Source organism: Balaenoptera physalus (assembly GCF_965194825.1).
Source record: "Balaenoptera physalus genome assembly, chromosome: 2".
Taxonomy (NCBI): Eukaryota; Metazoa; Chordata; class Mammalia; order Artiodactyla; family Balaenopteridae; genus Balaenoptera; species Balaenoptera physalus.
In genome coordinates, this window is record NC_138883.1 from 138,714,162 (window position 1) to 139,867,594 (window position 1,153,433).

Below are 1,153,433 nucleotides of genomic sequence, written 5' to 3' on the forward strand. Positions count from 1 at the left end.
AAATTTTCTGTTTGACAGTGCAGGTTGGGGTTCTATTTCATATTAACGGTCAAATCTAATATGGAGAGTAGTTTTTGTTGCCTATATGTTTATTAACATTTGAGGGCAACTTGAACTTGATAGTATGTTTCATTGCTTCCTCAAACAGTAATTACTCTTTCATTGTAAATACATTTATATTACACATATATTTCAAGACATACTAAAAGTAAATTTGTTAAAAAAAATCTGAACTGCTTTGTGCATTCTTATTTCTAGCCTTTACTTCCACTTAGAGTCTGATAGTCTTGGACGTAGCCACTAAAAGTTGGTCAATAAATTGCAGCTTTTAGAATCCAGGGAGAGTAAGCTTAAAAGAGAACTCCAGGATTCTGTGTTCATTCACTCCTGGTGCCGTTTTTCTGGGAGAAAACCCAGATTTTCTCTGTCCATTTAGGATTCCTATTTCCTGACTGGAGTTGGGGTCCTCACGAGCACTGATAGGGTAGAAACTCAGCTGTAGGTAGAAAGTCTCTGTATGTTTTCAACAACAACAACAACAAATTTAACATGGAAAATTTCGATCGGTACAAAATATAGAGAGAATAGTTAAAAAAATTTTTTTAAGTTGAAGTATAGTTGATTTACAATGTTGTATTAATTTCTGCTATAGAGGGGATAGTTTTTTGAACTCCACACACCCTTACCCAGATTTAATAATTATCACCATTTTGCCCATCTTGTTTTAATCTCTTTCCCCCATTTATTTTTTTCTGCATTATTTTAAAACAAATCCCATATCATTTCACCTGTAAGTAGTTCAATATAAATCTCTAACTGTTAAGGACTTTTAAAAAACTGCCTTGCAATTATCACACCCAAAACAATTAACAATGCTTCCCTTCATACCACCTAATACGCTACCCATATTAACATTTCCCTGATTGTTTTAAATACGTCCTTTGTGGTCGGTTGGTTTGAATCAGGATCCAATCACTGAATGTCTTTCCTGAAGCACAGACACCTCCCTGGGGCTACCTCCGGTGTCTTTCTAGGTTGGGAGACTAAAACTAAGGTAACTAAGGTAAACTTGGGGTCTAAGGCATTATGGCTCCATCTGCTAGTTGCGGCCGAGTGGAGGGAGAGTTAACTAGAGAGGACTAACCTGGCCTCTTGGGCTGCATTGGAGAGGGCACCTGAATGGACTGGTCACAATCCCCAAGGGGAAGAGTGGTCTCATTCCTAATTCTAGAATTGGACTGTGCCAGGTCATTCCATCCTGTGGCTGCAAAGACAGCAGTGGAATCCTCTAGAGCCTAGTGGGAAATAGCAGGCATTCCAGGAGAGTCACCGTAAGAAGACAACAAAATGTCAGGCCTCGTGGGTTGGGGAGGATGGCCCCAGGACCCCAGCCCAATTAGGAGTATTTGTTGGAAGTAGAATAACAGGCCAAGAATGAAACGGAAGGGACTGGGTTGGAGATGGTGGATTTATCCCGTGTTGGAGAGAAGAAAGAGTGTGACTGGTTCCACAGGTCTCCCAGGACACTAGCTATCAAGTGTGTTTGGAAACAAGACTATTTGGTTCATAGAGTAGGAGCCCAACAGTGGGATCTGGCCATTGGATGCCAGTCCGGGAAACAGGACTTCATTTCATGTCCCACTGGGGGAAGGAGAAGTAGACAGGGGCAGCCGTGCATACCCTGCCCATGCTGAGATTGGTCTGGGAACATGTGTGAGCCTTCAGCACAAGCAGAACAGAGCACACAGGTGGAGTTCACAGAAAGTGGCATTTGGTACAGGAATACGTTTTCCAAATGACATGTTACTAATCTGAAAGAATTAGAACTTGTCTCCTCAGATACATCAAGAGACTTTGTCCATATTACTGATAATATAAGTAACATCACTAAGTGTAGAAATAATGAAAACCGGATAAAGAGTGAGTAAGTCAGAAAGAGAAAAACAAATACCGTATGCTAACACATATATCTGGAATCTAAAAAAAAAAAAAAAAAGTTCTGAAGAACCTAGGGGCAGGTCAGGAATAAAGACGCAGACGTAGAAAATGGATGTGAGGACGCGGGGAGGGGGAAGGGTAAACTGGGACGAAGTGAGAGAGTGGCATGGACATATATACACTACCAAACGTAAAATAGATAGCTAGTGGGAAGCAGCCGCATAGCACAGGGAGATCATCTCGGTGCTTTGTGACCACCTAGAGGGGTGGGATAGGGAGGGTGGGAGGGAGATGCAAGAGGGAGGGGATATAGGGATATATGTATACATATAGCTGATTCACTTTTTTATAAAGCAGAAACTAACACAGCATTGTAAAGCAATTATACTCCAATAAAGATGTTAAAAAAAATAACAAAACTAGATAATCATTCTAAAGTAGCAAAGAAAAAAAAACTGGCATTTGAATAGTATTTCGTAGTTCTCAAAACATTTTCACAAACATGATTTCTCTCATCTTCACAAAAACCCTGTCCATTTAAAATTGGCTGCTATTTACTGAGTTTTGACTATATGCCATAATCTGTGCTGGCTGATTTTTATATCTTGCGTGAGCCTCTCCACCTATCTCTTTTTTAAAAGGGATTTTGCCTCTAAAGTCCCTTACTTGTTGTATTGGATGGGATTCATCTCAAGAATCAGAATAAATAGGTAATTCATGTTCTATAGGGACTTGGCTTATGTGATTAAAGACACTGGATAGGCCATCTCTGCAAGGCTGTCTCAGTCCATTGCTAGAACTTGAAGCCCCCAGGCAAGTGGTCAGGAAGGGGAGATCACAAGCAGGCTGGAACCCCATGTGCATAAGCTAGAATCCCATAAGGATGAACTGAACTCCACATCTGTTCTTATTGCCTCTGACCTTGGTGATAAGGATATCCTGCAGGAGCCAGAGCCCTTCCTCATGGAGCTGGACACACATATCCCCAGCCCAGGAGTCAGAGACAGGGAAGGAAAATTCAGGGGGAGAAGAGAGCAATGACAAGACCAGCTGCTGCTTCACATCAAAGAGGTGAGTCAGCTGATCAGCAACAACCTCTGTGCTACAAAATAGCTGCCACTTCCCTTCTGTCTTGCAACTCTCACGAGAGACTCTTTCTTGGAGTCCATGCTAACAGGAAACACACAAGAAAAGGGAGTTCTGGGAAATGTAGTTCAGCCTAGCTGAGCGGGCACAGAGCCGGCACACCTGTTCTAAGATGTGCACAAGGTGGGATGGTTCAGTGTTCGAGGCAGGGAGCGGGGGTTGACCTGCAGTAGGAGGGGTTGCTCTGTAGCACTCAGAGGGAAGTTAAGGTAAACTAAACCTTAGTGACCACGTTAAACCTTCCACTACAGCAACAGGAGCTTCGTGTCGTAGGACCCGCTTTCCTGATGTATTCTGCTAAATTTTGCGTGAAATGGGGCAGCGTGTCCTACACTTGAATAGTTAGCAGGGAAGCATGGAGTCCTGGCCTACTTACACTAAAGGGTCTTTCATTCATCCAGCAACTATTTGTTGGCTCTGGTGGTATTGCTCTGTTCCTTCTGCTTCTCAGGGGACCATCCAAGTTTACATGGAGGAACAGCTGAATCTTTTGGTGTTCCAGCTGTAAGCAGCTAATTTTCACCGATTCCTTACCCCAGCAGGCCTGTGCCTGGCAGACTGTTTGCCTTGACTAGATGGGCACCTGCCCTGTCATGGTGTCTTCCCTCAGCCAAGCAGACACTTGGCTGTGGGAAATGTTTTCCTGAGCAAATGTGGTCTCAGGTAAAGAACATAACAGGGCCAGCCCAGCTCTCATCCAACTTGGTGCTCAGGCGATGTGCTCTGTGGGAATCTGCCACCGTGCACCCTGCAGGGTGAGGGGAAGGAACTCTGTCTCAACTGGTGTGAAAGTACATGAGTGGGCAGTTGTTGACATTCCCTGTCCATCTTTGCTGGGATAGGTGACCTGGAGCCACCTTTGAAATCAAGAACAGAGACTAAACGGCCTGGCGGGCATCCAGAAGGCCCCTGAAGATGCGTGCACGGACGCTTGAATCGCAGAGCCTATTACACGGCCCAGGAAGCACATCGGTGAGCTGGGCCTTGGGGGCCAAGGTGGCTCTGAGCACCTGGGGCAGGATTACAGGTCCTGCCAACACGCCTGGCGCTTGGAGTGCTGACATGGGTATGTTCCCTGGGAATTTCTTGCCATTTGTAATCTTTGTTCTTTGATCTTTGCTTAATGGAAAAGAAAGCTTTGCGTGCTCGCTGGAGGGTCTGGCGTTCCAGGCTGGGAAGTGGAGCTCAGGCAGGCAAACCTGAAAGTAGCGCTGAACTGGTCCGGGGCTGCAAATTAGTGTATTCTACTTTGCTGCCAGAGTGGGTGATGATTTTCCAGGCATTTTACATAAATAAATCTAGATAATGGTATCTAATGTCTCACTCTGTGTCCCTGTCACAGAGAAAGGTAAGGGGGCATTCTTAGAAGTTCAGACGTGTGCTTCAGCTGCTGACAAATAGGCTGAATCTTGGTGCCCGGGAAGAGGGCGCTCCAGACGCAGATGGGGCTCTTGGGAGGCAAAGGTGTCATCTTTAAAAAAAAAAAAGGCAATTTCCTCTTCTGAGAGGATTTAGTTATTCTATGCATTACCTCTGAACTAATCAGTTGCGGCCCTGAGCACCGAGAGTTTGCATTGATCACCAGTGGGGACATCGTAGAGAATGAGTTCTTTTTGGGGACCTTGGGTGGAGATGCTCTTCTAGTTCATTCCAGACAGCTCTTGTGAAGTCAAAGATGACCTGGCTTAAGGGTTTTACAGCTCCTGGCCTTGTAGACCCTTTGCTGCTTCTGAGCAAGCCTGTCTCTCCACCAACAAAAGACATTCCAATCCCTCAAGATCCAGTAAGTCAGATCTACTCTAAAAAGGTGTGTGTGTGAGTGTGTGTGTGTGTGTGTGTGTGTGTGTGTGTGTGATAAATTGACCTTTCCTTTCCCTGGTGAGCAAGGAGGTTAGGACTTGGGTGTTGGGCATGGTGTTTTTAAGACCTGTGGAAGTATGCTCAAAAAGGAACACAGTGGGATGTGCTCAGAGAGATGCACCTGAGTGTATTTGCCTTATCCTGCCAGCCCTGGAGATCCTGATATGGGATGTATTTTCAAAAAGTGTTTTGTGAGCCCACCCCAGCAGAGGACTTTGGCTGAAGAGCCCTTGACTGTGGATCCGGTATGAGTTCCCTGTCTGCTGTGTGTCCTTCACTCTATTTTTCTCTGTGATTTAGACTTTATCTGCTCTTTCTGATGTTTGTCCTTTGCCCTTCCCCAATTTCTCACAGTTCTAGAGGCCAGAAGTCCAAACCAAGGTGTCTTCAGGATTGGTTCCTTTGGAAGCTGGGAGGGAGGGATCTGTCCCCGGTCTCTCCTTGGCCTGTAGGTGGCCTCCCTGTGTCTCTTCACATTGTGTCTTTGTGTCCAAATTTCCTCTTGTTATAAGGACACCAGTCATATTAGGTTTATTTCAACCATCATGACCTCATTTTAACAAGATGGCCTCCATAAAGATCTTATGTCCCAATAGGGTCATATTCTGAGATAATGTCAACATATGAATTTTTTGGGGGGGGGACACAATTCAGCCTATAACACAGACCACAGTTAGCTATCATCCCCCATCCTTTAGAGAAGGGGAGTGGGGCCCCAGAGATCTTTGGGGTAGCCTGGTTAACCAGTGGGGCCCTGGGAATGGACCTCAGGTTCCTGCTACCCTTGCAGGTACCAGGCTTCATCAGAATCCAGGTGTGTGTAGGAGCTCCGAGGGCCCGGAGTGAGTGTACTCCAAACGGGCATAGAGTTGGTGTCAGTATCCAGGTGTCAAGCTCAGCTCTCAAGAAACGTTTTAAGAGGACACGTTACTCAGATTGAAATGAGGATTCTCTCTTCTTTCTTGTCTGCTCCGAGGGCAGTAATGGTACTGATGGTCACAGTTACAATTACCACTACCACCTACATCTGGTGAACGTCATATACTTCTGCAAGCCTGTTCTATGATTTACCAATTTCCATCCTTACCACCACCCCGTGAAGCAGATTCAGGTTTAGAAGCCCTTATCAAAGCCCCTGAGGCCAGACGTATTTCAGAATTCAGAGCTCTGCAGACTTGAGAAAAGCAACTACAGTGCTTGTCTTGTGTATGACATAACAGCCCTTGTGGCTTCAGGGGCAGCATTTGAAATCAAACAGCAAAACGTATAAATATTCACACAAAACTGGGTCAATGAGGATAAGCCATAACCTCTGATCCATTCAAGTCAGATTCTGCTGCTGTTGAGTTTGGAAAAACTTTCGATTTTTTGAGATTCTTGAATTTCAGGTGTGTGGCTAAGGGATCACAAGCCTGTTGCTATTATGGTCCCTGTTCCCAGATGAGAAGGTGAAGTTGCCCACCTGCCTGTGGAGGTGAGCTGGGCTTGGCACTCAGCAGGAGAGGACTGATGGCAGGGCTCTGTCTAGAAGAATCTGGGTGCTAGTTCTGGCCCCCAGTGATTCATTCTGTGCCTCCAGGGCTCACTGTTCACCCTCCCTGTAGCTCAGTTTTGCTGTGATATGCCCACCCTGTGGCATTGCAGTCAGAATAAAACAGACTTAAGAGGGGACAGGAAGGGGTCTGGGTTTTGTGGGGCTTGAAGCTTGCGAGACTGTGAAGGAGCTCTTAAAGAAAAAGAACAAAAACAACAGACATAAAATTAGACACAGAGTAGATTTTTCTTTAGGATGAGAAATCACAACAGGTTACAAATTTTAAAAAGCTGCCAGATAAACTGGAGGTGGGAGTGTGTGAGGGGGAGCTCTCTGTGCTTTCTGTTCAATTTTTCTGTGGACCTAAAACCCAAAAAAAAAAAAAAAAGGTCTATTAATTAAAAAAACAAAAGCTGCCAAATAGTTCAGACATCACACAATCTAGAAAGGGAACATGATATATTTTTTAATTCAATTACCTGCCCACTCTTTATCATACTTTTTTTCCCTACAAGTTTTGGGCTGTGGATTCTTTGATTTCCTTTTCACATGACAATGATTTTGTAATATATTTATAGAGAGCCTTTAAAAATCAAATGTAAAGATGATGCAGTCTTCCTTCTAGCGTGGTTGATCAAGTTGGCTTTTTATAACTGAAAGCTTAGAAACGTTCCTCTCGGCTTTGCTACTGTTTATTGGTAACATGGTAAATTTTTAGGATGGTTGACAAATTTGAGATACCTTTGCCAAGTTTCTTCCAAATCTGTGCCTTTCTTTAGCCAGGAGGACAGCGCCATGTGCCCACTGCAGGTGAGGGTTCCAGGCAGCCTGGGGTGTTAAGGGACGAGGGGTCACTCGCACTTTGTCTGGTTCTCACAGTAATGGTGATGCCGTGTGCCTCCCCACTGTAGGGTCAGCCCTGCTCTGGCCTCTAGAACAATCTTTAAGTAGGAGGATTTTTAGCAGCCCCGTCTTCCTGAAGCACTGGCTCTCATTTGGGTTCTAGACCCACTCCTGTTCTGCCTGCTGGGCGTCTGTTTGAATTGGGTACATAACATTGCCTAACATCCCAGCCTTCTAAGAAGGCAGGCCAGTCTGGCTACTAAGCCCTCCCTCTCTATAGCCTCCACCTGGACACCCTCTTTGTGAAGGATGCTGTGAGCTGCCTGCCTGAATTTCTGAGTATGTTTCTCTCCCTCAGATATGAACTCCTTGATGGCAGAGGTAGGTTTTTTGTGATTGCATGTTTGTGACCCCATCAACCAGAATAGTATCTGGCATAAAATTGGTACTTGGGGGCTTCCCTGGTGGCGCAGTGGTTGAGAGTCTGCCTGCCAATGCAGGGGACACGGGTTTGAGCCCTGGTCTGGGAGGATCCCACATGCCACGGAGCGACAAGGCCCGTGAGCCACAACTACTGAGCCTGCGCGTCTGGAGCCTGTGCTCCGCAACAAGAGAGGCCGCGATAGTGAGTGGCCCCCGCTTGCCGCAACTGGAGAAAGCCCTCGCACAGAAACGAAGACCCAACACAGCCATAAATAAATAAATAAACAAAACAAAACAAAAAAATTGGTACTTGGGAAATGTAAAGGAATGAATGAATGAATGAATGAATGAGACATGGAGGGTCAGGCCAGCTTTATTGCCAAAGAGCATTTGGGAGCTCTTAGAGCAATAGGCATAGATGCTTCTGAGCTTGACGGGGAGGATTTGAGGGCTGAGCATGGGGTATGTGGGTATCCCTGTATTTTGCTAGGGCTGCTGTAACAAAGTACCACAAATTGGGTGGCTTATGGAAAAGAAATTGATTGTTTCACGGTTCTGGAGGGTAGAGGTCTGAAATCAAGGTGTCTCAGGGTCATGGCCATTCTGACACCTGTGGGGAAATACTTCCTTGTCTCTTCCTAATTTCTGGTGGTTTTCTGGCAAGTTTTGTCACCCTCTGGCTTGTAAATGCATCATTCCAATCCTCCGTATTCACAGGACATTCTCCTTGTGTCTCTTCACTTCATCTTCCCTCTGTATGTGTCTGTGTCCAAATTTCCCCCTTTAAAAATTTTTTTTAAATTTTTTTAAACTTTTTAAATTGGAGTATAGTTGATTTACAATGTTGTGTTAATTTCTGCTGTACAGCAAAGTGATTGAGTTATACATATATGTACATTCTTTTTTTAAAATATTCTTTGCCATTATGGTTTATCATAGGTCATGTTGGATTAGGATCCACCCTAATGACCTCATCTTAACTTGGTTAAATCTGCAAAGACCATATTTCCAAATAAGGTCATATTCTGAGTTACTGGGGGTTATAATTTTGATACGTAATTTTTAAAGGGGAAACAATTTAACCCATAACAAACCCCACAACGTTTCACCTGGGTGTTTTGGACATTTCCATGACTTTCAGGGGATGAAGTGGGGATGGGATGTTCTCAGGCACAGGAGAGCAAAGATCCTGGATGGAGTTTCTCAGTATTAGCTGGAACACGGGTTAGTGCTTATTCAATAACGGAAGAAAGACAAAGAGAGTGAAAGAATGAATGAACACATTCTGCGGTGTACCATCCTATGGAGATATCCTTGTGACTTCATCCTGGACACTCAGTATCATGAACTTGTCTGGACAGATGGTTTCTGGATGCTTCGGATATGCTGCTGCCAGGTTGAACTCTGGATGCCTACAACTGGGAAAGAGATAGACCTGCGTTCAAATCCTGGCTCCACTATTTTCCCGTTGTAGGTTGTAGATCAAGTTACTTCATCTCCCAGAATCTCCGATTTCCCATGTTGAGATGAGAATGGCGATAGTAATCTTATAGAATTGTTTAGCATTAAATATGATCATATACATGATACACGTAGCTTAGAGTGGGCAGAAAGGAAATGTTTGGTAATGATGAGAAGTCTTCTGTTATTGTCATATCTGGCTCTGTCTGTCTCTTCCATGGCTGCCCTTTTCTACCTTGTTAATCTGGTTCTGGTTCCTTCCACACTGCCCCTTCCTTCTAGCTGGAGTTGATCAGGCTACGCCTGGCTATTCCCAGAAATAAGGTGATCAGATGCCCAGTCCCAAGTTAGGCAGGAAGCCTGACTTCTGGGCCAGATCTTCAATTAAGTGCCTCTATGGGGACTTCCCCGGTGGTTCAGTGGTTAAGACTTCGCCTTCCAATGCAGGGGGTGAGGGTTCGATCCCTGGTTGGGGAGCTAAGATCCCACATGCCTCACGGCCAAAAAAACCAAAACATAAAGCAGGAGCACTATTGTAACAAATTCAATGAAGACTTTAAAAATGGTTCACATCAAAAAAAAAATCTTAAAAAAAAGTGCCTCTGTGGACTAAACTGCATTTTCTCTCCGTCCCCTGAGTGTCTTCATTTGTGAAATGAAAAGGTTGTTGGTCTAGTCCTCTCTGTGACCCTGTCAGTACCTAATTCATGTCCTTACAAATGCAGATGAGAACGGTTATTGGTGAGTATTATTCTGCTGTAGGACAATAGTTTTACTTGTTGTTGTTACTGGCATAAGCATGGTGTTAAGACCTGTGACATGAACAGCGATATAAGAACTCTTGGATTACAGCATACCGCAGAGGAAAGGGAACACAGTGTCTCAGACCCGACTGTGTCTCAGGCACTCTGCTCTGTGCTTTGTGTACAGTACCATATCACATACACACCAGAGCCTCTAAGGAAGCAGCAGGGCGGGAAACTGAAGTCTATGGAAGCTGCATAACTTGCTGGAGGTCCCAGTGCTGGCAGGTAGGAAGGCCAGAATTTGAACCTAGGATGCCTGACAGTCAGGCCCCTCTGGAAAGGCAGCTGGACCCAGAAGAACTGAGAACAGCGAACAGCCACGTGGCCACGCCACCCACCCGCCCCCCCCCCCCCGCCCCCGTCCCCGCACAGGCGCACAGGGGTGGGAGCTGCCTTGGGCTTGAGCAGTGGTCTGTTCAAGTAAGTTCTTATGAAAGCAACAGGCCGTGACTAAAGAACCAGACTCTTCGGTCGGCCAAGCTCCTCTGCATGAGAAAACAGGCTTTTAAGAGGATAATGAACTCAGCCTCTAAGGGAAGTGAGCAGGCAGGCAGCTGGTGGAAAACATTCCTGTGCAGATTTAGCCCTAGCTTCAATGCCCCTTGCAGCCTGCTTCTGCTGGCAAGGAAATGGCCTCACACTAAGGAGGAAATATCCGCCTTCCTTCCACCCTAAACCCTGGGAGTCATTCTGGCCATAGAGTGAGGTTCCCAGGCCATTCTCCTTTAAGTATTTACACTAAGTGAGTGCTTTTTGCTCATGAACACTCTTTCTCTCAAAAGGATCTTAAAATGGGACTCAACTCCTTTTCAGCTGAAGTTCAGTTAAGAAAATAAAGGCCAGCTATTTCCATATTGCAAAGTGAGATGGTAGTGGACTGACAAAGGATGTGATTGGAAACTGGTTTTGGAGCCTTAAACCCATACCCACTGGAGAGCATCAAAAGGGGCATAAAGTCAGGACATGAGAAGTTGGAAAGGTGGAGAGGGAGGTGATTGGAAATTGGGGAGCATTTCTTTGGAAAGAGCTGGGCAGTGATTTTTACCCTTGATGGCGGAGGAGCAGGGGATACTTTCTGATCCCAAATCTGTTGAGAGGGATGCTAGTGGGAATTCTCAAAGGTCTCAGCATGCATCCCCTGGTTCTTGAAAACCACAGTGGACTGACATCTATCTCAGATTTGGGAATCTACAGAGCGAAAGGCTGTGGCTGGAGCTGTCAGCAGGTGCCTCAGTGAACAGAGGGCTGCCTTTGGGAAGTGATTCTACCCCCACTGACTGAGGGCAAATACGAGTCATTTCCTGTGTGGATCAGGGAGAGAGAGAAAAAACTGATAAGGGGCAGTCACCCAGAGGAGTGAGAAGAAAAAGGCTGAAGTTGTACCGTGGTATGCCCAGGAGTCAAGGGAGAAATTGTAAGTCATCAGCCAGAAGAGAAACATTTGTCTACATCAAGGGCACTGTAGCAACTCTAAACAGGACGCTTATAATAAAAATTCATACTTGTATAGGTCTTACTAAGGGCCGAGTGTTCTTATCACTAGTTTAGTCCTCAATAACTCTATGAAGCCTATACTATTTGCATCTTTATTTTACAGATGAAGAAACTGAAGCACAGAGAGGTCAAGTGACTTGCCCAAGGTCACACAGGTAAAAGTGGCAGAGCTGGGATTCAAATCCAGGCAGTCTAGCTCAAGAGTTTACACTTTAAATCAATACGCTGATGCTGAATCTGCCAGTAGCAATGAAGCCATTACATAGTTCTGTTGGAGGAAAATGTTCAGTTTCTCTGTCAGAACTCCATGAAGGAAGCTGGGATCCTGGGTGAGCTCATCCTGGCTGCCCTCTACTCTCCGAGTCCCCGACTCGCCCTTCGCTAGGCAACACCTCCCACCTTCTCTCAGCATGTTTCCCTAAAGGACTGTGCTGGGGACGATGTCATCCCTCCTCTTGGCCCCCAGCCAACTCTCACCTCAGGGGCCTGCGTAACACAGCACAATCTCCAGACGCTTTCTTGTGGCCCCTGCACCTACACAAGTCCAGTCTCAGTAAGAGCCCCTGGGAATTCTAGCGTCCTAATAGAGAAGCTACAGGTTCAAGTGTAATGCTTTTTGGTGCTAAAGTCAGGGGAGACTCGTAGCATTTTTCTATCAACTTTACCTCCTCTTGCACGGGCTCTGAGCCCTCAGTAGCCTGAGGCAGGAGACAGCTCTGATGTAGGGGGAAGATTCTGCACCTGGAGTGGGCTGATCTGGGGGGTCCTGAGCTCTGTACCTGGTACTCAGGTGCAGGCACATATGTCTCCCTGCACGCCCCCACCCCCCATGCCATGTGACGTCTGCTGGAGGTCTTCGGATAAGAGAAGTCCTTAATGAAAGTGTTTTTGAGAAGACATAAAAAATCTTAAAAAATGCATATATATAGTGTATACACAAAAATGTGTAAACATCTGCCTTCATATAAAGATTTATATTTATTTGTATACATGTCTATGTGCATATATATATTTATGTGTGTATATACAGTCATATAACTATCTCTATATCTATCTGTATAACTATCTTCTTTCTCTCTCCCTCCACCGCCTCCCCATTTGCAAGATGAAACAGAGAATTTAAAGTCACAGGTGGTCCTTGAAGTTGTAATCCAACCTCTTATGAACGAGTGAGAAAACTGAGACTCAGAGATGCTAAGTGACTTACCCAACATCACACAGCCAGGCACTAGCGGGGCTGGGACTGGTCCAGGTGTCCTGTCTCCTCCCAGCGCACTGCTCCTCCCCCCTCGCCAGCTGCTTCTGTTTCCCAAGCTCTGAGTATGTTCTTGGCGAGGTACTAGGCACTTCTCCGGTGTTGCCTCAGCCAGCCTCTGTTATTTTATTTTTATAAATTTTAAAAATTTTATATTGGAGTATAGTTGATCTACAGTGTTGTGTTAGTTTCAGGTGTACGACGAAGAGATTCAGTTATACATCTATATGTATCTATTCTTTTTCAAATTCTTTTCCCATTTCAGTTATTACAGAATGCTGAGCAGAGTTCCCTGTGCTATACAGTAGGTCCTTGTTGGTTATCTATTTTAAAATATAGCAGTGTGTGCATGTCAATCTTACACTCCCAATCTCTCCCTTCCCCCCACTTTCCCCCCCTGGTAACCATAAGTTGGTGCTCTAAGTCTGTGAGTCTGTTTCTGGTTTGTAAATAAGTTCATTTGTATCATTTTTTTTTAGATTCCACATATAAGCGATATCATATGATATTTGTCTTTCTCTGTCTGACTTACTTCACTTAGTATGATAATCTCCAGGTCCATGCATGTTGCTGCACGTGGCATTATTTCATTCTTTTTAATGAATCAGCCTCTGTGTTAAGAGGAGGGTACTGAAGGGCAGAATGGTTAAGGAACCTAGAAATACAATGGTCCGTGACAGAGCTTCCAGGTCTTTCTAATTCCAAAGCCTGAGTGCTTCACAGGACACACAGGCCTCCACCTCATGTACCAGCTCCAGTTGGCTGGTAGTGGCTGCATGGAGTGCTTGGGGGCTGGGCTGATTCGAACGTGGCCTTTAGTCTCTGGGACCCTGGTCTGTATCCTGTTCACCCCACTCCTTGCAGGGAACCATTTGGAATTCTCAACTGAAAGGCTGCTCTTCCGAGCCCTTGCTGCTTGGTGGGCTCTGAACTCCAAGTTTACTCCTTTGAAGCCCTTAAGGTGCCTACATTTTGTTCAGCCTTTCCCCTACCAGTCACTGCCCTGGAACTGGCAAATGCTGCAGTGGGAGAAGGGCTCTCAAATGATGGCTCACCCAGCACTTCTCTTCACTGTGGGCTCTTGGTCCCTCAAGTCCATGCTTCCTTGGCAGCTCTCTGATGCCTTCAAACAGGTATTTTAAATACCTTTTATTCCTCCAATTGTTTTAGTAGGAAGGTCATTCTGCCACATGCTAATCCACTTTTACCAGAACTCCCCTACATTAAGATGTGGAGAAACCAAACCTGCAATTTCGATGCTAATTGAGTCATTTGAGAGATTGGCCTCCTCCCAGCGACTCCTCCCTGAACTAGGCTGTACCTCTGAAACCTCTCTACCTTTCAGCTAGGTTACACTGGCAGTTCCGTGGTGGAGCTCGGGACAGCCAGCGTTCTCTTTACATGAAAGACAATGGACACAATTTCTCTGGTGTTGGGGCCTCTAGTCAGCAAAGTTGGGTGAGTGTTACAATGCAGTCTCCAGGCAGAGCTGGCCATCTCAGAGAGCAATTGCTTCCCCTTCTATCACGAAGCTTTACATCCCTGGTTCAGAGCCAGGTGCCCAATGGCCACAGAGATGCTCACATGAAGCCTGTTAAGTCCACTTGTGCACAAGCTGACCAGGCAGGAGTGTGAGCGGATCTGAGGATGATAAACATCTGCCCCCATCATCCCACTGTCACCCTGCGAAATCTTCTGAGAAACATACCACGCAAGAGGGGCTGCTGCTAGCTGTGGGCTGTGCTTCTATTTCTCAAACAGCTGGCTCTAAATGGTCAGAATAAGTAATGATGTATAAAAGGAATGAAACGGTGACAAAAATGGACCCGTTTGCAAAGTGCTTGTACAGTATTTATGGCCCAGATACACCATTTAATGCTGTATTTGGAGAATGATTGATGCTTTAGCGACACCCAATGCTTTGCTTTGCAGCAGCTGGTGACACGTAGAGAGGGCACACCCTTGTATTTGGGAGGGGCAGGATAGCCTTCTTCTCTGGGTGGCCAAGGGCAAAAGCCTGCTGGGCTGTAGCCCTCACTTGTTTTTCTTGTAAATTTGCGTCTTTGTATTTTTGCAGCTTCCCTTCCTTTCCTTCCAGCCCATGAGGCATCCTTAGCGCAGCCACTGAAGCAGAAAATGGGAGGAAGACAGACGTTATCCGGGTGTGGTGAGGCTTGACGGGGCGCAGATCACAGCTACGTCAATGACAAACAGGAGAAAGACCATGGTCACTGTAAAGTCAGACCTCTCTGTGTCGAAGCCCAGCTCTGTGACTTTCCTGTCCTTGGCCTGTCACTTAACCTTAACAATTTACATTTGTTAATCTTGATATGAGAACATTTAAACATTTCAAACTACATAAAAATATGACAAACAATATAAAATAGAAAGAAATTTGTTGACAACTTATTTCCAAAACATCACTATTTCTTATATTGCAGTTAAGCAAGAAGACAGCTTCCACAGCTCTCCAGAAAACATACAGTGTTCTTAGTGGAGTGTTATCAACAAAAATCAGCACAGTCCCACACAATAATGTCTTCAATTTATTATCTTTTCCACAGTGCAAGTTTTTCACAAACCATAAATCCTTTGCAGTTATTGAGTCTGTAAACAAGTGCCTGAATTCCCACATCCCCCCAGTTTAGTATATGCTTGTGAATGTTTCAAGTCTCTCCTTCATCATCTGTTAAAGGAGGGCAATCGTGCCGACGCAGCAGCTTTGCTTCGAGAAGGAAATAAGACACTGTCCATGAGGAGTGACACATCCACATTCCGGCTTCTCAATTTCTCCAGCTTCCAATCATCACCAGCCTTTTATCACATGGCATCTTAGCCACCCCCGCCTTGCTGACGCCCTGCATCTTGTCACCACCAGAAAAAGCACCTCATCAGAAATCTTAGTTCTGAACGTCCCAGTCTCCAGCCCTTCCACTTGCTCAGGGCCCTGTTCTTCCACTGAATCCGGACCTCCTTTCCACATGGTCTCTGTCCTGGAGGAGGGCAACAAAGTGGACTTCCTGCTCCCATGCCTGTCCCCCTACCCTCTTCTCCCCAAAGCAGAGATAGAGTGATGTCCTCAAAATTTTAAATCCCATCATGTTCTTCCTCTGCTTAAAGTCTTTCAGTGACTTCCTAAGTGGTACGCAATCAACCAAACAACTAACCCGTAAATGCTGATGAGCACCTACTTTGTGCCAGCTGCCATGTTGCGTGATCTCAGTGCAAAAGATACGTGCAAAGCCTGCCGTCAGCTCCTCCTTGTCCCATGATGGAAAATTGCCCACTATGTGTCTGGAACTATCTTGTTTCATCTTTACCATGAAGCAGATCGTTGTCTTCATTTCTCAGGGGATGGAACTGATCCTCAGAGAGGTGAAAGGACTTGCCCAAGATCACACAGCTGGTGTGTGGTCACGCCAGGAGCTCCCCAGCCTGCCTGTTTCTGCCATGCTGCCCTGCTTGGGTAGCTCTAGGGCCATGGCTTAGCCCCATCACTTACTCATGAAGCCACCACCATTACCCATAATAAACCCTGTGGTGTAACACAGGGCATTAAGACCTTGAAGTCACCCACCCCCAACACAACCCCTTTGTAGAAAATCTTAGGCTATTTCCCAGGCAAAAATCTATATGCTGTGTTGTCTCATTTTCTTGTCTCTTGCCAGTACCCTTACTCCAGGCTTTTGGTCTTATGGTCTCTTGCTTCTGTCACCAACAATTCTGCATCCAACCATCCTGTGACATAGATAAGATCTGATTATCATCACCATTTTGGTTGAAGAAGACAATCAGGCTCAGAGAGTTTAATTTACTTGCTGGTGCCCAGCTAGTGAACAAGGCTTTGAGGAGAACAAGGCTTTGATCTCTGAACATCTGCTCAAAAGATTCCATCCCATTATTCCTTGTGGCCATGTCACTGTCATTTCTGCCGGTGGAATTCTGCAGCAGGAAGGGCCAATAGGCTTCATCTAGTGTGTGCTGATGCTGGTTGATTTCAGCAGTTCCTTGCACCTCTGTATTGGGAAAGACTCTGAGGCTGCATTTAGACTCACCCAGAATGAGTGTCCTGATTAATTAGGCATGTCTGCTAAGTGTGGGGTCATGTATTGGCTGTTTCCAAAATTCTATATCATCTCTCATGTAACATAGTGTGGCGGCATCTAGTACAGCGCCTGGGATGAAGTTGAAGCTCAGAAAATGTGGAATATTAGTTGATATACAGGGTTGTTTCTAGGGAAAAGAGCAGTGAAAAATACTAATTCCTTTAAAATACCAGCCTCTACTCTTGTGTTAGATGGGGTTCAGGAAATAGAAACACTGGACTAGGGAGTCAAGCACGGTAGGTGAGGTGGTGTAATGCAAAGAATTGGGACTTTGGGGCTGGCATCCCTGGGTGTGAAATCCCTCTCTGTCATGTGGTAGCTGTGTGACCTTCAGCAAGTCACTCAAATGTTATAAACTTCAATTGTGGAGGCGGTAATGGTAATTATCAAATAAGATTGTTGAGTGGATTAAATGAGATGATGTATATAAAAGTGACACATACAAAGTGTCCCATAGACATATGGATATACAGAAAGTGTTCCTGACATATAGGAAGTGTTCCACAGTTGTGAACGATTAATAGTATGGTGCATGAAATTCATAGCACAGTTCCTGGCACACAAAAGGCACTTGGAAAAGTTTTTCTTTCCTCCTGCTGCAAGGAACCAGGCAGAATGTTCTCCCTCTTCTGCCCCAGATCTTCCATCTGCAAAACGGAATCTGCTTGCTTCATGTTCAGGTCTTGGGGTGCCATGGAGATGTCTGTAAAGTTTACAGTCACCCAGATGACAAAAGCAAAGAAAAGATCTGGTCTCTTCTCAAATCATGACCTGCTTCTTCCATTGGAAAGATGCTTACAGATGGCCCCTGTTGGGAGGGGCAATGAGAGGCTGCATCCTGGGCTCTGGGGTTATTTGCAGCAGTTGCAGAAGGACCACCAACATCCACTTTCAGGGCACTCTGTAGATGCTAAGCACCTCTTGGTCCTGCCCTGCATTCTCGCCTTTTGCTGATCAACTTGCAGTCAACTCAGGAATGTGCCCTGAGCAGAAGAGAAAGTCTAGGCGAGGTGGATGGGGCATTAAGAAAGATGGTTAATTTGCTGGATGCAGAGTCTTTCAGGAAGTGTCTGGAGAGTTTGAAAAATTTTAGACTGATGGACTAAAATAGATACCTAAAAGACTGCCTAGCACTGTCTTGCTAGCCTTCCCCATTTGAAAGTGCTCATAATTATTTCCCTGGATTGTTCTAGATTTTTGTGTTTTGGGCTCTTATTTGGAACTAAATTTGTTTTGAGAAGTGTGGGACTTAGTGGTGAAAAGCACAGGTTTACCCACCCATTCAGACGTGGGTTCAAATCATGACGCTGTTACTGTCTTGCCTCAGAACAATTAATTTACTCTTCTCTCTTCTAACCTGTAAAGTGGGATCATGACACTTCCTTAGAGCTTATTTGTGAGAAGAAAATAAAATAAATGAATGAATGGAAAGCATGTATCACAGAGCACAACCCGGAGTAGGTGATGGAGCCTGTCATTGACATTACTGACTGATCAGATTTTCGGGTTAGAGGGGGAAGAACTCTTGTTTAGGACTCAGAACATTCAGTTCTTCTGCAGGCTGAACAGCTCAGAAGTCCCCAACCTCCCCATACCCTGTGGAGATAATAATATCACTTTGCCTACCTTACCAAGTTGTGAAAATCAACAAAGTAATGGATGAGAAAGGCATGGTTAACTGTAAAGCATTATCCAAGTGGAAGGTGACTTTTTGGGGGGTTTATTGAGGAATAATTCACATGCAATAAAATCCATGCTTTTAAACTGTACAGTTAGATAAGTTATGATAAATGCCTTCAGTGGGGTAGCCATGACCATTGTCAAGGTATAGAACCGTTCCATCACTCCAAAAAAATTCCCTCCTGCTCCTTTGCAGTAAATCCCCTTCCCCAATACCCAACCCTTGGCAACTACTGAGCGGCTTTCTGTCCCTGCAGTTTTGTCTTTTGTAGAATGTTATATAAATGGAATCACATGGTGTATAGTCTTCTGTCTGGCTTCTTTTATTTAGCATAATGATTTTGAGATTCACCCACATGCTTGTGTGTACGGGTGGTCTGTTCTTTTTATTACTGAATGATATGGCATTGTATGGTGCTAGAAACTGAACTGTGTCCTCCCTAAATTCATATGTTGACGCTCTAAGCCCCACAGTATGATAGTAGGTGGAGATGGAGTCACTGGGAGATAATTAGGTTTACATGAGGCCATGGGGGTAGAGCTCTCATGATGGGATTAGTGCCCTTATAAGAAGAGACACCAGAGAGCTCTCTCTCTCCATGTCTCAGCTACATGTGGACATGGTGAGAAGGTGGCCATCTGCCAAGCAGGAAGAAAGCTCTCACCAGGACCAACCATGCTGACACCCTGCTCTCAAACTCCTAGCCTCCTGAACTGTGAGAAAATAAATTTCCATCTTTTAAGCCACGCAGTCTATGAATTTAGTTATGGGAGCCCGAGCTGACAAAGACATATGGATAGAATTTTTTAAAAAAGAAATTATGGAATATTTCAAATATTTACGTTTCTCATATTAATTCCTTTAACACATACCAAAACATTTGATTATAAATATACTGTTCACAAGATCATCACAAGATTAAACATTATGAATTCAGAGCTCTGAATCTGTAAGACATAAAATTTCAAGTGCTGCCATTGCCTTGACATCTCTGAGCCTCACAGGGCCCCAAATACCTCACCAGATGTGCCCCTCACACAGCGGGAAAAGGTTCCTCACCCAGCTAATTCCCCTACCAGCGGCATCAGCTTTGCCCCACAGGGTCCTTACTTCCCTACCAACCCAAGGAGTTATTCAACAAACCAACACATCCTCCCACTGGAACCAACAGTCACATCACTATCTTGTCACTACAAAGCCTGCCTCTCACAGCTCCTGGTTGTTCACTCTGTTCCTGAGTGCCGTCTCCATGTGGCCCTGCAAGGTGCAGTGTCCTCTGCCCCCTGGGCTGTGAGTATATGTAATTAATAAACTTCTGCCAATCTCATCGGTCCAGTGTAGGACGTTGTACTGGGTTGGCCAAAAAGTTCGTTTAGTAACAACTTATGGAAAACCCGAACAAACTTTTTGACCAAATCAATATATTTATTTAGGACTGGGGATCCCTCCTTCACCAATGAGGTGAATGGGAGGTGATCAAAACAAGCACATAGTAGATTTTGTGGTTTGGTAACAGGATTTGAAGGTTAACATCCTCACTGGGCATCTTTCTTCAATCCTTTACTGTGGTTCAGTGAGGCTGTGCTGGGCCCCACTTGCAGATAAGGTTAAAAGGCTTAATGTGTGGTCTTATGAATAGGAACTCATTCACATGATTCTGAGAAGGGGTTGTCTTTATTTTGTATCCCTGCCCTTTCCAGAGGTCCAAGAAACCTCTAGACCAGGATTAGTCAGAAGTTGGGAAGATTTCTCCTGAGGAGAAATAAGAAAGGCCTTCATGGTGAAAGGAACAACATTTATGGAGAGAAAATGGTCCATTCTCTACTCAGTAACAGGATATGATTCTAAACTGGCTTTACTTTTTCCAGTCCAGGGATCTCCTTACAGCAAGTCTGAATCTAGAGAGTATACCTCATGAACAAAGGTGTGTCTGCTCTAAACATCTGCTTGAAACTCTCCTCAACTCCCTGTTCTTCACTCCCAATTCTGGATTGGCCTCCACAAGCCTCCTGGTGCCTGAGTTATTCAGTGTTCTCCAGAGAAATAGAATCCACAGGAGGTACTTACATATATACATATAAGGAGGGAGAGACACAGATGGACAGACTGGTTTTAAGGAATTCGTTGACATGATTAGGGAAGCTGTCAAGTCCAAAATTTGCAGAGCATCAGGCTGGAAACCCATGGAAGACTGATGTTGCAGTTCAAGTCCAAAGACTGTCTGCGGCAGAGCAACTATAGACTGGGGTTGGCTGTCTGCGACTGACTTGTTTCTGATTTTTATGTTTATCTTAGTATACTTTTTAGCTCTTGTTATCATTGGTGGATTTGTTTATTAGTTTGGTTGCTCTCTTCTTTTTTTAAAATTACTTAAAAACTTTTTTTATTTTAATAATTTTAATTTTTTTAATTTTAATTATTTTGTTTTATTTTTATTTATTCATTTTTTTCTTTCTTTTTTTTTTCTCCCTTTTCTTCTGAGCTGTGTGGTGCACAGGGCCTTGGTGCTCCGGCCTGGTGTCCGGCCTAAGCCTCTGAGGTGGGAGAGAGGAGTTCAGGATATTGGACCACCAGAGACCACCTGGCCCCATGTAATATCAATTGGTGAGAGCTCTCCCAGAGAACTCCGTCTCAATGCTAAGACCCAGCTCCACCCAATGGCCAGAAAGCTCCAGTGCTGGACACCCTATGCCAAACAACTAGCAAGATAGGAACACAACCCCACCCATTAGCAGAGAGGCTGCCTAAAATCATACTAAGTCCACAGACACCTCAAAACACACCACCAGACGTGGACCTGCCCACCAGAAAGACAAGATACTGCCCCACCCACCAGAACACAGGCACCAGTCCCCTCCACCAGGAAGCCTACACAAGCCACTGCACCAACCTTACACACTGGGGGCAGACACCAAAAACAATGGGAACTATTAACCTGCAGCCTGTGAAAAGGAGACCCCAAACACAGTAAGTTAAGCAAAATGGGAAGACAGAGAAATATGCTGCAGATGAAGGAGCAAGGTAAAAACCCACCAGACCAAACAAATGAAGAGGAAATAGGCAGTCTACATGAAAAAGAATTCAGAATAATGATAGTAAAGATGATCCAAAATTTTGGAAATAGAATGGAGAAAATACAAGAAATGTTTAACAAGGACCTAGAAGAACTAAAGAACAAACAAACAATGATGAACAACACAATAACTGAAATTAAAAATTCTCTAGAAGGAATCAATAGCAGAATAACTGAGGCAGAAGAACAGACAAGTGACCTGGAGAATAAAATAGTGGAAATAACTATCGCAGAGCAGAATAAAGAAATAACAATGAGAAGAATTGAGGACAGTCTCAGAGACCTCTGGGACAACATTATATGCAAAAACATTCGAATTATAGAGGTCCCAGAAGAAGAAGAGAAAAAGAAAGGGTCTGAGAAAATATTTGAAGAGATTATAGTTGAAAACTTCCCGAACATGGGAAAGGAAATAGTCAATCAAGTCCAGGAAGTGCAGAGTCCCACACAGGATAAATCCAAGGAGAAACACACCAAGACACATATTAATCAAACTATCAAAAATTAAATACAAAGAAAAAATATTAAAAGCAGTGAGGGAAAAGCAACAAATAACATACAAGGGAACCCCTATAAGGTTAACAGCTGATCTTTCAGCAGAAACTCTGCAGTGATGAAAGGGAAAAACCTACAAGCTAGACTACTCTACCCAGCAAGGATGTCATTCAGATTCAACGGAGAAATTAAAACCTTTACAGACAAGCAAAAGCTAAGAGAAATCAGCACCACCAGATCAGCTTTACAACAAATGCTAAAGGAACTTCTCTAGGCAAGAAACATAAGAGAAGGAAAACACCTACAATAACAAACCCAAAACAATTAAGAAAATGGTAATTGGAACATACATATCAATAATTACCTTAAATGTAACTGGATTAAATGCTCCAACCAAAAGACATAGAATGGCTGAATGGATACAAAAACAAGACCCGTATATATGCTGTCTACAGGAGACCCACTTCAGACCTAGGGACACATACAGAGTGAAAGTGAGGGGATGGAAAAAGATATTCCATGAAAAGGAAATCAAAAGAAAGTTGGAGTAGCAATTCTCATATCAGACAAAATAGACTTTAAAATAAAGACTATTACAAGAGACAAAGAAGAACACTACATAATGATCAAGGGATCAATCCAAGAAGAAGATATAACAATTGTAAATATTTATGCACCCAACATAGGAGCACCTCAAAACATAAGACAAATGCTAAAAGCCATAAAAGGGGAAATTGACAGTAACACAATCATACTAGGGGACTTTAACCCTCCACTTTCACCAATGGACAGATCATCCAAACTGAAAATAATTAAGGAAACACAAGCTTTAAATGACACATTAAACAAGATGGACTTAATTGATATTTATAGGACATTCCATCGAAAAAAAACAGATTACACTTTCTTCTCAAGTGTTCATGGAACATTCTCCAGGATAGATCATATCTTGGGTCACAAATCAAGCCTTGGTAAATTTAAGAAAATTGAAATTGTATCAAGTATCTTTTCTGACCACAATTCTATGAGACTAGATATCAATTACAGGGAAAAAAACTGTAAAAAATTCAAACACATGGAGGCTAAACAATACACTACTAACTAAGCAAGAGATCACTGAAGAAATCAAAGAGGAAATCAAAAAATACCTAGAAGGAAACAGCAATGAAAACACAACCCAAAACCCATGGGATGCAGCAAAAGCAGTTCTAAGAGGAAAGTTTATAGTAATACAATCCTAACTCAAGAAACAAGAAATATCTCAAATAAACAACCTAACCTTACACTTAAAGCAAATAGAGAAAGAAGAACAAAAAACCCCAAAGTTAGCAGAAGGAAAGAAATCATAAAGATCAGATCAGAAATAAATGGAAAAAAATGAAGGAAATAATAGCAAAGATCAATAAAAGTAAAAGTTTGTCCTCTGAGAAGATAAACAAAATTGATAAAGTACTACCCAGACTCACCAAGGAAAAAAGGGAGAAGACCCAAATCAACAGAATTAGAAATGAAAAAGGAGAAGTAACAACTGACACTGCAGAAATACAAAGAATCATGAGGGATTACTACAAGCAACTATATGCCAATAAAACGGACAACCTGGAAGAAATGGAAAAATTCTTAGAAAGGCACCATCTTCTGAGACTGAACCAGGAAGAAATAGAAAATATAAACAGACCAATCATAAGCACTGAAATTGAAACTGTGATTGAAAATCTTCCAACAAACAAAAGCCCATGACCAGATGGCTTCACACACAAATTCTATCAAACATTTAGAGAAAAGCTAACACCTATCCTTCTCAAACTCTTCCGAAATATAGCAGAGGAGGAACACTCCCAAACTCCTTCTATGATGCCACCATCACAATGATACCAAAACCAGGCAAAGATGTCACAAAAAAAAGAATACAGACCAATATCACTGATGAACATAGACGCAAAAATCCTCACTAAAATACTAGCAAATAGAATCCAACAGCACATTAAAAGGATCATACACCATGATCAAGTGGGGTTTATCCCAGGAATGCAAGGATTCTTCAATATACGCAAATCAGTCAATGTGATAAACCATATTAACAAGCTGAAAGATAAAAAACACATGATAATCTCAATAGATGCAGAAAAAGCTGGGTAAGCTGGGATGAAGTGAGAGAGTAGCACTGACATATATACACTACCAAATGTAAAATAGATAGCTAGTGGGAAGCAGCCACATAGCACAGGGAGATCAGCTTGGTGCTTTGTGACCACCTAGAGGGTTGGGATAAGGAGTGAGGGAGGGAGACACAAGAGGGAGGAGATATGGGGATATATTTATACATATAGCTGATTCACTTTGTGATACAACAGAAACTAACACAACATTGTAAAGCAATTATACTCCAGTAGAGATGTTAAAAAAAATGTTAATCTCATTCCCCAAAACACCCTCCCAGAAACATCCAGAATAATGTTTGACCAAATATCTGGACACCGGGCCCCAGCCAGCTTGATATATAAAAGTAACCTTTAGAGTCCCCATGCTGAGCTTCTGAGCACAGCCAGAGGAAGTCACACGACAGCATTGCCTGGATTTACTTCAATCAGAATCTTAAAATGGCCTCTCTACAGCCTGTCCTATGTCCCAAGAAGAATGTAAACTCTCTTCTTGGACTGTCCACTCCCTTCTTCACTGTCATTCTCCCCCCGTGTGCCTACCTTGTACGTCCCTGAGGACACAGAGACTCAGATGTGAACTGCCCTCTCTGTCCACTGCCCACCTAGGTACCCACCTGTATTTGTACCAACCCTTTTGCTCTTGCAGGTGGTTACAATAAGGAAGCATCTCTCCTTCTACCAAAAGACAGTCCCCCCACTAGGGCTCTAGGTCTCCACCCCTCTCTCCTTCTCAAGGACCTCACTCTTCTGTTGGCCCCTTCCTCTCCTCCATCATCATCAACCTCTCTCTGCACAATCTTTCTCACCAATGTGCGCATGGGCTTGAGGATTCCCCAGCATAAAATAGCCTCCCTGGATGCCATCTCCTCCAGTTGTGCCCCATTTCTCTGCTCCCAGCATAACCAGACTTCCTGAAAAGCTTCTCTACTCACCTGCCTTTGCTCCTCAATGGCTCCATTCTGGTTTCTGCCTTCACCCATCACCTCCCCCAAAAAACTTCTGTCCGAGTCTCCAGTCATCCCCACGTCCCCATGGTGGGTGGCCTCCTTCAGCATCCGGCACGGCTCACCACCCACTCTCTTTGAAACATTTTGTTCTGGCTTTGGACTATTTTGGTTTCTTCCTACCTCACGGGCTGCTTCTCCTCCATCTCCCTTACTCTTTTCTACCTGACCTCTAGAGTTTGGGAATTTGAGGTTAGGCCCGGGTCTCCTGTTCTTTCTCCCTTCAGTCTTTTCTTAGGTGGCATCATCTTTTCTTTTAGACTTAAATATCATCTTTCAGATGAAGATTCCCAAAAGTATATCTCCAGCCAGATCTTTCCTCTGAGCTCCAGACTCACATCCCAAACAATCTGAATTTTCACTCATATATCTCATATCTCAAACTTTATATGTCTATATCTTGGTTTCTTTAAAGCCTGCCCCCATGCCCTAATTCTGAAAATGGCACTACCAACCACCCAGTAATTGGAGTCACAAATATGTGGGGTGCTGTGATTCCTCTTTTCCGCTATTACAGTCCATCCTCCAAGTTTGTCACATGGCTCAATTCCACTCGTTTTGCCCCATTTCCAACTCCCACTACCTTAGTCCAGGAAAAGCTTCTTTGGAGGAACCTGCAAAGCCACCACTCAGCTTGTTTCCACTCCTACTCTCTTACAGTCCATATTTAACACAGCAATGACATAGTTTTAAGTATGTATATATGATCATGTCACTCTTCTGCTAAAAATTTCCAATGGTTTCCCACTGTAATGATGATAAAATTCAAATCCCTGAGCACAGCCTGCAAGGGCTGATGCTAATCTGCCTCTCCCTGTTATCCGTGCCGCTGCTTCTTATGCTGTGGCCACATTGGCTGTGTTCCCAGCTTGGGACCACAATACTTGAATCCTTTCCCGGCTCAGATTTTCTCATGCTCTCCCCCTTCTGGAAGGCTCTTTCATCAATACTTCAAATGGGTTGTTCCTTAGAGTGCAAGTCTCAGCTTAATTTTCACCTCTGCTCCTCTCTTCTAACCACCTAGATTATTTCCATCATAACACCATGCTTTGCAATTCTTTATACATTTTTGGGAGTCCAAATCCTCCATTATAAAGTCATCTCTGTGAGAGCAGGGCTCTGTTTGTGCCACTCCTTCCCGTGTTCCTGGAATCCCCGAGTGTCTGGCCCAGGGCAGGTGCTCACACCTCCTTAAGAAGTTTGCAATTCAGGGCAGTGCTGGGGGTGCAGGAGCATTTGGCAGAAGGTGTGTTTTCCTCCAGGCTCTGTGCTGGAGGGCTGTGTCACCTTGGACAAACGACATCCTTTTTCTAGGCTCAAACGTCTAAGTGTATGGCAGACACAAAACAACACATATCCTAAAGAACTGAGCAAATTGCAAGGAAGGAATGAGTTGTTCATGTGGAGAGGGGGCCTGTACTTTTTAATCTCCTTGACTTCCCTGGAATAATAGCATCTGAGAAGTTGACACATTTACTGCACTGATGCTACAGATATTCTCATATATGATATGGAAGAGATCTGTGTATCTTTGCAATACAGTCATCTGTTCTCCCATTGTGTGTACTGGGTGTTCTCCCTTTCTTATTATCGTAGTAAATTACAAAGATGATATTTGTGATCTTCTGGGACTGGCAGAAGCCACAAATATTTGTGCTTGTCTACATTATCCCTGATGGTAATCAGTAGAGAACTCTTCCCAGGATTCTGGGCCCCAAATCCAAATGCACCAGGCTGTTCATATTTGTTAAAACTCTCCTCTTTAATCTTCACTAATCACAAGGCACAGAAAACGGATGGAAAGTTTTAGGGACAAGAGATCGGAAAAGCCAGAAGGACACTGAATAATACCGTTGCTTAGAGAAAAGGAAGGATAATCTTCAGAAGTCTCTGAGAGAGAGAATTAAGAATCAGGGAGAAAAAGACTTCGAGTGCTAAAGCAAATGATTTTAATTGAACCCTTTACCTCAGATATTCTTATTTCTGCTGGAGCTTATCAAGCTAAAGCAAGATGTTAAGCACATTCTTTAAAGTTTATATAAGAGCTAAGCTTCCTTTTGGATTTTTTTGGGGTGTCATTCAGGATGAATGGGGTCAAGGAGAGGAGGGGTTTTGTTAAAGAGATGGGAGAGAGAGGTGTACTTGCTGAAAAAAATGGGATCAAATATCATCCCAGATTTTTTTTTCATCAGCCCAACAAAGATTTTCCCAGAGAACCTCAGCCTAGAGTTAAAAATGGGGTCACAATTTTGTTATAAAACAGTATTTCCAGGATCTGTCTTCCTCTGCTAAATGGGAAATCCAGCCCCTCTTGGATTCCTGCAAAAGGGTATGTGGGGTGCCCACATGTGCCCTGGAAGTCGTTTGCTTGACTCCCTGATGCCTCTAGCATTTTCCTTCTCTCCCGCTGAGGCATTCTTATGGTTGCTGTACATAAAGAAGGCTTAGACCTAAAAGCGATCCATCCTGGGGAAGCCATTAGCTTTCCCAAGTCTTTCGAAGCATCCAGGGTGGTTTGAGGCTGTATGTGGCCAAGACGTGGTGTTGTAGGAAGAGCACAGCTTTTGGAGTCAGATAGACCCGAGTTCAGTCTTGCATCTGCCACTGACTAGTTGTATAAGGCCCTTGAGCAAGTGACTCAGCCTCTCTGAGACTCCATCGAACCTTGAAGGGTCTTGTCACCTCTTCCACCAAAGAGGCTTCTCTGTTGCTGATTCTCAGGGGTAGAAACGAAACCCCCTCTCCCTGCCTTAAACACTCCTTTATGGCAGCCCTTGTGTTCTAGGGCTCTGGCCCCCGTGCGGGGGCTGGGTTACCGCAACTTCTGGTGACCAAGTCCAAGGAATATTTCAAATCATTTCCCTTTCTTTGCCTCTTTCAAGCCTGTGTGCCTGCTCACTCTCTTGTCTGAGCGTGAGGTCTTCCTAGCAGGCTCCCAGCTCCTTATAAACTCTGGAGATGTTTCCTCCATTGACCCTCAAAACTCTCTAGTTCTATCTGCAACCCAAGTAAAACATCGCTTCAGTTCAAGCTGAGGTCCGGCTCACACTAACACTTATTTTTCTATTTCATCTTTCTAAGTGTGCTCAAAAACTTTATTGAGCAAAGAGCAACAATGCAGGTATTGAATTAGCAGAGAGCAGCTGTGGTTACCGGAGCTGGAGCTTATGTGCTCACAGGCCGACGTTGGAGATGATCTGAAGGGCAGACTAGGCCAGGTTCCCCCATAGTGCTGTTTGCTTCCTCTTCGGCGGTGCGCCAATGCTGGGTTGGAAAGATCCCAAAGAGGAGGAAGGAAATTGGAGAAATGAAAGAAGAGTTTTTACATAAAATTTAAAAGACATGCAGGTACTTCAAGGCCACTCTTCGCTTTCCCGATGCTCGGTGTTGAGTAGCACAAAGTCTTAAATTCTGTCGGTCCTACAGGCCAGGCAGACATGAACCTGGGAAAGGGGAAAGAGGGCCTTCCTGGTCTCAGGGCTGTCACTGAGCTACTGAGCTGGGTGATTGCACCACAGGAAAAGAGCAAGATAGGTCCTCCTTTGTACAAACCACCCTACGAACCCTCCACACATTCCGTGTCCCTCCACTGCCTGTGTGTTATTGTAACCACTTCCCAACCTGGCCTCCTATTCTAGAGCATTTGGCTCACCTGCTTTCTGCACACTCTCTCACTGCACACGCGTCCTGCACCCTCACCTCTGTTCCCTTTATAATTACCCTGTTGTTCTTCCCTCATGGAATGAATGCCTTCCTCCTACACTGTCTGTCAAAATCCGACTCATTCAGCAGGTGGCCCAGCTTGAGTGTGCCACAAAAGTGTGCCTCTGCCTAGCCAAAAGTGGCCTGTCATGTGTCTGTGTCCCCCCATAGCACCTTGTCCTCTTGCCAGAGAACCTGCTTCCATATGTCAGAGTTATTAGTACCATGTCTTGTCTTATCCTCTAGTTGTAAAGTCCTTGAAAGTGGCTATTGATCTTATTCATTTTTTAAAAATTGAAGTTTAGTTGATTTACAATGTAGTGTTAATTTCAGGTATACAGCAAAGGGATTCAGTTCTTCCTATCTATCTATCTATCTATCTATCTATCTATCTATCTATCTATCTATCATCTATCTATATCTATCTCTCTATCTCTCTATCTCTCTATATATCTATCTTCTATATCTATCTATCGTCTATATCTATCATCTATCTCTCTCTATCATCTATCTATATCTATCTATCATCTATCATCTATATCTATCTATCTATCATCTATCTATCTATCTACATCTGTCATCTATCTATCTATTCTTTTTCAGATTCTTTTCCATTATAGGTTATTACAAGATACTGAGTATAGTTCCCTGTGCTATACAGTAGGTCTTTGTTGTTTATTTTATATATAGTAGTTCGTATCTGTTAATCCCAAACTCCTAACCCCTCCCTCCCTCTCCCTTTCCCTTTGGTAATTATAAGTTTGTTTTCTATGTCTGTGAGTCTATTTCTGTTTTGTAAATAAGTTCATTTGAATAATTTCCACATATAAGTTATATCATATGATATTTGTCTTTCTCTGTCAGACTTACTTCACTTAGCATGATACTCTCTAGGTCCATCCATGTTGCTGCAAATGGCATTATTTCATTCTTTTTTATGGCTGAGTAATATTCCCTTGTATATATGTACCACATCTTCTTTATCCATTTATCTGTTGTAGACATTTAGGTTGTTTCCATGTCTTGGCTATTGTTAATAGTGCTGCTATGAACATTGGGGTGCATGTATCTTTTAGAATTAGACTTTTTGTCTTTTCCAGGTATATGCCTTATTCATTTTTTTCAGGTTAACTTGTACATTGTTCTGCTCATAGTAGGTGCTTAAAACATATCTATTTAGCTGAATAATTTGCCCCAGGCTATGAAAACACACTATTTAATGACTCCAGAAGGCTGGACCATGTAGTGCATCTGAATTTGCATTGTCCTAAGGGGTGGCCAAATTAGGGTGGGGACTCAGATTCTGGGGGCAATTTAGACAGTAACACAAAATAAGTCTGGTCTGTCATAGTCACATAGAGTTAAGCTTGGATTCAATCCTTAAAAAAAAAAAAACAGAGAGAAGATGTAGAAGAAACTTTAAGATGTGTTTCAATCATTGATAAGAGTATTTGGGTTATGAATAATGATGTCCCAAATCGAATTGAAGGCTCATCTTTCATTCAATCAATCAATAAGCATGAACTGGACAAATATTTAGTGGGTACCTCCTATGTGCTGTGCCTGCTGCACGTGGTTTGCAGGGATGACTGATGTGGGCACAGCCCCTGACCTCACAGGGCACACATAGGAGAATCTATGATGTACTGGGTACTTGTTGACTCTGGGCACATGACGATGATCAAAGCAAGTTCCAGCCACCTTGCTCTCTCACTTCCTGGGGGTGCCAGGGGAGAGACAGACAGATGACTTAAGCTTTGATTTCACTGCAGTGTGACAAGGGCTGGGAAAAGAGTGAGCGAAGTTTGAGAAAGGGTGCTAACTGAGCCTAGGCTGTGGAGGGTCAGGGAGCTGCTCCTCAACCTTGAGGAGTCACAGGGCATTCCTGGGGGTTGATGTCCAGTAAGCTTGCAGACTGGGTAATAGGAGAGAAAACACAGATGCAGATAAGCTTGGGTCCAAACCCCAGCTCTGTGAATGCTGGTACCTATGACTGGTACAGTAAGTCCCCTACATACGAACCTTCAAGTTGTGAACTTCTACAAGTGCTTGTGCTTTTCTGTACTTTACTGTACAGTACTGTATAGAATACAGTAGTACAGTATCTTTATTTCAAGCCCAGAATGTCTGGAAGCAAACATCAAAGCAGCAGTGATGTAGCTGGTACTGCTAAGAAGAGATTCATGATGCAGGTAATGCAAGGGGATTTTCTTTATTTGAGGAGGCACTGTTAGTTTTTGAGGCACAGAACCTGAACGTAAAATGGTACACGAAGGTTGCAGCAGCAGTTCAGAATGCAGTCCAGTGTCACTGTGTCATCTATGACGAGAAAAAGAGAGTTACTACCCAGACATCACTGGATCATTTTTTCAAGAGGGTAGATAGAATTGAATCCAGCAAGGAACCAGAACCTGTGCCGTCAACGTCAGGCGTGAGTGGATTTGCAGCTTGCCCTCCGTCTCCTACTGCTGACAATCCTTCAGCTCTACCATCTCCCACCTCCTCTCCCTCCTCCAGTCAGTAACTTCTTGCCTGTTCACTCGATGCCAGCCCCTGGATGCCAGCTGTTGCACTGTACTACTGTACTTCTCAAGGTACTGTAGTGTAAGATTAAAAATGTTTCCTTTATTTTTTGTGTGTGTTTGTTTTTTATGTACCTATTATTTGTGTGAAAAGTATTATAAACCTATTACAGTACAGTACTATATAGCCAATTGTGTTAGTTGGGTACCTAGGCTAACTTTGTTGGACTTACGAACAAATTGGACTTACGAACGTGCTCTGGGAACAGAACTTGTTTGTATGTAGAGGACTTACTGTATTTTTAAAACGATGTGCTCAGGCGTATGAGTGAGCAGGCTGTGTTTGGGGAGTTCAGTTCAGCGTGATGGGGTGAAGAGTCTGAGGGGTTGGGATTGGAAATGTTGCTGGAGAAATTTAGAGCTGCTAGTGTAATATTCTGCTTTTCTAACGTTTTATGGCAATGACATCACAGTTTGGGGCCACATTGTTTTCTGTAGCATTAGCAGCATGCTGGGGAAGGCAGGTGCATCCTTTAAGAGTCCAGAACCGAGATCCCCTCGAGCCCCTGAGCTCCCATGGCTGTAACCTTGAGGAACAATGGCCTCCCAGACTGGAGGAGGCCTCACTGAAAACACACCCCACGTGCTTCTGCTTTGTCCCTGGTCACGTGGGGCAGAAGTGATCTGCGCTTGGTGCGCCACCATCGCCTTTCAGAGCCTGGCTGTGATGGTCACCCTCAGGTGACTTTGAGGATACTGTGTTTCTCTTTAGCTGTTTTGTCTTGGCTGTTTCCTGGCTTTTGTTCCAAACTAATCTTTAGAGGGCCGGGGCTAGTATCACTGCAGGTTTCCTCCTCTCTCATTACTGTCTACCATAGCTCACAGGCTCTCTTCTTTTCTGCACATCAGAAATCTCTTGGGGTCATTTGTTCTCTGGGGAGAGGCAGGGTGACATTGGGGTGCCAATACCAGCCCAGGAGTACTGAAACCACAAACGAATCTTGTGGACTGAGAAGAGACCCCTGAGAGTTCAGGGAGGGAGTGGGGGATGGAGAAGGCAGAGGCTATTTGGTCCCGGTCACTGTGACAAAGAATTTTACATTTAGACTTTTGATGTGCTCTCCAAAGGAGGCTGTACTCATGATGATTTCTTCGGGATTAAAGTATAATCAATGTGTTGCTTAGTTTTTATTTTTTCATAGGTTTGCTCTGACCCCTCTCGGCTCCAAATGGAAGTGGCCCAAGTCTCTCCCAACCTATGTGTGGTTCCTTCCGGCTCACAGGTGGCTCTGCTGAGTCTAATCCCTCTCCAGGTGAGTGGTCACATGAGTACCCAGGTGAAACACCAGGAGGAACCTGATGTCAGGGTTGAAATGTTAGCTGAAGAAGAAAGGAAGAACAACCAGGATGAATGAGACATGAGGAAAAAATCTCCCATGCAATTTTTTTCCTACTTGTTTTTGCCTGAAGGTGCCCAGGCCATCTATCTTGGATGTCTGCCTCTGGTGTTCTTGAAGGATAGTTCTTGGGGCATCTGGTCTTTGCAGAGACCTGCTTAAGCCTAACAGAGCATTTGGCTGTTCACTAGACACTGGGTTTGGAAATCAGTGCATCTCTTGACCCTGCATGTTGCCGAGGTCCAGCCTTGACCATATATAGATTAAAGCTAAATATTTGAAATGGGTACAAAGTAACTATTCCACCAGCATCAGAAAGAAAATGTAGTCTTGTCCCACACTGACGAACCCCGAATGCAATTCATTCATTTTAAAAGAGTCCATCTTGGTACCAGGAAAGCTAAGGGAAAGTTTGGCCTTCTCACTCTTTTATTTGCAGGGGCTGCAGCTGGGAATGAGGATTGAGGATCCCAGTCCTAGAATGAGAGGCCTCTCATAGTTGGCCAGAACCTAGGCTGTGGAAGGAACCAGGCTGACCAACTGTCCTGGTTTGTCTGGGACAGAAAGGGTTCTCAGTAGGCAGGACTTTCATGGTTAAATCCAGGGAAGTCCCAGGCAAACCAGGACAAGTTGGTCACCCTCAGGGACTCATAGAGCCTAGTCAACTCTAGGGTGATGGGACATGACACTTGGCCACACTGGGTCTCCATTTGTAGGTGTGGGAAGTGCTTGGTTGCAAAGCATGGTGGACTCAACCCAATTTTCCAGAGAAAGTTACTTGTGTCCCATACTTGAAATAGTTCTGATTGGTTTATGGAATGCATCAGTTTGCCTCCTTTGTGATTTCTTTCTCTGGTAGGATTGTTTCTGCTGATGAAATGCCTCTCTGGGCATTTCTAAACAAGAATCCTTGTTGTTTTTCCCCATCTGGACAGACAGTCGCCTGTCATGCTCCTGCTCTCTGTCAGCCAGAATATTTCTGACTCTATCTCCACTGACCTCCAGGCCTTTACTGGGAAGAACATCTATGTAAGCCTTGGAGATAAAAAAAATTTTCCTTAATTTATTTTCCTTGCCTTCCAGAGGAAAAGGGGGGTGTTGAGAGAGAAATAGCTAGGAAGGGGAGTAAGAGAGAAAAGTGAGGTCAAGTTCTTCCAATGAGTGTGCACTGAGAGCCTGGCAGGACAGACACCCATGGAAGGAGGAGGCCTTTGGGAGACGGAGCCCAAATCCACATCAGAAGGTTGTTCTGGCATCCTTTCTTTGCCCTAATTCCTTCTTTCTTCCTTCCTTCCTTTCTTTCTTTCTTCCTTCCTTCCTTCCTTCCTTCCTTCCTTCCTTCCTTCCTTCCTTTCTTTCTTTCTTTCTTTCTTTTTCTTTCTTTCTTTCTTTCATTCTTTCTTTCTTTCTTCCTTCCTTCCTTCCTTCCTTCCTTCCTTCCTTCCTTCCTTCCTTTCTTTCTTCCTTCCTTCCTTCCTTCCTTTCTTTCTCCCTCCCTCTTTCTTTCTTTCTTTCTTCCTTCCTTTCTTTCTTTCTTTCTTTCTTTCTTTCTTTCTTTCTTTCTTTCTTTCTTTCTTTCTTTCTTTCTCTCTTTCTTTTCTTTCTCTCTCTCTCTCTTTCTTTCCTTCTTAGCCTTTAACTTCGACACACTTCCTCTCCCTTCCCTTTTCCTTCATTTGTCAGTTGTGAGTATTTTGGTTTGACTCAAGAGAAACAGACAGCTGGTGGAGCCCTCATTGATTCAATAACACCAGGCTGTTTATGTTCACACTTTCCATCCAGCAAGGGGAGCGGGTGTGCAGGAAAGCAGCTCCATGTTCTGAGTCTTTGCGCTTTGGTGGCTGGGCTGTAGTGCGAATGGCCTTCTCCAAGTTCAAGGTCAAATTGGTGAGCCCTAGGGAGGTGTGTGCCAGGGGTGAACAGAGTGTGTTGTAGATAAATGTATTTTTGTGCCTAATGGGGAATCCAATATTATGAATATTAAAAATGGTGACAATAAAAAGGGTATGTAAAATGTGTATGAAGAAAAGGTGTATAAAAATTTGCCCTTGGAACTCTCTTTCTAAGTGTCAAGCACAGAAAGCTACTAAATAAAATCTTTGCAATTGTTTTCTGCGTGTTCGTTGATGTGGAAAAAGTAAGGAGCAGCCTATGCCTTTGCATTGTGCTTTACAATGAGCACAGCACTCTCATCTATAAAAAAAAAAAGTTGGGAGGGAGGACAAGGGGGTGGCAGACAAGCGAAATCATTTGATATCTGGGATCATGCCAGATGGCTACCTTCAAAGGAGGCCAGGCCACCATGATTCCTTAGGTACGAATGGGTGATTAGGGAGGGTAATTATTTGGGGGAAACTTCCAACAAGGATAACGTCATTACGAAATTCACCCATCTCAGCAGCAAATCGAGACCCGGCTTTCCCCTCCTCACTCTTCTCAGGACCTCTTGTGACCCTCAGAGCATTGTTCTCAGCCTTGGCTACACTCTGGAATCATCTGGGAGCTTAAACAACTAGCATTGTCTGGAGACCACCCCTGGAGGTTCTGATTTATTTGGTGTGGGGTGAGAACAGGGCATCAAGACTCTTGAAAGCTCCCCAGTTGACTGTAATGTACAGCAGAATTTGAGAACTATTGTCTTAGAGTCTCAAAGTGTGGCCAGTCAGCCAGCACCCAGCATCACCTGGGAACTTGGTAGAAATGCAGGCTCTCGGGCCCCACCCCAGACTGAATCAAAATCTGCATTTTAATACAATCGCCAGGTGGTTCATGTGCACAGTAAAGGTTGAGAAAAGTGTCGGATCCTGTGTCTCTAGGCAGGTAGACTGGGCCAACAGCTCTGCTGAGCTGTTATATTAGTTAAAAGCTACAGAATGGTTAAAAGCGTGGGTTTTGAGGTCAGCTATACCTGGATTCAAACCCTTGCTCTTCTGCTTAATAGGTCTGAGGTATTGGGCATGTCAGTGACCACTTCGTACCTCAGTTTCCTCACCTGTAAAATGGGGGCAATTTGCATACCTGTCTCCCAGGATGGCTATGAAGAGAAGCTACCTGTGAGGTGCTTTCCATAGTGCCTGGCATGCAACAAGGGCTGTGTGTTAGCTGTCATTGCTACTATGAAGATGTGCTGATTTGTTAGAACTGAGGATTTTTATCAAACTTAAGTTCCTTGGGAAATGATACAGTGAGTGGATCGGAGAGAGGGTTCACTTTAGTTAAGCTATAGTAATATTTTGTTTTGATTTTCTGATCATTTCTGAATTTCAGGCAAGTATTATCTGGGACTGGCCATTACTAAAAATGTAAACTTTTTTTCCCTGATAGTTTCAGAGATGTATTCTGAGAACTGGGTATTGGGACTTCAGAGACAAATCACCTTCTTTGAGCTCTCCAGGTTATGGCCCCCTGGTGAGCCCATTCCCCCATCCCCAGGGTCAGCCAGCCTGCTTCTGGGAAGCTGCAGACATGCTTCTACTATATGGGAGCAGGCCCGGAGCCAGCCTTGCGGTTCTTGGCCCAATTAAAAGAATGCAATCCTCAGCAGAGCCTGGCCTCAATGACTCACTGCTCTAAAAAATATAATTCATATATCTAGATGAGAGGCTCATATATTTGCTGGACACAGTTGCAATGAGTGGAGTGTTATTGATAGCCAATCAGAATCATTAGTCAAAAGTATGACCTCGATTCCAGCCAATCAAGCTGTTCCCAGAAGACCTGGACCTTCCACAGGTTTCCTGTTATTTGTAACTCACTTGGAGGACATGGGTCAGGGACACAGGGAGAACAACCTGCTGGGGACTCTAGTTTCTTCTGCTTTGTAAACCTAGGGACATAACTGTTTGGAAAAGGGTTTTGCAAAGTGGAGCCAGGAGATACTACTTGGAAAAAGTGTTCTGTGTTTGCGGAGGTTGAGGACAGTTGCCTATTACATTCTTTTCATGGAGACCTAGCATGCAGTTAGCATATTACAGACTTGGAGTGGTCATGCTCTACAGAAAACTCTGCAGGGTTGTTTTACTCAAGTGTTTATAAAGATATGTGCTAGGGATTCATATTTTAAAATAATGTCGACTGAACTTCTGGCTAACGTTTCACAGAACAAATTTTGGGAGCTGCTTAGAGAATTCTAAATTCTGCAGCAAGCAATACCTGCTATTTATATTGCCTTCAGTCAATCAACCAGTCAATCACTTAAGTTAACTCTGGGTTCTGGGGTTACTTTACAGGTCATCATTAAAGAAGGCATTTCTGAGGAGGCTGCATTTAAGCTGAACCTTGAAGGATGAGAAGGAACAAGCCTTATAATGAGCTGGGAATGAGCACAGCAGCTACAGGAACGGAGTGAGCTGGACAATGGCAGGTATGTAGACAGGAACTAGAAAATGCAGGGCCTTCTGGGCTCTAGTAAAATGCCTGGCTTTCCCCCCCTAGTGTGTTGAGAAACCATTGAAGGATTTCCAGCAAGAATGTGACATGACTTGGTTAATTTTAGAAATATAATTTTGCTTACTCAACAGAAGATGGTTTATAGAGAAACAAAATTAAAAGGGAGTAGGACAGATTATGTTTTTCAAATATGGCTGCAAACAATAACTTCCATCTCACATGCTCTTCTGGAACCTTCACAGGTTCCATCAGGAGATGAAGTCTAACTGTCCCCCCTGGAACCTAGGCAGGGTTTGACTTGTTTGTAATCAATAGAATGCAGCAGAAGTCCGACTCCCGTTACCTCCCAGGCAGCCATGCTGTGAGGAAGCCAAAACACATGAGAAGGTCCATGTAGGTGCTCCAGTTGGCAGCCCCAGTCTTTGAGTTCTCCCAGCCCAAGTGCCAGACATATGCGTGAACAAGGTTTTAGATGATTTTAGCTTCCGGTTGTCAAGGTATCATTGGCCTTTGCATCTTCCCAGCTGAGCCCCAGACCTCAGGGAGCAGAGACAAGTGTTCTTGCTGTGCCGTTTCCAAATTCCTGATCAACAGAATTGTGAGCAAATTAAAGTGGTTGCTTTAAGCTGCTGAGGGTTGGGATAATTTGTTATGCAGCAATAGTAAGTAGAACAGAGGGCATAGATAGGAGCCTGTTGCAATGGCTTGGGCAGGAGAAGATGCTGTCTTGAATTGAGGGTTGTCAATTCTCATCAACTATAGCTCACCCCAGGAACACAGCTGTATTTTAAAAAAGTTAGATTTATTACTTGCTGCAGCAAGGGAGTCTGCACATCGTGGGGAACCATGGAGTGTCCCGAAAGAAAGCAGGTAAGGAAGGGATACTTAGAAGGTTTTGGGGGGCTAGAGTTAGTCATAGATGGTTTCAGCAGGAATTGACCAGAATTTTTTATCTTGGAAGCTGCTGCAGTGGTGAGTGGTCTTCTCTTTAGAATTCATGAATCTGTACACAGATAGTATTAGTTTGTCTCTAAGATCAGTATCTGGTCTTGGAACATATGGGTCTGAATGGACTGGTGTTAGAAGGGCTTGTGGTTTACACAGTCTGGGCTGTACATCATGGCTTGGTCTAGCACAGACTCTCTGTTTGTAAGTCAGGGTACATTTTGCAAGCTGTGGTTTCTGTTTCAGTTCCAAATTCTCCTCAACATCTTTGCTGCCAGCTGTTCTTTTTAAGAGTGAAATTGCAATTATGTTTAAAAAAAGAAAGACTCCTGATCTTTAAGAGATACAAAGAGAAATATTGACAGTGCAAATTAGCAGTTCTCAAATGTTTTGGTCTCAGGATATTTATCTACTTAAAAGTTACTGAAGTGGTGGGATGAACTGGGAGATTGGGATTGATATTTATATACTAATATGTATAAAATAAATAACTAGTAAGAACCTGCTGTATAAAAAAAAAAGATAAAAGTTACTGAAGAACCCAAAGGGCATTGTTTTAATGTGGGTTATAGCTATTGATATTCCCTATATTGGAAATTAAAACTTTAAAAAATTAAATATTTAATTAATAACATTTAATTACAGTTATTAATAGATTTATAACACAAGTGACATTTTATGAAATATAATTATATTTAAAAAATTAGTGAGAAGAGTGCCATTATTTTACATTTTTTGCAAATCTTTTGATGTTCTGGTTCACAGAAGGTGGCTGCATTCTCATATCTGCTTCTGAATTTAATCTGTTGCAATATGTTGTTTTGGTTGGAATTTATGAAAAAATTTGACCTCATACAAATACAAAGTTGGTAAAGGCAGGAATATTTTAATAACCTTTTTCAGATTATTGTGTATATTCTTCTTTGATACCACATCAAATGTGGTAGTTTCTATTTGTAATCATCTCAATGAACTTTTTGTACTCTTTTAACATTACAGTCCACAGGTCTATCTTATACTGGATCTTTTATCCATGTGAGATTTTGTATTATCATTCATTGGTCATTTGCAAATATTGCTTTACTGAATATTCAGATCTTCCAAATGTTGGTACATTTCATCAGACAATATTAAAAAAATCACATTTGTTAATATCTCCAGTGATCTGGAAGCCATCAAACACATTGCTGGCAGATACATTTTTTTTCTAAAATTCTAATTTTCACTTTAAGGTTTGAATTTTACTTTGGCAACAAATGCTGTCTGTTGTTTGCCTTGAAATGACAGGCTCACTTTAATTTTGAGAGAATGTGTGTCAAATACCTGAATCTGAATAACCAGAGTTTGTCTGTTAGTCAAACTTTCAAGTAAAAATGGTGTTCCTTGAAAAAAGTGGCTAGTTTAGCTGGTCACTCAAATATTTGCACAAGTGCTTTTCCTGAGGCCGCTATTATACTTTGGTGTGCAACATAAGCACTTTATGGGTACATCCATTTTGCCACACACAGTATTAAAAAGATGTGAACTCAAAAGTTGAAGCTTAATAAAGTAATAATTATTACTACTTCATCAAGGACATCTTAAGTGTAACTGGTGTTTGTTTTAATGTGGGTGAGTACAGTAAAGAATACAATGTTACCATGATGATTTGATTCTTGCTAAGGCACCAGCAGTTTACCCACCATTGCTTTTGCACAATTAACATGAGTGTCAATACAGTGAAAATGACAAATAATGTTTCAATATTATAATAAAAATTTTGTCTTCTCAGATTTCCTGAAAGCATCTTCGGAACCCCCAAGAATCCATGGACCAAACTCTGAGGTCTGGGCTATGCTTCAAAATAATACAGGAGGAAGAAAAGGGATGATGAAATAAGAGTGACCTTGAACTGATAAGTGTGGAAGTTGGGTCATGGGTACGTAGGGGTTCATTATATGAATATGTCTGCTTTTGTATGCATGTGAACTTTTCCGTGATAAGAAGTTGAGATGAAAAAGATTGAATCCTAGGACTCTGCTTTTAGTATCTGAGTGGACAATAGGGCTATTTATTAATGAGGAAGACTCGGAGAGAAGGGACAAATTTGGATGGGGCAATTTAAGAATTCTGTTTAAGACACATTACATTTGAGATGCCAGTGAGCTATCCACTTTAGATATGTGGTTCTGGAGCATGAAATTGCCAGCATACAGCTCGTGTTTTAAGGCATGGCACTGGCCAAGAGTGTGGGGAGAGGGGAAAGCCCAGTTAAGCAGCCTCCCTCAATGCTCTGATTGAGCCTGGGCTAAATCCCTCCAACTCTGAGAGCCTGCGTAGGCTTTCCTCTGCTCTGGATGCTTGGCACTGCCCCCTTGGAATTCAACATCATCCTCTGGTGCTCTGATTATCTCCCGTGACTAGGGGGCATTAGGAAGGCAGAGGAGAGGAAGGCAGCTTCTAGATTTCCTTGAAAAGCTCTGAGAAGGTCTCCCTCCTTCTCCATCTGTTATGCTGGGGGTTATCGGGAGGGGCAGGGATCACAAGAAAATATAAATTCACAGAGACTCTTTAAGCCTAATTTTGATTAATGTTTGTAAACTCCACCCACCAAAATATTTACTGGAATGGTCCAGAGTTTAGAAGTTGCCATGTTTGAAGCTAGTCTGGTGGTGAAGAACTTAACCTCTGGAATTCAATCAACCTGGATTCCAATCCCTGCTTCTTCCCCTTCCTGGCCCTGTGACCTGGGGCAAACTGTTAACCTCCTCCAAGTCCTAATTTCCTCAAGTCTAAAATGGAGAATAATAATTGAAAAAAAGAATACCAAAAAAATATGGAGAACAAAAAAAGCACTTTCTTCATTGGTTTGGATGGAAGACTATTGAGGCAATGCATCCAAAGGGTTTGGCACACAGCAAGTATTTGACTAACATTGGTTTGTTTTTCCCCCTTTACTCTATCCTTGCCCCTCCCTCTGGTGGACTTGATGTCAAGCAGTAAGATGGACTGAAGAGAGGAAGCAGTGACTCATGCTGGTGACCCGATGGCTTTAGAAGTGGCTGTTTTTATTGGTCTTGGATCTTCCTTACCATTCTTTCAGCCAAGAGTTCCCAGACCCAGCTCTAAATGACTTATCAAAGAAGAAAACCAGATCCATCTGGAGCCAAGAGAGGTCCTTCTCTCTAGAACATTTGGGAGGCCCTAGTGCCCTGAAGAGCGCCCTTGTCTTCCAGGGATACAACAGATGAGGTGAGGCAGCCCTTGCTGCTCCCCACCTTGCTCAGTTTGGCAGAGCTGATGTGCCAATGCAGCCCCTGGAAGTCCCAGCCCCTGCACATCTTTGGAACTGCATCACTGGCACCTGCCTCATGCTCAGCATATGCTCCTCTGCTCTGAGTCATTATATTTGGGTCATTACCACTAAAACTTTGCCATAGAGGGTAACTAGACTTCTGCCCAGCAGGTGTTGGAGAGATCTGTACCAATTAAACTCTTGGTACCACAGTGGTCTCTTGTCCTGGCATCTTGGGATCATCCGGTGTGCATCTTGGGGTGTGTCTGATTCAAAGTCTGTTACTCAGCATTTCCTGTTGATCATTGCTCAGCAACTGGTATGTTCTTGCATTCTATTTTTCAGATTTAAGTCCTGTGGTAGCCCTGATCCTGGATGGCAGACGAAGGGGTAGACTGATCACTGAGAAAAGCATCACAGAAGTAACTGCTTGGGTAGCTATATTTGGTCAGACATGGGAGGGTGTCAAGGTAACTGAAGTTCAAGCTCACCTGGGTTCATGTTCCCCCATTTGAACCAAGATCCCCTATACAGTCTCCAAGTTAACCTTTTAATTTTTGATTGTACCAACTCCTAGTGTACATCTTTCTGTATCTATAGTTCTATTTGCTAAGAATATACTTTGTGACAGATTCTGACATAATCACTGAGAATACGAGAATGCATGTCACATTCCTGCTCTTCCAGTGTTCTCACTCTAGTGGTCTGGGCAGATAAAAGAGGGTTGTAGTAGGTGTTCCTGTTCAAATGTCTACAGGGGCCCATTAGTAACATAAGAGTGAGGTGGGGCCAGTGTGAGCGATACTGTTCTCTTAACTGAAAAGGAAACAACAGTATGAGTATGGTGATGAATGCCAACTGTTTGCCTTCCTCTGGGTTAGGAGAAAACGGGGATGCTGGCACGCACCTTCTGAAACGGCAGGGAATTCACTCTGTTCTTCTTCACTCTAACAGCAGGACCCGGGGCAGGCTGGTCTATTAGAGGCACTCAATAACTTTGATCAATAAATGACCGAGTGTTTGATGGTGGTGAGCTGGAGAGCATATGCCCTGTTTAAAGGGATCTGTTGCAACTCAGCTTCAGTCCATTTTGCAGTGTAGAAATGTGGACCCAGTGTTAGCAGATCTTCTGATTTTTTTTTCCCCGAGCAAAGCCAGAAATTTTGATTTTTTTTTTTTTTAGGTGAAATTGCCAGGTTAAAAAATACTGACAAAATTAAAATGTGGAAGCCATCCAAGGGGGAGGCCAAATAAATTTGTCTGAAGGCCAAATGTAGCTCGCAGGCTGTTCTCAGGCTCTGCAGAGATACCGCTGTCACTAAAGTGCCAGCAAAAGAGGTGAGATTAAGAGCCAGACTGACAGAGGCAGGTTTGCCCCTGGCCCTGAGCTGGGGTGGGGAGCCCTGACCAGGGTTGAGAGAAGCCAAGATCAGCTCTAGAGGACTAGGTTAGGTACAGAAACCACCCACAAGAAAATGGATCCTTTTGTATCATATGCCTTTTTTTGTTTGTTTCTACATTAAGTCCCATTTTTCATGACAAAAAGACACCAGAGGTGCATTAAAAAAGTGTATTTTCTTATGATTTCAGCTTCAGGCTTATGTGTCTCAGGTGTCGCGGGAGCCGAGGCAGCCTCAGTGAGGCCCAAAGCATGCACTGCAACGCTCAGGTCAGATCCAGATGCATTTCTGTAGCATTTTGTAACACTCCTCACAAAGGAGGAGATCCTTAGAGATGGCGCCGGCAGGGTCGAGGTGGCAGGAAGAAAACCATAAAAATGCAAGCTGGCCCTGCTTCCAGAGCCCTTGAGTACTGAGCCCAGAGTGTGGAGCAGCTCCAAGTGGTGAAACCAAGTAGCATGTGAAGAGCAAGCTGGTAACGGGATGCTGGCTGGCCGGGCTCCTTCTTGCTGCCCCAAGGGAACTATATTTACATCAGCCCTCACAAGGCAAGCTGTGCAGCGCCATGGGACGAGCTGACTGAAGGGCTGTGGTGGGTGTCTGAGGTCGCTGGTCCTTAGCTGGGTTCACAGGAAGGAGCATTTGTGCACTGCCCTCTGCTTAGCTGTCAACCATCTGCAGGAAAGGGGGACTTGGAGAGTGTGCCCAGCCTGCAGCTACGAGAACAGAAATCAACACAGTGCCAGTATTCTGGGTCTAGGAAGGTTGATGACACTGCTGGGATTTTCCTGAACGCCATGCTGTGTTAATTTCAGACAGGCTGTGGTTTAGAACGGCACAGCCCAGGGATGATGGAGATGTTCACACTTGTCTCCTCTTACGGCCTAGAAAAGGGCAGCAAAGAAGGAACAGAAGCGCTCTGTGTTCTCAACAAGTCTGCAGGTGCTGCAGAGATCTCTGCATCCAGGGAGGTTGGAGGAAGGGCCCCCAGGGATGGCTCCTCTGACTGGGTTGGGTAAGGAGGACAAGTTTGCAGCTGAAGTGTTGGTCCAACACCAGCAGGGAGGCAAGACCCTGGCATTGATTCCTATCTCAATCACAACTTCTTGGGGGCTAATCTTAGATGCTCAACTACTTCCAGCGTCTTCTGCCTCAGTGCCTCAGAATCTGCCACATAGTTTTCACTCCTAAGGTGATGAGCACAGGGTTTGCAACAATCATAGAGTGATTCCACAACCTTAAGAAAAATGAACACTATTTAGTGTTCACTGTGCAGCAGGACCTGTGGTTGGCACATGGCATCCCTTGTCTCCATGCTGCCCAACAGTCCTGGGAAGTAACTTATTACCCCCATTTTACAGAGGAGGAACCAGAGGCTCACAGAGCTTAAACATGCTTTCATTGTGGTGAATTTTACCGATCCCTGAAAATAACAAAGATTCAAAAGCCTCACTGTCTTGTCTCTGATTTACTGTCAGGTCAGGGCACCTCCACCCATTCATCCTTGTTCATCCTACTTCCCCACACCTGGTTCTTCCCAGCCTTGTTCACTCCTCCTTATAAAAGCAAAGCTCCTTTCTCCTTAATCCTCGAGACATTTGCAGATCTCCTGGTTGGAATGTTCGCTCTATTGCAGTAGTCTTCCTCCTATGTCAAGAGTACCTCCACCCTCCACCCCCAAGTCCAGAGTTGTTTTATTTTGACTGTAGGTAACATTTATCGAGCACTTATTTAGGGCCAGGCCCTGAACTAAACACTTAATAAGCCATATCTTATTTCATTCTTAAAACTATGTGCTAGTTTCCCTACTGTCATTACAGTTTAGAGATGAAGACTAGAGCCCAAGGTGGCTCATCAGGGATTTTAGAACCAAAGTTGGTCTGGCTTTTCTATTTTACTCCATCACGCCTGATGATAACCCACAGTGCATTCTTGGGTCCCCAGAGGGGAGGCTGATAAAGAAGAGGATGTGGCAAATAGGGGCAGGGTGGTGGTGGGTATTGTCCAAAGGTAAATTATCACTGAAATACAGGAAGAACCCTGCATACGAACGAGTTCCATTCTGATAGCACGTTCGTAAGTCCAATTTGTTTGTAAGTCCAACAAAGTTAGCCTAGGTACCCAACTAACACAATCGGCTATATAGCACTGTACTGTAATAGGTTTATAATACTTTTCACACAAATAATAGGTACATGAAAAACAAACAAACACAAAAAATAAAGAAAACATTTTTAATCTTACAGTACCTTGAAACGTACAGTAGTACAGTACAACAGCTTGCATCCAGGGGCTGGTACGCACGTTCGCATCTTTGAAAGTTCACAACTTAAAGGTTCATATGTAGGGGACTCACTGTAACTCAGATCCCTAGGTGAGAGGTGTGGCATTTAATTAGCACTTAGGTGGCTCTTTGATGTAACATGACCTTGGCTGTGGGTTCGGCAGGCTTCATGAAAATTACACCCATGTGACGGATATGATTTGCCCTTGGTTCAACTACCTGCTGGGTCCATGTCTTCATTTCTCCCGTGACCCGTGTCATGTGGGGAACCATCTCGCCCATTCAACATGTATATGTGGAGAACCAGGAAGCAGGAAGTTTCTGCCACTTGTGCCAGGCCAGTCCACAAGCTCTTGGAGGGGAAGAAGAGAGCTGGCCTGAGGCCAGCAGGCTATCTGTGGCTTACCTCACTGCTCCACCAGTGCCTCAACTTGTGCAAACCAGGCACGTTTCCAAGTAAGACCACAAGGCTTAGTTGAACCCTTCTGATCTCTTGGGGTCAAGGTCAGCCAGAAGCCCAACCTACCCAACAATGCTGAGTCTCCAGGGTTCATGGAGACAGGGAAGCAGGGTAGATAGCCTGGGCTTTGGGACTGAAGACCCCTGGGTTTGAAAGTTTGAATCCTAACTCGATCACAGCTATGTCCTGTAGATGAACTTGGATGAGGTGCTTAGCCTCTTTGGGCTTTATTTTCTTCATCTCTAAATTCAGGAGAGCACCACTGACATCATGAGAGTCGACAGATGAGAGATGTATGGCAAAGCCTGGAACACTATATCAGACAGATGGTAGAAGCTCTGTTGGTGTTGCCTACTTCTTTGATTTGCCCACACTGGGAAGTTGGGTGTCTTTACCTGATGCCTCTTCCGGCTTTTATAACACTTTCTTCTGAGGTTCTGGGGTCCACTCTCTATAAGCTCCCTGGTGACTGGAGCTTTCATGATTTTTTGAGTTCTTCCTATCATGTAGGCAATTGATGATATAAACTAATTCAAAATAAGTTTACATGGGTTTAATGATTTAACCCTCCAAATGGTAACTGCATTTTAAAAAGAAGCTACACATAGAGGAAATTTTTGAAGCGGTTCACCTGCAGAAAGCAAAGAAAATGGCCTTTCAGCATGGGGGATGCCCTCAACTTTCAACATGGGGCTCCATTGCCTCCAAGACAAAGATCTTCCCACAGGGATATACTCCCTATGGAAAAGCTCCATCCCGGTAGCTCATTGAAACCTCACATCTGGTGGAAATCTCTGCAGATCAGACAGGAGCTTACTTACTGTCATTCTCACTCACCCCATCCTTGACAGTCACACAAGCTCAAAACCTCAGTCATCTTTTAACCGATGCTCTCAGTGAGCCAATCAAACAAACCAATTAGTGGTTGACTCTTCCTTGGTGTGGTCCCTCACATCTATTTCTATTGCCATGAGCTTGGACTGGTTCCTTATCAATCTCATGATGCTCTCACTGGATTGAGTCCTAACTGCTCACTTTTCCAGATCAGATGCTGGGATGCTCGGCTTCAGAACCACACATGCTTTGACCCTCTATCACCAGGACACCTTGGACTCATTATTTAACCTCTCGGAGCCTCAGTTTCTTCTCTTGCACACTGGGGATAATAATAGCATCTACCTAGCAAGGTTGTTGAGAGATTCAAATGAGGTTTGTAAAGACTGAGGAACCGTCTCAGAGTGAAGGACACTGAACAGACATGACAGCTAAATGCAGTGTGAAATTCTGAACTGGATTGATTTACTTTAAAGGGTGTTATTGGGATAACTGATGAAACTGGAATTTGGTCTGAAGACCAAGTAATGGTAATGATCAATCTTAACTTCCTGATTTTGAGAATTCTACTGTGGCCATGTGGGAGAATGTCCTTTTGTATAGGAAATTCAATACAAAAGAATTTGGAGATGGTGGGGATTTTGATCAGCAACTTATCCTCAAATAGTTTAGGAAAAAACTGTACTTGCAACTTTTCTGTAAGTTTGTGATTTTTTCCCAGATAAAACATTATTTAAGAAATTTAAAAAGAAGAAAGCACAAGGTCCTAAATGTAAGGCATCTGACATTGAGTTGGGACTACGGACATAGGAGCCACTTTGGTTTCATCTTCCTATACGTTCTGCACATGGAGATCATCCTCATGCACTGCTTCCTCATTTCCCTTCCTTATTTACACTCTCATCATGACTCCCCACAAACAAAGCCCAGACTCCCTAGTCTGGCTTTGAAGGTTCTCCATCATCATTCCTCAAACTGTTTTTCTAGTCTTTTCTCCCCCACATATCTTAGACATCCTTGCTCATCTCCGTCTTGCTACTTTTGCTCCTAATCTTGCCCTCCTGGAAAGCCCTCTCCACTCATCCTCCTCTGTCAAAAGCTTCTATCCTCTAAGGCACTGTTCCAGTGTCACCTATCACTCGGCTCATTCTAATCAGGTTTCGTCCCTATCACTCCCTTAAACAGTCTTTATTAAGGTCACCAATGATATAACTTGCCAAGCTAATGCCCCTTCCTTTTGTAACTCCATTTCTCAGCTGCATCGGACCCAGCTGACAACTGCCTTCTTGAAACCCATTCTTCCTATGCTTCTCACTATCTCATTGGACATTCTTTCTGAGTCTTTGTTGGCTCCTCCCTTTGTTCTTAAATTCTAAACGTTGGAGACACCCCTGGGCCCTCTTCTCTTCTCTAGTTTCATTCTCTCCCCAAGGGATCTTATCCAGCCCCATCTGTTTATTGATGACTCCCAAGTTTATTTCTTCTACCCAGGCATCTCCCTTGAGTTCTAGACTTATATATTCAATTGCTACTTGACATCTCTGCTTGGACGTTGAATCGATGTCTAAAACTCAACATGGCCAAAACAGAAGTATTGGTTTCCACCTTGTTTCTGATACCCCTCCTATAGGGAATAAGGAAAGGATTTGATCAGCTTTTACCACTTCTCTCCTGCTTCTCTTCTTCCCTTCTTCTCACTCAGTTCAGTGCCATGCACTCTAAGCTTAAGAATCCTGAAATTGGAAGTGGTTTGGAGATTTGCTACTCAAATACCTTCATTTTACAGGTGAGGAAACTGAGACACAGAGAGGGGCAGTGATGGGGTCAAAGTCTTACAGTTAATTGACAGCCGAGCTGAGACTGGAAGCAAGGTTTCCTGACTTGCAGTTTTCATTTTACTGACACTCTATTTTTCACTTCCTCTTTTAAGCACCTGCATGTGAGGGAAAAAATATCTTTGACTGCTTACTTGTTTAGTTATCTTCTGGCCTCACTCATTGTCTTCTCCCCAGCCCTGCCAGTTTCCAAACCTGACCTTATTTTGTAGAATCCCACAGTCTAGATCAGAGACGGTAAAGACCAGGCCCGTGTGCAGTTGCTTCCTCATCAGGGTCCATAGCAGACATCACTGATCCATCATGATACCTTATCCTGCTGAGCCCTAATACAACCTCAGAAGGCTTTGCAATATGGTGCTCCAGGCTGCTGCTATCAATTGATCAGAGTTGACTTTGAAGATGAGACCTATTTGTTATTCATCACCTGAATCTTTTCCTCTATACAACTTCAAACTTAATCCATTCCTCTCTGGTCTCATGTTTCCCCCTGAGTTTGTCTTTGGAGGCTAGGTAATTTGATCTAGGGTGTTAGAAAGTTCTAGGGAGATGTTACATTTTAGCAGTAACATCTGGAAACAATGCTGACCCAAAGATATAACAATTTAATGATAAAAATATAAGGGCCTGAGGCAGGCATTCTCTCTCTCTCCGGTAACACCAGGCAGATGTATGGCCTCTGAGTCCAAGTTCAACCTAACTTACCAGCAGTGTGACTTTGGAGCTGAGCTAATCTCTCTGAACCCCACTTTCTTCATTTCCTAAATGTGAATAACAGGTTATAGAAACTATTATGGTTGCTGTGCATAAAGAAGATTTAGACCCAAAAGTGATCCATCTGGGGAAGCCATTAGCTTTTCTGTGTCTTTCTAAGCATCCAGGGTGGTTTGAGGTTGTATGTGGCTAAGACATGGTGTTGTAGGAAGAGCATAGCATTTAGAGTCAGATAGACCTGAGTTCAGTCTTGCATCTGCCACTGACTAGTTGTATAATGACCTTGGGCAAGTGACTCAGCCTCTCTGAGACTCCATCAAAACTCAGTGTCCTTAAAAATTTTCAGTGCATAGTGGGTGGCATGTCGTAGATCCATACCAATAAATGAACAAATAAATAATGAATGAATGAGTGAATAAATACATCCAAATAATATTTACTGAGCATCTACAATGGGCCTGGAATGGTGCTGGTGATAAGGCAATAAATAAGGTAGATAGAAAAAGATCGTGTCCTCATGGAACTTACAAGGCAGCTTATGTTTATCTTGATGATTTAGTGATGGTCTCTCCCAGGCTGAAACAGAACTCTTGCTTTACTTAGGGCTTCAGGCTCTCCCAGCATGCCCTGCCCCTGGGTAGGTACCACATCTGGGAGAGAAAGAACATGATATCTACTGTTCCTCTGCAGCATGTTCTCATAGAAGGATTGAGGAATTCGCCCAGATGCCCTAGTGCTGGCCTGGGGCTGGGCTGCAGAGGTGCTGCCCCAGCCTGGCAAGAGGCCCAGGCCCAGCAGGCCATGTTACATCTGTGCCCAGCTTTGGCTGTTTCTCGGCTTCTTTAGAGGCACATGGCCCCGGGAATTTCTGCCAACTCGAAAGCCATCAAAGCAAAAGGCAGAACTTCCCAGGAACAACTGTAATTTCTTGGTGGGGAGTTGAATTGTGTGGCGACAGTGCAAGGTTCTACGGAACGAATATCATGTCAATGCTATTTAATAATATGGTAACCACTGACCATTTAATTACATGGTAATTGTCACTTAGTGGCTGGGTAATTGCATAGTAAGTACCATCTAATTTCAGGGTAAAGGGTAAATACGTGATTATTTCAGGCTCCTTAAGCACAGTGTAGGTCACTCAGGAATTAGGTTTGGATTCACTAAGTATAAATTACCTAGAAATCTGTTCTTGGGTGATTATTCCTGTTATCCTTGCCGACAAAGCCCCTAATGGTTACCGTAAAATTAAAGAGAGATTTTGGGTCTCAGGAACTTAAAAAGACACAGCTTCGTTCAAAATCAATCATTACCTGTTGTACAAGAGATGTTGCTAGATTAGGGAGGAGAGGGAGAGAAGGATGCTTAAAACTGGCAGCAGAATTTACTTCATTGGATGTGGGTGATTCAACACTTGGTGCTGAAACTTGGGACAAATGACATTACAAAATGTGAATCCAGTGTGTGCCTCCATGGCCTCTTGTCAAGAGCCCTGGGCTAGAAAGAGGGATGGTCTCAGTTGTGGGCTAAATGGTAACTCCCTCCCAAAATATATGTCCTCATTTTCATCCCCGAAACATGTGAATGTGAACTTACTTGGAACAAGTGTCTTTGTAGACATAATTAAGTTAAGGATTTTAATTAAAGATAAGATCATCCTGGATTATCCAGGTGGGCCCTAAATCCAATGACAAATGTCCTTATAAAAGATAGAAGAGGAGGCATAGACCAGAGAGGAGAAGGCCATGTGAACACGGAGGCAGAATTGGAGTGATGCATCCACAAGCCAAGAAATGCTGGAGCCACCTGAGGCTGGAAGAGGCAAAGAATGGAACATCCCCTAGAGCCACAGGAGGGAGTGTGGCTGTGGTGACACCTGGATTTCAAACTTCTGGCTTCCAGAACTGTGAGAGAACAAATTTCGGCTTTTTAGAGCCGCGCAGTTTGGTAAATTGTTCCAGCAGCTACAGGAAACGAATCCAGTCTTTAAGGGGCTGTGGGGTAACAGGAGCTCCTGGCCTCGCCAGCATCAGGTCCTTCTTCCGGTGCTGGTTTGGCTGGTGATGGAGAACAGCCAGAGAGGAAAGAGGAGAAGTCTGAACAACTCAAGTCCTGTCTCGAGAACACCCACGAGAATGGGGCCACCAAGGACCCCAGGTGGGAATTGGGGCCCAACCCTAGATCTGCCTGAGGTCTCCTATGTTTGCTGAGGTGTCACGTAGGAAGGGAATTTACAAAAATAGGTTTAATGTTCATCATTATGAAAGAAATTTATGATCCTTCTGAACAAATGCAAAACATTTAAAAAAAATGCCCAGAATTCAGATATAATCACACTGATGTATTTCCTTCTTTTTTAAAAACATATACATGTATCTATTCTTTTTCAAATTCTTTTCCCATTTAGGTTATTACAGAATATTGAGCAGATTTCCCTGTGCTGTACAGTAGGTCCTTGTTGGTTATCTATTTTTAAATATAGCAGTGTGTACATGCCAATCCCAAACGCCCAATCTATCCCTCCCCCCAGCCCTTCCCCACTGGTAACCATAAACTCGTTCTCTAAGTCTGTGAGTATGTTTCTGTTTTGTAAATCATTTCATTTGTATCATTAAAAAGAAAATTCTGCATATAAGCGATATCATATGATGTTTGTATTTCTGGTCTATTTCCTTCTAATCGTTTGTGTTGGCCGTAGCTGGTTTTGCTACACAGTGGGGAGAATGAAAGTGCAAGCTTTGGGGTCAGATAGGCAGAGGTTTAAATCCTGGTGCTACCAACTCAGTCCCTGGGCAAATGATTTAACTTTTCTCTCTCACTTTCCCTATCTTTCAGGCTGGGATAACACTGCTTGCACCGCAGGGTGTTGGTTTGCTGAGATGATATATATAAAATAAGGAGTGGGAGTTTGTACTCAGTTAAGTGGAGCTGTTATTTCTATACGGAATATGCAGGGCAGTGTGGAATAAGCAATTCCCTTGTTATTATGAACCTTATAGACGTTTGTAAATGGCTGCCTCATAGACAAATAGATGTGGCAGAGATCAAACTGATGTTGCCAGTTGCATAGCATCCCCAGGGTCGCTTAATGAGCTTGCTGCTAATTGCACAGTTCTCTGCCTCTGCTACCTTCTTTCCCCACCCCTGCCATGAGCTCACGATTTTGGAAGGCATAGGAATCAGCTACCTTGCCTCCACACTTTGGGTACCTTGGGCACTCAAGTTTACACAAACAAGTGCTTGGAGGCAGAGAATAAGGCCTCCAAATAGCCCATCCGAGATTGCACCTAGCTTTATGATCCTACAAGAAGGAGCTATCCAGCCAATAGGAGGATTAACCAATAAAGGATTTAAAAGACCCTCACTAAATAAAAATAACACGAACCATTCTCCAGGAGGCCTCCTGAATCCTCACTGCATTTAAGTGCTGCAAGTGAAGTCAGGTTTATTTTTATAGGTTTTGAGTCATTTGCTCCCATAACCCTTCTCATTCTTGTAACAACAGTCTCCGCTCGGTTACATGTGGTGTTCTCCATACTTGCCCTTCTGTCTTCCAACCGGACCATGTGGAAGATGCCATTACCAAGGGCTAGTGGTCACCAGGGGACACCCACCTGTGGCACCCTGGTGGTCAATTCTAATTTGTGGTCTAGCATCTCAATGGTTCATCTTGCTATCAGGGATGGTGATGCCCTGGGATACAGTCACAGAAAAAGAGTATTTCCTAAAATAAAAGTAAGCAATGAAAAGCTTCCTTTATTGGCTTTTTCTACCACACAGGCATTTTGCTAAGAGTGTCACATAGACTTTCTTGTTTCATCATCACAACAAATTTATGAGGCTGGCCTTGTCATTCCATTTCTCTAGGCCACATGAAACCGAGAGGTCCCCTGACTCAACTAAGAGCCACGTGGCTAATAAAGGGAAGGGTAGGGATTCAGACCAAGCCCTGAGTCCCATACTATTCCAGTTCCCTGGCCACGTGGAAGGGTGGGTAATGAGTCACTTTAGTTCCAGAACACAATCTTTTGGGGGTGATCGGTTAAGTGGTTCTCTACATCTGCACACTGAAGGAGCCAATAATTGGCTGGGAGTCTCACCTTGAGTTCTCTTTCATCCAAGAGTTATCAAAATCTGTACTGAGGGAAATAATGCTAATATATCAGGAGGCTTGCCTGAGGATGTGCATGCTATCATCCTCTAGAAGAGTGGTTTTTAAACTTGGCTCAGCACCAGAATTGTCCAATGAATCAGATTCCCAGGTGTGGCGTCCAGGCATCTGTATCTTTTTAAAGGTGACCCCCGGATGATCCTGTTTCATCTAGTCTGTGGACTAGCATTTGGGTACCACTGCCTAAAATATCGTAGATTTTATCTCTGGCTTAAGTTTCATCATTAGAGAGCTGTAAACCAATTGACATCCGTTTAGCTTTGAAAATCACAGCTTTTACCATCCCGCATAGTCATTGGTTAAAAATCAAAGGTGTTATAAAATACAACCCTATATAATTCAGAACTAGACAGGGTGTTTATGGGATGAAGGATATTGCTAAGGATATAATTTCAGTAATCAGACAAGTCTTTTAATTAAGTATCTCTTAGGCTTTCATATCAGAAATAACATTGCTTCTCCTGGTAACTATTCTTCCGTCTGTCCATGTGGAAAGTGTGCTATGTAACTGATTGGGTTTCTTTCTTTAAATTGGTCACTAGGAAACCCAGAACAAAACTTACAACGCTTTAGCAAACCATAAATAATCTTATGTGTTTTGTTTCTAACTTTACTTCTGGATTCTTTTTCCATCTGTGTTTTTCTTTTTTCTTAACATCCCCACAGTTGCCTCACCAAACATACATTTTTTTGATCTATAGTCTGTGTTTGTTCACTCAGGAAATGGAGCTACCTTTCACACTTCAGTTTTTCATAAATTGGGATAGGACCTGCAATTAATGCATATATTTAATATGATAATGTATTTGTTTCCTAGGGCTGCTGTAAGAAAGTATCCAAAACTAGGTGACTTAAAAGACGGGAATTTATTGTCTCACAGTTCTGCAGGCTAGAAGTCCAAAATCAAGGTGTTGGCAGGGCCATTCACTCTGATGGCTCTGGGAAGAATCTTTCCTTGTGGCTTCTAGCTTCTGGAATTTTCTGGAAATCCTTGGCATTTTTCTGTCTGGTAGATATATCACTCCGGTCACATGGCTGTCTTCTCCCTGTGTCTTCACATGGTCTCCCTCCGTGTGAGTCCAATTTTCCCCTTTTTATAAGCACACCAGTCATTTTGGATTAGGACCCACCGTCATGACCTCATTTTGACTACTGCAGCAAAGACCCAATTTCCAAATTAGGTCAGGTTCTGAGGTACTGAGGATTAGAACTTCTATGTATCTTTTTTTGAGGGGGCACAATTTAACTCATAGCATAGTACTTCCTTTCCTTTCTATTTTTTCCTTGATCTTTTATTGACTATTTTCCTAGTGGTCACTTGATAGGGAGAGAATGTTAAATGACAATATCATTTTAAAACATTAAAAGGAGTTTAATTGCCCTGACTTTTCCTGGTCACCTATAGCCTGAATCATTAATTAATAATTAACTGTACACATATCAGAGGTTGGAAAGAAATCGAGTGGGTCAGGTACTTGGAGATCATCCAGAAAGGAAGATGTGACAAAATCACCAATTATTCTTGTGGCTCTTCCAGTTTTTAATGTGTCTTAGACAGCTTGGGCTGATGTAACAGAATACTATAGACTGGGTGGCTTAAACAAAAGACATATATTTTCTCACAGTCCTGGAGGCTGGGAAGTCCAAGATCAGACCTGGCTTTCAGACAGCTGCCTTCACACTGTGTATTCACACAGCCGTTCCTTTGTGTGTGAATGTATAGAGAGATCTCTCTCTCTCTTCCTCTTCTTATATGGACACTAAGCCCATCATGAAGGGCCCACCCTCATGACCTCATCTAATCTTGATCACCTCCGAAAGGCACCACCTCCAAACATTACCACACTGGGGGTTAAGGCTTCAACATAGGAATTTGGGGGGTGGGGCACAAAGATTCATCCCGTAACGTTATCTTTGCAATGTTGTTTGCTTTGTGACTTCATTAGATTATCACTGTAAAGCACTAATTATCCCTTGTACCATTTTTACAACGAATGGGTATGTAGTTTGATTTTTTTTACAGGCTGAAGAGCTAAGCAAGAAATTGAGTTGCTTGAAAATTTTAAGCTCTCCACCCTGCATGCTTTATGATGCTAAATAAAAGTTGCCTTCATTGCTTGCTGCAGAATATAAACAAGTGTCAACCATCTTAGCAAAGAGGGATCATTTGATTTAATTGCAAATTAAAAAACATAAACCACCTTAAACGTGGAGCAAATGCTGCATCAAATCAATACAATAATTGCACCAGGGCAATTGAGAGGCGCACGGAGTTTCTGTACCTTGAATGCTAAAAGAAACCAGTCACTAGGAGGGTTGGTAAGCTCTACTGAATGATGAGCGATCATGGTAAATTGCACTAGACTGGCTGAGGTCTTCATTGTCTGTGGCAACACAAAGGAAGGGTCTTTGTCCTTGAAAAGCAGTTAATAGTTCTTTTTGTGTCTTGGGTTGGAGAAGTTCTTACAATTTCATAGGCGGGAGGGGGGCAGCGAAGGAACACTCCGGGGGCCCTTGCAACGCCTTGTGTTGAATGTTGATTCTCTTGGGACCCAGCAACTATTTCTTTACAGACCTGACATATTGTGGCAGCTGAATAATGCCAGTGGAATATGTCTGATTGACAGACCCCAAGTCAATGGTGCTCTGTTGAGCCATTCAGGTGACACTGGCCCTTTGTTTAGCCCTGGAGTACAGAGCAGGCACTGGCAGACTCCATTCCAAGTTACTTTTGTTCCTTGAAAGTGGTCTTCAGTCTTATTCCAGGGGCGACCTGGGATGAAAGATGGGTGGAATGGGTAATCCCCTTTGTCATGGGATTTGAAGGGTACGGAGAAGGTCTTCTGTCCCAAATAGCTCTCCTCTCTCATCCTGTCACAGTCTTGAAATAACTTCCCATAGACACACATTCCTTTGAGTGTCTGAAGTGCCAGTTAAAAGGCAATCACCCCTGGGAAGGATGAACAAATTAAACAATTAACAGCTATTAATACTGCAATGTCAAGCTGATTCAAGAGGAAACATCCTATGTGCCCCCATGAGGTGTTCACGAAATAATGCCTGATTGTGTGTCTCAATTAATTTAGCAAATTAGCCAGTCACCTAGCAAGGACCTGAGGGAATGGGACATTCCACGTGCATGGACCGCCGGGTGCTTCGGTTGTCAGCTTCTTGGCCTTCTTCTCTTCCTGGCCTCTTGTGGGGGGATATGCTGTGTCTGTGGCCTTGCCCTCTCCAGCAGGCACGGAGGAGTAGGTGCTTGTGGCGGCTGACGGTCCCTCCATGTGCCCAGGAGCCGTAGCCGTTTTCCCCAGGCTCCCCTAGCCCTCTGTGCCCCCCGTGTGAGCTGGGTCTGTGGTCCATTTCCCTACCTGTCCCCCATCCCTCTTTCTGCTCTCAGCTCCCATGCTGCACCAACAACTACCTAAGTAGCTTTCCCCATTGTCTCCTGTGAGGGCCAGCCCCTGCTCCTTGCATTCTCAGCTATGGTGAGTGTCTGAAGAGACCCCTACCTGACCCCGACCGGACACGCCTCCCTCCCCCCACCAGATCGGAACCCTCCCTTCAATTCCTCAGGAGTCTAGGTGGAGTCAAATTGGTCACAAGCCTTTGAAACCTATTATTTCTAAAGATTTGATGTATTTATTGAATAGGTAATTTGTTTATATAGTACATACATCAAAAGGCACAGAGAATAGGCAGTGAAATGATGTCTTCTGGCCCAGTTGCCCAATTTCTTTTTTTCTGAGGCAACCACTATTATTACTTTTTAATTTATCTTCTGGACATATTATATGCATATGTGTGTGTATGTGTATGCATACAAATATACATATGTGTGTAACTTTTTCTTCCCTGCCATAAAAGAACGCCATTCTGATCTTGCCCCTTTCTTTCTTCCTTCCTTTATATTTTTCTTTCCTTCCTTCCTTCCTTCCTTCTTTCCTTCCTTCCTTCCTTTCTTTCTTTCTTTCTTTCTGTCTTTCTTTCTTTCTGTCTTTCTTTCTGTCTTTCTGTCTTCTTTTATTTATTTATTTAAAAATAGACTTTACTCCTTAGAGTAGTTTTAATTTCACAGCAAAACTGGGAGAAAGGTACAGAGATTTCCCATATACCCCCTGTACCCACACATGCATAGCCTCCCCATGATCAACATCCCTCACCAGAGGGCACACTTGTTATGACTGATGAACCTACACGGACATGTCATTATCATCCAAAGTCCATAGTTCACATCAGGGGTCACTCGGGGTGTTATGCATTCAGTGGGTCTGGACAAATGTATAATGGCACGTATCCGTCATTATAGTATCATACAGAGTATTTTCAGTGCCTTAAAAATCCTCTGTGTTCTGCTTATTCATCCCTCCTTCTCTAAACCATGCTTTTTCACTTAAAATTTTATCTTGGGCCTCATTCCATATCAGCATGCCGTGAGCTGCCTCATTGTTTTTAATGACTACATAGTGTTTCCTTACATGGAAGTACCATAAAGTACAGGCTGTTTTCAATCTGTTGCTTTGATAAACAATGCTGCCATGAATACCCTTTTCACATAGACCAAATGTTTAGGGTGAATATCTAGAAATAGAATTACTGTCCAAAGAGCATAGGTAGTTTAACTTTTAATTGAAATATTGCCAAATTGTCTCCTGAGCCTTATGATTTTTCAATGCTGTGCACACCAAGCCCATCCATTCCTAAACCAGATTGACATGCAGGTCATTTCCCTGCCTCTTTCCTTTTTTGGCTGTGATTGCCTCATGCCTATGGCTGAATCCGTGGCTCAGCAGACAGACAAGTGATATCTGAATAGGAGGCAAACATTTCCCCAGAGTGGGAAAGAGATGGGACAGGAGGGGGAGGTGGGAAGCCATGAAGGGAGAGGAGAGAGGGAACTAATCTTCACTGAGCATCCACCAGAAGCTTCCCTGTGAATCCCATCAGAGCATTACAGCAGCCATGGGAAGTAGGTCACAGGACCGTTTCCTTCTGCTGAGGAAACTGAGGCTCAGAGAGGTTAATCAAGTTAACTAAAGTCACTCAGCTAGTGTTATGGGTTGAACTGTATCCCCTCAAAAACATATGCTGAAGCCCTAGGTCTGCTCCCTCCCATCCCCCAGTACCTCGGAATGTTATTCTGTTTGGCAATAGGATTGTTGCAGATATAATTAGTTAAGATGAGTCTATCTTGAAGTAGAGTGGGCCCTAAGTCTGATTGTTGTCCTTACTAGAAGAGAGAGATTTGGACACAGACACAGAGGGAAGAAGGCCATGTGAAGACTGAGTCAGAGGCTTGGACTTATGCCACCACAGGTCAAAGAACCCCTGGGCTATCAGGAGCTTGAAGAGGCATGGAAGGATCCACCCCCTAGAGTTTTAAAGGGAGCCAACACCTTAATATCAGCCCTCCAGCCTCCAGAACTGTGAGAGAATCCATTTCTATTGTTTGTGGGACTTTGTTGTGACAGCCCTAGGAAACTAACAGAACTAGTAAGTGGCCAAGCCAGAAATCCAACCTAAACCACTCTGCATTTAAACCTCAAGCTCACTCAAGTCTGTCACTCGGTGATTCCTGCTCACAAAACTTCAGTGGACTTGGAGGTCCAGACCTTCCTCACAGCTGTGCCCTTCCATCCTCCATGACTCAGAAGTGGGTGAAGTGACCGGAAGCCGAGGTCCCATTCTGGCCATTTGGTGGCTTCTCAATTCATGGTGGGCGTATTTCACGCAGGCTCCAGAAGAGTGGGAAGCTACTCTGTTTCAAATTCCTTCTTGGTCAGGACAGGACTCTCCATAAACAAATCCACCTGCTATGTGATGACATCAGGATTTTCAAACCTAATCCAGGCATTGCTAACATGATATGAGAAAAATGAATGGGCCCTGGTTCCCACCGCCTGTCCATCAAGGGGAGGCTGTGTCCTTTACCGACAGGCCGCGCGGGACTGACAAGGCTGTTCTGTTACTCTTTACAAGGTTGCCAGTGGAAGAAAACAACTGCTGATTTTCTCGTTTCTGCGGCAACGGGAGGACGTGGTCTGACTTCAGAGGATGTTGTTGCCTGCAATCGTCCCTCCAGGGCTGCAGAAACAGTGAGGGGCCCTTGCTTGGGCTGCTTGTTGAGAGGCAGGACTCAGCCCAGGAGGGGTCCTTGGAGGAGGGAAGGACAGGACCAGACAGAGGAGGCAAAAGAAACCAGCTTCCAAAGTCCTGGCACCTGATTTCAGCTGGCGTGGAGTTTATTGGCATATCAGAGATGACCCCAGCTTTTAAAGGGAGGGAAAATGGAGTCTTGGAGGAGAGGATCTGGGTTGGATGCACCTAGAACAGTGTTTGTAAAACAATCCTTTAGAGTGAAAGAAGGAAATAATAGAACTTTGTTTTTTTTAAATTTATTTTATTGACGTATAGTTGATTTACAGTGTTGTGTTAATTTCTTCTGTATAGCAAAGTGATTCAGTTATACATATAATGTATATTCTTTTTCATATTCTTTTCCATTATGGTTTATCACAGGATATTGAATATAGTTCCCTGTGCTAAACAGCAGGACCTTGTTGTTTATCCATTCTATATATGATAGTTTGCATCTGCTAATCCCAAGCTCCCAATCCATCCTTCTCCCACCCCCTTGGAAGTTTGAATTAGATATCTATCCTATCTCTTACTTTAAAACTTTTACTTTTTATATGTTCTTTATAAAATTCATAATATATTAATAAACTCAGACATGTAGAAAATAAACAAGTGGTATATTGGAGAATATACTCAATTTTTGAATGCTGATAAAGGTGTATGATAAAAGGAATTTGGAGACATTATTTTAGAAGATCAAGCCATCAATCCATAGCCTGACATTCAGGGACCTTCCCCCATCTTTCACACACCCCTTCCTCTCCAGTTCAAGTTCTGAGTCCACTGAGCCTCAAACTTAGCCTATGGATTTTGATTCATGCTGTTGTCCATTTGACCTGAATGTTGTACATACGTGTGCATAGTACAAAGCCTGGCTTTGGAGCAGAGATTTGAAGGAATGACTCTTGCCTCTACCACTTACTAGCTGTGGGACTTATGGAAAGTTTCCTATTCATATCTCTGAGCCTCAGTTTTCTCATCTGAAAAGTGGGCATAATGACCTTTACCTTCTAACGTTGTTAGCAGAAGGACATGTGATTGCAGCCAACACAAGGCAGGGCTGAGTGCCAAAAGGAGATCTTCTGATATTCAGTGTTTTTCTCACTACAGCATTAGTGCTATGTTTCCATTTGCACTGATCATTTTATTATGGTGCACATTCTGAATGACGCAGAAATGCATGCTTCAAAATGTTTGATTCTCATCATGGTGACTAAAGCCATGCATATTGGCTTTCAAATAGTAGTGATGACGACAACAAAACTGAAACCACGACCAACTTACCCTTCTATACAACCTTTCTTTTTAAATGAGCAAGGCCCTGTACCAAGCATTTTTCTATGTTAGCTCTTTTATTGCTTGTGACAATTTTACAGGGTATGTCCAATTATTAGACCCATTTTATAGATGGGGACACTGAAGAACAGAGAATTTCAAACTTCTCCAAGATCACAGATCACACAGTTTATAAATGATGGGTTCAGGAAAAATCCAGTCATTTGTCCAGGTGCTGAGGTGACAAGTATCTGGACATTTGAAACTATTTGAAATTTCAGGTTCATGTACACATGTCTAGGAAATGAGAGTTATCCAGGTTTGTGAAGGCCAGGACTAATTCCCTGGTAGCAAAGTCAGATTCGACCAACATGTGGCAGATACAGCTTGATAATAATGCTTCCGTGAGGCTGCAGATTCCATAGTGCTGTTTCACTTAGCATTCTGCCTCATCCTGTATATTTTTGACTGAGAAAGCAATGCAAGTTTCAGGATCAAAAGTTATCTTGCTATTTATTTGAAATGAAAATACGTGCGATGTCAGACGTAGTGATCATACCTGATCCTGCTCCAACTTTTCTCCCTCATGTTAGTTTAAAATGTCTTTTCCCTTTGGAGTTGTGCCCATCTTTGCAGCAATGACTGAGTTCTGTGAATGATAAACGTAGGAGTTCAACCCTCTCTAAACACACTGTCTCAGGTTGACCTTTTTGATGATGGTGAGATAAAAGGGAAGTTTTGATGCTGAATAGGTGGGCCAGGGATACAGTCTGACCTTCAGACTTACTCTGTTTAGCCTGAATAGTGTTTTATGCTTTAGGAATTTTACATTAAAATCTGGATTTCTGGCTTCTTTTGAAAAATCACATGAGCCAGAACTTGGGTCTGCATCCCTGAATGAATCTACCCTACTGTCTGAAGATGAATGGAAATAACTCTCTTAGGTGGGATCTGTGGCCTCTGGTTTCTCGGAGTACACACCATCACCCCCCCCCCCCCCATTCTCTTCCTCTGTGACAACTGCCTGACCCCTAGGGGCATTTGTATTTCCAACCTGTTTTAAGGAATAGCTTGCGGATAGGAACTTGTTAGAAAGTTAATGAGCCCCTCATTTCCCAAATAAGGCTGGATAGGGACAACGGGGCTGTCTTAGCTCGGGCTGCTACAACAAAAATACCATAGACTGGGTGGCTTTATGAACAACAGGAATTTAGTTCTCACAGTTGCATAGCTGGAAGTCTGAAATCAGGAGGCTGGCATGGTCGGGTTCTGGCGAGAGCTCTCTTCTGAGTGGCAAATGGCGAACTTCTTATAACCTCACATGGTGGAGAGCAGAGCAGGGGACAAATTTCTCTCATGACTCTTAGGAGGATATTAATCCCTTTCATCTAATCCTGATTACCTGGCAAAAGTCCCACCTCCTAATCTCATCACATTGGGAGTGGGGTAGGGTTTCAGTATATGAATTCTGGGGAGACACAAACATTTGATCCATACCAGGGAGCATGGGAGTGTTGGTGAGAATGTGGGGTGGTGGAGGCAGGAAAGGGGGAGAAGTGAGGAAAAAGTGGAGGGTTCTTCTTAGTGAAGTTCCTTGAAATGTATTCTGCTTCAGACCAAAGAGGAGGATTTTTCACTGGGCTGTATCCTGATGGGAACGGTGGATGAGAAGACTGATTCCAATGACAGATTTGAACTTGAGACATTCAGGGCTAGAGATGGTTAGGTTAGGTTAGGTTAGGCTGGTTAGGAGAAGATGACATGGTTTCCTTGTTTCAAGGGAAATGCAACTGTGTTCTTGAACGTTGTGAAGAAAAGGAGATAGGGCACCCACCACAAAAGTGGGACCCCTCTCCCACGTCCCTCCCCAGAGCTTTCTGCCTATGTCTCTTCAGCAAGTTGAAAAGAGGGGAACTGCCTCTTCTGATTGGCATAGAGGCTGGGCGACCTCCTTGGAGTCTGTGAGCAAGGGATTTGGAAGTGTACTCTCCCTCTCCCTGGAATGAGGAACACTCCCTGGTACTCATAAAGGTTCTGTTCTAAGTTTTATTTTGCTCCCTCAGATCCCCAAAGGTGATTGCATCCTGAGAGGCCAGAGACATAGTCTTTGGAGATGCCACAGATGTAGATAAACATTGGGTTTATTTCCATGAAGGACTATCCCATGACCAGTCAGCCAAAGAGCAGCCCACACACAACGAGGACCCTTTTTATTATTACCGTCAGTGAGTCCTTCACGATACTTATAGGGCCCCATCTTAGGGGTTAGTGACCAAAGTAATTATAATATTAGAATAAGCAATGGGCATTTTTATCTTACAGATTAGACCAAGTTTTATCAGATAGCATTTTGCCAGCAGAAAACTATATCTTGGCTCAGGCCATGGGTCCTTTTGGAACCTGCTTAAATTAGGTTAAAATCCAACTTTGCATCCCATCCGTTTATTAGCACATTTTTCACGACTCCTTGCCACGGAACCTTTGCGTCTTGATGGCACTCTGTAATTTGTGGGTGAAGTCGTGGTTTCTGGCATCACATTACAGCTGCAAGTTCTTTTGCTTAAATCCTCAGGAGTGGGACATTCATTTCCCTGAAATGTGTAAGGGAAGACTTTTTCTATGCACCTTCTGTGTCTCTAAACACATCCTTCACTCCCTCTACAATTCTCTCCTCCATTCTGCACCAGGCTGACTCCTATTTGTCCCTCCAAAGTCCTCCCAGATGCCCCTGTTCTATAAACCTTCCTGACCCTCCAGTGTTCCCCCATTTCCACCCCGTGTTCCTCTAGAACCAAGTGCTTATCTCTATTTTACCATTTGTTCATCTCTAATTGTCTGAGCATCTCCCCAACCCACCTGTCAGCCCCTGAGGGCAGGGCTGTATCTTGTTCTTTCAAGAAGGATTTTTCTGATCAGATCCTTCCCTTCCCCACCCACTCTCTGCCTGGGTCAGATGCCTCTTCTCTGGGTTTTCCCTCAACTCTACTGACCTTGGATCAGAATCATCTGTTCAGGTTTCTCCATCCAGACCGCACTTCCACGTATCTCTTTGTGTCTGACCACCTTGTGTCCTGATGGTCAACACGTTGGTAGGTGACCAACTCATCGTGGTTTGCCTGAGACTTTCCCTGGTTTAAAATGGAAAGTCCCACAATTCCACTCCTGGGTATACACCTGAAAACATTGAAACGGGTACTCAAACACCTACATGTACACCCATGTTCACAGCAGCACTACTCACGAGAGTCAAAAGGTGGAAACAGCCCAAATGCCATCAATGGATGAACGGCTAAACCACATGTGGTCTATCTATATTGTGGAATATTACTCAGTCATAAAAAGGAATGAAATACTAATACGTGCTACAGTGTGGATGAACCTCAAAAACATTATGCTAAGTCAAAGAAGACAGATATAAAAGATCACATTCTGTATGATTCCATATCTGTGACATGTCCAGAACAGGCAAATCCACAGAGATAGAACACAGTCTGGTGGTTGCTCGGGGCTGGGAAGAGGAGGGAGAATGGGGAGCGACTGCTTACTGAGGACAGAATTTCCTTTTGGGGTGGTGAAAGTATTCTGGAACTAGATGGAGGTGCTGGTTGCTCAACACAGTGAATACAGCGAAGGCCACTGAATTGTTCACTTGAAAATGGTGAATTTTACGTTATGTGAACGTCATCTCGGAATATAAAAGCCAACCAACCAATCAACAAACCAACTATTAGAAACCCTAATTGTAGGGGTCTATCTCTTAAAAAAGAGACTGGAAGGAAGGGAATTCTGCTTCCTTAGTGAAGTCAAACTCAAGACTTTTCAAAGCTTTTTAAAAAAAAAAATATTTATTTTATTTATTTTTGGCCACAATGGGTCTTTGTTGCTGCACGCGGACTTTTCTCTAGTTGTGGAGAGTGGGGTCTGCTCTTCATTGTGGTGCGTGGGCTTCTCACTGTGGTGGCTTCTCTTGTTGCGGAGCACGAGCTTTAGGCACACGGGCTTCAGTAGTTGCAGGACGCAGGCTCAGTAGTTGTGGCTCATGGGCTCTAGAGCACAGGCTCCGTAGTTGTGGCACACGGGCTTAGTTGTTCCGTGGCATGTGGGATTTTCCCGGACCCGGGATCAAACCCATGTCCCCTGCATTGGCAGGAGGATTCTCAACCACTGGGCCACCAGGGAAGCCCTCAAAGCTTTTCAAGTAGTATCTGCTAGTGGCGGAGGGAGGCCATGGCACCCTGACCCTCCCCATTGGGGCACCCTCCTGACAGGTGCTGTGGCCTCCATCCTGGGTCCAAGAGGCCTCAAGCCTCCTTTCACACTCAGGTCCACAGCCCAGCCAAGTAGCTTGGATCTTTAAAGACAGACGTTAGAGGATAATCAAAAGGAAACAAACCCTACGAGTACAAGAGGGATTTGTACAGCACAGGCTTCTGCTCTTACAGTTACCTCCTGGGGCTGAGTTGCAGACTCATGCCTGCCCCATGTTATCCCAGGAAAGTAAGGACATGCCCCGGAAATTTCCAGCACTGCATCCCGTAATCTTAGAATAAGCAAATTAGAAAAGCTTCCTTTTTCTGGCTGGATTTCCCCCACCTTCAGGAAGCAAGACCCGGAGGAAGACCTCCAAGGCAGTTAGTGTGTGTGTGGGGAGGTGGGTTGGGGGCACTGATGGCTCTTTGGACGTTTTGGAGACCCCCAGGACGTTCCGGGGGAGGAACCTCAGGCTCTCTTGAAAGAGATTTTACTTTACAGAATCTTACTTTCCAGGTTGTTGGATTGTCTGGGAATAAGAGATAAGGACCCTGGAGTGAGGACTAGCATGAGCCTGGTGAGTTCTAGAAGGAACCTAGTCTGCAGAGAACTGGGGTCTTGGGATTGGGGTGGCTCCCGCCTGCGTGAAGGGCTGGCTGGTCTTTCCATTGCTGGTAAGGTCACAGGCATGGAGTCCTCTCTGTCCTTGATGTTGAACGAGTGCTGGCCTGGCCTGCCTTGTCAGACACCAGCCGGCAGGTGCAGCTCTATCTCAGGGCCGCCTCTGCTCAGGGCTCCGCAGCAGCTCTGACTTAGGCGAGCAGAGGAGGGGAAATAAAAGCGTATGCAAAGGAACCCAGGAGCTGGAATGGAGGCGTCTGCAAAACAAACAGAAGAGGCACCTGAAATAGAAGAGGCTGGGAAGGATGATTTCAGCAAAAATTACCACCGAGTGTATTAGTTGCCGATGGCTTACGTAACAAATCACCACAAACGTGGTGGCTTGAAATAATAGAAATTTATTCTCTCAGAGCTCTGGAGGCCAGAAGTTTAAAATCAAGGTGCCAGCAGGGCTGTGCTCCCTCTGAAGGATCTAGAGGAGAATCCGTCTTTGCTCCTTCAGCTTCTGGTGGCTCCTGGCAATCCTTGGTGAATTTTGGCTTTTGGAGGCATAACTCTAATCTCTCCCTTCATTGTCACATGGCCTTCTTCTATGTGCCCTTTCTCTCTCTGTCTGTCTGTCTCTCTCTTTTTTTTTTTTAATGAGGACACTAGTTCTTGGATTAGAGCCCATCCTAATCCAGTATGACTCATCCAAACTAATTATATCTGCAAAGACCCTATTTCCAAATCAGATCACATTCTGAGGTTCTGGGTGGACAGAAATTTCAGGGACACTGTTCAACCCACTATACTATGAAGGAAGATTTTGGTACAGCAGAAAAAGACTTCTTGGCACTAAAAAAGTATAGTTTGCCAACTAAGAAATTCAGCAGATGAATTGAATGAGAAGATGAGGCCTGAATTAGTGGCCTGTGAGACCGAGAGGAAGAAATAACCTGAACAGAGCAGAAATGCAAAGAGAAGGCATTCCCATGGGACAAGATAGGAGCCATGGAGGATGGATCCAGGAACCCGATGTTAGTTCCACAAAGCAAAAGAGAAACAGAGGAGAGTTCAAAAGAAAACAAATAATGCAAAAATAAAACATTGCTTAAGCGAAAGCAAATTCTTTGACTCTTCAAGAGGTTTTTGCCGTGCTCCAGAAAAGATTGTGGAACTGAAACAGACTTATGCATAATCTGGGAAAATTCCTGGTAAACTTCAAAGATAAAGAAAAAAAATCCCACAAGCTAAGGGACACAGGCATTCAGCTCAAGGACCATTTCCTCAGATATTTTCTATTCCTCTATTGACTGGTTTGTTAAGCCATTTGTTGTTATATAACTTTCCATGTTTCTTTAACAAGTTTGCAAGTTCTTGATAGTAAAGATGGTGTTTTATTCATATTTCTATCTGTCTTCATATCTGGCCATCCAAAAAATTGATGCACAAGACAAGAGAACTAGGATACCCTAAAATTCAATTGACAATAGTCTAAGAGGTACATAGGCAACATTCAGAACTACAGATGGGGCTAGCGGCCTTCTGCTTTTGCAGTGGCCTAAAGGGTGTCACAGTTTGAGGCCGAGGAGTCCTAAGCCTTGGTTAGAATCTTAGTGTGGAGATGGTGATGGAAGGGAAGAAACTCCTGTCTTTTTTTTTTTTTTGGTGTGCCATGTGGCATGCTGGATCTTAGTTCCCCAACCAGGGATTGAACACGTGCCCCCTGCACTGGGAGTGGGGAGTCTTTACCACTGGACCACCAGGGAAGTCCCGAGAAAGTCCTACATGGCAGACCTGGGCCAGGGAAACCCACCCACCATCCCCCAGTCTACTCAAGACTGGCTTGGAGGCGAACATTACCATGAGATACCGTATTACTGTCAGGCTTCACTCTCAAAGTCAAAGTCCAAGAGACAGGGTCCAGCCTCCTAAGAAGAGGGATTTTCAAGAGCTAGGCAGGGATGTTCAGCTTTCTGGCCTCCAAGGTATGGTCCCAGACACTGGTGTGATATGAGCTAATCAGGAAACGGGCACAAGCCCAGGCACATGCATGTGATAAAAAGTGTAAAAGGCAGGGTTTGGAAAAGACTGCAGTTCAGCTGGCAAAGTAGGTATCCAAGCTCACCCCAGTTTGGGGTCAGGGCCTGGGGATCAGGCAGGTCTGTGTTTGACCCCCTAGCTGCTCTGCCCACCAGCTGTGCAATACTGGGCAAGTGCCTACACACTCCAAGAATTGTCACAAGGATAAAAAAACTCTTAAATAAATAAAATATAAAAATAAATCAGGGCTTCCCTGGTGGCGCAGTGGTTGAGAGTCTGCCTGCCAATGCAGGGGACGCAGGTTCGGGCCCTGGTCTGGGAGGATCCCACATGCCACGGAGCAACTGGGCCTGTGAGCCACAATTGCTGAGCCTGCACGTCTGGAGCCTGTGCTCTGCAGCAAGAGAGGCCGTGATGGTGAGAGGCCCGCGCACCGCGATGAGGAGTGGCCCCCGCTTGCCACAACTGGAGAGGGCCCTCGCACAGAAACAAAGACCCAGCACAGCCATAAATGTATAAATAAATAAATAATTTAAAAAAAAATCAAAGTTCTGGTGCAGTTATAGGTACATAACAAGGACTCAATGAATGATATTGGTTTGTTATTAGTATTTGTTTCTTCTTCTTCTTCTTCTTCTTCTTCTTCTCCTTCTCCTTCTTCTTCTTCTTCTCCTTCTCCTTCCTCTTCTCCTTTTTCTTCTTCTCAGTGTCAAGGCTGTTTCTAGATCTCAGCTGGTGGGCTGGGATGACTCCTGTACCCTCCATTCAGATTGGGGCTGACTCAGGACTGCATCTGAGGTTCAGGTTATGTGGGAGGGATTTGGGGGAGGGTCAGCAAGTTCTGACAATGGCCCATTCTTCTGAAGGGGCCCTAATTTAGCTCCATCACAGAGCAGAGAGGAGTTGGAATTGCCACTCTTCATTTTTGGCTCTTCATTTTGAAATCATGATATTGGTCATCATCTTCTCCAAAGTTTTTTTTCCCTGAAGGCCTTGGCAAACAATTCTGTCATCATGTCTCCTTTTTAAGAAAATAAATTTCAAGCTCACAAGTGATGTGAAAGTGCATGTTTTTCCCCAGGCAAAATGTTAAAGATGCCAGGTACCAATTTTAGTTTCCTTTCTTTCTTTTTTTTATTTAAAAAAAATCCATATATTCATTTAATAAATGCTGAATTTTTGCCCTGTGAAATACACTGAAGTTAGTTTTGTGGAAGACCCCAAAATGAGTAAGTCATGATCTTTACTCTCAGAGTATTCACTCACTGATTAATAGGGGGGGGAGATAAGAAATAGAAAGAAAGTGCTGATAGATCGACTGATAGATAGATAGATAGATAGATAGATAGATAGATAGATAGATAGATAGGAGGCTATGAAATGTACAAATATGTTGCTAAGGGACTCCAGAGGCAAAGGCCATCCCTTCCAGCTAAATAGAATCAGAGAGCTATGTCTGATAATAATACTTGCCATATGCTTGTTGGGCTAGAGATTGGGCTATTGCTGTTGTATTTATTATCCCTTTATTTATTATAGTAGCCCAAGGAGGTATGTCCTAAAACTAAGGCTTAGCGAGCTTAAGTAGCTTGCCCAAGGACACATCACTTGTAAGGTACTGATGGATTCACAGCCATGTTCATGTTCCTTCTCTCCTAAAAATCCTCCAGTTGTGTCCCTTCACACTCAAAATAGAATTAAAATCCCTCCCTCCCCCCACCGCCCCCAGTCTACAAGGTCTTACATGGCCAGGCCCCTCTCAAGCCTCACCTGCTCTGTCTCCTTGTAGCTTGATATGCCTCAGCTGCCCTCACATCCTTCTAGTTCTTCAGAATCTCCAAACTCATCCATTCCCTAAGCCTTTGCTGCCCAAGTTTTCTTTCCTTGAAATGCTTTTTCTTCAAAAGAGGAGGAGGTTGTCTCCTCGTAGGTCTCAGCTGAAATCCCCCTCTTCAAGAGGCCTTTCTGGACCACCTGAGCTGCCCAGTTACGCTCTGTCATCTAGACCGTGTTTTATTTTCTTCCTGGCACATAGCATCCATGGATGTTTTCTTTCACTACCTCCTGTTAGGATGACTGCCCCGTGAGCACAGCACCTGGTCTGTCTTGTACACCATACTTAGGACAGTCCCAGCTCATGGTCAGCTCTCAATAAATAGATGCCAATTGAGTGAAAAAAGAAGTATCAAGTCCTAAAATTGGATGCGGAGGGCATTTACGAGCAGAAAGAAGGGGTGGGGGGGGGAGGGTGAGTAGAGACAGAGACAGAGGCAGAGAGAGACAGAGACAGAGAGAATTTACTGGGAAGATCAAATCTGCCTGGAGTACAGCAGCAGAGCTTGAAAGGTACTTTTGGAACAGGGGGTCAACTCTACTTCTCTCTGAGCCGTAGTTTCCAATGTCAGGTTCAAGAGTTTGAACTTGATTTGCTAAAGTGCCATTTGGGCAAGGGAATTAAGCCTGTGAGGATAAGGTTTGCACCATTTTGGCATGGGGGTAACTACTACCAGTGTTTAAAAAATATGTTATGAATCTTGATTGGAAGGACTGTTTTGCTTTTTTAGACATTTTCATGGATCCTGCGCAATGGCTTTCTCTTGATGGAAGAAGCAGGGCAAAGGGAAGGCCAGGCCTCTTCTAGTTCCCATGAGACAGACAGTGTGTGATGGGACATTCTGCTGCTTACCCATGGTGCCCAGGCCAGAATTCAACTATGGCAAGCCATGCTCCAGAGAGGGCACCCAAATTTGACCTGGTTGTCCAAACCAGGGAAGGGGAATCTAGAGTTTAATTAATAGGAATTAAAGTCAAGACCTGCCATGAAGAGGAGACCAGGATTATTTCTGGGGGTCATGGGACATTAGGGAAACTGTACTGGCTTTGGAACACATACTGGTTATGGTAAAGAAAGGCAGGGCAATTCCCTGGGAGGCGAGAGGGCTTTCTTTCTTCCTTCCTTCCTCTCTTTCTTTCTTTCTTTCTAAATTAGAGTATAGCTGACTTACAATATTGTGTTAGTTTTAGGTATACAGAATAGTGATTCAGTATTTTTGCAGGTTATACTCCATTATAGGTTATTACAAGATAATGCATATAATTTCTTATGTTATGCAGTAAATCCTTGTCGCTTATCTATTTTATATACAGTAGTTTGTTAATCCCATGCCCCTAATTTGTCCCTCCCCACCTCCCTCTCCTCTTTGGTAACCACAAGTTTATTTTTTATATTTGTGAGTCTATTGAATTAAGATGATATGGTATGTACAGACAATGGAATATTAGCCATAAAAAAGAATGAAATACTGCCATTTGCAGCAACATGGATGAACCTAGAGATGGCTTTCTTATGAGTGCAGTGGGCATTTGCTCTAGAAAGAGTCTTTCTTCCTACCTTGATTTGTATACAATTCTTCCAGGCTGTGGCAGAAATATGGCAGCCCTGGCCTTGGAATAATTTCCCCTAAATCAGCATTTCTCAGACGTTTGCATCAAAGGTACCATCCATCTACTGGGAAGAACACAATGCAGTTTTCTCGAAGCATAAACTTTCTTAGAATATTTTTGTTTTATTTGAATTTGCATTTTATAGTCATGTCGCTTTTCATATCAAATAATGTTTTAAATTATCATCGGGTAAAGCATATAACTAGCTGTGTTTTTTTCCTCACCAAATCATTGAATAAATATACTCTGTGTGCCCAGAGGCTTTGTGACTCCATATTTCGTGAGAAGAGTTGGCGTGGGGTAACGAGAAGAATGATTCCCAGCAGCTGTTGGCTCCGGAGGTCCACCAGAGCTGGGGGATTTAGGTTGCTAGGACTTGTCCATTGTGTCGATGAACAGACCCAAACTCTTCCCAGATGGAGAGGGCTCATTTCCTGGGAGTTGACAGCCATGAAACGGCAATGGGAGAAACATTGGACTAAGTTGACTCTCGTCGGTGTCTTTGTTTATGAGTCTAGATGGGGCTGGCAGATGCCTTGCATTAGCATTATTTAGACATTAAGAGATTCTAATTGGAGACTCACATGCGTCCTCATCACAGTTGACCTTATTTATGGAGTGGCTGACATCTGAATGTCAAATTTGCATCAGTGAATTCTCTCCTCTAATAACCACTTTAATATGTAAATAACTGATTCGCAGCAGGGAAAAATATACGTAATATTCTGATGATTGCTTGGAACATGTGGCTTCCTTCCGTACACAGAGACTGAAGAGCTGGTAGGTTCCTCCCTTTAATTATGAGACATTGGTGAAAAGATTGAGCCAGAAAGAAAGATACACTTTACCTTAAATCAGCAGATATATAGAGAGTTCCTACTTTGTTGATCTCTTTGGCTAAGTATTGAGGGAGACCAAGGTGAGGGAGATAGGGTCTGTCCCCAGAAAACTTGAAGCTATTATGAGGTGGAATAAGAAAGGTGCACATATCAGTACATTTCACAGTGTCATATGATAAGTTCATAAGGGAGAAGCATAAGCAACACTACTTTACCATTCTCTCATTCGCAGGGGGCTAGTAGGAGGACCTGGAAAGTTGTATTAAATAGGGATGATTAGCTCCAAAACCCAGCAAGCCCTTTGACTGTGATTTAAGTGGATAGGCTGGAGTCATCTCATGCCACAAGAGGTCTTGCGTAGGTAGTCCAGGGCAGGCAACGGCTCTTTCTACCTTTTCTACTTCACCACTCTTTGTGTGAAGGTCTTAGTGCTATGTTTGTTGCCTCATGGTTGCAAAATGGCTGCTGCATCTCCAGACTTCAGGTCCACATTCTAGGCAATTAGAAGGAAGTGGGAGGGCAAAGGGGAGAAAAAGGCCATCTCTTCAAAAGCCTTTCTTTTTTTTTTTTTAATTCTGGAAGAGAAGCCCTTGTCAGCAGACTTGTGACTATGTCTTACTGACCAGAACTGTCACAGGCCAGTCCCAGTTGGAAGGTACCCAAGGAGGAGAGGATTGTGGATGAGGGTTGGGATGAGCAGTGGTGTCTGCACAAGTACCTTGGCGGAAACAATGATGCTATGGTACAGGTGGAGATTTTGACAGATGTGTATGTGTGTGTGGGGAGGGGGGCGGGGGATGAGCAGGAGGGAAGATAGAAAAATGTGATGAATAATTTAGAAAGAAATTGGCAGAATTAGGGATGAAGTAGATGGCAGAGTAGGAGCTAGCTGACTTTGCGGTGTTCTTTTGGGGCGGAAAAGGAAGTGGGACTGCTCTCCGATGTGTGTTGGGTGCGGGGAGAGATGTGTGCAGGTGGACTGTGGAGCTGGGTCAGAGGGCCCTGGCATGGTCTGACTTGACCCCACTACAGGCAGTGTGGGCTTCTAGAACCTGTCTGCTTGGAGAGATTGATTGAGATTGCCTAGCCTGTGTGCATGGTAGCTGGGTTCCCACTGAGTTGTCACACTGTGTAGAGAGACAAAGCTCTCACCAATTTCCATCTTAAGCATCTACATTAGTAAAGAAATGGGGCAGAGCTAAACAAATAGTACTGAGAGAATAACTCACATGGATCAGGGCAAGTTGACTGCTAACATATTCAGTTATTTGTTTAGCAATATTTCTGGAGTGCCTACTGTATGGACAGCCCTGGGCTTGGTGCTAAATAAGTGACATGAGAGGCAGGTCTCTGCCTGCCAAGGGCTGTCATTCTGATAGGGAAGACAAGACGGAATTAGGAAGCATACCGGGCAGCATGGGATAACTTCCTCAAATGGGTGGTTCAGACAGAATGTGTACACATGGGAGTTTAGAAGATTGGGTCACCGTGTCAGTCGGCACAGGGAGAAAGGCCTCTTGGAGGAGGAAGTGACATTTAATTTGCGGATCTTGAAAAGCTGGTAGACTTTGGGTGAAAAGTGGGCAGAAGGGGAGCATTCCGGGGCAAGGAACAGGCTTAGGAAGGAGGTGATGGGGGACCAGGCCATCACCAACATGGGGGAGTGTGAGGGACCGGTCCGGCTGAGTGTTGGGAAAGGATGGGGTTGAGATAACGTGGGTGTGGAGCTCTAAGCCAGGTCTTGAAGGAAAGAGGAACATGGTGACGGGGTGGTCCTGGGATTGAATCTGGCTCCACTTGTTACCGACCAGGGTTCTTGGCGTCCTTAATCAACAGAAATTGATCAGAGGCCAGACAAGAAATTCAGGCAAGGCTTACTGGGGCCCCTGCTGCAGCAGAGGGGAGTGAGAACAAACAACAGGTTCCCTTGCTTGCTCGCTCCCTGAAGGGGGGCGAGCTGGTTTCTTATATGGGGTGAGGTTAGTGGTGTGTCCAGGGGTTGGGCCAGAGGGCTGGCTTAGGTGATTTGCCCACCCCTTATGTGGTGTTGTGTGCAGGGGGCACGTGCAGTACCCCGCTTTTGCTCCTGACCCCCTGTTTTTTAAAAAAATATTTGTTGGGGCTTCCCTGGTGGCGCAGTGGTTGAGAATCTTCCTGCTAATGCAGGGGACACGGGTTCGAGCCCTGGTCTCGCAAGATCCCACATGCCGCGGAGCAACTAGGCCCGTGAGCCACAACTACTGAGCCTGCGCGTCTGGAGCCTGTGCTCCACAACAGGAGAGGCCACGATAGTGAGAGGCCCGCGCACCGTGATGAAGAGTGGCCCCCGCTCGTCGCAACTGGAGAGAGCCCTCGCACAGAAACGGAGACCCAACGTAGCCAAAAATAAATAAATAAATAAATTAATTTTAAAAAAATTGTTTATTATTTTATTTATTTTTGGCTGCGTCGGGTCTTAGTTGCGGCATGCAGGATCTTCGTGGGGGCACGTGGGATCTTTCTCTGCAGCTCCGGACTTCTCTCTAGTTGTGGTGTGTAGGCTCCAGGGTGCATGGGCTCTGTAGTTTGCGGCACGTGGGCTCTCTTGTTGAGGTGTGCGAGCTCAGTAGTTGTGGCGCGCTGGCCTATTTGCCCTGCGGCATGCGGGATCCCTGACCCCCTGCTTTTGCTCCAGGCTCTTCAAAAGTGGCAGTTGGGTTTTTTGGTCTCTTTGTAGCTTTTGTCCAGAATTTGCCCCAACTGCACATGCACGCAGTTATTTTTAGTCCCATACGTTTCTTTGTATTTTGTTGCTCAAGGAGAGGTGTGTCCACGTGCAAGCATTGCAGCACTGCAGCAAAGGGTCCCAGGTCCCAGCCTGTCTCACACTAACCGCCCACCACTTGTGTGCTCTTGACAATATGGTTGACTTTCTCAGAAGCTCGGGAGTATCTGTAAATGGAAGCAATACTACTGACCTAGAGGGTAGTGGCATAGAAAACTGCAGCAGTGTTAGAGTAAGAGCTGGTATTCTGGGGTGAAAGGGACCTAGGTCTAATCCTGATCATTAAATGACCTTGGTCAAACAACCTAATTTCTCTGAGACTTTGTGTCCTTGTTAACAAAATGAGGATATTAACAGTATATTCCATGGTATAATAATTTCACCTGCATAACTGTTAGGGTTCTTAAAGTTCTTGAGAATCACAGAAATGTGTTCTGGAAGTTCAGCCCAAGAGGAGTTTGTTAAAAGATGTTCAGTAGCACCTGGCTTTCTCAAGAGGGCTAGAGAGCCAGGTTTGGAAGGCAGGTAGAACACTGAAATAAAGAGAGATTAAAAAAAAAAAAGAAAAAGAAAGGTCAACAAAGTAAACCACAACTTAAAATTTTAATTTTTTCATTTATGGCATTTTTTTCTCCTTTGACTTACATCATATGAAATTGATGACATTCAACTGCTTTGACCTATAAAAAAGGAATTTTTATATATGATTCAACATAATACATTACACATCATATATAAAGTTTTATGGCCTATTCTGCATATACTGTTATATCTTAAACATTTCCCCATGTCATTAAATTTTCTTTGAAGGCATAGTTTTTACTGGCTGTCTTCTAGTAAATTGTATGTGTGGCCATAATTTCTTTAACCATTTATTTCGTTGTAGGATATTTGAATTTTTTCTCTTCCCTTCCTTCCCTCCCTCCCTCCCTTCCTTCCTTTCTTTCTTCCTTCCTTCTTTCCTTCCTTCTTCCCTCGCTCCCTCTCTCCTCCCTTCTTCTCTCTCTCTTTTGTTGCTATTATAAATAATGCTGATATAACATATTAATCTTTGTACTTATCTCTGATTATTTCCTTAGGATGCAAACTTAGAAGAGGAATTATTAGAAGAGGGTCAAAGGGTTTGAGCAATTAAAAAGAATCTCAATACTTTAAAGCCAAAAGGCTTTCCCCAAATTGTGCTAATTTATCCTCTAAGTAGCAATATATGAAAGGGCAGGTTTCACTGCAAAATTGTCACCAATGAATATTGCCTTTTATTTGTCTTTATTTCCTCCAGGTGCACTGGAGGAAAATGGTAGTGTTAGAGTGAGTTCATTTCACAATGTGAAGATTTGCATCAATGAATAGAGAGAAAAAAAATGAAATGAGATTTCTGTCTGAACCTCTATTCTGACCATCTGCCTTTGACTTCCATGCTTATTTCAAAAAGATGGGACAGAGCCCAAGACACAGACCCATCGTCGAAAGCCATTTTGTGTCATCCCTCCACCCACGACTCACCCACCTTCCATGACCTTTCTGCCAACAATATATCAATGGGTGGCCCTAATAGGTGAGTAAGCCTGTGGCCAGGCGGCTGCTTATTTTTTATTTTTGCCATGATTGAGCTGAATTACTATCATTTGGTGTAGGTGCCTCAGAGATGCAATCATAACTCATCGTCAGGAGCAGAAAGAACTGGTGTGGGTGGCTTGTAGGCCTTGGGCACAGGGCCCTCTCATGGTGCTCCAGCTTACTTGTTTCCATTTATTTCCAACTTCAATATATGACTTCTAGCATTGCCAAATCTGACTTTTTATTTCCACCTGTGCATTGGGCATGGGTGGGGAGGGGCAGGAGGAAAGGCAGGCAGAACAGGAAGAATGGGACAGCAATGTCAATCTGGGTTGGCAGAAGCAGAGTGAGAGTATGGTAGGGGGTGGAGGGAGGAAGGAAAAATGAGATGATAATTCCTCCCATTCGGTTCCGATCATCAAAGCTGAAAACTCAAACTAAACATGTGGCGGCCTGGCATTGCCTTGGTTCCACCACCAGTGAAGGGTATCAGCAGCTGATGGTGCAGTTAAACCAAGAAAGGGTAGGGCGGTGAGCTTTCAGTGAAGAAAGGGGTCATCCAAACCAGACTTCCCAACCCCTGATGGCCCATGGATTCATGAAAGGAATTTCTCTTTTTTGGCAAAGGCCACTGTAGTGTGCGTTTTCTGTTCTCTTGTCTCCAGCAGAGAGTGGCAAGTGCTTGCTGCTCTATGACATAATCTGGGTGAGGACAGTCTGGCTAGACCTTGCTGTGGTGACAGGAGCACCTGCTGGCAGAGTCAGCCATACTGGGGGACACTAGAGGCACTGGCTGGGTGACGTAGCTAACGTCTCCATAAACCGAGGGTGGTGTGATCACCTTATATGGCTTCTGTGAGGATTAAGCTACCATGCTTCTTTAAAGCCTTTTGGAAATAAGGTCTAAAGACATATGTTTTTTAGTGTTTGTTTATTTTTTATTGTGGTAAAATATACATTATATGAAATTTACCGTCTTAATCGTTCCTAAGTGTACAGTTCAGTGGCATTAAGTGCATTCACATTGTTGTGCAACCATCACCACCATCCATCTCCGGAACGTTTTTTAATCATCCCAAACTGGAACTCTGTACTCATTAAACACTAATGCCCTATTCCCTCCCCCTTACCGCACCCCCCCCCCAAGACTCTGGTAAAACTCTATTTTACATTCTATAAATTTGACTACTCAATGTACTTCACATAAATGGAATCATATAAAGTTTGTCCTTTGGTGCCTGGCTTATTTCATTTTGTTTAATGTTTTCAAGGTTCATCCATGTTGTAGTGTGTATCAGAATTTCTTTCCCTTTTAAAGGCTGAATAATATTCCACTGTATGTATATACTCCCATTCTGTTATCCATTCATCCATCAATGAATAAATGAATGTTTCCACCTTTGAACTATTGTGAATAATGCTGCTATGAACATGGGTGTACAAATATTTATTTTGAGTTCCTGCTGTCAGTTCTTTTGGGTATATATCTAGAAGTGGAATGGTTGAATCATATGGTTATTACATGTTTATAAATACATATGTTTAAAAAACGAGATGGTAGGGCAGTGTCTTAGTCTGTTTGGGATGCTATAACAAAAATAGCATAGACTGGGTGTCTTATAAACAAAAGTCTATTTTTCAAGGTTTTGGAGGCTGGGAAGCCCAAGATCAAGATGCCAGCAGGTTCAGTGTCTGACAAGAGCTTGCTTCCTCTTCCATAGATCACTATCTTTTCACTGTGTCCTCACATGGTGGAAGGGCAAGGGGGTTTTCTGGGGTCTCTTTTATAAGGACACTAATCCCATTTATGAGGAATCCTGCCTCATGACCTAATCACCTCTCAAAGGCCTCATCTCCAAATACCATCACATTGGCGATTAGGTTTCAACATATGAATTTTGATAGGGGACACAAACATTCAGTCTACTGCAGGCAGTGAAATTATTCTGTATGATACCATCATGGTAGATATATGGAATTATATTTTTGTCCAAACCCAGAGAACTGTACAACACAAGGGTTGTAAAGAGTGAACCCTAATGTAAACTATGGACTTTAGTTAATACTGATGTCCCAATATTGACTCATTGATTGTAGCAAGTGTAGCACATCAAAGTGAGATGTTAATAATGGAAGAAACTGTTGAGGGGGTGTGTGAGAGAGGTGGTAGGCGGGAATTCTCTGTACTTTGGGGTCAACTTTTCTGTAAACTTAAAACTGCTCTAAAAATAAAGTCCATCACTTCATGGAGTCCTTCCTTGAGTAGTTCCCATGTAAATGCTTGCTCCTTTTTTCTCACTCTTTCCTTTGCAGTCGCCCTGCCTTGTCGGGCCATTAGGTGTCCTGGGCATGGCCCTCTTCCTAGAGGCTACGACAGGTGCTCTTATGACAGAATGATGCTTCTGCCCACCCCCTCATTCTCTTGGGGTCCACTCTCTGGCACCCGGTGTCCAGTCCCTGTACATCACTCCTAGGGTCGGACCTTTCCCCTTATTTCCAGAGACTTCTCTCAAATCCCTCCCTGGTGCTCATGTCACAGAGGGGAGGAGTTTTGCTCATTAGGGAGGAGGACATAGAGCTCTAGGGAATTCTGGTGAGCTCCTCAGGGTCCCAATGTGTGTTTAGAGCAGACCCAGGTCTAGCCCCGTCTCCAGGGCGCCAAGTGGGTGCTGGTTTCAAAGCAGACATTTTCCACTGAGCATCGTTGTGAGTGAAGACGGTCACCACGGAAGATTCTAGGCCCCCCTGCTTTCCTTATGAAAAAAATCAAAATGATTTATTATGGTTTCTAAGTCTCTGTTTAGAGTTTCCAGCAACTTGGTGCCAGTTTGTTTGCTATAAGACACATATTCTGTACAAAATAAAACAATAAAAAGTAACTGAGCTTGAAAGAAAGGAAAGGGAAACCCCCAGGTGCCATAACACAAAAAGTAGCTGAAGTCAGAATGGCAGAAAGATTTTACTGCTGGTGGCTGGCTGGGGAGTTGGGCTGAACAGAGGCTCTGTGTCCCAGAGTCCGAGATGTTATTTCCTATTCAGTGATAAAAGATCTGGCTGGGGGCCTTTGAAAGCAGGAAGGGAATAGCCAGGAGCGATGCCACCCCACCCCACCCTTCACAAAGCCCAGAGCCTCAAAGAGCCCTTTAGTCCAGAGGACTAGGAAAGCTCTGCCCACCAGCATAAAGGTTACTGAAGGAAAATTAAAACTTCAGATCTGCATCCAAACTGGGTGCAGGGTCCAAATTTGCTGAAAGGCAAGGGATTAATATAAAAGTGGTCCAGACCACTGAAGCTCCAGTAGCCTAAAAAAGCAAACCCAGAGCCACACTGTAATGATGTTTTACAGTCCAGAGTACATCGAAATCCTAGAGGGTATACAGCACTTGTTGAAAATGAGCTAACGATAACAATAATAAAAAAAGACAAGCCACACAAGAAAACTAACCACTAGGGGGAAGAGTGCTGAAACAACAAACAAAAATTAGTATCCCAAGAGATAAAAATGATAGAATAAATGAAGAAAACCCCCAATCCTGTAAAATAATAAGTTTTAAATAATAAGCAAGGAAAAAAAATAAGGGGTAACAGGAAGAAGAGAATCATAATAAATGAACATGACTTTCTATCTACTTTTTTCCTACCAGATGTGAGCACTTTGAGACAGGGTCTCATCTTATTTCACTCACTCTGTGCTCCCAGAGCCCAGGAGCCAGTAAGACTCAGTGGACATTTGCTGAATGAATGGATGTCTCCTCCTCACTGTCTTTGGAAGAGGGTGACTGAGCACACCTGTTATGTATCTAGATCCTGCCCCATTCTATCCTGTGTGAGTCAAGGTAGGACTGGCAAGTGGTGTGTAGGAAACAGTTCTAGGATCTCCTATCTGCACACCTTTGTCTTTCTCTGCCTTCAGTGGTGTAAGGGTGTCAACCACAGAATCGAGCACATGCCCATTTTGTAAGTTGGCACAAGGGTGAAAGAAACAGAGTAAAAGTAACTTTTCTAACCAGAATGACCATTGGTACCAGGAAGCCCAATTTTCTTCTCAAAAGACAAAGAACCTTGCAGAACTCCGTGCCCGCATACACACAGAGCTCCCAGCTGTCTACATCTCCTTCCAGCTCATCCTGTGGGCAGCCTGTTGGTGGAAGGCCTTGGACTTGTACCAAACGACTTGGGTTAGAGTTATACCCCAGGCATCATTAATCTGGTCCTTATGTGAATTTCTCAACTTCTCTGAGCTTCAGTTTATATCACTTGTTGAATGGGGTGGATGAGACATGACCCACCCGTCTCTCGGGACTGCTAGGAAGTTGGAATAACTGAGTGTAGACACTTTATAAAAGTTAATGGTCATGGACTTCCCTGGTGGTCCAGAGGTAAAGAATCCGCCTTCCAATGCAGCGGACGTAGGTTTGATCCCTGGTCAGGGAACTAAGATCCCACATGCCACAGAGCAACTAAGCCCGCGTGCCACAACTACTGAGCTCACACGCCTCAATGATAGAGCCCGCGAGCTGCAAACTACAGAGCCCACATGCCTTGTAGCCCGTGTGCCATGACTAGAGAGAGAAAACACGCGTGCCACAACTAGAGAGAAGCCCGCATGCCGCAACGAAAGATCCCGCGTGCCTCAATGAAGATCCCTCGTGCCGCAGCTAAGACCCGATGCAGCCAAAAAGATAAAGAAAATAAATTAATTAATTTAAAAAAAGTTAAAAGTCAATATACTTCAAGGGAGGTTGATCCCTGACACAGAGTAAATGTTTCACTCTGTAGCATCTAGTATGTGACTGTGTAAGATTGCAGCAAGGGGGTGTTATGATGTGTAGGAATGGCTCCCCGGAGGAGGTCACATCTAAGGCAAGATTAGAAGGAAGACTAGAACTAGCCAAGAAAATGGGGAAGGGGGAGAAAAACATTGCTGGTAGAGAGAAGAGCATGCAGAAAGGTCTAGAGGAGAAAGCACATGGAATTTTGGAAAGAACATGAGTGTGGCTGGATCATGTTCTGTTCTCCCTGGCTGCCTCCCTAAAGTCTGTGCATGGAACTTTCTAGGTCCTGTCCATGTACACTGTTGATCAATGAGTGCCCCTCCCAACCCCATTGTCTGCTTCAGGTATCCTGTACCCCTCCCACCTCAACCTTTCTGGTACTAAGCAATCTTTAACTTCACTTCAATCCTTTGTCACCTTCTTTCATTAAATTCAGATATACCCAGGCCCAGAGTTATGTCTCTCCCCTTCCAATACTGCCTGCTCTCTCCAGATGCCCCCAAACTTTCTATTCCTGGCTCTTTTTATGATCCTCTTCCCCGTTCATTGGTCTTCTTCCCAGCTGCCATTTTATTTTAAATGATTGGTGAGCTAATATTAAACAATGTTATTTCACAGCCACTCACCACAACACATGTGGCAAATATCTGTGAAAGCCAGCATCTTAGGAAAGTTAAATAATGCTCAGAAAAGGACTTCCTAGGGGACATACAGTTTTTCGGGGCAGGAGCCCACTGTGTCCCCCTTTGCCTGGCAGAGCAATAAAGCTATTCTTTTCTTAAAAAAAAAAAGAAAGAAAGAAAAGGACTTCCTAATATCAGGCTTGGAAGCATTGAATCTGGAAGGGGACAGAGATAACGAACCAAACCAGGACACGAAAAACATCCTGAATTAGTCAGTCAACATGTTTTCTTACGCATAAGGCATAACGTTGGAGGTTAGGGAAGACACTAAAATGCCTCAGATATGGTCCCTGCCAGAAGGATGTTATAATTTATTTTGGAGTGATAAGAGGAAATTAGAAAGAAAGTAGAAAGCTCAAACTGCCAACCTTTTCGACAGTTTATTAAGGTCCCTTTCATGCACTTGACTCCAAGCTAAAGAGATTATTTTCCTCAACCCTGCTGCTGAGCTTTGTTCAGGAAACAGTTGACCAGTATGTCATGGGCTGTGTTGACAGTGTAGACTCACAGATGACATTGTGTATGGTGCTCAGAATGCCAGGACAAGAGGGGGCTGGGTTTGCTGTGACAGGATGATCCTGCTTCTTTGGGGTTTGGTGGGTAGACCTTCTTACAATCATCTGTGGGGAGATATTTACAGTGATAGAAACTTGGAGATTTAAGAGTCACTTGGTATAGCCTCCCACCTAAGGATGAAATCCCTTCCATGGTAACAACCCTCTCAAGGAAACTTTGGGTTTCCAATGATAAAACTTTGGGTTTTAGAGTTACATGGATCTTGTCTAAGTCCCAGTTCTATCACTTATTAACTATGTGATCATGGGTGAGTTACTAAAATTTTCTAAGTCTGGAAGTCTTGAACAATCAGGATTCTTGGTTGCAAGCAACAGAAAATCTCATTGGAATGGGTTTGCATGGTGTTTTCTTCTGACACCAAACATGAGGCTTTTTTCCATGCGGACAACCGATTCTCCAATTCTCTGACACCAACTGGGTGTCCAATAATTCAATTCAATTCAATTCTGATACTAACTTCAGAATTAGTGTAGACCCCACAGATTAAGGGCTCAGTCTCACAAGACTGACATCCCACTTCAGATGCCTGTCACAAGTCCCAGGGGCTACCTGTACTTCTGATTAACTGGCTATAAATTCAAGAGTTCCCACAACCCTCTCCAACTCAGGTTCAATAATTTGCCAGAATGATTCAGAGAACTTAGGAAAGCACTTTACTTACCATTACTGGTTTAATATAAAGGGATACAACTCAGGAACAGCCAAATGGAATAGATGCAGTGTGTGTGTGTGTGTGTGTGTGTGTGTGTGTAGATTCCATACCCTCTCCAGATGTGTCATCCTCCCAGCACCCTGATGTGTTCAGTAACCCAGAAGCTCCCCCAGATCTTGTTGTTCGAGACTTGTCTTTCTTTTTTTTTGAAAGAGCATAATCTCCAGCCATTTCTCCCTGAAGGTCAGTGGTGGGGCTGCAAGTTCCAGCCCTCTAATCACTTGGTCTTTCTGGTCTCCAGACCTATCCTGAGCCCATCTAGATGTCCTACTCCAAGTTATCCCACTAGCATAAACTCAGCTATGACTAAAAGGGGTTCAGTATGGGGCATATACCCTGAGAAAACCATAATTCAAAAAGAGTCATGTACCACAATGTTCATTGCAGTTCTATTTACAATAGCCAGGACATGGAAGCAACCTAAATGTCCATCGATAGATGAATGGATAAAGAAGATGTGGCACATATATACAATGGAATATTACTCAGCCATAAAAAGCAACGAAATTGAGTTATTTGTAGTGAGGTGGATGGACCTAGAGTCTGTCATACAGAGTGAAGTAAGTCAGAAAGAGAAAAACAAATACCATATGCTAACACATATATATGGAATCTAAAAAAAAAAAAAAAGGTTCTGAAGAACCTAGGTGCAGGAGAAGAATAAAGATGCAGATGTAGAGAATGGACTTGAGGACACGGGGAGGGGGAAGGGTAAGCTGGGACGAAGTGAGAGAGTAGCATGGACGTATATATACTACCAAATGTAAAATAGATAGCTAGTGGGAAGCAGCCTCATAGCACAGGGAGATCAGCTCGGTGCTTTGTGACCACCTACAGGTGTGGGATAGGGAGGGTGGGAGGGAGGCACAAGAGGGAGGGGGTATGGGGATATATGTATATGTATAGCTGATTCACTTTGTTATACAGCAGAAACTAACACACCATTGCAAAGCGATTATACTCCAATAAAGATGTTGAAAAAAAAAGGGGGCTCAGTATGGACAACAAAAGTCACTCCTATCTCTCAAGAAATTCCAAGGATTTTAGGAGCTGTATGCTGGGAGCCAGGGACAAAGAATAAATGTATATTTTTATTATAGCACAGGGTTTAATTATGACAAAGGGTTTTGGGAATTTTTGGCTTACATGATTGACAAATCCATTGCTTGTGCTAGCTAGAGACTTGCCTACTTTGGGAGTTCATTTCCTCCATTTCTCAGCTTCAGCCTACCTTTGCATCGGCTACTTTCTTCGGCAGGCTCTCTACAAGAGAAAGAAAATGAATTGCTGATAGCCTGAGACCTGTCTTCTTAGAGCTTAGCAACTTCTACAGACAGAAAACTTTTCTTCCCCAATTATTTAAAAGAAAAAAAAAAATCTCAGAATTTCTCTCGTTGGTCTGTCATGGGCTACCTGTTTACCCCTGAGCTAATCATGTGGTCAGAGAGTAATGCACACTGATTCCAGCATGAATCCCTGGAATTAGGTGTGGGCTCCACTCAAACTACAAGAACCAAGAGTGGAGAATGAGTGGTTTCTTGAGGAAAAGTAGAGGAATATGGTGGCTGGGCAGGAAGAGCTACTCGGTCTCTTTTCATCTGTAAAGCAAGGATACTCATCTCTTCCCTCGGCTCTACAGTTTTCTGCAACTACCCTTCTACAATAATCTACACCCCTAGAACCCTCTGCAACATGCACGGGGTAGGTTCTTTGAGTCTTTGTCCAGCTATATGTGATAGAGCCTCCAGCAATTCCTTCAGGGAGATGAAACCAGAATTTAATAAACTCTCTCATTGGACAAAATTTGTCCACATTTTTCTGGACTTAAATGTATCCCTTCCCCTCCTGGCTATACCCTGAGAATTTACAGAGTGCAATATTCTTCCCAGGCCCAGATCATCTCACTACTTGATGTGTTTTTCATTTGAGCCCATATTTCATTGGAAAATGTCAAAATACTGCCCACACATGGCCAGAGCCCAGCTGAGAAGAGAGAGTCATTTTATAAGACCTGCCAAATGGGGTTCGGTGCTTATCTGATCATGAATCATGAAAGCTTTTAGGACAGATGGTGTAATCATATCCAAGAAGAATGCCCTTTCGAGAGCGATGCTAATTGGATCACGTGGCATAAGAATTTCACATCTGTCACATGAGCAACCACACATGGTAGAGACGAAGCTTTCTTAAACTTTGGTTTGTTTCCATTCTGGGAGTGGTTAGAGCTTACTTCAGTGCGTTCAGGAAACACTTGCAGGGTGCTAACTGCATTGATTGATCGATTGATCGATTGATTGATTCATCCAGTATATGTATTCTCAGTTCTTTCTATATGCCAGACACTGTTATACATGTTTTCACCCTATGAAGCTTTCCTTCTAGCTGGGGAAGGTGTGTAATCAATAAGTAGACCAATAAATAAATAATATGAATGCAGCTAATGGTAAACACTATGAAGATAACCAACAGGGTGATATTGAGTGTGTTTGTGTGTGTGGGAGATGGATGTGGGGCAGCTAACGGGGACTAGATAGTGACATTTTTGCTATGTCTGAATGATGAGAGGGAGCCAGCCTGGAAGAGAGAACAGCAAAGGCAAAAGCCCTGAGCTCAAAGTGAACTTGCTTATTTAAAGATCAAGAAGGTCATGGGACTTCCCTGGTTGTCCAGTAGTTAAGACTCTGCACTTCCACTTCAGGGGACATGGGTTTGATCCCTGGTCAGGGAACTAAGATCGTGCATGCCATGTGGGTGCAACCAAAATAAATAAATAAATAAATAAATAAAAATAAAGATCAAGAAAGTCAGTGTGGTAATTACCTCGTGAATGAGGGGCACACTGGATCAAAATGAGGACAGAGATATAGTCTGGGGCCACAGTAGTGAGACTGGATTTTATTTTAATAAAACCTAATATCAGTGAATGTTTACCCTATGCCACTTGACATATAGTAACTCATTTAATCCCCACTAAAATGGTATGAGATAGGTACAATTCCTGCTCATTTCACAGAGCAGGAAATGGAAGCACAGGAGAGTTAAGATTTGCACTCAGATCAGAACACAGGACGTGGCTGCAGAGCTGTGGTCTCAGCCACTATTAGTAAAAGGAAGCCTCTAGGTGGTTTAAAATAAGGATGACACATCTGCCTCCCATTTTTTCAAAAGTCTCTCTGGCTGGGACAGATTATAGAGGATCAAGAGTGGAAGCAAGGAGAACAGTCTGGAGGCTGCTGCAGCAACCCAGGTGAGGGCTGGCTTTGGGGACGGCAGTGGCCCTAGAGAAGAGGTTTGGGGTGTGTTTTGGTGTCACCATTTCAGATGGGCTGGATGTGTCTGGAGAGAAACAGAGAGAATCAAAAGTGACTTAGTTTTAAGAGAAGTCGGTTTAGCCCTTGCTCTCACAAAGCTTACAGTCACATGGTCCAGACAAATGCCTATTTATTTAGAGGGGCTAATTCAGTGCTGTTCTTGGCTTATCTGTTCATACAATCCTGGCAATGACTTATCCCACAGGGAGAGGGATACATCTTCACCAAGGAGGGCTTGGGGGTAGAAACACACATGTTTATTTTACCTGATCCTTCCCTTCCAGGACTCTGGATCTCCAAATATATAGGGAAGCCATATTTATATCCTCTCCCTCTAGCCCCAGTGACCCAGAGATAATGTCCGGGACTGCATTAGAGTCTTCAGCCATGGCCCAAGTTCACAGAAGCCAGATGGAAGTCTGGCTCCCCTGTCTCCTGCATATGCCAGGCTCCTGGCCCCTCCAGCCCTCTTATCTGTGCTCTTCCCTTTCACCAAAGCCCTCTCTCCTCTGTTCTCTGCCCTCCTCCTCACTCTTTAGATCTCAACTCAGCACGTGACTCTTCTGGGGCTCCCTCCTGACCTTCCCCAGAAAACTAGCCCTTAGCCCTGCTCCTCTCCTGTGTTCCGACTTTACTTTGGAGATAATTCCAGGTTAGCAATTATTTTGAATTCTAACAGTCCTCTTAGATTGCACACTTCTCAAGGGTTGGATGTGTGTGTCTGTGTGATTGTGTGGACGTGTGTGTTTGTGTAGGCACGCAAGCCCATGTGTGTGCATGTTTGTGTGTGATCACATGGTTGTGGTTTTATGCATGTGTTTGTGTGCACTGGTGTATTTCATGTTGATATCCCTGCGTCTAGCAGAACACCTGTCATACAGGAGCGAGGACTTCAAAGGAGGTTTTACCTTTGGAACAAAGACGTCAAGGGAGATCAGTAGAAGAATAGAGAGAGGAGAGCTGTAAAGATAAAAGTTATACTTCAGTACCTCTAAAAGGAGCTAAGACACCTTCATTGTGCGGATGAAGATGTGAGGGAAACCAGAGGAAAGTCATTAACCCTGATGAATCTGGCTCTTTCTCAGGGCGAAATCCCTGCGTTCTGGCAGGTCAGGTCTTGCTTCCCTAGTAGCTCACGGTGAACAGGCTTTTATAGTTGAAATGTTCAATCATTTTGCCTCCGTTATTTTTCTTTCCCCAGGCAATTTACCTTCACACAATAATTACCTTTATTCAGATTCCTCTAAAATGTCATTGGGTTTGATAGCTGCAGAGTTGAATTTGCACTTCCTCATGTCAGCATCATTGAGTTCCTTCACCTGGGCAGACAGCAGGACTGTGCCAGTATTTGCTTTCCATTATACGCAGTGGGCAGATTAGAGAAAAATGGAGAGAAAGTAGGTAGGCCTGGAGAAAAGAAAACTATGGTGGTTACTTGGCAAAAAGCAACACTTTTGAAGAAAAGAAAAAAGTAAGAGATTAGTATGCTATTATTGAATAATTAGATTATTAAGTCTTGTGTATTCAAATGTATTCTTCTTTTTAGCTATCTTTGTCCATTTATTCATTTATTCGTCCATCACTTTTCTCACTAGAATTTCATGGTACTTAGCCCACATGTTGTAGGAAGAAAGACCACAGGCTTAGAATTCAGAAACAAGACTTTGCCATTTGTGAGAACTGCATTTTTAGAAAAGAGGTGGGTGTGTGCCCACCAGCCAGCTCCCTCAAGCATGAAAAGGTCAGGCTTTCTTTTATACCTGAGTAAAACTCAAGACTCCTTCCAAGATTTGCCTTATAATCCCTGGGAAATTGGAATCCCGTGACCATCAGGCAGGGAAGATGGAACATGAAGACACAACCCAGAGGAGAAGGAGGAGGACCTCGGGGGTCAGGGGTCAAACTTGAGAAAGAATATTTGGAAGGGGTACTGATAACCTGGATTTGGAAGAGGCCACCATATTTGTCCCATCAAATACTTATTAATAGAGTCAAGACAGTTTATAGTATTTGTGTAAAGAAAGCTATAGAAGAGTGACGGTGTTTATCCAGGGGAATAAAACATGACATATGACGTTCAGGATCTAGTTGCTGGTGAGATATTTTTAAACTTCCAAATAGGCGACTCAAAGGTCTAAAGTTACAGAGGGGCTCATTTTCTGGCCACATGCCCCAGCACTGTGGGAGCGTCGGAGATGATTTCAGTGGTCTCTGTCTCCCAGATGTTCCTAACCTAGTGGGGGAGACAGATGAGCAAATGGACAGTGGGAGGGAAGTTATACGGTGGGAGGGAAGGAGAGAGAGGAATGATAGAAATCGCCCTGTGATGGGAGGGTCTGGGGGGAATAATTTGCTTTGGCTGAGGGTATTGGGGTGCTTGCATAGAAGAGACCATACCTGAGCTATGTTTTTATGGATGAGTAGGTATATTTCAGGCACATATGGATTGGTAACGGGATGGATTACCAAACAGGAAAGGATGTTCCAGTGGAAACAATAGCACATGGAAGGCAAAGCACCAGCTCTGGGGCTGGCGTGTTGGGGACCCATGAGAAATTCAAGGGTGCTGGCGTGGGGATCCAAAACAGGGTCCCCCTCTTTTGGAGGACCATGCTGGAGGAGGTGAGAAGAACTCTGGAAGCCAAGCTAAGGCATCTGGGTTTGTTCCTACAGTCATACTAGTTAAACTGAAGATCTCCTTGGTTGTCTACCCCTCTTCCCCGTTTCCTACCTAAGTAACTGTGGGGTTTACTATCCCAAGCTGTAGCCTTCTATAGCAGTTTTCTAGGGCTGTCATAACAAAGTACTACAAACTCAGTGGCTTTCTTACTATCTCACAGTTCTGGAAATGAGAAGTCTGAGATCAGCGTATTGGCTGGGTGGCTTCCTTCTGAGGAATCTCTTCTAGCCTTCTCTCCCAGCTTCTGGTGGATTTCTGGCAATCTTTGACATTCCTTGGCTTGTAGAAGCATCACCTCCATCTCTGCTTTCATCTTCAAGTAGCATTCTTTCTGTGTGTGTCTGTTTTTCAATGTCCCCTTTTATAAGGACATCGGTGACATTGGATTGGGACCCATCGTAATGACCTGGTATTTCACTGGACTTATCACTCAGGAGCAGTAGTGGATGCTGTTTGCATATCAGGCAGACCTGCACTTATATCTGGATACTCAGCTTCGAGTCTGTTTATCTTCCTGTCAGATAACCAACATCCCTTAATAATTCCTTTTCCTGTTTAAATTAGCCAAAGTGGACTCTGTTGTTGTTTGCAGCTAAAAAGCGTGACTGGCACCCTGTGAGTGTAAACTACTTGATGCTAAATAAAAAGACACAATGGAGGAAGGAAGGAAGGGAGGAAAAGAAAGGCTGACCGATGGACTGGGAATCTGGAGGCTCTGGTTTTAGAATTGGGCAGTGACTCTGGGCACGTTGCTTCCCATTCCTGATCTCTAGAGAATTCATAGTATTATGAGTGAGTTTTAAAGGTCCCTTCTGGTTTAAACATCCTTTGAAACAATGTGATAGTTCAATGTTTATGTACTTACTTTTTTGAGTTTTTATTTTTTTGCCCTCACTCAGATGGGTAGGATAAAATAAGATTTAGACAGAACCACAGTCACTGATTTAGATCAATCTAATAAAAAAAAACCCACATGCTTTCTTCTTGCTCCAGGAAACTGGCAGCAGCAGCCTCCCACTTTCCCCTGTGGCAGAGCTGAGGTTCAGGGGAGCAGGCGAGGAGAGGAAGTGGGGCTGCAGCAGGCAGCGTTGCCCAAGCTCCCCATGCATGGGGGAAGGCTTCTCCTTGGTGGGCAAGTTTTGCAACATGAAGCAGCACATTCCTGTTTTTCATTGTGTGATGTGAAACTCTATGAAATGAAAATATAAAGGAGCCATTTATCAAAATCCTCAGCGTGGTTAGATCCGTGAACTCTGCACCAGGCCACTCGTTCTTATTAATCATTGAAATGGCAGAAACCAGTGATTGCCATTGTAACAGCCCAGCCCCATTAAAGTGGAAAAACAACAAAGTTTCCTTAAAGAAGACCGCATGGGCTGGCCCACTCGGTGGTGCAGGGTGTATATCAAGATTTCGGGCCCTTGGTTTAGTTCCTTTTTCTCTGGATTAAGGTGCTGTCTCCCAGGCTGTGGATTCAACACCCTTGTTTCAGGGAGGGAGGTGGCCAGAGGAGCTGGCAGCCTTGACTGTCAGGAGAAACATTTCCTCCTGTCCAAATCCTTCCCCCAACCAGGAAGGAGAGCAGTGGTAGGCTAGAGCTGGGAGCCCAGCTGTGATGGTTAATTTTATGTGTTGACTAGGCTAATGGTTCCCAGTTCTTTGGTCAAACACTAGTCTAGATGTTGCTGTGAGGGTCCTTTAAAGATGTGATTGACATTTACCTCAGTAGACTTTAGTAAAGCAGATTACACTCTATAATATGAATGGGCCTTATCCAGTCCCTTGAAGGCCTTAAGAGTAAAGGCTGAAGTTTCCTGAAAAGGAAGGAATGCTCGAAACTGCAATATAGAAACCTGGCCAAAGTTTCCAGCCTGCTGCAACATCAACTCTTACCTGAATTTCCAGCCTGCTCTAGAGATTTCAGACTTGCCATCCCCTACAGTCTCATTAGCCAATTCCTAACATCTCTCTTTGTCTCTTTATAGATCTAATCTATATCTATATATTTCCCATTGGTTCTGTTTCTCTGGAGAACCCTTCTGACTAATATACCAGCCCTGTTTTTTTTTCCCCCCCAATGAGATCGTTTTCTCCCCCACTGTATTGTCAGTTTCTTCATCTGTGAAGTGGGTATATAATAACATCCCTATTATGGCCATTAAGAGTTTTGAAAATACTCTAGAAAATATGCTCCATCATCTCCTGTGTTAGAATCTCTTCCCAGGCTGCACTTCAGAATCAGCTTTGTAGCCTCTCAATAGTATGAATGCCTGAGCCCCTTCTCCTGAGATTCTGGGTCAGTAGAAGACTCACAGTGTTTAAAATGTGCCCCAGGTAAGTCTGAAGCAGCTGAAGTTGAGCACCATTGGCTTGGTAATAACATCCAACTTCCTTAGCATCTTAACACTGTCACAATCTGATATCTTTCACCATTTCACACCGTGGTCTAGACACAAGGACCCTCCACACCTTTGTCTTCTGGTGTTTTGCATGCACTCTTACATCTGCCTGAAACCTATCCCACCGTAAACGCACATCCCCTATTAAGGTTTAACTCCTAACTCCTATAAAGACTCAGCAGAAAGGCAACACTTTTCCAGCCTTCCGGATCCCCTGCCCATACGTCTAATATCTCTGTTGTGATGTTGATCACATTAAATTACCATCCAACCACACTTCTCTATCTGACTGCAAACTTCAAAGCTGGGCATCACATCTTTGTGTCTTCATTACCCAGCATGATCCTGACATACAGAGCTCAATAAGTTTTTGCTGAATTTAAATTACAAAGCAAGCTCCTCTTGTATGGATTCCATGCTCACCAAGCAACGTTTAGACACTTTGACTTCGCTGGTAGCTGCCACCGATGGGGCAAATGCATGTTCCGTGAGATGGATGAAAACATCTGGGCCACATGACAGTGCATTCATTTCGAGCGGTAAATTAATAAATTGGAGTCCTGGTTTACACATACAAAGTCTGTTGAATAAATGGCTTGCTTAGGGTCATAGCTCAATTATCTAAATACAGATGATCCTCCTAGCCTATCATCTGCAGACTGGTTTTTAATTATTGTCTTGAATTTGCTCTTTTTCTGGCCCTAACTAGTCCTTTTCTCCTTCCTTGTGTGGATAATTGAAAGCTGGCACTGAATGTGACCCCAATCAAAGAGACGATTTTATAAAGCACTGGTGGTGTTGTCATTATTAATGTCCCAGATGGCTTGGGCTACACATTTAGGACAGAATCAACCAGATGTTGGCCTGGTGGGTACCCACCCCATTCCTGATCTACTGAGGCCGCTGAAGCAAAATCTAGCTCAGGACAGCAGCTGTGTGAGTCTGTCAGGAAGACAGGGGTTCTCATGAAGCTGAGAGGTGGGTAATGGAGAACGAGTCAGGCTGGCTTGTAAGTAGACACTGATGTGTCTTACATTTAGGTTAGACAGACACACCAACTCATGTTTTTCGCTCTCTAGGGTAGTTCTGGCTGTGACCTTTGCATTTTAGCCCAGGAGTACAGAGTAAGCTCTTTCTGGCAGCTGGCGAAGGCCACAGGTCCCTGGGCAGAGGACTTTTCCACGGAAGAATCCTGGAGTCAGTGTGGTACAGTAGGAGCTCTCCAACCAGAGATCAGTGCGTGCGGGTCCCAGCCCTGCCTCTGCCACCGCATGCCCAGAGCAAAGCAACAGGCAATCTCTGCTTCTTGTTGATTTCGCTCTGGGCTGGGATTGGCTTCCCGGCCTCTGTGTGCTGGTATTTAAAGATGGGGATTAAGGATGTGGCAGCTGTCCAAAGAAAATGAGACAGGATGGGCTCAAATGGGCCTGTGGTTGGTCCCTAAAGCTACTTTCTTCAAAACTACCTCCTCCTTCAATAATTTCTTTCCTCTTTCTTGGTTCCATTCTCCACTTAGCCCGCGACAATCCTGGGATTCTGCAGAAAATTGGCGTTCCCTGCCCCTCCTGTTCCAAGTCATCTTTGGACTGCTAGAGCGCTTTCTCCTGGGCCCAGGCGATGGTCCCCACCACCTGGCTGAGGGTTCTGTACCATCAGAGTGGGTCCCTGGCCCCTGCCCCCATTCTGGCTTCTGTACTTTCTCGCGTGCTGGTCCTATGGCCCACTCCCCTTGCACACGCCACGGGCCTGCAGCCATGCTAAGCCCACCTCACAGCCTACACCTCTATACCACCTCTGGTTTTCATGTGGCTGAAACCCCGAGGAGTTACTGATCTTATGCTGGGGTCGGGGGCCAGAGCCACCAGCTTCAGGAGCTTGCTTAAGGCCACGGGATGAAGTGACAGCACAGCCGCACTGGAAACCAAGAAACTCCCTTCTAATTCTCTGCTTTCTCTTTCTGAAAGTTTGATTTTGGAGGTGGGGCTGGGGTGCTGAGGACTGGAACGGGCTGGAGCAGGGTCCTTCAGAAGCTGACCTTGGGGAGCTCTGCCTCCTCTGGGATACTGAGAAGGTGAACTTGAGACGCCAGAGGGGCTGAGAGGAGTCGGGGGGAGCAGATGCAAAGCGAAGCCCAAAGGCTAGATCAGAGGCATGATTGTGGGCAAACACCAGACTGTGGGCAAAGACCAGACCGCAGAGTGAACACGCCCTGAGCTGGGTGACAGCGGGACCAGTTCCAGGACGTGTAAGGGCCGGCTGGCCACGGCGGACCACGCTGGGAAGCCATCTGCACACGGTATTGGCAGTGAATGTGACAATCTACCATGAAGACTAGAGATGGCTCGTTCAGTCCCTCACCCCTCAGCCCTCAGCCAGGGGCCACCTCATCCAAGAAGCTTTCTTTAACTCTTCCCGTAGCTCAAAGTCACAATGGAAGAGAAATAACCAGGAGAAACATCGGCTCAGTGATTCTCAAACAAAGAGTTTTATAAAATACAGATACCTGTGGCCCTGTCCACATCTACTGAATTATAATCTCCAGCGGAGGGGCCCAGGCATAGGTAGTTTTTAAAAAAACTTTCTAAGTAATGCTCATACATCTCTCCAAGGGGGAGCTTAAAAATACCATACTTTATAGCACTTTACAGCTTACCAAGAAGTCCACAGACACAGCCTCACTTTTTTCTGGCATCACTTTGGATATAGTACATCCCCAAGCACCACATACTTTAAATAACTACCTGAGTCTTCTGTTATTTCACTCTCACCTGGACCAGAGAAGCAGGCTTTGCTCTTTATTTACTTTTTATTGCTTATGGTACTTGCTTTCACAAACAGTGCTGGTGAAAGACCAAGAACTCTGTAAATACTTAATGATTGGTGCAAGCCTGGGGGATTAAAAGTCACAGTAAATGCACACACGGATGCACACATGCTCACACATACTTCGTTACACAAGAGAGAAGTGTACATTGCAGGAAAATGCGAAAGTGCAAAGAAGAGTAAAAACAAAATGAAAACCACCTCTCTTCAGTCCGTACCATCAAACACTGTCAATTCTGGGTGTGTGTGTATGTGTGCATGTATATCAAAATGGAATCATGCCCGTGTGGCTCTTTTATAACTACGTTTTGAAATTTAACAGGAAATCATCAACAAATTTTATTCTTTGAAAAGTATTAACATAGCATTAGGTCCTAAGCAGAGATTTCACTAGGAAATCATTATCAAAAGTATCTCAAAGATGAGATCTTGGAATCCAAACTTAGAAATTTGGGGTTTTCCCCTCCCAATATATATTTGACATTTATGCGCATCAGTACACATCCTCAAAACGCATCATTAGGGCTTCCCTGGTGGCACAGTGGTTACGAATCTGCCTGCCAAAGCAGGGGACATGGGTTCGAGCCCTGGTCTGGGAAGATCCCACATGCCGCAGAGCAACTAAGCCCGTGAGCCACAACTACTGAGCGTGCGTGCCACAACTACTGAAGCCCGTGCGCCTAGAGCCCATACTCCGCAACAAGAGAAGCCACCGTAGTGAGAAGCCTGTGCACTGCAAGGAAGAGCAGCCCCCGCTCGACGCAACTAGAGAAAGCCCGCGCACAGCAAGGAAGACCCAACACAGCCAAAAAAAAAAAAAAAAAGCATTATTAAAAATTAAATATTTAATTTGAACACAGAGATCATATGTACTTTACATATATACATATGTATATATACATGTACTTGGTGTCATTTCTCTGCTCAGGGTCATGACTCTTTCTTCTCTTTATGCCCTCTTTCTTCTCTGCCTATATGACTACCTCCTAATCCTATAGTAAACATTTTCCATGCCAATAAATAGGGCAGTGTTTCTGTTGTGTCACTGTGCAACAAACCTCTGCAAAACTTGGTAGCTTAAAATAACAATGTATCATTTCTCATGGTTCTTTAGATCAGCAATTCAGGCTGGGTTCTTCTGCTAAACTCACCTGTAGGGCTGTCAGATTTAGCAAATAAAAATACAAGACACCCAAGTTAAATTTGAATTTCAGATCCACAATGAATAATTTTGTAGTATAAACATGTCTATGTGATATTCGAGACACAATTATGTTAAAATACTACTCGTTGTTTATCTGGAAAGAATATTTAACTGGGTATTCTGTGTTTTAGCTTTGTAACCTTACTCCCCTGGGGTCACTCATTCTGCAGTTAGGGGCCTTGTTTCTCCTCCACGTGGCCTCTTGTCCCCCAGTAAGCTGGATGCAACTTCTTCACATGGTGCTCTCAGAGCAGCATCTCAAAAGGGCAAAGGCGGAAGCTGCAAGGCCTTTTGGGACCTAGTGCTGGGCATCTTATGACATCACTTCACCCTCATTCTATTGGTCAAACAAGTCACAGGGCCAGCCCACATTCAACAGACAGGAAATAGGCTCTAACTTTTGACGGAAGGACCAGCAACGTGGCATTGCAAAGGGGCATGCATCCAGGGATGAGAGGAATTGCTGCAGCCCTTTTGGCAAACAGAGTCTACATTCTTCTCTATCAACTGAGAACATTGCCTTTTATTCTGTTGTACCACAATTTTTACCCATTGTCCATATTTGACGTTTAGATTACTTTCTTTTATGCTGTTAGGAACCTAGTTGCATAAAAGCCAGGGATTTTTGTGCATTTGTCCAATTTTGCATACCTTTTTCATGGGAGAGTTAGAAATTACTGCCTTGGTTCAGAACCCAGCTTTATCACTTACCAGCTGTGTGGCTGGGGGAAAGTCACTTTGCATCTTTGTGCCTCGGTTTCCTCATCTGCAAAATGGAGACAAAAATATGACTCATCTCATCTCTTACTGGGAAGATTAGGTAGATTCTGAATATAAAATGATCCATAACTGTTGGTCATTGTTAATATAAATTTCTACAAGTGAAATTATTAGGTCAAGAAGTGTAGAGATAATTAACACATTTGCTATATATATTAATAAATTGAAGGAACCATGTTCTGAATTAAGAAAAACAAGTCCAAGGTCTACAGCCTAGTGGTTAAGAACCAAGACTTTAGACCAGGATTCAGAAACCTTGTTTCTTCTATAAGTAAGGTTTTATTGGACCATGACTATGTCCTTTTGTTTATGTATCATCTATCACTGCTTTGGAACTACAACAGCAGAGTTGCGGAGTGTGGCAGAGATCAAATGGCCCACAGAACTACAGAGATTTACTATCTGACTCTTTATAGAAAGTTTTCCAACCTCTAATTTGGAGTAAGAGAGGCTTGGGCAGGAATCTGCCCTCTGCCCTGCGCCCTCTGTGTTAGTGGCATAGGGTTTAGTGAAAGATGGCACTTTAATTTTGATCTTCTACTACCTTGGTGGCTACTGGGCAAGGAGGCAAGTGACACTTTATCAGCATTGAATGAAAGGGCTCCGTAGAGTTGCAGCTACTTATATACAAGATTTTATGTGTGTATGTGCAAGAGTATGTGTGTGCCTGTGTGTGGATGTCTGATCGTATGTATGTGTATCCATGCGTATGTATATGTATACATGTATATGTGTGGGTATATGTATGTATATGTGTGTGTGTGTAGCCAGAGGACCAGGGGAGTGGTCATTTTCCATGAGCAGTTTAGAAAGTTTTCTGCATTTTTAATAGTGCTATTGACAGGACTGCTGCTCAGCACTGTTGAAAGCTGCCAGGGGAAGCAGTGCAAAAGCCTGACATGGGAAAGATGTAAAGAAGGTCATCATAGGCAGGGGTCTTTCCAATGTGCCTGCTCACCTAACAACCAGTGGCACCAGCCCTCCCAGCTGGTCCTGACCCCTCCCAGCAGACAGCCCCGCTATCTCCTCCCCACTCCTGATTCTGGAATGTACCTTCCTTCTGCACTCCTCACACTGCTCAAGTGAAATCACCACGTGCTCTCAAGTCCATGGACCATAGCAGGGGTACTTGGTAGGTTCTGGGCACTACCCTCTAAGCTGAGCATGGGTAACCTTAAGAGACTCAAGGTGTGCTGTCTCCTTTCATCCTTACACCAATGCTGTCAAGTAGGTCTTACTATCTTCACTTTTTAGATTCAGACACTGAGGCTCAGAAAGGTCAAACAATTTCCATAAAGCCACACATCCATGAAAGGACAGGAGCTGGGGTTTGGTCACTGTGACTCCAAAAGCTTGTTCTTTCTACTGCACTAGGGAATCAACAGTTTAGCAGAAAAGATGTTATGGTACAAATATTATAATTAAAGTCAGGATGAGATATATTCCATGTAAGAGGTAGATAAATGCTAGAAGGGTTCAGAAGAAAAAAGGGAAACCTTCTATAGATGGAAGCATTTGAACTTGATTATAATTCCATATGACTAAGAAAAAAATGTTTTCCCTTCAAATTCGAGGTCTCAGGTAAAATTAGGGGAAAAAAAGATGTTATACTGGGTCAAAATGTGTGAGGTAATTGACAATCTTTACTTACCTGAAGAAAAGATGTTGACTTTGGGGTCCGTGAGGGGTTGGCCAAATACAGCCTTTGCTGCAGGCCACCCCTCTGGAGGGACCCACATGTTACTGTCTTAAGTGGGGACTTTAGGAACAGATCCATCCTGGACCCAAGAAAATGTTTCAGGCAGATGCAGCATCACTTCCATCGGGTTCTTTTTCCTTGGTTCCTTAGTCACCTGGTCTCTGCTGCATTTGCTGATGGTGGAACCAGTTGAAGTACCAGGGTTGGGTTTTGGGAGCTCCTCTGCCCGGTTCAGTCTTGTGAGGGAAGAATCGTTACTCTGCACCACTCTTCTGAAAGGGCTTGAGAACCAGGGTCAACAGCACACCGATAGGTGTTTATAATTTGTCTGTGGACAGTGGTTCCCAACCTCTACACCTGTTAGCTGAGGTCTCCCGGATCCACTTCTGTGGTTTAAATGAGAGCTAATGCAACATTTCCCCCTGAGCATCATGACCGGTGGTGAGACGCAGGTCCATGGGCCCAGCCCAGGCTCTTACTGTGGAGAAGAGCCGAGGAAGGGTCTGCTGGAGGAAAGAGAGAGTGAATACGTGAACACAGCTGAACGTCTCTGTCCTTAATTGCTGAGGTCGCCGCTGTGCAGATTTGAAGCATTTTATTTTCAAATTAAGATTCCCTGCTTCCTTGGGTGTTCAAACTGAAACTAGATGAGATTCAAGACCCTTCAGCTTAGCCTCAGATAGTCTGATTTCACTGGTCTGGAAAGGAGCCTGGCAATGGTGTTTTTAAAACGCTCCCCAGTGATTCTGAAACGCTGTCAGGACCGAGAATCACTTGGATGCAATCCAGTCTGAATTCTCCCAATTTGCATATGAGGAAACTGAGGCCCACAGACAGGCTTGCTATAGAAAGCCTTCTGCCGAAAAAGAAATTGGCAGAAAATCTCCTTGGCTAACTCTGCAGGCTTCTTTCATCTTGTGTTCCTCCTCCTCCTTCCTCCTAATGTATGAGACACAATTGAATGAGAACCTGTGGTCAGGACTAGATACCTGACCCCTACCGACCAGTTCCTTCCCTGGATCTTCTGTGACCCTGCAGTCACCTCCTGCCCACTTTCTGTTTTGCAAGTGATTTGGGTTCCATTTTGTTTTAACTGATACAATGTCCCTCCTGGAATGTCATGTCTGTTTCTTCTGTTCTTTCTCCTGGAAGCAGATGGAAAAGATTTATGGCTCTTTGTAAAACCCCAGTGTTGTTTAGAAATTGCTTGTGATTGATTAAGTAATAAAAATGCTTTTAAGACAGGGAGGTAAATCTCCCTGCTAATTGCTCTGTGCTTTACATTAGAACCTAGTTACAGTGCCTCAGGCTCTCCACGGCTGGACCACTTGGTAATTTCCATCACCCTGAAAAGTCACATTGGCATTATGGCGTGCAGATTTTTTTTCCAGGACTGATACTGTTAAAAGACGCAGACAGATAATTAATGGGCCAACAAACACAATCAGCAAAGCATTTGAAGCAAGAGAGCAAATCCCTCCTTCCCTCCGAGGCTGAGTTGCAGTGCTCATCTGGGTGTGTGGATGGGATCCAAGCCCTGGTGGAAGCGTGGTCCAGATGGGAGATGGAAGGACTTTCTCAGCCTCCACCTGCCCCTTCCCTCTTTCTAGCAAAATAGTTTTGTGTACCTTGAAAGATGGATAGATTTACTCACTGCCTTTGAACCAGAAGGGGATGGAACTTGATCCCAGCGGGGAGGGCGCATTGCTGGATGGGGAGAGAGGGCACAGAGAGTGTGCAGTGTTTGGTGTAGCGAGCCTGGATTAGATGGGTAACCATCGGGTCCCTGAAGGGCTACAGTGATGCAGCCATTGCCAAGTTCATTCTCAGTCTCCATCAGGAGATTTGTCATACTTTTACACAGTCCTCTGCAGCTCTCCAAACCTTTCAAACCCACAGGTAAGTGAGTATGAGATAGTTCAACGGTTCTTGCACCTCTTCTGACACGAGCAGGTTTCAATCAGTCTAGGAGGCCTGGGGAATGTTCCACGTGGAAGGCAGGAAACAGGGGTGGTATTATATTAAGTACGATATTTGGTCTTTGTCCCCAGTTCCTGGTACAGAGCTTCTAAAATCCTTGGTGTTTCTTGAGTGAAGGGTGATAGCAATGCTTTTTGTTCTAACGGGGGTATCAGACCCTTAGAAAGCTTCAGGATGGGTAGTCAGGAATACCAAGCCTCGATTAGAAGCTTGGAACTTCTGGCCCCGCCTCCTAACTTTCTAGAAGGGGAGAGGGGCTGGAGGTTAAGTAAATCACCAATGGCGAGTAATGAAATCTGCATAAAAACCCTTGAACAGTAGGTTTGGAGAGCTTCAAAGTTGGAGAACACATCGACGGACCGGGAGGGTAGCACACCCCAACTCCAGGAAGACAGGGACTCTCCGGACCTTGTCCCAGGTACCTCTACATCTGGCTGTTCGTGTGCATCCTTTACAGTGAACAGGTAATAGCAAGAAAAGTGTTTTCCAGAGTTTTCTGAACCATTCTAGGAAATTATCAAACCTGGAAAAAGGGGTTGTAAGAACACGCTGACTTTGTAGCCACAGAAGGGTGGGTCACCTGGGGACCTGAGACTTAAACGACTGACATCTGAAGTGAGGGCCATCTTGGAGGATGGAGCCCCTAGACCTCTGGGGTCTCTGCCAACTCTGGGTCGTTAGGGTCAGAACTGAACTGAGCTGTAGGGCACCCAATCTGTGTCCAGACTGCTGGAGGATTGGTTGGTGTGAGACAAAAACACCACACATTTGGTGTCAGATGTGCTGTGAGTAAAACATAGCTCAGAAGGATTTCTGAGTATGAGGGAAGAACTATCCAAGGGGCATGTGGGCCAGGAGACACTTCTTGTCTCACCCAGAGCCGAAGTGGGCTCAGTCTCTCCCCCTCCCCCACCCCACCCCGCTTCTGCAGCAGCTGCATTTTCAAAGCAGATTTGCCGTGGGAGAGAGCTGATCACGCAGCATATTCTGCCTGACATAGATGTTACTGACAGCAAGTGACTGAAGGAAATAACCAAAGGAGGTATTCGTAATGGGTCCACAGATGAACTCAGGAGGTCCCAGAGTGCTCGAAAATTTGGCAAATTGTGTGTGGTTGTGAGTATGTACTTTTCTTGGGAGGGTCCACTCCTTCATCAGAGTTTTAAGGATTCACCATCCAAAGATGATTTAAAAAAAAAACCAAACAAACAACCCTAAGTTGCATTAAAACTATTAGAAATGTGGATAGGAGAATTTATTCTGACTCAGAGGGTCCCCAGTTTTTTCTGGACCAGCTTCCATGGAAAGTCATTCTGTTCTAACAAATTACTGAGGAATGATTGATGTCCCAGGGAAAATTTTCAGGTTTTGACTGTCACCCACCGGGAACTTTTAACTTGTCTTAAGGGCATTATGTGGGGCAAATGACAGGGACAGATGATGGGTATGAATATTTCATTATGCATTTGTCACAGCATTTTTTAGCCATTCCATTTGGTGATGCCTAAGAGATACCCAAACTTTAAACTACAGAGAAGAGTGATTCGTTTCAGAGAGGTGACTTCATTCAACCCCAGGCTTCCTGAGCGTCCCCAAGAAGTGGGGATCAAAGGGCCATAGCTCCTAGATCCCTCAATGTGACAGTAGGCTAATGATGAGAATACTCATTCAAGGAAAAGTCTTGGTTTTAGAAGTGCTGTCCCTTGGGTTATGCCTCAGGGTTTGTCGTGAAGAAACTCTGCTCAGGTTAAGTCTTGGGATGAGCGAGAGCCTTCAAGCTTAAGACATAATTTCAAATAGACATGGAGCACACTTCCACCTCTGTCTACTCCTTCTGACTCGTTCTGCTGGACTGGCTACCCTGAGGTCTTAGGCAGGGCTTTGAGTTCTTTCCAGGTAGTGGGTGAAGTTGTCACCACTATGTCTTCCCGTGGAAGGCAGAAACTGGGGAGACTTAAAGAAACAGAAGGTCCCTGCCTTCCAAGGTCCAGCTGTCAATATTTCCATGTCCAACAGAGTGAGGAATTCTAGTCTAATAAAAGAAGTAGTTCACAATTACTGAGTACATACAAGGGGTCACTGTGCTGAGTGTCCAATTGTTAGCTGGATTATCTCATTGAATCCTCCCTACCACCTTAGGGACAAGGCACTACAACTGTCCCCACTTTATTGATAAGAGAATTGAAGATTGGAGAGGAGGAGGATTACCTTGCCTGAAGTTCTACAGTTAGTGAATGAATAGCAGACCCAAGCCACCAGCCATCAGAGGACACACTCTTAGCCACTAGGCAGTTTACTGCTTCCATGGTCCATTGCTGGCTGGACCAGTCTTTACTGGTACAGTCTCCTGTACATGGGGCAGGGTGGAGGAAAAAGGCTTCAGGGTGGCTGTAACGTTAGATAAAAAGTGGATATAGAATAGTTACACCTGAGAGGTCAGAGCTGATGCAAGGGATAGTGGAAACATCACAACCCATGGAGGGATGGTCTGGGCAGCAACCAGTGAGGTACCAGGCCCCTGTCCAGGTGGCTTACATCCATCCCTGCTGCAGCCAATGAAGCTAGTCCCACGAGCTCTGCATTTCTCAGTGGATGTGTTAAAGCATAATAACGTTCCACAGCTCAAGGCCACAGCTGTTCCTTCAATTGACTTACTGCTTCTTATCTTAAAAAATAATTGTAGATGGAAATCAGTTGTTGTGTTTGGCAGAAGAATAAATACATTTTTTTGATTCTGACAGTTAAAAAACAAACAGGCCAAAATCCCCAAAAACCTTGGCCAGGGCCTGGCATGCCACCCCCTCGTCCTGCTTGTGCTCTGCAATTTATTTCCAGATCTTGTTTCCTGGTAGAGGGGAAGCATCCAATTGGAGATCTAGGTCCTGTGGGCGGGGAAAGACAGGCAGTGGTTGACCACCTGGAGTGGATGATACTGTAGATTGCTGAGTGGGGCTGGAGGTGGCAGAGCCTGCTTTGTTAAGGTCGTCTTCATCTGGAGGGCAGCTACTTCGTCTCTTTGCCCACCTTTCTAGACTGTCAAGGAGATGCAAGGGCCCACATGGACATATAACTGTAACAACAACCACCAGCATATCAAGGAACTCATGGAAGTTTCCATGGCCTGTATGGGCTCAGGTGAGCTCCCCCTTCCTCTCTGCCCAGATGTAGCCTGGCAGCTGAGCTGTGGTACTGGGTGAGGTTGGCGCGATGGGGTGCAAATGAATAGCAGAGCCTTCACAGCCCAACGCACCCTCTGGGGCTCAACTTATTCAAGCCACCTTTGGAAGCGGCCCAACCATTGGCCTTTCCTGGAGTCCCTGAGGCCTTTCTGGGGAGAACCTCATGCCTCTTCCTTCCAAGTTCTGTCTTCTGGCATCCAGTTTTGTATCAGAAAGTAAACACATCTCTCAAAAGTGTCAACTTAAAATGCATTCCAATGCAGACAAATACTGTTGGATTCCGCTTATATGAGGTAGCTAGAAGAGTCAAATTCATAGAGTCAGGAAGTAATTGGTAGATGCCAGGGGCTGGGGGTGGGGGTGGGATGGGGAGGGGGAATGGGGAGTTAGTGTTTAAAGGGGACAGAGTTTCAGTTTAGGAAGGTGAAAAATTCGGGAGATGGATGATGGTGAGAGTTGCACAACAATGTGAATGTACTTAGTGCTGCTGAGCTGTACCAGTAACTATGGTTAAAATAGTATGTTTTATATTATGTGACTTTTACCACAATAAAAAAACATTAAAAAAAAGTGTCAACTTAGAAAAGTTTAAAAGAAATGATATCACCCCTAGTGGAAAGGAAAATATGTCAGAGGTATTTTTCTACTCCTCGCATGTGAAGGGTGCAAAAGGTTGCACACCTGAAAATGTGTATACGGATTGAATAATTTACAGCAAATATTTGTAACATTTCCTTCGGTAGATGAAGATCTACTGAAGGTGTGTAAGCAGGGAAATGATATGATCTGATTTGTGAATTTTTGTTCAACAACTGAGGGTTATCATTAGTGCTTTCTGCTTGATTGTGATGTCCTTGAGGATAAGGAATGAAACCTTCTTTGCTTTTGCATCCTTAGCACCGAACGTACAAGTGCCACATACTTCCACATACTGCCACAGTAAATCTCGAATGAATGAATGAATGTGAAGGAACGTGTCTGCAAGTGCAGGCAGGGGTGGGGTTGGCATGGGAGGTTATGATTTGGAATCTGGGAGGGCTAGAGTCAGGGGAAGAGGCCAGAGGACCTCACACACAAGGCTGGGGGTGTGCGTTATAGAAAAGGACTGTGGGAAGGGAGAAAAATGGGTGGATGCAGGATGTATTGTGCAAGCAAAATGGGCAATTATTTCTATGGTCTTGAGGGGACCTCTGATGCAGAGCAGTGCTGTCCAATAGAACTTTCTTTTTTTAAAACTTTATTTTATTGAAGTACAGTTGACTTACAATGTTGTGTTAGTTTCAGGTGCACAGCAAAGTGATTCAGTTATACATACATATATACCTATTTTTTTCAGATTCTTTTCCCTTATAGTTTATTACAAAATATTGAGTAGAGTCCCTTGTGCTATACAGTAAGTCCTTGTTGGTTATCTATTTTACATATAATAGTGCATATATGTTAATCCCGAAATAAGGATGGAAATGTCCCATATTTACATTGTCTAATATGGCAGCCATTAGCCATATGTGGCTACTGGGCACTTGAAATGTGTCTAAAGTGAATGAGGAACTGAATTTTTAGTTGAAAAAATTTATGATTACATTTAAATAGCCACATGTGGCTAGTAGCTATCATACTGGACAGTGTACTCTATTATCTCCATATCACAAGGAGAGGTTTTCTGGGTCCAGGAAGAAGATGGGGGAGAAACTGGAGGGAAGAATTTTTGCTATGCCAACTGGTAGTTTTGAAGACAACTGTAATAGCAGAAACTTCTACTGTGAAATCCCAGGTTTGGGCAGTTTGTTGTAGGTGCAAACTTGGTGGAGAAGAAATAAAATGAGAGTATCCCAAAGATTCTCTCTCATATCCTGGACATATTAACTGACTCGTAGCTGGAGGCCTTTATTCATTAGTTTTATGGTCAAAACCTAAATAAAGTATCACAAATGCTCTCCATTTGTTTGGCATCCATCCTGGTCCAGGTGAGAATGCTATCCATTTCCCCTTGCAATCCTTCACGCAGAGGTGTATGGATGAAGTATCACAGGGGAGGGATAAGCCAAACCAGCCAAATTTAGCTGGGCTTTTCACAAGCACTTACAGCAAATTAACCCAAATTTGCTTTGGCTGGGGGAGGGTTTTATTTTGCTAGCATCATGTAGTTGTAATAAAAGCGCCCTTTTGAATAAAAATCAATGACAACTCTAAATGCCCAGTAAATGCTGTAACATTAATAAACCATACTATGCATTAAATCCAACTTTAATATGCAACGTGAACTATTTACAGTTTGCATTTCAGGTCTGATCATGCTTCCAGCGGAGAATGAAATGGCCTAAAACAGCTGCCAGACGGTGTGAAATGAACATAGATACAAGGTAAATGAAACTCACATGAACCCTGAATGTTCTTTCTCATCAGTGAGACCAGCCCAGGTTAATTAAGGTTGAGTGGATGTGATTCACCCTTCTCCCCTCCATCTCTCTTTCCCTTTTTTATTCCCTTGCTCTCTCTCTTCTCCTTTCTTACCACATGTGCAGATTTTGAGGAATAAAAGAAATTAAAGGTATCTCTTGCTTTCTAGGGCTTAACGTACCATTAGGAGATTATTAACTATACACACGATACAGTTCTTCACTGGCTCCCTGATGTTTCTGATTCATCATGGATATGGATTTCTAATTCATTCTATGTGCTATTTCCTCTACAGTAATTGTCCTGCCTTTCCTTCTTCACATAGAAAACTCCTACTCGTCCTTCAAGACCCAAACCAAATGGATCCTCCTCTGTGAAGACTTCCTTGAGCCCCCAGGTAGAGTCCATGGCTACATCTTCTGTGCTCCCACACTGTTTTTCCATTTTCCAATTATAGTGATTATCACACACACTTTTCAGTGAAATTCCTTGTCTTTATTTCTGTGACTCCCATTGTGAGAATTTTAAGGGCAGGAACTTGGATATGAAGAGTTTTGCAGCTTCAGTGTCTCATGTTGCCTTGCACATGGAAAGTGCAAATATTTCTTTCATATGAATTTGGTAACAGATATAAGGCAATGTCAATGTAGCTGAACTAGGTATGGGAGAATTTGGAGGAATGTGCTGATTATTCTTTCTGAAGGACTGTTCAGCCAGGAACCTTATAATGACCTCATTACTCAAAGTTATGGGCCTCTGTTGGCCAAGCTCCTTCTGTCTTGTGGCTGCATCATTCTTAACACCTGGCTTCCAAGGTCACTGGACTTGACATTGCCTAGCTGACAGATGGGAAAGAACCTGGAGGTTTGTTAGGGGGTTGGGGGTGGGGAGAGTGGAACGAGAGACAAATCCACACCACTCTGGCTCACATTCCACTGCCTATAATGCAGTCACCTGGCCACACTTGATTACAAGAGAGGCTGGGATCCACAGTTTAGCTGTGCGCCCAGAGGGAATGAGTTTGGTGCTCATGTAGCCAGTTTGGAGAGACACACAAGGCGTCAAATTCGTGTCCAGACACTCTCCCCCTTATTCATGATGCGCAGACACACTGGCTTTCTGGATTTTCTTTGTGCCAAGCAAATCCCCTCTTTTGCTGTTCCCTCTGCCTGGAATCTCTTATCCCTTTGTTGTCTTTGCAACACCTAGTACTTACTGTAGTTATATAGTCATTTACTTCCTATAGGTTGTGAGCTCCAGGCAGGCACTGCCCTTCTTGCAATAGACCAGTGGCTGCTCCGGGTGCCTCTTGAGGTTCAACCCCTGAAGCCAGAAGCCCTGTTTCCTCTGGTGGGCTACCTGACAATCCATGCTCCTTCACATCGTTGCATCTCAAAGAAGCGTCTTCCATCTTCCACTGGGTTTAGAGAACAATTGATGTGGCGCGAGGATAAGGCAGTGGAGATGTCAAAGGATCCGCCCCACCCCACATGCAAACTAAATGCGCTACATGTTCTACAAAAATGAACTTTAATAAACTCTGTCCTGAGTGGTCAAATTGAAAATTGAGGAGATTTTGGAGTCCCGCTACTCCTTAGCTTATGTGACCTCAGGAAATTACTTAACTTCCTTGGATTCAGTTTTTGGTACAATGGGAATAAAGATGCCAGTGAGATCACCTTTATGAAGCAGCGGGGCAACCTCTGACTTATACTAGGAACTCAGTACGTATTCCTCTTCTGCGTCCCCTTCCTCTTCCTTTTTCCTTCTACCTTATCTTTTTCTTCCTCCTCCGTGTTTTTTTTCACAGCGAGGGGCTCGCATGAGTATCTAATCGGTTGCCTTCATTTGCTTCTCTCCATCTATCAGAACTCACAGACCCCTCTCCACTCACAGGACTCTTACCATGGCCTTGATGGGCTGCACTCCCAGCCCAGACAAATCTTCCTAGGAGGCCACGTGAAAGCAAATTTCCAACACACGTAGTTAATAGGTTAATAGGTTTCAGGGGACCCAATTTGGCCCATATTTAGAATAAAATAATGACTTGTGTTTTCATTGGTTTTCCCTCCTCTGGGGGCCATGGGAACATAATTTCCTCTAATTCTCAGTAGGACCTACAGTTAGAGTAACCATTGAATTCTGCTTCAGCCAGACTGAATGTGAAAGGTCCTTCTAGGACAAAACCCAGATCTCTGTTCTTGCCCACAAGCGGGGACACAAGCAAAACTCCCCACATGCCTGCTAAACATCGAATCTGATTCTGAGACAGACTCTTTCAACTGAGCCACTGACAATTATTAGTTAGGTGTCCATGACAGAGTATCTCTTTGGAAAATGCAAATACTATATGGACATGAGGATCAAAAATTTTTAATCTGATTACCGTAGCTTGATTTCAATGAATAGTAAAAAGATGCTCATACAGCACTCTGGGGAGTGACATGAAGGCTTTTCTGCTTTCCAAATGGCTGAAAGGGACACAAACATAATTATTGGTTCTCGTGTGAGCATCTTCAGGGCTGGGCTGATGTCTTTTTTACCTTTGCCCCGCAGAGCCACCTAATATGTAATAGGTGCCCAATAGATACTTGTTGAAATAAAATGAAAAACACTCCCAGGGCATTCTTTAAGATGAGAAAAGACTGCTTGATATAAGAATACAGCTTGGATAACATTAAATACATTTTCTTTACTCCATGTCTTGGTTGGTGTTGAAATCTCTCCTCTCCTTTTCTGTGCGGATCGTACCTAGATTGCATTATTTGAGTGAGATGGAGAAGGGGAACGGGGGAAGAAGATTCCTGTTTTCTTTTCTTTTTGTTTTGTTTTGTTTTGGAGTGCCTACAGGAAGCTAGTCCACTTTACCAGACACTTTTTACAAATGTTGCTCTGGTTATTCTCATTTACAGATGTGAAAAACGAGGCCCAGAGAGGTTAAGAAATATGTCAATTCACACAGCTGAGCCAGCATTGAAACCGTGGTTACCTCCTTCAAAAATTGATGCTTTTTTCACTAAATTCACAGAGGTTGAGGTGGGGATGGCAGGAGATGAGGGATAAATGGAGTACCAACTACTCAGATCCGGCATGTCACCTGGCCCGAGGTGTCTGGAAATCCTTCCAGGCTGTCTTTAATGAATGCTTATCTCTCTCCTCCCTGCCTTCTTCTGGCAGCCTCCGTGATGCACATTCCAGGTGATGTCATGGAAGGTGCAGGTAGACTTTAGCTTTTTAAATCCCCAAGAGAGCTGATAGCATAGGAAATGGATGGACCTGGTGGTTGCTCCCCTCCCACTTAGAGACCCAGGTCCTAGGAGGTCAGTGTAGTTCTACTGGGATGAAGGAGGTGAGAGGTTTAGGTTCCTTTCCGCCTTAGGCAGTTGCTAAGGGACCAGAGGTGGTGATGGTGATATACAGAAGACCCGTTCTAACTGTGTGTGCAACCTCTGGCTTTAGCGCCCCAGGCAGCTTGAGAATAGAGCGCCACCTTCTGTTCTCCTGAGTTCTTCCAATCCTCTTGACCAGAGGTTCTGACAGTCCTTGCACAGGAACTCATGTAACCTGCAAACCTAACGCATAGCAACCTTTCCTGCTATTCCATCAACCTTCTCTGGGCCATTAAGGTAACATCAGACCTGGACCACATGTAGCTTTCTGGGTCTGAGATCTGGTCCCTTTAGATTTGTCACTGTCTTTTAGAAGAGGCAGCGAGGTTCACGGAGAAGCACATGGAATTTGGGCTCAGACAACCTGGGTTTGAATCCAATCTAGATCATGTTTTACAGAGACCTGAGATGTCTGAGTGTCAGCTTCCTCCTCTGGGGAGCAGGGAGCTTGAATCCTACTCAGCAGAGTAGCAATGTCATATGTGTAAAACTGACGGCAACACGGAAGGCCCTGGGTCAATATGATAATTTCTGAAAGACTAAAAGCCCAGGTTCTGAGGTTGGATGGACCTCTTTCGAATACTGAATCTGTTATTGACCAGTTGTGCAAGCTTGAATAAGGGTCTTAACCTCTCTGACTCTCAAATTTCTTACCTGTAGTTTAGTAATAACTACTAATCTATCCAGTAATGACTGTCTTCTAGAGTCTACGTGAAGATTAAATGAAATGACGTATGAGAGGGGTTAGCATAGAACTTGATATATGGAAGGCAGTCAATAATTGTTCATTCATCAGATTATTAAATATCATTGTTATTACTATTGCAAGTACTGTTAAGGTCTGTAACCTTTAGTAACGATGCTGTGCTATGCTGCCTAGACTCTTCATTCAGGAACGAGGATCTCAGCCCTCAGCTGCCAGGGCTATGGGCTACTGACAGCTCACGGCCGAGTCCTGCTGTCCTCCTTGGAAGGGAGCTGAGTTGTCCAAGGTGACACCTCCTCCCAGAAGCAGTTTGCAATCGGTGACTGATCCATGTGGAGGTACAAATCCCAGCCATCTCATCTCAGTTTGAGACAACTCTGCAGGGCCCTCTTGATACCGAGCAGGGCCCTATGGGGCTCCGGGGCACAAAGGCTTTCTGTGTCCCCCATTTCTTTGATTACAGGAAATAGCCTTTATTCTGCCTCCATGACCTTCCCTGGGTTCCAATGAGCAGATTCAAGCAGTTGTTAATTAGGGAAGGGAGGGGATGCCAGACAAGGAAGAAACAAACAGTCAAGAGAAACAATAGTGCAGCCTTGGGGCAAGGTCCAGGTTCCCCATCAATACACACAACAATATCTTTGAGCTGTTTCGCAAACACTGAAACCTCCTCCAAGTGGGAGAAGTTAACTAACGGTGGTAAGCTTCCCACAAGCATGTAGACCCCAGACCAGTTGGAACCTGAAAGTTGATGACGCTGACTCTTACTTACCTCACCATTCAGAAGTATGTCCATGAGCTGGTCACGCCCTCTTTGAACCATTACTATAAAACTCCTCACTACCCTCTGCGGGGACATAACAGTTTTGAGGGCATAAGTCTGCTGTGGCCCCCTTTGCCTGGCAAAGCAATGAAGCTATTCTTTTCTACTTCACCTAAAACTCTGTCTCCGAGACTTAATTTGGTGTCCGGGTACAGAGGCCAGATTCAGCTTCACTCTCAGCTCCAGAGCCCATGTGGCTGAAGCCTCTTCTGTAACTGCAGCATAACTCCCCTCCCTATTCTGCCCAGTCCTGCTTTCCTCACCTTCACAAACACTGACAAAAATTCTTTCCTTGACTAAACTCTAGTCAGGCTATTCTGAATCCTCTCCCCAAGTAAGCCAGGACTTTTGGACTTCTGTGTTCATCTCTGCATTGTCCGATTTGGGCAAGAATCCTGCTAAGTCAGTTTAGCCAGAATCCCCCATCCCTGATAGCTGATCACCTTTGATATCTGATCGGGTTCCTCACCCTCTACCATCCCCCAAGTGATGTCTGAACACCCTGGCCTGCCTTCAGCAAGAATCTTATGAGGTTGGTTCAGCCAGAAAACCTCCTTACCCCTCAGGTTTCCTCTGAGTAATTTTCTACCCACCCTGCCGACCCCCGCCCTGCTCCTTGACTGTTCCCACTTTTCCTGATTGAATTAGGAGTTGAGCCTCATCTCTCTCCCCTTTTACAAAACCCCATTGTAATAGCCCCCCTTACACAAAGTCTGTCTTACTGTTCTTCAGCAAGTGTCATGAATAATTTTTTCCTTAACAGTACCGTTCTCTAGGGCACTTCCAATAAGGCTTTTGCATGAAAATCTCAGAATCTTTTTTCCCCCAAGACTTCTCCCATTTAATATTTGAACCTTCTTTTCAATAGAGTAAACCAATCCCCAAGCCCTCATGAGACAAGGAACTCTCCCTACCATCTATAAGACCCAAACTCCTTTGCAGACAGTTCTAATAATTAGAAAGCTTTAAAAAATAATATCCAATGTTTATGTAGCTCTTTATTCTTCACAAAGTATTTCTATAGATCTTATTTCTCCTGAGCCCCACGAAATCTTGCTAAGGCAAATCTTATTAATATCCCCATTTTACAGAAGAATGACTCCAGGAAAATCAAAGGAATTAAGCAGCTTGCCCAAGATTATTTAAGAGATTGAAATTAGAGACATATATCACTGAATTGGCCCACTGATAATTTTTTGGGGCTGATGCGTGTTTAAGAAAACTGAGTTTGGGTAACTTTAATCTTCTTCATCATGCCACTGCATCTTTTTACTGGATTACTTCACACATTCCTATCTAGCCTTAGGAGACAATTTGAATTCAGGACAACTCACTTATAAATGGTAGAAACAGGATTCAACCTCTGGCATCCTCACTTTGGAGCCCATGGATATTTTAGTACACCGTGCCATCTGTTTTTTGATTCCTACATTTGTCCTATTTCTGGGTTAAACCACGAGTAGAAAATCTACCCTATGTATGACAACCTTTTAGTTATTCCAAAACACCTAACCTCTGTACCTTCGTTCCCCAGGTTAAGCTTCCCAATCCTTCTTCTATTGTCCTTATGGGCTGTGTGTAATACTGTGATTTATAATAAGCAATATGTATTTGGTCTTAGTCCCCTTTCTGGCACAGAGTTCCTCAAACGCTTGGAATTTCCTTAGTTATGAGAACAATAAAGGTGTCTTTTGTTATGTTAATGAGGTGACTTTTGGACCACACCTAAGGTGTGGGGCTGGTTGTCAGCCCTGTGATTAGAGGATTGGAAATTGCCGAGGGGGAATGGTGGGCGGGAGGTTGAGTCAACTGCCAATGGCTAATGATGTAATCAGTCATGCCTATGTAATGAAGCCTCCAAAAAAACCCCAAAGGGCAGGGTTCAGAGAGCTTCTCACTTGATGCACACAAGGAGATTGGAGAAAAGTGGAACACTCAGAGAGCATGGAAGCACCCTACCTTTCCCCCACACCTTGCCCTCTGCATCTCTTCCACTTGTCTGCTTCTGAGTTATAGCCTTTTATAACAAACTGGTAATCTAGTGAGTACATTAAAATGTTTCTCTGAATTCCGTGAGCTGCTCTAGCAAACAAATTAAACCCGAGGAAGGGGGCGTCGGAACCTCTGTTTTATAGCCAGTTGGTCAGAAGCACAGGTAGGTAACAACCTGGACTTGTGATTGGCATCTGGACTGGGGACAAGTGGGGAGAGGCTTGTGGGACAGAGCCCTGTAGGATCTGATACTATCTCCAGGTAGATAGTGTCAGAATTGAGTTGAATTGTCAAGACACCCAGCTGGCGTTGGAGAACTGTTTGGTAGTGTGGGAAAAGTCCCCGCGCTTTGGAATTGGAGTCAGCATCATACTGTGGTTACGTGTTTGCATATTACATTGGGTCCACTTACCTGGATGGACTCCAGTTTGGTAATAATGCTCTTGAAAATGGTTCTAGAACTTGTTAAGATAGTCTGGATGTGATCTGATCAGTGCAGAGTAGTTTAACTGAAGCTCACTGAATTCCAGATTACCACAATCCAGGTTTTATGTCTGGTCACATAGCTTCACAGATCTCTTAAGTGTTTAAGAATTCTACTCAACCAGGAGAAATGAGGCTCATGCATGAGTATGTCTCTACTTTATTATCTCTCTTAAAGTTTATGTGTTCAAATATGGTCTGGTTATGAGTTAACACTACAAGAACAATCAATACCAGACTCTGAAAAGGAGAACTCACAACACGTCTATAAAATGAAATTAGCATCATAAAACAGTTATGGATTCAATTTTATTTATTTATTTTGCCTTGGCAAGGGGTGTGGTTAACTCCGTGCTCCTAAATTAAAATTGCAATGCTTTCCAAACCCATGTTACTTTGAAGGGAGGTGGGGTGTGCAGAGTACTACCATTATTTGGGACCAGCTGCATTGGCTCTGTTTGCAGGAAGATCATAACAAGAGCTAACATGTGTTTGGGACTTCCTGTGTGCCAGCAACTGTGCAAATACGTGTTATGGACATTTTCTCATTTCATCCTCATGACAACCCAGAGGAGGGAGGTACAGTTACTGAGTAACTTGCCCAAGGTCGCACAGCTCTTGGGAGGGACGGCCAGCAAGTGAGCCCTGGCAGTGGCCTTTCTCAATTTCCTCTGTCTGGTGTCTGAGCTTATCACCCAGTTGGTTCTGAACTTGAGCAGGGAACAGAGAGAAACTTTTTAGTTCCCCAAAAACTCACTCTCAGCAGAAGAGCCTGGAGGGGAGCACGGGTTTAGGCATCTAATTCTGATTCCCCCCACCCCATACCTTTCTGCTTCCTGTCTGAGATACATTCTAAATTCCAGATGATTACGAACCCGCCACCCGCTCTACTAAAGTCCCAGAATAAACATTATTAGCTGTTTAAAAAATTATAGGGAAAGAAGAGGAAGAGGGGGACAGACTAAGGAAAATGTTAGCAATCTAATTTTATAAGAATTAGTTGGTCACTTCATTAAAATTTTTTCTTTCGAGGCACTAGTTCAAGAAATCTAGGCAGAGGCTCAATCTTATAAAGGAAAATGGCAGGGCCTTTGATTTTTAATATCCCATATATTACCTAAATAAGGTAATGACCAATTTGTCAGCTGCCTTAGAGGATGTGCCCAGGCAGACTGTTAGTGAAACTTGAAGTGATTCTTTCTGAAGTACATTTCCAAGCACCTTTTACAAATACCTGTTGAGGCTTCAGTGGGCTTGTCAATTGTAAATGCTTCCAGTGCCATCCCTGTGGGAGGTGCCTTTTTTACTGTCTTGTGGCCCTAATGTAGAACCATTTCGAGGGATTCTTTCCCACACTTTGACAACTTGGCTTAAGGAGGAAAGGCCAGAAACCATTTAAAGCTGTTGACGTACCTCTTTTTATGGAAGCAATAATACTTTTTCTTGAAATGTCATTGCACATGGTTTCCTATAGACAATAATTATACATTCAGTATGTGTACAGTTGATGTGATCTGGGGTGAAAGTCTTCATGGTGCCTCCTTCTCTTGGCCGTGGCACACTTCTTTTGGCCCTAGTTATGTTTCTAGAATGTTTGGTTAGCTGTCTTCCACCTCCTTGGTCACTCTTCCTTGAGAAGTGTGAGTGGGTGGGTGAGTGTTGCCTTTTATGGAGCAGAAAAGCATGTTATTCCTTTGGGTTCTTGTGTCCCTGTTCCCTGTGATCACTGGTGACTCATTGTAGGAAAGCAGAATATGTCCTTCTTTCTCCAGGAGATTTGGGATGAAGGCAGAGGGCCCAGAATAAAGTTCAGGTGATGGAGAGAAATGAAATCTGATCAGGTCTCACTGTGACTCTGCAGGAAGAAACAGGACACAGTTCCTCTAGTGACAGCCTGATTTCTCCTGCTCCATCCACTCTTATTTCCAACGTGAAAACGATTGGGAACCCATGGCCTTCTTGTCCCCATCCAGCGATGTGGATGGGATATAAGTACCTGATCTCCTGCTCTCACCTTAGCATGGTGGGTATGTGGGTGGACCCTGGACCCTGATGGTTCCGGTTCAAATCCCATCTTCTACTTCCCTGTTGTGGCACTTCAGCCCTTTCACCTTACCCTCTCAGTTCCTTAATTTCCTTATTCGCAAAATAACAATTATAATTGGTCAAGTGTTAGAAAGTGCTAAGCCAGCAGCAGTGTAGTGAAATCAAACAGACCAGAATTTGAATTTTATCTTTGCCAGTTACTAACTTTCTGACCTCAAACGTATTTGATCTGTAAAATGGGTGTATTAATAATAACGTCCACAGGACGTTGAGGATTAATGAAGAATATATGCTCTGTACTTAGGACAGTGCCCAGCATATGTGCACTCAACAAATAGTAATTTTATTTAATGATCAATATAATAGTCGTGTTTATGAATAGATAATGGGATTCATGTTGGAAGCAGAGTCGGCAGGACCTGCTAATAGGTTTGGCTAATAGATTACAAATAGTAATTGTATTTAATGATCAATATAATAGTTGTGTTTATGAATAGATAATGGGATTCATGTTGGAAGCAGAGTCGGCAGGACCTGCTAATAGATAGTTATCCAATGTGAAGTCTAAGCTTGCCTGAACTGGGATAAACTTCAAGTAAAACTGAGTAGACTGGTAAAAGGAAGACTTTGGCTCTACATCCGGTTTGCCATCTGTGTGGCTTTGAGCTATTATTCTACATTCTGGTTGTCAGTTTTCTCATCCATAAAATGAAAGAGTTGGTCAGGATGAATTCTGTAGTCTAGCCCAGACCTGACACCTCCTGAATCTGTGCGAAGGTTATAACTGCAAGCACATTGAACTAAGACCTTTTCAATATCTCAACATCTGCAGAACAGGTTCACTTATTCTGATTCTTTCTTTTCAGAATATTTCTCTCACGGGCAGGTCCGACTAAATTCGATAAAACGAAAAAATTCTGTACACCATCAAGAAAAATTTATCTATCATTGTTGTTCTGCTTTAAGTTTTGTTTAAATCTAAGAGCATGGTGGTGGCATCCAATTTGATACCAGGGGGCTTAGTGGAGGAGGCACCACTAACCTCAGTCAAATAGAGGGGCTGCTGCCGGCCACTGTGGAAAACGGGGGTACGCAGGGAGAGGAGGGAGGCGGGGCAGCGGTCGCGGAGCTGAGCACATTCTAGGCAAGGTGCCGCCAGACCGTCGGCAAGTAAGCGCCTTGTGTGCGCCACCTCTAACCCAGTGACTTCTTAAAACCATAGCTGATCACACGGCTCCAGGTTGAAACGTGAGCCCGTAGGTGCCAAGGGCATGTTCACAAGTCCCACTGGCCCCCCGGCGCAGGCTTGAGGCCAGAGGCAGCACAGATTTTGAGACCAGCTCGCAGGCTGTAACAAAGGCAGCTTTAACTCCCATGGCTGCCTTTGATGCTGCAGAGCCTTCCCGGGGTCTGGGGGGAAAGGCAGTGTGTGTGCGCATTCGGATATACACCGGCCCGTCTCACGTTTATCATGTACCACCGTGTGTCTTTCCAGGAGGAATGGATTAATAATATACATAAGGCATTTAATTAAAAACGCGACATCACCTCATAAATGTCTTCTCCGAGGATGTATCATGATTCTCTTCCGCTAATAGAAGTGATGAGCCCGCCCACGCAGCCGCGCTCCCGCCTGTGGCTGCAGGTGCCGAAGGGAGGGGTCTCTGGGGAGGGGGGGGCTGGGCTGCCCTCGTCTGACCCTTGTAGGTTCTGATCCACCGTGCCAAGGAGGACAACCTTCTCCCCCCGCTCTCCCAGTTCGGTTTCTTTCCCGTGCTCAGCCCTGTAGGGGTCTGACCTTGCCCGGCGGTGGAGGTCCAGGGTCCGGCCGCCTCTGAAGGCCACTTGTCCTCCTGGGCAGCATGTCTCCGACTAGATCAAGAGAGGATGTGGAAGCCCCACAGCGGGACAGTCCCCAGCCTCACGTTTCCTTTCAAAGATAAGTACAAGGAAGCAGAAAGGAGCACAGAGGGGCCCCAGAAGAAGGGCCATGAATTAAGCATCTCCTAGTCAGGGCTCACAGAGCCTCCTCTTTCCGTCCAGAAAGGCAGCCAATGAGAAAGGCACCTTATTCAGTGACTGAATTACCGCATATGAATGACTAGGGGATCCATTTCAAAGCCGCACTTAGAATGTGCCTATTAAAAAAAAGCAGCCCAATTTGTTTCAGAAGCTACACTGGAAATGAATGAGGGCTCTTCCATCTCTGCTGGCTATTAAAAAAGCTTCACTTCTCACAGAGCAACTGTTTTAATTAAACCAATAGTTATGTTTTATTGAATTCAGTGCTCTTCAGCAAAAATCAGCACAGAGCCTCTCCGCCTTTAGAAAACTTAATTTAGGCCAATAGTGGGTTGCCCGAGGGAGGGTGGCTGGGAGGAGTGAGGCTGGGGAGAGAATAGGAGAGGGAAATGGCTATTTCATCCTACCTGTTAGAATGTACCCTCCCACCCCCTCAGTCCCTCACCCCCTACCCCCTCTCCTCAGGGGGCCCCCCAATCAGCGTTGAGAAAGGCACCATTGGGTAACCAACAAGTACAGGGAACTCTGTTCAACATTATGTAACAACCTAAATGGGAAAAGAATTTGAAAAAGAATAGGTACATGTATATGTATAACTGAATCACTATGCTGTACACCTGAAACTAAGACAATGTTAATCAACTATACTCCAATATAAAATAAAAAGTTAAAAAAAAAAAAAAAGAAAGGCACCCCTGGGAGTCCCCCTTCAGTTCTTCAAGGAGCAGGTAGATTTCAATGCCTCAAGGCAACTAGGGAAGTGTTCCTCTCTTGGCTCTTGCTGGCTGCTTCTAGCTGAATGCTGCCTCTAGCTTGTTGCTCCACATTTAATCGTGGGTAGAGCCTCTGGTGTCTGTTTTTTTTTTTTTTTTTTTTAAACTACATGCTTAGGCTAGATTAGGGATTATTGCAGTAACCTCCTAGCTAGTGTTCGTCGCTCTGTTCTGGGGTCTCCTTCAACTTCAGACTCTCAGGTTAAACTGTCTGAAAAGTAGATCTGATCCCATCACCTTCCTCCTTGTCAACTGAAAAAAAAAATGCACAACCTAAAAGTTAAGAGTTCTGTCTTATTCGGCAGACATTCTGCAGACTTCAGGCCTGGGAGACAGGACTCTCAGATCACTCTGAGAGCCTGCTCCGAAGAGGCAAGCGGGGAGCCAGGATATACAGGAGTTTTTGCAACAAAGACCAGGTAGTGGGGAACATCGAAAGACTACCGTTAATGAAAGAAAACTAGACATCTCAAGTTAATGATTTTGGTGCTTTTCTATGTATGGGAAGATGCAAGAGTCTGGGCTCGCTGAAATTATTCCTTTGATAGGCACCTCAGCTCTTTGGGGTCACTATCCTGTGTTTTCGCGTGCTGAGTTTCCTCAGGGTACACTGTCGGGGTGACTAGAGCGGCTGACTACTAGATGAGGAGGGGATTCTGCCTCCATCCCGAGTTTCATCAGGGCTCGCCATTGGGGCGGCTGTAATGGGAGGGCTTGATGGCTGCAACATCCTTTGTTTCCTGGAATGGCAGGCAACATTTTTCATTCACACCCTTCATCTCTTCAGTAACTGCTTGTTGCTTCAGGTTGCAAACTCATTGGCTTAATCCGAGCTGGGCAGGTAACATAAATGAGTGAGCAGGCAGTGTGGGAACTCTGACAAACTGGAAAGAAGCATTCCTTGGTCTAAAAGCTGTGGCTGAAGCTCAGCTCCATCTAATGGCTGCCCCGTGGAAACAGAGCCCCATGTGGCCAGCTGTTTTTTTTTTTTTTCCAATAAAGCCTGGAAATCTTGACTTTTCTGTGAAATCTGTGAAGTTTTAAATATTGGCTACTGTGGTGGAGAAAATAATTTGTTCAAAATAGTCACTATCCCTTCTTACCAGGCCCAACGTACAGGAGGAACTACATTAACCAGTCCATTGACCTGGGGCTTTGTTACATGTCATGTTTTGGCCAATGAAATGAGAGTGAAATTGACATGTACCATGGCCAAGCAGAAACTTTAAGAGCCGTTGCCGGGGTTGTTCCATCGTTCTTTTCCCTCTGCTACAAGAATGCACATCCCAGACAGGCCCTGCTCCTTCAGTCTATGTGTCAGAATGAACAGACTGTGGAGTAAAGCTGGGGTCAACCTTCAACAGACATGAACATGAGTAAGAAAGTGCAGTGCTGTTGAAAGCCACTGAGATTCTGGATCCTTTGTTGCTGTACGAAGAGTTACTGATACATTTACTAATTAGTAATTAATTTACTACTAATTTTGGAAGCATGGTGAAAACTAAAAACCGTAAATCTATGGGTTCATCAATTTTCAACCTGTGCTTTCCAGGACAAAGTCTAACGTTCTGATAACGACATGGGGAGCACTTTCCTAGCTGTGCAAGCTCAACTGCCTTGACCTTGGCTCTGCACTAGCCATTTCAACCCTCCTTGCGGGTCACTTTGTACAATGGATATTTTGCAAAAGCCTGCACATGCTGTAGCCTCTGTCTCAAATATCCTCCTTCTCTTCAGTTAAATCCTTACCTTCAAGATGCAGCTCAGTTTCTACCCTCTTTGAATCCACTTTCTTGCCCTTGCTTCTCTCCACTCTCTGCTAGGTTTATGTCCCCTTGCACATACCTTCAGAACACACTGTTCAGATTTTTCTCTTCCATATCTCTTGTGACCCAAGATTGTAATCACTGGCATTTTTCCCTTTTTTGGGTCTATCTTTCCTGACTAGAATTGCAAGCTCCTTGATGGCAGGATCTGTGCCGCTCTTGTTTACTCCTAACACTCAACAAATGTTAAGTGAATGTGTGAAAGTTTCCCAAGAAGCAGAAAATGGACTAGTGTGTCTATCAGGGCTGTCACCATAATTGCATATATTCCTGAATATAATAGGTAGTACCAAATCCTCAAAAGAAATCTGAGATGTTCTTAGACATTGCAAGAATAGAACTTTAGGTCAACCCAGACGCACTTTAGGAGAGTGGATAGGATTTTAATTCAAATGGGGTACAGAGGTGTACTAAGAGTTTGAAATACATAGGTCAAGATAACATGGCTTTTATGCTCCTTCAGAAGTTCACACAAAGGACCATGATGAATAGATCTTATAGGTGGGAGAAATATCTTATGTCCATAGAGAATGCATTACTTTTCCAGATAAAAAGAAGGGTTGCTAGCGACCAGTGAGGCAGAATGGAAAATAATTTATTAAGAAGCAGATACCCCATAGGAATGGGTTAAGCCCCTTCTCAAATTTGGTGGCTCTCCTGGCTTCCATCCTGGACTCTTGATTATCGCTGTTAGGCAAGCAGATGGGACCATTCATAGTCTGTTAAAGGCTACCCCTTCCAATACCTTCAGTAATCAAAGCTGGTCCTGGAGAGGGATGGACAGATGTATGTAGGGAACCACAGTAGTCCTCTAGGGAGAAAAAGGAAAAAGATGTGTGATTCTTCTCCTGGGAGGTTCTACAAATCTAGAACATCTCTATTGGCTTGGGAAAGTTTCTATAGAGATTATTGGAAGGAAAACACTCGGGGTCCCTGTAGTGCAACTTATCATGAAGGCAGGGGCCAATAACCAGGGCCTAGATGTTTATTCCAGAAGAATGGGTCTTTGAAGCCTGAAGCTCTTCTGGACCTAGCCACCCTGATGGAGTGATATTATTTGGAGCTCAATGGCTAAGCATGTTCTTTAAAAAGCTGTAATCTTGGATATATAAGTCTGGGACTATTACAGAGTCTCTGGAAGGACCCAAGGACATCATTGCAACAGTGGATAAGAACACATCTTCCTGGAGAGAACCAGTTTTCAATAGTGACATTGTTCAGAAGCCATAGAAAAAATGACCACCCAGGCAAGATTGACACCTTCTAGAGAATTGACCACTGATAACCTACTTCCCTCCACCTGGCATTTGGAACAGGACTGATTAAACTCTCTGGACCGAATGTGCTCCTAGTTTCTGAGCTGTTTCACAGGCAGTGGCCTGGATGTGTGTTAAGAGATTGATTTTCTTGTTAATATTTGCCAGACATGATCCCAGATACTTTACATGTAATTCTTATCACAATTCTTTAAGGGAGGTACCATCACAATTCCTATTTAACAGATGAGGAATTGGAGGTACAGAGAGGTTAAGTAACTTGCCCAAGGTCACACAGCTGATAAGTTTTTTGCACAAGCCTTCTAATCTAGGCATTAACTGGGAAAATAGAAGTAGCAGTGTCTGTCCCTAAAGCTAATGAAAAGGGTCATGTAGGTTACATTAGAAGTGAAATGCAATTCAATAATTCATCTCAATTCAATCCAATCCAATTCAATGAACAAATTTGTACTGAGAAACAACTTTTTCAATTATTACAACGACTTAGGGATTCAAAGAACAAACTACACACTTTTGTTTTTGGCCAGAAGCAATTCTGGGCTTTGTTCAGACAGCAACCTAAAACTGGTGGGGAAACTGCACTTTTTTAAGGAAAACTGCACTGCGAAAAAGAGCAGCCTTTATGATGCCTCCTGCATAAGAAAACAAATAACAACCTCGCTGCTGACAGGCACCTGCATAAAAGGAAGCATCTGACAGGGTCGGGCCAGGCACCCCTGCAAGGAAGCACTCCACAGGGGCACGTTTAAAAGCTCCTTTCATTAAGGTGTTTTCAAACTGTGACCACCGCTGAGAGCTCTCTTGCAGCTCAGAAGCTTCCCTTGATGCTAAGTGGGTGCTCAGGAAAATCAGACTGATCCGCTATCTTTATGGAGTACCATGTATATGTGTGTCTTTAGTCTGCTTGGGCTGCTTTAACAGAATATCAGAGACTGAGTGGCTTATAAACAACAGACATTTACTTCTCACAGTTCTGGAGGCTGGGAAGCCCAAGATCAAGGCGTGAGCAGATTCGGTGTCTGGTGAGAGCCCATTCCCTGGGATGCAGAGAGCTGGCTTTTCACTTTGTTCTCTCATGGCTGAAAGGGTGAGGGAGCTCTCTGGGGTTTCTTTTATAAGGACACTAATCCCCATTCATGAGAGCTCCAACCTCATGACCTAATCGGCTCCCAAAGGCCCCACCTCCTAAAACCATCATATTGGGGTTAGGTTTCAACATATGAATTTTGGTGAGGGGTGACACAAACATTCAGTCTAAGCAATGTGTGTGTGTATACTAGAGAGAGAGAGACAGAGAGATAGAGGTCTTCCTAGGACAGCACTCTCTCACCCACAGCCAGAGGAAATCATCTAGCTTAGTTTTCCTAGAGTAGTAACTGGTTGGGGAGGGAGGGCCTAACTTATTAGGGCAGAGGTGCACAAATGTTTTCTTTAAAGGACCAGATACTAAATATTTTAGGCTTTGCAGGTCTTACAGTCTCTGTTGCAACTACTCAACTCTGCCATCGTACTGTGAAAACAGCCATAGACAATATGTCAGTGAACTGAGCATGGCTGTGTTCCAATAAAATTTTATTTATAAACACAGGCTGTGGGCCAGATTTTACCCGTAGGCCATAATTTACTCGTCCCTATTTTAGATCCTTCAGCTCCAGGCCCTTCAGGAGTAGGGGAAGGGGAAGAAGGGTCCAAAACTTCATGCAGTGGTGACTCAAGAAGAGTGACAGTGGGAAGATGAGTGTGATATAGAGGGTCACGTTTTATTTCTTGAATACCTGGAATTAGCCACATACAGGGAAGTGAAGGTATCACTTGTTTTGATACATGGGCTTTGGGCAGAGTTAGGACAGATATGGATATATAAACAACTCTTTATTTTGGAATAATTTTAGATTTACCGAAACATTACAGAGGTGGTACAGAGAGTTCCCATATACCTGCACCCACTTTCTTTTAATACCTTTTTATAAAAACATTTTATTTTCATTTTTTTGTTTGATAAATTTGACATGTCACATTTTGTAAATTTAAAGTATACAGCATGATACTTTGATACATTTATATATTGTAATATGATTGCCATGGAAGCAATATTTATCCCATTACATCATTATAGTACAATACTGTTGTCTGTATTCATTAAAGTGTGCATTAGATCTCTATAGCTTATTTACCGCTCATTATAAGTTTGTACCCTAAAACACCATCAATCTTATTTCCCCATTCCCCACCCCCTGGTAACCAGTATTTTATTCTCTGTTTTTTTTACGGGTTGGACTTTTTTAGATTCCACATATAAGTGATATCATATACAGAATTGGTCTTTCTCTGTCTGACTCATCTCTCTTAGCATAACGTGCTCAGGGTCCATCCATGTTGTTGCAGATGGCAGGATAGCCTCCTTTCTGATGGCTGAATAGTATTCTATTGTGTATATATACCACATCTTTTTTATCCATTCATCTGTTGATGGGCATGTGGGTGGTTTCCATATCTTGGCTATTGTGAATAGTGCCACGATAAACGTGGGTGTGCATCAATTCTGTTTTCATTTTCTTGGGGTACATACCCAGAGTGGAATTGCTGGATGGCAAGGTAGTTCTATTTTTAATTTTTTGAGGAACCTCCATGTTGTTTTCCATAGGGGTTGGACCAGTTTGCATTCCCATCCACAGTGTATAAAATTCCCTTTCACCACATCCTTGCCTGCACTTGCTGTCTCTTATCTTCTTGATGATGGCCATTCTAACAGGTGTGAGGTGATAGCTCATTGTGGTTTTGATTTGCATTTCTGTGATGGTTAGTGATGTTAAACATCTTTTCATGTGTCTGTTGGACATTTTGAGGTCCTCTTTGGAAGAATGTTTATTTAGTTCTCCTGCCCATTTTTAAAATGGGATTTTTTTTTTTTTTTTGGTCATTAGGTTGTGTGAATTCTTTATGCCTTTTGGATATTAACCCCTTATCTGATACATGGTTTGCAAAAATTTATTCCTCTTCTCTAGGCTGTCATTTCATTTTGTTAATTGTTTCTTTTGCTGTACAGAAGCTTTTGGGTTTGATATAGTTCCATTTGCTGATTTTTGCTTTTGTTGCTTGTGCTTTTGGTGTCATGTCCAAAAAATTATTGCCAAGACCAATATCGATGAGCTTCTTCCCTATGTTTTCCTCTAGGTGTTTTATGGTATCAGGTCTTATGTTTAAATGTTTATCCATTTTGAGTTAATTTTTGTGAATGGTACAAGATAGGGGTCCAATTTCATTGTTTTGCATGTGTTTCTCCAGTTTTCCCATAATGTTAATATCTTACATTATCATGGCATATTTGTCAATTCTAAGAAAATTATATTGGTCCATTATTGTGATATAAAAAAAATGTATGGTTTTTGTCTTCAATTCCTGACACAGAGTCCCTAAAACCTTTAGAATTTCTTGAGTGATAGGAGTGTCTTTTGTAATTCATAATGAGTCCCTTTATGACCTTACCTAAGTTTATGCAAATAAGGTAGTTAATTGGTGGTGGTGGCCAGTAGCTTTAAGATGAGGTCTGTTGTCAGAGGAACTAAGCACGTGATTAAGGGGTTGGGACTTACCCCCCAACTCCCCCCCACCCCAGGAGAGAGGGGGCTGGAGATCGAGTTCAATCACCAATGGCCAGTGATTTAATCAATCATGCTTACATTATAAAACGTGGATAAAAACTCTTGAACAACAAGATTAGCAGAGTTTCTGGGTTGGTGAAAAACAATGATGTGCTGGGAGAGTGACTTGCCTGGAGAGGGCATGGAAGCTATGTTCCGTGCTCCCCTCGTCCCCCAAGAGTTTGCCCTATGCAGCTCTTCCATTTGGCTGTTCCTGAGTTCTGTCCTTTATCATAAACTAGCTTTTGTAGGTAAAGTGCCTTCCTGAGTTCTGTGAGTTATTCTAGTGAATTATCAAACCTGAAGGGGGGTGTTGTGGAACCCTTGAATTTGTAGTTGGTTGAATGAGGGCTGTGAAGCCTGGTTACCCCATTTGCGGCTGGCATCGGAATTGGGGGCTGTCTTGTAGGACTAAGTCTTAAACCCATGGGGTCTGTGCTAACTCTGGGTGAATTGAAGTGAACTGAATTACAGGACACCTAGCTGGTGTCGGAGAATTGGTCATTGTTTGGAAAAAGCACACACGGTTGTTATGAACCAAATTTCAGATTTTATTTAGATTTCACCAACTTGTCCACTAATGTCCTCTTTCTGTTCCTGGATCAAATTGAAGGTACCGTATTGCATTAGTTATCATATCTACCTAATCGTCTCTGATTTGTGACAGTTTTTCAGTCTTTCCTTGTTTTTCATGAGAGTTTTGAGGAATCAAATATTTTGTAATATGTCCCTCTACTTGGTTTTTTCTTATGTTTTCCTCATGATTAGACTGGGGTTATGAATTTTTCAAAAGAGCACTACAGAGGTGAAGTGCCCTTCTTGTCACATCGTATCAGGGGGTATTTGATATCCATGTGACATCATGGTGATGTTAACTGTGACTATTGATTAAGCTAGTATTTGCCAGATTTCTCCACTGAAAAGTTACTATTTTTTCAGGTAGGCGTATTTTTAAAGGACTTCTTTAAATAAAGTAAGTTGTAAAATCACAAAATAACCACCATACAGTAAGTGCTTACTGCAGTGTAAAAATTTGTAGTGTGAGCGAGAAATAGACCTTTGTGATTTAACAAACCACATATTGTCTATTACTGCCGTGCACCTGGGCTATCCTGCCTGAAAGAGGATAATAAGACTCAGAGAGGTTAAGCAACTTGTCTAAGATCCCACAACTAGTAAGGGGTGAAGCAAGGCTTTGGGCCTGGTCTGGTCGAAACCTGGCTTATTAGTCAGGCTAGGCTAGGTTACGCTGTAGTAACAACTTATTCCAAAATCCGAGAGGCTTAGCACAATAAAGTTTTATTTCTTACTCATATTAAATCCTCTGTGATCTGGATGACTCTTCAGGACAGTGTCATTCACGTGGTGTCTCAATGAAGCCAGGCCACGTTGATCTGTAGCTGTGCTATCTCATTGTGAGGCCTTCGTGTTCACTGTGGCAGAGGAACAGGGAATTACACAGAAGCTTTTCACTGCCCAAGCCTGGAGGATTACATGTCACTTCTACTCACATCTCCTTGTCCACTCTAGTCATAGGGCTTCACCTAACTGCAAGGTGCAGGGAAGTGTCATTTTCTATATGTGCATTGAGGGAGAACAGATGCTGGGGATATCTTTCCACCAGGCTGTGTTGTTTCTACTAAAAGACTCAGAACAGCCCTGAGCATGGAGGAAGGTTAAGAAGTGTGGAGTATCAGGCTTTAGAAAGGGAATTTTAATTAAGATCAAGGCATTCTCTCTCTTGGTCTTCCCCTGAGACCCCATGTGTTTGTGGGAACCACTGTGTAGCAGAAACCTTCAATTCCAGATCCCATTTCAGGACATCCAATGGCCCTCTCCTGTTCCTTTACCAGCCTCTACCTTTCTTATTAGGCAAGTTTATCAGCAGAAATGTTCCCCTTGACTTATTCTAACTTTAATGTTTACAAAGTAGGAATCCAGGTGTCTTGGGGCTTAAGTCATTTCACATTCAAAGATGCAGAGCCAAAGAGTGATTCTAATTGTCACTTGTGCCCTATAGGCATGAAGGGCTTCTAAGTACATAATCCGCAGTAACTCATCTTGAAGTATCCCAACCATTCCTCTGGGATGCAGGAGGTCCTGGGAACCTCTCCCTGTTCTGCACTGTTCTCCTGTCTACATCACGTTTGAGTTCTTGAAAGCTCCCCTCCCCTCCCTGAGCACCACTGCACACACACGATCCCATGTCACGTTCTCCCACCGCGTCCAGCCCTCGGGGGTTCTGATGGCTTTACTTCCGAGAATTTGTCCAAAGTCTCTGATGTATTTTCCTCTTTAGTGGAAGGGAAGGGAATGCCACTTGCTCTTTGGGTACCAGGTTCCATGGGATGGTGTGTATCCCATTCCAGGGACTGGAGTGATCTCCCTGCCATACCTACTACCTCCCCATCCTACCCCCCCCAACCCAAGACACCCAGGGTCTTCCAGATGTGACTTAGAATGTAGACCCTGGCCTGGGCTTCCCACTCAAAAGATCACTGGCATGAGCCTAGAACTGCTTTTCTCAAACTGTGTTCTGTGGGAAAAGTAGCCCAGAGAAATGTGCCATGAAAAAAAGCATTACGTGGTCAAATAGATTTGGTAAAATTTGGGTTAAACAAGTTAGGTTTACTTACTGTAGAACTTCCTAGAGCTGTTTAATAAGCTAACCTGATTGGGAAACTCCAATAATTGGTGTGGGAAACAGAGTCCCTCAACCTTGCCTGAACATATTTTTCTGAGGTGGCGTATGACGGAGTGAATGTTCCATGGATCCCACTTTGGGAAACGCTAACCCAGAAAATATTAAGCAACAAAGCAATATTTAAGAAAATTCTGCTCCTATTTTAGTAACTTAAATAAAGGTTTTGGACTTCCCTGGTGGCACAGTGGTTAAGAATCTGCCTGCCGATGCAGGGGACACGGGTTCGAGCCCTGGTCCGGGAAGATCCCACATGCCGTGGAGCAACTTAGCCCATGCACCACAACTACTGAAGCCCGCACACCTAGAGCTCGTGCTCCGCAACAGGAGAAGCCACAGTGAGAAGCCCATGCACCGCAACGAAGAGTAGCCCCCTCTCGCCACAACTAGAGAAAGCCCATGTGCAGCAATGAAGACCCAGCACAGCCAAAAATAATAAATAAATAAATAAATAAATTAAAAAAGATGTCTTCTCTCTACAAGTAATAAATAACCTTTGCATGCTTTTGAGTCCACTAAGTCCTTCCATATTCATTAGCTCATGAGAATGATTAATTCATTTTTAATTTAAATTTTTGAAAAGTAATACATTCTCCGGGTTTAAAAAAACAGAGAGTATACAACAATATTCCATTAAAAAATTCTCCCATCTCATTCTTGTCCTCCACATAGTGGGGTTCAACTTTCTTCCTCCCACCCCAGGAGCCTGCTGTTAATAGACTATATGGTTTCCATGCAGATGTTGTGTATATACAAGAAAATACAGTTTCTCAGCCTCCAGTTTTTTAACAGAAAAGCTTACAATACTTTAAAAAGGAGGTTTATCAAGGTATAAGTTACACAGAGTAAAATTCACCTTTTTGTAGTATACAATTCAATGAGTTTTAACAATGTGTACTGGCTTGTAACCCCTCCCACCATCATGACATAGAACGAACATTCCACCCCTCCCAAATGTCCTCTCATACCCATCCCCTGTGCAGTCAAAATCCCCAGCACTTGGTACCCACCGTTTTGTTCATTCTCCTAGTTTTGCCTTCTCTGTAATGTCTTGTAAATTCAATCATATAATGTGTAGTCTTTTTTGCTTGGCTTCTGTTACTTACCGTAATGCTTTTGAGAGGTGCGTATAAGACGTTCATCATTTCTGTTGCCTAGTTATATTCCGTCATATGAATGAATGTGCCACCATTGGCTTATCCACTCACCAATGAATGGACGCCTGTGTGCTCCCAGTTACTGGTGATTGTAAATCAAGTGGCTATGAACATTCAAATACAGGTCTTTGTGTAGGTGTATATTTTTCTATATTCTGTGAGTTGTACCTTGCCTTTTTCCATTGAAGCAATATGTCTAAGAGATGTTTCCATATTAGTAAATGAAAAGCTTACTCATAGTTTCTGGAGCTACATAGGATTCCTTGGTGTGAATTTGATCCTGACAACAACCCCATAAGGAAGGTAACCTAATCACCCCCAGATTAAACTAGGCAATCAGAGACTCACACAGGTTAAGTCATTTTTCCAAACTAGTAAGCAGAAGACAGAAAAATTGGCCCTAGGTCTGTCCAACTCCAAGTCTTACGTTGTCCGGAAAATTAAGTCTATTGTCCTTCTCTAGAGAGGCTGATGCCTTTGTCACAATTTGTCCTCAACATTTTTAACCAACTCTTCCTTTTACCAGCCCCTCAAGAACAAATCCTCGGCTCTAGTCATGTGACTTCACATCTCTGACGTGATCTTTTCATAGGGATTTCCATAGCCTGCAAATCTTGCTGCCCTAAGGCTTTCCATCTTGGAAGCAACAAGTTTCAGTGCCTCAGAGGAGGGCAGATAACTCCTAGAGCAAAGAAACCTTTGCTCAGCTTCAACTGTCAAATTAGATTTCAGCTTTAATTAGAATCAAGAAAATAAGCACTGTCCCAGTGTCAGACTCCTGGCAGTTTTAACAAGCACGAGCCAGTCATGGCTGCAGTGAATAAGAAGTAAGAAGGCTCTTGATGAGTTGGGAGAAGAAGGGACATGCATCTTCCTAGCCTAAGGGACTTTGGAAAGAAAGAGAGAGCAGGAGGAAAAGCAGGGGTTGTGACCCTGGGTTTGGATTGCCCTAGTGGGCATGAGTTTGGATTGGAAGGGGAGCTCGGAGGGCAGCTTTGCTGTACTTCACGTTTGGGAGTCTGAAAGGACATTGCTTCCCAGGTTGCCCTGCCAGACTCTGTGAAGGAAAGTCGCTTACCTAGTGCACCTAGATTTTTCTTGAACTGTCCTAGGTTCCCACATGCCATAGATGGATCCCAGAATTGCCATATGTGCTGTGGAGAGTGGAGATTGCAGAAAGTAATTGTGTTGGCAGCAGCTGGGCCTCTAGCCCATCATGGCAAGGAATGAGCAGGGACTTCCAGAGTTAGCCGAGGCCAGGGCAGGTGGAGGGTGTGGCAGAGACTCAGAGAGATTGGGGGAGGTCTCAAGAGCTGAGGAGAGGCGGAGAGAGGCAGGGGGCCCCGTGCACGCTAGTATATAGTCCCTGCCCAGTGCGTGGGGGCTGATGGGAATACATCAGATCAACTATGTGTGAAATAAACTGCCTTTTCTTTCCTCATCTAATTTTTGTGTGTACCATGCCAACATGTGGAAACAGACTTAATGCATGCAAAACTATCTGCCACCATTCAAGGGGACAATGCCTCCTGCCTGGGTTGGGGAGCCAGTGCTTTTTGCTTCACTGATGTACAGTATGGTTTTTCCAGTGACACCCGCCTACATGTTCTTCAAGGGTTGTCCCATGGGACACCAGTCTGTGCTAAAACTTTGCCAGGTCCCATTTGGACTGCCCTGAGGGGGACACTCCCCATTTTCAATGGTCAAACATTCTTGAAAGTAGCCCTCTAAGGCTGAGATAGCTAGCAGGAGTTGCTGGTGGGCGGCAGGTAGCAGACCAGCCCGAGACTACATTTCCCAGAGCCACTTGCATCCAGGTCTAGCCACGTTAGAACCAATGGTGAAGGGCTGGTGTGATGTGTTTGGAAGCTCTCTGCTCTCTTTTCTCATCTGCAGAGGACTGATGCCCTAGGGGTTGGTAGAACTTGGGTTGCTGAATCACCCGTCAAGGAATGACACCTGTTCATTGGGAATTATTATTGTATTGGATTACTACATGGAACAAGAAATAATACTTCTAGTTGACTAAATACTTTGATGATGTGAATTAAAAAAAAAATATTTCTGAGCATAATTACTTTATATTTTTGGCCCATAATTTCTAACTCAATTTTTATTCATATATTAGATTTTTAGAATATGTGTTTCCTATTGGTATCCTAAAATTCTGTGAAATATGAATCATGGTCTAGTCATTGGAAATGAAAGGAATTGCTGTGCCATCTGCTTATTTTTAATATTTAATTCAGTATCAGTAGCGTTGAATGGCAGTAGGATTTCACTGTCAAGTTGCTTTATTTAGTATTTAGATATTGTGCTAGCCCATAAACTATTCTAATCATCAATAGTGTAGTAATAGAAAAAAGTAGAAATTTTAGATTAACTTCTGATCAGTGACTATTTTAAAAATATTTAATATGTAATATATTTTTTAAAGGTATAGTAAAAACAATTCACTACTATCATCTGTCTTTGAATAAAGGAATGTGGTAACTTATTATGAGAAAAAAAGTAAACTTCTACTGTGCTATATGTCTCTCATTTGTAATCTTTCTTTTTTCATTAAGGAATGTGCTAGCAATCCCTAATGAGTAATTCTTCCCACAGAGCAGTGGGGGAATCTTTACATCCAGAAGGGTAGATATAGTGTGGAAGGGTGAAACTGGTGAAAGTGGAAACTTGGTGGAAACCGGTGGTGCTGAAACACATCCTATTACAATTCCTTGATCATCTACTATGTCCAGAACATTGTACTAAATAGTAAAAAACAAAACAAGATAACAAGCAGCCCCTTTTATGGCTACTGATATAGCCTTCTCTTGTTTACAAAATGCTTCCTTACTCATCATTCTCATCTGCCCTCGAGAAAAATCTTATGAGGCTGCCGGGGTCTTTAAAGATGCAGTGATTAGAAGACCATTGAATGAGTTGCTAGTAAAATAGCACATACCTTGGCCCTTTTATTTTAACTCAAAACATGTAAGTATACATTCTTTTACCAAGATTTCGATGTCCCTTTTATGTGAATGTGGACCCTCTGATTGGAGATGTACATTGTTTTCCATAAACAAATCTCATGCATAATTCATCTGCTATAATTTCTAGGTTTAGTTTCTTTAAAGCGAAACCAAAACCTAAAACCAAGGCATTAGGAGTTTAGACTCCTTCTAGGTATTGTAATTTCCCCCATTCAATTATGATTATTTCACTCATACCTAATTGGACAGCAATTTAAAAAAAACCACTTTATTGAAGTATGATTGACATGTAAAGTTTGGGGATAACTATACACCCTTGAAACCATGACCATCATCAGGTCCATAAACATATCCATCACCCCCCAAAGTTTTCTCCCACCCTCTTTTTTTTTTTTTTTAAGAAGATTCTTTTTGATGTGGACCATTTTTAAAGTCTTTATTGAATTTGTTACAATACTGCTTCTGATTTATGTTTTTGTTTTTTGGCCCTGAGGCACGTGGGATCTTAGCTCCCCAACCAGGGATCGAACCTGCACCCCCTGCATTGGAAGGTGAAGTCTTAACCACTGGACCACCAAGGAAGTCCCCACCCCCTTTAATATTATTATTATTTTGTGTGTGTGGTTAGAACACATAGGATATGGTCTACCTTGTTAGCAAATTTTGAGTATACAATACAGTATCGTCAGCTATGGGCACTATGCTTTATAGTTGATCTACAGAATTTAATTATCTTGCATAATTGAAATTTTCCAAGCTTTAACCATCACCTCCCCATTTTCCCCTCTCCCCAGTCCCTGGCAACCACCATCCAACACTCTGCTTCCATGAGTTTGACTATTTTAGATTCCACATATGAGATCACACAGTAAGTTTCTTTCTGTGTCTGGCTTATTTCACTTAGCATAGTGCCCTTAAGTTTTATCCACGTTGTCACAAATGGTAGGATTTCCTTCTTTTTTAAGACTGAGTAATATTCCACTATATATTTTCACCTATCTATCTATCTATCTGTCCATCATCTTGCACATTTCTTTATCCATTCATCTGTGGATGTACATTTAGGTTGTTTCCATATCTTAGCTGTTGTAAATAATGCCTCAATGAACATAAGAGTGCAGGTATCTCTTTGAGACCCTGAGTTATAATTCCTTTGGATCAATACCTAGAAGTAGGATTGCTGGATAATATGATATTTCTACTTCTAATTTTTCTGAGAAACCTTCATACTGTTTTCTGTAATGACTATACCAACTCACTTTCTGGACAGCAACTTTTAAGGTTATTGCTTTTGTTGTGATTTTCTGAGGTATTCAACTTAGTTTCCATAGAAATAAAACCTTTTTGCACTCATATTTCATTGGTTTAGATCTTATTTAATAAAATTACCCAGTTACTATCGTTGGCAAGCCAGGCTTGCGAACGAATGTGGCTGGCATTTGGTGACAACAGCAGTGAGTAGGCAATGCCATCTGTGCGATTCAGTGGGCCTGTGGGCTCAGGATGGGTGTTTAGCAGAGGAAACGGAGAACATCACTTAATCTGAAAAGTGATTTTCAGACCTTCCACCCTCAGTGGCAGCTAGCCCACAGACATCTTTTTTGGGCAGTGTAGCATCCTGCCACGTGCGAGGCTTGATAAATGGGTCTCCGGCAGAATTTCAGCCCCCTCTCCCTCTCTCAGTCAAAAATCCTTATGTAGAACATGACCTGAACATCCTTAGGTGGTGGCTCAGTCTATTTTATCTGTAAAATTTAGATACTGCACCGAGATGCAAACAAGTTAAGTGAGTATCTGAAATTACCAACTGGGACTTGGACCAAAGCCGCCAACACCTAATCCAGAGTGGACTGCACCACCTGGTCCAGATGTTTGGACACCTCCTCTTGTCTTGTCTTGGTCCTAAGATAAGAGCTCCTTCAGTCTTGGCCCAGCATTTAATATACTTGGTTAAGCCATGTGCATGGCTGCTTCTGGGCCTCTGCCCACATGGTTTTCCCACCCAATAGGATCTCAACCCCTGTACTTGTCCTTCAAAGACCTGCTCAATCCCTCCTGTCCACAAAAACCCTTTCCTTCTCAGGTCTCCTATTTCTACAGTAGTTCTCAACTCTGGATACATGTTTGGGTTGACATGTTTAAAATTCCCATGCCAGCATCCCATGCCCAACCAACTCCATCAGAATTTCCATGGATGGGACCCAGGCATCACCTGTAATGTGCAACCAAGTTTGAGGACCACAGAATTAGAAGGGTCTGAATTGCAAAATCCACTTCCTGATTATGTGAATAGGTGATTAATAATTCCATCTGTGTATACCTTACCATGTCAACAAGACAACTTAGAGACTGGAGTCAGGAGCTTAACTTTTCCTGCACATGAGAGATCCTTAATTTCTGTTTGTTGCATGGTGTTTAATTGGATTTGGGGAGAAGCCCTGTTCTCAGGAGGAGCTCCATTGTATACCCTCAATGGATAGAGGCGTTGACACAGCCAAGAGATGGCACGGGTGAATTGGGGAAGTGAAGCACAGCTCTCGGGCTCCAAAGTATATGAATGTACAGTTTTGTAATATGGTTGTAGAAGTCTGTGAATAGACAGCTCATTTAGAGGTGAGTGACCAGACACTTTGCATCATTCACCCTTTTGACCACAATGGCAACTTGAGGTCTTCGGAATGAGGTTCAGATTTCTTAATCTGGCTATTATGATCTGGCCCCAATCTACCTACTTGTTCCAGCCTTCCTTCTCCAAAGTATCACCCTACACTCTAGGTTATGACGATTATACAATTACGTAATGCTTCTCTTCCTCCAAATCCTTCCCTCTGCACTTTCTTGAACTCTCTCATTTGTTTCAGGATTCTCTATTAATCTCTTCTACTGAATTCTTTGCCAACCTCTTTATGCCTTGCTCCCTATGCTAGGGAGCCTTCCCATTTCCTCCCTGCCCACCCTGTACCCAAAGAATCTGCACCAGTATGAATTCATTCCCATCATTTGACTGAGATGGCTTCTCTTGGGAGGATCACAGGGAAGAGAGAGAGAGAGAGAGAGCTTGGGAGGGCCTTGTGGCTAGAAGGAGCTCCATAAGCCAGGAGAAGTTTGCAGGAGAGAGTACACAGTAGAGGAAGGAGTAACCCAGACAAAGAAGAAGAGGAGAAAAAGGAAAATTCATTCAGGAGAAAGACATGAGACAAGCAACCCACGCTTGGTCAAGCCCAGTGGCTTGGAGGCTGGGATGGTGGGCCCTCCCTGGCTGTTAAAGTACTGTTGTTAACTCAGCAAGTATCTTACCTTCTCAGAGTGTCCATTTGCCCATCCTGAAGATGCTGACGGCCAAACAGCACACCTCACAGGATGAAGGATTGATGCTTACAGGCAGTAAAGCTACTGAGGTGTGGAGACACACACACCAGAGTCAGCGGATGGATAATTTCACAAGGAAGGCAGTGAAAGTCCTGTTTACTGGCATCATTTAATCCTCCCATCTGGAGGGCAGGTTTTGACAGGCTTCATAGAAGCTCTCCCAATTGTTCGTGCTCCTTCAGGAACAGGCCTCCTCCGAGGGATGGCAGGAGCAGCTGGGAGTCCATGGAGCTGGCTGCCTCCTTCATGTGGTTTCTGAGTGTATTTTTGCAGCCTCGGCTGCCCTGGGAAGACAAAGTGTGCTAACCTTGTTGCCCAAATATTTTGTTCTGTTTCTTAATGACTTGTTTTGATAAGATAATATCACACATAGTTATGGCTCTTCTGAGAGGCTGGGGGTGATGCCAAAAGCACTGGAATGGGAGTTAGGAGAAACGGATTCTTGGCTCTACAACGGACCAGCTGGGTGACCTGTGGCAAATGACTTACCCTCTCTGGGCCTCAGGCAGTTCAGACTAAATTATCTCTAAGGTCCATTTTGATCCTAGTATTTTAGGAGCCTAAGAAGACAATACTATAAGAGCAAAAGAGTGCACATTTCACAGTCAGATGGGCTGGATGCAGAATTACAGCTCTGAGCCTTATTAGCTGTATGCCCTTGGGAAAGTTACTTAACTCTTCTGAGCCTCAGTTTTTTTCATATATAAAATATAATGAGGGAAATAAAAGAAAGTGCTTAGAATAATGCCAGGTACGCACGTGTGTTTAATAAATGTTGGTTCCTCTCTTTACTTTCTCCTTTATCTATCTCTAGCAACTGAAGGAAGCCAGCTAATCTTCATGTAAGTTTTCCTGCCTTCCTCTCCCCCACTCCATCCTTTCTTCCTTTCTTCTACGTACATTTCCTGAACATCTCTGTTGTTCCTGGTCCTGAGTTAGGCACTGGAGATACACAGATGAGTGTGGTCTGGTCTGGGATGCTCAGCAGAGTATGGTCTGGTGTTGGAGATTGTGGTAAATTATACAATGGAGACAAGGCACACTTCTGAAGCTGCCGAGGGGAAGCAAAGATATCTTTCCCCAGAGGAGGCCTCTGGGAATGCCTTGCACGGGCATTGGATCTTTGGCTGGTTTCTGATGGAACCTTTCAAAAGCAGAAGAGATGGAGAGTGTGTCCCTGGGCATGTGTGTATGTGCAAGTCAGGGTGGGGGCATTTGTGATGGGGCTTTGGGCAAAAGATTGGGGAAATGAACACAGGCACGTCTGCTGAGGCCAGAGGCTTTGCAGGAAGAGCTGGCAAGGCCAGGCTGGGGTTAAGACATTACCTTCCTAAGGCCCAGTTCAACTGTTCATGTTTCCCAGGGAGGGCAATGGGGCTGCAATGGTCATAGATTAATTTCTCAACGTAGCTAGTCCAAGTGGGGCTACACGGGTCCCCCGAATCTCAAGCCAGACCATGGTGTCCATGGAGCCATATCTAGTTTGGAAAATACCTGTCATTCCCAGCAGGGCAATTTAGGGGCCTGCAGAACTAGTGTCTCGAAGTCTCTGCTTTGCCTCTGCCTGGCCCTGGCCACCCTGCATAGCCTTGAGCTCTCGGAGAGGTGAACTGGTGGTGTGTGTCCCCACCAAAGGTCAACGGGCATGGCAGCAAACTTGTAACCCTACCCAGGCTGGAGTGACAGAACCTGAGCCCCCGGCTGAGCCAGCACTTTCCCTTTTATATGACATCTGAGCTGCTGGCTCACTGCTAAGTAGTAGTAACCTAAGGAACCGGGAGGATTCACCACCTGGTCTGAGTGTTTACTTTCCTCTGCTGATAGCCTCCCCTGCCTTGGGGTTGGGCACTGGGAGCTGTTCTTTTTCCCCAGTTTAATTAACTATTTTCCTCAGTGATGTACACTGGGGCAATCCCTGCTTTTGGGGGGGGAGCATTAAGGGGGAGGGTTAATGGATTTTGTTTTCTCTGCTATGAATATGCTTTGTTACCTACTTGAATATAAGTGTTGATGAAAGCAAGCTAGAGTCATTGCCTTGAAGCAAACCCCCATTCTGCTCATTTAAGTGTTTGCCATTTTAAACCTGGAAAATAATTTTACTTCATATGTAGGAAGCATTTCTCCTCCTCCTCCTCTTTCTTCTTCCTTGTGATAAAAGGAGGAGATTTTTCTCCAGGATGGAAAGTATTTGCTTCATCTACACTTAAGGGGTGGTGGCTTTTCTGTTCCGGAGCAGAAGGTCACTGGGAGGGGAGGGGAGGAGAAGGGAGGGGAGGGGAGGGGAGGGGAGGGCAAGACCTAGGAACCCATCACCTGGAGCTGGAAGCAACCCAGACTCAAAGGACTCCATCTCTCAGTGGGGATTTGTGCTCTGATAGGGACAGCCGATCTCTCCCAGGGCAGCGGTTCTTATTTTCCTCTGAAAATTCATGCTGCAGAAATTGATAGTTTCTCACAGCTTTCCTGACAGGTACAATTGTTGCCAGAAATGGAATAAAGAGACAATGCAAAATAGCTCCTCTTAGCTGCATTTAATTGGCTCTTAAAGTCATTTTCCTGAGATGGATTAATCACATCACGACACCGTGTGCTAGTGCAGCTCTTCAGCCCTGTTTTTCCCGATCATTTTCCAGGGTGAGGGGGTATTCTGTGCCACTCTTGGTCCTTATATAAAATACTGTTATTAGATTTTCTAGGGGCCAGTTGATGGAACACACCCGTCCAGGTTCTGGCACTCAAAGTCCAGTAGACAGGTGTGGCCTAATCCCAGAGGCAGGCTTTCTTTCCGTTTTGAAGAGCACATCAAATTCTTTCTGCCTGTGGAAAATGACAGACTCCAAAACCACCATTCTGCCAGTCCTGGCAGTGGGTTATAGGTATTATGCAAACTCTTGCCTGGTATCTGCAGAGCTTACCATTAAAATTCTATTTCTTGGGCTTCCCTGGTGGCGCGGTGGTTAAGAATCCGCCTGCCAATGCAGGGGACACGGGTTTGAGCCCTGGTCTGGGAAGATTCCCACATGCCTTGGAACAAGTAAGCCCGTGCGCCACAACTACTGAGCCTGTGCTCTAGAGCCCACGAGCCACAACTACCGAAACCTGCGTGCCTAGAGCCTGTGCACCGCAACAAAGAGTAGCCCCAGCTCTCCACAACTAGAGAAAGCCTGTGTGTAGCAACGAAGACCCAACACAGCCAAAAATAAAATAAATAAAATAAATAAATTTAAAAAATTCTAGTTCTTATTCAAATAGGCATCGGTGTGAATATTGATGCTGCAATTTTCGTGTCAAGAGAGCATCCCAAGTGTAACTGGGCAGCCCCATTCCTCAAAGTTAGTGAGTTTAAAGAAATCCATGGGATGTGGCAGGTCTTTGAATTTTTGTTTTAAAGCTCTGTTACTTGGGGGAGAAAACAGTGGAGGCTCAGCTTCCATGAAGAATTCAAGGCTGAAATCAAATAAAAACTTGCACAAGTTAATCTTAAACACTTAATGGTATGCAAATTTGAGCTCCTATTTATGTAAATTGCTGTAATGAGAATTGGTTTCAACCAGCCAGATCAGATGTTGAGGTTTTTCTCTTCTTGCTTCCTTGTGTTTCTCGGGTGTGAGTGATGTGTGGGCGTGCGATTTCCCTGGGATTCCTGTGCGGAAGGAGTAGATTGCTGGAGGGGCGGGGCTGAAGGACAGATGGGAGACCGGCTGGGCTGGATGGTCTGTTCACGGCCATGGCTTCCTCTGCAAGACTTCGGTTTAATCCTCAGGCTGCCAGCGTAATGGTGAAGAGTGCGGGGGCTGGAGTCAGGCTTGTGGCTATGTGTCAGGGCTCTGGCTTCTTGCTGGCTGTCTGCTGGAGGCCACCTGTAATTCCTTGTCACACAGGCTTCTCCACCTTGGCCACTTATGTCATCAAGCCAGCAGCAGGGAGAGTCTCTACAGCTAGTCTTCCAGCAAGGTGGAGTCATGATGTAACATGATTGTGGGAGTGCCATCTTACCACCTTTGTCATGTTCTATTGATTAGAAGCAAGTTCTAGGTCCTGCCCACACTCAAGGAAAGGGGTTTGTTACACAAAGGCGTCACCATCAGCCGGTGGGGATCATGGATTGGGATGGGGCACCTTAGCGTCTGTCCATTCATTTCCTTATAAATTCTACTCCCAAGTATTCTAAAAGGGTTAAGCAATGTCAACTGTCACGTCACCTTGGAAGGACATCTGAAGCCATATCAAGATTACTGAGGGTTGGTCCTCCTTACCTTTTGAACATTTCCACCTGTTTAAGATGTTTAATAATTCTCTAAAATGAGCTGATGTCTTCTGTTGCTATAAGCTGATAGAAATAGAAGACTTACATTTCAGATGCTCCTCTGAGGTTACTCATGACGGAATTTAGTTATCTCAGCTGGTCACCATGGTCCTCAGGGCTAACATCAGATCATTATTTATTAGTATGGAAAGGAAATGGGGTAGAGAAAAGTTTCCACTGGATGAGGGATGGGGTAAAAACTAAGAATGGGGACAAGGGACTTTGTCATTTCCAAGGCTTTTGTTCCCTTCTTACAGATAGCTAAGCTGTGAGTAATGGTGTTTCGGCTCTGAACTTTTACAAGTACAGATGGCTCAGTGAAAGCCTTGAATAATGACACAAAAGGGAAATCCAGAGTCTCTGATATGTTCACAAAGTAATGGGTATCACAAGATAATTCTATCAGAAGTTATTAATCAATTGTTTAACTGATAAAGAGAGCCTTTCATTGTAATGAACTTATTAGACACCAGTCTGTAAAAGTGAGAGAGGGGATTTGGAAAGGTCCCCTGAATCTCAAAAGACTTCCTTCATCTCCTCGATAGTGCCCTAGATTTTAATTGTCCTTTAGTAAACTGTAAGTTTTCTTGGTGAAGAATTGCATCATGCCTTACCAGTCATTCACAGCCTAGTGTGAATGAGAGAAGAGGAAATGAGTTTGCCATATCCTTCACTGCATGTGGAGCAGGAGAAAGCTCACATTTCCACAGAGGGAGAAGAAATTTAAACATGAAAGTGAACTTTACCCGTGTCCCTTCCCTGTTTACAAACTTTCATTGGGATCTCATCCCACATTATGGAAAACAGAGCTATCTTATCTGGCCTGGGTTACCTCTACAGTTTCATTGTGAGGGCTCTATCACTTGTACACCAACCCCTTATGATATCAAGTATCCTAAACTCTCTTATACAGGTATGCCTTTCATATACTCATCTACCTAGAGTGCCTCTCTGCTCTCTTCATCCTGGAAGCCCTCTGAGGTCCAGTGCTAGGACCATACTCTTTGGGAAAATTTCCCCAACTTCTTCAAGAAGGAGAAGTTACTTTCTTTTTGGGACTCCCATTAGGCAGCTGCATGATCAAATCACACTGGAAAAGGTTATATGCAGGTCAGTTTCTCCCACTATCCTAAGAGCTCTTTGAGGGCAGGGACTTAAGAATCTTTAAGTTAGTTTGTCACCTTAATCTCTTTGATGCCATCCCAGGCCTGATGATAATAACTACTGACATCTATTAAGCATTTATTATATGCCAGACACTGACCTGCAAATTTTAAATGAATGACTCATTTCATCTTCACAACCTTTTGTGTTACTATCACTGTTTTAATCATGGGAGGTGCAGAAAATGTATGTAACTTGTTAGAAGTCACATAGCTAGATTTGGCAGAACCTGCGTGTGAATCTAAGTTGTCTGATTCCAGAGATTTTTGCTCTTAGCTATTATGTGATGGTATACTCCTTACTGTAGAACTCTGATGAATACATGTTTGTGGTGTGAATGCCTGAATGAATGTGTCACAAGCTGCAGCATGGCCTCGTCCTCATAGCCCCTTCCCAATGAAGCCATGCCCCTGTCTAGTTTGGCATTTGGTTCCTGTAGTCCTGGCTTGCAGTCTCCCCAGCCTTCAGTGAAGCAGAAAGAAACATCTGGACTCGTGGCTTTGATGGCTGATATCTCCATTTCTCCCCAGCCTCACTCTGGGCAGCCTGACCTTAGGAGCCCTTAGTTCCAGCTTGTTTGTGACCTGATACTTCAGCTTTGGGACCCAGAAGCCATGAGCCTCTGGGCTGGCCCAGATGCAAGTGCCTGATGAACATTCCACACCTGTCAGCACTCCAGGTCTGGCCACTGATAGAACAAGACTGGGCAGAAGGGTGGGGGTTATCTTGGCCCTCCCTGAAGAATTTTGTTGGGTGTCCATGGCAACAAAGCCTCAAGTGGATGCTGAGTAGAGAGTTGGCCCTCCACCTCATAGGACCAAGGATATGGTGACCTTTCAGCTGCCACTTGCTGACAAGGCTGGAATACTGGCATGCAGCTAGTCCAAAGGTGGGCTTTCCCCTTCACTGGAGGCCACTGGAACCCAATATTTTCTGCCAACTACTATGTGCCTGGCACTGTGTTGGGTGTTACGAACATAGAGGGCTTCCCTGGCCACTGAAAGACTACAAGCCTAATGGCACATCTGTCCACATAAACTAATTACTCTAACATATTTTCATTAGTACTGTATTATATATGCATGTGCTTTGGAGACATAGAAACAGGAGTATTTAATTTTGCCAGCAGAAAGAGTGGTGTTAGGGTAAGCTGCCAAAAGAAGAGATGGTATAGTGTGAAATAAAGTAAGTAAAACTCCTGCACATTAGCTGGCACATAGTAGTATAAGCACAGTAGTTGACAAACAGTAGGTACTCAAGGATGTCAGATATCATTATCAGCAGCAACAGCAGATGCTATTCTAGCATCCCTAGATCTAGAATAGGTGAGTGATCGTCAGGCACAGAAGTCAGGAAAGGGCTAGCAAACCTTTAAGAGCAGAAAATGTTATTCCCAAGGATAAAGTTTTAAAAAGTATTGAAAAAGCAGTATGTTTTCAAGTTAAAAAACTGGGAAGACACTGAGCCTCAGCTCAGGGGATTTGGTTGTAGTTTCAGTTGGCCATGACTATCTGTGTGCATTGGGCAAATCCTTTTTTCCCAAAGGTTCCTTTTTATAATTTGTAAATGCAGAAAAATGGACTACAGGTTATCCAAGAGTCCTTCTAATAGCAGAATCTACAATCTCCACAATATCTCAATGACGATGTCTTGCAGTCAGTAAAACATTACTAGACATGTATAGAAACTGAAAAATGTATTCCACAGCCAAGAGAAAGAGCAATCAATAGAAACTAATTCTGAGATATTAGCATGAGTGGACTAGGACTTTAAAGCATCTATTTTAAATATGCTTAAGAAATTAGAGAAAAACATGGTCACAGTGAACAAACAGATGGGTAATAACAGAGAAATGAAAAGTATAAAAAAAGAACCTGATGGATTCTTTACACCGTAAAATTAAACTAGTTGAAATTTTAAAATGATGACAGGTAAGTGAACTTGGAAAATTAATAGAAACCATTTAATCTGAAGGACAGAGACAAAATGGCTTGACAAAAATGAGCAGAGCCTCAGGTGTACCATATCAGGTGATCTAGCATATATTTATTTGGAGTCCAAGAAGGAGAATAGAAAGGATGTTTGAAAAAATAATGCTAAACGTGTCCAAAATTTGGTGTAAAACACAAACTTACAAATTCAAGGAACTCAAGAAATCAAGCAGGATATACATAAAGGAAGCCACATTTAGGTATTGCATATTAAATCTGCCAAGAGTCAAAGAGAAAGAAGAATTCTTGAAAGCAGTCAAAGAAAAGTGACACATCACATACACGGGACATTGATACAGATGATGACGAACTTCTTTAACAAGAGTGGAGGCAAGAAGACAGCAGAATGATGTGTTCAAACTGCTGAAAGAAAAAAACTGTCAGTCCAGTATCCCAGAATTCTATATTCTTTAAAAATGATAGCAAATAAATGCATTTTCCAATAAACAAAAATGGAGAGTATTTGTTGCCAGTAGATTACAACTTCAAAAATGCTGAAGAAATTTTTCCAAGCTGAAGGAAAATGATTCCTGAAAGAAAGTCATATCTACAAGAAGGAATAACAAGCACTGGGAATAGTAAGTGTGTGAATAAATACAAAAGACTATATACTTTTTCTTCTCGTAGCTTCTTTAATAGACACATGACTGTCTTAAGCAAAATAAATGTTGTGTGGGATTTATAACAAATATAGAGTTACTATTTATGACAACGATATCAAAAGGATAGGCAGTGAAAGGCAAATGGAGCTATTCTGTTACATGGTTATCATATTTTACATGAAGAGGTACTATATAAACTCCAACCAGACTGTGAAAGGTCAAGGATGCATAAAGTAGTCCTTTGAACAAGCACTAAAATATAACGCATAGAGGTAGAGCTGAAAAGCCAATCACAGAACTAAATGGAATACTAAAAAATGTTTGATTAACCCAAAAGAAGGCAGAATAGGAGGAGGAGTGGTTGAAACAAAAAGAGATGAGACAAAGAGAAAAACAATGGCATAATGATAAAACCAACTATATCAAGAATTACATTAAATGTAAATACAGTAAGTTGCTACATATGAATGAGTTCCATTCTAAGAGTGCGTTTGTAAGTCCAATTTGTTCGTAAGTCCAACAAAGTTAGCCTAGGTACCCAACTAACACAATTGGCTATATAGTACTGTACTGTAATAGGTTTATCATACTTTTCTCACAAATAATACATAAAAAACAAACACAAAAACAGTAGTACTGTACAGTGAAGTACACAAAAGCACAACCACTTATAGAAGATGCATGCATGTGGCAATGTACACCAGACAAGTGAACTAACTTATGTGATTAGACATGCGAACGCACGTTTGCATCTTTGAAAGTTCACAACTTGAAGGTTCATATGTAGGGGACTTACTGTAAATGGACCACTCCAATTGAAAGGCAGAGATTGTCAGGCTGAATAAAAAAGTAAGACACCAATATATTCTTTGAATAAGAAATGATGTTAAGTGTAAACAGATAGATTGAAAATAAAGGATGAAAAAAGCTATACCAAGTAAACCATACCATAAAAAAGCTGGAGTAACTATATTAATATCAGACAAAATAGACTTTAAGAAAAAGAGTATTTCCAAAGATAGAGACATTTCATTAAGATAAAAGGTCCATTTATCAGAAGGACCCTTTATAGCAATTATAAATATATAAATTATATAAATTATATAAATTATATAAAATATAGCAATTATAAATGTGTAGTTGCCTATTAACAGAACTTAAGAATCTATGAAGCCAAAATTTACAGAACTAAAGGTAGAGATAGATAAATCTTTAATCATAGAATATAGAAAATCTGAACAATACTGTATCTTGACCTAATTGACATTTATAGTATGCTATATCCAACAACTGCAGAATATACATTCTTTTTATAAACACAAAATTTTCTTCAAGATAGACCAAATGCTGGGTCAAAAATTTAGTGTTAAAAAATTTGAAAAGACTGAAAATTTACAATCTTTTAGAATACATTTTCTGTGTATACTGGAATTAACCAGAAATTAAATTTATAATAATAGAAACTCTGGTGAAGTCCCAATATTTGTATATTAAACAACACATGTCTAAATAACACATATGCCAAATATTAGAAATATTTTTAATGGAATGATAATGAACAAACACATGGAAATTTGTGGGATGTAGCTAAAGCAGTACATAGAGGGAGATTTATAGATTTATATGCTTATATAAGCAAAGAAGAAAAATTAAAAGTCAGTGATCTAAGTTTCTACCTTAAGAAGCTAGAAAAATACAATCAATGTAAGTAAGTAAAATGAAGGACATTATAAAGAGCAGAAATTAATGAAGTAAAAAAAAAACAGTAGGGACTATTACAGAGCCAATTATCCTTCTAACATTTTCTAATAGAAATAACTCAATTGAACTAGCATGTATTTGCTACTGGGACCAGTGATCCTTTTCGTGGCAATAACATCACTTTGGGGTTCTGGAATAACTTAAGAAAAGTCTGTCTGAGAAAACTTCGGAAGATTTTAAAAATGCTTATTATTCTTTTCTAACGGAAAACACAATCAACATAAAACCAGGCAAAATTATCCTTGAGCCTGTCTAAAAAGATCACATTGTAAAGCAAGGCTTTACCTGGTTCACAAGAAACTCCCTGTGGAAGCAGACCATTACATAGTCACCTTCCTGGGTTAGCTTACCCTAATTGTAATTATAATCCTTATCACTCCACACCAAATGGTAAAGGGGTGGGGACTTGGGTGGTGGGGATGCATGGCTGGGGTGGGGGCAGGAAAAGCAATATTAAGAGAAGGAAGATAAATCAGCTGCCACTGAAACCCCCTTCACTCTTCTAGAAAGGCAGATCCTCTAGTATGGCTTTGGTATCCCACCCTTCCCCATAGTTCCTGAAGGATTTGGATTTTGCTGCACATCAACGAGAAGGAAGGGAAGAACATTCTAAGACAGTGCAGGAGAATTCAGTTATCACCTGGATGCCCTGTTTAGTAGATCAGGATTTACAGATAAGGAAAGTTAGTGATGAGTGTCTTTCAGTCTTGGACAGACAGGACTAAGAATTCTGATAATTAAGTTGAGGGAGGGGTGGTCAATGTCCTCCTAGTGCTAAGGGAAGCCATCTTATTGTTATTTTTGAGCTCCAAATATGTGCCAGAAATATTCAGCGAGGATGGTCACTCACCTGTTTTGTCCACTCTGGGCCCCAGAATCCAATAGCCAGATAAGAAGTGGTCCAGACTGACAATATTTGAATAGTTCTCTGATTGTTTATGGGTTGGTGAAAAATGGCCCAATTCACGGTCAGTTGAGAACAATATACAATTTTTGACAGAGCTGTATAGAACACACTCTATAGAGAATAGAGTAGATTCAATTCTTCCCCATTTCAAAGGGTAGTATCTCCTCACTTGTACACCTGGGAGAACAGTCTTGATTTCGGTGCTGCCTGGAGATGTTCTCTCTGCATCACTCTATCATGTCCTGTGCTGCTCTTGTCACCAGGTCTGGTGGTGGCTGGGATGGCTCTGCTGCTTCAGATCCCTCACCTCTAATGTCTGAATTAGTCCTTGCTCAAAGGGCAAAATACCCAGTGATGTTGAAGCCATGTCTCCTGCAGGTTTGGCTTGCCTCGGGCCCCTGTCCATGGTAGGTGGTGCTGCGTCTCTCCATCCCTCCAGCCAGAAGGATGATGACATCTTGTCTGCATCTCCTTTGCTTTGTCTGGTATCTGAGCTCGGGCAGCTGCAGGCTTTTTTGGTGCTTGCTGTTGTGCAGGTGTCTTGTAGTGATGGGAGTTCATTTCAGAGACGCTTAGGATTGATGAGAACTCAAAACAGTTTTCTCCGTTGGGTGGAAATACGGGTGTCAAGTCACTTCCTCTGCTCAGTACCCTCTAAATTAGCAGAAGTCCAGTGCATCAGTGCTTAATAATTTCCATCATTCATCACCTTACATTAGTCATTTCCACATATTTTTGCTCATTTAATCCTCCCACCAATTATTTGAGGTAGGTATTATTGAAACTGTAACAAAGGTAATCATAATCATCATAATATCAATCACATCTGCACGTACAGAGGGCTTACTAGATGACAAACACTGTGCTAAGAACACTGTGCTATTCCAGTGAATCCTCCCAGCAACCCTGTGAGGTAGGCATTATCATTCCCCCATTTAGCAGACGAGAAACCCGAGGCACGGAGAGTTTAGGTCACTTTCCCATAGTCACATAGCTAACAGGCAAGGGAGCAGAAGTTTGATCCCAGGTGTTCCATGTTTAGCGTGGAGAGAGGCTTGTCAGAGGGCTGGTCCCAGGTTGAGTGATGGAAGGAAGTCTGTTTTCAGGCCTCCGCTTCTGCCTGAGGTACCTGTATTTGTGTGCATCTAGGTCACTATGTCTTTCTAGATCAGCTAAGACCCCTGGGGGCTGCACTCACACCCTCACTGCAGGGTACGCCCTCCTCATACCTACACTCTCCTCTATGCTCAGGAAAGAATCCACATTTGTCGTTTATGAATGTAAATTCACTGAGAACTTCCCTTCTGGGACTTGTGCACCTCCAGCCTCTCTTCTCATTGGAGGGCAGGGCTATGGGGGCTGATGGACCCAGGATCAAATCCCTGCACAACACCCTCATGTAATTTAACCTTAGTTTTCTCATCTGGAAATGGGAATAATATCTGACTCAAAGGGCTTGGACAAGGATTCCATTAGCCAATGTACACAGAACACCAGCTCTTGGACCCAGATTTCTTCTCCTCTGCTCCCACCCATCCCCCTTAGGCATTTCATGCATTAGAAGGTGAAGGAAATCTTTTGAGAGGCAATAGGGACAGACAATCAACTCTCTGATGTATTGTCAAGGCAGCCTTGTTCTGATTGGCAGAAGGTTGCAGACAATGTGTGTGTCTGCGTGTGCTGGCACCAGTGTGTACACACACGTGTGTGCTGGAGATGGGGCAGGAAAAATCAGGAAAGTGAAAATGAAGAAAACCAGAGCATGAAATGGAAAGCTTAAAGATAGTAACATTATATGTAAATCACCATGATAGGTAGACTGGTCACATGTGTGGGCTTGGGTAAATCTTTATACTAATCAGCTTAAAATGTGTCTGAGGAAGGAGGGTGTTAGCTATTATTTGAGGGAGATTTGGTCTCACTATAAGATTATAAGCTGAATATTAGACAGGAAGCGTGGAGCAATGTGATCCTTCTATAATTTTAGCTATTAACTTTCCTCCCTCTAGATTTTTGCTGTGTCTGGGAGCCATGTGTTCTATTCCCTAAATGTTTTTCTTAACGTTGACTCAGTTTTTTAAAAAAAAAATATTTTATTGAAGTACAGTTGATTTACAATGTTGTGTTAATTTCTGCTGTACAGCAGAGTGATTCAGTTATACTTATATACATTCTTTTTCTTATTCTTTTCCATTATGGTTTATCACAGGATATTGAATGTAGTTCCCTGTGCTATACAGTAGGACCTTGTTGTTTATCCATTCTCTATATACTAGTTTGCATCTGCTAATCCCAAACTCCCAATCCTTCCCTCTCCCAGCCTCTTCCCCCTTGGCAACCACAAGTCTATTCTCCTTCTATGAGTCTGTTTCTGTTTTGTAGATAAGTTCATTTGTGTCATGTTTTAGATTCCACATATAAGTGATATCATAGGATATTTGTCTTTGTCTGGCTTTCTTCGCTTTGTATGAGAACCTCTAGGCCCATCCATGTTGCTGCACATGGCATTATTTCATTCTTTTTTATGACTTAGTTGTATTCCATTGTGTATATATATACCGCATCTTCTTTATCTGTTCACCTGTTGAAGGACATTTAGGTTGTTTCCATGTCTTGGCTATTGTAAATAGTGCTGCTATGAACATAAGGGTGCATGTATGTTTTTTGAATTATAGTTTTGAACATTGACTCACTTTTAAACTTTAATCTTTATCATGAGAATGAATACCTGAGAAAACATGGTTTGTTGTGCTAATTAGATATTTCTTCTAATACAGGCTGAGATACAACCTATCTATTGAAATGTAAACTGTTTATCTGAGTTCCACCCAAATCATTACATGTGCCACCTGGGACAGTGGGCCACATTCTAAAGGGCAGATTCGAAGGGAGAATTAGTTGCAGCTTTGCCATCTCTTGGCTCTATGACCTGGAGCCGGGGAACACCTCTCTTTCTCCTCACCCTATCAAGTCATTGAACAGAGGGCCTGTTAAAGTCACCCAGTCCTGGAATTCCCTCTGGAACCTTCTGACCAAACAGTCTTTCAGTCCCTGCTGGGCAGGGAAATAGCCCCTCGCGTTGGCCTGAACCAGCTCAGGACAGTTCTGCACCTGCCCCACATCAGGCTCCTCGTAGCTCCACCCTTTGCTTCTGTTTCTTGCCCTCAGAACCCATCCCTCCTCCACATCCTTTCCGGCCTTGGCGACAGCTGTCATGCATCTAGAGACCAAGCGGTGTTGAGCAGGACTAGGGTCTCCTCTGTTGTGGTTATGACCCTTTTGTTGGTGATGTCCATAATAATAACACATAGCTCTCATTGATGGGCACTTCCTCTGTGCCAGGGACTGTGCTGAGGTCCTGCACAAGTGGGACCTCAGTGCAGCCTCACTTCCATCCTGGTTCCAGATACAACGTTCATCCCCCTCTAAAGATGATGGCATTAGATTGAAAAGACACTTTGGGATATGGGACCATGCTGACACTCATATAGTTCTCCCCTCTGGCTAAACTCCCAAGCCTTTCCATGTTCAGCACTGCTTTGCCAAGTATCTTACCTTATTTTTGCACAGTTGGTGTTGAGGATCCAGGGAAAGGAGCGTCCACCTGGCTCTGTTATATTTCATCCTGTAGGATCTGGTCCATCACTCAAGGCTGCTGAAATCTTTTTGGATCCCAACTATGTAATCTGACATATTTCTATGTTTCTCAATTGGATGTCGTCAGAAAATCTGATAAGCTTGCAGTTTGTATTTTCATCCAAGTCATTGAGAAAAAAATGTTGACTAGGAAGAGCCAGGGGAACTCTCTGAATGCTATTAGGAAACTCCCTCTGAATCAGCACCAATTTATTAATCACCACTCTTTGAGTACTGACATTCTACCAGCTATTTGGTCCTCCTAATTATACAGGCCGGGGCTTATTTCTCCAGCTTATTCACGAGATATTATGAGATTCTTGGGCCTGAGATTATGGGAGAAGAGGGCAGGTGTGCAGTAAAGGATTAACCTCGTGCAAGTAAAGTTCTGGCTCTTGCCCAGCTCCTGAGAGGTGATCTTTAAGTCCTTGGAATGTGATGCCTGAGAAGAGTGTCTGTTTGCCTGGGGGACTTGGGCCACGCTAGATAGACTGTGTAAACAATATAATTTAGGTGGGGACCTTGGGCCACATGGTGTCAGCTTGACCTCTGGAGGGGCTGGAGACTAAGGTCAGCCATGTCTACACAACCAACCTCCAATGAAAACCCTAGACAGCCAAGCTCAGATGAGCTTCCCTGGTTGGCAACACTGTGCGTGTTGGAACCCACTGTTGCCGGGAGAAGTAAGCATTGTCCACACAGCATCCTGGGTGAACATAACAGGCCACTGATGCCCGGTCTCTCTGGGACCCTGTCCTGTGTGCCTCTTCCCTTTGCTGGTTTTCATCTGTATCCTTCTGCTATAATAGATCATAATTGTAGTCTAACAGCTTTGCTGAGTTCTGTGAGTCCTTCTAGTGAATTACTGGACCAGGAGGTGGTGTTGGAGACCTCCTGCAACTGCAACAGGAATCTCTGGACCACATTAAATGTATCTTTCTTTGAAGCCAGAGGGCTGAGTTCTATCTGAGTTTCCCTAAATGCCTTCTTCAAAAGGTATGGAGTGAAGAAAGTAAGAAGGTCTTTCTATTCCACACAAAGTAACATCCTCCCTAACCTTCCCTAGGGCCAGACCTTCCCCTGTTGGCTACCCCATGTGGGTAATGAGCACTCATTTCAATCTACTCTGGATACCTGTATTGCCCAGGAGGATTCCAAGCTTGGGTATCAGCTCCTGCCTTTTAGGAAAGTCCCTGCTGAAATTCAAATACTAATGGGGATGTGCACGCTAAGCTACTATCACCCATTTATACTCCAGCCAGAATAAATCAGCCCACTCATGGAACTGGAGTCTCACTAAGATAGAATCCAGGAGAGGGAGGTTTGCATGGGGGCACTGCTGGGGTTTTCTCCAAGCTTGAGAGTAAAGGAGGTTGTGCTGGAGAGGGGAGCAGGGTTGCTAAGGTCTCTACGGGGCAATGATGTGGTGTAAGTGTTGGCGGAGCAAGAGAGGAATGTGCTAAAGGTATGATGGAGAGCTGAAACAAGCTAGAGGCGAGAACTAATTTCGTTAGAAAATCAGAGGGCAAAACCAACCCTTTATTCCTTGTTTGGCATCCATGTGTATCCACATGGGCAAGTGGGTGATGACTCCCCAGAAGACGGAGCTTTGTCAGGGGTGATGGGGAAGTGCATCCAAGCTGGGCATGTGAGACGGAGGGAGCCACTCCTTGCCTTATTTCTTACTGAAAATAGGGTTCATGGTGCTGCAGGGGAAAGGGGTCACTGAGTAGAAGAGAGTGATCCCTTTATGTATAAGGTTTTCACCTTGCCTCTGCCCTACACAATTCCAGCGAGCCGAACCAAGAGACCCTGTTCAAATGGGGCCGATTTTACGTCAATGCTAACGTAAGGGCCTGTGACCACAAAAGTGCCTTTAGTTATGTCCTCAGAGGTTGTTTTTGTGAATTCTCACTACAAAATGGCTTTTTTCTTTTTCTTTTCTTTTCTTTCTTTTTTTTTTTTAATTTTTATTGGAGTATAGTTGATTTCCAATGTTGTATTAGTTTCCGGTGTACAGCAAAGTGAATCAGTTATACATATACATATATCCACTGTTTTTTTTTTAAGATTCTTCTCCCATATAGGCCATTACAGAGTATTGAGTAGAGTTGCCTGTGCTATACTGCAGGTTCTTATTAGTTATCTATTTTATATATAGTAGTGTGTATGTCAATCCCAATCTCCCAATGTATCCCTCCCCCAAGTGGCTTTTTTCTTTAAACTATTTTTGAGATATATGTTGGAAGGGAGGTTTTATTTTTCCTTCCTCTCTCTCTTTTTTCTTTATCCTGCAGCCAAGGGGCATGGATATCTTCCCTTAAGGTAATGACATGGGACAGTTCAGTCCTCCCTGCATCTCTGGACCTTAAAGGATCACAGAATGTGTACCCTGAAAAGCTCCACACCTCACAGAAGGAAGAAATCCCTAAGGGGCCTTTATTTCTTCCCTCCTGTCATTAGAGGTGGTGGGAAGTGTAGGGATCAACTCTCCCCACCCCCCCAAGCTCCATAAACATGAGATTTTATAGTCCATTCCCTGCATGGAAGGTCTTCATATTTAAAGCCATTAAGAGTGTAAGTTTCTGGAGGGCAGGAACCACATGAATTTCGTCCTTGAATTTGAGGGCTTGTCAGGCTTAGCATTGAGAGGGAATAACTGAGATGCTGTCTGTCTCCTGACTTGGGCACATTTCAGCCAAGTAGGATCAGGAAATGTAAACTCCCTTTCCTGGGTCACCACAGCGGGCTTGGGCAGCTGCCAGCTGGATGCTTTGAAGCTCACAAAAGCTCCCTGAACTCTGCACGGGGGTGTTGGCTGTGAGTCCAGGCCCTCTTGCCTAGCTTGCTCTCTGTCAGTCATGAACTTCAATGAGCTCACTCTCCAATTTCACACGCGAAAACTGTGCTTGGAGCTTGCTGCGTGCTAGTGATAGGGACAAAACTTGTCAGGCATCGAACACATGGACTGTTTGTGGCCATGTCATCAATGTGGTCAAAATCGGGGCTTCCTGAACTTTAATCCTCTAGTAATTTTGTTAAGCAGCTATGGATCCCCTGGGGATCTTGTGAGAATGCAGATTCTGATTCAGGAGCTCTGGGGTGGAGCCTAGCAAGCTGCCAGGTGATGCTCCAACCGCGCTCTGAGAAGCCAGTACCTAAAGGACTACAAGACACCTAGGTGTTGACAGGGGGAAGGGGGCTAGGTGGCCAAATAGCCACTAAAGCTCTTCTGACGCATTCCGAGCAGAAGACAGAGAAAGAGATGATGGATCCTGCATTGGTCTGGAGGAAATCAGCCAGGGCATCCACTCTCCCTGAAGCAGGGGAGGGGGCTCCCAGCCCTCATTACTTTGATCAATGCGTCTGCAGCAGCAAGAGGCAGGATGGTGTAATGGTCAGTGCTGGTGCTTTGGTACCAGTTCACCTATGGGAGGCCGGGCATACACTCCTAAGCTCTGCTCCTGTGGCTTAACATCTCTGTGCCTGGGTTTTCTCATTTGTAAAAGGGGGGTCAGGGGTGATAAGAATAGTACCACCTCGATAGGGTTATTGTATAAGGGACCCGGTTAGTAGAAAACGTCCAGAGCCGTTCTCTTCCTTCTCAGCCAGAGCTCCAAGTCCCTAAGCCTGGGACCTCAGGGAGCCCTGGGCTTCTGTGCCCTGCAAGGCCACGGTTGTGCAAGTACTCTCCAGGCTCTTGTTACCCGGGAGCCAGCAACACACCAAAATAAAGGAGCCGGGGACCAGCGGGGAGGGCCGAGCGAGCCTCTGCCGGGAGTCTGACCAGGTCAGCTGGGAATGCCTGTCAGCCGTTCAGGGTGGTTCCTGCGTGGGCCTGGAGGTGGGTCAGTGACTCACGCCGGGGCCCTCTCCACCCCCGCGCCCAAATGCTCGGCCCTCCCCGGGCCGGGGCTCACCTAATCCCCGCAGTGGGAGTCGGGGGGCACCCGCGCCTGGGCCGAGGGCTAGGGTTACAGTGCGGTCACTTCACACTCGGCAGCATGTGCAGCTGAGGCCTCCCCACCCCGTGCAGCAGTCTCCCGCCAGCCGGGCAGCGAGGTCAGCTTGGCAAGCCGCTGCCTCTCCAGCCCCGATCTGGCCGCAGGCAGCCGATTCCCCCCGGACCCGAGGAGGTGATGGCAGAACAAGAAGCCAGTGGGCTGCGGGTCCTGCTACGCACGCTCCAGGTAGGAAGAGGCGGAGAGCTGCAGAACGCGGCCGGCTGGGTCTTTGCGGGCCGGGCCTGCCTCGGAGCCGGGCTCTCCCCGCAGTCCCCTCTGGCACCAGTGGCCTGGTTTGCTAAACAGCAGTGACACCGGAGTCAGCAGCAGCTCTCACCTTGAGGCTGACCTAAGTGATGCTATGGTGTTTAAATATTAAACCTGACGGCGTTGATGAGTGCTCTGCTTAAATTATTGAACCTGGTGGGGTTAGATACTCAGGCGAAAAGATCCAGGTTTGCTCGAGATGAGAAAGATGGAGAAGAAGGCCATTTGGCAAAAGCAAACCTGTTCAAGTTCTCCCTGAGCAGGGCAGGAGACTTGGGCGTGGGTACGTAGAACTGCCTAGGAGGAAAGCGGCAGCAGGGCAGAGGACCCCTCTGGGCTTCTGCTGAATGGGTGTTACCAAGTTCCCAAAGAGTGGTCTGAGTCGGAATTACCTAGGATGCCCGCTAACAGCGCATCTTCTCAGGCGGGATCTGCCGGAAGGAATCGCAGTCACCAGGGGCAGGGGCCCTGGTATCTGCCTTGCCCTCTTCGTGATTCTATTCACTCCTAATTTTGAGAATTCCTACCCCAGAGCATTAGTTTGTGAACCTGTCTGCAGATTAAAAACTCCCGGAGGGTGTTAAAAAATGCTGATGCCTGCTTACCCAAATTCGGATTTAATTGATCTGGGGAGCAACCTGGGCACTGGAGCTTTGAAAACTCCCCAGGTGGTCTCAAAGTGCAACTAAAGTCAGTGAACCCCTACTCTATAGACTTGGGTAGATGCTTGCACTGAACCGGATGCAGGGAATGCCAGGGCTCAAAGGGAGCTAAGAGATCTTCTACTCCAGGATTTTAAACCTGAAGTCCATGGACGGGTAGCATAAGAGGATGGGCTTCAAGGGTCTCCATGACCCTCACCCCCCGATTTAGAATGTAAATGTTTTGCACTTACGTGCATACTTCCCAGCTTTGAAAAGCTTAGTTTTGCTTGAATTCTTAAGGAAATGTATATCCATAAAAAGTTGAAGAACCAATAAATCCAACCTTCCAGTGCACAGATAAGGCAATTGAGTCTCAGAAGCTCCCTAAGGTCGCTTAACCACTTAATAGGGGCACTGGGACTAGCACCAAAGAACTTCAATATCCTTTGGACCTAGTGTCTTTGACTCATTCTATCTGACGCATCAGAGGCAAGAATGCCTCTGGGCTAGGAGTGTTGGGGGTGGGAGTGGACCTCAAAATAAATCTGCATTTGGCCTGGAAGTCACTGCAGGATGAACTCAATCTCCTGTCTTCCTACCCGTGGGGATTTCTAACTGATATTTAGAATGATTGTTCCAGGGCATTGCAAGATTCTCAATCATCAAAGAAAGATTTAATTATGTTCAATATACCCTACTTAGTTCCCAATTAACTAGAACACTAAAATAACCAGAACATGCTTCCCCTGTGCGCTCTAGTTGATCACAGAATCTGGTGGTGGAATTGACTTGGGTTCCTGGCTGAGCCCTGAGCCAGCGCTCTCCAAGTGCCTGCCTGAACCTGGTTTCTGTCTTGAGAATAGAAGTCAGAACCCTGACATAATTTAAAAAAAGAGAACCCGGAGCAGTTATGCCGTGGAATGATGTTTCATGATGGGTTTCATGCCCCACTCCCATCCCCAATCCCCATGGACTAAACCCGGCAGAGTTTCTGAGAAGGGCTTAGCTGAAGTGCTTTTGATCGGGGATCCCAAAGGTCTTAGGGATTCAAGCCAGTCCTCTTTTCCTTGTGCACAATGGTGAGAGACCGAAGGCTTTGTACTGCTACTCAAACCTCTGTGGAAGACAGTGGTTATGTCTGAGCAGAACGTGAGCTCAGGATATGAGTTTCCCGAATCTTTCAGGGGCACCCCAGAACGTTGCCAAAGGAAGGGAGGAAGAGAGATCAGATGACCAGAAAGAGCAAGCACAGGGGTGACAATGTCCCCATGATATGACAGTAGAAATCCCCCTAGTCCAGAACATCACCACTTCTGCCTCTTTGGGCCACAATGACAAAATAAACTAGATCATTAAGAAATATCAGTTTTCTGCCTATTATCTTTTCCTGTACAGATGAGAAAGGAGTAATTGATTTTTTTTTCCTACCCCGACTTAAACACAGCCTTATCTCTGTCCTGAAAGTATGAGAATCAGATTTCTACCCAGACATTTTCCAAGTCCCTGACTTTTATCATTTTAGTTGAGGCAGAAAATCAGACTGACTCATGAGGGCCTGGGTGAATGGGGGGGAACACAGCCCACAGCACAGATGAGAGACAGGAAGAACTGGATCCCGCCCCATTTCTGGCACTTACCGGCTGTAAATCCTCAGGCAAGTTCCTCAACCTCTCTGAGCCTTCATTTCTAGATTTGTAAAAGGGAGGCAATAAAAATACTTTGCTCAGCTCTTTGTGCCAGGATTAAGAGAACCCATTTGAAAAGTGCTTGTAAACTATAAATGGCAGTTCAGATGACTCTGGTTTTTATGATTTCCCCAGTTGAGTACACAGTGGAGAGGCTGGAAACACTTGCCTAGGCTTTTCATCAACCTGCCCTGCTTTTTTCCTGGGTGGACTCCAACACACTTGGAAAAAAAAGAAGGTGTCTCATTCGTCCTGCTCTCATTTCTCCATGTGGTTTGAGCTAATGGGGAAGATGGGAAGCTGCCAGGGTAGCAGGATGTGGGCTCCACGCCAGCCCTGTTGCTGGGAGCCCTCACCCAGTGGCGTCCCACAAAATACCAATTAAGTACTTTATCAAAACATGAAAAATGTATTATTATCTGGTCAGCTTTGGCATACTCTGAGCTGTGATATGGGCACATTTTTGCTGTTTGCATTTGCACTTTATTATTTTATGTTATAGTTGCTCAAACTGAATCCCAGGTCTGCATCTTGGCCAAAATGTGCATAGCAAAGCTTCATTTCTCAACTTGGGCTCCAGGAACATTATCTATTATGGATTGCCAACGAGGCTGCAGGATGTGGGGCTTCCTGTCTTGAGTTAGCATTGAGCTTAGATAATAGAAAACCTGGAGGGGGTGACAACTCCACTTTTCCCCTTGGACTTGTTCCTCCAAGGATATTTCCAAGACAACAGGTGATTTCAGCCCCTGGGTTGCAAGGAGGGGATGGGCTGAAGAATGATGACTGATATGTTTCATTCATAGAACTTGGGAGTTTTGTTTCCAAAACATGTGTTTAAAAATTTCCTTTCTAGAATTTTCCACAGAGGATGTAGAAATATCCATCTATTGTACATACATGGGGCTAGGTGTAGCAGAAACTGAGCTTTCCCTTTGGACATCAACAGAAGGGTTTGGAAAAATCAAGAGAAGAATTTTCCTTTTAGATAGTAAACATTGTGCAGACCTTCTAAACATCACAGGATTCCTCTGCTGGTGAAATTTGAGGCTTTCTGAGGTTTTTATTTTTGGAGACTTCTGCCTCAACCGCAAGACAAACGTGGAAATAAACCAGGAGAGGGAGGACGTAGTAAATTAAGACTGAAATCTGTCTTAATTTCAAGCACCAGTAGAAACAAAGAAAGAGAAAAATGCCCAAAGGACAAGTGCCCAATGGAAAAGGGACAAAATTGGCAAGAAATAGCCTCTGTCAGTGTCTAAAGAATGACTTGGTGCCAGTCAAACTGGAGGATGAAGGGGGCAATGGAGGCATGGAGCCCTGTGCTGAGCTGGGAATGGGGAGATGACCTTCTATAGTGTTTTGTTTTTTAAGACCTTGTTGCTTTCACAGTTTCTTAAACTCCTTGGACTTAGAGATTGGAAAAAATAAACATGGATTAAGGGTCCACTGTACGCCAAATTTTCACGTTCATTTCCTAACATCACTCTCTGTGCCACCTGTCGGGGGATGTGGCTGGTCTGTCTTACAGATGAGGACCTTGACCCTCATAAGCTGCTCAAGGCTCAATGGCAGAAACTTAATAAATCCCTAGAGGAGAGACGTGAAGAGGATCTTGTCACTCCTAGGTCTTTGCACTGGTCTCCGGTGCTTACATGACCTAGGGAATACCCACTCACTCTTTATTTTGAGGGTATTACCTTACCTGACTGAACCTGAAGACCGAGGGGTTATGGATTCTTCATAATAGAACTAAAATAATCTTCCACATCCTGTATTGATATTTGGGTAAATAACTCCTGATAAAGGAAGGTAACAGTTTTGATTTGGGTCAATTGGATATTTTTAATATCTATCTATCCATCCATCCATCCATCTATCCATCCAACCCTCCATAGCTATCCTATGTGCTAGAAGAGATTCAGAGTATTGGGTAGGATGATACATCAAGAAGAGCAAGGTCTTTGGATCTTGGTTCAGCCATTCAAAACTTGTGTGACTCAGGACAAACTTTTTTTTTTTTTTAAGACAAACTTTTGAACTTCTCTTTGCTGAAACTTTTTTCATTTGTAAAATGAGAATTATAGTATCTACTCATGAGCTTACTATATGTTTGGAGAAAATGCATGTAAAAAGGTGTTATGTGCCTGACAAATAGCAATTATTATAATTAAACACAGTCCCTGCCCTCATGAAAATACAGTGTTCAAGGGGTAAGGTAGGAGGATAAAAATATTTGTAGAGCAAGTTTGCATGTGATGAATGCCATGGTAAATGTAAACATCAAAAGAAAATTCGGTGGAATTTGGGACAAGAGTCTCCTCCTCACTGGATATTCAGGGAAGACCTTGGAAAATGGGTCAGATTTCAGCAGAGGAAGGTGCAGTTAAGAGGGTGATAAGGGTCCCCAGTAATCTTTCCTATGTCAGGAAAGTGTGGAGAGTATTCAGGGTATTTGCCATGGCACTGAGTTTGATTAAAACAGAAAATTCGTGAAGGGGAAGAAAGGAGATTGAAATGGCAGTTTGCCTAAATGCTAGAGAGCCTTGAGTGGCAAGCTTCAGATCCAATCACGCCCTTGGTGATGGCTGTCTATCCCTAAAGATAGGTGATGGGCACTACAGGACATTCAGCCAAGGTGACCGTTGCAAAGCTATTTGGATGGGGGATGTTAGACATGACTGCATCTCTGCTTTTTGTTGCCAAGGGATGTGATGTGTTCCCTGCAACCTCCCCATCCTTGACCTACCTTTTATCCTGGTCCTCTTCCTATCCATTCCCAGCCTTTAGCCCTTTCCTGTCACTTAACTCTGCATCTCACTCCCCTCCCCACACCGCCTCAGCCACTGTCCATCCCTAGTCCCCCTCCAGGGGGAAAGGCTGAGAAGGATTAAGGCTCAGGGATTGGAGAAGCAGAACTATTTAAACTTTTTTTTTTTTTTTTAAATTTGGAAGAAACACAAATTATTTTAGAGGCAGCATTCAAATGTCCTTGTGTCAAAGCAGCTCTCGTAACATGTCTGCATTAAGATGACCAGAGTTGAGTCCAAAAGTCCCATCCTCACTTTTGGGAATTGAGAGCACTCTGAGTTTCCATCCCCTGAGCCCAGATTCTGGATGTGACCACCTCGCTGAGCACCTACCTCCGCAGGGCAGCAGGTGAGGGACAGAGGCCTGCATGGCTTTGAGGTGTAATTGGAAATTTGCCATTGCTGGGGACATGTTGAGGCAAATGGCCAACAGAGAATTTCTCTCTGTGGAAATTCATAACCTGGCAACATGTATTCCACAACTCAGTTGCTAAAACTGGAACTATTCTGATGAAAGCCAAACATAGTCTGGGTTTGAGCCCTGGGAGCTGGGGCAATACGCAACCAGGGAGAGAAGCTGGTCTGGGTTACCAATCGCTGTACCATATCTGTAAGCATGGGACAGGCAGCTATAAATCAAAGAGATAAGGTGCTTCTTCATATTTCAGAAATAGGCACACGGAAATGCATCCACTTGGGTGTGACCTCCATATCCTTGTGCCAGCCCTGAAATGTAGGAAGTCAAAGGTTGTGGGATCTGTACTTTTTCACAGAGTGAATACTGCACGGCTCCTTCAAAGTGACGGATCCGCAAATCAGATTCTCATTAGAGAAAAGAATGTGGTGTAGGGTGAGGAAGAGATCAACAGCAGAGATGCCAAGAATACAAGAATGAGTAGAGCAAAGAGTGTGGAAGAAAACAGAATGGCACAGAGTATGCGCTCAATACATATTTTTTTCCTCCCTCCCCCCTCGCTCCCTCCATCCCTCCCTCCCTGCCTTCCCCTCCCCCTTTCCCTCCCTCCCTCCTTCCTTCCTTCCTTATAAAATTTTGCAAAATGAATACACCCATGTAACCAGCACCCAGGCGAAGTGAACCCCCAGCATCTCAGAGGACCCATCACACCCCCACTTCCAGCCCTGCTCCCCCATTGTAACCACTGCCCTGATCTCTAACCCCACAGATCAGTCTTGCATGCTTCGTGCTTCATGTAACTAGAACCCCACAGTCAATCTTCTTTTGTGTCTGGCTCCTTTCACTCAGCATTGTGAGAGTCTCCCTTTCGATACAGTTGTAGATTGTTCTCACTGTCATTGCTGAAGAGCATTCCGTTGCCTGAACGTTCCATGGTTTATTTATCCATTCTAGAGCTCATGATATTTGGGGTAGTTTTCCTTTTTTGGCTATAACAAATATGGCGGCTATGAACATTCCAGTGAATGTTTTTGTGAAGGTAGGTACACGTGTCTGTTGGGTAAATACCTAGAGTGGAGTTGAGGGGTCATGGGATACACGTATGGTCAGCTGTAGTAGATAATGATATTTTTCAAAAATGAGTGCTCCAAAGTAAACACCTATTAACCCTGTAAATACCATTAATTTATGAGCGTTTTGGGTACTCCACACCCTTGCCCTAACTTGCTTAATTCATATTTGTTAGTTGAAAGTGGCTTGAGATGCTTTGCATGGAGGACTTTGTCATGTTTTATGTGTCTAATTCCCTCTACTTGGTCCCTTTCATAATAACGGTTATAATAATAACTAACATTTATTAAACAGTTTCTACACGTAAGGAGCTGTGCAAAGTCCTTCACATGCATCATCTCATTTAATCCTTACAACAACCCAAGGAGGTGGGTGGTATTATTATCCTCATTTTAAAGCTCTCAAACAGAAGGTTGGAGAGGTTAACACACTTCTCAAGGTCACAAAGGGAGTGAGTGGCAAAGCTGGAATTTGAGTGGAGGGAATCTGACACCAGTGGATGCTTTCTCACCAGGTGTATAAACTCTCTGAGGAAAAGGAGGGGCATTGAGAAGATTCAGAACCGATTTTCCCAGGTGGTAGGTGTCTGCTGAGGAGAATGGAGATCCCCCACTTGTCACATGAGGGGAAGACAGCAGCTGTTCCCACAAGGCTGGCAGGACTGGCCAAGAGGGCAGAGAACAGCTGCCTCGAGTGGGGGTCAGCAAACTCTAAGGGCCTGATAGCAAATTTTTTAGGCTTTTCTGGCCACAAGATCTTTGTCATACCTGTTCAACCCTGCCACTGTAGTTGTAGACAGTGTGCAAATGAATGGGTTTATGTTCCAGTAAAATTTATGTACAAAAAACAGGGAGTGGGCTGGACTTGGCTGTTGGCGGTAGATTGCGGACCCCTGGCTGGAGGTCCTTTGGGCACAGGCAGGGTGTAGGGGTGGGAGATGGGACAGAAAGAGAGTGATGGAGCAGCAGGGGCCTGTTGGGGCTGCCAACTGCCAAGTGGGAGCTTCCCTCATGTGCCATGGGTGTCCTCCTCAACTCCCAGGCTGCCTTTCTTGCAAAGGCAGCACATCAGATGATGCTCTGAGTTCCTCTGGGGGCAAGTCTTACCGAACCTGAAATGCACACTTCAGAATGTCATTTCCTGCCACTGCTACTGCCTCCAATTTTCTAAGTATCATGGAGGCAGTGATTGTGTCTGTCAGCCCTCCAAGGTGGGATTTCAGGTCATTTTAGCAGCACTTACCAGTGCAACAGGTGATTGTCTTGAATATATTGTCTGCATTCAACAGCGCTACCAGCATAAGACATGTTCAGTCCAACACTTCTCAAACTGGGTTCCACAGAACACCAGTGTTCCCTGGGATGCCAATGAGTATTCTACTCACAAAGGGTCTTGTTGACAGATGGATCTGAGATGTCAGGGTAAATAAATTTACTAATTTCTTTACTCAAAAATAATCAATCTTTTAAAGGCTTTTCAAACATTTCTGTCCTACAGCTCTCAGTTTAAATGTCTTTTACTCAGAGAGGAATACTCTGACAGCCCAATGAACTACCCAGTCACTCTGTCCCACCTCTCTAGTTTGACTCTCTTTATAGAACTTGCCATTTCCTGATGCTTGTTTGTATCTTCTCTGCTTTCTTGCACCAGGGTAGGGATCTCATCTGTCTTGTTCACCTTTATCCCTACTACCTAAAGCACTATCTAGGACATAGTACATGCTCAATAAATACTTATTGATTGAATAATAAGATGAATGTGCATGTATATTATCAAGTTGGAGATATACTATATGGCCTTTCTAAACCATCTTAGAGATGGGATAATTTTTTACAGCAAAACCCCGCTAGTATCCCCCAGGATTTTAAGAATCCATGGAGCACATTTGGGAAATCCATGGAGCACATTTGGGAAACAATGGTTGTAGACCAATGCCATGTTAAATCACTGCTGGTCTGTGAGTGTTGAATTTCTCCTGATTTGGAAACTAACCTCTGGCTTGTTGAAACATTTCTGATCTGAGTTGATACAAAGTTAGATCTATTGGAGACCTAGGGTCATTCCTCTGCTTGGTGAATTCCACAAACTGATGACTCTACGATCTATCTGTAGGCCTTGAGTTACATGAATTCTAATCCTTACTTGATTGGGAGAAAGAATATAAGTGACAGATGTGGAGGTTTAGAAAAAGGTTCTTCCTAGAGGCTCAAGAGAGCCATTCCGCTTCTGATCAGGAGGCCAGATGGTGATAAGAACAGCATTAGCCTCAGGTTTCAGATGAAAGGCAGGGTCAGATTTCAGAGTTGGGATATCTGATGAAACTTCCCCTAGGGAACTTGGAGAGAAGGCAGCTTCTTCAATAAATGGTCAGTAATGAATTCTCCCTCCACTCTTAAAAAAAACCAAACAAACCCAAGCTCAATGTGTGTTAACATCTCTAATCTTCAGATCCCACCAATCAGTACAGCCCAATGCCCTAAATTTCTGACCCATAGGCATCCTTATCCTATCCCTCTTAAAACTCAAATTAATCCAGGAAACCCCCCTGACAATGCAGATATTTTTTACTTTTCACAATAGGTAGATTTAGAAGTCACTATAAGAAAATTCCATTTTCTCCTTGACTTTCATTATTAAATCATAAAATATATATCATATACCCTAAAGGAAAAAAATTCCCCAAACCACAGCTAAAATTTTAGACTAAGGAAGAGGCTAGAATGATAATATTTGAATAGGTATTATTTGAAAGTGGATATTAAAATTCAAGAAATGTTTTTGCCATGAGCTGCTCACATTTGTTGAGCACTGACTCTGTGCCAGGAAGAAGTCTAAGCATGAGACATGTGTTATCTCATGCAGTCCTCACAACAATCCTATGAGGTGGGTACGACTATTATCTGCATTTTACAGATGAGGAACACAAGGCCCTTGTCAAGGTCACATAACCTTTAAGTAGCAGGGTCAGGATGTGAACTCAGGCACAGTCTGACTCTAGCTTGCTTATTACTCATTGCTATTACTCATCAAGCTACAGTCTCTTTTCCTTTTACCTGTCCTTTTCACCACTACACATTTTCTTCCTGATTAAAGAAGTAATACAAGCTCGTGATTGCAAAAATTTAATTAAAATATAGATATAAATTTTAGGGAGTAAAAATCACCCCATCAAATCCTGATCCCTAAGACCACCACACAAGTGCCTGCTGTATATTCTTTTATATGTTTACATACATATAGCAATATGTGTATTTCTATAACTATGTCTATGTGTGTATATCATTTTAACACACTATTATTCAATTTGCTTTTCCTACATGTCAGTATAATTGCACATATTTCAAGCCAGCACATATAGACCCAGCTCAATCTTTTGTGATATAACTTAAATAAATAGAAGTATAGTTTCTTCTAGCGTTTCACTTAAATTTGACTTGGCTTGTGTTTTATTTTCGTTTTTTGATGTTTTATGTGTTGCATTTTAATAGTCAACTTTATCAAACTTTTCTTTCATGAATTATTTTTGGCCATGAAACATTTTCCCCAGGATCTAACTCTTATACTTAATGATGTTTGAATTTAACTCCATACCATTCTCTTTTTCTTAAGTGTTGTTACTTTCATAGAGCTTCTCTGCCATACCACACTTCACCAGTACATGGCAACAGTAAACAGATTTATATGCTTAAACTTTCTTTTACTGGAAGATCCCAGTTCTGTAACATCTAATAGAGCTCTGCTTCATAGTGTTTGGAAATTTTACATTTGACATAAATGTTTATTTAAAATAAACATATATAGGTTTCTTGGCTGGGCTTCAGGAGGCCAGAGTTGATTTTGGATACTGCCACTGTCTTTCTGTTTGACTCGAATCCCCTGGGCCAGCATACTCTGTTTTGATGGTTTTCAGACTTAAGTGCTAGGAATGTGCCCATTCCTAGCAGAAATTCCTAACAGAAATATCATCTGTTTCTTTGGTATATTATGACTCTCTTGTTAATGGCTCATTCATTTATTGAATGCTTCCCTCGTGCCAGAGACTGTGCTAGGTAGTGGGTGGCAAGGTTCAAGAATCTTATTCCTCAGATACTTTCCTACTGAAATTCTTCCAAATGTTAATGACTAATGTCAGGAAGAGAGAGATCCAGAATGCTGCAGTCACACCTGCCCTCCTTTGCTCCATGGACCATTTTATTCTGTGGTGACTGGCTGAGAACAACAGTATTATCATTACTCCAAGTCCCTGGGGAAGATCTGAAGACTCAGCTGCTGTAACATGTTCAGCTATGCTTATGTACTTATGTTAATTCATTTGTGGTCTTTTTTTTTAAACTACTCTTAATCTTTTCATTCTTTTTTCTTCCAGGGAGTGGGGTGTCACAGATTCCTTTTTTTTTTGGCTGCACCCTGTGGCATGTGGGATCTTAGTTCCCCGACCAGGGATTGAACCCTCACCCCCTGCAGTGGAAGCGAGGTGTCTTAACCACTGGACCGCCAGTGAGGTCCCATAGATTCCTTTCTGATGCCATTGAAAGCTAAAGACACTTTCCCCAGATAAATGCTCACACAAATTTTTGTGAACAATTTCAGGGTAATAAGCCACACCATAAGATTTCACTCTCTCAAGGTATTTACTTGGGTTTTGTTTCATGGAATGGAGCTCTTTAAGGTTGGAACAGTAGAGGTGAGTTCTAGTCGCATAGAAGAAACCCCACAATTCTGTCCAATTGTGATATATCTTTCATGCCTTCAAACTGGTCACAATATTCTTTTTATATCCACATCCCAACTTTGCCTTGAACAACTTTCATATCTGATCTATACTTGTGAAAATTGTAAGTACCTTTGATGGATCAACTGTAATGTTACTTTTCAAAAAAAGCCTCTTTTGGTAAATTGTGTAGGTGATATTTTTCTCTCTCTTCTGAAGTAGCATCTAAGCATTTGTACCTTTCTCTTAAACCATCTATGCTTTGCTTTATTATAGTTGCTCTTTATTTTTCAACAAACCTTTACTGGGCAGGGAGAATCCCAAAATAAATATGACATGGTCCTTGTCCTCCCAGAGCTCACTGTACGTATCTAGAGGAACCAGATATACATTTGAGAATCTCCTGAAAGTTACAGACACTTTCTCTAGATAATCATACATCTGCACTTTAACTAAGCACTTAAATCTTAGATTTGCCTACAGTTTGAATAAGAATCTATGCCATGTGATTGCTCGGGTTGACATATGAACAAATAATTATAAAGTATTATTATAATTGAAGGTATAACAACATGCCCAGTGTACTCTTGGAAGAAGGGGCATCTCAAACAGTCTCCAGTATTCCATGACCTTCTCTTCCTGAGTAATAGATTGATTAGGTAATTCAGACCAACACTTGTGTTGGAGACAGTTTAAAATATAGATATAATATACATAATTTTTTTCTAAAAAGCATCCATATTCTAGTGAGAGAATGAACATTGAATGATCTGAGGACAGAAGAGGTGGGAAACCCAGAGAGATGAGCAAAATTCTGGCACTTCTGCTTTGGAGGCATTTACTATTTTGGAAGGTGTGGCTGGAAAGATTAAATCGTATGTTCTGTAGCTTTGCATGTCTAGAAGAAAAGGAGTTGGAATATAGGGCTTGCCAAGAATGGGGACCCTGGTAAACTACTGTCTTCTTTTGGGCTGAGACCTAGAGGGATGCTCCCTGGAAATAAAGGTGAGCCATACATAAACTAATCTTTACACTGAGCCATTCTTCAACTCATCTGGGTGGCCCAGAAAATCCTAAGACTTGAATGGGCAGTCTCAGGTTCCTAGAGCTTCCAGGTGCTGGTAGTAGCAAATTAAAATCAGTGCAAGAAAATATCGTACTAGGCCTTACATTAATTCTACAAATAATTTGGAGACCAAGGACAAGGGGAGATAAATCAATATGAGTAAACACCAGCAGAAACAGGGAACTATATTCAATAACCTGTGATAAACTATAATGGAAAAGAATATAAAAAAAGAATGTGTATAACTGAGTCACTTTGCTGTACTTCAGAGATTGGCACAACATTGTAAATCAACTATACTTCAATTAAAAGAAAAAAAAAAAAGAAGAAGAAAAGAAATAACAGATTTCTGTTGTACTCCAACAAAATTACCAGTCACAGAATGTAAGAAAGCTTTGGTTACTATGTTCAAAGAGATTAAAATCAAGTTTGAAAAATTTGGCATTGAACTATAATATATACGATGTGATATAGCAGATTTGAAAAGGAACCAAATAGAAATTCTTCAACTGAAAAATAAATAACCAAAATTAAGAACTCAATGGATAGATTTAACTGCAGATTACACTTGGCTGAAGAAAAAAATTGAAAATCAGGTCATAAGAAACTATCTAGAAGGAAGCACTTCATTCTAGAGTTATAGGCTGCATTCTAAGGTTATAGGCTGCTTCCAGAGAGAGGACATGACCTTAGAGATCTCTTCATCCGGACAGCAGTTCCCAAAGAGGGACTCAGGTGAGAGCTGTCAGTCACTAATATTCCCTTTGGTTTGGGGGATGAGTGCCTCAGTCCCGAAGAGGAGACCCAAGAGGCACAGCTGTACCATCCACTACAGGTGACAACTGATAAGACTGTGCATCAAGCTACCTAGGTTCAAATCCTAGTTTTGCTGCTAATTGACTCTGTGATCTTGGGCAAGCCACATAACCCCCTGGGTCACAGTTTCCTCATCTTTAAAAAAACAGGAGTAGGAATAAGATAATATTTTCCTCAAATTTAGTCATTTGTATGCTACTTTCATACTTTTTTTTTCATATTTTGGATCAATGATACTATTGTTTACTTAACATGATTTATTTCAGCAAATTTATTCATTTTAACTTAATGTAAATTAAGGTGGCACTTTATATACAACCATAGATATAGCAGTAGTACTTAGCAAAAATAGAAAGTAGCGACAAAAATAAATTTAATATAAACAATGCAATGCTGTTAAAGTCCAGCTAGACACTTGCCTGTAGAGTCTCTGAGCCTGCTCTCTGCTTTCTAAAAAGATTAGCAACTATTGGAAAATAATTGGAAATATACTAATAACTAAGATGTTAACAGACATTCCCTAAAAGAAGAATAAACACTTTACTGGGAATAAATGTTTTTCTGTATGTGATTCAGTGAAATTCAATGCTATGTCTCCTGTGACATCTAAATCCAGGTCATATACTCTCAGTAGGAGATTTCTGACCTTCCAAGAAAATCTGATTAGGTAGCCTTTAGGGTGAAATTATGTTATTCCATGATTCTCTCCTTGTGGGAAAGGAATATTAGAGAGAAAATATTTATGAGTTATACTTCTTTTTAAAGGTCATACATCTATTAGATTGAGTACCAACCAGAAGCTTGAGGAATTAAATTTATTGGATAGGGTTTCTAATATTATGAGCACACCATATCTGAAATGTAGCCATGATGACTAGCAACGAGAATGCAAGGCTTCAGTTCTCCCAATACCCCTGGAAGAAAGAGCCTCTCATAGGTGGTAGACACTCCTTCCTTTGGTAGCCTAGCACAGCTCTACCCTACATCTAGCTTCCTGTCCTCAGGGATGACTGATCTGAAGTAGCACAATGTATGGTCCTGTCATCCTGAGACCACCAGTTTCTTGTTCAGATGCTGTTTCCATGCTGACCTGGATTTAGCCAGTTTATCCCAGGTCATTTAGGCATTAATAGGAGGGCCCTTGAAAATTCTTCCCGTGATATCGTCCAGGTATTGGACCCTGTACAGGGTTGCCCAAACCTATTGGCCTGCTTTCAGAGTTCTATCACCTCTGCCTATGTTAATCACTATCAGGAATAGAACTCTGAGTCTTCTCTAGCATTTCAGCTGTATTCTAAGCTTAACTAGGGTTACTGTTTCTGATTCTTTACTCAGCTATGGTAATAAACAGTTCATCCTAGTCTTGGCATCCTTTCATCCCCCGATGTTAGGATTTGGCATGGCCTATTGAATTGACCTGCAGTAGCCAACCAAAGGATGGCTGGAATTCTATGTCCATACCCATTTCCTCCATAAACAAATCAGGAAAATTATCTTTCTTGAGGCTAGTAAAGGTGTTCACCTTAGTGGGGCCAGCACCCTTCATTCAGTTAGTTCTACATTCTGAACACTCACCAAGAATTGAGACCATGAAGCCTCCTTGCTTCTATCATAAAACCAATTTATATCAATACATAAATAATGATGATGATGACATTATTATGATGAGGAGGAAGAAGGTGAGGAGGAGGTACAAGAAGAGAAGGGGCAAGAGGAGAGAAGCAGAGGGGAGAGACCCTTATTGAGCATGTACTAGTTCCAGGCCTGATGCTCAGCCTTTCGCAGAGGCAGGGCCGATAGTAATCTTTGAATATAAATGCTTCCATGTGATGAATTCATCCCTTAAGTTTTAGAGCTCAAGTGCTATTGAACAAACTAATATGTCTTATTCTCTTCTGGACCAACTCAATCTTGGCTCTTTTTATGGATCTTTCTAACTCTTCTTGGTAGCGAGTCAGTTCTCGGACCCAATTCAATGAGGTCTGTGAAAGTGAGTTAGTTTTATATATACAGTTTTATTTGGTATAACTTACGAGTCACATGGAGTATCCAAAGTTATGCTAGTATTTATAGAGTGACCTGCCAACTCAGCCCTCCATCTCTTCAATTCTCATCTGAGAATCCCTTTTCTCTTTGCTTCCAAATGTCTTTCTTGCTCCCCATGCTGTTATTTAATTCTGAAACTGGCAGAGGCACAAAACTTATATGAATAATAATGTACAAATAAATGTGTGTTCAGCCTGATGTATGGATAACTTCTGTGCTGTATTGTAACCCAGTGTTTTTTTGTTTTTATTTATTTATTTATTTATCTATTTACCTATTTACCTATTTATTTATTTATTTTAACATCTTTATTGGAGTGTAATTGCTTTACAATGGTGGGCTAGTTTCAGCTTTATAACAAAGTGAATCAGCTATACATATGCATATATCCCCATATCTCCTCTCTCTTGCGTTTCCCTCCCACCCTCCCTATCCCACCCCTCTAGGTGGTCACAAAGCACGAAGCTGATCTCCCTGTGCTATGTGGCTGCTTCCCACTAGCTATCTGTTTTACATTTGGTAGGGTATATATGTCCATGCCACTCTCTCACTTCGTCCCAGCTTACCCTTCCCCTCCTTGTGTCCTCAAGTCCAGTCTCTACATCTGCATCTTTATTCCTGTCCTGTGCCTAGGTTCCTCAGAACCTTTTTTATTTTTTACTTTTTTTAGATTCCATATATATGTGTTAGCATATGGTATTTGTTTTTCTCTTTCTGACTTACTTCACTCTGTATGAGAGACTCTAGGTCCATCCACCTCGCTACAAATAACTCAATTTCGTTTCTTTTTATGGCTGACTAATATTCCATTGTAAGTATGTGCCATATCTTCTTTATCCATTCATCTGTTGATGGACACTTAGGTTGCTTCCATGTCCTGGCTATTGTAAATAGAGCTGCAGTGAACATTGTGGTACCTGACTCTTTTTGAATTATGGTTCTCTCAGGGTATATGCCCATTAGTGGGATTGCTGGGTGGTATGGTAGTTCTATTTTTAGTTTTTTAAGGAACCTCCATACTGTTCTCCATAGTGACTGCATCAATTTACATTCCCACCAACAGTGCAAGACGGTTCCTGTTTCTCCACATCCTCTCCAGCATTTATTGTTTATAGACTTTTTGATGATGGCCATTCTGACTGGTGTGAGGTGATACGTCACTGTAGTTTTGATTTGCATTTCTCTAATGATTAGTGATGTTGAGCATCCTTTCATGTGTTTGTTGGCAATCTGTATATCTTCTCTGGAGAAATGTCTGTTTAGGTCTTCTGCCCATTTTTGGATTGGGTCGTTTTTTTTTTGATATTGAGCTGCATGAGCTGCTTGTAAATTTTGGAGGTTAATCCTTTGACAGTTGCTTCATTTGCAAATATTTTCTCCAATTCTGAGGGTTGTCTTTTTGTCTTGTTTATGTTTTCCTTTGCTGCACAAAAGCTTTTAAGTTTCATTAGGTCCCATTTGCTTATTTTTTTTTATTTCCATTCTCCTAGGAGGTGGGTCAAAAAGGATCTTGCTGAGATTTATGTCATAGAGTGTTCTGCCTATGTTTTCCACTAAGACTTTTATAGTGTCTGGCCTTACATTTAGGTCTTTAATCCATTTTGAATTTATTTTTTTGTATGGTGTTAGGGAGTGTTCTAATTTCATCCTTTTACACGTAGCTGTCTAGTTTTCCCAGCACCACTTATTGAAGAGGCTGTCTTTTCTCCATTGTATATTCTTGCCTCCTTTATCAGAAATACGGTGACCATATGTGCGTGGGTTTATCTCTGGGCTTTCTATCCTGTTCCATTGATCTATATTTCTGTTTTTGTGCCAGTACCATATTGTGTTGATACCTGTACCTTTGTGGTAGAGTCTTACGTCTGGGAGCCTAATTTCTCCAGCTCCGTATTTCTTTCTCAAGATTGCTTTGGCTATGCAGAGTCTTTTGTGTTTCCATACAAATTGTGAAATTTTTTGTTCTAGTTCTGTGAAAAATGCCATTGGTAGTTTGACAGGGATTGTATTGAATCTGTAGATTGCTTGGGGTAGTATAGTCATTTTCACAATGTTGATTCTTCCAATTCAAGAACATGGTATATCTCTCCCTCTGTTGGTATCATCTTTAATTTCTTTCATCAGTGTCTTATAGCTTTCTGCATACAGGTGTTTTGTCTCCTTAGGTAGGTTTATTCCTAGGTGTTTTATTCTTTTTGTTGCAATGGTAAATGGAAGTGTTTCCTTAATTTCTCTTTCAGATTTTTCATCATTAGTGTATAGGAATGCAAGAGATTTCTGTGCATTAATTTTGTATCCTTTTACTTCACCAAGTTCATTGATTAGCTCTAGTAGTTTTCTGGTAGCATCTTTAGGATTCTTTATGTATAGTATCATGTCATCTGCAAACAGTGACAGCTTTACTTCTTCTTTTCCGATTTGGATTACTTTTATTTCTTTTTCTTCTCTGATTACTGTGGCTAAAACTACCATAACTATGTTGAATAATAGTGGTGAGAGTAGGCAACCTTGTCTTGTTCCTGATCTTAGAGGAAATGTTTTCAGTTTTTCACCATTGAGAATGATGTTGGCTGTGGCTTTGTCATATATGGCCTTTATTCTGTAAGGTAAGTTCCCTCTGTGCCTACTTTCTGGAGGGTTTTTATCATAAATGGGTGTTGAATTTTGTCAAAAGATTTTTCTGCATTGATTGAGATGATCATATAATTTTTCTCCTTCAATTTGTTAATATGGTTTATCATATTGATTGATTTGTGTATATTGAAGAATCATTGCATTTCTTGGATAAACCCAACTAGATCATGGTGTATGATACTTTTAATGTGCTGTTGGATTCTGTTTGCTAGTATTTTGTTGAGGATTTTTGCATCTCTGTTCATCAGTGACATTGGCCTTTAGTTTTCTTTCTTTGTGACATCTTTGTCTGGTTTTGGTATCAGGGTGATGGTGGCCTTGTAAAATGAGTTTGAGAGTATTCCTCCCTCTTCTATATGTTGGAAGCATTTGAGAAGGATAGGAGTTAGCTCTTCTCTAATTGTTTGATAGAATTTGCCTGTGAAGCACTCTGGTCCTGGGCTTTTGTTTGTTGGAAGATTTTTAATCACAGTTTCAATTTCAGTGCTTGTGATTGGTCTGTTTATATTTTTTATCTTCCTGGTTCAGTCTCAGAAGGTTGTGCTTTTCTAAGAATCTGTCCATTTCTTCCATGTTATCCATTTTATTGGCATAGAGTTGCTTGTAGTAATCTCTCATGATCCTTTGTATTTCTGCAGTGTCAGTTTTTACTTCTCCTTTTTCATTTCTAATTCTATTGATTTGAGCCTTCTCCCGTTTTTTTGATGAGTCTGGCTAATGATTTATGAATTTTGTTTATCTTCTCCAAGAACCAGCTTTTAGTTTTATTGATCTTTTCTATTGTTTTCTTCATTTCTTTTTCATTTATTTCTGATCTGATCTTTATGATTTCTTGCCTTCTGCTAACTTTGGTGTTTTTTGTTCTTCTTTCTCTAATTGCTTTAGGTGTAAGATTAGGTTGTTTATTTGAGATGTTTCTTGTTTCTTGAGGTAGGATTGTATTGCTATAAACTTCCCTCTTAGAACTGATTTTGCTGCATCCCATAGGTTTTGGGTCATCGTGTTTTCATTGTCATTTGTTTCTAGGTATTGTTTGATTTCCTCATTGATTTCTTCAGTGACCTCTTGGTTATTTGGTAGTGTATTTAGCCTCCATGTGTTTGTTTTTTTTTTACAGATTTTTTTCCTGTAATTGAAATCTATTCTCATAGCCTTGTGGTTGGAAAAGATACTTGGTAGGATTTCAATTTTCTTAAATTTACCAAGGCTTGTCTTGTGATCCAAGATGTGATCTATTCTGGAGAATCTTCCATGAGCACTTGAGAAGAAAGTGTATTCTTTTGTTTTTGGATGGAATATCATATAAATATCAATTAAGTCCTTCTTGTTTAATGTATCATTTAAAGCTTGTGTTCCTTATTTATTTTCATTTTGGATGATCTGTCCATTGGTGAAAGTGGGGTGTTAAAGTCCTCTAGTATGATTGTGTTACTGTCAATTTCACCTTTTATGGCTGTTAGCATTTGCCTTATGTATTGAGGTGCTCCTATGTTGGGTGCATAAATATTTACAATTGTTGTAACTTCTTCTTGGATTGAACCCTTGATCATTATGTAGTGTCCTTCTTTGTCTCTTGCAATAGTCTTTGTTTTAAAGTCTATTTTGTCTGATATGAGAATTGCTACTCCAGCTTTCTTTTGATTTCCATTTTCATGGAAAATCTTTTTCCATCCCCTCACTTTCAGTCTGTATATTTCCCTAGGTCTGAAGTAGGTCTCTTATAGACAGCATATATATGGGTCTTGTTTTTGTATCCATTCATCCAGTCTATGTCTTTTTATTGGAGCATTTAATCCATTTACATTTAAGGTAGTTATCGATATTTACGTTCCAATTACCATTTTCTTAATTTTTGGGTGTTTGTTATTGTAGGTCTTTTCCTTCTCTTGTGTTTCCTGCCTAGAGAATTTCCTTTAGGATTTGTTATAAAGCTGTTTTGGTGGTGGTGAATTTTCTTAGCTTTTGCTTGTCTGTAAGGTTTTAATTTCTCTGTTGAATCTGAATGAGATCCTTGCTGGGTAGAGTAAGCTTGGTTGTAGGTTTTTCCCTTTCATCACTTTAAATATGTCCTGTGACTCCCTTCTGGCTTGCAGAGTTTCTGCTGAAAGGTCAGTTCTTAACCTTATGGGCATTCCCTTTTATGTTATTTGTTGTTTTTCCCTTGCTACTTTTAATATTTTTTCTTTGTATTTAATGTTTGATAGTTTGATTAATATGTGTCCTGGTGTGTTTCTCCTTGGGTTTATCCTGTATGGGACTCTCTATGCTTCTTGGACTTGATTGACTATTTCCTTTCCCATATTAGGAAATTTTTCAACTATAATCTCTTCAAATATTTTCTCAGTCCCTTTCTTTTTCCCTTCTTCTTCTGAGACACCTATAATTAGAATGTTGGTACGTTTAGTGTTGTCCCAGATGTTTCTGAGACTGTCCTCAATTCTTTTCATTCTTTTTTCTTTACTCTGCTCTGTGGTAGTTATTTCCACTATTTTATCTTCCAGGTCCCTTATCCGTTCTTCTGCCTCAGTTATTCTGCTTTTGATTCCTTCTAGAGAATTTTTAATTTCATTTATTGTATTGTTCATCATTGTTTGTTTGCTCTAGTTCTTCTAGGTCCTTGTTAAACGTTTCTTCTATTTTCTCCATTCTATTTCCAAGATTTTGGATCATCTTTACTGTCATTACTCTGAATTCTTTTTCAGGTAGACTGCCTATTTCCTCTTCATTTATTTGGTCTGGTGGGTTTTTGCCTTGCTCCTTCATCAGCTGTGTGTTTCTCTGTCTTTTCATTTTGCTTAACTTACTGTGTTTGGGGTCTCCTTTTTGCAGGCTGCAGGTTCATAGTTCCCATTGTTTTTGGTGTGTGTCCCCAGTGGCTAAGGTTGGTTCAGTGTGTTGTGTAGGCTTCCTGTTGGAGGGGACTAGTGCCTGTGTTCTGGTGGATGAGGCTGGATCTTGTCTTTCTGCTGGGCAAGACTGTGTCCGGTGGTGTGTTTTGGGGTGTCTGTGGCCTTATTATGATTTTAGGCAGCCTTTCTGCTAATGGGTGGGTTGTGTTCCTATCTTGCTAGTTGTTCGGCATAAGGTGTCCAGCACTGTAACTTGTGGGTCGTTGAGTGGAGCTGGGTCTTAGCATTGAGATGGAGATCTCTGGAAGAGTTTTCACTGTTTGATATTGCATTGAGCTGGGAGGTCTCCGGTGGACCAATGTCCTGAACTCGGCTCTCCCACCTCAGAGGCACAGGCTTGACACCAAGACCCTGTCAGCCACACAGCTCAGAAGAAAAGGGAGAAAAAAATAAAAAATAAAATAAAATAAAGTTATTAAAATAAAAAATAAAAAATTAAAAAGTAATATAAAAAAAGGAAAGAAAGAAAGAAGAGAGCAACCAAACCAAAAAACAAATCCACCAATGATAACAAGCACTAAAAACTATACTAAAAAACAAAACAAAACAAAAAAATGGACAGACAGAATCCTAGGAAAAATGGTAAAAGCAAAGCTATACAGTCAAAATCACACAAAGAAGCATACACATACACACTCAGAAAAAGAGAAAAATGAAAAAAAAATTTATATCTATATATATAAAAAATACAAAAATTAGAGAAAAGGAAAAGGAAGAGAGCAGCCAAATCAATAAACACATCTACCAATGATAATAAAGTCTAAATACTAAACTAAGATAAACATAAAGGAGAAACAAATTAGATGCAGAAAGCAAACCCCAAGTCTACAGTTGCTCCCAAAGTCCACCGCCTCAATTTTGGGATGATTTTTTTTCTATTCAGGTATTCCAGAGATACAGGGTACATCATGTCAATTGTGGGGATTTAATCCGCTGCTCCTGAGGCTGCTGGGGGAAATTTCCTTTTCTCTTCTTTGTTCACACAGCCACTGGGGTTCAGCTTTGGATTTGGCCCCGCCTCTGAGTGTAGGTCGCCTGAGGGCGTCTATTCCCTTTTGGGAAGTCTGAGGTCTTTTGCCCACGTTCAGTAGGTGTTCAGTAAGAGTTGTTCCACATGTAGATGTATTTCTGATGTATTTGTGGGGAGGAAGGTGATCTCCATGTCTTACTCCTCTGCCATCTTGAAGGTCTCTAACCCAGTGTTCTGTTGTGTTTGTTGAGTGCTTGGATCTACAGAGAGAACGGGATAGTTCACTATTCAGTGAATTTGGTGCTTATGTTACATGTACTTGGTCTTTGTGAGATTTGATTCATAGAATTGTTTTCAGGAAAGCTAATTCCCAATTACTCAGGACAGAAATGCATTTGGATGCACTCCAAGGTAACCATGGTTAAAGCAATTTTCATGCATGATATGTTAGGCTTGCATGAAGATGGAACACTGATATGATGCAGAAGACCTCTGAACCTATCTTGAGCCCTAATCAGAGTTAGGAAACCTGCATTTGATTTCGGGATAATACCTGTCTTTTCAATTGACTCCAGTGATTGTCAACTAGGGATAATTTTGCCCCTCAGGGGACACTCAGCAATGTCTGGAGACAATTTTGGTTGTCACAGTTGTGGGGGATGCTACTGGTTAAACATCCTATAATGCTTAGCATCCTAATGCTGCTAAATGCAAAATGTCCTACAATGCGCAGAATCTGGCCCCCTCCTAAGGAATTGCCCAGTCTAAAATGTCAACAGTGCCAAAATTAGGGCCCTGCTCTGTTCAATCAGCCCTTCATTCACTTTACTAATTGAGGCTGAAATTTAAGATGGCACAATACCAGATAGCACAGTGTAATTTGGTCCAAATGATACTTTCCCTGAGAAGGATAGTGATGCTGTCTTTGTTAATTCTTGGATTTGCTCATAGAAGAATCAAGCTAGTGAATCTCAGGACAGATGTTTTCTCTCCAGAGCCACCTCCTCCTCATTCCCACTGGCAGTGTGCTTTTGCACCCTGAACCAGTTGGCAGTGATCAATGCAATTTGCTTTGATGTATTCCTGAGGCTAGAGGAATTGTTGAACTATGTGAGTGACACATGCCTGGAGGAAAAGTGTATTATAATTCATAAATGGGAGAAGGAGACCAATTAGAGTTGATTAAAAACAGAACACACTGTGGGAAACATTTGGGGTCCAAAATCATTCAGCAAGCAAACGTATGCACACCAAGATCCAGGCATGTCCAAAATGAAGATGGCCAGTGTGCCCTATGGTTTACAAGTGCATAGGAGACCACAGGAGAAGATAAAATAAAAGAGTTTTACAAAAAACTTGGGTCCTCCATGACTTTTATCCTGTCCTTATTTCTTCTGCAGCATGGTTAGAGAGTGGAGAGCTTAATTTTGATCTTTAGTGGCCAGACACTGGGTTTAGCTCCAGAGAGAGCTGAATTTCAATCCTGGTTCTAGTACATATAAACTGTGTGCTCCTAGGCAAGTTATCTAGCTTCCTTAAACCTCAGTTTTTTCTTCAGTATAATGGGGAAAATGATATCTACCTGTTGTGAAGTTGAAAGGCTATTGATATCGTTTGTGAACATGCTAACACAATTTTGGCACACTTTACAAATGGTCCCTGATTTACAATGATTTCATTTATGATTTTTCGACTTTATGATGGTTTGAAAGCAATATGCATTTAGAAGAATCCCAACTTTGAATTTTGAATTTGGATCTTTTCCTGGCTAGCGATGTATGATATGATGCTGGGCAGCAGCAATGAACCTCAGCTCCCAGTCAGCCATGTGATCATGAAGGTAAACAACCGATACACTTAGAACCATTCTGTACCCAGACAACCATCTGTTTACACTTTGAGTACAATATTCAATAAATTACATGAGATAGTCACACTTTATTATAAAATAGGCTTTAGGTGATTTTGCCCAATGGTAGGCTAATGTAAGTGTTCTGAGCATGTTGAAGGTAGGCTAGGCTAAGCTATGGTGTTCAGTATGTTAGGTATATTTAATGCATTTTTTTTTAAACATCTTTATGGAAGTATAATTGCCTTACAATGGTGTGTTAGCTTCTGCTTTATAACAAAGTGAATCAGTTATACATATACAGTATGTTCCCATTTCTCTTCCCTCTTGCATCTCCCTCCCTCCCACCGTCCCCATCCCACCCCTCTAGGTGGTCACAAAGCACCGAGCTGAATCTCCCTGTGCTATGCGGCTGCTTCCCACTAGCTATCTGTTTTACATTTGGTAGTGTATATATGTCCATGACACTCTCTTACCTTGTCACATCTCACCCCACCCCCTCCCCATATCCTCAAGTCCATTCTCTAGTAGGTCTGTGTCTTTATTCCCGTCTTGCCACTAGGTTCTTCATGGCCTTTTTTTTTTTTTTCCTTAGATTCCGTATATATGTGTTAGCATACTGTATTTGTTTTTCTCTTTCTGACTTACTTCACTCTGTATGACAGACTCTAACTCCATCCACCTCATTACAAATACCTCCATTTCATTTCTTTTTATGGCTGAGTAATATTCCATTGTATATATGTGCCACATCTTCTTTATCCATTCATCTGTCGATGGACATTTAGGTTGCTTCCATGTCCTGGCTATTGTAAATAGAGCTGCAATGAACATTTTGGTACATGACTCTTTTTGACCTATGGTTTTCTCAGGGTATATGCCCAGTAGTGGGATTGCTGGGACGTATGGTAGTTCTATTTGTAGTTTTTTAAGGAACCTCCATACTGTTCTCCATAGTGGCTGTATCAATTTACATTCCCACCAACAGTGCAAGAGTGTTCCCTTTCCTCCACACCCTCTCCAGCATTTATTGTTTCTAGATTTTTTGATGATGGCCATTCTGACCGGTGTGAGATGATATCTCATTGTAGTTTTGATTTGCATTTCTCTAATGATTAATGATGTTGAGCATTCTTTCATGTGTCTGTAGGCCATCTGTATGTCTTCTTTGGAGAAATGTCTATTTAGGTCTTCGGCCCATTTTTGGATTGGGTTGTTCGTTTTTTTGTTATTGAGCTGCATGATCTGCTTGTAAATCTTGGAGATTAATCCTTTGTCACTTGCTTCATTTGCAAATATTTTCTCCCATTCTGATGATTGTCTTTTGGTCTTGTTCATGGTTTCCTTTGCTGTGCAAAAGCTTTTAAGTTTCATTAGGTCCCATTTGTTTATTTGTGTTCTTATTTCCATTTCTCTGGGAGCTGGGTCAAAAAGGATCTTGCTGTGATTTATGTCATAGAGTGTTCTGCCTATGTTTTCCTCTAAGAGTTTGATAGTGTCTGGCCTTACACTTAGGTCTTTAATCCATTTTGAGTTTATTTTTGTGTAAGGTGTCAGGGAGTGTTCTAATTTCATACTTTTACATGTACCTGTCCAATTTTCCCAGCACCACTTATTGAAGAGGCTGTCTTTTCTCCACTGTATATGCTTGCCTCCTTTATCAAAGATAAGGTGACCATATGTGTGTGGGTTTATCTCTGGGCTTTCTATCCTGTTCCATTGATCTATATTTCTGTTTTTGTGCCAGTACCAAACTGTCTTGATTACTGTAGCTTTGTAATATAGTCTGAAGTCAGGGAGCCTGATTCCTCCAGCTCCATTTTTTGTTCTCAAGATTGCTTTGGCTATTCGGGGTCTTTTGTGTTTCCATACAAATTGTGAAATTTTTTGTTCTAGTTCTGTGAAAAATGCCAGTGGTAGTTTGATAGGGATTGCATTGAATCTGTAGATTGCTTTGGGAAGTAGAGTCATTTTCACAATGTTGATTCTTCCAATCCAAGAACATGGTATATCTCTCCATCTATTTGTATCATCTTTAATTTCTTTCATCAGTGTCTTATAATTTTCTGCATACAGGTCTTTTGTCTCCTTAGGTAGGTTTATTCCTAGATATTTTATTCTTTTTGTTGCAATGGTAAACGGGAGTGTTTTCTTAATTTCACTTTCAGATTTTTCATCATTAGTGTATAGGAATGGAAGAGATTTCTGTGCATTAATTTTGTATCCTGCTACTTTACCAAATTCATTGATTAGCTCTAGGAGTTTTCTGGTAGCATCTTTAGGATTCTCTATGTATAGTATCATGTCATCTGCAAATAGTGACAGCTTTAATTCTTCTTTTCCGATTTGGATTCCTTTTATTTCTTTGTCTTCTCTGATTGCTGTGGCTAACACTTCCAAAACTATGTTGAATAATAGTGGTGAGAGTGGGCAACCTTGTCTTGTTCCTGATCTTAGTGGAAATGGTTTCAGTTTTTCACCATTGAGGACAATGTTGGCTGTGGGTTTGTCATATATGGCCTTTATTATGTTGAGGAAAGTTCCCTCTATGCCTACTTTCTGCAGGGCTTTTATCATAAATGGGTGTTGAATTTTGTCGAAAGCTTTCTCTGCATCTATTGAGATGATCATATGGTTTTTCTCTTTCAATTTGTTAATATGGTGTATCACATTGATTGATTTGCTTATATTGAAGAATCTTTGCATTCCTGGGATAAACCCCACTTGATCATGGTGTATGATCCTTTTAATGTGTTGTTGGATTCTGTTTGCTAGTATTTTGTTGAGGATTTTTGCATCTATGTTCATCAGTGATATTGGCCTGTAGTTTTCTTTCTTTGTGACATCTTTGTCTGGTTTTGGTATCAGGGTGATGGTGGCCTCATAGAATGAGTTGGGGAGTGTTCCTCCCTCTGCAATATTTTGGAAGAGCTTGAGAAGGATAGGTGTTAGCTCTTCTCTAAATGTTTGATAGAATTCGCCTGTGAAGCCATCTGGTCCTGGGCTTTTGTTTGTTGGAAGATTTTTAATCACAGTTTCAATTTCAGTGCTTGTGATTAGTCTGTTCATATTTTCTATTTCTTCCTGGTTCAGTCACGGCAGTTTGTGCATTTCTAAGAATCTGTCCATTTCTTCCAGGTTGTCCATTTTATTGGCATAGAGTTGCTTGTAGTAATCTCTCATGATCGTTTGTATTTCTGCAGTGTCAGTGGTTACTTCTCCTTTTTCATTTCTAATTCTATTGATTTGAGTCTTCTCCCTTTTTCTCTTGATGAGTCTGGCTAATGGTTTATCAATTTTGTTTATCTTCTCAAAGAACCAGCTTTTAGTTTCATTGATTTTTGCTATTGTTTCCTTCATTTCTTTTCATTTATTTCTGACCTAATCTTTATGATTTCTTTCCTTCTGCTGGCTTTGGGGTTTTTTGTTCTTCTTTCTCTAATTGCTTTAGGTGCAAGGTTAGGTTGTTTATTCGAGATGTTTCCTGTTTCTTGAGGTAGGCTTGTATTGCTATAAACTTCCCTCTTAAAACTGCTTTTGCTGCATCCCATAGGTTTTGGGTCGTCGTGTCTCCATTGTCATTTGTTTCTAGGTATTTTTTGATTTCCCCTTTGATTTCTTCAGTGATCACTTCGTTATTAAGTAGTGTATTGTGTAGCCTCCATGTGTTTGTATTTTTTACAGATCTTTTCCTGTAATTGATATCTAGTCTCATAGCGTTGTGGTCAGAAAAGATACTTGATATGATTTCAATTTTCTTAAATTTACCAAGGCTTGATTTGTGACCCAAGATATGATCTATCCTGGAGAATGTTCCATGAGCACTTGAGAAAAATGTGTATTCTGTTGTTTTTGGGTGGAATGTCCTATAAATATCAATTAAGTCCATCTTGTTTAATGTATCATTTAAAGCTTCTGTTTCCTTATTTATTTTCATTTTGGATGACCTGTGCATTGATGAAAGTGGGGTGTTGAAGTCCCCTACTATGATTGTGTTACTGTCTATTTCCCCTTTTATGGCTGTTAGTATTTGCCTTATGTATTGAGGTGCTCCTATGTTGGGTGCACAAATATTTACAATAGTTATACCTTCCTCTTGGATCGATCCCTTGATCATTATATAGTGTCCTTCTTTGTCTCTTGTAATAGTCTTTATTTTAAAGTCTATTTTGTCTGATATGAGAATTGCTACTCCAGCTTTCTTTTGATTTCCATTTGCATGGAATATCTTTTTCCATCCCCTCACTTTCAGTCTGTATGTGTCTCTAGGTCTGAAGTGGGTCTCTTGTAGACAGCATATATATGGGTCTTGTTTTTGTATCCATTCAGCCAGCCTGTGTCTTTTGGTGGGAGCATTTAATCCATTTACATTTAAGGTAATTATTGATATGTATGTTCCTATTTCCATTTTCTTAAATGTTTTGGTTTTGTTATTGTAGGTGTTTTCCTTCTCTTGTGTTTCTTGCCTAGAGAAGTTCCTTTAGTATTTGTTGTAAAGTTGGTTTGGTGGTGCTGAACTCTCTCAGCTTTTGCTTGTCTGTAAAGGTTTTAATTTCTCCATCAAATCTGAATGAGATCCTTGCTGGGTAGAGTAATCTTGGTTGTAGGTTTTTCTCCTTCATCACTTTAAGTATATCCTGCCACTCCCTTCTGGCTTGCAGAGTTTCTGCTGAAAGATCAGCTGTTAACCTTATGGGGATTCCCTTGTGTGTTATTTGTTGTTTTTCCCTTGCTGCCTTTAATATGTTCCTTATATTTAATTTTTGACAGTTTGATTAATATGTGTCTTGGCATGTTTCTCCTTGGGTTTATCCTGTATGGGACTCTCTGTGCTTCCAGGACTTGATTAACTATTTCCTTTCCCATATTAGGGAAGTTTTCAACTATAATCTCCTCAAATATTTTCTCAGTCCCTTTCTTTTTCTCTTCTTCTTCTGGGACCCCTATAATTCGAATGTTGGTGCGTTTAATGTTGTCCCAGAGGTCTCTGAGACTGTCCTCAGTTCTTTTCATTCTTTTTTCTTTATCCTGCTCTGCAGTAGTTATTTCCACCATTTTATCTTCCAGGTCACCTATCCTTTCTTCTGCCTCAGTTATTCTGCTATTGATCCCCTCTAGAGTATAGAGTATTTTTAATTTCATTTATTGTGTTTTTCATCATTGCTTGGTTCCTCTTTAGTTCTTCTACGTCCTTGTTAAATGTTTCTTGCATTTTGTCTATTCTATTTCCCAGATTTTGGATCATCCTTACTATCATTATTTTGAATTCTTTTTCAGGTAGACTACCTATTTCCTCTTCATTTGTTAAGTCTGGTGTGTTTTGACCCTGCTCCTTCATCTGCTGTGTGTTTTTCTGTCATCTCATTTTGCTTATCTTACTGTGTTTGGGGTCTCCTTTTCACAGGCTGCAGGTTCGTATTTCCCGTTGTTTTTGGTATCTGTCCCCAGTGGCTAAGGTTGGTTCAGTGGGTTGTGTAGGCTTCCTGGTGGAGGGAACTAGTGCCTGAGCTCTGGTGGATGAGGCTGGATCTTGTCTTTCTGGTGGGCACGTCCACGTCTGGTGATGTATTTTGGGGTGTCTGTGGCCTTATTATGATTTTAGGCAGCCTCTCTGCTAATGGATGGGGCTGTGTTCCTGTCTTGCTAGTTGTTTGGCATAGGGTGTTCAGCACTGTAGCTTGCTGGTCATTGAGTGATGCTGGGTCTTGATGTTGGGATGGAGATCTCTGAGAGATTTTTGCCGTTTGGTATTACGTGGAGCTGGGAGGTCTCTTGTGGACCAGTGTCCTAAAGTTGACTCTCCCACCTCAGAGGTACGGCCCTGATGCCTGGCTGGAGCACCAAGAGCCTTTCGTCCACACGGCTCAGAGTAAAGGGGAGAAAAAATAGAAAGAAAGAAAGAAAGAAAGAGGCTATAATATAGTGAAGTAAAATAAAGTTATTATAAAGCAAAGCTATACGGACAAAATCTCACCCAGAAGCATATACATATACACTCACAAAAAAAGGAAAAGGGGAAAAATTAATATATCCTGCTCCCAAAGTCCACCTCCTGAATTTGGGATGATTCGTTGTCTATTCAGGTATTCAACAAATGCATCACATCAAGTTGTTTGTGGAGTTTTAATCCGCTGCTTCTGAGGCTGCTGGGGGAGATTTCCCGTTCTGTTCTCTGTTCGCACAGCTCCTGGTGATCAGCTTTGGATTTGGACCTGCCTCTGCGTGTAGGTCGCCTGAGGGCGTCTGTTCCCCGCCCAGACAGGATGGGGTTAAAGGAGCAGCTGCTTCGGGGGCTCTGGCTCACTCAGACTGGGGGGAGGGAGGGGTACAGAGGAGGCGGGGTGCGCCTGCGGCGTCAGAGGCCGGTGTGACGTTGCACCAGCCTGAGACGCGCAGTGCGTTCTCCCGGGGAAGTTGTCCCTGGATCACGGGACCCTGGCAGTAGCGCGCTGCACAGGCTCCTGGGAGGGGTGGTGTGGAGAGTGACCTGTGCTCGCACACAGGCTTTTTGGAGGCGGCAGCAGCAGCCCCAGCGTCTCACGCCCGTCTCTGGGGTCCGCGTTGATCGCCGTGGCTCGCGCCCGTCTCTGGAGCTCGTTTGGGCGGCGCTCTGAATCCCCTCTCCTTGCACGCCGCGAAACAAAGAGGCAAGAAAAAGTCTCTTGCCTCTTCGGCAGCTGCAGACTTTTCCCCGGACTCCCTCCCGGCTAGCACCGAAGCCCGAGCCTCAGCTCCCAGCCCCGCCCGCCCCAGCGGCAGAGCAGACAAGCCTCTCATGCTGGTGAGTGCTGGTCGGCGCCGAGCCTCCGTGCGGGAATCTCTCCGCTTTGCCCTCCGCACCCCTGTGGCTGCGCTCTCCTCTGCGGCTCCGAAGCTTCCCCCTCCGCCACCCGCAGTCTCCGCCCGCGAAGGGCCTTCCTAGTGTGTGGAAATCTTTCCTCCTTCACAGCTCCCTCCCACTGGTGCAGGTGCCGTCCCTATTCTTTTGTCTCTGTTATTTCTTTTTTCTTTTGCCCTACCCAAGTACGGGGGGAGTTTCTTGCCTTTTGGGAGGTCTGACGTCTTCTGCCAGCGTTCAGTGGGTGTTCTGTAGGAGCAGTTCCACCTGTAGATGTATTACTACTGCATCTGTGGGAAGGAAGGTGATCTCCGCGTCTTACTCTTCCGCCATCTTCTCTCCCCCCCATTTAATGCATTTTGTACTTATGATATTTTCAACTTAGAATCCCAAGATGTAACCCCATTGTAAGTTGAGGACTATCTGTAGATGCTTGATGGCCATGCTTGATGGGTGAATATTCACCCATCTTCCCCCCACCCACACCTGAAGCAATGCCAAGTCTCCCATCCCGCTAAAATGTTGAGCTTCTCAGAAGTTCGTTCTTGGAAGAATTTTGGATGTGCTTCAGGGTGAAAGGCACACTCTAGAGTTCCTCGGTGGATACAGGAGGACGGCTTACTACCATTGCTTTACTGTTCACATTTAACCAGCATTCTCTCTTCTTCTGTCATCGGTAGGGGGCAGGGATGGGAGAAAGGAGGATGACAAACGCTTGGTTCAAGTCTACTCTATGGATTAGAAAATGAGAATCTCTAGGAATTGACTCGCTGCCACTTTGCCCTCTCAGTGTATCTCAGAGCCTCATGCAACCAAATGGATTCCAATTCTGATGGCTGTACAGTAACACCTCACTTTTTATAACTCAGTTCTCCAGGAGAATCAGATCTTTTGAAAAATAATTGAGAACCAAGACAATAACCAGTTAATGAATGGGAAGAGCCCAAACTGATGCCATGCTATAAAATCCATATACGGTGTTAGGAGAGCCCCATGCTACCATAACTAGAGTTGCCTTACTCTTAAATACTTTACATGCAATTAAACACACCTCTTGATCTAATTTCAAGGCAATTGTCTTGCTGGGACCAGGTCAGAATGGCCATCATCAAATAATCTACGAACAATAAGTGCTGGAGAGGGTGTGGAGAAAAGGGAACCCTTTTGCACTGTTGGTGGGAATGTAAATTGCTACAGACACTGTGGAGAACAGTACGAGGTTCCTTAAAAAACTAAAAATAGAACTATCATATGACCCAGCAATCCCACTACTGGGCATATACCCTGAGAAAACCATAATTCAAAAAGAGTCATGTACCACAATATTCATTGCAGCACTATTTACAATAGCTGGGACATGGAAACAACCTAAATGTCCAACGACAGATGAATGGATAAAGAAGATGTGGTACATATATAGAATAGAATATTACTCAGCCGTAAAAAGGAATAAAATTGGGTCATTGCAGAGATGTGGATGGACCTAGAGTCTGTCATACAGAGTGAAGTAAGCCAGAAAGAGAAAAACAAATATTATTATATATTAACACATATATGTGGAATCTAGAAAAATGGTATAGAAGAACCTATTTGCAGGGCAGGAATAGAGACATAGATGTAGAGAATGGACATGTGGACACAGCGGGGGAAGGGGAGGGTTGGACAAATTGAGATATCAGGATTGACATATATACAGTACCATGAGTAAAATAGATAGCTAGTGGGAACATGCTGTATAGCACAGGAAGCTCAGCTTGGTGCTCTGTGGTGATCTAGATGGGGGGGAGGGGGGGAGGGAGGTTCAAGAGGGAGGGGCTATAGGTATACATATAGCTGATTCACTTCATTGTACAGCAGAAACTAACACAGCATTGTAAAGCAATTATACTCCAATTAAAAAAAAGATTAAATGGGAAGACACTAAATATAGCTCCTTTGACACAAACAAGAAGTTGTAACTCTATGCCCAAGCAGACTTAAGTTTACACATTGACCATAGTAATTAATTTTCATGATAATGAGCATACATCCTCACCAAGATCTTCAGCAAACAATTTTGTGTGTCTTCTTTTTAAAGGAGATGGGAAATTTCAAACTTTGTATATATGATGAAATAAAATGAAATAAAATGTGGATTGAAATAAAGTGAAAAGGGATAATATACACAATACAGCTCCTTGCTGTGCTTAGTTGGTACTTGTTAAATGTTGCTATTAATATAAAATATTGTAATATGATAATCAGGAGAGGACCCAGGTTTTGTGGGGCCTGAAGCTTTTATAACTTTGGGGTTCTTTGTTAAGAAAAAGAGTACAAAATTACAAATACAAAATTAAATATGAATGGGAATGTTTATTTAGAATAAGAAACCTTTACAAAGTAATGATTTTTAAAAAGCTGACAAATACCACAAGCATCACAAAATCCAGAAAAATAATGTATTTTTTAATTGACTTCCTGGCATTCCTTTAAAATCCTTTTTATCATAACTTTTTTCTTTTGCTGACTATTCTTTGATTGCCCTATTCACATGGCATTTTACAATACCCTCTTCTATAGAGAATGAGGACAATTCAACCTCTTCCTAGCATGGCTGATCAAAATTTATTTTTTATTATTTTTTACTATTGATAATTAAGGAAAAATTTCTTTCAGTGTCACAACTTGTTTTGGGGTCATATCAGGTAAACTTTTAGGATTATTGTCAAATTTGGGAAAACCTTTGTTGAGTTTCTTTTAAAAGAGCTGTAAGTTTTGAAAGAACATGTCATAGACCAAATTCTGGCTCTGTCCACTGCATCCCTTGTTCCCCCTCCATTACCCACATCCAGGGCTGGATGCTGTAGTCGACGTTCCCATAATGACGAGACCTTCGTGTCATGATGCTGGTGTGTCTGCATAGGTAGGAACATTCCTGGAAGCCATTGCTCTGCCAGGATGGCTAACAGTAACTTAACTATACACAAGAGTTACTGTAAATCATAGGAATAAATCCAGCTAAATCCGGGTTAACTAGGTTCTCAACTCAACTCCAATGTCATTCAATATGTGGGCAAAGTACTCGTAGGAAGTTGAAGAGGGAAGAAATAGGGGTCTTAATTGTGGTAGAAATAACTTCCTGCTGCAAATTATACGGAAACATATCACTATGTAAACATGTAGCTAGGACACCTCTCAGGTCTTAAAAGAATCCCATGCAAATGAGGAACTCTGAAGCTTAAGCTCCATAAGATTCATGGTCAATCTCCCTCTGATAATAATAAAAAGCTCTGAGAAAGTAATGAGTCACCATTTTGCTTGGGAACTAGCTATGTGACCTTGGGTGAATCATTTCATTTTTTATGGACCTTCTTTCCCATCTTTAAAGTGAACATGGTGATGTGTAAGGTCCTGGATACCCACAGCAGTGGGCTACTCTGAGAACTGCTTCTGAGGAAGCCTAGTGGGGTCAGGGAGGTTGGGAAAGAGCAAGAAGAAATAGTTATTGCATTAAGACTGTCCCTCCCTCCTTCTCTCCTCCAGCAAAATTTGCTTAGCAAACTAATCCTGAATTTTCCCAGCACAGCAGATCTATGAAAACTGTACCACTGAGTATTGCTACAATTACTGGCTGTGACAGACCTATCTTTTATTTTCCCAGGAGTAAGACGTAAGGAATGAATTGAGCTGTCTGAATGACTTACCCAGACATTCCTCTTTTGAAAGTCATCAGGGCAGGAGGAGAATTGTCTTGGAGGCAGCAGGGCTCAGGCCAATTCCCTGGGTGGTCCTGAGCAATTCTTGTTTTTGACATTGCCTTGGAGTCAGATCAGACTGTAAGTTTGGGAGGGTTCCAGTGCCTTCTGTCTTCACTTCTTGATCTTTAATCCCTCTCCTTTGATGGATGGACTTGGAGTGAGAGAAAAGTGGGTGGTGACCAGTCCTGCCTGGACAATATATACTTTGAATGTACTTTTGGTATTAAAACTCATTTTTAAAGAAACTTAAATTCATTCCAGTCTTAGCCAGCTTGAACATACGTAAAACTCTTTTCCCAAGACTCCTTTTGCACACACCTACAACTTTTTTGACATCTGTTTAGTTTTTGTCCTGTGTTTTTTCTCTTTCTGGAACAACCTGTTACATTACCTACATTTTGTACACACCTGTTTCTTTTCACCCTTATTTTTCTAAGTAGTTATAATTACAGACACAGATTGAACTTCTTAAGTTAGAATCCTTTATTCCTAGTGAAAACTAAGAAGTAAGCAATTGCGGACTGTTACACTAGCATTCTGTGGACTGGCAAATGTATAAATACATTTCATAATTTCTAGAAATATATTCTTCCTCATAGCAAATTTTTCAATGTGGCACAAAACATGTTTACTAAAAGACCCAAATATCTTTTGTTCCTCTGTAAAAGGAAGCCAAAAGTGGATAAACCTGTGGTCAATAATTAATGTTTCAGAATTTTATCTTATGTGTAAATGAATTAGCTATTCAATAAACATCCATTATTTAACTTATCTCCATATAACTTTAAAGTTATTTTTTAAGTAGATGTACCATAAAACATAATTATTGTTGAAAATTAACTTACAAACTTTTATCAAACTACATCTGTTTAATTTACTTGTTCTTAACAATTATGTTTAGATATTTTATAAAAATTACATGAGACATGAAAGAGCTAACCATCTCCTTAAGTTATCTTTCTTGCTGATGAATTCTGTAACACAGAAAACATGAGCTTGTTTGACTTTTAGTAAACCTAGGTAGAATAAAAGTTTTATATGTAATGCTGATAATTCTAAAGACATGCCTGTTTTAATTAAACCAAAAAACTTAAACTAGGTTTTATTTACCAAAGATTATCCTAGACCAAGTGAACTTGAAAAACATTTAGGTTAGTTTCTATATTTCTGAGAGTATACTTGATATAATGCTTGTTTGTTTTTAAGCCAATTAAACAGAGCTCTTTACAAATTAATTTTGGCAATACAGTCTAGAGGTAGGAACGAAATCACACATCTATGACATGCATACGTAGACATCCAGGCAGATGCAAATGGAGATCTTATGGCTTTCCTTTAAAGATTTTAGTCATGGGACAGGTATGAGAATGCAAAACTGGTTTATAAAAGAACAGTTGGATTCACACTATGTTTCTGGCAGATGGAATAAGTTAAGGTCACCTACTCAGACGGCTAAAGCTTTTTACTAGTATTTGTGAAAGAGACTTTAAAGATTTTTCACAGGCTTAGTTTTCAAAATAGGCTTTCCTTTTTTTTCTGCTTCTGGTAAGAATTACCTTAGTTCCTAGAGAAGACCAGGTAGATACTTGCATTTCAAAAGGCACAAAGAAAGGAGACAAGTTCTACCAAGAAGGATTTTTATTCCCTAAGTCCTGATCTTTTACAATATGTGCAAGCCTTTTGAAAGAAATAGGGGAGGTCTGGGGACTGGTAGAGGGATAGGTGGCCTTTGAATTTTTCTAGAGCTGCATTTCTTTTCTTGTAAAAACTTGAGCTGTAAGACAAGTACAGCTGTTTTGAATTCCTCCAAGAATTGGGCTGCAATTCTTGAATGATATCAAGAAGCTGGTCCACCCTTCCAACTATATTTTTTTCAGTTTGCTTTTTAATATCAGGGAGAAGATCTTCAACTAAGATGAAATTAAAAAGTTTTAAGTTCTAGATTTAGAATTGTTTGTCTTTGGAATGTTTCTTTGTGAATCCTTCCACAAAGCCTTCAGAATATTTTTCTTTCTCTTTGGGTACATAGTTTCATTTTGGTTTAGGGAAGGAGGCCTAAAAAAAGTTCCTATCTGGCTCTGATTATCAACTTCCAATCTGGCACACACCTCACCATAGAGCTACTTCAAAAAAAAAAAAAAAATTATGTGAAATATCTTGTCAGGTTTTGGCCAGGACAAACAGTAAATATTTTTGGCAGTATTGAACAACATTGTGGATGCAAGAGGCATCCCCAGAGAGGGTGCAAAAGATACTATCATCCCAAGATCCAGAGCCACTCCCAAGGATAACCACAAGAAAGAAAAGACAACTCCCCTGAGAGTTGGCAACAGTTGGCAGGACCCTAGCTAACTGCAAATGGGATGCAACCCACATTTCTGTCTGGCCATATTTTGGGGGCCCCAACCTGATAGTTGCCAAGTCAAGTTCTCAAGACACAAAATGAGACAAACAAGAAGGCAGTACTTGTCCCTAGGAGAGAAAGAATCAACAACCACTGGGTACCCAAAAGCAAATTCACAAGCCACAACTGAAAGACCTAATTCTTACACGTTTCTTAGCCTGCCAATCTGAATTTGGAAAGGAAGGGACAATGTAAAATTTTACCTTCCTCTTTTGACCAGGCACCACAGATAGAGATCTGACTTTGGGAAGGTTCTCACCCTTTGCCAGCTTCTGCCAGTTTTCCCACGATGCCATCTATAGGGTTTGGAGCTAGTGGGGTGTCCCAGAAGGTCTCATTCTGGTCACCAGACACTGTAGAGGAAGAAAAACAATTTTCCCTCTGTGCTTTATGGTGAGTGCTTGGCTGAGAACCCTTTTCTCTAGGGCACCTCCTAAGTGGATAAGCTTGTCTAGGTTAATATATTAAAAAAAAACTCCAGTAGGTTAATTAGGCTGTCAGTTGTATGAAGTAAATTTTGGTCAAGGAATAGCCAAGGTAGTAATGCAGTAATAAGTTATAAATGTGCTCACTGTGGTCTAGAGTGTCATGATTGGAATACAAGAAATATGTGTAAGAAAAAAGACAAATATTCAATATTGATGGCTGGATGAGCTGGATAAATTAGATGACTCTATTTCAATTAAAATAAATAAATAAATAAATAAATAAAATGTAAAGAATAATACCCCTCCCAAAAAAAAAAAAAGATCTCCACTGTAACTCAAGATTATTTTTGGAAGGTTAACCCGCTTGCTTAGCCTCAAAACAAAATTTTATACACCTGAGGCCTCACACTCAGCCCAGTCCTGCTTAAGTCAAATCCGGTTCAACCCAGACCCAGACCGCCCACCCCCGCACCTATCCAGTCGGTTTCTAAGTCAGACCCAGTCCAACCCTGGCTGGTTTCCAGACCCAGTGTGGAAAAAGAAGTGCTCAAATAAAGTCTGAAGACTCGTAACGCAAAGAAGCTAGGATCACCCCCAGAGGCAGCAGCGAGACTAAGGGACTCAGCAGGTACAGACACTTGCTTCCTTGTTGCTCCTGAAGGCTGTCAAGCGTCTCCTTTGATTCCCTCTTCTGACACCGAAACTGTTAAAAGATAAACTGAGGTGGATTAAAAATGAGTTTATTTGAACAAAAATTGATTTGAATTGGGCAGCATCCAATTGAGCAGATAGAAAGGAGCTCCGAGGACCTGTACAAAATGAAAGACTTTCATCGTCCCAAGGGAGAAGGAACGAGGAAGCTAGTCTAGGCAAAAAGCAGTCTGGTTGTTGTAAAAAGTTACTTTCCTTTAGGGGGTGGTGGCAGGGGTCTATCAGGCAGATGACCTCGCTGGTGCTGATCGGGTGATTCCTGACCAACTGGTTTAAGATGCCATTTCTGGGAGAGCTGAAACTATAATTAAGTCTTGGTTTGGTGACATGAGGCTTAGCATAAGCGACTCCATTTGGGGCCTGTTGTCTTGTTTCTCACAAGTTACGTTTTGAAGACTCAGTAGAAGTTTCCTAGGAGATCAAGGCACTACAGAAGGGCAAAAGGCATGCATTGAATTGTCACAGGCAAATAAAGACTGTCCATGGCTGGAAAGGCTGAGAATAATGTATAGCTGTTTGTCATACCAGATTTTGCTCTGTGCGTTTATCCATATATATATATGCATGTTTAAACAAAAACCAGACATGGTACAACCGTATTTTGTACATTTATTAATATAACATGAATACCTTTTTGCATTAATAAAAATGTCCTACAACAGAATCATTATCAATGATTGAGTATTATTCCACTGTGTTATGGCAATTTATTTAATGTTAGACATTCAGAGTGTTTTCATTTTTTCACGATTAGCAACAGTGATGAAGCGATGAAGATCCTTGCAAATAGATGTTTGTCTCCAATCCTTAGGAATAATTGCAGTAGAATTTTGGTGTCCAAGGGTCTGTACATTTTAAAGGCTTTGGATTAAGTATTTCTAAATTGCCCATCCAGAAAAGTTGGAGCAATTTAAGTCTCTTCAGCACTGTAGAAGAATGCCCATTTCCTCTCACCCTCACTAGGGCTAGATTTTATCATGCTTCTAAATCTTTGTCCATTTGAGAGGAGAAAGATGGTAATTTGTTTTAATTTGCAGTTCTTTGATTACGAATGTGATTGAGCAGTTTTATTTATAATAAGCTTATTAGCCATTTGCATTTCTGCTTTTGTAAATTGCCAGTTTATTTCTTTCAGGCAAGAGAATCTTTTCCTTCAGGAAACTCTCCCTAAGATACTAGGATCAATTTTGTAAAACATTGTCTTTTGTTCTCACACTTCAAAAACATGCCTCCCATTGGAAGAAGGAAGAGACGGTCTAAGGGAGGAAATGGTGTCCCTGTTAGCAAGTGGTGAGTCCAGCCATGGGGTCAGGGGCAGAATTTAGCTTTCTTGCCTCAACTTTTAACTCTTGCCTCAAACTTACTTCTCAGGTTAGTTGATTTCTTTCTTTTTTTTTTTTTTTAGTTTAATTTTATTTATTCTTTTATACAGCAGGTTCTTTTTAGTTATCTATTTTATACATATTAGTGTATATATGTCAATCCTAATCTCCCAATTCATTCCACCACCACCACTACCCCCAGCTTTCCCCCCTTGGTGTCCATACATTTGTTCTCTACATCTGTGTCTTTGTTTCTGCCTTGTAAACAGGTTCATCTGTACCATTTTTCTAGATTCCACATATATGCGTGAATATACGATATTTGTTTTTCTCTTCTGACTTACTTCACTCTGTATGACAGTCTCTAGGTCCATCCACGTCTCTACAAATGACCCAATTTCGTTCCTTTTTATGGCTGAGTAATATTCCATTGTATATATGTACCACATCTTCTTTATCCATTCATCTGTCTGTGGGCATTCAGGTTGCTTCTATGACCTGACTATTGTAAATAGTGCTGCAATGAACACTGGGGTGCATGTGTCTTTTTGAATTATGGTTTCTCTGGGTATATGTCCAGAGGTTAGTTGATTTCTATTCATGGCTGTATATTACATCTCTTTTAGGAGATAACTAAAGGCTGCCTTATAGTCTAGATATTTGAGTATCTATACCAAATAGATAAACTGATATATTATACTGTATTATATAGTATAGCTTATATTAGGTAGTTTGTACTATGTTGTTATGTTATATTATACTAATTATCAAACTGATAATAGATGGGGTATTACCCTGCCCCATCCTAGGTTATAAGCTCCTAAAAGACAAGGACAGTTTCTTCTTCAACTTTTAAGGTCCTGCCGCACCCGACACAGTGGCTTGTCCATAAAAGGTGCTCTCTAATGTGGGATGAATATGGATAATGCCACCTTCCAATAATGCCCTTTTAATTCCAGCAGAGTTTGAATTTTCTGGTCCTTCTGCAAACTTGCTAGGTTGTCTTAGAAAAATGACCCAACTTTATAGTGCTTCTCATTCTCCATGCCCCAAAGGAAAGACTAGTAATATTTGTTTATAAGGTTCTGTGTTCTTTGAATATGCTGAGAATTATTAGAGTGGTAAAAAACAGTTAAGAGAATTCTACACATAAGTCATTAACTACACTTGAAATAAAATGTGGGAGTTACCACTGACATTTCAAGGACTATATTTGCTAATAACTGAGCCTTGACAAATTGAAGTTATTTACAAACTTGGCTGAAATGGGAATCCAATACTGCTTCTAGTCTTGTTGAACAATCCAATTAAGGAACTCTTTATATAGAACATGAGTGCCATTTTTCCATTTGAAATATTATGATAATGTTATATTTGAAATCTGAAACTGTTTTTTTTTTTTTGCCAGTGGTTTGGTCTCTTTGGACTTGGACTTGGTGGGGTCAGGGGAGGTGAAGGATGGGGGAAGCAAGTTCACACTCTGTCTAGGCTATGTGCATTTCTTCCAGTTCAGAAGAAAGAGCTCAGAGGCACTATTTCCAATTGAACCTGGGGGAGGTAGCCTCCATCCTCTACCTCAGTCAGCTTGTGTGTGCTTGGTCTGCAGAAATACTCCCTGTTGATGATCCAGTGGGATTCCTGGAACCCTGCTTTTGTGAAAAGTCATAGGAACATAGCTCCTTATGGCGCAAAGGTTTTTTTTTTTTTAATTGAAGTATAGTTGATTTACAATGTTGTGTTAGTTTCAAGTTTACAGCAAAGTGATTCAGTTATACACACACATTTATATATTTTCAGATTCTTTTCCCTTATAGGTTATTACAAAATATTGAGTACAGTTCCCTGTGCTAGACCGTAGGTCCTTGTTGTTCATCTATTTTATACATAGTAGTGTGTATATGTTAATCCCAGACTCCTAATTTATCCCCCCTCCTCGCTTTTCCCCTTTGGTAACCATAAGTTTTTTTCTATATCTATCAGTCTGTTTCTGTTTTGTACATAATATCGTTTGCGTCATTTTTTTTTTAAAGTTTGTTTTTTTTAATACTTCTTTATTATTTATTTATTTATTTTTGGCTGTGTTGGGTCTTCGTTTCTGTGCGAGGGCTTTCTCTAGTTGTGGCAAGCGGGGGCCACTCTTCATCGCGGTGCGCAGGCCTCTCACTATCGCGGCCTCTCTTGTTGCGGAGCATAGGCTCCAGACGCGCTGGCTCAGTAGTTGTGGCTCACGGGCCCAGTTGCTCCGTGGCATGTGGGATCTTCCCAGACCAGGGCTCGAACCCATGTCCCCTGCACTGGCAGGCAGATTCTCAACCACTGCGCCACCAGGGAAGCCCTCATTTGCGTCATTTTTTAAGATTCCATGGCCCAAATGTTGACTTGACCCCAATGTGGCATAGATATCTTTCTTCCATGATGAGATTTCCTTTACATGAGCTTGACTTCTGAAACAAAGAGAAAGTTGGAAGATTCCAGGAAGGGGCTGTTCTTTTCACTGATGGCATGGTCAGCTTCATGCATCTTGTCGAAGCTGTGGACTTTGCTGGCTTAAGGATTCCACATACTGAAATATGGCCAGTAAGATACTGTGAGCTGAGTTTGGTGCAAATGGCAATTCATGGCTTGCTTGCCCACTTCAGGATCAAGTGTCTGCCAGTTTATTCTGTCACCCGTCCATACCAATGTTGGGGTCCTTCAAGAAGTCCTCTTCTCAGTGAATTCACTTGGAATCTAGGAAGAGTGGCCAGAGCTTTCCAAGAATTTGTCCCTTCTGTTGAGTTCCATGATAATCTCTAGTGTTGTTACCGAGCCCAAGCTCGCTCTGCTCGCAGCACGACAGGCCAATAAATCAGGAGATGATTTGTTGGGGCAAAGGGCTTTAATCGGAAAACTAGCAGACTGAGAAGATGGCAGACGAGAGTCTCAAAAAACCATCTTCCCTCAGTCCGAATTCGGGCTCCTTTTATACAGAGGAAGGGAAGGGGAGGGGGCCACTGGGACGCTGACCAATGGCTGAGCAGGACTGCTAATGGTTGCCTGCTAACAGTCGCTGACTAATGGTCACTTGCTTGGGGGAGGGGCCCACTGCAACGCCGACCAGTGGCTGAGAGGGACCGCTACTTGTCACTCACTAACAGCTGCATGCCTGCCCCATCCCTATTACAATGTGAAAAAGGGTAGGAAAAATTGCTGCCACTTTTCCGCTCACTGTTCACCATTGGGTGATGGGTAAACACCTGTCAGACATACGAAATGAGGGAAATGAGGAAGATAGAGGTAATGTCCTGACTTCTAAAACATATCTCCTTCTATCCAGAAATGACACAATGAGGCTACTTTTGCTTTCCTGAAACTACCTTTCTTGAAGGATGCTTCAGCCATTCTCTAGGTGGTGTTGTGACGTCCATCTTACTGCTAAGCCCATGATCCAGATGAGCTCTGTGAGGTCACAGCAGAGGACTGAGACTGTAAAGATGGAATTTGAACAGTGGCATCTCTCTGCCCTAGTCTAGACCTGCCTGGTAAACACACTGCCACTAGGTTGTGCTAGAGTATAAACATAGCACTGATGCGCATGTCCTGGTAAATCTTCACTTCATTGGCTATTTCTTTCGTTCTTTCATTAAAAAAAAATTCCTTCTGTTCTTCATGGCTTGGAAGAACATATCAGAAACATAACTTTTCTTTGAAATGAAGGACTTTTGAGTGGCTCTATTGTGATTTCATAAAAGCCTGAGGTAGTGAGATTCTCAGAATTATTTACTCTCATGCTTGGGTACCACTTAGCCACCTCCCAACATCTGGTGCTTCTCCTCAATTTTCTTACCGAATCCTCATTTTCAGCCTGACTTATCAATACTGGAAAGCTCAAGGCTCTACTTGTGTTCCTCTACCTTCTTTTCTCTGTATAGGTTATCTTCCTTAGTCACATACCACCTATATGTTGATATATGATGCCCTGAGCTATAGCTCTAGTCCTGATCTTTCCACAAAACTCCAGACACTTATATACAGGATGACCAAACATTCCAGCTTTCTGTAGCAGAACCGGCTTATACTTGTTATCCTGTTATAATTATTAGTAACATCCCATCTCTCTCTCAAAAGGTACCATTTAAGTCATCCTACACATCTCTGCCAATTTGACATCTTCGCTTGAGTATCTTATAGGCATCCCAATTACTATGTCTGAAACTAGGCTCTTAAATTTCTATCCAATTCCCTTATATCTTCCCAGTTAATAGACTCAACATCTACCAGTTGTTTAAGCCAGTTATCTAGTACTTTTCCTTGATCATTTAATTTCTCTGATCCAATCAGTCAATAAACTCTGTAGGCTCTCCATTTAAAATACATCCTAGACCTACCCAATTCTATCCCCTCCACTACAATTCCAGACCACCCACAATCATCTCTTCCTTGGATAGATCTTAAAATCCATTCTCCATATGGTAGCCAGTTTGGCATTTAAATAAGATCATGTTGTTTTCTTGCCTAAAATCCTCTCACAAGAAGGGAAGTAAATAATTAGGAACAATAATAGAATTTATTATGCCACTAAAACAAGCAGGGAACGTAGAATTTATTGAGCATCATTGTGCTAGGCTATTTGCATTTATTCTCTCATTTAATTTAAACTTCATCTCTTCTCTGTTTTGTGGGTATTATTCCAGTTTATTTCAGCTAAAACAAAGTAAAATAAAACAAGCAAACCAACAAAAAAGAAAAGTAAGGCTCAGAAAGACAAAAATAACTTGCTTGATGTCACACAACTGGTAAGTGTTAAAGCTGGATTTGAATCTTAGTTCTCTTGAGTACTCAAGTCCAGGGGTTATCTGTTTGTTTTTTCCAATCACTTTGTTGGCAAATAGTCATCTTTCTTCATCTGGCCTCAGGAATACTTTCTTAGAGGTTTTTGTATTACTTGGGCCATTTGCCTAATGATTTATCAACTCTCATCATTACAGTCTTATTGGAGATTTTCCCTGGGTTACTGTATTGATTAAGATTCAATGTGACTATGCATAATAAAAACTAAAAATCACTGTTTTATTCTATTTCACATAAAGAAGTCTGGAGGTAAGTAGCCCTGAACTGCTATGGGACTCCATTCTCATCATGGCCCTGGCTTTCTTTCTACCCTAATATTGCAATGCATGGTTGCCTTCCTTAAGATCACCCTATGTTCCAAGATGGTGGCTGGGAAATCCTACTAAAATTTGCTCTGTTACTAAGGAAGAAGGGGAGAAACCAGCAGTCTCTGCTGTGGTGACTGGCTTTGCTTTCCTTTATTTCTCATTATTTGGGATTTTTTTCTTTTTTTTCAGTAGGAGTCTGAGTGTATGAAAAATAAAGTGTGGAATAAGGTTGACCTGGCTATAATTTCCAGATTTCCCTGGGACTAACTTGCTAATTGGGCAAGTTGTGTAGCTTCTCTAAGTGGGGTACTTTACACAATCATCTCATTTAACTCTTACTGAAGCCCCCATTATCTCTGTTTTACAGATAAGAAAACCAAGGCTCAGAATGTGTTAGTGCTTATCAAATAACGATCAATGTGTGATGATTAGCACTTCACGTGGCACACAAGTTATTCAAAACTCTTATTTACCTTGTTTTAACCCAAAGTTTTTCTCTTGACTATCAAATAGGACTATTCATCCTTCATTTTTTCAATTTATCAAGGTTTTCATAGAAAAACAAAAAAATAAAAAAACAAGCTTAATGTGATCAGAGATAATAGGAGAATGTCATAGGGTTCTATACAAATTCATATGTCCGAAATCCAACTCTAGGGACTTCTAATTTAGTAGATCTGGATGGGCTTGAGGTATCTGTCGTTTAAAAAGTTGATGTGTATCTCCACGGGTGAGCTTCTGGCAACAAGAAGAATAGCTTTCTGGAAATGTTTTGCTGGTCTTAATTTGGTGTCTTCTTCTTGGATAGAAAAGTCTTTGCCTATTCCAATGTTTGTGCTGTCATATTAAACAGCCGTCTCTAAATTTCTTGTCACACTGACATTGTTATCACCCACCTGGGTGTGTCAATATAATCTTTCTTCTCAGATTTACCCTCAGGAATCCTCTTTTAGAAGACAGCTCTCACTTTTTTCTGGGTGAGCTCAGTTCTGTATTTACAGTTGCTCCCTAGGCTGTGTAAGAGTTGCTCTCATTTGAGATGCTGGGGACCCCCAGTTCATCTTGCCCCCCCCCCGCAACCCTTTGCTTCTCTCTGGGGTTAAGGCTGGCAGGGGAGAATGAGAAAAAAGTATAAACACTCCAAATTGGCAGGTTGGATTTCAAAGAACAAAAATAATATTCAAAACATATCTCCCCTCTGTTTATGCTGACAAAAGGCTGTCTTTGCAAGAACTCTGTGGCATCACGTACACTGTTGGCCCTCTGCAAATCGACACCAATGACAACATTATAATTACGCTTCAAAAACAAAGGCAGCGAGAAATGCATTTTAAATATCCTTTATTTGGTTGCTCTGGGGGTGCCTGTGTAAGTTCAGTGCTGAAGAGCAGGTGCAGAGATTAAAAATATACTCAGAAAAGTCTAGAACCCAGTGCCTTGCTTTCTGTCATATCCATTGTGAATGTGAATGCTTTCCTGGAGACCTGGACGTTAAGGGGGGTGATGGGGCAGGACACGGGAATTCCTCTTCTCTTGGGTTCTGTTCACAATGCAGTAAAGATAAGGAAGACTAAAGCTTTTGGGGGAGGGGTAGAGCTAGAAACCAAATTTGTACTCGTAACTAAAAATCAGTTCCTCATGTACTCAGAGAGTTAAGATTGTATTAGAAAGGGCCTCCTATGGTAGGCATAATCGTATCAACTCCCATTTTAGCATCCACTATTTGCAGGCAGGCTACCAGGTACTTTACTGCCATGATTTCTTGTTCCCACAATAAGATTGTGGGAGAATATTGTGTCATACTCTGGGAGTATCTGAGAGGGCACACAAAGGAGTGCCCAGCCAGTAAGCAGAAGAACCAAGATCCAAACCTGTAGGGTCTGAAGTCTTTGCTATTTGCTCTAGGTGGCACCGCACCTCTGGCTCGATTAGGGCTCATTTGATTGCAAGTCACTGAAGTCCAGGTCTGGATCCCATCAAACCCCAATTAAACTACACTTTGGGTTTAATAAAATTAATTTAAACCCAACCCCAATTTACATATAAAAGGGAATTTATTGTAGAGATCCAGAAGTTTCTAACCAGATGCTAAAGTGGTTCTGAGTCTCTGGAATGAACCAGAGCCAGTACTTAAATCCAGAAAGTACTCATGCTGTTCTCTGTTTTTGCTTTTCTGTAGCCCTCAGTTCACAGTTCACTCTTCCTTTTTGCTGTCGATGGATTTCTTTTGTCTCTTTCTGCCGACTCTCCCCACATACCGCCAACAGTTCCGGAGTTTAACATGACACAGTCATGTTACCATACAGAAACAGGCACAGTCATGGCACCAGAGAGAGATACCAGCTTCAATAGCCCCCAAAAAATGGATTGACTGGTCCAACTGGGCCAGTGGGAAGGTTGAGTTGTATAAATATGGCTGAACCCACAGTGGCCAGTGGTTAGGAATCCTGTAGAAAATTGGATTAGGGTAGAGAAGATCTCAGAGGACTGTGGTGTGTGTGTGTATATATTTGTGTGCACAATGCATGTATGTCTGTATGTAAAAACTGGGCAGACAGAAGTTGTCCAGTACGTCTGTACAGATTGCAGGTGTCTTCTGGTTGTGGAGGTCTTGGAGGGGGCGTGGTTTGCCACACTACCACTTTTAATTCTGCCCCCAAGGCTGGCTCCCCACAAGGGATAAGAGTGGAAGGGTTTGGGTGATGGTCGAAGGAAAGTCAGGGAAGAGAAGAATTTGTTCGTAATCTGTTCTCAGCATCAATTCTAAACATCCATTAACTATGAATAAACCAAGGCCTACTTTTGCAGATCATCGATTACTTTCCCCCATGTGTACTTGGAGCTCTAGTACAAGTTGCAATGCCCTTTTGCCTTGTTTATATGATAAATGAACATCGTTGGTTTCAAGGCAAAGTTCCAGCATTATCTCCCTAACTTCTTCTCTGTAACACCCTCTCTTACCCTTAAAGCAAAGCTAAGTGATGTTCCCATAATACTGAGTGGGCCTTTCTTCAGAACTGCCCCTAACTTGTGGGTCTGTGTGCCCACAAGTGCCCCTAACTTGTGGCACCTGTGTGCCAGTGAGGAAAAACATGTCCCCTCCTGGAGCACTTTATTGCCAAATGTTAGAAAATTGTTGTAGTAAGCATGCAAACATGAGCTGATTGTGATGCAGATATGTCCTTCAGACCTGAAGCCACTGAACAGAACACAAACCGCAGGGCTGAATGCAGTGGCCACAAACCACCTTCCACTATGGGAGGAACAGCTGGAATCCATCTGCTTGTATGTCTGTCTCCACTCTTGTGCCATGAGCACAAATTATATTGCACTAATTGTGTATCCTTAGTGCCTAGCAGAACTCTCAATAAATGTGTGTTGAATCAATGCAAAAGAAGTAAAGTATAAGGCATGAATGACTATAAGGCAAGAGTAAGTGCTGTAGAGATATCGCTTCAGTACAGGTGTGGTCCCTGCCCTAAGGATATTAGAAACTTTGGGGCCCACGTATTTCTCACTACCCACATCCCTCTCTGCTTATGTCCTCATTTACTTTTGGCATTTTTTAATATGGAAGAAATCTATGGTCATTTTAAGAAAAGTTAGAAAATTGGATGAGCAAAAATAATTTCCAATCCCATTCCTCAGGAATAACAATTGTTAACATCTGCTTCCCCAGATGTTTTTCTGTGCAAAAAAACCCCAAAAAACATTGGTGTGGAATATTTTTAAAACAAATTTAATCATTCCTTTTAAATAGAGATTAGAGAGATACGTAAATGTGTCAGTTACAAAGAAATACCCTGAGCCTAAGGATGACCTTTAAATTAGAGTTTCAAACAGTGGTGTAAGCTGCTTTGGGAGATGCTGAGTTTCCTATCTGGGAGATGCTGAGTTTCCTATCTCTGGATGTATTTTAAAAAAAAAAAAAAGATGAGAAAATTTCTCATTTGTGTGTTGTATGAGTGATTTCATGCATTTGACAATAGATTAGAGAACTTCTTAAGTCTGGGATTCTGATGCATTGGGAGAATTCTCATGGATTCCAAGGGGAACCCACATTTCTAAAAGTGTGCTGTGTTGAGAGCCAGAATGCGTAGTTTTCTGCAGCCCTGTCTCAACCAGCTTAAACCTCAAAGGCAGCCTCTGAGAGGTTAATCTTTGAATGCATTCTTAGGCTCACTTACACTTTTCAGGTTGACAGATGAGTTTTTGTTCCACAATGTATCCTGTGATGCCTAATGTAGTCAATTGCGCAATTAGCATTAAATTAGTTATAGGATAAAATGAAATGAATTTCGCTTTTTGAAAAAGGGGACTTTCATACAAGGTCCAACTTGAGAGAAAGAAAGCCAGAGAACATTTCAGCTCAGAAAGCAATTTACTTTGCAAAAGGAAGTAGGAAAATTACAGCCCATCATACCTAATTACTGCACACATTTGCGTTTGAATGGGAGCTCTCCCTCCAAGGAACTGTCTCCAAGTTCCTTACACTTCACCTCTCAGCAGCCAGAATCCACTGCTGATGGCAAAACAGTCATTGGAGCAACATGATATTGTCCATTTCCTGACACGGTTGCAGGAGGTACTGACATTGAGTGATGTAGAAAATCCTGTTCCAAGCATAGTAATGGGCATGTGATTATGAAAAATGGGATGGAAGAGAATGTAGACATTCCCATGAAAGCTGAATGCACTGAATGAATTTCTCCCTCAAGGTCAAGGATTCAAAGAATTTTTGTAGATACTCCCCCTTCCAAGAGATAGAGCTTAATTTCACTCCCTCTGCTCCAGTGTAGGCTAGACTTAGTGACTTGCTTCCCAAAAATGGAGTATAGAAAGGGAACCATAGTAACTTCCCATTGGAGAAACCTGACAAATGTCATTTTATCCAAGTGTTGAATCAAGTGATGTCATGTGGGTATCATGCACCCCTGATATATGATGGGAAGACTCTGATGTACCCCCTCTGTAGACTCATAAACCTGGTCAATAATGAGAAAAAACTAAATAAAACCAGATTGAGGGGCCATTCTACAGGATACGTTTTCAGTACTTCTCAAGACTGTCAAGGTCATGGGAAAAAAGGAAAGGCTGAGAAACTGTCACAGACCAGAGGAGACTGGGGAGACATGACAACTAATGCAAAGTGGTACCCTAGTTGGGAACTTAGAACAGAATGAAGACATTAGTGGAAATACTGGCAAAATCCAAGAAAATCTAGAGTTTAGTTAATAATGTACCAATGTCAGTGTCTTAGTTTTGACAAATATGCCATGCTATTATAAGATGTAGCAATGGGGAAACAGGGTGATGGGTATCTTTACAACTTTTCTGTCAATCTAAAATTATTCTAAATTAAAGAGGTTTATGAAAAATTTCCAGGGATTTTTGTCTCTGTGCAAATTTCACTTCCATTTCACTAGTGGACTTGGTCCATGCCTTTGATACTGAGCCATCAGATGGTTTTAAGGAAGTCAATATATTCCTCACAAAGGGTGTCAGCATTTCCAATCCTATGGCTCAAAGACCACACTTCTGAATTGAATTTCTTAAGAGTAAAAGATTAGAGTGATCATTCAGCATCTAATGCTTGAGAATTGACCATGGAGACTGAAAAGCAAGCAGAAGTAAGTCATTAATGCTTAATCTAATTATGTATAAACTTACAACAGTCTGAAGAATGGCATGACACAATTATAATTACCCTTGGTAAATGGGCATAAAACTGGTTGATGTTAAAATGGTTGACTTTATTTTGTGGAGAAATGAATAAAAGAGACTTTAGAACTAATTTGATCAAACATCCCTCCAAAGTGCAGTAATGCCTTTATAGAAACTCTGATTGAAAGCGTCCTGATTTTGCTTACCCAGCTAATTCTCATCGTCCTGATGAGAGAGAAAAACTTTGATTTTCAATCACGGCAAATCTGGTGCTTTATTTACACGATTGGTTGACTTCCTTCAAGAAGATGAAAACCAAAACTTAAGACAGAGTCAGAAATAATTCATAAGGTTTTAAGAAGAGGTTTCCACCCTGAAATTGGAATAGTCATGGCTAACCAAAATGACTGTTGCCTCTATTTAGGAAGAACTTCCTACTTCCTCATTGTACATCTCTATTCATTTTCTTTTCTTTTTTTAAACTTTTAATTTTATATTGGAGTATAGCCGATTAACAATGTTGTGATAGTTTCAGGTGCACAAAAAAGTGACTCAGCCATACGTAAACATGTATCCATTCTCCCTCAAACTCCCCTCCCATCCAGGCTGCCACATAACATTGAGCAGAGATCCCTGTGCTATACAGTAGGTCCTTGTTGGTTATCCATTTTAAATATAGCAGTGTGTACACGTGAAGCTTTTCACAATTAGATTTTCCTCTCTTCTCACATACCTTTCCCTGAACTCCTGTTAATCATTCTCATATATTAAATTCAGTATGGACTTGGATAACATGTCAGTATTTTTGTGTTGTTTTTGGCTTGTTTTGCAGTTGGGTTGAGAACTCCCTCACTGGTGGCATCCTTTGGCTCCTCCTCATCCATGGCTTATTGTATTAATGTATATCAAATAATTTTAATAAACAATTGATTGGATGGATGGAATGACAGATAAGTGGACATTTTGCCTAGTTATTGTTTTTTTTTTTTTTTTATAATATTTATTTTTGTTTGTTTTTTTTTAATTTTTATTTATTTATTTATTTATTTTTGGCTGTGTTGGGTCTTCGTTTCTGTGTGAGGGCTTTCTCTAGTTGCGGCAAGTGGGGGCCACTCTTCATCGCGGTGCGCGGGCCTCTCACTGTTGCGGCGCACAGGCTCCAGACGCGCAGGCTCAGTAGTTGTGGCTCACGGGCCTAGTTGCTCCGCGGCATGTGGGATCTTCCCAGACCAGGACTCGAACCCGTGTCCCCTGCATCGGCAGGCAGATTCTCAACCACTGCGCCACCAAGGAAGCCCCTAGTTATTGTTTATGAAAGAAGTCATGACTCTCTGACTGTACTTCTTGGTGATTTTCAACCAGTAATTTTCATTTCATCCTTCTTCAACCTAGGCAGGGAGATGCCACTGCATCACTGAGTATTGGAGTACCAGCCATGTCTCTCAGATTCATTGAAAGGATGCAGTCAAAAGCAACTTCCATTATCATGATATTTATTTGATAATTCAACATAAAGCTGAATTCCAGAAGAGCGAATTGAAACAACTGTGTTCTCCTTAAGTGGGAGCATTTAACTAAGAGCTTGTTGAGTATCTCCTTAGTTCTTAGAACAGCCCTGGCAATTAGAAGAGAATTGCCTGATGTCCTCTTTATGGGGTATGTGATCCTACACAGCTGCAGACACTTTTCTGGACTACTGAAATTGTGACTTAACTGGCTACTTGCCAAACATTCAGGGCTTGGTTGCTGAATCTCTTGGTAGACCATTTTTCTCCCACTGTCCCATTACAATCTCTGACCCTTGAAGCCTTGATCTATAGTAGAACCATCACCTCTACCCTTTGTAGCTCTTTTTTTTCTATTATCTTTCCCATTTATTTACCCTCTCAACTCTTATCAATTTTATAACTCAGACTTCTAACATCGTTTTTCTGGAATCTTCTGGTTTCTTGGACATGAGTTGTGAAAAAATAAAATATCACTTTGTATTCAACATTATCTTCATCTAACCTCTCTCACCTGCTCCCTCTACTTCATGAAATACAGTCTGAGTGCTTGAAGAATCTCTTGTGAAATTATCAACGACCAAGACGAAAGTACAATACTTCAAGTAGGCACCGTGTCCCTGGTAGAGTTCTAGGGTGACATCGGTGGGTCTTTATGACTCCAGTGTGGGATTTCACATTTCCAAAGAGGCCTCCAGGATATTCCATAAATAGATGGTAGTGTCTATGTGAATTTAACAATGCGTTAAACAGAAGTTCCTATTGGTGAGGAATGAACCTTCTCTGGGAGAGTGGTTTGCAAAGTACTCTCACCCGTGCATGTTACCTAATGATGATTCCATTTTGAACACCTTCATTCACCAAAGAAGAGATCAACAGGATCTGTAATAGGGATGCAGATGTAAAATATGCTATTAACTAAATGTTTGGTCTTTGGGTGTCCTGGAAATGAAGCTATAGAGTATTTGGAAAGATAAATAGGATGACTAATTTATTTCCAAACTGCTTTTTGTTTAGCAGTTGCATTGTGGTTATAATTAATATAACAAATCTTGTAACAAATTCCCATTGCAGCTGCCCACATAGCCCTGAGATTCCTGGATATATTTGGTTGGAAGCATTTTGCTTCGAAGATGAGAATTACTAGGATGGAAATCACAGTTGAGGTTCCTCAGAGGTGTTCAGTATGGGCCAGCTGGTCCAACAAGCTCATGACGTGGCTTGAAATACTTCTGAGAAGTGCCTCATGAGATCAAGAGGGTATGATATTCAGACAGGATGAGTAATTGCTTTTCATAGAAACTTAAAGCTGAGTATTGACAGGCATTTTCTGAGGTGCTCACCAGCACTCCAGCCTTCAAATAAGGAAAGAACTACAGGAATTCTTAATGTTTAACCCTTGATATTTTTGCCCTTAGCTGTTGATGACTATTTTATATGAGGTAACTCACCCAGAAGTATAAGGGCTTTGTGTTTTCAACCTTGGCCATAGGTTGTGGGACATACTGATTCCTTCTTGTTCCTGTTTGTGTTTTTTCTTATATAATAATGTGCTTATTATTGAGCTTGAAATTTTGGTTCTTCGTGAAAGATGCCAGAGTAAATCTTTCATGAATGGGGTGGGTCCTCATACAGGAAATAAGAATTGGAAAATTGCCTTAGATGGCAGGATGGTAAATCCAGTGCCTCCTGGTCTTGCTTACTTTGGCCTATAGTTTAGCAAGTCTAGACATAATGGAGAGCACATGGCATCCCCCAGCATGAGGCCAGCCAAGGGCATGGTGGGAGATCATACCTCTTGGGAAACCCTAAATGGAGGATGAGGAGACTACACTATGTCAGAGCCACACTAGCCATCTACCGAACCTACTTCTTCTTTTAACACAACAGCTGGAGTCATGTTCAGAGTTTATGTCCTGATTCTGGAATATGCTGTCCTAGCAGCTTGGGAGGAAGGTGAATACTCATGAGCAGAGAATTAATCTCTGAGATGCAGTTGCCCCTCTCCATGTAGTGGTTCCCCAACCCTTCCTTACAACCCAAACTTACAGGTTTGTGCCTTATTTTATTGACAGAGGCAGGAAGTTTCTATATAGTTTATGCTAACTCATCCATATGCCTTTTTCTTATCTTTCTTTTTAAGCCAAAAGAGCTCATTTACTAGAGCTGGGGAAGCAATTTATACTTATGCAGCAGAATGAAAGGAACTGAGGCATATAACCATTATGTCTACTAATCTTATTATTACCAAACTTTAGTTAAGCAAACACTTCGTAGTCTGAGAGAGCTGTGAGAATTGAGACCTTATTGGCTTGTTTACAGCTGCATCCCTGACATGGAGTGGCCACCCAACACGTATCTTCCAATTATGTTAACTCACTGCTTTCAATAACTGAGCCAACCATGGGCAAATCAGGAACAATATTGGAAATAAAACAAAGAAGGAATCTTATTCGTTACCTTCTAGAATGTGCTGGATGTTCTCTTTCAATATAACAGAACCAGTGACTCTAGAGGGACAGTAATTAATAATCATTCAAAACCAGATGTAATGTCCCATGCTAGACCAAAGCCACACCTTTATTTTAATTCTTGGTTGGTTGATTTATTTTCAGGCAGTTGAATAGCTGGTGGAAATCACTATAGGATGAAGCCTGCTAAATTCAACTAGTTTGCTATTTAACCGTGTGTGTCCGCACATGTATGTATGAACCTGATTGATCATATGTCTGATCTAGAAATCTAGTGCTGTTTATGAATGAAAGAAGAAAGTAAACAGTTGTCTGGGAGAAGTAATTTGTGGGATGACCGAAAGGATCCAGGCCCCCCAAAATCCCTCTGACTTGGCTTTTCACTGATCCCTGAAATAAGGAAACATTTATTCCTTTGGTTTATGTCATTATTCTCATTAGATACACTGGGAGGGATACCGTGTTACATAGGAATTAGTCATTAATTCATTAGTATAGTGGTTCTTGACCAGTGCCAATTTTGAATTTGGCAATGTTGTTCAGTTTTCACAACTGGGGAGCAGGGTGGGCTACACACTGGTATCCACTGGATAGAAACCAGGGATACTGTTAAATATCCTACAATGCACAAGACAGCACTCCCACCCCACCTCAACAAATAATTATCTGGCCCCAAGTATCAATAGTACTGAGTCTGAGAAACCCTGTCTTAGTGTAAACTAATTCACTGAAAGACCCTTTTGAGAAGATAGTTGGCAGAGTGGAAGGTTTTGAGAGAGAGTGGGCAGGATGGACAGAAAGGCATTAAAAGAAAATTGTGAAATTGGAAGTTAAATGTTGGGATATCTTCATGTCCCAGAGGTCGACATCTGTGAACTGAAAGGTAAAGAATTACTTCCTCCTGGGAAAAATGCCAAACGTAGAGCTGTCCTTTTAAAATGGCATAACGCTGTCTTAAGTTCACAGAGGGGAGGAAAGGTCGCGTGGTGAGAGAAAGAGCAGGGATCGTTGACCTGAAGTTAACACTGGCCTCTTTTACATGCCTCTCTGGATTATTCTGGATCCTGGGGGATGTCTTTGGAAGAGCATCATGCCCTATCTTAGGTCTCCAAGGGCACATCTGTCCTATGAGACTCTTGGGTGTGTTTCCAGCAAATGAACAGATACCATCTCTCTCTCTCTCTCATCCCTCATTTTCAGAGTCTGACCCACCTTTAAGCAGCCACTCTTGACCCACAAGGCCAAAATTAGAAAGTTAACCTCTTAGCATGAGGATCTTCTATTTGCCCTAGTCTGACATCATTGAATGCCACAGGATCATAAAGTTGGAAGGGACCTGAGAAGTCATCTCTTCTTGTTCTCTTAGTTGAAGCATGAGGAAAACAAGTAAAGGCCAGAGAAGGTGAATAATTTATCTAAAGTCATAATGGAAAAATTAGGTTAGAAGTAGGTTTACTACTCCTCCAAGTCTGATGTTTTCTCTGCTATCATGTAGTTTCTAGCAAAAATCAATGAAAGAAGCTTGTAAAATCTTTGTGATGTTTTGCAATTTAAAAGGTCTAGATCCTTTTTTTAAACTGTTATACATTTCAAATTCAGTTTTTAGAAATCAAATTTTCAATGCTTTTTATTGATCTACTTTTTTTTTTAAACATCTTTATTGGAGTATAATTGCTTCACAATGGTGTGTTAGTTTCTGCTTTATAACAAAGTGAATCAGTTATACATATACATATGTTCCCATATCTCTTCCCTCTTGCAGCTCCCTCCCTCCTACCATCCCTATCCCACCCCTCTAGGTGGTCACAAACCACCGAGCTGATCTCCCTGTGCTATTGATCTACTTTTGAAATTGGTTTGCATTTCAGTTACTATTGCTGTGTAACAAATGATCCCAGTCTCAGTGGCTTAAAACAAACATTTAATTTTTCTCACAATTTGGAAAGGACTGTAAGGGTAGCTCTTGCTTGGTGTCTCTTGTGTGTTGCATTGGAAGTTGACTGGGGCTGCAGTTATCTGAAGGTTCAACCAGTCTGGACATCCAAGATTTCTCACTGTTATGGTTCACAGCTGATGCTGAGTGATCCCAATGGAGCTGAGTGCTGAGTGGAAGCTGTCTGCCGGAGTATCATGTAGGTCCTTCCACATGGTCTGGGCTTCCTTACATCATGGCTGCCTTAGGGTAGTCAGTACTTTCACATGGTGGGTCAGGGGTCCAGAGCCAAGATTCCAGTGGCCTAGGTACTGCATCACTTTTTAAGGCCTGTCCTTGGAAGTTAAGCAGTGTCACTTCTGCTACAGTCTATTTGGTAATGAGAGTCACTTGGCCAAAATTCAAGGATATGGGCCATAGATTCCACCTCTTAGTACGTGTGATAAAGCATTTGCAGACATATTTTAAAATTGTCAGTCTGTTTTCTAGAATCAGAGAGTTTTCACTAAAGAAACATTAATTTAGTGACTTTAGAATGTCCTAAAATTTTTTTTCAAACTTACTAGCTTTCAAAACTCAATTCAGAAAATATGAAGAAAGGTTATTTTACTCTCAAGCAAACCATTCAACTTGTTTTGGCCTCAATCTCTTCACCAGGACAGTAGGAATAATGATATCAAAATTCCAAGATTGTTTCGAGGAATTCCCTGGTGGTCCAGTGGTTAGGACTGTGAGCTTCCACTGCAGGACTGCAGGGGGCACGGGTTCGATCCCTGGTCGGGGGAACTACGATCTCGCATGCCATGAGGCAGGGCCAGAAAAAAAAAACCAAATAAATGAAAATAAATGTCACAAGACAGATGATGGTATCAAAAAAAATTGCAAGATAGTTATGAGGATTAAGCAAGTGATATCTGAAACAAAGTGGGTACTCAATGGTAATATAGTATTATGACCTACGTGGGAGGTCAATTCATAATCCGATGCCTAGTTCTTAATTTTGAAACTGCACAGAATATCTCTGAAAAGCGGCTTTTCAGAGTGGGTCGGGGAAGGTCATAACCTACTAGGTTAGACAGGACCCAAGTGGTGGAGCAAGACCATGAGATGATGGGGTCCCTGAAATGGGAGACACGAGGACACCAGAGTCAAACTTTTCTTGCTTCATGATCGTGCTTTAGACCAGCTGGCTAAGAATTAGCTGGGTGGTTGACCTCGAAAAGGGCATCTTCTTAGCGTTTTTGGAAACTGCTTGGTTCAGTGGCCTTGCAGAGGCAGGATGGAGCCTCCCTGTCCCAGTGCTTTCAATCTTCCCTGTGTGTTTTGGAGGTTGATGCATTCAGAGAGGATCAAGGCAGTGAGTGACAGCTGCTGATTGAACAGGAAGGCAGCAGCTCACTTCCTCAGCATTGGTACTGAACCTTGGGTGGCAGACACCTGGAAGTGTTATTTACTAGCTGTGTTTAGAATTCATTCAGAAAAGCTGAAAACTGTTTGGCACTTCTTTTCAGTAATCCTTAATTCTAACCTGCAAGTTTTGTGCTGTCATTTGTCAACTGTGATTTGGAGAGACTTCACAGCCTTCCTAGAAATAGAGACAGTCTTCTTTCCAATGAACGTCATGTAAAAGAAATCAGAGAACATCTCAAGTATGTGATGCTGTTGATTGCTGTCATTATTATTATGACTCAGAGTCTTTGCTGTTTACCAAGTGCCAACCAGTGTGCTGGGCATTGACAAAGGACTCCAAACTGTCTCTGCCCAGAAGACACAACCTCACCATTTTCATATGTTTTGGTTATTTTTCCCTCTTCTTTAAGAGCATCCTGCTAAATTAGGAACATCGTGATCCGGGTGGAAAATTGATCCAGGAAGATGCATTTCTAAAGATCTTCAGATCTATTCTTATTCACCATTCGTTAAGCATAGTCATGGCAATATTTATTTACCAACAGCCTATTGAACATTTATTGTGACCTGGGCAGAGAGCTAAGCATTTTACATCCATTTTACAAAGCATTTTACAAACATTATGGTGTTTCCAACCCAATTGTACCCATGAGTTGGGCACAGTGATTAGTGTAATAATGTGGGGAAGAAATTAAGTTGTACAGAGGTTATGGTAACCAAGGTCTATCTGAATTAAAAGTACATCCTTTAAAAGTACATCCCCCTCCCTTTCTCTACCCCAGCTTCACTGGCCTTCTTTATCTCCCTCACCTTTGCCATGTTTCTACCAGCCATACAACTGTATACTACTCTCCTTTGCCCTGTTTTGTCCTGAGCATTCTTCCCTCCAATCTGCTTCTAGTTAATGCTTGCTTATTCTTCCGCTCTTGGCTTAAGTGTTACTTCTTAAGGGAATCCTTTTCTGATTCATGTCAAATAACCTTATTTTATGGTCATGTGGCGCAATAAACCTGGGCACTTATCCCCACTTGCAAGTTTACATTCCCTTGGGTGACTATTTAGATATCTGCATTTCTAACTACCCTGAAAGTTTCATGAGGATAGGGGCTGTGTATATTTATGCTACCCATGGTGTTCCTGGCACCTAACACAGTGCCTGGTACATAGTAACTACTCAACAATATTTGCCAAATGAATAAAAAATGCACCACATTCTAACTTCACCTCATGCTGGACCATGAATACCCTTTTACCCGGGAGGAAGCGTATTGGTATTCTTAACAATTAATTATGTAAGACCCAATCTATGACTGGGGCATTTGTCAAATTCTGGGGCCCAAGAACTATGAGGAAAGATCCTAGTGGGGTTTCTTATTCTTAAGGTTCCATCTAAGACAGAAAACATTACAGTACATACCATTTTATTTTATTTTATTTTGTAATGTTCTATATATAATGTTTATTTTATTTTGTAATATTATAAAACCACATCACCCAGCTTCTGTAATTATAGCAAACCTTGTTTATATGCCCCACTATTTCCAGCCCAACCTCCATCATATTGAAACAAATCTTATTTCACTTCATTCATAGGTATTTCGGTCCATACTCTTTTAAAACACCTCTGTCTTTTGAACCCATCTCAACACTGACGGGAAGTTTTTCCTTCTACCTAAACTAAATTTCTAATGACTCAGCTTCTGCCTATTTCCTCTTGTGTGAAGACAGAGAGCTGTTGGTCACCGTTTTTGGTAGAATAACCATTTTTAGTCATTGAAGTTTGTGATTAGAACCCCCTTTTGTCATTCATTACCAACTCCAAATTTAATAATGTCTTTTCTTTAGCCAATGGACCATTTCTAGAGAGTGTTCAAACCACATGACTGAAGAACAAATTTATTTTTGGCAATATGGTTTTCTTGGGCTATGAGCTGCGTCCTGTGCTCCTGGCTCATGCATTTGGAAGAGATTCTGTCTTATTCTTTAGAGACCAAGAGTTAAAATTTCATGGGCTTGTTCTTCCCTCTGTGGGAACAGATTAGCAGAGTGTAAGCACTCTATTTCAGTGATATCAGGGGTGTTACACAAAATGGGGTAGGGATGGAATTTTTTTTTCTGCCTGTTCAGTAAAATTGGGCCTAGACTTGAGAAAACTGGGCAAAGGGGCACAGGATGCTTTTTTTCCTCCACTTTAAGTCTGGGATGATATTGATGTTCCCTATTCATTAACATAGTGCTTGGCACATAATAGGCACCCTATAAATGCTTGCTCAGTTGCTGGATTGGTAGAAAATTTGAGCTGCATACCTCATAAACTTCTGTAACAATGTTCTACTGGAATATACTTGGAGGTAAATCCTGTCATCAAAGAGAATTAGATAGCAAGACTCTGGCAGATTACATATTAAGTTTCCTTTCCATTCCATCTCATCCCATTTTATACCACTCAGAATGTTTACTGAATGCCTCCTTTGTGCAAGATGCCATGCTAGGATCTGTGGATACCAAGGGGAACAAGACAAAATACTTGCTCTAGAGGAGCTCACAGTCTAAAGGGAGTATGGAAGATTAAAAATGGCTGCAAATTCTTTTCTACTCCTCCATTTGAGAGGTAGAGATTAATTCCCTCCACTTGAATCTGGGCTATCATTGGTGACCTGATTAACCAATAGAATGCAGCAGAGGTGATGATTGGACTTCTGACGCTAAGTTAAAAGAGGCCTTGCAACTTCCACCCAGTTCTCTTGGAATGCTTGGTCTGCCATGTAAGAAGTCCAAGTACCTTATGACTGTCATGCTGGAAAGGCCACATGAAGGCGTTCTGGTCAACAGTCCATGGTGATCTCAGTCCTTCAGCCTGCCAAGGAGATACCATCATTGCCAAGGTAACAGACATGCAAGTGAAACCATCATAGATCCTCCAAACCAGTCGTTCCATTTGCCAGCTGAGCGCCACCCAGTGGCCTTAGTTGACAACATGGAAAGTAGAAGAATCTCCCAGCTAAGCCCTGCCCAAATTTCCTATCCACAAAATCAAGAGATATAATAAAAAGGCTGTTGTTTTAAGCCATTAGGTGTTGGGGTGGTTTGTTACCCTGCCATAGACAACCAAAACAGAGAGGCAAGAAGATAACCAGGATCTAGTAAGAATTCTAATAAAAGTATGTGCAAAGTGGATTGTGGGAAATCAAATGTTTAGAGCAAATAATTCTGTTCTTGGAGAAACTGGGCCACTGCATCGCATCACTTTAGAGGGCACTGATTGTGTGATAGTCCCTGAGAATGGCACCCCCTGGAGTTATGCAGTGCCCAAGGTATGCAGACATGTGGAAGTTTTGGGTAGTGGGTGCCAGGAAGGCAGGTTATTTGGGAAAACTGTAAAGAAAGGGAACTTGAGCTTAGAATTGAAATATAAATAAGTTTCATGGGCTAAGGAAGAGGGAGGAGAAATAATACTCCAGCAGTGGAAGCAACGTGAGCAAAACTTCGAAGGCATAGGAACCCATGATGGACTTGGGGCATGGTGACTGGTCCTGTGTGGTCAGCATGCTTGGTACTGGGGTCGGGAGAGTGGATGGAGATGAACCTCCAAAGGTTGAGTGATGTGAAGGGTCTTATACCTTCACGGGGAGTCAGGAGGAGGAAGGCAACAGGGAGACAAAGATTTCAAAGCAAGGGAGCAACAAATTCAAAACAGTATTTGAGAAAATTGCAGTTCAAAACCCCACAGACTGTGAAAGACACTCTTTGTTCTTCCAACAGCCTGCCTCTCCCTGAAAGTTTAGGCAGACCCATTTTTTTTATAGGAAAGTCTTAAACAACAGGGGATTACTCAATGATTCATTTAAAAGGATCATTAAAAGAAAATCGAGGCACGTCACATCCTGCCTTCTTTAATTGCTCATTTATTATTACTGTGGGTGAGATAATGGCTTTGTGTTATTCTTCTAAATAGTGTAAAATATTTGTTGGTAAATACAGCAGTGCATATATTAATGCCAGTTGAGATTTTGCGGAGCATTTTTTTTCCTCCACTGATAGCCATGATTTTTACTTAAAGAAATAAAATGTTGTGCTGATCGATTCTGGCTCAGAGCTGAGTGAGAACATTATGAACTCGACATCTGTATGACGGTACTGTCTCTTAGTGCTGACAGAATGGCAGGATTCTCTAGGTGGGCTAGCCCTAGAGTTTGTGAAATCAATTTCTTTCCTGTTTATTAAGATTCTAATGCTTGGGAAGAGGGCAAGTGGAGGTGTAAAATTTTCTTTTCTCCCTCTTTATGACAAACTACCCAACTGAAAATAGCTTTTATAAGTGAGGATATTTACTATTTCATGTATCTGAAAGTCTACAGGGAGGTGATTTTATAGAGTTGGTTCGATGGCTTAACAAGGTCACCAATGACCCAGGGTCACGTCCTCATTCAACAATGTCCAAAACGAGGAAATAGAGTTTTCGGTTTTTTGCTTTGTTTTTGTTTTTAATGTTTTCCTTTTTAAAATCCTGGAGGAAAAGCATCCCTGGAATCTCTCAGCCAACTTCTACTTGAGTTTCCTTATCCAGATCTGGGCTCATCCTCACCTCTAAACCAGTCGTAGGAAAAGGAGAAAGACTTAGAGGAGGTTAACTGAGACCCATTCCCTGGGCAGGGGAGAGTAGAATGTGCATCTTCCATCAGCACACTGCTGCCCTGTGCTTGAAACAAATGGGGTTTTCTGGGAAGCAATTACAGAGGAACAGCTCGTGTGTGTGCAGCCAACTGTGTTGGCCACAGGTCAAACCAATCTAGGGGCAGTGATTTAGTACGTTCTGTATGCCCAGATCTATATCCCTGCTGGCAGGTACGACAGAAGCCTAGAAGACTGTGCTTGTTCTCAGGGAGCATTAGTGGGCATTGTACTAAAAGCAGGCAATTCCTTAGCTGGATAAATTAATCCAATAAAATATACTGATTATCTATTACACCGTAGGAGATGGGAATGCAGAGATGAGTAAGACCTAGTTCTTGCCTACAGACATTCACAGTTCCCTTCACCATCTGCTTCATGCTGGAAGCAATTTCATCCCCCAAGGTCGCCATGCTCCATCATGCTTCTCTCTGAGTACACAGGGCTGTAACACAGCTGGAACACTCCCCCCACCCCGCTTCTGCCTGGTTTCCCAGATTTATCACTCATGGACCTGGCTGGGTTAAATGCTCCTTCCCTCGATTCTTCTAGCATCGATGCTTACCTTTTTCACAGTCCTTAACCATCCTGGGTCCTAACTGTCTGCCAGCTGTTCACCTCAGCCAGGCCTGGAGCCCCATGAAGGCAGATTGTTTCCATCAGTTTGTTTCCCAGCCTGGTGACTGGAACACAGATGATTTCCAATGAACGTTTGCAGGATGAATGCATGAATAATTGAATGAAAGGAAATTAAACGTGGATCTTTCATCCCTCTTCAATCAGTTTCTACTTTATTGGTTTTTCTCTCTCCCTTTTTTCTTTCCTTCTTTCTTATCCCTCCGTTTCCTCTCTTATTTTCCCTTTCCTTGCTCATTATTCACAATTAACTAATGAATCCTGCATTTAGCAAGTTACACAATATTGTGCAGCCTTGCTTTTATCGCTTATCCCCCTCTCTCTTCTCAGAAAGAAGAGCAGTTATGGGGGGGTCCTGCAGATGGATCCAGAAACATCAGTGCTGACCAGGGACACCATTCCAGGGACTTTGTTTTCTACTGTGAGCCATCCTTGGGTCCATTTTTAAAGAGCTGGAGTCCTGCTGTGATATTGTGATTTATAGTAAGAAATATCTATTTGGTCTTCCTCCTGTTTCTGGCACAGAGATCCTCAAACCCTTGGAATGTCCTAAGTGATGAGAGCAATAAAGTTGTCTTTTGTTAAGTTAATGAGTTGACTTTTGGACCACACCTAAGGGTGGGAGCTAGTTGCCAGGAGAACCAACCATGTGATTAGATGGTTGGGACTTTCAGTCTGTCCCCCTGGCTCCCCAGCACACCCCAAGTCCCCCTCACCTCCAGGGTAGGTAGAAGACCCAGAAGTTGAATCTATAGACTATGTAAGGAAACCTCCATGAAAACTCAAAGGATGGGGTTTAGAGAGCTTCCAGGTTGGTGAACACGTGGAGGTGCTGGGAGAGTGGCGCTCCTGGAGAGGGCATGGAAACTCTGTGCCCATTCCCCATACCTTGCCCCGTGCATCTCTTACATCTGGCTGTTCCTGAGTTATATTATTTTTATAATAAACTGGCAGTCCAGAAAGTGAAATGTTTCTCTGAGTTCAGTGAGTACCTTTAACAAACTAATCAAACCCAAGGAGGAGGTCGGTTGTGGGAATCTTTAATTTATAGCCAGCCGATCGAAGTACAGGTGAGAACCTGAGTTAGAGGGGATCATTGGAACCTCTAATATATAATGAGTTCGTTGGTCAGAAGGACAGGTAACAATCCAGATTTGCCACTGGAGTCTGAAGTGGGGGAGGGCAATCTTGCAGGACTGAACCCTTAACCAGTGGACTCTGATGTTATCTCTGGGTAGGTAGTGTCAGAATGGAGTTGAATCGTAGGACACCCAGATGGTGTCCAGAGCATTGTTTGTTGATGCTCTGGAAATTGGAATTGGTACCAGAACCTAAGGCTAGCAAACTCCCCAGGATGATAGATCCGTTGCTGCCCTGCTCCTTGGTTCCTGTTCTCAGATTTTGCGAGACGAAGGAGGGGCGGGGAGCACTGACATGGTGCACAAGTAGGGATGACATTTGCTGGAGGGTGACTCAGACTTGGGGACTCAAAGAATGTGCCTTCGGTTAGTGTCCAGTGCAGCTGTGATGGGAGACACCGGAAAAGTATATGCTGAGCCTGCCCTCGTTAGGCCACAGCTCCCAGTGGAGAAGCTCTCAGAGCAAACCCAAGTCTTTTCCCGGATAAGCGTAGACATCAAGTGCCTAGGGATCCCCAGATGTCTCATCACACCTGGAAGATGAGTTAAAGTGTTAAATGTTGGTATTTTGTTCATCATGGATTTTTTTTGCCTTATTTGATGTGGAAAAATATAGCATTACACTATTATCTTAATTACTGCATTTTAAATTTAAAAATTTGTGCCCAAGCTAGTGTCTCACTTGCCTCACCCTAGCCCTGGCCTTTGCTGGGGTTTTAAAGTGTGACTTCTTAGAGGGTCTTAAGCCTGGAATTGAAGCAAGTATAAGCACCACTCTGCCTAGGGATGTGGTGTTGGACTTCATGGCTCCTTGGAGTCTTTTATGGTTCAGTTTGGTTCGATTCTGAAAAATATTTATTGCACAGTTTTCTCTGGAACAGCCCCAGTTCCAGGTGCTGGGAATACAATATACACAATAATTGAGCCTTTCTTTAAGGACTAATATCTAGTGGGGGTGGGGTAGGAAGCAAGATTGTACCCTGCTGCCAATGCCATGTGGTATGGATGCTGTCAGAACGGCACAGAATGATGTGGAGACAAAGCAGACTCCAAACCCAGCCTTGTGGGTGGGAATGGAAACTTATGGGAGTAATAGTGCACTTGAAGGATGAGCTGGCATTGACTAGGCTTCAGGAAAAGGGACTAGCGTGATCAAAGGTACAGAGGCAAGAAATTACATGGTTTGAGCAGGAAATTATAAGTAATTCCATGTTGCTGAAGCATGTATTTGTGCAGGGGTGTTGTAATGAATAATGAAGCTGGAGAGATAACCAAGAAAAGATGATGGGGAGCTTTGGAAACCCCATCAAAACTATCAACTCTATCATGATAGAGTCATGACTTTATCCTATATGTCATGGGGAGTTATTGAGGTCTTTGAAGCCGAAGAGGAACATGAGACTTACTTATGGGAAGATTTAAAAGAAAGCTTTGCCTTAAATAACATATCTAAAAAAAATAGCATATTAGGGTTCCCTTTTCTCCGCATCTTTGCCAACATTTGTTATTTCTTGGCTTTTTGATAAAAGCCATGTAGCAGGTGTGAGGTCGAATCTCATTGTGGTTGTGATTTGCATTTCCCTGATGATTAGTGATGCTGAGCACCTTTTTCATATAACTATTGGCCATTTGTATGTCTTCTTTTCTTTTTTTTTAAACATCTTTATTGGAGTATAATTGCTTTACAATGGTGTGTTAGTTTCTGCTTTATAACAAAGTGAATCAGTTATACATACACATATGTTCCCATATCTCTTCCCTGTTTCATCTCCCTCCCTCCCACCATCCCTATCCCACCCCTCTAGGTGGTCACAAACCACCGAGCTGATCTCCCTGTGCTATGCGGCTGCTTCCCACTAGCTATCTATTTTACATTTGGTAGTGTATATATGTCCATGACACTCTCTCACCCTGTCATATCTCACCCCTCCCCCTCCCCATATCCTCAAGTCCATTCTCTAGTAGGTCTGTGTCTTTATTCCCATCTTGCCCCTAGGTTCTTCATGACCTTTTTTTTCCCCTTAGATTCCATATATATGTGTTAGTATACGGTATTTTTCTCTTGCTGACTTACTTCACTCTGTATGACAGACTCTAGGTCCATCCACCTCACTACAAATAACTCAGTTTCGTTTCTTTTTATGGCTGAGTAATATTCCATTGTATATATGTGCCACATCTTCTTTATCCATTCATCTGTCGATGGACATTTAGGTTGTTTCCATGTCCTGGCTATTGTAAATGGTGCTGCAATGAACATTGTGGTACATGTCTCTTTTTGAATTATGGTTTTCTCAGGGTATATGTCCAGTAGTGGATTGCTGGGTCATGTGGTAGTTCTATTTTTAGTTTTTTAAGGAACCTCCACACTGTTCTCCATAGTGGCTGTAATCAATTTATATTCCCAACAAAAGTGCAAAAGGGTTCCCTTTTCTCCACACCCTCTCAAGCATTTATTGTTTCTAGATTTTTTGATGATGGCCATTCTGACCGGTGTGAGATGATATCTCATTGTAGTTTTGATTTACATTTTTCTAATGATTAATGATGTTGAGCATTCTTTCATCTGTTTGTTGGCAATCTGTTTATCTTCTTTGGAGAAATGTCTATTTAGGTCTTCTGCCCATTTTTGGATTGGGTTGTTTGTTTTTTTGTTATTGAGCTGCATGAGCTGCTTGTAAACCTTGGAGATTAATCCTTTGTCAGTTGCTTCATTTGCAAATATTTTCTCCCATTCTGAGGGTTGTCTTTTGGTCTTGTTTATGGTTTCCTTCGCTGTGCAAAAGCTTTTAAGTTTCATTAGTTCCCATTTGTTTATTTGTGTTTTTATTTCCATTTCTCTAGGAGCTGGGTCAAAAAGGATCTTGCTGTGATTTATGTCACAGAGTGTTCTGCCTATGTTTTCCTCTAAGAGTTTGATAGTGTCTGGCCTTACACTTAGGTCTTTAATCCATTTTGAGTTTATTTTTGTGTATGGTGTCAGGGAGTGTTCTAATTTCATTCTTTTACATGTAGCTGTCCAGTTTCCCCAGCACCACTTATTGAAGAGGCTGTCTTTTCTCCATTGTATATTCTTGCCACCTTCATCAAAACTAAGGTGACCATATGTGCGTGGGTTTATCTCTGGGCTTTCTATCCTGTTCCATTGATCTATATTTCTGTTTTTGTGCCAGTACCATACTGTCTTGCTTACTGTTGCTTTGTAGTATAGTCTGAAGTCAGGGAGCCTGATTCCTCCAGCTCCGTTTTTCTTTCTCAGGATTGCTTTGGCTATTCAGCGTCTTTTGTATTTCCATACAAATTGTGAAATTCTTTGCTCTAGTTCTGTGAAAAATGTCATTGGTAGGTTGATAGGGATTGCATTGAATCTGTAGATTGCTTTGGGTAGTATAGTCCTTTTCACAATGTTGATTTTTCCATTCCAAGAACATGGTATATCTCTCCATCTGTTTGTATCATCTTTAATTTCTTTCATCAGTGTCTTACAGTTTTCTGCATACAGGTCTTTTGTCTCCTTAGGTAAGTTTATTCCTAGATATTTTATTCTTTTTGTTGCAGTGGTAAACGGGAGTGTTTTCTTAATTTCACTTTCAGATTTTTCATCATTAGTATATAGGAATGCAAGAGATTTCTGTGTATTAATTTTGTATCCTGCTACTTTACCAAATTCATTGATTAGCTCTAGTAGTTTTCTGGTAGCATCTTTAGGATTCTCTATGTATAGTACCATGTCATCTGCAAACAGTGACTGCTTTACTTCTTTTCCGATTTGGATTCCTTTTATTTCTTTTTCTTCTCTGATTGCTGTGGCTAACACTTCCAAAACTATGTTGAATAATAGCGGTGAGAGTGGGCAACCTTGTCTTGTTCCTGATCTTAGAGGAAATGGTTTCAGTTTTTCACCATTGAGAGTGATGTTGGCTGTGGGTCTGTCACATATGGCCTTTATTATGATGAGGTAAGTTCCCTCTATGCCTACTTTCTGGAGGGTTTTTACCATAAATAGGAGTTGAATTTTGTCAAAAGATTTTTCTCCATCTTTTGAGATGATCATATGGTTTTTCTCCTTCAATTTGTTAATATGGTTTATCACATTGATTGATTTGCATATATTGAAGAATTCTTGCATTCCTGGGATAAACCCCACTTGATCATGGTATATGAATATGATCCTTTTAATGTGCTGTTGGATTCTGTTTGCTAGTATTTTGTTGAGGATTTTAGCATCTATGTTCATCAGTGATGTTAGCCTATAGTTTTCTTTCTTTGTGACAGCTTTGTCTGGTTTTGGTATCAGGGTGATGGTGGCCTTGTAGAATGAGTTTGAGAGAGTTCCTCCCTCTGCTATATTTTGGAAGCATTTGAGAAGGATAGGAGTTAGCTCTTCTCTAATTGTTTGATAGAATTTGCCTGTGAAGCACTCTGGTCCTGCGCTTTTGTTTGTTGGAAGATTTTTAATCACAGTCTCAATTTCAGTGCTTGTGATTGGTCTGTTCACATTTTTTGTTTCTTCCTGGCTCAGTCTCAGAAGGTTGTGCTTTTCTAAGAATTTGTCTATTTCTTCCAGGTTGTCCATTTTACTGGCATATAGTTGCTTGTAGTAATCTCTCATGATCCTTTGTATTTCTGCAGTGTCAGTTTTTACTTCTCCTTTTTCATTTCTTACTGTATTGATTTGAGTCTTCTCCCTTTTTTTCTTGATGAGTCTGGCTAATGGTTTATCAATTTTGTTTATGTTCTCAAAGAACCAGCTTTTAGTTTTATTGATCTTTGCTATTGTTTCCTTCATTTCTTTTTCATTTATTTCTGATCTGGACTTTATGATTTCTTTCCTTCTGCTAAATTTGGGGTTGTTTTGTTCTTCTTTCTCTAATTGATTTAGGTGTAAGGTTAGGCTGTTTATTTGAGATGTTTCTTGTTTCTTAAGGTAGGGTTGTATTGCTATAAACTTCCAGCTTAGAACTGCTTTTGCTGCATCCCATAGGTTTAGCATCATCGGGTTTTCATTGTCATTTTTTTCTAGAGATTTTTTTGATTTCTTCAGTGATCTCTTGGCTATTTAGTAGTGTATTGTTTAGGCTCCATGGGTTTGTATTTTTTAGGTTTTTTCCTGTAATTGATATCTAGTCTCATAGCATTGTGGTTAGAAAAAATGCTTGATATGATTTCAATTTTCTTAAATTTACCGAGTTTTGACTTGTGACCCAAGATATGATCTATCCTGGAGAATGTTCTGTGCACACTTGAGAAGAAAGTGTACTCTGCTGTTTTTGGATTGAATGTGCTATAAATATCAATTAAGTCCATCTTGTTTAATGTATTATATAAAGCTTGTTTTTCCTTATTTATTTTCATTTTGGATGATCTGTCCATTGGTGAAAGTGGGGTGTTAAAATCCCCTAGTATGATTGTGTTACTCTTGATTTCCTCTTTTATGGCTGTTAGCATTTGCCTTATGTTTTGAGGTGCTCCTATATTGGGTTCGTAAATATTTACCATTGTTATATCTTCTCCTTGGATTGACCCCTTGATCATTATGTAGTGTCCTTCTTTGTCTCTTGTAATAGTCTTTATTTCAAAGTTTATTTAGTCTGATATGAGTATTGCTACTCCAGCTTTCTTTTGATTTCCATTTGCATGGAATATCTTTTTCCATCCCCTCACTTTTAGTCTGTATGTGTCCCTAGGTCTGATGTGGGTCTCCTGTAGACAGCATATATATGGGTCTTGTTTTTGTATCCATTCAGCCAGTCTATGTCTTTTGTTTGGAGCATTTAATCCATTTACGTTTAAGGTAGTTATCGATATGTATGTTCCTATTACCATGTTCTTAATTGTTTTCGGTTGTTATTGTAGATCTTTTCCTTCTCTTGTGTTTCCTGCTTAGAGGAGCTCCTTTAGCATTTGTTGTAAAGCTGGTTTGGTGGTGCTCAATTCTCTTAGCTTTTGCTTGTCTGTAAAGGTTTGAATTTTTACATTGAATCTGAATGAGATCCTCGCTGGTAGAGTAATCTAGGTTTTAGATTTTTCCCTTCATCACTTTAAATATGTCCTGTGACTCCCTTCTGGCTTGCAGAGTTTCTGCTGAAAGGTCAGTTGTTAACCTTATGGGCATTCCCTTTTATGTTTTTTGTTGTTTTTCCCTTGGTGCTTTTAATATTTTTTCTTTGTTTTTGATTTTTGATAGTTTGATTAATATGTGTCTTGGTGTGTTTCTCTTTGGATTTATCCTGTATGGGACTCTCTGTGCTTCCTGGACTTGATTGACTATTTCCTTTCCCATATTAGGGAAGTGTTCAACTATAATCTCTTCAAATATTTTCTCAGGTCCTTTCTTTTTCTCTTCTTCTTCTGGGACCCCTATAATTCGAATGTTGGTGAGTTTAATGTCCCAGATGTCTCTGAGACATTTTATCTTCCAGGTCACTTATCCATTCTTCTCCTTCAGTTATTCTGCTATTGATTCCTTGTAGAGAATGTTTAATATCATTTATTGTGTTGTTCATCATTGTTTGTTTGCTCTTTAGTTCTTCTACGTCCTTGTTAAATGTTTCTTGTATTTTCTCCATTCTATTTCCAAGATTTTGGATCATCTTTACTGTCATTACTCTGAATTCTTTTTCAGGTAGACTGCCTACTTCCTCTTCATTTGTTAGGTCTGGTGGGGTTTTACCTTGCTCCTTCATCTGCTGTGTGTTTCTCTGTCTTCTCATTTTGCTTATCTTACTGTGTTTGAGGTCTCCTTTTCGCAGGCTGCAGGTTCATAGTTCCCATTGTTTTTTGATGTCTGCCCCCAGTGGCTAAGGTTAGTTCAGTGGGTTGGGTAGGTTTCCTGGTGGAGGGGACTGGTGCCTGTGTCTGGTGGATGAGGCTGGATCTTTTCTTTCTAGTGGGCAGGACTGCATCCGGTGGTGTGTTTTGGGGTTCTGTGACCTTATTATGATTTTAGGCAGCCTCTCTGCTAATGGGTGGGGTTGTGTTCCTGTCTTGCTAGTTGTTTGGCATAGGGTGTCCAGCACTGTAGCTTTCTGGTCATTGGGTGGAGCTGGGTCATAGCATTGAGATGGAGATCTCTGGGAGAGCCTTCACAGTTTGATATTACATGTAGCCAGGAGGTCTCTGGTGAACCAATGTCCTGAACTCGGCTCTCCCACCTCAGAGGCACAGGCCTGACACCCGGCACCCCAAGTCTACAGTTGCTCCCAAAGTCCACCACCTCAATTTTGGGATGACACGTTGTCTATTCAGGTATTCCACAGATGCAGGTACATCAAGTTGATTGTGGGGATTTTACCCTCTGCTCCTAAGGCTGCTGGGAGAGATTTCCCTTTCTCTTATTTGTTCGCACAACTCCTGGGTTTCGGCTTTGGATTTGGCCCCGCCTCTGCTTGTAGGTCACCTGAGGGCATCTGTTCTTCACTCAGACAGGACGGGGTTAAAGTAGCAGCCAATTAGGGGGCTGTGGCTCATTCAGGCCGGGGGGAGGAAGGGGTACGGATGCGGGGCGAGCCTGCAGCGGCAGAGGCTGGCATGACATTGCAACAGCTTGAGGCATGCCATGTATTCTCCCGGGGAAGTTGTCCCTGGATTACGGGATGCTGGCAGTGGCGGGCTGCACGGGCTCCCGGGAGGGGCGGTGTGGATAGTGACCTGTGCTTGCACACAGGCTTCTTGGTGGTGGCAGGAGCAGCCTTAGCATTTCATGCCCGTCTCTGGGGTCCGCGCTGAAAGTCTCGGCTCACGCCGGTCTCTGGAGTTTGTTTAGGCGGCGCTCTGAATCCCCTCTCCTTTCACACAGTGAAACAATGGTCTCTTGCCTCTTAGGCAGTTCCAGACTTTTTCCCGGACTCCCTCCTGGTTAGCTGTGGTGCGCTAACCCCTTCAGGCTGTGTTCACGCAGCCAACCACAGTCCTCTCCCTGGGGTCTGACCTCCGAAGCCCGAGCCTCAGCTCCCAGCCCCCACCCGCCCTGGTGGTTGAGCAGACAAGCTTCTCAGGCTGGTGAGTGCTGGTTGGCACTGATCCTCTGTGCGGGAATCTCTCTGCTTTGCCCTCTGCACCCCTATTGCTGCGCTCTCCTCCGTGGCTCTGAAGGTTCCCCCTTGCCGCCCCCCATCTCCACTAGTGAAGGGGCTTCCTAGTGTGTGGAAACTTTTCCTCCTTCACAGCTCCCTCCCCGAGGTGCAGGTCCCATCCCTATTCTTTTGTCTCTGTTTTTTCTTTTTTTCTTTTGCCCTACCCAGGTACGTGGGGAGTCTCTTGCCTTTTGTGAAGTCTGAGGTCTTCTGCCAGCGTTCAGTAGGTGTTCTGTAGGAGTTGTTCCACATGTAGATGTATTTCTAATGTATTTATGGGGAAGAAGGTGATCTCCACGTCTGACTCCTCCACCATCTTGAAGGTCTCCTCCCTTCTAGGAGTTTTATGGTTTCAAGTCTTAGATTTTAATCTTTGATCTGGGACTTCCCTCGAGGTCCAGTGGTTAAGATTTCACACTTCGAATGCAGGGGCTGTGGGTTCAATCCCTGGTTGGGGAACTAGGATCCCACATGCAGTGGGGCCAAAAACTAAAAAAAAAAACCTTTGATCTATTTCAAGTTAATTTTTGTGAGTGGTGTAAGATAGGACTCCTGGCTATATATACAAAGGAATTGAAAGCAGTGTCTGGAAGAGACATCTGCACACCCAAGTTCACTGCAGCATTTTTCATAATAGCCAAGATATGGAAGCAACCTAAGTGCCCTCAACAGATCAATGGATAAAGAAGATGCATATACATACAATGGAATATTATTCAGCCATGAGAAAAAGCATATCCTGCCATTTACAACAACACAGATGGATCTTGAAGGCATTAGGTGCAGTGCGATAAGTCAGATAAAGATGAATACTGTATGATATTACTGATATATGAAATCTAAAAAAGCTGAACTTGCAAAAACAGAGAGTAGAATGATGGTTACCAAGGGCTGGAGTGGGGAATTTGGAGAGGTGTTGTTTATGGGTACAAACTTGCAACTAGTAGATAAATAAGTTCTTGTCATCTAGAAAATTAGCATATTATAGCACAACAAACACTGGCCTGATTTTTGGGAACCTGGCCTGGGCTGTAACTTTGGGTTTTGCTCTGTGGGTCACCACAGAGGACTTGAATAATCCTCCCTCCCTCTGAATCTCAGTGTCCTCTTCTGTATAACAAAGGGTAGAGTGTCAAGCGTTGCAAGCATCCCATAGAGCATCTATATCATGTGATTTGGTGCTACCCTAGGTGCCTCTTGAGAAAATAAAAATTCATCCTTGTCAATCAGGGAACTCTTTACATCAGAACATTTTAGTGGGTTTCTGTTTCTGCTGTTTGCCCTGCATTTAACAATAATCCAGACCTCCTGAAATAAGTGAGAACTATGCTAACTTGGCCCACAAAGCTCCTTTCATTTGCTGTTTCTGCATAAATTATCAATGTTTATTCTCTTGCCCATCTTGCTGATGTTACTAAAAAAATGGGTCCCCAAAGAAGGGTTCTGAAGTCTAAATATGGTGGCAGAACCCCTGAGACCTTAACTCAGTGAGTCCCCTCATAGTCATTATTTAAGGAACAACCCTTCAACCATTTCTTATTTCAGGAAGTCTTTCTCAATGGAAGGAAACACAGCCCTGCCATTCCCATGAGTACACTGACCATGCCGCCTCCTTTCTTTTGCCTTCCTTCTTTTTTTTAATTTTTATTTTATATTGGAGTATAGTTGATTTACAATGTTGTGATAGTTTCAGGTGTACAGCAAAGTGATTCAGTTATATATATACATTTATCTATTCTTTTTCAAATTCTTTTCCCATTTAGGTTATTACAGAATATTAAGTACAGTTCCCTGTGTTATACATTTGGTCCTTGTTGATTATCTATTTTATATATAGTAGTGTGTACATGTCAATTCCAAACTCCCAATTTATCTTTCCCCCCACCTTTCCCCTTTGGTAACCATAAGTTTGTTTTCTATGTCTGCGAGTCTATTTCTTTTTTTTTTTTAATTTTTATTTATTTATTTTTGGCTGTGTTGGGTCTTCGTTTCTGTGCGAGGGCTTTCTCTAGTTGCGGCAAGCGGGGTCCACTCTTCATTGCGGTGCGCAGGCCTCTCACTATCGTGGCCTCTCTTGTTGTGGAGCACAGGCTCCAGACGCGCAGGCTCAGCAATTGTGGCACATGGGCCCAGTTGCTCCGCGGCATGTGGGATCCTCCCAGACCAGGGCTCGAACCCGTGTCCCCTGCCTTAGCAGTCAGATTCTCAACCACTGCGCCACCAGGGAAGCCCTGCGAGTCTATTTCTGTTTTGTAAATAAGTTCATGTGAATAATTTTTTTTAGATTCCAATATAAGTTATATCATATGATATATGTCTTTCTCTGTCAGACTTACTTCACTTAGCATGATAATCTCTAGGTGCATCCATGTTGCTGCAAATGGCATTATTTCATTCTTTTTTATGGCTGAGTGATATTCCATTGTATATATGTGCCACATCTTCTTTATCCATTCATCTAGACATTTAAGTTGCTTCTATGTCCTGGTTATTGTAAACAGTGCTGTAATGAACATTCGGGTGCATGTATCTTTTCAAATTAGAGTTTTCATCTTTTCTGGATATGTGCACAGGAGTGGGATCGCTGGATCATATGGTAACCTTAAGGAACCTCCATACTGTTCTCCATAGTGGCTGCACCCTCACCTTCCTTCTTAAAAATGGCTGCCTGTGCTTTCATTGCAGAGCTCTTCTGACAGGGAGTCCACCCTGACCATCCTCCAGGTCCTCGGAGATCTGCTTTCCGTTGGTGAGTAAGCCATGCCCTCATCCCTTGTATGGTGGACATGGAGGCATGCAGCTGTGGTGTCTCCCAGGGACCTATGTAGCCTGGGGGTTTGCTCCAGCTCAAGTTTTCTGTGAGAGACAGAATCACCATGGGATGGTTGTACTTTGGGCTCTTCAGTCTTGTCACTCACCCTACGGTGATCCAAACTTAGGAGGGAATTAGACTCTTGGTGCTGATTCTATGATACTTCATTCCTGGGGCCAAGGACCTCCAGCCCTCAGCAATTCGACCTGTTGCCTCCCCTGCTTCCCTCATCGTGGCCCATTTAGGGAGCCAGGTATTGGCAGCTCCCTTCATATGTCCAGTGGAGACAGGAAGATGAGGCAGGAGCTGGACTTAGCAGAGTGTTCAGCCACTACATTTTCAGAGATAAGATGACAGAGGTGACTACACTGGCATCAACTGAGTTAACTGGGGCACGTCTCTCTTAGCTCATTTCCATGTGAGGGTCTTGGAAAACACAGCTTCTTGGACATTCCAACATTTACTCAGTTTTCACTTCTATGTAGCCAGTCACATTGCATTAGAAAGACGTATTATCACCAAACAGACAATACCAAAGTGAATGTTGCTCCAAAGCCACAAACCCTCAGGTTACAGATTCAGGAGGAAGGGTCCACTCATACTGAGGTTTTTTCCATAGACTGTGCTGCCCTCCAATGGCAGGGTGACTTCCCTTCTTCTGCGTGAGGTACCCTCTTTAGGTGAAGAACACTTGTCCTCTGTGATAGTTCTGCCTTCAAGTTGTCCAGTGGTGTCTGGAACTCTTAGAATGAAACCTTGGAGTTCTCCTTCTGAAATAGGTACTGATTATTGCCCCTTTAGTAGAGGATGAAAAATCAGAGGGTCTTCTTTGCTAATAATCTCCCACCCTGTTGGCCACCTTTGTCCAAGTGCATAGAGAATCATGTGGGTCCCCTTCCAAGTTGAAATGTAATCACTGCTTTTGAGCTTGTCCTGGGGCAAGATGTTTAAAACTATTCTTAGGTAGAAAGACCAATATACGTTACCCTAGCCCCAGACCCTCTTCAAAATCCCTAGACATATGCTTAGATGTTTGTTTCTCAAGGGATTATTCTGGTTGTTTCCATATTTCCCACACATCTGTTACTGAAGGCCAGCATCAAATAATCATTAACACCATCCATGAAATTATTCGAGATAAGCTATCAAACCAGACCCTCTTGTAGATGATTCAAACCTATAGCTGAGGGGATACTGATCCCTCTTTAATTAAGTATATGATTATATATAAGCCTATATGCATATTTCTATACATGCAACACAAGTGCACACCTACACTGAGACTTAATAGATTCTCAGGAAAGTAGATTTTAGGCTCCGTTTATTACAGCTGCTGCAAGTTCTGAAATATTCCATTATTTCTCCATTTCACACCCCACCCCCACCCCACAACCCTGGCCCCTTACCTAATAGCACAACTTTACACAAGTTGCTTCAAGAACTCCACAGTTTTGGTTTCTGGGGTGAAATGAACCAATCCTTGCTCTGTCTCTAGCTGTGAGGTCTGCTTCCTGTTCCAAGGAAATGAGGGTAGTTATTTGAGGCTCAGCGCTCCTCTGCTTTCCCCCTCAGGCACAGACCGGAGGATTCGCTACATGATCAGCAAGGGTGGTAGCGAAGCCCTTCTGCAGACCTTGGTGAACACAGCCAGGACGGCTTCTCCAGACTATGACATCCTCTTGCCCCTCTTCCGGCTGCTGGCCAAAGTTGGCCTACGAGGTACCCATACCCCTGGGACCCAAAGATGACTGAAAGGGCATGTGGGGATGTTATCATGAGAGCAATTTGGGAAGCTTTTGTGGGGGAGTACAGGGAGGAGCAGAGGGAGGTATAGACACCTTGGTGGTGATGGCAGGACCAGCGCCAGCCTCACCTGGAAGGTGAGGGTCTAGGAGAGGTTTGTAGATGTCAGCAAATCCAAGGTACTTAGGTGCTTAGGACAGGACCCAGAGCAGGCATGGACTACACGGGGCATGAGGCATATGGGGGACAGAGGGGAGATACTCCAAGGAGGTTTTCAATCACTTTAAAAACAAATGGAACATTTCTACAAATAACATCTTATATGGAGGTTCATGATGTAAATGCATTAATTTCCTAGGGCTGCCGTAACGAATTACCACAAACTGGGTGGCTTAAAACAACAGAAATTTATTTTCTCACTGTGCTGGAGGCCAGAAGTCTAAAATTAAGAGGTTAGCAAGATTGGTTCCTTCTGGAGGCTCTGAGGGAGAATCTCTTACATGCCTCTCTCCTAGATTCTGGTAATTTCCAGCAATCCTTGGTGTTTCTTGGCTTATAGGCACATCACTCCAATTTCTCTATCCATCTTCACATGGCCTTCTACTCTTGTGTCTTCCTTTGTGTCCTTTCCTCTTATAAGGATATTGGTCATTGGATTTAGGGCCCACCCAAATCTGTATGATCTTCTCTTAAGTAATTAAGTCTGCAAAGACTCTATTTCCAAATATGATAACATTCTGAGGTTCCAGGCAGGCATGAATTTTGGGGCACGGTTTTCAACTCACTACAATATGTCACATAGAAGTGAAGCTTCCTTGGTTGAAGAGAAGATGGGGGTCTAGAATTCTTTCCACTTATGCCACATATCCATTTCTCTTTCCTCATAGAAGACTGAAACACCTCCCTACAACCCTAGAAATTTTTGGAGCACATTTGAAAAAGCCTGGGCACTCAGGATGCATGTAAGCGTTGCAAATTAGTCATAACAGTTAAGCTCCGATTGTGCGCAGTCTTACATAAATCACAGTCGAGAAGCTCAGGTCCTCCGAAAGTTGGATCTTTGATGTTCAGTGCAGGCAGCAGCAGCCAAGGGCACAGGGCTCTGGGGTACCCTTTCCTTTCAATGTTCGGAGCTGTGGTTTGAGCCCATTCTACATTTCACAGATAATGATTGAGACCCAGCCATCAGCCAGCACCTGCATGAGCATGTTCCAGACAAAACCAATTGAACCAATATTCATTGAATATTCAACAGTTATTTACTCCGTGTCTCCCAGGGCTGTGCACTGTTCTAGACACTGGGAACATCACAGTCACAAAGACAGATAAGGGGCCTCCTCTCATGGGACTTACATTCAAGTGGGGAAGGGCAGAAAGTAAATAATCAACTAGATAATAGCAGACAATGATAATTAACTAGATAATAACTGGAAGGAAAAGAAAAGGTGATGTTCCTCTAAGATGGTGTGGACAGAGAGAGGTGACATTTGAGCCCAAACTTGAAAGATAAGAAGAAGTCAGCAAAACAAAGAGTCGGCCAAGTGAACTCCAAAAAAAGACAGAAAAGACATGATATACACCCTGGTAGTAAATGGCAGAGGCTGGGAAGTCAGATCTGGGTTTCAGGCCTGGCTTTGACACTTATTAGCAGTGTGGCCTTGGGCAAGTTACCATTGGGCTCTCATCTACAAAATGGGCCTCAGTACATAATTCTTGGGTTGCTGTAAGGATTAAGCACGGCTGTATGTTGCCTGCTTAGCATGTGGCACCAGAAGCTTGATGGACAAGAGTCATGTAGGTTTCATAGGAGAAAGAGAGATGAGTGATGCACCAGGGCAGTGATTTTCAAGTTATGGACCTTGATATTATTATTATCATAATTACACCTTCTGCCATTAAAGATGGTAGTCCTTGATATTGACATTCAAGCTGTCAGGGGCTGACCTGAACAGAACAAAAATGAGATTGGCTGCTCATGAATGGAGCCAGATAGGTATCCTTCTTTTCCGATAAAGGAAACGGGTCATATGAGTTCAGTCACAATCTCTTTGCCGGTGTCTTTTGGTCCAGAGATAAATATTGGTAAACGAGGTTTAGGATGTTGTCTCTGTTTTACTTATTTCCACCTGCTATGAATCTGGTAGTGATTGTATTCTTGCAAAAACAAACATGGTGATTTGGGCATTGCACTTTGGAAAGGACACAAACAAATGTGACAGGTGGCACAGTCATGTATTATCCTAGTGGGAGCCAGGAGCATAGAATTAAAAAATATTTTTCCCTTTATTTTTTATGCTTATTACTAATTATTAAATGATATTAATAATTAATAATTATTAGTAATTATTAAGATAATAATGACTAACCCACAACACTGAATATCATGTTATTTGGATCAATAATTTAGAGAAATTTGGGGAGAAAATTTTATTTTCTGAAATTATGTTTTCATGTTTTATTATAAAATTCTCTACCATATAGAAAGATGACCTCTTCTATACCTATCACTTAGATCTAACCATTGTTAACATTTTGCCATATTTCCTTAACCTATTTATTTTTATTTGAAATATTCTAAGGAAAATTAGAGATAGCATTACTCCTAAATACTTTTGAGTGCATTTCTTTGAAAAGAGACGTTTTCCTATATAATCATAATACCATGATCATAAATCTAACAAATTAACAATGCATACATATTTATATTCCTTCCAGTTTCTTCAAATGTTCCCAGCATGCCTTTTACAGACATGTTCAGAGAAGGATCCAATCAAGGTTCACACAATGCATTTGAATGTTATGTAACTTAAGTATCCTTACTTCTGGAACTGTCTTAAAGGAAGAAATTTATACCCAGCTAAACTGTAGCTCATGTTTGAGGACAACCAGAAACATTTTTACATATAGGGGGTGCAAGTCACACAACCCACAAGACTTCATGTAAATATTACTTGAAGAATAATGGACCATATGTATACCCTCGGTTAGCTCTTTTGAGTCATCTGGTTCCAATGGGGACATACTTAGTAGCATTTTCTACTAGACCCGAAAAGTCTCATTGGCCATGATAATCTTCTTCACTCCACCATCTTTGCCTTCCTCTCCCCCACACATTATACAACCTTCAGAATTAATGTGAAACACAACTAAGATGGATTGATCTGTGTTCATAGATAAAAAGTTTGGACAGAAGGCACTGGAATTGGAAGCACTTGATGTGACATTGATTCTGGCGAAGAAAAACCTGTCTCACAGCCAGAAACTCCTCCACTGTCTCTGGGCTCTGCGTGTCTTTGCCTTTAGTGGTAAGCAACTCAATTGTGGCTCTCTGGGGGTGGCTTCCAGATCTGGGCTGGGACACCTGGAAACCATTTGGGGGTGTGGTTGGAAGGAGGGCATGGGTGGAGGACAAATGTAGTCCCAACAAGATAAATAAACCAGGAGGAGCCTCATGTTCTAGAGACCGTAGAGGTGAGAAGTTATTTCTTCATCTCCTTCTCGGCCATGGAGAACTCTTGAGCCAGTGCTTGAAGTGAGAGATCCATATTGTTTTCCCTTGGGAGCTAAAACGTTTTAGCACTCTACGTCTCTCTGTCAGTACTACGAGGTGAAAAAGACCTGTGGCAGGGGAAGGCAGACTTTATTCAGTCCTTATATCCAAGGCACAGAGCAATGTGTTACAGCTGTCAAGAGCGACCCTCACATCACAAGTCTCTCCACTATGTCCCTGAAGTCACTCATTGATCATGACATCCTTTACCAAAGTTTATCTCCCAATGCTTCTCAACATTGTCTTTCAGGTAACTTGATATATCATAGCACATGGGTTGATGTTATTTGCCATCTCCTGATTTGGATTATTTCTGATAATCATAACCATCCTGTATGTAGACTCAGCATTTTATAGCTAAGAAAAAAGAAAATGAAGCTTAGAAGAATGAAGAAGTTGCTTGAGTTCATACAGATAAGTCATGAGGGCTAAGTTTCTAACTGCAAAATTCATGTTTATTCTGCTCTCCATACGGATACAGTTATTAATAGATTATATTCTGTACCACCTATTTCAGTGTAAAGAACACAGACTTTTATTTCTCCTTTCTAAGCCCCTTTCCTGCAGAACAAAAGTGACAACTATTTAGATGTAATACTCTCTAGAGGAAAGAACATGAGCTTAGAGCCAAGAAGACCTGGGCTTGACTCTGACTTCATTTCTTAAGAGTCATATGATATGTGCACTTAACCTGTTTAACCTCAGCTTCTTCCTTTGTAAAATTACAGTTGTAATAACAGCTCATAGACTTGGTGGTTGGGATAAGTAAGATCATGTTCATGGGTAAGCTCGTCACATAATAGTTGCTAAGTAAGTGTTAGTTTTTCTTCTCTGCTCTAATCTTTTCCCTCAGTCCTTTGAAATAATAGGAATCACACACATAAGGGTAGTAAACAGGTGGTGACCTTTTTCTGTAACTATCCTCAGAACTAACAAAATAGTAGGGACATGTTTCATTGGTTAACTCCATGAATAAGCATGGAAGACCCATCAAAAGAAAGTATTTCTAGGGAATAATGAGACAGATGCTTGACTCCGTGTTCACAGACAGAATCTCCACTCACACTCATATATGTTGACCAGAAAATCAGAGAATATTTGAGAGAGGCTGAAAGAATCTGTCCAAACCCATCTCTAACAAAGGAAAATCTAAGTGAGAAGTTGTGGCTTTGTATAAAGGACAACTCTTATTAATGAGTAGGCAGAAGGTGTGTCACCCCCATTTGGAGCTTGCCAGCAGCACGAGACTTGAAGCATCTTATTTTGGTTTTGTAAAGAGTAGTTAAGATGAATAACTTACTCTCATTATATACATTGATTATAGAGATCTTGAAGAATTCCTTCAGCAGGGAGCTCTGAAAAATGCTGAGATTTGCCTGTGGGTATGAGGAGGTGGCTATGTGTCTCCTATTCTAAGACAACATTTATTGTATGAACTGTTTCATAAAATATTAAAAAAAAATACGATCACTCTCTACACATTGACTTTACTGATGAGAGGCAAGCAGAGTTCATGAAGCCCATGGGTTGCTGTCGCTTTGTTGAATTGTTAGCCGCTGTTGAAAGTTCCAGCAAGTTTTCTAAACAGCTCCTATCTGCAGAAGGAATTGGCTGGAACCATAATGGGTCTGTGACAGCCAGCGAACCATTCGGCAGCTCTCAGATGGCCGGTGAGTTTGCTTATAGAGCTGCCAGAGGTCTAACCTTGGGCAGGCATCCAGCATGGAAGAACTTAGTGAGGACTTTTTATTGTTATCCTCTTTCAGTTCCAAGTCTAAAGTCTCCCATGCTAGAATTCATGCTCTTAAAACTATTTCCTCCCTAACTCTACTTAATACTAGAATTTTGCTGAATTATTTGCCAGGAGTTTACTCCAGCATGTTTTCCCAATTTAGAAGTAAGGTCTGAGTTAGTAGCCATGGGAAGGGAAGATTGATGGGCAGGACTAGGATGCCAAATTCTTGAATTTTGATCCATTCAATGACTGCCTGTACTAGCCTCAGGAGGGACAAATGCATAGAGGATATTCCAGGAACACGCACTCCTGGTGATAACTAAGACATCAGCCTCAGTCTCTCTCTGGTGGACTGTACTGGGATGAACTATATTAGAGACTCCAGTTTTCCATTTTTCCTCCTTTTCTGAGGCTTGGAGCAAGCCAGTATAAGCCTCCCTTGTTTCTATCTCTTCGCTTCTCCCTGACCCCCTTGTGTCCACTCATATTTCCTGGAACAAAGCTGGCCCAAAGCACAAGGCATCCATGGGTCTCTGTTTTACTACAACAGTACAGTGAAGGAAAGGAAAAAGAGTCACACCTTGGAAGATAACCTTCTTTCCTTCTCCCACTGAAAGTTTTGCCTTGGGCCAAACTGATTCCATTTTGTATCGTGTGGGTTCCTCTTATTTTTGACGTGATCAGAGCTCTTCCTAAAGTGAGCTGACTGGAGTGAGGTGCTGGGGATATTGCAGAGTGGCTGGGGCATCATCAGAGATGAGAGGTTTTGTACCCAAAATACTTACCTGAAGCCACTAGGATGATCAGCTACCCCTTTCTGTCTCTTTCTATTATTCAGATCTATCACTGTTTTTATAGCCATCCAATTGGGCAAAAAGGCAAAAATTTCTGGTAGTTACCTCTGAGCAGGCCTAACTGATTCTTCCTTTGCCATTCTAATGGATAGAGGTATAGTCAAGCCTTAGCCTTTTAGTGATGGGCCATCCGAGTGCAAAAGTTGTAGGGGAACTTGGAACCGGGGTGGAACAAAAAGGGCACTATCTTCTTTATTAGATTGCTTCTTAAAGTTTTAAAGAAGTCAATCCAAGTTGGATTGAAACTTATCCCATCCACTTATGACTCTTCTTCATTGTGAAGTCTCCAAACAGCAAAATACGTCTAAGAAAGTGTTTTTTAAGATACTGGCTCTGTGTGTGTGTGTGTGTACATGTATGTATGTGTGCATGCATGCATGTATCATATAGGAAGTCGGTGGTGGGTGAAACAGCTTGAACTTAAGTAGTTGCCAGAAACCCAAAGATCTGCTTACAGAAAAAGTCTTCTGCTCGGCAATTGCCTTGGCTATTCTGATTGACTATACAAAGGAGTAGGGCAATGGGCCACCAGAAAATGAAAAACATAATTTCATGGCTTGGGACCCTTTTGAGAAAGAGACAGTGTGGGAAGATAATGTGTGCTTTTCAGATGATCTTTAACTTCCAAGCCAGGGATAAAAGACCATAGAGTTTCTCTGCTTTTAAGTTGCCTTTGGTAAGAAAGGTGATGGACCTCCCCTATCTTTTAGGCTCATACTGTAATGCTGAAAATAACACTTGGTTCAGATGGGTCAGTAACTAGCGTGCTTTTGTCTTTCTCAGTCACCACAGGAGCCATGCTGGGAATTAATGGAGCGATGGAACTGCTTCTCAAGGTCATCACCCCTTATACCCAGAAGCGCACCCGAGTAATCAGGTACAGAGCAGTTTTTAGTACTTTTGCCTTCTTTGTAGTAGATACAGATATGGGAATGGTCTCATAGATATTCTCTTGGTGTTTCCAGTTCACTTAGCGATGACTTCCCCCTTGTAGATACGGTTCTATGACTTTATCCTGTCTCGGCTCACATCTCTCCCCACCCATGCATCATTTCCTCGGATTGTCACAACAACCTGAATGGATATAATATCATCTTCATTTTCAGATGAGGGAATTCAGATGTGGAGAGAGTCTTATCCAAGCTCACAATGCTAGGAAAAGGCAGAGTTGGGATTTGAATCCAGCCAGATCTGTCTGACTCAAAAGCCCTTGTTTTTTTGCCTGAAGGCTTCAGGTATCTCTTTTAATCACAGACTCTACCATAGTGAGTACAGCCCGTAAAAGACAGTCCAGACATGATAGGGAAAGGTGATGCTCTCAGGGTTCCTAAATTTCTGATATGAAATTCGGATTGTGTGCTAGTTTTGAGATGTGTTTTTATGATTGGAAAGTGAAACTCAGCCTATTCTCCCTGGCCCTGCCTCCTGGAGTGGAGTGAATCACAAACTTAAAAAAAGGGAGGTGGTCAGAGACGCAGGCTTTAGAGATATTCGGAACCAATAAGATCCATCATTTATGGGAGTGACTCAGCGAGGACCTTGAAAGAATATTAGAAAAAATTCAGCCAATTTCCAAGATATATGAGGTCATTTGGCAAAGTAGCATTTCCATGCCCAGCCATGAGATTTTCTGCATCCCAGCATCAATCTTCAGCTCATCTTCCACCTGATTATTTTTCTCTTGGGTCACCACAGTAATGCCATTCTCATCCATTCTCACCTGCAGCTCTCTACACCAGCATTTCCTAGAGTGAAAAACATTATATCTTGTTAAAAAAAAAATTTCTCATCAAATATATTGAGAAGTACTGGGTTAAACAAAGTTAGGTATATTTCTTTACTGTAAGACTTCTCAAAGCCTTCATAAAGCCAACACACATTCGGAATATTCAAGATGGGTATGTAGTATATACCCTTTTCCAAAACTAATTTGGTTAGGGAACTATTTTTGTTTGCAGACCACCTTTTTTTTTGGAGTCAGTGTTGCATGTACCTCATTTGAGAAATCTCTTCTCTGAAGTGCAAATGTATTTCAAAATGGGATTCAACTAAATTCTGTCAAGGGATCCTCATTTAGTTAAGTATAAAATTTCAGAGTCACAAGCTCAGTGACCAAAAAAATTAACTTTCTTGGTTTTTCTGCAATTATATTTTATTTCCCTCTTAAACTTCCATTATTCAATTTGAATATGTTTGATTTGGATACTTTGGTTTTTATCGTGGTGTGTAGGCCTTTGCTGCTGACATATGCAGTCTTAACATGTCCTTTGGTCAGCAATCCATGAGGCATATCTTTTTGCCTTACTCACCAGGACTCTTCTAATCTGCTGTTGTCTCCGTGTATCTCTTTGGCAGCTCAGGAATGTTTGGCTGCTTACCCTACATCATGTGAAAATCTAGTGATGTCTCCTGGGCCCATCCACATACCAGTATCACACGGTACTCACTCGGGTACCATGTTGTTTGGAGAGCTCCTCTAGGCAAGCCCTTCCCAGCTTACCTTGGCACTAGGCCCTTCCCTTCTGGGATCCTGATAGCTTTTATTGTCTTCCCTATTCAGATTGAGCTAGGGGGAGTAAGCAACAAAGCACAGAAGCCCCCTTCTCAGAGACTCATGCTAGTTGCCATCTCTATTGCTTTTTTTCTCCTGGAAAGTAACCCCAGGGATAAACAGGGATGGATGTTTCCAATGACAAAATGACTTTTCAGGGACCTCGGGCATATTTCTGCATTTCTGGTCTGTTCTGTAAAAGTTAGACAAGATGATTCCCCTTCTTGATCCAAATGCCAAATTAAAACCAAACCTCCATAGAGGAGAGGCTTTTCCACCAACCATTTCGATAGAGGTGTCATTGCCATGGCATTTATTATGTGCTCTGCCCCATGCTAAGCTCTTAGCATGCATTATCTCTTTTGATCCTCTCCTCTCTTTTGCGAGGCAGGTGCTATTACTGTCCCCAGTTTTACAGGGAAAAAAAAAATTGAAGCTGAAAGAAGTTAAGTAACATGCTGGGATTTAAGTGAAAGAGCTGGAATTTAAACCCTGTCTGATACATGAGCCTTAGCTCTTAAACCACCACTGGAGTATCTTACACAGTCTATTTCCAGCATTTGATTTCTAAACCACCATATATATATAAGACAATCACAAGCGGTTAAACTTTGTTTAAATTTCTGTTACCATCTAAACGCACGTACTTATGGACCAATTTGCTTAATGATAGGGGGAGTCTTTCTCCTGCATTGTATGGCTCTTTCCTCTCAAAGGCGAAATAAATGTCTGTTCCCTCTGCTTTTGAATTCTTTCTCAAAGCTGCCTTGTCTTCTGCCTTACCCCCAGCCTCCAGCAGCACGACAAGAACAAAGGTGCTAAAATCAGAAGACCTGCCTTGTCGCCCTCTTTCTAGCTGATTCCTTGGCGAGTCATTTATCCTTTCTTAACTAAACTGTTACATTTCTCAAAGTGTGAATATCAAGTCCTACCTCTTAGGTTTGTTGGGGGCATTAAGAAATACTGTGCCCAAAATCTTGGAAACTTTGATGTGCTTTAATATTGTTCCTCGTTATGAATATAAATTCTATTGGGTACTTGGCTGCCTGCTTGAGATCTGGCAGCAAAGCTAGAGGTGAACATGCAGATGGGAAGTTTCTGCCACTACTCACCTTCTCCCATGAACTCCGTTTCCCCAATAGTAACTAAGTTGTACCCCAATGAGTTCTACTCAACTCCACTTGGATGCCAGAACCTGTGCGTTTGAAGGGGTCTTTCAGGGATAAAGTAACATGTCAGGGGATGTGAATAGCTTTAATGAGTGTCAGCCTCCAAATGCTAGCAAGCCCCGGGAGAGTTATTCTTGGATGCCTCTGTAGGAACGGATGCCCAGCGTTGTGTCACTATGACTCCTCCCTGCCCTGGAGATTAAACCTGCCCTATTTCTCTAGCACAAACCTAAAATTAGTTATGCAGCTGTCCTCCAATAAAACCCTGTCTCCAGATAGTTTTCAGGGCAAGATTTATGACAGAGAAACAAACCGCACACCTTCTAGAGACAAGGGGCATGCAGAGCAATGTCACTCACCCTCTGTGGCCTTGTGCCAGCCCTCACTCTCAGGGGAGGTGGCTATTCCAAGCCTTCCTCACTTCTCAAATACCCACCATGCTGGCAGAGTCTTACTGTCATAGATTTGTGTCGGCTTGCACCTGTTCCTTCATGACCATTGCTTTAGTCTGAGCAGTTTTCTTCAGACCTAGACAGCTCCTATAGCCCTCCCACTGGTATTTCCTGACTTCAAAGCAATCAAGAATGTGTCCCTATCTCCATCTCCATCCTTCCCTTTTAGTCCTCCTCTCCTCTTTCTTTCTAGCCAGCTACCCCTGCACCTGGGATGCCCTGTCCTGTTCCAGAACTTTCCTCATGTGCTTTCCTCCCTCTGGAAGGGCAGCCCTGCCTTATTGAATGGCAGAAGCTGCCCCCATTCTTCAGACCCCACCTTATGGTGCCTGCTCCACCTCACCAGACAAAAGGAATGTCCCCTCCTCCAGCACTTTGTTCTTATTTTCCTTTAATATATATCGGATTTGACTCTGTACCATGTTGGCGTGTGTGTCTTCTCTCCCATATAAATTCTAAACCTCCTAAAGGTAGAAGTCAAATTATATTTATCTTGCTGTTCTCCATTGGTCCTACCCGAGTGCCGGGACCATGGTAGGCTCTTAATTCAATTCGAAAGAAATTCTTCAATTAAAAAAATTTTATATTTTGTGAATAACCTATCTAATGACAAATAAAAGCCAACATTTAATGAGTGGGTGCTATAGTAGGCACTCCATATTTATTATCTTATTATTCCTTGGTACCAAGCCCACTTCACATTTGAGGTTCTATCATGTCTAAACATGACTGGGAAATGAAGTAGCTGGTCTACCCAGAACTCTCTTGCATGAGGGACTGAGGTGCCTTGCGGGAGGGGACTCATTCTGAGAGAATGAGAGGCAGCAACCATCAGCTTGAAAGAGAACAAAGTCTCACTGGAGGGGGTCTTTTGTCTCTTACTTAGAGTTGTCTGGGGAAACTGACTGAGATTGGCAGAAGAGAAAGATCTGCGTTTGAGGGGATGTGACGGGCAGCATTCACATTCAAATTTTGCTTCCTATTTGAGACAGAGCTAGGCTTCCAGTATTTGGTTTGATAATCCATTCGGCTGGAATTTATGGGGCTTTAGAATTTATGGGGGAGCTTTTTATAGAATCAGGGAGGGAGAAATGACCCAGGGCCAGGGTGAGCTAGCTCTTGCTAGCTTGCTCTACTGTGAACAAGTTTGTTTATCTGCACCAAAGCTGTCTTTGAGCTTTCCAAATTCACTAAGTAGAAAAATGTTTTGAGGCAAAGATAAATTGCTTGTCTGTGACTGACTCATCTTGTGACCTTAGAAGAGTCTGTGTTTGTTCCATGTCTCAACACCTTCTGTACCTTTGTGCCCTCATTTCCAGGGTGGACCTAAGGGTTTTGGTAAAAATAATGACAATTTCCACTGTCTGTCCACGTAACTATTTCCAAAGCGTGGCCAAATTTTCACATGGTAATAGTTAACCCAACCTTTGAAGCTGAATTATCAGCTGTTATCATTGGTTTATTTCCCAGGACTTTAAACTCTGTTGGCCTCTCTTGCCTCAAAAACATCAGAGTCAATCAGAAACGGGTTGAGTCTTCCTAGCAGAGGTTGGACCTTGAGCTCCATTGTATTCCCTGACCATTGCACCGTCCTTTGAGAAAGGGAACTCAGGACATCTGTGGGCTGAGAGGGTTCCTTCATCCTTCACTTACAGTTTCTCTGGAGCTCTCCCAAGAAGACAGGAGGTCAGGAAATGTGTTGTTCAGGACCTTGCTGGTCTAACCCTCACAGAAGACAGCATTTCCAATATTCACACCCCCTCGATGTCCTCTCAGGCTTTCAGCAGGGTTCTCATGCTGTGAGTTATGGTCATCAGGCTCAGGAGTTCCTGGGCGCCTGGGTTTCTATGAGGTCATGGTGTTCAGAGGCTGTGTGCTTTACCTGGACTCAAACACTTTGACAAGAGGAGAAGAGGGATATGTTGGGTCTTTAGCAAGCCTCATAAGCAAATTCTTCAGCTTAGTCTCTCGTTGTCTGTGCGTAGAATAGTTTTAAGTGATGTCCCTTCAAAGTCCTGATCTCAGGGCATGTCTGGCATTTGAGCTTTGCCTGAGTGCAGGATTACTAGGCATTGCTTCCTTGACAGCTCTTTATGGTGATTTCATCTTCAGTTTATAAGCTCTAAAATATGCCCTGCTCCTCCTATCCCTTCCTCCAAAATCCCTACTTTTTTTTTCAGAGCAGACCTTCCGGGCTTTCTCCGACCATCCTACCTTTCCACTTTTTGGATGAGTGCAGACTCAACCAAAGCTAATGTGTTCCCTGAGATCATGAGCGATTGGGTGACTCAGCTACTTTGTCACTGAGACAAAGAAGCAAAATCTCTTGATTTTCAAAATAGCTACTGAATTTCTCCCTGGGTGTTCATTTTCCCCTTACCCTCCCATTAATGGCTTTGTGACTTTTGCTGCTCTCTGTTCAATATAATTAGACTTTGTGGTGTCCAGAGCAAGGGCTCACAGAAACCGTGTGCTCCCGATCACTTGGACTCAGATACCTTGGAACAGGAACAAAAAAATTCCACCCCAGCCCTACAAGTGCTTCTATTAGGAGTGAACAACACAGGCTCAACTTACTGACAGAGTGATTAGTGCGTTTGCCACCTGACTCCAAGCCTGTAGCTGATGGTGGAATGAATAGTTTCCTACATATATTAAACCTTGGTGACTAGGTTTGTTGGTTTAAATCCCTCTCATCTTTTCTGGGAAGCCAGTAATCTCTCCCTGATTAGGGCCAGTCATAGATATTCAAGTCATAAGATCTAAAGTTGGAAGGTCTTTAAGGATCTGCTGGTCCAGCTCCTTCATTTTAAGACGAGGTGACTGAAACTCAGAGATTGAACTAAGCCTTCTAACCTAATTTCAAGACACTATTCATTTCTCTAAGATGCTCTACTGTATAATGAAAATCAAACTTGCCTTGAAGTAGGATTTTTAACATTTATTTGACAACATTGTAAGTGTCTGTCTTGGTGCTAGGCACGGGGGTATGAAAACAGCAGAAGGTGGACCCTGTCTTTCAAGTTGGTGACGGTCTATGGCAACAATAACAGTGCAGTGTGGGAGGAACTTTCTGACCCAGTGTTGGGCTTATGAAATGGACTGACTTCCTGTTCTGTGGAAATGTCCTCATCATGCCTTTATCTGGAAATGCCCTTAGAGCTGAGCCAGAAGGGCTTCTGTTGTGGGCCCCGTTCCTTAGGAGGCCCAGGACTTTGGAGAGCCTTGCTGGAAATGTGTAAAGTACTCCTTTGGGCCTGAGATGGGCTTGGGTTGGCAGAGTATCAACAGGGCTCCAGTCTGTTTCTCCCCCTTCAGGGTGCTCTCTGATGCCCTAATACCTCAGTGAGGTGGACTGGATACCTTGAGGAGGAGAAGCTCTGGAACACATGCATATGGGGCTGTCCTGAGACTCCATGGCCAGTTCTTGATTCAAGGGGGATGATCTGGCAAGGAGATCACTCTTGCGGTCTGGTGTGGTATTTTGTCCTCAGCATGACATGAGATGGGGCAGATGGAATGTTGCTGACATGCTGATTTTGAGTGCATCCAATTGTTTATATAGACAGAATCTCCAAAACAAAACAAAACTAAACTAAACTAAACTTCCTGGGCCTGCATACCCTAGGACGGTCATACGTGCCCTGCTTTGCCCTGGTGAGGGTTCTCTACAGAAACTCCATTCCCATCTTTATCTGCTGAAGCCAGTTCTGCCCATATCTCTTCATGGATTTGCCTCCATTTCCCCTCTGTAGACTGGAGGCAGGCTCTTAAGAATTTTCACTTTCCATAGAAATTAATCTTATAGCCCAACCTGACTCAGCAAGGAGCATTTGCAAAGAAGTTTGTATCTTCCTATAAATCATGTCCTCCTCACAATACTGTAACTGCCCACAAATATATGAGTGAGGGGATTTGAAGAACCGGGGGGAGGTACAGAAAGACCTGTATCAGTAAAAACTCTTATGACCTTCACCCTTTGCTTTGAGGGAAGACATGCTTCTAATAGACCATTACCAAATTCTTCAGGGGTTGATTCCACACTCAGATACTACAAATTATAAAGCACATGGGTGAAGGAAACTCACTCTGCTTTTCCTATGGGGCTGTGAGTGGGTGCTGTGTCTGGGGATGTGTTTATTTAGCAGAGATAAGCCAGCTCAATTAGTTGGAAAGGAAAGGGTCAAAAGGAAACCATTAAGCAGATGTATAATCATCTAAAGCTAGCTTCTTTAAAGAATTTAGACAGAGATTGCAGGATGGGAACAGATCGGAGGCTTTCTGTCTAAGTTCAATTATAGCACTCTTTTAATATTAGATCGCAAGTGATCGTTAGTTATATTTATAAGAGCCAATGAGGGAGCTTCAAGATGGCGGAAGAGTAAGACGTGGAGATCACCTTCCTCCCCACAAACACATCAGAAATACAGCTACATGTGGAACAACTCCTACAGAACACCTACTGAACGCTGGCAAAGACCTCAGACCTCCCAAAAGGCAAGAAACTCCCCCCGTACCTGGGTAGGGCAAAAGAAAAAGAAAAAACAGAGACAAAAGAATAGGGACGGGACCTGCACCAGTGGGAGGGAGCTGTGAAGGCGGAAAGGTTTCCACACACTAGGAAGCCCCTTCATGGGCAGAGACTGCGGGTGGCGGAGCGGGGAAGCTTCGGAGCCGCGGAGGACAGTGCAGCCACAGGGGTGCGGAGGGCAAAGTGGAGAGACTCCCGCACAGAGGCTCGGCGCCGAGCAGCACTCACCAGCCTGAGAGGCTTGTCTGCTCACCTGCCGGGGCGGGCGGGGCTGGGAGCTGAGGCTCGGGCTTCGGTCGGATCGCAGGGAGAGGACTGGGGTTGGCGGCGTGAACACAGCCTGAAGGGGTTAGCGCGCCACGGCTAGCCGGGAGGGAGTCCGGGAAAAAGTCTGGAGCTGCCGAAGAGGCAAGAGACTTTTTCTTGCCTCTTTGTTTCCTGGTGCGCGAGGAGAGGGGATTCAGAGCGCCACCTAAACGAGCTCCAGAGATGGGCGCGAGCCGCGGCTATCAGCGCGGATCACACAGCAACAGGGGTGCGGAGGGCAAAGTGGAGAGATTCCCACACAGAGGATCGGTGCCGCCCAGCACTCACTAGCCCCAGAGGCTTGTCTGCTCAGCCGCCGGGACAGGCGGGGGCTGGGAGCTGAGGCTCGGACTTCGGGCGCGAGCCGCGGCTATCAGCACAGACCCCAGAGACGGGCAGGAGACGCTAAGGCTGCTGCTGCCGCCACCAAGAAGCCTGTGTGCAAGCACAGGTCAGTATCCACGCCTCCCCTCCTGGGAGCCTGTGCAGCCCTCCACTGCCAGGGTCCCGTGATCCAGGGACAACTTCCCCGGGAGAACACATGGCACAACTCAGGCTGGTGCAACGTCACGCTGGCCGCTGCTGCTGCAGGCTCGCCCCGCATCCGTATCCCTCCCTCCCACCTGCCTGAGTGAGCCAGAGCCCCGAAACAGCTGCTCCTTTAACCCCATCCTGTCTGAGCGAAGAACAGATGCCCTCAGATGACATACATGCAGAGGCGGAGCCAAATCCAAAGCTGAACCCCAGGAGCTGTGCAAACAAAGAAGAGAAAGGGAAGTTTCTCCCAGCAGCCTCAGAAGCAGCGGATTAAAGCTCCACAATCAACTTGATGTACCTGCATCTGTGGAATACCTGAAGAGAAAACGAATCATCCCAAATCATCCCAAGAGAAAGGGAAATCTCTCCCAGCAGCCTCAGGAACATTAAATCTCCACCATCAACTTGATGTACCCTGCATCTGTGGAATACCTGAAGAGACAACGAATCATCCCAAATTGAGGAGGTGGACTTTGGGAGCAATGGTATACATATTTTTTTCCCTTTTTCTCTTTTTGTGAGTGTGTATGTGTATGCTTCTGTGTGTGATTTTGTCTGTACAGCTTTGCTTTTACCATTTGTCCTAGGGTTCTGTCTGTCCGTTTTATTATATTTTTAGTATAGTTTTTAACACTTGTTATCATTGGTGGATTTGTTTTTTGGTTTGGTTGCTCTCTTCTTTCTTTCTTTTTTTTTATTACTTAAAAAAATTTTTATTAATAATTATTTTTTTATTTTATATTTTAATAACTTTATTTTATTTTATTTTATCTTCCTCTTTCTTTCTTTCTTTTTTTTCTCCCTTTTATTCTGAGCCGTGTGGTGACAGGCTCTTGGTGCTCCAGCCAGGAGTCAGGGCTGTGCCTCTGAGGTGGGAGAGCCCAGTTCAGGACACTGCTCCACAAGAGACCTCCCAGCTCCATGTAATACAGACGGCAAAAAGAGATCTCCATCTCAACGCCAAGACCCAGCTCCACTCAACGACCAGCAAGCTCCAGTGCTGGACACCCTATGCCAAACAACTAGCAAGACAGGAACACAACCCCATCCATTAGCACAGAGGCTGCCTAAAATCATAATAAGGCCACAGACACCCCAAAACACACCACCAGACATGGACCTGCCCACTAGAAAGACAAGATCCAGCCTCATCCACCAGAACACAGGCATTAGTCTCCTCCACCAGGAAGCCTACACAACCCACTGAACCAACCTTAGACACTGGGGACAGACACCAAAAACAATGGGAACTACGAACCTGCAGCCTGCGTAAAGGAGACCTCAAACACAGTAAATTAAGCAAAATGAGAAGACAGAGAAACGCACAGCAGATGAAGGAGCAAGGTAAAAACACACCAGACCTAACAAATGAAGAGGAAATAGGCAGTCTTCCTGAAAAAGAATTCAGAGTAATGACAGTAAAGATGATCCAAAATCTTGGAAACAGAATGGAGAAAATACAAGAAACGTTTAACAAGGACCTAGAAGAACTAAAGAGCAAACAAACAGTGATGAACAACACAATAAATGAAATTAAAAATTCTCGGGCTTCCCTGGTGGTGTAGTGGTTAAGAATCCGCCTACCAATGCAGAGGACACAGATTCAAGCCCTTGTCCGGGAAGATCCCACGTGCCGCAGAGCAACTATGCTGGTGCACCACAACTACTGAGCCTGCACTCTGGAGCCTGTGAGCCACAACTACTGAAGCCCACGTGCCACAACTACTGAAGCCCACGTGCCTAGAGCCCGTGCTCCGCAATGAGAGAAGACACTGCAATGAGAAGCCCACGCACCGCAGCAAAGAGTAGTCCCCGCTCGCCACAACGAGAGAAAGCCTGCACACAGCAACGAAGACCCAACACAGCCAAAAATAAATAAATAAAATAAATAAATTAAAAAAAAATTCTCTAAAAGGGATCAATCGCAGAATAACTGAGGCAGAAGAATGGATAAGGGACCTGGAAGGTAAAATAGTGGAAATAACTACTGCAGAGCAGAATAAAGAAAAAAGAATGAATAGAATTGAGGACAGTCTTAGAAACCTCTGGGACAACATTAAACGCACCAACATTAGAATTATAGGGGTCCCAGAAGAAGAAGAGAAAAAGAAAGGGACTGAGAAAATATTTGAAGAGATTATAGTTGAAAATTTCCCTAACATGGGAAAGGAAATAGTTAATCAAGTCCAGGAAGCACAGAGAGTCCCATACAGGATAAATCCAAGGAAAGACACGCCAAGACACAATTAATCAAACTATCAAAAATTAAATACAAAGAAAAAATATTAAAAGCAGCAAGGGAAAAACAACAAATAACATACAAAGGAATTAATTTCTTAAGTTAAAGACCTAAATGTAAAGCCAGACACTATAAAACTCTTAGAGGAAAACATAGGCAGAACACTCTATGACATAAATCACAGCAAGATCCTTTTTAACCCACCTCCTAGAGAAATGGAAATAAAAACAAAAATAAACAAATGGGACCTAATGAAACTTAAGAGCTTTGCACAACAAAGGAAACCATAAACAAGATGCAAAGACAACCCTCAGAATGGGAGAAAATATTTGCAAATGAAGAAACTGACAAAGGATTAATCTCCAAAATTTACAAGCAGCTTATGCTGCTCAATATCAAAAAAACAAACAACCCAATCCAAAAATGGGCAGGAGAACTAAATAGACATTTCTCCAAAGAAGATATACAGATTGCCAACAAGCACATGAAAGAATGCTCTACATCGTCAATCATTAGAGAAAAGTAAATCAAAAGTACAATGAGGTATCACCTCACACCGGTCAGAATGGCCATCATCAAAAAATCTACAAACAATAAATGGTGGAGAGGGTGTGGAGAAAAGGGAACCCTCTTGCACTGTTGGTGGGAATGTAAATTGATACAGCCACTATGGAGAACAGTATGGAGGTTCCTTAAAAAACTAAAAATAGAACTACCATACCACCCAGCAATCCCACTAATGGGCATATACCCTGAGAAAAGCATAATTCAAAAAGTGTCATGTACCACAATGTTCATTGCAGCTCTATTTACAATAGCCAGGACATGGAAGCAACCTAAGTGTCCATCAACAGATGAATGGATAAAGAAGATGTGGCACATATATACAATGGAATATTACTCAGCCATAAAAAGAAAAGAAATAGAGTTATTTGTAGTGAGGTGGATGGACCTAGAGTCTGTCATACAGAATGACGTAAATCAGAAAGAGAACAACAAATACTATATGCTAACACATATATATGGAATCTAAAAAAAAAAAAAAATGGTCATGAAGAACCCAGGGGCAAGACGGGAATAAAGACACAGACCTACTAGAGAATGGATTTGAGGATACAGGGAGGGGGAAGGGTAAGCTGGGACAAAGTGAGAGAGTGGCCTTGACATATATACACTACCAAACGTAAAATAGATAGCTAGTGGGAAGCAGCCGCATAGCACTGGGTGATCAGCTCGGTGCTTTGTGACCACCTAGAGGGGTGGGATAGGGAGGGTGGGAGGGAGGGAGATGCAAGAGGGAAGAGATATGGGAACATATGTATATGTATAACTGATTTACTTTGTTATAAAGCAGAAACTAACACACCATTGTAAAGCAATTATACTCCAATAAAGATGTTTAAAAAATAAATAAATAAAAGAAAATAAAGAAAATAAAAGAGCCAATGAGAAAATGTCTAGAAAACAATAGTCTGCCATTTAAAAGAATTGAATTATTATATATCAGGTTTGAATTTCTTTCAAGTGGTACATAGTGGGTATTCAATAAATGCCAGCGGAATAAATGACCACTGTTGTTTTAATTTGTCTGAATTGCACTCTTTTAACCATTTATTCATTCACTAAATGTCTTGGGTGTTTATTATCAGCAGAGATGTGTGGGTTTTGAGATGAAAATACATAGTCCTTGCCCCTTAAGGCACTTACAGATACATGCACAATAAAATAAATAATATAATGGCAAGATGTTCAAAGAAGGAGGATTTTAGTCTATCCAGGAACGGTCAAGGAGGAACTCACTAAAAAGGCACCTTTTGGTTTCAAATAGTAAAGGATTTTCGAAGACGTTAAGATTATAAAAGAAGAACCCTCCAGGCAGAGGCAGAAGCAAGTGCAAAGACAAAAAAAAGCAAGAAAAGATGGGGAGTTCATATGTGGCTGGAATATATTGCAAGAGAGTAGGGCAGGGAGCTCAGCCAAATTGATTTGGAACACTCCAATATCTTTTTTTTTTTAAATAATCTTCTATTTAAAAAAATTTTTTACAAATTTTATTTATCTATCTATCTATCTATCTATCTATCTATCTATCTATCTACCTTTGGCTGCGTTGGGTCCTCATTGCTGTGTGCAGGTTTCTGTAGTTGCAGTGAGCAGGGGTCGCTCCTTGTTGCATCGCACAGGCCTCTCATTGCGGCAGCTTCTCTTGCTGTGGAGCACGGGCTCTAGGCACATGGGTCTTAGTAGTTGCCGCTCGCAGGCTCAGCAGTTGTGTCGCACAGGCTTACTTGCTCTGCAGCATGTGGGATCTTCCCGGACCAGGGCTCGAACCCATGTCCCCTGCATTGGCAGGCAGACTCCCAACAACTGCGCCACCAGGGAAGCCCCCAATATCTTAATAGCAATAAAAGAATGGAAATACATAACTCACAAAGAGAAAATAGATAAACCAATAATCTCATGAAAATATTCAATTTACCAATAATCAGAGACAATTTAGGTCAAGATACCAATTTCACAAATCAGAGTAGCAAAGATTTTTAAAAATAATATTGTTGGTGAGGATTCAATAAGATGAGCACTCATATATGCTGCTAAGAATGTAGATTGATAAAACTGTCCTGAAAACAATGGGATGATGTATATCAAGTTTTTTTTTAAATTAAGTTTCCGTTTCTTAAGCACTTCTTGAAATCTGTCCAGAATATCATTGAGAAAGGTGGATGAAGATTTGTGCACAAAAATGTCAATCACGGTATTATTTATAATTGAAAATATTATAACCAGAAAAAGTCTGATAACATGGGATGCATAGTAAAAGTGAAACATTTATACATCATAATATTATGTAGCAACACACAAAAAATAGATTACAAATGATGTTTGCCAGTGGTACTAGCTTATGATAAAATATTGACAAGAAAAAAAATAAGGTTCAAAATACGGAATGATCTCAACTGTGTAAAAAAACATGCATACAACTTCTGTTTCAGGCCAAGATGGAAGAACTAGGATCACATTTATCTTCCCATCTGAAAAAAACTGCAGATAAAATATATTTTAAAAAGTGTTTCAAAAGATACTAGACATCAGGTAATGAATAACAGTGATCCCTGGGAGATGAACCTTAAATTATACCAGTTAATGTCTTAAGAGAGTTTCTGTTTTGCAGTGCAGGAAGGGGAACCTCAAGTATAGCCTGGTGGATGGCCTGAGTTGAGGAGACAGAGTTGAGGAGCTAGGGCTAGAAGTATGCAGAGACCAAGGTGCTTAGAATCATAGACCAGAGTACTGGAAGAAAGAGAGCTGCACAAAAAGAAAGAACTCTGGAGAGCTTCAGAGGTTCTCATTCAAGTGTTCAGCTGGATATTGGTCAGTATATATTATACTTGTTGGGAAACTGCTCAAAGCCAGGGAAAGACCACCTGAATGGAATGGAGAAAACAATGCCTGGTGCTCAAACAGGGCTGGAAATAATGCTTGGTTTTACAAAGCAGACTGGAGAACCTCATGATTTGTGGGGCATTGGGTAGAGTGCACAGAAGAGTGTTACCTCAGTAGTGGGGAGGAGTGAGCTCTAAACTCAACACTGCTGTGGCCCTACTTATCAAATATTAAAAGAAGACCTGGAAGGATAAAACTTTCCAAGAAACTTAACTGCATCTCAGGACAAAGATTCAGAATATTTATAGGAATACAAAAATATTCAGCATTCAACAAGGTAAAGGTTATAATGTCCAGAATCCAATAAGAAATTATCACAGGAAAATACTACTCATGGTGAAGAGATAAATCATTAAATCAAGAAACAACCCAGAACTGAGATAGATGTTAGAATTCTCAGGCAAGAACATTAAAAAGTTATTCTAACATATGTTCAAATGTTAAGTAAAGATGCAGAAGATATTTAAAAAGACTCAAATTGAACTTCTAACGATGAAAGGTACAGTGTGCAAGAGGTTAATACACTGGACTGAATTAAGGCAAATTGGACATGGCAGATGAAAAGATAAGTGAACTTGAAGATATAGCAAAAAAAGTTTCCAAAATGAAATGCAGGAAAAAAAAAATTAAGAAGAGAGCACCAGTGAATCATGGGACAATTTCAAGCAGCCTAATATACATGATTGGAGTCCTTGGAGAGAGGAGAGACAGGTAAGAACAGAAAAAATATTTGAAGAAATGATGGTTTAAATCTTTTAAGTATCATGAAAACTGTAAAGTCAGAGATTCAAGAAACTCAATAAATCACGAGCATGAGGAACATGAAGAAAACCACTCTAAGACAAATTGTAATCAAATTGCTCAAAACCAGTGATAAAGAAAAAAATCTTAAAAGAAGCCAGAAAAAAAGAGACACATTATGCACATAGGAACAAAGATAATAATGCAACTGATTTCTCTTTGGAAACAATGCAAGTGGGGGAAAAATAAAGAACAGTGGAGCAGCATCTTTAAAATATAAAATTCTGTATGCCATTAAAGCATATTTCAAAAATGCAGATGAAATAGACTTTTCAAACATACAAAAACTGAAGAATTAGTCTCATGAAAAGAAATGTTAAAAAAAACTCTCATGCAGAAAGAAAATAGTACCAAGTAGAAAGATGTATTTACTCAAAAAACAGAATAGCATTGGAAGTAGTAACTACATGAATAAGTATATTTGATTTTTGACTTGTTACTTTAATCTCTTTAAAAGATAGTTAAGTGCTTCAGTAAAAATAGTAACAGTGTAGTCTGGAGTTGATATACCATGTAAAGTTAAAATGTATAACTACAGAAGCACAAAGGTCAGGATGGGAGAAATGGAAATATCCTGTGGTAATGGCCTTATACATGAAAGAGTATAGCAACACTTGAAAGTAGACTGTGATATATTAAAAATGTATACTAAAGCAACCACTAAAATAATAAAGCAAAGAGTTATAGCTACTAAGACAACCAAAATGAAAAAATGGAATAAAAATATTCAGTTTAATCCAAAAGAAGGTAGAAGAAGAGGAAAGGATGATTAAGGAACAAATGTTACATACAAAAAGCAAATAGGAAGATGATACATTTATACTTAACCACATCAATAAGATGTAAATGGTCTTAATACTCCAATTATCATACTGATAATAAAGCAAGACTCAACAATATGCTGCATACAAGAAACACACTTTAAATAAAAAGGCACAAGTAGGCTAAAAGCAAAAGGATGAAAAAGATACACCAAGCTAATACTAATCAAAATAAAGCTAGTAGAGTGCCTATACTAATATGAGATAAAGTGGATTTCAAAGGAAAGAAACAGCCAATATCTCTTATAAAATAGAGATGCAAATATCCTTAACTCAGTTTTGGAAAACTGATATCAACAGTATATAAAAGTATCAAGACCAATTGGGATTTATCCCAGGAAGGCAAGGTTGGTTTAACATGCATAAACAATGCTCTATAATTTATCATATAAAAAACCATAAAAAACTAATAACATGATTACTTTACTAGACACAGAAAAAAACATTTGGTAAAATTCAGCATTACTTTCTGATAAAAATTCAAAACATTATGAATAGAAAGGAACTTAATAAATAACACTTATGAAAACCGTTAAGTAGCATACTAAATGGTGAAAGAGTGCTGATCTGATGGTGATCTGAGTGCTTTCCCACTAAGATCAGAAACAAGACTAGAATGTCCACTCTCACCACTTCTACTCAACATTGAATTGGAGGTGCTAGCCAAGGCAATGAGGCAAGAAAACAAATAAAATCGAGACATCCAGATGGGTAAGACAGACGTAAAACTCTTTATTTGCAGGTGATATGATCGTCTATGTAGAAATTCTGATGGAATCTATGCACACACAAAAGGTACAAGGAGTACTAATTGAGTGTACCAAAGTTCCAGGATGCAAAATCAATATACAAAATAATTCTATTTCTATAGAGTGCAACAAACCATTGGAAACAAGCATTTTTCAAAATACAATTTATGATAGTGTCAAAAATATGAAATACTCAGGGATAAACCCAACAAAAGATGCAAAAGATCTGTACACTGCAAGCTACAAAACATTGCTGAAACAAATTTATGAAGACCTAAATAAATGGATAGAGTTCATGGCTCAGTAGACTCAATATTGTTAAGATGTCGATTTTCCTTAAATTGATTTATAGATTGAATGCATTCCCAGTCAAAACTGTGAGGATTTTGTTGGGGTAGAAATTGACAAATTGTTTCTAAAATTCATATGGAAATGCAAAGAACTTGGAGCAGCCAACACAGTTTTGTAAAAGAAGAAAAAAATTGGAGGCCTAACAGTACTACATTTCAAGACTTATTATAAAGCCACAGTAATCAAGACAGTGTGATATTGATGTCAAGATTGACAAATACATTAGTGAAACAGAACAGACTGTTCAGAAATAAAGCCACGCATATAGAGACAATTGATTTTTGGCATAGGCAGATTCCATGGACAGTTAATCAGCTATTCAATATATGGTCCTTGAAAAACTTGATATCCATATGCAAAAGATGAATTTCAGCTTATACTTCACACAATAAACAAAAATTAACATAAATGGATAATATATCTAAACATGCAAACTTCAGCTGTAAAATTTGTGGGAGACAGTTGGGAAAACCTTTGTGACCTTTGGATAGGCAAAAATTCTTTTAGATGCAACATTAAAAGCGCAATCCATAAAGTAACAAACGGATAAATTGGATTTCATCAATATTAACAACTTTGGTGCGCTAAAGGCACTATTAAGAGAATGAAGATACAGACTGGGAGGCAATATTTGTCCATCACATATCTCAAAAAGGAGTTTTATCATGTATATAAAGAGCACTTAAAGTTCAATAATAAGAAATGAACAATCCAACTAAAAAATGGGCAAAAGATTTGAACAGACATGTTACCAAAAAAGATATACAAGGAAATATACATATAAAACATGATCAATGTTAAAATTCATCAGGGAATTGCATATTAAAACCATAATGTGATAGCACTGAATACCTGTTACAATTGTTAAAATTAAAAAGACTTACCATCACAGGGGCTGGCAAAGATCTGGGAGAACTGGAACTCACACACTTTACTGGTGAACAACTGAAAATGGTATAATCGTTTTGGAAAACAGTCTGGCAGTTTCTTAAAAACTGTACATACACTTAAAATACAACTATTCCTTTTCTAGGTATTTACTCAATAGAACTGATGGTATACATCTTTACAAAGACTTGTACAAATGTCCATAGCAGCCTTATTTGTAATAGCCCAAAACTGGAAACAATCCTAATGTCTATCAACTAATAAATAGATAACAAACTGTAATACTTCCATACAATGGGATATTACTCAGCAATAAAAAATGAACTATTGATACCTGCTACAAGATGAATAAATTTCAAAATGATTATACTGAGTGAAAGAAGCCAGACAAAAAAGTGCATGATGTATGATTCCAATTATATAAAATTCTAGAAAATGTAAAATAAACTATAGTGACAGAAAACAGATGAGTGGCTATCTGGAGACAAGAGTTGGGGTTAAAGAGGGATAAGAGAGAGGGATTCAAAAAACATGAGGAAACTTTGCAGGGCTATAGATTTGTTCATTATCTTGATTGCGGTGATGTTTCAAAGGGTATACAGATGTCAAACCTTATCAATTTGTGCACTTCAAAAGTGTATAATTTATTGTATGCCAATATATCTCAATATATCAGTTAAAAACAGAAAAATGTTCTCTTTGCACAAAAATTTGCACAATAAAATCTTTAAAGAAGAATACCAATAACTGTAGCTATTTCTGAGTGGTGGGACTATACATTAACTTTAAAGTGTTTTCTGTAATTATTAGGCATTGCTATTGTAATTATGAAAATTAAAGCTAAATGAAAATAGTTGCAGTAATGTCTAGTCTGCAAAATATTTTATTGGATTCTCTGGCTACAGATACATACATTGAAACTAACAACACCATTATTGATCATTAGATTGTTCATTTATTCATTCATTCAAAAAGGAATTGAAGAGGAGTTTTGACTGATGAGGAGGATTTAGTCCATTAGTATTAGGGATGGGGAATGGAGGGAACAAAGCAGAGTGTGTTTTTCTAGGTAGAGAGAAAAGCACTAGAAAATGCATAGAAGCAAGAAACAGACTAGTTTCGGTGGGGTGAACAATTAGTTGGATATTAATATAGGTAAAATTTGAGATGGTTGATCATGGGAAAGAAGGATATGAACCAAGGCAGGATCTTTTTTCTATATCTTGTCTTCTCTCTCACCCTCCTCTCCTCTCCCCTACCCTTCCTTTTCTCATTTTAGTTTTTTTGTTTGTTTGTTTGTTTGCCCTTTAGGGAAATTCTTTGTGCTTGTATTCAACTTGAATAATTCAGTTTTCTGCTATATCCTGTCTGCTGTTCACTGCCTCCGACAGTTTCACATTCATAACCATCTATTTAATATACATATCCAATTCGTTGTATTCTTAGATTTATGGCCTTGTACAGTTTTCTCTAGGGTTATAGACAAAAATGCCCTCTGGAATATTCTGAAGAACAGAAATCAGGTATTTTAGGAATGAAGGAATTCATTTTCCTTTTCTATCTTACATTTACTCTGCATCATAGGGAGGTAACCTATTTTTTTATCACTTTAAAAAAAATTTTATTGAAGTATAGTTGATATACAATGTTATGTTAATTTCTGCTGTATAGCAAAGTGACTCAGTTATACACGTATATACATTCTTTTTTATATTCTTTACCATTATGGTTTATTCCAAGATATTGAACATAGTTCCCTGTGCTACACAGTAAGACCTTGTTGTTTATCCATTCTGTATGTAATAGTTTGCATCTACTAACTCCAAACTCCTAATCCTTTCCTCCCCCACCCCCCTCCCCACTGGCAAACACGAATCTGTTCTCTATGTCTGCGAGTCTGTTTCATAGATATGCTATCATTTCATAGATAAGCTTATTTGTATCTTATTTTAGATTCCACATATAAGTGATATCATATGGTGTTTGTCTTTCTCTTTCTGACTTAGTTTGCTTAGTATGATAATCTCTAGGTCCATCTATGTTGCTGCAAATGGCATTATTTCATTCTTTTTTAAGGCTGAGTGATATTCCATTGTATATGTGTACCATATCTTCTTTATCCATTCATCTGTCGATGGACATTTAGGTTGTTTCCATGTCTTGGCTATTGTAAATAGTGCTGTTATGAACATAGGGGTGCATGTATCTTTTCTTTTTTTAATACATCTTTATTGGAGTATAATTGCTTTGCAGTGTTATGTTAGTTTCTGCTGTACAACAAAGTGAATCAGCCATATGCATACACATGTCCCCATGTCCCCTCCCTCTTGGACCTCCCTCCCACCCTCCCTATCCCACATCTCTAGGTCATTACAAAGCACCGAGTTATCTCCCTGTGCTATGCTGCTGCTTCCCACTAGCTATTTTGCATTTGGTAGTGTATATATGTCGATGCTCTTCTCACCCTCCTTCTTGAGCCTCCCTTCCGAGGTAACCTATTAAGAAAAAGTCACCTTCTTCTTTTGAACTGAAGAATAGGTTTTTCTTTTCTTTCTTTCTTTTTTTTCTTTTCAATTTCAGCCTTACAGAGACACTTATATTCTCTCTCAGTATTAGTTTGTAATCAATAAACCCTGAGCGAGGACTATGCTGGAACTTGGTATAGGTCTCTACTCAAATATTTCATAGCAGGATCTTCAGGGTCAGATTAAAGAAAAAGAAAGGAAGAAAGGAGGAAAGAAGGAAGGAAGAAAGGGAAGGAGGGAGGAAGGGAGGAAGGAAGAAAGAGAGAAAGAAAGAAAGAAATCCTGGTAGTTACTATTTTGCCAGTTTAAAGATCTGGCAACCTAGAGAAGGAATGTAGTGGAACAATGCCATAGCCATAGACACAGGTGTTGCTATTTTATTTCAGTGTCACTGAGATGATGCTCCACACCATGGCTAACTCTCCAGTGTGTCTGATCAAAAGCAGACCTTGGGGGCTTCTCACATGTAGGTGTGCTAGGAGGAAGGTGACCATGCTTGTGCTCATCCCAAAGATTGCCATGCTGCTTTCACCTTAAGCTCTTGCTTCTCTGGGATGGGGGCTTTCTCCAAGAGTTTACTAGGGTCTCTGTCCATTTTCTTCTGGTGCAGCTATGAGATTTTTAAAAAGTATTTTACTTTGGGAGATTCTCATTCCTGTTTCTCAGAACTGCTACAATTTTTTGCAATCTAAATATTTCTACAATATTTTTTTAAAAGGGTAAAACAATTTTAGACTCTGTGACAGCAATGTTTTTAATTTCCATAGAAGCTTTAAATGTTTTATGCAGAAGGGAAAGTAGAGGGTACTCATTCCAATACCCCCTCCTGATAAACAGAGACTGTGTTCAAAATAGGTGATTTCCTGTAATTTACACAGGTAGTGGGTAGACGAGGTAAGATCAAAATTCCAGTTTTCTTGATATGAATATCCAAGTCTATTTTCACGCTATCATGCTGTAGAGTGATGGCTTTTTTCCTCAATATTTAAAAGCAGAAATGTTTAAAAGACTAGAAAAAATAAATAAAATGTGCAGTGGACCATTTCACTAGAGCCCGAGGGCTCTAAAAAGGAAAGAGGCAACCTCAAGTCTCTGTTTCCTTGTGGCTAAAATAATTTGTCTCTGAAAATGGCCTGCCCTAATCATAGTAACCATCATCTGCATAATACCCATTCTATGTGGCATGTTTTGGGTCAAATGAATCCCCCCATCAGAATTAATATCAAGGTCTCCAGTTATATGATGCTCTTATGGAATTAAAGAATTCACTGGCAGAGTTATGATAATAAGGGGTAACAGGGAAAGTGGGAAATGATCAGGCAATAACAATGGAAGAAAGCAGTGTTTCTGAAACAAGATCAAGATTCAATGAGGCAGAGAAACAGGAAAGGCAGTTCCAGACGTCAGCAACCCACTAATCCTGAGCACATGTATAGCCCACCACCATCTTTTGGTAGCCATGGGTATTACAGTTCCAAATTACCTCATCTACAAGCTGCCATGTATTTCTTAAGATATTAGGAGTATAAAGTGTTGTAATGAAATGACTACATATTTATATTTATAGAGGTGTTATTTCCAAGCCACTCAAAGAAAATAGCTTTTTGAGAAATTCAATTAATTATCTTATTTTTTCTGCTGTTCGGAAAACCTAAATATTGCCTTCCTGAATTTTGTTTGTGCTGGCAATAAACACAAGTAGTATCCTGTTAGTATTTTCTTCTGATCAGAGTTGCTAGTGAAGGCTGAAATGAGTTCATCGAACAATTAGTCGCTGGATCAATATGAGACTGTTTTTCGAAGCAGAAGTATAAGAGTGTATTTTGGAAGCCAATTGTTGAATGGCTTTTGATTTTCATGGAATTTTGTACATATTCTATTTTTGTACTTTTTGTTTCAAAAGGGCAAACAGCTTAAAAAGGAGTCCTAAAATAATTTTTGGTGTCTTAAAAGGAGTTTCTAAAATAAAAATATTTTCTCTCGCTCAGGGTCAGCTTCTGTCCCTGAAAATTCCCCTTTAAGGAGTCCTGTAGGGTGGGACTTCATGGCTAGAACTTGTTTATGGCTGTGCATGCCTTGGACAATCCAATTTACTCAGATCTCAGACAATTTATTTACTGAGAGGTTGGTACATTTGACACATCTCAAGATGGGTCTGAAAATATGCATACAAACACAAATCTCAACTTTGCATCATGGCCACTAAAAGGGAAAAATGGAGAAATTAATTACAGTGTAAAGGTTGCTCTTTTTGTTATGGGCGTTCCAAGGCCTTCCAATCTACCTCTTCAAGGGTAGGGCTAAATATGAAGGCAAACCTGCTGTGTAGATGTGTCAAAATGTTTGCTGTGGAGTAGAATTTTAATCTCAAGAGCCAATCTGATATGGAACGCTGTGGCCTCCACAAAAACCTCTCCAAAGTAAATCTCACAGAGAGTTTCATTCCTCCAGGCTTTCAAGAATTTGAATCATTAGTATTAATAAAATGGAGAATTAATTGGGAACCTAAGACGTGTCAGAAGTTTTCATGTACATTATCTTATTTAACTTTCACAAAATCACTGTGAAGTTGGCATTTTTGCCTCCATTTTACAAATGAGGAACCGGAGTCTGAGACATGTTTAGCAACATGTCCAAGGTCGTACCAGAATGAAGATTCAGGTCAGAGTAACTGACTTTAAATCCAAAACTGTTTTCATTATACAATGCATACTGGCTTTTCAATTCTTTGAGCCCTAGTCTATGCTTATTTCCATCTATAATCTGAGGATCCCTAAGCTATTATTGATAGTAATACTGTACTGTAGCAAATAAAGCTAAAGCACTTACACCTTCATCTACCTTTTTGCTTCTAAGCAAAAATATCTAACCTGTGCTGAAAACTCACATGTCCCTATGAAAACCAATACATACCCACAATTAGTTATCGAGGACTTACTGAAGATCAATTGTAAGAAAGGATATGGGGAAAGGAAAGACAATGTTTTACATTTTTTAAAGTCTGATTTCTTACGAGATTTTTCTTTTCATAAGTGAAAAATTTCTGCCCCCTTTTCCAAATGGGTTCTTACATGGAACTTCAAAATATAATACAGCTAAGAGCTACCCTCTTGGCAGTGGTTGAAAATCTGGAGTTCTGCCTTCTCTTTGCATCTTAAACTTCTCTTCCTCATCACATTTCTGGGATTCCAGGACTTGAAAGAACATATATTAAAAACCCTCTAACCTATTGAAGATAACAATAGGTCAGCAGTCATGGATTAGGATTCAAGAGTTGACTCCCCTTTTTTTAGTGACCTTAAGCAAGTTTCTCAACTTGGTTGAGTCTCAATTTGCAGACTTTAAGAATGGGTATCATAGGGCTTTATCTCATACAGCTGCTGAGAGATTTAAATGGGATAATAAATGTAAGGGCCCAGAACAATGGCTAGAACATAACAAGCTTCAGTAAAGAATAGTACCCTTCATTGCTCATCGCCAGTCCCTCAAAAGTCCGTCTCTATAACCATCAAGATTATATGCAGGACACATGTGACTAAAACTTTCACTGCTCAACAAATGCACTAACCCAAGGTGTATCTAATCCTGTCCTTTGGTTTACAATGCAGCTATCCATATTGTCATTTGGATTTACCATCTCCCCTAAGCATTTACTCAAAAGTGACTTCATTTTAGACTGCTCCATCTCCCTGTGACTTCAAGCATTCTTTTAGTGAGCAATTATTAGTGGTGTTGGGATTTGGGGCAAGATGACAGTTTGAGCCAGGGTGTTTACTCTGCTGCTCCAGGATCATTATTGACATGACAAAGAAATAGATAATTAAGGGAAAATGTTGCATCCTGGTTGGAAATTAGATAAGGATGTCATCCACATGCTTCAAGGCATTTTTAATAAATATAGTAGAGAAGGGTCAAGATTGAGGAAAGGATACAAAAGTCACCTCACCACTCCCATCCTCAGCAAAACTACTCTCATCCACTAATGTGGGAGGGTAGCTGCTAAAATGAAGGAGGATATGGGACAAGTGGAAATTAAACATTAAAAAAATTATTTATGGTGAAATTTTAAAATCACACACCAAAGAAATAGAGAACTAGGAGTATGTAAATTGATGTTAATTTACTCATTTTATATGTGGGAGGCATCAGTAATTACTTTTTAAGAGCCTGTTACAAGTTTTCTATTTTCTTTTAAAGAAAGTAATATATATATATACATAAAATGAATATATATAATGAATATCTCCTGTAATTCTCCAGAGATAGCTTCTTTGAACATGTAAGTGCTTTCAAATTATTTTATGCATACATTAGCATGCATGTGCTTGTAACACATATTATTACTAGTATTATTTTACAAAAACAGGATTGTCCTAAAACAATCACGCTTCTATTGCATTTTTGTTTAAGGAAACATAGTGAATGCTTTCTGAGTTACAACATAAATATCTCTTGGCATCCGTTTTTATTTTCTAATTGAGGTAAAATTCACATAACATAAAGTTAACCATTTTAAAGTTTAAAATTCATTGGAATTTAGTACATTCACAATGTATAATTATCACTTCTATTTAGTTCTAAAACATTTTCATCACCCCAAAAGGAAACCCCATACCCATTAAGCAGTTACTCTCCATTTTGTCCTACCTCCCAGCCCTTGGCCTCCACTAATCTGCTTTCTATCTCTATGGATTTACCTATTCTGGATATTTCATATAAATGGTATCATATAGTAAGTGACCTTTTGTGTCCATTATTTTTTTTTTCACTTACCACAATGTTTTCAAGGTTCATCTATATTGTAGCATATACAATATTTCCTTTTTTATGGCCAAATAGTATTCCATTGTATTGATATGCCACTTTTGTGTATTCATTCATCAGATGATGGACATTTGGATTGTTTTTGCCTTTTGGCTGTTGTGAATAATGCGGCTATGTACACATGTGTTTATGTATTTGTTTGAGTATCTGTCTTTAGTTCTTCTGGGTATACATGTAGGAGTAGAATTGCTGGATTATAAAGTAATTCCATGTTTAACTTTTTAAGGAACCACTAAACTCTTTTCCATAGCAGCTGCACCCTTTTATATTCCCACCAGCCATGTATAAAAGTTCCAATAATTTCTCTTTATCCTCATCAATGCTTGTTATTTGCCACTTTAAAAAATTATTATTATAGCCATCTTAATCTGTGTGAAGTGGTATGTTTTTGTGATTTTAATTTGCATTTCTCTAATGGTTAATGATGTTGAGCATCTTTTTGTGTGCTTATTGGCCATTTATATATCTCCTTTGGAGAAAGGTCTATTCAAGTTTTTTTTTAACCTATTCTGTAATTGAGTTGTCTTTTTGTTGTTGATCTTGCCAAACTTTTAAAATGTGTGCACAGTATCCAATGATGGAATACACCCTATCTTTTTTTTTTTTTTTTAAACCTTTGAAGGAATATTTATTTATTTATTTATTTATTTATTTATTTATTTATTTATTTATTTATGGCTGTGCTGGGTCTTCGTTTCTGCGTGAGGGCTTTCTCTAGTTGTGGCAAGTGGGGGCCACTCTTCATCACGGTGCGTGAGCCTCTCACTATCGCGGCCTCTCTTGTTGCGGAGCACAGGCTCCAGACGCGCAAGCTCAGTAATTGTGGCGCACGGGCCCAGTTGCTCCGCGGCATGTGGGATCCTCCCAGACCAGGGCTCAAACCCGTGTCCCCTGCACTGGCAGGCAGACTCTCAACCACTGCGCCACCAGGGAAGCCCCACCCTATCTTTATTCCAATGTAAAATCAAAAGGAGGAGTAGATACTGGGTCGAAAAAACAACAAATGCCCACCATATTAGGAAAATACATAAGGCAAGATTCTCTGAGGAGCCCTAGAAGACATTTCCCATAAACTTGCAGAATAATAACTCTGTAACCCAAACTCATCAGTTTTACTTAATATTTTTCTTTCTCTGGATGTGAAGTCATTATAAATGGCAGCTGGGGAGAAGTAAGTGAAGTGGAAAAAATGAACTCCTGGAGTTGATAATTTCTATTGGTTTCCATTTTCTATCAGAGGGATAATTCAAAGCTCAAATATTCTTCCCATGTGATTAATATATGCTCTTAGTCAAGTGTAATTAACTCTGTCACCAGATTTTTAATAAATTTCATAAGAAAGTTGACCAACCATCCTAGTTTGTGACAGTCTCAATGTTTGCATTGAAAATCTGAAAATCTTGTGTCCTGGGGAACCCCTCAGTGAAATATGAAAGGTCTTGGTTTCAGGTGATGTGTGTGGAAAGTTGAGGGAAAAGTACAAAATTCATATGGTAACCCCCAAAATAGGACCTGAAAGTAATATTGTTTTTAATGGCAATTAGATATGGTGTAGTTGGATAAATGGGTACCCTTTGTAGTCACCATTGTTTCCTCTGACCGCTGATGTTGGTGATCATGATTTGTGGTTCACAATAAAGGACTATTGGACTATTCATTATTGCACCATTCTGGATGGTGAGACTTAAGTGTGAATGTAAGGGCATTGTGACTGTGAACATTAACAGTCTGTATTTGTTAGTTTAATTTTAAACATTGTGAACAGATTTTCTGAGAGCTTGGATAACAAAATGAGAATGATCACAATACCATTGTCAGCATGACCCAGATATCACTGAGGAAGAAAGTCAAATGACCATGTAATTTTTTTTGAAGTATAGCTGAATTACAATGTGTTAATTTCTGTTGTGTTAATTTCTGCTGTATAGCAAAGTGATTCAGCTATACATATATACATTCTTTTTTTAATATTTTTTCCATTATGGTTTATCATAGGATATTGAATATAGTTCCCTGTTGTATACAGTAGGACCTTGTTGTTTATCCATTCTGTATATAAAAGCTTACATCTGCTAACCTCCAACCTCCCACTCCATCCCTCCCCCAATGGCAACTACAAGTCTGTTCTCTCTGTCTGTGAGTCTGTTTCTGTTTCATAGATAGCTTCATTTGTGTCATATTTTAGATTCCACATATAAGTAATATCATATGGTATTTTTCTTTCTCTTTCTGACTTACTTCACTTAGTATAATAAACTCTAGTTGCATCCATGTTGCTGCAATGGCATTATTTCATTCTATTTTATGGCTGAGTATTATTCCATTGTGTGTGTGTGTGTGTGTGTGTGTGTATACACACACTCATTTGGCAGACAGTGCTAATGTAAATTTTGACAAATCCTATTTACTCTATAAACTTTTTACCAAAGAAAATGAAAAGATCTTACCTGTTAAATGCCCTGCACATCTTATACACAGCATTGCTAAAAAGGGGATGGATTTTCTTACCAGTGTTATTCACAATAAGAGTTTTCTTTTGTCACTTTCAAGTTTCCTCAAAACATACAGAAGCAAATAAAATTTTGACTTTATAGAAATGAAAGGAGATAGCATCCTACAGCATGGTACATCTTGATACATTTTTGTTGACCATAAAAAAGTTTTTAAAATCTTGGCCTGCTATAAAATATTTTCAAGTGTGAGATAAGAAGAATCTCCTTCTCTAATTTGGAAATACCTTGAGGATAAAAATGGGGAAAAGGATTACTTTAAAAGAGAGATTTATATAATGTTTCTTCAAAGCTTTTTGGTGATCTTTGAAGAGATATTAAGGAGCCCTAGAAAAGGATGAACTGACTGAACTTGAATTGTTTTAGGCTGTAGCAAACATTTATATGGAAAATAAGAAAAGAAGACTCATTTTTAGGGGGGAAATAAGACTGCTTCAGAATTCATAAAAATGGGCAGCCAAATTAAACAGGACTTTCTCAATTTATTTACTAAAACTGTAATGTATTTGGAATCCAACTTTGATTTCAAAAATTCAAACTACCTTTTTGCTTTAAAACCATTTTCCATGAAAGAGGTTTAACTTTAGATTTTTTCAAAATTATACACATTGTAGACATGGAAAATCTATTTGATAAATTTAAGGATGCAAAGGACCTGATGGGCAGACAACTGGTCTACTGTAACAAGCTAGTAGATATGATATGGACGGACCTTTCTAAAGAACTGGAAACTAATTCCTACAAGTCTAAAAACCTAGTGTTGCTAGTAAATAAATCTTAAGTATTCTATGTGCAAATGCTTTTGTGGAGAGGATATTTAGCTTGACATCATCAAAACTAGAAACCAGTGTGAAACTAGAAACTAGAAACCAGTTCTCTTTTTACAATGCATTATATTCAGGTATCTTCAGAATAGATATTAATATAGCATAATGTATATACAGCATAACTGTTACATACAATAGTTTTAAAAGGTTTAAATAATTTCTCTATCAGAGGGCAGAAAGAAATTTTATAAAAATATTACACATTTCTCACACATATTATTTGTTTAGACCTACTAGTAAGTACTACTAAGTGCTACTTTGTCTTATTTTTTTGTTTAAATATTAACATTTGTATAGAATAATTATATTTCAAACATTCACTTGTCATATTTTATATTAAAATGATAACAGATATATGAATGATTATTTTATTATGATTTTTTGTTTGTTTGTTTGTTTTGATGTGGCTGTGTCCTGGTTTGGCTTTCTAAACAGTTGATAATTCTACCCAGATAAATGCACTACAACTAGCTCTAGTCCCACCTGGGCTCCCCTTTCTTCTTCCTGTAGGATGCACAAAAGCAGATGTTACTTACTGAAGCTGTGTAAAAACATATCTAACTTACAACATTCAGACCTCCAAGTGAAACTCTGAAGGGAAGCTAATCAGGTATCAAATAATGTGGGGTTGGACTAATGGATAATTCAACCTCATCTTTATAGAGCAAATAAAATATATAAAAAAGGACTGTCCTAGTTAATATGAAAAGTAACAGTGTGGAGGAAAAAACCATCTAAAAGATGCAAGAAGGCAGGCATTAAAAAAAAAAAAGAAGGGGCTTCCCTGGTGGCGCAGTGGTTGAGAGTCCGCCTGCCAATGCAGGGGACACGGGTTCGAGCCCTGGTCTGGGAAGATCCCACGTGCCGCGGAGCAACTGGGCCCGTGAGCCACAATTACTGAGCCTGCGCGTCTGGAGCCTGTGCTCCGCAACAAGAGAGACAGCGATAGTGAGAGGCCCGCGCAACGCGATGAAGAGTGACCCCCGCTTGCCACAACTGGAAGAAAGCCCTCGCACAGAAACGAAGACCCAACACAGCCGTAAAATAAAAAAAAAAATTTAAAAAAAAAAAAAAAAAAAAGAAGAAGAATCTAAGCTTAAGAAAACATGACCCAAGAAACAAATAAAAATTTCCTATAAGTGCTTTGCAGTGTAGAATTTAAAGCGAACATGAATCCAATGACTTAAAAGCTCAAAGATAAGTTGCTAAAACAACAGAGTGAGTGGAAAAGGAAGATTACTGAGGAAGAAAAAAAAAAATTAAGGGTACAAGTTCTCTTTTAAGTGAAAGAAACAGAATAGGAATAGAAAAGACATAGCAGAAAAGTGAATTCATGACAGAGCAAAGCCTTGTGATGATAACCCTGAATGAGGAAAATAAAATCAAAGGGATAAATGGAGTTAGAATGACAGTAATAGATAAAAAGGTAAGAGATGGTGTTTTTAACCAACAGTAATTGTTCTTCTTTTTTTTTAGTTTTAAAAAAATTTATTCGTTTTATTTATTTATTTTTGGCTGCATTGGGTCTTCTTTGCTGTGCGTGGGCTTTCTCTAGTTGTGGCGAGCAGGGGCTATTCTTTGTTGCAGTGCATGGGCTTCTCATTGAGGTGGCTTCTCTCGTTGCAGAGCATAGTCTCTAGGCATGCGGGCTTCAGTAGTGTCTCGTGGGCTCAGTAGTTGTGGCTCGTGGGCTCAGTAGTTGTGGCTCGCGGGCTCTAGAGCACAGGCTCAGTAGTTGCGGCACATGGGCTTAGTTGCTCCAAGGCATGTGGGATCTTCCCGGACCAGTGCTCCATGTCCCCTAAATTGGCAGGCAGATTCTTAACCACTGCACCACCAGGGAAGCCCAGAAAGTAAAACAAATAGAACTGTTGTGAATGACAGAAAACCCTACAAGAGTGGCCACAGAAGTCCTGGTAGAATGACAACCCATGTTATCAGGAATCAGGCTCTTTCTATCTTTCTGCTCCAACATCTTTAGTGTGTGGCTACTGTGCCTTCATGTACTGACTCCACATTCCAGGCAGGAACATGGATGAACGACATGGGGCCAATTGTTTCTACTAGTGAGAGTTAGTGCTTTTATTTAAGAAGGAATAAGCTCTCCCAGGGACATCTGACTATATCTCATTGGTGAAACTGTGTCACATGACTACACCCAGCTTCAAGGGAGTCTGGGAAGGTATTCTAGTTTTCCATAGTTGAGAAATGCAAGACAGAGGTTAACTATGGCTTCTGGGAAACCAATCCAGAGCCATCTACCAAAACAGCAAGTCCACAGGCATTGTCTAAATTTGATAACTCAGTAAGCAACAGTGTCAGCATATTCTTTACAAGCTTGGTGGTAAATACTAGAATAAACAGCAAAAATATTTGAATAGTTTGCTTCAGGCAGCAAGTTGTAAATATACGGAGAAATATGGTGCTGTATATCTATTTTCATATAAGTTCTTTAATTTTATCTGAATTTATACCCATGTGCTTTTATTTTTAAGTTTAAAAAATGCAAATATCTTTGGGGAAGATATAGGGAAAAAAGGAAAAGAGAGAAAAATCATTAGGTGATTTCCCTGTTCAACTCCCCATCCCTACCCCCAAGAAAGTCAAAAGTACACATACAAAAAAAATTTAAAAGAAAAAGTGTCTCTTTAAGTAAAATTCTTACTAAATACATTGTTAGGATATAATTATGCTCAAAGTTCAAGAAAACTACTAGAAAAGTAGGAAAAAAAAGGCAAACTTTTAAACCATAGAGGGAAAAAAATGAAGCAAAGAAATTTTAATTAAATAAAAGGCAGGGAAGAAAATTAAAAGGAATCAAGGAGAAAGAATGCAAGTGGGAAACACAAAATGAGACAGCAGAAGTCCAACCATATCACAACAGGTGCAACAGAGATTAAAATCCAGCTATGTGATATTTACAGGAGATATTCTGGACACAAAATGATATCTGAAACCTGAAAATAAACACATGAAAACAAGTAGATCAAGGAAATTCTAATGATGATGACTACAGGCACAGTAATAGCATCAACAGCAACCACAAAAAACAAACAAAATAATCCCCCCCCACCAAAAAAAACACCAAAACCCTAGATGATGACCTTTTGGCCATTTGTATGTCTTCTTTGAGAAACGTCTAGTCAGGTCATTTGTCCACTTTTTAACCAGTTTTTTAATTTTAATTTTTTTTGCTCTTGAGTTATAGGAGTTCCTTATATATTCTGGATATTAACCCCTTATCAGACAAATGATTTGTCAATATATTCTCCCATTCTGTAAATTGCCTTTTCACTCTGTTGATTGTTTCCTTTGCTGTGCAGAAACTTTTTCGTTTGATGCACTCCCATTTGTCAGTTTTTTAAAAATATTTATTTATTTATTTAGGCTGCATCAGATCTTAGTTGCAGCATGCATGCACAACCTAGTTCCCCGACCAGGGATTGAACCCTGGCCCCCTGCATCAGGAGTGCTGAGTCTTACCCACTGGACCCCCAGGGAATTCCTGCATTTGTCTATTTTTGCTCTTGTTGCTTGTGCTTTTGGCCTCATGACCAAAAAATCATTGTCAAGATCAATGTCAAGAAGTTATTTTCTTTGTTTTCTTCTAGTATTTTAATGGTTTTAGGTCTTACATTTAAGTCTTTAATCCACTGTGAGTTGATTTTTTTCATTTCCCTGGAGTTCAGAATGATGCAACAGAGCCATTGAACCATGTTTCCACATTAGAAGGTGGCAAACTGAAGCGTCACTCCAGTCTCTTACGGCTTTTTCTGATTTTGACCCACAGCTCACTTGAGGTGGGTCTACCACTCCATCCTGAGCAGCTTTTGCTTTATGGCAAAGTTGAGGTGCTCAAGACCCGCATGCAGGCACAGAGAGGGTGCCTGTCTCCATGAGCCTCTCCTGAGGGTGCTGGAAAAGCTTGACAACACAGAGAAGTAGTTAAACGTCAGAATAAATCAGGGACTGTGTTTCTCAGCACAGTGGGAAGACCTTTGTGTAAAGAACAGTACCTGACATACTCTCTTAGGGTAAGCCAGCCGTTTAGCCACATTTTGAAGGTTGTTCAAGACTTATTAATTTTGGAATATTTTCTCTGTTTATTCTAACGACACCTCTATCATAAACATAAAAGCTGTTTGCATTAAACAATCGCACTGATTGGAAATGACAGGGCCCTTCTGGCCAGCCTGTCAGGCCCAGGGTGGGGCATAGTAGGGAGGAGCTGGGGTCTGCTTCCAAGTCCTCTATCTGGAGATGAGACTCCCAGGCGTGGGGAGAGATCTTTACAGAGTAATGTATTCTCCTGTGAGGGATTTCGTCCTGACACTGGGTCTTGACTTCCCCATTTTTTATTTCTTCCTTTCACTCCTATGCACATCCTGCTGAAAAAATTCATTTTTTTCCTAACCCGCTCTGCTTCTAAGTGCAAACCAGAAGTACATCTGCACTTTTTCAGCAAACTAATCGTTTGGCTGGGTTGCTTCATAATTAGATTTTTCAAAAGCTTCTCTCCTCATATATCAATGATTCCACTCCCTTAATCATCCTCCTCAGTGTTCTCCATGATCCTACTCATTTGTCAAACTGTCTGGGTCTACACTTTGGCATTTGCTGAAAAAGGAATGAAAACATGCGAACAGGGTGCAACGTCTACTTGGCTGCAGTCTTGGGATCTTTCTCCCACGTTTTTCCCCTTCTCCTCCCCATTTGCCCTGCCAGATGATAACATTGTTTTCCGTATCTGAGAAAGAAGATCGCTCAATTAATGGGCTTTTAGATTTCTGTGAAGATGCTTTTAGAAGTAGAGCATTCTGGAAATCGATGCTCCCTTTTTATGTCCCTTTGTATGGGAAGACCTAACTTCCTGAAGCGCTAACCCGTTTTACAACTAATTAACCTATGGTAGCCTTGGTGATAACCCAAGAGACAAGATGAATTATAGAACGAATTCCTGATGCCATATTAGGTAGTTGGTATGAGGGGAATATGTGCCAGTGTGTGGGCAAAGAACAAGCAGTCCTCTGTTCCATCAGGCATGCCAGATCCCAAAAATTCACTCCATGGCAATTTAATACTGGTCCCAACTCTGTCAAAATAGACATGAAAGGAACAAGCTAGCAAGGTCTTAGGCAAGAGACATATATCAGGAAAGATATATATTTCTATTATTTGTCATTAAGGTTTTTCTGCAGAACCTGATATGAATATACTGTCTTTGATAGACATTATTTTACAATGGGAATGAATTTATTCTTTATGATAGTCACTAAGCATGACAGATTCGCTTCTTCAGTTTATCTACTAGGGTTTTTAAGTATCTCATTCACTGATGGATTCATCCTTTCATCACACATTTATTGAGAGCTTAATATAGGCTGAGTACCGTGTAGGTACCTGGGATGGGATGGTGAGTCGAAATAGGTACGGTCTCTGTCCTGATGGATTTTGTAAAGAAATAGGAAGAGACAGTTGTTAATCATAACATCCCACAAATACTTGTAAAATAACATTAATGATAACTGGTAGTTGGAGGGTACCTCTGTGAAGGGCATGGGGATTGGATGTTCTGGAGTTCTGATTGGTTGAATTCGCTTGTGGTCATCCTGAACCAAATGAGACACACATCTACAGGTACACCCTTCCCTGTGAGTGCTCTGAAGGTGAGGTCATGTTGCATTGTCTATTTTTTTCAGAGGATTTGATAGTTTTTAATTGTACTTCATACATATTTAGCACTGCGTAGTTCATCGGATTCATCAGATGAAAAGTAATTCCCTCACCGAAAGGATGCATAGAAAAAATTTTAAAATATTGACCTACATGGGCAGCTTCTTGAAGGTCTGAAAATCATCTGGCTTGCCGGGATCACATGTTCTTCAGATTAAAGTGCAATTGGACTCCAAATTTGGTGGGAATTCCAGCAACCCTTTACCCCCAGCGTTCACCCATAAATGTTCACCTGGCAAGATTTACTGGAGACTTGGGGCATAAGGTGGTTGTGACGGTAATTAAACCACCGGGCAGCACAGCAGGAAAAAAACTGAATATTGGACATTCTAGATTTAAAAACTCCCTCAAGCCTTTCCTTCCCTAGAGAATTTTTGCGCCTTTATTCTTGAGCTCAGCGCTATCATTTGTTCATATTGCTACATCTATTCCAGCTATGCCCTGGGGGTGTCTTTCAACAACTGTCTTCTTTCAGTGAGGACAATAGGACTTACTGAAGAGAAAAATAAAAGGATCCCATTATCAAATAAATTTGGGGAGCTCCAGTTGAAATGCAATAGGAATTTTTTTAACCCTAGGATTTCTCAGTCTTTAATGCACTAATATATGTTATAAATTGCTAAAAGAGTGATTTTTGAAAGTCTTTAACAAGATCTATTTTCATTATTTCTCAGACATCGCATTGTTTATGATGACTTTGGCTTCAAATAGCACAAACTCTGACTTACAATGACTTGAGCAACAAGAAATATGATCATGTCGTGTGGCTGGAAGTTCAGATGTAGGATGGTTGATTTCGTGGATCAGTGATGGCACCAAGGGCTCAGATGTTTTCCTTCTTGGCCTCTGCCATCCTCAGTGTTGACTCACAGTACTAGTAGGATGGCTGCAGCAGGTACAGGCTTTAAATCTGTAACGACAGTATCCTTAAGAAGAGGAGTGGCCATTTCTTCCTAGGGCTTTTTCTTAGAGAGAAAAGACTTGTTCCAAAATCCCCCCATAGACTCTCTCTCACATGTCTTTGGCTGGAACTAGGTCTTAGCCTTCTTCCTAAACTAACTCACAGCAAGGAGGATGGCTGAGCCTCCCTTAAGCACCTGGCCACACATGGGATGGGTAGATACCTGCACGCAATCGAGGTTCTTTTTGGAAGCCGTTAGGTGGAAATAAGTGCTGGTCAGGCCACTAATAATGTCCATTAAAGAAACACATTGCTATGGACTGAATTTTGTCCCTCCTAAAATACGTACGCTGAAGGTCTAACCCTCCATATGACTGATTTAGATTTGGGGATAGGGCCTTCAGGAGTAATTAAGATTAAATGAAGTCATAAGGGTAGAGCTCTAATCTGGTAAGACTGGTGGCCTTATAAGAAAAGGAAGAGAGAGATAGAGAGAGTACATGCACCAAGGAAAAGCCACGGGAGGACAGTGCGAGAAGGTGCTGTCTGCAAGCCAGGAGGAGAGCTCTCACCAGAAGCCAACCCTGTCAGACCTGCATCCGGGACTCCCAGTCTCCAGAACAGGGAGAAAATAAATTTCTGTTGTTTAAGCCACCCAGTCTATGGTATTTTGTTACAGCAGCCTGCACTGACTAATGTACACTTCAGTGTGATAAGGAATTAAAATAATACAGGAGTTTCTGGAAAAATGATGAAATACTCCTCCTCTATGCCTACTCCATTCCCTCCCTGGAGATTGCTGCTAAAAGCAATTTGTGGTATACTTTTTAATGCTTACCAAATGTATGTATATGTTCATGTGCCATAAACATACATATATCATTGTACCCACATATGCCTTCGTTGTTGACTTTTTATTTTTTAACACTGACATTTCACTTACCATTATGCAAGCTTATTTTCATTCAACAAAATATATAGCCTTAAATCATTCCTTGTAAAGGTTGCATAGATATACCATCCAGATGTATCATAATTTCTTCAACCACCTCAGTATGGAAGGGTGCTGTGTGAAGCGGGTCCCACATGTACCTGAACATGGAGTATCTCCTGGGATTTGTATTCAGCACATTTGTGGATCTGCTGCTCTAGAATTACAAGTTCTCTCTGTTTCTCATCCTAAAAGAAGACAATGTCTTGAAGCTTTTACGATGTTTGACCATGGCAGAATGTAGTTGGCTGATGGTACACAAAGGACATGATGACACAGGACGCTAATGAATGATTGTGTGCTGGATAGTCCTCTTCTGGCCCCTGTGCCTCAAAAATGCTAACTTCTCATTCTTCAGGTGACCAGACACTTTGTTCTTTCATGCATGACACTGTACTGTTATGGAAATTGTGACATGACTCATCCACTGACTTATTCCATCTTGGATGAAGTCTCCTTCAAACTATGTAGCTCGAATAGTGTAAATCTGACTAATAAATTTACAGGCAGGCTTTTGACAACATAAAAGATTCTGGCCTCCCTGGAAAAGTTTTAAAAAATTGTCTAATGTTTATGAGGAAATTATTTTTCGTTATATGCTATTTGAATCTAATTTTAATAATACACGAACACTCTATAAATGTAGGAAACCCGTCCTAGTAAAGTCATTTAGTCTTTGAATCCATTTAATCCAATGGGGTTGTTAAAATAAACATGGGTGATTTCTAACATGACTGAGAGTTTACACAACTACCCTCTTTGCAAGAGCCAAGATATTATTGTGTTTATCGTAGACAAAAGATGACCTTGGGGATTGGATTGAGTTCCAACAAAAGTGCCATAAGAAGGTTGATGGCTTGCCTAGACTGCAAGGTGAAGAAATTCTTCTTCTGTTTGCACAGTTTTGTTTCTTTTCCCTTTGGAATTTCTGAATCATTCATATCTTTAGTATCCTAAGCAAGTCTTTGCAGATAGGATGGATGGATACTTATCATATATAAGTATTCATACATGCTATATATAATTGAAATATACTTTAACATACTTTTGATTATTTGTTGTAGTCTAATCATACTTCTTATACCATCATTAGATATTATTTACTTTTAAGATATAAAAGTGTTTACATGGGAGTTTGAATAAGAATATGATTTTTTTTTCCAATTTAATGTATCCATGATTCTTTGAAGCAACACTGTGATAGAAACTAATGAAAAAATTAGTGGCTACTACTCTAAGAAAATAATGGAATGGAACTAACAAATGCTATAAAATAAACAACTTTAAACAATGAAGCATGGGAACTAGCTCAGCCTCCACAGTCTGAAATCTGGGTGATTTGAAAGACACCCTTGTCTAGAAGGACACCACAGATGACAAAATTAGGTGCTAAAGATTAAGCAGATTTGGGAAAGATATTTTTTCTCATAATTCTTTTGAAATCAAGAGAGAAAATTCATTAAAAAAATTTGTCTCTGATCCATCAATTTAATGACTCTAGTCATTCTTTTTCTTTTCCTCTACTTATATGTGCTGTCACCTAAAATAAATTCAAGCCAAAATGAGGCCTTAAAAATGAAGAAATGAAAAATTAATTTGTTAGACAAACCTTCCAAAATACTGCATGTGGACCTTCCAACAACTGAGTCAACAAACTGAGATATGTGTATAACAATTACCCACAATCATATGGGAATTAGGTTTACAGAATAATCTTTCTGTTGGAACTCAATCCAATCCCCAAGTGAAGGTCATCTTTTGTCTACAATAAACACAATAATATCTTGGCTCTTGCAAACAGGGCAGTTGTGTAAACTCTCAGTCATGTTAGAAATCACCCATGTTTATTTCAACAACCCCATTGGTAGGATTAAATGAGTTCAAAGACTAAATGACTTTACTAGGGTGGGTTTCCTACATTTATAGAGTGTTCGTGGATTATTAAAATTAGATTCAAGTAGCATATAATGAAAAATAATTTCCTCATAAACATTAGACAATTTTTTAAAACTTTTCCAGGGAGGCCAGAATCTTTTATGTTGCCAAAAGCCTGCCTGTAAACTTATTAGTCAGATTTACTCTATTCGAGCTACATAGTTTGAAGGAGAGTTCATCCAAGATGGAATAAGTCAGTGGAGGAATCATGTCACAATTTCCATAACAGTACAGTGTCATGCATGAAAGAACAAAATGTCTGGTCACCTGAAGAATGAGAAGTTAGCATTTTTGAGGCACAGGGGCCAGAAGAGGACTATCCAGCACACAATCATTCATTAGCGTCCTGTGTCATCATGTCCTTTGTGTACCATCAGCCAACTACATTCTGCCATGGTCAAACGTCATAAAAGCTTCAAGACATTGTCTTCTTTTAGGATGAGAAACAGAGAGAACCTGTAATTCTAGAGCAGCAGATCCACAAATGTGCTGAATACAAATCCCAGGAGATACTCCATGTTCAGGTACATGTGGCACCCGCTTCACATAGCACCCTTCCATACTGAGGTGGTTGAAGAAATTATGATACATCTGGATGGTATATCTATGCAACCTTTATAAGGAATGATTTAAGGCTATATATTTTGTTGAATGAAAATAAGCTTGCATAATGGTAAGTGAAATGTCAGTGTTAAAAAATAAAAAGTCAACAACAAAGGCATATGTGGGTACAATGATATATGTATGTTTATGGCACATGAACATATACATACATTTGGTAAGCATTAAAAAGTATACCACAAATTGCTTTTAGCAGCAATCTCCAGGGAGGGAATGGAGTAGGCATAGAGGAGGAGTATTTCATCATTTTTCCAGAAACTCCTGTATTATTTTAATTCCTTATCACACTGAAGTGTACATTAGTCAGTGCAGGCTGCTGTAACAAAATACCATAGACTGGGTGGCTTAAACAACAGAAATTTATTTTCTCCCTGTTCTGGAGACTGGGAGTCCCGGATGCAGGTCTGACAGGGTTGGCTTCTGGTGAGAGCTCTCCTCCTGGCTTGCAGACAGCACCTTCTCGCACTGTCCTCCCGTGGCTTTTCCTTGGTGCATGTACTCTCTCTATCTCTCTCTTCCTTTTCTTATCAGGCCACCAGTCTTACCAGATTAGAGCTCTATACTTATGACCTCATTTAACCTTAATTACTCCTGAAGACCCTATCCCCAAATCTAATCAGTCACATGGAGGGTTAGACCTTCAGCGTACGTATTTTAGGAGGGACAAAATTCAGTCCATAGCAATGTGTTTCTTTAATGAACATTATTAGTGGCCTGACCAGCACTTATTTCCACCTAACGCCTTCCAAAAAGAACCTCGATTGCGTGCAGGTATCTACCCATCCCATGTGTGGCCAGGTGCTTAAGGGAGGCTCAGCCATCCTCCTTGCTGTGAGTTAGTTTAGGAAGAAGGCTAAGACCTAGTTCCAGCCAAAGACATGTGAGAGAGAGTCTATGGGGGGATTTTGGAACAAGTCTTTTCTCTCTAAGAAAAAGCCCTAGGAAGAAATGGCCACTCCCCTTCTTAAGGATACTGCCACTACAGATTTAAAGCCTGTACCTGCTGCAGCCATCCTGTTACTACTGTGAGTCAACACTGAGGATGGCAGAGGCCAAGAGGGAAAAAATCGAAGCCCTTGGTGCCATCACTGACCCACGAAACCAACCATCCTACGTCTGAACTTCCAGCCACACGACATGATCATATTTCTTGTTGCTCAAGTCATTGTAAGTCAGAATTTGTGCTATTTGGAGCCAAAGTCATCATAAACGATACGATGTCTGAGAAATAATGAAAATAGATCTTGTTAAAGACTTTCAAAAATCACTCTCTTAGCAATTTATAACATATATTAGTGCATTAAAGATTCAGAAAAAAAAAAAAAAAAAGATTCAGAGAAATCCTAGGGTTAAAAAATTCCTATTGCATTTCAACTGGAGCTCCCCAAATTTATTTGATAATGGGATCCTTTTATTGTTCTCTTCAGTAAGTCCTATTGTCCTCACCAAAAGAAGACAGTTTTCGAAAGACACCCCCAGGGCATAGCTGGGATAGATGTAGCAACATGAACAAATGACAGCGCTGAGCTCAAGAATAAAGGGGCAAAAATTCTCTAGGGGAGGCAAGGCTTGAGGGAGTTTTAAAATCTAGAATGTCCAATATTCAGTTTTTCTCCTGCTGTGCTGCCCGGTGGTTTAATTACCATCACAACCACCTTATGCCCCAAGTCTCCAGTAAATCTTGCCAGGTGAACATTTATGGGTGAACGTTGGGGGTAAAGGGTTACTGATATTCCCACCAAATTTGGAGTCCAATTGCACTTTAATCTGAAGAACATGTGATCCCGGCAAGCCAGATGATTTTCAGACCTTCAAGAAGCTGCCCATGTAGGTCAATATTTTAAAATTTTTTCTATGCATCCTTTCGGTGAGGGAATTACTTTTCATCTGATGAATCTGATGAACTAAGCAATGCTAAATATGTATGAAGTGCAATTAAAAACTATCAAATCCTCTGAAAAAAAATAGACAATGCCACATGACCTCACCTTCAGAGCACTCACAGGGAAGGGTGTATCTGAAGATGTGTGTCTCATTTGGTTCTGGATGACCCACACAGAGGAATCCTTGTACGAGGCCCCATTCTCGGTGAAGCTGGACAGGGTGCCCAGCATCTTATTCCTTTCCCTCTCAAGGACTTCCTTGCTCCCTTGCCCTTCCTCCCACCATTCCAACTCACTCCTAGTAATCTATTTTGTTTGACACTTACTTTGTGGTTTCTAGAGCTAGCGTGGGGTTCAGATTGAGGTATATTTAAGTTTAGCAGAAGACTGTTGCAGCCTATTCACTTATTGACTTATTTCCCCACCAAACACGTATTTAAAAATTACTATAGGGCTTCCCTGGTGGCGCAGTGGTTGAGAGTCTGCCTGCCAATGCAGGGGATACGGGTTCGAGCCCTGGTCTGGGAGGATCCCACGTGCCGCGGAGCAACTGGGCCTGTGAACCACAACTACTGAGCCTGCGCGTCTGGAGCCTGTGCTCCGCAACAAGAGAGGCCGTGATGGTGAGAGGCCCGCGCACCGCGATGAAGAATGGCCCCCACTTGCCACAACTAGAGAAAGCCCTCGCACAGAAACGAAGACCCAACACAGCCATAAATAAATAAATAAATAATTAAAAACAACAACAACAAAAAAAAAACCTTCTCACCCTCTGGAAGGGTGGGGGGCACGGTTAAAAAAAAAAAATTACTATGGAGCAGGTCCTGTGATAAGTGCTCAGACTTCCAAGATCATAAATTGTTTCTGTCCTCAAAGAGCTTCTAGCCTATTGTGGAGTTAGATATATAAATAGATAATGTCCATGTTACTGTGAAAATGGTATAAGAAGGGAAAGTAGAAAGTGTATTGAGAACTTAGAGAACTCAGGTAATTGGAGAGCTGGAATTTGAGCTGGTAGCTGTAAGGTGGGTAGGAGTTTGATAGAGGGAAAAAGACAAAGGGAGGGGAGGATTTCTAGAGAATGGGAAAACTGCTTGTTTAGACCTGTAAAGAAACTCAAGACCATGATGTGTGGAGGGGAATTTCTAGCAGCATTATGTGCCTGGAGTTCTCTGGCAGATTATGGCCTGTGTTGGATTTTATTGGTAATAAATCCAATCCTTTAAAGAAGTGGGATTGGCATTTTTTCTCATCTTCCGTCTTACCTGAGCTTTAGTGAAGATCCTGATTTCTAAAAGAGTTAAACACCCCACGGATGCTGGGGATCATAGGCATACATTCTGTCAATCAAGGAATGCGTACCGAGTCACAGTGAGGCTTTGAGACAGACAAAAAGAATAAATCCTCTGCTGTCTGGAACCTCAGACTCTGATTTGGAAAGAGTCCTCAAAATCTCATGGGTCTTTTTAAAGTTAATTTTAGTTAAGGGAGAGGGAAGTTTAGGAAATCTTTGCTTGGAGGTCCATCAGTGATGGTACTATGAGGAGACATCACTGAGGGTCTGGAGAATTTGACCTGAAAGAATAATGGCTTAGGAGTACTCCCCACACCTCTTACTGAAAAAGCCCCTCATCCAAATCTCCTGAGTACCTCCTACCTAGCACTGTGTTTTGCAAGTGTGATTCGTAGACCAGGAACATCAGCAGCACCTGAGAAGTTGTTAAAAGTGAAATTTCTGAGGTCCCAAACTCAGGAGCTCTGGGGGTTGGCCCAGCACTCTGTGCTTTAATGAGACCCTCAGGGAGATTCTGATGCACCCACCAGTTAAAATCACTGGTCTGGGTGGTGGGTGATGAAGTTTTCTCTTGCTATTCCCATGTCCTTCCAAGTGAGCAGTCTAAAGACTTTTTCACACTCTTGACCCCTCTTTCCTAAAAGATCTAAGCATTTTTTTTGGAAAAGAGATCACTCATCTTCAGATCTAATGACAATTTATTTTTTGGTAGTAAAATACAAATAACAAAATTTTTCATTTTAGGATAAAGATATGATATATATACAATGGAATATTACTCAGCCTTAAAAAAGAATGAAATGATACCATTTGCAGCAACATGGATGAACCTAGAGATTATCATACTAAGTGAAGTAAGTCAGACAGAGAAAGACAAATACCATATGATGTCGCTTATATGTGGAATCTAAAAAAATGATACAAATGAATTTACTTACAAAACAAAAATAGACTCACAGACATAGAAAACAAACTAATGATTACCAAAGGGGAAAGGGGGGGAGGGATAAATTAGGAGCTTGGGATTAACAGATACACACTACTATATATAAAACAGACAAGCAACAAGGACCCACTGTATAGTGTAAGGAACTATGTTCAATATCTTGTAATAACCTATAATGGAAAAGAATCTGAAAAATAATATATGTGTATATATATATATATATATATATGTAACAGAATCACTTTGCTGTATGCCTGAAACATTGTAAATCAACTATATTTCAATTGAAAAAATTTACCATTTCAACCATTTTAAGTGTGCAATTCAGTGGCACTGATTACATTCCCATTGTTATGCAACCATCACATCTATTTATTTCCAAAACTTTTTCATTACTTGAAAAAAAATCCTGTAACAATTAAGCAATAACTCCCCATTCCCCTTCCTCTCAGCCCCTGGTTACTTCTAATCTACTTACGTCTCTATGCATTTGCCTATTCTAGGTACCTCATATAAGTGGGAAGAATCCTACAATATTTGTCTTTTTGTGAATGACAACCTTTGGAAGTGCTGGTTGCATTAATGCTGGGGTCTCTAAGTCTTGGCACCAAGCGTGATGCTCTGTTACATCTCAACCAAACAGGTCCAGTAATGGTCAGGCCTGTCTTTGCCCTTAAGCAAGAGCAAAATCAGATACATTCCTATTTATTCATTGAGTCAGCAAATACCTCCGGGTGCCTGTTCTCTGCTATGCAATGAGATAGGATATCACAACTTTCCTTCTGTGCTTCCAGATATTCAAGAGTGGATGGTATAATACATGCATTAAACTTAGAGGATTTCAAGTAAATACAACAATTATTCTACTATAGTAATGCAGGAGAAATTATGTAACATTCTATTTTGCATGCATATGCATAATTATATACTGTGCTCATTATATGGTACATTTATATGTACATATTACAGTATAGGATTACAGTCAGTCATCCATATATACTGTACTTTATAAATAATTTAAGGAAACTCAAGGGTTACTGTCACATAGAGTTCTAACCCAAGAGTCACAGCCTTATGCAGAAAGAGACCCCCTTTTGTGAAAGCTTATTAGAATCCTCACTCTGCTCTCCCCTCCCCCACATTAACCTTTCCCAACCTGGTCTTGGGGATTCTCAAAACCTTTTTTTTTTTTAATCTTTATTGCAGTATAATTGCTTCACAATGTTGTGTTAGTTTCTGCTGTACAACAAAGTGAATCAACTATATGTATACATATATCACCATATCCCCTCCCTCTTGAGCCTCCCTCCCACCCTCCCTATCCCACCCCTCTAGGTGGTCACAAAGCACTGAGATGAATCTCCCTGTGCTATGCAGCTGCTTCCCACTAGCTATCTATTTTACATTTCGTAGTGTATATATGTCCATGCCACTCTCTCACTTCATCCCAGCTTACCCTTCCCCCTTCCTGTGTCCTCAAGTCCATTCTCTACATCTGTATCTTTATTCCTGCCCTGCCACTAGGTTCATCAGAACCATTATTTTGAGATTCCATATATGGGTGTTAGCATATGGTATTTGTTTTTCTCTTTCTGACTTACTTCACTCTGTAGGACAGACTCTAGGTTCCCCTAACTCATTACAAATAACTCAATTTTGTTCCTTTTTATGGCTGAGTAATATTCTATTGTATATATGTCCACATCTTCTTTATCCATTCATCTGTTGATGGACATTTAGGTTGCTTCCAACTCCCAGCTATTGTAAATAGTGCTGCAGTCAACATTGGCGTGCATGTGTTTTTTTAAAATTATGGTTTTCTCAGGGTATATGCCCAGTAGTGGGACTGCTGGGTCATATGGTAGTTCTATTTTTAGTTTTTTAAGGAACCTCCATACTGTTCTCCATAGTAGCTGTATCAATTTATATTCCTACCAACAGTGTAAGAGGGTTCCCTTTTCTCCACACCCTCTCCAGCATTTATTGTTTGTAGATTTCTTGGTGATGGCCATTCTGACTGGTGTGAGGTGATACCTCATTGTAGTTTTGATTTGCATTTCTCTAATGATTAATGATGTTGAGCATCCTTCCATGTGTTTGTTGGGAATCTGTATATCTTCTTTGGAGAAATGTCTATTTAGGTCTTCTGCCCATTTGTGGATTGGCTTGTTTGTTTTTTTGATATTAAGCTGCATGAGCTTCTTGTAAATTTTGGAGATTAACCCTTTGTCAGTTGCTTCATTTGCAAATATTTTCTCCCATTCTGAGGTTTGTCTTTTCATCTTGTTTATGGTTTCCTTTGCTGTGCAAAATCTTTTAAGTTTCATTAGGTCCCATTTGTTTATTTTTGTTTTTATTTCCATTTCTCTAGGAGGTGGGTCAAAAAGGATCTTACTGTGACGTATGTCATAGAGTGTGCTGTTTATGTTTTCCTCTAAGAGTTTGATAGTGTCTGGCCTTACATTTAGGTCTTTAATCCATTTTGAGTTTATTTTTGTGTATGGTGTTAGGGAGTGTTCTAATTTCATTCTTTTACATGTAGCTGTCCAGTTTTCCCAGCACCACTTAATGAAGAGGCTGTCTTTTCTCCATTGTATATTCTTGCCACCTTTATCAAAAATAAGGTGAGCATATGTGCATGGGATTATCTCTGGGCTTTCTATCCTGTTCCATTGATCTATATTTCTGTTTTTGTGCCAGTACCATACTGTCTTGATTACTGTAGCTTTGTAGTATAGTCCGAAGTCAGGGAGACTGATTCCTCCAGCTCCGTTTTTCTTTCTCAAGATTGCTTTGGCTATTCGGGGTCTTTTGTGTTTCCATATAAATTGTGAGATTTTTTGTTCTCGTTCTGTGAAAAATATCATTGGTAGTTTGAAAGGGATTGCATTGATCTGTAGATTGCTTTGGGGAGTATACTCATTTTCACAATGTTGATTCTTCCAATCCAAGAGTATGGTATATCTCTCCATCTGTTTGTATCAACTTTAATTTCTTTCATCAGTGTCTTATAGCTTTCTGCATACAGGTTTTTGGTCTCCTTAGGTAGGTTTATTCCTAAGTATTTTATTCTTTTTGTTGCAATGGTAAATGGGAGTGTTCCCTTAATTTCTCTTTCAGATTTTTCATCATTAGTGTATAGGAATGCAAAAGATTTCTGTGCATTAATTTTGTATCCTGCTACTTTATCAAATTTTTGGATTAGCCTTAGTAGTTTCCTGGTAGCATCTTTAGGATTCTCTATGTATAGTGTCATGTCATCTGCAAACAGTGACAGCTTTACTTCTTCTTTTCTGGTTTGGATTCCTTTTATTTCTTTTTCTTCTCTGATTGCTCTGGCTAAAACTTCCAAAAGTATGTTGAATAATAGTGGTGAGAATGGACAACCTTGTCTTGTTCCTGATCTTAGAGGAAATGGTTTCAGTTTTTCACCATTGAGAATGATGTTGGCTGTGAGTTTGTCATATATGGCCTTTATTATGTTGAGGAAAGTTCCCTCTATGCCTACATTCTGCAGGGCTTTTATCATAAATGGGTGTTGAATTTTGTCGAAAACTTTTTCTGCATCTACTGAGATGATCAGGTTTTTTCTCCTTCAATTTGTTAAATGGTTTATCACATTGATTGATTTGCATATACTGAAGAAACCTTGCATTGCTGGGATAAACCCCACTTGCTCATGGTGTATGATCCTTTTAATGTGCTGTTGGATTCTGTTTGCTAGTACTTTGTTGAGGATTTTTGCATCTATGTTCATCAGTGATATTGGCCTATAGTTTTCTTTCTTTGTGACATCTTTGTCTGGTTTTGGTATCAGGGTGATGGTGGCCTCATAGAATGAGTTTGCGAGTGTTCCTGCCTCTGCAATATTTTGGAAGAGCTTGAGAAGGATAGGTGTTAGCTCTTCTCTAACTGTTTGACAGAATTCGCCTGTGAAGCCATCTGGTCCTGGGCTTTTGTTTGTTGGAAGATTTTTAATCACAATTTCAATTTCAGTGCTTGTGATTGGTCTGTTCATATTTTCTATTTCTTCCTGGTTCAGTCTCGGCAGGTTGTGCATTTCTAAGAATCTGTCCATTTCTTCCAGGTTGTCCATTTTATTGGCATAGAGTTGCTTGTAGTAATCTCTCATGATCCTTTGTATTTCTGCAGTGTCAGTTGTTACTTCTCCTTTTTCATTTCTAATTCTATTGATTTGAGTCTTCTCCCTTTTTTTCTTGATAAGTCTGGCTAATGGTTTATCAATTTTGTTTATCTTCTCAAAGAACCAGCTTTTAGTTTTGTTGATCTTTGCTATTGTTTCCTTCATTTCTTTTTCATTTATTTCTGATCTGATCTTTATGATTTCTTTCCTTCTGCTAACTTTGGGGGTTTTTTGTTCTTCTTTCTCTAATTGCTTTAGGTGCAAGGTTAGGTTGTTTATTCGAGATGTTTCCTGTTTCTTGAGGTAGGCTTGTATTGCTATAAACTTCCCTCTTAAAACTGCTTTTGCTGCATCCCATAGGTTTTGGGTCGTCGTGTCTCCATTGTCATTTGTTTCTAGGTATTTTTTGATTTCCCCTTTGATTTCTTCAGTGATCACTTCATTATTAAGTAGTGTATTGTGTAGCCTCCATGTGTTTGTATTTTTTACAGATCTTTTCCTGTAATTGATATCTAGTCTCATAGCATTGTGGTCAGAAAAGATACTTGATACGATTTCAATTTTCTTAAATTTACCAAGGCTTGATTTGTGACCCAAGATATGATCTATCCTGGAGAATGTTCCATGAGCACTTGAGAAAAATGTGTATTCTGTTGTTTTGGGGTGGATTGTCCTATAAATATCAATTAAGTCCATCTTGTTTAATGTATCCTTTAAAGCTTGTGTTTCCTTATTTATTTTCATTTTGGATGATCTGTCCATTGATGAAAGTGGGGTGTTAAAGTCCCCTACTATGATTGTGTTACTGTCAATTTCCCCTTTTATGGCTGTTAGTATTTGCCTTATGTATTGAGGTGCTCCTATGTTGGGTGCATAAATATTTACAATTGTTAGGAGAAGTAACCACTGACACTGCAGAAATACAAACGATCATGAGAGATTACTACAAGCAAAACTATGCCAATAAAATGGACAACCTGGAAGAAATGGACAGATTCTTAGAAATGCACAACCTGCCGAGACTGAACCAGGAAGAAATAGAAAATATGAACAGACCAATCACAAGCACTGAAATTGAAACTGTGATTAAAAATCTTCCAACAAACAAAAGCCCAGGACCAGATGGCTTCACAGGCGAATTCTGTCAAACAGTTAGAGAAGAGCTAACACCTATCCTTCTCAAGCTCTTCCAAAATATTGCAGAGGCAGGAACACTTGCAAACTCATTCTATGAGGCCAATATCACCCTGATACCAAAACCAGACAAAGATGCCACAAAGAAAGAAAACTATAGGCCAATATCACTGATGAACATAGAAGCAAAAATCCTCAACAAAATACTAGCAAACAGAATCCAACAGCACATTAAAGGGATCATACACCATGATCAAGTGGGGTTTATTCCAGGAATGCAAGGATTCTTGAATATACGCAAATCAATCAACGTAATACATCATATTAACAAATTGAAGGAGAAAAACTATATGATCTTCTCAATAGAGGCAGAGAAAGCTTTCAACAAAATTCAACACCCATTTATGATAAAAGCCCTGCAGAAAGTAGGCATAGAGGGAACTTTCCTCAACATAATAAAGGCCATATATGACAAACTCACAGCCAAAATTGTCCTCAATGGTGAAAAACTGAAACCATTTCCACTAAGATCAGGAACAAGACAAGGTTGCCCACTCTCACCACTATTATTCAACATAGTTTTGGAAGTGTTAACCACAGCAATCAGAGAAGAAAAAGAAATAAAAGGAATCCAAATCGGAAAAGAAGAATTAAAGCTGTCACTCTTTGCAGATGACATGATACTATACATAGAGCATCCTAAAGATGCCACCAGAAAACTACTAGAGCTAATCAATGAATTTGGTAAACTAGCAGAATACAAAATTAATGCGCAGAAATCTCTTCCATTCCTATACACTAATGATGAAAAATCTGAAAGTGAAATTAAGAAAACACTCCCATTTACCATTGTAACAAAAAGAATAAAATATCTAGGAATAAACCTACCTAAGGAGACAAAAGACCTGTATGCAGAAAATTATAAGACACTGATGAAAGAAATTAAAGATGATACAAATAGATGGAGAGATGTATCATGTTCTTGGATTGGAAGAATCAACATTGTGAAAATGACTCTACTTCCCAAAGCCATCTACAGATTCAATGCAATCCCTATCAAACTACCACTGGCATTTTTTACAGAACTAGAATAAAAAATTTCACAATTTGTATGGAGACACAAAAGACCCCGAATAGCCAAAGCAATCTTGAGAACGAAAAATGGAGCTGGAGGAATCAGGCTCCCTGACTTCAGACTATATTACAAAGCTACAGTAATCAAGACAGTTTGGTACTGGCACAAAAACAGAAATATAGATCAAAGGAACAAGATAGAAAGCCCAGAGATAAACCCACACACATATGGTCACCTTATCTTTGATAAAGGAGGCAAGCATATACAGTGGAGAAAAGACAGCCTCTTCAATAACTGGTGCTGGGAAAACTGGACAGGTACATGTAAAAGTATGAAATTAGAACACTCCCTGAGGGCTTCCCTGGTGGCACAGTGGTTGAGAATCTGCCTGCCAATGCAGGGGACATGGGTTCGAGCCCTGGTCTGGGAAGATCCCACATGCTGCGGAGCGACTAGGCCCGTGAGCCACAATTGCTGAGCCTGCGCGTCTGGAGCCTGTGCTCCGAAACAAGAGAGGCCGCGATAGTGAGAGGCCCGCGCACCGCGATGAAGAGTGGCCCCCCCTTGCGGCAACTGGAGAAAGCCCTCGTACAGAAACGAAGACCCAACACAGCCATAAATAAATAAATAAATAAATAAATAAATAAATAAATAGAACACTCCCTGACACCATACACAAAAATAAACTCAAAATGGATTAAAGACCTAAGTGTAAGGCCAGACACTATCAAACTCTTAGAGGAAAACATAGGCAGAACACTCTATGACATAAGTCACCTCAAGATCCTTTTTGACCCAGCTCCTAGAGAAATGGAAATAAAAACACCAATAAACAAATGGGACCTAATGAAACTTAAAAGCTTTTGCACAGCAAAGGAAACCATAAACAAGACCAAAAGACAATCCTCAGAATGGGAGAAAATATTTGCAAATGAATCAATGGACGAAGGATTAATCTCCAAAATATATAAACAGCTCATGCAGCTCAATGTTAAAAAAAACAAATAACCCAATCCAAAAATGGACAGAAGACCTAAACAGACATTTCTCCAAAGAAGACATACACATGGCCAAGAAGCACATGAAAAGCTACTCAACATCACTAATTATTAGAGAAATGCAAATCAAAACTACAATGAGATATCATCTCACACCGGTCAGAATGGCCATCATCAAAAAGTCTAGAAACAATAAATGCTGCAGAGGGTGTGGAGGAAAGGGAACACTCTTACACTGTTGGTGGGAATGTAAATTGATACAGCCACTATGGAGAACAGTATGGAGGTTCCTTAAAAAACTACAAATAGAACTACCATACGACCCAGCAATCCCACTACTGGGCATATACCCTGAGAAAACCATAGGTCAAAAAGAGTCATGTACCAAAATGTTCATTGCAGCTCTATTTACAATAGCCAGGACATGGAAGCAACCTAAGTGTCCATCATTGGATGAATGGATAAAGAAGATGTGGCACATATATACAATGGAATATTACTCAGCCATAAAAAGAAATGAAATGGAGGTATTTGTAGTGAGGTGGACGGAGTTAGAGTCTGTCCTACAGAGTGAAGTAAGTCAGAAAGAGAAAAACAAATATAGTATGCTAACACATATATATGGAATCTAAGGGAAAAAAAAAAAAAGGTCATGAAGCACCTAGTGGCAAGATGGGAATAAAGACACAGACCTACTAGAGAATGGACTTGAGGATATGGGAAGAGGGAGGGGTAAGATGTGACAGGGTGAGAGAGTGGCATGGACATATATACACTGCCAAACGTAAAATAGATAGCTAGTGAGAAGCAGCCACATAGCACAGGGAGATCAGCTCCGTGCTTTGTGACCACCTCGAGGGGTGGGATAGGGAGGGTGGGAGGGAGGGAGATGCAAGAGGGAAGAGATATGGGAACATATGTATATGTATAGCTGATTCACTTTGTTATAAAGCAGAAACTAACACACCATTGTAAAGCAATTATACTTAAATAAAGATGTTTTAAAAAATATATATTTACAATTGTTATATCTTCTTCTTGAATCGATCCCTTGATCATTATATAGTGTCCTTCTTTGTCTCTTGTAATAGTCTTTATTTTAAAGTCATTTTGTCTGATATGAGAATTGCTACTCCATCTTTCTTTTGCTTTCCATTTGCATGGAACATCTTTTTCCATCCCCTCACTTTCAGTCTGTATGTGTCCCTCGGTCTGAAGTGGGTCTCTTGTAGACAGCATATATATGGGTCTTGTTTTTGTATCCATTCAGCCAGTCTGTGTCTTTTGGTGGGAGCATTTAATCCATTTACATTTAAGGTAATTATCGATATGTATGTTCCTATTCCCATTTCCTTAAATGTTTTGGGTTTGTTATTGTAGGTGTTTTCCTTCTCTTGTGTTTCTTGCCTAGAGAAGTTCCTTTAGCATTTGTTGTAAAGCTGGTTTGGTGGTGCTGAACTCTCTCAGCTTTTGCTTGTCTGTAAAGGTTTTAACTTCTCCATCAAATCTGAATGAGATCCTTGCTGGGTAGAGTAATCTTGGTTGTAGGTTTTTCTCCTTCATGACTTTAAGTATATCCTGCCACTCCCTTCTGGCTTGCAGAGTTTCTGCTGACAGATCAGCTGTTAACCTTATGGGGATTCCCTTGTGTGTTATTTTTCCCTTGCTGATTTTAATATGTTTCCTTTATATTTAATTTTTGATAGTTTGATTAATATGTGTCTTGGCATGTTTCTCCTTGGATTTATCCTGTATGGGACTCTCTGTGCTTCCAGGACTTGATTAACTATTTCCTTTCCCATATTAGGGAAGTTTTCAACTATAATCTCTTCAAATATTTTCTCAGGTCCTTTCTTTTTCTCTTCTTCTTCTGGGACCCCTATAATTCGAATGTTGGTGCATTTAATATTGTCCCAGAGGTCTCTGAGACTGTTCCCAGTTCTTTTCATTCTTTTTTCTTTACTCTGCTCTGCAGTAGTTATTTCCACTATTTTATCTTCCAGGTCACTTATCCATTCTTCTGCCTCAGTTATTCTGCTATTGATCCCTTCTAGAGTATTTTTAATTTCATTTATTGTGTTTTTCATCGTTGCTTGGTTCCTCTTTAGTTCTTCTAGGGCCTTGTTAAATGTTTCTTGCATTTTGTCTCTTCTATTTCCAAGATTTTGGATCATCTTTACTATCATTATTCTGAATTCTTTTTCAGGTAGACTGCCTATTTCCTCTTCATTTGTTAGGTCTGGTGTGTTTTTACCTTGCTCCTTCATCTGCTGTGTGTTTTTCTGTCTTCTCCTTTTGTTTATCTTACTGTGTTTGGGGTCTCCTTTTCACAGGCTGCAGGTTCGTAGTTCCTGTTGTTTTTTGGTATCTGTCCCCAGTGGCTAAGTTTGGTTCAGTGGGTTGTGTAGGTTTCCTGGTGGAGGGGACTAGTGCCTGTGTTCTGGTGGATGAGGCTCGATCTTGTCTTTCTGGTGGGCAGGACCATGTCCAGTGGTGTGTTTTGGGGTGTCTGTGGCCTTATTATGATTTCAGGGCAGCCTCTCTGCTAATGGATGGGGCTGTGTTCCTGTCTTGCTAGTTGTTTGGCATAGGGTGTCCAACACTGTAGCTTGCTGGTCATTGAATGAAGCTGGGTCTTGGTGTTGAGATGGAGATCTCTGAGAGATTTTTGTCGTTTGGTATTATGTGGAGCTGGGAGGTCTCTTGTGGACCAGTGTCCTGAAGTTGGCTCTCCCACCTCAGAGGCACAGCCCTGATGCCTGGCTGGAGCACCAAGAGCCTTTCATCCACATGGCTCAGAATAAAAGGGAGAAAAAATAGAAAGAAAGAAAGAAAGAGGATAAAATAAAATAAAGCTATTAAAATAAAAAATAAGAAAACATTATTAAGAAAAACTGTATTAAGAAAAAAATATTTTAATTTTTTAAAATAAATTTTTTAATTTTTTAAAATAAAAAATAAGAAAAAAATTATTAAGAAAAATTTATTAAGAAAAAAATTTTTTTTAATTTTTTAAAATAAAAAATAAGAAAATTATTAAGAAAAATTTTTAAATTTTTTAAAATAAAAAATAAGAAAAAAAATACTAAGAAAAAATTTATTAAGAAAAAAAAATTTTTTAAGTAAAAAAACAAAAAACAACAACAACAACAAAAAAACGGACGGACCGAACCCTAGGACAAATGGTGAAAGCAAAGCTATACAGACAAAATCTCACACAGAAGCATACACATATACACTCACAAAAAAAGGAAAAGGGGAAAAATTAATATATCCTGCTCCCAAAGTCCACCTCCTCAATTTGGGATGATTGGTTGTCTATTCAGGTATTCAACAGATGCAGGTACATCAAGTTGTTTGTGGAGCTTTAATCCGCTGCTTCTGAGGCTGCTGGAAGAAATTTCCCTTTCTCTTTGTTCCCACAGCTCCCAGGGTTCAGCTTTGGATTTGGACCCGCCTCTGCGTGTAGGTCGCCTGAGGGCGTCTGTTCTTCGCTCAGACAGGACGGGGTTAAAGGAGCAGCTGCTTCGGGGGCTCTGGCTCACTCAGGCCGGGGGGAGGGAGTGGTACGGAGGAGGCGAGGCGAGCCTGCGGCGGCAGCGGCCGGCGTGAAGTTGCACCAGCCTTAGGTGCACCGTGCGTTCTCCCAGGGAAATTGTCCCTGGATCATGGGAGCCTGGCGGTGGCGCGCTGCGCAGGCTCCCGGGAGGGGCAGTATGGATAGTTACCTGTGCTTGCACACAGGCTTCTTGGTGGCGGCAGCAGCAGCCTTAGAGTTTCATGCCGGTCTCTGGGGTCCACGCTGATAGCCGCAGCTCGCGCCCGTCTCTGGAGCTCGTTTAGGCGGCGCTCTGAATCCCCTCTCCTCGCGCACCAAGAAACAAAGAGGCAAGAAAAAGTCTCTTGCCTGTTCGGCAGCTCCAGACCTTTTCCCGACTCCCTCCCAGCTAGCTGTGGCGCACTAGCCCCCTTCAGGCTGTGTTCACGCCGCCAACCCCAGTCCTCTCCCTGGGGTCTGACCTCCGAAGCTGGAGCCTCAGCTCCCAGCCCCCACCCGCCCCGGCGGGCGAGCAGACAAGCCTCTCATGCTGGTGAGTGGTGCTCGGCACCGATCCTCCGTGCGGGAATCTCTCAGCTTTGCCCTCCGCACCCCTGTGGCTGCGCTCTCCTCCGTGGCTCCGAAGCTTCCCCCCTCCGCCACCCGTAGTCTCCGCCTGCGAAGGGGCTTCCTAGTGTGTGGAAACCTTTTCTCCTTCACAGCTCCCTCCCACTGGTGCAGGTCCCGTCCCTATTCTTTTGTCTCTGTTATTTATTTTTTCTTTTGCCCTACCCAGGTACGTGGGGAGTTTCTTGCCTCTTGGGAGGTCTGACGTCTTCTGCCAGCATTCAGTGTGTGTTCTATAGGAGCAGTTCCACGTGTAGATGTATTTCTGATGTATCTGTGGGGAGGAAGGTGATCTCCACGTCTTAATCTTCCACCGTCTTGCCCAGACCTCTCTCTTGTTTCTTAAGGTAGGATGGTATTGCTATAAACTTCTCTCTTAGAACTGCTTTTGCTGCATCCCATAGGCTTTGGGTCATCATGTTTTCATTGTCATTTGTTTCTAGGTATTTTTTGCTTTCCTCTTTGATTTCTTCAGTGATCTATTGGTTGTTTAGTAGCATATTGTTTAGCCTCCATGTGTTTGTATTTTTTGCCTTTTTTTTTTTTTCCCTGTAATTGATATCTAGTCTCATAGCACTGTGGTCAGAAAAGATGCTTGATATCATTTCAATTTTCTTAAATTTACAGAGGCTTGATTTGACCCAAGATGTGGTCTATCCTGGAGAATGTTCTGTGTGCACTTGAGAAGAAATTGTTGTTTTACCATGGAATGTCCTATAAATATCAATTAAGTCCATCTGGTCTAATGTGTCATTTAAAGTTTGTGTTTCCTTATTTATTTTCTGTTTGGATGATCTGTCCATAGGTATAAGTGGGGTGGGGTGTTAAATTCCTCTACTATTATTGAAAAGCTTTTGTCTGAGTCCTTGGTCTTGATGATATTGCCCATGGATTTGGAAGTACTTCAAAACCAGCTCCCCTTTGCATAGTTTCTGCTTACGAAAAGTCAGGTGGGTGGGGTCCTCCCAGCCTTGACTGCAGTGCTGTGCTCCTGGTCCGCTGGCTCAGGCAGTAGCCACCCCTCTGTCACACTCCCTACTGAGTTTTACTAACCAAAGCCCTCTGAGGTCTGGGTTTCCATTTCTTTAGTAAAAACTTCCCACGATTGATGATGATTCCCACAAGATGTCTTTGACAGCATCTGGATAGAGTTGGGGGGAGGGGTACTTTTTCTTTTCTTTTTTTCCCAGGATAAGATGGACAAGTTCCATGCTGGGCACAGGATCTGGTTCAAACTTTGCACCATATGTCCACGGTTTTTCTTTTCTTTCACTGTGTAGGAGCCATCTCAGTTTCCATTTCTGTTTTCTCCTCTGTCTCTGAAAAAATAGTGATTAGTAAGATCCATTTGTCATCCATTTTCCTTGGTAATTGGCTGTGTGTGTGTGTGTGTGTGTGTGTGTGTGTGTGTGTGTCTGTTTTTACCCATCCTCCTATTCCCTCTCCAGCCAGGCAGGAGGCTGGGACGGTACCAGATGGCATTCTGGGCGCCTCTGATCTGCAGGCAATGTGTTCTATCCCTTTTAAAGGTCCTCCTGCTTTATCCGCCTGTTATTTAAATAACTCCTTTTCCCTCCACTTTCTGTTTCTGCTGCTACAACTCCACATCCCATGGCCAATTCTAGAGAGGATCTAGGGTTAAATTCTAGGGCTACCTACTTCTTTTTTTTCTGGAAACTGTCTTATTTATAGATGGTTTCATCTTGTATATAGAAAGTCTCAATGAATCCACTAAAAAACTATCAGAACTAATAAACAGGTTCTGCAATGTGACCATGGTAAAAGATCAATATTCAAAAATCAATTGTATTTCTGTAAACTAGCAATGAATGGGAAAGATCACTGAGCCCAGTGCTCCAGGTTTTGCTGGGTGGCTGGCGTAATTGCCAGATGTTGGGGTCAGACAGAGTTGAGGCGAAGTTCCAGCTCTGCTGCTTTCTAATGTTACTTCAGGTGGGTTAATTTACCTTGAATAGTCCCTTCATCTATAAAATGGGAATTGTTATGGGAAATAAGTTAGCTAATGTTACTTCTCATAGCAAGTCGCCAAGAAATCCTGTTATCTCCAAATTCAAAACATATCCATGTTCTTCTTGAGAAGATCCCTCTAGTTGTACCCCGAAGAACAGTTTGAAGGGACCTAGAGTGAATATGGATGCATCAGTTTTGGGGCTATAGCAGTAGTTAGGTGACTGCTGACATTTAGGTGATTTCTATTCATTTAGATTGTCTTTATTTTTTTAAAAACAGAGTTTTCTAGCTTTCAGTGTAAAAGGCTTGAGTTTCTTTTATTAAATTTATTACCAGGAATTTTATTCTTTTGCTGCCATTATAAGTGAGATTGCCATTTTAAATCTCATTTTTGAACTATTCATTGCTAGTTTACAGAAATACAATAGATTTTTGAATATTGATTGCAGAACTTATTAGTTCTGATAGTTCTTTACTGGATTCATTTACTTTCTATGTACAAGACCCAACCATCTATAAATAAGATAGTTTTACTCCCTCTTTTCCAATCTGCATGCCTTTCCTTCCTCCCTTCCTTCCTTCCTTCCTTCGTTCCTTCCTTCGTTCCTTCCTTTGTTCCCTCCTTCCTAAATGCCCTGGTTAAAACCTCCAGTACAATGTTGAACAGAGGTGGTGAAAATAGATATCCTTATTTTGTTCCTGTTCATAGAAGGAAAGCATTCAGTCATCTTTCTTCATTAAGTATCATGTTAACTATTGGTTTTAAGTAGATCCCTTTATCAGGTGGAGGAAGTTGTCTTCTATCCCTAGTGTGTTGAGTATTTTTATCATGAAAGTGTAATGGATTTTATCAAATGCTTTTTCTGTGTCTATTAAAATGATAATATGGTTTTTATACTTTATTTTATTATTATGGTGGGTTATTACATTGGTTGATTTTCAGATGTTCAACCAACCCTGCATTCCTGGGAGAAATCCCACTTGACCATTGTCTATAACATTTTTTATTCATTGTTGTATTTGGTTTGCTCCACAAAGCTCTCTACTGCTTTCTACTCTGGTCTGTCTCTGGTTTCTACTCTTGCTTCCTTAGAGTCCTTTTCTCTTTTGAAAAATAGAGCAGTCAGAGAAATCTTCTTAAAACATGTTAGATCATTGCTCAAAATCCTGTAGTGAATCCCTCACTTGGAGTGAAGGGAAAGCCTTTAGAGTGCTTACCAGGCCCTACATGAATAGTTCCCTGTTACTCCTCACCCCAGCTCCTACTCCTCTCCTCTCATCTGTTTTGGCTCCAGCAGCCCTGGCCAACTTGCTCTTCCTTGAACAGGTCAGGCCTATTGTCATTTTAGAGAGTCTGAACATGCTTCCTTCTGATATTCATATAGCAACTTTCTTCCCTCCTTCATGCCTTTGCTCAGAGTTTCCCTTCTCCATGAAGCCTACTCTAGCCAAACTTGCAACCCACCCCTGTGCATCTTATCTCTTTACCTTGTTCATACTTTTCTTTTTTTTCCCTCATAGCACTGACCACATTTTAGAATGCTTATTTAATGTATTCCTAAAAAATACTGATTACCTATTAACTATTTCTTTCACCCTAACCCTTTTGAGTGCAAGAATCTTTGGTTTATCAGTTTATCGCAGCACATAGTAAGTGCTCAGTAAATATTTGTTGAATGAATGGACAGTGTATATAAAGCTCCTAGACCAGGGACTGATATTTGGAAAAGGTTCAACAAATATTCGATGGTGTTCTGTATTCAAATACTATTAAATGGTGGGGGTAGAATAACGCAAAGCAAAATGTTTTCTGTTTTCTGGAGTTTGCAGACTGGAAGAGGAGACAAACGTTAATAAAATAATCATGAAATGAGTGAAGAATTACAAACTGAATTGAGCAATTAAAAAAGGTGGGTGGGGGCTTCCCTGGTGGCGCAGTGGTTGAGAATCTGCCTGCCGGTGCAGGGGACACGGGTTCGAGCCCTGGTCTGGGAAGATCCCACATGCCGCGGAGCAACTGGGCCCGTGAGCCACAACTACTGAGCCTGCGCGTCTGGAGCCTGTGCTCCGCAACAAGAGAGGCCGTGATAGTGAAGAGGCCCGCGCACTGCGATGAAGAGTGGCCCCCGCTTGCCGCAACTAGAGGAAGTCCTCGCACAGAAATGAAGACCCAACACAGCCAAAAATAAATATAAAAATAAATAAATAAATAAAATAGCCTTCCCTAAATTAAAAAAAAAAAAAAGAAAAGCAGCTTCATTATTAAAAAAAAAAAAAAAAAAAAAAAAAGGTGGGTGGTGAAGGATGAACACACCAATTAGAGGACCTGGACCTAGGCTAGGGGTCACAGAAGTCTTTCCTAAGGAAGTGACACCTGAGTTAGGATGGGAAGGAGGAGGGGAAGGTCTAGAGCATTTTAGGCTGTGTCATTAGCAAGGACAAAGGACAAGTTATGGGAACATGTTCCAAAGCTTGGAAAAAGGCCAGAGGGGCAGAACCACAGAGAGTAAGAGGGTCGTATGAAGCTAGGCTGGAGCAGGTGACAGGAGCCAGACTTTGTAGGGTCTCCTAGACCATGTTTTAGGATTTGGATTTTTATCCAAGAGTGAAAGTGGGCATGGGAGTAGCAATGTGAGGTTTCCTTAATCAGATGTTCTTGGGAAGATCACTCTAGTTGCAGCTGAAAGAACAGTTTGAAGGAGTCCTAGAGTTGATATGAATAGATTCATTCTGGAGTTTCACAGTAGTTAGATGACAGATATTTGGGTGATTTTAATTTATTCCATTAACTTATACTCAACTATATTTTCTTTTTCTTTTTAATGTTTGAATTTTATTTATATTTTTATACAGCAGGCTCTTATTAGTCATCAGTTTTATACACATCAGTGTATACATGTCAATCCCAATCACCCAGTTCATCCCACCACCACAGCCACCACCCTGCCACTTTCCCTGCTTAGTGTCCATACATTTGTTCTCTACATCTGTGTCTCAATTTCTGCCCTGCAAACTGGTCCATCTGTACCATTTTTCTGGGTTCCACATATATGCATTAATATACGATATTTGTTTTTCTCTTTCTGAATTACTTCAGTGTGTATAACAGCCTCTAGATCCATCCACGTCTCAACAAATGAACCAATTTCGTTCCTTTTTATGGCTGAGCATTATTCCATTGTATATATGTACCACATCTTCTTTATCCATTCGTCTGTTGATGGGCATTTAGGTTGCTTCCATGACCTGGCTATTGTAAATAGTGCTGCAATGAACATTGGGGTGCATGTGTCTTTTTGAATTATGGTTTTCTCTGGGTATATGCCCAGTAGTGGGATTGCTGGATCATGTGGTAATTCTATTTTTAGCTTTTTAAGGAACCTCCATACTGTTCTCCATAGTGGCTGTATCAATTTACGTTCCCACCAACAGTGCAAGAGGGTACCCTTTTCTTCACACCCTCTCCAGCATTTGTTGTTTGTAGATTTTCTGATGATGCCCATTCTAACTGGTGTGAGGTAATACCTCATTGTAGTTTTGATTTGCATTTCTCTAATAATTAGTGATGTTGAGTAGATTTTCTTGTGCTTCTTGGCCATCTGTATGTCTTCTTTGGAGAAATGTCTATTTAGGTCTTCTGTCCATTTTTGGATTGGGTTGTTTGTTTTTTTAATATTGAGCTGCATGAGCTGTTTATATATTTTGGAGACCAATCCTTTGTCCATTGATTCGTTTGCAAATACTTTCTCCCATTCTGAGGGTTGTCTTTTCATCTGATTTATGATTTCCTTTGCTGTGCAAAAGATTTGAAGTTTCATTAGGTCCCATTTGTTTATTTTTGTTTTTATTTCCATTACTCTAGGGGGTGGATCAAAAAAGATCTTGCTGTGATTTATGTCAAAGAGTGTTCTTCCTATGTTTTCCTCTAAGAATTTTATAGTGTCTGGTCTTACATTTAGGTCTCTAATCCATTTTGAGTTTATTTTTGTGTATGGTGTTAAGGAGTGTTCTAATTTCATTCTTTTACATGTAGCTGTCCAGTTTTCCCAGAACCACTTATTGAAGAGACTGTCTTTTCTCCATTGTATATCCTTTCCTCCTTTGTCATACATTAGTTGACCATATGTGTGTGGGTTTATCTCTGGGCTTTCTATCTTGTTCCATTGATCTATATTTCTGTTTTTGTGCTAGTACCATATTGTCTTGATACCTGTAGCTTTGTAGTATAGTCTGAAGTCAGGGAGGCTGATTCCTCCAGCTGCGTTTTTTTCCCTCAAGACTGCTTTGGCTAGTCAGGGTGTTTTGTGTCTCCATACAAATTTTAAGATTTTTTGTTCTAGTTCTCTAAAAAATGCCATTGGTAATTTGATAGGGATTGCATTGAATCTGTAGATTGCTTTGGGTAGTATAGTCATTTTCACAATATTGATTCTTCCAATCCAAGAACATGGTATATCCCTCCATCTGTTTGTATCATCTTTAATTTCTTTCATCAGTGTCTTATAGTTTTCTGTACAAAGGTCTTTTGTCTCCCTAGGTAGGTTTATTCCTAGGTATTTTATTCTTTGTGTTGCAGTGGTAAATGGGAGTGTTTCCTTAATTTCACTTTCAGATTTTTCATCATTAGTGTATAGGATTGCAAGAGATTTCTGTGAATTAATTTTGTATCCTGCAACTTTACCAAATTCATTGATTAGCTCTAGTAGTTTTCTGGTAACATCCTTAGGATTCTCTATGTATAGTATCATGTCATCTACAAACAGTGACAGTTTTACTTCTTCTTTTCCAATTTGTATTCCTTTTATTTCTTTTTCTTCCCTGATTGCCATGGCTAGGACTTCCAAAACTATGTTGAATAATAGTGGTGAGAGTGGACATCCTTGTCTTATTCCTGATCTTAGAGGAAATACTTTCAGTTTTTCACCATTGAGAATGATGTTTGCTGTGGGTTTGTCATATATGGCCTTTATTATGTTGAGGTAGGTTCCCTCTATGCCCACTTTCTGGAGAGTTTTTATCATAAATGTGTGTTGAATTTTGTCAAAAGCTTTTTCTGCATCTATTGAGATGATCATATGATTTTTATTCTTCAATTTGTTAATATGGTGTACCCATTGATTGATTTGTGTACATTGAAGAATCCTTCCATCCCTGGGATAAATCCCACTTGATCACGGTGTATGATCCTTTTAATGTGTTGTTGGATTCTGTTTGCTAGTATTTTGTTGAGGAGTTTTGCATGTATATTCATCAGTGATATTGGTCTGTAATTTTCTTTTTTTGTAGTATCTTTGTCTGGTTTTGGTATCAGGGTGATGGTGGCCTCATAGAATGAGTTTGGGAGTGTTCCTTCCTCTGCAATTTTTTGGAAGAGTTTGAGAAGGATGGGTGTTAGCTCTTCTCTAAATGTTTGGTAGAATTCACCTGTGAAGCCATCTGGTCCTGGACTTTTGTATGTTGGAATATTTTTAATCACAGTTTCAATTTCATTACTTGTGATTGGTCTGTTCATATTTTCTATTTCTTCCTGGTTCAGTCTTGGAAGGTTTTACCTCTCTAAGAATTTGTCCATTTCTTCCAGGTTGTCCATTTTATTGGCATAGAGTTGCTTGTAGTAGTCTCTTAGCATGCTTTGTATTTTTGCAGTGTCTGTTGTAACTTCTCGTTTTTCATTTCTAATTTTATTGATTTGAGTCCTCTCCCTGTTTTTCTTGATGAGTCTGGCTAATGGTTTATCAATTTTGTTTATCTTCTCAACCTACCAGCTTTTAGTTTTATTGATCTTTGCTATTGTTTTCTTTGTTTCTATTTCATTTATTTCTGCTCTGATCTTTATAATTTATTTCCTTCTGCTAACCTTGGGTTTTGTTTGTTCTTCTTTCTCTAGTTTCTTTAGGTGTAAGGTTAGGTTGTTTATTTGAGATTTTTCTTGTTTCTTGAGGTAGGCTTGTATAGCTATAAACTTCCCTCTTAGAACTGCTTTTGCTGCATCCCATAGGTTTTGGATCGCTGTGTTTTCATTGTCATTTGTCTCTAGGTATTTTTTAATTTCCTCTTTGATTTCTTCAGTGATCTCTTGGTTATTCAGTAATGTATTGCTTAGCCTCCATGTCTGTGTTTTTACGTTTTTTCCCCTGTAATTTATTTCTAATCTCATAGCGTTTTGGTCAGAAAAGATGCTTGATATGATTTAAATTTTTAAAAATTTACTGAGGCTTGATTTGTGACCCAAGATATGATCTATACTGGAGAATTTTCCATGTGCACTTGAGAAGAAAGTGTAATCTGCTGTTTTTGGATGGAATGTCCTATAAATATCAGTTAAATCTATCTGGTCTGTTGTATCATTTAAAGCTTCTGTTTCCTTATTTATTTTCATTTTGGATGATCTGTCCATTGGTGTAAGTGAGGTGTTAAAGTCCCCCACTATTATTGTGTTACTTTCAATTTCCTCTTTTATAGCTGTTAGCAGTTGCCTTATGTATTGAGGTGTTCCTATGTTGGGTGCATATATATTTATAATTGTTATATCTTCTTCTTGGATTGATCCCTTGATCATTATGTAGTGTCCTTCCTTGTCTCTTGTAACATTCTTTATTGTAAAGTCTCTTTTACCTGATATGAGTATTGCTACTCCAGCTTTCTTTTGATTTCCATTGGCATGGAATATCTTTTTCCATCCCCTCACTTTCAGTCTGTATGTGTCCCTAGGTCTGAAGTGGGTCTCTTCTAGACAGCATATATATGGGTCTTGGTTTTGTATCCATTCAGCAAGCCTGTGTCTTTTGGTTGGAGCATTTAGTCCATTCACATTTCAGGTGATTATCGTTATGTATGTTCCTATGACCATTTTCTCAATTGTTTTGGGTTTGTTTTTGTAGGTCCTTTTCTTCTCTTGTGTTTCCCACTTATAAAAGTTCCCTTAGCAGTTGTTGTAGAGTTGTTTTGGTGGTGCTGAATTCTCTTATCTTTTGCTTGTCTGTAAAGCTTTTGATTTCTCCATCGAATCTGAATGAGATCCTTGCTGTGTTGAGCAATCTTGGTTGTAGGTTCTTCTCTTTCATCACTTTAAGTATATCATACCACTCCCTTCTGGCTTGTAGAGTTTCTGCTGAGAAATCAGCTGTTAACCTTATGGGAGTTCCCTTGTATGTTATTTGTTGTTTTTCCCTTGCTGCTTTCAATAATTTGTCTTTGTCTTTGTCTTTAATTTTGCCAGTTTGATTACTATGTGTCTCAGCGTGTTTCTCCTTGGGTTTATCCTGTATGGGACTCTCTGCACTTCCTGGACTTGGGTGGCTATTTCCTTTCCCATGTTAGGGATGTTTTTGACTATAATCTCTTCAAGTATTTTCTTGGGTCCTTTCTCTCTCTCTTCTCCTTCTGGGACCTCTATAATGCGAATGTTTTTGCATTGACAGCCAGAGGTCTCTTAGGCTGTCTTCATTTCTTTTCATTCTTTTTTCTTTATTCTGTTCTGCATCAGTGAATTCCACCATTCTGTCTTCCAGGTCACTTATCCTTTCTTCTGCCTCAGTTATTCTGCTATTGATTCCTTCTAGTGTATTTTTCATTTCATTTATTGTATTGTTCATCTCTGTTTGTTTGTTCTTTAATTCTTCCGGATCTTTGTTAAACATTTCTTGCATCTTCTCAACCTTTGCCTCCATTCTTTTTCCAAGGTCCTGGATCATCTTCACTATCATGATTCTGAATTCTTTTTCTGGAATGTTGCCTATCTCCACTTCATTTAGTTGTTTTTCTGTGGTTTTATCTTGTTCCTTCATCTGATGCATAGCTCTCTGCCTTTTCATCTTGTCTATCTTTCTGTGAATGTGGTTTTTGTTCCACAGACTGCAGGATTGTAGTTCTTCTTGCTTCTCTTCCATCTTTGACTAATGTGACACTTACCATGTATTTTCTGCTATATCATGCCATTGTTTGGATTCATGTTTATTTATTGTGTTATCATACTATTAGCTACCTTCTACAGGGTTGAGATCTGGGAGTCACCTTGAATCTTCCTTGCAACATCAAAGAGTAACTGAGCCAGATTGACCCTGTCCTCTAAACCAGTTATTCTCAAAGGTTAATGTGCATGTGAATTATCTGCTAGAATAAATGTACTGATTCAGCAGGCCAGAGATGGGGCTTGAGAGTCTGTATTTCTATTTAGCTCTCAGGAAATATGAAGCTACAGGTGGGAGACCCATGCTTTGAGTAGCAGGACTCTAAACTTCCCTTTAACCCCTCTCTCTTCCTTCTTCCTCTACATCACTGTTTTGGCTGGGGACCCTGTCACCTCAGATCCTCCTAACCTGCCTGCAGCCTGTTCCTCCCCACCACCAGTGTATCCCTCATAAAACTATTATCTAACAGAGCCCTACCTCCATGGTGAACTCGCCCAAACAAATGTGCCATGCAAATCAGAAATGCAGAGTTGCCCTAAGACCTGGCCTGTGATCTAAGGACCTGGCTAGGTGTTTTGCTTGGGACATCCCCATTCTTTCTTTTCTTGCTTCTGTGGTTTCATTCTTCTCTGCTAACCTCCTCTGATGAACTCAATATGGCTACTCTGCTTTTCCCCAAAGTACTGATTTTCATTTTGTCCCAACCCAAGCCAGGGCCTCTGCACTGTGGCTCACAGATTTTCCACACTGGCTTGGGCTGCCAGCAACACCTTCAAAGTGCCTTTTCTTAAATCCACTGTTGCCCCACTGTTAGGGAACTGTTGGCCGAAACTGCCCACCTTAACCAGGCATGATGGTAACCACTTGCATGAGTTGTCTCGCAGCAAGAGACAACTTTGTCTCCTTGGACATTCATTTCCAAGTGTTAGACAAGAAGGGGTCCCCTTCTCGGGCCTTGGAAGAGGTCCTCCTTCCTGCAACAGCACTATGTCATGTTACAAAAGAGGGTAGCTGAGGAAGCTGAAAGTTGATTAGAGGAAATCGTGGTTGGGAAGGAGAAATGATGTAGTCTATCGGTGAAAACTAGCCTTGCGTTCTTTACGACTGCCCTGCAGTTGTTTGGATCTCACAGAGCTGGGGGTCATCCCAGACATGGGTTTGCACCAGTGAGTTTCAGGCCACTGCTTTGCAGGATTCCCTTGTGGGTTATGGGAAGCAGTAAGGTTTCAAGTGCCTACTTTCTGTTTTAGTTTATTTTTATTCATTCCTTTGTTATTTTTATTATTTTTTTACTGTCAGCTCTATTGCTCAATAGTAAATAGTATATTGCAAAGAGAATTGTCCCTTATCAACTGGGCAGAGACAAGGGCAAAGAAAGTACTGAGAGAGATTCTGGAGAAGAATGGATGTGGAGGAAGCAAAGATGGGACATGAGATTGCTGGGTTTGGGACCCCAGTTCTGCTCACATGTCTATGTAATCTTGGAAGGGTGATCTAGCCTCTTTGGCCTGTTCCCCCAGTTCTCAGAAGGGTGCTGGGGACATATCACTGTTTAACAGGCCTTAAGGATAAGTTAGTAGGGCTGTGCAGAATACTTCTATTCTTTAATAAAAAAAAAAAAAATACACATTCTCCCTCCCACAGTGTCCTCAGTGCCATGAAGTTTTCCTCTGCCCTGTAAGTGGGTCTTTGTGTGACGTTCCCAGGCTCAGGGAGTAGACTAAAGGGTCACTAAGACCTGAACCAAATGCATTTTCATTCTATATGCCTCCCCTCACTGCAAAAGCTGTCAAATTCCTTCATGGAAGAAAACAATGAATTTGGAAGGAAAATGCAATGTAACCATTTTTTTCCCCAAGGAACCAGCTTCGCTTTCCAATGTGTGAATGTTTTCTAGTGTGTTCCCAGGGCCGTGAGTGTTTCAAGAAGTTTGCAGTGCACTGCTGTACTCACTCAACCTCCAAGTCTCACCCCCTCCCAACCCATTCTCCAGAGTCCCCAGGGTTTCCAGGTATAAATCAAGGGACTCTAAGAGTTCTGGCTGGAAGGAGCACAGCGTGAGGAAGTTGGTGGAAGGTGGGAGGCAAGATGGGGAGGGGAAGAGACTTTCAGCAGAGGAAGGGACTCTTGAGACCCATTTGCAAGACAGACACTTCACTCAGTGTGATTTCTACATTTGTGCCCCTTTAATGGTCAGCAGTAGAATCAATGGAATGCCTGCTACCTGGTTAATAATGGGGCAGTTAGGTGGCAGCAATGAGCCGGCCAGCTATGGGATCCATGGGCTGACAAAAAGACCATTGAGCATTGACTTTTCCACTTTTCTTTCTCTTTCCCCAGGGCAGCCACTGAAGTTCTGGCAGCATTGCTGAAATCCAGTAAGTGCCTCTTTTGAAACGTGGTTATTTCTTTCCCCTCTGAGTTCAGTGAAAGATGCTCTTCTGTCTCCATGGCTCATTTTCAACCTGGAAGGCAATAGAACCATTCCTGGATCTTTGGGGTGAGATGGAGGATATTAAGGCTGTTCTAACTCGGGGCTGCAAAGAGAGTTAATCTCTCTCTCTGTGGAGATGCCATTCATAATTCTGCCAAGACAATTGACTCTAACTGGAGTATGTTGTCTACTGCAGACCCGAGGAACTCTCCAGCTCCTTCTAATTGGACCAGCAGCTTTTAAGGACTGTTGGAATAAATTGCAGGTTCCAGTGGGATTGTCCTATGGAAGAAAAGTTTATGACAGTGGGTGGGAAGCATGATTCTTGCCTTTGATTCACAACTCAGCTAGTGACTATGTTCTTGGGCAGATGGGGCGTTGGAATCGCTTGGACAGTGTAGATGCTGATAACAAATTTATATTAAAATATTGGCTCTTTTCTCAGTTACTTGAGTGATTGCAAAAGAATAGCTCTGGGAGTCTGAATAATTTGAGAATTTTTTTTTTTTTTTGCCTTGTAGCTCTGGTCTAATTACATTGGGAGTCAATTTCATATGTGCAATATAGTAGAAGGCACCATGCACTTGGGAGTGAAGAAGTTTCAGCTTAATGTTTTTATGTTTTTCTCCTCCTTACCTCTTCATCTATTTTAATTTGGCACCTTGGAAACCAGCTGCTTCAATTGTGATATTTGTTTCTCTTTAGGGAGCCCGAGGCATGTGGGTAATAGGTGAACTTTAATAAAACTTACAAATAAATAAATAAAAATCAAAACACCTTCTCCCCCCAACCATATATCTCTGTCAACTCTAAGTGCAGAGAAAGAGTCACATCACATAGTGCTTCCCTTTGTAGACTGAAAAAATAATTGAAGCTTGAATTCATTTGCTTTGTTGGAACTTGATACAGTACACAAGTCTATCCACAGCTGCCTGACCTGCAGGGAGAGTGAAGGTTGTTAGAGCAGGTTGGGGGAGTGAAGAGTGAGGGGTTAGGAAGCCCTCGAGATAAGAGGGGGGGAGAAAGTGTTACCTGCGGGTTATGGGGAGAGAACAGTTCATTCTCCATACTGAACTTGACTCAGGTTTGACATCTGGGTTTTCATTATTTACCTGCTCACTCTGTCTGCTCACCTGATTATAACACCAGGTGTCTGAGGAAGCAAGGTGAGAAAGTTCTTGGATTGCAGGAAGTAAAGATACTGAGAACGGCTGGGTAAGCCAGCCGGCGAGTGCTGTGCCTTAGGAAAGTAGCTTTCTCCTGTATCCTCCCTGCACAGCTTTGGCAGTAGAGGCCTGTTTCATGGGGACAGAGCCCGGCTAGTGTTATCAAATGCAGGGGGTGGGGGTCCTGCTGCTTGCTGCTTACAAAATCAATTACATACTCACAAATGTTGGTAGAAAGGAAAGATGCCTTTAATCAGAATGCTGGCGATCTGGGGAGATGGTAGACTCAGGCTCCCCCCAGAACCGCCTCTGAAGATTCGTCCATGATACTTTTAAAGGGAAGGAGGGAAGTAATCTCAGTTAGTCATTGAGATAGGGGGTCAGAATCATCACCATCCCTCACTGCATGCAGGCTTGTAGACTTCCGGTGATCTTTCTCTAAGATGTTACCTTGTTCATGCAGTTTGGTCACACAGTCTGTTGGGGAGATTACTGACGGGGAAGCTAGGGAAGAGATCTGGTCATCTGTTAGTTACTTATTCTTCATTTCTACTTCTTTGATCCATGGAAAGAACCGATGAGTTAGGCAAGGTATTGTGTGATTAAAAGATTTGAAAGGTGTACTTGGGCCGGAGATGGTAGAGAATTGGGGTGCCTGATTTAAAAGTTAGTTAAATGGTGCAAACGAACTTATTTACAGAAGAGATATAGAGTCACAGATGTAGAAGACAAACTTATGGTAACCAGCAGCGAAAGGGTTGGGGAGGGATAAATTGGGAGATTGGTATTGACATATACACACTACTATATATAAAATAGATAACTAATAAGGACCTACTGTATAGCACAGGGAACTCTACTCAGTAACCTGTAATGGCCTATATGGGAAAAGAATCTAAAAAAGTGTGGATATATGTATATGTATAACTGACTCTCTTTGCTGTACAGCAGAAACTAACACAACATTGTAAATCAACTATATTCCAATAAAAATACAAAAAAAAAAAAGTTAGTTACAATCTAGCTTTGCTAAAGTGACAAGAAAGGGGCTCACGTCTGAGAGCAGTTTCCTGCAAAGAGCTATTTACACTAGCTGAGAAAGGCTGACTTATTTTTCTATCCATACACACACACCCCTGAAGCTCAGAGTTGAGTGTCCTGATACACCATGTGTAAAAATCTGAATGTAGTCACATGACAGTTATTAACTATTTCTGTGTGAAACATGATGCATGGGCCCAGGAGAAACCAATAGCCAGTGCGAATACTGTCTGATTCAGGCTTAGAGCATTAACTGGGTTTCCAACGTACTAGTTGTGCTTAGCAAATGGAGTGCACTGCACTAGTGGCTCAGTTTTAGAGTTTCTAACTTCTACTGTCCCTCCAGAGCTCAGCTCAGACCTCATTCCCTCTGAAAACACTTTCCCTGGCTACCAAGACCAGGCTGGTACCTGTGTTGGCTGGTACCAACACAGCATTGATTACGCTGCATTGAATTTGCTGTTGCCCATCTCTCCCAGCAGATTGCAAACTTTTGAGGGCAAGGGTCATCTTTGCTGATTGTTGTATTACTTGCATCAGCACAATAAAAAGCCTAAAATACATATTTGTGTACTAAATGTTTAAGTGAATGAATGATTTATAATATTTACATGTATAAAAAAGGCAATACCGCCCCCTACTACCCTCTACTACTGAATCCAACGACCCATGCATAGAACCAATGATATTAGTTCTAATCTCTGTTTGACTATACAAATAGACTGTCAGGGAAATGATAGCCTGCCATCCTCCACATATAAAGCATGTTTTATTGTCCCATTAGAAGGATGTATAGGGTTATTTGCTAATTCTGCTGAGCTGTCCACATAGACTTTTGTCTGAGTCTCAGGTTCATCCTAACACGAGAGAGTTGGATAAGAACTTCTCTTACGTTCTTTCTACCACTAAATACTCAGCCTTCATGTCTATCAGGGTTTCTCAACCTTAACACCCTTGCATTTTGAACTGGATAATTCTTAGTTGTTGAGGCCTGTCCTGTGCATTTTGGAATGTTTAGCGGCATCCCTGGCCTTTTCTCACCAGGTGCCATTGCCAGTTATAATGACTAAAATTTGTCTCTAGACACTGCTAATTGTCCCCTGGGATGTCAAAATTGCCTCCTTCTGAGAATCACTGATGCATATTTGACCACACATTAACTGAAGCTCATTCAGGGTTTCAAATGATCCCTCCCAAATACCTTTATTGGTATTTCATAGAAATGCTCTTCTTGCATAATTGATCTTAAATTCCCCAGCACTGGTGTCATTCCTGTGGGTTCACATGAAGTAAGAATACGATGGCAGAAAGTCTTTATGAACATGCAGAAGTTACTTGGGAGGGAGCAGGTTCTAGAGATCTATAGCATCTTAGAACAAGGACAGCAGAAATTTCCACTTCAAGTGCCAACTCCCATGTGTGGGTAGAAGGATTCTGAGATCATATTTGAGCTCAGCAGGCAAGAGGGCTGTTTTTTCTTTTTTAAATTTATTTTTTATTGAAGTATAGTTGATGTACAGTATTATACAAGTCACAGGTATACAATATAGTGATTCACAATTTTTAAAGGTTATACTCCATTTATAGTTATTATGAAATATTGGCTGTATTCCCTGTGTTTTACAATCTATCTTTGTAGATTATTTTATACCTAAAAGTTTGTACCTCTTAATCTCATACCCCTATACTGCCCCTCCCCACTTCCTTCTCCCTACTTGTAACCACTAGTTTGTTCTCTATATCTGTGAGTCTGCTTCTTTGTTGTTATATTCACTAGTTTGTTGTATTGTTTTTTTAGATTCCACATATAAGTGATAGCATACAGTATTTGTCTTTCTCTGTCTGACTTATTCATTTAGCATAATGCCCCCCCAAGTCCATACAAGTTGCTGCAAATGGCAAATTTTCATTCTTTTTTATGGCTGCATAGTATTCCACTGTATATGTATATACCACATCTTCTTTATCCATTCATCTGTTGATGGACACTTAGGTTGCTTCCATATCTTGGCAATCATAAATAATGCTGCTATGAACATTGGGATGCATGTATCTTTTTGAATTAGTGTTTTGTTTTCTTTTTGGATATACACCAGGAGTGGAATTGCTGAGTCATATGGTAGTTCTATTTTTAGCTTTTTGAGGAACTTCTGTACTGTTTTCCACAGTGGCTGCACCAGTTCCCACAAACAATGTAGGAACGTTCAAGAGTGCTGTGTTTAAATAGCAAAGTCTTTCATGGATTTGGGGAGGAGCAGTTGCCATCTTTGTTCTACCAGCCTAACCAAAGTATTGTGTGGCATGTAAGGTCTGGGTATGGATAGTACCACTGCACTTAGGCTGGGGTTGCTGTGGGGGAGATGAGTGTCATGGAATTCTCTAGTTGCCTTCAAATGCCTTCATGCATAAGTAAGACTTGACATTGAATGTCTGTCAATTTACATCCCAGATGAGATTGCGTCCACTGAACCTAAATGCAGGAAGTCAGTTTCTGTCTAAAATTCAAACCCTCACCATCTGGCACTGATATCTGGGAATATTTATGTGAACCTTTATCTCCTGAAAGCAAACTCTTTTTAGCTGGTGATTATTCTGGCCTTGATACTTATCGGTATAAAAGTTGGCCATTTTAGTATATCTCTATAATTGCGTTACAAAAGGAGAACATTCCCCAGTTAAGATAGAGCCAGAAGGACATATCTACTACCTTGGGGGCAGTAAACATGGGTGGGCTTGGTAATCTTAGGTCAACTAGGCCCTATGACGTAGTGGGTGGTGGGAGGCAATCCTCACCAGTAACAGGGAGAGCAGGGCTGAGGGATCTGGGAGCCTTGGAGCTGCCCACCATAACAACAGAAAGAAAAGGAAAGAGCACCGGGTTGCATTAGAACAATTTTGTTATTTTGTCTCAGCCCTTTCTTCCATCAAGTAGCTATTGCATGAGAAGCCAATGTAGGAAAGGTAGATGGCGGACAGAGAGACACGAACCAAAAGACAGCTCTCATCTCTTTCCTTTTCCGAGGAACAGCATGCAAAATAAGGCCTTGGAAGTCCTAGGACTCTTTTCCAATTATTTCCGAAATTTAGGATCCTAAAAATTAAAGTCATTGCTCATTCAAGGGTCCTTTTTGTATGTATGCGGGCTAGAATGGTCTAATCCAGATTCCATACTTTTATTGTATCAGTTCCCCTCTCTCTACCTACGCACGTGCAAACACTACATTTTCCTGTATTGAAAGTTTTGCCCTTTTATGCTTTATCCTGCACAAAAACATTTAGCTTTTTATTACCAAAATTTAATAAGGCTTTGATGAATAAATAATGCTTCTATTGCAGGCAATTTTTTCTCTAATAAATCAAAATAACACATGGTCCTTTGCCCCTGTCCTTTTTTTAAAAAAAATTTATTTCTTTATTGACGTATAGTTGATTTACAATGTGTTAATTTCTGGTGTACAGGAAAGTGACTCAGTTATACACATATATACATTCTTTTTTATATTCCTTTCCATTATGGTTTATCCCAGGATATTGAATATAGTTCCCTGTGTAATACAGTAGGACCTTATTGTTTATCCATCCTATATGTAATAATCTGCATCTACTAACCCCAAACTCCCAGTCCATCCTTCCCCCAATGCCCCTCCTCCTTGGTAACCACAAGTCTGTTCTCTATATCTGTGAGTCTGTTTTTGTTTCGTATTTTATTTTATTTTATTTTTAAACCAAGTTATGTCTAGTTTATTTATTTATTTTTAAAATTTTTATTGGACTATCGTTGATTTACAATGTTGTGTTAGTTTCTGCTGTACAGCAAAGTGAATCAGTTATACGTATACATATATCCACTTTTTTTTAGATTCTTTTCCCATATAGGTCATTACAGAGTATCGAGTCGAGTTCCCTGTGCTATACAGCATTTGTGTCATATTTTAGATTCCACATATAAGTGATATCATGTGGTATCTGTCTTTCTCTTTCTGACTCATTTCACTTAGTATGATAATCTCTAGGTCCATCCATGTGCCCCTGTCCCTTTTGCTATCTGCATCCACTCTGCCTTTCTCTCTTTTATCTGTGTCTCTACCTGGACTTCTGTGTCTCTTCTTCCTTTTTTTCCCCTCATCTTCTTCTCCTTTCTCATTGGCCTCTCCACCTCTCCCTCTTTCTTTCTGCTCCTTAACACCCTTTTGTGAGCATTAGGTATAAATGCAGTTTGGAGAAGTGGTGGCCTGGCAGTGGTGCTTGGAATGAGTGTGCACCGTGGGATTCTGCCTGATCTGTACTGGCTCCAGTGATGAATCTTCACGTAATGCCTTGGTAGTAACCTTGCTGCCCAGCTTTAAAGGTCACATTCTCGCAACAAGGAAAGACCTGAAGCACTTTCTGGTTCAGGCCCTATATCTTAATAAGAGGATGATAGGTCTATTTCAGACCACTCTCCAACTTCAGCATTAGCATTCAGAGAAGTCTGGGAGTTTGCATAAGTTGGGGCAATGGAGAGGGTGCTGGGAATGGGAAAGTGAGTTAATAAAGGGAGGGAGACAGGGAAGAAAGAAGGGAGGGAGAGATACAAGGGAGCTAGGGGGAAGTTTGGCAGGAAGAGGAGATGCTCTGTGGTCTTCCTCGGTAAGCTCTGCCTGGCTGGCTCACGGGGATAGCGCAGCCTGTTGCTAAGGGGGGTATAGGAAGGAGGGGACTTCTGGCTCCCAGAGTCCTGATCATGGAGAGACACCTCAAGCTCTCAGCGGTCCTCTGCTATGGCCTGGCAATTAGCAGTGTAGGGACTGGAGGACTTGGTGGCCAGATAGCTGCTCTACAGCAAAATGTCAGAGAAGGGGCCACGTTTGAAAAGCCCCAACTGAGGCTTTTGTAGGAGTTCCAGGAGCTCTGAGGAGCTCTCAGAATGGCATCAATGTTTTAGGATGGTTGGCAGTGTGATTCCTTTGAACTTCTGACATACACCAGTAGCTGCAGGGTGGCACAGACTTCACAGGGCTCACATGTACAATCTATGTTCCCATGGGGCCTGGAATCTGTCCTCCTGTCTTCCTAGGCTGCCTGGACAAGCCTGGTGCCCCAGGGTTCTGCCCACGGAGTGTTTCCCCTTCAGTTTCCAGATGGGGGCCATGGAGCCAGACCATTAGAGCTGGAAAAGACCTTCGAGGTTGCTTAGTGCAGTGGTGTTCAAACATTTTTTTTTTTTTGAGTAGAGAACTCAGAGCCCTGTCTGTCCATTTCCCAATGATTCTCCCCTAAGGTGGCCTCTGAGACACATTCACAAAAATATAGGGCTCCCTGAGAACCCAGAAAGCTACTAACCTTTTTAAAAATTGAAATATATTTGACACTTAACATTGTGTAAACGTAACACATTTACATTATAGATTACATTATAGATTACATTATAGATTTGCTACATCTATATTGCTATATTGCTATTATAGCAATAATTTATACCTCTGTCACGTCACAAAATTATCATTTCTTTTTAGTGGTTGGAATAATTAAGATCTAGTCTCTTAGTGAGTTTGATGACTACAATACAAATTGTTGTCTAGATCCCAGAAAGCTGTTGGTCTTATCCACCCCTCTCCTCATTTTCACACAGGGAAACTGAGGACCAGAGAGAGGGAGTGACCCACCCAGATCTCTGAGACTTGGAAGGATTCCTGTCCAGCTAACACTGGTTCTTTCTTTTGTCTCAGCACAAATGTCTCTGTCAAGGGTATTGACAACCCCCCATCTCTGCCCAGGGTTAGGTTTCCAATTAAACCTTTTCACTATATTTATACTAACTATAAATATGCTAACTATAACTAAGAACTAACTATACTGTAATCAATGAGTCCTATATTTTTGCATATGTGTTTGTGTGTATGCATTTTTGTGTACGTATGCACGTATTTTCCCTGCAGGGTCTACCTCCACGGGCACTGGGGTCCCTATCATAGCCTGCACACCTCACATTGAGCTGTACCCAGAGAACCTCTAACACACTAATGTTAACTAAGGAAGGATTCCAGTTTCGTGACTTAAGCCTCATACATTTGTTTTCAATATGCCTTAATGAAGAGGCCAGCCCAATTCCTATCCCCAGAAAGAATCAAACTGTGGTGTGATTGTAGACCCGACGTCCTTTCTGCCATCGTAACTTCTGGAGAAGCAAGCCCTATATTTCTGTGATGATCCAGAAATCTGCTTCAAGTAATATTGCTAGAGTTTTGCACTTGTCACACTGGGATGGACTGCTGTGATCGACTTTGTATGAATGCAGACTAGCAAACTACATCCGTCACACGGTGGGATTGAAATGACAACACAGACGTCTACCATTTATCGACTGCTTAGCGTGTCAGCCACTGTATATACCACTGCATGTACGTGCCTAGTAAGGGGGTATCATCATCACCATTTCACAGGTGTAGGAACTGAGGCCTGGAGAGGTTGGGCTACAGAGCTTACCTGCTGTAGACCCTGGGACCTGAGCTCTGTGCGTACCAAGGAGAGATGAACAAGGGTAGGTTTATTTAGCCCAAAGAAGATAAGATCAAAATCGGAAAGGAAGCTAAATAAATACTTTCTAAGTATTAGAAGGATTTTTTTGTGTGTGGTGGGAGCATCTGTCATTTAGTTTAGAAAAGAGCATCACACGGTCCATCCCATACAAGCATCTGAAGGGGACCCAGTGAGAGGTGCCCGACACCAACATGGCTGTGCGAAGGGCCAGAGTCTCTGCTGTGAGGCTGAGCATCAGGCGAGGCTGATGAATGACGGGGTGAGTGAGAGGAGAAGGGAACAGGGCCGGGAAGGATTACAGCTGCTCGTTCCCTTTCCCTGCTGGCTTTGTCAGGCCCCCCGAGTTGGGGTGGGGGGGCTGATAGTCCCTGGCCACAGACCGCAGCTCATGTACTTCCTCTTCCTGCCATGTGGTGGTGCTGTTCTTTTAGTTATCTTGGCCGCGCTAGCCCAATATTTATTTTCGGTGAGTAATTTGTTTATCAGGAGGTTATTTTAATCTAATTTTGGCCATATTTGCTATTCCACACTATCTGTGCTTCCCAGCGTTAGCAGCTTGCATGTCTTGAAGGAAATTAGCCGAAGATGGTCCCGGAGGCATTCGCTCAGCCATTATTTAAGGGAGCTGGGAGGAGGCAGGGTGAGCGGAGCCCGAGCCCGGCGCTGGAAAAGTTGCTGGAATTTGTTGCACTCCCAGTGAGGTTAGCGTGACTGAGAGGGACTTACTGAGGGTGGGGAGCATCTCGCATCTCGCGCAGCTTTTTTGAGGGCTGCCTCTGGTAGAGAGCAGAGAATCCTGCAGTTACTTTTCCCCATCTCCCCTGAACCCTTGTGATAACCTGTATCTTCCTCACCTTTGCTGCCAAGGCCAAAGGCACGACTTAAGGAAGATGCCCATCTGCCTTCCCATGGTTCACAAGCATCCCACATCGCATCTGATAATATGTTTCATGAACTGTTCTCTGCGATCCCTCAAGGAAGAGGGCAGGAAGGTGGGGAGTGGGAAGAGAATTATTGTTTATTAGAGTACCTTCAGTGAATAATGATCATAACTATTAATTACAGAGCACTGGCACTTGCCAGGCACGTTATATTCCCCTTTTACATGCAAGGACGTTGTAGTTAGGAGAGGTTAATGATTTTTTTCCCCAAGATCCCATGAATGGTAAGTGGAGAGCTGAAATTCAAACTCAGTTGTGACTGTCTTCAAAGCAGAAAATCTTCCTATTTCAAGGATGAGTCTCACCTTCCACATGGAGTCAGGAAACCTGGACTTGGCTGATGGGCATGTGACCTGACATTAGTTCTTTGTCATTGTACTTGACTTCAGTTTGGTTTTCCAAAAATGGGAGGGCTGTACAAGTTGAGTGGTTTGAGGGTGCTTCAGTAGAAGAAACTTTTTTTTCTCTTTTAAAGAAATCTTCTGAGGAGATGACACATCTTAAGCAGATAAAACGGGAGCAGAAGTGGGAGACCCCAGTGAATCAGAGCCTGGCCTTTCCCTTGTCACCTCTTCTTTCCCTGGCTCGTGATTGATGCTGAGAAACTTCCATGGAAGTTCCTCAGGGCTCGAAAGAATCAAGTTTGAAAACCTCTGAAATAAATATTCTCGTGGGACACTTTCAGAGCTCAGTAAATTGTCAGAGATTATAATTTAAAGACGGGCTGATGCATCCTTTAGTAGGCTTGGAACACGTGCTCGCTTTTACTGTGTGGTGGTCCTAAGGAAGAGCTAGTCAAGTTTGACTCAGAGAGAGATGCAAAATTGTTATCTTCATCCTTGAGCCTTAGTCAAGTAACTTTTGAGTCTCTTGGGATTAAGAGGCCTAATTAAACAATTAAACTGGACCTAATTAAATGAGAAGGGTCAGCTTCCGGTGGAAATTACAATGGTTGTTAGTATAGGCAAGATGGTGAACTACCTTCCTGAGATGGCCAGGCACCCACACGGGGTCTAACAGAACTGTGGATGGTGGTGGTGTGTTTTCCTTGCTCGACATAAACTGTTGTCTGCAAAAAACATTGTTGTAATAAGGTTGCAGCCAATCCTGGTTCTCACAACTAAGCAGGCTGCTGTGTTTTAACCAGGCTATCCTGTTTTCCGGCACTAAAGACCTGGTTCTACCTCTAGGGCTTTCCCTCTGGCCTGATTATCTACCTGCCTGTAGGTTTGGGCCATGATGTTGCTTTGACAACAGTGTGAATGTGTTCAAGGAAGCTCAGGCTCATGTGTGAAGGTAGTGTGTGTTTGCTAAAAGCTCAAACCTCTTACTCTCTAGAAGGTTGATCCCCACACACTTACGTACTTTGTTTTCATTCTGGGGAATCAGGAGTTAACATCCAGGATTGCTGAGCTCTAAATGTTCTGGATTTCAGAATTTGTGTCACCCTGGCATAATGAATGACTGGCTATGGATTGACAAAGGTAAGGTATCACAAAGATTTAAAGAGATAGACAAAAAGCTAAACATCTCAGAGCTCTGAAAAGTGTACAGTAGCTTCCTTATCCCATTCAGGATTGACTGGACAATTATTTGTTTATGTCAGGGTGTAAGTCAGATGCTTCCTACAGACTTCTAATAATAGCAGTTTACGGAGCACTTTTTCATATATTACCTCATTTAATGTTCACCGTAGTCCTGCAAGACAGGTAAATATTTAACTCTTCTAGAGCAGCAGTTCTCAACGTGAGTGATTTTGTCCCAAGGGAACATTTAACAAGGTCTGGAGACATTTGTGGGTGCCACATCTGCAGGGGGTGTGGGTGCTCCTGGCATCAGGTGGGTAGAGGGCAGGATGCTGCTAAACATCCTACAGTGCACAGGGCAGCTGCCCCCGACCCGACGACATAATATTCGGCCTCAGATGTCAGTAGTGCCAGGCTGGGAAACTGTTCTACAGAGAAAACACTGAGGTTCAGAGAGGTCGGCTGACATGCCCAAGATTGCATGATGTGTACTTGGCACAATGGGACTGAAATCCATACCTACATTTCACTACCAGAGGGTTTCAAATCTTTTATTTTTATTTTAAAGGAATAAATTTTAGGTATTAAATTTTAAATGAAAACCTTGGCAGAGCCATTGCATGTAAACAGCTGATGGTGGAGCTGCTCTGGTGGCAGCAGGGGTCAGAGACCCCGCTCAGCCTCTTCCTTAGCACCTCCCCCTAATCCCAGGGACACACAGACTGCCTGGCAACTGCCACGCCCATACAAGGAGACCCAGAGAACATTAGGCCCCTGTTGGCATCCACAGATGTTCTGGATTTCCCTGGGCTGTTACATTTTTCTGAGTAGAGGATGACAGCATCTGAGTGCCCATTTTAGTAAAATGTGTTGGGCAGTGGAGGGGAGTGGGAGGCGTGGGGGCCAAGTAGGAGGCTGCTGCGGGCACATTCCAGGCGGTAGGGAAGGGGACTGAAGGACCACGGGTGAAAGGAGTGGAGTTAAAACGAGGAAGCGCAAGGCTCACGCTTGCTTCGGGACTTTTCAGTGCTGTGCTACTGTATGACATCAGGCCAAAGGGCAGCAGGCCAGGAGCACAGAGGCTAAGCTCTTTACCTTGCTCTGCGCATGCTCAAGGCCTGGAGGCATAATGCAGTGTGAACCAGTTTGCACATGATGTTTGCACCACCGTGCAGATTTGTTTTCCTGTAGTTCACATTGCTTGTCTGTACTCTGGCCAGAAGCAGGCAACGCCACTGACAGACAGGTGTCTCCCTCATCCATTGACAGAGAAAGGCAGGTGGGGAAGTGCTCTGTTTCTCTCCTTCCAGGTATAAATCCTGGCTTTCTTCTTTAAGTGTTGCCTTCTGATGAGTAGACAGTGGAAATGGCAAAATGAAACTAGGAGAAAGGTTATCTACAATGACCCAGAAGGGATTGGGGCTCCTCTCAGGGCTTAGCAGGTGCTTCTTTCCCTACCAAGAATGTAAACTCAAAAGAAAACTCTGGATGGATAGGAAAACTCCTGGGAAATTTTAAGTCCAGGCAAAGATGATCATTCCTAAGGGCTTTCTTGCAGAGATGTCAAAAACAAATAACAAAAAGGAGAGTGAGAAAATCTGACAGACCTCCCCCCCCCCACCTGATTTTGCACAACCCCGCTGTGATGAATGTCAAATCGGTGGGGGTCCCGCATTCTGATCTCTGCCCTACTGCTCTCCCCTCACTTTCTTCACCTGGCTTTAGCTTCCAGACTTTTTGTTATTTGCACTCACCAAATTTGGGCTTTTCTACTTGCTCTGCTCTCCAGATTTCTAGAATTTTCTGTCCCCGGATCGCTGCAGCCTGATTCTTTCCTACATTCTGGTTTCAGTGCTAATGCCCCCTCCTCAAAGAGTTGCCCCAGCCACCCAATCTAAAGTAGCTGCCCCACCAGTCCCTCTAGAATCATTATTTGATTTTCACTGTAGGACTCGTCATTGTCTGACGTTACCTAATTTGTGTGTGTGTGTGTGTGTGTGCACCTATTTGGATCTGAGAGTCTCCCCAGCTCCCCCATGGGAATGCAATCCCCTAAGAGTAGAGACTTTGTGCATCTCATTTACTGCTCTAATATCCCCAGTGCCTACAATACTGCCTGGCACATACTAGCACGTAGTAGTTGTTAAGTGTGTTTGTTGAATGAGTGAATGGTGGTTCCTGGAGTTTAGGGGGTATGAGTATGGTTTTAGCTGATAATTCACTGCATACCTAGCCACAGCAAGATCTGGCTTTCAGGACAAACTGTCTTTGCTTATTCCCATACGCTGAGCAAACCTCTCAAGCAATCATTTCTTGCTGGGAACAAGCTCTTTTTAGAGAATTTTCAAACTAAATATTGAAAAATTAATCCTACTTCCTCAAATCTAGGATGTCATTGACTATAAGATGCTTCAATTTTTATGTGCCATGAAAAGCAAAAAAATCCTGCCAGTTGTCATTGAAACACCATCATTGGTAAGAAGCATCCTAATTCTGGAAATGCTAAAATGTGAAAAAATATATACCTTAGAATTATTGATAAAGTACAAGGTGAGATTGATTCATCATATGGAATGCAGGGAAGCGGCAGGGGGTTCTGGTCTGGAGTATGTCCCCATTTGTTAGTGGTCCCTTCCGCTGTAGCATTGCAGCCTAACACCCTGGACATGGTACTCTCCAAGGATGAGAGGAAGAGCTGGGTGTGTGGAGGAAGAGGCAGATCTGGCTTCTGAGGCTTTCTCAAGAGTGGAGAAATTTCTATGGCTTGGGAATGTATCTGTGGGAAGGTATTAGAAGCAGCTGGTGATTAAAAAATAACCCAACCAACAGTAGGCGAGTCTAGATTTAAAACAATGCTATGAAGGATGGTTTCTCACCCTTCTTAGCCACTCTTTCTGAAGCTTAGGGAAAGCATCTTTAATTTTGAAAAGGCAGTCAATGGGAAAACAAGATTTGCTTGAAACCCAAATTTACTTTAGAGCCAAGTTTACTGAAAAGTATCTATTTTACAAAGAGAAAAAAATACCTGCAAGCTAATTCAGTATCATTATTCTTATTTGAGCTAATGATAATGGAGTGTAATTTCCATTACTGCTGACGTTAGGATTAGTTATGTTTCGGTACATACATCGCAGCTTGTCCTTTGTGAGGAGCATCGAAGCAGCTGCCGAGGAGGCTGAGAGTGGACCCCTGCTCAGGAGTCCTGCGCTCACGTACCGGGCCTGACTTATGGGCTGGCCTCAGGGGTCCCTGCCGGGCGTCAGGAGGGCTCCTGAACATCTCCTCCAGGGCGCCGAAGCACCATCGGCTGTTAATTTGGCTCTTTAAACCTTCTTGAGTCTCCTATTAAAAATCAACTTGCACCACAATTCGGGGGCCTGGGAGGGAGCGGAGAAGACGGAGGAGGGCGATTGGCCGGAGGGACCGTGCCAGGTTAGATCTGGCTGAAAGCCACGCCCCTCAAGCACCTCAGCTGTTCCGCGGACTTGATCTCCTTCAGCCTTTCAGAAACCCTCCTCAAGAAGCTGGTTCTCCTGGTAACCCTTAGAGATCTTTATCCGAATGCAAAACAGTGTAGTCTGTACAGACCAGCACTGGGGATAATGATGTGGGATGTCAGCTTTGGAGGCAGATGGGGGATTCCATTTGAATTCTCCACGTGTCATTTATAAGCTCTCAGGACTTGAATAAGTTATTTAACTTCTCTCAGCTTCTGTGTCTTCATCTGTAAGAGGAGGCAAATAATGCTTATCTTCAAGCATTTCCATGAGATAAATGAGATGATCATGTAAAATGATTAGCCCAATGCTAAGCACATAGGAAACATTCAGTAAATAAATACTCAGTAATTGTAACTGGTGTTACAGTGGCAAAACAGGCAGCTTATTGTTCATGTAATATGATTTAGAAGTCTTGGTAAAAGCCTGCTTTGTCCAGAAACATCTTCTAAATTGACTCCCTGAAAAGAGCACTGTTGCAGAGGCCAGTGGATTGTTTGCTGTAGTTAAGGTCACCATTATCTTGGGTGGTAGTAATGTCTCCAAAGGGGGATTTCTAGGGTGGGATATTATACCGTGCGAGTGCTGTGGCTCCAGATGGGTATTTGCATGTGGAGTCCTGATGAAGATCAGGCAGTGTTTGTGATATAATTGCTCAGTTGGGGGATCCAGTGAGGAGAGGGTTTGGAGGCAAACCTTGGGGAGGAGTGTATGATAAGCCCAGCTGAGTGGTCTTCTCTTATGAGAAGGGGGGCCACAGTCCTGAAAAGGGCTAGCTGAATTGTCAATAGTTCATATGAATGAATTTTCATGAAGTTCCTGAAACAGAAGGAAATAAATCTGTTTAATAAAACTATTTCATCTTCCTGGGCAAGAATTTCCTGGGATAGTAATGTCCTACTATGCTATGTGGCTGAAGATGATTTCTGTTCTTAAGAATGATGGGAGCCTCGAATCCTTGTATTTATTCTTACTCATGTATGTGCTTATCAAAAGCAAGGGTGAGTTATTAAACACTTAACCATTATCAATCAAGAGGATCTTACAGCACTACCCAGTCTTCTAAAAAAGCTTTAGTGTAATGGGACCCAACTCGGGTAAAGTTGGTCAGAGAGGGGAACTAAAAAGTTCTACATTATGGACATTGTCTGTAAGGGCTCCTGGGATAACGTGGGGGAATGGTCCTCAGTATGTATGTTTGGGGTGTCTAAGGACAGATAGGCAGCTATGTAAAATGTGTGAGCATTTGGGGTGAGAAGTCGATTACATTACATGGGGATTGAAGGACTGTGGTTATAAATTTTACTTATTTTGAAACTTTTCCTTGGGCTATTCTCACTAGTGAAGTGAATCTGAAGTTTGAATGTCATCCTTATGAGGAAGGGATTATCATTTATTGAGCACATACTTGATGCCAGGTGCTATGCTATGCATTCATTCTTTATAATGGACTTGTAAGGGTGATGCTGTAATTATCTCTCTTTTATCTTGCTTTAATATTTGCAGATGATGGAAATGTAGTCCAGAATGGCTTAGTAACTTAAACAAGGTTACACAGCTGATAAATGATGGAGCCAAAATGCAGATCAACAACTATGTGATCCTGGTGCTCCTATTCTTGCGTGAGTCTGTCCAAAGGAATCTGTTCATGTCCTGAGCATTTGGCAGTTTGTTGTCCAAAATTACAGAGGGGGAGTTGGAATAGTAAATAGATGATGCTTGTCATGTTGATGATGGCAATTATAATAGGCAACAGGTATTGAGTGCTTATTACGTTCCAGGCATCGAGCTATCTACTTTATATATATTATCTCATTTAATTTTCTCAACAGTTCCACAAGGAAGGGATTGTTATCAGGTTTTCTTTGTTTGTTTTTTTTTAGATAAAGACTTAGTGATGAGAGCTGTGAAGTAACATGCTCAAGGTCACACAGCTAGAAAGCAGTGGAGGTCACAGCCATGTGCAAGGACTTCAGAAAGAAAGCTGACAGCTGAAGGGTCTGCCCAGCAAGGCAGTGAAGGGTACACGAGGATAGTGAAGATGAGTTTGGAGGTCTGCACTAATTTGTATGTCTCATTCCTAGAGCTGAGGTTGTGAAAGCATCCAGCTCATTCCTCTGCTGCAGGTTCCCACTTTTCCTCCACTTTAAGTAATCTCTTTACTCTAAAAGGGGTGATGAAATTCTCACATATGGGAAACAAAGAGGAGTCATGGAAGTTTCCTCTGGTTTTGCCCGGTAAAAGTGGCAGAGTGTTGGGTTGCTTGCAGGTATTATAATCTGGGTCACCAAGCACTTCTCCACCAACCTGTCATGGGGCTGGAAATTCCCCATGAGAAATCCAGTGTTTGAGTCTTGAAGGTGTCTGGGCTTTCCTGTTAAAAGACAAACATCTTTATAGAGATGGTCATGCTCTCAAATACCTTCAGGGGCAAGGTAGGTAATTCACTTTCGAAAGGGATGGGGTAAGGTGAATTGGTTGCTATGGCAACCCGGGGACTGCTTGTCCTGCCCACAAGCATTTACAACATGGCCTGGCCTATAGACTATGGACTTCCTGTCAAAGGGTAACCTGTCTTTTTTCTTCTTGATTGTCAAAGTTCATTGCAGAGGATGTGGAGAATAAAAACTACAGAAAAGTCTAAGTCTAGTCTAAAAAAATCCAAAGCAAATCGAATCGTCAATATTTTCCTCCCTCATAAGTACTATTGATATCTTGGCATATTCCCTTCCTTTTTTTATTCTTTCTTCCTGAATGTAAAAATCTGCTGCATCAGTGGGGTCTGCACTAAAGAAAACATTCGAACCTCTGTGAAGAAATACCTGGGGTAAAAATAAGGAGAGCGTGAGATCATATTTTAGACTGAGAATTAGCTACAAATAAGACTTCAGGAGGATAAAATCTGGAAAGGTAGGTAGAAAGAGTAAAACTTAAGAGGATAAATTGGAGGCGAGGACAGGATGCAGATTTGCCACAGGAAAACTGGCCAAATAAGAACTTCAGCAGGAGGCTGCCAGGGAAGGGCTGATGGAGACAAGGGGGCATGGAGAGCACCTTTGGATGGGGTAGGGGGTGGAGGTGCGCTGTTAAATTAAAGATCCTCAGAAGTTCTCTCTGTCCATTCCACCCCATCCTCCAACCAGTTTAACATAAACCAATCTGTTTCGGAAGCTAAAAAAAAAAATTAAGGAACAGGAACTCTTTTTCCAAGGAAATCTTAGGAAGAAGCCATTTACATAAACAGACTAAAGTACAGCTGGTCTGGGGAGCTTCTCTGGCCTCCCAACCCTGAGCTCACCCAAAGGAATGTATGAAACCCCACATCTTCTCCTTCCTATTTGGCTTCCTATTTGGCTTCCTTCTTCCTTTCCCTGGGAGAAGCACTATCCTCCCCTCAAATCTTCTCAAACTCCTGCAAGTTGCTGATCCCAGTGACCCTCATTTCATTCTTCGGTTCCTCTCTACATTTGTTCAGCTTGACGGATCTCTTGTCGGGTTTCAGGTGTGTATTGACTTTTGCAAAACTCCCAAGCCGTTCACGGAGAAAGATTGACTGATTTGGGGTTGGGGGAGGAGGTGTAGCTATTTTCGATGTTAGTAAACATGACAGCTTGTTGAAGTTTAACAGGAAATCGTGAATAAAATCATTGGGATCTGATAAGGGATTTTTCTCTCAGACAATTACAGACTTTTTTCTCATTATCTCCCTCCCCCTCCCCCAAAAGTGGGAGATGAAAGTCATGAGGATAACACATTATTAGTCTCATACCTTTAACATAGATAAGAGACCAAAGTTCTTAACCTCCCGCTGCCCACGCGGCCTCCATGCACTGTTTTTGCCATTCTGTCTTCTTTTCAGCAGGCGATAATTTCCTTTAATACCTCCTACCTAATCCTCAATTTTCTTTTAAACATCAGATATTGGATAGGCTGGAACCTCATTTAGGCAGTAAAGAAGTTCAGTGCTTTGTGGCTGGGACCAGCTGAGGAGAGAAATATTTTTGATACAAAAGAATAATTCATTAAAGGAGGTAATGAAGGTGATTTAGACCTTCCACAAACACATCATGGAGTGAATAAAGCTCATGGCTCTCAATTTAGGGTCATGGCTGAATGAAATGTTGTAAAAAGTGAAAAAAAAAAATAAAACCAACTGCACAAATGGGTCAAAAATCTCAGTGGGGCTCAGTCAAGCCTGACAATTTAGAATTTGACAAACAAGTAGAAGAAAAGGAGAATTCCATTAATATTATGAGAAAACCCTTCTGGAATAAAGCACTGAATTTCCATGTTATTGTTTTACTCATGTGCAGTTACATGGTCTTAGGAAAAAATCTGACTTGGAGCTGAAATTTTGCTTATCCAATTACAGCTCAGGGGATCTCTCTCTCACATGCTCGGCCAGAAGCATAGATTGTCTTATAAACCAGCATGAACAGTATGGATAATGGAGAAATGCAGTCGTGAGAGGGCAGAGCTGCAAGATGTGGGCGTTTGTTCCTGAGAGTCAGCCCGTTAGAGTTCTTCAGAGTACTTAGTCCACAGGGGTAGAGAAGACCAGGATCCAGAGAGTATCTCCCCATCTACTGGGTAGACCTGAACTGGTACACATCTGTCCTCCAACGCTGTAGGCGGAGGAGTTTAACATGAAAAGTGGTGTATGTGGACTGTTGAGAGAGGTAACTTGGACCATTCTTCCCCCTTTCTTTCTTCATAATGGAAAAATGAAGAAATCATCCACCCATCAGAGGGGTCTCGTGGGAGGTCTCACGCAGGGTCATTCAACTAACAAAGGGTAGTCATGGTGTGGAAGAGGGGAAGGGAACTGTAAGAGCATGTTATTACAGCTCCCTGTCAGATGTAAGGAAGCCCTGTCCTCACATCCCTGCTGGGTGGACTTCCAACCTCTTTCTGGATATTTTTGGTGCCACGTCTCATTACCACATAGAGACCAGCTCCTTGTTGGGTAGCCTTGACTCAGAGGAGTTCCTTTCCTGGACGGAGCCAACCCCTTGATGATATGGCTTCCTTTCTCTTTAGGGAAAACACCCAATGCATCTGTTACACCTGACAGCCTTCCTGACATTATGCCTGTCACTCGGGGTCCGCTCCTTCCCAACCTAAGCCTTATAGTTGGCTCAACCCAAATGACAATATCCCAAGTCTACTGAGGCTTAGGAAAGAGGAATGGAAATCCGCTGGATTCCCCCCACCTCCTTTCTTCTCTCTCCCCACACACTATTATCCTTTTTCTGAACTATTTGAGAATATTATAGACATTCACAATTATGAATTTCGTAAAAACAAGAATATTCACTTACATAAACATATAATAGTTTATCAAAATCTAACAATAAACATTTATACAATACTATGGATTAATCTAAACACTTTATTCATATTTTACCCATTGCGTCACTAATGCCTTATGTAGCAAAAGAAAAAAAATTGTTTTCTGGTCCAGGATCTAAATTATAAATATATATCATACTGGCGTGCCATGTCTTTTTAGTCTCTGTTAGCTCAATTCCTGTTGTTGTTGGTTTGTTTTTTTTTTTTTTTTTTTGCTTTTCATGACCTTGACATTTTTGAAAAGTATAGATTGGATATTTTGCAACATGTCCCTCATTTTGGGTTTGCTGATTTTCCTCGTAGTAACATTTAGGTTATGCATTTTGGGGCAGGAAAATCATAGAAGCGATGCTGAAATGATGCTAAAGTGGTGCTTAAGTGATGCTAAAGTGATGGTGTGTCTTTCTCAGGGCATCTTATCGGCTGATGTTGACTTTGGTCACTTGATTAAGGTGATATCTGCCTGTTTTCTCCACTGCAAAGTTATTATCATTCCCTTTATGATGAATTAGTATCTTGTGGGAGGTACACTGGGACGTCCTCAGGCAGGTATGGCCAGCCTGTGATTGACATTGTCTTTTCCCATTGGTTTCAGAGTCTAACAGCCGCAGGGCAGTGAACAGAGGCTATGTCACCATCTTGCTCAGGCTGCATCAGGACTGGCACAGCCATGACACGACCAATTCCTACGTGCTGATCCGCAGGGCGCTTCTGCTTTGCCTCAGGCATATTGCCAACCTCCGGTCTGGCAGGGAGGCCTTCCTGGCAGCTCAGGGCATGGAGATCCTTTTCAGCACCACACAGGTAATCAGCATGGGGATTATCTCTGCAGTTGGATGACATCTGGATGATTCCTGAAGGCCGTCATTTAGGACTCACCTTCACTAAAGCTGGGAAACCTCAATAAGTTTCTTGCTTCCTGCTCTGGGCAGATGTTCTGGACTCAAATCCTCATTCCTTCCCTCACTCATGTACTGACTGACTCATTTATTCAATACATATTAGTTGGGTACACACTGGGTGGTGCAGTGATTAAGAGTGTTGATTTTAAAGCTAGAGAACCTGGCTTTAGATCCCAGCCCTAGCACCTATAGCTGTGCAACTTTAGAGAAGTCACCCACCTTCTCTGGGACTCAAGTTTCTTCTTCTTAAAAAAAATGGAAATGATAAAATCTAGGTTTTTGCGTGGCCTGAATAAGTTAACATAGACATGTCTTTGTTAGCAGGGTTCTTGCCATGACTTAACTGCTTTATGAGTGTGAGTGTGTATTGGAATAATAATTAGTTATTGGGACCTAGTGGTGAATATGATAGACGAGACCCCTGATCTTTTGGGGCAAGCATTCCACCAGAGAGTTGGACACTAAGGAAGCAAAGAATTCAATCTGGAAGATGATTTCATATTGCTCTGTGAAATCAACAGAGCAAGGGCACAGGTCTACAGTGACTTTTACATATGCAGGGAGAAGGTCTTCTCTTAGAGAGGTCAAGTCTTCTCTGAGCAGGTGACACCTAAGCTGAGACCTGAATTATTGAAGGAGTCTGTCATGCCAAGTTTAACAGGAAGAACATCCCAGGCAAAGGGAGTAGCACCTATAAGGGCTTTCACTTACCTGCATCCCAGTGGAATAAGTGTCTAGGGTTTCCTGGATTTCAACCAAATAATAAATTCCTTAATTTCACTTGATTAGGGCTAATTTACACACCATCATGAGAGGCTACCTATACGTTCTCCATGGATGATGTGAGTATCTCCCAAATACCCATCATCTGCTCACCAACCCTCTCCTGGAGCCAAGGCAGCCGTGTTTCACACACATCATGTTCCTTGCTGTCTTCGTATTAGTCAGTCTCTGCACTACTTTCATTGGTCTCGTTGCTTCTCTCTGGACACCGTCCAATTTCTCTGTACCTGAGTACATCTGAGGTAATGAAGCGGTCAACGAGAGTGCCATTTTCCAACCACGGCATCTGTAGACTCTAACCATTTTTTAAAAAAAGCTTGCTTCCCCTCTAAACAATAACATAATACTGCACTGCAAACCAATATCTAATTTTCTGTCTGCTATTGCCTCTGGGTTTCTCTCCATCATTACAGCTTTCAGAGCTTCTCAGTCATGAAATAGCTACATTTTCCATTCTATTCCTCTGGATGAGGAAGTGCTTTGAATTTTTCCAAGCTTCACCATACTTTGAGAGCCTGTGACCCCCAAATCTCTAATCTCTCCCAGCCTTCGTGTAACTCCCCCGCCCCTTTAGCTGATGCCTAGAATTCCCCAACTCTGGCTCGTGTGCTTTAGCCAGCTCCTCTGCCCCCTGCCCTCTGCATTATTGACTGTTTCTCTGATCTGCGTTTAAAAAAAAAAAAAAAAACAATTAAAAGAGCAATAAAGGGAAAAGATGGTGATCCCAGAGGTCCAGGTCTATGACAAGAAGGGAGTGGAGAAAATACCAAGTGAAGCACAGGCATGAAAGGGGCTGTGAGCCCAGAAGCAGGCTTTTAGAAGCAGTTCCTCAGCAGGACAATAAAGACCTCAACTGCTCAATTAAGCAAATTTACAATGAGCTCCCGGCCTCCGATTACTGTTGGGAATGGAAACAGGATGTGAGCAGAGGCAGAATCTGCACTTGGTGGCCAGGTTTCTCCTGCCTGAAACGCTTCCCAGCACCTGGGCTGAGTGCTCTGAGCACAGATGCCCTTGCAGCTGTGCTGGAGTTAGAGCTGCCCATCCGTTCTCTCCCCTCTCCTGCCAGAGAAGATGCGTGAGTCACAGGATGGCCAACTGGGGAACCTTGGATCTAGGGATGTCATTTCAGTAACTATTGCAAATTATGCTGCTTCTACTGCGGCGGCTGCAGCTGATGGAGATGACAATGAAAATGAAGGAGAAGAGGAAGAAGAAGAAAATAAAGGAGGAAGAGGAAGAGGGAATGAGATTTGTCTTGAATGCTTACTATGGCTTAGGGCTGGCATAGCAGTTTATGCAGACTTTCTGATTTCAACATTTGAAAGGATTTGAAACTGATGGTCTTACTCAACAGTCCATATTTCTGTCCACTGGACCAGAGGTTCTCTAAGTTAACTGTGATCAAAGCCACCTACATGGCTACGAGGGCCCCATCCTCAGGGTTTCTGATTGAGTAGGTCTGGGATGGTCCTGAGAAGTTGTGTTTCTAACAAATTCCTAAGTGATGTTGATACTGCTGGTCTGGGTTGCACTTTGAAAACCACTGTCCTTTACTATTTTTAATCGGTGCTTGTGGTGTAATTGCAAGCCTACTGGGAATGAGAGTGACTGAGAAAGAACTGTTTTTGAGTCCTTCCCACAGACTTTTCCCATCCTATTGTTCTTTGCCTTCCTGCTGAGGCCACTGCTTGCCATGATTCTCTCTCAATAACCCCACCTCTTTGTTTCCTGGGTCCCACAGCCTTGCACAGATCCTCTGAGCATCCTTCAAACGTTCAGAGGATCAGATTGTCCATAATGCAGTGAGGCTGCTGCGTAACGTAACGGGATCTTGTTGGAGCTTTGTATGAGGAAGGAGAAAGAAGGCCGACAATTTAGATGTAATGTTAAAAACAAACCCCTGCAAGGATGCCCTGAAACAGTTTGAGATCGTTATCAATTTGGAGAAAGGGGTAATTGCAGATGGAACAAACTTGTATGAAATAATCAGGTAAAGGGGCCACTCTCTGGAGCTAGAACAGCTTCAGAGACCTAAAACATTGCTAAGATTGGTGGTTTTCAAACTTGATGGTGTGTCACAATCTCTTAGAGGGCTTGCTAATACACAGATAGCTGGACTCCACTCCTAGGGTTTCTACTCATTAGATCTGAGTAGATCTGATTCTACATTTCTAACAAGTACTCAGTTGATGTTAATGCTGCTGGTCTGGGACCCTCACTTTGAGAACCACTAGAATAAACTCTGGTAGCCTTTGAAAAAGTTGCAGCTACTGTCATATGCTCAGAAAGCATGGCAGGCCAGGTCTTGATTCATCAGGACCCTTTTTGTCCACAGGACTGATTACCCCAGCATTGTGGATCTACAGAAGGAAGGGCTGAATCCTAAAGGGAATGTCACCCACTTGGGATCAGGAGCTCGATACTCTGGAGGTCAGGGTAATTGGAGATCATTTACTGTTTATTCAGTCAATGTTTCCTGAGCTTCCGCTTTGTGAAAGGTATTGGGGTTAGATAGGGAGTTCAAAGAGGAAGGTGATTAGAGTTCCCATCCTCCTCAGGACACCTACGGTCCTACAGGGGAAATCAGGATCACTGCAGTATAGGCAGCAAGTGGGATGCCAGAGTGGAACTGGCAAAGCCATGCAGAGGAAGGAGAGCTCTGGGTGGTCTTGGCTGACCAGAGAAGGCTTCGAGAAGGAAGTCATTGACATTTGAGTCAAGGCAGAACAGCTTGGAAAACTTGGTTTGTGCACAGAAGTGCAAGGAGTTAGCCAGGAGGTACAGACTGGAGAGGGAAGCAGTGTACAAGTAGTGGAACCACTAACACATTCTGGAGAGTCAGGCAAGAGGGAAAGACCTGGACAAGAATGAACCAGAAGGTCCCAAACCAAAGGTGTTTCCATCTAAGACAGTCCTAAATTGAAGCTACACCACATCTGTTCTGGACCTTAGAATTTGCCTGTCTATGTTCAAAGAGTTTCTGGAGAGAGAGGAAGGAGAGGGGCCACTCTAAGGCTGGCGTGGAAGAGCGACCTTCAGAGCTGAAACCTGAATGATGAGAAAGAACCAGTGATGTGAAAGTCTGATGTGAGGGCTCCAGGGAGAGGGTAAAAAAGGCAAATGTGAAGGCCCTCAGGTGGTGGGGTCGGGGGTGGGGCAGAAGCATGGGCAGGAAAAGTGGGGGGAAATGAGGTGAAGCTAGAGACATAGGCGGGACCAGAGTGTCTAGAGCATCCTGAACCATGATAAGGAATTTGGGTTTTATTCCATCAGATTTTAAGCAGGTACAAAGAAGGGGGAAGACAGATTTGGAGAGTTTGGGAAGACCGGATCATGTAGAGTTTTCTAGACCATGAAAAGGAATTCAGATTTTATGTTTTTTTTTAGGTTTGAAGCAGGGGAGACAATATGATTTATGCTTTTTATTTTTCATTAAAAATTTAAAAAATTTAATAGTGGCAAAATCCATATAACATAAAATTGACCATCTTAGCCATTTTTCAGTGTACATTTCAGTAGTAAATAGCTTCACGCTCTTGTATAACTAATCTCCAAAACTCTTCATCCTGAAAAACTGAAACTCTACACCCATTCAAACTGATTTATGCTTTTCAAGGATCATTCTGGCTGCCCTTTGGAGAGGAGAGTCTCCAAGGGCACAAGAGAAGGAGGGAGAGGCTGGAGGGCCAGGGGAGGAGTCAGACTGGGGGAGCCGAGGCAGGAGATCCTATCCTGATGGCTTTGGCTCGTGAGAAGCAGAGCTTAAACCCAGGACTCCTGTTTCTTCCTCAGGCTCCGCTTCCACTAGAATGCCTCATTTTGTTATTGTGAGGATTATTGCTAAGACTCTGCCCTGAATTAGCAGTGGTCTCCTAAGGTCTTCTTTTCAGATTCTTATACAGTTTTATGACCCTAATGATTCCTCCTGGCATCCTACTAGCTAAAGCTTACAGAATGCTTGCTATTAGGCACTCACCTTACCTGTAACTCATTTAATTCAGACACAACCTTATGAGAGAGGTTCTGGTATGATTTCCTCTTTACGGATAAGGAAGCGGCAGCACAGAGAGGTGCAGTAACTTGCCAGGGTTGTACGGTAGTTAGCAATCGTCAGCCCAGGATTTGAATTCAGGCAGTCTTGCTCTGGGATCTGAGCTGCGTGCTCTACTCTGTCTTGCATATGTATCATGAAAGTAGGGTATTTATCATCCGAAGCTAACGCAAAGATGTTAAATGTGAATTGAATATTTTAAGCACTCTTGTATTTTATCATCTTTTCCAAGTAGCAGGTGGATTATTGGGAATCATGGGAAGAGTGAGCCTACAAATCTCACCTTTGCCCCCAATTCTGAGACGTTGGTCCACAGGGATCCTATTTCTTGGAGTCTTGTCATTTTATGATACACAGCACAGGTGCTGACCCTGCACTTGCAGGAGCCTGAGAGTGAGTGCCTCCTTAAATTTTGTGTCCGGGGCACCTCCTTGCCTCACCTTAGTCCTGGTCCTGATCCATTAACACCAGGAAGATGTTGACAAAGGATCTAGGCATTTCTATTAACTTGGACCCAACGATCATCTTTAAATTCATAAATGTTTGCGCCTGAGTAGAGCAGACACCAGATATAACATTATCCCTAATGCCTAGGTTTCTGTAGATACTAATGCTCCCTCCATCCCCCAAATTCAGTTCATGGTGTGGCCCAATCCAAACAGGACTCTTGGACTTGACTCCATCCTTTCACCTGCTTTCCACCTGCACCATCCCACACCAAGTAAAGCATTACACTGTTACCATCATCAGCAATAGTACCGATGGCAATCATAGACAGACCTGGCTTCCAAAATGCTGGCAGTTTTGACTGCGTTCCCTGGCTTGGACGTGGCTCACTATCTCCTAAGATTGAAGCTTAGAGCATTATCTCTGATCAGTCATCTACCTTACCATTCTTCATCCTCCATGCTCAGTTCTCTCTTTTTCCAATACTCATACTTTTCACTAAGCACTTAAAACTATTTGACCAGTCCCAGCGATAAAATAGCCTCAACGAATTTATTTTCCATGGAGAGTGTTTCCTGCTGTTGGTTCAGGATACCTGATTGGTATTATTTGAGTACATGGAAGGGGAAATAGCATTCTTTTTTTGGGGGGGGCGTTAAGTAACATATTTATTTTCCTTTTAATAATAGCATTTATTTATTTATTTTTAACATCTTTATTGGAGTATAATTGCTTTACGATGGTGTGTTAGTTTCTGCTTTATAACAAAGTGAATACATATACACTATGCCCATATTTCTTCCCTCTTGCATCTCCCTCCCTCCCACCCTCCCTATCCCACTCCTCTAGGTGGTCACAAAGCACCGAGCTGATCTCCCTGTGATATGCGGCTGCTTCCCACTAGCTATCGGTTTTACATTTGGTACTGTATATATATCCATGCCACTCTCTCACTTTGTCCCAGCTTATCCTTCTCCCTCCCCATGTCCTCAAGTCCATTCTCTAGTAGGTCTGTGTCTTTATTCCCATCCTGCCCCTAGGTTCTTCGTGACCATTGTTTTTTTTTTTTTTAGATTCCATATATATGTGTTAGCATATGGTATTTGTTTTTCTCTTTCTCACTTACTTCACTCTGTATGACAGACTCTAGGTCCATCCACCTCACTACAAATAACTCAATTTCGTTGCTTTTTATGGCTGAGTAATATTCCATTGTATATATTTGCCACATCTTCTTTATCCATTCATCAGTCGATGGACACTTAGGTTGCTTCCATGTCCTGGCTATTGTAAATAGAGCTGCAATGAACATTGTGGTACATGACTCTTTTTGAAGTATGGTTTTCTCAGGGTATATGCCCAGTAGTGGGATTGCTGGGTCGTATGGTAGTTCTATTTTTAGTTTTTTAAGGAACCTCCACACTGTTCTCCATAGTGACTGTATCAATTTACATTCCCACCAACAGTGCAAGAGGGTTCCCTTTTCTCCACACCCTCTCCAGCATTTATTGTTTGTAGATTTTTTGATGATGGCCATTCTGACAGGAGTGAGGTGATATCTCATTGTAGTTTTGACTTGCATTTCTCTAATGATTAATGATGTTGAGCATTTTTTCATGTGTTTGTTGGCAATCTGTACATCTTCTTTGGACAAATATCTCTTTAGGTCTCCTGCCCATTTTTGGATTGCATTGTTTGTTTATTTGATATTGAGCTGCATGAGCTGCTTGTAAATTTTGGAGATTGATCCTTTGTCAGTTGCTTCATTTGCAAATATTTTCTCCCATTCTGAGGACTGTCTTTTCATCTTGTTTATGGTTTCCTTTGCTGTGCAAAAGCTTTTAAGTTTCATTAGGTCCCATTTGTTTATTTTTGTTTTTATTTCCACTTTTCTAGGGGGTGGGTCAAAAAGGATCTTGCTGTGATTTATGTCATAGAGTGTTCTGCCTATGTTTTCCTCTAAGAGTTTGATAGTGTCTGACCTTACATTTAGGTCTTTAATCCATTTTGAGTTTATTTTTGTGTATGGTGTTAGGGAGTGGGGTTGTGTTCCTGTCTTGCTAGTTGTTTGGCATAGGGTGTACAGCACTGTAGCTTGCTGGTCATTGAGTGGAGCTGGGTCTTGGCGTTGAGGTGGAGATCTCTTGGAGATTTTTGCCATTTGATATCACGTGGAGCTGGGAGGTCTTTGGTGGACCAATGTCCTGAACTCAGCTCTCTTTCCTCAGAGGCACAGGCCTGACACCTGGCCGGAGCACCAAGACTCTGTCATCCACACGGCTCAGAATAAAAGGGAGAAAGAGAAAGAAAGAAAGAAAAAATAAAATAAAATAAAGTAAAAGAAAGTTATTAAAATAAAAAACAACAAATAAATATTAAAAATAAGAAAAAAAATTAAAAAGTTATAAAAATAAAGAAAGAAAGAAAGAAGAGAGCAACCAAACCAAGAAACAAATCCACCAATGATAACAAGCGCTAAAAAGTATACTAAAAAAAAAAACCACACACACACACCCCAAAAAACGGACAGACAGAACCCTAGGACAAATGGTAAAAGCAAAGCTATACAGACAAAATCACCCACAGAAGCATACACATACACACTCACAAAAATAGAAAAAGTAAAAAAATATATATATATATCATTGCTCCCAAAGTCCACTGCCTCAATTTGGGATGATTTGTTGTGTATTCAGGTATTCCAGAGATGCAGGGTACATCAAGTTGATTGTGGAGATTTAATCCGCTGATGCTGAGGCTGCTGGCAGAGATTTCCCTTTCTCTTATTTGTTCGCACAGCTCCCGGGGTTCAGCTTTGGATTTGGACCCACCTCTGTTTGTAGGTTGCCTGAGGGCATCTTTTCTTCACTCAGACAGGACGGGGTTAAAGGAGCAGCTGATTCAGGGGCTCTGGCTCACTCAGGCTGGGGGGAGGGAGCGGTACGGATGCGGGGCGAGCCTGCGGCGGCAGAGGCCGGCGTGACGTTGCAGCAGCCTGAGGCGCGCCGTGCGTTCTCCCGGGGAAGTTGTCCCTGGATCACGGGACCCTGGCAGTGGCGGGCTGCGCAGGCTCCCGGGAGGGGCGGTGTGGAGAGTGACCTGTGCTTGCACACAGGCTTCTTGGTGGTGGCAGCAGCAGCCTTAGCGTCTCATGCCCGTCTCTGGAGCTCGTTTAGGCGGTGCTCTGAATCCCTTCTCCTTGTGCACCGCAAAACAAAGAGGCAAGAAAAAGTCTCTTGCCTCTTCAGCAGCTCCAGACCTTTTCCCGGACTCCCTCCCAGCTAGCTGTGGCTCACTAGCCCCCTTCAGGCTGCGTTCATGCAGTGAACCCCAGATCTGACCTCTGAAGCCCGAGCCTCAGCTCCCAGCCCCCGCCCGCCCTGGCGGGTGAGCAGATAAGCCTCTCGGGCTGGTGAATGCTGGTCGGCACCGATCCTCTGTGCGGGAATCTCTCCGCTTTGCCCTCCGCACCCCTGTGGCTGCGCTCTCCTCCATGGCTCCGAAGCTTCCCCCCTCCGCCACCTGCAGTCTCCGCCCGCGAAGGGGCTTCCTAGTGTGTGGAAGACTTTCCTCCTTCACAGCTTCCTCCCACTGGTGCAGATCCCGTCCCTATTCTTTTGTTTTCTTTTTTCTTTTGCCCTACCCAGGTACATGGGGAGTTTCTTGCCTTTTGGGAGGTCTGAGGTCTTCTGCCAGCGTTCAGTAGGTGTTCTGTAGGAGTTGTTCCACATGTAGATATATTTCTAATGTATTTGTGGGGAGGAAGGTGATCTCCACTTCTTACTCTTCCACCATCTTGAAGCTCCTCCTCGGAAATAACATTGTTGATTTTATTAAGAAATTTCTGTTTTGAAAGTTGGCTTACTTTTTTTTTTACTTTGGAGTCATTTGCGTAGCTTGAATCCATGGCTTAAATTTTATTAAATGTTTTTCCTCCAGGTTTTTCCTGTGGAGCCGCCCATAATGTAGGCCTGGAGGTACCATGCATGGCATCATTGTAGACAGTCACTGCCCTGTGGCATGTTCTAAGCATCCACCATATCTCCTACTATGACTTACTGGCCTTAGAGCTTAGTGGAAACCCCTTAGGAATACCAAACTGGAGGCTTACATTAGTCAACTTTCTGTATCAAGTCAGTAGACAAAACATTTACTAAGAGACTGCAGAAAATGGGCATATTTTTGCCAAAGAGATACTGACTACTCCCAACTCTCTGTCTCTCAATTTAGTAAACTTGTTCTTACATTTTTCACAGTGTCTGAAAAGAAGGATCTTGTCATGTTCCATCAGTATCAAAATGTTACATCTGCAAACCCAATTTTTCTTTGCTTTGTGTAGATACCAAGAGAGATCACCACTGTGGACTTTGAGAAGAAGCATGTTGTTTAATTTAGGTACTTGGGATTCTCTTAGTCTTTCTTCTGATTTCATATTTTATCTTTTTCCTTGATATTTTTCTCTTCACATCATAGCTGAAAGAGAAAAGTAAGACTTCTATCAATTCAGCTACTCATTCTCTAATTTAGTCAATTAATTCACAACCACACATGGATGGTTGAAGGAAGATGCCATTATCTCCTCTTCCCTCAGCTATTCTGGACAATGTTTTATCTTAGGTGCAGCATCCCTTGAAAGTCTTTTAAGTCTATTTTCAGACTAAATTCATTCCAATAATATATTAGCTGTAAAAGAGAAATAAAAATGCAGATTACACACTGGACCAAAGCAGATCCTGTGTTAGACAAAATTCTACATTAGAATGTTCAGATTAGATGTTCTACATTAAGGATATTTACTGTCCATTTAGGCTGCGTGTAATCCATTACTTGAAATAACATTATAGCAAAGGGACTCCGCACAAGATGTCAGTGTCTGATATGATCTTCTCTTTGTTCAGAACTGCCTGGATGACAAAAGTCTGGAGCCTGTCATCTCCCTTGTGCTTCAGATCCTGAGGCAATGTTACCCTAAGAGTCCACTTCCCTTGGTCACAGCCAGCAGTGCTTATTCCTTCCCAGTCCCTGGGAACATCACCTCTGAACCTCCACGTGTTCTAACTGAAGGTAAAGTATGTGGGTAGTTCTTCTGTACTTATTTTGCTCATAGTTATGAGCTTTATGATGAATTTTTGCATTTGGATAATACTTCAGAGGAATGTGGATGAAAGTAGAATCAATTTTTTTAACACATCAACTGTGATTATCTAACAAGTAATTAGAGACATGTATGAAAACGCTAGTTTTTCATAATACCAAGCTTATTAATTTTGTCCTTAATTATTAACTGTTGGCACTTTGCCTGGTAGCTATGGAATGCCTGTAGAGTCATCTCAGCTGATTTTAAAAAATCTATTTGCAATCCCATGATGGAGTCCCTCCACCATACAGACTGGTTCTAGAATTAATTTGCCCTAAGGATGAAATTGAAATCAAACTTTTGCTGTTTTGCCACCCCATGCAAGTCATTTTAGAATACTTGAAAGTATGATTATCCAATCTCCGAGAAGATTTTGTTGTCAGAAGATACTAGTGCTTTTCAACCTTGTCCTCCTTCCAGGGAACAGATTTTCCATAGGCATCATCTTGTCACAATGACACTGGGTACTTTCTGTGGACTTTTGTTTTAAATCAGTTCCTTTGTATTAAAATTAGGGAATCAATCAAAGTGCTGTCTACATTACAACAGCTTTGGCATGTATGTGATCACTAAACTCTGGCAATAGCTGCGTAAATACTTCTACATAGAAGTTGCATAAATACTTCCACACTGGGTGAAGGAAGCCAGAATGGTATTCATGTGTCATTTTATTCTGCACTCATTTTGCATTCAGTGTGGGACAGCAGTTTAGATGTCATGATATAGTGCTCTCAGGTGCCTATGTGCACATGATTTACACATCCAATAAGTGTAAGTGTGTGTTGGGATCCTGTACACTTAATAATGGCCCCTTACTTGTGAGAAGTACTAACCATTGGGTAGCGAGAATCTCAGTCCAAAGCAAAGGGGAAGCCTCATCCATTTCACCTGTTTTTTTTTTTTTTTTCCCACTCAGATTTTGAAGATGATGGCGAGGAAGAAGAGGACAAAGACTCAGATTCTGAAGATGTGAAAGAGGAAGTAGGTACACTAGCCCTTGCTTCTAATGATCTCTACATTCATAATTCTACAAAGGAAAATGTCCCTTTCTATGTTCAGCTAAGCCCAGGGTAAATTTTGTTTTTTAGAAATTTTATTTATTTATTTTTGGTTGCTTTGGGTCTTTGTTGCTGCCTGCGGGCTTTCTCTAGTTGCAGTGAGTGGGGGCTACTCTTCATTGCAGTGCGTGGGCTTCTCATTGCGGTGGCTTCTCTTGTTGCGGAGCACGGGCTCTAGGCACGCAAGCTTCAGTAATTGTGGCATGCGGGCTCAGTAGTTGTGGCTCGTGGGCTCTAGAGTGCAGGCTCAGTAGTTGTGGTGCATGGGCTTAGTTGCTCCACGGCATGTGGGATCTTCCCGGACCGTGTCCCCTGCATTGGCAGGCAGATTCTTAACCACTGTGCCACCAGGGAAGTCCCGCCCAGGGTAAATTTTAAGGACAGACTTTTGCGTTTCCACTTTAAGGCCTGGCAGATACTGATGCTCACTAAATGATGGCTACTGTTACTGATTTCCAAGTTGTCATTTTTGTCTTGGTAGGCCCGGTACAATCCCATCGTCAAGTCAGAGGCTATCTATTATCAAGACACTAATATTCCATCAGGATAAGTCTGAGGTAGACACTTAGGGTTGGTGTATTTAATGAATGTGAAGGATATTCAGGCAAAGAGACCATGGAAAGATTTCCTAGGAAACTTTTTCTAGTAGATCTCCACTATCTTTCTAAGTCACTCTTCTTATCTACCCAATCTATGCACAGGACCACTGCGTTGTACAATTCCATTTACCTTGGAGTCTATGTGAACTGTGCTCCTTTGGGTTGTATGGTGCATATCCTGGCCAGCAAGGAAGTGGTGCCTTTTGGTCTCTATCAATAATAACCTATGCTATAGAATGGAGGTCAGCCAACTTTCTATGAAAGGTCAGATAATCATTACTCTACGCTTTGTGGACCATACAGTTTCTGTCACAACAACTCAACTTTGCTGGTGTAGCACAAAAGCAACCATAGACAATGTATAAACAATAGGGCATGACCGTGTTCCACAAAAGCAGACAGTGGGGCATAGTTTACTGACAGCATTTCTAGAAAAAGGTTTCTAAGCCTTGGCATTTTGGCTGGATAATTATTTGTCATGGGGGGTTGTCCTGTGCATTATACGTTGTTTAGCAGCACTCCTGACCTCAATCCACAAGATGCTGGTGACATCCACCCCTTTGTCCCCCAGTCATGAATCAAAACTGTCTCTAGGACTTGCCAAATATCCCTGCGGGGCAAAAATCACCCTGTGGTTAAGAACCACTGCTCTAGAATAATGATAATTTATCTATGAGTTATAATTCTGTCTCCATCTCTGTTGGTGGACATCAACTTGGACAAGTCCCTTCAAGTTATAGTTCCTTAGTTTTGACATCTGCAAAATAAGACTGAGAAGTAAATGCTATCTTTTATGACATTCCTGGAGATGAAATCTGGATTAAAAAATCTGTCTATCTATCTATCTATCTACTTGTCTATTTATCTATCTACTATCCATCCATCCATCCTCCTCTCCCCCTCCCTCTCTTCCTTTCTTTTTACATACCGTTCCATCTACACATCTGCTTAGGGAGGAAGAGACTTTTTGCGTTCTCTGTCATAATAATCACTCACCTTGCTAATGGTAGTAGCAGACATAGAGGGACTACCTCTTAGCCAGGTCTCTAGGTTAAGGCTGCTGTTGCTATTCTGGTGTGCTCAGGGTTTTGTTGATAAATAGAATAATTTCTGAAGTCATCAGTAGCAAATTGGCTCTTTGCTGTGACTTGCCGATGCAGGCCTATGGAGAACTTGCTGAATTATTTGAATAATACTGTGCTGCTACAGTCATTCATCAATGCCACTTTCCCACCGCTCTTGCTGGCTCTTTGATAACTGAATGTTTAATGCGTAGCATCAGTCACCTCTTGTATCTGATGTGGAGGGACAAGCTGCAGGCTGGTGCTCGACTTCACACAGCATGGGGTTGGGGGAGAGCTTTCAGACCGTCTCCTTACCCCCACTCTGCAGTTGATGGTGGGTTGGGGTGGAGTGGAATCTAAGCAAATAAATAAATCCAGCTGGGAAGGAAGCATAAGACAAATAAGTGAGGGTCTGGAAATAATTCATCAAGAGCCTTCGAGCTGAGAAGAAGGTGAGAAGTAAGTGTGCGAGCATGCATTATAGAGAAACAGAGGAACATCAGAGTAAGGGCTTGATTCTGGGGTATAGCAGGAGTCAGGGAACCGGGGCCCTAGCAAACTGGTTTTCCCCTGGAGAACCCAGCAGCATTTGCTGCAAGTTATGTGGGCAAGAAGCCAAGAGTATTTATTTCTGGTCAGAGAATGGACGCAGGCCTTTAACTTGTGGCCTTTTCCTTTGAAAATCTTAGTTAACAATTGGGAGAAGCCTCTTAGAAAGAATGATTAAAAGGAACTTATATCTGTAAAGGGTCTTGAGAGTGTATAGTTGGGTGCTGTTCTTTGATTGAAAACTGTGAATGTCATCATAAGGAAAGAGAAACTTACAACGAATATAGACTAGAAGTTGGCCATGTTTGTTTGTTTTTTCTTAATGAACACAAACATTAGATTTGGACAGACTCTGAAGAGGAGGAGGACAGAAAGGGTGAATTCAAGCTCTTCCTTCCTTTCTTCCCTCCTTTCCTCCTCTTAAACTTTTTATTTCTTTCAGGTATTTTCTTGGATATGATCCATATGTGAGGCAGCATGCTAAGTTCTTAAGGATGTTAATATGATACAAAACCAAATAAGACATAGTTTTTATCTTCAAAGAATTCAGTCTAGTAAACTTGGGGATTGTCTCTATCAGAGTTTGAATCGGCACCTTCAAAAGGCTGTTGAACTCAAATCTAAGGCTGGGAAAAGTCAATATTGGAAGGGTGGAATCTGAGGAGGGAGGGAGTTATCTGGGTTAGATGGGTACCAAAATCCTAAATGATGAAGCTTCTCTGGGTTGCTGTGAGGACAGAGAAGCTGGTCCACTTCTAAATAAATATAAAGGGTATTTATAAAATACAGAAGTAGTTGACAACCTGCTTGAGTGCCTGGAGATTCAGAGGCCAAGATTCAAGCGTTCAGGACCAGAGATGGTCTCTGTTACAAGTACTCCACTTTGCTGTTATACTGAGAAAGCCATCACAGGCAGTAAATAAATGAATGGGCATGACTGTGATCCGATAAAACTTTATTTACAAAAACAAGCAGTGGGCTATAGTTTGCTAACACCTGCTCTAAGGCTGAGTAGGTCACCGAGATAGGCTGAAGCTCATGGGTTACCTGACGCTCCTCTTTCCAGACGTACCAACCTTACTTGCTGGTGGGGAGATGCTTCTCAATGCCTGCCAGGTTGCATTTCTATTGGTGCCACCTTGGGGCATGGCTGAGGCTGTAGCAGAGATGGTGGAAGGAAGGAAGATCTGACAGATGAAGCTGGAAAGGATAAGTGTTGGGATCTCCAATACCAGGCTAAGGAGTTTGGGGTTGGTGTGCGCTGTATCTGAAAATATCATTATATCAACCTCATGGGATCTATATTTCTTTTAATTTAAAGCTTGGAGGAAAATTGCAGAAGATGGATGGAATATTGCACTTTATCCCCTGAATCAGGAATATAACATTTTTAAAATTGATTTTTAAAAAAATTTATGTTAACCCTCTTATTTATTTATTTTTTTGGCTGCGTTGGGTCTTCGTTGCTGCGTGCGGGCTTTCTCTAGTTGCGGTGAGCGGGGGCTGCTCTTCGTTGCAGTGCGCAGGCTTCTCATTGTGGTGGCTTCTCTTGTTGAGGAGCACAGGTTCTAGGTGCGCGGGCTTCAGTAGTTGTGGTTCACAGGCTCTAGAGCACAGGCTCAGTAGTCGTGGCGCACGGGCTTAGTTGTTCCGTGGCATGTGGGATATTCCCGGACCAGGGCTCGAACCCATGTCCACTGCATTGGCCGGCGGTTTCTTAACCACTGAGCCAACAGGGAAGCCCAGGAATATAACATTTATTTTCCACATCTATTTGATTTCAGGAAGAATAAGCCAGGCTTTCAGGACTATCAGGTTTTTCCTTAACTCACAAAATAGATTCCTAAAATATAGGGTGGATTCCCCCCCCCCTATTTTATTAGGGAAACTTGATCTAAGAGAGGTACAGAAAGATGAAGAGATTGAACTATGTCCTTTCTCTGTAACATTCTATAACCTTTGAAAAATACAGAAGTGTTTGGAAGAGAGTCACCATCACTGTTAAACTATTATGAAATGATGATCTAGAAGAAGAAATAAAAGGTCTGCTATTATTCAGCCCAATGAAGAAAAGGCTGGTGGTGACTCGGTGAACTTTTAAATGTACAAAGGGATAAAGGTATAGTAGGAGGTTACGACCTCCTCCCCAGAGCCTGGAAGGCTCAGCATCATACCTGCTTCTGGAATCTTGACTCCTACAGTCTTCCTCTTATTCTTTATGCTTCAGCCACTTTCTTTCTATTTTTAAAATTTTTTTAAAAATTTATTTTGTTGAAGTATAATTGATTTATAATGTGTTAATTTCTGCTATACAACAGTGATTCAGTTATATATATAAATTCTTATATATGAGTGTATACATTCAGCCACCTTCTTTCTGTAAGCAAATTTAAGTTGCTTTGTTTTTTCTTCTTTTTCTGTTAGTAATTTCTTTCCCCAAGTCTTTGCCTTGTTGGCCGTTATTGTTAAAATGTGACCTCCTTAGCTTCTTTGTACCCCAGCCTCACTCACAATCACTTCACCACCTCTCATTCTTCCCATGACATTTATCACTGTTCGAAGTTACCTTGTTCATTTGTTTGCTTTCTTACTGTCTTCCTTTTCTCACTAGAAGGCAAGTTCTATGGAATCATGGACCTTGGTCTGTTCAGTTATCAATGAGTCTTTAGTACCTAGGAGAGTGCCCACTCATAGTAGGTGCTCATTAAACGTTTGTGAAAAGAGTGACCTAAATAGGTAGATAGATGAATAGGTACGACAATTACAGTTATGTCAAAGACAGTGGTGATGAGATAAAAACAATTCTTTGGTATTGTGCTTCATTGTTTACATAGTTCATCTCATTTTACATAAATTATTTATGATGAAGGCTGATAAATACTAACATGAACAGTGAGAAAAATTATAATCTTTCTTTGTATTTAAAAAATACAACCTTACATATTAAATTATCCTTGTCTAGGCTAGCACTATAACTTGGAGGCAAGGAAACCGTGTCCCAGGATTCTGAAAAGTCACATCTGTAGCTTGTCTTGATATTTCTCAGGATGGCTCTCCTGATTGTAACATATTTTTTGAATGTGCCATTGTAGGATGATGACTTGGAAACAGATGTGAACAAGCTGAGCTCCAAACCTGGTCTTGATCGACCTGAAGAGGAACTGATGCAATACAAGGCAATGTGTCTTGAGCTCACCTGCAGTTTTGAGGTAGAATGTATGCTGTGGTTCTACTCCTTGGTGATGCTAATGGGTTCTTTGCAGACCCTGGGAATCCAAACTGGTTTCCAGATGGAAAGCATTGCTCATCTTTAGCAATCTGCTTCTGGGATCTTTCTGAGAGGGAAGTAAAAGGTTAAACAAAAATGTGAGAAGGTGGCAGAGATAGGATGCGTGCAAGGGTCCTATCAATACAATCTGACACCCATCACCTCGGAAGGAAGTAGGATGAAGGTTCACATTGCTGCCTGTTGTCTGGTGGGCAAGGTGCCCTACTCTCACGTCCTGGGAAAGCAAGTGAAAATTCATGGTGATTTAATCGTTCTCTTGTGAGAGTGGGATGGTTGTATGAGATGGCTTTCTGAAGGTGACCAGCCTGATTCTAGGGTTTCTTTGTTAGCAGAAACAAATCAAGCACCTTATACCTGGTCATGTTAATCCAGTGGTTGGTTGCTGCTGCTTCTTCTGCTGTTCTCCCACCAAAATTTAGACCTGCTTTTGGACCTCCATTATTTTCTTATGATTCTTAATAAACCATGAATTTGGCCGTATCTAAGGGTACAAGCTAAGTCACTTATAGAAGGGAGTTGACATATTGTATTTCACTCTAGAAAGCAGAAGGGCATCAGTGGGTAAAAGTTTCAGGGAAGGAAATTTTAATTCAGAGTAAAAAAGAATTTTTCTTAAACAATCAGAATGATCCTCAAATAAAAGGAACCACCTTGGGATACAGGGAAGCTTCTGTAAATGAGTCGTTCAACCAGACTGTAAATGATTGGGGGTGTTGTAGGAGGCATTCATGTACATGTACTGCATAGACTCATACTAGCCCCACCAAATGCCCCTTCCAAGTGTGTGTTTCTAGGATTTTGCCACTTCTTTGACTCTTGAAGCTTAGTCTTTCCTTGACTGGCCTTGGAAAAAGTTTTCCAGTGCACAGGATTTATGCTTAGCTCTGTGCCCAGAGAGTGAGGGCAGGGATCAGATTGTATTCTCTACTTGGAAAGAAACACTGACATATTCTTTTCCACTTTTAACCTGAAGGAACTGGAGTCCAAACCTGGAGATGGTTTGAACTATGACGAGACTCAGTATGCCAATCACCACCACATTCTGACTGCTGCCTCCCCAAAAGGGCTTTGCTTGAATAAGGACCAAATCTCCTGGGGACAAGAAAGAGAAGTCCCTGTCCAGACCTCCCTTCTGAGCAGAGTGAAGATGGGGAGGTCCAACATACATCTAACCTCCAAAAAAGGACCTGGAATTAACCCATACCAAAATGCACAATCCAATGGTCTTGGGATAGGTTCTTCTGGAAGTGAAATCTCAGACATTCAGGCATCCTTCAAAGAGGATGCTTGGGACATAGATGCGATTTCCTGCCCAAGGATAAGTGCCTCCTTTTCCAATTCCACTAGACCTAGAGAAACTGCTGAATTAATAGATAAGCTCCTGCAGACACATCCGACGCATATCGCCTTCCATGACCCCTATCTTTATATGGCCAAAGCTAGAAGAACCAGATCTGTGTCTGACTTCACAATGATGGCATTTCCTGATTTCTGGGGACATTGTCCACCTCTCTCTGCCCAGTCCATGTTGGAACGTAAATGTGGAGTCCAAAGGTGATGGTGCTACTAACTTGGGAGCTATATATATTTTTTCTTCTTTAGTATTTTTGTAGGTGGAATGGTTTGTACAGATAATTCTGTTATCTTCAGGAAAGTGAGCATTAGTCAGGAGCATGTTAAAATCCTTAAGGAAATTTTTGCCAAATATACAATCTTGCCTCCCTACTAGGACATTTCAGAGCCAAGGGTAGGGTGGTGGTAGACATGTGTTTCCACAAAAAGAATTTCTTAGATGATTCTAATGCAACCCCTTACCCCGTATCCATTGCAAAACCCTACAAAAGGTAAAGATTATCCAGTTTCTCCAAATACTGGGATCATTCCTTAAGGGAAGGTTCTCAGGAAAAAACAAGTATGGATTATTTGGGATCACTTTTCTCATTCACTGCAAACTGGAATCTGATCTCTTGTTAATGAGAGGAGGTGGTGGACCTCCATCCCACAGTCCCAACCTTGTAGAACCTGATTTGGCTTGGGGAATAGTTTTGCTGCATCACTGAGGATTGTAAGGAAAAAAAAATGCATCCTGCAGGGAAGAAACGTTGTGTGATGGATTATTCCCAGGATGCATGAAACGGAGCTTTGCCTTTGGATAGGCATAGCAAGATTAAAAAGAAAATTACTAAACTCAAGGAGAAAACTATTTTCCCAGAAAATATACTAAGTATGCATACACTAAGTCTGTGGAGCAACGTGTGCATAGCAGTAAGTTTTCTTAACTTATTAGCAAGTTCATCAGCAAATTGATGGTGGATCCCAAGAACTGCTCCCACTTGGTCTCCTGACTGACATCTCTGACCTCACCCCTCTGACCTTATCTCTATGCTCAAGTTCCTGAGAGACACACCACAGGGCCTGGCCCAGCAACAGCTCCCCACTGGACAGGACATCTTCCCCCTGAGTCTAGGCCTCATTTTGACCTTCCCTCCCCCTTCTCCTACCCCTCCCCCCCCCAGAGACCTGGATCGGAAATTCAAGGAGGGAATCTGAAATATCCCTTAGGTATCCTTCCTCCCTCTTACTTAAATCTCCCAGATACTGGTGTTTCTCAGAGAGAAGATTGACCATAGTCTTCTGGAGCAAACAGAACCAAGGACTATAAATGACACAAGAATTCAAAGGCTTATTGGAACCTCCCAGACCATCAGCAATCCTAATGTCTCCTTCAAAACTGTCTTAGTGCAGAGGGCCCTCTTATTCACACAACCAGAGGCTTCAAAGTCCCTCAGCCCAAATGCTCTTGACAAAACTCTCCTTTGAGTAGAGAATCCTCCTAAAACTAAAACCTGGCATCACTGCTTCCTACATTCCTACTGCTCAGTGTAGTTTTATTTTTTGATAAAGAAGAAAAGGAAGGAGGGGTGGTGCTTTTTGTACTCATTCAGCTCAAGGTTGGAGCATTATTACATTTTTCTTTCATAATTCTCTGATGAGTCCCAAGGCCCTTCCCACATGACCATAGGATGAATGGGGTAAGGAGTGAGGGCCAGCCCTTAAAATGTTTCCAATTTTCCTTTCCAGGATCAAAATATTTGAGGATGTCCGGAGGCTCATCCAGCCAAGCGATATTATAAATAAAGTTGTCTTCAGTCTAGATGAGCCTTGGTAGGTGGTCTTGAACATCAGTGGAATGAGGGGGGTGGGAGTATAGAATATCCTTTTAATGGCATGAGCCTAAGAATATTTTAAGTTAGTAATCCATTCCTTCTCCTAAAATCAACACAGTGAAAATTCGGGTTAAAGATCTGTAAGAGAAAGCTTATCTCTAAGAAATGTTAAACTGTGCCCAAGAATAGCAATAAGTCCCATGTTCAAAGCTTCTCTATTTCATTACAGGCCTTTGCAAGACACCACTTCTGACTGCTTACGGTTCTTCTCCAAGTTTGAGTCTGGAAATCTTCGCAAAGCCATCCAAGTGCGTGAGTAAGTAAAGAAAGCTGCAGGGACCATACTCAGTATGGCTCAGCCCTGTTTTGTATCCCCCCCAAGGAGACATTTTCGAAGTTTTCCCTTTTTGGGACGTGGTGAGTGGTAAGTAATTTTTTTTGGTACATGAAATATTTCATGGAAGCCCAACATATAACAAATACAAGTGGAGCTGTTTGGGATGGAGAAGGGAAAGGCAGGCATGTTAAGATTCCTCCTCAGCCTCCTTCTCTTTCTTGCTTGCTATCTCAGCTTCTTCTTCCTACAGCTCCTGCTTTTATTATTTACTCTCTTCATTTATCGTGTTCCAAGGATCCAGGAGGGAAGACCTAATTAGGAATCTCCTAGTGAGACAATGAGCAGTCCAGGATGTGCCTAAGCTCCTGGTCTTACTCAGGTCTTTCTCTTTATATCTGCCTTTGGCCAGAGTGTAGAATCCTAAACTCATCAGTTGTGGTCTGGGTGACAGAGTCAAATGACAGAAAACAAACTTACTTACAGGCAAGGATTTTTTATGATCACTTTTTGGAGAGAGCATTGTGGGCATAGCAGACAATTTGAGGGTCACAGACTTCCTGGAATTGTTCTCATGAGTGTCCCTATAGTGCCAACTATAGCTTCATTCATTGTGTGGTGAGTTCAGTGGTTAGAGTGTGTTGCTTATAGTGACGATGGGAGGGGTAGGACACCATCTGCTCTGCTACGGCTTCAACAAAGCTCTCCCCTTCCACAAATCTCACTATACACTGCCATTTAATCAGAGGGCCAGAGTAGGAGAGTATGAATGAATCAGGGCAAAACCATTGCCCTTTCTAGAAGAGCAACTCAAAGAGCATTCCAAGGGGATGGGATAAGAATACTTTTGAAAATGAAATATCCTGATGATAATGTTTAAGTCAAAGCTTCATTGCTAATTCTGTTGCTCAAGCTTGAAAAAGTAATTTTTTGGCCACATAGTGATTGGGTGGGGACACATGAGGACTTTCTGGGGTGCCGGAACTGTTCTACATATTGATCCAGGGAGTTGTCACACAGGTGTATCCAGATGAATTTGCTTAAACTCGTTGAGCTGTACATTGAAGATCTGTGTACTTTACTTCATGTAAACTAAATCAGTTACAAAGGGAAAAAACGAACAGAGAAATCTTTCATTGCTAGTCTAATTCATGTTTGTTGCCTTGCTGGGGATTTACATATATCATACTACTTAATCTTTACAAACAGTACTGCAAGTTTAGGCACCGTTTCTTTTTTTTTAATTTATTAATTAATTTATTTATTTACGGCTGTGTTGGGTCTTTGTTGCTGCGTTCGGGCTTTCTCTAGTTGCGGCCAGCAGGGGCTACACTTCATTTCAGTGTGCAGGCTTCTCATTGCAGTGGCTTCTCTTCGTTGTGAAGCATGGGCTCTAGGAGCACGGGCTTGAGTAGTTGTGGCACGCAGGCTCAGTAGTTGTGGCTCGCAGGCTCTAGAGCACTGGCTCAGTAGTTGTGGTGCATGGTCTTAGTTGTTCCACGGCATGTGGAATCTTCCCCGACCAGGGCTCGAACCCATGTCCCCTGCATTGGCAGGTGGATTCTTAACCACTGTGCCACCAGGGAAGTCCCTAGACACTATTTCTATTTTTCATTTGAGGAGACTGATGCTCAAAAGTCATGTCTAACATCAAATAGTAATGGCATATCCAACCAGATGTGACCACATTTTCTCTGGGATATAGCACACTTGCATTTTTCCAGCTGGACAGAAACTTCATTACCATTTAATAAAAAGTTAGGCTATAATTGTATAACTGACTCTTCTAATACCAGGACACTGATCCCCCCTCCTTAAATTTCTAAAGCCTCTGTCCAATATTGTGAGATAAGGATGACAACTATAACTTACCAGCCAACCAAGATCCTGGATCTTACATCTGTCATCCAGAACCTGAGATGTGTAGATTTCTCAGTGTTGGAAGTTCTCTTCAAGGCTTTTAACCCTCTGATCTTGCTTCTGACTTTGCAGGTTGGAGTACGACTTACTGATCAATGCTGATGTGAATAGCACGCAGCACCAGCAGTGGTTCTACTTCAAGGTGAGCGGTATGAGGGATGCGGTCCCTTATCGCTTCAACATTATCAACTGTGAGAAGGCCAACAGCCAGTTCAATTACGGTATGAGCTCTTGGGAAATAGAGACTTTCTCAATAACACCAAAAACGATGTCACTTTTGAGTGCTTGAATTATTATCAGAAGCCCTGCTTGGGTTGCAAAGGGTTTGAAGTTGGGCTGACATGTTTTGGTTGCCAGGTATGGCAAGACGGCCGCCAACCTATGGTAAATTGCTACTATGGGAGGGGAAGCTTGAAACTCTCCCTCTGCTATGAAGTGTTAATACCTCACATAACTTTCCACCGCTTCCTGCCTCCCTTGCCCCACCTTGAACTTTTTGAGGCCAGTGAGCCCTCTCATTTATTCCTTCTCTCCACCTCCTAAATCCCATAGGAGCAAATGTATTGATCTGTTGATATTTGTCACAGACAGGCAAACGGCACAATTCCATTGGACAACACTGATTTACACTCTCAGAAAACTCTGGAGAAAGTTTAAATTCTCCTAAATACCTGTGGCAATTTTAGAGGAGACGTTCGAGGGACAATGACTGACTAGTAGCCCATATTTATTTTGAATGTTTCTAGAAATGGTAAATTCTGCTTGTTATTGCTCACATACTAATGTATTAGTGGCTCTGAGTAAGGAAAAAATATTCCCCGTAGCTCCAGTTCCGAGCATAGGACATTACCTCTATTTTGTACTGATTAAATAGACTCTTGCTGGTATAGAAAGAGAAAAGGTAAGCCTTGACTCTTGTATTCACTTGATGCAGCGGTTGTAACAAATTGTCACACATTTTGTGGCTTCAAAGAAGACAAATGTATTCTCTTACAGTTCTGGAGTCCACAAGTCCCAAATCAGTTTCACTGGTCTTAAGTCAAGGTGTTGGAAAGGCCATGCTTCCTCTGGACATTCTAGGGGATTATTTGTTTCCTTTCCTTTTCCAGCTTTTAGAGGTATGTTCCTCACATTTCTTGGCTCATGGCCCTTTCTTCCATCTGCAAAGTCAGCTGCATATCATCTTCAAATCTCTCTGCTTTGGCCACATTGCTTTTCCTCTGTAGTCAAACCTCTCTCTACCTCCCTCTTGGAAAGACATGTGTGATTGAATTTAGGGCCCACCAGGATAATCTCCCCATCTCAAGATACTTAATTTAATCATATCTACAAAGTCCCTTTTGTCATATAAGGTTAATATACAGCTTTCATGGATTAAACCTGGGTATCTTTGAGGGCCATTATTCAACCTACCACAGCTCTCCTTTTCTATTCCCCCCCCCCCCCCCACCTAATGGATTAATCCTGCCTTTATTTTGTGTAGGGATGCAGCCAACTCTGTATTCTGTGAAGGAGGCTCTTCTTGGCAGACCTGCCTGGGTACGGACAGGCTATGAAATCTGTTATTACAAGTAAGTTAGAGTGTTGTTAGCTTCCTTTGCTCTTTTGTTCTCTCTCAATTTCCTGCTTCTCCATGTTAATCTTATAAACCTGAGCAATCTGTGCTTGTCTGCTGTACTTGTCACTCTTCCAATGGCAAACGCTCTGTCCTTCAGAAACCTAAGCGTGTTAAATGGCACCCACGGTAGACCTCAAGAAATATCTTTTGATTTTCTGAAAAGTCATCTATTCTTATTTAAACACCTTAAAACCTTTAGACCTTACTGTTGAATATTATTATATAGACTCAACCTATGATTAGTGCATCAAGCTTCAGTTCTTTTCCTGTTTCCATTGGTCCCAGTGAACAAAAAGTGTGCGATATTCTAATTTACTCTTATCCATCCCATGCTTCAGTTTTCCGAAGCAGACAAACATGAATATGTGAGAAATATACTTAAGTAACTGTTCCTCCACAGAAAGATAAATTTTGGAAAAAATAGAAGAGAAAGGTATTTTCAGAATTCATCTTCAACTCTTGATCAGTAGCCACTTTCATCAATTTATCCTGTAAAGTTGTGATGAAATTTGAATTATCCATATATTTTGATAAAATACATGCATGCATTCCAGACCCATAAATTGCTTATTTGTGCATTTTCCTTTGATAGAAAATAAAATACAAATTCATAAGACAAATAAAAGTATAGGGAGTGTGGACAGGTAGAAACTATGTAGCTAATTATTAGCTTGTTGCTGGTTTCTTATAAAAAACTGATAGGCTAGTACTTATTTTCTTGGATAAAGTAATTTATATCTCTTTCTGAGATTACAGGAGGCCCCTAAAAATATTATCAGGCATTCTTGAGTTCAGGATAGTTGCAAATATCAAAAAGAAAGAGTAAAAATGCTTATGCCTCTTGGTTTTTGAGACTGTAAGGACAGGAGCATTGACAGATAGGCAGGTCAAGAATCTTGTTGCTCTATCAGGCACAAGGGCAATCATCACCATAGAAGTAAGGATAGTCTATAAAGCACAGAGATGGGCTAACAGTTTGTAATGAAAGAGTCAGCAGTCTTTAGTCTTGGATGTATTAGAATATGGACCTGGGTAGTATTTTCATTATATTCTTCAGAACAATAACAAAGCCATACAATGTTGTTGGTTTTCCATAGCAATGACTTTCTGACCCACCTATCTACAGACTCTCAGGATCCTCTTATGGTCCAAAGAGACTGAGACTAAAATCATCTCAAGGTGATAGGGGCCACAGCTGTAGGGGAAAATAATGGAAGCATAAATTTGGACTTTGATGTGTCAAGAATAACTTTTAGTGTCCTCGAGAAATAGTAATTCTAAATAAACATGAAAGAGCCAGCTTGCAGTGGGCTTGGGTCTGGAGGTTAGTAAGAGATTGGACAAACCTAACATTCAGCATCCTCTGGGGGAGGCGGGGACTAGCCCTCCCTGGAGGCTGCTTCCTTGGAGGTGGGGGATAAGGCGTGGGCTTAAGGGGATTTAGAATCTGCCAAGAGGAAAAGGAAGAAATCAAACATCCCAAAGCAGAGCCTTGGCCTAAAGAATGCCAATGTTAATGTTAATAGCTTTTAGATTCATTAACAAGACAGTTGTTATGTGATTAAAGAGTAACAGAGGGGTAACATGAAAACCATGAATGTGTAATGTAATTCATTTTTCATCTTCCAGCCATGAATACAACAGAGATGAATGGATAAGATTGCTACATTATAACATAGTTTGTTTTACACCAATTCACCGCACTGTGTTAACATATTTCCAATAATGTGATCTAACAACAGGATAGATAGATTATGTGTATCTCTATTCAACTGCAAATCAGAGTGCCTTTCCCTACCATAGAATGCCTTAGATTATACAGTGTATTTATTTCTCTCTTTTACCCATCACAATCTTTGAGTTGATCTGCTTTTGAAGATTTTTTGGCTTCATCCCTGATTTTATGCTCTCTAATGTATTAATTTGGGAGAAATTTACCTCCTGTTTCTTTGTCTCCAGTATGTCATCAGGAACTCAGAAGTCTTATTTCTATTACATTCTTATATTTAGTACCATGTTCTAAAGGGGGTGCCAGGGTGCTTATTGTGGAGAGAACCATAGTACCTGAGTATATCTATGGGAGAGTGAAAGAAAAGAGTACTCAGAAAGAATGGGATATCCATTTCCTTCAAAAAGTGATAGAAGCAGTGATCAGTTAAGGAGGTGGGCTGACTGCTTTGTGGGTCCGAACATCATCACTTAGAAAGTGATCTCCAAACTATTTTGATAAGATATACTAATCCATGTACTTTTAATATAGAATTGTTCATAATTTTAAAAAATCAATTATACACGCCTTACTATACTAACATATTATGCATACTAGAAAACATGCAGAAAGTTTAGAGTTTTAAGTCATGGGGAAAAGATGAAAAAAATAATTTTAAATTTAAATCTTCAAATTTTAAATGTAAAATTGTTATATATATTTTTTACTATTGGTAACTCGGGCCATCCTATACCTTTAAGGTTTACCATGAAAAATATAGTTGTAAATTGCCTTTTGGCTAATTTTGAAAAATTGTGGTTAACTTCTCCGATCTAATTAGATAATTTTTACACAAATAAGAATTCTTGAGAAAGAACTAATATTAAGGTAGGAGGTAGGCCATGTCAATTCTTTCGTTTTCTCGGTCATTTGTTTAAAATGTAATATTATCATCCATTTTCTCAGTCATTTTTGTTTAAAATGTAATATTACTATCAATCTCTGAATTCCAAGCAGAATTTAGAAAAAACTAATTATCTATATTGCAGGGTTTAGTTTAATTTAGATAATATAATCTGTAAATCCACTAGAGAAGGCTTCTGCAAGTTTAAATACCTTGCCAGAAGCTAAAATCTAAAGAATGAGAGAGATGGTAAACTATTCTCATCCCTCCCTCAGGAAGCCTACTGTACAGCAATCGATACTAAACTACCTGACATATGAAAACCATAGATATAAAATGTAATGTATTTTTCATATTCCAGCCCTGGAAAACAACAGAGAAGAATGGATAAGACTGCTATAATGTAATCTAGCTTGTTTTATAATTATTCATCATAGCAGCTTGACTTGGACAGCATAAGGGCAGCGTTGTCCATCCCCATATTAAATCTTAGACAACTTTCTTTCTTCCTTATTAGATCATAATAAATTTAAAGAGAAATTCTAATATCTTCTCCCTGTGTTCAGTAGATCTGACCTTCTTGCCCCTCCCCTGGGGTACCTCCTCCCCCCCATCCCACCCCCTCGCCCACCCACCTGGCAGATCCCTAAGCCAGAAAATCAAAAGGAATCCTCCAGAGGGAAGAACAGAAATGGGCAGGCTTATTTTTCCATGCCTCTTGTAAAAGTAAGCAAGGACTGTTTTAGTTTCTGCTTTATTTACTTCCCTGCGGTCTGCTTCTCCCTCTAATGTACACAGCCTCACACCTTTTTGAATTTTCTTCCAGCTCTGGTCTAAAGTAATTTTCGTGCTGAAGGGCAGAGGGAGGGAAGCTGCATGCTCAGAGTGGCCATGTAATACCTAACAGCCGATCTCTTCTGACATTTATCTCTGCTCGTGAGAGGAGATGGAACAGTTCACTCATGAAGATGAATGTCATACAAGAGCTCTGCCATCATGCATCCTTCCCAGGGATCTCAGGAGAGAGATTTGGTGCTATACAGAATATTAGAAACTCTGCAGACACAGGGCAGCCTGGTGACTTGACTGCCCTGCCTTATTAGATCCTGTTAAGTGAAATGATGCTCCCATGTTAAACAGAGCCATCGTCATTATAAGGTTATCGAATTCACTCTCTATCTTGGCATTTGCTTCTTTCATGCACACACAGAAAAAAAAAAAACTTCCCAAAGATAAAATTTTAAAAAATGACTTCTCAGCATATTTTAACGTACAAATGGAAGAAGACTGAGTCCATAACCATGCATTTGTGTACTTTGCTCCTTGCTTCATTGAAAGCTTTATGATTTTAAAAGTGCAGACCCTTCCGAGGATATTGAAATTGTTCAGGGAATGGAAAAGCAAAGGGGAGCCTTTTAACTGTGGAATGAATGGCTGATCTATCCATATCATCCTTGACCCAACATGCATCCAGGATCTGGCATATTTGAGAGCACACTTGATTTTCACCAGGCTTCTTCTCCACCTAGAAGAGCAGATCAAGGAGAGAAAGTTTCTGGAGTGAAACTTCTACCACTCATTAATGATGTGGCCTTGGGGCAAATTATTCCAGCCTCTCTCAGCTTCAGATTCCTCATCAGTAGAAGGGGATAATAATGGTATCTACTTGATAAATCTGTGCTGAGGATGAAGTGAAATGAGATAAAGCACATGGAAATCTTACAACAGTGTCTGGTGCATAGTGAATGTTCAGTGAATGTTAGCAATTACTAGTAATTAGTAAAAGCTTCTTAGTGGCATCAAATACCAGTGACATAAAGAATCATAGTGGTATGAATAATTTTCTTACTAGCTCTCATCTGGATTATTTTACATTCCTTCTGTTATTTTAGACTTCAGGTTTATAGGTATCCCTGATTTATGAAAACTTCAAATTCTTATTTGCTGAATTATACCAAAAGACCTCTTGTCCTTTTATCCATTCTTATGAGACAGGTGATAAAATGAAAAAAAATCTTGTTTTTGGGGTAAGCCCACACCTAGGGTTGAATCCTGTTTATTGTGCTTGCTGTGTGGAGTTCCTCAAGACACTTAACATCTCAATTTTCCCAGTCTGTAGAGTGTGCATAATAATACCTTGAAAGGATATAATTAGGATTAGAGATAAGATATGCCAAGTATTCTAATTATTACTTCTAGAGTCTTAGGTCCATTTATTCTACAGGCCTTAGTTGAACAGCTGCTAAGTCCAGGTACTATGCCAAGCTTGAAGATACACAGGCAAATAAGCATAATCCCTGCCATAAAGCATGGGCAGTGAGGGAGAGGCACAATGTGATAAGAATTATGTAAAAGGGTGGATATTGGGGAAGCCTTCCTGAAAGGGGAAACACTTGTGTTGAGTCTTGAAGGAGGAAGAAGAGTTGGCTAAATGAGGAAGAAAGAAAGCATTTCCATACAAAGGAAGAACATGGGAACCATTTGAAATATAAAGGATGAATGTTACTGCCTTGCAAACATCCCTCAGTATGTTCATATCATAATTGGGAAAACAAAAAGAACTTGATAGGATCTCACTTTATCATGGACAGATCTAATTGTAGCAAGTCAAGTGTTTCACTTTGGAGATTTATGCAACACTTCACTTTGAAGAAGGTGATCTTGGGAATGTGTAAAGGTTTCTGAAGAGGAAAGCTTTGCTAGAGGTGGAGTCATCTCCGGGACTCTCCCACTACAATGCGGCCACCAGGAGACTCCAGTGGGGAAGCCTGACGTTTGCTTTAGTTTCACCTACAGCGTAGACCCTGGATTAGGGTTGCAAATGAATCTCCTTTAGCTGAAACTCATCCTAAATGAGGTGATTTTCATTTTTCTTAAATTCCAGCCATCAGCAACCATCCTGAAGAGGGCTGGATTATTAGTGGGGAGCTTTTAGTCTTGCCCACGACAATCTTGCCCATGAAGCTACAGCAAGGGTGTGTGTACAACAGGTGTGTGTGTGTGTGTGTGTGTGTGTTGGGAGGGTGAGGAAGTAGATTTTATAGCCCAAACTACCATTCTAAACTTTCCTTACATCACTAGATCCTTGGCCCACAGAAGCTCAAAAGCTAAAAATTATTCTGTTTTATTTCTCTCTCCATTTCACTGTAGCTGTTCCCTGCCTGGAGTCCAGTTTTGGTCTGAATGGTGGAAAGAGCCTAGGGATGGGAATTTCATATTCTTATTTTTACTCTCTCTCTTGTTCTCTCTGGTGGCTGGTGGGGTAGCATAGAATTTGCTTAGGATGAATGTGCCTGTGATGTGACTTCAGTGTACTTAGTACAGTGGGAAGCCTAAAAACAAGCAAGGCTCATGTCAGATGAGACCACCCCCACTGGCCTCGGGAGCATCTTATTAATCTTGAGGAAAGATGCAGGCTCTGTCTCCACTGCATGTAGGTGAAAAATTTGGGGATGGCAAGTCACTAGATGAATGTTTCCACCTGCCTTTACCTTCATGAATATATATGTGTGATGTGTGTGTTTTCACACTCATGCATGTGAAGCTCTATTCCACATTCTGATTGGTTGTCAAAATGTTGACTGGCTCATTTCACTTAGAAGAGAGGTGTAATTGACTAGGTTCAGCTAGGTGTAAACTGAATGTGTGCTTGCAGTGGAGCCTTGAAATCAGAGTGAATAAAGGTAGAGCACATGTGGTTTGCACGCTTTCTGAGTTACCATCTGCTTCTTTACATACTTGCTAATAATGAGAGCCTTAGCTCCGGAGAAATTATGGAACTTTGGGGAAATCTGGAGAAAATAGACTCAATTAGGTAGCAAGATCCAGATGGCACCATGGGTAAAGATGCCTTTTTGGGGACTTCCCTGGTGATCCAGTGGTTAAGACTCTGCTTCCACTGAAGCGGGCGCAGGTTCAGTCCCTGGTCAGGGAACTAATATCCTGCATGCAGAGCAGTGCGGTCAAGGAAAAACAAAAAAAAAAAAGTTGCCTTTTTGAAGTTTCTAGTCCTGTAGTCACAAAGGCTATGGGTCCTATTAATAGGATGCTGAAAAGCTGGTACATCGTTGGGGATTTCCTTCTTTCCCTAGGATGACCAAGGATCCAGTGTGCCATGTTGGCAGAAGCTGATGCAAGAGAAGTGTATAGCCTGATAGGTCATAGTCCGTGGAACTACCAATTTCCCTTACTCCCATTCTTAGTTTTATGAATATTGAAAAAACCACAAAACCAGACAGTAGATTTTCTATTTCTTCCTTTCTTGCTCACTTGATCTTTCTTTGCTTTGGTGGGAGGTGTCATGAAGGTAGCAAAAAAGGCAGAAAAGAATAATCCATATCTTTTATATTTGCAAGAACGCACAGAATAATTATCTGCTGTTTCTTCCCTCTCCCCACCCTTTCCCCCAATGAAACCCCAAAGCACAACGGACAAGAAAGCCAGCGTTGTAAATGTTCAAAGGTGGAATTACATCTTTTGGTGTCCCGGTGTATTTTGCATTATAATGCAGCCTTGATGATAACATTTCTCAGGAAAGCCTGCACAGCTGTCTCAGCATCAAGAGGCAAGGAGGGAGCGTTAACTGGCAGCGTATAGGGAAAATATTGCTTGGAATGTACTTCTGGGTGCAAATTACTTTGATACTGTTCTCTGAAGTGTCAACATTGGTTCTTCACCTTTGACAAAGGAAAATGTGCATTCTCAAGCTGTAAGAAGCTGAACCACATTTGGGGTGACAAACGTTTTCCTTTGGGAAGAAAGTATTGTGTAGTGGAAAGAACAAAGGCCTTGCAGGCAGATCTGGGTTTGAGTCCTGTATTGGCCACTTACTAGCCTTTTGACCTTTGACAAATGGATTTTTTCTAAGCTTTTGTTCTTTCATCCACACAATGGGTTGTTACAGTGATAACAAGATAACATACATTGTGTTGAGTTGGAACTCTGTATAGAGTAGTGATTGCTAATAAACCATCTGGCAGGCAGAAAGGAAAGGAGAAGCCGGACTCTGTGTTATCTGGAGAGAGGCAGGGGTTGAGGAACCCAGATTTGGGTAATAAAATATATGTCTACAATAAAATCCCAGGAAGAACAGAATTATTCACATTTTCCTCTGTTTTCTAGTTCAGTGACTCTATAGCCTTCATTTTCAGACACAGCGAGGAAAGGCCTATGGCATAGATGCCACAATTAGGAGACAGATGGATTAGCCTAGATGTTGCTGATTTGGGCTCATGACCTGGCAGTAAGCTCACTTCTCTATTTCTCCGTTTTCTAAATTTTGCTCACCAAGTGTTTCAAGTGAAGGACATCTTGCTAGTATATAACACTAAAGGTTTATGGCATCTCGAACCCTAAATGACTGTTTTCCCCACCTTTCCCTCATTCTCTTCTCTTCTCCTTTCTCTTGTAGGAATCATTATCGCCAGAGCGCAGCCATCACAGGGGCAGAGTCTGGGAAGTGCTATTACACCCTCACCTTTGCCGTCACCTTCCCGCATGCCGAGGATGTCTGCTACCTGGCCTACCACTATCCCTACACCTACACCGCCCTCATGGTAACTTCCTCTCTACAGCCTTATGGCGGCCCAACTGAAGGGGCTCTTTGAGGTTTTCCTGGAAACATTCAGGAGACCCTGTCATCCTGGTGGGGACTTCAGCCTTCCAAGGGAGCCAGGGTTTGTTGTCACTAACTTGGTGGCTTTCTATTTGTCCCTTTTCCTTCCTTGGACAGAGTTCGAGGCTGAGGTCATGAGCAGTGACATTCTGGAGGCCCCAGTGGCATCTAGTGCTCTTCGTCTGCAGGTTGAGTGTGGGAGGTGGAGGGCAGGGGGACATTTCTTAGGGGCTCTATCTTTAAAAAGCCCTCAAATTAAGCAAGGAGAAATGAGATTAGAATGAGATCATTCAGTCGAAATGGGGTAAAACCATGCAGGTCAGCTGAGATGCAGATTTAAAGGACTTGGGTGCATTGAGAGGAGTGAAGCAGAGGGTGAGGAGGTGAAGCTTGGAAAAACTCCCTGAGTTCACCTTACAGCTGCTTCCCCATTTCCAGTGGTTCCCATGGCTGTGGGCTGGAGGTTGCTAGAAGGATCCAGGGCAGACAAGAAGGGTGGAACAATAAAGCACTGAATCACTGCAAATGTGGGTCACAATCTTTTTATGAGAGGAGGGTAGTGTCAACCTGTCCAAACTCGAAGTCAGCATTCCAATGTCCTATCAGGCCCTGCACAGGGCTCATTTGACCCATCTGAGCAAACTGCTTAAACCATACAGTTTCCTGTCCTTTGAAAAAGTTGGCAAACCATCCCTTTCCCCTAGCTATTTCATGGATATCCTGAGGATTAATGAGCTAAAGTATCTCTTATAAAGTACTTTCACCCTCTGCATTAATGCAAAATGTTATTAGCATATTTATAATAATATGTGTATAAGCAAACGGATATATCACTTAGCCTGAAGGATGAGCATTTTCATTGCAAGTCTGTGATAAGGAGTTGGAAAAGATGATAACCAAGAACATCTTTCCCCTCAGAAGGAATGTTCAAGCATAAATACAATTTTTTCTCCATTGAGAAGGCATACCTTAAACCACTTGGCTAACTGCTTCATAAAAGTACATCTGCCCTTCTCTCCATATGTTGGTTTGCCTAAAGAGAGATTTTTTTTTTTTTTTTTTACTATTTCCCAGATTGCAAAAGATATACAACTAGTATTATTTGCGTATTGTACTTAGAGATCTCAAGAACTTAATCCAAGAAATGTGCATCACAAGCTTTGCTGTAACAAGGCATGTTTGTTTTAAAACATGCTCGTTGCCTTTAGGGACTTACAACAGGCAAGATTCATGATCGCCTTCAACAGCTGTTCTTATTGTCTTGCCTGTGAAACCCTGCACATGAAAACTCTACTGGGCAAGGGGATTCCTTTCTGAATGCGGGTTTGCCTTTTCCATCTGGAGAATGATCTGTGGTTCCAGGACACTATTCTTTACCCTTGTTAGAATATCTTTGACCTCCTGGAGATTCTCAGTGGCAATTAGTATAAAAGTTTAGAATACAAAGGGGCTTGGGGAATTGTCTAATTCACCTTTATCATTTATAGATGCAAAAACTGAAGCCTAGAAATCTCACATTTAGCTAGTGGCCAAGCAGGGAACAGAGTACTGGCCTTTGACATCTATTCCTGTCTGAATAGAAAGTCTGAAACTCCTTCAGCCGGCCTTGACTGCATCTGGCTTCTTACTTTGAATTTCAGACTTTGAATCAGCTTGTAGGCACTTAGCAAGGACCCATCAAAGCATCTTGGAATAAAAATGGGATCATGTTTGGGGAACAACACCCTTCTCACCTGAACCACATCCATAGCACCCAGAGTTATAGACAAAAATCTTGGGTTGATGACTTGAACTCAACCATTGGAGGTTATATAATCACACAACCTGATGATTATATGCACCTATAAAAGTGGGCTGCCATTGCAGTAACTACTGTATGTCATAGCTTTTGTCTTTGGGACCACTTAGTACTCTTGTCAGACTAAAGCACAAGGTCTAAAGTTTACAATCAACAAATAGTTTAGGAGCCACTGAGGTCAAGTTGGGGATAATTTCATATTGAGGGGGGACAAAAATTCAAGAAAAGAAGACCCCACCATCACTTGATCTCAATGAGAGGAAGAGAGAGGTCTTGTTATTGATGCTTATTGGCTTGTTACTTTGCCTATTGACTGAACCTCTTCCCACTAGGAAGAGGAGAGTTAATGAGAAAGAGAGACAGGAAAAGGGTAGCTTTTCATTTCTTTTAAATGAGTAGAACAGAATAAGAAAGACGATTTGTTACTTGAAGTAAAAAATGTATATACTCAATTTTAGGTTTTGCATTTCCAATAATGCATGGGCTTTGTCTTCTCCAGGTTTAAGACAATAATTGACTCTGTGACTTCTCTTAAAAAACTCTTCCTCCCATCATGGACAAAATAAGTACATTCTGTAATGCACACTAGTCATTTTTATTTTTGGACATGTCCTAAGGAGAAACAGTTTTCTTCCAACAGATCAGTGATAAATGTGAATGATACCCCAAGGGCAGAATTAACTGGATGTTACTTGAGGGTTATGCTGAGGGGTGGAAAATATATTTCTATGTGGAATTCACAATTTTGTAAATCACTTATAATATGGATTACACTTACTAATTATAGACATTTTTATAGCAGAGGACATGTATTTTGGAGGTTTTTCAACATGAATATAATTTTACAACCTTAAAAGTTTTATTATTCTCTTGTAATAAGAGAATTAGTATTTGGATCTTTCAAATTGATATCTTCCAGATGCTTGCCAGGAACTCTGTTGGATAATTGTCCAAATTATAGTATTAAAATAAAGCTGAAAGAAAGAAATACAATATTATTGTAATTATGAAGCAAGCAAAAGGAGTTCTATTTAATCATCCATCTCAAGGTATCAATAATTGCAATGATTGTTAAAGTGTTGTTAGAATATTTGTTAAAGTATTTGGATTATGTTCTGGATTGCCCCTAGGTAGCCAGGAGTATTGGTTGAAAGTGGCGCCCCAAGAGAGTTTCTGATGGACATTTTAGAGAGTAAGAAAATGGGATCTCACTGAGAACTTATAACTACATGAGTTGGCAAGAGATGAGAAAAGTGTTCAGAAGTAGGATACATGTGTTGGGAGAGCTTAAGGCTTTTGAAGGGTAGAGTAGGGTTTTCACCAGATGCATATACCCACTGTGGTAGATGCTACCAGCATCATCTTTAGAGATAAAATGGAGTGTACTGTGGGGAGAGTAAGGGAGGGGAGGGGGAGAGAGGGAGAGAAAAAGAAAGAATTGAGAATTAGAATGCCATATTCACAATCTCTTATAAAGGGCTCACGTTTAAAATGTGTCAAGTAGGAAATATCGACTTACATGTGGTAGATCGAAGATGCAATGAGCAAGTCATAAATCAGTGCTGTCACTTAATCAATAGACAGACACCTATCTTTGCATGGGCCAAAAGAAAGGACAGGCACCAGTAAAGGGTCCTGATGTTGAGGACTTGAACACAAAGAGCCATTCTGGAGGAGCTGAGGTGTGTGTGGATGGTGAAGTCACTGACCACAGGGACCCCTGAATTCCAGGGTTTTGAGCACAATGTAAGAACAAGTTTTGGAGTCAGGCCTGGATTTGGGTCTAAGCTCTGTGTTGTCTTGCAGTGTAGTCATGGGCAAGCTATTTAACTTCTCTCAGCCTCAGTTTTCACATCTGTAAAATTGGAACCATTGAAGTGGTTATTCTACAGGTTATCAAGATTACATGACTTGATACATAGCAAGTGTTAGCCAAGTGCCTACAACTAGTAAACAATATTAGGTGGTGACCATTAGAACGTTTATTCTCTCTTTTTTTAAAATTAATTTATTTTTATTAATTAATTTATTTTTTTGCCTGCATTGGGTCTTTGTTGCTGCACACAGGCTTTCTCTAGTTGTGGTGAGCGGGGGTTACTCTTCATTGTGGTGCACGGGCTTCTCATTGCGGTAGCTTCTCTTGTTGCAGAGCACGGGCTCTAAGCATGCGGGCTTCAGTAGTTGTGGCTTGCAGGCTCTAGAGTGCAGGCTCAGTAGTTGTGGTGCACGGGCTTAGTTGCTCCGTGACATGTGGGATCTTCCCGGACCAGGGATCAAACCCATGTCCCCTGCACTGGCAGGTGGATTATTAACCACTGCACAACCAGGGAAGTCCCTATTCTCTTTTTTATGATGATGTGTGATTATTTTCTCTGTTGGACTGATTGGAAGATACCCATTCCACAATACATAATAAAATTAAAATTATGTAAAAAAAATTCCAATAAAGGACCAAAAAGAAATAAATACAAAATCTACTGATGGTTTTCTTAGGGTGGTTGATTGTAATTATTTTTTCTTTACTCTCTTTTCCAAATCATCAGCAATATAACTTGGTTTATTTTTAATGGAAAAAGGGTATTAAAGTCACTAATCAGCAAATCTGTGAGTACACATCTAGAGACTAATCACTTCTCTCAGTCTCAAAGTCAATCTGTATAACTTAGGGAGAATGGTATTGGCAGACTGGGGCAGTTTGAGAAAGCTCATTAGAACCTGCTTACAGCATGTTCTCTTGCTTTCTATTTAGCTTAAAGGTGTCATTTGTTCTTGTGATGAGAAGCCTTCGATTCTCTGATGAGTGTATTTAAGTGACAACTGAGAACTAGGCAGTACCAAATAAAATAGGCCATCTCCTTAGGGGTGAGCTTTCTTCTGAATTAGGGGGGACAGGGAGTGTAGCAGTTTAGGGGATAACAATGAGAAACGAACAATTTTTGAGTGTATAGTGCTTCTTACTTTATCAGTAGCCACCAGCAGGGTAACCTGCTGAGGTCAAGTGAAGCCTTTTATGGAAGTTTTAAGGGAGTAGCTGATAAAGCAGAAGGGGCAGAAGACTCCTGCCGAGAGGCACCACTGAGGCTGCAGGCTAAGTTATCAGCCGGATGTCTTTCATGGGTAGGTAGGATTTTCTTTTAAGACAGCCTCTCTGGGGGTTTCCGTAATTGCCTTGAACTCATTCCCATTTTTATAAAGAAACCCACCCTTCTGGCTTCCGCAGGGATGTTATTACGGTTGGTTGTTGACACACACATTCAGAAGCCCTGCTTCTCTCATCAGTGATCCCAACAATATCCAATTAGACATGGCCTTGCTGGACCTGAGATGGGGGCGTTCACCTAAAAATCATCTTCAGGAGAACAGTACAAAGCCATTTTTGCAAAAGGCAAACCAACAGAAGTTTATAATTGGTTTTCTTCTGGAAGTTGTCTGTGTGACTGGAGCTAGAATAATGCACTAAGCACAGAGGTGTTATGTATTCGGTGGCAGGTGGATGATCAAAGGGACAGAGATTTCATTAAGGGGCACAAGGAGATGGCTGCGTGAACAATTACAGAAAATGGGCTTAAGCTAAAAGACATTAGGCATTTGTTGAATTGTAATATTAGTAATCATGAAAAATGTCATAATAAAAAATTAACAAAGAACTCATAGGAGAAGAAAACTTTCGAACTTTGCTTCCTCCAGCATTGCCCGTTAACGTGACAGTGTTTTAAAGCAGGGGTCCCCAACCTTTTTGGCGCCAGGGACCAGTTTCTTGGAAAACAATTTTTCAATGGACTGAGGGTGGGAAGGATGGTTTTGGGATGATTCAAGTGCATTACATTTATTGTGCACTTTATTTCTATTATTATTACATTGTAATATATAATGAAATAATTATACAACTCACCACAATGCTGACAGGAGGCGGAGCTGAGGCTGTAAAGCAAGCGACGGGGAGATGTTTTAATACAGATGAAGCTTCGCTGGCTCGCCCTGCCGCTCACCTCCTTCTGTGTGGCCCAGTTCCTAACAGGCCACAGACCGGTAGCGGTCCATGGCCCTGGGGTTGGGGACCCCCGTTTTAAAGGACAATGTATGTGGGCAAAAGAGGTTTATTCTTTTTTTTTTTTTTTTTTTTTACTTTTTTCTTTTGTATCTAATTGTGTTTGATGACTTCTACAGACAAAACTGCTTCCAAGCCTCCTGCCCTTATCTGATTTATAGAATCTAGATTTAATTTTTTTTCAAGATTTGGCAAGAAGAGCTATGGCCTGTTTGTAACTTTTGTGACATCACAGAATGATGGCCAGTACTTTTCTGGAGAAGGGTCTCTATCTCTCCCCCATCTCCTCCACATCTTGTAGCCATAATAAAATGTGAAACAAATAACTTTGATGGCAAGAACAAAACAAACAAACAAACAAAACAAAAACCCTCAATTCAGCAGACAGTGTTTCCCAAAGTGTATTCTACAGCACTCCATGATCCTGAGATCTTTAGAGAAAAAAGGTTGAAGAGTCACATAAATTCTTGAAACACTGTTTGCTAGTTTTTCTTCTAAGAGTTCAAAATGTGTATTGGCATGTTAAAGAATCTGAACAATTCTGCAGCCATGAAAATGTTTTCATTTTCTTTAATTCACCATATCCCAGGTGCCTTGGCTATGAATCTCCACCCCTCTATACCCCAGCACTTCATAACATCCTGAAGGTTACATTTTGGGAAATGATTCAGGAAAGGGTATTGATTTCCTAGTTTGGGGGCCTGGAATCTTGATAGTAATTGTGAGGCAGAGTCTACTCAGTTCAGATTTCAATAATTAATATTGGGAGCAATTTTCACCCAGAAATGTATGAAAGTGATTAAAATAATTCATTTACGATCACAGAGTATCATCTAAATCCAGGGCGATCTTGACTCTTTATGAGGGTGCTGGAATTTCCTTTTACCGGCGTGACTGAGACGGGCCGACATTCAGATGGGATCATTTTCATTCTTGTCCTGTGCCTTCTCTCCTGGGATGCCAGATGGACACTTCTTCTATTAGCGCTTTAATTACACTGATCTAATATTTATTTTCTTTTTAATATATGAATTTCTTTCATGAGCTTCTTTTAGGAGGATGTTTTCCTATTCCTTAATGGTTTTATTTTTCCTGTTTTTAAAACCATTTTTACTTAAGTCTAATTTCATTCAATTATTGTCAGAAAATGTGGCTTGTACAATATCTGCTTTTTAAAAAACTTTTAGTGAATACTTTTTCATAGTCCTGCATATGATTAATTTTTGTTATAGTTCCCTGAATGTTTAAGAAAAAAATAAAGGATGCTCTCTGTAAAGACAGCTTGACATATATCTATAAAAAACAATATTGTTCAAATACTCTATATCATTTTTTTTTGCAATTGATTTATTCAAGACTGAGGTACTGCTTTAAAGCCTCCCACTCTTAGCACAATTATTTCCCTTTCTGCCATTTTTGTGTTGTACATTTCAATTCTGTGTTATTTGATTCTTAAGATTTATGAGTTTTTTATGTTCATTGTGAATTGTGCCCTTTATCAAAATAAGATTTTTAAATCCCATTTAATGCACTTGGTCTTGAATATGACTTTGTCATATATCACTCTTGCCAGGCCCGCTTTAATTTATGTTTGCTTAACCATTTAGTTTCAATATTTCTCTTTTAAAATATTTTAGTGGAGGCAAACAGAACAAGAAGATAATTTAGGAGTGTTTATCATACACATCATGGGTCTTTTTTTTATTCTCTTTGAAAGTTCCTTTTATATACAATAGGCAGTGAGATTTTAAAAAAACTAATCTGAAAGTTTTTGTCATTTAATAAGGCTGTTTAACCTATTTATACTCAAGACAATTTTTGGTGTTACTTCTGTCATTTTGATGCGTCACTGTTTTTCTTCCTTTTTTTCTCTCCCCCTTCCCCCATTCCTCCCTTCTTTCCTCCCTTCCTTCCTTCCTTCCTTCCCTCTCTCTCTCTTTCTTTCTTTCTCTTTTATGCAACATGGAGTGACCATATTTTCTTTGATTTTTTTTTTCCTACAGTGTTTATAATTCTACTAGTGTTTCCCTTTTAGTTCTTAAAAAAATTTTGAACCTACATTTCTTCATCAAAAATAACAGCTAAAATTGAGTGTTTCCTGTATGACAGGCACTTCTCATCCACAATAAACCGCTAAATTATAGCAATCATTGAATGACATAGGTAATGCCATTTTATATACATTTTAAAGATGAGAAAACTGAGTTACAAAGAGGTTAAGTACAGAATTTACACGACTCTTCTAGAATCCACAACCAAACTTTGAACCCAGGCAGTCTGACTCAAGATCCTGCCCTCTTAGTCATCTTGCCATTCTGCCTTTCCATTTTCAAGAATTAAATAATATTATGTTCATGTAAGTTGAAAAGTTAATATTTTGTTTTACTTTATTCCTCACCTACACATTTCTTTTTACTTCCGTTTTAGAACCAGATGATGCGATTAACATTTGATAATATGTGTTTTCTCCCTAAAAAATTATTTTTAATGTTTGTATTATGTAGTAACTGTGTTTTCCAATAGTCATTTAGGCAAACCTTGTTTAACTGAACTGTCCTTTGATATCATTCTTTAGTTTGATTTGGGGCAGCTGAAATTTGTCTTCAAGTTATTAATGTCAATAAAGATAAGATGATATGTTTCCTGAGCTCTTGCATAGCTGAGCATGTATGAGCAGAAACTCATGAGCAAAACCTTGGCGGGTTATAGGTTTACTTGATTATAATCCTCTGTACTTTCAAACTCTAAGCAGGGCCTTTGTGTTTGTGTGTATACCATTAGTGAGCCTCCTTGTCTCCCCAGGGGTGTGAGACTACAACCTAATCTCTAGTGCTGGTGCATCACAACAATGCGTGGCATTCATTAGCACTTGACAAACAATCAGAAGACTGAAGTACAAAGGTTTGGTCAGATAAATGGGCCTTAGCTGAATCTCATCTTGAACCTGGAGTAACCATGATCCTTCTAATTCCTTTTCTTAGTATTGTGTCAAATGCTGGCTCCAAGAAATACCACCAGAACAACCTGTTTCTAACACAAACCTAAGTGTATTGCGTACCTTGGTGTGTTAGACAGAATAATGCCCACCGCCCACCCCAAGATGTTCATATTCTAATCCCTGGAACATGTGAGGATGTTACTTTATGTGGCACAAAGGACTTTGCAGATGTGATTAAGTTAAGCCTCTTGAGATGGAGAGATTATGTTGAACTATTAGACTGGGTCCAATGTAATCACAAGGGTCCTTAACCATGAGTGAGTGAGACAGAAGAGTCAGAGTCAGAGAAGGAGCTTTGACCATGGAAGCCAGGGTAGGAATGATGCGATTGCTGGCTTTGAATGTGGAGGAAGACACCATGGGATAAGGAAAGCAGCTGACCTCCAGAAGCTGGAAAAGGCAAGGAAATGAATTACCTTCTAGAGCCTCCAGAAGGAGCACAGTCCTGCCAACACCTTGATTTTTGCACAGTAAAACCCATTTTGGACTTTTGACCTCCAGAACTGTAATACAATAAACTCGTGTTGTCTTCATCCACCAAATTTGTGGTAATTTGTTACAGACGTGATAGGAAACTAATATATTTGATAAGGGAGAATGTGACAGAGTCTTGATAGTGTCTCAAAGGGGGAAGGGCAAAGCTGGGGTATTTATTAAGACTTTAAAGTTTTGTTAAGGTCAGGTATTTTAATGTAGGGGCTTGATTAGCATTGGGTAAAGATCATGATATAATGGTTAAAGATTGGTGGACGCTGTAAGGCAAGAATCTTGAGGAGAGGGGTTCAAAGGGTCTTGGATCAAGTCATTGATACTTTCTATTGAAGAGTTGATGAGATGTTCCTGAAAAATAATAAATTTATGAAAAATAAATTTATTTGTAATTTCTATTTTCCTGGGCAAGAGTTTCCTAGGACATTAAACTTATGTTGATGCAGATAGGGAATAATAAATTCATATTAATCTAGGAAACAGGCTGTGTGGAGGCAGATGATTTGGGGTCTCAGTTGTAAGGAGGATATGATTCAGGGTCAAATTTTCAGGTATCCCTGAAGCTATAGGAAAGGCCACAGAATCATCTGGTAATCTTTTCTTTCCTTGGAATTTTTTCTTTTTCCTTGTAAGTCAAATGTTTCAATAGAGTACAAGTAGATTTTAGTCTCTTCCTACCCAGATGCTAAGATTTTTACTTAACTTAGGACATTCTTTCTCTTATTTCCCAGTGTACTGGTTTTCTATTGCTGCGGTAACAAATTATCACAAATTTTGTAGCTTAAACAATTGAAAAAATTAACTTACAGCTCTTTTGGTGAGAAGTTCAACATGGATAAAAATCACTGGGCAAAAATCAAGGTATTGGGGCTGTGTTCCTTCTGGAGGATGGTGGAGGATAATCTATTTCCTTGCCTTTTCCCGCATTTAGAGGACACCGCATTCCTCAACTTTGTACCCCTTTACCCCCCAGCATGGCAGGCTGAGTCCTTTGCATGTGGTTCTGGTCCTTTGTGGCTGGGGAAAGTTCTCTGCTTTTAAGTACTTTTGATTAGATTGGCCCCAACTGGTTAATGCAGGATAATCCCCCCACCTCAAATAGACCTCAGTCTTAAACATATCTGCAAAGTCCCTTTTGTCATGTAAGGTAACATATTGACAGGATCTGAAGATTAGGGCATGGACGTCTTTGGGGGAGCCATTATTCTGCCTAGCACCTCTGTAGTAAATCTTTTTCACATGTAAACACTTCCTCTACCTTTTGAAAGCATTACTCCATTTTTCATAAAATGTATTATGAATCTTTTATAAATATTTTCATAGGAGTCATGTTTGTTTCATTTGTCTAGCAGACATGTTATTTGTTAAATAACAAGGTGGGCAGTTTTTCCTCGGCCCTCTTAATACCTGTTTGAATGTGTTAATACCTATTTGATCTTTAGCTGGAAGGACGATTGTGTGCACTGACGTTCTTGTATTGGAGAAGGACCGCTTCCCTTTCACTGGTTACTGAAGTCACCGTGTCCCTGTTGTTAGGGTATGCAGTGTGGTTGGGAGGCAATCTCTTAACATCTTTATGACTAATTCTGCTGTTTGGGTTATTGAAAGTATCTTCAGAGGTCTTAAAGATTGTTGACCAAGAACCCTATTTTCAATGGTTATCCCATTTTTGTATCTTTCTGCATTTTAAATGAATGTTTAAATGGGAAGGTAGGGTGGGGAAAATCAATTGCTACCAGTTAGTGGTTCTCTTCACTTAGCATTCTCCCTGGATCAATTGCTTTCTATTTTCCTTCAATATGCTCCCTACTCTCCTTATATTGCTTGATTCTAAAGTAATCTGAACTGCTGAAGCTCTGTCTCATGTTCCCGAGTGTCCTGCATGCACTCTGTCTTCATGGTAACAGCATTCTTTACATGCAACTGTCAGGGGAAGAATGTTGTATGCCCCTGCTCTTTTGCTTTCAGTGCAACTTGAAAACAGATATTCTACTGTGCAGACATAAGCAGGCATGATGCTTCCTGTTCAGCCTCACTGAACTTCTTCCAGGGAGTAGGAAGAGCACCCCTTTTAAATCACTTAATGCCCACTGTCAGGCAGATTAGGTTAACAAAAATACTTCTAAACTATACGGAGTTAGATGAATATAAGCTTTGTTGCTGCTTTCACCTATTATTATTATCAAAAATCTTAATATACACTTCTGTTTCATCTCTGCTCCAGACTCACCTTGACGTTCTGGAAAAAAGCGTGAACCCCAAGCAGGTCTACTTCCGGCAGGAGGTTCTCTGCCAGACGCTAGGAGGGAATTCATGTCCACTGGTGACCATCACTGCCATGCCCGAGTCTAACAGTGCTGACCACCTGGAGCAGCTCCGTGAGTAAACGGCAGACCCTCTTCTTTGAAGATTTGGTGGTGAAGGTGGGGGTCCTCAGAGTCTTGGAAGCACTCTGTCCCTTTGAGATCAGAAGCTCCATAAAGTGTTGGGGACTGGTCTACCTTTATAGAAACCCAACTCTTCTTGATATGACAAAAGGGTAAATATTCATATTGCTCTGTTGTCAAAGGGAGAAAACAATAAATTACAAATTGTCAGAAAGATGAAATGACTTGTTGGAATTGAGAGCAGTTTACAAGTGACAGTCACTTCTCCTAAAACAGAACCAAGACTGGAAAATGAATCACATTTTGCGACTTCTAATCCAGGGACTTTTCTCACCATGCTCACTCCCGTTATACTACACTCACGGTCAGTCAAGGTTAGGAAAGGAAGGAAGTTGAGTGTTGGAGCACTGGCTGAAGAATTCCCTTGATGACCTGGATTACAGTTTGGATCAGAAGAGCTGACAGTGTGGAGGAGGCTCTAGCCAAGAACTATAAAACCAAACCAAAACACACAGGCATACACACACACACAGACGCACTCTCACAGACACACAAATGCCCATTTAATATTAGAGTCCTGAGCACAAATGTGATTTGCTTGTAACCAACCAGCTTTTTCTTTTTTTTAAACATCTTTATTGGAGTATAATTGCTTTACAATGTTGTGTTAGTTTCTGCTGTATAACAAAGTGAATCAGCTATATGTATACATATATCACCATATACCTTCCCACTTGCATCTCACCCCACCCTCCCTATCCCACCCCTCTAGGTGGTCCCAAAGCATGGAGCTGATCTCCCTGTGCTATGCAGCTGGTTCCCACTAGCTATCTATTTTACATTTCGTAGTATATATATGACAATGCTACTCTCTCACTTTGTCCCAGCTTACCCTTCCCCCTCCCCATGTCCTCAAGTCCATTCTCTACATCTGTGTCTTTATTCCTGTCCTGCCCCTAGGTTCATCAGAACCATGTTTTTGTTTTTGTTTTTGTTTTTGTTTAGATTCCAGATATACGTGTTAGCATACGGTACTTGTTTTTGTCTTTCTGGCTTACTTCACTCTGTATGACAGACTCTCGGTCCACCCACCTCACTACAAATAGTTCAATTTCGTTTCTTTTTATGGATGAGTAATATTCCATTGTATATATGTACCACATCTTCTTCATCCATTCATATGTTGATGGACACTTAGGTTGCTTCCATGTCCTGGCTATTGTAAATAGTGCTGCAATGAACACTGTGGTATGTGTCTCTTTTTGAATTATGGTTTTCTCAGGGTATATACCCACTAGTGGGATTGCTGGATCATATGGTAGTTCTATTTTTAGTTTTTTAAGGAACCTCCATACTGTTCTCCATAGTGGCTGTATCAATTTACATTCCTACCAACAGTGCAAGAGGGTTCCCTTTTCTCCACACCCTCTCCAGCATTTATTGTTTGTAGATTTTTTGATGATGACCATTCTGACCGGTGTGAGGTGATACCTCATTGTAGTTTTGATTTGCATTTCTCTAATGATTAGTGATGTTGAGCATCCTTTCATGTGTTTCTTGGCAATCTGTATATCTTCTTTAGAGAAATGTCTATCTAGGGCTTCTGCCCACTTTTGGATTGGCTTGTTTGCTTTTTGATATTGAGCTGCATGAGCTCCTTATATATTTTGAAGATTAATCCTTTGTCAGTTGCTTCGTTTGCAAATATTTTCTCACATTCTGAGGGTTGTCTTTTCATCTTGTTTATGGTTTCCTTTGCTGTGCAAAAACTTTTAAGTTTCATTAGGTCTCATTTGTTTATTTTTGTCTTTATTTCAATTTCTCTAGGAGGAGGGTCAAAAAGGATCTTGCTGTGATTTATGTCACACAGTGTTCTACCTATGTAATCCTCTAAGAGTTTTATAGTGTCTGGCCTTACTTTTAGGTCTTTAATCCATTTTGAGTTTATTTTTGTACCCGTGTTAGGGAGTGTTCTAATTTCATTCTTTTACATGTAGCTGTCCAGCTTTCCCAACACCAGTTATTGAAGAGGCTGTCTTTTGTCCATTGTATATTCTTGCCTCCTTTATCAAAGATAAGATGACCATATGTGTGTAGGTTTATCTCTGGGCTTTCTATCCTGTTCCATTGATCTATATTTCTGTTTTTGTGCCAGTACCATACTGTCTTGATACCTGTAGCTTTGTAGTATAGTCTGAAGTCAGGGAGCCTGATTCCACCAGCTCCGCTTTTCTTTCTCAAGATTGCTTTGGCTATTCAGAGTCTTTTGTGTTTCCATACAAACTGTGAAATTTTTTGTTCTAGTTCTGTGAAAAATGCCATTGGTAATTTGATGGAGATTGCACTGAATCTGTGGATTGCTTTGTGTAGTATAGTCATTTTCACAATGTTGATTCTTCCAATCCAAGAACATGGTATATCTCTCCATCTGTTTGTATCGTCTTTAATTTCTTTCATCAGTGTCTTATAGTTTTCTGCATACAGGTCTTTTTTCTCCTTATGTAGGTTTATTCCTAGGTATTTTATTCTTTTTGTTGCAATGGTAAATGGGAGTGTTTCCTTAATTTCTCTGTCAGATTTTTCATCATTAGTGTATAAGGTTGCGAGAGATTTCTGTGCATTTATTTTGTATCCTGCTACTTTACCAAATTCATTGATTAGCTCTAGTAGTTTTCTGGTAACATCTTTAGGATTCTCTATGTATTCTCTATGTATAGTGTCATGTCACCTGCAAACAGTGACTTCTTTTCCAATTTGGATTCCTTTTATTTCTTTTTCTTCTCTGATTGCTGTGGCTATAACTTCCAAAACTAGTTGAATAATAGTGGTGAGAATGGGCAACCTTGTCTTGTTCCTGATTGTAGAGGAAATGGTTTCAGTTTTTCACAATTGAGAACAATGTTGGCTGTGGGATTGTCATATATGGCCTGTATTATTTTGAGGTAGGTTCCCTCTATGCCTACTTTCCGGAGAGTTTTTTATCATAAATAGGTGTTGAATTTTGTCAAAAGCTTTTCCTGCATCTATTGAGATGATCACATGGTTGTTATCCTTCAGTGTATTAATATGGTGTATCACATTGATTGATTTGCATATTGAAGAATCCTTGCATTCCTGGGATAGATCCCACTTGATCATGGTGTATGATCCTTTTAATGTGCTGTTGGATTCTATTTGCTAGTATTTTGTTGAGGATTTTTACATCTATATTCATCAGTGATATTGGCCTGTAGTTTTCTTTTTTGTGACATCTTTATCTCGTTTTGGTGTCAGGGTGATGGTGGCCTCATAGATGAGTTTGGGGTGTTCCTCCCTCTGCTATATTTTGGAAGAGTTTGTGAAGGATAGTTGTTAACTCTTCTCTCAATGTTTCACAGAATTTGCCTGTTAAGCCTCTGGACATGGTCTTTTGTTTGTTGGAAAATTTTTAATCACAGTTTCCATTTCACTGCTTGTAATTGATCTATTTATCTTTTCTATTTCTTCCTGGTTCAGTCGGAAGGTTGTGCTTTTCTAAGAATTTGTCCATTTGTTGCAGGTTGTCCATTTTATTGGCATATAGTTGCTTGTAGTAATCTCTCATGATCCTTTGTATTTCTGCAGTGTCAGTTTTTACTTCTCCTTTTTCATTTCTAGTTCTGTTGATTTGAGTCTTCTCCCTTTTTTTCTTGATGAGTCTGACTAATGGTTTATCAATTTTGTTTATCTTCTCAAAGAACCAGCTTTTTGGATTTATGGAACTTTGCTGTTGTTTCCTTCATTTCTTATTTATTTCAGATCTGATCTTTATGATTTCTTTCCTTCTGCTAACTTTGGGGTTGTTTTGTTCTTTCTCTAATTGCTTTAGATATAAGGTTAGATTGTTAATTTCAGATTTTTCTTGTTTCCTGAGGTAGGATTGTATTGCTCTAAACTTCCCTCTTAGAACTGCTTTTGCTGCATCCCATAGGTTTTGGGTTGTCATGTTTTCATTGTCATTTGTTTCTTGGCCTTTTTTGATTTCCTCTTTGATTTCTTCAATAACCTCTTGGTTAATAAGTAGCATATTGTTTAGCCTCCATGTGTCTGTACTTTTTACAGATTTTTTCCTGGAATTGATATCTAGTCTCATAGTGTTGTATTTGGAAAAGATACTTGCTATGATTTCAGTTTTCTTAAATTTACCAAGGCTTGATTTGTTACCCAAGATATGATCTATCCTGGAGAATGTTTCATGAGCACTTGAGAAGAAAGTGTATTCTGTTGTTTTTGGATGGAATGTCCTATAAATATCAATTAAGTCCATCGTGTTTAATGTATCATTTAAAGCTTGTTTTTTCTTATTTATTTTCCTTTTGGATGATCTGTCCATTGGTGAAAGTCGGGCGTTAAAGTCTCCTACTATGATTGTGTTCCGGTTGATTTCCCCTTTTATGGCTGTTAGCATTTGCCTTATGTATTGAGGTGCTCCTATATTGGGTGCATAAATATTTACAATTGTTATATCTTCTTCTTGGATTGTTCCCTTGATCATTATGTAGTGTCCTTCCTTGTCTCTTGTAATAGTCTTTATTTTAAAGTCTATTTTGTCTGATATGAGAATTGCTAGTCCAGCTTTCTTTTGATTTCCATTTTCATGGAATATCTTTTTCCATCCCTTCACTTTCAGTCTATATGTGTCCCTAAGTCTGAAGTTGGTCTCTTGTAGACAGCATATATACGGGTCTTGTTTTTGTATTCATTCAGCCAGTATATGTCTTTTGATTGGAGCATTTAATCCTTTTACATTTAAGGTATTTATCGATACGTATGTTACTATTATGATTTTCTTAATTGTTTTGGGTTTGTTTCTGTAGGTCTTTTCCTTCGCTTGTGTTTCCTGCCTAGAGAAGTTCCTTTAGTATTTGTTGTAATCCTGGTTTGGTGGTGCTGAATTCTCCTAACTTTTGCTAGTCTGTAAAGGTCTTAATTTATCTGTTGAATCTGAATGACATCCTTGCTGGGTAGGGTAATCTTGGTTGTAGGTTTTTACCCTTTCATCACTTTAAATATGTCCTGTCACTCCCTTCTGGCTTGCAGAGTTTCTGTGGAAAGATCAGCTGTTAACCTTATGGGGATTCCCTTGTATGTTATTTGTTGCTTTTCCCTTGCTGCTTTTAATATTTTTTCTTTGTACTTAATTTTTGATAGATTGATTAATATGTGCCTTGGCATGTTTCTCCTTGGATATATCCTGTATGGAACTCTCTGTGCTTCTTGGACTTGACTGACTATTTCCTTTCCCATGTTAGGGAAGTTTTCAACTATAATCTCTTCAAATATTTTCTCAGACTCTTTCTTTTGTGTTCTTTTCCTGGGACCCCTATAATTTGAATGATGGTGTGTTTAATGTTGTCCCAGAGGTCTCTGAGACTGTCCTCAATTCTTTTCATTCTTTTTTCTTTATTCTGCTCTTCAGTGGTTATTTCCACTATTTTATCTTCCAGGTCACTTATCCGTACTTCTGCCTCAGTTATTCTGCTATTAAGTCCTTCTAGAGAATTTTTAATTTCATTTATTGTGTTGTTCATCATTGTTTGTTTGCTCTTTAGTTCTTCTAGGTCCTTGTTAAACATTTCTTGTATTTTCCACATTCTATTTTCAAGATTTTGGATCCTCTTTACTATCATTACTGTGAATTCTTTTTCAGGTAAGCTGCCTATTTCCTCTTCATTTGTTTGTTCTGGTGGGGTTTTACCTTGGTCCTTCATCTGCTGCATATTTCCTTGTCTTGTCATTTTGTTTAACTTACTATGTTTGGGGTCTCCTTTTCGCAGGGTGCAGGTTCGTAGTTCCTGTTGTTTTTGGTGTATGCCCCCAGTGGGTGATGTTGGTTCAGTGGCTTGTGTAGGCTTCCTGGTGGAGGGGACTGATGCTTGTGTTCTGGTGGGTGGGGCTGGATCTTGTTTTTCTGGTGGGCAGGACCACATCTTGTGATGTGTTTTAGGATGTCTGTGAACTTAGTATGATTTTAGGCTGCGTCTTTGCTAATGGCTGGGCTTGTGTTCCTGTCTTGCTAGTTGAGTGTCATGGGGTGTCCAGCACTGTAATTTGCTGGCCTTTGGGTGGAGCTGGGTCTTAGCATTGAGATGGAGATCTCTGGGAGAGCTTTCGCGGATTGATATTACATGGGGCTGGGATGTCTCTGGTAGTCCAATGTACTGTACTCCGCTCTCCTACCTCAGAGGCTCAGGCTTGACGTCAGACCAGAGCACCAAGACCCTGTCAGCCACACGGCTCAGAAGGAAATGGAGAAAAAAAGAAAAAAAAAATTATTAAAATAAAAAGAAAATAATAAAAATTTTAAAAAGGAGAGAGCAACCAAACCAGTAAACAAATCCACCAATGATAACAAGCGCTAAAAACTATAGTAAGATAAACATAAAATTCAGTAACAAATCAGTCATAGACAGCAGATCCCAAGTCTGCAGTTGCTCCCAAAGTCTACCGCCTCAATTTTGGGATGATTTGTTGTCCATTCAGGTATTCCACAGATGCAGGGCATATCAAGTTGATAAGTTGATTGTGGGGATTTAATCCTCTACTTCTAAGGCTGCATGGAGAAATTTCCCTTTCTCTTCTTTGTTCACACAGCTCCTGGGGTTCAGCTTTGGTTTTGGCCCAACCTCTGCATGTAGGTCACCCTCAGGCATCTATTCCCACCCATACAGGATGGCATTAAAACAGCGGCTGACTAGGGGGCTCTGGCTTACTCATGCCAGGGTGAAGGAGGGGTATGGTATTTATAATTGTTATGTGGGGCGAGCCTGCGGCAACAGAGGCCAGCATGGTGTTGCAACAGCCTGAGGTGCAGTGTGTGTTCTCCTGGGGAAGTTGTCCCTTGATCATGGGACCCTGGCAGTGGCAGGCTGCACTGGCTCCTGGGGTGGGGGTGGGGGTGTGTGGATAGTGACCTGTGCTTGCACACAGGATTCTTCGTGGCTGCAGCAGCAGTGTTAGCATTTCATGCCCGTCTCTGGGGTCCAAGCTGATAGCCACGGCTTGCGCCCATCTCTGGATCTCATTTAGGTGGTGCTCTGCCTTCTGTGGGCAGACAGGGAAGGAATCCCCTGTCCTTGCGCACCCCAAAACAATGGTCTTTTGCCTCTTAGGCATGTACAGACTTTTCCCCGGACTCCCTCCCGGCTAGCTGTGGTGCACTAGCCCCCTTCAGGCTGTGTTCACCCAGCCATCCCCAGTCCTCTCCCTGGGATCTGACCTCCGAAGCCTGAGCCTCAGCTCCCAGCCCCCACCCACCCCAGCGGGTGAGCAGACAAGCCTCTCGGACTAGTGAGTGCTGGTCGGCACCGATCCTCTCTGTGGGAATCTCTCCGCTTTGCCCTCTGCACCACGTTGCTGCGCTCTCCTCCATGGCTCTGAAGATTCCCCCCACCGCCACCCCCTGTCTCTGCCAGTGAAGGGGCTTCCTAGCGTGTGGAAACTTTTCCTCCTTCACAGCTCTCTCCCAGAGGTGCAGGTCCCATCCCTATTCTTTTGTCTCTGTTTTTCTTTTTTCTTTTGCCCTACCGGGTATATGGGGATTTTCTTGCCTTTTGTGAAGTCTGAGGTCTTCTGCCAGCGTTCAGTAGGTATTCTGTAGGAGTTGTTCCACATGTAGATGTATTTCTGATGTATTTGTGGGGAGGAAGGTGATCTCCGCATCTTACTCCACCATGTTGAAGGTCCCCCTGCTAGCCAGCTTTTAAAGTTGGCTCCTGATATAGTTTTCGACCAAGCAGAGTAAGGAATACTTTTCATTAAGGAAAAGTTTGGGAGATGAAAGAAAAAACTGGGGAATAAAAATCTAGGTAATTTATCCAGACGCAGCTTTACCTGATGAAGTGCTAACTGCATGAGGTGAATCTTTGGTGGATAGGAAATGTAATTTCTCACAGTTCATCAGCACATTACAATGAATGCTTAACTATCTGGCTAATCAACAACCAATTATCCCATCTGAATTAATAAGGCCTTAAAATGCTTTAATGAATGATATGGGATTTTCTAAAAATTCTCTTATGTGTTTTATGCTTTTGAGAGCAATTTCTGTAACAGTTGCTAAGTCCTTTCCTTGCAAATGAGAAATTCTTGGACGTTAGAGACAGTAATCCTTCTAGGGCAACCTTCATAGAACAATTATTTATTTAAGAAAGTAGATCTATGTATGTCTTCATTGTGCAGGCTCAGTTTCTGAGCAGGAGCTGAGTGGTACCCAATGTGTAATTATGACATGGAACTGCCTCTGTTTTTGCATTTTTATTTACACTGACAATGGTGCTTTTGTTGATATTATAACCACAGAGCTCATTCTTACTTTAAGGAGAGGACTTGAAACATAGTAAAAGCCCCTAAATAATTTGGCACTCCAAAATAGTTCAGTTAAAAAAAAGAGAAAAAATATCTCTTAGCACACCTTCATATGAATCAAAGGAGGCTGGTTTCTGCTTATGGTCTAAGATTGGTAATAATAAATGTATACTCTTGATTCTGGTGTGGTGATTCTGGGTGGTGGTGGCGAGATGGCTGGAAGCAGGACCTCGGTTCTTGTCATCTTTGAAGAAATAATTCAGTAAAGAGACCAAGATTGTGAAACAGATAAAGCATTTATTAGAAGCAAACCACATGGGCAAACTCGCAGAGTGAGTTGCTCCCAATAAAGGTGGCTTAGATCGCTTATATGGGGGCAGTCTTCCGGGTTTGTCTCTGGCCAACTGTCTTGCTTGTGCCCATATTTGGCCTGACTCAGGATCCTTCCTGGTGGCATACACATCTCTCAGCCAAGACAGATTCCAGCGTGAAGGTTTCTGGGGGGTTTGACAGGAGGTGTTGTGGACTGGTGTTTCTTTCTCCCTTTGACCCCTTCACTAGACTGAGGACCTTCTCTGTGCATGTGCAGGCTGGGAAATCCCCTTGACCACAAGAATGAAAAAAATGTGGTCGATTTATCTTTCACCCAATCAAGACCCTATGCTCCTGCTAGTATCTTATCTCGAAGTGTCAACAAGAGACCGGATGCAGCTGCTCAGCCTGGGGCCCACCTATCTTCTACCTCACTCTCATGCATCATTACAGTGTTATCTCTTAAACGTGTGCCAACATGTCAGCTGTTGTTCATCTCAAGATGGGCAGGCGTGGAGAGGACCCAGATAGTGGTGAAATGAATGCTGTTCATTTTCTTTTTGGCATAATTGACTTGCAAGTGACAATCGTTGAGCTGAATCCTGAGGAGAGAAGACTAATGAGGGCTGTGTTTATAGGTGTGTCAACTGTACAGTTGCACAGGTCCCATGCTTAGAAGGGCCTTGAACTTCATTTAATGTTCTTCTGTCACCAACTTGAAAATCTTAAAAGTTTTGAAGGAGGGGCTTTGCATTTTCATTTTGCAATGGGCCCTCACATTGAGTAGCCAGTCCTGGGACTAATCTAAGGTCATATAGCTAAAAAGTGAAAAGGCTAGTGCCCTTCCCATGTTACTATCCTTTACTTCTAAGTATTCAAGAAGAGTTCCAACCTATTTTGCACATACTCTGGAAGTCTTATGTGTTATCGGTTATGTAGCTGATTGGTATCTTTCATTATGGGGCTGAATTCAGGACTCTCCGTTTTTACAAATGACGTAAGTGGGGCTCAGGGAGGTTAAATACCGCAGTCAGTGGTGGTGCCTGATTTCTGATCTTCTTTTTCTGATTCCTGGGTCCATACACACAAGAAATGTGCTAACGCAGTCATCAGAACAGGTATTCAGCATCACTCTTCAGGCTCCACTCTGTGATCCAGAACTTGCCCTCCTCCCTGTTCTATGTACTCACACTATTGCAAGCTAGCTTAGTTGTTAACGCAACTCACACTAAATTGACCACAAATGAATGTGTTACCCTCTTTCTGCTCACAGTGAATTTTATTTTCCTCTCCTAACCCAATGGAAGCATTTTCATGGTGGATGTTTCAGACACTGTGGCAGGAAGGAAAGAGGGAGGGAAGATTCAGAACCTCCAGACCCCTCAGATCCCAGCACAGAGCTGAGATTGCATGTCTTGGCCCTCAGTGCAGGGAACATAGTCCCAGACGGGTTGCAGAATCAAAAATTTGTTTAGCAGGTGTCAATACCTACCTGAACCCAGGCCATTGCTGTGTTTCTTAAAAAAAAAAATTTAAAAACACACAATATGAACATCGCCTACCCTCCAAAATGCAATTAAACATGCCTATAAATCAGAAATGAAACCACTTAACTTTCTTTGAACCACAAAATATGATGCATTGTTTTAGGACAAGAAAATAGCAAATGAGCCAGCAGCTCAAGACTCTCCTGCCTCCAAGCTTCCCTGCAGGTGAACTTCAATTGTCTTAGTCACTTCCTCCCTCCCAGGGACCAGGCCAGCTTCAGTTTGCAGTTGTATTTAGCTGTGATTTGGCTAGTTTCCGACTCAGTGGCTGCCACTCACCCCTCATAAGGAGGTTTTGTTCACTGAAAGACTTTCTTTCCACTGTGCAGGATTATCACTTCAGTTTTATTTTAGAACCCCAGGAGATAAGAGCATGGCCACGGGGCCCTGGGAGAAAGCCCCTGCTGGAGACTGATTCCCTAGTGGTCTGGCCTAAAGCCTGACCAGGGGATTGTTCAGAACAATTTATTGATTACTTTTAGTCCTTCCTAGGGTCTGGGCTCCAGAGAGTCTCCTGGAAGGATTCATTTGGTTTGATTTATTTTTCAAAAGCATTTTAAAAAAAATATATTTTCCTGGAAACATTTAGCCTTACTTTCTTGATAAATATATTTCCAGTTCAGTAGTACCCAGATTTGCCTGGCGTAGGCTTTATTGTTCTCCTGAGAATTGAGGGCGGGTACCGTCTCACAATGGTCCCAAGAGAGAAGGCACACTTTACACTTGGAGATCTGAGCCCTCAGAGCCAAAATGCTGGCAGGTCACCAAGAGCAGAGTCACTTTCTGCCCTTTTCAGTGGGACAGTGAAAAGGGAATTTCTCTGAGAGACTGTCATTGATGTGCCATAATGGAAGAAATAGATGATAAAAGGGAGCTGTTACCAAAGGATAAATGGCTTATCCTAGCATCAGAGACTCTCAGTGGATGAGGCATTGAGGAATTAGAAAGTCCAGACCCTTCTTAACCGGTAGGATTCCAGAGGTCAAAGGAACCCTGGACTTTTGAGGTTTGCAGAGCAGAGAGTAAGTGAGGAGTGAATAGAACCCAGGAGGATGGGATACAGGCTCCAACAGGTTGGAATAGAAGGCAACGGATGAGCAGGTCTGGGGGTAGATTTGGTAGGCAAGATCCATCCAGGATGTGGATTCTAGTGCTTTCTGAGACTACTCTCCATTGGTTAATGGTGTTCTGGCGTAATTGCCCTTAGCCTAGTTAAATCCTTTCACACATTGTATGTCAAGAGGTACTTTGATTAGCAGAGCCCTTGAATATGCAACTTCCAAGTAAAGAGTTGAGAAGTCATATTTTCTTTAGTTTGTGTACTCTTCAGGAACGGTGTATGTGTGTGTGTGTGTGTGTGTATGCACGTGTGTGCTTTTTGGATTTGAACTGAGAAAAGATACTGAATTTACAAAGAACTAGAGAACAATTCAGAAGGAAAAAAAAGCCTTGGTGTGGGGAGCATTGTTTCCTTAAACCCTAGTGGAGGTGGATGAAAAACCTAGAGAGGAGAGTAGTTCTACCTTTACCAAGGCTCAGCCATTCTCCAACTCAGGCCTGCTTCCTGCTTTTGGCACAAGTGCTGCCTTTGCTGTCATGGACCTCCATGACTTGTCATTATCTGCATTTTGCCGATGGCCAAGGTAAGCTTCACTAAGGGTAAATAACCAGCCTGAGGCCCCATGGTAAGTGGTTACTCAAGGAGGAGACCCCAGGTCTCCACCACACATTTCCAGAATATCCCCCTCCTTAGGGTCTGCTCTCACTGGGAAATTCCCCAGAAATGCACACAATCCAAACACACAGCTTATTAAAGACCATCATCATTTTGTTAAATTTTCTATTTTCTCCACATTTCCCCCATCACCTCACATTTTCTTTTTTTTTTTTTAATCTTTTTTAAATTTTGATTTGTTTTTTTGGCCATGCTCTGCGGCATGCAGGATCCTAGTTCCCCGAACAGGGATCGAACCTGCGCCCCCTGCAGTGGAAGCATGGAGTCTTAACCCCTGGACCGCCAGGGAGGTCCTTCACATTTTCAATGACCATTTCAGTCCAGGGAAAGTTGAGTTCCTTTTTAATTTGGGGAACTACATCTCTGTGATGGATGCTTCATTTTTTTCTCAGGAGCTTTTTTTGCTCATTCTTTTCCCCTTTGGATATCTATCTATCCAGACCCTATAGCAGTATTATCTTGACCATCCTCAAGAACGACCTGAGAGGGGAACTAATTTGTGGGAATTTTCTGAGGGAAAATGTCATTCTCTTATTAGAAACTCTCATTCTCCAGGTGAAGAATGGCTGACTGACTCACTGACTGGTGAGAAGCCGAGAAGCAACAAAGGTGGATGGAAGAGGGCTGGGTCTGCTATTTTTGCCCTCGGAGACACCTCCACCCTGCATTTATTGTAACCTGAAAGAGCAGAGTGTGACCTTCCTATGTCTCAGGAGGTGAGGTAATCTCATGGCACTGCCTCAGCCTCCTATGGCTCACGTGCTGTTCTTTCCAGGGGGCTTGAGGTGAAGGAAGCAAGAGGCTGCGTTTGCAGTTGTTAAAGAATACCTTTCTCTTGTTCTTTTTCTTAAAAATATTCTCACGAAAGCAGTGTTCTAGTCAGCTTGACATTATGCTAAAAGCTTTTCCTTGGAAGACAATAGCTGTTCTCAGAAAAAAAGATTTACACGGGGTCCCAAGGGTGTAATGAGCTACCCCGCGGCACCTGCCTCGGGTTGGGAGTTGTCACTTGTAAGTGGTTTTAAATTAAAACGGAATGGAAAGATACACAGTTACAGAATTCCCCTTTTGGCTTCTTTGCAAATCATTTTCCATCCTCTCTGGCCTTTGTCTCTTTCTGAGACACCTGATCAGATATGAAGAACAGAGCTTTCCAGTGGCGAGAGGGTGAAGGGACAGTAGTGATGCAAGGAAAAGAGAAACCCAAAGTGGAAACCTCCCACTCCTGGGAATTCCTGTTTCTTTTATGCCCCCCACCCCCAGAGGCATATGGAGCCAAGTATTATTAAGGGATCATTGAATTCTAGAGCTTAAACATCCATAAAGACTATGGACACCAGATTCCTCGATTGCTAGTGAGGCATTGAAGGTCAGGAGCATGAACTGACCTGTCTCGGTCACCTTGCTGATTGATGGCAGATGGGGTTCTAGACCTCAGACCTCTTGTCTCCTGGTTAAATCATGTGCTTTTCTTTTTTTGTAAAGCACTGCTTCTGAGAAATGTTAGAACTAAGGAAAAAAAAAAAAAAAAAAAGAACTACAAGAGTATGAAAAGACGTCTTTATGGAAATTTTTAATAAAAGGATTTAGAATTAGAAAAACTGAATTGTACCCTTTTCTTGTTTTGAGATTTCCATGTCTTCAGGCAACCAGGGCTAGGAACCATGGTAGATATTAGGAATATAGAGATGAATAGTATGTGACCCAAGTCATTGAGACACCCATGATTGACATTGTGTGTGTGTATTTGTGTGTGACAGTCATGTTGACAGGTCATTATGGTACAGCAAGTTATACCAGAACAAAGTTCAGTGGAAGCACAGAAAAGAGAGCATTTGTCTTCATGGTAGAATCAAAGGGGAACTGGTAACCTCTAGGCGAAGCTGTGTAAATCCCATGTGCACAATGATCCTATATTGACACAGCTTTGCTTTCAAAGAAACCTCAGTGGAGAATCCCAAAACCATTTAAAGAACTATTTGAATCTTTCTTCAGAAAACATGAAAGGGGGAGTATGTAAAACCCATTCAAACCATTGTAAATTCATCTTTCCTCCTCTATCTTACTATTATCAATCTGCACACACAAATAGTGGTTCACAGTAATCCCACCTTTTTTCAGTACAAACCCTCAAAGCTATGACATTTAGACCAGTTGAGTACCTCCTTTTTACTTCCCATTTTGGCCCAGTCACTCCAAGAAAAGGAAGGTTAAGAACTCTTTCTCCTTCCAAGCCTGGTTGGAGGGGATGGGAAAAACTGTAAAACCTTACAGGTGAATAGTTTTGCTTACACCCAATCACGTAGTTTACTCTTACAAAGTTTTTACACAATGTATCATTTTGTCCTTATAGTTCCCTTGTGAGTTGAGGAAGAGTGTAATTATGACGCCCATTTTATAATGATGAAACTGAGATTCAGTGCCAATGCCATATGATCTTCTTCTTGAAGTCAGACTGCTACGTGCAGAGAAATGGAGGAGTGTCTTTTCAAGTAGGAAAATAGCTTTTGCAGAGACAGGGAGACCTGGAAATGATGCTGTGAACATCTCAGGGTGTCAGGACTACAGGATGGTAGATTGATTATAGGGTCAGACCATAACGTGGGAAAGGGAATTTGGGCTGAGTGGTAAAGAACCTTATTTTTCATGTGACTTTCTCCTGAAGGCAGTGATGAGCTAACAGGATGTTATTAAAAGCAGAGAAATGACAAGATCAGATTTGTTTTGGAGGAAGATTTTATGGCAATAATGTGGGAGAAGTCTGGAGTGAGAACATCGTGACATGTTGCCCAGCACAGACGAGTTCTTAAGTGCTTAGACCCTAGATTCAGACTCACTGGGGTTCTAATCTTGACTCTGCCATTTAACAGCTTCATGACCTTGGAAAAGATGCTTCAATACTCCACACCTAGGTTTCCCCATTTATAAATTGCAGATAACAATAGTACCTTCTTCATGGGGCAATCTGAAGCTTGTAGAGGACTTAGAACAGTGCCTGGCACATAGCTGATTCACTTTGTTATACAGAAGAAACTAACACAACACTGTAAAGCAATTATACTCCAATAAAGATGTTAAAAAAAAAAAAAAGAAATGATAACAATTGCTAGTCCTCTATCTGGACGATGAGGTTCCCAAGGAAGATAAGTCTATGGAAATGGGAGGGAAGGGTCTAAATATAGGTGGCATGTCTAAGTTACAAGTGAGAGGTCTTGGCGATTGATTGGGAGTACGGATAAAGGGGAAGGAGTTGAAATATCTCTCCTTTGGGTGATGGGTGCACGGTTTAATGCCAACAGAAGAATATATGAGAGAGTAAGACTGTGGTGGACGGATACTGAGTTCAGTTTCGGGAATGTTCATTTCCAGAGGCCTGCAAATTATATAAGAACTCAGGCTAAACATAATTATAAAGCCAGTATTCTATAAAATATAATCTATTTCAGAGGGAAATAAAACAAAGTTTGCATCACCTGAATAATTTTCTCAATTAACAAGGATACTAAAAATTGACTGTATGTGGTTACTGTAGCAGAAACATGTAATATATTTCATCAGAATCAATGCCAAACATTCTGTCCTATAAATATGTTCATGAGATATAACAATTTATAGCTTTTTAAGGGAATTAACTGTTTACAGAATGTTTACATGTGATTAACTGTTCCACACAATAACTCTGAGGTAAAGAAAAAAAAAAGAATTACATTTATGGTCTCCAATTTTCGATGATAAAATTGAGGCCCTAAAAATTCCTATGGTTAGTAAGAGTAAAGCTCAGATTTATCCCCAAACTCTCTGAATCTTAAGCCTCATAATCCTAACCCACAAATTCTATGACCTCTTTCAGCTGTGTAGTAATGAGAGACAATCCTTTATCTTCGAGATGCAATTCCCTATATGTAAAAATATTTCTTTATACTACAAGTAATACATTCTAGGCTTCTCCAATGTGTGAGTACACATGTGGTCATGTTAACATTAATAACCCTTGTAATTTTAGTAAAATCTAAATCTTACTGCCTCTGCAAGACCCTGCATGCCCCTCTGTTTTGTATCTTACCCCTTTACCACTTCGTACCCTCAACCACACTAATCTTCTTTCTATTCCTTGAACATAGCAACTTAATTATATCCCCTGGGCCTCTGCATTTGCTGTTCCCTCTGAGTGGAATACTTTTCTTCCATAACTTGGCATGGTTGATTTCTTCTTGTTGTATATTATCCTAGCTCAGATTGAGGAAGCCTTCCCGGGTCACCGTATGTAATGTTCCCTCACTCAGAACCTCATTTTCACATACCTTGCTCTATTTTCTTCATAGCCCCTCTTACTGGGCTCCATGAGGGCACAGATTATACGCTGTATGTTTTCACTCTTGTATCTCTGGGAACTAACAGTTCCTGCACAAAACTGGTGCACACTCAATATTTATTGAGCAAATAAATGAAAACTTTGCATCTATTCTTGCTTCTACCCACAATTCAGGGCCTTTAAACCTCTCTTGAAAAGTTACTTCTTTCCTAGGTATTTCTTGGGGTACCCACGGGTAGCCTCAATTGTACTCATAAAGTAGCCATTGGTTAGTCACCCTTATGGGCCAGTCCATTCTTCCCTGATGCTTAGGCTTCTTTTGGTGGTTGTCTGCTGTCCTTGCAGCTACTAAAAGGACTCTTGCTACTGCCATTGCTGGGTTTTCAGAGAGTTGCTGGATTTCATGTAGAGATGGGGGGGTGGGTGGATTAGCATTCTCCAAAACTCTGTACCACACCTCAGTGTTGCTTGGCACCAAAGCTCCCTAAGTTTCCTATGAAAGAAGCTCCTTCTTCACAGCCTGGGCAGGGACCAGATGACAACCCATGTCTCCATTATTCAGATGTTTTTCTCTCTCAGAGTCCCTGCAACTAAGGCCTGAAAACCTAACCCAAACTCCTCACTTGTCTTCTAGCCTCAGATGCAAAGGCTTCTCTACTTACCAACACATGCTCTCAAGCGTGGGTCACTACCAACCTGCCAGTTACAAAAATAGTCAAACTCAGATTACCAGGCTGCGCTAACCAGATTGTACTCTGATTCATATATTTCATGGAAGCCTCACAACATGACCATGAATTTGTTATTAAAATTACCTATCGTTTTAATATAACAGGACAATACATTTTCTTGTTTATGGATACTTATGTGTATAGAAAAAGTATAAAACCGTGCTGAAAAAAGATAACACCAGATTCAAAATAATGATTCCATCTGAAGATGGAGGAGCAGAAAGGGAAATGGGTTTTAAATCTTTTGGGGAGTTTGTATTTCTTAAAGAAAAAGAGTTCTAGGGAAAATATAACCAAAAGCTAACAACTTTTAAATCTGGATGGGTAGGTACCTGAGTCTGTCCTATTATTTTTTGAGTGTCTCCAACTATATTCGTAATTCATGTTTAAAATTTAAAAATTAAATTAAAATTTAATTTAAAATTAAAATTAATTTAAGAATTTTAAATGTTAACATATCATCCTTATTTAAAAAATTGATACATTAGAGTAAAACATGAAATTAACCATATATTTCTCATATTACTATTCCTTAAGCAATTGCTGTTAACAGTTTCATATTTTTCTCCAGTGCACAAACACACACACATACACACATGCACATACACACTCACACATAAACACATGAACTCATGCATGCTGAGTCTTGAAATTTAGACGAAATGAACTTAAATTAGCCTTCCTGACAATTATGTCCCATGGAAGTCCAAATCTCTTCCCCATGAATTCTGAGAATTGACAACCTCACCAAATGCTGCATTACCAATTTACACTCCCACAAAAAGTATAGGAGATTATTTTCCTCCAGGGACCAGCCAACAATAGATTTACCAGTCTTCTACATCTTCCTACCTGTTAGTTAAAAAAATTAATCTCCCTCTCTCAAAACACCATTTCAGTGTTATTTCAATTTGAGTTTCTTTGAGCATAACTCAAGTGGTCCATATTTTTAAATGTCATTTATGTATCTTCCTTTTAAATTGCTTAATTTTAAAAATCATTGTCTGTTATTTATTAGATGCTTTATCTTCTTCTAAATGATTTATTAAGAGCTCTTTATATATTAGAAATATTCTTCTTTGTTAATCATTAGTTGATTTATTTAGTATTTATTAAGTATTGATCATTGTTCTAAGCCTAGGACATTGAGTGGCTGATGTTTTCTCCTAGTCTGTCACTTCTTTTTTAAATTTGTTAACTTTTTTTGCTTAACTTTCATAGAGTCTAGTATAATAATCTTTTCCTTTATACTTGTGAAAGTAATGTGTTAGGGAAAAATTCCCATTTTAAAGATGATGGAAGTAAGGCCCAGTGAGTTAAAGTGACTTGTGCCTGGTTGCATAGCTATTAAATATGGAGCCAGAAATTGGAATCCAGGTCTTTTATAATAAGACAAAGTGCTTTATTTTAAATGCAATACTTATAAAATAATTCATATAACATAAAGGTCCAGATTAAAGAACAATAAAATGGACACCAGGTATATAATACCTAATTTAAGAAATACAGCGTTATCCATATTTTAGACCCTGTAACCCTTGTTCCTATGACTCCCCACTATTTCTGCCTTAGAGTAACTACCATCCTGGACTGTGTGCTAAATTGTCTCTTGCTTATCTTTATATTTAAAAATCACATTTATATATCTCTAAACAACCTACTGCTGAGTTTGCCTATTTGGGCCTTTAGGTAAATGGAAACATACTGTATATATATGTATACAGCATATATATATATGTATATATATATATTGTTTTATTTATTGGTTTATTTCGTTAAAAACTTTGAGACTGAACCACATGACATGTAGGAGTTGAGATCTAAGTCATTCATTTTCGCTACTGTATAATACTCCCATGTATCAATTTAGGTCAATCTATCCATTTTACTGTTGATGGCTACTTAGAATATTTCTATTCTGTTATTCTGTTTGTTGCTATTACAAACGGAATAGGGTATACTTACGTTCAAGTTGGTAATGCCAGTGTTTTCTAGAATGGTCGTTCCAATTTACACTCCCACCAGCAGTGTTTGAAGGTGCTTATAACACTTGGTATTGTCCGACTGTAATTTTTGCCAATCTATCATGTGAAATGGTATAACACTATGATTTAATAAGCATTTCCCTCATGGCTAGTGGTAAGTGTCTTTTTATATAGTTAGGGGTCATTTGTATTTTCTTACCTATTTTATCTGAATTTTTTTGAAATGACACTTTTCCTACTGGGTAGTTTCATTTATAAATTCAGTATAGAATATATGTGTATATGTCTAATCTATTGCTTGATCTTTCCCTGTGGTCTTTTGTCGAGATTATTGATACTTGTATTGTCACTTTTTTAAGATTAGGTTTATTGAGGTATACTTTAAGACAGAAAACAGACTCTTTTTCAGTGTAGAGTTTGATGAATTTTGAAAAAATGTGTATAGTCATGTAACCACCATTATAATAAAGATACACAATATTTTCTTCACCTCAAAATTTTCTTTTTTACTCATTTGTAATCAATCATTCTACTCTCCTATCCCAGGCCCCTGACAACTACTGATCTGATGCCTGTCCCTATAATTGTGCCTTTTCCTGAAAGTCATAAAAATGGAATCATACAGTATGTGGCCTTTCGTTCTTATCCCCTTTCACTTAGTGTAATGCTTATGAGACTCATTCACATTATTGGCATGAATCAGTAGTTCATTCCTTTTTAGTACTGAGGATTATTTTGTTGAATGGATGTACCACAGTTTGTTTATCCATTCACCATTGGCAGACATGGAGATTGTTTCCAGTTTGGTAATTATGAATAAAGCTAACTATTAATGCTCACATAGAGGTCTTTTGTGGACATATATTTTCTTTTATTTTGGGTAAATAAAGTAAGTGTATGTCTAATTTTCTAAGAAACTGACCAGTTATTTTACAAGGTGGTTGTTCTATTTTGCATTCTTACCAGCAATCTCTCATAGTCCCAGTGGCTCAACATCCTTGCTGGTACTTTGTATTTTAATTTTTTAAGTTTGCCATTCCAGTAGGTATGAAGTAGTATTTCATTTTAGTTTACTTTGTATTTCCCTATTGATTAATGATATTGAAGTGTTTTTTCAAATTTTTGCCCATTTTCTCATAGGATTTTTTTTATATTATTACTGAGTTATGAGACTTTACTTGTTGTGGATATGAATTCTTCATCAGATATGTGTTTTGCAAATATTTTCTCTTACTCTCTGACTTGCTTTTCATTTTCTTAATGGTGTCTTCTAAAGAGTGGAAATTAAAAAATTTGATGGCATTCAAAAATTTTTTTTAAATTAATGTAGGGTTACTGCTCTGTGTATCCTAAATAAACATTTACTCAACCCAGTGGTTCTTGGCTGGGGACATTTCTGCCTCTCAGGAGACAATTGGCCATCTCTGGAGATATTTTGGGTTATCACAACTCAGGGTATGCTTACTGTCATCTAGAGAGTAGAAGCCAGGGATGCTGCTAAACATCATACAATGCACAAAACAGCCCTTCTCAACCCACCCCAAAATGTTAATAGTGCTGAGCTTAAGAAAACTTTGCCTAAACTGATGTCAAAACTTGTTTCTTTGAAGATTTATAGTTTTAGGCTTTACATTTCGGTGTATATCAAGTTGATTTTAGTGTATATTATGAGGCATGGATCAAGAACAAAGGTTCATTCTTTTTTTCCTCAAAAAAAAAGCTGTTGAGATTCTGACATTTGCAAAGAATTGCAATCTTAACATTATTGAGTCTTCCTACCCATGAACATGGTATACCTCTCCATTCATTTAGGCCTTATTTAATTTTTCCCTTTAGTGTTATGCAGTTTTTAGTGTAAACTTCTTATATGTAATCTTTAGATGTATCCTATGTATTTCACTTTTTATTTATTTATTTGGTTGCATGGGGTCTTAGTTGCAACACGTGGCCTCCTTAGTTGCAGCAGGCAAGCTCCTTAGTTGAGGCTCATGGGCTCCTTAGTTGTAGCTCACCGGCTCCTTAGTAATGGCACGCAAACTCTTAGTTGCAGCATGCATGTGGGATCTAGTTCCCAGACCAGGGATCAAACCCGGGCCCCCTGCATTGGGTCTTTTTGTTTTGAATTTTTGAATTTTATTTTATTTATTTTTTATACAGCAAGTTCTTATTAGTTATCCATTTTATACATATTAGTGTATAAATGTCAATCCCAATCTCCCAATTCATCACACCACCACCACCCCCCCACCACTTTCCCCCCTTGGTGTCCATATGTGGTGTTCTCTACATCTGTATCTCTATTTCTGCCCTGCAAACTGGTTCATCTGTACCATTTTTCTAGGTTCTACATATATGCATTAATATACGATGTTTGTTTTTCTCTTTCTGACTTACTTCACTCTGTATGATAGTCTCTAGATCCAACCACCTCTCTACAAATGATCCAGTTTCGTTCCTTTTTATGGCTGAGTAATATTCCATTGTATATATGTACCACATCTTCTTTATCCATTCATCTGTTGATGGGCATTTAGATTGTGTCCATGACCTGGCTATTGTAAATAGTGCTGCACTGAGCCCTGGGGGGTAGCATGGGGTCTTAACCATTGTGCCACCAGGGAAGTCCCCCATGTATTTCACTTTTTGATGCTGTGGTAAATGATAATTTTTAAATTTCATTTTTTTATTGCTAGTATATGAAAATACAATTGATTTTTGTGTATCAACTTTGAGTCCCATGACTTTGCTGTAATTTTTACATCTAGTAGCTTTTCTCGTGTTTTTTTCTTTTTCTTTCTTAATTTTAGCAAATAACTTATGCAAGTTGTCTGTGAATAAAGACAGGGATTTTTGTTTGTTTGTTTTACATTTTGTATCTTTTTCTTTTTTTGCCTTATAATACTACCCAGGAACTCTAATATAATATTGAATAGAAGTGGTAAGAGGAGATATTATTTACCCTGTTCTTGATTGTCTGGGAAATTATTTAGTTTTTTACTATTAACTATGGTATTATTTGTAGGTTTTAATAAATGTCCTTGAGAAAGTTGTGTTTGATTTTTAGTGTGCTGAGAATTTTTTATCATAAATGAATGATCCCATGATTTTTCTTTTTCAACCTGTTTGTATGATGAATTGTATTTGATTTTCAATTGTTGACCCAATCTTAGCATTTCGAGCTCCAGAGGCCAAGCTCTTAGCCACTACCCCCCATTGCCTTGCCTCCAATCTTGGCATTTCTGAGAGAAACTCCCTTTGGTCAGGATACATTTTGCCCTATGTTTATGAGGGATATTAGTCAGTGGTTTTCTTTTCTTGAAATATCTTTGTATGATTTCAATTCAAGATAATGCTGGCCTCAAAAAATGAGTTGAGAAGTGTTTTTATGTTGTGGTAGACTGAATAATCGCTGCGTAAGATCTTCATACACTAATCCCTGAAATCTGTGAATGGATACCTTATATGGCCAAGACTTTGCAGACATGATTAAGTTAAGGGTCTTTAGATGAGGAGATTATCCTAGATTACCTGGGTGGGGCCTAAATGCCATCACAGCATCTTTATAAGGGAGAGGCAGACAGAGGTTGCAAGTAGAAGACATCATGGGGCAGAAGCAAAGGCACAAAGAGAAGAAGTTATGCTATTGTCTTTGAAGAAGGAGGAAAGGTTCATGATCCAAGGAATGCAAGGAATGCAGCTCCATATGCTAGAAAAGGCAAGGAAGAGGACTCTTTCCTAGAGCGTCCTCTAGGGCATCATCTTGGCAACACCTTGGTTTTGCCCCAGTGAAACTGATTTCATACTTCTGGACTCCAGTGCTGTGTAAGAGAGTAAATTTGTATTGCTTTAAACCACTGAGTTTGTGGTAATATGTTACAACAGCCATAAGAAACTAATGCATATTATCACTTTTTTTTTTTTAGCATTATTCATTTTTAAAAATTTTTAAAATTTTATTTATTTATTTATTATTTTTGGCTGTGTTGGGTCTTCGTTTCTGTGCGAGGGCTTTCTCTAGTTGTGGCAAGCGGGGGCCACTCTTCATCACGGTGCACGGGCCTCTCACTATCGCGGCCTCTCTTGTTGCGGAGCACAGGCTCCAGATGCGCAGGCTCAGTAGTTGTGGCTCATGGGCCTAGTTGCTCCGCGGCATGTGGGATCTTCCCAGACCAGGGCTCGAACCCATGTCCCCTGCATTGGCAGGCAGATTCTCAACCACTGCGCCACGAGGGAAGCCTATTATCAATTATTTTTACCTTTTCTGGTCTATTTTATTTATTTATTTTAGATCCAATTTTTCACTTGGAATTTTTTTGGGGAGGTTTGAAAAACTTTAATATTTCTTGTATTAATAGCAGATCTGCAGGTAATAAACTCTCTAAGCTTTTATTTTTATGAAAAAGTCTTTATAGTTTCTTTTATTTGGAAGACATTTTTTCCTGAGTATAGAATTCTAGGTTGACAGATGTTTTTCCTTTCAGTGTATTAAAAGATGTTTCTACAATGTCTTCTGGCTTGCACAGTTGCCAAGAAGAAGAATGCTATAATTCTTATGTTTGCTTTTACCTGTGTAGTGTTTCATTTGTTTCTGGTTGCTCTCAAGATTTTCTCATTATCTTTGGTTTTCAGCAGTTTGACTATAATCTATGTAGGTGTGATGTATGTATGCATGTAAGTATGTATGTATGTATCATTTATTCTGCTTAGAATTCTGTGAGCTACTTGCATCTGTGATTTGTTCTTTTTCATTAATTTTTGAAAAATTTCAGCCTTTATCTCTTTAAACATTTCTTCTGCCTTGTTCTCTCTTCTCATTCAGGGACCCCAATTATATGCATGGGGTCCTTTTTGTATTGTCGCACAGCTCTTGAATGCTTTGTTCTGTTTTTCTTTCATTGTTTTTTTTCCTGCTTGTTTAATTTTGTATAATTTTATTGATCTTTCTTCAAATTCACTGTTTGTTCTGTTACCTGTCCAGTCTTACAGTATGCCCACCAAGAGAATTCATATCTAATATTATTTTTAAACATTTATAGCATTACCATTTGGCTCTTTTTTGTAGTTTCCTCCTTCCTGCTGAAATCCCCCAGCTGTTCATTTATGTTTTCTTTCTTTTACATGAGATCCTTTAACATATCATATTTATTTAAAAGTCTCTACTTGATCATTTCCAACATTTGAATCTTCTCTGAGCCTGGTTCAGCCTAGTGGGCTTTTTTTTGTTTTTTTTTTTTTTTTGATTGAATGGTGGATATTCCATATATATAGAAGAATATCAGAGAATGAGATCAAGACCATTTATACTTCTTCTGTCAGTGTAGGGTGTAGTGAGTCTGGTCAAGAGTGGGTTTTGTTCTTCTCATACTCTTATTGAGCCACAGGCTTCAATTCCTTCCAGTGCTGCCTGCTGTTATCACGTAATTCGTGTAGGGTCTAGGGTGCAGGGGGCCGTGGTTCTCAGTGTTCCTGCTCCACCATAAGCTTTCAACAGCATGTTTGCATTACAGAGGGACTATGTCTCCATGTTCATTTCTGCCCGCAGGGGCAGACAACTTTTGCATCTACTCCTACCCCAGAAGCATGAGATATTAGTCTGGGTCCTGAGGGTGAGAGGGCTTGGTGCTCCTCTCACAGCAGTTTAAGGTTTTGTTTTGTGTGAAGGGAGCTGAAGAAAGAGGTGCTGGTTTTGCCTGTCCATCAGCAGCAACTGAGCACCTTCTGCTAGCCTCTGCCTCTGTGTGTGTGTTTGTGGGCTTTCCTAGGGCCAAGTTCTGCAACTGATCCAAGGAGAAGAGTTTCCAGAGCGTGAAGTCTCCTTGCATATGATGGATTCTAGTTGATACACTATTGTTACCAAACACAAGTTCGTGTGCCTGATGCACAGTGAGGCCAAGCACAGTGAGTCCAAACAAACCGAAACGTCAGAGTCTGGAGCAGAGAAAGGTTTATTACAGTGCCAGGCAAGGAGAACAGGTGGCTCATGCTTTAAAAAACCCCAAACTCCCCGGTGGTTTTGGGAGAGAAGTTTCTACAGGCAAAGTTTGGAGTGAGGGCTGGAGGGTATGTGACTTTCTTCTGATTGGTTGATGGCAAGGTAACAGGGTGGTGCTCCAGGAATCTTGTGTTCAGACTGAAGTTACCATCCTCCACCTGGGTGGAGGCCTTAGTTCCTGCAGAAGAACTCGAAGATATTGTTATGTATATCCCTTGAGGAGGAACCACGATCCTGCATTAATTGCTGCACTATAGTTTCCTGATTATTCCCCCTTTGTTTCTGCATTCCCTTACTTCCCTGATTAGCAACTGTTTGAATCTGCTCTTTGGAACTCAGGGAAGGTCTAGGAGGCTGAAGCCTTTATCCTGCAAATAGGAAACGGGAAAGGCTTTTGTGTCCAGGAGGGCCCCACAGGGTCCTGCTCCGTTTCACTATCCCACACAGGGCTTTCAGGGATTTCTTAAAATTTTAACTGCTTCTACAGCATCCCTTTCTTCCTCTCACACTCCACCAAAGTAGAAAAGTTTGTGTGTCTCTCCTTTTGGGAAATATCACTCTTTGGAATTCGGTTCACTCAGCTGCTTTGTGATATTAACTTATGATAGGTTCAAGGAAAGTTATGATGGATATGAAACTGCAACTCAGATTGGGACTTGAACCCACAGTCTTTTAATTGAAATCACACACGTGGTCTCAGGACTAATGAAGCTCAGTTTCTTGATGTCTCATCACAGAAAGAATTCAGTGAGAGACAAAAAGAGACAAGTAAGAAGTGGATTTATTTAGAGAGAAACACATTCCACAGACAGAGTGTGGGCCATCTCAGAAGGCGAGAGGCCTCAAAATATGGGGTGGTTAGCTTTTATGGGCTGGGTAATTTCATAGGCTAATGAGTAGGAGGAGTATTCCAACTATTTTGGGGAAGGGGTGGGGATTTCCAGGAATTGGGCCCCACCCACTTTTTGATCTTTGATGGTCGGCCTCAGAACTGTCATCGCGCTGGTGCTTGTGTCATTTAGCTTATGCTAATGTATTACAATGAGCGTATAATGAGGCTCAAGATCCACTGGAAGTCAAATCTTCCGCCATCTTGGACCTAGTGGGTTCTAACCAGTTTTTGTCAAGTCCTATGGCCATGCCATTCTTTTAAATGTTGTGCCCTGCCCCCTTCCTATCTCAGGTAGATTATTATTCAGCTTTTTTTTTTTCTCAGTTAAGATAAGAGCAACATTCTCCAGCGGGTTTCTACATGTTTTCTTCAAGAAAGCTGTTAAAAGTATTTAGTCTCTTATTCTTCTATTAATGGAAATTCTCACCCTTTGAGCTCTCCATTAACATCCCTTTCTCTATTGACATTTTAGTTTCAATTGTTAGATTTTTCACTTCCAGAAATTTATTCCATCCTCTCCACATCACCGTTTTGCTTTTAGAGGCTCATTCCTTGCTCATATCTCAAATTTCTCTTTCATTTCTTTAAACATTATTGGTTTTTTTCATATTGTTATTTTATATTGTTTCCCATAAATCTAATATCTCATGTCTCTGCTACTCTGGTGCTCCTTCTTATCTCTGCTGCCTTTCACTCATGGGACCTTGTTTCCTGGTTTGTTCTGTAATTGTTGATGCTAAGTCACTCATTTTACTTGGAATTTTATCTCTGGAAAATCTTTGAGGTCAGAATTGAGGCTGCTTTATTTAAGGAAGCATTTGAATTTGCTTTTGCTAGTTATCTGAGGATGCTAGCAAATTGATATGACTGTATTACCTCCCTTAAACTCCGGGGACTACAGATGGATCATGAATTCAAATGTATGTGAAAATTTGCTTATAATTTTATACTTCTAGGGAAATTTTGAAATAAAAAGTTATTCTCGCTTTTCCTTTCTGTGAATCGAGAGTGAAAACTTTTGGGGGGGTGGTCTCAGCTTTACGTAAGAATCTCCTATTTGATGTCCCACCGTGGGTGAGCCCCATGCTTCACTTCCCTGCATCTCCTGCAGCCTTCAAAGCAAAAACTCAGGGACTCCAAGGCTTGGTAGAAACCCTTGGGCGAAAAGTATGCTTTGATGCTTGCTTACCTTCCAAGGTTTCTTTGGTCTCACTTTGTTTTTGGCATCTACAGATTTCTTCTTTTTAGACCAGCTCAGCAATGCACTGAAAATGATTTTTGAAAAAAAGAGTTTATTTTAGCATTCTGGTTGTTTCATTTGGGGGATTTTTCAGAATATTTAGTCTATTATTCTGTTGAAAATGGAAGTTTTTTCACTCCTTGATCTTTCTACCTTACATGCTACTTTCCATTAGAAAGAAAAATGAAAGTCTATTTTTTGTTTACTAGAATGGATAATATGAATTTGAAAGTCTGTTTGTGAATCTGAAATAGTAAATCCGCTATTCTATATTTAGAATTTGACATTAGTCCCTCTGAAAGACTACTCTTTCTTTTCTCATTCTTGGAATACTTTTTTTCTCCCCCTAGTAGAAAGTAGGGATTTTAGTGAAGAAGCATTTTGAAATTTTTAAATTAAGAATCCAACCAAGGACTAGGTTTGCTCCAGTGCCTCCTGCTTATTTTCTTTGACATCCTGAATATCAGCAAAAGAGTGGTTTTTGTTTGGTTTCGTTTTGCTCTTTGCCTTTAAGATGACTGGTTCACCTAGAGGAATCTTCTCTTTCTCATTTCACTCCCCCGTTACTAACATCAACACCAGAAACCTCCAAAAGACAAGTTATTTAATCCCTCCCGGCTGTTCTGCTCTGTGAAACTAACTTGAGGTACCTCCAGCTGTGGGAGGGATTCCTCGTTCCCTTGCAGCTGGTGGACAGTCTCTTGGTCCCCATAATGGAGTCTCTAAATTGCAATTTGCAGGGCAGGTATATTTAATGTAATTGGGGGAGGGAATGATTCTCAGCACAGCTGATCAATGTTCCGCATGCTCTCAAGAAGCCAGGATAGAGTGACGCAGTAGAAGCTGGGGATGGATCCTAGCTGTCCTTTCAATAACTAATGTTCATAGACCTACTGGGACCCTTCGTTCCACTCCATTAGAGGTGAGTGATGAGTGATTGTGACAACAGGGACTCCCTCCCACCCCAAAACAAAACATACGCAGTCACATTGCAAGCCTGACTTACAGAATGCTAAGATTGTGTTATAATACCCTTTCTTCTTCTTGAAAGTAGGGGTTGAATTTAGTGGTGGAACACTGATGCGAATGATATGGCATTATCCAATTTGTTTGTGGTGGTTTGCTACTCCCATTCTCCAGACAAAGTTGGAAAAAAAAAAGTAGTTTGGCCAGACAGGCTTTTGTAAACAAGAGCCTCTTGAGCCCATAGCTGGGATATCACTCTACTGATTCCAGTCGCAGGAGAGATTCAGGAACACAGACTTACGGGCTGAGTCACTGGGTATATTAACTGCCTGAAATGTGATAATTGAAATGTATGTCCATAGCCACCTCGATAATGATCTCCTGATGGAGTTCTGCCCTCAAGCTGGTATGTGCGGTGCTGCCTTTACCAAGCAACAGATGAATGCGTTAAGAGCTTGCATGCCATAACTCAGAGGCAACTGGTGGTGCCCCAGTGTTGTCTGTGCACCTTCCCTGTAGCTGATTTTCTGTGGCTCATTGAGTATTGAGTCCAGGTGGCAACTGTGGGTTTTGACATTCCAGAATTTTATAGGGCAAGGGCGTCCTCAAAATGTAATGGTGCACATCTGGGTTGGAAGTGGCTATTCATGAAACTGACAGGGTAAACCCTAATTAGAAAAACCAGCCAGGCTCCCTGTACCCCGGGAGGATTCGACAGAGCTGTCACTGTCTCCCCTCAGGCAGGATCATTGGGCTGGAACACTGAGCAAAAAACATTTTGCTCAATGTTCAACATAAATAACTCCCATCATTAGCAACGTGACAAGTGAAAGGAGGACCTGCATGTCAAGAGACAAGGATTTGGGCTTCCCTGGTGGCGCAGTGGTTGAAAGTCTACCTGCCAATGCAGGGCACACGGGTTCGAGCCCTGGTCTGGGAGGATCCCACATGCCGCGGAGCAACTGAGCCCGTGAGCCACGATTGCTGAGCCTGCGCGTCTGGAGCCTGTGCTCCACAACAGGGGAGGCCGCGATGGTGAGAGGCCTGCGCACCGCGATGAAGAGTGGCCCCCTCTTGCCACAACTGGAGAAAGCCCTCGCACAGAAACGAAGACCCATCACAGCCAAGAGTAAATAAATTAATTAATTAAAAAAAAAAAAAAAAAGAGACAAGGATTTATGCACTGTGGTTGTGATGGGTGATTCTGAAAACTTTTAGCTGCTGGGGAAGTAGCTTTCACCTTCTGAAAGATGCTACTGGAAACTCATAGAGTCAAATGGGTATGCCTCTCTGGTCTTCAGCAGACTGAAGCTTAATTCGAGGTTTTGGAAACATGGGGTGGGACTTGAATTTGAATCATGATTCATCCCAGTATTTTGTAGGGGTTTTTCATTTCTTTAAAGCTCTGTTTCTTGGTCTTTAAAATGGAGGGTTGTAAGCAACTCTCCCTTTTGTTTAGGCATATAATGTAGCCCTGTTTATTAAGATTCTGAATTCTTTGGGGAAAAAAAAGAATCCCACATACCATATTGCACTCTGAATACACTTGTGCAAACAGCCTTTACTCTTACAATTGAAAAGATATATTGCCAGATCGTATGGTAGTTTCTTAAGCTGTTGTGAAAAGCAAGAATCCTTAAGTTCTTTTCAGTCAATAACTATTCGTAATTCAGTAGGAAGAGGAGTAGAAACTGTACTCCTTTGAAGGAAGCTGTGATGTGATTTGGTGGGCAACTTATATAGTTTAATTAAGCACCCTGATTAAATCAATATGTATCCAACAGTTCAGCCTGGCAATCAGCTTAATCTCATTAAATGTTGTTCAGGCCCCAATAATTGGTTAATAATACATTATCGTTTATGAATTATTGGCTTCAAATTATTATAATTGTGCCTGCTTTTTTCACTGCACCTGCTGCCACATGTTAATTATGAAATGCTCAAGCACTTTTCTTGGAATAACTTTAGAGATAAAGCTGATGGGGTTTTTAATGAAGTAAGATTATCTTTAGTTCAGAGCTAGCCTTTCTCAACCCTGTATTGTTTAATAAAAGGGAGCAGACATTTGCCTTTTTAAGAGCCAGTGCTTTAAGAATTGAAAGACAGAGTTGGAAGGCATCATGCCCGAGTTGGATGGTGAGCCCTACTAAATGAGGCGGGTGATGTCAACCTCATAAGCCAGTGGATTCTACTTATTGAGCAAGACCTTTCCTCACCCAGTAGGGGGTGGATTTCACCTGGAAGAGATGGGTGCCCCCACTGTCAGTCATCTGGGGGAAAAAATAGGACCTCAGAGAGGAAAACAGAATTGGCAGTGTGAAAGATGATCCTTAGAGCTTGGGAGAGGAACAACTCTTTGGAACTTTTAACACCAAGGAAATGTATTAGTCAATCATCAATTGACATTGGGGACAACGTTCTTTTTCAGCTGAGATCATACCGAAAAAGTTATTCCCCAAAAAGACACCTATTATATGCCACTGACTAGAACAGGCACTGGATATATAGGCATCATTCCTGTTCTCCTGGAGTTTACTGATTCTGTCTTTGAAGTTTGGATATGCCCGGGGGTGTTTGAGGATTCTAGAGGAAGGAGCAGACATTTCCTGGCTAGAGACAGGAAGCATGGGAGCTCTTCGGGGAAATGCCCTTTAGAGGGACCTTGGACTGACAAAGAGGAGTTATCCCACTTAAACCAGGTTAGTTCCTTGCATACTATTTCTCTCTCCTTCTAGCTCCATTTTTTTTTTTTTTTCTTTTTTTGGCTGGTTAGCAAAATCTTGCTTCAGAGCCCCAGCCTGCTCTCAGCTATGCCAGAGGAATCAAGACAGGAGTTGAGAATGAGTTCACACTTGAAGCCAAGCATAAAAGGAGAGGACATGGTCAACTTGGTCATGTTTGATGCTCAAGGGGAAAGTAAAATTTTGGTGGGCGAGACCCAATTTGGCAAAGTCCCATGGCCCCTTCCTACATTGGGAGTCTCTTTCCATAGCCTTCCTTGAAGGACTGGGACTTGATTTTATTGAAGACATCCTGGAAGGCATCACTATTGCCACCTCTGGTTCTTAGCTCTGTAGGACCCTTTCACTCCAGGATGAACACATCTGGCCCTCCTGAGATGTTCCTTCCCCAGTGAGATGCCTCTTTGATCTCCAAAACCTAGCCCAGAGTCCAGCAGAGTAAGAAATAAGATCTGATTTCAGGCTCCGTTTTTTCCTTTTTGTGAATGCCATTAAAAGCCTCATGTTTTCAAGTGCTGCATGTTTTCAAGTGCACATTTTCCAGGAAAGAAGATTTTGATAGAGTGGGAAAGCATAGATTCATCATCAGACCTGGGTTGGCATCCTGGATTTTCTGCATGAATTTTGGAAAGTGGCTTAAATTCTCTGAGCTTCAGTTTCCTTGTCTGTAGAATGGGGATGATATTATCGCCCTCATAAGGGTGGTGAGGATTAGTGCAGTAAGGTATATTTTCCTAACAATGTCTAAGAGAGGGTGCTTGTTAAATGGTCACATACATATTCTCTCACTCTGCCAGCCTTGATATTCTAAACTGAAGTGTCATCAACCACCTTACTTGGTGCCGTTTTAACACTCAGGTTAACACACAGCCTTTTGAATTGAGGGGAAGGGGGTGAGACTCAGGTGGACAGACAAGCCACCCAAATGTAATACCAAGAGCTGCAGCCCAAGCACAGGTTTTGGAGCCATTCTGATCTGCACTCAACTTTGAACTTTCCCTCACGGTAGTTAGGTAGACTGTTGTAAAACCACTGACCGTTGGGCAACCTCTGAATTGAACCAGCCTCAGTTTCTTCATCTGTACAATGACACCAGTAATATTTTTTCATATAACTGTGACAAAGTTGAAAAGAGTTAGTGCATACAAAGCACAGTGCCCATCTTTAGGTAGGTGCTCAGTAAAAAGTAGTGTTCCATCACCCCTTACTCATTTTGTATGGGCATTACTATAGCTAGTGTTTACTTCAAAGTGCATTGGTCAAAGAGGAGAATATAACCTTTCCCATCTGCAATCTCAGACAATACCACTAGGCAGGATGTAGCAAACATTACAAAACATCCTGTCTCAAACAACCTAAAGCTCTTGGGGTGGAGGTTGGGGAAACTTGTCTATTTTTGATACACCAAATTAAGGACAACTTTTGGCAGGGACTGAAGCACTCTCTATGTTACTCATGTTTTCTGAATGAACCCAAAGGTATCCAATTTTAGCATAGACCATGGATGTCCTTCTATTCCTTACTCCTTTCTTTATACCCAGCTGTCTATCATGGGTAGACCCATGGAGAGTGCCTGAAATCGTACTATTATGTTAGCATAAAGAGTTTAGACAAAATTACAGGGAAAAAGTTGTCCCGAGAATACTGAATTGTGTGGAAGAAATCTCTTACTAGATTCAACTGTTGTTCCTGCATTGAAATAAATCCCAATTCATCTTGAAGTGAAGTGCTCCTCCAGAGACCCCAGATAATTCCCTAAAACTATTTTTTTTTTTGAGTCTTGCTTGATTCATTTTGGTTAGATTCTCCTTTCCCTCTCACTCAGTTTTTACTAAATAACTACACCTCTCTGTTCTGCAAGTGCATAGGCACAAGGATTAAAATGACTGCCCTGGTTCTCACACAGGTCTGACACTTTGGAATTTGAGCATCTGTCAGAGGTGACCCCAATTCAGAGGATTTGGGAATTGGGAATCAGTGGGTCCCTTACTTTCTGCGGGCCAATATGCTCTTCCTATCTGACTAGATAGGGATTTTATCTGTGAAGTTGGGAGCCTGATCCTGGAAAGTAGGTAGCAGATCAGAGGCTGTAGAGATGACAACGTTACATTGCCCATCTTGTTCTGCTTCTTGTCTTCCTTTACTCCACTGATAGCGCAGCTCTACCTTGTGAAGCTTGATTTGTCCCGGTCACTGTGTCCTCACTGATCTCAGTTGGGTACTAGGTCCTGATCTCTGGCTTTATCTTCTTCCCTTGGAGGGAGTGACTGATCCTTGCTAGGATGATGTAGTCCCGAGACAAGCAGTTCTCTCCTGTAGGATGATGGCAGAAGCTTATACTGGGACTTTCAGGGCTATGAGCTGTCCTGTGGACAAACAGAAAATGTCAGCCCCCACACCTGCCAGTCTGGCATCCTTCACTGTTGCCATGTTCATTCACGATATTTATAAACATGCAATTTGGTACTTCCTGCATCTTATCTGTTTTCTGCTTCTCCTTCCCCTTAATTATTTCTTTCCAAGAAGATGTGCATCAATTCAGGCTCTCAGTAGTTAAAGGAGTGTCCCTAAAACATGTTAAATCAACCTAGTTTCTGGTTCATTTGTTTCCATAGCAGCCAATCATGATGTCACAAACAGAAGGTGATGACCTGAGGGAGGAATTAGGTGGCAAGATTGCAGATAGGCTTTTTTTTTTTTTAATCTTCTGGTTTTTATTGTTTGTAAGAGACCCATTTTTTTTTTAACATCTTTATTGGAGTATAATTGCTTTACAATGTTGTGTTAGTTTCTGCTGTATAACAAAGTGAATCAGCTATACGTATACATATATACCCATATCTCCTCCCTCTTACGTCTCCCTCCCACCCTCCCTATCCCACCCCTCTAGGTGTTCACAAAGCACGGAGCTGATCTCCCTGTGCTATGCGGCTGCTTCCCACTAGCTATCTGTTTTACATTTGGTAGTGTATATATGTCCATGCCACTCTCTCACTTTGTCCCAGCTTACCCTTCTCCCTCCCATATCCTCAAGTCTGTTCTCTATGTCTGTGTCTTTATTCCTGTCCTGCCCCTAGGTTCTTCAGAACCCTTTTTTTTTTTTTTTTTAGATTCCATATATATGTGTTAGCATACGGTATTTTTTTTCTCTTTCTGACTTACTTCACTCTGTATGACAGACTCTAGGTCCATCCACCTCACTACAAATAACTCGACTTCATTTCTTTTTATGGCTGAGTAATATTCCATTGTATATATGTGCCACATCTTTATCCATTCATGCAGATATGCTTTTGGAAAAAATAAAAGGAAAACAAGATCCTCTTCACAGTTTTCCTTGGTAATAAAGAACAAGGGAGAGATAAATCAAAAAGCAGTGAGAGAGAAGAAGAACCATTTCCAAACAGTGTCAGAGAAAGGGGTGGAAATTAGCAACACTTGCAAGCAGTGTTTGTTTCCTTTCAGGCATTATGAATGATGAGTCTGCACAACTCCCTTGGGATGATGAACTACATGCCAAATGAGGAAATTAAAACTTTGAGAGATTAGGGAACTTGCCAGAGGCTGTGAAACACAGGGACAAGCTTTGAGAGGAGGGTTGAGTTTGTATTCATAATGAAATAGAGCAGGGATAGGCACACTTTTTCTGTAAAGAGTCAAACAGTAAATATTTTAGGCTTTGTGAGCCATGTGGTCTTTGTTTTAACTTCTCAACTCTGACTTTGTGATGCAGAAGTAGGCATAGCCAATACATAAACAAATGGGCGTGGTTGTGTTCCAATAAAGCTTTATTTATAAAAATAGGTTGTGGGCTGGATTTGGCCCAAGAAATTCTTGAAATAGAGGATTATAGAATATAAGTGCCACATTTAAATGGAAAGGGCCTTGATGGTAGTACTGACACCAGACTTCCTCCTGAGACTTATTGGTTCATGCATTATGGTATCATGAGTGGAAAGAATAGATGGGTATTGAATAGATAGGTCCCAGCTCCTCCGTTTACTCCACAAACTTTTGTTGTGGATCTGCCTCGTGAAATACACTGTGCTGGCACTGGGAATACAGCAGCGCACAAATCTCTGTCATTGAAAGATTTTATGTTCTAATTAGTTGTGCTAGCTTGGGCAAGCCACTTCAACAGCATCAGCCCTGGTTTTTCTCATTTGGAAATCTAATTTTTTAAAATCATGAGCCATATTATATGTACAATATAATCTATAATATGTATATGTAGAATATAAAAATTAAAACAAACATCTATTTGCCCACCACCCATGTTAAAAAAAAAAATAGAATGCTATCAGTACCTAAGGAGTTTTCTGTGTGTCTTTCCCGAGTCTCATTATGCTTCTCTTTCCCACAGAATTTTGTGCTAATTATTTCCTTGATTTTCTTTATAGTTTTGCCACATATGTATGTTTCATTTAAAATTATATAGCCTAACTTTTTGCCTCTTTGATTTTTAAAATTATTGGAACCATACTGTTTTACTCTCCTTTGACATGCATTTTTAAATTAGGAGTGTTTTTTTTTAGGGGAGGGTGAGTGGATTTGTCCACACAGATGTGTGTAGCTATTGATAAAATCTGGGGCCCAAAGAGCAGTAGAGCCAGACTTGTAGTCAAATAATGTTAGATTTATGAATTGCTATAGCCCAGGAGAATGGAGAATCATTGGGCATTTCAAAAGGGGATTTATGGGAGGCTATTTATAGGTTTTGGTGGCTAGAGTTGGTCATAGATTATCTTGGTAGGGATTGGTCAGAATTTGTAAACCTTGTTGCTAGAAGAGTCAGTGATTGTATCTTTAGAACAGAACATATGAGTTCATGTAGTGACACTGTTAGATCAGTTTGTGGTTTTATCTTTTAAGGTATGGATCTGGATAAATGGGTATTAAAAGAGTTTGAGCTTATGTGAGCTGGGTGCATGCTGCCAGTCATGGTTTCCAAATGATCGGTTTTCCCCTTACAACCGTGATGCCAGAAAAGGCATTAAAAAACTTTATCACTGTAGTTTATTTTTATTGCAATATAACATTCCATTGTATGAATACAGCCACATTTACTTATCTATTCTACTCTTGATACATTTGGATTGTTCCTGAGCATTTACTGTTACAAGCAATGCTGCTATGAACATTCTTGATATGTATAAAATTTCCCCAGGCTGGGTATATAACTGGAAGAGAAGTCGTTGTATGCATCCCTACATAGATATTTAACTTTAGTAGGAAATGGAAAACTGGTTTCTGAAGTGGTTACACAGTTCTCTTCCTTACCAATTACCAGTTACCAGTTGTAGGTAAGAGTTACTGTTGCTACACATCCTGGCTAATACTTGGAGTTGTCAAACTTTCTGATTTTTGCCAATCTGATGAGTATGTGATGATATCTCATTGTAGTTTTAATTGGTATTTCTTTGATTATAAGCAAGATGAAACATGTTTTCAAATGTTCCTTATGCCCTTTGGATTTCCTCTTTTGTGAAGTGTCTTGTTCATTTTTTCCCTCCATTTTGCTATTGGTTTGTCTTTCTCCCACATTCTATATGGAATAGTATTTTAAATAAATCTTGATATCTAATAGGGAAGTCCTGCACTTAGTTTTTCTTCTTCAAGAATATTTTAACTATCCTGGGCCTTTTTCATGTCTAAATAAATTTTAGCATCAGATTGCCTAATTGCAAAACAAAAATATAAAAGCACTTACTGGGATTTTTGTTGGAATTTTATCAAATTACACTTATATCAGGGAAAAATGATATAAAAAATGATAGGAAATGCTCCTATCCAAGAAGTCTCCAAGAGCATGTGTATTTCTCCATTTAGGTAAGGTTCTTCAGTAATTTTCATAAAATTTATGTTTTTTTGTATAAAGAGCTTGCTTATACATCATAACTTTATTCTTGATTATTTATATACTTGTGGGCTATTGTAAATGATATATTCTTCAAAAATTCCTTTTAAAAATGATTGCTAAAAAAAAAAATGATTGCTACTGGTAAAGAGAGATGAGATTAACTTTTATATATCATTTTTGTATTTAGAAAATGGAATACTTTTAAAATTTTAATAATTTTTCTGCACATTATCTAGGGTTTTCTTTATGGATAATCATATCATTTGTAAATGATAGGATTTTTTCCCTTCATTTCTAAGTGTTGTACCTTTTATTTATTTTCTCCTGCTTTTAATACATTGGCTTGAACTTTCAGAGCAATGTTAGTATAAATGGTGATAGTGAATATCTTTGTATTGTTCTTGATCTTAAAAGAAATGCTTTCTGCATTTTACCATTAAGTATGACATTAACTGAAGGGTGTGTGTGTGTGTGTGTGTGTGTGTGTGTATGTGTGTGCGCACGTACTCATGTTTGAATATATTTCATTTATGAGGTTAAGGAAGTGCCTTTTTAATCCCCCATTTGCTAAAAGATTTTTAATATGAATGGATGTTGAATTGTATTAGATGTTTCTTTCCACCTCTATTATGATTATCAGAAAATTTTTCCCTTTTAATCTGGTATTGAGATACATTACATTAATTGATTTTCTAATATTAAACTAAACTTGCAGTCCTAAGATAAACCTATTTGTCATAATATATTACCTTTTTATACATTGCTTGTTTAAATTTGCTCTTATTTTATTTAGGATTTGCATGTATGTCCAGGGTGCTACAGACTTGTAATTTTCCTCTCTTTTGCTGTCTTTGCTTTTGGTATGAAGGCTGTACTTATTCCTTAAAATGAGATGAGGACATATTCCATTTTGTTTGTTTGGTTTTTTATTTGTTGTTTTTTCCCCCTAGTCTCTGGAAGAGTTTGTATAACATTAGAATGAACTCTTTCTTAAATGTTTGGGAGAATTTTCCTCTACATTTCTCTGGGTCTGGTGCTTTCTTGCAAGAAGTTTTTAACTTATTGATTCAACTCCTTTATTGATTCAGTAGTGTTTTTGGCTTCCCTATTACTTTTTGAGATGACTTTGGTAATCTTTTAATCTTTTTTTTTAATTCTTGTAATGTATCTATTTAATCTAAGTTTTAAAAATTGCTGGCATAACTGTGATTATATGTTCAATTATTAATCTGTAAAATTTTCAGCTTGTGTAGTTTTCTTTATTTTCATTGTTAAAATTTTTTATACCTCATTCTTTTTTGATATAAGCATTTAAAGCAACCCATTTCTCTTTAAATACCACTTTAGCTCTATACCACTGGCATTTCTATGTCATATTTTCATTTTCTCTCAGTACTAAAATTTTTCTAAAGTCTATTATGATTCATTTTTGACTCATCAATTGCTTAGTAGTTTAAAATTTTTTTCAAACATATGGAGTTTTTCTAGTTATCTATTTGATATTGATATTAAATTAACATTATTATGAACAGATAATGCCATCTGCTTGTTATTCATCATTTGATAATTGTTGGGGCTATCTTTTATGGCCTGGTGTATAGTTAAGTTTTGTAAATATCTATACAAAAGGAACGTGTTTTCTTCAACTAGTAGGTGTGTGATTCTTTATATATGCTTTAGATTGAACATGTTTTTTTTGTTTTGTTCGAATCTCCTATATCTTTAATAACTCCTGTTTTGACTGCTTGACCTGTCAATATTTGAGAGAATTGTGTTAAGATTTCCAGTTATAGTGATAGAGTTGTTAATTTTTCCTTGTTTAGTTAAAAAAAAATTTGCTTTACCTATTTTGAGGCTATGTTGTTAGTTGCATATAAATTTAGAATTATATTGCATTTTACTAATTAATTGAAGCATTGCTTATTATGTAGTGATCTTTTTTATCTCAAGTTCCTTAAAGAGAATTTTGTTTGATATTAATATATATACTTTAAGTTTTCAGGTTCATATTTGTCTGATATCTATTTTGATTAGTGTATGTATTGGGAATCTATTTTTTTTAAAGTCAGTTGCTTCTGTTGGTTTTCATCTATAGTATCTCATTTCTAGTATGCTTTATAAATATTGACTGTAAGATGGCCTTTTACTTAGAACTGCAGCTGGGGGAGCACTTTGTAATTTGGGTTGAGTTTCCTCCTGAGAGAATTTCTTCTGTTAGTCACCCAGCAGCACTCTCAACATGGATCCACTTTAAGTTAAATCCTGGGCTTAATGGCTTTCAAACTAGATAGGTAGTATAAATTTGAACACCAGCTATACATGGACACTTTCCCAGAGTAGCATCAGAGTCAAATCAGATATTTTTCTTGCTGTCTCCTTTGGAAAAGGACTTTGTTTCTGGTTCAATTTTTTAAAAATTAATTAATTAATTAAGCTGCATCAGGTCTTTAGTTGTGGCATGCCGGATTTTTCGTTGCAGTGTGCAGGCTTCTCTCTAGTTGTGGTGTGCAGGCTTAGTTGCCCCGTGGCATGTGGAATCTTAGTTCCCTGACCAGGGCTAGAACTCACATCCCCTGCATTAGAAGGCGGAGTCTCAACCACCGGACCACGAGAGAAGTTCCATTTCTGGTTCAATTTTATACTATGTGTATAGCCCTTTAGAGTACCACATTTTTACAGTGGTGTCCTATTAAATTCCCTGTGTTGGCCAGACCTTAGGCTTCTTCTGTCTCCTGGGTTCTATGCAGTTTTCAAAGCAGAAACTCAAGTTCTTTACAGGTTGGCAGGAAATGTTCAAAGATGGCTTTACTTATTCTCAAGGTTTTCTGGTTTTACTTTGCTTTGCAGCATAGCACATATCTTTTCTTCGACCAGCATGGTGATGCTTTGTAATTTTAGCCACGATTATTTTTTCTTTCGGATCCACCATTTCAGTTGCTTCTGTGGGGAAGTTGAATGAAAATATGTATCCCATTTATCATGTTGCCAGAAATAGAAGTATATTTAACAAATATTTGTTGTGTATTATTCTCAGGTGGCTGTGGGGCTCAAGAAAGTAATATGTACCAAATAGCTTTAGAAACAACAAAGTATTTGGGTTTTCCATAGTTAGGTAACACTGAATAACATTAGTAACTGATGTAAAACATATAAAGTAGACTTCATGCTTGGAAAAAGAAATCAGATCAACTCACTTCATTGTAAGGAGGTTGTATGAACCTTGGTATTGACTACAGTTATGTTAAAGAACTATATGATAAAGCTCCACCCACTGTCAAGAAAGAGAATCATTTGATTGGCAGATGATGCTAAAGGTAATCTGACTAGAGGCAAGGGCATCAGAAGTTAAAGAACTGTGAGTGCAAAATCCTGCTTGGATCTTTGTGCTAAATGTGTTTGGTCTCTGGGTTTAATAGTGATACTCCTTATCCAGGCATAGAATTAATCTCTAAAAGGCTAATGCCTCTGACTCCACCTTGCTGAGCAGTCTCTATGTTCAACACTGTCAGTGTGACCTCTGAAATTATTTCTTTTACTTGACTAGGATCATGGACAATAGGTGCTCAGTTTTGCACAGTATTTTGCAAACTTAATGAACTTACTACTGACCTCTCTTCATGGTGTTTCTCCTTTTCTCTGCCCAATCTGACATGTCTTGCTTTTTGGAAAGGATGTAATTTACTAGGCATCAGCCTGTATGTTGCACTATTGTACATCTTAGCGCTCCAGGTAATGGATGGTGATATGCACAGAGAAGATCCTCTGATAATTTCTATGGTGGGATGTTTCATATGTTTAAAAAAATAGAATCATAGCATGTCTCATTCTGTTTAGTGTCAGGCACTCTGCTAGGTATCAAGTTTACAATGATGATTAAAACATAGTCCCTATACTTAAGAAATTAATGAATTTTCTTAAGAGGAACACACAAATGGTACATTTAAGTGTTACAGGTACTATGATAGAAGCTGATACAAATTTGAGGTAAGGTATAAAGGAGGGAGTTGAAAACTATATCTGGGAGGGAAGGGAGGAAGTCAGATGATATTTGAAGGAGCTAATGATGCTAGTGCTAAGGCATGGATGCAGTGTGGTTGTTCCTCAGGATGCTAAAGTGGACAAAGGGCTGTGTCTAAGATGAGAGATCATCGTAGTAAAGGTCCACTTGTGTGAGGCTGCTGTGAACATCTCATAGCTTGCGTTCATTCATTAATTCATTCATCATTTATTCAACCAATTTGTATCGGGCATCTGCTAGGTGCCAGGGACTATATCAGGTGTTAAGTATATAGATGTGTCCTCTGACCTTTGGAGCTTTCAGACTAAGGGGAGACAGTCAATAAACCAGGAAACAAATAAGAGAATAGTCACATAATGTGATAATAGCCATATGGAAAATAAGTAGGTTGCAGGGATAAAAAATAAGGTGGGGTGGTTGTGGTAGTATATAATTTAGATAAGGATGGCCTCTCTGAAGAGACAGCATTTAAGCCAACGCCTTAACAAGAATTTTCCATTTGAGAACACAGGATGAGGTGGGATGGAGTTTGGGGCAAGGGTTAGAGGGTTACGGGCAGAGAGAACAGCCTGTGAGAAGCCATGTAGCAGGAATGAGCTTCGTGTGTTCCAGGAATGAACAGGAAGCCAGGGTGACTGCAAAAAAGAGGGGAAGAGGGGGAGTAGCAGTAAATGACATTGGACAAGTAGGCAGGTGACAGATCTTGGGGGACACAGTAGACCAGGATAAGAAGTATTAGTGTGGAGGCTTTGAAGGGTTTTGAATAAAAAAAGTTATTGACAACTAGGATTTTAGAAATGCCATTCTGCCACTTGTGGACAGGATAGGTTGGAGGGTTAGCTCACCAGAGAGAGAGGTAGGGAGATCACTCGGTGATTTTTGTGAGAGTGTGAATAGAAGCTAATGAGTATAAATGGGAACAGAGAAGAAGAAATGTTTGGATAGGGAAAGAGGAGAGATTGCAAATGACATTCACGGGTAGGTGATGGTGGTGCTATTTTTTAAGCCTCTAAATTCAGCAAGAGTAGCATGTATTTGGGGGAAGGCAAATGAATTACTATTAGGTGTTAAACCTATTAGGTATAACCTTTGAGGTCCTGAGAGTGTGTGGGATGAGGATAACATTTAGTGGACTTGCAGATCTGTTTGGAGCTTGTGACAGCAGCCAGAGCTTGTATGAGAGACGGACACAGGTTGTTGCCAGCCTGGCATTGCTTTGTTGCTGAGTTGGCCAGTTCCACAGTCCAATCTTTGCCGAACAGCCATCTCCCAACCTCCTAGCAAGATGAACACAGATGAGTTAATGTCCTTTTTCTTAGTACTTCCTGGTTCATTTCACCAGGCAAAACACTGGATTATAGTGGAAATGCAGGATGATATTTTTCTAATAGATTATATAGATCTCACAGAGCTACAAGGTGTGTGTTGGGGGAAGGGAGGAGATATTACTGTTTCATCTGGTTTAGTTGCTCTCCTGCATCCAATCCAGATGGGAAGCACCTGATGTAGATGTATGTCTTTGAAAGGATGGCGCCTCACATGAATACTTTCTTTCTTCAATTATCACTTCTTAATTTCTTCCATTTTTCTCCTAAATCTTTTACACTCAAGCCCCCGAAGGTAGTATCCTACTTTCTCCTTGAGAAAATTCCAGGCCTTCCTACCTGAGCAGGAAGTTTTGCTCCCTGAACTCCTGTATCTTCCAAACTTAATCACATAGGGTTCGGATAGGTGCTAGAGAGTTTTTCTGAAATCCAAATGAGAAAAGTGCGGTCTCACGGGTGAAAGCAGCTTGATGCTCCAATTTTCATTCATTCTCTCCACCAGCAAGTGCTATAGTTGATTTCCTCACTATTACATAGGAAGCTAGCACACTTTGTCAAGGTGAGCAGTTTTTCTTTTTTTTTTTCTTTTTTTTTTTGGTCAGAGCAACACAGTTCAGTCTTATATGAACAATGGAAACCCCTTCTATTGAGAAGATAGTTTCCTGTCTCCTTGTGAAGCAAGAAACACAGAATTATTGGGTTACACCATCTATGGGTGTCTCTAGCTTAGACATCTAGGGCTAGTGAAAAAAAGTTCTGTGAAATTTATTTTTAGTTATGTATTTTCTTCCAAATAGAAGGGAGACGGATATAGAGAATGGTTTTTGGTTTACTCTGCAAAATAAATAAAGTTATCAAATATTGCAGTGAAGCCAAGTTAAAGTTGAAGATGCAAGAGAAGAAAAGATTTGTTTCCTTGGCTAGGGAAGTTTGGCCAGTGGGAAAGAAGAAAATGGGTGTCGTCTTCTTTTGAGAAACTTGATTGTTAAAGGAAAGAGACCATTAAGGCAATAGAGAGGAGTGGTATACACTGACTTTTTGTTTTTGATTTTTCTTTCTTTTTGCTTGTTTCATTTAAAGGAGGAAGTATTTGAGAAACTTCTAAAACACTTTTGGGTGGAGAAGAAGCCAGTTTTGAGATAAACAAGATTTAAAGCACAGCCTAAACTGGGAACGAAATATTCCAGAGAAGCTAGAAATGGATTAGGATAGATTAATCATGAACGATTGGAAAGGAACCTCTGCCTTTAGACTGAAGGGAAGAAGGTGGGTTTTAGGAGCAAATGAAGATAAGTTTATGGATATGGGAAGTAAGAAGTTGAAGGAGGTCACTCCCCATAGCCCTGATAGTCTGTGTGGAGTAATATGAGGTCATCCACTGATGGCTTGTAAGATGGGAGAATAATTTGAGGAGATTGGTCAAAGTAGAAATGGTCATTCAAGGGAATGGGAGAAAAAACTGACCAATGATAGAGAGATGGATGACAGAGAGGGGCTTAAAGACCAGTGATAAGGGAGATCACGAGTTTCTGGGGCTTCAGTCTATGTGGACGTGTACTTCTCCCCAGCAGTACTCAGCAGGTCTCCTGGAGTTGAGAAAGTCAGTGGATGGACTGACCTAACGTTGAGGGTGGTAGGACAAGGAAGTGGAAAGACTGGGGGATAAATGGAGACTTAGGTCATAAACTTTTTGTTTCATGGAGCTAGAACCCACTGAGTTCTTATCTAACAAATTTGTGACATTCCAAACACTAAATTTGCCCTTAATATGTGATAGCTAGATGTGTTGTACTTTACTCAGGAAGCTGAAGTTTACAACACCTCTGACTCATTCTCTGATGATAAATTTTACTCTTCGGATGCAGAAATTCTGGTCTGAATGCAAATGTCACTGGAAATTAGTTTGGTTTTGCTTATTTATTCTGAGAAGTGATGGAATCCCCATAAGAGAAGATAATCTTAGGCATATGCACTCAGTAGAAATGTTTGTATACTTAGTGTTTGCTTATGTTTTCCTAGACTCGTCAACTGCTTTTTCTATACCAGTACCTTTATTGAACATATGGCATTTTGAGGTGAGTCATAGAAAATTCAGCTGAGTCTGTTAAGTGCCAAAGAGACAGGTATAAAATTCAGAAAGGAGCCAGAATAATGTATCTACAAACGAACTTCAGGCAGGTGTGACTTGCCTAATTACTTGCTGATGGAAAAAGCACACTTATTCTAATTTATGTACACTCTGGTCATATGATAGGAGGAGTCTTGGCAACTGTCAGATGCAGCGTGCTTCAGATGGGGTGTGTTGTGATTTGGCTCCCTGAGAATTCAGACAATCCCAAAGAAAGAAGGATCTGGTTAGAATCCTGGCTTCATACTTACATGTACTTTATAGCTATGTGAACTTGAACAAGTGTTTACTTTTAACCTCATTTTTTTCTCTTTCGTAACATTGAGGCTCATAATACACGATGTTTTATTATTCTGTAGACCAAGTATTTGAAGCACTGAGCTGAGCTCCTGGCTTGTGGATATTTGTACTCCTCATTTCCTCCCTCCAACCCTTACCCATAGAACTTCTAGCCCTAAATATGGGAGACCAAGTTAATGCTTATTGTGGTTCTTCTCCAGAACAAGAACTAAAACAATGGTATCAAAATATCACAATTTAATACTCATATATATAGAGAGAGTAATAAAACAAGTGTGGTAAAATATTAAGAATTAGGGGAATCTAAGTGAACAGTACCCAGGAGTCTTTTGAACTATTTTTGCAACTTTTCTATAAGTCTGACATTGTTTCGAAATACAATTTTTAAAAAGTCATAATTTAAAAGGAAAACACATCCAAGCATGTGACAGAAATAAAGAAGAAATAGTTGGCCTGTTTGACTGTCTGGGAGTCAGCTTGTGAGAGATGTATGGATGTAAGAACAGACCTGGATTTACAAGTGGAGATCTGTAGAGATGGGCGATGCACCCTGTGTTTGTGTGCAGTAAAGACAAGTGTAGAGGCTGGTATATAAATAGGATGTGAGGCTGGTAGGGATGTTTCCCTCACTGACAGCACAAGTAAAAGGACCAGCCGTCCAGCTTAGAGAAGCAAAAAGGAAGATTCTCTCTCTTAGAGCTTAGTGGGGAAGAAAATAGTCTCCTGAGACACACTGAAGCCCCAGACTTCTGCTGCAAGTGTACAATACCAGCTAGGTATGAAGGAATTACATAAATTAATTTAAAGACAGGTCTTGGTGAAACTCATTTTCTACCCAGAAGAAAGCAATGCAGAAGCACTCTGTTTTTTTTGTTTTTTGTTTTTGAATTCTTTCTTTTGGCTGTGTTGGGTCTTCGTTGCCGTAGGAGGGCTTTCTCTAGTTGTGGAAAGTGGGGGATACTCTTCGTTGTGGTGTGCGGGTTTCTCATTGCGGTGGCCTCTCTTGTTGCAGAGCATGGGCTCTAGGGCATGCGGGCTTCAGTAGTTGTGGTGTGCAGACTCAGTAGTTGTGGCACACGGGCTTTGTTGCTCCATGGCATGTGGGATCCTCCCGGACCAAGGATCAAACCCATGTCCCCTGCATTGGCAGGCAGATTCTTAACCACTGCAGCACCAGGGAAGTCCCAGAAGCACTCTTTAGCAATGCTTTCATAACCTGGGAACACTGGACTTCTGCTGCTGCTAACATGTATACCCTACACAAGGAAATGATGCACCATGAAGGAAACCAAAATTCCAATAATCAGGACTGTTAACCCATAAAAAATTTGAGATGATAGAACAATCTGAAAGATGCTTCAAATTATGGAGCTTTAAAATGACCAAAAATGAAAGAAAGAATCAAAACCATGAAAATAGAATAGGAAACTATAAAACTCAACAGGCATATTTAAGAAAAAAAAAGCAAATACATCTTTTAGAAATTCAAAAGAAAACATATCTATTGAAATGAAAACCACAATAGGCAAGCTAAGCAGCAGTTTTAGACACAGTTGATGAACTTAAGAAAATTGGAAACATACTTGAGGACATAACCTAGGATACATGACTTAGAGAAAAGTGGACACCACAAAAGAAAGGCTGGGAGACATGGAAGATAAAAATGAGAAGGTCTAAGAAATTTCAGAAAGCAAACAGAGAGTTGGACGAGCCAATGTTCTAAACATATTGGCTGGTAATCTTCCAGAATTATGGAAGAAAGGAATCTTTAAATTGAGGATAATAATAACTTTGTATCCACTAAACTTTGGATCCACTAAAGTGAAATTGCAGAACACTAAATATCAAGGGAAATACTTAAAAGCAACTGAAGAAAAAAATACATAAAATAATATAGTGCTTGATAATTGTTTTTTAAAATTCAAAAACAAAATAAAATAATATTATGAGAAAGTTAGAGAAAACTATAGAGGAAAGGGGTGAGAGAGAGAGAGAGAAGAAAAATGTAAGAAATAAAAGAGAGGGACAGCTACAAGGGTATTAAAAAGAGGATCTCCACAGGACTTAGATTCAGGAGACCCTATTCCAGGTCTTTTGCTGTGAAAATTTAGCTAAGTTACCTAATTTCTCCGATTAAGAACACACATGGGATATTTTCTGGTTTTGTTTTAACAAGCCTCAACCATCAGCCATCAACTCATTTTGCACAGTATTGTTATTTTTCAGCACAGAGCCCAGTGTGCCTGTGTTGTGAAAGTGTTGACACAGAGAAGTGGAAAAGTATGAGGTCAGCTCGCTATACAGGGAGGAGAAAGGGTGGAGAAACCGAGGAGCCAAGGAAGAGGTAAAAAACCAATCTCCGCGTGCTGCTTCCGAGGGCCCCACATGTTAGGGCCAACTGAAGCGTTGGGGTCAGTGGAGTTAGTTTGTGCAGAGTAGCAGTGCCTTGGTGATCTCTCACTCCTTTTGCTCTGTCTCTTTCTCCATCCGCTCCAGGCTCTTTCCTCAGAGCTGCATTTTGCCTTGTGGAGTTGGGTTCTGTTTCTGGATGTCTCAAACATGCTTCTATTTTTGAGTTGCTAATCATCACTCTCTGTAACTTGCAAGAGACACCCCTGAGGTTTCATGGACTTAAGTAGAACAGAATCTAAACTTATTATGGAGAATAAAATGCAAGAGAATCAAACTGAAACAAGTTCAGAAAATAAATTGCATTTAGAGCTAAATGAATAATGTTTCCCACTTCTTGGGCTGACTGGAACAATGTACTTGCCTGGAATAACAACTCTTGTGTGTGAGTTGGCATTTGACTGTGCTTTTATTACCCAGCAGTCTGGCTTCCGCATGAAGAGAAGTTAGGGGTGTTTAGTTAGTACAGGACTGCTGGATTGGCTGGACGTGCTCCAGCTCTGATCCATGATTTATACCAAGGTGGGAACAGCAGGCAAGACTGTCCTTGCAGATGGGTGAAAACCTATCCCCTTACACCCCATGGGGCAGATACTTAATGGGAACTTTTCATAGTTCTGAAAGCAGGGGTTTGAAAGCAAACATCAGACTGGCCTCTGCCTTCAGAGAGAGTCAGATGAAAGAGGGGCCCGAGAAAAGCTCCTATTGTGACACATGATTTGTGAAAACTCATAACCTAAGTAAGAATTACTCTGCCACCTACCTCTCCATAGTCTTCTAGCACAGAGAAATTGTCTGGGGGTGGGGAGTCATGTACCCTCTATTTCTAGGATGTTAGGAGGCATTCCTGAGGACTCTGGCTGTCAGGGAAAGGAGACAAGAATTATCATCACTCTCAAGAGTAAAGCATTACGTGGACATGCAAAATAATCAATTTAGAAATCTTGGGAGCTTTTGTGTTCCTGATGCCTCTCTGTTCCTTTCCTCTGCTCATTTTTATAGAAACTTGCACAGATTTACACTGGTTTACTTTTGTAAACTGAGTTGCCATCTGCTTCTCATGTGATATTTTGTTTACATGCCTGGATATTTGCAGAAAACTGACCTATTCACCCATATTTTGCAAGAATCCAGTGTTCTGCCTTGCATGACCAGTAGGCATTTGCACATTTATTTAAGAAGGGAAAGAAAAAAGGTACAGAAGAAAAGAAGGAAGGAAGGAAGAAAGGGAGAAAGGAAGGAAGGAAAGAATGAAGGTAGGAAGGAAGGAAAGAAGGAAGGAAGGAAGGAGAAAGACATATGTAAGGTATTATTTTAACTTATTTGTTTATTTAGCTAATGTTTACAAGTGTTTGGTATGTGCCAGACACTCTTCTAGGCAGTAGAGATAGAGCTGGGATTAGGAAACAAAACAGATAAGGTCCTGCCCTCTGAGAACTTACATTTTAAAGAGGGGACACAGATGATCAATATGTAGCCTGGGATAAATGATGTGTCAGATGGTTCTAAGGGACATGGAGGAAAGAAAAGCAGAGTGGGGCATGGGATGTGCCAGGCGGACATGGTCTGTATATTATTAAGAGGTGATCTGTGAAGTCTCCTTAAGAAGATGCCAGCTGGAGGCTTGCAGACCCATTCCCTGCAGAGGAAATAGCAAATGAAAAGAGCCTTAGAAAAAAAGCATGTTTTAAAGCCCTGAGACAGGAGTGTGCTTCGTGGGTTCTAATCAGGATGGCCAGTGTGGCTGAGTGAAGTGAACAAGGTGATGAGTCAGAGGCAAGGTCTAAGAGGTGATGCGGGCCAGTTCCTGCAGGTCCCTGTAGTAGTTGTAAGAATTCTGGCTTTTCCTTTGAGTGATGTGGCACCATAGGAGAGCTGAATGATGTGGTCTGATTTATACATTGAAAGAATCACTTTGGCTTCTAAGGGATAAAGGTGAAGGAGGGCCCCACTGGGGAATCTATTGCCTTGGTCAGGAAGGAAATAGTGGTGACTTTGAACAGAACAGTGGAGGTAGGGAGGTGGCTGTGTTTTGGATCCGTTCTGAAGGCAGAGCAACAGATTTTGCTGTTGGATTGGATAAATATGTACAAAAAAGAAAATCATCAAGGATGCTTCTCCAGGTAAACAATTTGGATAGGCTGCCAAGACTGGAGCCAAGGAGAGCAGGATAGAGGCTACTCTCAGTCACTGAGGTAAAGCTGGAGTTTCCAGAACTATGTTGAATAAGAGTGATGAGAGTTGATATCCTTGCTTTGTTCCCAGTCTTAGAAGGAAAGCATTTGGTCTTTCACTATCACAGATAGTGTTAGCTGTGACTGTATTGTAGATTATTGTTAACTTGAGGATGTGACCTTCTGTTATTATTTTTCTGAGTTTTTATCCTGATTGGATGTTGAATTTTTTTCCACCTTACTTTATAGAATCATGTGATTTTTCTTCTTTATCCTATTAATACGGTGAATTACATCATTTGATCAATCTTTCTGAAAGATATCTTCACTAGGTGTAGGATTCTACTTGACAGTGTTTGCTTTTAGCACTTGGAAAATATTGTGCTTCTCCCTTTTGGCCTCTTTAGTTTTTAAATAAGAGATCCACTATCATTCAAAATGCTTTCCCCTATAGGTAAGCTATTGTTTCTCTCTCGTTGCTGTCAAGATTTTTTTTTTTTCCTTCAGTTTTCAGAAGTTTGACTATGAAGTGTCTTGCTATGGATTTCTTTAGGTTTATCCTGTTCGGAGTTTGCTCAGTTTCTTTAATCTGTAGGTTGCTGTCCATTGCCAAATTTAGGAAGTTTTCAGCTATTATTTCTTCTAATATTTTTTCAGCCCTGCATTTTTTTCTCTTCTAATTCTGGGACTCCAATTATATGATCATTGCGTTATTGGAGATCTTGTATTATTGTCTTACAGATCTTTAAGGATCTGTTCATCTTTTTTTTTTCAGTCTATTTTCTTTCTGTTGTTCAAATTGGGTAATTTCTATTGTTCTATTATCAAGTTCATTGATTCTTTCCCTGTACCCTCCGTTCTGCTGTTTAGCTCATCCACTAGTTTTTTTGTTTCGATAATTGTATTTTTCAGTTCTAAAGTTTCTATTTGGTTCTTCTTTATATCTTGTTTGTTGAGGTTTAAAACTTTTCATTGCTTTGAGTATGTTCATAATTGCTTACTGAAGGATTTTTATGATGATTTAAAAAAAATCTTTGTCATAAAATTCTAATACCTCTGTTTTCTTGGTGTTATCTATTGATTGCCCTTTTTCAGGACAATCTTCCTGGTTTTCTGTATGATGATTAATTTTTGACTGAAACCTGGACATTTTGACGTATTATTTTATAAGACAGTGAATCTTATTTAAACTTTCTGTTTTAGTTGATATAATAGGTCGAATAATGTCCCCCCAAAATTCATATCTGTCTGGAACCTCAGAATATGACCTTATTTGGAAATGGAGATTTTGCAGATGTAATTAATTAAGAATATTGAAATTAAATCATCCTGGATTTAGGGTGGGTCCTGAATCCAATGATGCTGTCCTTATCAGTAGAGGAGAGGATACAAAGAGACACACAGAAGAAAGCTGTGTGAAGACAGAGCCAGAGATTGGAGTTGCATTGTCATAAGTCAAAGAACATATGGAGCCACCAGAAGCCACAAAAGGCAAGGAAGGATTACCCTCTAGAGCCTTTATAGTGAGTGTAGCTCTGCTGGCAACTTGGTTTCAGATTTCTGGCCTCCAAAAGTGTGAGAGAATAAGTTCCTGTCATTTTAAGCCACTAAATTTGTGGTCGTTTGTTATGGTAGTCCTAGGAAACAAATGAAATGGTTTCCTTTGGTATTGCTCTGGCAGGGGAAGGGGTGTGGGTACCACTTTGTAACTACTACATGAGTGAAGAAGTCCTAGTTCCCCACTTGGCTTTTGTTGACCCCTGAGGGCAGAAACCCTCCACATTCCTGCTGATTGGGGATGGGAGTTCTGACTACACTAGGCGTCCACTGATACTATTTTGGCTGGGAGGGATCAAAGTGCCTCATTACTGCTCCTGACATGGCTTCTTCTGCTACCTTGGGCAAGGGTGACTGCATTACTCCTGGGCAGTGGTGAAAGTCCTGACTCTTATTAGGCCTCCACTAATGCCACCCTGGTGGGGCAGGATCAGGACATCTCATTACTGCTGGGGTAGGAGTGCAAGTCCAGTCTCCCCATATGGTCTCCCCTACTCTGAAGGTTCCCTACCTGGCCCTCTCTGACACACCACTGTGGGGGTGAGAGACAGGGGATTGGAGTGCCTTGTTAGGACCTGTCCAATGTGGAAATCTAGGCTCCCCACTCAGCATTTGCTGGCATGGATGGGGCCTCAGTTTTTTCTGTGGTGTTTGACTGGAACAGAGTGGTTATTATCTAAAAGTTTTCTGATCTGCTGAGCTCCACTTTTTCTGATCCTTTGACTAGACAAAGCAGGTTTTTGTTGGGGCTTTTTTTGTCTGTGCTTGTTGGCTTTCTGAGTTGCTGACTTTTTTGGCTCTAGGATTGGGGAGCATGAGGCAAACCCCCCCACAAAAACCCCAAAACCCAAGACCAAAAACCAAAACAAAACAAAAAAACAGAGAACTTACTCCTATGTCACTCCTTGGGTCCTGAGGTTGCTAGCTGGTCCACCTTCCCCTCTTCCTTTCTCAGAGACATCTTATGTTTGTTTTAAACATCATGACCAGATGGGAGGAAAAAAGAAAGATACATCTGCTGTATACTGTACTCCCAGAAGTGGAAATCCTTATGTGCCTTTTAAAGATTTTTCATACCTTTACTCTTGTTAGATTGTAGAATTTATATTCTATGTCCTTTCTGGGTAAGTATCATCCTCAGACCTTGTGGAGATCTAGGGAATCCTGTTAGATCAGAACTTTAATTATGAGCCCATAGACCAATCAAGTCCCCCAGACTTAGGAGGGCCATGGACCTTAATATGATTTTGGTCAGAAATTTCCTTTGTCCTTTGCCTTTACTTGTGAGTTAGCCACTTGAGTCATTGATTTAAGGAGGAAGGGAAATTGATAGTAACTCATTTTTTTTAAAGAGAGTGTCTTCATTTTAGAATTTTCTTAACCATAGAATTTCTCAGAAAAGCTAGTCTTTCAAGAATGAATGAAGTATTATTTAGTTTACATGAATGTTTTCATGAACACAAATATTAAAATCAGTAATTGCTTATTGAAATCCTGGTTTGTGAAAGGCAGTGGGCCAGTGCCCTCCTCCTATGTGCATTTCTCATAGTAATAAAGGCTACCACCTTAAAACAGTCCCTTTCCCAATTTTTTTCTCACCTTGTTATCTAATATCCTGTCTTTAATGCCAGTTCTCTGACTGCCCAGCACTTACTATGATTTTGAGCATTGCTTAAGTTTTTCTCAGCATGGGCATTTGGGAAATAACTGAATTCTGGTCATTCTCTATATGTTATACATAGTTGTTTGATTATGAACTCAGTTATGTCTCTTGACCTATATGTGTTGCTTTTCTCAGAAATATAATATACTGTGTGAGATCCAGGGTTACATTTCTTGTTTCTTTTTTACCTTTTTGGGGTGATTAAGAAAGCACAGGCCCAATAATTGATTGTGAAATGAATTAATGAAGGAGATCAAGAGAATCTGGCTTAGGGGATAGTGATGGAGACTGAGAATTATGCTTTTATTCCATTAGACTATGTTCATCCATTCATCCAACAAACATACAGAGGCCTGCTGTGTATGAGGTACCTTACTAAGGATTGTAGAGATTTCAAAAATGAATGAGACAGTCTGACAAGTTAGCTAAAAACTTGAACTTCAGAGTCAGAAAGAATTGAGTTTAGATATCTGATCTGCCCCATATTAGCTGCGTCACGTTGTGAAACTTAGCTTCTCTGAGCTTTGATTTCCTCATCTATGTGTTTTTTATGATGATTAAATGAAATAACAAATATATAGGATACCCACCCACTGTAAATAGGTACTCAGATTATGTTGGTTATTAACAAATCACGCCTTTCTGTCTCAAAGGAGTTTATATTATAATAGTGAAGGAAACATATACTCAAAGAAATTAGAACATTTTTAGAATTTGCCACAAGAACAGCATTTTGTGAATTCAGAGGAGAAAGCTCACTTTAAATTGGCAATGGGTGAAGAACTTAAATTCAGTGTACTCTGCATACCACCCAGACTGATCCACCAGACAAATGGTCTTCAGTAAATTAGGGGGAGAACTGGGGGTCAAGGATATAGGAGGGTTTTCAGAATTTTCTTGGTGTGCTAGACATGTTAAAGTTATCCTTCCCAGCACCCCATATCTACTCTCTAACCCTAGAGAGTGACTTGAGAATTGGGAGGCTGATCTTTACGGTCTATACCAATGGGGTCCTTTGATGGAATGGCTTTGGTTTGGGTTGACCAATGGGGGACAGTACAAAAGACTGGAAAATGGAGAAGAGCAAGATCTAACAATTTATTCTCCCAGCTTCCTCTTTGGTTGTGGGTTCACTTCATCCCTCCTCTGAAGGTCACAGCTCCTGAGAGGCTCCCCTCTCCATATCACTGCCCTTTCTGGGTACAAGTAATGGCTCCCTTCCCTTTAGCCTTCAGGCCTAGGAGTGGTCACAGCTAGCCCCAGGATCCTGGACCTTGCCTTGCTAATTCCCCCAGATTCTTGTGCTGTTTCTTGCCAATGCCTGATACCCTGGTCTTCTCAGAAATTATTCTTACCTCTGCATCTCCTCAAAGTTATATCTGAGCTCAGAAAAGCATGGATTAAATGGGCTTTCATGGATTTTCATGGAAGAACAAAAGATTAGAAAAAGAAGGGAGAGATTAGGAAACAAGATGGTGGAGTAGAAGGACTCGCTCTCACTCCCTCTTGTGAGAACACCAGAATCACAACTAGCTGCTGGACAGTCATCGACAGGAAGACACTGGAACTCACCAAAAAAGATACCCCACATTCAAAGACAAAGGAGAAGCCACAATGAGACGGTAGGAGGGGTGCAATCGCAGTAATATCAAATCCCATAACTGCTGGGTGGGTGACTCACAGACTGGAGAACACTTATACCACAGAAGTCCACCCATGGAGTGAAGGTTTTAAGCCCCACGTCAGGCTTCCCAACCTGGGGGTCCAGCAATGGGAGGAGGAATTCCTAGAGAATCAGACTTTGAAGGCTAGTGAGATTTGATTGCAGGACTTCGACAGGACTGGGAGAAACACAGACTCAACTCCTGGAGGGCACACACAAAGTAGTGTGTGCATCAGGACCCAGGGGAAGGAGCAGTGACCTCAGGGGAGACTGAACCAGACCTACCTGCTAGTGTTGGAGGGTCTCCTGCAGAGGCAGGAGGTGGCTGTGGCTCACGGTGGGGACAAGAACACTGGCAGCAGAAGTTCTGGGAAGTACTCCTTGGCATGAGTCCTCCCAGAGTCTGCCATTAGCCCCACCAAAGAGCCCAGGTACGCTACAGTGTTGGGTTGCCTCAGGCCAAACAACCAACAGGGAGGGAACTGAGCCCCACCCATCAGCAGTCAAGTGGATTAAAGTTTTACTGAGCTCTGCCCACCAGAGCAACAGTCAGCTCTACCCACCACCATTCCCTCCCATCAGGGAACTAGCACAAGCCTCTTAGAGAGCCTCATCCACCACAGGGCAGATAGGAGAAACAAGAAGAACTACAATCCTGCAGCCTTTGAAACAGAAGCCACATTCGCAGAAAGATAGACAAGATGAAAAGGCAGAGGGCTATGTACCAGATGAAGGAACAAGATAAAACCCCAGAAAAACAACTAAATGAAGTGGAGATAGGCAGCCTTCTAGAAAAAGAAATCAGAATAATGATAGTGAAGATGATCCAGGACCTCAGAAAAAGAATGGAGGCAAAAATTGAAAAGAGGGAAGAAATTTTTAACAGACTTAGAAGAATTAAAGAACAAACAAACAGAGATGAACAATACAATAACTGAAATGAAAACTACACTAGAAGGAATCAATAGCAGAATGACTGAGGCAGAAGAACGGATAAGTGACCTGGAAGACAGAATGGTGGAATGCACTGCTGCAGAACAGAATAAAGAAAAAAGAAAGAAAAGAAAGGAAGACAGCCTAAGAGACCTCTGGGACAACATTAAACACAACAACATTCGCATTATAGGAGTCCCAGAAGGAGAAGAGAGAGAGAAAGGGCCTGAGAAAATATTTGAAGAGATTATAGTCGAAAAATTCCCTAACATGGGAAAGGAAATAGCCACCCAAGTCCAGGAAGCTCAGCGAGTCCCATAAAGGATAAACCCAAGGAGAAACACGCTGAGACGCATAGTAATCAAATTGGCAAAAATTAAAGACAAAGAAAAATTATTGAAAGCAGCAAGGGAAAAATGACAAATAACATACAAGGGAACTCCCATAAGGTTAAGAGCTGATTTCTCAGCAGAAGCTGTACAAGCCAGAAGGGAGTGGCATGATATACTTAAAGTGATGAAAAGGAAGAACCTACAACCAAGATTACTCTACCCGGCAAGGATCTCATTCAGATTCGATGGCAAAATCAAAAGCTTTGCAGACAAGCAAAAGCTAAGAGAATTAAGCACCACCAAACCAGCTGTACAACAAATGCTAAAGGAACTTCTCTAAGTGGGAAACAGAGGAGAAGAAAAATACCTACAAAAACAAACCCAAAACAATTAAGAAAATGGTCATAGGAACATACATATTGATAATTACCTTAAACGTGAATGGATTAAATGCTTCAACCAAAAGACACAGGCTTGCTGAATGGATACAAAAACAAGACCCATGTATATGCTGTCTACAAGAGACCCACTTCAGACCTAGGGACACATACAGACTGAAAGTGAGGGAAGGGAAAACAATATCCCATGCAAATGGAAATCAAAAGAAAGCTGGAGTAGCAATACTTATATCAGATAAAATAGACTTTAAAATAAAGAATGTTACAAGAGACAAGGAAGGACACTACATAATGATCAAGGGATCAATCCAAGAAGAAGATATAACAATTATAAATATATATGCACCCAACATAGGAGCACCCCAATACATAAGGCAACTGCTAACAGCTATAAAAGAGGAAATCGCCAGTAACACAATAATAGTGGGGGACTTTAACACCTCACTTACACCAATGGACAGATCATCCAAAACGAAAATAAATAAGGAAACAGAAGCTTTAAATGACACAATAGACCAGATAGATTTAATTGATATTTATAGGACATTCCATCCAAAAACAGCAGATTACACGTTCTTCTCAAGTGCGCACGGAACATTCTCCAGGATAGATCACATCTTGGGTCAGAAATCAAACCTCAATAAAACTAAGAAAATTGAAATCATATCAATCATCTTTTCTGATCACAAAGCTATGAGATTAGAAATGAATTACAGGGGAAAAAAACGTAAAAAACACAAACACATGGAGGCTAAACAATACGTTACTAAATAGCCAAGAGATCACTGAAGAAATCAAAGAGGAAATAAAAAAATACCTAGAGACAAATGATAATGAAAACACGATGATCCAAAACCTATGGGATGCAGCAAAAGCAAAAAGCAAAAAAACTTCTAAGAGGGAAGTTTATAGCTATACAAGCCTACCTAAAGAAACAAGAAAATCTCAAATAAACAATGTAACCTTACACCTAAAGGAATTAGAGAAAGAAGAACAAACAAAACCCAAAGTTAGCAGAAGGAAAGAAATCATAAAGATCAGAGCAGAAATAAATGAAATAGAAACAAAGAAGACAATAGCAAAGATCAATAAAACTAAAAGCTGGTTCTTTGAAAAGATAAACAAAATTGATAAACCATTAGCCAGACTCGTCAAGAAAAAGAGGGAGAGGACTCAAATCAATAAAATTAGAAATGACAAAGGAGAAGTTACAACAGACACCACAGAAATACAAAGCATCCTAAGAGACTACTACAAGCAATTCTATGCCAATAAAATGGACAACCTGGAAGAAATGGAAAAATTCTTAGAGAGGTATAACCTTCCAAGACTGAACCAGGAAGAAATAGAAAATATGAACAGACCAATCACAAGTAATGAAATTGAAACTGTGATTAAAAATCTTCCAACATACAAAAGTCCAGGACCAGATGGCCTCACAGGTGAATTCTACCAAGCATTTAGATAAGAGCTAACACCCATCCCTCTCAAACTCTTCCAAAAAATTGCAGAGGAAGGAACACTCCCAAACTCACTCTATGAGGCCACTATCACCAGATAAAGATACCACAAAAAAACAAAATTACAGACTGATATCACTGATGAATATAGATGCAAAAATCCTCAACAAAATACTATCAAACAGAATCCAACAACACATTAAAAGGATCATACACCATGATCAAGCGGGATTTATCCCAGGGATGCAAGGATTCTTCAATATGCGTAAATCAATCAATGTGATACACCATATTAACAAATGGAAGAATAAAAACCATATGATCATCTCAATAGATGCAGAAAAAGCTTTTGACAAAATTCAACACCTATTTATGATAAAAACTCTCCAGAAGGTGGTCATAGAGGGAACCTACCTCAACATAATAAAGGCCATATATGACAAACCCACAGCAAACATCATTCTCAATGGTGAAAAGCTGAAAGCATTTCCTCTAAGATCAGGAACAAGACAAGGATGTCCACGCTCACCAGTATTATTCAACATAGTTTTGGAAGTCCTAGCCACAGCAATCAGAGAAGAAAAAGAAATAAAAAGAATACAAATTGGAAAAGAAGAAGTAAAACTGTCACTGTTTGCCGATGACATGATACTATACATAAAGTATCCTAAAGATGCCACCAGAAAACTACTAGAGCTAATCAATGAATTTGGTAAAGTTGCAGGATACAAAATTAATGCACAGAAATCTCTTCCATTCCTATACACTAATGATGAAAAATCTGAAAGAGAAATTAAGGAAACACTCCCATTTACCATTGCAACAAAAAGAATAAAATACCTAGGAATAAATCTACCTAGAGAGACAAAAGACCTGTATGCAGAAAACTATAAGACACTGATGAAAGGAGTTAAAGATGATACCAACAGATGGAGAGATACAACATGTTCTTGGATTGGAAGAATCAATATTGTGAAAATGACTATACTACCCAAAGCAATCTACAGATTCAATGGAATCCCTATCAAATTACCAATGACATTTTTTACGGAACCAGAACAAAAAATCTTAAAATTTGTATGGAGACACAAAAGACCCTGAATAGCCAAAGCAGTCTTGAGGGAAACAAATGGAGCTGGAGGAATCAGACTCCCTGACTTCAGACTATACTACAAAGCTACAGTAATCAAGACAATATGGTACTGGCACAAAAACAGAAATATAGATCAATGGAACAAGATAACTTCAACTAATCTATGACAAAGGAGGCAAGGATATACAATGCAGAAAAGACAGTCTCTTCAATAAGTGGTGCTGGGAAAACTGGACAGCTACATGTAAAAGAATGAAATTAGAACACTCCCTAACACCATAGACAAAAATAAACTCAAAATGGATTAGAGACCTAAATATAAGACCGGACACTGTAAAACTCTTAGAGGAAAACATAGGAAGAACACTCTTTTACATAAATCACAGCAAGATCTTTTTTGATCCACCTCCTAGAGTAATGGAAATAAAAACAAAAATAAACAAATGGGACCTAATGAAACTTCAAAGCTTTTGCACAGCAAAGGAAACCGTAAACAAGACAAAAAGACAACCCTCAGAATGGGAGAAAATATTTGCAAACAAATCAATGGACAAATTATTAATCTCCAAAATATATAAACTGCTCATGCAGCTCAATATGAAAAAAACAAACAAACCCATCCAAAAATGGGCAGAAGACCTAAATAGACATTTCTCCAAAGAAGACATACAGATGGCCAAGAAGCACATGAAAAGCTGCTCAACATTACTAATTATTAGAGAAATGCAAATCAAAACTACAATGAGGTATCACCTCACACCAGTTAGAATGGGCATCATCAGAAAATCTACAAACAACAAATGCTAGAGAGGGTGTGGAGAAAAGGGAACCCTCTTGCACTGTTGGTGGGAATGTAAATTGATACAGCCACTCTGGAGAACAATATGGAGGTTCCTTAAAAAACTAAAAATGCAATTACCATATGATCCAGCAATCCCACTACTGGGCATATACCCTGAGAAAACCATAATTCAAAAAGACACATGCACCCCAATGTTCATTGCAGCACTATTTACAATAGCCAGATCATGGAAGCAACCTAAATGCCCATCAACAGACAAATAGATAAAGAAGATGTGGTATATATATACAATGGAATATTACTCAGCCATAAAAATAACGAAATTGGGTCATTTGTAGAGACATGGATGGATCTAGAGACTGTCATACAGAGTGAAGTAAGTCAGAAAAAGAAAAACGCATATATGTGGAACCTAGAAAAATGGTACAGATGAACTGGTTTGTAGGGCAGAAATTGAGGCACAGATTTAGAGGACAAACGTATGGACACCAAGGGGGGAAAGTGGCGGGGGGTGATAGTGGTGGTGGTGTGATGAATTGGGCGATTGTGATTGACATGTATACACTGATGTGTATAAAATTGATGACTAATAAGGACCTGTTGTATAAAAAAAAATAAAATATAATTCAAAAATTAAGAAAAGGGAAAGTTGGGGAAATTTTTCTTCTCAACTGCATTCACTAGCGAAATTTGTACCAACTTTTCCATTGCCTGTGGGTTTGTAAGTTTCTTCCTTTTCAAAGAAATCCATCTCTTTCTCTAGAATGTGACCAGAAGGCCCTGCAGTGGCTGCTGCTTGCAGGGCTTTTAATCACCTGTGTGAACGTTTGATAGGGCTATGAAATAAGGCCCCTGAAGGCCCCCGCACTGCCTTTTCCCTTCCTCGGATGGTGAATAATCATTGAACTGCTCCACAGTTTTTGATATAAAGTTCAAATCAAGCCATGAAAAAACCCATATTTCACAAGGTAGCGTATTATTGGTTCCTGGCAGTAAATTTTCCTCACTCTCTCTGTACCGTGGGACATATTTGGAAAGGTCAGTTTGGCACTGTGTAAATTAACCAGAGGACCATTGGAGTTGAATGAAATCTATTGTAAATGTGTATTGATGGGCATAGCATGAGGTGGGGAAAATGGCTCCGGTGCCAGAGTGATTTGGTCGGCAAAGCAAAATTGTAACATGTGCCTTAGAACCATTGTTATTGTCACGCTGAGTAACCACTGGAATGGAGTGATGACACAATGGCAGGGACGCTCTTTCCAAAGCTTCCTTTGGGAAGCGAGGGTTGAGCTTCTGCCCAAGGAGTGAGCTGATCACTCGGTGTCCTGCGGGTGTATCAGTTCAAGTGTGAGCACTGCTGCCATATTGCACAAATCCAGTGGGCACTGGTCATGGTGTCATCCATGTGAATAGAGCACACTGGTGTTGTGCAGTGTACAGGCCGTGCATCCAGGCAGGGCGGCACGGGGTTTATAACACCCTGGATCTAGGAGGCAGCATAGTCCAGTGGCTAAGACCTGGATGGAAGCACAGATCTTTTACTTGCTAACTGTATGTTCCGGAGCGTGTCCTTTACATTTTCTGAGCCTCAGGATCTTCGCTTTAAATACAGTGATAATAACAACACCTTCCTGTGTGGTTTTGATTGTGAAATCAGATAATGTGAGTAAGGCACTTTGCTCAGCATGATAAGCAATTCCTAAATGGTAGGTATTATTGCTCTTATTATTTAAAATATAGACCCTGACTGGGAACCTAGATCCCAATATAGCAAGAAATGATGATGATTAACGGGAGAACATGGAAGGGGACCTGATCTGCCATGCCTTGTTCAGAGTCCTTAGTTCCTCCTTGACTCCTTTTCTTCCCTCAGTCACATAACGTCATCGGTGAACAGAGAGGAGCATGACTTTTCCACAATCAATTAATTATTTAATCAATCTATTCATTCATTTATTCAAAATTAATTGAGTGCCTGCACTTTCTCAGCACTGTTTTAGGCTCTGGGGAGCAGCAGTGAACAGAGAAACAGAGAAGACAATACATATGTCATGTCCAAAGCTCTTGACACAGCTTCTACTTGTCTGCCTGAGCATCTTATTAACTGTCTCCAATGGCTCTGCTCTCATTTTTACCTATGGGGAGACAGCTGATTAGGAGAGAGAGAGAGAGGGAGGGAGAGGGAGAGAAAGAGAAGAAAGAAGATGCGGAGGAGGGGGAAGACGACATTTAGAGAAGACATTTTATGGATAGTAAAGCCAGAACTATTAGTCAAAGGCCTTGACTCCTCCCTTTCAAAAGACTGCTGCTGACAAGTCATCCCGTTAGTGGTTGCCTCCTACAACCAACAGTGGCACCAACAGTCAATCAATCAGCCACAATTAATTGCATACCTACTATGTACCAGGCATTGTGCTAGGCATGAGGAATACCGTGGTGAACACATCAGAAATGTACAGTTTAGTAATGAATACAGATACTAAAGAGGTTTGAAAGTAACTACTTAAAAGATAGCAAATGTGCAAAGAAATACAGAAGGCTATGGCACTTATAACTTGGAGGAAACAGTCAAGGGAGGCTTTTCTGAGGAAGTGATATTTAATCTGAGACTTGAAGGATGACTTTGAGTAGCCAACAGAAAGCTGGTACAGGGAGAGAAGTTTCTGAAATCTTTAACCATTCCTAAAAGAATCCTAAAAGAATAAAGATGTAGGGCTCTTTTTCAAAGTTGTCTTTCCCCAGCGCCTCCTTTTAAAAAGCACTCAACTGACGCAGGATGTGATCTCATTTTTTACGATTCAGTGAATAGCAACATCACTGACCTAACAACCTTGCATGTTGAAAAGGAGTAAGCAGGAACTTCTGAAAAATGGACCTTGTTCAGTTAGTCATGGTTCACCAGCCAGCAAGAAGCTTGTGTAAATGACACTACTAGTGGAAGCTTGGAGAATCAATGCTAACGATGGACCATACAGCGAAACTCTGCCTTTGGGTCTGAGCACTCACTGTTTTGCCTTGCTCTATTGTAGGCCAAGTTAGAAGGCAATGAAAAATTACCCTATTTGGTACCTCGTTTACACAATATGGATCCTGGTGGAGCTTTGAGAGCTTTATTAAGAATAGCATCTGATGGTTTATTGGACATGTAGTGCCCAATTACGGGATTTGACAGTACAAGGTATATATTAATGACTTATTAGGGTGGACCTGACTGGTAATTGATCACTAATGAGGCAGACTTGCTTGCATCTAGGCAAAATAAGATTTTGAAACTCTTTTAGCAAACCCTGCATGAATGCCTTAGGAGGAGTGATCTACTAAATGGGTGATAAATATTTCATGGCAAATATTTTACATCACCCATTTTACTAATGTTTTTAAGGATAACTAGACAGTTACCAGAAAGTCCCAGTTGGTGGTTGCCTTTGGTGTTCAAAATTCTTGATGTGCAGGATTGGCACAGAGTAATTGCAGTCATTACTGACTTTATCTTGCTACCTATGATGACAGGGCCATGTCCAAGTGACTGAGAGTGTTTTTCTGGACTAAGTTCCTGGCAAGCTTTGTTTTGGGTTCACAAAGACAAAGCGTAGTTTATGCATGTTTCTCAAATGTCATAAGAAATGAACCATTTCAAGCTACAACTATGACTGATCACTGATATGAAAGTGAAGTATTTTCTTTCCTTTTAGACCCTGAAATAAATAAATACTTGCTTTCCTAAAGATGGTGCATGTATGTTTTCCGTAAAAATGCTCTGGATCTGTTTTACAATTTCCATTTTCCATCTGACCCTTTTCCTCTTTATATTAATGAATTTCACCTAATTGAATCAGATGCCACAACTGACAAGTGCTCATTCTGAATTTGAGCTTCATCTCCCCAAACAGGCATTTCCACAGTAACACTTAGCAAAATTATATCCATCAAATCACTGGTGCAGTTAGAATTTAATTTGCTCTATCAGCTGCCATTGTCATGCTACTTAACCTTAAAAAAAGTAATTTTCCTCAAGACTTCATAATTCCTTTTACATTTCTCCTTTTTCTCACTGAATGAATTGAATAAACTCTTGAAAGAGAAAAGGCTGGATAAGAGCCCTTCTTCACAAGGTGACAGGGGAAGTGAGCCTGTTGTGTCCCCTTTATTTCCAAGTCATCCCTACCAGCTGGCATTGGATACTTTTAATGGCATCTTTCATCCTGATGCTAGCCTACAGAGTCCTCTTAGGGAAGGGGAAAAGAAGGTCCTGGCAGGGGATGGGAGAAAGTGGGGAGGATGGAGGAAAGGAGAGACAATGAAGGTAAGAAAATAAAAGGAGGAAGGAAAGAGGAGGAAGGAAGTAGCAATGTTGTTGGAAGAGAAGTCAAGAGGGAGGAACAGCACTGCAAAGCCAGAGATACCAGGCTCCCTTGACCCCTCCCTGTTCTCTTGAAACCTTTACTGAGTACTCAGCTCACATTAATGTTTTCCTTTTCTGATCTCTGTGGAGCAGTGGTTCTCAACTACAGGTGATAATTTCCACCCCCCCCCAAGAGGACATTTGGCAATACCTGGAGATATTTTCAATTGTCATAACTTGTGGTGGGGAGGGCAGTGCAGTGGGTAGAGCGCAGCTGTGCTGGCTTGAATCCTGTTCCTCAAAATTCATGTCTACCTGGAAACAATAAATGTGACCTTTTTGGAAACAAGACCTTTGCGGATGTAACTGAGTTAACATGAGGTCACACTGGATTAGATTGGGTCCTATTCCAATGACTGGTGCCCTTATAAGAAGAGGGAAATTGGAACACAGAGATATGGACACAGAGGAAAGACAGCCATGGGATGATGGAGGCAGAGGTTGGAGTTATGCTGCCACAAGCCAAGCAAAGCCAAGATTGCTGGTAACCACCAGAAGCTGGAAGAGGCAAGGAAGGATTCTTCCCTAGAAACTTTGGAGGAAGCATGGCCTACCAACACCTTGGTTTCAGACTTCTAGCCTCCAGAAATGTTAGATAATAAGTTTCTGTTGCTCTAAGCCACCTAGTTTGCAGCACTTTTTGACAGAAGCCCTAGGGTTGCCACTAAACTTCCTACAACACACAGGACAGCCCACCACAGCAATGAATTATACAGTCCAGTTGTTGGTAGTGTCAAGATTGAGAAAATCTGCTGAAGAGCTTAAGTCTATAACTCTCATTAAACACTTTATTATATATGCTTTGAGGCAGTTTCTATGCTTGTAATTTTTTTTTTTTTTTACCTGATCCTTATTCGTTATTTAACTTTTTGTGCATTTGTGTGTCAGTACATCCACTAAGTACACTCTTGGATGGCAGGGGACATGTGTTTGCTTCTTTGATGTCCTTCTTTGCTTAATTGATATGCATATAATAGGAGCTCAACAAATGCTTTTTGAATAAATGAACAAAGGTTATCAGCCCATGATCTAGTTACAGTGACACATGTCCCCAGTCATGTCAGTAGAACATATTCTGAGGTCTTGAGGTTGTGCTTTCCCAAGTTTTGACTAATGTCCCTTAAGTCAGAGGAGTCTGGGTGGAACCAGTCAACCCAGTAAGGAAGGCCTGATGTGGATGAGATGTAGAAGAAGTATGGTCTTTCGGAAAGAGCTCCAGAATGGTGGGTAGGAGAAGGGTTCAATTTCTAACTCCTGGGGCATCTCACATGTTCTCTCTGAACTATGTTTTCCCCACCTATAAAATGAGAATAGCAATACCTAGCATATAGAGTTGCTGTGAGAATCAAGCAGGTTACAATAGAAGGAGCCTGACAAAGGTATTAAATAAATATTTGATTTTTTATCCATGTAAAAACCAAGACAAGCATCTTTTCCTGTTTCAGGAAAATGGCGCAACCAGGAGATATAAATACATGCACGATGGGCCTGTGAGTTTTGCCTGAGAAGCAGAAAACAGGGAAGAGGGTAATGCTTAACGTTGGTTACCTCCTATGTGCCAGGCATTTTCACGCTTTCTTATTTAATCCTTAGGACACCCCTCTGAGGTAGCAATTGCTATTCTCAGTTTGAAATGAAGGAAGTAAAACTCACAAAGAACTGAAGCCAGTAGGGATAGACTCAGATTTGATCTTAGAGCCCACAGTATTTCAGCTGCACTTGCTGCCTGCCAAACTTATATGAAAGGTCCTGTTTGGTTGTTTGGTAAATCAAAGAAAGGTGAGGAGCCAACGTAACACTGGAACAGAAGACATCCTATAGAAGTCATATGAAGCGAACGTGTTTATAGGCTATCATCTCTGTGCAAAGACCGTGTTCCTGGATCACTCTTGCCTGGCTGTGTATCTGGGCTGTTTTGCTCTAGTTAGTCAGTTAGTGCTGACTACAGCTTGATCTCCAGCATGTTCCTGCAATATGTCAGGTGAAGGTTAATAGTATTGTCCATGGCCACAGAATAAAGAGAAGGTGATGGGCCATGGCTTCAGGAGCTCCACAGGGCACTCTGCTGATTTGGTTGGTCACAGAAGTATCACTGTCAGAGCTAGAGCATGACAAGGTTAAAGGTCTGGGAAAAGATATTGAGTAAGAATTGACAATCTAAAAGAAGATTCCAAACTTTTGAGTTAGGATCATATTAGGAATTTATACCTGGCAACTCCTCTGAGAAAATGTCCATGTCCTAGTGGGCTATGCCCTGATGGAAAAATACGTAGATCCATGGGCAAGTTTTCAGTGGCACATTTCAAAGAAAAAACAAATTTAACAAGTGCATTTAAGTGATATCTAAGTGAATAATTTTTTTATATGAGACCAGAATCATGGCAAGGGAAAGCTAGTTTTATATTTTACTTATATGAGTTAAGCGTATTCTGTGTAGTTACGCCAGATCTGTTATCCAGGAAATTCATGTTGGAAGCCCATGTGGATGGGAAGCACGGTCTTCCTGTACCATAGATAGAATGCCAGTAGTACCTGTGGTTGAAGGTCACTGTGGACTCACATGATGCTGTAAATCTCGCCTTTGGAAGACCCAGCTTTCATCCCTCGGTTCATGGGGGGTCTGTAAACCTGATCATGTGTGGATGTTGGGGACGACACTTGCACACTGATAAAGAATGGGCTCATTTTATGGTGATCATCATTGAGAGTTTTTATTAGTGTTTTTCTTTTGCCGTGGTGCTACAGGAGCAGATATTTGATCATTATAGGGAAAAAGGTTAACTTCCTACTACCCTATTATCAAATTAATTTAACCCTTGATGTCTTACTCCGAAATTTTCACATTTCTGGATTTTTATAAGTTTATATCCAAAAGGATATAAAGGTCAAATATAAAACATATTTCTAAATGTCCTTCCATTAGGGGTAAGTGGCTTTTGTATTCTTCTCTGTTTCTCCGTTATACCTTCTGCCTTCTATCCAAGCTGAGGCCATTGATTTCTATATGAGGCCATTAATTTCTATATTTCTATATGAAATATTTCTAATATTCAGAAATATTTTCATTCTTTCTGGTTCATCTGGTTTTGACAAAACACACACCAAAGGTGTTCTTTGAGTCTTTTAACTCATATTAGAAGTAAATTCCATTGTATCAGACACAGGACTTTTCTTAGACATTCTGCTTTCTTCCTATAGGAGGCGCTGCCCTCCTCCTGCACAATATTGCAGCCAGTAGAGCTGACCAGTCACTTTCTCTGGGAAGGCCAATCCCTCCTTCTTACTGCTCCTGAGAAGGTAGTCTGACCAGTAGCAAGCCTGGAGTTTCTGGTTCTTCCAGCAATTTCTGGACTTGGATGAAAACTCACAATGAAGTTGTGGGTTGTGGCATTTCAAACCACTAAAGTAACCCAGCTATGAAGGAAGGTTTAATACCCCATGAAGTGAACTCTCACCAGCTGGAAACAGGAGACAGGAAGGAGGTGGTCAAACAAATCATCTCCCATTCTTCCCTTTCATTGACTCCTTGGACATAGAGTTTCTCTTTACAGCTTGTCTTTAGTTAACTCACATGCTGAGTAACCTGGTCTATCTGTTCATAGAAGGCTGTGAGTCAACATGGCTGTTATGAACTGAATTGTGTTCCCCACCCACAATCACCCCAATTCATATGTTGAAGCCCTAATTGTCGATGTGACTGTATTTGGAAATAGGTCCTTTAGGGAAGTAGTTAAGATTAAATGAGATCATAAGGGTGGGGCTCTAATCCAGTAGGATTGAAGTCCTTACAATCAATGTTTGCATGAGTGCAGAGGAAAGGCCATGTGTGGACACAGTGGAGGGTGGCCATCTACAGGCGAGGAAGAGAGCCCTCATCAGAAAGTGAATTTGTAGGCACCTTAATCAGGGTCTTTCAGCCTCCAGAGTAATAAGAAAGTAAATGTCTATTGTGCAATCCATCCAGTCTTTGGTATTTTATTATGATAGCCAAAGCAGACTAATACAATGATAATGCTATATTCTCATTGCTTCACACCTTTCCTGATGAAAAAAACTTTAATTCTCATCTGAGGCTCTGTTTTCCAAACCTCAGGCTAAGACAAACATCTTACATTGGAAAGAAAGTGCCTTAATAGTCATAAGAAGATGATGCATTGAACTCTGTTCTATAAATATGTCAGAAAAAAATGTAAAGTTTTTATTTTATTTATAAAAAAGAGATGTTAAAAATCTTCTCTTGGGGAGTGTGTCATTCTTTTAATGAAGCATCTGTTGCAGTATATGTCAGTTGAAAGAAACTCAGGGAGATGGAGAGATGGTTGGCCAAAAAGTTTCAGATATGATTTTTCAGTTATTGCTCCTTGGTCCGACAATATGTTATCCACTGTAGCTTTTCTACCATGGTTTGCAGAAGAGCTGAGTGTGGGAAATCAGTTGGCTTGGCAATGGGCTATTTGAAAATATGCAAGCTGTTGCCAGGACAAGAGTAAGACAGAGTTTCACAAAACTCTATTTGTGAAATTAAATTGGCCGGGATCAGGACAGTCTTGCAGCTTCAGTCTGGTTGCATGCCTCTAAACAAAGTCCACCAATACAAAGCCATGTTCTTTACTGTGAGAATGCATCTAATGGGCTGCCACTGAGGTCAGCTCTAGGTCAAGTTTCATTTACTCATGAACAAAAAAGAAGTGTGGAGAACGTTAATGAAACCCATCCTGGTTCTAAAGTGGAAGGCCCTCCCATGCCAGGAAAATGAAATAAATGTCACTCTTATTTCTTCACATTTAGCAAGTTTTGCCAATTATTTTGCAGTGTATGAGATTTTATGATAAAATCATTTGAAGGATATGTGAAATATGAAACTGGCAGAGAAGTGCAGGTAGAAGAGAGGTTTATCTTGGAAACGACAAGACAAATCATTTGGATGAAAGCCATTGGAGTTCAATTTTGAGTGGGAGGGAGAAATATATAAACAGTCACAGAGGAAAGATTTGATAGAATATCTAACAACCAAGACCAGAGTTTTAGGGCAGGTTGGAAGTAAAATTAGAAGCCAGGGACCAGATGTCCCAGCACATACCTGAAAGATGAGAGTCACATGAGAACCAGACCATGAAGTTGTATTGGCGAAGAGATACTACAGTAGTGGTAGTTGTTGTAATAAACGTTGCACTCTTGACAAAGCAGCGGCTTTTTTTTTTCCATTCATGCATGGCTCAAGACAAGAGTGTACTGATTATATCACAGAGTGATACTTTTATTCCAGAGAGTGTAGCTCTGTGAAGGACTCTAATGAGGCAGGCGATCTGCACTTAACTTCTCCATAGAGGCAGATGCTAAAGCGGATGGTTGTCACAACTTCCATATGCTTGAGTAGGGGGTATGTCCAGACCTGGCCTGTGGAACAACCAAATCTGTCCCTTATCCCAGAAGCTGGTCCCTGAGCAGCATCCAAGTATACTGAGAGTTAAGGTAAAATTAGTCTAAGGTGTGGTTCAGGGAAGCATAAGTAAGAAGGAGGTTCATTTGGTGATTTGGAAAAACATAGGGTGTGCCCAGGAGAGGCCTGATACAGCCACCTGATTGACAGTATGATGACTCTGAGGCATTAGGTAAGTCATGGTTGGATCTTTCCTAGTGGATGAGGTATAGGATATGTTTTCAATGTCCTGGATGAGAGGTAGACCAATGGCCACAGCCCACTCACATTGGTTAAATTGTAGCACAGGTCTGTGGTCTTTGCCATTGTCAGAAATGGTTTAGGAATTGAATGGGGCTGAGGGGAAGTCATCAGTAGTTGGGATGGACCAGGGTTAAGTGGATTTAGAAACATGAAAGATGCTAACAAAGAGAAGACGCATTTTAAAGATCTTTTTTAAATTAATTTATTTTATTTATTTATTTTTGGCTGTGTTGGGTCTTCATTGCTGCGCAGGCTTTCTCTAGTTGCGGCGAGCTGGGGCTACTCTTTGTTGTGGTGTGCAGGCTTCTCATTGTGGTGGCTTCTCTTGTTGTGGAGCACGGGCTCTAGACACACGGGCTTCAGTAGTTGCAGCACGCAGGCTCAGTAGTTGTGGTTCATGGGCTCTAGAGTGCAGGCTCAGTAGTTGTGACGCACGGGCTTAATTGCTCCGCAGCATGTGGGATCTTCCCAGACCAGGGATCAAACCCGTGTCCCCTGCATTGGCAGGCAGATTCTTAACCACTGCACCACCAGGGAAGCCCCAGGAGATGCATTTTAGAGTGAAGTATTGATATATAGCTCTGGACAATCAGCTAATATTCCTGAAATGTCAGTTGAAGTTTAGTATAAATAGGAATTTAGAGGATAGATTCACTGTGGTAGGCCAGATGATGGCTCCTCCAAGATGTCTTTGCCCTAATCCCTTGATCCTGTGAATAGGTTACTTTACATGGCAAACGAACCCTGCAGATATAATTAAGGTTATAGACCTTGAAATAGGGAGATTATACTGGATTATTAAAATGGGCCAAATCTGTTCACATGAACCTTTGAACACAGAGAACTTTCAGTGGCCGGAATTAGATATGGTGGAAAAGGAGGCAGAAGAGACGTATCATGAGTGAAAATCAGAAAGACTAGAAACATGAACAGAACTCGATGGACTGTTGTTGACTTTGAAGATGGAGGAAGGAAGCGGACAGCAGCTCCTAGATGATTGCCGGCAAGGAAATGGGGACCTTTGCCCTAAAACAGCAAGGAACATACTTCTGCTGACAACCTGAGTAAACTTGGAAGTGGATTCTTTCCCCAAGCCTCCAGACAAGAGCCCTGGACAGGTGACACCTTGACATTTGCCTGGTGAAACTTGTGTTGGGTTTCTAACCTATGGAACTGTGAGATAAATTGTTTTTGCTTTAAGTCTCTAAGTTTGTGGCAATTTGCTATGGTAGCAAAGGAAAAATAATACATTCTCATATCTGTGTTTCCATAGATATATGTATCATTATTTAAAAGAATTTTTTTTTATTTTTGGCTGTGTTGGGTCTTCGTTGCTGCACGTGGGCTTTCTCTAGTTGCGGAGAACAAGGGCTACTCTTCGTTGCGGTGCACGGGCTTCTCATTGCGGCAGCTTCTCTTGTTGTGGAGCACGGGCTCTAGGCGTGCGGGCTTCAGTAGTTGTGGAGCATGGGCTCTAGAGCGTAGGCTTAGTAGTTGTGGTGCACGGGCTTAGTTGCTCCACAGCATGTGGGATCTTCAAGGACCAGGGATTGAACCCATGTTCCCTGCATTGGCAGGCAGATTCTTAACCACTGCGCCACCAGGGAAGTCCTTTATCATTATTTTAATGTGTGTACACACACATATCTGAGCAAAAGTACCATACACTATATAGCATACTGGAATAAATAGAGTTCATGGGAATATGCAGCCTTATGGTCGATGCTTCTGGCACTCACCACTGAGAGCTGGTCTGGGAGCATGTGGCCTACAACTATTTTTAACTTCTTCCATGATTTATTAAAGAGAGAGACTCCATGTGGGAAATTATTGTAACCTCTGCTTTTGAGAGCTGCTGCTTCGCAAAGATTATCAGAAATTCAAGCTCCAGCCTTCCCCCACACCTTTGTCAAATTTGATAACTTTTCCAGCCAATATACGTGTATGTGTGTGTGTGTGTGTGTCTAGGGTATGTGTCTACTACATATAGGCAGATATATAACTCTCATTTCCAAAGCAATTTTCTAATGTGTTAAGAACAGAACTGGAAACCAGCCTTGCTGAAACATGTAGCTGGTGAAGGAGGATGGGGAGATTTGCTTTTTGTCAACACTGAAACTGTCCTTTTCTCACAGTGACATCTCTTGCAGGATTCCCTTATTTGTGATTCCCTGTGTTTTGAAAACTCACCCATAAGTTTATGCAGAAACAAACATCTTCTGTTTCTTTCTTCTCAAACACCCTGATCATAAGAATTTAATAGAACTCTCACTGGAGCCACCACTCTGCTTGCCTGTCTCCTCTTCAGCACCAGCCTGGGATGGACAGCTTCCCTAGGAGGCTAGGCGGTTTGTGTGCACTTCTTACGCAGTCAACAGAGCTATCCTCTGTGTTTTAAATCTAAGTATGGATACTGAAAAATGCTAATTTATGATAAGCAAGAGCTGGACTGACAGGAAGCACAATAGCAGAGGGAGAGGCTGTTTGGTGAGACTGGGAAGTGGGAAAAGGAAGGGAGTGAAAAAATACAGAGACTGATTGGGAATAAAACCGAAGAGGTTAAAACAGAATTTTTTTGGAGTTAACCCAGAGAGGGACTGCAATAGAATAACTTGGAAAAAAAGACTGTGTCAATTTATATCTAGGAAAATAGACTAAGCATATTTTTCTTAGTCAGATAACAGTGATACGGAAAAAATATATTAGTTCAGGGAGTCACGTGCCTTCCTGGAAGATCAATTAATGCCCAAACCTTGGGTTTATGTCTTCTTGCCTTTGTTTTTCTGAAGGTGAGCGGCAACAAGAGGCCAGCTTGCTGGCTGTAAGGTAGAATCTAGGTGGAACTAAAAAGCTGAACCCAAGTTATCTCATAGGGTGAATCAGATGGACTCAGCACCGATGCTATACTGTGTCCCATGATTTTGATGATCTGCAGAGACTTTTTACCCTGGGAGTTTCACTGGAAGGATGTGAAAAGCAAGGCTGCAGTTCTCATGAGCAAGACTTTCAGTCTGAGGAAGAGTTAGGGCTGACTTTACCCCAGGTCACATGAGGAGGTGTTCCTTTTGTCGCTTTCTCTGGCATTTTGTTTTGCATCCTCTCTTGTGGAGCATGATGGAGAAGTAAGGTGAAATAGTCTCACCTTACATTTGAGGCAGCTGAGTCCCAGATGGGTACCACAATTGCCCAGCATCACACAGCAGCATCCACACCAACTCATCCAAATACTCTTAATTTTTCTTGATTTCTAAAACCCTGTTTCTACTCTGGTATTCCCTGAGGATAACCTTGTTTCCTGTTTCTCTGCAAACAAACACTGAGACTATCAGTGTAGAGCTTATTCATAGCTGAGAGAACCTTTGAGAACTCAGGAAATATTTTAGCTAGAACCAAGTAACTCAGTTGGGGTGTGATTGTTATCTTCGGATATTTGTCAGGGAGTCATGTAAAAGAGGGATTTACCTAAACCCCTGCGGTCCCAGAGGGCAGGTGCAAGAGTGAGGTGTAGTAGTTCCAAGAAAGCAGATTTCAATCCGGGATAATGAAGAACTTCCTTCCAATCTGAACTGTTCAAAAATGGAGTTAACTAATTTATGCGATAATGAGTTCTCTGCCTCCTGAGGTAATTAAATAAAGGCTGAATGTTTGTCAAGGATGCTGTACAGAAAATTACAGAACTGGCCTGAGAGTGGAGTGGGCTTGTGCTTGATAGCTCAAATCTTGAAATTCAATGTTTCCATCAAAATTAAAATTACTCTACCTGAGCTTCCTTACCTTCCTTTCCCTATTTTTCAAATTTACTTTTTTATTTTTAAAAAAGTTTATTATTTTTTATTTTCATTGAGGTACAGTTGATGTACAATATTATATACATTTCAGGTATACACCATAGTGATTCACACGTTTTAAAGATTATATTTAAATTTAATAAAATTAAATTAAATTAAATTTAAATATAATTTAAAATTTAAATATAATTTAAATATATTTATATATTACATTTAAATCATATTTAAATTTACTCTTGATTTCTACTCTTCATCTAAACTTTTGTCCCCACGTAGGTTTAGCAGAGACCACCTCATCTTTCTGGACTCACTCTTCTTTTCTCCCATTTCCTTCTCAGTGTACTCATCAATTTATCCCTTTCTCTGCTTTAGTTGTCTATCTTCTTTGCCAGTGGCACTTTCTTTCCTTAACATACCACATGCTTCTTTACCCTAAAATGATATTCCCTTACCTGTACTATCCCTCATATTTCCATTCTGAATCTTCTCGTGAAATAATATTTTGTTTACACTTGGTGCCAATTCACTTACCAATTCATGCTCACTCCATAAACTCTTGATGACTCTTGTCTCATCATTCTACTTAGTGGTGGGTATGGAGGTGTTTGTTCCAATATTCTTTTTTAAAAGGCAGAACAGCAGAAATAGAGACACAGATGTAGAGAACAAATGTATGGACACCAAGGGGGGAAAGTGGCGGGGGGAGGGGGGGGAGAGCGGTGGTGGTGGGATGAATTGGGGGATTGGGGTTGACATATATTCACTAATATGTATAAAATAGGTAACTAATAAGAACCTGTTGTATAAAAAATTAATTAAATAAAATTTAAAAAATAGTTAATGTATGAGTGTTTACTCTGGACTAGGCATTGTGTTAAGTGATTTTAATAACCCTATGAAGTAGGTACTCATATTGTAATTTAATTAATTTGCCAGTGGTCACAGTTAGTAAGCGTTTGAGCCTGGGAGGGGTGATTCAGAACCTTTAACCATTCTGATGTCCTGTTGGCTTATTCTCTATTTATACCTTATGTAGCTTTCATCTGAAATTTTAATGCATCTGCCCTACCTCCCTCTGATTGGAATGTTTTTCTACATATTTTGCTTTAGAAACTATCTGTTCTCCAAAGGACTCTTTACTGATTCCTGCCCCCTACTTGAAATCCCACATTATTTATTTTGTACTTTTATGTACAACTTCTTTAAAAATTTGTTATAGTAGTGTATATCCATAGCTTCTTAGCTCTGATATTTATCATCTCCTTAAAGGCAGGGACCATTTGTCAATCACATATTTTATTAAGTTACTTAGCAGAGCACACCTTCCCTACAACATAGTAGGATCTTTGTCTAAATTGAATTAACCCACAGCACATTAACTATATATAAGAGCTTGTCCTAATTCAGTACAGTGGCCCCTTTCATGCTTTTATGATTATTACTCCTAGCTCTAGTGTTTAGACAACCAGAAGTAGCCTCATTGATTTATATGTCACTGATATACATAGCATTGATTTATTTACACTTCAAGAATTGCCCTTCTAAGTGAAGGAAAGAAAAGTCTCATTTCTACAAGAGACAAGTGATAATATGTGAAGCAAGTGCCACATCAATGTCCAAATGGATGGAAAAATATTCATTAATTAGAATTAATAGCCTAATTTTGACCTCTTACAACAGACAGAAAAGATTCATCTAAGCTATTCTAGTTGACATATGATGGTCTGAACTTTTTGACACAGGAGTTCATGTTGAGGAACTAATTGTGAGTTCTCTGAATCCTTCTGATCCCTTTGAGTGGGAAAAGCTGGGAAAGAGGATGTGATGAGCACTTAGTACTTGTGGTAGATCTGTGTCTCTGTTACCCAGGATGGAGGGATGTGGTTGTCTCAGCAACCATCTGCATGAGTGAATTGAAACTGACCATTTGGGTAGCCCTGTTTCAGAGAGTGGGTGATGGAATTTTTGCCTCTCACATGTGAAACTCATCCTTACAGGCTCTCTCTACACCCATTTTTCTCTTTGCAGCACTGCCTGAGATTATTCATATTTCTGATTTTTTTCTTTATCCCCTTTTCTCATTCAGTCCTTTGATTTTCTCTCAGTCACACCTGTTATTTGTCAGTTCTGCTTTCCAAGAGCCTCTAAGTTTGTTTGGTGTGTGATGAATAATTTTTTTTTAATGTTTTGTGACAGAACATTTCTGGGGTAAAGGAGTGATAAATATCAAATCAAGTGGAGGCCAGAAATTTAATTTTCCCTATCAGGACCAATCTGTGCTTCATTTTATCCTGACAAAAATTGATATTTTATCCCTGTGATAATGGAAGACTCTGATTGCAATGCCTTTTCATAATTTAAAAAAGAAAAACCTTTTTCTTCCCCCAGAGAAGCTTGAATCAAAGCAGAGCAGATTCCATGTACATTGTGAAGAAAGTCACCTTATATTCCTGCCCTTTGTGTCCCCCAGCCTGGCAGCAAGTATTTCCATAAAGTTGCTCAAGTTCTTGATGTAATGTGTGGCTTTCAGGTTTTCTCTCTGGTTCTTCTCAAGAAATTTATTTAGCCATGGCAGGGACAGAAGCCTCCCCCACTTTCTTTATCCAGCCCCACTTCATAAATTCAGGAGGATTTAAGAACTCTGAGATTATGTCTGAGAACTGTCCTTTCCAGTTAACTCATTAGAAGATGCTTAAGGCTAGAGTGGGACAAAGAAGTACTTATTTAACAAACACTCATATGTCTGGATCAGACAGCATTCCAAGGGCTCTTTAAATATTAATTCATTTAATGGTCATAACAACCCTATGATGTCGATCCAGTTTTTTACACATTTTACAGATGGATAAACTGAGGCACAGACAAGTGAGTTAACAGGACCACAGTTACTAGCATGTAGTGGAGCCAGGATTCAGATGTGGCCGGCTGCCAGGATCCATGCCCTTAATCATTTTACTGTGCTGCCACCACATTAAGTTGTTCAGTTTGCTTTGTGTCTTCCCTAACATCATCCTTTTCTAACAGACCCTTTTCCAGTTCTTCTTTGGTGAGTCCCTGGATTACTCCTTTAAAAAATGTTGCACACTACATTCCTTCACATTTTCCAAACTATGCCAGAAGCATTCAGGAAATGTCCAGATTCCCAAATCTTAGAATAACTTCTTCCTGAGACACGCAGTCTCAGTTCTGTCAGAAACTAACTATATGGTACTGGGGAAAACAGCTACTTGACTCTCTTACCCATCTGTAAAATAAGGTGAGGCTGGGCTACGCAATTGCTTCTGTTCTAACAGTAAAGTGTTAGGATCCTAAACTTGACCCATATTCTTTGGGGGCACCCAGGCTGTGTGGATTATGCTTAGAAATTGATCTCAGATTCGAAATCTATCTTCTAGGGGGTTGGAGTCAGCTTAAAAACTTTGCCCCAAGGCTGCTCTGTAGAACCTATTAGTATTAGTACACTGCACTGGTTTTGCGACATTTTAGGCTATTCCTTATGTCCTTTCAACAGCCTCTGTTATGATGTATAGGTACAAATGATAACATATGCCATGAGGACAAAGAGATAAATGCCTTATGCAGTCAACAGAGACTAAATTAGCATGAGACATGGAAATCTTTTGGGGGAAGCCACTAATACGTTTTTTTATTCTCTAATTTGGACAAAATACATGGTATGCAGGATGGTCTTAAAACATAAACACCTTTTAAAAAAATAATTAATTAGTTAGTTTTTATTTTTGGCTGCGTTGGGTCATCATTGCTGTGCATGGGCTTTCTCTAGTTGTGGCGAGCGGGGGCTACTCTTCGTTGTGGTGCATGGGCTTCTCATTGTGGTGGCTTCTCTTGTTGCGGAACACGGACTCTAGGAGAGCAGGCTTCAGTAGTTGTAGCTCATGGGCTCTAGAGCACAGGCTCAGTAATTGTGGCACATGGGCTTAGTTGCTCCGCGGCATGTGAGATCTTCCTGGACCAGGGCTCGAACCCGTACCCCCTGCATTGGCAGGCGGATTCTTAACCACTGCGCCACTAGGGAAGTCCCCAAACATAAGCACCTTGAATGGATACTTCAAGTGCTTTTTGTGTGAGAGCTATGTAGGTCTGAGGTTCATAGCATACAGCTTATGCTATGCCCCCTGGTGGCATTTTCTGAGGAATCTCCACCCACATAACTTCGTATTTATAGGCTTTATAATCTGGATTAGGATTTATGAAGAGAAAATATGTTCTTAAGACTCATGACTCCTCATATCTGATTACTACACCACATTCTCGTAGATCTAAGGGTCCTTATGCCAGAGATTTTAGATCAATGGGGACCGTGGTTGGGCTTCATTCATCAGTGAGTGCCTGGAAATTATATATATATATAAAGTGTATATATGTGTGACTATGTACTTTTTAAATATCATTTCATTCTATGAAAATCTGAGCATTAGTTAAGAACTCTTTTGGAACTAAGTGACAAAACTCAATGCAAACTGGCTTTAGCAAAGTAGAAAATGTATAGGCTCATTTTCTTCAAGCATGGTTTTATCTAAGGACTGAAAAATGTTATCAGGATTTGGTCTTTTGCTTTATTCTCCCATTGTGCTCCTCTCTGAATAGGATTCATTTTAGGTAGTCTATTTCTACTTGGTGATCTTCCTTCACTCGTAGAGCTCCTGGTTTACATTCCAATAATTAGCAATTCCAGTGCCAAGAGAGAGCATCTTTCATGGTAGGTTGAGTACAACTCCTAGAACTACTTCTTGGTGAACTGATTTAGGTGCCAGTTTTTATCCAGTCTCTCTGAAGAGGAGGGGTGATGAAAGAATATGCAAGTTTCCCATGCCTGCAACCCAGGGGTGAAGTCATACTCACCTGAAACATGTGGATTGAAAGTGGGGAAGCAATGGTTCCCAAAGAAAATCAAGTTTCTGTTAGAGGAAAGAGAAAAGCCAAGATATGTCATCCATAGGATGTGAAGTCAAGCCCCTTCCTCCCATATTTATAAGCACTGTCTAAGAAAATGAATTTTAGGATACTTTATTCATGTTCCAAATATGTGATATTGGTTGATTAAAAAAAAGCAAAAAACAAACAACATAGGTTCAGAAATGAGATGTGTGGACCACAAATGGATCAGAACTTCAAAGCATTGTACAGGGCTTACATCAGTGGTCTGCTGGGTTCTGAGGGTGGAAGGGTCAGCAGCAGTCAGCATTTTACTCCCAGACTTTCTGCTAAAATTGCTGAACATGAACTGGGGGCCAAGAGCCCAGCTCATGTTTGATGTCATGTGCTGAGGCTGGGCTCTGCCCACTTCTCATAAAGGAAAGTACACTGCAAAAAATTAGCTGCTGACCCAGTGCTTGGGTATTTGGCTTTTCAGAATTCTCTTGGCTTAGGGCACTGGAAGGATCAAGATGCAACCAGAAATAGCACTGAGATGTGATAGTTCTGATATCACCATGAGGGAAGAGCCCCCAAGTGCTTCTGGGCTGTGGATATGTAGGGAAACACCACTAGATAGATATGGTGGGTATAGAAGGATGGAGAAAGAGAAAAACTCAGACAAATAACAAAAACAAAACTCTTAAAATGAGCCTACAAGTCAAAATTTCAAAATGGGTAATAAGACAGGTAGCCACAAAAACCAGTAATAAGACTACAAATTCACTTAAGTGATAACAAATATATGAAAATGTCATACTGATTTAAAAGTTACTATATTCAGTATGCATATAATGATAAATGAACGAATAGAGCCAGATGAAAACAACAAGAACACATGAAACAAAAAGAAGCAGAAATGAAACAAGAATAGGTAGGTGTGATAATCTTATATATGAAAAAATTATAGTTCATTAAAAAAAAAGTGAATGGGATTAATTCAATCCTAGAGACAGATGGAGAGAGAATTAATGAATTGGAAGAAATTCACTCATAGAGTGGAACGAAGAGAGAGAGAGAGATAAAATATCTCCCTTAAAGAACAGGTAGAGACAGGACTGCCACCATGGCCTGCCTGCCGTCTGCCGCACACGCTGAGGTGTCACTCCAGGACCTTGCTTCAGACAGATTGGAACCAAGATGGCGGAGTAGAAGGACATGCTGTCACTCCCTCTTGTGAGAACAACAGAATCACAACTAGCTGCTGGACAATCATCAGCAGGAAGACACTGGAACTCACCAAAAAAGATACCCCACATCCAAAGACAAAGGAGGAGCCACATGAGACAGTAGGAGGGGCGCAATCACAGCAAAATCAAATCCCATAACTGCTGGGTGGGTGACACACAGACTGGAGAACACTTATACCACAGAAGTCCACCCACTGGAGTGAAGGTTCTGAGCCCCACGTCAGGCTTCCCAACCTGGGGGTCCAGCAACGGGAGGAGGAATTCCTAGAGAATCAGACTTTGAAGGCTAGTGGGATTTAATTGCAGGACTTCGACAGGACAGGGGGAAACAGAGACTCCACTCTTGGAGGGCACACACAAAGTAGTGTGCGCATCAGGACCCAGGGGAAGGAACAGTGAACCCAGGGGATACTGAACCAGACCTACCTGCTAGTATTGGAGGGTCCCCTGCAGAGACAGGGGGTGGCTGTGGCTCACTGTGGGGACAAGGACACTGACAGCAGAAGTTCTGGGAAGTACTCCTTGGCGTGAACCCTCCCACAGTCTGTGATTAGCCCCACCAAAGAGCCCAGGTAGTCTCCAGTGTTGGGTTGCCTCAGGCCAAACAACCAACAGGGAGGGAACTGAGCCCCACCCATCAGCAGAGAAGTGGAATAAAGTTTTACTGAGCTCTGCCCACCAGAGCAATACCCAGCTCTTCCCACCGCCAGTCTCTTCCATCAGGAAAACTGCACAAGCCTCTTAGATAGCCTCATCCACCACAGGGCAGACAGCAGAAGCAAGAAGAACTACAATCCTGCAGCCTTTGGAACAAAAACCACATTCACAGAAAGATAGACAAGATAAAAAGGCAGAGGGCTATGTACCAGGTGAAGGAACAAGATAAAACCCCAGAAAAACAACTAAATGAAGTGGAGATAGGCAACCTTCCAGAAAAAAAATTCACAATAATGATAGTGAAGATGATCCAGGACCTTGGAAAAAATAGAGGCAAAGATTGAAAAGATGCAAGAAATGTTTAACAAAGACCTAGAAGAATTAAAGAACAAACAAACAGAGATGAACAATACAATAACTGAAATGAAAACTACACTAGAAGGAATCAATAGCAGAATGACTGAGGCAGAAGAACGGATAAGTGACCTGGAAGACAGAATGGTGGAATTCACTGCTGCAGAACAGAATAAAGAAAAAAGAATGAAAAGAAAGGAAGACAACCTAAGAGACCTCTGGGACAACATTAAACGCAACAACATTCACATTATAGGGGTCCCAGAAGGAGAAGAGAGAGAGAAAGGACCCGAGAAAATATTTGAAGAGATTATAGTCGAAAAATTCCCTAACATGGGAAAAGAAATAGCCACCCAAGTCCAGGAAGCTCAGCGAGTCCCATACAGGATAAACCCAAGGAGAAACACGCTGAGACGCATAGTAATCAAATTGGCAAAAATTAAAGACAAAGAAAAATTATTGAAAGCAGCAAGGGAAAAATGACAAAAAACATACAAGGGAACTCCCATATGGTTAACAGCTGATTTCTCAGCAGAAGCTGTACAAGCCAGAAGGGAGTGGCATGATATACTTAAAGTGATGAAAGGGAAGAACCTACAACCAAGATTACTCTACCCCGCAAGGATCTCATTCAGATTCAATGGCAAAATCAAAAGCTTTACAGACAAGCAAAAGCTAAGGGAATTCAGCACCACCAAACCAGCTCTACAACAAATGCTAAAGGAACTTCTCTAAGTGGGAAACACAGGAGAAGAAAAATACCTACAAAAACAAACCCAAAACAATTAAGAAAATGGTCATAGGAACATACATATTGATAATTACCTTAAAAGTTAATGGATTAAATGCTCCAACCAAAAGACAGAGGCTTGCTGAATGGATACAAAAAACAAGACCCATGTACATGCTGTCTACAAGAGACCCACTTCAGACCTAGGGACACATACAGACTGAAAGTGAGGGGAAGGAAAAAGATATCCCATGCAAATGGAAATCAAAAGAAAGCTGGAGTAGCAATACTAATATCATATAAAATAGACTTTCAAATAAAGAATGTTACAAGAGACAAGGAAGGACACTACATGATAATCAAGGGATCAAACCAAGAAGAAGATATAACAATTATAAATATATATGCACCCAACATAGGACCACCTCAATACATAAGGCAACTGTTAACTCTAAAAAAGGAAATCGCCAGTAACACAATAATAGTGAGGGACTTTAACACCTCACTTACACCAATGGACAGACCATCCAAAATGAAAATAAATAAGGAAACAGAAGCTTTAAACGACACAATAGACCAGAGAGATTTAATTGATATTTATAGGACATTCCATCCAAAAACAGCAGACTACACTTTCTTCTCAAGTGTGCATGGAACATTCTCCAGGATAGATCACATCCTGGGTCACAAATCAAATCTCAGTAAATCTAAGAAAATTGAAATCATATCAATCATCTTTTTTGATCACAACACTATGAGATTAGAAATGAATTACAGGGGAAAAAACGTAAAAAACACAAACACATGGAGGCTAAACAATACGTTACTAAATAGCCAAGAGATCACTGAAGAAATCAAAGAGGAAATAAAAAAATACCTAGAGACAAATGACAATGAAAACACGATGATCCAAAACCTATGGGATGCAGCAAAAGCAAAAAGCAAAATTACTTCTAAGAGGGAAGTTTATAGCTATACAAGCCTACCTCAAGAAACAAGAAAAATCTCAAATAAACAATCTAACCTTACACCTAAAGGAACTAGAGAAAGAAGGACAAACAAAACCCAAATTTAGCAGAAGGAAAGAAATCATAAAGATCAGAGCAGAAATAAATGAAATAGAAACAAAGAGAACAATAGCAAAGATCAATTAAATTAAAAGCTGGTTCTTTGAGAAGATAAACAAAGTTGATAAACCATTAGCCAGATTCGTCAAGAAAAAGAGGGAGAGGACTCAAATCAATAAAATTAGAAATGACAAAGGAAAAGTTACAACAGACACCGCAGAAATACAAAGCATCCTAAGAGACTACTACAAGCAACTCTATGCCAATAAAATGGGCATCCTGGAAGAAATGGACAGATTCCTAGAAATGTATAACTTTCCAAGACTGAACCAGGAAGAAATAGAAAATATGAACAGACCAATCACAAGTAATGAAATTGAAACTGTGATTAAAAATATTCCAACAAACAAAAGTCCAGGACCAGATGGCTTTACAGGTGAATTCTATCAAACATTTAGAGAAGAGCTAACACCCTTCCTTCTCAAATTCTTCCAAAAACTTGCAGAGGAAGGAACACTCCCTAACTCATTCTATGAGGCCACCATCACCCTGATACCAAAAGCAGACAAAGATACTACAAAAAAAGAAAATTACGGACCAATATCACTGATGATATAGATGCAAAAATCCTCAACAAAATACTAGCAAACAGAATCCAACAACACATTAAAGGGATCATACACCGTGATCAAGTGGGATTTATCGCAGGGATGAAAGTATTCTTCAATATATGCAAATCAATCAATGTGATACACCATATGAACAAATTGAAGAATAAAAACCATATGATCATCTCAATAGACGCAGAGAAAGCTTTTGACAAAATTCAACACCCATTTATGATAAAAACTCTCCAGAAAATGGGCATAGAGGGAACCTGCCTCAACATAATAAAGGCCATATATGACAAACCCACAGCAAACATCATTCTCAATGGTGAAAAACTGAAAGCATTTCCTCTAAGATCAGGAATAAGACAAGGATGTCCACTCTCACCACTATTATTCAACATAGTTTTGGAAGTCCTACCTTTGGCAATCAGAAAAGAAAAAGAAATTAAATGAATCCAAACTGGAAAAGAAGAAGTAAAAGTGTCACTGTTTGCAGATGACATGATACTATACATAGAGAATCCTAAAGTTGCCACCAGAAAACGACTAGAGCTAATCAATGAATTTGGTAAAGTTGCAGGATACAAAATTAGTGCACAGAAATCTCTTGCATTCCTATACACTAATGATGAAAAATCTGAAAGAGAAATTAAGTATACACTCCCATTTACCATTGCAACAAAAAGAATAAAATACCTAGGAATAAACCTACCTAGGGAGACAAAAGATCTGTATGTAGAAAACTATAAGACATTGATGAAAGAAAGTAAAGATGATACCAACAGATCGAGAGGTATACCATGTTCTTGGATTGGAAGAATCAATATTGTGAAAATGACTATCCTACCCAAAGCAATTTACAGATTCAATGCAATTGCTATCAAATTACCAAAGGCATTTTTTAAGGAAATAGAACAAAAAATCTTAAAATTTGTGTGGAGACACAAAAGACCCCAAATAGCCAAAGCAGTCTTGAGGGAAAAAAACGCAGCTGGAGGAATCAGACTCCCTGACTTCAGGCTATACTACAAAGCTACAGTAATCAAGACATATGGTACTCGCACAAAGCCAGAAACATTGATCAATGGAAAAAGATAGAAGGCCAAGAGGTAAACCCATGCACCTATGGTCAAGTAATCTATGACAAAGGAGGCAAGGGTATACAATGGAGAAAAGACAGTTCTTCAATAAGTGGTGCTGGGAAATCTTGACATCTACACGTAAAAGAATGAAATTAGAACACTCCCTAACACCACAGACAAAAATAAACTCAAAATGTATTAGAGACCTAAATGTAAGACTGGACACTATAAAACTCTTAGAGGAAAACATAGGAAGAACACTCTTTGACATAAATCACAGCAAGATCTTTTTTGATCCACCTCCTAGAGTAATGGAAATAAAAACAAAAATAAACAAATGGGACCTAATGAAACTTCAAAGCTTTTGCACCACAAAGGAAACCATAAACAAGACAAAAAGACAACCCTCAGAATGAGAGAAAATATTTGCAAACAAATCAACGGACAAAGGATTAATCTCCAAAATGTATAAACAACTCATGCAGCTCAATATTAAAAAACAAACAGCCCAATCCAAAAATGGGCAGAAGACCTAAGTAGACATTTCTCCAAAGAAGACATACAGATGGCCAAGAAGCACATGAAAAGCTGCTCAACATCACTAATTACTAGAGAAATGCAAATCAAAACTACAATGAGCTATCACCTCACACAAGTTAGAATGGGCATCATCAGAAAATCTACAAACAACAAATGCTGGAGAGGGTGTGGAGAAAAGGGAACCCTCTTGCACTGTTGGTGGGAATGTAAACTGATACAGCCACTATGGAGAACAGTATGGAGGTTCCTTAACAAACTGAAAATAGAATTACCATATGACCCAGCAATCCCACTAGTGGGCAAATACCCAGAGAAAACCGTAATTCAAAAAGACCCATGCACCCCAATATTCATTGCAGCACTATTTACAATAGCCAGGTCATGGAAGCAACCTAAATGCCCATTGACAGACGAATGGATAAAGAAGTTGTGGTACATATATACAATGGAATATTACTCAGGCATAAAATGGTACAAAATTGGGTCATTTGTTGAGATGTGGATGGATCTAGAGACTGTCATACAGAGTGAAGTAAGTCAGAAAGGGAAAAACAAATATCGTATATTAACGCATATATGTGGAACCTAGAAAAATGGTACACATGAACCGGTGTGCAGAGCAGAAATTGAGACACAGATGTAGAGAACAAACGTATGGACACCAAGGGGGGAAAGTGGTGGGGGTGGTGGTGGGATGAATTGGGAGATTGGGATTGACATGTATACACTGATGTGTATAAAATTGATGACTGATTTTAAAAAAAAATATTTTTAAATAAATTAAATACAAAGAAAAAATCTTAAAAGCAGCAAGGTAAAAGCAACAAATAACATGCAAGGGAATCCCCATAAGGTTAACAGCTGGTCTTTCAGTAGAAACTCTGCAAGCCAGAAGGGAGTGGCAGGACATATTTAAAGTGATGAAAGGGAAAAACCTAAAACCAACATTACTCTACCCAGCAAGGATCTCATTCACATATGACGGAGAAATTAAAACCTTTACGGAGAAGCAAAAGCTAAGAGAATTCAGCACCACAAAACGAGCTTAAAAACAAATACTAAAGGAACTTCCCTAGGCAGGAAATACAAGAGAAGGAAAAGACCTACAAAAACAAACCCAAAACAATTAGGAAAATTGTAATAGGAACATACATATCGATAACTACCTTAGATGTAAATGGATTAAATGCTCCGAACAAAGGACAGACTGGCTGAATGGATACAAAAACAAGACCCATATATATGATGCCTATAAGAGACATAGGGACACATACAGACTGAAAGTGAGGGGATGGAAAAAGCTATTCCATGCAAATAGAAATCAAAAGAAAGCTGGAGTAGCAATTCTCATATCAGACAAAAAAAAACTTTAAAATAAAGACTATTACAAGAGACAAAGAAAGAAAATATATAATGATCAAGGGATCAATCCAAGAAGAACATATAACAATTGTAAATATTTATGCACCCAACATAGGAGTACCTCAACACATAAGGCAAATGCTAACAGCCATAAAAGGGGAAATCGACAGTAATGCAATCATAGTAGGGGACCTTAACACCCCACGCTCACCAATGGACAGATCATCCAGAATGAAAATAAATAAGAAAAAAACAAGCTTTACATGATACATTAAACAAGACGGACTTAATTGATACTTATAGGACATTCCATTGAAAAACAACAGAATACACTTTCTTCTCAAGTACTCATGGAACATTCTCCAGGATAGATCATATCTTGGGTCACAAATCAAGCCTTGGTAAATTTAAGAAAATGAAATCATATCAAGTATCCTTTCCCACCACAACACTATGAAACTAGATATCAATTACAGGAAAAAAATCTATAAAAAATACAAAAACATGGAGGCTAAACAATACACTACTTAATAACCAAGAGATCACTGAGGAAATGAAAGAGGAAATCAAAAAAAACCTAGAAAAAAAATGACAATGAAAACACGACGACCCAAAACCTATGGGATTCAACAAAAGCAGTTCTAAGAGGGAAGTTTATAGCAACACAATCCTGCCTCAAGAAAAAAGAAACATTCCAAATAAAACACCTAAACTTACACCTAAAGCAATTAGAGAAAGAAGAACAAAAAACCCCCAAAGTTAGCAGAAGGAAAGAAATCATAATGATCAGATCAGAAAAAAATGAAAAAGAAATGAAGGAAAATAGCAAAGATCAACAAAACTAAAAGCTGGTTCTTTGAGAAGATAAACAAAATTGATAAACCATTAGCGAGACTCTTCAAGAAAAAAAGGGAGAAGAGTCAAATCAATACAATAAGAAATGAAGAAGGAGAAGTAACAACTGACACTGCAGAAATAAAAGGATCATGGGAGATTACTACAAGAAACTATATGCCAATAAAATGGACAGCCTGGAAGAAATGCTCAAATTCTTGGAAAAGCACAACCTTCTGAGCCTGAACCAGGAAGAAAGAGAAAAAATAAACAGACCAATCACAAGCACTGAAAGTGAAATGTGATTAAAAATCTTCCAACAAATAAAAGCCCAGGACCAGATGGCTTCACAGGTGAATTCTATCAAACATTTAGAGACGGGCCAACAGCTATCCTTCTCAAACTCTTCTAAAATATAGCAGAGTGAGGAACACTCCCAAACTCATTCTACGAGGCCACCATCACCCTGATACCAAAACCAGACAATGATGTCACAAAAAAAGAAAACTCCAGGCCAATATCACTGATAAACATAGATGCAAAAATCCTCACCAAATACTAGCAAATAGAACCCAACAGCACATTAAAAGGATCATACACCATGATCAAGTGGGGTTTATCCCAGGAATGCAAGGATTCTTCATTGTATGCAAATCAATCAATATGATAAACCATATTAACAAATTGAAGGAGAAAAACCATAGATCATCTCAATAGATGCAGAAAAAACTTTCAACAAACTCCAACACCCATTTATGATAAAAACCCTCCAGAAAGTAGGCATAGAGGGAACTTACTCCAACATAATAAAGGCCATATATGACATAATAAACCCACAGGCAACATCGTTCTCAGTGGTGAAACCTGTAACCATTTCCACTAAGATCAGGAATAAGACAAGGTTGCCCACTCTCAGCACTATTATTCAACATAGTTTTGGAAGTTTTAGCCACAGCAATCAGAGAAGAAAAAGAAATAAAAGGAATACAAATTGGAAAAGCAGAAGTAAAACCGTCACTGTTTGCAGATGACATGATACTATACACAGAGAATCCTAAAGATGCTACCAGAAAACTTCTAGAGCTAATCAATGAGTTTGGTTGAGTAGCAGGATACAAAATTAATGCACAGAAATCTCTTGCATTCTTATACACTAATGAAGGAAAATCTGAAAGAGAAATTAAGGAAACACTCCCATTTACCATTGCAACAAAAAGAATAAAATACCTAGGAATAAACCTACCTAAGGAGACAAAAGACCCATATGCAGAAAACTACAAGACACTGATGAAAGAAATTAAAGATGATACTAACAGATGGAAAGATATACCGTGTTCTTGGACTGGAAGAATCAACATTGTGAAAAGGACTCTACTACCCAAAGCAATCTACAGATTCAATGCAATCCCTATCAAACTACCACTGGCATTTTTCACAGAACTAGAACAAAAAATTTCACAATTTGTATGGAAACACAAAAAGCCCCGAATAGCCAAAGCAATCTTGAGAAAGAACAATGGAGCTAGAGGAATCAGCCTCCCTGACTTCAGACTATACTACAAAGCTACAGTAATCAAGACAGTATGGTTCTGGCACAAAAACAGAAATATAGATCAATGAACAGGATAGAAAGCCCAGAGATAAACCCACGCACATATGGTCACCTTATCTTTGGTAAAGGAGGCAAGACTATACAATGGAGGAAAGACAGCCTATTCAATAAGTGGTGCTGGGAAAACTGGACAGCTACATGCAAAGAATGAAATTAGAACACTCCCTAACACCATACAAAAAAATAAACTCAAAATGGATTAAAGACCTAAATGTAAGGCCAGACAACTCTTAGAGGAAAACATTGGCAGAACACTCTATGACATAAATCACAGCAAGATCCTTTTTGACCCATGTCCTAGAGAAATGGAAATAAAAACAAAAATAAACAAATGGGACCTAATGAAACTTAAAAGCTTTTGCACAGCAAAAGAAACCATAAAGAAGATGAAAGGACAACCCTCAGAATGGGAGAAAATATTTGCAAATGAAGAAACTGACAAAGGATTAGTCTCCAACATACCCAAGCAGCTCATGCAGCTCAATATCAAAAAACAAAAAAATCAATCCAAAATTGGGCAGAAGACCTAAATAGACATTTCTCCAAAGAAGACATACAGATGACCAAGAAGCACATGAAAAGCTGCTCAACATCACTAATCATTAGAGAAATGCAAATCAAAACTACAATGAAGTATCACCTCACACTGGTCAGAATGGCCATCATCAGAAAATCTGCAAACAATAAATGCTGGAGAGGGTGTGGAGAAAGGGGAACCCTCTTGCACTGTTGGTGGGAATGTAAATTGATACAGCCGCTATGGAGAACAGTATGGAGGTTCCTTAAAAAACTAAAAATAGAACTACCATACGACCCAGCAATCCGACTACTGGGCATATACCCTGAGAAAACCATACTTCAAAAAGAGTCATGTACCACAATGTTCATTGCAGCTCTATTTACAATAGCCAGGATATGGAATCAACCTAAGTGTCCTTCGACAGATGAATGGATAAATAAGATGTGGCACATATATACAATGGAATATTACTCAACCATAAAAAGAAATGAAATTGAGTTATTTATAGTGAGGTGGATGGACCTAGAGACTGTCATACAGAGTGCTGCTAATAGCAGCACTAACAGCAGTTAGCACTCCGTATGCTAACACATATATATGGAATCTAAAAAAAGTAAGAACAAATTGTTCTGAAGAACCTAGCGTCAGGACAGGAATAAAGATGCAGACGTAGAGAATGTACTTGAGGACACGGGGAGGGGGAAGGGTAAGCTGGGATGAAGTGAGATAGTGGCATGGACATATATGCACTACCAAATGTAAAATAGATAGCTAGTGGGAAGAAGCCACATAGCACAGGGAGATCAGGTCCGTGCTTTGTGTCCACCCAGAGGGGTGGGATTGGGAGTGTGGGAGGGAGACGCAAGAGGGAGGAGATATGGGGATATACGTATACGTATAGGTGATTCACTTTGTTATACAGCAGAAACTAACACACCATTGTAAAGCAATTATACTCCAATAAAGATGTTAAAAAAAAAAAAAAGTATAGGTAGAGATACAGAGGACATATTGAGTGGCCCCAACATACATCTAAAAACTTCAAGGAAAGAATGGGTGGAATGGCAGAGCAATAATATTTGAAGAAACAATAGGTTAGAATTGTGCAGAACAGAAGACTTGAATCTTTCAAATATGCCTTCTGAATACTAAGAAACAAAACAAAGATAAACCCACACCTAGAAACACCATGTTTAAACAGCAGAACAGGATAAAGGGAAATTTTAAAAAGTATCCAAAGAAAAATGCAGATGTCTTTCCAACAAGACTACGATTAGACTGAAAGAAACTGATCAGCAGCAAGACACAATGTTTTAAAAGAGAATGAAGTAAATGCACATATTTTAAATGATAAAAGATGAAAAGAATTTGCAAACAGACCTTCAATAAGAGGACAATTAAATCTACTTCAGTAAGAATGGGAAACGAGATTGGCGGCATGGGCTATGAGAAATGATGGTGATCATAGAAATTGATACATTTGATAAGAAAACTATGACAAGGATTGGCCACAAAAAAAGTTTATTGTTTAATATGATAAAGTAAACTCTAGACAGCAATAGCAAGAAGGGAGACAGTATTTAATGGGTACTTAAAATATGCTAAAATTCCTGTCATGTTTGAGGGGAGGGAATACATTGTGAATAATTAAATTTTGTTCGGAAGATTTATAGTATAAAGATAACTAAAACACAGACATAAAAATCTAAAAATTTGAAACTAATAGAGAAAGAAAAGAGAGCAGAATATATTAAACCTCATCAACCTAAGCAGAGTCCAGAAAGTAGATGAAAAAAAGCAGTGAAGAAAAAAAAAAGATGTGAAGACAAAATAAGCTGGTTGAAATTAGTGTATATACATATCAATAATACTAATAAATATAATTGGATTAAAGTTAGGTATTTTTGACTGTAATTATCAGATTGATAAAAGGGAAATGATTTCCATCCTGCTAACAAGACACATACTTAAGAGGACACTCTGAGAAAGTCTGAAATTATAAACCAATAGCAAGCTTGAGTTGTAATATCAATATCAGATGAGAAAGAATTTAAGGAAACCTTATTAATTGGGATAAAGAGGGCTACCTCTTTATATTCAGTACATAGATATAACCATTATTTACTACTCTGTCTACCAACATAGAAAAACTAGACAGAATTACAAGGAGACATGTGCCGATCTATTTTGTGGGTGATTTCAACACAAATGTTTCATTGGTATATATAGAATTCTACCCCCAGCAAATAGGTTTACAAAATCTAACTATACTCTAGGTCACAAAAGGAGAATTCTCAGGCAATTTCAAAGAATCAAGTACAAACATACCAGGTTTTATGAATGGAGGGCAATTTAATTCCATTATCAGTCATAAAAATATTTAGAAACTTAGTTCTTCATTAAGAAAACCTCCCTGGAATTTCAAAATGTCTTGAAAGGAAAAATAATGAAAATATGACATATCAAAACCTATGGGGTGTAGCTTTTGTGTTAATTAGAAAAAATTTTCTGCCAATTAAGCTGGTATTGAACACCATGGGTGACATTCCCCTGTGGCCTGGGGTGGAGATTCACTTTGCAGCTACCCAGTAGGTCTCATGAATCTAGTACATTCCATTTTTCAGACTGCTCCTCATCTCTCTACCATTTTCATTTTTTAAGGCCAAGATAAATGACAACTGCCCAGAATACACCCTCTGGTTCCCAACCCGAGCTGATTTGCACTCCTCTGTCTCTATCTCTCTGCTCTCACGGCACATCTCAGTAGGCCTTAGTGTTGAGTAATCATTGACTTTCTTAACCTAACTCTCCTCTCTCCACTAGCTGGAAGGTCTTTGGGGGAAGAGACGTTTATATCCCCCACCATGCGCATGTTGGAGACTTGCACATGGTGGTGTACATATAGTAGGGTACAGGCTGAGTACCAAGTTGATCGTGAAGGCATGTACACATTATCCCTCTTGTAAAGAATTTTGGGTCTGTTGGTCTGGAATTCAGAGCAGAGGTCAAGGCTGGAGACATGATCTTGAGCATCATTAGCGTTCAAATGGTATTGAAAACATGGGGATGGGATAAGATCATTTTGGCACTGACTAGTGTGGGCAGAGGAGAAAGCCTGAGAAATGACATATGGTGCGGGGGATTAGGAGGGCTGAAGTGGAGCAGCCAGAGAGGCAGGAGGAAAATGAGCGTGGTATCTGCAAACTGGAAAAGAGCGTGCCTTAAGGAGAGGTGAATTGTGCCAGATGATGCTGGCAGGTAAAGAACAATAAGGCCTGAAAAGATTCCACTGGAGTAAAAGCAATGGGTGTCATTGGGGACCATAAGAAAGGTCAGTTTTTAGGAAGTGGTGTAGCAGGATGCTAGATTGGAGTGAACTGTCTGCATGACTTCCCCCTGGAGTCGCTCGACCTGGAGTCCCTTTTCCTGTACCCTCTAGACTGGCTCACAGTAGCCCATCCTCTGTATGTACTTCATATGTTAAATATTTGCATATATTTCATATATCTGTAACATCTGTATGTGTATATGTAATCTTTATTGCACTGCATATCTGATATGCATAAGATATACACACATATGTGTGTGCATATATATGTTGAATACATATATATGTGTGTGTGTATATATGTATATTCCAACACTTATCACATTGCATCCTAATTATTTATATACTTAACTCCCACACATCATCCTTGCCAGGAATCTGAGAATTTGGGTCAAGGACTACTTTTTTTTCCTTTGTGTCCCAGGTTCCAACACCGTGTGGAGTCATCTGGCTCTGCAGTGTGTAATCTTTCACCCAGTAATAGAAAACCTTTTTGTGCAGGTGATGCCATTCCAGGGAGGTGGTGTGGAAGGGAGGTGGTGTGGAAGGGAGGAGAGGTTAAGGCAGTGGACGCTGCCTCTTTCCACCCTTCCCCGGTTTCAGCCTGTAAATCTGATTTAGCGCGACCTTGGTTGGGTGTGTGGGAGAAGCAGACAGGGGCTGAGTGTATGCAGAGTGATAAGAGGATAGGGGCGCAGAGCCTCTTTGTCGGAGTGCCACCTACCCACACACCTGGCAGTGACCCCTTCCACTAAGGGAAAGGGTCCCAAGCATCCTTCAGACAGTACTTACGCTGTTCCTCCTCACAACACTTCTCGGAAGAGTGCAGTGTGGCTCCACAGCTGCTGGGATTCACAGCTGAGCGGGGCTTTCCATTCTGATCTACTGTGGCCTGGGGTCAGGGGCGGGGCTGGCTGCGGGACAGATCCTCATCTCTAGCCCCTGCCTGGGCACTATGTGAATGTGGGATCTATGCACTCTCCCTGTTGTGCTTTTTCAGGGTTTGAATGACAAGGTCTCAATCCGTTCAGTTAAGAGTGGCACCCACTCGACTTGCCTGCTTCTTGGCCTCAAGTGGGGCATAAGCCAAGGACAAATGTAGATTTTCTTTGTTCTTTTTTCCCTCCTTCCCTCCCGCCCTCCTTCATTCTCTCTTTCCATTTCTCCCTCTGTATCATCTCTTTCTTTGAGTGTCTATCTTCTTTCTATCTCTTTCTCTCTCTCATTCGTATTCTATCCATTTCTCCCCATTTACATGTACGCACACACTTTATAAATGCAGCTATGTGCATGAGGAGTTCACTCAGCTTTGGAAGTACAGACCTTTGGCTCTTTCTCTCAGAATTGTAATTTTCCTGGCTACCCCTGCACTGTCAGCTGGGACCAGATCTGAGAACCTGTCTCCACAGGGGAGGCTGCTCTCTGCTCACCACACTCAGACTGGCAGGCTGGATTCTAGATGCTGCAGGGGCTTCTCTGGAGAAATTAAAAAGCCGAGGACTAGGGCCCACAGGGTTCTGAGCAGAGTGTAGCAAGGTAGTCATGGTGGGAGAGGGCCCTCCTCTTCCTAGTGCCCCCGCAGACCCAGGAATCCAGTTGCCATTGGGTGGTGAGAGTGAGATGGGAGCCCAGAAGAGCAGATTTTGGTCAAAGTACTGGCATGACTGACCTAAACCTTCTAACCCCTCCTTCTCTTACTCTTCTTTCTTTTCTTCTTTTTTTCTTTTCTTTCCTTTTCTTGTCATGTCTTTTCTTCTTATTATTTATTTATTTATTTTGGTTAAAAGTCTCTGGCATGTCATTTTTTTTTTTAATCAGTCATCAATTTTATACACATCAGTGTATACGTGTCAATCCCAATCGTCTGGCATGTCATTTAATAGTCCAAGTTTTGAAACAGGTCCCACATCCATTTCAAATAGCATGCAGCCTAAAGGATCATTACCTTTGTAAATAAACCCCATCAACCCTCATCTAATTAACTCAATGTGGTTTAGTCCACACATCCCGAGGAAAAGTTTGGTGATATTCTGCTTAAAATTCTCTGCGCTGAATTTCCACGTGCAATTTGCTTTGAGAGTGTGTGTCCCTCATAACGTGATTACTTACTTCCTCCAGGGAGGCCTTGGCACCCTTCCAACATTTGGAAACCCTGCTCCTGTGGACAGAGAAAATAACCTTGACGTGCTGGGGCATGAAGAGTGACAGAACAGAAATGGCCCAGAGTGGGGATGGAAGTGGGGATGGTAATAGGCTTGCCCCCAAAGGCCAGGGCCAGTGGTTTGGCTGTATGGATTGGGGTGTCAGGAAGTCCTGTGTGTCAGAGATGAAATATAAGACACTTCACAGTGCTGAGAAGGAGCTTCAGGCAGACAGGTAGACAGTGACCCAAGGATTGCTGTAAGCAGAACAGGATTTTAGCCCAGAAGACCAGGCACAAAAATTCAAGACACAGGTGGGGATTCTGGGCATTACAAAGTCAGGAGACTTCAGTCAAAAATGTTGGTAACAGGAAAATCCCTAGATGAGGCACAGCATGGCATGGACAGACCAGAGGCTGCTAGGTCTCACAGTCAGGTCTGGGTTTAAATTCTTGTTGTGCTATTTATGAGAAGTCTGTCCATGAGCATAATTAACATCGGTCAGCCATTTATTTTACTTAAAGTGGCACCAGTGAAACTCTTTTGCTTTGTTGTGGTGAGAATTAAGTGAAATTATGTGTGCCAAGTGCTTAGTACAGGGCTTGCTGCAGAGAAGCTCTGAATAAATGAACGTTACCTCCCTCTTGACCTAGGCAAGGCCCTCTGGCACGAGCTGTTAGAATGGAACTTGACTCCCCATCAAAGGTTTGCACGGGAATAAGAGTAGGGTCTCCTACTCAAGCTTGACTTGATTTCAGATTAGGACAGAGACTATAGTCCACGGTGGTTACTTGACTTGGTGAAGGTCCCAACAGTTCTTAGAAGCAAAGCCAGAAATATAACTCAGCATTTCTAAATTCTAACCCACAGGCATCTCCAATTAAGCATGTAAACACTTACTGATATCAACAGAAATTTGGGGTGAAATAAGATTTTCATCTTAGCGAGGAAACTGTTGTTGATTTATTACAAAGCCTATGAAGGTAAGTGTAATTTTTTGCTTCATGGCTCCATTTTTATGAATGCCCTGGGGGTCTGCATATTTGACTTTAATGCTCGCATTTATCTAAATATCCTAAAAGTAATAGTAAGAACATATAAAGGAGGCAATGTGATCCAGGCAGCACCTTCTTCAGGGCATGTGACTTGTTTATGCACTGCTGGTGATGGATTGTTCTGATTTATCCACTTTTGCATCCTAGGCCCTCTGGCAATGACAATAATGATTGGAGTTAGAGAACAATCTGACTTTGGACTGGAGTGAGCTGGGCAGTCTTAAACCTATAAGCTGGGGTCACCAATCACAATCAGTTACCTCTTGCATCTGTCTGGTCAAAAAAGAGACCCTCAGAGTCCTTGACTCTCTTCAATTCCTGCCTTGCTCCTATGTCAATGTACCCTCAATCATGGGTATACCTCTCATGAGACTATTCCTTTGGAACTGGACTTGCACCTAATATGTAGCAGAGCTTAATTAAGAACATGGGCTCAGGAGCCAGTCTGCCTGAGTTGAAATCCAGCCTCTATTACTTGCTTTCTGAATGACCTTGGGCCAGTCATTTAATTATCCTGATCTGTAGGATGGTGATTACAATAGCACCTTTATTCTGAGATACTTTTTGAGGAAAATGTGTGTTAAAATAAGCAAAGTGCATAGTCAGTCATGGACAAATATTTAATACTCCTTAATCTACTATTATTATCTGGTTCCAAAGCTACTTATTCTTGGTTTCCCTTCATGGAAGCAGCCATACCCTCCTGCCACTCAGCCACTTGGGATTCAACCCTTGCTCTTGTCTTTTGGCCAAATCTGAGGCAACCTGTCCACTCCTGGTGAGATCAAAGTTGGGCAGGGGTTTGCCTTGAAAGGTATGGAACTTGTAATGATGATTTATAGAATCACGTTGAGTTCCCTGAACTCTACCATTCCCAGGTCATGTCATCCTTTTCAATAGTCTATCTGTAGAGCCCTGCACGGTGCCTGATGTAGGGAGAGTAGTAAGTGTGTGCTGACTACAGGAAGGAGAACGTATGTGTCACTATTCAGTGAAGAAATGCAGTCTCTTGTGCAGCCCTGAGCTGGTCCTAAGACAGTGTACTCAGCATTCTGGCTTATTCTCTGTGTTACCCCCCTATTTTATAGCTTACAATGTGACAGGAAAGGGTAGAACACTTAAGTGTAGGGGTTATAAGTGAAGGGGAAGGGGAAGAACACCATAATCAACAAGAAAGTGTGCTAGTTTGAGCCCTGGCCAATGGTAAGGTCAAGTGCATGCTGGGAACAGAAGGGTGGAGTCTTCTCTGTTCAGAGAAGGACTCATCACATTCTGAGTCTGATTACATCAGGTGGCCACACTGCCTGGGACAAGGTGGTGGGTCCTGCATCAGGTTGGATCTGGGCAGGTTTTCATCTAAGGTGACCAACGTCTACGTGAGCAGATGGAGAATAGAATTATGCTAGAGAGGTGCCATGGTTTTACCTGAGGATATGGTATGTGTTTTAAACTTAGATGCTGAGCTAGGAACTCAGTGGGGCAAAAGAGAAGGGGAATGGATGTCAGAATCAGAGAGTGTTATAAACAGGATGAGAAGTGGGTCAGTGCTTGGTGAATGTCATCACTCAGAGTTAGTGCAACTTCCAAGTCTTGAGGAATAGTCCCCACAAAGCTGTTCTCACTTCTGACACCAACTGCAAGTTTGGGGTTTCTCCAAAACCACGTTCAGTTTTGATAATTTGCTGGAGGACTGAAACAACTCACTGAAAGCTACTTCCTGTGATAGTTTATTACAGGGAAGGGATATAAGTTGGACCCAGCTGAAGAAAGAGACACATCAGACAGAGTCCAGAATGGGTTCAAATGCAGAGACGCTGCTGGTCTTGGCCCCATGGAGTCATGGACAGCAGTACCTTCCCCCCCACCAAGATGTATGAAATACACAGGAAGGACTGCCCACCCGGGAAACTCACCCAAGACTTAAGTGTCCTGAGTTTTTACTGGGGTTTGATAACGTACTGTACATGAGGCTGACCTGTAATCTCATTTCCTCTGAAAGTAGGAAGTGATTCAATGTGGCCCAAAGCCCCCATGATAAATCATATTGTTAGACTGTCCAAAAGGCAAAATCCCCGGGCAAACAAAGATACTCTTATCAGGAAGTACATTCCAGGAGCCTAGGGATGACCTCCATGTAGCCAAGGGAAAAGACCAGACTCTCTTCAGGTAAAGTTAATTTTTCATTTCATAGTTATTAAGCCTTGAGTTGCCCTATTCTGAACTTATCTTGTGGATGGTGACAAAAGGACAGGAGTAGGTTATAGATGATAGAAGAACTAGGCCACAGTAACTTGTAATCATCTCAGTATGGGAAAGCCAGACAGGGTGGTCCTGGTCCTTAGAGTAAGAATTATAATTATTATGTTATAAGAATTACACTGGCTGGGTTTTTCTGGTTGAGCCTAATGGGGCCAGACCCACCAGGGGTCCAGCCTTAGCCTTTGCTTTGCAGTCTGAGAAACTCGACTCTATCCATTCATCTAGTTGGATGGGATTTTATGGACCAAAGTCCCAAGAAATGGATTTAAAAAAATCACTATCAAATTTACTAATGTATAATTAAATATACACACTCATGTATTTGTGCATACTTCTAAGCACCAGAAGAGGTCATCCCACTGAGGGGGGGGTCCCAGTGCTGGTGAATCATCCACTCAGGACACCAAAATATACCCTAGAAGGCAGCTTGGTCAGCACAGAATTGGAGCCAACAGAGCTGGGCTTTAAAGATATGGCAGTTCTCACAGCCTGATGGACTGGCCTTTTCTCTCCAGCAGCATTTTCAGTCTAATCCACTGTACCAGACTACTAACATGTGAGCAAAATTTCTCGTGGTCAGTGCTGACAAGTCCTGAATTTCCAAGTCTCCATTTTCATGATTTCTTATCGGGTCCCAAAGGCTTTTCTCATTACATTATTTTATATTACAATTTACAAGCTTATTTTATACAAGTGACATTTCAGAGGAACTGGTTCCTGGAATGTTAATCTCACTGATAGGCCAGCTCTAAATCACCATGTGCAGTGTACTAGTGCTGCCTTTCCTCTAGCGGGAGGCTGCCATGCTTGCCAGTTCCAAGGAGCTACTTCCCCACCCTCTCCAGATTTCAGGACCTGGTGATTTGGGGTCCAACTTTGAGCACTCCATCCTCATCCTCCTTAGATACCCTGGCAGGTGAGTGCTTTGTGTAATTGCCTGGGGGAGGAACTCACGCTCAAAACCCCTCTCTTCCTTCCTATGGTAGAAAAGAGGCCATGAAAAAAATAATAATGGTAGGGAAGAAAAAAAAGATGGTTATTTGTGGGTGAGAATTTCAAATTCTCATGTAATATCTAGGCTTTATATACCTAGGCTTCACGCTTCACTTTTCCTACGGACAGACTTTTCACTTAAATGGGGTTCACACCACAGTGTGTACATATGTATGGATAATATAAATACTTAATGCTCTACATAATACAGCAAAGAAACAATAGGGCAAATTTCAGAGTTTAAAATACAGTATTGTCATATTTTTAGAGCCGGAGTCACCTTAATGTGCTGTCTGCCTCACTCAGGCAAACTTTAAAATAATATCATATTTCACTAAACCCTATTAAACTGTCACATAAATTCCCCTTATTTCCTTTTCCCATCAATGCTGATTACCACAGAAGATATTTCTGTGTCAGTGGAAATTCTCTCTTTTCCCATCAGCCTCCTCCTCTTGCCTTGTTCTTTTGGGGGTCTGTCTCCAGGGAGCAGTCTCCTAGGGACCACTTTGCTTCTCCAGAACAGAGGGAAATGCAACCTGGTGACCCAGTGCCGGGTTTCTCATAAGCTGTAAGCAGTTTGAACTTCCAGCTGGGCTGTGTTGAGAGGAATGCTGACTTCACAGGGGGCTTACAATAGTTATCATTTATCGAGGACCTACTAGGGGTCTGGCTCAGGCTAAGCTGTTTATGTCACCTCCTCTAATTCTCACAAGAACATAGCGAGGTGGGATTATTATTATTCTCCCCTTTTGACCACTGAAGAAACTGAGGCTGGCTGTAAATAAATTATACAAGGTCAAGTTAGAGGTGAAGTGGCAGGATTAGAATTTAGGGTGACCAGTTGTCCTTGTTTGCCCGATTCTGAGGGATTCATCGGACTTTCAGTGCTAAAACTGGAGCAGTCCTGGGCAAATCACTATGGTTGATCACCCTAGTTCAGATCCTAGTTCATCTGACTGGCTGAAAGCCCTTCATCTTAACCATTATGGTCACTACCCCACCTGCATGGAGAAGAATATAATATAATAATATCACATGAATTAATACAATGTTACTCACACTTCTCTATTCCCATCTTTCTATATTGTGTTTAAACAAAAGTTTTTAAAGTCAAATCTGGATGGTTCTCATTCAAACTAGATGTGGCCACTCCAATACTTTATTCATTCATTTGATTTACTATAGCCTGAATAATACTATAATCCTCCTTAATTAATAGTTATACAATTTAATTAATTACATTTATTGAGCAATTAATGTGTGCCTTTTACTTTGCAAAAATGCTTTACTTGCATTATCATATTTAATTTGGACAACAATCCTATGAGATAGGTACTATTTTTTTTCAGTTTTATTGAGGTATAATTGACATACAACATTGTGTGGGTTTAAGGTGTGCAACATTATGATCTGATACATGTTGCAAAATGATAACCACAATAGATAAGTTAACACATCCATCATACAGTACTATTTTTTCCCCCAGTTTGCAAATAAGGCCTCAGAGAACTTAAGTGATTGACCACAGAGAGTATGCAGAGCTGGCATGTGAACCCATTTCTGAGGTCAGAGAGCTGGCTGACTCAGGACATAGGGGAGCACGGTTTATCTGCCCTACTCCACACAGCCTTAGGGCTGTCTTCAAGTGCTTTGCAGCAGTCCAATCTTAACCCATGTAGCTGTGTCTCACTTCAAAAACTAACTGCAGGAATTCTAACTTTTCAAAAAGATTCATAGCAGCGGGCTTCAAAATTGAGAGCCCTCCAAGTAAATTTAAATGATGACTTGATTTTTAAAATATACATTTACATGCAATCTGTAGGGCCCACCTCTGACACAATTCCTTGGCATGACCTAAGGGATTGTTTGAAAGCAGAGCACTAGTGGGATGTCATTTGGCTTATATTAAATGGCTTTCTGGGGGAACTTTATACACTGCTCAGGAATAACTGATGACCAAAGATTCTCACATGATAGAAGGTTTATACTATGGGCACATGGTCGCCTCCCTCCCTCCTATCCATCTGTCTATGTCTTTCTCTCTGTTTCTTTGAGTGTCTGTCTTTCTTTCTGTCTCTGAACCCCGAAAGAGGAAAAGAAGTATTTCATTAACTTCCTCTTAATTTACAAGGCCATCCATGTAAATGCATGGTTTAGAAATCTATTTTATAAGCCTCACCTTTCAAACTGTGTCCTTTTAAGGCTACACATCCTCATCTAATTCTGCTTCGAAGGCATGTCTCAAAGGATACCCAGTAGAACTTTAAAAATTCTTGCTTTTAGTCCTTATGTGACTTTCAGACAGGATGATATTTCTCTCACTAGGCTTTGTTCTTCTAACCCATGTTTTTTTAAAGTATGTGTGTGTGTGTCCACACGTGCATGTGCACTCATACACACACACCCCAGTCACCATGCTGATTCCTAGTTTCTGGGGAAACAAAATTGAATGAAATATACATACTCAGGGCCATTTTAAGATCTTTTAGGCCGAGGCACTTAAAGAGTTTGAGGCCCATCATCATATATCATATTAAACATAATAAAATGCCCTCATATCCCACATTATCTTTTTTTAACTGAATTTGAAATAATTTCATGCTTGTTTATGCAATTATTTGGCTATGGGTGATACTTAATTTATGGTTGTCTGTTACTCCTTAGCCATCATTGTCAGCAATCGAGAATTCCTGCCAAGTGAGGAAATCTTACCTACCAATTACTTTCAAAGATAATAAGGTTTTTATGAATACTAAATTTACCCTTTAATGAAGTTGACATAATATTCTATTTTTTGGGCAATTAAACATTTATTTCCATAAATTATTTCTTTTCATATTTTGGAGCCAATAGATATCTTTTTTTTCAGGTCTCAAATACTTTTCTGAGTTTTACAAAACCTGTTGGCTCCAGGCACCGTGGCTAGGGGCCCATGGGATAAAGGATTCTGCATGACCTCCCTGCCTTGAAGTGTGTTCCAGCTCGAGACAGAGAAGAAAAGCAAGAAGTGCAAGGCAGAGTGGACTCAAAGCTTTGATGCCATGGTAGAAATATGAGCCAGGTGGCAGAGGAGCACAGGCTCCGGGGTATTTAATTCAAACTCAGAAGGAGGTAAGAAGGGAGGTTACCCTGAAATGAGTGAAACTTGAGCTGAACTTGAAGTTCAGTGGAGCCGGTCAAGCAGAGAGGGCGTGAGAGGGCATTCCATCAGAAGAAAGAGCCAAAGTCGTGGAGCAGAACAGAGCCTGTTGAACCAGGAGGCTACTCTGTGCGGGTACCTGCGGAGTGACAGTGCAGGTGTGGCATGGGGGGAACGTCCCTTCCTTGGGAAGGCCCATTATGAAGGGCCTTGTGCCCCAAAAAGAAGTCTTATTATTATTTTTTTTAGTTTGGCAGTTTGTTTATTTAGTATTTATTTTTTCATTTGTTTATTTTTATTGCAGTATAGTTGAGTTACAATGCTGTGTTAGTTTCAGGTGTACAGCAAAGTGATCTGGTTATACATATAGATACATATATGTATATATCCATATTTTCTTTTTTTCTGATCCTTTTCCATTATAACTTATGACAAGATACTGAATGTAGTTCCCTGTGCTATACTGTAAATTCTTGTTGCTTAAGAAGTCTTAATTTTATCCTAAGGGCAGTGGGGAGGGGGCACTGAATGTTTTGTATGAACAGCGATGGGGAGGTTGTAAAATACCCAGAAAGGTATTTTGGAGGCAGAAAAGACCAGACTTGGTAACTCTCTGCAGGTGGGGTAACTCGCTGTGATGCGGGTGTCCGGTGAGACCTCCGTGTTTCCGGTTGAGTTGACGGGAGGGACAGGGATGCCCTGCACCTTCACCATCTCTGGCCACACAGGGCAGGGCGGGGCCGGGGCAGCTGAGCTCGAAGGTCCGAGTGCATGGGGATTTGTCTCTGGGCGGTTGTCTCAGGCACCTGCCGCCCATGCCACAAAAACTGGCAGGAGGGTGTCAGGAAGGCAGAAGGAAACATGAGAAAGATGGGCCAGAAATAAGTCTTTGATCCTGATAGCAGCCTGGTTTGGAAGCAGCGAAAGATTTTGTATGCTGATCTCAATTTTTCATGTTCAGGCCTAAATGTGTCACTAATACTCTCTGCGAGGCTCACCGACCAGACCCACTCCACCCCACGCTGTTGATTCCACACATCCTAGGAGCTCTTGGCCTGCCAGGGGCTCTTTCTTATTGCTCAGTCATCTGTGAATGTACCTAATTCAGAAGGTGAATACATTTAAATGTCTTAAACATAAAAGCAAGGTTGCCAAGCAACTGGGAATCCGAAATACTCTTGTCAGGTTATGTAAGTGAGGAACTGGCAGGTCACCACTGTAGTCGTTTTGATCGGAACAGTAGCAATAATAATCCTCTTTCTTTCTTTTTCTCTTGTTTCTTCTCGCGCTCCCTCCTTTCATCTCTTACCGTAAATCAGCAGCTGAGCCTTAGTTTTAAGGTATAATAGCTCTATTCCGACCAAAGTGTGCCCGGGAACAGCTCTGGGTTCTGTTTGTGGAGTAACTAAGCAGCAAGGTTACTTTCCTATTGCCGACTTCCCCCAGTTCCTTAAACACCCCCAGGTTCTTGAAACAACCTGTACTATGCCAACCATTGCAAGAGTAAAAATTTCCACATCTCAAAGCAAGTAACACAGCTATTGAAATTTCCTGGCACGATTTCAGTTTTAAACTGCTCTGCTCCAGTGTCAGGTGGTGACATATGTTTTGGGCTTAAGACTCTTAAATTTTCTCCTCCTACCTTATTGGTCCTTATGACTCAGGCCTGTAATTTATTCATCGTGTGGTTTTCACTTGGTGGTTTCACTTGGTGTCTTAAATAGCTGGAACTAGCAAGGGTTTGGGGACAGTCTAAGATTCCTGAAAAGTACTGCAGGAAAGAGAGCGGGCTTTCAGTTTGTACTTTATAATTTAAAACGAGAATTATCCTATTTGCCTATTTTAAAATGTCCATTGCACAGGAGATCACATTCCTCCCCCCTCACTCTTATCATTTCCCTTCCCTTCGTCATGGACGCCTAATAATATCCTGCAATAAGATTGCCCAGCAGCCCATGGTAACACAGGGGTACTTTGCTTATGGAGGAAACCTTTGGCTTTGGAACTGAGAGCCTGCGCCCTCGGGGACTTTGAATTCTTTTCTCCTTCAGATATGATCAGGCAAATAATGTGGGTAAGAGCAAAGCGAGAGACCCATTGTATGTGATCTGGGAGCAGAATTATTCACTAGGATATTTCAGCGTTTTCTGAGCAAAGCCAAAAGCTCTTTAATCTCTTACTTCAAGATTCGTATCTGTATCTTTCACTGCCTTATAATGTGCCTCAACCTGGTGGAATGTAATCTAGCGTAACAAGGTGAGCTGTGTTGGATGAGTCTTCATGGCGCCTGAAGAAGTCTCCTTCCAACTCACTTCGGTTATTTATGTTTCTCGAGGTTACTGTGATGCACGGCTATGCCGCCATAGTGCTCAGGCCAGGAGCTCTGGCAGGAGGTGGCTGGAGCCTTGGTTTTGTAGTGAAACACACAGAAACAGCTGGTAGTGATTTAGCCCTGCCCTCGTGGTCTGTAGGTGACAGAGCCCTCCTGAGACCTTCTGGAGCTTGAGGGAATTCTAGTGCTTTCCTCGGGCAGAATTAATTCTAATAGGGAGGCCAGGGGTAAAGGAGCCAGTGCCCTGGGGCACCAGTGAGCCAGCAGATCCCAGGCAGAATTGCCAGCATACCTAACCGAGATCAGCTGATGGGTTCGTGCGGGGGGGTGGGGGGGGCTGCAGCAGCATCTGTCTGTAATTTTCCTGATGCGATTACACGCTTCTCCCAAGTGACTGTCATTTCTGTGTGTAGTAAATTTCTCAAACCCAATCCAAATACTCTATTATGATACTGTATATATTATGTATCATTATAGCACAGATGTATTATTTTTGTTTTCAGCATATTAAACAAAATCTCCAGAAAAGTCTGTACACTTTGATGCAGATGAGGAAATGCAGATGAATTTGCTCTGATTTATGCAGACTCTAAAATTGTTATCTCAGCCTCGATTATACCACTTCCTCTTGGTTATCTGAAAATCAGGAATAGATTTCCTGATTTTCTTTTCATTTATACCTATTATCCAAACCCACTTTCTTATAGTCAGAGACAGATAGGAACAAAATAAGAAGGCAAGATTGCCCTTTGCAAAGAAATATGAGTTTTTGTAATATTTCAAAATTGGATTGTTTCGTGAGAAAGAAGGCAATGAAACAGAATGTTTTGTTTGGGGGGGCTATTATTTTATTCATTTTCTTAATGTCTTGACTATATCACATTAGAGGGAAGTAAACTTTTATCATTGAGTATGGTGAAGGGTTTCAGTTAGAGACTTGAAAGAGGGTCGAGGGCTGTATTGTTCAAGTTAGTAGTCACGAGGCACATGAGGCTATTGAGCAGTTAAAAGAAAGCAGTCCGAATTGAGGTGTGCTGAAAGTGTAAAATACACACCAGACTTCTGATGACTAAGCACAAAAAAATGTAAAATATCATATTAATCATTTTTTGTATTGATTACATATTGGAATGGTAATGTTTTGAATCTTTGGGGTTAAATACAATTTATTATTAAAATTAATTTTTTAATTTAAAAAATGTGGCTACTAGAAAAATTAAAAATTTTGCATAATATTTCTGTGGCTTGCATTATATTTCCGTGGGACAGGGAGAGCTTTGCTGCTCAAAGTGTGATCTTTGGACTAGCAATCTTGGCATCACTTGGGAGCTTGGTAGAGATGCAGGACCTCAGGCCCAGACCCCAGAGTCACTGAAACAGAATCTGCATTTTAACAAGTTCTCCGGAGGATTCACATGTAAAACACAGTTTGAGAAACACTGCTTTAGTTGAGGGAATTTCCTAAAAGGCCAAAATTCTTTCACTCCCAATAAATATCTATTTCCCATGGGAAAACTGGGAGTTCTTTTAAGACAGGGAGTCTGCCTAAAACTGCTTGTTTACCCTCAGTGTTTGATATGTCCTTGGCACATAGAAGATACTCAATAAATGTTGAATAAATAATGGGCACATAATCTTGTCTACCACTTTATGGATGTAAACTTTCATAATGGTCACGTAAAGTGGAAAAGCCTGGTGAGTGACCACTGTTGAGGGCAAATAGTTTAAAGTGGTTGGTCTTCTATGGCATCATTTTGGTATCAGAAACACAGAACAATGTGCTATTGTCACACGTGATGAACCTAATTGGCCTCCCTTCTGGACTTTGAAAACCTTATTCTGATTGTGGTACAGAAAATTATCTTAAATGAAGCAAAAGTACAAATTAGATCATGGTACTGCCCTGCTCAAACTTCCGTGATTTCTCATTACAACCCAATCTTTTTCTGTAAGACTCATAGAATCTGGCTCTTGTCCACTTCACACATTCTAGTCCAGCTCTATTTAACTTTATTTCTTGAACTGACTAAATTTCCTCAATGCAAGGAGGTCTCTGCTTAGATGCCAACTCCTCGGAGAGACTTCTCTGCATCATCTTTTCTAAAATGATGACCTCCACCCCTCCTCTGAATTCTCTGCTGCCTCTCTGCTTTATTTTTCTTCACAGTACTTACATGATGATACTGTTTGCCTTCCCCACTAGAAGGTAAGCCCCTGATGGCAGGGACTTTGACTCTTTCCCTGTTACAGCTCCGATTTGTAATATAGTGCCTGGTGCATCTTAAGCACTCAATAAATACTTGTTGAATGAATGAACAAATGAATGAATGGATTCTGAAAAAATTAGTGAATTTGTATGTTGTGACACAACTGGGCATGGAGAGGTTAATTAGAGGTTAATTGCAGTTAATTACACACATCTACTCAGCAAATATTTTCTGAAAACCCCCAATGTACACCGCTTTAGGAACAGAGAATTAAGGTACAGGAAGCAGGCTGGATAGTGGAAGAAAGAGACCAAACAATAAAATGGATGATAAGTTTACTTGGGGAGTTGTGTACAGATGTATGTCTAATATGCATCTGGATAATACTAGAAATCCACAAATGTCGTAAGACCTAGGAGACGGAGACTACTCCTTCTTCCTAGGTTGGTGGGGCGGGGATCAAGAAAAGCTTCAGGGTGAAGGGCAATAAGAATTTTCCAGGCACAGAAGTGGGGAAAGACTTCTAAACAGAGGGAAGAGTGTGGGCAGAAACACAGCCATGGAAGGGAACGGACATGTATTTTGGGAACAGTAAAAAGCAGAGCGAATGCTATTTGTTTCACGAGGAACAGGGATTGAGACCAGACAGTCTGGCTGAGGCCAGCTGGTGAGGACTTTCAACTCTATAAGAAGTATAGATTCTACTATATTTATTATGTGGAAGGTGATACAGTCAGATCTGGGGTTTTTTCTGTTTGTTTTGGATCTCTTGGGATGCTATGTGGCTGGAACAGATGGTGAGGAAGAGGTTGTATGCATGCGGTGAAGAAGCAGGAGGGATGTATGAAGAAGCAGGAGGGAGAGAGGAGGAATTAGAGAGGGTGGGACCTTTCTGGTCCTGGGCATTTCCCTCCCTGTTGTGTGTATTGCTTACAATTCGTGAAGAAGTTTTAAAGAGTTAAGAAAATGATCATGGGCTGCCAATACACGATCATGATCCTCCAATCAATTTCTATAGCTCATCAGCCATGTAGGGTCTAAGGTCAGCCTTTGCTCCACAGCTGCCTCCCTGCTGCCCCCGCAAATCCTCAGAGAGGCAAGTGGGGGCCGTGAGCATCCTCTCTCTTCCCTCTGTCAGTGCAGGAGCCCCTATATATCTGGTGAAAATTAAGTAATCTCTTTACAGAAAGAAGTCAGAGCTTCTCAGGCTGTATGCCATTCTGGGGTATGGAGGTCATTTCTCAAGCTTTGAGAGGAAGATGGATTACAAAGTTCTGGGAGGGACAAGATCTGAGGCCACTTCTTGCCTCTTCCAGTGGGAGTGAAGATGATCAATTTGGGGTGAACTGAGGTTTTTAACCTCACCATTTGGAGCAACCCCAAATGAGACTAGTTCAGAAACTGCAATCTGGTCAATTTCTTATTCTCATGGCATATGGGCCAGAAAGTTCATAGCTTAAGAGTTTGTAAAAGAGGGCATGTGAACAGAAGACCCTGCTCATCTGGAAAGGAATTGTGCCCCAGCTGTTAGGAGAAGCAAGAGAGATCCAGGCCACACTTGATTGTTCAGAAGCTGATTACTAGCACTGATTACCTACACTACTTTCTTCTGCCACCCCCTGACTTTTGACTTCTCTACTCATTAGCACTTGCATCTGAATATTGGAAAAAGAGAAAAAAAGAGATGAAGCTCCATGTAATTTTGTTTCTTCTTAGGTGCTCTATTAAAAGAATACAGAAGAATATAATAGAATCAAAGTGGATTGAAACCATTGGCTAAAAAGTTTTATTTTTATCTACTGTATTTCACATTGCCACTGATAATCATTGAATTTAGTCCTGCAAAGACCTGAGAGAGCCTGATTTTATAGGTCAGGAACTGAGATTTCAAAAGAGTTTAATTTCCCCAAATACATTCAGTTAGTATGAAGCAGAACTGGGCCTCAAACCCTGCTTCCCTGATTCAGAATTTACATGGTGCTTGTTTTCCCCTCAATATATCATCATGTTTTATCTCAAGAAGATTAATTTTAGCCTACCTCTTAAGTATACATACAAAATAGTACATGGTCAAATGAAAAGAACATTGGATTTTGTTTCAGAACACCTAAATTTTCCTCTTGCTTTCTCTCCTTTCTAGCTTTATGAGTGAGAAGAGAATAATACTTGTCTTGCCTACTTTACCATTTACTTTGAGAACTAAAAGGATAATGTAGGTGAAAGTGCCTTCTCAGCTGCAAGTTTCTATAGAAATGTCATGAATGTGTTTACATGTAATCCCACACATTTTAACAGAGCTGGCACAAATTATTGGTTAATCTGTCAGAGCCACCAGGTGTGATAACATTGAATAGCATTAAAGGACTCTTATTTCACATTAGTGAGGAAATTCTAAGAAATTAGAAAGGTATGCGGAATAAGTGATACAAACTTTGGAGAGAAAGAAATGTTTCATTCTTTGCAGATGTTAGGATTGTCTACCTGGAAATTTCAATATAATCAACAGAAATTTTAAAAAGAAGAGTATAAGAAAGTTCAAGAACTTGGAAATTCCACTGAAGACATTCTCCCTTCTTTTGGAAACCACATAAAAAAAACATGTATGATAGAAAACAAAAACACATATTCCTATTTCTGCAAAATGAGGAGACAGACTTCTAAGTACTTGTAAGGTGTGTTGAAAGCAACCAAGTTCTAACAGGATCTTGGTGGGAGGACATGGAAAGAAATGGAAAACAGAGTTGAGCACAGGGGGTGAGATATGATCCAATATTCAGCAAAAGTAACTTTTAAACCTGAAGTTGGGATGAATTCATATTTAGACAAATGAAGAAAATACAAAAAGGTAGAGTATTCACTGCTAGCAAACTCATGTTAGAAGAAATAATGATGGGTGATTTTTCAGGCAGAAGGAAAATGAAACCTGATGGACGCTTGTAGATGGAGTAAGGAATGAAGAAGAATTAAAAGGGTAAATATATAATTTAATTTAAATTAACATCAACTTTATGACACAATAAATGTGTTTTGTGAGTTTTAAGATTTGTGGTATGATAGATCAAAATGTGGTAGATTATATTTACTATGATAAGTTAAATGTCCATACTGTAATCTTGAAAGTAACTAACTAAAGAAGAATAAAAGGATGTGTAACTACTAAACTAATAAAGCAGAAAAAAGGAACAATGGCAAAAAAAATACCCAATCATTCTAAATGAAGACAAGACAGGAAAGAAAACAGATTATACGAAAGTTAAAATGAATGTAGAACAAAAAATAAAATGATAGCGTTAAACACACATATATCATTAGTTGCATCAAATGTAAGTTACTAAACACTCCATTTAAAAGAGATAGAGAATCGGAACCAAGATGGCAGAGTAAAAGGACATGCTCTCACTCCCTCTTGCAAGGACACCAGAATCACAACTAGCTGCTGGACAATCATCGACAGGAAGACACTGGAACTCACCAAAAAGATACCCCACATCCAAAGACAAAGGAGAAGCCAAAATGAGAAGGTAGGAGGGGCGCAACCACAGTAAAATCAAATCCCAAAACTGGTGGGTGGCCAAGAAGCACATGAAAAGCTGCTCAACATCACTAATTATTAGAGAAATGCAAATCAAAACTACAATGAGGTATCACCTCACACCAGTTAGAATGGGCATCATCAGAAAATCTACAAACAACAAATGCTAGAGAGGGTGTGGAGAAAAGGGAACCCTCTTGCACTGTTGGTGGGAATGTAAATTGATACAGCCACTATGGAGAACAGTATGGAGGTTCCTTAAAAAACTAAAAATAGAATTATTATATGATCCAGCAATCCCACTACTGGGCATATACCCTGAGAAAACCATAATTCAAAAAGACCCATGCACCCCAATGTTCATTGCAGCACTGTTTACAATAGCCAGGGCATGGAAACAACCTAAATGCCCATAGGCAGATGAATGGATAAAGAAGTTGTGGTACATATATACAATGGAATATTACTCAGTCATAAAAAGAAATGATACTGGGTCATTTGTTGAGACGTGGATGGATCTAGAGACTGTCATACAGAGTGAAGTAAGTCAGAAAGGGAAAAACAAATATCGTATATTAACGCATATATGTGGAACCTAGAAAAATGGTACAGATGAACTGGTTTGCAGGGCAGAAATTGAGACACAGATGTAGAGAACAAACGTATGGACACCAAGCGGGGGAAAGCGGCATGGGGGTGGGGTTGGTGGTGCGATGAATTGGGCGATTGGGATTGACATGTATACACTGATGTGTATAAAATTGATGACTAATAAGAATCTGCAGTATAAAACAATAAATAAAATAAAATTCAAAAATTAAAAAAAAATAAAAATTAAAAATAAAAAAATAAAAGAGAATAAAGATTGCTAGACTGAATAAAATACAATATTCTATTATATGATACATCCAAGAAATAAATACCTACTGAAAAATTATAGAAAGTTTGAAAGTAAAAGGATGGGAAATGATACACATTGTAAATACTAACCTAAAGAAATCCAGCATAGCTATATTAATACAGCTAAAGGAGAAGCTAGGGAGAAATGTTTTAGTAGAAATAGAGAAATACCTTATAACAATAAAATGTCCAGTTAGGACAACATAACGATGCTAAATCTGTTTTCATTTAAAACAGCTTTAAAATAAAGAAATAATTGACAACATTGTAAGAAGAAATAGACAAATCTAATATAGTCTTTGGAGACTTTTAATATACCTCTCTCAGTAACTCATAGAATAAGGAGACATAATATCAAGCAAAAATATAGAAAATATGAAGAATATAACTAACAAATCTGATCTAATTGGTGTATATGGAACGTTGCACTCAATGGCATTATTTTAAACACATGGATAACATTTATAAAATTCTATCATACACTGGGCCAATGATGTAAATACCATTTTAAGTTCTTTGTAAAAGAACAAAAATATTGACACCAAAGAAAGTAGAAGGAAGGAAAAATAAAATTTAGGAGCAGGAATAAATGAAAGAGAAAACAACTGTAAAATAAAGAGTTCATTTTTGGAAAAGACTAAAAATGATATGCTCTCTTTGAGAATGATAAAGAATAAAGAACTCTATATCAGAAATAAAAATAAGGATTATCACTAGAGACTCTTAAATATAATAAGGGGGATTTAAAAATAACTTTACACCAACAAATTTGAAAATATAGCTTTAAATTTAAAATTATTGAAAAGTAGAATTACTAAACTGACAAAGGAAGAAATAGAAAATCTAAACAGTTGGATTTTTTTATTACATGATTCTGAATGCTTTTTAATATTTTGGTTTTGTTATTATGTAATTTGGTTTGTTATTAAAATCTTCAGAGAAAAAAATTCTATGCTTAGATGGCTTCACTAGGAAATTTTACCATAAATTTAAGGAGGAAATATTTCTAATCGTCAAAAATCTTCCACAGAAAAGAATAAGTGGTAATGGCTTCCAACCCATCATAACCTTGATATAAAAGTCTGAAAAGGACATTACAAGAAAGAAAAATTGTAGGCCAACTTCTCTCATGGGACATAGATGCAAAATTCCGGAGAAAACAACCAAATCCAGAGTTACATAAAATGATATAGGATATATCATAATCAAATTGATTGTATTTCAGGAATGTAATGTTGATACAACTTGCAAAAAAATCAATGTTAAAATAAAGTGATGCCTAAGACTTGTTTCAAAATAATCTTGCGAGAGGTAGAGAGTGAGAGTATAAATAAAACAAAAATGGCTGGGAATTGATCATTGTTGTAGCTGGGCAGTAAATATATTTGTGTATATTCAAAGTTTTCTATAAAGGAAATAAAAATAAATAAATCCATGTAATTCATCACATTTACAGAATAAAGGAGAAAATTATGTATTCATTTCAATAGAAGCAAAAAATCACTTGAAATAATTTGACATAATTTAAGATCAAAAGCTCTTAGCAAGTAGGAATAGAAGAAAACTTTCTTAATTTGATAAAGGGTAATTTCAAAAGCCTTAATGGGGAAATGTTGAAAGCTTGCCTTCTGAGACTGGAAACAAAAAAAAAGATTGCCACTATCATCAGTTCTATTTAATATTGTATTGTAGAGTATAAGCCAGAGTTTTTCATTCTCCTCTCTATTGACATTTTGAACCAGATAATTTTTTGTTATGGGAGTCGGTTCTGTGTATTACAGAATGTTTAGTAGCATCCTGGGCCCCTATCCAATAGAGACCAGTAGATGTGAGTAGCATTCCACCCTCCAGTTGAAATAGATGCTTTCAGGTTTGGAGAGGAAAAAATAAAACTGTTGTTATTTTCAGAAGATAAGACTGAATGTGTAGAAAATCCTAAAGGATATCATAGGAAGAAAAACATGAATCTCAACCCTTACATCATATCATAATCCAAAATTAACTCACTAGACCTAATATTGATTGACTTAAATGTAAAACTTAGACTATAAATCTTGCAGAAGAAAATCATGGTCACACTGAGTTAGGCAAAGATTTCTTAGATGGAACACCAAATTCTCAAACTATGAAAGAAAAAGAATGGAGAAATTTGACTTTATCAAATAAGAAATGTTTTTGCTTCAAAATACATTTTCAAGAAAATGAAAATGTAAGCCAAAGAGTGGGAGAATTTACTAAACCTATATCTGTTAAACGGTTGTATTTAGAATATATAAAGAACACTTCAAACTCAATAATAAGACAAACAGCCTGATTTTAAAATAAGCAAAAGAGCTGAAAAGATACTTCCATTAAGAAAGTATGAAAATGGCTAAAAAGCACATACGAAGGTTCTCAACATCATCTGTCATCAGGGAAATGCAAATGAAAACAACAATTAGACACCACTACCTCCCCATTAGAATGACTAAAATTAAAAAGGCTTGACAATACTAAGGGTCGTTGTTCTGTGGATTAACTGGAACCCTCAGGCACTGCTGGTGGGCATGCAGAATAGTACAGACTCTTCGGGAAACAGTTTGGCAGCATCTCATAAAAACCTACCATAATATTAACCCTACCAAAGTATGCAGAAATTCTATTCCCCCAAGTATTCACTTTGAAGAAAAATGTATACACAAATGACTATAGCAGCTTATTTCATAGTAGCCCTAAACTGGAAATAATGCACATGCTCATCAACAGGTGAAGGAATAAACAAATCGTGGCATGTCCATTGCTCTGTGGTACACTGGAACGTAAGTCAGTGGCTAAAAGGAACACATTATTGATATATGACTCTCAAAAGCATTACACTAAGAGAAAGAAGCCAGACAAAAAGGTTATATGCTGTATGAATCAATTATTATGAAATTCCAGAGAAGACAGCCCTACAGAGCCAAAAAGCAGATCAGTGGTTGCCAGAGGATAGGGATGGGGTGAGGCAATTGCCTGCAAAGGGGAATGAGGGGAATTTTTGTGATGATAATCATGATCTTAGTGGTTTTACAGCACTGCATACATTTGTCAAAATTCACTGAATTGTAAAATTAAAATTGGTAAAATTTATTGTATTTAAATTGTACCCTAAATACAACTAATTAAAAAAGAGAGATGGAAGAATCTTCATATATTGCTGTGGAAAGATCACCAATCTATATCAGTAAATGAAAAACACACAGTGCAGAAAATTTTCATAGCATGCTACCGTTGGTGGTAAACATTAGCATCATGTATATTATATAATGTATAAATTTTTTCCCACCACACCTCTTTTCAAATTTTCTCTTTCTCAGAATCTTCTTTCATTGACATTTTCTTTTCCATTTCTGTTTCCTGGTCTCCTTCCTCACTCCTTGCCCTTCAGTCAGGCCGTTTTTATCCACTCTCTTCCAGAGTTAAGGTCAAGTTAGCTGACTGGACCTTAAAATCATAATATGCTCTTTTGGCCATTTCTCCTATCATCTTCAGCTCCAACAAGAAGCCCCATCTGATCACACTCTTGCAAAATGATTTTCCATGGTGCTTCCACAGCCTATAAGATTGTTTCCAAACTCCTTAGCATGGGCTAAAAGGCCTGTTTAAAAGAAACAGGTACAGACTTAGCTTAGAGCATCACTCCTCTTCTTACCTTCCATATAGCTAGTGTTTTAGTCACATAAAATCACATCACTCTTCTTCAGACACTCTGTGCATTATGACCTCGTTATCTTGCAAATACATTGACTTAGCCCCTTCCATCATCTCCCTCCTTTCTTTTCTTCATCTGGCAAACTCAAACTCCAATGGCACAAACCAGATCATATGTCACATCTTATGTGAAAAAAACTTTTTTTTAATCTTTCTCTTCTGTGGTTTACTACTCCTGGAAAATATTTTGCCTTTATGAAAACTGACATATGATTGTTATTTTCTGGAGAGACAAACATGCTAGATAGGGATAAAGAAGACATAAAAATGACCACGTGGCCTCCACTAGCAGATGTGTCTCTGTGTATAGATACCTTTAAGTATCTACAATGACACAAATGGGATCCATTATGATGCAGCGCTCTCTCCTATATCGTTTTCACTCATCACTGTGTGATATTTACCTTCCAGTGTGAGATCTATGTGCCATTTTTAATGGTTGCATAGTATTCTGTTTTATGTATCATTTCTTTAACTAATGTCCTGTGGATGCATGTTTAAGTCACTTCCAGTTGCTCACATTACCATAAATAATGTAATGAGCATTCCACTGTGCTTTGAAAAATGTCTTGCCAAATGTCCCTGATCATATTGGATCATAATTATCTGTGTGCCTGTCTTTCTCACCAGACTATTATTAGTTCCCTGAGGGCAAAAATCATTATTTCTTTTGGAATCTCCAGAACCTTGCAGAGTGCCAGTAGGAGCTTAATATATATTGTTGAAAGAAAGAAGGAATAAATGAATGGATGTTTATATAGTTGGGCGTACATGTGTATCATCACACATGTCTTCTGTTCTTACTCAGCTTTTCCTTGGCCCTGAGCCTGATATCTCTCAGGCATTATACAACCCCCTACTTGTTTCTAACACAGATGTCATTACCACTGACATAAATTCAATATGTTGCTTTCAGAATTACAATATTGCCAAACCATGACTCCCCCATAGATTTTGGTGGCCTCCGGAATAGATTTTATAAATTACAGAGAAAAAAAAAAGACATATACTTGACACTCTTTGCCCTACCCTAAGCAAAGATGAGTTATTAAAACTGAAATTGTCAATTACAAGAAAAAACACATAGTATGTATGTTGCATACTATTCACAGCTGTTGTCTGTTATGGGTTCTCTGGAGCATGATTTGCTGCTACAACTGAATGGTCCCATAAGTTTAACTCACGAATACGACTGCAAAATTGCCTTAAATCACGGAGAGGAAGGAGGAAAATCAACTAGAAATGGCTAAAATGCTGCTTATACTTATTTCTTCATGAGAATCCGCAGTTTTCCCTGTTTGCTTCTTCAGGATGCTCAGAACAGCCTGGCAGGTCTTGTGGTGTATTACAATCTAGCAGATTATCAACCTGACTCTCCAAAGGGAAGAAACATCTTGACATTTCTTTGCAAGAGCTGCATTTGGCTTACTGACTAATGCACTGCATTGCACTGGTTACCAGGCAATGGGACTCAAATGGCCCAGACAATGAGAGTGTTCAGTTGGTGTTGAAAATTTACACGAGCTTAAGCTACTTTTTTTTTTTTTTAATTTCTTCTTGCTGGGCTGGGAGCACTTACTATTGTTGTTCAATATGCTGTAAATGAACATAGTTCAAAAACCACAAAGAGAGTGATATGGAATTATAGAACTGAAAATAGGCCACTGATTGGGCACAAATTCGTCAAGCCTCTTTATGACTCAACAAGCTTTTTATTGGCATGCCAATACAGCTTGCTTTGGAAGGAGTGAAAAGTAATTGTGAGCAAATGATATAGTGGGAAAGTTGACCTTCAACTAACTTCAACTGTGCTCAGCTAGCTAACTATATACCACCCCCTGCCAATATGCTTACTTAGTATGTTCCAGTTAGCAAATCACTAGGCTTACACACAGAACATCCAACCTAATACTCAATTTCTTCAGAAACTTACATAATTCATCTCAGGTAGAACATGGTGGGGCTGGAATTTGAACTCTGGAAATATGGCTCTAAAAGTTGTTCTCTGCTCCATAACCCCAGCACTGTCTATGGTTAAACAAATGTACTATCTTCATAAATGTCAGAATTTTTTTGACGCACAGTCTTTGGCATGTCTTTCTCCTGTTGATAAACCATCATTTACTTTCTATTTCTTAAAGTAGACACTCTCAACTGTTGTTTTCTGGGGCACACATAACAAATATTCTCATCACAACTCTCTGCCATTCTTTTCTCCCCAGTCCATAAAGCACACTTGGATGCATGTTATTCAAAGTAACCTTATTTTAAGGATGACTTTAAACCTGCTCTTATATCATATAAGTTAAACTAGAGTCTAACAAGATATAACAGAAACATGATTACATTTGCCCAGTCAAATAGTGGTTTATTGGTCTCAAACATCCAGAAGTATTGAAGAAGCTAGTGAAGGTGCAGGGTAGCTGCTTAAGGGATTTTTCAAGAACATAGGCTCTTTCTACCTTTATGGTAACATCTTATCATGTGACTTTGATTCTTAAGTTGGCTTCCTCACCTGAAAGTATCAGATCTGTGTTCACGGAAGGAAGAAGAGACAAAGATGAGGGATAAGGGACAAAAACCAAGAAGGCATTTGCCAGGTGAAATGGTGCCCTTTAATCAGTTTTCCAGAAAGACCCACCGCAGGCTGCCATTTACATCTCATTGGTCTCGACCCTGTCACATGGTCACCCCTACCTACAAGAGGATCCACGAAGCTGGGTGTTTTGATCTGGGCACTTTGTAAAACCCCCAAAATCAGGGGTCTGGTAGTAGGAAAGAAGGGGAGAAAAGCTATTGGGCGGGTAGCCAGCATTTTGTATGATATGTGTAGGTGTGTGTGTATATACATGTATATATGTCTATATGTATATTTATAAAGTATATGTATACATATATAGTGTAGTATATATATATATATATATATATATATATAACAAGCATTTACACTTTTATTACTAACCAATGATTCTTCAGTAGATCTCATCACAGATCATAGCGTATCAGGGAGATACTGACTCCATAGTTGAGAACTTCTGATCTACAGAATAAAGTCCAAATCCCTAAACAAAATATATGAGGAAGGATCTTAACAGTTTGACACCAACCTACTTTTCTAAATTCACAAGCTACTATCTCTAGTCCTTTGCTTCAGCCGTTCACAACTTTTCTTTATTCTTGAATGCACCAGTTTTTCTCCTCTGTGTCCTTTGCCATGTATCTTTTTCTTTGCTTAGGAGACCCCTCCTCACCTTCTTTCTCTAGTGCTGATACTTATCCTGCAGGACCCAGTCTAAATAGCACCACATCGCTGGAAATGTCCTTCTCTCTCTGAGTCAGATCTATTTTTGGTGCTTTATATACACCTCCACTAGCTCCCTTGTCATTATTTGCTTGCATGTTTGTCACTACCGACAAATGCTTTGGCCTCTTACAGAACAAGAACTATAATATATTCAACTTTTTCTACCCAATGCCTCCTGCAGTTTCTGGAATATGTTTAAAATACCTGCTTAAGCAAAAACATAACTGAATATTATCCACAATATATAAAGGATCTACAAAGAGAAGTAACATGTTCTCACCATAGTCAGTAAAAATGCACCAATATATGCTCCTTAAACCTGCATCTCATTGGCTGTTGACAGAGGGTTTTTTGTTTGTTTTAATTGATGATAATAGTAATATAATTAGGGAATTAATAGTTTATTTCTCTGTATCTTCCATTACTTGTTATTTAGCTGTAATTGAGAGTTATTCAGTTTCATCTTTCTTTGTACAGAATTAGAGACACAGTTTATTCCCTCAAAAAGATTACTGCTTAAGGGAAGAAAAGCCATATTTAACTCATGATTTGAATGATCAGGAAGAAAATGACTGGTTTAACGTTTAGTGGCTAAGGTATTTATACTTGGCAAATATTTAGTTCTCATCATTAGAATGGGTTTAGGAACAATAAGGAATTGGGTGAGGATATAGAAGGAAGAGTCAAAAAACCCACACAAAATTAAACAAAGGGTTAGAGCAGACATGGTGAATTGCTTGTATGATACCACATGTTCCCCACTTCTTCCTCAAGTGTATGGGGACAGACATCACCAATCAATCAAAAGACATTTACCACCTGAGCCCAGATGTGGTCTAAGAATACGTCTCAACACTACGATACTCCATGTGTCTTCTGTCAGCAAAGAAAGGATGATAAGTCTCTCTTTCATCAATGCATTCTTCATAAGATCTATTCATGCCAATACACTCCCAGTGATTGGTAGAGAGTGTGTCCCTGATTTCTTTTGCAAAGTGAAGGAAGTATTGCAACTCCGAGATTGAGCTTCCAAGTGCTTCCCTCTTTTGTGAAATCTCTCCAGGATTGGCTTCAGTGTCATAAAGTCAGTCATAAATTTCCCAATTCAGTCTCTGTACTTGACTCTTATTTCTACTGGGGAATGTGAGGCACCATCCTAACCACAGACTTTATAATTGATAAGGGAGAGAGCTAACAGGTACATACTGAACAGCAAGCAATATGCCAAGTTGTTTATAATCACATCCTTTAGTTTTTATAACTGCTGCAGGAGGTCAGTATCATTGTCCTCATTTTACAGATGAGAAAGCAGCCTTGGAGAAATTAAGTCATTTGGCTGAGATCTTACAACTGGTAAATGATGAAGATAAGATTCAGTCTCAGATCTGTTGGACTCTGAAGAGTAAATTATTTCTTTGGTGGTCTTGCTAAAATCTCATTCTTGGTTGGTTCTGATGCCACTAAGTACTTATGCTTTGGATAACAGCCTTGAGCTTTAACTTTATACTCTCTTGAGTCTTGCAGACCATAGAGGCAGATGGAAAATGGATACATGTACATTAGATGTGTATTAGAAACAATCAACCTATTTCAGGCTTCATGCCAGTCAGGTGTAATACTGGCTTCCTAGAGATTATCTGGGTGGAAATGAAAAGTGTACTTAGGTTTAATTTTCTTGTGTCTCTTTTTCTGCAGGGCAGCGCCCATACCAGGTGATTACTGCTCGAGTTCACCCAGGAGAGAGCAATGCCAGCTGGGTGATGAAGGGGACCTTGGAGTTCCTGGTCAGCAGTGACCCTGTGGCTAGGCTCTTGAGGGAAAACTTCATTTTCAAGATCATCCCCATGCTCAACCCGGATGGTGTCATCAATGGCAAGTATGTCAGGCACCTGGCTCAACCTAACCAGCCTTTATGTTACCATGGTAACATGTTGTTGTTTTGCTCAATGGGCTTGACTGGAGAGGTCTTGGTACTCCGGCAGGAATAACTTCTCTTGGGTTCTGTTACCTGGTACAAATAACAGGGTAATCTCCATATACATTAATGTCAATCTCATAGTTCCTTTGAATAGAAAGGTATAGACTCATTGGCAGTTAATAACAGAGGAATCCTTAGAAATAATCTCATCTAACACTCTCCTTTTAAAAAGGAGGGAATTGGTGTCCACAGTAATCAAATGACTCCCCCCGGTTACTTGGTTAGTGACACAGTCAGGGCTCAAATTGTGATTTCCTTGAAGTTAAGACCAATGCTTCACAAAAATAAACTCAAAATGGATTAAAGACCTAAATGTAAGACCGGACACTATAAAACTCTTAGGGGAAAACATAGGAAGAACGCTCTTTGACATAAATCACAGCAAGATCTTTTTTGACCCATCTCCTAGAGTAATGGAAATAAAAACAAAAATAAACAAATGGGACCTAATGAAACTTCAAAGCTTTTGCACAGCAAAAGAAAACATAAACAAGATGAAAGAACAACCTTCAAAATGGGAGAAAATATTTGCTAACAAAGCAACTGACAAAGGATTAATCTCCAAAATTTACAAGAGCTCATGCATCTCAATATGAAAAAAACAAACAAGCCAATCCAAAAATGGGCAGAAGACCTAAATAGACATATCTCCAAAGAAGATGTACAGATTGCCAAAAAGCACATGAAAGGATGCTCAACATCACTAATCATTAGAGAAGGGCAAATCAAAACGAGGTATCACCTCACACCGGTTAGAATGGGCATCATCAGAAAATCTACAAACAACAAATGCTAGAGAGGGTGTGGAGAAAAGGGAACCCTCTTGCACTGTTGGTGGGAATGTAAATTGATACAGCCACTACAGAAAACAGTATGGATGTTCCTTAAAAAACTAAAAATAGAATTACCATATGACCCAGCAATCCCACTACTGGGCATTTACCCAGAGAAAACCATAATTCAAAAAGACACATGAACCCCAATGTTCAATGCAGCACTATTTACAATAGCCAGGTCATGGAAGCAACCTAAATGCCCATCAACAGACAAATGGATAAAGAAGATGTGGTACATATATACAATGGACTATTACTCAGCCATAAAAAGGAACAAAATTGGGTCATTTGTAGAGCTGTGGATGGACCTAGAGACTGTCATACAGAGTGAAGTAAGTCAGAAAGAGAAAAACAAATATCGTATATTAATGCATATATGTGGAATCTAGAAAAATGGTACAGATGAACCGGTTTGCAAGGCAGAAATAGAGACACAGATGTAGAGAACAAATGTTTGGAAACCAATGGGGGAAAGCAGTGGGGGAGGGTGGTGGGATGGATTGGGAGATTGGGATTGACAAATATATACTAATATGTATAAAATAGATAACTGATAAGAACCTACTATATAAAAAAAAAGATTAAATGAAATAATAAAAGAAAACAAAACAAACAAACAAAAAAAGACTAATGCTTTGATTTGCTTCTATTTCCTGCAGATAAATCTTTATTCTCAGTTGTATTTTACTGGATTCTGGATACAGCTATAATAAAGGTGTCACTTTATCTAAATGGAATGGCTGAAATGGTTGAAAAATGGCTGTGGAATGGCTAAAAGTGAAATGACTGAAAAATGGTTGGCTGCAAGAGAGAAGATTGGGGTGGTGTTTCTCCTGGCCTAGCTCCTCCATGCCTTTCAGAACGTATAATAGGAAAGGTGAATTCCAGTGTCATAAGGGGTCAGCATTTGCAGAGTTGTGAGCTGAGGCCCAGATAGAAGAGCAGGTTCCAAAGATCACTCAGTCAGTGGGTGGGGGTGACAGGATTAGCATTCATACATACCTGCCTCAAACTGTGGAAAAAGAATTAAAGCCCCTTCCTATGGTAATAAATGATTCTTTTTTACTATAGGATCAGACATTGGTATCCTATGGAAATAAACAGAATACAAGGTAAACAGAAAAATTGAAAGGAAAAATAATTTCAAAAGCTAAAAATAAAAATGCAGAAGAAATTATAATTTAAAATATCAGTTTTAAAGAGGCAAAAGCATACGTTTAGAAACTGGGAAAATAGCACAATATTGAAAAGGTGAAACAGACGAGATAAAATGAGAATTATAAAGAAATTAAAAAAGAAAACAAAAATTTCAGAGATAAAATTACAATGACTTAAAATAAATAAGAAAATGTTTTAAGAAATGTAAAATAATAATTTCTTTCAGGAAATAAAAACCCAAAATAAATGTTAAAAGGCTGAGAATAGACTTGCTTCAAAGGAAAAGCACAAAAAGAATATTGATAAGTTAAAAAGGTTAAAAATTTAAAGATAGTAAACTAGAAAAAGAGGATGAGAATAAATTCCAAATGTTAAATTATGCCAAAATGCAAGCAAGTTAAAGCTAAAGGCTGTAAACTAAAATTTCAATAGATACCACAAAAAAAAAAAAAAAAGGAAAGAAGATAAGTAGGTAAGGAAAGCAACCATGTGTTCTAACAAGATTCCTAGTTTTGTAGCTTCCAGATTTCTTTTTTTTTTTTTTTTTGATGGAAGTTTTTGGTGGGCAGAGAGGAGGATCCTTCCTCCTTGCATATGGCGACTGGTTGGTCTTCAAGCACATGTGAGGCGTGGGAAACCAAGTCCTTCAGCAGGTGGCAGCAATCAGGCCTCTGGAAGCAATCAGGCTTCCTAGATCTCAAGCTGGACAAAGCCCTAAAGCAGTGTCCTTTCCTGGTCCAACAGAACTCAGCTGGCTCCTACCACGTGTTCCTTTAACTCTGGAGATCAGCTCCAGGGCCTCAGTGCGTGGCTCCTCCCTGCTTGAGGGGCTAAGAGATTTACTAGCAGGCTTACTGAGCCTAAATGGATGGAAAACAGCTCTGCAAGCCATCTTGAGAGACATGACCTCTTTTCAACGTTTTCTCATCCAAGTTGGCTCTTTTCTGAAGTTACGTGTTCCATTGAATTGTCTGGGGTCTGGTAGAGGATGGAAAGAGCACGGGGTTCAGAGTCATAACTCTAGTCTGGAATTCTGGCTCTTCCCCTGACCTACTCAATTTTCTCTTCTGTTGGAAGAGGAAGCTCCCTGTTGACCTGTGTTGGTAGAGGTCTTATAAGCCCAAAGTAACATTCAAGCTCTGGAATAAATACTGTAGTTTTTTCCATTTCAAATGCTCACACCTCTGAATCAGAGGCTTGATCCAGGTCTTTGGTTGAAAGGTTAACATGGTCTCAGTCACTGAATATCCTCCTGGCCTGGGCACGCATTATTTCCAGCTCACAGCTGGTTGCTTTGGGCTCCCTAATGGCAGGCCAGCTTCTCTGTGACACCACCATCCATCGTCATTACCGTTATTTATTATGACTAAATTACCCTTTTTATTTATATAGCATCTTTCATCATGGAGCTCAAGGCACTCTGTAGGTTACTTGGATCACCCAAACAATTTTGACTGAAAGGGATTTGGAAATCATAGCATTATTCTACTGAAAAAAAATCCCCAGGTCATTGCACATCATTACCAAAAGACTTGAGACTGCCATGGAATCATAACATCTTACAATAAATGGGCTTAAAAGTTTCAGCTCATGAACCCTTAGAACACACCTAACATATGGTTTATCTAACTTCCACTTAAATGCTTCGTTGACATTCCGTTTCAGGACATACCCATTCCATAGTGTATAATTAGGTGGATTTGTTTTTCTTTGTTTTGATCTTTGCCTTGTGAATTTTACACATTTTACCTAAAATGTGTAGAAACAAGGATAAGATCTAATCCCCGTTTTACATGCCTTAACTTCCTCAGGTGAAGCCCTCTCCAAGTTCGATGTGGTTCACCTAAACATTGCTTATGTGGTATTGTTTCTGATGTTCTGATTGTCATTGATTTTCTTTGGACACATTCCTATTCATAGGCTTCCAAACATTAACAGAACTGCCCTGTGTGTGGTCTGACCAGCAAAGAGGCAAGCTTTTTGCCTAAAGATTAGAGAGCCTGAACCTGAACTTGGCACTTAACCTACCACAAGATGCTTGTCTTTCTTTCCCTGCTAGTATCATGGAAAAGAACTTATGAAAAAATCCATAATATTTCTGTGTACCTATCATTATGTACTGTATTTTAAAATCATAGCTGCCTTCATTTAAATGCTATGACTGAAAGTTAAAGGTATCACAGAAGGGGCCTTACAAAGGAATTCAGGTTGCATACTTTGAAAATTATTTGAAACTTCAGGAAATCACTGTATTAGAAAACTCAGCTTTTCAATAAAAAAGATTCTACCAGCCTCAAAAAAAAAAAAAAAAAGAAATCATGGACCCCTGTGGAGTTTGCAAAACTGTGTAAAGGTGGAGTAGTTTCCTTGTGTGGTGATGTTAATGAGCCTCTGAGGATGGCTGGGAGGTTTTGATAGCAGTGGTCAGGGAGACAAAGCCAGGATTTTCTAGCAAAGATATAGTGGGTCTTGCCAAGCCAAAGATCTCTTAGCAACATATGTCTGTTAACAGGAAAACAAAATACAAAGATGGTTTCCAAAGAAACAATTTACCATCTTGTTGGCCTGGTAGTTTGTATTGAACTGGTCTGAGTTCAAAGTAATCCAGGAGGACTGATGCAGGGATCCCTTGTTTCTTATAATTCTTTCCAACATGGGATAAAAGAACAAGGAGACAACCAGTTGGGTTAGAGCAGAAGTGATAATGGCTGCTTGATTAGAGTGGGGAGTGGGGAGAAGACAAGTGATGACTTAAAAGGTCAACATGACAAGTAAGTGAAGGAGAGGAAGAAATCTAGCATGATTCCCAATTTTTGGACTTTGGTTGTTGGGTGGAGGGTAGTGACAAATAATTTTTATAAAATCAACACCCAGGCCAACATTTTATTCCCAGGAGAATCAGAGTATATTTATTCTTAGTATATATACAACACTGCAAACTTGATTACTTTCTTCCAAGGCCATTGTGGAAGAGAAGTAAACAACCATAAAGAGCAAAAGACGTGCTATAAGTAAACACACCAAGGTATTAAGAAGTAATAGGCTGAATGCTCTAGGGGAAACACATGAAACTATAAAAATCAGATAAAAATCTTGACAGCTTTAACTATCTGGGACCATTTAAATTTAGTATCGATAGTCTTTTACTCTGTGGATTGTGAAGGCTTTATTTTACTACAATAAGAGCACTCACAGACTTTATCAAAAAAAGATTTAGCACTTTTTATAAGCCAAGAAAGAACCTTGTTCTTTTACATATATTTTCTTATGTAATAGTAACTATGGCCCGACCAAGGTAGATCTTCCGTATAATTTTCAGGTACAGAAACTTGAGTATACAGGGGTGAAGTCTTCAGTGCAGTTTAAATAGCTTGTATTACAGAGCCAGGACTAAAACTTCTGTCTATTCTACATTCCTTTTCTATAGAGATTTAAGGGAATTAGAATAAAAGAATCTTAAAATGTTCTAGCTGGGCGGGTTATTGTATATTATTTAGTCCCAGTCCTTCAAATGATAAGGAAATTGAGGCTAAAGAGATAAAATGAGTTATCACATAGCCTAGTTCAAGGCAGAAATGGCATGAAAAATTATCTAGATAGTTAAAACACTCAAGCAAATACACAGACACACACAGACACATACACACACACACACACTCCGGCACACACATACCCATGTCTACCTCCAGAGCCCGTGTTGATTTTAATCTATCAGCTCTTCCCCAACTTGGATGGAGATGCAAGTAAAGCCTCAGCCCCATCAGCAGATGGTCTCTGAAATTAGCCTTGTTGACCTCAATCTTCACATCTAGTGTGACTGGGATGAAAGAAGGCATAGCCTTCCCAGCTTTCTGCAATCTTGGCCCAGGATGAATGAATTAGTTCATCCTCAGTTTTCCTTCACGGAATTTGAATTCCCAGCGTGGCTTGGGCCTCAACACTGTACCATGTCCTGCCAGCTTTCTCCTCTGGAGAAGACATACTTCCTGTTGATGCCATCTTTTGGCTGTAAACAGCACCCAGCTGACTTTGAATAGTTTGGCCACAGGGCTGCCATTCCACTGCCCATTCTATTGTACATTTTCACTCAAGTAACTATTCAGGATCACAAAATGCTTATGATTATCCCCATTGGGTTCACTTCACCTTTGGGCTGGGCTATGCCTCTTTCCTCCTTTTTTGATATGTTCAGGGCTTCCCTCTTATGTGACCTCAGCTCTAACTTTTAATGTATTTCAAAGCTCTTCGATATAAAAACATGTAGCAGTGATTCTCAGACTTTTGGATTTCTCAGATCAGTTACATTTGAAAAAAAAACGGACTGTAATAAATATATAATTTTTTAAAATTATGCTCAAGAAAGAATGGAAGATACTCTCTGAGCTCCCAAACAACAGACTGGTGAGAAATTCAACATTAGATGTTTCTTGGGCTGCCTCCTCACCTACATACAACCATACAAGCAACTCAGGGGCTTTTGATGCTAGATCTTTAGATCATGGCAGTAAGCATTCTTGCCCTTCATACTATGATACATTTGCTACTGGCCATGAAGACTTCCCTGTGGGTAGAGAGCAGTGTAGTCATTGAATGAATTTGTTATTCCCATTGTCAATCTTCCTGGAAGGGAGTAGATCCTGGAACAAGAAAAGATGCCTGACAGATGGACTTTTAGGGGGAAGATATAATTCTCTGGAGCTCAAAAGTGAAGAAACTCTGGTCTAACCAGAGGGTCCCCCTAGGTCACTGAGGAAAGATGGCATCTGTTATGTGGAAGAGGTTGGAAGAAGCAATCCCTCACATGGCTGCTTGAGAATGAGAACAGCTATACCAATAATCAGTTTTAAATTTTCTGTGAGTAGATATCATCTGTTATATCATTTATTCTTCGTAAAGTGTTAATAAGCCTTTTCGTCTTGTTTCAGCTGTTATTGAGATTGAAAGAAAATGTCTATGCCTCAGATTGGTGAAGAAGATCAGTAGCAGTCATAGTTGGAGAAATTCCTAAGGGAACAGTGAATAATAAGTACAATGGCTAATACGTTTTAAGAGTCGTGCTCCGTATAATTGGGACATTTAAAAATAAAATAGCTTTATTGTCTTCTAATTATAAAAATGATACATGACACAGTCAAGATAATAGGTGTTAAAGAAAAAGAGATTTGATTCACATGGTGGTAGAAGTCTGAAAGTTCAAAAAGGGGATGCAGAAGAAACCAGGAGATTTAACATTTGCAGAGGCGGGCACTGCCTACAAGCATGGGGACGCAAAGGGAAGAGGTGGAGTTACCAGAACCCAGGGGTGGAAAGTCTCCATGATGCTGGTGCGTGGAACTCTGAGAAGGGAGTCTGACTTGGCAAGGGCTTCAGTGGACCAAAGGGCGCAGTTGAAAGGGTGAAGGAATGAAAGTATCCAGATGGCAAGGGGATGCATCCCGCCTGCTGCTGGTACCCGTAAGAAGATGCAGTGATGCTATGCTGTGCGTCTTAAGACGCAGGAGTTCAGCCAGTCCCCTGCTGCTGCCCTAGTCTCATTAAGTGGAACTGGGAGACATAAAGGGTATCCTTTTCTTCCTCTTCCTGCCTTCCTATCTCCCTCTAGTGCCTCTTGTTGGCAGAACTTAGCAGGAAGCCAACTGGCAAGGGAGTCTGAGTGTTGCGATCTGCACAGTTTTAGCTGCAGTGTGATAGAGCAGAGGATAGAATTGTGGGCTGAGAGCTCAGAGACAACTGGTGAAAAACAAGCACAAAGCGTCCGTTTACCGAGTGTCCAACACGCACTTGCATCAGGCTTATTATTGTTTATATGTGACTTCTTTGTTTTCAAAAAATAAAATGGTTTTATTGTTTCCAGTGGGGGAAAAAAAATGAGACATCGTTATTGTAGAAAATCCTAGTGCAGAGAAAAAGCTTAAAGAAGAAATTAAAAAGCACCCAAATTTGGGGCTAATACATTACGTTAATCCAAGGGGCATTGTTCACATTATCATCTACGATAATTACATTTTGCCTGCAGAATTTTGTAACGTGGAGGCCGTCCCTGGATCAGGCTGCCCAGAGAGAAACACTATTAGCAAGCTGAAGAAGGTCCATTAGCCATTTGTTTGTAAATTGACAGCTTCAGGTATATCACCTATTTCCTTAAATATATTTCTATATTTATACCCATGTTAACTTTCATAAGGTAATGTATTTTGTAGTATAGTTTATAAACAGACAGCTTCTTCTTACAGCAAAGAATGCAAATGGCATTTATAGTTTTTAAAACAGCAATCTCATAGTATTGATGGGCCATAATTGATTTAAACAATTCTCCATTATAAACAACAGACAAGTGAAGAGTCTTGTTAGTCTCTGGGCAAATTTCTCCAGTCATTTCCTTAAGATAAATTCTTAAAAGTAGTCTGTTGAGTCAAACGTTATGCATATTTTTTATTTGATGTATGTTATTGCCAGATTACTCTCCATAGAAGATACACAGATGTATATTCCTACCACTGATGGATGAAAGGGCCTGGTCCCCACACCTTGTTAACACTGCACATTATCATTCTTTTTATTCCTTGTCAATGTGATAGGATAAAAATATGATTTTAAATTTAAGTTTTTTATACTTATGAAAAAAGTAAATATTTTACTCCCATTTTGCAAATGAAAAAAAAAAACAATCTGAGGCAAAAGACTGGGTGACATATGCAAGGTCAGCCACACAGCTGAGTCAGGAATTAAACTCAGGTTTGTCAGGTTGCAAAGCTCGTGTTCTTTCCACTTGGCTGTGCAGCCCCACTTACGTCAAAGCTTCCAGATGGTCGTCTGGTGACTCTCCTTTTGAATGTTGTTAGCGTAGAACTTGGGAAGTGGTAAGTGCCTAATACATATTTGTTGAGTCTAACTCAGGGTGCCTGACCTTTCTAAATTCTTTTTAACGTGTGGGCCTCCAGGTATATCATCCCAGACCAGAACAAGGGTTCTAAGGGGCCTTGAGTTACCTCCATCAGAAATGAGCTTTTGGATACATCTTCAGTTAAATATTAGCACTTAAGTATTGGTGTACCATCGACACAGTGTTTTACTACAGGTTTGGTTGGAAGGGAAAATTTGTATCCTATCCATTCGAGGTATGATTTTTGTTGAACCTGTGGGCATGATACTTAACCTTCTCCATATCCTTCTCCTCCTTTTAGTCACTGTCGTGAAAGAATGACAGAGGACACATCAGGGAGTGTGATTTTATGTCTGGGTAATCTCCAACAGGCTAAGGTTTAATAAGTATCTTCCAACCTGGGACGATTTGTGACCTTAGGTCTCCTGCTGGATCACATAGGGAAGTGATTGGCTTTTTTATGGACTCACCATCCATGTTTGGCTTCTGAAGCATAGAATTTCTGTATGCCTGTGGATGAGTTCTGCAGTACGTCCTGAAAAGCAAGAACAGCAGACCACACTCCTTCATAGTGGGGAGAAGGAGAAGCAGGAAAAATCAGGGGAGACCAGCAAAGACAGAGGGATATTGGCTGTCAGATGGTCAGCCTCCCCATGGGTCTCTTTCTCTTTCTCTCTCTCACTCAGCAAGGCACTGTGTCCTCCTGTACAAGGGCCAAAATGTCACAGGCTGAAGAGCCTATAAGGAGAAAGTTCTACATTCTCTGTGGCCTTTGGGAAGATGAATGATTGAGTCCACGATGTCTGTAGAAACGGTGCTGATGGTCATGATGACATGACATGACATGATACAACATGAGGGTGATACTCCCCTTTGAACTCTCATTCCAAAGTTTCATCTCCAAATTCTCCTTTCAGTCAGGCCAGGCAATCCAATGGTCCTGCTGTGGAATCTCTCTGGAATGTTTCCTGGCCAAAGGTCATACTTCTTAGCAGTTAAAGCTTGGCCTACACCAGTCATCTGTCCTTCAATATAGGACCCAACTGCTCTGCCTGAGAGCTGACAAAGGAACTTAAACTTGCAATCATGGACTTTTGAAGTTTAGATTGTTTTGCTATTTCGTACTCTTTGGAACAGAGTTATCAATGGATGGATATTTGTGCTTTATTTGTTTTTAGGAAAATTTTAATTTTTTGGACATGGAGTGAAGGTTGGCTATTTGGATGGAAATGTCAGTCTGGGTCTGGTTCTTCCCTGTTTGTGGGTCTCTGTGTTAAGGGCCTCTGGGAAGAGGTAGGCAAGGGGTATTTAATCTCTTTCTCTTTGCTTTCCTTTCCTTATATTTGAAAATGGGGGAGAATGTTATTCTGATCCAGAAGGGATAATTCGATCAGAAGAACTATAATTTTCTCCATTTACCTCCTGCCCTCACTGAAAAAAAGGAAGAATGGAAGTCTTAGTCCATTTTGAATGCTAAGATACTCTCTTAGGCACAAAAAGGGAACATTTACAGGAATATTTTAACCTCACAGGTTTTGAAGATAACTACAAAATGAAAGACAAACATGCATTTGAAATCGTTTTAAAAGATGCAAACGTAACTGTTTTCTGCCTTAAATACTTTCCTTGCAAATGTGTGCCAGTAATTCTCAAATCATGGTCTATAGAGATTTTACAGGACATCAATGATGTTCCTTCTAAGAGATGGAAGGAGGTAAAGAGATCCATGAAGAGTGTAGCATTTGGTACAACTGTCCAAACCTCTGTGTATACCCCATAGGAAGAGTGTGAGCTAAGGGAACATTTGAGGGAAATGTGACACAATCTTGCTGATGAACTTGTTCTTAGAGATCAAAATGAAAATTATTTGCTCTGGAAACTGTTAAGGTCCTGCTGCTAAGTCATTTGCATAGTGTTAAATGATGCATAGTGTTGGGTGGAGAGTTCTGGGAGTGTGCGTCCAAAGGCTCCCTTGCTCACACCCGTTCCTACCACAGCCTGCACACCGAGAGGGAGTCAGGAGCTTGACTACTCCATTTGCCTTCTTCAGACATTGCAGTGCTGAATAAATATTACCATTTATTATTCCTAAATTTAGGGTCATTAATTATATCAGCATAAACCTAATTTATGCCGTCATAAACAGCGATAATAAATGCTACCAAATGCTAATACCCAGCTCTTGCCAACTCTGCCTGTAGTTGATGGGTTCCCCCCTTTCTTCCCAGAAGCATTAAATTAAAAATGATTCAATGTTGCAGAATCATTGATCAAGTTGGAGCTGAGGCTCTTGGGGAAATGCGTTTGTTTCGTTAAATGCTTTCCTCCCTCGTTGGCTGGGCAACTTTTGATATCTGTCTGCACTCCAGTTTTTCTCTGTTCCTTCCCCTATAGGAGGAAGAAATGGGGGCAGGGATGCAGGCAAGGAGGGAGACAGATGGGCATCTATTCTTCTCTCTTGATTTCCCCTTTAGACATCTCTCTTTTTAGTGTCCCCACTCTTAACACCTTCTTTCAACATGCACTTAGAAGTCTTTATAAAGCAAACCCTTGAGTATAATATAGATGTGTTATTTCACAATTCCCATCACATCTACCACGTATTTAATGATGTATGTCACATGGCTTCCTAAAATTCATGAAAGTTTATAACTGGAAGATAGGAAGCACAGACCTGACAGCTCCTGCCAATACTGAGGGTGCTTTTTCTTTTGCCATTTACTCTTGGGGAGACTCTCCTTTTATGAAGGAAGAGGGAGAGCCTGTCCCCTTGTTATCAGAGCTATAAGAAGATCTCATTGCTTTCCTCAAAGGAAACTATTTGTACTTTTTCTGCCTTCTCCCTGCGTCTTTCTTCTTTTCCCATCTGGGGTGACTGTGATTGCGGTGTAGTACAAGGAATTCCCATCAGGAGATCAGAAGACTCTGGTTTAGGTCAGAGCTGTGTTCTTTCCATCCATGTGGCTTCGGACAAGTTGCTTAACCTCTCCACTCCTGTTTCTTCAAAGTATTAAGGGACTAGTAAACCCTAACCACTGCACCTCACCTAATTATTATCATGGTCAAGTACCATAGTACTTTGAAACTGTTAAACACTGTATGGAATTATAAAAGTAAGGGTTCCTCTGATGGTGTTCTTTATTTTTTTTTACCTGGAGGAAGGAATATTTCTTATTTTTAATTTTTTTATTTTGAGGTATAGTTGACATACAATACTACAGTAGTTGCAGGTGTGCAACATAGCGATTTGACATTTATATACTAATTGATCCCCACAATAGGTGTAGTAACCATCTGTCATCATACAAAGTTATTACAATGTTATTGATTATATTCCCTTTGCTGTACAGTGCATCCCTGTGACTTATTTATTTTATAATTGAAAGTTTGTACCTCTTAATCCCTTTCACCTATTTTGCTCAACACTTCAACCCCCTCTTCTCTGGCAATGACCAGTTTACTCTCTGTATCTATGAGTCTGTTTTGTTTTATTTCGTTTGTTTGCTTTGTTTTTTGATTCCACATATAAGTATGTAGATTTTTGGTTTGTGGTTACCATGAGGCAATACAATTTTTACTGGCCCCCCACAATGTTTTATGTTTTTGATGTCATATTTTACATCTTTTTATTTTGAATATTACGTGACTAATTATTTTATATATAGACGATTTTACTACTTTTGTCTTTTACAATAACTTTCATATTAGCTTTATAGGTGGCTGATCAGCTACCTTTACTGTATGTTTTCCTTTATCAGTGAGATTTTTTTTCTTTCATAATTTTCTTTTTTCTAGTTATGGCCTTTTCTTTTCATTTAAAGAAGTCCCTTTAACATTTCTTATAAGACCAGTTTCATGGCGATGAACTCTTAGCTTTTGCTTGTCTGGGAAACCCTTTATCTCTCCTCCAATTCTGAATGATAATTTTGCTGGGGTAGAGTATTCTTGGTTGTAAGTTTTTTCCTTTCAGTGCTTTGAATATATTGTGCCAGTCCCTTCTGACCTGTAAGGTTTTTGCTGAAAAGTCAGCTGATAGTCTTCTGGGGGCTCCTTTATATGTAACTAGTTGTTTTTCTTTCACTGCTTTTAAGATTCTTTCTTTATCTTAAACATTTGGCAATTTAATTATAATGTGTCTTGGTGTGTGTCTCTTTGGGTTCATCTTGTTAGAGGCTCCATATGCTTCCTGGACTTGAATGTCTGTTTCCTTTGCCAGGTTAGGAAAGTTTTCAGCCATTATTTCTTTCTTTTCTTTTTTTTTAAATTAAATTAAATTAATTAATTAATTAATTTTTAAAATTGGGGTATAGTTTCTTTGCAATGTTGTGTAAGTTTCTGCTGTACAGTGAAGTGAATCAGGTGTCTTAAAATATGCTTTCTGTCTCTTTCTCTCTAGTTTCTTTTCCTGAGAACTCTATAATGTGAATGTTATTACACTTGATGTTGTCTCAGAGGTCCCTTAAACTATTCTCATTTTTCAAAATTCTTTTTGCTGTTCCAGTTGGGTGATTCACACTAGCCTGTCTTTCAGATCACTGACCCATTCTGCATCCTCTAATCTGCTGTTGATTCCCTCTAGTGTATTATCCGTTTCAGTTATTGTGTTCTTCAGTTCTGATTTGTTCTTTTTTATATTTTCTATTTCTTACTCTTTGTTGAAGTTCTTGCCGAGTTCATCTATTCTTCTCCCAAATTCATGAGCATCTTTATGATCTTTATGATTATTTTTTAAAACTCGTCATCTGGTAAATTGCTTACCTCTTTTTTGTTTAGTTCTTTTCCTGAGGTTTTGTCTTGTTCTTTCATTTGGAAGGTATTCCTTTGTCTCTTCACTTTGCCTAACTCTCTGTGTTTGTTTCTGTTTATTAGGTTTATCAGCTACATTTCCTGGTCTTGAAAGAGTGACCTTATGAAGAAGTGATCACCACACAGGTGCTCCTGTGTAGGTGGCGTGTGCCCTCCTCTCATGGTTGGGCAGCAAGCACACTGGTGGGTGGGGTAGGCCCCCAACCTAGCTATCTGCAAGGCCTGGCTGTGACTGTTGCAGGTGCCCTGGTGGGCAGGGCTGCTCCTTGGCAGGCCTGTTTCTGAGGCCTGGCTGAGACTACTGCAGGTGTGCTGGGGGACAGGTCTGGTCCCCCAGAGAAGGAACCACTTTGGAGGGGCTGGCTTGGGTGGGTGGGTTGGGTGTGGAGCATCCTCAGGGGAATGCTGGGGCAGTGTGCATGGTATTAACTAGATTGATGGAGAGGGGCAGAGATAGTGCCCACCAGCACCAGGCCAGCTAGGTGGAAGGAGAATTAAAAAAAAAAAAAAAATGGCATCCACCAGCACTTCTTTCCCCAGAGAAGGTTTCACTCGGTCCCAGCCTCTTCAGCACACACTATAAAATTAGTTGATGAATCTCCTTGTAAGACCCAGGCACTTTTCAAGCTGCTGACTCTGCACTGGGACTTGGAGTGGGTGAGTTTTTGCAAGCTCTTCAGGAATGGAGTCTTGGGTTGCCACAGCCCTCTGACTTTCCTGAATGTAAGCCGACCTGATTTTCAAAGGCAGACATTATGGTCGTTCATCTTCCTGGTGCACGTCCCACAGGCTGGAAAGCCCAACACTGGGCTTGGACCCTCACTTCTCAGGGGGCATCTCCATAGTTGTGATACCCCTCCCATTTGTGAGTCACCCCACGGGGGCACGGTAGGCTCTGACTGGGTGACATCTCTGCTACTCCTGCCTGTCTTGATGTGATATTTTCTTTATGTCCTTAGTTGTAGAAAATCTGTTCTGCTAGTCTTCAGGTCATTCTCAGACCGATTTGCTCATATGTAGTTATAGTTTTGGTGTGTCTGTGGGAGGACGTAAGCCCAGGATCTTCCTACTCTACCATTTTGATCTGAACCTTCTTGTTTTCTGTTGCCTGAATTTCAATGGTGGGACATGCAAAGTTCTTCTCAATGGCCAAGCCAAGCAGGCTCTTTCCTGCTTCCATTTCTCAGTTTCTCAAAGAGATCCAGGGTAAGATTTGGCAGGGATAGACGAGACAGGTATTCTGCAGGGGATGGGATAAGGTCAAAGGTGACTTACTCTTTAAATAAATTTAGCTGTCCCATTGGAATGGACAAAAATCTGGCTTCTTGTCTTTTAGAAGCCAGCCTGTAATCAGCCTCAGCCTCCATCAGGGCATCTCCAAGAGCGTTTCAGGACGTCTGTAATGAGCAGTGTCTGTGGTTGGTGGCGTCTGTCTCCCCCAGCCTAGGGACTGCCTCTTTGGTGCACCCAGTCTCAGCATCACAGCCTCATTGCCCACCACCCACAGAAGGCTGGATTCCTAGGAAAGTGCACCCCATCAGGAGCCAGAAAGAATTACACCTCTAAGTATGGCATTGGGGAATTGCCGGGAGGCTTATGCTTTCAGATTCTGGATCCCTCTTCCTGGCTAGCCAGAATTTATAAACAGGAAAGTCAAAGGCAGCACATAAACCTTGGTAATGCAGATCCACCCTCCTTGCTCTGATTTCCAGGTCGTCTTTTCCTTGCAAAAGGTTATTTATCTCTCTGAGCCACCTAGCCCTTTTGAATTATTAGTCTTATTCCTTTATTGCCCTGCTTCCTTCTTGCAAATATGCTCCTATACATCTTCACTGCGCAGGAAACTCTTTTATATTTACAGCTTCTCTCTGTTCCTCACCCCTCCCCCTGGCCCAATAACAGCCAAGGAGATAAATAAGAGACATAACTCTTTTTGGCTATTATTATTTTTTCTTACCCTGCACAGTAATATATATATATAATAACAAGAAAACAAATCTTATTACTAAAGTAATTACAATAAATAAAAAATAACTGAGAGTAGAGCTTAAGAAAGGGGGCATGTCACGGGAGTGATTGCAACAGGATTTTTAAAATTTAATTTACTAGCGCCAGTCTCACTGTTCTGTTGATGCCTTGCATAGGAGATTGTGTCTAATTAGAGAACGTTGTTATTGCTCTTTGAATACACCTGCCCCTATCTGACTTGTACCTTGGGTCTTTAAAGGGGAAATTTGGCTCGAGGAATTCCTCGAGAAATTTCCTTGTTGGCAGCCCTATGTTGAGAACAGCAGCATTTTGCATGCTAAATTGTATAATCTTCTAAACTTGGGAACTGCAAAGAATTGCATGGCATCTTTCCCTCTGACTGCAGATAATCTCCCCCTTAATCACCCAAATAGATGGGTATTTACCCTGTCATTTGTGAATTTCTGAGTAGAGATCACAGTGCGGCGTCCCTTAGTAAAATGTGCTGGTGCTGACCAGTTCTTAGAGTTAAAATGTTTTTTTGTTGTAGCCAATCTAATTTTATCTGAAATCAATTTATATCCCTTTGTTCTTGTATGGTCCAGAGTGGAAATGGGGAACAGTTATTTTTCTTCATTAATTATGGCTATTATCTCATTTATGATAGCCATCTTTCCAAGTCCTTTTGGCATTTGAATCACTTTTCTTCTTTAACCTAAGTCCTTTTATGGGCTGCACTTAGTATCTTTTAACTATAATGTAATTGTCACTGTTTGGTTTTCTTAGCCTTCTTCAAGTTACTCTTGGGTGTGGAAGGCAGATTAGGGCACGGCATAATAGCTTTATCATGCCTCTTAGCGTCATTCTTCAACATCAATGTCACAACAACAGCAATCACATTTATTAATCCATTATGTGTGCATGTGATCTTCTAACTTATTCTGGCTGATTGGTCTTAGTCGTCCACACAGTTGAAATCCAGGAAAAATGAACAGTTTAAACACGTAATATACCACCTCCTCTCCCAACCATCACTGTTACCACCATCATCCCTACAAACACAGCCAACATCAATGATAAGAAGATGACAAATATATTGAGCATTTAACATGTGTTTGACAATGCTAAACATTTTACATGCATTATCTCTTTTAATCTTCACAACAATCCTCTGTGATAAGTACTACCAGTAAGACTTAATCATGACGAAACTAATATTTTAGGAGCAAAAGGGCATACAGAACACAGATAATAAGTGAGTGAAGAAGGTGTAGAATCTAGGTTTCTGTACGTGTGTGTGTGTGTGTGTGTGTGTGTGTGTGTGTGTGTGTGTGTGTGTGATTCTAGAACCTGCCTACCTACCACTACGTTATACATTAAATCGAAAGTTAAGAAATCCTATAATGTTAGCATTGGAAAGGCTCTTGCATTTCAACAAATCTAGCCCTGCTCTCACTTTATAGAAGAGAAAAAAGATGCCTAGTCAGGTTCAGTAGGTTTTTAAATCCATACAATTTTAGAGCTGAGTTTACAGGCTAGGCCTAAAACTTCCCCCACTGAATGGCCATTTCATGCTAGGATAATGCATTTGCAACCTATGCGGACATTCATTAATAACCTTATGCATAATCTTATGACATTTAGGCATGTAAAGCAAAGGTAAGTACTTTCTTAAGGCAGAGAATGCAAAGAGTTTTGCACAGAAAATGACAAAATGCTAGAACTCCCTCGGCCTGCCTAAGATGGCATCCCAGAAATGATGAGACAGCAAAGGGAGTTTAAAAAGGGGAAGCAGAAGTTTCTTGGAAGAAAAATGAAGGTTTTTTTCAGGCCAACATTTCTCAAACTGGGTCTGAAAGACACTAGCAGATTGGTGCTAATAGATGTTTCATAAAATAGCGTGTTATGGTTGGAAAACATATTGCAAATTTCATGTTAAAAGATATCTTTGTTGCAGAACCTACCAGTTCTATTGGAATATTAACATGCATGGAGACTATCCAATAGGGGATAAATTACATGGCATTTACTGAATTTATTCAAACAGGGTCAGTTTTGTTGATATATACCTAGAAGATCTAGAGGAGTATTAGTTATCCCTCCACTTGGGAAGTGTGGCTCCAGGCTTTTAACTGAGATGCAGACATAAAATTAAGTTTATTACATATAAAGAAGCGTATTAGCATAGTGGCTGAGAACATGCATTCTGGAGCTGGATTGCTTGGGTTTGCCACTTACTGGCTGTGTGATCTTGGACAAGGAACTTTCATAGGTTGGATTATGTGGGAAACATATTCTGAGATGGAGATTTGCTACAGGAGGTTTATTGTAGCATGTTCTTGTTAATAACACCTGTGAGGGAACGGGGGTAGCTGGATTAGGACTAGGGTAGAGTTGGATTGTGATGCAGTTATTACAGAAGCCTCAGATGGTGAATGGGAAACTCTGCCGCTGGGGTAGCCTTTGAATATCCTGAGTTAAAGCAAGTGGACTGAGCCTTTCCTTTGTGTACCTGACTAATGACCAGTCACTGAATGTGGACTGCCTCTGGGGAGTGGGTGCAACCTTGGGCAAAGGAGATTCCTTTGCCTGAGGACAATTCTTAGAGGAGGTGCTCAACCATGAACCAGTAGCCAACAGCAGCTGAGAAATGAGTTTTTCAGTCCTAGAGGGGTACTCTGAGGGACACACCACAGTATCCACTGTGCTTCACTTTTCTCATCTGTAAAATGGGCAAAATAGTTGTACCTTCTTAATAAGATCATTTTGAGTTAAAAGAGTTGTACAATGTGCCTAATATTTACTAGGGCTAAACAAGTGTTAAAATAATTAAGATAACAAATAATACTTAAGATACATACCAGTTGTTTATCATGGAATTCATAGTTAGAGTTAAGCCCATGAAAACCAAAAGAAAAAAAGAGAATATATTTTTTACTCCTAGTGAATTAAAAACAATTTTAGTCCCTCTATGTTATCATATATTCACACCAGTGGGCCTCTGTATAGCTTTCTTAGGTTGGGACAAAAAGGCATCTTCTGGTGTGTTCTTTCCCTAATAATGTAGGTCTCTGTGATGAGAGCATTCTACTTCAGAAGGCATTCCCTTGGATAGTTCATGTATTAGGCAAACAACAAACAAAAGCAAAAAAATTTAAACCAGACCAAGAAGTAAGTCGAATAGAGATTACTAGATATTGACTAGTAACTAGGAAGTTGATTGTGGTGTTGACTTGATCTAAAATGAACTACATCCATGGAAGAGATGGCCTATCCTAAAATGATGTCCAGAGATTTGAAACTAGATAAGCTGAGGTCTTTCTCTAAGTGCAGTGTTAAGTAAAAATGTCCAAAGCTCGGGCTGAACTTTCCAATATCCGGGCAAAGAATTACAGTGTTTGAAGTCCTGATTAGGCTGGGCCTCTCTCCAGGAGACTGCAGCACATTAAAGCACATCATTTGTGGTAGTAATTCTGGAAATTCAGACAGCAAGACTCCCTTCAACAGTAATCAAGGCCATTGAAGTCCATCTGATCTAATGTGGGGCAGACTTTTAAAAAAATGGAATACGACATCTAGCTATTAATCCAGCCATCTTGACAGTGAATTATTGGGTGTTCTAACTCAGTGGTTTTGGCCAGTGAGAGACTTAGCATATGATGCATGCAATATAATGGATATTCTCTGAAAAAAAAAAAAACTTATTCTCCTTGGGTAGGTCATTTAAAGGTGATTAATAGCATAATATATGTATATATATATATCTGGAAGAGTTCAGAATTATTGGTTCAACCATTTAAAGTCATTGAATAGCATAAAATAGCATATATATATCCACACTATATATATATGTGTGTGTATCTGGAAAAGTATTCAGAATTAATTGATTTAACCCAGGATTCCATTCTACAGATAAAAAGAAAATAAGCTTGGAGATTTGATGTTACTCATAAAAGTTTACCCAGTTCTCCAGCATAGATAAGATCAAGTCAAAAGACAATTGACTTCCATTCTACTGATATTTCCATGAATGTAATTTCTCTCCGACAAACATCTTATTCCTAATGGATTAATTCACAGAGGAGGATAGTGTGAATTATAGATGAATACATTTCTGTGACTTAATCATTCAACCATGGAATATTAAGGAACTTAGGACTTAGTCCAGCTTCCCATCTCGTGTTTGATATTCCTTTATGGCCTTCCTGCCGTGTAGCCAAACATTCTGTGCTTTAGCAGGTCCGTAGTGTATGAACTTATTTTATCTCATGGGAATTTATATAATTGCTATATTCCTTTAGCAAGTCATCTCTTGAACCATGCTAAAATATCTCTCCTTGAAACTTCTGTCCTCAATGCCATGTAGAATAAGCTGAATCAATCCTCTTCAGACCTTTACCTAATTGAAAACTGCCCTCACATCACTCCCATGAGGCTTCCTTTCTCCAGGGTAAGCATCTTTAGTTCCTTCTAGTTCTCCTGTGATGTGTGTTTTTATTCTTCCACTATCCTGATTACTCTCTGAATTACCTCACTCATTAATTCACTAAAAGTTTATTGAACATCTGGTAAACCTGTGATGTAACAATGAGCAGAGTAAGCTGTTCATGGTGTAGAGGTGGAAAAAGACAATTAAACACAGTATAATTCAGTGTTAGAAGTGATCTGATAGCTGTTAGCTGTAGGGATGCTCAGAGAAAGGGTGCGTGACTTAATCTCGGGGTCAGGGACAACTTCCTTTGGCATCTACATTGAGAGCTGAAGGAAGAGTTAGCCAGGAGCAAAGCATGTGTGGGACAGTAGAGGTAGGAGGGTGTGAGAGCTTTCTACAGGAGAAGCCAACATGCTTAGAGTCTAGGAATATCTAAGTCTCTATTATGGTGGGATTCCCAGATAACCACCATTATCATTCTGAAAACCCAACTGCTATTAAAGAAGTCTGAAGCATGAAGCCTTAAGGTCTTTTGATGGCCTAATCATATTGCTAACTCATTTTCAACTTAGTGTCAAGTAGAGTCTCCAACTCCTTTTTTATACTAATTGCCGTTAGCATGAATGTTTCCAGCTACAACACTGTGTAGTGGATCTGGATGGACCAAGTGCTTGAACTCACACTTATTCCAGTTTCATCTGATTAGATTCCATTCTTATGAAACCACTTTGGATCTTGAACCTGTCATCCATTTCATTTGCCTCTGTTCTAATTTACATGGAGCCTTCAGTGCTGACAAGAGTTTCTTTTATCTTTTTACCAGCTATTGATACATCTGTTGAACTTGAGTGAATACATATCACCCAAAACATAGATCAATTTAGTTATGATCATTCAACCACATTCTAATCTATTTGAGTGCTGCCATTGAACCTATCTTTCTTTATATAACGTGCAAGGGTATCTTGAGAGACTCTTGCCAATTCCTCACTGAAGGCCTGTTAAACTCTGTCTCCTTACCTAATAACCTGTCAAAGTGTGAAATGAAGTTGGGCTGGCACAGCTGGAATAATTTCCTAAGTTGTTCTTGGTGATAGGCTCTGGTTTCTATGATTTCTGCTTCCTTTTCTGGGCAGCCCCAAACTTCCCTGTTAAAGTGTCCCAGAAGTTTACTGAAGATCGGTGTCAGGCTTGCTGACTTCATCTGCCATTTTCTCCTTTTCACAAATGGAAGGGCACTTGTCCATCTTTGGTTTTGTTCAGAATTCTCCATAGATCACTGCCATTGTCTCAGGCTAAAGGTGGGCTCAGCCAGAGCCTTTGAAAAGTGAAGAGGAGACCTCAGCTCCTCTTGACTTAGGGTAGCTCAAACTTCTTAAAGGCATCTCTAGGTGCTGCAGTTATTTGTTTTCCTTGTCCCCAGAACAGACCATGCACTATGCTTTGTCAGGATGATTATTTAGTCTAAGGGCATGAGAACTGCAATTCTTTTGACCTTAGGTCACTGAACTGAATGATACACATGGGTCAAAAGCATTGTGGCTTCAGGTATTTTAATCTAGAAAATTCTTTATTTTACTTCTATTGACTTAATGCTCTTTAGTACCAATAGAGCTCCTTCTTGGATACGATTAGATCATAGACTGTAAAGATTGTCTGAACATTTTTTTGATGTGTGACACGTTATAAAATATATGTCCTGCATATCTTAGGCACTTTTTAACATGAAAATGTTGACCACATGTGATTTACCTTGAGGGAGGTAAACAGCAAAATTCCAGACCATTAATATAACTTGGGAAGCAAGTTAAAATCAATGATTAAAGTCATCGTGTGAGAGATTTTTTTCTACTAAAAGTGTTTCCTACTCCAATTAAAATTCTGGTAATTTATATCAATGATTTAAAAATGTGGTTGATCATCAGAATGCCTTGAGGAGCTTTCTAAAAGCACAGAGTCCAGGGTCACCCCTTTAGAGTTTCTGATTTCTGATTCAGGAAGCATAGGTGGGGCCTAGGAGTTTGTGTTTTTAATAAATTAGATAATTCTGAAAATAGGTCAATAGTATGCTACTTGTCTATATAACCTTTGTGACGGTCATACTATCAGAGGATTATGGAGAGAGGTTATGAGTATGGACATATAAACATGTGGGTGTGGGTGAGAGAGAGAGAGAGAGACGGAAACATAAAAATAATACATATGAAGAGAACTCACCAAAAGAGACAGGAAGAAGCCATCTCCATGTGAGAGGCAGCAAACATTTTTTTCAAAGCATCCACTAGAGGTGAATTTGACCACATCTCTAGTATCCAGTAGAACATATGTAGCAGAACACATGTAGTAGAAAATAGGAGCCACTATAGAAATAAAGCTAAGACTTTGTACTTAGAGCTTGAACATTGAAGATTTGTAAACATAAAGACAGAGAAATCTCTGAAGTTAATGTCAAAGACTTCATATAAGAGAATATCAGTTTTGCCACAGGTGGGTGGGGGACAAATCAGCATGGGGTCCGAAAAAGTTCAGTGGACAGTCTAAGGCCAACTTCAGCTTCACCGAAGAAGGGGATTCTGAGAGATCCAGGACAAAGAAAATCTTCTTAACCAGATCTGTCAAAGCATTTTACTTATTCCTTTGGAAAACTGTCTGGAAGCCATCTTAATCAGAGAACTATATCATTGTGTGTGTGTGTGTGTGTGTGTGTGTGTGTGTGTGTATTAGGTCATAGATTGTAAAGAATGCCTGAGCATTTTTTTTTTAATTTATATAATTTCTTTTAAGGAATAGTAAATTATCCAAAAGTGGGAATGAATTAATGCTTACAAATTAGTTGTATCCCATATATAAAGATACAACACAATATAGAACACAAAATCAAAATTTATATCATGCCAAACATAAAGATTCTAAAAGAATTTTGTTGAAGTATAGAAATAATTCATTTGTTAACAGAAGTCATAATTTTTTTTTATTCAAACAGAAAGTCACAAAAATTATAATCATCCTCATCAATTTACTCAGTCCCATGTAATTATTTTTTTTTTCATCTTGATCTTTTGCTAGCACTTTTATGAATTCATCAGTTTTCCATTAGAGTTCTGAAAATGCTTATTCATTCAGTTCAGCAGTATAGTCAGTTACCAGAAACCTGTGCTTGTCAGAGTCTTTTCCATGAATTCCTTGAAGATGAAACCCTTTTATAGGAACATTTTTGCAAAAGCATCAGAGTACACTGAGAACTGTCTGTAAATGACAAAAGACTTAAAAATGACCACGGTTAAAGATGCCTGAGCATTTTTGATAGTGACATGTTATGAAAAATGTATCCTGTATATCTTAGGCAGTTTTTGGCTGTTATATATATATATATACACACACACACACACACACACATACACACACATATATATATATATATATATATATATATATATATATATATATATATACATATATATAAAATCAGCCATTTGCTTAAGTAAACCCAAAAGTAAATTGCATGTGGTTCCATAGTATGGGTTCATCCACACATGAACAACATTTTATACCTTCCTTTAGTCCTAATTAAAAGGATTCCTTCAGGTAACTTCAACCTCAGCCAGCTAGACCCACTGACAACTGAAGCCTCAGATATGGTGGCCAGAGCAAGCAGTGGGAATGAGTTATACCCCTGCTAAACGCGGCCTGAAGGAGGCCTGATCTGCTCGGAGAATGCAATACAATATAAATGCACACGTCAGTTGAAATCCTCATGGATCCCATACTAAAGCTGCCCAAGTGGGGCTACTCAGTTATTTATTTTGTCTGTTTTGCTATGTTCTTTGTATTTATTTTATTTACTTTGGGTCACATGGTGATCCTTTAAGGAAAGAAATGTACTTCATGTTTTCCTTGTCACTGTATTACTCTGTTTTCGACTGAATTGATAAATCCTTCCTGGGGTAGACACTCCATAGAAATATTTTTCATGGGAAGGAGGAAAAAGAGGAACAGTTCATGGAATGAAATTATAAAAGCTTCATTTTGTAAGGGTGATGACAAATGTGCTAGACCTTTTTGTAATATCCATAACCAAGAAACAGAAATTGTACAGGGATGAATATTAGTGTCTTTCATAAGATATTTTCATACATACTGGAGGTCATTAATTGGGCAATATTTCTATGAGTTTCAAACCAGGACATCTCCAGAGTCCTAAATGACATTTCCAGCTTTATACTGCCATTCAGTGTTTTTAGTTTGTTTTATTTTTTTTTCAATACATGTTAAACATTTAGACCCATAATTTATTATAAAATATGCTCTGCAATTTTTGTGCATGGTTTTAAGAAAAACCCCATTAGCATTTAGCAAGGGTGACCATTCATATGGTTTTGACAATTTATAGCAGTTTTCCAGAGCAATCCCTGTTTATACCTGATTTCCCAGTGTGATTATTCAACAGTATAGCTTTTTAGTCTCAAAAGTATGGATGACATATTTTGTGGCCACATAAAAGGGGCTAGTAGAGTCACAACTTATTAGACTTTAGTGTTGGCAGTTTCTGCATTTGATTGGACCAATTCTTACTAGCTGAATCTTCTCCAAGAATTGAAACTCACATTCCTAAACTTTCCTTGGGATCCAAACATGGTGAACATAATAATAGAAGTTGGCAAAACATAAGGACAAAGACCTTCTCCCTTTTCCCTTCTTATTCCTGACCTTATAGACAGAAGTAAAATACAAAATAGAAGGGGTCTGAAATACTCCAGGGATCTCTGTCCTCCATTTTATGGGTGATGATACTGGGATCCAGTGTTGCCAGTAGCCATTGGATGGCTTGTCCCCTAGACCAGCATACTTTTCAATTCTATCCGCATAAAAGGGGTCCTAGATAAACTCATTAAAAGGGAGGGATCTGAAAAACTGAGCTAACATGAAGGTAGAATTGTCCACAAATCCAAATGAAACTCTGGGCATTTGGAGCTCTCATCAAGGGCAGCTTTGGGTAGAAAACTGTACAACAGAGTTGGACAAACAGGAAGCTTTTGGTTCCCCTCAGTGCCAACAGCAATACCTTGGCTTGAGGGGCCATATCCATTACGATTAAGTACCTCAAAGTAGGGCGGAAAATGTTAAAGAGAAATACTCTAGGGAAGGTCAGATCTAAATCTTCCTTTTAACATTCTCCATTTTCCTCCTCATCTTTTTTCTATATACACTGAGTCCTTTAACTGTTATACTTGGAAATAATCTACTGCTTAGTGTCCTGTTCAGGGACAATGTTGAGTAGAAGTTACACTTTGTGTTTTTAATATGTGCTTAATTGTTGTTCAATGCATTGATTTGAATTCTACCTTCTCTCTGAGAAAACGAAGCAAGAGAAAATCTGAAATGGGGAAGATTATGACTAGAAGTAAGGACTCATATATTCACCATAGGCATTGCCACTCATGAGGATGGGTTAACAGCAGAGTTCACAGAATAACATCTGAAGGTCTTCAAGAGTACTTTGGATTCCTACCTGCCTGGGATGTTAGGGATGAACTAAGTCTTTCTAAAAGCAGCAAGGTGCATGAAGCCCTTTTTTTTTTTTTACATTTTTAAATTTTTAATTTTTTATTGAAGTATAATTGATTTATAATGTTTCAGACATGCAACAAAGTGATTTGGTTATACATACACACACATATATGTGTGTATATATATATTCTTTTTTCAGATTATTTTTCCTTATAGGTTATTACAAAGCATTGAATATAGTTCCCTGGACTATACAGTAGGTCCTTGTTTTTTATCTGTATAGTAGTGTGTATCTGTTAATCCCAAATTCCTAATTGATTCCTCTTCCCCTTTGGTAACCACTAGTTTTTTTCTATGTCTATGAGTCTATTTCTGTTTTGTAAATAAGTTCATTTGTATCATTTTTTAAAATTCCACATATAAGTGATATATGATATTTGTCTTTCTCTGACTTACTTCACTTAGTATGATAATCTCTAGGTCCATCCATATTGCTGCAAATGGCATTATTTCATTCTTTTTTTAGGCTGAAAAATATTCCATTGTGTGTGTGTGTGTGTGTGTATACACACATATAAAACAACTTTATCCATTCATCTGTCAATGGACATTCAGCTTGAATGAAGCCCTTTCTTGCCTTGTGATTAAATGACTTTGCACATTTGGAGGCTCATGTTTTCAGTGATCACTGAAAGAAAAAAGCGTAACTGAAAGGTTTATCTTCCTGATTTTCTTAGTGTATTCCAGAGCAGGTAGTCTCAGAGAATGAAGCCATGGACAAGTGAAGACTGAGAAACAGAACAGACCTAGGAGGGGGACTATGGCTGCTGACTTCACAGAGGGTTAAGTGTCCTTCTGCTTCACTGTGCCCCCTCACAAAGGCATTGCCAAGGGTACTCATTTCCTGGGTCACTAGGTCATGAGAACCTTAGGTCTGGAATAGAAGGCAGAGTAGTCTCTTTTGGGAGGTTTCTGTCGTACTCCAGGGCCATGGGAAAACAGACATGTACTTATGTCTCTAGTGCTGGCTTAAAACATGTCAAACTTGGGAGCTTTGACTCTGCCTTCCTCCAGGCCAGCCTTGTGACAGAGCTGTATGGAGTGGGTCTATTCTACCCCACTGAAATTAAAAAAAAATTCTAAAACTTTACCTTGGCAATATATGCATGATAAATAGAAAAGAGTAAGACAGCTGTGGTTTTTCTTTGAAAGTAAAAGTTTAAAAAAATGCATTGAGCATAATAGACTGTCAACCACACTATCAAACTGAAAATTATAGCTGGACTCAGCAGACTTACAACGTAAATTTGACAGATAGGGCAACAGCCAAGTGTTGCACAAATGCTGCCTGGGATCATAACTTCAATTCATCTCTGAGGAATCAACATGAAAGGTTTACTCTCCCAGATACTCATAGCCCTATAATTTCAGGGTCTGTTCTCACTATGTGGGTGAATACAACCTTGAACTATGTCTGCATTTTTCATTTTATTTCAGGCAAATGAATTCCTCACAGGACATGTTGTTTGTGCAATCAGGCATCCTTCTTATCATTGCCTTTGGGCTTTGCTGCGAATAATGCCAAGATAGCCAGAGATATAAATAAAATGGAACCTAAGAAAAATCCATGTTGCAACAAATAGCAATACTGACTTTGATGAATATTCTTTACTCTTGCCCACACTGACCTGGAGTTCAGTCAGCTCTTTAGCCTTCAATGACTGAGTTTGGGGTTGCTTTTCTGGGAGATCAGTACAATGAAATCTAGCCTATTTTGATTCCAGCATTTCTTTCTTGGAAATAGAGTGTCTGCTTTGACTTACCAAATCTTGGAATTTGTAAGACTCTGAAAACTAAAGCATAATATTTACGTTGTTGTATATTGGGAGAGTGCCCACAAAATGCAAGTCATTATTTCAGTGCAGAGGTTTTAGTTGTGATATATTGGATTTTCTTGACTCAGGATTTGCTCAGCACCCCAAGGTGGAATTTAGGGATTGAAGAAACATATATATATATATTTTGTGTTTTTTTTTTCAAGTGCTAGACACTGGTCTAGGTCTTAGGGAAGCACAGACATAATCTAGTCCTAAAAAGCACATAATCAAGCTTGAGAGACAGACCCAGAAGAGCTAATCATTAATAACCACACATCATAATACACATTTTAATGACTGCATCAGTAAGTTGTTGTGGAAGCAGAAAAGAGGCACATAGAATTAATTTTGTTTAAGAGGAACAACAGAAGTATCACAGGCAGTAATTAGGGTTTCAAGCTGGACTTTGAAAGAATAAGGATTTTATAGGATTTGTGAGGAAGTAAGGTTGGATTATAGTTTAACTTTGAGTTACATATTTTTAAAAAAGGATTCTTTTATTTTTTAATTTTTTTATTGAAGTACAGTTGACTTACAATGTTGTGTTAGTTTCAGGTATACAGCAAAGTGATTCAGTTTTATATATATATAATATATATATATATTCTTTTTCAGATTATTTTCCATTATAGGTTATCATAAGATATTGAATATAGTTCCCTGTGCTGTACAGTAAGTCCTTGTTATTTATCTATTTTATATATAGTAGTGTGTATCTGTTAATCCCAAACTCCTAATTTATTCCCCCCACCCTTTCCCCTTTGGTAACTATAAGTTTGTTTTCTATGTCTGTGAATCTATTTCTGTTAAAAAAAGACTCTTAATGTCAGTGTTTATTATGTGACAGGAATAGTGATAGACATTTAATATTATAAAAGCCTATTTAATTATGATGACAACCCTATGGGAAAGGTAATATTAAAATCCTCTATGCAGGTAAGGAAATTGAGACCCAGAGAGGTTAAGTTACTCCAGGTCACCCAGCTACCAAGTAGTGAAGCTGGGATTTGAACCTGGTCTGTCTACCTCCAGTATCCCAGTTTGTAATGACAGCTCTGCAATGAAGACAGAGTTATTTCACTCAACATATTTAAATTATCAGTATTTTAATGGGACCTATTTGCTTATAAACCGTGAGACCCTGCTATGAACCTACTTGCCTGAACTGGGCCTGACACAGAGTCAGCACAGTTGGTGTCCGACTTGGACTCTGGGACTCTCAGTTTCAGTGTCAGCTTCACTACTCAAGTGATCTTGGAAAAGTTACAAAAAACCAAGCAGCCCTGTCTCCTAGTCTGTAAAATGAATATAACAATTCCTCCATTATGCAGTATTTGGTAGGATGAAAGGAAATGACACATGTGGATGGCTTAGCACAGGGCTGGCACATAATGAGTCATTCATGAAGGTACTGGTTACCATATATTTACATTTCTGAGTAATTTGTGACCTAGCAATTCCAACTCTCCCCATCTTTACATCAAGGCCATGCTCAAAGTTTGCTTTCTACTCAGTATTAGAAAGTAAAACAACTGCATGTAAAACTTTCTGTAACTCAGACTGACTTTCATACTAATTAGTATTAGCTAATAAGATTTTGTTTTACTTTATTACTAATCCTGGGTGTTTATGTGGTGTCTGACAAGCCATAGGAACCCACATGCATTTTATCTTATTTTAATTTAATTTTACTTTATTTTATTTTTTATTCAATGTTTTTAAACTAAAAAAAAGAAAAAAAGTTCACACATTTCTCCCTCCCCATGCCCACCCCTTGTCTCTTGCAACCACCAATCTTTGCTCTGTGTCTATGAGCTTGGCTATTTGTTTGTTTGTTTGTTTGTTTTGCTTTTTTAGATTCTATAGACTGGAGAGATCATATGGTATTTTTTTTTTCTGTCTGACTTATTTCATTTAGCACAATGCCCTTGAGGTCCATCTATGTTGTTGCAAATGGCAAGATCCTTTTTTATGGCTTAATAATATTCCATTATGTGTGTGTGTGTGTGTGTGTGTGTGTGTGTGTGTGTGTGTGTGTGTGTGTGTGTGTATATATATACACATATGCATATAAAATTTCTTTTTTTTTTAATTTTTTTAAACATCTTTATTGAAATATAATTGCTTCACAATGGTGTGTTAGTTTCTGCTTTATAACAAAGTGAATCAGCTACAGATATACACACGTTCCCATATCTCCTCCCTCCCGCATCTCCCTCCCTCCCACCCTCCCCATCCCACCCCCCCAGGCAGTCACAAAGCACCGTGCTGATCTCCCTGTGCTATGCGGCTGCTTCCCACTAGCTATCTATTTTACATTTGGTAGTGTATATATGTCCATGACACTCTCTCATCCTGTCACATCTCACCCCTCCCCCTCCCCATATCCTCAAGTCCATTCTTTAGTAGGTCTGTGTCTTTATTCCCATCTTGCCACTAGGTTCTTCATGGCCTTTTTTTTTTTTTTTTCCTTAGATTCCATATATATGTGTTAGCATACGGTATTTGTTTTTCTCCTTCTGACTTACTTCACTCTGTATGACAGACTCTAAGTTCATCCACCTCACTACAAATAACTCAATTTCATTTCTTTTTATGGCTGAGTAATATTCCATTGTATATATGTGCCACATCTTCTTTATCCATTCATCCGATGATGGACACTTAGGTTGCTTCCATGTCCTGGCTATTGTAAATAGAGCTGCAATGAACATTTTGGTACACGACTCTTTATTCATTCATCCATCAACACACTTAGGTTGTTTCCACATCTTAGCTGTTGTAAATAATGCTACAAAGAATATGGGGGTGCATATATCTTTTTGAATAAGTTTTAATTTTCTTTGAATAAACACCAAGAAGTGGAATTACTGGATCATATGGCAGTTCTATTTTTAATTTTTTGACGAACCTCCATACTGTTTTCCATAGTGACTGCACCAATTTATATTCTCACCAACAGTGCACAAGGGCTCCCCTTTCTCCACAATCCTCACCAATATTTCTTATTTGTTGTCTTTTTGATAATAGCCTTTCTAACAGGTGTGAGTTGTTGTCTCACTGTGATTTTGATTTGCATTTCCCTGATGATTAATATGTTGAGCATCTTTTCATGCACCTGTTGGCCATCTGTGTGTCTTTTGGACAAATGTCTATCTACATCTTCTGCCCATTTTTTATACTCTTTTTGTTTGTTTGTTTGTTTTCCTACTAAGTTGTACAAGTTCTTTATATATTTTGGTTATTAGCCCATTATCAGATATAGTATTTACAATTATTTTATCCTATTCAGTAGGTTACCTTTTTATCTTGTTGATGGTTTTCTTTGCTGTGCAGAAGCACTTCAGTTTTAGTTTGTTTATTTTTGTTTTTGTTGCCTTTGCTTTTGGTGTCAGATTAAAAAAAGAAATCCTTGCCAACACCTATGTCAAGGAGCTTACTGCCTTTGTTTTCTTCTAGGAGTTTTGTTGTTTAAAGTCTTACATTCAAATCTATAATCAATTTTGAGTTAATTTTTGTGTATGATGTAAGATAGTGGTCCAGTTTCACACTTTTGCTTGTGCCCAATTTTCACAACACCATTTATTGAAGAGACTGTTCTTTCCCCACCATATGTTCTTGGATCCTTTGTCATAAATTAATTGACCATATATGCATGGGTTTATTTCTGGACTCTCTGTTCTATTCCATTGATCTATGTGTCTGTTTTTATGTCAATGCCATACCTGTTTTAATTACCAAAGCTTTGTAATGTAGTTTGAAATCAGCGAGCTTGATGCCTCTAGCTTTGTTTATCTTTCTCAAGATTGCTTTTGTGGTTCCATACAAATTTTAGGATTGTTTGTTCTATTACTATGAAAAATGCCATTGGAATTTTGATAGGGATTGCATTGAATTTGTATATTGCTTTGGGTAGTATGGACATTTTAACAATATTAATTCTTATAATCAGTGGGCATGGACTATCCTTCCATTTATTTGTGTCCTTCAGTTTCTTTCATTAATGTCTTGTAGTTTCAATACACAAAACTTTCACCTCCTTGGTGACGTTTATTCCTAGGTATTTTATTCTTTTTGATGCGGTTGCAAATGGATTTGTTTTCTTAATTTCTCTTTCTGATAGTTTGTTATTAGTGTAAAGAAACACAACAGATTGTCTACTGATTTTTATCCTGCAACTTTACTGCATTTGTTTATTAGTTTTAACAGTTTTTTGATGGAGTCTTTAAGGTTTTCTATATACAATGTCATGTCATCTGCAAATAGTGGCAGTTTTATTTCTTCCTTTCTAATACAATTTCCACGTGCATTTAAAATGTTACTGCTTACTTAATAGACTGTATCAGCTTGGGGACTGAATTGTAATAATTACATTAGAACCCTACTGTGGTGCTGGTTGATGTGATCTCCCTCTTTGACTTCCTGGAGCCTACCTTCTATCATATCTTCCGTTGAGACTCCTGGTTGCCCTGACATGGGGCAGGCAGTTTAAAATAACCTCAGATGCTTCCCCTCCCGTCAGCAGAGCTGAATATCCTGGGGCTCTAGGACTGTGCACTGAAATCCACAACAGTTCTGAATCTCCTTTCCCATCATACAGCCCTGGAGCCCAGGGACTCACCTCTTATCCTCCCCACCTTCCCCCAAGTTGGGGTCTTCAGTGTTGCTCAGCTCCCAGAATTGAGCTTCAGCTTGTGGCTCAAGATTCTGTTTGTCCAGGACCCAGCTGAGGAGCATGTGAGTAGCTTGCCCTGGCATCCAATCTCATGACAAACAACTATGCATGCATTAAATTGCAATTAATATAACCCAATATTAATACATTATTATTAACCAAAACCTACTTTATTCAGATGTTTTTAGCTTTTACTTAATGTACTTTTTTTTTTTTTGGTCCCAGGACCCCATCCATGACATTGCATTACATTTAGTTGTCATATCTCCTATGAGTTTCTTGGACTTTGTTTTTGATGACCTTTATAGTTGTAAGGAGTACTGGTCAGGTATGTTGCAGAATGTCCCTTAATTGGGATTTGTCTGGTGTTTTTCTCATGATTAGATTGGGGTTATGGGTAAAACCCATAAAAAGTCATTTTCATGGGTAAAGGTTGTGGGTAAAATGTCATTTTCATCACATCATACTAAAGGTAATTCTATTAACTGACATCCTGCTATTGATGTTGACCCGGCTGAGTTGGTGTTTTTCAGGTTCGTCCACTGTAGAGTTACTATCTTCCCCCCCCCCCATTTCTATACTGTACTCTTTCTGACCAATGTTATTCACTTAAATAATATCAGGTCACCACCAAAGATTGCAGAGATAAAGAAGAGCTTAGTTAGATAAAAGCCTGAAGGAGGTCAGGAGATCTAAGGCCTGAGGCTATTCTGTTTTGGGTTTAATTTGTTCCTGGGTCTGGTGGCAGGAAAAATTGAAACAATTTTCTTTGAGAACAATGAGGAGAGGGCTCCTGGCAGATGTAAGCCAATATGTCAGCATAGGGACAGGCCCCACTGATGGGAATGACCCCTGTCCCCATACTCCTTCAGGGTGCTGGCGAGGGGCCAGGCTGCAGGGTCACCAGGGGCCACGCTGGAGGTCCGTCCTTGTGCTCTCATCAAGGCTGACTTTGACAATGTGCAGAACAAAATGGCCAAGGGTGGCGCGGCTGTGGCTCATGCCAAAGGAAGTCTAATAGGCACCAGCTAAAGCTGATGGTCAGCAGCCTGGTAGCACCGAGGTGGAGTGACCCAGCTGGACTTGGAGAGAAGAGGATTCTGAGCGAATTCCTTGAAAGAAGGTGCCGTTCCTTTCACTTTCTTTTTGGCCATTGGCCACATCTTTAATGGATGGTTAGAGGACTTTTCTACAGAGTCAGGATGGATAGCATCTTTCTAAATAGGCCTGTTTAGCTCCTTCTAGAAGGGGATGGTGGCAGATCCTGCTCAGGAATGTTCCACGGAAATTAAGTCAGTGTTAGATTGGGAGCGAGTCTCAGGGAAACATTAAATGGAATATATTTATCTGAGGAAACCAGTTACTCCAAAATCCTCCCCTTGACACATAGATGTGTGAGGCACTTTTCTTGGAGAAAGAAGTTTCACCCTGTGTAGGAGTTTGACCTGTGAGAACTCTGGCATATGCTCTGTGGTTGCTGGCACCTCCAGGAGGGCGTCCCTCAGCCTATGCTGCCAGGAACAACACACACTCAGTCTCTGAGCCTCAGCCTTTCTCTGTTAGATTTGATGAATTCACTAACATATATACTAGGACATCCAGAAACCAATATTGAGGGAGCGGGGAAGGAGGGGGTGGGGATATACAGAGCATCTTTCCTGGATAACTCTCTTCTTTCCCTTTCTGCTACCTTGAATTTATCTCTGCAGCCCTTTCCCCTAGGGACAATGCTTTATGAAGCCTGAGCTCTGAGACCCAGTTTGTAAGACTTTCCTGACTATTCCATCATCCCAAGCTGGGGCAAATGCAAAGAATTCTAGTTGATCCAGACAGTGGAGGAATCTACAGGCATCTTAAGACCTGTCTACATATCCAGCCAGTCTTTTTATTGTAGCTGAAACATTTGATCCTTCACTTACCTAGTCATTCCAGCTTTTAAACAAAATGGAGTCTAGGTAGTTACCTGACCAAATTAACCTTTTTGACGACAGTACTAACCATCTGGGTTAATCGCCCCTGTGAAACCAGTTGTCCCCCCAAGTGGAGTCTTATGACTCTTATTTTCTTTGACCTTTATTCTAACTGTCCAGTTATCTGGCAACATGTGTCTAAAAAATGAAAAAGGTCCACTTGCTTTACACTGAATTCAATATCTGACCTTGCTCCTCAGCTGTCGAGTATATTGTTTAGATCATGAAATTGATGAGGCGAGGAGAATCGATGCTGAGAGGAAAATAAGCAAAGTGCAGTAGGAGCACAGGAAAGACCTCACAGTGCAGTTTGCTTACATTTAAGTTAACTGATGCTAATTTATTTACTTATTATATTTATGGGATACACCCACTGCTTATTAGCCCCTGGATACATTTTAAGAGGATCATAAAAAGAGACACTTCTTGTCATTATGGCTAATTAACATTCAAACTGACTAACTAACATTTAAGCGCTAAGAATAAAATCAGTCATGGGCCAGTCAACATTTTCATCAAATGTTCTTAAATAGCATTCATTAGTTGGTTCTCTCTCCGCTACTTTTCTACCTGCTGCCAAAATATTTGGCATCAGAAAATGTCGGAATTGATCAGGAGAACTATATCGTTACCTCTGTGACAATTAATATCTGATGTGTTTCTGGGCTCATACAAGGTAGTATACAAAGCTTGATTAAATGGACAAGGCTTCCTCCCAGTAGTGGTTTATAATCCAGCTATAATAGATACAGAAGAAATGAACACGTAACACTCAGTCCTACTGTTCTGGATTTATTTTGCTCACACAGCCACAACAATTACTGAAGCTTATAAATTAGGATGTGGGTCCAATAGTAAGTATTCTTGATTGAATATGTGTGCTGAAAGACCCTTGAGCTACCATAAATCCATTCGGTTGAAACATATGAAGCACAGGGAAAAATACTGATTGGACAACTCAGATGGTGATTCTTGTAATTTCTAGGGGAAGAGAAAGTGAAGAAAATTCATTTTTTTGGTCATTAATCTACCCAAGTAAATCTCTACATAAGTACATATGAGTCCCACATTAAAAACATGTTGACATTAAAATTTTCATCCCTGTTTTCTTCTTCTTTTTTTTTTTTTTTAGAAACTGTCCTACATGTTTTGTAAACAGGTGACATTTTTGCCACTGGAGGGGAAGGGGGAATGGAGAGTTAGTTTTTAATGAGTACACAGTTTCAGTTTGGGAAGATGAAAACATTCTAGACATGGTCAGTGGTGATGGTCACACAACAATGTGAATGTATTTAATGCCACTGAATTGTCCACTTAAAAATGGTAAATTTTATGGGAGTTCCCTGGTGGTCTAGTGGTTAGGACTTGGTGCTTTCACTGCTGTGGCCTGGGTTCAATCCCTGGTCGGGGAACTGAGATCCTCGAAACTCTGGAACTCCGCACCCTGGAGGCCCTCCTTTCCCCATGCACCCGTTTTCTAATTATGTTCTTGACTTCCCCCCACTATTTCAGTTCTGAGTTGATGTTATACTGAATATACTGAAAGAAATTGGGAAAGGTCAAGGCCAGGCAGGGGGTAGATAAACTCTGAACTATGAAGGTTTTCCCCTAAGTATGGTCGGGAAGCTTATTCTTGCTAGATGCTTAACGTAGCACCAGTTAAGAACTAATATTTTTTAACATTAAACCTGGTAAATGCATATTTTTAGAGTCCTAAGTTTTTAAGCCATGAAAGATGCTCCACTTAGGCTAAATTTTCAATAATCATTTTTATGTGGATCAGAAATTTAAACCAAATTAAAGATTTATGGCCCTGTGTTATTTTATTAGGTCTCAGTGGGCTTCTTTAAAATTATTTTAAATTTTCGGTTAGTCACTAAACTAGTGTAGACTAGAGGTAAAGCATATGGGCTTTGGAGCCTGAATTCTGAAATTCCAGATCTGGTTGGACACAGAGCTAACTTCTTTGAGGCTCAGATTCCTTATCAGTTAAGTAGGGCAGATAATAACCATTATATATATGTGCCACATCTTCATTATCCATTCTTCAGTCGATGGACACTTAGGTTGCTTCCATGTCCTGGCTATTGTAAATTGTGCTGCAATGAACATTGTGGTACATATGTCTTTTTGAATTATGGTTTTCTCAGGGTATATGCCCAGTAGTGGGATTGCTGGGTAATATGGTAGTCCTATTTTTAGTTTTTTAAGGCACATCCATGCTGTTCTCCATAGTGGCTGTACCAATTTACATTCCCACCAACAGTGCAAGAGGGTCCCCTTTTCTCAGCACCCTCTACAGCATTTATTATTTGTAGATTTTTCATGATGGCCATTCTGACTGGTGTGAGAATAATACCTCATTGTGGTTTTGATTTGCATTTCCCTAATGATTAATGATATGTATACTTTCATGTGTTTGTTGGCAATCTGTATATCTTCTTTGGAGAAATGTCTATTTAGGTCTTCTGCCCATTTTTGGATGGGTTTTTTTTTTTTTTTGATATTGAGCTGCATGAGATGCTTCTATATTTTAGAGATTAATCCTTTGTCAGTTGCTTCATTTGCAAATATTTTCCCTCATTATGAGGGTTGCCTTTTCGTCTTGTTTATGGTTTCCTTTGCTTTGCAAAAACTTTTAAGTTTCATTAGATCCCATTTGTTTATTTTTGATTATATTTCCATGTCTCTAGGAGGTGGGTCAAAAAGGATCTTGCTGTGATTTATGTTATAGAGTGTTCAGCCTACATTTTCCTCTAAGAGTTTTATATTGTCTGGCCTTACATTTAGGTCTTTAATCCATTTTGAGTTTATTTTTGTGTATGGTGTTAGGAAGTGTTCTACTTTCATTCTTTTACATGTAGCTATCCAGTTTTTCCAGCACCACTTATTGAAGAGGCTGTCTTTTCTCCATTGTATATTCTTTCCTCCTTTATCAAAGATAAGGTGACCATATGTGCGTGGGTTTATCTCTGGGCTTTCTATCCTGTTCCATTGATCTATATTTCTGTTTTAGTGCCAGTACCATACTGTCTTGATTACTGTAGCTTTGTAGTATAGTCTGAAGTCACAGAGCCTGATTCCTCCAGCTCTGTTTTTCTTTCTCAAGATTGCTTTGGCTATTTGGGTTTTTTGGTGTTTCCATACAAACTGAGAAATTTTTTGTTCTAGATCTGTGAAAAATGCTATTGATGGTTTGAGAGGGATTGCACTGAATCTGTAGATTGCTTTGGGTAGTATAGTCATTTTCACAATACTGATTCTTACAATCCAAGAACATGGTATGTCTCTCCATCTGTTTGTATCATCTTTAATTTCTTTCATCAGTGTCTTATAGATTTCTGCATACAGGTCTTTTGTCTCCTTAGGTAGGTTTATTCCTAGGTATTTTATTCTTTTTGTTACCATGGTAAATGATAGTGTTTCCTTAATTTCTCTTTCAGATTTTTCATCATTAGTGTATAGGGATGCAAGAGATTTCTGTGCATTAATTTTTTATCCTGCAACCTTACCAAATTCACTGATATGTTCTAGTAGTTTTCTGGTGGCATCTTTAGGATTCCCTGTGTATAGTATCATGTCATCTGCAAACAGTGACAGTTTTACTTCTTTTCCGATTTGGATTCCTTTTATTTCTTTTTCTTTTCTGATTGCCATGGCTAAAACTTCCAAAACTATGTTGAATAATGGTGATGAGAGTGGGCAACCTTGTCTTTTTCCTGATCTTAGAGGAAATAGTTTCAGTTTTTCACCATTAAGAACGATGTTGGCTGTGGGTTTGTCCTATATGGCCTTTATTATGTTGGGGTAAGTTCCGTCTATGCCTACCTTCTGGAGGGTTTTTTTTATCATAAATGGGTTGAATTTTGTCAAAACCTTTTTCTGCATCTATTGAGATGATCTATGGATTTTCTCCTTCAATTTGTTAATATGGTTTATCACATTGATTGATTTGCATATATTGAAGAATCCTTGCATTCCTGGGATAAACCCCACTTGATCACAGTGTATGATCCTTTTAGTATGCTGTTAGATTCTGTTTGCTAGTATTTTGTTGAGGATTTTTGCATCTATGTTCACCAGTGATTTTGGCCTGTAGTTTTCTTGTTTTGTGACGTCTTTGTCTGGTTTTATTATCAGGGTGATGGTGGCCTCATAGAATGAGTTTGGGAGTGTTCCTCCCTCTGCTATATTTTGGAAGAGTTTGAGAAGGATAGGTGTTAACTCTTCTCTAAATGTTTGAGAGAATTCGCCTATGAAACCATCTGGTCCTGGACTTTTATTCGTTGGAAGATTTTTAATCACAGTTTCAATTTCAGTGCTTGTGATTGGTCTGTTCATATTTTCTGTCTGTTCCTGGTTCAGTCTTGGAAGGTTGTACTTTTGTAAGAATTTATTCATTTCTTCGAGGTTGTACACTTTATTGGTGTAGAGTTGCTTGTAGTAGTCTCTCATGATCCTTTGTATTTCTGCAGTGTCAGTTGTTACTTCTCCTTTTTCATTTCTAATTCTGTTGATTTGAGTATTCCCCCTTTTTTCCTTATGAGTCTGGCTAATGGTTTATCAATTTTGATTATCTTCTCAAAGTACCAGCTTTTAGTTTTACTGATTTTGCTGTTGTTTCCTTCATTTATTTCTGACCTGATCTTTATGATTTCTTTCCTTTTGCAACTTTGGGGTTTTTGTTCTTTCTCTAATTGCTTTAGGTGTAAGATTAGGTTGTTTACTTGAGATTTTTATTGTTTTTTGAAGTAAGATTGTATTGCTATAAAATTCCCTCTTAGATCTGCTTTTGCTGCATCACATAGGTTTTAGGTCTTCATGTTTTCATTGTCATTTGTTTCTAGGTATTTTTTGATTTCTTCCTTGATTTCTTCAGTGATCTCTTGGTTTTTAATAATGTATTGTTTAGCCTCCATGTGTTTGTATTTTTTACAGTTTTTTTCCTGTAATTGATATCTAGTCTCATAGCGTTGTGGTAAGAAAAGGTACTTGATATGATTTCAGTTTTCTTAAATTTACCAAGGCTTGATTTGTGACCCAAGATATGATCTATCCTGGAGAATGTTCTGCATGCACTTGAGAAGAAAATGTATTCTGTTGTTTTTGGATGGAAAGTCCTATAAATATCAATTAAGTGCATCTGGTCTAATGTGTCATTTAAAGCTTGTGTTTCCTTATTTATTTTCATTTTGGATGATCTGTCTGTTGGTGAAAGTGGGGTGTTAAAGTCCCCTAGTATTATTGTGCTGCTGTCAATTTCCTCTTTTATGGCTGTTAGCATTCACCTTATATATTGAGGTGCTCCTATGTTGGGTGCATAAATATTTACAACTGTTATATCTTCTTCCTGGATTGAACCCTTGATCATTATGTAGTGTTCTTCTTTGTCTCTTGTAATAGTCTTTATTTTGAAGTCTCTTTTGTCTGATATGAGAATTGCTACTCCAGCTTTCTTTTGATTTCCATTCACATGGAATATCTTTTTCCATCCCCTCACTTTCAGTCTGTATGTGTCCCTAGGTCTGAAGTGGGTCTCTGGTAGGCATCATATATACGGGTCTTGTTTTTTTATCCATTCAGCCAGTCTGTGTCTTTTGGTTGCAGCATTTAATCCATTTACATTTAAGGTAATTGTCGATATGTATGTGCCTATTACCATTTTCTTAATTGTTTTGCATTTGTTATTGTAGGTCTTTTCCTTCTCTCGTGTTTCCTGCCTAGAGAAGTTCCTTTAGCATTTGTTGTAAAGCTGGTTTGGTGGTGCTGAATTCTCTTAGCTTTTACTTGTCTGTAAAGGTTTTAATTTTTACATCGAATCTGTATGAGATCCTTGCTGGGTAGAGTAATCTTGGATATGGGTTTTTCCCTTTCATCACTTTAAATATGTCCTACCACTTCCTTGTGGCTTGCAGAGTTTCTGCTGAAAGATCATCTGTTAGTCTCATGGGGATTCCCTTGTATGTTATTTGTTGCTTTTCCCTTGCTGCTGTTACTATTTTTTCTTTGTATTTAATTTTTAATAATTTGATTAATATGTGTCTTGGCATGTTTCTTCTTTGAATTTATCCTTTATGGGACTCTCTGTGCTTCCTGGACTTGATTGACTATTTCCTTTCCTATTTTAGGGAAGTTTTCAACTGTAATCTCTTCAAATATTTTCTCAGACCCTTTCTTTTGCACTTCTTCTTCTGGGACGCCTATAATTTGAATGTTGGTGCATTTAATGTTATCCCAGAGCTCTCTGAAACTGTCCTCAATTCTTTTCATTCTTTTTTCTTTATTCTGCTCTGTGACAGTTATTTCAACTATTTTATCTTCCAGATCACTTATTCGTTCTTCTGCCTCAATTATTCTGCTATTTATTCCTTCTAGAGAATTTTTAATTTCATTTAGTGTGTTGCTCTTCATTGTTTACTCTTTAGTTCTTCTAGGTGTTTGTTAACTGTTTCTTGTATTTTCTCCATTCTATTTCTGAGATTTTGGATCATCTTTACTATCATTACTCTGAATTCTTTTTCAGGTAGACTGCCTATTTCTTTTTCATTTGTTTGGTCTGGTGCATTTTTACCTTGCTTCTTCATCTGCTGTGTGTTTCTCTGTCTTCTCTTTTTGCCTTTCTGTGTTTGGGGTCTCCTTTTCGCAGGGTGCAGGTTCATAGTTCCTGTTGTTTTTGGTGTATGCCCCCAGTGGGTGAGGTTGGTTTAGTGGCTTGTGTAGGCTTCCTGGTACAGGGGAATGGTACCTTTGTTCTGGTGGGTGAGGCTGGACCTTGTCTTTCTGGTGGGCAGAGCTGCATCCGGTGGTATGTTTTGGGATGTCTGTGAACTTAGTATGACTTTAGGCAGCCTCTCTGCTAATGGGTGGGTTTGTGTTCCTTTCTTGCTAGTTGTTTGGCATGGGGTGTCCAGCACTGGAGCTTGCTGGCTGTTGATTGCAGCTGGGTTTTAGTGTTGAGACGGAGATCTCTGGGAGAGCTTTTGCTGATTGTTATTACATTGGGCCAGGAGGTCTCTGGTGGTCCAATATCCTGGACTAGGCTCTCCCACCACGGAGGCTCAGGCCCGACACCTGGCCAGAGCACCAAGACCCTGCCAGCTGCATGGCTCAGAAGAAAAAAAGAACAGATAGAACCCACCAAAAAAATGGTATAAGAAAATTAAACAGACAAAATCACACAAAGAAACATACACACACACTCACAAAAGAGAAAAAAGGAAGAGAGCAAACAAACCAATAAACAATCCACCAATGATAATAAGTGGTAAAAACTAAACTAAGATAAACATAAAACCAAAAACAAATCAGATGCAGAAAGCAAACCCCAAGTCTCCAGTTGCTCCCAAAGTCCACCACCTCAATTTTGGGAACATTCGTTGTCTATTCAGGTATTCTACAGATGCAGGGTTTATCAAGTTGATTGCGGGGATTTAATCCGCTGCTCCTGAGGCTGCATGGAAAAATTTCCCTTTCTCTTCTTTGTTCACACAGCTCCTGGGGTTCAGCTTTGGTTTTGGCACTGCCTCTTTGTAGGCCACCCTCAGGCATCTGTTCCCCTCCCAGACAGGAGGGGGTTAAAGCAGCAGCTGATTAGCGCTCTCTTTCTCACTCAGGTCGGGGAGAGGGAGGGGTACGGTAGTCATAATTGGAATGCAGTACGAGCCTGTGGTGGCAGAGACTGGCGTGACATTGCAAGTGCCTGAGGCATGCCATGTGTTCTCCCGGGAAAGTTGTCCCTGGATCATGGGACCCTGGCAGTGGAGTGCTGCACAGGATCCCAGGGGGGCATGGGTAGTGATCTGCGCTTGCACACAGGATTCTTGGTGGCAGCGGCAGCAGTGTTAACAGTCCATGCCTGTCTCTGGAGTCCGAGATGATAGCTGCAGCTCACGCCCAACTCTGGAGCTTGCTTAGGTGGTGTTCTGCCTTCTGTGGGCACATGGAGTAGGAAGCCCCTCTCCTCGCGCACCCCGAAACAATGGTCTCTTGCCTCTCAGGCAGCTCCAGACCTTTTCCCGGACTCTGTCCCGGCTAGCTGTGGTGCACTAGCTCCCTTCAGTCTCTCTTCATGCAGCCAACCCCAGTCCTCTCCCTGGGGTGTGACATCTGAAGCCCGAGCCTCAGTTCCCAGCCCCCATCTGCCCTGGCAGGTGAGCAGACAAGCGTCTCAGGCTGGTGAGTGCTGGTCAGCACCGATCCTCTGTGTGGGAATCTCTCCGTTTTGCCCTCTGCACCCCTTTTCCTGAGCTCTCCTCCATGGCTCCGAAGCTTCACCCTGCCACCCCCCCCCCGCCGTCTCTGCCAGTGAAGGGGCTTCCTAGTGTGTGGAAACGTTTCCCCCTTCACCTCCCTCCCAGAGTTGCAGGTCCCATCCCAATTCTTTTGCCTCTGTTTTTCCTTTTTTCTTTAGCCCTACCCAGGTATGTGGGGATTTTCTTGCCTTTTGGGAAGTCTGAGGTCTTTTGCCAGCATTCAGTAGGTGTTCTGTAGGAGTTGTTCCACATGTAGATGTATTTTTGATGTATTTGTGGGGAGGAAGGTGATCTCCATGTCTTACTACTCTGCCGTCTGGAAGGTGACCTCAGTTTCCTTCTCTAAGGTGGTATTCAGAGTTTCCCTGGGGTAACTGCTATGGAAATTTCTTAATTTTTTCTACCAATCCTTTCCTCTCTCCCCTTTGCTGGCCCATTTCTTATTGAACTCCTTAATTCTGAGCCTTACATGCATATAGATGACTCTTGACTTACCCCTCTCTGTAGTGGTAGGAAGAGTGGGTGTAGGAGGGTTCTAGTGTCATCCTATTGTGACTAAGCTTGGTGGAAGTTCCATCTCTGGCCCAAACTATGCATCACTAGAGTCAGATGGAGTGGAAGAGAAAGGGGAAGACTGCCACATAAGACAAGCCAAAGAAGACATTCAAAATAAGTAATAAAATAGGCAAATATGCAGTATCATAAATTTAAGAAAAAAAAATAGGCATAAAATGGAATAAATGTGTCCATTGGGTTTGTGGGAGCAAGTTCCTTGGTGAGAAAGATAGTCTTGTCCAGGGTTGGCTTTTTGTGCAAGAAGAGTTTGGAAGCAAAGAAATTCTAGCTATTTTCCATCCATTCAGTAGATAATTGACATGCTCCCACTAAGTGACAAGTGCTGGGCTAAGCCTTGTATAGAGTGACAAACACCAGAGACATGGCCTTTGCTCCAATGGCAGTTACACTAAGTTAATAGGAAGAATTAATTATATTATAAATTAATATTAGTTGACAACCATGATCTCAAAATTATTATTTTACAAATAAAGCACATCAGCAGTGTTAATAAGGAATAGGTACCCAAAGTTAATTATTTGGATCAGCTAAAGAAAGACTGAGGAAAGAAGGTGTGAGTAAAATTCAGAGACAGTGAGGATCTGCTTATGTTTCTGGAAAATAACTATGGGGGAATAAAAATAGGTAATCGCCAAAGTTAGGACTTCCCCTAATCTTTTTCAAGACTCTGCAAGTCCACAAAATAAAACAAACCAGCTTTGCCAAATCTTGAAAAACCATCAATCTGCAGAGAGATCTGAACAAGTTGGATTTTAAAATAAATTTTGTTTATATCAAATGACTCTGGACTTCTTAGGAATTTTCCTCAAAACCATTTTTTCCCCTAGTTACTATTGCCAGAAAGAGGAGTTCTGAATGGACTATGGTTTTCATAATTTTATAAATTATCTCAATTTGATGATACTGAGTATGTGTATTAAGGCGTGTTCTAGAGAACTTAAGTGGGAAACATTGATAATAGATGTTGATGTCAAATATAGAATTCTAAGTATCTTGGAGCTTTGACCTAATCTCTCCTGTTCAAGGCCTGGTATTTATAGAAATATTATTAGCTTTCTGTGGAGCACTAGCCCAGTGATCTGCTACTTCCTTTCTCCAACAGAGACAGGAGAGGGGGCTGTAAATCAGATGGCGGCACCATTGCTCCTGCTCCAGGGCTGCACTGGGTTATCATTTTGAGACATTTACTGAGCACCATGGTTTCAAGAAACAGAGTGAGATGCAGTCCCTTCTCCACAGTCCTGTGCCTTCATGGAACCAGCTTATTCTGTCCTTTCAATTCCTTTTTCTCCCAGTATTCATGTAATTCCCCCAACTTAGCTGGGTCCTGCTACCTATTCTGGCACAAGCTTAGATGATCTCAATCCTGGTAAGTGACTTATGTGGCTGCTCATTTTATGAGAACATCAGTAATAATTTCAATTATTACTAACTGAGCGCTGTAGGGTACAGCTTAGGGGTCAGGTGATGAAAAGTTGAAAAAAGTACAAATCCTACTCTTAAGAATTCCCAGTCTCTCTGACTGTCTCCTTCTACCCTTCCATTCTTATCATAGGTGACTGTAGATGAGCTTGAGACATCTCTGGTCAAATCTGGCCTCTCCCAATCACCAGGTGTCATTGAACAAAGTATATAATTCAGCCAAGTCTCGCTTATAGATGGGTTGTGGGAAAAACATAAGCTAATCTAGGTAAACTGTTTTGCATGGGATCTAGCCCCAAATGCCCAATATAATGCCCAATATAACAAAGGTCTTATTTTTCTTATCTCATTATCTCCCAGTACTCCCCAGTCACATGTTCTGAGCAGATTGGAACACTCCTTCACTCAGGGACTTGCTTTGTCCTTTTCCCTACATTTTTATACCATTCACTTTATCAAGAATGACCTCCCCAACCCCCTCACTCCACTCAAGTCATCCAGGGTTACCAGATTTAGCAAGTAAAAATACAGGACACCCAGTTAATTGAATTTCAGAAAAGCAACAGATAATGTTTTAGGATAAGTATTTCCCATGCAATATTTAATGGGATATATTTCTTCTAAAATTTTATCTATTTGTCTAAAAGTTAAATTTAACTGACTCTATGTTTTATCCAACAACTCTCTCCCTCCCTCACTGCCTTTTGCCTACCAAACCTCATGTGTTATTTAAGCCTTGCTTAGGAGTGGCACCCTGAAGTGTCTGTAGTGGCCAGGCTGGGAATGCTGATAGGTGAAAGGGGCCTAGTGAGGCTGCTGTAACCTGAAAACACATGTAGGGCAGTGGCATCTCATCTCCAGCTGGTTGTTTCTATGTGTGATGTGGAACTCATGTTGCTAGATGTTACTAATTTCCAAGAGTAGTTGGAAATTTAAAAAATAAAGCATGTGTGATTTGCTAATATTTAAATGTTGGAACTAGTTAAATATCTTAATAATTATCCATGGGTCACAAATTTGAAAACTCTGGCCAGGATAATGACCTTTTGTTTCCTCCATGCAGACTTTCTCCGAAAACCCACACTAGGTATGGCATCCCTTTCAGGTGAACTCCATGTGTGGCTCCATTCTGATGGCTCAGTATTTATGGCCCTGTATGGTTGATCTTGATTTTTTTCCAAGACTATCAACTCGAAGAAAGTAGGGAAATGTTCGTCTTTTCTTCTCTAGGGTTTAGTATTTAATGCATTATCAGTTGAAAGAATGAATGAATGAGTGAATACATGAATGAATGAGTAATTTCAGTGTAGCCAGATTCAACTAAGATTATCAACAAGACCAAGAATAGGAGTTAAAAACCAGCAACACTGAGGAAAGCACAGAAATCTATAGATTTTCAAACTACGACCAGACTTTACTACATACGCATTCTTTTCAGACATCATGAAATGAGTTGCATTCCTCATGCCTTATTCACTAAAGCAGCCATGGCAGAGAGGTTGTATAAACAGAAGCACGTCCAGTTTACATAGGGAGGATTTTTACATCGGTGCACACAGCCCAGGTGAGAACAGCCAATGGGACACTGAAGGGGCCTCTAGTAGGTGCCCTAGCCAGCTTTATCTCTGGAGTTTCAGCAGTAAATCTTGCTTTAGAAAGAATTTAATTTTAAGTTCCTCAATATTAATAAAAGCATTAAGGACTGGTATAATAAAAGTTTATTGACTCATTTTCCACCGTAATTTGCCCGTGATTCCTGTGTAGCCGTATTATATTTTTACGAAATGGAAACACTGTGTTCCTAGGCTGCATAATAATGACAGTAAAAGAGCAAAAGATACTTTGAAAATCATTCATCAGGATCTGAGGCATTTTGGGTGAGGAAATTTAATACTCTTTTCATGGGGGATGCATAGAGTAATTTAAAAAAATAATAAAGGAATTTGCCCAACTGCGGAAATGCTAAGAAGAACATAATACACTCATGATTGGTTCATATATTATTTGGTTGTGCACAAAAGTAGATCTCTTTGTAGAAGTCTTCTTGATCATCAAGAAAGGAGAAATTTAGATTATGGTCAATAACCTGTCATCAAGGGCTAAGTTGACATGTGTGATTGTCCTACCCCTGCTGTGGGATGGATAATTACAAAAATAACGATAACAGGACTCATAATAGTGAATGAGAGTTAAACGTTTACTTTATTTCAGTCAGTGTGTGAAGCATTTTATAGACCATGATCTCATTTATTCCTCACGACCACCCTGTAAGATTGGTTTTCTTATTAGTGAGGAAATGGGTCCAGTATATTGCCCCAAGACACAAAACTATTGAACAGCATTATTAATACTCTAAACCAAGATGGAGAACCTACTCACCATGTATTTAACATGGCCTTTTGCTATAACACCGCAGCATGGATGCCTTAGGAATGGACCCAGGGAGCAGCAACCAACCTCCAAAACACTTTCATATGTGAGAGTGAAACCAAGGGGTTTTGGAATAAAGTACCTTTCATCAGGACATGAGATGCCAAGAGTTAAGTGGAATAATCAGGTATGGGAAACAAGCTCAAGAAACATCATGATCAACACAGTGATGGGAATGGACAACAGTCAGGGTTGTACATTAGAGTGTGGGTCAGGAACAGATGGAGTAAAGCCCTAACCTTTACAATTAGAGATATAATTAATGACCAAGGCCAGCAACCATCTGACTACATGAACTCAAGAAAGATGATGTGCTCCAATCTAGCAGATGGAGGCTTGCTGGCATGGACTTGTTTTGTAAAGGGCTATCAATGTGGTCACTGTTTCATGTAACTGTCTGTATTAAGTAGCTTTGAGACTGATGGTTGTTTATATAGGTTATTGGGATATTTGAATATGGATGTCACTTATCACTGATCCTTTAAACTACTGAAGTCAAAATCTGACTTTTTTTTTTCATATTGACCTAGTATTTTGTCTTTGGAGCTAAAATTTTTGACATCTCATGCTACAGAAAGGAAAAAAAAAAAAAAAATCCAACAACTGTCTCCGATTTCTGCCCAAATAAGGTTTATGGCCTTTGGAGCAGAGACGGGCACATAGAGTAGACTCCTTCCGATGGCTAATTCTGTTTAATTAATGACTTTGAGAACCATAGAAGATGATAGGAGGGTAGGTGTGCCAATAATATAGCTATGCTTGTAGGAGACTATCCAGGTACCTGTGCCAACAGGCCCCATCATAAACCCTGAAGGGACCAAATGACTAAATGGCAAGGTTCACACTTGTTAGAGGGGCATTGTATCTCTGTCATTGGAAGAGATGGGGCAGCTTCCCTTCCCCAGAATATAAACATGGCAGTTGTCCAACCAAAGGGTCAGCTTACTGGGTTGAACATCATCATGGTGGAATTGGCAGGGGAAGTTAAGCCAGCCTCTTCTGCCTGTGGAGAGACACGCCCAGCAGAACAGCACCCCAGCAGCCAAGTGTCCAGCAGATGGTGGTGAGATCAGTCCTTGGAGAGGGCAGGGTCAGAAGAGGTTAAGGAAAAGCTCAGGTCACACTCTGAAGAGCTCTGAGCATCAAAAGGAAAACAGTCAAATCCACAGGATCAGGGACAGATGGTAACATGGCAGATGAAGCTTGGAACATTCCAGTAGCCTCAGGAACTGAGAAGGGAACAAAGAGCAAAAGTAATGGGGAGCAAAACCTAGTTTAAGACAATTGTTGGCATGAAGCCAGGAGGCTATGCCTGGTTTTAATTGGGTACCAGCCATGTAGTGTGTAATACTCAGCTGGATTTAAAAGCACATGGTTAGGTCAAGGAAAAAAAAAAATCTATCTTTGAATAGGCAGGAGCAGACTGGGCCAGCACCAGAGCCATCATGCCTTAGTTGCTACAAGCAGCCCACACTTATGGATCCAGCCAGCCCTCTGCAGCCCAAGGACTGAAACAAGATCAGAGGCCCTTTGCTCCCTATGCCTTCATGGTCCCCCGATAACCAGATTCCATCTTGGGGAAAGGAGAGGGGGCGGGGAAAGAGCTCTAGTAGAGAGTTAAATTCTGAATTGATTGAGTTGTTTCCCCAACAGAGTTGTTTTTAACCCCTCCCCCGAAAATTAATTAAAACCAGAAAAATTTGAGATACCCCAACTTGAAAATTTAAGATTTTCCTTATCCAGTGTGATGGTGGGGAGTTGGTTGGGGGGGGCAGGTGTCTTTTTAGGAGCACTGTCTGAGCTGAAGGGTGAACAAGTTTGTGACTCTGCTCTGTGAGTGTTACTGTTACAGTGGGGATCATCCTGTCTGCTTCCCATGGGAGTGGGTGGGAATCAAAGGCCTGGGAGATCAGGAACAATCACACTGGTGCTCCTCCTGACTTGAAGTCCATCACTCTGGGGAGACGTGACCCTCGGCAAGCCGACAGAGTAGCAAGTCCACCATGCGGATCTGGAGAGAAAGAAATCCATAAAGTGTGTGAACTTGTGATAGCCTTTGGTGCTTGCAAAGATGTGACTTGTTGCTATGGCGATACTTGTGGGATGAATGCATTATAACAGGAAATACCTCAAAACCCTTTTGCTTCGGCCAAAGCAGGAGCATCCATAAGTGGAGGCTTGGTCAGGGGAACTTCCCTTCTGGCTGATGCAGTAAACTCTCTTCCCTTCGGGGACACAGCAGGGTACTCCCATGTCAATTTGGACTTATAGTTCTTCACCACTGAAAGCTACTCATTGTCAAGCATGGCAGACAACCTATTCCATAGAAAGTAAGCAAGAGCCTGCCAGGGAGTGTGGTAATATACTACAGGGTGCATTTTCTGCCTGCCACTCTAGACCGACTTCCCTTTTTCTTCCAACTTGGTGCACAATTTTGTGGTCAGTTTTCTCCTCTACCTGGCCTCAGATGAGTCCCCTCACCCATTTATCAGGAGCAGGAGCCAGTTGAAACAAATAAATAAGGTGGAAAGGAAAAGGACCTCAGCATCCCAAACCCTTCCACTGAGTTGTGACTCAGGAATTACAGCACACTGCATTAAACCATTTCTCCTTGATGCATTGGGACCACTCAGAAGGTGACAGTGACATATGGGAAAGGCCCTGTTAGTGGGATTGGGGCTGTTGTGTGATGAATGACACAATGTGTCAAAGAACATCTGTTATCCATCATGCCGGCTTCCTCAGAACACTTGGATAGAGAGAGAGAGAGAGGGGCTGAGGGGAGGGGGCTGAGAGGTGGGTGAATTAGAAGGAAGCAGGACTTTACACAGCTGGAAGAAGATAAGAAACGAGCCCCCTAACCTTGGGAGAGCAAAAGTGATTCAGGAAGCTGAGCGAGCCAGTGAGTCCCTCCAGCAACCCGCCACTCTCCCTGTCCCTTTCATCTCCTTTCCCTTGATTTTATTTTTAAAAAATTTAATCGGTTGAGGGTTGAGTGTATTAAACCATCACGCAGGCAGGTGAGGGATTGGAGCTGGCTGTACCATTGTTCTGTTCCTTTCATTCTCCAGATGCACCGCTCTGGAGGTGGGTTGGATTTCTCAGGGGCCAGACAGACTCAATCGAGCATTCTGCAACTTCACTGGCATGGCAAGCTGTACTAGAATTGTCCAAGTGAATGCTCTGAAGCCCGTGGGTGAGAACAGGTTTTGTGCCAGGAGAGATCTTTCATTTTGGATTTCTTCACATTTCATCAATCTAACGTTCCTATCATAGTAATGCAAATGCCTGTCTTCCCTATCTGGATGCAAAGTTTCTGATTATTTTGTGTCAGGAGAGAAAACTTCCACTTGTTTTGGATTTCTCTTTGTGATATTATTAGTGCAACTTTTCCAGGATGAGGCCAGGGGCACCCAGGAGGATAAATGGATTTCTCACTCCCTTCAAAGATGCAACTGCTTATCATGTTATCTAAAAGAATAAATCTGTATTAGTGAGTCCAATAGATCAGGACCAGACATCCCTGGAGCTCATCTGCTTTTATTTTAGATGAGATTGGAGGCAGAAATGCTTATTGAAAATAATTACACTTTCATATTTACAGAGTCACTTTCCTTGGTGCTCATATTTCTTTCTAAGTATTATTTTATATCTTTTTAATATATATCTGGATTACTTTCCTGTGTGATAGAGGTAAGGAAAGGCGCAGACAGGAGTAAGATGCTTTGATCCCCTTACCTGGGATCACTGGAGGAGGTTTCATAAAATAAATTTCCCAGGCTCCGTTTGGAAGTTTTTAGATAAGGTTCATAAATCTGAAATTTAAAAAAATGTATCCAGTTGATTCTGATGATTAATATAGTGAACAAATCAGTTGCAATCTAAATATCAGTTTTCCCCTTTTCCTGTTACTAGTACCCAAATTTCCCTCTGTGTATTTATCTCAGCCACTTCTCCACCACGCAATTATTTTGTGACATAGACCTGCCCTTATACCATTCAGGCCAGTGGGAGAGAGTGAATCTTAAGACCTAGAACTATTACAAAAGACTCTTTTCCTCTGCAGCAGTGGGTGAAGATGTGGCCCCTGGAATTGCAGTAGGATTGCAGTTTTGTTTGCTCTAGCCAGGGAAAGCCTAGAGCTGCTGGGGCTACTATGTACATCCTGAGAATGAAGCTGACACCATGGAAAGCAGGCAGAGAGATGGAGAGAAAGTTGTTGGATCAATTGAGTTTCTTGAGCAGTCCTGTCTGACTTGCAATCTATGTCTAGATGTTTCTGTAACATCAGCCAAAGTGTTTAAGCCAATATGAGTTGGGTTTTAAATCACTCAACACCAAAAGAGTTCTACCTGATTCAAATGGGTAAATTTAGGAAAACCTGCTCTAAATCTCCTTCCAGATAGGTAGAGAATCCAAAATTAACGTCAGCCACACACTTGATCCTAATAATACTTACTGAGTGCCTGCCAGGGCCAAGCATGATACATTTAAAATTCAGGATGGAATACCCAGAGTGGTGAAGCTGAGTTCTTATCTTCGAGAGGATGACTGAAGGGAAGAGAGGAAGGTACGCCTTAAGAAAGAGCTAATGATATGAGACAATATAAAATCGTCAAAAGAGAAGTACAATCAGGCAGCATAAGGATGTCCAAGGTGGAAGAGCTCTCTCTGAACCAGTGAGATGAAAGCTACACACAGGAGGTACAACTTGAACTTGTTATTCTTGGCTCCCAAGGACCATTCAGCCAGTGTTGTCTACTTAAAAGGGTTTCTGTCTTCTTTCTCGATCACACTTGGGTAACTTCTATGACCAAAGAGAGGATAAGGGAAAGCTCATCTCCATTTAAGCAGGCACCACCACTCTTGAGTTAAGCGAGCTGACACAATTGAGGGCATGACCATGGTTTGGTAACTGGTACAAGGATGAGGGTAATTAATTACTCATCTGATTCACTGAATTTAAACACCCAACTTCCCACACTTTGTCCATTCAGGAGCAACACTGAGGATATTTCCCCATGGAGTGACGTCCTGGTGTATCTGAGAATAAGAACGTGGCAGTTGTGTCTATGGTGTATTAGAGAAAGTGAATCTTTCAGAAGAAGGGGAGTTCCATTAAGTATCTAGGCTAAAATCTCTACAGACTCTGATTAAATGTGGGAACAATCACATGCAACTCAATAACAAAAAAACAAGCAACCCAATCAAAAAATGGGCAGAAGAACTAAATAGAAATTTCTCCAAAGATATACAGAAGGCCAATAGGCACATGAAAATATACTCAACATCAGTAATTATTAGAGAAATGCAAATCAAAACTACAATGAGGTATACAATGAGGATACAATGAGGTATCACCTCACACCAGTTAGAATGGGCATCATCCGAAAATCTACAAACAACAAATGCTGGAGAGGGTGTGGAGGAAAGGGAACCCTTTTACACTGTTTGTGGGAATGTAAATTGGTGCAGCCACTTTGGAAAACAGTGTGGAGATTCCTTTAAAAACTAAAAATAGAACTACCATATGATCCAGCAATCCTACTTCTGGGCATATATCCTGAGAAAACTCTAATTCAAAAAGATACATGCACCCCAATATTCATAGCAGCACTATTTACAATAGCCAAGACATGGAAACAACCTAAGTATCCACTGACAGATGAATGGATGAAGAAGATGTGGTACATATATATATACAATGGAACACTACTCAGTCATAAAAAAAAGAATGAAATAATGCCATGTGCAGCAACATGAATGGACCTAGAGGTTATCATACTAAGTGAAGTAAGTTAAAAGGAGAAAGACAAATACCAAATGTGGGAGCAATCAGGTTGGTAGGGAGGGGCTTGAGGTCAAATAGACACAAGAGTAGTTAGCAATTGATTGGTTGTGGAGTGTAAGAGAGAGAAGGAAGCCAGTTGTGATTCTGAAGTTTTTAACCTGGGTAAATAGGGAACTTACTGTTTAAAATTTAACTCAAAAGAAAACACAGAACAAGTTAAGAGAAGCTGACTTTTGGAGGAATAGAATACTTTCAATTTCAAATATTTTGAATTTAATTGGCTGGCAAGTCATTTGTGTGGAGATATTTCTGGCAGGTACATGGGAAATGAGGGGGTGGTAAAGCAAAGTGAAATTGAGGCTACAGATGCAGCTTTTGGAGAAACACACAACATTAAAACTGTGGGAATAGATTTAAAGTCCAATAAAGAGAATATACAGAGAGAAGATATGAAGGTCAATGACAAAATATGAGCAAATTTCTGGGGTAAAAGGAATAAATGGGCTCAAAAATATAGATGAGTTAGTCAATGATGTAGTAGTCATAACAGAAATAACAACCATAGTGATAATAACTAGTTGCCAGATGCAAGGCTGTAAGTTCTACATAAATATATTTTTAAAAAATCAACAGCACCTTTTCATTCAAGCAAAGAAGAAACAGTCAGAGGACAGATCTAATTATAGAAAAATCTAAGGCAACTGTATTGACTGTCTTTGAAGGAGGTGTGAGATCTTTCACTGGTAGAATAGAGGTTCTATTCTTCAGAAGCCTGTGCTAAGGAGCCAGAAAGACCTGGGATTGAATCCCTGCTCTGTACTTACTAGCCATGTGTTCTTGGACAAGTGGTCTAGTTTCTTCTTCTATAAAAATGTGGAGAATATTTATTGTTATGGACTGAATGTTTGTCTGCCCCATCCCTCAAATTCATATGTTGAAGCTTCAACCCCCAGTGTGATGATACTAGGTTAGGATAAGGGGCCTTTGGGAGATAATTAGGTTTAGATGAGGTCACGAGGGTGGATCCCCCAAGGCAGGATAAGTGCCCTTGTACAAAGAGGAAGAGAGAGCAGAGACACCTCTCTGGTGTGTGAGGACACAGTGAGAAGGCAGCTGTCTGCAAGCCAGGAAGAGAGGCCTCACTAGACACCAAATCTGCTGACACCTTGATCTTGGACTTTCTAGCCTGCAGAATTGTGATAAATAAATGTCTGTTGTTTAAGCCATCCAATCTATGGTATTTGTTAAAGCAGTCCAAGCAGACTAAGACATTTACCTACCCCACAGGCTCATTGCAAGGATTAAATAATGAATACTTGGTACAATGCTCAATATAAGACGTCTATTCAGAGTGTGGAAAAGGTGAGAGGCCCCAGCTGAGACTAGGCAGAGTCGCCATGTTGTGCATCCAGTTAAGGCAGCCTCCTGGTCCTCAGAGAGGCGGATTCCAGGATGCTGTACACATGCCTGTGAGGGGAGCTGCTGAGAAAGGGAATACGTGTCCTCACACACGGGAGAGCCATACTTTGGTTTGCTGCTATGGTCGGGGGCATCCATGGCTTCATCTGCAGAATGCTAAGCTGCAAATAACTCCCTGTCTCTTTCATTGGCCTGTTACAAAACAACAACAACAAAACAATCCAGAGGAAACCTGGAGTACAGGGTGTCTTTTTGTGCACCATCTCCTCACCTGTCTGTGATCCTCAATGTCATCTTACCCCAGCAGCTCACAAATACTGTGGCCGTGGGTCCCTCGTGCACCTCTGACTCCATGAACTTTGGCCTGATCAAAGTCAGCTCTTCTCCATGGCTAGACAAATGGATTGTGGCGTGACAGCCACTCGGTTCAGCCACCTCCTGATACTTGGGGCCCATTTTCATGATGGATTTGACTGTTGTATGTCTAAGTTATCAGTGCTCATCTTTGTCCAGGAGAGTCTCCCTGATTTTTTTTTTTGCCTTATTTTTCTTTTTGAATTTTATTTTATTTATTTTTTTATACAGCAAGTTCTTATTAGTTATCCATTTTATACATATTAGTGTGTGTATGTCAATCCCAATCTCCCAATTCATCCCACCACCACCATGCCCCCTGCCACTTTCCCCCCTTGGTGTCCATACGTTTGTTCTCTACATCTGTGTCTCTATTTCTGCCCTGCAAACCGGTTCATCTGTACCATTTTTCTAGGTTCCACATATATGCGTTAATATACGATATTTGTTTTTCTCTTTCTGACTTACTTCACTCTGTATGACAGTCTCTAGGTCCATCCACATCTCTACAAATGACACAATTTCATTCCTTTTTATGGCTGAGTAATACTCCATTGTATATATGTACCACATCTTCTTTACCCATTCGTCTGTCGATGGGCATTTAGGTTGCTTCCATGTCCTGGCTATTGTAAATAGTGCTGCAATGAACATTGGGGTGCATGTGTCTTTTTGAATTATGGTTTTCTCAGGGTATATGCCCAGTAGTGGGATTGCTGGGTAATATGGTAGTTCTATTTTTCACTTTTTAAGGAACCTCCATACTGTTCTCCATAGTGGCTGTATCAATTTACCTTCCCACCAACAGTGCAAGAGGGTTCCCTTTTCTCCACACCCTCTCCAGCATTTGTTGTTTGTAGATTTTCTGATGATGCCCATTCTAACTAGTGTGCTGATTTTTCTTTTTTTTTTTTAACTACACAATTTTTCCTTTTTGTTAAATCTCTATCCTAGACCCAATGCATGTGAATATCTAGGGATGGGGTTGAGTCGTGTGTACTTTTACAAAGCTCCTTGGATGATTCTGTGGTGAAGTCACATATTTAAAGAGAGAAATCTTTGAAAAATTGAACTGGATTTGATTTTTTTTTTTTTGGTTGTTTGTTCTGGAATGAAATGTTTGGGGCCACATGTTTCTTGTCTCCTAGATTAAACAAACATTAATTTTAAACATTATTTGTCCTTTTATTAAGACTGGAGGGTGACTCCTTGCTTATCCAAAACTTAACTTTTTGATTACAATTATTTTAGAATAGAATTAAAATGATAGATTTTGGGTTAGGGACACCTGGGTTCAAATTTCAGTTCAGCTGTGTACTAACTGTGACTTTGGGACATTATGTCACCTCTTTGAGCCTCATCTATAAAATGAAGGTGATGTCCACCTCACAAGTTAGGTTTAAAGAAGATACTGCACACAAGTTCCCCAGCTCAGTACCTGGACATGGAAATGTACTTTAAACCATAGCTATTATTATTAATAATTTAATTATCTTAAGTAGTTACTGATTAATCAATAGATATTCTTATTGCACTATCCTCATAATATCCCATATATTTGTAAATTCAAACTGGTATTTTTCACCTGGGACTTGTCATAAAATAATAAGATCTTCTAGGACATGTTTTAATGAATAGCCATCATTTCTTTGAAAATATTCATTTACAGACATGTACATGTATGCACAGACTAGTCACAGCTATTAGTAATTGATTATGTAGAGGCTCATCATTGACTATTTTTTACCTGTTTTGAGATTGTGTTTCTATACTATAACTCAACTGGTTAGATGTTTTCTTTCCTACCCACTAAACTTTTGGGATGATTGACTCTCTTAGCACTTTTTTGGTGTCTTGCTTTTAAAAAATACTTGTTGAATTGAAATTATGTTAGACTTTCCCTTTACCAAAATCCCTTGAAAAACAGCCTTCCTAGGTTTCCGAATCTTTAATTAGTTAATCCTTGGTCACACATGTGGTTATCTCTCAATCTTCGGCCAGGGAGGGCTTGGAATTTTAAGAATTGTATTAAGATTGCATACCAGGCAGTAGAAGTAATTCCTCCAAGGGAGGATCCAGATGTGGTGGTAGAGGCAAAATAATTCATGTCTCCTCTTCATCTTCCATTACTTACCAAAACTTGCCTTCTTAATGCCTTTCATGTTTCCTATTGTCTCTAGGCTTTGGTCTCTGTTCTAACATAGTTTCCTAACTACTGCTTTCTCCCAATTTTAATATGTTTTGCACACATCTATAAGATTAAACACTTTTACCATATATTGAAACCTTCAATGACTTCTAATCCTCACTTTACAAAGTTTAAACTCCTCTGCCTGACCTCCAACGCCCTACAAAATCTGTGTCTTACTAATATTTATGATTTTATCACTTAGAAATCTCTATCTGGACTATCCTTTCAATGAATTTGCTCTTTTATCCTGAAGATGGCCTCTGTCTATTGGCGGAGGAGTACTATCCCAGCCAGGGTAGCTTTCCTGAACACATCATATAGATTCATTAGATTTCTTAGGAATGATCTGAGCATAATCTCCAGACTCATCTCCTACCATTCCTGGAATTCTCCTTTACTCTCCATCCCCACCTTATACACCCATCATGCTAAAAATCTTACAGGTCTCTGGGCTGGCCAAGTTGTACTGACTGTTCCCTCTGCCTGGAATGCTCTTCCCCCTAATATCTACATAGCTTCTTCTGCTCAAATGTTTTCACTCAAATGTCATCTTATTAGAGAGGGCTTCCCTGACCAATTGCTGTCGTGATGCATGCCCCGCACGGCCCTCTCTCTCTGCCTTACCCTTCTCAATTGTTTCTACAGCACTTAGCATCATCTGACATGATACATGTTCAATGGTGTGTTTATTACGTGTCTTCCCCTCCATACGGTAGTTCCATGAGGATAGGGACTTTGTCTTGGCCACTCTTATCACCAGCTTCTGAAAGGGCACCTAGGCGCTCAATTACTATTTGTTAAATAAATGAATATGTGCTAAAGACATGGAAAGACATAAGGGAGCACAAAGCATGTAAAATGACTGTGTTCAGTGTGATCGAATATAGGCAAATGTTCTCACCAGCCATTATAATGTCTTTTCCACATCAACAGACAGACACCTAAATTAAATACAGATGCATGTTCCTGAGTCTTCAAATCCAATACAGGCACAAGGGTATTCATAATACAAAATCCATCATGTCTGGCATCGCTTTAAGGAGATCGGGAGAGGAGAAGGCCTGAGCATTTCTCCCTGCAGCAATTCCATACCCCTCTTAATGATATTTTGGTAGCTTGATAGAGGCATTTTATCCCAGAAAGCAGTCTGACATTTATCCCGGATTGCCTGAATTTACTGCTGCAGTTACCAGCAAAAAGCCATCAGGTTTTAGAGTTTTCTCATCTGTGGGAAGCTTGTCAATTTATTTTATTAGAATCTTTTCCAGTGCCTGACTCTAAAATAACCGATTTCAGTGTTTACATTCTTAGTGGCAAGCTAATGAAGAGCCCTTGGCAGCTACAGCCAAGCCCTAGATGTCTGAGCAAAACCTAGTAATAACGGCAACAAAAACCTCCCAGTGGAACCCACTGGAAAAAGATCTCTCATCTAGTATTTTTTTTTTATATCTTATTGTTTTGTGAATAGACTATTGACGAAAATAATTCTGTAAATGTGGAGCTTTGCTTTTTACCCTCTGCTCCACATTGTTACTTGATAGCTACAACTTGCCTTTTTTGTTAAGATAGTCTATTTCTCGCTCTTTCTTCTTTTCCTCACTTTCTTCCTCCAATCTATGTTTCATTTGCTTGCTTTCTTAACTTAGTACTGAAGGCTCTTTGGGATTTTTGAGTCTATGGGGAAAACCTTAGAAAAGTTCCCTTACAGGCGCACACAGAGAAAGGATCCCGAGGACATCTGAGAGTCCTATGTATGTGCCCATGGAGATCCCTTCAGCCTTGTCACCAACAATTCTGCCCATTAAAAGTGAACCCAAGTTTGGGCAACAATGTAGAGCAGTTCAGACTCTCCTAGGCGTCTGGTGAGAGTGCCACCTTGGAAGACATTTTTGAACTTTCTTTAAATTAAAAAACACACTTCTATGATTCAGTAATCCCATTCATAGATATTTACCCGAGAGAAATGAAAACACATGTGCACATGATTGCTCATAGCAGCTCTAGTCATAATTGCCCCAAACAAAAATCATCCAAATGTTTATCAACAGATGAATAGAAAAGCAAACTGAGGCATATCCATACAGTGGAATACTATTCAACAATACAAAGGAAAAAATATGACACGTGCTGTAATATGGATCAATCTCAAAAATGTGCTTAGTGAAGGAATCCAGACACAAGAAGACTACATGCAGTGTGATTCTACTTTATGAAATTATTGAACAGGCAAAACTAATCTAAAGTGAAAGAAAGTAGATTGATAGTTGCCTGGGGACAGTGGTGGGATTACTGACTGCAAACAGGTATGAGGGAACATTTTTAGGTGACGAAAATGTTCTATATTTTGATTGAAGTGGTGTTAATGTGGGTGTATACACTTGTGAAAATGCATCAAACAGTTCCCTTCAAATAGGTGCATTTTGTTGATTTAGAATAAAAACAGAACAAAATGAAAACAAAATGAACTCATGTTTAAAGTCTGTTCTCATCCACATCCTTCACCCGCCAAACCCTCTGTCCAAAAAGAACTCTTGCCTCCCTGAAACTCTACTGACCATTTTACCCATTAGGAGAGCTTTAGAACACTTCATTAAGTTATTATAAAAAAACAAGCTCTGAATTCAAGATCTGGTTCTGCTAGCCTCTCCCTGTGATATCTCAGGGACAGCAACGAATGATAAAGACAATGAACATGATTAAAATGTATTGACTGCTTGCAATGCCTGGCATTTGTAGTGCTTTACCTCCTTGTATCAAGTTCTTAGCACAGTGCCTGGTGCGTAAGAGGCACACCGTGAATATTTATTGAATAACAGGACAGACCTTATAACAATGTTATAAATATGTCATCATTTTATCATCATTTTATAGATAAGGAAACTGAAGTTAGAGAGGTTAAGCGACTTTTCCAAAATCTCTGAGTTAATTAATTGGCAAGGCCAGGTTTTGAGTCCAGGTCTCTAGCATTTGTTTTTCCATTAAGTTAGTTTGATTTAATACAGGGTATATTACCTCCCAGTTGGTTGCTCTTATGTAAAATTGTTATTATATCTACATCTTATATCTGAGTCATGTGCCTGTACTGATGATCAAACAATTTAAAATATGTGAACAATCTTTGTAAACTCTAAAGCTTTGTAGAAATACAAGAAATAAGCAATATGATTTAATGTAGAATTTGGCTTTCTTTTTATCTATCACAAGAAAAGCTAACATTTTTTGAGTGCTTACAAGGTACCACATGTTATTTTAAGTGCTATATAGCATGTTTAATCACTCAGTTCTCACCAAAACTCTATGGGGTAGGGCTTCCCTGGTGGCGCAGTGGTTGAGAGTCTGCCTACTAATGCAGGGGACACGGATTCGAGCCCTGGTCTGGGAAGATCCCACATGCTGCGGAGCAACTAGGCCCGTGAGCCACAACTACTGAGCCTGTGCGTCTGGAGCCTGTGCTCCGCAACAAGAGAGGCCACGATAGTGAGAGTCCCGTGCACCGCGATAAAGAGCGGCCCCCGCTTGCCACAACTAGAGAAAGCCCTCACAGAAACGAAGACCCAACACAGCCAAGAATAAATAAATGAATAAATAAAATTCATTAATTCAATTAAAAAAAAAAACTCTATGGGGTAGATATACCATCACCATCATCATCATTATCATCATCTCCATTTTATAGATGAGAAAACTGAGCTTCACGCAGGGCTTCCCGGTCACAGAGGCAGTAAGTGGCAGAGCTAAGATATGAATCCAAATAGTCTGTATACAGATATCTCATAATCATTACCTTGTACTCTCTCATCCATCCATCTGTCCATCCATCTCCAAAATAATGGTTCTCAGCATTTTTCCTCGAAACATATCTGACAATTAATGTTCATTCAGTGATATTCTCACATCATTGTCATTCATGTCAGTTCACCACATAGATTAACAGACTGCAAGTGATGCAGTTTTCTGTGAATCAGTTGAAAATTTCACTTTTTTCTTATTCAGGATGAAAACTGATGCTCTAGATTAAAGCAACAACAACAACAAACAAACAGTGGCAGGGCATACATTCAGCATTAGTAATTCATGACATATTTATCTGGATAATGTCATATTAAATTGAAAAAAACACAAAGAGCTAACTCCTCCAAAAAGCTATCCTGCTTATTCCATCTATAATGTCTTTTTTTCCTGCTATTGTAAATCTGTTGGCCAAGTCTGGCATGCGATGGCTGAATTTTCACTCTTCAGCTGAACGGTGAAAGGGCTTATGCCCAGCCGTTCGTTAGCATTCTTTCCAAGGACTGTACAGTGCTGGGCACAGTAGGTGATGGTGATGGTGTCTTCCAGAGCAACTGACCAGTATGGTGGTCAGAGGAGAAGCCCTCATAGGAGCTAAGTGGTTATTCTTCAGTTTGCCATCCATGTCTGTAGGCTGGATCTCACATTTGGGACAAGAGTCCTGGATAAAAATACATTCAGAGGAGGTCTGGTCAAAGCCACAGTTTGATTAAGATGTTTCAGGGAGCTGGATTTCCCTGACCGTCCAGTGGTTAAGACTCCACGCTTCCAGTGCAGGGGGCGTGGGTTCGATCCCTGGTTGGGGAACTAAGATCCAACATGCCGCGTGGTGTGGCCAAAAAAAAAAAGAAAAAGATGTTTCAGGGAGAGAACTGTGATAAACCATGCCTCTAGAGCAAATAAAATTTAATCTGTTTCATGACTGTTTGGATGTTTCAGTTTAAGAAAGGAATTGTCGCATTATTAAATGGATGTCAGTTTTACCTGATTGGTTTTATAAAACTGAGCCTATCTAAAATGCTTTAACGTTCAGTCTTTATAACCTTTGCTATTGTGTTGACTGAGGTGGTACGGGCAACATTTGAATATCTCAAAAAAGGACTGCCTGCACGCTGCAGACTGATACATTTATTAGCTATTCATTACTGACTTATTAAATATATATACAAAGAGAGAGAGCGCACACTATATTTTGTCTAGTTAATAAACTAAATGGACGAAATCCCTTTCATCAGGGAGCCAAGCCAAAATTACTTTTTTTTCCTCTGGAAAGCTGTGCAACGGGACAGAATGAAATATCTCTCTATAGCTCCATCTCTATTATTTATTGTTACTTAAATAAATACACTTTTGTTAACTTTTTCTATTATAAAATTAACTTCTTCCTTATAGGTGAAAAACCAAAATAATCATTCTATCTATTAGATATGCAAGAAACTTTGATCTTTTGTGGGTGTGCACAGAGAGCTTCTTATTTGTAATGGGGCTATAGTTGACACACTAGGTTTTTGATTCTGTCAGGTGAAGAGGAGGGTTACTCAACAGGTTTGTGGCAGTCTCCTTACTTAAGATCCTTCTGGGAACAATTCCAACAGCTGAAATCTTTACTTTCTGAAGAGGACAGGACACCCAGGGCATATTCAACATAAAAGGGATCATTATAAAGATTTGTCTTAACTCATTCAGGAGAATTCTAGAATCAGGAATGTATGATTAGGGTATCATGTCTAGGGGAAATTATCTCTACTATGCTTCAAACTTCAAATCATATAGAAAGACTTAAAACCAGTTTTGAAACCAAACAAGATTAGAAGCCTTCTGGGGACCACCTGCAGGATATGTCTGCCTGGTAGTCATATTGTGCAGGATTATGCAGGTGGGTTGGCTTAAAGGGTGTCAAAGGATTATATAAGTCATCCTCTTTCATCAAGTTCAAAATAAAAGTTTATCTTCTGCCAGTAGAGTAGAAAAAAGGATAATGTTAGAAACACATACTACGATCATCAGTTCTCCTAATTCCTCTGAGATTTTCTGGGTCTGGGATGAGTGGGGATCCCAGATTTGTCCACGTAGGGCTCTTGGTCTCTTTCAACTTTCAGTGCCTTCAATCACATGAGCAGTCTGGTGTAAAGGAACACCGATGGAATAGAAATGGAAAGAATGAGAGATAAATAGTAGAAAAAATAGTCCTGCTTTTCTTGTTGGAAAGCAAATCGACTGCCCCCTTATATTACCACTTTAAAAAATGAGTTAAATCAACCCAATAACAAGGCTCAGCAGCATGGCTGAAATGAAGTCAACTGGTACGACTAGAGACCAATCTGAAGAAACATGAAGATCAAGCCAGTTTTCCCCAACACTTAGAGGATGGGTTTCTTTAAAAAAAATTAAAACTTTAAGAAGTAGATGACAAAATAAAAATAAGTATAATTACCTTTAGTACGTGAAATACAATGTCATAATTAGTATACTATGTCCTATATAATATTCCATATTATGCTGTATGGTAGTAAGTTCCATTTATGTACCAGGCATTGAACTACTCATTTTGCATCAGTTTTCTGTTTCTCGCAATAATTGTATGTGAGCCATAGTCTCATTGTCCCTCTTAAGAAATGAGAATGTTGAAGCAGAGAGAGGTTAAGAGCTCATCCTAGGGCACACCAGCACTAAGTTCCTGTTGCAGGTTGATTATCCTAGCTTGCAGACCATGGGGAGAATTTTTAGGTTTATAGTAGGCTATCATATGTAGTTCGGCGTTATAAGGAAAATGAGGTTGGTAAGAAAATAGATGGGAAATTGCAGTTGATTTGTGGTAGAGGCAAATAGACGTCTCAAAGTCCCATTGAGCACTGCTCAGTTAAAACCTTTATGAATTAATTATGCTACAGAATTAGTTAATCATGAACTTATAACTGTTTTTTGTTTTGCCTTAAAAGCTTAGTAAAGTCTCATACATATCCCTAAGTGAACTATTACTCCTCAGTATGCTTGCTCATAAATTATAGTTTGACTCCAAAAAAGTGGAACTTTCTACTTCTTTCTGAGTTGTATTCATTTATTTTGGTACATAGCTTTGCCTTCTTAGCCTACATATATACAATAATCACGTGAGTATAATAGGCACCCTGTAAAAGTGCCCACCTCAAGAAGCTGTCCTCAAGAAGATCAGACCTATTATTACTATTTTCACTGAAGGTTCACATTTTTTGGAGCTTGCTGCCAATTCGGTAAGATGAATAGTAATTGCATTTCTTCTCTTCTTCTGATCTTCCTCTAGTCTCATTTCATTTTGACCAGGGAGCATGCACTCAAATACATGAAGGAAACAGAAGCTACAGTTGGTGCAAGTGTTCATTTGTCCCCAAGATCTACTCTCCGTAGTCTTAGTTTGCCTGAAAGTATGTAACAATGGAATCTTCATTCACTATGCTTATATCAAACCTTGAAAGTAAATTTCTCAATTCTTGTTCTTATACTTAATTGGGGTGAGAAGAAAGACAGACGTGGGGATATAAATTTGAGATCCTATGAAATTTTGCCCCAATTTAAGCCTTGATGTTATTATATAATTTTGATCTTCTTCTTTAGGAAGCAATCCTTATATTGGAATCAGCTTACATAGCTACATTGCCTAGTGACTTGCTACATGTTTGAAACCCCAGAGGATTTCAAAATGAGGAAAGAATTTAGAATCAAGGCTTGAGCATAAATTGATGATAAAAGGTTCCTGCTTCTGCAGAAGGTAGAGGAAAGAACTCAAAAGGTGGACTATTTTTGTGTCAAGGTCAGGTCAGAGTGACTCAGAGATAGAGGAGTATTTACTGGACACTCAGTTCAACTTGGTCTCCTTGCCTTGGGTATCAGTTGCAGCTGCTTAGACATAAGTGGACAAATTGTGCATTAAAAACCATAAATGGGGGGCTTCCCTGGTGGCGCAGTGGTTGAGAATCTGCCTGCCAATGCAGGGGACACGGGTTCGAGCCCTGGTCTGGGAAGATCCCACAGGCCACGGAGCAACTGGGCCCGTGAGCCACAATTACTGAGCCTGCGCGTCTGGAGCCTGTGCTCCGCAACAAGAGGGGCCGCGATGGTGAGAGGCCCGCGCACCGCGATGAAGAGTGGTCCCCACTTGCCGCAACTAGAGAAAGCCCTCGCACAGAAACGAAGACCCAACACAGCCATAAATAAATAAATAAATAAATAAAAGAACGTGAATTTCTAAAAAAAAAAAAAACCATAAATGGGTGCTTTTGAACATAGAGCTTCCCAGGTATCTCCCTTGGAGACTGGGATTCAGGGGGTCTGAGATGTTGTTTGGGAATTAACATGTTTAATAAATATCCTAGCAGATCCTTACTATTAGAGAAGTTTGAGATACTCTGCTGAGGGAAGGAAGATGTAGGCCAGCAGAGTTAATTGTACTACTCTACAACTTTTCCTTGATACTTCCCCCAGATTTCCTAGGTCCTTACTGCTAGTTCTGCATCACTGACTTTAGCTCAGCTCTGCCTTCATGGGGCTCCCAGCATCTTCTCGGGCTCTCGTCTGCCCACCATCCTGCCTCTTCTGTCATAGCCATTTGCTATTTCTACTACTAATCCTAAGTTTTATCTCTGTCATTGTGACCCTGTGAGAGATTTGGTGGTTTAGTGCCCAAAAAAACCATTTCCAGCCCAAGAGGTTAAAGGATGATATGATCTTATTTTCTTGTTTGTTTGTTTTTGGATTAGTGTGCTAGGTAAATGTATTCTAGGTCAGAGGACCTCAGCCTGAAATGGGGTTCCCTGGAGAGCTTTACAGATCATACCCCTGCCCTTTTTAAGGCCCCAGGTACCTTTAATGTGTCTCCAGAGTAGAAACCCACTGCTCTAGGAAGACTTGCGACCCTTGCACTGGCCCACAGAGGAGTGGAAATGGGTTTTTAACGAACTTCGCTTTAACGATAGAAGCTTCTAAAGGAATCAACAAAAGTAGCATCTTGCTCACCCAAACTCTCTTTTCTAGGAGAGAAGAATTTTCAATGAACCCTGTTTATGCCTAGCCACACTCATCCCCAAGCCCCATCTGAGAAGAACTTGTTACAGTATCCAGTATTTATATAGTACTTGTCTCCCTGGAGCACACATGTCAGGCAGATTTGTTTTAAGATCTCATTAATCCTCACAGATTTTTATTTAGGATTTCACAGGAGTATCGCATCAATATATAAATGTTGAAAACACTATTTAAAATATATATAAATGCCATAAGATTTTTTAATTTAATATTTACATCCCATAACCATTCATGCATACATGTGTGTCTATATGTGTATATAAAAATAAAATATATGGGGCATATCTTAAACACAATCCCTCCCCCACAGTGTACTTAATATTTATTAACATTGTTTTCAAAGCCTTCTTCTAATCTTTAGTGCCCCAGTTTTTCTTTCCCTTCCCTTTGCAGGAGTTTTCATCTCTCTTTATTACAGAAATTCCCATGGCTGCACTTCCCGGTAGCTCACTCACTGTGATTGATTATTTCTCATGGGCTCCTAGGGGCAAAGTTGTTTCATAGTGATCAAACGATTGCAGCATCCACTGCTTGAAATCTCCCATCCAGTCCCTCCCTGCCTCACTCAGTCCATACACAGTCTTTCCCGTCTGGGATTCCTTTTCTTTAGTCAATTGCCTGCAAAGTCTGAGTTGCTCCATCAGTTGAGAAATAGATATCGGTAGCCCTCATTGCCAGCATCTATTTCAAAAGGCAGTGCCATATAGGAGTTGAGAATATACAATGAAGGGTCAGACAGATCTGGGTTCAACTTCTACCATTTTCTAACTATATGACCATTCTGAGATGCTTTTGTTGGGTGGTTGTGAGGATGAGTTGAGATAATCATGCATTGTGTGGAGTGCAGTGTGTCCGGTGCGTGATAGGTAATCAATAAATGGTGACATTCTTATTATCATCATTGATTCTGCCAAGCTTTCAGGTTTCAGCTCAAGCTTTTCCTCTTTTTTAAAATCTTTTCTGACTCCTGTAGGGAGACTTCATGACTTGTTTCCCTATCGTATCATTTCCACTTGTTTATACCCCCTTTATGAACATTCCTTGATATTGTTTTCTTTTTTTGCTAGGATTTCTCTACCTCCCCCCCAGACTGTAAACTCTTGAGGGTAAAGATATGACTTAAATTGCTCTATCCCTACTGCCAGACACAAGTATATCATGAGAGTATGGGGACAGGCAGAGAACTTGCTACCTACAAATACTTTGATAAAAACTGCTTGTGAGTTTCTTCACTGGTTGTGTGGGAAGAAAGCATTAGACAAAGCATTCAGGGCCTTAGCCACCTTTTTCCAACTGGTCTTAAATTGGACCTTTACACAAGCCTTGCTATGTCTGGCTTTTAGAATGGAAACCTAGAAACTCTGTTCGTTGCAAAAATTTTGGCATCTGAAGCTCAAATTGCTGAGTTCCTCTAGAGAATAAGGAACACAGTTAAGCAGATGGTGTAGTTTCTCAGATTCACTGCCAGAATCTGCACTCCGGGCAGCTGGCCTCCCTGCTTTGGTTCAGGTTAATTTCAGGGGCAGGTCACTTTCCACAGAGGGGCTTGAAAACATCTATATGGACATCACTGCAGGTTTGCTTGTTTTTTCTCCACTAAGGAGAGAATCATTTCATGTGTCTGGTAAAAAGTCTTAAACCATCTCATTATCAGCCTTTGCAGGCCCTTTAGTAGCACAGCTTCCATTCTGGTGGAAGCTTCCATTCTGAATTGGGCTGAAACTCTTACTAATAAGACTGCTGTACTTACTTCTTCTAAATTGCATGGTCATGTTTATGGCTGTTCCCTTCATCACCAAGGAATAATGAGCAGGGTTTGCAAATTCCTTAGCTAATAATTCAGTGATCATGGTTATTAAAAGAGTGTTGTGTTCAATAGATGTGAGAAGGGCATGGGGGAATTAGGAAAGATGAATTATCAATCTTGAGACTGAATGAGAACAGAATTTTTGGTCTCCCCTCCTTGAATCTAATTTGCCTAAATGAAGCGGGGAAGGCAGAGTGGATTGTGATTAATATTTTTAAATCATGTTTCCAATCCTTGATGAGGACAGAAGGGTTACAGTGCTGGTGGCTTCTCTGTGTAAACTTTGCCCTCTTCAGGGCATCCCACTGCTTCTATTTTAAAGAGTGGAACACAGAGGAAAACTGGGGAGCATTTTAAGGGTGATATATAGTGTTGAATGGAGACCTTCCAAAAGAGATATGTGTATGTCTTAACCTTAAGAGCCCACGATTGTTTGGAAAGAGGGTCTTTGTAGATATAATTAAGGATCTGGAGATGAGATCATATTGGATTATGATCTCAAGGAATGCCAGGAGTCACCAGAAGCTGGAAGAGGCAAGGACGGATTCTCCCCCAGAACCTCGACAAGGAACACAGCTCTGCCCAACTTGATTTTGACATTGTGGCCTCCAGAACTGTGAGAGAATAAATTTCTGTTGTTTTAAGTAACCAAGTTTGTGGTAATTTTTTATGGCAGCCACAGAAGATGAATACAGGTGACTAGGGTTTATATCAGGGAGGCAGATTTAAAAGACTGGTCAAGCTGTAATTTCTCTTACTACTTATTAGGTTGTATGGCATTGGGCAAAGTTATTCTCTGATATCTGATTGGTTGGTTCACTGATACATTCATTTATTCATTCATCATGTACTCAGTAATCTATTCAATAAATACATACTGACTTCCTCCTGTGCTCTAGCCACTGTGGTAGACATTGTGGTGAGTGGAGGTGTTTCCTAACATTAAAAACTGTTACATCTAATGAAAAGAAATCAGCTATTACAGTATGTGTTTGTGAAATTTTCTTTATCTGACTATACATATTCTAATGGGAGAAAATGCTAATTGGAGAACATTTAGAAAATATAGATGGGCAAAAATAAAAGTAACCCATTATCCCAACACCAAGGGATTAATCACAGTTAACATTTTAATAGATTTACTTCCACCCATTTTATAAATAGTTGTACTTTTATGAAAATTTGAATAGTGTTCCTACTTTAACACTACATCAAGTATTTCACCATGATATGAAATATTACTTTAAAATATCATTGTAATGACTTTACAAAGTCCTTTGTATTGTCCCCTGATAGGGTAGCATTTAAGTTTCACCTGAATTTTTTATATGCACAAAGATAGATTTGTGCCCTGGGAGTTAGCTCTAGGACCCCAGAAAAGGGACCCTTGACCCAGCTTGAAAGACATCAAGGAAGGACTGAATGTGATGGGCATAGTGAGGCCACCTCACAGGGCCATTCTAAGGATCCAGGCAAAGGCTTCTTGTTTGGTGCTTGGTGCTTAGGTGAATTTCTGTCTCTCTTTCCCTTAGCTTTGATTTTCAATAAATAAAAATTAAGTAAAAAAGAAAACCTGAGTGCCTATAGTTTCACTTCTGTGGGATAACCACTGTTAATATTTTGGTGAATAAACTTTCATCATTTTGTATGTGTATGTAATACACATATGCATATATATTTACATATATATTTCCACATATATAAAAAGTATGGAAGTGAATATATACATATAATATTGTATATTGTAATATTGCAATATAATATATATATTAGCTTCCCTGCATTTTATTTTTTAGAAAAAAGATTATGTAGTACACACTTTGTGTTACTGTTTCTTTTCCTCATGCAAAACTATTCTTCTGAGACATCATTTTTAATAACCCGATTGTAAATATTTTGTTCCAAAGATGGAAAATAATTTATTTGACCACTATGCTGTCACTGGAATTTCAGTTAGTTCCACGAATGCTATTGTTGTCAATCTTTACCATACCATTATTACCTAAGGATTAATTTCCATATGGGAACTGCCGGGTCAAGCCTCTTACCATTTTTCTTGCTTGTACTAAGTTGTGGCAAATTGCTCTTGGAGAATGGTCCCAACTTGTACTTTTACTTGAAGTGTGCGAGGGTGCCCATGTCCTGAGTCTGTTCTGAATGTCATGAGGAAGGTCGTGTGTTGCCAACATTCAAAGTTGTTTTCCTCTTTGAGTGCTTATGTCAGAGTTCAGGTTGGTGGTCATCTTTATCAGGCTAATGGACATTTATAAAGAAAAATCTCATTAAAAGAACTTGTGGCAGAAATGATTCCATGAAATTCTGTTAAACAAACATCCATTAAGCATCCATTATGAGCATGAGACTTTTGTTGTGTCTGGTACTATGCAAAGATGAATGAGATATGATTCATTTAAAAAGCACATAGAGGGGTAGAACTTACACATACTTATAAATGAATACACATACATATGACAAGGAAGAAGGTGATACACACACTCCTATGGATGCAAGCAAAAGGGGAGATGGAAGTCAGGTTTTCTTGGACGATATGACATGGAGGTGAGCCACCAAGGCAAGGCAGGATTTTAAAAGATGGAGATTAGAAGGCCATAAGAACAGCAGGAACAAAGGTCATAAAAGGCTAGGAATATTTAACTAATGGTCAGCAATCTAGTTGGAGCCTAGAAAGAATGTGAAGGACTTTGACCAACATTGAAACCAACTTTGAAACTTATTGTAATGGCCAAAGTACTCTCTGGGTATTCCTGCTTTTTTTTTTTTTTTTCCTGTCATTAAGTGCTCGAGACTGTTTACAATGGGTAGGATTTATCAGTCCAAAGTCCATATTATGAAAGATGAAGAGGAAGAAAAAAGAGTATAATATTTTTTTGTGAAATGGAATTTGAACATGACAGCTGAAGGACAGAGGAAGAAAGAAAAAGCCATTTTCCTATCTAGGTCCTTTGACACATTTAGAGAACTTCTTGATGGTTTTGTGACAATAACAATAACAATCATTTATCAGGGACTTATTATGTGCTAGATGCATTTTGAGCCATTGATTGACTCTCCATAACAATTCAGGTACGTATTTTAAACCACATTTATGGATAAGGAAGCCAAAGTCTAGTAAGGTCATGTGCCTTGCCCAAGATCACACAATCTGTAAATTATAGCACTGGGAATAAAACTTACATTGGTTTTTTCCAGATCCCATGCTCTTACTACTGCCCTCTTCTGAATATGTAGACATCCATGTGCAGGACTTTCTTGGTTCTCTTATTAAGTCGTATCTCTGCACCCCAGGGCATAGAGAACTTGTGTTATCATATGCAATGAATGTCCAGCAGATTACCTGTTTTCATATTATAATATTTTCTGCAGATTCTGCCAAACCATCATCTTAGAACTACATATCTTATGATACATCCTGATAAACCCATCTTAGTTGAAAATATATTTTAGTAGAAAGTGCACTTAAAACCCCTAAGCTGCTTAACATCATAGCTTAGCCTAACCTACCTTGAAAGTGCTCAGAACACTTACATTAGCCCACAGTTGGACAAAATCTTCTAACACAAAGACTATTTTGTAATAAAATGTTGAATATCTCATGTAATTTATTGAATACTATACTGAAAAACAGCATAGTTGTATGGGTACAGCATGGTTGTAAGTGTATCAGTTTTTACCCTCGTGATCGCCTGGCTGACCAGGAGCTGCGGCTCATTGCCACTGCCCAGCCTCAAGAGAGAGTACTGTACTGCATATCTCTAGCTCAGGAAAATATCACAATCTGAAATGTGAAATACCCTTTCTATTGAATGTGTAGTGCTTTCACACCACCATAAAGTCAAAGAACCATAAGATGAACCGTTGTTAAGTTGGGGACCGTCTGCAGATTGAAATTCAGTGGTCATCTGGTTCACCGTCCACTCTACTGAAATCCCCATTTGGCATCTCACATAGATATTTTCTGCTTCAAAACTTTACTGCATTACACTGGAATGACTCATTTAATATAGTTGAGAAGTAGAATGAAGGAAAGTCACGTTTACTTCTAGAGAGGTTAAACATTGAATAGAAAAAGTAACGGTTAGATGCTGCTAGAGATACGTCCAAGAGTCTGCAGTGTTGATTTCAGCCTTACCCACCTTTCACAGTGTAGGAACTCCTGTGCTAACAAGAAAGAAGAGATGTGTTCCTGACCCATAACTGTGATGAGTTAACCTACTTTGGTAATATATTTATAATCCTTTTGAGCTCCTTGGAGGAAAGATGCAATATGAATATAAAATAATAACAGAGCTAACCTTCAAGCACTTCCTGAATGCCCAGGTGTGGTTTGAAGCTTAATGAATTTGTGTTAGTAAAAATATTCTGAGATCCCAGTTGAAGGGAGCTAGAGAACACAAGTGGTTATGAATTATTATTATTATCAACTCCTGCCCAGAGTTATGGAGATTGACGGTCTCTGCCATGTTTTATCCCCAGGAGTGTAGCTGCAGGTGTCAGTCCAGGGCACAATAAATGTCTAATCCCTTAGAAGGATTAACTCTACATTGGAGTAAAAAAAATAATGATTCCCCATAATCTATTCTGAATGAACTGCTTCTTCCCCCTCCTATTTCATCTGGTGACTCTTGGTATTTATAATGGAAACAGACTACACTAAAATCCCGGCTGGACCCTTTGTGTTTTATATTGGGTAACAGTGCAAAGAAACTTCACGTATTTTTATTACCTCTGTTATATGACAAGAAGAAAAAGGGGGAAAGAGTTTTGTTTTATCTATGGCATATTTTTCGACCCTTGTGTCATGTGGGCCAGTTCTTGTGACCCAGGACATCTGCACTAGGTCTAATAACAGTCCACCTTGACCAGAGTTTTTTTTATCAATCATCTTATTTGAAATAGTCTTAACTGTTCCACAAAGCTTCAGCAGCCAAGCCAAAATGTGTTTCCTGTTTCACGCTTGCCCCAAGGAGGCACGGGGAAAAGTTGGTGGCTGAGTAATTCTGCCTTAATCACTGTCTATTGTCACTGACTGAGAAACACAATGGAAAGATTTGGGCAGATGGAATGGTTCAAGTGCCTCTCAAAAGTGATTACAGAAAAGTTTCACTGGTTTTCCAGATACAAACATGTAGCAGTGAAAATAAACAAACTTCTGCATCCCTACAATTATTGCTTACCAATGCAGATGCAGCTTCAGTGAATCCCAGCTCATCTTGGATGCTGTGATGATGTCTCCAGATGAAGCTTCTTGCTATCTTAGCCAGAGAGGGAGCAGTCGGGATTCAGCTGAACAATCTCGTGCAAGTGTCCTCCTTGTTTTCCAGTGGAAATTTGAAGGGCATTTCCAATCAGGTTAACGAGGACCTGCTGATTCAGTGCTGAAATGGGTTTGTTTACATCTTTCCACTTATCTATCCATGAAGAGCCATTCTCCTTTATCTGCCAGCCAATCGCAGCCTGCCAGTGTAACATCTGGCTTGAGCAGCTGCCAAGAGAGGAAACACACTTTCTGTCCCTTCCAGCAAGTAGCAAGTGTAATTGAGAACCTGTAATTGCAAGAGTGCACAGAATTTGGGCAGAAATCATGAGGTGAGATGAGAGAAGAGATAGAAGGTGCAGAACCAGCCTCTGTGTAACTTCCAAGGGAGTCCCAGGTGGAAAGAACCACAGAGGAGAGTAATGATTCATTTTCATCTGTACAGAAGTTCTTGTTAACATGTATCCGATGATGCCCATGCCACTTTTTGATTAGGCAAAAGTAAGGAAACAATATTTTCCCAAATTGAAAATGCAAGGGATCATTTATGAATCTGCGAGGCATTGTTTTGATTCTATGACTAAGTCTCCCCCGAGCCCAAATTTATTCTTAAAGAGGCATGGGCAAGTTAAGATAGAAACTGGTTTGCATCTGCATTTCCCAGCAAGATCACTCCCCATGGCACACTGATATGCTATTGCCTGAGTAGGAGATGCATTGAAAGGACAGCCTGTTATCAATTTATTCCATATCTTGTCAAGAACTTCCAAAGCTTTCCTCCCCTCTTTTAGGGTCTATTTCCTCCAGACTCTATGACTGTGGTACTCAATCAAAATGTATGCTATAAAGTTGCTCTGAGAACATTTTCAAAGCTTTCCATGAGACCAGATAAGAATCACTGGAGGTAACTGAAAAAGTTTGAAAAGTTTCCTAGATTGTTCTAATCTGCCTTCCTTTCTCCACACCCTCACACCTTCCTTAGAACCACTGTGTTCGTGAGTTTCCACCTGCTTATGGCTTGTAAAGCTCTTGGGCAACTAACTTGGAACCTCAGGGATGTTCTGAGAGCTCCTGGCAAAGAGCAGAGCAGAGCACAGGTGAGGCCACGTGCAGAGTAACAGGCAAAGTGAACTGTGCCAAATACTACAGTCAAAGCTTACTGAGCAAGGTGTTGACTAATATATTGATGATCCTGCCAAATTCTTGGCTGGGCCTGATGACAACATGCACAGGACAAGGACAAGAAAATAATATTGTTCTAGAAAATTGAGATTTCAGTTTAGCATTTCATGATACATTGTTTTTAATGTGGTGTTTAGGTCCAGGTATCCAACAAATGTTTACTAAATGCCAGGGACTTTGCTATGATTTGAGGATATAATGGTGAAAAAAGCAGACATAGTCTTCATGCAAAATAAAATGTGTTCTGAGGTTAATAGCAATGATTTCTGAGGGAGAATAACTTCTCTCCCAGGAGGGGATATGTGAACTGACATGTGGAAGATGAGGAGGCAGGGCAGGCATATGCGGTCCCATTTCATAGAATAGCATGTTCAAAGGCCCTGAGGTGGGAAGAGAATGCAGCATGTTTGAAGAACTAAAGAAGACAAGAGTGGTCTTCAAGCAGCGGGTGTCTTAGGTTGAGTTCCCTGAGAAGCGGACTGTGGGACAGAGCTTTGTGGGCAGGGAGTTTACTGGTGAATGTGCTCAGAATCAACACCTGCGGGGGAGTAAAGACAGTAGGAATGGACAAAGGGAGGAGTGGAATGAACTCTGAGGCACTAGCAACAGAGACCTCAGCTAGTCCCTTAGATTGTTCTGCAGCTGAGATACTCTTCAGAGCCCCAAGGCTAGTGGGGCAAACCTTTATACTCCTGCATGGACAGATCTTGTAAGTTGCTCCCAAAAAAGGGAAACGTCCTTGGATAGGGTTGATGTTTTGGGTGGAAAATAATTCCCAGAGAAGAACTCAACTAAAAGCTGTCAGCCACCAAGACTCCCATCATCTGGGGGCATGACGGCCTCAGTGCTGAAAGGGGGATCTGGGTGAAGTACCACAGTACACACTACAGCAGGCGAAAGAGAAAAGGGCATGATCGGAGGTTGGAGTGGGAGGGAAGGGCTGCCATGCAGTAGCTTACGGGTCATGGGAAGGAGTTTGGGTTTTATTTTAAGGGTGGTGGAAAGACATTAGACACGGTTTAAGCAGGGTTTTAATGACTCAATGTGGCTTTTCAGTGTGTTCTCCTTTGATATTTACACACGACAGATAACATAAGAAAAAGAGGGGGGCTTCCCTGGTGGCGCAGCGGTTGAGAATCTGCCTGCCAATGCAGGGGACACGGGTTCGAGCCCTGGTCTGGGAAGATCCCACATGCCGCGGAGCAACTAGGCCCGTGAGCCACAATTACTGAGCCTGCGCGTCTGGAGCCTGTGCTCCGCAACAAGAGAGGCCGCGATAGTGAGAGGCCCGCGCACCGCGATGAAGAGTGGCCCCCGCTTGCCGCAACTAGAGAAAGCCCTCGCACAGAAACGAAGACCCAAGACAGCCATAAATAAATAAATTAATTAATTAATTAATTTAAAAAAAAAAGAAAAAGAGGGGATACCACTATGTCGCCATTTATAGAATAGAATATTAGGATTTATAAGCTTGGTTATATTTGCCAAGGTTACATAGTTAATAAGTGAGAAAAAGGGCTCAGGTCCACGTCTGTTTGGGTCTAAGATTTAAAATCTTTCCGCCACACGACGCTGAAGATTTAAACTTTGTTATAACAGAAACTATGGAGCATCTGTAGTTTTTGTCCACTGTGTGCATGTGTGTCTGTTTAATGATGAACAGACTCTAGGAAATTGCACCTTTAATCTGCAAGCACTAGAAAAGGCTATCTTTTCTGGTGGCAAATTAACAAGAACACAGGAGGACAGAATTCGAGGGAAGAAAGTGATGCCGTGCTTAAACCTTGGAAACCATTCCCTCATCCAAATTCTAAGATCTGTCTGTATTGTTTGATTTCCTTTAGTAGTTTTGAAGTTTGGATTGGCTTTTGGTCGGGGTTGGTGAAGGGTTTTAGGAGAAAGGATACTTTAGCCACTAAGGAAGAAGGCTAGGCAGTAGCAAGGTAGAGATTACCCTCTCTTCTCCATCACAGAGCAAAAATAACAAGTGACTCACCTAGAAAAATGTAGATGAGGTACAGGGTCCCTTGGGAAGATCTACTTACCTGTATGTTCTGGATAAAGGAATCTCTCTGCAATTCTTGGCGTATGTCATTTGTGCTCTAGAAAGCTACCTGAAGGGGTTATTGAATTCTCTACTGTAAATACTGAGTCAGAATCAATTTTGTATGAATGAATCTGCATATAGAATGAAAGCTAAATACAGTTTATCATGTAACACACAGTTTTATTGTGTAGGGCTGATAAACTCTGGTTCAAGGGCCAAATCTGACCCATAATTTGGTTTTGTGTAGCCCACAAGCTGAGAATAGTTTTTTTTTACAGGGTTGAAAACAATTGGAATAAGAAGAATATTTTACGATATGTGAAAATTATATGAAGCTTAAATTTCAGTGTTCATAAATCCAGTTTTATTGGAACATAGCCATACCCATTTGTTTAGATACTGTCTGTGCTTGCTTTTGCCCTGCAATAGCAGAGCTGAAGACTTGTAACAGAGACTGTATTGCCCTCAAAGTTTCAAATATTTACTAACTGGCTCTTGACAGAAAGAGTTTGTTTCACTCCTGACATGTATGGAAAAAAACACAATTTCTATAAGTAAACAGTAAACAATCATACGTTGAATGTCCTGGTATTGGCTGTTAATGCCTTTTCTTATTCAGATATGGCTTTGAGTAGTTAGCCTCAAGCTCTGCCCAAAGATGGCTGGGGATTTTGTTAAAATGCGGATTTGAATTCAGTGGGTCTGGGGTGAGACCTAACAAACTTCAGGTGATGCTGATACTACAGGCCCACAGACTACACTTTGAGTCATGACAGCTTCGAGGATGCTCTATGCCCTTTGATTCTGGTATCGTCTAGATCAGGGGTACCCAACCCCAGGGCCTCGGACCAGTACTGGTCTGTGGCCTGTTAGGAACCGGGCCACACAGCAGGAGGTGAGTGGTGGGTGAGTGAGCAAAGCTTCATCTGTAGCTCCCCGTCGCTCACATTACTGCCTGAACTATCCCCCTGCCTCCCGGTCCGTGGAAAGATTGTCTTCCATGAAACCGGTCCCTAATGCCAAAAAGGCTGGGGACTGCTGATCTAGATCGTTCATGGATTGATGCTGCTTCGCTCTGTGCCATTTTTGTTCTAGGGCTTTCAGTACAGGGATGTGGTAGAGCAAAGGTAGGCTCTACAGTCATCATTCTGGGTACAAATCCTAGTTGTTTCACCTCTTAGCTGGGTAACTTTGGGCATGCTTTTTAAATCATCTGTGCCTCAGTGTACTCTCTGAGAATATTGAAACAAATTAAGTTCTTATTTTCAAGAGTAGTTGTGAGGATTTAAAGAGAAAAATCCATGGGAATTCCCTGGCGGTCCAGTGGTTAGGACTCTGCGCCCAGGTTCAATCTCTGGTCTGGGAACTAAGATCCCACAAGACGTGTGGCATGGCCAAAAAAAAAAAAAGAGAGAGAGAAATCCATGTAAACTGCTAACAATAGTGCCTGACACATAAGACATACTCCATTATTGTTTACTCTATTTGAACAACTGATACTCAAAAAATATAATTCTTATTCCCTTAATTTGCAATTGCTAAAAAATCTGATTTTTAAGTTTAAAGTTTTAATTTTATATCCAAGGACAATTTTTTCTGTCCTTCATTCTGCTCTCTAAAATTTCCATTACTTTCTTTATGGAATTTTCTATTTTCCCATCATTTCTATGTAGCTCTGTTTTGGTTCTCTGTTTCATTTGCCTCTTCTCTACTGCTTTGCCAAAGAGGATTTATAATTTGCTATTTTAACTTCCAGGTTAGAGCAAAACTGTAAGAGGATGTCTTTGAGAAGCCATCAAGATGATACGGTGCCCCTTCAGTAAACTTGCTAAAGTCACAGATTTTGCTCCTTAATATTTGACATTCATTTTCAGGCAAGATGGCACAAACAACTCGCAAGTATATGTGCAATTTTTTATAATCTATTACAATGCATGAACAAGAAACATATATTATTATTTTTCACACTGCCAGGTCTTAAATCTGTGGTCCTTAATTTCTTTTGGATCTTGGATCTCTTTGAGGATCTGATGAAATCATCTCACCCAAGAAAAATACATATACACAAGCATTTTTATACACAAAACTTCTGGAGTCTATTACCCAACATGGACGCTCCATGAACCTCAAGTTAAGAACTCCCGACTTGTCACTTTTCACCGGCAGAGATTAGATCTTATCTTTATACTTATATCACCTCTTTACAGAGCCTGGCACAGAGATACCCAATTAATACTTGTCTATTTGAACTTGACTTCTATGAAGGTGACTTCAAAAGGTCTCCCTTCAGCCAGGAGCTTTATTTTAAGTACCAGATACATATACCCAACTGTCTTTCTATCTCAACCCAGTTCTCTCCTACCTATCTCTACCTCAAAATATCTAAAATGCAAATCTGCTTTCTCTATGAGAGAGTATGGCTTTGGAGACAGAAATCAGTCCATCTAACTCAGCTGACACTGAGTATCATGCATGTATCTCTGTTTCCTTATCTGTCAAGCAATGGTAGTAATGTCTTCCCCAAGGGAGTGTTAGGAACCGGAATCTCCTGCTCAGGATCTATCAGTCTGATACTTCTAACCCTAAACTCATCAGAGCAGATTTCCTTACCTTTATGAGACTCAGAATAATATTAAAGATTCTTCCTCTGGAAACACCCTCTTGAACCTCCAGGCTGGCTTAGTCTCCTCTTCTGAGCTCCCATTGTGCTGTGGACACATCAATCTTACCTGTTTATCGGTCTGTCTGCCCTCTCCTCAAGCAAGGAGAGTAGGAACTCTTCACCTTTGTACCCTCAAGGTCTTGCATAATTTCTGGTTCATAATAACATCTATTAAGTACAAGGTAGCATTTACAAAATGCCTTATGCTGCCTGACCTCTACTGAATGCGTTCCCCTCTCCTGACGGCATTAGCCTATATCCATGAATCCAAGTTGGAAACCTTAGTGTCATTTTTAACTCCTTCTTTCCATTACCCCTATTTTAATTAATTATCAAGCCTTAGTGATTCTACCTCTTTCATATCCTTTCTTTCATTTTCATTCTTGCCTGGTTTAAATTTTCACCATCTCTTGCTTAAATTTTAATACCACTCTTCTAATCAGCTGGGTTTTTTTGCCCCTGATTTTCCATTCTGTCTTTCCACCAGAGGTTATTTTCCTTTGATCCTAAAACACAGATATGAATGCATTACTCTCTTGTTTAATGGTCATCAACCCATAGGTTTAATATGAATATTCATGAGCCTAACCCAGACCTACTGAAAGAATCTGAATCCCAGGACTCTGTATATTTACCAAGGTTCCTACGTGGTTTGGTACATCCTCAGATTGGGGAAGTCCTGACCTAACCTAGTGTTTCTCAAACTTTCCCTCAGATCCCTCAGTAGTGTTTCTTCACATGTAAGTTCCTGGGCTTCCTCCCAAATGTAGGATTCAGGAGATTTGAAGGAGCCCTGAGGATCTGCGCAGTAACCCCTTCCCCAAGTGGTTCTGATGCAGGTAGTCTATAGAATTACCCTTGAGCAGCTCTGGCTGAAAGGTCTAAAACTTGGAATCACACACAAAGCTCTTCACAAACCTTGGCTTCATTTCCTCTTCCCCTTCCCACCCCGCCCCCATACATTAGATCCTCAGGAAGGCAGAATTGCATAGCAGCTAAGAGACTGCACACCAGGATCACACTTCCCTGGGTTCAAATCTAGGCTTTTCTATTTACTAGGTATGTGAGCTAGTAAAGTGCTTAACCTCTATACACCTTAGCCTCCTCATCTTTAATTTGGAGATAATTATATCATTGCTGCCTGCCATTTTTGTGCCAAATGTTAAATAAAGATAAAATATGCAGAGTTCTTCATATAATGTAATGTACATTATACATCCTTCATAAGGGCATCTATTATTATTCACCACTCCTGATCTACACTGTGGATTTGGATGTCTGTCTTTCTTTGCTTATACTGTTTCTTCTAACCAGTTTGCCTTCTCCCCATTTATTCCCTTCTATTTCCATACCCTTCTAGGCCCAGGATATACATGACTCCTAACATCTTTCTTAACCCATTCTACTTCTTCAATCCCCTACTTAGGTAATAGTCCTTATTCACTACCTGTGCTTTGTTAATCACATCATCATAACTGTTCTCACATTTCATTACGGTCATGTGTATGTTTCCCTCACTGGCAGGATGGTGAGACCCTTAGACATGAACTCTGTCTCATTCAACTTTGTAACCCAGGCACCTAGCACAGTCTGTTTCCCAGAGTGGGCATGCAACAACTGTTTGCTGCACGAATGAAAGTGATAAATATAGGGTGAATATAGTTGTTATGAGTAAAGAACTTGAGGATAGCTATGAGAATACATTATTAATATTATTTGGAATCTTTATTACAATTTGTTTTCAACTTCATTCCTGTAAGTGAGATATTGGTCAATACAATTCATCTCCATGTGTCATTTGGAATTCAAACATTCTTTTTCTCTCCTTATGTCTCCCTGCTTATGGGTACTTGGGTCTCAGCTCTGCCTGTCTCTATTGACCCTACTCCTTCTTGTGTACTTTTATTCAACTTGGATACTGCACATTGAATGCTGGTGACCTTTGACATCTTTACTGGGTGGTCGAGTTCCCAGCTCAATTCTAGAAAGCCTACCTTTATAGCTTTCCATATTTTCTCTTCACATAACCTGCTAGATGTTTATCTTCATTTCATTTCAGCCCATAGGACTCAAATAACAGTGCACACCCCTTTCATGGAACTGGCCAGGATCTGTAGATGCCCTGTGCTCTGTGGTTTGAACCACTCTACTAGCCCTTGGGGCTGCCTGCTCTTTCTTGCTCTGATCTGTAGTCCTTCCTGACCTTTTAGAACTGTCACCAGAGGGTATTCTATAATCAGAAATGAAAGAGTGGAAAGGTCAGGTCACAAGGGGATGGCCACAAGGTGCAACATTTATCCAGAAACACATTTACTCCACCTAAAATCATCTCCCTTCCTGTTATAGCTCTTTGCTTGAGAAAGGAGCTTCCTTCCTCCAAAGGCAGCTGCTCCTCAGCCCCAGGACAGCTGAAGTGAAGTCCCAGTCTTGTGGTCTGACAGTGCAGTTGACACCATTGCCAGGGAACAGAATGGTGATGGAAATAATAATTAATAAATGATGTGACATTATGGACTCATCAGGGACCTTTTGTACTAAGCTGGATGGACGAAGAATATGGGTCCCATAAAGACTTTTTAGAAACCCAGAAGCCCTTGTTAATGACATAAGCTAAAAATTTGAATAGAAAAGGCCCCTTATTTTTTTTTTAAAGGAAAGTGGCTTCAGTCTAAAGGGAGATGAAGGCTCAGTTAGCAAGGAATGCCAGACCCATGCCAGAATGCAAGGCTAATGCATTTAGGTAGCCCCTCCATCTCATCTGTAAAGGACCTAACCGCTGGATTAATATGATTTTTCCTGCAGTTGTCCAAAGACTCATCCAACAACACTACCCTAAATGTTGTATATTGAATGCATTCTTTCTCTAAGCAGCCGAACTTGTTTGGAATTAAGTCTCTGAACTGGTAACCCCAGGAAAGTGAGAAAAACCAGAAACCTGCCTAATGGGATGGCACATGTTGGACTTGAATAATCACTGAGAGAACACTGGTTTGCAGAGCCAGTCTGTTTCATATAAAGGATTCTCAAAAGTTTCTGGATGAGTTGCAAGTTCCCCTCCTCTACTTTCTTCTAAATGAGTGGGTTTCACCTGGTCGAAGCAAAGAATGAGAGCACTAAGCATCGTTCACTAATCCTGAACATTTTTATTCAGCTCCCAATTTGGTTTCCGGTCATATTTGCCCACAATTTTAGCTGTGGCGTTTCAGCTAAACAACAGCTGGGAGTTGACAGCGAGCCAGCTGCAGCCTGCTAGAGCAAACACTTGAGCTCCTAAATGTATAAAAATGATAAAATGACTAGACGTATAGGTTTCTAATTGCAGCCAGGAGTCTGCAGCTGGGAAGTCACCAGAAGATATATATTCTGTGCTGTAATCCAGCAATCATGAACTCCACCCCAACTGAAAAGCACTTCCCATTCTCCCACCCCCAAGATTGCAGCCAAAATGTGAAGTCTAGTTCCAGCTTGCAGATGATGTTCACTTCTTATTAAGGATGTGACCTAGCTCTAGGCTTGTAAATCCAGCCAAGGATTGAGCCAGGATGATACATCAGTTGAAGTTTGAGAGTGACATGATGATAAGGTGATGCTGGAAAATAAGACTCAGATGCAGGCCTAAGATGAGATCTATGGGGTCACAAAGGTAGCCCCCCTATTCAATACTACCTGCAACAAACAGCATATAAAAGATTCAGAGCACAGCCTGTTGTTTCCTCTCTTCGACTTTCCATCGTATCTCCTTCCCTCCCCTTTCCTCTTCTCTCTCCCCACCCTTATCCCTGGTCTCCACATACATGCCCTCCTTTCTTCAAACAACGGCTGTAACTCATCACCCTTCTCTGTCAGGCCTATTCCAATGATGGGGGAACATTCATCTTACTTGAACTTCTCTCCAAGCACTGAGAGGGCAAACACTTCCCTTATGTCAAATATTCATCCTTCCATCTCTAGAGTTAATCTTCCAAGCATTTGTTCTTGATTTCGGGAAAAAATAGCCAAACTTCTATAGTTAGTTTTCTTCTGCTTGAAATTTAGCTTTCAAGACGGTCATTTCACTGTGGATTTAAAAAGCTGAGCAATTTCTCTGTTTTCTCCTTCCCTGGAGTACTGATCGTCAGCCTGTTGGAGTAACTAACCTTAATAGCAGAAAGGCTGCAGGGCACTGCAGGGCAGGGGGAAGAGGATGTGTGTGTGACAAAGAGGCCAAGAAAAGAAAGTGCATCTGGGATATTCTAGAACATTTTCTGGCTATGTTGTTTGGCCCATGGCACTACACTGTCCTGGCTTGTTTGCTTTTTGTACCAGAGCAAAAGCACTTTAAAAGAAAGGGTCTTCTATTTTCCTTTGTATCTTTGGGGTTTTACACAGTACCTGGTCTCTGACATATACTTAGAAAGAACGCTTATGGATTGGACAGTGAATGAATGAACTCCAGTCAAATCTGGTTGGATCTGTTTGTGCTAATAGTAACGCCCTACATTTGTAAGATTTTCCGAAGTGTTTCCACATATATCATTATTCTTGCTGTGACTGTTAGCAAACTGTCACTTTTTTCTGCACTTCCGTGAATGAGCCAGAAAGCATACAAATAAGCAACCGATTTGAAGCTGAGAATTTAACCAGAAGAAGCCATGGCACGGAGGATTGTATAGAAACACCTCCTACCTAGCGTTGGGGTCTAGGTCACAACCACAACCTGTGAGGCAAATCTAGCCTGTGGACCACTGTTGTAAATAAAGATTTATCAGAACCACAGCCATGCTCACTCATGACGTCATGTCTTTGACAGCTTTCTCACTACCAGACAGAGGTGGGAAGTGTGAGAGATGATCAGGCCCTCAAGGCCTAGGATATTTACTCTCTGGGACTTGGCAGAAAAAGTGTGTTGACCTCTGGTCTAGATTTCAATAATAGCAGGGTGCACAAGTCACTTTGAAAGATGTCAGAGAAGGTAGGGAAAATTCTATCCACCTTTGGAAACCCTCTTGATTGTTGGGTGGTATTTTCTGATCTATGATCTAAGTAATATACTTAAAAAGAAAGATCAGGGAGTAAGCATGGGAAAGTAAAGAAATAACAGCCTGGAATCATCCTTTTCAGCCAACATATGGGTAAAGACACTCTGGAATACCCAGTGTTTTTGACTCAAGTTTGTTGTGAAATCTCAAAAAGCTCAGTGTAAGGCACTTCTGAGGGCCCACTGTTCCACAAGGCAGCTGTGATATCCTGTTAAGCCATCCCAGTTCCCTCCTTATCTCACACTTTCTGTTATCTTTACACTTGAGAATTCACTCCAGATGCAGCTCTGCTGAAAGTGACATAATTAGGTATGGGTGTCTCCTCTCTCCCCCTTGCATCATCTGTGGAGTGGGTGCAGGCTGCCTTCACTCTGAGAACGTAATTTTTTTCCCCAGCGGATTACTGAGTAGACTGAACATATGGGACCTCTCACACCTGTAGGCATTTTAGCAAATTCCTCTGATGAATCCATTTGTAACCCTCTGCTCAGTTACACCAAAGGGTTCCTCTTCGTTTTTTTGCAGCCTCTGAAAGATTTTGCCACTTGCAGGGTGGGGAAGTCATGAGCTATCTGGCTAGCTGTGGGGAAACTTTTGCATTTGGATGATGTTTTTTTACTTTGATAAATCGCGATGGATTTTTCCACAGGCAGATGCTTTACATTTATCTGCATGACAACACCAATATTCTAGAACAAATCCAACGTGAGAGTTTGCAATCTACCTCTTTATCTTGGCAGCTATCACGTAGCCTTACTGGCTTTTTATTTTTTTAATCACTGAATTATAGATAAAGAAACTGATTGCAAACTGATTAAGTGACTTCCAGATCAGAGTGAAATCCTGCAAATAGAGAGAATACTGAAATATCCTGTTTCTCAGAGGTATCTGCTATAATAAAATAGCACAGACTTTGGAATAAGAGGACCTGGGTTCTAAGCACAGCTCCATCACTTACAGGCTCCAAGACTGTGGTTGGTTTACTCTGTAACTTCTCTGAGCCTCAGTTTCCTCTTGTATGAAATCTGGGTGATCACAGTATCATGCTCCTCAAGGAATTTAACTCCGTTCCACTCAGTTTAACAGCACTTTATTGAGCATTTACTCCTTCTAGGCTCTTTGCCTAGCACAATAGTTATACATCAATATAATCCTCTCTCCTTACCAGTTTAATGTGTATTGGGAATTCAGATACACACGAGGATGGCTTCAATATAATTTGGTATGAATCATATGGGATATGGTCTGGGTTCTATAGGGATATTTTGCTCAGTCTGAGTGTCCAGGAAAACTTCCTCTGAGACATGGTACCTGATCTGTGATTGAATTAGTGTCATCATGCTAAGGTAGAAAAGAAGGATTATTTAGATGGAGATCCTAGCATGAGAGAAAGCAGGGGAACATGAAACCACCTTGTTTATGTGGAAAACTTTAAGAGATTTGGTAGGATTTGATCACAGAAAGAACATTCGTGACAGGGTATGTGGCTGGAGGTACATTTAGGAACCAGGCCACGAAGGGCCTTGTAAGCCTTGCCAAGAAGTCCCAATTTTACCCAGAGAGCTCTGGGGAGCCAGTGAAGCTTTCAGGCAGGGATGTGACACAATAGTGTATATTTGATTAAACACTTTGGTTAATATGTGTGGGTACTACTCCAAGGGGAGCAAGTTTTAAAGCTAAGTGATAACATTTTCAGCTTCCAGTGAAAGGGATATAGCAGATCTGTGACAGAAGAGACAGAGAGAAGGGCGGTGGTTTCCGGAAGTCATAAATATAATTGTTAGGGGGAGAGAGGTTGATTGGATGTGGTCGGTGAAGAAAAGGGATATGCTTATACTGGTGATAAACTCAACTAATGTGAGTAAAAGCATTCTGTAAACTACAAAGCACTAGATAAAGTTAACTTTGGGGGCATCATTCAGAAAACATTTAATGAGGAGTTTCTAGGCTCTAGGCTAGGTTCTGGGTATATGTGGGAGATAGGAGTACAGAAAAGAGAAGAAAAATAATATTTGCAAAAAATATTATATTCTAGGCCCTGACCAAATACCATATATTCAAGAATTTTCTTTGTTTTCACAATAGCCCTTTGAGGTGGATTTTATTTCCATTTATGCCTGAGGGATGGAGACTTAGAGATGATTCCCTGTCCTCAAAATGCTCATGGAAATTTGTGTAAGTGGAATTATAACTCACAGTGAAACAAGTCAAGACAAAGACATACATGGAGTGATGCAAGTGTACAGAAGAAAAGTGCTGAGCTGTATTTGGAGAAACTTCACAGAGGAGGTCATGCCTGTGAAGAGGAGTAGAAACTGTCCAAGAGGCAGGAGGGGGCAGCAAAATGAATCACAAGTAGAAAATGTGAAGGACTGTGTTCTGGGAACTGCAAATGGTTCGGTCTGGCTGGTGAAGTATAGAGGGGAGTGGCATGGGATGAGAATCTATGACATGCTAAATGTGGGCTTTATGATAAAAGCAATGGGAAAGCATCCTTGAGTTTTAAGCAAGTGTGGGTTAAGATAAAATATGTATTTTAGAAAAATCATTTTGGTGGCCCTGTAGAGAGGATGAAGAAGATTGGAAGAAGGCAATTTCTAGATAAGAGTTGGTGGAAGCTTGGACTAGCATGGTAAAAGTGGAGATGAAGCAGGACTAACATTCAGGAGACCAGAGACAGCATGCTGACGAGGGGTTATAAGGAAAGAAGGATATAAGGAGTCACTGAGTCTTCTGTTTGGGGGCTGGGTAGAGAGTAGAACTAAACAAAGATGGAGACTACAAGAAGAAGAGTTTGTGGGGAGGAAAGAGCTTTGAGGGAAGGATATCGAGAGACATTTAGAAGGCACATGGAGGAAGATAGATGGGTAGAATATGAGTGGTGAGCAAGAGAGCGAAACAGAGGACGCCTTGAGCATGCCAAAGGATGATGGCATCATTTATAGAGCAGGGTAACCTTTTGTCAGGTGGAGTCTCCTAGCTCTTTGAGAATCAGAAAAGTGCCTTGAGCCCACTTTCCTAACTTGTGGAAGTTTTAAAGTCCCCCAGTATTTCCAAGATTTCATGACGCTTAAGTTCTCATGATTTCTTGAGTCTACACACTTTCTTCTATAGTGCTGTGGATTTTTACACAATATTTATCCATATGTGAAACTGTTCCTTTCACTGGTTCTTGCAAAACACATACTCCCCCATGGCCTCTCCCATGCACAGGCAGAGCGCTTGTTCCTTATTCTCTGAACCCTTGGTGCTTACTGACACCCAGCCCCTTGTGACCCTGGGACAGCTGGTGAAGGGTGGTGAAACATTGCCTTTTACTCAGTGTCTATCAAGTATTTTCTTCCAAAGGTAGATTAGGGACTGGCTGTAAAGGGATTATAATTTACCCACTTCATTGTGTAGTAAATACAGGACGAGTTTGGGGGAGGGGTCATGTTTGTAACAGAGAATGACAGATTTTATTTTAAGCAAATTTCATTTGGCATGCCTCTGGGACATCAAGGTTACTCTCATGGTCTCAGGTAATCTCACTCCTCCTAGAATATGCTTCCTATAAAAAGTAGAATTTTGTAGGTCATTCTGTCCTTTCCCTTATATTCACACCTAAAGAAAGTTGACTGTTGAGTATGGTCATTTCCCTTCCTCCACTGGCTTTTTCCATGCTGGTTTTATAGGTTCTGCAGGACAGTAGTGTGCTAGAGGGTTTGTGTCTCAGTTCTGGCCTGAGGATCTAAGCTTATCCTAGTGAGAATGAGACTGTGGGTCTAATATGCAGGGTAGGTAGTTCACACAATTAAAAACCCCAGTTCCACTGCCACAGGCTGCACTTTCATCCTGCTAGCTGTCTCAGAGTTCTATGCCACTGATCACAAAGTTAAACAGGTATGACCCTGAAAAATCTATCACCGCCATGGGAATGTCAGCCTGCTTCTGCATCAGTGCATTCATTAGCCATAAAAATTCTTGAGTTTTGGTCTGATTCTTGTGGCTGGGATAATAGGGTCAGGAACCTTTTACTCGTAACAAAAACTCATGAAAACTAGTTTAAGTTAAAATGAGACTCAATGCTCATTTATCAGAAAAATACAAGGGGACATTGGACTTCCTCTCCTCTCTCATCCCTGTTTAATCCTCTCCTCCCTCTCTTTCCTAGTTATGCTTCCTAGATGGTAGAAGATGATCACCACAAGCTTCAACTATACATAAACTTTTGGTACTCATGATTTCCAGATAGGGTTCCTCTTCCTTGACAATTTCAACAGCAGTCCTGGGGAAAGCTTTGATTGACATAGCCTGAGTCGTTTGCATATCCATAAACCAGTCGGTGTGTATGAGGGAACATGACACTCTGATTGGTTATACCCAGGTCAGGTGTTCAGCCTTGGGAGCTGAATGTGATGTGAGCCTCTCCTGAAGCATCAAGATTGACCATGAAGAAATAATGGTTCACCCAACACATACTGGATTTATGCTTGGTATTCTGATAAGCAGGATACAGTCCTGGTAGAGGTGGGACCAAATACTTACACCCTGGTATCAGTGAACCCTGATACCATATCCCCAAGTAGCTGAATGGGATCCAGCAATGAGACTGTGTATAGATACTGTAGTGTCATAACTACCTGAGTATAGACATCCACACTGCATGACTGCTGCTGTAGGATCTCATCATCCTACTCAGTTAATTATTTTATTTGGAACTATCCTTGCTTTTAAAAAATACATACTTTGTTCTTTACTCTGGAGCACTTTAAAAAAATAAGTCTCAGTAATTCTCATTTCATGTAAATATAGCAGAAGCCACAATTATTCATGTGTTTGTTTTATTTGTTTTAGAAAATTCAAACATAAGTAGTGCATAGAAAATGATGTAAGGAACACACTTAAAGCTAATGTTACTATTTAACGAATTTTAGCACTTTTACATATTTGCTTCAGGGTTTTATTTTTACACAAAGGCAATATTGTGGATAAGGGTTAAAGCCCTCCTGTATCCAGTCAAAATCTAATTTCCATCCTTTCTTCTCCAAAATTACAACTAGTGTTGGTCTATCTATCTATCTATCTGTCTGTCTATATCTATCTATCTATCTGCTTCTGCTTTAGGGTTTTCTCTTTGCTTTCTTTGGTTAATTTTTCTATGTCTGTGTATGGCTAATTTACAATGTTTTTATAGAAAGTGTTAAATAAAGTTCCCTATTAATTAAAAGCAACCACACACACACACACACACACACACCCTGCCCAGAAAAACACCCTAAAATTAAAAATTAAAAAAAAAAACACCTCTAATATAATTTTTTTCAGGTTGAGCTACAGCTTTTGTGAGATGTTTGTTTAAAAAATACCTCCACTGTGATTGAGATCTATCAATTTCTGCTTTTAAGTACTTTTGCTTTTGTATTTTTTTAAACATCTTTATTGGAGTATAATTGCTTTACAATGCTGTGTTAGTTTCTGCTCTATAACAAAGTGAATCAGTTATACATATACATATGTTCCCATATCTCTTCCCTCTTGCATCTCCCTCCCTCCCACCCTCCCCATCCCACCCCCCCAGGCAGTCACAAAGCACAGAGCTGATCTCCATGCGCTATGTGGTTGCTTCCCACTAGCTATCTATTTTACGTTTGGTAGTGTATATATGTCCATGCCACTCTCTCACTTTGTCAAATCTTACCCTTCCCCCTCCCCATATCCTCAAGTCCATGCTCTAGTAGGTCTGTGTCTTTATTCCCATCCTGCGACTAGGTTCTACATGACCATTTTTTTTTTTTAATCCCTTAGATTCCATATATATGTGTTAGCATACTGTATTTGTTTTTCTCCTTCTGACTTACTTCACTCTGTATGACAGACTCTAACTCCATCCACCTCACTACAAATAACTCCATTTCGTTTCTTTTTATGGCTGAGTAATATTCCATTGTATATATGTGTCACATCTTCTTTATCCATTCATCCAATGATGGACATTTAGGTTGCTTCCATGTCCTGGCTATTGTAAATAGAGCTGCAATGAACATTTTGGTACATGACTCTTTTTGAATTATGGTTTTCTCAGGGTATATGCCCAGTAGTGGGATTGCTGGGTCGTATGGTAGTTCTATTTTTAGTTTTTTAAGGAACCTCCATACTGTTCTCCAGAGTGGCTGTATCAATTTACATTCCCACCAACAGTGCAAGAGTGTTCCCTTTTCTCTGCACCCTCTCCAGCATTTATTGTTTCTAGATTTTTTGATGATGGCCATTCTGACCGGTGTGAGATGATATCTCATTGTAGTTTTGATTTGCATTTCTCTAACGATTAATGATGTTGAGCATTCTTTCATGTGTTTGTTGGAAATCTGTATATCTTCTTTGGAGAAATGTCTATTTAGGTCTTCTGCCCATTTTTGGATTGAGTTGTTTGTTTTTTTGTTATTGAGCTGCATGAGCTGCTTGTAAATCTTGGAGATTAATCCTTTGTCAGCTGCTTCATTTGCAAATATTTTCTCCCATTCTGAGGGTTGTCTTTTGGTCTTGTTTATGGTTTCCTTTGTTGTGCAAAAGCTTTTAAGTTTCAATAGGTCCCATTTGTTTATTTATGTTTTTATTTCCATTTTTCTAGGAGCTGGGTCAAAAAGGATCTTGCTGTGATTTATGTCATACAGTGTTCTGCCTATGTTTTCCTCCAAGAGTTTGATAGTGTCTGGCCTTACATTTAGGTCTTTAATCCATTTTGAGTTTATTTTTGTGTATGGTGTTAGGGAGTGTTCTAATTTCATACTTTTACACGTACCTGTCCAGTTTTCCCAGCACCACTTATTGAAGAGGCTGTCTTTTCTCCACTGTATATGCTTGCCTCCTTTATCAAAGATAAGGTGACCATATGTGCGTGGGTTTATCTCTGGGCTTTCTATCCTGTTCCATTGATCTATGTTTCTGTTTTTGTGCCAGTACCATACTGTCTTGATTACTGTAGCTTTGTAGTATAGTCTGAAGTCAGGGAGCCTGATTCCTCCAGCTCCATTTTTCGTTCTCAAGATTGCTTTGGCTATTTGGGGTCTTTTGTGTTTCCATACAAATTGTGAAATGTTTTGTTCTAGTTCTGTGAAAAATGCCAGTGGTAGTTTGATAGGGATTGCATTGAATCTGTCGATTGCTTTGGGTAATAGAGTCATTTTCACAATGTTGATTCTTCCAATCCAAGAACATGGTGTATCTCTCCATCTGTTTGTATCATCTTTAATTTCTTTCATCAGTGTCTTATAATTTTCTGCATACAGGTCTTTTGTCTCCTTAGGTAGGTTTATTCCTAGATATTTTATTCTTTTTGTTGCAATGGTAAATGGGAGTGTTTTCTTAATTTCGCTTTCAGATTTTTTATCATTAGTGTATAGGAATGCAAGAGATTTCTGTGCGTTAATTTTGTATCCTGCTACTTTACCAAATTCATTGATTAGCTCTAGTAGTTCATTGATTAGCTCTAGTAGTTTTCTGGTAGCATCTTTAGGATTCTCTATGTATAGTATCATGTCATCTGCAAACAGTGACAGCTTTACTTGTTCTTTTCCGATTTGGATTCCTTTCATTTCTTTTTCTTCTCTGATTGCTGTCACTAAAACTTATAAAACTATGTTGAATAATAGTGGTGAGAGTGGGCAACCTTGTCTTGTTCCTGATCTTAGTGGAAATGGTTTCAGTTTTTCACCATTGAGAACGATGTTGGCTGTGGGTTTGTCATATATAGCCTTTATTATGTTGAGGAAAGTTCCCTCTATGTCTACTTTCTGCAGGGCTTTTATCATAAATGGGTGTTGAATTTTGTCGAAAGCTTTCTCTGAATCTATTGAGATGATCATACGGTTTTTCTCCTTCAATTTGTTAATATGGTGTATCATGTTGATTGATTTGCATATATTGAAGAATCCTTGCATTCCTGGAATAAACCCCACTTGATCATGGTGTATGATCCTTTTAATGTGCTGTTGGATTCTGCTTGCTAGTATTTTGTTGAGGATTTTTACATCTATGTTCATCAGTGATATTGGTCTGTAGTTTTTTTTCTTTGTGACATCTTTGTCTGGTTTTGGTATCAGGGTGATGGTGGCCTCGTAGAATGAGTTGGAGAGTGTTCCTCCCTCTGCAATATTTTGGAAGAGTTTGAGAAGGATAGGTGTTAGCTCTTCTCTAAATGTTTGATAGAATTCGCCTGTGAAGCCATCTGGTCCTGGGCTCTTGTTTGTTGGAAGATTTTTAATCACAGTTTCAATTTCAGTGCTTGTGATTGGTCTGTTCATATTTTCTATTTCTTCCTTGTTCAGTCTCGGCAGGTTGTGCATTTCTAAGAATTTGTCCATTTCTTCCAGGTTGTCCATTTTATTGGCATAGAGTTGCTTGTAGTAATCTCTCATGATCATTTGTATTTCTACAGTGTCAGTTGCTACTTCTCCTTTTTCATTTCTAATTCTATTGATGTGAGTCTTCTCCCTTTTTCTCTTGATGAGTCTGGCTAATGGTTTATCAATTTTGTTTATCTTCTCAAAGAACCAGCTTTTAGTTTTGTTGATCTTTGCTATTGTTTCCTTCATTTCTTTTTCATTTATTTCTTTTTCATTTATTTATGATTTCTTTCCTTCTGCTAACTTTGGGTTATTTTTGTTCTTCTTTCTCTAATTGCTTTAGGTGCAAGGTTAGGTTGTTTATTCGAGATGTTGCCTGTTTCTTGAGGTAGGCTTGTATTGCTATAAACTTCCCTTTTAGAACTGCTTTTGCTGCATCCCATAGGTTTTGGGTCGTCGTGTCTCCATCGTCATTTGTTTCTAGGTATTTTTTAATTTCCCCTTTGATTTCTTCAGTGATCACTTCATTATTAAGTAGTGTATTGTGTAGTCTCCATGTGTTTGTATTTTTTACAGATCTTTTCCTGTAATTGATATCTAGTCTCATAGCATTGTGGTCGGAAAAGATACTTGATACGATTTCAGTTTTCTTAAATTTACCAAGGCTTGATTTTTGACCCAACATATGATCTATCCTGGAGAATGTTCCAGAGCACTTGAGAAAAATGTGTATTCTGTTGTTTTTGGGTGGAATGCCCTATAAATATCAATTAAGTCCATCTTGTTTAATGTATCATTTAAAGCTTGTGTTTCCTTATTTATTTTCATTTTGGATGATCTCTCCATTGGTGAAAGTGGGGTGTTAAAGTCCCCTACTATGATTGTGTTACTGTCTATTTCCCCTTTTATGGCTGTTAGTATTTGCCTTATGTATTGAGGTGCTCCTATGTTGGGTGCATAAATATTTACAATTGTTATATTTTCTTCTTGAATCGATCCCTTGATCATTATATTATGTCCTTCTTTGTCTTTTGTAATAATCTTTATTTTAAAGTCTATTTTGTCTGATATGAGAATTGCTACTCCAGCTTTCTTTTGATTTCCATTTGCATGGAATATCTTTTTACATCCTCTCACTTTCAGTCTGTATGTGTCCCTAGGTCTGAAGTGGGTCTCTTGTAGACAGCATATATATGGGTCTTGTTTTTGTATCCATTCAGCCAGTCTATGTCTTTTGGTGGGAGCATTTAATCCATTTACATTTAAGGTAATTATTGATATGTATGTTCCTATTCCCATTTTCTTAAATGTTTTGGGTTTGTTATTGTAGGTGTTTTCCTTCTCTTGTGTTTCTTGCCTAGAGAAGGTCCTTTAGAATTTGTTGTAAAGCTTGTTTGGTGGTGCTGAACTCTCTCAGCTTTTGCTTGTCTGTAAAGGTTTTAATTTCTCCATCAAATCTGAATGAGATGCTTGCTGTGTAGAGTAATCTTGGTTGTAGGTTTTTCTCCTTCATCACTTTAAATATGTTCTGCCACTCCCTTCTGGCTTGCAGAGTTTCTGCTGAAAGATCAGATGTTAACCTTATGGAGATTCCCTTGTGTGTTATTTGTTGTTTTTCCTGTGCTGCTTTTAATATGTTTTCTTCATATTTAATTTTTGATAGTTTGATTAATATGTGTCTTGGCGTGTTTCTCCTTGGATTTATCCTGTATGGGACTCTCTGTGCTTCCAGGACTTGATTAACTATTTCCTTTCCCATATTAAGGAAATTTTCAACTATAATCTCTTCAAATATTTTCTCAGTCCCTTTCTTTTTCTCTTCTTCTTCTGGGACCCCTATAATTCGAATGCTGGTGCGTTTAATGTTGTCCCAGAGGTCTCTGAGACTGTCCTCAGTTCTTTTCATTCTTTTTTCTTTATTCTGCTCTGCAGTCGTTATTTCCATTATTTTATCTTCCAGGTCACTTATCCATTCTTCTGCCTCAGTTATTCTGTTATTGATCCCATCTAGAGTATTTTTAATTTCATTTATTGTGTTTTCCATCATTGCTTGGTTCCTCTTTAGTTCTTCTACATTCTTGTTAAATGTTTCTTGCATTTTGTCTATTCTATTTCCAAGATTTTAGATCATCTTTACTATCATTATTCTGAATTCTTTTTCAGGTAGACTGCCTATTTCCTCTTCATTTGTTAGGTCTGGTGTGTTTTTACCTTGTTCCCTCATCTGCTGTGTGTTTTTCTGTCTTCTCATTTTGCTTATTTTACTGTGTTTGGGGTCTCTTTTTCACAGGCTGCAGGTTCGTAGTTCCTATTGTTTTTGGTGTCTGTCCCCAGTGGCTAAGGTTGGTTCAGTGGGTTGTGTAGGCTTCCTGGTGGAGGGGACTAGTGCCTGTGTTCTGGTGGATGATGCTGGATCTTGTCTTTCTGGTGGGCATGTTCACGTCTGGTGGTGTGTTTTGGGGTGTCTGTAGCCTTATTATGATTTTAGGCAGCCTCTCTGCTAATGGATGGGGCTGTGTTCCTGTCTTGCTAGTTGTTTGGCATAGGGTGTCTAGCACTGTAGCATGCTGGTCGTTGAGTGATGCTGCGTCTTGGTGTTGAGATGGAGATCTCTGAGAGATTTTCGCCATTTGGTATTACGTGGAGCTGGGAGGTCTCTTGTGGACCAGTGTCCTGAAGTTGGGTCTCCCACCTCAGAGGCACAGCCCTGATGCCTGGCTGGAGCACCAAGAACCCTTCCTCCACACGGCTCAGAATAAAAGGGAGAAAAAATAGAAAGAAAGAAAGAAAGAGGATAAAAGAAAATAAAATACAATAAAGTAAGATAAAATAAAATAAAGCTGTTAAAATAAAAAATAAGAAAAAATTATTATGGAAATATATATTAAGAAAAATTTTTTTTTAATTTTTTAAAATTAAAAGTAAGATAAAAATTAAGAAAAAATGTATTAAGAAAAATTTTTTTTTAATTTTTTTAAAATAAAAATAAGAAAAAAATTATTAAGAAAAAATTTATTAAGAGAAAAAATTTTTTTAATTTTTTAAAATAAAAAATAAGGAAAAAATTAAGAAAAAATTTATTAAGAAAACTTGTTTTTTAATTTTTTAAAAATAAGAAAAAAATTATTAAGAAAAAAAATTTTTTAATATTTTTAAAATAAAAAATAAGAAAAAATTTATTTCCAGCCACTATGGAGAACAATATGGAGGTTCCTTAAAAAACTAAAAATAAAATTACCATATGACCCAGCAATCCCACTATTGGGCATATATCCAGAGAAAACCGTAATTCAAAAAGACACATGCACCCCAATGTTCATTGCAGCACTATTTACAATAGCCAGGTCATGGAAGCAACCTAAATGCCCATCGACAGATGAATGGATAAAGAAGTGTGGTACATATATACAATGGAATATTACTCAGCCATAAAAAGGAATGAAATTGAGTCATTTGTTGAGATGTGGATGGATCTAGAGTCCGTCATACAGAGTGAAGTAAGTCAGAAAGAGAAAAACAAATATCGTATATTAACGCATGTATGTGGAACCTAGAAAAATGGTACAGATGAACCGGGTTGCAGGGCAGAAATTGAGATACAGATGTAGAGAACAAACGTATGGACACCAAGGGGGGAAAACTGTGGTGGGGTGGGGATAGTGGTGTGCTGAATTGGGCAATTGGGATTGATATGTATACAGTGATGTGTATAAAATTGATGGCTGATTAAAAAAAAGTATACATATAAAAAATATTTTAAAAAAAGAAAAAATTTATTAAGAAAAAAAAATTTTTTTTAAGTAAAAAAAAAAACAAAAAAAAAAACCGGATGGACCGAACCCTAGGACAAATGGTGAAAGCAAATCTATACAGACAAAATCTCACACAGAAGCATACACATACACACTCACAAAAAGAGGAAAAGGGGACAAAATAGTATATCCTGCTCCCAAAGTCCACCCCCTCAATTTGGGATGATTCGTTGTCTATTCAGGTATTCAACAGATGCAGGTATATCAAATTGTTTGTGGAGCTTTAATCCGCTGCTTCTGAGGCTGCTGGAAGAAATTTCCCTTTCTCTTTGTTCGCACAGCTCCCAGGGTTCAGCTTTGGATGTGAACCTGCTTCTGTGTGTAGGTCGCCTGAGGGCGTCTGTTCTTCGCTCAGACAGGACGGGGTTAAAGGAGCAGCTGCTTCGGTGGCTCTGGCTCACTCAGGCGGGGGGGAAGGGAGGCGTACGGAGGAGGCGGGGCGAGCCTGCGGCGGCAGCGGTCGGCGTGACGTTGCAGCAGCCTGAGGCGCGCCGTGCGTTCTCCCGGGGAATTTGTCCTTGGATCACGGGACCCTGGCAGTGGCGGGCTGCACAGGCTCCCGGGAGGGGAGGTGTGGATAGTGACCTGTGCTCGCACACAGGCTTCTTGGTGGCGGCAGCAGCAGCCTTAGCGTTTCATGCCCGTCTCTGGGGTCCTTTCGCGCCCGTCTCTGGAGCTCGTTTAGGCGGCGCTCTGAATCCCCTCTCCTCACGTACCAGGAAATACAGAGGCAAGAAAAATCTCTTGCCTGTTCGGCAGCTCCAGACCTTTTCCCGGACTCCCTGCCAGCTAGCTGTGGCGCACTAGCCCCCTTCAGGCTGTGTTCAAGCCGACAGCCCCAGTCCTCTCCCTGCGATCCGACCGAAGCCCGGGCCTCAGTTCCCAGCCCCCAACCACCCCGGCGGGTGAGCAGACAAGCCTCTCATGCTGGTGAGTGATGCTCGGCACCGATCCTCTGGGTGGGAATCTCTCTGCTCTGTCCTCCGCACCCCTGTAGCTGCGCTCTCCTCCGTGGCTCCGAAGCTTACCCCCTCCGCCACCCGCAGTCTCCGCCCGCGAAGGGGCTTCCTAGTGTGTGGAAACCTTTCCTCCTTCACAGCTCCCTCCCACTGGTGTAGGTCCGTCCCTATTCTTTTGTCTCTGTTATTTCTTTTTTCTTTTGCCCTACCCAGGTATGTGGGGAGTTTCTTGCCTTTTGGGAGGTCTGACGTCTTCTGCCAGCATTCAGAGGGTGTTCTATAGGAGCAGTTCCACGTGTAGCTGTATTTCTGATGTATCTGTGGGGAGGAAGGTGATCTCCGCATCTTACTCTTCCGCCATCTTGCCCAGACCTCCACCGTTGTTGTTGTTTTGCACTAAAATACAGCCTTTAGTGGTTCTTTCAGTACTGATTTATGAGAACTAAATTCTCAACTTCATTTTAGGTCTGAAAATGTCTTCATTTCATCTTCACTTGAATGATACTTTATCCAGATATAAAATTCTAATTTGACAATTGTTTTCCCTTAGCATTTTGAAATTTTTTCTCTGTTGCCTTCAGGTTTTCATTATTAATAACGTTAAATTTACTCACAATATAATTACCATTCCTTTGAAGGAAATTTGGCTTTTTTATTTGTTAGTTTCAAGAATATTTCTTTTTATTTTCACTGCATGAAATAGCAGGGTCCTCTGGTTTTTAGTATGGCATTGCACCCTATGGCTAGCTTTGCCTGATGTCCCTATGTTTGGGGCCTGTATAGTTTAATAATTTGAGAATAAATCTGTAGTCTTCAGACATAAACGAGGAAGGAAGATTGCTTAGTCATATAACCTCGGGCATGGATCTGAGGGCCTGATTACTTTTCATAAAGGCTTTCAACCAATACTGTGTTTAGACACTTTCTGTATGTCTCACAGGAAGAGATATTTTTTGCACACAATTTCTGATTTTTTTCTCTTGTAAATTGGCTTGCTTCCTTTTGGTATATAAGTTTGAGGGATCTCTGATCTGTTAAATCACATGCCACTAGACCATCTGCTTTCCATCTCTCAATATTTAGATATTTCTTGTCTGTCATCTCTCCTATTTTCTGTATGTTTGAAGATTTATAAATATTTTCAAATCCTTTACAGTAATTTTTTTTGGGGGGGGAGAGGTTCTTGGAGATATAATGGATGACTGCATATATTCAGTCTTCTGTGTCTAAACAAAAATCCTTTCCATTAAGATTTTGCAGACACTGGAAATTCTATTAACAGAAGATAGAGTCCTTCATTTCATAATTAGAAATATCCCAGGGAGACATAGCACATTAACTTATAATTATAAATGGCTGTTATGCTTTCGTCTTTATAATTGACCCCTGATTCAGAATTAATTGCTTCCATATCCCTGTTATATCTCCTTCACGTATTTATGGTTTTTGGTAGGCAGTCCTCAATAACTAGACTATGAACTAGTTAGGATTATGTTTCAGGCACTTTTGCCTTTGAGTATCATTAGTACCTATCACAGTACTTGGTACAAAGAGATTGCTTCATAAATGCCTCTTCAATAACATTGAATAATTTAGAATCAGAATTAACACAAAAAACTTTCAGCTATGACAAGAGTGTTTCTCACCCATTGATGAGAAATTTGAACCAGATGATCCCAGACTTTTCTCCCAGATTTCTCCCACGATTTGATTGATTACTCGGTTTAGAAACTGGTATTGTGAGGAGATTAAACCTTCAAGTAATGATAAAATAACAGTATTATTTTATGTTTATATAATTCGTTTATTGTTTAAGGCGCTTCCATACCCATATATATTTTTCTAACCCTCACACATCCCTGAAATATTGGAGAATTGCAAGGTGTATTTTACTTTTATTTATTCTTTCAAAAATACAAGACACTGGTGGGGATAATTATCATCAAGTTGGGATAATCCAAGAATATCCCCTTATTTCACATCATTTTCTGTAAAACTATCAGAAACAAAGGAACCGAGGAAGAGCTTCTTAAAGGGATAATAAAGCATGGAGCAAATGTCGATTGCCAAAGTAGAACCTGTAGTTTTTCTTTCCATTTTACTCTGCCCCTAGGGAGTGCTTTTGACCAATAATCAGTATAAAGGCCGCAAAGAACAAAGAGCTTTATTTGGGGTCTTGAAAATTGCAACTCAGGAGACACAGACTCAGGTAAAGCTGAAAGTGTATTCCCGGGAAGAGAAAGAATCAGGGGTTTATAAAGGCAAAAACCACAAGGCTGTAGTCTGACATAAGAAAGGAAATATTTGTCCTTAAGGGATAAGCTGTCATGAGTAATTTTAGACTAAGGATCCAACAAGTATCTGGAATTTCTGGAACATTGGGTAGATGTTCTGGATGCCTGTATTAAGACAATAAGCAGTCAAAAGGTCAGATTCCATGTGGGCTGAGATGTGCATAAATCACACTTCCTCAATGGCCTCCTGGCTCCATTTTAGAGAACTCCCTTAGCAATACTGGCTCTATTTTGATTTTCCTTTCATAACACCACCATGAGGCAGCTCATACCCTCTGTTTTTTGAATGGAAATAGGAAAAGACTTGGGCCAACATGTCTTCATCCTCAAAAATGCTCTCCTGGAGGCCGCTCCCACACAGACACAGACACAGACACACCTCTTCGCCCAAGCCCCTCATTCCCACCAGAAAATGACTCCAACTTTGAGCTTCTCTTCTCTAATTTTTTAAAGAGAGAAGGTAAAGGGACCACTATTTATTTTTATACATAGCAAACATTTAAACACAATTATAGGAATCCTAGAAATTCTTGCCCACAGAATAGTTGACAGTGAAAAGGAGTAATGATCATTTTTGCCTAGAGTAGAAAGACTTACCCTTGTTAGTTCTGAAAATTGTTTAATCTACTCTAAAAGAAGCAGGAGATCTGGGGATATAGGGTGGGCTGGGATTCCAGGAGAGAGGAATGGTATAGGTTTTAGAAGGGCTGAGGTCTATACAATTTAGAACAAAGTGAAATGGAAGTAGCGAAGCTGAGATTAGACAAGGGAATATTTTAAAAATTGAGGAAAAGGTCCCAGAGCAAGATTTCTGGGTAGAAGCTTTAAACAGTGCTGATTCAGAGTAAAAAGAAGGAGTGTACATTGAATGGAAGCACATTTATTGTGAAATGTCAGACATAAAATGCAACCTCCACTAATTGGTATTGTAGTTCATTTCTTGACTAGTCCCATAGAATGACGTTTTGAGCTTGGATTTTAGCTAGTAGGAAGTGTGCATCTTAAATGCATTGAAGGAATCTAAAATTGTAAATAAATCATTCTGCCATCTTAAACTGACAACAAGGTGTTCAGTGAAAGTAGTGCTCTGGTTAGCAGTGGAAACATTCAATTGTTATGTAAATCATGGGGAGCAGGGGAATGTTCCTTGTTCTTCTGAGAGATCAAATTAATTCACATCATATCACAGCACCAGGGATATCATCTGCTAATACCTAGCAGCTTTTCAGGTGTAACTCCCTTGGTGATCTCAAGAGTTTGTCAGTCGCCACTCTGAGCAGTTTTTCTGTTAGTTGTGAGAAAGCTGGATAATTAAGAAGTTTGGGGCCATGCAGACTGGCCAGGCAAAATGGACAACTGAAGAAAGTGCCACTGTTTTCTTCTCCTGAAGAATAAACAGATAAACGTCCATCACACAGGTGGGACTTAAGAGCTTTATGGAGCTGGCTGATGGAAAATCCTTTTATGATACATAGGTTTGTGGAGGGAAGCTTTATCTTTGTCTCATAGCTTCCTGATGGTCATTAGGTTTCAAAAAACTTACCAACACATTGTGATTGACTTCTGAAAATGAAAGTTGGAGATTCACATAACAGGCAGTAAATTTAAGGGCAAGTCGAAACACCTGACATAATTAAATCAAGACCCTCAGTAATAAACAAGTAGAAATAAGATATACAAAATTGATGTCATTCTTAAAATAACTGTATTCAGTATGTTAGATATATTTTAAAGCATCATCATTATGACTTTGGTATATATGAGAAAATTTGGAAAGCAAGCTGTAGTTAAGAATTTCTAACATTATTAATAAGGGTCCTCTATATTTAGTTTTCAAATAGATTATTAATAAATTTTAAAAGGACAGGTTATTCCAAGTTTCAGTATGTAAATACATAGACATAGGCTGATAGAGTAAAACCTCAGTGATTAAGGAACTAATTAATGGAGTATCTACAATACGTAATGCATTTTTTCACAATTTTTATAATTGCATTTTAAAAATTGGGATATAATTCACATATACAATTCAGCCATTGCAAGTGTATAATTAAATGATTTTTAATATATTCACAAAGTGGTACAACCATCACCACTATCTTATTCCAGTACATTTTCATTACCCCATTAGCGGTCACTCCCCATTCTTCCCTCCCTGTGGTCCCTGGAAATCACTAATATACTTTCTGTATCTATGAATTTGCCTATTCTAGGCGTTTCATGAAAATATTGTCATATGATATGTGGTCTTTTATATGTGACTCTTTCACTTAACCTAGTGTTTTCAAGGTTCATTCATTTGTTCCTTTTTAACACTTCATTCCTTTTTATGGCTCAATATTTTTCCATTGTATGGATATACCACATTTGTTTATCCATTCATTCACTGATAGGCATTTGCCTTGTTTCCACTTTTTGGCTGTTATTAATAACGCTGCTATGAATATCCACATACAAGATTTTATGTGGAGATATTTTTTCAGTTCTCTTGGGTGTATACTTAGGAGTGAAACTGCTGGGTCATATGGGGAATCTATGTTTGACATTTTAAGTAACTGCAAGACTACTGCAAAATAGGTAAAAAAATTTTATTGCCCTAGAATGTGTAAGAGTTTCAATTTGTACACATTCTCTAACATTTTTAAACTTTTTAATTTTAGCCATCTTTTTAAATTTAGTGTGTGAAATGGTATCTTATTGTGGTTTGGGATTTCATTTACCTTATGACTAATGATGGTGAATATATTTTCATGTACTCATCGGTCATTTGTATATCTGTTTTGGAGAAATGTCTATTCAAATACTTTGCCCAGTTTTTAATGGGTTTGTCTTATCAGATATATATGATTTGTGAAATTTTCTCCTATTCTGTTGGTTGTTTTTTACTTTCTTGATGGTGTCCTTTGATACTCAAGAATTTTAAATTTTGATGAAATACAATTTATTTTTCTTTTGTCACTTTTGCTTTTGATAACATATCTATGAAACCATTGCCTAACCCAACGCCCCAAAGATGTAATCCAGTGTTTCTTTCTAGTTTTGTAATTCAGTTTTAGTACTTAGGCCTATGATCCATTGTGAGTTAATTTTTGTGTCATATGAGATACGGGTCCAAAATCATTCTTTTGCATTTAGGTATTCAGTTTTCCTAGCACTGTTTCTTGAAAAGACTATTTTTTTTTTCTCATTTGTAGTTATTTTGAAATTGGGAAGTGTGAGTCCTTCAACTTGGTTCTTCTTCTCTTTCAAGAGTGTCTAGTCTATTCTGTGTCCTGAGTATTTGCATGGGAATTCTAAGTTATTCTGTGTCCTGAGGATTTGCATGTGAATTCTAAGTTCAGGTTGTCAAATTCTGAAAAAAAAACAAACATAGCTAGAACTTTGATAGATATTGTATTGAATCTTTGGATCTATCTGATGAGTATTGCCATTTTGACAATATTAAGTCTTCAAATCCATGAACAGAGGATGTTGTTCCATGTATTTAAGTGTTCTTTAATTTCTTTCAATAATGTTTTCTAGTTTGCAGTGTATAAGTCTTACACTTCTTTGGATAAATTTGTTCCTAAGTGTTTTATTCTTTTTGATGCTATTCCATTATAAATGGAATTGTTTTAATATTTTATTTTCAGATCATTCATTGCTAGTGTATAGAAATACAGTCAGTGTTTGCACATTGATCTTGCATCCTGTGTCTTTGCTGAACTGATTTATTAGCTCTATTTTTTTTTTTTTTTTTTTTTGGTAGATTCTTGAGGATTTTCTATGTACAGGATTATTTCATCTGCCAGTAAGGGTAATTTTACTTCTTTTCCAGTTGGGATGCTTTTTGTTTCTTCTTACCTAATTTCTCTGGCTAGCATTCCCGATACAATATTGAGAACATGTGGTGAGAGCAGACAGCCTTGGTTCATTACAGATCTTTGGGGAAAGATTTCAGTCTTTCACCGTTAAGTATGATAACAGCTGTGGGATTTTAATAGATATTCTTTATTATGTTGAAGAATTTCCCTTCTATCCTTAGTTTTTTGAGTGTTTTCTATCATGAAATGGTGATGGATTTTGTAAAATGGTTTTGTGCATCTACAAAGATGATCATGTATGTTGTTTTGTCCTTTATTTTATTAATATGGTGTATTACATTGATTTTTTTATTTTTTATTTTTTATTTATTTATTTATGGCTGTGTTGGGTCTTCGTTTCTGTGCGAGGGCCTTCTCTAGTTGTGGAGAGTGGGGGCCACTCTTCATCGCGGTGCACGGGCCTCTCACTATCGCGGCCTCTCTTGTTGCGGAGCACAGGCTCCAGACGCGCAGGCTCAGCAATTGTGGCTCACGGGCCCAGTTGCTCCGCGGCATGTGGGATCTTCCCAGACCAGGGCTCGAACCCGTGTCCCCTGCATTCGCAGGCAGATTCTCAACCACTGCGCCACCAGGGAAGCCCCTACATTGATTTTTAACATTGATTTTCGTGATGAACAAACCTTCAAATCCTGGAATAAATCCCACCTGTTTGTGAACAACATGTATAATCATTTTTATATGTTGTTTCATTTGGTTTGATAGTATTTTGAGGAGAATTTTTAGATATACATATATTTATAAGGGATAGTGATATCTAGTTTTCTTTTCTGTAATATCTTTGGTTTTGGTATCAGGGTAATACAGATTCATAGAAAAAGCTGAGAACTGTTTCCTCCTCTTTTATGTTTTAGAAAAGTTTGTGAATAATTGATTTTAATTCTTTAAAAGTATAGTAGAATTTACCAGTGAAACCATATGGTCCGGGGCTTTCTTTTGTGAGGAATTGTCAGCTATTAATTCAATGTCTTTATTTATTATAGGTATATTCAGATTTTCTATTTCTACTTGATTTAGATTTGGCAGTTTGTGTCTTTCCCAACATTTGTTCATTTCCTCTAGATTTTCTAATTTGTTGGTGTATAATTGTTCGTAGTATGTCCTTATAAACCTTTTAATTTCTGTAAGGTTAATAATAATGTTCCTTCTTTCATTTCTTATTTTAGTAGTTTACATCTTCTCTCCCTCTCTCTCTCTCCTTCCTTCCCTCTCTCTCTTTTTTGCCTGTTTAACTAGAGGTTTATACATTTTCCAAGAACCAACTTTTAGTTCATTGAGTTCTCTATTGTTTTTCCATTCTTTATTTCATAGATTTATGTTTTAATCTTTATTATTTCATTCCTTCTTTTTGCTTTGGGTTTAATTTTATTTTCTTTTGTAGTTTCTTAAGATGGAAGTTTGGATTATTGACTTGAGATCTTTATTTATTTATTTTAATATAGGCACTTGCAACTATATTTCCTCTGAGCAATGCTTTTAGTTTATCCCATAATTTTGGTACATTTTGTTTCCATTTCTTTTAATGATTTTTCTGATATCTGCTTTGACTGAAGTAATGAGTACATTATTTAATTTTCACATGTTTGTGAATTTCCTCAAATTTCCCTTTGCTATTGATTTCTAATTTCATCTGCTTTTGATCACAGAACATACTTTGCATGATCTGAATCTTTGAAATTTATTGAGACTTATTTTGTGGCCTATCGTGTGATCTATTTTGGAGTATACTCCATGTGCACTTCAGTAGAATGTGTGCAGTTTGCTGTATTGAACCAAGTGTTCTATAGTTGTCTGTGAGTCTAATTGGTTTATAGTTTTATGCATGTCTTATGTTTCCTGTTGATCTTCTGTATAGTTGTCCTATCCATTACTGAAAGTGAGGAACTGAAATCTCTAAGTATTATTATAGAATTGTCTGTTTCTCACTTTGGTTCTTTCAGTTTTTTTTTTTTTTCCGTATATTATGCTACTCCTTTATTATGTGCATGTGTGTTTACAAGTTGTATCTTATTGATGAATTGACTCTTTATCATTATATAATATTCCTTTTTGTCTCTTGTAACTGTTTTTGAGTTTAACTCTATTTTGTTTGATACTAGTATAGCCACTCAGTCTCTCTTTTGATTATTATTTCCATGGCATATCTTCTTCCATCCTTTTACTTTTAACCCATTGTGTCTTTGAATCTAAAGTATGTCTCTTGTAGACAAGTTATAACTGTAACATTTATTTAAAAAATAATCCACTCTACTCATCTCTACCTTTGGATTGAATGGTTTAATTCATTTATATTTAATGCAGTTACTGATAGAGAAAATTTATATCTGCCTTGTTGCTATTTGTTTTCTATATTTCTATGTCCTTTTTTAAAATTCTTCCATTCTTCCATTACTGCCACCTTTTGTGTTAAATAAATGCTATCTACTGTAACATTTAAATTAATCTGTCATTGCTTTCATAATTATTTTTTTAGTTATTTTCTAAGTTTTTGCCCTGGGGATTATAATTAATATCTTGATTTTTAACAATGTAGTTCAGATTAATACAGACTGAATTATAACAGTACATAAAATTTTGCTCTTAAAGAGTTTCATTTCCTCCCCCTTTCTTCATGCTGTTATTACACAAATCATATCTTTATACATTGTTCGCATATCAACACAGTTTATAATTATTACTTATGCAGTTGTCTTTTAAATTAGATATGAGAAAAAAAGTTAAACTAAAAATAGGTTTATACTATCTTTTATATTTATCTATGTAGTTACCTTTAACAGTGTATTTTTCTTTTTTTTTCCGTGTGTATTTTTTTTTTTTTTTTTTTTTTTTTGGGATTTTTGTTTTTTTTTTAATTCAGACAGAAAGTCACAAAAATTATATTCATCCTCATCAGTTCACTCAGTCCCATGTAATTAATTGTTTTTTTTCATCTTGATCTTTTGTTAGCACTTTTATGAGTTCATCAGTTTTTCATCAGAGTTCTGTCCGTGTGTATTCTTGTTGTTATCTAATCTGCTTTCATTTCAGCCTGAAGATCTTCCTTTAGAATTTTAGAATTTCTTGCAGGGTGCATCAGTTAGGAATTAATTCTCTCAGTTTTTGTTTATCTGGTACTGTCTTAATCTCGCCTTCATTTTTTAAAGGATAGTTTTGTTAGATATAGGATTCTGGTTGGCAGTCTCTTTCTTTCAGCATGAGCATGAGTATGTTATCTCATGGCCTTCTGACCGTCATTGTTTCCGATAAGAGTAATCAGTTTTAAATCTCACTGTGGATCTCTTGTATAAGATTAGTCACTTCTCTATTGCTGCTTTCAAAACTTTTTTTGTCTTTTGACATTTTGACTATAACTGTCTAGGTGTGGCTTTCAAGTTATCTGTCCTGGAGTTTGATGAATTTCTTTTTTTCTTTTTTAACATCTTTATTGGAGTATAATTGCTTTACAATGGTCTGTTAGTTTCTGCTTTATAACAAAGTGAATCAGCTATGCATATACATATATCCCCATATCTCCTCCCTCTTGTGTCTCTCTCACACCCTCCCTACCCCACCCCTCTAGGTGGTCACAAATCACTGAGCTAATCTCCCTGTGCTATATGGCTGCTTCCCACTAGCTATCTATTTTACATTTGGTAGTATAGATAAGTCCATGCCAGTCTCTCACTTCATCCCAGCTTACCGTTCCCCCTCCCTGTGTCCTCAAGTCCATTCTCTATGTCTGCGTCTTTATTCCTGTCCTGACCCTAGGTTACTCAGAACCATTTTTTTTTTTTTTAGATTTCATATATATGTGTTAGCATACTGTATTTGTTTTTCTCTTTCTGACTTACTTCACTCTGTATGACAGACCCTAGGTCCATCCACCTCACTACAAATAACTCAATTTCATTTCTTTTTATGGCTGAATAATATTCCATTTTATATATGTGCCACATCTTCTTTATCCATTCATCTGTCGATGGACACTTAGGTTGCTTCCATGTCCTGGCTATTGTAAATAGAGCTGCAATGAACATTTTGGTATATGACTCTTTTTGAATTATGGTTTTCTCAGGGTATATGCCCAGTAGTGGGATTGCTGGGTCGTATGGTAGTTCTATTTGTAGTTTTTTAAGGAACCTCCATCCTGTTCTCCATAGTGGCTGTATCAACTTACTTTCCCACCAACAGTGCAAGAGGGTTCCCTTTTCTCCACTCCCTCTCCAGCATTTATTGTTTGTAGATTTTTTGATTGATGAGTTTCTTGAATGTGTAAATTAATGTTTTTCATCAAATTTAGGAAGGTTTTTTTCATTATTTCTTTAATCATTCTTTCTACTTCTTTGTCTTTCTCTTTCCTCTCTTTCTGGGTCTCCTGTTATGTGTATATTGGTGTGCTTGTGGTGTCCTAACGGTTTTTGAGACTGTTCATTTTTTAAATTCTTTTTTATTTTTGTTCCTGGGATTGTATAATTTCAATTTAACTATCTTCAATTTCACTGAATATTTCTTCTGTCTGCTCAAATTTTCTACTGAGCACCTTTAGTGAATTTTTCATTTCAGTTATTACACTTTTCAACTCCAGACATTTTATTTGCTTCTTTTATGTAATTTCTATCTCTTTATTGATAATATCTCTTTGTTGAGACACGGATCTCATACTTTCCTTTAGTTCTTCAGATCCAGTGGACTAAGTTTTCCTTAGTCTTTTAAACATGTATACATACATATAATAGGTGATTTTAATCTTTCTCAGAAAGTCTGATATCTGGGCTTCCCCAGGGACAGTTTCTGTTAACTGCTTAATTTCCTATGTATAAGCCATACTTTTTTCTTTCTTTTCTTTTTTGCATGACTCATAAAAAGTAGAAATTTTAAATAGCATTAGTTATGCTTCAATTCTGGAAATCAGGTTCATCCTCTATGCCAGGGTTTGTTATCATTTGTTTAGCAACTTTTTTGAATTAATTTTGTAAAGCCTATATTATTTGTAATATGTGGTCACTGAAGTCTCTGCTTGGCTAGCTTAGTGGTCATTTAGTTATTAGATAGAGGTGTTCTTATTTGCCTGGAACTAATAAGTCCCATAGCCTCTGCTGGAGGGCTTGTAGGCATGTTGGGACGTGCCATCAATACTCAAGCTAACAACTCTGCTTTACTCTTTACTTCCTGCTTGTGTAGAACCTCAAGGTTAGTCACAGGTGAGAACCCAGTGCCTTTTTTAGGTCTTTTCTGAGTGTGAACACTGGCATGCACAGAGGCCTGGGTATTCACACAATCCTTTGCATTTATATACCCAGAATAGGTTGGGTATATAAACTCAAATTCCCCTATGGACATTTCTTTCCCCAGCTTTTAGTTTTAGATTTTGTGGTTAGTTCATTGTTTACCCAACTGCTGTCCACTGCCTCAGACAGCCATGATGTTCAGCAATTGCCTCTGATTGTTTTTTAGAAATACCCCTGGGAAAAAGGCTGTTTCCACACGACAATCTCTGAATTAGGTAAAATAAAGACCAGTGCTACTTATTCCTTTTGCCTATCATCAGGAAACAGAGCTAACACTCCTCCAATGGCTTTTCAACAAAACAACCTTATTGAAGAATCTTGACACAACTTGCAAGACATCACTAATTAGATTTCACTTGCCATCTGCTACACTATCCTTGTCAGAGAGCAGTAAGATGTAAATTAAGAACAGATGACAGAATGAAAGGAGAAAATGACACCTTCCTGTTGATTGTGGCTACCCAATCTGGATCCTGGGGAAACGATGCAATATTATCCAAAGGATTGCTTCTTGTCTTAGGCTAACAGAATTGGCATTGAATGAATAAATGTGTCCATTTTATTTCTTTAAGTTTTATTTGAGGTTTTCTTACCTTGGAAGAGGGGTGAAGAAGAAGGAGAGCAGATATTGTCTTATATAGGAGAAGTTTTCTTATAAAATATAATTTTGATAATTATTCTCTTTGATAAAGAGATGTAAAAGTTATATTAACTATGTTTAGCTTGAAGTGTATATTTTAGTTTAAAATATACAGTAGATCAAAGATAACATTTTTTTTTCTGGTCCATGTGACCTAGCTATAAAGATATTTTGAATTTTCATATTACTAAAATAACTCCCTGAATAAAAGGATGAAGTCAAGCTACTAATGAGAAACCTGTCTGATTTTATTCTGCATCTTAATGGAAATAAGCCAAAGTAAAGTAACTTCAAACTTTTTATGAAATATCTTTGAGGGAGCTAGTGGTGAGTTGTAGTCAAATTCTGTATATACATTTTAAGGCAGAGTCTGTACGGTTTGCTGATAAATGGGATTAGGGGTATGAAATAAGGAGGCATCAAAGATGACTATAAGATATTTGGTTTGAGGAGCCAAAGAAATGGGGGAGCCATTTACTGAGGATAGTGAGAACGTAGTTGGTATTTCCTCCTTCTTTGTTTATAAAGTCTAATAAATAGTTCCTTTGCCTTTCTAAGTTCCTGGCATGGTATGTGTGTGTAATTTAGCTGAACAATATACAGTGGTCCCCTCATCTGTTTTTTCTTTCTCCCCCACGGTTTCAGTTACCTGAGGTTAACCACGGTCAGAAATTATTAAATGGAAAATTTCAGAAATAAACAATTCATAAAATTTAAATTGCATGCCATTCTGAGCAGTGTGAAGAAATCTCAAGCAGTCCCACACCGACCCTCTTGGGATGTAAATGATCCCTTTGTCCAGCTGTTCCACAGTGAACACGCTACCTGCCCATTAGTCATTTAAGTAGCCATATCTGTTATCAGATCAACCATCACAATATCACAGTGCTACATTCAAATAACACTTATTTTACTTAAAAATTGCCCCAAAGCACAAGAGCAGTGATGTTAGAAAAAACATAGTATATATTGGGTTCAGTACTATCCATGGTTTCAGGCATCCACTGGGGGTCTTGGAACGTGTCCCCTGTGGATAAGGCAGACGCTGCTGTAAATGGCCTGCAGAGGAGCAGGATAAGAGTCAAGCCAGCACCAAACCTTTCTGCATGAAAATAGAGCATGCCAAGAGAAAATGAGGACAAATTGCAATGAGGTATCACTTCACACCCATTAGAATGGGCATCATCAGAAAATCTACAAACAACAAATGCTGGAGAGGGTGTGGAGAAAAGGGAACCCTCTTGCACTTTTGGTGGGAATGTAAATTGATACAGCCACTATGGAGAACAGGATGGAGGTTCCTTAGAAAACTAAAAATAGAATTTCCATACGACCCAGCAATCCCACTACTGGGCATATACCCAGAGAAAACCATAATTCAAAAAGACACATGCACCCGAATGTTCATTGCAGCACTATTTACAATAGCCAGGTCATGGAAGCAACCTAAATGCCCATCGACAGACGAATGGATAAAGAAGATGTGGTACATGTATACAATGGAATATTAGTCAGCCATAAAAGGGAACGAAATTGGGCCACTTGTAGAGATGTGGATGGGCCTAGAGACTGTCATACAGAGTGAAGTAAGTCAGAAAGAGAAAAACAAATATTGTATATTAATGCATGTATGTGGAATCTAGAAAGATGGTACAGATGAACCAGTTTGCAAGGCAGAAATAGAGACACAGATGTAGAGAACAAACGTATGGACACCAAGGGGGTAAAGTGGGCAGGGGGGTGGTGGTGGCAGGATGAATTCGGAGATTGGGGTTGACATATACACACTAATATGTATAAAATAGACAACTAATAAGAACCTGCTGTATAAAAAAAATTAAATTAAATAAAAATCAAAAACAAAAAAAGAGAAAATGAGGGCAAACAATAAAGAAGAAGATATCAGAAGATTGTGCTTTAGGTAAATGAATTTCCAGACTTCCTCTGTGCCATCTATTATTCAATTTGGTGAAAAACCTCGGTTCAAATTCCAGCTTGAAATATGTGACTATGGATAGTTATGTAAACCTTCTGAATTGCAGTTTCTTCAGGTATGAAATGGAGACTGTTTTGAGGATTAAGTGAAAAATATAGTTTTTCCCCTGTGATTTTTATTTTCTTCTCATGCTTTACTGAAAACCTAAAAGAAAAAGTAAGGAGAACAGTCCTATATTTATAGTCTAATTTGTCTCTAAGCTTTTATATAACAAGTAGTTACTGAGACCCATTGAATGTAGGGCACAATGGTAAGGATTGAAGCTGATTTAATAAACACACAAAGTATAGTTCATCCTCCAGTGATTTATAATCTAAGTACAAGCACATATAGCTTAGTTAAATGAAAGTTCAGGACAGTATTTGAGGGGGTGATGCAAATATGAATGCTGTAAGTAATTGTTTTAAAAAATTCAAACATTTATTGTTTGTCACTGAGCATTTATTAAGTATTTTGCTAAGTGCCTTTAGTATGTTATGTCGCTTAATTCTAAGAGACAAACAACAATCTGTGAGTTGGATACTACTACTTCCTTTAGGTAGAGATTGAGAGGCAGGAATACTTCTTATCTGATATTACGGAGTCTTAAATTTAACAAGGTTAAATAATTTAGCCAAATTTACCTAGCAAGTTGCAGAACCAGACCTGACTCTATTGACTATACACATAAACTTTTCACTATTTTGTTTTCCTAAGGGAGTTCAGAGGTTGGAGAAATTGTTGCTATACATTGGAGCAGTCAAAAAAAGTCTCATGAAAGGGGCAGGGTTTGAAAATTTTCCTGAAAGGTGGGTAGACTAAGAAAAAAAGAAAAGGATCCGATTTCAGACATGATTCCATTAGCAGTTGAGAGGATTTGATAGTTGGGAGAGCACAAACTATTTTGGAAACAACAAGGACATCTGTCTTGCTTATAGCACTGGCTTTGTGTTGGGCAGTAATAAAATTACTGACAATAAGGATGGAAGCAAATTTTTAAAAAAAGTTTATCCTCCAATGACTTATAATCTAAGTATGTAGTTTAGTTAAGTAAAAGTTCAGGACAGTATTTGCTGATGGTGCAAACAGGAATGCTCACCAAGAGTTGGATTGGTGAACCGAGACCATTTTGTAGAAGATCTTGAATGCCAAGGTAGTTTATACATCCTCTTGGAGGTAATGGTAAGCCATTGGAAGAATTTGAATATCAGTTTGGAATTATGTCAAGTTGGGAGAGAAATGTTATGAGACATAGAAGATAAGAAAGCCATTGTGGAGGCAATTGCTGCTATCCATGTATGAGGTGATAAATCTTGGACAATTTTTCTCCTTAGGAATCTGTGTTTCAAAGAGTAAAACCGTATAGCTCTCCTCTCTACCCTCCTCTCCCCTTGTGTATCTCTTTCCCTCGCTTTCCCTTTTCTTAGAAGTCTTTACTTAGAGTAATGGATTTTTAAAGGAGAGTTTCCTTGGCTAAATATCACATGTCCTAATTTGTTTTAAACAAATGACAACTCTGATTCAACAAAATTAAGGAACTTGTCTAAGATCATATGAAAGCAAGTGTCAAAGCCAAGACTAAAACTCAGTTTTCTGACTTTCTCTTCAGCACTGTAAGTGGTATCATTCCTATATTTTTCCTTTCTCCTGCGAGGACTTCAAGAAGAAGAAACACCAGACTTCCTGGATGATATTCTTCATTCCTTTATCTAGGATGGTACTGGCAGTCAGTATTGCTTTCAGGGAATGAGGCGAATGTTTCCTAGCTACTGAAACTCCCAATCAGCAGAAATTATTTTTCTACATCTCTGTTTCTCTCCCCAAGAGACTCATCTGGATTTTATTATACACCAGAATTAAACACATTGACATCCTCTGGAGAAAGCAGAGAGTCACTTTTCTTGCTACCTCTACTAGTTAGCTGGAGAGGGGAGAGTTTTACTCTCTAGAGATACCTTTTGGCTTACAGAACATCAAGGAGTTGTAAATGTCCAGTATACCTTCTAGTCCATAAGGAAAAATTACCTTAATATGAAAGAAGCCTCAGAGGCATAGAAAAAGGGAACAAGTAAAGAGCTATGATTTTGTTCCATTGAGGAAGAGAAACATGGGGTGTTATTTGGTGTTATGGTCCAATAACGGACCCTAATTTCTGGGCTTCTTTGGGAGATCGCAGCTGTAAACTTATCAACTCTCGCATTAAGGATAAGAGAATGAAACTCACATTGCAATTTTAGAAAAAGAATTTTTAAAATTTTTCTCAATGTTAATGGTTTTGAGCTTTACATGGAATTTTTTCATCAAGCGTTTCTCTCTAAGAAGGAAAGTACAGAGATTTTTAGACTGTAGAAGTATGGAGACCCCTACCAAGACAGAGATGATCAGGAAAAATCAATATCCCATAATTAAGTCTGTTGAATTAACAGTTTAAAAAAAAAAGTTGCAGTTTTAATTTAGATATTGGCTGCCCAGAGAAGAAATATTTTTCAGCAGTAGAATGGGGAGTTCCTTAGATCATGATGAATTATTTGCCTACCATATGCTGGTCACTGTGCTGAGTTGGTGCTGAAAAATTAACCAACAAGATGGACATATGTCTGTCTTTAATTACCACGCGATGATAATCCCCAGAATGCAAATTCCTAGTAGGGCTTGTTCACTGCTGTATTCCTCAGGATAAGAATAGTATCTGACACACAGTAGATGTTGTAACAATAAATATATGGTGAATTAATGACTAATATATGTTTTTATACAATGCTTTTGTCTTCTGAATATAATTTTATACCTTACACCAACTGGTCAAGTGTGCAGGGGAGTATTAATTTTACATATGAGAAAACTGGAGACTAAATTGTCAAAAGACTTCTAAGGCTAGGTCGAGTAATGGCACTGGACTCACAAGCCATCAATTATTAACATATTAAACACATATAAACATATTAAACATATTAAAATTAAATGTAATCCTTTCTTCAAAGTTTGACTCTAAAGTTCAATGTGCAAATCAGATGGAAGCTGAGACACACTGGTTCATGTAGGTATGGGAGGCAAATATTGTCCATTTCTGTAGGTTTCTTCCCCATCTTTCATCCCTTGAGGACATTGGGTTGATATGTCTATATGGTGGTTAAGAATTTTAGGCATCTTGTAAGTAACCTGCTTCTGTATTATGCAGTCTACTCTGGATTCAGAAGCTAATCTACTCGTGCTAATTTAGACAAATTACTTAACATCTCTAAACTTCTATTTCCTCATCTGCAAAGTGACAGTTATAATAACAAATGCCTGTAGGGTTATTGTGAAGATTAGTGGAGATAATGCATAGAAGCAGTTAACAAAAGACTGGCACTCAATGAATGTTAGTTATGATGGTGATGAGGAGAAAAAACAGCTTTTATAATCATCTGGCCTGATGTAAAAAGATAAGGTGGACCTTATTTGTTTTTCATGTAATGATGGGATCTTTCAATATTAAATGAAATATAAGTATTCATTTTATTTTACATCACAGACATGACAACTAAGATAAAAATAAACACTGGGAACAATGTGTTTTTGCTTTTGTGGTGTCAGAAAGCATTTGAAGGTCTTAAAACTGTTTTGCTTTGCAATTGATTTTGCTTTAATAAACATTTATTTAAGCACACTTCATTTAGGACATTAGAAATTCAAATTAAATTCCATTTTATTCACATTAACATACTTTCATTAAATAATTTCTGTAGGCCAGGTGCTCTTCCGGGTTCTGGAGACTCAGAGATGTGACAAGACCCAATCTTATCTTCAAAGGGCTGAACTTCTGGTGGAGTGAACTATTATAATCATGTAAAACAAATCCTGTGGCAACGGTATCCACAGATTACTTTACAAAACCTGAAAATGTCCATATCTCTCTGGTCGTTTTGGTTATCGGAGTTTGTGGTCTAATATATTTCTCAGGACAGGATCATGGGAATAATATTCCCTGGGTTCTTGAATATTAATAACAATGTATCTGTCCCTCTCTGTATTTGAAGATCAGTTTTGTTGGATACAAACATCTTTGTCTCATATTTTCTTTCCTTAAATGTCGTATTTAATTCTTTGAATATCATTATTCAATTTTCTTCTGATGCAGTGCTGCCAAAAAGGGATAACCTAATTTTACCTTTTTAAGTCCCCTGCTTTTATTGCCTAGCTCCCCAATGAGTTTTCTTTTTCTTTAACATCCAGTAATATTACTAGGTTATGTCTTGATGTTGGTTCTGGATCAAGATTATGTATCTCAGACACATAATAAATTATTTCAATATGTAGTTTTAATTTTTTGATTATTTTATGTGAGTTTTCTCAATATAGGTTTTCTAGTATTTTTAGTATAGTATTTGTTCTGATCCTTGGCTTTGTTTTCTTTCTTACCTGCTCGTATTACATTTGTCACTGCCTATCTTCAGTGTGTCATTATGTGTCATTTTCTCTTAAATCCTTTTCATCTCTTTGTTTCCTTAGGATTAAAACTTTTTCTTTTCACATTTTTCTCATAAGGCATGATTTGTATTGATTTACTCATATTCTTTCTAGTCTAGGTTTCATTTACAAAATTATATTTTCTTTTTCTAACTGTTTACTGAGTTACCTCATTTCTGAGTTTTTAAAATTGTTACATGTATTTTTTTTTCATGAAGTATAGAACCTCTTCCCTTTTAAAATGTTAACTTTTAAAAATCTTTTAAGTGTTTATTTTGAGATAATGGGCATCTGTCCAAAAAGTTCTAATAATTGTACGAAAAAACCCTGTATAGTTTTTACCCATCTTCCCCAGATGCTAACATCTCCCATATCCACAGCATAATGATGAAAATAACATCAAGACACTAGTATTAACTACTGTACAGACATTATTCATATTTTGCTAATTGTGCCAATAAAGTCCCTTTCCCCAATCATAACAATGCATTTAGTATTCATGTCTTCTTAATCTCCTCCAATCTAGAAGAGCTTCTCATCCTTTTTTTGCTTTTCTTGATCTAGACATGTTTTATGAGTTCTGGTCTGTTATTTGGAGAATACACCTTAATTTGGGTTTGTCTGATGAGTAAATTCATATCCTGTATTTTTGGCAAAAGCATCACGTAGGTGATGCTCTGCCTTTCTCAGTGCACCGTATCATTGGATATATGACGTTGCTATGTATTTCTAATGGTGATGTTATCTTTGATCAGTTGATTACAGCAGTATCTGCTGTGTTTCTTCACCATAAATTTAGTATTTTTTTCCCTTTGAAATTAATAAGTATCTTATGGGGAGATATTCCAAGTCTATGTAAATATTCTGTTACTCATGATACTTTCACCCACTAATTTTAGCATTCATTGATGATTCTTGCTTGCAACAATTACTATTATGATATTTACCAAATAATAACTTTATTTTCCTTCACTCCTATATTTACTAACTGGAATTCTACTCAAATGAAGAGCTATTCCTTTATTTATTTATATCAGTACAAACATAAATATTTACTTTATTTATGGATAATATATTATTATTACTTTTATTATTATTGATTATATTGTTCAAATCTTACCACATTTGGTCATTGGGATTCCCTTAAAATTGATTCCTCTGTCATTTCAACATGTTCCCATTATTTTTGAGTACTTTTAAAATTTCAGGCATCATAATATGTTCTAGACTTATATTCTTCTTTCCTCAGGCATTTCCTTCTTTCCTCCAGGCATTTCTTCAAGAAGCCCTGATTTCTTTGATTAAATAATGGTACTTAGCAACTGTGATCTGAGCATTTTATATGTTCATTGCTACTAGGGGGTTATTGTTTCTAGGTTCTTCTAGTAGACAGAGCTAGGAAATAAATGCATGAACACACACACACACACACACACACACACAATACACATACTTTTGTATCTATTTCTTTATCTACCTATCTCTCTATATGAAACCATGAGTTCATGCTGATACTTCTGATTCCAGTACAACACCACAGAGTTAATTCTTTATTTATAACTCCTTTTTGTGACTATGAGAAGCCTGGTTGTTATTACTCATAATTAACTTACTTATTTACTCAGTTCTAGAATACATCCAAAGCAGTCTTAAAATTGGTAGCTCAGAATTGAATACTGCTGTGAAATACACATGTGTGTACTATTGCTTTTGTCTTTAGCTTTAGAGTATATAGTAACAATATTTTTTTCTAAAGTTACTTGAGTGAGTTATTTCCTTCCTACTTCCGTAAGTGTTATTTATTTGCCGTAGAGTTTAAGTTTATTTGTAACTAATCCATTTGGAGTTCTATTCATGGTTTTCTCATTATATTTATTTATTCATATAAGTATATGAAACATTAACATGATTCTAAAAGTTGGAACAATACAGAAAGGTATGACCAGAGAGGTGTCACTTGCCCTTTATTCCTCCTACCCCATTCCCATTCATCCATACTTTATATCCTATTTCCATCTGCCTTCTGTAAGTAATCAATCTTATTAGTTTCTGATTTATCTTGTATTTTTTGCACAAATGAATAGATGTATGTGTATTGTCTTATGTGTCCTTCATTCTTAAATAAGCATTTTATATTTTACATAACTTTTTATCATTTAACTTTATACCATGAATATCACCATTCCATATTAGTTCATAGATACCTTCCTCTTCATTTTAATAGCTGCACAATACTCCATTTTTTAAATGCACCAAATTATTCAACCACTCTCTTATATGAGCATTTTCTTCTGTATTGTAATATTATATCCTGTTACCTTACTGAATTATTTATTGAGTTAATCATTGGTTTTCTAGGTCATAATAAAAATATATAAAAAATATGTTATTATATTCATATGTATATGTAGAAGCAGAATTGATGCATACTTTTTAAACACATACATATGACATAGAAAGTATCCACCAATTCTTATTTTCTGATTGTCTTTCTCAGGAATGAGTGTTGAATTTTTTCAAAAGATTATTTTTTAATTTTTTAACATTATGGAGATAATCATTAGTTCTTGGTTTTTGGAAATGCTCTTTATAATTTCCCATTCTGACAACTTTTTGTGAAGATTATTAATGTATTTAAAATTTCATAAATTAAATAAATTATTCTTACTCATATCTGGTAAATAATATTATGTGGTCCAAAATGTCAGCCAGTTGCAATAGGTGACCTCAAGTGATTACTGACACCCTGGCTGGTCTCAGAATTGTTGGCCCAGACAAAGGTCTCAAGGCATAGCTTTAGAAACTTTAACCTTAGAGTATTAACTGTTTCAATGGGAGTGATACCTATTTTTATTGAGTCAGTTGTATATGGGATCAAGTGCTATGTAGAAATGTGAATTAACTGGTTACATATTCCTGATTTATACAAGTGATAGTGTAGGGCTCACCTATATTTGCCCACCTCTTAATCTGATCTGACCTGATTTCAGCTTGTCCTTACCTTGTTATCTTTTGAATTGTTCCATTGGATGTTTGAATGATATTATGAAACCAGACTTGTCAAAATAACTTGGAGGAAACACATTTTCATCTTAACTCTATATTGGTTTTCAAATTAAAACATGCAAAAGACTAATACAATAGTGGGGAAAATGAGGTGGGAAGGTAGGGGGGATGTCTCTTCAAACATTTGGAGCTAGTGCTGCTCTAGGTCGGATGCTAGTGATTCTAAATAGCATATGTTCTAGGTTCCTGGAAGTGTGGTGGCAATAAAGTCCTTTATAAAGTACATGTTCCTATGTAAGTGTTAATTTTCTTTCTTTCCTTAAAGTATAGTATAAGGCACTGCTTCTTTTTGTTTATTGCCATTGGCTTTTTAAAATAAATTTATATTGGAGTATAGGTGACTTACAATGTTGAGTTATTTTCAGGTGTACAGCAAAGTGATTCAGTTATACATATACATATATCTATTCTTTTTCAGATTCTTCGAGTAGAGTTCCCTGTGCTATACAGTAGGTCCTTGTTGATTATCCATTTTATATATAGTAGTGTGTGTATGTTAATCCCAAACTCCTAATGTATCCCTCTCACCTACCTTTCCCCTTTGGTAACCATAACTTTGTTTTCTAAGTCCATGAACCTGTTTCTATTTCATAAATAAATTCATTTGTATCATTTTTTAGATTCCACATGTAAGTGATATATGATATTTGTCTTTCTCTGTCTGACTTACTTCACTTAGTATGGTAATATCTAGGTCCATCCATGTTGCTGCAAATGGCATTATTTCATTCTTTTTTATGGCTGAGTTATATTCCATTGTACATATGTACCACATCTTCTTTATCTATTCATCTGCTGATGGACATTTAGGTTGTTTCCGTGTCTTGGCTATTGTAAATAGTGCTGCTATGAACATAGGGGTGCATGTATCTTTTCTAATTATGGTTTTCTCCAGATATATGCCCAGGAGTGGGATTGCTGGATCATTAGGTAGCTCTATTTTTAGTTTCTTATGGAAACTCTACTGTTCTCCTTAGTGTCTGTACCAATTTACATTCCCATCAACAGCATAGGAGGGGTCACTAAATGTGCATACAGATTCCCTCGAGCTCTTGTAAAAATGCAGACTCTGGGCTGGGACCCAGGTTTCTACGTATCTAACAAGCTCCTGAATGATGCTAATGCTGTGGGTTTGTGACCATACTTTGAGGAACAAGGGCATGAAAATGACTAGTTTAGGTTTGAACTAACCTAGGTTCAAGTGTCAGCTCTGGGTAATTTATTTAGCAAAGTTGACATTTGAACCCTGGTCAGTTCTCTGGGCCCATCTTTTAAAGACCTCAGCTTTCCTCTACCTGAGCTCTGGGGTGACCAGTCCTCTTGTGTCACACTGCTGGGTTCTTGGAGGTGTTGAGGGACCCCTGGGTTTGATCTCTTCTATTCCCCTTCTCCCTAGATTATTGCCTCTCTGAGCATTTTGCATGACAAAAATATTTTGAACATAATAATATGTCTCTGGTAACCTTGATCGTTTGAGTTGTATAACAGCTGTGGCCTTAAGATGAAACTGTCTTTTGTTTCTCCCTCTTTCCTCCCTTTCCTGATCCAAGTGATCTTTATTTGGAAAGCTTTGGGTGCAGTGTCTGGCCCATAGTGGCCCATGCTGTTCTGTCGTGTTCTTCCATGCATCTCTTTACCTTGATAAATATTCTCCTCCTGCATCCATGCTGCCTCCTCTTACTAGGATGTGCAGTTCATGGTGATGCATTTGCTAAGCCTCAAGCACGCTACCTCTCTTTAGACTTCAGAGCTTGCTGTGCCGCGGGCACTTGTATCAGCAAGCCTGGCATCACTCATTCAGTCTGATGGGCCCCATCTCTCCTTTTATCAGGCACGGATGGATGGGAGATTTTTGAATCATTTTATTGTCTGACTGCAGCTTTATAGATGCTCTTTCAGGAAGCAACTCACTTTTCCTCTTTCTTCCTCTGACTTGTGGTTCTTTCTTTGCTTCAGGGGTCCTGGTGGGTCAGGGTGTGCTTGTCAAGGCCTTTGGTTATATGGTTTATTTCCCATTCTCTGGTCAGGATAAGCCCTGTTCTTAGCAGATACATAAAATCCACAATTAGTGTTAAAAAACTGGTCTATAGTGACATCATTTCCCTTTAGACTGTCTGACCTTTAAGGCTATCCTTAGGTTACCATGAAGTTGGTGGCTTTTATTCAGTGACCTCTTAGGACTGGCCCTTCTGATTCATTTTTTATAATTTTGGCTGAGATTTTTTTTTTTATTTTTGGTCATAAAATGACCATATTTTCAGGAAATGAAAAGCCTTTTTTTTTTTTTTTTTTAAGGGAAGGGATTTGTCCTACCAAAAACTGCAGGTTTAATGGTTAGAGAGACATCCTAGACACGGGCTGCAAATACCTAAAAAAAAGCAGGCTCATAATATATACATAAAACACTCAGAGGTAAAAATAGGGAGTGAAGGTGCCTGAGGTTGGGGGAGGGTGTACCCCAACTAAAACATTCAAAGTCAATTAAAACAATCAAACCCAATTCTGGTCAGGGATCCTACCTTTGAAACCCCTCCGTTCACCAGGAATTGAGGGATTTCTTGGGAAATACAGGAATTTCAAGGCTGTAACTGCAACATTCCAGGACAAGCTGGATGGTTGGTCACCCTAGACCTAGCATACTTTGTGCATCTAAGCTTTATCTTAAACTACACTGTAGTTAAACCAAAGCTTTTCTTTTAAGAATTGAGGACTATTTGGATCAAATGACTTCCCCCTGTGAAAACCAGAAGGAACTGCTTTTTTCCCCTGCTCTGTAAGTTTGCAATTTTCAGTGGGGAAAAAAATAGCAATGCTCACCATTTTATTCTCCTTATAAGCAAAGCAGGACTTCAAACTCTATTTGAGGGATGACCCCTTTTCAGAAATTAGAGGCACTGAATTTATTGCCAACCAGTCATAGCTGTCCATCTGCTAATTCTCTCCACACAGAGGGAGCAGCTGTCATTTCAGAAATGCTACAGTGGATAATAAGATGGGGTGCATTCCCTCTTCAAATGCTTAAAACAAATCCCCAGGAAGAGTGGCAGCAGTTCCCCTGACTGCATGAATCTCTGATATTATTAACACAAAATGCCAAATGGATTTGGAGATTGGAAGAAAATGTATTTGCTTTAAAAGGAAAAGCACTCAAGTTAGGTGTTGTACATATTGTAATAATCTACAATTGCTGAGATCTAGGAACTGCTGAAGCCATAGGCACACACAGAGATACTCTCAAAATCATAGCCACGCACAGAGCGCTGAATACAAATACACACATACGGGTTTCCCAAGTTCATACAACCTACGTATACCAAAGGAATGCATCGTTGTCTCCACCACTGTGAAACAAACAAAATTTATCCCCAGCTAACAGCTTGCCTAAGTCTCACATTGGCCCAGTTTCTCTCCAAATCCATGTACCTAGTCAATCTTAGATGCCATCCTCCTCTTGGTACTGTTTAATGGCCCGCTTGGTATATTAAATAGTCCATTCAGCAATTTATGTTGTAATATCCTTGCATTTTTTCCTTAGATAACTTCTTTTCTCTTCAGTCTCATTGCTTCCACCATTAAAAGTGCTCAAGTCAACTTGAACTTAAAAATAACCACAGCCTCTGGTTTGGGGTTCCTAGCCAAGATTCTCCTCCTCTCCAATCAACCTGCATACAGCTCTCTGCTTATTATTCATAAGGAAAAATATTAGGATGAGATAAGGAACTAATGAACATAGTCCAAGTGGTGCTATGCATCCCTGAGTATTGTAGATGTGGATGAGGCTACAGATGGAGATGTGCATGTGTATATAGGTGTGGACATGACATGGACATAGACAAGGGTGATGATAGAATTATGTAGGTATTTCTCCATGGAGATAACTAAAATAGAGATCATTTAATTTAACCCTCAAAATAGTCCTGGGAGATAGGTTATACTTATATTCTTTTGCATATGACGATACTGACTCTCAAAGAGGCCCCCAACCCCATATCTGGTGACAGAGCTGGGAGTTGAGACTTGATCTCCTTAACCAACACTCAGGCTCATTCTGATTGCAACACAAAACTTTTTCTTTCCTATTTTTTGAAGAACTGTAATCTAGAGCAGTATATCTGCTGTTTGGTAACCTCTGAGTCTTTTCCATGTGGACATTGCTCTTGAACTTGGTCTTTGTGGAACATACGGAAAGAAGAGGTAGAGAGAGTTGCATGGAATTGCTGGCTACTGGACGCATATAATGCTTGCATTTTCATTTCTACAAACAGAAATGCTTTTAAGGGGCCTTCACTGATTTCACTACTTTTGATGTTACAAAGAGAAAAGAAATCCCCAGTGTTGATGAGAATCCAGGTCAAGGCAAGGAGAATCACAGAGCAGTTAAAGAAAATCCTGAGGCTCTGGGATTTTGTGCCTGCAGGTACCTTGATTTGAGAAAAGAAATTCATTTAAACTCAGCAAATAAGCTCAGGAGAAAGTCTGGGACACTGGCTTCTTTCCATTGTTATTTGCTTCTTTCCAAAAATCTGCTTTGTATTTTACTTTCATCCTTGGTCATCAGGCAGAAACCCTATTTCTAGATGTCATTGCTATTAAAAAGGGGAAGTGGGGGGTGGAAAGCAAGAAAAGAACAAAAAAGTCAGAGAGGTAGATGCAAAAAACCTCCCATTTCTCAAGTCAAAATATGTTAATGGTGAAATTGGGATAAATGATTAATCTAAAGATTTTCAGGTTCCAGTGAGCTGTAAGAGGGGCTAGCAAGCAGCAGGAAACTAATATTTAAAGATAATTTCAGAAACATGAGATGAAAAAGTGGTGAAAGGAGGAGGCTGAACCTTTTTCCTTCCACCTCCAAGGTTTATTGAAAATAGCGTTTTTTCTTTAAACAGAAAATGTATGTGATTCTACACTTAAATCTAGTACATTTTTTTCACTCCAAATTATTTACTGAATACCAACTCTGACACAGTTACTCTATTAGGGTTTTGATGGTAACAAAGAAACTGTTTCTGCCTCCGGGAAGCTTACAGTCTAACAGCAAATGTAAGAGAAATAAAAAGAAATTAAAACAAAAAAAATCTAAAAAGGTTTTTATAAGAACTCTGATGAAAGTTGTCCCAAGATGCTATCGCAACAGATAGGAGCAGAATGTAATGGCCTGGGGATCAGGGAAAGTTTCCCTGCAGGGCTGATCCCTGAATGTTGAATAGGTAGGAAGGGATAGAGCTTTGGAGAGTCCTGGCAATGAGATCAGTAGGCACAATTGCTCAGAGAACTGTGTGCGGTTTGATCAAGCTGAAGTATAGAAAGACAAGAGTGGCAGGAGGTGGCGATAGGGATTAGGGTAAGGGGTTGGGAGGACTAGGTGATGGAGGTACTGCACTGCTTCCTCCTAATCTGTGGTACCTTGATCGTTAGCCCTATTGAATAAATAATGTCTCAGCAGGACTTCCGGTTGCCTCCCTGGAGAATGGGCTGTGCTTGGTAATTTCTGGTCGTCCTTGGCTTTTAGGATGACCTTACCTGCCACTCAGCAACTCAACTTCCGTCCCTCTGAATTGCAGTCACTGTTCTCACTCACCAGCTGTGTCACCTTTGTAAAGCGACTTGATTCTTTCAAACATGAGCATCCCTTTTTCCCAGATGAGGAGATGTATGATTTTAAGCTCATTTCTAGAGCTAATATTCCATGATGATGTCTCTGAAAATAATAGTCTGGCTCTCTGAGTAAATGTCAAGCTTTCTGTGTCACCTGTATGGACAGGGCAGGCAGAAGCAATGTGATAGGAGGAAGAGCCTTATGCTTTTTTTCAGAGGGAAACAGACCTGGATGAACAGCCTAGCTCTAAGTTATGTGACCTTGGGCCATTTATTTAACCATTTCTAAGTGTCAGTCTCTTCACTGGGGTGCAATAATATCCAGAGTTATTGGGCTGGCTAGAAATATCATATGTAATATGTCCAGCATGATAGATTGAGCTCAACTTAATTATTTGTAGAACTGAAGGTCCCAGAGCCTAGAGAAATTTATTGAATTTGTTCTCCGTGGATGTGTTGTATGGCAGGGAACATTTCCCAAACTTTGCGTTCAAACTCTGGTAACCCCAAATTAAGTTAAATATGGTTTCTAAGTTCTTTTAGGGGCTGTGAATAATCATGACACGTTGGGAGATTGGAGACCAGATATACATCTTTCTGGGCAACTTCAATTGATGTCCATTGAGAGGAAGACAGAAGGAAGTTAGATTCATTAGTTTAATTGTTTGTCTTGTCGCGGTTTATTTTCTCAAGTTATTTTCTTCTATATGTGTATTTATTTGCTTGTTGTTTGTTCCTGCAGTCAAAGATGTTCACTGAGAGGAGAGGATTTGAACAGACAGTGGCTCTCTCCTAGTGCTCGTCTCCAGCCCACAATTTACCACGCCAAAGGACTCCTCCACTACCTGGGCAGCATTGGCCGGCGTCCCATGGTGAGTTACTTCCTTCACTTCCTTCTGCTTCTACACTCTTGCTTGGTTCCTTCCACCTTCCAGGAGGCAGAATACATTCTGTCCAGGCAGGAAGACCAGACACAAGCCAAAGACCTGGGTGTGACAAGCTGTAAAGTGTGTGTGTGTGTGTGTCTGTGTGTGTGTGTGTGTGTGTGTGTGTGTGTGTGTGTGTGTGTGGGTATTCACATCCTAAGGCTGCCATAGCGAACTGGGTGGCTTAAAACAACAGAAACATATTCTCTCACATTTCTGGAGGCTACAAGTCTGGAGATTAAAGTGTCAGCAGGCCCTGATCTCTCTGAAGGCTATGGGAAATAACCCTTCATTGCCTCTTCCTAGCTTCTGGTGATTGCCAGCAATCCTTATCATCCCTTGGCTTGGGGGGGCGGGGCACAATTCCAATCTCTCCCTCTGTCTTCACATGGCCATCTTTGCCCTCTGTGTGTCTGTGTAGAAGTTTCCCTTTTCTTATCAGGATAGCAGACACTGGACTAGGGCCCACCCTAATTCAGTATGGTCTCCTCTTAACTTGATTACATCTGCAAAGAATCTTCTTCCAAATAAGGTCACATTCATAAGGACTGGGAATTAGAGCTTCAGCATATCTTTTTGGGAAACAATTTAACCAACAATAGGAGCAAACCAGTAGTTCAATAGTCATTGGTGAAAACTGGCCAAAAAATTGCATTTCATCCCATTTCCTGGGTCTTTATTTATTTTTTTTCAGTTATTGGTCAAGAAAGGAAATGATATTTTTTCCAAATGGTATTTTTTCCAAAATTTATTTGGAAAAAATCCTCTAGATGTTCAGATTGACATTCAACTAGTACTTATTAAATTCCAACGATGATTCTGGCACTGTGCTAGGCACTTTCATGTGTAGGCTTTTCTCCCAAGCCTACAGTAACTTAGCAGTTGATGAAAAACAGACTATACGGATCCAGAGGCTTAGGCTCAAGATAAGATAGGAGGCAATACTAGCTAAGTAACTGTATGAAACTGATCATTTATTGACTACAAACTGTGAACATATCTGTCTGCAAAAGTGCAGAGGAGCATATGTCCAAATTTAGAGTGCTTACCTAACCTAAGGAACTTAAACTAATGTGGAAAAGCTCATGGATGAACCAACTCAAACAATTACCTCTACCATTAGCCAATTTTTGACCATGTACTATGTCATCAAAACAGTGGCACATTCAATGACTATCTAGTGAAACAATGGGTGAATATCTAATATAGAAGCTTATTTAACTCTCAAAAAGATTAAGAGGTCAAGTGATTTCCTTGGCATCACCAGGAAGCGTATGGCAGAGTTGAGATTCAGTTCTGATCTGGTTTTCCACCCAGAACCCCATCTTTCTTCAACACATCCTCGTTGAGAGGATGTGTTGGCGTGTCCCCAAGACTACCTTCAGGTTCAGTGATTCCCTGGAAAGACTCACAGAACCCAGAATAGTTTTTCTGCTCAGAATTACAGTTTATTATAGTGAAAGGATACAGATTATAATCAACAAAGGTAAAAAGCACTGAGGACAGAGTCAAGGAGAGACAGGTGTAAGTCCAGGTGTCTGCTCCCAGGGGAGTTGTATGGACAGTGCTTAATTCTCCAGCAGTGATGTGTAATAACAGGTAGAGTGTTGCTAACCAGGGAAGCTCCCCTGAGCCTCGGTGTCCAGGGTTTTTTATCAGGGTTATTTTATAGCCATGGTGTCCCACGTGGCTGATCTTAGTTACTCAGTCTCCAGACCCTTCAGAGGTCAAACTGACACTTTGCGGCACAAGAACCCCACCATATATCACATTGTCAGCATCAACCTTCTCACATTGCCCGAGGCCCAGGTAAAGAAAGACACTCTTATCTAGCAGAATATTCCAAAGATGTCAAGGTGTTCTCCCAGGAGTCAGTCAAGGGCCAGACCTTTCTTTGGAGTGTACAGGGTTTAAGCACTTCAGACTTGCTGAGTCAACACTTTATTGCAAAGAGGACAAAGCACATCCTTTTCCCTTAAGAATGCTTTTTCTACACTGGTCAAAATGTGCAATATTTTCATGCTAGCTCCCACCACCCCCCTTCCAAGGAGATGCTGTAATCTATGCTGTCTACCCTGTAGAAGCAAGTTCATGGCCTACATAGCAGAGCACCAATATCACAGTCAAGATCTTGAAAAGTATGTCTCTCTGAATAGAAGGCCTTAGCCTCTGGGAGGAGAGAGAGAGACTTACAGAAAAAAAGGTTCCAACCTGATACATGGTTAAGCATACACACATTCAACCCATAACAAACAGGATTCCTCTCTGTTCTGACAATCTCTAATTGAAGAGCAGAACATTTATTTTAAAGCGTGACAGGTGAAAGCCTTGTTTAAAAATATAAATAAACATTAATTAACTGTAAACATGACAGCCACAGACTTGTTTCCTGCTGGGACCATCTGAGAGGTGGGTGAGAAACAGCTGAGCCCTAGATGCAATTCACAGTGTCACAAAGCTCTCCTATAGGCTCAACATCACCTTTCAGCTACCTATGCAACTGTATTTAACTGGCCTCCTGCTGACAGCAGAAGCACTGTCACTCATTCAGTACTCAGGCCTGTCCTGTGCCAGGAAGATTTCCACTGAGTCAAGATTACCTCTTGGGCTAGTTGTAGGTTAACTGTGACTCCACCCAAACTCTGACTCTTATGAAAATATTTCTTAAAGCATCAGGAAGCCAGTTTCTGGTGGCTAGGAGATTCCACCTGTTCTAGATGATACTGAGACATTTGCCTATTGGCAGGTAGAATAATATAAACTCCTGGAACCAATGAGAATGCAAGACAGTGAGAGAAAGCAATGCCATGATACTTCTGCGGGTTGCTAAAGACCAGATAATTCATTCAGTTTATAAGCAATATGGCATTATTCACAAATTGTTTCATCCATCCACCCATTCATCCATCCATCCATCCTTCCACCCTTCCATCCATCCATCCATCCATCCATCCATCCATCCATCCATCCGTCCATCCATCCATCCATCCGTCCATCCATCCATCTGTCCATCTATCCACCCATCCATCTGGGCAGTCATCCATTTGTCTACTCATTTATACCATGTGTGTAATCGCTGTGCTAGATGCCAGAAGGTACCTTTTCTTTGAGGAGTCCATAGTTTGCTTGGTAGAAAGTAGAGTCAGGTCTGCAAAGGAACCAATGTAGTAAAAGATGGTAAAAACTGAAACCAAGGCTCATGGGAGTTGTAAGAACACAAACGAAAGGTTGAGCCACTTTCCCTCAAGGTTATGGAAAAGCTAGAGACCAGAGATGCCATTTGAGCTAGACTTGAAAGATGAGTAAAAGTTTTTCTTGTACTAGTAGTAAAGTAGTAAAGTAGAGAGGTAGTCTTTTTTTTTTATTGTAGTAAAGTAGAGAAATATTCTTTCTTCAGAGGTCTACAGGCCTGATTATGGACTCTTAGGTCTTCTGCCTTATGAAATTGAAGAGTTGGTGAATTTAGGGTCACCTTACAGAACAAAAGAAAATAAGCTTTTTATTAACTGATGGCATAGTTCTCACATCACACTGATCTTATGTTCTCTTTCCCATCTTCCTGAACTTCCATTTTCTGTCTCTCTTGTTTGTTAGAAGATCAGGAAATCTGCTCCAGATGTTGGAGCCAAAAGCCCAGAAACCTACAAAATATTGGCATATTCATACATTGGAATACTATTCAGCAATAAAAAATTAAAAACAATAACAATAAACTACAGATATACTCAGCAACATGGACCAATTTCAGGAACATGTTTAGTGAAATAAGCTAGACACTAAGAAGCACATATTCTATGTTTCTATTTATGCAAAGTTTAAGTAAACCAGAACAGTGGTTGCCTCTAGAAGGGGATTAAATAAAAGGGGCCAGGAGGGAACTTTCTAGGTTAGTGGAAATGTTCTATATTTTGAATGAAGAGTCAGTTACACCAAAACTCATTGACTCAAAACTCATTCAAGTTCTGTTCATGTACACATTTACATTTATATTTACTTAGAATTAAAGAGAAATCAAAGCAAAGTCACAGAGCTTTGAAATGCAGCTAGGAGGTAAAGGGGGCTGTCCCAAATTAAATTGACCAGCATGGAGGCATGCAAGTCAATCCAAGGAAGATTATCTTTGCCAGAACACAGAGAAAGGCTGAGAAGATTTATTAGAAATCAGTAAGCTCTGGCCAGAGAAAATGTACGTAAGCGGAGAAGCCCAGAGGAGCAGACAGGCTTGACAATCAATGAGTAGGAAGCGTTGAAGTGTTCCTCTTTGTGGAGCGCCCCCTAAGGGCCAGGAGGCACATGGCTCAGGGGCAGTAGGGCATGGCTTGGGGGAGTGGGCCAAAGCTCTCAGGCTCTAGCAAGCTCCCAGGAAGCCAGATCAGCAGTCTCTTCTGAGCTGCTGGGTTGTAGCCGCCTGGCCCCTGTGCCGCTGCAAAGGGTCTGGGCTTCAGAATTAGGAGAGGTATGGATTCCCATCCCCTCGTCTCTTGTTCTGTGAGTGCGTGTTGGTAAAGGGATTGCAGCACTCTCTGAGCAGCTCATTGATTTCCGTTTACCACTCATAAAAACTAGGGCGCCTTCTGCCAGGGGGCAGGGAGGGCATATTTTGGTTTTATCTTTCTCTGGGGCCCAATGGAACAGAACTTTTAGCTGCTTAAATGATTTTCCTTGTCTTTTCTATCCCTCTGGCATATGTTTTTAGTTAATCAGCTTCTTTTTAAGAAAAAAAAAAGCACGAAAGGAGAGGGGGAAAAAGGAATGGCATGTCCCTTCCTGAAATCTTGTCTCCAAGGACCTCAAGATAACTCTATACACATAATTTATTTTATATCCACTTTGCTCCTCGGAAGTGTTAGAAGAACAAGTGTTATTGTTACTTATTTTCATTGACTCAGGCTAAGGTACTGAATCTAGAATTCTCCTCTTTTTGTATTTGAGGATATAGTAGGGAAAAAAAAAAAATCCCCAAACCAAAAAAAAACCCATGGAGTTCCTGGGTAAAAATAATAATAATAGTAATAATAATAATAATAATAATAATAATAATAATTTGATTCCATTTTTTTTATTTAAAATTGTTCCCATGCTATCAGAATAAAGATTGAACAATGCTTCTTTAACAAACCAGAAACCATGTTTTGTAGGTGTTTTTTTTAAATGATAAAAAGAGAATGCATACAATTTGTAATTTTTATTTTTTTAATTAATTTTTATTGGAGTCTAGTTGATTTACAATGTTGTGTTAGTTTCTGCTGTACAGCAAAGTGAATCACATACATATATCCACTCTTGTTTTTAATTTTATTTTTTAATTTTTTAAAATAAATTTATTTATTTATTTATTTATTTATTTATTTATTTATTTATTTATTTTTGTCTGCGTTGGGTCTTTGTTGCTGCACGCAGGCTTTCTCTAGTTGCAGCGAGCGGAGGCTACTCTTAATTGCGGTGCATGGGCTTCTCATTGCGTTGGCTTCTCTTGTTGTGGAGCACGGACTCTAGGCACGCGGGCTTCAGTAGTTGTGGCATGTGGGCTCAGTAGTTGTGGCGCACGGGCTCTAGAGCACAGGCTCAGTAGTTGTGGTGCACGGACTCTAGAGCGTAGGCTCAGCAGTTGTGGCACACGTGCTTAGTTGCTCCGCGGCATGTGGGATCTTCCCGGACCAGGGCTCGAACATGTGTCCCCTGCATTGGCAGGCGGATTCTTAACCACTGCACTGCCAGGGAAGTCTTCTACTCTTTTTTAGATTCTCCTCCCATATAGGTCATTACAGAGTATTGAGTAGAGTTCCCTGTGCTATATAGTAGGTTCTTATTAGTTATATATTTTATATATAGTAGTGTGTTATGTCAATCCTGTAGGTGTTTTTACAGATGTAAATACTCTACATTTAAGTGAATTGCTAAGGTTTCTTGGATAAACTTATGTTGGAAAGCAAAGGGAATATTCCCTTCTCTCTGACTAGTAGCTCCAATGAAACTTCTGTGTATCACAGGGACCTGAAACCTGGGGTTCTCCATATGCTACAGGGAAGGCCAGTTAGATTTTTCAAAGAAGTCTGAGAAAATTCCCTCTTTTTCATTTTTTGCAAAATGGACGGAGGTTAGGAGGTGAGGTAGAGGGGAAAATAGGAGGGTGTTTGCCTGGGTCAGTGTTTCCCTTCAGCCTCGTTGAAGGTGCCTCTGCTCAGCGCTGGTGGAAATGGGAGGAAGGCAAGAGACAGGGCCAGAGGGGCTAGTTATGCCATAAAGGTCTTCTCTGTGAGCGTGCGCTGCAAGTCAGAATAGGCTTCAGATGAAGACATGGGGAGACCTGTGCTTCATCTGCTAAATACCTATGTCCAAGGAAGACTCTAGTGAGAGAGCAAGGCAGGGATGATCATGGCCGATGGCACTGGGCATAGAGCTCAAAGTTCTAGTCCCAGAAAGTAGGGTTTGCCAAGCCCAAAGCACAGTCCAGCCTAGGGTCCAAGACAACTAACAGTCCTCCAAGATAGGATTGCAAATCAGGAAACGGAGGCAAGCTTCCTTTTATTGACTGGCTAGGCATGGTGGTGGGTCAGTGTTCATACCCCATTCCCTAGGTTTATCCAGACAATTTGGAAATCTGCCATGGGTCAAAAAGACTAGTCTAGATCCCACCTTCTGGTGAAGACAGGCTTCCCGATAAGCTATCTACCCTAATTGACATTGTCACACAAAGTGGGTAGGTTAATGCTTCTACCTTGAGAGCTTTAGTACCTGCAACTGAGTGAGATAGATGGCAGAGGCCTCACCCAGGCTGATAGGTTGCAGGCACTGTGTCCAAAGGTGGCGGCCAGACTGCTGCTTCTCTCCCTTCAATGTCTAAAGCTGGAGAAAAAGAGCAGTTTTAACTGCTGGGGAGCCTGCCAAGGCCTCACTGCACAAGTACCCTCTTGGGGTGTTAAGCTCCCTGCTCACAGAGGGACAGCTGACCAGAGGCAGCGAGTAGAAATCAGCTTAGGCAAGACCTCAGGGTAAGCCTGGTCATTCACTCTTAATTTTGCTAACTGACAGACTCGTTATACTGCGCTTTATCATTGATAAATCCAATGTTTTATAATACTTTGTTCTGGAAAAATCTTTGGAGCCAGACCAATCAGAAGTTTGAGATAAAACACATGGGTTTTCAATGGGAGGCCATGTGCAAATCACTTAACTTCCTTTAACCTTAGTAAAAGTTGAGCCTCATATGTAAATGTGAATGATAGCCTCCTTTCAGGAATTTTATACTGATTAAACACGTATGTAAAACCTTAGCAGTGTGACTGGCACGTATCAAGCATTTAAACAAACAGCAGGGATTAAAATTATTATTACTTCCCAGGAGGGTGCTACATACAAAACAAAGCCTCGGACTAGACTGCATGATTTTGCATTAATGTACATGTGCTCTTTCAATGTAACTGAAATATTTTGGAAGGAAGGCCATTATATTATAATACATAACGCTGGAATGGCAGAAAGCCTCCTCCAGCATTTTATAACATGTAATAAAGGGTCCCACTGTGAGAAATCTCATAACCGGTTAGTTACTAACCGTTAGTTCTGCTGAGTGAAATGTAAAAAATTTCACCCCAAATTAGACATTGGAGGGGGACAAAACTGATTTGTAAGTAAAGGCTGCTTTTCTAAGGCCATGTTGGAACTTTGGCCCACAACGACGCAATTTAAGTGAAAGTCTCTCACTTTAGGAAAGGGAAAGCAGCATCAAATCTTCTTCAGGTAGTTATAGGGATAAGTGCTGCACACGCCCTCTGTGGTTAGCCTCAGCCATGACTGATGTTGCTGATAACTCAGATGAAACACTTGCTAAGAAGAGAGCATGACTGTCAGTAAAAGGACTGGGGAATGTGGTCTTGCAAACAGGGTTCTTGGATAATTGAACATGCCACCAGTAGCATTTCCCTCATAGAAAGGTTTACTCTACTCAATAGCTTGGGCTGAATGTTGCCTGCAAAATATTGTGCACAGGCTGGCATCTCCAGGGCTTTAGTGAGACTTGGTTGGTTTAATTGGAAGCATTGCTGTTTTGGGTTTCCATCACATTCCCCAGAATTAGCCTCCTTTGAGCTCCAGCCTCGCCTTCATTTTCTTGTGGCGATGGAATAAATAATGCAGAGGTCTTGCTGCCGGGAAGCAGAAACAAGACCCAGATGTCAGGAATGGAAAACACAGCAGCTTAAAGCTGGCAAAGCAGAGCAGTAAACAATCAGGGATAGGTGAGCTGCAGGAGCTGGCGAATGGCTAGGGGAGGTGTGTTTGAGATGGGGGTGGGTAACCTCTTGAACAAGGTGCCCAATTAGCTTACAGAGGAACCAGGATGGGACCAAAGAATGGAGGGGAAAGATGGTGAAGGCATGTGAGTAGCATAGTAATGTGGCCCTGAACGGTCTCTTTGCTGAGCAAGAAATGATGGAACTCATGTTTGCGTGAATTAAATTAACCCTGCAATTTAACTCAGACAGTAATTCACTGGGCAAGGCACTAGGGAGATGCGTGAGAGCCTGATTTCAAAATCGTAATCCAATCCACACTATATACCTTGCTGATGAAGAAAGTGAGACACGGGGGAATCAGTTTAGCTCAGGGTGAACAAGTTCAAAACTAACCACTCCAGCTCAAACAAAACAAAACTTAACTGAACAAATCTCTTCCCATGTTCCTTGCCTTGGGGAAAAGCGTATCATATTGTCTATTCACTTAATCCGGAAATCTAGGTATTATTCCTAACCTCTTCCTCACTGAGCCCCTAAATCCATTTAGTCTCCAATTCCTATAGATTTTACTTCCTTACTCTCTCACCAAAAGTCCTTTCTCTCCATACTTACATTTGCTGATTTAAACTAGGCCCTTGTCGTCTCTCTTGCCTGGTCTCAGTCCTTGCAATCCATTCTTAACACTCCTGTTCTGGTGAACTGATCAGGCTGGTCCTCTTGGCTCCAATACTTTGATGGTTCCTTCACCACTTTCGGGAAAATGTGCAGACATCCTGGAATGGTATGCACGTGCATTAATGATGTGACCACCGTCCACTTCTGCCTACACCTAAGGTCCACTCTCCTTCACTCTGTAGTCTTATTCTGAATTATAGCAATTCTTCACACCCATAGTCCTTTCTTCCTCATTTTCCATTTGCTTGGACAGCCCTCACTCAGCAGGACTCACCTTAGGCATCACCCCCTAGAGAACCCCAGGACCACCACATCATACACCTTCAGGGGTGCCACTCCTTAGAGCGCAGTGTGAATGATGCCCCACGAGTTGTGCAGCGTGTCCTTATCTGGGTTCCCAGAGAACCCTGTGTGTCTCTCTCCTCTCACTGCAATATGACCACCTATTCACTGGTGGGATCGTCCCAACAAAACAGCTCCTGGAAGAGGCAACATAGACCTGAAAAGTGTTTTAAAACATGGAGTCTGGATGAGAGCAAACTCAGGTTCAATTACTTGCTCACATACTTAATAGCAGTGCAAACTTAAGCAAGCCTAGGCAAGTTACTTATTTATTTTTTTTGCTATTAAGTTTTCTCAGCTGCAAAACGGGGGATAATTATAGCACCTACTTCATCATGAGATAATCTATATTAAGTGTTTAGCACAGTATCTGAAGCATCGTTAAGTCTTCAATAAATTAACTACTGTTGTTCTTGTCATTGTTATCGAGGGCAGTACTGCCTTATATTAAAATTTTAATTTCTCCTGCCACACCACAGGCACCCAGCGAATATTTGTTGACTCAGTTGATGAATAAGCAAGATTAACCCATGGGCGTTAGAGTGCCATGACTGGGCACACTTCCTATTACAGAATTTTACCGAAAGGAAGTAGACAAGTGTAAAGTCATCCATAGGAAAGAAAAAGCTTCCTCAACTGAAATACCTTGATAATTTGTCTTGTAATTGCCCCCTGCAATTTAGAGGAACACATGTTTCTTATAACTAACAGGCATTTATTTTTATGGATGTCATTTGAGCAACAAGTAGAACAATACCTCCTTTATTTTGAATTTTCAGAGGCCACTAGAACTCCTAGGGCTCATTCCCAAAGGTGGGGATGTCTATAATTTGTTGTTTACCTCAGCTTTCAGAATCTGTTAAGAGTCAGAAAACAATCAAATCTTTTTTTCCAGTTGCATTTGGTAGCTAAGGAGCACCTGTCACCACGTAGGCCTATAGCTTCTGGCTTTATTTAGGAATCTGTTGCTAAGACACAGTCTTAATTTGTTTGCACACTTTTCATAAGAATGTGGGTGTTTATTCACAGAGAGAAACTGAGGCATGAGAGATAAAGGTTGGTGGAAAATTCATGATGGTAGAGGATTAAACCTCAAACAATGATTTGATTGGTTCCTTTAGAGGCTTTCAATGCATGGTCCCGGGCCCAGGGGCATCAGCATCACCTGGGATTGTTTGAAATGCACATTCCTGGACCTCACCCAGACTTGCTTGCATCACAGAATTGCTGGGGAGTGGCCCACAGTCTGTGATTTAACAAGTCCTCCAGGTTATTCTGATGCTTGATAACATGTCAGATCCACTGCTCTAGACTCTAGACCCATACAGTGGGTTTCAACCCTGGCTGCACATTTAGAATCACCTGGAAAACTTTAAAAAATCCCATCACCCTGGTGTCACTGCAGACCAATTAAATCAAAATCTCTGGAGGTGGGCTCTAGGGATTGATATTTTTAAAATCTCAGGAGATTCTAATGCACAGACAGGATGGAGAAGCACTGGCCTAGGGTATATTTTTGTTGCACATAACAGAAACCTGCTAAAGTAACCCAAGGTGGAAATTTTGAAGGAAAAAATTTGAATAAATTCTAACCAGAACTGGAAAACACCAAAACCCCAGACACTTCTTCTGTCCATCTCGCATTTTTCTCCTTCTGTGGCCACATTTTCTGTTTTCTGCTTTTCTCTGCACATTTAGTTATCTCACCCTTTACAAAACAACTTCTTCTTCTCATTCACTGTTTCTGCTCTGCTTTTTCATTATTTGTCTTGTCATTGGACCAACTCCCTCCTCCCAACTCTGTATGACATTTTGGCTTGAACACCCACAGCTCTAGATTCTAGAGAGATTTATTTTCTCATAAGACTTTTAACTTGAAACTATGAACTAAGGATTCCCCCCACCAAAAAAAAACTTTTTTTTTTTTTTTGAAGAGAAAAAAAATACTTAAAAATACTTTTCTGCTAACAGGAAATTTGCAATGTAATTTAAAAATCTCCCCACCCACCCAATAAAATGGTAGCATTCTATTATTGACAATTAAGAGAGAGGGGGAGGAAAAGAAGGTAAATTTATGGAGAACAGTTTCAATTCCTTTAGTTCTTAAAACTTTCATCTCACAGATGTTTGTCTGGCAACCACCTTGATTCCAGAAATTAGTCTTGACATCGCTGAATTCTTCCCTGCTTACATAGCCCAAGCAACACGACTATCAGTTCTAACCAGCTATTCAAGAGTTTTCATCTTCTCCCATTATGACCGGGCAGACCACCTACCTATTTACCCTTTTTAATTGTTCTTACACATATGTGTTTATTTATGGCTCCATGCATGCACCTTGCGTGTCCCGGGACATTCCTGCTGTCAATGGCTTCCTATTCAATCAGTGAACTATAGGACTTCATCAGTTACCAGAAAGTAGCCTCAGCCATCATCTCATCTAACTTCTCAACCAACAACATCGTTGACAGCAATTTATTTGGCTTTTGCTGACGTGTTTCCAGAGAACGGAAACTTTTAAAAGTGTGACACAGCATTGCAAGACAGTTATAATCATCGAAAGTTATTTCTTGCTGGTAATAAATATTCAACAACTGAATTTAATATGGAGCTGGAATCTACGTCCATGGTACATATTCTCCTTCCTTTTGCCTTCCTCTGCTCTTTGAAATGATAGCAAATATATTTATTCATGTTTCAAATGGGAAAATTTGTAAATTTGGAGGGCTGCTATCAAGACCCCACTGAGCCTTCTTTTTTTCTAGGATAAGCATCTCCAGTATCTTTAGGCGATCTGTGTTTATAAACATTCCCATTTCCTTGGCCTTCAGATTCCTCTCTACTGAGGTACCCTAGCTTGTTTTAAAAGGCCACACTCAGAATTAAAAAACACTATATGAGATATAAATTGACCAGTATGAGGTGCATTGGACTGATGGTTCTCCTTATGTATGACCATTTTACTTCTCCAGAAGCAATTTCTGATTAGTTTTGACATCCATGGCTACTGAGTCATTCTGAGCAAACTGTCATCTAAAACCTCCAAATCTCTCATTCAAAACCTACTTCTTAGCTAAATGTCACTTTTACTTTCGCCACTGTTAGAATCTAATTGTAGGAGCTGCGTACTCCAATTTAAGTTTGTCTGTTTCCAAGAATTCTGCTCTTTTTGGCCCTTGTAATTTCTGCTCTTACTTGTTTACTCTGCTATCAGTTGTCCTCAATTCTGTATCATTAGCAAATTTGACAGACACCTTCAGTTACCTACCCTGTGTGCTTAACTAACTACATAAAGACTACATTTCTACAGACTAAGGAACAAATGTGAGGAAATACCAGGACTTCTATCTCTTTGAAACACTCAAATGTGTATGTATCATATATTAATTTTAAGTACACAGATCACACCTCTACAGCTTGATAAATTCTCACGAAATGAACACGCCATGTAACCATCAACCAAATCGAGAGACAGAACACCACGGGCAACCCAGACATCAGACCATAATGTAATGTCCCCCTTCCCCCAAACATAGACATTATCCTAATTTCTATCACTGCATTAGTTTTGCCTGTTTTTGAATGTCATATCAAGGAAATCATATGGATGTACTCTTCTGTATCTAGCTTGTTCTTTCATTCTTAATGCTGGACAGTATTCTGTTGAATGATTATACTACAATTTATTAATCAATTCTACTGTTTACAGATTTAAGCTACTAAAAATAGTGTTGCTATGTATATTCTTGATATCTTCTGGTGCCCAGTATATGCATTTCTGTTGGGCAGGTTCTAGAATATGTGTATATGCAGCTTTAGAAGACGCTCCAAAATTGTTTTCTACAGTAGTGGTATAGATATAGTCCCACAAGCTGGGTTCAAGAGTTTCACTGGCTCCATATCCCAGCCAACGTTTGGTATCGTCTTTTCATGATGTTAGGAGTCCTGATAACCCATTAGATGCAGGGGCATCTCACTGTGGTGTTTAAGTTATATTTCCTTGATATTGATGAGGTTGAGTACATTTTCATTTGCTTAATAGCCATTTGGAACTTCTCTTTTGTGAAATATCGATTCAAGTTTTTTGCCCATTTAAAAATTGAGTTGCTTCTTTTTTTCTTATTGATGTATGTATACATTCTCTCTATGAATCATTTGTTGGATATATGTACTGCACATATGTTAACTCTTTGGTTTGCCTTTTCACATTCTTCCTGGTGTCTTTGGATCAAAAGAAATTCTTAAATGAAATACATCTAGTTTTTAAATATTTTCATTTATTTTTAGTTCTTTTTTTAAAGAGTTATTTTTTTAATTAATTTATTTATTTTTCTTTGGCTGCATTGGGCCTTCGTTGCTGCACACAGGCTTTCTCTGGTTGTGGTGAGTGGGAGCTACTCTTTGTTGCAGTGCACGGGCTTCTTACTGCGGTGGCTTCTCTTGTTGTGGAGCACGGGCTCTAGGTGCGCGGACTTCAGTAGTTGCGGCACATGGGCTCAGTAGTTGTGGCGCATGGACTTAGTTGCTTCACGACATGCGGGATCTTCCCGGACCAGGGATCAAACCCATTTCCCCTGCATTGGCAGGTGGATTCTTAACCACTTCACCACCAGGGAAGTCCCAAGATTGTGTATTATTTTTTAATCCTTTATGTCTATTGAATTTTATCAAACGTTTTTATACATCTATTATGATTATCATATTAGTTCTTTCTTTAGTCTGTAAATGGAGTGAATCACATTGAATTATTTTTGATGTTGAAACAACCCAACTTTGCATTCCGGATTTTAACTAAATATTATGATGCATACTTGTTTCATTTTTATGAAACAATTTTAGAAAAGTTCCAAAAATAGTACAGAGTACCCATATATACTTCATCCAGTTTGCCCTAATGCTAATGTTTTGCACAATTATGGTACAATTATCAAAGCTGAAAAATAATATTAGAGCAATAGTATAAATGATACTACAGACTTCATGTGGATTTTACTAGCTTTTCCACCAATGTTTTTTTATTTGTTTCAGAATCTAATCCATGATCCCCATTGTATTTAGATTTCATGTTTTCTTAGTTTCTCCTCTATGAGAGTCCCTCAGACATTCTTTGCCTTTCATGACCATGATGATTTTAAAAATATTGGTCATATTTTTACTTTTCTTCAATATGAATTTTGTCAATGTGTCTGTTACTGGTGATGTTTACCTTGATCACTTGGTTAAGGGTGATATCTGCTGGGTTTCTCCATTGTAAAGTTACTATTTTTCCTTTTGCAATTAACAACACCTTGGTGGAGATATTCTGACACTATGCAAATAATCCTTTTTCTCCACAAATCTTTCTCACTAATTTTGGCACCCATCAGTGGATCTTACCAGCAACAATTATTACAATGGCGTTCTAATGGTGATTTTCTATTTACTTCATTTCTCCTGTATTTATTAATTGGAGTCTGTCTGTACGGAAGAACTATTAAAGCCTATTTCTTATTTCTTCTTCCAGTTTTGGCCCTGTGTCCTCCCCTGTCACAAGCAAACTTGTCAGAAGAGCTACATGTGACTCATATTTCCTTTTATCCTGTTCAACCCTAAGCACCTTCCAATCTACCTTCCTTCCTGATAATTCTACCAACAGAACTCTTGCTAAAGTCACCAGTGGTCCTCGTGTGCCTGGTTCTGCTAAGTAAACAGTATCTACCTAAGAAAATTGACATTTTAAACATGTAAGAAACCAATAGATTTAGTTTCTCCTTTGTTTGGCCATTGTAGGTCTTCTGTGATTTCCATGGTCACTCTCAAAAAAGGAATGTGTTCCTTTACGGTTGTAGCATCAAAGAGACTTTGTGGCAGGCAGGGTCCACGGTGGGCACATCCAATCTCTTGGAAGATGTCAGCTACAGGGTAAGTCATTATGGTGGATGACACCAGATATTTTGTGTCCATATGCTTGCCTTTGAGACATGCCTCAACCATTATTTTCCTAAATAGGCATTTTGATTATCTTAACTATAGGATTATAGTACAAGCAGGTTGAAGGCATGTGTAAACTCTCCACGTTTTTGATGAATAATGGCTTCTTGCCTGGTTACTCTGAATTTTTTTTTTTTTCTATATGATATGATACAGTGCATAGGACATGAGAATTGGAGACAGGAAACCTCATCTTAATACCTAACTTTATAATTATTAACTGTGTGACTATGAGCCATTAACACTCCCTCTCTGAACCCCCATTCTTCACCTGTAAAACGAGGATAGTGAAAATATCGCCCCTGTTAGGTATTATATTTATGGAAGGAGCAAAATGATGCTGAATTGGAAAGGATCTTAAATAAATATGAAGGGATGAAAAAAATTTAAGGCATTAGACCATCCACATTCCTCTGCTTGAGCGTACTATAAAAAGTAGAACAGTGACCTGCTGAACCTAATTCTATTTTTTCTGGGTTCCAGTAGTTGGAGCTCAACTATCCCCACACTGAACCCAAGAGGAGATTAAGGAGAGGTAAGGAAGGAAGGACTTCTTCCTGTCAGGATAAAGTAAACAGGCTGTTGCTTACTGGATATTAGGAAGAGGTAGAAGAGGCCAAGTTATCCAACCACAAAATAAAAACTGGCCTGTGTTTCAAATTTATATAGGAAAAGGAGAAAAATTATTGTGTTGGAAAAACCTAGTTCTCCTCCTGTGTCTTTCTCTTTTACTTTTACATAGAACACTTCATTTATGACACTTCTGGGGACCAAATATTTGGATTTTTCCCTCCTCCAAGCAATTCTGTGACACCAGCTGGATATCTTACAATTTAACTCAGTTCTGACACTATCTACCTAGAGATAACACCAGATCCCTCAGGTTAAGGGCTCAGTCCCAGGAGACATTCCCCCATTTCAGATGCCAACTGCGAGTAGTAGGTTCTCAGGTTACCCACAACTTCTGTCTGACTTGGCTACAAATCAGAGGTTCCCATGATTTCCTCCCTGTTGGGTTCGATTATTTGCTAGAACAGCTCACGGTACTCAAGGGAACACTTCCTTACATTTACCAATTTATTAAACGATGTGATAAAGGATACAGATGAACAGCCAGATAAAGATATATGTAGATATGGAAGGGTCCAGAGCTTCTGTACCTGTGGAGTTGGGGGTAGGGTGCATTACTACTCAGTGTATGGATGTGTTCATCAACCAGCAAGCTCCCTGAGTCCCATACTATTTGGATCTTATGGAAGCTTCCTCACATGGGCATGATCATTTATCAACTCCATTTCCAAACCCTCTCTCTCTTTCCTAGAGAAGTGATGATAAGCCCTGATTCAGGAATCATTCAGGAGCCCACCCAGAGTCGCCTTATTAGAACGAAAGATTCTCCTACCAGTTTTATCACATAGGAATTTGCGAATGTTTTAGGAATCTCATGTCAGAACTGGGGGTGAAGAACCAATATATATTTCTTACTACAAATCATGATATCACAGTTACAATGTACCAACCTCTTCTAAGTCCCTTATTATTCTGGATACATGAATTTACTGTGTGTGAAATACCTTCATTTACAGGGTTAGTGAGTAATAAAAGAGGTAAAAACCCACCAAACTACTATTTCACCTGGAATTACTTCCCCTGTGTCCTGAATTTTTTTTCACCCTCTTCATTCATGTCTACTAGAAGCATGACTGCTACTGATCAGTAGAGTTCCCCCAAGGCTATTAAAGCAGAACCAACAGCTTATCCTCAATGTTCTATTTACACTAAGGCTCAGCTAGAGTACTGGCGATAAACCTCAAGAAGCTTAACTGCTTTATCTTACTTAGGAAACTAGTTTAATAAATTAAAACATTCATCTGGGCAGGTCATGCTGACCTATATAAAATTATCTCTTATGAGTGGTATATCTTAAACTAAAAGAATCTATACTATCCAATCTTAAATATAGAGTCACCATGAGTTTTAGCTCTCTTTTTCCAAAAGAAAGTTAACAATATTCATAGATAATAATAAAGCTTACCCCAAAGACTTGTGATGATTAAATGAATTAATGCATGCAAAATACATAGTAAGCATTCAGTGAAAAGATATCTATTATAATCTTAATGTTTGGGAAACTGAAATTAAGTTTAAGGTACAGAGCAAGTGTCAGGGGAAGAGTTGAATGTCCCAAGACTTCTTGCCCCACCCAAACTGGGCAACTCCAGGAAACATTGAAGCAGGTCTCCAGTGGATCAATTCATATGTAGAGTTCATCAATTTCCTATTCATTTACAAAAGAGAACGTAACAAACAAACAACCTCCAGTTATCACAGCTATCATCATCTTCATTGCTCACTCTGACATAGATCTATTTGTGTGAAATCAAAAGGGAAATGCAATGAGGACTTTACTGTAAATGAGATAGTTTGGAGCCCATTATTTAATGAATGGATAAATTGCCGCTATGGAGGTGTAAGAGGGTACTGCCACTGCACTTTGTAAATCTCACATCCTCCAGGCTCCAGTGAAGGGATCATAGCTCATAGAGCTCTCCAAGATGCACGCCATTAATTTGAGTATGTGGTTATTTGGAGAGGGGCTGTACTAGCTAAGAAAACAAGGTTCACCTAAGTTAAGAAAGCAAAGATCATTTAAATGATGTCAGGTTAAGTTTTTGCAACAAGGTAAAACATTGATAAATTATAATTACATTCATGTATTCTTGATCATATTATATATATATATATATAGCAACTAAATATATATATATACTTATATATACGTATTATATTTATGTCTGTTTAAGCAGTCCTCTAAAGGCCTGGACTAACAGAGTCCATTTATTTCAGTGAATAGTTATGAACTATGCCTCTACAAGCAGCATAGTTTCATGTGCAGAGATTTTCCTGTGAACAAGACACAAACTTCTAGGCTGCAGAGGAGATAGAAAATAAACAACAAATTACATACACAATAATTTAACTGTAATTGTGATGAGTACTCTGAAGGAGAAAAATGGGGTGAGGAATCGCAGGGAGAGAGGGACAAGAGTGGATAGATAAAATCAATTAGGAGGCAATTGGAGAAACTCTGAGGATAACATTAGCATTTCATTTCCCTTAAAATTATGATGCTTTAGGTCTGGAGGCTATGTAAGAACTTAGAGATCATAGTAGGTTATGTTAATAATTACATTAATATATATTTATATCATATATCATATAATAATTATATTCATCCTTATATTAATATAGTTAATGGTTATGTTAAACATGACAATAAGAGCCAGAGATACAATATTAAAAGATTTGCTCTATGTTCTAGAAATGAACAAAACTGCATTTCCTTAACAATAATTCCTTAATTTATGTTCTCATCAATTTGTTCTGCTTCTGCATCTTGTCACTATAATTTGTCCAAAGACCCAATGCTATACTATTTCTTATCTAATGTATATAATTTTCTATTATGCTCTAGTTTTTGGAGATTCTGTCAACACTGAAGTGAGAGAACCCTTCTTGTTCATGTCACAAAAGTTCTGAGCTAAGTGTAGTATTTCAGCTGTCCCAAAGACTTGGTGTACTTTCAACTCTGAGACATCATCTTTGGGGGATGGAAAGGTCCAATGACTAGAAGTCCCCTCTCTGTCAATCGGAGAGTGGCAAGGGTCTACTGATGCCTTCTAAATGGAAATTAAGTGATCTCACATAAAGCTTTTCTACCCTAGGAAAAGATGGTATATATGAATCCAGAGAGTATGGATTTTTAGAAGTTTTATAATTGGTCCAGCTTCAGATTTATGGATCAGAGAATGAGACTGAAATGTTCATTTTGGCAGTTCCAGTCTCTCAGGAAACAAATGAACGTTATATGGGCTCCTGCTCAAGATTCATCAATGGCCCGTATGTCTGAGATAAGGAAAGTTCAGCTAGAAAACAGTGAGGCTGGATGGAGCTACTCTCTAAATTTCAGTTCCCTGTGAAGTCTGTGGCTTTCCATGAGACTCAACTCAGCAATGTATGAGGCTGAATGTACGTTGCAACCTTGGTCCACCGTGATGCAGGAAGATGGGGTTGAAAGATCATACTCTTTGGAGTTGGCCATATTGGCATTTGGATCCCATTCCAGTCACTTTGTAGTTGGACTTGAACTATTTCTTTCTAACTTTTCTAAGCCTCAGTTTCCTCATCTTTCAAATTATTAAAAAAATTGGTGTCCATTACTCAGGATAGATAGAAGATTTATAGTTGCACATATTAAGTGTTTAATGTATTGAGATGCTTAATACATACTGAGAAGTTGTTTTTTATGATGCATAGCCCAAATCACCGGCAACTCATCATAATTTGATTTTTTTTAATTGTAGACTCTTCCCAAAATCCTTGATAAACTAGCACCAGCATTCACCTTAAGCAGCTGCAGCTTCCTCGTGGAGAAATCCCGAGCCTCCACAGCACGGGTAGTGGTGTGGAGAGAGATGGGGGTGTCCAGAAGCTACACCATGGAGAGCAGCTACTGTGGCTGCAACCAGGGCCCCTATCAGGTATGTGAGGCTGCGGAATATCCTTGCTTTCTGTCTGGCAGCAGTACACTGTGATGCGGAGCTATCACACACCTCTTGTTCCTGCTCTCTAGCCTGAAAGAGGAAGACGTCTCCAGGTAGAGTCTGACCCAGCTCCCTGATCTTGCTGAAGAACTAGTTCAATGATTGTCTTCCCTGGCAGCACAATCTGCGTTGATCCTGGAAGCAATTTGTGCATGCCTGCTGATTTGGTTTCTCAATCATCTGCCCTCGCCAGCAAGTGGCAGGGGAGCCTCCCTCAGACAGGCACCCCCAGCTTTTATGGAACCTCTCCCTGGCCCTGTTTTATGCATGAGAACATTTTCTTTCATTTTGCAACAACTGGGACCAGTCCCCTATGCATCATAAAAAAGACATAGGTCAGCATGTAGATACTGTCAACACGTACGTGGATTGTGTTTCTCTGTCTTCTGTGCTTATCTAAATTAGCAGCTCTCTGTTATCCTGCTATCGCCAGCGCAAACAGAAGCGTGTGCATGACGTGGGTCTCCCCAAGATGAGTGGGGCTAGGACTCGAGTTCTAACATTGAGGGAAATGGCTCATATAAATCGTATTCTTTCTACAGCTATGTTAGCTGTATGAGCAGCTGAATGCTCTTACAGTGGGCTGTTCTAGCTTCTCGTCCCACTCCCCCACTAGAGGAGCATAAATAAGGGACATTGTGACAGTGCCAGGGTAATAGACTCTTTTAAATTCATTAGGCAAGCTGAAAGACTACTCGTTGGTGACTTCTGTTCAACCTCAAGAATAATACCTGGACCTCACCAGCCTTAAAGCTCATTGTGTTGGCTTTGATACTTTCTTGGAACTGCTAGGAAGTGCTTGGCATCGCCATAATCTGGTGCTTGCGGAAATCTGTTAACTATCAAAGGCAGTCCAGGGAGTGACAGGTGATGAACATTCTCTAACTTCCCACCTGGTCAAAGAGATTTTTCAACACAGGGTTACTGAACCACCCATTTTGACCTATTAATTCTGTTAAATAGCCAGTTAGTTTGTCTACACAGTGGATTGAAAGAATTGTTTTTATTACTGAATTAATAAACTATTAGACTGAATTAATCCTTATTTATCCACATTAATCCAATGCAGAATAAGAAGAGTGAGCTTGTTGGAGAGACATGGGATTAGGCATCCAAAGACCTCACTCTTCCACTTACCAAGCATGCTGCAAACTGCTTACCTCTATTGAACCTATACATTTCATATATCAAACGCAGATATTAATAAGGATTCGTCTCCTTCCTACTAGACAAAATTTTTGTAAAGGCCAAAAGTAAATACATATACAAATATAATTGGAGGTTATATCATCAGGAATCTGTTCATTCTCTTGACATTCAAAACCCATAGGACTGGAAAAAAAATAAGCCTGGAATATTGTGACTCTAAGACCTTATGGGTATAGACTTGTGCCTCTCTAGCTGTATGCTTCTTGAAGACAACTCCACACATCCCTCACAGATTTATTGGATTTGTGACTTTCATTGACTTTGTTTCTCCAAGCACCAATTCAGGCTAACAGCTTCTAGTCACATAAGTATCAATGCCATTCACAGTAAGTCAACCAGACACTCCAAGGCCCTTGAAGCTGTTGTTTGAAAACTAAATGATTCATAGGTTCAGGACCTCACCAACTCTTCGTCTTCCATGCAACATACATACTGGCTGTTGGAAATGACAGTGAAAGAGGCTTGTCCAGTGGGACAGCTTTCAGATATGGGCTCAGCATTTGCCCTGGGAAATTTTCCACATGGCCTTTGCATGGGGTCTCTATAAGGAAGAATGGAGAAGGAACTGACTAGAGAAAAGCCCTAACAGTGCCAGATCTGGTTTTGTTTTAAAAATCCTATTCTCTATATGAAACACCTCTCTGAATGGATAGGTTTTCCCCTTTCCTTTGTTTTTCTGTCCTTACAAACATTGTCAAGTAACTGAGCAGAATTGCAGACAGTGACCAAGAGGATGGTGAGTAATTTTATATATGGGTGAGTGGAGGGGCACCCTGGGGAAATGAAACCAGCCCAGAGTTGGGTGTTTTGGTGATTTTTGTTTGAGGTATATAATGAAGTCTATGAGCTATAAAGCAGTATAGAAGTTTCCATCCTGAACATACTGCAAATGATTTTTGTACATTGAGAAGCTGAGTCCCAGTTGGGTCCTGAGGTTATTATTCTAAGGTCATCTTTCCATTTTTTGTTTATCATTACCATTTATACAAAAGATGGAAGATACTTAAATATACCCACAAGGGGCATTCCTTCCTGCCTTCATAAGAATATAAACATTTTTGCAGTTTCTCTGGTTAACGCGGCTTTAACGTAGTTCCAATCATTTCTCCCATCACACTAAGTACCTGATCTGTTAGTACTGAAATGAAATATCATTTCTTACACTGACATTTATGTTGGAACTGCATTAAAGGATATAAGCTATCACCTTCAAATAATAATTATTAATATGACATTTTCCCTTCTGTTTTCCAGTCTATAGTTGGCTAATTTAAAAAAAAAAAAAAACTTCTCCAGCTTTTGTTGTTTGGGGGATATAGTCTCTACTGCTAGGTTATATGCTTTGATCCATAATTTGTATTTAATGTGGAAGTCCCATCCACTGAGAGATTTACTTTCCGTATTAGGGACTGGCCCAAAGCTGTGGAGGCTGTTGAAGGGAAAAGCCAAAATGGAATGATGTGTCCTTTGCGGGCTCATTTTTTAGAGTCATTTTTCAGACTCTATGTGGACAGATGTGTACTTCACACTGAGTTGAGTGTTTGCAACCTGGAGTCACATGCATGGTGTGTTTGCACATGCAAAGCCATGTGACTGGGTCCCATGGGCTGCTTGTGGCTTAGGAGGATGATGTAAAAGCTCCCACCCAAGCAGGCTGTTGACATGCTCCTTGACAGTGCTGCTGACTCATGGGATGGCAAAGAGGGTCTTAGAGGAAGGACAGAAGATGGGTGACTCAGCTGAGGTTTGAAGAGTGACTCAACTGGGTGTTAATATTCCCTACCTGCAACTGCTTGCCTTGTATTGTGGACCCTCAAGCAATCCATCCACCACCAACAGAAGGATCTTTCAGTAACCCAAACCTATTCAAGTCAAATACTGCCCATAACCCTCATTATGTCTAGAGAAAATCCAACTCCTCATCGTGACGTGTAAGGCCTTTGACGATCTCCTCATTCAATTTATACTCAATGCCTTCTTTAGTATAGAATAGGTGTTACATATCTGTGTTGACTGACCAATGACTAAATGGATAAGTGAGCAAATGAATGCTGATTTCCGGGTAGGGTCAGATGATTTTCCTCTGTCCATGGATAATTAGAAAAAGGAGAAGAAATCACCATGGTCCAAATACGACTAGAAGCCATTCTAAAATGGAGACTTTTAAGAGTTGCTGTAATTGGTGGAAATGGAAAATGCATAGGTGAGAGAGGGAAATGAGTAAGAATGCAACTGTGAGACCTCTTAGGCCTGTCACTATATACATGATTTGAGGGCATCTAATGGATTCTTTCCCAGAGTAAGGTGATTCTAGTCCTGGTGTGGAATTTCGCATGGCCACATTCTAATAACAGGTGATGATTAGAAAAGAAGACATCCACTGTGCATGTGAGAGATGCTGGGATGTACCTCCTAGATCCCCCTGAAGAGGTGCTCATTTCCCCAGTGGCTCACAGCTGTGTCCATCACCAGAAATTACTTGTAGCTGGCAGAAACTGCCTTGACCAAAGCCATGGCTCCTCTGTGTGAGCCTGCATCCAATGGCTGGTCTATGTGGGGTTACAATGGCCTGGCCTCCTAGCCCTAGGTGGGAAAACTCCAAAGGGGGTGCCATTCCAGCTCCAGAACTCCCTGTAGGGTCGGTGGGGACCTCTGTTGCAATTGCACTGAGGTTCAACCTCCTCCTCTGCCCAATTCTGCTTTCCTCACCACTCATAGGTGTTGTTATGGTGAGAGCTCCCCAAAAATCCTTCTGCAAAACAAATTATAACAGTATTTCACAAAGGCTTAACTTAGAAAGCATAAATGTTGGAACTAAGCACTTGAGCTATTGAAGATGGTTTGATAGGGACAAATTCATGGAAGAAATTTAATCATCTCAACTTGGCTTTCAAGCCTCCCGGTGCCATCTCATTCACATTCTGCTCCCCTTAGCTGTTTTGGGAACACGGCCCACACAGAATGAGAGACTGCAGCTAGGTACAGGGCCTCCTGCACTGGTGCTCTACTGCTATTGTGGGCCAGAAGAGAGATTGAGTGTATTAGTTTCCCACGGCTACCATACAAATTACCACAAATTAGGTGGCTTAAAATTATTCTGTAATGGTTCTAGAGGCTAGAAGTCCAACATTAAGGTGTTGGTATCACCACATACTCTCTAAAGGCTCTAGGGGAGAATCTGGTCCAGGGCTTTCTCTTAGCTTCTGATGTGTCCTGGCTTGTAGATACATCACTCCAATCTCTTCCCTTTGTCATCACATGGCCATCTCCACTTGTCTGCCTCTGTCTCTGTGTCTTCTCTCCTCTTCTTATAAGGACACCATTCATATTGCATTTGGGACCCACGCTATTCCAGTATGACCTCATCTTAACTAATTACATCTCCAACAATCCTATTTCCGAATAAGGTCAAATTATGAAGTTCTTGGAAGGACACTAATTTTGGGGAGACCTAGTCAACCTAGTACACTGGTCCAGGCAAGAAAGTACAGAATATTTAGATCCAAGAACCAAAAGGAGGTTTTTATTTCTGTCTCCATATTTCTGTGCTGTGAATCCCCAAACAAATGATAACTACTCTTGTTTTCTCTCTACCTCATGATCAAGAAATTAAGAAGTTTAGATTTTCTTGGAACATTTTGGAAGACAAATTGGAGAGTCATGCCGTAATTAATGAATGCTGATTAGTGCTGCTTGAGTATTATAGCATGCAGTGCCCTTAAATAAGCAATAATAACAAACATGTCTATGGTATTTACTGTGTGTTAAGCCTTTTGCAGCTATAAACTTACTCCATTTTTTGCTACCACAGGACAAAACACTGCAAAGTTGTTTTTATCATCACCATCATCCTTATTTTACAAATTGGGATACTTAGGCAGAGAGGTTAAATAACTTACTCAATGCCACACGGTTAGTAAATTTTAGAACCAGGATTTGAATACAGGCACATCTGACCCCTCACGCCCCTGCTTTCTGCCTAGTTGAATGTCATTGGTGAAAGGAGCCCCGGGCTTTGGAAACAGGAGACCCAGCTTCTGCTTTTGGCTACCACTAAGTACATCTGCAACAAGGGGTTTCTTGACTATAATAAGAAGGCATAATTAGAACTGAGAAATGGGCATAGTCTCTGGTAAATTATGTTTGAAATAGGCTGCCTTTGCTGGGTATCCATGGGGCTTATGGGTTACCTAGATCAGGGTGACCTGGCATGATTCTGAAACCCCTAAAAATCTTCTGCAACCACTGCTGGGCATGTGGTTTTTCCAAGGAGAATGTGCTCTGCTTTTAGCACCAATTAGCTAGTTGTCAGGAGCCTTTGTTCATCCATCCCATCTTGTCACACCCCTTCATCCAACTTGACCTGTTTCTTTTTTGACCTTTCCAGAGTAAACAAAGAGGGATTGGAGGAATGTAATACTATGAAGTGGAGGCTTCCTACCAGCAGGGAAAATGGGGGGAGTGAGCGGAGCTGGTCTTCAGTGAAACAACCTATTGAAGTTTGAATTAGGCAAGTTCCTACATTGTTTCCTACACTCATTTCACTTCCTAGTGACATCTCTCCTTTTCCCCTTAGAGAGCTATTGCTCTCACACAGCTCTTTGGACTTGACCAGTCTTTAATTGAGGACACTTCTCTTCCTCAAATGTCCCAAGTTGCAAAATTGCCCTTCTGCCAGGGTCTACACACACATTCTTTGACCACACACACATTTTATATGTGTGTATCACACATGTATGCACAAACATACGTACCTACCAGTGGTTCCCCATAGATTTATACAGGAAGTACGGTTTATTGTTTAGTGTGGGTGTCTGTGTCAGACATAGAGTTCCAAGGAGAGCTCTGCACTTAGCAGTCATCACTTTGAGACCTGACCTCTATTAATTTTGGTTGTAGTAGTGGTTTCCTCACAATCCCTGCCTATGGAGATGCTGTTAAGACTGAATGAGCAATTGCCTGTAAAACATTTATCATTATGTTCATAGTAAACACTCATACTTACTTATTGTTTGTACCATTATTGATGGTATATAAGAATTTTTAATGGTTGTTTTCTATTTTCATTTTAAATAAAGACACTGAGACTCCAACTTTTATCTATAATTGTCTTATTCAGATCTTCTTAATTAGAACCTTTGGGGTTAGAGTTTAGGTATCTGTGATTTTATTAACTTTACTATGAAGCCAGCGTTGAGAATGATAGACTTTGACTTTTACTGAGGCTGATATCCATATATCTATATTTATAGATTTAGCTATATCAAAACAGCTTCTGTCTGTATTATCTAGACCTTTCCTCTATTATCTACCCTTTATTCTATCAAACTTCATATGCAGTCTAAGCTATATAATAGTCAATTTATAGCTGAGGTTCTAGAGAAAGGGAAGGGGAATTTGTGAGCCTGCTTCTAGGGGAAGAGTGAGGTGTGGAGGACAGGACAGGAAACAGATTTAAATTCCTCCAAAATTGCTGAATTTAAAAGCCTATTCTGATCACAAGCACAACTCAAGAATATATTTTGGATCATTATTCTCTTGGAAGTCATTTTCCTGTTCTACGGGCAGCCTCATATTGGAATGTAACTCTTTCTGAGCTCTGAATGGGAGTTGGGGATATCTTAATTTCATTAACATAAACTGAGGAATAGTATTTCTCAAACGTTAATGTGCGTAAGAACTACCTAGGGATCTTATATAATGCAGATTTCTGAACCATGTCTCCATTTGACCTGGGGGATGGCCCAGGAATCTGCATTTCATCAAGCACCCCTGGAAATTCATATTCTCAGTCACTGAGAGATGAGGCAGGATACCCAGAGGTAAAAGGCGAGATGGTTTTGAAACTAGTTTTTGTGGTTTCTGTTTTTGTTCTCTTTCTCCTGATTCGTTCTGGCCTATGGAGAATTTTCCATGGCTTTTACTGTAAAGTCTCAAATTCTCTGCCTCTCCCCCACCTTTAAAAATTTTTTTTTGATGTGTGTGTGTGTGTGTGTGTGTGTGTGTGTGTTTCATCTGTACTTTTAGATAACTGACTTAGTTCTCCCACAGAAGTTGTATTTAATAAATGTCTAATATCCCAGTGAGAGTTTAAAGACATTTTTGGTTTTGTTTGTTCGTTCGTTTTTCTAGCTTCTGAGACACCACCAGGTTAAAGTTTCTTAAATTGCCTGTAGAACAAAAGTGTCTAGGAACTGATATAATTATATACAAAATTTTTTCCCTATGTGTACACTTTTCTGGGGAGAGTGGCTACAGTTTTTCAGATATTTTTAAAGGGTGGGCAACCCACCCAAAAGATTAAGAGCTCATGCTTTAGTTTATTGAATCCAAGATCTCCAGACGGCCCATCACAGCTTCCCAGTGTCTGCTCTTAAATCAGCTCTAGAAGTGCTTGGCTTGACTTTGTGAAAAGCAAATGGAGTCTAAATCGCTATTTCTTCTACTTATCAATTAGCACAAGAATAATGATGCATCTCATTAAGTGTGTATTGGAGTAACTTCAGTCTAAATCTTCTGTGATTGCACTTAGGACACTAATCTTTTCAGGATGCTGCTTCTCACAGGTGATCATTTAGACTGAGGAGCAGCTGCCTCAGCTACACCTGGGATCTATGCAGAGTCTCAGGCCCTACCTATTGCTTCAGGATCTGCATTGTAATAGGATCCCCAGGTGATCCGTGTTCCCAGGAAAGCACTGATTTAGAGCATCCTTGGTTGGCAGGGAGGTGAGAAAGGATTAGGGGTGAAGAAAGGGAAAAGTTAGGGAGTTCTAACTTTTCCGGTAGGCAAGGACATAGTTCCCAGAATTTTTGTGCGCTAGAAAGAGATGCTGTATGTGGATGTGATTTAAAAGGTGAAAGTAATCCCCAATATGAGACCTTTTGTTGATCGGTGCCAACATTTTAATGCTAGATGAGTTTGTTGTTTTTTCCCCTGCATCTCTATTTTCTAACAACCGTCCCCATTCTAGGGCTTAGAAAAGAGGACCATTTCCCAAACACCTGCTTTACCATTGAAATGCAACTTCAGTCCTTTGTTGAGACAAATATGAAATCCAGATGCTAAGGTATCATTTTAGTATGAACCTCTATTTGAATCATTCATGTCAATCCCCTTTTTCTTATTAACTATAATTCAACAAGTGTTGCCTTAGTGTTCTGTTTTTGTTTTTGTTTTTTAACCTCTTTGTATATCTCAAAGCACATTATGAGCCATTTATTAACCCACTGCAGGCTTAATGATGTAGTGAAATATTGTCCTCATTCTGTAGCCCTCCATTCCAAAAAATCTGTCAGCATTATGATAGAATGTTAAAAGGAATTAAATAAAAATCTAGAGGCAGAGATGCTAATGAGGTTGCCAGCAGGGGCCTTTCCTGGGATTTCTAAAACCCTGGGAGCAGTGAATTTTATATGCCCGTTGTAGAAAATGGTTCATTGTATCAAAAATAAGGACAAAATCTGGCAGGTGGGATAATCCAATGAGCCTCTGATGACCTCTGTCCGTTAAAAATAATTTGGCTTCAAAGGACCAGGGAGAAGAAAAGACAGTTTATCTCTAAATCTTACTCTCTTCATGTGATTAATGTAAATGCAATAAGCCAGATGCCCTAAGAGAGCAGATATAAAACCAAAGAAAGGATTCATTTAATCTAGGGTTTTTTTTGGTTTTGTTTTCATTTTGGGGTTTTTTGTTTGTTTGTTTGTTTGTTTGTTTTTAGCTTGTAACATAGAGAAAAAGGATTGGCCAAACCCAAGATGCATTTCTTTGGTTCTTGGTACATGATTGAGTTCCTCGGACTAGCATCTCCTTACAAATGTGCTGAGAAGGGAGGGTTCAGGCTATGAAAGTATTATCCACAGGGTATTCTCCTCTACAAAATGGAGTGGACCCCAGACCACAATACCCTCCTTGACTAGGAGGGGCAGGTAATGGTTCTATTCCTCCAGCCAGTTTTTTTGATATTCTCTACCATGACTTCACTTCAATGGAGCAGCCTCAGAAATTTCTATTTATAAAACTAAGCAGTGATTCTCCTTCTGCGTTCCCTGAATGTAAATGAGAAGAGAACATTTTAGAATACTTTGAACCATGTTGTCAGAAGGTAGGCATTAGATATTTTTATATAAATTTATCATTGTTTCATCAATTAGTTAACACATATTTATTAGGTATCTACTTTGTTTTAAGCTGAAGTTTGGGACTTGGGGATATATATAGAAAACTAAAAACACTTAGCCAAAGTCAGATACATGGTCAATTCATCTTCACTCTTCATTCATTCTTTCTTTCATTCATCATTCAATAAACATTTAAAAAAATCCAGACAGTATGTTAGGTGCTAAGAATATGACAGAGAGTGGAATTGACAGCTTCCTACCCTCCCAGAGTTTATAGTCCAGCCAGAAAGGAAGTTAATTAAGTAAGTAATAACAACAGAGAGTAATATAAAACAACTGGGTGCTATAAGAGAACACAGAAGGAGATAATTTAGGCCTTCCTTCAGTTTTGGTTGAGTCGAATATAAATTATCCACAAGTTAATTTTTTGTGAAATTGGGGAGGATAACTTATGTGACAAAGTAGAAGATAATTGTTTGAAAGTAGGGTAGGGTCAGGGAGTGCTTGACCTTTCTTTCATCCTAGTTTCCTTTCATGCTACTTTTTTCTCATTTCATATTTCTAAATCTCCATGGAATTCCATGCTGGGGGTGTGCATTAGGCTAAACCCGAGTACACTGGAGCACTCAAGTATAATATCCTACTCCTTTCTCTAGCATGCCTTCCTTCAGGAAGCACCTGAAATGTTCTGCAGGTGTTTCTATGGAGCTTATAGTTTACTACACCTCCCTAAAGGTACACGTCAAATCAGAAAGATCAAAAATATCTCAAAATCCTTTTTAGACTGATAATGAATGATGGAATGTAAATAAGGGTAATCTTGATTATTTTATGAAATGAATTTCTGTATACCCCCAAGTATTCCTGAAAGCAACAAAAATCACAGCAATAAAAATACCCTCCCTTTGCATAGTCATCTATAATTTGTAAAACACTTTCATAAACTTTATTATCTCAGAGAGCCAGAAAACCGCCATAGACCAAGTGTGAGAGAAAATGAAAGTGGGAGATAAGAAATGTGAGCCAGGAAGGAGATGGAAAGTAATGCAAAGTGTTGCATTTCTGGTCAAAGCAGACAGGTAGGTTTGCTCAGCTATGTTGGGTGCGTCTGGACAGGCTGTGTGCAGAACAATTTCCCAGAGGGGTTGTGGAGAACGAAGAAGGAGAGATTTATCTGCCTGCTGCACACAGCTCCACTTCCTGTTTCCCATTAGTCAAAGTGTGAGCCCAGAGAGTTGAAACATCTGGCCCCCTTTGCAGCCACTCATACAAGTCCAGAGATGGTGAGAGAAGCCAGAAATTCAGGGTGTGAGGCTGGTGCGCCTGGCTCTATAGTAGCAGCAATGAAGGAAGTTCTCGTAGGAATGTAACTGGTCCACCCAAGGGTGTGGAGCTGTGAGGGCCCAAACAGAACTGGGGGCACTTAAGGCAAAGTTTGCTCACTACTGAGGGTCCAGCAGCTCATGTCACCAATGGAATCTGAGGAGGCACCTAAGATATGTCCTATACAATTCCCAAGAAAATCTTTTTATATTTTTAATCGTAAACATTATAAAACACAAATTGACAATATTCAACAAAAATATTCATAACTTTTGATCCTAAAGTTTCACTTCCAGAAATTTAATTCCAGAAGTGCACAAAGATACCACATACGAGGATATCACTACTTGTTAATAGTGAGAAAATGGAAACAACCTTAATTCCCATCCGTAGAGGACTGAGGAAATAAACAATTGCCTGTTTAACAATGGATGACTCAGACAAAAGGAAGAAGATAATTACATTCACATGGCCTTTAGCATTTCTATACACTAGCTCCATCATGTATTGATTGTTTTTTGGGTACATTATTTACTCCTTTTAACCTTTTGTGTACTCATCAGAAAAATGGGGATAATGATTATACCTTCTTCAGCATATTTGTATGTAAAGCACTTAGTAGACACAAAATACTAACTAATCTTTGTCTTCACTGTCATCCTCCTAACTATCCTCTCCCATAAATATATATAATATATAAATGTAATAAATATAATAAATATATGTATACGTATATGTACACATACACACACACACACACATATATATATATGTGTGTGTATATATATATATATATATATATATATATATATATATATATATATTATTTTTTGGGGTTGGCCAAAAAGTTCGTTCAGGTTTTTTGGAACATCTTATGGAAAAACTCTGAATGAACATTTTGGCCAACCTATATAGAGAGAGAGAGAGCAGAGAAAGATTTATTGCAGGAGCCAAGTAAGGAGAACAGGTGGCTCATGCTCAAAAGACTTGAACAGCCTGATGGGTCTCAGGGAAGAGTTTTCAAGGGGAAGGTGAGGGCATCTCCCTTATATATTGCTAGACTCAACCTACTGACATGAAAACAAAGATGAAGAAAATTTAAGTGGCATTCCAAGTGCTTGATAACTTGTCGGTGGTGGAATTAGAATTTAGGCTGTGTTCTAATTAGAATTAGAATACACTAAATCCTGTGTTCTTTAATTATACCATGTTGCCTCACTTTGAAGACATTTTCAGGTGTCACAAAGCTGGGACAAGCAGTTATTGAGTTACACGGCAAAATTTGTGTCTAAAAAGATCTTAGCAAAATGGAATCCTGGGCATAATATCAAAATAGGAACTTAACATGGATAATTGGGAAGTCCAGCATTTGGTTAAAACCAAAAGAAATCACTCCAGTACAAGAAAGTTTATAAAAAAATATTTAGGGATTTTACTTACTCGTAATGTAATATGATTAAAATATGAACTATGACTGTTAAAAATGTGAATATGATATTCGATTGCATTAAAATTATCATAATGCTTAGAATGAGAAAGCTGATATTTCTGCTTTCTCTAACTCGGTCTAATTGTACTGAGAAAAATGTGTTCCATTCAGTAATATGACTTGATTTTCAGGCACTTAAGGGAGAATTGTAGTAGAAGTATGCAGTGGTCAGGTAAAAAAGAGCCTTTTGAGCCATCCTAAGGAAGATGGAGTTTACTTTCAAAGATAAAAGGTGTCCATCAGTATGATTTAAGAAGAGAAGTAATGGGCTCATATCTGTTCTTTAACAGCTGCGTGCTGACTGGGACTGGGGACAGGGAGACTAATCAGGCTATTGTAACCGTCCATGGCTGGAAGGAGGGCAGAGATCTTGGAAACAAACAGGAGAGACAAATTCAAGAAATATTCAGGAGGTGGACTTGACCAGAGCTGATAATCGGCTGAATGAGGTAGTGAGGGGTGAAGAAGTGGGAAGACTCTAGGATGACTCCCGGGTTTCTGGACTGGATTCAAGGTAGGAAATGTAGGAAGGGGAATCATCTTGTGGGCATGTGTGAGAGAGAAAGAATGATCGTATACATAGGCAAGGGAACTCACTACTACTTTGGATATTACAAAAGAAACTAAAGAAACAGAGTTTGGCTTGATGGATAAACTCTAGAGCCAATTCCCTTCGTGAAGTTCTTGATTTTGTGATCAGACCATTAATGGAAAAGAATGTGAAATTGCTGTATTGACCTTGTGAGAAACTTTCTAACATACATTCATTACTGTTTCAACACCACTGACCTTATCCTCATTGTGGCTTAATTTAGATTCTAATGCTTATTCCTCTATATACTCCAAAATTCTTATTATAGTTTTCCTTATTGCTACTAACTTCCTAATGCAAATCTATATGTTTGGTATTATTTTGACTGAAGAAAAGAGCCCTGGGTCAAATTTAACTATATATACTTTTTTTTTTTTTTTTCTAACCATATTATAGAAAAGTTTAGGGGAACAAAATAAGAAAAGTAGTATGGCTCATAAATGTATGAACCTGTGTCTATGTCTTCCATTTCTTTTGTCACTTTGATATTTCTTTCTAGACTTTGATCATATGCACATATTTATGGACTTGTTATCAATCAGTACATATATTTGTGAATTATTTATTTTTAATTAACATTGTGTCATAAGAATTTCCCACATTTCTCTGAAAACATCATGCTTCTAACAACTGCATTTTTTCCAACATTACATTTATTACACTACAATTTACTTAGAATTGTTAGACATTTAGTTTGCTTCCAAAATTTTGGCTGTTTTATGCAACTCTTAAGAAGAAGATATTAATCTATAAACTTTTCCCCACTCACCACCAATATTTTCAACTAATAGTTTAGAGTTCCAAAGCAGAATTTCTAGGTCTAAGTGCTTAAAAAAAATTTGTTTAACTGGATATTACAAAATATCTTTACCAAGTTAAAACCTGGCTTGGCCTTGACTCCTTGCTTATGGTCAGTGTGAGAAGTTGTATTTCCATTTGGGCTTTTTAATTTAACCATGTATATAGCACATTTAAGCTGAATGCACAGTCAACTCAGCATAGGAAGGAAGGCAGAATAGAAATATAATGACCACTTTTATTTTTTAAAAAATTCTCAAATTCTTGCATCTCACAATTTTGATAGGCTCCTTCTTACTCTTTTTTCCCCCAGACCAGCTAATGGGAAGATCAAGTGGCAACATTTCTTATGTTTTCTCATTCAGATATATTGTCATAGAAAGGAATTCATAGGTTTGTTTGTCAATTTATTTTTTAGCTTTTGTGAAATGATGTCCTAAAAGAGGCCATTGAAACAACCATAGGGTTGACTTCCAAATTGGGTCATCATTTTATCATTCAATTGAAAACTCTTTTACCGCTGAAAAGCATTGCCAGTTACCATAACAAATCAATTTTTGTGTCCTAACACTCCTCAGACTCTCCTCCATCACTCATGAATGGGTTGAGTACAGCTGTTCTTGATCAACCCCAAAATATAATCCAGAAATAAAATCTTTCTCCCCCCAAATCTCCTTGATATAGATACTTCCTCACTGGCTCAACATTGGCATAGAAATAAGACCATTTGTAGTCTCAGTTAGGAAACATTACAGAGATTGCCAAAGAAAGTGGTGAAATGGAAACCAGAAGACTTCATCTAGGACACAGGATATGAGTTTAATTTGGATTATGAGTTTCTTAGGAAATGCTTATGGATATATGTTAGCATGAGACATTAAACAGATTACTGAGGCAGTAAGCTCTCTAGCTCAGAGTTTCTCAGCCTCAGTACTACTGACACTTTGGGCTGGGTTATTCTTTGTCGAGGGGCTGTCCCGTGCATTGTAGGACGTTTGGCAGCATCCCTGGCCTTTCCCACTAGATGCCCGTAACAGATTCTAGTTGTGACAACCAAAAATGTATCCAGACCTTGCCAGTTGTCCCCTCGTGGGTCAAAACCACCCATAATTGAGAACTATAGCTTACCTGCAGTTGTTTAGTTTCCCGTGTCCCCTCTTTGAGTCTCAGATTCCTTACCTACAAAATCAGAAAATTGAACTAGATGATATCCAGTTTTCCTCTAACTCTAAAGGTGTTTGAACATGCCAGAGCCAGAGAAACAGATTTACTGTGTATATGATCTTTCAAACCGTAGACTTTTGTGATTCCTGAAGTTTCAAAATTTCCACAGTGTTCTGAAAGTGTTTTAAAAGAAACACTAAGGTGTTATCAGTTGGGGAATGTAAACAAGATGGACTACTATTTTCTCTAAGAAAAAAACAATTGTTAGAGACCAGAACTAGAAATTTTATTTGTGCTAATGTCCTAAAGTTTCGAGATGAGAAGCAAGCTGGAGTATGATGGAATCGGAAGGTAGGAGAAAAGTGACCAAATCTAACAATAAAATAGAAGTGAAGGCAAAACCAATAAATTTCAAGTCTGAAAATACCCACATCACTTCTTTTAAACATAAAATAATCAGATGATAAGAGGAAAAAGCTTCAAGGAATCCAGGAACTGATTTCCTAAGAGCATATGTTTCCACTGGAAGGCTTCTTATTTCATCACTCGGTTACTTAAGTTTCATGGGAGACTAGGTGTGAAATCCATTAACTGCTTTTCCAGTAGATTGAAAGGAATCACTAGTATTGATACATTCAGAACACTGGTAAGAAACAGAAGTTCAGAAGTTCTAGAATGGCTGTGAGGGTGGAGCAGGAAGGAGGCAATGAAGAATAGCAAGCCATGCTCCACATTTCACTGCCGTCACCATGGAGTGAGCTTTTGTGATGCTCGGTGTCTATTTGGACACACAAGCATGCTGCCTGTCAGCACGCCCCGTGTGCCGAATAGAACCAATGGATTTGGGTCCAGCTTCACAGGCAAGAACATTCTCACCTGAGAGAGAACAGTCGACAAAATTCACTCAGAAAGGAGAAGAGGAAGGGATATTAAATCTCTCTCTTTTGCTTGGTCTCTCACTCTCTCTCTCTTCTCTCCTAACCCTGCACTTCTAAACTATCTAGCAGGGCAACTTTCACAGTCATACAGTAAGCATTCATGACTGTGAAGGATAACTAGTAATGTTATTTAAGTGCTTACCATGAACTTGAAACCTGACTTGGCCTTGACTTCGTAATACATCATGATACTTATTAGAGCTTACTATGTACTCTTATGTTTGCATGTGTTAGATTAACTGTCACTATAAACCTCTAAGGTAGTTGTTTTTTCACCTACCTCTTTAGATAAGGAAATTTGAGCAGAGAGTAGTAGTTGGGTAACGTGTCCAAAGTCACACAGCGAGTAAGTTGAAAGAGCTAGGATCTGAACCCAGTCAGACTCACTCCTTGAGCCCCTGCTCCTTGCTGCTATGTCCTACCACTTCCCTGAGTGTGTTATAGCATGGTCTTCATTCTAACTGCCACCTTATGAGTAGTTATTATTTTTATCTTTTTTCCACAGATGAGGAAACTGAGGTACAGGGAGGTTGAGTCATTTGTCAAAAGTCACATAGAAATGAAGTAAGGAATCAGGGATTCCAATCCAATTGGCCAGCTCTCAGTCTTTGCCCTTGCCTCTGTGACTTCTGCCCCCTGTGGAGGAGCTACAAGGACTTGTGCTAAGCTACTGCCCAGTGAGGTAGATGTCATTGGAGTCACACATAGGGTGGCATACTTTCCTTGTTCAGAGAAGGAGGATATTATATTTTGCTGCTTGGAAAGGGGTGTCCAAGAAGGCTTCATGGAAGGGGTAGTATTCACTAGGGCTTGGGGAAATGGGCTAATTTTACAGGCAGAAGTTGAAGGGAGGGATTTCTAGGAAGGTAAAACAGCATAAGCAAAGGCATAGACGTTGAGTTTTGCAGGGTGTTCCTGAAAATGTTCTTCAGTTGGTCATGGAGAAGTTTAGGGCAGTGAAAAGGGCGTAGTCTTTCCTGAAACAGATAAGCTGTAACTTTCTTGAAGATTTGCTTGAAAGTACAGCAATTCAGGGAAACTCAGAACTCAGAAAAAAAAATTGGGGGTTAGAAAGAGATATGGGCACACTGACAAAAGCCAGTACCAATGGACAGCCTTAGAAAGTGACCAAGAACAAGGCAGATGTTGCCATGGGGACATCTGTGGTAATCACCCAGCAGTGCCTGGTCTGGGTTACCTTTAGAAGTGGGGATCATTCCCAAAAATCACAAGACGAGAATCACAGCCTAATAGGAAACTTCCTACTCTTCCACAGGCCCTGAGGACTCACTAGAAAACCAGTTATCTTTCAACACCATCCTTTTTCTGAGACAAATTACTAGTGTGTAAATGTATCGATATGGAAAGTGTTATGAACAACTAATATACGTATGCTGGGCACTATTGCCAGTGACTCTAAATATTAACTCCTTTAAAGGTATCAATAATGTTTAAGTTTAACTGCACAATTAGCAAATTACACTTACAGTAAGAATATGGTTTATGAAGAGAATTTTAAAAGTCTGCATTATACCTTCATTAATTGAATACTGTGATATTTGAAATCACAGTGAGTCTGAGTTGACTACTCTACTGACAGGATACAGTTTCTTCAATGAAAGTGAATAAAGAATCTAAGCTTAGGGGGCCTCGGTCTCTCTTTTTTTTTTTTAATTTATTTATTTATTTATTTTTGGCTGCGTTGGGTCTTTGTTGTGGTGTGCGGGCTTCTCATTGCGGTGGCTTCTCTTGTTGCAGAGCACGGGCTCTAGGCGCGCGGGCTTCAGTAGTTGTGGCTCGCGGGCTCTAGAGCTCAGGCTTAGTAGTTGTGGCTCACGGGCTTAGTTGCTCCGCGGCATGTGGGATCTTCCCGGACCGGGGCTCGAACACCGTGTCCCCTGCATTGGCAGATGGATTCTTAACCACTGCGCCACCAGGGAAGTCCCGGGCCTCAGTCTCTTAACCATGTTATCAAAGACTGATGCAGTTGGTCTCCTCCAGTTATCACCAAGAAGAGGATACAGCCAACAGGAACCCTGCCAGCCCAAACAATGGGGCGTGTCTGGGTAGAAGAACATTGATAGCAGTAGCTATTGAGGACAATTCTGTCTTCTGTGCCCTGCATGGGGGAAGTTACTGCAGGGAGGGCTGAGATCTGTCAGATTCAACTTTTCAACATTTTTAATAAGGCTGAAGCTCACATAGACCTAGATCTCATTTGCCTGGGGTCAGGCACCACGGCAAGCAAATCTGATCAAATTCAGCCTCTGGAGTGTCAGGCCCAGGAGCACAGCAGGCTCACCTCCAAAGCAGAGAAATACTACTCCTGTAGTATTCTGTTTGCAATCCAAATAAGCTTTGTTTTTTGTTCTCCTTCTCAGGCAAAATATTCACCCGACCCTAGGCAGCAATAACTGAACAAAGACCCATATCTGTTGAGAGTGACTCCTCCCTAGAGAAAACTAGAGCGAGTGTCTTTTGCTTTTTGTTAAACCTTTATTAATTTTTGATCGTGAATAATATGTGTTATCAATGTTCACTGAGGTAACTGAGAAAATACTGATTGGGGAACAATATAAAAAATATTAAACATCCCTCATGCACTTTTACCATTTTCATGTATATCTTTCCAGAATCTTTATGCATATATTTGTATGCTAAGTACATAAGCACATACAAACAAGTATTTTTAAAAATATGAATAACCTGTAATTGTTGTTTTGAAATCTATCATTTGGGGGTATCTGTTTTATTCTGAAATTATTTCACTTACAGAAATGTTGCAAGAACAGTATAAAGTACTGATCACCCAGATTTACCAACAGTGTGCATTTTACCCAACCTGCTTTATAATTCTCCCTTCCTTTCTTCCCTCCTTCCCTCCTCTTTCCTTCCTTCCTATCATCTATCAATCTACCTCTTTATTTCTCTAATCTATCCTCTATCTTTCCATGTATTATTCTGAATCATTTGAGAGTAATTTGGAGACATCATGCCCTTTTAGTCTGTGTTTACTGAAAACAAGGACACTCTCTTATATAGCCACAGTAAAATATTCTCTTACATACTATTATAAATTATGAAATCAAACAATAAACCTTGATGCAGTACTATATCTAACCAGAGTCCATCTTCAAATTTCATCAATTATCCCAATAATGTATTTTATAGCTCTTTTCCCCTTGTTTTGGATCCAGCCCAGAATCACATATTACATTTAGCTGTCATGTCTCTTTCATTTACTTTAATCTAGAACATCCTTTATCTCTCTTAACCTTGACATTTTTGAAGGAAATGTCCCTCAAGTGGATCTGTCTGATTTTTCTCCCACTGTTAGATTCAGTGTATGCATCTTTGACAGGTATATCACAAAAATGATGCTGCATCCTTTTTGGTGCATATCAGGAGGTACATAGAGTATGTTTATCCCAGTATCAATGATGCTAATTTTATCACTTGATTAAGGTGTTGTCTTCCAGGTTTATCCATTGAAAACTTACAATTTACCCCCATTGTATCAAATAGTTTTCCCATGGGGAGATATTTTGGGACCAGAGAAATGCCCCCAAATAAGGTATTTCTCATCAAACCACTAGCTTAACATCTACTTAGATTTTTCTCACTCCATCATTATTTTTTGTCTACTAGTTAGCTTTCTATGACAAGAAAAAACTGTCCCTTCCTATCTATCTGTGTATCTATCTGTCAATTTGGTAGGGATTCATGGATTTGTCAATGAATTATAGGCCATCAGTGTCATTTATTTTGTAGCTCAAATTTCTCCACATGTGGTAACAGGGAGCCCCTTCATCCCGTCTTCTTTCTTTTTGGATATATTCTCATCGTTCTCTGAGCACTTCATTAGCTTCTGGCACCACAAAATATTCCTCGCCAATTTTGTACTTTCTCCATCCGGGCTGTGGAATCCAGCTTTTCCTTCATGAAACAATGGCTATTTTCATTGAAGAAAAGCATTTAGAAACCACTGTCTGTGGACTAGGTGTGCTCATTGCTTTCTCATCAGACAGACCTAGGAGCTAGGAGATACATATATAGCATATATATAGACAGGAGGACATACAGATTTCTCCAGTGCAACACCAAAGAATATATTCTAATCTTTCTTTTTTTCATATTTTTAGTTGTCTTTTCCAACAGTGAGAAACCTGGTGAGATAATTGAAGAAATTTCTGCATTATTCAGCAAACATATGAATTGCACTGACTAATTTTAAAATCAACTTTATTGATATTTAGTTTATATACAATAAAATGCACCCATTTTACCTGTCCTGTTTGAAGAGTTTTGTCAATGTATATACCACTGAAACCACCAACCACAATCAGGATATAGAATATTTCTTTTTTTTTTTTAAACATCTTTATCGGAGTATAATTGCTTTACAGTGTTGTGTTAGTTTCTTCTGTATAACAAAGTGAATCAGCTATATGTATACGTATATCCCCATATCCCCTCCCTCTTGAGCCTCCCTCCCACCCTCCATATCCCACCACTCTAGGTGATCACAGAGCACCAAGCTGATATCCCTGTGCTATGCAGCTGCTTCCCATTAGCTATCTAATTTACATTTGGTAGTGTATATATGTTAATGCTACTCTCTCACTTTGTCCCAGCTTCCCCTTCCTCCCACCCCATGTCATCAAGTCCATTATCTATGTCTGCGTCTTTATTACTATCCTGCCCCTGGGTTCATCAGAACCATTTTTTTTTTTTTAGATTCCATTTATATATGTGTTAGCATATGGTATTTGTTTTTCTCTTTCTGACTTACTTCACTCTGTATGACAGACTCTAGGTCCATCCACCTCACTACAAATAACTCAATTTCATTTCTTTTTATAGCTGAGTCACTATAAAACTCTTAGAGGAAAAGATAGGCAGAACACTCGATGACATAAATCACAGCAAGATCCTTTTTGACTCACCTCCTAGAGTAATGGAAATAAAAACAAAAATAAACAAATGGGACCTAATGAAACTTAAAAGGTTTTGCACAGCAAAGGAAACCATAAACAAGACAAAAAGACAACCTTCAGAATGGGAGAAAATATTTGCAAACAAAGCAACTGACAAAGGATTAATCTCCAAAATATACAAGCAGCTCATGCAGCTTAGTATCAAAAAAAACCAAACAACCCAATCCAAAAATGGGTAGAAGACCTAAATAGACATTTCTCCAAAGGGTATAGAATATTTCTAACACCCCCAAAGTTTCCTCATACTGCTTTGTAATTAATCTTCCACTACAAAGGTCAGCTCTAGGCAAACACTGAGCTCCTTTTTGTCACTGAAGATCATACTTCCCATTTCTAGAATTTCATATAAATTGAATCATAAAATAAGTGTTCCTGTTTCTGCTTCTTTTACTCAATATGATGTTTTTGAGGTTCTTCATCTGTGTGATGCTGATTTTTGAATGATTAACCAACCTTGCATTCCTAGGATAAACCATATTTGTTCATAATTTGTTAACTTTTTACATGCTTCTAGAGTCATTTTGTAAATATTTTGTTAAAGATATGTGCATCTGTGCTTTTGAGGTATATTTGTTTTGAATCTTATTCTTTATACTGTTTTTGTTCAGTTTTGCACACAAGGTAATGTTGGTCTCCTAAAATGTGGTGGAAAATGTTCTTCTTCCTATACTTTATTAAATAGCCTGGAGAATATTGGTACTATGCATTCATCAAATATTTGACACAATTCACCAGTGAAATCATCTGGTCCTGGGATTTTCTTTGTGGGAATTTTTTTTTGTAATGATATAAGGCTTTGGTCACATTCTGGTAGCTTCAAATATGTATATATTTAATTTAGTCCAATACTGAAATTTATAATCTGGGGGCAGGTTAGTATGACACATAATGCTTGTTCATTACCAGAAGTACAACAAAGTAAAATATAATTTTTTAAACTCAACGATATATTGGGGCACATTTCTACATCAACAAATACACACAAGTACTGTAGAGTATTTCATTTTATGCATGTATTGCAATTTATTTACCTGATTTTTCCACTTGTGTATTCACACTCATTTTCTTTAAACCCACTCTTTTGAGGCCTTTTTTACTCCAGTGACATTGCTAATGCCAAGCTAATGAATTACCTCCATGTTGCTAAATCCAATAAGTTTTTAGTCCCTATGTCACTTGACCCATTAGCAGTGTTTGACTAAGTTGATCATTCTCTCCTCAGTATACTTTCTTCACTTAGCTTTAAGGACACCACCCTTTCTTGGCTTTCCCTTACCTCACTGGTTGCTACATTTTGATGTGTTTTGATTGTTGCATTTCCTGTGGAAATTCCTGTTCCACTTCCTGAACTCTTAATGTTGAAATGATCCAAAGCTCTGTTCTTAGTCATCTTCTCATCTCCTTATACCTTAAATCCCTTGATAATCTCAACCAGACTTATAGATTTAAATACCATTGCTGCTGATTATTCCAAGTTTATGTCTTCAGCTCAGATCTGTCTTATAACCTCAGACTCAGAAGTCAGACAGACATTTCAATCTCATGTTCTACACTAAGTTCTCCACAACCTGCTCTGGCCCCAGCCTTTCTTATTTCAGTTGATGTCAAGTCTGTCTTTCTGGTTATTCAGTTCAAAATACTTGGATACAGTTGTGACTCATATTTCTCTTATATTTGAACAAAACCCAAATCATACTGGCTTTACTTTTCTAATACATCCAGAATCTTATTACTTTTCACCACGTCATTGCATTATCAATTATTACTGCCCCTCATTCCTCCTATCTCTCCCACCCCTTTCAGAGTCTGAGCCACCATCATCTCTTCCCTGGATTACTCTAAAAATCTTCCAACTTTAAAGCTATTCCCAACACACTCATAATAGGATCACGTTAATAACTGGACTTTTAAAATGTAATTATGTCATCCCTCTACTCAAAACACTTCAATGTTTCCCCAATTTACTCATTATACAATCTAAAGCCCTTACAACAGTTTACAATTTCCTACGTGCCCTGCTCCCTGGTGTGTCTCCTCCTTATTCCCTGCTCCAGACACTGTGGTTTCCTTACAATTCCTTGAAATCTCCCGGTGCATTCCTGCCCAAGGGCTTTGTCCTAACCACTCCCTCTTTTTCTGGAGATCTACACAGCTAACCACCACCTTCAAGTCAGCACTCAGCTCTTATCTTCCCAAGGCTGCCTACCTTGACTGTCCTTACCCTCAGAGCTCCCAGTTCCATTTACCCAGTTTTCCTTTTTCTTTTTCCCATATCACACATCACCTTCTAATATAAAATGTACTTACTTGTTATATTTACTCTTTATTGTCTGTACTCTGTTAAAATTTAATCTTCTTAAGAGCAGAGATCTTTGTTTGTTTTGTTCACTAATATACTGTGCACCAGAAAGAAGAAGCAACACATCGTAGATATTTAATTAATTTATCTTGAATGAGTGATTTAGGCAGGTTGTTCCCATTTTCCAAAACAAGGTGGATCTATCTATCACATATCTATCCATCTGCTGTCCATTCAATCAGTAATCCATCTATCATTTATCTATATCTATAGCTATAGCTATATCTATATCTATATCCATAGCTATATCTACCATTTTTCTATCCATTTTTTTTTTAATATTTACCTGTTTTGGACAGTGTTAGATACTGTGGGAAAATATAGATAAATATACACTGATGATGGGGCTTCCCTGGTGACTCAGTGGTTAAGAATCTTCCTGGCAGTACAGGGGACACGGGTTCGAGCCCTGGTCGGGGAAGATCCCACATGCCACAAAACAACTAAGCCCATGCACCACAACTACTGAGCCTGCGAGCTAGAGCCTGCATGTCACAACTACTGAAGCCTGCGCAACTAGAGCCCGTGCTCCCCAACAAGAGAAGCCCCCGCTCGCCTCAACTAGAGAAAGCCCACACGCAGCAACAAAGACCCAACACAGCCAAAAAATAAATAAATTAAATAAATAAATAAATAAATAAACACTGATGCACTGGAGCCACTCGTATTAGCTTGCTAGAACTGATTGTTAAATATTCAGGAATTTTACAATCCGGTTGTTAAAACAGTGGTAGCTTGAAATTGGCCATGGTGAGAGCTTTTACATTATATTAATTGGAAAATGCTACAAACTAGGGCTTTTCTCATCACCCCTCAGCCTCAGAGCCCATTTATCAGTGTCATTGGAAGTACAAGGCTTATTCTTTACCATCAAGCAGTTAAATTCCTAAGCATACAATTCTTAGATATAGTATGTAATAGAACGTAACAGGATACTTAAAATTGACTCTTGCCATACTTGTGTTTTGTGGAAATAAATGAGAACAGAGAGGCGATTTATTCAGAGCTTGCTATAGCAAAGGAATCAGGCACCATCACTTGTGTTTGGCAGAGACTCAGAGGCAATCAGGTAGTTGAAAAGCTTTATAGTGAGAAAAGGGGAAAGCTTCAGGTTGGAGGTTGTTGGCTTGGGAAAAGTGGATAAATAGCAGAGGGGCACCTTATGTGATTGGTTTGGGAAGAATATTTGGCTTTCTCTAGTTTGTCCTGAATTAGATGAGAGAGGGGTGACAGCTGGGGGAGCTGGTCATCATTGACCCAGTCCTGGCCATTCTGGCTGATTTCTGCAGAGGTCGCAGTTGCATATTCTGGGCTTCGTATGTGGATCAGAGTCCTATTGTCATATATGGTCTGGCCATTGTCTGTTTGTATATTCAGTCTCGCAAGCCTCTGTTTTGGTCATTCTCTTGCTTGTGAGAGATTGAGCAATTCAGAGAAGGCTCAAATTCCAGATCTTCATTTCTCAGTGATTGTCACCATTGTCAACTGTATTGTAAGATCTTCTTGACCTTGTTGTTGTATCATGGAGGTTATCATTGGGTGAGAGAATATCTTTGCAGAAGCATTTAAAAATCTGGACAGAATGCACGGGACCAATGTTATTACTACTGTGATAAAGACAACAATTACTGGTTCCTGTAATATGCTTCGGACTCAAGAACCCCAATTGCCAAGAGTACAAATCCCAGAGGTTATGGGGATCAACCTTGTAGATCTAAGTAGTCTTTTCCATAATGCAAGGTATAGCCTGTTCTACCTTGCCTGTTTGATCCAAGTACAAAAAAATATTATTAGCAATGACACAGATGCCACCATGACGAGCCCACAAGAAATGTAGAGCAAGGCGATTGTACATCACTATTCATGTCAATGAGTGAGACTGATCTACATTTCACCTAAGGCAGAGTAGTATGCATAACGACTTCTGTCAGAGTCAGTGATAAGTTTTTTACTTCCACTGTTTGGAATACTGCTCTGACTGTTCTCATATATGATGAGTCAGTTTAAAACATGACAGCATCTATTCTAAGGATATTATATTGAGATAACTTATTTAAACATGTTAATGTATTTAAATGTAAAAATTCAACTTAGACTTTGTTGCTCTTTGGGCAGTAAAACTACGGAGTCCATTGTTGAAAGTCAATATAAAGATGAATTTGGTATTAATAAGAACTATGAAAATGGAGCAGACTGTCTTGAGAATGTAGTGGACTTCTTGCTATTTAATGCTTTCAGGCAGTGGTTCTAGCTTTGAATGGGAGGTTGAAATAGATTAACTTTCATGTCTCTTTCAATGTTAAGAGTCTGTGACTCAGAATGATTCTTGAGAGATGCAAATTAATGACTAACTGCTATAAGAAAAAGAGAATGACTGATTTTAGGGTAATCACATAGAGGAAACAGAGATTGGTTTCACACTGAACTGAGTTTTGCTTAGTTTCTGAGTCAGAGTTATAAAGGGAAATTTACTAGCTTTATATTGTTTCATCTGCCATACAGAGTATTCTATAGTCAGATGTTCTTCCCCTAATAATTTGGTGTATTTTCTCCTTAAAGACTATGTGGATCATGTAACTGAAGATGTTCCCATTTTTATTTTAGTGGCATGAAATCCAGGGGCAAATTTTCAGTTAAACATTTTAACTGTGTATGTTCAGATTGCCTCTATATTTATGGTTTTTCTTCCTGGTCTCAATCTCCTATTCTAAGTGATATTGTGTTGGCTCTTTATTTTTATGTTTGGTATTTACATACATCATGCATTCTTCTAAGTACCTTAAATTCTTTGTGAAATGAGATGGAAAATGGATGAATGGATGGATAAGTGGATGTAAGGATAATGACTTGGCAAATCGGTGTTCTCTTTGGTAAGTTCCAGTAAGTAGTGATGTCGTCATGTTCCATAATGATGGAGTAAACTGTCAATCACTATCATTGTCAGCAGTTTCCTCCATTATCCAACATCCAAGTATCTTTTTTCCCCAATAGGTTCCCATTTTGATAACCATCAGCCCTAACCCAATACTCATTTGGAATAGTGGTGGTAAACAATGGGATCAAGTTGGCTAATAACAAATTGATTGACTATGTTCTAGGATTTATTTTGCATAGGATTATTAGCGTTCAGTACATGCTAGATATATATGAGAAGGTTTCTCATAATATAAGTCCCATATTGAAAGTAAAACATAAAATAACAGCTGAGTTTTATATAAGCTATTTTTGGGTCCCCAAATGGTGGTACATTTGATCTGTCATCTTTGTTAGATTGAACTTTGAATTACTTCTATTGTACAGTAGTAAAAAGTGATTGCTTCTCTATAATTATTACTGATCTGAGCAGGTCTAGAATGCTGTATTCAGTTCTGGGCCACATCTTTGGGAAGGACATCAAAAACCTGAAATGGGTTCAGGGGAAGTTAACAAATTGATGAGGGGTTTTGGAAGCACCTTACGTGTCACTGCTGGAACTGTGAATGCTTAACCTGGAAAAGTGATTACTCTAAATTGATATGGTTACTTCTTTCTGATATCAGACTTGAATTTGTCCACTGTTTAATAAACTTTGTACATAAATGGAAGTCTTCCAGAAATACAAATATACCTATGCATTATGGCATATGTTCATTCATGAAGTACAATGTACTTCATGAAGTACCCAAAAGATGCTAAAAGATCTTGCAAAAGGTCTGTATGATGTGGTTTTCTGCTTACTGCCACATGGAAACCTATCTGTCAAGAGCCCTTTGTATACGTCTCCTGGACCATGTTCTGGCGAAAGTCACCCACTGGCAGTACTGGAGAGGATTTCGTCTGTCACTCAGTCTGCTTTTTGTTTCTTGCTGAAGGCAGCTGAGATGGATAGATTGGGAGAGATGCCTGCAGCCTGGGAACTGGTTTCTAGGACAGGAAGCTGAACCCAAAAGATCCTTGGTAGGGTGCACTGCTTATCCTACCCTTGCCTTTACCCCTAAAGTAACTCCTGAATCTACTTTTATCACTAATCAGTATCATAATGAGCAAATGTAAGAGAGAGACAAATTGGGCTGACTTGCTCTTTCGGTGGCATAGTCTCAAGGAATTTTATATCTTAGACATTCTGGACACTCCTGTAGTAGAGCAGGGCAGGCTGATGCTAATTTAATCAGGGTAGAAGAGGAAGTCTCTAACCAGTATTCCCTGTAAGCTCTGACACTCTCCAGGGGTCCAGGTCCTGCTTGACTTCATTTGTAATTTTTGCAGACCTCCTTTAGTGGAACTCTACTGGATATTAAAATGTCCTAGGATTAGTGGTAACTGAAACCATTTTTTCCCATTTGCTTATTTGCGTTAAGCTTCAGACAGAACCCATGGAGCAAACAGCCTAGCAGGAAAGCCCATTGTCAAAGGAGGTGGTGGGGATAATATAGGGACCAGGTCTGATCACTGACAGTCATTTGGTTAAAAGAGAGGTTGTATAGATTTGATTATTAATGAACAGATTCTTCTATAGACAGCCAGCTGAGGGCTATCAAATCCTTAAGCCAGGTATTGTAAAAATAGTTGGACAATACATTATTTGATTTTGTTTTTAGTATATTTACCTTTCCAATTATGCATCGCTTATGTCAATAATACAATTAATTTGCATTTCTTGACATTTGCATTACTTGCATTAGAGTTGAGGGATTGAAAACCTGAAGTACATTGGACAAAAATTTTGCTGTGACGTTAAGCATCAATCATGCTTTTTAGTTGGGTGTAAGTGGGTTAAGTAATACAATGAGAGAATAAATGAATGATCAAATAAAGAGTTTTTTTGAAAAAAAACATGATTAAGGTGCTTTCTGTCTCTGGAAAGACAGACAAATTTTTTGCCCGGCCAATTAGGAAGAAGTCATGAATGGTGTGCTGTGGGAACAAAAGGAAAGAAAGAGAGGCATTTTAACTGGTATTTTAAGCAGAATCATCAGTAATAACATATTCCACTTAATAACAGTTTTAATTTCCTAAAGCCCTCTACATTCACCATATCATTTTATTTTCAGGTAATTTAGGCAAATTATCATTATTATCCCATTCAATAGATAAAGAAATGGAGATAGGCAGGGTAAATAATGTGCTTTAAATAACACAGCTGGTTAATAAATGGATTGAAGCCAGGACCCAGGCCTCTTAGCTTAGCCACTTAACTCTTTCCACTTGACCACTTTGCCACTCAAAATTTACAAATGATCTCCATCCAATTTAAGCCTCCAGTGGCTAACTATACCTTGATTCTTTCCTTCCGTCCTTCCTCCCTCCCTCCCTCCCCTCCTTTATTCCTTCTTTCCTTCCTTCTTGTTTTCCCATCTGCCCACTTCCTTCCCTCCCTTACTTGCTTTCTGTTTTTCTTCATTTGTAATACCATGACATTAGTAGACATTAGCAATCTCTTTGTTTAGGACCTATAAAACCTTTTCATCCCCCCTTTCTCATTCTGAATGGCAGCATGGCTACCTAGCACGGACCTTAAGTTATTTATGTATATAAACACACACGCATATATTTGGCTTTGAATACCAAACTCCTAAACCCACTTACTCATAGTAACCCTGAGCTTTACATTCTTAATTCATCTCATGAGGTATGGTGGGAGTTGTTATAAAATAACTCCTTTATAGAATTATTCTGAGGATTAAACTTGATCATCATGTGAAGCGCTTAGGTCAACTTCTGTAACACTGTGAGATGTATGTACTCAATAAACGGTAGCTGTTGCTGTTGGGTTGTTTTGCTCACGAAGCAACAATGAAATTGAAATTTTAAGAAAAGACAAAAAGCCATCCTCATTTCAAAGAATGGGGATGGAGTCACAGAATACACAGCACTGATTTGAGATCAAACCCAGGTATTGTATCAGTTGGTTTAGGGCCTTTTCTGGCCAAATCCCAGTCAATTTTCATATTTTCTTCGTGTATGAAAGATATATAATGGGTTGAAAAAATGCACAGCCAGTGGGGAATGCATTAATGATGGAGTTAACAATATGTTTGTGGAGTCATAATCACAATTTACCAGAATGGGTAGTTCTATATTATCAACAGGTGGGAAATTATTCAAAGATCAGGACTTGACCGGAGAAACGTCTTAGAATTTGCAAGTAAGAATGCTAAGTCAAATGCATTAGTAGGAAAAAGAAATAAGGTCCTGAGGGAGAGGGAGACTTTAGTCATGGTTTGGTCTCTTGGAGTCAACATCAAAAATGTTCCTTCTAAGAGGAATTCTAGGATCTCTGCTTCTCCAGACATGGACCAGTGGAGGCCCTATTCACAGCAGTGACACATCTTAAATCAGGCTTCTCACCCTGGTTGTTGACACATTGCTGGGTGTGGACCGGCCGAGTAATTGGATATGAAGCCCCATGCCAAATGGTTCCATTACAGTTCAGTAAAAAGCAATGACAGGGTGAACACAGGAGAGGTCAACAGCCATTTCCTTCCAAACACAGGTTTCCTAAGTTACAGCATAAATCCTCCCCTCTAAAAGATCCAACATCTGATGTGCATTTTAACATCTCACTTCTATATGTTAATTATCTTACTCAGGAAATAGTTGGAAGCTGACTTAGGCATAGGGATATAAAATCCATTTACGATTTCTCCTAATGTTGTCATTTCCCCCAGCCTCCAGAATCTGGGCACTTGGCTAAGGGCTTAGTGTAATATTGCAGCGATGTGTGCTGCCTCTCTCTGTTAGCCACTGCCCCCCACCCCGCCCCCAGTTTCCCATGCCCAACCATTTTGCTTCCAAGATGGGCATCCTGCCTAAGAATGGGATCAGGCTGGCACAGTACCTACCAGAGGAGGAATCGCTGCTTTCAGAGGGAAGCACTGAATCAAATCTCTCAGAAGGGGAGCCTGACCCCTTCCCTCTCTTCCCACCTCCTCCATCTGGAAGAGAAGAGAAACGCAGAGATTTGGAAGTTGCCAAAGTTTAATTACTTCTACTGAAAGCGCCAAAAAAAATGTGAAAGCTTATCCTTTAGTGGAAGGAACCCAGAGGGCCCTACGGACATTTGCAGCAGTCTGTTTGCCATTTGTTTTTTCTCTTTTCTTCTTTAGCCCCCGAGGAGCAAATTTCCATTTTTCCTTTCCAAGAAGAAAGAGGACAGATTGTCCCTTAGAGACTTCAAAGGGGTGTTTTGGATTCTGCCACCAGAGACAGAGCTGTTGAGACGTCCTCAAATACTTCTGCATTAAGATTCACACAACGTGAAACTCAGGAGAGCATTTACTTACACCATTATCTCATTGTTTCAACTATCCACCCAGGCAAATTGTATTAAAATGACATCCATCTCTAACTAACCCATAGGGGGCCACATTAGCAGATATTAAAAGAGGTGATTTTGAATTTTTATGCGGGAAGGGGGGGCAACAAAAACTTAAACAACACAGGAACAACAATGAGAAAATTGTAATATGAAAGTGTAGGCAATTAGATAACAATTAACATTCTCATTAAACACCAGTTATCAAGTGTTTACCATATGTCAAATCTATACACTTTCATGGGTATTATAATTATTTCTCGCAACATCCCTGTGAAAAAAAAGCTAATATTTTCACTTAATAGCTTCAAAGAAAGCTAAATTGTCAGTGAAGATAAGGAATTTGGCCAAAGTCACCCAACTAATAAGGGGCGGGGCTGCAGTTTCAATTCATGTCTTCTGATCCCAAGACCAGGTGATTAAGCCTCAGTGAAGTCTTAATTAGGTAAAGGCTGATCAAGCTTGCAGATTGCCTGCACTTGATTTATGTGCCTTTTCTCTCCCTGTGACATATTTTCTGTACGTTTTACCTTTTAGCAATACTTGTACACTTGGATTGACATTTACCAACCCAAAGGCAGAAGAAGCAAAATTTTCTCTACTACTTGTGAGGAGGTTGAGGGGTACATGATCGTATCATGTAATTAAAATTATGTAAAAATAATCAGTGAATCACAATGATTATTATTTTCTAGCTTTTATATCAAGAAGTCGAAACTGGTGACATGCAGAGAATAAGTTTATTTCAAAGAACAAATTTGGAGATTTAAGATAGTAAACAACATTGCTTGAAAGAAATAAAACTAATGCTCTTTCAGCTTTTAACAATAAGTCTTTTCTTACGAAGGAAAGTCCTTTTCATTACAAATAGGACATTGTAATATTTCCATCTTGTTGGTGACCCTTTAAAGAGCGAAAGAAAATCTCACATCTTTCTCTGTGTTTTCTGTGAAAGCAGCGTGATTTGCTTTTTGATTTCTTCTGTCTCTTTCTTATAAATCTTTTCCTTGTGGATTTATTGCACAAATCTGTGTAGCATCTAAAAATCATCTTTTAATACAAATGCAGGCACTAAGCACTAAATTCTACATTTGGGGAAATTTGCATGGAAGATGATGGCGCAACTGGGGACTTTCTATTTCAACTCCTTTTTTCTTTTCAAATCTTTGATGTACCCTATCCCTTCCTAACATCACATGGAAAATAGAAATTGCCCTTAGACGGGAAGACATTGGTTTTGCTCGTCCAGTATTAGTCTCTAGCTGAAGCTCAGGTTTTAATTTTTCAACATGTGTCAAATAATTCATATTGTACTGAACTGGGCTCAGAGGTTACATGTATGATGGCTGGGATTGGGAAGACAACATGAATGGTAAGAATAAGAGAAAAGAAATCAACTGATAGCTTTATAGGTGTTCCCTTGTAACTAACTCTATGTTTTTCTCTTGCTGCCTTTAGAATCTTCTCTTTATCTTTAAATTTTGCCATTTTAATTATAACATGTCGTGGGTTTGGACAAATATATGCAACATTACAGTATCATACAGGATAGTTTCATCGCCCTAAAAATCCTCTGTGCTCTGTCTATTCATCTCTCCCTTGGCAACCACTGATCTTTTTACCGTTTCCATAGTTTTGCCTTTTTCAGAATGTTATATAGTTGGAATCATACAGTATGTATTCTCTTCAGGGCAGCTTTTTTCACTTAGAAATATGCATTTAAGGTACCTCCCTCCATGTCTTTTCATGGCTTGATAGCCCATGTCTTTTTAGTGTTGAATAATATTCCATTGTCTGGATTTACCACAGTTTCTTATTCATTCACCTACCGAAGGATATCTTGATTGCTTCCAAGTTTTGGCAATTGTGAATATAGCTGCTATAAACATCCATGTTCAGGTTCCTGTGTGGATAAAATGTTCAACTCCTTTGGGTAAATACCAACAGCATGACTGCTGGATAGTATGGTAAGGCTATGTTTAGTTTTGTAAGGAATCGTCAAACTGTCTTCCAAAGTGGCTGTACCAATTTGCATTCCCACCAGCAATGAACGAGAGTTCATGTTGCTCCACATCCTTGTCAGCATTTAGTGTTGTCAGTGCTTTGAATTTTGGCCACTTTTCTACGTGAGGAGTAGTATCTCATTATTTTAATTGTAACTCCCTAAGGACATAGGATATGGAGCATCTTTTCATATGCTTATTTGCCACCTGTATATCTTTTGGTGAGGTGTCTGTTTAGATTTTTGCCCCCACCCCCTTTTTTCAGTTGGGTTGTTTTCTTATTGATGAGTTTTAAGATGTGCTTTGCTTTTGATATCTGATGTCTCAAAGGGAAAATCTTATAGAGAAATAGTTGCTATTATGCAAATTTCATGTTTCTCCAATGGAGATAAGAAAAATCGAGGCAGTACATGGATATACTTTCAGAGACTTACAAATTATTATATTTGAGATTATGTCTGTAAAGAGAAGCATGCACTGGATAAGGTGGAGGATCTGCTTATAACCAAGTACTATTATTCACGTTTGGTACCTGCATTTCCATTGGTATTTACAATTGCTTTAACACCAATGACACAGCAATGAGATAATTCATTTTTAATGCAGTACTTTTGAAACCAAGGTCAGTAGATGCCTGCTAATCTGTGGATATATTATTTGGAATCCAGAAGAGTTTTATCCCTTTATTCAGTAATGAGGAACACCAGAAATATCACTACATGTCTTTGGTCCCAAACTATAATAATTTCCACGATGCTATCAGAAGACTTTTTTTGCTTTGACTAGAGACAGGCTTGGGCAGTTGAGGGGGCCAGCTTCTTGTCCTTTCCCTCTAATTCACTTCTCAATCTCAGATTTTTAAATCAGGGATGCAAGAGCAGGGAAAAGTGTGTGTCCAAACACAACCTTGTCTTTTTCCCTATTGACAAGATGACCTAGAAATGTGGCTCAAAGTCTGTGGTCTTGTAACTTCTCACTGGGAAGTAAAGTGCTTGGGTACTGAGAAATATGAAGGAGATGGAGGAAAAGCAAAGAAGACCTTCAGCTGCCTTCCCAATATATGACCTGAGGCTGAACTTCAGGATTCATAAAAGGGACCTGGTAGGTACTCAAGCAGGTGATGGTAGCAAACTGGAGAGCATCGCCCACTGGAAAGGGCAGCTCGGTCATTGCATGCTGGAATGGAGACCTGAGTCAAATCTGATTTTTCAAGGGAAGCTGTGAATCTGATTTTAATGTGAAATCTCCTAATTTTCAAATATTGGCAGTGAATTCAGATCTGTTTTAAAGCCCTGTGACCTTAATGAAATATATCTGTGGATGAGATCTGGCCCACTACAGGGCTTCCAGCTGGTGATGTGTGCTCTATGTGGGTTCACTTTGCTGGTGATTTGCTGATGAGAAATTGCACTTTGACAAACACAAGGTGGCTATATAGAAAAATACACAGGAAGGACCCTTAGTTTAATTTTGTAAGCACATTACTTTGTTTTCAAACATATTCACGCCAAAACATCTTGGTTTCCTCTCCTGAATGTGTAAGGTTACACTCCCTTTCTGCATGCTGCCTGATCCAACACTCACCCAAATGGAGAGATACATTCTTGAAGTGGTTGCAGTCTTTACCGAAGTAAAGATTTATAAAACTGGCCTTCCTCATGTGGATGACTAGATCTCAGGCTTTGCGCAGCAGGCACAGATGAAAGGAGTAGAATTATAAAGAGAGCAAGATGGAGGAGGGATTCAGAATAGAAATCCCAGGAAGCAGAGTTGCTAGGTTGCAGAGGCCTGAAGGTTAGCCATCAAATGACGTTACAGATCTTCGAAGCTCTGTAGAAGATAAATGTGGTCACCTGAGAAACACTCCCTGGTCAGAAAAGTCTGGTGCCTGGGCTTACACATACTTCGTTTATACGTAAGTAGCTGTAGTAGGGAATATAGATGCCTATGGGGGCAGGGGTGCATGGAATTGATTTATATTTACCCACTCTTGGGCTTAATACTGCCTCGGTGGTCCCAGGTTACAGAATTCATGGAGCACGCCGTACGGTCTCCTCCAAACGCCTCATCCTCATGCAAAGCTTCTCTTTTAAAAAAATCCATGTATTCTAATAAATGACTGAATAGTAAACAGGACTCACGTGAGAATCTTCATCACGATAGTAGCCATGTGAACAAATCGTACTCTCTTAAGATAGCGGGGAAGAGGATTTTTTAAGTGACCTACTTTTGTAGGAAAAAAAACAAAGCAAAGCAAAGCAAAACAACAACTTACCTCTAGTGGAGACCGTAACGACGTATCTAGATTTACCCCAACTACTTATTAAATGCCAACAATATGCTGGTGTTTGTGTTCTGTTTAACAAACCCTATCTCAAATTTTTACTTTAACTTTGATTATACCCATTTTATAGATGAGATCAAGCATCAGTGAACACGTAACTTGGACAAGTTCACAGAGCAAATAAGTGACAGAGCTATAAATCAAAAAAGACCGTGTGCTCCCTCTTCCCTCCAATGGTGCACCAAACCTTTCATGTCCCTTTGGGGCACACAGATTTTTTTTCCTATTAGAAACTTAAATAGAGTACTGGTTTAATAACCAGGTGATCTCTCCTTTCTTTAGCATAGTCAATTAACCGAAGACAGTCATTGCATCTCTTTTGCCACAATAAAACTGTGGTTGTGAAAAGTGTGGGTAACCGGATTTCACCAGGGCCATGCTGTCAGGTTAACACTATGTGAAAAATGGTCCAGCACAACTGCCGGGAAAGAAGAAAACTTAGTCAACCAACTGGTTCTTTGGTCCACGTGATACTACACAAAAGTTTAAGATCAAGCAACCTTGAATGCTTAAAAAAAAAACCCAGAATATTCAGTATGTAGCAGATGGGTTTGAAATGTCTACCTTTGGGTCCTCAGTCATGAAGACACACTTTCTTGGATGGGAATGAAAAATGTAGCCTGGTAATAGCTAAGAAAACTAGCTTGTTCTGGCCCAGAGGGAAATAGATAAACTAACAATGTTTCCTAGATGAAGTCATGCAGTTCTTGAAAATTTCTGCCTCTCAGAGTGAATCCTGGTCTTTCCTTCCCCCTCTCCCCCCCCACTTGCTGTCAGTCAGTGTTTAAAATGGGAAACACTCTAATCTGGTTCCTAAACCATTTCCAGCAAATCTGTGAGGGAAAGAAAAGGATCTCTGATTTACACTTGACTCTAAAGCTCCATTTCACACGCTTCTGAGAAATCCCAAGAGGCCTCCAGAATCAGCTCTTATCCCATTTCCATAAGCACATTTTTTCATTTTTCTTCTTCCTTCTCTTCCCTCCATTCTCTTGCTTTTTGCCTTTCATTATGTATTTGTAGAGGTCATGATATAAAAGAGACACCGTACTATGCTCTAGACCAGTGGTTCTCAAAGTGTAGCCCCTGCACCAGCAGCAAGAGCATCACCTGGGACCTTGTTAGATATTTAGATCCTCAGGCCCACTCCAGAGAATGAGTAGGCCTCATTCTGATTCATTTGCTGAATCAGAAACTCAGGGGTGTGGCCCAGCATTCTGTGTTCTAACATGACCTCAGGGGGTGCTGATACATAACGCTCAAATTTGAGGACTACTAATCCAGACTACAAAGTTGAATGGGACTGGTATCTGCCCTTGGCAACTTCCAATTTGGTGATGGGAACAGCATGAAGATTAATGGTATACGATGAATTATATGATATAGGTATGCACAAAGTATGGGGGAGAAAAGGAAGGACAAAGTTAAAATTAATATTTTGAGAGACACTCCAATGCACTCTCTTTTTATTGTCCAAAGATTGTTGTCTATACATTCACATATTTTCAGTATGTGGTCCTTCCAAAATTAGCAGGCACTCAGCCATTGCTTATCTGTAACACCAAGCCAGGAGAAAATCCTAACTCCCTTTTGAGGATTTTTCAATATAGAGGATACAAAACACACCTTTGATATTTGTATCCATTTGGAAGCCATTCAGTTTTTCTCGGGCAGAGAACCTGAACCCAACTAAAAATCAAAAGAGGGCTAGAAAGAGGAATATTCAACAACATGGTGGCAAAGGGCTAATCTCAGATGCTGCAAGGTACCAGTGCAATGAACAAGGGAATGTGGAAATCTCTGCAGATTTGTTGCAGCCCCTTCTGCCAAGGGGTTCCCCCCCAACCCCTGCCCCACCACACCATCCTGTAATCTAATCAGAAAGCCAAAAGCCAATTTACATTTCTGTGGGGTTTTTCCTATCGTTATGTTATTTTTAAAGTATGGTATTCAGCAGGCTACAGTGGCCAAAGAAGTGGTTCTTATTAAGAGAGGCAGCCCATTTGCAAGATACTGTGAAAGCAGCAGCTACATGAAAAAAAGGCTCAGAGGCAGGTGTTTACTGTAAATTCAGGGTGAGTCAACAGAATGACAAGATTGCCAAGAAATTTAATTTGATCTTGTGCTGCCTTAGTTTGTAAGCAGCTTGTAAACCCCAAACCCCAAACCCGAACTAGACTCTTGCTGCTCTGCCTGCGAAGTGTGAGGGATAAAATCTTCACCCTGCTCTTTACCTCTTAGAAAGTTGTGTGGGGAGGGGAGAAGGCAGAGCCTGGAGACATTGTATCTCAACCAGAAGGAGACCGAATCACCTGCAAGGGTCTTCGAATATGCAAATAGAAGCCCCCAGAACTGAGTCTGAGAGCAGGAGCTGAAACAGTCTTTGCTCAAGTCTCTGCCCAAACATCTCTCCCCAGGAGGTCTTCCCAGATCTTCTGATTTTAAAGAACATCCACCTCCCCCCACACTCTACCTCCCCCACTTTTCTTCAATTTATTTATTTATTTAAATTTATTTATTTATTTAAATTTATTTATTTATTTATTTATTTTTGGCTGTGTTGGGTCTTCGTTTCTGTGCGAGGGCTTTTTCTAGTTGTGGTGAGCGGGGGCCACTCTTCATCGCGGTGCACGGGCATCTCACTATCGCGGCCTCTCGTTGCGGAGCACAAGCTCCAGACGCGCAGGCTCAGTAGTTGTGGCTCACGGGCCTAGTTGCTCCATGGCATGTGGGATCTTCCCAGACCAGGGCTCGAACCCGTGTCCCCTGCATTGGCAGGCAGATTCTCAACCCCTGCACCACCAGGGAAGCCCCAATTTATTTTTTAATTGAGATAATAACCTTGAGGTTTATAACATTCTACAAGTTTCACGTGTACAACATTATATTTCTACTTCTATCTACCCTACTGTGTGCTCATCACCAAAAATTTAGTTTCTACCTGTCACCACACAGCTTATCCCCTTTACCTATTTTCCCTTCTCTCCTGCCTCTTCCCCCTCGGTAACCACTACTCCTTTCTTGGTATCTACATGTTTGTTTTTGTTTGGTTTGGTGTGTTTATTTATTTTGCTTTTGTTTGTTTGTTTAGATTATTCCACATGAGTGAGATCACACAGTATTCATCTTTCTCCATCTGACCTAACTCTACCCTTTTACCAGCTTTAGTTTTCTTCTTAACACATAACAGTACTCGACAACACGTATTTATTTGTTTCCTGTTTGTCTCCTCACCTGGGCAGAGGCTTGCCTACTGCCTTCATTGCCTTATTTCCTCTTAGAGCTGTGTTTGACACAACCCAGGGATGTGGAAGGTAAACCAGAGAAGAATTTCAGGAGGTGGGAACAGGGAGATTGTGATCTTGTGCGGCCTTGGACTGCAGCAGCTTGAAGCAGGATGTCGGTTCCCAGCCAGAGATTGAAGTCAGGCCACGGCAGTGAGAGTGCTGAATCCTAGCCACTAGACCCGTAACCAGTGACAAGGCCCTGGCCTGTCAGCTGTGTAGAAATGAATTTCCACAGAGAGCCAGAAAGTAGTGAAGCAAGTAAAGTGTTTATTAGGAAGAAAAAGAGTACGTATGGATAGACACACGTGTGGGCTCAGAGAGAGAGTCGCACCATTGTGGTAGTTTGAATCACTTTTATGGGGCATTTCTTCCAGGTTTCCTTCGGCCAATCATCTTGCTTTGCCTGGTTCTGAGTCCATATTTGGTTTATCTCAGGGTCCTCCCATGTATGTGAATGCATCTCTTAGCCAAGATGGATTCTAGTGAAGAGGCCTGTGGGTAGGTTGATATCACCTACTATGGGGTGGCGCCCCCTCCCTTTTTGACCTCCAAGGAGCCTTTCTGCACATGTGTAGTCTGGAAGGTCTCCTTGACTTCGAGAATGAGGAATACATGGTCTTTTATCTCTTATCTGAGCAAGCCTCAGCTTCTCCTCCCTCCTGCTATTTTGGAGTATCCGTCCACAGAGGACAAACTCCAGCTGTTCAGCCTGGGGCTCCTCTATCTCCTGCCTCAATTGCATTGATTAGAGTATCAATTACCACAATATAATAAGAGAAAAAAGAAAACTAGTCATTGGATTGAATTGGTGGTCACCGTGAGATGTTTCTGTGAAGGTTGGGAATGTGCAGATTGCAGAGGGTTAAGTGATAACTGGGAGACGAGACAGGAGTGGCAAGTAGAGGACACTGTCTCAAAATTGCCTGACTGACGGGTGAATTCAGAACTCATACCTCTTGTCTCATTTTGTTATTGACTTGACTTGCTGTTGACCCTGGGAAAGCTATGTCATATGTTTCCATAATGCCAAGTCATTTATTATTTCTCCAAATTCATAGATTTAGGAACATTACCGTGTTTGACTTTATATAGACAAAAATAATCAGTTGATTAATGAATTTTTACCCTTCACTCATAAATGTGTCAGATTTTAGACATTTACATTGGCTGTCTACCTCCACCCCAATTTTCCCACCTTTTTATAAATTATACTTAAAGTTGATTTAAGAAGGAGAAAAAGAAAGAAATCTAAAGGGCTATTCATATATCTTTAGATCTTAATTATAAAAAAGGACTATCTCTTCTGTCTCCTCCATCACCAAGAACAATTGCTAGCTGGTAGGAATTTGTGTTGTAATACTCTACTATTAATAAATATTATAATCACTTTCCAAGTTAAGTGTTGCTTCCTTTTATCTCTCTTTGCTCAAATGTGAGATTAGCTCAGTCCCTTCTTAGCCTTGGAAAGCTACCTTTGGCCTGCCCTGCCCTTTGATCTGTAATTTCTAATTGCATTTCATAAGGGGTCCTGCTTTTACACAATTTATTGACCCTTTGACAGGAATTTGGGTAGTGTCATTTGACAGAATTGATGTTTCTTGCAATCTGACAGCTGTTTGGATTTCAGTCGATAGCTGAGAACAATATTCCTGTGACCTTTCAGAGCCACTTTTTTCTTTTGCTTTAAGGAGCAGGCACAAGAGGTTTGAAAGAACTGCCCAAACTGACTTTGACAGTTGGAAAAATGTTGCTTCTGACTAAAGTACGAAGGACTTTATGTTCAAAATGTAAAACTCTCTAGAAGACAGTTGAGGATGAGAAACTGCATGGAATTCTCATCTACTAATTAATTGTATAAGTGTTGATACCCCATAATTTATGGTAAAGTCTGACAATTGGAGCTCCAGTTAGTAATGTAAAATTTCAGTTGGGTTGATGAGAATATGGTGTCACCGAAATCATAACTGCAGATATTTTATATATTAAGTGAAATTGTATGAAATTTTTGTTTTCAAAGATTGAAAATGGTTGATAACATCAATTGTATATGGTTCAACTTTATATCACACACACGCGAGCCTGGGGTGGGGTGGGGAGAGAGAGAGAGAGAGAGAGAGAGAAAGACTGTGGAAGAAATTAATTTACTGTTTTGAAATGCAAGTACTTGGCAACAGAACTTTGATAGGAAAGTGTTGTTTTGCCACTTAAAACATGTTATTGCTATTGGATCCATGATTATACAATATTAGTGGAACTAATATTTACTGAGGGCTTCCTATGGGTCAAATATTTTAAACATTTCATTTAATCACAATATTTCTGGGAGGTAGGCCTTTATATCCTCGTTCTGAAGATGCAGCTCAAAGAGAGGGAACAAGTGTCACAAAGCTACAAATTGATGAAGCAGGGCTCACCCTACAGGATGCTTCCACCTAAGACTGACTCTCCCTGATGCACATCTTGGAAACTGAAGTCTTGATGGAAATTCAATCAAGGGAGCAGATTATGAACCACAGAATCACTCTTCAGTTCCAAACTGTGCAGGAGGCTAAGTTTGATGCCACAGAGGAGAATTTAAATAAAAAAGCAAGAGGTAAAAAAAAAAAAATTAAAAAAAAAAGTTTCCATTGTCTTGCCTTTAAATAACTGCAATTTTGGTTAAGCAAAACAGGATTAGGCTAAGGTGATTTAAAAGACCCTTCCCCACTCTGGATATGATTTATTAAATCTAAGATGACACGGCCAGATCTATTAAGGTCATGAAACAAATGGAACTAAAACATCTTCCTCCAGGTTTGGTTCCAGGACCACCCTCATTAGAATCACGTGGGTCTTTTATTAAAAATATAGATTTCTGGGCTCCAGCTCCAGACCTACAGAATGAGAATCCTTAGGGATAGAGCTAGGGAATCTATATTTTGACTATCTTTTCCAAAAGCCTGGCATTGAGTAACTGCTGTATAAATGAGTATTAATACTGTAATATGAATACTACTAATGATTCTTAGACACCTTACATTTGAGAACCACTAAACCAAAGAGTGTAGTGTAAAGAATACATCCAGGTGTATTTTTTTTTTTTTTTAAAGAAATTCACGTTCTTTTATTTATTTATTTATGACTGTGTTGAGTCTTCGTTTCTGTGTGAGGGCTTTCTCTAGTTGCGGCAAGTGGGGACCACTCTTCATCGCGGTGCGCGGGCCCTCTCACCATCGCGGCCTCTTTTGTTGCGGAGCACAGGCTCCAGACGCGCAGGCTCAGTAATTGGGGCTCACGGGCCCAGTTGCTCCGTGGCATGTGGGATCTTCCCAGACCAGGGCTCGAACCCGTGTTCCCTGCATTGGCAGGCAGATTCTCAACCACTGCGCCACCAGGGAAGCCCCAGGTGTATTTGATACAGAATACCTGTCCTTAATCAGAAAACGGGAAGTGGATCACATCTTGATCTGACGTAATCTCTGGCAAAGAGTTCAGAGTTTATTCTAAGAGCTCTTATTTTGTTCTCCATGGATCCTGCTGCATCTTGCACTTCTCTATTTCGCTGAACCTCTGACATTAATGCTTTCCCTTGGGCTATAAGTACTGCCCTTATTTTATAATTGCTCCTCCCCTTGGACCTGAGAACAAATGCAGGCAGTAAATGTCACTAGAAACCATTTAGAGGAGTGGTCCCCAACCTCTTTGGCACCAGGGACTGGTTTCGTGGAAGAAAATTTTTCCATGGACCGGGGCGGGGGCGTGGGGATGGTTTTGGGATGATTCAAGCACATTACATTTATTGTGAACTTTATTTCTATTATTATTATTACATTGTAATATATAATGAAATAAGTATACAACTCACCATAATGCTGACAGGAGGCAGAGCTCAGGTGGTTATGCGAGCGATGGGGAGCTGCTGTAAATACAGCTGAAGCTTCCCTCACTCTCCCACTGCACACCTCCTGGTTATGCGGCCCGGTTCCTAACAGGCCATAGACGGGTACCGGTGCATGGCCCAGGGGTTGGGGACCCCTGATTTAGAGCTTAAGAGATTAAAAAATATGACTTCAAGAGTCAAAAATTTTGTGGACCCTTCTGTGATTAGGGCCCCAGGCATCTGTGGCCAGGGGAAGCCCTGATCTAGTTCAAACCTCTTCATTCATTTATTCATTGCAAGGCCAATATATATTGAGTGCTACCATGAGCAAGGCACCATGATAGGACCAAGAGATATTTATTATCAGTTATAGTGTCAAGCACTAAATAAGTACTCAGTATATCTTTTTAAAGAGATGTGACATCTATCTTCAGCAAACCTACAATGTCTTCCATGTATAAAGACTTGACTATACTTTATGTCTGGCCTAATATCAAAGATCACCTGTGAATGGAATGGAAGGTCTAACTAACTCCTGACTTCCAGTTTTTCCCTGTCTCCATGCTTCTCTCTCTTTTAATATCCTAAAACAGAATGAAAAGTTCAGTGGAAAATGATAAAGTGCGGATTTCAGTAGCTTTTGATATCACTATTTCTTGGGGAGAAAAGTCACATTTTTGGGTGACCTTTTTAGTTAATTCACAGCTGGGAGAAAATCATCCTTAGTGTCTTTTCTATTTATAGGTAATTAGACTCTGCTCATAAGCATGGTCCTATGCGGTGGGCTGTGCTATGGGGGTAAACAGAGGTGGGATATGGCTCTCATCCTTTTGACCTCTGATTCGAGACCCTGGGCCACAGCAGCTAGTAGAAGAATGACAGCAGACTGTGACAGCACCAAAATAGCATCCAGAGGAGAGAGGGCTTACTGCTGACCTGAGAATCAGGGAAGGCTTCTCAGGGTAGGAAACATTTGGATTAAGCCTTATATTTTATATGATCAGGACTTTGACAAATGGAGCAAAGGAGGCCATTTCAGGTGGCATACGCCACATATGCAAAGCAATGAGATGTAGACGCAGATGCACATGCAGAGAAAATGGGCAAACTCTTGATTTCTACAAGGTTCTACTCCTGGGTAGATCTGTACGGAGTTAAGTCACTTTTATTTGATCAGAACCCAGTCTTTCCTGATCGAGGGTTTTCCAGACTCACCAGTCTTGGCCACATAACTATTCTTCCAGACAAGCAGGGTCACAACTGACCTTAGCGTGTTTTTATTAAAACAGTGTGGTCTCCAGTAATATTACTTATTTGTGAATTTCCCAGATGGAAAGGGGACACCAAATTGGTGGTGTCAGGTACAATTCCCATCAATAGAAGATGAAAAGAAAGGTCCATGAGGTCACATGCAGTCTGTCTCTTGAGGATCAGGGCAGGAGGATTCCGGAATGTATTCATTTTCTTGCAGTCTGTGCAGCGCAGACTTAACGTGTTTACATTTGTAAAGCACCTTTCCTCAAAGGAAATGACTTCACTTGTGGAATGGCAGAAGTTCACTTGGAATCTGAGTTATGTGGAGACGCAATAAACTTCATGCTGTCAGGAAGTTTGCCCTGAGGCTCCTCTCTGGTTTCCTCCCACTTACCCACTTGCCTGCATGGGATATTCTAAGCAATTCCACCCTTGCCTCCGCACTGGCCTCTCCCCCGCCCCCATTTCCTCCCAGGGCTTCCCCAGTGACCTTAATTATCACCTCGTCAAGTGCACATATTTATCGCTTTTCATCTGTCCTCAGAAATCAATCCATCCTGCTGCACGTAGCCCTTTGGTTTAACCCTTTCATCAGTTTCCTACCTCGCGCTGGTGCATTTCCACGTCCTAGTTGGAAAGGACTCGAGAAAATAATCCATCCTCACATTAGATCCTCGTAAAAAGGGACTTTGCAACCTACCAGCTGTGTGATTTTTCCACTTCTGAAGCTGAACTTCGAAATATTAGCTCTTTTTTTCCCTCCCCGCTACAGCGTTGCATGACCAGTCTAAATCCCACTAGCTGCCCGTGCCCATGTGTCTCTTCTCAAGATTCTTTTTCAAGTTTGCTCTGTGCTTTGAATATTTCTCTTCAAAGGCAGCCGCTGCTCTTTCCCTCCAGTTAAGTCTCCTTTTATTATACTCTGCTCTCTGGTTGCTATTGCTGGTAAGTTCCCCTGCCTGTCTCTTCTTTCTTTCCTGGCATTTTGCAACCCTTTCAGTTTGGAATCACCGGAGAATTTTCTTCGTGTGAGGTCATCTTTTGCACGTAGGGTATGAATATAGATGATAATACGACTAAAGGTAGCAACCACACTTGCAGATTTTATTTCGTTATGGGGCTCTGCTTTAAAATCTTTCTCTACTGTTATACTGTGCTGAGCAAGGATGGCGCTCTGTTGTAGGATTCAGGGAAGCCAACTGGGCTGGTGGGGCAAGTGCAGGATTTGGATTCAACAGATCCAGGTTCAAATCCTTGCTCTGCCACTTACCGCCCAGGGTTTTGTGTTAGTTAAATAGGTTACAAACGATCAAAAACTGGACAGCTTAAAATTATTAGTGTAAGTTCATGTGCCCGACACACAGTGAGGCCGAACAAACCGAAATGCCAGTTTGGAGCAGAGAAAGGTTTATTGCAGGGCCAAGCCAGGAAATGGGTGGCTCATGCCCAAAAAGCCCCCGAGGTCCCTGAAGGGTTTCTGCAAAGCATTTTTAAAAGCCAGATGAGGGAGGAGGGCCACAGGGTATGTGATCAGCTCATGCACAGTTCTCTGATTGGCTGAGGGTTAGGTAACAGGGCGGAGTCACAGGGGTTAACATGATCAGTCCTTAGGCTCCAGGTGGCCTGGGGCTATGTGCTCATGGTCATCAAGTAGTTAACATCTTCCATTTGGGGGGGGGGGGTGTTCACATCTGTAAAACAACTCAGGAAATATGCATCGAATACTGTTTTCTGGGTACTTCAGATAGGAGCTAAAGCAGAGGATATGGGGGAAGGGCCTGTCCCCCCTCCCCCCCAAAAAAAGCCCCATAGAGTCCTGCTTGGTTACAAAATGAAAGAAATGTATTCTCTCATAGTTCTGGAGGACAGAAGTCCAACATCAAGGATTGGTTCCTTCTGGAGTCTGGGAGGGGAAATCTCTGCCACGCCTGCCTCTTTCCCAGCTTCTGGTGGTTACCAGCAATCCTTAGCCTTCCTTGGTTTGTAGACACATCACTCCAATCTCTACCTTCATCTTTTCATGGCTGTGTCTCTGTGTTCTCCCTTCTTATTATAAGAATGTCGGTCATTAGATTTAGAGCCCATGCTAAATCCAGTATGATATCATCTTAAGACTTAATTACATCTGAAAGGACCCTGTTTCTGAATAAGATTACACTCACAGGTACCTGTGGTTAGAACTTGGGCATGTCTTTTTAAGGGACACTATTCAACCCACTATAACCTTAGTCAAGTTTTGAAATCTCAAACAGTTTTGAGCCTGTTTCCTCATCTATAAAATATGGATAATATTGCCAACCAGAATAGTTGTTGAGGGAAATAAATCACAAAATGTCTGGAAATCCCCTAGCGTTATAGTGGGCATATAGTAAGTCATCAGTAAGTATTAATTTCCTTTTCTAAAATTCCAGTGACTCTTTTGGTATGGTATGTTAGAAAACATATGTGATCTTATTGTACAGATTGAAAAATTAGTTGTCTCAGATCTAGTGCTATATGACTATAAGAAATTGAGAAATAAGTTTCCCTCTAATAATTCATCTGCAAGACAAAGTTGGAAATTTGGGGGAAGAAGAGGTTCAGACAAAAGTCAGGCAGGCCTAATTCTTTCAGTCAATAAATATTTATTGAGCACCTACTAAGTACTAAACACTGACTAAAAGAGACAAGAGCCCGGGCATCATGGAAAAAATGGTAATAAAGAATAACAATAAATATGCAACATAACTCCAGGTTACTATAAATAAATAGAGAAAATAAAGCAGGACAAAGGGATGGAGCATGGTGGAGGGCAGGGGGGAAGGTGAGTTTTGAAAAGGTAACAATGAAGGCAAGTTCTGAATGAAGCGAGGAGTCATTCCATGCAAGGGGTTGGGGGGACACACATTCTCGGTAGAGGGAATAGCAAGTGCAAAGGACCTGCGGCAGAAGGAGGAAACAGACAGCCAGGACATCTAACGCAGCAGGAGGTGGGGTAGAATTTGGAGGAGGAAGATTACATACAGCCTAGTAGGACAGGGTTGAGATTGGACCTGTCACAGGTGCTGAGTAAGATCCAGTATGGCTGACAGCACAGTGTCCAAGGGCAACAGCTACCATTGGCTGCAATTTGGAAAGACAGCCAGCAGTGTGAACGGAAACCACCAGAGCTGGTTCTCCTGACATTGGGCCATTGTCTAGGTTACATAGAACTTTGCCCTCCTTCTCCAACTCTAGTCTCTCTCTCTCCTGTCCAAACTTTTATCCAACTATGGGAATATCACCATCTCTGGATAATTGTTCTTGTTCTTTTTATTTTATTTTATTTTAATCTGATAGAAGTAGATGGTAATACTCCAAGACACTTCGAGAAACCAGCATAGAACAAAAGATGCTTTTCAGACTGTCAGTTCTTCCAGTACAAGCGACATGATAGTGCCTTTCTAAATAATTTCACAAAATTACAAATCCTGTTAAGTGAGTTTACTTACACTGGTAGCTGTTGTGTCTCTTTGCCTGAAGCTACACTCTGTTGTGTTTTGTTGTGTACTTCACCGGGAAGAGGCCAGAGTTAGAGTTAATCCCATTCCAGCCTCATGTCCTGCGGTGCTCAATTATTTAATAAAAAATACTTTCTCAAAAGAGAAAAGCAAGCATGAAAAGTTAAAACTGGTAGTAGAGGTCTTTCCAAAAGGGAAAGAAAAGACACTATGAGTATTGGGAGGAAGAAGAGAGAGTGAAGGAAAGCTGAACAAAGGCAGGGCGAGTCTAGGAAAGCACACAGGTATGTGAGTAGTGAATAGCATTGTCTCCTTGTGGTCTAATGAAATTTCCTGCATCAGTGCACACAAGTGAAATCCTGTCTTCTAAACTTCTCTAGAAAGGCATTGAGAGGTAGGGTTCCTTGTTCCTGCTGTTGGAGACTGACTATGTAGCAAGAGCAAGTCAAACTGTTAATTGTATTTTAAAAGTATGAGATTAACTTGTATTGATAGATCAGATCTAATACAATAGCACAGTTATTAGCCCTTGATCAAGCTGTTGGGCATGGCCATATTCAACATTCGGTAACATTTATAGACCACCTACAGTATACAGTGAGCTTGATGGGGTGGGTAGGGAGCTATGGAGAGAAGGACATGGCCCCTGCTGTCTGGAGGCATTAAGTACTGATTCTGAGTCATTTCCTGTGGTTTTCACCTCTTCGGTTCTTTTCATCTCCTCTCTCTTGGGGGTGTTCTGGATTAACACCAAAAGGCCAAAAAATCTAATTGGGGTGGAAGTGGGGCTGGGCATTGGAGGAATACTGAGCATGTGCTGAAGTCAGAAGGCTGAATGTTCCACAGACTCAGGCCAACAGCTCTCATTCCGCCTGTACCCGTTCCCACATGCTCTTGGTTTTACTAAGGGACACTCTGCTGTGATGAGCCCACCTGGCCACAGGGTGTCACAACTGCCCCAGAGACTCCCAGACATACTCAGGAGAGAAGGTCTGAAAGGTCAGACTGCAGCTGCCTGTAGCCCCAACTCCTGCTACGTGAGTCAGCCCTGAGTCAGCCAGCTGCTGCAGAAACCATGCAAAACGTTTCTTATTGCTGCCAAGGCCCTGCCAAAATGGCTCCAAAATTCCTCCCTAGGCCTTGAGAGGCTCCCTATAGAACAAGAGGAGGGGATCTAAATGCTGGCTTCCCCCATGGGTGGGGTGAGGGTATGCGAACAGCCCAAGGCCTGCTTAGGACTGTCTCCCTCATTGGCCTTCAGTTAATCAGACCCAGTTTACCCTTGGAGGGATTTGCATCATTTACCTGGAGAAGGACCTGTCAGGGAGCCAAGAGACAACGATTTCAGTGTTGGCTCTGCTTCCTTCAAGCTGGTGATCACAGAGCCGGGCCTTGGTTTCTTTATCTGTGAAAGGAAAGCAAATCTTTTCAATTCCAAAGCATTAGAGAATGATCTGTCATGTGTTACGTTGTGATGTTTCAATTTCATTGTCTTATTTGGCCTTGATAGCTTCTAAGGTAAGAAGAATTAGAGTAACCCCTTTCTACAGACACAGAAACTGAATTTCTGAGAGACTAGAAAAAGGTAATGGAAAGGTCATATAGGGGAGACATTTCATCCAGATCTGCCTGGGTTTATTCCACCATAATTAAGATATTAGTTGACAAACCATATCCAAACCTCTTATGAATTCTGGGAACCAAATGTAAGACATGATGAAATAAAAGGCACAGAGGATAAATTTGAATTAGGCTCTGTAAAAGGTAAATTCTGGATCTTTGGGATAGAAGCTAAATTTGATTTGTGAATCAAATGTTAAGAACAAAACAGGATTATATGTGCAAAGGAGAAATGGGAGAAAGAAAACTAATTTCAATTACGTTCCACCAATATTTAATGAGTTTCTCTCCTGAGAAACTTACTGGTTAGGGCAGCAAAAGACATGCATCTCTTGAGGGCAGATGATAATCCAGCCACACCAATATCCAGGTTCAAAGGAGAGTAACAAAGGGCTGGCGAAGAACAAGCAAGGCATTTTGGGAATTCGACGGAGAAGGAAACCATACCCCTTGGTGGAACTAGGTCAGCACCATGGAGAAGGTGTTATTTCAGTTGGACCCTAAAGAAGATCAGGATAGAGCAGGTACAAAGGATGAACTAACTGAAAGAAAGAAATACATAAACAGAAGTTAAAAAAAAAAAAAGCTTACATTTGGAAAAGTTTTATTGGTGGTCTGTTTTATTGAAGTTATTGGGCACATAGGGGAGATAGACCTGGAAGAGTTAATTTGGAATCATATCGTAGCAAGTCTTCTTAAAAGACAATTTTGAGCTTGGTAGACAAGAAGGAAACAGAGTTTCAAAGCAAGCTAGCAATGTAGCTTTTACAAAAAGTTCTTTGTCTATTGTACCATAGTGGATGGATTCTGGAGGCTGGAGATGAGGCGGCCAGATAAATGTTTAGTGAAATAACCTTTGTTAGAGATAAGGAGAGGTTGAACTAATTTGGTGGCAGTGGGAGTGAAAATGAGATGTTAGATTCACCAAGGTATGAACTTGAGGGCTTGGTTTCTGATTAAATACAGGTTGGGATATTGGAGAAAAGGTAAAAAGAGGCTGAGGTTTTGAGCCTCCATGGAAAACGAAGGTGCTGTTAAGAGAGGCAGAAAAGTCAGGAGGAGTGAGAATCTTCGAGAAAACTAACAGTAGGAAGTATATAAAGAGAAGAAGAGATGGATACAAATGAAACACTAGGGAGAACTTATATGATGGAATGAATGTGAGACAGTAACGCTAATGGAAAAGACAGAAACCACCAGCTGAGGCACAGAGTTACAAAAGAAGAGAATTCCTAAGCAAGGAAGAGGCAAGGTCAGTAGTGTCAGGTGCCTGGGGGATTCAGGAGGACTGAGGCGAAGCCCCTAGATGCGCTCATGAGAAAATCACAATGGCTTTCGATGAGGGTTGTTCTAGCACCACTGCCGTTCTCTCTGAACATAGAGAAGCTCTGTTTGAGCGTTTACATTCATAGCATCCAACACAGCATCCCGCCCATCGAATGCGTTCAGTGAATGTTTGCTGAATGGAGAAAGGAAGACACACCAACACAGTGCTGTGTAAGAAAGCTGTAGGCATGGATATGAAGTTGTTAAGGAGGGAGTGGCTTCTGAGTAAGAGAGCGCAATGGGCTTCCTCTGTCTTTCCAAATAGTTCTGAAGGGGGAGACAGAGGCAGCTTGGGCTGTCACAGTCCTTGAACTTGACAACACATTGCCTGTGGGGTTGTCACATGGACTGCTGGGTCCCACCTCCAGAGCTTCTGACTCAATAGGTCTGGGATGAGTTGCCCAAATTTTCATTCTGACAAATTCCTGGTTGATGCCGATACTGCTGGTCTAGCTACCACGCTTTGAGAAGCACTGAGCTACTGAAAAGATCCCTGGATACTTAGTTAAAAGACCTAGAGTGAATCCCAATTCTTTCCCTTATTTGCTGTTTGATGTTAGACACGTATCTGCTGATTTCCTCCTATGCAAGATGAAGATCTTGCCTGCGACGTAGGGCTAATAGGAGTGTTAAGTGAGATCTATCGGAGAGTATGTACTTAAAACACATTCGCTGAACTCAAATTATGAACAATTTTTAATAAGACAGAGACTCGCTGGAGCTTAAGGAGGTAGCACAGAGGAGAAAAATATTTTTATTTTGCTTATTTAAAAAGAAATGGAAAGATCTGTGCACGTTTGTGGGCAAAAGATTTGGTCTGAATCAACTTATCTCTGTGAAATAGCAGATGATTTCAGAGCTGGCATGAATCTTGCATCAGTCTGTCTGTCTGGGCGAGCAGGACGTATAAGCCTGAAGGCAGCTTTATAATTTTGCTGGCACAAAGTTAACCGAAGCACCCGAACCACACACATTCAGAAGGGGAAGGATAAAAGGAAGCACCCTTTGAGTCATACATAGATGTGTAATTTGTTTCCAATAAAAATGCAGATGAGGCTGCAGCTGGATAACCATTAGCTTGGTCCAAGGTACAAAGGTTTAATTTTTTCATGTTTGTATTTAGTCATTTTTATGATACTGACTTCCCAGCTCACTTCTGGATAAGTCTGTGCAGCACTGAAACAAATGCCAAAGAAACAGAAAAAAACCCTCTTAGAATTTCCTGTCCATATTTATAGTGAGTTGACAGATAATGCATTTGCTTCGTTTCAGGCCCTAATCAGTTCATTGTTAAAAGAAAAAAAAAGAGAGAGAGATAGAGAAAAGAAAACAGATGAAGAATAATTTGTATGGGGCTTCTGGTCATTACCCTCCTGTTATAACTCTCATTAGTAGAATGAATTAGCATTGCATTAATACATAAAGCGATAGAGGATGCTGCCACACAAACACACGCAAAAAGATGCTTATTCTGCTTCAAATACATTGCTGCCATTTGCTTGCTAAATTCAGCTTCTTTACTTTTTTTTAATTTAGTGCTTTTAAGAGACTAAAAGGCTCTCCTTTGATGGATTCTCCTTATGTGTGGTCAGGATGCAGGCCCCAGGGTAAGAGAGTGGCTATAGGTCTGTCCAGCTGTGTTGTGTGTAAGGGATATTCTGTGCTTGCTTGTGCACCTTGGGTATTACAAATCCAAAGCCTTCACACCCTTTCCTTGTTCTTCTCTTGGCTGTTGACAAGATAGTGGCCCAAGCGCAGACAGAGAGAACCAGCCTGTTCCTTGAGAGTTTTGGTGTAATTCAGCTCTGATGGATTGTGTCACTGAACTACTAGGGACTCCTGAATGGCTCTGCCATGGATAATGGATTGAAATGGAGACTGAGGGCAAAACAAAAGCTCCCCACACTCCATCCCCTACTGAGACGAGGGAAATTAGAGGCAGTAGTGCCAAGGTGGAACAAACATTCATCTGGGTACCCCTGAGATATTGTTACAAAGCAGATCTGCTTCCACAGGCTCCCATGGATACGGATGCTGTTGGTCCACGAAACACTCTGAGTCATCCTGACCCGTGATGGATTTCAGCTCCTTCAATTTAACTCTCTGTCTTCTGTAACAAAAACAACTAGAATTTTGCTCAGATGGCTCCAGAGGGCCAGGTAGTTTTTCTATCAAGGAAAAAGAAAATGAATCAACAGGGTTGAAATCATATAGGAAAATCCCCTTGAGAGTTTTCCCCCAAGGTGTAGAGGTAAGTGAGAGCATGAGGTAGTGAGAGCTGTGTAGAGATGACAGTGGAGTTTGCCTCATTTTTCATTCTAACCCTAGTTATTAATTTTTAGGAAGGGTGTCCTTATGTCACAAGTTCCTGAAAGGAAGCGGGAGCAGACCTGGGTTTGGGAGAAGAAAAAAAGTCACATTTATCAGCACGCTTTGTGCTAATCTTAACAAACATTTCAGGTTTTAATCTTAGCAACAGCCTTAATGGGTAGGTAATGTCATATATCAAAGATAAAGGAACTCAGAGGGGCTTAGAGAGATTCAGAGAGATTGAGTGACTTGCCCAGAGCCAAGTTACTAGGAAGCCCATGTTCCTTTATTTATAAAAAATACTGCTTCTGACTTATTCTTTGAGACCTGTAGTTTGGTTTGAGGCCTACTAATATCTTTTATTTATGGCTTGCATCATTTCCCATGAGATATGTGTGGCAGCCTGAGTGCCAAAACTTCCTGGGAGGCTAAGCACACATCCCTCATAGGATGCTGGGAGGTTTCTTAGTCTCACAAGAGTCCCCAGGAAGATGTACAAAAAGGCTCGTAGCTAGGGGGTCAAGTGGCTCCTCCCACCTGCCCCCAGGTCCTGGACCTCTTCCTCTCTGAACTGCTGTCCTTCCACAGAGCTGATGGCCTCCTTCTACTGCTTCTGCCTCCACCCACTCCTGTTCCTTCTTTTGCTGAGGATTTCCAGAAACTAGCAGTCTTCCCTTGTTTCCATGGGTTCCCTGCTTTTCTAGTAGTTTTGAAAGTTAATGGGGTCCATTTGAATTACATAGTTGCCACTCAGGACAAAGGAAGGAATTTACCTGGATCACACAAACCATTCAGATCGCTCAGATCTTGCTCCTGGATGTCAAGATTCCCCCATGTCCATCCTCAGAACCATGGCAATAACTACATCTCATCGTATTTGTTTGCACAAGGGCTGCCTTCATTGTGGGTTCAACTAGCCTGTGATATTCTTTAGGTGAGGTTGCCTACAAGTTACAGGATCTGAACAAGTATATTAGTTACCGCTACTCTTAAGATGCATGCATAATATTGGGGTTGTTCTCCACCAGCATCATTTTGTTTTCACAGTTACTTTAAAATTATTTTATTTTATTTTATTTGCTAATGTTATTGCTGATTTCTTTCTTATCCTTCTTGTCATTATGGAGATGATTTTGCTTCAAACTAACCATTCTCTGCTCACTTGCACTGTTCAATTATTAACCAAAAAGCCTACAAAAAAACCAAAAGCAATATTTGAAGACAATACGGATGAGAACTTTCTATATTTGATGAACATAGTGAAACTTAACAGTAGGTAGACACAGTCAATCCACAATAAGTAAAAATAAATCTTAACACATTGTACTTAAACACATTGTAGTAAAAATTCAGAACAATTAAGAGAAAAAAATATCTTGAAGACAATTAGAAAGAAAAGATAGCAAACACCTGTTAATACTTATAGAGAAGAGGTACATATGTACAGAAGGAGAGCTGGGTTGTGTAACACTAAGTTGATGAAATTTAGGTGAATCATTACCTTTCATAGCTTCTTACATACCCATTAATTATTGTCTATATTATTAAGATATGCCAGATTGGTTTCTCTGTGTTTGATTGTACCATGAATTATTGTTTATGTAATCTGGTCACATGCTCCAAATTTAAAAGAAAGAAATATATATCAAAAGAAACATGGTTGTGAAATAAATTAGACTGTGACATCTGACATCATGGACATTCTTCTATGTTCTTTATATCCTGGAAAGTACTTAGCAGAATGCTTCACATGTAGTGAGTTCTCAATAAATAAACACTGCTGAAAGAATGTTAGAATCCTTGATCTTCAGCAAAATTCTTATTTTAAATTTCCTTCATCTTTAGATAGATAGTTTCTAAGTGGGATGTATTAACCCCAGGAAAGTAAAAAGAACCATTCTCTGACGTCTTGGAAGAAAGTCTTAGAACGTCTTTCTCATATTTAAAACATATTTTTAGTGGATGTTTTATACAATATATCCTACATTTTTACTGTACTGTATGTAAACAACTTCATAAATAATCCATTACACTTAAAATAGGTGAAAGTGCAAATGCTAATATGTATGCAAAAGCCAAAGTATTTGGAATGCAAATCAATACCACCAGGAGATAGCACTTCACACTCATTAAGATAACTAAAATAAAAAAGACAGACAATAACAAATGTTGACAAGGATGTGGAGAAATTGGACCCCTTGGTTGGTGAGAATGTAAAATGATACAGCCACTTTGGAAAACAATCTGACAATTCTTTAAATTGTTAAAAATAGAGTTACCATATGACCCAATGGTTCCACCTCTGGGGATATATGCAAAAGAAATGAAAACATATGTCCACACAAAAACTTGTACATGGATTTTCATAGCAGCATTATTCATAAGAGCCAAAAAGTAGAAACAATCTAAAAGCCCAACAACTGATGAAAGAATAAATAGAATGAGGTATATCTATCCATACAATGGGTATCATGACGAGGAATGAAGTACTGACACATGCTACAACACAGATAAACCTTGAAAACTTTATGCTACATGAAAGAAGCCAGACACAAAAGGCCACATATTTTATTATTCCATTTATGTGTTATATCCAGAACGGTCAAATCCACAGAGACAGAAAGTAGATTAGTTGTTGCCTGGAGCTGGGGGGAATGGAAAAATGGGTAGCAGCTGATAATGGGTATGAAGTTTCTTTTTGGGGTGATGAAAGTGTTCTAACATTAGATAATGATGAGGGTTGTACAATTCTGTGAAAAACAAAACACTAAAAAACAGTGGTTAAAAAAAAACAAAAAAGAAAGAAAAATGTGTTTGAAAACCACTGCTGTAGGTAAACTCACACAAACTGGTTGAAGCCAGTATAACTTAGAAGATCATGAGAGTAAAAGTATTCAATTCTATTTACATTAGGTTGCCACATTTTTTTCTCTTTTTAAATAGCACAATCTCTAAAAGATGTTTTTCTTTAAATTATCCCTATAAGCTTTGATTTAACAAGAGATGTCATGTTTCATTTTGTGTATGCTCACAGTGGTCTAAAAGGAACCCCACTGGATGTACATTGAGGAATTAGGACATGCTGCATAAAATTGTTCTGTGAATTAGAAGAAAAACAATTTTATTAGATTTGTAATCTGTTCTCATTTAAGGGACTGTGGAGAATAGAGAAGAATGAGTTCTTCATATTTTCTTCTATTTAAGCCTGGAAGGCTCAGAGTTTACCCATTATTCCACTTCTTGACCTGTTTTTGGATGGCAGGGAATTCCCACCCCCCACCCCCTTGTTTTCTCATTTGTGAGTAATTATCAAGGGCAAAGTACTGTTGACTTGAATTGTCATTCAGATTGCTGTGGCGGTAACTTAAAGGAACAGCAGGTAGATGGCACTGTTTTAGCTCCCTGGTTGGAGGCTAATCTAATAAATAAATCCAGTCTAATATCTGGTATTCTTTCCAGAGAGATTACTTAAGGATCCTGATGTGTTTGACAGTTACCTTGAGTTCTTACTCTGGGAAAAGTAGTTCTGTAGGTATGCTGGTGCTGGAAGTAAATCAGCTTTTGTGGGGACTTCAACTGAATTTGGGAGATCCTTTATAAGAAAAAGATTACAAATTTTAAATATAAAAATACTTACAAAAGTGAATTTCTATTTAGAGAGACAAAAGACATAACAAATCACACAGGTAAAATGCTGCCAAACCCCACCAACATGAAATCTAAAAAAAAACAACTCATTTCAAACTTTATGTCTCTCCCCTCCTTCCCAACTCTCACTGCCAGGTGCTGTAGGATGTATTTGGAACACAGTAGAATTCCTGGCCCAACTTTCATGTCACATCATTGGGTGAGTCAGCAAGTTGGAAGTAGGAGAGTTTTTGGAAGCTCTTTCTATACCAGGATGGTAGCTATGACTTAACTATACAAGGGATTCACTATGAACCTTATAAATGGGTACCACTAGCCAGAAAGTAAATATATCCCAATTCAACCCCTCCTGAGTGTGATGCCCAAAATGCCATGGGCACCACCTTACCACACCACAGAAGGGGAAACGTGATGGAGGGAAGTGGGAAAGTGACATTATAAGAAAAGAGACAGAAGGCAGTGTTAATTCATGGCTATTAAAATTCCCACTTCTGTAAATTTTATGACAATAGGGCTGTGGAAGGAATCTGTTAATGAGAGGTTTGAAGCTTAAGCTTCTTTAGCTTCATGGTAAATATGTCTCCGCTGACCTCTCCTTTTCAGAGACATTTTGCAGATATCCATTTATTTTTTTTTAATTTTAATTTTTAAAATATTTATTTATTTATTTATTTTGTTGCACCAGGTCTTAGTTGCGGCAGGTGATCTCCTTAGTTGTGGCTTGCAGGCTCCTTAGTTGTGGCTCACTGGCTCCTCAGTTGTGGCACATGAGCTCCTTAGTTGTTGCATGCAAACTCTTAGTTGTGGCATGCGTGTGGGATCTAATTCCCTGACCAGGGATCGAACCCAGGCCCCCGGCATTGGGAGTGCAGAGTCTCAACCACTGTGCCACCAGGGAAGTCCCCAGATATCCATTTAAATAAATCTGCTTTCCCCATTTTAACTGGGCAATTTCATAGGAATAACAAGTTCATAGGACATTTTGAAACATTACAGTTTAAAATTGAGGGACTACAGAAAAAGAGGCAGCATGAGAAAAGTATTCTTTAATATATCAAGATATATTTTCCTAGAATATCTCCCATTTGTAGTACAGAGATGAAAACATTTTTTCCCCTCATAAAATACATTTTAAAGAATCCCAAATCCATTGTAATGCCCTCACTATGGGAGTATTATTAGATTACTGAGTCATTATGAGTCAGCAAATCTAAATCTTATCATATTGTCTTACAGCATCCCATGGAACCATCACTATTATATATTTAAAAAGACAGGAAAAGATCACATTCTTTAATATATTTAACCAGAACACTGTAAAACCATCTCTAATGACTCATAGGCACAATTCAGTTGTTTCATCTGTTTAAGACATATATATTAGTGCCAACTACATGTAGGTCTTTGCTAGGCCTAAGGTGAATTTAGAGATTTATAAGACACAGACTCTGTCCTTGTGGAGCTCATAATTCTTTTTAAGCAGAACAAGGCATGTATTCAGGTAACTATAATAAAATGCTGGGTAGCAGGTAGATATGAAAAAACAAATAAATAAAAAAAACCCTGTGGAAATTCCTAAGAGGGAGAATATCATCCATTTATTTGAAGATGGAGGGGTGGACAGAATACATCTGGTCCCTGACCTCACAGAGTTTATAATCTAGTGGGGAAGACGTGCATTAAATAATTCCACACGCTCATGACTATCTCATTGTAAACTGCGATGTGTTATGAAAAAATAGATTTGGGAGACAATAAAAGAGGACCCTGGTTAAGATTGGAGGGTCATAAAATCTGAGAAGTTGACACATCAGAGAGAGCTGAGTGTTGAGTGTGAGTGACTTAGGTAGAGGGGGTAGAATATTCTGGGCAGAGAGATGCACAAGTGAGAATGGTTCTAAGGAGGGGAAAGCTTGGTTAGTTTAAGGAACTGAAAGAAGGTGAGTGTGGCTGGATTACAGTGCCTGGGTGAGAGCAGCATGAGGTGGTTCAGAGAGCAAGAGTAGAAGCTAAATTCTGAAAAGACTTACAGGCATGTTAACAATTCTGTGCTATGGGAATCCTTTGGCGATATTAAACAAAACAACAACTCGTGTATGATACAGAGTGTGGATTGGAAGCAGAAAAAAAGTACTGGCAAGAGGTTGCCGAAGTCATTCGGGGAGAGACTGTGGTGACTCGGACTAGTGCAGAAGCAACGAGGGTGGAGGGTAAGAAGTCATCGATTTTACATGTGAAATTGACAAGACTTGGGTATGGATTGGGTGGGGAGTGAAAGAGAAGGATCATACTAGACTGCTTGTTTTAATATTATAATCTTTTTTTAAATTAAAAAAATTTCATTGACGTATAGTTAATTTAAAATATTGCATTAGTTTCAGGTGTACAGCAAAGTAATTCAGATATATATATATATATATATATATATATATATATACACATATATACATATATATATATATCTGAAAATAGTTTTCAAATTCTTTTCCATTATAGGACATTGAGTGTTATTCCCTGTGCTATACAGTAGGTCCTTGTTGTTTATCTATTTTATATACAGTAGTGTGTACATGTTAATCCCAAACTCCAAATTTATGTCCTCCTCCCCCACCCCCTCACCTGCCTTCTATCCCCTTTGGTAGCCATAAGTTTGTTTTCTATGTCTGTGAGTCTATTTCTGCTTTGTAAATAAGTTCATTTGTATAATTTCTTAAGATTCTACATATAAGTGATATATGATATATATTTCTCTGTCTGACTTACTTCACTTAGTATGATGATCTCTAGGTCCATCCATGTTGCTGCAAATGGCATTACTTCCTTCTTTTTTATGGCTGACTAGTATTCCATTGTATGTGTACCACATCTTCTTTATCCATTCATCTGTCGATAGACATTTAGGTGACTCCCATGTCTTGGCTATTGTAATTAGTGCTGCTATGAACATTGGGGCGCATGTATCTTTTCAAATTAGTTTTCTCTGGATATATGCCCAGGAGTGGGATTGCAGGATCATATGGTATATATTATAATCTTAACTTTGTGACAAGACTGTGAGTTCATTTAGTCAGTAGACATGTTTTCTGCTGATTTGTAATCTCTGCAGCATCAAGATTGTAGAAGGTGATTAAGAAATATGATTTTCAATTTGTTGTACTGGATAGAGAATCTGGTTCCCCTCGCCTTCTACTCCTTAGGGTTTTCTTGTCTTCTTTCCATTACTGTGTATTTGCTTCCTGCTCATGACCTTGGAGGAAGAACAGGAAAACCTATCCCTCACACTTTGCATTTCAGGGCTACTTACCATCCTCTGTCAACGTAGCACACGCTAGAGACACATAGCTGTTCTTGCTCTTTTGGATAAATACTGCTGGGGTGGCCACCCTAGAAGGGCTATTCAGCATAGCAGCTGGTAGCCCAGCTGGGATAAAGAAATGTGATGCAGCAGTCAGTACTTACTCTGTTTTTTGCATGGTTACCAGAGGAGCATGGTTTTAAAATGTCCTTATACGCATCTTAATCATTTCCATGAATACTTCAGTGAAAATGGTGTGGGATCTGGCGCTTTTAAATGATCTTCAGAGGAAGTGATGTCCTGGATTTTCACTGCCATCTGCATCTCCTGGCCTTTCTTGGAATTAGGAAGGTTGAAATAGGGCTGTAGTCATTTTGTTTCTTCATCTTGTGGGGAAGCGGGTATAGGTAATGAGCTCTGGGGGCAGAGCAGTTTCTCTGGAGGGTTTGTTGGACTTGGTGGGTGGCCATCATCGAAATGGCCTTTTCCTCCACCTTGGAGACCTATTTCAGCCTGACACATTGTTCCTCATATTCAGCTTTAGTGTCTAAGCAATCTGAATGGGAAACTTGCATTAGAAAGAGGGTCAGGATTCGGAGGAGATTTGATTTGGAGTAGAGATGAAAAATGTCTGAGAGAAAGAACAAAATGAAGGAAGAGGTAGATAGATGACTGGCTTAATCATCTATTGCTGAGTTACAAATGACCACCAAATTTAGAGGCTTAAAACTACATACATATATTACCTTAGTTTCTGTGGGTCAGAATCGGGGCATGGATGACTGGGTCCAGTGCTTCAGGGGTCTCTCACAGGCTACAATCAAGGGGTCAGGTGGTCTATAGCCATCTTGAGGCTCAACTTGGTAAGGCAACACCTCCAAACTCACTCAGTGGCTGTTGGCAGGATTTAGTTTCTCACTGCTGTTGGCTGCCCTCATTCCTTGCCATGTGGGTCTCTTGCTTTACTGATATTGCAGCTGTACTATATGTATGTGACTGTGTGAGAAGGCAATAGAGAGCATGCAAGCAAGGTAGGAGTCACTGTCTTTTATAACCTAGTCATAGAATTATTATCTCGTCACCTTCGCTGTATTCTATCGATGAGAAGCAAGTCACTAGTCTCAGTTTACACTCAAGAAGAAGGTATTATACAAGGGCACAAGATGGAGCTCATGGTGGGGGGTCATCTTAGAAGTCCACCTACCTCTCTGACCTCGAACTAGAATCTGTTGCAAATATTGAAACTGTCACGGCAGAGGGAGGGAAGAGGAGTTTCTTTGGTAAGTACCTTCCCCTCTACATAGAAGGGACTCCAAAGTGTTACTCTAATATTGAGCTCAGATCTAGGCTCAGATTAATGTGGTGGTTAAAGAAACAGTCTGGTAGCCAAAAACGATTTCTCCTTGACTCAAGTTAATGTTTATTACAGTTTCTTAAACATCACGGAGGACAGGCATCTTCTAAACTACACCATCTCCTCTGAAAATCCCAGTTTTTTCTTCCACCCACTTAACTCATACACAACACCATGGTTGTGCTAAACTTGCTCTCTTCCTATCTTCCCAAACAATCTCCCAGATGGTTTATCTTTTCTTCTAGTTCTAGATTTACAAAAGTCCAGAAAAAAGATTCAGCTACAGCATAGAAATGTCTGGCAATCACTGAACCCTCTTTGGGGTGTGGAGAAGGGGAATAAACAAAGCAGGCAAAGCATGTTCTCTTTAGCAAGCAGGGGAAGAGAAAAGCTAGAAAACCCACATATATTAATATTTTCAGTCTCATCACATAGCATTTATTGGGTGCAGGTTTTATTTCTTTAATTAGACTGCAAACTCCTTGAAAGCATGTTCTTATCTTCTACTTTCTTGTTTTCCCCCATAGCAAATGTTGGGCTGGGGTGGTACAAATGGATGGTATATGTTCTGGGCTGTGACAATTTTTCCATTAGACTGAGAGATTAAAAGAGATAATGTGCTGTGTAAATGGTAATGCTCTGTTTACATGTCACGGTTATTTTTATCATCACCATCATCATCATCCTCTAGCACATCTTTTAGGCACCATCTGCAAAAACAGACCCTTTCCTGGATAGATGCTCCATCTTGACCATTAGAATTTGAGCTCAGCAGAATAAACAAATCCCTTCCAAAGATACATTTGTGCATCAATTCTTTGCTTTAAAATTTAGGATGATAAACATTATAGAGTGGGACTGTCACATATAATGTCAATCAGGTTTCTAAGTATTATATTTTTCTGATTATAAAAGCAATCAGGTTTATTGTATAGAATTTAGAAATAAAATGACAACATAAAATAGAAGACACCACTGTTAGCATTTTACCATATTTCTTTTCAGCCTTTTGTATAAATGTGTGTATATGTACACACCTAGATACATGTGTGCATAGCTATCTGTACACATACAGATTTTATATCTTGCCAAATTTATAGTCTATTTTGAGAAATTTCTTATATTATTAATTATACTTCTAAATATCAATTTAGTGGTGACATTAAAATTTTAGGTATAACATGTGTAACCATTTCTCTACATTTTGGAGATTTAAGTTTCTTTCCTAATATGAATAATGTTCCAGGTATTGTTTGGTAATATGCCATCGTCTACAACTCTTGTTAATTTCTCTGGAGTCTTAAAAGTTGAATTACTGGGTCAATGGCATGACCTTTTAAAATATTTTTTCTAAATTTGGCAAAGCATTCTTCTGGAAAGAATTTGCCAGTTTATATTCCTCCAGGAGTCTAGAACATTCTTACCCTCAACTGCATCAAATAATATCATTTGAAAATTTCTGCTGATTTTATAGAAATATACTTGCATTTTACTTTAATTGTATTTTTTAATTACTGAGGTTGATTTTTTTTCCATTTTTTTTTGTATTTATTCTTCTGTGAATGGTTTATTCATGACTTTTGCCCACGTGACTTTGATGGGTCTTGTTTTCCTTCTTGATTGATAAAGTCTCTTTGATAGCTTACTTTAACATTTTGACTATTGTATTGCAATCATTTTTAAGATGTTCTTTGCTGTTAAAATTTTGTATATGATGTTTTTGGCATCTAAATAAATTTATTCCTTCTGTATACCTAGTGCACCATAGTCAACTAGTTTTCCAAAATTATTAATCATGTCACTTATTTGCTTTTGTTTTAAGATATTTTCTATGCACATAAGAATATATAAAACGTATTCCTAAAGAATGTGTAAAATGTATGTGAACTGTTTAAAGAATAACGATAAACACTCTAGTTTCCACCACTCAATTTAAGAAAAGGAACTAATGCCACTACTTGGTCACCCCAGTGTGACTTCCCTAATCACACAACTCTCCTCCACTCCCCAAGGTAACCAGCCTTTTGACTCTGGTGATCATCACTTTCTTCCTCTTCTTTGCAAGTTTGCAAACATGTGTGTATTCCTAATCAATACATTGTTTAGTTTTTCTCATACTTGAACTTTATATAAGTGTCAAACCACACTGTGCTTTTTTGTCATTAATTTCTTTCATTCAACAATATTGTAGTTTTAAATTATAATGACATGTGGATGCATGTCATAATTCTTTTGCTCTGTGGTATAGTGAGTATTCCATACTTTATCTGTTCATTATATTCTTAATGACTATTTGGGTTGTTTTCAGGGCTTTTGTGGTCATTTTGCAATTACAGGCAATATTGCTTTGAACATTCTTGTAGATGACAAGTCTCCTAGAACAAATGTGTAAAAATGTCTCTAGGGAATATATTGAGGAGTCAGGTTGTTGAGTATTGGGATATGGATGTATTCAGTTTTACAGGATAAACACCAAAATGTTTCCCAAAGTACTTATTCTAGCTTTCTCCCCCTCCAGCAGTGAATAAAGTTTTCTATTTCTTTCCTTGCACAGCACTTAGGACTTCTGACTTTTTAAGTTTTACTTACAGCATGAATATAAAATATTATTTCAATGTGATTTTAATTATAACTTTGCTCATTACTAAGTGAGGTAAAGCACTTTTCACACGTTTAGAGGTTATTCATGTTTTCTGAGAAAACATTCAAATTCTTTGCTTATTTTCCTGTTTTTTAGAAAAGTTTTTCTAATTGTATCACAGGTGCTCTTTTTTTATTCTACTTTTTGTCATTATAAGTTTTGCAAGTATATTCCTCCTATTTATGGTATGACTTTTTACTCTCTTTGTGATGTATTTTCATTGATGAACTCAAGTTGTTAATTTCACATAGACAGGTTTATCAATCTTTGCCTTTATGGTCCATTCTTTTTGTGTTTTATTTTTTAAAATCTTTCATTATTTTCTGAAAGGAGAAACTCTATTTCTTCTACACACTGACACCACTTCACTTCTGATACCAGATGCGTGGTTTTTTTCTCACACCAACAAATTCTCTGACACCAGCTGGGTGTCCTACAATTCAATTCAATTTTGACACCATCTACCTGGAGTTAGCGTCAGATCCCACAGGTTAAGGGCTGAGTCCCACAAGACTGCCCGCAGCTTCAGATGCCAATTCTAAGTCTGGACCTCCAGTATTTGTAATTGACCAGGTGTAAATCAGTAGTTCCCACAACCCCCTCCTCAGGTTGGATTATTTGCTGTGATGGCACACAGATCTCAAGAAAATACTTACACTTACTAGTTCACATAATAAAACATATAATGAAAGATACGAATGAATGAACAGCCACACGAAGAGATACATACTGTGACGTCTGGAAGGGTCCTGTCCCTGTGGAGTTAGGGTGTGCCATCCTTCTGGCAAGGAGATGTATTCACCAACTCACTAAGGGATTTAACCAGCATTCAATTTTTGTCTTTAAAATTACTGTGGTGATTAGCTTTTAAAATTTTACTTACAGTCATAAAATATTATATTAATACATTACTAAAAGTAAACCATCTTTATAATCTTAGCCTAGATCCCATTTAGCCTTAGTGAATTATCCTTTACACCATATTGAAATCTATTTGGTAATATTTTATTTAGGGCTTAGCATTCTACATTAGCAATTTCAATTTGTTTTCTTTATTCAGTTTTATAATTAGGGCTGTACTACCTTCACCAGAAATGCTGAGTAGCTACCATCTTTCTCTGTACTCTAGGAGAATGATTTTTATTTAATTTTTTTATATTACACACAACAGGAAAACTAGCTATGTTTTGTTCTGTTTTATTAATACATGTGTTTATGTGCTTATATACAAGAATGGTAAGGAGGATGGGTGGGTTTGGGGGTTGGTTTGATTCACAATGATTTGGTTTCTTTTCACTTCTCCACTCTGCATTCTGGGGTGACAAACTTTTCAAGCTGGCTCCCTGCATGGCATCACATCTTTACAGTTCAGAAGAGAGAGGGCTGGCTTCTATAAGTTCTCATAAGATGGAGGTATCTTCTTTGAGAATTTCATAGAAAAACTGTCTGCTTTATGTTTCATTGTCTTGAATTGAGTCAGTTGTACTTTCTGGCCATGCAAATGCCATGAATTGATGGGTTTATAGATGGGTCACCTGATCCAATCATGATAATAAAGGAACTTTTGCCTTGATTAGTTAAAATAGAGTCCCACCCTGGATATACTGGATAAGCCACCCCTCAGGGCTATTGATAGTGAGGGAGGGAAAGATAAGATGTTGGTGAGACAACCTCAATATTCACTAAAAGGACATCCTTTAATAACTTAAATTATCTAACTTTAAAACCATTTAGGGTTCTCCTATGTTTCAAACATATTTTTCCTACTTTTCTATTGATCTATTTTGGTTTCCTATGTCTTATTGAGTCCATTTTGTAATTTGTTCCAAGTGTACCATTCATTTTGTCCTATCTTAAAAATATATTAGCCAACATTTTGTATAGTGTTGCCATATTTTTAATCTCCTATGTGCCCCTATATCTATTACCATCGCCTTGATTTTCTTTTTGAATAATAACAATAATAATAGTGATGAGAACTTAGGTACTGTGCAAAGAGTTTTACATATATTATCTTGTTTCTAATTGCTCTCATAAGACTTGTTACAATTTTTTTGTTTTTATCTATTTCTTTTTAAAGAACTAACTCTTAGATTTGCTTATGTCTGCTGGTTCTCAGTTTTCAATAATTAATTTTTGCTGCATTTTATCATTTCCTCCTATTTTCCTTAAGACTGCTTCTATATTCTTTTTCTAAATTCTTGATAATTAAAAATTGTTTTTCATCATTTAATAACAAAGTATTAAGGATCCAGATTTATGTATGCTTATATTTATTATGTGGATTTATAATACTTTTATTTAAGATAGTTCCTAAGTAGTTTAGTATTTTATTATGCATTTAAACTGACTCAATGGGCTCTTAGAATAGCAGCTTTCAATTTCTATGGTTAGGGCTTTGTAAAGTTATTTTTGAAATTTCTACTCTTTCTGAATTTTTTTTTTTTTTTTAATATATAAACTTATTTATTTTTGGCTGCACTGGGTCTTTGTTGCTGCGCGTGGGCTTTCTCTGGTTTCGGTGAGCGGGGGCTGCTCTTCATTGCGGTGCCCGCGGGCTTCTCATCGCCGTGGCTTCTCTTGTTGCGGAGCACAGGCTCTAGGCACGTGGGCTTCAGTAGTTGTGGCTCGCGGTCTCTAGAGCTCAGGCTCAGTAATTGTGGCTCACGGGCTTGGTTGCTCCGCGGCATGTGGGATCTTCCCAGACCAGGGCTTGAACCCGTGTCCCCTGCATTGGCGGGTGGATTCTTAACCCCTGCACCACCAGGGAAGCCCCTCTCACTGAATCTTGAACAAATAATGTTGGTCTGTACAGTGACTAATTTGCAGAACTTAATGCAGGTTTGTGTCCCAATAGACACAATTTTTAAGCCATTCCTTACAGGCTTAAAAAGAAAGAATCATTTTTCAATTTGTGGTATATAAAATTAAATATATGTCTATTCACACACTTTTGTTAATTATGTTAATCCAATCATCACTATTCATATATATTTTTGACTACTTCATTCATTATACAGTGAAGGTAGGGAATTAAAGCAACTCCATTATATTTCTTTCAATTTCTTAATTAATTTTATAAATTATAATTTAATTTATAAATTAATTTTAATTAGTTTATTTTAAAATTTAAAATAAATTTTAATTTATTTATTAATGACAAATAATTGCTTAGTTAAATAATTGATTTCCTAAGTAACATGTGAACACACACTTATATAATTAGCATCCAGGTCAAGAAATTGAACACTGATAACTCAGTCTCATGTTTCCTTTTGGTCACTAACCCCTACAGGTAACTGTCCTTAATGCTAACAGCAGAGATAGGTTTTGTCTGTTTTTGTAGTGTCTCATGTCTGGCATCTTTCACTCAACACTGTATTTGTGAGATGTGTTCATATTTTTTGTGTGGAATGTTTTATAATACCATTGACCTGAATGCTAAAAAAAAAAAAAAAAAAGTCAATATCGTGAGGCACCAGAGAAGCAAACAAACACAAAACTGAAGGATTATTTTAGAGTAAAGGAGAGCCAGTAGCTATGGCAACCAAATGTATGATTAAACTGGAGAGTTTTGAATATGCACTGTATATTAGTTAATATTATTTTATCAATGTTAAATTTTTTGAGTGTGCAATGGTCTTGTGGTTATATAGAAGAATGTCTCCTTGCTCTTAGGAGATGATGTGATGATATATTTGAGTCAAATATTACAAGGTCTGCAAGTTACTTTAAAATGGTTCAGTAAAAGTAATATACATACACATATATTTGTGTGTGTGTGTGTTTGTGTGTGTCTGTATGAAAATAGCAAGGACATGTGGTAGGATGTTAAACATCGATGAAGGATGTAACAGTGTCATATTATTCTTTCAACTTTTCTATGGAGTTGAATTTTTCAAAACTAAAAAAAAAATGTGAAAGATAAGCATGCGTTGTGATTTAATCCTAACTTTTAAAATCTGAGAAGTACATTTTCCACTGTGATTCCATTTCACATATGGGGAAACTGAGGCTCAGGGGAGTTTGGTAAATTGCCTAAAGTATGCTCTTTCCACGAAAGCCACAAGGATACTGTTGACTGACAGTTCAGAAAAATGAAAGCTACAAAGCATCCTGGGATTTTATAGAAGATATGAACCTATCTACTCAGATACTCTAATCTTAGAAATGATGTTGAGCGAGTTTAAGTATTTGGTTCAGGGGTGTCAGAGCCTGTGTTAAAATCTTGGTTTTCTGATTTTTAGATCAATGTTATTTTCACTGCACCACCGAAAACTGAAAGTATTTGCAGGAAGAATTCTGGGCCGTGACAACAAAGTTTTAAAAAAGAAAAAGAAAAAGAAAAAAACCCCTCAAATTCCTCCAATTGCATTTCAGGTTTATGTTTGACATGTGACCACATGTCAATCAGGCGTTTTTATTGCTTGAGTCAGGAACATTTTGTCTAACTCCTCTGAATGTGTAAGATCCTCGCTTTCTTTCCCTGGCCAGGTTGGGAACGTATCTTGGCATGTAGCAGAATTCCTGGGTGTTTATTTCCCTGTCTTATGTAACAACAGTTTGCTGAATCATTTACTTTTTACCTTTGACAGAGTGAAAATGCTGTCAGTAGAGTATGCATCAGGGCAGAAGGGAATTATCATGGTGTCAAGCATTAGGGGTAATTCCAAAGTAAATAGTTCTGCAGAGAGCCATGCTGACTTGCCTGAAGGCAGTAAAAACTCCAAAGGGAGGGCTTCCTTCTGTTTGGCTTTGTTAATTTCAGTTTAGTGTCTATTAGCAGGCTTCTTGGAAATAGGTATGTTGGACCCTTGACAGTCCTCTTGGACTTGAGAGCCCTATCCAGTCTCCTTCATCCTTTTCTCACAGAAAAGGTTTTGTTTTCGATTTCTTTGTTTCCATTATCCACATCTTTTTGTTTACTTTTCCTTGGCCCCAGCCTTCCCTGAGAGGAAAGAGATGTTTCTGTTGTTCCCTTCCCACACTGAGACTCAGAGCCCAGAGTTTGGGTTAGTCGTCTTTTTTTTTTTTTTTTTAAATGAAAGACCATCCACAAAAATATAGCTAATCTCACCAATGAGAGATTTCCCCCATAAAGTCCTGTGTGATGTTATAGGAATCCGGGGCTCACCATCTCAGTTTTGAGATTAGTCAGTGCTATGACCTGATCAGACCATTTTTCATCACTAAATAAGTAACAGTGAAAAACATGAAAAGATTCTGCCTTAATGTGTGCTTGATAGGTGGCAAGAAATTAGATTTTACTTGTTCATGCTTAAGATATAAAAATACATTCTAAAAGATACATTTAAAAAAACCAAACCTTAATTATCCAGTAGTTGGATACGGATACAATTTATATATTTGAACATTGCTTTGTTGCCTTCTCTTACATGATCTTCTTCAGCTCAGATAACCAAAACTAGTATTCTTAAAAGATAAAAGCTAAGTGAGATAAGTTAATTGATTTATCTAATATTAAAAGTCTAGTATTTGATTGAGCTAGAAGTAAAACTAAGAATTTAATAATCTCAATGTCAATATGCCATTTTTTTACTATATAGATAACAAAATGATGCATTAAAGATAATTTGTAAAGTAGAAAATATTTAAAATATGAAAACATTACAGAAATATCACCCATGTCTCATATTTGTTAATTCCCTAACTATATGCCAGCCATTGTTTTAAGGGTCAAAACTGCATCAATGAACAAAATAGAAAAAAATCCTTATTCTCATGCAGCTGACATTATAATTTGTTCAATTTTCAATCTACATTGTATATTATATACATGAATATGTGTAATAAAGGAATCATATTGATTATATAAAGGTGATAAATGTTATTAAAATAAGTGAAGGGAAAGAGGGTTTGGGATTATCTGGGGAGAAGTAGGTGGGGAGTATTGTTGAGAAGGTGATATTTGGGTGATGATTTGAAGATGTGAGATAGTGAGACATGCAGATATGTGATGGAAGAACATTCCAGAAAGAAGAAGAGTCAGTGCAGTGGTGAGAGCATGTCTGGAATTCCTGAGGAACGCTAAGGTGGCCAGAGTGACTGGAGCGGGTTTGGTAGAGTGATGGGGTTGCCAGAATAAAATAGGATTGGAGTTTTGTTGCAAAGAGGAACAGAAAAATGGGACCATAGTCTGGGGCCTTTTTTTTTTTAAGGTGACACCAAGAAATCTTTTATTTTTGTTTATTTATTTTTTAAAATTTATTTATTTTATTTATTTATTTTTGGCTGCGTTGGGTCTTCGTTGCTGTGTGCAGGCTTTCTCTAGTTGCGGTGAGTGGGGGCTACTCTTCGTTGCGGTGCGTGGGCTTCTTACTGCGGTGGCTTCTCTTGTTGCAGAGCATGGGCTCTAAGCGCGCCGGCTTCAGGAGTTGTGGCTTGCGGGCTCTAGAGCACAGGCTCAGTAGTTGTGGCGCACGGGCTTAGCTGCTCCACGGCATGTGGGATCTTCCCGGACCAGGGCTCGAACCCGTGTCCCCTGCATTGGCAGGTGGATTCTTAACCACTGCGCCACCAGGGAAGTCTGAAATCTTTTATTTTTAAAGACAGAGTAATAATATCATTTTTATGCTGATAGGAATGATCTAGTAAAGAGGAAAAACTGAGAATGTAGAAGAGGGGGCAAGAATTGTTGGATGGATGTCTTTGCATGGGGGTGAAGACAGGGAATCTAATGCATCCATGGAGGGATTAGCCTGAGGCAGGGTCATGGAGAGTTTATTCATAGTAACACGAGGAAAGCAACATGCATGAAAATAGATTCTGGAAGACGGGTAGAAGGGATCCTTAGGATTTTTGGAAGATCGCCTTTGATTGCTTCCATTTTGTCAGTGAAATTGGTAGAAAGATTATCAGCTGTGAATGAGGATGGGGGAAGACTTGTTGGAGGTTCCAGGAGAAAGGAAAAGGTGAGAAATGGTTCAGTAGGAGTCTGAAGGAATAAAGGGGCAAGAGAAACACACTCTAATCATTTGGCAGCATTTCAGCACTCATGAAAGTTTTGGTCATGAGTTGAAAGTGATACCGGACAGAAGGGTGATGTGTTTTCCCTTCCTACATTCGGTGACTTGGAAGGAAGCAGGTGGGAAAGAGGTGGTAAGGAAAGCAGAGCTGAAAACATCTGCAAGTGAGTGATTATAATGGTTGGTCATAGGATTTAGACTCGATAAAGAAAAATAGGTATATTCAGAAAATTGACACTTTGTTGCATTTCCTTCTCTCTTTTTAATGTACAGGGTATGTCAGATTTTTAAAAGTTACAACAGTTATTCTGGATTGTGTTTTTTCAACATTTTTTTCATGGGCATTTTAACATACTCTGGTTTCCCAATAGACTAGAGCAGGGGTCCCCAACTCCCGGGCCGCAGACTGGTACCGGTCCGCAGCCTGTTAGGAACCGGGCCGAACAGCAGGAGGTGAGCAGCGGGTGAGCCAGTGAAGTTTCATCTGCTGCTCCCCATCACTCCCCATCGCTCACATCACCGCCTGAACCATCCCCCCCCCCACCCAGTGGAAAAAATTGTCTTCCACAAAACTGGTCCCTGGTGCCAAAAAGTTTGGGGACCACTGGGCTAGAGTATATGTACAGTTTCTCTTTTGGGGGCATTGAGTTTTGTGAAAAAGACTGCTAGTTTTCCTCAAATATTCTCCCATTCATTAATAGTAATAGAATCCCTTCTCCCATTTTGAGCTTGGTACATAGACACAGAAATAAAAACTGTTTGCCAGCTTCCTTCTAATTAAGTATGGCCATGTGACCATCTTTGGACAATCAAATGAATGTGCAGGGCATGTGTCAATCATCTGGGACCATAATCTTGACAATGGACGCTACATACATTTATGTTATTGAGAACCTGGGTCTCTGACACCATGGAGGTAATACCTTTAGCCAAAATAATTATGAAAGGGAATTAATTTTTTGTAAACCAATGTCATTATGAGATATTTGGAAACAGATGAATTGCAGCCTCCCCAGAGTATGAAAGGGCAACATCCCTTTTTTCCAGCTTGAGCGTCCTGTTTCTTGTTTCTCTTTATTCCACATGAGATTATCTGAAAATAAAAGCAGAACAAAAAGGCACTACTTTAAAAAGGGCAAAGAAAAAAAACACCTGAATTTAAAAACTCTAAGACAAGATGCCTGTAAAGTTCAGATTCGTGGCCCACCAATAATTAACACTGAGTCACAGATGGGCAGGCGTATAGATCAGCACACTATCTGGATTCTTCTTTCCCAAGTCCCCTCATCTTTCAGACCTATGGATTCTGAATACAGGTGTCATCTAATTTTCTATAGCCTTCCGTTAGTCTTACCCATACTGCTATCTGCCAAGGACAAATCCCAAGTAAGTCAGATTTGTGGATATCATTGACTTCACAGTTCATTGGCAGAGCAGTGATTCTTGAAAAACCTTGTAGTTAGTGAATCCCCTAGCACTTCTTGGTTCAAATCCTCAAATCGGCTTGCTTCTGAGAAGGAAATTCTGATATTATTCACTCAATTATCTTCAAGACTCCCTTTCCTATCTTTCCTATGTCCCTCCAACCTCCAACCCAATTAAGTAGCTTTCAAATTTTAATGAGCGTAAAATTATCTTGATAAAAATGCATCTCATCAGACCACAGCCTTGGGGTTCCTGATTTGGTGGATCTGGTGGTGGGGCCCAGGATTATTTATTTTTAACCAGTGTCATCCCATGGCTCTGGTGTGGGCTCTACGTGGATCACATTTGGAGAATTTCGTAGACGCCTTCATGGAAATTGACATTCTCTGACTCAGTTGTACTCTAATTGCTTAGAACAGTTTCATTGTGTGAGCTAGTGTAACAAATAGCTGATCTTCACTATCTTTCCCCATTTTTTCCCCGATATGATAAAAGAGAAACCTCTGCCATAAGAGTAACTTGGACACCTGTGCTTAAACCAAAGTGCACTTCCAGTTTAAATGTTTTTTTGAGGTCAAAAGATTGGCAGAAAATATTTAGAGGAACCCAGCTTCCCCACGTCTCTTGTTCAACTCAAGCAACCTGGGAGGTTTTAGTAGCTGTGACTGGACTCCACTTAGTGAAAAAGGGGACAAAATCAATGCCCACTTCTGTGGTTCTTACAGAGAAACATAAGGGACTCTGCCTCTTAATTTTGTTGTTGTTGAAGATCTGAAGATATGAACCAAGCTTTAATGTTGTAAGGCAAAATGAAAACAAAAACAAAAACTTTTTCTGGCTACTGGAGGTTTTTATCCTTCTTGGCTTAGAACTTCTAGAAAGATGTTGTCTCGGGATCAATGTAAACACCCTGGGATGCAGTGTAAGTGCTTCGTATTTCACAGCTCAGGTTGTAGATGGAAGCCCTTTTTGGGGTAAGATTTACCTACAGCTAGCGCTCTATTGACTGCTTATTTGCTTTCCTTTCTTAAAAATCTCCCAACTGTAATTTCTGGGACCCCATCCTGAGACTCATTTTGATGGAATTAATTATAATTCTTGTGTTTGGAGTTTTCTCTCTGAATTTTATGAGTAACTGCATTAAATCTCCCCAACATGTGCACACGCACGCATGCACACACACACACTTTAGTTTGTGTAAAGCAGAAGTCTAAACAGGGTAAAATTTTGCCCCTCTCCCTACTCTTCAATGCCAAGGACGTTTGGCCCTATCTAGAGACATTTGGGGTTGTCCGCACTAGGTAGGCATATTACTGGCATCTAGCAGGTGGAAGCCAGAGAGGTTGCTAAACACCTTGCAATGTACAGTCCTCACAACAAAGAATTTTCCAGCCCACATGTCAAAAGTGCTGAGGTAGAGAATCTTTGATGTAGAGCCTACAAAAGTTTATCCATGAGAATGTATTTTCATTTTATTTTTATTAAAGGCTTGTTCCCCCATCAACCAATTGGAATATTGCCAAGTGGCCTTTTCACATGCTCCTTCCATAAACCCCCTCAATTGCAAACCAAATGAGTTAAATCATCACAAATATCCCAGGGGTCCATGATTCACAAATAAGGAATAGTTAGCGCTGGCTTGGTGGGCTCCCTCCACGTCTGTTCAGTGACCTCATCTTAAATTATGGTCCATACACAGTGCACTTTAGCGACTGCTCATCTCTCCTTTCCCTGCCACCCAGAGCGTTGTCACCTACCACTTGTTCCCACATTCTGTAATATCACAAAGCCCCTTCTCTCTATATCATTCTCAAGGCCTAGCAGGACTTTTGGTGTTCAGGCAAATAAACACCCTACCAATAATCCAATAAAACTTTTACAGACATCGGATATAAAATATAGCGAGGAGCAGTACACAGTCTCTAACTGCTTGCTTCTTTTTTATAAACCCTGCACTTGAGCGCTGGAAGCAACACAAATCAAAGCTAATAAAAGTGCCAAGGTTTTACCCTTATTGTTCCTAATGGGTTGATTCACCCTTCCTGTGCTGCTCCCCTAGTGACCACAGGCTGTCTGGGTTCCCAGATGGAAGAGATGCATGCTGGCATATCGAATATGAGGGAGGAGGAACTAATTTCAAACACTTCTTTCATCAGGTTGATTTACCCTTTTGATGGTCATCAGCTGCAGATGAATAAGTGCCATCACCTTGGCCCAGAACTAGCCAGTGTCTGAGGCTCCCAGAGACAGAACGCAAAACAAAACTAAATCCTGGAGCTTATTTTTTTTTTCAGCTGCATTTCCCAACTCTTACTTTATGAGGGAGCTGCAATTAGTCTATGCTATAAATGAAAACAGATTAGAACCGATAAATGTGAGCTGTTTGATAAAAAGCTTGTCCCAAAGCGGAGGTAAGAGGAAACCACAGTTAGAATGTTAGTCCTTTCATAGGGAAAATTTTATCATTGGCAGAATGACTGCTGGGTTTTGCTGATAATCCATATGCCAACATTTTCTTCGGAGCCACAGCTCAGATGTCTCTAGGGGCCAAGTAGATGACATGAATGAGTGAAAAGGAGGGGATAAGGGGAAATGTTGTGCAGGAGTCTTTGGTCATCTAGATATATGCCTTTCTTGCAGTCTCCAGCCCTCTGCCAACAGCTCAACCAAATTGTTGGCAAGCAGACATACATTTTCAGATCTGCCCATTTTTCAAATATATAAGATAAATATCTATTTTAATGTAAAGTCTTCAAATTTGTATTACATGGGTGAGTAATTTCATTTAGGAAAACAATGTGTGGGCCAGAAAACAATCGAAAACATATCGGTGGGCTGGCTGCCAGGCTGGGCCTCACTCTTCCCATGATCTTGTATTCAACGTTTCTTCCTTGAAAAGAAATAGCTTATGACGTTTGATGTTCATTAGTCCCAGGACCCTGATCAAGCCTTTATAGAGCACATCATGGGGTTTTGGTTTTGTTTTTGTTTTTGTATTGGCTTTTTTTTTGCTTTCACTGTAGGACCCACATACATTCTTAGAGGGTAGAAGATGGTATGGGTCAGGGTAACTTTTTGGTGACCCTTTCCATTTCAAGCCTTCTCCTCTAGGTGTCACTGCAGCTCTCCTTTGGGGGGGTGGGCAGTGGTCTTTGACCTCCTGGTCCCCTTCACGGTAAGGCTTTCCTGATGACCTGGCCCTGCCAAGTCAGCCAGCCATGGAGAAATAAACATTACACATAGCCTTCCCTTGACTAAAGATGACAGTAACCATCAAAATCAGACAGGAGCTTCATATAGCCACGGGCACCAAGAGATTGCCACTCTTGAATCTCTTTCATCTGGTTTTACTCTGTTGGAATGTAACATCTTCTCAACAGCTTTTCCTTTTCAGAGCAGCATTATAGTAAAGCAGTTGATGGTGGCTTGTGTTAACCAAAACTCCCACTGACAGCCTGCCAGGAGAGGTGATGCATTCATCCGTAAGGGAAGGTGCAGGCAGGGTGCAGAGGCAAGGGCTTATTGGATCAATTGACAGTCATTCTGAATGTATCCGGTGGGACAAATCTGGGGCTGATCCCAAACTCTGAAATGCATTCTTCCCTGGAAAAATCATGAGCCAGGAGGTACAGGTGTTCAGAGAATGCAAACAAACCTTCCTTTCATATTTCTTTGAATTGTGAGCACCTATTAGCAACTTGCCCTCCCACTGTTTCCCAGCAGTTGGAGCATAACTGAGCACACATTTGGAAGACAGAAACCAGAGTAGCCATCTAACTGGATTCTAAGTACCAATATAGGCAATTACATCTTCACTAGTAAGTATTCAGTGGAAAATATACAAACATTAAAATAATGAATATTTAAGTTTCTTCAAACTAACATTCAGAGGTACATAATATTTTCCCTTCTTTTTTTTTTTTTTCCTTTTTCCTCCTCTTCTTCCCCCCCATATTTGTGAAGCATCTTCTACTGTGTACAATTCTGGACACATCTAACTTTTAGGAGGGGCTCTCTTACCATCAAGTCCATATATATATTGAGAAAAAGAATATACACCATTTGGAAAGTTAGAAAGGGCACTTGTGTTCTTAGATATTCAAAAAATGCAGTTGCTGCTGCTGTGATGGTCATTCTTGTTCCAGGGGAGAGGGAAAGTCATCGTTACCTTGTAGTGGTCAGGAAATACTGCAAGAAGGTGTACAATTTGGATAGTTAGGAGGAGAAGTCACTGAGTAGGGAGCTGGGGCTCAGGTTGGGATAAACATCATGAGGAACCTATGGCTTAGATGTTGTGTGACTGGAGCAAGAGATTCCTGTAGACCCTAAGTGTGATATGGCAGAAAGATGAGGTGACATTTCAAATAATGGGCACATTGGTTCACCTTCCTGAGCATCCATAAAATGGGGACAAAATGCTTACCCCCACTGGGCTGCTGTAAATATAAATATATGTTATGTAATGTGTTATACATCATATATAATGTATAATAGATCATGTATATCATGTTATATATTATAGATACAATTAAGATAAGTAGTGGAATATTGTACAGAGCACGAAGCTTGGTGCCTGGCACGTTTTTGCACTCTCAGTGTAATAGATCAAATCACGGAGGTCTTTGCCTGATGAGTTTGGGTATTTTTCTGCTAGTTTTTGTTGGTTCCCTGAACCTTAACTTATTTCTTTTGAAGATCACTTGGTTCCTCTCCTACCAACTGTTGCTGCTTCTGAGACCCTCACCTTCCTCATTTATCAGTTTGATTTCTTTTGCTGATATGCTCAACTATCCATCCTAGCCCTTCTGCTAAGGCCTAGGCAGCCTTTTCTCTGGTCCCCAGAAATATTTCGAGAAGGGGAAGCTGAGCTAGGACACAGCCAACTGCACAAGCCCTGAAGGCCAACTGAGTTCCTTCTGGCCAGTTGGTTTTCCAGCCTCAGTAAATGCTGGTTTCCTCCTGCTTCTTGACACAAGCTTCCCTCATTTCATGAGACTTTGTGATTAGTATTCAACAAGAACCTTCTCTGATGGCATTTGTGGGAAACCGGACTGTCAATTTATTTATAGCCAGCCTCAGGGCAGAAGCACAATGCCTGTGTAAAGCTATTGAGATGCATAAAATATGGTGTGTGTGCATATATATATATATACATATTGACTAGAGGTGACATTTAGAGTGGAAATCCATTGCCCCATGGGTTGGAAAAGTGACTAACAGTAGGATATAAAAATGCCAAAGAAAGACTTGGTGTTATTGCTAAATGGAGGTCACTTTTTCAAATTCGTGGTTAATAGTTTCCTCCAGAAATACTCCGTTATATATGGGTAAGCACAGTGTCATCTGCGTGTGGTCTTGTTCTGCCCAAACTGAAGTTGGTGACCTGGACTTCATATCATAGAAAAAAACAGATCTTTGTTAAATCTCCTACTTCTGGGATTATAAAATGGGCCAGTGACCTGGGGCATATATCACAAAGGGAAATAGGGAGCAAAGGCCTCCAGTGAGCTAGCAGCTATGATGTCCTGGTGGGAAGCATCCTGGGCATAGGGTCAGGGGACCTGGTTATTGAGGGTTCAGAGATAATCTTACCTTAACCTTCTTTAGGATTGTTTAAGATTAAACTTTATCTCTATCTCTATCACTATTGCTATTTCTATGTCATTTCTATCTATCTATCTATCTGTCTACGTATCTATCTAGTTTATAAATGTAAATAGCATATATATGTCTATAGTATATTTATATATATAAGAGAACATGATCAGTATGATTATCCAGGCTGGGTGAGAGTCCCTTTAATGTATTCTCATAGCATTCTGCATTTTTTGGTCTCAGTACTTTCAAAACTATAATAAAGCAATTATTAACATAACTTCTCTACACTAGGTTCCCTGAGGGGGGAGGGGCTGTGTCCTCAGCCTGAGAACAATGTAACAATGTCTGGCACTGGGAAGAAATTTACTATACATTTTTGAATGAATTACTGTTAAATTTTAGCATTTGTTAAGTCTGAGTATGAATGAGCTCTAGTGGTACTTTTTTTTTTTTTTTAATGACTAATGTATACTGACATCTCTATTGGTCTATTCTGATCCTGGACTAAATAATATGATTCAATAATATCCCAGATGCTTATATCACTAATTATTCTTATCTCATTTGAGTTTTTACAGCTTCTCACCAAATGAGATTATGAGTCCCATTTTATAACTATAACTCTTGAGGCTTCCTGGAATTTGGTTCTAGTCAGTGTTTCTCATTTGTAGACTTACTCTTACCTTGAATCATAAGTCTTGACCTTATCCAGGATTGTTTAATTCGAAGTTTATGTGGGTGTGTGTTTACAGAAACTCCATAGATAGATGTCATAGGCTGAAGTATATTTCTGACTTTTGCCTTATCACCCCCACTGATAATCTAACCATTTGGTCATGTGTTTGGGGTTTGATTTTTAAAATGTGGTCATAGAAACACTAAGGAGAGCAATTTTCCATGTGAGCAGGGCGAGGTGACTCATGGAATGTTAGAACAGGGAGGAGCATTAGAGTTGGCCATTAGAACTCAACTTCCAGCTGTATCTTACAGATGTGGTAACTGAAGTCTAAAGAGAAAGTAGAAATGCCTCAAATCACACAGGAAGGTTTTGATGGGACCAGAATTATAATTCAGGTCTTCTTATTGCTAGTGTAACAGAATTTTGATTGGGACTTTCCCTAGTCTGAGAACTGGAGCTAGCAGATTGCAGTACAAGTCATTCCACACTCCATATTCAAAAAAAAAAAAAAAAAAAAAAAGCCCCCATTGAGCAAATAAGTTCCCAGGGCTTACTAAGAAAAGTCAGATTTGAGCCTACTACGCCTTGCACCACACCCCACTTCAACATATAGGAAGAGAGACTGGAGCAGGAGGTGGGGAAATAGTCACCAATAGCTTCATGCAAGGCCATGCTCATGGTGAGAGGGCGTCCTGTTTTCTCTGTCCTCAGTAGCTAGGGTAGCTAAGAGCTCCAAAGTAGTTGGTGGTAGACACTGAAGATGGCTCTAAGAAAGGAAAACCAGCCTTTTATTTTTCCAGCTGGATGGATGCTTGCTGAGATGTAGAGCGTGTAGCTCCAACCTGCAGTGAGGCATCTGGGAGCCAAGAATTGTACAGTTGTTGGAGACTGGGCTGACCAAAAAAGTATGCCATCCCCCACCTTCTCCCTTAAACCTCCCTCCGAAGAGAGAATACACATCTTGCCTCCGCCTTGACATCTAATTCTTACTCTGTTAGGCAGAAATTTCATATTTAACCTCAGAACTGCATGTCTTGCAGTTAACATCATTTCACAGGAAGACTGCTATTTTTTTCACTGCTTATTTTACAGCATTTTTTCTTATTATTTTTGCAGTGTCTAAGTAGGAAGGGATACATTAGGGTTACAGACTTTCTGGTAAAAGAGATCTCAAGACTATGCCTAAGCTGACAATAAGTGCCTTTATTGTGTAGGATTGGACCCTAAATAATCTGCCACAGTGCTCACTAACAGTATGATGATGGTCTAAAAGAGTAAACAATGAGTGAACAAATGAATAAATGAATGAACCCAACAGGAACACACCTTGTTACTGAACTCAGGTTCGGCTGCTCACTGCTCGGAAGTCCATACTTGAGAGACAAGTGTTGGTAGGAAAGGAAAGGTTACTTTATTCAGGAGGCCAGGAACCTGGGGAGAAGGTGGACTTGTGTCCAAGAACCAACTCCTAACTGCCAGTCAGCGGGCAAGAGCTTTTAAAGGGAAGTGTCAGGGGTGCACAGGCAGAGGGAGGGGGCTACTTGCAGAACAGCACAGTTAGCTCTAACAATCGTCTTGAAGTTGGGTCACATGTTGGTCTGATCAGTGTCATCTTGATTGTTTTAAGTACAGTTAGCCTTCAGTTCCAAGGTCAGTTTGTTCCCATTTCCTTGAGGCCAGTTCTTATGTCATGGCTACAGTTTGGTCATCATGTAGTTAACTTCTTCCACCGGGGGTTGGGGAGAGGGTTTCAGTATCTACAAAACAGCTCAAAGGATATGGCTCCGAATGTTATCTATAGCCCTTGAGGAGGAACTAAAGGTTATTTACTTTGTTTAATGACTAAACTATTATTATTTTGTCTTGTTTGACTATTTTCCTTTGTTTCTGCGTTTTCTTACTTCTCTGATTGAATTTTCTCTTTGGCTAAAGTTTTTGTACAGACAAGAGGTAGGCAGAGGACATGGGGGTGTCTGTCCTAGGAAGACCCCACAGGGTCCTTCTCAGTTGCAATACTACAGTGTTTCTGTCAATGAAGAACCTAATACCTAAATTGACCACGAAAGGTATTGTTGTTGTTACACTTGGCTTCAGAGTCAGACAATTATGGGTTCAAATCCCAGGTCTGCTACTACCAACTGTGTTATTTTTGGCTGGATATGTGATTGCTCTATGCTCTAGTCTTGGTAGTAAAATGGAGATGTTAACACCATCGTTTATGTGCTTGTGATGAGAATTGGAGATAATACCTAGAAGGTTCTCAGCAAAATGCCTGATAGAAGATGTTCAGTAGAAGCCTCACTTTTTACTCAGCAAATATTGATCAATGTCTAATCAGTCCCAGAGTCTGAGTGAGGGGCCGGGCACAGACACATTCATAGGGTATAACCCCTTTCCCAAGAAGGTCACAGTTTATCTGAGTAGGGAAAGACAGAGCTGGTCCTACCTAAGGAACTTAGTTTGGAAACCAAGGGAATGATTAATAAGGCTTCTCTTTTGAGGTGATCAAAGTGCTCTACATTGTCATTGCATGTAGGCTTTAAAATGTAATATTTACACATATATTTGTCCACACAATTATCATTGTTTAAAAAAAACCTCAACCTTTTATTATATGAGATAAGGAGAATTAAAATGAGCTACATCTACAAGTGCTTTTTGGACTGGGGTTTGTCTGCACAATCATTTAGTCAATGGCTAGAGGAATAGAGATAAGCAATTGTTTGTCCAGTCATCCTGAAAAATCATAATCTTGCTTCCATTTGATCAGAGACTGTGGTCTTCAACATCATTAAATACTACATTTTTTATAAATAAGTTTGTGCAAGAGACTGGGAAAATCAGTGCAAAGCCCTTTCTATACTCTTGTATAGAAAATACAAAGTATTAGAGTGGATCCATTGTGTAATTGGGTGTGAAAATTACCTCTGAAGTTTCTAGGTATATATACTACCCAGTACTAAAAAGAGTGGCTGAAAAAAATAGGAATTTTCAAAGGAAATATTTACCATCCAATCCATGACTTTTGACCCCGTTAACCAGATCAAGAATGTAGAAAGAGGCCAGAGTAGAAAGAGAGTTGATCTGGATAAAATCACGTGGACTCCACCCCATTTCCCCTTACCTGCCTCAAGCCTGGAAGAGTAGCTTCATTGAGACCACTGGGATAGCCTGATATGTGACCCCTGGAGTTTGGGAGCCATAGTGCATTGGGGTTGGATTCCCATTATCTAGAGGAAGAGCAATATGCTGAATAACGGTATTTGATGGTGAGTCAGAGACCCAGTTAGGTTCGGATCATTTCTCTGGGCAAAGGATGCATATGTGTTTCCTGTAGCCCAGAGATGAGTGGCTTGTGCAAGAGGGAGACAGCAAAGGGCCATCTCAGGCCACATCCAACTGAGCCATCCGGAATGGTAAAGAAACACCAGCCACCATGTGGGAAAGGAAATGCTCTCTAGGGACTCTGCAGCAGGTTCTCAAGCAACCACCTGGAATGGAGACCTAACTGTCAAGAAAGTGAGAAGACCCCCTGATAGGAAAATCCAAAGAACAGCAAGTGTACATCTGCCCCCAGATGGCCTCCACATCAGAGGGTAACTGCACCCACCATATGAGGCTGGATCTTTCTCCTGTATGACCTTTCCTTGCGTCTAACACTGGAGGTACCCAAAATAGCAGTAAATGAGTTGGAAGGAAGCAATGCTTCGTACCTCCCTCTCCAAGTCCCAGCCTCATTTGAGTTTCCAATCCACTACCAACCTCGACTAGAAAAAGACTTGCCTTTGAATAAAGATTAAAATATCTATTTACATATTTCACAGGATATTTCTGATTTGAACTTCTATGGCATAAGAGCTGGAAGTCATGAGATCTGCCTAGTTCATTACATTCAATGAATAAATCTGGAGGAAGGCATTTGGGATGTAATACCAATTATCGTGTGGATTCAGTGAATGGGTTACGGTAACGTTCCTTTTGTACAAGCAGGACAGGTTGGTAGTTTGTGCTACACAGAAAGCAAAGGAGAATGTGTATAAAGACAGAAGGAAGTCAGGATTTTTCTTTTTTAATTAAGAAAATTCCTTGCCTCATTTATTGCCAATCCCTCCTACCAACTCCTGCCCTCAAGAGGCTCAGAGAAAACCTGAAGATTTCCAGATTTCTGATTCTTTTTCCAGATTTGACCTGCTCTGTATCTCATTCCTATCAGCCCCAAACCTCCACTGAATGGCCAGGTAGCAGTGAGGCATTCATAAGCAATGTAAGACTTGGTGTTATTTTATATATGAATGGATATTATTTTAAAGTTATTAATAAGAGGCATCTGAGTAATTGTCAGATTGATGGAGATGATTTGAAGCAGGGAGACTTTTAGTTTTCTTAAAATAAGACCCTGCTGAAGTCCAGGACTCTGTGATCTAGTCCTGAAGGTGTATGTGGTATATCCTCAGCTACACGCCTAATATGTGTTCTCTCTCCTGAGTATGGCATCCAGCGCCTTCTCTGTGGAATTTCAGCAGCACGCGCCTATCTCCTGCTACCTGCTGCTGCACCTTGAACTTGTAAGTCTCTCTGCCTGAGGACACATCCCAGTTCTTTTGCCATCAGCGGGCTGTAACCTGAACACGCCCCCTCATGCAAGAATGAGATGGCTGTAGGAGGTTGGAAGCAGGAAGGAAGAAGACAAGACTGACAGGAAGAGTTCCATTAAAAATAAAACATTTCTCCCCGTTTGAAGTGAACAAAGTCTGCTAACATGTAGCCTGCTTGCTGGGGTTTCCAGCTGTTCCCTCCTGAGCAGTTGGGTATCAAAGCCGCATGGGCCGACGGGAGGACTGTTTGCTCTGATGCCAGAGCAATTACAGCCTGACGGTGCTCAGCTCGGTTACTGTTTTTATTGCTCTTATTATTACTTCTCTGCTCATGGATTCTGAAGGCCTTTCTACACAGACGCGAACCCTGGGGAATCACAAAGCCACAGGCACACCGTTTGCAGTCACCGCTCAGCAGCTCTTGGATTGATGTGGTTTTAGCATCTTCCCTTTATCTGGTGAGCAGAACCAGAGATGTTTAGACTTACACCCACAGGAAAGAGAGGATTCCCTGCAGAAAATGTCAGTCTCTACTCTAGGCAGCAAGCAGGATAGAAGGAGAGTGGCTTCTTAATTTTCATCTAAAAAGATCTCCAAGTATCAGTGGACCACGCGCTTCCTGCCTGCCTCTGGGCCAAGAGGCGTATTCAAGGCCAAACTGTCTGGGGCCTAGACTTGAAGCTTTGAACAACGGATTCTGTCAATGCTTTGCACACAGCAAAAAGGATTTTCTTGAATAAATTTACCAAAGAAACAAATCTCTCCATGCATTCTCATTACGTACATGTTTTAAAAAACAACATTTGCACATATCAACTTTTCAAATATATTTGCAATTGGGTGGGTGTCATTTGCTGAAAAACAGAGTGAAGTTCTAGAAGGATGAAGACATAATCTTTTTTTTTCCCTTAAGGTTAATTGTATTAATAATCCAATGCTGTCAATAAAATTTTCTTACTGATTTTTTAGTTATAACATTCTAAAATTAACCATTATTTCTTAATTTACTGATTGACTCAATATGAGAGTTTTACACAGCAACCTCATTTCTTTTAAGCCCTAAATCATGATTTTTCTCTGCATTTGGTCAGGCTTCATTTGCTGAATTGAATATAAAGTTGTTATATTACTTTTGGTCATATGATATCTTTTGGATCATAACATCAACTTCTAGCCACACATAAATCTTCAGGCCCTAATGGATATTAGCCCCTTTTCCTGTTTATATTGGTTTTCTCCCTATTCTGTCTCTCCTGAAGTATTCAGTCAAGCAAAACTTGAAGGGGAATAATAGAAAAATATCAAAGAAGGAGTGTTAGTGACTAGAATTGCTCAGAACTTGAGTGTTACAGGAGCCAAGCAGGTAACATAAATGCATGGGGCTGGGAAGGTGTAAAACTGTGCATTTAGCTGCTTATGTTGCTACACTTGTTTTGTTAGACCACCTTTAAAATGCTGTACAGGGGCACACAAAGTCCAGCCAAAGCCAGAGCAGTTATTTTTTCCTCTGAACATTCAAAATGTTTCTCATTACTATAAGTTGTGCCTCTTCTAGTAGGCTGTAAGATCCTTGAGGGTTGACATCTTCTTTGAACTCTTTTGATGATCTTCTGAATGCCCACCCTGCACTCTAAAATGATACCTTGTGTCATACTCTCTGCTAGAGATATAGAAATGGAGGTGGTCTTTTGGAGGTGGCAGTCACATAAGTCACTGTTGAGGTGGGATCATACCTCTTTCTTCGTGACTCCCAGCACAGCATCACGTACTTCGTGAGAGTTAAATAAATTTCCATTACAGTTGTGAGTGGACAGCTGACTCTGCTAATTATTTGGTGATGATGAATGCTGACCAAACCCAGTTGCCAACCTTCGGAAAACCCTATAATTCTTCATGAAGCCAACAGCACCTCCTAAAAGATCCCCCCCCCCCGCCCAAACACACAAATTTGCATGCAAATTGAGGGGAATAATCAACTGTCCCTGGATCCCTATTGTTCAGTGAAACCCAGTTAGAAAACTCTTGGCTGGAACAAGTAGACGGTCCCCACATAAACTGTGATCTAGGGTTCTGGGAGATGGTGTTAAGAATGGTGAAGGTGCTAAGGTCTCATCAGGGTGTAGAGTTCCCCAAGAATTCACTCTGGTCCCCAAGACTGTCACGTTGTTCCAGGTCACTTTCTGATTAGTGTGCTTGATTTGTCAAATGAAGCTTTTTTGGGGATGATTACTCTCTTTTTCTGCTCAAGCTCTGAATTTCTTTCTTCAACTTCCACTTTGTATCAGAATTGTATACTAGCATATTTCATTTTATGGAACTTTGCTAATATTGTGTTGTTTACAAATTGAAGGTTTGTGGCAACTCTGTGTTAAGTAAGTTTATCAGTGCCATTTTCGCAACAGCATTTACTCACTTTGTGTGCCTATGTCACATTTTGGTAATTCTCAAAATATTTCAAACTTTTTCATTATTATATTTGTTATCCCTGTGATCAGAGATCTTTGATGTTACTATGGCAAAAAGACTCACTGAAGAATCAGATGAGATGATGGTTAGCATTTTTTAGCATAAAATTTTTTTTTGAATTTTATTTTATTTATGTATCTATTTTATACAGCAGGTTCTTACTTGTTATCTATTTTATACATATCAGTGCATACATGTCAGTCCCAACCTCCCAATTCATTCCACCACCACCCCCCCAACCCCTGCTTTCCTCTCTTGGTGTCCATATGTTTGTTCTCTACATCTGTGTCTCTATTTCTGCCTTGCAAATCGGTTCATCTGTACCATTTTTTGAGATTCCACATATATGCGTTAAGATACGATATTTGTTTTCTCTTTCTGACTTACTTCACTCTGCATGACAGTCTCTAGGTCCACCCACGTCTCTACAAGTGTCCCAATTTCTTTCCTTTTTATGGCTGAGTAATATTCCATTGTATATGGGTACCACATCTTCTTTATCCATTCGTCTGTTGATGGGCGTTTAGGTTGCTTCCATGACCTGGCTATTGTAAATAGTGCTGCAATGAACATTGGGGTTCATGTGTCTTTTTGAATTATGGTTTTCTCTGGGTATATGCCCAGTAGTGGGATGGCTGGGTCATTTGGTAACTCTATTTTTAGTTTTTTAAGGAACCTCCATACTGTTCTCCATAGTGGCTGTATCAATTTACATTCCCACCAAGAGTGCAAGAGGGTTCCCTTTTCTCCACACCCTCTCCAGCATTTGTTGTCGGTAGATTTTCTGATGATGCCCATTCTAACCGGTGTGAGGTGATACCTCACTGTAGTTTTGATTTGCATTTCTCTAGCATGAAGTAGTTTTAAATTAAGGTATGCACATTGGTTTTTTTAAAGACATAATGCCATTGCACTCTGTTGGGGCCCAGGGAAGGCCACCCCAAAATATGACTCAATGGCATATTGATTATTTTGAATTAAAGTAACTTGGGAAACACCCTGTGGAGGTAAAAAGATATTAAAAAACACTCTGATCCCCATCTTTCTCCCTAAAAGCAGGAAATAAATCTCCCATGTGAAGGTATTTTCCCTATACCAGGAGTATAGAAAGCATCCTTATCTCCAGATTTCGGGAATTCAAGGCTAAGTAAACTGTGTAAACAAACTTTGTTATGTCTTGATTAGTCTGATACTCCAAGTACAAGCCCCTTTGTTTTCTTAAATCTTCACAAATAATTGTTTCTTTGTCTAAAAATGATACATAAACAGCCCGTTTTGTTCACTTTCAGGGGTCCCATTTTCATGAGCCCTCTGTGCATACAAACTTTTTTTTTTTCCTCCTGTTAGTATGTCTGTGTCAATTTAATCATTAGACCAGCCAAAAGAACTCCAGAAGGGTAAGGAAGAAATTTTACCTCCTCCAAAACACATGATAGACAACACTATAGTGTAAACATAACTTTTATATGCACTGGGAAACAAAATAATTTGTATGATTCACTTTATCTCGATATTCACTTTATTGCAGTGGTCTGGAACTGGACCCGCAATATCTCTGAGGTGTTTCTGTACACCAGGAATATGATTCTTCTCTCTCAGTTCATTCAAAACTTTACTTATATCGATGGATAAAAGCTCTAGCTTCTCTTGAATGCCAGTGCTCAATACTTTGCCTCTTTGTGTTTTATCCACATCAAATTGACCAGGTTAAATTGGAAGAAAAATAAAGAAGATAGAGAATGAAAATTGATCAAAGATGAGTGGTATTTATATATGCACACATACATACATTTTTAAAAATTAAAGTATAGTTGATTTACAATGTTGTGTTATTTTCAGGTGTACAGCAAAGCGATTCAGTTTTATATAACTAAATCACTTTATATATATATATGTGTGTGTGTGTGTGTATGTGTATATATATATATATATATATATATATATATATATATATATATATATATATAAAATTGTTTTTCAGATTCTTTTCTCTTATAGATTATTACAAGGTAATGACTATAGTTCAGTATACTATACCTACCTATACAGTAGGCCCTTGTTGGTTATCTATTTTATATATAGTGGTATGTATCTGTTAATCCCAAACTCCTAATTTATCCTTTCTCTACTTTTCCCCTTTGGTAACTACAAGTTTGTTTTCTATTTCTGTGAGCCTATTTCTGTTTTGTAAGTAAGTTCAATTGTATCATTTTAAAAAATTCTATATATAAGTGATATCACATGGTATTTGTCTTTCTCTTTCTGACTTCCTTCACTTAGTATGACAATCTCTAGGTCCATTCATGTTGCTGCAAATGGCAATATTACATTCTTTTTTGTGACTGAGTAATATTCCATTATATATATATGTATATATATCTCACATCTTCTTTATTCAGTCACCTGTCAATGGACATTTAGGTAGCTTCCAATGTCTTGGCTATTGTAAATAGTTCTTCCAAGAACACTGGGGTGCATGTATCTTTTCAAAATAGAGTTTCCTCCAGATATATGCCCAGGAGTGGGATCACTGGATCATATGGTAACTCTATTTTTAGGTTTTAAGGACATACATACATTTATATGTATAAATGTGATTTATACAGATTTCTAGGCCCGTGCGTATAATAGTGCATGTAGAAAAAAATGCCTGAAATTCGCATTTATGGAGCATCTACTCTGTGCATCTGTATAGTACATGTGCACATTATATTTCATTTAATCTTCATAGAAACACTTAAGTGATATATAATATTTTCCCATTTTAAGGAAGAAGACCTTGAATTCAAAGAGGTTACATAACTTGAACATGGTCATTGGGATAAGAAGTGGCAGAATTGAGATTCAGATCCCAGAGAGTTAACTCCCAAAATATTCTTTTTGCATTGTTCAAAGCCGAGGCCTTGTTGGGGAGTTTATTCTGGAGCAGTACTACACAAACTATCTGGTCCCTGAACTGTTGATTCCTCGGTTGCTGCAAAGATATAGGAAACTTGTACCAGAATATAAATAAACACAATCACAATGCTCTCTTCCTTGGAAAAAAAAACAATCAGATGAACTTAACATGTGTACTTAGTCACATGATTGATTTATATTCAGTCTCAGGTCTCTTATTTCATCACGGATAAGTGTTCACAAACATTTCACAGGCAAACACCAATCTGGGGACCATGCTTTGAGAAGTGCTGGACTTGAATATTGTTATGGTGCTCTTACCCTCCCAAAGCCACTGGCCATCCAACGTGACTAGTGAAGGCATGTCTGGTGGGCCACTCTCCTGGGAGAAGCTATATTCATGGAAAATTGGGGGCTGCAGCTTCAGCTTAATGTTATTTCACCTTTTGAAAATAGTTTTGGTTTCTGTCCCATCCCCCTCACCAGACAGGGAGACTGGGTGTACTTGGACGGACTGGTGTGGAGCCTGGAGACCTGGATAAGGGTTAGGATTGGTATTCCACTGTGTAGGGAATTGAAATACTTTCACATCTGTGCGTTAATAGCCACGGCTTATGCCCTCCAAGTGAAACTCCCACCCACCCCTTCACTATCCTGTTCTCCCTCACTCCTCTTCCATATTCCTCCAGGACCATATCAAGATTCAGAAACCACAGGATACAAACCTGGCAAAGCAGAACTCTGCTCCATTGCTATGATCAGCATCTGTTCTGATTGGTCATTGTCTTTTTCAGACAAATTTCTCAAAATGTTGTATAGAACTCTTAGACAGAGGCAGGGGACCTTCTCCCCCACTCCCCGCCAATCTGTGACACTAGAAGGAAAGTTCAAAACTAGATCTCAGAGCACCTCTAGGGACCCAGGGCTAGAGAGGTTGCTCCAGCTACTCATCATAAGGCGGGCTAGGGCAGGTTTCAGTAACCAAGGGCAGAGCTAAGGGATCAAAGGGCCAGGGAAGATGAGTGCCAGGGACAGTGGGTGGAAATAGAGAAGGAAGGTGACAACCTAATTGCTTAAGATTGGGCTTGAGCTTGTTCCTGCTGAAAGGTAAGACTTATGGAGGCACATAACCTCTAAGAAAAGATGAACTCCAAATCTTTTATTAAACAGGAATGTAAAGTTTGAAGCCTTGTGTGTTGACATGGACATTTGATTAGTGTCAGGGGAACATTTATTGTAAGCCCGTTTCTACTGGCACTTAGCTACATAACTTTGTATAAGGCATTGTCAGCTTATGCATCTATAAAACAGAGTTCAGCTTTCTAAGATTCCTCTCTGCTCAAATTCTAGGCTGTCTAAGATACAGTCTCTGATTCATATTTACTCTCATATGCGTGATCCAGAAAGACATGGAAAGGCAATCACAGAGGACTTAGCTGTCTGTTGTGTCATTCATGGCTTAAGCACACATTTACCAATAAAAGACCCAGGGAAGGTCCAGCATGGAAATAAAGGACACGTTTGAAATCCAGCCCACACCTTCAGCCCTGCTGTTTCCATGAATATAGGGCCTTTTTGCAGTTACTAAGGAAACAATTGTCAGTAATGGATTAGGAAGCCGGGGCTGAAAGGATGGATACAGAGGGGCTTTGTACACAGGAGCCCATCAGATGGAGTCTGGCAGAGACATCAACATGCTTCGCGATTGATTTGGTCTTCAGTGTGAAAGCATTAGAGTCCATCTGATGGGGTCGATAAGCAGGGAAGCCGAGGAGCCCCTTCCACCAGCTTTCTCGCTTTCTTCTCTGCCACCTATTAGGGTTCACAGATCTGCATGGCTGGATTGGCTCAGTTTTAACTTCTCTGCTGGGTGCATGTCAGGACAAAGGATGTACAAACTTAATTCATCTCACAACCTCTCCAAACTCATTTAAAACTCTAAAAGTCACTGTCTCTCAGCTCACGCTGGCAGTTTGTAAAGATTCTGATAATGTTTCTGGGGACAGTACCAAGGGAGTAGATTTCTTGTTGCTATATTTTTACTAGACCTTAAGATGTTTAACCCCAAAATGAAAATAGGCACAGGCTCAGTGACCCAAAGGAATTAAGGAGAATCTAGAGGATACCAGGTAATGTGTGTGAAGGAAGAAGCAGGTACTCAAGAAAGTCAATGTGACTAACCAGCTTTATTCTTTGTCTTTTGTCCTGATTAAATATTTAAATTCAAATATTTGATTTAATTTTAACTTAACTAAGGAATTACTAAAATGAATTTTAATTTTACTTATAAATTTAAAATCACATATAAAATAATATTCATTCAGATATACTATTCTTTCCAGGCTTAGGTGCATTGCTTAAGGAAATATGAGTGAAAAAGCAATAACTTATTTTTATGACTAAAAATAAAGTAAGGAAAAAAATTAAAGTAGGTACCCTCATCATCATGCATTTCTAACTACTTTTAACATTTTTTTTAATTAATTTATTTATTTATTGGAGGCGTTGGGTTTTCGTTGAGGTGCACAGGCTTCTCATTGCAGTGGCTTCTCTTGTTGCGGAGCGTGGGCTCTAGGTGCGCGGGCTTCAGTAGTTGTGGCACACAGGCTTAGTAGTTGTGGCTCACGGGCTCTAGAGTGCAGGCTCAGTAGTTGTGGCGCATAGGCTTAGTTGCTCTGCGGTATGTGGGATCTTCCCAGACCAGGGCTCGAACCCGAGTCCCCTGCATTGACAGGCGGATTCTTAACCACTGCACCACCAGGGAAGTCCCACTTTTAACATTTTTGTACATGTAAATTGTTTAAAAATTTTTAAATAAAATTAGGATCACAATGGATATACTACACTGTAGTGGATTTATAGCTTGTAATACTATATTGAATTAAATAATGCCATTTGCAGCAACATGGATGGACCTAGAGTTTATCATACTAAGTGAAGTAAGTCAGACAGTGGAATATGGATGTCCTATGATATCACTTATGTGTGGAATCTTAAAAAATGATACAAATGAACTTATTTACAAAACAAACAGACTCACAAACTTAGAGAACAAATTTGTGCTTAACAAAGGGGAAAGGTTGTGAGAGGAGAGATAAATTAGGAGGTTGGGATTAACATATACACACTACTATATTTAACATAGGTAATCAACAAGGACCTACCTTATAGCACAGGGAACTCTACTCAATACTCTGTAATACAGTAACCTATATGGGAAAAGAATCTGGAAAAGAATAGATATATGTATATGTATAACTGATTCACTTTGCTGTACACCTGAGACTAACACAACATTGTAAATCAACTATACTCTAATATAAAATAAAAAATTAAAAAAAAAGAAATTAAAGCATTCCACAGATACTTAAAAAAATACTCTATTGTGAGATTATCCCCATGGTGTTGTCTCTTCAAAGCACATCATAATATTAATACTCCATGATGTGAATATACTCAAGCTTATTTGACTAGTAATATACTGGTGCACATTTAGGACTTTCTTGTTGTTCTTCTTACGATTATTTTCTTAATAATGATTTCTGGAATTTGAATGAACTCCAAGAACTTAAACATTCTTAAGGCTTTTGAAATATATTTTCAAATTGTCCTTTGGAAATACTGCAACTATATGTACTTCCATTGGTAACAGACTATGATTAGTGCCTTTTTACAGCTGTGGACCAGCAGATCAGTACAATTTAGTGATCAAGGCTAAACCTGAATTGAGAAGCAAATCATGATATTTTATTGTTATAGTAATTTGCACTTTATATCAAGTGAGGTTATTTGTCCCTTTATTAAAATTATGTTTAGTTTGTTGTTTCATTTGTAATATTTTAGGCAATTTAGATATATTTATATTTTATTTATCCACTCACTAATATTTTCCTTTATGGTTTCTTCTTTGGGGATATGCATTGAAAGACCTCCTGGTTTGGAGATGATAGAACATATAAATCTTTATTTTATTCTTTATTATTGCTTGACTTTTAAATATTTATCCCTTTAATCAAAATTAAATAATTTTGTATTTGTGTTAAGAGTTTTACCTCAAATATTAACCAGTTGTTTTTGTTTTAGCTCCATCATAATCCATTTCCTGGTGAATTGAAAGGCGCTTTTATCATATGCAAACTTTCACATATTCCAGGGTTTTGGTGCTTTCTGTATTCTTCCCTTGATCTGCTGCCATATTTTGCATCAATACCATAACAGCAAATTATTGTAAATGTGTAAGATCTTTTGCCTATTTGTAAAGGAAAACCCTCATTATTATTTTTACTCTTCATTCCAAAATTATTCTGGGATACTTTTGCCATGTATTCTTCTAAAGTGGATTTAGTTTGCCAAGTCTGAAAATCCCCATTGCTGTTTTGATTTCTATGCTTTTACAGACTGATATGAGGAGAATTGATATTGCATGCTATTGGTCGCTGCTGTCCCAGAATTCAGCATATTTCTTCATTTATTTAAATTTTACCTGTTATCTCTTGGTAAAGTCCTGGAATTTATCATATAACCCTTAGAGTATTTATTATTAATTCCAGTCCTAGATATTTTAGAGTTGTGTTGCTATTGTGAATGGAATTTTTATTATACTTAATTTATTTTGCTGGTTCATAGAAAGAAAATTGATTTTTGTATATTTAATTTGTTACCTGTCTACTTACTCAATTCTTGCCTTATATCTAATAGATTTTCTGCTTCAGTTGATTCCTTTGGTTTGTTTTAGTACATAATCAGTTTTCAAATAATGATAATGTGATTCCTTCTTTCCATATGTATGACTCATTTTTTCTTATCTTATTGAATGTTTGGAACCTGCCAAATAATGGTAAATAACAGTAGTGAGAGTATACCATAGTTTTAGTAAGGATTGGGTATGCCAAGTATAATTTTGACTTTTGGTTTTATATAGGCATTTGCTATTATTATTGATAATAATAAATACTTGTATAATGTGAAATGGACCATGTACTAAATTAAATTTTTATATATGTTAACTCACTGAATTATCTCAGCAACTCCATGAGATAGATAGTGGTATTATTATTATTATTATTCCCATTCTACAGATAAGACAATTGAGGCACTGATAGGTCAAATGATTTCCCCGATGGCCATACAGTTAGCACAGCACTGGGATTGAGACCCTAGCAATCTGGGCTCCAGGCCTGTGTTTACACCTACCATGCCATGCTGCCCTCTCAGGTTTAGTAAGTGCCCTTGTGGGCTTATATACTAAGACTTGTATCAGAAATGGATGCATACAGAAGGTCCTGGGTTTTTTTTGTTGTTGTTGTTGTTCTCTTTTCTCTTCTGCCTTTTGATCTCTATGTGTTAACATTTATGTTAGTAGATTTCCTAATAAAACCAACCCCATGTCATTCTTAGAAAAATACTCTCTAGACCATGCTGTATAATTAATTACTTGCTTGCTGCTTTATTTATGTGCTATAATGATCAGTTTTTTGGTTTTAGGGTTATGCTAATATTGTCCCACTTTTTATTGAGTTATAATTGGCATATAAAATTATATTAGTTTCAGCTGTACAACATAGTGATCTGATAAATGTATGTATTGAGAAATGATCATCATGTTTTGTTAATATTCATCACCACACATAGTTACAACTTTTTTTGTGATGAGAACCTTTAAGATTTACTACCTTAGCAACTTTCAAATATACGATACCGTATTATTAACTATAGTCACTATGCTGCACATTACATCCCCAGGACTTATTTTACAGTTGTAAGTTTGTAACTTTTGACCACCTTCACCTATTTTGCCCACCTTCCACCCGCCCGCCTCTAGCAACCACCAATCTGTTCTCTGTATCAATGTTTGTTTTTTCAGATTCCACATATAAGTAAAATCATACAGTATTTGTCTTTCCCTGATTTATTTCACTTAGCGTAATGCACTCAAGGTCTATCCATGTTGTTGCAAATGTCAGGATTTCCTTCTATTTTATGGTTGACTACTATCCTAATATATCTATCTATATCTATATCACATTTTCTTTATCAATTCGTTCATTGATAGATACTTAGGTTGTTTCCATGTATTGGTTATTGTAAACAATAGGGTTACAACAATATTTTAAAAGAAATTCTGAAATTTTCCTTCTCAATGTGTGGTCTGTGTTTAATTCTTTCTCTTCCTTGGGTTTATCTTCCTGAGGCCCTCACACATAAACAACATTTTTCAGGCACAGTATTTTCTCCTCAATTCTGTATGTTGTTGCTTCATTGTCTTTGGTATTTAGTGGTGTGAGCAAATTTTACTATTCACTTTTGATTATTTATAGGGATCTTTATACTTTTTTTCATTAATTATAACACATGTATTTGATGAGCTTGTTTGATCTGCAGACTCAGATTTTTTTTTTAATGTAAGGAATTTCTTTCTTCTTTTTCTTCATGCTTTTTTCCCTCTTTTTCTTTTTCTTGACTTCTGTTATGATTCCCATACTACCTAGTCTGAAAGTCCAAGATCACTTTCCCTGAATCTGTTCTACAGTTCTTATTTATGTATTTAACTTGTCTTGTTTATCTAGTTTTCCCTTGAGATATTGGAAAATTTCTCAAAGCTGTCCTATATAAAATGAATTTTATTTTCTGCATCACACAGTTTGTTAACTCTTTCCAATGGCTTTTAACTTAGAAATTGTACTTTTCATCTCAATATTACAATTTCTTCTGTGCTCTTATTCTCTCATCATGCCTTTTGCTACACTTTCACCAATGCAATATACTCTTGATTCTTTCCAAGAATATAAACAAGAAATGCCCCAGACTTTTCTCATTTCTGGCAGTAAACATACTTGTTTGGTGTCCTTTGAGTGCCACCCTTTTTAACTGCAGTATTTCTACATAGGTGTAACATCTTCCCTCTGTGTATGTTTATAGAGGGTGTTCAATGAAGCCTAGTTTTGTTAAAAAGATAGGCTTTGCCAGACGTTGTTGTAGGTCTTTGGGGCAGATATTAATCCCTATCCACTTATAACTTGGGTTTTGGGACACAAAGAGAGGCCCATGCAAGATGTGAGGACTAATTGAAGACTTAACCACACAAAGCCAGGACCTCCAAAAATGACATTTGCAGTCAGTAAACTAGTGAAACCACAATCTGTGAAGCAAGAAAGTGGGTTGGCCTGACTGTCTTGGCCATTGCTTTGGGTAGAGCAGGAAAAAAATGGAAAAGTCTTCATTCATAATTTCTCAACACAAACCCTCCTTCAAGCAGATTTGGAGTCATATTTCAAGGGTACAGTGTAGCCCAAAAGGCCTCAAGCCAAAGCTTCAGCCTATAATGGTCCTTGATTTGTTGTCCCCAGGTGCCCAGGGGAGGAAAACACAAGTTCTTTCTGGAGGCAAGAACATTAAAATCAATCCACAAAGACTTTCTTTGAATGAAAAGAAATATAAATTTAGAATTTTTGAAAAATCATAAAATATTTGAGCAAACAAGCCTACATTATTGACATTAAACAGAAAAATCAAACCAACAAATGATGCACGCAAAGACTATATTCAAGAATAATCAGGTAGAGAATATAAATAACTGTGTTTTTAGTGTTTTAGAGACAGTTTTTGAGATGAATGAGTTAAAGAGACGGTTCAATGAAGCTGGAGAGAGAATTATTAAAGTGGAATATTTATATAAAATATTCAGAATCACAGTGATAGAAAGAAATAAAAATATGAAAGTAGAGCTAAGAGTTATTGAGGAGATAGGGAATGGGGGTGATAAATTATTCCAAGAGATAACGAGTGACACTTTTCTAGAACTAATGAAAGACACCAATCTTTAGTGTCACTGAATTACACGTAAAAGAAATAAATCTAAATATACTTCAGAATATAAAAGATAAAGAGAAGATCTTACAACCGCTAAATGGAATTACAATAGTTTATTGGCATACTACATATAGCCTTTTAAACATTTTTCTAGGGAGCAATAACTTTAAAAAGTATTTCTTACATGGATGTTTTATTGATATTATAGAGCCCCCTCCCCCAAATGTTTGTGTAATATTGGCAAATCATAGCAATGGTGTCTGAAAGTGTATGTGAGGGTTATTTTTTTTAATGGCTTTTAAAAAACTTTTTGTTTTATATTGGAGTGTAGCTGATTAACAATGTTGTGTTAGTTTCAGGTGTACAGCAAAGTGATTCAGTTATACATATTCATGGATCTGTTCTTTTTCAAATTCTTTTCCCCTTTAGGCTGTAACATAATACTGAGCAAAGTTCCCTGTGCTATGCAGTAGGTCCTTGTTGATTATCTATTTTAAATATAGCAGTGTGTGCATGTCAATCCCAAACTCCCAATCTATCCCTTCCCCTGGTAAAATAAAATATGGAATGCTTCACATATTTGCGTGTCATCCTTGTGCAGGGACCATGCTAATCTTCTCTGTATTGTTCCAATTTTAGTATATGTGCTGCCAAAGAGAGCATGAGGAATTTTCATTTCTAAATCTTCACCAGAAATCACATCATTATGTGCTTTGGATTTTGCTTTTCACACCTATCATTAAATCATAAACATATTCCATATTGTTAAATTGTTGTTATAATTATCATTTTAGTGACTTCATTATATGCCATAAAATTTATTCCATTATAATTTCCTTAGTCATTTTTTCCTTATTAGATATTTAGACTTTTATTTCTCTCAAATTTTAATTATTATATATAACCTTCATATAATATACATTTTGTACATATGGCTTCACTTTTATTTAGAATCAGTTCCTTAGGAAAAGTTCCCAGAAGTGATATTATCATGTCACATAGTCAATGTATTTTGATATGTGCCAGCTTTTATCATGAGTCAGCACTAAATATTACAAATCTGAATATATATATCTACCAATTTGCTGGGTGTAAGAGGCATTAATAAGATAGAATATTTTTCCATGTTTGTTTTTAAATTATTTTTCCTCTTTTGCTCACCAGTTATCAGTATTCATGCTTCATAAACTTATTTTTTATGGATTCTGTGTATGTCTTACCAATATGTAATTTTCTGCAATAACATAAATATTAAAATAAGTAATTTTCTGTAATAACACAAATATTCTTCCCATATTAATATTTAAAAATTAAGTGAGGATGAGGTTGGTAGGCAATTTTGGGTTCAAATGTACTTATGAATTTGACTTATTTTGGGATAGTTTATCAAGAAAATTTAATGTGTGTGTGTGTGTGTATATATATATATATATATATATATATATATATATATATATATATATATAAAGAATTGTACTAGTGAGTTTTGCTTACCAGTGTGATGAAAAGATAGGCGCCTATACTTTCTGGCAGCATTGGTAACTGAATATTGATATGACAGACACTGTTGGCTCACCCAACGCTTGTTTCTAACACTCTTCTGTCTTACATGTCTTTATTAAAGAGGATGAACAAACTAAAATATTCAGTTACCAGACCATTGTAAAGCTGGAGTTTGCTTTATTATAATACACAGTTCTGGCCAATAAAGTGTAAGCAAGAGTATGCTGTCACCTCCTCCCCCCCACTTTCTCTTTCTCCTTCCTTGAATGATGATGTGCTGGCTGGAGCTACAGCAGCCATCTTGTAGTCATGTTGAGAAAACCAGGAGAATGGCAGATAAAGTGACCCTGATTTTGTTAAGACACTGAAATAATGCCACGAACTTCATAAAACTTATGATACGCAAAAAATAAAGCTCTATTTATGTTTAAGCCACTATAGTCAAGCTTTCTGTCATTGGCTGTGAAAAGCAAATCCGAATTAACACAACTAAGCTGGGGGAGAGGAAAATTGGGTCTCTGTTTTATTAAGATGCACTTTTAAACTAACCCAAAGCCAGATTTATTTATAAATTTGCTGCTGTGAGTACATGGTAACTGACCAAAGTATATAACAGAATTTCTAAATTTTATCCACCTGTTTCCCCAAACATATCCAGGGAGTGAATGCATCTCCTGGAGCAAAAATAAAATGAGAATTTAAAAAATGCTCATGACATTTAACAATGAGAGAACATAATTTAAAGGCATTCCTCTATTCGTTACTCCGAGAAATGAAGTTTCACTTAACAAATACAATAAGTATCCAAGAGACACTCCATCCATGCCTTTCTATATCCACCCATTTATAACCATTACTTATCCATTTTTAATATATGGACGACATGCCATATGACAGGCTATGTATTCCATGCCAGGGATGTAACAAAAACAGACACTGCTCAGTCCTTGCCTTTGAGGATTTCACTCCAGGCTGGGTGTGGGAGGTAAGAGGAGGCCGTTTGGATAAACAAATGTTTTTGATACTGTGTGAGAGTAAAAATTATAGAGTACTCAAGTGAAATTCATAGTAGCGGGTGAAATAGAATAAGTGTTACCCAAGACCCCACAGCCAATAAATGGTATAAGTTCCTTTATTCAAGGCCTTCTGGAATAGTCATTTTATACTACCAACCATTGGCTGAAATAAATGGACCAATATCGGAGATATGGACTATTTTTGCATTATGAAAACGCTAACATTTTGTCTGCTGTTGTACAGAAGTTGACTTGTATGAAGAAATTGCCCCTGACCTGGCAATATGGTGCATGCTATGAGATTTATTTCCCCCAGGACTCTTCCTTCTTTTGGCCTGTTGTCTGTTCAGCTGGATGCTGGGGTAACACATGTAAGAGGAGGCCTCCTCCTTCTGACTGAGGAGGAGGGTGTGACCAAGACAGCCCTTCCAGAATGAAGAAAAGCAGCCAGGAAAATGCGCAGAGGAAAAGTATCAGCCCTCAGAGCTGTGGCACATGGAAAGAGATTGAGATTTTTCTCTCTCTGTAAAAAAGTGATCTTTTCCATTGACCTAAGGAAAATAACTTGTTGAACACGTCTTTCCCCTCCCACTGCCATTGTTTATGGAACAACAGACTTCCCTTAACTCTGAAGTAATGTTTCCTTTCTTCAGGAAAACAGGTGTCCAAACATGCAGCAAATCACATTTTTAAACAGCTAAAACAAGCTGGGACAAAGTGAGAGAGTGGCATGGACATATATACACTACCAAATGTAAAATAGATAGCTAGTGGGAAGCAGCCGCATAGCACAGGGAGATCAGCTTGGTGCTTTGTGACCACCTAGAGGGGTGGGATAGGGAGGGTGGGAGGGAGACGCAAGAGGGAGGAGATATGGCGATATATGTATATGTATAGCTGATTCACTTTGTTATAAAGCAGAAACTAACACACCATTTTAAAGCAATTATACTCTAATAAAGATGTTAAAAAAACAAAAAATAAATTAAAAAAATAAAATAAAATAAACTTGAGTACTTTACACATTTCTTTATCCTTTTACCTAGAAATTCTTTTGTGACGCTTACAATTTCCGAGCTTGGAATTTTTTTTGCCTTGGGATACTTTTGGCCAATCTTCTGAAATTTTTACTATCACATCCCTGTCTTCTTGATCACTATTCTTTGGATGGAAAATCTATTTTTTAAAATATAATATTCAACAATTGATTCTTTTTCATTTAAGTCAAATGTACTTTATAAACATGAAGACCTCAGGACCACATTGCATTCTGTCATATTAAATATCTTTATAGGATGAAGGAAAGAAAAATTGAGCTATTACTGATCAATATTGGGGGACTTTGAAATATTCCTATCATGACTTGTCTAAGTATATGGAGGGAAGAATTATAATCCCTTTTATGAATGAGAAAATCAAGGCGAATGTTCATATATCTAAGATCACACAGTCAGAAAATAGTAAAATCAGGATTCAAATCCAATTTTTATCTAACTTCAAAAACCATGCACTTTCTACCTCACCATGTAATAGAGTTCCTCCTAGCCTACATAAAGCACTTTGTTGAGTAGTTAAGTCAGAAGTGATTTATGAGGCTCTATTATGTACTAGCTGGGAGGACATGGATAAAGTATCAGTTCTATGGGTCTAAATCCCCTTCTCTGTGGAATGGATACAGTAACAGTATCTACCTCATAGGACTTTGTTAAGGATTCACTGAGTTAATGCATGTAAAAGGGCTCAGAACAGTATTGGACATAGTAAATACTCAATAAAGTTGTTTGTTCATTGTTATTATTATCTGTTAACTTCGTGAATAATAGCATAGCATGAATGTCATGGCTTTGCTTTCATGTTTTATCTTAGTACAGCTGAATAGGTGTTTCTAAATAAATGGTGAATGAGTTTTTTGGTTTTTTTTTTTAAGTTTTTAGTGTTTGTAGTGAGAGATCTCCCTCATTCTTCTCCATTGGTTGGCAAATTTATGGGAGAAAAAGGGTATCTCTTAGTAATATCGTTTACAAACTTTTGTTTCAGCTGTGAAACCCTTTTGTAAAATACAGATAGAAGCACTGCTGCTTTATCTAAAGTGGGGGGAAGTGACTCCTGGATCTCCACGCACACCTCCTGCCCTCTAGTACCCCTACCCGGTCATTGCCGTCTTGGGAGTACTTCTGGGAACTCCTGAAGGTTGATGTAATGCAGACTGAGAACCACTAAGCCACAAATCCCACAACAAAACACATTGGGCAGTGACTGATAAATACTATTAATTCTTAATTTCTGTGATAAGCCTATGTCCAGGTGTCCTTCCTCTTAATCTCAGATTGTCTTCACTCGGTTTCCATCCTATACTCACTGTTGAGTGCTTTGTTTAACTGACAGGGTCTACAGTTTGGTACCAGTGAACTGGAGGAGATGGGGTCTATGTTCTGCTTGGGCCTCCTCATCTTGGAGCTCAAATCTGTAAGCTGCAGCCGTCAGCTCCTGACCTGTGCAGCAGCTCTACTGAAAGCTGAGGAGGAGTCTCTGGACCACCACCTCCAGCGGTAAGTTGCTCACTATTTGAACCTTTGTGTTTCCATTGGAGAACATCTGGGAAATGAAAGTCACGCGGACCTATGGGTCTTTGACAAAGAGAAAATATGGAGAAGCTGCCAGATCAAGGTAGGGTAGTACTGCTCCACGGGAACCAGACTTGGGGCATCATTACTTCCTGCTGAAGACAAGGAGGATGTTGCTTACTTGTACATAAATGCACATATAAAGCTACATACATTTATAAATATGTATTTTTATTAAGTTTTGCTCATGGCAAAGAAGATGCAGCTTAGCGACACACGTGCACATTTACCTATGCTTGTGTTTGCCAGGTATGTGTTTATATGTATACTGATGTCACTTTGGAGTCATTCGTCAGCTAAAAACTGGCAATCTCACTGCGAATATCCAGGCACTTGGGGACAAGAAATGTTTTAATCTTCCCATTCTTCTTTTTTTTTTTTAAAGACATCGATTGTACTTGAACATTTGTTATTATTATTTTTTTTATTATTATTTATTTATTTACTTTTGGCTGTGTTGTGTCTTCGTTTCTGTGCGAGGGCTTCCTCTAGTTGCGGCAAGCGGGGGCCACTCTTCATCGCGGTGCGCGGGCCTCTCACTGTCGTGGCCTCTCTTGTTGCAGAGCACAGGCTCCAGACGCGCAGGCTCAGTAGTTGTGGCTCACGGGCCTAGTCGTTCCGCGGCATGTGGGATCCTCCCAGACCAGGGCTCGAACCCGTGTCCCTGGCATTGGCAGGCAGATCCTCAACCACTGCTCCACCAGGGAAGCCCCCTAATCTTCCCATTCTTACAAAGCCATGTTCTGTCTCAGAATACATGATGGTGATGAATACACTGGCCCAGAGAAACTGACTCACAGCCATGGCAGGGAAAGGCTGGATCTCTGAGAGCAGTGAGGATCTCTAAAGAGTCAGCAGAGGGAGAACTGTTATCTGCAGAAGCCCTTTTGATGCCCTGTACCGTAGACAAGTTGTATTCGGGGGCAAGAAGGGAAGATATAAAGGCCGTGGGAGAGAAGAGAGTATCAGGAAACGTCAGAGGAGTCAAAGAACGCTAAGTCATTGCCCACATTTTGAGCAAAGCCACGGAGCGGGGGATTGAGCTGTTGGGTGAGGAAGTGCCTGCCGGTAGATGAGGAAACATATTGCCATGCACTTCATGTCCCAAGGCAGAGAGAAAACCGCTAATACTGGGGCCTCCTGTTTCTAGCTCATTTTCGTTAATTTTCCTCCTGCCGCTGTTAGGCTGCCGTTGCAGTGTGACTTCTCACCAAATGGCCAATCAAGCCCAGAAAGATCTAGCAGTGTAAATTAATACTGCTTTGGAAGGCACTGGTTTCTCTGAGACTTAATTTCCTAAGTGCAATATTTAACTTGATTATCACACGATGCTATAGATCATAGACTCTGGAGACTTAAGACTTCTTCCCTCCCTAGAGTCACTGTGCCAATTTCGTTTTGACATCACAGCCACTTCCGTCTGCCCCTGCTCCTTCAACACCCCTCAGAGCCCGAAGGCTTGGTACGCTTGGCATCGTGGTTGATGTCTCAGCTTCTCCCCCTGACAGCAAAGTGCTTCCATCTGCCGGCATATATATTTCAACTTGTCTTTTCATCTTTGCCTTTGCTAAGCTATCCTGGGTGCAGGCATGCCTGCGTTTTCTTTCTTTCCATCTTCCCCCCACCCCCTCTCCTCTGCTGCTCATTGAGGGAAGACTGAGCAGACCTGGCATTGCTTGCTTTCCCTGAATTGATTGTGCCCGTCTGTTTGATCCAATGCAGTGAGGATTAGTTGCCTGTAAACTGGAACAAGAAGAAATCTATCAAAGAAGTGCCTTTTCTAATTCAAGTCTAAAGAATTTGGTGTCAGGCTCCAAATGCAGTGGCCGCTGTGTGGGTTATCATAAGAACATAGTATTACCTGCCCTCCATGCCATCCCACACAACTGACTAGGAATTTTTCAGTTACAACCAGTCCAGGGATACTGAAGGTTGACCTCTGACCCTTCTTAGGCTGGTACGGCTTCTTAAGGGCAGGATACCTACAAAGGGTATGATTAATCTGTGTGTTTTGAAAAGATTTCAATTAAATTTGAGAGGCGTGGAGCTTGGTGGAGAGCAGCAGGGTGAAAACTGCCTATTTCACCCAAACGTTTGTATCATAATATATTTTTCTACTCATGGAGGCAGGTAATCCAAACAAATCATGGTTCCTGCCCAAAGGACCTGAGAACTACATGGTTGAGAGGGAAATTACACTGAAAATGTCTTGACCCAGAAAATATTCCTGCCAGTAAGTGTATAATCATTAAAGGCTGGCAGAGGGAAACTTAATAAAATAATATTTATTGGTTTGAAACCAGCAGCAAGCTGTTTGAGTACCTTTGATTCGTTTCTGATGAGTAGAACTAAATCATGAGATATAATAATCAGCAGAGTGAATCCTAAGAATTGTGTTAGCAACAGGGGTTCTTACTATAATACAAAGGGTGTAACTAATGTTTGTCAGTACAACTCTCCGTATGCTTTAGAGGGGAGACCTCTGCTACCCTCCCCCCGACTCCTGCCTCTTTTCCTTGGGCGTGTGGCCTTTATTTGACATAACAGGGTTCTATACTTCAGGAAAATTCTTCTTTTCTTGCAGAGAGGGGAATACTAGAGAAAAAAGGGGGGCTCTGACCTGAAAGTCTGCCTTAAAGAAATGCGAGCACATGTTATTTTGAGGGTCCCTCCGACAACATTAACCCCTGGGAGTGATGTACTGGGAAGGTAAAGGCTGGCTGTACGCCGTGGACATCATGTTTTTTGACAATCGGTTTTATGCCTCACTTACCACAAAAACAATTAGAGGGTAGTCAGCATCCACAGAGCAACTCATCGTTTTCCATGAGCAGAGAAAGGGCAGAATGGTGGTTGTTTGCCCAGTGGCTGAAGCTGAAAATGAAGTACATGCACTCTTTGTTTTGGTTTTTCTTCTATAGCTCTCTCCTTCCCAGTTGCTCATTTAAGAAATGTCTGCAGACTCATTGAGGCATCTTTAGATCTTCTTGCCGTTCCTCTTTCTTCCTCCTTCCTCTCAGTCTCATCCCTGGAAATAATTGTGTGTGCACTGCAGGAATGCTAAGCTGCTTCTTCAGGAGGGGCCGTTTATCCATTGCGACAGGTCTTTTGCAAAGTCATTTAACAGTTTTGCCGAGTCAGCCACCTTTCATGTCGATTTGTATCCCTCCAGTGCCTTTCCGCTTTTCAGCTCAGCTCCCCTCTCTCCATTTGTCCTTCCATTAATAACAGCAGAAAGCTCAGAGTTTCCGACCTGAGCCTTAGCAATAGCTTAATATCTCGCCTATTCTCCCAAATTATAGTCCCATTGCCTTAACCGGGGCTCCCCTTAGCATCAAGATAAATTAGTTTAATCCTCTCTTTAGTTTGATGAAACAACACGGAAAAAATAAAAATCTTTCATAGACTTTAGAAAACCTAATTAGACTTTTTAATAATTAAAGACACTTGATTTTCATTTAAAACATATACACTTTTGTCTTTCTGAATAAGAAAATATAATTTGGAAATCAAACAACAAAAACACACCCCTACTCCTGTCTTCAATCACACACCATCCATCTACCTGTGGATAACCATTGTCAACATTTTGGTGAAATTAGATTACTTTTTCACCTATGAATAAATAGATTAAAAAACCCTCAACAACCATGTATAGGAGTTCCTTTCCTTGAAACTTTATAAATACTTTTTTCAAAATAGACTTTACTTTTTAGAGAAGTTTTAGCTCTCGACAAGATTGAGAGGAAGGTAGAGATTTTCCATATACACCCTGCTCCCACACATGCATAGCCTTCCCCATTATCAGTATCCTCTGCTAGACTGGTAGATTTGTGACAATTGATGGACTGACATTGACACATCATTCTTACCCAAAGTCCAGAGTTTACGTTAGGTTTCACTCATGGTGTTATACATTTAATGGGTTTGGACAAATGTAAAATGACGTGTATCCATCATTATAGTCTCATACAGAGTGGTTCCACTGCCCTAAAAATCCTCTGCACTCCCTTTATTCATCACTTCCTCTCTGCTAACCTCTGTTAACCACTGACCCTTTTACTACCTCCATAGTTTTGCCTTTTCCAAAATGTCCTATGGTTGGAATCATACAGTATGTAGCCTTTACAGATTGGCTGTTTCTCTCTTAGAAATATATGTTTAAGTTTCTTCCATGTCTTTTCATAGCTTGATAGCTCATTTCTTTTTATCACTGGATAATACTCCATTGTCTGGATGTATCACAGTTTATTTATCCATCCACCTACTGAAGGACGTCTTGGTTGCTTCTAAGTTTGGGCGATTATGAATAAAGCTGCTATAAACATGTGTGCAGGTTTTTGTGTGGACATAAATGTTTAACTCCTTTGGGTAAATACCAAGAGCATGATCACTGGATTGTACGGTAAGAGTATGTTTAGTTTTGTAAGAAACTGTCAAACCGTCTTCTACAGCGGCTGTACCATTTTGCATTCCCACCAGCAATGAACGAGAGTTCGTGTTGCTCTGCATCGTTGTCAGCATTTGGTGTTGTCAGTGTTCTGGATTTTGGCCATTCTAATAGATGTGTAGTTGTATCTCGTTGTTTTAATTTGCATTTCATTGATGACATAGAGTGTGGAGCATCTTTTCATATGCTTACTTGCCATCTGTATATCTTTTTTGAGTGAGGTGTCTATTAAGTTGTTGATCCATTTTTTAATCAGGTTGTTTCCTTATTTTGAATTTGAAGAGTTCTTTGCATATTTTGGATAACAGTCTTTTATCAGATGTGCTTTTTCAAATATTTTCTCCCAGTCTGTGGCTTGTCTTTTCATGCTCTTCATAGTACCTTTCACAGAGCAAAAATCTTTAATTTTTATGAAGTCTACCTTAACAATTCTTTCTTTCATGGATTATGCCTTTGGTGTTGTATCTAAGAAAATAATTGCCAGAGGAACCTAGGGGCAGAACAGGAATAAAGATGCAGACATAGAGAATGGACTTGAGGACACGGGGAGGGGGCAGGGTAAGCTGGGACGAAGTGAGAGAGTGGCATGGACATATATACACTAGCAAATGTAAAACAGATAGCTAGTGGGAAGCAGCTGCATAGCACAGGGAGATCAGCTCGGTGCTTTGTGACCACCTAGAGGGGTGGGATAGGGAGAGTGGGAGGGAGATGCAAGAAGGAGGAGATATGGGGATGTATGTATATGTATAGCTCATTCACTTGGTTATACAGCAGAAACTAACACACCTTTGAAAAGCAATTATACCCCAATAAAGATGTTAAAAAAAAAAGAAAATAATTGTCAAAACCAAGGTTGTCTATATTTTCTCCTACCTCATCTTCTAGATACAATGATTGTTTTTGCACCAAAATCTTTACAATTTATAGGTGAAAATGGGGTGCTGTTTTAATTTACACTTTGACCTTTTCTGAAATGGATTACATGCTTCTATTTCATTAGTATTCTTTTTTAAAATAAATTTCCAAATAATATCTTTTGTTCTTTATTCTTTTAATAATCATTTTAAAATTTACATTTAAATTTAATTTCAATTTCTATATTAAAGATATTCTACTTCTGTTTGTCTTGGATATTTTGAATATTTTCCCATTAACCTTTCATGTTTTTTACATAGTTTATTGACTTTGGATGTATTTTTTACATAGATATGTTTCTCAGTCTTCTTCTTTGTTTCTTTTACCTTTGATAAAATTATCTGCCTCAATCTAATAACAAATAATTCACATGCACTGTAAGAATGTGTTAATTCAACTGAAGTAGGTAAGTTTATAATGAGTATATTTACATATTGTAATTCCTCTACATTTTTTCACTATTGAATAAGTCTGTATTTCTAAATTGTTAACCATTTGCTGTAGCAATTACTTAATAATCCATCCTTTAACACTGATTAATAATGTCAGCTTATTATATAGTATTTACATGTGCATGTATCTGGTATATATGTATATATATATTTTTTTGGTTTTATATTCTGTTCCATTAATCTGTCTGCCAGGAACACATAGTTTTAATCTTGTAACTGTGTAATTTAAACCTATGATGTTGCAAGCACCACCTCATTAGTATTGTTTAACACACATATACATTTACATATACTTATATTTGCCACTTAATGTATTTATATGTGTATTTGTTTAAAAACGTGCTTTGCTATTTTCCTTTTTAAATTTTCGCCGATAAACTCTATAATGAGTTGTTACCTGCCCAAAGTGAAAGCACTGGGATTTTAACTCAAGTTGCATTAAAATTATAGGTTTTTTCATCTATTGACTATTTGCCTATATGACTTTTTCAAAACCTGATATTTTGTTCCACTTATTCAGATCTTCTTTGATGTTCACAAAGTATAGTGGGGGTTCTTTTGTAACCTTTTTTTTTTTTTTTCATGTACTTCCTTGATGTATTATCATGAGGTTTTAATCTTAATATTTAAAAATTTCTTGTTACTCAAAAAGCATCTTTTTCATCATATTTTTGTAAGTGGTTGTCTTAGTTATACAGGAACATTCTTGATTATTGATATGCTTATTAGTAACTTCACTGATCTCTGTAGTTATACCTAAAAGTGTTCTCCTACATTTTTCTGTTTTTCTAGATAAATCATAGTATCATTTATAAATTTTGACAATTAGCTTTGCTTACTTTTTTTTTTTTTTTTTTCAGCAGGGAAATAACATAGGCAGAGTTGTGTTTTTATTTATTTATTTTTGGCTGTGTTGGGTCTTCATTTTCTATGCGAGGGCTTCCTCTAGTTGCGGCAAGCGGGGGGCCACTCTTCATCGTGGTGTGCGGGCCTCTCACTGTCGTGGCCTCTCTTGTTGCAGAGCACAGGCTCCAGACGTGCGGGCTCAGTAGCTGTGGCTCACGGGCTTAGTTGCTTCGCGGTATGTGGGATCTTCCCAGACCACGACTCGAACCCGTGTCCCCTGTATTGGCAGGCAGACTCTCAACGACTGCGCCACCAGGGAAGCCCTTTGCTTACTTTTTATTCTTATCTATAACCTGCTCAGTTTTGAGAACTTAGTTTAAAGATGATGATGATGATTTTATGGGCAACTTCATTGTGAATCTCACTTCAAAATGAGAATGACTCTAAGTATTTAAGAATTAAGTAAAATGTCTGTTGGTTTGGTATTCATGTTCAATGTCTTCTTTATTAATTATTCTTTTTTCTTAGCTTAGTAACTAAAAAATCAGGATTGGATGATGAGTTGTTTTGGTATCTAGGAAAATGATTATTACTTTAAACTAATAGTCTTAAATTATGTTAATAGGTTTTATAATATTCACCCATCCTTGAAAATCAGAGGAAAATGTATTTGGCTATGATCTAAAATATTATTTTATTATAGATATTGATGGTATTTACTGTGAATATAGGAGCTTTTTTCCTATGTTTGTGAGTGAGTGAAGTGTGTACTTGGTCTGTATTGTTCAATCATCCACAACACTTTACATTTCCTAGGATTTTTCCTGGAACATATACATTTTGAAATACACATATTGCCGATCCAACCATCTCTGTCTCATTTATTTTAAACAAAAATATTGTTTTCCACTTCTTATTTTCTCACATAAGACATATCTGTGGCATTTGGATTGTCTAATAGTCATAGTCAGATCATTTTAAAGTTCAGTTTTACGTTCAATTACTTGCATTGCTCATCTCTATCCACTCTGTGCAGTCATGTCCTCATTCTTATTTTTACGTTGATTCATCTCACATTTTTGTTAGAGAACACCTTAATTTTTTTTTTTTTTTTGGTAAAGTAAATCAATGGTGTACTTTTGGTATATTAGTATACATGTGGATATCTTCCTCTTTCCTTTATATCGGAGTTCCACTTTGCCTACCTAGAGATTTCATTAAAACAATATAGGCTTGGTTCAATTTTCTCTGATATTTAAGCCAGTAGTAATCAGCCTAACTTTTCTTTCTTTGTATGTACCTTATTTATTTCTGCCTCAATAGTTTTTCTTTTTTCATTAACACAAATATTCTTTTTCTACTACATCAAAATTATTTCTTTTCTTTTTTCTTTTTAGATTTAGGTCCTTTTGATTCATTTTGAATTTGAATATCCCATCCTTTTCTGACATGTCTTTCAATCATACGACAGCAGTTTTTCCATTCTAACTCTTCATTCTCTTTCTCTGGAGTGTTTGATACCTGCTTTCCAGCCTCTGTGTCTGTCATGTCTTCTCCTCTCATCACTTCTACCTTGTAACTCTTTTTTTCCTATTTAAAAAAATTTTATCTTACAGTGCAGCATAGTTGATTAACAATGTTGTGTTAGTTTCCAAAAAAGTAATACAGATGAACTTACTTACAAAACAGAAACAGACTCACAGACTTAGAGAACTAATTTATGGTTACCAAGCAGGAATGATCAGGGGGAGGGATAGATTGGAAGTTTGGGATTGACATGTACACACTGCTATATTTAAAATAGATAACCAACAAGGACCTACTGTATAGCAGAGGGAAAGCTGCTCAATATTCTGTAGTACCTTGTAACTCTTAACACTAGATTCTGGAAGTGCGTCTAATGTTTGTCCTCATAGATTCAGTTTTCTGCAGCGTGGACTCTCCTCTTTGCTGATGTGTTTTATTTTCAGCCATTTTACATTTAGGTTTTATTGCACCTATTTCTTTATCTCTCATCAGTTTTTCTTTTATTCATGCTTGCCTGCAATATAGTCAGCTCTCTTTCCATCTGGATCTGCTACCTTTTCATGTACTGTTTCACGGATGTCATTTTTCTTGAATTTTCCTGATACCTGAACAGGGGCTACCTAATGCTGGCTTCTGTTTCCTGTGCCTAATCATTTCCCAAAGAGCACCATTGCTCTGTGGGTTGAGTAAGGCATTCATCTCCTTATACACTGCAGAACGTTTCACCCTCTGGGTTGTTAAGATTCTTTCATCCTCCTCTTTCAACTTCTATTTCATCATTTTTTTGTTTATTCATCTTTGAATCATGAGGGCTCTATTAAGGCTTAAAATTGCTCAATAACCCAGGGTTTAGATGCTCTTTAAACCCATTTGTAGTCTAGCTGGATGCAGATAACTTCTCCTGTTTTAGTATGAAGTAACTTGATTTAGATGGTGCTTTTTCTTCAAGAATTCATGATATTTTGGCTTTGACCTGAAAGTATAGATCTGATTACACTGGGGAAGTTAAGGAGAAAGGAAGAGTTATATCTCTATCTCTGGAGACTCTCTGACTCCCTCAAGATGGTTGGTTAATATTTACTAAATGAATATGTGAATTACTTGAGATCTAATATTATCAATGAACTTGTGTTCAAAATAAGTTTATATTTTGGAATCCTGTAGGGGGAAATTAATGACAGTTATGATGATGATGGTGATGGTGATGACAGCAAATATTTATATCAGTGACATGCAATCTCCTAAGTATTAATTTACTTGTATAATCTCATTTAAGCCTCTAAATAACTTTATGCACTAGATATTATTATCTTCGTATTACAGATGAGTACATTGTGATTCAAAAAAAAAAATGTGGCTTGCCTAAGATGACAGAATTGATAAGTTGTAGAGCTGAGATTTAAACCTATACAGTTTTGCTAAAGAATCAGTACTGTTAATCACTATGATACACTACCTCTTAATGGATAACAATAATAATAGCTAACACATAATAAGAATTTACTCTTTGTCATGTCCAGTGCTCTGTGTTTTGTATGAATACCTCATTTCTTGCTTTATCTTTCAAACCAGGGGTTGACAGACTTTTTCTGTAAAGGGACAGATAGAAAATATTTTAGTCTCTGTGGGCCATATGGTCTCTTTTACAACTACTTAGCTCTGCTGTTGGAACATGCAAGTAGCCATAGCCAATATGCAAATATACGGGCATGGGTACATTTCAGTAAAATTTTATTTACAAAAATAAAGAATGGACTGGGTTTGTCCCAGAGAGCCAAAGTTTGCCAACTCCTGCTTTAAACAATTCTTTGAGGTATGTACTATTATTATCTCCCTTATACAGATAAGGAAACTGGAGGTCAGAGAAGCTATATAACTTGTCTTTCACCCAGCTAATAAGAATCACATAGGAGTTGAACCAAGCAGTATGACTCTGTATCCTTGATGTTTAGTGACTACAAATACTAAGCTGGGTGGGGTTTTATATGACCAATGAATGACACTTTTTTCTTCTCTCATGAATTCTAAACCAAATAAGAAATAGAACACAGGAGTTAGATAGCTTGAATGGAACATACCTGACTTTTTACTGGTTATAAAGAATTATAGTGCATGGACCCACCAGAATTGAACTTCCTTACCTAGAACTGTAGGAGCAGAGATGGCCTTGCTAAGCTTATCATGCAGAGGAGCAATGAGGGCATCTTGAGTTCAGGGAGAGAATGAGCACAGGGGGCCACCAGCAGCTCATGCTCACTCAGCATCTCCCCCTGAATCATCAACTTCATGACACTCTTCCTCCCTTAGGGAGAAGCAGGTGAGGGCAGGAAGTGGAGTACCAATGTCTGTGGGCCAAAATGAGACATATGGGAATGGGGAGAATTGTTCCCCAAAAGGTGCATTGTATCAAAACAAAAGATGGAAACTCAGTGTTTCAGATTGCAAATTACACTGTTTCCAACAATTCCAATTGTTGCTACATAGCAATTATGACAGTATTTCTTTTTGCTTGTCTTTGGTCACCCTAATTTTATTTAAATTAAAAAAAATTAGCCCACAATATCTAATATTTGAGAATAGTCTTAGCTTCACTCCGTAGTTGCAGGCAAAGAAATGTCCAGTGGCTATGAGGAGGGAAATGTTGGAACGGAACTCAGCCTGGGGATCTTTTGAGACTATAAGTTATCACGTGTAGCTTTAAAACATTAAATGGCTCTCTAATGGATCAGGGAAAATGAATTGATTAGCCAGGAAGAAGTGCTAATCTTAGCGGGAAACAATAACAACAAAAAACCCTGGTCCATTAGCAAAGAAAGGCTAATTCAAATATTTTTGGTATGACTCTATGCTGATTCTTCTACAATAAGCAAATAAAAATAATGAAAACTCAGTGTTAGTGCATCTATGAAGAAAGAAGTTTAATAATATCGTACTCTGTAAATTGGTTTACTTTCCTCTGGAGAAGAATTTGGCAACTTTTAAGAAGGTCCGTAAAAACCTCCCATTTAATTTTGTTTCCAGCTACAATATCCCTCAAGAAAATAAACTTATCAGAAAACAGTATTTACTACATAGATATTTATAGCAATGAGACTTATATCCCCAAATAAATTTAACCCAAATTCCTAGTAGTAAATAGAGAAAAAAGAAAGAACGTGGTTGATTAATTTTCTAGAATACCATGAAACCATGAAAATAATGAGTGTGTCAATGCATATATGAGATGATAATAAGAGCAGACATTCATTAGAACCTTACCATGAACTCAATGCTATGCTAAGCATTTTATTAGTATTATTTTACTTTATCATGTAAATAATCTTGTGTGATAGATGCTATTATTAGAGTCCCCTTTTACAAAGAAATTGTTCTATAGAGGTTAAGAAGTCTGCCAAATGCCATGAATCTTATAGAAGAACTGCTAGCTTTTGAACTCACTTCTGTTTCATTACAAGGCTCAAGTTCTTCTCCTTTATGATGTTCAGACTTTCAAATAATAAATGGGAAAAAATCAGGATAATTAATACTCTACACATGCTGATTGTGACTTCAGCAACATGCAGAACCACTGACAGAGGTGAGGGCCATTAAATGGATAATCTAAAACTTATTTAATCATCTTAGTTTCTTTTTCTCTTCAGTCCCTAAAAGTATGTCTTGGGTGAATGTATGTCTGTATGTGTTTATGTGTAAGTTTTAAAATCTTAACGTCTTGTACGTATTTTGGCCCAGAAATATCCCTTGATTGTTTTAATACTATTCAGGGAAGATTAATGTATATCATCATAGGTGGAATGTATGTCACCATGGGTTGAATGCATTGCAACTCATGGGGATAAGAATTCAAAAGAGAGAGGTGATACAGATTGCAGACAGAAAGGAGTTAAAGTGCATTTTCTTCATATTGCATATTTGTTATTTGTAAAATATTCCCACCTAATAACAACCATGAATGTTAACCTAAAAGAATACCTATTTTACAAATGATTCCACGGGAGCCCAGGAGTCTAAGTGACCACTAGGTGTGGTTAAGTGATTTACCCATTTCCAGTCAACACTGGGGATCTCATTCACTTCTGCCTCAGGCTCAACCAAATGAAAGGCTGGTCTCTTGCCTATGAATCTATAAATACCTGGAAACAGAGTAGGCTACCAGGCCCTGGAAAAAAATTTCAATCAAGAAAACTCACTCTTCCCACTCTCTATTATCAACAGCAGCCTTTTGCAGCCTTGTCTTTTGTTGTTGTTGATTTTAAAAATGGAAGACAAAAATCTTTAAAGTTTTGCCAAACAGGAGAGGCTATCTTTATATAGGAAAGCTTCAAATAGCCTGGTATGGGTGGTCTAAGTTAATTCAATAGCTTTTCATTAATTTTTAGAGTAATACCTTTTTCTCTTTATTTCTTAATACTGGTTTTCTCTTTATTAAAAAACCCCATGAGCCCCTGTGGCTCTTACAAAGAGCTAACCCGCTAGTATTATGGTTCAAACCATTTTACGTATAAGAGTTAGTCTACCAGATAGTATAGAGGAAAGCAAAACTATGGATGTGACAACAAAGGCAAAAAAAAAAAAAAAAAAAAGGAAAGGAGGAAAGCTGTTTTACAAGAGAAGAAATCAAGGTCATAATATTCAAACTAGAGTAGCCTTATGAGGATAAAAAGAAACGGAAAGTTTACATTTTTGATTTATAAGCTTCTGAATTTAGATGACTCTGTTGTAGAAGAGAAATGCGCAGTGAGTTTCTGTGAACATTTCCATGTTTTGCCCTTTTTCTTTATTCTGGCCATTTGTCCAATTCCCCCCTCTTAGAAGGGAATCAAGTAAAGAAATCTAGACACATCCACTGCATCCAAGATGAAATAATCTATCATGGTTTTTGCTGTTCCACAATTTTCCATGAAGCCCTCACTTTGGTACCCAGCACAGTTTTTACCAAGGACAAGTGGCTTAGTTTCACTGAAGCTCAGTTCTGGTTCAGAATATTACTGCTGACAATTGGCTCTGTGACTATGGAGAGGTGGCTTAACTTGTTTACGCTCAGATTTTTTAGCTTTAAAATTAAAGATCTTTAAATTCCTTTCATCTTGAATAGCCTATGTTTATTCTCAAGGCTACAGCCATTGACATCCTCTCATTTCAACATGGGCAGTAAGGTTGCAACACTACATTCAAGATATAAAAGGCAAGGCAGTTGAATTATGCTAAGTGGCACAAAGCTCATATTTGGTTGAATGAAAATTATATTTTATCTCCATGCCTACTGAGTAGATAATAAAGGGACAGAAGCTTAACAGTACTTAGGTAACAGAAAGGAGTTATCAATAAATGAGAAGAAAAGGAGAGGGTAAAATAAAGGGGTTTGTTCAGAAGTGGATGTAACAAATTTAGGGGCAATAACATGGTGAGGGACGATGTGTTTATGATGACTTGGTATTCATCATTTCATTATGTGGTTTTGAATCAGGGAGGCTGACTAGTTCCTTGTGTTTTGCCAGTGTGTGACTAAATACGATGAGGAGTAGAATGGTGACAGGTCATAGGGCTGGAAGTGTGATAAAGGTATGTGTGATAAAGGTATTTTGATATGTGTTATCTTAAATCAAGCAAACCCTAGGAAATCTTTATTATTATTATTATTAGGAAATCTTTATTACTATTATTAATTGTTACCTTATAGATGAATAAATGGAGGCTTAGGATGCTAAATGTTTGATAAAACCCAAGCTACTACTACATGGCTGATCTGTGATTCAAACACAGATCACTGATTCCAAATTTCTTTTTTTTTTCCTGAAATGTACTGCAAATAATTCTTTAAAATTTTATTTATAAAGCAGTTTCCAACACAAAGGGGAAAGCTTAGACCACGAAAAATAATCTATATAAGTTGATGTTCTTAACCAAAGAGCTGGCTCCTGTACATTCAGTACGAAGATCACAACATCCTCCATGATAAGGAAACATACATGCAAATAAGTCTCAACATTCTAAACCTTTCACTCACTGAATGTTCAAGACCATGAAGGAACACCAGTCAATCTAACTTGGTTGTTTTTCTTGTTATTCATATAATTAATTACTTGGGAATAACCTAGGAAAAGTCAAAGGAACTTCTTCTTTGTATTCTAAGGAAAAGATATAAAATTATCTTTTAGGTCTACTTAGTTATTGAAGGTTTGACTTAGAAAGGATGGATCTAACTTTTGGAAAGAGGGCCTGAAGAAGTTGAATTGACTCTGTCTCTTATCAGTGAAGCACTGAGGGCATAGAGATGATTTGCATTCCAGTCTGAGCTATAGTTTAACCACTCAGCCATTAATATTGTGGGAAAATAGACACTGGGGAATTGAGTATACTCATCAGAAAAGCAGGAGTTAAGGACACCACTGTTGATAGTAACCAATGTTTATTTATTGCTTAACAAATGCCAAACACTATTCTAAGTTTTTATTCATATAAGCTTTTTTTCTTTTAATTTTATTTTATTTATTTATTTTTTGGCTATGTTGTGTCTTTGTTGCTGTGCGCGGGCTTCCTCTAGTTGCGGCAAGGCGGGGACACTCTTCGTTGCAGTGCGTGGGCTTCTCATTGTGGTGGCTTCTCTTGTTGCGGAGCACGGGCTCTAGGCACACAGGCTTCAGTAGTTGTGGCACTCGGGCTCAGTAGCTGTGGCTCGCAGGCTCTAGAGCACAGGTTCAGTAGTTGTGGCTCACGGGCTTAGTTGCTCCGTGGCATGTGGGATCTTCCCGGACCAGGGCTCGAACCCATGTCCCCTGCATTGGTAGGCAGATTCTTAACCACTGCACCACCAGGGAAGCCACACATAAGCTTTTTAAATTCCCTCAAATAGTCCTAAGAGGTAAAAAAATATTTTGCCCCCATTTTAAAGAGATGAAACCAAGGTACAGGGAATTTAAATAACTTGCCTAAAGTTCCTCGTAAGTGATGGAGCAGGAATTTGAACCCCGGAAGCCCTCTCCAGGACCAGCATGTTTAACCACGATACCAGTTTGAACAGCAGAGGTGGTTTTGTAAAATCATAAATCTCTTGTTTCTAACTGGATCATATGTGTGTCTATACTTGTTTACCTTGTCAGGAAAACAAGTTGCTCTTTATGAATTCCAGGTCAGAATGTTGTGTAAAGGGTAGGAGAGGCTTATTAAACCATTGGAAAGACTATGGGGGACAAAGGCAAGGACTCTATGGCAGATTAACATTTAGTGCCAAAGTTAGTGGTTTTCAAGAGCCCACTCAGAAGCTGCTTTGAATCTCAAGATTTTCCAGGACACTCTCTCCATGCATCTCCATCTGCTGGAGTCCTCCTGAAGGAACTGCCCTCAACTACATCTGCGGTCTATAGGCACAAAGAAGGTGGCTGGCTGAGGCTTGCCTGAAGTCTGGTGATGTCTGATGTCTCCCCATCCATCTACCACAAATGCTTGCCAGGGGATAACGGTCTCTCCCCTTCTGCCTCCAAATCTGATAAACAGATTGGCAGAATCTAACACAGAACCTTAAGAAGAACTAGAGAGAAATGATGGAATTATTATATCGCTAAATACTAAGTCATGTTTTTAATATAATCATGAGTGATTTTGAAAAATCATGGCAAGTAAACAAATCTATGGCTCCAAAGCAGAGGTATGAGTGCCATCAGAATTAAGCAGAAGCTAAGTTGGTTTCGCTAGTTCCCATGGAGTAGAATGATGGTAATTCTTAAATCTGCACATTTTTGTTGAGTTCCCAATGTATACATGAAGATTACAATAATTTTAATTTGTAAAATTCATATTTTAGGTGTTTCTGTTTATGTTTATAACAACTCTGTGAAGGCCCCCAGGTAGAAACTGGAATGGTGAGAGGGTGAGAGATACGTGCACCCAGGCAGCCAGGTCTGCACAGTCACCTCTTGGGATCTGTACAGATGTTCCAGGCAGAGTTCTCGTATATCCAACGGCATAACTGTTACTAACTCCATCAGCAACACAAAGTTTGTGTCTTCCCTAAGACCCCAGTTTTTGTTAGCAGCGGTAATAAACATAGGGTCAGGGACACTAAATTTCCTAAAGAGGTTGGAATTTATAAAACCAAAGGAGAAACAAAAACATACCTCGTTATATTTCAGGCAGGAATGCAGCTAAAGGGAAGGCACAGTAGGGAAACCTTTGATCCATGGCATGTTTTGTCTTCACTACGTAAAGAATGATATTCAGACTGAGAAGGAAGAAGAGGAGGAGGAGGAGAAGGAGGCAAAGGAAGAAGAGGAGGAGGAAAAGGAGAAGAGGAAGAGAGGGAGGAGGAGAAGGAGAATAGAATAAAACCTGCCAAGAAGGAACAGATGTCAAACGTGGGAGAGGGAATTTTAAAAATATATGTATTAGTCTAAATGAATTCAGGGTTTCTGGATTGGCTGTATTAAAATGCAATTCTGAAATAATACCCATATGATATTATCTAATTCCTGTCCAAGATCTTTGAGGAGGCATGTTTGCAAACTGAAGTTGGAAAAATATCCTTTTACTCTCCAAAACCTAGAAAGAGAGATAGTCTCTCAAACTTAGGCAAATGAGTGTGATGTAGATATCAGGAAAGCACAGGATGAATTATTGAGGAAGGTTTATTAAGTATTTAGAAAATGAACTGGGCATGACTGGAAACTACTAAATATTCCCTGTAAAAGAAAATGCTCAAACAAACCTGATTTTATTATAGCTTAATTGAGGCATTATTGATGTACAATAAACTGCACATATTTAAAATATGTAATTTGATCGGTTTTGGCATTTATACATACAGTCATGATACCATTACCACAATAAAAATTACAACTATTCCCATCATCCCCCCCCCCCAAACATCTTTGAGTCCCTTTGTAATACATTTCTCACTGAGACAACCACTGATTTGCTTTCAGTCCCTAAATTTTTGTCTGTATTTTTAGAATTTTATGTAAATGAAATCATATAGTATGTACTCTTTTCCCCCCCTTTGGCATTTTCACTCAGCATAATTATCTTGAGATTTATCCATGTCCTAATCTGATTATATTTTATTTTTATGAGGTTAGTAGCTAGTAGATCAAATAAATGTAGAAGAAATTTTTTACCTGGACTTCAACCACACATTTCTGTTTCTCTAACAGTCTGAGATAGAGCAATCCTAACTCAAAATTTTTTCGCTGGTTGTTCCCTCAGACTGATATGCATTTCCTACAGATCATTGCATAGCTGGCTCCTTCTTGACATTCAAGTCTCAGCTTAAATGTCATAATCTCAGCTTAAATTTCACCATCTCAGCAACATTTGTCATGAGCACCTTGCCTAGAGTAGCATTCCTAGTCACTACTACTATGACACCTTTAATTTAATATCATCTGTCTTTCCCAGCTAGCATGTACAACCCATGAGAGAAGGAACTTTATCTGTCTTGTTCAAAGCTGTATTCCTAGCACCCAGAACAGTGCCTGATGCATAGGAGGTAATCAATAAATAAGTGAACAAATAAATCTTTGCCAAGCCTTTCATCTATGTTTATGGGAAATTATGGCGACCTATGGGCTGAATAATGGCATAATTCAATGCAATTGTTATTAGTTGAAGTAATATATTCTAATTATGCTGATTAATGGATATTTTTCAGTCTGAATTGGGATTTATATTCACAGCTTTGCCTTAAGTCCTGTCCTATTCCACAATTTTTACACATTAAAAAAATAAAGCACTTAGCTGTAACTATAGAAACAATGGTATTTCTTTCTGTATAATGTGAAGTTACAACACATAATAATGATGTAATTGATATTCTAAAATATATTTACAGATGGAAATGATAGATGGTGCTGAAAAGATGAAAGTAGATAAGGGTAAATTCTGCTGCCAGACAAGGACACACCCCCTTGGAAGAGTACACAGCTGTCTGTGTGGGGTTGTAATTGACAGTGAGCTTAATAAGGTTCAGTGTGCTAAAACTGCCAAAGTTCTAATGACAACTTAGTGGCTTTAATAGTTATAAAATACAGAATTGGAGAGGCATGAGTTTCCTTCTGCTTTGCTCTTGACAACACAAAACCTAGAGTATTATAATTTGTTCCTGAACCACAAAAATGGAAATGGTTTCAATGGATTGCATACATAATAGAAAGATGAGTAATGTAAAAATAGTACATATAATGAATAGTAGAAGAAATGGGCAGTGTTTATTTCGTCGGCTGTATATTTCCCTAATGAAAAAAAATTAAGGCTAGTCTTGGTCTGACATCAACAGTGAACTAATATCTATTAATATCTGATACTACCTGGTTTGCTCAGTCAGAGATGCCCACAGATGGAGTGACTTCAGGCTCTTACAGCACTTGAAAAAGGCTTTGTAGGTCAGATTTAAGATTGTGAATTGTTACTTGGATGATAGCATATTTAGAATCTGTACTAACTCTGACTTATAAATTAAACTGTATCACAATATTAATAAAGAAAGCTGTTCATTTTCATTTAGTTTATTTGGTATGAGATGTAGTCCATTCACTTTTTAAAAATAGATGAAACCATGAATTCTTCCCTTAATTCCTTATTGATATGAATAATCTACTGCAGAGGTAAGTTTGAGAAGTGGCTGCTTGGCACTCTTGTTTGAAATTTTATCTTGCGCTATTACGGGACAAAAAAGTGTTTGTTTTGTTTTTGCATTTTACTTAAAACAGAGAATAGCAGTTTTTAATAGGGTGTAGGGGGGGGATATTGAAAGCTTTGGTTTCTAGGTCTTAGTCACCACATGAAATCATTTTATATTCCTCAGTTTCCATTCAATTGGATGGTTTTGTGTAGATGCTTGCTGAGATGGTACTGTCCAACGGAGTGGGTGCTGAATTGTAGGGCTCTCGAGGGGAAATTTTCTCAGCAGTCTCATTAGTAAAATAAAACTGCAGGCAAAAAGATAAGCTTGCCCAATTTATTTACTTGGCATTCTATTTTTCAAAATTGTATTATTACCCAGGGAAAAGCATTAGCTATTGCTGTATCTTTCTTTTATGTAGACATTTATTTCAAATTGTAAGAAGTACAAAACATAGTAATCCATATTAAGTTGCAGGTTGCATTTTTCCTGGACAATTTTCTCTATTAACAAGAAGTGGAGACAAAGGAAGAACAAAGACATATTTATTACGTGATGTGGAAACAAAACTGTTTCTAAGTGATACTGTTGTGTGGTGTATTCCTAGAGGTACTGACAGCTCCTTATAAGGTGAATGAACATTTCAGCTGAACTTTGCAAGCAACACGCAAGGCTAATTACAAAATATTTTTCTGTCTCTCAGCAAACTGCAGGGGGCAAGAGTGAGCTTGTGTAAGCACTAAGAACCTAGATTTCCCTGGGTGCTGTCTTCTCACAAGTGTTTTTAAATCTTCCAACTTGTGATTATTATTTTTCAGAACTGAATTAGTGAATCATTTTACATAGTACCATTATGTAAAATAAAATGATACTTTGTTTCTCTGCATTCACCAATTACTGGGTGGAGAAAATTGGACTCCTAAAAGACACATGTGTATATAGTTTGCCAGATTACAGGAAAGCCTTGTAAAATGCTCCCAGATGTTTGATGTAAGAGAGAGAAAATGCCAGGAACAAGGAGCAAATTGAGGTGGGTTTCAGATACTATACAATCTATTGAAGTAAATGCTAAGAAAATAAATAAGATCATTGACATGAAATCCCTCTGGAAGGTCAATAATCATAGAGTTTAACTATATTAAACCCATTTTCTCCTTTCCTTTCTCCCCTTTTGCCTGATACTATTGTAGGAAATATTAAGGAATATTATTGTTAATCCTTAATAAATAGTACATTAAGCATGAATTACCTTATCTTTTCAGCACAAGGGCCACAGGGCTGCAAATGAACAAAATCTGGACTGTTTTATTTTTCAGGAACCAGACCCCCATATCCAATCATCAAGACTGCCTTTCATTTAAGGGTTGGTTAGGTGGTTCCTGATAAGAATTTTGCTGTGAAAGAGTTGAAGCATCGTAACTAGAGTCTCCTTTCAACCTCAAAGAGCAAATGGAGAGCCAGATGAAGTAAGGATTGTAAAACTGGCCTTCGAATGTCAGGATTGTTCTTGAATCAGTCTATGTTCTAGCAGCAAACAGCTGGAAGATGGCAAAGGGGTAATTGAGAAGAGATCAATGAAGGGACTGTTTTTGAAGGCAAGATTAAGGGAACCATTAAAGGATGGTGAAGCACTCTGGAAAGGGCAATAGTGGGAAGGTATTATCACCTTAGTGAGGTAGAGGGGTAGAACCAAGGAAGAGTTGCCCTAGCCTGTGAGAGATGTATCTGCACGGTAAGGAGTGTCCGACAGGGAAGAATATTGCAGCCACTGCCAAACAATGTTTTCATAGGGAGGGACATGAAGGAATAAATGCCATACTTTTTCTCTTACTAACTCCTGATCTCCTGAATATGCCACAGTTTGTCCAAACCCAACCAAGGCAAGAAAGCTTGGTTAAACCAGTCTTTGAGGTCAGTTTCCTAGGACACAGAGCAGGATGGAGCAGGATGAAGAGAAGACCTGGAGGGGAAAATGGAGAATATATAGCACATTCCACATTTTAGCTTACTTATTTTTGGAAATATACCCCAAAATTATTAGTTTCCATGTTTTCATAGATAAGTATACTAAGGTTAAAGTCCTTAAATAATTTGCCCCAATTTAAATAAGGATCTATCTGACTTCAAACTCTTCAACCTCTTTCCGTTATACCATGCTGCTACTTTTCCTTTGTTTCCAAAGATCGTCTTTGGGGGAAGAAAATCCACAAAAGGAGAAAAATATATCGTTATATCACCTCTCCTCCTTATTGTAATTCTACTATGTATAAAGTGCTGATCCTTGTTTTCCAAAGAGACCAGCAGGATTAACAAAAGTAACTCATCAGAATTTCTGTGGCAGGGAATCTCAATCTTACTGTTCTCCATCCTGCCCTTTATCCATGGCTGTAGTTTCTCTGGGATGCTTAACAGGAAAATTTGAGCCAAGTGTTCTGGGCAAGCCCTGAAATGCCATTCTGGGAACTTGCTGCCATTAGTAGTAAAATGGATCTCGAAGGCACATTGTAAAGTTTGAAGACAGACCACTGCTGACAAATTACAGATTTATTTAATATGTTTGTTTTGTTGTATATGTAATTTAGAGTTCTTGTGGATTCCTTTTAGTAAGATGAGACAGAATCTCAGTTTTTAAGACTTCACCAAAAGACTGTAAAATTTTCTTTTAAAATAATAAAGTTGGGGAGGTCAAATAATCGAATCTTTAAAAGCAGGAAAATACAGTATCGTCAATCTCATGTGACATACCTTTCATATATATTTTTTACTTTTTTATTTTTAGCTTTTACCTTTAAATAATTTCAGCTTTATTAAAAAGTTGCAAAAACTATCCAAATACCTTCACTGAGAGTCCTCAAATGTCAATATTTTACACATCTGCTCCCTTTTTTCCTCCCTCCGTCTCTCACACACACACACATGCACACAGACACACACTGCTTTTTCTGAGCTATTGGAGAATACGTTGCTGACATAATGCAAACTTACCTTTAAATATCTCAGTGTACATTTCCTAAAAACAATGGTAATCCTGTATATAACTACAGTACAATTATAAAAATCAATAATAATTGATACAGTAAAACAATCTACAGGTCTTATTAAAAAATGTTTGATTCAGTAATGCCCTTTATAACAAAAAGATCTGAATTGACTATAAGATCCAATTCAGAACAATACGTTTCATTTAGTTGTCAAATCTCGAGTCTTCTTTAATCTAGAACAATTCCTTGATCATGCTTTACGTTTCATGACCTTTACATTTTTTATGTAAATTATTTTAGTAAAATTAATTTGACCTGTTTCTTTTTACTTTTTTTTTTAAACATCTTTATTGGAGTATAATTACTTTACAATGGTGTGTTAGTTTCTGCTTTACAACAAAGTGAATCAATTATACATATACATATGTCCCCATATCTCTTCCCTCTTGCATCTCCCTCCCTCCCACCCCTCTAGGTGGTCACAAAGCACTGAGCTGATCTCCCTGTGCTATGCGGCTGCTTCCCACTAGCTATCTATTTTACGTTTGGTAGTGTATATATGTCCATGCCACTGTCTCACTTTGTCCCAGCTTACCCTTCCCCCTCCCCGTATCCTCAAGTCCATTCTCTAGTAGGTCTGCATCTTTATTCCCATCTTGCCCCTAGGTTCTTCATGACCATTTTCTTTTTTTTTTCAGATTCCATATATATGTGTTAGCATACGGTATTTGTTTTTCTCTTTCTGACTTACTTCACTCTGTATGACAAACTCTAGGTCCATCCACCTCACTACAAACAACTCAGTTTCGTTTCTTTCTATGGCTGAGTAATATTCCATTGTATATATGTGCCATATCTTCTTTATCCATTCATCTGTTGATGGACACTTAGGTTGCTTCCATGTCCTGGCTATTGTAAATAGAGCTGCAATGAACATTTTGGTACATGACTCTTTTTGAATTATGGTTTTCTCAGGGTATATGCTCAGTAGTGGAATTGCTGGGCATGACCTTTACATTTTTTAAAAAATTCAGGCCAGTTATTTTGGAGAATGTCTCTCTCAGTCTAAGTCTGCCTAATGTCTTCTCATGATTAAATTTAGGTTGTGTACTTTTGGCAAGAATACCACAGAAATGATGTTTTTTTTTTCTTTCTCAGTGTTTCATTTTAAGAACCATATAATATGTATTTGTCTCATTACTGATGATGTTACACTTTGATCACTTGTTTAAAGCGGTGTCTGCCAAGTTTCTCTACTATAAAGTTACTTTTTTCCTTTTTAATTAACAAGTATCTAGTGGAAAGATGTCCTGAGACTATATAAGTGTTCTGTTTTTCATCAAATATTCACCTATCAGTGCTAGCATCCATTGATGATATTTTGCCTGGAACAGTTATTATTATGGTACTATTATGGTGGAAGCCAAATGGTTATTTCCCAGTTATATTATTTCTTCTACATTTATTAGTTGGCATTCCACTGTAAGGAAGAACTATTCCTTCTGATTGATTTATATCTCTATGGATTCATTGATTAGTTTTTTTCATTGAGTTATAATTAATTACCATTATTTTTTATTTTGATGCTAAAATTGTCCTTAATTTGGATAGTGGAAATTCCTTCATACTGGCTCATCTATCCCTCTGCCACATCCCCATCATTCTTTGAGCATGTCATTATTTAGGGTACCGCTATATGTTCTACGTTCATTTTGTACTGTACCTGATTTATCTCTGAAATCATCCTTTCTTCCCAAAGAGATCTGATCTTATTTGAAGGTGGTATTTAGAAACTAAGATCTAAGTGTCAGGTGTGCATATTACTTTTTTAGCAGACTGAACTAATACACACACACACACACACACACACACCTTTCTTGAAGTGGTCTTACTGTTGAAAAAGAATAGTTTAAACAATAATATAGAGCTTTTCTTTAGGAAAAACATAGACTTTTGTCATTAAGAGTCTTTGAGTTATAATTAGAACTGGCAATTTTCAGCTGGGGGAATTTAGGATCAAGAAAAAACGAATGACACACCATGGGTATAGGCAAAGCTTTTGCTGCCTTGATATTTCATAGTCTCTCAAGTACTCCTAACTTTCCTTCTCTCCTGATTCATTGTTTTCAGATAAATTTCTCCATGAGGTCTAGTTCATCACCAAGAAACTTGATGTTATTTGATGTCAACAAACTTCCTATTAGGTTTAGGTTAAATGGATTTTTCCAAGTGAACACATTAGTGTTTGAGATAGTGTTTATCGGCCTCCACATAAAACCATAACAGACATTCAGAGTCAGCAGGCTTAGGAATCATGTGGGATACTGTGATTCTGAGTGCCCCCCCCCCATCCCCACCAAGGGAATAAGGTGCTAGAAGAGCTGCTCCATAACTGGTCCACTGCTCATTCCCCAGATGATTCCAGGTGCATATTAACAGTTTAACTTTGTTAAGAAGGTGTCAGCCTCGCATCATTTGCATTCCATTACCCACAATGCTTTTTAATTTAGTGCCTGCTTTGAAAAGCAAATGATGACATTCTGCTGGGAAAATTTCAGCCCGTGTGTGTTCTTTATAAAGTAAGGAAGTGGAATAATTATCACTGATAAGGAGGAAAGAGAATGTTTTTCACATTTGGTGTTTTAGAGAATGTGGGGTGTGTGTGTGTGTGTGTGTGTGTTTGTGTGTGTGTGTGTGTGTGTGTGTGTGTGTGTGTGTGGTCTGTGTGTACTGGAAGGTTGCATTGGGGGGAAGAGGTGGAAGATGGGGAAATAGTGATTCTGGTTCCCTGTACTAGTAATAGTGAACCAAGAGTTGTCAGTAATTCTGAAAATCCTTCTAAGTAGGAGGAAATCCAATTTATTGTTAAAAATGATCAAGCAGACTTGTGCTGAGTGTATGCTAAGGTACATGTCATCAGAATCCTGGGTAAACCAAGATTAGATCATGAAACAAGAGGCTTAGACTCAAGGGTTGAAATTTACCTGGTCTCATGAATGGTCCAAAGATGAGATGGGGGAGGAAAGCAGGTGAAGAAAACCAGATAGAATGATAAAATACAAGTCTCTTCTCCCCTCCCCTCTTTCCCTTTTCTTCTCATTTCTTTTTTTTTTTTTTCTGTTTGATCTACCACAACAAATGATCAACAGAATCCTATTATTTCTTCCTCCAATACATATTTTAAATTAAATAAAGTCAAATATCAGAGTGTATTGGAAAGAGATATAGAAATGAATAAAATAAAGTGAGTTTTTTTTTTTTTAATTTTGGGAACTTAAATTATAGTAAATAAGCTAGGACAGATATAAAGCTAGTATAATAGAAGTAGGAATTAACAAGCTGTATGTATTTTACATACAATATCCTTCATAGATGAATAGCAATATTTCCTTTTATCTGTCCATCAGAATGGAACTCTAGGAAGATAGGGCTTGTCTTTTGTTTTGTTCACTGTTGTGTACCCAGTTCCTTGAATAGTTCCAGGCATATAGTAGATGCTCATTAAATACTGAATGAATAGATGAATGGTAGTGTTCACATCTTTTATCATCATTTATTCCCTTCTCCTCTCTTTTGCAAAATTACAGTGGACTCCACCTCCTCCTTCACCATAAACTCCTTAACTCACTCTACCATACTCTATGGGAACTTCTTGCAGCAGGGATGACACACTGCTGTCAAATCCACTTTCTCCCTTTACGTCCTCACTGCATTTTCTGCTTTGCATCAAGTGCAGTGGCTCATTGCTTCCTCTACTTTTAAACTCTCCTCTTCCTTTACTTTTCTCCCACACTTTACTTTTTTTGCATCTCCTCTGGCTTTCCTCCTATGAGTCTGAGTTGTCAGTAATATCCATTCCTTTGGTCCTCTTCTTTTTTTTTAGTTTTTAAATAAGAATTTAGATATTTAAGGTATACATGATGATTTAATATACATAACACACTGCAATGATTACTACAGTCAACTAACTAACATAACATCTCACACAGATTTCAGGTACTCTTATCTCATATACACACACACAATCATTTGGTCTTTTTTTTTTTTTTTTTTTTTTTCTTGGCTGAGCTGGGCAACTTGTGGGATCTTTGTTCCCTGACCAGGGATTGAACCCAGGCCCTTGGCTGTGAGAGCACAGAGTCTTAACCACTGGGCCGCCAGGGATTTCCCTGGTCTTCTTCATCTGCTAGTTTTTCCAGTTCTTTACCTGCCTTTTCTTTTCTTTTTCTGCCCATTCCTCTGAGGTGATCACATCAAGCTCCATGACTTGGATTATGATCTCCATGCTTAAAAAAAAAGAAAACCTTTAAGGAAGTGAGTGTAGAAAGAAAAGTAACCCCAGACTGAGTCCTGGGGTGCTCCATCTTTTAAAAGGCAGGGAGATGAGGAGCAATTACCAAAGAACAGTAAGAATTTGTGGCCAGAGGTGTCGGAGGAAAATCAGGTGGTTTTAGTGTCCTAGAAGCCAAGAGAAGTAAGCATTTTAAGGAGGAACATTGAAAGGCTCTTACCAACTGAGTGACAATGGATTGGTGTTTCCAACCATGGGTGCAGTGTTCTGGTAAGTCCACACTAGTGTAAGTGGTAATAGCATTTTTGTTTCATTTGTTATTTTTTTAAATGCCTAGATAAATGGATAGATAGATATCCATTAAACAAAGGTTTGGATAAACCTGATGTGAATACTGGTTCTGCCTTCTATGAATATAGCATGGCTGTAAGAACTTGGACTCTGAAGTTAGATGGCCTGACTTTGGCTTTTTTTATCAGCAGATCATATGATTTTAGATGAGTACACTGCTTAAGTCTCAGTTCCCTTATTCATAAAATGGGAATAATAATAGTACCTCTTTCATTAGGTTGCTCTAAGGATTAAATAAGAAAACATATTTAAACAACTGAGAATCTGAGTACCACAGGGTAAGCCCTCAGTGACTATTGTCCCATGAGCTTGTGTTTCCTTGTCTGTTGAATGGGCATCATGCCTAGTTCCAAACTCATAGAATTATTGTGAAAATCAAACTAGACTATCCATGTAAGGTATTCTGTGCATAGTAAGCTCTCCAAACATGTTGATGGAACCACTGTTGAATATGTTCATCATTTGGTATGAATTAAATGACCCAGCCACCCAGTTTATCCCTCACTTGAGCACTGCTAGTGGTTATGGGGATGGAAGCATTACACAGCTTTCAGTTGTTTTATTCTAAGTCATATATTGTTTAATTCATGCTCATAAAGTGCTGTTGGTTGAAGAAAGGAAGCATAAAGATCACTGATGCACATGCAGTTTCACAGGATTTTAAAGACGCATTCATCTGATCAAAATTCTCCTAGAGCACATCAAGGTGTTTCTAGTGCTTTGAAAACCAATGTTAAAAAGAGAAAATTTAGTGATGATTAAATCCAATTTGACTTTCATATTGGGGGGATAAACAGAATCCTCACGAACATGTTATACGTGAAGTGCTTTCAATTGGAATACTGAAACCACCTCTTTTAGCTCATCTTTTGGAAACAAATTTAAAAATAAATAAATTGTTTTTTAAGTAGGAAATGCAATAATTCCACACATTAGGTCTGAAAATCAATGTTTAATTTCATGGCTTCATTTCAATCTAAAATCAAATATTAAGTAACCCATGTCAGTTATTAAATGGGACAGTAAAATTTGTCTATATGGTTTATGAGTATTCTTGGAGGCTATGATAAATTAACTTTATATTATAGTATATCATACATCATTGGTCAAATATAAAATGCTGTTTTTACCTGAATCCGCTTTTTATTGCCACAACAAAAAAGTACAAAATATTTTGACAAATCTTGAGTTTTTACAAAATTGTATATGATTATGAAATGAGTGCCTGAGGGAAAAAAGCTCTCTTTAATCAATAACTGAAGAGGAAGGACTCAGGTTCTTAGAACTGAGACGTTAACTTGGGGGAAAATTTAGAGTATAAATATTATGAGTTTGATTATAGCGCTTAATTATGAAAATCACTGCTAAAACTCTCCCTCCACCGCATGCTCATCTCCTAGGTAATATCCTCTTCAGGGAAACCTGAAGTTTGTTATGTACAACTTCCTATTACATGCTATTAATCACAATTCCTTAAGGCTCATTTATTCTTTAGTAAAGTGTCTTAAAACTTTAACATGTGGTTCACATGGGCAGTTAACACACTTACCACCTCCCTACCGGGCATCCCAAAACCTTGCTTTTCTCCTCTGGACAAACACACCTCAATGTGTATTCCAAAATTTTCTGGTATATTTTGTTACAGTCTGTTTTGAGGATTTCACAAAATAAACATATTCTGTGGAATATGCATTTCAACTAATCCCAATTCAAATCCAGCACTTGCACTAATTTGTTGTGCGACATGAGAAAAACCTACTTAATTGACTTGACTTTTCTTAACCTCAGTCACTTGATCTATACAATTATATATTTTCCTGCAGAGAGAAAAAAGGATAAGAGTGGAAAATGTAGTGAGGGGGATAAATGAGTAGACACAAAAGAGAGGGACCTTGCATGCAACAATGAAAATAATGCACCATGAAGCAAGGAATGTGGTTAACTTAATTATCTGTCCTTGAGCTTTAAATCTCTCCATCTGTCCATCTCTCTAGCTTTGCTAACTATCTGCTAGAGCCTAGAAGGGTAATTCTAAGAGGTAGGTACACAACATATGGGAGTTCCTTTTTCTCCTTTCCCAGCTCCATCTTTCTACTCACAACACCAAATCACCTTTACATCTGTGCACACCACTGTAATAGGGAACAATGATTCACTCCCACCAATGAATTAAAAAATGAGAATAAAAATTAATACACATGTACAGCAAGTTATTGTTTTCTAAATTGTGTATGGAAATGATTCCCTCTTTATAAGTTGGCAGTATCCCTAAAATTATTACTTCCCACTTAAGCAAAGAGGAAAGACTAGGTTTTCATGAAATCACATAACTCTGCTCTTTTTTTTCTACCTGCTCTGTATGGAGGAATCATTAAACAAAATGTGGGCATGTGCGCGCACACATGCACGCACACACACACACACACACACACTACACCCCTCGTAAGCTCTAAACATAATACGTTGTAAAAATGTAATAGGATATTACATGCCTTCCTCCAATAACTTTTTCAAAATTTGGAAAAGATGCAAAGTCAAATGGATAGAATTTATAGGAACCTCACTAAAGAAAAGATAGTCCCAAGAGGTCAATGAAAACCTCTTTTCTGGACTTTTTGTATCAAATGTTGAAGAAATATTGAATAAGAAAATAAGAAGCATGTCAAATTTCTTTCACAACAAAAAAATATTACCTGAAAGAATATCATGAGTTCCTCTGAGAATTTTCCTGGAAGTAGAAGTCAAAATTGAGTTTTCTTTTTTAATGGAAATGAAGAGCTAGAAATGTGTGATCAATTTTTAAAGGGTCATACGTGATGAGACCATGAATGATTTTTCCTTTAGAAACTGGAGTTGGATGAGGAGGGTTAATAGACAGAGATAGGAAGCATTGTTCTGACATAGACCACAATCCCTCTAGCCACTCGTGTTCAAAACTTCAACATTCCATTTATTTTGTCCCCTTTCTTCATTTTCCTTCTCTGGTTAGTGGCTACATCTGGCCAATTTCCATTCTTAATATTTTCCATGCCAATTCTTTCAATGTCATGGGCACGAACACACATAGGCTACTATGGACTGAATTGTGTCCCTCCAAAATTCATATGTTGAAACCCTATTCCCCGATGTGATTTTATTTGGAGATAAGGACTTTATGAAAGTAATTAAGGTATAGGATTCATGTCCTTATAAGAAGAGACACCAGAGAGCTTGTTCTCTCTCACACACATGCACTTAGGAAAGGCAACGTGAGGACACAGTAAGAAAGAAGATGTCTGCAAACCATAAAGAGAGCCCTCAACAGAAGCTGAATGCTGTCGCACCTTGATCTTGGACTTTCCTGCCTCCAGAACTGTGAGAAAATAAGTCTCTGTTGCTTAAGCCATTTAGTCTATGGTATTTGTTATGGCATCCCAAAGTAAGATATAGACTAACTACAGTATTCCAGAATCAGTGCTACTATACCTTGTCCCAGGTTTAAATAAATCCTCACAAAAACCTTATGAATGAGGTTTTATACAGATGAGCACTTCAATTTTCTAAGAGGTTAAATTATTTTCCCCAGTACACAGAACTAAAGATGACAGCAAACGATTAGAGCCCGGTTTTATTTTAAAAGTGTGTTTCTTCCATGCTAGTACCAATATCATTACCGTAAGCCAGGCCTTCCTTGTCTAGGTTTCCAGCATCTCCCAGAGCTATCCAGCACCCGTGCTAATTTTGTATACTTATCAAGTCAAAGGCATCTATTTTGTTATTTCACCTTCACCTCATGCTCATTTAATGAACCTCTAAGAGTTGCCAGGACAAGCCCCAAATCCTTAACCTGTCTTCTCAGGTGTGTTCAAAATCTGAGCCTGCTAAATTAAAATGTATCACTGCTTTCAAGCTCATGTGTCCAATCTCTGATTCACCATACTATACTGGAATACACCACATTCAACTTTGTCTTTATGATCTTATTATCTGTGGCATTCCCTCTCCTGGAAAACAGTTTCCTCTCCCATATACATACAAAAATTATACTCATCATCTGTGGCTAAACTCAATCCAACTACTTGTATACATTTTTCTTATGTCAGTCTATATTATCCCCCTGCTTGGAACTCTTCTAGTTTGTGTGTATGTGTGTGTGTGTGTGTGTGTGTGTGTGTGTGTGTGCGTGCTTTGCCATGCATTTTTTTTTTTTTTTTTACTATTTGGTTATGTATTCTTCCACTGTTGTCTTATGTTTATGAGAATTTTTTTCAAAAACAAAGAAACAATAAGTAGTTACTGATCTGTTACTATATGATCTAGGCTTTGCAAAAACTAAAATGGCATTGGATAAGAATATACTCTATTCTTCCTCTGTAGTGTATTTCATAGCTAAGCCCAATGCTCCAAAGATACTCAACAAATAGTAGATCGATTGATTGAATGAGTGATGGTATTACTGCTATGTGCTCCAAAACTCAAAGAATATCCAACATAATCTCATCTTTGCTCACCAATAATACTGAAAAGGGATCACGAATGGAGTGGCTGTTTAATACACAGAAAGACAGCATGGTGTGATGGAAGCTGTATGGACTTTGTACAGAACTGAGTTTGAAACCTATCTCCATCCACTTCCTTATTTTACTACTAAGAAAATTACTTAACTTTTCTCAGCCATACTTTCCTTATTTAAAGCCCCCATCACAGAACCTGGCTCATAATAAACGCTGCAGAATCTCCTAATTGCTATTTGTAGCCGTTGGAAATCACTGTGTAGAGAATTTTGTTATACCTTCATCCACACTCTTTCTATGCCTATTGCTGCTTCAACTTTTCCCTGCTTCAAAGATGAGCAATATGTATAAGTAGATCTAAAACAGAGCCAGATTCTTGGACTGGCTTTGAATGGGTGCAAAGAGAAACATTTAGAGGGGCGTACTATAGCAAAGGTATTAGTAAAGAGAAATGGTTATATACAATCACATTTCATCATAGTCATCTTCCCTTGCAGGAAGTGATATATTTGCTCAACTTAAAAAGAAAACATGAAACAGTCAATCCTACAGATGCATTACAATGCTCTAGAAAGGATATAATTAGACAAAACACCTTGTATCGATGGATTGCCTCTTGGGGGGATGCACCTGATTAGAGAATCCATCATTTCACTTAGTAACACCTGTTACACCTGTTTTAGAAGTAAATTAGAAGATATAATGAATAATTATAAAATTGAAAATAACATCCCATTATTTTCAATAAAGAATGAATGACTGTGGACCAAGGTAATTCTGTTATTTCTAATGGGAGGATAGTTTGAGCTGATACTTAAGGCTCTGCTCAGCATTACATTTGGAAAAGTGCAATTTAATTAGTATGAGGCAGTATGGGTTTGGGAAAATAAATCATGTCAAACACCGTTGATTACTTTTTAAAATTAAATTGCTATTGGACTAGATAGAAGAGAAAACAAGTAAATTCAATACAACTGGATTTTTTAAAAAGCCACCTGACAACATTCTTTTTTAGTGTTAAACATATAGATTAGTTTCAGGTAGGTTTATGAGTAAATAGTCAAGTGGTGATAGACAATGGCTGCTGGGGTTGAAGATCTAAAAAGAAACATAGCTGTTCTTTGGAATAGTTGGAAAAGTACAAAATACCAGAAGTGGAGGGCTTTAGAGGCAGACAGATTTGAGGTCAAATATTGGCACTACTAATTACTGGCTTTATGATAAGTCACAACCTTTCTGAACTTCAATTTTCTCATCTATAAAAATAAATCATAATAGTTACCTTCCAGGGTCTGTTGAGAAGAGCAAATTAGATGTTTTGAAAGTGTGCAGCTCAGGGCCTGGCATATAGCAGGTGTTCATGTGATATTTCCCGCCTACTTCTAGACCCCTTATGCCACAATGGCTTCCCCTAATCACACAGAACTCTATGAAATTTAGGGAGAGGACTACTTCAATATTCAGTCAAGACTCTGGGTAATATTAAGGTCCAAGCTCTATTGTGTCCTTGATCTCTTGATACCTTATATATGTTTTAAGTATTTCCCTCTCTGTAAACACCTATTTAAGAGATCAGTACTGTAAAGCCCAGCTTAGTTCTTTGGAAATAAGAAACTCAAGAAACCTGAAAATCTTTGCAAAAATTCTAAGATAAAAGCTTCAACAAATTCAGTGAAAGCCTTTTAGGAAAGGCCTTCTTAATACTTTATGCTCCATGGTGGGATGTGACAAGAAGCCTCATGTATCCACCAAGCCACTCTCTTCTGTTAATAATTCTCTGCATAGTCTACATACTATCGGAGGCTTTTCTCATTTACTTCCTCTGTGTTCCTGCTTATTCATTGCCTCCTCTCAATGTAGGTAGGCCATATGAAAATAACATTTTTTTCCTATCCTGTTTATTGCTCTATTCTGTGAGTCGTAAACCCTTCAAGTTGCTAGTCCTGTTAGAGTTGCTAATCTACCATAGGCACCCCAATAAATATTTTTTTAATGAATTAATAGTTGGTTTAAAAAAAATGGTTCTGAAGAACCTAGGGGCAGGACAGGAATAAAGACGCAGATGTAGAGAATGGACTTGAGGACACAGGGAGGGGGAAGGGTAAGCTGGGACGAAATGAGAGCTTGGCATGGACATATATACACTACCAAATGTAAAATAGATAGCTAGTGGGAAGCAGCCGCATAGCACAGGGAAATCAGCTCGGTGCTTTGTGACCACCTAGAGGGGTGGGATAGGGAGGGTGGGAGGGAGATGCAAGAGGGAGGAGATATGGGGATGTATGTACACATATAGCTGATTCACTTTGTTATACAGCAGAATCTAGCACAACAATGTAAAGCAATTATACTCCAATAAAGATGTTAAAAAAATAAAATTAAATTAAAATTAAAGAAAAATTAATAGTTGATGGCGAGAACAGGAGTCGGCAAACTATGGCCCACCAGTCAAGTCCAGCCTGCCACCTGCTTTGAACAGCCTACAAAAAACACAGCTATACTTATCATTTGTATGTTTCCTATGTCTGCTTTTATGCTGTAGTTGGCAGAATGTGTGGCCGGGTGACCTACAAAGTCTAAATAGTTACTATCTGGAATTTTAGAGAAAAAGATTGCCCACACCTGGTTTAGAAGATAGGAATCAACAATGTGATATCATCATCATCACCATCCTCATCGTAGCTCTCAAAAATGTTTTAATTGGACTAGACATTTTAGGTGCCATTATTTGGTCTCTTAACAGCATTTGCAAGGTGGGTCTTATTTCCTCTATCTTGCACGTGAGGAAACTGGCACTCAGAGAAGTCACAGCTAAGGATATGGAGCTCAACAGTATCTGAGTTCAGACTTATCCCTCCCCAGCCTCAACCTGTCTGACTCCAAAGCCTTTGATCTTCATACTATACTAAGCTACTCACATTTTTACCACAGGCATTTTAAGTGACCATGAGAAGTCATTTAAATTCTCAGTGTCTCCATTTCCTTTTCCTTCATGGGTTTAGGGTCGAAATGATTTTTTAAAAACCACCAAACAAAACAAAAAAATAAACAAAAGTTTCTGAGCCTTGTTTTATAAGTTTGGTTGCCATGAATTGTCACTTTCTCTTCATTATATTTCTTTCTTGGTTTGCTTGTTTTTGATGGAAGGGGTTACAGAGGTGACGTGCATTATTTTTTACACTCACTGCTGACATTGAAATAGAGGAAATGTTAAGAAACCAAGATAGAACCATTTCACAGGATAAACTCTGAGGGATTAGGCAAATGGGCTTCAGAGTGGAATATGAAATTTAATGTGACTAAGTGATGCACTTGGGTAGAAATAATGCCCAGGCTAAGTACAGCTTAAATGGCACTTAATTCGTTAATATGGCAGAGAAAAAAAGATCCGTGTGTACTCAGAGAATGAGCATTTGCATTCTGGGTTCAGTGTACAGCAGAGATGGAGGGAGCTAATGTGCTGTCAGCTGGTGTGCAGAGGGCCACTCTATTAGTCCTGGGATGCCAGGCCTTTTGTGAAGTGCTGATTAGAACACACCAAAGCATCTGGTCTAATTCTAGACTCATTAGGTAACAAAAGAGATGGGAAGTCTATTTCCAGGAACTAGAAATGACTGCCAAGATTTTGAAGACTCTTTGGTAGTAAAGAGGGCCAGTGCAAGGGCCAGAGCTGAAGCTGAGCCTCCTGGACAAAAGCCCCAAAGATCCAGTGGGATGGGGCCTCCTGCCCCCTTCAGCCTCCTTCCATGCTGCAGCCCTGTGCTCATCACATGAGTTCGGTCACATTTGCAGGATTCTAACAGATACTACCCTCCAGTGTGATAATGCTGTGTGTTATAGCCCATCATACAGACAGGACAATTATGCTTGCATTTCTGTCTGTCCTTTAGAAAGTAGCTCGTTGAGGTCGCGGGGTCTCTGTCTCATTTACTTGTGCATTACTGGACCCTACACTTCCCCTCCTGCTACACAGAGTCTTATTTTTGCCCTCTGCTTTCTCCTTTTCTTTCTCTTTGGGAAGGAGGGAGGCTAAGTATAGCTACATCATTAATTATGAAAGAGATTGCGGAAGGGCAAAGATAGAAAATTCAGGCAGCATGTTGATAGACAGTTTTTACTGGGGAAAACGTGTTGGGGGAGGAGCGGAACACTGGAATGGGAGAAAAGTGTATGTGATGAAGCATTGCGGTGGGTTATGAATGGGGCTTTCCTAATTTCTAAAGTATATAAACACAGAGGTTAAGTGGCTTTTTACTTAATTATGACTATTGAAATGCATTTCTTTAAACGTCATCCCACCCCGGGTCTAGACTGGATGGACGATTAGAATGATAAGCATTACATTGGTATCCTTGGTGCCCTGTAACGTGCTAGACAAGTTGTGGAGATTAAAGAATGTCTTGAATAAACAAATGAATGGGGGAGAGGGGAGTGATGACAGCTGCAGAGTGATCTGATAGGAGATAGAACTGTGCTCCAGTACTCTTCAATGTGTTTCAGGTCAGCATAATAATTAGTTGTGGACAGTTAAAGCACCTTCAGAGTATATATAGCTCACCAGGACATGATCCGGAAGCTCATTCAGCCCTAGAAGAAGACAAATACTAAGGTGAACAGGATAGAGACTGAATTTTTCTTTTTGCTTTTATCTCTTTCTTTCTTTTTTTTTAATGCTTGTTGCTTATCTATTTTTTTAAATTAATTTATTTATTTATTTTTGGCTGCATTAGGTCTTCATTGCTGTGCCCGGGCTTTCTCTAGTTGCGGGCGGGCTGGGACTACTCTTTGTTGCGGTGCACGGGCTTCTCATTGCGGTGGCTTCTCTTGTTGCGGAGCATGGGGTCTAGAGTGCAGGCTCAGTAGTTGTGGCATGCGGGCTCAGTAGTTGTGGCTCATGGGCTCTAGAGCACAGGCTCAGTAGTTGTGGTACAAGGGCTTAGTTGTTCTGCAGCACGTGGGATCTTCCCTGACTAGGGCTCGAACCCATGTCCCCTGCATTGGCAGGTAGATTCTTTTTTTTTTTTTTTAACATCTTTATTGGAGTATAATTGCTTTACAATGGTGTGTTACTTTCTGCTTTATAACAAAGTGAATCAGTTATACATATACATATGTTCCCATATCTCTTCCCTCTTGCATCTCCCTCCCTTCCACCCTCCCTATCCCACCCCTCTAGGTGGTCACAAAGCACAGAGCTGATCTCCCTGTGCTATGTGGTTGTTTCCCACTTGCTATCTATTTTATGTTTGGTAGTGTATATATGTCCATGCCACTCTCTCACCTTGTCACATCTTACCCTTCCCCCTCCCCATATCCTCAAGTCCATTCTCTAGTAGGTCTGTGTCTTTATTCCCATCTTGCCACTGGGTTCTTCATGACCTTTTTTTTTTCCCTTATGGCAGGTAGATTCTTAACCACTGCGCCACCAGGAAAGTCCCCTTTCTTTCTTTCTTTCTTTCTCTCTCTCTCTCCCTCTCTCGCTCTCTCTTTCTTTCTTTCTTTCCATGAAACTACTAAAAGAAATCCACTAGAATTAAATTAATCATAACAGAGCTACAAAGTAGACACAGATTACTGGAGAGTTTACTAATTAATTAGCCACCCGTTCAGCATGCCCTTGTTAGAGCAAATTATGCAATGTATATACACTGTGTCTCTCCTCTAGCACACACACAAAAGCTGGAGGCATGGGCAAGAGGAGAGAAGAATAACCTATGCCAGTAGCTGGGTTTTTACTCTTTCTAGTCACAGAATTTATACTGAACACCGGTTAGAAGGCATAGGAGTTATAAATATTGCTGTGACTTCCTCAGAGGCACATAGAGTGTTGGGGGAGGGGTGTATGCAAATATCGTATTAATTACGAGGCAACAGTAGGGGGCCCAATAAATACAACACATGTGCCATTGAGTTTCAGAGGAGAGTAAAGACACATTTCACTGGTGACAGGGATAAAGGAGTTCAAGACTTAGGCTATATTTGAATCAGACCCTGAAGTGTAGTTGAATGTCAATTGGCTGAAATGAGGGGGGAAAGAAGTAATGTAAGCAGAAGACAGGATGGGAAGCACAGCATAGATTCCAACCCATAATACAAGTAAGTTATATGTGAGGAATTAGACTGGAAGAGAAAAGTTGAAGTAGTTTAAGCTCTGGGGAATTTGGGGCAAAGGCTGCCTTATGAAAGTCATCAGTGGGTATAGATAACCAGGGGCCTGAGAGTTAATACCAATAGTGGATCTAGATTGGTGTGAGACGGTAGGGATTGGCAGGGTCTGTAAAGAAACTGAAACTACTAAGATTCAAGTGTTAAAAAACCCATAGTGTACAGACCCTGAATGCCCATTGTAACTCTCAGAGCAGGTGTGGTTCAGCTTGCAAAGTCCTGTACTGTGGACACCGGTCATGACCTTGTCGTCAAGGACCCTCTGAAAGTCAGTACAATTTACTAAAAGAGAAAAGGTTTCTTCCCGACTGACGTTTCTGGGGTTTAAAATCACCTCCCCAGTCTACCAACACATAAAGGATCCTCTCGAGGGAAATAGACAGGCGCCTTTTAGTGAGGGACCCCTCAGCATCCTTCCTCTGTGGGAACATCCTCGTCTGATGCTTCCCAGCAGGCATGCAATCAGCCTGCACGCCGAGTGTTTGAAGCTGTGTGCTCACCACTTCAAACTTTTGGATTTTTGAAATTTAGGGTTGCTCAAATAAAGTTAAGTACTTTAAGAATCATCCCTATGGCCTCGCCTCCCGATCCTGCCGCGCATCTGCACTCCTCACAGAGCTTCCGCTGGTCCAGAATTGTGAACTTAATTTGCTTTTAGGAAAGGAGACCTAGGATATTGACCTGACTCAGCAACTTGACCGATTTAAGCCTGAAAAGCCAAATGCTCAGAATGGAGTTGTCCCACCAGTTCTGAAGTCAGAGAATGGGAGAAACTAACCTAAATCCTGCACAGTGAATTAGTGGCAGAGACCTATGCCCCTGCTATTGTTGCTGTTCACTATTCCTGTAATGGCAAATCAACCTTATCGCACACACAACAAAGAAGCCATGAGGAAAACAGCTCTGATGAACCACTCATTGCAGCTCGTATTCCTCACAGCTCCCATCTGGGGTCTCCTCACAGAGGAAGAGTTTAAACCTGATGATTTAATAACAAGAATGGGAATTCCCAGTTTTCTACCTCACAATTGAATTGATATAATTTTCTTCATTGTTTGTTCTCACTTTACCCTTCTTTGGGTCTTCAGCAACCAGAATAGTTACTGGTTAATGTGAAGCTGATTATTAGGAATGAAAACTGTATTCATCTTATTCTCTGAAGTCTTTTGGGAGAAAAAAAAATGTCTTGGTGAATCTCTTATATTATTTCCAATTATTTTTGTTGTTGTTGCTTTTAAATTTTATTTATTTATTTATTTATTCTGGCTGCGTTGGGTCTTTGTTGCTGTGTGCAGGCTTTCTCTAGTTGAGGCGAGCTGGGGCTACTCTTTGTTGCGGCGCATGGGCTTCTCATTGCGGTGGCTTCTCGTGTTGCGGAGCACAGGCTCTAGGCGCGCGGGCTTCAGTAGTTGCAGCACATGGGCTCAGTAGTTGTGGCTTGTGGGCTCTAGAGCTCAGGCTCAGTAGTTGTGGCACACGGGCTTAGTTGCTCCACAGCATGTGGGATCTTCCCAGACCAGGGCTCAAACCCGTGTCCCCTGCATTGGCAGGCAGATTCTTAACCACTGCACAACCAGGGAAGTCCTATTTGCAAGACTGAATTAGTAAGTATACATGGTCATAAGAATTTAAGAGAACAGAAAGGAAGAGGAAAGTAAAGCACAGGAAAAAGATTATTTGATAAGTTTTAAATGAGCAGTTTGTGGTTCTTTAAATAGGAAAGATATCAGTTATTTTCTCTATTGCAACCTACTTTGCTAGCCTGTTGATAGTAATAATAATCTATGTTCTGAAGCATTTACTACTTAACATACAATTTAAGAGTAACTTAACAATTTTCCCCCTAGTCTTCTTTTTTTTTTAATGTGTTAATGTAGGTTTATTTTTTTATTATTTTTTTGAATTTTATTTTATTTTATTTTTTTATATAGCAGGTTCTTATTAATTATCTATTTTATACATATTAGTGTATACATGTCAATCCCAATCTCCCAATTCATCCCACCACCACCTTCCCCTTTGGTGTCCATACGTTTGTTCTCTACATCTGTGTCTCTATTTCTGCCTTGCAAACAGGTTCATCTGTATCATTTTTCTAGATTCCACATATATACGACCCCTAGTCTTCTGAAATACATTTTTTTAAAACACTTTCTCCAATGGTGTTGTCCATAAATCTCATGCCCATGAGAGCTACTTATACCCCATATAGTATTAATGGGACAAACGGTGGTGTTTCCTCTCTACAGATCTGCCAGGGATTTCCCCTTCTGTTTCTGGAACCTCCCTACCATTCCAAGTTCAGATCTTTCTCAAGAGGATTGGACTGAAGTTACTATAAGGATTGCCAAACACACAGCCTGATCCACATTTCTGGTTAGCATTGTTGCACAGAGGAAACCTGAAGTGTTGCTCAAGTGTAGTGGGGTCCCATGGGGGGCTTAAGGGGCTTCAGGGGCTTCAGTTTATAGCGTGTTAATTAACATCTCTTCTGGGACTAGGAGAGTTCATGTCACCTCCTTTCCATGTGATATTCTGCCCAGGCTGATTTATAGTTGAGCTGAATACATCATTGAAAAATCACTGTTTGTATTTCCTATAGCTTGGAAAATCCCAGATGGATATCAAAAACAAATAAACAACCAATCAAGACTTGGAAAAGTTTCAGTTAGGCAAGATGAATAAATTCTTGAAATCTGCTGTACGACATGGGCCTATAGTTAACAATACTCTGTTGTGCACTTAAAAAAATGTGTTAAGAGGGTAGATTTCTTGTTAAGTGCTCTTACTACAAACACATAAAAACAAAAACAAAAGGGCACAACGAAACTTTTGGAGGTGATGAATATGCTTATTACGGTGATTGTGGTGATGGTTTCATGGGTGTATAGCTAAGTCCAAACTCATCAAATTGTACAGATTAAACATGCACAGTTTTAAATATTTCAATTATACCTCAATAAAGCTATATTTAAAAAGACTTGGAAAAGGGTGAGCAGATGGGAAAGGTGGTAAAAATAAATGCCCATGGATATCCCCAGAAAATATATAATATTCAGATATAAGCATAGGAAGAAGTCCTAGACCTGGAGTAAGCAAGAAATTTGGTTCAGGAGTTCATAACTTGGATCTCAACCATCCCAAAACCATTATGGCTAATATTTGGAATAGATGCATAAGCCAAATTTATTTTTGTCTACACATTGTTAAATTTTAGATAAAACATCAAGACTTCATGGATGGAATGAGAACTCAGTTGAACTAGGTAGCTTAAGAGCTCAGACTCTGAGTCAGAGGGCCTGGGTTGGAGTTTTAGTTATGCCATTTACTAGGTATGTGATTTGGGACAAGTTGTTTTATCATTCTGGGTTTTCTGTTTTGTTTTGTTTTGATCTGTAAGACAGAGACAATAATATAACCTAACTCAAAGAATATTTTGTGAAGTAATCCATGTGAATTCTTTAGGCAATTTCTTTGTGTATGGTAAGTGCTCAATATTAATTGTTAGTATTAAGGCAAGATTAAAAAAAATGTCCAAGGTGACAAAATGGTTCAGAGGGGAAGATTGAAGACATCATAAAAGAAGAGGAGGGCAGGGCAAGTAAAATTTGAGATGAAATGTGAGGAGAACTGAGGAACAATGGGGGTGAGATAACACTCCATAATGAGAGCTATGTGTTTCTATTTCATAACCTCCATTTCTGCAAGTTAATATGTCAAGGCCAAAGCAAAGTGATGAGCTAACATGGGCAATGTGGAACCTGACAAATTCTTCTGCTTCACCTACTAACCCCAAGGGAGAATGCACTATCAAAGGGATTTGGTAGGCTAAGGAAAATGGCACCATATGATCCAACTAGAAGGGACTCCAGCAAGATCAGGAGCCATGATTTTATAGTCATCGTAAACATAAAGAGCACATGTAGTTCCTCAATAACAATCCTTTTGTATCCTTGTGTATCCCCTCATTTTTAGGTTCTCAACCTGTTTTGTAAGCTTTTCCCAGAACATTCCTATTTTACTAACTGAAAAATTGCCCTGGAGAACAAAAGTGACCTCAACCATGTTGGAAAACAAAGACTCAGCTCCTTGAGAAGTGTGCCTGAACTTTTCATCCATTTATGCTTCAGGGATCTTATTCCTCTTCCAGAATGATACCCCCATCCTCACCCCAAGTAATGGGATTACAGCATCATACTTCAGGAGAATTAAAAACGCCACTCATGATAAGAACACGAGAAGGAATATTCAATTGTCTGTGTGTGGACAATGCAGCCAGACACCCTATCATTGAAGTACGGCTGATAAAAGTTCAGCTAGAAAACATCCTGTGATCATGCAAAGGCAGGCAAACAGTGTAGCTTAACGAAGGGCAGTCACAAGAACAAACTGCCTCCCAAACCAAGGGAAGATGAGGAAAAAGATGAGAGAGCATTTGTCTAGTTAGAGTTGTGAAGGGAAAACAGAGCTTGAAAAATCTGCGGTGATGTTTACGGTTAGGGAAGGGGCAGGGAGCCATGGAACTGCAGGAGGCCAGGAAATGAGGGATCATTTTTCTTTGTAAATTGTATTTTGTAAATCTGTCTTTTGAACAGGAAAATAAATGAAGAAAACTTTGGGGGAAAAACAATTGAAACATGATGATCCCATGAAAATAACCATTACCCCTCCCTGACCCCCTTAAATCTAAGCATTTCTGAATAAATAGAACTAGAATCCCTGCATCTGGTACTCTTTTTTTTTAAATGAATAGCCCAGTTTGCTTTTTTTTTTTTTTTTTAAAGAAATTCACGTTCTTTTATTTATTTATTTATTTATTTATTTATGACTGTGTTGAGTCTTCGTTTCTGTGCGAGGGCTTTCTCTAGTTGCGGCAAGTGGGGACCACGCTTCATCGCGGTGCGCGGGCCTCTCACCATCGCGGCCTCTCTTGTTGCGGAGCACAGGCTCCAGACGCGCAGGCTCAGTAGTTGTGGCTCACGGGCCCAGTTGCTCCGTGGCATGTGGAATCTTCCCAGACCAGGGCTTGAACCCGTGTCCCCTGCATTGGCAGGCAGATTCTCAACCACTGCGCCACCAGGGAAGCCCTTTTTTTTTTTTTTGATTTTAGAATTTTATTTTGTTATACAGCAGGTTCTTATTAGTTATCCATTTTATACATATTAGTGTATATATGTCAATCCCAATCTCCCAATTCATCCCACCACCACCCTCTCCCCCCCACCACTTTCCCCCCTTGGTGACCATATGTTTGTTCTCTACATCTGTGTCTCTATTTCTGCCCTGCAAACCGGTTCATCTGTACCATTTTTCTAGGTTCCACATATATGCGTTAAAATACGATATTTGTTTTTCTCTTTCTAACTTACTTCACTCTGTATGACAGTCTCTAGATCCATCCATGTCTCTACAAATGACCCAATTTCGTTCCTTTTTATGGCTGAGTAATATTTCATTGTATATATGTATCACATCTTCTTTATCCATTCGTCTGTCGATGGGCATTTAGGTTGCTTCCATGACCTGGCTATTGTAAATAGAGCTGCAATGAACATTGGGGTGCATAGATCTTTTTGAATTATGGTTTTCTCTGGGCATATGCCCAGTAGTGGGATTGCTGGGTCATATGGTAATTCTATTTTTAGTATTTTAAGGAACCTCCATACTGTTCTCCATAGTGGCTGTATCAATTTACATTCCCACCAACAGTGCAAGAGGGTTCCCTTTTCTCCACACCCTCTCCAGCATTTGTTGTTTGTAGATTTTCTGGTGATGCCCATTCTAACTGGTGTGAGGTGATACTTCATTGTAGTTTTGATTTGCATTTCTCTAATAATTAGTGATGTTGAGCAGCTTTTCATGTGCTACTTGGCCATCTGTATGTCTTCTTTGGAGAAATGTCTATTTAGGTCTTCTGCCCATTTCTTGATTGGGTTGTTTGTTTTTTCAATATTGAGCTGCATGACCTGTTTATATATTTTGGAGATTAATCCTTTGTCCATTGATTTCGTTTGCAAATATTTTCTCCCATACTAAGGGTTGTATTTTCATCTTGTTTGTAGTTTCCTTTGCTTTGAAAAAGCTTCTAAGTTTCATTAGGTCCCATTTGTTTATTTTTGTTTTTATTTCCATTACTCTAGGAGGTGGATCAAAAAAGATCTTGCTGTGATTTATGTCAAAGACGGTTCTTCCTATGTTTTCCTCTAAAAGTTTTATAGTGTCAAGTCTTACATTTAGGTCTCTAATCCATTTTGAGTTTATTTTTGTGTATGATGTTAGGGAGTGTTCTAGTTTCATTCTTTTACGTGTAGCTGTCCAGTTTCCCCAACACCACTTATTGAAGAGACTGTCTTTTCTCCATTGTATATCCTTGCCTCCTTTGTCATAGATTAGTTGACCATAGGTGCGTGGGTTTATCTCTGGGCTTCTATCCTGTTCCATTGATCTATATTTCTGTTTTCCTGCCAGTACCATATTGTCTTGATTAGCTTTGTAGTATAGTCTGAAGTCAGGGAGCCTGATTCCTCCAGCTCCGTTTTTTTCCCTCAAGACTGCTTTGGCTCTTTGGAGTCTTTTGTGTCTCCATACAAATTTAAAATTTTTTTGTTCTAGTTCTGTAGAAAATGCCATTGGTAATTTGATAGGGATTGCATTGAATCTGTAGATTGTTTTGGGTAGTATAGTCATTTTCACAATACTGATTCTTACAATCCAAGAACATGGTATATCTTTACATCTGTTTATATCATCTTTAATTTCTTTCAACAGTGTCTTATACTTTTCTGCATACAGGTCTTTTGTCTCCCTAAGTAGGTTTATTCCTAGATATTTTATTCTTTTTGTTGCAATGGTAAATGGGAGTGTTTCCTTAATTTCTCTTTCAGATTTTTCATCATTAGTGTATAGGAATGCAAGAGATTTCTGTGCATTAATTTTGTATCCTGCAACTTTACCAAATTCATTGATTAGTTTTAGTAGTTTTCTGGTGGCATCTTTAGGATTCTCTATGTATAGTATGATGTCATCTGTAAACAGTGACAGTTTTACTTCTTCTTTTCCAATTTGGATTCCTTTTATTTCTTTTTCTTCTCTGATTGCCAAGGGTAGGACTCCCAAAACTATGCTGAATAGTAGTGGTGAGAGTGGACATCCTTATCTTGTTCCTTACCTTAGAGGAAATGCTTTCAGTTTTTCACCATTGAGAATGATGTTTGCTGTGGGTTTGTCATATATGGCCTCTATGCCCACTTTCTGGAGAGTTTTTATCATAAATGGGTATTGAGTTTTGTCAAAAGCTTCTTCTGCATCTATTGAGGTGATCTATGGTTTTTATGCTTCAATTTGTTGATACGGTGTATCACATTGATTGATTTGCATATATATTGAAGAATCCTTGCATCCGTGGGATAAATCCCACTTGATCATGGTGTATGATCCTTTTAATGTGTTGTTGGATTCTGTTTGCTAGTATTTTGTTGAGGATTTTTGCATCTATATTCATCAGTGACATTGATCTGTAATTTTCTTTTTTTGTAGTATCTTTGTCTGGTTTGGGTATCAGGGTGATGGTGGCCTCATAGAATGAGTTTGGGAGTGTTCCTTCCTCACAATTTTGGAAGAGTTTGGGAAGGATAGGTGTTAGCTCTTCTCTAAATGTTTGATAGAATTCACCTGTGAAGCCATCTGGTCCTCGACTTTTGTTTGTTGGAAGATTTTTAATCACAGTTTCAATTTCATTACTTATGATTGGTGTGTTCATATTTCCTATTTCTTCCTGGTTCAGTCTTGGAAGGTTGTGCTTTTCTAAAAATTTGTCCATTTCTTCCAGGTTATCCGTTTTATTGGCATAGAGTTGCTTGTAGTAGTCTCTTAGGATGGTTTGTATTTCTGCAGTGTCTGTTGTAACCTCGCCTTTTTCATTTCTAATTTTACTGATTTGAGTCCTCTCCCTCTTTTTCTTGATGAGTCTGGCTAATGGTTTATCAATTTTGTTTATCTTCTCAAAGAACCAGCTTTTAGTTTTGTTCATCCTTGCTATTGTTTTCTTTATTTCTATTTCATTTACTTCTGCTCTGATCTTTATGATTTCTTTCCTTCTACTAACTTTGGGTTTTGTTTGTTCTTCTTTCTCTAGTTCCTTTAGGTGTAAGGTTAGATTGTTTTTTTGAGATTTTTCTTGTTTCTTGAGGTAGGCTTGTATTGCTATAAACCTCCCTCTGAGAACTGCTTTTGCTGCATCCCATAGGTTTTGGATCGTTGTCTTTTCGTTGTCATTTGTGTCTAAGCATTTTTTTATTTCCTCTTTGATTTCTTCAGTGATCTCTTGGTTATTTAGTAACATATTGTTTAGCCTCCACGTGTTTTTGTTTTCAACGTTTTTTTCCCTGTAATTTATTTCTAATCTCATACCACTGCGGTCAGGAAAGATGCTTGATATGGTTTTAACTTTCTTAAATTTACTGAGGCTTGATTTGTGAACCAAGATGTGATCTATCCTGGAGAATGTTCTGTGAGCACTTGAGAAGAAAGTGTAATCTGCTGTTTTTGGATGGAATGTCCTATAAATATCAATTAAATCTATCTGGTCTATTGTGTCATTTAAAGGTTGTATTCCTTATTTATTTTCTGTCTGGATGATCTGTACATTAGTGTAAGTGAGGTGTTAAAGTCCCCCACTATTATCGTGTTACTGTCAATTTTCTCTTTTATAGCTGTTAAGCATTTGCCTTATGTATTCAGGTGCATATATATTTATAATTGTTATATCTTCTTCTTGGATTGCTCCCTTGATCATTATGTAGTGCCCTTCCTTGTCTCTTGTAACATTCTTTATTTTAAAGTCTGTTTTTTCTGATATGAGTATTGCAACTCCAGCTTTCTTTTGATTTCCATTTGCATGGAATATCTTTCTCCATCCCCTCACTTTCAGTCTGTATGTGTCCCTAGGTCTGAAGTGGGTCTATTGTAGACAGCATATATATAGGTCTTGTTTTTGTATCCATTCAGTGAACCTGTGTCTTTTGGTTGAAGCATTTAATCCATTCACGTTTAAGGTAATTATCGATATGTATGTTCCTATTACCATTTTCTTAATTTTTATGGGTTTGGTTTTGTAGGTCCTTTTCTTCTCTTATATTTCCCACTTAGAGAAGTTCCTTTAGCATTTGTTGTAGAGCTGGTTTGGTGGTGCTGAATTCTCTTAGCTTTGTTTGTCTGTAAAGCTTTTGATTTCTCTGTCGAATCTGAATTAAATCCTTGCCTAGTAGAGTAATCTTGGTGGTAGGTTCTTCCTTTTCATCACTTTAAATATATCATGTCACTCTCTTCTGGCTGGTAGAGTTTCTGCTGAGAAATCAGCTGCTAACCTTATGGGAGTTCCCTTGTATGTTATTTGTTGTTTTTCTCTTGTTACTTTTAATAATTTTTCTTTGTCTTTAATTTTTGTCAATTTGATTATTATGTGTCTCGGCATGTTTCTCTTTGGGTTTATCCTGCCTGGGACTCTCTGCACTTCCTGAACTTGGGTGGCTATTTCCTTTCCCATGTTAGGGAAGTTTTCAACTATAATCTCTTCAAATATTTTCTTGGGTCCTTTCTCTCTTCTCCTTCTGGGACCCCTATAATGCGTATGTTGTTACATTTAATGTTGTCCCAGAGTTCTCTTAGGCTGTCTTCATTTCTCTTCATTCTTTTTTCTTTATTCTGTTCCACAGCAGTGAATTCCACCATCCTGTCTTCCAGGTCACTTATCCGTCCTTCTGCCTCAGTTATTCTGCAATTGATTCCTCCTAATGTATTTTTCATTTCAGTTATTGTATTGTTCATCTCTGATGTTTGTTCTTTAATTCTTCTAGGTGTTTGTTCTTTAATTCCTCTGGGTCTTTGTTAAACATTTCTCGCATCTTCTCGATCTTTGCCTCCATTCTTTTTCTGAGGTCCTGGATCATCTTCACTATCATTATTCTGAATTGTTTTTCTGGAAGGTTGCCTATCTCCACTTTGTTTAGTTGTTTTTCTGGGGTTTTGTCTTGTTCCTTCATCTGGTACATAGCTCTCTGCCTGTTCATCTTGTCTATCTTTCTGTGAATGTGGTTTTTGTTCCACAGGCTGCAGGATTGTAGTTCTTCTTGCTTCTGCTGTCTGCCCTCTGGTGGAAGTGGCTATCTAAGAGGCTTGTGCAGTTTTCCTGATGGGAGGGATTGGCGGTGGGAAGAGCTGGGTGTTGCTCTGGTGGGCAGAGCTCAGTAAAACTTTAATCCACTTCTCTGCTGATGGGTGGGGCTCAGTTCCCTCCCTGTTGGTTGTTTGGCCTGAGGTCATCCAATACTGCAGCCTACCTGGCTTTTTGGTGGGGCTAATGGCAGACTCTGGGAGGGCTCACACCAAGGAGCACTTCCCAGAACTTCTGCTGCCAGTGTCCTTGTCCTAACAGTGAGCCACAGCCACCCCCCGTCTCTGCAGGAGACCCTCCAATACCAGCAGGTAGGTCTGGTTCAGTTTCCTATGAGGTCACTGCTCCTTCCCCTGGGTCCCAATGTGTACACTACTTTGTGTGTGCCCTCCAAGAGTGGAGTCTCTGTTTCCCCCTGTCCTGTCAGAGTCCTGCAATCAAATCCCGCTAGCTTCAAAGTCTGATTCTCTAGGAATTCTTCCTCCCATTGCCAGACCCCCAGGTTGGGAAGCCTGACGTGGGGCTCAGAACCTTCACTCCATTGGGTGGACTTCTGTGGTATAAGTGTTCTCAGTTTGTGAGTCACCCACCCAGCAGTTATGGGATTTCATTTTATTGTGATTGCTCCCCTTCTACCATCTCATTTTGGCTTCTCCTTTGTCTTTGGATGTGGGGTATCTTTTTTGGTGAGTTCCAGTGTCTTCCTGTCGATGATTGTTCAGCAGTTAGTTGTGATTCCGGTGCTCTCGCAAGAGGGAGTGAGCACACGTCCTTCTACTCCGCCACCTTGAACCAATCTCTGCATCTGGTACTATTATTAGTCTTGGCTTCTAGGCTAATTGCCTAATGAAATAAACAATCTATCTCCCAATACTCCCTTACTCTACCAATACTTACTCTTTTCTCTCCAAAGTGAAAAAAAATATAATGGAAATGACTTGCTGGGAAACTTAACATTGATTTTTAGTAAGTGATGGAACAAATATAATGAGAAAAAAATCCGTGAGCATTAGAGAACAGAGAGATAATGATCAGCAAGTCAAACTGCAAATCTTTAAGGGAGAAATCATGCCCCGTATATGTGATCGCCTTTTCTTCTTTGAATCAAATGGCGAAGAACAGTGGTGTGGGAAAGTCAGCAGCAGTTAGCTACAAAACAAATCTTTTTTTTAGACCTATATAGTTCCAGTTCTCTACTACCCTTCAAGCACTTTAAATATATTAAATTAATTGATATCAGTCCTGAGTAGGCATTTTGCTAACAATGGGATAGGGAAAAATCTACCAATCTTAAAAAAAAGTCAAAGGATCTTTACAGTGGTGGTTGGAATACCTTTTTTCTTTCTTTTCAATGTTATAGAGATTGATAAATTTCACAGTAAATCCAGACTCCATCCTGAACCTTTTTGCTGTGAACTAGGATTCATTTATTCACTTACCCTTCCCCTCACCTCCCTTCCTCCCTCTGTTCTCTCTCCCTCTCCTTCCCTCCCTCCTTCCCTTCCTTCCTTCTTCCAAGTATTCTTTTTTTATCTTCAATGATGATAATAAGGTGTAGTGAAAGGCACAGGAGTTTTGAAGTTAGCAGACTTCAGTTTGATTACCAATGCTAAAATACAATACTTGTGTGAATTTAGATGTGGTCATCAGTCTTTCTAGTTCTTGATATATTCCCATTAGACGGAAATACTAATACCTATCCAGCAAGGTGTGAGGATCAGGAAAATGTGTGTCAAATTTCTGGCACACACTAGAGTCCTCTTTGTTTCCATGACTCCCCTTCCCAGCCTCTCTGGTCACTGATTCTCAAATTGTTGATTTCTTCACTTTCTCATCCTGTTGCTAAATGTTGGGCTGCCTTATAGCTTAATTCTTAGCCCTCAGCTTTTGCTTATTTATGTTCTATCTTTAAGGGACCCTATCATGTTCAAATAACAAATATATACAGATAATGGTCAAATTGCTGTCTCTAGCCCTGACTTCTCCCCAGAGCCCCATAATTACATGGCCAATCACCTCTGTGACAGCTTCCCTTGGATAACCCAGACTTAGCCTATCACAAGTGGTGATAAAGAGCATTTTGTCTACATCCCAGCACTGTACTTATTCCTCCTTATTTTTTTTAGCTGGATAACTAACACTAGTATCTACCGAATTATCATACTCAAAACCTGAGGGTCATTTTTGATTTCTTCTCTTCCTTCATGTTTCCTTTCTGCTGTTTCTATCTTCAAAATATATCTTAAATAAACTTGTTTCTTTTTATTTTTATTGCTACCACTGTAGATTGTATTAATGTTTCCAAGTATTCATTCTCTCCTTCTTCTATAAAGGATTGACTATGCATGTTCTTTGCCATGGAACTTGGAGGACCTCCTATGAGAGGAGTTTACTTTCCTGCTCAAGGTCCTATGTGCAATATGTGGTCATGTAAAATGTAAATATTTGCAGTGTATTTGCAATGTGACTGGTTCCTCAGCTGTGTATCATTGCTCTCCTGCAGTGGACAATAGTTATCTATAACCATAGGTTTTGCCAGACAAGAATGATGATGGGAAAGACAGCAAAGTTGTTGAGAGTAAATGTCAGGGGTGATTATAATATAGACCATGGAGTATAAGCGGGGTAAGAAGGGAAGTGGGGATGTGAAAGAGATGAGGGGCATGAAAAGGTGACAGGGCCCATGAATGGAGGTTCTCGCGGAGTTGAGGATTCTTGGAGTCAAGGTTCTAGGTGATGGTTTCTAGAAGATAAACGCTGCTTGAAAGTGGAAGGGTGAAATGATTACATTAAAAGTTCCCTAGGTATGACGTTTGGGAGTAAATAGATGAGATCAAGGAAAAGGCTCCTGGAGGCAAAGAAACCAAGGAATTAAGGGACCAGAATGTTGGAAGGGTCATCTGTGTGGCTGTTGAAGTATTCAAGAATTACAGCAAGTTTTGGATCAATGTAGTGCTAAAATACTCAAGGAATGAAGAGAAGTGACCTGAAGCATGTAGGTGACTCTATGGGGAAGAATAATCAATAACAAAAGTATAGTCTTTTGGCACAGGCATCAAAGGAGCTGGGGGTGGGGTGGAGTTTACAGAGGAAGAAGGAACAGTGACCTTGTGGCGAAAATGAGGAGCAAGGAAGTTATTTAGAATCAGTGGTACATGAGATGTGACAGGAAGAAACCAGCCAATATTTGAGAGTGCTGCACAGGAGATAATATCCTTGAAGGATAGTCAGTAGAGCTGGAAGTTAAATGTAGGTTGAATAAATGAATGAATGTAGTGTTGTTATTATTGCATTTCTTTTAAGTTGCCATTATATGACAGGATAAAAGGGAACAAAATAAATAATTTAATTCAAGGAGCTCAGAGGAGTAGAGACAAACACAGAGGCATGTTCTAGGTGTTCTGGGAACACAAAAAGGATCAAGTAACTCCTGCAGGGTGGTGTAGAGCCCTGTGATAGGTCAGAGGAAGTTTCTTAGAGAAAGGGGTGGTTCAAGGATAATTAAGTAGTTGCTGAGAGGTTAGGTTAGCAGAGGAAACAGCCTGGGAAAAGTCCAAAAGGCATGAGGGCATTACACAATACTAGGCCCAGCCTAAGAGTGATGGCTGCCTCTTTTACCAATGCTCTATTAAGAGACAAAGGCATAGGTGAATCTCTAGGTAGACATTGGTGTGCATTATCTTCATATGTGTGTATCTGCATGTGTGCCAGCGTAAGCATCTGTGACAGTTTTTCCTGTGGGATCCTTTCTCTTCTAATACTGACATACTCTTTCTGAAATGTTCTTTGTAAAGTGAGTTTACCCCTTCCTGGCAGGGCATAGAGTGGTATGTGCACCACTAAGTCAAAGACCAAAGTGACATGTTGAATTGTATTCGGGTGCCACCAGGAGGTATACACTACATGCATTCATGGATGAATCAGCCCTAAGATGCAAGGCACACACATACATACTTGTAGATTTCACTACAGCCCTTCTCAGTAGAGCTGTGGTTGGAGGAGCCATCCACTGGACTATGAGCCCTGAAAGGGCTGATTCACGTCTTATTCATCATTGGGGTCCCTGCATCTAGCTCAGCGTCTGGCATAAAGCATGGACTGAAAAACCATTTGATTATATTTTATTTAATCTTCACCAATGGAGTCAAAGAGCAGAGAAATATGAGAAAGAAGTCATTCAACAATACTATAATGGAATATCATAGTATTAGCTTAAGAGTACATTGTGCTTTGTAAATTTTAAGACATTGAAATATACATTGACTTATTGGATCCACAAACAATGTACTGAGTTATATGGTATGCTTATCAACTTCTGCTTTACAAAGCAAAGCACAGTGTCTCCATTAATACGTGAGAGAGTCATGACCACAAGATAATACTTGGAGGAGCTGGGGCTAGATATCTGGTTTTCTGATCCACTGGTCAGTGCTAGATGCAAGTTCTGGAAAATGCACTGTGCTTTAGCAACAAGAAAGCCAGGGCTAATTTTGGCTGCATCATAGAGTTGGGTTCCCAGCATGGAACAGTTAGAGGAGAGTAGGTATTGAGTCTAAATCTCAGTGCTGGTTACTTGATTTGTTTGACCTTGAGCAAGTTAGCACACTTCTGTGGGGATCAGCTCCTCCATCTATATCAAGAAGACAATTACAACCAAAGCATGATGAAGCTTTAATTTAGGATCATGCATAAACATGTATAGTGCTAGGCACAATAGTAGGTACTCAGAATTGGTGTGTACTACATACTATTATGATCACTAGATGCACCATGTGTAGTAGCAGTTAATTGGTGACAGGGTGCAACAATGAATGGTGGGAATGTGGTTTTTCTCATTGGTCAGTTGCCCATGGGGCACTTTTACTTTCTATGCCTTGGCACAAATTAAAAATGTACTTGGAGAAAAGGGATATGAAAGTGTAGACCATGTTTTCCCTCCCTTCTGGACTGTGTTGAGTCAAAGAGAAGGAAGAGAAAGAGTCAAGGAGGACTTGGAATGATGGGGACGCTAATGATAATGACACTAAATCAGAAGGTGCAACCTTGATGAAACAATGCCCTGAGAGGGAGTGTGATTGCACTATTCAAATATTTACCAAACGAAAACATAGGGAAGTGTGAGACATCCTGTCATAATCAGGGACCTTCCACACCACAGTGGGGACACTGAGATTAAGACTTAAGAAGACTCTCATGGCATTGAGACTGGCTAAACTTGTGAATTCAGAAGTGTCAGCTGAGGTGTCAAGCAGTAACACGTGGACTGGCAAAGACTATGTCACTCTGCAGGAGGTACCTTGGGAAGGAGATGTCACTTTAAAAAATGTTTTGAATTTCAGTTTAGTTCCCATGTGTTAAGGCCCCCAAAATAGACTCTCCATTAAGCAGAAGGGTCTTTATTGGATAAGAGAAAAGCATGGGGATAGTACTTCCCAAGACCCTATTTTCATTTCTCATCACAAACTAGCTGTCTTTAGATTCATTGTCTCTCCATACTAAACTGTAAAGAAAGATAGAGCTGAGTGCAACTGAAACTGGAAAATATATTAAAAAAGAATTCATCTAATAATAAAATGGGATATTTTCCATGGGACAGGAGCTTGATTCTGATTTCCCAGTTTGAGACACTAAGGAGCAATGGGTTGATATGCTTGGAGAATCATTGAACGCTAAGCTGCAAAGACCCCACAGATGATCAGGTCTAAATACTTATTGTATAAATGAAAGAACCAAGGTCCAGAGAGGTTCAGTGACCTGCCCAAGGTTATCTAGTGAGTTTCCTGTGTAACATCAGAACAGGTGCACTTAGGATGAGAATACCTGGATTTAGACTTAGCTCCTACACAGGCTTACTCTGTAATCATAAGCAAAACTTTTGTAATAGGCAAATTCCTCACTTTCCCTGTATGAAAATGGAATACAGGGAGATTTTGTTTAGACTTGACTTCAAAAACATGCACTGAACCTCGACAAAATGTATTGTGTTCTTGGTTCTAAACTCATTGTATAAAGGCAAGTAGATGTCCTTTTCCTTTCTGGGAGACCTCAGTTGGGCAAGTTTGTCAGGGTCTGACAGAGTCATTGAACTGGGAAGGATGTGCCTCTTTTGCAGATGTGATAAGTGTCCCGAAAAAATAAGTAAATACAGCACATAGGAAATAAATGGCGCTGAAGGACCGGGGTCCTTAGCTTCTTGTTGTAGGGCTTTTCTCATTTTCTCATGTCACATCATCTAAGTATAAGCAAACCAGAGTTGACACAATTGGCTCTTCTCCTTTTGCATGAGGAGCTGCACTTCTAAAGCAATTCCATCTTGCAACAAGGTTCTTACTGGTGGCTTATCTACAACTGCCGAGGGTTATGATAGGAGGTACATTCAGGGGCCTCAGCCAGACACGTGGCCCTATAAGCACTGGCACAGCCAGCTTCTCACCTCTAGCCTCTTTTCAGCCTCTTTTCCTGTTGAGCCTTAAGGAAGTTAAAGACAAAAACCTTGCCTTTATTTAAAATTTTGACACTATGATCATTATGAATTTTTTGCATTAATTTTGATTTTTAAAAATACTGCATTAAAATATTATTTACCTTGATTACTGGGGTTTTTTTTACACCTCCTTAAGTTTTGCACCTGGGATTTTAGATTGGATAGAATTCCATGCTTCCCTTGACTTTCTGTAGCCTTTGGGTTCACTGTGTCAAAATTAAGATAGAAATGGATAGATTCCACCCATTTTTCAGAGGACTCTGACCTACACATTCAGATTCAGTTCGCATTAAGAAGTCGACATATGCAGTCATAGAATGTAGTTCCATGCAGGAGAAGTTTTGTGTGTTTTGTTCTCTGATATATCCACAAAGCTTAGCATAACACTTAGCAAAATGTAGGAGCTCGGTTAATATTTGTTGATCAGATAAGTAAATGCAGTAACACTCTATTGTTCTTAGTGTTTATAATCTGCTAACATTTTGTCTAAGTTCCCTCCAACAGAGTCTTATAGGACCATATCCAAGTTCTAGTAGTTCTTTGAGACTTGGCCTCTCTGTATTGGCTGGCCACTTAGAGTATTCTAAGCAGATAATAAGGACGATGGTGACTGTAAAACAGTTCACAAGTAATGCTAGATTTTAACTACAGAGTAGCTCAGAAGCTACCATTTGCTCATTTGGTAGCCTTAGCTAGGTTTCCCCATGTTTCTGGACATAAAATTCATCATTTGGCAATAATAAAAAGTTATCACAAACAGTTTGGTAAGGATTAAAAAAGAATACATGGAAGTGAGTTTTATAAGTGGTAAAGATAATGTAAATTTAAGAATGTATGCTTACTAATTCCTTGCAGAGCAAAAATCTTTGGATTTGTACTTGTATATAAACAAAATTGTACTTATATACCAACAAACAGAGAAAAGGTATGATTATATATGCCCCAAATTGTTGAATTATGCTTCTGGCCTTTCTGGACTGATACTAGGCTTAGCTGGGTTTTTCTTTTCTATAACTAACTGACCTAGAAAGAAGATTCATGTGCCCAAGAAATCATTTCACAGGTGGGGATATTGGGGCACTGTCCGATTCTCTCACTCTGATATTCACATTCAGCTTTCTCAGATCCTAAGGCTGGAGATTTCCCCTCCATCACTGAAAGCATCAAATGACGCCAGGGATCCCCAAATCATGCTGTGATCTTTCTGCCTCTTACATTATCACCAGCAGTAAATATTCTGCAACGAGATTTGAGCTGACAGTTCAGGTGATTGATTTACCAAGCAGCAAAGTCTCCAGCTTGGTTCTTCTGGGTTTCCATCAGATCCTGCAGAGCTAACAGGAAGAAAATCATGTTGGTTTTCTTTCCGCCTTCTGCCATGCTGGCAGATGAAACTTGAAAGCAAGCAAGAAACAAAGAGATAGAGGAAGAAGTAATCAATGTCACATAACGCCCCCCTCCACCCAAACTGATTTTGGGGTTGCAGGGTAAATCACTGGCCTGAGGCAACCTAGAGGAGCTGGAGGTTTTCTGGATGCTTTTGAAATAAAGGTTGCTTGTGGGTAAGGCAGCAGGTTTAGAAGTCTGGAACCTGGGAATCTTGGGGAGCAGGAGGCTTAGAATTGTGTTCAGGGCACTGGCTTAGCCATTGGAACTGAATAAGGAAAAATCCCAGCCTATGACCATCTTATTTCCAGGTCATTCTTCCCTCCCACATTTACACAAGTGGCATTTCTCCAGGGCATTGGTTGGCAGCCACTCTGCTTGCCTGGTTATCGTATGAAGATTGAGAGGAAGGTTTTGCATAATAGTCTTATGAGGTGGGTCTTATAATAATCCCCATTTTACAGATGAAACTACTGAGGCACAGCAAGGTTAATTGGCTTGTTCAAGACTATGCAGCCAGTAAATGGTAGAGTCAAGTTTTGGTTGCAGGCAATGGGGCTCCAGAGTCTATGCATTTCATCTAATTTCTTGAAATATATGTTGTGTGTGTTTGTGTGTGTGTGTGTGTGAGAGAGAGAGAGAGAGAGAGTTTATCCAGGTTTATAGTTGTTGTCAGTAAGAGGTTGGTCTGATACAATCTACTCCATCAGAGCTGGAGATAGAAATTTCATATGATGTGATTTTCAAGCATCTTTAACTGTGTAGGTGCTATGGTCAGTACCTCTTTTTTGATCCTTGTTCTCCAGTATTCCTGTTCATGCTGTGAATTCCTCAATATTTCTTCTATGTATCCCTAAATCAGACTGATTGGGTTTCAGTTCCTTGCACTTAAAAATCATGATTGATGTAAAATATTATAGAGATTATGAAAAGTAGTACTCTTTTGAAAACTGCATTCTCAAATACAGGGTACATGGCCAGGAGTTCATTCTTCTGCATTTTTGAGACAGTCGAATGGAGTCCTTAGTAGAACAGACAGACTCTGAGGCTGGACTGCTTGGAATGGAGAACTGGGTTCCAGGATTTGCCGTGTATTAACTGTGTGCCTTAAGCAAGTCAGGGGATGTATCTGTGTCAGTTTCCTCATCTTAACATAGAAAAATGACAGTGCATAGTCGACCTTTGAACAGTGTGGGAGTTAGGGGCACAGACTTTCCATGCAGCTTAAAATCCACATATAACTTACAGTTGCCTCTCCAAATACAGGGTTCCTCCACGTACGGAGTTCCTCTCTATACACAGTTCCTTCTTATCCACAGATTCAACCAATCTCGGATCATGTAGTACTGTAGTATTTACTACTGAAGAAAAACTGCAAATAAATGGACCTGCACAGTTCCAACCATGTTGTTCAAAGGTCAACTGTATATCTCATATTTTTTTGTGAGCATTAGACAAGAAATTCAGTCACTGTTTAGAATACTGCCTGATACATAGTAACTACAGTAAAAAAAAAATTAACTACTATTATTAAAAGCCCAGGAATTTTTTTTGGAAATATAACTAACACATATTGCCTGCTTGCTGTGTAGAAGGTATGGTACTAATCATTCTATATGAGCTCACAACAGTCTTGCAGAGGGCTGTGTTAGCAAAATTTTATAGGTGAAGAAACTGATGCTCAGAAAGGTCAAAGATCTCTTCTAGAATCTCACAACCAGAAATAGGCAAGTTTAGTACTTGGGCTTATCTGTATCTAATTGCAAGACTCTTTCTCCTCCATGTCTGTGAGATCTCATTTGGGAAGAAGAGAGGTCATTTGCATGGGGCACATGTATCTAGAGAATTCCCCATTCATACACTTACTGGTAATGAGAATAGGCACTCTTCACCATCTGTAACTAAATGCCTCCCACTTACCCTAGGTCTGTGACATCTCCAGTGACCCCTTACATGGGTTGAGTTTGACCCCCTGTGATGTCATGGAAAGAAGGGAGGTGACCTTCACTGAAGTCAAGCTTTATGCAAGACACTGCTCTAAGCAGTATGCATATTATTATTATTTTTTCATTTTTCAAATCCTTAGACTATAAGCAACCCCGGGACCTACATACAGTATATTCATTTTTGACCCAAGAAACTTAGCTTCTCAGAGGTTAAGAAACTTGCTCAAGGTCACACAGTTATCTAGAAGTATAGTTAGGATTGAAAACCAGGACTGTTTGACTCAAAGTATGTATTTCTGATGTAACATGACCATGACCAAGTGTCCCCATGAAAAAAGATGACTAGAGTGGTAATAAAATCATAATTCGAGTTGTAGTGAGAAGTATGGCATAATGGGTTTCATGCAGTTTATGGCAGGGAGTGACAAGGAGATCTGTAGTTGGAAAAGATGCAGAGACTCAGAACCATTCTAGGAAAAGAAGTGATGAGTAGATGATTTAGACAAAGAGAGGTGTGGACCATGTCTCAGGTCCGCAAGGGGTGGGGGCTGAGGGATGGAAGGAAAGCTGTGTAAAAATAGACGCCTTTGGTTTGCAGAAGTCACACCTTGATGCTGGCTCTCCCTCCTGCTCACAGCCACAGCCAGCCCCTTCCCTGGCGAGGAGTCAATGTCACTGTTGGTCTCTTTGCTTCCCCATCGCAACAAAGCAATGAAGCCACTGCAGGAAAAAAGGAGCAGAGACAGCACTGGCTCTCTCCATGATGGGGCTGACGACACTCCTTCCCACTGGCTGCTTCCCCTTACGTCATCCTCTGTAGACAAACAAAAATGAGGACCAAAGAGCAAGACTTTCCTCCCACTCCTGCCATTGCCCCGTGGTGAGTGAGCTAATGAGGGCTGCACTCCTGGTGGGTGAGGCAAACACTCAGGGAAGGTAAAGAGACCCCGTAGCACCCCCGTCACAGGCTCAGGATGTGTCTCCATCCAGGTTTCCTTTTTCTTTTGTGCTCCTGCTTTCCTGTGTCTATAGTCATCACATTCAACGTGAAGTCACGACATTGTTCCTTGGCTTATAAAGCTGTTTTTCACACACATGGCTTAAAATATATATATATATATATTAATGCTGAGTGGGTAAACTTAAAAGAAAAAAATATGTATAGAATGAAATATATATTGAAAATACTTAGGACAATATATATTTTTATAGAATATATTATATATCTCTCTGCCCCTTTTTATATTTCTCCATAAGGGAAAGTATAATTTCATTTCTAACTTCATGGGGTCTTCTGGCTCTCCTCACCAAGTCAGTGTTTGGCATGCAACACTATCCAAGATGTGTCCCTGGCAATAGAATGCTATGAAATGGGGTTCTGAAGTCAAATGAATTTGGGACTATGAGTTATGTAAGAAAAGCAAACATCATCACTACTGCAGACTTTCTCAGTGCCTTTAATGCACTAGAGTGCATTGTGAAGCTCCAAAAGGCAGAAGTTATAGGCAGATAATTTGACCATGAAGTCCCCCTTCCCTACCTTTTATAATAATTTCCTACAGGATCAATCAAGATTAGTGTTCCTTGGGGAGGAGAGATTAGGAATGTCATAGTAACAGCTTAAAATCATGGTGCAGGTATCAAAAGATCTAGGTTCAAATCCCACTAACTTGCTGTGTCATTTCTCATGAGTAACTTATCCACCCTTAGGATAATAGACTCACCATTGCACTTGGAAAGTGGTAGGAAATGGTGATTACCATTATTATTTTTATCATTATCGCTTTCAAAACCCTAATGCACTTGGGATAAGGAAGGACAGAGACATAATGTTCAGTCCTTAAACTATTCATCTGTACAGCAGGATGCCCAGAGGGCTGGACACCTCAAGGGTTCTAGACACTAAGTTTATAAAGACCCTCCCCCTGCAGCAGGGTGGTCTAATGAATAATTGAGCCCTGCGAGGAAGGGAAAGGTTTATGGTTTTCTGATACTGTATGTGTTTGCAGCTGGCTAGTTCTGATAACACTCTTAAATAACCCCCTTCATCTTTAAGCCTGATATATTCTGCCTCCTGTTTACAGTTCCAGGAGTTCTATTGCTATAAAAATAACCCAGCTTTAAAAAGGCAATGCTATTTTTTTAAAGAGAATAAAAGTGCCCTGGCTAGAACCTTAGTAATTTAGAGATGAGAAGCCCTGTCAGTGTGTTTCACTGTGGCCTAGATGGTCTTCTATCAGTGGAAAGCTGGGTAGTTTTGTCCCTTTTGTTATAAAGTATAAAGAATAAAACTTTCTGTTTGGATCATCCATATTTGGATCACCCCAGACCTTCCAGATGGGAGAGTCATGCTGAATCTTACTAGCTGACTGACCATTAACTGGTCTGAGCGTCTACATATGCAAATTAAAGAGGTTATTGTATTATCAATGCAGCCTGCCACCCAGGAAGTTCTGTGATTCTGTGCAAAAGTGTTGCTAGGTATAATCCACACTATTGTTTTCTTTTACTTTGAGGATATGATGGAAGGATAAGATTGGGGATTCTGCTAGCATTCAAGTTGAGCCAAAATTGTCCCTAATATTTTAGGGGGTTGCTGTCTAACTGGGGACATAAGACTAAAATGGAAAATAAATGGTCAGTGTAAAGTTGAGTGGTAATTATAGAACACATATTACAAGTGCCTGTAGATTAGTAGAGAGATTGCATTAGTTCAGGAATGGCTTTATGGGGAGGTGGGTAGACGGATGGGTGAGTGTTGGATGAGTCAAGAAAAGGAAAATATTCTGACAGGGTTCTTTAATTTGCAAGGAAAAAGGATTTGACTTAAGGTATCCCATGTGAAAAATACAGTTTTGATACAAGGATAAGGTAATTTTGCAAATTCCAGTTAGGAGAGGAAATTCAACCAAATTTTAGGTGAATAGAAATTGAGAAATAAAATGCTTTAGGATCCAGAGGTGACACTCTCTGCAGACCTTAAAGGACTCTCAGAGGCCTGTTAAGAATGCCTGCTCAATCTCTTTCCTCTTGCAGGACAGAATGCTTATTCTTTATCTTGCCTACAGCTCCACCCAAATGCAGCTTCTGCTTTCCATTGGCAAAGCTCCTTTCTGTGTGGGTGGAACCCTATATGTCCTTTGCCACTAGCCAGCCTATTGATTGTTTTCTCCAGAGTTAGGGGCCTATAATCGTCTAAGTCAGCCATGCTCAGGGATAGGGTCACATAATATATAGGACATTCTGTCCAAGGGGCTGGAGTCAGGACTGTTTATATTAGCAGGGAAGCACTCCCTAACAAGGAAGATAAGGGACACTGCTAATGCAAAATGCCATGCCAGGTTAAGGAAAAGGAGGGGCAGAAACACTGAGATTGGGAAGAGAATTGCTTAGTTAGAGTGGACAGTGGTCTAAGGCAAAACTAAAAAGGAAGAATTCAGCCAGAGGACGCATGGCTTTGAAATTCAAGAAAATGATTCGAAAGAAAATAAGCACTGAAGATATAAAAGAATAGGATAATGAATTGTTGACCGTGATGATGGGGACAATGTTTAAGTCTTAAAGTGTGATAAAACATCACAGTTCTGCATGTTGATGGAACTCCTTAAGTTTTAGATCAGCAGGCAATCAAGCAGAAAAGGGAAAGAAACTTCATATATTGTGCTAATTGACCTTCAAGAAAAGAATTTGGTCCTTTATTGACTTTTGAAACACCACAGCTGGATGGAAAAGAGGCCAGGCTCAAGTTTCAAGTTTGGCTTTAATGTTTGCTAGAAAGCATTTTATTTAACTTCTTGCTTCAGTTATTCAATCTGTAGAAGAGAGGAGCAATGTTTACATCTAAGATTTGTTTTAACGGTTAATGCAATGTGTGTAATATAGTAGTCAGCATATAGTAGATGTTTTATAAATGTTAATTCCCTTTTTTCCCTCTAATCTTTGTTAGATCTAGGTCCCTATTAATTCTCCTTATCTACTGGGAATTTTTTTAAACTATGGGTGGTTCAAAACTCATGTCAGGCTAAACATGATGAAAAGGAAGGTTAAGGCTCTTTGAATGGAGAGGAAGGCAGAGAGGCTGGTGATGACTTAGATAAGCAGCAGTAAAGCATTGAGCCATCTGTGCTTTCTGATGACAAGGGCATCCTTTTCATTGCATAGAAATAAAGGGAAGTGACCCGGACCACACAGCACCAATTGTCAAGAGTTCCTTTCCTCGAGGATTTCCATTTTGCACTTGTTATGAGCCCCTACAAATGGAATCAGACTGCATGGCTTTTCTAGACACCTCAAAAGGGAAGACTGGTTTAAATTAGTTACAAATGAAACAATGCCCTCTGCTTTTGTGGAGTCCCTTTGTAAAGAAATAAATGGCAAGAGTGACTAGACCCTTCTTTACTTAAATTTTTGCAAAAGCCATAAGTTGTTACTCTGGTAATCTAAATTTATACTTATTTGCAAAGATGTTTTCTTTGGCTTGTTGTTTCCATGGGCTTGGGAGGATCATGAGATCTAATTATGGGATGCAGGGAAGGAAGGGGTAACACCTGCCCCCCTTCATCTTCTGCTGTCCCTAGGTGGTGCCAATGGCCCCCGCCCGTCCAAATCCTCTCCCTGTAGGTCACTCTTGGAGCTGTGTCGTTCCCAGGGATTTGCCCAGATTGTCACAGAGAGGGAGCTGGAGGCTGACATTCATGCCATTGGCAGTGTCATAAAAAGAAGCCCTTCCTGCAGGGCCCCCTTTGTTCCTCTTGTAGAAAGAATCACGGTAAATACAAGTCTCCTTATGCAGATTAAATGGTTCCCACCGCTCTCTCTGCTTTGGTCTGTTAGTCACCAAATTAAATTCTGCATTGGAAAGAGTCAGAAGCCTACAGGTAGCTTGGTTCAGCAAATAATGAGGAAATCAACATACTTCAGTGCTTGTTATATGGACACATTCCCTGAAAACTGGGGGGGCAATAGTTAGCATATACAGTTTATTAAAGGATTTAAAAATTTTATTTCGCAGCACCTAGTCTTAAAATTGTGCCTAGAGCAGGACTCAGTAACTCAGTATCAGCTGGATGAACAGATGAATTCTGAAGCGCCCCAAAGCATTTTGCTGTGGAGATATTACAGGCTTTTACACTTTAGCTCCCAAAGACACTCACACTCAAGTTACATTCATTTTTGTTTTCAATTGTTTTTAAAATTTTTATTTATTTTAACAGCTTTATGGAGGTATAGTTTACATATTGTAATATCCACCCATTTAAGTACATTATCAGTGACGTTGCATTTATTCTTGACCCAACTTTTGCTTTAATGAGAGGAAGGAAGAGTGCTTCTCTGATTGATCTGTAGGGCAACCTAAGGAGGTTAAAGGTTATCACCAAAACTGTAATCCACTAGGATCCCAGGGCACAGTGCTTTCTTGCAAACCCATTTGGTCTCAGTATCACGGGGCCTGTTTTTCCTCTTAGAAGCCTGGGCCTCTGGCAGGAGAGCTCCCCCTACTGGCAGGTTGTGGGATGAAGGATTGGCTGTGGCCTTTGTGTATGTAGGCCCTGCACCTACATACCCACTTGAGAGTTCTTATCTGAATAGCCTAGTGGATCTCAATCAGGAGTGTTTAAAGTGCAGATTCCTGGGTTCCACCTCTAAAATTCCTGGCTCAGGAGGGCTGATGTGGGCCCAAGGAAACTGTATTTTAGACAAGCTCCCAAGAGGATTCTGGTGTAGGTGGTCCCAGAGACCATTTCATTCTGAGACCATTTTGAGAGACACTGAATGAATTTACAGCAACGTCAGAATGGTTATGGGTTGGAAATGTTGACTTCATTGGTCTAAGCAGATCTAGTTTTATCTACCTAACGCGGCCCTTCTGGTGCGTCTAATTAAAGACACACATACACACATGCACCAAAGAAAAGGCAAGCTAATATGGATACATAAGGAAAAGTCATTTAGAAGTTAAATATATATAGTTTTCTTGTGAAAATAATTTTTTAGAACGGTGCCATATCTTGTTTAAACATATCTTGAAACTGTTAGCTGAGCCTAAGTCCCTGCTGGGAAATGAATGGAATGGGAAATTCAAGCCTAGTCTAAAAAAAAAAAAAAAAAAAAATTCCAAAGACTAATGGTTTCCAGCCACCTTAGTTAAGGCAGGACTTCTTATTGACAGGGATACTTAGCTTTGGAAATAACAGTTGAAATAGAAATTGAGGACACTAGCTGATGAGGCTGCTTTGCGTATTTATATATCCCACCAGGTCTTTGCATTGAGCTTTCTGCCTAGGAATAAATGTGCTTTTATTGTTTGTCCCAGCCTCCCCTTTACTCACAGAGCTCCTGCCGTGCCAAGAGAGATATGAAAAAAGGCCAAGTGATCTGCTATTGAAGCTGGAAGAAATATCTCCCTTCCAGTGACCTGCCGAGATAATGAGCAGATATGGTTTTCTAATATAAAGGGAATAAATCAAGAGACCTTTCAGGGAACCCGGGCAATAACAGTGGAGTCCAAGACCATCAATTCCAACAGCAAAGGACAGAGGCACCTTTCCCTATAGATCAATGTTAGACTACAACAAAGTGGGAGACATGTCCCCACCAGAGTGGGGAGGGGTTAAAATAGATCCTCTTCCTCCCTCCCTCCCCCACTCCCAACTTGCTCTGAGTCCTGGAACTAATCTGGGAGAAAATCACACCTTCACAGGATGTTTCTCTAGCCATTATTTTCTGTCGATTGGGCTGATACATAGTTTTGAGAGATGGATTGTTTGTCTTTGTCTTTAGCTTATTTTAGTTTTTTTGCTGTGAATTCATTGCTAGACACAGTTGCATATCAGAGTTATTTCAAGGGCTTCTGTTGATCTGCAGGGCAGCTCTGGTCTTCATCTGCAACCATTAGTCCCTCTGCAGAGACACATTTAGGGACAGGGCTAGAAGTGGAGCCACCAAGTGTCAAGGTGTCTAGACCTTTGGATGAAGATAGTTCATGGGGCATCTCTGCCCTAGACCTATTGCTATACACATGACAACAAATGGCTGTTATTTATGTAGTATCATAATACACCAATGAGAACAAAGAGGAGATGTACGTTCAATTTAGGAACAATGTCTGGTATGTTAAGAATCATCACATAGATAATTTTGATAATTGATGTTTACTGACACCTAGGTGTTAGGCATTGTGCCACATCTTTCTAAATACTGTATATGAACCCTGAAAGAGCGTCTATTATTAGTCCCATTTTACAAATGATGTTATAGAGGCTCTGTACATTTAAGTGACTTGCTCTGGGTCACACAAATGGAAGATATTAAGTGAAGCATATTTTACTTAGGGCTGTGCGACCCAAAGTCCATTCTTTTAAGCATGCTTTTCTGCCACAGGAAAAGACATCCATAAATGGTGTATAAAAGGAGCTTGGGAGAATCGGGAACTATCCCTCTGAGGAAGCCCAGCTTTTTCTGGACCTTGTGTAGGCAAACATTTGGACAAATATCTTGTTCCAAGTGAGATGGCCTAGAAAGCTTAGAATGTTAATGTACTATGTGGTCCATGTAAGATTTCAGAAATCACATTAGATTCTCCCTCCCTTCCCCCCATTTTATCTATGAGAAAACTGAGATCTAAAGAGACAAGCGACATGTCAAGGCTGAGCCAAAGCTGTAACCCAGGTCTGGGATCTTTCTAAGCCTTTTCCTTTAATTGGTGGCCAGCCATATTTTATTTGGGATGGTTAAAACATCTTGCTGAAGACATGGCAATCCACTTAAGTCATCTTTCCTGTACGACCTGCAGAACTCCAGGCTCCTTGGTCTCATCCTGCCAGCAGTCAGCAATAGATTTGGGACAGGAGCCCATGGCCCATGCTGGGCACCAGAAGACAGCTCCTTACTTTTTCTTTCCCAGATATTCTGCTGTTTCATTTTTGGTTCAAGTCTGGGGCTCCCACCCTTCCGTGTGCTGACAAGCCAGGGCAGCACTGAACAGTCATCAGTTTGGTCCCTGTTGGAGCTTCCTGTGGTTCTCCTTTCACCCAGTACTTTATCTCAGTTAAGGCCTCCCCTCTGCCTCTTTTCTCTTTTTGGTAAGTTTATCTTCTATGTTGTGGACAGAGACAACTTTTGAAAATACACCTGGCTATGTCCACCTGTACTGAAAAGATGAAGTTGAATTCTCTTTCATGTCCTTCTTAAAGTGATTTACGCAGGACACTGCAAGATATGGTCCCTCCTTGTTCTATAAACCCCATCAATATTGAAATGGTTTTATTTTCACAAATATGCTATCATTTCTCTTGCCTCTGAGGCTCTAAACTTGCTGTTCCCACTGCCCTGTCTTCTTGTAAGTCTGGCTAAGTCCTACTCAACTCAAGAGGTCTCAGTGTAAGCATCACTTCTCTCCATGAGCTCACGCTTGATCCCTTACTAGGTGCTCAAAACATACCTTGCACGAACCCCAGTCCTAGCACTTATTACCTGTGTTGTAACTCCCTGAATGTGTACATCTGTCTCTACCTATAGACTGGGAGCCCCATGGCGCTGGGAACCATGTTTATCTGATTCACCACTGTGTCCTCACTGCCTAGCACCAGGCCCAGCGCAAAGCAGGTACCAAACAAATATTTGTTACATGAAGGAATAGCTGATGGATGTTTTGTGAACAAATGTTCCCTTCTCTTCCCGGCTACTGTGCCTAGTGCTGGTGACAGACTAGAGAGGAAAACTAGTACGAGACTGATCTCATGGAACCTCTGGTCTTCTGGCAGAAATACATAACTACACAACTACATAAACACACGCACACAATACAATTACAAACTCTGATAAGTTCTACATGAAAACATTACAACAGACCCTATTACATGATGACCTAAACTTTTCCAGTCACAAATTGACATCGTTTAGCTCTCATGGAGTAGATGAGGTCAAATGAAATTTGAATGTTTAGTATCTCAACAATTAAGTGGCATGGTCGTTAGACTAATGAAAACTGGGAATGGAGAGATATGGTACTGCCCAGTGACCTGGCCTCCCCAGCACATGCACCCCTAGAACTCTAAGGAGAGCACTTTTATCTTTCTTCTTCCAGGACAGTGTGAGCTCCAAATATAGGCCCTGATTTCCTGCTGATTTTACTTGGAATCCACAGTCATACAAGAGGAACATGGAAGCTTTTTCCTACTTAAAATATTTATTAGATACTTTATAAAAAGCATGGAGAAGAAAGCAATAACGACCATGTCCCAGTTTTCCAGAGAGTTGCTGATAATATTGTGTAAAGTATTACATACACATAGTCAGAAAATGGAAATGGCAGATAAAAAATGAAATATATAACATTTATAAAATATATAAAGATTACAAAATATATAAAAGGTGTAAAAACATCAAAAATATGAAGCAAAACCTCTTGCTAAAGGCCTTAATTCTTAATATTCTCTTAAGATTCCTCACAGACAAATTTTCTAGTCAAATAACGTTGTGTGTATTTACTTTTAATGCAAAAAAGGAATCACACCATCCACATATGTTTGTATGTACTTCTTCATTGAGCAACGTATCTCCTGATAATTTCTCTATAACAACACACACAGAACAATCTTGTTCATTTTATCAGCTGTGTAGTATTTCCCTTTATGGCTATTAATGTCATTTACGTAACCCCACTGATGGACCTTTGGATGGTTTCCCAGTTGTGTTTGTTGTTGTAGCCATTGTTTTTGTTTTCAAAATCAATGTTGTCAGGGACATTCATTGGCATTCTCCTCCTAGTGCAACTCCAAAATAAATATTAGATAGTGAGATTGCTGGTAAGGCTTATGAGCATTTTATATTTGGAAAGATTTTGCTAAATTATCCTCCAAGTCACATTGATCAGTGTAGGAACAGAGTCATTTCCTGCAGCCACCCTAGCAATGCTGAGTGTTTCTTACTCTGATAGGTGAAAAAGTATATATCAGATTTGTATTTAAATATCATTTTTATAAGTGAGATTGCACATCTTTTCTTGTTAATGTGGTAGGTATGTATCTTGGGATGCTGCCTTAAAATCAGTTAGAAAAAATAGCTTTTTTTAAAAAAGTAAATCATAAACACAGACAGGATTACACAGACCTTTTCAAAGAAAAACATGTTTTAATCACAGGTCCTAAAATTTTGGCCATGCTTATTTGACATGAAAGGACTGATATTCTATTTACAAACCACCCTCACATATTTATCTATAATGATTTTTCCTACACAACACTTTATTACCTTGGTTCAATGTGTGATATGTATGGAATAAATTAACTTTCACCTTATGCTATTCTGTGAATCACACTCCCATCCCGGTGACCCATCTTAGTGAGGAGTTAATGTACCATGGGTGGACATTCTGGAAACTTCACTAATCTCTGTGTATAGCGTTGCCATGATGGAGACCAAAAAGCTAAATGAAGCCTTCAGCTTTTGTAGCAGTTATTCCATTAGCTCAGAGCTCGGCCCCAATACCTTCTCTATTCCAGTTTTCCTGGGTTTCTGCTGACATCTTTCCAGTCTCATTGGAACCAGCATGGTTTAGCCTGTGGGTTTGTGGTGTGCTGGGTACCGAAGCAAAACAGATGTGTTTCTGAAATGTGTCTTAATCCGTCTAGGTTTTTAGGACAAGGTCATTCACCTTATGTCTGGTATAAGAGGGATCTCCAAGTACTTCCCCAGGTAATGAATTTGATTCAAATGATGTTATGATGGGAGAGGTAGACAGATTCTTTCCTTGTCACCACCTTGCAGGATCCCGTGCTCTAGGAAGAATGTAAGAACTCAGCACCTCAGCCTTGTTCCTCCCCCCATTTACAGGCTCAGAGATCAGGCAAAAAGGGTCCCTATGCCCTCTTTACTGTTATATATATATGTATATGTATATTTTAAGACTGACATTAAAGGTGACAGCCTTTCCCCACCCTCCCAGGAATAGATACATTGGGAGCTATATTTGGAAAGAAAGGAAATGAGATGAAAGCAAACTCTGTAGCCCAACCCTTATATGTTTTATGAGGAGTGATTATATTTGGGCTATTTTTTTCAGTGAGTGCATTTCTCAACCAAACATCAAGGACAAATGATTTAGATAAGGGACAGTGAATTAGCAGAATTAATGGACCAGAATATTGCAATATTCTCATACAAAATTTTGCAGTATTCACATATAAAATCACCTAAGTACAGAACAACCCACCTATCTTTCCTTCTTGCCCCTGTCCTCTCCTCCTCTTCTTCCTTCCCTTCTTTCCTTCAGTCCTTCCAAAATCAAGGCACTGTTTATAAGAGACTATCCTATCTGCTTCTCCCTGACAACTCCTTCCTTTTATTTTTTTATTTTATTTTTTAAAAATTGTTATTGGAGTATGGTTGCTTTACAATGTTGTGTTAGCCTCTGCTGCACGACAAAATGAATCAGCCATACACATACGGATCTCCCCTCCCTTTTGGGTCCTTCCTTTTAAAATCACATTGTTCCATGAACTTTTTGCCTTTCTGTATATTTATCTGTGAAGAGCAGAGACTAAATACGTTTAGAGAATGCATAGCTATGTTATATAGATGATATGTATATTATTATATTATATGGTCTCCATGTGGCCCTGGGTAGCCCCAGAACAGGACTCCTCCTTCTCAATCTCCATTCTAGCTGTGCTTGCCAAGGAGTCTGACCAACGATGAGGCACCAGATAAATGTTTAGGTCAGTTCCAGGGAGTTTCATTTTCCACAAACTTGCTTAGGGACACAAGAGAATAATCCAAGGCAAGAATAAAGGCTGTCATTTTTTCAAAATTTTATTGAAGTACAGTTGATTTATAATGTGTTAATTTCTACTGTACAGCAAAGTGATTCAGTTATACATACATATATATATATATATATATATTCTTTTTCATATTCTTTTCCATTATGCTTTATGCCAGGATATTGAATATAGTTCCCTGTGCTATACAGCAAGACCTTGTTTATCCATCCTATATATAATAGTTTGCATCTGCTAATCCCAAACTTCCAATCCTTCCCCCCCCACCCCCTTCCCCCTTGGCAACCAGAAGTCTGTTCTCTATGTTTGTGAGTTTGTTTCTATCTCATAGATATGTTCATTTGTGTTGTATTTTAGATTCCACATATAAGTGATATTATACGATATTTGTCTTTCTTTTTCTGACTTAACTTCACTTAGTATGATAATCTCTAGGTCCATCCATGTTGCTTCAAATGGCATTATTTCATTCTTTTTATGGCTGAGTAATATTCTATTGTATATCTACCACATCTTCTTTATCCATTCATCTGTCAATGGACATTTAGGTTGTTTCCATGTCTTGGCTATTGTAAAGAGTGCTGCTATGAACATAAGAGTGCATGTGTCTTTTCCAATTACAGTTTTGTCTGGGTATATGCTCAGGAGCGGGATAGCTGGGTCATATGGCAACTCAAGTTTTAGTTTTTTGAGGAACCTCCATACTGTTCTCCATAGTGGCTGCATCAATTTATATTCCCACCAACAGTGTAAGAGGGTTCCTAAAGGCTTTCTTTCTAATTGTAGATCATGTCTGGTGAGACTATACTAAGGAAAGAGGGGAAAGATGCCCCTTTGTCTCCCTGACAACACTTGTGCATATTAAACTCGGTGTCAGAACACTCAATGCTGCATGCCTGAAGCAGAGGTCTATCCCTTGCTTAGATGCAGGTCTCCCTGTATCTTGTCATGTCAGGGGGTCCACTTACTCTCTATGGCCAGGCAGGCATAAACAACTTGAGAGCAAGGACTTCTGTCTTTCCACCTCTCCTGTGCTCTAAACTACAAGTTCTTACTAAAATCTTGTTGAGAATCTTACTAAACGTGCTGTTGTTCACTTCAGTGCAAGGGAAACTTCATCACAAAAACTGCATCACAAATTTACTTTTAGTAAAACAACATCTATCACACGAAATTATAAAGATGCATTCAAAGTTTATTAGTTTTATAGTATAAGAGCTCTAAATATAATATAATGTTTTGTGTCTGTGCAGATTTAAACACTATTAGTTTTTAAATGAAGTCAACAGCTCGAAGAGGACATTTGTCTTTGAAGGGGATTTGTGCTTACTTCAAGTTTGAGAAACAGCCTTAATTAATATCGTCATCCATTTTTTTTTCATGTGTGTATGGCTTGCTTGCCTAGCTAGATTACAAGATTCTTGAGGGCAGGTCCCATGAATCACATGGTTTTTGAAATCCCAGGGTACCAAGGAACTTATGTGATGCTCAAACAATATTGATTGGTTAATGGTACTGTCTCCACGTGTGTGCTGAGGTCTGGGTTTTCTCTTTACTCTGTAGTGGTTCAAGGATTGAGGGATCTGTGTGGGGACGGGTAGGAAGAGGGCACACATTTCAACTCTGTTGTGTCTGTTCTTGGGTCCAAAGGGCTCCTCCTCAAGCTCCTTGCAGGGCTTTGATGTCCACACCCCTCTCAACTGGATGAGTGCCCCGTGCATCCGGAAAGCATTAGCCGGGCCTCTCCTCAGTATCATCTTCCATTCTGATGTTCGATTGTGGCTATGCAGTTTTATTGCTGCTGATAGCACTAATATCTCTGCATAAAGTGATTTCTTTGTTCCCATCCTTTTATCCTTCCAGCAGCGCTGACCTTTCAGTTTGCCTGCTTTGCCAAGCTCCAGAGAAAAACCCAAACTCTTCCTCTTTTTACCTGGCAATGGTGGCTCTCCCCCATTCCTCTCCTCCTCTCCCTTCTCTCTTAGATCTCTTTTTTTTTTTTCTCTCACTTAACCTTTTAGTTGTATTTTCTTCCCTGTGGGTCATTTGGAGCCTTCCTGGCCAAAGAGAAGAAGAAGACATATGACACTAAGTTTGAGATTTATCAGAAAACTTTTACTGCCAAATGATGGCATGGGAAATTTCATCATCCATATATTTGTCTCAGGAAGAGACAACAGATGGAGAAAATATTTATGTATTGATGGACTTTTATACTGGTGTCTGCTATAAGGAAAAGACAAAAGTGAAAAAGGAAAGGAAGGAAAAAGATAAAGGAAGGCAAATAAAAGTGAGGATGGATGACCTAGGGCTTTAGGTTTGGCTTAAAGGCAGCTTTGGCTGTCTCTCTAGGAACTATAGAAGTCGGTTCTTCCTGCCCCTTCAAAGCAGAATGAAAACGTTCATTACACCGTAAAGTAAGAAGTGCAGAAAATTCTATCCTATGTTTCATTTCAAGTCTGGGTAATCATTACAGCTGTGGAGCAGAGAAACTGGTAGCACTGAGAGTCCCTGAGAAAACAAGCCTCTACTTTTGGGTTTAGAGTGAGTAAAAAATACAGGAAAATGACCCAGAAAAGATCACAGTCCTGGAACAAATACAGTTGACTGCCTTCTTCAAGGGGCAATGGGCACCAATGCCATTTCTTAAAGATCTTTTATCTTTTTCAGTGGTAAAGTACCATTCGTTTCCGACTGGCCCCCCAATTCCCTTCTTCTGGATGCTCTCCCCTGATTAACCGCCCTCCCCTCTGTACACAGATACGCTTACTTGCCCCTTACTTTTGTGTTCATGTCAACTTCTTCTCTTATGCCTCTATTTCTTTACGTGCTTTCCCACCTGGCTGTTGAAGGTGGATACTGTGTGCTTGATTTTAGCTTTTTCTCTCTCACCTGCTCCCAGCTACTGATTAATTCCATGTTGTACATGCTGGCTTTTCACTGTTAATTGACTTCTCTCCAGCATGGAACTTCTTGCTTTGCCCCAACTAAGGAGGGGAGAGGTGGCAAGGGGGAAAAGGACCTACCAGGACAATCAGCCAGTCCTGACACACATGGACTTTGTTTCCTGAGAGATGGCCCCTCCACAAAGATATCCATTAAAATGACAGTGAAAGATGGTGGCCTGAGGCTGGGATTTTCCCATACCATTTAGCCTTGAGTCCAGATGCCTTGGATGCTTGCTTTTTTTCCTCATTGGGAACAGCACATCCCCCAAGAGCATCTGGACACATAGTGATGGTGGTAGGGTCAGTTGTAAGTTTTCATGAAGACTAGAGGGTGGAATGGATAATATTAGCTTTTAATGCCAGGGTCTAGGAATGACAAATGCCCTGAAATATGCAGGAAAAAGGCCCACACAAAGAGATGTGTCCCCCACAAAATTCCATTAGTTCCCCATTAAAAAAATGCACACACACACAAAAAAAACAAGACTACATAGCCATTTTCTCACAAAATTCCCAGGCTTCAGGTAGGGTTTGCTCTGAAATCTTCCAATCCCTTTGCTAGAGTCCATTTATTCACCCACAGATTTTCTAGGGGAATCCCTATGTGTGAGCCCAGGGGATGTGGTAAGATGGGTAAAGATAGATAAAGCCCCCTGCCCTTCTAGGCTCTTGTCCAGTGACAGATGTAAACTAGACAGAGACCCTGCAGTTCCATGTTATGAGTGTTTTAAGAAAGGAAGTGCGGGATTCTATGGGAAGGTACGGAAAGGATTTGACCTGGATTAGGGTAGTCAGGGAAGGCTTCCCTGAAGAAGTACTTCCCAAATGAAGATGTGAGGATGAGCAGGAGTTCAGAGGTGAGAGAGGGAGGGCGCAGGGTGGTACCTCATGTGGAAGAGCCCTGTAAGAGGCACAGGGAGCAGCACATGTGAACGCCTGGAGGTGATTGATCCAAGGGCCTTCAGGAAGGGCTGGTCCATATGGCTGGATCTTGGAGAAGAGACAGAATAAGGTAAGGGAGTTGTTGACGCTGGGCAAATAGGCTGAGCCAACCTTTTAAATAATGAGTTTAGGCTTTATCATGAGCTTACTTGGAAGTCACTTAAGGGTGTTAAAAGCAAGAACATTGGGCAATTCAGGTACTCCCTCTGTCTGTAGTTTGGTCCAAGGTGAGTTGACCAAAGTTGAATCCAGTTAGCATGTCTTTTTGCTCCCTGTCCTACGCTCTTTCCACTTGGAAGTAATTATGCAACAGCAGCTTCCAGAGTGCTGTGCCTTAGCTTGGGTCTGGAAATTTGTTCATTAGGCAGAGAATTTATTGCTAACTATTAACAGCATAAGATTTGCCCTGCATTTATAAATTCATATCCTCTCTGGATGTCTAGGCAAATTGATTCACGGTTAACCTTAGATGCTGCCTCCTGAAGCTGCATAGAGAAAGCCAGGTCCTCTTTGCAGATTTCTTGTAAAGCTTGATGCTGCTGTTCTTGCTGAATCTAAGCAACCAGAGCTCCTCCACATTCTCTCATTTTAATCTCATAGCAGGACTACAGGTGAGATGAGTGGGTAGTATTGGTATTCTCCTTCTCACGGATGAGAGAATGGATTACTTCCTTAGCTATCAGCTTGAATGCCCTGCTATGAACTAGAAGAGTGACCTAATTTTTACTGAGCAACTGCTAAAGTGAAAAGTGCTTTCCATGGCCATTTCTTTTGATCCCCTCAATGACACTGTTGGGAAGGATTTATCCACTCTGATTTTACAGAGGAGAAACCAAGGCTCAGTGGGGTTAAGGGACTTGTCCAGTGTTCACATAGCTCTGGAATACCCTTGGAAAACAGAAAAGAAAATGGATGTGTTTGGTTTCAATGACAAATGGTCCTGTGTCTCCACACCTTTTTGGGTCATTATCTCCATTCTCAAAAGCTGTCTTGGCTATGTCTTCCTAGTCCCTCAGGCGTTCCATTTTTCTTTTCTCCCTCCAGTCTTCTTATCTGGTCCATTATGCCTCCCTAAGTTCATTTGTAGTTTCTAGTCTTGAACCATGAGTGTGTCTGCCACCAATAGCTCTTTGCTCTTTTACTGTAGTGTAGTAGGTAATAAATGCAGATCTGAATTTTGGAAACCCAGATTCTCTTCCTGACTCTGATCTTGAAATGTAAGATGAGCGATTCTGGGCATTTCATTCGACTTTGTGGAGGCTTTCACAGCCCCATCTCTGATGCAGGGATTAACATTCTTCCTCTTTACTTAAAACAAAGGGAGATCTTAAGACAAGCAACCAACAGGGCTTCTGAAGTGCTATCCCTGTATTTATTTGGACGCTGAGTTAGTATCCACATGGCTTCCAGGTGTTCTTATGATTAAAACCAAAAACTATGGGCTTCCCTGGTGGCACAGTGGTTAAGAATCTGCCTGCCAATGCAGGGGACACGGGTTCGATCCCTGGTCCGGGAAGATCCCACGTGCCGCAAAGCAACTAAGCCTGTGTGCCGCAACTACTGAGCCTGCACTGTAGAACCTGCGAGCCACAACTACTGAAGCCCAGGTGCCTAGAGCCCGTCCTCTGCAACAAGAGAAACCACCGCAATGAGAAGCCTGTGCACTGCAACAAGAGAAGCCCCCGCTCACTGCAACTAGAGAAAACCCATGCGCAGCAACGAAGGAAGACCCAACACAGCCATAAATAAATAAATAAATAAACAAAAGAACCTCCAAAAACTATGCTATGGCCTCCAAGGCTCATCATGGTCCACGCCCCAGCACCCCCCTGATGCTCACCTCATTTGGTATCCTAAGACCCTTTGTTTCTTGTGCTCCTTTCCTACTGATTTCCTTGGTTTCCTTTTGTTTCTCAAACACTCCAAGCTCCCTCCTGCTAAAAGGTTTTTGCATAGTCTCTCTTTGCCCAGACACCTCTTACCACCCTCTAATTAACATCTACTCATTCTTTTTATCTCAATCAATGACCACTTCCTCAAGGAAGCACTTCCTAGCCCCTAGAATAGCTCTGGCTACTATGTGCTCCCAGAGTATCATGTATCATTGCTTTGTAACAGTGGTCATAGTTATTTGCATTTAGCATTGTGATTGATTCTTGTCTGTCTCATTCAGTGGATTATAAACCTCACGTTGGAGATCAAATCTGCTTTTGCACACCACTGTAATCTCAGTAACTGGCACTTGGGTGCGCTCCATGATACCTGTTGAAAGTTCAAATGAGTGCTCTGGATTATATTATGGGTGATTTAATTGCCTTTTAAATTATTCTGATGCTGGTGTCAAGGATCCACTTTTGTTAGAATTTAAACTAATACTGCATGAGGCTAGAGAGTATGATCAAGTTTGACATAGATTTATGTGAATTGAAGGAGTTTTAAATTGTATCTTCATATGGAACTCCGTTCTTATTCAGATTAGTCCGGAACCCTGTACTTAATCCAAAATATTGCAGGATTTATGTTTAGTTCAGAATTCCCGAATACTATGGGATTAATTTATGTTTATTAAAGTTAGTTGGCCAGTGGAAAGTGAATGTTACAGGAGAAAGCATGTGGATAATTAGTTTGCTATAGTGGCTATAAGCCCAGGTTCTAGCATCAGACCTTTTCAGATCAAATACTGCATAGTCGTATGTGACCTTGTGTAAATTATTTAGTTTCCCTCTGTTTCCTTACTTGAAAAATAGAAAAAAATAATAGCAACTTCCACCTAAGATTGATAAGGATAAAACAAAATAATCTTTGGAAACTGCATAGCATAGTACTGGACATCAAGTAAGGGTCCAGTGAATGTTAGCTCTTATATAAATAAGGGGTTAATACATATTATTAAATTATTAAGGAATTAATAAATATTAATTGACATGCTTTGGCTTTCTTCCGAAAATCACAGACCCCATCTCCTTTTGCAACACTCCCATTAGAAATTCTTGATTTTTAGATGATATCTAGACATTCATTGAAAATATCAATATAGAATCTTGAAAGATGTTAAAACCTTTGACAGAAAACAAGCAAGTATATTCTTTTAGGGAAGGAAAGATCTTGATGACTCCGCATTCTTTTTGATGATCTTCACAAGATTCTAATTTCTCTTTGCCCACCATGGTAACATTTTTTTCATCACTTTTTAAAATCACAAACATTCCCACGTTATGTCTGGGTTCTTATGGTAACCTTATAACTTTTCCTAAAGGAGTAAAGGCAGGTACTGTGACATTTGGAAAAATGAGGTGTGCAGTTATTTTTAGACTCTCTCAAATAGCAGCAGCAGGTTTCCATTTATAGGAACTGTGGGAACCTTCTCCTGTGTCTGGGACAAGGTAATGACTTCTATGGAGTAATGACTTTGCCATCATAAACTTTATCCCGCTGATGATTACTTACCTCTTTAGTGGTCTTTGTATTATGCTACTTTGTCTTTTTAGTATTAAGAGAATGAGGCCCTTGTTGTTCTTCGCATTTTATCATTTCTTTCTTCTTAGGCTGGAAGAAAATGAGAAGCAGGGGCAGACTACCTCTCGTGGCTAAATCGGTCCTGCTAATAAAACTGCAGGAACTGTACGTTAGGGTGTCTTACATAAATCAGCCTTGGGGAGAATTAGGTGTTGAGAGACGGAGGAACGATGTTTAATCATCACTTGTAGGAAATCATTAGCTGCACACCCTCATTCTGCTACTTGCCCATTCGTCATTCCCCAATCGCTAGTTTTCCCCCAGACCATTAACATTTCTCAATGACTTTCTAAATGCAGAGAAAAACCACAGAAGGGGTGAAGGATGGGGGGCCATTATGGAAACATGCAACTGAGAGATGTTTCTGCTGCTTGCCTCCTGCTCCTGTGAATGTAAATGAACCGACATAAGAACAAAATGATTGATACCTCCGCCAGCCAGATGCTGCCGCTAGAGCTAAAGAAGATTTTGCCTCCTGTTCTCCTCTTCCCTCTGTACAAATAAATAACCTAGATGCCTTTCCTCTGCCGATGTGTTAGACAGCTCTGTCTTTTCTCCATTACCGTAACCTCATGATGGACAAAGAAAATGAAGAGGTTGAATGGGTAGTGGAGGAGTGACAGCTTGGGAAATTAATTGGATCCCCCCAGATTTGCTTCCCCTGTCCTAGAGAGAGGAAGCCACAGACTTCCTACAGAAGATGCTGTAGAGTCTTCAAATGAGTGATGTGGGAAGTATAGTAAAACTGAACTGCCTCACTGACTGAAGGACTGGTGAATGCCCTTAAAGGAATGACCCAGTAGTGATGCGTAGACAGACAGTGCTGTTCAGGAATTTTCAAGAGGAAACAGTATTCTAGCCTTGAAGACTGCATGTTCCTGGAATGCACTTTTGTTGCTATGACATGTACACAAAGTGATTTTAGGAGCTTTTTCTGAGACAGGTACCCCAGGTCTGTACTGCTGATTGTTTGCCTAATTAATTTTGATCATGGATCTCAGAAGCTCTCAGCTACAATTTACTGTCTTCCAGGTGAGACTAAAAGTTCAGTAATAATCACAACATGTTCATTGAGGACTTACTACATGTCAAACCCTAGAATAAGTAACCCAACATGCACTAAAAGAGTTGAATTGCACAACTGCACCACAAAGTAAAGATTATCATCCTAATTTTGTTGGTGAAAAACCTGATGTTAGTAATAATGATTTTCCTAAGTTCATGAAGCTTAGGGAAGATCCAAGTTCTTTGGGGCCTGAAAATTATACTATTTGCAGAACGCTTTTGGAAAAAAATTACTACAAATTTAGGTGTAGGGTTGCAGAAAGGGCCTGTGCAAGAGAGGAGTGCTATGGCTGCAGGTTCATTAACTCTGGGGGAGCTCTGCTTCCCATTCAGTTGGTGGTGGAAGAGGCTGATCTGATGCAGGTCCACCTGAGATCACAAATGCCGTGATTGTCTGCATATGGAAAGTTGAGTGCCCTAAGAAAATAAATCCAAGTGTGAGACCGCGAAGAGTGATTTGATTATCCCAGCAGTCTCTGGGGGCAGGGGAGATTTTAGAAAGCTTAGGGGAGGGTAAAAAGTTAATCCTGGAGATATTCATCTGGTTCAGGAATCATTACTGGTTATCATAAAACTCTGAGAGAGGAAACCATGACTGGAGGGCCCTGAACAACTCTATGAGACAACAAAGTCCATTGAGAAGGCATAGAAATGGGAGTCAGAAGGCCTGTGTTCTAGTCTCAGTACTATCTTTCCTGAGCCCTGTGACATTAGAGAAGCTGAGTTTTGTTCTTCAGCTGTGAAACCAGAGTTTTACTGTAGCTTTGGAATTCTGTGATTCTGACTCAAAAAAAATGTATTAACTTCCCCATTTCTTTGGTGTTCCTTCTTGTTGAATATTTCTGACAGAGTTGAGCATGTTTTAAAGAGACTTCATCCAGGTCAGATGCAGACATGGAGAGGGTAAAGGTTATTTTGGTTAGGATGGGTAGAGACAGAAACAGTGCAATAAAAAATACCACAGTGTTAAAAATTAGGTCCAATATCTAATCACATAGAATCGAACGTTGCATAATGGTGTGTAAATGAGAAGCTAGGTTACTGAGTAGCGGAAGATGGGAGTAATAACCGATCACACCATGTTCGAATCTGCATTAGTGTGGATGTATTTTTGTCCTGCCTTACACCCCCTTGCCTGCATGCCATTGATAATAACAATAGCAACAACAACTGTAATAATAATAATAACTCTACAGATATTTATTTATTTATTTATTTATTTTTTAACATCTTTATCGGAGTAAAATTGCTTTACAATGGTGTGTTAGTTTCTGCTTTATAATAAAGTGAATCAACTATACATATACATATATTCCCATATCTCCTCCCTCTTGCATCTCCCTCCCACCCTCCCTATCCCACCCCCCTAGGTGGTCACAAAGCACTGAACTGATTTCCCTGTGACTGTGAGATTTGTGTTTTATGTGTTTGGACAATTAGTTGGTGGTTTACTCAGGCAATCTCCCAAATATTTTCCCATAAGAAAAATGTTCTAGATTACTTGCAGATTCTCAGAATATGTCACTAAAGAACTATTTAACTCCCAAAGTGGCTGAGAATTTTTTTCTCCTCAATAAATAAAGGCAAGAAATGTTGCTAATAATTTGTGCTCAACGAATCAGAGAAAAAAAAATAAAAATGCTCATTTTATTGAAAAAAATGTATATTTAAAGAGGATGGGGAAATAGATGAAATGGAATTCTAAGATCGGTTTCTAGGAGGTCTATAGGACTTTAGAGATTATGGTCCCTGCTTCTTTGCATTATGTTACTTCTAAGGCTATAATGTTCTTTTTTTGTTGATGGAGGTAAATGCCTAATACGAATCTCGCCTTTTTTGACCGGGATTATTGTCATTTGTCAGGAGATGGATCAAAAATGAAATGAAGTGAAGGACAGATATCTTCCATGGGTAGGAAATGAGCAGACAGAAAGGTTGTGGGGATGGATGTGAGTGCATGTGAAAGAGCTTGTTTGATGGGGAAAGGCAGAGGGGAAAAAGAGAAGTTGACATGCTTGTATGGTCTCTCTGAGGAGCAAGAAAGTGGGTTGAATTAGAAAGTTAGTCCAACTGCCACTGCTTGGGATTATTGAGCTTTGCAATAGCCTTACTTCCAGAAACAAACCAAGGATTGCAATGGAGGGAGATAAAGGCAGAAAGAAGCAAGATAGTATAGGCAACTGTACAGGTAAACAGAGGATGATAAAATATGAGCTGTATGTGGACGCAATCATATGTAGTAAAAGTTTAAAAACATTGACAAGATAAGAGACATGCTGTTGTCATATGGGGTTACCAGAGGGGTAACATAGGGATAGAATGTGAGCATTGGATGAAGTATTTAACTGAGTGTGTCTAATGCTCATTGTGTGTGCGTGTGTGTGTGTGTGTGTGTGTGTGTGTGTGTTTAAGAAGGATCTGAGACAAATATGTAAAATGTTAACATGGGTTAAATCTATAAAATGAGTACATGGATGCCTGTTATAAATCCTCCATACTCTTTTGTATATTTAAGTTACCTTTTAGGATAAAAAAATTAAAAAATAAAAATAAACACATTGTTTATAATCAGCAAGGATGCTGATAATAGTGTTATAGATTTGATAATCTACTCTACAAATACTTCATTTTCTAACATAATTTTATTAAGGTCACCTTGCCTCGGTTGCTGAGGTCATTAAGAGATGAAATGTCTAACCCATTTTGACCGTGAAGTTTTTTTAAGATCTTGCAGGTGAACGTTAAAGTTTCTTTTTGATGTTAATTTGGGCCACCTTTGAGCTGTGTAGATGTAGATTATACAGAAAAAACCTGATTAATCAATCTCCACTCTGATGAACCTATTTCTAGACAATAATAAAGAGCACAGAACCTCTGTAATCAGTTCCTCTAGGATGCCTTTGATTCCCCAAGAGATGTGTTACCATTACAGGTGGGAAGATGGGAAGATGGTGGGATTGTGTTCTTAGGAGAAACTGTAAGGATAGAAAACTTGGCAAGACCCACAGGCTGTATCTTATGAGGGGAATGGATTTGAATCTGTTCTACGCCATACCATGATGCAGGCATGTGGCATTAGGATGGCATGTGTGCTTTTTTCATATTTGAAAATGATATAGGTCCAGAAGCAGGAAAGCACCTGACTTGTGTTGTTTTCCTAATAGTTGGGATTATCTGTCTCCAGTTCCCTTGCCTTATTGTCCTTACAATAAATCACTTTTTTTTTGAACAAATAATATTCGTGCTCCTAGTAAGTACCATGCACTGTGATGAGACACAGCCAACCCAGATACTTTCATCAGGGCTCTCACAGTCTAGTGAGAAAGAGAAGCAGGTGACAGACAACCGTGATTCCAACTCAGTAAGCTCTGTTGTTGAAGACACTCGGTGTCCTAGAGTGGGGCAGGAAGGGCACCCAGCTTACAACTGGTGGGTCAGAGGGAGCATTCTGGAGAATGTAGCACCTTTTATTTTATTAGCTAAATAGGAAAGATGAGGGAGTGTGTCAGTTAGGCTTCCCCCGAAATCTGAATCAATAGGATATATAGAGATTTACATGAAAAGAGATTTCCCATAGGAATTGGCTCATGCTGTTATGGAGGCCAAGAAATCCCACCATCTGCAAGCTGGAGACCCAGGAAAGCTGATGGTATAATTCAGTCTGAGTCCAAGGGCCTGAGAATCAGGAGTGCTGATGCCTGAGGGCTGGAAAAGATGATGTCCCAGCTCAAGCAAAAAGAGCAAATTCTCCCTCCAGTTTTTTTTTTTTGTTCTTCCAACCCTCAAAGGATTGGGTGATGCCCACTTGCACTGGTGAGGTTGATATTTACTTGGTCTACCCATTCAAATGCTAAGCTCTTACAGAAACACCCTCATAGGCACACCCAGAAATAATGTTTTACCAGCTACCTGGGCATCACTTAGCTGAGTCAAGTTGACATACAAAATTAATCCACATGGAGCATATGCCACATAGTAGCAGCAGTACTTTCAAATCCCTGGAGCTGTAAGGGGCTGAGGTATGGTAGAAGACATTCTAAGTACAGACTAGAGTCATGGCATGATGTTGAAGTGTTTTGAGGTGGTAATGACTAGACTTCTGTTTTAAAAATAAAATCCCTCTCATAGAAGTGTAGATGCTGCCCTATGGGAAGATGAGTCTGAAGACAAAAATATATCTGTGGCTGGGAGATACTTTATAGCCAAGGGAGCGATAAAAAGTAAATACAATTAACCAGAATTATAGGAGATACTTTATAGCCAAGGGAGCGATAAAAAGTAAATAAAATTAACCAGAATTATAGGGATCTTATGTGACCCTCTGGCTTCTTGGTGTTTTCAGTAGACTGAACTAGATAGAGTCTTTAGGCTGTTTGTAAGAAAGGAAGAGTAGAACCTAGTTTAGTGAGAAATTGCTTGCTTTAAAGTACTTTAGCTCTTTAACACCCCGGTTTGTTGAAATGTCTCATAATGGTAATAATGATAATAACAACAACCAACACTTACTGAATCCTTTCTATGTGCCAGTCATTGTTCTAAAGTTCATGTGTATTTGCTCACTGAACTCTGACTACAACCCAATGAAATAGGTTGCAGTTCTTCTCTCATTTAACAGATAAAGCCCAGAGAGATTAAATCATTTTCCCCAGATCACGTGGGTAGCCAATGAGTGTAGCCAGGTGTCAAACCCAGGAGGTCTGGCTCCAGAAACCATGCCCTGACTCCCATGCTATACCACCTCCTATAGTAAAACCATTTTATGTTTTCATTTACAAAGCCCTTTCACTGTTTTTGCTTATTTGATTGTTTATATGTTATTTAGAATATGTTTTCTTTAGACCAGACACTGGTCTTCTGACAAAGGTGATATAACCTAACCTGGTGATTTTGTACTTCTGACTCTGTGTCCTAGACAAGTTAATAATTGGTGTCATCATTAAACTCATTGGTAATGAAATTATTTCATTTAACCTTTTTATTTTCTTCTAGACCCATCAATTATAAGAGATACAAAATTTATATGAAAAGATAGATGGTCATATAAAAATGTTTCTAGTATAGAAGAACAGATCATAGTGATTTATATTTCAGTGTGGAGATTCCCTTATTCATCCATCCATCCATTTGTCAAATATCTATTGAGTGCTAACTATACGCTGGATGCTGCTCATGTACTAGGGATATAAAGTCAAATAGACACGGTCCTTGCCCTCCAAGATCTCTCAGTCAACTGGGTCTAATCAAATTCTTATTTCTGCTGCTGTCTATAATGGGAGAGACAGGGCAGTGGGAATCAGGAAGGCTTCTATTTAGTGAAGCCAAGAAATCAAATGATCAGAGATGATAAGAATTTTTTTTAAAAAATAATCTTTTTATAAGAAAAATCTTGGCAAAAGAATCTCAACACACACACACACACACACACACACACACACACACACACACACAACTCTGCTCTGAGAAGCTACTGACAAACTACAGAGCCCCCTTTTAAAATCTGGATGGAGAAGAGGAAGAAATGATAGCCCTGACTTAATGATTTGGAGTAAATTAGTAAACAGTGCTACATTAAAATTTAAGTAGGAAATTTATGTTGTATTAAATAGTAATCTTGTTTAAGAATTAATAGCGAAGTATCCAGTTTCATCTAGTGTTTACTTCCCTTGAACTATTTTTTAAAGAAGTATCAATCTTTTTAAAACATAATTAGCAATAGGTGAAGTTCCAATTGTTAAATATATTTTAAAGAGCGATTGACTGTGAAGAGGTGAGTCTTGAAAATCTAGGGAAATAGATACCCCCAGATTAACCTTTGGTCATCAAGTGTAGCAGCAAGGCAGGCATTCTGGTGATGCATCTGTGAAAGCAGAAAGCAGAGACATAGACTACTCAGCCTGTGTCTTGTGAGATTATAAATTATTCTAGAATAGGTAAAGCTAAGCTAGGGAAAGATAGCTTCCAGCCCCCCACCCCCACCCCTTACTTGTTTGTATTCCTCTTACTATAAGAACTTTAACATGCTTATTGTTATTATTAGATTCCCTAATAATAAATGCAGAGGAGACTTGTTACCAAAAGCATGGTCTGAGGTTCAGAGGGTAGCAAATATTCCAGAGGCAAACAGACACAGAATCCCTGTCTTGAACTGAAGAAAACAATATAGCATTTGTTGAGCTCCAAACAGTTTTTTGTTAACTCATTTGACTTAACAGCTCTCAACTTGTCTTCAATTTATTAACATTTCCATTTTAGAGTTGAGAAAATTGAGCCTTGCTTTTGAGGTTTTTCCCAAGATCACACAGTCCATCAGAGTAAGAACAGTGGTTTTAAAGTCAGATTTTCTGATGTCACGACCAGTGCTATTTCCGCTTCTTGATGTTCTTACCAGTGGTATTCTGAAAAACATGCCACTGTCTCTCTGATGGCGTAAGATGCTGAAGTTGAGAAATCAGGCAAACTTGTATTCTATTCAAATGTGAGATTTTGCAGAGCTCAAACTAAGGGGTGTAAAGGTACAGACCTCTCCTTCCCCTCACCAGAGAATATTTGCTTATATTCTAGAGTGAAAATAGAATTTATTTCCCCTGCCCTCAACTCCAACCTCCATCTCTCTCTCTGGAGGGGAGGGCGGACAACCCACCAGCAGCTCTGCATTTGGGGCCCTTGCCTGTAATATACCCATTGCATGTGCAGGAGCCATCAAGCCCTCACTGGATCTGGGGGTTGGACACTGGGAATTGATGTAACGTATTGCTCTGGCAGCTGCTTTTGCTGTGGGTAATAAACTATCTTTATCTCTCACCTGGAGGTCTCATGTTATCCGGCAAGTAGGTGACAGTCCCATACTGTTCACAATGTCTGACATAGCACCATGTTTTCAATGTTTAACCTCTCCAGCTATTCACTCATCCAACAGCTTTTTAAAAGAGCACTTACTATACATGAGAGATTCCTATAAGCCCTTGGGATATAGCATAGAAGAGGCCCCTGATCTATGGGGCTTACATTCCAGGGCCTGAGTAAACACTAAACAAATTAAACAGCTAATGTTTATCTGGTGATAACTTCTGTGAAGGAAATCTAATAGTACAATGTGGTAGAGAGACTTGATTTGGGACACAGGCCAGTCTAGACAGGTAGTCAGACATGGTCTCTCTAGATTGGTGAGATAATTACAATAAGACAGTGATTCTTACACAGGGTTGATTTTGTCTCCTCAGGAGACATTTGGCAATGTCTGGACACACCTGTGATTGTCAAGACTGAGGGAAGGTGGAATTACTACCAGCATCTACTGGACAGAGACCAGAGGTGCTGCTAAACATTCTGCAACTCATAAGCCTATCTTCCACAACAAAGAATTACCCCATCCAAAATGTCAATAGGGCTGAGATTTAGAAACCTTATAATAGGGTGACAGCGCTGCATCAGAAGTAAGAAAGACACTATGATTGCACATTTAGGGGGTTCATAACTCCCTGAAGGATGGCCAGAGAAGCCTTGACTGAAGAACTGTGTTTTGAGATGAATTGTAAAGATAACTAGGTGTTTTTCAAGTAGATGTGATGGGCATTACAGGAGTAGGTTCTCTCAAAGGCTTGGGTATATGACACAGTTTTCCGACCGCAGAACTTCCCGATCCCCAAGGATACTGGGGACCCCCTTGTGGTAGGACATTAGAAGTAGTCAGGGTAAGGGGAGAGATCTGTTCTCTCTTGAAACTTTTGAAAGGACTTTGTCTGAGATTCACTGTCAGTGTATGTTTGCACAGAGCCGTAACATACCTACCATGTTCAGACATCCTCTCTGTGTTAGGGACAAGGGGGCAGACTGGCCAGCTCATCTCATATCTGTTTCTGTTCATCTTGGGCACACAACTAGATTACCTATCTCACCTCCACTCTCAGGAAGATGTAGCCATCTGACTGGGTGCAGGCGTGAGGAGGGAGGTGTCCACCTCCAGGCCCTACTCATAAAGCCTCCCATGTGTGGTCCTCACTGTATTTCCCCATCCACTGGTTGAAAGCAAAGGACTTTAAGGCTCTGAGGATGGAGGCCTCACAAGATAGAAGGAGGCTGGACCCTGAATCACTGCATGAAACACATTGTGCTGGAAGTTACTTTGGCAAAAACTAAGTTTTTATGGTATTAAGCTACTGGCATTTCAGCATTGATCTATTATAACAGGAAGTGCTACCATGATCAGTATAGATAGAGCTAAGTACTTGAAGTCCATTATCCCTAATCCTTTCAATGACCTTACAATACAGGTGTTATTACTTGTATTTTAAACATAGGAGAAAGGGCTCCAAGTGGTTAAGTAACATAAAGTAGTAAGTGGAGAGAATTAGGAATCAAATGCATAATCTTTCCAATATGCTAAATAGCTATGCACTGTCCTTCTGCAAGAAGTAGCTTTGAATGACTGGATAACTTTTTCAAGGGAGAGCTTCTCTACAGAGATTTGCATCTTTCCTTATCTTTCCCTATTTCTTCTGGTGCAGAGGGGGAACAAATAGTTTTCTTCCAAGTTCCCATGCCTGGCCTAGTATACCGATGCAGCATTCTCATCATCTAAAATATTTGACCCAGTACAAGAGGTAACATGATTGGTGAATAGAAACCGCTCTTGCAGAAGTGTTACTGTGCTTGTCAGGCAGTCACGGATGAAAAAAAACCTTCACAAATAGCGTTGCTTGTAATTTTCCTTATTTTTTTTCTTCAACGAATTGAGAATGTATACGAAGCAAAGGATCTTCTCCCTCTCTCAGCTGCTGGAAGTTGCATTTCATTTCCTAGTAAGAGAGTTTATGGCTCCCCAAGACTGCGGAAGGAGGAGTTACCAGTAATCAGATAGAGTCATAAAGGAAACGGGTGTTTACATGAACAAGCCCTGGGAAATCCTAAGGACCTTTCTATGGACAGGAATGAGGTCAGGGCCTGAAAGGTGTAGCCTTTATATCTTTGATGTGACACATCTGAAGAAAAAAAAAAAAAGGACCAGCATCACTGGGTCTCAGAGTGTAAGAAATGAGGCTGGGGAAACACATGAGGCCTTGGTTTTTCAGTCTGTCCAGTATCTTTGGGAAACTATCACTCCTCCATTCTTAGTCCTTGAAATTTAGTTGGGGCTGAGCACTACCTTCTACTCCCAGGATTGGGCAACCGACCCAACCTTGACCTGTTACTTATTTCTCTCTCCATCTCCCGCCTCTGTCTGCAGCCACAATGATTGTTATGGGAACAGCTATATCACCTAAGCAGCACCAGTAAGAGCCATCCTTAGGATGGTTCAGGTGCTGTCATGGGAAAGTTCTTTCTGATTATAGATATATCTAATTAGCTGGGCCTGGTAACCCTTGGGGTATCAGGGATATTCCTTAAGGAGAGCCTAAGAATGCAACCTCACAGAAGAAAGCATTATTAGAAGATTTGGAAAAAAAAAAAAAAAAAAGTAAAACACACCCAGATGATATTATTAGGGATTGTGTCTAGCGATATAGTCATAAATGAAATCAATCAAATGCTTAAGTTTTCCATTTTAGGAGCCTTGCATTTTCTTGTTTTGTCTAAGTTAGTTTGAGTTGGACTGTTCTCATTTGCAACCTAAAGGAATACATATAGGGCATGTTCCTCTAGGCCAGGGTAAGGATATGAACCTTTTTCCCAACAGCAATGAGAAATTATTGAAGGATTTAAGCAAGAGACATGCTCAGGGTTGTGTTTCAAAGAGATCATGCTGGCTGCACAGTGGAGAGCATATGTCAGAGGGCCAGCAATGGTGAGAGTAACAGGTGATTAGGTAATCTAGGTGACAGAGGTGAGTGGCGTGGATTTGAGTAGTGGAGCTCACATTGGAGAAAATAACACACATTAGAGAGATATTTAGGATATACAATTAATGTATTAATGAACTAAGGATGGAAATTAAGAAGGAGAGAGTTGTTAAGAATCACTCCTAAGTTTCTGGCTTGGGAAAGTGGTTGAATTAGAGAGTTGCTCAAGGAAAAATAGAGCAACCTTTAAGAATAACAAGTGTGGAAGTGATGGAAAGATCATGAGTTCACTTTTTAATACACTATATTTGTGGTGCCTTTATCACATTCACATGGAAATTTCAGTTTGGTAGCTGGAAAGTTGGACCCAAATTTCAGTGAAGAGCTCTGGACGGGAGATGTACATTTGCAAGTCATCTGTGAATTGATGGGAATTTAATTCATGGGCACTTATAAGATCAGAGAGTAAAAGTTTAAGAGTGAGTAGAGAAGAGGACTGGAGCTAGGCCTTGGGGATATATTGGGCCCAATATTTAATGGTTAAGTAGAAAAGAATGAGTCTGCAAATGAAGATAGAGAAAGGGCAACCAGAGAGGTAGGAGGAAATCAAGGAGGCCTTTGTACCAACTAAGGCAGGAGAAAAGTGTTTCAGGATCCTGTGGTCAGCATTGCTGATGGCTGCTGACAGGTCTGATAAGCTGAGAACTGAGAAATACTAATCAGATTTAGCAACATGCATGCCACTGGTGACCTTAGGACTCGTTTCAGTAGTGTGATCGGAGCAAGAGTCAGATGGGGTGGGTTGAGGAGGGAATGAGGAGTAAGGAAATGGAGACAGCTTATCATAAATAATGCTTTCAAGCCAGGAAGCCCTTCACATGCAGTAGTGAACTACCAGAAGCTAAATACATGCTTGGCCGATGAGATTTGGGGTTAGATTTGCCTAAATCTCTCAGAATCAAGAGCACAGGTATGCCTGTCTCTCTGTCCTTGGTACCCAACATTTATTAAGCCTATACCCCATGTTAGGCTCTGGGTTATAAAGGTGCACAAGACTTGGGTCTTGGCTTTGAAGAACTGTCATATAGATGGGGAGATAGACTTGCAAAGACGGTGGTCTAATTCAACATGGTAATGCAGTGAAGGAATACAGAGGAGATAATCCTGAGGGGAAGCAGCAAAGGCCTCCTGAAGGAGGTGACAGCTGAACCAAGTCTTGAAGTATATGTGGGATTTAAGTCTATCCTTGTGGAAATACAACTCTTCCATACATGGAGCCAATCCATAAGATATGGACATCAATACAATTAGCCTTCATGCACCCAAGGAATAAGTGTATAGAAAACCAGAAATCAGTTTGCTTACACTCATCACATGGCCTAACCACCACTAGTTGGCTCTATATGCACTGAAAAAAGGAAAAGGCAGAGCTGTTAGGTGTATATTGAAAAGAATCTCTCCTAGATTTCTTATCTCCATGGGGTTTCAGAATGAAATATATCAGCTCCACAGGGAAGCCCCTGACAGATGGGAACCTATTTAACAAGCCATGGAAAATGAATAGTTTGGCTCTGAAAAGGACCACATAGTCAGAGAAAAATCTATTCTCAGCGATGTGGGTGTTGGCAGGACCCAATGACCCACATTCAGAAAAATTTGTCTATTAATTAGGGCAGGTGGTTCCATCCCAGAAGGCTCTGCCTGGCAACTGTAACCAAGAGCATCTGCAACTTCAGTCCTATGAAAGAACTTCAGTGTGAGGAATCAGAGTGGAGTGGGTAGTAGCAAGAGAAGTCTCTGAACTTGAGCCTGATTGCTCTATCTATGCCCCTATTTTTGCTTCACCCAGATGAGTAGTTTCTGATAGCTCAACAGATCCCCAAGACAGCACCTCTCTCCCCCAACAAACTTAAACTCTGTGTGGCCTTTTCATCTGGCCCTTGAATACCAGTGATGGATGGTTTCAAATAAGGATATTAAAACAATGTCTGAGGGTCATTACAGGATGGTTGAGACATGGAACAGGTACAATGGAGATTTTCATACACACTTCATTTACCATTTGTTTGATTCAATTCATTCATTCATTAAACAAATATTTATTTCACATATTTCATAGACGAGGGGCACAATATTGAACTAAACAGAGTACCTGTGCTCAAAAACTTAAAATTTATGTGAGGAAATCAATAAAGTCATTTCAGTGCAGTGAGATCATTGTTACCATAAGGAGCCTTAAATGTAAGGGGCTGTAAGTACAGGGAGCCCGGGGAAGAGGTAGGCAACCCAATCTTTGAAGAATCCTGGAAGGCTGATGGAGGAGTTAACCTGTAAGGAAAATTAAGATTCATGCTGAGGAAAAAGGAGATGGTGGTGTTCTATGAAGTGCTAACAACATGTATCAAGGCAGCAGACATGAGCAGGGCATCTTTGTTGAATGACTAATGGCTTGAGATGGAGAGAGCTAAAATAGGAGTATAAGAATTGAGATGGAGAGGTTAGCAGGGGCTAGATCATGTAGGGTCTCAAATGCCATGCTAAGGAGCTACAGTGTTACCCTCTAGGTAGTCAAAGAACAGTTGTTTTTGTTTTTGTTTTATTTTTTTTTTATTGAAGTATAGTTGATTTACAATGTCATGTTAGTTTCAGGTTTATAGCACACTGATTCAGCTATACATACATACATATATTCATATCTATGCATATATGAATATATGTATATTTTTTCAGATTATTTTCCCTTATAGGTTATTACAAAATATTGAGTACAGTTCCCTGTGCTATACGGTAGGTCCTTGTTGGTTATCTGTTTCATTTATAGTAGTGTGTATGTGAATCCCAAACTTCTAATTTATACCCCACCCCTTCCGCTTTAACAACCATAAGTTTGTTTTCTATATCTGTGGGTCTATTTCTGTTTTGTAAATAAGTTCATTTGTATCCTTTTTTTTTTTCAGATTCCACATGTAAGTGATATCATGTAATATTTGTATTTCTCTGTCTGGCTTACTTCACTTAGTATGATAATCTCTCGGTCCATAGAACAGTTTTAACTGGAAAGGAAACATGCTCATGTTTGTACTTTGGAAAATATTCCCTAATCACTAATTCATTCATATTAAGAAAAGACATATGAAGCCTCTGTTTAGGCCAGGCACTGGGCTGAGCTCTGGGACTTACAGTGGTGTGCAAAGCAGGCATAATCCCTGCCCTTGTAGAATTTATAAGTAGGACAGACATTACACAAATGATTTAAAGAGTTGATAACATATCAGTGTGAGACATGAAGAGATGGAGGATTGAGGCAGGGAGGCAACTTAGAGTCCATTTGAAGTAAATCAGACGGAAGATGGTGGTGGCTTATACCAAGACAGAGAGTGGAGTTGGGAGGGATGGATTGATTCCAGAGATTGTTGTAGAGGTAGAGGTCATAAGACAGCTGAGATCTCCTGGTGACCATAACTTCCCCTAATGGAATGACATGACAGGGCTCAAGTCTGTTCCGTGGAGAAAAAAGAACCTATTCAAATTTTCAAATCAATTTGGAGAGATCTGTCAATATATCATACCCTCGGGCAGAAGATCACTCATCACAGCCAGTTTCTGGGCAGCTAATATGAAGAAGGATTGGTACAGGTTGAGATGCAAAAGTCTATTTACAATTGCATATTTGTGTTCTTTCATGGGCCAGAGCTCCTGCAGTTGAAGATTTTTCTTCTATTTTTAACTCATAGCAGGAGATACTTTTTTCCCCCAAGATAGTGCTATATTTTAAATTAAATATTTAATTATGGATATCTCAAACACATAAAAACAGGCAGAAAATAATGTAACAGACCTATGGAGCCATCACTAATATTTCAAAAAGTTAACTTTGTGTCATATTTGCTTTAGGTATCTTTCTTAAACAGTTAAGATGTAATTAAATCATGATTGCTCTCTTCAACATCCTGAATATCTCAGAGGAAACAATCACTGCAAGTTGGTGAATGTCATTCCATATACTTCAACATTTACTTGACATGGATGTATCCACAAACAAAACATAGTCTATTTTAAAATCTTACCGAAATTGTATCATAATTGATCATTTTTCTACCTTGTCTTCTTCAATCAAAATGTTGCTCTTGAGATTTCTCTATGTTGATAATAGTGGATTCTGTTCATTTATTCTAATAACAGTATATATCCCACTGCACTGATAATCAGAGTTTATAGATCTGTTTCCTTTACTGAGACACAGTAAATTTCTCCCTGTTCTTTCACTTGCATGAAAGTTTCTCTGTGATAGCTATCGAGAATCAGAATTGCTGGTCTGCATCCTCATCAATACTTGGTGATCCGTGTAGTTACTTTTTTTTTTTTTAACATCTTTATTGGAGTATAATTGCTTTACAATGGTGTGTTGGTTTCTGCTGTATAACAAAGTGAATCAGCTATATGTGTACATACATCCCCGTATCTCCTGCCTCTTGCGTCTCCCTCCAAACCTCCCTATCCCACCCCTCTAGGTGGTCACAAAGCACCGAGCTGATCTCGCTGTGCTATGCAGCTGCTTCCCACTAGCTATCTATTTTACATTTGGTAGTGTATATATGTCCATGCCACTCTCTCACTTCGTCCCAGCTTACCCTTCCCCCTCCCTGTGTCCTCAAGTCCATTTTCTACATCTGAGTCTTTATTCCTGTCGTGCCCCTAGGTTCTTCATAACATTTTTTTTTCTTTTAGATTCCATATATATGTGTTAGCATACGGTATTTGTTTTTCTCCTTCTGACTTACTTCACTCTGTATGACAGACTCTAAGTCCATCCACCTCACTACAAATAACTCAATTTCATTTCTTTTTATGGCTGAGTAATATTCCACTGCATATATGTGCCACATCTTCTTTATCCATTCATCTGTCGATGGACACTTAGGTTGCTTCCATGCCCTGGCTATTGTAAATAGAGCTGCAATGAACATTGTGGTACATGACTCTTTTTGAATTATGGTTATCTCAGGCTATATGCCCAGTAGTGGGATTGCTGGGTCATATGGTAGCTCTATTTTTAGTTTTTTAATGAACCTCCATACTGTTCTCCATAGTGGCTGTATCAATTTAAATTCCCACCAACAGTGCAAGAGGGTTCCCTTTTCTCTACACCCTCTCTGGCATTTATTGTTTGTAGATTTTTTGATGATGGCCATTCTGATTGGTGTGAGGTGATACCTAATTGTAGTTTTGATTTGCATTTCTCTAATGATTAGTGATGTTGAGCATTCTTTCATGTGTTTGTTGGCTATCTGTATATCTTCTTTGGACAAATGTCTATTTAGGTCTTCTGCCCATTTTTGGATTGGGTTGTTGTTTTTTTTGATATTGAGCTGCATGAGCTCCTTGTATATTTTGGGGATTAATCCTGTGTCAGTTGCTTCATTTGCAAATATTTTCTCCCACACTGAGGGTTGTCTTTTTGTCTTGTTTATGGTTTCCTTTGCTGTGCAAAAGCTTTTAAGTTTCATTAGGTCCCATTTGTTTATTTTTGTTTTTATTTCCATTTCTCTAGGAGGTTGGTCAAAAAGTATCTTCCTGTGATTAATGTCATAGAGTGTTCTGCCTATGTTTTCCTCTAAGAGTTTTACAGTGTCTGGCCTTACATTTAGGTCTTTAATCCATTTTGAGTTTATTTTTGTGTATGGTGTTAGGGAGTGTTCTAATTTCATTCTTTTACATGTAGCTGTCCAGTTTTCCCAGAACCACTTATGGAAGAGGCTGTCTTTTCTCCATTGTATATTCTTGCCTCCTTTATCAAAATTAAGGTGACCATATGTGCGTGGGTTTATCTCTGGTCTTTCTATCCTGTTCCATTGATCTATATTTCTGTTTTTGTGCCAGTACCAAACTGTCTTGATTACTGTAGCTTTGTAGTATAGTCTGAAGTCCAGGAGCCTGATTCCTGCAGCTCCGTTTTTCTTTCTCAAGATTGCTTTGGCTATTCAGGGTCTTTTGTGTTTCCATACAAATTGTGAAATTTGTTGTTCTAGTTCTGTGAAAAATGCCATTGGTAGTTTGATAGGGATTGCATTCAATCTGTAGACTGCTTTGGGTAGTATAGTCATTTTCAGAATGTTGATTCTTCCAATCCAAGAACGTGGTATATCTCTCCATCTGTTTGTATCATTTTTACTTTCTTTCATCAGTATCTTATATATTTCTGTATACAGGTCTTTTGTCTCCTTAAGTAGGTTTATTCCTAGGTATTTTATTCTTTTTGTTGCAGTGGTAAATGGGAGTGTTTCCTTAAATTCTCTTTCTGATTTTTCATCATTAGTGTTTAGGAATGCAACAGATTTCTGTACATTAAATTTTGTATCCTGCTACTTTACCAAATTCATTGATTAGCTCTAGTAGTTTTCTGATAGCGTCTTTAAGATTCTCTATGTATGTATCATGTCATCTGCAAACAGTGACAGCTTTACTATTTCTGTTCCAATTTGGATTCCTTTTATTTTCTTTTCTTCTCTGATTGCTGTGGCTAAAACTTCCAAACCTATGTTGAATAACAGTGGTGAGAGTGGACAACCTTGTCTAGTTCCTGATCTTAGTGGAAATGGTTTCAGTTTTATACCATTGACAATGATGTTGGCTGTGGATTTGTCATATATGGCCTTTATTATGTTGAGGTTAGTTTCCTCTATGCCTACTTTCTGGAAAGTTTTTTATCATAACTTGGTGTTGAATTTTGTTGAAAGCTTTTTCTGCCCCTATTGAGATGATCATATGGTTTTTATTATTCAGTTTGTTAATATGGTGTATCACATTGATTGATTTGTATATATTGGAGAATCCTTGCATTCCTGGGATAAACCACACTTGATCATGGTGTATGATCCTTTTAGTGTGCTGTTGGACTCTGTTTGCTAATATTTTGTTGAGGATTTTTGCATCTATGTTCATCAGTGATGTTGACCTGTAGTTTTCTTTCTTTGTGACATCTTTGTCTGGTTTTGGTATCAGGGTGATGGTGGCCTCGTAGAATGAGTTTGGGAGTGTTCCTCCCTCTGCTGTATTTTGGAAGAGTTTGAGAAGGATAGGTGTTAGCTCTTCTCTAAATGTTTGATGGAATTGGCCTGTGAAGCCATCTGGTCCTGGGCTTTTGTTTCTTGGAAGGCTTTTAATCACAGTTTCAATTTCAGTGCTTGTGATTGGTCTGTTTATATTTTCTATTTCTTCCTGGTTCAGTCTCGGAAGGTTGTGCTTTTCTAAGAATTTGTCCATTTCTTCCAAGTTGTCCATTTTATTGGCATAGAGTTGCTTGTAGTAATCTCTCATGATCCTTTGTATTTCTGCAGTGTTAGTTGTTACTTCTCCTTTTTCATTTCTAATTCTATTGATGTGAGTCTTCTCCCTTTTTTTCTTGAGGAGTCTGGCTAATGGTTTATCAATTTTGTTTATCTTCTCAAAGAACCAGCTTTTAGTTTTATTGATCTTTGCTATTGTTTCCTGCATTTCTTTTTCATTTATTTCTGGTCTGATCTTTATGATTTCTTTCCTTCTGCTAACTTTGGGTTATTTTTCTTCTTTCTCTAATTGCTTTAGGTTTAAGGTTAGGTTGTTTATTTGAGATGTTTCTTGTTTCTTGAGGTAGGATTGTATTGCTATAAACTTCCCTCTTAGAACTGCTTTTGCTGCATCCCATAAGTTTTGGGTCATCATGTTTTCATTGTCATTTGTTTCTAGGTAATTTTTGATTTCCTCTTTGATTTCTTCAGTGATCTCTTGGTTATTAAGTAGTGTATTGTTTAGCCTCCATGTATTTGTATTTTTTACAGATTTTTTCCTGTAATTGTTATCTAGTTTCATAGCGTTGTTGTCAGAAAAGATACTTGATACAATTTCAATTTTCTTAAATTTACCAAGGCTTGATTTGTGACCCAAGATATGATCCATCCTGGAGAATGTTCCATGAGCACTTGAGAAGAAAGTGTATTCTGTTGTTTTTCGATGGAATGTCCTATACATATCAATTAAGTCCATCTTGTTTAATGTATCATTTAAAGCTTGTATTTCCTTATTTATTTTCATTTTGGATGATCTGTCCATTGGTGAAAGTCGGGTGTTAAAATCCCCTACTATGATTGTGTTACTGTCGATTTCCCCATTATGGCTGTTAGCATTTGCCTTATGTATTGAGGTGCTCCTATGTTCGGTGAATAAATATTTACAATTGTTATATCTTCTTCTTGGATTGGTCCATTGATCATTATGTAGTGTTCTTCTTTGTCTCTTGTAATAGTCTTTATTTTAAAGTCTATTTTGTCTGATATGAGAATTACTACTCCAGCTTTCTTTTGATTTCCATATGCATGGAATATCTTTTTCCATCCCCTCACTTTCAGTCTGTATGTGTCCCTAGGTCTGAAGTGAGTCTCTTGTAGACAGCATATGTATGGTTCTTGTGTTTTTTATCCATTCAGACAGTCTATGTCTTTTGGTTGGAGCATTTAGTCCATTTACATTTAAGGTAATTATCGATATGTATATTCCTATTACCATTTTCTTAATTGGTTTGGGTTTGTTATTGTAAGTCTTTTCCTTCTCTGGTGTTTCCTGCCTAGAGAAGTTCCTTTAGCATTTGTTGTAGAGCTGGTTTGGTAGTGCTGAATTCTCTTAGCTTTTGCTTGTCTGTAAAAGTTTTAATTTCTCCATTGAATCTGAATGAGATCCTTGCTGGATAGAGTAATCTTGGTTGTAGGTTCTTCCCTTTCATCACTTTAAATATGTCCTGCCACTCTCTTCTGGCTTGCAGAGTTTCTGCTGAAAGATCAGCTGTTAAACCTATGGGGATTCGCTTGTATGTTATTTATTGTTTTTCCCTTGCTGCTTTTAATATTTTTTCTTCGTGTTTAATTTTTGATAGTTTGATTAAAATGTGTCTTGGTGTGTTTCTCCTTGGATTTATCCTGTATGGGACTCTGTGTGCTTCCTGGACTTGATTAACTATTTCCTTTCCCATATTAGGGAAGTTTTCAACTATAATCTCTTCAAATATTTTCTCAGTCCCTTTCTTTTTCTCTTCTTCTTCTGGGACCCCTAGAATTCGAATGTTGGTACATTTAATGTTGTTCCAGAGGTCTCTGAGACTGTCCTCAATTCTTTCCATTCTTTTTTCTTTATTCTGCTCTGCAATAGTTATTTCCATTATTTTATCTTCCAGGTCACTTATCTGTTCTTCTGCCTCAGTTATTCTGCTATTGATTCCTTCTAGAGAATTTTTAATTTCATTTATTGTGTTGTTCATCATTGTTTGTTTGCTCTTTAGTTCTTCTAGGTGCTTGTTAGACATTTCTTGTATTTTCTCCCTTCTATTTCCCAGATTTTGGATCATCTTTACTCTCATTACTCTGAATTCTTTTTCAGGTAGACTGCCTATTTCCTCTTCATTTTTTTGGTCTGGTGGGTTTTTACCTTGCTCCGTCATCTGCTGTGTGTTTCTCTGTCTTCTCATTTTACTGAACTTACTGTGTTTGCGGTCTCCTTTTCACAGGCTGCAGGTTCATAGTTCCCATTGTTTTTGGTGTCTGCCCCCAGTGGCTAAGGTTGGTTCAGTGTGTTGTGTAGGCTTCCTAGTGGAGGGGACTAGTGCCTGTGTTCTGGAGGATGAGGCTGAATCTTTTCTTTATGGTGGGCAGGACCGTGTCTGGTGGTGTGTTTTGGGGTGTCTGTGACCTTATTATGATTTTAGGCAGCCTCTCTGCTGATGGGTGGGGTTGTGTTCCTGTCTTGCTAGTTGTTTGGCATAGGGTGTCCAGCACTGTAGCTTGCTGGTCATTGAGTAGAGCTGGGTCTTAGTGTTGAGATGGAGATCTCTGGGAGAGCTTTTGCCATTTGATGTTACGTGGAGCTGGGAGGTCTCTGGTCGACCAGTGTCCTAAACTCAGCTCTCCCACCTCAGAGGCACAGGCCTGACACTTGCCTGGAACAACAAGACCCTGTCAGTCACATGGCTCAGAAGAAAAGGGAGAAAAAAAGAAAGAAACAAACAAAAAATAAAATAAAATAAAGTTATTAAAATAAAAAATAATTATTAAATATAAAAAAGTTAAAAAGTGATAAAAAAAAGAAAGAAGAGAGCAACCAAACCAAAAAACAAATCCACCAATGATAACAAGCACTGAAAACTATACTAAAAAAATTTAAAAAAACAAACAAAAAGGACAGACAGAACCCTAGGACAAATGGTAAAAGCAAAGCTATACAGACAAAATCACACAAAGAAGCATATACATACACACTCACAGAAAGAGAAAAAGGAAAATATATATATCTTTGCTCCTAAGTCCACCGCCTCAATTTGGGATGATTCATTGTCTATTCAGGTATTCCACAGATGCAGGTACATCAAGTTGATTGTGGAGATTTAATCTGCTGCTCCTGAGGCTGCTGGGAGAGTTTTCCCTTTCTCTTCTTTGTTTGCACAGCTACTGGGGTTCAGCTTTGGATTTGGCGCCACATCTGCGTGTAGGTCACCTGAGGGTGTCTGTTCTTCTCTCAGACAGGACAGGTTTAAAGGAGCAGATGATTCAGGGGCTCTGGCTCACTCAGGCCTGGGGGAGGGAGGGGTATGGAATGCGGGGTGAGCCTGCAGCGGCAGAGGCTGGCGTGACATTGCAACAGCCTGAGGTGCGCTGTGCATTCTGCCGGGGAAGTTGTCCCTGGATCACGGGACCCTGGCATTGGTGGGCTGCACAGGCTCCTGGGAGGGGAGGTGTGGATAGTGACCTGTGCTTGCACACAGGCTTCTTGGTGGCTGCAGCAGCAGCCTTAGCGTTTCATGCTCGTCTCTTGTGTCCACACTGAGAGCCACAGCTCGTGCCCGTCTCTGGAGCTCGTTTAGGTGGTGCTCTGAATCCCCTCTCCTCGCGCACCCGGAAACAATGGTCTCTTACCTCTTAGGCAGCTCCAGACTTTTTCCCGGACTCCCTCCCACTAGCTGTGGTGCACTAGCCCCCTTCAGGCTGTGTTCACGCAGCCAACCGCAGTCCTCTCTCTGGGATCTGACCTCCGAAGCCGGAGCCTCAGCTTCCAGCCCCCACCCACCCGGGTTGGGGAGCAGACAAGCCTCTCGGGCTGGTGAGTGCTGGTCGGCACTGATCCTCTGTGCAGGAATCTCTCCGCTTTGCCCTCCACACCCCTGTTGCTGCGCTCTCCTCCGCGGCTCTGAAGCTTCCCCCACCCCACCCCCCGTCTCCAACAGTGAAGGGACTTCCTAGTGTGTGGAAACCTTTCCTCCTTCACAGCTCCCTCCCAGAGGTGCAGGTCCCGTCCCTATTCTTTTGTCTCTGTTTTTTCTTTTTTCTTTTGCCCTACCCAAGTATGTGGGGGGTTTCTTGCCTTTTGGGAGGTCTGAGGTCTTCTGCCAGCATTCAGTAGGTGTTCTGTAGGAGTTGTTCCACATGCAGCTGTATTTCTGATGCATTTGTGGAGAGGAAGGTGATCTCCACATCTCACTCCTCCACCATCGTCAAGGTCTCCTCTGTGTAGTTATTTATGAACAGTCTGAAAGTGAAATGATATCTCATTATTGTTTTAACATACATTTTTCTAGTTATTAGTGAGGTTGAGCTTCTTCCCTCACAATTTATTAACCATTTGATTTTCTTCTGCTGTGAGTCACCAATTAATATGCTTTATCCATTTTTCTATTTGCTGTTTCTCTTTCTGTTATATTCATTTTCTTATTGATTTGGAGAAATTTATTCTATATCCTGAATAATTGGTCCTTTGTTTGGTCCAAGGGTTAAAATTATTTTTACCCAGTCTGTAACTTTGTCTTTTCATTTTTCTGCTACTTTAATTTCCTTTATGGAAAATTTTCTGTTTTGTTTTTTTTGTGTGTGTGTCATTTAATATGTTTTGAAATAATTGTATGATTTTTTCCTTTATGACTGCTGTGTCTCTTGTACTGTTTGGGAAATTGTTGCCTAATCTCACAATAAAGTTATTCATTTTCCTGTATTTTCTTCTAAAAGTTTTATAGGATTACTTCTCACATGTCTTTTATCCACCTGAAATTTATTTTCACATATAGATAGAGGTAGAGTTCTAATTTTGTCTTTTTCTATAGGGGCAGCCAATTAACGGTCTCAGCACCATCACCAAAGTCTTTATAATGTCACCTCTGTCACATGCCAAGCTCTCATATATGCAAGGGTCTGTTTCTTTGTTCTATAATCTCTTCCCTTGGACTGTTTTCTATTCCTGTATCCTATATCACCCAGATTAAAATACAGACTACTATATAAAATATATATAAAATAAATAAGCTGCAAGGATATGTTTTACAGTACAAGGAATATAGACAATATTTTATGATAACGTTAAATGGAATATTATCTATAAAATGTTGAATCGCTATGTTGTACACCTGAAACTAATATAATTTGGTAAATCAGCTATACCTCATAAAATATATTATTTTAATTAATATTACTACTGTGAATATTTATAATTATTTATATATGATATATTTATATTAAATAAAATATCCCTATATCAATCCATACTCCTTCTTCTGTGCCTTCTCTTTTTTCCTCCTCCTCATCAGTTGCCTCCTTCAGCTTTTTTTCCTTTTTCAACATCACCTTAGCTATTATTCAGTTTTCAGTTTTCATAAGAATTTTAGAATCTGCTTGTCAAGGTTCATGAAAAGTTCTGTTGAAATTTTGACTGGAATTACACTGACTTTGTAGATTAATTTGGGGAGAATCAGGGTCTTTATGATATTGATAATTACCATCCCTGTAGATGTATCTGTGTTCATTTGTAGGATTTCTTTTTAGTATTTCCGTAAAATTTTACATTCTGGCCATTAAGGTTTTATACATCAAATATATATATATATATATATATATATATATTTATATATATATATTTATATATATATATATGTTTGTAATATGTTTTGTCATTAAAACAAGTGCCCATTTGCACTTGTCATCACCTCTATTACCTCTTCTCTGCTTTTTTCCTTTCAATTTTTGTTATCACATAGATACAGAAAAGTGAACAAATTATAACTGGAAGGCTTGATTACAAAGTGATCACGATCAAGTAACTGTCACCCAGATCAACAAAGAGAATATCATGTGCATCCCAGGCATCCTTTTGTGTCTTCTTTGAGTCATTACCCTTCCTAGAGATCTTTCACTAACCTTATTATCAAATACCATTAAATAGTTTGCCTACTAAAAAAAGTTATATAAACAGAAACATACACTATGCATTCTTTTAGGTTTGACTTGTTTTTACTCAACATAGAGTTTGTAAAATTCATCCATATTGTTGCATAAAATTGTAGACTATTCTTTTTCATTGCTATATAATATTGCATTGTGTGAATACTATTTAACCATTGCCTTTATTTTTCCACTGAAACCTTGATGAGCATTTAGGTAGTTTCTAGTGGGGAGCCATTGTAAATACTGTTGGTATGAACATTATTGTATCTGTCTTTCAATGAATGTATGCATGCAATTATTTGGGTACAAATTAAAGTGTGGACTTATTGAGTCATAGGTACACATATATTCAGCTTGTAGTAAATACTGACAAAGAGTTTTCAGCATTTATGAAGAATTCTGATGCTCCATATTACCATTTATGGGACTTGCCTTTCCTTATCATTGATTCATTCTAATGGAGAATAGTGATATCTAGTTGCGGTTTAATTTGCTTTTTTTCAGATGACTAATGAAATGTAGCCTTTAATTTTTATACTTTATGAACCATTTGAATATGCTCATTTGTGAGGGGGCTGTTCCAATTTTTGCTCATTGTCCTATTGAGTTGGTTATGTTTTCATGATTGATTTGGATACAAACACACACAATAAACTTTTCAGTCCCTTACCACAGTATTTTGGAGAATACGTATTCTTAATTTAGTGTGATACGACTTACTTTTCCCTTTTAGCTATTGTTGTTTGTGTCCTGTTCAAGAAATCTTTGCCTCCTTCAAGGCCATAAAGCGATTCTTTTCTGTGTTCTTCTTCAAGCTTTATTATCTTACCTTTCACATGTAGGTCTACGATCCACATTTAGTTAATTTTTGTATATAGCATGATGTAGTGATCAAGATAACATTTACTTCCCATGTGGCTATCCAATAGACACAGTACTATTTATTGAAAAGACCATCCTTGCCCTCACTACACTGCAGTGTCACCATGTCATAAATCAAGTGACTGTGTATGTAATACACTATTTCTGGACTCTAGTCTGTTCCACTGATCTATTTGTCTATCATTAGACAAAGATCACAGTGTCTTAATTATTATAGCTTGATAATAGGCCTTTCTTTCTTGTTGGGTATGTCCTTCAATTTTGTTTTTCTTCTTCAAGATTACCTTGCCTATTCTTGGACATTTGAATTTTCATATAAAGATTTAGAATCAACTTATAAACCTCCACAAAAATGATGTTTGCAGCCTGACAACATGAAATTTTCCATTCTATGACCAGAGAATATCCTTCCAATTAATTGGTTCTTTTTAAGCTCCTCTCAATACTTTAAAAAATGTCTTATTTTGGAAGTCTTGCACAACTTTCATTAATTTATTTTATTCATAGGTATTTGACATTTTATGACAAATAGTATCTTTTAAAATATATTTGTTTGTTAATGCTGTGTTATGTTTCATACCTCTTTTAAATAACATAAAGGTGATTTTCTTCAAGCTGACCATTTCTGTATTTACTGACAAGTTTAGTCCACTCACATTATGATATGTGTTCATTTATTTCCTCTTATCTATTTTGAATTTTCCAATCATTTTTGTCTTTGCTTTTATCTTCATATTTTCTGCTTTCTATAGGAGTGATCAATTTTATTTATTCCCAGCCTCCTCTTTACTGTTTTGGAAGATGCACATTATGCTTTTATTCTTTTATTGGTTTCCCTTAATATTTCAATATAATACCTCTTCTGTGGGAGTTGATTTGAGAATTTAGTAGCAATAATGAGGCAACATATTCAGAGTGCATGGCCATGATATATATGTGCTCAAAAAATGGTAATTATCATTATGAATATTCCTCTGACTCAGAAATATTATCAAGGTACAAAAATCATCATCTTCCCTCATTCCCTCTCCTTTAATATCTCTTTGCATCACTCTCTCTATATCTTTCTAGGACTGGACATTAAACCTATGCTAACTAAAGGACTCTGATGTCTGAGTTTTTAATCATAAGAACAAAATCAAGTCACTAAAAACACCAGAGATGTCTCTACACAGAAAGTCTTCCAAAGACAGTACACGTCTGGGCAGTGGAGTCTTAACTTAAGGCTTATGAGACAAGAAGCTGACATGCTTTTCCATCCAGCCTAAATGTGGCTTGGTAAACGTAGATACAGTGACACTCTGATCATCCACTGGGAGGAACAAGCACAAAGGGTTTCTGCCCTAAAAAAAAAAAGTTTTTAATTGGGGTGCTTGAGTTAATTAACAGAATTGTGCCTTTTCATTTCCACTAACAAGTTTCTCCTGGCTCTTCTGGATCTGTCTCAATCGCAACTCATGGGTCTTCTGGCTCTGAAACCCAGTTCTGGGCCTTGGGCTTCAGGATCTTCCTAATCTGCAAAAATTCAGACTCTAAAGTCACCACCTCACAACCTCATTCATTCAAATACCAGTCCTGACGTAATCCCAGACTACATCTATCAAAGGGCCTTGACCCATTTCAAAATCTTCATTATCATTTTTTTTTTAATTGGAGGATTATCTGACAGTAACACTTATATACGTTTTGGATGTAATGTCTGACTCATTATTAGACCCAGTGCTAAGTGGTAGATATGATATCTTGCTCCAAAATATATATTTTTTTCCTGCAAAGGCAGACAGGACAATTCAGGTATAAACTCTGTAAGAGAGACAGTAGGATTTTATTGCTTCCCATTTAAAAAAAATATGTTTGAAATACTACCCAGTCCATTTTGCTCTTGTTTGAGGAGTTGGACGCAAGATCCAGAAACAAGCATTTCCTACTTTGGTGTGGGCTTTTGAAAGATGGGATGAGACAGTTAGAAAGTAATTTGTGAGTGAAGCTGATCTTGGATCGTGCTTTAACACTTGCATGAATCTCTGCTTCAAGTTGACCTTATAGTTTGAGTATATCAAGCAAATTCAGGGTTGACCAAGAGAGGGAGACGGCCAGTGGGGAAGGAAGAAGAGCCAAGCTTGAGCCCTAGAAAGCATTTTTATAAATGTTGAAATCACCCAAAATTCTGTCTCACAGCAGTAAAGCAGGTATTTAATTCTCACGGAGGTCAGCAGTGAAATGTTTTAAGAATTAAAGACTGGATATCTTGGCTAAATTTGCTAGAAACCCCAAAGCTAACTACTTTCCATGCCTGCTTTTGACTGAAGTGAAATTAGTTTCAACTTGGCAGTAACCAAACTCTTTTGCCACTTTTTCTTGTTTGTTTATTTTAAGTGATGCTGTCTCTCTCCAGTGGCATGCATAATTAGTTAAAAGGCTGAGAAGAACAGCTGGATCTCGGGGGAATCCACGTCCGTGAAATTGCTTCATTCCTTCGAAATTGCTTATGCTTTCCAGTTGTTTTGCGGAAGTTCTTCCACTGAATGAAATTATTTTGTTATACCCCCTGCCCCCTCACCATGTTCTCACTGTTCCCTCCCCTTCTTGTTAATCCATTTGGATGCATGTACATTATCCTATCATGCTTGAGTCCATAGACTAAGTTCTGGTCCACTCCTCTGTTTTCTTTCTCATCTCTTCAAAAGCATCCACCTGCTTTGTATTCATGTTGATCAGCTACTATGGAATTTTCTAACTCCTGGAGCTCTCTGGAAATATATTCTATCATTCAAAGCAAAGGTTTCTATTTATTTTTACCTTCTCTTTCCCTTTTGGAGTAGGAATAGTCTTGCTTTCCTTTGCAACATATGAGCTGGCAGAGCATGTCATCCTTGTGGGTGAGAGAGTCTTTTTCCATGGCAGCCTGGTCCTGTCTCTGAGGTACAAGGCTCCCTGCCAACAGCTTCCTTAGCATCTCTGATTTTAAATTACATACAGAGGCTATGGAGAGATGCTGGTCAAATGGTACACAGTTTCAGTTATGCAGGATGAATAAGTTCTGAAGATCTTATGTATAGTATGGTTACTATAGTTAATAATATTGTGTTGTATACTTGAAATATGCTGAGAGAGATCTTAAGAATTCTCACTACACACCAAAAATCCCAGCCCTGTGAGTTGGATATGTTAATTAGCTTGATTGTGGTACTCACTTCATAATGCCTATGTATGTCAAAACATCATGTTGTATATACAATTTTTATTTGTTAATTTTACCTCATTACAGCTTTTTTTTTTAAGCTGAAAAAATTATATTAGAAGAACCACTGTGAGATTCTGTGGGGCTCTGACCCATTCACTAAGAAAATTAGACTTCTGTTTGGGGCAAGGACAGTGTTGGACCAGAGATGAGAATACAGATTCTGAAGTCTGAGTGACATGAGTTTAAACACCTGACCCAATCTTTACTTGCTGTGCACCTTTGCACTACCTCTTAACCTCAGTTCTCCATCTGTAACTTGTGAGTAGTAATACTACTGTCCATAAAGGGGTGTTGTTAAGTTTAAATGAGATAACCTATATAAAGTGTTTGGGACAGAGTTGGCACATTATAAGCTCCTATATGCCATGTTAAATATTAATAATGATATTAATAATGTTGGAGCATAGAGAGCACCATTCCCCACAGAGGCGACCTACTGATTGAACTCAGGAAAAATAGAGCCAGAAAGTTAATTAATTCGCTTCGTGAACGGATTGACTGAAAACTGGAGATGCGGTTATGAAAATTCCAGAAATAATAGCTAACTTTTATTTCAGCTTGCCAGAGTATACTCACTGCCCCACTGGTTTTCAAATCTTACTGTGAATAAAAATCCCTGGGAAGCTTGTTGCAAATGCAGAAGCCCAGGTTCCATCCTTAGAGGTTTTTGTTAAGTTGCCCTGAAGTTCAGGATTCTACTTTTAAGAAGTAACCTAGATGTTTCTGTTGACTATACATTAAAGACGGCCGTACTGGACTTGGAGTCAGGCTAATTATAGTACTTAATAAAGTTTACTTTCTTATATATTTTCCCACTATTACCTGAGCCGAGTTTCAAAGGTAACTGTGACTTCTGATACTTGATAGAATTATCCTTGGAGTCACATTAGTCAGCCTGCCTTGGTCTACAGAATATTCTGGAATATATAGTCTTAAGTAGATGTAGCTTGAGTTCCTTCGAGACATTAGAATCCTTCTAGTTTAAAGTTCATTGTCCAAATGAAGTCTGCCATTAATGGAATAGGACCTATTTTCAATTTTTCTGGAATCTAAAGTTATGCCAAAAGAAAAAGTTTATTTAAAAAATTAGCTTATGAATTTCTTAGTTTCCCAAGTACCTTTTTAACTCCCTTTCTTACAAGTAAGAGTCATTGTCTTACATTAAGAGGTTTGGTGTGCTTTTTTCAGGAAAGGTCCCACAATACAGAGGAACTGGTGTTATTCTGGAAGGACCCTCCTTTCCTAAAGGGTACTAGCAGCCCTTTTACATTCCTGAGACCCACAGAAGAGAAGGAGGGCCAGGGACTGGCTGTAGAAAAGTACACGCAGGCTGCTCTTAGTAAGGGGATTAGGTGATTGGGTGGGAGATGGAAAGAATTAGGAAGAAGTATTGTCCAGGTCAGTGTTTTGCATGCTGACCAGCAGAATCCCCTAGGATGCTTGCTGATTCAAAAGCTCTAGGATGAGGTACAGTAATCTGCAGATTTTAAAGGGTCATTAGTGATTATGATGACTGGCCATGTTTGGAAACCATAGATAGCAGTAAAGAATCAGAAGCTAGAAAAAAATCACCAGTTGTGTATTGAGATAATTGGACTCCAGAGGACCTAAGTTATGTGCAACTGAGTGTTCTGAGAGCTCTCCCCAGGGGAGCTGGTATCTCATTGCCGACACTCAGACAGGAGAGCCAGGACTCAAGAGAGGCAAGATCATCACTGTGATTGGAGGTATTTGAGTGTTCTAGGCTAGGTCTGGCACCACGCTAGGATAGAGGAGAGTAGAGGTGATTGGTGCACAAACACCACTGGATAAATAGTTGTGGATGGGTTTGGTTTCTCTTCATCTACTTTGCACTTTTCTGGATTTTCTCTGGGGTTATCACTGGTTCTTCTGGGACTTACTTCTGTGTCAGAGCCTTGGTTCTGGAAGTTCATGACTGCCAGGCATCTGAGTTGTAGGAAACAAGTATGGCATGATACGGCTTGTGCCAAGCAATCCCACAGACTTGTCCTCTTCTGGGTATATTGTCATGAGGGAGGCAGTGTCTCCACGTTGGTGCTGGGAAAAGCCTAGAGCCAGGCAGGTGTCAGAGTCCCTTAGTCTCCTGGACAGAACCACTGTGCCAGTGGCCAAAAGGTGCAAAAGACAGCAGGTACAATGATTTTCAATGAAATATTTAGGTCACATAAACATATATAGAAAAATATTACTCACACAAACACATAAACTCTCTTTCAAGCTTAAAAATAAAACATCACCAGTAAAAGGGATCCCCTCTTTACCCCTGTGCTATAATGTGTCTTCCTCTTTACAGTCTAAGGTAACTACTCTTCTGAGTTTAGCTTTTACCATTCCAAGGCCTGTCTTATACCATTACTACTTCAGTATGTATCTATAAACTATATTTATATGATTTTTAATCACATTTTAACTTCTATATAATTGTTGTCATGCTTTAGTTATCTCTTTCTACTTTCTTTTTTTAAATTTGCCATATATTTCTGAGACTTATGCATGTTAAGTATGTAGATCTAGCCCTTCAATTTAATTTTCTTGTAGTGTAAATGCATCACAATTTATCCATTTACTATTAAACACTGTGTTTGCATATATCTCCTGTACCTCATACAATTGTTTCTCCAAGAATGGAGATTGTTGGGCCATAATGTATGCGCATCGTCCAGATGCTCCAAGGGTTGCACCCATTTACACGCCCACCAACAGTACATGAGAGCTCCCAATGAGCCACCCCTTTGTCAATACTTGCTGTTATCTGTCTTTTTCATTTCTACCAATTGAATATTTGATTGGTGTTATCTGATGATGGTTTTAATTTGCATTTTCTTAATTATTACTGAGATTGGACCACTCAGGTTTTCTCCTCCAAGAATTTCCTATCCATATTTTATACTTATTTTCCTGTGAGTTTTTTTTTTTTTCCTTTTTTAAATGTTGATTTCAAGGAGTCATTTACATATCCTGGACACTAATTCTTTTTTTTTTTTTTTTTAATTTATTTATTTATTTATTTATAGCTGCGTTGGATCCTTGTTGCTGCACGCGGGTTTTCTCTAGTTGCGGCGAGCAGGGGCTACTCTTCGTTGCGGTGCGCGGGCTTCTCATTGCGGTGGCTTCTCTTGTTGCGGAGCATGGACTCTAGTCACATGGGCTTCAGGAGTTGTGGCTCGTGGGCTCTAGAGTGCAGGCTCAGTAGTTGTGGCGCCCGGGCTTTGTTGCTCTGCGGCATGTGGGATCTTCCCGGACCAGAGCTCAAACCTGTGTCCCCTGCATCGGCAGGTGGATTCTTAACCACTGCACCACCAGGGAAGCCCACTAATTCTTGATATATAATTGCACTGAAAATTCCCCTCAACTGTGGGATATTTTTTAGGTGGGGTCACCTTTTTGAAAGTAAAATGTCAAGTAGAGGGACAAGGAAGCATACGTCACATTTTTGGAAGATAGGAGGTGTGGCCGTGAGTTACCAAGGCCACAAGGAAGGGATCAGGATCCAGAAGTTATGGAGTCTAAGCCAGTGATTCTGCCTGACCTTCACATGAGGCTGAGGTTTTGAAAGAACCTGGAATTTTCTTTTCTTTTTTTTTTTTTTTTTGCTCTCTTGCTATGGACTCAAGCAGCTCTATAGTCACAGAACCACATATGAATCGAGGGAAGAATAAATAATTCAGTTGTTATTTTATTCAGCAAACACTTAATGAACTCAAACCATGTGCCAGGCTGCGCACCAGTTTCCTATGTACAATGTGTGAGGATGACACAGTCCTTGAGGAGCTCTCAGTATTGTCAGAGGGACCCACCTCTAAGGAAGCCCTTGGATAGCAATGTGACAAGAGCCTTAACACAGCTTAGGACAGGAGCCGTTGATTTCTTCATTCATTGGTGAAATAGTTAGGGAGCATCTACTATGGGGACTAGGGATACAGCTGTGAACAAGGGAGACAAGATCTCCTGGAGCATATATTTTTAAAGATGTGAGATAATCAATAAGGAATCTGCACGTAAATCGACAAATCACTGCCATAAATGTCATCCTTAACTAAATAAGTTCATAAGCAAGAAAATTCAGGCAGTGCTACATGTCATGCCAAACATATTTTTAAAAGTATAACATGATAAAAATTGTTGAAGAGTGGGTCTACCACAGCTGGTGTGGCCAGAGAAGGCCTTTCTGAGGAGCAAATGTTTGAGCTGAGAGGTATGTGATGAGCAGGAGTTAGCCCTATGAAATCTACGAGGAGCAAGAATAGAGCAAGTGCAAGTCTGCAAGGCAAGAATGAAGTTGGGATTCACAAATAAACAGAAATCACAGAAAAGGGAGTAGTGGAATCTGCTGGCAGGCAGGGGACTTTGGGGAGGAAGGCAAGTTTTGCAGAGGAGCTCACATTAGGCAAAGTCAGGAAGGATGGAGAATAATCGAAAGAATATTCAGGCCACAGGAAATCGTATGAACAGGTATTAGGAGAGTAAATACTCTGTGCAAGGCCAAAGCTTCAGCATCTAAATCCATTAACCTATGCAATCACAGAGTCAGACACAAGGCCACTCACTGCATGCAGCTCTTCCTAGAGCCTGGGCTCAACCCAATTGCTGGCACACTTGTGTCTCCTAATCCTGGAACTTCCATGGGCTCCATCTTTAGGCAAAAACCATCAGATGATCCAGCAAAGGGAGATTTTTCTCTCAGAGATGTGAATGTAACAGAACTCAGGTTGTGATTTTTAACTAGGGGTGAGAGGGTTAGGTAGAGATCATCAAAGGCAAGTTTCAAATTCCCATCTCTGAAGCTTCTGCTTTGAACTTGGTCGTTGCTGCTGGGTTGTTTAAATTTTCTTTGCCAAATATTTCATGTGGGTATATAGATGATCCCATTGTTTGGGATGAACACCTGAATACAAATGGACTTAACTCCATCCTCTCAGAAAGCTAGCGGGGAGCAAGCAATGAGCCTTTAAATTATACCTCCTGGCCAATGATCCAGGTCTATACAAAACTAATCCAGCCCCTATCAGCTGAATTTCCACAGTGCCCATCTCAGTGGCTCTCAGCATCACTCACTGCAGGGGATAGTTTTAAAACACATGCAAGTTTTAGCAGTCTTCATAAGACTTAGAGAACCCCCCTTTGTTTTTGAAGGAATAGAAATATTCACTTGACCAAGTAAATGCTGTTTGATGACAGGGCACATAGGATAGGTCATCCTTCTCTGGAGATAGCTCTGGACAGTCTTCTCAAATCTATCTCTATGGCTCTTAGTTCTGCTTAAATGATTCCAATCACTTAAATAGTCTGGTGATAAAAGTAGTCACTGGAAGACTAGGAGACACTACTCATTTTCATTGGAACCATTCCAGATTTTCACTATCTTCACTTCCTCTTTTATCTGCTTTCTTAAATTTAGACATTAGTTTAAAATAACGGTGTTTTTGTTGTTGTTATTTTCAGTACACACTGATGCATTCTTATTACTTAAGAATAAGCATTCCCAGGGAATGCAGAGCATTCTAGAGAAGGCACAGAGAGCTGTATTTTGTACTTGACAATTATTTTTTAATCGCAAAGCTCAAAGAAACTTCATTAGGGGGCAGGGGACACTGTATTTCTCTAGAAGAAAGATGCTATAGATGTTATCCCATCAAGGCATTTGGGTAACACTGTCAGCCTAGGAAAGGAACTCACACAGTGTATTAATTTCACCAGCTGAATAGAAAAGGAGCCCCTCCCAGAGAGAGAGAGAGAGAGAGAGAGAGAAAGAGAGAAAGAGATTGAGAGAATGCTGTATTTTGTACAAGTGTTTGCTGATCTCTACATTTCTTCAGCCTCTACTCTCTAAATTTTTCTCAGGGCTTGGTAGACAGCTGAAGGGTCTGCAAGCTAGTGCCCTGGGGCAAACTTGCCTTTTTTCTAGACTATTAAGTCATAAAAGATCACTATTTGGACTCATTTTTTTGGATCCTGTTATTTTTATTGTGTGGCTTTGGGAAATGGTTTCCATTGGAATGCCAATGAAGAGAGGGCAGCAAGAAGTACATGACAGAACCTAGGAATTTATCAATTCACTTTCATGATTTCTCTTTCTTAATCTTAAACAGCTAAAAGTCTCTCCTGCTATAAAGATCAACATGCTTTTAATTTAATTCAACAAGTATTTAGGAAATGTGTATCTATTCCATGTGGTCACAGCTCCTGCAACATACTATGACATCTGTAACCCACAGGAAGCAATTTCATGAAAGGAGTTGTAATAAGTCCCAAATGCTAAAAAAAATACAGAAAAATGGGTAAAATACAAAATCCATAGACAAAATAATTAAATAAACCATGTTACAAGGTAACAAGAAGGAGAAAGATCAGTCTCCATCAGAATTTTCAGATGATCAGTAATCGTGTAGAGAGAGATAGTCCTGGAATATAAGGAAAATTTGGAAGTATGTAAAGACCCAGCCCTTAAACTCAGATCATCATCCTAGTCTGGAAAACACATGAACCCAACATGAACTTCTGCTGAGGACGAACCCCTCCAATCAACTGCCATTTGACTGGATGGCCTGTTCACGCTAATAAACTACTGAGGTCTGAAGATTGAGTCCTGATAAGGCTGACCCTAAAATTTCTGAGTAGGTTAGTGCCAAATGTGGATCATCTATGAATCTCAATCCTTCCATTGATTATTTGTATGATTTTGGTAAGTAAACTCCCTAACTTTCCACGTTTGCTAGTTAAGGATGCTTTTAATTAATAAGATTATTTCAAGGGACTTCCCTGGTGACGCAGTGGTTAAGAATCAGCCTGCCAATGCAGGGGACATGGGTTCGAGCCCTGGTCCGTGAAGATCCGACATGCCGCGGAGCAACAAAGCCCATGCGCACCACAACTACTGAGCCTGCACTCTAGCCTGCAAGCTGCAACTACTGAGCCTGTGTGCCACAACTACTGAAGCCCGCGCACCTAGAGCCCGTGCTCTGCAACAAGAGAAGCCACCGCAATGAGAAGCCCACGTACCACAACGTGAGACTTCACCACAATGTAACCCCCTCTCACCGCAGCTAGAGAAAGCCTGCACGCAGCAATAAAGACCCAACGCAGCCAAAAAATAAATAAAATTAATTAATTTTTAAAAAAAGGATTACTTCAAAAATTAAAACAAGTAATTCATGCTAAACACCTCACCCATAGCTGGTGTTCAGTAAATGCTAGCTTGTGTCCTTTCTTTTTTTTTTTTAATTGAAGTATAGTTGATTTACAATGTTGTGTTTTTTTCTGGTGTACAGCAAAGTGATTCAGTTATATATATATATATCCACATGCAAAAGAATGAAGTTTGATCCCTACCTCACATCATATACAAAAATTAATACAAAATGGATCATAGATCTAAACTTAAGAGCTAAAATTATAAAAGTCGTAGAAGAAAACATAGTTGTAAATCTTCAAAATCTTAGATTTGACAGTGCTTTCTTAAATATGACCCAAAAGCACAATTGACATAAGAAAAAACAGATAAATTAGACTTCATAAAAATTAAAAGCTTTTGTGCTTTAAAAGATACTATCAAGAAAGAAAAAAGATAACCCACAGAATGGGAGAAAATATTTGCCTATCATATATCTCTTAAGGATCTAGTATCCAGAATACATAACAACTCAACAACAAAGAGACACACGACCCAAATTTTTTTAACATCTTTATTGGAGTATAATTGCTTTACAATGGTGTGTTATTTTCTGCTTTATAACAAAGTGAATCAGCTATACATATACATATATCCCCATATCTCCTCCCTCTTGCATTAAAAATGATAAAAAACAAGAATAGACTCCTCTCTTTTACTAATTTATACACTCATCTCTACTATACTTATATACATACTACATATATATATGTATATATGTGTGTATATATGTATATGTATATATATGTATATTAGAAGATATATTAATAGCCAGAAAGTATAGGAAAAGATGCTAAAAGTCATTAGTCATTAGATAAATGCAAATAAAAACTACAACGAGATTTCACACCCCCTAAGATATAATCAAAAACACTGAAAGTAACAATTATTGGTGAAATAATGGAGCAACTGGAACCTTCACATATTGTTGAGTGGGAATATAAAACAGCATATTCACTGTAGAAAGAAGTTTTTGCTGGTTCCTCAAACAGTTAAATATAATATCACCATATGGCACAGAAATTCTAGTAAACATATACCTAAAGAATTAAAAACAGGTGTCCAAACAAAAACATGTACATGAATATTCATGGCAATATGATTTACAATAGCAAAAGAGTAAAATCATCCTAAGTGTCCACTAACTAATAACAGATAATCAACATGTAGTATATCCATACAATGGAATATTATTCAGCCATAAAGAGGAATAAAGGATTGATATATGCTACAACATGGGCAAACCTTTGAAACGTTATGCTAAGTGAAAGAAGTCAGTCGCAAAAGGCCACATATTGTATGATTCCATTTTCAGGAGATGTTCAGAATAGGCAAATCCATAGAGACAGAAATTAGATCGGTGATTGCCAGGGGAAGAGGGAATGGGGAGTGACTGCTTAATGGGTATGGGATTTCTTTTTGGGGTGATGTTCTGAAATTAGATGGTGGTAATTCTTGGACAGCATTGTGATGTACTAAAAAGCCGTTGAATGTATAATTCAACTATATACACTATAATTTTATTTTATTTATAATTTTATTTTTTTTTAAATATACTATAATTTTATTTTTTTTAAAGTATAGTTGATTTACCATGTCGTGTTAGTTTCTGGTGTTGTATACTTTATAATTGTTAAAATGGTGAATTCTATGTTATATGAATTTTACCTCCATGGAAAAAAAAAAGCAGGTCAGGGGGTCTCATGTTTACTACTTCCACATCAGTGCACTTTCCCCCAACCATGTATTCACTGATTTTCTGAAACCGGACAGCCCTTAGATATACACCTGCTGACTTTGCATATAGAAGAAATATTTTGCTTATACCTTGAGCAGCTGGATAGGGGTAGCACTAGTCTTCAATCCTGAACATAGGGCTGTATGCAGGTATTTGAGCAGGTCGTTTTGTAGTATTGCTAGTTCTGTAGGGAGAGAGTCCCAAAGTGGACACAATGAGCTGTGTCATCACATCACAGAAAATTCCTAATCAGAGGGCCACCTGTGGACCAGCACCTGCCAAAAAGCAAGACAATTACCACAGGAGGAAAAAATGGTAGACTTCTAACCCTGGGCGCAATCAATTAATCAGTTTTGGGTCCTAGTGCTGAGAGCCATCTGCTAAAGGGCAGCTGAAGAAGATGGCTATCAACATTTGAAATTTAGTCTCCATAGCACTGATGGCTGCAGGGTCCAGTTCTAGCACTTCAGCTCAATTGGAATCCTCAGCTCTAATTGCCAGATCATCAATTCCCACTGACTACCTGCTCTTGCCTGAATCTCTTGGTGGTGACAAGGAGAAATGGGGGGAGACAAATTGTTGCTTAGAAGAAGGCTGATTGGCGGAGCCCTGTTGTGATATCTGGCAGCCAATCTTTTATAAAGCCTTCTGGGCTTCAGAAGAGGGACTGGAATTTTTTGGAGCATTCAGAGATGCTCATCCTTGAAATAAAGGCTTCCTAAACATTCGCTGGGGCTCCCATTATCTGGGCCGGGAAAAATGACTCTGCAATTGCTTGCTGGAGATGCAGCTCCAATGCCACATGCGGGAGCTCATCTTTCTCATCTGAAGGGCACTGTCTCCCTTCACCCAGCACAGGCATCAGACTGGTCAGCAGCCTGCTTCCTTCTTGGTGTTACAGCCCCAAAAGGAAGCTCAGTGGTACACAGGAAGGAAGCAGTAGACTCCTTTTCTGAAGATGCGACCCCTCCGTTTCCCCGGGGTAAGAAAATGTCCTGTGTCCACCGCGCGCCCAGGAGGGTGCCGCAGTCTTTGCAAATGTGTCAACCAGCTAAATTTTCACATCAACTTCTTGAGGCACCCACTGTCATTATTTCCAAGTAAAGATACCTATGCTCAGGCTCAGAGGAATAAAATTATTTGCCCTAAGTCATACCAAAAAAGTAACTGCTAGAACTAGCGTTCTCTTCTCGTTCTTTCTGATCCAAAAGGCCACATTTGTTCTACCTCACGTTGGGAATAGTGAAGAGACAAGTTGGCTGACTGGACATATGGTCTCTCAGAAAAGTAAATGTCATTGGATTTTGAACATAATACACTCTGTCCTTTCATTTCTGTCAAAAGGGATTGTTTCTAAGCCCCCAAAGCACAAAAATGAACTCTAAAAGCTGAAGTAGTTGGTCTCAATCTATCCTTTCGCATCAAATAAGTGTAAGAGTCAAAGGTAAAAATCATATTGCTTGCCTCTTGTGTAGCACCGTCCAGAATGCCACTGACCACATGTAACTCATACCCAGGACATGATAAACATCTTTAAGAATGGCCAAGGATTTAGCTATGGCTTCAGAGGTATAAAGTCATCTGCTTCATACCACTTAGCAGCTCCTGCAACACTGAAAGTCTTTGGTTTTAGAACAAAGGTCAGCAAACTATGGCTCAAGGGCAAAATTCAGTCCTCTGACTGCTATTTTGTAAATAAACTTTTATTGGAATACAACCACGCCCATTCATTTACCAGTTGCCTAAGGCTGCTTGTGCTACAAGACTGAGTTGAGTAGTTACATCAGAGATTGTGTGGTCCCCAAAGCCTAAAATGTTTACTATTTGGCCCTTTACAGAGAAAGAAAGGTTTTCAAATCCTGTTAATGGTTCAGGAGGGAAGGGCTTTCTAGTACTTTCTCACTACAAAGTATAATTCCTGGTGTTAATAAAAGTGAATTGTGCAAGGCTGAGTTGCCTGTGATGCCTCTGAAAGGCAGTGCAGTGGTCCAAAACATGGACTCTGGAAATCAGAAGACACTGACTTCAAACTGAAACACCTTTTTGGCTGTGCACTCTTTAGGGTAGTCGCTCAACTACTGAATTTCCTCATCTGTGAAATGCACATAATCATTCTGACCTTGTGGGTTGTTTGAAGATTGAATTAGATTGAGATATTTGTAGAACCTAACCTAGTGCCAGGCACAAGTGCCTCATTAAATAATATTTCCTATGTGACTCTCAAAAGACTGTACCTCCACGTCATGAAGGTCTCAGTTAAACTGGCATTTTGGAGGTACACGCATTAGCTCATACTATCTCTGGGCTGTTCCACGATGGCAGGTTGCTTTGTACATCCCAATGATGCATGGCGTATAGGAGGCTGAGTGCCTTGAAGCTCTAAGAATGGAATGCAAAAGCAGAGTCGTTTCAAAAAAGTAACAGAACTATCTCTGCTCTCCTTTCCTCCCTTTGTCTTTCTCATGCCAGAGACCTGCTATCCTGCAGGCATCTCAACTTGCCTACTCTGATGAATAAAGAAATGCACCAGGCAATTGCTAATTGCTGATAGCTACCTCCCTATTGATCTCTTTCTTTGGCTCGACCATCTCAGGTTACTGAGTGACCCTTCTAGCTTATTACTATTGAGATGGGTCAGGACAAAGAAGCCCCATTTAAATATTTCTATGTCAGAATGGCAGTGTCTGTCTGCAGGAGACACACACACACACACACACACACACACACACACACACACACACGTACACACACACACACAGAACCAGTGCAGATGCATTTTTAGAGGCATGGAACTTTAAGTTAAAGTTTCACATATTTAAGCAGAGGAAGGGGAAAAATCCATCAGCAAAATGGATTGAGACCAAATCTGAACTAACCTGTTATGGGAAGAAGGCAGCCAGTGGAGGTGGAGGGCTCAGGATAAGATCAGAAGTTGGATGTGAGACAAAGCTTCTTTTTTTGATATGACCTTTTTGTCAAAAGATATTCTGCTAATGTATCAGTCAGGGTTTTAGTTTAAGCAGAAAGGGATTTATTAGGGACAGTTATTATACAGAATTTCTTGGAGGTTCATGTAGCTAAGCTTGGGTGCTACCCAGCTATAAGCAATGCAGCCAGGAGAAATGCCTAACCACCTGGTGAGACTGTCCCAGTTGAAATCCCACGGTTGTCACTGAAGTCCTTTGGAAGCCGTTAGACTGCCAATCACAAAATCAAACTGTCACTATTTCTACAGAAAATCAAACCAAACCAAACCAAACCAAACCAAAACAATTGCCTCAACCACATGCTTCAGAAGAGCCAGGCAGCCACTGCCTCACCATGCTCCCTTCTTTCTTCAAAGTCCTGAGTGAGACTCTGCTTTCAGAAGCCAGATTACTCCTGAAATCCTAACTGCGAGGGAGTCAGGGAAATTTAGACTTTAGCTTCCCAGCATTCTACAAAGCAGTTAGAATAGAGTCCAGCAGCTCAATCTATAATGTCTGTAAAAGCTGAATTATACTTTAAAGATTGCATAAAAAATACATGGGATGCTCAGTCTTTTTCTTCATCCCAGGAGAATTACTAATCCATGGACATTCTTAGAAGTTTGAATCAAGAGGACCCTGCTTTCCTTTGTTACTAAGATTAGTTTCCACCCACTGAATGGACAACTACTCTGTAATAGCAGTAAGCTAGACACTTTACATGCCATACTTTAGTGCTATAACAACCGTAGGTGATAAATATTATTTTTCACATTTAGCCCTTGGAAAATTGAAGGATAGCCAATTTAAGTAACTTGTCCTGTTTATACCACATATATGCTAGGTAATATGACTAGATATCTAAGGAATGCACTTAGATTCCTAGGTTGTGAAGCCCAGAGTCTCATATTTATTGAAGAGTTGAAAGAAAAAAACAGTTAGGAGACCAGATATTCCATTGTTGTTGGTGGTGCTTTTTTGTTTGTTGTTTTGTTCTTTTTACATTGTTGTTGTTTTAAGTAGACCTCCTGAATGGGAGACTTTGTGGAGTTTATGAAGAGTTTGGCAAGAAGTTCGTTTGCTTGGCAATCTTCATTTGGGCATCTGGGGAAATGTAAAAAAATAAATGTATTTATCTGAGGTGAGTCTTCCTTTTGGGAAATCTTTCTTCTACACTAGGGTTCTTTCCTAACACTCAGTGTCTGGATAGTAGCCAAACTGTGGATTCAGAGTCCTGTCTAGTTTGAATATCACCTCTAGTTCCTTTTGTTTGTATCTGAATGCAATTATAACTTTCTGGGGCCTCTTGTTATGGGCAGAAGTCCTTAGACAATTTTCTTCTTCTGTATTAAATAAATCTAACTCTGCTTTCCTCAAAAATGCATAAGCACATGGAAATTGGCCAGTCCAAAGGGCGAGTGTTAAGAGAGTAATCCAGACTAAGCAATTGCACCAAAGGTAACATTCTCTTCTCTTTACATCAGGATAGTTCATGTACTCAGTCAATCCACAAACACCAATTTCTTAACACTTTCACTTGTTTTCAGAGTACCTCATCCAATTAAAGAAAAAAAAAAAATCCTCAGATGTTGTGATTGAATTAACTAGGTTCTAGGATTCTTGCTCTAGGGGAACTCTGTAGGCTCAAGGCAGTTGGGGAAATGGAATAAGCACTTTGACATTCACTTCTATTTTTTGTTGACTTTGGACAAAAAAATGAAACCCCAATATCTTCATCTTGAATCTGTAAGCCGTTTTGAAATTCTTAGCTGAAAAGTGCAAGGGAATTGCCTATAAAACTAATCATTACCTTATAATGAAATGGTTCTGCAAATTACTGCTTAATAATACTTGAAGTCATCAAAAGCTCAAAGATTGATTACCATATAACTGGCAGTGTTTAGATTGGAAAATTAAGATTCCAGTGAGGAACAGAAAAATATCCACATAATTACCCAGGTATAAAATGCAGCTTAATACATTCAGGTATATTGGGCTTCTCAAAATAGCAGATTCCTTTTGAGAACACAAGTAATTTTTCATTATTCTTATTTCTTGCCGTATAGTAACCAATATCATGCTTGTTTACTAATCTGTATCTGATGGACAACAGTTTCTCTTTAGCAAATACCTGCACCACCATGAAATAATCTGAGTGATATCATTTGATAGAATATTATTCTTTTTGTCATGGATCCTGGCAATGAATAGGTGCATGTTATTTACACATATTATTTTGGGACATTTTTTATGGGCCTTAGGTAGCAAAAAAGTATGCCACAGAACTATAAAATGTTTGAAACCATATAGAGATATTTTGAGTTTATTGGTGTATCATTTGAATCAAGGATTTTTAAACTTATTTTTATTTTATCTTTCTATCTTTTCCGTATCTTTGCAAATAGTACACCCTTGAAGAGGAGTGGTTTGATAGGGCCAGTATTTCCTTTAAGAGCTTCTAGGAGAGAGAAAGACCTGAAATCTGGAACCCAGGAACAAGCCTTCCATATGTATGTTTGGTATTCAGAGCTTTCCCTCATGAATCAGACTATGCTATTCCTACTCCACTTAACCTGACTTAAACATTTGGCTTAGAAAACTGGCCACTTATGTTTTTAGGGGATTTTTAAGAAGTGAGACATAATTTAAAGATGGAATTTCGCAAGCCCTGCCAGGTTCAAGCAGGAGCCATATGCTGGCAACCGCCTCCTGGCAAGCTAGTTTCCGAACACGTTTGGCATGCTGTCTACCCCATTTGAAAATATTTGCTCTACACTTACCTGGCTGATGGTGAAAAAAGAAGGTCACTTACAAAGAGGGAAGTGGAATGTAAGGGAATGGAAGCAGGAAGACGGGCCAGAGAGTGAGAAGTGAAGGATCTGATAGGAGACAATAACTTTTATCAGAAGCAGCAGTTGCTGAATTAAGTTATAGCAGGTGACATTTTATAGGGCAAGATAAGTGACATATCAGCTAAAGATGTGTTGGGGAGCTTTTTTTTTTAAAGCAAATTTCTCCAGCAAAGGGCCATTGAGTGTGAAACAGATGTCTCTTCTTGGTACCTGCTTGTCTTCAGACAAAAAATAAAATATTGAACTTTTACGTGTGATGCTTCTTTGGGGCCCATCCTCAAAGTGACCCTCACATTCACCATCTCACAGCTTCAAAGACTGCTTCTTCCTGTAGTAACAACCATCACAGATCTCTTAGTTCTTCTCAGTTCCTTTTCTAAATTCTATCTGGGAGCAAAACTCTTTCTTGGAAAAATGTTGGGGAGAAGCAGAAAAGAAATGTGTGGTTTTTTTCTTACCTTAAAACCATTCATTATTTCCCCTTAGTTACATAAACATATACAAAAACCTATTATAACCCTCACAAATGAACTCATAGCCTGCTAGTCCGAATCTGCTACCATGTTGTTTCATGATAAGCCATTTCTAGTTTGTTTGATCTGCCTACAGACGCCAGGACCCATGCACTTTATGCCATGCCTTATTTTCCATTGAAAGATATGTTCCTTTTCTAACAACTCTCATAACGGAAGGTCTACATTCCCAAGAACATTTCCTGCATATATCTATATCTCTTTTTACCTCTATCTATTATCTATCTATCTATCTATATAGAGAAAGGGAGATTTTTTTAGTCTTTAATCATCGTGGAGGTCTCTCATCACAGCAGAGATTTAAAGTCTCTACCCATATGTGCCAGATGAAGATCTGATGGATTTATGATTAAAGTGGCTGAGGTGCTCTGGGAAAAAAATACAAGAACAAAGAAATAGATCATTGCTGTTGTTATTCCACATGCCCTCTGGAGAGAGCCACAGAGGAACTTAGAGATCCTACAGACTTAAAGGGAATGAGACTCGCAATTTGGTCCGTTTATGCTAAAGATGAGAAATGCTTAAGCCCTGTCAACAACGCATGGATGCTATTAAGCTCTGGAAGAATTAACCTTTATTTCCTTTGGAGATTCAACAGCTCCTTAGATGATAGGAATAAATCCTGAAAATATTTTTGATGATAGAGGGGGATTTAAATTTGTCGAGTTCTTTTTTGTTGTTGTTGTTGAGGGATGCTAAGTTTATGTCTCCTTGAATGGTTCCATATACAGAACCAGTGAGAAGAACTTTTTCTTTTCTCAGGTTCCAACTCACCAGCTCTCAATCTCGAATCATATATATATATATATTTCTTTTTTTTTTTTTTTTTTTTTTGCTTGGGACAACTATTCCCATTCTCAAATTAATGAGATGCTTTTTGAATGAGTTTTTTCAAATCTTTCAGTGTTCAACAGACAGAAATTCATGATGGCAAAGGCTATGCCTACTAATTCACCATTGGATCGCAGTTTCTAGCACAGAACCGGGCACTGGGCAGGGCCTCAGTAATATCTCTTGCCTGATGTACCTTCAGTGAGTAAATGCCCAGGCTTAGCCACACATCTGTAGCATCTATTCCTTAAATCACAAAGTAAAGCCACATTTCAGTGTTAGAGAACGCAAGGTAGTGATATCATTCTACCTGATTTACCTTAAGCCTAACATATAGTTAGCGCTTAATATGTCAACTTAGCACATGAAAACTAATCAAGAGATTGTTTCTTTGTCTTAGGTAGGAACTGGGACTATACATATGATTGTTCCTGGCCTCAAGTTGCTCACAGTCTAATGGGAGGGACAGATAAATAAGCAGATTATCTCAATATCGTGCTATAAATGTAATTCATGGAGCGATCGGACATACAGCCCGGCTGAGGATTAAGGATTAAGCATTTGTAGCAAGACAGGCCTGTGTTTCAATTGCAGCTCAATTAGTTGCTATTGTCCTTAACCTTTCTGAGCTTTGATTTCTTCATCTGTAAAAAGGATATAGTAAAGCACTTAGCACAGAGCTATTGTAAGGTTTTGATGATATAAGATATATAAAGTAATTATTACTGTATTTGACAAATTGTTTGCATTATTATTAACTGTTACTCCAAAATCAGGGAAAGTGTCCCTAGAGAAGTGAATTTTCTTTTGTAATTTTTTTGTAGGAATTCCAGCCATGTGAAGGGGCAATACAATGATAAGAAATTTAGATTTGTTGAACATAATAAGCATATGTAGCACTGACCTGTACATCGATGAATGTTTATCCTGTGTCATTTCAGAAAAGTTTAGAGGAAACTCTGGCACCTCATGGGTGATCCATCTGAACCGTGTAAGGCCACTGGCATCTCTCTTTTCCCTCATCTTTTAGCTATTTGGAATTTCCTAAACAGTGTGGCAATATTGCTTTTGCTTCTTGGTAAGGAGTGCATTTATTTTGGAATTCTTGAAGGACAGAGAATGGGAAGGGCATGGTGCAGTGGGTCTCAATCCGGGGTGATTATGCCCTCGAAGAAACATTTGGCAATGCATAGGAACATTTGGGGTTGTCACAGCTGGGCAGGGAGGGTGGTGCTACTGGCATCTAGTGGGTAGAGTCAGGGATGCTGGTAAACATCTTACAATGCACAGGACAGCCCCCTACAACGAAGAATTATCTGACCTTACATGTCAACAGTGCTACAGTTGAGGACCGCAGGCATAGGCAAAGAGAGTTTGGTCTAGTACTGGTCAGTCACCCAATGGTTTGTTGAGGATATCTCAGGGAAAGAGACAGGAAAGAAGCTGCTCCTAGGAACATAAAGTCAACTGTGGGCCAGAAGACAAAGGGGTTTAGACAAAGGGAAGGGGCAGGAAATTCAGCACTATAAATTGGTAATTAACTTTGTGTATTTAAAATTAATAAAAAGTGTTAAGTGAGTTAAAAAAATCACAGTAATTTCCAAAATGAGTTATTTACATGTTAGATAATCTGAGAAAGGGGCAAGGAGACTGCCATCTGTTAAGTGTATGCTCTATAACAGGCTTTAGGTATATCTCATGTTAGTTATCATAAAAAACAACTCCCAGTCAGTAGCATTATTTGCCATTTTGAAATTGGGTTCACAAACACACAACTGGTTAATGACAGAATCAGGATTTAATAGAGAATATTCTGACCCATTTCTAAGTCACCATGTTTCCCCTTTTGCTAGTTTCCTGCATCAAGCCAATGGTGGAGGCAAGAACACAACAAAAAACCCAAATGAAAAGTAATAACAATCACCACCACCACCACAAATCTGGCAGTGGGAAAGATGCAAAATGAAAGGAAGCGAAGCCAAATGTGAAGGCTGTGCATGTGTCCTGGTTGCAATTTAATGTGATCTTAAACTGGAACACGAGCAATGCCTGTTCTCTAGGCTCTGGCCCAAGACACACCTCAAGCAACCTGGGTTGCACTGTTCTCTCTTGCACAGAAATAACTCCTAACTGTTCCTGGGAAAGGCATCACAGGGGGCAGGCAGGGAACATGGAGGAGTGGGGTGGAGGGCACGATCCAGAGTTTTTATGTCCACATGGAAGGAAAGTCCTAGAGGATCTTAGTATCTAAGGACCAAAGCCACATTGGGAGGATTATTTTCCAAGCTCACACTCCACAGAGAAAAGAAACATTGGCAGCCAGAAACTATGGAATACTAAAAGGGCACGAAGCTACAGCAGCAAAAGTTTAGATTAGCCAACAAGGGAAATGCTGTTGAGACAGAGCCATCGGGGAGGGAGCAGGGTCCCACAGCAAGGGGCTGAGGGACTCCCAGTGCCAAGCTTCTAGAGCGCATTAGAGAAAATGATTGCAAAGACTCGAGTGGTCTTTTCTGGCCTCGGAGATAATTGGTGAACTGAGCAGAGCTGTCTCACTCATGGGCCAATGTCAAATTATAACAATCCATTATTTTAACAAGAAAAAAGGGAAAAAGAATGTTCCACCACCACCACCACCACCTTTTTCTCAAAATGAATTTTATGTCTGTAAGGAGCACCAGAAAAATAGACCCCAGAGGCTGAAGTTTTCTATTAACTCTTAACCGAGCAAAAACAGTACATGATCCTCCTATGTGAATTCTCCCAGCATTTCCCAGACTTACTTCAGGACCCCAGTTTCCTCTGCTCACCTCACCCCCTACACAACACCTCTTGGCATGAGAAGAGAGTTCCTCAGTCTGAGGGCCCTCTGACCTCCTCTGCTGAACCTGCCAATGAGGTAGTTAAAATGAGTAGGACTTGGATGTGGACATGTGCTCGTTAGAAGCAGGCTGGACATGTGTCTCATAGAAGACAAAATCAGGAATTGCTTGGAATGACTTTTAGCTGTTTTGACGATATCAAGAACCTAATATGGCCCCTTGGGTTTGGTGTGACAAGCTCATTGGTTTTCTCACTGTTCTCTGAAATGCCTACCCCATTCTACCCTCCCCCCCCAAAACACACAATATTTCAAAGGAAAGAAGTATGTTCTTCTAAATGAAATGCTAATTTTGCTCTAAATGCAGGGGAAAGGAATTGAAAGACTTTCCATAACCAGCTATAGCACTGAGCCCTTTATTACCCATTTATAATTCCCCAAAGTCCATTCACACTATACTCATCCTAATTAATTCTTGACAGGCACATCAGCTGGGAAAATCAAAACAGCCCATAATGCTGGAGTTAGGGCTCGGCAGCATCTCAAACTCTGGAAGACACCGCTAGAGTCTACATTGAGCTCAGGGCCTCCTTCCCCAGAGAATTCTTCCTGCCAGAACTCATCAGAGCTCAAGACCCAGTATATTTATACCTTAGCTCTACTGACTGGGGGCCTGTTGGGGATTAGGGATTGGAAGGAATGGTGGGTGGCCTCTGGAAACACAAAGATATATTCCAGAGACTTAGAACTAGCTCTTCCTCCAGAGACAATATATTGTAATACCATTTGGCTTCCATGACTCAATGAGAAGGTAATTATGTTCTAAGTGGGGGTCAAGCTGTAACCTGGACCAATCTTGACCACCCCAGATGGACCCTACCAGATCAATCTTAAGGAGGCCGGAGCGGGTGGGGCACGACACTCTAAACAAGAAGGGGAAACGTGACCTGGGAGAGAAAAATTAGGGAGAGATTTCACTTAAGAAGTGACTGAACAAGACTGAAGCTCCCCAAAGAAGAATCAAGTTGTTAATACTGTATAAAATATGTGTCCTGGGCCTGGAAATTCCAAGAAATGCACCTCAGATTAGTTTCACAGGCCACGATGGTGTAACAATTAAAGATAAGGACTCTGGAGCTGTGTCCAATTTCTAGCTCTAATACTTGCTAGGTATGTGGACTTAAGCAAGGCACATAACCTCTCTGTGCCTCCCCTTCCCTACTTGTAAAATGGGAATAACAGCACCTATTTTGTAGGATTGCTGTGAGGGTGAATTGAGTTAAATTACATTTGAAAGAACTTACAACAGTGCTGATGCATAGAAAATAATATATAAGTGCTTGTTATTGTATTGTTAGTATTCTACATTTATTATATTATACATAGTTTATATAACATATTTAATTATATGAATTGTAACTTATAATTTATAGCATATGGTTAATGATTATTATATATAGCTATAGATTACATTATATTATGTTATATTACATATTATATGTTATATAGTATCATGTATTATTCTTTATTAGTGTCTATATCTGCATTGAATCTCTGAACATACATTGATGTCCATTTTTTCCTCAAAATTTGTAGTTGCTTTCTATATTTTCTGAGACAAATTCCATGTAATCTGCCTCAAAGCCAGCTCCAATGAGTATTAGCTGTGGAACCTTGATAATCCTTCCTAAGTCCCAGTTTCTTGAACTTGAAAATAGGTCTTGGTGAGAATTTAAATAAGTTAGAACAGAGCGGTCCAGCCAGAGTCCTCTGCACAGTTAACTGGGTTAAATAGTGAGCACTTTAGCCTTGTAGATGGGCAGCAAATTCTGGGAAAATTGGAGCACTTGACTGGTTGTCTCTGACAACTTGTCCTTTTATTTCAGTGTGCCCTACAACTATTACCATTTTCTCTGAATTCATAGTAGAAAACCTATTAGGGAGCACTGAGAAAGAGGTTGGATTTGAAGTGTTGAGTATGAGGCCTGGTACATAGTAGGTGCACCAACAATATTAACTCCTGTGCTTGTGCTGATGGCAATGGTGACAGTAAAGGAGAAGAGGAAGAGCAAATTTGCTGTAGTCTTGTGTTTTTTTGAAGAGTGGATTTGGAGCCTCCCATAATTTTACTACTTCAAGCCAAGAGGCCACAGTCTACCAGTGTTGTCTCTGTACCTTGGAAGTCCTGAGTATTGTGAAATATATGTTGACCTTGAAGCCACGGATGATAGAGTGACCAACTATCCTAGTTTGGGTGGAATGAGAGGGTTTCCAAGATGTGGAACTTCCAGTGCTTTTAAGTGAATCCTCACTTTGAATATGTGAGTTGGACTTTTTCTTATTGTCACATGGCGAAAATAAAACCTGACTGATAGGGCCTTTGTTATCAAATAAGAAACTGTGTATGAAGTATGTGCCATAGAGTAGAAGTAAGACAAATGTTACTCCTGTTCTGCTCCACAGACATCAGAGTGTGGATATAGGCTCCACAACTTGGTAGCTGTGTAAAGCTGGGCAAACGGTGGAAATTTTCAGAGCTTCAATTTTATCAGCTATATAATAATAATAATAATAATAATAATAATAATAATAATAATAATAATAATAATAATATTGACCTTTATAGGTTAGAGGGGGATTAAATGAAGAAAAGACAATTACTCCACGGGAACAATATTAAGTGGTATTTCCCTTCTTATTCCCTTCTTTTCTTTCAGTGGATTTTCAATCCATAAATCTTAAACAGCATGACCATCTTGAGAAATAAGGCTTCCATACACTGGTTGACCCATGGTATTATCTGCATTTCTCAGCTGAGAGAATATTCCAGAAGCAGTTCTGCTCTGTGCCACCCATGCCCTTCCCATGGAGAAGATGGTGCTCTCTGTGAAGTGTCTGCATGAGGTGTTTCAGAGCACAAAACAGCTTTCAGAAACACTGAGGAGCTGGCCAGGATTTTAACAGCAAGGCACAGACTTGGTGTAGCAGACGAGTTTTTGTTTCTAAATCCCATTGGTTTTCTTTCATCCTTAATAATGCCCCATAGGAACTGAAAGAGGAATAAAAAATGGTATAAACCTATTCAGCACCTGCTAACATGAAAAACTGATTGTTTATACTCAGTGTCATGATTTCCCCTTCCTTTCTTTCTTCTTTCCTTCCTTTCTTCTTTTCTCCTTCTTTCCATCTTTCCAACTTTTCCATTGTTTCTTTAGTTGTTTCCATTCTCATGTGAATCATAGTTTCTTTACCTTCCTTAATTCTTCTTGACTTCCATTTTAGTTGTCACTATCATTTCTTTATCACCACTAATCATGGATGAATCTTCTCTTTTTCTTTAGACAATTCATTCAATAATATACTCAGTGAATATTTATTGATCACCTCCAGTTGGGCCAGACACCGTGTGAGACACTGATGAGGCGAACAGAGGTGTAATCTTATGGTTTCTTTAATGAATCACTCTTTTCTATTCAAAAAATTATACATGAATACATAAAGAAGAAGCTTATTACATACATTGTCTCATTTTATTCTCATCCATGTAAGGATTAAGGAAAATAATTAACTTGCCTAAGGTCACTAGCTAGAAAGTAATAGATTCATGATTCAATCCAAGATCTGTTTCACTAAAGAACAATGGTTCATTCTAATTTGGGTGTGTGTGAAATAATTCATGTTGGTCTTCTCATTTTTCTCCTTTTAGAACTGGTGACTTGAAGGTTTTTACTACTAAGGTCTTCCCTAGACAAAATATGAGATTAAGAGAGTTTTACTTTGGTGATTCCTTCTATCCCAAGCAGTCCCTGTCCTCATCATGTCAAAGGATAACACCTTTAAAATCCATTCCCACCATAACCAGGATTTTTTTTTTTTCCTATCAAACTGTGTTTGGTGTTTATCCCATTCGTTCGTATTCTTACTTGGGAACTAGCTAATTTGATGCACTAACCCTGTGTGCAACTTGTGAGTAGCCATTGCAGTCAGTGCTACTTCATTTGGCTGGACCATTCTGGGGACATTGCTCTAACCCACAAGATTAGTGGCTGAGAGAGTCAGGCAGTGCCTGGGAATTAAGAAAGGAACATGTGGACTTGGGGAACTTCCAGTCACTTCCAACCAGGTCGTTTTCTAAAGATATTTAGGTCTACTTGACTTAAATTAACAGTACTTAACAGGCCCAGTAATCTACAACAGTTTGGTAGACCACACATTCTCAAAGTAATATTGAAATTCAGGCTACCCAGACTGGAAAATTTCTAACAGGACAAATAATGACGAATCTAACTTTGTGTTTCCTTGGTATGAGTTTTGCGTATTGTTTGATTTGTCAAGTCTCTGTTGGATCAGTAGATTTTTAACAAGATAAATAAATGATTACCTCTCACAAAAAATACTTGGCATGGAAACATTGGGTTCCAGTTTTTTTTTGTTTTGTTTTTTTGTTTTTAAAGCCCATGAAAACACCACATTGATTCAGCTCTGGGTTTGCTCCATCTTGAAGCGAGAGATTTGACAGTCCGGCTGGTTATGTCTCAAATGAGTTCAAATGTGGGAAGGTTTTGTAAAAATACACCAGTTCTCCTTTCTTTAAGAGTAAGTAGATTTTCACTTCTGCTGCAATGAGAGAGAAAGAGAGAGAAAAACACATGCTACATGTAATACAATCTTCTTGGGCATTTGACTCAGAGCTAGTCCTTTTGAGTGAGTAGGGGTTTTCTCATCTGTCATTTAGCTACGATACAACCAAAGGTTTTCTTGCCTGTCCCCAGCACACACAGCCTATAGGGAATGACCGTTTCACCTTCTAGGCTCAAAGACATCACATTACCCATCTCTCTCTCCTTGTCGAGCAGCTTTCCTCTTGCAGTCTTTCTTTAAACCCTATTAATCAGCACCTCTGAAAGGCCCCATTACTGAGAATATTTAAAGTGTGACAGGGTAATACACTAGGAAATATACTGTGGGGAATATTATAGTCCTGGCAGGACTAAATGACCTAAAGTCATCTCACTCTCTAGTGTTGCTTTAATTAATTAGCCCCATTTCTCAGAATCCTTAAGAGTCCAAATTTCTCTGTACTGAAGCTTGTAAGGAGCCAGCTCAGAGGAGGGTTTTTTTTCTCTCTTTTTTTTTTCTCTCACTGGTGTTCTTTCTTTGCTGGAGGTGTGTATTTATTTACTCCTAAACTCCAGCTTGTCTCTAAAATGTTCATTTGATCAGCAAATATGATTATACTTCCAATACGTTGCTAGACATGGCACGTGGGGCTGGTGAGGACCAAGTTGAGTGATACCTGGACCTCATTGCAAGAAGCTCTCAGTCTCAAAAGGGAAAGTGATCAGAATGAGGCCTTTTGGACACACAGAGGAGAAAGTGCTTAACTTTTGTCTACAGTACCAGAGAAGGCAACACATGAACCAGATCTTAAGGGGTTGGTTATTGTTGGCCAAGCAGATGGACCAAGGAAGGTTATTATAAGCAAAGGAGGAGATAATGTGCAAATATATGGGTAATTCTTGAAGGATTAATTGAAGTTGAACTTATCCAGTCTGTGTAGATTATGAGGGTCAGGTGAGGTGATAGAAAAAGGTAAGCATCAAAAGTAGCTAGAAAAAGAAATGTCATGTGCGCTCTGCCCAGGAGCTTGGTCCTTGTCCTACAGGTAGTGGGGACAGTTGAAGATTTTTTAGTGGAGGAGAGTTTTTGAAAATCACTCCAGTAGAATAAAAGCATGGAACCCAGATGGAGCTAAAAGATGGGCAGAACAGTCAGGAGGCTACTGGAAAGTTTAGATATGAGATAACTGGAGGAGTGGGATCTGGGGCTATAAATGTGACTCTGATTCTTTCTCCAGATACATTTCTCTTGCACGGCCCTGTAACATTTTCTTTCCTTTGAAGGTAAAATCAGCTCTCTGTGATGGACAAATATATTCTCTGTGTTTTCATAGGCTTTCTGTGCCCTTTTAGGCTCTTTATAAAAAACTCTCCAGATTCTTTTTTTGTTTTATACAAATACAGTTGAATATTTAAATGTGTGGCATTTCTGTCAGTCAATGTTCATGGGATAATCTTAGACTCCTATGACTTTAATGGGGTTAGTTCCAAATTCCATGATGTTGGAAATAACTATTGGAAGCACAATAGCAAAAAGAAAGTATAGGCCAATATAAGTTGTGACAGCTATTTTTTAAATAAATTTATTTATTTTATTTTCGGCTGCGTTGGGTCTTCGTTGCTGCATGCGGGCTTTCTCTAGTTGCAGTGAGCGAGAGTTACTCTTCGTTGTGGTGAGCGGGCTTCTCATTGCAGTGGCTTCTCTTGTTGTGGAGCATAGGCTCTAGGTGTACGGGCTTCAGTAGCTTCGCCACCAGGGAAGCCCCGTGACAAGTATTTTAAGTGAGTCTTTTTAAACTAACACGGTAATACTTGTCATTGTGTTTGGAAGGAATTATAGAAAACATATAGTTTAAGTCTCTGACTTAGAGTCAATTCCATCTCTATCATGTATACTAATTCATATTAATTGGCCATACCCATGTTCAAGCTACTTATCCACTCCAAGGCTTATTATTTTTCAACTCTGAAAGCATGGGAAAATAGCTCTCTTGCTTGCTTCTCAGATCAATCAACATATGGAAAAACACTTTGTAAACTTTAATGTACTCTCAGAATAAATGGCTTTGATTATAATGTCTAAGGGTAAATAGCTAATTAGTGACAGAGCCAGGATGAAAACTCGGGTCTCCTGACTTTTAGCCTAAGCATATGACAATTTGTTCACTTTTATGTTGAATTCTTTTCTCTATACACTCAGTTTCAAAAAGAATGTAGTCCAGATGCTTTCTTTTCCCATAGCAAATTAACTTTGTCATATATAATATATATGAACACACATGTGCGTGCTCACACGCACATACACACACACCATCTCTCTTCCTAATTCTAACCACTCTACTTGGTACTTAGAAAAATCCACTCAAGCAGTGGGCTGAAATTTGTCTTAAAAGAATCTACAAAGAGAAAAAGGGGTTCTTCTTTGAAATGATTAATAGAATTCTCAACTTTGCCTTAGCATTAGAATCACCCATGGAGTTCTTAAAAAAGTTTTGGTGTCCAAGCCCCATCAAATGAGGATATCCTGAATTTCCCTAAGTGATTGAACCCAAACCCATGGATTTAGCTAAAAAGCCAGAGGTGATTCTGATATGTGCATGAGTCAGTTGGTTCCCCCAGTCTCAGATTTATAAATTAATTCATCACAATTGACCTTCACATGTAAATATATCCCCTTGACATACCTTCTCCCTCACAGCTACTCCTTGCTATATTGTTGGAAATGCACACCATGCAAACACTTTTGGATCCACAGTTACTGCATGTGTCCAGGCACGATGCTGGATACACAGATGAAAGAACACAATTGCTGCCCATGAGGCATTCTATGGGTATGCATGCCTGGCCGTAAAGAAATGAACCTAATGAGAGTGTGATATTTGCAGTGATATACATATGTAAAAGTCCAGAAGTATTAAAGAACAGGGAGTGCTTGGTTGGAGAGGGGAAGCAGAAAGAAAAGTCTTCACAGGTGAGGCAAACTTTGGGCAGGATTTAAAGGATAAGTGAGAACTTTCCAATGAGTCAAACCAGTGAAAACAGAGAACAGGGAGCCTGTAGGAGAGGAGAGAAGGAAGGAAGATATTCTTGAAAGGGGGGGGGGCATGTTTAGGGAGTCACAAATAACCTTGAGGCACGTGGGATCTTCAGAAAGATAGGACTGATAGTGAATAGAGTTTGAGGATGGGGGGGTGGGCCTCCATGGATGAGAATGGAGAGGTCTGTAGGGAGCAGTCAAAAGGGCTTTAGATGCTTTGCTATGAAGTTCTACACTGATGTTCTCAAAATACAGAATCGTTCTCCATTGTATTTTTTCTAATGCTGTAAACTCAACTAACTAGATATCCCTAATAATATTTCTGAACTGGAAGAGATGTTTTGATGAAAGTGGTTCTATCTTCCATCTCATGTCTGTAAAGGAATCACAGATGTTTTTTGGAACCTCTGTCCATTTCTCTGTTGTCTTCCAAGGCAGGTTAACACTGAAGAGCCTTATCCTAAAGGCCCTTTTCCCTCCATCCCTTCATATCAACACACAAGATCTTTGGAATCCTTGCCCAGCTCTCATTTCTTGTGGGTGACAGAATCTTTGTTCTGAGGAGATCTGTTGAGATTGAAACAGGCTCTTCACCAGTTATTGGACAAGGAACAACATTCCAGAGAAAGAGAGGGGGCTTGGAATAAATAGGAAGAGGTTTTAAGGTTAGTCAAACCCCAGAAGACTCAGGACTGAGCTCCAGTTCCAGAGAAAACTAATGATCTGAGTTGAGATCATCAACCCAACTCAACCCTATGAGCAATGCACCTGCTGAAGAGATGGGCAGAAACAGCCTCTCTTTCCACGTGTGATTAGCCCTGGGACCTGACTGCAAGTGAGTGGATACCAGACGTAGGATTGTGGAATTGAGTCTAGATCCCTGTCTGACCTGCCAACTGCTACAGCCTGCCTTGGCTGTAGAATTGGCAGAAGACAAGCTGTAGACTGATGGGAAGGGATGGAGTGGCCAGACAGAGACTGAACCCACATAGGAAGATCAAAATGAACCTGGACTCTTAATGTGCTACAGATACACACAGGTGCTCACCCAAGAAGTGTCCAGGTCACAGAAATAAGTTCTCTGGAGCTTGGAGGAGACACTTCTTCATATTCCAGGAAGTGAAAGAAGAATGGAAAAGGAGACAGTGTTACTTAGAGTAGGGGTTAAGACTCTGGTGTCTGGATGATTTGATTCAAATCTGAATTATTTTATCAGTGTTAATATCTATATCCCTCCAGGGCAAAGGCTGTGTCTATCTTAATCATCCTGATATCCCAACAACCACCACAGAAAACAGTCAATTTCTGTTGACTTACTTTATTTTGTTTTATTTTATTTTTTATTGAAATATAGTTGATTTACAATGTTATGTTAGTTTCGGGTGTACAGCAAAGTGATTCAGTCATACATACCTACATATATATATATATACACACATATATGTGTATATATGTATCTTCCTTTTTAGATTCTTTTCCATTATAGATTATTATAAGATATTGAGTATAGTTCCCTGTGCTATACCGTAGGTCCTTGTTGGTTATCTATTTAACATATAGTTGTGTGTATATTTTAATCCCAAACTTCTGTTTTATCCCTCCCCCCTCTTTCCCCTTTGATAACAATAAGTTTGTTTTCTATATCTGTGAGTCTATTTCTGTTAGGTAAATAAGTTCATTTGTATCATTTTTTTTAGATCCCACATATAAGCGATATCATATGATATTTGTCTTTCTCTGTCTGACTTATTTCACTTGGTAAGTAAGTGAAGGTCCATCCATGTTGCCACATTGTTGACTAGTTTTAGAAGTCAATTCTTGGAGATTTTTATTGTCTTCAAACATTCCTTTCCTCCTCTGTAAAATGGAAGTGGAAAATGCTTACCACACTCATGTGAAGATTACCTGATTAAATGCATTAAAGTCCCTAACAGAGTGCCTACCTCTTAGTAGTAGTAATGTGCAAACAAATGTTGTTTGACTTCTCTCTTTCACCTTCTTGCATTCCTGCGTAATTTATGTAGAATAGTCAGGGAATCAGGTTGTTTGTTATATGACAATTGACCACCAGTGTATCTCCTGGGAAAGATTATGGGACAGTATAATATACTGTGTTCTGGTAAATAACGGACATTCATTTGTGAGGTACTTGACTGAGAAACTGCCTTATACTTTAATCTCCACTCAGTAATGATCTAAGTACCTTGCACTTAGCAGAGACTCAAATTTTTATGGATTGAATGGTTTAGGAGATCTTTGAAATTTTTACTCTTTTGTTTTTAGAATTGAGCATATTTGAGTAAATGAGTTTGCAAGTATTAGGTGAGCTGGGTTAGGTCAGTGGACAGGAATGAATAAGGCCCATTCCCAATTTCTAGTATGGTGTTGGTATTCTTTTTTTCCAAAACGTTCTATGATATTCCTTCTGACTGCAAGGATTTGGGGGAAAAATTCTGTTTTAAGCGAGATTAAAGAGACTAACAACTTCTGGCAAGGTGTTCATGTTTACAAAGTCATGAAAAAAACTTAAGAAATTAGTCAAGATCACACATTGATGAAAACTGCTAGTTATCAGGAGTTACTGAAGCAGAGAGGCACCTAACTGCACTTTTAGCAAGAATAGTCGGAGCAAAGAGGGAAAACAGTCCCCCAGGAGATGTGTTATAATTCAGATTTTGGTGGGTACGGTTTGTGGACCGAGGAGGGGATAACAAATCTCAAGGCTCTGGGAAGGATTTGGAGAGAGAAGCAAATAGTATCGAGTAGTCAAAGATGATTCCAGAGATGTGACATTAAAAGAACATCTATAGCAATGAGGAGTTTAGTGAAGATTGCTTTGGTGAAGGGAAGGGTGAAGAAGCGAAAAGGAAGTTTGTCGTTTATGTTTTAGACCCGTGGAGTCTGAGGGGGTTGCAGAGGCAGCATGCAAATATGTCAAGTGCTGGTGAGGAGTTTCCATTTTCAGCCAGAAATATGGGATGGGTACACAGCAAGAAGGAAGTGCGGGAAGATGAATAGTAGGTGTTAGTCGAAGCCATAAAAAATCTTCCAGAGAAATTAAATAAAGGACACATTATGAAAGTCTGAGAACCGGGAAACACCCATCTACAGGACAGAGAGGAAAAGCTCTCTGTGTAGAAGCAATAGGATTGAGAGGTCTTATTCACAGAGGCAAGAGGACCGAGTCTTCTATCATATCACAGAAGTCAAAATAAAGAGAACATCCAGAAGGAGGAGCGGCCAATTGGGATACCAATGGAATTGTCAAGAGGCCTAGAGACCAAGAAAAGACACATTGGCACCCAGCCAGTTGCTTTCAATGCCAAGATTCTTAAATGCCATTGTGACTTTCATAAAGGCAGCTCAGTTGACAGGTGACGTGGATGCCAAAGGAATATCAGGAGAATCAGTTAAAAGGAAATGGGAACACAGTTAAAAACATTTCTCTAGCAGTTTGGCTATGAAGGGAAGGAGACAAGAAAAAGTAGTGATTAGGGCCACTTAAAAATCGTTTCAGGATTAGAAAAAGCCACATATTTGAAGGCAATTCCGTTGAGGGGAAAACCTGGAGATACTAAAATTGAGAAGTATCATAAAGAAGAAAAATCCTTCAAGAGCCAGACAACAGACTCAGGGAAGAGGAAAACTGGCCCCTTCCTGAGATCAATGACCAGAAGAGGTAAAAGTTATATTATTTAACCTTTGAAAATACTGTACATCCTTCAGGGTCTGTATAAACAGTTTTTCATTTAAATATTTTTCCTTAGGTTGTTAGACCTTCATAGGAACTCTGTAAAAAAAAAAAAAAAATTATTATTTCCATCCTACATTGTGTAAACAAAGTCTTAGATCGGGTAGGTAAATTAATCAAAATCCTATACCTGGAAAGTGGTAGGGTTAGGCCAAAATCTCAGATCTCCTCATCTAAGACAGTAGGCAAGAGCCAAGTCTCCTCCCTGTTCCTCACATACGTCTGCACTTAGGTTGAAATGTACATCAAAGACGAGAGTGATACGGCTGGATGGCCTGGAGCTGTTAAATAAGATGGTATGTGTGTGTGTGTGTGTGTGTGTGTGTGTGCACTCACTGGAGGATGATATAGATTGAATTGTGTCCCCACCCACCCAAAGACATGTTGAAGCCCTAACCCCTTGCTACCTGGAATGTGAACTTATTGGAAATAGGATCTTTGCACATGTAACAAAGATGTAAATTAAATGATGTCATAGTGGAGTAGAGTGGGCCCTTAATCTAATCTAAATGGAGTCCTTAGAAGAGAAGAGACACAGAGACAGACACACAGGAAGAAGACAGCCATGTGATGATGGAGGTAGAGGTCAGAGTGATACATCTACAAGCAAGGAATGCCAAGGACTTACAGCAAATACCAGAAGCTAAAAGAAGCAAGGAATCATAATTCCCTATAGGTTTCTGAGGGACCATAGCCCTGCTGGCACCTTGATTTCAGACTTCTGGTCTCCAGAAGAATAAGACAAGAAATTTCTGTTGTTTTCAGCTACCCAGTTTATGAGACTTTGTTATCATATCCCTAGGAAACTAATATGGAGGGATTTAACTTAGATGGGTTTGGTGAAAACCTGAGCAGAAAAGAGAAGGTGTGGGTGACTGAAGTGGAGGTTAAGTGTGGGATTTCACAGAGGAGTATAGGTAGTCCTGGGGTGAGTGTTTACCATGGGCCGAGACTGGCAGTCTAGCACTGTGGCTGAGCAGAGTGATGTTGTAACCAGACGCAGATGGGTTCTGCCTCTCTTTAGCTGGGAGACACTGAAATGTTATTTAAGGTTGCTAAGGCTCTGTTTACTTATTTGCAAAATAAACATAATAATCCCTACAGCATGGAATTATTATGAAAAATAAATGGCATGAAACATGGAAAGTGTTCACCACAGTGCCTTTTAGTGCTCAATAAATTTAGGTGAGTTGGTAGTGGTTGTAATAGTGTGAGTTATTGTTTATGTTGTTACCAGCATAACAACATATGTTGTTTATATGCCTTTTTCTAGCAGCATTTTTATGTGGAACTACAGAGAGTAGAGGCAGAAAAGGCTGAGAACAAATTCAAGCATTGAAGTATATTTGTTTGTCCATCAAGGGTATCATGATGCTAGGGGCAGTTGTGGTGTTAGTGGTAGCAGCAATAGCAGCAGCAGCAGCAGTAATAGTAGTAGCAATAGTAATACAAGGAAGAAGATGAGGAGGAAGAGGAACGGTGGTTTTAGATTACTATGTTCCAGACATTTTTCCATGTGCTTTGCATATATTAGCAAGAACGTGAAACGTTGTAGAGTGGAGAACGTTGACATTTGGAATCCAAGACTGAGAACAAATTCAGTTGTAACAAAGGGCAGTGTTTTGGTCTCAAGTAGAAAAACTGAAAGTAATTCCAGGTAACGGTGATGAGATGGAGGATGAGATCAAATGTAAAAAATGGTAATGAATAAAAAGGTAATCGTTGAAGATAAGACACAAAGTGAATCATTTGTGTAACACAACAATGTATTATGTTGACGATTTTTTCCTATTATGTGATGGCTATGGATGCCTGTGGATGGTGTAAAAATGTCAAGTATATCATTATTACTAATGATAATAGTGATAGGTGCTATTTATTGAGCACTGACTATTTTCTTGTTGTAGTATTAAGGATACTGTGAGTATTATTGTGAGTATTTTCTTGTTGTACTATTCAGGATATTGTGAGTACAATTCTTAAACCAACCCTCTGAGCTAATGTTTTTGTGCCCCAAAGATGCTGCCTCAGATCTGCTCAGCCTCACTCATCTCCAGAGCCCTTGGTTACTGATTCTACCCTGGTTGCCTCTGTAGTGACTACTCATTGGCTTCAACCAACATCACAATGGCTCAACCCAACAACACCTGAGCACCTTCCTCTGCCCCTCACCCTTCACCTCCTACCCTAGCACTTCCTAATAATCCCTGAGATGTGTAGTGTCATAGGACCGGATCGGTGTCCATGTGTGACAGTCCTGAAGTCTAGGGGATTTAATGCCATGTAGAATGAACCTATAACCATTTGGGAATGGGAGTCAGCGAATGTATTTGTCTCCTTTCCTATCTGTTGAATGATTTTCCAGTGAACCAATTGCTTCATAAAGACTTCTCGGTAGTCTTCTTGGGAAATAAGAATCTCCCAGTTTAGAGCAATTGGTTGCTCTTGATCACAAGTAATGGCCAGTGACACACTCTCATATTGTTTCTCTATCCTTCTCTGTCCCACAACTTTTTCTCTCACTTCTCTTCTGCTCCCCTGATATTTATCTTCCCAATAAATTAGTAGTGCATAGGCATTTACCTTTCTAGAGAACCCAGACTAAGATAATGGTACCAGGATGGGATGGTTATAATGTCTGCTGTGTAGGGGTATCCCTGTCTTATGGCCTTCACCTGTGCATAATTGGGATGAGCTGCAGGTGGAAGGTGACACACGGATTATGCAGTGGTTGTGGTGATGGGCCAGAATGGACACAATGACACTTATAAGGATTGTAGAGTATTACGGCTTCTGTTAACAACACTGGTAGCCTTGACATCAGAAAATGATAGGCTAAGGGCAATCTACTGCTTGCTTGAGTCATGCTATAAAACCCGGAATGCCTTTATAACATCTTTTAATGAGACTCTCATCTTCTGTAACTACAAGGCATATGTTACTGAAAATCAGGCAGAGTCTACTATAAGGATAACAAAACTGTACATGAACTTGAATATTCCCCTTCAATAAATCACCTTTGAGAATTAGGCCTTGATAGAAGAAGAGTCGACAATGAAACCTAGGATATGGGCATTTGGATAGACATGTCTGAGAGTCTTTAATCTTCAAATTCCCCTGGATTCTTCACACCAGCAGAAGTAACCCTCCTTCCACCTGCTGCAGGAGAGCAGACTCTTCTTGCCTAGAAACTTGCACTCTCTTCATCTGAAGAAGAAGGCTTGCAAGATAATGCTTATCCTCCTCAAGATCTCCCCCTTTCCCTCTATTGCCTCCAGATCAATAATTAGAGTTTGGTTTTAGCACAGCTGGATTAGGGAAGTACAGTCTTGCTCTAGGACAGTATGGTCTACCTGTGAAAGGATTTGCAGGACCTTCCTATTGTGTTTGAATGTAAGAACTGAGGGAATCTGTGTGGGAGTCCGTTTTGAGTAGGTGAGTTTGGGGTAGGGACAGACATTTAAAACTGGGTAGGGGAGAATGTATTGACATGGAAGCACTCACATGAGACTCTGAGTTTAATGTTCTGTTAAAATCACATAGAGCGGATTCTAAAAGTTTGCTGTATGCACCCTGTCAACAGGCCAAATATGAAAAGTCATATGAACAGATACAGTTGATGCAGAAAAAGCACTTGGTACCGTCCAACAGCCACCCATGATAAAAACTCTCAGAAAGTTAGCAATGGAGAATTAGTTCAACTTGATCGAGGGCATCTACCAAAAATGTATAGCTAATATCATAAATAATGATGAAAGACTGAAAGCTTTCCCCTAAGACTGGGAATAAGGCAAGGATGTCTGCTTTCACTGTTACTATTTAGCATAAAACTGGAAGCTCTAGCAAGCACAGTAAGGCAAGAATGGCAATAACAGACACATAGATTGGAAAGAAAGGAAATTTTTCCTATTTGCAGATGCCTGATTATCTACATAGAAAACTTCCATATAATCTGCTCCCCCCCCCAATAAATCCTCTAAGAACTAACAAATGAGGTCAACAAGATTGCAGGATACAAGGTTAACACATGAAAAGAAATCACATTTCTATATACTAAAAACGAGCCTGCTATATTAAATATATAGTGCCAATTATAATTACTCCAAAGAAAATAAAACACTTAGGTAGACACTTAACAAAACATATACAAAACCTGAATGAACATGCTGATGGTAGAAATCAAAGAAGATCTAAAATGGAGAGACATACTGTGTTCATGGATTGGAAAACAATTCCAATTGTAAAGATGACAATATTCCCCAAATTGATCTACAGGTTTAATGAAACGCCCATCAAAATCTTAGCGAAGGTTTTTTGTAGTTATTGAAAAAGCCTATTGTAAAATTTGTATGGAAAGGCATAGGTCCTAGAGTAGCTAAAACAATCTCTTTTTTTTTTAAATTTATTTTTTATTTTTGGCTGCGTTGAGTCTTCATTGCTGCGTGCAGGCTTTCTCTAGTTGCAGCGAGCAGGGAATACTCTTCATTGCTGTGCGCAGGCTTCTCATTGCAGTGGCTTCTCTTGTTGTGGAGCACAGGCTTTAGGCACGCAGGCTTCAGTAGTAGTGGCACGTGGGCTCAGTAGTTGTGGCTCGTGGGTTCTAGAACACAGGCTCTGTAGTTGTGGAGCACGGCCTTAGTTGATCCACGGCACGTGGGATCTTCCCGGACCAGGGCTTGAACCCGTGTCCCCTGCATTGGCAGGCGGATTCTTAACCACTGCACCACCAGTGAAGTCCAGCTAAAACAATCTTGATGAAAAGAATAAAATGAGAGGAATCACTCTAGCCACTTTAAGACTTATAGTTACAGTAATCAAGACAGTGCGATGTTGGCGGAGGGATAGATGCATAGATCAATGGAACAGAATAGAGAACCCAGAAACAGACCCACATAAATATGCTTAACTGATTTTGACAAGGTGCAAAAGCAATTCAATGTAGGAAATCTTTTTAACAAGTGGTGCCAGAGTGATTGGACATCTATAGGCAAGAAAATGAACTTTAACCTATACCCCACACCTTATTCAAAAATTAACTGAGTTTTTAGGCTTGACATCAAAAGCATGAGCCATAAAAGGAAAAAATGATGAACTAGACTGCATTAAAACTAAAAACTTTTGCTCTGTAAAAGATTATATGAAGGGGATAACAAGACAAGGTGCAAACTGGGAGAAAATATTTGCAAAGTGCATATCTGACAAAGGACTTGTATCTAGAAGAACACTCACAACTCAATAGTAAAAACAAACAAACAAAAAAAATCAAACTATCCAATTAGAAAATGGTCAAAAGACATAAAAGACACTTAACTGAAAGGGATATACATATGGTAAATAAGGACATGAAAATATTGTCAGCATCATTAGCCATCAGAGAAATGCAAAACAAACAAACAAAAACCCACAATGGGATATCTCAACATACTGAATGGCTAAAATAAAAAATAGTGACAACACCAAACGCTGATGAAGATGAGGAGAAACTGGATCACTTAGTCAATGCTGATAGTAATGCAAAATATAGATAGATAGATGATAGATAGATGATAGATAGATAGATAGGTAGATAGATAGATAGATAGATAGATAGGAGGTAGGTAACTGTAGTAGACACCTGCAGTTGTAAGAAATAATACAGAGAAATCCCATGTACGCTTTACCCAGTTCTTCCATGTGGTAACTTCTTGCAAAACCATAGTCCAATATCACAATCAGAATATTCACACTTACATAATCCACTGATCTCAGATTTCTTCAGTTTTACTTGTACTCATTTGTGTGTGTGCAAACAAAAAGTAAAAATCTGCAGAGTAGCTCCTTAAAGCTTCTGCACATCAAAGGCCTACACTAATGAGATAGAAATGCCTTTGCTGAATATTGAGGATGGACTCAGAAGACTCAGGACAGTGCAAATATTAGAATGAGTGGTGTCCCAGAGGACACTCCTTTCATTGTCAGTGGTTTTCAAACTTAACCCTGCACAGAATCTTTAGGTAGGTTTGTTAAACATCAATTTCTGGGCCCCATCTCCAAAGTGTGATTAAGTATGCCATCAAATTGGGGGTCCTAAAATTTATATTTCTAAAAAGCTCCCATGTGATATCAACATGATGGTTCTGAGGTTCACACTTTGAGAGAACGCTACACTAAGGTGATAAGAAATGCATTGGGGACGGGGCAGCTCCAGGATCTTTGAGAAGTTCAGTGGTGGTTGTCCTCTGTAGGGTGGGTTTGACAGTGGGAGATGTTAACATAGAAGTAAGCTCCCTAGTATCAATGCTGCTGCTGAGATTCCAGAATGACTGAGGCTAGGTGGCAGCACTTAACCATCAGAGGTAAGGAAGACGTACCTGATATAATTACCATAATGTGTAGGAAGGCTGGAGTGGCGATCATGGTGCCTTGACCTGCAGTGGTTTGTAGCAATGGCTAAAGGATCATGGGGCTTTTTAATTAAAGGAGAAGGTCTGCCCCATGAGTAAGGACCCTTCAATGTCACTACAAGTAGATGGGGTAAAGACCCATCTGATCTTTCCCAAAGAGACTTAAAATAGGACTGCTACGCATACAAAGACAAGGAAATGCCAGAACATTTAAGGATTATTAGACAGGGGTCCAAACACTAATATCAGGAGACCTGAAATGCCTTCACACTCCTCCAGTTAGAGGTGGGTTGTAAGAAAACCAGATATTAAATAGAATTTGACCCCAGTCCATCTCATAGTGGGTTCAATGGGTATATGAAATTGGCCTGTGATTATTTCTCTGAATCCTGAATGTATAATTGGCATAGACTTATTAAGTAGCTGCCCAAATTGGTTACCTTTTCTGGAGAGCAAGGGCTCTTATGGTCAGAAGGGCTAAGTGGAAGACACTGAAACTCCTCCTCCCAGCCAAGATAGTATCTCAGAAGCAACATCGCCATCTATGAAGAACCTCAGAGACCTCTACTGCCCTTAAAATTTTTAATTATGCAGAGGTGGTATAATCCCTTTTCCTTATGAATACTTCTAGACCCTGCAAAAGCCAGATGAATTCTAGTAGATATGGTGGCTACCAGAAATGTAACAGGTGGTAGCCTTATCTGCATCTGTCTTACTGGGTGTGTTATTTTTACTGACCATCAGTAGAGCCTCTGCTACTTGATGTGTGGCTTTCTTATATGGCATTTTATTTGATACTCTGGTACGTTGAATAATGGCCCCCAAATATGTCCATGTCTTAATCCCAAAAATCTACAAATGTTAATCATATGGAAAAAGGCACTTTGCAGATGTAATTAAGTGAAGGACCTTGAGATGGGAAGATTATCCTGGATTATCCAGGCCCAATCATGACAGCCCTTACAAAAGGAATGCAGGAGGAGTTGTAGTCAGAAAAGAAGGCCATGTGATGACTGAAGCAGAGATTGGAGTAAGACACTTTGAAGATGGAGGAAGGGGCCACATACTAAGAAACACAGGGGTCCTCTAGAGACTAGAAGCTAAAAGTTCTAGAAAAGGCAAAGAAACAGATTCTCTTCTAAATCCCCCAGAAGGAATTAGCCCTCTGACAACTTACCTTTAGCTCAGTGAAACTAATTACAGACTTCTGGTCCCCAGAACTTTGAGAGAATAAATTTGCATTGTTTTAAGCCACCAAATTTGTGGTAATTTGTTACAGCAGCCACAAGAAACTAATACAACCCCATTAGCAGGAAGGATTAAAGCAGCATAAATTATCCATTGTCTTGTCCCAGGGCTGTGATAAATCTCTTGCCGTTGGTAATAATATAAAGTCCAAAATTAGATATATTGATAGATGAGAGATAGATAGCTAGATAGCTAGATAGCTAGGGACTGAGATATAAATAATTGAATATAGTATTACATTGAATTGTCCTTAAGTTGAAGGCATAATTTTGGTTAGGCATAGTGAGTAGGAAATGGCAAATATTCTTGATGTTCTAGAGAGTTAAATATGTGACAGAATAAGAGGTGGTCTCAGTAGAGATTTGGAGGGTGATGTATCAGTGAAGTTTTGGGAGATCTAGTGCTCTGCCACATGCTGGGACATCCTTCTAATTAGGATCAAGGGTAAGATGTCAGAACACTCACCTTCTACCACTAAAAGGCACGACACTTGTCGGCTTTATAGGATTTTGGAAGCAGCATAGTTCCATGTGTGAGAATACTGCTCTGTTTGGGAAACTGCAAGGTTCAAGTGGAGCCCTGATAAATACAAAGTTCTGCAAGAGGTTTACTGTGCAGTGCAAGTCTCCCTTCCACTCATGCCATTTAACCCCACAGGTCTGATGGTGTCAGTTGTTTCTGTGCTAAAGAATGATGCTGCATTGTTTCTGTGGCAAGCCCTATTAAGAGAGTCACTGTTCACACCCCAGAATTTTGAATGGCAGAGAAATACTTGCCATTTGGAAAACAATTCCTTCCATGTAACTGAGATCTAGTAGAGGCTGAGCATCTGATTACCGGACACCAGTGAGGTGTGACTGGAGCTGCCCATTATGAGCTAGGAATTATCAGATACATCAATTCACATAGTTGGTAGGAATCATTTACATGGTGCAAATGGCACGCTTGGGACTGGGGACTGGCTGGTCCAGAAACCATGAGTAAATTACATAAATGTCTGGATCAGAGTCTCACATTACCTGCTTCTGTTGTATTAACACCTCTCCCTGACTCATACCCATGCCCTCCTGGACAGCTTCGTACCCTCAGCCAACAGAAGAGAATAGGACTTGGGCTTTGTTCATAGATGGGTTAGCACAACATGTTGGTGCTGGCTGAAAATGAACTGATGCCCCACAATAGCTTCACTATAAATGATCAGGGGGATGAGATGATGGGTAGTCAATGGAATTAAAAAGCCAGTGCCTTCTCATGTGGAGTAGACCAGCGTAGGAAACGTATTCTGCACTATGAGAGTAATGTAGAAAAAGCACTCTGTAAGAGAAATGCAAGGTGACTTTGGTAGACAGGTTGAAGAAAAGTGAGAAGAAAGAAAATAAGGAAGAAGAAGAGGAAGGGAAAATTAAGAAATGGTTACTTAGAACCATTAGGAATTTCCCCAACATACTGGTGGGTGAAATATACAGTTAGGGTAGAATTTATGAATAGGTAGGGTATGAACTGAAAGTTTGTGAGAATTGGGATGTAAATGACTACGATGAGAGACCTGGGCAGGGAGTAAACATGTGGAGCATTAGCTTGCAAAGAGGTAAGTGTAGAGCTGTTATCAGAAGCTGGACCCGAGTTCATTCACAGACATATATCTTATCCACTTGGTATCTGGATCATATCAAGAGAAGTCCACCTTCTCGCACAGAGGCATATGGGCCAGATCCCACCCACAAAGTGAAGGAAAAACAATTTCTTACCTTTGAGTCTGCTATTGAGCAGAAACATGCTGCTTCTAGCTTATTTCTTGGCTAAACTATTTTCATTTTATTCTGCTGTCTTCCAAAGGCCACCACTCGTACCCTCAAATACATGAGAAACAGGAGTTCAGTTTTATGCTGCTAAACAGAGATTGCCTGTTCAAAATCTATAGCGTAATACCAGATTAAAAGTATATTCACTGACTAAAATATTGAAGATCGTGTTCTGAAATCCCATAGCTAATTTGTACAATAAGTCACATAGATGACCCTTAAAATAGAAACTGATGAAATCAAGGGTGTTTATATAGAATATAACAAAAGACCAGTACTCAATAGACCCAGACCTTGGTTCTTTTGGTAGAAGTAAATTCTTTAAAGGTAATAGAGCTTAAAATACCAATTTCCACCAAGGTCTCAATTATAAATAAATTAACAAAATGGAAATGAAAGGAAAAAAGAAAACTCTCCAAACCAAGCCACCATCATGCAAGAGTTTCCTAATTTATTTCCCTGTTAACACTGTCCCTTAACCCCTCCAAGAGTCCACTCTCACACCCCGGTAAGAGCTACCCTTTAAACAATCTGGTTAGACTATGTATCTCCTCCTTCAAACCATGCAATTTCTTCCCCTCACATCAGAAATAACATTCAAACTCTTAAACCTGGTCCCAAGTCATGACCTGGCTCCAGCCTACCTCTCTCACCTCATATTTGGTACCCTTCCCCTCACTCCAACCATATGTTCCAACTATACCAATGTTTCTTTTCTTATTTCTTTCTTTAAATCCTTTTTTAGGAAACTTATATCACCCTTAGGTCTCAGCTTAAAGGATCATCTCAGAAAAGCTTTGTCCAACTTCCCAAACTATAGTAGTAACTATTCCACCAATAGCTGGTCCATATAATATCATGTTTTTATTTCCTTATTGGAATTTTCATTATCTGAAATTATCTTGCCTGTGTATTTATCTGTTTATTGTCTGCCTCCTAGTACTAGAATATGATCTCCAAAAGCACAAAAGCCATTTTGTTCTTGTTCTCCATTATATTCCTAGAACCTAGAAAAGCTTTCAGAACAGATAGCCACACAAATATTGTTGAGTGAGTAAAAGAATGAACAAATGAATGAAACTAAGTATGCTTTATGCATTTCCCAGACTCTCTACTCCCAGGATTCCTACATTCATTACTGCTTTTTATTATTGGCTGGTCCAAAAGTCTTCTTAGCTACCAGAGGAAAACGCCATTTAGTACAAAATGACCACCATATCTTTCAAGAAATGAAGGAAGTTATTGTATGCTGGTCATTTATTTCAATTATTACTTTGCTTTACATGTTATTTTAATTATTATTATATATGTGGAACAAGGGTCAGCAAACTATAGCCCCTGCGCCAAATTTGACCCACCACCTATTTTTTGTAAATAAAGTTTTATTGGAACACAGCCAAACTCATTTATTTATACATTTTCTGTGGCTGCTTTTGGGACACAACAGCAGACTTGAAGAGCTGCAAAAGACAGTGTGACCCCCAAAGCTCAAAATATTGGCAATTTGGCCCTGGATACAAAGCAATATGGGTTCAAAGATAGAAATGGTATGAGAAAAAGACCTGTAAAACATCAGGGGAAAACTGAGAGCACTGACTAATGTTTGCTTTGAGTAAAATCCAGGAAATTTGATAGTGATCACATTAGAAGTGTATCTTCAACATGGTCTTGGATTAGAGCATGAGAAAGAAGCCTGCGTTTCAGTTGTTGAGTCAGAAACCAGAACTATACTGGATGCAGACCAAGCTCCCCATTCAGGCTAGTTCTGCATTCTCTTATTAAGAGATGTATACTCTCCTCAGGTTTGCAACAGGCTCCTGATTCCTACCTTTGTTAGTGTCTTCTCTGCACAATCTGTAAGGTAGGGAACATTGCCATCTTTGTGATGAATGGTTTCCCCCGTTGAATTGCAATTATAGGTTTTAATAAGTTCATTATTCCACCTAGTTTTGGGGTCCTGACAGTTATGCTGCAGAAACTCATTGAATTGGCTTTACCTCAAGGCAGTCCCATAAGATCTTACCTTGCCATCTGGGAATCTTTATGGCTGTTTGACCAACTTAGCCCTAATTTCCATGTTCTAACCTAAAAAAACAAAATAGTTTCATATATCCCCTTTGAAACACTTCACATATTTTTCTACTTTGAACAAGATACTCTTCATATGAAAAGACGAAGACATGAGCCTATAAGTAAGTGTACTGTACACTGAGCTTCTTATATAAGAGGCCATAGAGTCATTGCAAAGTTAAACTTTATTATTTCCCTTAGCCTCTCTTTAGATCAATTAGGGAAAAAAGTGTGGAAGAGCTTGGATATTACATTAGTTCCTTTCAACCCTTTGTTCTTCTTGGTGCTGCAATTTTTAGGCTATGAAAGCGATAGTGCCCAGAGATAACATTTGGCTGCCTGTCTATGATGGCATTATCTTAACAAGGTCACCATGGTCTATGGCTAGGGACTTAGGATTCTGGTTGTCTCCCACAGGACTGACTCACACCAAATTCCCAAAGTTTTATCTGATAAAGAAATCAAAATGCCAATTCATCAAATTAGTATGAGAGATATAACAGCCAAGGAGACCAGAATAATCTTATCTCTTTGGTCAGCTTATTATCTTCCTGTAGGAGGAACTAAATGAGAAGACAAACAATAATCAGAAGATTGTTTGGTGAGTGTAGAATGCAAGCAGAGGGAGGAGAGATGCTGTTTAGAAGATTACATATTTGGCATTGGATACCCAGCGTCATCTATCTATCACTGGGAGCTGCACCATCAGAGGACAAGAAAACCACATTGTGGATCAAAGCAGCTTATCCTCTGAAAAGTCCTAGACGGATACCTCCAGTAATGGCCTCTAGAAAGCTGATTTTCTACACACATTTTATTGAAATATTCTTGCTTTGGATATTGTCACTTAATTACTACATTAAATCCTACTCTTTCTGACATAAGGAGGCTCATCCTCTGAAGGTGATGTCTCTATATTTTTTATTTGATTCATTGCGTGTTCAATTTATGAGTTTGACCCACAAAGTTCATGGATATCTCATTGCAGTCTTTTTATACTAACAATATATAGCATATAGCAGGGTCCTTCAACTTTAGCACTACTGACATTTTAGGCTGGGTAAGATTTTGTTGTGAGGGGCTGTTCTCACATTATAGGATGTTTAACATCATCCCTGTCCTCTGCTCACTAGCTGTCAGTAGCAAGCCCCCTCCCTCAGTTGTGACAACCAAAAATGTTCCCCAAGACTTTAAAATGTCTCTTGGGGCTCCAATCACTCCTGGTTGAGAACCGCTGGTATATAGGATAGATGGATGAAAGGAAAAGAAGTTAGCTTCTAATTCTTTTCAATAATCTAGAGCAAAAAGCATTCAACCCAGTCAAGACAGATTCCAACTTCATACAACAGACCATTCAACTTTATTCCTCTGAGGTTGCCCTTACCATAATCAAGGTGTTTATAAAAAGCAAATCTTAACTCAGACTTTTTTTTTCCATAAAATTACTGTGTTTAACTATCTTTCCAAGCAAGTCACAATTTTCTCATATCTACTTGGGAAGAAAATTTATAGCACCTTAGTAGACTTTTGCTCAGTTATACAGATCATCCTATTTTTATTGGGAGAGAACAATATTTCAAAACATGAGATCTGTACAGTATCTATCAAAAAGCCCACAACTGATTCAACTCTGAAACCTAACTAATGTGCATTTTAATTTCCTTTTATTGGAAAGCTGGGTCATAGAGCTTGGGATAGAAGAGATCTTCTAGTCCAACAACTTAATTTTCAAATAAGGAAAATAAATCTCAGAAGTAAATTGATGTGCCTCAAAACAATAATAAAAGGATGATTTGAGCTCAAGTTTTCTGACAACAGAATATGGTTTTATACTACATAATTCCACACTTCCACATATGTGCATAGGAGGTATTTTGGGGTTTCTACTTCAAGCAAAATAGAAATGATGGTTCATAGAACCATCATTCAATTAGAAATGATGGTTCATAGTCTCCTACCCCTCTGCCCCATAACCATACCTTGTTGTGCTTTTATAATGTATTTCAATACATTTCTCCTGCCCATGATCAGTCCCCTGGCTGTATCTACTATGAGCATGAAGTGCATTGGGTTTGGATCAGGACCTTAAAGTTTTCTTGTCCAACTGACAAGTACTGTCATCTTAGAACATGAAGACTACCTCATCCATCAACTTATTGGAATTCTATCCCCAACATTAAAGAACTATTTCTTTGGCTTATGTCCTTGCAACTTGTTAAAATGGGAACAATTTCTTATGAATGGCCCTGGTCTACAAAGCTTTAGTTCCTAAAAGATACATCCCTAGATGTCCTACCCAAATGCATGACCTAGTCTTAGACAGAAGTATTATCTCATTCTCATCCTCTATTTTACAATTTATCTCCCCATCCTTCCTTTCATCATATTTGAATCATCTATATCCCTGCCCTTTTTTTCTCTAAGCTATGCCCCAACCCTGTTAGTTCTCCAGAATTACAAAAAGAGTAGTCTTTCCAACAGAAGGTGTACATTATTTTCACTGCAAATTACCAACAGCAGCCAAAAGCCCTTTGGCAAAAGAGCTATCCTCTGAAAGGAGGACTACAAGATCATTTTTTTTTCCCCAGAAATGATTAGAGTTTTCCCTACCAATCAAAAAGTCCTAAAGCAAGCCCAGTGATGCTTATACTTGGGGAGGATGGAGCAACCTGAATGGGGGATTGTATTTACCTGCATTCAAGCCCTAGGAGCAGTTCTGCATTTCTAGGGCAGTTCCCCTTTTACAGGAAGGAAGAGGGCAATTGGCCAGATAAAATATAATTATTGCTGAGGTATATATCATTCATCTTGAGCTAACATGACCATTTCCAGAAAGATTTTGTTAGCGAAAGTGAGAAAAGGGAAGGACTATGAGGAGTTAGGTCAGAAAAGGAAAATAATGCAGTGCATGGAAAATTCTATGTGTAAAAATACAAGCTGTGTAAGCACATACTGAATTCAGGTGAGAATTTCAGAGAATGTTTTGCTGTGATGTTAGCATTTTGAAGGGCCAATGAATGCTCTTTTTAAGTATATTTCTTAATTTATTATTTTATGTATTTATTTTTAATCAATCTGACTTTGAAACTTGGCATTTCCACCATCCGTATTAGGATTTGGTCTCTAGAGTCAGAAAAATCAGGTTTTAAAATACCAGCTCCACTCCTTATTAGATAGAGGACTGGTACAAGTTCTTTAATTATTCTAAAATTGCATTTCCTCATCTATAAAATGGAAACAATTGATTAACAGAGTCTGGCTTAGATACTCAATAAAGGCAAAAAAGATGGATAAATGGATATGTGGGTGGGTGGGTGGAAGAATCGGAAACTCTGGATCCATCAGAAGAAAAGAAATATCATCTGAATTCTTACATAAAGAAAACAGCTTTGTTTGGTTCACTGTCATCGACAGTGAGAAAGAATTAAGAGTTCATTCTTCAGGAAGGGCATGAGACCTCAGCTATCAATACTGAAGAAAGTACAACTTCACCTGTCTTGAGTGTTTTTGCTCTAAGGAAGTGGAAGTGGTGGCACAGGAACTGCCTAAGAACTTTGTTCTGGATTCTGAGCACCTCAAATAGATTGATTTTCTCTCTAAAGAATCAAGCCCTTGAAACTTGCTCTGTGATACTACAGACACCTCTTCCTGAGCTCAGTGGCCAGGCAGAGCCCAGTCTAGCCATGGAGCTGGCCTTCCATTTCCATTTCAACAGAATTAGAAGGCTTTCTTTTTCTGAATCAGTAACTGGCTGGCAGAAGACACGGCACAGGGACATCCCACAGGGTACTTTGGAGGAGCAGGCAATCTAACCGTTGATGAGGGGGCCACAGCAGCTCATTTTGTAGAGAACTTTTCCTCTCTGCAGCAGGAAGGTAAGGAGTTGTGCTTCATGCTGGTGAGCTGATTGTTTGGCTCATTCCAGTTAGTACTGTATCCAAATGGAATAATGTATTTTTCCTTAATTCTTCCAATTATCCAAATACTCAATGGGAGAATGCATTCTTTCCTTCCAAATGGAAGCACAGAATTCCTCTCTGCTATGAGGCCTGGTGATTAGTGCTACCAGATTAACACTGCCTGCAATTCTGCTGGAAGTGTAGCATTCGTTGCCAGCATGCAATTGCCCATCAGTATCACTAATTAAAGAGGGGCTGCATTCCCTCTCCCTTGCTTCCTTAACAACCTCACTACACAGTGAATCCCATGTGGAAGATGCTTACAAGTCCCCTAGCACATATAATTGTACCCAAGACAGGGTTTAGGGCTCCTGCCAATAGGTCAGATGTCACACCTTGGGGTGGAGAGGGCATCCTGATTGGAAGGGAGGTAGGGAGAGTGGATTTGGAGGCAGTTTTCCAAGTAAAGAACAACAAGTATTGACTGTGTGCCTCTGACTCAATGCTACAGATGAGTAAACAATAAGTGTCCTTAAGGGGCAACAACAAAAAAAGCAAGTCAGCCAAAGAGCACACATCTCTATCCACCATAGCCCGATGGTTCTGACAGGGATCTCTGAAGGAGGTAGTACATTGAATCAACAAAACTTCACTTAACCCTGACAGTTTGATGGCCCTGCTGTGGAGAGAGTGACAGATGTTGCAACAGCAAGAGCAGTATACTTTAAATGCAGGCAACATGGGGCTGTTTTTTTGTTTGTTTGTTTTTTTAACATTGAGTTGCAAATCCCAAGGCAAAAGAGGCAGGGGTGTGAGAAAAAGAGGTAAGGGTTAGATTTGAAGAGTTTCCACAGTAAAACTATTTGATGAGAATTTAACACTGGAAAATTAACCAAACCAAAAAAACTAACTAACCAACCAACTCGGGTTTTTGTTTGTTTGTTCCCTTTTATGAAGTGATCTACAGAGGAGCTTAGCTGGGAAGGAGGGACCTCAAACAATGTCCCCAAGGCAGGGGAATAAGGCAACCCAGAATGATTGAATGTTTAGCTTTTGCATTGAACCCTAATTGCATGAATGAGTTAAAGTCTTCTAACTGAACTCTGTGGATGGACCCCTGACCTCAAGAATCTTACATTAAAGAATTTTTTTTAACAGCTTTATTGAGATATAATTTACACCCCATGAATTTCATTCATGGTGAGTATAAGATTCAAGGATTTTTAGTACATGTGTACAGTGCACAATCACCACCGCAATCCAGCTTTGGAATATTACCACCATCCCAATTTCCTCATGTCCACCTAGAATCAACCTTCCCACACCTCCTCCCAGCCCCAGTCCAGGCAACCACTAATCTTCTTTCTTTTTTTATAGATTTTTTTTTCTGGACAATTCATATAAATAGTACCATGTAATATGTAGTCTTCTACATCCAACTTATTTCACTTAGCATAGTGTTTTTGAGATTCATTCATCTTACAGCATGTCATTCTTTTTTCTTTTCTTATGGTGGAATAGCGTTCTGTTGCATGGATATACCACACTTTGTTTATCCATTCATTAGTCGATAAACATTGAGATTGTTTTCAGTTTGGTGATATTATTCATAAAGCTGCCACCCTCAGATCTGCAGTTCTAGGGACCATCCACAACTTCTTGTACATGGGCCATTATTATATTTTTCAACTCCAGAATTTACATTTGGCTCTTTTCATAATTCCCATTGCTTTGTTGAGATTTTCTATTTGTTGATTCTCTGTCATCATATTTAATCTTTTAAACATCGTTTTCTTTAGTCCTTTGAACATATTTTTAATAGCTACTCTGAAGTCTTTGTTTACTAATTCCAACATATGGGTTCACTCAAAAACAGTTTCTAGTGACTTCTTAAAATTTTTCTGTGTTACATTTGCCCTTTTTTTCTTTTTTTGCATGTCTCATAGTTTTTATTGAAAGTGGGAGTATTTTAGACAATGGATGACAATAATTGAATTGAATTCTGATATGTCCTACCTATGCAGAAATTTTTGTTTCTGTAGTCTTTTTGTTTTTTTTTTTAATTTTGTTTTGTTTTTTAGTAACTTGCTATGAATAAATCTACCAAATCTATTTCCCTTGTGTGACTTCTACTGTTTCTACTCAATTTTTTTAAATTTTAATTTTATTTTATTCATGGCTTCCTCGGGGTCACACTATTCTGCATAACTTACTGATCAAACAATGACATTTGAAAAGCTGTGCTAAACACCTCAGTTCAGTAAGTCTCTACCCTCTGACAATTGATCTGTGTATATGTGGGGGAGGACATTCACATTCATACAGTTTTTAAGCCAGCTCCAGCTTTTACTTTCTGCAGGTCCTGTTGCACATGTGTGAGGACAGAGTCAGACACCAGCATGTAGACAGCTTAGATTCTCTTCGGTCTGTTTTGCATGCGTGCACAGCTTTCTTGTCAACTAGGGACCAGGGGGAAAGTTATCAAGACCCCTTTTTGCTGTGTCATTTCTCAGATTTCTCTTCTAGGTTTCTGTCTACTCTGCCACTTTCTTATTTGCCCAACTAGGTCTACACCTCTGATTAACTGAACAACTGGTCTTTCATTCTTTTGTGACAGAAATAGCTAACATTACTGACAAAGCTGTTAGTATGGGGTATTTTTTTTTTTCCTGCTTGCTGCAAATAAAGTCAACCCTCTCCATCAGTGAAGCTTCTCGTTTTTATGAACTGGCCCATTCTGGTGGAAAAAATGGCACAGGCTTTCAATTTCTACCCAAAATTCAGTATTTCTTCCATGAATAATTGCTTCCCAACTTGGTGTATGCATTTGGTTAATTTCCAAAGCCCTGAAATTGTGTGTGTGTGTGTGTGTGTGTGTGTGTGTTCTACAATTTTGTCCAGTGTCATAGCTGATTTTCAGGAAGAAGATTTGATGAGAGGATTTGCCATATTAGAAGTCTTGTCTCAAAAAGTTATTTTTGAGAGAAGGAATGAATGAACCATCAGTAAAAATGTAGCTATCATAGATCCCCCATTGAAAAAAATTCACATGCTCATCCTTTTTATTATGGGATATCAAGTCCCCTCGTGACTTTAATTCACATTTTGGAGTACTAACACCCCTTTTAATATTTAGTCCCCAAAACTGGATGCAATATTGCGGGCATGGTCTCACTCATTCAGATAGTTGTAACTTACCCATATAGAATGGATTTACTGAGAATCTATTGTTCAATAATAGTAAATAAGAAACAATAAAAGTTAATCTTTTCAATAGATTCGTTTGGGCTCAGGCAGGGGATCCATGATGGGAAAGTAGTTAAACACTAGATTAAGTTTCCATAGGAGAAATTTGGGATTGATATTTTAACTATCTTTATCCTTCAATCTTTAATGGTGGCAATAGAAACCTCCACAGGGGAAAAAGGAGAGTGTAATAATATTGATAAAAGCCAGCATTTCCTGAGAACTTTTCATGTTCTAGGCATGATTTTAGATGTTTTACAGGTAATTGCTTTTTTGATCTTTGCAACCCTACTGATGAAAAAACTGAAATCAGCTGGAGTAATCAACCTGGCTGAAATCACAGAGCTAGTAAAGTTTGACTGTGGATATTCTGGGATCCAGATCTGGGCACTTATTGAGTATGCGGTGAGGCTCACTACCTAGTAAAGGGAGCTTTCTCATTGGAAGCTAATCTGGGAATGCCTTGCTTTATATCCTTGCCAGTTCTGAAGGAGATTGAAAGATTACTGGTGTAAAATTTTAGAGTCCAGCTTACAACACATTTTAGTGGTGCAAGGTTCCAGTTTATGTAAATTTCTCTGCTTTGCCTCCAAAAATTGCCAGTCCCTAGGAAAGGCGGCTAAGAAGCCGGCCCCCTGGCTGCTGAAGCATCCAGACTGCTATGCACATCAGGAGTACGTTCTGCATAATAAGTAGCCGTCCCTCCCACTAGAACAACTGCACACAAATCAGGACGGAACAGGGGAATTCAAATCAGCATTGCTGGCAGCCACTGAATCTGAGGCCATTAGATAAATGGAACAAGGTGTTCTGAAAATAAAGTGGTCCTTTCTAATGATTTTTTTTTTTTTTTGGCCAATCTTATGCAAACCACAAGGAAAGAATCAGAATAGCAAGTCACATGAAAATAATATTGCTGAAATCCTGATAGACCTTATAACGGATGAAAATGGAATCATGTCTGGAACGGAGAAAGTGGCAGCTCTGGCCAATTTTATCCCCAAGTCCCGGAAGTGACAGAAACAGCACAGGCTATGTCAGGCTTAGCCTCTAGGACCCGTTGGGACCATTTCCAATAACTCTGAGGCCAAATCCTCATCCTAGGAAAGCAATATTTCTCCTGTCTTAGCAGCACCATGCTTGCCTTACAAGTGGAGTAGGGCCTCTGTCAACGATATGCTTGAATTTTAATGGGAGGTTATAGAAGGAGCTGCCCTTTTTGATCTTTTTACACTTCTGAAAATAAAGAAGGATTTGTAACTCTTCCCACTGCTTCTCCAGGCAATCATTTTGGCCTAGGAGACTTCAATGCTATTGCCTTGAGGTTTCCATAGCATAAACTGATCAACCTACATGGTGGTGTGATGCTCTATCTCTTTCAACCCAGTTGAACACAATGGGAAGGATTATAAGGCTTTGTTACAGTCTATATCTCAACACTATTTAGCACAGGCTGAAATGCACTGATAACTGGATTCAAAAGGAGAGTCGTTTTCAAGGCTTGGGAAGTAGCAAGATGTCACCTGCCTTAGGCTATGAACATTACTTATTCATTCCTTCATCCATAATTTTATTAAATAGTGTCTGTACATGGCATGGATTAAATGTCGGAGGAATTACCACTATGCAGAGGACATGTTCATTGCCGACCTATCTCTGTCAATTCCACTCCCTCCCCCATCCTATTTTTCACTCAGGTCCTACAACACCTATGACATGTCATTTTTGTGAATAGGACTTAACTGAACTTCACCGAAGAACCAAGTACCCAAGTGCTCTCATCACAGAGATGCCCCACCTGCCATGTTGCCTCTCTCTGTTTTGTTTACTCTGTTTTAGATTATTCTTTCTCCATCAAGATCCATCTTTTTTTTCTCTCTCTCTCATTTTCTCTGGAATCTTCCAAACATTTTTATTAACATAGAGAATATTTATTGGTATTGGCACTTAAATTCTCTGTGGTAATTTCCCTCAACTATAAAGTGGGAAGGATAAGAGTACCTATTTGATATATTGCCATAAGGCTTAAATGAGATAAATAGCATGCTTACAATAATACATACCACATGGCAAATGCTCATTAATTACTCTTCATATCATGTGATCATTCCAAAAACTTTTAAAAATTACACAAAAATTTCCTTCTGGTCACCAACAATATAAATAACAGGTAACATTTGTAAATTAGAAACCATGTGAAGCACCTTCTCACATTAATTATTGCCACGTCCATTTTATTGATAAGGGTACCAGACTGTAGAAAATCAGTAATAGTTCTCTGACATCACCTCTAAAATGTGTTTGGAGGGGCTTTTTGATCAACTGTTGAATGGACTAGATATATAAAGTACTTTAGACCATCTGATTAAGGATGAGTGATACCACAAATCACAGCAGTGGAAGGATCACCCACTCTTATCCCTTCTAAGTGCTTTCCTGATAGCATCACCATCGTTTACTATTTTGGGAAAGAGGGCAAGAAGTGGAAGAAAGAAGTGCAGATATAAAGCCTGGAGAGAAATTGGGAGCTGGACCTGTGGGCTCTCTTGTTCCTGAGAATACAAGCCAGGATTTGGGGCAGGTGCTGATCCTATCTTGCAGCTAAGTCTGCCAGGACTGGCTCACCCTGCCCACCTGACCCTGTAGGACGGGGCCACAAATGACTCTGATGGGGGCAAACAGTAAAGACAGGTCCGTCACATGGTCAAGGACAAGACATCACTGCTCGGCCGTAATCCTTGAGAATTGGAAATGTGGATGAAGTGACACAATACGTATTGAACCTGTACAGTGAGTGAACCTTTCTGTCTTCCCAGAATTTTCTGAAAATTCTTTTATAAGAGCAAGCAAAAAAAAAAAAAAAAAAAAAAGAGCAAGCATTTCTGACCAAATCTGCCTGTCTTAGTTCTACCTGACTCACAGAACCCCCCAATTCTCCCATCCTCAAGGTCTCTAGGGTGGTAACTGGCTTAATAAAGAAAGAATCTGGGTCTGGACAGGGGTAGTAGCCAGAAAGAAAGGCAAGGCATCAATCTGAGCCCAAATCAGGGAGGAATGAGAATAGTGATCAGTGGGGTAGGCAACGAGGGATGCAGGAGCCGTTCTGGACGAGTGACAGGGTGACCAACAGAGATTTGGGTTTAATACAAGATGATGGAGATGGTGGTAAGTTCAGACTCATTTTAGTGAATGGTTCGACTGCAGCAGAGGGAGGTTTGTATTTTTATTAAGTTCTGAATAGGCTGCCATGCCTACCTTGCTCACCATTGTCACAGCACCTACCATAGTGGAGCAACTTCATTCACATTTGCTGAATGGATGGCTGATCATTTCCTGGGAGTCTCCTAAACACCACATGACCTCCTCCACTTCCTGGAAAGTCTATTCTCACCAACCTCCAGTCTCCTTGTACTATGTGGACCCTGAGACTTGAAGAACACTCAGCTTACTCTGCCAATGCCCCTTTTGAATTAGCATTGGTTATTCTCCTTAATAATATTCTTCCTACATTCCTGGGATTACCAAAAACCCCAGGGCTTGCTTCATTGCAGCAGGCCTAAGATCTGAGGTCATAGTCTAACAGGCGATAATAGGAAGTGCCCACCATACCACCCCGTGAACCCTTTTCCTGGAAGCAAGGGAGAGGAATGAGGGGAGGGGCTGCAGAGTAGATCCCCTACCCATAAGGCATCCTGCTTATCAAGGTCTGAAGCAGTGGTTCTCAGTACGAGCTGCACATTAGAATCACCTGGGGAACTTTTAACATGCCCATGCCCCACCCTGGATTGATTATATCAGAATCTTGGGGGGTGAGGCTCAGGCTTGGGTTTTTTTTTTTAAGCTCTCCAGGAAGGTTGCATCACAGTCAGAATCAAAAGCCAATGAGTTATAGTTCTCTAACTTTGCTGCAGTTAGAATCACATGGAGAGATTTCGAAAATTCCAATGCCCAGGCCATGCTCCATACCAGATTTAAATCAGATTCTCACATATATATGGAATCTAAAAAAAAAGAAAAAAAAATGGTTCTGAAGAGCCTAGGCGCACTACAGGAATAAAGATGCAGACATAGAGAATGGACTTGAGGACATGGGGTAGGGCAAGGGTAAGCTGGGACGAAGTGAGAGAGTGGCATGGACATATATACACTACCAAATGTAAAATAGATAGCTAGTGGGAAGCAGTCGCATAGCACAGGGAGATCAGCTCGGTGCTTTGTGACCACCTAAAGGGGTGGGATAGAGAGGGTGGGAGGGAGAGGCAAGAGGGAGGGGATATGGGGATATATGTATATGTATAGCTGATTCACTTTGTTATACAGCAGAAACTAACACACCACTGTAAAGCAATTATACTCCAATAAAGTTGTTTTAAAAAAAAATCAGATTCTTTGGGACAGGGTCTGGGCATCCACATTCTTACAACTCCCCAGTTTATCCCAGTGAGCAGCCAAGTTTGAGAGTGAACAGTTTAGGAGAAAGTGGGGTGTATATGCCCTTGGTATGCTGAGCCATTGTTACTTGCTAGTTGAGTGACAGTGAAAAGTACTGATTTGGGGCTTTGATCAAAACAATATCGTATGCCTGATATTCATACAAGATTCAGCCTTGATATGAAAAAGGATTATTGCTTAAGCAAGCAGTGAAGAGCGAATTATTTTTTATATCATGATTCCTAGGCATCAGAAATAACAGAAATAAAATTAGATATTATTGCTTTAGTGCCAGATCCTCACAGCAGTCTTGAGAAGTGGATAATATTACTCTAATTGTAGCGATGAAGAAATGGATGTGTAAAGAAATTAAGGAACTTGTGCAAGGTTGCCCAGGGCTTAAGAGTTGGAATTAGGATCTGAACCATGGTATAATGACACCAAAGCTCAGGCCCTGCTTACTACACTTGTTTGCTTTTATTTTTTAAGAGCTGATTATAATATAATTTACATACCATAAAGTTCATCTATTTTAAGTGCACAGTGATTTCTAGAAAATTTACAGAGTTGTGCAACCATCACCACTTCTAGTTTTAAAACATTTCCAACGTCCTTAAAAGATCCCTTACGCCCATTTACTTGACTGGCTTTTAAAGAACATTGGACTAGAAGGCTGAATACTTGGGCTTTACTCCCAACCCTATCATTTACATAGTCCTCTGACCTTGAAGAGTTCCTTGACTTCTCTGAGTCTCCTTTTTAAATTAGTCACTTAGAGGTAATAATCCCTGCTATAGGGTAAAGGTCAATTAAATATCACATAGAGAAGTGCTTGGTAACTAAGAAGAACTAAGGAAGTGGAAAGTACTGCACTTTTTTTTTGAACATGCTGAAAAACATTTTGCACCTTCCAAATGCCTTAGATCTGAAACTGACCTCAGAGAATTACAATTAAAGCAAGACCAGCTGTTTTTCCCTCTTGCCCATTGTTCTCCTGTACCAACATCCTCACTCCACTGAGGTTTGCATCACTACACTCCTTTGGGAGTTAAAACCTGCACCAGCCATCATAGCTGGTGAGAGTGTGCACCCCTCCTGAGCACTAGTATGGCTCAGAGCTCTGTTTGTGGTCTTCAGGGGGCTTTGCTGTCCCTGGCAGAAGCCCGGGGTGCCCATACACTCCTGTAATGACTAGCTGTCAGGGAGATGCATGGTGTCCTTTTAGCAGGAGAACAAGAACAGATGAGGTGGATGGTGGTATTTCTCCAGCCTCTTAATTAGCACTCTGATGGGTGAAGAGAAGCCCAACTGAGATGCATTCCATCACGGCTGCTGGGGAGTGAGGCTAAAGCTGTATGATATTCATCTAAGTCCCAAATAAGCAGTCAGCGTGGAGCTCAGCATTAATGCCCCCAACCTTCTTTTATTTACATTGCTTTAATTCTTTGCCCGAGCTGTTTTCCTACTTTCATATAGCTTAGACTATGAACATCCTGAGGGCATATCTTCTTTAGCCGTATGATTTATTCTAGCTACCAGCATTGATAAATGTTCACTGAAATATAAATAGAGCTTGAATCTTCATGCAATTTCTTATCTGTCCTTATTTCCTCCAGCTTGCAATATTTGGAAGTCTTATCTTCCATATAGCTAAAACACCTAGAAATTCACAGACTTTTCATCTAGCATCTTAAAGATATTCATCACTGCCTTCTGATGACTCCTGTGATATTTTACCTAGTTGTGATTTTTCACCCATCTCCCAAACTGTGTCCGTGTTTAATGGCCCATCCAGCACATAGAGAAGACGAGAACCTTCTGGGGCCAGAGGGAGTGATAGTTGGGATACTTAGCCCCCTAACTCTTTTGAAAAGGCCAATTGAGAAGACCTGCATATATTGTTCAGGTCCTGGAATGTTGTCACATTTCTAAGAGTGCCCCAGAGCTCCTGCTCTACCTCCTGGACGAGGCACCCATGTGAGAGCAGTGGGGCTTTCTGCTGAGCATCAGGCAGATTTCAGTGTCCCCAGCCACAATGTGAAGCAGGAACAGACAGCTGCACAGGGAAAGGCAATGGTGATATAAATACATGTTTAATTGCACATCAATTACAATTACTAGGCTGCATTTATTTAACTGCAGTATAATTAGAGCAAAAGCCTTGATTCAATCATAACCTTATCAAACACAGATCCTGTCATCTTCCTGTGCTTGCACGGTCTGTGTTTCCCTTTGTGCCAACTGCCAAGGGGAAGGGTGATGGCGGTACCCAATTGGGGCAGGAGGCCCCCGCCAAGGATTCTCTCTGCACTGGGGACCCCTGCTCAGAAGCCGTAGAGCGGTTCATCTTGTCTCTTCTTTAGCAGCTCACCGTGAGAGGGCCTGATTAGCTAGAATGACTTATTGAAAATATAACTCATCCTTGATGGCAGTCTTCATAACCCGGGAGCCCAAGATTAGTAAAGACATTACATAGGTTCAGCCTCCAGAGATGAATCACTCCTTGGAATGTACCCTCTCCTAGTCCCTATATCTGATTTCTCATCAACGTGGATGGGCGCTGACTTGACATTGCCGCAGAGGGGTGGCAGCAGGCAGGCAGACTATCTTTCACTGTTCGCTCCAGGCTGTCTTTGTCCACCTCCCTCTCTCTTTCATTATCTCTTGGCTTTTCTGTCCCTGGCTCCCTGGAGGCTGAAATGCTGTTTTTTAAGTTTTCTGAAGGAGAATGCCCTCTTTCTGGGAGCGTGCTTAAAAGCAGTCATCTGTTGTACCCTGCCCAGCACAAGCATCCCAGGTGGACAAAGGGGTCCTTTCTTCAATGACCTTCTGCGTGGTGACCGGGAGGGGAAGTGGAAACAAACTTCATCTCCATTTTACGGATTGGAATGTGAAGGTCTAGTTCCAAAAGCCAACCCTAGCAGAGACAGACACGAACAAAAACAGGCAAATGTCTTAATGTTTGCTCTTGGCTAACTTTCTCCTTCATGCACTTATTTCCTACTCTTCCAGCCAAACAGAAAGCAGGTACACTTCTGGAACTTTAATATTAATAAGTAATGTGTATTGAGTACCCACTCTGTGCCAGGCAGTGTTGACGCATTATCCTTCACAGAAAAGTGCAGTGTAGCCACTATTATTATTTCCGTTCCACAGATGAGAAAAGAGGTTAATTGTCTGGCTTGATCACAAAGTTAGTAATGCAGTGACTACTGTTGTGGAATGCAAGATTAGGGCCAACACTGCATTGCACACTTTTTGTATTTTGTCTCATCTTATTCTTACAACGTATGGACAAGGCATTATTCTCACATTGCAAATAAGGAACATGAGCTCTGAGAGGTGAAGCTAATGCAGGAATTTTCATGACTAGAGATTGATGAAGCCATGTTTTGGACCCAAACAGCTACGTGCTCTTCTCCATGCCCACTTGGTTCTCACCCAGTGGCCCTGTATTCCAGCAGGTGGCACCCCCAGCCATCTAGCTGTACAATCCAGAAACCCAGAAACCAAACTAGAAATTTCCCTCCCCTACCACATTGGATCCATTATCAATCCCTGTCAATTTTATATTCTCAGTACATCTCGAATATACATACCCCCGTTCCTCCTCAACCCATGGTTGGCATGCTGGTCCAAGCCATCATCTTTCATTTGGATTCTGACAGTTACTATCCAATGGGCATCCTGTTTCTACTGTTTCTTCCACCCAGGCCATTTCCTTCATATTAACCAGAGTCAACTTGAAAAGTGCAAATGTGTCCTACCACTCTTTGGCTTAAATCCCTCTAATGGATTCCTATCCTTCTAATGGTGAAGGTCATAATCCCTTCTGTGGCCTTCGTTCCTCTTCAGTGTGGGATTTCTACTCTTCTCTCTGATCTCTTCTCAGGAGGACCTCCTTGCCTCTGTGCTCTGGCCACTTGGTCTCTTTTCATTTCCTCTTACACATTCTCTCCCAAAACAGAAACCCTGCACATATTATCCCCTCTACTTCAAAACCCCTTCAACTCTCCTCATCTTCCTTTGTCTAGTTAACTGTTCCCCAGCTTTGAATCTCAACTCAAGAATGACCTCTTTGGGGAAAGCTTTCCTGACCGTTCCAGATAGAACAGAACCTCCTGTCACACACACACAGGACTCATCCGCTATTCATTATATACTTATGTGACTATCTCATCCATACGTAGCTCCCCACTAGGGTCTAAGATGTAACAGGGTAGGGACTGTGTCCCTGGCACCCAGTATGGCAGCAAATACCTAGAAGGTAATCAATAAGTATAGATTGAAATAAAGACTGAATATACTCAATTCAGTCTAGACTCTCTTTCTTTATTTATTTGTATCTGGCTTCCTCTTATTCCACAACCTCTTTACCACATCCCACAGCTGAGTTTCTTCTTTCACAAATTTTTTTTTTGCGCTATAGTCTTGGGCTCTTGCCTTTACTATGAGCCCTAGCCAGATTTTTTCTTTCATTCCAGAATAATCTTTCCAGTTCCCCTTCTTCATTTTGCCCAAGTAACACCTTAGAGTCACTATACAAAGGTTGAGCCCCCTTGATACCACTTTGGCAAGTATTATAGAAGCCCATGCTGGTGATACACTATCTGTAGCACAGAGGTCAACATAAATCCCCAGGAGGGAGACATGTTGTTTAGTGGTAGATGAGGATATAACAAGGAAAAAAGCAAAAACTCAGAATGAAAATGGAGAAATAATTGCTCAGAAGGAAGCACTAGCGTGAAGAAAAGCACTGAAAAATCAGATTTAATAGAGCCTCTTAAAACTCAGTGAGATGGGGCCCTGGAGAACATCCTTGGGAGATGGTTTACCAGCCCAAACCAGTGCTTCTTTAAGGCTGTGCCAGGCACTGTTCTAAATCCTGGAGCCAGCGAGAAATACAAAACAGATTCTGACCTCAAGGCAGTCTCAGGTCAAAGCCTGCTGGTGTGCAAGTTCATGGATATGCATGTGTGTTATGTGGGCGTGTGTGTGTGTACATGCAGGTATGTGTGTGTAAAGGAGGTGGAGACTGACTAAATTACAACGTGGTAAGAATCATTCATTCATTTATTCATTCATCAAATATTCACTGAGAACCTACTATGTGCAGGACACGTTCTAGGCCTTGGGGTACAACAGTAAACAAAGGGTCAAAGCCTCCTGTGCTCTGAGAGCTTATAGAGTTGATACATGTGTTTAACTTTGAAAAATCCGTGAATAGATGTTTCTAGCATTGCCAGTCACACTGGATACCTGGAGCAGCTCTGGTCACACCCCAGGCAGGGTCCTCCTTTACAGGCATTGGTGGCTCAGACATTCCCAACCCATACAAAGAACTTTCATGGGCACTAATTGAGCATTATTGTGCCAGATACTAGGGTAGAAAAATGAACAGGACACAGACTCTGCAATAGAGGCAAGTCTTTCTTTCTATAAAACAGAGCTGTCTTCACCCAGAGGTGGTATATGGATGAGAGGGACTTTTAGCCCCTTCCCCCCACCCCAAATCCATCTCCTATGAACAGCTACTATGTCATAATTTCATACTACTTGAGAAGCAGTCCTATGAATTCAAACTTTGCTGCTACCAAAGCTGTTTGGCTTTGGTAAAATATTCTGAAATCTAGACAAGTTCTATCCTGTGAGTGTGCTAAGGGCATAGGATTTGTCCTGAGAGGGTCAACTAACCATACCAGGTCTGGAGAAAGTCAGCTTAGAAGCAGAAAGGACACTTGGCAGAAAATGTACATAGATGATGGTGAGCATTTGAAGGCAGGGATGCAAGTGTGGAAGAAAACTCACACCTCCATCCTCTTGATGTTCCAGGGCTGATAAGCCTTTGGAGTCAGACACACTTGATTCCAAATTCCACTCCAGCACTTACCAGATGTGACCTTGGATGAGTTACAGACATACTCTGAGCTCAGTTTTGCTGTCTGTAAAATGAGATGATGAGACCTCCCATCCAGGATTGTCAGAGAGAGAATTGAATCTGGAGTGGAAACTTGTGATACATGATGTGTGTGTCTGCCTCTGAGTTTTACCTAGGTCTGGTCTTCTTGCTATACCTTAATGATAGATTTGGGGGCTGGATACCCCACAGCCCTACAGATCAACTGTGAACTCTGGGCAAATTACTAAGCCTCTCTGAACCTCTGTTTGGCATCCTTAAAAGGAAATATATCACAGCCCACCCCTGTGCCATATTTTAGAACTATAGAGGATGCATATGCAGCTCTGAGCTCACTACCCAGAACATGGTGAGTTCTCAATGCAGTAGAGGCATTATTACTATTAATTATCACAACTACAGCAAGACAGCTGCTTTCCCTTCATTTCCTTTTTGCAAGTGAAATTGTTAGGAATAAGGTTTTCCTCTTTCTTATTAGTATATTTTTATGTATTCCTGTTTCCTACCAGCAGAGAAGTGAGAAAGAGTTAAACGCAGTTATAAAGCACAGAGGCTGTCCATTAGGGTCTGATTTATAAATGTTTTACACTGTCATCCAGGCATGTTGGCACTACATGACTACAAATTATTCTTTGGTACCTGGTTCTGCAGCAGGAGTTGCTGTTCAACAACCAGTCCCAGGGAGCTTGAATTTTGCTAGCCTCCACCATCACTGATTGTTCTTTTCTTCTATAAATGTGTGTCCATTTATGCATGTAGATCTACACGTGTTCTGATGAACACATTCTCCTGTGCTTCTGAACATGTTAATAGGCCTGCCACCTGCCATAGGTAAATCTAGGCTCTGCTTGTGTCTCTTGTGGGCAGAAGGCAATATTGAGGTAAAAGCAGTTGATTGAGGTGCTCTTTGATTACTTGTTCCTTGGCATTGGCTGCTCTGGCCCCTCCAGCCAGCCCATTCAGGGGGGCAGTTAAGGATAGGAAGCTGTGTCGTCTTGTTCCTGCCCTTAGGGAAGTCAGTGGAATTCTAAGAGATGGGGCTTCTTGAGAAGGTTGTGGAGCTCACTTATTTTATTGCATGGATGGAGAGGGACTTACAAAGTAACCCTACCTTCCCCCAAGCCCCCCGAAACTCCTGAAGGCCACTGCTCTTGGATTCCTCCTGGGAGATTCTGATCCCCATTGACTGAGCCCCATTCTCTGTTCAATTTCATTCAAAGGCGTTTATTATGCACCAACCATAGACAACAATACAGTGTCTGGGTGCTGTGGGGGGAAATGAAAATGAACTAGCCATGATATTTGTACACCGGGAGCTTGAAATCTAGCAGCTACTAACGATAATGCTTGATGTATATTGAGCTCACTCTTCAAAGTGCCAAGGACTGTCTCAAGAGCACAGTATCTCACTTAATTCTCATAACCCTGTGAGTTAGCTGATATTATTACCCCTATTATATTGGTACTTGAAATGAAGCTTCAAGAGGTTTAGTGACTAGCTCAATTAGAAGGAGGCTTTGGAGACAGAATGCCAGGGTTCAAACCCTAACTTAAACAGTTACTATAATTGTAATTTTGGGCAACTTACTTAAATTTCTCTGTTACTTATTTTCTTCATTTATACAGTTGGCGTAATGCTGTTATCTACCTCATAGGCTTATAAAAATAAAATAAAATAATATATATTAAGTATTTAGTATTTTCTGTTGGGATATAGCAAGCACACCAAAAATGTTAGCTATTTTTTATTATAGCTTCATCAATGTCCTCGATATGCCATCAATATTTCTGAGAAGAGACGGATGTGTTTGAAACTCTAAAGCATTCATTTGCCTTTATGAGTTACTATCAGGTTTATCCACAGGGTCAAACCAACTATATGGTCATTAAATATCACAAGAATGGAAATATAACTTAACTCCAAAGATAGCAGTAACTCGTAGATGCCAAGTCAAAGCTACAGAGCCAGGCACTGTCCTAGGTGCTGAGAATACAGCAATTAAAAGTGTATCTGGCACTTTGGGTTCAGAAAAACAAGAACTAGAACCTTGCCCCTTCTTCTCTTAGTTGTGTGTTCTTGTGCAAGTTACCAACCTCGATGGCATTCAGTTTTCTCCTGTTATGAAATTGGAATAACAACAGTATCTACCTCTTAGAATTATTTGAAGATGAAGTGAGTTGAAAGATACAAACCATAGTCGCTGCACAGAGTACGTGCTAAGCAGATGTTATTTATGCAAATCAGTTCCTAAGAAGGTCTATTGCACATTTACAGGCAAATGTTGTAACTTATAACTTAGCCTCCAAAAAAAAAATAAAAACACTGTAAGATTAGTATTACTAATCAGGTCCTACAGATGAAGAGATTTAAATAGTTTGCAGAATTAGCCTGAAGTGGAACAGTCATAAAATTGAGTACTTGCTTTGAATTCACATCACCATAATCCAAAGCAGATGTTCTTTTCACCATTTTGGCCACAAGCATTGGGTAACAATAATCGGTTTTGCTGAGGATGTACATACATGCAGACACTCATGAGAGGGTCAGAAGAAGAAGCCAGTGAAAAGCTGGATGGGGAAAATGCATTGCATAAGGAAAAGAACACCACATTGATTAGGCCAGACATTGTAGATAGAAACAAATGTAGTTACTGGTTGATGTGGCGAGAAACTATGAATGAACAGACAAATGATTTGCCGATAGGTTTACTGTGGGTAGAATTAGAAGTCACGGAGAAGCACGTACTGCCATCTGGCAGGAGGTGAATTACTGTACCCACTAGTTAGAGACTTGAGAACAATTAGAGAGATAGATTCCATGCATATAAATAGAAAGAGCATGTGGATATATGAGTGCTATGTGGTGATAGATAATGCCACAGATAAATACTGGAGCTGGAAAGGCACATAGAGACTCTGGATAAATGAGTCCTATAAATAAATATTGCTCATAGATATTTCAGATGCCTTTCTATTTACGAACATTTGACATCCACCCCTAAGGAATTGTATATTTCCTCATCAAAAGGAAAAGCAACTGTGTAGCCAGTGACTGGATGTCTGATTAGAGCTTTAAACATTTACACCTTGCTAGCTGCTGCAACCACTGCTCAGACTCTAGCTCTGAGCTCTTGGGGTATAATAGATATCTCATTTATGACAAGACCAGGAAGCCATAGTAATTACTGCTGGCGGAAGCTCACCACCAATGCCTGTTACTGAAAAAAAGTCCTTATTTTCCCTAACTGTGATAAGTAAGGGAAGTCACCATCCCTTACTCAAGGCAAAGGGTTTGGTCTGTGTAGGTGTTGGGAGGTCTTCATGTTGTTTATGAGACATGATACCCCTTATGAGTGACAAGACTTAGGTATTTTAAATTTTAGAAAGCTCTGTATGGATCATGGGAATGGCACAATAATAATCTTAGAAAGGTGATGATGTCTATGCAATGTCTTCTAGAGAAAAACACATGGGCTTTAAGATCAGGTGGACCCAAAACTCACTGTGTGATACTAAACAAGTTACATAACTGCTTCTCCTCAAGCTTAAAGTGTGATGATAACTATTTCGTATATTTGTTGTGAGAATTAAATGTTATATATAAACTACTTAGCCTAGGGACTGGTATATGGTAAGGCTTCAACAAAAGGTAATTGTTACAATTATTCCCAATAATCAGAACAGCAAAGTACTATCTGTTTGTCCCCAGTGCGGGCATCTTGGTGTATAGAGCATTTCTCACTAGTTAGATTACATAGCTTTGCATGAAGACAGAAACCAAAGTATCCATGAAATAGACAGCTGCTGGAGGTTCAGAGGTTCTTTTTTTTTTTTTTTTTTTTTTTTTAGCATCTTTATTGGAGTATAATTGCTTTACATTGTTGTGTTAGTTTCTGCTGTATAACAAAGTGAATCAACTATACGTATACATATATCCCGATATCCCCTCCCTCTTGCGTCTCCCTCCCACCCTCCCTATGTTCAGAGGTTCTTTCACCTTGAGTTGTGTAGGAGAGAAGATCTACTTGCTCTAACCTGATGCATTTGAAAAAAATAATCCAAGCCCAGAGGGGCACCTGAGCCTATGGCTGTGAGTTGTAGTAGAAGGAAATACCAAGCAGCACATTGATTTCTAGTTGTTTTTCCACTAACTTGCTTTGACTTATGGCAAAGTAACTTGAAGACTTTAGTTTTCCCATTGACAAAAGAAAGAAAGGAAGGAAGGGAGGGAGGAAGGGAGGAAGGACGGAGGAAGGAAGAAAAACCATAGTAGCCAACATGCATCGAAGGCTCAATATACTCAGGAACCATTCTAAGTACTTTTTGCATTAGTTTATATCACACTATCATCAACTCTCTAACTTAAGGTACTTCTACTACCCCCATTTTATAGTTGAGAAAATGGGTATGCAAAGAGTTTCAGTAACTTGGTCATGGTAATTGGTATGAGCTGAGAGTCAGTGCTGGGCCATCTTACTCAGGAATTTGCCCTCATGCTACTGCACTGACCTATCTCCACTAACATCAAGGTACTGCACTCACTGAAGCTGTAAGTTACCTTTTAAATCCAAATGCCATAACTCCTTTGTAAATATTTCATGACAAGAGGACGTCAGGAAATTATTAGTCACTGTCACCCCCTTAGTGGGGCATTCAACAAGAATGTGTTCAATGTGCCTCCCACATGCCAGGTGTCAGGGGTTACAATGGGCTCTCAACAGTGCAGCAAATCACCCTGGATTCCATACCATTGTGGTAGGGATGTTTAGAAGGGACAGTTTATTAGACTAATTATTCTGTAATCAGTCAATGCTAGTGGTTGGAATATGGTATAGCAAGACAACTGAAAATATCTCTATATTTTGATTTTTGTAGCACTTATCAGACTCTCAAATGATTAAATTTGTTTACTTATTTATTGCCATTCTTCCCTTTACCACTCCCTACGAATATTTATTCTCCCTGGTGCAGAGGACTTGCCAACTTGTTCACCATACAATCTCCAGCACACGTAACAGATTTGGTGCAGTGTAGGAGCTACAGAAACAGCTGTTGAGTGAATAGTGAATGAACACAACAATGATAGATCCTGGTATAACACTTTACATCATCTCCCTGAAGTTCAGGAAACGCTCGCCGATATAATACTCCATTTGATATTCATCAACAGCCCCAGGAGAGAGCTAAAATTGCACTCCTCATTTTACAGAAGAGAAATCAGAGAATCAAAAGGGTTCTTTGAATTACCCAAAGTCCTACAAAATGTAAGACTCCAACTCCTTTGATTCGGAGCTCCACACTTTTTATTATGCCACGTTGCAAAGGAACCTATGATAACATTTTGGAGGTACCAGTTAACTGAGCATTTCACCAATAGGCACATGATATAATTGGACCAGAGATGTGAATATAGGCAAATGCAATCAATTTCTACCTTCTCAGTTCCATGATGGTCCTAAGGAAAAATGTAGAGTGCAAAGGGTTGAGGTGGACAACTAAGGTTAGATAAACTGTATTTAGTTTTCTTTACTCAATATAACTAAGAGAAAAATCCCATGTACCCAGAGCTAATTATTGCATTTCTTTCCCAAAACAAAACTTTAGCTTCATCCATTAAAACCTTATGTCACAGCATGTCATACTCATCAGAGTCCTATGCTCTGTGTACATCTGTACCTCCCTTTTCCCTAGTCCCTCATGTGTAGTATTTGCAGTCTATAGTTAACTTGCCCAGGCTCAAACTCTAGCTCTGCCTCTTTCTTTCTGTGCACCTCTGGGGCTAGTTCGCTGGGTTACTTTGGGTTACCTGGGTTACTGGGGTTACTTTGCAGTGAGTAGACTCTCTGTGCTTCAAATCTTCCCATAGTTACAAAAAGATTAAATTAGTTAATATATATGAAGTGCTTAGTTCTAGGCCTAGCATGTAACCAAGTGTTTGGGAACTCAGACATAATCATTGTAATTATTTTTATTTTCATTGTTGTTGTTTGACATCCAGATGACCTTGCCTCAGCCATCTTTCCCTCCCCCAGGCTTGCACTGTAAGATACATCTCTTCCTACTCCGTCATTCTCTTTACCTCCCTTCTAAACTTTCAAACCACAGTTTCCTTTTATTATAACTCTAAATATACAAACAAGACCGTTTACCTTCTCATAGCTGGAATATGGCTCAAAATAAACATTCCATTAAATGAATTAGAAGAGTCATCCTGTCAAGTGAAGGACAATAGATTTTTCTTATAGTGACAGTGATCGATGCCTATCTATCACTTCCTCATGTACTATTTCTGAAATGTTTGTTGAACCTGAGTCCCAAATGCCATTCCCTCGATAGCCGGAGAAATGCTAATTCCATGTCAATATGGCATTGATCACACACTTAAAGGAGGTGTGTAAATTGGGCTCTTATATCTGCAAGCAAAACCAGGTAGGGGGAATGGTGGTTAATCCAATCACCGTCCACTTCTTTCATGAGTCTTTCAGCAAACAATTATTGAGCACTTACTGTTTGCCAAAGAAGGCATTGTGCTAAACACTGGTGAATCAGCAATAAATTGGATGCTTTATCTGACATCAAGGAACTCACTGAGAAAGGATTTATTGCAGAGAAAAGACATACAGAGCATTACACAAGGCAAAAATTCTATAATAGAGTTATGCTTGATCCAGTGTGTTCCCATGAAGCTTGGGCTGCAGAATCAGGAAAGCTTCTCAGAGAAGGGCTATCAGAAGAGAATTTGGAAGGATGAATAAAAGTAAGGCAAGATGGAGAACAGAGCTATCATTTGATGAAGTAACATCTAACCATATGAATATATATTCATAATGTATAAATACGTGAATGCCTAAATATGCAAAGGCATGTGGTAAGAGGGCAAAGCATTCTTGGGAGATATCTACTATATCAGTGTGGTGTGGTGTGGGGTTTGGGAGTGGGTGGAGTGACACGGAGAGAGAAGGGTCATCTTATAAAAACACTTGCATATCATGCTGTAAGGATTTCGGTTTTGTCCATTTCTTAGGAGTGGGCAAATTCTATTTCATAATCACAAATGGTCATTACAGTTACAGAATTAATTGAAGTTTTACTCAGCCCTCAATTTTTCTTTGGCCATGTTGGTCCTAGTCTGAATAATCCTAGCCTAGCACTTCTTTCAAGGCTGTGCTGAAAGTGCTGGCACTTCAATTTCCCTCTCACCCAGAGTTGGCATCCTGCTAGCTGTACATTTTACAGATCAACTCTTCTACCAGATAGGTAAGAATAACTTTCTGAATTCTATGGTATGCATTTCAGTTTATGGGCCACCCCAGGAATGAAGCATTCTGTATGTGTCAGTAATAAAAACAATAATTAAAAAACTGTAAGCGCTCAATTACATTTGGCATTTTAAATTTTATTTTCAGTAATGGTCTTTGATACTTTAGTGCAGGGATATAGTGCTTTGCTTGAGAGAGGACCATTTCATGTGAGGAAACTTATGAGGCGGAGGCCAGACTCTATAAAAAACAGAACAATAAAACGGCAAAATGTATGTGGACTAAGTGGGGCTTTTGTGCCAGGTGTTTTTGGTTCAATTTTATTATTTATGGCATTGAACAAATAAATAGGCATTCAAAAAATAGGATATACGTTGAATAAAAACAGGGGAAAATAAATTAGCAGATATAATTTAAAGCAGAGGATATGGGTAGAATTGAGTTTAAAGATTTAAGGCACTGATCTCTCCCTTACATGAAAATTTCTAAGCTTTGTTGCAAATGCCAAATATATAGATCTCAGTGAATCTAGAGCTATTTATAATGGGGAAAAGGGGAAATCACAGCCATCACAGAAAGGTAAGCACGTATCTTAGTGTCTCACAGTTTCTGGATCTAGATCATGCTCTTAGGGCACTATCCATGGGATGTAAGATAGTGTATGTTTTACAGTTTGTCAGAATGATGAATTGTCAAGGTGGCTAATCCAGTATATGATCAAAAAGGGAAGTCAAGATGTAACACAGGCATCAGGTGAGGTTGAAAAAATAAACATACACACACACACAGAGTTAAAAACAAAGGAACAGGTATAGAAGTGGACTGTAGATGATTTTGTTCAGTAGGTCATAAGAGGAGCTTAAAGCACTCTGAGGTCACCAGAGGGCATTCATATGTGGCATTCACCAGCTTCATGGTGCAAGACTCTCATACAGCTACCTAAGTCACATGAGACTGCAACTTTTTGGGTCTTTCCAGATGTGAAGTCTTGTTAGTAAAGCAATTAGCAGACCTTTTATGACATTCTTCATAGCACCGAGCCAAGGGAATTCTTTCAGATTTAGTAGCTAGAAGCCATGGAAGAAGAGGCCAGTTTCCCAAAAGTGTGTTACACATGGTACACATTCAACTATGACAAAATTCTAAATACTTTAAGATCTAGTTAGCATTAAGTGAAATAAGTCAGACAGAAAAAGGCAAATACTGTATGATATCTGTATGTGTAATCTAAAAAATATAACAAACAAGAAGCAAAATCACAGATACAGAGAACAAACTAGTGGTTATCAGTGGGAGGGGGAGGGGGAGGGCGAGGGGAAGGCACAAACTATTGGGTGTAAGATAGACTCAAGGATGTGTTGTACAGCACGGGGAAAATAGCCAATATTTTATAATAACTGTAAATGGAAAGTAAGCTTTAAAAATTGTATAAAAAATTTTAAATAAATACAAATTTTAAAAAGAAAAAATAAAGTGCAATAATGTTAAACATAACTTTAAAAAAAGATCTAGTTAGCATTAATGCTTAAGAAATACAGATGTGTAAGGAATCGTGAAGAGGATGTTGTAACGAAATATAACTGTCTAGAACCATATTAAATTGATTTCTACTCACCCTGGGAGTTCATTAAAAAGAGAAGAGTTTCGTTCTGTGACATCACACTGTTTGGTTTGTATCTGAGCTTATATCCAACAAAACTACTAAAAAGTAGGGCCTGTGAATCATTAGTAGTTATGAGTGGGTGACACAAATTAATGGAATGGTGACAGGAAACAGATGTTGAGAAATAAGAAGCAATCTCGAAAAGGAAGAAGAAGAATAGAATAAATACTTACTAATGAAATGGCCTGTGCTTTTAATAGAGGAGAATGAAAGAAAGTGGCACACCTACCTTGGCCCACAGTTTCGAATGTTCCAAATGCAAGGCCTTTAAAGTCACACAGTCTCAAGGACCAAGCAAAGGCACCATTTTGAAAGAATTTTTAGGTATTTGTATCCTAGCTGTCAACTGCCTTGGTGGCAGGGTGATACATGCTTCTGAATTTGAGTTAAACAGACTAAACTCTATGAAACTGTACTTGAACCACTGATGAACTTTCTAATAGTCAGTTCCCCAAACTCCCTACTGGGGGAGTCAGAGTGGTGCGTCATGGGAAAAACAGAGCAGAAGTGGGGGAACGCGGCACAGCTATCAAAAGGGCACCTGCGGCAACTTCCCAGTGGTCATTGTGATGGTCGCCCCTGAAGCCACCGCAGTGTTGCTGCATCTGTTCATCTGTTCACGAAGATTCTAGCAACAGGCCTCTTCTCCTGCTTCAGAGCCTCTGAACACCCTTCATTAGTAATCATGGCCATTTTCTCTGCTTTAGCTTCCTTCTTTAGAAATGAATTGGTAGACATTTCCATCTAAGATATGACAAAGTTGAATGGGATAGTCTGTAGCATAGCGTTCAACTATTTTGGAGAAGAAATTGGGGTATAGACCAAAAATCACTAGAGACACACTTCATAGGATATCTGTTTAAGTTTTATAGCTCTTATATATAGGTAGAGCCTGGAGACAGAAAAAAAAGTGCTACCAAACCTTGCCTCGATTTGATTCCAGACAAATATTTTTCTAACAATAACAATAACAACCTCTTCTTCTACCTCAACTATTACAGATGCTGACCAGAAATGCCACGTACCAAGCAGTTTGCATGTTTTATCTCAGTTGGCCAAAGTCTAAGCTCAGTCATCTCTTTAGATCCTTCCCAGCTATAGACCCATATTAAATTGATTTCTCACTTTCTCAGGGAATTCACAAAGAAGAGCCCAGCATCATTTCTTGATTTGGCAGCCTCTGGCTGCTATCTGGGCTTATATCCAGAAGAGCTGGAAAACAGGCCATTTCACTGCCCACAAGTTCCTGCTTTGAAACAAAGGCAGCAAAGTAACATTTCCCCCTTTTCTTCTACTGTGCTCACCCACTCCCGTTCAGACTGCAGTGCTTTGGAGAACCCCTATTCTAACACACAGATATCTTTCATTATTAACAGATTCATGTTTATAATTGAACAGCATGAGCTTAAATTGTCGTAAAAGAGTATAATCAGAAAAGGAAGGGAAAGGAAGTCAATTTATAGCCACTATATCCAGTGCTTTTTATGGACTAAATGCAATACTCTTGCTCTATCTTATTTTTTCATCTTCAGTTTACAAGGAAGAAATCGGAGGCTTATAGAATTTAAGTCACAGGTTGAAGGTCAAATAGGCAGAGCCAGGATTTAAGCTTTTCCATTACCTTCTTTTGCCTCAGAAAGGACGTTGAAAAGAGGATCCATAGCCTGCATCTAACTCTGGTAAGAAAGAAGTAAAGCACATCTGCCAAAAACAGAGAAGAAAACAAAACACAATGAAAGTCCTCTTTCCCTTTGGCATTTAAACACTGCTTGTGTGAAAGCATGAGGATGGAAGTTGTACACATGCTTACATGAGCAGAAATATTCTTAGGAGTCTTGGGATTTATTTCAGACATATTTTGAATGGATATATTAAAAGCAAGAAAAGAGAGGGGGTGAAAAAAACAGCATCCGATGAATAAGTGAGTGGGAGAAATCATGAGGAATAAAGATGCAGTGTAATCCTAGCCCAATTCCTTCTGGGGTAAACTAGCATGCTGGTGCTGTCTGTATCATAGGGGATATATCAGATGTACTGAGATTACTATTTCATCAAAAATAAAATTGGTTCTGATCTTTCAATTTGGCCAGTTGGCTGCAGAAACAACATTGAAAGCTTCCAAAGTTTTTAGCTCAAGTGAATATTAAATATGGATTCTCTTAGTTGCCTTGACAGAGAGACTGGATAAGTTGCCTTTGGAACCCAGCAGCTAATTGGCTAGGTGTAGTGATTTATATCTTACACCTAGCAACCCATGTGATGTTTTGCTATTGGAATCATTTCATTAAATCAGACAGACTTCTTTGACTGACTTAACAAGGAAGTCAGCTCAAGAAATGAAACCAAGGAAAACCATTGTCATTTTTTTTTTTTTTTCGCATGACCTGTGAATAGGAATTGGGAACAGACACTAAAGTGTTCGCAGTGTCCATTGTCCCTGAGGACACCCATCTATCAGATAGGTGGTCAGTATCTCCAAAGAGCGTCTGTGTGCTGAGATACTCAAAAGCACCCAGCTTAACCTCAACCTGTCAACCAGACAAGTCCAGCGATTGGAACATTGAACATTCGTAAAACAAGTCTTCATGAACTCCTTGGCTGGCCATAACTAGTGGAATTCATAAGTTTCTGTAGACGCAACAAACTGACTCGCCACACTGCTTTCTTCCTTCCCATAGGCTCCTTGGAAAGAGGCTGCCATGCTTGTGATCTGGGTCCTCAGGGACTCCTATCCTTCTATCCACTCTCTACTTCCTCTCTTGTTTGCTGAACTGTGGGGTCTCTTACTGCCTCAGTGATCACACTTAGGGCATCTTGGCCTCTTCCAGGGGTTGGTTCTTTGGTCCATCTTCAGGTTTTCACTCTGTTACACAGGGCCGTTGGATACCCTTTATCTTCATGTTCTTCAAAATAATCACCAGCCCTGACTTTCTTCCATGCCTAAGATCCTAGTTCCCAGAACTCATTCCCCAAACTGAGCTCCAGAACTTTCCCCACCCCCTTGTGTCAAAAGAGAGTTTGATCACCTGTACTTCGTCTTTCTATGGAAAGACTTTCTATTTTCTATGGAAAAAATGATTGGTCAGATGGTTCATCTGAATGATTGCCACATGACACATGCAGCTTTAAAATGCAACTACAGTTATTAAGCACTTTGGTACATATTTTTCACATCTGATACAACAAATAACCTTGTGATACTCATATCCCTATGTCCTCATTCAGATGAGAAAATGGTTTAAGTGATATTGAAATGGATTTCTCAAATTAATATTGATCAACAGAGGCATATCTAGAAATCAAAGAGCAGATTCCAAAGCTGTCATGCAATCCAAAACTCACTCAGACACTCTATCAGGACAACTGCAATAATTAGATTCCTGGGACAGAAGAGCTGCTTGTTTGAATCACAAACAGCGCCTGTGAATTCCTACGAAGTCCCCTTGCATGCCTCTTTTTAATATATTTTCTGAAGTCAAAGAGGAAAGTATTTCCGTTTCCCACCTTTTCAGATGGAGAAAACTGAGACGCAAATTGATGGACTAAAAGGAGTCAATTGGAGAACTGAATATCGAAGCGTCAAGTCCTGGACCCTGGTCAGCAGAAACCACTAGGCCAAATTTACCTCATTCATGAATTAATGTATTGGATTTTGCTACTAGTTGTATTGTGAGCTCATCTACTATTATTGCAGACAAAATAGAAAGATACATAGAGGTGCTTCCTATGCCAGCAGTATTGTTTATTTAATTTTCAATATTCACTATGATCAGCAGTATTGTTTATTTAATTTTCAATACTCACTTAGCAGTTCAATGGGCAGACCTAGTTATATAAATGCAGACCATGTGAAGATAATCATTCTCAAGCATGCAAATATTATACACCTCACCTCATTTCCCCTCTATCTACAGTCATCCTTTAACCACAGTGTCTAACAGACTATCCACTTCCTAATTAGGAAGGGATCTGGTATTTGTCTTTGTGACTATTCTGTGTAAGTTCCAATTTGCTGCCAAACCCTCGGTCTCCACAGGTGGGAACAGAAGAATAAAGCATTTTGCACTGGTTTCTTTTCCAGTGTAAAGTTTTCATCTCTGCAGGAGCAATTAATTTTCCCTGTTTAAAAGGACAGAGAAAAGCTTTATCTTCTGCTTTTCATTCTAAGAGCTTGGCAGATGCAGTATGGGGGCAAAGGCATGTTGGTCTTTCCTGTTTCCCTGCTGAGTCAGATGAGTTGATTTCTGAACAAAATTCTCAGTATTCTATAAAGGAGTTGGTAATCTGGTTAGTTTTCGCTGAGTGCTGGGAGAGAATAAAATGTAATGAGAATAACAATGTTAAAAATCTACTTGTGTTCAGTGCATTTAAAGATGTTTTAAAAATCTCCAGTCCATAGTTTTAGTAATGTGGGTTTTCTTCCTCTTTTTGTAATGTTATTTTTTTTTTTTTTTGCCTCCAGCATAATAAAAACTATAGAATGCAACTCAAGACACAAGGGTCTTTATGAAGTCATAACAATAGTGGTTATGGTTCAAAGAACAGTGGACTTGAAAGCAAGATTTGACTCCATCTCCTCCTATTAAGTTTGTGAATCATTTGCCATCTCTGTTTTCATTTCCCAATCTCTACAATGGGAGGAATACTCCCCTACCCATCTGATGGATATGTGATGAGGGACACAGACTATGTCAAACAAGAAGGCTGTGATGTGCTTTGTTCATTGTAAAGCCTGATGTACCTACATACATTATTTCCTATAAAATAACATAAAGTGCCTTTATGGAGAGCCACAATTTTGCCAATATTTCCCAATCCTTCTCACAGGGCATAGAAACAGTCCCAGGGATTATTTAAATAAAAGGAAAAATAATTTATCTTTTTATTTTTTATACAATTTTTAAATGTTACTTTTCATTTACAGTTATTACAAAATATTGGCCATATTCCCCGTGTTGTACAATACATCCTCATAGCCTATCTTACACTCAATAGTTTGTATCTCCCCCTCTTCCACCCCTATGTTTCCCCTCCCCCGACACCGGTCACCACTAGGCTTTTCTCTATATCTGTGAGTCTGCTTCTTTTTTGTTATATTGACTACTTTGTTGTATTTTTTAGATTCTGCACATAAGTGATATCACACAGTATTTGTCTTTCTCTCTCTCTGACTTAGTTCACTTAACACAATGCCCTCAATTAAAAAATGATTTAGATAGTAAAGTCTTTTGGAAAAATCATGGTGCTGCCTCTCTCAACTTCTATTTCCTTATGTGCAAAAGTAAGTAAAATACCTGCCCTAGGGTTGTTGTGAAGTTTATATTTTTTAATGTTTTGATGCCAGTAACCAACACATAATAAGTACTAAATTACGGTTAGTTTTTTCTCCCTACACTGGTCATTCAATCCATCTTGCTCCTGATTTGAGAAAAGCTCGTGGTCCTTACTGAAGGGGAATCAGAGTGGATGAATGGGCCCCTGTTAGAGGGGCCGGGAAATACCAGCTGCCACTTAAGAGCCAAATGACCCAGGATCAGGAAAATCCCTCTCTGTGGGATGAACCACAGGGAGAAGGAATGGGGTATTTTTCCCCCTTCACTGACCTAAGGTCAACCTTTAGAACAGAGTTTTTCAATTTTTTTTTTAATGCAGCCCACATTGTATAGTACATCTTGTGCAGTGACCGAGTATGCACAAATGCACATACATACAGTCATAGACAAAATTTAATGAAACAATCCCTACTTTTACTTTTATTGGCAATATATGCTGCTTTCTGGTCTATTCATTCTGTGATCTTTAAAAATAAGATTTTATGACACCCTAATTGGTAGCAATACAACAGTTTAAAAATGTTTTTCAGCGTATCTCCAAGTATGACCTCCAATATCATACCTTCATTTGTCACTCCCTACTACGTCCCTGTCTGATAAGTAACAGAACCAACTGTTATTGTTTTGCAAATCAGAAAACTAAGAGATCATAACCAGGACTTTAAATCTAGAAGAGTTCAAAAATACAAAACAGAAAAAAAATATATATATATATATACATTTTTCTTTCTTGGATTTTTGTTCATAATTCCCAGAGAAAAAGTCCCACAGTTTCCCTCAACCTAAATGCTAAGGATCTTTTAATAACAATAAAAGCATGAAATCAGTCTTGGGCCTCCCCAGTCTCCACTCAGGGCACCCACTCCATCAGGCTCTGCCACTGCCACCATGAATAAGATCTAGGTCTTACAAGCGTGCCTGCTTCATGGGACAAGCCCAGAGCCAAATCACATCTCTGTATCCAGACTGTGGTTGAGAAATGTGCCACTTCCCTTAGACACACAGCATGACCTTTGGCATCATTTAATTGGAGTTTATTATGTTACTTATTTTTTAATAGAGGATTCCATAGAAGAGTAGGGGATGAATTAGTGGTTGGGATTAGCAGTGAGCCTCATAGCTTTCTCTATAGTGTCTGACTTGCATCTGTGCAAGTCAGTTTGTTTTATTAATGCCTAGTGGCCTAAAGCTCCTGCCATGATGTTAAAGATGCAATGTTAGCACAGAACTGACATAAAGATTTGTTTTCTATGGGAAAGAAATTAACAGTCACATTGGATATTGAACCCCTGGCTTTCCTCCAACTTTCCGGCCTCTATGGTCAAAGGCTGGACTAAAGGTAGAGATTAGAAAGGAGATCATGAGGGGGTTACCATTAAGAATTGGGTAGAGATCATGGAAATCTAGGCTGGAGGATCAAGGTTGAGATATCACCTTACTTCAGCGTGAGACCTGACTTCCTCCTCATCACTCATCCTCCACCAACAGGCAATTCACATGGACCATCAGGCAATTGGTAAAGAAGGAAGCAAAGTGGTCCCTTGGCTACTGAATCATCATAGAAGCTTTGTCAGACAGAATACAGAGTTTTATTTGTCATAAATACTGAGACCTCTTCTGTCACCAAGTATAAGAGAGTGCAGTGAACTCCGGTTTGATCCAGGCCAGCATTTATACTCAAGACATTGAAGAGTGGAACATGAAGTTTCAGTTTCTAGGGAGCTACCGTCTTGGACTCAAGTCATAACCTGGGAGGCCCATCCAAGCAGATGAGAGCAATGAGAGAGGCAGGGCTCAACCACAGGGGAAGGCACCATGGGGGACATGTGGAAAGATGGCATCTAGTAGCCTGGTCCATGATTCAGGGCAGGACTTCAGGCGTAACAGGGAATCAGAGTGGAGGTGCTGCTGCCTTGGGGTCCCGGAACAATGTTCAGATCAGGTGCTCCCAATGAAAGAAAATTGACCCCTGGATCCTCCTTTCTTGTAGGAGAAAGTCCCTCTTGGGTATGGTTGCTGTTGGTTCTGGGCCAAAGAGAGAGTCCGTGGCTGACCAGGTTTCATCTGCTACTTCCTATAAGCATGCTTTGTGCTCCCTGAGCTTCAGTCTCCTCCTTTCTAGAATGCAATAATAACCCCTGCCTCTAAGGCTAGGGTTTTTGAGAGGTGTGAATGAGTAGACAGATGCTAATCACGTGGTGTAGGGTCAGGCACAATGATAACAATAGCAATAGTGATGTATCTCATTATTAATATTACTTTTCAGTTTCTGGGATCGGAAGAGGCATTTAGGGTCTAATTCTATCCACTTATCTCACTTACTGGGCTTAAGAAAATCTTCCCGGTCCGTACGAGTAGTGTATGTGGGTCAATTATCAAATGTCAAATTTTATGTGTTCAAATATATGAAAGCCCATAACCAGTCTCCACCCCCACGTCCCCACGCTCACTGAGGGCTCACCTAGCTTACCGCACTTCAGTCATCCTGAGTGCCACCCAACAGTGGACTAGCTAAGAAAACCTGAGTCACAGCTCCTGGAGGAAAGTAGGTGGCAGGTGCCCAGCTCTGTGCCATTTTCTAAGTGGATAGTACAAAAGGTGCTTATAGTCAGTGGAAGAGATTGCTAAAATGTGTGTCACCAGACCTGGCTGGCATGCTCTTCCATGAAGAAGAGACTAGGCAGATAACCATCTCTTCTGTAGGAAATTAGGTAATGTTCTTGGAGATGGGAAATAAAACCAGTGACCTCTGATGATGGACCTTCTTGTTAAAAGATACTTGGAAACTCTCCTTCTTGTCAGTATTGGGAAAGGGACAAGTAGAATGTGCTGAGGCATGAGCCCCGCCCATGGGAGAACAACATGAGTCTGCATCTCCAAGTCCAGTTAGACATATGCCATCCTTACTGGGAGGCCATATGCTCTGAACCCGGAAGACTGTGAACATGTATCTAACTTCTATAACTTTCAGCTATTAGAAACATACCCAAGCAAAGAGACCTGAGGGCCACTTTGTGCTCCATAGTTTAGCAACTTTTCTCTGGTCACTTCTTTGGATTACTTATTAAGCATTATTTATTCCATGATACCTACTCCCCCCCTCAGCCCCATTGCAGGCAGTGTGGTTACCAACCCATGTCTCTCTTCTCACATTCATTCTCCCCAAGGTCAAAGCTAAAAATGGTGCTTCTAATGACATGTGTCTGTATTTTAAATGGAGCCATCCTCATCATGGTGAGCCCTTCTTCCACCTCTCCTCCCTGTTGATGGGGAAAAACCAAGAACACTGGAAAGGGTAAACTGTCTCTCTCCTGGAGCAGAAAATAGCCCCCAGATTTCAACATGGAGCTCAGTAGCTTAACCCACAGATCATCGTTTTCATGAAACCCTGGAGAAAGAATGGACACAGGCTCTTGTGCATAGAGTGTGCTTTTGTGATTAGGGTTTCATTCTAGAGCAGGGCTTGGCAAACTTGTTCTGTCAGTAAATATCTCAGGCTTTGCATACACTCTCTTGGAACTATTCAGCTCTGCTCTTGTAACACAAAAGCAGCCACAGACAATGCCTAATACAGAGAATGTGCTCTGTAAATGTTAACTAATAAGCCCATTCAATTGGGATATCTTACTCATTCTTTTCCTGAATCCCCATACCTGGTCTTCCATCCACAACCTCCACAGCACTGTTTATCAGGGGCACCTTATTACCTCTATGGTTGGACCTCTCAGCTTGGGGGGCAGCCCCTGAGAGGGGATGTCTGAGTCCCAGGACCTTCAGCAGCTATCTCCCCCAACCCAGCACCCGAAGAGCCACTGTGCTGTTCCAGCTCAAGGCAGAGGCATGAGTAAGACAGAGAGGGGGCAAGAGTCTTTTGTCCATGATCATGAGGAACAGAAGGCCATCCGCAAGGCTCAAGAGGGAGGTGTTCAGCCAGAGAGTATGTCTGGCAGGAGGCAGCTTCCTTCCTGCTTCCTCTACCCATTCATCCTATCTCTGCCCCTCATCTCTTCCTGGAGAAGGGCCCCTTCCTCCTGTTTTGCAAAATGAGTGATTTTTAATTATGCCAATCTTCTTGGCCTGACCAGTATCAAGGTGGGGTTGAGGTAGGTGTCTGACTTCACAAGACCCCAGGGGCGCACTCCTCTAATTGTTAACGAGCCGCTCAGGTGCCCCCATATGGTCTTTTGGGGGGAAAGAACTCACCAGCTGAGTGTACAGTCTTAGATGCCTGCTGCCATTTTGACTCCAGGGAAGGTGTTGTCTGGGGCTTGGTGTGAGGCCAACCTTCTCCTCATCTCTTAGGTGAGACACTTCCTCCCCCCACTTCTCCTTGGCCACTTATTAATTCCACTGATGCACCAAAGCTTCCCAGTTTTAATCTGGCCAAATCAATTACAAATGTTACAGGTTGTAATTACCCAAGGAATTCCTGAAAACTGATTAATACTCAATCCCCACAATAAATTACCCCTTTCCTTTGGCCTTATGTTCCAGAAAACTCTTTTCTGAGGATGACAAGAAGGAGTTTTTCTCTGCTATGCCGGGGACAATCTGAAGATGATCTTTACTTGGCTCTGACGTGTGTTTTTGGGTGTTTATCAGAGGTGGCCCGGAGTGGCTCTGCTTGGCAGGCACATCACCTTTTACACTTTGGGGGAAGTTACCAGGTTATCCATGGGCCCTGGACTGTCCTTCCACCACAGGGAGGAACTTCAGTTTACTTGGGAAAAATATGGGGACCGGCAACAGAAAGCAGACTGCAGATGCAGGGGGAAATCTAGAAGGGAAGGCAGAGCAGCATGATAAACTTGGCCCTGGCAGTGGTCAAAGCCTCCTTCGGCAAGGGAGCCTGTCAGAAGAAACTCAAAGCAGAAAGCTTTTGGTTTTTTTCCCGGTAACAACAGGCAAGGGAATCTCAGAGTTTGCCGAATCTCAGCTTTAGGTACCAATAAAGGCTTTCCTTACTGAAGTAACATTGGAAAGCAGACTCTAGAAGTGTATCAATAATAAAAACAGGAAATCAGTCCATGTACAGGACTCACATCCTCCCAGCTGAAGCTCCTTCACCTGGAACTGCTGTTTATGGGAAATGTTATTCAGAACTGTTAATATAATTATCAGGACAAAAGGAGAAACAGGGAAGCAAAGTTGTAACCATTCCAAGCATGGAGTCAGAGGATGGGGAAATTTAGGAATGATTTTTATGTGTCAGGAGGACCAAGGATGGCTGACAGGAGGAAAAAAGTTCTTTGAATCTGAACAGTACTGAGAAGCTTCCTCTTCAGAGTACCCTGGGAGTGGTGGTTGGTCGTGTGTGTTTCTGTGTCCACAAGCGTGGCATCTGTGTGTGTGTGTAGATTGGAGTTGTGTGCATGTGTGTGTCCATGTGTGTATATATGGGTGTGCATGTAGGTATAAGAGTATGTAAACATGAGTGTGTGGTAACGTGCATTTGTGTGTGCACTTGTGTGTTTGTGTATGGGTGTGCATGTGTAGGTATGAGTGTGTGTGCACGTGTGCATTTGTATGTGTGTAGTGGGTATGGGTGTGTGCATGCATGTGAGTGTACATGTGTGCGTGTGCCTGTGTGTCTGTGTGTGTGATACCAACGCACACTAGATCAGATAAGACCCCTCTTACTGTTCTCCTCCAGCCTGTACCCCCCCCATTGCCCATCACAGTCTGCATCCTTCTCACTGCATTTGCACAGTGAACTGACAGCCTCCCGGACAAGGCAGGGCAGGGGAGGAGAGAGACGGAGTGTGCTTCACCCCACACCTGGCACCTGGCCCTGAGCCTGGCTCCTGGTAGGAGCTGATTAACATCTGCTGAGCTGAGCGGATGAACTGCACACCGTGCTGATGAGCCTGGGAGATGGTGCGTGTGTGTGGCAGGCAGGCTTGTTGGGTCCTTTCCTCACCAGCAATGCTGCATTCAGTTTCGCAACTTTGGGATTCTGTCACTTTTTCTTTGCATGTTTACTTCTAAAACAGAAAGGTATATCTTGAGTTAGCATGGACGCAAACATGAAATATAGAATAAACTCTATAGAAAGAGGAGGAAAATCTCTTGTGAAATAATTCTTTGTGGTGGGAGGAGCCTTAGCTCATAGGATGGTCCCAGCTTCTTTTACTGAAAATCTCAGTGTCTTGATGATTCTAACTCTCTCACTCCTCGTCTCCACTTGGTTATCTGTTAGTTTAGTTTGCAGAGGATTCTAACCTCTCCCTTAGACGCGGCTTTTATGAAAACAGTCATTCTTTCTCACCTGGATCACTGCAAGAACATTCAAACTTGTCTTCCTGTTCCATTTCCCCCACTCCGTGCTATACATCTTGCTGAGGAGACCTTTCAATAGAAAGATCTAATAGCATTAAGTTCAAACATATGAAATTGCTGATACTGGACCTCTCTTGACCTGCAAAAAATAGCAATTTAATATAATTCAACCAATACCATCATCTAGCTCACAAATCTTTGTTGGCATCCCATAAACAGTAGTTTTCTGAGAGGAACGTGTTGTACTCCATTTCCTAATCACTCTCCCAGAATTAAATAAGCCAGAGTGGTATCCCGGAGCCCCATTTCCCATAGATGCTATTTGCTAGATAACAGACAGCAAAGAACAGCCATATATCATTCAAATGCAGTGTTCAAATCAAATAATAATAATATATGCTCATGTTCACATTTACTGACTTCCTGTATTCGCAACTGAACTGTAGCCTTTCTGATGACAGTACACAATGTCTCCCAGTATAGAATTGTCAGCAAAACCTCAGGGCGCATCCTGCCACTACTAATTATTAGCTGAATGACCTTGGGCAAATCACCTAACCTTTTTACTCTTCTCATATAAAAATTAAGCATATTAATAGTACTTAACCCATTGAGCTTTCCTGAAAATTAAAGGAATAGTGAATATAATGTGTTAAACATGGTGACTGGCCCCTATTAAGTGGTCCATGATGTTGGTCCTTCTTTACTCCTCTCAATCAATGCAAGGCCAGCTCTTTTAGGATCAGGCTTCTCTTGGGCCCTTGTGATAATCTACAGCTAAATGACAACTCTCTGGGGGCATTTTCTCTAAGTCCTCCTAAGTCTGAAAGGAGGAAGAGGCCTTTTTTAATTTACATGAACCCAGTGGGAATCTCCCCTGCCCCTGTTTTTTTATTTACCTGTTACTTATGAAAATGTGCCTCTATTTTTCTCATACTTACTTGAGTTTGTATGGAGAAATTTAAAATAGTTTTTCTAAATTTGAGTGATTATTGCCAGGAATGTGAATTCCAAAATGAATTTAATCAAGGAGCTAAGGTGCTTTGTAGTTAATTTTTGCTTCATTTGATGAGAAAATATCAGTATTGCACTGTTTTTAAATAGCACATATAATTATACCCTCATTAATGATGTCAAATATTATTAATACATTGCTCCAATTAATTATGTTTCTTAAACTAAACAGCTAATCTCTAACAAGTTATGTTTAAATAATTATATCTAATGCTAATGGAGTAGGGAGTTCATTCCAGCATCTTCTTTATAAACACAAAATGAAATGACCTATACAATTAAGTCTGGTTTCTTCTCCTTGGCTAAGCAGCCCCGCAGCTTCATGTCCCACCACTAACCACACACAGTTTATGCTTCCAACTCCGTAAAAGGCTCACAGTTGCTGTGTGTGGTATGTTTTCCCAGGATTTTGTACCTACTACTTTTCATCCTGGGGTGTCCTTTCCTCTAGTCTTTGCCCAGATCAAAGTTCATATGTTCCCTGTTTGAGGACACCTTCCCGACCCCTCTGACCGAATTACTTGTTTCATCCACTGAGCTCCCAGCCTGCACTGCCAGCTCCTCTGCTAGAATGTTCAGTGAAAAACACTGCAAATGACCTCTCAGTACGTCTGTCCCTCACTCCACTGCCCAGCTCTTCTGTATTCTCTTCTATAGCAATAGCCCTCAACACATGGAAGGTAGATAAAAGCTGGCTTTTCTTTCCTTCTTTTCCCAAATTAATAAATAGATAAATGAAGAAAAGAAAATTCATAGACAATCAATAAATGGTTATTGAATGAATGAATGGATTAAATGAGTTCGTAACTCCAAGAATTTTAGTGAGTTTGGGATTTGTATGGCTAAGGCACAAGAAAAAAAAATCAGAAACAGAATACTTATATTTTGAAATCAGAAGTGACAAGTATAAAACAATACCGTGGAGTTAAATGAGGTAATTTATTTAAAGTATCTAGCAAAATGCTTCTCAGTAAGCTTTCAGATACAGTAGATGCATTTTGTTGTGCTTCATATTGCTGTTATTGCTATGTTACTCAGTAATTAGTAAATGGAAAAAGCTACCTAATATAGCAGATGCTACCAGAGGATGCTAAAGCATATATTTAACAATGCTATTTTCATTTTTATTAAAGACACTTTTGAAATAAATTATAGTAATAAAACATAGTTTAATATATATAATAGTTTATATTATTATATATAAACTATATATATAGTTTTATATAATATGTAAAATAACTTTACTATATATATATATATATATATATATATATACATACTACCCTTTGTTAAGTGATACTTATTTACTTCTGCCTATGCCGAATTGCTGTGGCATGTTTTACATCATATCAAAAGTTACTATAATATATTGAATAATCTGTTTTATCATGATGCTTATAACAAATTATCCCAGCCCCTCCTAGAAGGATATTTATTTTTTGACTCCTTGTGACAAACTGTCTCTGATCTGCTTCTGACAGAATATTTGCAGTCTTTCATGTCCTGTCACCGTTATGATCCTCAGAGTCTGTCTATTGAGTTCAGATTTTGATATTTTTTTTAAAAGGCCATAATTGTCACTTACAATTATAACTATTTTTTCATTAACCCAACTCAAGCTGTGTCTAGTTAACTGCTCAAATCAAAATACTTCCTTGAAGGTTAACAGTCATGTTTATAGTAAAATTGATTCTACTGTTAATACCCTATTAATTAAGTTCCCTTAGAACTGAGTGTGGGATAAATTAAAATTGGCTTGTTGGGGTTAGGGTAACCTCCCTCTGAAGGTGCTGACAGTTTGCTCTCCGACACTTTGTGAAAAGAACTTGATTTCTCCGTAGTCTGTACAACACGGGAGTCTATTCTCAACACTTCACATCTCTTCAAATGTCATGTGTTGATTATTTATCTACTTCATGGCAAAAAGGATCACCACTCTCTACAACATATAGTATCTGACAAACATACCTACTTCATTCTTATTCCACTTATCCAGTGGTTTTTCCCAAAGACACTTATGGTACTCAAATCATGGCCACTGTGCCTGGCTATCATGTAACTTCAATGTCAGGAAAAATGTGTGTGATAAAAGTGATAATCCATAGATTAAATGTGTTACTCGTAACCAGAAATAGAATAAGACATTCACAAAATGTCGGGTTTTGCCCCAAACTCAGTGGGAGGTGGTGTGGACATAGATCTATGTTCTGAAACCAAGAGCCATATGGTTTTTTTCCTACAACTGAGGTCAGAATTCATTGCTCTGTAAACTCCTTGCAATCCCTGGGTGTTTCAGAAGGCAAGGAGATTTGATTTTGTTCTTACAACAAAAAGGCCTGTGTAAAGAATTCTTTTAGTCTGTGTAACAATAGCAACACAAAATCCTTTTATCTGAAACCTGAGAGCCTGATAGAAACATAGAATTTGGGAGACAGTTTCCAAGATAACAAAATACATCCTGATCTTGTTTTTCCATATAGGCTCTCCAACTTCTTACCCTCCATCCTGCAAATTTTGGACATCTATCCATTTCTGCCTTTTTCATCTTAGCTGTAAACATCTTATTCTAGTACTTCTTAATTTCCTAGGACAGAAAACACAAATATCAGCCTATGGCAAGCAAACTAGAATCTCACAGAAGAACACTGATTAACTTGAAGTTTTAGCAAATGTTCTTGTAAAGAAATGGCCCATTCTAGCAGTGTCTCTTCTATAGTTTCAAATTTTAAAGTATGAATCCTCTTGAACACCTCACCTCTTCAATTTCTGTGTGTGGCCAGTAGAAATCAGGAGAGACATAGGAATATCCTTAATCTGGAGGCAGAGTTCATTTTTCTTGTGTTAAAAAAGTGAGGTTTTATGCTATTTCTGAATTTAGTGTATGCTTTGAGCATTTTCTATGTATACAGCAAGTGCTAAAAACTATTAGAATTGATATAGTCACTATGGAGAACAGTATGGAGTTTCCTTAAAAAACTAAAAATAGAACTATCATATGTCCCAGCAATCCCACTACTGGGCATATGCCCAGAGAAAATCATAATTCAAAAAGCCACATGCACCCCAATGCTCATTGCAGCTCTATTTACAATAGCCATGTCACGGAAGCAACCTAAATGCCCATTGACAGATGAATGGATAAAGAAGATGTGGTACATATATACAATGAAATATTACTCAGCCATAAAAAGAAACGAAATTGGGTCATTTGTAGAGACATGGATGGATCTAGAGACTGTCATACAGAGTGAAGTAAGTTAGAAAGAGAAAAACAAATATCGTATTTTAACGCATATATGTGGAACCTAGGAAAATGGTACAGATGAACCGGTTTGCAGGGCAGAAATAGAGACACAGATGTAGAGAACTAACATATGGACACCAAAGGGGGAAAGTGGGGTGGGGGAGGGGGTGGTGGTGGGATGAATTGGGAGATTGGGTTTGACATATATACACTAATATGTATAAAATGGATAACTAATAAGAACCTGCTGTATAAAAAAATAAATAAAATTCTAAAATTAAAAAAAAAAAAGAGTACCAGATGCAGGGATTCTAGTCCTATTTATTCAGAAATGCTTAGATTTAAGGGGGTCAGGGGTAATGGTTATTTTCTTGGGATCATCATGTTTCCATTGTTTTTCCCCAAAAGTTTTCTTCATTTATTTAACTAATAAGAGCCTGCTGCATAAAAAAATAAATATATTTCCAAAAAAATTAAAAATAATTTTTTTAAATGAAGAAAAAAGATCAAAAAAATAAAAATAAAAATAAGTAAATTAAATAAAATAAAATTTAAAGAAGATACTGGTACTAAGTCAATTTAAGTTAAACTGTTTATGTGAAGATCCTGCTGCATACAATAATTTATTGAAATAAATAGAAATAATAAGTTACATCTGTGGAAAGTATATATGTGTAGCTATATGTCTATCTATCTATCTATCTTGGTTCTTACTTTTAAATATTTCCATCATTTGAACCATAAATCTCAGCCTTTTTGAACTATCTTTGACATATGATGTTGTGCAAATTTAAGGCATACAATATGTTAATTTGACACATTTATATATTGTAATGTGATTGAAAAACCTCCTTTAACACTTTCTTGCCTAACCACTTAAAGCCACCTGCCTGACCTCAAACTTCACCTTCACTGTACCTTTGGTTCAGTTATGATCTGCTCCTCCAATAGTCCTTTAAGCATCTCCCCCGAGTTGTATTCTGCTGTGTTCTACTATTAGGTTTTTAATTCCTAATATGTCCAGGCATTCTGTGTCTGGAGAGGGGGAAGTGTTTGTGGAAATGAGACTACAATGTGAATCACAGCTATACAAGTCATTCAAACACAGTCCTTATGGAAATGAGTTCCTGACATTGTACTTTACAACTGCTGTTTCCTTTCCTTTTAATACCCTGTTCCAGGCCACCACCGCAGATTCTTCTACCTACAGATCACATAATTTAGAATAGGTACCTCACAAGATACAGTGAGTTTTACGAAGCTCTTTATAATAGCAAAGGACTCTCATAAATCTCCAATTGAGTTAGCATGAATGGGGGAAAAAAAGAAAGAAAGAAAACATTCCTCCGTTCAGGATAAAGGGATCTCAACAGAGAGACATAGATTCACAAGGATGTGTATAAACCCCAGCAAGCTTCCATTTTCCTTCCATTTACTCTAAACCCCCTGGGGAAGAATGAGAAGGAAATGTAATAAAGAAGAAGAGTTTAAGGCTGCAAACTTTCACCACTCCCACTGCCTCTACATGCCAAAGATAGGGCACATCTTTGTGAGAACCTCCAGATTTGGGAAAGCTGAATGATTTTTCTTTGGGCCCAAGAAGGTACAGAACTTCAGTCCCTGGGACCAGCAGGGGGAAGGCAGCATCATAGACCATGACCCATTCTACTGCCGGTGGCCAGTCACTTTGGGGCTACCTCATCAAAAGGGACTGGGCTGTCCAGTGGAAACTAAACATTCAGGAGAGTGAAACTCTCTGTCAAAACACAAACAAAACCAAAATACGCACTCACCCATCCATCTAAAATATAGAGCTAAAATTAAACATATATTTACATTTTAAAGATAATATTAATGCTGAAATCAAACTGTTGGTTCTTTGTAAGTTCCATCAGCTTATAGATGTCAACAATTTGGGGAGAGAGGATGATAACCAAAGAAGATCTAGATACAGAATGAATTTCCTGGGGATGGGAGAAAGTGGGGTGGTTCTAAATCCTAGTAAAAGGAGATTTGCTCAGTGACCTCCATGGGGACACCAATTGGCTTTGGTCATTTACCAGCTGTTTCCTTACCCTTCAATTCCTTAAATGTGCTCATGGTCTCAAACTAGCATTCACTGTCTGCACCTCCAGCAGTATTATTTGCATGTCTTTTGTGAGCCATTATGAGTCAAAACCGTTCACCAGAACATAAAATCATGTCAGAAAGAGAAAACTGTGGAGGAGTTAAAAAATGAATACTTTTTGAAATAAGGAAAGCACAGGTTGTCATGTTACATTCATTGGCTGAGCAATAGATGGTTTTCATTCCTGGAGTGAGACTAATATATAAACATTTATAACACTAAGAGTTCTATAACAAATAAGTGCAGAGCAGTACTTAAGGAGCTATGTCTATAAATTGTGAGTCTGAAAATAAATGCATACATTGATTATCTTTTAACTTTTTGAAGGATCAAATCTTTATGTCCATATTTTAAATTGTCTTAATTTGTTTTGCTGTCGCTGAGAAATCACTCCTGACCTTTCTCATAACACAGTTCTCTCTTTGTTGCTTACTTTATACGTAGTAACCAAGTTTATTTCTTCATGGTTTTGAAGCATATAAGAAAGGAAAGTCCTTTTAATATAAAACCGGAGTGGTGATACCACTTAGCATGGAAAGGTGGAACAAAAGTTAACAAAAAAATCTAAGTGTTTTCAACAAACATGTATTGATACTTCTCTCAGATGCTCTGATTTCTTTGCAGACAATGAGGAATTGTTCTTTTACATGTTTTTGAAAGATGATGAGTTCTACAGCAGTGAAGTTGAGTGAGACACAACCACAGTTTTTTGGTGTCACTGTAAAGTGTTTTTTTTTCATTGAAGTATAGTTGATTTACAATATACTGTTAGTTTCAGATACATAACACATATATATTCAGTCATATATATAGTTTTATATGTATATATAGTTTTATATATATATATATATATATATATATATATATATATATATATATATATACTTCAGATTCTCTTCCCTTATAGGTTATTACAAAATATTGTGTATAGTTCCCTGTGCTATGCAGTTAGTACGTGTTGGTTATCTGTTTTATATATGGTAGTGTGTATCTCTTAATTCTAAAGTGCTTTTGTTTTTGTTTTTGATCCATTGAAACTTACCTTGTACTATGTGTTCCAGTGTTGGAGGGACTGTATCAAATGGTAAAGTATTTTACCTGTACCCAATTATGCTGTAGCCAAAGAGTAATGACCCATAGATATTTAATAGAATGGAATTTCAGTGAGAAAACATGGTGAGAATGGTGGGAAGCAGACATTGTATCTTTCTGGCTTTGGAAAGGGTATCTTTTGGACACTGTAATAGTAGTAGCCTGGGCAAGACCATCATCATTCATTTCTAAAGTGACAAACTGACTTGCCCTAAAACACCCTGTCTGGTCATTTGACATCGAGTAGGTCATCATGACCCTTATTTGGATCCTTATTTGGATTAGTTATGAAGTAGTTATTAGTTATGAATTAGTTAACTTCTTTAGGTCCCTTAGCCACAGAGTACAGCCAACCTTGTAACCCAGACCCCAATTCTATAACCACCCAGTACATTTCTAGAGGGAAGGACTCAGCAAGTGACTATGCTTTGGCTTAGTGGTATTTCATCAGCTATACTAGATAAATAATTCACAGCACATGTCTGAAACATTAATGGACACTCAAAGATCTTCTCTCATACAATTACCATTTTTTTAGTCATTGACTATTCTCCACAGTGAACCAGCATCTTACACTTACATACCTTTTCCTTCCAGCCACTTATGTCAACTCATTTATCATATACGTTATCAGAACTTAAGGGTAAAGCTCTTGATGACAACTTGTTTGGACAAGTTTCACTAAACTCTCCTCTCTCTCTCCTTCTTTCATTCTCTTTCCCCTCCCCATCTCTTTTGTTCTCATTCTTTTCTCACTACCTCCCCCCTCCCACTCTCACCCTCTTTTATTCTGTATTTCTATTTTCATGAAGAATTTGGACCACATCCTTACACTGTCATGGATTAACTTGTTCAATCACAAGTGGGATGATGGCCAAGAGGTCACATGAAAAGATGCTCAACATCACTAATTATTAGAGAAATGCAAATCAAAACTACAATGAGGTATCGCCTCACACCAGTTAGAAGGACCATCATCAAAAAAATCTGCAGACAATAAATTCTGGAGAGGGTGTGGAGAAAAGGGAACCCTCCTACACTGTGGGTGGGAATGTAAATTGGTACAGCCACTATGGAGAACAGTATGGAGAATCCTTGAAAAACTAAAAATAGAGCTACCATATGATATAGCAATGCCACTCCTAGGCATATATCCAGAGAAAACCATAATTCAAAAGGATACATGCACCCCAATGTTCATTGAAGCACTATTTACAATAGCCAGGACATGGAAGAAATGTCCATCAACAGAGGAATGGATAAAGAAGATGTGGTACATGTATACCATGGAATATTACTCAGCCATGAAAAAGAATGAAATAATGCCATTTGCAGCAACATAGATGGACCTAGAGATTGTCATACTGAGTGAAGTAAGTCAGATGGAGAAAGACAAATATCATGATATAGCTTATATGTAGAATCTAAAAAATGGAACAAATGAACCTATTTACAAAACAGAAATTGAGTCACAGATGTAGAAAACAAACTTATGGTTACCAAGGGGGAAAAGGGAGGATACATTGGGAGATTGGGATTGACATATACACACTACTGTATATAAAAGATAACTAATAAGAACCTACTGTATAGCACAGGGAACTCTATTTGGTGCTCTATAATGACCTATATGGGAATGGAGTCTAGAAGAGAGTAGATATATGTATATGTATGGCTGATTCACTTTGCTGTACAGCGGAAACTAACACAACATTGTCAATCAACTATACTTCAATTAAAAATTAATTTAAAAATCATTAAATAAAAAGAAGTGGGACATTTATTTCCATAGTTTTTTGAGTGAAAATGGCATTGGATTTTTCTAGACCTCTAAACCACATGATAGAGTTTATGACTTTGATTTTGGCTGAATTACAATTTCATTCCAGTTCTTCCTCAGATAAAGTAGGTTTTATACATCAATATTTGTTGAATGAATTGAGTCATTCAACTCATTTGGGATACAGAAGCCCTTGGTCTTGTCTAATTATCATACATCTTCTATGCCATGCATAACTTTAAAATACTGAGAAAATTAACTACCCAAGGTCTCTCTTTTCCCAACTGTAAAACAGGAATGATAATATCACCCTATAGATTTACTTGTTTTTTTATGTTTTAAATGAAATGAGAGCAAATGCAAAACACTTGACACACAGTAGGTGATTAACAATGTTATTGATTTTTTTTTTTTCCTTTACCAATAGTGCCTAGTGCTGTTTTCTGTACACTTGAAATGCTCCATTACTGGAGTTAACTCAAAACAAGACAAAAAAAAAAAAAAAAAACCCAGGGAAATAATAAATTATGCCCTTCCTCTTACAAGTGTTGAATCAGTGACAGACTTTGTGATGATGTGAAGAACTTGGCAAATAGGAAACACTAGGGAACCACGCTAATTGTTTTGGGTGATGATGGTGAGATATTCATAGTGGAAATAATTTGTATGTCTTTAGATATTTATGAGTTGTCTAATAGGCTGCTGGTACCTCCTCAATGGGACACAGCATTCACACAGCTTTGCTCCCAAAGGTCAAAGAGGAACAGCATGGTGTGAACAACGCGTCCAAATACTCCCCTGGGATGCAATTAACCAGGGAATTCAGACTTACTCCTTCTCTTCTATAAAAGCCAAGATGCAGCAGGGCTGCATTGCATTGTGAAGAGGCATTTGGTGGGGCTCAGCTTTTTCAGGAGGGAGATAGGTGATAAGTAGGCTGGGGAGAACGTGTTGGATGAGTCTGAGTGTCTAGAATTTAAAGAGCGTTCTATTGCTTCTCAGTGGGCGGCTGCCTCTTGAGGTCTGGCATTCACCCAAGTCCTGAGCATTACCTCAGCACTTAAAGAGAAAACAAGTGAAAAGAAAATCCACAAAGTTGCGTTCTAAGCAGCATCAACATCAAGGAATGCCACGGGCTAAGTTTCGTTCACCCTGTTAGCATGAAGAATTATTTTGCACTACAGAAAGCTGCCTTTTCCCAACCAAGAAAACAAACAAACACAAAAAAAACAACTAATTAAGATCGTCATATCTCAATAAATATGCAAATGAAAAATCAAAACAAAGATTCTATTTTATCACATCATAAAGTTGCAAATTGCTGTACAGGCTGGCTTGGAAGAATTGCGAAGGATAGAATCTTCTTAATGGCTTTGCCCAGAAACTGTGTTCAAAAGCTGCATTTATGGGTTTGTATTTGAGGATGAAAGATGATGAACTTGCCAAAATAAAAATATTTGCGTGCCTTATCTCCAATACTATGGAAAGGAAAGGGGAATACAAATTCAGTTGAGTAACTATGTGTCAGGTCTTGTGCTAGGAAATTTGCTTCCTTTATATCATTTCAAGAAGAAAGCTAGTAAGATACTCATTTTATAGATGAAGACAATGAAGCTCAGAGAAGGTAAATTCCTGTTTCTCACTTGGTCTTTGAAACCAGGATTCTTACCTCCACTCACATTTATGACTCTATGTTTTCTTTTGACTTTTTAATGTGTTTTTATAGGATATCAAAGCATTCAGGGGGAAATGAAATCAATTTTCAGATATTTTCTCCATACATTTTCCACATCTGGGTATTAAGGACCACCCTATCAATGGAAGCAGAGTTTGATTTCTGCATAATGTTATTTCCTTTTATTTATATTTGATTTAATTTGCATATGGTGATGTCTTCTTCTTGAATTTATCATCTTTGAAAAATAGAGAGAGAGAGAAAGACCAAAAGGGAGAATCATGGATACCATAATATTGCTGACAATACTGTTACTCTGCCTTACCATATATATATTTTGTCCTGTGAGAGCTGAATCTATAAGCTGCAGAGAGAGCATCTCCTAATGACATTGGCAGCTTTGTTTTAGAAACTTGAACCTGTCCTCTGCCACGTAGAATGTTGCCCTTAGAAGAAGGCTCTCCCTGGACACCAGGGCTATATTTGCTATTCTGGTCTGCTGGGCTAACATTAGGGTGAGGTTTTTTATGAGTATGTGGAGTTGCCTGGAATGAGCAAGCAGCTAATGAGATGGGGCCAGCCGGGTACCTATTAGAGAATGGTCAAAGAGAATGGTCAAGCTAAGTGCTTGAACAAGTAAAAGAAGGAGGGCAGTTTGCTACTGTTCTCAGCAGAAGATTTCAAAAAAGAGGTGAGATGCAAGCTTTGCCTTCAAGATGGGATAGATTGGCAAGAGTGTCAAGGACAATTTTATTGTATTTTTTTAGACTTGAGCAATTTTGTTCAAAGGACATAAGATAATGGTCTGGGTGGTAGCAGGATATATATAGCAGCCCTGTCCCCTGACCAGGGACACCCGCCACCAGCAGTTTATCTTCTGTATCCATTCCCTTTTCTTCCTTCCTTCTTCCCTCCCTCTTCTTTCTTTTCTTTTTCTTTTCCTTTTTTCTTTTTTTAAACTTTTACTCTTTATTAGTAACTTTATATTATAAAATTGTAGGGTATAGTTTTTTATTTTTTTATTGGCGTATAGTTGCTTTACAATGTTGTGTTGGTTTCTGCTGTACAGTGAAGTGAATCAGCTATACGTATACATATATCCCCTCCTTTTTGGATTTCCTTCCCATTTAGGTCATCAGAGAGCACTGAGTAGAGTTCCCTGTGCTATACAGTAGGTTCTCATTAGTTATCTATGTTATACATAGTAGTGTATGTTTGTCGATCCCAATCTCTTCCTCTTTCTTTTTTTCTTTGTTTTCTTTCTTTCTCTACCGCTTTTCCTTCCTTTGTCCTCCCAGCCTTTCTTTTATCATCTTAGATTTAAAACATTTTAGTATTATTTTTCCCACTAAAATCATTATTTTATGGCATACACATTTATTTATATATTATATATGATATATAATATGATGTATACGATACATATGTATATGTGTGTGTGTGTTTTTTTTTTTTGGTCACGCCTTGCCGCATGTGGGATCTTAGTTCCCCAACCAGGGAATGAACCTGTGCCCCCTGCAGTGGAAGCTTGGAGTCCTAACCACTGGACTGCCAGGGAATTCCCGTATGTGTATGTATTTTTAAAGAACCCATGGAGGATTGCTTAGGGCACTTCTGGAGGAAAGTGGCAAAATCACTTCTGCCTACATTCTCTTGGTCAGAGAATATTTTAAATCACTCTAATCTCACTGTCTATATATGACTCCTCTCAGTCTATAGGAATATATTTTCCAAATTGTTCAACATACTTAGTATTTTTTGACAAAATCATTTCTTGTGATCTTGTTACTTTTTATGAGTTCAGTTTCTTTCTTACTGAAGTATATATTTTAGTAGTCCTTTCAGTGATGGTCCATGTGTGGGAAAACATATTTATTTCACCCTCATTCAAGAAAAATAAAGTTTTTTGTTTTTATTTTAGTATGTAATTCTAGTTTGGGATTTATTTTCCCTTAGCATCTTTAAGACATTCATTCTTTTTTTTTTTTTTCTGACTAGCTTTAATATTATTATTACTTTTTAAGCATTCTAAAATTAAACTTTCAATTTGGAATAACTTTATATTCACAGAAATGTTGCAGAGATAGCACAGAAATTTCCCTTCACCTAGTTTCCCCTATTTTTTTGTTTAATGGGAAATCTGTTGATCTAAATGTCATTCATTTAAGGGTAATTTGTCTTTTCCCTCTCAATTTCTCTAAGATTTCTCTTTCTTTATTGGTGTCCACCCTGATGTATCTAATTATGGACTTTTTTTTTTTTTAATTTTCCTGCTTGCCAGAGTATTTCTTCAGTTTGAGGACTATCACCTTTCAACTATTATCTTCTTGAATATTGCCTCTCTACTTCTAGACATATTTCTTACTGTTTATTAATTCTCTATTTAACTGTGTCTTTTGTGCCATTTAACTGTTCCATTGAGCTGTTTATTGTATCTTTTTTTTTTTTTTACTTTTAGAGAGAAACTGTTTAATTTTCAAATTCATCTTTTATCAAAAGTACCTTATCTTTTATTATGCATCCAGAACTTATTCTAATTTCTTAATCGTTGTAAACATACTTATTCTACAGTCTTTTCCAAATTGTCATAGGGTTTCAAGTTTGTGGGTGTCTGTTTCTGCTGCTTTATTTCATATGTATAAGAGGAAGTCTCCTTCTATTACTATCTTATCTGAGAGGTTTTATCTTTAATGGGTGTTAATTTTGTCAAATATATTTTTTGCATAAATTTATATGGTCATATGATTTTTCTTCATTAGCTTGTAAATATAGTGGATTACACTGATTATTTTTTAAATATTGAACCAATCTTACTTTCCTGGAGTTAACTCCACGTGGTCAGGGTGTATAGTTCTTTTTATAGAATAGTGAATTCAATTTGCTAATAGTTTGTTTTGAATGTTACATTTATATTCATGAGAGATATTGGTCCATAGTTATCCTCCTTTTTTTTTACTATCTTTGTCTGGCTTTAATATTAGAATAATACTTGACTCATAACGTGAATGGAAAGTCTTCCCTCCTCTTTTATTTTCTGAAGGAGAGTGAGTAGAATTGGTGTTAATTCTTCTTTAATCGTGTAGAATTCTCCAATGAAAATATCTGGGTCTGGAAAACTCTTTTTCAAGATGTGTTAAACTATGAATTCAATTTCTTTACTAGCTATAGGGCTATTCAAATTATCTATAATTGTGGTAGTTTTTGCTTTTTGAGGAATTGATCCATATCATATAAATTGTCAAATTTATGTGTGTAGAGATTTTTTGTGTGTGTGGCATCACCTTATCATTTTGATATTTGCAGAGTCTATAATCTATAGTTCCTCTTTTATTCCTAATATTGGTAATCAGTGCCTTTCTTCTTTTTTTTTTCTTTTTCAGTGTAGTTAGGGGTTGGTCTTGGTATAGATCTTTTCAAACAGTCAGCTCTTCCTTTCATTGATTTTCTCTGTTGTTTTTCTGTTACAATTACATTGGTTTCTGTCCTTTATTGTTTCCTTTCTTTTACTTGCTCTGGGATTATTTTGCTCTTATTTTTCTACTTTCTTGAGGTGTAGTTTAGATTTATGATTTCAGATTTTTCTAAGGTAAGCATTTTATTGCTATAACTTTTCCTCTCACCATGGATTTATCTGTGTGCCACAAATTTTGATATGTTATATTTCATTTTCATTAAGTTCAATGTATGTTTTTCTTTCCCTTAAAACATCTTCTTTGACCTCCTAAATTATTTAGAAGTATTTTTATCTATTTTCCAAATGTTTGGAAATGTTCTTTTCATCTTTATGTTTTGGATTTCCAGCTTGATTCCTTGGGTCAGAGAACACAGTCTGCTGCACTGTTTCAATTATTTTAAATTTGTTGAAGCTTGTTTATGGCCCAAGATTGGTCTGTCTTGATATATAGTTTATCAGCATTGGAAAATAATATGTATTCTGCTGTTAATGGATGGGGAGTATTCTATAAATGTCAATTCTCTGTTGTTGGTTGGTGGTGTTGTTGAACTCTTCAGTGTCTTGGCTGCTTTTCTGTCTAGTTGTTTAATCAACTGTTGAGAAAGGAGTGTTGAAACCTTGAATTATAATTATAGTTTTGTCTAATTCTCCTTTCAGATCTATCAGTTTTTGCTTCACATAATTTGCAGTTCTGTTGTTTGATACATACGTGTACAAGAGTGCTATGATTTTTTGATGTATTAACATTTTTAATCATTGTATCCCTCTATGTCCCTGGTTATTACCTTTCCTCCAATTACTACTTTATCTGATATTGTTAATATAGACACTCCTGCTTTCTTTTGATTAATATTTGCATGGTATATCTTTTCCATCTTTTGAGTTTATATCTAGCATATTCATTATATTTTAAGTGAGTTATTATGAACAGCATACAGTTGGGTTACATTTTTTTAATCCACTCTGACCATCTTTCTTTTAATTAGTATATATGACAATTATATAACATTTAATGTTATTGATAAGTTAGGGCTGACTCTTCCATTTTATTGTTTGTTCTCGCTCCCTTTTTTAATCTCTGTTTTGTTTTTCCTGTCTCCTTGTTAGTGGATTTGTTTTAGAATTCTATTTTTATTTCTTTATAAGATCTTGAGTGTATCTCTATGTATATATTTTTTCATGTTGTAGGTATTACATTTTATATACATAACTTATTATAATCTACTGGTGTCACATTTTTACCAGTTCAAGCGAAGTATAGAAAACTTACCTCCCTGTATATCTGCTTACCTTCTCATTTATTATAAAATTAGCTTAAATATTTACATGAAGCATAACACACAATTGTATAATTTTTGATTCAACTCTCAAACATAATTTTAATAATTCAAGAGGAAAAGAAAAATCTATTGTCTGTATGTATATTTTTACTCTTTTGTTGTTCTTTCTCCCTTTCTTATATTTCAACATTCCTTATTTTATTAGCTCATTTCTTTTTAGAGGATTTCCTTTAGCCATCCTTTTAAGGTAGGTCTGGTGGCAACAAATTCTGAAAATTTTACTTCCTATAAGAATGTCTTTATTTTCCCTTCATTCTTGAAGGCTGTTTTTTCTGGATTTAGAGTATTAGGTTGGTAGTTCTTTTTTTTTCAAACTTGAAGAATGGTATTCTGTTTTATTATGGCCCCTATTGTTTTTGATGAGATCTCTGCTGCCATTAGAATTATTTTTCCACTATAGTGCTGTTACCCTAAAGTTTCTCTCACACCGGTTTCAAGATTTTTAATTTGTCTTTAGTTTTCAGAAAGCTTGTTATTATCTGTCTGGTTAGGTTTCCTTCAGTTTAGCTATTTGGGATTTGCTCAGCTTATTGTATTTGTAGATTAATGTCTTTTGCAACGTTTAAGGCATTTTCAGCCATTACTTCTTTGAATACTTTTTCAGGTTCTCTTCTTTTTGGACTCTGCTGAAATGAATATTATATCTTTTGTTATAATCCCACAGGGTCTTGATGTTCTGTTCATTGTTTTAATCTATTTTCACTCTGTTATTCAGACTGAATAATTTCTATTGTTCTGTTTTCAAGTTCACTGATTCTTTCCCATGTTCCTTCCATTCTGCTGTTGAGCCCATCCATTGAATTTTTTATTTAGATTTTTGTTTGTATTTATGAGTTCTAAACTTTCCATTTGGCTCTTCTTTATATGTTCTGTTTCCTTGTTGAGACTTTCTGTTTCTTCATCAAGTTTTATATTTCCGTTATTGTATTTCTCACTTCTACAGTTTCCTTTGATTCTTCTTTATACTCCTTATTTTTTTGCTGAGATTTTCCATTTCTTTATTGAGACATTCAATTATTTTTGTCATGTGTGTCCATAATTACTCAGTGGAACACTTACATGGTGTCTGCTTTCAAATCCTTGTCAGATAATTCTAACATCTGTGTCATTTTGCTGTTAGCATCTATCAATTGTCTTGGTTCTTGGTAAAATGAGTGATTATCTATTGAAATCTGAACATTTGGGATAATATACTATGAGATATGGGTCTTATTAAAATCTTCTGTTTGAACTGGGCTCCTATGACACCACTCAGAGAGGAGAAGAAGGAATCTTGTTACTGCCACATGTGGGTGAAAGTCTAGCCTCCCTATTGGGCTCCATTGACACCCATGGTGCTGAGGGCTCCTTGTTACTGCTGGGCATTGGTAAGTGTTTTAGCTTCCTGCTAGGCCTTCACTAGTACTGCTCTGGGTGGAAGCAGTACGGGTACCTTGTTATTGGTCTCCACAAAAACTGGTAAGGAGTCGTCTTGTTACCAAGAGTTGTGTTTGGAAGTCCAGGCTCCCTACATGGCCCCCACTGGTATCAATGGGTAGGAGACCTCATTATTGTACATTGGAGATGAAAGTGCAGGCTCTATTCTGCCTTCCCTGTTGCTTCCTTAGCATGAGGGAAAGAAGGGGATTTCGGACATCACAATTAGGTCTTATGAGAGAAAAAATCTAGGTTCACCATGCTTCTGTTGGCAAAATGAGGGTAGGACTACTGTTTTTTCTGTGGGGTTTGGTTGGAATAGAGCTATTATAATTTAAAACTTGTCTTTTTTTGTGAGGTTGCTCCTTGTCTCATCATTTGGATAAAGAGAACAAACTCTTGTTAGGGACTTTTTGTCTGCACTTATTAGCAATTCCAGGCTGTCAGCTTCTCCAGCTCCAAGACTAGAGAATATGAGGCCAAAAGAAAACCCAGGGAACATACCACCATATTGACCATTAGGTCCCAATCTGGTCTGGCTTCTTCTCTCCATATTTCATCCACATTTCCTTATGTTTCTTTAATATATAATATCCAGGGAGAACTATGAAGAGGAAAAGGGAGCAATAGTTCTCTATCTATCCAGAAGTGGGAGTCCCTGAATATGCATTTGATTCTCTAACTCATCAGAATTCCTACACATTTGGGCAAATAAATGAGCGATATAATTAAACAATTGTAAGCCTTCTTAATTTATAAAAATATAAAAATATATATGTAAATGTACATAACATATAAATATGTAACATATTAATATGTATAATATATAATTTTATGATATATTATACATTGTATATTATGTATTAATTTTATATTATATTTATATTATACCTTACATTTATTTATAAATATGAATGACAAAGGAAATGATATTTGTTTAAAATTATTAAAATGTACTGACATGATAATTATGGTTTAATTCATATATAAAACTTTTGAGTGGGGACCAACATGGCAGGATAGGAAGATTCTGAACCCACCTCCTCTCATGGACACACCAAATCTATAGCTATATATGGATCATTTCTCTCTGAAAAAGATTTGAAAGCTAGATGACCTGCTTCACCACAACAAAAGATTAAAGGACCACATCAAAAGGGCAGGGAAGTTTGAGACAGAGTCTTGGCAAGAACTCTCCCTGACCACCAGCATGGCAACACACAATAAGGAGGGAATCTCATCAGTCCAGTGTTTCTACAGGAGGAGTGAGGGGTTGGTGCTCCACATCATGTACCCATCACCTGGGATCTACACCAGAGACACAAGCCTTTAAAATGTCTGGCTTAGAAAACCAACAGGGCTGATGTCTAAGGGACCCATAGTGCTATAGGAATCTGAACCTTCCCTTTTAAAGGGCTCACATATGGTCTTACCCACCCTGAGACCCAGAGAAAAAATAGCAGCTTGAAATGTGCCTAGAGTATATGAGAAAGAGACCCATTTGCTAATCTAAAAGCATGTGCTGGAGGAGCAGGGGTCAGTTGAAACTCACCTCAGAGATGGAGGTGCTGGCAGATGCCATTACTGCCCTCTCCACATACCCTGCTAGCACAGGCAGTTAAGCTTAGAAGCATTACCCTCCTGCTGCCTTGCTAAGATGGACAGGGGCAAGCGGTCAGGGCACTATCCCCCACCCTGCTGAAGCCACAGAGCACAGGCAGTTGCAACACTCTCCTGCTCCCTGGCCGGGGCTGGCACGTGAGAGTGGTCCAGGCATTCTCCCACTCCCAGCCTAACTTCAGCACGTGCACACGAGCAACACACTCTTCTGCTGCTTTGATGAAACCCACGGGCGTGCACAGTCAAGACATTTTTCTGCCGCCTTTTGTAAGCCAGAGAGGGTGCCCTGCTTCCTACACTCTACGGCTGCCTTGCTAAAGCCAGTGGGTGTATGTGATTTACACAGGGAAGAGTTGATTGATTGATTGATTGATTGATTGATTGATTGATTGATTTCTACTATATTCTACGTACATTCTAGATGTTCTATACAATAATATAAATATGAATCAGACAGATGCATGGGCCTTATTCACAATATAAGACTATAAACACTATTAAGGATCAAAGCAAATTAAATGAATATGTGAAGATTTATATTTAGGGAAGAAATTTCAATAAGAGATAGAGTTATCAAAACAGTCATCTGGTGGAAATCAAGACGAGCTTTTAAAATTGATCTATCTTATTTGGTTGGATGTTGAGTTGGAAGATGATTTTAGATATAGGAAATTGCTTGTATGAATAAAGACTTGGAAACACATTTAGCCTGGTACGTTTGAATGGTCACAACAAGAAGAGCCTGACAACTTGACTGTAGTAGGAAAGTTCCAAGTCTGTGAGTGACTGGAGCAGACTCTACAGTGAAGGGAAGGCAGAGCCTTATTAGGGGAAGACTGACCCTGTTGTTTACTCCTGGACTCCTGCCAACTGGACCCTTTAAGAATGTCCCATCCACCGATACTCACATTGCATTAAGAAGCAAGGGCGAGTTCTTGCAAGCTACTGAATTTGAAATGGAATAGTAAAAATTATGTTTTAGAGAAACTGTTAGCATTGCCAATTTGGATGGTTTTGCAATAGAGATTGCAGCAACTCAGGTGTGAAGCAACCTATCTCAGTTAGTGCTCACTTTTACCACCATGTTTCACCATCTTTTTCAGTATCCACAATAAAGTGGAATTAAAATTTGTTGATTGCTTTTATTTTGCAGTCCATTCTGCTAGATTGCATCCATGTGTTTTCTCATTTGGTATTCACAACCTCACAACAACTCTTGAGATATTATTATTGTCATTATGTGAGGTGAAGGGGATATTCCGAGGTCCCCTGGTCAGGATTAAAACTCAGGCTCTTAACATTGTACAGCATGGTCACCTCAGTACCTACCATGGTGACAGCGGAGTCAAAGGCACTTGGGGTTCTTGCTGACTTGAGCTTGTGTTATGACTGGGCAGCTCTTACCTTCCTTTATTCAACTGCTTTATCACCCACCATTCAGCCTGTAAAATATAACAATTTAATGCTGTGGTGCTGTGGAATCAAGATTCATATTTCTTCTCTTTCCTTTCCATTCATGCTATGTCCCACCAGACCTGCAGCTTAGGGTACTGAGAGCCTGAAGAGCATGGAGCAGCTCGTAACAGTTAGTGGACAGTTAAGAAACTGGCCTTTGATTCATGTCCCAAGCTAAAACGTAACCACACTGCTGATTACCCATTTTCATTGTTTATGGCGAGGCAGGTGGATGAACATCTCTGCCTGATTTATGAGGTGCTTGCCTTCTATAAGTCACAGAGTAGAAACCCAGCACGCTGCTAATCCTATTTGGTTAAGTCCTAAGTAGGGAGTGATTAGGAAGTCTTCAGGAAAGAAGGCACCTCATGCAAATGAGAAAGATATACAGTTCCTTGGGAGGAAATTTCCCCTGCTCACAATATATGGTCCAGGTTTGATGTTCATTCCTATTGCCCCCTTTTGTCTCTCATTGGTCAACCCCTGTGATCTTCCACTTGTGAATAAACTGGAGGGAGGTAGGGGAGATGATGAGGGAGTACAAACATGGTGGAAAGAGTACTGTTTTCCCGCTTACTCTCTCCGTTCATGTCCACCTGGATTAATTTTTTAATTTTTTTAATTAATAAAGCATTCACCATGGTAAAGGGGAGCTATGTAATATGACTTATTGTGCTGTTAGAGTGGGAAACATTAGGGATTTTGAATCTTACCTACCTGAATTCCATCCCCACTCTTTCCTGGGCATAACTGACATGACATTCTCAGATAGTCAATGACAGCCGTCTCTGATTTTTCACTTTGAGCTTAAAGGACCCTGACAGTGTTAAATATATGAGGCTGTCCCTATCCTGTGATTGGAAATCTTCCAGTGGACTTAGAAATGCAGACTCTGCTGGCCAAGGAAAAAGGGAGCCCACAGATTTTACAGATTTTCTTTCCCCATCTCAAGGTAGTGGTTGAGAACACAGCGTGCTATGTATGCAACACGTTGAAAGGAACAGGGGCTCTTGAGATTAAAACTCAGCGAAGATAACCTCCACCCTCCTTTTCCAACCAATTGTACATGTTCCTTTCTTTGGGTAACTTCTTTTCTTATCTCCCCCCTCCTTTCTCTTCACCTCCTTGTTTCTACTTCCCTTCTCCCCCTTTTCCCCCCTTTTTCCTTCCCTCCTTCCCTCTCTTTCCTTTCTTCTCCATGTTTTCTGGGAACTCGTGGCAGATGCAGCAGCAACAGCAGCATCGCTTCAGAACTGGATGATGAGCCTCCCTGCCTGGAGGAGATTGACTATGGTACCGACAGCAGCTCGGACCAGGAAGGGAGCGTCTCCGAGCTGGACCGGGAGATCCAGGAGTGCGCTTTCCACAAGGATGAAGGAGAGGAAGAAGAGGAGGGGCCAGGGCAGGGAAGAAAAGCCATCCCATAACCCTGAGGTTCATAGCAAGTTCTGTGCCTCTAACCATCGGATTAGCTGCCATGTCGTTGCTTTACCATCACACACACACAATGTTGGCACAGAAAGCCAGCCCATGCGAGGTCAGCATCCCTACATCCAGATTTTCTTCTACTTTCACTATGCATAGAGAGTGGCTACTTTTTTTTTTTTTAATTAATTAATTAGTTTTATTTTTGGCCGTGTTGAGTCTTCACTGCTGCGTGCGGGCTCTCTCAAGTTGCGGTGAGCGGGGACTACTCTTTGTTGCAGTGCGTGGGCTTCTCACTGCGGTGGCTTCTCTTGTTGCGGAGCACAGGCTTTAGGCGTGCGGGCTCAGTAGTTGCGGCTCACAGGCTCAAGAGCGCAGGCTCAGTCAGTAGTTGTGGCACATGGGCTTAGTTGCTCCGTGGCATGTGGGATCTTCCCAGGCCAGGGCTTGAACCCGTGTCTCCTGCATTGGCAGGCGGATTCTTAATCACTGTGCCACCAGGGAAGTCCCCAGAGTGGCTACTTCTTCATTACAGCATTTTACATATATAGATAGGTGGCTATATGCATGCTGTCATTATGATAGAATGGGAGATACTCAAGATGACTATGGGTCCTCTGAAGACTGTGCTGAGCTCTTCTCCATTCCTGTGCTTGAAACTGGAGTAGACTGGAAGTAGTAGGAGTTGGACTTTCTTCGTGTCTTCTCAGCCAGAATTCTAAGTGGTTGTTTAAGTCGTTCCCTATATGAGGGTTATCACTTCCTGTTGTCTCCCTCTTATAGCATCTGAGCCTCTCAGCCCAAACCATGAGCCCCACTGAGACTCTGAGGGTCCTGGCAGGGTCTTCCCTTGCTGGGTGATTGATTGAACATAAAAGGCTGTACAACCAAGTAATCATCCTTGGTCTGTTGGAACAGTATACATTTTGCAGATATAGAATCTGCAGAAGATCCCCTTCTAAGGGAAGGGGGACAATAGTGAATAAGACATGGCCACTGGTCTTTACAAATTTGAAAATCTATGAAATTCATAATCTTGGGAGGCAGCAATTCATTCATTTCAGACTCAGATAGATGTGACTCATATCTCAGATCTGGCTGTTACTTATTATGAGAACAGAGGAAAATAATTAAATCTCCCTAAACCACAGTTCAGTGGAGATGAGCATATCTATATCATAGAGTTATTATGAAGATGAAACGAGATAACATGTAAAAGTATACAGTTTGGCACACTGAAGACAATAATATTGGCTTATTTTCTTCCATAATGCAGGCAGAACATTCTATGGAGTTATTCTCACAGTTAACGTTCTATGGAGTCACATGGTTGAGAAATACTCTCTCTTCCTAGAGGGGATCAGGGCAGGAGGTTCTGTAGGAACAGAGCCTAGGGGACTGGCATAGCTTAGACCAAGTGAAAATGGAGCAAGGCCCTTCAACAGACAGATGGAAACAGTTTGAAAGTGTGAAGGATGATATGTACAGGGCCCAGGAAGAAAGGATGAGAAGAAGCATGGAAGGCAGATTAGAATGGAAGATAAAATGGAGATAATATGTTAAAGCAAATGTATGTTGGTCCAGATGCCATATGTATTTAGTTAGAATTAGGTTTGGCTATGAGAGATGGAAAATCCAAAACAGCAGTAGCCTTTGTAAGATAGAAGTCTGTTTATCTTTCATGTGGAATTCCAGATATAGGCAGACCAGAGCAGGTATCACGAATGCCTGATGTCAGGCACTCAGCTTCAGCAGCTTTCTAACCACCCCCCGCCCCCGTGTGTTACTTCTATTCTTGCTCTAAGAGAGCTGCTGAAGCATCAGGCTTTGCATCTACATCCCAGTCAGCAGTAAGAAGGACAGAAATAGAAGATCATGTTCTCCATATTTCCAAAACAATGCATACTGCTTCTGCTTAATCCCACCATCCAGAAAGTGGTCCTATGAACACAGGGAGCTGCAAGGGAGAATGGAAAATGTAGTCTTTATTTCAGGTAGGCAAGGCTAAAGATTTGAAATTTTAATCCTAAGGGAAAAGAAAATAATGCATATTGAGGTTCAAAAACATGCCAAAGAGACTTTTCCTGATATACCTACCACCACCAAGAGATCTTGGAAACAGAATAATTTCAGAGAAAACTCAGCAGAAAGAGTTTAGCCTCAGAAAAAAATGTTTTGCCATAATTTAGCCCCAAGGCATACAAGAAAGTTATATGTGCTGTGATTTGGGAAGTTGACATTATTATTATTATTGTTGTTGTTATTGTTATTATTATTGATAGTCCCTTATTTTTCAACTCTTTTTCAAATTTCTTTGCTATCATTCAGAAATCACAATTCATTCTTTGTATTAAGGCATTCAGATTTCTGTAACATAATGAGAGTTTTGAGGGAAATGACAAAGACACTGAATTCAAATCCAGGCTGAAAGCATCTCTTAACTTCTCCCATATTCAATATTTCCATTCTTAAATAGAGGATGGCATAATGCTTCTGTGGTTTTTTTTTTTTTCATTGTTTTGAGGCTCAAGAAGATAATATTGTTGAAAACGTAAATGGTGAGAAGAATGGAAATAATACTAACTCATCATCAATTTGCATTTCAGCTCAAAATTGCTTATTTACCATGTTTCTGAGAATGTGACCAGGGCAGGTAAATTTCTATGCGATGTGCTCAGGAAAAGCCAGGAACATGGACTATTTATTGATTCATCCATGTAACAAATATATATTAAGTACCTGCTATGTGTTGTGCTCTTTACTAAGCTCTAAAGCTGCAGAGAAAAAAGACTCACTGTGTCCCGAAGTTGCTCAAAGTTCAGCGGGAGAGATGAACAATAAACATTTCATTTTAACACAGTGGCACACGGCTTTATGGAGCTGTGCAGAGGATGATACAGAATCACCTCATCTAATGGAGGCAGTGGTGGTGGGAAAAGTCTACCAAAAGAAAATGATAACTTAGGTGATTTTGGAAGGATATGTAAGTTTCCTGGTTAAAAAGAAGAGGACATACTTGCTAAGAAGTGGGAAGAGTTTATGCAAAGGCCCCGGGGTGGGGTGATAGCTTGAAATAAAATGTTCAGCGTGAACTGATTTAAAACATGTGCTTGTATGTGGGGAAAGGAGGAGAGTGACAGAAGATGAAATTGACAAGATAGACATCCATCAGATCAACAACACTTGTCACGTGTTGATGAAAGGTTGAACTTTATTCTGAATGTGCTGGGAGGAGACAAAGATTTTCAGCAGAGGCATAGCCAGGACTGAGGTCGGCATGTATACATCATTCCTGCTGCACCACATGTTTATGACTGATTGATTGGCATCCTTGCTATGCTGGTTGTTCAGTGGTCTGAGAAGTACACTGGGTATAAAATTATCATATTTGAAGAGCAGCAGGTTTGGGGCGAGGTGAGAGATAAGGAGTGTAGTTGAATACTGGGGTCTATGAGATGTCCAGTTAGAAAGGACTCCTAGAATCCAGAAGTATATCAGGAAAGGAAGTAGAAGAAGATGAGCTCCACCCAGCGAGCTTGGGGACCTGGGTGGAAGTCCTGAGCCACTGAGCCCAGGCACCAGCCAACTGTGAAGGAGTTTGCTTGGAGGGAACAGAAGAGTGGGGGGGGAGGGAGCAGACTTTCCTCTCTTCCTGCTAGGACAGAAGGCCATTCTGTGTCACACCTCACCGATCTTCAGTCTGGGGGTGGGGGAGGCTCATCACAAGTCACCTACAGATAGTCACAGGAGCAGTTCTTCCAGCCCGGACAGACATGTCTCTTGCTGGCCAAACCACCATGGTCAATTTTCCTGCAAAACGTTCTACCGAAGTCCAAGCCAAATGTTATTACTCAAATTCCAGGGAGTTGTAAGCTCTAATGGGAAGCAGTTGTGCTTCAAAATGTGAAAAGGAAGTGCGTCTAGAGGGGTGATGTGGGGTCCAGGCCACGTGCACGGCTGTCCTATGCCAGCTGTTGTTCGATGTTCTGCATGGCAGGGCTAGAACAGGGGCCATTTTCACACCCAGGATAATCATCACGGGCAGAGAAGCACAAGGCTTCTTGTGATCCCCTAAGGACCATGCTTCCATGATCCTTTAAGGATAGAATCTGCTGTCTCTCCATGACACTTCCCTGTGCTAGAGACTCTGGTTCCTTTATAGATTCAAATCCTGCTCATCTCCAGTCTCTACAGTTTGCCATGGGACATAACCTCATTTTATCTCATCATACTGGTGAGTGTGGATGAACACGCACAAAAATACATGCACACACACACCACTTCTTGAGCCACGCATCTACCTAACTGTCCTTTTTGATTTTTCAAACCTGTTGACACTTTCCCTCTGTCTCTGATAAGCTTCTCCCATTATCTCATTTGGGGGTGTCAAGACCCAATTCAGATATCACTTTTCTCATGTAAAACCTTTCCTAGTCACCCCAAGTCAAGTTATATAATTTCTTTTCTGTGCCCCTTATGCACTGTTTATACATTCCTTTTATAGCATGCTTATGCTTGCCATTTACAACTTTATTTATGTGTTTTTTACAGCACCAACCCCACTGGCCAATGAATAGAGAATTCTAAGATGCATGGAGCTGCCTATTATCTTTCTATGTCTCCCCTCACCTGACACATTAAAGTTTCTCAAAAATGTATCTTCCACCTAGCCTCAAAACTGGACATCCAACGTCTCAATGAAATTCCATATATTTCCCTTAAATTCCTCCATTTTCCACCTCATATCAGAGCTTGTGTTATAGGAAGGGAAATTGGTTTCATTAAAATGGCATCTAGCACAAGTATAGCCTCGCCTCGGAAGACCGTTTCCCATGTGAGGCAAGCTTCTTAAGGAGCAGGGTGGCCTTGTCCTTGTCTAGACTGTGCAAGTATTTAGATAGAGAAGTGAGAACAGAGGAACAGAATCTCTGAGAGCCTATGCCTTCAGTATTCATCAAGGTGTTGTGGACACACAGGCTCACTTTGTTGAGAACTGGCACATGACTCCATGTGCATTGTGCCAACTTGGCTGCCTGGGTGCTTCTTTCAGTACCATCCATTGGCTCCACTTTCCTCTGGGTTTCCAGTAAAAGGATTCAGAGCCACAAAGAACAATTGAACATACCTGATCCTTGAGTTACAAGCTCGCGTTGAGCCTTGCCAACATAAGTAAGGTCACGTTACACCCCGAGGGGAGTTCTCACCCACGGCTTCCATCGTCCAGCCTGAGCAACTGACCTGTAGAGTCAGTTTCATATTCCAAGGGGAACCTCTGCCCTCTGCCAAGAAAAGGAGCTTCCATGAAATGTCTGACACGAGTCATCCTTGTTAGGGACTCAGGACAGAGACCTGCGTGGTGGACCTGAACATTTGCGTCCTCAGCAGAGTGATGGACTCTTTTGGCCCTGTTGGTACAACCCGCCCCTGCCCCCTAAAGGCTCTAGTCTTGGAAAGACACACGGCAGTGTAGCCTGGGTACTAACCAAGCAAGCTTTTTTAGACAAAGATAATTCATGAGGTCTGGAGTCTGCTGCTATCTCCCCAACAGATGTCCTCTTCTGTTTGTGTTGTAATTTGGCTCCATGTGTGCTGCATATCCAACTGATTCTTGATAAAAAGTGCTGTTTAGAAAAAAGGAACTGCTAAAAGGAAATTTTTAGGTAAAAATGGATTATATTACAAAATTATCTATTACACGCATTTCAACACAATAGAGCTGAAATTGAGCTTGATTCCCTCACACACGCACACACACACACACACACACACACACACACACACACACACACACAATATAGGTCCAGGGCTTTCAGAAAGAAAACAGAGTGAGGAAAGGTTTGTCATCAGGCACATGTTTCTAAGGGCAAGGGGTAGCTAGGTGATGATTTTACGATGTGCTGTCACACAGAAATGGAAGTGAAGGCCTTTAGGGTAGAATGTGAGAACCTCTCATCGGCATATGACATAGACTGGCCTTCTCGCATGTGTGTATTTTGAGCCTGTTCAGGTCATGAAGAAAAATGGATCCAGTTCTCTTTGGAAGAGAATGCATATTTGGGAGAAAATTACCGATTTAATCACACTCACCTCTTACGACAAGTAGCCAAACAGAGCAGAGCAATGAACTGTTAAAATGCATGGAGTATACTGGTTATTCTGATTAGGAGCTTTCATTGATCTTTTATAGTCTTCTGTAGGGCCTTATAGGGTTAAAATGATTTCTTAAGAGCAGGCATGTATCATGACCATTCCCTTGACAAAATAATAATATTTAAGCACAATTCTTGGGAGCAGTTCAGTTGAGGTGTCTGAGTGTGGCCTTGGTCTCTGGAGGTCAGGGCAAGAAGTAACCCTGAGATCCATCCTGGAATGGCTGTGGGGCAGAGGGAGGAAGCAAAGAGGCCCACAGCCCTGTCCTCGAGGGTGTGGGTGTTAAACGAATGGATGATCTTGGATAGAATAATATCGACCAGGCCCCACCCGCATTTCATTCTGAAGAGGAAGTTATTTTAGGAGGCATCAGGGGAGGAAAAGCCTGCCTGTCTTCCTACCCTGCTCATAGTCACTCACTGAAATTCTCACGACTACTCTGGGTGATAAAGGGGCATTACTAATGCCATTTTCGACAAGAAGTTTGGCCCTATATAAAGGGACACTTTTTTTTTTTTTTAACATCTTTATTGGAGTATAATTGCTTTACAATGGTGTGTTAGTTTCTGCTTTATAACAAAGTGAATCAGTTATACATATACATATGTTCCCATATCTCTTCCCTCTTGCATCTCCCTCCCTCCCACCCTCCCTATCCCACCCCTCTAGGTGGTCACAAAGCACCGAGCTGATCTCCCTGTGCTATGCAGCTGCTTCCCACTAGCTAGCTATTTTACATTTGGTAGTCTATATATGTCCATGCCACTCTCTCACTTTGTCCCAGCTTACCCCTCCCCCTCCCCATATCCTCAAGTCCATTCTCTAGTAGGTCTGTGTCTTTATTCCTGTCTTGCCACTAGGTTCTTCATGACCTTTTTTTTTTTTTCTGTCATACAGAGTGAAGTAAGTCAGAAAGAGAAAAACAGATACAGTATGCTAACACATATATATGGAATCTAAGGAAATAAAGGGACACTTTTAGTGAGTGATGGAACTGGGATCTACTCCCCGAGAAGTCTGACTTCCCAGCCCATGCTCCTTTTCACTTCCTTAGAAGGGATGGACAGTAATAGTATACAACAACCAACAGTTACCACTAACATGGGCTGAATATAAATTCTTGCCACATACAGGACTCTGAGTCCATTGCATTTGTTATCATGTCTAAGCCTCACAACCCAAACCTACAAGGTAGGCCCTCTTCTTATGTTCATTCCATAGGTGAGGATGCTGAGGCCAGAAGAAGATCGGGATTTGCCTAAGATTACACAGCTAGTAAGTAGCAGGATGGTGATTTTAACCCAGGCAGTCTGGCACCTGAGCCTGTACTGCAAGGAAAAGTGCCTCTTCAAAGACTCTTCAGGGCCTTTCAGAGGCCAAGGAGCGATTCTCTCTCTCTAGGAAGATGTATTATTGTTGTTTTTGTTGGTTTCAATATTTGAGTCAAATATAAACAACTCATGCCGGACGTCCCTGTATAATATCCCCTTTAACCTCAAACTGAACAAGTTCCATGTCAGAGCCTCGTTATCTCCTCCCAGAAAAGTCTCTACCTCCCAGTTTCCTAAACTGGATCATCTCGATGAGAATCTGTTTCTGTGTGTGCCTGATGCACGGCTCAATGTCCGACTGAGGCAGGCACTTAATGCTTCACTCAATGGGTGAATTCACCAGTCTTGTCAAGCCTACTCTTAGCTTTGCTTAGAATCTGGGGCTCTTTCTTCTTGGTCCATTTCTCACCTGGATTTCAGCAATGGTCTCCCCACTACTGTCCTCATCTTTGGGGGCTCTGCCTCCTCTCCAGCCCTTTATTCTCACGTAGACATAACATTTGGAATGAAAATCTGTTTCTATTTCTGCTGCTTACAACCTTTCACTGGCCTCCTATTGTCCTAAGGATAAAATGCTAATGGAACTTGGCACTTGAGCCCTTCCTGATCCAGCCACTGGCTTACTGTCCTGTCTCCTCTCTTAACACAAGCCCATGCTCAGGTCCTAAAAAAATCACTTCCGGTTTCCAGAAAGCACTTTATTCTCTCTGCTTCCACCTATGTGTGTTCATTCACTGTGTGCTTAAGTGTATCCTCCTCCAAGTAGTCTTCCGTGATCTGATTCTGAGTTCCCATAGTGCCTTGTAGGAACCCTATCATAGCTTTTGTTGCAAGGTTTTGCCTGTGGAGTTTTCTGTTCCCCCCACCAGACTAGAGATTCCTGGAGGACAGGAATGACTTTGTTCACTGCTGTATCCTGAGGGCCTAGCACCCTGCCCAAGATACGGTGGGCCTTCATTAAATATGCATTGAATGATCGAGTTCTTCATTTCCATTCCAAACGTCTCCCGAGTATGACCTCCTACCCGTTGCCTCAGTAACCTATTAAACATGGATAGCAGAGCTGCAGGAAAGTAGGACACACATGTGTCCAGCAAACTCAGAGCAGCATCAGGGAAGCATCCAGGAAAAATCTCCCTCAGCCCCTGGTCCGCGGGGCCTCTTGCTCTGTAATTTTCCAGAAGCAGCTTCCTTTTTTCCTCCAATGGCCTGTAGAGGTCAGAAAAGGGCCTTGGTTTCCAATCGCGGACTGTCCTCTGCCTCAATTAGCATTCACCCCGGGTATCTATAATTAAGCAAACCTAGGCGCTGCACATAGGAGCGGAAATGCATTGAGTTTAATAAAACAGAGTGTAAGGCAACTTTAGATTGACTCCAGCCTTGTTTATTCTTGCACACTTGTAATTCTGCTTCGGTATATTCCCAGTCAAAGAGACCATTGTCCTGGGAACTGAAGCGCGTCCCTTCTTTCCTACCGCAGCCCATCCGAGGAAGCAAGCAGTACCAGCTTACTGCTCCCGGCTCATGGCAAAAAAAAAAAAAATATTTTTGTATCTCTTAAAGCAAAACAGTAACAAACTGGAGAGTGTGTGAGTCCCATGAGAGTATCTCCCACTGATGTTCTAGCTTTATGGTATTTTTCATGAATGTAAGTGCATTCAGAGTCCAGAAAAAAAAAAAAATAATATATATATATATATAAAATAAAAATGGAGAAGGCCCTCTGATCACTACTAGCATTTAGGAACCACTGATTTTGTTCCATAAATTGTTCCCTAGTGCATAAGAAAGAGCATGAGACTGAAAAGAGTCCATAGCTTGGGGTCCAACTCTGTCACTTTCATGGAGGACTTTGGGGCTGATCCTTTAGTCCTCTGGGTCTCTGTTTCTCCACTGGAGAGTGAGGGGCTGGGCCAGGTGAAATCTCAGGTCATGTCTATCTCTAATATTCATTGCCACTGTGCCAGCTGACCCGTGGGGAATGGCAGCAGCCCCTGGGCTGGCCAGGAGGGTGAAGAGGCAGCGTGAGGTGGCTCACACTAGCGCTCTGTCCCCAGAGGGCCCGAGGCCAGGCTTGCACAATGATCTTTTCAGAGCCCGGAATGATGCAGTTGCTACCCTGCCAATGCCCGGCAGAATAAAAGCTTCCGAAATCAGGGCTAAAAATAAATAATGAAACAAAGTGACAACATAAACAGGAAGACCTAGAAGAAGTGGTGGGGGATGAATTGAGTCAGCAAACTTGGGGGCGGCATGGGGAGGAATCTAATTTGTTCTCCTCTGCAAGGATGGGCCTGCTAGAGGCTCCAGAGGTGAAAGTGCTCTTGAGGATGGGGGTGTGATGCCACCTGGGAGAGGATGCAGGCCATGGAGCAGAGGTGTGACTCCTTCCTCAGGCTCATTTCCTCTCGGCTGCACAATTGATCCGCCCACTCATCCCTGACTCTTTGTTGGCTGTTCAAAGAGCGAGCTCTTTAACAGTGCCCCTCCTGTCCCTGGACCTCTGCTTGGGCCAGGGCCAGCTGCCCTCATTGACCTTGTCTCTCAGCCTTTGGGGCCTTGCTTCCTCTTTGCACACACTCGGTATTTCAATCAAAGTGGCTTTCCTATCTGGTGATTCAGGGCGAGATGTGTGCAGGAGGGTTAGGTAGGGAAAGGGTACTACTAGTTATTAAGTACATGTCACGTTCCAGCCACGGGGATAGGTGCATTCATGCAACATACAAGGAGACAGGGAGGGGTCTCAGAATAACTACAGGGCAAGTCAGCATGTGAAAATCACCTCTGCACACTTTATTTGGCCACTTCTAGTTCTCACAGATGCTAAGGGTAAAGATCCAGATCAGAGGGAATTTTTATCAAAAAAAGGTGGCTTTAAAAAAAAAAAAAAAGGTGGCTTAATGAATTGAGGGGATATGCAAATGTGAACATTGTCGGGGTGAAGGACAAAGAGCTGTCCTTCTGTGCGTAGATACTAACAGAAATTTGGGGCTTGTGCGCTGGCAGAAAAGAAGAGGGAGGGAGAGAACTCCCCAACATGGCCAGAGGCCCAAATCCATGGAGAAAAGAAGGTTCGTGAGAAATCTTGACTCATAAAAAAAGTGATGTCCAGTGTTTGATTTTAACCCATTTCCTGTTCTGTGAGGTCTCATTTTACTCCATCCCTATGCCCTCAAATCTTTAGTAAAAGATGACCATCCCAAACAGCAATATTTTGAGTAAATGGAAGATGAGATTGTTCATTTTGGATAAAAAGACTATGGGTAGAGGTTGTCCAGGAGAATTCAGTGGAAGCAGGAAATCTGCAAAATTTGCTTCTAGGGCAAATTACAGTTCCCACCCTCCAGCTTGGAAGCTTCAGCCATTTTATTTGTCTATGAAAATGGTAATGATAATAGTGATCGTAAGAAAAACCAAGTTATCATGGTCCCTTACCATGCACCATTTCTTGGGCTGAGTGTAACACGACATCCCTGTTAGGTAAGTAACTATCGTTATCCCTATTTTGTAGATGAAGACACAAAGTCCTAGCGAGTGTGTACCAAGTAAGTACCTAGGACAGAGGTCAAGTTAGGGTGTGAGCTGAGTGTTCCCCTCCCTCCCATGTTCTCCGTGGTACAAAATCACCATAAAGGAAGTGATGATCCTTGGCAGTGTGGCGTCCTTCTTCTTTAATCATCTTGAGGCAAGCTTGTCTTCGTGCTTTCTTCCTCAAATTCAATTAGGAGTGTATCTGTCATTTTAGGCATCTTATTTTCAAACTTCGTGAAGACATTCTTTCCCCATGTACCTATTAACCTTAATTTGGCTCCGCCTCCCTTCCATATTTCTAGATGAAAATGTGACCTTCTGAAGGAATCTCCCAATGGGTTGATGGTGGTGGGTGGTGATGTGTATGTGGGATGCATGAAGCACATTCTAATGTTGAGAGCACTGTTTTTAAAGGCAAAGAACATGAATTGCAAACAGAGGTTAAGTGAACATCAAAGATGAATATGGTTCCATCCAAACAAAATTAGGTTGGGTTTGGGTTTAGCAGGGTTTTCCTTAAGGTGTCTGCTGTGGTCAGGAAATGATTATTCAGGTCTCTATCACACTTATGAGTGTTCTGAACAATGTAAGGTGTTCCCAGTGGCTATATTTTTGTAAGAGCTCTATTTTGCAAGCCACCCTGGAATAAGGGTGTTGGGGTTCACTGTGAGCTTACATTCCAAGATCTCTGAGCACCGTATAACCATTACCTCATTTCAAGTGATACTAAATTTACTTTATTAGGCCAGAATCTCTGATATACTTTATTAGGCCAGAATCTCCAAATCTTAAACTATCTCTGCACCACCCCATCCCTTCACTTAACTTCTACTTACCAATGCCCTGAGGGAGTCAGCCACCTCAGCAAAGCGACTAATCAAAGAGCAACAGGAGAAACTGTCCTTGCCCTCTTACCTTGCCCACCTCTGTTGGAAATGGATTTCCATGTCTTTTGGTGTAAGCCAATGATATTCCACAAAGAAAGTTTACTTGAGACTTCCTGCTCTTCTTCTGAATGTTTTTGTTTTTGTTGGTTGGCTGGTTGGTTTTTTTCTCATTTGAAGTGACTGTATGATGATAGGACCAGAGACTCTTAGGCAAGGAAAATCATGACCCTGAAAGTTAAAAGAAAGTCAACACTCAAATCCCAGGATGGTCAGTTACTGGTTGCCCAACCCCTGTTGCCACACACACACACACACACACACACACACACACACAAGCACACTTCACTTCCTAAGGAAAAACTATTATATAGATCTAGAACAAGATGGAGACTTCAAGGACACTAATTTGGTGACCATTGCAGAGAGTAGAGTTTTTGTGGTAAGAGAAAGAAGTTTATAAATAGAAGTTATCGAGGTAACTTCTCTCACAGTGTTTTATAATTGATGTCACAATATCTTTTGCCAGAATGGTGTAACAGGGATGTCTCCAGCTTAGGAAGCACCCTCACTGCCAGAAGTCCCAGTGGGATCAGTGTGGGACAAAGGAAAAGCAGATAGGGGCCGCCTCATCCACTCTACTATGAGCTTCAGGAGTAAAGGGCAACCTCATGGGTGATGTCAATAACTGCACCTTAGTTTTATGTTGCTGCAAAATAAATGACCACAAATTTAGAAGTGTAAATCAACATCCATTTATTACCTCACAATCCTCTAGGTCAGAAGTACAGGAGAACTGTACTAGGTTCTCTACTCAAGGTACCTCAAAGCTGAAAACCCAAGGGTCAGCCAGCCTGGGGTCTTATCTGGAGGCTCAGGAAAAGAATCTGCTTCCAAACATGGTCAAGTGGTTGGTCGAATTCAGTTCCTGTGGTTGTAGAACTGAGATCCCCATTTGCTTGCTGACTGTCAGCTGGGGCTATTCTCAGCTCAGCTGCCTTCATGCCTTGGCGTGTGGCACCTCAAAACCAGTAACAGTGTGTTGAACCCCATTCATGCATTGACTCTCTGATGTTTTCTTCTGCAACCAGCTGGAGGAAGCTCTATGCTTTTAAAAAACTTCTGTGATTAAAATAGACCCACCCTGATCATCTCCCTTTTGTCTTATGACATAGAATAATCACAGAAGTGAAATCTCATCATATTCACAGGTTGCACCCATGATTAAAGTGGGAGAGAATTATATAAGGGCAGATTCATTGGGCTTCATTTTTATAAGGCTGTTTACTACAAAAAGTACTAATAACAAATATTATATGACACTTTCCCTGTGCCAGGAACAGTCTAAGCATCTACCTACATTAACTCACTGGATTTTCACAATAACCTTATGAGGTAGGTACCATCATTGTCCTCATTTTACATTTGAGGAAACTAAGGCATGGAGTGTTGATGTAGTATACATGGCTAGTACACTATGTACAGCATCTCAATGGTTGAGCTGAGATTTGAACCTAAGCAGTATGGCTCCAGGTTTGTGACAGATTTCTTAATCACAACTCCATAGACCTATCTAAAAATGGGTTCTCTTAGACATAGTTTTTTTCCTTCTTCCATCCAAGTTGTGGTACGAACATGGGACCTGGAGTTGTTTAGTAGGACGGGATAGGATACAGGTGGAAGGTAGCACAGCATGGTTCAGACTGCCCATGACCTGGTCTTCAGTGAAGGTTTACATGTAACATGCTCTTCCGTGCTCTCCGTCTTGTAGTCAACATCTTAGCCAGTTACAAAGAGCAACTATCTTCTGAGAGTACTCCCTCCCCATGCGTCCTTCAGGAGCAGTGGATCTAGCAATGTCTGCTAAGGGGTTTGAGGTACAGTGAAATCTTTATGAAATAGACTTACACTCTCATGTCCCTGGGGCTCTTTTTTCCACCTGAATTGAAGGTTGTGCTGTGCAAGTGCTCAGGTCTATATGGAAAAGTGACTTAATAAACCCATGCTTACTCAATATGGGCTTCTTTGAAAGCATCTATGCCCAGTCGCAAGGGGGAACTGAGGTAATTTTATACGTGTTCCATCTTCCACTGATTGGGTTACATTATTTTGGCTTAGATAGGAGATGAGATAAATCCTTAAAGACACAATTAGTTTATAATTAGAAATTAGTAAAGACAAAGGTTAATAATTATGAAATAAAGTTGATTTTAAGAATAGTATTTTATTTTTGAATGCCTTAATATCATAAGTAGTCGTATTAACATTGGAAATCCACCAATAAAATCACAGTGAAAGAGTATAGTTCATATAACAAAAGACGTTACAAGAAAACAAAACCAAGAAATTAAAAAAAAAAAAAACAGAAAGCAGAAGACTGACAACATTTAATAATTGTAGTTATAAATGTAAATGATATAAATTATACCACGAAGTGACACAGAATATCAGCTATGATCAAAAAAGGAATCTAAAACTATTTTTTATTCATTATACAAAACTAAACAAAAAGATTCATAATGAAACAATCTAGAGTGGAAAAGAGGTAATGAGTAAAGATTTCTAGGGAGCCATTACCAACGAGAAGAATTATAAATGCAAAAGCTGAAGTTTGGAATAAACAGTTGAGATGGGGGAATGGTTTAGGGAATTACGAGAAATATTAATGAGTTTATTATCAGAGCCGTGATAGAAGGCCTGGATGAAAAGGAGGAGACTTTCCAATCTCTGACTGGGGAAATTTAACCAAAGTATGTGAAAAGTAAAAAGACAGAAGACACAAAAGGATTCCTACCCAGAGCGCCGCAGCAAGAAGGAGCCACAGGCTTCAGGCCTGAGGGGTGATGAACAAAGTAATATGCCCATATCTTATCTCTTGCCCCTTGTTTCCCTCTTATACAAGGTAACTTTGAAAACATGATAAATAGGTAGAAGGGCTAACTTAGATCTGTTGAATTATGTGGGTTTAGGACAGATTAAAATGAATTGGAACGACAGTCTCCTTCAGTTGTCCATATGATGCATTAGCTTGACATTCAAAGCCTTCTTAGCCCACCCCAGCCTGCCTTTCTAGGCTTATCTTCAAATACACATGGCCCCAGAGCCAGCTTTTCAGCCAAAGTGGGCTAGCCACCATCTCCTAAATGTATCCTGCATGTTATCACCTGCTCACCTTGTCTTGCTCTTCCTCCCTCCCTTCAAGGCCTAGTTCAAATTGCCCCTGATTTGAATATCTTCTCCTATAACTCCTACTCTCTCTGTCCCTCCATCTATGACCCTTAAAGCATTTATTATGCAATTAGCCATATCCTTTCACGCTCTACTGATTGGCCATTTATCTCTTTTATCGCAGTGTGATGCTTCACATGTGTCTGTCATTTCTCCGCAAGCACACTATTTGATTCTTGAGAGCCAGGCCACATCTTTTTATCATATCATTCATCATTTAGCACCCTCTAATATCAATTCATTTATCGATATTATCTCGTGAAATGCTCACTATAAAACTTAAGGTTAAATATCACTTCCCTCATTGTACAGACTAGATCATTGAGGCTTAGAGAAGTTCAAAAACCTACCCTATGTCATACAGCTAATAAGTGGCAGAACCAAACTTTGAAATCATGTGAGTTGAACAAAAACCCTCTGCTTTCTCCAATAAGACCATGATATCATGATACCTACCTGGAGCTATCACTCCAGATGATGCCTCACAATAAAATACTCATAACATTTACACATACAAAAGAGATTTTCCATAAGTATATTTCAGTTACTGTAGGTGATTTGCATGCAATTTGTATGTTTGTAGCAGGGGTATAGAATTCCCAGATTAAATCTAATGCCTAGACAGAATGTCTATTCACAGGTACATGCACACACACCTGTGCACACACATACAAAGATGTTTGCACCGTGATAGATTAGCTGATAAGTGCTGCACACAGGTCTGCCTGAAAGGACATTGCTTTCCCAATGGCACAATGAATGGCCTTCATTGGCAAGGACGTGGAAAACTTTTAATCCCATTTAAGTTAGAAAGGGGTATAATCTTAGCAGGATGCTTCAAGCCTCAATTTTATTGCAAGGATGCCCAGAGCTTATTGATTAGGTTTATGGCTAGCATATTACTTTAAAGTAGAGACCTGTTCATTGTGATATTAGCTTTGAAGAGCTCCTCTGTTAAAAAGCCCTGTGTCAACTCATCTGTTTTCATGTTCCCAGAAAATCTAATGAATGGAAAGGATGTTCAGCAGGCTGGTTATATTTTCAGGTTCCTGGTTTGTTCCCTATTTAGGAGAGAGAGGCATAATATCTCTGAAACCTATTAGTGTTCAGAAGTGGGAAGAAGCATGGCAAGTAGAGAGAACTGTGGAAGGGAAGAAACCAGAGCCTGATTGTTCAGAGGTTCCCTGGATACTTGACTTCACCTCTTGACATCAGACATTCGCCACGTGCATAATGAGAAAATCGTAACATTTCCCTCTTTGTAGATCTCACACTCCAGCTACATAAAAGTCACCTGGACGGCTGGTTGAAACACAGAGTGCTGAGCTCTAATTCTGGAGATTCTGATTCAGTTGGTACACCATGGGATAAAATAATTTGCATTTCTAACAAGTTCCCAGGTGATACTGATACTGCTGGTCCCGGGAACACATTTTGAGAACCACTGTCCTAACGGACATGGTGTGTGATCACAGGACGCACCAGGTGATCATAGGAACATCGGGTCCCTTCAAGAAAATGTACTATAATGCTAATAGTTACGACACTTTTCCTAACACCAAACCTAAATGTTTTCTCTACACCAGTGCCAATATTCTCTCACTTATCTCAGAGCATGTAGAGAACTTTGCTATATTATACGTACATTGATGCTATCTCATGCCTTGTTCTTACGAAGGCTAAGTTGCTGTCCACCAAAGAGGTGCTGATGGCTTGCTGTCATAGATGGGATCTTTTCTTCTTTTCTTGAGAGAAGAGTCAGTTGTCACTGGACAAGGAAGAATAGAAGAACTCTAACAAGGGAAGGAAAACACTAATATCTGCTTCTTCTCTCCTCTTTTCCTTCTAGTTCTCTTTTCCTCTACTTTCCCTCTACCCTCACTTTCCCCTCATGCTTCTCTTCTGTTAGTTTGTCCCCTTTCACATTCTCTAGGTATGTGAGTCTTTCTCTATCCTCCTCTTTCTCCTACAGAAGTTAGTGCGAATGAGTTCATCATGATCTGGCCTGCCAACTTCCATCTCCATGACTTTATTTCCTCTTACTTTATCCTCAGTATATAAATCATTTTCTGAATAAAATGAATACCACTAGTTCTGAACCTAGAAACTTGTCCAGACTTTGAAACTTTCAGGCCAAGCAAGATGTTTGATGGTTATAATGACCTTTTCTGAATAGCTTACTACACCTGCCATGTACACAACCTCTTTCCCGGAGTCTCCATATGTGTAGATTGTTATATTTGTGCCCAGTGACATCATGACCCTGAATACAATGGATTTGACTCCTGACCCAAAAGGAGCCTGTTCATAGGCCTTCCTTAGACTCATGAAGTGTGACCTGGTGTGAAAGCTCTATCCAACACCAACAAGAGTACCCTCTGCTGGATGGTCATTTTCCAAGTCAGTCAGATTTTTCTTTGTTGAAGAGTTTGAGACACATGCAGGATCATCATACAAAAGCAGTGTTAACAATAGAAGTGGAGGTAAAGAACTGCCAAGACACCAAAGCAATAGTCTGAAGGATAGTATGCCACGGGGCAACTGCTAAAATTTCTTTGCATGATCACTTTTTGAACTATTGCCTAGACCTGAACAAAACTTCTATCTCTAGGAAGCCTGGTTGTGTATCTTTATAGCAAACTGTTTGAGATAAGCTAAGAATCTGTGTTCCTTGTGCCTCAAAGAAGCTTAATTTACAAACAATAGGAAAAGTTATTTTAGACTAAGATCTAGGCAGAAGGCTATAATAAATAGATGAGCAGTCAATAATAGAATCCAGGGTTGATAATCATGATCGTTAGCAGTCATTGAAAACAATATTTCAAAGTCTCAGTGTACTAGAAAATTAAATCATTGTTATCTGTCTGCCTATGATAGGACTCTAGGGCAATTGCTCCTCTTAAAGCCACTGATGGAAAGCCAAACCAAATTGTGTATTACTCGACCTTGACATCATTAGACCAAAGGTGAGCAACTACTTCAAAAGAAGCAGATTCCTGTATATATATATATATATATATATATATATATATATATATATATATATATATATATATATATATATATATAATTTTATGTACCTTATTCTATGTAATCATAGCTCATGAAATTAAAAAAATAAAAATAAATCTTAAAAAAAAATGACCTAGGCCAATCAGATCCCTGTACGGGCCATTTAAACTAAGAGTATTGAGGTAATGACTTAATTACTTCAAGGAACTGCTGTTTTGAAAAGTCACAAGGCAAAATTGAGGTCAGGAAGGATGGTATGCAAACTGAAGGTGTAAAGATGTTGAACCCCGTGTTGGCAGAATCTGCGATGCAGAAGAAAGAGAGATAGAGAGCAGAGACATAGAGAGAACCAAAGGCAGAGAAAGCACACAGCACATGCAGGAGGATGAGACAGGACCTGGTCCAAGAGCTGTCTCTCTTGTAGAAAGATTTTCCTGGCCGAGTTGTAGTCCGTGTCAATCCTGACAGTAAATCTGGTTTTTCTTGAGACTCAGAGATATGAAGTCGCTTGCCTGAGATTATTCAGTGAACACAGAGGGGAGCAGGTATTTGAATCCAGACTGGCTTGATCCATTGCTTTTGCTTTTTCCAGGACATGTTAGTGTGTTCTGGAGACTTTACAAATGTGGAAGAAGGTATGAGTCTTAACGACCAGTGTGCTCCATCTCTCAATCTTTTTCTTTTGTTTTCATGTACCATGATGTTGTGTGCTTGTGTGTGTGAATGACGGGCTTCTTTTGACAATTTATCTCTTTATCTCTTCTATCCCAACCTCTTCTAATCACAAAATGTCTGACAATAAAATATTTCATTGGAATAAATGAACTTAGTAAAGTTTTCACTTATATTTTACATGTTTATTTTTATATTAGAAGTTGCTTGATGTTAATTTAAGCTTGGTTAATTTATGAGTTATTTACAATTTTTTTCCAATGTCTACCATTTCCTCCTCCCCATTTCACCATTCACTTATATTCTTTATTATTTCGTTTTCATTTGCCACTACTCAGTCTTCGTACATGAGGTCTTGAACCATTTTTTTAATAAAAAAATATCTGATATAAATAGTAACAGTAGGGAAACATGGTCTAGCATTTTTTGAGTGGGAAAGACAAAATGTTGAGACACTCTTTCAAGATCTGTCCTTTGTGGCTCTGGACAAAAAGAATGTCAACATCATTGTCAAGGAAGGAGTTTTATACTACCTTTTCATAGGCTTCTGGACAATACAGAGAATGGGATGGTTGAGTGTCATAACCCTAGCAACTGATCACATCCTTGAATACAAACTCAGACGTCTGACTCCATCCATGAATTTCCACCACCTTTGCCTGTGTGTCCCCCGTCTCAGGGAGAAGCATCTGTGAAACATCAATGCTCAGGAGTGAAGAGATTCCCAGTCTAAAAAGTCACAAAATTATATGAGAGCAGAGTCCAGAGGTTCCTTTCAGATAACTAGCTCAATACTCGGGAGCTTCTAAACTCCAAGAACTACTTGGTATTACCAATCAGCCTGGTGATCTTTGAAGGAATCCAGGTTTCCAGAGAGCCAGTATTTCAGCTTTAAATAAAACTGGCAAACTCCCAATAATAGCCATCTTTATGGTCATCAACATTCATCTCTGGTGTTCAACTGAAGCCGTATATATCATATTCATAGATACACAGAGCATTATCTCTGGACTCTGTAAACCAGGAGATGCCTCTGCCTTGAGATCACTTACATGCCTTTCCCCAACTTTATAAACAACCTTTAGCTAGGTAATACTTTGGTAAACAGATAGGCAAAGGTATGTGTGATTTGGCTGTCTTGAATCTGAATAATCTATTATGCTGTACCCTTTCCACTTCTCTATCATGCTTGCAAGGAACTATATCATCAACCTTGTATTTATCTTGCCCCAAAATCTAATAAAAAAATCACAAATAAATGACAATAATATAATCAATGTTTCACTCCTTTCCATCCCACAGAATACATTGCAAACACTCTGAGATATGAATTAGGAGATGTCGTTTCTTGTTCCAGTTTAATTGCTGAGAGTGTGACTTTAGACAAGTAATTTAATCTCTGGAAAACCCTCTAGAGTGAAAATAAAAACCCTGTCTTGCCTTTCACTTAGGACGACGCTGAACGGATGAAACGATGCATATGGCAGCATACTTAACACTATTATATAAGTAGAAGGGGTCAGCCTAGGAATGCAGGAGGAGAGTCAGGTTAGCTATTTAGCAGTGAAGAGCATTTATATAATTATAAAATAAACAAATCTCTTACAACAGCACTGTATTGGGGCACTGTTGTAAGAGATTTGTTTATTTTATAATTACCAAAAAGCAAGGGAGAGTTTCAAAATGTTTACTTAGAGGTAATCAGTTCAGTCTGACCCCTTTGTTTAATACATAGTTTCTCTTGTAGATAAATCTCTTGAAAAAATAAGCAATTATTACAGTATAATTTTGGGCATCTTAGTGAAAAGAAGCACATTCACCTGCTATGACATCAAACTGGTGTTAGCTTTGCATTTCAGGATTTTGAAATCTAGGAAATAAAATGCTAACAAAGGAATTACCCATGATAACTCAACAATTATTTTCATAGGCATCCTTATATAAAAGTGTAAAATTCTTTAATGGAAAAAAATACACCAACAAAATGACTAGCAGTGTTTTTTGATGTTGTTGTTTTGTTGTATTCTCTCCATGCTAACATGACTTTTTTTTTTAAAGTTTTACACATTTTAAAACTTCACGTTATGTGTGTGTGTGGTTGAGGGGGAGGACTTTGGGGGAAACACTTTGAATTCTATTGGGACACCTTTTCCTGGAGTTATTTGTTTCTTAAAACAAATCAATGCCGTCATTTATAACCATAACCCTGAAGGCATCATAGTTGCCTAAATATATAAACAAAATGAAATGTGCAATTTGCAGAATCTTTAGCTGAGTACTTTAAAATATGGAATGGTTTGGGGAAAGACATACAAGTAAAAAAAAAATCATATCTGATACTATCTAGGAATGTTTATTAAATGCCTATTTGTGGTTGTGTTTGGCATTCTAAAGGACAAGATAAATGTAATTGTGGAATCATAGAACTATAAAGCTGGAAGGAATTTAAAATGAGTCTTATCTAGCTTGTATACTTTACTGATAGAGAAAGTGAGGTTCAAGAAGATGAGTCCTGAGACCACTGAGCTAGCAAGAAATAGGACTCACACCCAGGTTTCCCAAGACCTAGTTCAAAGCTCCTTCCAACACACTTCCCTCAAGAGCCCTTTTATATCCACTACTGCTAATGTATCATGTGAATTTCCCTAAAACATGCCTATGAACAACCAAGCAATTTTCTAAACATGGTGTTACAGCAAGAACAGAACCAACAGTTAACTTTAGGCTCTGTTGACACATTTAAAAGTGGGTAGGAGATATTTGGTCATGACCAAATCATTTGATTAATGTCAAGAACAGTCCAGATCTTTCAGGTTCTGAAATGGACGGCTGTGTGAACAGGGAGCTGATTAGACAGCGTATAGGGCCCATGTGAAAAGGGTTTATGGGAAAGCATCCCTTTCCTTCTTGCTGTGTAGATTTGCTTGAGAGTAGAGGCCAGAGAATTGTTAGGAAAGAGAATTCCTGAGAATAAATCAAATCACAAGTCTTCAGAGAAAAACAATCGATTAGGTCATATATAGTCTACTCCATGCGGCAAGGGTAGGACTGCTTTTCAGGGGCTGGACCTGAGTGTTGTGTTTTCTCCCCAAATTGCTTTGCAATGACACATCAACCCTGCACACTCTCCATTCTTCCGTTCCACTGTTCACCATATAATGGCCCATCATGAAGGTTTTGCTGAAGGCAGAAATTAACCTTTGGGAGAAATTTCCTTCCATTAAGTCTAGTTACATGAATCCAGACTGATTTTCTTTCTGACGGAAAGATTTTTTTTAGCCAGTATTTAAGTGCTCTGGGCTTGACTAAGAGAGACTTCCTGGTGGAAATGAAATTGTTAGTCAGCTATGGTCTCCATGGTGATTTTTTTTTAAGACCAAGTTTGAATCAATCTTCTAAATATTGAGGTATAATTTGTGAATGCCATGGAATGAATAATAATAGAATTATCAACAATACAGTATTACCTTTAATTCTGGTATTTGAGACTTTCCACAGACTAGCTCATAACTGGTCTTCAAATTGGTCTCTGAGCATGACCTTAAGGGTCGCCTTTCCTCAATCATGATGTTCTTGCCAGGCAGCTATGTTTTTTTTCACGGCATCTGTATATCTGGTTCCTTTAAAGAGCAGCTCTATTCCTCCCACTCCTGAGTTCTTTCCTTAATACTGTTTCATTGTAATCCCGCTTACTTTATGCAATTCATATAGCACAGGCTCTCTTACCCTAGGAACTGATACATTGGAAAGAACTCTGGTTTGATTATCCGGAGACCTCAGTTTTAACTGTCAAAGCAAATTCTATGGCCTGACTTAAATTTCTTGATCTAAAAATCCAGCAAGTTGGGCAAGGTCATTTCCAATGTCCTTCATCTGTACATTTTATGATGAATCTCAGTCACAGAAACAAAATAATACAGTCATCAGACAGCACTGTTTTCCTGCTCTATCTTTTTAATAGAGTGTTTTCCATCCATTATCTTTTCAAATTTGTACCTAAGGTTCAGAAATATGAAATGCAACCAAAAGCTGCTGTGAACTAATGAGAGGGAGAAGTGAATTCACTTCTCCGAGGAGACTCATGTTCTGATAAACCTTCAGGATGTGTCTGCAGGCTGGGAGTGCTGTTAACCAAATGCTTCCAGTGGCAAAGTGGAGACATCACATGATTTATTCTTGATTACCTTTCTCTAAGTGTCCAGAAAGCTGTTAAAACAGGAAAAGAAAAAAAAATCGAATACCTCGTCGTTGGCCAAGAATAAGCAAAATTTGGGTGTCATCCGTTTAGGACAATAGACCTGAGTGTGTGACTCCTCTAATTGACCAAAGTGGTGGGGGGTGGGGTGGGGCGAAGAATGAAGCAGCTAGTGTGTTCTGTGCTTTTAATGGGTTTTCTCTCCTTCTATTACATATTCCTCCAGGTTAAGCTATACATAGGTAAAAAGAAGCTAAACAGAAGCAAACTACCCCCAAAAGCTCTTGGAATTTGCTCCCTTAAGTCATGCATAGCTAAAATAAATATTTGTTGAGTGCCTACTATGTTATATCTATAAGGTATGGGGTCAATATAGTGTAGTGGGTAAGATTACAGCCCCTGGAACCAGTTAATATAGTACTTAAAGCACTGCATGTCTCATAGGTAACCCACAATAAATGTTTGATAGTGTTAGTGGTTGTTGTTGCTGTTTGCTGGGTACTAGATACAAAATGAAGGAAACAATAATGTTTCTGCTTTCACAGACAAGCAAAGTAAACCCTACCTACATTAATAAATACTTTTAAAACACTGTGTTTGAGAAAATTGTGGCTGGAAGAATAAAATGTACTCCAATATTCTGGACGGTTCTTCCCTTGCATACACCCGACCACATTTCCCAAGCTTGTGTTATAATGAACTGGACAAACACAGGGTTTAAGTTAAAATATAAAAGGCATAGAATACATTTGCACTGCAACCTGGGTCACATTGGTCTTGCCCTATTTTGTAATCCTCCAGGCTGAAAAAGATTTCTTTATTATGGGTGTGAAAATGAGCTCAGCTGGCTTTCTCCCAGACTCCTCTCCCTTTCCACTTTCCAGTCCCCTCCATCCTATCCTTTTGGCCATTGAGCCCCCTCCTCACGTCTTGTGTGACACCAGAGAGGAATTAGAGGGTCTTGCAGTGTTTTAGCAGTTACTTGGCTTAGACAATAATGCGGGTGCTGTGAGTCACCTCGGGGGAGAATGCGGTTGGACATGCGACATTAAATTTAGGTGTACGCTTGAATCCATCGGCTGTGCCGTAAGACAGCAGATCTGCTCAGAGAAAGGGATGGCTCAGGAGAAGGCAGAGAGAGCAAGGCACATTCTCGCCTGGAGGCAAGCTAGCTGATGGGAGAGATTTCTCGGCTGCTATCATAAGGCTGGTAGCAGAGACAGTGAACTCTTCCAGGGGCCAGCTGGGGTGGACCGCCTCCTTCTGTTACTCTTTCTTCTCTAAAATCGCTGTGACCCCCCACCCCCACCCCATCGCGGCAGCACAGTGGTCTGTAACCGGACCATGTTTCTGAGTTGCCAATGCTCCATGGACAGCTTGGTAAAGAGAGAGTTTATGGAAACATGAAGAATGCCTGTTTGTGTTTAGCCCGGTGTCAGGTCTGACTGAAAATGAAATCTTGTTCCTGTCGTGCTGTGGGATTGCAGAGGAGCCACACGGAGACCGGAAAGCAGAGGAACTTATGGCGATGATGATTTTTTGTGGGTTTTAAAAGGGAGGTATGATCAGAAATGTGACTGTTAAAAGGCATTTCAGTGTTCCAGATTTATTCCTCCTTGGTGACTCCCGTGTCACATCCACTTAGGTTACAAATATAAACAAAAGAGTCCCAACTGCAGCGGCGGGAAGCTCAGAAAGAGACTTGACTAAAGCAGCATCATGTCCTGTCCTTTTAGGCGTTTGAAGAGCCCTGGCCACCGGCTGGCGGGAGGTGGTGGGAAGCCTGCTGAGCAGGCGGAAGCGGTGATGGATGGTGATGGATGCGTCTGAATCTCCACCGCTCCGCTGAGCAGGTGCTCCCGCCTCGGGCTCCTGCCACGCTGATTAATCCAGAGCATCTAGCCACCCTCGCCGTAGCCCCGCTCTGTCAACAAGTGCTTCTGAAAGGACAACACAGGACTATCCAAACTGTAAACAGAACAACTGGTTTTAAAAAATGACAAAAAAGAAAAGTAAATAGAAAAAAAGAAGCAGCAAAGTCCTCACTGTGTGCCAAGTTGTATTAGGGGGTGGAAATTCTAGACATCTTTATTCTCGTGGCAAAGTGACCATTATCTGGTGCATTCTGGCAAGTTCTCTGATCTGGACGTCCAAGGAATCCAGACTCAGCATCATACCGAATGCTAGGCTTTGTGCCAGCACTTTCACATAAGTATAGGAGGAATGTTAGCAGACTATTAACATTTTTCTTTCAACCTGTGAAGTATCGCATGCCATCTACTACCTGTCACACAGCTCCATGGGGGGATAGGGGGGGTCATTCCTTCTACAGCCTGGTCCCTGGACACAAAACCAAAGCATTCAGGGACCTCAAGGACAAATTGCAAGATGGGAGGCTGCAGAGCAAAGAGAGGCAGAGTAGGGTCTGATGAATTAAATTAATCAGGAGGTGTGGCCAATTCAGTCCATTGCCCAGGAAGTATTTAGTCTCCCAGCATCCTTGCTCTGAGAAACTCAACTTTTGCGGGGTGCCAACTAAGGGCAAGTTTATTCAAAGACAATTCCGATAAACCTGATTCCCAATTTCCCAGCATCTATGGGAGACTTGCAACCCAGATCTGGTCAATAAAATTGAAGTGGAAGCCTGCTGGGAAGGGGGTGGGAAGAGGTGGTCTATAAAATGCTTGCTTTCCTGATTAACAAAAATGGATATGGCTGCCAATACCTCTTCCTCCTTCCATAGACTTCCTGTCTTGTACTCAGATATGATGGCTGGAGCTGCAGCAGCCTTCCTGTGATCATAAGAGGAAGGCTATAAGAATGGCAGAGACACTAGACCTACAATGGCTGAGTCACTGAAATGATTCTAATTGCCTACTTCTGCTATTGTTGTGGAAGAAAAGCAAAGCCTTGTTTTTGAAAGCCTGTGTAATCAGATTTTATATTACAGACAGCCAAACCTTTCCTAACTATTAATATGATGGAAAGGGACGGGACCGTTCCATATCTCTGGAGGGAGACTCAGCAATTGTAAATACCTAGTCTAAGGTGCATAACAAAATTGAGATTGACCCAAGTAATTATCACCATGTGGGGATTTGGGCAAGGAGATGTGAAGTCTTGAAGCAGCTGCTGGAGTTCTCTGGATGGATGGAGATCAAAGTTGAAGCACCACAAAGTCTTTTAGGGATACTGTGACTGCTTAAGTCAGGCCATATAAAAGTAGACTCTGTCCCTGGTAGAGATTAACAGACCCAAGGAGGAAGACTGAGCTTTTACACTGATTTGGTTTCATTTTTCTAGGGAACTGCACTAAAACAAAACAAAACAAAACAGAAAATCTGTCTTCCCTCAGGACCTTATGGCATGAGTCATTTTCATGCAGAAGAGGAACTCCAGCATTGTTCTGCTATAAAGAGCTGGGTTGTAAACCCCACTCCTTGTGCCATCCCTTATACCTCTCTCTTTCCATCTTGCTCTTGCTTCTTGCCACTTCTGACACTTACTCAATTCTCCTGTTTGCATTTCTACATAGCCTTTCTATGAACTTATTTCTCCCCTCAAGCCTTATTTAGTGTCTCCCTGCAGATGTGTGGCCTCAATGCTTTTAGTAAGCACCTATCTCTACCGAAGTGGGGAACAAAACGAAGCCCAGAACAAGGAATAAAGCCAACCAAATGCACTGGTCATTCAGGCTGAATCCTGATGGCCATGGGGAGAGAGTAGGTGCAGCATTTTAATGGAGGGCTTTGGATTTGGTCTTTCTTGTTTTGAAATGCATTTTTCTTCAGAGAAACTTACTTAACCTTTCAGAGTTCCTTAACTTGTTGATATGTGAAGTGGGGATAATAGTAATATAGACCTCATAGGGTTGTTGTTTTAGCTGAGATGATTTATCAAAGCATTTAGAATAGTGCCTGATACACAGTAAGTATCCGAGAAACCTAACCTATTTGAGCAAGGAGTAGATCATTTTATCAACAGATATTTATTAAGTGTAGTTTCTATGCTGGGCACCTGGAGTACAATAATGACCAGAAAGCTTTAGTCCCCACCTTCAAGGATTGTACATATAAGAGAAAGTCAGTTGATAATTCCCATTCTTTGGTGTCACAAGTGCTATGATATGGAGTGAAAAACAAGGTGCTAAATAACCTACCTGCAAAGAAGATTGGGAAACATATAGGGTTCCAAGATATATTTGAGGAGCACAAACTCTTCACCACAGTAAGTCCATCTGGTCACTAAGTATCTGGATGTTCCCTTCTCCCAGGTGTGGAATATATTTACCCCTCCCAAGGGAGACAACAACCCAGAGTTCAACCCAGTCAATGCATTGTATTGTCTGGTCCAATCAAGAGAAAGAAACCACATGGTAATCATAACAGGGAAACTTTAATATAAAGAACTATTCACTGTAAGAGGGGATTAGATTAACAAGAGATTCGCTAGTTAGAAGTCAAGAGAACTCTAAAGGATATGGGAACAGAAGATATAAGGAGCAGTCAGGACTTGGGGCTGAGATATCACACCCAAGGAGGAGCCTCATGTGGTATCCACTCCCCACCCCCAGTGGCCAGGGCTGAGATCCAACCAGGTTGGAGATTCATTGCATTGCTCTCTGATGGCAGAGAAGTCACTGTGGTGCCATGCTGGGAGACCTTACTGGAAATCTACCCTCTGGAATTTGCTGGAAAACTGTCCTCTAGAAAAGCTATTCTCAAAGAGATGTCTCACTGGAAGCACTCCACTGCAATATGCTCACAGAGGGGATGCCAAGCAACCTGCTGGCCTCGAGGAGCTGCGGGCCACCATGCACTGCAGTAACCTCACGATGGGGAAGCCGCAGGCACTGTGGGAGCATGCCTCAAGAGCACACCAGAAGCAGGGAGCAGACCCCTTCTTCTCCTGGAATCTCTCTCCATTGCCCTGCGCTGCATCAGTGCAAGCTGGTGAAGGGAAAATAGTTAAGAGTGCAGCTCCATTTTCACAGGACAGTCAAAAAGGATGAATTGGAGCTGTGAGGCAACAGACTGATAAACAGCACAAATGTCGAACTCAAACTAGGCAATGTACCATATTCTCTTTATTAAGACAACAATGTCATCTCTGGGTCCAGAGAATTGGAAACTAAAATGCTACATTCCTCCTTAAGCCCCTCCCCACTAAACACACACACACACACACACACTCACTCGCTAAGTACACAATGGTGTAGCCAGAATAGGATGACTGTAGTGAACACTCCCACTTGGAAAAGGGAAGGTGAGGGGGGCAGCAGATACTGATCATAGTGATTCTGCATGTAAAACTGTGAAACTTTTTAACCCCAGATGGAGTAGAGTTCTAGATCAGACCATGCACGTGCTCTCTGGAAGGGCTCATTGGTCCACTTCCTCTCTATTCCCTGGCTCTGCTCTCTGAGGGTGTCATCAGACATCCTAGAATTGATTAAAATTTCAGACAAGGATGTTTTGCAGTCTTGTGGCTTCTTAGGTTCATTCCCTTGAAGACTTAGCTGGATTCTGATTCACTGACTTTCACTCAGCTCCTCATGCTAGTAATTGTGCCCTGATAGCTTCAGAGATATTATATATTAGAGCCATTCTATTACTCCTTGTTTTTGCCCTCACACTTCTCTCTCAGCTTAATTAAAACTACCTTAAAGCTCTCAGACTCAATCTGATCTTTGCCCTGAATCACTTTATCCTTCTGCAAGGTTATTCTGGACATTTGTCATTCAAAGCCTTGTCCGATTTCTTCTCTTACAGTTTGGGCTTCAGAAACAGTTTTCCAGCCCTGCAAGGCCCCAAATTTCCAGACTCTTTTTGTTTCATTCCAATTCACTTCTGCTTGTACACAGGCTAATTTATTCAGCTCATCTCTTTCTTGTAAGACCTTCCTAAATCCAGAGTAGTAGCTAATATATCACTAATAATAGTTATTTAAAAATTTTTCCCTAGCATATTACAAGCATATTACATCTGTTCTCACTGTTTTCATTGCTAAACATGCATCATCTTTTCAGCCTCCAGTACCACGTTCTTCATAGCTTACTGTTCATGCCCTTATCCAATGCTGCATACATCAAGCTTTTGTAATATGATACTACATTTTTGGAACTGATATTCATTATAATCCAGATAATTAAGTCTTGCTGTTGAAGCATACCAACCTTAAAACCTCTGTGATTCTTAACAGAATAAAGGATTACTTCTCATTTAATCCAGGTCTGATACAGATTAAACAGCCTTCTTCTGTCCCCAAGCTACAATTCTGGAATGTGCAACCTTCAAAATCAGCATGGCAGAAGAGGAGAAAAATTTTGTCAGTAGTAGCTTCTTGAAAAAGGCACTCTCCTACACTGTTGGTGCGAATGTACATTGGGTACAGCCAATATGGAGAATAGTATGGAGGTTCCTTAAAAACTGAAAATAGAGTTACCATATGATCCAGCAATCCCACTCCTGGGCATATATCTGGAGAAAACTCATTCAAAAAGATTCATGCACCCCTATGTTCATAGCAGCACTACAATAGCCAAGACATGGAAGCCACCTAAACGTCCATTGACAGATGAATGGATAAAGAAGATGTGATATATTTTTACAATAGAATATTACTCAGCCACAAGAAAAATGAAATAATGCCATTTGCAGCAACATGGATGGACCTAGAGATTATCATACTAAGTGAAGTAATTCAGAGAGAGAAAGACAAATACCATACGATATCACTTATGTGTGGAATCTAAAGAATGATACAAATGAACTTATTTACAAAACAGAAGCAGACTCACAGTCATAGGAAACAAACTTATGGCTACCAAAGGGGAAGGGAGGGGGATAAATTAGGATTTGGGGATTAACAGATACAAACTACTATATATAAAATAGATAAACAACCAGATCCTACTATATAGCACAGGGAACTATATTCAATATCTTGTAATAAACTATAATGAAAATAATCTGAAAAAGAATATATATATATTATATATATTGTATATATAACTGAATTACTTTGCTGTACACCAGAAACTAACACAACATTGTAAATCAACTATACTTCAATAGTAAAAACAAACAAAAACCCCACAAAAAATGGCTTCTCAAAATAGAGTGAGGGCAAGTATGTTTCAGATTGAAGGATCAGCATGTGCAGAGAAAACATGGTGCCACACTGGAAATATACTAGGCTAAGACTCAAGGGATTAACTCAAAATCTTTTTTGATGATGGAGAGATACATCCCAAGATATCATTAGACTGGACTTCTTTTTGCTGAGGCTTTTAGCGATGTTGAGAACATACGGAATTCATGGTAGGAATGTAATAGGGAGGGACAGAAATGCAGTATTTGAAATCTTCCAAAAATATGCAGTACCTACATATAGAGCCAGAATATTTTTAATGCCTTCACTTTCAGAGATGAATATATGTTTCACATTACTTAGAAAACAGGTTTAATTAATTATTATCTTTCACATAGCAATTCTTCCTTCAGGAGTTGTTCTAAGGGCAATCATTATGGATCACCAAGATAGAGTGACAATATAATTTATTGACCAAACTTGGATACTTTTGTGAGTGAAAGGATAAGCTATAAGTACAGTAGGACAACAAGTGTTAACTGATCCTGTCCTGGGCAAACAGGGATATATGATGTCATGAAATTTCTATATATATCATGAAATGTGTCACATCACTATTTATAATGTAAAAGTAAAAATATATGATATTAATAAACACATAGAAAGGTATTATAATTCTCATAAAATGACCTAATAAGCAGTTGATAAAATGATGTTATAAATAAAACACTGGATACTATGGAAAGAGTTCACAATGTGTCAAGATGTGAGAAAAACAGGTTAAAACTTAATTGTATTTTCTAGCTTGATGCACTCTTACTATTTGGCAGTCTAGGGAGTCTGTAAAAAGTCTTTAACAAGTTACTTTTGGACTTGACCAAGGTTTTTAACTAGTGAATTCAGCTGAAGGGCAGCTCGGAGACAAAGAATAATTCTTCCCCAACATATAGCACTTTCACATTAAAGTGCTTTCATGTGCATTATCTCATTTGATCTACTCAACAGTAGATAGGTATTATAACTCTCATTTTACAGTGTCAGAATTAGAATTTCTGAAAGATTAACTTAATTGCCCAAAGTCAAACAGATATTTGGAGGTAAAGTGGGAATATACCTCACGTCTCCCAACTCTGAGTTCAAATTTCTTTCAAAGGTAGCTTCTTGGGGTCCTCCTGGGTCACTAGTTGTGACCCAAATTTTTTTTTTTTTTTTTTTTTTTAATATTCAGCTTCTTTAAAGTTATTTAAGGCAATACAGTAGGAGAATTTTATTTCACTGTTAGTTGTGCCCATTGATATACATTTTAGGTTGCAAACGAAACTTTTTTTTTTTAATTAATTAATTTATTTATTTATGGCTGTGTTGGGTCTTCGTTTCTGTGCCAGGGCTTTCTCTAGTTGTGGCAAGTGGGGGCCACTCTTCATCGCGGTGCGCGGGCCTCTCACTATCGTGGCCTCTCTTGTTGCGGAGCACAGGCTCCAGACGCGCAGGCTCAGTAGTTGTGGCTCACGGGCCCAGTTACTCCGCGGCATGTGGGATCTTCCCAGACCAGGGCTCGAACCCGTGTCCCCTGCATTAGCAGGCAGATTCTCAACCACTGCGCCACCAGGGAAACCCATGACCCAAATTTTTATTATTAACATTACTAAGGGGCTGCTATTTAGTTAGAAGGGGGTCTCTGGAAAATCTGTCTTGAAATTTCAGATGCACAAGTGATGTACTTAGCAAACTGGGTCTTGCCTGATCACCAGAAAATTAAAATACTGAATTTAATAAAAATTCAAACTCTAGTCACATGATCTGAAGACTTGACTGTGTTTTAAGGATGTAACATTTAAGATTTTATTTTTCTTCATGGTAGAATTTATTCCAATTCTATTTTATATAAAGTATTTACTTAGTTTTTTTCCCCATAAACAAAGACACAAGACCATAAGCTTTCTATACATTTATTAATAAATTTGTTATCATTATTATTGTATCTTAGGAGATGTTAATAAAGATTATGGGGGTGGTTGAAGGGAGTTAAGCATTAATTCAGTCTTTGCATGCCCTCTGCTTATGACTCAGAAATGTGCATCTTCTCATTTGGGCTTTAAATTCTTTCAAGGACTTCTTGAAGAGGTGAGCAATACTTCTTGTCAGGGCTCAAATCTAGCCAGGGAATACTAAATTAATCAGCTGGAAACACAAAGATCTGCCATTGTTGTTTCTTTGGAAATTAAATGCTAAATTTGGGAAGGGTGATGGGAAAGAGTTATGAGATAAGTCCCTAACACATGTTTCCCATTGCTTATTCTGATGAATAGAAAGATGCCTGGCTCCTGTTGACTATGTATATTCTTGGGTTAGAGCAGCCATTTAATTTCATATTTAAATAATTGCTTTGAATGATCACAGAATTGAAGGACAGTCACTCACATCTGCATAATTTCTAGTCCTGAAATCTAACAACCTTGCCTTGCAGACCTGGCCTCAATTTATATTGTTGATATTTAATATTTAGTATAGCTTTAAAATTTACATCAGTTATTTCATAAATTATTTTCAGTAGATTTTATGTCAGATACTTCAGAGTTTATGTTGTTCTGAGACCCAATAATTTGCAGATGATTTGCAGACATTTAAAATGGTTGTCCGACCATGTGTTCAGGTGGGAAGGGAGAGGATTGGTGAGCTAATTCCAGGGAAGTTTTTCTATTAATTTATTTAATTATTTTTGATATTTTGTTGTCTTTTTATTTGCCAATAGTAATCAAATAAAATTAGGTTTCGTTTTACAACATGAAGCAAGGAAATGCGGATGCAGTTGTCAAAAGCGTATAAACCTTGAGTGAGCTCCATGGTTCAAATCCCAGCTTCACCAATTAGCAGCTGAATGAGTTAGGGCAAGTTAGTCTTACCTTTCTCATTTAATTTCCTGATTTTAAAATTACCTAATTTGTGATGTTGTGAGGATTATATGAAATAATTATACAGAATGTTTGTTAAAGAAGAGGTGTGTGTTTTCTTTCTTTGGGTTTTATGTTAAAAATATAGTATTGGACCTATTATACCTGATGATCATGGACTTTAGGGGAAACATGTAATTATTTGGTTGAGCTTAAATTTTTTTCTTTATGAGCTACCTATATGAGTTTTCTCATTCATATGATGCTAATTTTGGCATTTACCTCGAAAGATGAAATAAGTACTTTTAAGTCTGCAACGTGGTGGAATATACTAGTGAGGAAATACCCAGAGTGACAGAAAGAAGAAGAGCATTAATAGCTGAGGAGGAAACATGTGTGTTGATGCTGTGGTACCTTGAGGTGGGGAAACAGGACATTGATTTAGATCAAATAACACAAAGTAGATGACCAACGATTAAAGAGATTAAACAAATAAATGAAGCTTTAGAAAACACCAAGTAAGGTAGAGAACAACACTTTTAAATGGTGGATTTAAAAAAGCACCATATAGAACTTTTAGAAATCAAAAGTAGTCATTAAATTAACATTTAAATGGACGTTTCAAGTTATAAATGTCAACATATCTGAGTCAAGAATAGGTAAATAAGAAAATAGGCCTAAGGAAATTACTATCAGAATGAAAAATAAATGAAAGCTATGAAAGATAGGTTAAAACCCACAAAAGTAGGCATTAACGTCACTGAGCATAGGCACATAATGTCTGTTGTTTGACTGCTATGTTGGTGCACATAGGGTTGCATTTCCTGGTTGCTTTATGCATAGGTTGGATCATAAGTTCTGGCCAGTGAGTAATGAATGGTTGTAATGAATAGCTCTTCTAAAGCAAACATTTAATTACCAGAGTATTCTTTTCTCTTGAAATGGTAACAGGTTCACTTAGCTTGGGTCCCTGAGTAACTACAATGAGCAGACTCCCTCTGATGAATCTAAAATTAACATGTAACATGAAAAAAAATGAATGAAGTAAATCTTTGATGTTTTGGACCACTGAGATTTTGGGAATGTTTGTTACACTAGTAAACCTAGCCCAGGGATTGTTCAACTAAGAACTACAGGCCCTAGTCACCTCTTGTTGCAAATAAATTGTTACATATATGTACAATGGACCATTACTCAGCCATCAAAAAGAATGAAATAATGCCATTTAGGGCAACATGGATAGACCCGGAGATTATCATATTAAGTGAAGTAAGTCAGACAGAGAAAGATAAATATCATATGATACCGCTTATATATGGAATCTAAAAAAAAAAAAAATACAAATGAACTTATTTACAAAACAGAAACAGACTCACAGACTTAGAGAACAAACTTATGGTTACCAGGGAAGGGTTGGGGGGAGGGATAGATTGGGAGTTTGAGATAGACATGTATATACTACTATATTTAAAATAGATAACCAACAAGGACCTACTATATAGCACAAGGAACTCTGCTCAATATTCTGTAATAACTTAAATGGGAAAAGAATTTTAAAAAGAGTAGATGCATGTATTAATATATGTATAATTGAATCACACTGCGGTACATCTGAAACTAACACAACATAGTTAGTCAACTGTGTCCCAATATAAAATAAAAATTAAAAAATAAAATAAAATACACACACACACACACACACAAAATAAAATGCCATTGGAACACAGCCAAACTCATTTATTTATATAATATCTATGTCTTCTATTATGCTACAACAGCAGAACTTAATAGCTGTAACAGGTACTATATGGACCACAAAGCCTAAAATACCTGTTCCTTTATGAAAATATATGTAAATGTCAAATCACTATGTTTCACACCTGAAACTAATATAACGTTGTATGTCTATTATACTTCAATAGAAAGGAAGAAAGAAAGAAAGAAAGAAAGAAAGAAAGAAAGAAAGAAAGAAAGAAAGAAAGAAAGAAAGAAAGAAAGAAAGAAAAAACAAGAAAGGAAGGCTAAACTCTAATAAAGAAATGGAGAGAACAAAAACTATCAAAAATCTTGTAAATGTTTCAATAGGTAATAATTTAGAAAAAAAAATAAAAAGACATATTATAGAAATAATGGAAGATAATTTTATTAAATTAAAACATAAAAAAGATAATAACTCATCAAGAATTATGTTTCCTTTTATGATAGAGTACATTGTAGCTGACCTATGTTCCTACTGGAAAAAATTAGAAAATCAAGATGAAATTTTGCTATGTATATATAATTGAAGGTGTTAGAGAACTCCCAACAAAAGAATACTCAAAGGGCTAAAATCACAGATGGAAGGGAATTGTAGAGAAGTAAGCCCATATTCTGTAACAGCTCCATTTTTCAAGGAACATGCAAAATTTTGGTGGCAATTTAGGCAGAAGGCCACTGTTACACAAAGAAGCTAGCAAACATTTTGGAACTCACGGGAGTAGAGAGGAAAATAAATATAGGTGTTTCAAGCAGTCAAATAACAGAGGACCTGGGGGGCCATGATCCTGTTGAGGAAATAGGTTCAGTGTAGTAACTCCAACATTTTGCTGGTTTTTCTCCAGAGGTTTTGCAGTGCAAATGTAGCATGATAAGCAACTAGGTAGAAAACAATAACAAACATGCAAACAAATAAACAAATAAAAGGTAGAGGGAAAAGCTTATAAACAGTCTAAGACCTGGAGGGCTAAACACCAGGGGTGGGTGAAACATAAAGTAAACAGACTCTTATGATACTTGCAACCCAGAAATAAATAAGCTCCCTCTCTGATTGAAGTAATTTTATCTTCTGCTGCTCTGCTTAGTAGGGGAGAAGCCTACACTGGAGAAAGATAGACCAGGCAGAAGCTCTAAAATTTATCATAATGATGTCTAGCATTTAAGATAAAATTATAAAACAAGGAGAAGAAAAAGGAATATAAAGCAGGAGAAACAAAACTAAAAATAAATAATATAGTAGCTGTACACCAAATTGTAATGATAATTATAGTGCATTAAATGGTTCAAATACTCCAATTAAAATACAAAAATAATAAAATTGGATTAAAGGAGAAAGAAGCATATGCTGCTTACAAGACATGCTTCTTAAATGTGAGAGCACAAAAAATTTCAATTTAATGGGTGAAAAACAATATGCCAGGAACTAACCAAAAGAAAGTTGGCTTAAATATATTAATAAATTAGACTCTAAGAAAAAAGTATTGCTAGAGCAAAAGAAGAAGCTTACACAATAATAAAATGGTTAATCTACTAAGATCATATTAAACTTCTCTATTTTTAGGTATATAATAATATTGTTTTGAAATACATAAAACAAATTTGTAAGAACTAAAATGAGAAATAGAAAAATGCGCAATTGTAGTAGGAGATTATTAATACACTGTATTGAATAACTGATAAAGCAAGTAAACAAGAAAACAGCAAGGAATGGCCAATCAAAACATTAAGATGTACAAATTTGAGTTAATCGACACATACAGAACACTACATCCAGTGATAACAAAATGCATATTTATCAAAAGTAATCATTTACTGGGCCTTAAAGCAAGCTTAGCAAATTTCACAGGATTGATTTTATTCAGAGTATGTTCTCTGATAACGGTGGAATCAAGCTAGAAATCAATAACAAAATGCACATTTACAGCTCTTTGGGAAATAAGATACACTTCCAAATAAGCCAGGGGTCAAAGAAATCACCCTACAAATTAGAGAATATTCTGAACTAAGTAATCATAAAAATATGCCCTATCAAAACATGTGTGATAATGTTAAATCTCTATTTAGAGGAGAAATAATATTAAATGAATACACTTACAAAAGAAATCCTTAAAAACCAATAACCTAGTAATGACAACAACAGAAAATTCCGTTCAGTAATCTATGGTTACACAGTAAATTCCACCATCTGATATATAGTTTCTGAAAAAGAACTGTAGCAAATATACTTAATGGTGAAATCTTAAAGTCTTCCCCCCAGAGACTGGAGAGTCAGCAAAGGAAACCTTCTGTCACCATTACTGAAGCTACTTGCCAGTGTAATGAGGTAAGGAAAAAGAATTCAAAGTACAGGGAATGGAGGTAGAAATTCCAATTTTATTTACAGTTGACAATTATTTATGTAATTTTCAAAAATCTACAAAATATTAAAAATAATAAGTAAATGTATCAGAGTTGTTTGATACAAGGCTATTATGTAACATTGATTGTATTTCTATGTACCAGTAACAAGCAAAAAGGAAATAAATGTTTAATAATGATACCTTTCATGCTAGCAGCAAAACATCAAATACTTAGTAATGATTCTAATAAAAGATTTCAAGACTCCTTCTCTGAAATCTACAAAACTACTGAAAAAATTAAAGAATAATTAAATAAATGGAGTCATATATTATGTTTATAAATTGTAATAATAAATATTGTATAGATAGCAATTCTCCCCAAATTGGTCTGTGTAGATTAAATACATCTCCAATCAGAAAGGTTTTGTTTTTTTGTGTATTTTTGGGGGGTCTGGGGGAGAATAAAGAAAGTTTACACACTGATTTTAAAATTTATATGGAAATGAAAAGGGACAAAAACATTCAAAACAATCTTGAGGAAAAACAGAGTTAAAGAAATTGTAAAACCAGAAAGCAAGACATTATAATGTCATAGAAATTAATATAGAGCTTTTAGAAACAGACCACTGAAACAGATTAGAGAGATCATAGTCATAAGTTCATTACATATGAGACAGGATGACACTATAGTAGAATAGGGAGAGGACGATAATTTTAATAAATGATGCTGAGTTAACAGATACACATAGATAAAAAAAATTTAATGTTGACCTTATCTCACAGTAAAGGCTAACATCAGTTCCAAGTAAACTGTAGATCTAAATTTGAAAGGCAAAACAATAAAGCTTTTAAAAGGAAACAGAATGAATTAGTGACCTTGAAGTAGGACAGAAAAGCAGTAACCAAGAAGGAAAACATATTAATAAATTAATCTCAATTAAAATTAAGAAACTATATTTATTAGAAGAAACTATTCAAGAGTAAAAACAAAAGTCAGAGTAAGAGAAGATATTTGCAATAGAAAAACAAAAAACAAAAAACAAAAGATCCAGGCAGAATATATAAAAATAGCTTCAAATAATTAATAACAGGAGACATAGCTAATTCAGTTAAAATTGGATAAAAGACTTGAACAGACAGTTCATAAAAGAGTGTACCTCAAAATTGTCTATAAACATATGAAAATGTACTCAACATCAGTAATCATCAAGGAAATGTAAATAAAACCACAATGAAATAACACTACACATCTACTAAACAAATGAAAAAGAATGACTGTATCAAGCAGGGTTGAGAGCAGAGTGAGGTAAGTGAGGCATCTAAGGTACAAATTTTAAGTAAGCACTTACTCTTAAATTTGATCAATGCACAGTTCTGCACAAATCTGGAAGTGAGTGCCTCCTTACATTTTGTGCTTTAGGCATCTAAATCTTAAGGAGAAACCCTCTCAGGTTCATGCAAGAGACCAGAGTATAGAACTCAATGAGAGTTCTTAAGTTTTCATCCCTAGTTGCCTCCACCCACTTGTGACCCTGATGCTGAGTATTGGTGAGGATAAGAGCTAGTGGCAGTATTAATTTGCACAACCACCTTGATAGACTTTTTGTCATATTTACTAAAGAAGTATATCCACATACCCTATGACACAGCTATTCTACTCTTTGTTATTACACCCAAGACAATTTAATACGTGTGTTTCTCAAATGTCAAGTATGAGAATGCTCATGACAGCACAATTCCTAATTGCCCCACAAAGAAAACAATTCTAATGTCCATCAAAAGAAGAATATGTAAATACACAGTCGTGTGATAGTTCAATGGAATAGTATATAGTAACGAAAGTGAACAAAGTGCAACTGTACACGACATTGTATGTAGAGTTAATCTCACAAATATAATGTTGAGTGAAAGCAGACCAACACAATGGATTATACTTATTGATTTAGAATAATTTTAAAAGAAGGTGCAATGTTATCTATGGGATTAGAATTCAGAAAAGTGGTTACTTTGGGAAAAGAATTTACTGAGAAGGGGCACAAAGGGAACTTCTGGAATGACAGTGATATCATTCTCCTTGACCTGAAGATTCTGAAAATTGTAAACATTTACTCAGCTGTGCACTTATTATTGGGGCAATTTTTGTTTATTGTTCCTTGAAGGTCTATCGATTCTGGCTTCTTATACTTGAAACTCTGTTATTAGGTGCGTAAGAGTTTAGGATTGGTATGTCCTCCTTATGGCCTGTAATCATTATGAAATGATGCTCTTTATCCATGGTAACTTTCTTTGCTTTGAAATTTACTTTGATATTAAAAACAGACAGTCTTGATTTCTTTTGGTTGTTATTGGCATGGTCTTTTTCCATCATTTTACATATAACCTATTTGCTTCTTTATATTTAAAGTGTGTTTCTTGCAAGCAGTACATAGTAAGGTCTTGATATATTGTTATTCAATCTAACAATTTCTGCTTTTTAATTGAATTTTTAGATGATTTACACTTAATGTGATCATTGATACAGTTGTGTTTACCATCTTGTTATTTTTTTTCTATTTATCTCTTTTATTCTTTACTTTCCCTGTTTTTCTCACTTTTTTAGATTAATTGAATATTATTTTATGTTTTATTATATCTCTTTTTTTACTCATTAGTTAACTAATATCCACATATTACTTATTGTTGTTAGCATTTTAGTGGCTTTTTAGGGTTTATACATCTTTATTTATATATCTCTAACTTATCAGAGTCTAAACCCTACTAATATAACTTCTCATATAATGTAAGAATCTTACAAAAATATACTATAAATTTTCCTCTCCTGGTCTTTATGCTACTGCTGTCATACATTTTACTGCTACATATTTTATAAACCCCACAATCCTGTTACTATTTTTGCCTTAAGATTCATGCAAATTTTAGAATATATTTATTCTAGTAAAAAGTTTACTGAAAATGAGAGAAAGTTTTAATATTATATATTTCTGAAGTTAAGATCAATTTTATTAAATATTCATTGTGGTTAAAATATTTTAAAATTCTAAGAAAAATTAGCAAATCCTTATAATTGAGTCACAGAATCAAATGAAAACCCTACAGGTTAAAACAAATGGGTTGCTAACAAAACAGCATTTAAAGTGAAATCTACAACTCTAACTACACTTCCAGAAGACAAATTACTAGTCAGAAACAAAGGAACTAAGAATTCAATTCAAGGAGTGAGAGATAGAAATGAGTAAACCCAAATAAAGAAGCAGAAATTAGTGCTAAAAATAATGAGAAAAAAATGAAAACTTATTGAAAAAAAGATTTAAACACAAAACTAAAGGCTAGTTTCTAAAAGGATGCTATAGACAAAACTCTAAGAAGTATGATTAAGAAAAAGAAAGATGAAAATAAATACTGAATGTAAAGTAGATTTAATGACAAAATTAACAGAGGCTTTAAAAGTGTTGAAAGGGTACAATGAAATATACATGATTAAATGCATCAAATTATATCAAATGAATTAATTTCTCAAAATATGTTAACCACTAGATTTTGAAGAGGAAAATTTAAAAATCCATTAGATTATATTTTTAATATATTGAAATGGAATTCCAAGCCTTCCCCCCATCACCCTAACAAATAAAATTAACTTCAATAATATAGATGTTATTGTGGCTGTGGAGAAACAGGTACCTTCATGTTGGAAATGAGACCTGGAAATGAGACCTGGAAGCCATGGTTTTAGAAAACAATCTATTATTATGGAATAAAATTGAGTACATATGTATCTAAATGGCATTATATACATATAAATATGGAGGGGAGTGGGATTTTAAGGAATTGGCTAAAGGGGATTGCACAGGTGGCAAGTCCAAAATCCATACAGCTAGCCAGCAGGCTGGAGATTCAGGTAAGGGTTGATGTTGATGACTTGAGTTTAAAGACTGAGAACCCAGGCAGATTTTCTATGTTGCTATCTGGAGGCAGAATTCTTTCTTCTTCAGGAAACCTCAGTCTTTGCTCTTCAACTGATTGTATGAGACCATCCATACCCACATTTTGGAGCGTAATCTACTTTACTTAAAGCCAACTGATTTTCGATGTCAATCACATCTAATACCTTACAGCAACATCTGGACTGGTGCCTGATCAAACAGGTGATCGTCGTTGTTTAGCCAAGTTGACACATAAAATTAACCATTGCATATTCAAAGATGATTTACTATTTAGAAATCTGAAGTAATGACCTGCATTTTCAAAGAGCAATGTAATGCTATCTCAAAAATATCATTAGTGAAATAAATAAGAAACTGAATGGAATAGCTATTTATGGAAGTTAAGCATATGCAACATATGACAACAAGGACCCATATATATGTATACACAAATGGATTGGAGTGGCATAGACTGTTCAAAATAAAGTGGGTGTCTAGGAGAGCGGGTGCAAAGGTGATGGAGCATAAAAAGAAAGAACAATGACATGAGATATTAGGGGTGCCTTGCATAGTCAGATGATAAGGGAACCCGTTAATTAGGAAATGAGGAGTGTGATTAGCTCGATTCTGTCCATGTGAGACCTGAAAACAAGTGTAATATCTTAATTCAACACAGTAACAGGTTAAACTAGTTTTAAAGTTCATGTTAAATATTCTATGACACCTTGAAATTAAAGGGCATGTACTGAACCTGGTAAATATATCTACTAAAATCCTACTCTTTAGGTTTGAGATCAGCCATCACCTCTGGCATCATATGGTAGCAAGGGGCATAGCACTACCATAGAACAAGAAAATTAAGCACAATATGTAATGATTGAAAGAAAGTTAAAAACTCCTTGTTATTCCCAGATGGTAGATGAATATCTGCAAATAAAACTCTCAGAGAATCTATAGAAAATTATTTAGAGGTATGAAAGAGCTCAGCAAGAATAGTGGGTTAATATATAATATAAAATATCAATATATAAAAATTAATCAGAGTTCTATATAGCAGCAACAAACAATGATATATGCAATTAGAGAGATTACCTATGACACAGCAAAAAGAAATCAGGTAATGATCTTGTAATATATCTAACAAAAAAATGAATGATCTTTCAGAGTAAAAATATAAAATTTAACTAAAGGTCTAAAAACAAAAACACCTAAATAAGCATAGATCTATACCATAGCAAATTGGAAGAATCAGTGTAATAAAACTGTCAATTCTTGCCATATTATTGCCGAAGCTAAATGCAAATTTAATTAATGTTAAATGTCAAAAGGTTTTTCTTAGAATTTAAGAATCTAATCCTAAAATTCATACAAAGGAATAAAAGAATAAGCACATCCAATATACTTCTGGAGCAACAAAACAGTTAAAAGGCAGTGGAGTGAGGGATACTTAAGATTTCAAATATGTGTGAGGCTCAGTCTCTCAACTTATCAGGTTACATCAGGATTATTCAGCATTGGTACTTCTCACATTTTTGGACCAGATAATTCTTTGTCGTGGGCAACTGTCCTATGCACTATAGGATGTTTAGAATCATCCTTGGCTTCTACTTCTGCAGTTATCACAACCAAAAATGTCTCCAGACATTGCCAAATGTCCCCTGTGGGGAAAATCACCCTTGGTTGAGGACCACTGAGTTAGAATAATTAAAACCATTTTTGATACTAGCATAGGTGTGGACAAGTAGACTAATTACAAAGAGGAAAGAAGTAAGAATCAGACCAACATGCATGGGAATTTGGCATATATAAAAGTTCTATTACAAGTTAATGGGGAAAATTTAGTAGAGAATCCTGCAACAATTAGCTGTTTATAGAAAATGATAAATCCCATAGATTTCTACCTTATACACAAAATAAATCCCCAATTGATTAAAAAACTAAATGCAAAGATCTGAATGCAAAATTAAAGCAGTGCACAAATTTAACCAGCATTTTCATTTCTATAAAGCGATCTTAGAAAAACTTCAGACATATATTCAAGAAGATATTTTAAAAGATAGTTATTTTGGCACAGTCTGTAATTGCAAAATTATGCAAACAATTTTACTCTGCATCATTAAGATAAATAAACTTTATGTTTAATTCAATACCATGTATCTGTTAAAATGAGCTAACTGGATCTAAAATTATCACCATGAATAAACCTCAAAAATATATAATACCAAGAACAGAAAGCAAGTTGCAAAGTGATACTTACAGTAAGACATTATATATTTAAAATGTTAAAATACTCAAAACAATAATATATATTGTTTATCATTGCCGACAAATGTATTAAGTATATAGAACCTCTTAAGGGAAATTTCTTACCTTTCTAAAAAGGGAGGGAGGGCAATGAGATGATATGGGATTTTAATTACAGGTTTATGTAAATTTGTAATTTAAAAAAAAAGAGTTCTGAGGAAAATGTGGCAACATTTTAATATTTGTTAGTACTTGAGATCAAACATAAAAATATATTTATCTATGTGTTTCTATATATGAAAATGTGCTATTAATAAAAATAAAAGTCATTCTTGGTTATGTCTGTCCCATTGATTAAAGATACTTTTAATGTGTAGGGATAAAATTAAACCTACCTATAAATACAAAAATTTCATTAAAATGAGTGGTTCAAAGGCCATTCGTGACCTCCAATGCAGGCTTTCCATCTGCATTCTTCCCCTATAAAAATGTCCTTGCACGGAGGAAGGATGTTCTCTGGTTTTACCTGTAAACTTTACACGTTCCTCAGTGTGGACTGACTTGACATATGGATTTTCTCCTTCTTGTTTTGAAGACATTTGCTTATGAGATCATTATTACGACATCTGCACTCGAAGCCTTTTTCTGTTTTGCTTTGTGACTCTTCGGCAGGGATGAATTAAAATTTAAGTTCTACATTACAGAAAACTGATAAGTCAATGCTATTTTTCTTCCTTGTTTATTAATGAGCTTCCCCTCTTTTCTCTTTCTCCTCACTCTTTCCTTCTTTTTCTCACCTCAGTACATTCATCTCTGTTCTCATGTGCTTTAATGTCCTTTCACCAGCCTTATCTTTTTCTTCCAAAGCCAAAATAAGGATGCACGTTATTCTTATATGGGTCTCTCCCCACTTCTCTATTTCCAGAACAGATTTAGCTTAACCAGTGGATCATTGATTAGATGTTTACACAGCCACACTGGATCTTTATTGCTCTGTTCATTTGTCTTATTCAGGGGAAACGGGATTAGTTCTACTGTAATTGTGTCATCTGTAAAGATACACAAGAACTCTTTTAAAGTTTTGGGGAAATACATAGTGGATAATATTTCAAAATATATTTTTTTTAATATTTCAGCAGGAGACTTCCTATTTCTTTAACTTTTCTATGTTGAACTGAAAACAAAATAAAACAAAATAAGAAAGTACAGAGTACTATTTATCTTGCTTTCCACAGAGTCTGAGTCAACACCTCCTTATTCATTAAGTAGATGCAAACACAGGACTCTAGTTGATGTCTCCTGTTTGTGTTTTTTTTTTTTTTTTCCTATTCAGGCACCTCTTCTAAATCTCATATCTACTCAAATTGTTGTCACTCTGTTTCTGAGTTTCTCTTTCCTTATATTATTTACCCACTCAGATCTATAAACAATAGGCAATGCCATATCACTTACAAGTATGAATGATCTGATTGAAATGAAACAAATTCACCACTCTCTTAGGAAATGATAGGTGCTTTGTTTCCATACAGTACAGATCAGGTTCTAGCTGGGTTTGACAATGAGAGAGTCATTGCCATGGCCTCTGTGAGAGTACTTGTAAAACCACCCAGAGTTTGAATTGCCTTTTTCTCTCTCAGAAGCAAAAAGGAGCCAATGAGTGTCCGCACTGCAGCTCTACTGTAGGATTCCTGACAAAGAGAGCTCTATCATTATGGAGACCAAGGTCTCAACTCAGTGTTCCTAAAGACAGCAGCAGAGACAGTAGAAGAGCCATGGCCATTGAGAAGGATCTGATGCCAGCCTTACAGTGGAATGTCCAGAAAGCCTGGATGTGAGGATAAATCAATTGTGTGCTTCATTTCTCCCCATAAAACACTCAACAAACTTCTTGTGATGCGTTGTTGAGTCCTTATTTGCAGTCAGAGGATGTTACCATTTTCTATCACAAATTGCAAATTCAATTATCCCAGAGACAGCCAACCAATAAGCTTAGCAGTGTTTGAAAAGAAAGACAAGTAGCCCCCAGGTTAATAAACACATATATAGATACAAAACCTTTTAACATAAGCCTTGGCAAAATTGACAATTTCCAGCTCTGGGCTGGGGTAGGAGTTGGGGGAGAGGATTTTGGGTGATCAGATCAGACATATGACAGACTCCTAGATTTGCGTGATCTCTGGAACAGTATCCAAAATGATCGTCCATGGCAGACACTTTTTAAAAATGGCCAGTTAGGCTTGGGAAACACTGCATAATGCATCTCATTCCTACTGACTCATCAGGCATATTGACAGATCCAAGATTCCTAAAATAATTAAATCTTTTACTTTGTTTACTTAGCACTCCCCATATTTGACCACAAAACACTTTTCTTGAGAATCCTTATTAGCAGTTCTCGAAACTTTTGTTTCATGCAGCTCACTTTGGGAAACAAAGATGCAGAATAAACATACTTCAAATTGTGGAGAACATACCATTGAAGATAAGACTCATCTCAAGATAAGCTCTTCCCATGAACATCTACAGACATTTACAAAATATATTTTGAGACAGGCCTATTTAGGACCTTGCTATTCCAAGTATGTTTCTTAGAACAGTAACATGGAACCACCATTAAGCTTGTTAGAAATGCAGAGCTCTGGCTGTACCCCAGAGCTATTGAATCAGAATCTCATGTCATCTGCAGGAGTCCCAGGTGATTCCTGTTCACAAAACAAGTTTGAGGAAGACTATTTTAGGAGATATTCTTTCCAAAATACATGGATTTTATGCCTTTCTGCATAAAGATTGGAAAACACAAGCTAGAATTTTATAATTAAGGTTCATGACACTTATATTTTAAAAGTTGAGCATTGAACAATATTAGACAGAAAAACATGTTAAAATATTATGTCAAATTTAAATAGGGGACCAATTCGAATTAACACATATCAGCTTTGGATCTGGATCAAAATAACTGGGTCAGTATGTATTATGAAAGCAGGAGGTTGGCAGAAGACATGGCAAAAGCAGAGCAAAGCCTCAACTCTCACCTGTTTAGGACTTAAAACAATTTACTTGTCAGAAAGGAAAAGTATTTAACAGCATACATACACTATGGTCATATTGACATATTATTTGCAGAATCCACATTTCTTTTTTTTAATTTTTATTGAAATATAGTTGATTTACAATGTTGTATTAGTTTCAGGTGTACAGAAAAGTGATTCATATATATATCTTCATATATATATTCATATATATATATATATTCTTTTTTAGATTCTTTTCCATTATAGGTTATTACAAGATATTGAGTAGAGTTCCCTGTGCTACACAGTCAGTCTTGGTTATCTATTTTATACATAATAGTGTGTATATTTTAATCCCAAACTCCTAATTTATCCTTCCCCCCTTTTTCCTTTGGAAACCAAAACTTGCTTTCTATTTCTGTGAGGCTATTTCTGTTTTGTAATTAAGTTCATTTGTATGATTTTTTTAGATTCACATATAAGTGATATCATATGATATTTGTCTTTCTCTATCTGACTTACTTCACTTAGTATGATAATCTCCAGGTTGCAGAATCCTCATTTCATTCACATATTTGTAAGAGGAAAAGAATTCCTGGTTTAGAAACATTTTAATTATTTGAAAATAACTGTCTTAACATTTATTCAGTTACTTATTCACTGGTTCATTAATTCATTTTACAAGTGCATTCTTTGGATCTATCACTATCCTCAGACCAAGAAGACATTAACTTTCCTTAAAAACAAAAATGAACAAATGGGACCTAATGAAAATTAAAAGCTTTTGCACAGCAAAGGAAACCATAAACAAGACAAAAAGACAGCCCTCAGAATGGGAGAAAATATTTGCAAATGAAGCAACTGACAAAGGATTAATCTCCAAAATTTACAAGCAGCTCATGCATCTCAATATCAAAAAAACAAACAATGCAATCCAAAAATGGGCAGAAGACCTAAATAGACATTTCTCCAAAGAAGATATACAGATTGCCAACAAACACATGAAAGAATGCTCAGCATCATTAATCATTAGAGAAATGCAAATCAAAACTACAATGAGATATCATCTCACACCAGTCAGAATGGCCATCATCAACAAATCTACAAACAATAAATGCTGGAGAGGGTGTGGAGAAAAGGGAACACTCTTGCACTGTTGGTGGGAATGTAAATTGATACAGCCACTATGGAGAACAGTATGGAGGTTCCTTAAAAAACTAAAAATAGAACTACCATACGACCCAGCAATCCCACTACTGGGCATACACCCTGAGAAAACCATACTTCAAAAAGAGTCATGTACCACAATGTTCATTGCAGCTCTATTTACAGTAGCCAGGACATGGAAGCAACCTAAGTGTCCATCATCAGATGAATGGATAAAGAAGATGTGGCACATATATACAATGGAATATTACTCAGCCATAAAAAGAAACAAAATTGAGTTATTTGTAGTGAGGTGGATGGACCTAGAGTCTGTCACACAGAGTGAAGTAAGTCAGAAAGAGAAAAACAAATACCATATGCTAACACATATATATGGAATCTAAAAAAAAAAAAAAAAAAAGTCATGAAGAACCTAGGGGCAAGAAGGGAATAAAGACACAGACCTACTAGAGAATGGACTTGAGGACATGGGGAGGGGGAAGGGTAAGCTGGGACAAAGTGAGAGAGTGGTATGGACATATATACACTACCAAATGTAAAATAGATAGCTAGTGGGAAGCAGCCACATAGCACAGGGGATCAGCTTGGTGCTTTGTGACCACCTAGAGGGGTGGGATAGGGAGGGTGGGAGGGAGGGAGATCCAAGAGGGAAGAGATATGGGGACATATGTATGTGTATAACTGATTTCACTTTGTTATAAAGCAGAAACTAACACACCATTGTAAAGCTATTATACTCCAATAAAGATGTTAAAAAAAAAAAAAAAGAAGAAGACATTAACTTTCCTGTAGCAGGACACACAATCCAGCATATTAGTCGGATTATAAACAATCTACCATTTTGAAAACACGTATACTGCAAGGTTATAGCAACAAGTTCCATAAATCAGAAATATGCATGATAAATGTTAGGTACCAGAGTAGGATTAAGGATCTGAAAAAATCCACATGTCGTTTTTTGTCTGTGCATCTTCATATCACTGGGAATTAGTAGAGAATTCGCGTAGTATGTAGGTTACAGGGCAAGTAAGATTCTCTTTCCCCCAAGTATCTGTTACTGGTCCTTTTTGACTTACTCTTTTCTTTGTTAAACTACTGTTCAATGATTTTCTGAACAATGGTTCTCTGAAGATGGTAGCTTCCCAGTGGAAGCTGGGAAGCACAACCTAGTACAGGGCTGGACTCAGAGTTCTTACCTGTAAAGTCAGGGATGAGAGATCTTGGAGAAATAGTTATGAGTGATTCAAGGGTAAAGCATTGTCATAATTCAAGAAAAGAAAGTCATCTTTGCAAGCAATCACGTTAATGCAATGTCTGAGCCAGGAAACTTGCTGCATGTGCATGCATGTGTGTGTATGTGTGTTACTTCAAACAATTTAGAAGACTCCATGTTATTATGCTAATTTTACAGTTGGGGGAAGATATACCCAGAGAGGTTAAGTTCAAAGCTAGTCAGCAGCAGAATAAGGAATCAAACATGTAAAACTAGACTCTTAATCTTCACTCTATTCCAGGGTTTCTTAACCTCAGCACTTCTGACATTTGGGGCAGGCTAATTCCTCACTGTGGGAGATTATTCTATGTACTGTAAGATGTTTAGAAACATTTTTGACCTCTACCCACTGAATACCAGTACATATCTGCCCCCTCCCATCTATCTCCAGATAACCAAAAATATCTCCAGACATTGCCAAATACCCTCTGGGGGAAAATCATCCCTGGTTGAAAACTACTGTTCTAGTCGTGGTAGGTCCCTAGGATCCTGAATGTGAGCATTTTATAGTAAATCATCTGTGGAACATGGACCACTGATACAACTTCACTAATGTAGATGGCTTAGCAGGTTTGCCTATGGTTGCTTCCATTTTTTGTTTTAGGAAACTGGTTTGCCCTCATTTTTAGCCATGTAATTCTGGTGAAGATAAATAAATATATTTTTTTGTCCCCTGACATCTCCAAGTCTGAGGACAGAAATATGACCGAAGACAGGAGAATCAGGGTCTTTTCTGATTCCTTTCCCTCTCAGGTGAAGACAGTTGGGGTGTGAGCTAAGGATCAACCTGGGAAATAGTTGACTAAAGAATGATGTCAATGGGCAGAAACAAGAGCTTATGGCTTCCATATCTCAGGTCTCCAGAACCATCCCTCTTCCTAACACCCTGAAGCTTTGTGGTTTATCTCCACCTTGACTCTGTAGGTTACTCAGATGTTTTTCCAATAAAACTTAATTTATACTTAAAGTAGTTCCAGTTTGCTTTCTGTCACATATAACCAAAGAATCCTAGCAAACAGAATTTGAGACAAGGAATCTAAAAGCTTAAGGAAGAAATACTTTCCCCTTCTCAAATTCCACCCCAACCCCTCCCCCACCCAATATAAACACTTAGACCTGAGAATCAACTAAGAGTCAGATGTTTCCTGCTTTAAAAATAATCTCAGGTCACCCAAGGAAGTCTTATAAAAATCCCTCAGTTTTGGTTTAAGAGCTGCTCCCTAGATTGGAGATAAGCCAAATATAAGGAAAGGGTCATTTTAAATAAATTTGACCAATGATATCTGTGTTGATTAAAGAAAACATATTTTTATTTTTAAAAAGAAGACTAGTATAATCATATTTGTTAGGATTTAGGAAAAGATGACAGGTAATTCTATCAAGAATGACCCAAAATATGCAGAATACGGTGTCTTACACATAGAGAATAGACAGTGTCAGTAACCCAGTGGGAGATGATTAGGGTATAAATCAAGGCACTTTGCATGGAGATAAAGTAGCAGGGTGATGGGAAGGACAATATTTAAGTACACGGGGAATAAATGGCATCATGGGATGGAGTGAATAACCCGTGCTGGAACAGAAGTGCAGGGAAGTGGTTATATATACAAGGTGGCAATAATGGTGCATAGGAGAAGTTTCTTAAGCTTTGGGGGGATAGAAAAACTATTTTGTCACATTCATTTCAAGGGCTTGACATGACTTCTGTGTTGGAAAAACACTTAATTCTGGAAAATCAAGAGAGTACTCCAACATAACCCCCCAAAAAAGGAGCCAGAAGACCAATTGTTTTGTCTTCTTGAACTAGGCTGGAGTTCATGATACGGAAGTGCAAGGGTTCTCGATTTTCCTTTCACATGTTGCAGCTTTGTTTTCAGGAACAGGCAGGAAATCAAGTCAGGCTGGGCAGTAATAAATATTAAATATTTAGTATGAGAAGTGTCAGTACTATATCCCTTTAGAACCAACACATGATTGGTAGGGTAAACAAGTAGAAAGGAGGGGGGAAAAGAAGGAAGATAAAGAGGAATAGGAAGAATAAGGAGAAAGACAAAGAAGAGGAAAAGGAGGAGACAGAAGAATAAGAAATGGGAAGCTCCCATCATTTGTGAAGCCAGCCCAAGGAACCATAATGGAGCTTTTTGTTCTTGAAACGTGAACATACTTTTCCTTACCTCTCAGCTCCATCTTTTTGCTGTCTGTGCTCTAGTACACCCTCCCATTCTTCATCTCTTTGCATAATAACCCTTCCCCCATTCCTGCTCCCTTCCTAAAAGGCACCAAAGATCAAATTTAAATTGCCATTTCCTTGAAGCCCAGCAACTGAGCCCTAAGTTGGAAATGTAGGGCCTTCTGAGTTTGGCTGGAGATGTTTTGAAAGAAAAGAGGATATGCTCTTCATCTAAGCAAACCCATCCTGATTGCCTTGTAATTTTGGACCTCATCTGGTATGGATCTGATCCTTCTAATGAGAGCCACCATTGGGATCCTATGAATACCAACATGAGAACTGCTTTTCCATACAAGGCGGTGATAATAACAATGAAAAGATTTTCTTAGGCAAATTGTTTCCAAGGTCACCTGCAATCAAGTGAAAGCCTTGTAATAGGAGAAAGCATGTTCAAAAAGTTACCAGTTGACATAAGTGCTGAATCCTGCCTCACTTAATGCTATTCCTACTAACCCAGGTGTGTGGAAGTGGGGGAGAGGGCTGTGCTTTTTAACTGAATAGGTTCAAGCCAAAAAAACCTGACTAACTCCTGGGTTAGGAAAAAAAAAAAAAAAATGAGAGAAATACTGGCTTCCCAGCATTTAGTGTTACTGAGAAAGTAAAATATATGGCCTAACTTAAATTACTTAGGTTATTAAACTTCCATCTTAATTCAGAGATAACAAATATCTAGACACTTGCCAGCCCCCTCCCTTTGCACTCTTTGGCCAATGGCACTAACTGATCATAATAGTTTTCTCTTCACCTTGGATAAGACCTCAGAATCCTTCTTAACACAGTATGTCATAAAGCTGCTATTGATAGATGATTATCACTGTATGAACCCTACTTGTCAACTCGGTCATGCTGAGGAGAGAAGAAGAAAGTAGTTTCACAGGTACAATAGTTGGCATCCTTGAAATTGGCTGACTTGGCTTACCATATGGTGAAGAGGTGAAATTCTGGCAGCTCCCACAAAGTAGTGACATCTTTTGGTGTAGTCCTAGAATAAGACTTAGCTTGTTTCACCAGACTTAGCTGATTAATGGTCTATCTGAAATAAAGATACTTATTTCAATTAAAGCATTTTACTTACATTATTAAATGCATAATCTCTGATTTGAAACAAGGAGTTTTGTCCACTGTACTTTTACCATATTATGTTATTGTCCAGGCTATCCTCATTTTATACATGGATACCCAGAGCTTTTGGCCACATGCCATTAAATATTTGAATTATGACTCATTTGCATTTCTCTGATTCCATGATCGCCAAACATTTGCGTATTTCTTTGCTTCCCCTTTTCCTATTGGGAAAAAAATGCCCTGATCTTGCTAATGTAAGTATTCTGATTTACAAAAGCTAGGCTTCTCACTTGTATTCTACACTGACATATTGAAATTCTAATTCTTTTCATTCTGTTAAAACTGAATTTTGCACTGCCTTATAAGTAATTTCCCTGATGCCCTTTCATTTTCCTGATAATTGTACATCCAGTGTCTCAATAACCAGAATCAGCTTTCCAGAGTAGTCATCTGTTCCTTTCATTATAATAGGCATAAACAGAATAGCCGAGTGATTAAGCGAAGAATTTGGATCAAATTAGAATTTGCAACTTCTTTTTTTTAACTTTTTTATTGGAGTATAATTGCTTTACAATGGTGTGTAAGTTTCTGATTGTGTGACCTTTGGTGAACTTCAAAACCTTTCTAAGACAGTTCATGCTTGTGAAATAGTAATAATAGTGTTTATTAGTGCTGTAAGCTTCTTGTAAAGATTAACTAAAATGATGAAGAGGTATACTTAGGAGTCTCATTAGTTAGTACTCAATGTATAATAGCTATTGTCATAATTCCTTCTTTCTAACTCCAATGGCATTAAATTACCACATGGAGAATATGGTGATGTGTGCATAGCACCAGGGTCCCTAATAATGTTGTACCCATGAGACCTAAACTTACTTTTTTGACTTAATCAACTATTGTTCGTTGCTATCCCATCAACAGTTGAAGCTTCTTGATGGTGAGAAATCTATTTTCCATATAATTACTTAAAAGGACATTTTAACTATGGTAGCAATTTCAACTGACTTCATGTCATTTCTTAGTCACTCAGTGTCAGAAAGCCTAGCTGATCTTCAGGGAACTAGTGCCTCCCAAGCTTTCTCATGTCAGGTTGGCTTACCACAGTCACAGGAAAAAAAAAATCACAGGTTGGCCATCAATCACCCAAAGACCTTTCTTAGGCGCCTAAAAGAGCATAATTCTCTGCTAACTATTGTGCAAAATGAATTACACAGACATAGCCCCAGCAATCTAGGACCTCATATTGAACAAACACATATCCAAAGAGAATGAGAAAGGGTCTTGGCACATTATGAGAAGGGGTGTGTTGTACTGGAAGGGGTGTTCACTCAAGTGTCAAGAGACCTACCTTTCCCAGGTTTGTCCTTCAGCAATTCACTTTACATCTCTGAATCTGCTTCCTCATTGAAAGGTGGAATTATAAAATCCGCCTACCTCCCAGGGTTCTTAATACTTTGAAAACATCTGCAATGTGCCATGAATTTTTATATAACACTTTCTGCAAAAATAAAATAATAATAACAAACTGATCAGAGCAGAGAGGAGATGAGCATAGTAGATAATTATAGGTATCATTTTTTGAATGTCCACTCTGGGCCAGATCGAAAACAGAATCTCAGGCAAGTTAGTTGGGGATTGGGGTGGAAATTACTCCACGTTGGTTAGCAGTAACAATCTAATGAGTTGAAAACTCGGAAATCATACTTCTAGATAGTTGTTTTGTATTAACTGAGCAGGAATCTGAAATAAAAGAATTTTTATGGGAAAATGGGCCTTTTCAAGGTGTTAGGGAGATTTGGCAAGGGAATAAGAGGTCTCTAGAAGAAGTGATTCTTGGAAGACTCCAGATATTCATTTGTCATCCGCTCTGAGGCTCTAGAGGCAGGACCAAGAATATGCTGCCCTCCCCTCCCAAGGAGCCTTTGACAGGGGTATTAAGATAAAAATCCCCAAAGGCTTCTGACTGCTCTTAAGGTACAGCCGCAGGCTATCTTGTTTTATAACTTGAGACTATCTGCAAATATCCCCGTTGCTCTCCTCGCTCCAGCTTCAACAGCAACATTTTTGTAATTTTTCTAAGGGACGAGGCTCCCTCCTGCCATAAGGCTGTTGCAAATGATGGCCCCTCTGTCTAAGACCCTCTTTCTCTACCTCTTTGCTTAGTTAACCCGCTCTCACTCAGCCTTTACCCTTCAGCCTCAGGAAGACGTCCTCTGAGTCTCTAGACTAACTCAGATCCCTGTTACAAGTTCTCAAGGGCACCCAGTCAGTTCTTTCCCTGTATAGTCAAAGTGTTTGAAGTTTTGGAAATTTCTGTATGGTTATTTGGCTTGGCTCCCCTTTACTTGCATTACTTTCATTACTGTGCAAGCCCCACAGAAGAGGGAATTTTACTCGATGCCTTTGGTACCTAATAAAAGGCGTGCAGCTGTTCAATAATAATTGCTAAGTGTGTTCATGAATAAATGTAACTGCATACTTTAAAATTATAAAATATATTTTATTATTATATTGTTTACACATATTTGATATAGAAAATTTCAAAAATACAAAATTATAAATGGGCAACATATTTTATTTCTATTACATAGGACTGACAATTTATTAAAATTTTATTCATTTATTATTTTACCTATCTTTTATTAATGTATCAATAAATTATGTTATTGAAGTTATTATAATTCCTTCCAGTTAAATATGAATGCATACATATAATATATATGTGTGGATAGAGATATAATTTTGGATTATTGGGCATACATTGTTTATAATTTAGCAATACTATGAAAATTTTTCAAAATCATTAAACATTCTCCATCAAAATCATTCTTAATAGCGACGTAGCACCGCGGCTTTTTGTCAAGTAATTTATTTAACTAATAGCTTATTATTGGTATTTAGAATATTTTAAATATTTTATTATAAACAGTGGTGGAATAAACAGTTGTTTTGCTAATTTTCTCATGCCTTTTTCTAGGATAATTTTCTAAATATGGAATTATTCAGTCTAATATTTTGATGCATACTGCCAAGTTGTTTTAAAAGGAAAATGATTACAAAGCTCTCTCACACCAGTGGGATGTAAGAATATCTAGTCATACTCATCTCAACAATATTATTTCTATTCTTTTAAACTCTTCCAAGTTGATAGACAACATTTGTATTTTATTTTAATTTGTATCTCTTTGATTACAGATAGGATTGAATTTATTCATAAACACATGCATACATATATACATATATATGTATATTTACCATTTATAAACCTCATATTTTATTCATTTTATAAGCATCTGTTGAGTTTATACATATACATTTATACATATATTTGCTATTTTCTAAATATTTTATTTTGTTCTTATTTTGTACATATCTGTTGATTTTTCACATGCAATATGTTTATCATTTTTCTCAGAGGTGTATAAATATATAATTTTTCAAGATCCTTATACTACATTTGCAGCATATTATATTTTCTCAATTGGTTGATTCTTTTTAATTTTGCATTATGGGTTTGCTATCATGTGACACATTTTGATATATTGAAAGTTACATCTTCCTTTATTGTTTTCTTCAGATATGTATCCTGTGCATGTGTATGCACATGTGTATCTTTTACATCTTAAAATAGGTTTCATATTTCTGTTTCTCTAAGTTATAAGGTAAGTTTTTTCCATATTTTTTCCAAATAAATTTCCAGTTGTTCCATCTAATATCACTTACACAAAAATTCATTCCTTTCTTGATAGGCCACTCTTAACACATAACAATTTCAATATGTATTTGATTTTGGCACTGGATTTTCTATGCAGTTTCAGTGATCTGTTATTCTAATGCCAGAAAACTACTTTTATCCATGTAATTATATGATGTATTGTAATATGTGATAAGTCCTCTTTATTTTTCTTTATTAAAGCTTTCAAAAATTTGTTATTGTGATGCATTTCTTTTTATAAGTAAAAAGGAGAATTTGTCTCCTTTTCGTTGGGATTATCATTGTATGTTAAAATTAGAGTTGATTATTGTTCCTTTATTCATACTTATTTTTTATCTTTCAAAAAACTTTTCATTTTCCTTCCTAGTCCCTACACATTGTTTGTCAGTTTTATTCCTAAGCAGTAATCTTTGTTTTGCAATTAAGAATAAGATTTTTTGGTGTCATTACATTTCTCTAACTGCTTATACAAAGATAGGACAATCATTGGCTTTATGAATTTAGTGTATAATCAATTAATTAATTCTACTAAATTTTATTTTATTGCAAATAGATTATGAATTTCTATCCTATTTTTCTATGATTATTTATTATGTTATTTTCTGTTTAAGAGCTCTCAGATCAATATTGATTAATAAGTGAGCATATATATCTTAATCTTCAAATTTAAAGGTAATGCCTCTTATGCTTCTCTATTAAGTTTTGCTTGGACCCCCAGATATATACTTTTTGTCATGATTTAGAAGCACCATTGTATTTCTGATTTACTAAAAAAATTCATATTAGAAATAGATGTTAAATCTTATCAAAATTATTTTCTATGTTTCTAAGACTATCATGTAGTCACCTTTTCTAAAATTATTTTTCTAAAAAAAGTTGTATTTAAAAAAATGTTAACTTTTCTGATTTAGTGACGTATATCTATGAGTCATTCCATTAACCAAATTCATAGGCTATTACCAAACCACTTTTGGCTATTTGCCTTACATGCTAGGCTAACACTTAGAAGGAAATATTCATATTGGAAATGTCATAGGCTAGTAAAACAGGCTAAAGTTCTGAGAATAGATCCTCTCCTCTACCTCTATTCTCAGGTGGGACAGGTAGTGTTAAAAGAATTGACCAGACAGAGAGAACAAAGGGATGGTAAATTTCATTTGTGGCACACCTGTCAATGGTGGTTATAAATATCAGCAAGTGCTAAAATTAGGGAAAAGGCCAAATTTAGTGATAAGGAATTCAGACAAACAACTTCTGGGAGGTGGCTCTGAGCTGCAGAGCCTGATTTCTAGTTTGAGGGTTTAAGGACTAGGTCCAGTCCTAAAGCAAAGTAATACAAGAAGAAATAATCCTTAAAGGAATAGGGATAACTCAGAAGTGACTGATCTAGAACCAAAATATGGACAGAGCAGAAAACAAGCACCAAGAATGGATCCCAGGTGTGGGAGTAGACAATAGCAACTTTAGGGTCAGACTGTCACTCAGGGATCAGGGAAGGACTCAGTAATTAGCTCTGGGTCACTGCTGGTCACCTAAGGTAATAAATACTAAGGCCTCTCAGGCTAGCAGGGATATCATGCCTCTTAACATTTCCAGTCTTCAATCTGTTTTCTCCTTGCAAACAAATCTGAACTTGCATAGACCAAAAGGTTCAGTGAGGGGGACCCCACGAGAGGTGAAATATTGAGGCAGAAGAATGAGAGAAATAATCTAATGAGTTCTTGCTTTCAAATTCACACTCAGACTGAGGGAAAGTATTGCTGCCTCTGTGTTGAGCATTCTGGAATCAGTGCAGGCATTACTGATTGCAGAACACCTTTATATTATTCATTGGCAAGAAACACTGTGAGTAGAAAAATCCTACATGTAATGGTTGGTGTTATTTTCATCTAACCTGTCATTAAAACCAGACAATTTCTATCAATTTTGGCCACTTGCCCTTGAACTATTAAAATACTAAGATATATCTACCCGAATAATTAAAACATAAACCATGAAGAATGAACCTCTCTTTAAGAAAAATCCATTTTGGTAATATGCAAAATGCTGGAAGGTGTTCAAAATGCAAACATAGATACCTTATTTCAAATATAATATGAGTATCCACAATCATAAAGCACGTGCATTTCCCCCAAATATCTTCAAATTACAAAGTCACCTTACTATATTTAATATATGAGGCAATATTAGAGTGATTGTATACACATGGTTATTTGCAAACACACAGGTAAATGAGCCAATAATTAAAAAGAACATAATACAGTAAGTCCCCTACATATGAACGAGTTCCGTTCTGAGAGCAAGTTCTTAAGTCCAATTTGTTCATAAGTCCAACAAAGTTAGCCTAGGTACCCAACTAACACAATCGGCTATAAAGTACTGTACTGTGATAGGTTTATAGTAATATTTTTCACACAAATAATACATAAAAACAAACAAACACAAAAAATAAAGAAAACATTTTTAATCTTACAGTACAGTACCTTGAGAAGTACAGCAGTACAGTGCAACAGCTGGCATCCAGGGGCTGGCATCGAGTGAACAGGCAAGAAGAGTTTCTGACTGGAGGAGGGAGAGGAGGTGGGAGATGGTAGAGCTGAAGGACCGTCAGCAATAGGAGACAGAGTGCAAGCTGCAATGTCACTCATGCCTGACGTCGATGGCACAGGTTCTGGTTCCTTGCTGGAGCCAGATGCATGCTCTTATCTTTTAAAGTTTGCAACCTGAAGGTTCGTATGTAGGGGACTTACTGTAGTATTTCACTGAAGAACTTGAATCTTAGAGAGAAGGACCCCCTCCCACTCCCACTGCCTCCATCCAATGCACGCCCTTCTTTTCCCTTCTCCCATCCCATGCAACAGAGATCACCACTAAGGGATTTTTGCTGGGATCCATTTGTTGGGATTGAAGTTCAGGAAGAGGTTTCTTAAAAGAAAGAAACCTTTAATATGTTAACTGTATTTACCCTATGTCTTGAATTTCTTACCATCTTAGAGCAGCTCAACTCAATAATAAGATCCTAGTCTTAAACCACAAGTGGGATTTTAGCCAATATCCTTTGATAAATTGGTTGGTACAAGAATTTAACCACCTGTTTATAGGGGGTGGCCAGGAGTTAGAGCTGCATGCCAATTGCTTTTTTTGTGTTATTGTGATTTTGAACTATATTTAACGGGCTATTTGAACAGGAGAGTTTGCCACCCAGGAGAACATTCCAGAAAACTGCACATGTCACTCGGTATATGAAGTCAAAGTCAGTTTCACACTGCCATGGAGCTGCAAAAATTGTGAAGGGGAAATGACCCAGAAAATCCAGCTAAGGCAGCTTCCCCTGAAGTCTAATCCTCTGACACTGATATTTAAAAAACAACTTCCATGTCTTCTCTGAGGTCACAAACTTCTCTCCTACATTAGATATGAAATAGCTGTTAGATTGACTTGTTGAGAAGACATGCCTCCTGTATTTGTTTCATATATGGACAGATGTGCATATTCTGCCACTCACATAATATTGATAGAATACTAGTGCATAATACTAGTGTATTATGATTTTTTTCATTAAATATTTTGTATCCTTACTTATTCCCCTTGCCATTAATATTATTTTAAAAATGCAAAATTATGTAATATACTATTTAAAAAACATGACTGTATAAACATAATTTATTTTTCTTATGAACATTTAAGCTTTCTCTAATGATTAAATATAAATCATGCTTCAAAAATGTCTTTGTAAATATTTTTCTCCATTTCTTTTTGAATATTTACCTGCAAAGTGGGAGCCCTTTTTGAATATCTTTGTTTATCCCTAACTAGCCCTCTTCTGCATTTTCCTAAACATTTCCTTCAAATATATCCATGATTTTTTAAAGCATAGAACACGTAAGTTAGACTCAAAAGCAAATAAACCTTTATTCACACCTCTTACTATCTCCTTAGGAAATATTCCACAAAATTAATGGCTTGACCAGAACACACGAAAAATTTTAAATTATTAATATATTTTAACAAAGTGCTTTCCAGAAAAATTTTATAATTTTTTATTCTCCTTAGCTGCATTGGAGAGTGTCATTCTAACTGCACTCTGTTTGCCTTTTTGATTGGACAGAAAAGCTGCCTTTTTGTTTAATTTGCAATGCATTAACTACTTATAATAAATGATTTAAATGTTTCTCAGCTCTTTGAGTCTATTTTATGAGCATTTTGTTCATGATTTTTTTGTCTATATATCTTCTTGGCATTAGTTTTGTCTCTATGACTTGTAAGGTTCTTTACATAATTATAGTATAAACCTTTGTCATGGTTTATACACCAAAATTCTGTGTTATTAGGCACATAAATGTAGGATACTTTCAAAAGTACAGTAGAGCTGTACTTTTGTGAATTTGATATGATTGTCCTTACGTGATTTAACAGCTTTTCGTTTGAATCCCCATATAATACACCTGCTTCCTGTGAAGACCAGCTTCGGTGCCCAGGAGAACTGAAGTTGTCTTGGGACAAAACAGGATCCATCACCATTCCAAACCACTTGTCCTGTAGAGCTAGCTGAGCTGAGTTATGTTAAGGGGAGGCAGAGTTTAAGCATCTTGTCCATGAGAATTCTGCTTCCCGGGACCAGACAACTCCCCACATCTTCCATTTCCTTCATAATAAACACTCATGTAATGAATACATATAGAAGGCTTAAAATATAATAAAACAAAAACCCTTGTATTGAACACACATCACATCATCTGGTAATAAAAATATTACCAGTGCCTTTGAAGTCCCCTGGATGTCCTATGTTAACCCCACTTTTGAATTTTTTAAACTCACCTTCATTGAGATATATTTACATACAATAAAATGTACACATTTTAAGTGTACAGTTTGATATCCTTCAAGAATATATGTCTATAATCCAGATATACATCATGTTCATTACCTCCAATGTTCCCCTTTGCTCTTTTGCAATCATTAGCCATTCTCCTAACCCCATGCCCCAAATATAACCAATATAAGCTGTCACTAAAGATTAGTTTTGAATGTTCTAGAATTTTATATAATGTACATTATATATGTACTTGATGTTTCTGGCTTTTTTTGCATGGCAGTATTTTTGAGATTTATCTATGTTGTGGCGTGTGTGGATGTAGGAAGTTACTTTTTAGTTCTGGGTAGTATCCCATTGTATACCACAGTTTGCATACCCACTCTCCTGTTGAGGGACAGTTGAGTTGCTTCTGTTATATTTAGTTATTAATGTAGCTACTATAATATTTATGTACAAGTATGGGCATATACTTTGGGTGGACATATGCTGTTATTTGTCTTGGATATATATGTAGACGAGAAATTGTTGGGTTGTATGTAAAAATTGTATGTAAGTCTGAGTTTTTCTTAACATTTCCAAAATGTTTGCACTATGTTACATTCATATCAGAAATGCGTGAATGTTTCAGTTAATCCATAACCACTAGGTAAGTTTAGTTTAGTTCAGTGGTTTTGTTTTTGTTTGTTTGTTTAGTTTTAATTTTAGCTACTGTGAGTTTAATATGTATTCCTTGAGGACTAATGCTGTTGAGCATCTTATCTTCCGCTTATTGGTCATCCCTATATCTTCCTTGTAATGTGTCTGTTGACATTTTTCGTCATTTTTATTTTCAGATTAGGTTGTCTTTTAATTGTTGAGTTAAAAGTGTCCATATATTTTGGATACAAGAATTTTGTGTATATATGTGATATGTCATTCCTATAATATATTTCTAATATATATGTATATATTAAATATTTATATTAAAATATATCTATCAATATATATTATAATTATATTTATATATTAGAAATATATTTTACCAGTCAAGTGTCATGCCTTCACATTTTCTTAATGATGTCATTTTTGTCAAATTTATTACAGTATAATTTGTATGCAATAAACAGCATCCATTTAAAGTGCACATGTGATGAGTTTTAAAGATGCATACAATAAATATACAGAAAAAACACTTCCATCACACCAAAATGTTTTCTCTTCCCCTTTGCAGTCCATCCCTACGTCCACCCCTGGCTGATCACGGACAACTGCTGATCTGCCTTCTGCCAAAACAGGTTAGTTTACATTTTCTAGATTTTATATAAATGAAAACATACAGCATTTATATCTGACTGCTTTCACTCAGCGTCATGATTCATCCATGGCATGTTTTAGTAGCTTATTACTTTTTATTGTGAAATAGTACTCCATTGCATAGATATGCTGTGTTGCGTTTATCCATCCTCTCATTGATGGGCATTTGGATTGCACCTGGTTTTGTTTATCGTGAATAAAGCTGTTATGAATGTATGTGTATGAGTTTTTGTGTGGGCATCTATTTTCATTTTACGTAGGTAAATATCTAGGAATGGAATGGCTGGTCCATACGGTTGTTTATGTTTAACTCAGAAACCGCCTAATGATTTCCTAACAGCTGTGTCATTTTACACTCCTTCCAGCAATAAATGTGAGAATTTAAGTTGTCCCTTATCTCACCAGCATTTGGCATTATCAGCCCTTTTAATTCTAGCATGCTAATGTGTATACTGTGACATCTTATTATGGTTTTAATTTGCTTTTCCCCAATGACTGAAGCTGCTAAGCATCTTTCCATATGCATATATGACATCTCTAAAACTTTTTGGTGATGTGTCTTTTCAAGAGTTTGCCCAATTTATAGAGTCAGTTGTGTTCTCATTTTGGGTTTGTAAGTTTTTTCTCTTTATTTTGGATACAATTCTTTATCAGATATATCTTTTTGTCCATGCACACTGGTATCCCTTTGTGGTTTTATTTGTTGGTAAACAAACACTAACATTTCCTGGGTACATTTTTTGCTTGCTCTTGATTCTTGTTTCTCTTTGAAATACTTGCTCATGTTTGTTTAATATAGACTCCAGTGGCATTAAGTTTTAAGGATTAATTCGGAGAAAATTATATTTTTAAAATATTGAGTATACCTATTAAAAATCCTTTACTTTTGCCTTCCTTAATGCCATGAAATAAAGATTTATCCGTATATCTTTGTTGTTGGATTTATCCCAAGGTGGTTAAGTTTTTAATATTTTGGCAATGCAGCTAGTATGCTAAAATTATACTTTATAAGTCTGTATTGCTTGTGTATAAGAATTCACTTTATTTTTTATTTTGGTCTTATATCCAGAAGCCTAGCTATACTTTTAAAATTATTAATTTTAATAAATTGACTGTGGATCCCCATGCTTCTTTTATGTAGATATTAATATTCTCCTTTATGACCAGTATTTAGTTGTTTGTTTTTTCTTACTTTATGGGTTAAGACTTCCAATTAAATTTTGAATGGACATGGTGATTGTCAAAATCATTTTTGTTTGTTTCTGATTTTTTAAAAAGTGCTTCTAAGCATTTACTGTAGAGTCTGATGGGCTTTTGGTAGATACTTTCGTTAGTATAAGAGAGTTTCCTTCTACTGTAAGTCTGAAGAGAGTTTTACTATTATTGTTTTAAATAGAAGCTAAATTTTATCAATTTTTCCCCTTCTATTGAAGAGATTGTAAAGATTTTCCCCTTTAATCTGAACATATGGGAAACCATTAAAATATTTTCTAAAATTAACCAATGTTAAATTTGCTTCTCTGCTCAACAAATATTCATTAAATCCTACTTTGTGCCAGGTATTTTGTTTGGATTTGGAGATAAGTATATAACAATGAAGAACCAAAGAATAATAAGTAAAGCCTTTGTTATATTTTTAAAAAGCAAATAAATATATAATATGGCATGTGGCAATAAGTGCTTTGAATACAAATAAAACAAGATAGAGATTGGTGGGTGCTTATCTTAGTTTGCTCAGGCTGGTATAACAAAATACCAGCCTGGTAGCTTATAAACAACGGAATTTTATTTCTCATAGTTCTGGAGGCTGAGAAGTTCAAGCTCACAGTGCCAGCATGGTGAGAGCCTTCTTCCTGGTTCGTAGCTGGGGCCTTCTTGCTATGTCCTCAAAGGGTAGAAGGGGCTAACGAGCGCTATCTCTTTTCTAAGGCACTAATCCATTCATGAGGGCTCCACCCTCATAACTTAAGCACCTCCCAAAGGTCCCACCTCCTAATATCATCATCTTTGCAAGTTGGGATTTCAACATATGAGTTTTGAGGGGACAAAAGTATTCAGACCGTAGCATTTCACCCTAATTCCCCATCTTAAAGAAGATGTTTAAGAATGTCCTATCTGATTTTAAAAAAAAATGGCATTTAAGCAGAGACTAGAAGGGAGTAAGAAAAGGAACTATGTGGATACATGCAGGAAGAGCTTTCCTGGAAAAGGAAATGGCAAGTGCAAAGGCCCTGCAGCACAACCACGGAGAACTAATTGGTTGGTATGACTGGGAAGCAGCAAGCAGCAGTGTGAGAGGTAGTAAATAGCCAAGGAGGCAGAAGCATGTCAGATTATGTAGGTTCCAAATAATCATACGCTTCATTATGGGGTCTTGATGAACATGGTCAGAACATGGTTTTTCTCCTGAAGCAAATAATACCCTGGAGACTTTGAGCATGACTTCCTTGTAAATAGAATACCCTAGCTCCTTTGTAGAAGATAGAGAGAAAGCAAGAGGGCAAAGATAAAAGCAAGCAGGCAGTTAGAAGGCTGATGCAAAACTCCAGATGAGAAAGACTGGTGGCTTGAGTGAATAAGAAAGGTTATGATTCTGTACATATACTGAATATCCATGATGATAGCAAATACAATTATTCACAACACTTAGGATTTGCCAAGCACTCTAAGGGATGTATAAATATGTACTTGTTTCATTCACTCATAAGAGCTTCAGAAGATAACTACTATTATTACTTCCATTTCACATGAAGAAACTGAGGTACAGAAAGGTGAAATACCTGGATATGTTTAAAAAGGGTCAAGGGATAGATTGGAAGCCCTGACACAATGAAATCTACCTCTAAAGATGGCACCAGGAAGGTATCCAAAGCACCCAAGAACAAGGGCAGGGGGGTTCCTTGACATATAGTAACTCAATAGAGAGAGGTTTACCGGCTGCCTGAGACCCCACTGGAGAGTTTCAGAGACACTTTAATTGTCTATGATTCTAGGATGTGTTGCTTAGGATAGAAATCTTCGTTCTTGGGAAGGATACAAGAGGATTCTCTTATTGAAGCTAGTACAGGAGGAGAAGACTTATATAACTTATTTTTTTTGTTACTGTTACTACTACATTTAAAAGGGATATGTATTTTCCCTGAGTCTGAGAGCCACAGTGAACTTTTGTGTTAACAGACAAAAGGACAAATAGTAGAGGGTCTTAGATTCTTGCTGTAGTCGCCTAACCTGCTTACACTGAATGGCCATTCCTTAATATTCAAGAGCTGAATCAGAATTTTCTTGGCTTAAAGGTAAAAAAGTCCTTTTCTTCTTGTTCTTTTTTTTTTTTTCTTTTTTTAAATAAAGCTCTGTGCATTGTTAGTGTGATGGCACAGAAGACCAAGTTCTTATTCCTTGCAGAAAACTGTCAATCATATGCCTCTCAGAGTCCCTCAGCATCCTAGCTGCTTACACATGCTTGGTCATTTCCATCATTTCCCAAGGGTGAAATCCCCCAAGCCCCTTAGGTACTTTCTGTTCATCTTAGATTTATCTTTTGTTAGTTTTTAAACAATTGGTTTTCAAAATGCTTAGGAAACCAAAGTTTAGGAGAGAATAAGAGACAATAAGAAGAAGAAAATATTGCATGTATATGAAATTACATGTGTATAAAATTAATGTACATGTGAATGAAAATATTGTATATGTGTACAAAACATATATATATCTATATTTACATATAAATATGTACATATGACATATATAAGTATACTATGTAAGTATAAGTATACTATGTATGCATACGTTTATATAATGTAATATATTTGTATTATATGATGATGTATATCTATAATACACATAATTACATACAATATTATGCATTTTAAGTGATTATATATAATCTAGCATATGATACAATATATAATATATATGAAGGTTGAGCATTTTTCAAAGATCTGAAGAACATATATTCGATAGCCACATCTCTGAATCTTGGTGTGTAATTATGATTTGTGGAACTTAGATCTGGTTGGGAGCCTGGAAAATCACATCTAAATGGTCTGAAAGGACTAGGTCAGAATGTGGAGCAGACAAACCCAGGCATTAGGGCATCAGATTTACAAGTTTATAAATACTTATAGAATACCCTTTATGGGTAGAGAACTATGTTATATGCTGTGAGGGGTGAATAGCGTTATAATAAATGGTCCCTGATTTGTAGGAGTTTACAGTAAGATTAACAAGACTTGGTACCCATATACAGTGGCAGACCAAGGCAACCTAGCACACATTCCATAAGAATGATCTAGGCAATAAGATATTATTTTAGAGGAAGGAAAAATGACTTTTGACCAAAAGACCAGGGAGGACTTTAAAGAACAACTAAGATTTGAACTTGAATATGAATACTGTATTTTTTTTTTTGCATGAAAAATCCTTTATTTTTAAAATTTTTTTATTGAAGTATAGTTAATTTGCCATGTTGTGTTAGTTTCTGGTGTACAGCAAAATGATTCAGTTATTCTAAAATACTCAGAATATTTCATATTCTTTTCCATTATAGTTTATTACATGATATTGAATATAGTTCCCTGTGCTATACAGTAGGACCTTGTTGATTATCTATTTTATATATAGTAGTGTGCATCTGTTAGTCCCAAACTCCTAATTTATCCCTCCCCCCACCTTTCCCCTTGAAAACTATAAGTTTGTTTTCTATGTCTGTGAGTCTGTTTCTGTTTTGTAGGTAAGTTCATTTGTATCATATTTCAGATTCCACATATAAGTGATATCATACAATACTTATCTTTCTCTGTCTGACTTACATGGTATATGTTTTTTTTGTTGATTTTTTATAATATTTTAATGCTTTAATTTATTTTATTTATTTATTTATTTATTTTTGGCTGTGTTGGGTCTTCGTTTCTGTGCGAGGGCTTTCCCTAGTTGTGGCGAGCGGGGGCCACTCTTCATCGCGGTGCGCGGGCCTCTCACTATCGCGGCCTCTCTTGTTGCAGAGCACAGGCTCCAGACGCGCAGGCTCAGTAGTGGCTCACGGGCCTAGTTGCTCCGCGGCATGTGGGATCTTCCCAGACCAGGGCTCGAACCCGTGTCCCCTGCATTAGCAGGCAGATTCTCAACCACTGCGCCATCAGGGACGCCCCCATTATACAATATTTATAAACGGGGATGAGGAGGCATGCCTGTTTAGACCTGCATCAGTTCTCTACACTTAGCTCACAAATCTATCTACTTATGGTTCCCCCATACATTCTGGTCCACAGCAATTCCTCCATAATTATCAGGGAGATCCAGAATCCCAATTTCAGTTTTACTTGCTCCAGGGACTTGGAATCAACTTTTAACTGAAAAAAATCTTATGAGCTGAGTATATATAGGACAAGACTATCAACTTTGTTTATCTCTGCATCTTTGCTATACCAGGTACATATTAGATACTCAGCAAATGTTTGGTTAATGCAAGAATAGTTTTCTATTTAACTTTAAATCTTTTGAACTCTACTCCCCATCTCCCAGCAAACCACAGTTTTGTCCTATTATGCTAAACATAGAACTGGATATATTAATTTCCCATTGACCAAAAACCTGCTAGAAATACAGTCCTTTACTAAATTCCTGCCTATTGGACAGGTATGGGTACTGCACTTAGTTTAAGTGTCACCTCCCTCATCCAGGGTTGCCATGAATGGCCAGATTACCATGAGGACAGGGCTACAGTCTGTCTCAGTTTGAATATTCCTTGCCAAGCAGGCTTGCCTTCTTTTGTGCTCTGTGTAGTGATTTTTCACTGCCATCCCTAATTCTAAGCCTGTCTGATATCAACGACAACTTGAGCCATGCCTAAACTGTTAAATATTATACAATGGCTGTATGACACACATTTCAGGACAGCTTCTGTCCCAGCTTGGTTTTTCAAATATGTTATTACAGAGTCATAGTTTTTCCTTCCTGACTGTTCCAAAAGGAAGTAATGGCTTGAACGATGCAAAGAGGCATGAACATTCCAAAAGTGTTCCTAGCAAGGTGAGTGGGTGGAACAATTCAAATAGAGCAGCAGTCCTTAACCCAGTGAGGGTAAACGTCCATTTTTTAATGATAAAAATCTGTAATATCTTCTTTATTATCCCAAAATGAAAAGCAAAGGTGATATAACATCCTACACAGTGTCAAAATATCAACATTATGCCCTAACAGTAATATCAAGCAGAAGCATATTAAATTGGTATTAATTAGCAGTGTAAATGTTTAGACACAGTTCACTGAATATAAACTGTCTTAAGTAGCTGGTCTCTACTTTCTCGCCTCCAAATCACTGTTTATTCCCAAGACGTTTTGTTTATTAACTCTTGTTTTCCTTTTAAATCTTTATTCCAAATCGTTGTTGAGCACCAGCTAGGTACCCGGCACTATGCTAGGCAATAACAGAGGTATTAATCCCCCTCACCCCTCCCCATGGCAGATGAGGAAATCAACAAGTTAATCAAATATCCCTAAACCTATTTGTTGGGACACAATGGAACAAAGTTGCAAAAGTAAATCTGCCTGTTACTTCTGCTACAGCAAGCAGGAGAGCTGTTGTAGTTGGGTTGGTGTAGTCATTTGAAGGGAGCCTGGTGGGGGAGGTCAAGGGACAGAGTTAGTGTTCTGTTTTTTCTCTGGGTGCTGATTACATGGTTATGCTCAGCTTGTGAAATTTTGTGAAGCTTTACAGTTATGATCTGTGCTATGCACACTTTTCTCTATGTACATTATTATTCAGTGAAACCTTGGGCAGGGGAGGGGGGGAGGAAGAAATGCAGAGCAATCTGAATCCAAACAGAAAAAACGCAGAACTATCTGAATCTAAAACAGTTTCCTTTGCCTGAAGTCAGACTCTCAATGAATCCCACTCCAAATATCAGATCTTCTTCTCAGTATGCTTTTTATTATTTTATTAGCACTGGTCTGCATTTCAAAGATACCTGTACCTTCTTTATTGAGAAACCATAATTCCTTTGGAGAGGTGATTTTGGAGATATTGATCCAAACATGAGCTGTACATGAGTTCCATTCAAACCTACCAAAACTCAATCTCCCTTTTCCATCAAACTTTCTATAATATGGGTTCTGAAAAAGAACTAAAGATTGGGCCAGTGGAAACCACCAAATGAGGAAACTCACTGTATCAAGCAAGTAGCCAGAAGTGAGTTTTGTGTGGGAAACTGAAACTTGTCCTCCACGTACAAAATAGTGCATTAGATTGTTTATTGGTGACCCAGTTTTAGGACTAAGATGATCCTCAAGAATTAGGGCACTGAATTTCACTTGAATGATGCTGAAAGATCTAAACAATAAAGAAGTTCCAATCAATTTGCATGTAATTAAATTCAATTATAAATTGTCAGAAAAGAGAGAAAAAAAAAAGATAAAAGAACTAAAATGCTGTCTGACATACTATTCTACCTCAAGCATGGAAACAGCCAAATCTGAAGTGCTCAGTGTTCACTCAGAACAGGCTAATGACTGTAAAATTTTCCTAGCTACTGGAAAAGTGAAACATTTATTACTAGGTAACTATTTGTTTGATTCTTCATCATAGAAGAGCTTAAAAAAATTAAATGAGAATCAAAAAGAAAATGATTATAGAAAAGTTGCTTACAAAGTAGTATTCAAATATCAGGTATCCCTTCTATATCTTATAAGCCATTAAAAGGTTTTCTAAGTATAAATTTAAATATTCTAATTGGTCACCTTGCAAGCTGACTTTACAACACAGTGTCCATGTATGATTTAACTTTATTTCTTAGCCTTATAATCAAAAGCAACTGATATTTCCAGATGAAATAAAAATCTATGACCTATACAAAAAGGAGAGAAGACTATAATGAACTATTTTTTTTTTTAAACCTGGTGTTTACCAAGCACAAAGTTAAATATTTTGGTGGCAAAGTGGTTTTATATTTTTTGGTTTTTGTTTTTTTGGCCAGGCACTCTGATGAAGACCTTATTGCATTATTTCCTTTAATCCATACTACAATTCTGTGAGGTAGATATTATACTTTGCTTTAAAAATAAAGATATTGAGACATATAGAAGGCAACTAAAGTTACCTTTAGTTAGGTCTGCTAAAGTTGATGATTCTACAGCTCACACTCAAAAAGATCCAATTTTGTTCCAGTGAGACTCCTGAGGTGAGAGCATTGTAGGAGACAAAGAGATGTGTGTAAAACTTCAAAAAGTTCTAAATATCATTTTCACAAGGAGGGAACAGAGGAGAGAGGAGAAAATATTTGAAGATATAATAGAAGAAAATTCCCCTGACCTGAAAGATGGCATGTTGCCAATAATGTCTCGAGTATATTAATAGTATTTTGCTATGGTAATTTTTCCTCTTTAAATTTTAATTACTTTTCTTCCTGAGTTTGAATGTCGTGTGTTTGTTTCAGTGCTTCTTCTCACAGGAGTAGATTGCTTTACATGTTTGGGGATTCTTAATCATCTTTACATATTTATAAATAAGAATCTGTATGATCAGTCTTGGTAGCAGGAGCACATTTTCTGCAGCCCCAGGCTCTGATCTTATGACATCACTGTTTATTACCTTGAAATTATTCTGAACTCTAATGAAAAAAACAAATTTAGAAATCCTCTTCTTCACCTGCACGTGTTTGCAATTTTCTCAGCTTCATTGCATTTTGTTGTCTTTTAAGCTCTTTCCATCAGCTTTACACCTTTTACAAACTTTACAATGATCTTGTGGGCTAAGGGCACCCCTACCAGCTTTCCAGCCCTGCTATTGATTATTTATTTATTCATTTGTTCACATACCCAGTTATTTTATCAAAGCATATACATACATAAAAATTCACATATTATAAGGATATAACTTGATTTTTTTTTAGAAAGAGTGCACTTGTATAATAACACCCAGATCAAGAAGTAGATGCCTATTAAATATCTCAGAAACCCACCCTCTGTGCCTTTCCTGTCACTAAGCCCCCTCCCAGAAGCAATCTACTATTCTGACCTATAAATCGTATTAGTTTTGCCTGTTTCTGTGCTTTATATAAGCAGGTTTCTAGTTTTGTATCTGACTTCTTTTACTCAATCTGGTGTTTGGAAATTCACCCATGTTTTTGCAAGCATTTGTACTTTATTTGTTCTCATTTGTGTATATAATATCAAGATGCAACTATTACCCAATTTATTTATACTTTGTATTGCTGCTGGACATTCAGCTAGCATCCAGGTTTGAAATATTATAAATAGGGCTGGTATGAACTTACTGTGAATATATGTATGCATTTTTGTTAGGCGTATACCTCGGAGTAGAATTGTTGGTTTTGATTTACTTTGCTATTCAATATATGTTGTCATTTCAATAGATTTTATAACAGATGAAAATAAATGCATTGGATCAGTCTGCCATCTTTTACTTGAAAGACGAATGTATGATTTTGACTGACAGAATTATTTACAATCCAAAATTAATGATATTGTTCACACATTTTTGAGTTTATATAACCCAGAATGAGGAAACTTAGAGTTCAACACTATTTTTAAAAAAAAACACAAAAACTTGCAAACACTGAATATTCCTGTTTATTCCCTCCTAATACTTCAATGTACATTTAGCTTTTAACATTATTTAAGAAAGTCATGTATAGAAAATAACCATTATTAAACCTGCTTTTTCTAAAATCCTGATCTTATCATCTCTATAAGGCTGCAATTGAAAGCAAAAATAAAAAGAAAGAAAAAAGAATTCCATAGACAATTTTTTTTTGCTTGCTGTTTTGATTCATATTTGTTCAATTATGCATCTCTGAATGAAACTAGTCCCTCATCCACTAACCTTCTTCTGAACGTACATGATTTGTATGTGGCCTAATCATATTTCCTGGTCCCATGGTACTCCAGAGTCTAACTGTGCATACCTTTCTCTCATTTCCGTACATTGTATCTCAGAGATAACCAAATGCATGGCCAACTTTCCCTAATTAGGTTTGCAGGGTCCTGGAGACCTCCCAGCAGTGCCCTCTTTTCCCTTCATTCTTTAAGTTTTTTTTTTTCCCTCCCTCTCTCTCCCTGAAGTATCCTCTCCTTCAATTTCCCCATCCCTAAGGAGCCTGCTTCAACATTTGTTTATATATCAAAATAATTGAAAGCTAAATTAATTCTCAGCTTCAATTTATCAAGCCTCTTTTCAACTGTTGTAGCTTTTCCCTCCTTCAGAATCTGGACTTTGGCGACTAGAAAAGGCTTTGAAAACAGAAAGCACACAATAGTTATTGATTGGTCAGCTAATAGACTGTCTCCTTCAATCCTGGAGTCTATGATTTTATGACTAATTGATTTACTGGATTTTTTTTCCTCATGGGTTCTCAAAACTTGATTGTTAAATTACACAGAGAGAGCCACCAACCATGTTTGTAAATCCCACATTCTTAATATCTGTTCCTTTTGTAAAAGAGGCTTAATGGAAAAAAAAAAAAAGCTAATTTAAACCCTGGACTGTGAGTTCTTTAATGACAGGGAAATATATTTCCTATCTCTTTACGTACTAAATTCTCAATATATGGGGCAAGGCATAGTAGAATCTCAATATAGATCTCTCTTACTATCATTTAAGGGAAAATGTGATTGGGAAGTGTGTCAGGCCGCTTCTATGTTGATCCCCAGTGATCTCTACCTCCTGATATTCATACTTGGTGTAATCCCCTCCCCATGGGATGGGCTAATCTAGTGACTTGCTTTTAAGTAATATAATATAGCAAAAGTGATGGGATGTTGCCTTACTGATTGGTTATAAGAGATTGCAACCTCCATATTTCTAGCAGATTCTCTTGATTGACTGTGTCCCATGCTGGCTTTGATTAAAAAAATTGTCACCTTGAGGAGGCAAGGAATTGAGGGCAGCCTCTAACAGCCATCTAGGAACTGAGGCCAGCAAGCCAACAGTCCTTGAACAACTGAATTCTGTCAAAAACTACATCAGCTTGGAAATGGATCCTTCCCCAGTCATGCCTTCACATGAGATTCCAGCCCTGACTGGCACCTTAAACCAGCCCTGACTGGCCTCCTAGAGACCCTGCAAAAGGACCCAATTAAGCCACACCCTGACCCCAATTCACAGAAACTATAAGATAATAAATCTGTATTAATTTAAGCCCCTGTTCGTTATAGTTTGTCATGTAGCAATAGATAATTTATACATTTGTGGAGTTGGAGTGCTAACTCTGTACTGGACATTGGAAGAGAGGGACCTGATGCAAAGAACCTTATTTGGTCTTCGCAACCATTTTGCAAGGTATGTTTTTGGTTGGTACATAGGGATGACTCTAAATTGCAAAGTTATAGGGAAAAAAAATTCAGAGAATTTAACACAACCTACCCAAGATCACACAGAGCCAGGATTCCAAGACCCAGACTAGATCTTGTGAAGAATGGGAATGGGAAGAAAAAAAGAAAGGACCAGACATGAATCTTGGTTTCATGGGTCAGGAATGAGAGAGGGGACTGAGCTTTAGGTAGACTGGGTGTTGGTGGCCCCCAAATACAAAAGGAAATGACTCAAAGTAAGGAAGAACTAAGTCATGATCTATAGAAATAAAACTCTAGGGAAGGTAGAGAATTAGTTTAAATTCTCTTGAATTGTGTAAGAATCAGTTGACGAATGAGAGCCACGGAGATTATGCCCATTTTTAATTTAAAAAAGCTAATGTGGGAAATGTTTTTAGTAGTCATCTAAAACGTGTAGCAAATTTTTCCAGGAAAGCCATGCTTTGCATTTCTACCAGGTTCGAAGGCTAGCTAGAAATATATATATATATAACAATAATGCAGCTGAAACACTACACATTTGTAATGAAAATACAGAATACCAGACTCTAGAAATGACAACATATTTGACAACAACAGCCAAATGAACCCCAATAAGGTAGAAAAATAAATTGCTTAACTAAATTATTTCTTCAAGAAAATCAGTTTTAATGGAAAATTTGTGGGGATTCTGGGTTTTTGTAAGAGCTTTAAAAATTGATACCACTAGCTTTATATTATTTCTGATTTCTTTACAAAACAGCATACTTTTTCTTGATATAAATATATTGCTATCACTAGTTTTGTTCATAATAGGCATGAATAGGGGCACAGAGAGGATGAGGTGATTTTGTTCAGAAATAACTAGATAAGAAGTTGGAAAGGTGAGTACAAACAACAAAAGAATTAAGAAAATTACTGGATACAAAAAAAAAACGTAAAATGCTTGCTGGTGAAAGAATCAGCTCAGTTAGATATACAAGTAAATGCATCCCATGATCAAATAGAAATGCTGAGTTGACAAATCACTTCTTATGTATGCTTAGTCAATTCCTGGGCCTCAGATTTCTCATCTTAAAACAAATTATAATGCTTCTTTCTATTTCAAATGGCCTAACACAGACAGTAACTCCTTGCATCAAGCCTGCCATGTAGTAGACTCTGAATGATGTTTGTTGAATCTGAAACTGAATGTGTTACCTTCATAGAGAGAAAGAATAGAAGTCATAAAGAAGAAAATTTAGATTATCATCTCCCCATGATAGATTAATTTGGCAAAAGAAGGAGAGCCAGGAAGGGAGGAAGAAAAGGTCAAACAGAGGCAAAGCCTAGAAAAAGTTGCAAAGGCTGGCTAGATACGTACTAAACCCATTTCCTCTTCCTGTAAGTGCAGAGAAACTGTTTTCTGACCCCCTTACACATAAGGGAGACCATGTGAGCAGTTCTCACCAATGGATAGTGAGTGGAAGTAATTTGTCGCTTACAGTTAAGTGACAGAAGTTATACATAAATGCACTTTCCCCATGCCTTCCCTCCCTCCTGTCTGCCAGTTGGATTATGTCAGTGGGACTTCCCTGGTGGTCCAGTGGTTAAGACCCTGTACAGGGGGCAAGGGTTTGATTCCTGGTTGGGGAAATAATATCCTACATGCCGAGTGGTGCGGCCAAAAATAACCTGAACTGTGTACTGAAAAAAACCATCACATAGTAGGAGCCTGAGTCCCTGAATGATTGCCTGACACAGATGCCCACCTCCACACTGTCTCTATTGGTCTGGAAATGAATGAAAAAGAAACCTTTACTGTGTTAATCCACTGAGAATACTAAACTGTGACTGTAGTTGGCATTATTTACAAATAGAGCCTAAATGGAAGCAAAAAGGGGGCATTATGTAGCTGACTTTATGTGTGTTTAGGAAGTGGAAGACTAGATTTAGAGAACAGACAAATGACTTGGTAATTCTCTGCATCACAGAAATATTCCCCTTAGATTCCTATCAGTGGCCAAATTCTCCTGTCCATTTATAATGATTGTGTTTACAGCATAATTTTGTGTGTATAGCCATTATATATGAAAGGGGTGACAGCATGCTGTCTGAATTGTAATGGACACCCAAAGGAGGTGAGACATCTCTCCACTGGAGAGGCCTTTATTTTGGAGCCAATGCAGTGCAAGAGTGCAAATATCTGAAATATTTGCTTAGGAGCTCAGAATTTAAACTTGCAACATTGGCTTAGCCACTCGTTTAAGGTAATAAAAGTTCCTTCCATTGGAGATATAATATTCAGAATACCCATTGTGTATATTTTTCCAATTAATTGGACTTTAATTACTTTGCAGAAAATCTATAAAAGAGTTATCAAACTTTTCAAGATGAGAACAAGCTGGTACATATTCCATTTACTTCCCATAGAACTATCTCACCATGAAACTTAAAAAAAAAAAAAAAAAGCCAATTTTATTTTCTTCTGTTGAGGTTTATAAAAGACCCAATAGAGGCTACGATCTCTAATTTTTACAGATAGCTCTATTTAGAGATATAAATGCTGAGAAAGAGAAGAGGCTCAGGAATGCTCTTTTAAATCAAGGTAACCCTTTATATTAGTTTCTTACAGTGCCTCTGTGTGTGTGTGTGTGTGTGTGTGTGTGTACACACATTTATATATCTAAATACTTTTATGAGTGCATCAGTATTCAGCCCAAGCAAGGTAAAACAACAAAAAAACAAAACAAAACAAAAAAAATCCAACAAGAATGTGGTAACATACAGCTAATTTCTTGATTTTTCTCATTTCCATATCAACTATTTTTCTGGGGTATTTTCTTCCCATTGGAGGGGGAAGAAAAATGATTATACATGTGAAAAATGTTTAATAAAATGTGTTTAACCTCAATTACTGAATATATGTTTAGTGGGGTAGAGGGTAGAGATACACATTTGAATAAGAAATAATGGCTTAACTTGAAGAAAATTGTTTTACTGTCAACTGGTAAGAAGGATTTAGGTACTAACGATGCACAAGGGAAGGATGAAGGATTGAGAAGCAAGAAAGCCATGCTGAATGTGAGCTGGGGCTGTATCCTGCAATTTCCTCTGTTACAATATCAGTGTTAAAACGGGGAGGAGACACTTTTAAATCCTATTCCAAACATGTCCAGTGTGGTCAATTAAAAAAAATTATTTTTGGCATTTGGAGCAGGAGAGCAGACTAGATGGGAAGCTAGAATCTAAATAAAAAGTGAAACCTGAAATTAAAAACAAGTCAAAGTCCATCAGTTCAGTATGGCTGAAAAATATTCTTACCTAGAGGGAGCTGATTACCCCTTGAGGGTGTCTCAAATCTCTTCCCAGCCCTGCACTTTGATGCTATAAGATGCTGAGCTGGGAGTTAATTGGCTGAATATTTTGCCTTTGATTTTGGAATTTCTAATCTTCAACCCCAGTCCTGTACGCTGCTGCTACACTGTTTATTTTCTGACCAGGGCCACTTAGACTTTCTTCATGTTACTGTCGGGTACTTTCCTATAGCCTGAATTAGTTTAATGTTTCTGACAATGAATTTCCAGGTAATTTCAATGGCTTCACTCCATGATCTGTCTCTCAGGGCACTCTTGAAAATTAAATGTTAGCTCTCACCAGTTATTTGCTGACTTCATCCTCATTTTATTAAATAATCATTTTTAAAAATCCTTTCAAATTTAAATATGCATGCTTTATTATCCGAAAGGCTTGGCAAGATGGAGAGTCTGGGTGAAACTAAGCCAGGCTCATGCTCTCTTCATTCTTCCTCAATGGATTTTCCATTGGTGTTCAGTGTATCTTAAGTTGTGGGCTTTATGGAGCAACCTGTTCTGTGCCTACTGGGGTCCTGCTTTAATTGCAACAACTATAGCAGAAATTTCTGCCGTTTAGAGGTGGCTTGAACCTTTCAACAACATTGAAAATACTGCAATCCTGTTATAGCAAAGGAGTAAGGTGATTTTCCATTTGTGTTGGAGGAATTTGCTACCAGATTTCTGAGGATTTATTTTGATTGAAGAAATAGATAAGCAGGGTCCCAAGACACATGCATTGTCATGTGATGATGATTGCACACTTTATCTGGGTCCAGTGGACAACAGTGATTTTCCATTTGTGTTGGAGGAATTTTCTACTAGATTTCTGAGGATTTATTTTGATTGAAGAAATAGACAAGCAGGGTCCCAAGACACATGCATTGTCGTGTGATGATGATTGCACACTTTATCTGGGCCCAGTGGAAAACAGGGGCTTGTCCCTCATTCTAGGTGTGTTTCTAGAGGAGTTGCATGAAGTTACCCTCCTGTAGAATTTGGAGGGGAGGATGTTATATTTAGTTAAAGAATTTCACTCAATGAGATATGAAGTGACTTGTTCAAATTCAACATAATAGGGTTCTGCTTAATTCCCAGTTCAAGTATTCTAGAACAGCATAGAGTAGCAAAGAGGTCTTGAGCTTTGGACATAGAGACACATGAGTTGAGTTCTGGAAGCCACGCTTTACTAGCTGTATGACCTTCCATATAAAAATAGCATCTGAGCTTCCGGTTCCTAAAGAGAATAATAAAGTCTACTTTACAGGGGTTATTGTCAGTCTTAAAAAATGCCTGTAATCTACCTCAAATATAAGACATAATAGTAAATAGTCTTCTCATTATTTCTCTCAATACTATTTCCAACAGGCTGTTTGGTTTAAGGCTGACACTTGTGATATGGGTCATGATAAGGTCATAGTCCAGAAATTATGTTTAGAAAAACTTAAGTTTCATTCCCCTTACTGGAAATTTACTCGACCACATGACATGGTAGATTCTTGTTCAACAAAAGCACACTATACAGATCTGATATTTTCATAAAGTAAGGCTACATGTATTAGCTAATGAAAAAGAGAGTATTTGCATTCTCATTCCAATATTCCCTGTCTAATTCTACTGTGTGATCTTAAACAAGCAAGTACATTTTTCCATCTCTTTGGGGAGGAAGAGCAGAGGGCTTTATCTGTAGTATCAAGGCTATATCTGTGTAAATTATTTCCAAGAGACAAGTGAGAGAGACTGCAATATTGTCCCTCAAGTACTTGGCATTCCTTGGAAGAAAATATGATGTAATTGAAACTTAATAACTTGGATGAAAATGTATCCTGGGGCCATAAAATGTTTCTCTACAACATTAGATCTAGGCGAGTTATTACGATTACCTCTTAAGAAGTGTTCAGATTAACAGATATGTGATTATAAAGTCCATTACAAAGGCAGAATCAGGAAAAAGAAGAGCTACAGAAAAGCACCCTAATATTTCAATGCTTCTCACTTCTGAGCATTTCAGGCAGAGAAGTTTTTTTTATCACTTGTATTGCCAGGCTCAGTGGGGAAATAGCTGAACAAGGAGGCCTGCCCTTAATATCATTTGCACCTTCCTACTTCCCTTGTATCACATATTAGAAACCTGCTTAAAGGAGCTTCCTTCTTTGCAATGTATAGGTGAGCACTATGATACGGGAATCAAAACACTTGGGTCTACCAGCTCAGCCCCCACCTAGCTATGTGATTCATACAACATCCATTATGCAGACACCAAGCACCTACTGTACAAGGAATTATAAATACAAAAATAAATACAACATGATCCTTGACCTCAGTTAAAAATGGTCTAGTGGAGGAAACCAGTTGTTGTATACAAATGCATCCGTTAATAGATTTCTAAAACATTTTACAGCTGATTTCCTCACAGTTGATTATTCTTAACCAGTTATGGTAACCTCATCCCTGCCACCCCTTTGTTATTGATGGGTTCAGGGATGGAGTTGTGGATCTAAGCCAGTTTGGCGTATTGAAACACTAGGAGTGACTTTACAGAGCTTTCTAGGAAAATAAAGGAAAACAAGAATCCAAATAACCTCTTGGTTTTAAGAGACCATTTAATACCCATAAGGGAAACCAGCCTAAAGATGAAGTTAAGGTTGTTTACAGCAGGGCAGTAAGAGGAAAGAAAACTGTCCTGGATGACACAATAACAACTGGTTGAATCAAACCGAGGTCTTCTCGCTCTTCGTTTCATGATACGTGAACTAATAAATGACTTTTTTGCTGAAGCCAGCCTAAATTAAATTAAATTAAATGTTCACTTACTTGAAGCCAAAAGCATTCCAACTGACATTGGTTTAATGCAACACTTTCCATATTTCATATCATGACAGTCCCCTCGGATTCTTGTTTAAAATACAGACTGGGTATCACCTCACACCAGTTAGAATGGGCATCATCAGAAAATCTACAAGCAACAAATGCTGGAGAGGGTGTGGAGAAAAGGGAACACTCTTGCACTGTTGGTGGGAATGTAAATTGATACAGCCACTATGGAGAACAGTATGAAGGTTCCTTAAAAAACTAAAAATAGAATTACCATATGACCCAGCAATCCCACTACTGGGCATATACCCTGAGAAAACCATAATTCAAAAAGACACATGCACCCCAATGTTCATTGCAGCACTATTTACAACAGCCAGGTCATGGAAGCAACCTAAATGCCCATCGACAGACAAATGGATAAAGAAGATGTGGTACTTATATACAATGGAATAATTACTCAGCCATAAAAAGGAACAAAATTGAGTCATTTGTTGAGACATGGATGGGTCTAGAGACTGTCATACAGAGTGAAGTAAGTCAGAAAGAGAAAAACAAATATTGAATATTAACGCATAAATGTGGAACCTAGAAAAATGGTACAGATGAACCAATTTGCAGAGCAGAAATTGAGACAGATGTAGAGAACAAACGTATGGACACCAAGGGGGGAAAGCAGTGGCGGGTGGTGGTGATGGTGTGATGAACTGGGAGATTGGGATTGACATGTATACACTGATGTGTATAAAACTGATGACTAATAAGAACCTGCTTTATAAAAAAATAAATAAAATAAATTCAAAAATTCAAATAAATAAATAAATAACACAGACTGTCTTGTAAATAAGCTCATTTGTATTATTTTTTTAGATTCCACATATAAGTGATGTCATATATTTGTCTTTCTCTGACTTATTTCACTTAGTATGATAATCTTTAGGTCCATCCATGTTGCTGCAAATGTCATTATTTCATTCTTTTTTTATGGCTGACTGGGAACTCTACTGAATATTGTGCAATAACCTAAATGGGAAAGGAATCTGAAAAAGAATAGATATATGTATATGTATAACCGAATCACTTTGCTGTACACCTGAAACTAACACAACATTGTAAATCAACTATACTCCAATATAAAATAAAAATTAAAAAAGAAAAACAGACTGTCAGGTAATACATATGAAGAATCAGAATCTCTGATGTACTTGTAGGGAGATGGGTCCCATGGATTTGGGTTTTTTTTTTTTTTTTTTAAAGGAAAGCCAACATTGGGGGAAGATGTGGAATCTTTTTTTTTAATTAATTAATTAATTAATTTTTATTTTTGGCTGTATTGGGTCTTCGTTTCTGCGCGAGGGCTTTCTCTAGTTGCTGCAAGCGGGGGCCACTCTTCATCGCGGTGCGTGGGCCTCTCACTATCGCGGCCTCTCTTGTTGCAGAGCACAGGCTCCAGACGCACAGGCTCAGTAGTTGTGGCTCACGGGCCCAGTTGCTCCGCGGCATGTGGGATCTTCCCAGACCAGGGCTCGAACCCGTGTCCCCTGCATTGGCAGGCAGACTCTCAACCACTGCGCCACCAGGGAAGCCCTGGATCTGGGTTTTTAATAAGTGCACCAGGTGATTCTTATGTTCAGGCAAATTTCAGATGACTGTTCTAATTGCTATAATAGAGGAAATAATGAAGTGTAGGCCTGGCAACCAACTCAGCCTGAAGGAGTTAGGAATGGTTTCTTGCAGGAACATTTGGTCTGTGCCTTAAAGAATGAATGGGGCTTGCCCGGCTGAGAAGAGGTAGAAAAATGGTCCCCACAAAGGGAATCTTAACGAAATTCGTTATCTCTAAGGCCTTGCCTCATCTATAAAATGAGGACATTAAAAAGTATGCCTTCTCATCTGACACCTTCTGTTTCACTGATAACTTTGGAAACTGGGCAATTTCTTTTGCTTCTCAATCCACCTCAAAATGTTCAATGTAGTAACTTGTGAGATTTTCTTTATGAGAACTTCTCTCTACTGGAAAAATGGAAATATTTGGTAAGCTCTATTATAACTGCCTTGCAGGTAGAGATTATCTTTCTTATTCACTCTTGTATCCATATTGCCTTTCAGAGTATCTGGCCCATTTGCACTCAAATGTGGTTATTGTATAACTGAATTGAATTAGTTGTATTCAAGGGTTCAAATTCAGGTAGGCCTGTTAAAGGTGAATTTCATATGTAAACTAATATTTTAATTATAGTGATGATAATATCAAAAATGTAAATATTTGGAATTTGCCTAACCACTTTATATTTTTAAATCACCCACTCATTAAACAAGTATTTATTAAATATTTTTTAGGTGTCAAGTATTTAAGTTCTTGCAACGTGTCCAGGTTCCCCTGGATCTATGAGAATATATTTAAAACCTGTAAGATATGGTGTATGTCTTAAGAAAACTGTTGCTTCCTCATCCCTGCCCTCCTAATGTAGAATAGCTCCATGAAGAAGAAAACATAAGCACCAACAAGCTTCATAAAAATAGACTCCACTTATCTGGTCCCTAGTACCCAGAAGACAGAACCATGGGAGGGCACACTAACATTCAATAAGTATGTGTTCACTAAATAAATGAAAGAATAGTAAAGGCACTTCACATAACCTATTTTCTACTGATGGATTTTAAAAATATCTCTTTCTAAAGCTTCATCATGTTTGAGATAGTACCTCTCTTCTTGCTTCAAAGAGCCATGAGTGGTTTTCCTAACATCGGGACTGAATGTCCTTTACACAGTACAGAAAAAACTCAAGTATCCGGAGATCACTTTCTAGAAGCATCCACTAATTGAAACATAGACCAAAATGAAGAACCCAGAATAAGGTCAATCTGAGTAGCCAAAAGAGAAGCCCTGAGTTCTTGCATGCTCTGATGTGCTAATACTTTACTCTTTGCATTGTTCTTAGCTCCTCCTTCAAAGGAGCTGTACAATAGCAAAAACAACAATAATAATAATTGCAACAATAACAAGAATAGTGAGGACAGCTACCCCTTTGGGAGCATATACTCACATATGACTCCTTATTTCATCTTCCCACAAACTCTAACAAGGTAAGTATGATTATTATGTCCACTTTATAATAAAGAAACTCAGGTTTACAGAGTTTAATTTATTTTTCAATGTCAAAAATGTAATCTGTTGTTAAGAATTTTAATGTCTGTATATGTATATCTGTCTGTAAAATACAATCCTACCCTCAATTATCTGATTTTCTAACCCACAATAGCTAATAAATGGAGAGAGGCAGAGATAAAACAAGGACAGAGAGAGAGAGGGAGAGAGAAGGGCAATTCATAAAACAAAAATGCACAGCAGTTCTGGACGTTTTAGTCTAGTGGCAAAGAACTCTGCATCCTCAAGTCTTCTAGGACAGTACATTAATTAAGGTATATAGAGATAATTCTGAAAAACAAACTAAAAGTAAATTCCATTGAATCCTTTTGCCTTAGGGTAAATGGAAGAGATAGCTGCATTTTCAAGATATGTCTAAACAAATTATTGAAATTAAAAGTTTGGGTACTTAAAATGAACTAAACTTCAAGATTCTGGAAAATTTGTTTACCTTGAGGAGCTCACTTATAGCTGTAGTTGTTATTACTATTACCAGCATTGCCTTTCTGCATCTACTGCATAGCCATACCATTTTTAATACAGTATACAAGGATTCAGAAATCTTACAGTGGATAAATTAATACAAGGTTAACCAGCTGAATAGATAGAAATGATAAAAACAGCTGATTCTGTCATTAAGACTATGCCAAATTCAACTATGAATATCAATGTCCAAATACTTACTGGTTTTAAGAACCAAACGCCTGGATACTATTTTTATTTCCATTGAAGAATCTTGAACAGAGAAGTATTTCTTATTGAAAGTTAGTAATAAAGGTAGATGTTCTTCTTTGTCCTTCACTGTATTTAAAAGTTTGTTCATGGATATATAGTATATCACTAACAAAATCACTGATGTTTAGCATATTAGAATAATCAAAACCAGTTTTGCCATCAAGGCAAACACCTGTGAAAAGAGCAAAAAAAGCAATGCTGTTGCAAGTAAGCCCAGCAAAAATTTCTCCTGATGATTTCCAGATATGAACCAAGCTACTTTGAACATCTTCATTTTTCCTGATTCTAAATAAATTTATCCTGATTCTAAATAAATTCTAAATAAATTTAAACAATGTAATGGCATCATTAACTATACTGGGTAAATTCACCAATTTACTCTCTTCCCATGAGTAAAATTTACTTTTTTTTCCCCCCTTGGGAAAATCTCCCAATCCCCTCACTGGTATACATTTCTCAATTATCAGTGTACTTGACCTCTTTCATTCTACTTGGCCCCAGTCACAACCTCTCACCCACTTACAAACATCTCCAATAGTTAGAAGCATTGCTCCCATATGATGCGTTATTATAGAGAGGAGAAATGGCATAGGGTGGCATCATAGGGTCTCATTTTTCGATACAACCAGCACTGCTTCCCAGAAGAGAGACACTGATTTGCTCTCAACTGAAGGCAAATATTTGCTATTATTGAAAAAAAGGATTTTTCATTTTGAAGCAAACATATTTGCCTACTTCTTTGGTTCCCACTACAACACCTTGGGTTTTCTGTAAGCCAGAACAAATTCAACCTTCCCTTATCTTTCTATGTGTCAGCTTTGTGTATTAAAGGAAGCGACTTTCCAAACAATTCTGATATTGCTGATATTTTGCCTCATTTACTTCTCAGTATATTTTTTAACCAACATCTGTGGTGCCCTGATATAACCATAGTTGCGAAATGAGGGATTAGTCAGTGAGAAAATTGGAGAAAGGAGATGTATTAATAGGATAGAGAGACACTTCTTACAGAAAATATACATTTGCACCAAACAGGAATACATTGCTCACCTCTTATACTAAGACAACAGAACAGCCTTAAGAGGAAGTAAAAATTAGATCTTTATTTCAAATCACATCATTTTTTAATGTGGGAAAATAAATGGATTTTTCTTTCTTCCCAGTATTTTTACTAAAGTTCTACTCTTTTTCAATACCTTCTATTTTACTGTACCTACTTTAACATGGTTTATTACATTGTTTTGACTTTATTTGTTACTGTTGCTGTTGTTGTTTTGTTGCTTTCTTTCGTTTTTTTTGCCGGAGTTGAACTTGTGAATGGATCTATATTTAATCTGACAAATAGTCCTGGCAAGCCCTGGGGCACTTATCTAATTAGTCAGAGATGTCCTATTGCATGCCATGCGTGCCCTGCACACATCTACACATGACATTTGAAGAAGAATAGTCCAAATATACTTTTCTCTAACACAGAGGATTATTTTTCAGATCAATCTGGGTTTGTTTAGAATAAAATTACTTTTCTCAGTAGCCAAAGAAAAGGCGTTTCACAATTAGACACCATCCTTCAGTGTTGTGTGCACTTACTGCTTGTCTATTATTTGAGAACAGAGATATAGATTAAGACCCTGCAGTTGTAGATTTCTGTAGACTTCATGTCTCTAAGCAAAAGACTCTCCAAAGCATAGGCAACAATGTGGTTCATCAGGAATCATACCCTTATTACTAAATTCTGTCCAAATGCCAATTAAAGAAAATCACCATGTGTCTTTAGTTAAACTCCCCAGCTGCAGAGCCTGAGATGAGGATTCACTTGCAAGTGATTTATGAAGATAGAGCTCCCAAGATAACCTGATAAAAGATTGGGGGAAACAAGACAGGGAAGGGAAAGAAGTTAGTCAAGGGTGATTTCAGGCAAAGTCTAATCTCAGTCTGATCCTATGGGGAATTTGGAGTGTATATAGTTTGCATCTCAGTTTGTCAAAACTCAAAGCAGTGGAGCTAGGCTTTCTTAATCCTCTAACAGTCAGCCATTGGTTATAAGCTGCCCTGGAGGGATGGAAGCTCCCAGGCATACAGGGGGAGATGGCTAGAGTAGCCAAAATACCTTTATCTGAAGGTACAGGCCACTTATAGTGAAGTGCACAGAGCTGGAGATAAATTCAGAGATCCAAGGGGACCTTGGAGGAGCACTGACAGTGTTTGCTAAGCCATGTGTTCTCCTCCCAATGTTTGCACATATGTGGTATGCTATTCATTCCGTGTCAAGATGTACAATGAATCTAGTCCAGTGTTGTCCAATAGAAATATATGAGCTAAGTATGTAATTTAAGGTTTTCTAACATTCACATTAAAGTAAAAAGAAATAGATAAAATTAAATTCAATCATATATTTTATTTTATGCAGTATTTCCAGACATGTAATTAATAAAAAAATCAGTGAGGTATTTTACACTCTTTTTTGTACTCTGTCTTCAAAATCCAATGTGTATTTTGTACCTATTATACATCTCATTTTGGACTAGTCTCGTTTCAAGTGTTTAGTAGCCACATGCGGCTAAGGGCTACTATTTTGGACAACACAGATCTAACTGGTTTCTTGAGCTGATCTTTTGGGCTTTTACTGAGTGGTACAGTTAGAGAAAATAACATGTTAAACTTGAAATAAGTTGTCTCTATACTATACTATCCATAATACACTCTCTACTATAAGAAGAATAGTACAGCTCTTCAGTCATCTTCCCTTTCATGAAAATACCCCACCTCCTTCCACAAGGGGGCCCCCTGTGGCTACCTTTGTACAATGTGACTGTCCATTTGGACATAATTGTTTAGATCCTGATAATTTGACCCGATGGCCTAATCCCATTCACTTTTTTGAGGATTCCCTGAGTACCCATTGGCTTTCCAGATCCTGATTCCAGTATCTCTGAGACTTGGCTTCCTTTTAGCCCTTGGGTTTGTTGAAATATGACTATAAACTTAAGGAAATCCTTTATAAAGTTGCTTACAACCTAAGGAATCTCAACTAGTCATGAGAAATGGTATCGTAAGTGCAGAGACACTGTGAATCCGACTGAGTCAAGGCAAAGGGCAGTGAATCTTGCACATGCTTGGCTGGGGAGCCAACAGACCATAAAATTATATTGACATTCACTGTCTTGAGACCAAGACCAATAGACCTCATTGATCAGGCAGTCTTTAACTTGGTTATCAGATGTAAGGATGTGATATCATTGTGTATAATTATTCCTTGGGAACCCCAGAAAAGTGCAGCAGGACAAAGAAACAGGTTATCTAGCTAGAAGAAGATAAAGAAAATCTGCGTTAATACCCTTGTTGTCCAAGAGAATTTTTTTCCCAACAGAGAAGCCAGAATGATTCTTTTAAAATCTAAGTCAGATAATGTCACTCCCCTCCTAAAAATATTCAGATGGCTTCCTACATCACCCAGAGTAAAAGCCAGTCCTTAAAATGGCCCACAAAGCCCTATGGAATCTGGCCTCTCAGTGAAAGGACGCTCAACATCACTAATCGTTAGAGAAATGCAAATCAAAACTACAATGAGGTATCATCTCACACCAGCCAGAATGGCCATCATCAAAAAATCTACAAACAATTAATGCTGGAGAGGGTGTGGAGAAAAGGGAACCCTCTTGCACTGTTGGTGGGAATGTAAATTGATACAGCCACTATAGAGAACAGTATGGAGTTTCCTTAAAAAACTACAAATAGAACTACCATATGACCCAGCAATCCCACTACTGGACATATACCCTGAGAAAACCATAATTCAAAAAGTGTCATGTACCACAATGTTCACTGCAGCTCTATTTACAATAGCCAGGACATGGAAGCAATGTAAGTGTCCATTGACAGATGAATAGATAAAGAAGATGTGGCACATATATACAATGGAATATTACTCAGCCATAAAAAGAAACGAAATTGAGTTATTTGTAGTGAGGTGGATGGACCTAGAGTCTCTCATACAGAGTGAAGTAAGTCAGAAAGAGAAAAACAAATACCATATGCTAACACATATATACGGAATCTAAAAAAAAAACAAAAATGGTTCTGAAGAACCTAGGGTCAGGACAGGAATAAAGACGCAGACCTACTAGAGAATGGACTTGAGGATACGGGGATGGGGAAGGGTAAGCTAGGACAAAGTGAGAAAGTGGCATGGACATATATACACTACCAAACGTAAAATAACTAGCTAGTGGGAAGCAGCGCATAGCACAGGGAGATCAGCTCGGTGCTTTGTGACCACCTAGAGGGGTGGGATAGGGAGGGTGGGAGGGAGTTGCAAGAGGGAGGAGATGTGGGGATATATGTATATGTATAGCTGATTCTCTTTGTTATACAGCAGAAACTAACACACCATTGTAAAGCAATTATACTCCAATAAAGCTGTTTTAAAAATAAATAAAATAAAAAGGTATAGTCTCATAAAAAACAAATGGTAGGAAAGCTCTGTCTCATTTTTTTTTGCCCCTGCTCTTTACCCTCCTCAAGCTGGCAGAAGTTTTGAAGACAGTGGCTTATTTTCTCAGTGTGAGACCCTAGTCACTGATTCTAGAGGGAGCAGAACAGACCTTATTTGCAAAGAATTGTATTTGTCTGTTCTAATCTGCCTGCGGGCTGCCTGAAGGCCTGACACAAGTCCCTTGCCTTTGTGTCACCTAACCCAGAAGTAAAGTAGGGTGAAAAGCAGCAGGCATTCCTCAAAACCATTGTAAAGCGATTAAACAAACCACAGGCACCTGGGGCAAAAATGACGGCTGAAGCATACAATAGAGCACCCGAAGCGTGGGGACAGGATCTCCGAAGAGACATTCTTTGGGAAATTAGGTCCCTCAAAAGCACCTGTGTATACTGGGAAATTTAGAGTCATAGAAAGGTCCAGGGCAAGATGAATCTTCAAAAAGACCTGAGAACATCCTAAGCTTTCACTCTGGCTAATCTCAAGGCTCAGAGCAAGCAGGAAGTGAAAAGTAATGCAGAGTTGTAAATGGCCTAAGTGTTGGAGAAGAGCTCCAGCATATAAGCCAACCTGCAAAGACCAAGTGAGCTTTCTTCTTCTCCATCTTCTTCTTCTTCTTCTTCTTCTCATCATCTGTTTCTTCATTTTTATATTATTTTCTCTGCTTTGGCGGGGCAAGACTTTGGCATTCAAGGAAATATCTGTCAAAACACTAGCTGAACACAAGCAAAAGGAACAGAGGCTTCAGGGACCACACGTGAAAAGGAAAATATACTTTACAAAATTAGTTCAGCCAAGTGACTGAGCAAACAGCTACAGACTACAGCAAGCAACCAAAACAACTCAGAGGAGGGGGAAGAATCTGATTTCCAGAGTTACCACATTATAATAGTCAATATGTCCCATTTTCAACAAAATACTATAAAACATGCAAAGAAACAAGAAAATGTGTCTCTTCATGGAAGAAATTTACAAAAACTATCCCTTAGAAGTCACAGACATTTGGTTTACTAGAGGAAACTTTAACTGTGTGGTATTGGTAAAAAGCAGAACAGTGGAACAGAAGAGAAAGTACAGACACATGTACGTATAAATATGCACTTGATTTTTGACAAAGGTGCCAAGGCAATTTAATGGAGAATAGAAAATCTTTTCAAAGAATGGTTCTGGAAAAATCGTCTATCCAAACAGGAAAAAAAAAGAGTCCTTCAAACCATCCAGACACAGGCATATGTGAGTATACACACAAATGGAATCATAGACCTACAAGTAAAAAGCTGAAATATAAAATTTACAGAAAGAACCATAAAAGAAAATCTTTGTAAACTTGGGACTGGCAAAAATTTCTTAACTGTAAATCAATGAAGGCAAACTTTAAACACACAATATTGATAAATTGGGTCTCCTCAGAACTAAAACCTTTTCTTTAAAAGATACCAATTAGAAACAAATAAGCCATAGAATGGGAAAGAAATATTTGTACCTGTGTCTGATAAAGGACTTGTATCCAAAATACAGAAGAAATCTCTTAAAACTCAGTAATATAAAGACAAAAAAAAAAAAAGTGGGCAAATAATTTGAACAGATACTTCACCAAAGAAGATATAGAAATGGCTCATATGTACATGATTAAAGATGCTTAGCACCATCAAGATTTATTTTCTAATCAAGGTAGTAGCTAGAACATGTTGGAACGTGCTGGATGGTACAGTGGACCCAGCAGACTGATCAGAGAAAAAATAGGCCAGCTTCTCCTATTATTGAGAAAAAGAAAAAATCTGGAGGGAAACTATGATAATCTGTATGAAATTTATTACATTGGTTGCTCTTGGATCACCCTCTCTGTTGAAACTGGGCTGGACCTGGGACTTTCTTTAGTCAAGTACTTAACTTCCAAGATTGAGCCTCAAGAGTTATGCAGCTTCTACCCTCCCTTCAGGAATGTTCTCTCTTGGAAAACAGCTATTATGAAAAATGTATTACTATTCTGGAACCACCATGCTGTGAGGAAGCCCAACCTATCCACAAAGAGAGAGAGGGGTCATAAGAAGGAGCATGAGGGCTAAGCATGTGAATGAAGCCTTCTTGTATCTTTAAGGCAGCCCACACATTAGCTGAATGCAGCCATGTGAATGGCCCAAGCTGAAGCCGTATGGAACAGTGGAACCGCCAAATTGAACCCTATGCAAATTATAGACCCACAGAATTATGAGAAAATAAAATGGTATTGTTTGAATTCACTATGTTTTGTGGTTCTTTGTTATGCAGTAATAAATACCTAAAACTGACATTGGTGCCTTGAAATGGGGTGCTGCCATAACAAATACAGTAAGTCCCCTACGTTAGAACCTTCAATTTGTGAACTTTCAAACATGCGAACGTGTGTTTGGTCAACGTCAGGCGTGAGTGAAATTGCAGCTTCCCCTCCACCTCCTATTGTTGATGATCCTTCAGCTCTACCATCTCCCACCTCCTCTCCCTCCTCCAGTCAGTAACTCTTCTAGACTGTTCACTCGAGGACAGCCCCTGGACGCCAGTTGTTGCACTGTACTACTGTACTTTTCAAGGTACTGTACTGTAAGATTAAAAGTGTTTTCTTTATTTTTTGTATTTTTTTGTTTTTTATGTATTATTTGTATGAAAAGTATTATAAACCTATTACAGTACTATATAGCCAATTGTGTTAGTTGGGTACCTAGGCTAACTTTGTTATACTTAACGAACAAAATGGACTTACGAACATGCTCTCAGAATGGAACTCGTTCATATGTAGGGGACTTACTGTATGTAATATATGTGCCAGAGGCTAGAAAGGCAATGAAAAAATTTGTAAATAGAAGTTGGAAGGAAAGAGAGTCATGCTATGCAGTGGCAAAACACTTGGCAACACTATCATCTATGCAACTTGGAATACAGAAAATGTATTCAATGAATTTGTGCTTCTAGCTGAGGAAATATCTAAGGTGAACGCTAAAAGTGCCAGCTGACTTTCTTCTTGCTGTATCAGAGGCTGATGAACTAAGGAATAAACTGTTCAATTTTTGAGCAGAATCTATATTAAAAAAATAAATTCAAATCTGAAATTGCTAATTTGGAAAACAAAACTGTTTCTCACTCCCAGATCCCCTGTCAGAAAAAGATTCTCAAAGTAATAAATGTCCTCAGGAGAAGGATCAAATCCAGGGATTCTTCAGTAAAAGGTGTCCTTAGGGTCAAGATCAAATCAAGAATGCAGGTGTTAAGTCCTTTGTTAAGCCTTCAGAAAGTTGTAATGTGGTGCCTTATAGACTCAACTAGATGATTAAAACTGCTAAGAATCTTAAAAGCATTTTATCACAGCAACCCAAAGTAGAGTATGACTTGTCTTGAAGATATCTGGGGGTGAAGTAAACACTGACATGATTCATAGAAAACCTACAAAGTTTTTAAACATAATTATATTAAAGGAAGCGTTACCAGCTTGGACTAAAAGGGATAGGGATAGTTTAAAATGGCAAGAGGCTTTTGGGCATCTGAACTTCTATAGACAGGGATGAGAAGATCTTTAGCTACAAACAGGTTATTTCATTTTTGAAAGGAAGGATGATGGATGGTGCAGAGGACAGGACTAACAGCTCAGAGAGCAGAGCCAAGACATGCACGCACGCATGCGTGCACACACACACACACACACACACACCCATACACCCACACACACCCACACACAATCTTTCCAAGGAATAAAATTGAATCCATCCGGCCCTTATACAAGAATATTTCCTGCTCCTGGAGTAGGAGAATCAGTGTGGCATGCCAAGGTAGATTTCAGAATTTCCATGAACCAGTGGCTGATAAGCAACTTCTTTTACTTCTTGTTGGTGTGGGAGTGTTCACTACAGTTATTCAGCTGCTGTATCTAATTCTGTGTCACACCTTTGGTTGTATGGGGTGAGTTTACAGATCTTCAGACTAAGAGGACTTGCACTTACTGGGTTGACCCTGAGGAAAACACAAACGGAGCCCCCTCTACACCTGGGTGTGATTTAGAAGACAGTACTCTGGACCTTCAGTCCAAGCATGATGTTAAAATGGGTCCAAATCTGGGCTCCTGTGGAGTAGAAAGTGAGTATATTGCGTGTGGAAAGAATGTAAATCATTATCAATGTCTGGAAGCTACTGCATTTGTGCTCTTGGGAGACTTAAGCCTCTGTGCAAGAAGCCCAGTCACACCACTGTCAAGGGCACATGGAGAGACAAACTGGAGGGTTCCCATGGAACGGGAGAGGCTCCAAGACCACACAGGAAAAGATGTCCGTGTGCCAGCATCCCAGCTGAATGGAATCGCAGGAGTGAGCACCGGAGGGACCAGCTGAGCCCAGCCCAAAAAACAGAATCATGGGCAAATAAAATGGTGGTTGTTTTAAGCCACTAAGTTTTAGTGTGTTTGTGAGGCAGCCATAGATAACCAGAACAGAAATGCTCTGGTTGGATGTTCTAATGACTGAAGCAGATGATATAAATCATCACAGGAAATGGCTGGGGAAAGAAGAAAACAGGGGATAGCCAGTGATAGGCAAGAAGCATCTATGAAATTTCCTTGTGGATTCCCAGAGTATGATGGGCTGAAGGCCTGGATACTCAGAGTAGATGGGGTCAGAGAAAGACTAGGAATATTATCTTGTTACTAAGTTACTTTTTATCACCAATCTGGTTTAGTCTTGAACAAAGAGACTCTTCACCTGGTAGTGCTATATAAATATAAGTTAGTGTTATTCACCTATCACAAAAGAAACAAACAAAACAAAACAAAAATCTGACAGGTCAGGGGCCTGATAGATTTCATCCAGCAGAGAGCACTATGGTGCTTGGCCTCTGAAGACAGAACCCATCAGAGGTTTAACACAACAAGCAAGAACCCAAATTGCTTCATATCAAATGTCTCAGCACACATATATGGATATGGTGCTGAAGGCACTAGAACCCCTGAGCTAACATAAGCACAACCTAGGTATCTTGCAAAATCTAGGCTTTGGAAGCTCACTTTGCCCTAGCTATGATCGTAAACCCAGGTCTAGAAGCATTGTGCAAATTACAGACCAGCGGAGTCTAAACAGTGAGTGAATGTAAATGAATGTGGCCTCCCAGGAAATAAAAACATGGGCTCATTATTTTGTTTTTTCAATCCAGAAAGGAACACACTTTGAAACGGCAGTTTCTGGCAAGAATAAAAGAATAGTAGTAATAATGATAGCTCTGCCTGAGTCAATTTTCTCCAAGTGGCAAAATCTTTTAGGAGCTCACAAAGTAAAAGGACCTCATCTTATCCGAAGCACAGCGACCACCAGTGAACTTGTCATGAATCTATCACCTCGGGGCATTTTACCAACAGTATTTATTCAGCACTTTCATCCCATGAGGTGTAGGGGGCGGGGGCATAACTGTACCCCTTGTGCAGGCTTCACAAAATGTATTGTGAAGGGATGGGTATTATAAGAGGTGATGTAAAAATGTTCCGTTTTTAAACATTTTCAAATTGGCCAATTTCCTTGATCTTTAAAAACATTTGCAAAGCAGTGATGTGGAAGCATTTTTCTATCTTAAAATGCATAGACTAGATTCATCTTGGAGATGGCTATGCTATTAGAATATTTTATGGATGCCATTTCTGCAGGCTACTGGTACTTGGATAATGTAGCAAATGGTGCCAGGAATGTTTACTGGGTCTGCTCCTCTGGTCTCCTTGTTACAGGAGGTTCTAATCCATAGAAGACACTGCTGAGCTGAAATTTCTTATGAGGTCTCTATTCCTTTATATCTCCATTCAAAGGTCACCTTTCTTGATTAGGCCCACTGCTCTATTAATACTAAAATCTGCTCCCTAACCCCTTGCATTTACTGATCTCTCTTATCCTGCTCTATTTAAAAAGAAGTCAATGAATTATTTCTGTTAACTACAGATGAAATGTAAGTTCAATAAGAGCAGAAGTCTTGGTCTTTTTTTTTTCTTCCACTGATATATTCAAGTGTCTAGCACAGTGCCTGCAGCTCAATAAGCACGCATGGACTAAATAAATAAATGAATTCATCTCTGGTAAGGCATTGTATTTATCTGATCTATAAATCTCATGTCCTGAATGAGAGTGATTATTCTAGTTTCCAGGACCTATAACCTATATAATCAAACATGGTTCCATGCAAGTCTAGTTCATGTTGGGTGAGACCCAAGGTGGTTTGCTTTTTTATATAATCCCAATGAGTAGTGATATCAGGACATTTCAGTTTTGATTCTCAACATAGAAATTTTCTCCACGGATGTGCAAACTGTTAGTTTCCACAGCATGGACCAGCATAATAGGATTGAACTAGCATGACTCATTCACACGTTTGTTAGACAGACATTTATTAAGAGCCTACTGTGTATCAGATGGGTTCAGCCCGTGGATGCAGAAATGAATCAATTGCCAGCACATGTCCTCAAGGAGCTCACCATCTGCTACAAGATGAAGACGTGCACATTTCTACAGCAATGGTAGGATGCAACTGGTACCACAAAGGAGGCAGAAGCAGAATGTTGAAGGAGCACAGAGAAGAGAGCCACTTACTCTGCCTGCCACGGGAGAGGTGATCAATGAACTGGATCTGGGAGGAAGAATGGGAATTTTCCAGGTAGATAGGATGACGAAGGAGGGAAGGTCAGAGGAAAAGCATTCTGGGCATAGCAAACCAATGGGAAAAGGAAAGGGGTGGTCCCAGAACATGGAGAGTTTGGAGTAGGACATAGTGCTTTGTGGAGTTCTGGATATCTTGATCAAACTCTGTTCTTGGGAAAGACCTCCCTGACTCTTTGGACAAAGAAATGACACAGCTTCTCAGACTCCAAACAAAAACTCACCCTGCTATGGAGGCAACATCTTTGTTTTTTATTTAGTTTTTAAATTGAAGTATAATTTATTTCCAATGTTGTGTTCATTTTTGGTGTACAGCAAAGTGATTCAGTTATATATATATTATATATATAATATATATTATTTTTCATATTCTTTTCCATTGTGGTTTATCACAGGATATTGAATATAGTTCCCTGTGCTATACAGTCAGGCCTTGTTGTTTACCCATTCTATATATAATAGTTGACATCTGCTAACCCCAAACTCCCAATCCATCCCTCTCCCACACCCCCTGCTTTGGCAACTACAAGTCTGTTCTCTATGTCTGTGAGTCTGTTTCTGTTTCATAGATAGGTTCATTTGTGTCATATTTTAGATTCCACATATAAGTGATATCATACAATATTTGTCTTTCTCTGTCAGATGTACTTCGCTTAGTCTCATAATTTCTAGGTCCATCCATGTTGCTGCAAATGGCATGATTTCATTCTTTTTTATGGCTGAGTGATATTCCATTGTATATATGTATCACATCTTCTTTATCCATTCATCTGTCGATGGACATTTAGTTTGTTTCCATGTCTTGGCTATTGTAAATAGTGCTGCTATGAACATAGGGGTGCATGTATCTTTTCAAGTTATAGTTTTGTCTGGATATATGTGGAGGCAGCATCTTTAGAGACAACGTGTCTAGATGTGATTACATCTCATATGCGCGTAATGATTTTGTCCAAGTTGCTCTGTTCTCAGTTTGATGGGTGTCCAAGCATGTAACTAAGTGTCTAAAAAACAATAGCAATAAGTGATATCATCTAGAACAAACCCATTGGAAAGCTTCTTGTTAATAGATTTATACAGAAACACACATATTTAAGGAAATTAAGGTTGGATAAGTCTTTGTATGATGAGAGGGTTGAGCGTGCTTGGTATATCCATAAAGATGATACAAAAGGTGATTTAGCTACAACATCTGTTGCCACAGTATCATCAGGACTCTCTGATCTGACCTGGATGGCTAGAAGATTAAACCTTCCTCTCTCATATTTCCAAATGCACCTTCTTACTGTGTTTCAGACAAGCTCAGGGGTTTGCAATGGTTGTTTCCTCTACCAGGTATGTTCTTCCACCAGATGGCCACATGGATCGCTCCCTCACTTGCTTTCAATCATTGCTCAAGTGTCACCTTCTCAATGAGGTTTGCCTTGAGCACCCTATTTAAAATTGCAATTTCTTCCCCACATCCCTATCCCATCCCCTACCTCCTCAGCCTCTGGCACTCCTGATTGTCCTTTCTGTTGTTTAATTTCTTCTACAGCAGTGGTTTTCAAATTATATGTTTTCCGGCTTGCTTCAGGGTCTGTAGAAGGAGAAGAAACGGGGAGGTTGAACAGACAGGGTCTAGTTTTCCAGCATTTATTTTAGTTTAGCTCTCTTTAATGAGTTTTCTATTCTTTGACTCAACAGAATACATCATTTAAAGTATTCTGGGGCTTTGCAAAGTTGGGAAATGACTGATAGAGGAGAAAGCACACAGGACTAAATTCAGGAAAGTTAGATTCAAGCCCTACATCTCCTATAGACCAGCTGTGTGTAAACTTAAGAAAGTCATGCTCCTACTTTGTAGCTGTAAGATAGTGAACAAAGTAATGGTGTCTTGGTCCTATTCAAATGGAATGTTTCTGTGATTCTGAATAGCTAAACATACTCCCTGCTGTCGCAAAACAATGAAGGGGCTGCTCATGAAAACTGTTATTATTATGAGACAGAGACAAGAGCAAGAACTGACATTAACTAGGTGTGAGGAGTTGCCTTTATAAATCAAAAATGAAATGTGATGTTCACATAGGGACCAGGTGCTGAAATACAAGTAGTGGGAAAGAGGAAACAGGCTAGATGTCAAAAGGTGAGAAGGGTCAGCTTTGGCTGTTTGGGAACAAATGTAAGACAATATAGGGATTCTTGGGACCCATAGGGAAGGATTTGGGGTCTGGCTTTTCAGTGATCCATCTGGTGAAGGCTAAAGTATTGTTCCATCGTTAAAGTCATGTTTTGAAACTCATCCCACAAATGTGCCTTACACAGTAGTGATGCTTCAGGAAATATGGACCTTTTTGCACTTGTGTTTTTTAATATCAAAAGCAACAGCAGCTTCTCTTTAGAATGCACTGTTTCTAAAGAAATTGGATATCTTCCAACTCACCCACAGGGTTCCTGATAGCAGCTGTCATGGACATCGTGGTGAACATGAGCCCGATCTTACTGTAAGGTCAAAGGAGAAATCAATAGACAGAGTAGCTTAAAACAGTATAGACTTTCCCTATATGTGTGATGTGTTGAAACAATTCCTGTCCCTCAGCTTCTGCTAAGCTTCATATCCCCCTTTTGATTATTTAGTCATTTCGAAGGACTAAAAGGACACAACTCTTGTCAGAACTAATTTATCGTTATACCACATTATTAATTCTGGCCCCAATGCTCTGATCTTTAAAAGTTGTTTGAGTTATGGTTTACTTTTGCACTGAGGGATGTAAAAGTTTGTTTAAAAAAAATGATACCATATGAGATATTACTTAGACTTAGCTCCCAAATTTAGAAGCTGATGAAAAACCTTAAATCTCCTCCTAAGTTTCTTGATTTAGATACTAATACAGTAAGCCGAAATCTGACTTGCCAGATATATTACATTCGAAACAATTTTTACTAAACATCATAATAGTAGCTGCGTAAGGGCTGTCATTATTTTAAAATGAGACTCAAGTACTTCAATACTAAAAAATATGAGCATTATAGAATGTTTACAAAATACGTACCTACTTGAAATAGAAAAATAAAGGGGATGAAAACAGTCCACCAAATAACTCTAGGATCAAAGACAATGTATTGTGTCCAGTTGTAGTCTTAGACACTAATGCCAATTAGAATAATAAACATCCATGAAAACTTAAAGGAGACAGAAAAATATGCCTTCAGACGCACACATTAACTATTGAACTAGGAAAATGAGAATTAACTCTTCAGGTGATAACTCACTTCCCCTCCCCCAGCCCCCTCAAATAAAAAAATGAAAAAAAAAAAAAAAACCACCTTGGTGATAATATGATAAATTACAAGGACAAAATCTGAATTAATATATTAGAAAATTTTAAAAATTAAAAAGACAAATGTAAGAACTAATGTTTTGAGTAAATTTAATAACAGTCAAACTTCTTGTAAATCAAGAAAATTTCAGGAAATTAAGAATAAGAAATTTATATAACAGCAAGGGGCCACAAATATGGGAGAGATTAAACACTTACTAGAATAGTACTATACAATTATATGAATAACATTGGAAAATCTGTATGAAATAAGCTATTGCCTATGATTTGTTTCAAAACAGAAGATGTGACATAATAGACTTATTAAGAGGGAAGATATTGAACATGTTATTAAAGACCTCCAGAGAGTTTTAAGTTCCTAAAAACAAAGAACAGATAATGCTTATGCTGTCTAAATTTCTCTGTGTGTGGAAAGCAATATATTTCTTCTCAATTAAATTTATAAATCAAGTATAATTATCATAATAAACCATAAAGATAACTCAAGAAAACCTACAGACTAATTTTTAAGAATAGAAGTGTATTAATAAAATATTAATAATATAAATCAGCATGTTAAAATTATAAAATACATTTAAATAAAGTTTATACAAGAATGTGAGGCTAGTCCAAATTAAGATATATATTAATATATTAAGATACACTTTAATAAGCAAAGAAAAGAAGATATTAGTAGATGTTAAAAATAATTTGAAGAAATTTTATATTATTTCTTTACATTCAAGAAAATTTAAAAAAGCTTTGAGCAAACTGTCAATAGAAAAATACTAACTTTACATGATGAAGACTTCAAAACTAATAAATAATATCAATATTATTAAACAATATAAAATTTTATTGTGTGCACACTATAATATATATAATATGTAATATGTAATATTTTATTGTATATATTCTCTGTATAGTATGTATCCTTTTTTTAAAAAATTAGAGTATAGTTGATTTACAATGTGTTAGTTTCTGCTGTACAGCACAGTGTATCAGTTATATATATACATATATGCACTCTTTTTTAGATTCTTTTCCCATATAGGTCATTACAGTGTATTGAGTAGAGTTCCCTGAGCTGTATAATAGGTCCTTATTAGTTATCTATTATATATATAGTAGTGTGTATTTGTCAATCCCAGTCTCCCAATTTATCCCTCCACTCCCCCACCCACCTGCTTTCCCCCCTGGTAATCATAAATTTGTTTTCTACATCTGTGACTCTATTTCTATTTTGTAAATAAGTTCATTTGTACCAATTTTTTAGATTCCACATATAAGCGATATCATATGATATTTGTCTTTCTCTAACTTATTTCACTCAGTATGACAATCTCTAGGTCCACCCATGTTGTTGCAGATGGCATTATTTCATTCTTTTTTATGGCTGAGTAATATTCCATTGTATATATGTACCACATCCTCTTTACCCATTCCTCTGTCAATGGACATTTAGGTTGCTTCCATGCCCTGGCTATTGTAAATAATGCTGCAATGAACATTGGGGTGCATGTATCATTTCGAATTATGCTTTTCTCTGGATATATGCCCAGGAGTGGGATTGCAGGGTCATATGGTAGGTCTATTTTTAGTTTTTTAAGGAACCTCCATACTGGTCTCCATAGTGGCTGTACCAACGTACAGTGTATTCCCACCAACAGTGTAGGAGAGTTCCTTTTTCTCCACACCCTCTCCAGCATGTATTGTTTGTAGACATTTTTTTGTATAAATGTATTTATTTATTTATTTTTGGCTGCATTGGGTCTTCATTACTGCATGTGGGCTTTCTCCAGTTGCGACAAGTGGGGCTACTCTTCGCTGTGGTGCGTGGACTTCTCATTGAAGTGGCTCCTCTTGTTGCAGAGCACGGGCTCTAGGTGCACAGGCTTCAGTAGTTGTGGTACATGGGCTCAGTAGTTGTGGTCCATGGGCTTTAGAGTGCAGGCTCAGTAGTTGTGGCTCACGGGCTCAGATGCTCTGCAGCATGTGGGATCTTCCTGGACCAGGGCTTGAACCCGTGTCCCCTGCATTGGAAGGTGGATTCTTAACCACTGCGCCATCAGAGAAGTCCTGTTTGTAGATATTTTGATGATGGCCGTTCTGACTGCTGTGAGGTGATACCTCATTGTAGTTTTGATTTGCATTTCTCTAATAATTAGTGATGTTGAGCATCTTTTTATGTGCTTTTTGGCCATCCGTATATAGTATGTATCCTTAAACTTGCTATCATACTATATTTAAAGTTTTCCTGGAAGTTCCAACCAATACAATAAAAAAATAAGAAGAAATAAGAATATTATTTAGAAAAGGGGAGATTAAAAATAATTATGACAATTTAGTAATTGAGTTACTGACATAGTAAATTTATAAAAATAAGTTGTTTTCCTATATAACAGCAGTAACAAGTCAGATCAGCAGACACTTAAAGAAAACCAAGAGCACGCACACACACACACACACACACACAAATACACGCTCATTAGAAACAGACTATTTGAACCTGAAAGTAAAATAAATTGTACAGTTAACAGAAAATATCTTTAGAAGATTTTTTTCATTAGATTAAAGAAGAAATTATGTTAAAACATAAAAATATGTTTTAACATTGTCACAAAATGTAGTAATCAAGAGAAAAATTAAAATATATCATTTAGGCTAAAAGTTATTTGGGAAAATAAGTAAATTTTTTTTTTTTAAGGCGAGATAGTTTGGCAAGAGAAAAAAGATGGAATATTTGAGAAAAAAGCTAATAGTGAGAATTAACCAGGAACATATCAGAAGGAAATGAAACATGAATGGAGGATATATTAGATAAACTAAAGGAATAAATATTACCAGGGTTTAAGAAAGGAGTTTTCAGTTTGCAAAAATCCAACAAGTGCCAAGTCATGTGAATGAAAGAATCCACGTCTATACTAGAAATGAAGAAAAGGGTACTTCCAAAGTGTCAGAGAGTGATAAAACACACAAAAAGAAAGCAAAAGAATACAAATATTTTTCCCCACAAAGGGAAAAAAAAAAAAGTCAAGGACTTTAGCCTTCTCTTCAGCAACACTCTACACCAGAAAACAATGAATTAATGTTTTCAAAGCTTTGAGGGAAAATAATTTTATACTTAGAATTCTAAGTGTATCAAAAGAACAAGTCAAATAATACAAATTTAACATATGTTCAAATGTGAAGAACTCAGAAATATTATTTCCCATGTACTTTTTCTCAGGGAAAAATGGCTTTAGCAAATGAAAACAGAAACTAGAAAGAATGAGAAAGAACCAAACGTGGAATCAAATCACCATGCAATTACTTCACAAGTGCATCAGATAACTTCAATATAAAGCAGGCCTAAAAAGTTTAAAAAAAAATTATCCCAATCTAAAGGAAGAAATGAAATGACCCCAAAATAATGGCCCCATTAAGAAAAGGTAGATTTTATATTAATAAAGGTGGATTTTATATTAATCTTTATTTTCTCTGTCTACAGTTTCTTATTTTTCTGTATTTAGATATACAGTCTTTATAATTAGGGGAAAGGAGCCAATGTGTCAAAACAAACAGTTTTTGAGTGAAAATGCTATCAGACAGTGTCACATGAGAGCCTGGACTTGACCTGCTTTGTCCCCAGCTATTTCCCTAAAGGAGGGCACTCATCCCCACCATGTATTAGGTTGTTGGGGGAAAAAATGAACACACTGACAAAATAAATTCCCATCGAAGCACTGAAGAAGTCCTTAGGGCACACAATCTAACCTGCATATACTTTAAAACTTGACTTTGGATAAAAAAAGATGCAATTTGTGCCCTCAGGAAACTTACACTCTAGTGGGGGACTCAGATATGCAAAAATGTAATTCTGTTGAGCAGCAGTGTTGGTAGGATCTAAAAGTGTACCCTGTTTTCACCACAGACCACCCTCAAATTATGCTCTTACCACCAAAAGTAATGGATTTTAATGGAGATCCATGATTACATACTCTATATCTTCTTATTTCAGACTTGGGAATTCTGCTCTTGCACAAAAGGACACATGGGACAAAGCTTTCTTTCCATGCGGCCCCAACTATACAATGCATCTACAATGTTAAGATCTCAAATGTTAAGATCTCAGAGAACAACAGACATCTGTAGTGTTTGACACTATAACAAGTCATTCTTTTTGTTTTTCATCATTAAATTCATCTTTAATTAAAAAAAACTTCAATTCAAGTATAGTTGATTTTCAATATTGCATAAGTTTCTGGTATGCCATACAGATATTCAGTATATATTTCTTTTTCAGATTATTTTCCCTTATAGATTATTGCATAATATTGAGTATAGTTCCTTGTGCTATACAGTAGGTCCTTGTTGGTTATCCATTTTATACATAGCTGTATGTATATGTTAATCCCAGCCTCCTAATTTATCCATCCTCCCATCCCCCTTTCCTCTTTGGTAACCATAAGTTTGTTTTCTGTGTCTGTGAGTCTCTTTCTGTTTTGGAAATAAGTTCATTTGTGTCCTTTTTTTTTTTTTTTTTTTGATGCCGCATAGAAGTGATATCATATGGTATTTGTCTTTTCTGTCTGGCTTACTTCACTTAATATGATAATCTCTAGGTCCATCCATGTTGCTGCAAATGGCATTATTTCATTCTTTTATGGCTGAGTAATATTCCATTATCTATCTATCTATCTATCCATCTATATATACCCCACATATTCTTTATCCAGTCATCTGTCAATGGACATTTAGGTTGCTTCCATGTCTTGGCTATTGTAAATAGTAGCAAGTCATTCTTATGTTTACATTTTGTTATTTCAAAGTGAATCCAGGTGATATGTGGAGGGAGTTAGTAGTTGTCTTGCTTAGAAACTCAGTCCTGAGTTCTGCTTATGGCTATGATGGACTAGCACATACCAGACCAGCCCTCCCCATGACAACAACTAGAAAAGCTGGATAACATGTATTCTTTTTTTAATTATGTGGGGACCTTAAATATCTAGCAAGGCAGCCAGGACATGAGATGCCAAAGTCCAAAGGAAAAGTGTTGAGGTGAGTCTGATATTCTTCTCTACCTTTTCACCTCAGCAACTTATTGATTCCTTCACAAGATATGTGGAGAGTCTGAGAACCAGGTTAAAAACAGCTGCTCCAAGACAGAGAGGATGAGCAGACCTTTTAGCTGTCTCATGGGGATAAGAGGAAGAGTTCATGGATCTTATTTCTTGAGTGTCCAAGATCCCAAATAGAAGGGAAGAGGAGAGAAGTGAAAATGACTTTTTCCCTAGATATACTCTCTTTTGTGTAACTTGTGCTGCCTGAAAGGTGGAGAAGCCAAGTAGAAAGTAAATGCCAGGGGACTGAGGGTCTGAGCAGAGCTACAAGCAGCTTTATGGAACAAGAGAGATGAATATTATAGTTCAGAGCACTCCATGGTCAAGGGGCCCTGGTAAATACTCCGTGACTTCAAATAGACATCCCTTAAAGGCTAAGGGAGTCAACTGGACTCATGTCTTACAACACCTAGAAATCAGCCTCAAAGTTGCTCAATCCCAGATTGGTGGTCTGCTATTAATCTCACTACAAAGCATAACCTAAAGAAAATAATCTCTGAAATCAGAGAACATCACCCAGATACTCTATATACAAAGTATATAGCATATTTAACAGCCACCATTCTTCATTCTTTTAAAAATTATTAGGAATTCCAAGAAAAAGGACCAAGAGAAGGCATAGACTATATAAATATATCCATAGTTGATGCAGATATTGAAGTTGTCAGACGTGGACTTTAAAATAACTTTTAATATGTTTAAAAGTAGATGACAAGAAGGAAAATTTCACTGGAAATTATATACATATATATATAAAAAATAAGATACCAGAACTGAAAATCTCAGTACCTCAAATCAAAACAGTATAAATGAGCTCTTCTCGTCTTCCCTTCTCATCCATCTTCTCTTTCTCCCTTCTTTTTCTTTTGTCTTAAAAACAAATGATTCTATACCCATCCCTTTCCTTGTCTTCCATTTCTTTTGTTTTTCTTCTCTTCCTTGAGCTGACCAGGAGCAGTGGGTCCTGCCTGGGGAGCCCCTTCAGGCTGAGGAGTTGGCCTGAACCGTAGGTCTTGAGAGCAAGAACTGACTAGGCAGACAGGGCTGAGGAGGCAGCTGGGCTGAGAAGGTCTGAGGGGCTGGGGCTGAGGAGGTGACCAAGACTGCAGGGTCTGTGGAGTCAGACACAAAAGTACACATACAATATCTTTCCATACATATAAATGGTATAAACGTGCAAAACTGCATATAAATGATATAAACTTACAAAAATGCATATAAATGGTATTAACTTGCCAAAAAAAACCAAAACAAAACAACTAGTGGTGACAAGTCAGGAGAGTGGTTACCTTTAGGGAGGGAGATAGAGATTCAGAGTGCAGAAAGGGGAAGTCTGGCGTACAGAAAGGGGACGTCTGGCATGCAGATAAATTTCTATCTCGTCTAGATAGTGAATTACTTGATTATGAGGGTTTTTTTAATCTATGCGTGAAAATTACTAAGCTGTACACTCAGTATTTGTAGTTTTCTACATGTAAGTTATACTTTAATAAAAATGTTCTTGGAATATAAATTCTGATCTGAGTTTTTATGAATAAATAAGGTTTAGCAGAAAATAAAGCAAGGAGAGTTAAGTATTTGGCAATGTGAGTACAGGTACAGGAGCATAAAATAGTATGATAAATGTATAAACTATAGCAGCTCCACAAGTGAAACAGAAACTCTGAGGCAGAAAGTGGTGGAGATGAAGCTGAAAAAGCAGGGAGGGACAAAGACATGGAAAGACTGAATATAATACTAAGAATTGTGGCTTATAGGATGTAGAAATGGGAAACACTGAGGGTTATGAGGGGAAGAGAGTGTGTATGGGAGGGGGGAAAGGGATTGTCTTTTACTGGTGACATTCCAGCAAGTGAATGGTTAAAGAAAATGAAAAGGTTGGGGTTGGAAAAGCTGGGAGGTAAAAAACTGGGTGGAAGCGTGAATTCCATTTATATTAAGAACTGTGCCTAAACAAATGTGGTAAGTTTCACCACAAAATGTAAAGCTTTTTAAGCTTGACAACTTAAAAATCATAACTTACAAAGATTTGGTGTTATATATGGAGAGAAGTTGTGAGAAAATGTCAAGACTATTTCCTCATTTTTTATTTGATGCTACTTGAAATTGATAGATTGATAAGGTTATTTATCTATCTATACATATATATATATATATTATGGTATTTAAAGTTATGAAGACAATGATATGAAAAATAGAGTCTAAAAACATTAAACTAGGAAAACCAAAACCAAAATTGTACACACCAAGTAAAAGAGAACATAGATCATGGAGCAAATAACAGATACCATAGGATATATTAATACAAATGGAATAACATAAATGACAGAATTCAGAACAAAAATATCTGTTATAGCAACAGATGTCAGTGGGATAAACTAACCCATTAAAAGAAAAAGACTCAGATTATATAAAAAAAATAAAACCCAACTACATGCTATATACATGAGACATATCTGAAATGGACTCATAAGGGTTGAAAATGAAAAGACAGACTAAAATCACACCAGGAAAACACAAAAACATACATCACAATATTATCCCCTGTACTATACACTGGAAAGCAATGTCTTTTCAAGTATCTATGTTTACAAACACTGACCACATATTAGGCAATCCCTTTCTTTAGTACTACCATATTTCTCATATTTTTACCTCCATTATTTTGTTCTAAATCACAATCTCACACCAAGACTCCTCCAGTATTCTCCTAAAAGTACTCTCCCTGTCCTGTTCTCCAGACTTAATCTCTAGTCAATAGACAAAAAGATTTCCCCATAAATAAAGTTAAAGAAACAATCTCTGGGAATATTGAACCAAAAAATCAAATAAATTACTGAATGGAATACTGTAACACTTTAAGATATTAATGCATGCTAACAGAAGGAATGATGTTTCAATATTAGGAACTGTGTCTAACTTATTAATGATCATCTCCATATAGACCAAAAATACTATGGATAAAATGAAGCATTTATTCCTGATCTGAGTTATATTTCTATTATATTGTCAATACCTTGTGAAAAGGTAGCCTATCTTAATATATTTAATATATAAGTACGTATATAAATCATATTTTAATTATATATCTTTTATTTATGCATACATATATATATACACACACACAGAGACACACATAAATATATTTTATATCACTGCAGAGATGTGATCCTAAGCTTACGTTTTTTCATTTTTTTTAATTAATTTTTATTGGAGTATAGTTGATTTACATTGTGTTAGTTTCTGCTATACAGCACAGTGAATCAGTTATACACATACATATATCCACTCTTTTTTAGATTTTTTCCCATATAGGTCATTACAGAGTACTGAGTTCCCTGTGCTATACAGTAGGTTCTTATTAGTTATCTATTGTATATATAGTAGTGTGTATATCTCAATCCCAATCTTCCAATTTATCCCTCCCCTCCTTCCCCCTTGGTAACCATAAGTTTGTTTTCTACATCTGTGACTCTATTTCTGTTTGGTAAAAGCAGACAAAGACAAATATCATATGATATTTCTTATACGTGGAATATAAAAAAATGGTACAAATGAACTAAGCTTATTTTTTAATGTATGTTTTTTGCTTGCTTCTCTCTTCTTCCCTCCCCTTCCACCTTTATCCTTCCTACAAAGTAACCCAGGTCATCAACTTAGCATATATTCTTTCTAATTTTTGCTCATGCTTATGTAATTACATATAAACATATATGTATACATATATACACATATAGACTCAGGACATATACATAAATCCATATACACAAAGGTGTTGTTTATGAGTTTTGACATTATTTAATAAAAATATTTTTATAATATACACAATTGTCTATATATTGCTTTTCTCCCTCAACAAAATATCTAGTGCAAATCCCTCCACATCAACTTCTGCAGCTCTGAGGCATTTTATTTCTGGTGTAATATTCTATGATATGGATATAAGATAAAATATTCAGCCTATAATTGGAATTCACATTGTTTCCTCATTTTGTCACTACAGACGATGCATCATAAAATATCTGCAATTCATTGTAGTGGGTTGGGTTTCCTGGGAAACAAATTCTGAGTTCCTGAGTGTTGCAGCAGGAGACTCAGAATTTCTATTGGATTCTATGTATTTTTCTGTTAAATTTGTAAATGTTCTTTGGGAATTAAAGACATGGGTCCTTTATCTGCTATCCCTGGTAACTGCATTGAAAAAATTTTAGTAAAAATCTATTTTTATCATATACTGAATTTATTAATGGCATACTTTACCATCAATAAGGTATTTTTACATTGGAATGTTTATTTCACTTGGAATTTCTTTGGGGAATGGTACAAAATAGAGGTCCAAATATATCTTCTGGTGATGGATAATATTCCAGTAGTATCACTTATTAATTAATCCATCATTTTCCATTGATTTGATGAATACATGTATCTATATTAATTCACATATATACAAGGATCTATTTCTGGAATATTTATTTATTTTACCAGTAAAAATTCAATAAATTAAAAATATATTTATAAATCTTTAATCTGATATATATATATATACATGAAATCAAAGGTAAACATCACAACTGATAAGGAAATACAAGAAGTCTTACCATTAAAATAAGGAAACAAACAACTTTTTATTTAAATTATTTTGAAAGTATGAGTCAAAACAATAAGAAAAGAAGCAAAATTAAAGTATTGAGTATTAAAAAATGGAGGCAAATTTATTAATATTTCACATGATATGATTGTATATTTGGGAAGTGAATCAACTGATAAACCATTTTAACAGTAAGAGAGTTTTTATAAATTGTCTGGTTAAAAATTAATATACAAAAATCAATTGCTGCCTAGACACAAAGAGTAAAGTTAAAAAATCAAATTCAGGAAAGATCCCATTTACAAGAGCAACAAAAAAGATAAATAATTTGGAAAGAAACTGGAGGAATGTTCAGTGTCTGTTGGAAGAAAATAATAAAGCTCCACTGAGAGGCATAAAAGAAGAATTGAGACAAAGGAAAGGCACATTTCTTGTAGCTATAAAGATTCAATATTGTGAAGAGTTCAGTTATTTCTAAATTTATCTATAAATTCATTTTAAGGTTTGGATATCTCAAGGACAGTGAAGAGGTCCTGGGCTCCCAGGACATGCGTAAAGGGGATAACCCCACCTGGAGTTAAGATAAAGATTTGCTACCACTATTGTCCTACTTATATGTAGTAAGAAATAACAAATTACTTTCTTATATATTCTTTTTAACTTATGCTTTCTGATTGGTTAGGTAGGCCCATTCCTCAGGAAGTCTTGAAACGTTTGGTTTCTGAGTCAGCCCTGTAGAAGGACAGGGGTTCCAGAAGCCCATGACCTTAACTTAGAGCATGCTTGTGGGCAAGGCCAGCAAAGAATAAATGTGAAAATATTTCCTTAGCTTATAAATTATACCCTCAAGCAATGTACGAGTACTCAGACCACTTTGAAAATACTCTCTTAATGTCTCCACTATATTGCATTGTCATTTTCTTATTAGCTGTCTGTCTAGATCAGGGGTCAGCAAATTGTGGCCCATGGGTCAAAGCTGGCTTGTTGTCTGCTTTTATAAATAAAGTTTTATTGGAACAAGCCACACCCACTCATTTACATATTGTCTATGGTCCCTTTCACTCTGCAATGGCAGAGTTGAGTAGTTGGAACAGAGATAGTATGGCTCTCAAAGTCATTTACTATCTGACCCTTTAGAGGCAAAGGTTGCTGAACTTGTTCTTGACCATAAAAATATTGAGGACAAGCTCATTTCTTTCTTATCTCTGCATACTCCACACTTTGGTCATGCACGGTGCTTAAAAACTATTTTTGCATTAATGAATTAAAAGAAGAAATATTCTTTCAATTCTTTGTTAAATTTAGACTATTAATGTTTTGTTTATTTATATGTATTTCCTTGACTATTTTCAATGGAATATGGGGTGGGGAGTAAATCTGAGATGGGCAGCAAAAAAATGTGTGCCCGAAATGGATAAAAGGTGAGGTTGAGATATGACAAAAGGACTGAAGGCAAATTAAGAGAGAGGATTATAGTAGAGATGGAAAGTGTGGCATGGGGGTAAGATACATGATGGTGGCTGGGAGAGGCAACACTAGTAAGATCTCCCCAGATCAAAAGATCTGGTGTTTGTTTCTGTTTCTGATTCTTATAATAGTCAACCATTTTTCCCACTCAAAATTAAGTCCCATAACTTCTTATTTCTAAATATGTAGAAACTCTTCACTTGTCTTTATTCCCAATTCCACTGCTGTAAGCCACCAATGTACATTCCATGGGTTCTACAACAGCCTCTTAATTGGACTCTGTTATCACTATTAGTCAGGGTGCTTTGGGGTCAAGTAAGAGAAAATCCAACTCTAACTGGTTAAGGGATAAAGAGAATTTACTGTATTATTTAATTAGAAATTCTAGCAGCAGTTCAGATTTCAGGCATGATTATATCAGGAATCTAGGTCCATTTCTGAACGATTATTTTATTGTGTACTCCTCTGTGGTGGCTCTTGTCTTCCCACTGGCTTCCTTCCTGGTGTAAGATGGTGATCAGCAGCAATCTAGACCTCAGCTTTCGTCATTCACATTCAAGGGGAGAGAAAAGATATCTTGTTCACCAAATATGAATCAACAGTCCCAAGCTTGAACACAGTTGACCCAACCTGAGCCAGTCACCCAGGCAAGAAGAATGAGATCATACTACATGGCCTCTTATTTTTGTGTTGGTAGAGATGCTTACAAATAGGGTGAATAAAAAGTTGAGTGGTTCTCAAAGTTGAGTGTACGTCGGATTCTCCTGGAGGGCTTGTTAAACCACAGATCATTGAGTGCCTCTCGCAGAATTTCTGACCTAGTAGGTTTTGGGCGAGACCTGAGATTCTACATTTCTAACCAATTCCCACCTGATGCTGGTGCTGCTGGTTTATACTGTGGGAATAGCTGGTGTAGAGAAAGCTGTATTTAAAAATCCTTTCCCAAGTTATGGAGAGGCTGGGAAATAGGTAGAGTCCTATTTATTTTCAGGGAGAGCCTAAATATACTGTTAGGTACGAGAATGTTTAATGTTTTCATTTTACAGACCCAGAGCCTTGAGTTCTGGGAAGACTGAGTGAGGGCTGAGTTACATGTCTGCCTTAAGTTTGGACGTGGATCTTTAATTCTTTTTGCTGGGGAAATTTTAGCTCTTGAAGTTTTGTCCAACTCCCAAGTCTAAGGAAAGAAGAAAATTCTCTAATCATTTCTGGAAAATAAAAGCACCAAAGTATAGACTGAGGGGCTTATAGCTCCAGTGGGACCCATACATTTGGAGAGCTGAGTCAAAGGATGGACCCAAGAATTAACTGCAAGGATCTAAGGAAGTAGTCAGTTCATTTGCCCTCATGCCTCAGTCTCAGATTCCAGGGTGATCTGAATGACATGGAGACCCATATTAATAATAACAAAAGTTACCACCCACAGGAGGTTAAAAATGGCAAAAATCCATGCTAGACTGCGCTGGCCCCTGCTGGAGTCTATTGTCATTAAGAAGGCTTTGAATCAAGGGGAGCTTGACAGCAAGGCAGGGTCCCACTGAGAGAAGTGCTAACTAAAAAAAAAGATAAAAACAAAAAAACCCCACCCCTCTGGCCCTACCCTAGCCCTCTGTAGCTGATAAATAAAAGGACATTTTACCAGATTCACCAAGTAGCCACAGTCTCCTCTGAAGTCACCAATGTGACATCACTTTATATCTCTTTCATTGGATAGAGAAAGAGATACTCTATACTGTCTTAGGCAGCTTGAACCGCCATAACAAAATACCATAGACTGGGTGGCTTTAATAGCAGAAACTTATTTCTCACAGTTCTAGAGGCTGGAAATCCAAGATCAAGGTGTCAGCAAGGTGGGTTTCATTCTGAGGCTCTTCTCTTAGCTTATAAGCAGCTACCATCTCACTGTGTCTTCACCTGGCTTTTCTTCTGTGTTTGCCTTTTGAAGAGAAAGAGCTCTCTCTCTCTCTCTCATCCTGCTGTCTTTCCTTATAAGGGTAGTGATGTCATCATGAGACCCCCATCTTCATGACCACATCTAACTCTAATTAATTCCCAAAGGCTCGGACTCCAAATATTATTACCTTGGAAGTTAAGGTTGCAACATATGAATTTGGGGGGTCCCAAACATGCAGTCCATAACACTGACTCTTGATTTAATTAGGCAAGGGTGCCTTTTTTCCCCTTTAAAAGTAAGAGAGAATAAGCCAGACCTGGGAGAGAAAAATCTTACTTGGGCAAAGAAATTAGAATTGGGCCTCTGGCTCTGCTCAGTTAAGAAGATTCCATGACCGATCAATGTAATTGTGGGCAGCTATCACCACTGGGTGGAAAAGCTTTCCAAAACCCCTCTGCATCTCAGAACAGATATTCTCCCTTCTTTTACAGGGAGAGGGCAGAAGTAAATGGAGACACGTGAAGCCCAGGGAACAAGCCTGAAACAGGCTCCCTCCCCAGGCTGTCAGTCAGGCGGCTGCTTTTGTCACAGGAACTAGGAATTGTGAATCACAGACACCCTGCCTCCGAGCCAAAGCTGCCCCCCATGGACCTCTCTCTTGTTGCTTTCTGATTTTTTCAGATTCCTGTAAAACAACCCTGAGTTCAGAAGCTCTTGTTGTGAAGGGAGAGTAAACACGCAGGTGACTAAGCCACTGCACACAGGTTTCGTGCAGAAGCGATGCCTTTTACCAAACAGCCTGCATCCTAAGGCATGTGTAAGGCATATTCAGGGTTGACTCTCTTGGTAGAATAGTACAAACACATAGATAGTGTTTTATAATATGTAAAAGCAAATCCATGTGTACCATCTGACTAGATGAATGGAACAACACAGTGAGCTAGAATTTCAATAACCTTCCCCCACCCAAATTTATAAATAAAGATATGTGAATTGTGTCATGTTTTCCTACCTTCTTTTTGTGGGTTGTGTGATTGTTTTGACATCAGATTCCAATAACATGAGAAAGTATTGTTAAGGGTGTGGTTTGAGATAGGGAAGAGGGCTGTACCCAACACACACACACACTGCAGTCAGAGTAATCTTGTCAAAATGGAAATCTGAGTATGTCACTTAGATAAGCAATGAGGAAAACAAGGTTCTGATATGGGAAAAATGCAATGCAGTGTCTGCCATAAGCTGTGTGATGCTGGGAAAATCACAGTCTCCTCTAGATTTTCCTTCTAAGATGAAGCACTCACAGTAGATGATGTCAGGGCACTGAACATTTACTGTCCTCCAGGCACTCTGCTTGAAGCACTTTAACTATATTATCTTTTATAATCCTTATAGAAAGCTGCGTTTTTAGGAATTTTATTATCCTTATTTTTTCTGTCTTTCATTTCTTTCTTTCTTTTCTTTTTCCAGGTAAATTCTAGGCTGGGAGAGTAAATTACTTACTTAAAATTTCATTGCTGGTAAGTCACACAGACCTTTGTATGACTCCAGCTATGCACGCAGTATTCATCCATTTAACAAATTATTATTGCATCTTTATTTTGTCCCAGACTCTGCTCTAGGCATGAGATATAAAAACCTGCTTGCACTCTGCCCTTATGGAATTTACCATTTAAGAGGGGGGAGAGTTTTTAATCAAATGAGTAAAACGATACTTGCAAAAGAGCAACACTTCTAAGTGCTGTGAAAGATAAGCTCCTGGTGACATGAGAAAATAGAACATCATATGGAAGAATGTGCTAAACCCCTCCTGGGAACGTTAGCCTAGGGAGAAGATTGTTCTGAAGTCTTCTAGCCTTTCTTACTCAAGGCTGACCCACCTGATGCAGACCAAACATTGGGAACATAGGAAAAAAACACTGACGGTTAAAGTAAAGAATGGCTGTCAGTTGTCATGGCTTATGGAGTGGTCAAACATAATCAACCTGAAGTGCTATTGAGAAGCACACAATTGTACAGAATATAACTGATCCGACAGAAGGGACCAGGCTATACCTCTCCAGTTGAGGAACTAGAGAAAAGACTCTTTAGTTGGTGCTAACGAGTCTCATTGGACCTGATTCTGAGGTAGCAGTCAGTTAGGATGGAGTTAATTGAGTGGGGGTGGGGCAGTGTAGTCTAACCTTAAGAGGCTACCTATATTATAGATAATAATAATGTTTAATAATGTTTTTTAAATAGATTTCTCCATTTATTTATTCCCTAATTTCTCTCAGCAATGTTTTATCAGTTTTCAGTGTACAGATCTTGCACATCTTTTTTTTTTTTGGCCATGCCATGTGGTATGGGGGATCTTACTTCCTCGACCAGGGAGTGAACCCATCTACCCAGCAATGGAAGCATGGAGTCTTAACTACTGGACCACCAGGGAATTCCCAATAATAATAATGTTAAGTAAAGCTGTCTCCATTTGGGGGGTACCAAAGTACAGTGAAACCACATAGACATAAGGGCAAAAAGAGGCTCTAGTCTGCTAGGACACAGCAGCTGAGATTAATGGTTCAGGTTTTTGCCTATCAGACTACATCCAAATGAAAGGATTGAAAATCCTGATTACACCCACTTCGAAATGGATTGCTCTTCTGACTACTTCTCCTTAAGAATTTGATGAGAAACATCCTGTATTTCTATCTTGAAAAGCAACTTCTGTTTGCCACATTCTCAACAGGGCCTCTTATCTTTAGAGCCAAGAGGGCTTCTTTGTTTGTTTGTTTGTTTTTAATTATTTCATTTGGCTTCTCTCTCCACATCCCCTTTTCTTATTGTACTTGCTATTTATTGTTTTTCTCTGGTTAATGGAGTTATGAAAAAAAAAAAACCATGACATCTTTTAAAAAGCTTGGCTCTTCTTTTGACACTGATCTCCTTAGTAATCTCGGGGTAGAACTTGCTGTTACAAGGGCAATTTTAAAATCATCTTAATTAGGGTCTCTGAAGGTCAATGCAATCATCCCATTATTTGTCATTTTTAGGAAATCACAGGATAAAACAAAATTAGAAGATCCTTAGCACTAAACTCACGCTGTTAAGGACATTTACATTTTGATCTTTCTGTTTTTATTTGTATAATAAATTTACTGGATCAGGGTTTCTAAGAATGCCATGTATACAGCAGATAACCAAACTGAATTCTCCAGGGGTTCCATTTGAATCCCCTGAGAAGCTAAGTCACCCACAGCTTCAAGGAACGAAGGCTAGAAATACAGGCTAGTTCATTACTGAAGTGAAAGATGGACCAGGGCTAAAAATAAAATGGCTAGGAGAATTTTAAAATCCCCTATTAGTAAAAGGAAAAACAGACATTTGAATAATTAAAGCTTAATTAAGATCTTGGCAAAGAGCTGTTGTTTAAAAAGTAGGTATAGAAGAATTAAGTAGAAATTGTTAACTAGAAAAAGAGTGAATAATATTTATGGAATTTTCTAATTTATCAAACCATTTCCACTTAATTTTAAGCAGAATGAAAGGTGAGAAGGATCTATGGATGTGAACAAGAAACAATGTTATGTTTCCTAGTAATTATCTCAAATACTTATACCATTTCTCTTTATGAATTAAACTTAAATGTAGAACAGAACCGGAAACATCTAGACAGTGTGGAATTTTTGAGGTATGTTCCCAAGAATGTACTACTTTAAGGAATATGAGAGATTAAAATCCTGTCAAAAAACCGCTGTTGGACAGAAAGTATTTATTGGATCTCATTTTTGGTGTCAGAGTTGTTAATTCCTTGTCTTCACTGCTTCTCTCACGATGCTGACATAGGAGCTGGAGAGAGCTCCAAAATATATACTAAACACCATGACAACACACACAGCCTGGGCCTCGAAGCATTTAAGTCATCATCCTTGAACTGCAAAAGAAAGAGAAGGAAGGCTGGCAAGGCCAGGTGTAGGGCTAGCACTTTGTGGGGCTCCGTAGTCCAGTGGTTAAGGAGCAAACTGTCATCTGCCAGCCCAGGTTTGAATCCAGGCTCTCCTTACTCCCTGTGTATCGTTGGGAAATTCTCTCAAGCCTCTGTCCTCTACTTCTTCTGTATGCAACACACATAAGAGTAGAATGTAGCTTGTGAGACTAGGTTGCACGTAGAACATGTTGAGTTATTCTCTGAATCTTAGAAATCATTATTGGGATTATTGGGGCCCTGAGGGAGACGACCTTTGGCTCATTCTGAATTGCACTAATATACAAGATTTGGTTTTGTTCCTTTTTCCCTTTTAGTCTACAGGGAGTGGTAATACTCAATGTTAATGATGTTTTGGTTCTAGCCCCTGTTTCTTATGAGAATTAAGGCCCCAGATAGCAGCTGGTTGGACAAAGTCCAGGCTCCAGAGAGAAGGAACTGGGGTTGGCAAGGGTTTGAAATACCTTCAAGGCCCCAGTCGAATGGTTTGAGGTTCAAAGAAGAGCTCTCATCCCATCAGGAGAAGCAGGCAGCAAATCAGGGAATTAAGTTCTACAGGCTGGATTAATATGGGGACAGAAACAGTAATGCCAGTGGGAACAGCAACTTACTAGACATTAGGTGCCCTAATCCTCAGGTGGTCTAGATATTAGTGTGTACCTCCCAGGACATTCAGGTGACTGTCTTGCTGTTTCTGTAGAATTCCTCCACAGTAGGTCATTATGATTTTTGTTATGCCATCCAAACCTGCCCCAGTTGACAAGACGAGGGATGGCCATCTGACCTAAACGCAGACCTCTACAGTCCGGCCAGTGGCCCAAGTAGTTCCAGAAATAATTATACTGTCAGTTCTAAGACGTGACAGCTGACCTATTACCACAAAGATATAGGTGGGGACTTGAATTCACTCAACAAGAAAAAAATATATATATAGCAAGCAGGGACCTGTAGTGTACTGGCAAATGGGGGTATAATAACTATATGACAATGAAATACAATAACTAGTTTCTATAACAACTGAGTGATCAGTAAACATTTACTTTATGTTCAGTATATTGTGCCTCAGAAGTAGGAAAAAAATATAATAGATGTTAAAAACAACTTACTTCTAAATTAGAAGGATTTTTTTTTAAATTGAAGGTTACAAAAATGCATACTGAGCTTTTTGTAAACATAACTATCTAGATTATTCATTCTTTGGTGTCTCTAGATGGGTAAGATTCAGCTGTTATTGAAAATAGTGAGTGATGAAATAAATAGATATTTTTAAGTGCCTCCCTTTCCTAGGGATTCTTAGACAGGTAAACTTGGGAGGAAATCAAATACAGACCTACAACAAATTAATCACAAATTTATAACCTGTTAGAACTGGAAGGGAAGGGGAGGTGACAATTATTAAGAATCTCCTCTTGCCAGGTAATGTGCTAAGGGATTTACCAGTTTATACTTAAGTCTTCTCAACATTCACAGGAGTTAGGCATAAGTATTTCTGTTTTATAGATAAGGAAACGGAGCTCTTTTCTCATATATTCTAGCTATCTCTTGGTGCTGAACAAACCATCTGAAACTTAGTGGCTTATAAAAATACTATGATTTCTCATGGCTTTGTGGGATGACTGTTTTCAGCTGGATGGCTCTCACTTGGGCTTTCTAATGCTTAGCTGGGCCTAAAGTCATCTGAAAACTCCGCTGAGCTGAACATCCAAGATGGCGCACCTTTAGTCACATGTCTGTTGTCTGAGCTGAGATGGCTTGGTCATCAGGGGCCTGGCTGAGTATCTCTCTCTTTCCCTCCATGTGACCTTCCACATGGTGAGCATGAGCTTCCTCAACGCATGGCAGTGTAAGGATTGTCACACTCTTTATATGGTGGCTGGCTTCCTCCAGACAAGACAGGGAGCAGGCCAAGAGGCCTGGGCTGAAATATGTCTTATGTCTTGCCCTCAGAAGTCTCAAAATGTCATTCTTTTGGAAAAGTAGGTCACTAAGCCCAGCTCAAATGAAAGGATGGGGAATTAGACCCCCACCTGTCATTGGAAGGAGTGTCAAAGGATCTTTGGCCATCTTTAAAAAGTTATACCATGGTAACTCAGTTAGGATGAGAATTGAATCTTGATCTACCATACAGCAGTATCCGTTTTATCACATTTCTGGTAATTGAACCTAAGAGAATGTTTTATGTTGCTGATGAAGTAGCCGAGCTACAAGTAGGTAAAGTCCTGTGATCAAATTCACAACATTATCTAGGAACTTTCCCACATATAAGACTGCCCAGTATTGATTTGCTTAAAAATAAGAAACTGCCTCTAGAAAGGAGGTGCAAATTCAACTCATTGAAAACAACTCAACACAGAGCACTATGAAAACCCTACAGGTAGCTCTCCAGAGCAAGTTGGATATACAGGAATCTGTAAAGCCCTAAAACCTAGTGGTCGTGCCAGGAAAAAAGCTGCATGCTGCTCTTTCTGTAGAATCACCAGTTGGCTGAGCCTTAGAACAGATGGGCCTATTCCCAGAGAGTGACTCATGTCATACATCTGGGATGTTAACATGTTGGGGTTGAAGGTCCTAGTGTTTATAGTAGCAGAAAGCTCTCAGTAAATCACTTGTGTTTCTCTCCACATTTAGAGCCATGAAAAAAAAAAATCTGTACTAATCTGAATATTCAGGAGGAAATCCAACAGTGATGGTAGTGCGGTGATCCAAAAGAGAAGACCGAAGAGGGAGGCATCCCCGGGATTTAGTGCTTAACATATAACAGATCATACATGGGTAGATTTGGAAGGTGTCAAGAGTGGTGAGTGGGAGAGATATCCCAGAGAATGGGGAGAAAAAAATCTTTTTTTTCCAATGGTGATAATAAGAAATTAGACCAGAAATCATTGTAAAAAGCCATCCTCACAAAACTGTTTTATGTAAAAAATGAGAACAGAACTAATTTAGTTAGTTAATTATCACATGCATTTCACATCAGCCCACAAGCAACCAAAAACCATTAGCAGTACACCCTGCTGTTCTCATCAAGCAGGGGATTAATGGGAACAGACCTGGAATTGGCTTCTGCAGAAATGAATCCACCGTCTTCAAAAGGTAATAATCGCCCTGGGCCTCCCCTTGTGATCGGCACTGTGCAGTGAGGTTCCCCCTGAAGCCTTGAGTGGCAGAAATATCTTTGTCTTTACCTCTCTCTGGTTGCCTCCCTCATCCCCGCACCCTGCTCTGAGCGCTAGAAGTACAAAGTGCATCATTTTACGTGAACAGTCCTAGTGATTAATTCATCTCATTAGTGACAAAACCCAATTTCATGATGATCTCTGACCTCTTCAAGTGGGCACTGTTATCTTCCTTAGACCACACACTGTATTAGGTGGTGAGAAAGGAGACAAATGATTTCTGTAAAGAGCTCATAATATGATGTAAAAGAAAACAAACAAGCAAACAGACAAAAATTAGGGTGCGCTGTGATGCATCACAACGAGGCAGTTGTATCAAAACTCACTGACAGGAGACAGAGAACTCAAAGTATCAGGGGGATGGACCTGAGGATTGAAAACTGCAAAGATCTAAACAAACAGCGAATCTGGGTAGTTCATCCAGAGAGAGGACAAACAGCATGGACAAAACATAAAGATAAAAATTACAAGTGTTTTGCATCCTGGGACTGTAAGGTGCATATAGAGAAGTTGCTGATGAAATAAAGCTACCACCTTGTACTCAAAGTATGGACAACAGCAGCCCCCAGAGCTCTCTAGAAATACTGAATCTCAGGCTTTACCACAGATCTGCTGAACCAGAATCTGCATTTTGAAAAGCTCTCCAGGTGACTTGCATGGATGTTAGAGTTTGAGAAGCACTGGGCTAAGGTGTGCAATAGCTAACAGGTTAATTTGAAAAATAATAAAAATAAAAATAGAGCTTCCAGCCTTTGACAGACACAAACCTGCCAGGAAGTGAGGGGGTGAGCAATTGAATTACATCTGCAGATCCTCAAGGTCCTTTTTATTTCTCTGCTCTCCGCAGTAAACAGCACGCCTAAGAACTCATAGTTAGCAGGGTTGTTGGGTTTTAGATGAGTTTGACCACATATTTTTCTCACTGGTTAAGATAGCCAGTAGGCATTATTTTGATGATATGTTTTCCTTCCTATCTTTTTTTTTTTTTTAATGTCATGGCTCTTCTCCATTCAAAATAGACTCGGAAGGATCCACAGTCTTGGGTTGGAGTTGTTACAGCAGAGCCCAGAAAATAGGTCAATTTTAGGCTTTTGAGATTCAAAATGGATTCTAAAGGGGAACGTTTTGGGAACTGAAAAACATAAGATTTTATCTTCAAAATCCTAAACCACAAAGAATTGGGGGCACAAACCTCAGTCTATTGTGAAGAGATAAAGAACCAAACAAACTTGCTCTCAGATTAGGTAGAAAGTTTATGGACTGTGTGGAGACGAGACAGTCGGGAAACCAAAGGGAAACCTCAGCTGCTCGTGAGCCCTAGATGTGGTGCCATGTATCCTGGAGTTTAGACTGGGTCTTGAGACTCCATAGGTTTGAGAGAGAAGACCTGGGTTCTGCCCCCTGGACTGCCTCAGATTTCCCGGAGCCCCTGATGGGAAGGCAGAGTTCTTGGTGTCTCTGAGCCCACAGGGTCTGTAGGATGTTCTCTGGAATTCCACGAAGAGATGATGAGAAAGGCAGTGGACATGAAAAGACCTTGCTGCTAGTTTCCAGAATGAGAAGCAACAATCTGTGGAGACTGATGACAGGAGATCTCTTTCACTTCCATCCCCAGCAAAGCTTGGCGTTTGCTGACTGCTCTCCCAGGTAAGAGAGACACGACCCAGCTGACAAAGATGTCCCTTAATCTATTGAGAGTAAATATTTGTGTCCGTCAAAATGGGAATTTAAAACAGATATTAGGGCTTCCCTGGTGGCGCAGTGGTTGAGAATCTGCCTGCCAATGCAGGGGACACGGGTTCGAGCCCTGGTCTGGGAAGATCCCACATGCCACGGAGCAACTGGGTCCGTGAGCCACAATTATTGAGCCTGCGCGTCTGGAGCCTGTGTTCCGTAACAAGAGAGGCCGCGATGGTGGGAGGCCCGCGCACCGCGATGAGGAGTGGTCCCCACTTGCCGCAACTAGAGAAAGCCCTCGCACAGAAACGAAGACTCAACACAGTCATAAATAAATAAATAAAAGAACGTGAATTTCTTTAAAAAAAAAAAAAAAAACAGATATTAAATTCTACTTTAGGAAAAAAAAAACCCAATACTCTCTCTACCACTCCGTGTACGTGATATGAATGTTCATACCTGCTGCAGACACTTGTAACTCAAGAACAGAATCAGGGCCAGCCCTGCCACACAGATCTCCTGTGATCTGCCCACTGGCTGAACAGACCCACACGATGATGAACATTCTCCTGGGTAGTTCAATCCCTTGGTTTATTCAGCAATTTGGGGTAAGCTCATTGTAACTCCATTTATTTTTTTTTTCTCGTTTAAGAAAGAACATAGAAAAACAAAGATATCTGAGTGAGCTACTATGAAGATAATGTTGGATCTTCCCAACTTTAAAATTCCTTCAGTTATATAAGGCAGTTCCCTAACTCTTATTAATAACAAACACTAGAGAACACACCCCCAAATTAATCAACATATGTATGTATTGCAATATTGAAATGGGAATTCACTCACTGGGCTAGAGGAGACATTGATTTGATATTCAGATGGCAGTAAAGTTGGGGCCAGGCAATGTCTCAGCCAGCACCTTTAGAAAGCTAGTTTTTCCCAACACAAAAAGCTGCCTCTCCTCTAGGTAGATAAGGAAGACAGAGTGTTAGGTCCTGGTATGTCACCAAATGAAGGGCTGTAACAATGTAGTGAAAGCATTTGAATGTGGGATCCAGATTGATCTGGATTTGACAACTAATTCGATTCCTCTTACTTGCTATGTGACCTTGAGCCAGCAACCTAATTTTTTTCTGAACTTGAGTTTTTAGATCTGTAAAATAGAGTTGCTGTGTGATGTAAAATATGGAATTGACTGGGGCCAAACAGATTTTTGGTGAATGTAAGATCCTTCCTCCATTATTATATAATTAGAGTTGAAATTTTTGTGCTTTTGCAAACCAGTACACAGAGACCTAGCCAACATCCTTCTCTCTCTCTCTCTCTCTCTCTCTCTCTCTCTCTCTGATTCTTGCTTCTTGGGAAACTAAATTTGCCTGGAGCAAACTAAACTTGCCTCCAATTTTGGCCTCGTAGATATCCATTCATTCATTCATTCAACAGATATTCCTTCAGTGCCTACTTTGTTCTTGGAATGTGGTATGCATAAAAGCATATTGTTTCGTGTTTATTTTAGAGGAGGGTGACAGACAATACCCCAAAACCTAATAAGTAGATAGATTTTATAATATATTTGAATGCAATAATTGCTGTAGAAAAAACAGAAAAAAAGCATGGGTGATCAGAGGTGTAGGATTGGGGGAGTATAATGGCTTACAACTTAAAACAGAGTGATGAGAGTAGGCCTCAGTGAGAGACTGAAGGAGTTTGAGGAGTTTGGCACTTGGATATCTGAAAGAAGAATGTCATGTACAGAAGGAGTGGCCATTGTGCCTTTGTCTGCTGGGGCTGCTATAACAGAAGACCAGACTGGGTAAATTATAAAAAACAGAAATTTATTTTTCATGATTCTGGCTGCTGGAAGTCTGAGATCAGGGTTCCAGCATGGTCAGATGAGGGCCCTCTTCCAGGTCACACACTTTTCACACATGGCAGATGGGGCTAGAGATCCTTCTGGAGCCTCTTTCATAAGGACATTAATCCTCGTTCATGAAGGTGGAGCCCTCATGACTTAGTTACTTCCCAAATGCCCCACCTCCTAATACTTCTGGGGGTTAGGATTTCAACATATGAATTTTGAGGGGACCCAAATATTCGGACCATAGCACACTGCAGAAGTCCTCAGACAGAATAAGGATGTCTGACATGTTCAAGAGATAACAAGGAGGATAGTGTGGCTGGAGCTGAGTGAGCTGGGGGAGAGGGAAGGAGATGAGATACAGAGACACCACTTCCCAGGATCAGGGGGCATCTGGGCCCAGGTTTTTTCTTGCTTCCTGAAGTAGAGTTCTGTGCTGAGAACCACACTTCCCACTATACTGCACCAGGATCCTGTAGACAAAAGACCTCAGTTGGGGCACAGTGGAGCCTTTACCTTGTCCTGCAGTGGAATCTGACAGATTCACCCCTTAGGATGGGGGCAGTGGGACTCAAGTGGCCTCTGACTCTTCCTCAGATTCCTTCTGTACTGAGGCTTATACCTTTGTGGACTCTTGTCTGGAATACAATTAACTGGGACTGCTTCAAGGGAAGGAGGGAAAGTCTAGGGGTGAGAAGGAGGGAAGAAAGAAGTGATGACTTACATGGTGTCTCAGACTATGAGACGCAAAAGGCTGGCTGTGAGTTTGCCTTCTGTAGTCCTGGGAAGTCCACCTAACCCACCTAAGCCTCACCTTGTTCTATAAAATGAGGAATCTCCAAGGTGCTAACAAACCCACAGAGTCTCTCTGCCCAAGTATATATTGTGTTATACCCCTTGCCACCTGACTTGCTTTATGCTTTGAGCTAAAGCATGACAACCGTTATGGGCTGACTTGTGTCCCCGCAAAATTCATATGTTGAAGTCCCAATCTTAGTACCCCAGAACATGAATGTGGAGATAAAGTCTGTGAAGAAGTGATGAAGTTAAAATGAGGTCATTGGGGTGGGCTCTAATTCAATATGATCGGTGTCCTTCTAAGAAGAGGATATTTGGACACAGGCACAGAGGAAAGACCATGGGAAGATGCAGTGTGAAGACAGCCATCTACAATCCAAGAAGAGAGACCTTAGAAGAAACCAACTCTGCCAACTCTTGGCTGTGGACTTTTCCCCTCCAGAACTGGGAGAAATGTTTCTGTTGTTTAAGCCACCCAGTCTGAGATACTTTGTTATGGTGGCCCTAGCAAATTCATACAGCAACTCCTTAATGGAGCCAAAATGATGCCCATGGAATCAGGCATAGCTTTGGAGCATATTAGGAATAGGAAGGAGAGAATGAGCAGGAAAAGAGAATCAATCCCTTCTCTGGAGCAACCCAGCTAATGCCTGGGTCAGATTCTTTTTAAAATACATATGAAAATGTGCTTCTGTGACTCCACTCTGGACCCTTGAGCCAAATTCATCTCTTCATTCCACATGAACTAACAAACCTGTAAAAGAGCGTTCATAACTCTGAGCCCCTCCAGCTACAGCTGTCTTATAAACCAACACCCTCTTCCCAGCCTGCATTTCGACATTCATTCTGGACTTAGCTCATTTTCTTGCATCCAGTTTGGAATGTCCCTTGTCACATTGCCTTTTGTGGCTTCCTTTCACTGGATCCTGATCTCCTGCCTGGGGTCTGGTGACTAACCAGGGTGACCCTGTAATACAAATTAGATTTTTCTTTAATGGTCAGAGATCATCAAAGTGGTTTTATATCAGGACCCTCTGTGGATGGAACAATGCCCATGAGCTGTCTTTTTCTTTTAAATAATAGAAAGGACAGGCAATATATTAAAGTAGTCATGGAACATACAGCATTACTATAACGGTAATAGCAGTATTATATAAAAAGAAAAAAATCTCAAGTTCTTCATCCCATAGCAACTTAATTATTAATTTTCCATGTCCTCTATACATAAATATTTTACACTTGTAATCATAGAAGAAATATAATTTTACTTTGCTTTTCTCACTTACATCACAGTGCAGATGGTTTTCTTTATTGCTCAGTGATCTCAATGATTACTTTTAGTGCCTTCATAGTATTACATATAAATGGATATACCTGGTCTTTAATATTGTTGGGCATTCAGGCTGTTTAAAAATCTCTGCTATTTTGAAAAATGCTGAAATGAACATATTTATGAAAATAATGTTTTCTGTCCTTAGGGTAACTTTCCGTACGAAATGACCAAGTCAAAAAATCTGAATATTTTTTATAATTTTAAAAGCATGACAAATCTTCAAAAGAACTTGCCAATTTACATTTCTTGTAGCAATGTATGAATGTACAACTTTCATTTAAACCTCATGTGAAATTGGTGTTATCATTATTTTTCATTTTTCATTTTTTAGTAAAAAATGAAATATGACCTCACTTTTGTTTTGATCATAATTCTTTGATCAAAATGTTCTATTTTATACCTCCTCTAATTTGTGAATTTACATTCATATTAAGAGGTAGATAAAGTCATGGTAGGGTGAAATGAATATTCAATACTCACTATCTGCCAGTTTACAAAGGATTTTATACTTGTTACTATTTTTTTTTAATTTTTGAAATTTATTTTATTTATTTTTTATGCAACTTCTTATTAGTTATCCATTTTATACATATTAGTGTATATATGTCAATCCCAATCTCCCAATTCATCACACCAACCACCCCCTGGCCACTTTCCCCCCTGGTGTCCATACGTTTGTTCTCTACATCTGTGTCTCAACTTCTGCCCTGCAAACCGGTTAATCTATACCATTTTTCTAGGTTCCACATATATGCAATAATATAAGATATTTGTTATTCTCTTTCTGAGTTACTTCACTCTGTATGACAGTTTCTAGATCCATACACTTCTCAAAAAATAACACAATTTTGTTCCTTTTTATGGCTGAGTAATATTCCACTGTATATATATACCACACCTTCTTTATCCATTCATCTGTCGACGGGCATTTAGGTTGCTTCCATGACCTGTCTATTGTAAATAGTGTTGCAATGAACATTGGGGTTCATGTGTCTTTTTGAATTATGGTTTTCTCTGGGTATATGCCGAGTAGTGGGATTGCTGGGTCATATGGTAATTCTATTTTTAGTTTTTTAAGGAACCTCCATACTGTTCTCCATAGTGGCTGTATCAATTTACATTCCCACCAACAGTGCAAGAGGGTTCCCTTTTCTCCACACCCTCTCCAGCATTTGTTGCTTGTAGATTTTCTGATGATGCCCATTCTAAATGGTGTGAGGTGATACCTCATTGTAGTTTTGATTTGCCTTTCTCTAATAATTAGTGATGTTGAGCAGCTTTTCATGTGCTTCTTGGCCATCTCTATGTCTTCTGTGGAGAAATGTCTATTTAGGTCTTCTGCCCATTTTTGGATTGGGTTGTTTGTTTTTTTAATATTGAGCCACAGGAGCTGTTTATATCTTTTCAAGATTAATCCTTTGCCCATTGATTTGTTGCAAATATTTTCTCCCATTCTGAGGGTTGTCTTTTCATCTTGTTTACGGTTTCCTTTGCTGTGCAAAAGCTTTGAAGTTTCATTAGGTCCCATTTGTTTATTTTTGTTTTTATTTCCATTACTCTAGGAGGTGGATCAAAAAAGATCTTGCTGTGATTAATGTCAAAGAGTGTTCTTCCTATGTTTTCCTCTAAGAATTTTAGTGTCCAGTCTTACATTTATGTCTCTAATCCATTTTGAATTTATTTTTGTGTATGGTGTTAGGGAGTGTGCTAATTTCATTCTTTTACATGTAGCTTTCCATTTTTCCCAGCACCACATATTGAAGAGACTGTCTTCTCTCCATTGTATATCTTTTCATCCTTTGTCACATATTAGTTGACCATAGATGCGTCAGTTTTTCTCTAGGCTTTCTATCCTGTTCCATTGATCTATATTTCTGTTTTTGTGCCAGTACCATATTGTCTTGATTACTGTAGCTTTGTAGTATAGTCTGAAGTCAGGGAGTCTGATTCCTCCAGCTCCATTTTTTCCCCTCAAGACTACTTTGGCTATTCGGCGTCTTTTGTGTCTCTCTACAAATTTTAAGATTTTTTTGTTCTAGTTCTGTAAAAAATGCCATTGGTAATTTGAAAGGGATTGCATTGAATCTGTAGATTGCTTTGGGTAGTATAGTCATTTTCACAATATTGATGCTTCCAATCCAAGAACATGGTATATCTCTCCATCTGTTTGTATCATCTTTAATTTTTTTCATCAATGTCTTATAGTTTTCTGCATACAGGTCTTTGGTCTCCCTAGGTAGGTTTATTCCTAGGTATTTTATTCTTTTTGTTGCAGTGGTAAATGGGAGTGTTTCCTTAATTTCTTTTTCAGATTTTTCATCATTAGTGTATAGGAATGCAACAGACTTTTGTGCACTAATTTTGTATCCTGCAAATTTACCAAATTCATTGATTAGCTCTAGTAGTTTTCTGGTAGCATCTTTAGGATTCTCTATGTATAGTATCACTTCATCTGCAAACAGTGACAGTTTTACTTCTTCTTTTCCAATTTGTGTTCCTTTTATTTCTTTTTCTTCTCTGATTGCTGTGGCTAGGACTTCCAAAACTATGTTGAATAATAGTGGCGAGAGTGGACATTGTTGTCTTGTTCCTGATCTTAGAGGAAATGTTTTCAGCTTTTCACCATTGAGAATGATGTTTGCTGTGGGTTTGTTGTATATGGCCTTTATTATGTTGACGTAGGTTCCCTCTATGCACACTTTCTGGAGTGTTTTTATCATAAATGGTGTTGAATTTTGTCAAAAGCTTTTTCTGCATCTATTGAGATGATCATATGGTTTTTATTCTTCAATTTGTTAATATGGTGTATCACATTGATTGATTTGCAAATATTGAAGAATCCTTGCATCCCTGGGATAAATCCCATGTCATCATGGTGTATGATCCTTTTTATGTGTTGTTGGATTCTGTTTGCTAGTATTTTGTTGAGGATTTTTGCATCTATAATAATCAGTGATATTGGTCTGTAATTTTCTTTTTTTGTAGTATCTTTCTCTGGTTTTGGTATCAGGGTGATGGTGGCCTCATAGAGTGAGTTAGGGAGCGTTCCTTCCTCTGAAAATTTTTGGAAGAGTTTGAGAAGCATGGGTGTTAGCTCTTCTCTAAATATTTGATAGAATTCAACTGTGAAGCCATCTGGTCCTGGACTTTTGTTTGTTGGAAGAATTTTAATCACAGTTTCAATTTCATTACTTGTGATTTGTCTGTTCATATATTCTTTTTCTTTCTGGTTCAGTCTTGGAAGGTTGTACCTTTCTAATAATTTGTCCAGTTCTTCCAGGTTGTCCATTGTATTGGCATAGAGTTGCTTGTAGTAGTCTCTTAGGATGCTTTGTATTTCTGCGGTGTCTGTTGTAACTTCTCCTTTTTCATTTCTAATTTTATTGATTTGAGTCCTCTCCCTCTTTTTCTTGATGAGTCTGGCTAATGGTTTATCAATTTTGTTAATCTTCTCACAGAACCAGCTTTTAGTTTTATTGGCCTTTGCTATTGTTTTCTTTATTTCTATTTCATTTATTTCTGCTCTGATCTTTATGATTTCTTTCCTTCTGCTAACTTTGGGTCTTGTTTGTTCTTCTTTCTCTAGTTCCTTTAGGTGTAAGCCTACATTGTTTATTTGAGATTTTTCTTGTTTCTTGAGGTAGGCTTATATTGCTATAAACTTCCCTCTTAGAACTGCTTTTGCTGCATCCCATAGGTTTTGGATCATCGTGTTTTCATTGTCATTTGTCTCTAGGTATTTTTTGATTTCCTCTCTGATTTTTTCAGTGATCTCTTGGTTATTTAGTAATGTATTGTTTAGCCTCCATGTGTTTGTGTTTTTTACGTATTTTCCCTGTAATTGATTTCTAATCTCATAGCACTGTAGTCAGAAAAGATGATTGATATGATTTCAATTTTCTTAAATTTACTGAGGTTTGATTTGTGACCCAACATGTGATCTATCCTTGAGAATTTTCTATGTTCACTTGAGAAGAATGTGTAATCTGCTCTTTTTGGATGGAATGGCCTTTAAATATCAATTAAATCTGTCTGGTCTTGTGTGTAATTTAAAGCTTGTGTTTCCTTATTAACTTTCTGTTTGGATGATCTGTCCATTGGTGTAAGTGAGGTGTTAAAGTCCCCCACTATGATTGTGTTACTGTTGATTTCCTCTTTTAGAGCTGTTAGCAGTTGCCTTATGTATTGAGATGCTCCTATGTTGGGTGCATATATATTTATAATTGTTATATCTTCTTCTTGGATTGATCGCTTGATCATTATGTAGTGTCCTTCCTTGTCTCTTGTAACATTCTTTATTTTAAAGTCTATTTTATCTGATATGAGTATTGCTACTCCAACTTTCTTTTGATTTCCATTTGCATGGCATATCTTTTTCCATCCCCTCATTTTCAGTCTGCATGTTTCCCTAGGTCTGAAGGGGGTCTCTTGTAGACAGCATTTATATTGGTCCTGTTTTTGTATCCATTCAGCGAGCCTGTGTCTTTTGGTTGGAGCATTTAATCCATTTACATTTAAGGTAATTATTGATATGTATGTTCCTATTACTATTTTCTTAATTATTATGGGTTTGTATTTGTAGGTCCTTTTCTTCTCTTGTATTTCTCACTTAGATAAGTTCCTTTAGCATTTGCTGTAGAGCTGGTTTGGTGGTGCTGAATTCTCTTAGCTTTTGCTTGCCTGTAAAGCTTTTGATTTCTCCATTGAATCTGAATGAGGTCCTTGCCAGGTAGAGTAATCTTTGTTGTAGGTTCTTCCCTTCCATCACTTTAAATATATCATGCCACTCCCTTCTGGCCTGTAGAGTTTCTGCTGAGAAATCAGCTGTTAACCTTATGGGAGCTCCCTTGTATGTTATTTGTCGTTTTTCCCTTGTTGTTTTCAATAATTTTTCTTTGTCTTTAATTTTTGTTAATAGATTACTGTGTGTCTTGGCATGTTTCTCTTTGGCTTTATCCTGCCTGGGACTCGCTGTGCTTCCTGGACTTGGGTGGCTATTTCCTTTCCCATGTTAGGGAAGTTTTTGATTAAAATCTCTTCAAATATTTTCTCGGGTCCTTTCTCTCTCTCTTCTCCTTCTGGGACCCCTATAATGCGAATGTTGTTGCATTTAATGTTGTCCCAGAGGTCTCTTAGGCTGACTTAATTTCTTTTCATTCTTTTTCTTTATTCTGTTCCATGGCAGTGAATTCCACTATTCTGTCTTCCAGGTCACTTATCTGTTTTTCTGCCTCAGTTTTTCTGCTATTGATTCCTTCTACTGTATTTTTCATTTCAGTTATTGTATTGTTCATCTCTGTTTGTTTGTTCTTTAATTCTTCTAGGTCTTTGTTAAACATTTCTTGCATCTTCTCAATCTTTGCCTCCATTCTTTTTCCAAAGTCCTGGATCATCTTCACTATCATTATTCTGAATTCTTTTTCTGGAAGGTTGCCTGTCTCCACTTTGTTTAGTTGTTTTTCTGGGGCTTTGTATTGTTTCTTCATCTGGTACATAGCCCTCTTCCTTTTCATGTTGTCTATCTTTCTGTGAATGTGGTTTTTATTCCAAAGGTGCAGCATTGTAGTTCTTCTTGCTTCTGCTATCTGCCCTCTGGTGGATGAGGCTATCTAAGAGGCTTGTGCAAGTTTCCTGATGGCAGGGACTGGTGGGTGGTAGAGCTGGGTGTTGCTCTGGTGGGCAGTGCTCAGTAAAACTTTAATCCACTTGTCTGCTGATGGGTGTGGCTGGGTTCCCTCCCTCTTGTTTGTTTCGCCTGAGGGACCCAACACTGGAGCCTACCTAGGCTCTTTGGTGGGGTTAATGGTCGACTCTGTGAGGGCTTACGCCAAGGAGTACTTCCCAGAACTTCTGCTGGCAGTGTCCTTGTCCCCATGGTGAGCCACAGCCACTCCCCGCCTCTTCCGGAGACCCTTCAACACTAGCAGGTAGGTCTTGTTCAGTCTCCTATGAGGTCGCTGCTCCTTCCCCTGGGTCCTGCTGCACACACATGCCCTCCAAGAGTGGAGTCTCTGTTTCTCCCAGTCCTGTTGAATTCCTGCAATCAAATCCCACTAGTCTTCCAAGTCTGATTCTTTAGGAATTCCTCCTCGCATTGCTGGACCCCCACATTGAGATGCCTGACGTGGGGCTCAGGACCTTCACTCAAGTGGGTGGACTTCTGTGGTATAAGTGTTCTCCAATTTGTGAGTCACCCACCCAGCAATTATGGGATTTGATTTTCTTGTGTTTGCGCCCCTCCTACCATCTCATTGTGGCTTCTCCTTTGTCTTTGGATGTGGGGTATCTTTTTTAGTGAGTTCCAGTGTCTTCCTGTCGATGATTGTTCAGCATTTAGTTGTGATTCTGGTGCTCTCTCAAGAGGGAGTGAGCTCACCTCCTTCTACTCCGCCATCTTGAGCCAATCTCCCTATACTTGCTACTCTTTAGTCTTCACAATAACCTCTTATTATTTCACAATTGAGTCACCAGAGACTTTGTATGGTTAAGGAACTGTCCAGAATTACATGTCTAGTAGGTCAAGGAGTGGAATTAAAACTCAGAACTGTCTCCATTTAGGAACTGACTGATAATGTTAGAAAATTGATTTATAGACATCAAAGCATTGACACATAGGTTCACACCAGCCCAGAAGCTGAGACTGACCTGTGAGTAGTTAAAATACAGTATCTGTGCCCAGATCTCAGATATTCCAATACAGTGAGTCTGGAGTGTGGTCTAGAAATCTGCATTTTAACTAACACTCCAGGTGATTTTCATCATCAGGCAAGATTTGCATGTGGCATTTGTCAGTAGGGTCTACTCTTAGCTCTCAGAATCTTGCATAGAGTTTTGTAAAACCTACAGATCTTGGAACCCCATTCCAAACCTACTGAATAAAGTCTCTTAAAGTGGGGCTCAAGAGTCTGCCTTATTAGCCACACCTCCCAGTGTATTCATACCAAGCAGACACACAGAGCTCCTCAGTGGCGTTTGGGAAGTCCCACACACAAGGTTATCACTTTTATTGCCCTTTGGGTCTATGTCATGTGATCCTGTATTAAGTTAAAGTCTTTTGTAGAAGTCTTTAGTTAATTAAATAGAAGCCTCTGGAATGAGGTGCCAGAGGGTCTGGTACACCTGGTAACTGAGTCTGCTTGCCTTTTTAGAATCTCCCTAAAGATCACTCTAAGAACTCTGAAGGGAGGGAGGTTCAAGAGGGAGGGGATATGGGGATATATGTATGCATGTGTCTGATTCACTTCGTTGTACAACAGAAACTAACACAGTATTGTGAAGCAATTATACTCCAATAAAGATCTATTAAAAAAAACTATAATTTATTATATTTCTTAAATACACTCATGCATCTTAGTTCTTACATATGTTAAAATTGTATTTCTTTCTTGCTGCCAAAAAAAAAGTGCCTGCTCTCATGACAAGGCATGTTTCTAAAATCACCCTCCTTCTCTCCCCTCAGTAGTTGTTATATTCACACTTTGGATGAAGAACCTAAGATAAGGGTCTAATTTGGATTAATAGGATAATTACCATGTGGCAAAGCAATGCCAAATAACGTGAGGAACTGCTTTGTGAGAGAGTTCTTAGTCTGACAAAGGTTTGTTTTCAGGTATGCAGCCTGAATTTCCAACTTCAGAATTATTTCCCAGGCTTCTGATGATATTTATATTAAACATATGATGCAACCTTGCCATTTTAAGAGTCAAGTTTGAACTCTCTAGTGGAATCTTTCTATCATTCCTCAGGCTTTGCTGAGGCAGCTGAATTACCACCTCAACCTTGTTGATACCCCCAAGTGCAGCTTCCCGAAAATGAGGAGGGAGAATCTCGAATCTGCGAGTGGGAGAAATGCATCCCGCCTCTCGGGCTCACGCCTGTGTTCACCAGGACACCCTGCACGCTCTCTGGTGATTGTCAGTTTATGTGTTTCTCATCCCTATTAAGCTGTGAGCTCCATCAACATCAAGGGCTGTGCAGTCATACTTTGAAAATAATGACAGAACATCTTCAACAACTAACAGCTTTGGAGCCATTAGGGTACCACAGGTGCTGTGCTGGCATCTATTAGTCACGTTTCAGGGAAAAGAGAATGTGACAGAAGAAGGTAAAGAAATTTGCCAGAGTCAATGCATAGTAAGTGGCAGACCCTGGGATTCTAATTCTAAACTGACTGCAAAGCCTGAGGGATCACCTTTCTTCTCTTTTGTATCACCACTACCTGACCCAGAGTAGGTACATAGTAGGTATTAAACACACTGAATTATTGAGGAGCTGCCCTCTGCTGGATACTGTGCTCAGCTAGTCACAGACACTATCAACACCCAGAATCTAACCACCCCACTTCCGTGTGGGGCTTGCCTGTGAAGACAGTGGCCACTCTGAGATAGCTGTAGGGTAAACTGGCTCTGACCCATGTGGGACTGGCTCACATTTCAGTAAAACTCAAGGCTTCTGTTACCTGAATGAATCCTTTCTTTTTCTCTTCTCTCCCAATTTCCCTACTCTCCACCTTATTATGGGCTCTTTTCCATCTACTTAAACATTTTTCCCTTTTTACTGGAATCTCCTCAGGATGCATGAAACATATAATGGGCACCTATCACCTGCTTTGTACCTAGCACTGTTCTCACTTCAGCCCCATGTGGTCCCATGTCCACCACCCACCTCTCTGGGTTCTTTCCCAGCCACTATGAAGAGGGGTGCTTGTGCTGCCCAGGGTCACAGCCTCCTTTTACCTCTTACTATTTTATGACCTGGGGCAAGATGCTTAACCCAAATGTGCCTCAGTTTTCTCATCTTTACTAATGGGATGATAATAACACTGCTTACTTCATCAGCTCAGGGGAAAGTTAAATGAATTAATATCTGTCATGAACTTATAAAAGTCCTTGGCTTGTAATAAGAGCACCAACAATGTTGGCGCATTGACCTACTCTAACGCCCTTCTCTTAACGGACCTCAATTTGGGATGCCTGGTATTCTGTGTCCTCTGTAGACCGTCATTCCTTTCTGCTCCCCTTTCTGACTCATTCCTCAGGATTGTATTCCATTTAGTTTTTTTTTTTTTTTTTTAATAAATTTATTTATTTATTTTTGGCTGTGTTGGGTCTTCGTTTCTGTGCGAGGGCTTTCTCTAGTTGCGGCAAGCGGGGGCCTCTCTTCATCACGGTGTGCGGGTCTCTCACTATCGTGGCCTCTCTTGTTGCGGAGCACAGGCTCCAGACGCACAGGCTCAGTAGTTGTGGCTCACGGACCTAGTTGCTCCATGGCATGTGGGATCTTCCCAGACCAGGGATCGAACCCGTGTCCCCTGCATTGGCAGGCAGATTCTCAACCACTGCGCCACCAGGGAAGCCCTCCATTTAGTTTTTAATTTTCTTCTCTGCCTCTCTTTCACATTTCCTCTGAGTTCTACCTGAGACCACACAAGGAAGTATTTATATGTATTTGTGCTTCTGTATACACAGTCATCAGACCAGTGGAAAAGTAAAAGGTTCAGACAATTTCATGGCTTGCTCTTTTTAACAAAACAGATTTATTTTGAGACTGAATTAATAGAATCAATGACATGTAGGCACAATCTCATAAAAAAAAATTCACCCAAGTGAATTTGTTTAGGGGTGTGTGTGTGTGTGTGTGTGTGTGTGTGTGTGTGTGTGTGTGTTGCAAGGCTGATGTATGTCCACATTGCAAACAAAGACCAAGTCTGCTGGTCCTTAATAAATCTTGGTAGGAAAGATATTCAACGTCTCGGAGCCTCAGCTGTCATATCTGAACAGTAGGGATAGGTGGGTTTCCTACATAATGGTGTTTGGGGGATGCCTTGTTACTGTTAAAGGTTTAATGCAATTGGAGGGAAGTGCTAAGAAGAGGTGTTACAATCTATTTCCTTCCTTTTTAAGTGGGTTTTAACAAGGAATCTATAGAAACTACCATCTTTACCCTAGAGACCATGTCTTTGTAGCCATGTGGTAATGTCTGTGTGTGTGTATGTGTGTGTGTGTTCTTCTATATTCCTTGTCTACACAGTTTTATGTCTCTCTCCTGGGAAACAATCTATGTAATTTGAAATGCTGAATGAATACCATGAGTCATGGGGAGGACATTTGAACACATAAAACCTATGACATTGTCACCAAGTATTCTGCAGGAGTTGGGACTCAGGCTCAAACTGATGATGATATAGATGATGAAACGTTAAAGAAGATGAGACACAGAAAAGAAAAGAAGAGAAGTAAATTTCTTTTCTGGTATCCTTTATCAGTTATGAAATGATTGAATCTTTTAGACAATAAGTAAGAGTCAAGTTGGGAAAAGACTGGAGAAGACATTGTAATATTACATACTATTTCTTGTATAAATCTTTGTGAAATTTTTCCTTTTTTAAAAACAAGAAAGCTCACAGATTGGTATCCTGAGGCTACAAATGCTCCTAAAAATCTTGCCATCCAGACCATTCCATGCCTTCTCTATGTTACCTAAAAAGCTGTGGCTGGAGGAATGGGAAGATTTGGAGGCTGGTAATAGAATGAAGTTATGTGTAAGTTAAATGTGTTCATTTAAGCATCTCAGCATCTATTCAATCAACTTGTGACAATAGTTCTTCAAGTTCTACCTCTCCTATTGTGGTTCAGGTGGATCCCTGTCACCATACAGGTGAGTTTCCCTAACCAAATACCTGCTCTGGGTCCATAATTCCTAGTATATGAGGTGGAAGAAATAAGGAGAGAATAGGGAGTCCAGAGTAGAGGCAGAAAAAGATAAGATTAAAAGAGGAAAAAAAAGCATGGAGGATGCTAATATTAATTTAGTGTTTACTATGTTGCAGACATCCATGCCAGGCACTTTATGTGACTCACCTTGTTCATTGTCACAGTGGCTGGTTATTGTTATTCCATTTTTAGAGAAGACTACATCAATTACCTGACTTGCCAGGAGTGATGAGTGAATGTCCTCACTTAAGGAGTACAACTAGGTCCTTCCAGCTTCATCTCATTCAGCATTTCCACAGCACTGCACACAGGTAACCTCAGAAAATTTAGCTAGCTTTCCCACATCACACAGCAAGGCAGAGTTGATATGGTTTGGAAATGAAATCTATACAGAAAACTTTAAATGCTCTATTGGCTACAGATCCCTGCTGCCATGAAGTCGTTTCTTTTGTCAGCATTAGGTAACATGTTCATTACTAGAGGAAGTTCATAAGATTGTGATTGGTTTGAAGTCCTGAGTCCAACTGATCTTGCAGCTCAAACTCAGGTCACTCCTAGTAAGAATATGGGCAAATCTGTGGGAGATGATAGGAAGATTTTCTTCTTAGTTCTCAGGTTATTTGGTTTATTTTAGATGACATATAATATTGATCCAATTCCAAATATTTTCCGAAACATTTTCATGCTCAGGCATCCATTTAAAGAAGGCACTGTTCTGAAGGCACTTGTTGTTTGGTGGCACAAAGATTTAGAGGATCTTGCCAATGTATTATTCGAGCCATTTACCCACATTAATGTATTATTGACACACAGGCTTAACAAGTTTCTAAAAGAAACTGTTGCTTATGAATGGGAACAATACCATGGTGACACTCACATGATACATTATATAGAGCTATTCCTTATCCTCTGGAACATGGATCCATTTCCAATTTATCTGAGCCAGCCTCCCACCTGGTTCCCTGGTTCCCTTGCAGACAAGTGGGATTGGACAAAAGCCATTGTTTTGCTGGATAATCTCTGACCCATCTGACATTCATTCCATCAGTGACTCAGCCTTTTAACCACATACTCACACAATCACCAAATAGACACAAAGTGTCTATTTGTCTAACAATTCTGTTTTATGGAAAGTTCCACCCTGAATCAAGAAAGAAGAGTTGATAACAAATTGCAAATGACAAACTATGCTGATGAAAACACTTATTGACACCAATAAACTATTCATTCATGTTCAAAGGTTTACCTTTCAGATTTTGCAAATACTGAGATGTGCAGGCACTCTCTCAGATGTTTCCAATCAGTATTAGCATGCAGAGGGACCAAATCAATATCTGAAATACTGAAGAGAAATCTACAGCTGTCTGCATGGAATATTTAGTTTTTTAGAAAATCTCCCTCTTTCCCTTATTTATAATTCTAAAATGTGGAACACATAACAACCTTTTTAAGGTAGGAAAAAAATCTATTATTTCAGCATTCTGAAATAATCCCTTTCAATATTTTGGTCTTTAACTTTTCAATCTTTCCTGTGAAAAAATTTAAAATTATATATAAATGTATAGATGCATACAGGTAGAAATCTACACACATATTTTCTACCAAAAAAAAAAAAAGTAAGCACAGAATGTAATAGTCACATATTCACTTAGCATGTCTATTATGAGCATTTTGTATGCCAATGAATATTTTTCTATAATATTATTTTTAGCAGCAGCACATCCATTGCATGAATATACCATGGTTTACTTAGACAATCCTATTCTTGAACATTTAATTTGATTCTAACTTTTTGTAAATTGTAAATTATACTATTATATCAGTCAGCTATTGTTAAAATAATGCTGGATAACAAACCACTGCAGAGCTCAGGGGCTTAAAATAATCTTTATATTCATAGATCTACTGGTTGGCCATGGCGGCAGCTCTGGTTCCCTTTGCAAATCTGCAGTTCAGTATCTTCTCCATGAGTCTCATCTTCCTTGAATCATCAGGCTAACTGGGGCATGTGATTTCCACAGCAATAGTAGAGATAAGCCCCACTTGGCAAACATATTCCAAACCCTTGTTGACATTACATCTGCCTATAAACAATTGTTCAAAGCAAATCACATAGTCAAGTTCAAAGCTTAAAGTATATTTCACCTTTGTTAATAGAAACCTTAAGAGAACATGGAAAAAGGCATGGAAGCTGAAAGGGGTGAAGAATTTGAGAAATAGTGCACATTACCACAATTATAATTAACATTCTAATATATGCAAATTGATAGGTAGATAGATACATAATCTTGAAATGTTGTTTGCTTAAGATTATTTTATGAAAGCGAGGTTGGACAATATAATTCATTTTCTATGTGCCCACATCACACGCTTCAGGTATAAAAACGTGCTGTACACTTAAGATCCTCTCTAAGGATTTGATTCAGGCTGTCTCAGAACTGATGATATTGGTTTCTCTATTCTTGATCTGCTGGTTGGTGCTGCATCTCAGGTACCATTTTGCTTCTGTCTCTCCTGATTAATGACCTCAGATGATCTTGTTTTTCTTCGAGTAACGTCATCACTATTATCTGGGACACATGTTTGATATTTGCCTTTCTGAACCAAGCCAGGTGGCCTTGGGGGAAAGGCCATTGCCAGCATACCTGCTCCAGCCTTGCCAGCTCTCAGTCTAACCTGAGCTGGGAGAAAGAGATCAATCCTAGACCAGTGGTTTCATTCTTGAGAAGTTTTTCTCCCTTCCTTATCAAGATTTGGCTTCCCTGACTATTTTGCCAGCTATGGTGACTACTGTGGATGTCTCCATTTCTATAGAGTATGGGGTGGGCGTTCCCTGAAAGCCTTTAAATAGGTAAACTTGTTAAATCTTTACAATCTCTGTGGAGGAGGTAACAGATGTGTCACTTACAATTTTTTCTTCCTATGTCTTTAAAATACTAGATCCGTGGTTCTCAAATTTGAACATACATGATTATATCCTGGAGGGTTCTTAAAACATGGGTTCTTAAATTTGGCTTTTTATCCCTACTCCCCAAATCATGGTTTAGTAATCTAAAATGATATCCAGAATTGTCAGTTTAAAGAGTTCTTTTGAAGCAGTAAAATTCAGATAGCATCTTAAGCAACATGTCCAAGACAGAGTTATTGTTGTTATTGCTTTTAATCTGACTGCATTTTTTAATGTGAAAAGATTTTTTTAATTCCTGAATTCCACCCCCCAATTTTTTATTTACTTGGTTTTAGATGGGGCTGGAACAATAATATCCTCCAGAATGTCCCCCATAGGATTTTGATATGTAGACAGTAAGAGTTATTGCTCCAGAGCCTGAAAAGTTTACTGAGAATTGATGGGCATTGCTATTTGGCCATCCATAGGCACATTCACATGTACACACATGTATCCTCTGGACATTCTTTTTTGTTTGTCTTCTTTTTTCTCCAAGAAGAGAAAGTCCTGTTGTTAACTACAACACTAGCTTTGTGTAAGAACTTTTGTGAGGGAGAATTTGTGATATTAAAATTGCTCCTTGGAGCTTCTGGTTTCAGCTCTGACATGTAAAGAGCTTAAAAGTTATCTTGCCCATTCTTCCAATAAGGAAAAGCTGGAAAAACTGCAATGCAATGACTTTTCTTAGACCTCTCAGAGAACGGAGGTTGCAGGATAAACTACTACCCTGAAATCTGGAGAGACAGGCGCATCCAGAGAGATAGAGCCACTGAGATCTACTTGTTGGAAGCAGAAGCCACTGCGATCATAAACTAGTAGGAACACTGGGCAGAACAGTTATGTAGCAGGCCTGGAGAGGCCTGCTAGCAAGGTTGGCCCTTGGCTGGTGCCTGGCAACTTTGACTTTAGGAGGGTTCCCACATTTCACAGTGCTTACTCACTGTGCCTAGGCTGTTTGTATAAACCATGTGGTTTAGCTGACACCTGTTTTCCATCTGGGAGATTGGAATTTTGGTATGTGCCAGGCAGAGGGTGACCTCAGTAAAAACCTTGGGCACTAAGTCTCTAAGGAGCTTCCCTGATAGGCAACATTTAACATGCATTGTCACAACTCATAGCTGTAAGAATGAAGAGCATCCTGTGTGCCTCCTCTGGGACAGGACTGGGGGAAGCTTGTGCCTGGTTTCCTCCAAATTTCACACATGCACATTTTTCCTTTCATGATTTTGCTTTCTGTCACTTTACTGTAATAAATCCTAGCTTTATGATGGTATTCTGAATCCTATGAGGCTTTCTACTAAATTATTGAACCTTGGGTAGTCATGGGGACCCTGGACAGAAACATTTAGGTAGCGAATTTGATAAATTGCAGGAGGCTGCGTATGGATAAGCTTGAGAGTGAGAAAATCCTGAAGACCATTGTTTTGGGCTGGCGGGGGGAGGTAGCTCATATTCATGGGCTTTATCTCCATGAACCACAGGAACTCCACCCAGTTCTCATGGTGAAGTTTTTTGTTTGTTTGTTTTGTTTTGTTTAACATCTTCATTGGACTATAATTGCTGTACAATGTTGTGTTAGTTTCTGCTGTATAACAAAGTGAATCAGCTATAGTATACATATATCCCCATATCTCCTCCCTCTTGTGTCTCCCTCCCACCACCCCATCCCACCCCTCTAGGTGGTCACAAAGCACCGAGCTGATCTCCCTGTGCTATGTGGCTGCTTCCCACTACCTGTCTGTTTTACATTTGGTAGTGTATATATGTCCATGCCACTCTCTCACTTCGTCCCAGGTCCTCAAGTCCATTCTCTACATCTGCGTCTTTATTCCTGTCCTGCCCCTAGGTTCTTCAGAACCTTTTTTTTTTTTTTTAGATTCCGTATATATGCATTGGCATACGGTATTTGTTTTTCTCTTTCTGACATACCTCACTCTGTATGACAGACTCTAGGTCCATTCACCACACTAGAAATAACTCAGTTTCATTCCTTTTAATGGCTGAGTAATACTCCATTGTATACATGTGTCAAATCTTCATTATCCATTCATCTGTTGATGGACATTTAGGTTGCTTCTATGTCCTGGCTATTGTAAATAGAGCTGCAATGAACATTGTGGTACATGACTCTTTTTGAATTATGGTTTTCTCAGGGTACATGTCCAGTAGTGAGATTGCTGGGTCATATGGTAGTCCTATTTTCAGTTTTTTAAGGACCTCCATACTGTTCTCCATAGTGGCAGTATCAATTTACATTCCCACCCACAGTGCAAGAGGGTTCCCTTTTCTCCACACCCTCTCTAGCACTAATTGTTTGTAGATTTTTTGATGATGGCCATTCTGACCTGTGTGAGATGATATCTCATTGTAGTTTTGATTTGCATTTCTCTAATGATTAATGATGTTGAGATTTCTTTCAAGTGTTTGTTAGCAATCTGTATATCTTCTTTGGAGAAATGTCTATTTAGGTCTTCTGCCCATTTTTGGATTGGGTTATTTGTTTTTTTGATATTGAGCTGCTTGTAAATTTTGGAGATTAATCCTTTGTCAGTTGCTTCATTTGCAAATATTTCCTCCCATTCTGAGGGTTGTCTTTTCGTCTTGTTTATGGTTTCCTTTGCTGTGCAAAAGCTTTTGAGTTTCATTAGGTCCCATTTGTTTATTTTGTTTTTATTTCCATTTCTCTAGGAGCTGGGTCAAAAAGGATCTTGCTGTGATGTATGTCATAGAGTGTTCTGCCTATGTTTTCCTCTAATAATTTTATAGAGTCTGGCCTTACATTTAGGTCCTTAATCCATTTTGAGTTTATTTTTGTGTATGGTGTTAGGGAGTGTTCTAGTTTCATTCTTTTACATGTAGCTGTCCAATTTCCCAGCACCACTAATTGAAGAGGCTACCTTTTCTCCATTGTATATTCTGGCCTCCTTTATCAAAGATAAGGTGACCATATGTGCATGGGTTTACCTCTGGGTTTTCGATCCTGTTCCATTGATCTATATTTCTGTTTTTATGCCAGTACTCTCTTGATTACTGTAGCTCTGTAATATAGTCTGAAGTCAGGGAACCTGATTCCCCCAGCTTCATTTTTCTTTCTCAAGGTTGTTTTGGCTATTCGTGGTTTTTTGTGTTTCCATACAAATTGAGAAATTTTTGTCCTAGTTCTGTGAAAAATGCAATTGGTAGATTGATAGAGATTGCACTGAATCTGTAGATTGCTTTGGGTAGTATAGTCATTTTCACAATGTTGATTCTTCCAATCCAAGAACATGGTATATCTCTCCATCTGTTTGTATCGTCTTTAATTTCTTTCATCAGTGTCTTACAGTTTTCTGCATACAGGTCTTTTGTCTCCTTAGGTAGGTTTATACCTAGATATTTTATTCTTTCTGTTGCAATGGCAAATGTGAGTGTTTCCTTAATTTCACTTTCAGATTTTTCATCATTAGTGTTTAGGAATGTAAGAGATTTCTGTGCATTAATTTTGTGTCCTGCTACTTTACCATATTCATTGATTAGCTCATAGTTTTCTGGTAGCATCTTTAGGATTCTCTATGTATAGTATCATATCATTTGCACACAGTGACAGTTTTACTTCTTTTCCCACTTGGAATCCTTTTATTTCTTTTTCTTCTCTGATTGCTGTGGCTAAAACTTCCAAAGCTATGTTGAATAATAGCAGTGGGAGTGGGCAACCTTGTCTTGTTCCTGATCTTAGTGGAAATGGTTTCAGTATTTTCACCACTGAGTATGACGTTGGCTGTTGGTTTGTCATATATAACCTTTATTATGTTGAGGTAAGTTTGCTCTATGCCTACTTCCTGGAAGGTTTTTATCATAAATGGGTGTTGAATTCTGTCAAAAGCTTTTTCTTCATCTATTGAGATAATCATATGATTTTTATCCTTCAATATGTTAATATGATGTATCACATTGATTGAATTGCATATATTGAAGAATCCTTGCATTCCTGGGATAAACCCCACTTGATCATGGTATATGATCCGTTTAATGTGCTGTTGGATTCTGTTTGTTAGTATTCTGCTGAGGATTTTTGCATCTATGTTCATCAGTGATATTGGCCTGTAGTTTTCTTTTTTTGTGACACCTTTGTCTGGTTTTGGTATCAGGGTGATGGTGGCCTCGTAGAATGAGTTTGGGAGTGTTTCTCCATCTGCTATATTTTGGAAGAGTTTTAGAAGGATAGGTGTTAGCTCTTCTCTAAATGTTTGACAGAATTCGCCTGTGAAGCTATCTGGTCCTGGGCTCTTGTTTGTTGGAAGATTTTTAATCACAGTCTCAATTTCAGTGCTTGTGATTGGTCTGTTTCTGTTTTCGATTTCCTCCTGGCTCAGTCTTGGAAGGTTGTGCTTTTCTAAGAATTTGTGCATTCCATCCACGTTGTCCATTGTATTGGCATAGAGTTGCTTGTAGTAGTCTCTCATGATCCTTTGTATTTCTGCAGTGTCAGTTGTTACTTCCCCTTTTTCATTTCTAATTCTGTTGATTTGAGTTTTCTCCCTTTTTTTCTTGAGGAGTCTGCCTAATGGTTTTTCAATTTTGTTTATCTTCTCAAAGAACCAGCTTTTAGATTTATTGATCTTTGCTATTGTTTCCTTAATTTCTTTTTCATTTATTTCTGATCTGATCTTTATGATTTCTCTCCTTCTGCTAACTTTGGGGGTTTTTTGTTCTTCTTTCTCTAATTGCTTTAGGTGTAAGGTTAGGTTGTTTATTTGAGATGTTTCTTGTTTCTTGAGGTAGGATTGTATTGTTATGAATTTCCCTCTTGGAGCTGTTTTTGCTGCATCCCATAGGTTTTGGGTCGTCGTGTCTCCATTGTCATTTGTTTCTAGGTATTTTTTGATTTCCTCTTTGATTTCTTCAGTGCTCTCTTGGTTATTTAGTAGTGTACTGTTTAGCCTCCATGTGTTGGTATTTTTTACAGTTTTTTTCCTGTAATTGATATCTAGTCTCATACTGTTGTGGTCAGAAAAGATACTTGGTATGATTTCAGTTCTCTTAAATTTACCAGGCTTGATTTGTGACACAGGATATGATCTGTCCTGGAGAATGTTCCTTGAGCATTTGAGAAGAAAGTGTATTGTGTTGTTTTGGATGGAATGTCCTAAAAATATCAATTAAATCCATCCTGTTTAATGTGTCATTTAAAGCAGTGCTTCCTTATTCGTTTTCATTTTGGATGATCTGTTCATTGGTGAAAGTGGGGTGTTAAACTCTGCTACTATTATTGTGTTACTGTCGATTTCCCCTTTTATGGCTGTTAGCATGTGCCTTATGTATTGAGGTGCTCCTATGTTGGGTGCATAAGTATTTATAATTGTTATATCTTCTTCTTGGATTGATTCATTGATCATTATGTAGTGTCCTTCTTTGTCTCTTGTAATATTCTTTATTTTATTTATTTATTTATTTTATTTTTGAATGTGTTGGGTCTTCATTTCTAGGCCTTTCTATAGTTGCGGCAAGCGGGGACCACTCTTCATCGTGGTGCGTGGGCCTCTCACTATCGCGGCCTCTCTTGTTGTGGAGCACAGGCTCCAGACGCGCAGGCTCAGTAGTTGTGGCTCAGGGGCCCAGTTGCTCCGCAGCATGTGGGATCTTCCCAGACCAGGGCTCGAACCCGTGTGCCCTGCGTTGGCAGGCAGATTCTCAACCGCTGCACCACCAGGGAAGCCCGTAATAGTCTTTATTTTAAAGTTTATTTTGTCTGATATGAGAATTGCTACTCCAGCTTTCTTTTGATTTCCATTTGCATGGAATATCTTTTTCCATCCCCTCACTTTTAGTCTGTATGTGTCCCTAGGTCTGAAGTGGGTCTCTTGTAGACAGCATATATAGAGGTCTTGTTTTTGTATCCATTCTCCCCCAGTCTATGTCTTTTGTTTGGATCAATTAATTCATTTACATTTAAGGTAATACTAGATATGTATGTTCCAATTACCATTTTCTTAATTGTTTTGGGTTTGTTTTTGTAGGTCTTTTCCTTCTCTTGTGTTTCCTGCCTAGAGAGGTTCCTTTAACATTTGTTGTAAAGGTGGTTTGGTAGTGCTGAATTCTCTTAGCTTTAGCTTGTATGTATAGGTTTTAATTTCTCCGTCAAATCTGATGAGATCCTTGCTGGGTAGAGTATTCTTGGTTGTAGGTCTTTCCCTTTCATCACTTTAAATATGTCCTGCCACTCCCTTCTGGTTTGCAGAGTTTCTGCTGAAAGATCAGCTGTTAACCTTATGGGGATTCCCTTGTATGTTATTTGTTGCTTTACCCTTGCTGCTTTTAATAGTTTTTCTTTGTATTTAGTTTTTGATAGTTTGATTAATATGTGTCTTGGCATGTTTCTCCTTGGATTTATCCTGTATGGAGCTCTCTGAGCTTCCTGGACTTGATTGACCATTTCCTTTCCCATATTACAGACGTTTTCAACTATAATCTCTTCAAATACTTTCTCAGTCCCTTTCTTTTTCTCTTCTTCTTCTGGGAGCCCTATAATTCGAATGTTGGTGCGTTTAATGTTCTCTCTGAGGTCTCTGAGACTGTTCTCAATTTTTTTCATTCTTTTTTCTTTACTCTGCTCTGCAGTAGTTATTTCCACTATTTTATCTTCCAGGTCACTTATCCATTCTTCTGCCTCAGGTATCCTGCTCTTGATTCTTTCTAGAGAATTTTTAATTTCATTTATTGTGTTGTTCATGATTATTTGTTTGTTCTTTATTTCTTCTAAGTCCTTGTTAAACGTTTCTTGTATTTCCTCCATTCTATTTTCAAGATTTTGGATCATCTTTACTATCATTTCTCTGAATTCTTTTTCAGGTAGGCTGCCTGTTGCCTCTTCATTTGTTAGGTCTGGTGGTTTTTTACCTTCCTCCTTCATCTGCTGCATATTTCTCTGTCTTCTCATTTTGTTTACCTTACTGTGTTTGGGGTCTCCTTTTTGTAAGCTTCAGGTTCATAGTTCCCATTGTTGTTGGTGTCTGCCCCCAGTGACTGAGGTTGGTTCAGTGGGTTTTGTAGGTGTCCTGGTGGAGGGCACTGGTTCCTGTGTTCTGGCAGGTGGGGCAGGATCTTGTCTTTCTGATGGGCAGTGCCGCATCTGGTGGTGTTTTTTAGGGTGTCTGTGAACATAGTATGATTGTAGGCAGCCTCTCTGCTAATAAGTGAGGTTGTGTTCCTGTCTTGCTAGTTGTTTGGCATGGGACATCCAACATTGGAGTTTGCTGGCCATTGGGTGGAGTTGGGTCTTAGCGTTGAGACATAGATCTCTGTGAGAACTCTCACCAACTGATATTATGTGTGGCTGGGAGGTCTCCGGTGGTCCAATGTCCTGAACTCGTCTTTCCACCTCAGATGCTCAAGCCTGACACCAGGGCAGAGCACCAAGACCCTGTCAGCCACAGGGCTGGATCTACATCTGAAGAACAAGGAATAGAAAGAACTTATTCAGAACTAAAAGCCTCACTGTTGGCCTCCTGGCTGGGTCTCTGCAACACGTAATCCCTTACATCATAAGCTGATGGCAGGTCCAAAGCATTGCTCTCCTCTAACTGGCTTCCTGGAGTGGCTTCCTGAGTTGCCATAGTCCACCCCACCACAGCAGCCGCCTCGAACCAGAAGCCATGGTGAAGTTTTGAGAAAGATTATTTCCTTGTTCTGGCAGGGAAAGGGGAAGAGTAAACACTGCGAAATAAACTCAGAGATTTCTATTTAACAAAATCCCACTCCCCAGGGGAAAGGTCTTTGCTAAAGGCTTATACCAGGAAGAAAATTCCTTCTATTCCAGTACCCTTCAAGTTTCCAATCTTACCTAATAGGGGAAAAATCCAATAGGGGGTCAGAGTTTCAAGGAAATAGGTTGAGAACAACGCTCCCATGGAAGGGTTTGGGGATACACAAATATCAAATCACTATGTTCTACACCTGAAACTAATATGTTATATGACAATTATACCTCAATAAAAAATTAATTAAAAATGGATCATATAAAATTTCTTTAAGAAAACATAGGAGAAAATCTACATAATTTTCAGTTTGGTGATAGGTTTTCAAATATAAGACAATAACATGACTCATGAAAGAAAAAACTGATATGTTGGATTTTATGAGAATTATAAACTCCTGCTCTGGGAAAGACACTCTTAATAGAATGAAAAGACAGGCACTACGTTGGGGGGAAATATTTGCAAAATACTTATATGATAAAGGACTTGTATCCAAAATATACAAAAAACTCTAAAGACTCAATAAGAAGAAAACAAATATTCCAGTTAACAAATGTGCAAGATATTTGAATAGATACCTCACCAAAGAAAATATACAGATGGCAAAGAAACATATGTAAAGCTGCTTAATATCATTTGTCATTAGGAACATGCAAAAACAACAAGATGTCACTACATGCTTAGTACAATTGCTAAATTTATTTTAAAAATGCTATACTGACTACTGGTGAGGATGCAGAGCCATAGGAACTCTCATTCACTGTTGGTTAAAATACAAAACAGTACAGCCTCTCTGGCAGACAGTTTGGCAGTTTCTTACAAAGCTAAAACATAGTTTTACCTTATGATCCAACATTTGCACACCTAGGTATTTGCTCAATTGATTTGAAATTTTACATTCACATAACTCCTGCATGCATTAGTTTTTAGAAGCTTTATTTATAATGACCAAAATCTGAAAGCAGCCAAGATGCTCTTTAATAAGTGAGTGAATAATTAAATTGTGTTATAATCACAGAATGAAATATTATTCAATATTATAAAGGTATATAGACAAAAATCCACAAAATAAGCAAAAAAACAAGCAAACAAAAAAACCCAAAAACACAAGGTTAAACTTTAAATGCATATTACTAAGTGAAAGAAGCCAGTCTGAAAAGGTTAAATATTATATGATTCCAATTGTGTGAAATTGTTTAAACAGTAATATTACAAAGACAGTAAATAGATAACTAGTTGCAAGGGATACCACACGAAGAGTGAATATTAATATATGAAAAGTGAAAAAATATCTAAAAAAGCACTTAGGAGTTTGGGAGATCCAAGGATGGAAAGCAGGCAGTGAATATTACAAATGTGTGAAACAACCTTACTGAATGAGGTTCAAGAAAATGTCTTAAGCTAAGTAATTTGGGAAATGAGTGGAGTCTGTAAGACTAAAAGCAAAAGGATCTCTCCCTAGTAATGCAGCTATTTCCTATGGAAATGTTGGTTAATAATTCTGAACTGCTATAGATATAAATCTTCATTTAACAATTAAATAAATGGATGACAGAATAAGGGGATGAGGATAGAATGATCTATGTGGTAATATTAGCCTTGGAGATATCAGTATGCGCTCATATTTAGCTTACAGGCATGGTTACATATTGAAATATTTATAGATATGTGTGCATACATAGGTTAGTATACACCCTTATATTTCTTTTCTCTGTTAGCTGAGAAGGCCTAGAAGTCATAACACTACAGTAGCAACAAACACCCAGCACTACGATCTTGGTTTCTAATTCCATTCTCTGATTAAAGGATGTGGAACATCTTGGAGAAGTGGTCAATTCTAGGAGTAGGACTGGAACTATGGAAGATGAACATGGAGAAGCTTTAGTGCTGGTAAGTAAGCAGTTGCTAAAAGCAATTAAAGAGATTGGTTCAAGATGGCAGAGTAGAAGGACATGCGCTCACTGCCTCTGGCAAGAGCACCGGAATCACAACTAACTGCTGAACAATCATCAACAGGAAGACACTGGAAATCACCAAAAAAGATACCCCACATCGAAAGACAAAGGAGAAGCCAAAATGAGACAGTGGGAGGGGCGCAATCACAATAAAATCAATTCCCATAACTGCTGGGTGGGTGACTCACAAACTGGAGAACACTTATACCACAGAAGTCCACCCACTGGTGTGAAGGTTCTGAGCCCCACGTCAGGCTTCCCAACCTGGGGGTCTGGCAGTGGCAGGAGGAATTCCTAGAGAATCAGACTTTGAAGCCTAGTGGGATTTGATTGCAGGACTTCGACAAGACTGGGGGGAAAAGAGACTCCACTATTGGAGAGCACACACAAAGTCGTGCACACATCAGGACCCAGGGGAAGGAGCAGTGACACCATAGGAGACTGGACCAGACCTACCTGCTAGTGTTGGAGGGTCTCCTGCAGAGGCGGGGGGTGGCTGTGGCTCACCATGGGGACAAGGACACTGCCAGCAGAAGTTCTGGGAAGTACTCCTTGGTGTGAGCTCTCCCAGAGTCCGCTATTAACCCCACCAAAGAGCCCAGGTGAGTGTTGGGTTGCCTCAGGCCAAGCAACCAACAGGGAGGAAACCCAGCCCCACCCATCAGCAGACAAGCAAATTAAAGTTTTTACTGAGCTCTGCTCACAAGAGCAACACCCAATTCTACCCACCACCAGTCCCTCCCATCAAGAAACTTGCACAAGCCTCTCAGATGGCCTCATCCACCAGAGGGCAGACAGCAGAAGCAAGAAGAACTACAATGCTGCAGCCTGTGGAACAAAAACTACAGTTACAGAAAGACAGACAAGATGAAAAGGCAGAGGGCTATGTACCAGATGAAGGAACAACATAAACCCCCAGAAAAACAATTAAACAAAGAGGATATAGGAAACCTTCCAGGAAAAGAAATCAGAATAATGATAGTGAAGATGATCCAGGACCTCAGAAAAAGAATGCAGGCAAAGATCAAGAAGATGCAAGAAATGTTTAACAAAGACCTAGAAGAATTAAAGAACAAACAAACAGAGATGAACAATACAATAACTGAAAAGAAAAATACAGTAGAAGGAATCAATAGCAGAAAAACTGAGGCAGAAAAACGGATAAGTGACGTGGAAGACAGAATGGTGGAATTCACTGCTGCGGAACAGACTAAAGAAAAAAGAATGAAAAGAAATGAAGACAGCCTAAGAGACCTCTGAGACAACATTAAACACAACAACATTTGCATTATAGGGGTCCTAGAAGGAGGAGAGAAAGAGAAAGGAGCTGAGAAAATATCTGAAGAGATTATAGTCGAAATTTTCCCTAACATAGGAAAGGAACAAGCCACCCAAGTTCAAGAAGCGCAGAGAGTCCCAGGCAGGATAAACTCAAAGAGAAACACGATGAGACACATAGTAATCAAATTGACAAAAATTAAAGACAAAGGAAATTATTGAAAGAAACAAGGGGAAAATGGCAAATAACATACAAGGGAACTCCTATAAGGTTAACAGCTGATTTCTCAGTAGAAACTCTACAGGCCAGAAGGGAGTGGCATGATATATTTAAAATGATGAAAGGGAACAAACTATAACCAAGATTAGTCTACCTGGCAAGGATCTCATTCAGATTCGACAGAGAAATCAAAAGCTTTACAGACAAGCAAAAGCTAAGAGAATTCAGTACCACCAAACCAGCTCTACAACAAATGCTAAAGGAACTTCTCTAAGTGGAAAACACAAGAGAAGAAAAGGACCTACAAAAACAAACCCATAAAAATGAAGAAAATGGTAATAGGAACATACATATCGATAATTACCCTAAATATGAATGGATTAAATGCTCCAACCAAAAGATACAGGCTCACTGAATGGATACAAAAACAAGACCTGTATATATGCTGTCTACAAGAGACCCCCTTCAGACCTAGGGACACATACAGACTGAAAGTGAGGGGATGGAAAACGATATTCCATGCAAATGGAATTCAAAAGAAAGCTGGAGTAGCAAAACTCATATCAGACAAAATAGACTTTAAAATAAAGACTATTACAAGAGACAAAGAAGGACACTACATAATGATCAACGAATCAATCCAAGAAGAAGATATAACAATTGTAAATATTTATGCACCCAACATAGGAGCACCTCAATACATAAGGCAACTGCTAACAGCCATAAAAGGGAAAATAGACAGTAACACAATCATACTACGGGACTTTAACACCCCACTTTCACTAATGGACAGGTCATCCAAAATGAAAATAAATAAGGAAACACAATGTTTAAATGACACATTAAACAAGATGGACTTAATTGATATTTATAGGACAGTCCATCCAAAAAACAGCAAATTACACTTTCTTCTCAAGTGCACATGGAACAGTCTCCAGGATAGATCACATCTTGGACCACAAATCAAGCCTCAGTAAATTTATGAAAATTGAAATCATATCAAACATCTTTTCTGACCACAGTGTTATGAAAATAGAAATCAATTACAGGGAAAAAAGCTAAAAAACACAAACACATGCACGCTAAACAATATGTTACTAAATAACCAAGAGATCACTGAAGAAATCAAATAGGAAATCAAAAAATACCTAGAGACAAATTACAATGAAAACATGATGATTCAAAACCTGAAGTTTATAGCAATAGAAGCCTACCTCAAGAAACAGGAAAAATCTCAAACAATCTAACCTTACACATAAAGGAACTAGAGAAAGAAAAAGAAACAAAACCAAAAGTTAGTAGAAGGAAAGAAATCATAAATTTCAGAGCAGAAATAAATTAAACTGAAACAAAGAAAACAGTAGCAAAGATCAATAAGACTAAAAGCTGGTTCTTTGAGAAGATAAGCAAAGTTGATAAACCATTAGCCAGACTCATCAAGAAAAAGAGGGAGAGGACTCAAATCAATAAAATTAGAAATGAAAAAGGAGCAGTTACAACGGACACCGCAGAAATACAAAGCATCCTAAGACAGTACTGCAAGCAACTCTATGCCAATAAAATGGACAACTAGGAAGAAATGGACAAATTCTTAGAAAGGTAAAACCTTCCAAGACTGAACCAGGAAGAAATAGAAAATATGAACAGACCAAACGCAAGTAATGAAATTGAAACTGTGATTAAAAATCTTCCAACAGGGCTTCCCTGGTGGCGCAGTTGTTGAGAATCTGGCTGCCAATGCAGGGGACACGGGTTCAAGCCCTGGTCTGGGAAGATCCCACATGCCGTCAAGCAACTAGGCCCGTGAGCCACAACTACTGAGCCTGCACGTCTGGAGCCTGTGCTCCGCAACAAGAGAGGCCGCGATAGTGAGAAGCCTACGCACCGCGATGAAGCGTGGACCCCGCTCGCCACAACTAGAGAAAGCCCTCGCACAGAAACGAAGACCCAACACAGCCAAAAAAAAAAAAAAAAAAATCTTGAACAAACAAAAGTCCAGGACCAGATGGCTTCACAGGTGAATTCTATCAATCATTTAGAGAAGATCTAACACCCATCCTTCTCAAACTCTTCCAAAAAACTGCAGAGGAAGGAACACTCCCAAACTCATTCTATGAGGCCACCATCACCCTGATACCAAAACCAGGCACAGATACTACAAGAAAAGAAAATTACAGAACAATATCACTGATGAATATAGATGGAAAAATCCTCAACAGAATACTAGGAAACAGAATCCAACAACACACTAAAAGGATCATACACCAAGATCAGGTGGGATTTATCCCAGGGATGCAAGGATTCTTCAATATACACAGATCAATCAATGTGATATACCACATTAACACATTGAAGAATAAAAACCCTATGATCATCTCAATAGATGCAGAAAAAGCTTTTGACAAAATTCAACACTGATTTATGATAAAAACTCTCCAGAAAGTGGGCATAGAGGGAACCTGCCTCAACATAATAAAGGCCATATATGACAAACCCACAGCAAACATCATTCTCAATGGTGAAAAACTGAAAGCATTTCCTCTAAGATCAGGAACAAGACAAGGATGTCCACTCTCACCACTATTATTCAACATAGATTTGGAAATCCTAGCCATGGCAATCAGAGAAGAAGAAGAAATAAAAGGAATACAAATTGAGAAGAAAAAGTAAAACTGTCACTGTTTGCAGATGACATGATACTATACATAGAGAATCTTAAAAATGCCACCAGAAAACTACTAGAGGTAATGAATGAATTTGGTAAAGTTGCAGGATACAAAATTAACACACAGAAATCTCTTGCATTCCTATACACTAATGACAAAAAATCTGAAAGAGAAATTAAGGAAACACTCCCATTTACTATTGCAACAAAAATAATAAAATACCTAGGAATAACCTACCTAGGGAGACAAAAGACCTGTATGCAGAAAACTATAAGACACTGATGAAAGAAATTAAAGATGATACAAACAGATGGAGAGATATACCATGTTCTTGGATTGGAAGAATCAATATTTTGGAAATGACTGTACTACCCAAAGCAATCAACAGATTCAATAAAATCCCTATCAAATTACCAACGACATTTTTTACAGAACTAGAAAAAAAAATCTTAAAATTTGTATGGAGACACAAAACACCCCAAATAGCCAAAGCAATCTTGAGGGAAAAAAACGGATCTGGAGGAATCAGACTCCCTGACTTCAGACTATACTACAAAGCTACAGTAATCAAGACAATATGGTACTGGCACAAAAACAGAAATATAGATCAATGGAACAGGATAGAAAGCCCAGAGATAAACCCACACACCTATGTTCAACTAATTTATGACAAAGGCAAGAATATATAGTGGAGAAAAGACAGCCTCTTCAATAACTGGTGATGGGAAAACTGGACAGCTACATGTAGAAGAATAAAATTAGAACACTCCTTAACACCATACACAAAAATAAACTCAAGATGGATTAAGACCTAAATGTAAGACCGGACACTATCAAACTCTTAGAGGAAAACATAGGAAGAACATTCTTTGACATAAATCACAGCAAGATCATTTTTGATCCACCTCCTAAAGTAATGGAAATAAAAACAAAAATAAACAAATGGGACCTAATGAAATTTAAAGGCTTTTGCAAAGCAAAGGAAACTACAAACAAGATGAAAAGATAACCCTCAGAATGGGAGAAAATATTTGCAAATGAATCAATGAACAAAGGATTAATCTCCAAAATATATAAACAGCTCATGCAGGTCAATATTAAAAAAAAAAAAAAATCCAATGAAAACATGGGCAGAAGACCTAAACAGACATTTCTCCAAAGAAGACATACAGATGACCAAGAAGCACATGAAAAGCTGCTCAACATCACTAATTATTAGAGAAATGCAAATCAAAACTACAATGAGATATCACCTCACACCAGTTAGAATGGGCATCATCAGAAAATCTACAAACAACAAATGCTGGAGAGGGTGTGGAGAAAAGGGAACCCTCTTGCACTGTTGGTGGGAATGTAAATTGATACAACCACTATGGAGAACAGTATGGAGGTTCTTTAAAAAACTAAAAATAGAATTACCATATGACCCAGCAATCCCACTACTGGGCATATATCCAGAGAAAACCATAATTCAAAAAGACACGTGCACCCTAATGTTCATTGCAGCACTATTTACAATAGCCAGGTCATGGAAGCAACCTAAATGCCCATTGACAGATGAATGGATAAAGAGGATGTTGTACATATATACAATGGAATATTACTCAGCCAAAAAAAGGAATGAAATTGGGTCATTTGTTGAGACGTGGATGGAGCTAGAGACTGTCATACAGAGTGAAGTAAGTCAGAAAGAGAAAAACAAATATCGTATATTAATGCATAAATGTGGAAACTAGAAAAATGGTACAGATGAACCAGTTTGCAGGGCAGAAGTAGAGACACAGATGTGGAGAACAAATATGGACACCAAGGGGGGAAAGTGACGGGTGCAGGTGCTGGTGTGATGAATTTGGAGATTGGGATTCACATATATACACTAATATGTATACGCCTGATAACTAATAAGAACCTGCTTATAAAAAATAAATAAAATAAAATTCAAAAATTCAAAAAAAAATAAAATAAGGCACTTAGGTTGGGCTTGAAAATAAATAAATAAATAAAAGCAATTAACACTCGTGCCTACGTGCGTGCACACGTACACACACACACAGCGACAGGAAGATGTCAGAGGTATAAAGGACGCAACTAAAAGAGCTCCTGCTGTTCAAAGTGGGTACAATTTTAGCAAGAAAGTAAATGAAGTAGTATCGGATTACAACACAAAATATAAAATAAACACATGAGTCTGTATTGTTATAAACAAATAGTTGAATGAATAAATGAATAAATAAGTAAATAAATAAATAAATAAATGGAAAAGAATAGCCAAATATTGCATGTAGAAGAATTCCAAAAAATTGATGTAGACCCTCCACTTCAAGGAGATGGGCATAACTGTTCTCTCACTTTTTAAGTGTGTTATGCACATGGTAATTTCTATCTAAAATGTACAGTATGGAAAGGGGTAAAATAGGGTAGTGGAGAAACCTGACAAATACTCCCTCAGCCAGTTCATCAAGGTTAACATCAACAGAGATAAGTCATGAGACAGTATGTGGACTCGATATGACAGGACAAACATGGTATTTTACCTCTGTGTCTTCTTCCCCGAAACACATAACCCGAGCCTTAAAAACGTCAGACAAATTGCAGAAGAGGTTTATTCTACAAAATATCTGAACATTAATCCTCAAAATTGTCAAGGTCGTCAAAAACAAGAAATGTCTGAGAAACTGTCACAGTCAAGAGTGGCCTAAGGACAAATGATGACATTTCTTTTGGTATCCTGGATGGACACCAATAGGGCATTAGGTAAAAACTAGTGTGAGTAAATATGAACTTTAATTTCTAAAAAAAAAAAATCACTTTCAACCAACAGTTATGCATTATGTCTTCTATTCATGTTTATTTATTTGTGTCATCAGCTGTGAATTAACCTCTGCCACACCGCTTCCGCTGTCTTGGAGTACTAGAAAGGAGATAGTCTGTTCTTACTTTCAAGTGCCTTTCCCTAACACTAGTTGCCATACAGGAAAACCAAACCCTCTCAACCTGCCAGTTGGAATGTATCAGTATAACTAGATTTGATGCCCCCATGGAAACCAGAGCTTGCTCCAACCTGTTGACCGGCTTCTATAGCTGTCATGGTGAAAACAAGCTTGTTCCTGACAGATAGCTAGGAATTTGAACTGGGCTTGAACTAGGCTGTAAGCTGGTGTATCTCTTACGGAAAGTAGTAGTTGTTTTTCAGAATTTTTAATTTATGAATTTAAACTAGTTCTCCATCCTGTGTCTGAAGCCTCACCTCTGCATTATGCAGGGTAATTTCCACAGTGCAATTAATCTCTTTTCCAGGCAGCATTTGTAAGCAAACAATTCATTCTGTAAGTGACAGCATGTTGCTTGGAATATTAATAAACATCTTAAAGGTTTAAGTTATATTATCTTACTTAGGAAATTAAAATCAAATCATTCACTCAACACATATTTATTGAGCATATAGTATATTCAAAGCACTCCACTAAGCATTGGAATCTTTCAAAGCTAAAGCTCCCTGCCTTTCTAGTGTTTCCCATCTAGTTGCAGAGATAAAAGAACTGACATGATGTTTCTAATTCAGGACAGTATATGGTGGTTACTCTGAGAGCATTATAAACTTCCTAAGTAGACCACAACTTTGTGGGCTGGGATTATCAGGAAAGACTTCTTTTAAGGCCTCTAGGATGCTGTTACTAGAACAGGTAGAAGAGGGCACTCCAGGAAGAATGAACAGAAAAGGCAGGTGGCAAAACAGGGCAAGCATATCAGAGGATGAAAACTGGAGCTATCTGCTCTGAGTAACGTTATGGAGGGTGTGAGGAGGGAAGGACTTATGACATAGATTGGGTCCTTTGTGTGCAAAGCAAAAAGAGTTTAAACTTTATTTGGTAGGCAATGTGGAACCATTGGAGGGAGCCACTTCAGATCATAAAAGTGCCATAATCAGAGTGGTAGTTAAGAAAAATGAGTCTGGCAGCATGCAGAAGACAGATGGAAAGAGAATTTAGTGGTAGCACACCTAGAGTGTAAAGTGAGAGCCTGAATGAAAGCAGACCCTGGGCTGTGGGATTAGAAAGGAGGGAACTAGTATGGGAGACAGGAGGTAATTAAAAATGATGTTTCAAGCCTGAGTGAAGAAAATTTGGATTGCAGAGGAAAAGAGAACAGGAGTAGAGTTTCTGCAGGAAGGTCCTGAGACTGACACCATGATGATCATCCTTCCCAGCTAATTCTCTCCAATTAACTTCCAGTGGAGGAGCATTAGTTGAATTGCACAATATTCAATACTCTTTACATATTTTTTTCTGTTTCCACATTGGCAATCAGTGATCATGACCAACTGTGACTTATCTTATTGAACATATCCACTGCCACTAATGTAACTCATTTGCCGGAACCCAGGAGCTAGCACTGGTTCTCCGACTACTTTTTAGTAAATGGGATGTCCAAGAGATACTCTTCTGATTCCACTGTGGATCTGAACTCCACAATACCAAGTCCCAATTCCTGGAAGACAGGGAGCGTCCCTTGATTTTTGCCCTACAGATGCTTAGAGGGAAAGCAATGAGATGAAAAGTGAGAAGTGATTTGCTTTTCTGATTCCAACAAACCAGCCAAAGTTTCTGTAGGAAGATGCTCCTCATACAGTCCTCCACCACAACTCCCCATGGGGAACTAATAGCGGCGGGCAATAAGAAGATATCCCCAGGGACCAGGAGGTGCAAACAAAGAGGGCTACAGGAAGCCCAGACACTTCTTTAAAGTTTTTATGTTTTAACCTATATTTGTTTTATGTCTAGAATTATGATGGACTTTTGTCTTCTGTCCAGTTTCATATCTGTGTTTACTTTGATATAAAAGTGATGTATTCTTTCTCATTATTGGAGTAAAATTTGTGCACTGGAAGGTGTGCCATGCGAATCCAATGGCGTTGAGTACTCTCTGCAGATCCCTATGCCACCCAGGGGTACTCATAGCCCTCTATAATAAGTATAAGGAGGATAATTATTTTTTTCAGAAGCATGCAGCATGGGAAGAAGGTAGTTCTCACATCTACCAAGCTTGTCCTAAGGACAAGTGGGAATTCAAAAGCCAGCTGGACCTATAATTGCTGAACCTCTAAAAGGAAGTGAGGCATGGAGACCCTCCAACATGGTCAGCTTTTCTACCCATTCTGGCAGAGAGAAATACCATCCAAAGGCCTTTGGAGATTGAACAGTCAATCTTGAAATAATCAAGCCTAGCTGTTTGAAACAAGGGAGCAAAACTTTCCCTAACTCCATTAACATTTCCCTCCATCCAAGTATGAAAAATGGGCCCATTTATTATTTATCATCTTCTTATTGGGTATTTCACCTCCTGCCAACACAGCTAAGCCCAGCCAAGTTGCCTCCATGGCGGGCCCAGAGGCAGATGATCCCAGCAAAGCAGCATCATGACACCCAGGGAACCAGATGGGTGACCTTTCCCTTTCCTGCTCTCCAGACTAGAGAACAGACAGTCAAACTCTCTGGGTGGCCCAGGATCTTTGCTTCTATAAATTCAAATGTACATTTTCAGACCGATGGTCTGTTTCTCAGAAACGCTGATCACACATTCGCCAAACACCATCTTTCACACATTATGCCAGAGTAGCCAGTTTTGCTGTTATCTGAAATCCCTTACATCACGCCCTTACTTTCTTGCAGAACTCCCCTCAAAATAACATGGTGTGAACTTTTTCTGTTGCCTTTTCTCTCCTCCTATGTAGCCCATGTGTTTGAAATATGTTTAATATATTGTCACATCTCATATTTTAAATATCATGAGGATAGGCAAATTCTAGGGTATTTTAAGTGCCCTCGTTATGAAACATATGGCCAGAGGGGTGGGGATATGGAGGTGGAGAAAGAAATATGGCACATGTAATATTTTCCCAAGGGAAGGGGGCAGGGAATGTGACCTGCAAGATGGAAGAATCTATGTGCATCACTACTGAAATACCATCTGTTTCCATTCAAATTATAATCTTGAAATTATAACTTTTTTTTCATATGCCATAATGTATAGGATTCAAGGGCCAAAACACATCATAGTGTTTGCAACCAACCGATCCAGTTGCTGCCAAAGCTGTGGCAATTTAAGAAACAGAAGAGAAAAACAAGAGAATGTTATAGTTGTTGTGTTTTCATTTTTACTTCTCTTTAAAATGGAGGCATTGTTATTACAGAGACAGTGATAGGGATAGTCATTAAAACATCATTGATTGATTGATTCATTCAGTGTCATTAACAACATCACTCATTGATCATGAATTGATTCATCATTCGTTGATTCATCATTCACTTATTCTTTCATTCATTCAACAGCTAGTTAATGTATCTTGTAAATCCCACATGGTGTGTGGAAGTGGGACTATGGAGATGAAGGTACTATTGTCTTCAGTTAATAAGAGACTAAAGGAAATGGGAAGACAGTGAGCAGACTTCATATATGAATGCCAAGGCCAACTGTAGAGGTCCACAGAGATGTGACAGGAATACCCACATTTCAGGGAAGAGGTGGTGACGTTGCTCAGCGATAGGGAATTCTTCTTAAAGAAGGCTACTTTTAAGCTGATTTTAAAATTAGGTAAGATTTATTCATGCAAAGGGGATATTGACTTTCTCGAGGCTTTGGAATCAGAATATGCAAATATATAAAAGTGTCCACAAGCCCTGGCTATGAAGAATTCATTCTGGCTGGAACATAGAGGAGCAGAGACAGAAGGGAGGCAGATCGGGATGGTGTAACTCCTCAAGAGCCCAACTCTATTGAAAACCAACAGGTATTTCAGCAACTAACACCTGAATTACTACTAGGAAGACAGCTGTCTTTCATGGAAACTGTGTCTTTTTTTTTTCTTTTTATTTATTTGTTTATTTATTTAATTTTTTAAATATTTTTATTGTGGAATGTCTTTCTTTTTTTTTAAATGTCTTTATTGGAGTATAATTGCATTACAATGGTGTGTTAGTATCTGCCTTATAACAAAGTGAATCAGTCATACATATACATATGTCCCCATATCTCTTCCCTCTTGGGTCTCCCTCCCTCCCAACCTCCCTATCCTACCCCTCTAGGTGGTCACAAAGCACCAAGCTCATCTCCCAGTGCTATGCAGCTGCTTCCCACTAGCTATCTATTTTACGTTTGGTAGTGTATATATGTCCATGCCACTCTCTCACTTTCTCCCAGCTTACCCTTCACCACCACCCCCATCCTCAAGTGCATTCGCTAGTAGGTCTGTGTCTTTATTCCCATCTTGCTCCTAGGTTCTTCATGACCATTTTTTTTTTTTTTAGATTCCATATATATGTGTTAGTATACGGTATCTGTTTTTCTATTTCTGACTTATTTCACTCTGTATGACAGACTCTAGGTCCATCCACCTCACTACAAATAACTCAATTTTGTTTCTTTTTATGGCTGAGTAATATTCCATTATATATACGTGCCACATCTTCTTCATCCATTCATCTGTCAATGGACACGTATGTTGCTTCCATGTCCTGGCTATTGTAAACAGAGCTGCAATGAACATTGTGGTACATGACTCTTTTGAATTATGGCTTTCTCAGGGTATATGCCCAGTAGTGGGATTGCTGGGTCGTATGGTAGTTCTATTTTTAGTTTTTTAAGGACCTCCATACTGTTCTCCATAGTGGCAGTATCAATTTACATTCCCACCAACAGTGCAAGAGGGTCCCTTTTCTCCACACCCTCTCCAGCATTAATTGTTTGTAGATTTTTTGATGATGGCCATTCTGACCGGTGTAAGATGATATCTCATTGTAGTTTTGATTTGCATTTCTCTAATGATTAATGATGCTGAGCATTCTTTCATGTGTTTGTTGGCAATCTGTACATCTTCTTCGGAGAAATGTCTATTTAGGTCTTCTGCCCATTTTTGGATTGGGTTCTTTGTTTTTTTGATATTGAGCTGCATGAGCTGCTTGTAAATTTTGGAGATTAATCCTTTGTCACTTTCTTCATTTGTAAATATTTTCTCCCATTCTGAGGGTTGTCTTTTCGTCTTGGTTATAGTTTCCTTTGCTGTGCAAAAGCTTTTAAATTTCATTAGGTCCCATTTGTTTATTTGTGTTTTTATTTCCATTTCTCTAGGAGCTGGGTCAAGAAGGATCTTGCTGTGGTTTATGTCACAGAGTGTTCTGCCTATGTTTTCCTCTAAGAGTTTGATAGTGTCTGGACTTACATTTAGGTCTTTAATCCATTTTGAGTTTATTTTTGTGTATGGTGTTAGGGAGTGTTCTAATTTCATTCTTTTACATGTAGCTGTCCAGTTTTCCCAGCACCAGTTATTGAAGAGGCTGTCTTTTCTCCACTATATATTCTTGCCTCCTTTATCAAAGATAAGGTAACCATATGTGTGTGGGTTTATCTCTGGGCTTTCTATCCTATTCCATTGATCTATATTTCTGTTTTTCTTCCAGTACCATATTGTCTTGATTACTGTAGCTTTGTACTATAGTCTGAAGTCCAGGAGCCTGATTCCTCCAGCTCCGTTTTTCTTTCTCAAGATTGCTTTGGCTATTTGGGATCTTTTGTGTTTCCATACAAATTGTGAAATTTTTTGTTCTAGTTCTGTGAAAAATGCCTGTGGTAGTTTAATAGGGATTGCATTGAATCTGTAGATTGCTTTGGATAGTATAGTCATTTTCACAATGTTGATTATTCCAATCCAAGAAAAGGGTATATCTCTCCATCTATTTGTATCATCTTTAATTTCTTTCATTGGTGTCTTATAATTTTCTGCTTACAGATCTTTTGTCTCCTTTGGTAGGTTTATTCCTAGATATTTTATTCTTTTTGTAAATGGTAAATGGGAGTGTTTTCTTAATTTCACTTTCAGATTTTTCATCATTAGTGTATAGGAATGCAAGAGACTTCTGTGCATTAATTTTGTATCCTGCTACTTTACCAAATTCGTTGATTAGCTCTAACAGTTTTCTGGTAGCATGTTTAGGATTCTCTGTGTATAGTATCATGTCATCTGCAAACAGTGGCAGCTTTACTTCTTCTTTTCTGATTTGGATTCCTTTTATTTCCTTTTCTTCTCTGATTGCTGTGGCTAAAACTTCCAAAACTATGTTGAATAATAGTGGTGAGAGTGGGCAACCTTGTCTTGTTCCTGATCTTAGTGGAAATGGTTTCACTTTTTCACCATTGAGGACAATGTTGGCTGTGGGTTTGTCATATATGGCCTTTATTATGTTGAGGAAAGTTCCCTCTATGCCTACTTTCTGGAGGGTTTTTATCATAAATGGATGTTGAATTTTGTCGAAAGCTTTCTCTGCATGTATTGAGATGATCATATGGTTTTCTCCTTCAATTTGTTAATATGGTGTATCACATGGATGGCTTTGTGTATATTGAAGAATCCTTGCATTCCTGGGATAAACCCCACTTGATCCTTTTAATGTGCTTTTGGATTCTGTTTGCTAGTATTTTGTTGAGGATTTTTGCATCTGTGTTCATCAGTGATATTGGTCTGTAGTTTTCTTTCTTTGTGACATCTTTGTCTGGTTTTGGTATCAGGGTGATGGTGGCCTCATAGAATGAGTTTGGGAGTGTTCCTTCCTCTGCTATATTTTGGAAGAGTTTGAGAAAGACAGGTGTTAGCTCTTCTCTAAATGTTTGATAGAATTCACCTGTGAAGCCATCTGGTCCTGGGCTTTTGATTGTTGGAAGACTTTTAATCACAGTTTCCATTTCAGTGCTTGTGATTGGTCTCTTCATATTCTCTATTTCTTCCTGGTTCAGTCTCTGAAGGTTGTGCATTTCTAAGAATTTGTCCATTTCTTCCAGGTTGTCCATTTTATTGGCATATATTTGCTTGTAGTAATCTCTCATGATCCTTTGCATTTCTGCAGTGTCAGTTGTTACTTCTCCTTTTTCATTTCTAATTCTATTGATTTGAGTCTTCTCCCTTTTTTCCTTGATGAGTCTGGCTAATTTTGTTTATCTTCTCAAATAACCAGCTTTTAGTTTTATTGATCTTTGTTATCATTTCCTTAATTTCTTTTTCATTTATTTCTGATCTGATCTTTATGATTTCTTTCCTTCTGCTAGCTTTGGGTTCTTTTTTTTCCTTCTTTCTCTAATTGCTTTAGGTTTAAGGTTAGGTTGTTTATTTGAGATGTTTCTTGTTTCTTAAGGTAGGATTGTATTGCTGTAAACTTCCCTCTTAGAACTGCTTTTGCTGCATCCCATAGGTTTTGGGTCGTCGTGTTTTCATTGTCATTTGTTTGTAGGTATTTTTAAATTTCCTGTTTAATTTCTTCAGTGATCTCTTGGTTATTAAGTAGTGTGTTGTTTAGCCTCCATGTGTTTGTTGTTTTTACAGATTTTTTCCTGTAATTGATATCTAGCCTCATAGCGTTGTGGTCGGAAAAGATACTTCATACTATTTCAATTTTCTTAAATTTACCAAGGCTTGATTTGTGACCCAAGATATGATCTATCCTGGAGAATGTTCAATGAGCACTTGAGAAGAAAATGTATTCTGTTGTTTTTGGATGGAATGTCCTATAATATCAATTTAGTCCATCTTGCTTAATGTATCAATTAAAGCTTGTGTTTCCTTATTTATTTTCATTTTGCATGATCTGTCCATTGGTGAAAGTAGGGAGTTAAATTCCCCTACTATGATTGTGTTACTGTCGATTTCCCCTTTTATGGCTGTTAGTATTTGCCTTATGTATTGAGGTGCTCCTATGTTGGGTGCATAAATATTTACAATTGCTATATCTTCTTTTTGGATTGATCCCTTGATCATTATGTAGTGTCCTTCTTTGTCTCTTGTAATAGTCTTTGTTTCAAAGTCTATTTTTTCTGATATGAGAATTGTTACTTCAGCTTTCTTTTGATTTCCTTTAGCATGGAGTATCTTTTTCCATCCCCTCACTTTCAGTCTGTATGTGTCCCTAGGTCTGAAGTGGGTCTCTTGCAGGCAGCATATATTTGGGTCTTGTTTTTGTATTCATTCAGCCACTCTATGTCTTTTGATTGGAGCATTTAATCCTTTTACATTTAAGGTAATTATCAATATGTATGTTCCTATTATGATTTTCTTAATTGTTTTGTTTTTGTTTTTATATGTCTTTTCATTCGCTTGTGTTTCCTGCCTAGAGAAGTTCCTTCAGTATTTGTTGTAAAGCTGGTTTGCTGGTGCTGAATTCTCTTAGCTTTTGCTTGTCTGTAAAGGTTTTAATTTCTCCATCAAATCTGAATGAGATCCTTCCTGGGTAGAGTAACCTTGGTTGTAGGTTTTTCTCCTTCATCACTTTAAATATGTCCTGCCACTCCCTTCTGGCTTGCAGAGTTTCTGCTGAAAGATCAGCTGTTAACCTTATGGGGATTCCCTTGTGTGTTATTTGTTGTTTTTCCCTTGCTGCTTTTAATATGTTTTCTTTATATTTAATTTTTGTTAGCTTGATTAATATGTGTCTTGGTGTGTTTCTCCTTGGATTTATCCTGTATGGGACTCTCTGCACTTCCTGGACTTGATTGACTATTTCCTTTCCCATATTAGGGAAGTTTTCAACTATAATCTCTTCAAATATTTTCTCAGTCTCTTTCTTTTTCTCTTCTTCTTCTGGGACCCATATAATTCAAATGTTGGTGTGTTTGATGTTGTCCCAGAGGTCTCTGAGACTGTCCTCAATTCTTTTCATTCTTTTTTCTTTATTCTGCTCTGCAGTAGTTATTTTCACTATTTTTTTTCTAGATCACTTACCTGTTCTTCTGCCTCAGTTATTCTACTATTGATCCCTTCTAGAGATTTTTCAATTTCATTTATTGTGTTGTTCATCACTGTTTGTTTGCTCTTTAGTTCTTCTAGGTCCTTGTTAAAGGTTTCTTGTATTTTCTCCATTTTATTTCCAAGATTTTGGATCATCTTTACTCTCATTATTCTGAATTATTTTTCAGGTTGACTGCCTATTTCCTCCTCATTTGTTAGGTCTGGTGGGTTTTTGCCTTGCTCCTTTATCTGCTGTGTGTTTCTCTGTCTTCTCATTTTGCTTAGCTTACTGGTTTGGGGTCTCCTTTTCACAGGCTGCAGGTTCATAGTTCCCATTGTTTTTGGTGTCTGCCCCCAGTGGCTAAGGTTGGTTCAGTGGGTTGTGTAGGCTTCCTAGTGGAGGGGACTAGTGCCTGTGTTCTGGTGGATGAGGCTGGACCTTGTGTTTCTGGTGGGCATGTCCATGTCTGGTGGTGTGTTTTGGGGTGCCTGTGGCCTTATTATGATTTTAGGCAGCCTCTCTGATAATAGATGGTGTTGTGTTCCTGTCTTGCTAGTTGTTTGGCATAGAGTGTCCAGGAGTGTAGCTTGCTGGTCGTTGAGTGGATCTGGGTGTTGGCGTTGAGATGGAGTTCTCTGGGAGATTTTTGCCGTTTGATATTACGTGGAGCTGGGAGGTCTTCTGTGGACCAGTGTCCTGAACTTGGCTCTCCTCAGAGGCACAGCCCTGACACCTGGCTGGAGCACCAAGAGCCTGTCATCCACACAGCTCAGAATAAAAGGGAGAAAAAAAAGAAGGAAAGAAAGTAGAATATAAAATAAAATAAAATAAAGTAACATAAAGTTATTAAAATAAAAAATATTTAAAAAAAAATTTTTTAAATAATAAAAAATAAGAAAATTTAAAAAAGAAAGATAGAAAGAAGAGAGCAACCAAACCAAAAAACAAATCCACCAATGATAACAAGTGCTAAAAACTATACTAAAAAAACCCAAAAACCAACAACAAAAAAAACGGACAGACAGACCCCTAGGACAAATGGTAAAATGAATGCTATTGAAACTGTGTCTTGATGAACACAGTATAGAAACAGATCGCAAGGTCCTGTATGTCAAATGTGGCCAATCTCAGAGACACAGACAAAGCTACTTTAAGTAAGGCATGAAGACTATGTAAATGTATCACCCTGGCAAGTGTGTGGAAAAGAAGAAAATAGAGAGGAAGAAGATGGAGGGATCAGGGGATGGAAGAATAGGGGACTTCAAGAACAAAGAGCAAAGAGAGAAACTCTTAAGTATCAGAAAGAACAGAAAGGACTTTTGGAGGAAAAGCCTGTATAACATGCCATTGTTTTGTTTGCTTTTCCATTGCAAAGTATTTTCTCTCCACATCCCCTACTCTTCCCCAAACTCTCCTTTCAGCTCCTTTATGAAGTCTTCTGCAATCTTGTATATTTTTATGGTGGGTTCGATCTTCTTTCGGAAAAGGTAGTAAAGGGATGGAGTTACTTTATTGAAACAATATGGAGTACTGAAGATATCACAGAGAAGAAAGCAAACAGGATCCAATATAAACCTTCATGGAATTTTTAAAAAATCATGATATAGATGGGCTTTGAACTTCCACAAAATGCATAAATGAGGTTTCAAATCAATCTCCCTAGATTTTTAAGTCTGAGGAAGCATTCTGCCTGCTTTTTAAGTTGTGTCAGCAAATATTTAACTGTGATGACCATAGTTAAGAAGAAATATATGAGGTCCTTTTACTATAGAACTCATAGTCAATTTCGGGAGATAGTCACATATGTACAAAGGTAATGAACCAGGTAACAATATTCATCCTTAGCAGGGCTACCTGACCATTTTCTCTCTGACACCCTGAGAACTATTTGATAAGTGTTGAATAAGGTATTGACACTTATACTTTGGGTAGTAATCATTACAGGCTAAAGAATAGCCACCAACAGATGAATGTTTCCCATATTTCTGGACTACTTTTGACAATCCCCTCTTTCAACCCACATATTTTTTTTCTCTCTCTCCCACTATACTCCAAGATATGGAAGAGTCTTGTGGATATGTGTCCCTTGGAATCCTCAGTGCTATCCTCTAGTTCCCCAAATGTTGGCCAAAATATAAATCATCTTGTATTTTTAGAATTTTAAGAAATTTTGGTTGAATTAATAAGTGCATTATGAACTTCTGTGGATCGATAAAGAGCAAATTTTCCAAAGAAACTGCCCAAGATTTGTTGCTCAGTGGTGCATGTATTTTTAGCAGATTAAGAAGTTGAGTAATTTCTAATACTTCTGCATGGAGTGTCTACTAATATTCAAAATTATATGATCAGAGTATATCACTCATAAAACTGATATTTGAAGAACTCATCAGAATTTTTAATTGGCCAGGACTTGTTTTTAGGCATTTCTCAATTCATTAGTTCATCTATTTCTTACCACACTACTGAGAGATGGAGAGCATCATTCCTCTTTTCTGAGGAGGATGCTGAGGTCTATGGATAATCATCTCTGGGATTTAAACCCAGGTCCTTTGATGCCTTCCTAGGGCGAATGCAGCCTCTCGGGATTGAGAGTGAGATGTGAGTCCTGAGACCATTCCCCACTGATTTACCTATGATGTGACCTTAGGCAAGTCATTTTCCTAATCGATACAGTTCTTCCTTACTTTCCCATCTCTGCATCCCACCTCTTGTATATCTGGTACTACCTGTCCTCCATTTCAGACAGCCTCGTTTATCAGACCAATCTTTGCCCCATGCAAAAAGAGTTAAATCAGTCTTATTTAATACCCAGCATTCCTTTATGAGTTTACTCAGCCATTCATTTATGCAGACATATTTCTGAGTGCCTGCTATTTGCCAGGCATTGTTCTAGGTGCTGGGAGGTAGAACAGTAACCCAGACTAGAGTTCTGTGCTTGAGATTCACTCTGGTGCCTGGTAAAGAGTGTCTCCCCAAGTGACAGGCAGTGTAGTAAAATGGAGACAACACATATTTCAGATGTGATTCCTGGATTCAAATTCTGTTTCTACCACCTAGTATTAGGTGGAATGAAGGACAAGTTACTTTATTATTTTTTTAATTTTATTGGAGTATAGTTGATTTACAATGTTGTGTTACTCTCTGCTATACAACGAAGTGAATCAGTTATACATAGATACACATCACTTTCAGTCTCTGAGTTACCATCTGTTTAATGGGGATACTTACCCACCAGGAGTATAATAGGCACCCAGGAAAATCCATTGTCAGATTGTCAAGCCAATGGACAATATAATAGGTGCACAGGAAAGCTGCTAAATTCCAGTGCCTCCTTTCTTAGGGGCTGTGACACCGCCTCCTTTGTAATCCACTTGTTTCCTTTGAATGGCGACATTTTGATAATCTGTTGTCTGGCTCAATAGACCCCCGCTTTCCTTAGTTTCTCTCTTGTTCCCGTATGATTGATTCTCCATTCAGCAATTAGAGAGATGTTTTGAAAACATGAACTTGATCATGCCAACCTTCAACCCTTCAACAGTTTCCCATTTTCTTGGAATAACATTGAAATAACTCATCATGGCCTGTGATTGACTCCCCTGCCTGCCTCTCCTCCCTCCTCCCTGACCTTGACACCTTTTGTTCACTTTGCTTCTAGCCCTCCTTGTTTTGTTGCTAGACCTCAGAACACCAGTTCACTTCTACCTCAGGGTCTTTACATTGTTTTGCCTTCTGCCAAGGATACTATAATATTTTCCCCCAGATTTCTGTCTAACTGGTTCTTAGCAAAAATGCCACCTACTCACAGAAACATTCACTCACAATTCAATCAAAAATGCTTCCATTAACAAATGGGACCTAATGAAACTTAAAAGCTTTTGCACAGCAAAGGAAACCATAAACAAGACAGACAACCCTCAGAATGGGAGAAAATATTTGCAAATGAAGCAACTGACAAAGGATTAATCTCCAAAATTTACAAGCAGCTCATGCATCTCAATATCAAAACAACAAACAACCCAATCCAAAAATGGGCAGAAGACCTAAATAGACATTTCTCCAAAGAAGATATACAGATTGTCAACAACACATGAAAGGATGCTCAATGTCATTAATCATTAGAGAAATGCAAATCAAAACTACAATGAGGTATCAACTCACACCGGTCAGAATGGCCATCATCAAAAAATCTACAAACAATAAATGCTGGAGAGGATGTGGAGAAAAGGGAACCCTCTTGCACTGTTGGTGGGAATGTAAATTGATACAGCCACTATGGAGAACAGTATGGAGGTTCCTTAAAAAACTAAAAATAGAACTACCATATGACCCAGCAATCCCACTACTGGGCATATACCCAGAGAAAACCATACTTCAAAAAGAGTCATGTACCACAATGTTCATTGCAGCTCTATTTACAATAGCCAGGACATGGAAGCCACATAAGTGTCCATCGACAGATGAATGGATAAAGAAAATGTGGCATGTGTACAATGGAATATTACTCAGCCATTAAAAGGAATGAAATGAGTTATTTTTAGTGAGGTGGATGGACCTGGAGTCTGTCATACAGAGTGAAGTAAGTCAGAAAGAGAAAAACAAATACCATATGCTAACACATATAAATGGAATCTAAAAAAAAACGTTCTGAAGAATCTAAGGGTAGGACAGGAATAAAGATGCAGATGTAGAGAATGGACTTGAGGACACAGGGAGGGGGAAGGGTAAGCTGGGACGAAGTGAGAGAGTGGCATGGACATATATACACCTACCAAATGTAAAATAGATAGCTAGTGGGAAGCAGCCACATAGCAGAGGGAGATTAGCTCAGTGCTTTGTGACCACCTAGAGGGGTGGGATAGGGAGGGTGGGAGGGAGTTGCAAGAGGGAGGAGATGTGGGGATATATGTATATGTATAGCTGATTCTCTTTGTTATACAGCAGAAACTAACACACCATTGTAAAGCAATTATACTTCAATAAGGATGTTAAAAAAAAATGCTTCCATTCTTAGTCATGATCACACTTTGTACTATCTAAAAGTACTTATCTGTTGATTTATTTATTTTCTGTCCCCCTGTACAAAAATGTAAGCTCTATGGGAATGCCAACAACCAAGATATGTCTGTCTGATCCATCACTATGTCCCCAGCATCCAGAACTGTGCCTAGTACATAGTATGTCCTCAACAAATATTTGTTGAAGGAATGCATAAAGGATGCTTCCCATTTTGAATACCCCAGCTGCTGGGCAAAACTTCACACTAGCTTATCTAAATTTAACTTTAACTCTCTTGAAAGAGACATCATTAAGGTAGTTAGAAAAAATAGGCAGCTATAACTGTCTCCAGAAAACACCCATAAGCAAGTGCACGCTCCTTATTAAAAGTCCCCCTTTGGGCTTTGCTGTTGGTAGTTGTTTCATAAGGACAGGTGGGTGGATGGCCTGATTATAGAGGCCATTCCCCATAAGCAAGTTTCTAAAAAGGCACACAAGATATTGAATTGTGATTAAAGATCTCCATCCACCTTTCTTCTCATCCTCCTCTCCGCCCTCTCTCCAAGGCACTTATGCGAAGGTGCTGCCCTGTCATCCCATCTCTGACAAATCGCTTCCATCACCTCCCCCTCGTTGTCCTTCATCCCTTTCCAACATAATTACTATCTTACTAATAAGTCAAATGTGGGTAGCACAAAGTGGGCAGCTCCGTTTGGCTGCCTTACTGAGCACCGGCATGGAGTGAATGGGAACTATGGATAACAGGGCTGCTGCTGCCCTCGGCGCTCCAAGGGAAGCCTGCTAATGGATTTTCTCTTCAGTGGCTCTTGCTTACAGGCGTGGCACGGGGAACCAGCTGGAGGAAGACAGAGCTATGGCCCCATCTCGGGCCCCAAGCTATGTCCCTCTGGCCATGGTAGCGCTTCCCCAAACACCACAGAAAAGAGACAGATCCTTCTAACCCTGAAAAAGACTCAGCCTGCTCCGTGCTGCCTTTCCCCCCACCCCAAACCCAAGCCCATTCCTTTCAGACATATTTCTAAGTGAATGTTGCCCTTCCCAATATCTGTGCCACCCCACAATCCTGACCCTCAGATGAATTTATCAGGCAGCAACGACTGCCTGGCAAATCCTAATTCCAGGCTGGAAGAAGGATGCTGGGGCAGGAAGGCAGCAGAATACTTAGGGCCCTTTCCTCATCCAGACTGGTGAGCCAGGCATCCAGGCAGCTCACACAGACCACAGGACCTCAAGGAACAGGACATCTTTACTAATTTCTGCGATTTTGTAACACATTAGCATGAACATTCAGCAACAGCACGAGGAATGCTGAGTGCTTAAAATGCAATACCCAGGCTATTGGTGTAGAGTTCCTTAATTTCATTTTTAAACCAGTAGAACTTAGATTGGCATGGGGGGAAAGGAGGTGGAGCAGGAGTGAAGAGGGCGTGGCCTTGCTCCCACCTGATATAGAAAGATGCCAGATGCATGATACAGAAAGATGCCAGATTAAAGCATTGTGGCTGGAAAATCTCCAGTACCTGGGCACCAACTCGATTTTAATATACCAGAGTGTGCTTTCTTCCTTTTTTTTTTTTTCTTCTATTTTTTCTTCATTTGCACAACTGAGCTCTGAACAGCATTTTAAGAGGCACATGGCAGGAAGGAGGTGAACGTCTCATCTCATGAATTACTCCTCCCTGTGCACTTTGAAATATTAATCTACACCTGATTATTAATCATCAGGAAGGCAGCCATGGGTACGGGCCACACGGACTTCATCTTTTATCACACAGATCTCTGGATACTAAAAGAGCAGATGAAGAATGATCAGGGAACGGCCCAAAACCTCTTCACCTTGTCACCATCTCCTTCCTTCCCTGGGACCCCCAGGGGCTGCAGTGACACTCTCCCTGCCTCTATTGTGCAAAATGAAGGAAGAGAACATGGGATGTGAAACACACTCAAGCCTCACTGATTTGGAATGAAGGGGTGAAGGTGAGAGCAGATGAGTGGAAAGCCCAGGTTCAGAATATTTTTAAAGAAATCTATCCATACCACTTTTAGGGATGACATGTACACGCTGCTATATTCAAAATGGATAACCAACAAGGACCTACTGTATAGCACAGGGAACTCTGCTCAATATTATGTAACAACCAATGGGAAAAGAATTTGAAAAAGAATAGATACATGTATATGTATAACTGAATCACTTTGCTGTACACCTGAAACTAACACAACACTGTTAATCAACTATACTCCAATATAAAATAAAAAGTTAAGAAACAAACAAACATACAGTTATAACTAATGAAGTGTTGCCAAAAAGGAGGTCTATGAAGGACCCAGTAAATGTCATTTTTTAGAAGCTTACTGTTTCTATATTGATGACTGGTGAAAATTTGGCTATAGGAGGGTTTTTGAAAGCACTTCCTTTATATAATTTTTATACATTCTTCTAGTCAATCTGGTTTGGCATGAAGGTGATCTTTGATTTCATTTTTATTTGATTTTTTTTTGCCATTTTTTTTAACATTTTTATTGGAGTATAACTGCTTTACAATGGTGTGTTAGTTTCTGCTTTATAACAAAGTGAATCAGCTATACATATACATATATCCCCACATATCCTCCCTCTTGCGTTGCCATTTGATTTTGTGTGTGTGTAAGAACTAGCATTAGTTTAGTGACGGTGATGTGCCAGGGAACTCTTGTCATTTTCATCTATGCTAAATTCTGCAAAGTAGATAATTTTAGGTTTACTTAGCAGATAGAAAAATTAAAGCTTAGAGAGATTAGATCATTTATTTTAGGTCACAAAGTTTGTTAAAAATAAGTTAGGTAGCAGCAACATGGATAGACCTAGAGATGATCATATTAAGTGAAGTAAGTCAGACAGAGAAAGACAAACATCATATGATGTCACTTTTATGTGGGCTAAAAAATAATACAAATGAATCTATATACAAAACAGAAACTGGCTCACAGACATAGAAAACAAACTTATGGTTACCAAAAGGGAAAGGGATGGGGGGAAGGGATAAATTAGGACTATGGGATTAATAAAAATAAACTACTACACATTAAATAGATAAGAAACAGGGATTTACTATATAGCATAGGGAACTATATTAAATAACTTGCAATAACCTATAATGGAAAAATAATCTGAAAAATATATAAATATATATATACCTGAATCACTTTGTTGTACACCTGAAATTAACACAATATTGTAAATGAACTATACTTCAATTAAAAAAAAATAAGTAAGTAAGGTAAATCCAACTTCATGTCACCCTGTTTTCCCTCCTTAATAGAATTGCTAAGTTTGTAGATCAGGGCTATGCTGATCTAAATGTAATACATATAGGTTTTACTAGGCATTTATTATTATGGACTCAATGTTTGTGTCCCTCCCAAATTCATGTGTTGACATCTAATCTCCAATGTGATGATATTCGGAGGTGGATCCTTTGGGAGCTGATTAGGTCACGAGGGTGAAGTCTTCATGAATGGGATTAGTGTCCTTACAAAAGATACCAGAGAGCTAGCTCTCTCTCCTTCTCCCATGTGATAATACAATAAGATGTTGGCAGTCTGCAATCAGGAAGAGGGCTCTCACCAGAAACTGACCATATTGGCACCCTCAAACTTATCCAGAACTGTGAGAAATAAATTTGTGTTGTTTATAAGCCACTTACTCTATGGTATTTTATTATAACAGTCCAAATTAAGATAGCATTTAATGAATTTATACTACTAAACAAATTATTAAACTATTTATACTACTAAAATTTATAGAAAATATGGGCTCAAATATTCATGAAGCTTAGAGTATTTATTCCTGATTGAGCTTTTTGATGGCTTCCCCAGGTGATCACATCTGGATCTTATGTAGGTCCCAACTGTAGGTCCAAATGCACCTTCATTCTCTGCACCGATAGATTCAGCCACATCATCTGTTGGTAATTAGCACTGTGCTGCCTTCTAGACTCAGGAGCCATTGTGCCAGAGATTAGTCCTGAGTGTTGTGTAGACACTACAGCACTCCCCGTGTAGGCTTTATCTATATGTCTTTCTTTGTAATCTTTGTTTATTGGAACTAGTCTCTATTAATAAATGGAGTTTTTCAGTAACTTTACTTACTGAACTAAATCCTTATAATTCTTGCCAGTTTACTGAACTGAATCCTTACAATTCTTGCCAGTTACCATTCCCCAACAAGCTAAAACTGACCCCTATTATAAGTTACCACTGGGGGACCCTTTCTTAAGTAAACAGTTATATCAGTTTCATGACATAGCTCTGCTTGATTCCAATATTATTGACAATTCCAAGATTTCTTTTTCAGTCACTACTGTCCAGCCTCAGGATGCTTTATGTCCAAGTCTACCTTTACTGACCCAAAGACTGGTAACAAATGGATAGGTTTTACCATAAGACAACATCATTTTTTAAAAATAAACTCTATTTTTTAAAAACTTTAGATTTATAGAAAAAATGTGACAATAGTACAGAGAGTTGTCATATACCCACACCCAGTTTCACCTGTTACAGACACTTTACATTACTATGGTATGTTTATTGCAATTAGTGAATCAATATGGATACATTATTGTAAGTTCATACCTGATTCTCATCTTTTCAGTATTTACCCACTGTCCTTTTCCTGTTCCAGGATCCCATCCAGCACCCCACACTACATTTTGGGGTCATGCCTCTTTGGCCTTTTGCAGCTGTGGCAGTTTGTCAGGAGAACGTCATTCTTTAATCATGACTTTGGCCTACATCTAATCGACATTTTTGTCCTTAACTTAGATGAGGACACATATGACTAAATCAACCTGTGTGTGACACAAAGCTGGGAAGGAGAGCTAAAAAGGGATCCAAAAAAATGTTCCAAAAGCTTCAGCAATAGACTGAACATAACATGATGAAATTTAACAGGCACAAATGTAAATTTAAAAATGAAAACCACCAACTATTGCACACATGAATAATTGGGGGGAATGTATCAATAACACATGTGAAAAAAAGACACAGGGGTTTTAATTGACTCTAAGCTCTACATGAGTCAACTGTGTGATGTAGTTGCCAAAATACTAATGCAATCTTGGGGAACAAGGACAGAAATAGAATCAACCTTTCAGAACAAGAGGCAATCATCCCACTCCATTCTGAGCCAATGAGACCACACCTGGAGTGCTGGATTGGATTCTGGGGAGTATTCAGGTAGGGGAGGAAACTGGAGCTATGTTATATGAGGAATGATTAAAGGTATTCATGGTCAGGATGGAAGAAAGCCAAGAGGAGTGTATTAAAGTATCCAAAAGACTGTCACATAGAAGGAAAAACAAAATTTTTCTATGGGATTACATACATGGGAGGGGAGTCTGGGATCAATATAAAGGGGACATTTTTACAATTTAGAATGTTCTTAAATAGAACTGGCTGCGTTAGGAAAAATGAGTTGTCAATCAACAAATTAAGCAGATTCTGGAAAATCACTTGTAGGGCTTTTTAAAGTAGATTTATGCCTTCAATAAATCAGGGTTGGACAAGAGGCCTTGTAGCATGGCCGTGAGTGTTACATAGTCCATACCATTTACACATTGTTGGACAATCATGGATCATTTGTTATATTTTTCAGTGATTTTCTCTTGTCATCCCAATTAAAATGGAAATTCGCTGAAGCCGGGGACAGTGTCCTTATAAGATTCTTCTTCTACTTTCCTCATTGCTTCTAGTGTAGCACAAAGATGAGCCCATAATAATTACATACTGATTGATAGCTGATATTATTAATTTATGGAAATAATATTTCCCCTTCGAAGTATAAAGTTATGTGCTACTTCAGTCCATGTTGTTATTGTCCTGTGTTATTTGAGTTAATATTCTATGATTTTGGCAAACCACTGTTAGTTCATCTCATTGGAAAGCACTGTGCTTTTACCCCAAAATATCCAGTTCTGATTAATATGGACATTCTGGGAAATCTCCCTATGTCTTAGTGTTCTTTTCGTGAAACACAGAAATGGGATTTCCAAGGTCCCCTTTAATTCTGTCAGTCTATGAATCTAGTCATGTAGACTGCCTTAGGAGTTCTGATTATTTTGTCTTTTTCATGTGTTTCCTTCATCTCTCACCATCTATGTTTCTTTAATGACTTTGATAGTATCAGCACTGAGCCGGGTATGTTAGCAACATATTCTGAACATAGCATCTCGAGAACTCTTAAAGATGAAATATGTAGAGAATTATAAATATTTGAAATACCCCGGGGCTGGTGTATGTACTGTCTTTAAACAGATTTTTTTGATCTAGTATCTTTTATTTGCTTGCTTGTGTGCTGGCTTTTCCCCTTTTGTTGGAGCATCAGAACCTTTGCAGACTTTAAGACTGGCAAAAGGCCCTGCAGACAGTCACAGAAACCTAAATCTTTGCCCTCCATACCTGTTTTAGGTTGAGGAAAATGATGGGATACTCTCAAGCAATGATACTACAATAGACTACAATACTAAGATTTGCTTTTGCTGATCCTGAACTGTATTAACAATTAACTATCGAAAAGTCCAAGCTCTGGTATTACTGTTGCTATTCACACAGTTAGGAAAGACTAATAACCTTGTTGGGAATCCATTTCCAAAGTGTTGGCCCATACATTCCATATATATCTTTTATGACTTTCTTGAATATCTATTTTCTAATTCTCAATTTATTATAATCAAAATTTTTCATTGCAGCTCTGCCACAAACATAAGTGAAAAAGACACACACCATTCATTTACATTTTCCTTCTTTGCTTGCTTCCATTCTTATTTCTGTGCTTTCCCTCTCTTTCTTTCCTCCTTCTTCATTATATTTCCTCAAAAGTGCTTTAAGCCGGCTTACAAAAAGATGAAGAGGAAAAGTGAAATTTACATGAAAAGAGAAGTTAAGGCAAAAGAAAAAACTGGATGAGCCCAGGATAGAGGCAGATACAGAAAACCTGTTGCAAAGTCTACGGCTCTTTCTAGAATGTTTTGCTGTGTTTTGTAATAGCAAGGAAAGAGAGGGACTACATATTTCAACCTGTCTACAAGATAAAAACAAACTCATTGAGCAGGAGAAGTATGAGTATCCCTGATGCTGGGACCAGAGAGAAATACAGAGAATACCATGGATTGATGCAGACTTGGCTTTCAACATACTATTTACAAAAAGTACGGCAACAACTTTTGTTAGAATGCTTCTTTATTATTTCTCAAAGGAAGCATTGGCCATGATGACAAATAGCTCTTCATTTAAAGGCATTCTAGTAAGGATTTATGGTGGGAAAAGAAGGAGTGGGGAAGAGGGAGAGCCATAATGTTTCTTTGATTGTCCAGCTTAACCTAAGGATGGATTTTCAATAACTAGAGGACTGGGTCACCTGAATATTATTCAGACAACTTTCTATAAACTCAGAGACCCAAACTTTCTCATAAGCCCAGCAGAGTTCTTGGTTATTGTTGATGTTCATGGGTTTGAATTTATAACATCTGATAAGGACCAAAATATCACTATTTCCTATATCCAGCAAAATCCAGTCCTAAGCATTAAACAGTCAAGTTTGGATTAAGGTAAAAGTCCTATGTTAAAAATGATTGTGATTAAATACTTTTCTATTGGTATGTTGCATACAGCATTTCTCATATTTAAAAGAAAAAAATAACCCTCATGATAAGTGTTATGTAGAAACTGAGGCATAGAGAAAGGCATTTACGTAACTTGTCCAAACTCACACAGGAAGTAGAAGGGCCAGAATTCAAACCTATGTCTCTCTGACTGTGAAAACTGGTTGCTCAATGGTTCCTGCTAAAAATTCACCTCAGCTAATTTCCTGACAAAGGTTTATTAAATCTCTGGGATTTCTTTTTTTAACTGCTATTGTTCATTCAAATATTTGTATGGTTTTGCAAAGGCTTTATGATTCATTTTGGTCATAAGTTGAAGTTAAAGAGGACATTTATATTCTCTCTCTCTCTCTATTTATCTACCTCTCTATCTCTTTCTCCTTCTCTCTTTTTCTCTTTCTCTTCCTCTAATATTACAAAGCTTGTCTACATCTTGGCAGATATAACACATACCCTGCTTTTTAAAAATCTAGCCTCAAAGGATAGATTTTTGTCTCTTATAGGGTCAAGGTTTATTGGTTATCATAGGGCTAAGAGAAGAAATGCTGAATTTGACCCAAAGCAGAGAAGAGCCAACTTGTAGTCTTCACTTTTCCTTTTATTTGTCCTGTTTTAAATGGCCATCGTTTTTATATACTCAGGATGCTCCAAAAGAACTTTCCCTGATGTTAGCTATCAGAATGGGCAGGGATGGAGATCAAGATAATAACCATATCCATGACACAACAGTCACACTTGTCCAGCCCACCAGGTAGAGTCCAAAATCATTTTTACACCTGTGTAAAAAAGTTGGATGTTATCTCACCATTCTTTCCCTGCCCAACACCCATGCCACTAATCTCTTAAAACTTACTTAAAAGTTACTTAAAACTATACATTTTATAAAACATCTTCAAAGGTTAATGTATACAAAGACTATAACAATATACAGTTGATATGCAAAATATAGAAAACAAAAATATGAAAATAAGAAAATAAAAATCATCTATGATTTCAACTCCATGACATTACTATTTACATATTTGTGAATGTATATGTCAGCTTTTTTCCATGTGTGTAAATGCACTAAAACATACACAAACATACATATTTGATTTTAAGAAAATTGGAATTTCATTTAATTCATTCCATATAACTGTGCCTTCTTATTATTCAATTTAATTTTATAAGCATATTATATATAAGTTTATAGAAATGTCTAGAGTACTTTTTAAATGGATGTATAATATTCCAACATAGGTTATACTGTAACTTCTTTAGTTATGCCAAATTAGTGTATATTCATATTTTTAATTTTTCACTATGTAAAAAAAGTGCTGTAATGATCATTATTGTTTATATATACATAAAATTGTGATGTACATTATATCACTTTTACATCTACAAGAAGCAAGCCCTTGAATTAATAGGTCAAGAGAACACAGAAGGAATTTCCATATAAAAGGGAATAACATATGCCAGGGTCCTGCGGTAGGAAGGAGGATGGCAAAAAAAAAAAAAAGATGCAACAAACCCTAAAAACAAACAAACAAAAAACATAATGGCAAGTGTACAGAGAAGGTGAGGAAGGATAATAAAGGGAACTAGAAAAAGAAGCATGGGCCAGAATATGCTTTAGTCTTTAAAAAGCAAAAAAAAAAGAGAAGGCTTTGAAGTTTTATTCTTAAAATAGAGTTGAGAAGTGTGGCATAAAAAAATTTATGCTTTAAAAGTTCTCTTTGACTTGCAGTGCAGAGGATGGACTAAAGGCAAGTGTAGAATGCTCATGGATGAAACAGCTAGGAGGCTATGGCCATACTCCAAGTGCAATAATTGTAGCTTGGTGTAGGATGCTAAAAAAAAAAAAGGAGAGAGAAAAATGGATGGACTCAAGAGATATTTAGGAGACAAAACTGACAGGATTTTATTGTAGGTGTGATATGGGTGGGAAGAAAAGAACATAAATTTACAAAGATGTCTCCTAGATTTCTGACATGCAAAACAGGTGCTGCCATTCACCAAGACAAGGAATACTGGAGGCGAATCATGCTCGGTGGGTGGATATTTTGTGCTCAGTTTTGAAATTCTTGAAACATCTAAGTACATGTGCCTACATATCAGAAATTTTAGGAACAGTCCAGACTTGAGGGGGTACATTTGACTCTTATTGGCATGTAAGTGGTCATGAAAGCATGGACTTGGATAAAATATCTAAGGAGATGGTAGAGAACGGGGAAAGTAGAGAGCCTAGAATAAGCATTAAAGTGCAAATGAGGATGAGGGAAAGGAGGTAAAGTTGAAAGCGAAAGGATAGCCAGAAAACCATCAGGAATACTAAGAGTATGGGAACAGGAGGTGATGAGTTCATGAATGAATCACCTAATTCTATTTGACTCAGTGGGTGCTCTTTTGATTTTAATGTGTGAAATCCTCTTAGCATGTTAAAATGACTTTATAACAGAGTGAGGGAAGCTCAGGCACTAACTATTTTTAGGCAGGTAATTGAAGACAGTTTTATTGCTAATTTTAGCTTGTCAGAGGCATTTTTAAAATGGCATAAAACATTCACTCTTGCAGAGACAGGAAGGCGGGTTGGGATTGAGGAGATGGGGTCATTCAGCCCAAAGGTCTCCACAAATGTAGGACACACGCTCAGGCCAAATGTAAATGAACAATGGAGCCCAACTGCTATTTCACCCTAATTGTACTTTTGGACCTCTGTACTGGGAAAGAGGACACTTCATAAAAGGAGTTTTTCTACATGAACTGGACTCCAGGTTATAGAGGACAAATCAAGAAGAAAGGTTTGGTGAAAGCCATTCTGAGATTTAAGGGCCATTGGAAGCCACTGGAATATTAAGATATTGGCCTGGTCAGTTCAGCTGCTGTAACAAAATACCGTAGACTGGGAAGCTTAAAGTACAGAAGTGTATTTCCACTATGGAGGCTGGGAGGTCTAACATCAGGATGCCAGGATGGGTGGGTTCTGGTGAGAGTCTTCTTCCTGCCTTGCAGATGGTTACCTTCTTGCTATATCCTCACATGACTAAGAGAGGAATCTCTATTTTATCAGGGATTTAATCCCACCATAAGGGTCCCACACTCATGACCTAATCTAAACCTAATAACCTCCCAAAGGCCCCACCTCCAAATGCTATCGCAGTGGATTTTAGGATTTCAACATATGAAATTTGGGGGGACACAAACATTTAGTCCATAGCAGATATCATCTGAGAAAGGAATTAAAAAGAGTGTAGGAACCAAGCTTCTGAGAAACCCTAAGAAGCTGAACATTTCCATCAGCCTGTGTTTATTAATTTGTTTCTTCAGTTCCCCATACTGATGAACAAATAAATCCCCAAGGCCAAAGGACACTTCCTGTTGGTTTTTGAAAGCAACTGGAAAGGAAGGTGGTAGCTGAAGAGGGGAAAACTGTGTCCCAAAATATTTCCAATCTCGGGACTGAAAAAGACCTAAGGATGCAGTGTGGTGGCCCTCATAAAACAAAAAGCCAACCAGACTGAGTTTAGTGAGCCCAATGGATTCATCCTGGAACACTTAGGGTCCTAGGAAGAAGATCGAGGTGGGGGTGAATACTCATCGATGGAATGTTTAAGGAAGTCCTAATGCGTGCCAAGTCTATGAGTTACTCAGCAAAATGTTAACCAACTGATCAGGATCTTATAAGGAAATATAGATCTACTAGCTACTGTGTTTATTTTAATTTATTGATTCATTCATTCATTTGACGCATTTTTATTGAACACCTACTATGTCTCAGGCATTGAGAATATAACTCAACAAAAGAAGACCTAGTCCTTATCTTTATGACACAGCTGGTGATATTTTAATTCTTCATTTGATTCTGTAAGAAATTTCTTTTCACATGATCCCTGGATCTTCCTCAATGTTGCAACACGAAACACTTTTCTATATAGTCTCATTTCAGTAACTATCCCGAATCCTGTCCATAAAATATGCCTGAACATCCAGCCAATACAAGGGTCAAGGAAGCCCAGCATGTGTGCATTTTCTTCCCTAATCTCCCCTCATGCTCTCTAAACCCTGATGATTCCCAAAGACTCCAGTTCTTCATATTCTGTCCCCTCATCCTGAAGTCATATGGGCATCCTAGGGCATATGACTCACTCCCACAATTCCTTGTCTAATCATCTTCTTGCTGAATAAATTAGCATAACATATAGGATATCTAAAATCCAATTACATCTTAGTTACTCTAGCCACAGACAAATTTGGTTATTCTCAATCCACACATTAATTGGAGGCAGAAGACAAATGTTGTTCATTGGTTTTCGAGTGTTTGTTTGAAACAGTCCTTCAGCTTACCTTATCTTACTCCATCTCCCCAGGAAGTGGGCTTTCTGTTCACAGACCTACAGGTCTACCTCCAGCTGAACTAGAACCCTCATTCTTATTGCTCCTCTGTACACACGCCTTCCATTTCAAGACATTTCTTTCCCATTTCTATGCTGACTAACCCTTATCCTTTGAGATGCAACTTAACTTTACTTTTGAATTCTTCAGTTTTTCATCAGAACCCTTAAAATATACAGTGGTACATTTGATATACACAAAACGGCTCTTGTTTCAGATTCAAAGGATGACTTAAAGGATAAATTATGTCCAAATAGAGGTGGCTGAGAAGCATTCATTATAGTGATTTTTTTAATTCCTGGCAAATACCCAGGAAAAATCATATGAGCCAGGATTTCACTTCTAAAAATCTACTCCTAAAATACACTGACAAGAATACGAAATAAAGTATGCACAAGGCTATTTATTGCAGCAATTTGATATATCAAATGATGGAAAACTACTTAAATACCCCAATGGTTATTATAGGAACTGGTGAAATAAACTATGAAATCTTCCCAGAATGGAGTAGTAAGAAGCTAGACAGAAAGGAATAATAATTTATATGTGAGATAGATAGATTAGATAGATATAGATAGATAGATAGATAGATAGATAGATAGATAGATGATAGATAGATAGATAGATGGTAGAGACAGAAAGATTGGTTCATTTTAAGGAATTGGCTCACACAATCACAGAGACTGGCAAACCCAGAATCTGCAGGGAAGTCTGAGAGGCTGGAGACCCAGGAAAAGTTGATGATACGATCTTGATTCTCAATGAGACTGCAGGCAGAATCCATTCCTCTTAGGAGGACTTCAGTCTTCTCTCTTAAGGCCTTCAATTGATTGCATGAGATCCATTCCCATTATGGAGGAGTAATCTGCTTTACTCAAAGTCTAATGATTTAGGTGTTAATTGCATCTTTGAAAATATCTTTACAGCACACATCTAAACTGGTGTTTGACCAAATAACTGTGCACCATGGTCTAGCCAAGTTGACATATGAAATTAGCCATTATGTATATAAAATATTGAGTTAGGAGCTCAGTTTTATATAAATATGGATATAATTTATATTTAAAATATATATACATTATATATCTATATTTATATTTTAGCTATATGTTCATTATCTATCTATCTTTCTATCTATCTATCTACTATCTCTCTACTTATCTATACAGGCATACCTCGCTTTATTGTGCTACACAGATATTGTGTTTTTTTCATAAATTGAAGGTTTGTGAGAAACCAGGATTGAGCAAGTCTCTCTGCTTTGCTTTTCCATTATTTTTCATTATTATTATTATACTTGTTAAGATGATCTGTGATCAGTGAACTTTGATGTTACTCATGTAAAAAGATTAAGTTGCTGAAGACATAGCTGATGTTTAGCATTTGTTAGAAATATAGTATTTTTTAATTAAGGTATGTACATTAATTTTTTAGGCTTAATGCTATTGCACACTTTATAGACTACAGTATACCACAGTACAATGTAAACATAACTTTTATATAGGGAAACCAAAAAATTTGTAACTCGATTCATTGTGGTATGCTTTTTATTGTGGTGGTCTAGAACTGAACCTGCAATATATCCAAGGTATGCCTGTACATTACTCAACTAAACTTCACTTTTTATTTGGATTCCACTAGTTTTCCCCAATGTCCTTTCCCTTTCTTTTTTTTTTTGGTTCCAGGAATCCATCCAGAATACCACACTTAATATTTTGTTATCTTAATACTTAGCTAAGACAACTTAGCTCTCCTTGTTCTGTGACCATTTCTCAAATTTCCTTTGTTTTCCAGGAGTAATTTATTATTTTATTTTTTAAACATCTTTTGCTTTTGTTAGTTACCTCTACTGTTTCATTGCATTCTGCTTCATTAAGTTCTGCTTTTTAACTTTATTACGTCCATCCTTTTATGATTTTCCTTGTGTTCACTCTGTCTTTTTTAGCTCAGTAGAATTCTTAGCTCATTATTTCTCTTTCTTGTTTTCTAAAATTTGCATTTAAGGTTATACATGTTCTTTATTTTTTAATTGAAGTATAATTGACTTACAATATTATATTAGTTTCAGGTGTACAAGGCCATGATTTGATATTTTTATACATTATAAAATGATTACCATGATCAGTCTGGTTACCATCTGTCACCACACAAAGTTATTACAATATTATTGACTCTATTCCATATGCTGTATATTACAACCCTTTGAATTACTTATTTTATAACTGGAAGTTTGTACCTTAATCACCTTTACCTATTTCACCCATCCTTCCATACCCCTCTCCTCTGCAACCACCAGTTTGTTCTCTGTACCTATGAGTCTTTTTCTGTTTTGTTCACCCATTTGTTCTGTTTTGTAGATTCCACATATAAGTGAAATCACATGATATTTGTCTTTCTCTAACTTATGTCACTTAGTATGGTACCCTTTAGGTCCATCCATGCTCTTCAGAAATGGCAAGATTACATTGATTTTTTATTTATGTATATATCACATCTTCTTTACCCATTCATCTATGCATGGCCACTTAGGTTGCTTCCATAACTTGGCTATTGTAAACAATGCTGCAATGAACATTGGAGTACATATATCTCTTCAAACTAGTATATTCATTGTCTTCAGATAAATACCCAGAGGTGGATCATGTGGTAGCTTTATTTTTAATTTTTTGACAAACCTCCATATTGTTTTCCACAGTGGTTATACTAACTTATATTCTCACCAACAGCGCACAAAGGTTCCTTTCTCTCCACATCCTCACCAACACTTGTTATTTCTTGTTTTTTTTTGTTTGTTTGTTTTTTTAATGGTAGCCATTCTGACAGGTGTGAAGTGACATCTCACTGTGGTTTTAATTTGCATTTCCCTGATGGTTAACGTTATTGAGCATCTTTTCATGTGTTTGTTGGCCATCTGTACGTCTTCTTTGGAAAAATGTCTATGTCTTCTTTGGAATCATGTCTACTCAGGGACTCTGACCACTTTTTAATCAAATCGATTTTGTGTGTGTGTGTTGATTTATATGAGTTTTTCATATATTTTGGATATTAGCCCTTTTTCAGACACATTATTTACAAATATCTTCCCCCATTCAGTAGGTTGCCTTTTCATTTTCTTGATAGTTTTCTTCATTGTGCAAAAGCTTTTTAGTTTGTTATAGTCCGATTCATTTAGTTTTGCTTTTGTTGCCCTTGCCTGAGGAGATAGATCAAAAAAAAATATTCCTAAGACCAATGTCAAAGAGCTTACTGCTTATGTTTTCTTCTAGGAGATTTATGATATCAGGTTTTACATTTAAGCCTTTAATTCATTTGACTTTATATTTGTGTATGGTGTAAGAATGTAGTTTAGTTTCATTCTTCTGCATGTAGCTGTCCAGTTTTCCAATGCCTTTTGATGCAATTGTAAATGGGATTGCTTTCTTCATTTCTCTTTAAGATAGTTCATTATTAATGTAGAGAAATAAAACACATTTCTGTGTATTAATTTTGTATTCTGCAACTATACTGAATTCATGCATTACTTTTAACAGATTTTGGTGGAGTCTTTAGAGTTTTCTAGGTATAGTATTATGTCATCTGCAAATAGTGACAGTCTTACTTCTTCCTTTCCAAGTGGGATACCTTTTATCTTTTTTTCTTTTCTGATTGCTATGGCTAGGACTTCAAATACTATGTTGAATAAAAGTGACATGAGTGGATATTCTGGTCTTGTTCCTGATCTTAGAGGAAAAGTTTTCGGCTTTTCACCATTGAGTATAATATTAGCTGTGGGTTTGTCATGTATAACATTTATTATGCTGAGGTATGTTATCTCCATACCCACTTAGTTGAGGATTTTTATCATGAACATACTTTGAATTTTGTCTAATGCTTGTTCTGCATCTACTGAGATGGTCATTTAATTTTTAATCCTTCATTTTGTTAAAGTGGCATATCTCATTGATTGATTTGCAGATATTGAATCATCCTTGCATCCCTGGAATAATTCTCACTTGATTATGGTGTATGATTCTTTCAATATATTGTTATGTATAACATAAACTATATTTACCAGAAAACAAGAAAGCTATCAATGCCTACCTGGGTTATGCCCAAAAGGGTCATAAGCACCAATGTGACAAGGATCCCACTAAAAAATAATGAACATTTAGAGCACCAAAAGAACTCATCATCCTTAAGTTCACAGTGACACAAAAATAAATCTCACTAATCACTCTAGGAAACTGTTAAGGCATAAACTCATTCTGAAAACTGGTTTGAAAAAAGGTAGGAGAGTGTAATTGAACATCTATACTGCCTTTCCCATACCGATTATGTTTCAAGGTACTTTAATAGCAGAAGAGTAAAAGTTCTTTATAGAAGAATCCCACGGTTCATAAGCACAGATGGAATGATAGAATACCATCATTTAGCCACCCCTTAATGTAGTAAAATATCTAAACAGTGATCCATCATGGCTGCTAAAACTAGTAGGTGAAAGGCTAATGAAGAACTTAAAAATGAATGAATTGAACTGATAACTTCTAAACATTAACATAAACAAAGAAACAAAAGATATTCTGTGACTCTTGTAGTGATAAAGTATAGAGAAGTGTTTATGAAGATAAAAAAAATCAAACATGATTCTGATCAAATCTCCATGGAAGCTCAACATTTACAGAGGAAAGAAGAACATGCTAAATGACATATGGCCAGATCTCCAGAATGTGAGAAACATGACAGAAAAAAAGGACTTGGTTTTTTCCCCCAAATAAATGGGAGTGAGAGAAAGAGAAAGAGGGAAACAGAGAGGACACTAAAGTCATATCAATCAAATCAAATATGCAGACATTGTTTACATACTGATTTACAAACCAAGTAAGGAAAGTGGTAGAACAATTATAGATTTGAACTCTACATATTTATAGTTTTAATATAAAGAATTTTTTTGATTGACTACTGGTATTGTGGTTACTAAGCTTCTTTCTTTCTGGCACTTGAATGCCAAATAGTTTTGTTTTTTTTTTTAATGCAGCCTCAGAATTACTAAATTTATGAGTTTCTTCCACATAGTATCTCCTTGGGTCCCCATGATCAACTAAAGAGCTATAAAGTACAGGTATTATGAGCCATTATTTTTCTAGTGGGAAAATGAGACTTCAAAGAAATGTAAATGTTTTATCCCAACGACTTCCAGAAAGTGGACTAATCACATCCTCTACTGATTGGCACCATGTGCTGCTGGTTCCCTATCTGAGCTGCTCACATTTACACATTAGCATAAAAAAAGAAAGAAACAGTCACAGCTTAGGATTCTCTAGGCTTTAAAACGTTTTTTATCAAATTTGCTTAATTTTATTTAACACATTCAGATAAATCACACACACACAGACAGAAAGACACACACACACACACACACACACACACACACACACACAGTGGGAAATAGCCTAAAATCCTTGTGCTCTTTTCAACTTTACCTATGCCCAATATTAAAGGTTCTACTCCCTTGCACAATTCCTGGTCACACTTTAGGACAAAAAAGCAATTCCCAAGTAATTTAAGATTTCAATGACCTTGATTTTAATATTAACAAAGTAGCATTCAGTAAGCCACCTAAATGACTATTTCATATTAATGAAATTTTGTACCTGAGATTTTCCATTACAGGGAGTGCAGTGTCCTTATGATTTAATGAACAAGTCAAAGTTGACTGGCCCATCCTGGATTTCACATATACTTTTCTATTGTGCATGGTTCACCTCACATTACCCAATTGTATGCAAAACTAATCTTAAGGGGTGTATAATATTCCAACAAACTTTCTAGATATTTCCTAAATTAGAGAATATTTAGATTAATTATTTTCTGATTTGTATTATGCACAAGCTTTGATCTACATTTATGTGCATAAGATTTATATATATATTATGAGATAATTATTGAGGATTACTTTCCAGAAGTGGAATTAATGAATCAAAGGAGTTTTAAGGCTTTTGATTCATATTGTCAAAATGCTTCCAAAAGTGTCCTACCAAGCCTCTTGCCTGCCAGGAATGCACCTCTCAAAACCCTCTGCAGCAGCGAGAATCTGCATATTTAAAAACCTATGTGGATTTGATACGCATTTCTTCTGGGCTTTTATCCTGAAATGGATCTGGTCTTAGATTGTGTGCTGGTTAAGAGTAGGTGGAGGAGACAAACTTGAGGTGTTTCTTCCCCTTGAGCTGCCTATCCCAGTCCTATTTTGTTCAGTCACTTCCCAGAAACGATTTCATTCAACACTGCCCCCATTTCGAGGTATGAAGTAACTGAGTTTTTGTGCTTTTAATCCCCTTAATTCTTTTGATTTGCTGGATGGTTGAAAACAGAAGGAATAAATAGCTGACACACAGGAAGCTGTGCATGTTTCAAATGAAGTTTCCTTTTTGTAAAGCTGGGCAATTACTAGCTTGGCTCACTCCATCTCCATTCCAAATGGTTCTGTGCATGGCAGCAATGGCGTCCGGCTCAACCACTACCTTGACCAGGCTGCTGGTCAGAATTAGGCTTAGTTCTGAGCTGTTTCTTCAGGCTGTGTTTAGAATTTGCTAGTCAGAGAATTGAAACACTGTGCACATCAAAGACTAGTATTCTTTTAAAAACCACAAGTTGATTTGCATGTCCTCCTGCCCCTTTCTTATTTTTAGGAAGCTGAAACTTGCTTGGTGCTCACCACACACACACAAAAAAATTGTAACTATGTGAGCGGCTGGATGTTGACTAAACTTACTGTGATAATAATTTTGTAGTGTAGGATGTACACATATTAAATCATTATTTAACTTTGAACTTATACAATGTTATGCTAATTATATCTCAATAAAACTGGGAAAATAAGTTAAAAAAATATGCTTGGTGCTTTGAAAAAGAGGCATGGGACTTAAAAACACAGTATGGCTTGAAAGAAATATAACATGTGATTTAAGCTCCCATCTCTTTTTATGAGTTTCTTTTTTCCCTTTTTGTAAGAATCTTTGAAGAACTTACTGAAAATTGAAAGCAATGGTATAAGATTCAAAGCCTCCCTAGAAGTCAGATCTATGTCAGTAACCCATACTTTTTTTTTTAAACGTCTTTATTGGAGTATAATTGCTTACAATGGTGTGTTAGTTTCTGCTTTATAACAAAGTGAATCAGTTATACATATACATATGTCCCCATATCTCTTCCCTCTTGCATCTCCCTCCCTCCCACCCTCCCTATCCCACCCCTCTAGGTGGTCACAAAGCACAGAGCTGATCTCCCTGTGCTATGCGGCTGCTTCCCACTAGCTATCTATTTTACGTTTGGTAGTGTATATATGTCCATGCCATTCTCTCACTTCGTCCCACCTTACCCTTCCCCCTCCCCGTATCCTCAAGTCCATTCTCTAGTAGGTCTGTGTCTTTATTCCTGTCTTGCCCCTAGGTTCTTCATGACCATTTTTTTTTTAGATTCCATATATATGTGTTAGCATACGGTATTTTTCTCTTTCTGACTTACTTCACTCTGTATGACAGACTCTAGGTCCATCCACCTCACTATAAATAACTCAATTTTGTTTCTTTTTATGGCTGAGTAATATTCCATTGTATATATGTGCCACAGCAGTTCATGCAGCTCAATATCGAAAAAACAAACAACCCAATCCAAAAATGAGCAGAAGACCTAAATAGACATTTTTCCAAAGAAGATATACAGATTGTCAACAACACATGAAAGGATGCTCAACATCACTAATCATTAGAAAAATGCAAATCAAAACTACAATGAGATATCATCTCACACCAGTCAGAATGGCCATCATCAAAAAAATCTACAAACAATAAATGCTGCAGAGGGTGTGGAGAAAAGGGAACCCTCTTGCACTGTTGGTGGGAATGTAAATTGATACAGCCACTATGGAGAACAGTATGGAGGTTCCTTAAAAAACTAGAAATAGAACTACCATACGACCCAGCAATCCCACTACTGGGCATATACCCTGAGAAAACCATAATTCAAAAAGAGTCATGTATCAAAATGTTCATTGCAGCTCTATTTACAATGGCCAGGACATGGAAGCAACCTAAGTGTCCATCAACAGATGAATGGATAAAGTAACCCATACATTTAACCCTTGGGTCACCACGTGCATTCTACAGCCATGCATCCATGCACTCAGTCGTTCATGCGATAGCCATCTATTTTTCAGCCAGTACCATGCTAAGCACAAGTGATTCAAGACTGAAAACAAGATGATTCTTGTTCCCATGAATGTCAAATTCAAGGAAAAGGCAATCCATTTCTGATTAACACTAATATAGAAACTTCCAGAAGGACAAACAGCTTTGACTCCTGCCACTTGTGAAAACATAATGAAAAACAAACAAGTAACAGAAAAATGCCAAGCATATTACAAACCACCATGACCCTCTTAACTACATATTTACAATGTTAATTTTGTGCAATTTATCAAAATGGCTTTCACGTAACAGTAAATAAAAATTTGCTGGGGATGCATTTTTTTTTTCATTTTCCTTTCTTCTATTTCATTCCCATCAACAGACCATTAAGTTTTCCTGAATCCTCTTTTCTGAAAAAGTATCACAAAAGCATCCAATGCAGGTTCATTATATTATGGAGTATCCTAAAGCATCTGGACTTGGTGGTCCAGAGATGGGGTCTGTGAGTTTTGAAAAGTGAAAGTTATCATATCTCTTTGACTCATTCCATTCAGCTTTGATCATGTAAACGTCTTGGCCTTATTTTTCTGTGGCAGAAAACTTGGTGTCAATTGTTGGCTTGAAACCAAGCAGCAGTACCATCTCCAACCGTGGAGACTTCTCTCTGTGATAGGTGGACCTAGTCTTGCCAGAATTCTCTGCTAACTAGTGTTTCAGTGGTTAATGACCTGACTAATCACAGATTCCCTTGTTTAGGCCTTTTCCTTGCCCCCAAGAACTCTAGGAATATCCACAAACATAAAGGAGTTTTTTTTTCCCTTTAAAAATTATCCATGGTGTGGTTTAGACAGACCTGACTGAAATCGGTTCCATATGGCCCCAACCATTTTTATTCATCATTATATCCTTAAGAGTTAACAGGCTCTGGCACACGGCAGATGTCTAATCAGTATTTTTGGAATAAGTGATCAGAAGAGGCATTAATATATTTTCCTGATTTAGGGCAGAATTTTAAAAATGCACCCCCTTTGCCTTCGTGGAGTCCATCACTTCGTTGGACTTTCCGTGTTGCCACATGGCGCTCACCAGAGAAGGCAGCTCCTCCCAGAGTGCCAAGATTACTTTGACCATCTCATTCCCATGAATCATGGCCCTAAAAAATGTTTGGAATAGTAGTTTCTTTCCTCAGAGCAGCCTTTTGTTTTGGATATCCTTAGTTTTTAATGCCTTTCTTGGCAAGAATAATAATAATAATAATTCTTCCTTTTTCTATTATGAATACAAACCAGATTCTTCAAGGAATAAACGTTTCTAGCCACATTGACTCTCTGTCTTTGACAAAACCAAGCTCTTTCTTGACTTTGAGCTCTTGGGTTTGTATGTCCTTCTATTTGGAATATTTCCCTAGTTTTTCTTTTTTTCCCCATGGTTGACCCCAATTGTTTATGTAGGTATCCACTTAATTGTCGTCTCTTTTGAGAAAGTTCCACTGCATATCCCAATCACTGCCTATATCCTGACTCCATTTCTTTTTATCAAAATCACCCATGTAAATTTTCTCTCCTATTTCCTACTGAATCCCCAGTGTCAAGCACTGTGCCTGACGAATTGGAGAAATTCAATAATTATTTGTCAAATCATTTAACGAATGGATGGATTTAAGAAATACACCAGGTGACCTGAAATATTTCATCTTACCCTTAGATTTCTTGACAACCTGATGCACCAGGTACTATTTAACTTTTCTCTGTAATGGGCGGCTGCTGGAGCAGTGTCCGGACTTCAGATTTCATGGTCTTTATGCGAAAGGCTTAGAGATAGCAATCTACAATCATCAAAAGGAGGTTGCTTACATATAGGTTGAGAACTTGAGAAGGTGCATGAAACGCTGTCCAATTTTACCAAATCTGAGAAAGATGATTGGTGAAAAATTACCTTTATTCAGAAGGCTGCACTGATCAGCAAGATTTACTGACAGCTGTTAGGAGTTTGAAGTAGAAACTCCTGCAAACAGTAACAAGATTGATAAGGAAGTATTGATCGGGGTGCACATTGCAGGGCAATTCTGTCCGTTTCCTTGTGGAAGCCAGAGCATCCTCAGTCCATAAGGAGGGTCTGGATTGGCATCTGCAGCCCCAGCATTTCTTTTCTTAGAGACTGATTGTGATGCTTATTTAGAACTGTCTGGAAAGTGTAACTATTTCTAATTTTCTCTAGACCCTTAGGGTCTCCCTTTCTTTTTCTCTTTCTCTCATCCTCTCTCCTTACATATGGCTTTAAAAATGAGCCCGTGTGGCTTGGGAAAGACTTGTGCAAAGGAAACTTTGCAATCAATCCATCAGGCTAGGCCTGTAGCAGCAGCTATATGGTTCAGGGATGACTGCCAGATGGCTCAGCCATCACTGACATCAGAGAGCACTTCGTCCGCTTTCTCTCCCACTCATGCCCACCCGAACCCCGGACAGATGGAGCACTTTTGCACAATGTCAAATGGTATTACCTTTTGGCTGGAGTGCTAATCAGAGAGCCCTGGTGCTGCAGATTTCCTTTTACCTCTCCACTGAACAGGTAGTTCACAGGCATCAGAAGTATGGGCTATCCCCAACCATCTCCTTAACTTCCTCACACTTCTTCTTCTGTTGACACCTGAGCAATGTGTCATCTGAGGATACAGAGAGATGCATTCCTTCTCAGAACCCAGTATGATCTTGTGTTAAACGAAATAATAAAAATAAAATTGTGTTAACTAATCTTACCGTGGTAATTATTTCACAGTATATATGTGTATCGAATCATCACGTTATACACCTTAAACTTATACAATGTTACATGTTAACTATATCTCAACAAAGCTGGAAAAATAAATAAATAAATAAATTATAGAACTCCTACAAGGCATAAGAAAAAGACAAATTGGTCAATTAATAAATGAACAAAATAATTTAACAGATAATTATCAAAAGAAGATACTAAATGGCCAATAAGCATATGTAAAGAAGGTCAAACCATTAGTTATTAAGGGAATGAAAATCAAAACTACACTGAAGAATGAAAATACTATTGCAGAGGATGTGGAACAACTGGAATTATACATTGTGAACTGGTTAAAATACTTTGGAAAATGAGTAGTCTGTACCTATTAAAATCAAACAGTTGCTTAACCTGTGACCCATTAATTTTACTCCTAGTTATGTTCCCAAGGAAAAAATGAGGGCATAAGTCTACCAAAGGACATGTTCAAGAAGATACATGGCAACTTTATTTATTATAGCCCAAATCTGGAAACAACCCAAAGGTCCATCAACAGGAAGATGGGGAAATAAATTGTGTTTTAATCTCTCAGTGGAATGTTACCTACTCAGCAATAGAAAGAGGCAAACTCTTGATCCACGGAATAACATGGATAAATCTCACAGACATAATGATGAAAGAAAAAAGACAGACACAGCAGAGTATATATTGTTTGACTCCATTAATATGACATTTATGAATAGGCAAGGGCTTCCCTGGTGGTGCAGTGGTTGAGAGTCTGCCTGCCAATGCAGGGGACACGGGTTCGAGCCCTGGTCTGGGAAGATCCCACATGCCGCGGAGCAACTGGGCCCGTGAGCCACAGCTGCTGAGCCTGCGCGTCTGGAGCCTGTGCTCCGCAACAAGAGAGGCCGCGATGGTGGGAGGCCCGCGCACCGCGATGAAGAGTGGTCCCCACTTGCCGCAACTAGAGAAAGCCCTCGCACAGAAACGAAGACCCAACACAGCCATAAATAAATAAATAAAAAAGAACGTGAATTTCTAAAAAACAAAAAAAAAAGAATAGGCAAAACAAATCTAGGGTGATAGAAATCATAATATGGGTTATCACTTGGCAGAGGGCAGTTATTGACTGTGAAGCAGCACAGGTAGGACTCTTAGGTGCTGGAGATGATTTTATTTTGAACTAGGTTGAGATTACATGATTGCATTGACATGTACATATACACTGAGCTGTACACTTAAATCTGTGCAGTTGGTGTATTATACCTCAATGAAAATAATAACTAAATGCAACAAGATAATATTTTGGATTAGGTCAAACATGTTACGATCTGAATTGGTCCTTAGGGTATTCTTTATTATGTTCCAAAGCCACCAATCAGAACAGCTTAGGCAGAAGCATCAGTCTACCCTTTTGCTTGGGATAGCATAAATCAAATGAGTATATACCCTGCTAAAAACAATGACCAAGGTAAAGAAGGATTTCTGTATTATTTCCCCTGAAAATGAGAGGACTGAACATATTCATTCAGCAGCAAGGCAGGCTTCAATCAATTACCATCAAAATACTGTATGATTTCAGGTCTTTTCCAAGAAGCTGACTTCAACTGGTCAAAGATGGTCTCTGTAGATTTGCAGTTATGACATGAAGTGCTACCACTTAGGGATGTTATAGAAGGCTGATTTTAATATTTCATGCAAGACCTAAATACCAAAAAATAAACTTTTGTGAAATTTGGCATTAGCATGGTTTTGAAGTCAGGAGACCTGTAGTCTAAACTTCATTTTGATATTAAAACCAACTACATAATCTTCAAAGAGTTATACCTTCTTTGAGCAATTTTGCTCTCCTGCAAAATGCAGAAATATTTTTCTTTTTCCTAAACAGCAGAATTATTTATCCAAATTATTTTTTAATATAAAAGTATAAATTAAGATCTGTTCGTGTTGATGGTGAGGTGGCATTATGGCCGAAGCTCTGTCCTTCTGGTCTCCCATTTTTGTCCTCTGTGGTTCCCTGAGAGCCAAGGAAAACAGTTGGAAAATCACTGGAAGTAGATAATATCTAGCTCTGGCATTGGAAGATGAAAGGGAAATCTCAAAGGCATTGCTAAGATATGCTCGCTTATCACTTTGAATTTTAGTCAGTGATTCTGTTTTAGCCACTATGCTCAGAAGAGGCAATATTATTCCTTTTCATGTTCATAGAGATCCCTGGTTACAGCATGCCTTCTACCTTAAGCCTCACAGGAAACACTGCACAGGAAGAGGAAGCCTATAATGGAAGATGAAATTGGTTTTAGAAGTCTTCCATTTTCCTACCCTTCTACTTCCTTGCACTCTCCTCTAGAACTTTCTCTACCACCCTCTCATAATGCCCTTGGCCCTTCAGTCACAGCCCTCTGGAGCAACGTATATTCCCTCTCAAAGATCTAATTCGTTTTGGGCTATAAAATCTTGCTAACAATGTTAACTCCGATACCAGGAATAAGGATAAAAAAAGAATGATAGAATGGAAGGAATTATGGAAGCAGTCATCCTCGATTTTAGCTTTGCTGTGTGGTCTTGGCAAAGGCAATATATTTCTCTGAGCCACTTACATCATTTGCCAAATGGCAACAATAAACTTGTAGAATACTATATGGAGTAAAGTAAGTCTCTATGAAGTGCTTAATATACCTGGCACATAGACTTTATTACAAAAAATTTTATATTAAAAAGAATATCAGACCATCTGAATCATGGTTTTCTGACACCATGGCAGAATAATTTGATGGGGACTGGGAGTTTGCCAGTAGACCCCTTAATCTTAAGGACACCTCAGTCTTTGGTGTTGCTAGGAGAACAAGACTTATAAATGCCAGACTGTCATCAGGCAGCTTTACCTAAAACTCAAATGAAAAACATGACGGTGGACATGAACTTCAAAGGCATGAGCAACTTCTGTGATTCCGGTCGATTGTTTAATTTTGCCTCAGTTCAAGTATTCTGGGAGCATGAAAGTGTAGACCACTCTCACCTGCAGAATTATTCTTCAGGGATTCTCAAAATCCACTACCAATTCCTACTCCTTAGGACCTAGTAAGGGAGAAGTCATTCAATGCAGATTTTATTTCCTTGAGCTCATCCTTTTGCTGTCATTTAAATGGACTAAAGGAAGCAGCACAAACTCATGAGTAGACATGACAGGTAGCTGGATTCAGACAATTGCAAGCTCTGCAAGGAGAACTTGGACAAAGTAAACAATTTCTCTTAGCCTCAGATTCCACATAAGTTAAGTGGAGATAATAATGTTTCATATCTAATCTTGAAGATTAAATAATAATTGGCACATGGTAATGGTTCACCAAATGTTAGTACTTAATTTTCAAAGACAAAGAACTGGCCTAAAAACTGGATATCTGGGATATACTCTTGCTTTTTTCATACATTAGGTAAGGTTACTTACCCTTTTTCACTTTGGTTTCTTTGCCTATTAAACAGAAAGTGGGGGAGTTTGGATTAAATGACCTCAAATATCCTTTTTTAACTCTAAGATTTTGAGTTCATCAAAACCAAGGAGGCTTCCATGTTTTAGAAAAACAATTCTTCAAGGTCTCTGCTCTACCTAGAATCTTCTCATTTGAGATAGGCATCTGAATATGACCTTAGGGAATAGAAGACATGTATGCCAGATGTAATGAATGCCTCAGTAAATCAATTCACTACTCAACAAATATATCCTTGTCATCTAACATACAACTGGGTATCTAAGTCACTTACCTAGCAAGTCATTATGCTTGATAAAGTCGGGGATGTAAAGATTGTTTCTAGAGGAAAAACGGGTCTACAACTGGAAAATTGCAAGCAAATAATCTTGAAAGATAAGATAGTGAAGTAGTCATATGGGGAAGTCAAAGACTCAAAGATCAAAAAAAAAAGAGCATCTAGTGCTACTGATAAAAAAGGCTGTAGATATGTCCAGGACAAAGTGGGTAATCTTTAAGAACTCTGGGGCAATAGGGGCTATGTCAAAAGGCATAGAGGTGACAGGGAAGAACACTAGTATCAGTAAGAACCTACTGCCTAGCAGGCATTTTCACATTCTTGATTTCAGAACAATCCAATTTTAGTAGGAGGAATCTGTGGATCAATAAGACGATGTGACTTGCCTGCAGGAATGCAGCTAGTAAGTGGTTGAGCTAGAATTTTAACTCAGGCCTGTCTACCTATAAAACCCATGAATTGTCATTCATATTGTATTCATACATTTAAGTACTCCTTCCTTCCTTCATTCCACAGCGCCAGGCAATAGGATTAGCGTGGTAAACGAGGCAGGAATAACCCAGAACTCCCAGAGCTTACTGTCTGGTAGAAAAGAGAGCTAAAATTAAATAAATAAATATAAATCATTCTGGTAAATTGTAATTTAATAAGTTTATAAATCATCATGTATAATATAATAAAAATGTGTATAGAGAATTATGGTAAATTCTATAAAAGAAACAAGCAGGCTGTTGAGATAAAGCATAAAAGGTGTTGTGAGCAGAATTTACTTTAGAAAGAGGGACCATATGCAGGATCCCACTCATGGGCATACATCCAGAGAAAACTCTACTTTGAAAAGACACATGCACCCCAATGTTCATTGCAGCACTATTTACAATAGCCAAGATATGGAAGCAACCTAAGTGTCCTTCAACAGAAGAATGGATAAAGAAGATGTGGTATATATATATCAAAAACTAGCCTACTATCAAAAACTACTATCAAAAACTAGCCACCTAGCTCCCTGCACTCTTACTCACTCAGTCATCCTTTATCACGTTACCCTCTTTTATTTCCTTCATTTTACATTTACCTCTCGGAAATTATCTTTTTATTTGTTTAGGTGTGTGAAATTGAAGACTCTCTAATTTCCACTAGAAATGGAAGGATGAGGGCAGGGCTTTGGTTATCTTGCCTTTTCCTAGGCTACCACATGGAAGGGCTCAAAATAAATTTGTTTGAAAATGAATCATGTCAAGAAACTGCTAAATTTAAACTGGACTAAAGGACTATAGCAGAGTTGCCTGCAAATATATGAAGCAACATCAAGGGAAATAAAGAGACCTGTGGCGTAGAACTTACACCAGAGACACACTAGGATCAGTAAGTAGAATGTAAGGAGTCTCTTGGTTCAAAATGAGGAGGCGCTTCCTGCTAATTTGACTGATCTGCACAACAGTATAAGCAGCATGAAGTTGTGAGAGTCACATTATATATAAAAAAACCAGAAACTGCCTAGTTGTACATTGAAGAAATTGCACCACACAGTCTTGGATAAGTCAGAGGCTGAACTAAATGATGTCTAAAGCTATCTTTAGTTGGAAGCATTTCTACATCTGTAACACCAGTAAAGATCCAGAGACACTTTTGGATCATTGAACCAAGGAGGAACTCCAGCTGCGGAAAAGAGCTTAGAGCAAAGCTTAGAACAGAGCAGAGCTCAATTCTCTTATGAGATTTATTTTTATTGTTCTCTTATGTTACCAGTTTCACAAGCATAGAGGAGAAAAACAAAACAGGTTGGGGAGGGGAGTCTCATTTACGAGACCAAGATTCCAACATTTCATTGAGCAAAGACCCTAATTATTAATTAATAAGACAATTTCCCTAAGACACATTACATACCAGATTGGCTGTGTTAATGAGGATGTTTTGCATCTAATTTAATGCACCGCAATGAGCATTTTTAATCACAAAAAGGACAAACCTTCTCTATCTAATCAAAGCTCTCGTTAGTGGCAAACTTCTGGTAAATAATTCCTCATTCTTAAATGGAAGACACGTACACCACAAAAATCTCTCCCTGGGGAAGTTAAGACTTTCAAGCGTGCATTGAACATGACACACTTCCTCAGAAAATGCTCTGAGGACTCTATATTTCCATCTTCCACTGACTTCCAACGCCCGCCTAACAGTGCTCATCGATCGGAGTCATCAACCTGGACTGGCCCCAGCTGGTTACTATATTGTCTGCATAGAAACCTGGGTTTTGGGTGCTTCCAAAGCACCCTCTATTGAATATTTCTCCAAGTAACACTCTATACCCATCCCTCCCACTCAGGATTAAAATCAGTTAATCATCATTCTCACCTGAGAATTTCAAAACATCAGGGTCTACCCCAAGACATTAATTTTCATCCTCCTTCATCCCGATGAATTGACAAATCACTTGTATCTGATGTCAATCTCTCAGCTAATATCAGAGACATACAACCCATGAGGCTCCAAAAACTCAACCATCTGGTCTACCCACTATAAGCCCATCAGTAATGACATGCTCAGAAATGTGAGGTGCAAAATCAGTAAATTGGAAGGCTAATTAGAGTTCCTCTGCTCCTCCCTCCAGTTTACCTTCTTTTGGCACACATAGGTAGACTTCCCCTAAAACATTTCTTCTTGGGCACAAGAAGTAGAAATTATGAAAATATTATAAGAAGCATACTTATAATTTCCCGTGAGCACAGCAGATGACCACTTTACATGGTAGAGAAGAGGGACAGTGTATCATGTACGGGGTGGGCTATAAAGTCATACAGACCGAGGTTCAAATTCCAGCTCTGCTGCTTACCTGCTGTGAGAATTTGGACAAATTATTTAGTTTCATGAAGCATCAAAGTCCTCACCTACAAAAACAGCATAATAATAGGCCCCCCTGGGGCATTGGTTGAGAATAGTACAGGAGTTAATGAATAGCAAGCATTGAGTAAAATGCCTGGTACATAGTAAGTAACCAGTCATTACTGGCTATTATTATTATTTTTATAACAAATTATTAATAATGTTAGCAGCAGGGCAGAGAGAGAGGCTGGTGTCTACTTCTAGTGTTGCATGTTGGGGTTGCTATAAATCCAGAGACTCTGTGACAGTATCTGTGCCCTCCTTTTCATTGTAATGTCACCAGTATAGCTAATTTTTTTTTTTTTTTAATACCTCCTTTTTTTTTTTTTTTTTCAAATTTATTCATACAACTGTTAGGAGGAGGATTCTGTTGTTTTTTTTTTTGTTTTTTTTTTTTTTTTTGGCTGTGTTGGGTCTTCGTTTCTGTGGAGGGCTTTCCCTAGTTGTGGCAAGCGGGGGCCACTCTTCATCGCGGTGTGCAGGCCTCTCACCGTCGCGGCCTCTCTTGTTGCGGAGCACAGGCTCCAGACGCGCAGGCTCAGCAATTGTGGCTCACGGGCCCAGCTGCTCCGCGGCATGTGGGATCCTCCCAGACCAGGGCTCGAACCCGTGTCCCCTGCATCGGCAGGCAGACTCCCAACCACTGCGCCACCAGGGAAGCCCTAATTTTTTTTTTTATTGTCTCACCTGGACCACGTCCTTCTAACGTGGCTTCCACCTTCAATCTCTTCCAATTTATCATCCAACTCCTTCTTTTCAACACTACAACTACTTCCTTAAAGACATCTTTGATTATTTATTTAACACTTGCATCTATGATAGTTTCTAAGGTCTTATCAAATAACACTGGATGCCCTTAGTATAACATTTGGGGTCCTCTAAAGTCTAGACCCAAACTACTACTAGCTTCACAACTTCCATCAAAAGTTTAAAGAAGCAATATCAAGATGCAGCCTAGTCGGTGGCAAAGATAAGAAGCCATGGAGAGAAGGAAGGATATTCCACTTGGGGCTGAAAGGGTGATAGTTTTGCTCTCCCCTTCTCTCCTCCATAGGATGGGACAATGACTAATGAAGAAAGCAGTACTTCCATCATCAATACAAACTTCATTTCACTTTTACTTCATTTTTAAAAAGAGATTCCTAACACTGTTACCAATTTATGTGTCTTAAATGTTTCACATGACAAATACTATGACATTCAAAAGCAGACTATATCCAGAATATATTAGCAGCATCCTTTTTATTTTTTTAAATTTTTTAATGATAGTGTTATTGCTTTTATTGTAGTTATTTTTTAATAGGAGTTTCTAAGTTAAAATGTTTTGTTTTTTTAATTAATTTTTTTACTGGAGTATAGTTGATTTACAATGTTATATTAGTTTCTGCTATACAGCAAAGTGAGCCAGTTATACATATACACATATACACTCCTTTTTAGATTATATTCCCATGTAGGTCATTACAGAGTATTGAACAGAGTTCCCTGTGCGATATGATAGGTTCTTATTAGTTATCTATTTTATATATAGTAGTGTGTATATGTCAATCCCAATCTCCCAATTTATCCCTCCCTGCCCAGCAGCATCCTTTTTAGAGAAGCTTTGAAATTTGCTAAATATGACATGGTTTATCTTCTCTCTCAATGCTGAGATCTTTTCCCCCCACCTACCTACTATGTCACAAGGTCACTCCTTTCTTGGTGATCACAGGCAATACTTGGAAGTGACTATATGTTACTTTCATGTATTTTAAAAGATGACCTGTAATAATGGTGTCTTAAGTATTGGGCAGGGGTGGTCCTCAGTGTTGGGGTGAACCCTGGTGTTGGGCCAGCAAGCACTCCCCTCCTTACTTCCTGCAATGCAGTTCTAGTAAACAGCAAAGCCTTGCCTGAATCTGGAGTCTCAGAAGATAAGGGACTAGAAAGGTACAAGGAGACAGTGATTCTTCAGTTGGTATTCTCTCCACTTGATCATGAGGCCTGAGGCCTTCAATTTAATCCAGTGTGTGTCTGTTGAGAACTTCCCATGTACTCAACATTATACAAAGCTCAACTGCACTGGACAGGGCTTCACGATAATGTCATTTTTTTCAGGCTCATTAGAACCTTCAACACCACCCTAGTTGTGAGTGAGAACAAGCAGCTATTGTCCATCACTAAAGTGACCTATATGAGGAAGCATGGTATTTTCTCAAATCAAACAGCTTGTCCCCCACCCCCATGAAATTATTTCAATTATACCCTGAGGACCCACTCCTTCTCTCTTCTCCAAATAGGCAGTGGATAGTGACTCACTGTGAAAACATTGACAAATACTCTGTAAACAGCTTTAGATAAGAAGATTCAGACCTCCATTTACAGAGACTGATAAATGACAGAGGCCAGAAGTGTAGAGGCCAAGGAACAGGAGAGACAAGAGCGTAAGGATAAGATAGACATCCTTCTTTAAGAGAAAAGATCACAAGGACCAGGAAGCTGCTTCACTGCAGACGAGTCCTCCGATTGCCCCCCAGGGGAGCCCATTGACCAACAGCCATAAGCCAGCTCCTCAAAAAGATGTCCATTTTAAAGTGATGTTCATCTGTGCCTCCAGCTGTTAACCCCAACCAACTCTTCTTCCATGAATAACCAAAAATATGATGGTCTGGACAAATGTAAATCCCCACCCATCCATACAGAAAAACAAGGTGGGTCTTGAATATTTCATTTGGAGGTGGTAACACTAACGAAAAGCCCACATCTTACCTCAAAACCAGGTGGGACTAGACACAATCAGCCTAAAATTTTCTGCTGCAAAGAGGTGGAAGGAACATATCACCAAGTTACAGATAGATTAGTTCCATGTCATAGTTACTTACCATCATGGTGTAGATAACAGTCAACATCATAGGAAAATATCACTTCCAATGAGTCAATCCACTCAGTACCCAGGGCTGAAAGAGCTTAGGTGTCATGTTGAAGAACGAAATTCCACTTCCTGTTTGTCTCTCAACTCCAGGTATCCAAGTCTTCTCGAGGCATGGTGCATTGGCGCTCCTTCCCCTGCTCCCCAGGCTATGAAAAAAAAAAAAAAAACCTCTCTGGGACTTATTTGGAAAAGAACTGAAAATCAGATCTATTCTCTTCAACTGAATGGAATCTGATTCATCAGAATTGGATTTACACCTAAGCTGAAGGTAAGATTGAAAGTCACCTTGGACGCTATGGCAAGGGTCGGGGGGGCCCTCTGTGTGAAGATTCATGAGGAGAAAGACGAGGTGATACAAAGTGATACTCTGGTGATGTGTCTTCACAGTCAGTCTATGTGCATGTCATTGTCTAAAGGCTGCAAGCCCTTTCTTTTTTGGTCACCTGCTGGTCATGTTAAGCCATATAAAGGAGTGGTTTTCTTCTACCCATGAAACATATAAACAAGTCAAGGTACCCAGAGAAGAAATCAAGATACACTCTAATCTGTTTCCCAAAGCAAGTCAGAGCCAGTGTTTCACTCTGGGTCACTTCCTGAGAATGATGTCACTAAGCTGGGCTAAATAGTTGGTCCACAGGTCAAGTACAAATACAGAATGGAAATTAGAATGGGAAAAGCCCTAAGAAAGATAACTGTCAGCCTCTTGACCCCAAGGAAATGAAGTTTTACTCTACCCATATGAAGCCCAGAAAGGTTAAGTGGCTTGGCCAAGGTCACAAGATTAGTATGTAGTAGGAAGTAGAATGGTGAGCAAATCTTGTCTTAATCTTCTCCCTCTTCTTAAGCTCTCTTTTGACCATTTCAAACAAAAATGGACAGAAATCAATAGTTCCAACATGTGTATTTTTCTCCAGGCTGTGTAAGAGAACAGGATGAAGTTTTAGCCTGAGAAGGAAGAAAGTGAAGAGTGAAGAGCGGGAGCCTTAATGGATGCTCTAAGGTGACAAACTCCTTTCCCTAGAGCATCAGCGCAGTAAGAAGTGGTTAGCAGCCTAGAGGAGGAATTTGTTGAAGAAAGAGATAGAATGAGATCATGTCTGAGAATGGTCTCTAAGAAAACAGTACAAAAGGCTGGTTTCTCAATGGAATTTTATCCTTAAGCTTTGAGAGAAACAGCGTATTCTAGCAGCAATATTACAACAAGAGCAGTGGAGTCAGAGATCTGATGGATGATGGTCATAGAGCAAATGGGTGTGTTTCCAGTCATGAAGAGTGACAGAATCTTTCTTGATTGGCCCAATTTTCTTTTCTAAGAGTAGCCCAGATGGAGTACAGATGCTGGTGTTCTCCACTCAATTGTCACTCAGGCTATACTTAAATGCAAGTTACTGCTGGTAGAATAATAAGCTCTTACATTCATTATTGTGTTGTAGAATTTCTAAAAAATTCCATTAGAATCATACAAAAGTAATGACGTTGGGCAAACAGAAACTATTCAATTTTATTGGCAGTTGTGTCCCAAGTCACATAATTAATTTAGTAATACACTGAACGGCTGTTTATTGAGTACCTACTATGTGTCAGTCACTGTAACAGCTGGTGGGGATGTATCAGCTGAAAGAAGACAACCAAGTCCCTGCTCTCTCATTAGGCTCCAGTCTAGGAAGCAGATAACCAATGAATGAATGAATCTATGGTAAATAGTCACAAGCGCTAGGTGGTTTAAAAATAAAAGACAAGTAGGATGATAAAAAGTAATAGTGGAGTGCTATCTTAAGGTAGTGTAATAACAATAGGTCCCCCTCCCTGAAAAGGTGATACTTGAGCAGAGGTGGGCAGCTCTCAGGGAGGGGACCAGTCTTGGCAGAAGTACTGGCAGGTTCAAATGCCCCAAGCAGGACTGAGCATGTTTGGCCATACAGAGAGGGAAGGGAAAGAAGAAGAAATGAGTCAGAGGACGTGGAGTTTGGGAGATTCCATGGGGCCCTGGAGGCATGGAAGATGTCTGGATTTAATGAGTGAGGTGGAAGCCATTGCAGAATTATGAGCAAAGGAGTGACTTTGGCTTCTGTGTTCAGAATAACTAAAAGAGGGAACAAGACCAGAGAGAAGATTCAAATTCTGGACATCTTTTTCCTATACTTCTGGGTAGCAGAAGATCCCAGAATATCCAAGTTCAGCTTTCAGTGTTAGGTAGTTTTGTAGGTCACTAGAGCTGACTTCTTACATCTGTTTTTCCCTCCTTGCTCGGGCAGGTGAGGTGAACTCTCAAGATGAATTCTGGGTTGCCCAAACCAGGTAGGATCCTATCTCATCTGTTGTCCCCATCAAAGACTTGTACATATGTGGTAAAATACAAAGAACATTCACTTAAGACAGGAGGTGTCAATGTATGTCACTGAAGTTAGTAGAACTTCCTAAAACAGATGAGTTATTTCTGTTTTTCTAAAATGGAACTTCTCACAACAGTGGAGCTAGATGGCCTGGGACAGTCTTTTCACTTCCCTGTGACTCTATTGGTTTCTATCCCACTGTTTCTGACATCTCTAACTGAGAAATCCAGGCACAATGTCTCATACTCTGTAAATGTTAATTTAAAAGAAACTTGAAAGTCACAGTTTGGGAGAAAATGTTTGCAAAAGACACATCTGATAAAGGACTCTTACCCAAAATATACAAAGAACACTTAAAAATCAACAAGAAGAAAACAACCCAATTAAAAAATGGGCCAAAGATCTTAACAGATACCTCACCAAAGAAGACATACAGATGTCAAATAAGCATATAAAAAGATGCTCTGCATCATATGTCATCAGGGAAATGCAAACTAAAATAAAAAGAGACCGCTTCACACCTATTAGAATGGCCAAAACCCAGAACGCTGACAACACCAAATGCTGGTGAGGATGTGGAGCAACAGGCAGTCTCGTAATTGCTGGTGGGAATGCAAAATGGCTCAGTCACTTTGAAAGATGGTTTGGCAATTTCTAACAAAATTAATACTCTTACCATATGATCCAGTAATTGTGCTCCTTGGTGTTTACCCCAAAGAGTTAAAACATATGTCCACAGAAAAACCTGCACATGGATGTTTATATCAGCTTTATTCATAATTGCCCAAACTTAGAAGCAATCTGGATGCCCTTCAGTAGGTGAGTGGATGAATAAACTCTGGTACATCCAGACAATGAAATATTATTCAGTGCTAAACAGAAATGAGTCATCATGCCATGAAAAGACATGGAAGAAATTTGAATGCATATTGATAAGTGAAAAAAGTCAGTCTGAGAAGGCCATATACTGCATGATTCCAACGATACGACATTCTGAAAAAGGCAAAAGGATGTATATGGAAAAAAAATCAGTGGTTGCAAGGGACCAAGAGGAAGTGAAGGATGAGTAAGTGGAGCACAGAGGATTTTTAGGGAAGTGAAACTACTCTGTATGATACTATTAATGGTGGATACATGACATTATAAATTTGACCAAACCCATAGAAGATCCAACATCTAGAGTGAACCCTAATGTAAACTGTGAATTTTGGGCCATTATGATGTGTCGATGTAGGTTCATCAACTGTAAAAAATGCATCACTCTGGTGGGGATGTTAATAATGGGGGAGGCTATGTATGTGTGAGTGTAGTAGGGATATGGGAAATCTCTGTATCTTTCTTTCAGTGTTTCTGTGAACCTAAAACTGCTCTAAAAAATAAAGTCTATTGAAACATGGAAGCGACCTAAATGCCCATCAACAGAGGAATGGATAAAGAAAATGTGGTACATATATATACAATGGAATATTACTCGGCCATAAAAAAGAATGAAATTGGGTCATATGTAGAGATGTGGATGGACCGAGAGAGTGTCATATAGAGTGAAGTAAGTCAGAAAGAGAAAAACAAATATCGTATATTAACGCATACATGTGGAATCCAGAAAAATGGTATAGATGACCTTAATGACCAAGCAGAAATAGAGACACAGATGTAGAGAACAAATGTATGGATACCAAGGAGTAAAGGGGTGGGGTGGGAGGAATTGGGAGATTGGGATTGACACATATAAGCTATTGATACTATGTATAAAATAGACAACTGATGGGAACATACTGTATAGCACAAGGAACTCTACTTAATGCACTGTATTGTCCTAAATAGAGGGGATATATGTATATGTATGGCTGACTCATTTTGCTATGCAGTAGAAGCTAACACAACATTGTAAAACAACTATACTCTGATAAAAATTAAAAACAAAAACAAAAAACCCCAGAAACATCGTGAGAAAAAGAATAACCTTAATGTATCCACTTATTCTTTCACCATTTTCCCATGAGTGTTATTAAGCACGCACCGAGTCCTATGCAGCGCTGTAAGCAGTGGGGATGCAGCAATGAACAACACAGATGGGATCTCTCTCCTGGTGGAGGAAAGGAGAAATAGTGAACAAGTACACAAAAATTAAGATCATTTCAAATGCTATTAAGGAAAAAAAATGAATAGGGCAACAAGACCATAAAACATTGTCTGAAGGACAAGGTGAAGCTGGCATTAGGGTGGGTTTTGGGCTCATACTGGAATGCCAAGAAGAAAGTGGACTTGCAAAGACCTGCCATGATTGTTGCCAGTGTGGTTGCCCTGAGTGGCCACACTCAAAGCCCCAGTGGTTATTTATCCCAGAGACAAGACTGCCATGGACAGACATATAGAGGCTAATGGAACCAAAAGTACCAAGTGAATAACAAAAATACTCAGGTAGTCCCCTTTTAAACAAGGCAAGGAGGGAAGTACAGTTTGTGGACATCAGCCTTCGGATGGAAGTCTCTGGACTGCCCTGACAGCTGTCAGCCTCCTGAGAGCCTGGATGGTCATTCAGTGACCCCTTGGACTGCTCTTTTCTGTACTCCCAGCTCCACCCATCCCAGCCCCCACTAGCCTCCTGGCTCTCTGCTCTTTCAGGACCAGGGACCACGGTCATTCTTTGCTCTGGGAAACCGCACAGGTGATTAACACTCTCTTTTCAACCATAAAGCACCAGAGGGGGACTGTGATGGTGGATGGTTCCAACTCTGACAAGAGAGGAGGGTTTCCAGGCTCTCTCAGCCCCGACAGCCTTGCATCCTCTCCGATAAGATTGGGATTGATGTATAGACACTATTGATACTATGTATAAAATAGATAACTAATGAGGACCTACTGTATAGCACAGGGAACTCTACTCAAGGCTCTGTGGTGACCTAAATGGGAAGGAAATCCAAAAAAGAGTAGATATATGTATATGTATACCTGATTCACTTTGCTGTACAGAAGAAACAAACACAACATTGTAAAGCAACTATACTCCAATAAAAATTAATTAAAGAAAAAAAGAAAGCAAAAGAGAAGAGATGTCAATGGCTCCTGTGTCTATGATTGCAGGCAAAGGAACTTTCCCACGTGGGGGACATTTTCAGGTAACAAGAAGTTTATCCCTTTGCCAAATTAAAAGACGGAAGAACAGCAAAAGATATGTAATTTTGTTTGCTTATGTCCTGTAAAGCATTAAAAATACGTATTTGTGGTGGATTAGTCTCAACAACGCAGGATTGAAATGTTTTTATGATTGGTGGCAATTCCTCCCTGCATTTGCTAATGATCTCAAGTCCTTAATGAACTTTATTACATTGTTTTTAATGGCTCAAGATTGTTTTTCAGCACTGAAGACCTACCAAGTTTCACAAAATGGAACCAGGTTACCAGGTATTTCGAGAGTCGCTGTCTGCCTTTTCTTTTCTTTTGATTTCCAATTTTTCTTTCATTCTCTTCCTTGCTTTCACCTTTGCACCTATTAGTTGTAATTGTTATCACAAAGTAATTGTAACCATATAATCACTATTTTTCACTTCCATCCTCCATGAGCCCTCTCCAGATTTGCTCTAGGTTTGGCCACTGATTAGAATTGGGTGCAAAATTAATGTAGTTCAATTATGAGTGATGTCTTAAGAGGCATTTCTGTGAATAAAATGTTCATAATTTTGAATATGGACACTGTGACATATATTTTGGTTGTTTTTTTACTTTTGTGCTAGATGTTGGCAGTATCCCAAATAAGCAGAAAGTGGGGTTGAGAGAAAAAATTGTCTGCCTAGCATGTGAGATAATCATATTTCAATGACGATTATTATTTTAGCGACCTTTTATAGAGCCCTGCATATAGATCTTTAGTGCTGGGCTGGTATGTATAACACATTGATTCAAGTAGATACTACACATTGTTATCATGGAAAGAACATTGAACTTCAAATCATAAAAACCAATCCTAAGTTGCTACTTTGTTACTAAATACTTGTCTGCTGCTCTGAATGTTACCTAACTGCCCAGTTAGAGCAACAATAAAATGGGTCAAATCATAATAATTGATCTGCCTCACAAAGTTGCTTTAGAATGAACTGAGGGAATGAGTGTGGAAAATTCTTTGAAAAAAAAAAAAAGTACTATCTGTATGAATGTGTGCTTGCTGTTAATTATTTTTCAGTCTCTGTCCTAATTTCTTCCATGGTAATGACTAGCAGAAACCAGAATATTAAGGAAGAAGAGAGCTAAGTCAGAAACAGAAATCCAAAGCAGTCAAATCAACAAAAAACAACGAGAAATAATCAGGGGAAAAAACCCTCACTTCTTGTAAACAAAATGATTATTTGATTGTAAATGAGTCACATAGAACTTGGCATAATTATGCTACTTTTTTTAGGGAAGTTTTAGATAATTCCAATTCTATTTAAAAATGCCACTGATTAGCACACTGTACCGGAAGTTAGAATACTGGGACTTTTTTTTTTTTTTATTGGGGTGTAGTTGCTTTACCATGTTGTGTTAGTTTCTGCTGTACAACAAAGTGAATCAGCTATATGTATACGTATATCTCTTCCCTCTTAGACCTCCCTCTCACCCACCCCATCCCGTCCATCTAGGTCACCACAGAGCACCTAGCTGAGCTCCCTGCGCTACAGAATAAGCTCCCACTAGCTGTCTGTTTTACACATGATAGCGCACATACGCCAATTCCAATCTCGCAGTTCATCCCATGCCCCCCACCCCCACCCCATGTCTACACGTCCGTTCTCTATGTCTGTAAATGGACTTTGACATAAAATAATTGTGCATCCTTGGATAGATCACTTCCCCTGTGTGGCTCTGATTTTTCCAGAGAATGAAGGTGCTGCAATGCCATCCTTTAAACTCTCCCAGTCTTGCTACTTCCAGGATATAAAGTAAAAGGAGAAGCAAGTCCCTCTTTGTCTGGGATGTGAGCTGTCTGTTTCAGGCAGGCTCTGGGAATTCTGAACATCAAAGCAGAGCATGATGTCCTCATCCCTTTGCATGTGAAATAAGACCCATCACCCACAGGTCATGAGCTGCTGGAGGGCAGGCCCTGGGTTCTGTGTTGTTCAAAGCAGCAATGCCTTGACACCCCATCAATATTCATCAGTGACTATTGCAGCAACACTTTTATAGCTCTTTCTTCTCTAATGCTCTAGAGGTCATTGGTCAGATAGGAACACAGGAGATAGAGAGTGGGAGGAGTTTGGTTTAGTGTACTCTTGGTCAGGCATCCAAAAAGGCAGGCACAAGCGTACCCCCATGTATGAGGGAGTCACTCCTGTTGGTATGTTCACTCTTTTTGGAATAACGGTGACACACAGAGGAAGCACCAAAATAGCTTCATGTTAGACCATGTGGGAGCCGTGTACTAGGTGTTGCTTCTACTAGGTCCCTAGCTCCTTTTCCTTTGCCTTCAGGCTTTGTGTGTACATATATTTTTAATTGCATATGATAAAAATGCAATCACTCAAGATTAATGTATTGAGCAGATTTAATTTTTACAGGTGATAAAATGAGGAGCACCTAATTTGGGGGCTAACACCAAGGGGTCATCATGCCAGCAGGTGCTTAGTAATTTAAAGGATGATCTGGCCCTGTTAGTTGATCTCCAAATCCAATCTCCAATTCAGAGGGAGATCTCAGATGTCCTAGGTTATATAAAGCCCAACCTCCTCTCCTAGGAAGAGGGCTTGCCTCACACCTGTAGGCTGGATGGTACTAGAGAAAGTGCACACCCACAGAGAAAGCTATGCCCTTCAAAGGTCAGCAGAGGAGCCGTAACCATCCTGAATCACTGCCTCCTGGGTGACCCGTGATAATGTCAGGCTGCTGCAGACACTAGCTGTTTCAATGCTGATTCAGAGACATGGTTACACACAGTGTTGGAATCCCGAGATCAGTGTTCCAGGGTTGTTGGCAACATTAATTGATCTTAAGTCGGTAATTTAATTTAATCCCATTGGGTCTTAGTATCCTTATCTGTATAATGAGGCCATTGTTTCAGGAAAGCAGAAATTCACTTTCACGGCTCGCTGGGCTCTGACACCATGTCAGACATTGCTATCTGATGCTAGTACTCTTTCACACCTGACATTCTTTCTCAAAATAGTGCTCCAAGAAATCACTTGCTAGTCAAAACAAAACAAAAAAAAAACATGTGAGATGCAACATATTTGAGATCTGTGATCTAGCATTGGTGTGCAAGAAATCAACTCTTCAGAAAAACTGGGGGGAAGGCTGATTGGTAGCATTTTCCAGTTTCCACGGTATAACCATTCCAACTGCAGCCATTTTAAGCTAACAATGCAACATTAAGTGGCCTGCAAAATTTCTGGAAATTTTACAGCTGTCTCTGCCAACCACTAAAAACCAGCTCCAGCACACCTCTGTCAGTGACCTCCTGGTTGAGGTTTACTGGAATCTGTGAACTTAACAAAACTGAATGAAAATATGTGTATATAACCATCTAAATCTTTCTGGGTAGCTGATTCCCACTTTTTAGCAGTCATTTGATGAGCTCCTGATCCGAACAAGGACCACAAGCTAGACGATATCTATAATAGATACTGCAATTCATGGCTGGCTCAGCTCTCCTCCCAAATATCGGGAAGACTTCCTGTCTCATCCCCCTTGTAGTTAGACAAGGCCAGGTAACTAATTCCGGCAGGTGTGTCAGTTCTCAAGTAAAGGTGTGCATTTGGAATAGGTCTGCCTGGGTCTCTGAGTTACTATATGGAGCAGAGGCCCTGCCAACTCACAAGAGGTATATAACATAGTAAGAAATAACCTTATACTACTAAGTCACTGAAATTAGAGGGGTAATGTGATACTACAGAAAAATCTAGATTATTCTGACCAATAGAATTAAAGCACTTTCCAAACCTTAAATTATATAAGCTTGAATAAGTGATCTGAGGTGACAATTGTATTCCTAAATTTATTATTAATTAATGTATAATTAATAAATCCATAGATTTATTAGTCTGTGAATAATCTTTCCTGGAACTGTAGCTCTACGCTCAACTGTCCTCTGAAGCCCAGACTCCAACCCTAGATTATTTTGTTCTCCTCACTACTCAAAACTCTCCTCAAGTCCACTTTCTGAGCAGCTAGACTGTACCATGTGGCCATTTTTCCCCATGAAGAGCATGAGTTACTATTTATTGAGGGCTGCTCTGTACTTCTCCAATTTAGGAAGCAGTTGCAGTGTATATCATATCACACCAACAGCAACCTTGGTAAGTGTTATGTACAACATGTTCAGAATTGATCAACCTGTTAAACCTTAGGTATAGATAAGAGAGAGAGTTATTTGTGATTTCATTTTAAGAGACCTTAAGAATTCCTTCTGGATCCAGATAGCTTCCTTGTTAAGTTCATAACACACCTTGAAGTTCTCCTATTAAAATTGTATCACTTTGGCCAAATAAACACCATACTTAATGTAAATTTCCCTGAGAAGGGCAGGGATCAATTATCAGCCACTCCCATCATTATAGGAATGATGGTATTTGAAAGAATTCTTTCCTGGAAGTTGAATGAGAGCTATGCATTAAAGAACTCGAATTTTTGTGAGAGAAGAGAAATAAGCAAGAAAGAAAAAGGGGTCATTTGGGAGTAACAGCATTGCCTAGGGAACTTACTTTTAAATTCCTCAGCATGAATGAATTAGTAAAAGAAAGTACAATGACTCATATGTACATTTTACATATGAGCACAACAACAAAAATCGGAGAAGCTAAATGTCCTCTCTTAGGTAACACAACTTATAAGAGACAAAGGATTGATTTAAACTGAGGGTGATAGTACTATTGTTTATTACAAATACAGGATATTTTGATTTAGTCTACGTCAAAATGTAGACGTCATCTTCTTTTTTTTTCCAGATTTCTTTTCAGCTAGACATCATGAAACAGAATGCTCCAGGAAGGCAAGTCAGAGCAGTAGACCTAGTATGGCAGAGATCAGTTTGAGGCTGGGAACAGCCAGGGACTGTCTGGGTTGCTCATTCCTGCCCAAGGAAAGGATGGAGGGCTCAGAAGCACACAGAGAAGGGGTTGGGTGTTGTATGATGTTGGGCCTGCATCCATCTGTCTATTTCACTCAGGTACTTACAATTTTTTTGAGCTCAAGGAAATCCTCCAATGCAGGGATGGGGTGGGGGCAGGCATGTGACCTCTAGTCTGTCCTTGGTCAAGGGCAATAAGATGTGACTGCTTCCCTCTCACTGGCTCAGCAAAAACCCCACCATCCCAAACCCAAGAAATCCACAGATACAGTGATGAGAAGCAGGAAAAACAAAACCGGTCATGGTAATAAACACAGGAGTCTCAGCAGGAATTTTAACCTAGCCCTGACCTCTCTGGAGATTGCCTTTATGTCCATCACCACAACACCAGACAGGGCAAAAAGTAAATGACAACAACTACCAGGGATTTAGAATAACCAGGCACAGTGATAGAATCCATGCTTGTGAACAGCCTAGACAGGAAAACTGGGTCAGATTTTGTCCAAAGAAAGCTAAGAATGATGAGTAACAACAAGGGACCAGAAAAACAGGGTAATGATGACCAGGTGCATGTGCTCTGTAATTGTTTCCTATTCCCTGTGAAACTATGTGACATATTTCAAATTCAATATCAAATTTAGCTGAGTGTGGGCCTTCAATGGGTCTGGCATATTATTATGTTTATTGTTATGTCACATTATTTTAAATCTCCCTTTTGGGCTAAAAATGTAATATAGCACCATTTCTAGACACAGCAAGATCATACACTCCTACAGCAAAAGAGCCTTGGAAAGCTCATGTAGTATCTTTCATTTTCCAACTCCAAGCAAAGATGAATGGTTAGAAGATTTCCATTTAGACTCCAATAAAGGCATTTCTCCAGGATTTCTCCATGGTGGCCTTACTTGGATATTCCTGGAGTTTTGATTATTCCTTCTAAGAAGGCCATGAAGGACAGCTTGAATAGAGAATCTGAAAACCAGGATAAGATTTGAAGGATGAGCCAGGGTATTTGATATAGCAGTTTATAAAGTTAGACACACCAGGGTTCAAGTCCAAGCTTAGCTAATTTGTATGTGAAATTTGGTCAATTGCTTAAGCATTCTAGCAATCAGGATATAGCTGGGATTCAAATACTATCTCAATATTTAAGCAGAAGGAATTTGATTCAGGATTTACAAAGGTAATGAGAAAGCTTAGAAGTCTAACTGAGGAGAGTCAGGCAATCCAGACAGTAGTAATAGCAGGAAACCACCACACCCTAAGACCACAGGGGACAGAAGGAGAGAGTGCCAACACTACAGTCAAGGACTAGGAGCACCTTCCAGAAGCTGGCATCATGGCAGGACTCTTTGTCGAGATGAAACCAAAGAAGGGATGTAGTTACTCGGGAGCCCTGGGGTAGAAACAAAAGGATAGAAATATCCCGGCTTCTCTCCCACCAGCCACTCACCAGTCTCCCATCAGTGCCTGAAAATGGCCAGACCTAGACAGATGTTTGCCTGGAAAACATAGCCTGAAGGGGTCAGCTGCCCTGCCATATAGAGCTCAGTCCAATGTGGGCAGTCAATTATAAAAGTTTGTTATTATTAAAACAGTCACTGTAAACAAATATTTAAAGTACAACCAGTGATATACTGGTAGTATTTAGCAACTGACTCTCTGGGGAGAAAGTCCTCATTTGTTGCTGGTTTCCATGATATGAATACCCCATCATGGCTAATTTCAAACTTCTAATGTGAAGGCACTAAACATGGCATTGAGAAGACTGGCTCCTATAGGTGGTATAAGCAACTCCATCACAGTGTTGAAAGTAAGCTTATGAAGAAAACAGTAAACACACTTGTACAGTTCCCGGAGAACAACACCAATATCCATAGTTGAAAATTGCAGAGGAATAGGGTTTTTTGCTCTAATTAAATTTCTCGGATTTGGACTGTACACCTTTTAGAGTCCATACATTGCTCATCATTTGAAGCCACATCACTAGATAGTTGGTCATTCTTTACAGATATTTTTGAGGAGATCTGTATTACATGGGTGGTAAGCTATGCTGGTTCACATGTTGGCTTTCCAGAAACATGAATGCCAAACCTCCCCTTGCTTTGAAGCCAAGTTTTAAACCCTGGCTCTCATGAACTTCTCTTGATGTCAGTGGGATAACATCAGCCCTTATTACTTGAACTCTCAGTAGGAATTGTTTCGCATATCATGACTGATGCAAATGAGACGGTGGTATTATCTTGGTGCTTCTTCAGACTGTCTTTTCCTGTATCTCTGTCTTTGTCATCCTGTCACTGAACAAAGTAAGGGCAAGCTGGCAGAGCTCCTCACAGTCACTGATAAATGACATGCTTGGGTTTCTGATTTGCTGACTTCTGTGATTGTATGAAAGTACTACAACCATCACTAGAGCAGTCCATTCTTCTAACGAGCTCTCCACAGAGTTCTCGCATTACTATTGCTTTCAACAATTTAGGAGGCAATATTCTGGACATATATAGATCCTTGTACCTTAGTGTGGAATTGGCAGGTGTGAAGACAAATATTTCAAATATTTGAAATTCCAATTTCAAATGCAAATATTCCAATAGCTGGCCAAATATGTATGAGTAAAATATCCTTAGCAAGATGCACCTCTTTTATTTCCTCCAGTTGTTTTACCTATTGTGTTAAAATTAATCAAGAGTTGACCATTTATTAATTTTCACTTTGGAAAATATGAATGAAAATGTGTAAAGCTCAGTGCAAGGACCAGGGGATGTAACGGTAAAAAGAAAGTAATTCTTGTTCCCATGATGCCTTCAAGATGCTTCTAGTCTAGTAGAATAGAAGACAATGAGAACTGACAATTATAATCAATGTTATTGCTGATAAGGAAGGTTAAGCCTGAGGTATTCCAGGAGTACTAAGAAAAGGCAATGGGAAAGTCACTCAGGAAAAGAACTGACTCAAAAAAGATGTGAATACGTATAAAGGATTGTGAAGAGAAAGGAAATACTATAATATTTCAGGTAATGCCAACAGATTGTGAAAAAGGCAGGAACAAAAAAAAGAATCAGAGAGGAATTTCATTTCTGGCCAGTTGCTGGGTTTACCTTCCTAACTGAAAAACCAAAAAACATATGAAGCTATGATTTTCAATCCCTGGACCTCAAGCAACAAAAGGTGTCATCCTGGCGGGATAAGAAACAAATGAAATAAGCCCTTTAATTGCCTTCGTTTATGGCCTTGAAAGAATTCTTAGGCTATGGTAAAAGAAGCAGGAAACAGGCAGAAACCAGTGGACTCTGGATTGACGCAACACAACCGAAAGTCCAGAGAGAGCAATAAGGCTTGAGTTCATAGGAAAGTGAACCAGAGGGGAGAAACATGCCCAGAGAGAGCTCTGAAGATATGCAGAAGGTCCCCTTAAGTACTCAGCATAGTACTGGTCAGTGTGTGCATGTGAAAAACTAGCCAAAGTCAGAAAAAAATTACACAAACAGATTAGAAAGGATAGTACCCAGTGCTCACAAAGGGCCATAAATAGTAGCCAGACTAGAAAACCTCATAATTAATGGGCATTAGGTAGAATACTCAGAAGAGTCTTGCATTTGTAGTGGAAAATAATTATCTTTGGATCAAATCTTGGTCTGGACACTTCTAAACAATTCTTAAAACAAGACCTAAAAGGTTCAGATTGTTTCTAAGTAACTTAATGCATCCTGGACAAAAGTTAAATAATATTTATAAGAATACAAAAATATCCAGCACTTTAAAAGGTAAAATTCACAATGTCCTGCATCCAATTAAATATTGCCAAGCATACTGTAGAAAAAATATGACCCTTAATGAGAAGAATAATCCATCAAAACTAATACAGAACAGAAATGGGTATTAAGATTAGCATACAGTTATTATTAACTATATCTCATATAAACAAACTTCTAGAGATGAAAACTACAATGCATACAATTAAAAATACACTAGATAAGATTAGTGGCAGATAAAAGACATTGCAAAAGAAAAAAAAAAAAAACTACTGTACTCTGGGACAACATTAAAGGGCCTAAGATGTAGGTAATTAGATTCCCCAAAAGAAATAAGACTGGAGACTATTGGAAGAAAAATGGGTGAAACTTTCCAAAATTGATGAAAACTATAAACCATAGACCCCAGAAGCTCAACAAAATGGAAGAAGAAGAGAAATAAAGAAAATCACATGGGCACCATGGTCAACTTGCTTACAACCAGTGATAAAGAGGAGAGTTTAAAAGCAGGCAGAGAAAAAAAAGACAAATTATGAACCCAAGACCAAAAATAAGAGCTGATTTCTCACAAAATCTCTGCAGAAGAAAAGAGAGTGGAACAACACTTAAAATACCGAAAGGAAAAAAATCTGTCAGTCTAGAATTTTATACCTTGTGAAAATATGTATTTTAAAACTAAAGGCAAAATAAAGACTTCTTCAGTCATAAAAAAAAAGATAAAAGGATTCAACGTCAACTGTCCCTGTGTTGTATATATATACATATTCTCACACAATATTAAAATAACAAAACAAAGAGTAATAGTCACTAAATCAACAAAGAAAATAAAATGTAATTTAAAAACCTCACTCCGGGGCACGGTGGCGGAAGAGTAAGACGTGGAGATCACCTTCCTTCCCACAGATACAGTAGAAATACATCTACACGTGGAACTGCTCCTACAGAACACCCACTGAACGCTGGCAGAAGACGTCAGACCTCCCAAAAGGCAAGAAACTCCCCATGTACCTGGGTAGGGCAAAAGAAAAAAGAAATAAAGGAGACAAAAGAATAGGGGCAGGACCTGCACCAGTGGGAGGGAGCTGTGAAGGAGAAAAAGTTTGCACACACTAGGAAGCCCCTTCGTGGGCAGAGACTGCGGGTGGCAGAGGGGGGAAGCTTCGGAGCCACGGAGGACAGTGC

At 39.6% G+C, this 1,153,433-nt stretch overlaps 1 protein-coding gene and 3 long non-coding RNA genes across 5 annotated transcripts; 3 read left to right on the forward strand and 1 right to left on the reverse strand.

Moving 5' to 3' along the window:
- Nucleotides 1-29,503: 29,503 nt before the first annotated feature.
- On the forward strand, nt 29,504-45,166 carry LOC309654821. Of its 2 annotated transcripts, none has more exons than XR_014260457.1 (3): nt 29,504-40,154; nt 41,216-41,467; nt 41,856-45,166. It is a non-coding gene; the product is annotated as an uncharacterized lncRNA (long non-coding RNA). The 2 variants fall into 2 exon arrangements; XR_014260458.1 differs by lacking the exon at nt 41,856-45,166 and having other exon boundaries at nt 29,504-37,265; nt 40,008-40,154; nt 41,216-41,848.
- A 107,831-nt stretch (nt 45,167-152,997) lies between these two features.
- AGBL1 (AGBL carboxypeptidase 1) lies at nt 152,998-943,598 on the forward strand. Its single transcript, XM_082449060.1, is given in 24 exon segments — nt 152,998-153,063; nt 227,538-227,601; nt 229,237-229,383; nt 232,581-232,712; nt 236,330-236,423; nt 303,113-303,150; nt 323,844-324,052; nt 334,333-334,498; nt 335,488-335,552; nt 340,934-341,050; nt 342,104-342,684; nt 344,212-344,295; nt 344,527-344,613; nt 346,624-346,772; nt 348,035-348,122; nt 356,192-356,336; nt 367,953-368,106; nt 486,996-487,176; nt 611,648-611,777; nt 626,852-626,983; nt 631,417-631,593; nt 731,723-731,886; nt 937,721-937,904; nt 937,906-943,598. Coding segments are annotated over 24 exon segments (3,516 nt in total). The 5' UTR covers nt 152,998-153,012; the 3' UTR covers nt 938,083-943,598.
- Nucleotides 370,868-383,128, forward strand: LOC309655482. Its single transcript, XR_014260856.1, has 2 exons — nt 370,868-377,542; nt 377,586-383,128. It is a non-coding gene; the product is annotated as an uncharacterized lncRNA (long non-coding RNA).
- Nucleotides 943,599-1,126,399: 182,801 nt separating the features above from the next.
- On the reverse strand, nt 1,126,400-1,146,224 carry LOC309654424. The gene is made up of 3 exons (XR_014260241.1): nt 1,135,908-1,146,224; nt 1,129,646-1,135,535; nt 1,126,400-1,129,322 (listed from the first exon to the last, which is right to left on the reverse strand). It is a non-coding gene; the product is annotated as an uncharacterized lncRNA (long non-coding RNA).
- Between the last annotated feature and the right edge of the window lie 7,209 nt (nt 1,146,225-1,153,433).